The following is a 948,320-nucleotide window of genomic DNA, read 5'->3' as shown; positions in this document are numbered from 1 at the left end:
GATGACATTTGAGGAGGTGTCAATCAAAATCAATCATGTCCATAAAAATCAAAAAATGAGCTGTTTCATAATATAAAGAGTGAATCCTATTCTATGGTGTTTTCGGTTTCGGTTAAAAAAAATCATGTCCTGTTTAAAATGAATACACAATATTAGGTTCCCAAATCAAATGAAATCATGTCCACAGTTGGTTTCAATCATACCACCACATGTCCATTCAGCTAATAGGAGTGCCCCGATTTGGTCACGTGATTTGACCATGTCAACACATTGTCTGTGTTTTCCCTCTAGGTTATGTCGATAGCGAGTATTGAGTTTGTATTGCACTGTGGTTTAATTTTAATATTATTATAGTAGTTTTTATTAAATAAAATTGAAATTTTCCATGGATGAAGAAAACTTAGTGAGAGTGGGCGATGCCAATGAAGGATCTCGTAAAAATAAAAAGACTGTAAATAAAAAAACTAGAGCCAAGCTTAAGCTATACAGTACTCCAGTGGGATGTCGTGTGTTTGTTCCATGTAAACACATGAACAAAGGTATGAAATGTGCATTAGTTAGGCCTATAGATGCTATTTTTGTTCGAAATATCCTCTACAAAATACTAAAAGGCTAAAAGTTTTAGTGTACAATATTCTATACTTTCATCAACCGGTAAAGTTATACCTGTGTGTAGGAAACTTTTCATGCATATTACCATGGTGAAGGGAACAAGATTGACTAATATTTCTAAAAAGGTGAAAGAGGGAAAGGCTGTTAAGGATCAGAGGGGTGGCGATAGGAAGAGTCACAAATCTGCTGCGAACAAGGAATCAGTCCGCCTTTTTTGAGAAATTTAAGAGGAAAAGAAAGCCACTATAATCGAAAAAAATCGAAAAGGATTTATCTTTGTGCAGACTTAAACATTAAGAAGTTGTGGCTAATATACAATGATTCTGTACTTGATAATCTTAAAGTTAAGAAATCTATGTTTAGGAGAGTTTTCAATGAATTAAATATCGGATTTTCATCACCAGCTTCTGACGTTTGCAGTACATGCAATAAAATAGATCTTCAGCTGAAAATTGAGAAGGCTAAAGCTGTGAAAGACTTGGTAGTGGTCAACCAATTTATGATGGAGAAAAGAATACACAGATTAAGAGCTAATGCTTTTTATGGGCTCTTAAAGGAAAACAAAGAAAATGAGGTTACTTTCTGTTTTGATCTCCAGCAAATTCTAGCACTTCCCAAAACTCCTATTCAAGACGCGTTCTACAAAAGACAATTAAGTTTTTACTCTTTTTGCATTGTAGCATCAAACGCACAAAACCCGATATTTTACGTATGGACTGAAGAACTTGCAGGAAGGGGTGCGACCGAAGTTTCATCTGCACTTATAAATTTTTTGAACTCATTCAATGATTTTTCAAATGTAACAAGACTGAATCTGTTCTGTGATGGGTGTGCCGGTCAAAACAAAAACAATGCCGTTGTTCACACATTAGTGTATTACTTAGGATCAGTGCCAAATGCTTTAGAGGAGATTGTTCTAATATACCCTGTTCGCGGGCATAGCTTCCTCCCCGCTGATCGGGTGTTCGGAAGGGTTAAAAAGTTACTCAGGAAGCAACCTACCATTGCAACAAAGGAAGAGTACTACAATGTATATAGTTCTGTTGGAGAAGTACGGAAACTTGGAGAGGATTGGGGATTGATTGATGCTAAAAGTTTGGCTACACGATTTAAAAACATTGAAATGATATCTGAAAAGAAGAGGATTTTTGTGAGGAAAGAGAAAGCTGTCAACCGCAATGGACAAGAACTTACTGTTATCAAAGTGAAATCGGCACAGAATTTTAGGTTTGAAAGTGATTTTGAAACCTACAACAAGCCTCAAAAAAAAGGCTGGCATTCTGCAAGGTCGTTCTCAACTCCTGTAGAGTCACTTCCACTGAGCAATATAGTGAAAGCAGCTAAGAAGAAGGACGTAGAGACGTTACTTGTGAAAATGTATGGTGATGACTGGCAGAAACATGACTTTTTATCTTGGTATAAGACTATAATAGTGGAAGTCCAGGACGACGAAATTGATGCTGACGAAGTGGACGAATCCTGTGATTGTCTAGAACCTGACATTGGACTACACCTTTAAACATTTATATTTTGTGGAAAGTGTCGTTGGTAAATGTTAGCCATTTTTCAAGATATTTTTTGTAACAATACAATAGATATTTTAAGTAGTCTAAGAGTTTTTTATCAACCCCTTCTATCAACGTCCATGAAGTCCAATCAAATAAGAACATGTCCTTTTTTTAAAATGTATTTACAGGTTTATTTATACCTTCAGATTTGAAATATTTACTAAGAGTCAGTTAATTTCAATAAATAAAATGATATATGCTAATTTATCCGATTTTTCATGTAAGGTTATTTACTAATACGTTTTTTGCGATTTCCCTAAAACTTCTTAAGGTGGACATGATTGATTTTGATTGACACCTCCTCATTTATGCATTTATTTGCCTGCATACAAATGCCTTCATGTCCAAATATCACAAAAATTATTTTTTACTTTAAAATATGAAGGTTAAGCATCGCAGTGTACAGAGTATCAATTTTGGGACATCTTATATATTGGGACTATCAAAGTAGTATATGTTAATTATTTCTTTTACCTTCTTAATTTATTATTTTGTGTTTGGACCCGTTTTACAAATGAAACCTTGTACTTTGATTATTTTATTATCAAAAATACGTATAGAGAGATGACCCTTCTTCCAGTCCTTTTTCCAGGCCTCGTCTTAGTTGACAGACCAATGCAACGTTGCCAAACAACATAAACTTACAATTAAATACACATCAATTATGAAGAAATATAATTTTATCATTATTAAATGGAAAGGTATCAGTGTTCTTTGCACTAATACATAAAGGAATATATCTTAAGCTTTAATACGCTTTAATTTATATTAATAATGTATACAAAAAAGAAATTAAAAATTTCATTTGTTTATGTGACATTTTTTATTCAGTCTACTTCAATATAATGGATGGAACATCTTGTAATCTTCTTGTAGGAATGTACCTTATGTTTTTGTTAGATTATGTGTTGAATAGAATATATTTTCTCGTGGTAGTGAAAATTTTTTATTTAAAAACTCGTCATCATCTTCAGATGACGCTACAGTCCTTCGTGAGCTCTGGCCTGCCTCAAAACCTCCTTCTATACTTCCCTGTCGAATGCCTGTTCTCAATTCCTTCACTCCAATCTCTCCCAAATCTTTTTTCACATCGTCCAGATATCTGAGCTTAAGTCGTCCTTCTTCTTCCGACCAGGTTGTTGAACATATTTATTTTTACTTCCATTCATTCACAGCACGTGTCCCACTCATCTCAGACGGTTAAAAACTCTACAGAGTTTAAAATAATATCTTCTTCTCCATAAATCCTATTTGTTAACTCAGCCATATATGGTCCTCAGTACTTTTCTTTCAAATATTTGTAGTAAGTCCTTTATGCTGCCATTATCCATGTTTCCAATAGCAGACTCCATCTCTTCCTATTAGTCACCTTGGGTTTTCAGCTTCATACTATTACTATTGAATGCATAAAACGGAGACAAATATGTCCAGCAGTGGATGCGTAAAGGTTGATGATGATGACCATTAATACCCATAAGTTTTGCTCCTCCTTATTCTTATATTGTGTACTGCCTCTATATGATGCCCACAGATTACTGCCTAATTATCCTATTTATTTTGATGTATCTATTAACATCAGATTCACCGTAAACGCGGTAGAGCTCAAAATGATAGCGTCAATATTCCATCCTCCTGCACTCACTCAATGGTTCCTCGTGTCTGGAAGAGTCTAGATATTCTGTTCTGCACTCGAACCTTTCACGCGAATTTTGAGAGCGTGGTTTTCAGTGTATGGGGTATCGAATTCAATCATGTCTTTATACATCGGATTTCTTTCTTTGCTACCATAGGCGCATCTAAAACTCACAAACAGATGGTAAGTATCAATTCCATATTCATATATTTTTTCTAAAGCTTGTCTTGGACTGAATATTTGAACGATAAATCCGTCTTTGTCAATTCAGAAATGCCAGCGCTTTTTTAAAATGGAGCACCTATTTTCATACAATTCTGTTTTTTTTTATTTAATTTCAGAATTTAACGCCATTTGAGGCAGATTCTGTTTCCTTGGATTTAAAGCAAGTACAATGAGATTGCAGATATGTACATGCACACTCAGAAGAAAGGAAAATACAAATAAAAAGCAATTATGTTTAGATTAAGATATGAAGTGAAAATCGTTCTATCAAAGAAAGCTTTACATGAGACATTTTCAATTGATTTTGCAAAAGAAAAGAATATAATAATAAAAAGAACGTATTTTCAACGGAAAATATTCACAAAAGGACTTGGAGATCTCTGGATAAACAATCAAGTCAAATTGATTAATATTTTTTGTTTTCAATCTAGTAATGCTTCACGTTTAATAATATTTCACCTCACCGTATTTTGATTTATTTTTGAAGTAGGTTTGGGGTAGGTCCTATTAGTCTTATTGTGGTTGGATCATTGTTGTATAGCCAGTTTCCTTACTACTTCATTGTTGGAGTGCATGGCACATTCAATTTGTGACTTAGTAGCTTGTAGAATTTCATATTTGATTAAAGGAGAGTCTAAGAGACTTTCATCGCTAAATCGTAGTGAAATGTCTGGTTCAGTACGACGTGAATTAATCGTCGATCTTAGCACTTTAGAAAAAAATCTTTGGATAATACTCAGGGAGGTTAGTTTTACAAAGCCCCATAAAAAGCGTCCAGATATGTTACAATAAGGCTTTGTATAGAATTATTTAGTCTTGGATGATGAGTTTTGACTTGGTTTGATTTTTATCTAAGTAGCCAGTATATTTGCGGGAATTTTAAGTCGATTCTGTATATGTTTTGATGCTTTTAGTCTGTGTAGTGATGGCCAGACGACACCTTTATTTTTGCAGACAGTTTGAACAGTTTACAGCAACTGATAAACAAAGTAAATGAAGTAAGTGAAAGATTTGGACTTCAAGTAAATATAACAAAAACTAAATTTATGATCATCAGCAAAAATAAAGTTAGAGACGCTCAACTACTTATCAATAATACACCAGTGGACCGAGTAAAACAGTATAACTATCTTGGAACAACAGTAAATGAACAATGGGATCACTCACAGGAAATAAAATGTAGAATAGAGAAGGCTAGGAGTGCATTCAATAACATGGCCAAACTCTTTAAAAGCCACAATCTTAATCTGGAGATAAAAGTAAGGCTCCTACGATGTTATATCTTCTCAATATTGTATTACGGAGTTGAATCCTGGACACTAACTGAAGCAATGGAGAAAAAACTTGAAGCCTTCGAGATGTGGCTATACAGGCGAATTCTGAGGATATCATGGACAGACAATATTACGAAGAGTGGGCAAAGAAAGAGAGGTGATGTATACCATTAAAAGGAGAAAGTTGGAATATCTCGGACATATAATGAGAAACAGCACTAAATACAGATTACTGAAGGTAATCCTACAGGGTAAAGTATTCGGAAAGCGAGAAATTGGGAGAAGGAGAATATCATGGTTGAAGAACCTGAGGAAATGGTTCTCCACAACAACAACGAATCTATTTAAAGCATCAGTCAATAAAATAATTATAGCCAGAATGATTGCCAATATTCGGAACGAATAGGTACTGAAAGTAGAAAAAGTGATGGCCAAAATTGAGGCCAAGAGGCCAATATATTTTGCTTCTGATGCTGTTGTATATACGTTATTCATTCTTACAGGTGGGCCTGTATTGTAGCGGTTGGAAATGTTGTTTTATTTTGTTTTGTTTTCTTTTATTAGCCATCTTATGTACTAATTATTGAGTAAGTCCAGGTGATGAAGTAAGTCTTGTATAGAATCTTCGCGTATACACAAATATATCTTTAAGTCTTTAGTATATTAGTTGTCTAAAGTCTAGAGTGAGAAAAGCAGCGGTCCTAGAACACTACTCTGCGGAACTTCGGAGTAGATAGGACACAGGTTAGATTTTTGGTCGTTGAGTTTGACGCAAAACTGTTTATTTGACATATATAATTTGAGTAGAAGGAAATATTATAATATACTCGATAGTGCTCTCCGTAATTTGTAGAGTAGGCCTCAATTCCAGACTTCATAAAATGCTTGAGAAATATATAAGAAGATAATGTTGTAAGAATTCCTTTTGACGTGACAACGTCTTAAATTAGGTTGTGGCTCGGAGTCACTCATGAAAAAGTGTAACACCCACTCACGTCTGTTACGATGAGTCACCGAACAAGAGAGAGGCCCGCCGGACCGGCGAATGCCTTGCGTCTCTCTCCCACTCAAACATGATCGGTCCGCTGCGCGCGCAGCACTAGAGAATTAGGCGCGTTGAATCGGTGCGTGCTTGTGTCTCTGGGAAAAGACGTTGTCACGTAAAATCTTCGCCCGTAAAACCGACTTTACAGGCAACCGATTTTTTTTTTTTTTTTCTTCAAGACTTTTTGATAAATTTTAACTTAAACAAATCTGTTTGGTTTACTTGAGATGACAGTTTGTTGTACGATTTCTCTCAATGCTCTTTAAATATATAGTTATCTATTCGCTCCGTGCGTGACCATGGTAGGGGTACTTTGAAACGATGCCAGCGTGCGTAGCGGCGAAATATGACAAAATTGGCCCTACTTTTTTACACATAAATTTTATCAAAAATGTGTGCAAATACATATTGCGTATTTAATTGTGCTAATAATAGCAAAAATAGTGAGTGTAGTTTTTATAGGTTTCCAAAGATTACATATAAATTAGAGAAAAGAAAAAGATGGATCCGTGCTATTAATATGAAAAAGTAAATATCACATAACTTCATTTTTATGCAATTGAAATAGGAAAAATTTAAAAAGGCTTCAAGCTAACTGCTGAGTGCCTGATGACTTTAGCTTTTATATTATAACTTTTAATATTACTCTTTTTAAATATATGCCCTTTCATGTGAAAAACTTGATTTGCCAGTACTAGATTTTTTCCTTTCTTTTCCGTTTGTGGTTGAAAAGATATATTATGATGAATTTTGAGAAACCCAGTTTTTAATACTACATTTATTTTGTACATAAATTAAAAAAATATAATTAAAAAGTTAATTATTAATAATTGTCAATTTCGCATGTATTTAACAATGTCAAACATATGTCATATGTTTAACCTGAAAATTGGTAGGTCCAAAACTGTCAGATGAAGGCGGTAGGTGTCGCGTCAGTCACGCACGGAGCGAATTAAAACAACTTTTTATACAAAAATAGTTTTTAATTGTGAAGATGTAAAAATGTTTTCAATTGAATCAGTTTTAGGACCAACTGTAAAATTGTTTATAATTAGTATTCAGACTGATTGAATATAAATAGTTTTTATCAAGGACTGTTTGCTTTCCTTGTCAGTATTTTGTAATGTTATATAGACCTTGGTCAACGAGACGAGACCACTGTCAATGGAGATGAGGCAAACATCGTAGTGTTCTTCCGGATGCGACGTTGTAGAATGAACGATGAGTCGTCCAAAAAAAATCTTTCCCGCGATGCCCTTACCGACATTTTCCGCAGCAGTAGAAGAAACATTGGAAAGAAATAATTAAAGACGCCTATATACCAATGTATCAATAAATATATTTTTTTTAAATTGTACTACACGATTTTTCTGTGCAAGATTTGTTTATTATCTCTGTAATCTGTAAACTAAATTTATGTTTGAATACACATAAAAATTCATGTATCTGAATATTAAAGATATTTTTCATGTTTACTATAAATAGACTAGCCTTTTCATCTATGTCAATTGATTAACGTTAGGAAAACGATTTGAAATCATTTTGAAAAAGTAAAAGGTTATTTTTAAGAAACCAATATTTAAAGAAACTATAAGATATTAAATAATAAATGTATATCACTTACTTCTTTTTTCCATATTTCATGAACCTGTATTTGAATTATACATGCCCAGATTATTGGGTAAGAATCCTGTATAATAATTTTTTAATTACAATTTAGAACAATTTTAATTGTAGAGATGCTAGAAATCTCCTAGACCAATCTATTTTTGTCTATTGCTGATCATGTATTTGAGTCATCCAATTCCAGAACTCTATCACATTATTCTATATTACACTACACCACTATAAAAAAATTATTGTTGAAAATATGCAAAGCATTGTATAAGAACAATTGTCAAACGGATTACAATCATATTAAATTCGATTTATATTCTGAAAAAATAAATGTATTTATTAACAGAACAATTACTTGCAAAAATTGTATGGATTTGATCAATTTTGTTCTGTATCTTGGATTTATCAGTTTTGAAACCGTCTCTAGGACAAAGATATCGAACAGAATATTGAAAATCGTATATTTTAAGACTATTGTGGAGCGGGTCACAAGGACTGACAAGGATCGCCATGTGGTGTTTGGCTCCCACCGCTCTGGCCCAACTCGTGTTCAGATCAGCATTTTCACCAAAAAAAGACAGATATTACTTTTCACTTTTAATAGACTTCTGATGTGTTTACAATCGGGGTAGGTCGCTGTTTGCAACCTCATATAACGGCTGTCAGCAATTTGTTCTGAATTATTCATTGATTGAAAACAGAAGGCTTTTAAATATACATCGCCAAGATCGGTTTACACTAACAATAGCGTGAAATAAATATTATATATTTAATAATATTACATTCTCGGTGGTGACCTAATTTCAATGCGAAACGTAAGAAAATACTTAAATTTGAAATCTATTACGAATTAATAAATAACTTAAGGGTTTGTTTTCCTTATGATACGCCATTTGTTAGTCAATAATATTGTGATGTTCATCCACATTTTTAGAAATGTCAGTGATGTTGCCAATAATTCTCCTGTAAATGATTAGCTATCATCTGAAAGAAAAAGAATAATTTTTTTAATAAATCGTCTACATCAGTTAATCTGTGGAGTTTTAACGGATACTGCTTGTAAAAGAGCCTCTATCTTGAAATTGCTCAAAGAATTTCCAATTTGGAAAGCATTTATATATGCCCAGATCACTACTATAATGACCTTCTCCCGGGACAATTACTGCAATAATTGATAGCGACTTTTCCAACTTTATAAAATTCGTTTTGCTGTAGAAAATCGGAAATGCAACTCTTTGAGACAAATCCACTTTTAAGTTTTCTTCAAACACCTTTTTCCAAAAACATCAAAACCGGTTCCTTGGTCAAGTACAGTTGCATACTCAGAAAACAGTTACCTATATTTTCTTAAATATTTTATAACTTTCTTTTTCGTATATTTTTTTTCTATTCATCGTAAAACCTGGCTTGGAGGCATAAAGGAATTGCCAACTATTGAAAAATTAATTTGAAATTCATATTTTGGACAGATTGGTGCAAAGTTACCCAGTATATAAGCATACCTTATAGTTGTAGAAATAGAAACCAATAAGAAAAGTTTATTTTAGCAGAGATTTGACATTAACACTAAAAATACGTATACAGTATCCTACACTATAGAGTTGAAAAGTGGACGCTAAATCGAAAGGTAATTAGAGGACTTAATCATTTGAAATGGGGACGTGTAGAAGGATTCTACAGAAATGGTTTGTTGGATCAGGTTAATAAAGAAGTAAAGAGAAGTTGAAAGTACAATAGAAGAAAGAGAACTGCAATATCTTAACCATTTAGTGTGTGGAGAAAATTACTACATCTTGCAGCTTAAAAGAACTTTAAAAACAGTTGCTTTGAAAGTTAGAATAATCATGATGATTAATAATCTCCATAGCGAAGATGTACTTAAAGAAGAAGATATAACATGAACCAAATATTTTGAGCCCAGAATCATGCAATCTCCAAAATTGACCAAATGTGAACAGGTCCATCCTTGTTTTATTAAGTTTTAGAAAGGAAGGGAATTAGTTCGAACTTCTTTTATTTTATATTGTTTTTTTTTGGGAAATTTTAAGCCCTGTGTTTCAAGATAAATTTATCATGTTCGAATATTTTGCACAGATAGGTCTCCACAAGGAAAAGTTTACTGCTTATGATCAGATTGTTGTTGGCTCGGTAAACGTTTAGGTCTATATCTTAAGTCTTAAAAGCTAATCAAAAAAAAATTATCCCCTTCCCAGTTTTCTCATGTTTTTTACTAAATATTTTCCAAAAGGATCAAGTTTTAATTACACACCTAAAAACTATAAATTTAGTCAATTGAATTCAACAAGTTTTGATTCATGTACGGAGAAACGGAACTAAAGAGTCTTGGAACAATATTTACTTAGGCTTGAACAAATTTTGCTCCCGTATCTAATATTTGTAATTATATTCCGTAGGGATTGAGGCTGTTCTCTTTACAAATAATTATGGCAACATGTGATTAACGTTTAAGAAGGAAACACCCACAATAAGTAACTTTCCATAAAAATTTGATTTAAAAAGTTTTTGGAATTATTGAACGCCTCATTTATGTCGTAGAGATATTAATAAATACAATTATTTTTTTATGATCTTATTTATTATTATACAGCGGCAACCAACTAACGATGGAAAATATTGTTTTCTTTAAAATAGTCTTGATATAGCTATGTAATAGTGTTTATAAGAAATATACATTTTTCTTCTAACAATATGATAGTGTTTCCTTGATATATTGAAAGATGTGTACCTAGTGTTTCGATTAGGTACGTAAATATTTTGTACTGGTTATTCAAAGTAAACTAAGAAGTATTTTAGACACTGTGTATACTTTATTAGCATGCATTGCTATAAATCTTTGGACTGAGGTAAACTCCAACTTCCAAAACAATATTTGGTAAAAAAATCATACCAAAACATAGTATCGAAAGAAAACTAGACATACCGACTCACTCATTTTGTACAATGGATCAATGATTCGAAAAGCTATTATGTTGTTGGTCACATTTAAAATTATAAAGAAAACAGCGGAAAGAGGGCACAGTACAAGTGGGAAATAAGATAACAAATAAAACGTTATTAAAATCAATATACTAATTTATTTAAATCCATGACAAAATCAAATTTGTTACAACAAATCTCACTTATATTCTGCATTCCTTCTTCTATTCTACACTCCTTCCACACAAAAAAGGTGAAAATTGGTTCTTCCATTTCAGTTCTTCCTATTTCTGAATCTATTCTACCCTGATGAGTCCCAGAGTATTTTTTTAATATTTTCGAACTATTTTGGGTTTACTCATATTCTAGCAATATTTTATTATTAATTTTTTTTATACACAGAACAATGTATTGAAACTTTAAAGAACAAATACCAAAGAACAAAGTCTTTGGTATGAAACTGTAAAAAACATATAAAAGTATCTTACATTTTATACAAAATGCAGTTGTAATATTTTTACAATTAACATTTCTGCATATATTTTGTTTATCAGTATTGTCCACTAAATGTTCAGCCTTATGAGGAGTTTAAGTTACGCAGGTATGGGTTGAATTTCGACTCTTTGTTTTTTATGTTTTGGTTCCAGGTCTTCGTAGTCGCTATAGATCTCAGAATCGGAAGACTGAGAGTTTGCCAAAAATCATTTGTTCTCCCATTTCTAATTTAAATAATCTCAGTTGAGGAATGTTTTTGGCGGGTACATGTTTTTCCTTTTTTACTGCTCTGTATTTACACCCAGAGTTGCAAACTGCTAAATCTAGCATGTGGCTGATGTAATGAATTGTCCACTTTTTGTACTTGCTCGTGCAGGACAGATTGTCAACATTCTGTCAACAAGGTCAACTCCACCCATGAACTGATTATAGTTCTTGATCACCTCAGGTGTATTACCCATTTCGTTTTCCTTTTTACGTTCTGACCATCTCCTGCGTTGATCTGGGTTGATAGCAGCATGATATGTTAATAGAATCATAATAGGTTTGTTGTCTAACCAGCGAGTTATGGCAATGCTTCCGTCAACTCGGACCTTCGTTTCAGGTGTACCTCTTGGATTTTTCATGAACTGTTTTTCTGGGAAAAAAGTACAATTCCGAGGAAGTCTCTTGTTTACCACCGTACCTGTTGCGTGATAACCTCGTTCTAGTAATACATCTGCAAGTTTTATTGTCATAAAACAGCGATCAAAGTAAATGTGATGACCAGAAACAAGACTTTTACACAAATTAAGAATTGCTGATTCAATTAAGCCATATTTCTGTGGTGTAAGCTCTAGGAATGAGTAGTACGTCTGTTTGAAATCTATGAATATGTTGTGGACATTAAAGTTGTACTCTTGCGATTTATTTAGAATAAAACTGTGATACAGAGGATGTTAAATCTCAAATTAATAGGTTTCTTATTTTTTTTGCAAAGATAGTCCTGGATTTTGATATGGGTTATCAAGATTAGGCTAGATTTGCAACAGGTTAGTTGATTTAATTTTTTAAGTGAAACAAATATTCTAAATATAATCTAACTATACTAGATGCACTACAAGATATGACAATCTAAAGATATTGACAAAATAGATAAAAAACACCCTATATGTTGGGTATTAAAGTAGTAAAACCCAATAAATATTGGGTTTTTACATCGGCCAGTTGTCTTTTATCCGTAACTAATGTATTATGTACATTTAGCAATGAAACATCCTCTAAAAAACTAAATGTTTACCCCTCCTCTGTAAGAGGTGACAGTGGGGGTGGTAAGCTATTTAATGTAATTCAAGTGTGATTTTCTGTAATGACTATAGAAAATTACATTTTTTTACATAATGTAAAATTATTATAAAATTTATTTTTAAGTTAATTTGATTCTGAATGAACCAAATTTTCCAATTATTTTCACACTTTTTACATTCACAGTCTGTGAATTTTAAGTCACCCAATCCCCTGTAGAAAGAGTGACGCACTACAACTATCTCGGCTCCATATTGAATGAAGAATGGACCAACAACCAGGAGATTAGAGCACGCATCGGAAAAGCTAGATCCACCTTCAATCGGATGGGGGCCTTCTTCATGAGTCACAACCTCTCTTTTGATACAAAAGTAAGAATGCTGAGATGCTACGTCTTCTCTGTTCTTTTTTATGGTGTTGAATCGTGGACCTTGAACGAAGATATGTGCAGAAAACTGGAAGCATCTGAGATGTGGCTATATTGGAGAATACTTAAGATCCCGTAAACAACATCCCGTCCGCATGCATGAGAATAGAATCCCCAGAAAATTACTAAATGCAAGAATGCAGGGAAAAAGAACTGTTGGAAGACCTAAAAAGAGATGGGAAGACGAAGTCGATGAGGATGCCAGGAACTGCCTGGGAACGCGTTCATGGAAAAGAACAGTGGTAAATCGAGATGATTGGAGAAGCTTGTTGAAGGAGGCCAAGGCCCGATTTGGGCTGTGGTGCCATTGGATGAATGGAAACAACCTTAGAATATGGTTCAATACAACATCTGTGCAGCTTTTACACGCTGCTGCAGATAAGATAAAGATTGCGATGGTGACCACCAACATTCCTAACTGCTAGGCACATCAAGAAGAAGAATTTTAAGTTTTGAAGTTAATTTTTACTGCTTACAAATAATGCTAAAATGAGACCTACTGCATTGCAAAACGGTTTTTGCAAATATTTACAAATTTAATTTGGGTTTTGATTTTGATTCATTTTCTCAAAAAATCTTAATAATTTATTGCAGTTTGAGTTTTTTATAAAAAGAAGTTTAAAAGAAAAGTAAACAGCATCATTAATTTAATCTGTTATGTTGCACAACAGAGGCAATTTTCATCATAATGCAACTGTTGAAAACTGTATAAATAAACAAACAAATCACATAAAATACTCATATGGTATGCACTCATCTTGAGAAATCGTATAATACGGTTCTTCTTCTTTTTCTCTCCGCACCATTACTAAACGTTGGCTATCATACTGAAGCTTTGAAGCGTGACGACGAAGACTGACTAAACCTATCACGTGGGTTATGAATCCATGAGGTTCTTCTTTGACCTGGACCCTCTTCCCACGTATTTTGCCCTAAATAATAAGAAGGCAGACTCCACATTAGTCTGGATGATGCATTATTTGGGCTCTAATTGTCGAGTTTTGACTATTTTCTCTATTTCACGTTGTCTTTTTAGACCTCTTCATATATCACTCTGTCAGCCCAGCTTATGCGTAGTCATCTTCGGTACAGCCACAATTCGAAAGCTTGAAGTTTATTTAATAGAGATTTAGCAGCTTTTTATACCTCGAGAGATTCTGTTGTATGCGCTTAATAAGAAAATTGTTCCCGGTAAGTGTGTGAAGATTGTGATGCATGTATAAGGGAGTAAAAACTAGTGTTAGAACAGATGTGGGAGAGATTGATAAATTTCATGTGAAAGTAGAATTGTTTAAACCTTAATTTTTCTCTTTACGGTTTTTCATAATTTAGTCTTGGAAGAAAATATTAAAATAACATTAGAACAAAGGCTGGAACAGTGAAGACAAGCGGTTGAAAAAGCTTTAAAGCTTAGTATAAAAAGGTTTAAATCTACCTTTTAAAAATAGAGATTTTATTATCTAGAATTGTGTGTTTTACACCAATCATACTGCAGTCGATTGGCCTTTTGAACTTCGAACTATAAATCTTTGAAATTTTGGTATATCTGATGTATAATATAAGCTCTTCGTCAACACTCGATCAATCTTTTATTTAGCCCTAATATACCCCAGGCACTTGTAACAAAAGTAAATGGAATTCTCTCATAGCAACAGGTTATATTAAAGATACCTTACTGTACTGAAACTGCCATCTCCCTTTCCTTTTGTATCCCTTTCCGTTTTATTCCCACTGGTAGGGACGAAATACTCATACTGAGCCAAGGGTATAATGTCCTAGAGATCATCAGATCTCTGGAGCATCGCTTAGGCAGCAATGTTTCTTCTATACCATGCATCCCTGGGCCCAATGATGTTACACCTGGTGATTGGGGAGCACCATAACAGTATGATGAGCCCGTTGTGAACACTAGCGCCCTGGGTATGCTAAATATTAAGAGTCACCTAAATAGATGGTAATAATAAAAGCATACTTATCCTCAGTCTAAAGATAATACCATTCTCATCTAGTCAGTCCTACGATAACAGTACGATACTGTAGAACTCCTATTCAGTCCGCTCCCTCCCCGTTCACACACTAAGATCAGCTCAATAAAGAGTGAGTTATAAGCAGAATAATAATTTTGGATGGTTACATAATTGTCGAAAATAATGATGTTAAGTATTTATTATCGATATTACGGAGTAAATATAATTAGAATTTGTATATTGCATTGAATAAAAACAAGTTAACATATTGCAATATTTAAAGTATAACACTGCATGCTAAAAAAGTTTATTCTTAGTTTACTTTGAATCATAAATATTTTAATAAATGTGGCAGGAATGCGTTATTTAACAATTACAACTTGTCAGTTTAATAGTTACCTTTTAAATTAATTATTTTAAAGTTGATTAATAAAATTCAATTGCTGTTTAAATTATGTAATTTTTATTAATAGTATTGCATAATTGAAACAATTTCGCCAATTTTCTATTCCCAAACTGATTGATTATTGTCCCTTCTCTAAACTCTGTCTAAACCTTTTAATTCAAGGCTTTATGAATTGTTTCAGGTCAGGTTCATCATGGGTTAGAATTGAAATAGCTCGAAAAAAATTTATAAAATACAAGTCAACGTTTACAAATAAGAAATTGAGTATGGTTATCAGATTAAGGTTCGTCGAATGTTATGTATGATCACAACTGCTATATAGGGTAGAAGCTTAGACTCTGAAAACCCAATCCGTAAAAAAATTAGAAGCATTCGAAATGTGGCTATGTAGGCATATTCTAAAAATTCCATGGACTGCGAAAGTCTTAAACGAAGAAATATTAAGACGAGTTGGACATGGCTTATAAACACAATTAAAGTGAGAAAAACATCGTATCTGGGCCACATACTTCAAAACGATAAATACTCTCTTCTGCATATCATCATGCAAGGAAGAGTAGATGGAAGAAAAGGCTTAGAATGAAAGAAGAAATCTTGGCTAAACAATATCAGAGATTGGACTAACCTCAGTGGTGAACAGATATTTCACATTGCAAAAGATAGGAAAGCGTTTAAAGAAGTGATCGCCAACCTTCGTTAGAAGACGCCACAATAAACCACCTCTTTAAAAATTTAATGACAGAGAGTAAAACTAAAACTTATTTTTAAATGAAAACTAGGTGAAAACCATATCGAAACTGAAAATATCCCAAATAACCGGACCCTTTTCCAAGCAGACTTGTTGAGCCCACTGTGGTTCAGTCTAAGATTAAACTCTACCCCAGATATTCAACCCCGCTGGACAAAGCTTAATCATGTATTCTATATGGAATATATGATTTGAATTTGAAATAAATAGTTTTCACCCAAAACCACCTAAAAGTGATACTAAAAACCGTAAAAATTATCTCGAATGACATTAGTATGCATTTAGGACTAGATAAGTGTCGTATGTTTAAAACAGTCAGAGGAAAGATTTAGGTTGGAGATTTTAGTTTATTTGTCATTTAACATCAGGTTATTACAACAAAAAATTACCTGAAATATATCGTCACAGATCCTCAGCTACAAAACAACAAATGCCGATATGGATGACAAGTCCAAGAAACAATTCAACATCTTACTGGGGACTGCCAGACATTTGCTGCGACTAAATATAGCGAACAACTGAATAGTAAAGATACGTCATTAAGAAACTTCTCCAAACCAATCACCTTATTATCTCTGATGAGATGCTCCATATCGGTATTTGTTGTTTTTCGTGTGAGGATCTGTGAAGATATATTTTAGGTATTTTTTTTATTGGAATAACCTGATTCTTAATGACAACAAAATAAAATTTCCAATCGGAATTTTTCCTCGACTATAATAAGCATACAACAGTCTAGTCCTAAATATATACTAATGCCCTTCCAGACAGTTACTACAGTTTTCAGCATTATATCTAGGGGGTCCGACAGGGATGTATACTGTCACCCCTGCTATTTAATATAATATACTCTGAGGAAATCTTTCAAAAAATAGTAGAGGATGTTGAAGCAGGAATTTAAATCAACGGAAAATGTATCAATAACATCAGATACGCGGACGACACGGTGGTATTCGCTATAGTCAGAGATAGTAAGTATAGTAAGTAAGTCAGAGATACGGACTTTCACTAAACAATAAGAAAAATAATGATGATATCTAAGAACGAACAACAATTTGGATGAATCAGTGTAAACGGTCAACAAATAGGTAAAAATATACATTTTCCTTGGTACGAACGTTAATGGAAATTGGGATCATTCCCTAAAAATCAATCAAATCAGGATAGAGAAAGCAAGATCTGCATTTAAAAAAATGGCTAAGCTATTTAAATGTCATGATTTATCAATACACATAAAAATCAAGTTACCTACTACGATGTTATATCTTTCCTATACTACAAGAAACCAGTTCGACAAGGATTTTTGCTTAGATAAGGAGATATGTTGTGGAATGCAACTTATAGATTCCGTATACCTCTCGTACACTTTTATCATCGTCTGTTTTGGCAATTTATAAAAGACACAGCTTAAAAAAAAATCTGAATTTTGGTTTCATCAAAGAAATCTTCGCATTTCTACTTTAGTTATTTATTCTTAGATACTGCTATAGCGTCCATATTGAAGCCATCTTATTGTTGCTTCTTTTGACCAAAAAGATTTGATTTCACTTTTAGAGCTTCTGTGCCAATCGCTCTGATGAATCCTTCTAGTATAAAATACGTATAAGCGAATATATACAGGCACTATATGTGAAATCAAATCTTAACTATATTTTCTTTTCTTTCCTATAGTGTTGTACGGAGTTGAGTCGCGGACTCTCACAGACGTTACCTGAAAGGAAATTGAGCCTTTCGAAATGTGGCTTTATCGTCAAATCCTAAAGATATCTTTGTCGACCACTAACCAGAACGTTTTAATAAGTCTAAAAACGAAAAAAACTGTTAACCACATTAAAAACAGTCAAAATCGAATACCTCGGTCACGTCATGTGGGACAGCGAAAGATGTGGATTACTACAACTAATTTTACAAGGAAAAGTAGAAGGAAATCGAGAACAAGGAAGACGAAGGATTTCTGGCTGAAAAATCTACGTGCATGGTTCAACACAACAACCACAAATATTTTCAGAGCAGTAGTGTGCAAAGTACAGATTGCCATGATGGTCACCATCATCCGAAACGAATAGGCACTACAGGAAGAAGAAGATCTAGTTGGTTTTCGGTGAAAACTGTTCATTTCAAATCATCTCTTCCATATACCATATACTACAAATAATTAAGCTTCCTCACTTCAGTGGTATTTCTTTTGATACTAAAATCAGAATCAGCGGAAGTAACTATTTAGGATGGAGCTAATTGTCAGACAGAACCAACGTATTCAATAAGACTCCTTGGAATAGGCACCTGTTATTTAGGATATTTTTAGCTTCGATTTGGTTTTCATCTAGTATTTATAAATAAGTTTTAGTCTTACAATCTGTCATATGTTAAATAATGTCACAATATTATCGATTTTATATACTATTAATATATTTGTAAGCCATTCATGAAGCACTAAATTAAAGAGTTCTTTGTAACCAACATGAACAGTAAAAAAGTTTCTTTTCTTATTGTATGTCGTATTAGAGAGTCAATTATAAGTTGTTCTTTGCAGGACATGAAATCCTTAGCGCATCTTTTTTGTTGAGACTCTATGATGTTCTTTGGTGTTCAGTGATGAGAGATGCGCTAACCTACACTGGATGTGACCAATTTGTGCAAAATTTAAAAACAAGTAATTGGGTGGTATTTGGCTAGATCTTGAAGTTGTTGTGATTCTTATTACTATTAGAAAATGAGACAAATCAGGCAGATGCAATGGCTCATTGGTAAAAAATCCAATCTTGGGAAATGAAGGTCCTTATTTACAAGGTCCTTATTTATTATTTGAAGCGACCGTCGACTTTGAATGTCAGTTACTCGCTCGAAATCAAAATTTGTATCAGCTCGACGGTAAAAATTCGATATCTTTTGATTCAAGCATCCTATCGACAAAAATTAAGATGTGTTTTAAAGATTAGGAGTGCAGCTTTCGTATGCAGTTTCTGTATTTTGCCGAGAATGAACTCAATTTTTATAAAGGTGTTAAATAGATAAACGTGGCACGACTTTTTGCCATTTTTTACGACTCCCGTGAGATCAATTAAATTGATGACTTATATTGACCAGTCGTAGTAAAATTTCCTTTTTTGTATCTTTTTTGGGGTCTTAAAATTAGTATTGTCAGCAAAATTCAGCTTGTTCGTATGATTTTTAGAGGTTCAGTAGCATTTTTGCCTCTGCTTGCTGGAGTAAAACGGTAAACAAATATTTAATAAAAAAACTTACGGAAAAGTAAAAACTGCTGGTGTGTAATGGTATATTATTTTATTAAAATTAAAAAAAAAGGATTACAATTCGGTCCAGTCGGACCATCATCAGTGACACATTTTAAAAAGTAGTTAAAACTAGCTACTGAAATAGGTTTAAAACCTTTAAACTAGATGGCAATTATGGAAGTGATACGAGGTCGATGTATAACATCGACCTCGTATCACTTTCGCCTAAAGGAAACATACTTTTCTCCTGTTCTAAAAGGGGGACTACTTTGCCCATGTTTCACTGATGATGGTCAGACTGGACCGAAAACGTTTTGGAATAATTATAGTCATTTTTGATAAATTTTAATTATTTTTTAATATAAAAATACACAAAAAATACAGAAGTTTTTATTTATCCGTAAGTTTTTATAAATTATGGTATACTGATAACCACTGGGATTTTTTTCTTTTACTTTGAAATATTTAATATTATTCTCAATGATGTGACTGTATATCTAAGAAGTTAAAAAAACCGAATTAATAGTTTTACACAACCAATTCTAAAATCGATTAGTTAAATATGTTTTAATATTTAATAAATATTCACTTAATGCATGTGGTAATACCTTGTCAATATTAATCTTATGATAGTTCGTCACTTTAACCAACGTACTATCCTGTCTTGAATATATATGAATGAATGTTAAATAACGTATTTCAAACGTTCTTGCACTATACTTGATTCATGTACTACTGACACAATATTTAGAAGCATATTATTTTTATAAATATGTAAAGTAAATAACGAGAAATTAAATTAGAAAAGAAGTACGCTCGTATGGTTTCATTGTGTTAATGGCGTTTAGTAATTTTGTTGTACAAAGTAATGTTTCCATAGAATAACTTAAGATTAAACGGTTCAAGAAATTTGTAATTTTTTTTCTATTAATGTACAAATATATTTTGCTCATTAACCTAAAGCCTGTCAATAATACAGCTACCAAAAACTTCTTTTTCTATAAAATTTTGAAGGTTTTAGATATGCAAAAGCAAATCTAAGCAGGCTGCAGTACTTAACAGGCAAATATAATATATTCTGAACCATCTGTATTTTTATCTCACTGTTTGCTTTGCAATTTTTCTCAAATTTCTGAGATATTAAATTGAATATATTATATTTTAGAGATCTTTTATAATATAAACTTTAAGTTTGTGGCTGTCTGATAGAATTTGACACCTGCTCTGTAGCTTCTTCTTCTAACTCTGGTCGGTTAACAGGTAATTAAATCCTTTCTTCTCTGTGCAGAACCGATCGCTCGCTAGACTTTTGTGAGGCCTTTTTAGGGTTCATCACGGATAACTATTTTCAGTAGTTTTTTTCCATCTTCGGAAGTTTGGTCTATAAAAGGATTCAGTTCTAAAGTTACGAGATGACTAGTTGCGTTGTGATTCTTTCTCGTTTGCTTTGTTTGTACAAACCTGCGCCTAATTTAATATAATTTAAGGATGTATTTACTTAACTCCTGTGAATTTGACTGTTTGTCTTTTTTACGGAATGGATCTGAGGCTAAGAAGAACATATTTACCTTTAACTTTATTTACAATTCCATCAGCTCCCATTTTCAAGAATAATTTTATCAGCTGGGAATCATATTATATAACGTTATTAATATTACTATTTATCAATTTGTAGAGGGTTGTTTGCATTCAAATTATTCTTCAATCGCAAATTCTTCTGGTTGCCAGGTGTTGGGTATTTCGTCTTTGCATTGTAATATATTCTTCATTTCTTTATGTGCCCTTCTTATTTCATGCTTACGTTGATTTTTGGTTGTGTGATTTAATTGATTTACAATTTTATTTGTTGGTTTATCTTTTATATTATACAGGTTTCTATAAAGTAGGTGTTGTTCCTTGTAGAAACTCCAGCTGTTTCTCTTACCTGTACAGATTAAACTTATTAAGCTCTTTCTCTGGTTTTTAAATCTCGCTACATTTTCCTTTGCTATGTCTTAAATTTTGACTTAATTTATGTCTAACTATTCTGTTTATTCTCATATTTCATTTTTCTTTTTTTTACATCTCGAAAATCGTCAGATATAATATATTTTTAATTTAAATTGTAGTTTACTCCCATTAAATATAGTAGACAATATATAAATGTCATAAGCAAATATTTTCAAAACCATATTAACGATACCTCTGTATACTACCTAATGTAATTATAATTGGAAACATTACTTTAGCCACCATTTTACTATATTATAAAAAATAATATATGTTACTTCGTGTATGTTTACATTAAGTCGCAATATAAAACAATTCACTCTACCTACTTTTACCCAGGAAACAAAGGGATTTATAAATCGTCTTTGGTCGGTGCCATTTACAAGTGACCCATTTAGAATTACAACTTAATGTTTTTTTTTACTTACAAAATACTGATTTGGGACAATAATGGAAACGAAGCATTATTCGTGACCGTGAGCGTTATTTACATAATCACAGTATCGAGTGGTCTGTGGAGATATATGAATCCAGCAAGCTCGGTTTATCTTTTTGTGTTGTTTCCGTTGTCGAGATTTTAAGGTGTTTACCTTTGCTAAACATCACATTAGTCATTATCGATGCGTTAAGCTACTTTGATTAATTAATCATTAGCCTCAAAATTTGCTTAGATGCATTTCATTTTTCTGGCGTGTTCCATAATCGTTGAGAATCAGACTAACGACTCATAGTTGACCCCATTCGTTAGAATGTTTCTCGTAGTCTGCATCGTTAGTTGTTCTGGTATTAGTCACTAGCATTTAAATCATATTCCTTCTTATAATGGTGGGCATATTTGAGTAGCAAACACAGCTGATAAGAACTACTCATTTTCTAGGTTTAGTTTTTGTTCATTTGGAAGGCAACACATGCCCATGTATATTAGGTTAGGTTAGGTTTCTTTAGAGGCCAACTTGGAAATCTTTGATATATTTGCTACTTTAGATACGTTAGATACATTTGCCTGAATAGATATTTGGTGTTTCGTAGATTTGATCAGTTTGTCTGTCCAATGTAATCTTTGTATGCATCGATAAAGCCAGTTGCGATTGCTTAAGATTTCATTTTTGTGTATTTTTCTCATTTTTAGATTAAACGCCAAGTGTATTTAAAATAATAGCCAAGTGTATTTAAAACATTGAAGATAGCCATTATATTGAAGATCACTTTAATCAGAGCAAAACCATTATGTATGAAATCGCAAAAAATATAAAACTATTCCCAAACGGGAAAACAATAGATAATTGACGATATCTTGGAACTGATGGAAAACAAATAAAAAAAAGACTAGAGCAACTGCAGAAAAAGGACATATTTAATATGTACAAAAATGTGAATTTAAGTAAAGCTGAAAACGTAAAGTTAATGTAAAGATGTTACAAAGAAAACAAAATGGACCCTAAGAACAGCTGAATTGAGGATATTAAGATCTGTAGAAGGAAAACTACACTGGATCGCCTAAGGAACGAAGATATGAAACAAAAATGAACATAACACGAAATACAACGAAACATAAATTAGAATCAACATATAACTTGAATGGGAAAAGATAGAGTTGCAAAAATTATAAAAAATGGGAAACGAAACGTAAGAATTCTCCCAGGAAGACCACCAAAAAGATATCAAGACAGCTGGTCTTCGGAATCACAAATAAAACTAAATAATATCCAATAAACACAGGTTATAGAGCTAATGTATGAAAAAAATATAGAAAAAAAGTTATAGAACTAGCTGGGAGATATAATTCAACTGCAAATAGTATATCTGCGAAATCACAAATAACTTTAGAACCAGAGAGACATTATTTAATATGCAGGCCATGTTTAAAAGAGGTAAGGATTATAACAATCCGTTTTTATGTATTTTATCATTTTATCAGTTTCAAAAAGGGTTTTAATCGATTCAATCACGACAAACTGATAAGTGTGTTGGAATAGATAGGAATTGATGACTAAGACCTCCGTATCATCAAAAATTTGTATTAAGTAAGTGGCACACGGTCAAATATTTGATCAAATTAGTTTGAGCAAACCAAAAAATTGACAGTAAGTATAATAAAGGGTTCTTTTATTTTCAAGATCAGTTTGAACAAAATTTAATTTTGATTGGTCAAAAAGTATCTAGAAACAAATAGCAATCAGCAGTTAGACATAACGTGATGAAAATAATGTTCTTTTTTTCCTTTGGTTGACAGTGTCTGGTTTTATTGTCTTCCTATGTTGTTATAAAATAAAAATAAAAGTTTTAAAAATCTTGGAGCCTGGAACAAGTTTCTACATAATTCATTTATATCGAGAAAGAAGCTGTTTATATAATGTGAAGCATCCACATTATTATAAAAAATATTTTCACCCTTTTTATTTTCATTGTGGATAAGAAAAATTTGAATCGTAAATAACAGTTCAAGATCCCACTGAGATCTACACTAGCAGCGAATTTTATTTAAAAAATAAATTAATGAAATCAAATTTTTGTTCAAAAATTAACTAGGTACTATTAATTGAATTAAAAATATTTGAGGCCACTTTTTGACTGGCAACCTATTATCAATGTATTCTCCTAATTTTAAATGTATGTAAAAATGTTAGTTTAATTCACTGCGTTATAAACGTAGTGATCCTGTAGTGGGATCTTGTACTATAAGTGCTATAAAGCCCAAACACAGAATACACCACTGTATTCTGTGGCCCGAAGACATTAAAATTTGAAGAAACTGTAATTATGACGTCATTGCGTCAGTTTGATGAAACTAATTTTATTAAAAGTGAAGTTTAACCTTTCATGACTTGTTTTATTTACTTTAATTATTGATACTTTCAAACTGCTAAGTAACTAAAAGCATATTAAAACCTAGTTACATTTTGAACTTTCGTCGTGTGTACAGAATACTCGTACTTGCTCGTATTTGCTGTACGAATACTTGCTCTTTCTATCTCCACTCTCTCTCACACTCTCTCTCTCTCTCTCTCTCCCTATCTCTCCCTCTCTCTGTATATATTCTCTCTTTTTCTCTTTTTTTAAGCACAGGTCAGTCTTTAGGTTAGGAACCTAAATAGCTTTTTTCGATTTTCTCACTAGTAAAATTGAATTATAAACAAATTGATTATATCTGTATGTGTATGTTCATATATGATGAACACCAATTACGTCAACGAACATTTGAGTTTGCCATATAATTTTTAGCAAAACTGATTTTCAAACTTCACAAAATTCCACTCTTGCTGTACTGATTGCGTCTAGAAATGCTATAGTTAGGCTAAATGCTCTTAAATTCCTAGCGTGATTGTAAATATTGTGACTTTTCTAAATATCTGTTGAAACATAAATTATTATCTAGACTTTTATAAGTAAAATACTCTATATAAGAATTTGATTGATTTAAGGACATTTGCTTTTCTTCGAAGCAGCCATTAATTTTAATAGGTACTACTTCTATTGGTGTTAAATATTTTTCTCGGCATATTTACCGTAAGTGTTAATTGTATAAATTGTAAATTTGCGTTAAGGAATAAATGTACAATTATTAAAGTTAAATATAGTTATAATATTTTATATTTGTAATGATTGTATTATTTGTTAGAATTAAAGAGACAGTTTTGTTTCATTTGCGTGCGTTTATATAGAATATTTACATTTTCCTTACTGCAAAAATACAGTGAAGACCGCTGAAGTGGCTATGCAAAACACCGTCAGATGACGGGAATGGCTCAATTTAAGCAGTGGCGCACCCAGGGGGGGTTTGGGGGTTAAACCCCCCCCCCCAGGACCCTATTTCGACACTGTTACTCACACATTTTAAGGACTCAAAATGGAAGCAAGATCATAAAAAAAAATTAGGTGACCAACCAAACCCCCCCAGAGGCAAATTCTAGGTGCGCTACTGAATTTAAGCGTTCTTGGTAATGAACCACGACTAAAGTTTGTAATCGACGGACGAGCCTAAAGAACGTCGGTTTTATTCTCGGCTCGTTGGTGCTGATAGACGAGTGAGCAACAGAGTCGTGTTTGAATGAAAATTGAGCCTGTCTTGCTCTGAATTTGAAGTTTTGTGTTGTCTCTCTGTATCACACCGCAAAATAATTTAAAATAAGCGAAAACACTAGAGAGTTTGAGTTAAAAGTTACATAGAAAAGAGGCAAGAATTTTCGCACTTCCATTTAATTCAAGAATTGTTAGTAGAACCACTTGATTACAAAAATAATCTGCTAATGTTTGAAAAAACATAAACTGAATTGTTGTTTTTAGTGGCACCTTTAATACAAAACACTATAATGTGAGAAGCTATTTCTCCTCATAAACAACTACAATCAGATACCTGGCCAAGATAAAACCCAAAGAAATTCACAATATTAAAATTTACAAAACTTAGATACACAAAAAAACATACCTAGCGAAGACGATTAGCTAAATACGGACAAAGAACCAGTAAAAATCTAAAAGTGGAGTAAAATAAGAAAATTTAAATACCTAGAATTCATAATTTCAAAAAACGGAATCACCAAAGACGAAGTAACAAACAGGTTGACACAGACAAATATATATCAAAAAAAAGATATGCGTACTATGCGGAAACTATAAACAGATTATGAGAGGAGAAAATTTCGGATGGACTCCAATGGGAAGAAGAAGAGACAGGCCTTGAAAATAGTGGGATGAAGTGTAAGGTAATTATTAGGGTAAGGTCACAGAATAAATAACAATCAGAATGCCCACTCTCAGATGCCACCTTTGAAGTGTGTCAGCACGCGATCGCCATATTTTAAACGGAAACATAGACTCGAATTGAGAAATTTGTGACAAGCTACAATCTGTGACAAGCTAGAGATTAATAATTTAGTAAATTTGAAATAATTTAATCTATTCTTCAACTAAAAGTACAAATAAAATAGTGCATATTATGTCTATAGTTGCCGTAAATAAATTAAACCGGGTTAATTTTTCTATGCATACCAGACAAAATGTCACTGAACAGCACTGGTTCCGTTTAAAACATGGCTGATTCCGTCTGCGCGAACGAGATGAGCGTACTTATTTTTTCAAGCAGAGTGGGCAATCTGATTGTTTATTATTCTGTGACCTAGGATTCATAATTTTAACAAACAGAATCACCAAGGAGGAAGTGACAAACAGGTTGACATAGACAAAATACATATATCCAACAAAAGATGAGTACTCTGTGCGAACTATAAACAGAATGTATGGTCTGTGAACAGAATACGAAAAGAGCAGATAAAACGAAAATTTTGGAATGTACTCCAATGGTCGAAAGAAGAAACGGGCCATGAAAATAATGTAATCAAGTGTAGGATAATTATCGTGCATAATATGCAATTTTCATATTCAGGCGGAAAACACAATCTGTCACGAAAAATTGCCTTCAAATGTCATCGTTCAGTTATTTTGAATGAGCATAATCATCTGAATACTGTCAAATTTGGTAAACATTTCAAAAAAAGATCTATTTTTAAATGAAATAATAAAAATAAGATTAAGACATAGGAAGAAGTCAATTCATAGAGTTTAATGATGAATAACGTATGTAGAACTTGCCTCAGCACAAACAACCTTTTTCCATTAAGAAATGATGAAACACTTATTACGAAAATTGAAGTCATTTCATCAATCAATGTAAGTAAATAAAGATTTTAATCCTTAACTCCAGAATACTACTTGCTTCGGGAAGAATAGATTTTACTAAAAAGACTTATTTCTATGTATATGTAAAGGATATAATTTATCATTAATTAAACTATTGTTTATTTTAGAACTAAATTATGAAAAATACATATTGTTTCTAAAAGTATAAACTAGGTCTTCAAAATCGACTGTCTCATATTTTACATTTTAAAGTCCGTAAAAAGTTAATTTTAATATTGGACAATATATGTAGGACTGTATTACAATTATGTAATACCTTTTAAGTTTGTCTAATAGACCTCTATTTGAATAACCAATAAAATTAAGTGAACCAGGAAGCATAATATTTAAGATTGTAGATTGTCAGAAAGTATTGAGGTTGATCTGTTAATGACTGGAAGATTTTGTTCACTGTTCATTTGCCTATAGTGTATAAAAGATATTCTTGAGTTTCTACTAGAACTACCCATCATATCCAGATACTTATACTAGTCTTCCTAAGAGAAATGTATAATCACCTCTCTGGTATTTGTCTATGACTCGTGTGAAACATATAATGGATGTTTTCTTCTGAGATGCTAAGAAAACCTGTGTTTTAGATTAGACATAGAACCTTTCTAGGATAACGGCTGGTATATAAACATCTATTGCCTCCATATTTAATATTTTGCAATTATCATCCATTAGTCTAGGCAGATCTGCAGTATATAAATTTAATAATATGGTTCATAGAATTAAATGTTATGGGAGACTATTATAATAATCTTCTTGGATCACTTAATACATTAGTATGGTCACATAAATAAATGTATCTGTTTGGTTTCTACTTTGGAAATTTTGGTTTCCAAATTTGAAACTGAATTGCCAAAAAAAACATATTTTTATTAAAAATATTAAATTGTATTTGTCTACGTTAGGGAAGACATATGTCATATTTCAACTAGGCACAATCAAATGCTTTTACTATCAATGAAACATAAGTAGGCCCATTTATTGTATTCAAATGATTTTCCAGTTATTGACCTAAGAACAAAGGCATCTGTACATTACCCACCTGATCGAAACTCTTGTTCATCTTCTGGGAAAACTACACTATTGGTTGCATTTGTTATAATTTGTATTATCCATTTTAATGTACTAGTAAAGAAAATTAACATAATACATTGTGTTTTAGATATCATTAGATACTGATAATTATCCTGCAGTTATATGTGCAGCCTGCATAGAAAAAGTCAATAAATTTTATTGCTTTCGAAAAATAATCATCAATAGTGATGTTGAACTTAGAGAAAAATGTGAATCGATAACAAATTCACAAAATAACATTAGTACAAAACGGAAAAGAAACAGTGGTAAACCAAAGAAGAGAGTATTAAAAAGAAAAAAATTAATAAAAAAAGTTGAAAATGGAGGAGAAATTAAAGCAGAACCCACTGCCGAAGAAGATAGTGTCTTAGAGAGGTTATACATTCACGAAGATGACAATGCTGATCATGAGCAAACATTTAAAGAAGAATTAGAAGTACCTGATGTTGATTTGAATTGTAAGGAATGTTCATTACCATTTGACACTAAAATAGACCTATATAAACACAATAAAATATGTCATAGACTTAAAAAAACAAAACGGTTAGACTGTGTTGAATGTAATGTAACATTTACCTCTCAAAATGAACTAGCAAATCATAAACGAAATGTACATACTGCTCCTGGAATTTGTAACATATGCGGTGTTGTTCTTCGAGCAGACAACTTGAAGAAACATGTTCAAAGACATTCAGAAGAACCCGTTACATGCAAAATTTGTATGAAAGTGTTAAAGAATTCAGAATCTTTAAGAGGTCATTTATTAATTCATAAAGGTACTTCATTTGAATGTGAACAGTGTGATAAGACATTTACACTGAAATCTGAATATCATAGGCATTTGAAAAAACATACAGGTGAGTTTTTACTGTTATGTTTAGCATTACAAAATTTTCTTGTCAGGACCAATATTTTTATTGTTGTCATCATTACTAAATATTTTTAATATGTGGAATATGTTTAGTATAAACGCATACAATGAAAAAATATGAACTAATAATGAAAATCAAAAACAGTTTGAACAAAAACTTAACAAGATATTAAACTCATGCAGTGCAAAGTTTGCATCTTGGGCTTGGATAAAAGGATGTATATGCTTTACATGAGTGAATAAACATCAAGGCACCAATCACACAATATGAAAAATTGCTGATGTCAAAGTTCTTGGAGGGAGTAGGAAAGGAAGATCAACAAAAACCACCTAAGACCTGACCAACTAAGAAATGTCAGTAAAAGAGATTGATATTGATATGAGCCAGGATAAAAACGCAAACAATGCAATTTGGGAAGCCATTTCCATATAGGGATAGCATTTAGTTTTAATTATGGTTAAAACAGCTAAAGATATTTCAGACACAAAGGAATAATAATGTTATCCCTTTGCGTCTGAAATATTGCTCGAGATGTTGTCAAAGTGGACATCTCAACACAGAATGTCCCCAAAAAACCACTATATATCCCAACTGTGGACAACAACACAAATCTTTCACATATCCTAAAGCAAAGAACCCTTCCTATCTCCCAAATTGCTAAGAATGATCCTTTTCAATGTCATCCCTATCAACTTTCGACATCGATATGTAGAATCATATCATAAGTCAAAGATTCATCCAAACTCAATACTATTCTCATCACATCCATCACCGTAACACCCAACCTCTAAAGACTGCTTCTGAAATACCAGACCCTAAATCATAAAATAGGTAGAAACAGGTTATCAATTATATAAGCCGATTTAAAAATAAAGTAAACACGGTATATAAGACTAAGTAAAATAAAATAACAAATCTAATGCTAAAAAGTCAATAAAAATAGGGGAACTTCCAAGTCTCCCTATCTGCAACGTTCAGGAATCAACATAGTTAAAAATGAAACAGTCAGATACTGTGGCCAACCAAAGAGTACTGATTGGTATCGAATCTCAGGACGAATTGGCCTTCTGAAGAAATGGCGCCTTCTGGTATCCTGTTTCTGTGACCTAGATACAGACAAAATATGGCCAATCAGAAACAAGGAAAAGTTCTGTGAGCAATGGCAAAAGGCCGGGTTGAAGGAATCGAGCATGCTATTTGTAGTTGCTATGCGCGAATCTGACAACAATACTGTTATTGTGTGTCGCTTCAAAACCCTGCTATTGGAAGATTGGACCTCTCGGGCTCCCGTATAGAGTATCTGGGAGGCCCTTCTGCCAGTTCTCTATGCCCATCTCCAAACTCTGTTGCTATTTCTTCAGTCTACAAACCTGTGCTTCTAGATTGAAGTCATGTCATGTATTATGTTAGAAACCTTTTATAATGTACGAAGTAAGTAGTCTTTTTAAGACACCAACACACAAATACACATCATCCAACAACCATCTGGATATTTTGAGCTTTGAGGCAGGATTTCCTTATCTGACTTCCTTATGTCCCGATTACAATACACTACCCGAAATCATCATTCCATTCCTTGAAGAGGCAAGAGTCAAGAACAAAGATCTTCCCAATAATTCCTACCTATTTTTATATCCCTTTGAGGCTAGAAAAGCAACTAATGCATACAGAGGAACACAAGAAAGAAATAATCTTTCTAAAGCGTGGAAAACAAAGTAGCACTGAAATAAATTCAGTCTTTGATAAAAAGATAAATTAAAAACAAAATCCTACAGTCCTTGACAAAAAGATGAAATATTTTGTTTATTTTCATTGGTGATAGCCTTCTTGAATAATTTTTGTTCGTTCAAAACTGAGTATTATCTTGTTTGTGTTTTTAGATCCCAACGTTCGAAAAAAGATGTGTACAGTATGTGGAAAATACGTAAGAGATCTTCAGAGGCATCTTTTGACTCATACAGGAGAACGTCCTTTTATTTGTCCGCATTGCAATAAAGGTTTAACAAGCACATATGCTCTCAAACTACATATTCGGCAGCATACCAATGAAAAACCTTTTATCTGTGAATACTGTAGTAAAGGATTTGCCCAGAAAGTTTCGCTTTTGACACATCTTAAATCTAAAGCTCACAGTTAATGTTCGGTACAAAATATGTAAATCTTCCAAATCAAATAAATATATGTAAAAAATTCAGTGATGTTTTTTTTTAATACCATTTTACAATACAATATTAGAAAAATTCTTAATTTATTAAATTTTTATTATATTAAAAGCGTAATTTTTAAATAAATATGAAATCAAACCATTTATATTATTCAAAAGATCTTTAAAACATGTGAAAATAAAAAGAAGAAACAACAGAGTCGTCAGTGTTATTATTAATCTAAATTACAGGTATAATTACAAAATTGTCCAGGTCATGAATATTTTCAAATATAGAATTTTTCATATAAAAATGATTACACGTCATTCAAGATTTACGACGTCAGAACCCCACAGCGTTGCCAAAACATCAGAATAGTTAGTAAGTGAGGAATTTTTAAAATGTCAACTATTTGTCAAACTATTATATACTCGATTCGCTATCTCCAGTCCGAACTGTCTAGTGAATTTAGTAATTATTTTTTTGTGAAGTTAGTTACTTTTTGACAGACTCGAGTCGCTGAAAATTACTATACAACCAAGCACACGTACTTATAGCTAATATTAATAGTGAACAAACTAAATAGTATATAAAATAGAACTTTACAAATTACCGACAATCAATATTTATTTATTTGCACCATATACACTCATGGACAAAAATATCGAATATTTTGAAATTTTTTTTTGTAGTCTCTATTATTTAAAAATAATTTTAGATTACTGATAATATTCATATAGTAGGCTGATGTACTCAACTGGTCTGAAATATTTTGATGTTTATTTTGACGTTTATTCAGTGGTTAGTGTCATTCGTACATTTTATCATAAAAATCCTTCTTCGCGTAATGGAAAAATCATACTAATTCGTTTATTATTAGTTTAATTTATTAAGTTTAATTAAATATTGTTTTGATTTAACTAAGTTTAAAACAATTATCCTACCAATTCGGCACTGCAATGAAGTCCAAGTAGCACATATTGTAATTTTGTACGAGGAAGGATATGCACAAAAATGTATCGCACGACGTCTCAGCAGAACTGAATCTATAGTTTCAAATAGTCTAAAAAGGTACCGCGAAACAGGAAATTTTGTACGAAGGCCTGGTCAAGGACGCTCAAAGTGCATAACCGCAATTGATGACCGTTTATTGTTTCTTAATTCTACACGAAATCGTTCATTGACATCGATACACCTTAGAAATGAGCTATTAAATGTTAGACAAGTTAATGTGAGTTCACAAACAGTTAGACGAACATCAAAAGAAGCAAACTGAAAGCCCAGACGCCCCGCCAAAGGTCCACGTTTTCTCCAAAATCATAAAGCTCGTCGTTTGGAATTTGCAAGAACGCATGTTTAGTGGAATATCGACAACTGGAAAAACTTTCTTTTCACTGATGAGACCAGAATCCTATTATGGAAGCCAGACGGTCAAAACTACGTCTACAGAAGAGTTGGAGAACGATTCGCCAGCTGCAGTCTCGCCCAGACCGTTAGTTTTGAAGTTAATGGCATAATTTTTTGGGAAGGTATTTGTTGGGAGGTACGTACCGCACTTGTGGAAGTGATTGGACGGATGACTGGTAATTCTTACGTTTAAAACATTCTGCAAGATTATGTTTTATCATATATTGGTTACATTGGATATAAAAGATTCACGTTAATGCACGATAATACTCGACCACATGCCGCTGCCATAGTGAGTAATTATCTTGATGAGGTCCAAATTCGAAGATTGGATTGGCCACCGTCTAGCCCGGATTTAAATCCACTAGAGCACATGTGGGATCACCTAAAACGCAGCATACGACAAAGAAATCCCGTTCCAAATACGATAGAGCAGCTTCGGCTTGCTGCACAGGAAGAATGGAATGAAATTTCCCAAGGATATGTCCAAAATTTACTTGCAAGCATGCTGAGAAAGATGCAAGCAGTAATAAGAGCTAGAGGGGGGAATACCCGTTACTGATCATGCACTTCTTTCAGTTTAAACCATTTGTTTAAGCAATTTAAATTATTATTTAAGTTTAGAGTAAAATAACCTTATTTACCTAATATTAAACATTTATTTTTTTCACAATTTTCTCCGCATAAAAACTTAAAATTGTTCATTAAACATTGTTAGAATAAACTCTATTTTACAATAAATGACTTGTTGACCAGAATTTATTTTGAAAAAAAAAAACTTGAAAATTCCAAAATATTCGATATTTTTATCCATGAGTGTATAATAAATAGTTATGTTAAATTATAACAACTAAAATATATCTTTTAAATATATACTACCCAAAATGTTATGGGTTTAGTATACACTTCCACTATTTAGAATAATTCTTCTTTTTTCAAAGCTTGAGATATTAATACTAAGAAGTAGGAATTGTTGTGTTGTAGGTTTCCGACAATGAATCTGTCAAAATATGCCCAAGCTAAGCGAATGGAGTATATTAACAGTAAGTTCACTTAGTTTTAAGACTATTGCAACACACTAAGAAAACATTATAATACAAAATTATATATTCTAAATTTTAAACTTACCTCTTTTAAAGCATTAATATTAAAAACGTCCCGTCATTATTTCTTGTTCAAAATAATCTATCTTATCAGCATTCTATAGACTATTTAGTTATTTTGGCATATCACAATACACAACAATAATTAGTTTTTAAAGCTATTAATCTAAATTTAATATGTATTTATAAATACAATTTATTAATATATTATGATCAAATTGTGTAAAAAATCAAAACATAAACAATATAATGGTGATTACATTTTTCTGATCATTATATCATGTTGACGCCTATGAAAGATCGAGCAGTTCCGTATGGGTTTCGTATTATTAGCTGTGTTAGGAAAATTTGAACTCTAAGGTTGACGTTCTGGTAATTTTAAATATAAGTGACGTCACTTTATATAAATTGTGACGTGCAACGTTTTTACTTTGAAAAATGGTATAGCAATGAACTATTGGCTGTGAGTTTCGCCGGTAGCGCTCTCTCGCGTTTTGAAACTTGTACTTTTCTTGTAAAACCGGTGTAAGTGAAATATGACAAAACGAGAAAAATAGATATTTATCTCAAAATACACAGATTATGAACTGAAATATTATTGTAAACTGATTACTGAACGAATACACAGAATGAATAATAAAAGTAATTACGCTTTTTTATTTTATTCATTATAATTATAATATGTAAGATATAAGTTCCTGCGACTGGATGACTACTTACGCAAGAGGCCATTGAGAAAAAGACGAAGTTTATGTGAAAATATTTAAAGGTTAAAGGTTACCTTACCTTACTTACTTTTGTGGAGTGTTTATGTTTACTATTTGAAATATATTTAAAATGGAACAAAGATCTAATGGGCATTTCGCATTTTAAGGCACTCTAACCTAGCCAAGCTTTTATATGACAGTTAACATACTCTTAAATGGTGTCAGAGTTGCCAAGTCTCCAGTTTTTTCATACTCTCACATAATATTAAAGAAATGCATATAAAAATTAATAGGAAATGCATTGAAATTATATAAAAATTCATAGATTTTAGTTAAATTAAAGATAATCAAATGCATATACAATAAAATTGATTACAATGATATAAAAAATTAATAGTATTAATTAAATTACCGTATATAATATTTGTTTTATACTTATTTAAAACTTGTAGCTTCTCATAACACAAATTATAATTTCGTAAAAGTAACTTATATTTTAAACCTTCGTATACATTTTACAAAAAAAAATATGGCAAGTTTTATACTTATTTAAAATTTGTAGCTTCTCATAACACAAATTATTTTTTCGTAAAAGTAACTTTATATTTGTAACATTCATATACATATTTTACTAAAATAAATACGGCAACACTGTGACGCGGTGCCTTGAGGAGATATATTTGGTTAGGTTAGAGTGCCTTAAAATGCGAAATGCCCGATCCCGATTTAATTATTATATAAATGCAATACATAAAGTGTTGCTTTTGGGTCTTCTACACTATGTGAGGCAAAAACGACGAGAACGTAGCTCAATATAATATATATTATATTATCAAACAAAACAGCTAACATTTATTGACAATTAATTGAAATAAATATTAATCCATCCAATAATCTGACACATGATACATATATTATGACATATATTATGTCAAAAAATGTCGGATACGACAATCAAATACATTGGGCGCGTTCAGCAGGCGGAGCTGCTCCACAACTGTTGAGTAAATGTCTGCAAAATGAAACCGCTACCGCTCCGCTACTTCCGGAGCGGCCTGTCAAATTTGGTAGCGTAAAAATGTATCGCTACCTCCATCCAACATGTTGAGAGAAATGTCATTCATGACATTTCTGTACTAAAATTGAGGGTTAGGTGTTTGTTTGTTTTTGTTTTTACGTTTTTACTTCCAGCCATATATTACTTTATTATATGGACATATCCATTGAATTAATTTAACTTGTTTAGAGGTATTTCTTGATTGGATTTCTAATTCCTTTCCAGCTGTTTCCTAATAACAAAAAGGTGATCCATTATTTATCTTTACAATTTAATGACTGTTTGGTTCCATTCCTTCATGTTTTGTTCATACTTTCTTTTCACTTCATATATTAGCTATTAAAAATGTTTACGTCGAAATTGATCATTACTTATAGTTAATGTTATCTAAAAAGAAAACTCTGAAAACTTTTGTTTTCTACATCTCTATAACTTTTATTATAATTTCTTCCCACTACAGCTATTTCAGCATTTTGTCTTTCTCAATTGACAAACAAATGTCTGCTTTACACTTTATAGTCTCTGAACAAATAAAGGAGGGGAAAGCTGGAGGGGAAAGAGTGGAAAGGAGACTACAGGTGGATGCTATTTATACAGATTTCTCCAAAGCATTTGACACTGTGAATCATAAATTGTTGTGTAACAAGCTTAAAACTATTGGATTTACAGGCAATCTGTATAACTGGTTATGTAGTTACCTAACTAGCAGAATACAACTTGTTAAAATTAAACACTTTCAATCTAGTGAGATCTCCGTAACATCTGGTGTTCTACAAGGAAGCCACTTAGGGCCTTTCCTTTTTAATATATTTGTTAATGACATTAAATCTCAAATTAACTCTAAATTTTTGCTATTTGCTGATGATTTAAAAATCTATAGAATTGTCGAAGATGTCTCAGATTGTGAAAAACTCCAAATTGATATTAACAAAATTATGGCATGGTGCAATTGGAACCAAATGAGCATTAATGTTGGAAAATGTCACTTTATTAGTTTCTGTAGAAGAATTAACAACCTCTCTTATAATTACAAATTAGCTGAAGAACCACTGAAGGCTGTCTCAACTGTAAGAGATCTAGGTGTTCAATTAGATTCCAAACTAAATTTTGGCGCTCATTTTGATTATGTGAATAACCAGGCATTTAAAATGTTAGGCTTCATTATTAGAACCTCTAGATGTTTGCATAACATTAATTCCATCAGACTGATTTACATTTCCCTAGTAAGATCTGTTCTTGAGTATTGCTCAGTCGTTTGGTCACCCACTTATGAAGTCCATATAGCCAAGCTTGAAAAAGTCCAAAATAAATTCATTAGGTACTTAAGTTTTAAATTACACAAACCTTTAAGCGACCATTCCTACTCAGAAATTAGAAATACATTAAACCTTCCTAGGCTATCTTCCAGACGGATATATGCTGATGTTTTGTTTCTTCATAAACTACTGAATTCAAAAATTAATTGCAATGATCTACTGTCTCTAATCGACTTTAATGTTCCCTCTAGAGTTACTAGAACATCTCATAATTTTGCAATTAAATTTCATCGCTCTAATTTTGGTAGGCATTCTCCACTGAGTAGAATCATTCTAAATGGAAATAGAATAGACTTTGATTTGTTGCTGTGCGCTTCGGAAAATGTCTGTAGAATGTGTTTAAAAAAAATTTTGTAATTTTATGTAATTTGTATTTGCTATGTGCTTTATATAGTTTTAATATTCGTTTTTTTTTCTATATGGCTGCATCGCCAATTATTTTCATACATATTTGCTATATCTTTGTAATTATTGTATCACTAGATAATACTTGTAATACTTTGTGTATATATTGAATTGGGTGGTATCCCGTTAATAAATAAATTAATTAAAAAAAAAAAAAGCTGTATGTCTCAAATTGGTCATTCAGAATTATATCTGTATATTTTAATACATCTCACTGCCATGAGAAGCATAATGTGATACACGGGTAATACGATTTTACAGCCGCGAGAATCGAATACACACGCATTTGTAATGCTCACACATCACAAATTATGAAAGCTCTGAGAAGCAATTGTGGTCTCTCATATCAAAGTATCATTAATGCAGTTTAAACGTAGACGGCTGTAAGCAACAGGAACTATATTTGGCCTCTGAAATATGTGAACCAATGTTTGATTCTCACAGCCTGAAAAGTGGGTTACTGATAAAAACTACTTAAGTCAACTATTATATATTTATTTTTTAACGAAAACTATTATTTAAATACATTGTTATTTTAATAAGAAATTAACAAAAACTTTATATATTAAAAAAATATTGTTTTCATTACACTATTTAGTTTCTCTTGTTTTTTTTTAACTCATTTTCACAGTATAAAGAATTGCACAGAGTACACAGTGAAATCAACAAACAAATACGGGCTAACAGTTGGAAATAAATAATATTCATTTAGAGCAAAATTGTATTTTTCTGTAAAATGGCCTATATTGTGGAAATGGACATATAATTGTAATAAACGATATTACATTGATAAACACGGTCGCATGAATCATATGGACTTGTTTTTGTGTGAATCGGCATGTGATGCACACTGCTGTAATATACGATATCAGTCAACAAGGCTGCGTGAATCATATAGTGATTCTCACCTCTAACTAACACAAATTAAGGTTTTTTTTTAAAGAAATGTGTAGATATATACTTAGATTTTAATTTTGTGTGTATATAGAGTTAAAAAGATATACAGCCAGAAGGGTCCTTTTTTTTCACTATGGTGCAGTGTGAGGGTTCATATATTTCTTAATATAAGGATTTGAAATTGTTCACTAAATGAATTATTATGATATAAAAGGTGAAGTGTGCATGTAGACTCTGTTTTTTGTTGTTGAAAGCTCTTTTGTGTTCTGGTATACATTTGTTTAAGGTTCTACCAGTTTAACAGATGTAATATTGTATGTTGGGTTTTTGATTAAGTTTGTTATACCCCACTGTATAAATGTTTTTTTATGTTGGCTCTGGTGCTTACTATATTTGCTTAAGTAATTGTTTGTTCTGAAAGCTGGTGTTATTCCTCTCTGTTTCTGGTTTTTTAGTTCTGTTGTTATCATGCCTATAGATGTAATTATTGTTTCAATTCGTTGATGGTTTTATTACTTACATATCAAAGTCTTTCTTTCAGGCACTATATAGCTTTCCTTATTTAGATGATAATTGTGTGTAATGTTTAATCTAATTGTCAACTATCTAATATGTTGTTTCCAAGTAAGTGAAAATTTACTATATATTTACTGACGATTTAAAATGCTTTAAAATAAACAAATGCCAGGCCGAAGTCTGCAAAAGGATATTGATCGCCTCTAAGTGGAGCACACAAAATGGTATTTGGATGCGTCAAAATGTCATAGTTTTCATTTGCACCTTCCTCATCCCCCAATAATATTCGAATATAGTAAACACAATTTAACCATATATTCTACTTTTGAAACCAAGGATCTAGGTGTGAACCTTGACTCTAACTATAAATCACACATTTCCACAACAATACAGAAATCTATGAAGCTACTTGGATTTGTGAAGAGAACCATCAAAGATTTTTCTTACATCTCTGCTATTTGATCTCCTTCTCCATGGTTAGATCCCTTTTCATTTACTGGTCTACAGTTTTGTCCCCCTATTACATTTTGCATCTAAACTGAAACTTAAGACTGTCCAATTTTCTGTCATGCCATTGTATGGATGCATGTATACTGTGAATATGTTGCATTAGAATGTATACTGAACTTCTCTTGAGGTATATAGAAATCAAAGAGACTTAATAGTTCTATTTAAAATTATCAACAGCCTGTGCACCTGCTTCAAACTTCTCTCCAAAATATTTGTTTATTATTCTCCAATATTGCAACTAGGTATGTGCAGACTTTTTATATTCTTTTCATAGATTCAATTACTCTTATAACAGCTTTACTCCCAGAACTCTTCTATTAGCTAACTCTTCAAAGAAGCTCCAAATTTTTAATCTATCAGTTTTCCCCTTCAAAAGTGATAATTCTGATCCAACTTTGTAATACTTTCGACTTCAGCTTTTGTATTGTGTTTAGTGTTACATTATCTGCATGCATAACTTAATACCATTATACCTTGTGACTTTTTCTGAATTGATTTGTTATCTTATTTTGTGACTGTATATGTTATTTTTTTTTGTAATCATACTATTCATATATTCTTCTTCCAAATCAGTTTATTGTATTAACTACATTTATAGCACTGTAAATAAAACTTGTAAAATGTTGTAAATAAAATGATATATTTTTAGTAGCTTTTGTTTTATTAAAATTAGTTATTTTACAGAGGAAAGTGTGTTTATAAGCCAAATAAGAAAAGTTTGTAAATATAACATAAATATTAATGAACCAAAATATATACAAGTATCATCATTCTATTTGCCTTTTCGCCACATTAATAGATGTTCCACTTTTTATCTAAAGGAATTGTAGGGTATTGAATTGAAATGGGTATAACTCCTAAATTTCCTAGTTGCTGAGTAATTACCTAAAATATTTATATGTAGTTTTCAAAGAACTAATAATCTTTACTAAAACCTACTTCATCACATTCCCTACTCATGCGAAAATGCTTTACAAAAAGATCTCCCATATATTATTGGTGAATGGTTTCCTCATAAAAATTTTGATTAGGAGGCACTTGAGCTCTCTCAACATTATTTAGCTCTAATTCTTCATTTTGTGTCAACTGATCCACAACATTTCCAATTAGCTGGATATTATTTTCCTCGTCCCCAAGTTCTTCCACTAATACTCTAATTATGTCATTCCTTTCTATATTCCTATTATATGAATGTGACGTAAAGTTAAATAATATTTAAAAGTCAAGCTAAATTGGTAATCTACTGACAAACGTAAACAAAGAACAAAAATATTTAATTTTTAAAATGACAAATTATTTGACATTGACAGATAAGGTAGCGGTAGCGGAATCCAGCAGGTTTTGACTTATGACATTTGGTCCAGCGCTAACCGATGGATTCGGAAGTAGCGGAGCGGTAGCTGCTCCGTCTGCTGAACGCGCCCATTGTATATTCGTACAAAAAATTTCGTATTTTGTGTCATCGGATATCGGATCTGTCAAAATCCAGTTTACACCTTGTTTTCATTTTTCATTCTGTTTACTGTTTTTGCTCAGCGTTATTTTTTGTGTGCGTAGGCCTTAGTACTTAGATATCAATTTGTTTGAATTTTATCAAAATGGATATTAAACATTACACTGGATTTAAGTCTATATCACATGATATCCCATATCAACCAGTTACACCAAAAAAGGGGAAAGATTTAGTTGATGCTGGGCATGTACGCAATGTTTCGAAATATAATAGCTGCATCCAGGCCTCAGGTACATAACTAGGGCTCATTTCTGCATCAGATTTTCTTCCTCCAAGAAAATGATCACTGCAAATTAAATGATGACTTGGAGTCCATAATGATCCATCCTCGCTACAAAATCAATTATTTTTTTATTTTACACCATAGAAGTATTATGTTGTTTGTATTATAGGTTATTTACTTACTTTTTCTTATTGATAGCAATAATCCACTTTTCTCTTTGAACTGTTTTATGCTTGGCAACAGGAAATGAATAACATTTACAATCACTGTTATACCCAGTATTTTTACATGTATCAATACAACAGCTGCTATATCTTTTTTTTTTTGAAAAATCCATATTCTCCATTAATTGAAAATTTACAAGTTAAATGCAGAAAACTGCCACTAACAGCGCTGGTGAAAACTGTCATATCCCCTCTACTCATCGGCTCACAGCGAATAGGCAGTAGTGTGGCGCCAAGACCAAAAATTGTGCCTTTTGCATAAGCATTGGTGGTACTAGGGCAGGAAGAGGGTAGGATCTCTACGAACCTGAAATGTATATCTAAATACTGCTTCAGTTTCTGATTAAAGAACAATGCTTTTTATTAATTGCTCAACGTTTATTTTTATGTATTTTCCATTTAAAATGAGACCCTATCTATCTACTATTGCCCTATTGTGTAGCTTGGCATCTCTTGAAATCTTCTCAAGTGCAATATTGAAAAGAAGATATGTCTTCCTTATCAAAACCTCACACAAATTTTACAGCCTTGCGAAAAATCACCTTCTATAAGTCTTATTTTGTTGAAAGTTCATTCACTGGTTCATATGGTTTAACATTGCCTTACAAGGAAAAGGAAAGTAGGATGAAGAAAAAATAAATGTATAGTTAGTAAATTTAAATAAAATTAAATGTTTTAATACTTATCTCAATAATATACAAAAATTGAAAGCCTTGTATCTACAAAAAAAAGAAAAATTCCCTAAAACAGCTAGATACCAAGATTTCAAATAAGTCACAGTTAAAATACCATCTACATTATGTACAAAATAGATTAAATTCCATTAAATAGGTTTGTATAATAAGGTGGTAACATATTTTTTTCTGTATCTATGAGTAGCACTTAGTACCATTACTCCATCCTTTATAGATAGTGCATATAAATGATTTAACATGACGTGGTTAGGTTCCGGGAGAAGAGTAGGTTCACACTAAAAAGAATTTTAATATTCGTTAATATATAAATGTAAATAATAAAGCTTCGAATAAAAATACCTCTAAATCTTTAATTAGTGGATATAATTTGAATATCAATTGGATGTTATGCAAAAGGCAGTTAAACAACAAGACATTAAAAATTGAGTTATAATAATCACATGGAAGATTATATTGTTATTTAAATTATGCAAAAATGATTTAAGCCGTATCAGTATTTAAAATAGTGATACAGTTGGTATTTTAACCCACAATCTCTGAATATTCTCCTTGCAATTACGCAATTTGACCATCAATTCAAGCTAAAAACCACTCAATTCAGTCATCTATTTTAAGTTTATTTCGAAATAAACACTCAACCCTGTATTAACCCACATTGGCGCCATAACAGTTAAACAGAAGATTAGAGAATCATTGTTATCTTCTATTACTTGGCTAATAGTTTTTATAATATTAAACTTGATATATTAAAAAGATCCTAAACCAGGTGGAAAGTGGTCATAATATTAAAAAATATGTCAACATTTTATTTACAGTACTTTAAAATGAACATGAAGCTGGGAGAGAAAACCAAAAGGTGGAATCCTGTTTAAGGAAGTACGTAAAAGATCATATTAATTCACCTGTTAAGAACTTGGCCCTGTGGTCAGACTGAAGTGGTGGTCAAAACCGCAGTATTATTCTAGTACTTTTAATGATGCACACATTGCTTAACCATCCACCTCTCGATTCTATCACTTAACAATTCTTGCTACCAGAACATACCTTTCTGCCCAATGATTTAGAATTTGAGAATCTTGAGCGCTCTTTAAAGATCCAACAGCGCTTGGAGAAGCAAAAGGAAAGAATGTGGGAGAAAAAACAAATTTGTAGAAAAAGGAGAAATTGTTTGATTTGACACTAGTGGGATGTTTCACATTCAGGCTTAGAGAAAGAAAGTAAATTGGCTTACGATCCATGAAATGTTTTAGACCCACAGTTTTAAAGAGTGAATCTTTCTTGCACTACATGAAACCAGACACAATAGAAGAAAACATACAGACAGTAGATGAAGAAAATTGATCAACTGCAGAAATCGTTCAAATATATGGAGTTGGATCAACAGTTATAGCCAACAGGTAAACCACTATCCAAAGAAAAAAATAAAGATCTCAAAGAAATATTAAAGCTAATATCACAAGATCTAAAAACATTTTATAATTTCTTAAGAGCAGCTGAGACTTTATTGACGATGTCGATGGTTTTGGAGTAGTTGATGAAGAGGATAAGCAAATTATTAAGGCACTCTACGTGAAATCAAATCTTAACTGTCTTTATATCTTTATTGACTCATATTTTGAGTATAAGAACCCAATCCATGAAATGTTCTGGCCTAGATGAACCAATATGTCGTGGAATGCAATTTTAGATTCCTCATGTCATTCCATTCGTCATCTAGTTGCTTTGAAAATGTAGAAAACACAGATTTAGCCAAAAATTTGAATTTTCTTTTTTCATGTTACTTCACATTTACTATCTGCTTTATTATCAGATGGCGCCGTATGCGTCTGTTTTAAAGATTTAATTTCACATTTAGGGCTTCTACCCAGGCGCTCTGATGAGTTCTGCTAGAACAATATATGTATAAAGGAATTATAGAGGCAATATACATAAAATCAAATCTGAACTATCTTTTCTATAGGATTAAAATTATTTGAAATACTTTTAAATAATATTAACTATTTTTTAATAATTAATTTTAATTCATATATATTTTAGATTATTATTAAGATATTAATAGATAATTTTTAATTACCTATTATCAAATATTTTGTGCTATATTTTGTATTAAAAAAACATGTTTTATAATTAGTATGTGGGTTACTATGTTTAAAAACACTTACTTTCTTGTATAACATAAAAAAGCAAAAACGATTTCTCCAACATTTTATATTTTTACACAGAAATAATGGTATTTTTTTTTAATTGTGTTAAAAAAGTAATTTCAAATTTTACTGATACAATGGTATATCACAGGTATACTATAATAAGGCGTGATTTGCAACAGATTATAGACTTTGAAGCTATTTATCTCAAAATCAGATTTGTGTGGGTTCACTTTTTTGTGCATAACACCATTCAATTTTTAGTTAAAATGATTAAAAAGTAAGAGTAATGAAAGTTACAGATTCTGCTCTGATATGGATTGTATGAGGTTAACTTTGGTTTGTTAATTGCGATTAATAGAAGTTTACCATATATTCACTCTGGCAGGCTCAAACAGAGATACAGTTCTTGCCTGAACTCCATTCTGAACATTCATATCAACACAGATAAACATAAAATCAATTAACAGTGATACCATTGGCATACAAGTAGAAAACATCAAAATGATCATGGTTTTTATTAAATTCTGTAAATAAATCAGGTACTTTTATTCACTAATAGCTCAGTTGCCCACATAAAACATAACAAAATGAACAACTACATATCAAATTACACATGTAACAATATTAGCACTACATATGCAAAGTCTCATTGTTATAATACATAATAGAACAACACCCACATAACACCTAATATTGTACACATTACAGATCTTTTATCTGTGTGCAAAAGATGGATGAGGTCATAGAAAAATGCAGAAGAATTTTGTTTTACAATCTATTCAATAATATATATCGCATTGGAAATAGTTGAAATATAAAAAAAAAGCCTTGTATCAAAATGTTGGTGATTATATTTTTATCTTTATGTAATCAGTTTACAGCTTGTAAATATTTTTGTAGCTTCAGATTGCTAGATTAGTTATAAAGCATTATCATAAATTGGTATTTCTTTATTATAACAATTCTGTCATTGATAATGGATGTAAAAAATATTTATAGTTTTTAACATGTATATATACAAATACTTACTGATAATGGTGTGTCCTTATTTAGGATAACCTGAAGAAGATGTGGTGGCAATATAGGTGGACCACTTGTTTTTTCCCAAGGTTTGTGCGGTGGTATATCCTGTCCAAACTCCTTCTGTGAATCATCTTTTGCATTTTCACTATCTTTAGCTAATGCTTGAAAGACCTAATTATGAAACAAAAGTTTAGTTTCCATCCATATACGTAATAAAAGTAATTAATTTGTTTAAAGCATTAAGGGCATGGTGTTAATACATAACAGCACATTCATCGTCAAATTATGTTTATTAGGAACTCTACATGACTAAATTTATTGCAAACTTGAGAAACTTTTTAGATGTGAAAAAATGTCAAAAACCACCTTATATTATATGACTTTAATATCAATGTGTTGATTAGCAGTATTTTATATTAGAGATGTGTAGTTCACCATCGAAATAGTTCAAATGAACGATTCTTTAAACTGAACTAATTGAACTAATTCATTAATTTTCATAGAACTAGTTCACTGCGAACGATTTGCATTATAAATTGTGTCTCAACTTTTAAAGAAGAAAATAATGAATGAATGAGATCATATATTTATTATTTTGTGAATGGGACGGACTGACCGACTGACTAGTTTAAAAAAAGAAGTGCCGATTAGTCTCAGATAACAGATCATAATTCTTATGAACGTGACAATAACATAAACAGTTTTATCTTAATATCATAATGGTTCGGATCTTATGCCATGCCCATGCACTGGCTTGAACGTTGACATGCTGTACTGTTTCTCGTATTGTAATTTTGAAATAACAATTTTAAGTTGTGGTTAAAATGATTGATGCATCTACATAAAATATAATTTTATGTAAAAGTGAGAATGAAAATGTGTTATTTAATGTTCCTAAAAAATTCACTGATTTTTTTTGTAAGGTTCTTTTAGAAATAACCTAATATAGATACCTATGAGTATACGTAAATATAAAAATAAATCATACGTGAACCATATTTATATTTAAAACGGTTAATAAAAAACAAATCTTAATAATTTTTTTCAAATAAAAAAAATGTTATTTGCAAAACATTTGAGAAATAAATTTAAAACATTTAAACCTAAACATACGATCGAAAGAAATGGTTCCGAACGCGAACTACTTGTACGGTAGTGAAAGAGTGAAAGACTGACTGAAAGAAAACCGAAGAAACCGCGCGGCCGGCGCCGAGCTTGTGTGATGATAAGACGAGACATCTGGCAACCAATTATGTTAGGGTTGGATTTCGATTTCGGTCCTACAAATAGTTCTTTCGCGAACTAGTTCACTGAACTAGTTCATTTTTGTGAAATAGTTCGCTTGAACTAGTTCGTCTAAAAGAACTAATCAGCACACCTCTATTTTATATGAATAATTCCTTTGTAACTTTCTTCGGCATGGTTTTACTCAAAATATTATCACACCTTCAAACAAGAGCTGTATGAAAGAGACTTATATTTACAATTTTTTTGTAAAGACTGATATATTTCTTATAGTCCCATAATAATAAGTTAAATATTTCCAGATCATTATTAATTATTATTAACACATTGACTGCCAACTAAAAGATCATAGACTGCATTATATTCAAGGATGCAAACTACAAGTTATCCTGTAGTAATATCATGTGATTAAATCAAATTGTGATTTAAGGCCAGATTTCTGAAAATTGCTGTGGCAGTCAACATGTTAATTATAAACAACTTCAATTATGAAAAAGTGGATAATGAATTCTACAGGTCTGATAACTATAAAAAAAACTTTTAATCATAATTGGCTTATTGGCTTATCAAAAAAATTAAAGACTGCATAAAAAACTTTGAACATAGAAGAAAGAACTACCTGGGACAAAATGAATAAAGATGTAATAAATATGTGTAATAAAAAAAAATACAAACTATCAAACTGAATCCAATAAATAAATGTTCAATTGAACAATGAATATAAAAGATCTAAAAGAAAAGAAAAATCTGGATAAAATTTTTTATTTGCTCAACTGACCTAAATAATGACCTAAGAAATAAAAAATAATAAATAATACTAAAACCCACAGTGTAGGGTTGATTAAGACCTTCACACATGATGCACACCATTATTACTGTTAATCTATATACTTCTATTAATGAAAGATGTCTTTTGTTGGAAAAAATAGTTTAGACACATCTTTAAAAGAAACAATTTTAAGTTTCAAATTCAGGGTTGGAGTTTTGAAATATGAAAAGATTAGATCTCATTCAAGATATATCAACCACATCTTTTCAATTATCAATGCTTTACTCACAGCAAATGTGAAGGAATTATAGTTAACCTAGAAAACTGTAGTCATAAAAAACGTCAATTCATGATATCCTATACTAGACGATAATTACTACAGAATAAAAGGTTTTTATATTGAGTTATAAAGAAACTATTTCTAGTTTCAAAAATTAAGAAATACATCGAAAGAACTGTAACTGCAAAATAGAATTCTTTAAAAGATCTTAATTAGAATTTAATTATGTAGTCATTCAAATGATTGTAAATTAATTCTATTAATGGATACTACACCATATAGAAATTAGTAGTTAAACACTGAAAAGAGAAATTTTCACCAAAAGAGAAACTAAAAAGGAAAAAGTGAGTTAGAAGTTCTCGATTATTGGATATAACTACTTAAATTGATGCCCAAACTATTAATGACCATTCAAAAACATAATATAAGACAATTCTATTATATAGCTATATTAAAAGTTTAGTATATAACCTATTAGCTCCCAAATCAAGGCATCCTAACAGTAGGCTTTGATAATACACACCTCAAAATCTGATTTCTTTACAACAATAAGATTGTTCTTAGCTCCGCCATCATCTTCTACAATTTTATTACTGGGGTCATTCTTCCATTCTCCATCAACATAAAATTTGTAGTGGTGTTCACCTTCTGGAAGGTCGACTATGGCCACAAAGTCTCCATAACTTTTTACCATTGGAATAGTCTCCCAGTTGGAAAAGGTACCACAGATACATACGTCCTTACCTCCTCCTTCCCATCTGAAAACAGTGGGTGTCTTAGATGCATTTCGCACTGGTTGTGTTCCTTCAGATACTGTAATAAAAAGAGTTGTGAGGTTATTCTAGTAATTCAATACTAGTATAAACAAACCTGTATTAGCTCTGGGTCGAGGTTGATCATAACTCGAAGCAGGCTTTGTAAAATAGGGCTCCTCTTCGTCCTGTGAACTTTGAATTTGAAGTTTATTTTCGGGCTTCTTGTCGAATGTAAATGCTTGTCCTTCTTTCGTTGGTGACGCAGGGACTATTTCACCTGATTTTTGCCGATCTCGCGGAGGTCCACTACTACCTGCATTACCCATTTTAAAAAATTAGAACATTCTTAGATTTAGGAAATATTAAAAATCGAATAACTAAGCAATATATTTTGACAATTGGAAACGTGACAAACATGTCAGACTGTAAGTCAAAAATTATGTCAAGGTTAAACAATTTTGTAGAATTGCCTATTTTTTATTTTGAAGATTTAACTTAACATTAAGAAGTTGAGATTATATTGATGAACTTAAATTTGTAATTTCAAAATTTTGAATTTTAATAATGAATTTAAAATTATTATTAATACATCCAGCAAAGATTATTGCCGTCATCAGAATATTGACAGAAAAATCTGCTGGTTAAATGTCAATCAAAATAGGAGTGTAAAAATAATTTAAACAATATAACCTAACTTTTTTAAGGAGAAATATGTGTAATCTATGATTTTGATGTAATTTATAGTTGTTATTATTTGTGTATATAGAATATATTATGTATAAAATAGGAAAAAGTGACCTTTACACTTTTACCACTACCTCAAATTGTAAAATTAAGTAGATGGTACTTAACCCTGAACTGAAAGAGATAAAAATATATAATCAATTAATTTAGCAACTAAATTGCTTTGTGATATTGTACTAAAAAATTAGTATTTTCAATAATAGGAAAATGACCACGAATATGAAGAGAATTGGGGAAATCAGTATACCTGTGCCTTGGGGACATCTAGCAGGTAACATCACTTTATTTTTTACACTTTCTTCTCATTTTGACTAATTCTAAAATTGCTTCATTAACACCATTAAGTGCTAACAACAGACATGATCTCAAAGCACTAATTAGTCAGTGAGAAATATTGATAAGTTAGGTCAACAACTGGTAAACAAGCCACTTGATACCAGTATTTGCATTGTTTCATATAAAATTTAAGCAGTCTACATTGTGTATCTCAACCATTGTATGCACACACTTAGTGATATTTTTATTATTTTGTAAACAATAATTGTATACATAAATGTTACTTTGAACCTTGATTTATTTGTTATAAAAAAGAATATGCTGGCAATAATTTTGATTTAATATACAATTTACCTGGAGAGAACTAGAAGTATGCATATAATTTTCAATCAAGCAAAAATATAAATCTTACCTAAATTGAAACTATAAAATTTTTAAATGGTTGAAGAAACCTTAAAAATAGTTTTGAATTATCAAAATTTAATGTTCCTAATTATATTTAATCATCCTTGACATTTAAAGGAAACATTAAATTAGTAAAAATACTCCTTACATTGACACCTATCTGAATCACTAAAGATTTTCATTTACCAATAAGTTTTAAACAGTACATGATATTTAGAAGTGCCAATTCTATAGCTTGAGTAATACCTAGAGCCTTAGTGCATTGTTTAAAAGGTAAGTGAACTTAAGTTTTTTTTGTGAAATTTTTGCTTTACTGTATTAAGTACTTATGATATATTCAGAAACGGCAATGGTACACTGTTGTGAATTTGTCATTTTACAATTTTCAGTAGAACTATTTATAGTAAATTTGAAAGGCTGATAAGGCAGATCATTTATAAAAATTTTATTTATTATAAGATGGATACCCAAACTCGATAGTTTATTCATAGTGAATAGAAACATGTAATCATCTTTAAAGACAAATTGAGCATGACTGTGAGAAATTATAAACCATATACTTAAGGAATTTTTTGCTTGTGGCTGGCCTCCAGCTGTTAGAGCCTAGAAACCTTAACCAGTGACCATGGCCCTCCATGGGCTGTCAGTGGTCACAGATGATGATGATGATAAGGAATTTTCACAAGAACTTGGAATCTTTACATATGCTATTAAATTTGTGTATAGAAGTGGATGGCAATCATGTGGAGCATCTGTTATAGAATTAGTTTTGGGTTTTATGCTTCCAATTCTCATTTTGGTATATTTTTTTACTATTACTTGCATCATCTACAATTTTAGTCTAGTTGTCAGAGAATTGACCCCTAAAGATCATACGAACAAGCTGAATTTTGCAGAGAATATTAATTTTGGGACCCCAAAAAAGATGCAAAAAAGTTTACCGCTTTTACCCCCGGCTTCCCCCTAAAACCCCCCTCGAAGAAGGTCAAAAATGCAAAAAAAATCGATTTACCAAGAAAGTACACTGTAGAGAAAAATGTTTTAAATAAAAAAGTATTTTTTGTGTAGAGTGAATTGTTCTCTTAGAAACAACGCTTGAAGCGACCGTCTGTTTTGCATGTCAGTTACGCGCGCGAAATCAATGTTCAATAAATTTTTTATCAGCTCTAAGGTAAAAATTCGATATCTTTTGATCTAAATGTCCTATCGACAAAAATCAAAATGCGTTTTAAATACAAAGAGTGCAGCTTTCGTATGCAGTTTTTGTATTTTGCCGAGAATAAAATCAGTTTTTATAAAGGCGTTAAATAAATTAACGTGGCGCGATTTTTGCCATTTTTACGATTCTCGTGTGATCTAAAAATTGATCACTTTCATTGACCAATTGTAGTAAAATTTGAATTTTTAGAGATCAATCTTTAAAACCTATGACGTGAAATTTCAATTTTTAGTTGTAGTAACAAATATGAGGCATTTGAAATATGAATAAAAAACGCAGAATTTAATGTTTTACATTACAAACGATCACGTCATAGGAAATGCATTTAAAAAGACGGTTTTGGGTATAGGTTATTGCAGAAGTTTTGTTCTTTTGAAAAACGTACTGGTGTAATTGAAAAAAAAGTTTTAAATGTTTTAGAACATTTGTTGTGTGAAAGTTTAAATCCAGCGTTTTTTGAGCATATTTTAAATGCCTCACATTTGTTCGAAACTTCATAGTGGCCAGTCAATTAAAGGGATAGATGATATATCTCATGGGAATCATAAAACATGACAAAAATCGAGCCACATTTATTTAACACAAAGAGCATTATTTTTTTTTATATTTAAAAAGCGAAATTTGATAATGTTTATGTCAAAAGGATGAAATTGTGAAAGACAAAGAAGTTTTGAAGCTGCTTGTGACTGCAATTAAAAAAAGTATTCATTTCAAACAATTGGGCACATCCCCTAAATAAATAAATATATGTAATGCTATCACTTAAAAGATAATTGTTTGGAAGATATTAGAATTAAACTTAGTTGGGGCGCCATATTTAGAAAGTGTAGATACACAGGTGAACACCCTGTATATCGAGAAATACAAAGGTGAAACAATAACATGCTGAGTCCTAACATACAACTCAGATACAACAACTACATACACAGATGAAGGAAAATGGCCTACTAACAAAAATTCTACTTGATAGATACATTGGCCAAAGAAGCAGATGAAGACCAAGAATAATATTCCTTGATAACATCGACATGCAGACATAAGGAATCTGAATGATGTTAATTACTGGGCTTTTCTAGTTTTTGCATTTTTTTTACTACATACCATTAATTTCATGATTTCTGGACTGTCAATACAATCTTGATAGAGTATTTGCAAACTTTCATTATTTCTGTTGTCACTCTGTTGAATAGCTCTGGTATATATGTTTGCTACTCTTTGTGTCGTTTTAATCAATAATAATTTTGTTTTATTGTCAACTAGTAAAGAAGGAACCTGCTTTTACTTTTTTTGCCGCTAATATATCTTATAAAAACTTTTATTTGAAAAAACGTAAATAAAATAAAAATAAAAAACGTATATATATATATATATATATATATATATATATATATATATATATATATATATATATATATATATTTTAAAAATGCCCTTTCGGGTTACAGAACGTTTTCGGACTAATAAGTCCATCGTCAGTGCAGTTCCAGATATACATGAGTAAAACCACTATACATGTGGGTAAAACCCTTTAATTGTTAAATTGTAATTAAAGGAAATGCCTTATTGAAAATACAGACAAGCCTATCTAAAAAATTACCGAAATTATGGTCCACGTCCTCAAAGGGGACAGTGCCACCCAGAAGTCAAGCACAAATTTTGGAATTTACGAAAGTTGAATAATTCGTTCCGAAGTGAGAAAGAGAAAAGACCTAAAAGCAGCAAGATCATCTTCCACCTCAGTTGGACCAATTCCATAGGCATCGTTAAGAGTGTAGGCGCAAAATTTCGGGCCAATGCTTTTTAAATGCATTTATTTTTTTCGGATCCTGAGAATACTAATAATTATTTTTAAAAAATTTAAACGCAGAATGAAAAATTACATTATTACCGAGGGCCGAAAGTCCCTTAGAATAAACAAAAAGTTTCTTTTGAATGAGATATTTTAAATTTAAAATCACACTTAATTTTCTCTTCTCATTCACCACTGTAACTTACTAAAATAAAGATTATAGAAGTTTTCAGGGACTTGCGGCCCCTGAAAACATACGTATTAGTTTTCTCAGGATTCGAAAAAAATATCGGAGATCTTCAGTCTTAGTGAGAAAGCCTTCGGAAACCAAAAAGAGTTTAACGCTTGTGTTGGTGAATCCTTCGTAACATACTGAAGCAAGTTGGTCGTGTAAAGAAGAAAGATCTAGTTTAATGGCTTTCAAGATATCCGGTTCCCTTAATCTTGCTATAAGATATCGACTGTTGGAGTTATTGGTTAATCCAGCGGTTCTCAACCACCGTGTCGCGACACACTGGTGTGCCGGAAGAACCTATCAGATGTGTCGCAAGATTTACGAATACGATATTTTTATTTATATTTTTTTACTTGTTATAATATACCAATCATGCATTCAACCATTTTTTTAACTATTAGGTATATACCACGTTATACCAATCAATAAAGTGCTAATCCGTAACTGTTTCCTCTCTATTTTTAAAATTTAACCGACATAACTTACGTTATGAATAGTTGCGCAAAGCGAGAGATCTTGTTTCTTATCATTAACAAGTTTTTGCTTTGCATTATGCTCTCAGTTCTCAGTTCCAGTAGTGAGTATCCGTAGATTTATTATGTATGTATATACAATAAAAAGACTAAATGTTACTTAATTTTTTTGATATTAAGTTTTTTAAGATTTAAGTTTTTAATTTTGCGGACTGATGTTGTTTTCGAAATGAACCATAATTTTTAATATCACTAAAACGTTCTTTATGTTCAGCAAGAAACAGTCAAAATACGTAGAAACTTAGATATATTATGTAGCTATTTTACATTGTCAAAGAACTAAACAGTATTTCATATGTTTTAAACTCCTAAACGTTGGTATGGACATACGTTGATATGGTAAGGACATAATATGTTGTCTTCGAACTGACCGAAAAACATACTGACCTGTCATACAGTATTTTAAACAGTAACTTGCATTGTTTTCACGCGAAATGGTTGATTTCAATATTGAACTCATCATGGCGTCGAAAAGTCATTTCACCCCAAATATGGACTTATGTTGTTTTCGAAATAACTGATTAAATTACTATATACCCCGTACGCAGTTTCCTGCTACTGACCAAATGAAACGTGGATGTGAAAAATGTAATGTAAAAGAATTTTATTTTAATTACAGACACGATGGACAAATTTTTAATACGAATAAAGCCAGCTTCAGAAAGCCAAAGCTCTTCTGAAGTAGAAGAAAATAAGGACGAATACACTAGCGCCGAAAAAAAAAATAAAAACGGATAATAATAAAGCCTCTGCTTCGCAATCTAATAAGAAAATTATAAAACCAGGATCAACAAAAGGACACAAGCGCCAGTACAAAAAAGAGTATTTAAGTTATGGATTTACCTGGACAGGTGACGAAGATAAACCTAATCCGCAATGTTTGATATGTGGTAAGAATCTTTCAAACGAATCGATGGTTCCCAACAAGATGAAAAGACATTTGGAACAAAATCATTAAAGCGTTTCCCGAAAACCGCGCGAGTATTTTCAACGTCTACGTTGTTTCATTCAATCATCCTCAGTTATAATGGAAAAACGAATAAAACTCCCAGATAAGGCACTTTTAGCATCATATAAAGTTTCTGAATTGATTGCCAAAAAAACAGAAAGCCCATACTATTGGTGAAGAGCGTATTTGACCTGCATGTAAAGAATTAGTTGCTACAATGTTAGGACCGTAAGCTGTTGAACAAATATCAAAGGTACCTTTATCAAATGACACAGTCCATCGACGTATATTAGATATGTCAATCGATATTCAAAGTAATGTTAGGGAGGTATTGGCAAATACACAATTTGCTTTACAACTGGACGAAATCACGGACATTTCGGGAAAGGCCTAATTGATATCTTTTGTAAGATTTGTATACAGACCGGAAATTATTGAACAGTTCCTATTATGTCGTGAATTGGAAACAACAACCACTGGAGCTGATATATTTTCTACTGTTGACACCTTCTTTCAGGATCACGGACTTAAGTGGACGGATTGTATTGCGATATGTACAGATGGTGCTGCTGCAATGACGGGAAATGTCAAAGGATTTTTAAGTTTCGCACTAAAGAAAAACCAGTTGATAATAATTACTCATTGCTTTTTACATCGAGAAGCTCTGGTAGTAAAAACTACGGATGGAAGCCAACTGGGTGAAGTTATTCATACTATTGTTTCTATGATCAACTATATCAAAACTCGTCCGGTGAAATCAAGGGTGTTTGAGAAACTTTGTAAAGACATGGGCGCATATCATAAAGTCTTGTTATTTCATAGTAAAATTCGTTGGCTTTCGAAAGGAAAAATACTAAACTGAGTTTTAGAACTTAAAGACGAACTACTCGAATTTTTTAAAACAGAAGATGGCCAAAGTGGTTTTTGTAAAAATTTTAAAAACCTTCTTTGGTGTGCTAAGTTGGCTTACCTTTCTGACATTTTTAATAAGCTAAATTCTTTGAATGCAACTATGCAAGGACGAAAGAAAACCATAATATCATCAACTGATAAAATAAGTGCGTTCTCCAAAAAACTAACATTCTGGAACTCGGTTATAGAAAAAAACGATTTAATGCTTTTCCCGAATCCTCTATAACTTTAATTAATTTGAAATCTGAAGAACAGACTCTACTAAAGGAGAGCATGAAAGAGCACTTATGTAAGTTGCAAGAAGGGATAACTTGGGATTGCATTTGACGAGAACAACGCAAGAAAGGCAGAATTAATCGGTTCTGAAAAGGAAGAACTCGTTTTTTGGATTTCAGTTAAGAATGAATACCCAGAATTACCAAAGAATGCAGTATTTCGACATTTTCGAAGCCGTTTTCGACCTCGTACTTATGTGAATCTGCATTTTCTGCGATGAAAAATATAAAATCTAGCTGCCGGTCTCGACTACTTGATGTGGACAGCGAGATGAGAGTATGTCTGTCTACAATTCGTCCTCGGATAGATATACTTTGCAAAAGTCATCAGGGTCAAATTTCACACTAATTTTATGTATTCTTTCTGTTTTGTTTTTTGCTTGTTATGTTCTTACAAAATAAAAAATAATATGTTTAATATATTCATCTGTACTTACCTACCACTAGCAAAAATTTTTACATATAAGGGTGTCGCGAATCTGTAAGGAGTACGTTAGTGCGTCGCTGAGTAAAAAAGGTTGAAAACCGCTGGGTTAATCTAACTCTTATTGGGGTTAAAGGATCGAGATTTATCGATGGTTCCAAAGTATCCTTCTTAATGAAGTTAATATGGGAATGGAATGCATTTTTAGATTTGCAAATTTCGATGGCCCGCTTGTCTGTGACTATTTTTGTGTTTTCTTAATAGCTCTTAACGTTAATAAACAATTAAAATTATGATTTTAAGAAAAAAAATGCTATCTTGGTTCCTATTAGTCATAGGTTATTTTTGTTTAAATTGTGTTTTTTCGTCATCTTTTCAATGAGCCTGCTTACAAGCGCGTGACATAAAATATATTAAAGTTAATATGTTTATAAGCTAAAAAGTCAGTCCTTTTTCAAACGGTTTTTTTTAATAAAAATTTTGATATAATGTTAAAATTTGTTTAATATACCCTAAAATTGAAGTCTCAAAGAATCGATTACTACCTACTAAATACTTCTAGAGTCGCTGTTTAAGCAAGTACTGTTCGTTAAATAATCGCCCACCGGGATAAACAAATTGAATGATTTACAAACTATTTGGTCGAGCTAACTGAGATTTAGCACAATTCAATAACTCATTAATGGGCAGAATTCCAAGTAGTTATATTACACGTCATTATTCAAAAAACAAAGTTATTAACATTAATAAATTACTGCAAAAATAAGGGTTTTTGTTATTATCTCGGTGAATTTTTTTTTTTTTATTTAGTTTGATGGCCTTGGCCGAGCCAATTAGCCAAACAAATTTAAAGACAAACAATTTTTACAATCAGAGGAATTTTTTACAATTAGAGGAATCTCGGTGAATTGTTTATGTATTTTAATTTTGAAACTCGCAAATTAAAGAACTTTTTAAGATCTACAGCTTTTATTTAAATCATTTTTCTCTAAAATGTATAAGAAATTATTTATAGACAAAAAATGTTCTTTTCACTGTTTATGATTGTTTAAAAAAAATCAGCTATCCTTCTTTAAGGATTTATCATCAGCTATCTCTCATATACCTCTTAGAACCTTCAAAAATCTATATAAGATATTTACGTGAAATCAATGATTTTTTCACATATTGACTGAGGTAAGTATATTGTATATTTCTCCCGTATTGCGGCGATATGCTTCCCTTCCCTATATTTTTGCATTACTTTTATCCCTGTTATTTCCATAATTTTAGGGTAGGTTTTTCATAATGTACGACCTTTACAAACAAACCAAACATCACGACGGAATTAAATTAAAAACGAAAAACAATTAAATTATTACTTACCTAAAAAATATTTTGAGGAGAACATTTTCTAAAGTTGTGTGAGAAAAACTAAATGCAAATGAAACTAAGTTTTTATATGTAGATATCGAGTTAATTGTTGTTTAAACACAGCTTTATTTGTAATTCTTATTAGTATACGTACAAAAATATTAAATATATATTATTTTGTGTGCAAAAACAGTTTTGTGAGATGTGTCCACCATTGAAAAATAAAAATAACTTATACATTAATTTTTTAATGACTGTAGATTACTATAATTTTATAGGCCTCTTCAGTTTTGCATTTTATTTTTCTAAAGTAATGGGGATAATTTCAAGTTTAGTACCTACATATACTTCCTAGAATTGAGAATAATGATTATGAATAAAAGAATTACATATGGATTTTTTGAAGAACATCAATGTAAATCTTTTCCTTGACAGCTTAAAAAACAAAAAAAGTTGTGATTTATGGCTGAAATGTTAACATTATTAAAATGATAAAAAAAATTATCATAAGCCCTCTTACACACTTAATAAATCAATGCTTTAAAGAGACATTTCTCTCAGTTCTACAAAGGGCTATTATAATACCCATATTTAAAAAAGGGGAAATTGACGTCCCTGAGAATTATAGGCCTGTCGCATTGCTCCCAGTCGTCTCTAAAATAGTGAAAATGCCATGGTTTTGCAAATCACAAACTTTTTCGAAAGTAACAATTATTTTTCAGGGCCTAGTATTGGTATTCTTGACGTAGCGTCCCGCATCTTGAAATCCTTTCATAGAATGCAATTCAACACTGTTGTGACTTAAGTAAGGCATTTAATTGTATGGACCATGGGTTACTCCTGAAAAAACTACAGAGGTAGAACTTTTGTCCACAGAGTGTCAAGTTGATCCAATCATACCTCGAGAACAGTACAATCTGTGAGGGTGTCTGATGTGCTGTTACGGGAGAGTGTTGTTAATATTGGTTTTCCGTCCTTGGACCCATACATATATATTAATAAGCTTACAAGCATTGAATCAAACGCTCTATATACACACTCTTTGCTGATGACACCACAGTCTCCTTCTCAGCTGACACACTTGAGGACTCTCTTAGGGGTTCCAGATCTACACTGCCAGACACTAAAGAGTGGTTCTGTGTTAACAGGCTTCTGCTTAATGAAGCAAAGACCAACAGGGCTGTTTTTGCTGACAAGTGTGAAGTTTCTTGGAGTACACCTAGACCCCAAGCTTTAATGGGGTCAACGCATTTACTATTAAAGCAAAAATCTATCAAAGAACTTACATGTGCTCAGAAATCTTGCATCGGGCGTTTCACACAAAGTTTCACACGAACTGCTTGTTATGCCATTTTTTACTCTCATCTGACAAATGCAATCTTGGTCTGGGGATATTCGGCGGGAACCTCGAGAGTCTTTGGTTTACAACGTAAGGCTATAAGAGTTCTTGCAGGCCTTGGGTTTAGGGACGATTGCAGATTGGCCTATGAGAGGAATTCTTACTGTGCCCTCCTTGTATATCTATGAGAACCTTATGTTTGTTAAGACAAGCGGGGGGCGCTTTGGGGCCCAAGAAGAGGTGCACAACCATAACACTGACACAGATGTGATCTTGTTCCAGCCTACTGGAGGCTTAAGAGGTGTCAAACTGGATCAGGGTATTGGACAATCAAATTTGATAACAAATTGCCTGATAACGTAAAGAATCTTTCCAAAACTCAGTTTCAAAGTAAAATTAAGGAGATTTTAATAAAAAATGTATTTTATAGTAGTGGGAAATATCTCAAATTTCAAACTATGTTAACTCGATCTCATATGTGTTTTTATATAATTAGAATTTATGATTTTTCAGTAGACCTATTGCCACTGGCAAAATAACATTAATATCTACAAAAAATACATAAAATTTTTAAAAAGCTTAAAATAAAAACGAATTTTATTTTTTTCGTAAAAAAAACATAATATTGCAATGAACAAAATAGAATCATCATTCTCTTTGCCTTAACAACATATACAAACCTGGTGAATTACCTACAGAATGGCTCCTATCGACCTTTATTCCGCTACCAAAAACCAAGAATTTCAAACACTGTACTGACCATAGTTTAAATTCGCGTAATGTCACAAATATTGAATACATTTTTAAAGATTAAACATACAAGAATATTTTTGATACAGAAAAATTCTTAGTGTCAGGTATTAACATTAGAGGGATAATAACAAAATATGTACAAATACTACCATTTGCAGATAATGCCAACTTCGGCTGTCCGATAATTATTTGCCCTCACTGCTCGATGGTGCCACTATCTCAAGAGAAACCTACTATCGTGACTCTCGTTCTCGTAGACGACTAATGGTCAAAATTTCAGCCGAATCGGACTCGTAGTGGGAAATCGGGCGTCTCTGTGGATTTTAGAAAAATGGAAAAACTGGTTATTTTTACTTTTGATGAATAAATATTTTGTTTTTGGATACTAAAGATTTACTTCATACTATAAAACTTATAAATAATAACACGATCAGTAAATAACTCAAATAGAACGTTACAAAACACAAACTTTATTAACTTATAATATAACAAAATATATAAACCAACACACTACAATTTGAATATAATCAGACTGAGCAATTTGGACCTGTAAAATGACAATCATGCTCGCTCAAGGCGATAAATCATATTTAATAGCCTCTTGGCGAATGAGAAGGTGAATACCGTCACAACACGTGCGTGTCAGGCTGTTTATGTTGGGAATTTGCAATGTGAATAGAGCTTACGCAAATCACCAGAACTGAGCCATATACAGAACATAATCATAGAAAATTACAACATTAAGAACTTGAAATTTTACATATTAGGTTCACTAGTCACCATAGACACAAATGTAAATGAAGAAAAAGTTGAAAATTTCGAACAAAAGATATAATGGAGTAATTAACGGATTATTTAGTTTTTTCATTGTTGTGATTTGTTTGTATAATTTTTAATTGAAATGTAGTGTATTGATTTGTATCAAACGACAAGTGAGTTGTAATCAGAAAATGTATCAGCACCTAGGTATGCTTTTAGTGCATTTCGGTATCTTTTATGAAGACAATCATTCTAATTTCTGACTCCCCTTATTCGCTGGGGACTTCCATGTATAGAGGTTTTTTTAGATTATTTTTAAAAGGTATTACTTACTACCTCAGCACTTAAATTATATCTCTAAATTTTGTAAGACGTAATATCTTCAAGTTCATTGTAAAACATCTCTTAACATAATTCTTTTGGAATCCAAAGAGTTCATAAATGCTGTTTCTATCCTATTTGTTTTCTCTGTTATATGTCATTAATACTAAATATTCTGTTTTTTGCAAACTTATGGTGAGCCCCCATTGTTTATATGCTCCGTATAGTATTTTCAGCATAAATTTTAGATCATATAAGTCCTGTGCAACAATAGCTTGGTCATCTGCGAAGTTAATGCTGGTTAAGTAGCCGTCGCCCACTGGTATCTCCATACCAGCACAGCTGCGTCTCCACTGATATAAAACTCTTTCTAATTTAAGATTAAATAATAGAGAAGATAGACTGTCTTAAATATTTAGTTGCGAATATAACTTCCGATAATAGTGCAAGATCCCACTGCAGGATCACTACGTTCATAACGAAGGTCATCAAACACATTTTTACATATATTTAAAATTAGGAGAATTTACGAGAAATCCTAATTTTCGGCCATTTTTTCTCAGGCAAACTTATATTTATAAGTTAAACTTATAAAAAATATATAAAAAAAACAAGCATATACGACATGAGCAACGTATTTTATTTAAAAAATAAATTAACGAAAAATAATTTAATTACCATTAATTGAATTAAAAATATTTGCAACCACTTTTTGACTGGCAACCTATTATCAATATATTCTCCTAATTTTAAATGTATGTAAAAATGTGAGTTTGACTAACTACGTTATGAACGTAGTGATCTTTCAGTGGGTTCTTACATATTACCAACATGAATATAGGCCTTGTTTTCTTTCAAAATAATAATTTCACGTGTAAATTTAGTAATAAAGTAAATCTAAGACTCAAGTATAACCTACCACTTTGGTCTAGACAAATGTAGTATATACATTTAAACTCCAATTCTTCATTGTTTTGTAACATAAATCGGTATGATCTTACAAAAACTTGACAGATTAATTTTTCTGTTCCAGCGAAAACATGGGGCGAAGAAAAAGATCCGCTCATACTCTGCTTTCACGGAATAATGGACAATGCTGGAAGCTTTAACAGACTTATTGCTCAATTGCCTTCCACGTTCTATTACGTGTGTATTGATTTGCCAGGACACGGAAAATCGTCGCCGTTTCCTCCTCACCTACCACTTCATACTCTAAACTTTCTTTTGGTTTATAAACACGTAACTAGATTCTTCAAGAGAAAGTTTGTGATCATGGGTCACAGTTATGGGGGCCAATTAGGCTTTTTGTACGCCCAGATGTACCCCGAGTGTGTCGAGAAACTTGTTATGTTGGATACAGTGACAATGTACCCTGTAGCAAGCAACATTTGTATAGATTTTTTAGTTTCCAAAATAGATATTCATCTTAAAATCTGTGATAATTTAAACAATAAACAAGCACCAGTTTACACATGGGAGGAAGCTTTAGAAAAGGTACAAAAAGGACGAAATTACGACGAAATAAAGCGGGAAGCTGCCGAAGCTTTATTAGAAAGGGCCATAGAGCCACAGGGAGAACTTTATAAATTTACGTTAGACCAAAGAATGAAAAACTTTGTGAATCCTTTAAGAGACCATAGGTTAGCTATGGAAGGTATGAAGGTCAATCCTGTAAAATGCCCAATATTGATGGTTTTAGCGAGCCAGAATGGATTTCAATTGAAAGTAATGGAACCTGTTACAAAGTTTTTGAAGAAATGGAAAAATGTTGAATTCCATATGGTAGAAGGCAGTCACGATGTCCACAACGATTATCCAGATAGAGTCTCCCCATTCGTTAACAAATTTTTATTACAACAGAAAGGAAAACTGTAGTAGACCTGTTTATTATTTTTTCCTACACTTTTCATTGCATATTGTTAGCCATACAATGGAGAACTTTAAAATTCAAAAATAATTCTTTATTCAAATAAGTATAACATTCATCATGCTTCTTGCACTAGATCTTTATATTAAATTTGTCCTCGGGCGTTGTCTATCACTATATAAACAGTATTATGGAACCTCCCTCTATCGACAGCCGCTCGAAACAAACCTTCCACCTGAAAACCTCTTTATTGTCTTGTTAGTCAACAAAAGATAGTTTCTTGCTCTTAATTCGTGTCTTCTTTCGACTTTTCTCTGAATAATGAGTCGCACTTCCCAGATCTTTTCCGAATGTGCATAGAGATATTTCTGTTACATAATATAATTTTTCATGGCGACCATGCTAGACAACTTAATTATGGAAAGAATTTCCTTGTCAGTCACTGTTGCCGTTCAGCTAGCTTCCAAAGTATTTAAAATGTTCTACCTGTTCAACGATTGCACGGTTTAGCGTGAATGGGTTTGTACCTACATGTATTTTAGCTACAGACTGTTTCAAGTTAAGAATTCACAACTGAACAGATAGGCCAGTGCATTTCTTACGGGCGTATGTTGCCAATAGTTCACGGGACTATGCAGGGCCGGCCGAAATAACCCATTCTTTATTTATATTCAAATTTTTATTTATATTTTCCAATGTTAATCAAATTTATTTTAAAAAGATAGGTACGTATCTATTTAATAAGCTTAACGACTACAATTACTTATAAATATGGTTACATTTTCAGGGAAGTGATTTTAAAGATTATTAGAAAAATGTCTTTATTAGTGGTTAAAATATTAGGTTTTACGCAATTGGTTAATTATTATGGCACAGGTAATTCTGACAGCTTAGGTGTCAACTCTCAAAATTATTTATAAAATATTACTTTCACAATAGTTAATAAATAGAAAGCAATAATAATTAAGATATTGTGCTTAAACTTCCATTATCGGGCAAGCCGGGCTAACAGGCCCTAACAGTAAACAATATTGATTACTTTATAATTGACTATTAATAGTTTTCTAATTCTCTTTATGTACTTAGTCATTCCAAACAATAGTGTCATTTGGAAAGCACATTTGGAAAGCAGACAGATTTATGAGTTATAGATAAATGAGCGGTATGTTTTTCAAAATAGTGTAATTAGGTGAAGTGGAGATTATATGTTTGTCTGTATACATAAGCCCAAACTGCCCGATTACGTTTTTAAATTCTTCTGCCCGGACAAGGGTTAAGGCATAACCATCGCGCACTCAAATCTCAAGTGTAAAAAATTATATTGTTAAAATGGATCCAGTTTTGCCGTTTAAAAGTGGTCAAATTTTACATCTGAGTGCTAAAAAAGTGATCTTAAACGTAGTGAGATACCACATTAATTTGCTTCGAGATGAAAGTCAACGTATTGTATTCGACAAAGTATCCGCGATGACAGGAGTGTCAGTTCGTACGATTCAAAAAATCGTACAGGAAGACAAAGAAGGTGAGCTTTCTGAGGTAAAAACAAACAGAAAAAGAACCCGTTGCCGAAACAACTCCAGAGACTATACTTACGATGAAGGTGTTCGTATCGGCGTTCGTCGAACAGTGCATAGTTTTTTTTTTGAAAACATTCCTCCTACTTTGAATCGTCTTCTGCCAAAAGTGAACCAAGACGAAAACTTGCCAAATTTTACCCGCAGTACAATGTACAGGTTGTTAAAAGACATGAACTTTGTTTATGCAAAACGTGATAAAAGTGCCGTGCTAATAGAACGTCCTGATATAATTGCATGGAGGCATGGATATTTAAGGGCCATTAAACAATATCGGGCTGAGGGCTATGACATTGTGTATTTGGATGAGTCATGGGTCAATGTGGGGCACTCGGTTTCCAGAGAATGGAAAGACAAAACCGTCACCTCGGCAAGAGATGCGTTCATAAAAGGGCTAAGTACTGGACTAAAGCATCCCACTCAGCGTGGACCACGTTTCATCCTTGTCCATGCCGGAAGTGAAAATGGTTTTGTAAACGGTGCTGAAATGTTTTTCCTTGCAAAAAAAAACAGCGCTGATTATCACGACGAAATGGACGGTCCGTGTTTTGAGAACTGGTTTGAAAACAAACTGTTGCCCAACTTAGTTCGAAAAACGGTTATTGTTATGGACAATGCTCCATATCATAGTGTAAAAACCGAGTTGTTGCCTAACCAATCGTGGAATAAGAATAACATTATGGACTGGTTAAGACAAAAAGACATATTTTTTGAAGAAAATTATCTGAAGTGCGAGCTTTTGGAGGTAGTCGCGCAATTTAAACAAAATTTTGATAATTACAAAATTGAAGAACTTTGTAAACAACAAAATAATGTCAAAGTGCTTCGTTTGCCTCCATACCATTGCGAATTAAATCCAATTGAAATGGTATGGAGCCAAGTAAAAAGGCATGTGGCCGTAAATAACAGCACCTTCAAAGCGAAGGATATGGAGGACCTCATAAAAAAAGCGTTTTCAAATGTTACGTCTGATAACTGGAAAAACTATATTCAACATGTAATGACTCTGGAGAAAAAATTTTGGGAAGTGGACGGTCTAATGGAAGACGTAACTCCCATAGTTATAGATTTATATGATAGTAGTGACAATTCCGATTTGGATATGGACGAAGAATGTACATAGTTTTTGATAATTGTAATATTGTAAATATATAAATGTCAAACTAAAAAACCAAATAATTTGTTACATTTCTATGGTTCTGTTGTATTTTTTTTAAAATATACAGAAGTTTTTATTGTTTTTTTATGTTTTTTACTGACACTAATAATATCTACCACAATACTCACTCAATTTGTTCATTAAACAATTAAGAATATTTTTAAGAGTCTGATGATGACCTAAGCCGAAATTTAATAAATAACTGTTGTGAGAAAAAGACATGTCTTTAATTTTTATTTTTCAAAAAACAAAAAAAATTTAAAGTTACCTAAGTGAAAAAACGTCTAATGTGCAATATAACATGCAGTTCGGCCCTGCTTTTTCGCTGCAACTCCACTACTCTCGCCTATCTCAGTCTATCGGTAGTTCTGGCATCACCGCTTCCCATAAGGCTCCTTTATGAATTCTTAACTTGACACAGACAGTAGGATAATTTTCGTGATATTGAAATTAAAAACTCTACAGCGACTTTCTTCAATTAACAATCGTCTGAGGGTTCTTAAAGCTTTCAGATAATAGAGCCCAAACTGACAGGTTCAACAAAGCATCTTAATATTGTCAGTCCAACTTGTTAAAGGTCTTCCAGAATTTCGTATATTCTTTCTTGGTCTTAATTTTAAAATGTGGACCTCTCAAATTGTTGGAAACGCCGTCTTATAAATCTCTCAGATAAAACACAGCACAAAACAATCGGTGATTATTTCAGACAAAAACTGCCACATTACATTTGAGTATAAAATTCACCTCTCCACATATAAAAATTTGCCGTCTTTTGAAGACTACGCACCGAAATCTTTCCCCTTCAAAATTTCAAATCCAACTTCACTTAAACTACACATTTAACTGCTACTATGAATTTACATTGTATTTCCATGACAAAAGCGAACAATAAACAATAACGAACTTGAAGAAAAATCCGGACTCACAATAAAACCAAACGCTTTGACGTTCTATCGTAGAGTGTTTTAATTCTCTTCCCCGCAATACTTTCTCACCAATCTAAGTGGATATTTATTTGACGCGCAATATTAAGCGGAAACTATCAAAGAAATACCCATCTGTGTTACATAAACAATTACTATTTAAATGGAAATAAGCCACAATTAAAGGTTAAAGTAAGTTTATTGACGTTTTAATTTCCACTTCGGAAATCGTTCCCAAAATACAAACACTAGTAAATTAAACAAATTTTGTGTTTTGTTACTTGGAGAAAAATTCTTCTAATAATTTAATTTTATCTGACTCATTTATATTGACAATTCAGACATACATTATACACTTTAAAGTAGACGACTTTAAAATGATATTGCCAATATAATTGAGTTGCGTTCCTGGGACGACTTTACTTGTAAGATAGTTCATTCGATTACATGAAATCAACTTGTAGAATATCGGTCAGAAAAATTCATAGCATGTAATTTATCTTTAAAAAGTAAATCACATGCCATTATGACAGTAAAATTCTCCTGTTAGTGATTCCATAGTAAATTATGAGGGAAAAACCAGGAAAAAACCTCATAATACTATCCCGACATAGTAAGTATTTGGTCGTACATTTAGTTTACTCTCAATAGACACCAAATTCTGATTTTATATGTTTGTTATTTAAAAAAACATAAATGATATATCCTCGATATGTTACTGACTTACTAATACTGGTATTTTCCTTTTAATAACTGCCTCTTTTAATATGGGTAACCAGATCCTACTATATGTGGATGTGGATATACAGAAGGATACTAAAAATATCTTATGTGGACCATGTCACCAACGTGTAGGTCCTACAGCGCATCACAAAAGAAAAAGAAGTGCTTAATTTAATTAAACAACGTAAGCTTGAGTACCTCGGCCACGTGATACGGAACCAAGAAAAATATCGAATTCTTCAACTCGTTATGCAGGGTAAAGTATTTGGCAGAAGAGGACCGGGACGCCGTCGTATCTCGTGGTTGAAAAATCTCCGACAATGGTTTGGGATGACCTCAGCGGAGCTGTTTCGCAGAGCAGTCAACAAAACCATGATAGCCTTGATGATCGCCAACATCCGGACCGGATAAGGCACTGAAGAAGAAGAAGATCCTACTACATTCTGTCGAGGAATGTGCGACACAATTGGTCTCATTTAGCATTATTAGAGCCGCTTCTTTGATTTTTTTATCTAAAAAATAGCGGCCATATAGATAAATACTACTTCATCTCAATTCGAGCTAATACAAGTCTTCTTGATGAGAGGTGGAATCTTAAAACAGGTGTAGGAGAATGGTGGAGTTCCATTTGATAAGAAATGCAATCATTCACCTTCATATAAAGTCTCATATACTCTTAATAAAGTAAAAATATTAAAAAATTGATATTATATTTAGAGTGAGATAATTGAATGTGTTTCAAATAAAATAATACGCAATGGAAATTGTAGGAAAAATCCTATACTAATATTTTGTGATATAAAAATGGTTGGAGTCTTACAGACAGCTTAATATTGTACTTATCTTGAAATAAATTCATGTAATATTGCAACTGAACATAGAGAAAACAGTATCGCTGTTTATTTTGTTACTTACTTTTGTTAAAAAAAAATATTTTACTGTATGGCCAATATACCTAATTGGTACAATAGGTAACCTTTACGGGATATAAGAAAAAACATTGGATTTTTGTTATTTTAATAAATGCCTTTAATGGTTTTATATGAGTTTATAAGAGTTATTAAAAAATTGTTAACCTGGTGATGATTTTATACTTTATCGATGTTTTTAAATTATAATTTATTGAATGTGAAACCAGTGTTTTTTATTTAATTCTCTTTGTTAGAATCTTCATAAATGATTATACTATTGTCCATATCGTTTAAGCAAATCTTTCTATAGTCCGTTTCATCCTTTTTGGCCGATTTGGTATTGAAAATCACTGAAGTAATATGAAACTGTCAACCAAATTACCAAGGGGGTAGTGAAATATATTTTCTGAATTAAAATTAATCAATTGAATTACAGTAATCCCTCTTTAACCGCGGGAGTTACGTTCCGAAGAGAAAGATGCCGTTATCATCATCAATGGCATTACAGCTCGTTATGAGCCAAAGCCTTCTTCAGAACAATCTTCCATTCGCCCCTGTCTCTGGCAACTCTTCTCCATGCTTTAACTCTGATGGATTTTAAAATATGCTCTATGTTATCTTGATACCTACCTTTTGGTCTTCCTCTGGCTCGTCTTCCCACTGGTCCTCTTCGGTCGAAAATTTTTCTGATCGTTGCATCTTCGTCTCGCCTAATTACATGTCCTATCCATCGAAGGCGTGCTAATTTAATATATTTTACAACGTCAGGTTCCCCAAAAGTTCTATATAACTCAAAGTTGTAGCGCCTACGCCACAAACTCTGTTCTTGGATTCCTCCATATATTTTCCTTAGAATTTTTCTCTCGAAACGTTTAAGCAATTCTTGGTCGTTCTGTGTAAGTGACCACGTTTCAGACCCGTATGTTAACACTGGCCTTATTAGTGTTTTATATATGGTAACTTTAATTTTTCTAGATAGTTTTGGGGCCATCTGTTTCCTCAAGCCATAATAGCACTTATTGGCAAGCACTATTCTTCTTTTAATTTCTTCGCTGACATTGATGTCTTTAGTCAGCAGCGAGCCCAGGTAGACGAAGGTGTCCACACCTTCTAGTTCCAGATCATCAATTAATAGTCTAGGTATCTGGTTGCCTCATCTAGTACAATGCATATACTTGGTTTTCTGTGCGTTTATTTTTAATTCCATTCTCCGCATAAGTGCAGGCGCCCTTAGTGATCAAAATGCTTCGATCAGAGATTTTGTGGACCTAGCAATAATGTCGATGTCATCTGCATATCCGACCGCTTGTACAGATTTATTAAAGATGGTGACGTTCGTATTAATATGGCACTCTCGAATTACTTTTTCTAGTGCAAGGTTAAATAAGAGACACGACAGTCCATCTCCCTGTCTCAGTCCATTTTTACAATGGAAGGGTCTGGAAAAATCGTTTTGGATTCTGACATCACTCTCTACGCCTGTGAGTGTAAGTTCCGTTAGTTGAACAAGATGAAGCGGCATTTGAAATTCCACCATAGCCTGTAGAAGTTTTTGTCTGTTGACTGAGTCGTATGCGGCTTTAAAATCCACGAATATGTGGTGGGTGTCGACTCCGAACTCAAGCGTTTTCTCAAGAATCTGCCTGGCTGTGAAGATTTGATCCGTTGTTGATTTATTGGGTCGGAAACCGCACTGGTAGTTCCCAACTATTTGTTCAGCATAGGGGATCAATCTTCTGTACAATACGTTGGACAGTACTTTATATGTCACGTTAAGTAGGGTGATGCCCCTATAATTATCACACACCATCATATCTGCCGCTGCACCGAAAGGTGCCGTTGGCTGCGTCATTTTCTTACTAATTTCCTTTTGCGCTTCTTTGTACGGTGCCAGTAAGCCTTCTGAGCCATTTTTGAATTTCAAGCTCCTTTCCATACAAGGATCCGCGTGAAAAAACAATTTCCTGAAGTTTTTGAGCAGATGATAATATTGTATTTATGTTGCTGAAAGTGAGAGACGTGACTGCCGTCTCGGCTGTTACTTCTTGGGAGTATCGTCTTCATCGCTTTCGTTACTATTTTTTAGTATTTAGAGGAGTCCTGTTCTGTAAATTCACTGTCATTGGCGGCTGTAACTTCTTCAACATCACCTGATTGCAGATTTTCAAAACCTTCCCCATGTATTTTGTGCATCACTTGTAGAATATCATCAACTTCCTCTGTTTTATGGGACACTTCTGAGGTTATAATAACAACTTCTGGCCATAGATTTTTCCAACACGCGTTTATAGTTGATGGGCGTATTTCATTAGTGGCTTCTTTGATTATAGTTATACAGTAAGAAATATTAAATTTTCTCCAACAATCGGTAACGATCAATGAAGGATCTAATTCCGTACAATTGAAGATACGGTTGAATATACGCATTAGGTAATACCGTTTAAATGCAGCTATTAGTCCCTGACCCAAAGGTTGTAAAAGCGAAGTGGTTTTGGGAGGTAAAAAGTCAATTCTCACATGTGAATCTGTTAAGTTGAGAGATTCTGGATGTCCAGGAGCATTGTCGTTAAGAAGAAGTGCTTTAAACGGTAGCGATTTTGATGTTAAATATTGCTTAACGCTAGGCACAAAACAGTTAGTAAACAATGTTGCCATAACCCACGCTTTTCTATATGCCCTCCAAAATACCGGTAGTTAATTTTTATTTTTATGTTTAAGAGGCCGTGGATTTAGAGACTTATAAATCAGCATTGGTTTTAACAGATGATCACTTGAAGCGTTATAACAAAATAAAACAGTTAACCTGTCCTTTGCTGCTTTAAAGCCTTGTGCAGATTTCTCATTTTCCGATATGAAGGTACGAGCAGGCATCCTTTTCCAAAAAAGGGCTGTTTCGTCGCCGTTAAAAACTTGTTCCGGCTTATACCCCTCCCTTTCTATGTGTTCTTTAAGTTTAGCTGGATGGATGGATTGACGTTATGTAAAGAAACTCTTTTTTTTTAATTTTTCGAGCCATCCTTTACTCCCTTGGAAAGTAGAAGATTCGTTGTCAGCCTTTAGATTTTCGTAAAGACGAAGAGCCTTTTCTTGTATTATTCTCACTCGAATGGTTCTCACTCTTTTTAATAGTCCTTACAGTAGACTCATTCACTGAAGAATACTGCCGATTGAGAGCGAACTGTACCTATCGTAAGTTCCAGTACTTGGAATCGCTGGCAGCAATTAAACTGGCAACTGTTCCGAGAATTAAATTTCGGGATAATTAAAATATTAGAATATGATGTACGTGCTGCCATCTACTTGCAAGGTATAGTATTTTTCACAGTAAAATCGTTCACGTCACGATTTATACAAACTGACGTCACTTGTATTTAAAACACTCGATTTTTCATGCCAACAGTCAACTTGGTATTATAATAAGAAAAATGTAATCGTGATTGCATTGAGAATTTTAGAATTATGATTAAATATACAAAAACATTTCTTATTATTAATAGTGTAAATTTTACGCAACAATTGCTTAAGTTTCATAGTTCAAAAAATAATGATTTTAATTAAATAGATTAAACAATCATACGCCAGTGATACGGGTATAAATGAAACTCAAATGACATTTGGGTGTGTGGCCAGAATGCTGACAGCATTCACGATTACTTACAATTTTACAGTAAGAATTCTGTTTATGTTTCTTTTTATGTGTGTATCAATTTGATTCGCAATATATAACTTTAATAAACTGTATTAGAAATATGTAAACTTGCGTGCATAGAAATCGGCCCACTGTAAACTTTTGACTAACTATATTTTTTTCAAGAAATATTCATCAGATCACAAAAACAAATATACTGTTTGAAAGACAATTTAATATGCTTCAATGTGAGTATAAATTTATGAAAACTTATTTCGGCTTCCTATGTTTAACATAGTGAAATGAATTCATTAAGCAAATTAAGCTTTTTTATTATTAACATAAATAGGGTCATTGACAATTTAAAACTTAACACTTAATTTTTTAATAATGGGTATGACCTCCTCTTGCCCTAATAACATCTCTCATACGATTAGGCATAGATCTAATCAAGTTTGCTATTGTTGCTTGTGGGATGTTAAGCCACTCTTCTTATGCTGCAATAATAAGCTCTGGGATCGAGTCTGGGGTATGAAGTCTAGCTCCAATTCTTCGTTTTAGCTCATCCCATAAATGTTCGATCGGATTTAGGTCAGGACTGTTTGCTGGCCAGTCTATAACCTACTAACCGACTACTGCAATGTAATCTTGCACGATTCTTGCGGTGTGTGTCCTTGCATTGTCATGCATAAAGATAAATTCGTCTCCAATGTAGTCGACGTAAGGTACCACATGAATTGCTAAAATCTCCTCGATATATCTGGCAGCCGTTAAACCTCTTCTTCCGTGAACACGGTCGTCCCTATGAATGAACTCAAGATCGGTTCGTGCTCCTATATAAATTGCACCCCAGATCATGCAGGAACCACCCCCATAAGCACTCCGCTCTTCAAAGCAGCATTCTGCAAATCTCTCTCCTGGTCTCCGGTACACTTTCCTTCTTCGGTCGCTACCATAGAGGCATATTTTGGTCTCATCTGAGAACAGAACAGATCCCCATTGTTCCAACGTCCAATTCCGATGATCCTGTGCAAAGCGCAGGCGTGCTTGCCGATGAGCTGGAGTAAGTTTTGGACCAATCGCAGGTGTTTTAGGGGTCAGGTTATTTTCCCGCAGTCTTCGTCTCACTGTCCACTGACTAACAGCCACTCTTCGCACCTCACGGAGCTGTCGTTGCACCTGAACGGCATTAAGGTGACGATATCTTAATGTTGTTGACACAATAAAGCGGTCATCACGAGCGGTTGTAAATCGCCGTCTGCCTGTTCCAGGTCGCCTATGAAAGGATCCAGTCTCCTCATAACGTTGGCGCACTCTTCGAACCGCTGAGCGTGTCATATTCAATTGTCTAGCAACAGCTCGCTGACTAAGTCCATTTTCGATTAGAGCAATAACTTGGGAGGCTTTTTGTGGTGTAGTATGCATTAAACTAACACACTTGAACACTGCCGAGATTATGAAAAACGAATAATATGCAAATTTCACTTGCAAAGGCAAGCTTTTACAATTAGACAAATTTGTTATTTTCGTGACAATCACCACATAAACACGTTTCATTTGTTTACCGGTTACTACGCATGTAAACGATAAGCCTTCTTGATAAATTTATACTCACATTAAAGCATATTAAATTGTCTTTCAAACAGTATATTTGTTTTTGTGATCTGATGAATATTTCTTGAAAAAAATATAGTTAAAGTCAAAAGTTTACAGTGGGCCGATTTATATGCACGCAAGTGTATATATTAAATATACTTAAATAGCTTTAAAAACTATTTATTGTTTTATATTGTGATTGCGTTTGAAAAATTCCAAAACAACTGAATAGCGGCTGTAGAGAGCTGATGAATAAATTATACATTTTTATGTGATCTTTTATAGATAATATTATAGATGAAACGTTTCTCGTTTTTCACAATATCGAACAATGAAAAAAAAAATTGTAAAAATGTGAATATTTACTTTATTTTAAAAATCCAGTTGACTACTCTATTCTTAAATAGTTTAAATTTTAAAATTCCGCACTTATTAACTATTCTGATGTTTTGGCAACGCTGTGGGGTTCAGACGTCGTAAATCTTGAATGACGTGAAATGATTGTTGTATGAAAAATTCTATATGCGATAATTATCGGTTTATGCGATAATTTTAACGTTGGCCTCATCATAAGTATTCCATAATAATAAGATATGGGCGAATGGAGGAAACGTCAACAATACTAGTACTACGATATTCCAATAGAATTCGAAAAACTTTATCTCATTCAAATGCAAGTTGTGAGAGACAATTTTTAAAAGTAAATTAATAGGCTATTAATTATATACCTACTTTAGAAGGGAACTACAACGTTAAAGGGGTTTTATTATTTCGTATAGTCCATGGACCTACAAATATGAAATACGGGACTTGCCCGGGTATCTCTTATGGGAGTGACAGTCCTCTGAAATTTGTATTTCCTAAGGACACCAGAGGGCGTAGCATTCATAGCAAAGCTTCGTGACTGCGCAATACCGCAACCAACAAAACAAGTACACCATTTTTATTGTGGTTTCGACACAGTGTTTCGAGTTGTATTATTTGCGATTAAATAATTGTTTGCTTTTTTGCCATCATATTTAAATAATTACGGTTTTTAACTGTTGCGTTAATGGTTGTAATAATTACAATAAGGATGCTCAAATGCATACTTTTCCAAAAGATAGGGCGGTAAGTAGAAAATGCTGATATAAGATTTTATTTATTTTTTAATAATTGCCTTAAAATGTCCGATGTTGTCCCAAACTTCTTTCTTTCACGTTATGATGTGTATTAGAATTGTTGCCGATATAGAATTAGGTAAAAGTTTTTTAGGAATTAAAATTATCGCCATTAAAAATGTGGCAATTCTTCAATGTTTCAAGAACTTTTTCTACAAAACTTTTGTTTATTTGTCCTTTTGTAAAGCACCTCTAGAAATATACTATGTAACATTATTTGACAGAAAATATTAAAAACAAACTATTTATTTTTTAGCTTTATGATATTTGGATTAACAAAATTGGCAGAGAAAACTTGCACAATTCATTTTGGACCAGAAGCCCGCTATGTTGGATTGAGATATAAGTCCACCTTGAAATGTGATGCTATTCCTTCTCTGTTTCTGTGTTGTAATTTATAGAAACTACAGAATAGCCACTGTTTAACCAACTACATTTAAATACATGTAATTAATGTTTATATAAAAACGTAAAAAAGAAAATAAAGTAGAAAAAGAACCAACGTTTGTTTTATTTTTGTAATCAAACCCTCAATATTAATCTTTATATTTGAAGAATTACGAGAAGATTTTTTAAAAAGTTGTTGCTTTCCTAAGGCCGCCAGTTTCCTATCTATTCAGTAATATATATTCTTTATCTATGATACGGGATGTGGTGACCGAGTAGGGAAACATAGCTTTCTCATCGTCTGCGCACGAAGCGATGGTTTTTAATTTAACTTAATTTAATTTTAATTGAATTCGATTTGTTTCAATTCGATTTATTTTATTCAATTCGATTCGATTATTGTATTTTATTAAGATATACAAGTACGCATGGGACTGCGTTTTCTACTCCATGAAGTGTGTGGTCTCAACATTTGCGTTTCATAGCCTTTCTTTTGTTTTTATTTTTTTACACCTCTGCGCGATTCATTTCACCGATCAATGCATTCAATCCGTAGTCCGCGATAAGGAAGCTATCTTTCTAAAAGATCGCGTAGTGCTACCATTTAAAGGGGTGCGTTTTGAGAAAGGTGTGAATTCGTCCCTATTGCACTAGGGTGCATTTAGTTGAATTCTATACACTTTTTGTCTTTCATCTTTGATATCCAACTTGTACGATCTGCTCTTCCCATGTGTACACACCAAATCAAAGGTTTTTCTTCAACATAGTTTAGTATGTTTTGTTCCAATGCCTTCTTGTTTTTATCTTCTCATTTCCAATATGATGCAATCTTGTTACTATACAGCTTCTTCTCATGAACTCTATTTCGGTTGATGTAGTTTTGGACCTGTTTCGTATATTAACCAATTTTCTGCTCCGTACGTCATTACACTACATCTACATGCCAAGATGTTATATCTTCTCTTCTTTTTATTTTTGATAATCTATCTATATTGTAGTATCCCGTTTATTTGTTTGATACATGTTCTTGTCTGTTCTAATCTGCTGGTTATCTCTTTGTCCATTGTGGTTCCATTTTTTAAGATTATGAATCCCAAATATTTAACTTTTTCTGTCCCGTAAATTTCTCTATCTTCATTTATTTCCAAGTTTGTCACTGATTCTTGTTCTGTTATTAAATATTCAGTATTTTCTAGGTTTATTTCCAGTCCATTTTTTGATGTGTTCTTCTAGTTTTCGGACCATATAAGATAGATATTCTTTATCTTGAGCCGTTACCACTTGGTCATCTGCAAAACTTGATGTGTACAAGAAGTCTTCTCGGATTGGTCTTCCCAACGTTCACATTTGCTTTTAAAAGGCTTTAATATTTGTGCAATATACTATTTTTATTGAGAATAAGCCACAATTTGACCATATTAGAATAAGTTTATTTTGATGATTTAATTTTTTTTTCAGCTAAAACATGGGGTGAACCAGATGATCCTTTAATACTTTGCTTCCATGGAGTTATGGACAATGCCGGTACCTTTAATCGGTTAATGTCATACTTACCGAACAGCTTCTACTACGTCTGTATAGACCTTCCTGGTCATGGCAGGTCATCATACTTTCCACCAAATATACCTATAAATATCCTAAATTTCATTTTAGCATATAGGTACATTAGTTTACATTTTAAAAGAAAGTTTGTGATATTAGGTCATAGCTATGGAGGTCAGTTGGGTTATGTTTACACTCAAGTCTATCCAAAAGATGTACAAAAATTAATAATGCTTGATACAGTTACACTATTTCCAGTTTCTGCTAGGAATTTGAAAAATCATCTATGTGAGAGAGTTGATAACCACATTCAACAGGAGATCAAGATGGCTTCGGGAACTCGACCCACCTACACGAAAGAAGAGGCTTTACACAAACTACATACAGGAAGGAGTTACGCGCCGATTAAATTAGAGGGCGCCGTAGCTTTGTTGGAGAGGTCCATAGAAGAAACTGAGGATGGTCGATATAGGTTTACCTTGGATCCGAGAATCAAAAATACTTTAACACTTTTAAGAGATCTTAGGTAAGTACTAGTATTGATATATTCTAGGTGCTTATAGAATTAGAAAAAAGTTACACTAGGATCTATTACATAGGTGCTGAGATAGGAGCATGCGACTCATACCAAACACTATAGACTGTAATACATCCAACTCCGACACAAAACTGACAGCAAAATATAAATTATGATGCTCGACAAGATATTTTTGAAGGGTTTAAGGACTTTGGTGATAGTGTCGGATTGTAGATTAAAACTCCCAAACTCTGTTCCCTAGCTTTATTTAATACTCAATATCAATACATACTACTTGCATATTTCTACCATATGCTTCAGCACCATAATCTATACATCTTATCTTAACCTCTATTTCTAATCATCTGTCATTCTAATTCACTCATTTGACACAAAACATCACAAAGAGGATTAAGGGAAGTATTACACTTTACACCCTCTTTTAATACTTCCCTTAATTCTGTACAAAAGAAAATCTTATTATTCATTTATAAGTGAACAAGCAAATAAATATATAGTACAAAATAAGAAGCAAACTATTCAACAATAAAAAACCTATTTCAATCTAAACTAATTATTTAAACTCCCCTCTCTGAACTAATACAATCCTAAATTATCTCTATTATAGCAAAACTGTACTTTATGAAGCCCTTTTGTTAACATATCTGCCAACTGTAATTTTGTTTTTACATAACAAAGTTTCATATTTGAATTTAAAGTATCACAAACAAAATTATATTTAAGATCTATATGTTTAATTCTTTTGTTATTTTCTGGGTTTTTAATAAGAGATATACACCCTTGATTATCTTCGTACACAGTGAAATTTTGAACTTTTATCTTCATATCAATAAGCAATTTTTTAATCCATAAATACTCTTGAAGTGCTGCACATAAAGCTACTAATTGCTTCTGATTTATTCAGTTTTATTTTTAGGTACACCAAAGAAACTATAATGCATAACCCAGTACGATGTCCAGTTTTAATTATCTTGGGAACCGAATCGACTGCTCAGCAAGTTTATTTTAGTTCGATTATTCAGTATTTTAAACAAAGAAGAAACATGAGGATTAAATACGTAGAAGGTAATCACGATGTCCATAATGACTATCCGGAAAGAGTTGCGCCATTAATAAATAAATTTTTATTATACAGATCAAGCAAAATATGACCTGGACGTTACAAATTACTATGCTATTTTTTAAATAAATATTTTGTCTGAATTAAATCTATTTTTTATAAAAAGAAAATTCCCAATGGTTGGCTCTATACGATACTTTGAAAAATCCTACAAAGAAGTGTAAAACTTACAGGATTACAAATTTTCCAAACGTTTTCGGTCTTGTCAGACCATGATACCTGAAAGCAAGTTATTCCACTTCAATTTAATGATTAAAAAGAGGGAACATTTTTACTGTTGGTATCTTAAAAACATATGGTATAATTTCTTACTTGAAGCATTTGGAAAAAGCCACTTCCCAGGCGGTGAAAAAACTTTTTATTTACATTTTAAATGTTATATAAATTAAAAATAAAGACACATAACGTCGAGATGAATATAGATTTATTTAAAATAGAATATAGTGACTCCTATTCGAACTGGCGACCATGTCTGGGTCGTAGCAATCTTCACAACCCGTGGTTTCAATTCCTGGTCTTCCACCAGTCCACCTCAGTTGGCAGTGGTCAAAGATTTTCTAACTGTGTCATGTCAGATGTCATGTATGCAGTTACCTAATGGCTATCTTAAGGAGCAATGCAATTCTTATAAAAGGGACATCAGACTTAAATATCGCTAGGAAAAGTGTATAGAGCTAAAAGAAGATTGTGTTGAAAAATAAATACATTTTTTTCCAAAAATTTTGTGTTTTCTTTGTTGGATCAGGTACTTCTAGTTATGCAACCAATAATATATTGCAAGCAGTAGACGCCGCTCGATTATTTTAACACGTTTGGCATCCGACAGGTGAAATTTTGGAATGCTGTTCGACACGTGGGGTGTGACAAACCTCAAGTTGAAAATATACTCATTCGTATATTTATATCTCTTAGATTTTCATAATAATGTGTAATACTATAGCTTCAGGATACATTACGGTAATAAATTCCAGAAGAACATTTGCTAATAATAGTTTACTATTGAACATAATAGAAAAATAAGTATATGAAATAATTTTTTTTTTTTTTCGAGAAAAAAAAAATGTGTATTATAACCGGAATCAATACATTCCTGTCGAAATTAATAGTAATCAAATTCTACAGATTAATTATTGAGTTATCAGTTCTTTAAAGTTGGAGCAATTTTCGCAGTACGTCACACAGTGTTGTAAACACAAAAAAAACTTCATATGCCTCACACACGTATCTAGTTTTTATCTCCTATTGTCTCTATTTGTCTCTATTTCTGGGACATTTTGAACATCGTCCCTGCTGATTAGGTTTCCTCTTCTTTGCAGGCGGTTCGGAATTTTCAATTAAAATCTTTCGGTTACTGCTTCTCAACTCTCTAGATAATCTAGGGTTAATCATGCTTTCTCTTTGATGTTCTTCGATCAATTAGAACCCCCGTTTCTTCAGAAAAAGCCTTCTAGCAATGTTAGGACTATCGTTGTTTTGTCTGTGAATGATCTGGCTATTGATTCCTGCTGCAGTGTTCATTAAAGAGAAAAAAATTATCAAGGGCCAGCAGATAGCTCGTCTACTACATCAGCTCCGCCTTTGGTCGAATTATAAAAGGAAATAATTTCAGGCAGCTTATTATGAGTATATGTTACTGTTGTAACATGGTGGAGAGAAGATATACCTAAGTAAAACAACTTTTCCTTTCTTTGGTACATACGAAAGAATAGTGTATCTGTTCTGAAATCCAAATATACTGGAAAAAACTGCTCTTCCTTTCCCTTCCAGGAATTCTATGGGCAAATCATTCTTATTTTTCCTGATAGTACCTTCTTCTTCTTCTTTTTATGGCGCTACAACCCTTTGTGAGTCTTGGCCTGCTTAACAATGTTCTTTCATTCTGTGCTGTCGGATACTTTCCTTCGCCACTGCCTGATGTTCATGGTTTTAAGATCCCTCTCTGCGTCGTCTATCCATCTTTTTCGGGGCCTTCTGTTCTTGTTCTGTCAAAAAACATTGTTTTCATTTTTATAAATGCTTGTCTTGCAATTTCAATGCGTGTCCTAATTTCTCTACCTTGGTCATTGTTTTGATTTACCCAGGTTCCCAGATATTTGTAGTTATTCACTCTTTCTACTTGTTTTCTCTCGATATCTAGCCTTCCTACTGTATGTTGCTTAGAAATAATCATGCACTGGATTTTCTTAACGTTTATTTGTAGTCCATATTTTATACTGACTTGATGTAATCTATTTACTAAGCGTTGCGGTGCTTCTAGATTGTCTGCAAAAACAGCGGTGTCGTCTGCGAATCTTATGCTGTTCAAGATTTTTCCGTTTATTGATATACCCTGTTGTTTCTCTGATATTGCTTCCTTAAAAATAGTTTCGCTGTATAGAATAAATAAAAATGGGGATAGCACGCAACCCTGTCTAACACCTCTTTTGATTTCTATAGTTTGTGTATCGACATTTTCGATTCTAACCTTTGCTTTTTGATTCCAGTACAGATTGACAATAACCCGTATATCTTCACTATCCACATTCCTAGTCCTCCTCTGAATCCAAACTGGGTGTCATCTATATCTTCTTCTATTTGTTATGTATAATCTTCCATGTATTATTTTGAGAAATATCTTAAGTGTGTGGCTAATTAAGGAAATTGTTCTGTACTGGGAGTATTTTGTCGCATGTACTGACTTTGGTAGTGTTACAAACGTGGACAGCAACCAATCTTGGGGCCTACTGATTTTGCAGTGTATGCATTTTTAATTGCCTGTTCTAATTCGCACATTTTTTTTTCGGTCCTGTTTGTTCCTGTGGTTCTTCTTGTATCATTCTATCATCGTCAAATAGTTTCATTATGTATTCTTGCCAACATCTTAGTTTATCTTTGATGTACATAAATAAATTATGGAAGCAACTAAATATATCTTTGAAACAAAAACCGAATTTGCATTACCAGATTTTGCGATTTCAATGGCACTATTCGTTGGTTATTTCTGGGGACTCATTACTCGTTCTTGTAAAATTATCTGGTCATTGTTCATTTAAAAGCTGTAATATATATCCTACCTAATGATTTAGTTTCGTTTCATTGGCGATAAGCACCCTATTTCTAATTTTCTGTCAATAACTCGGATCCTTGATTAATCTTAGTTTCTATAAGTTTATAATTATCTTGTATACAATATAAATCGCATATTTATATTGGAACATTCCTGCCTATTATAAAGAATACTTTATAATCGGCAGGAATGTTCGATCACATTGCCTATAGATTGTCAAAAAGTTCCACTCTATTGTTAGTTTATGTACAAGATGCATAGGTTTTTGAAGTGTGTTTTTACAATTATTTTAAGTTCTATTAGGTACGTTTTTATCGATGTTTTTCAACCACTCGAAATTCTTTATTTTTGTGGCAACTTTTGCTAAATATACCTACCTATTAGTCTTAAGGAAATTACAAGATTTTACACTGGCTTACAAATACTTTAAGTTTTATTTTTCTAAAACCCCTTGTAAATTATATGATGAATTAATAGTTTAATGTAGCAAAAAGGTATATTTTAATTTAACTCAATCACTTACGTACCTACGATAAAACGTTTTATTTGATAAGGAGAATAATTGCATGTAACAATAATTATTGTACATTGAACGACCTTCACGGATTCATGGTCTGCATGAGAATCCTACACGTCTACACGAAGGAATAAACGAACACAGATGTTTCTGGTTAGACTGTTGAACTCAGGAACTCGCTTCACTTGATGTGCGTGAGAGTTAGGTTATGATTTCCGTCTGAATATAATAAAGTTGTATCAAAGGTAACATATTTTTATAATTAAAAATATATAAAATGGATACAGGCAGATCTGAAGACAAACCTGTGACAGAATTTAATATCTCTGTTCCTTGGGGGCATATTAGAGGTAAGTAATCGTTATATTACTGGCATGCACCAGATAGAATTTATTGAATAACATAAAACAATAATAATAATACTAAAAGATAACGGATACCCAACCAAACCGATAGACTTAAGATAAGACCTGTCAGAGGAAGCTGCGCGGTTGAATTGAACTGAATTTGTAGTTATACCTACCTGGTGTAAACCAAAAGTTTCACTTATATTTTCTTTACATGCGATAAAAGATGACTGATATTTTTTCAATATCTGTTTTAAGTGCTAAAATATGTAAATATGAATTAATTCAAAATTCTTATAACCAAAAAGAAAATTACAAAAAAGCAAATATAACTAATAGTTATATATAGGTAATACATATTATATATACTGCGTGAGTCACCACTAAGACGGAAGATTACAGCGAAAGGGTAGAAGAAAAAAAAATTACATTAATAGTATGTTAAAAATTGATAAAAGCTACATTTTAAAATTATTTTGAAATATAGAGCGTGTCCCAATACATTGCGGGGTATGAAAGTTATATTTTTTTCTATGGAACCCCCTGTGTTTTATTGCATTTTATAATTGTTCGCAAAAAATAAGATATAAGTAGTTTCATAAGGCTTCCCTACACCTAAGAACCGTTTTCACGCTTTCCAGTAAGTTGTGTGTATATCAAGGATTACTTCCATAGTGGTCGCTAATCTTTAAAGTCTTGCGAGATTGTTTCTTGTGTTGCTTAGACTGATCCTATTTTGGTTCTGTTCTGGTAAATTAATCTTGATCTTATTACCACGTACATCGCCTCAGAATTTTTGGATTATGTCCGCAATTTTTGATGGTAATAGCGCCTTTTCTTTAGCCCTTTTCAGGTTTGGAATCTTCTGGTGCTTATTCATGTTTATCATTTTTCTGTTTGCTTTCATCTCTAGGTATTTATTATTGCTACACTTTTTTTGCTGTCTTTTGTTTTGGTATACCACTATACAGAGTGGCCCAAAAGTCTGGAAACGACCAATTATCTCGTAAATTGCTAGTCATAATTTTACAAAATTTGAGGTACCCCTATTTTGGAATACCGAGATTCCATATTTGATATTTGCAATGATTTTATGTAGTCTGGAAGATCTTAAATACATAAAACAGTGCCAAATATGTAGATTTTAATAAATTTTAATATTTAAAAGTAGAATGCTGCGATTTTGACATTTGTTCGCCAATTACATTATTAACTAAAACTGACAGTAATTGTGTTTTGAAAAGTTCTGCAAGATAAATTGCTTCTCTAAAATGGCCCTTAACGAAAAAGAACGAATTACTATTCTAATGATGAGAGGGTACGGTGACAGAAAAAGATCTTATTGTGAAGTGGCCAACTTGTTCAATGATACTTTCCCAAACCGTTCTCCTATTCATAAGGCAACGGTACAAAAAACTGTAAAGCGATTTGAGGAGTCTGGAGGAGTAAAAGATAGATAGCGATCAGGTAGACCGAAAAGAGTTATGACAACAAAACTTTAGATATAATGCAAAGTTTTGTTGAAGATCCACATACGCAGGGTTGCACAAGTACATGATGTAGGTCGTTTTTCAGTCTTAAGTCTATTACGTAAGAATAAATTTAAACCATACAAAATTAACTTATTGTAAGAATTAAGTGAAGATGACTTCGATCGTGGATTAGAGTTTACTGAGGTAATGATGGATCAAATTGAAAATGATTAAAATTTCGTTAACAGAATATGTTTTTCCGATGAAGCAACCTTTACACTGTGTGGAAGTGTAAATCGACACAATTTAAGGTACTGGAGTCACGTAAATCCACACTGGATGCGTGAAAACCATACTCAAAGACCACAAAAATTAAATGTATGGTCAGGTATAGTATGTACTCAGTTAATTGGGCCATTTATTATCGAAAGAAATTTAACGTCAGATAGTTACGAAATGTTACTTAGAAATAAAATTGTACCTACACTGAGAAACTTGTTTGGGGCCAATTTTAATCAAATATGGTTTTAATAAATAAATATAAGGTTGAATGCTCGAATAAATGAACTTTGATCAGATAAAAGGCATATATCGAGCACAGTTTAATTTAATCTTGCCCAAGTACTTTCGATCCCTAGAAATGCCCCTGAAGATGATCTAGGGATCGAAAGTACTTGGGCAAGATTAAATTAAACTGTGCTCGATATATGCCTTTTATCTGATCAAAAAAAAAAATGGTTTTAGCAAGATGGAACTCCAGTTTATTTTGGTGTAAATGTTCAGCGTTATTAAGATGAGATATTTCCCGGATGATGGATTCTTAGACGAGGTAGAATTGAATGGCCTCCACGTTCACCTGATTTCAATCCTAAAGATTATTTTTATTGGGGATACTTGAAAAATTCAGTTTACAAAACTAAACCAGCAAGTCTTGCAGAGCTAGGGCAACGAATTATCGATGAATCTTGAATAATTTCTAGACAATCATTGAGAAATGTGGTAAACGCATTCTACCATCGAGTAGAGTATTGTCAACTCACAAATGGAGCACATTTTGAACACTTGATAAAGTAACCATTATGTTAAAAAGTGTTGTAATCTATCAAGTATTAGGGTTTAATGTAGTTGAAAACAGTTAGTATTAAAAAAATTACTGAGACAATTAATCGTTGTCAGATTTTTATTTTATGTATTCAAGACCTTTCACATTACATAAAATCATAAGTGTTACATATGGTTGAACTGGTATTGAATAGGAGATTATAATAATGACTGAATATACGGGGTGATGTATTTGAAAAACCAAAGTTACTGTTAATATAAGAGAAACGGCAAATCTGGCAACATTGCAAATATCAAATATAGAATTTCCGTATCCCAAAATAGGTGTACCTCAAATTTTGTACAATTATGACTGGCAATTTACGAGATAATTGGCCGTTTCCAGACTTTTGGGCCACTCTGTATATGATTCTCCTACCAGTGTTTATCTTTTACCTTTTTCAGCAAGAATATTTATAATCTAACTGTCAAATTCAAAATAGTTGTTACCGTATTTTCCGTCCATATTCGAGAATGTTCTTCCATCTACACAGGTCCTTTGAGCACCTACTTGTCATGTTTCTAGCCTAACCCTATAGGTACTCTTTTCCTTTTATCTGGCAACTTGAGACCGGCAACATCACCCATTAAATTACTAATTTAGAAAAAAATTTCGATCAATTATATTAACTGTATAAAATTATATTTCTTTAATTTTAATTAAAATTATTTTTCCTTCTACATACATTGTATCAGTACCTTACACATTTTATTTATTCTAGTGAAAACCTGGGGATCAGCAGATAACCCACATGTCTTGGTATTCCATGGCCTGGCAGATAACGCAGGTAGCTTTGACAATCTGATGCCCTATTTATCAAATAGCTTTTATTACCTTTGCATAGAACTTCCAGGACATGGCAAATCTTCACATTTCCCACCGAACCTGCCAATACACACGACAGACTATATAATCGTTTATAAATTAATTGCAGAACATTTTAAACAGAAAAAATATATTATAGTATCTCACAGTCTAGGAGCGCAGATTGCAATGATGTTTGCTAGGGCATATCCTGACTATGTAGAAAAATTGATTGGATTGGAACTCATACCACCGGTACTTCCAGATGCTAAACGATCTATCAAATATGTGAAGTCTAGGCTGGAGTTATTTGAAAATATCGCATCCAGAGGACCTGCTAGCTACAGTTATGACGAAGCTTTGGAGTCATTCTCTAAAAACAGATATGCTGACGAGGTTTTAACCAAGGAAGCTGCAGAGCCTATCTTAAAGAGGTGTTTGCAACAACAAGGTGAGAAATTATTTCAAATGAATGCCGAATAATGTTACAGTAGTTTCAGTTATCAAAATATTAGAGTTAGATTTTTGTTTTATTCAAATTGCGTAAACCTACGTTACTCAAGAAATTCGATAATTGTGCAAACGGGTCATTCATTTATATATTCATATTTAAGCGATCACACATCAAACGACACTTAATCTGTTTAACTGTTTGTACAACAACTCTGGTTCCAATCACAGGTTATGGGGCTGAATATTTAATAGTTTATTTATGTGCAAAACCACTCATCGGCTGAAAAATATTTGTTTTTTCATATTTTTAGATAATGGCAGATACATCTTCACTACAGACGAGCGCATAAAAGCCTATATCAACCCTCTTCACGATATGAGATACGAGATAGAATCCTTCAAATCGGATCCGCTGAAATGTCCGACTTTAATAATATTATCCAAATTAAACGATCGTCCACGAAAGAAATACAGAGATCTTATCAGCAAATGGCAAGCATGCAATAATATTACAATCACTTACGTCGACGGTCACCACGATATTCATAATAATAATCCAAGGAGAGTAGCACCTTATATTAATAAATTTTTATTAGCACATCAATCTAAGTTATAAATATAAAGGTTTTGACGTGTTGGGGAATTGTTGTCATGTTATTTAAGTCTAATAAAATGATATGTGATTAAATTATATCATTAAAAAACTCGAGGATGTATTGAAAAAAATTATTATAGAAGCAAATAAAATTTGAAATTCAAAGTGTTTTATTATTCAACATACTTTCTTCTTAATTAAATGTATTTATTACAACAAAACAGCTACGCTTCTATAGTAAAATTCACGCTCAGAGTGCAGTACGGTTACAATAGGAATGTGCATCAGAGTGGAGCCCTGTTACATGCAGAAAAATGAAATAACGATTTTAACATACACTACATTTAACCAACTTACACCTCTAAACGATTAATGGAATTCTCAGAAAACCTTTCATTGTAATAAAAGGCACTGTAAACTGCACTGGAGTTCTCAATAATCTTTTTAATTACTTACTTTGTTTAGAATATTTTTGCCGGTATTATCAGTTAATGCCGGTATTATTATCAGAGTTAATTTGTATAAAATGAGGAGCAAAAATACTCCATCGTGAAGAATGTGTCTTTTGCCTTCGATATCTGTGTGTTTTATTGATTTTATGCTGTCGTCTTGCCAAATTCTTTTAATTCCACCCTTTGCAAATATCCATGTCTCATCTAAGTATACGAATGTTGCATTTTCAGATTTAAGTCTAGTATATTCTCTCAAAAATTTAATTCTTTTGTGAACCACACTACTCTTATCGCATAAAAGTAACCTATCATTTTCTTTTTGGATTTAAATCCTAAATCTCTCAACACTTTCCAAAGGCTAGTCCTTTTAATTTTAGAAATTTGTCTTTCTCTTATTTTGGCCAGTAAAGTATCTAAACAATTCATCAATATCCAACTTACGTCTAGGCATGATGGTCATTTGAAATTACACGTTTAAATTACAATATACTGAGTTTAGATCAATATAACAGAAACTTTCTATAGTTTATTTTTATGAACGAGACAGTAATTAGCATAATTTTAACTGGTTGCTCCGACCACTCCATGGGCGTGCTCAAGATTAATTGAAAAATTACTTTAAATAATTGTAAAAAATAAATGAATTATTTCAGTGTTATAAAGTGTTATGTGTATGTAAACAAAAGTGACCTCTTTTATCACACACTATATTAGAACTGACTGGCCTACATTAAAAAGGGTTTTAAAAAATTCACATTTTTTTTAATTTTTAAAAATTACAAAAGAGAAAAAGAGTTTTTAAAACCGTCTAAGGTATGTTAAATAGATGAATAAAAATATTAATATAAAACTTACAGCTACTTGTTACAAATTCAAATCAGATTCAGAAGATGAACTTTCAGAACCAAGATTTATAATAACTGGCTCGGTCATTTTATCAGTAATATTGTCCAGCTTCCACATTTTTTCCTCTTCTTTAATAGTGTGATTTACTGCCTTTTCCCAGTTTTCAGGTTTTACATTATTTACGGCCTCCAAAAACAACTGTTTAACATCATGAATTTTAAAAGTGGTATTTTTTCTTGAAACTTCACTCTTTATCTGTGCCCATACCAGTTCAATCGGGTTTAATTCACAATGATATGGTGGGGATCTAAGTACTGTCATTCCACGATTTTTGGCAATTTCATCAATTTCGTATTTTTTAAATTTTTCTTTATGAAGGGCACACAACGAATAAAGTTCCTTTCTTATAGATCCGGGATGGTACGTAATATTTTTTGAACTCAGCCAATTCTGCAAGTCTTTTTTTAACCACTTGGTTGTGGAAAGTCCTTCTATAAGTCTGGAGTGATAACTTGCATTATCCATGACTATTACACAGTTCTTAGGAAGAAGATCTATCATTTGTTCGAACCATTCTTGAAAGACATCAGCGTTCATGTCTTCATGGTAGTCACCGGTACGAGTTGATTCAAAAGTTAATAAGCCACCTTCAACAAAACCGTCTGAACTGCCAATGTGTACTATTATCAGCCTGCGTCCCTCTCCTGATGGTGGGTTTAAACCAGTAGATAAGTTATTTACAAAAGCGTGTCTTTGACTTGTAACAGTTTCATCCTGCCAAAATTTATTTGGTGTATGACTCTCGTTGATCCATGTTTCATCAAGATAAAATATTTTTCTTTTTTGGTTTCTCATTTCCTTTATGGTTCTTAGAAAATGTCTTCTCCATATGACAATATCGCTTCTTTCTAATAAAATAGACTTTCTGGGATTCTTTTTCCAGCGGAAGCCTATTTCTTTTAAAAGTTTCCATAACGTACTTCGACTCATTTCTGGGTAATCCTTATCATCTCGAACTGAGACAAGAACTTTATCCAATGTTGGAAATTCTTGTCTAAAGAAGAATTCATGCACTTTCCGTCGAAGTCCTTCTTTAAAATGATATTCTATTTGAAATTTTGGTTTCCCTGGAGCATTACGTGGCATTTGAAAACTACCACATTTCTCTTCTTTAATAACTCTGTAAATCGTAGATTTCCCAACACCAAGTGTACTGCTAACTAACTCAACGGTCTCATCAACACTTTCACATAAACGTTTGTTTGTAAATGATTTAAAACAATTAAATATTAATGTTTTTTCATTAACTGTTAGAGGACCAATTTTTCGGCGTTTACACGGCACTTCCAAATTTTCCATAACACTAGTATACACAATAAACAGCACCTTGCAACTGAAGTACCTACTTTTAGTGAACTGTTTTATTTTATCTAAAGAATTAAACTTTATTTTGCAAATAGGCAAAGAATTAAACTTTATTTTGCAAATAGATAAAATAAAACGTTTTATTTCATCTAAAGAATTAAACTTTATTTTGCAAATAGGTAGGTACTTATTAAACTTTTATTGGTTATATATAACCAATAAAATAAACATCTTACATTTCTTGCAAATTCATTAGTACCTGTTAACCTCCATCACTCCGACACTGGCAACCTTATTTAGGGATTAGTAACCCTCACAACTATTGTATTCTATTCTGCTCCAACCTTTATACCTGGTGGTCATACTCAATTTAAAATTGTTTTCCTATATACTTCTGTAAACTTGTTGACAAATATCTGTTTTTCATCGAGTCACCCGTATCAACAGTTTAGGGATTTGCATACATAATTTATTGTTTTATTACTCTTTCATACATAAAAATACACTATAACTGTTCTGCTTGAGAGGTAAAATATAATATAACCGCTTACAAAGATCCTAAAAACATTAAGCAAATTAGCCTAATGATCATTAGGAATGCCAATTATAATTTAATTATGTTTGATAAAAAGTATAAAAAAGGGTCGGAAACTGTATATAAACAAATTAAAATGTTTCCCACAATTATTTTATTTTTAGTACAAGTATTTTCATTTGAAAATAAAAAATTAAATATATTTACCAAACCCGTAATCGCAGACGTCTCAAAAACGGTACACTCTAACAGACATATGGTCAATCTAACCACCACTTTCACCTAAACACTTAACACCATTTAAATTGATAAAATGTTCTAGTTTACTCCGAAATATTTTTTAGCAAAAATTAAAAGTGATATTTTAGTACTTTGTATATCTACTTTGAATATAAATTATTCTTAGCACGGTAGTATTTGTTTCAGAATAAAATTATTAAACAAGTACCTAGGTGAAACAAATTTACGTTAAATAACATTGTGCAAGAATACTATTTATTAAAAAAAATGTAACAAAATATGCAAAACTATGAAAAATGGGTTAAAGACACATATATTTATTTTATACCTAAAATTTAGCAAAGTGTTAAGAGCGTAGGCGCAAAATTTCGGGCCAATGCTTTTTAAATGCATTCATTTTTTTCGAATTCTGAGAAAACTAATAAGTATTTTTGAAAAATTTAAACGCAAAATGAAAGATTACATTATTACTGAGGGCCGAAAGTCCCTGAAAACTTCTATAATGTTTATTTTAATAAGTTACAGGGGTGAAAAAGAAGAGAAAATTTACTGTAATTTTTAATTTCAAATATCTCATTCAAAAACTTTTTTTTTATTCTAAGGGACTTTCGGCCCTCAGTAATAATGCAATCTTTCATTGTGCATTTAAATTTTTTAAAAATATTTATTAGTTTTCTCAGGATTCGAAAAAAAAATGAATGCATTTAAAAAGCATTGAACCGAAATTTTGCGTCTACGCTCTTAATCATTATGGAGAACACTAGTGCAGTTTACCGTGCCTTTTACTACAACGAAAGGTTTTCTGCGAATTCCGTTAATCGTTGAGAGGTGTAAGTTGGTTGAATGTACTGTAATAATACTATACAATACAATTTTGTTCTCTGCTTTATGAAACCCCTGTAAGTGCGCTTATGAAACCGACGTACAAACAATAAAATCGCTATCCGAACAATCCTAGCAACAGCGTTGTTGCTAGTTACATCGCCGTAATTTCTGACGACGACGTTGTTGATCACAGACATATCTACCGTTAGAGAAACATACAAACTACAACATTGCAAATAACTTCAAATTAAATCATACAAGCTGACAACATTACATTTTCCTTAGAACCCAAATCTGTGCCAAAACATTGGAACAGTTTAAAAATAGACAAGTCAAATTATTAAAATCGATTTCATCTAAAATGAGATCTGTTCTATCTCAATGCATATTATTTGAATGGTCAGAAGAAGAAGGTTTTTGTCAATTGTAAAGAGATTAAACAGATTCTACAATAATCCACTAATTTATTTATTAAATAATAATTAAATTTTCTCCTTTTGTTGGAACAAAATATTTTTTTCTATATGGTAAACGTCCAATTTTACTGGCCAAAAACAATCATTAAAACATGAGTCACTTGCTACAATTGTGATATTTGATTGTAAGTAATGGCTGACTTTTTTCAAAATATATATTAGATTTAAAAAAAAACAAAAACGGGCAACGGTAATAAAATATTTTATTAAAAAATACAAATATAAAAGAAACATGATAAAATGTATAAATATTGTGTCAGAATTTTATATATAGGTACATAAAACTTTGTATTGAAAATATTTATATGAACACTAAATTAATTTAAGTCGTAAAATGTCTTAAAATATTGCTCAACTATTAGAGAGTGGCATTGTATGCACTACAAAGAATAAATCTCAGTCTTTTTTCTATAAAAATCTGTTTTTGTTCATATTACAACGTTTCGTCTTTGTTAAACTCATCACCTTGTAACGTTATAACGTTCCATTTAAGTATTTTTTATTTAAATATTCGATATTGTATAATTTTTAATAATATTAATATAATGGTGTTTGCTTTATAGGTATAGAACTTTGAATTGACAATACTTTTGTGATGCCAGCTATTTTGACAGCTTTAAAGTGATTTATGTTTAGTTTTGCTTGCCATTTGTACATGAATAGACCAATGCCTGAACAATGATTCCTAATTTAATTAAAAATTCTAGGTTTATTCGAAATACGTATCGGGCACCACGCCCATTTCATAGTATAATCGTTCATCAGATCAATTGATTCGATTAACCACCACGTTTACTCTAAATGATAACACGCATTCACAGAGACTTCACATTACAGACATTATTGCTGCTCATAAAGGAAGATCCGAACGAGACCATTTTCTATCGTGCACAGGAATTGAAACTGTGTCCATCCACTTTATGGGAAATTTTGAGAAGATATCTTGGTTTTTGTGCTTACATAACCCAAATCGCGCAAGAATTGAAGGCACACGATCATTGGGCAAGGCGTAGATTCAGAGAATAAGCCCACAACGAGATTGCTGTCGATCACGATTTTCATAAACGATGGAGCTCACTGTTGATTAAATTGCTACATTATTTTGCAAAAATTATGTGTTTTGAGTGAAGATCATCCTTAAGTGTATGTTAATGACAACGTTCCATCCAGAAAAATTGACTTCTTGGTGTGTTTTATGGTCCGATGGAATCGATAGTCTCTCTTAGGAGACTGCAGAAAGTCGTCGAGGATCTACTAGAAGATGGGCCAGAAGTTAAATTCTACGGCTATTCACATCGGCCGGGATGGCTTCAGGTAACATGTGTTCTCAGCATAAGCTCCAAATGGTTAATTGAGGCGACTGAAAGATTCAACCGATGGAAAGAGAAAGATACCTCATTGTCTGCTGAAAAATTCTCAACAGACCAACTAAAATGAATAGTCCTGAGGACGCAGGACTCTAAAGTACTCCACTGCAAGAAATCTGGTCCAGGAAATCCCTGGATTTCTCAATAGATGATCCATCTATGAAGGCCTTGGAGAAATTAAGCTTCAGGTCCTACTTCGGCTTTGGTCAGATCATAATCAGATCAAAAGGAAAAAAGACATCTTTTTCCTCTCAGCAATCAAGGCCAGCAATATTATACAAACCACCGAAAACATCAACTTCCATAATCGAATACAGGCAAAGATAAATGGAAAACTAAATAACACAGTGTATCAGTACAAAGCGGAGTCAGGCAGGGTGACTCATTAAGCCCACTTCTCTTTAATATAATAATGGACGAAATAATACAAGCAGTACGTAAAGGTCATGGTTACAGAATGGGGAACAAAGAAATCCAAATATTATGTTATGCAGATGACGCCGCATTAATCGCCGAGACAGAAGACGAGCTCCAAAGATTAACACACATCTTCAATACAACAGCCAAGAAATACAATGTGATAATATCAGCAGAAAAAACCAAATATATGACAACATCTAAATACTCACTACGATGTAAACTCGACGTTAATGGGAAAATAATAAAGCAGGAAGCAAGGTTTAGATATCTGGGAATAGATATAACTAGTTACGAAGCTAGTTACTAGTTACGGAAACAAAGCTTTTAAAAGCAAGTAAAGCGGCGAGATCTCTTAATGACACAAACTGGAAGAACAAGCACCTAAGACAAACACAAAAACAAGAATCTATAAAGCAGCAATTAGACCTATATTACCATACACGGCGGAGACAAGACCCGACACATCTAAAACGAGACGACTACTAGAAACAACAGAGATGATAATACTCCGACGAATATCCGGGAAAAGTCTGTTGGATAGGGAGAGAAGCGAAAACATAAGAAGAGCATGCGATATAAAAGACATAAATGGATGGGTGACAAAGCGGAAACAGAAGTGAACCGAACACATTAGTAGAATGGCAAAGGATAGGATGGTACGAATAGCACGAGATAAGTTACTACATGGACAAAGAAGTATTGGCAATCCAAGAAAAAGATGGTGCGATAATTTAAACAATTTAGGAGGCTAATATTGAAGAAGAAACAGGTTATAAGGCCTACATACAAGGAAGAAGAAGAAGACAATCAAGGTCGAAGAAATCAGAAGCAAGAGGAGAACAGCCAAACTCACCGGAAAGTTTAAGCAGTCCGCCAAAAAGAAATGAGAAACATGTTCTTCCCTACAAGGCCAGCAACCGCGAAAACGAAAGAAAGGCGAGGCAACTCAAAACCTCTCCCCGATAATTATGGGTTTACTAAAGGGTCTGGGGCGAGAGAACCTTCAAGAGGAAACAATTATTAAATTCATACAGGAGAATCTTTCTCATTATACTACAATTGGCGCTCAACGTAGTTGAGCAGTCTGAGATTAAGAGCAGTCGTTCGGATATAATAACCTATTCTGTGTTAAGGCAACGAAGCTATTACACCAATGGAATGATACTAATCAAGGAACAAAATATAAAATAGTTCTGGATGAACCAACATTTTTCCATGATCAGACTATGTCGGGTACTAAAGCGTTTTGTTTTATTAAATATGTGGCTTGGGGCATTTATTAATGATTTATTAATGGTTGATTCAGATAAATCTGGACAATAGGTATTTCAATATTTTTCAACTTTGTCATTATCAGTTCCCTATTTTCCCTTTTAATTTTTTTAATAAGATTCATAATCAGCATACAGACAGTTGCATTGGTTCTATAGTGTAATGCTCCTAAACAAAATGATAATACTTCCTGCTCGTTCATGTTGATAACAATAAAATCAATATGCTGCTCAAAAATGCCATAAATCTGAGGTCCAAATTCAGACATTAATTGTTCCAAGTATTCTATTACACAAATTGAAAATTCACTAGTCGTGGAACTGTTAATTTGCAATTCAATTAGTTTGAAAGTAACATGTTGATCAAAACTGTCCAGCACACTAAAATTATTCCAATATTGCCGAACTAAAGTTATAAGTTGTTTGTCAATGTCTTTAGCACGTATATATTCGACTAAAATCTTAAAGAAATTAATTTGTGATGGATTTGGTGTATTCGATTGGCTTGAAAATATTATATCTAAGATAAGAGTTCTATCAGGTCTATGCTTTAAGAGTTGTACTAAACATTTATCAAAATTGTCCGGTCTATTCTGCAGATTTATTGTAAAATAATTTCGCACTATATGCACTATAAAACTATCTGAAAATGATCTCAAAATATCCGTATGTACATGGCGCAGTATTTTACCTAGATACTTCGTAATATGTAACGTCCATGCTTCTTTTAATCCTTCAACAAATTTCCAGCTGTTTTCCAAATATACTGTTCTGTACTTTAAAGGCATTTTCACTTTTACCAGAGTGTACACCAACTTTCTATCTAATCTATTGACTCCACCAATTTCTTCTAGTATTTCATCTAAGTACTTTTGAGACGGATGTTTCAAGAAAAATTTCAAAGATGCCGAAAAATAGTTTTTCTGAACTGAAATATCATTTTCTGTAGCTACTTTGAGTACGTTTAAAACGTATTCTGTATCCATCAATGCACAGCTCAGAAAAATCGCATGTTTTCTAATAGGAAGAGATAAACCTGACACCGCTTCTATATAAGGATACAATTTTTGTTCGGCAGTTTTATAGAAGCTTGAATATAACGCACGTATGCCTGAACGGAGATAGTCTCCCCTACAAAACTGTAAGGCAATCGGTACAGCTTTATAAGGTTCGATTACTCTAACCAATAATCTAGCAGCATCACAGCGCAAGTAATCTATTTTTACAACGATCCCCTTGTCTGTTTTTGTGAATTTATCTTGTTGAGGTATATATTTTTCCTGAACAAGTTCCAAGAAATCACATGTAGGAAGTAATAATTGTAAAACTTCAAGTGATCGTTTATGATTTATCGCATCATCATTATCTAACTGTTTTTTATAAATTTGACATAGTATTTCATCAAACCCCAAGTGTGAATAATGTTTGATAACGTCTAAATTTTTAAGGAAAACTGTGTAAACACTTTTATAAGCTATTTTGCTAAAGTAAGGTACAAGAACTTTCGGTTCGTTCATTATGAACCAATTAACAATATATCCATCCAGGAAATTGTCCATCAAACAGCCAAAATAACGCTCTAATAGATCGTTTTCAAACTGTGTTCGTTGCTTTTTACAAATAAACTCTTTAAATAATATACCAAACCCACACATATGTGCTGCATCACTGATCATTTTCATTATTAATTCTACAAGATCAACGTTAAGACAAACTGTGTTTTCTGGAAATTTGTAGTTGTATTGTATTGTCAATAATAGCAAAGACCTATCGTAAAAATCAAAATCGGTGACTCTGGACACAACATTTTGAATCGCATCCATATATACCGAAAAATCGGCTATAGTTATACAGTAATCCGGATGCCTCATGCTAAAATTTATAACCATATTTAAATATTCAAATTTCATCTTCTTGTAAACGAATGGATCCTTACAAGTGAATTGTGGTAAAATATTTAATACTTCAGTGTAGATACGCTTCTGAATCGAAATGTTTTTAAGTGTTAGATCTATATATCGAGAGTAATTATCGAGTATATAATCCACAAGAGCCTTTTTGTAGTCTTTTCCGCTTAGAAATAAAAATTCCATGTATCCCTCTTGTAACTCCGGGTGATCAGCGTAACAATATTCTTTTTGAATTCTCATAATTTGGATGATCTCGTCAATATACTTCCAATGGTTTTCATTAAACTGCTGAAGATCAAAATAGAGCCTTATTTTATGCAATATTGTGTATCTGAATGCAAATTCTTCATTCCTATGCCTGTAATAAACAAATATAGTAAATAAAGAGAAACATTCACAATTATGTGAATTTGTTTTCAATCTACATCAGTAACTATTTAAAAATCTTACAGTATTGTGCGAATTAATGTGAGCAGAGATCGAAAATCAGCTTTCATAAGTTGGCACACCTGCTGTGCCTATTCTGTTTTGTCAAAAAAACAACATAACCTCAAAACCTTATTAGTATATTGTTCAAAACACGTGCTTTGTGTTTTATATCATTATTATATTTTGTTGTATGTTAGGTTATGTGCAAGTTGGTGTTATTTTCATTGATTTAACTGTGCAATCAGGTTTAACTTTTTAAAAACGGATATCACTCCTAGGAAAAGAGAACGAATCATAACACTTAGTGAGCACACACCAATGACTCAGAGGGACAATGCAAAGGAGTGTTGTGTAAGTTTGGGTGCAGTAAACAAAATAATTACAAAAAAAAGGAAACAGGATCAGTTGAAGTGCAGCGGAAAGGAAAATGTGGAAGAAAATGGAAGACTACTTTCGAGATGAAGCCTTTCTTATGCGCAATAGCAAAGTTATTCCAAAAAAACAAACAAGTTATGACCTAAACGGTACGCAGACGTCTCTTACAAGAAGGCAGAAGAGCCGTGAGACCGCAGAAGAAACAATTTCTGACAGCGCCTATGATGAAAAAAAGACTAAATTGTGCAAAAAATACACTGATTGGAGTGCAGAAGGTCGGAGAAAAGTGTTATTTTCTGATGAGACTCACTTCCTAGTGCAAAGCCAGCCATCAAAATTCGTACGAAAGGCAGCCAATGAGTCACTTTCAGCTAGCCATATTAACCAAACAGTTAAACATCCCACCAAAAAAATGTTCTGGGGCTGTTTTTCATACTCAGGAGCTGGCACTCTTATTCCTATTGAAGGTATGATGAACAGTGAAAAGTACAAAGCCATGCTAGGGCAACGCTTAGCTATAGAGCTTGACAAAGTACAGGCCGAAGGGAATTTTTCAACAAGATTCAGCTCCGTGCCATGTATCGAAGGTTATGATGAAATAATTCAAGGATAATATTATTACCCTTCTTGATTGGCCTGGGAATTCACCTGACCTTAATCCTATTGAAAATTTGTGGGCAATATGTAAGGCTAAACTTCAAAAATTTGACTGTACGACAAAAACAAAAATGGTGGAAGCAGTGATTGAGGTGTGTTTAGAGATGAAGCAATCACAAACAATTGCAAAAAAACTTGTGGATTCCATGCCTAGAAGACTCCAGGAAGTCATAAAAGTAAAAGGGGGACATATTAAATACTAATTAGTGAAAAATCTCATGTAAGTGTACCTAAATTTACCTTTGGCCTAAATAAATCATATTTACAAATAAATTCTGTTGTTTACATTAATTCGCACAATACTGTAAGTCCCTATCAAATGGATTATTGCAGGTATAATTGGTACCATGAAAATTTATATGAAAAAGTTCAAAAGATCTTAGTCTATGCTGTGAAATATTGAAGATTATTTTACTTGAAAGTTGCGCACATTGAATTAAGTTATTTAATAATTTATAAATAAATACAGAATCAAACTGAATTCGTCTGTTATAATGTGTTGTTAGATTTAATATATCTAAAATTATTTTTTTGTCTATATTTGCAACTTGAATTCCCATTTTGTAACCGCAATACCTAAGAAACTTATTCTGAACTTTTTCAATGGAATTTATATACTGGTCATACATAGGAGACCAGACCAAAGTCGGACAATTTTCAATTAAAGGTGACTAATCTACAAATTGAACTAAACGCTAACGGCAACCATGTTAAATGTCAGCAGTAAATTCTTACCGGGGTCATTTTTATTGTGTATGCTTCGCCCACGTAAATAAGTGAAAAAGTAAGATAGTTCCATAAAATTTGCCCCCGTAATAATATAAATTGGTGCGATTCACGAGTGTATAGTGAGACAAGTTCATTGAATAGTTTGAAAGATCGGTAAACTTATCAATATTTTTCTGGTCTATATTTATATTTATGTTCTTAGAAAGAATGGGAATGAGAAAAATATGATATTTTAGTTTATTCCTTCCACATTCTATATGTGCAAAGGCGTAGTGTATTCTATTTCTTGGAAATATATTTATTAAATAGACGTTATTAGTAACTACAAAATTGTTTTGAGGTAAGTAAAGTAATTTTGAGTCAAGTTTATTCTTTATAATATAGTATTAACCCATTAACGGCCGCTTAATATACAAAGTGAAATTTGACAATTAATTTATTAGATTGGGTTAAAAACACATAAGTTAAGATTAATTTACAACCAAAAAGGTTTTTTTCTCATTTTCAAGGAAAACAGTACAATTTTTAATAAAGGAACATATTGTATTTTAAATGTACTTATATTAAATTTTAAGGTGACAATTTTCGAAACATTCAGGGTGTAGATGCATTCTATAACTTTTACATACATAAATATGTAGTATTACTTTTGCACATCCTGCATTCTTGCACTATCGTCTCTTTTTGTAATATGGCCAATATTGTTGAATCTGGTTTCATCTGGTAAAGCAAATTTAGATTGACGTCCATGTACTAAGTTTGACACTGATGTAGCGGTTTCTTCACAATTATAAATATAAATCTATGTTGGCTCATGCTTTCTCTTCTCATCCTTTGACCAATGCATATCAACTTGAAGCAGAGGGTGAACCAGATAATATACATATGCTAATAATTTTTTTTAATCTATGTTATTAATTTCAAAATCATGACGGTTATTCTGCGATGTATAAATATTTGTAAAATATAGAATGCTCTCAATGTTGAACTACAAATAATAATTCTTTACATTGACAATATAGTTGATTGTAGACTATTTTATCGAATAACTTTGGTATTGCTAATTGCTTAGAGATACTACGATAATTTTTTACATTATTTTTATCACCAGCTTTAATAATAGGTGATACATAGCTTTCTTTCATATTACATGGTAGAATAATGAAAAATTGGCTGAAATCGGGGTCTTTGAAAAGGAACTGTAATGAAGTCACTAAAGCATCTGAATCAACTGATTCAGTGACAAGTAGAAGAGATGGAGAAGATGCAAACGTCCACGAGATCCATTCGAGTCCAGCTCATCCAAGTTGTTCTCCCTCAAGTCGCGGAAAGAAGATTCCTTACCAAAAAGAAATTCGGGGAAAAATAAGAAGGTATAATCTTAGCTATCTCACGTTATATGGCTTTATTCAAGTTGGCAACAAACAGGCACCAAAAAGCCAATGCGTTAATTTTCACAAAAGTGTTGCTAATGGGTGCTTGGTTCCAACTAAATTAAAAAGACATTTGGAAAGTAATCATCCTGGTTTAGCCGGTAAGGCCGAAGAAACCTTCAAACGTCGTGCTTCATCTGTTCAGGCAGAATCATGCATGATGGAAAGAGTCTGCAAAGCATCATGCACATTGCACATTGCAAAAGCTGGAAAACCCCATACTATTGCCGAGGAACTGATTAAACCTTGCGTGAAGGATGTCGTACAATGCATGTTAGGTCCAAATATGACCAAAAAGATTGATAATGTGCAGATGTCAAACAGCACTATAAGCAAGAGAATTTACACTATTTCAGACTTTGTAAAGAGAGAGAGAGAGCTTATAAATAGATTAAAAACTTGTGAATTCTTCAGTTTACAGCGTGATAAAAGTACCGACGTTGCTGGACTTACTGTTCTGCTTGTGTTTGTGAGGTTTCCATTCGGGATGAAAATAGAAGAAGAACTCCTTATGTGTGAAAAGCTTAAAAGTTATGCCATTGGTGAAGAAATTTTTAAGGCTATCCACGAGTACATAAGAAAGCAGTCATTGTATCTTACATCGACATTCTTTGGCAACTAAAAAGATGCCGGAAGATTTGAAGGACGTATTGGATGGTTCTGTGAAAATAATTAACCATGTGAAGAGCCATCCGCTTCAAGCGCGCCTTTTAACGCTCACCGCTGAAGATATGGGTATGGATCACTTCAATCTTTTGCTCCACACAGAGGTCCGGTGGCTATCGAGGGGAACAACTTCAGGTAGACTATTTGAACTAAAAGATTCACTGATCATCACATTTACAGAGGAGTCTTTCATCCAAGAATTAAAAGATGTCAATTGGCTGCTAAAATTGGGATACCTTTCAGACATCTTCGAAATAATAAATAAAACCACCACTTCGCTTCAAGGCAAAGAATGAGCACAATTAAGTAGATAAAATAAAAGCCTTGCGTAAAAAAGTTACATTTTTCAAATCATGTGTTGAAAAGAAGAAACTCACAAATTTCTCTCATTTACAGAAATTGAGAAAGAGAGAGGATACCGTCTGTTACAATTCTGTCAAGAGCAGAACTTTATTATTACAAACACATTTTTCATGTTACCAACAGGCGACTGTATTAATGGCGATCGCCCGCAGATACATCGGAGAAAGTAGTCAGGAACCAGATAGACTACATTATGATCAATGAAAGATACTGTAATGCTGTTAAAGCCGTGAAAGCATATCCTGGATCAGACGTGGTCTCAGAACACAATCCGCTTATAGCCAAAATTACTTACACTCACCCTTAAAAGTATTAAAAGACATCAAAGAATCCCTACAATAGACACAAGAAAACTTAAAGAACCTAAAGTAATAGAATGCCTCCAACATGAACTACATGTGAACTGCAACAAATTGAACACAAACACCAATGATATTGACGAGTACTGGAATCGACTAAAAGATTGTCTACTGGAACCCTGTAAAGAAATACTAAAGACTTCCGCAAGGAGAAAAGAGGAATGGATGAATGACGAGATACTCAATATGATGGAACAACGGAGACAATTTAAAAACAAGGATAACAATAAATACAGAGAGATAAACCACGAGATTAGGAAGACGATAAAGCAGGCAAAAGAAAAATACTTTCAAGAGCAATGCAAAGCGATCGAAGACCTTCAAAATAAATATGATCTGTTTAACCTACACAAGAAAGTCAAAGAACTGGCTGGACTAAGAAAACAAAATCCCACTTGTGCAATTCTGGATAGACACGGTACTGCTATAACACATACGGACGAGAAAGTACAAAGATGGGCAGAATATATCGACGAATTGTTCGATGATGAAAGAGGAGATCTGGAGCACATAGAACTTACGTCAGAAGAAATAGGTCCATATATTACAAAAGAAGAAATATTACACGCATTAAAAACAATGAAGAGTGGGAAAAGCCCTGGATCTGATATGCTTCCTATAAAAATCCTAAAAATTCTAGATGAGAAGCACATTGATGTTTTAGTGACACTCTTGAACCAAATTTATAGTTCAGGCGTATTACCCAGAGTGGTTAACACCTATTTTTATTTGTCTCCCTAAAAAGAAAAACGCAAGAGAATGCAGAGATTACCGCAGCATTACCTTAATGTCTCATATGCTAAAGTTACTACTTAAAGTCATCCATAACCGAATATATTACAACCTGGACATAGACGTTAATAATACACAATTTGGTTTTCGCAAAGGCCTAGGAACACGTGAAGCTCTTTTTTCACTTAATATACTAATACAAAGATGCCTGGACGTCAATCAAGATGTATACGCATGTTTTATTGAGTATAATAAAGCATTCGATAAAGTACGACATAAACAATTAATGAATATCCTGAAATCACAGATGATTGACTACAACGACCTCAGGAACATGCCTTAATTAATGTTCCATACACTACACAATTATATCCATTAAAGTAAATACTGTATTGTAATATACTTACCTAAAACATATATACTTCAGTACGTCTTCCAGTACAGCTAAATTATTACTTCTTTGACAAGACTGCAACATAAGATCAACTAACAGACATCTTTCATAGATTTCAGATGTTAAATTAATCTTCTCCTTTATAAGAACAATTGCCTTTGAAGGTTCAAAATACCCTAGAAACTTCTGGTATGCCCGTTTATATCCCATATGCTTCTTGTAGTTTACCTCTGCCCATTGCCATACAAGTTCTCTCGGGGGGTGTAATTGCTCTACATCATATAGGGCAAGTAGAATATCTTCAAGGTTTTTATCGGGAAACTTTTCATTACAAGTTTGTAGGAATAGATTCCAGTGAAGATGCTTGGGATAGTACTTTAACAATGAATTACTGGGGTTTTTATTAATTTCAGTAAAGGATGCTGCAAAAGTTTGCTTATATAATTTCTCAAATTTTAAATCTGCTTTCAATCTCCACATTATAATTGATTTTTTCATAAAAGTTAAATAAAACTCTATATTTGGAAACAAGTCATGCCTAACAATTTTTAACACATTTTTTGAACAGCTTGTTCCTAAACAAGGTACTTTAATTATATCCTCTTTTATAAGTTTTAGGAAGAATTCAGGATTTTTCCTCAATATACATCTTACAACTCTCTTTTCATTGTAAGCTTCATTTGTAAGTCGTTTATGGTGATTCAAATACAATGGCAAGAACTTCTCATCTCTGTCATACAAGTGAAGTATTTGCTTGGAACGTAATCTCAAGTCATTTTCTTTAATTTGAAATTCTACTTTTGGTAAGGAACAATGGTGTAATACGGGCACAGCCAAAGGAAGACCATATCTACAAAAAAAAAAAACAATAAATACGGCAATATTTTGCACAAGTATTAATTCATGTTTTTAAAAATTTCTAAATATTTTTCCCGCTGAAACCACAGGTTTAGTAATTTATTATCAAAATAGTAAAAGATTTAACGCAGGTATAATAACCTGCAGGTAGGTATACGAGTATGTTCTCAAATTATTATGTATTAATTATGCATTATGTTGCACCCTGGAATTGGCGCACTAAGGGTATTTGTGGCTAAAAACCGGTTATAAATAGTTTTTCTAAAATTCACATTTCATTCCTAGAGGCCCTAGCGCTCCCGCCTAGGAATTAGTCGAAACCCAGCACTTGTGTGTAACGCATCTCATTGTTGACAGCGCTCTCGATTATTGTGGTAGTATGTCGTCGTGTGGTGGATTATCAGAAAATTTCTTACTGAATATGGAAGTTGTATGTACTTTGTTTTATAATATATTACACTTAATTTTTCCTTAAGTTTCAGAATTTAAACTTATGTTTCCAATTTCCATTTAAATAATGTTGTATTTTTAATAAAATTTTAACATATTAGTGTTTTTGTTTATGTCTCGTGCTTTGTCTCACTACAATTAAGTTATGGTAATAAAGTTTGAATCTTTGCCTAACCGAAACAGTAATAAAATCTCACCCCAATGCACCCCATCTTTTTATTTTTATTTTTAAGTTTGTAGGTGCAATTAAAAAAAATACAATGTTATAATTTTTTTTTGTAGATACTCCGAAAAAGCTGAAAACTATCACCAGACGGGAGCTATATGATATCCTAATGGGATTCAAAGGAAAGAAAACTGACGAAAAAATTACTCTGTAGGAAGGCATACTTTCTTAGATGACGTCATGTCTAAGGGAGGATAGAAATAGTTTGTCTCGTTCTCTGAAGTATTTCAAGACAATTTTTAAACAGAAATAGGCGGCAGCTCGTAATACTGATGAACGATTTCTAAAAAATACTGAAGAATGGCAAAACATCATTAGAACTTCCTTCGTGGTCATCACTTAAGCCCGGTCGTCCAGTTAAACAGTTCCACGAATTAAGTGAAAGGGGCGGCTTTGCGCTTCATGCAATATTTAAAAGAAGTCTTAGATACATTAAATGACACTGAAAAGTAACGCCTACTTTTGATATCAAAATGGAGATGTGATGGATCTCACCAAACTCAATTTAAGCAAAAATTTGAAAATGTCGCAGATGATGATTCAAATATATTTATGAGCTCGATTGTTCCAGTGAGTCTATTTCTCTATTGATAGCAAAGCAATAAAAATCATTTGGCAGAATCCTACTCCTTCTTCGATGAGATTTTGCAGACCTGTCAGAGCGCGATTTGTCCACGAAACGAAAGATGTCACTAAAGAAGAAATAGAATACATCGAAATTCAGGCAAAATATCTGATAGGATATTTTAGGATAGAAAAGCCTATCTTTCCATCCAGCAGGAAGATTCTTATAAGTGGTGTCCATTTTAAATAGCTTAGGAACCTTCTTGTGTTGTGTTGTCCAGGAAATCCATATAAGTCCTTTTTGATTCACTTTTTGTAGTTACCCTTTTCCAGTCCCCTTTTTATTCACTGACCTATGACCCAGCTCTTCAATCAATCCAAGAGTAGCCGTTCGCAAACGTTCCAGTTTGTTTTGCTTACCCTATCCCCAGCCCAGCAATTTCTGTCCCCAGTTTTAGACCTGCTATAAGTAGTACCCTATGTGGTAGGCAATATAACCGCTACACATTCAATACTCTTTCAAAAAAGTTCCTTTATTTTATCTAGAGAAGTTTTTAAATGACAACTTTATAAAATTAATTACAGAACAAACGAATTTGTATGCCGCCCAATTTTTTGCCAATAATGCGGAGTTGAAACCATGTTCGAGACTTATGTTAATAGAAGGATACAAATAAAGCTGAGATGAAAATTTTTTTGGGCCTCCTAATTTTACAAAGGATATAGGAAAACCAACTTTGGAGTTTTTTTTTTTTCTAGAAGAAGAATTATTGAAACACCCTTTTTTATTGAAACTATGTTCAAAAATAGGTTTGGATTATTGTGTAATTTTTTACATTTTGCAGACAATTTAAGTCGAAGTTGGATCGATTTTAACGAAGTTAAAATTCGCTCACCCATTGAGCGAACACTGAAAATTATAAATGGGAACAATTTAGAAATATTTGGTGTCTCCTTGGCTTCATTTAAAAATCAGATAAAAAGAGCTTGACAAGTTAAAGGTACTTATTTTTGTTTATTTTAATTCATCTTGTTTCATATATAATTATTATTTTGTTTTATTTATAATTAAGATTTTAATTTCACTTAGGTTGTAAGCAATTATTTTTATACTGTATGTTAACATATATATTTTTTGTAATGGGAGTAATCCCATATATTAATAAAAAACTTGGAAAAAAAATGAACATATTTTAAGATCAAAGGCAAACTTACGGTTTTAAAGTGGAAGGATAAGAAAGATATATTGATGCTCAGTTTTATTCATAATGATGAAAAGACAATGATCAAAAATAGAGGAAGGAGGCAAGAAAAACCTAAAATTGTCCTGGACTGTAATAAGAGTATGGGTGGCATATATTTGGGAGTTATGGTGACCTACAAAGCTGCTCTTAATAAATAGGATAAAAAGTTTTATAAAAAAAATTTTCTTGATTTTTGAATCTTTATGTGCTTTTAGTTGTTCTGTAATGTTTTTTTTATTGTGTATCCAAATAATATACGAGTATTGTATTAATTATACTTGTTTGTAAATCTAATAATTTTAAATTTGATGTTTTCATTTATTACTGGTATCTGGTATATTTTTGTATTTATTTACCTGTACTAGGTAACAAATAGTGCCGGTATCATGTAAGGCATGACAATAAGCACAAAGGGGTAATTTTTATACAATGTAACTCATGCAAATACCCAGTAAATATTGTATACAAACCTGTTATAAACAGCATCGAATAAAGCATCATTTTTTTCTTGGTTCCATAATTTTGAAGCTCTAACAATCAATCTACATTTAATAGAGTAAGGTACAAGAGGCAAAAACTCATTGACAAAACAATTAGCTTCTTTATCTTTTAGAACCAACTCAAGAAACCAGGATTGCTTAAAAATCTTATTTGTATAAATCACATTTCCTTGTAAGAATATTTCCAATAGCTCATCTATTCTTCTGAAATATATCAATGTGTCTATATAGAATAAATGTTGTTGATAGGTAGTAGGTTTAAGATTTTGTAAGGCACTTTTTAACTGAGCTTCATTCGTAAACAGTGAGGGTGTTCTAATCAGTCTAAATAAATATTCTCTTCTTTCACTGATTAAATCACCTTGCAATTCAATGAACTTTCTGCGGAAATCATCTTTATCCATTTTGGTTTACTAAAACATTCAAAAATGTTTTTAAAATAATTTCATTTTCTTTATAAATATATATTTAATAATATAATAATTTTTACAGTTAAACTGACAACATTCTTACTTACAACTTACAGGAACCAAAAAATAAAAACTGAACGCACGTGTTGCAACTAAATTGTACATACTTAGTGGTTAACATTATCATTTGATTTCACATAGTTACAAGTGTGGAAATATTGTGTAACATTAAAATATATTAATAACAATCTGCAATTATTTTTGCTTGCATGCTCGCAAATAAATATTAGTAACAATTACACTCTCATACAAAGTAAAGCAATTTGGTTATCAGAAGAAAACAAATTAACTCATCGCCTCGTCCACTTAAAACTATCTAAATAAAAAAAAATTACAGTAACAAAAAAACATAATTGTCTGAACTTACTTCTCACTTATAATCAACAGTAGTTTCTTTTATACCAATTAGGTGTATTTTTTAAATCATAATTCAAATTATTTGCGAGTTGGGGAGTATTATATTTTATTTTATCATTTGTGGTCATAATGTGGTTGGTGTTGGTGGTTGTTGTTTGTTGATAAGCGATGACAGGCAGCTTAGCCTAATTCTTCTTTTACCTTAGTTTACGTATGCGTCTATATCGTGGAGGTAGGAAACCACAATGGTTTCTAATCTCTTCACAGCCAGGCTTGGAACAAATTTTTGTCTATGCTGTGACCACAGTATAAATATGTATATACTGTGCTGTGACCTCCACAGACCACTGATCTGTGGTGACCTCATGGTCATATTTGCCACAGAATAGATAGCAATTTTGTTCCATGATGTCGCTATCCAGTAATATAAATAAAAATGGTGTCATAAGAAGTTATGAAAAACTAAAAATAAAATAAAGTATAAATCATGAGATTAAAGATTAACCACAACTGATAAATGAGGATAATATCGGTCCAATCGTTTCTCTGTTTAACAAAAAATATGAGACAGGAAAATGAACCATCCCTGTTACCAATCTAGGTGTAATTTTATCTATGATAACTATGATCAAATCACGTTCGGATTTCGCTCCCATTCGCGTGATGACGCTGCTAGTCTCGTTCCTGCGCGGAGCGAGTGTGCTGTGGTCAATTCAAAGATGAGTTTACACAAATACGGCGCTATATTTGTATTTGTTTTATAATTTATTTTATAATTTAAAAATTTTTATATAAGGAGTGCAAAAAGGTATAATTTTAGACGATTTTTTATTATGGCATCGAACACATTATATGGAATACAAAGATGTTGTGTTCCAGATTGCATGGATACTACTAGCAAGCATTACCGTTTTCCAAGTCCACGAAATTATATGGATATGTTTGATAAATGGGTGAGTGCTGTTAAGAGCCCTAAATTCGATAATGCTGCAACGGAAACTATTTATAACAATTTATAACAAGAAAACTAAATTATATACTCCATTCGCTTAGCTCGGGCATATTTTGACAGATTCATTGTCGGAAACCTACAACACAACAATTTCTATTTCTCAGTATTAATAGCTCAAGTATCCTACTATTGCATACTTCTTTATTTAAAAAAAGAAGAATTATTTTAAATAGTGGAAGTGTATACTAAACCCATGAAAGTTTGGATAGTATATATTTAAATAATATATTTTAGTTGTTATAATTTAACATAACTATTTATTATATGGTGCAGATAAATAAATATTGATTGTCGGTAATTCGCAAAGTTCTATTTTATTTACTATTTAGTTTGTTTAGTATTAATATTGGCTATGAGTACGTGTGCTTGGTTGTATAGTAATTTCCAACCACTTTTAGCTGCCAAAAAGTAACTAACTTCGCAAAAAATAATTACTAAATTCACTAGACAGTTCGGACTGGGAATAGCAAACGGAGTATACTACACTTGGCTTGTATTATTAATATTTCTTGTAACACATATAACATTTCTTGTAAAATATTTATAAATAAAGGATTTATTCTATATTTTATTCTTAAATTTTTTTAATCACTGACATTTTAATGTAATGGAAAATAAATATAGTCTCAATATAACAAGAAAACCTAAAAAGTGTACGAAAAATATTTATTACCGTATATGATAAGGATTTTTCTTGTTATTTTAGGATTATATCGAGTTTCCTTTACTTTAAAATGAGTTCACAATCCTAGGCAATATTACTAAACTTTTGAATTTAGCGCAATGTATATATAGTTACGCTCCCGGTCACTAGGTGATGCGCTAATCATTGTTTTATTCGTTAACACGGAAGTTTCAATGCTAGGAGGTAGTGTGCTATGACCCATTACCATTACACCAGTGATTCTCAATTCGAGTGTTTTCTTCTAAAACATGGCGATCGCGTGCTGAAAAACCTCAAAGGCGGCATCTGAGAGTGGGCATTCTGATTGTTTATTATTCTGTGGATGTACTCTGGCCTACTTTAAAAAATTAAATTAAATTTACCATGATCAATATTGTTATTAATTGACATTTATGACTTTTAAATTCTGACAATCCTTATGAATCGAATCTTTCATTGACAGATATTCTTTAATTTTTTACTTCTCATTTAATGTCTCTATTTTGTTAGTTATTTTTCATGTAGTTTTTAATTTAAACCTGCTTAGAATAAATATATGACTAGAACTGATCGAGAATAGTGAATCGATGTGAAAAAGCGCTATTTCGTGACGCTCGTCTCTGCGTTTTACTATAGAGAAAAAAATAATACAACGCCAGTATAAAAGCTTCGCTTCAATTTTCAATAAAAACAAATATTTATTTCTAGCCTAAATATTTTTTTTATTTTCTACACAATGTTATGAATGTCATAATGCAGCACACGTGTCATGAGCCTCTGAGTTTATCACCTCTGTTGGGATAAATAATAGAATTTTATTTTTTTTACATATAAACATTTATTTTTTTAAATATAAAACTTCATATAGGTACCATTAATTTGCATTTTTATACTGATACCATCTCCTAATTCGATCTTCTTTGGTTCATTAAAGAAAAAACAAGTCTTTTTATAATGTATACTGTTTAAAGTTGAATATACTATGTCTTCATAAAATTGTAATTCGTACCACAACAATAAGGCATTCGTCTCTCCACCTCTAGTGACGATTACATCTTTGGATTTTTCTCCGTCCCCTTCTAAAGGAAATTTCACCGGTGGAGAATGTTCTTTGTACATCAGTCTTTCCAAATTCGGATGTTCATATCCCTAAAAGATGAATATGTATATAAGGGAAATATATACCTAAATATTAAAGCTTGAACAAAACTTTACACCAACTATATAAAATCTATTCATAAAATATAATACAAATTCATTTTCATTGTAAGGTCGCAAATATAAACATCAAAACGGACTCCACACGTCTTCAATACAACAGCTAAGAAATACAATATGATAATATCAGCAGAAAAAAACCAAATGTATGACACCGAAAGGAAGAAGAAAAAGTTATCAGTTAACTTATCAGTGGACCATATAATATATTGTACTTGGGGTCGGTTATGGAAAAAATAAAAAATGAGAAAAGATTTTCCAAGATATTTATTCAAGATTTAAAAATAAACATTATGAATGGAATGAATAAATTTGCATAGAAAAACTTATTTTAAATTATATATCCGCTAAATAGATCATTAAAGCATTGATTAAAAACTACACATGTATAGTAGTTTTTAATCAATGCTGTAAGTGCGCTTCATGGCGTATTAACTCGTGCAGATATGGAAGCTTACGTAGTACTACGCAATATCACTGCGCAAGAAATCAGAAGTTTCAGTTGAGTCATTTCTAAACTTGTTGGAGTTAAAGATTCTGCGTAAGTATTAAAGTTCATTACTAGCCATAGAATTTGGAATTTCGGCAATATAAGTAAACGATTTTTTTCGCCATTCACCAAGACAAACCCCCCTTTCGTATTTAATAATTCTTCCTCTCTAGCTGCTAAGTACTCGATTATTTCTCCATAACTATTTGAACTTGATTGCCTGCCCGCACTTTCTCAGGTGACGTATTCGCAAGAGTTTTCCCTTTTTGAGTTCCGCTATTTCGTCTTTCTCTGGAGTGTCGGTAAGTATACGTGACTTTTCTCTTGCTCTTCCTGTCTTAATTTTACAACATTGCAACATTTCAAGTGTAATAGAACTTTCTGAAATTCCTGCCTGAAGACCTTTTGAGGTAGAGGAAGTAGAGACATTTCTTTAGCCGAAGCTTTCGTGTGTTCCCTCTCTTCTTCAACATCGACTTCTTCTCGACCCACAGTATGCTGGTTCAGAGGATGATCTGTTATATGTGACAAACACTCACTCTCTGCAAAAATATTTTCATTTATTGGATAAACTTTGATTTCAAACCCTTTCTGGATATTAGATGTAGTAAATGCTCAAACTACGTGTTGAAAAACCTTTCTTTTAAAAGCTCTATAGTGTGTTTCCTGTTGAATGTCAGATGGTAGACTATTATAAAATTTAACACAGGCATACAGGACTTCTCTCTGTTATAGACAATCTGTGAAGTGGCAAATTCAAATTAAGGCTTCTTGTATTATATTCATGATTGGGAAGCAGGTGATAAAACAAAGAAAAATTTTTAAAAAGGAACATAATACATTCAAATATATGGATGGCTGAGAAAGTGAGTATATCGAGTGATTTGAATCGGCCTCTACAGGATTCTCCCGCCTTTAGTCCTAAGATCACCTGGACCGCCTTTTTTGGACTATAAAGACAGTTGAGCTATCTACTGCAGCACCCCAGAAGATTACTCCATATCGCATAACAGAATAAACGTTTGCATAATATACTGATAGTAAAATCCCCTGGTCTAGATAGTTTCTTTAACACTCTTAATGAGCAGCAGGCTCTATTCAGTTTTTTGTTGTATTTTGCATTTGTTCCCACCAATTCAGATTCTGGTCAATATGAATACCAAAAAATTTAACTGATCTAGCAGGTTCCGTGTTTTGTGATAGAAAATTAATTTTATCTGGAAACTGTTCTCGTGACTGGCTGGTTCTAAAGTAGACAAAAACTGTCTTATCAGTATTAAGTAACAACCGATTTCCACTGAACCACTGTTCAGCCTTGCTTAGAATTTGCTCTGCCACTATGAGGAGTGTTTCTAAAGTTTTTTCCCAGAAAAGCACATTTGAGCCATCAGCGAAATTTACGAGGTTTGAGGAACTAATAACCACCGCATTTGGAAGGTCGTTTTTGATTTTTGGAATTACCCTTAATCTCTTTTACCAATTGCGAAGCCATTTTAGTTTTATTTTCGCTATTTTTAATTCGTTCTTTATAACAATTTTTTCGAGATTGAGTGAGTAAAGAATTGTATTTGCGTTTTTCTGTCCTGTAAATATCTTTATAGTCAACATTATTGGTAGACAGTGTAAACAAAACATCAAGCCTAGATTTACAATGTTTTATATCATCATTTTTAAAGTACTTTTGTGATTTTTTTTATTTGCTGTAAAATACTAAAAACTACTCTTAACCATTGCAGTTGATATACATCGTGCAACCTAGAGTGGAATATCAGCGACAGAAAGGAAATTTTCATGTTAGGAGACTTCAATGGACACAGAGGATCCATTAAGAGGTAAAGAGAGAAGAATGTAAATGACAATGGAGATAGGTTCATAAAAATGATTTTTTAATTTTATGCATGGACTATAAATTGGTATCGACATCTATTTGGGGCTTGGTCTTTTAATATGTGTAGCCTAGTTAACTCGTTAATCATCGCTGTGTGAAAATTTCTTTACTTGTGTTTTTTTGGACTACAAAAAAATTATTTGGGAACAACGGACAGAAGGCACTAAATTTATACATTCCTATATTTATTTTTTCATACTTACGGAATAATCGTTGATAAATTCAGCGATATTAAATCCAAAGACGTTATCGTCATCCACTTTATTACAAAAATCTATATACGACGAACTGATAAGTTGTACTACGATGGTTACACTTTGCGGAATGTATATTGAGCTTCCTAATTCATTTTTCGCCAAACAACAGTTTTCCAAAGATCCGTCAACGTTGACTGTGTCAAAAAAGAAAGTACAAGAGTTTTGCCCTTTAATTTCTAGTTCATTGACTATGAGAAAATTTTCTTTAGGAATGTTGTTAACGTTTAAAACATAATCAAAAAAGGCTTTATCAGCTTCTGTCTTTATTGGATGGTATACAGTACATGGGGAAGTTTTTGCCAAAAGAAAACCTAACAGCGGACATATATTGTTGTCTATAACCTGGAATAAATTTTTTATTATTAATAAACAACTAATAAATAATAACTTTTGTATACTCAAAACATTCATTAAATATAGAATAGGACACATGCCATCATATTATGTATCATAAATAGCTACCATTGAAGTGAAGGATACCTTCAACTGCAAAAGGTATTGGTGATGAGGGTGCTTATCTGACTCACCATATGTTGAGACCCATCTAATCTTCTTTCTTTATTGTTATTTTCATGTTACTCATTTCCTTCAGTGGAGTAGAATATTTCAAGAGATAAAGTTAAATTTCTATATTCAGTGAGATTAATTACGGTCAGATAAAACATCTGTTCGGTGATAGTGTTTTTCAAAATGTCTTAAAGTGTTAACAGTAATCCTCTAGATAAAGGAAAAAATAATTTTCTTGCATTTAACTGACGCAAAGAATAATTTATGACGGTTTTTCTTGTGAGCCTTAAAGCTGTCGTAAGTATTTAATATCTAGTTCCTAATTTCATTGCACTTTTCTTTCATCCACGTTTCCTCAACTTCCTTAATTTTGTCTCCAATAATATTGTGAATTTTCTTGTATTCTAAATCAGGGTTGGCAAAAACCAAGGTTTTTTTACAAAAATAAAAAAACCAGGTTTTTTGGTTTAAATCAGGTTTATTTGGTTTAAACCAGGTTTATTTGATACAAAGTATTATAAATCTAAATACGTGACTAAATGAATTAAATATTTATAAAATAATAGTAATAAACAATGAAAACAATGATTAAGACAACTTTTATTTATATAAAAAAATTAATATAATAAAAAAAACATAAAAATGTTCAAAATAATTAAGATTGAAAACACAAAAATATACTTTATCTTCATTTTAAGCACATGTATTAAACACTTTAAATAAAAAACCAATTTGGAGGCTTTTTCTGTACCCAACCTGTTTCTACGTTTCGACTACACTAGCCCAAAGGAAGAAAAAATTCTTTCAACGCCAGCTGAAGACGCTTGGGCTGTGTGAAGTTGTTCAATAACATGCATGATGTTAGTGTCGATATTTTTGTGGCTTTTCTACCACTCAATCGTCACTTTTGAAATGACACTGTTTAAAAAAAAAATGTTTTGAAAAGGTACACTTTTTGTCTGACACTTTACAATTATTGGTAAAACGTCAATTTCGGGATACTTTCAAAAATATGCTTCTGTCATTGCCATTTTATACTAACTTTCGAATTTTCTTATAAACTTCTTATTGCCACAATATTTCTGAACTTGTTTTCAAGCTCCTTCCATACACGTACAGAATCACTAATTGTACATGTACTACTTTGTACTATATTAAGTACTACCAGGGCCGCCCAGAGCCAGGCCGGCCCCGGGGATGAGACCCGCCACCCCCCCCCCAAAAATCTGATAACTCATAAACTGGGGTATGTAATAGTGAACACTCATGCTATTGACACAGGAAGGAAGAAAATTAAAACAGTTTTAACAATTAAACTTTGTTTTTAATTATTTACAATAGAACTGTTAGAAACAACATAACTTTTCTTGCTTTCATATCCGCAAAGTTTTGGATCACGTGGTCGAAATCAAGAGTTTTTGCAAGTTTCGACTCTATGCTTAACAGTCCCAAATCAGATAATCGTTGTTGACCCATAGTAGATCTTAAACAATATTGTCAAGAAAGTGTCCGCTTATATCTCTTCGACTAGGTGGCTTGTAACCAGGTCGAAGTTCTACTATGAGACGAATAAACTGTGTATGATCAACATGTTTAAATGGCGAATTTGTAGCAAATGTATGCCTGTCTAGAGCCTCCTTTTGGTTTGTACTTGTTTTGATAAGAAAGGATACCACAGAACTTTCAGTTTTGCGTCTTTTTAGATTTTGAGCTACCAGTTGAGACGATTGGGGATTAGAAGAAGTACTTGGTCTGGACATCATTGCATCTCTGTCTTCAGTGCCTGCACTATCGTTTCGCTCCGTTGAAGCAAAGGATGCAAAAGAGGAGAAAGAAACAAAAGGCTAGGGCTAAAAGAAACAAAAAATAAGACATGAAAAGCTTCTAGTCCCTTATACTTTTATAAAAACTTATTTAATAGATTCGCAAATACAAAATACACAAAAATGGGGAGGAACAATAGAAACAATGAATATTCAACTATAAATTTATAAATATAAATTTATTATATATATATATATATACATATAAAAAAATTATATTGTTAATTATTAATTTGCCATGTTAATTTAATAATGTTCATTTAAATAGTATAGGAAGAAAGTATGAAAATACAGTGCAATTTAAGCATTTTTTTCTTACCTTCAATGTCATCATTATTATCATTATTTCCAGAAGAACATTTGATTAAGTGATTCTTCATTCTTGATACCTGACCCTTTAAAGTTATCGCACATTATTTACACTTTGCTCTTTCACCTTTTCTGCTGCTAAGTTTAATACTTTCAAAGGAATTCCATACTATAAGTCACGTCTTCGTCCACTTAAACCTGACATTTTCTCTTTTTTCCAATTTATTAATCACTACACAGACGTTTATAAAAATAGTAAAATAAGTACTAAGTGCCAAATCAAAACTATAAACTATTATGCTGGAATCACAGAAGATCAACTTGGGAATCCCCTGAGCCACCTGATCGCCGCACCATCACTCACAGTGAACGATGATATGGAGGAACCACCTTGTTGAATAATAATACAATACAATGGAGATATTCAAAAGGGATCTCCATCAGGACCGATCTTGAATTATTATATTTTTGTTGAGATAACAAAATGAAGAAAAATTTAAATACAGGTTATAGTGTAAAACTAGTTGTTTTAATTATTAGAATAATTTAAAATTTTAAAATTTAATCATCAATTTTGTATTTGTAGTTTGTTGAGCTGTAGTTGTCATTATTAGGATAATATCAACAACATAGAGAAAAAAAATCAATAAAAAAACCATGGTTTAAACACAGGTTTAAATTATGTTGATTTAAACTTGCCTTCCCTGATCAACCTTGGTTTAAACCAAGGTTTAAGCCATGTGTTAAAACCTGCCAACCCTGTTCTAAATCATTCTTGTGTTTATGTTTCGTACGTTCATCCATCAGTGTCAGAATCTCCTGATTCATATTAGGGCAGAGAATATTAAGGCCCAACGGAACAGTAACTGATTATATTTCTGTTCTTCACCGGCGTAGGATCAGTAAAACGACTTCGAAAATGGTAACTACAACATTCTGGAAATATTGAGTGACATGTGACATATGTATATATGAAAATTAAAGCGTATGACCTTTCTAACTATAATTTTATATGCAACTTACCGTCGTGTTCGCATTCCAAACCTTTTTCAACAATGCAATTATATTGTCCACCAACTTTTGATCGTTTAAAAACGTTATAACTTCTTTAGAAACCTTAAAACAAGTGTGATTCGTAGGTTCAGTCTCTATTAATGTTACATTTAAACCACAGTCTTTAATTGTTAACTTCGCCGTGATGATCGTTCCCTCCACAACTTCCACTGGATGGTCTAAGCAAATAATAGCATGCTCCCAACAAGTGACCTGATCATCGTCGAGAGGATTGTTTGTTATGTAGGTATTTGGTGTAAGATTCAGATCGAACCAAATGGCAAACGCGTGCAACACTCCCTGCTCTATACACCTCAGTTGGATGATCTTTTCGTGCCCGTCTTCGCTCAGGAGTTCGTTTATTTGTTCTAAGTTATAAAAATCTAGATCAAAAACTTGGTTAATATCAGTCACGTATTTCACTTCTTTATCTAGTAAATTTTCTGCTTCGTACGGTTCTAGATCGTATTCGGTGACGCAAACATTTTGGAGATTGAGCAATTTGATTGATTTTTTGTTGACCAGTTTATGTCGCTTGATTTGATCTTCACAACTAATACCTATAAAAATAAAAGGACTTTTAGAATACGTTCAAACCATCTAAAAATGTATTTTTAAAAGAATTTGTAAAGTGTCGAAAAGCCGATACGTCACACTTTGTCTAAATTTCTTTTATTTCGCTAAATTTTGTATAACACTCAGTACTTTCGATTAATTTTTCTTAAGAAACCATTTTATGCTGTTTTCCGTTATATTTTTGACCACCCAGGGCCTTTTAAATACCCACATAATCCGCTTAAATAGTTTTATCGAAATGCCGCCACAGATCTCTAAATAATATCTTTTAGAGGTATAGTCATTATGCCGCAAAGACCTAAATAAAGTACAGTGAAATTTGGATAATTCGAATCTCATGGGACCGTTAAAAAAATTCGAATTATCCAAAAATTCCAATTAAAAATATATCTACAAAAAACAAAGATACCTACATAAATATCTGCATACGAAAAAAGTCAACAATAGTTCAACATTTTTGTCGCTTGCAGATGTTTTCGTTTCTATTCTTGCCCGAATTTTGTCAATCAAAAAACTAGGCCAACAAAATTTGGCAAAGAATACCAATTAAAACATTTGCAAGCTATACCAAATGGTTAATTATTGTCGATTTTTATCATTTGCAGGTGTTCTCATTGGTATTTTGACCGATAAAAATCGCCCAGTGAGGACGCTTCATTAAAACAATAAAACATTTTGCCTCAAAACATTTATTGTAAATAAGACCATTTGTTACAATTAACGAAAAAAGACAGACTTTAATTTTTCCAAAGAAATCCGAAATTTTTAGCTGATTTTTAGAATTTGCTTCTCGGTAATGAAAAAATCAAAGATATTCAGTGAACTAAAAATGGAATGACTTACGTCATTTTTACTGTCGAAGTACCGTCTATAGTATTTTTCATACAAATATGCGTGCACGTCACAATTTATATAAAGTGACGTCACTTATATTTAAAATTTCCAGAACATCAACCTTAGAGTTGTTCAAATTTTCCTAACACAGCTAATAATACGAAACCCATACGGAACTGCTCGATCTTTCATAGGCGTCAACATGGTATAATAATCGGAAAAATGTAATCATCATTATATTGGGAATTTTAGAATTATATTGATTAAATAACCAAAAACATTGGTTATTATTTATAATAAAAAGTTTATGAAATAATTCTTGAAGTCTAATATTCCACAAAATAAAAATTTTAATTAAATATATTAGACAATTGTACGCAACTGATACTGGAACACTTCAAATTTTTTGACCGTTCAGCTTGTGGCAAAATTGTTTAAAGTGTTGCCGCTTTTTTAGAGTAAGAATTTTGTTTATGTTTTGATTTCTTACACAATTTGATCATAATACATTATATATTAATAAAATGTATTTATAAATACATATTAAATTTAGATTAATAGCTTTAAAAACTAATTATTGCTGTGTATTGTGATTGTGCTATGCCAAAACAACTAAATAGTCTGTAGAAAGCTGATAAGCTTTCATATAAGATAGATTATTGTGAACAAGAAATAATGACGGGACGTTTTTACTATTAATGCTCAAAATAGTGGTAAGTTTAAAATTTAGAATATATAATTTTGTATTAAAATATTTCTTATGTATTTTACTGTGTTGCAGTAGTCTTAAAACTAAGTGTATTTACTGTTAATATAACAGTTTGGCAAATAGTTGACATTTTAAAAATTCCTCTTCTTCTTCAGGTTCCTTCTCCTATCGGAGGTTGGAAATCATCATCGCTATTTTAATTTTATTGGCCGCGCTTCTGAATAATTCTAATGAGCTGCAACCGAACCACTCTCTCAAATTTCTTAGCCAGGATATTTTGCGTCGTCCTGGGTTTCTCTTCCCTTGCATAATTAATCTAAGTAATACGTACTTCTCGCCCCTCATTATATGACCCAGATATTGAATCTTTCTAATTTTAACAGTTTTTATGACTTCACATTCTTTCTTCATTCTTTGTAACACCTCTATATTAAATAAATATAAGGTTGAATGCTCGAATAAATGAACTTTGATCAGATAAAAGGCATATATCGAGCACAGTTTAAGTTAGATCTGGAGCCATTCTGTCTCCGGCTTCTGCAAGTAATGTAGCCTTTCTTAAATAATTTTAAAGTGTTTGTTTGTCCTTTTGTAGTGTAGTGTGATGTACATTTATATGTTTATGATATTTTGTTCTTGTCGGATAGGCCGCAATTGACGAAATGCCCCTGAAGATGATCTAGGGATCGAAAGTACTTGGGCAAGATTAAATTAAACTGTGCTCGATATATGCCTTTTATCTGATCAAACTACCTCTATATTAGTTACTTTTTCAGTTCACGATATTCTGTGGATTCTCCTGTAGCACCACATCTCAAAAGAAAAATTCCTCACTTACCAACTATTCTGTTGTGTATTATGGTTCGTTGCTTCGGCCGCACTCGGAACATATTTTCCCCACAACTGATCACGTGTACATCACTCTCTTGTTTTTCATCATTGTTCTTAAGCACTTCAGCGATCATCTATGCATCGGTTATCTTACCACATACTGTAACGTCTTCAACTACGTTTACAAAATATTTATAAGAGATGGCAGGATCAGAAATGTCGTCAACTGAAAGCAGCTCTTCTGTTAAAGTGTCGTTAGCGTTTTTTGCTTTCTCCTCCTTTTTTACGAAACCAGCTTTTTTGGAATAGTGTTTGATCATTTCGAGTGCTACTTTGTCCCAAGCTTTCTTACACATTCGACAGGCTTGAAGAATGTCTAACTTTATTTTAAGGGAGTCTCAATCTTCCGTCAATATGTCATGTCAAGATTTTTTATGATACCCTGGTACATAGAACTGACACGTTGAACTGAAGTCGTGTTGGAAGGAAAAAAAATAACTTACATTTTTCATCAGTGGGATAGTGTTGTGTGCCGTACAGTTATCAATAAACAAAATAACTTCTTTTTTCTTTTATGATTTTTTCTTTTGTCTAATTTCATCAGCCATTTCTCGAAAGGTCACTAGTCATCCAAGATCTTGCGCTCTTCACATATTCCACTGGTTTTGCCTTGACGTTCTTAAAACAATAAGGATTAGCTGACTTGCAAATCATTTGTAAAGGCAGCCTTTCTGATCCGTCCATGTTTGCATCAATTAAGAGAGTGACTCTTTATTTGCTTAGTTTTCCTCCGTGAAATTTTTGGTTTTTAAATGCCAGTGTTTTGTGAGCAGTTCATTTAATAAAAAGACATGTCTCGTCAATATTGGAGATATCTCTTTCATCTATATCCTGAATCATCCTCCTCTTCCAAAAACTTTTTCCATTGGTTGGCTTCTTGCTGATTAACAGCACCACTTTCTCCACGAATGGATTTGAATGAATTTTTGTTGCGTTCTTTGAATCAGTCTAGTCACCCTGTACTCGCCTTAAAATTGTTTTTCCCCATTTCAATAGCAAATTGTTCAGAGCTTTGCTTCTTATAAGGGGAACACTCACGGGAATCTTATTCCCGGTTATTCCTGGGTTGTTTGTGCAGAAAAGTTGCAATATGAAATTTGTGGTTCCTGGTGTACGTCGATGAAGACGTCGTTGGTAATAGCGGTTGGTGCTATGATTTATGGAGTAAGCTACAATACACCATAATTTTGTTGCTGCATGGGCTAAGTACGTTTATTTGGTGCCCAATTATTACACATTGTGTCGCGATTTTGAACTTTTGAACTTTATTGAGAACATTAAACGTTATTACCTTTACAGAGATTTGTATATTTATTAGATTATAATAATTTCACTATTATTTTTGTATGTATATCACAGCGTTGTGTAGTTTATTACCTAATATTAACTCATAATGTGTATTATGAGTATACTTGTGCATTGAGTTTATTAATTTGTTTTTATATGACATATATATTCATATTTTTATTTCTTTTTTGTATATTATTTCTATCTATGGTTTGTTTATGGTTCTCTTTTTGTGTGTCGTTACGTATTGATTAATATTTAAGTTTGTACTACATATATTCTTCTTCTTTTAAGTAATATATTCTTCCTTATTTATAGTTGTATATTGGGTTATGTGTATTTATGTTTAATTTCACCTTCTTGTTTAAAATAGAATTTTATACAGTCCACTGGTTTTCATTTCTTTTCTTTATTTGAATATACATACCCAATCCGAAAGGGGGAAACCAGCGAGTTCTAGATTGAACAGAATATCTTCTCTCCCCCTTCAGGATGACCAAAATTGTTATATTGAGGTCATCGTATGTGCAGAACGCAACAGTTTGAACGATTTTAAAACACAACTCTCTAAATTTGGATTTTCTGGCTCTTTTTGTGTGTATAAAGTCAGCATACCTCTTCAATTATTTTTATTTGCCGTTTCGCAATGTACACATCAATTCTACTTGTGTGAGAGACCCCTCTAAAAGGACAAGGGACTATTCCAATTCTCTTTTTTATCTTTGTACTTGTTTCTTTCTCAGATTTTATATTTGCATTTTCTCATCCAATTAGGGTCTAAGTCCATCCCAGTTTATCCTAGGACGGAGAAAACTTTCATCCTAAGAGACGGTCGTCCTAACACAGGTCGATGCCCTTATCTCAGTTTTCTAATCTCAGTTTGTGCCGGAATTTCTGATATGAAGCGAGGCTCTCCCCAATTTCAACAAACTACCCTCACACCTCAACAGTCGGCGAGAATGTACTACACGATAGCAAATTTCTCTTGATATAGTGGCGCCATCGGACGGTGGGAGTAAGTACTTATAAGACCGTCAGCGTCGTCGTACAAACTTGGATGATTACATCATTTTGGCTGAATTTTTGCGAAATTTAAAGGTATCTGCGATCGATTGTTATACAAGAAAAAATATAAGCTGTGAAATATCTCTCACTGTTAGTAGTTTTAATTTAATATTCAAACATAAAAGGTTATTACATACAATGAAACGTACCTGTAATATATAATTTGGCTCCACACGGGACTATTTTATAGTCTTCCTCCGTTCGTAACATTTTTGATGCGTGATAAATGGTTTCTAGAGCTCGTTCCCCGAACAATCCACAGTCGAACACCTCCGTAACCAGAAAATTGCATTTATCTAGAACTTCTAGAACAAAAAAGCGTGTTACTAACATGAAAAATTGAAATTTGTATACTTAATATACAAAAAAAATGTTCACAGTAAAGTTTTATTGATGTCGATTCATTGGAAAGTATAGGTTTTGTGTTAAAACTACGGAAAAGTGAAACATTTTTATATCATTTGCTTAAACACGTATTCAACGTTTACAGCGTTGTCACATTAACAGAAATTTTCTCGTAAAGACAAATATGGGTTTTAAATATCTTATGATATTTAAAACCCATTCTAATCGGGGCATAATAATGCGTGAAGACTTCTGACTTAGAGTGAGTTTGTTACTGTTAAGAAGCTGCAATTTATAGGGAATTGTCGTAACAACGTCGTTTCAACGGATTTGTACACTCAAAGCAATAAAACCTTTTTTATAATCGATTGTTAGTAAAAATATAACGACAAAAAATGCAAATGTATGATTTCTGACTTAGTCACATATTAAAAGATAATAAAGATAATACTATAAAGATAAATAGATATGCAGGTTCCATATCAGATTACCAAGCGTCAGCTCAAATTACTTGTTTTGAGGAGATTCAATTTTTTTATCGAGCTTGACCTAAATTAACTGACGATTGAAATATATACAAAAAAGAAGTCTGAGATGCAGGTGTAGTTTGAAAACAATTTGAGAGATTTATGAGACATTAAACGAACTATTTTTCGACCATTTTTTTGCGATAAGATAGATTTAAGAATAAATAAATTGCAAAGAACCATGATACAGAGACGTATTCTGTATTATCAATAAAGAAATATATTAGGAGCGTACTACGAAAGAAATATTTTGACGATATGTTACACGTTGTAACACTAATGACAATCGTAATAAGCAAATATACTCAGTGACATTAGAAGTGTTACACCCAGAAGAAATAATTTCTTGAACTTAATTTTTTGACAACATGGTAGATTTACATCAAGAATGAAATGATAACGTCGTCAAGAATTTTTATTACCAAGCAATCAAAAAAAAATAATAATGTGTTTGGCGACCCCGTAGCTGAATACGTCAGGGCATTGACAAAATGAGACGATCGATGTCTGCTTGCGGTACCTCGTTTTAAGCAACTTGAACTTCATGTATTAACTGTGCCAGAGTCTGTGGAGGATGGTGCAAAGTGGACAGTCTCCTTACCATCATATCCCATACATGTTGTATAGGATTTAAATCCGGAGCACGGGACGGCCACGGCAAAACATTAACGCCAGTTTCTTGGAGAATGTCCATAGTTTGACGAGCAATATGGGGACGCGCGTTGTCTTGCTGAAAAAGGACGTCTCGACGGCCGTCGAGATAAGGCAGTAAAGTGGTGTGTAAGATGTCATCAACCTAAAGCGCATCAGTCATATTACCTCGAATAAACATAAGTGGTGATCGGCTACCATAGGCAATAGCCCCCCAAACCATTACTCCAACTGTACTGTGTACATGCCTCTCAACAACAAACCCGATATCTCGTCGCTCTCCACGGCGGCGTCTTACCATCCTACGACCATCATGCATTCCTAAACAGAATCGTGATTCCTCGCTGAATGCTACATTACGCCATTCTGCCACCCAATATTGTCGTTCTCTGCACCAATTCAAACGTTGATGACAGTGGTCTGCAGACAAAGGAAGCACTAGTCGTGGGCGGAATGAAACCAGTCCAAAGGCTCGAATACGACGGTATAGTGTACGCATACTAACAGGTCTACCTACTACTCCAAACCATTGGTCAGCAATTTGACGCGTAGTAGCAAAACGGTCTCGCAGAGCCAGTAATCTAAAGCGCCTAATTTGACGCTCTGTGGTACGCCTCGGTTGACCAGTTGGTCTTCTTCGTGTTCCTCTCCTTCGTTTGTCCACCCACGACAGACACGCATAACCGTCATTGCCGTACAATTAACACGACGGCCAATTTCGCGATACGACAAACCCATATCTCTATACGCAATAATTCTAACCCTGTCAAAATCGCTAACATGGTGGTAATTTTGGTGTCTTTAAACTCGAGGCATTTTCTTACACTGAATACAATAATTATTAGACTGAGGAATAATAACTAAAAATTTCTATACGAACCGGTTTTCACAAATCGGTCTCTTCGCAAAAAAATTTAAAGATAAAACTTTATTTTTACAAAAAGTATAAAAGATAAAACATTGGTATTGTAATCATAGCATGTTCTAAAGTATATATAATTTAAAAGGGAAAAAATTAAAAAGATATTCTTTTACACTATTTAAATTATTACCTTCAATATCCAATGAATAACATTGCAGAACCTTCACATTCGAAACTTCATTTTTCTTCATAATATCTACACATAAATTATAGAGCTGCTTGTTTTCTTCAATGGCTATGACAGAAGTACCGGGCATCTCCGCAGCTATCAAACTTAAAAGTCCACATCCCGCTCCTATATCTATAACATTTTTGTATCCGTTTTCAATTACTTCTCTGATGGCTTCGTCGTAGGCGAGATTTCTACCTTTGTCATTAAGCATCCTAAAGTGCCATCTTGGTATTTGATGCCATTTGACGCGCATCAGATTGATTTCTGCGGGAAGGTAATTTTTGTTGACGTTTACTGCTCTTTCTAGATATCTTCGAGCGATATCTACTTCCGATATTCTAAAAAGAAAATATTCTTTAAATAACAAAATAAAAATGTATTACAAATGTAAAAAAAAATGGGTAATATTTTTCGATAATTCTCGAACATGCAGTCTAGTATTTGGCCATTATAGTTAAAATAACAGCCTGGTACGCTAGCAGTGGCATCTATACGAAGTAACAAGAAGTCGGGAGACCTCTCTTTGATAGCAAATTAGGTGAACCGCAAATTCAAAGCCTCTTACTGGTTACTGGAGGCTGTTAAACAACGCTAGGAATAATATTTTATTCCGACATGCATCTGCGGTCCACCCTTGAAAACACTATCGTTTTCGCCCTTTACATAGAGAAAAGACGTTAAAATGAATGTAAAAGATTATTGTAAAAGATATGGTGTTATTAGTAACTAAAGTAAAACCTGTTTATATATTAATATAAGTAAATTAAACTCATTTACAATTTGTTTAAAATATTAATATCTTTTAGATAATTAAAGAGGTTTTTCGGATTACAATTATCTCCTAAAACATCCTTGATATTTCCAGGTATTGAATGTTTGTTTCTTTCATTAATAAATTTGGGACAATCTACCAAAATATGTGGTATGGATATATTATAGTTACAAAGATCACATATAGGGCGTTTTGATTTGGCGATAATATAACCATGAGTTAGTTTGCTGTGTCCTCTAAGCAATCGAGTCATTTTAACGAATACCCGGCGGTCAATGTTTATTTCACACCATCACTGTGTTGTAGGCTTAATAGTGTTTAGAAATGATTTTGATTGTTGCCATTTATTTCCCCATTCACTTAGCACTTTCTTTTTTACGAGTGATTTAAAATCCGGCACAGACACTGTTTTCACTGTTATTGATGATGTACTTTGTATTGCTTCACGAGCGTAATGATCCGCTTTTTCATTGCCTTCCAAACCAGTGTGTGATGGAACCCAGATGAAACAAATTTTCTGTTTTGCCTGGTTTATAAGGTTTAATTGATGTTGTATTAGATGAACGATAGGATTACTGGTATAGAGATGTTTTATTGAATGTAATGCACTAAGAGAGTCAGTAATTATCAGGGTTTTGGAGATGTTGTGGTTTTTTATACGAATTAATGCTTGTAGAATCGAGTACAGTTCTCCAGAGAGAATACTGCTAGTAGGTGATAGTTTCAATTGCAATGTGGTATTTGGAGTAACGATTGCTGATCCTACACCATCAGTGGATTTGGATGCATCTGTAAAGATGTGATAATGATCAGAAAAACAGGACAGTTTGTTAAATGATTCTTGGTTTATTAATTTGTGAGGACTTTTAAATTTGTTGCATTTGGTAAGAGTTAGATCGCATTGTAAAGGGGGTATTGTCCATGGTGGAAATGCAGCCGTAGTCCACAGGCGGGTACACATATGCGAGCAGAACTGTTCGCGAACCGTTTGTGAACGCTATTTTTGTGCTTACACAATATTAAAAACTATGGCTATATTTTTTTTTGCATTCATCAGATAGAATAAACTTTTGGAAAACACATGATGACTTCGTCCTATGTTCCTCATAGAAAAAAATGTCCTCTTGGTGTATTTTTTTCATCGTGACGACACAGTTGATCCAGTTAGTGGTAAGCCAGAGATAATTTTATTTTATAATTCTAAAAAATGCGGTGTAGACATCGTTCATAAAATTGCTTCTTAGTATGACGTTTCAAGAAATACGAAACGGCGACCGTTAGTAACTTTTTATGGAATATTAAACGTTTACAATATTAATACTTTTATCATTACTAAATTCAATAATCCAGATGCAGAATATAGCCAAAATAGGAGGCTATTTATAAGAAATTTGGGAATGGAGCTAGTAAAAGAACATGGGTTCCAGAGCCTCGACGTCAGGTTTACATTCATATATTCAGTCTGCAGTTTTTTAAATACGGCAACTCTAAAGCTCTATCAGATCCCCCTCCCAATAAAAGAGGCACTGTAGGTATTACAAAAAAGGGAAAACAAGACGTTTCTGTAAAAATTTGCAAAAGTTTTGCAAAAATTGGTTGTGCATGAGACAGATTGTAGCGTGTTGCACAGACTGTGTAGACAAAATAACGTAAAATCATTGTGTAATTTTGTGCTACGTTATTTTCTGCACCAATTTTTATTTTGTTTATATTTTACGTTTCTTAATTTTGTCAAATATATTTTTACTCATCCCTAATAAAAAAACTGTTAAATTTTTTGTTATTATGTATTTTTTAGACCTCGTGTAGCGTATATTAATACCAAATAAAGGGCAATATTCTAATATTAGTTACACTCAGCGTTTAATCTAAAATTTGCAGTTTTCAATATTATTATACCATGATATTGTCAGTATTCTTATTTACTTGATTGGCTTTATGTGTAGGTTATTAAGATGAGTCCATCGCAAATTATTTCCATTATTAAAACAAATAAAGATAACAGCTGTGTTGCACTTTTTCTTGAACAGGTTAGCAATGTAAAAACGCCAAGGCCAACGTTATGACTAATATGATAATAAAAATAGTTCTAAAGTTGCCATAGAGAATGTTTATTATCAGCACTGTTAAAACTTTTCAAGATAAATATTCAAGACGTAAGCTACATTTTATACAAATGGAATAATATACTCGTAAATGCAAATATTAATCTGTCAGCAGAAATAGGTCAAACACACAATTTTATTATCACATCAAAATCGGCACCTTTTTTCGGATTCAGTTCAAAAGGTTGTCGAAATTAATTTCTTAAAAACAGATCGTATTATAAATCGAATGCATATTACATTTTTGTTGATGGTTGAAAATCAAATGATCTATTATTTAATATTTTAGTGGGAATTACATAGCTTGTGGTCAATCCACAACATTGTTATTTGAAACATGTGAACAATGCTTGAAAATTGCAAAACTTAACTTATCGTTGTTTTGATAATATCGGCTGTTAAATTTGTGTTTAAGTATTTTTGTCTGGATACTTTTGGTACTCATTTTGCTAGTTTTTTATTGTGAAGTACGACAAAATACACTAGGGTGCAAAATTAACCGAATACATACTCAGATTTTTTTGTTTTCTGTTGGTGTTTAGATCAAAACTTGTTTAATTTGTTTGAATTGTATTTTATGCCTTATTAGCGATAACGTTTTTTTCTTGTTTGAACCTGTTTAGATGTTTTGTGCGAAAAACAACACTTTTACACATACGTTTTGTTATTAATATGAAATACTGGCTTAGTATTAATTTAAGTTTATTGTGGTACTGTACCTGATTATAAGTTTAGCTGTAGGTTTTTTTGTCTCCTGTTTAAAACTTGCATTAAAAAAATTATGACACCAGAAGAAGTAGCACAGGCTGTTGCTTTACAGGATGATGGACGGAGCATTCGTTAGATCGCAAATGCTTTAGGAATTTCTCGAAGTAAAGTGTTTGATGCAAAACAAAAAGTTTTCGGTAAACAAGACAATACACTAGGAGGCCAGGTCAAGGTAGATGAAGAACCACAATTCAAGTTGAAGATCGCTTTCTTAGGTTACAAGTGATACGCGATCGTACATTATCAGCACAAGTACTTGTTCAACGATTAAATGAAAACCATAGAAACACAGTTGCCATTTATACCGTTCCAAGACGCATAAATGAATATGGATTAAGGTCCAGAATACCTGTCACGAGACCTTTATTAACAGCAAATCATTGGAGGCAACGTTTACACTTCGCTCGCTAACATCTTAATTGGGGTGTTGACGATTGGAGTGCGGTGCTTTTCACGGATGAATCAAGATTTAACAGATACTCATCAGATGAGCAGCCTAGGATATGGAGAAAAGCTAGTGAACGTTATCAGCAATGTTGTTTTACTCCGAGAGTTCAATTTGGTGGAGGTGGGATAATGGTGTGGGCAGGAATTTCCCTAGAGGCCCATACAGAACTTGTTACAATTCAAATAGGCAATTTGAACGCTCAACGGTATATTCCGCAATGTTTGGAAGATCATGTAGAGCCATTTCCCCCATTTGTTGGAGAAAACTTTCGTCTGATGCAAGATAATGCTCATCAGCACATCGCAAGAAAGAATAATACCGGATTACTTGGATGAAGTTGGGATTCGTTTATTACCATGGCCCCCAAGAAATGCAGACTTAAATCCAATAGAACATGCATGGGCTATTCTGGGACTACATATTCGACGTAGCCATGGTGAGTTTGAAACCATGAACAGTTCTGTTCTTTTTAGAAGTTCTCCAGGCGGTTCATTGTACCGACTTTCATGGCCCAAGCCCATACTCCCTACAAAAAGAAAGAATACCCCTGACAAATATGAGCCTGTTGGTTATTCTGAGGCTGAGGTCGCTTAGCAAGGTTTTCACCTCCAAGAATTCTATCCTTGTTCTTATTTCTAGATCTGGATCTAGATAGTTGTGTTAACTTCCAAGTCGATATCGTCACCTTCTCTGGATATTCTATGACAGAGGACAACAGAATAAGGCACATCCTTGTTTTATTCCAAGATTAATACATGTTTCCGTTATCAATCTGCTTTTAGTCTTACTGACTGTACTTGGTGCTTTAGGTAAAACAAAACCTGTATGTTGTTGTTTCTAGTGTGTTTGCATCTATAATTTTCATTAACTCCGAGTGTTTGACATTTATACTTCCTTCCTCTGATCTCTGCATTTTTGTGGAAGAACCAATAGGATAAACAACACTTAAGTAACTGGTCCTGAGGCCGGGTTTGCAAAAATTGTTCCATACTTATATTGGTGTTGCAATTTCAGTATGACTGCAATGTATGATTTTTATATATAGTTTTAGGGTTTGGTTGATCAGACGGAACTGTTTGCATATACTAGTATTACATTATATTACCTGTATTTAAAAGTTTAAAATTTCTGCCTATATTCCGTGTGATCTTGCTGCTTTGACTGTTTAGATTCTTTTTAGGGCCTTAACAATTTCGCTTTTTATTAAAGTTGAGCTATTTATAGGTTCATATTCTCTTGCTAGTTACATGCTATTGTCATTAAAGACTTTCTCTAAATATTTGGTCCAAACTTGTTGTTCTTCTGCTCAATTTATTTATTAACTTCTTGTTATCTTGGTCTAGTCTGTATATGAGTGTTTCTCTATATATGAGTATTCTTGATTCCCTTGTAATTTCTTTTATGTTTTTCTGCATGTCAAATAGATCGTGTTTGTCTTTTAGCTGCTCAATTTCAATGCATCTTTCTTTCTTCCATGTCTATTTGGCTTGTCTAATATTATATTTTATGGAGTTTTTTAGTGTTCTATTTTGATTCATTAGTTCGAGAATTTCGGTGGTCATCCATTCTTTTCTCCTGGGTTTGTCAATTATTTTCAGATGTTGTTCTTGTGTGGTGTTTAAAACATCTTTAAGTTTACACCATGGGTTATTGATACCATCTTCTCCATCTCGTTTTTTCCTATTTGACAGTTCCTATGATTTCATCTAATTTGTTATTAGGACATTGTGAGTTACATACTTGAGCTTCTGGACTTTTGACTATTTGGATGTTTGGTCCTAATGCTTTTCTCTTTGTTAATTTTATTTATTTGGAATCTTTTTTTGTAGATCTTTTTTTTTTCTTTTCTTTCTTTTTTTTTTAAGATTTTGTAAATCTTTGTAATTACAGAGTAATTGTTCGAGCCAATGTTGCCATTAAGGTATGTTTTAGTCTTAATGCCATTTCCGTTTTATTCATCACTATGTGGTAAGGTGAGTCTTGGTTAAATTTCCGGGTATAAATATATCTAGATTGTAGTTTGAACCATGGATTTGATATTGCTAACTGTTCTTCCTTACAGTGTCTTCAGATCTGCTTTGCCTACTTTGGTGTTAAAATGATCTATGATAATTGTGATTTCATTTTTATTTATAGATGTCTGATGTCAAACCTACTAGAGATGGTTCCAACAGCCTTGACTTTGGCTAGGTCTTATTAGTACCTGTCCTTCATATCTGCAGGAATGTGACATGCTGTACCAATATAACATTAAATTTAAGTAATAATAAAAAAGATACACCTTATAGAACTGGAGAGAGAGATAAACAAGAAATCTAAAATTACATTTCACTCATTAGTTTTGATAGATAATAATTGGAATAGTATCACGAGTAAGCCTTGTAATGTCCATATAAAGTTGTTGCAAAGGTAAAATTACACAGTTTTGAATTTATCTATTAGTTTTCAATCTCAGCACAGAAATACATACACACCACAGTGACATGTAGATGTAGACTTTTAGTTTAGGGATATTCCATCTAAAAGTACTGTGACAGTTTATAAAACGAAGAATTTAACATAAAACCAGTTGAGCTGAGGGAGACGGTAACAGTAATGGCCACCAAAATAATAATACAAATAAATAAAATAACAAGTCACCAACAATAAAATCAATTTGGGTTTATGCAAGCCGGATTAACAACAGGTGTAATTTTCAGTATAAAGCAGCTGACTACAGGAATAAAGGAACAAACACTCATATGTATTCATTGATCTTGAGAAAGCATGTAATAGAGTTCATTGGGAGATTCTATGGTAGGTGCTCAATAAGAAAAGAGTTCCCAGTGAGTATGTCAAGATTGTGAGAGTGAGTAATGGTCGTTGTTAGGATAGGTATCAGATTAATTTCATGTGAAAGTAGGATTGCATCAGGGCTCAGTGCTTAGTCCTTATTTATTTTCATTATTGTTGGCTCAGATAACAGGAAAACTACAGAATAAGATTACCTGGTGCTTAATGTATATAGGTGATATAAAACTTAGTAGGAAAAAACAGAGTATTCAGAATGTTTATTTAAAAATGCAGTTACTACAAATGGTACAAATCCCTTTGGATGGTACACTGATTGTTTGTGCAAAGTTATACTTTTGAGTAATTAGGATCAGTATTACAAAGTAATGGAGAAATAGATTGAGATGCTTGTAGTAGAATTACAGTAGTAAAGGTTAAGATGGTTCAATGTCAAGATTTTAATTACCTAATATGAAGAATTGCTTATTTTTAAATCCTTAGAGAGAATGGAAGAGGAAGACCAATGAAGATCTGTTGGTAAAGGGGATTGACATTAGTATGACCCAAGATAGAAACATAAATGTATCTAGGGAAGCATAGGGATAAAGGCATAGAGAATGATTGATGATGATAATTTATCAGTATTTAAAGCTTCTTGAATCTGTAAATTTGAAGAATAACTTAGAAAGTAGACATATATCTGTCAGTGGTAGAGTATACATACAAAAAAATATAATACTTCTGCAAGTGTACTCTCTTAACAGAGCTTAGATTATAATCATCCTGCTTATTTTTATTTTATCTACTGCTGTTCTAAATAGTTTTACTGTACTGCATTGGAACCATTTCCTAGATTAAAAGTGTAAAGCAACTTTGACTACTGATATGAAAAGTTTCAGAGAAATTTTATGTGGAATTGTACATTGAGCCATACTTTAGCTTTGTTTACATTAGTGTATGGTGCATTTTTCATAGATATTGTATCAAATACATATGTTTGATGGTAGATTAACACTTAGAGATACTGTCATTAATTCTTTCAAGAGTTTTTTTGAAACAGTTTTCTCTATTTATTGGCGAAATTATACAATCCTTAAAGAAATTAAATCTGTTTAATAAAACAACTTGTTCTGTAGTACATCTAAGAAGATTCTAGATAACCATTACACTTTCAAAATAAGCAATTAAAAAATCCAACAAAAAGATGAAGACCTATGAAAACTTATAGAAAAAGTTGGAAACAAGATGTAGAGAGATATCGTAATGTACAAAGTCATTAATTATTAGTTTGTGTTTTCAAAACAAAAGATAAAAATGAAAGTAACTTCGATGTTAAATAAACAATGATAAATATGCATTTAACTTACTTGAACATGTATGCGCCCAAATTATTCAGTATGACATAATTGTCAGGAAATAAGTTTAAAGCTTGAATGTAACATTTCAAGAGTTCTTCTATGTTGGATGTTTCTTCCAAAACCGCTCCCATTTTGCAAACGAGCTTCGTAAAAACAGTTTGCACCGCAGAAGTAGATTCAGCGGGATCATTTAAACTTTCAAAATATAGAACAAAGTTTTCATAGGCTTCGGCGAAGTCGTTTTTTACACAAGCCTGCTTAGCTTTTTTCAGGTAATATATACTGTTGTTTTTCTTTTGATAATCTCCTAAACGAGGTACTCGTCCAGCCATTATATCTAACTATTTGCTTGTATTTGTTCTTCTCACTGTTTTAATTTAACAGTATATTTGTTTTAAGTAGCACTTATATTAGTAAAAATTAATAATCTAACACCTCCATCCATTTAAACGTCACTATTACTGTCATAAATGTCATGATGATTAATGTGTCAGTGTAACGAAGTCAAAACGTCAAAAGTCAAAAACAGCTGTCGTAAACTAGTCTGTCAAAAATGAACCGCGTTCATTGACTGTCAAATTAGGTATCGTCACAGAGTAATAAATATTCTGTGGTATCCTCTGAAACATCTAGGCCATGCCACAGAATAAGAAACAATCAGAAATCAGAATGCCCACTCTCAGATGCCACCTTCTGTCAGCCACAGTTTGTCAGCACACGATCCCCATATTTTAAACGGAAACATATGACTCGAATTGAGAAATTTGTAACAAGCTACGACAGAACTGTAATTTAAATGTTTAGAGATTAATAATTTAGTACATTTGAAATAATTGAATCTATTCTTCAACTGAAAGTAGGAATAAAATAGTGCATATTATGTCTATAGTTGCCGTAAATAAATTAAACCGGGTTAATTTTTCTATGCACACCAGATAAAATGTCACTGAACACTACTGGTTCCGTTTAAAACATGGCTGATTCCGTCTGCGCGAACGAGATGCGCGTACTTATTTTTTCAACCAGAGTGGGCATTCTGATCTTCCCAAAAATAATTTCTGGTATTAATATTAATTACCAAAATACTGAACACGCCTTACCTTACAACTCTAATGACATTGACATGCTCCGTTACTTTGGTTTGAAAAAAGTGTTTAAAAACTAAAAACAAATCATATATCTAAAATATACTACAAAAAGTAAACAGTTGTTATAATTATGATAAAAAGAAAAATTAAAAAATAATAATATCACCATGGCTGTAGTAACGGTAGATGAAATAAAAGAAGTTATATCATCCATAAGCAATGAAACTCAAAACAATATAAATTTTTTAAAAGAAAGTGCTTTATATCAATTAAACTTATCTAAAAATATCGATGCAAAAACTCTTGATTTAAAATCAACTAGTTTAGAACATTTTAAGAATCTTAATGATGGTATAACAGCGAATGTCAATAGAATAAAGGAAATTTCAAAGAATAATAAAAGTTATGTTGCAAAGTCACAGACAAATGCAGTAGGTACTTTATATAACTAGCTAGTTATATCTGACAGTTTAGTGATTATGTAGTTTATTTTATATCTGTATAATTATTTAGCTGTACAGTAAACTGATCTCATATTCCTATTTTCTGTTTTTTCCCTTTTCTGCTTGGCAGAATTAAAAAAAACAACTTTTTATATCATTTTCACTGTATTCAATTGTTTTCAGACTTTTTTGTTTATGTCTGTTTCCCTTAACATATTTTCTCAGCATTAATTTTACTTCTTTATACTTTTGTGTTTGGTTATTTACTGTCAGTTAAAGATTATGTGCTCTAATTTTCACTATTTCTGTTACAGTTTTAAGTATTGTTCATCAAACAATATTATTATTTACCTTTACATACCTCTTTATATTCTTTAGTAAATATTTTATTTCGCCGCAAGTGTTTATTGGATTGTTTTGCCACAAGTGTTTCCTGGTGATAAACTCTAACACTGTGGAAACGAGCTGCATCTTGTGTTATCGGGGTAGAGTTGCATTCTCTAAGAAATGCATGCTAAGGCAAAAAAATGTAACATTTCAATGGACTTATATTCATATTTAAGCAATATTGTTACTTTGTATGCAACTGATAGATTGTTTATGTGTAATTTAGATCATTTTTTATATTTTTTTAAGAATATTTTATAATACTTATTAATTTCATTTTTAGAATGATCTAAACACAAAAAATAATGAATTGCAGATGAAGTGCGCAGATATCCAAAAAGAAATAAATGCACTTGAATATAAAATATCTCATGTGAAAGCAAAAGAAAAGCATTTCCAGAAGAGAAGGTTAGCTTGTGAAGAATGTTTATAAAGTTTTCTATATTTAATTAATCTATTTTTAGGGATAAGATTTTGGTATTTAAACTTCTTACCAATACACATTTTTGTTATGATACGAAAAATATTAGGGGCTGTATCCTTTTTTATACTCATGAAAAATAAATTAGATATGTAATTATATAAATATACAGAGTGTGGCAGATAAACAGCCAATTAGAAATATTTCGAGAACTAAAGGTAACTGAATTATGAAAATTGGAATGAAGGGGTTTTGAAGGGTGATCTATTTAATGAAAATATTTTCGTATATTTGCTACCTCCTGTTATACCGGAAGTTGCCTATAACTTCGTTTTTTTAATGGGACACCCTGTATATTTTTTAATTTTAGAAATATTCACGTTATTTTGAACATTTTTTGTTAATACTTCCCTATATCTATTGTGAACCGTTTTTGAGTTATAATAGTTTTTATTTGAAAATTACAGTTTTCTACCATGTATAATAATATAAAGTTCAATATCTTCTAATGTAATTTGAAGAAAAGTTTAAATTCCTTATGAACTTATTAACCACATACAGCATTATCGTTTACCGTGTAAAGTTGCCTTTTTTATTATACAGGGTGCTGTCAAAATTGGCATAAAACCAGCATTCTAAATTTTTGCCCAAGTTATTCCTTTTTTTCAAATGCCACACCCTGTATGTGATTCATTATTTTAGAAAAATATATTTTTCACTATTGATCTGTATTAGTATTGCGTATAAGTACCTATCTCTTGCAGTTTTCGAATAAATTAACTATCTCCAAATATAGTAATCTAACGGTGACAACAGGATCTTGGTGGCCAGAAAAACGAATCTTTATTAGCTATCCGTCTATCGATAAATATTTCATCAAGCAATGTGCTGACTCCTCGAATATTGTGAGCTGGTACTTCATCTTGCTGAAACCCAACCTCGTTAGTCTCATTATTATGTAAAGCGTACAGTACTGGTACAATTACTTGCTGTAAAATTTTGCAGTAACGCTTTCCGTTTAAATTTTCGTCATAAATCATGAGAGCGACTATCTTATTATTTTTCACAGCACAAAAAACATTAAACGAAATTTTTTGTAAACTTCGATTCATCACACCAAATAATTTTTTTTGTAAAATCTTGATTTTGGCATTTCGTTAAAACCCATTCACAAAATTCTACACGTCTTACATAATCTCCAAGATGTAAATGTTGAGCTAGTGTATACGAATAAAGTGTCTAATGATCATTTTTAAAATTCTGTGAATGGTTTGAGTCGATATCTATAACAATTGCTCACATTACCGTAAAGATGAATTTGGATTAGCTGCAAAATATCGCAGGATATTTATGTCTTTATTATCGACGTGGGTCCTTTTACTTATTAACTGACCAAACGGGAAACAGTTGTTCGTTAAACATTTTACAGTTTTATGGTTTGGTCAAGGCTTCTCAGGATATCTCTCAGCAAAAAATTATATTATAGAAATTATAATTAACAGTAACAAATCATTATTTGTATATCCTAAATGAGCCATTATTATTTTGTCAAGAAAATTAGGCAAATTATTATTATAACTGTCACCCAATGGCATACATTATTATTAAACATCAAGAATAACTGATATATTTCGGATATTTGCCATTTTCAATAAGGACTTTTATTTATTTAACATTATATAATACACAATTATATTTTATGTCTACACTATTTGGTTGTTTTACATGGAATGCAAAGACGATGTCTGACTCTAAAATACATATGGCAGGTATATAATAGTTTTACTTCAAAATACGAGTGATTCAGGGTCGTATCTTAAATATCTGACAATTGTGCATTTAAAAATAACTCAATTTATTAAATTATGATACATATTGAATAGATCTTTTATATCATTTTTATTATAGATAGAATTTTGTTTTTTTTTATGTGAATCATCTCCAATATACATCTTTTGTTGTAGTTTTGCATAAAAATGTACAGATTTTAGATTTTATCCCATATTAAATACAAGAGAGAACAACCTAAAGGGTATTTGAAGCAAAAAGAATAAAAATTCGAATTAGGCATCGAGAGAGGAAAAACCATGAAAGAATTGATCAAGGACTATTAGAAAAAATGATTACAGAGTTGATAAAAGCCAACACCGATGTCTCCTAGAGACCATAAGGTGTCACTATAAAGCTGAATAAAGAAGAATTATCAGTGTCTAAAATAAATAAAATATTTATAAAGTACATTCCTAGGCATTATTGAACTGTTTATTGTCTTAATGTATGTTTGGTAGTTATTGACCAAGTAATAAATCTAGCGAGTTATTGTGTGTTAATATCAATTTACTCTTTGCAAGAATCGTTGGTATGATAAATATTTTCCTTAATAGAGTAATAGATGTTACTGGAAAGTCACCTGATGCTTTCAAAACTTTTGATTTTAATCCCCAAAAAATGGACAACAAAAAAATTATAGATAACTTATACAACAACCTCAAAGTTTGCTGCAACACTCGGAGTCCCGGAGACAAAGAAGACAAAGAGAACGAAAAACAATAATGGTACTTACATTTTGAATAATACATTTACAATACTATATGTGATTATTGATAATTTTTCAAACACTAAATATATGTTAAGAGATCTTTATTTGATTTATTTTTTGTCAGCGAATAATAAAACTTTAAAAGAAATAAGAAGTTTGTTTTTTTTGATGATCTCACTGTGGTCCTGCTCAACGTTAAATTTTTTACTCTAGAGTAAAATTAAAGAGGCCGTTCATTGCTATTCTGGGCGTAGCTAAATTCCAATGTCTTCTTCCGCCTGTATTCGTCCACTGCTGGACATAGGCCTCTTCCATTTGCTTTCATTGATTTCTACTCTTGGAAATTCTCATCCACTGCTTGCCCGCAACTTGTTTGATATCATCTGCCCACCTCTTCTGTGGTCTGCCTACTCCTCGCCTGTTTTCTCTTGGTCTCCAGTTTGTTAATCTCTGTGTCTATTTTTCCTGGTCTGGAGACCAATTTCATTTTTTACTTTGACGTCTGTGCTGTGCCACGTCCATTTTCTCTGCATCTTTTTCTTATAGAATGTGTTAACTGTATGTATGTATGTATGAATGTAAACAAAATAGTTTTTTTTGCTGAGAAAATTTGCGAGCATATCTCCCCTGTGTTTTGTACTTCCCAGTCCAAAATATCCAATATATTCGTTGTCGTTGTTATTTTCGTTCTTTCCTATTTTAGCGTTGAAATCTTCTGTAATTATTACGTAATATGTTTTCTCTAAGTTTGTGGCTCTTATAATGTCTTCATAAAGTTGTTCTACCTCTTCATCATCTGCAGAAGAAGTTGGTGCATAACAGTGGATTATTTGAATGCTGTATCTACGATTTAGTTTTATTACCAGATATATAACTCTATTAGAAATCGCTTGGAATTTAGTTACCAAGTTTTCAATTCTCATATGTACCAAAAAGCCTACGCCTCCTATACCTTGGTTATTTCTTGAATTGTATTGGTACAAAGTGTGCCCTGATTTTAGTAGAGTAGTTTCTTCGCCTTTAAGCCTTGTCTCGCATAAGCCTACTATGTCCCATTTCATGGTCTTAAGTTCTTCTTGCAACTCTTTTAGATTATCTTCTGTCCTCATCGTTCCGATGTGCATTCTGTGTGTAGGTACTAAGCGAATTCTTGCCTCCCCCAGATTCCACGAGACAGACCCTTTTCTGGGTGTGGGATTTGGCATAACATACTCCACCCACCAGGGGACTGTTTCCGTTCGTTTTAGTATTCGCCATGTCTATATAGTTGGAAGGATGAGTAGCCTTAAAACACCACGCTGGCTTGACGGGTTGGTGAGTTTTATATCAACCGCCCACTCGGGGTCAGACGCTGTTCGTAGCTGTCCATTCTGGATTAGACGCTACTGTTTTGATTCTATATTAACCCTATAATCGAGGGTTGCCACTTCCGCCATCCGCACCGTACCGAAGCTCTGCTTCTCCGCCGTGGCTGCTGTTGTGGACTTCATCCGTAACCCTGGACAAGGGATCCTAAACAATGTAAAAGTTTAAATAAAATAATGCAAAAACTATGGCAGATATTGAGATAATTCTTTTTTTATATGATAGGTCTTAAAAAGTTCTAGTGCACTAACTCTATTAATTAATAAATTGTTTAAAGAATATTTTTTTTGTTTAAAATTAAATTAGAAAAAATAAAAAAGTTACGTCACTATAGAATTTTTCGTACTTTCCAAATCTGTTTTTACTTTTAACATAAAGTGTAACTCAAAGCAGCTATTTTGTTTAAACTTTTTTAAGAAAAGCTCGAAGCTCTGCTAATAGTTATCTCTCTCGGTCAATACAGGCTGTTTTTGTTGTCGATATCTAGCTACCAGGTATATACTCTACACTCTCTCGGTAGAGTCATAAATAATGTTGAAACGAAAACGAGAATTTAGTGCTTATTAAATGGATAAAATTTATTCAGATTCAGACTATTGACAAACCAGAGTGTTTATAGTTTTTACAATGGGTATTTCATGAAGACGTTTATGTGCCCCACGAAAAAGTGGACGTCAATTGGCGAAATTGTATGTACAACAGTGGTAAGTAAATTTAATTTTTTGTTTAAATAAAAATATTTTCTGTTGATTTGTGGCATTTTTCTTCTAAATTTTTATAACAATACTATTGTTTCACTATTTGCTTATATAATAATAATGTATTATGTAGAAACATCGTAGAATTTCGTCTAATCAGCCTATACATTTTTTTTGTATTTCAATCAGAATTCTTCTCTTTTCTTCTTTACATGATCTTAATGTAATATCCAAATATTTTGCAGTAAATAGAAGAGAAGCTCATTAACAATTTTTATAATACAGGCATGGAAATAATGTTAGCTGCTGGAAAGAAGAAGAAAGTCTAGCACGAGAATGGGGTGAAGTTGATCCAGAAGGTAAAGCTGCTATTACTGTAATAACTGATGGTGCATGGGCACGAAGATCAAATAAGTCTGTATTTTCAGCCAATTTGGGTGTGGCTTGTATTATAGAAAAAAAGACTTATGGATTATGATGGATTAACGTCGTCTTTGAAGTCTTCGTTCTACCTAAGTTCTTATAGAAAATATCTTTCTTAAGACCATTATATGTAGATAAAATTATCTGTTGCTAGTTAAAAAATAATAAATATCGACATAAATATAAACATAACTTTTATTTACTTCAGGTACAGTGTAAATATGTAAATCAAATAAAAAATATCACAGAAATTATAACTAAATCTATTTACTTAGAAATAATATTATATTTATGAAATATTGTAGCAAATGTTGCTATTGTAAAAGCAAAAACAAAGAGTATAACTATCACCAACATCAAAATTGAAACTTGGAAGAATAGTGAGTACATGACATAAAACACCCCTGCAACAAAAAAAAACAAAATATAAATACATTTGTATACAGTGTGAAATTCATTTATGGAATAAAATTGTATGTGCCTTATTTTACAAAATTATAAAAAACGCTTGGACATGTTAACTTTAGATTCAAATGTTCGCTTTTCAATATATATATATATATATATATATTTATATATATATATATATATATATATATATATATATATATATATATATATATATACAGTGTAATTTACGAAAATCATTAGTTAAAGTCACACTGAGAGTGCAGTACGGATAAGATAGGAATGAGCATATTCAGATTTCACGCCTTGTTCTTGGCAGCACAAACAGGTCCAAGTAGTGGTCACGTACAAAGATTTTTACGGCGGGGCTTTATTACGAGTAAAACTACTTTTTTTGATTTTAATTTATAATGCAAATTATTGCCTTAAAGTCGGCCAAAAGGGGCATGAATTTTAATAAAAATACTTAAGTTTTATATCCTATAACTAAGTTCAGTTGTTTTTTAGTTATTGAAGTTTGAAAAGTGGCCATTTTTACACTTTGGACAGTTCTGACATCCAAACGGTTTGACTTTGCGAAGCAGTTTGCATATTCTTATTCCAACTTTTTATAAGCTATCGAAAATCTCTCCCACGTAAACTAGAATGCAACTGCGACTCGAACAAAATCGGTTTTAGTCTGATTGAAAAGCAGTTTCAGCCAGATCGCCTCGTGGGCGAATTCCCATGCTTTTGCGTTGTCAAGATCACAAAACAGTTGCCAGAGTAATCGGTTTCAGATCGTTGTGTTTAAAACAATTTCACTGTGGGCGAAGGCAGTTAAAATACTCTAAGCTTCTATAAACAAATAGATCTTAGATCTATGAAAGAATATGAGAAGCAACTGATGGCAACTGTGTTGACTTTGGAGTTAATGACACAGCCGAGATATTTGTATTTGAATGTAATAGATTTAATGAAGATAAAGCCGAAATTTATACACCGAAACAAGTAGGCATATATAGAGCGTTAGACGTCACGTCTGTCTGGATGTCTGGATCAACAGAAAGATGTTTACGCCGGTTTTATCGACTATGAGAAAGCATTCGATACTATCAAACATAACAAACTCATAGAACTATTACATCTGTACACGGAACAAATATTTCTAGAGGCACTGGAAGAGTACAACGAGGGCATCAAGATTAATGGCGTACCAATAAGTAATTTTCGATATGCAGATGATACTGTTATACTGGCCGATAACATCGAAGATTTACATATGATGCTAAATAGAGTAAATACAACTGGCAACCAATTTGGACTGAAGGTCAATAGAAAGAAAACTAAATTTATGGTGATCAGTAAAAAGAACATTCAACATATCGACCTTAATATTGAAGCCGAACGTATTGAAAGAGTACACCGATTTAAATATCTGGGATATACAGTAAATGATAAGTGGGACCCAGGCGTAGAGATTAAGATCCGAATTAAAATAGCAAGATTCAAATTCATCAAAATGAGAAAGCTCTTAAGTCACCGCGACCTAAGCATTAACCTCCGATGGCGCGTCACGAAATGCTACGTACTCTCTACGCTACCTTACGGAGTTGAAGGGTGGACGTTAACAGCAGCAACTATAAAGAAGTTAGCGGCTCTAGAAATGTGGCTGTATCGACGCATACTGAGAATACCTTGGACAGACAGAGTGACCAACACAGAGGTATTAAGACGAATGGGTAAAGAGGTGGAATTGTTAACAACTTTTAAAAGGAGGAAAGCGTCATACCTGGGCCATGTGTTCCGTAATGATAAGTACAGTCTGCTACAGCTTATCGTGGAAGGCAAGATTGAAGGTAGAAGAGGTTTGGGCAGAAAGAAGAAATCCTGGCTAAGAAACTTGGGCGAATGGTTTCCGCAAATACATGCGGCACAAAACAGAGAAACCTATCGTTTGATGGTCGCCAATCTTCGGTAGAAGACGGCACATAAAGAAGAAGAAGACGTAATGACGGTTATGGGAAGAGGAAAAAAACGATTTTAAGGATATTTTGAATGCATTAAAAAAATTATAAAAAAGAAAGAAATTCTAGAACGAGAAAGACAGCAAGGGCAAATATAAATCAAATATAAAATATAAATATATCTGGGTCACGAAATTAAGATAAGTAAGGACAATCAAACAACCGAAGTATCCAGAAGAATAATACAAGGATGGGCAGCATACGGAGCTCTTAGGAACGGTTTTAAGAGTTACATCCCAACTAATATGAAGAAAAAAGTTTTCGACCAATGCGTGCTACCGGTGATGACCTATGGTGCAAAAACATTTTCGCTCACAAAGAAAAATGCACAAAAACTAAGAGTAGCGCAGAGAAGAATGAAGCGATCAATGATAGGGGCCACACTGCGAGACAGGATTAGAAACGAAGATCTACGAGGTAAGATCAAAGTCATAGACGTCATTGAAAGAAGCTGTAACTTAAAATGGAAATGGGCTGGACACGTTGCCAGAATGAAGGACGGAAGATGGACTCGCAAACTAGTTGAATGGAGACCAAGAGCCGATACACGTAGCAGAGGAAGACCACCAACACGATGGCAAGACGACTTACAAAGGCAACAAAAAAAAAAACGGATACAGCAAGCACAACATAGAACACTTTGGAGAAAAACAGGAGAGGCCTATGTCCAGCAGTGTATTGAGAAAGGCTGATGATGATGATGATGATAAAATATAAACATATAGATAAATAAAAAATGGAAAAGAGATATGACAAGCCGTGCGCATTATTAAACGGTCTGGAAAGATGGACCACGCGGTTGTCGCGCTTAAGCCGAGAGAGGTTTTATATAGTAGGTGGGTAAAAACGAATACATTTAATTGATGATAACGAACATAGACTTTACATCCGCTCGTCGGTCAAAGTATATTAAGGTATTATAATCTAAACAAATACTTTTTAATTTTTATTTTACGTAAGTAGGTATTATTAACTATTGCATACATTATTGTTTATGTTAAAACTGTGACGTGTAAAATACTAATTTATATGCGCTTAGATAGGTGTAAAGTAAACTGAATTTTTTACTCTAAAAAAATTAAATTGTCATTGTCATTATTGTATATATAATTAAAGAACTTAATAATTATTTGTGATGCATTAAAAAATTAGCAAACTACTTTTTTTAAATCTACTTTAAATAAAAATTGGTCAGGACAATCATGCCTTTTGTCGGCTACAAAGAGAAAACGGACTTAAAGTGGCATAGCCAAATTTTCTTAGATTATAAAGTTATAATTACCTTTTGTAGATAAAGCATTGCTTAAATCTAGCATAATGGTAAGAGGCATTAATGCTGTAGCCGTAACGAAAGGCAACACTGTAACACAGAAACTTATGATTAACACAACGGTTGCCGTTGGACGTTCTGCGCTAAAGGCTCGTAGACCTGTTCTTAGAAGTCTGATACATCTTTGTGAAATACCTTAAACAAAAATAATTTAATTAATTCACTATTCACTAAAGTAATTCATATAGGGGAGCAAACGCTGGTTCAGACCAGATATTAGTAATAGCCAAATTAAAAATGAAAGTAATATGAACGCAAGCTCAAAGAAATACTAATAGGGGAGAGTAACCTAAAACGGGACGGTAACCTAAGATGAGACACGTAATTTGCCCGTCTATTCTGTGAGGCTACTGACATCTACCGTCCCGTGCGGAAACCTTCCTTCAGTATGAACAAGTTTTACGAATATCGGCCATCATCGATCTCGCAGTGTCCTGTGAGAAGCCGTTGCTTGTTATCGTGCCATTCGTTAAAATATTCTGGTTTATTCGAGGCGTGTTTTTACTCGGAAAATGTAAGTGCGTTTTATTTCTTTATTTGGCATAACATTAGGTACTTTATACTGTACATATTGCTATGGTTGCATGATTTTATTTTCGACTGCTGATAAGTAGGGTTATGAAATTTTTTTGTATATTCATTATTCCTAAGATGGGACAGAAAGAAGTTTCCTAAGTCGAGACGTCCCATCTTAGGTAACTTATTCTATTTTCTTCTCTTATATTTGGTATGCATTACAATAAAAATAAAACATATTTTTATAAAGTGTTATCGGTTAGTAGGGTTATTTAAAGAGTTACTATGTGAATAGTAAACAGCATTTTTTCTTGTTTCTAGATGCCCAACTTAGAAAAATACAAATATGTTAGAAAAACCAATCGCGGCAAGTGGTCTCAAACAGATATGTCGCAGGCGATTGTCAAGGTCCATAAAGGAGAGCTTTCCATCAGAGACGCGGCAGAACGTTACAATGTGCCAAAAAGTACCCTCGCAAGAAGAACGGGAAATAAAAATAAAACGGTACAGAACAGCGAAAAACATCTGGGCAGATTTCGTAGCGTTTTCAATGAACAGCAAGAACAGGAAATTATAGCATACGTTTTGGAAATGGAATCAAGATTCTTTGGAGTTTCCTATAAAGAACTTCGTCGATTAGCCTTCGATTTCGCTGCAATTAACGGCATCCCCAACAACTTCAACCAAGTGACAAGAATGGCTTCCAAAAAATGGCTCTATTGTTTCCTGTCCCGTCATTCGAACATTTCTCTTAGAAAACCAGAAGCAACGTCCTACGCAAGGGCGACGGGCTTCAACAAAAATGCTGTCTCGACATTTTTCAAAAATTTAGAAGCCATCTTTGCCAAGTATGATTTGTCTCCTGATCGAATATGGAATGTGGATGAGACAGGAGTAACAACAGTACAAAAGCTGTCTAAAGTACTAGCTCAGAAAGGTAAACGACAGGTAGGAGGGCTAACAAGTGCCGAACGAGGAGTGAACACCACACTCGTCTGTGCAATGAGTGCGACGGGAAATTTTCTAGCACCAGCATTTATTTTTGCTCGTAAGAGGATAAAACCTGAGCTTATGGATAATGCTCCCAATGGAAGTGTAGCATTTGCTCAAGATAAGGGCTGGATGGACCGCGACGTTTTTTTGAAATATTTGAAATATTTTGTGGATAATGTAAGACCTACTGCCGAAAAACCAGTCCTATTAATATTAGACGGTCATGTCTCGCACACCAAAAGCTTAGACGTAATCAATTTTGCAAGAGAAAACCATCTTATCCTTTTAAGCTTGCCTCCTCATTGCACGCACAAAATGCAGCCATTAGATGTGTCATTTTTTAAACCTTTTATGACATTCTACGACGCTGGGCTAAATAGATGGATGAAAAACCACCCTGGACGTACTTTTGGCATATATCAGGTTGCTGCAGCGGTAACTGATGCTTTTTCACAGGCAGCCTCTGTTAAAACTGCTATGAATGGTTTTAGAGCAGCTGGCATATGGCCATACAACCCCGACATATTTCAGGAATACGAATTTGCCCTAAGTAAAACGACAGAATTACCTTTGGAAGAAAACGACAGAACTGAAGCCCCTCCCCCTCTAGTTATTGAAAGTAACACCAATGAAGTGTCCATTCTGGGTAAAGATCAGTCACTAAATATCCCGAATAAGAAAAAATCAAAGGAAAACGCCGGAATCTTAAATAATCCACAACCTTCAACATCAAAAATCCAGGACGAAAGTGAAAAATCTCAGAAAAAGCATATCAGCATATTGCAGATAAGTCCTGTTCCAGTAGCCCGGAGCAGAAAAAAGAAAATGAATTCTAATAGGTCCCTACCATCAACCATTCTTACTGAGTCTCCGTATAAAAATGAACTTGAAGCGAATGAAAATACAAAAAATAAAAGTGGAAAAGGCAAAAGAAAGCTAGACTCAGAACAAAAAAAAGAGCGCGAAGAAAAGGAGTTGTGTGCAGTGTGTAAATGTATTTACGCATCTAGCAAAGAGGACTGGTATCAGTGCAAAAACTGTTGCCTTTGGGCAAATGAAACTTGTGGAATTTTAGATGAACTTTATTTCACATGTATCAACTGTTGTACTTAGTGTCCCTTTTTGAGTAACCCCATGTCCCATTTTAGGATATAGGTTGCCTAAAATGGGACATTTGCAAAGTTTTTTGCATTTTAAATTAGAAAAAAAAGTTTTGTTTTTTTACATATTATCTATGAAAATGTTTCTTGTCAATGTTATAAAGTTTCTGTTTCCATATTTTGTTTTTTCATTTGCCTTAATGATTGTTTAAAATTCGTTGGAACAAAAAAAGTGTCCTTTCTTATGTTACTCTCCCCTAAATATCTGAAATCTTGACAAGCTAAAACAGAAGCAGTAAGTAATGAATACGCAGAAGACATAGCATACAAACTAAAAACGGTCGAAACTGAAGATATAGAAACTGACTGGAACAACATAAAAAATAATAGAGGCAGTAGAGGACACAACGGGACAAAGGCAAAAGAGTGAATCAATGTTTACCAAATGGTTACAGCACTTCGCAAAATTTGCTAGCGCTACTCAAGAACAACCTATTCTTCTAATACTTGATAATCATCCATTTATTATCATTCCCGCACAAGAATGTGATAAGTACATAAAGAGTAGAAAGTATGAAAAACTCAAAGATATAGCTTAAAGATATAAACTAAGATATAGCCGAACTTTTAGGAAATGCTTCCAATAAGGTTACCTCGAGAGAGAAAGCTTTAAATGGATTCAAGAGTGCAGGAATATTGCCCATCAATCGTGATGCGTTTTGTGTGGAAGATTTTTTCCAATCAATGAAAATAATGAAGATCGTTCCAGAAAATTTACTATTTACTTACTAGGAAAACACTTTCACAAACAATATAACCCAAACATAAGACACTTTCTTCAGACCAGGACCAAATCATAAGATTCCTTCCCCACAACCTGAGACAAGTAAAATTATTCCAGAAAGATTGAACGTCTTACGTAACAGATTGTCAACAAATTCGTCCGATTCTTAATTTAGTTTCGAAGAAGTCTCTGAAGAAATTTTTGTCGATATAAACAATTGTGCAATTACAAACAGACTAAAAATGTTTATATTATCAATCTCAAAATGCTACAAATTTTACAGCGAAAAAGACAATATTCGTAAATGTTAACATTTACTTACTCCATTAAAAGCTGAGCTCGAAATTAAAAAGCAAAAATAGGAGAAAAATACAAAAGATTACAAGAAAAGTTGCAAAAAATGGGAAAACTACAGTTGAGAAGAGAAAAGAAGAAGATATAATGATAATGCCATCGGTGATGGTGCTGTTCTTGTGCAACTTGGGCCCACGCTGACAGTACTAGCGCTGAAAAAGCGTCAGTGTATATTTGTGACCCATGCTCACTGTAAAATAATGTTCAAGTATTAAAATTCGGTCGAAATTACCTGATTTTTTTCCTCTCTAAAAAGTACGTTATAAAAAATATATTTGTTTGCTTGAAAAACTACCAATTGAAAAAACTCATATTGGATAAAGTAAAAAAGCACATATCCCATGTTGGTCATCTTATTACAAAGATTACTACTTAAAATTTTTAATAGCGCTTAAGTGGTCGATATCCCCCCACTCTCCCCTACTTGGAAGTCGGTCGTGGAGGAGAATGGCTACAGACCGGAATGGAGAGGTTTACTGAGGGAGGTCAGGGCTGGAATTGGGCTAAAGAGTCATATAATGAATGAATTTTCGATCTTCGTAACCGGGATAACACTCAAATATGACAAAGTGAATGAGAATGTAAAAAGTTATATTTACATAAAAAAATTCAAAGAGTGTTGACACAGTGCCTTCATTGAAAAACAAAATTCTATGAATAAAATTGTTTTATATACTAAATGGCTTCATATTAAAAGGATTATAGCACATTACGAGAGCAATTTTGGATACACCAATTGCGTGAATATGACTTTCATTGACCTTTAGAACTTGCATTTTAGTTTTGAAAAAAGAGTATTATACTCTTTTAAAGATTTTAATCTTAAAAAAAAACAAAAAATAATAAACATACCCAAAATGGTATAAAAACTGTCACCCAATATCTCACACATGTCTTTTGGAAATTTTAAAATTCATCAAAAGATGAACATCACATCATTTAGGTAAAAACATATAAATGTACTGATGAGCATTATACATATTAAGCAGAAAGCGATAAAAGTATATGCGGTTTGATGACGACTCTTATCTAATCTACTTTAAAAAACTCGTTAAGTCATAATAAATGTGTCTCCGATTTAATATTAAAATATTTACTTATTGTTATTGTTTATTTTATTACTGCAGGGCCTGCCTATTGTAAAATATTTCAAATATTTACTATTATAGAGATACATATTCAGACGTAACTTTGATACGTTAAAAATAATTCAGTTGATTATTTGAAATAAAAACATTTGTTTTATCATTATTAAGGACCCGAAAGCTTCTTGAACTCACCTGCCGGTTTGTCTATCTTTTTGTGATAAATCTGAAACGAAACGTACTGGAGTCCAAAAAACTTTATTTTCATATAGGTAATAATAATAAAATACCTTAAGCGCTAAAGAAGAATTCACGTTAAAGATGCGCCATAAAGTTAGCAAAAATTTCAAATTCAAATTAATATCTTAGGATAAGTTTAAGAATACTAAAGATACATAGCGGTAGTCCGAAAACTTATAGAAAAAAGAAACTATCAGTAGATTAGATAAGGTTTGGAATTTATACTTGTAGTTTATGTTCATGGTACAATGAACACATTGTACCATGGTTTATGTTTGGTTGAAACTTGTAAAAATATTAAATGTCCGCTTGCCAGTTTTCTAATGATAGTACGTTATGTTCGTTCTTGCCGTCCTATTAGAGGCAAGTAAAGGATTGTTCAAAAATATGATCACTGTCGTGCAACTAGCTCACGATGTGACAGAACATAATACGACACATATCCATCATCTACTTTCTGATATCCAAACCCAACCCGAGGAGACGTAGAATCTGGCTGTTGTTCCCACGCAGTACCTTCGGAGAGTATGTTTAAAATTTTTTCGCACTGTTATTGGTGTTAGAAACTAGAATAAAAAATATAGCCAAAAAAGTGCATTTTGGGTTTTCTGTTGAAGGGAAGAGAGGAGCTGACACTACCAAAAAAAACGGGTGTGCCGGTAGAAGTTATACTTCTATACACGCGTTCGCCGTTAAAACTTTTTATACGAGTCAATCTGCACAATTATTACATATGTAATGCTATAGGTAAGAGAGAGCAGAAAGAGAAAAATAATTAGTTATACAGGTATATGGTGCATCGTTTTCTGTATATAAATATTTGACATGTAATAGGAGTATAGTAAATGAAGGATTGTATCAATATTTTAATGAAAATATATATTTTTATTTTTATATAATGTATAAAAGGAGTTAAATGCAAAAAAAAAAATTACACATACTCTGCAGTAAAATTCATTGTTTATTTTGTTATTAATATAAAAATTACAATACAATAAATACACTGCAACGTAATTCAATATAATAATACAATATAAATTAAAATGTAATAATCATAGGTATTTAAAACTGCCAATATAACTTACTTTACGAATATAAAAATAAAAAACCAACAACTCGGATTATGTCGTAAATTTTCATTTTATTTTAAAATTTATGTTTTTTGCGTATATTACATATATTTAATAAGATTAACGTGAGGTTTTTAAATATTTCAAAAATAAAAAAGGAAATTCATAATTGGGAGTCGAACTCACAACCACCAGCGTATGAACCAAACACGTAAAGGATTTGCCAATTAGACATGACACTAACGGATTTCAAAATTGACAGTTCTCGGTAACAGTGATTATTTTGAAATACAAAAGCCTAAAATAATTACAAACGTTTAATTTTAAATAATACAAAACATATCACATAAATAATAATATTATTACATATTATTTTATATATAATATTATATATATACAATGTTATATATATAATATATATAATATTAAATATATATACAAAAGGAACATTTTTATTCTCGAGAGAGGAAGAGAGAGAAAATATATCTTCTGTCTCTCTCTTACTCATTATCTTACATATATAATGGTTTCACAGATTCACTCTCATGCAAATTTCCAACGCCGACCGTGCGTATAGAAGTATATAAGAACTTAATAAGAACTATCTGAGGAAGGAAAGTGTTAGAGAGTACATAAAAAAGCTCAGAGGAACTAATCACATTACAACAGAAAGAATTCCAAAAGATTGTATCTGAGTAGTGAGTAAAGTATTAAAAACTGATCATTATAAATTAAAATGTATAATGATCAGTATAAACAGGAGTTTAAAGTGAAACTCAGTATGTTTAAGAGGATTTTTATAAACGAGTTTAATATAGGGTTAAGTCACCTCCTGCGATACTTGCAGTACGTGTTGCCTTCTCAAAGAACAAATTAAAAGTGCACCAGCACGGTCTGCTGAAAAGGTGCAGCTAATGGTTGAAAATCGAATTCATTCAAGAAGAGCAAAGGCGTTTTATGAGTACAGGAAAATGGATGTTCCTCATTCTGTTTGGGTTTTATAACTTTTGTATTACTGATCTGAAGACTCAAAACCCCATTTTCTATATTTGGACAGAGGAGCAGGCAGGAAAAGGCAGTCTGGAAATATCATTGGCTCTCTTTAACTATTTGACAGAAGCTGATTTTCAGGACTGTTCTGTACTAAGGTTGCTTAGCGATGGTTGTGTTTCTCAAAATAAACACACAAAACATCAATCCAAAAGATTTTGTTGTATTTTCCTGTACGCAGACATAGTTTTTTACCCGCTGACGGTGTTTTTGGAAGAGTAGAACAGCATTTGCTTAAAAAACCATAATTTTAATTAAACAGGAATACCATGACATCTACAGTGGTATAAGCAAGATAAAAGCACTAGGAGAAGATTGGCCACTACTTGATACTAAGAAGCTAAGTGAATACTATAAGTATATCCAATCAATTAGTGAACTGAAGAGAATTGAAATACGCTACCGGATACAAGAAGAAATTGAACACACTTGAAAGTTTTAAAAAACGATTGTGTTGGTAAGAGGCTTGAAAAACTACAGATATGAAAAAGTCTTTTGTATCTTTGAGAAAGAAAGCAAAAAAGAATCTAAAACAAATGAGACTGGAAGAAATACCGCTTCATCATGTGTTAACCAAAGAAAAGACTAAAGATGTTGATAAACTTTTGAAAAAAATGTTTGGAGAAGACTGGTCTACTTCTGATCCACGCCTTGGTTAGTACAAGAGTTTTATTTTTGATGAACCCACTACAGCAGCTGCTGGTGGATTGATGGAAGAGACCTAAAAATAATAGCTACCCTGTATTGAAATCAATCAGCGGTGCTCCGAATAGATGGAGAATATACAGATAAAGTCAAAATCTTAAGGGGAGTAAGACAGAAATGTATAATTGCTCCACAGATATTCAATCTGTACTCAGAGCACATTTGTGAAGAGTAAAAGATATTGATAAAAGCATCTCAATAAATGTAGTCAAGCTCAATAACCTGTGGTATGCAGATGATACAATAGTGTTTTCCAATACCATAGAAGGGCTGCAAAACTTAATGAACAAAATAACGGAAACAAGTAGAACATATGGACTGGATATAAACACTAGCAAAACCAACCTAATGATCATCAGCAAGAAAAACATAACTGGAGCAAATTTGTATGTGAACCAAACAAGGAACCAAATGAGAATTAAACGTGTCTCACAGTACAACTACTTGGGAACTATAATCAATGAGTCATGGGACAATATCCAAGAGATTAAATGTAACATCAAAAAAGTGCATTCTTGACTATGAGCTCTATGTTCAAGAGCCATGACCTCACCCTAGAAACAAAAATAAGGCTTCTTAAATGTTACGTGTACTCAGTGCTTCTGTACGGAGTAGAAACGTGGACATTAAAATCGGAAACTCTATCAAAACTTCAGGCTTCTGAGTTATGGTTATACAGAAGGATCCTGAAGATACCATGGACATACAAAGTCACCAATGAAGAAGTACCACGGAGGATGAACACAACCGCTGACTTAGTCAACATCGTGAAGGGCCGTAAGCTGTAGTACTAGGGACATATAATAAGAAATCAAGGCAGATATTAGCTATTCCAATGAATTTTTCTAGGTAAAATTAAAAGAAAAAGGACCCCAGGACGAAGAAGGAGCATGGTATAGAAAGACCTAAACATAGCTATTTCGTATAGCAACCAACAAAGTCATCATAGCCAGAATGATCACCAACGTCCGGAACGGACAGGCACCCTAAGAAGTTTATAAAATTACGCTATCATCACATTTATCTAACTGATCCTTTAATGCGGAGAAATACATATTCACAGCTGATATTTTATGACTTTATTTCCTGTTTAACAGGACTGTTATCGTATATTTCGGTTATCGTTAACTACGAAGAATATGAAACTATAGTTAAAAATAAAACCAAAGAACCGAATAATTATGAAAAATTGTATGGGAATTAATTATAAAGATTATCGGAAGAATATACATATTTATATGTTCACAAATGAATACCAAAACCACGCTTGACAACTTATTATACTTACTGAGAAAGGTTATCACATCCATGTTGCAAAATAAAACAAGCTTCCGTCACTTCAAGAGATTTATCGGACACTATTTTTCTATAAGGTTCTAATACTACTTGAAGTTTAATACAATTTTATCTAAGTGTTAATACATGTTAATGTTTTAGCTTATAATTAAACAATATACATTTATTTTTGTTTTCAAGGAAAAGTTTTCATTATTAATTGAAAACAATTATAAACGGAGACATTGGAATCAAGAACTTGTTTATATATTTTTTATGTATTTTGGTTCAATTAATGTTAGTCATGTATAAGTAAATGTAAAATTTAAATACATACGTACATAATTTTATTTTTGATTTGATGACAGTTTTCTAAACTCATCAAGTACACGAAGTCAAATTTTTCATGCCTCAGCGTCTCTTATTTTTTCGTCCCACTATTCAACTAGTGGTGGCAGTATCACACCCAAATGTACGAGTTCCATCCTCGACACCGACATTTTTATTTTTAAAAATTATAGGAACCGTCAATGTGCTTAGGAAGACACGTAAAGCCGTCGGTCCCAGCTACGTAAGTGGTCATTACCATCATTCAGGTGTCTGTCGTTCTTACCTGTTCTTTCCGACTGTTAGTACTTATTTCATTATTAATTCAGGGCGATGGGCATTGCCCATTGCTTCAACAATCATTTAGATATCACCAGTGATGATAGCTCTTAACCCTACAATGAGCGATTTTTTGCATTCTCATAAAAAATATATATTTGTGTGTATTGGGTATAAACGTCATCATCATATAACGGGGGTCCTACGGCGATTGCCGCTTCCCGCATTTCAGCCTCCATATTTTCCTATCTCTCCAATCTCCCTCTTCTAAGCCTCTAGATTGCATTGTTTTTGTAATTTCTCTTCTACAGGAATTTGGTGGTCTTCCCCTTTTCCTTCTTTCTGGCGGAACATACATTAAGGCTTTCTTTGGCCACCGCTCCTCCTCCATTCTCATCACGTGACCATACCATTGTAATTGCCTTCCTTGTATTCTATCTGAAAGAGTATCCCTAATTCCTGTACGGTTTCGTATTTCCTCATTCCTGATTCTTTCCATTCTCGATACTGGACATGACCTTCTAAGATAATCCATTTCCACAACGTCTACTTTATCTCGTTCATTCTTTGTCATCGTCCAACATTCGGCATCATATGTGGTAATTGGTTCTACAATTGCTCTATATACGCGAAGTTTGGTATGCATCTTTATTTTATTAGACCACAGTCATGAATTCAGTATTCGGATGCATTTTTTCCCTTATTCGGTTATTCGGTTTTGTACATCTATCTTAACTCTACCATCTGCTGATATGATGCTTCCTAGATATTTATACTGGTTGCAGCCTTTTATGACTGCGTTTTCAAGCCTCAGATCTGTGGTATTTCCTCCAATTTTTAAATATTCTGTTTTGCTTATGTTTACAGTATGCCCCCATTTGGCATATTCCTCAAATAATTTTCGATTCATATAATTTATATCTTCCTCATCGGTTGCAACCACCACCTGATCATCTGCAAACAATAATGTATACAGAGTTTCTTGTCCCACTTCGATGCCCATAAATCTACATTTATTTCTCCAATTCCTCAATGCTTCTTGGACGTATATTTTAAAGAGTGTCGGTGACAAACAGCATCCTTGCTTTAGGCCTTTAGTGACTAAATTCATTTGAGGTCCTGGTTCCAATTTTTACACAACTAACTGCATTTTCGTACAATTTATATATCGCTCGGATATACGTCGAATCCAATCCGGATCTTTCGAGGACCTCAAACATTTTCTTTAACGGGACACTATCATAATATGCTTTCTCAAGGTCTATAAATACCAAATGGGTCTCTCTACACTCTACTTCTTTCGAAGTACCTCATATAAAACATTTAGTTAATCAAAAACCTTTACTAAAAAAAAGGATTGAAGCATGAATGATACAAAGCGTTTAAAATATACAATAATTCATAATAACTAAGTTGTTTGTATAATGAAAACAGTTATTGTTTTTATTGAGACAAAAATAAAGCCCCATTTGGGACAGCGTGGATATGAAAAATAAGTACAATTTTGGCTCTTGCATCTTTGTCTCACATTTTGATATAAAGGCCAGTGTGACTGTCCATCAAGCTTGATTTTTTCAATAATGCCTTTTTTCAAATTTAATGGCCTTCCTTCCACCTTCAAGGTGGAACAACAAGGTTCAACAGGGTGGAAGGAGCAACAAGTGAAGTAGGGCTGAAGATTAATGAAGAGAAGACGAAATATATGTGTATAAATAGAACGACACGAAGAGACAGAATAGGACAAAATGTGACGATCAATTTTGAAAGAGTACAACGTTTTAAGTATCTGGGGGCCGTAATCACAGCTGACAACGATGTTACTGAAGAAATAAAAGACAGAATCCAATCTGCTAACCGCTGTCTATTGGCACTGGATAAGCTCATAAAATCAAGAAATATTACAAGAAGTTCAAAGATCAAAATCTATAAATCCATCGTCAGACCTGTAATAACATACGGATGCGAAACATGGACCATGACCAAAGCAAACGAAGAAAAGCTCAGACAAAAAATACTTTTCGGACCTCGCCATGACATCACCACAAACCAGTATAAGATCAGAACCAATATCGAATTAAAAGCACTCTACAATGACGCCGATATTGTCCAAGAAATTAAATCACAGCGACTAAGATGGGCAGGCCACGTGCACAGACTGCATAACGATAGACTGCTAAAACTGGTATGGGAAGAGATTCCCACAGGCAAAAGACCACTCGGACGTCCCAGAATGCGATGGAGAGATAACATCCAAGCAGATCTCCGGAAAATGAACATTCCATTTGACCCTAAGTTAATTGAAGACCGAACAAATTGGAAAAAAGTTGTACAGTCATCCAAGACCCACCCAGGGTTGTAGCGCTACGTGATGATGAATGGCCTTCCTCTCTTGAATTCAACATCGCACAAACAATTTGCAATTTCTCCTCGACAATCGGCAAGCTTCAAAGGCACTTCACTTCCTCTTTCAGTTAGGCATGGCCAGCCCAAAAGCCAGGAATTTACAATAGTCATACCAAGCATATGATAAAAAAGACTTATGTACCACTTCTTGGATTCGACTTTGATTTTGTAACGCCCAATGAGGCTATCCATAAGGTCGACATCTTCCATATGCTTGTTGTAATCTACAAGAACACTAGGACAATCGATGTTTACTCTCTGCTTTGTCTTTCTGTTATATCTCTCAATTTCTCCTTTAGGTAACTCGCCAGAATATGTTGATAATAAACACACTATTTTGTTGTTTTTCCATGCAACTGACTATATTTCTACTGCTTCAAAATCACATTATGTATTCAACAAAATCTCCATGGTTCATTTTCTTTGCAGAAACTTCTGGTGGCAATTTACTGTTTGGAATGCGATTTCGCCTTACTGTTCTAAATGATTATATTCTCCTATTAGCTAAATATTGCATATAATAATTGTCATAGTAGATAACAAAATGTTGAGCATCAGAAATATTTCTTGATAATCTTGCAACCACGTTGGCGCTTGCTCCTAGGTCAGGTTCTTCTAAAACTCTAAACTTTTTATTGTTTTCAGCACCAGTGCGGATTTCAATATTGTATGAAAAACCACTAAGAGCACATAAAATAACAAGCTTGTAACCCACTTACGAGGTTTTACAGGCATGTAGTGCTTCATTGTATAATGCCTGGCTTTGGAAACGCACATCTGTTCATCTAATGGAATGCTTTAAAATTTATTATTTAGGTGGTCAATTAGTGGTTGTAACTTATCGGTCCTAACCAATGTGGATCTGGATTGTTTTGATCCAAGGTGGTATTCTTCGTTTCTTTAAGTGATTTTTATATTTCTGTTTTACTAATCTCTGGTTGTAGCTCAGATATTCTTTTTAAAGAATCTCTTGTGTTGGTGGTTGTTTGTCTTGATACAGATCTGAGTAATAGTGTTGTGTTATCGCTCTTATTTCATTTATGTCATTTGTATCTTCTCCGTAGATGTTTTAATGGAATTTATTTCTATTTTTCCCAATGCTGGTCATAAGCACTTCATATTTTTGTTGGTCTACCATATTTGTTAAATATGAAGTTTCAGGATCATGAACTAACAACAAAACTTATTAAATTGTCGATTTATTCGACCCTTAGAAGGCACATGAGTAGATGTGTAATCTTTAACTACCCTTAACTAACTAAAAATATATTATTCTTCATATGGTTATGTCATGAGATGTTTATATTAAAAACTATGAAGAATCACTATCTAGCTTCTTAATGGATCAGCTAAAGCTATATATTTAAATTTATGGAATAAATATGTAGGCTCAAAGCAATCGTTCTTATTCTTCTTTCTAGCACTACAACCCTGGGTGAGTCCTCCCTGACATAAAAATCTGCATCCACTTGCAACGGTACATTATTAGTTCCTCTGTGGACAACGATACGAGCCGTTCACGGTGCTTCGGAGGGAACGTAAAGTCGTCGGCTCCCTGGGCTAGTGTGCATCGACACTAGCTACTTGAAACAAGGTTAAAGATTCAATTGGCCCCGGAAACAGTCCGAAAGAATCTCCCGGCAAAAATGCCACACGATATTATTATTAGTTCCTCTGCTTGTTCAATATTTAGAGTGCGTAAATCTACTGCAATATTATCTTTCCCTAGCGGTTGCTTTCCTTCTGGATTCTCTTCTCAGACCAGCTGTACGACACGCTGATCTTGTCTCTTATCATGGCCGACACATTAAAGAAATTATCTCGAATAAATATTTTGCCTATACATCTAACAGTGTTTAAGGGGAATAAACTACAGTTTTAATTGAAAATACGTTATATTTTACCTTTGGAATTTTTGATTTTGAGAACTATTTTTGAAGTGAAGAAATAACATTGTCATTTATGCTCATTAAATATAGTAAACAATGTTTCCTACTTTGTTTTTCCAATTGGTAATCTTAGAGTTTCAGATTTTGTTCCATGTACCTAAGTTTGGGTCTTCTATTTGACCTTCTTTCTATTATACTAACGTTTGCCTTATTATTTTCTTGGGTATTTCACACTTCTGCATTAGTTCAACATTGCCCATCCAGCGCACACGTGCAATCTTTAATATGCTGTGAATAATTCAAAATTAAACCATGGAACTAGTACCTACTTAACACTGTCATATTACCTTGATTTGAATTTGACGTATCGTCCAAGTAAACCGCTTGTGGATTCTCCGTGGATGATTTTATTTTTATTGCAACACCTTTAAGCAATCGCACCATTCTCCTTTAACACTAATTTGATTTGGATAATTTTGTGAGAAACAGATCACCCTCGAAATACAAGACTTTACCACAACTTTACAACCAATACAAAAGAACAAAAAATACGGAGTGTGGTTCGAGTAAATTTTGCGGTATAATTAATTAATTAACTATCAATCCTCCTTTTATATTATAAAACCATCGAATCATCTCAAATTCCCCAGGAACTTCACACAGCCTTAACATTTCTCTCCCAACTACACATCAACGAGAAGCAGGGTGAAGAACTACATGTGTTTCGTTTTAGAGTTTATCTTAGGTAACTTTATTTTATAGGTTTCATTTGATTATGATTGTTGGCAGAAGCTCTGCAGAGCATGTCTACATCATATATCTTTCAATCAACTATATTATAGGTGCCTGGTATTTTTCTTTCAAAGGTAGCTTAATAATCATTTGAATCATAGTTTATAAATGTTCCACGTTTAGTTCTCCAATATATGTATAACAGAAAGTTGTCGACTGAGTGAGGATGACAGAAAAACTTTAAGAAAGTTGGATTTTAGAATGGCAGATAATGTTGGAAATGATATTCTTGAACTAAAAAAAGAAAATAAACTTATTTACAAGGATCATCTAAGAAATGCAAGTTAATAGGTAATGAAACTAACAAGTGAATCACAACGTCTTTTTCTTCTTTATTTTTTCAATATGTGTCTCTCATTGCTCTCTAGTTTTTTCTAATTAGGGCTAGTCCATATTAATTTAGTTCAGCTGTTCTTTTTAAGTCATCATACCATCTTAGTTGCATCACAACTTAGCTGGGTAAAAATGTTTACAACTTTTGACAAATCTTAGGATGGACACTACTATTTCGTACTTACCTCTTACTAGTAGTATTATTATTTAGTATTTTCTTCATATGAATAATGTTAGATAATGGAAGTTTATGTTTTTGACTTCGATATGTTTGAAAAGGAGAAAAACAATGATATAACCAATAGTGATATAATTTTCTGTATTCTATGAACTTGATACAAATACAAAACATGTTACGAAATATATGTTTTAACAATATCCCTAACTATATTTAAAACTAGAACCCCATTAAAAGAATAGCTGCTTAAAACAGAAGCTACGTAAATAAATAATATAATATTTACAAGATATAAAACTTATTGCATGTTATCTACTATACTGCACATAACCCTGTCCAAAATATAGCAAGGATCTTGTGAGGTTTCCGAGTTATCACTGTTTTCACTATGCATCAACAAATCTGTGTCTACCATGATTTTTGAGTCCAACTCCATAGGTTCTGGGAGATTTTGGATAGCTTGCTGCAAGATATCCATTACTCTGTCCAGATGTTTTTGAAACCTAAAACATTACATATTTACTGCTTTATAATTGTACTATAAAGAAAAGATAATTTTTACATAAGCTAATGTCTTTTGGCAATATCATGTTTAAAATAATCCATCCAAAACGGACGTTTAACATTTTTGGAATTTCAGTTATTGTCATTTCCTTAGAACTTACAAGATTACATTTATTACCTATTTGCAGTTTCTATCCTTTGTCTTTTCTGTAATTCCATCATAACTCTCAAAGTTTCTCTAGCTTGGTGAGGCCTGAACTCATTCAGAAGGTGGTGAATATGAATAAATAACAAACTTAAATCTTCCACTTTTTCTGCTCGTCGAGGGGAGTCTGGGCAATTAACTAATAAATCCAGTAAGTCCAAGAAATTAGCCAACAGGGACTGGTTGAACTTTTTTAGTTCTCTTCTTCTATCAAAATGTAATGGATATAGCCTTTTAATGCCCTAAAATATTTTATAAGTCAATATTTTATATTATTAATTAAAGCAAAAACTTACTTGACTTTCCAATGGTCTAATAATGCTCTCTTCAGTATTAAATGCATTGCCAAACATATGATAGGTATCTTGAATTGGTGGTGGTGGCTTTGGGGTCCTACCTCTTCTAATTGCCTCATCTGTGTATTGACTTACATATTGCATGGGAGGAAGAGGTAGTGAACTAACTTGAATTGTGTCAGAATTTGCCATTTTAATTCGATATTTTTCTACTTCAACGAATTCTGTTTTTGTGATTAAAATATAAATAGTATGCTATCAGCAGGTTAGACATTTGTATGTGCTGCTGCTGCTGTCATTTTATATAAACTAATGTAAAGTTTGCCACTTGTCACTTCTTACTTATCATAGGCGTACTAGCACAAAATTTTAAATTCTTTCTAGAATATCTTTTGACCTAGAATTTTCTACATCGCAATTTTGGAACATATTTTGTACAATTGTATATATTTCTTGTTTCAGTAAATTTCATGGACATTATACGTCCATGGTAAATTTAAATTAATACTACTATCCATATTGCTTTCAATAATAATCTTCAAAAATGTCAATAGTTTTGTACATATTATTGGTGTGAAGTTAGCAACAGCCGCAAAAACCTTTTTAAGATTTACCACGAGTCTTCATAGACTGCGCTATGTGAAAGTTTGATAGATTTACGACCTGCTAAACGATTTTTTCCCGTTTTATTTTTGTTACTTTTGAAAAAAGAGTCTGGAGAAAAATGTAATCTTAAAAAATGATACTTAGAGGTTTGAGATTATTACTCTGTAGAGTTTCGGCTGTATTTTTTTATGTATTTTATGTACCTATGCTTGTGGCTGGTTTGTCGAATTCCAAACTATGCGTTTGCTGCTGTTTATCATCTTTCGTCTTTCTTTTTGTAGGTTTATCATTACTCTGGCTCTTACTGATCTGTGATCTTTTCCTATTGATAGATTATTGAGTACAGTTATATCTTGAACTATTTGCTTTTTGTGTTAATTATATAATTATATTAACTTTTTCTTCTTCCATCTGGACTAACCCACGTTCATTTCATATTCTGCTTCTTCTTAAAAAAGTGTTTATTAAATATAGTTTGTGTTGCAGCAGAAAGTTGATCTGCATTTCGGGTCTGTCGTTTCTTACTCCAATTCCAAAATCTCCGATTTTTCCATTTGCTCTTTCAATATCCTCACTTCAGAGTGACCTACGGAGGTTGGCAGTCATAATGGCTATTTTCATTTTTGAACTTGCTGCTCTAAACAAATCAATCGATCTGCATTAATACCTATCACGTAAATTCTTTAACAAGGAATTCTGAATTCGGCCAACAGTGATTAGTTCTGTTTCTTCACCAACCCTCTCTAGTACTTCTTAATTGGTAATTCTATCATTCCATGGTCTTTTTAATACCCTGCGGTATAACCAGCACATAGAAGAAAGCCTAAAGGCTTTCTTAGTTCTACCCTCTTTGTCTCTCTCCATTTGTTGGGCGCTTTAAGTTTGAGCTTTACTTTAGCTACGAGGAGAGTATGATCTGATCTACCTACATATCGCCCCTGGATACAATCTGACTGTTTTGATTGATGATCTCCATTGAATATTAGTGAGGATGTGTCAATTTGATTTCTAGACCTATCTCCAAAACTTTTCTAAGTATAAAGTCGGCGTACCTGGTGTTCACAGTTGGCTCTTTATTTGGAATGTCAGTAATTGTTGTTTAGAATTTTTCGTAGAATTCCTCGATGTCAACTGATGTACTGGTTGGTGCATAAACTTGTATGATATAGAGTTTATGTGGTTTGCCATTCAGTTTAAGGAGAACTATCCTATCGCTCACAGCTTAAAATTCGACGACAGACATATAGTTCTGGGTCTCACTGCCAGATAAGTAAACATAATTGCCATTATGTGTTCTAAAATGGCCCTCTCCTGACCAATGTGATTCAACTAGGTCAGAGATTTCAATGTTATGCCTTGCCAGCTCTCTTTCAATAATTGACAGCTTACCTGTGATTGTCTTTAGCCCTTGTAAGTTCCATGTAGCAACATTAATTAATTTTCTGAGTTTTAATTTCTGTGGACCAGTAGCTGAATTTCAACACGATGCCTGATCATTAACATTCGCGTGGCCGGTGGCCAATTTCGCACTGTAAAAATCCAATTATCAGGATCCAGGATCGTTTCCCATGTGCTTTATCTTAGTACTACCGGTCGCTGCTGCCCTCAGTAAGAAATATTTAACGATCTTTCGGTCGAGGTGTGGGAAGGGAAGGATATATGGGAATTAGATGGAATATAGGATTGTGTCCTATTTTTTCCTAGGGAGAGGGAAACAGTAGCTGGCGAAGAGGCAGGATTTTCAAGCCTTGAAGTAGTCTGTCCTTTACAGGGAACTGTAAAAAGTACTATCCGTTACTCCAATAGTTAAAATATTGGAACAGTTAAAGCAAGTTGGATTTTTATTTTTGGTAATAAGGAATTCATGAGTTAATCGTAATTTGTTTAATAGATTAATACTTTTTCTATTTTTACACTTGTTCTTCCATTTTGTAACCGTTATCTTAAGGTCTCATAATTTTTGCTAGGATTTATTTGATCTACATTGCAACATTTCTTGAACTTCGGTCTGGAAATCCACTGGTGTAAATCTTTACTGTACCTACGTTGTGAACTATCGAACAAGAGAGTTCACCACATGTAATATTTCACCATCCAATGTCATTGAAAGGTTAAATGAGCTAACTCAATTCTATGTTTGATTTTCTTGGGATTTATTTGTTCCGTGACATAACTTTTCAAATATTTTAAAAAAATATTATTTCAATTGGTTGTCTATGGAGGTAAAGTTTGCATCAGGATGTGGATTTCGGCTAAAGATCATAAATTTGATCTTATTCATATTTATATTTAAACTTATTTTCCTTCGTACTTCGCTGATGCAGTTTAGATGATGCTAAGATTAAGCTAGCCTTGCAGACTAAAACCCGCACTTAATAAAATTTCTGTTATTAATCTTCTTCTTCTTACTGTGCCGTCTTCTAACGAAGGTTGGCGATCACTTCTTTAAACGTTTCCCTATCTTTTGTAACGTGAAATATCTGTTCAACACTGAGGTTAGTCCAATCTGATATTCCTCAGCCAAGATTTCTTCTTTCTTCCCTCTAATCTTCCTTGCATGATGACGTGCAGAAGAGAGTATTTATCGTGTCGAAGTACGTGGCCCAGTTACGATAATTTTCTTATTTTAATTATGTTCATAAGCTTTCTGCCATGTACAACTCGTCATAACACTTCTTCGTTTAAGACTTTTGCAGTCCAAGGAATTTTTAAAATACGCCTATATAGCCACATTTCGAATGCCTTTAATTTTTTTACAGATTGGGCTTTCAGAGTCCAAGCTTCTACCCCTTGTAGCAGTTGTGATCATACATAGCATTCGACGAACTTCAATCTGATAACCACACTCAATTTATTATTCGTAAATATTGACTTGTATTTTATCATTTTCGAGCTATTTCGATTCTGATCTTTATCTCTTCATCTTGATCTAACTGTGAGTTTATAATTGCTTCGAGGTATTTATACTTGTCAACAATCTCTAACGGTTTACCCTTTAATGTCAGACGTATGTTCTCAACAGGACTTTTCGAGATCACCATGTGTTTGATTTTATCTATATGCATTGTTAGTCCCATCTTTTTGCTTTCTCTGTTAATGATTTCCATAAGAATTTGTAAATCGTCTATATTTTCTGCCATGATTGCAGTATCGTCTACAAAACATATGTTTTTAATGATGTTCCGTCCAATTCTTACACCTTCAGTTCTTTCCCATAGTGCCTCCTGAAATATTGGTTGGGAGTACACATTAAATAATTGTGGCGACAGCACACATCCCTGTCTGACTCATCTTTGAATTTCTACTTGGTTTGTCTCACTATCTTCGACCCTTACGACCGCGGTTTGATTGTAGTATAGATTTTTGATTAAACTAATATCCTTGGGATCTAGTTGTATATGTTTCAAGCATGTAGGAGTTTACCAGGTTGAACTCTCTCAAACCCTTTTTGAAAATCTATATAACATATGAATACGTTTTTATTATATTACCTGGATTTTTGTAATAGTACCGTCATTGCGCACAATGCCTCTCTTGTTCCCATTCCACCTCTAAATCCAAACTGTGTGTTGTCCAATTGTTCTTCACATTTTTTATACATACGCTGTTGAATAACTTTGAGTAGTGTTTGTAAAGTGTGGCTCATGAGGCTAATTAATCCGTATTCATCGCAAGATTTAGGATTATTTTTCTTGGGTAAGGGTAAAAAGATATATTTTAACAATTCTTCAGGGAATTTCTTAACGGAATTTGTCCGTTGTTGTATATTTTATTAAATAATTTATTTAGACACTCTATATTTCTGTCATTCAGGATTTTTAGTATATATTATCTACTGGAATTTCATTAGGACCTGGCCCTTTACCACCTTTTGAGTTTTTAATTGCCTGTTTCACCTCTGATATTAGAATTTGTATATTTTCATCAGTTGGTAATGTTTCATTTATTTATTCCCTATTATCTGTAAATGAGTTCTTGATGTATTATCATCATGAACGATGATAATAAAAACATGTTATTAATAATCAAGTAGATTTAATTTATTCAAGAAAGCAGTAGATTTGATTTTTTCAAATTTTTTACCCTTTCTTTTTATTTGCTTTTATATTTCATGTAATTATTTTAATTTGGGATTTCTTCAACTCATTTTAATGTATTTTTCATGTTTTCATCTTTTATTAAGTACTACCCTTTCTTTTGTTTTGTATAATTGATTTTTTATTTTGTATGGATGTTCATACTTACCACGTCATATTTGCTTTAAAAATTTCAGTATTTCATTTACATATCATGTACTCCTCAAAGAATTTGCAGTCAGTTTTTGGTCAGTTACTCCAAGTTTTTGTTCTTTAATGTTTAAGGACTGTATTAAGGATTTTTAGGTTAGTAAAAATAGTATCACACTGGGATATTTTTAAAGTTAGTTTTTATTTATTAAATAAATTCAGATTCGTTGACTTTAGTATAAAAATATTTACACAGGTATTTGAGATGTCGCAATTAAAGTATTTAAACAATTTACAAATAACATATTACAAAAGTATGGCAAGAAAATTACAATATCTCCTTGATACAAGGTTGATAATTCGTTTAAAAGTCTTTTTATAGCTAAATTGCACCCACAATTAATTTAAACGTACTCTTCGGATGGTTTCGGAGCGTTCGTTAAACGTAACGACGAAGGCACTCGACCGTTCACAGAATCCGGTAACTCTGCAATGTCTTTAAACACACCCGCTAAGCTTTCGAAATTAGGTCCCCAATTGAGTAGATAGTCCCAACCCAAAGCGGTCGTAGGAGGTGAACCCGTTCCTGGTCTGTACATAGGACCTCCTATTTCATCATCCGAAGCTACTAGAGTACTCATTGACCCTCGATACGACGAATCAAATCCGTCGTACGAGGGTGGTGGTATGTTGCTTTTGTTACCGGAACTAGAGTCATTTCGCCTAGACTCGGATTCACTTGGTTTGTATTTGTCACCAGTCAAGCTGGCATTATCGTACTCTATTTCTGAACACGTAAAACTATCGTTACCACTTTCATCGGTAGTGGTACTACTATGGTGCGTTTCTGGCACTGGTGAATGGCGTAAATGGTTCAAGTGATTATTACCACCCCCGCGAGGTGCTTCGCTGGAACTCGACACCGCGTCGAGGGTGGATACTAAACTAGAGGTGCGAGGGCGGGAATTCAGTCTTTCTATTTCTTCGGCGGTGAGCCCCATTCCAGGCGAAGATGAGGTAACGGGAGGGGGCGCAGCCGCTTTTCTACTACTAGAACTTTGTCCGCTTAGTTGGGACATAACGGGGCTGTTTAAACTTCGTTCACTATTACTATGAAGAACGTCTTTACCGACTCCTCCCGAACTGGAGGTAGTAGCTAATAAGGCACTTTGTAAAGGTTTACCACTAATATCGTGTAAAGTCAATATTCTAGGTTGTTGAGCACTCATTTCACTGCTAGGGCTAAGTCTTGCCAAGGGCGTACTTTGGTGAGGTCGGACATTAGGACTAGTAACGGGTGGTGCCCTCGGGGGAAAACCTGCTGGATGGTGAGGCGAATGCCGATGCTGGGCTTGGCCAGGACCTTTATGGTGGTAACCGGCAACGGGAGGAGGAGTAGCTTTGTATTTTCTTACACCTCCGGCTTCTCTGTAGCCTTTATAATGATAAACTATATCTATATCTGAGGGAGCTATTGAACTAGCATTTTCTAAGTCGTAGTGTTCGGGTAATTCCGAATTTAAATCGTTAGGAACATGATCATGATTATGATTTGAGGTAGGTGGCATAGGAGGATGATGTTCATCTCTTATAGGAGGACCCTTGTTCATCACTTCTCTTTCAATAATATCTGGTCGTTGTGGTCGGGGCAATTCACCTTGAAGGATATCTCGTTCTTTGTATTTCTTTGACAACAATTCTGGTCCAACTAACGGGTGACCTCCTATACCTCTTATAACATCTCCATCTGTATGATAAGACATTGAATTTTCAGCAGCATGCATTACTCTACTCAGAACATTGTCAGCTGTTACATTGATTCCATTAGCTCCTATCATGGTGCCGTTTCCATTTTGTTTCGTTTGTAGACCTGATGAACTATTTGAAGCACTACCTTTTTCTTTATATTGTTTTCTCAGTCGGAAAGCTACGAAAGATACTAATATGGCAACAAGTAAAACGACGAAGAAAACAATAACTAGAGTTATTCCAATACTAAGAGGATCAGGAGCTGCTGCTGTACCAACCCCGATAGGACCTTTACATTCTTTCATTACTCTTCCTTTATAATATACTTCCGAGAATATGGTTCCTGATCCATTGAAAGGTTGAATTTCGTTATTTACAGTGAAATTTACCAAGCAACCCTCAAAAGAATGTGGAGAAGTGTCATGTGCGTAGTAATATTCTGGAGAAGCACCTCCAATAGAAAGATATGTTAAATATGGATCTAAGAAATCGTGAACACCGGCTGTATCAAGTTCATCACCAAACTTTTCATCATCCAAAATTATTCGAATACTTCTACCGTGAGTATACAACGTCAGATTATGCCACGCATCATCATTAATGACACGAATATCCGTCATGTTAACCATGGAAGATAATTTACTGATGTATAGAACTTGACCGTTTGTAATTTCTATCGAGGTGTAGTATTTGTTACTTGTAGCGTAAAATAAGATTCCATTTTGTTGCACTGTTCTGAACATAATACTGATACTTTTTCCAATAGATCCGGATGCAGTGCCCAAATTCACAGGCGACCTTACTCTTCTTTGATGACTCCATAGCGTCGAACCTTTGTACATGTTGTCCAAGAGCTGCATTCTTCTATGCTTTTTGGAGATTACAAACTCCACAAAACCCCCGTCACTTATGCTGATAGGCTGTAGAGCAGAATGGCAATTAGGCGCTATTAGATTGGATCCGCAATGGCAGCTGATGGAGTTCCAACGGTCGATGCAAGTCCCGAACCCAAGGCAAGGATCATTGGTTGGTTTTTGGCAGGATCCACGCTGAATACATTTGTTCTCTATACCTTCTGAAGATAAGGGATGGCTAAGGTTAAGCTGACGCCCGTTGATGGATACACTGTGAACGCAGCCCACAAGATCGTCAGAATGGACTTGTCCTGGTCTTTCTAAGACTGGATCTGCACTGATTAGTCCTCCAATCAACAGTGGTTGGTTGTTGAAATTTAAAGTCCTGCAAAGAAAAAAGTATTAAAAAAAAATAATATACTCAATTGTTTAGTTTTGACAAAAAGGCAAACAAAAGCGTTCTATGCAGTTACAGTTCATCGCTAAAGAACTTCATTATTGGTAAATTATGTAAACTCTTAAAACAACATAAAATTGTTGTCAATTGAAGATCAAAAAGACACACTAGAATAAAAACAGAAGTAATAAAATATAATATTAAGGGTTTACAAGACGAAAGCATAAAAACACTATAAAAATCTTTTAAACCAAAAAAAGTTATGAGAATTATTTTATATCGATACCAATAACCTTTACAATCATAAAACACCGTGCGTTCACTCTGTACTGACTTCATATAACAAGAAGTCTATAAATGGTTGAACACGGGAAATTAACTTATAAGAAAGAACAGCCGTCTCGTAAACAAATGATAAGAGATAATAAAAATAAAAGTTACGATGCAAAATGCAAGGAGATTGACTTCTATATTGAAGGGTTAAGATCGAGAGAAAGCATGGACATTAATAAGAGCTTTGCGGAGAGATACGTCAAACAAAACCCATTATTTCAAATAACATCTGTAATTTAAACACCTACTTTTGGTAAACAAGTGAAGGGAACCTTACTACATGGAACTCCAAGAAGATAGAAAAAAATATTTTATATTATCCCCTGTATGTATTCACATTAAGAAAAATCATCTTAATGTGGAAGTAGAAGTGGTACAAAAAGCACTAAATCCATGAAAAATAACAAGGAATCAGATCCTTAATATATAGTGGCAACTATTTAATAATAGATCCTCCAAATTGACATACTATTGTCTTACAAAAAGCTGGAAAAAGCACAGATTGTCACAAAGAATCTATTATGACAATATAATTAATACTTGAAGAGAATATTTAGGAACAACAATAGACTATAGTGGCAATTAAAAGATAATAAAAGGTTTATAAGAAGAAAAAAACTTATTGAGGTGTTTACATTCGATACTAGGGTTTAAAGATATATATCCAAAAAGAAAATATCTCCTTTTTACTCAATCTTTAAAAATATCGTACTGTATGCATGCGAAACATAGCAGTTAAGCAAATTCCTAGAAAGTCGCTTAATATCATTAGAAAAGTATTTTTGCCAGGTCAGCCAGAAACTCAAGACTGAAAAAAATATCTAACGACCATACTCTAAACGATAATACTCTAAAGGATGAGATTCACAGAAACTATAGTAGAAGAAATTGAATGCAGACATTCTTAAATAATGTTATAAGTGAACACTTACCCACTAGGGCCTATTTCATCAGCATAACAGGAACTGTCTCCAGGTCTACAGTCTTCACATACATCTCCTTGCTCGGTACAGCTGCCAACGCTTAGAGAAACGACTCTTCCATTTCTTGTCGCTGTTATCTTGTACCAATTGCCGTCTGCTAAATTGTCTGTCTTTCCTCCGACGCCGACAGAAGTAATTGCTGTTCTAGCTCCCCCAAACGAGAATACTGCCTTTCCGTGCACCAATTCCACAGCAACAAAATCGCTTCTTCCACCAGTCTGCAAACCGTAATTGTAAACGAGCAATGCATCGGGTTTTGTAGTAGCGAAAATAAAGGATATATCATTGGTAGCAGAATCTAGTGAGGGGAAACTCATGTAAGACAATTCTTTGAAACCGAATGTTGATTTTTCACAATGTCGACCGTATCTACCATCAACGCAGCTGCATTTATATCCCGGTTTCAAACTGACGCAAAGTCCATCGTGCAGACAAGGATTAGGCCTGCATGAATCAGCAAGAACTTCGCACTGATTCCCTTTGTAGCCAGACCTGCAAAGACAGAAGAAGGATGACCCGTCTGGGCTTTCTCTGCACGATCCTCCATTTTGACAGGGGTTTTCAAAACAAGCGTCATCTTTTTGGGATTCGCACTGACGTCCGTCCTTTCCAGGTGGACATATACAATGGAAATTAAAACCTTGTCTGCGACATTGGCCACCATATTTGCAAGGATTGGGTAAACATGGATCTTGTCGTTTGTTGCAGGTGGTGCCGGTGAATCCATCTGCACATTGGCATTTGTATTCGTGAACAATGAGTGGTGATGTAAGTATGATGTTTTGACTTTCTGTTATAATGGTCGTCTTTTTAACAGTTAAAGTTTCCAAACATATTCCCCCATTTTCACAGGTGTTTTCGCTGCATGGTGTATAACCAATTACTATATCTCTAGTTTGGAAAATATTAGCCATACTTTCTCTCTTACTTTGAACTTTTGCTATGGTTTGTAATCGAGTTTTATATTCTTTATTGTTTTTGATGGCTAAAGTAATCTCCAAATGACCTTCATATTCGTGCAAACCATACAAGATAAGACGCTCTTCAGCATTTAAAACATTTTTGAGAGTATCAACTAGACCTCGATAATAGTGTGTTAAAAAGGTCTCAGCTGAAATATTAGATACAGTTATAGTAACTGAGTTTTCAACTGTTATATTGGAAAACGATAGGAATTCAACAGTAACGGTAGAAACTACATCTGAATGCTTTCCATCATTTCCAGAAACTGATAAAGAATATCCTTGCCCTGGTGTAATTCTAGAGGTATGCAGATTACAACCTGAAGGAATAGTCAATACTCCAGGTAAAGAAGGTTGTAAAATTTTACATTTGTAATCACCAATCAAGTCAGGATCGTTAGGATGCACATTTGCAATTTTTCCGAGGGGAAATGAGTTGTTGAAGACATATACTAATACGTGTACGGATCTGGAACTGGATGGACTATCATTTTCATCTTGCACTTGAATTTTAACCATATGCTGAGACTTCAATCTGGGTGTACCACTATCTTCTACTTCAACAATTATATTTAGTTCGGGAGTAATTTCTCTATCTATTACTTTTGTAGTAACAACTGTTCCCGAATGTTTGTCGATTCTTACATAGTCTTTGTGTTTTCCGCCTATTAATTTATAAGTAAATGGTGCACCGTTTGGTGGTAGATCCGGATCTTTAGCTGAGAGTACCATGACTTTTGTATTGGGTGGTTTATTTTCTGGTACATACCCTACTGGCGGTGGATCAAAGATAGGACCATTATCATTAATATCGGTTACTTGAATTTTTACTAGGGCAGTTCCTGTTTGTGGGGGTATTCCGGTGTCGATTGCCCCAATTACAATTGAATACGCTGGTATAGTTTCTCTATCTAATATCCGAGATGTTTGGATTTCTCCAGTTTGTGGATCAATTTTAAAGGCTTGTTCAATATTTCCTCCGATTATTGAGTAACTAAATTGATTATTTTGTGCTCGTACGTCTTTGTCTACAGCTTTCACAGATATCAATTTTGTGCCAATGCTAACGCCTTCAGATACTTCAGCTTCGTAAATTGTTTGCAAAAATTCTGGTGGATCATTGCCATCTTGAACAGTTATTATTACTTGTGCTTCATCTGTATCGTTTCCACGTATTCCACCTGCATTTTTTGCCATGACTGTCAATACAATTCTACTTTGAGTCTCCCTATCAAGATTTCGTGACACTCTAATCGTACCAGTTTCTGAATTTATGTTAAAACCTTTATCGTTGCTGGATCCTATAAGTAGGTAGTAAACTTTGCCATCTTCCCCACTGTCTTGGTCAGTTGCTTGAATAGTACCAACTCTAGTACCTACTTCAGTAGACTCGGAGACGTCAAAGTGAAATACAGATTGAATAAATCTTGGGTAGAACTCATTTACTCCTGTTATATGAACTTTAACTACGGTGGTACTAAACATAGAAGAGTCTGGATTAGAAGCAACAACGTTAAGAGTGTACATGTCTTCTTCTTCATAATCAAATGTAATTTTTGAGGTAATTACTCCCGTGGTCTTATTTATGTCAAAAATTTCTTTGTCAGGACCATCAGAGATTGAATATTCGATGATGGCATTTTTAGGTGAGTCTATATCCGTAGCAATTACTTTATAAACAAAGCTACCTTGAGGTAAGTTTTCTGATAAATAAGCATCATAGGATGATTGGTTAAAAGTAGGAGAATTGTCATTTATGTCGGTGAGAGTAATCGTCAACATTGCAGTTGTACGACGAGGTTTAAATCCAAGATCTTCAGCTGTAATATTTAGGCGATATTCTTGAATAGTGTCGTAGTCTAGTGGTTGGAGTATGGTTATTGCACCAGTGACTGTATCAACAGAAAATTCTTTTCTTTCGTTTCCTGCCGAAATTCGATATCTGACCATACCATTTGGACCTTGATCTCTATCCGAAGCACTGACTGTTAGAATAGTAGAACCTAGAGGTTCGTTTTCTGGAACAATTACTTGGTAACTTAAAGCTGTGAATACAGGGCTAAATCTGTTTTCGCCAGTTATTATTAAGGTTACTAAAGTTTCACTCTGTTGTGGAGGAATGCCTTTGTCAGTAGCACGGATTCTCAGATTATAAACTGTACCCACTCCAGAAATCTTTTCTTTAAGTTTTATCCAACCGTTCATTTTATCTATTATAAATCTATTTGAACCATTACCACCCAATATGGAGTACTCTATTTCAGCATTTACTCCGACATCGAGATCATCTTTGGCTATAACTCTTAAAACTTCTTGACCTCCGTTTGCATCTTCCGGAACAGGTGTTAAATATTCTTGTTGTTCAAAGCTTGGTGCGTTGTTGTTAGCGTCTACAACGTTTATGGTTACTAGACATTCGGAAGACATAGGAGGCTTTCCATTATCAGTAGCAAGAATGGTCAATGCGTATGTGTTCTCAGGTGAAGACTCCATGGGTGTGTACTTGTATCTAAGGCTTCTTTTACTAAATATCTCACCTGATGCTGGATCTACGGTGAAGAGATCAGAGGGCTGTTGTAACGAATAACTTATTACAGAATTAGGGCCTTGTTTATCTCTATCAGTAGCAGCTACTTGTCCGACAAACACTACAGCTCGTTGTAATTCTGGAAAGTTGAAACTGTAGTAGGACTGTTCAAATTCAGGAGCATTATCGTTTTGGTCTTGTATTGTAATCGTTATAGGAGTTTCAGATCTCCAAGCAACATCCACAGCAGCAACTTTCAGAATGTATTCATCTTGTTGTTCTCGGTCCAAGTGTCCTACAACGGTTACATTACCACTAATAGAATCTATTTTAAATTTATCGCCAGGATTTTCAGTAAAAATATATGTCGCGTTAGCATTTTCACCTATATCTTGATCTGAACTTGTAACCCGAATAACAAACGAACCAATTTCTGCGTTTTCCGTGACATTGACACTAAACAATCTTGTGAAGCGAGGAGGATTGTCATTTTTATCAAGGACGGTTACAAGAACAGTTGCTGTGCCAGAAAGTTGAGGTATTCCTTGATCGATAGCTTCCACGACGAGTTCATAATTTGCTATATCTTCACGATCTAAACGGGTATTGGTATATATCTCTCCACTTTCTGCATCTATTTCGAAAGCTCCTTCAAAGTCATCTAGTAGCTTGTAGGTAATCAGTCCATTTTCTCCAGAGTCAGCATCAGATGCAGAAACTTTAACAACTAATAGTGGTGGAGCCTCTTCTTCAAGAATAGAAGCGTTATATAGAAGATTGTTCATTATAGGTGGATTATCGTTTGCGTCGGTTACATTTATAGTTAGTTGAAGGACACTTCTTAGTGGAGGACTATCAGAGTCTTGAGCTTCAATCCATACCTCGTATACTGGAGATACTTCATAGTCTAATCCACGGCCAGTTATTTGAATTTCACCACTATTTTTCTCTATTTTAAGAGCTTCTCCCATATTGCCACCAGCTATTGAATATCTTATTTCAGCAGCTGGTCCCTTCTTTGGTGATGTAGCTTTAACTCGAGCAATAACCTTGCCTTCTTCAACGTTTTCAGCTAAAACAAATTTTGTTTTTGTAGGTGTGGCGAATCTTGGAAAGACGTGTCCTGGTTTTAAGTAAACTCGTAGTTCGGTACTAGTTTTTCTTGATGGTTTTCCACCATCTGTGGCTTCTATTTCTAGATTAAATATACTGGTTGAGGATCTTTGTAGATCATATACAGCTTTTATAACTCCAGTTCTTTCGTTAATGGAAAAATTTCTAGCATGTTCTCCGGTCAGTTGGTAAGTGATTTTGGAATTTATACTGTAATCTTCATCAACAGCTCTAGCACCAAAAACGAACTGTCCAGATTTTGTTTGATCTGAGATATACACTTCATATTTACTGGAATCAAAAGCAGGTGAGTTATCATTTTCATCAGCAACGTTGATTGTTAGATTTACAGCCGTAGCTCTTGGCTCAGTCGAAGAACAATCTTGTGCCATTAGAGTTAAAGAATACGAACTAATTTCTTCTCGATCTAAAGATACAACTGTTGTGATCACTCCAGTATTTTGATCTACCTTAAACCGTTCGACTTTATCACCTAGTAAGCTGTAACGTATCTTTCCATTTAGTCCGATATCTTTGTCTGTGGCTACTGATGTTAGAACCCATGTACCAGGTGGTAGATTTTCTGTAATCATAGCATGGTAGGACTGCCTCTTAAATTCTGGGCTGTGGTCGTTAACGTCTTGGACGACCACTCGTACAGTACCGGTGCCAGTCAATGGAGGTGAACCTAAAAATAAAAAAAACAGGTGTTTTAATAATGTTTTTTAATCGATTAGTTAAATAAACTTTATTAATTTGACCAAAACTATTGGTCATATGTTATACATTAGCAATGATATTTTCTTACAAAAGAATTTAAAAACATACAACATTTTGAATAACATATATCCTAGTAAAATTCTAAAACAACTAATCTACAACTCTGACTTATAAGACGGGCAATGTGATAACAGACTAATAGATCCCTTTATTTACAAAAAGTTACCCTACGTAAATGGCTTAACTCATAATATAATTAAGCTGCTGAGTGGAATTCCCAAAATCAAAATAGCTTAATATAGCAGCATATCCAGTTAGAACTTATTCTTAAAGAAATATAAGGTTGAATGCTCGAATAAATGAACTTTGATCAGATAAAAGGCATATATCGAGCACAGTTTAATTAAATCTTGCCCAAGTACTTTCGATCCCTAGATCATCTTCAGGGGCATTTCGTCAATTGTGGCCTATCCGGCAAGAACAAGATGTCATAAACATATAAATGTACATTACACTACACTACAAATGGACAAACAAACACTTTAAAATAATTTAAGGAAGGCTACATTACTTGAGGAAGCCGGAGACAGAATGGCCGTCATTCACACAATCACGTCATCCACAATTGACGAAATGCCCCTGAAGATGATCTAGGGATCGAAAGTACTTGGGCAAGATTTAATTAAACTGTGCTCGATATATGCCTTTTATCTGATCAAAGTTTATTCTTAAAGCTTAAAGACCAGATACCACTTCTAAATCAGAGTCATCTCATTTACCAACTTTATTGTATCGAATGTGACGGACAGTTTATGGGGCAAACATCGCAGTGGTTAAAACAAAGAATAACGCAGCACAAAAGCAATTGCAAAACAGAGAAAAAATTTTGTGCAGTAGTTTGTCTATGTGCTTAACATTTCCAAATGGTAAAGGTCGTCGTTTAATTATCACTCACATTAAAGAAGATAAACCATTTGTTTATAGAGGCTTGCTAGATTTCATTTCAAATTCTACGAACGACTATTATGAAGATATGACTGCTGATGTTTTTGAGGAATATTTCAGACAAATGATAGATTTACTACCTACCAATTCTGTAATAGTCATGGACAATGATAGTTACCATTCAAGATTAAAGTAACAGACAGAGTAATGTACTATAGTGTTAGACGATTCACCAAATCTTACCCGGTGCAACTTTTGTCGTTTTCATAAGGTGAAATCAGCATTAAAAGGTACACGATTTAAGTCCTCTGAAGCCGTGAAAGAGAAAGCGCCACTGATCTTGAAGGATTGGACAGAAGACGACTTCTAGCACTATTTTTTATAGTGAAACTCATGGAATATTTGTTTGTAATGTTATAGGGAATGGTAGTATATTGAAGGTGACAATAAAGAAATCAAAATAAAAAGTTTTATTATAGCATCAGCCTCGATTTTCGATAGCAACACCTCGTACATTCAAGTTATAAATAAATGTCATGGAAATTTAAACACTGATTTTTATATCAGATAGACTTTCTTTGTCTTCGGTTACTTAAAACAAAACAATCTTAAATTATGAAACAAAAGTAACGATCATTATCTGTAAAAATCGTTATCTATTGCAACAGATCAAACAGAGATAGAAACAATCGTGATTTAGTGGCAGAATTTAAGACATGAGCGTGTATATATGAATCATTGTACCGTATCAGTTCATACCTAAGCACATATCTCGATATACAGCATTCCAATTTGTCGGTATTAGATGGAGCAGAGGGAAATTACAGGGTCAAACTGGTTCACAAGCAACATTGTAAGATTTGACCTCAGGCCACGATGAAATGGAGGATTTAGCAGTCGATAAATACGAATTAGGGATCAATAAACATATGCCTCAAATTGGGTATCAAACTAGCAAATGAATACCAAAGATACGTGTAATTGATGAGAATTGGGACTGTAGTTATATTTTGAACGTAAATGATAATCTCTACAATTTTACAAGCAATTTTCAAATTTTTATTCCACAAAAGCGAAAAGAATATAGAAGACATTTTTATCATTCTAAAATATTATTTGTTTGATAAACTAATTAAAGGATAAATAGATTATAACTAGAGAATTATCTACATACAGACCGCTTAGAGAATACCCATACATTAACTTTAATAAAAATTTATTATTATGTAAAATAAATTAAGTAAACATTATTCGTAAAATGATTAGACTGTAGGTATTTCCTTATACATGAGATTTTTAACCACACTTCTATCTCTCTCTCTCTCTCTCTCTCTCTCTCTCTCTCTCTCTCTCTCTCTCTCTCTCTCTCTCTCTCTCTCTCGACTCTTTCAGATTTTAAGGTCCAACTAACTAAAAACATGTTCAGGTCTTCATACTATCGCCATTACTATACAATACATATTCTGAATGAGAATGAGAAAAGTACTAGACGAATGGGATGGAGGAATTACTATAGAAGGCAGAAAAATCAGCAACCTGTGATACGCAGATGATTATAATCACCGAATGACTAAGCCGGATAAGGAAAGAATTGAAGACCTTGGGACCAGAAGGGAACAATCCACAATTTCGTTAAAAATGAGTTAAAGTAGAAATCGCACACTTTAAAACCATATTAATGTCCTAAACAGAAAATTTCAACTGTTTACTTATAGATGGCGCCGCTGTAGTAAGTCCCATTGTGTCACCATTACATTATATTACAACAGAAGCAGATAAGCCAGTGCTGCCAGGTCTACCGTTTTTACGGTAGGTCTACCGTTTTCCACCTCGATCTACCACTCTACCGTCTTAACACCGTTTTAATTCTACCGCATTTTTTTAATTTAAAGCATTTGACAAAACATAATATGCATATACGTAATATACATAAGATGTATTTTGGTTATGACATTTCTACGTCTAGTGTAGATAAAAATGATTTAGAGTTTGTAAAGTTAAAGTGTTTAGAATTTTATATAGAGGGTCTGGACCAATTATTAAAAAGTTTTCCCATAAAAAAAAACATCTTGAAAGATTTGCAGTTCATATATCCTGATTTGGTGCGTAGTAGAAAAATTAATTCAATTGCACATATTTCACCAAAATTGGGCAATACTGGGATAAATCAGGGCGATCTTCAATCATTAGATAATGAGTGGAGACTTTTACGAAACACTGAGTTGCCTGATTCTAATGATATACTAGCATTTTGGAGTCAAGTAAGTGAAATGAATTATGGTAGTGGACTAAATATGTTCCCCAATTTATCCCTACTTGTTTTTAATGTATTGACCTTATCGCATTCGAGTGCAAATGAAGAAAGAATTGTTTCCCATTCGAGTGCAAATGTAGAAAGAAGATACATTAAAAAATAAACAGAGAAATAGGTACATTAATCACAAAGCCTCTTTAGGAACTACTACATGGTAAGAGAATAGTTGGCTCAGACGGAAGTTGCTATAATTTTAAGGTAGAAAATGATATAGGAAAACTTCTTAATAAAAACATTTACGAGCAGAACTCGGATATTGACGAGATCTAATGGTTGATTTTTTTTATAATTCATTGTTGTGCTTAGTTTTACCATATTTTTCAGGTTTAGTTTGGATTTCAGTTAATGTTTTTAAATTTTATTTAGGTTAATTTTTTAATAAAAATTATGTTTTTAAAAATTTTGTATGTATTTTCTGGTGAAAATTATTTACAAATGAACGTACTGTTATAAAAAGGCATTTAAATAGACCATTGGAATTAGATAATTTAAAAAACAACAAATTTGACATCATTATGGTATTTCTACCGTTTTCTACCGTATTTTTCAAGTTCGCCCTACCGCAAAATGGTTCATGTCACCTGGCAACACTGTAAGCCACAGTAGTAATCAAAATGGCGGCGGAACATTCTCGTGTATGTAAACGGAAAATAGACTTATCTGAGTTTGATTCTAAACACAGTGACCAAGATCCGCTTTTAAATGAAAGCGAAGATAACAAAGACTACACAGTGTCCGGAAGTAGCAGCGATTCGGAAAAAATATAAACATAGGAACGGTAAGTTTATTAAATGTGTCACTTGTCCCCCGAACCAAAAAACCGCAAGACTAAAAGAACTCTAGGTTGTGAATATATAAATTAAAAAGGGGAGACAATAGAACCAAAAAAATTAGGTGCATCTTGCGGTTGCACAAAACAGTGTAGACAACTTTTGACGGGCAAGGAAAATGATATATTTAAGGCCTTTTTGGAACATAGATAATTATGACAAGCAAAATAATTACCTATTCTCAACTATGAAAGTAATTCCAAAGAAGAGAAGTTACCCAAAGAAAACAAAACGAGTTCATTGATCTAGAAATGTTTTAGTTAGATATAGAGTTAAAATAAATGGAGATGAAGTTAAAATTTGTAATAAAAAGTTTCTTGCCATACACGACATTTCAAAAAAACGTATTGAAAGACTGGTTGACCAAAATAAAGCAGGTGCTTCTACTCCAAAGTCAGATGAAAGAGGTAGGCATGACAACAACAAGAACAAAATACCGGAAGAACACTATGTGAATGTTAGACAGCATATTAATTTAATACCAAAATACACAAGTCATTACAGCAGGCAAAAAAAATCCAACCAAGTCTAACTAGATTCCGATCTGTCAATTTCCAGTTTATACCATGATTATTATCTTAAGTGGTGCCGCCAAAATAATTTTGTGACAGTAACCCAAGATAAATATAGGCGCATAATCTGCTCCGAGTTTAATATAGGCTTTAATTTACCTAAGAGCGATACCTGTAAAGTATGTGATGCGATGAATATAAAAATTAATAATGAAGCTAACAAAGACATTGAAAAGACATCGAAAATTGAAGACGTGGAGGCCATGAAGGATCTAATGAAACAGGACACAGAGAAGGCAAAAGCTACGGGAAATGCAATGGTTATCAGCTTTGACCTACAACAGGCTATGCCAGTGCCAAATTTAACAGTGGGAGCAGCGTTCTATTTAAGAAAGGCATGGGTTTATAACCTCGGCATCCATGACTGTATTAGTGGAAAGGCCTACATGTATATGTGGCCAAAGAATATTGCCAAGCGAGGTAGCGATGAAATTGACAGCATTTTATATAAACATTTTCGAACTAATAGACCCAGTGCTGATAAGCTTGTACACAGATAACTGCAGCGGCCAAAACAAAAATTGGTCTCTAATTTGTTTAAGGCAACAGCTTACTATAGAAGGCATTTTCACTTCTATTGAACACAAATACTTGGTAGTAGGACATACAAGATAACCATGTGACCGTGATTTCGCAGCAATTGAAAAGTATAATCGTCATCTATTAAAACAAGTGTATATTCAGACGATTGGTACGAAGCAGTGAGAAAATGTAAAAAAACTGCTTTGAGGTGATTGTATTAAAAAAAACTGATTTTTTTTTAAAGAATTACAAAGCAAGGTTACGAAAAAAAGCCATACAGATGACAAAGAAAAAGTTAACTTTTCCAAAATATCAAGCATCAAGTTTTCATCTGAACAACCTAACATAATGTATATCAAACATTTTGTAAATGAAGGATATAAGGCAGTTAATATTGGGAAGAGAGGTTTGAGAAAGTCAATTTTACTCTCCGGGGATTTGAAATCAAAATACAGTGGGCCTATTCCATTAAACAGAAAAAAATTTAAAATATTTCCCAGCTCTTACAGGTTATCCCACCAGCTTTCCTAAAATTTTATGAAGAAATTGGTGCTTGCCAACAGATTCTACCAGATGCTGATAATGAACCATTGGAAGACATTGAACATTTTGACGATTTTTCAGATATTGAAACTATTGACAACTGAATTGTTTATTGTTACATTTTATGTCCATTTTTTAGAAGATATTTTTTATACAAAAGGGGATAAGCCTCATATTTTTTCGAAAAATGTTCAAAAACTCAAAAACCGTTAAATAAACATTTGTGTTACTTTTATTGTGTATTTTTTTATAGTTTTTTCGAAATATTAGGGTTTGTGATACCATTTTCCTGTAGCTTATGTGCAGTCAGTCATACGTCCCAGATACTTAAGATGACAGAACTTGAAAAAGCACATTTACTCGTCAACTGTGATAGCTATTTATCCCATTTTTACGGTTTCTGTTGTGATTGAGCCTTCATTATAGCTTTTATTCGACGATCGGATTGCTTCAGTACATACAAATGTACAGTACAATGTACAGTAAAAACAAATTCAGAAGTTGCAATCTAGTTTTTATTTATTATAACTTCAAAAGAAATATGTATTACCATTAAGAAGCGGATCCTATTGTTTAACATATATGTAGTTTCGGTATTTTTAAGTTCTGAGTTAAAATCATTCAGGTCAAACATGAGCTACTTATATAGAACCATAAACTTTTATAATTATGAGCTAATATTATCGCATCTTAATATTACACTTTACTCCTACACTCATGAAATCCGCCTCTGTGATAGAGAGGGTCAAAAGTAAGTTTACTAGGAAGCCTCGAGAGCACAGCTCGACTCCAGATATCTGCCTAAATCGAAATCCTCAATCAGCCATATCTACAAAAGAACAACGTTTCTTTAACAGAGACAAGACAGATCGTGCTGCTTGTGTATTGTTATACTTGCTTCAACTTATTGTACGGGGTGGACAAAGACAAATCCAAAAAACGATAAGAAATGCATAGAGCACGTTGGTTTTTTCATTTACACGGTCAATATGGCTATCAAATCCAACCATAAAAATATTTCCACTTAACTATCGATATATATATATATATATATATATATATATATATATATATATATATATATATATATATATATATATATATATATATATATATATATATATATATATACGTATATATATCTACTATATAAAGATTTGGTGCGTCCAGAGTGTGCTATTGAACTTCTCCAAAATAGCTTGACCCATTTTTATGAAATTTTTTGTATAGGTTTGGTAGGTTGTAGGCTATTTTTTATACCCCTTTACGATAAGGGTGGTTCTCTCCAGATTTTTTTTAATTTTTTGGATTTTTTTTATGATTTGGAATCAAAAAAGATTAAAAATATTACATTAAAAGTTTAAATTGAAACGACATATTGTCGATGATTGAAACGAACTTTTCAGAAACGCATGTGGCTACTCAAAACTACACTCACATCTGGATTGGTCTGCAGAAGTTTGAGCGAGCTTAATTCCTATTTTGATCTATTTCTCCAGGGAACGCCAGAAACTGGAAGAACTAAAAAATGAAAGAACTTACAGGCAACACCAGACAAAAAAGAACACTCATAACAAGAGATAATAATGGAGGAATACTTACTGAAGAGAGCAAAATAAAGGAAGTATGGGAACAATATATAATCCATCTGTTCCATGACGAGTGGGAAAATAAACAAGATATAGGTGAAGAAGAACAATACCTACAAATTTTATCCTCAGAAGTAAAGAATGCCCTACAGAATGCAAAACAAGGAAAAGCACCGGGTCCTGATCAAATTCCAGTTGAACTGTTAAAAGCCTTAGATGACGGTAATATAAAGAGACTCACCCGAATTCTCAACCACATATCTGTAGAGGGCAACATCCCGGAGGAATGGCTTAAATCGATATTTTTACCTCTACCAAAAAACAGCAATCCCAAATCATGTAATGACTATAGATTGATAAGCCTAATGTGCCACCCTTTAAAGATTCTCTTGAAAATTGTTCAAAACCGAATTTATAAGAAATGTGAGGAGCAGATAGATCAAAGGCAGTTTGGCTTCAGAGGAGGCATGGGTACAAGAGAGGCATTATTTGCGTTGACGGTACTCTTGCAGAAATGTCGGGAATATAACAAGAGTGCATATGTATGCTTCATAGACTTTAGGAAGGCCTTTGACCGAGTGCAGCATATGAAGTTAATAGATGAATTAAAAAACATCAATTTAGACAAAAAAGACATTGAGTTTATTAACGCTATATACTGGAACCAGAAAGTAGTAGTAAAGGTAAACGATATAGAAACAAATAATATACCGATTGCGAGAGGGGTTAGGCAAGGCAAACACCATGAGATTTGCAGATGACACGGTAATTATGGCTGAGAGTATAGAAGAACTACAAACTTTACTAGATGCAATAAATAGTGAATGCATTCAAATGGGACTTGACATCAACACAGATAAGACCAAATTTATAATAGTATCAAGGAGTCCAATAAATAATGAACAACTAACTTTTGGTGGGCAGCAAATAGAGAGAGTGACAAAATATAAATATCTAGGAGCTTACATCAACACAGAATTAGATCCAGACCAAGAGATCAGGGTACGAATAGAAATGGCAGGGACAGCGTTCTTAAAATTCAAGCAATTGTTCTGTGACAAAAATATGAATACTGCGCTGAGACTGAGGTTTGTTGAATGTTACGTCTGGTACGGGGTAGAAACATGGACGTTAAAAGCGCAAATAGTTAAGAAGCTTGAAGCCTTTGAACTTTGGATATATCGGAGAATGTTGAGAACTCCATGACTGCCAGGATCACCAATGAGGAAGTGCTGAGAAGGATGGGTCGAGACAAAAAATTGTTGAGAACAATAAAAGTACGCAAGACTGCATACCTTGAACACATACTGAGGAATGATAAATATAGTCTTCTACAGGTCATCATGCAGGGTAGAGTCGACGGCAAAAAGGGAATAGGTAGAAAGAGGAAGTCATGGCTGCGAAGTATTCGAGACTGGACAAACATGACTGTAGACGAATTATTCCACGTTGCAAAAGACAGAGAAACTTTTAGAAATGTGGTCGCCAACCTCCGTTAATGGGTACGGCATAGGAAGAAGAAGAAGAGTCAGTATTGTGCAATAATTGTTATTCTGTGCTTTGTCTAACGCACAATGCACGCGAGATCAAACTATTCTCCAACTGAATACGAAAACATTGCGCAGTTCTTATTATTATGCAACATAATTAAACGTTTGGATAGAAACCGCCATTCAATCTTATTGTACAATAAATGTATTATACAATATTATTGTAGATCTAGGGGTCGCCTTATGCAGGTTATCAAGGAGTGCTAAGTTTAAAGTTAGTCGCAGAACAATATCGGAACACTTTAATAATCCGGCACCAAGTAATAGAGTTTAATCATGCCCAAATTGTTAGATAAATTATAGCGCTAAAGATAATTAAAACCCGTACTAGAATTCACGTGAACCATATTTATGCGACAACTGCATGACATTTAATTACCTCTCCTAATTATTTTGGACCACACCTATGATACATTTCTAAAGCTCTCAAATTATTTTAATAATATCGAATATGTACATGCCTTAATTATACAGATGTTATTTTCCAGAAAATGCTCCCTAGTGTGCAAGTGACGATTTAACTGAATTCAACTGAAACACCCTATGTTTCAAAATATGCGTGCTCGTTACAAACACTGTCTACAGTGTAATGGAGCATATATTGAACATTTATAATCACTTACCAACACTGTACATTCTAGCCCAAAACCTTATCATGTATATGAAGCATAGAATATGCCGGTTTATTATATTTTGTAACTTTTTCGATAATTTTCCTTATCACAAACAATACAATACAAACATATCTTCGAAAAACAAAAAAAAAATCTCAACCAGTAGCGATTGTATCAACGCTATCCTAGTATTAGAGATAAAAGTCCTATTGATTCGCCACCCTGTACAGTTGACCCATCGGTTCAAGTGGTCTTTTACTCTTTAAAGTTTTTTCAACTCAACTAAGCTGATTGCTATCACACTTATTTATCGTTCAGTTATAATGTTTTATTGTTCTATATTACCACACGATGTCGATTATTGCATAACAACCGAATGTCATTGACGTTACTACGGGAAAATAGAGGAAGATAGTTTTTGGGAAACCCAGAAAAAAGTTTTTGAATTTACTTTCTTGTGGCATGTTAATTTAACTATTATGTTTATATGGAATTAAGGTACAGTTATTGGTTGTAATGAAAATCGTAATTTTAACTAACTATTGTTTGACGTTTCAACTTTCACTCCGGAAATCGTTCTAAAAAAAAAGATTATTATAAGAATTCTTCGAAAATGTATAACCAAAGTAATTTTCTATTAGGTCATGTCATTTAAAAATTGACACACTTGTGTTTCAACGATTTTTTGTCTATCGTTAAGAGTTGCACCTGATGTTCTTGATTTCTGAAGTTTTGATTGATTCCATCATTTGTTTCTAGTTTTTTAATCTTTGGATGGAAATTATAACCCAAAGTTTTCTTAAGGCTTATATTTCATGCATTTACATCGTTTCTAAAAGAATTTTCAGTTGAGTTTACCGAAAGTACAAGCCGAATATAGCCGCACATGTCAAACATGGAACAAACAATTTCAGTTTAGCAGAGTTTGCATGTTTTTATAATGTAGATGCTGTATGCTTCAAATATAAAAAGATAAAGCTTTAGAAAAGTACATTTTGTTTATATTATGTTATGAATTATGAAATTTTTGCTTTATATAAAACAAGAATGAGTCAATTTTTCTTTCTTTGGAGATTAATTGCAGTTAATTAATAGAAATTTTTTTAGCAATTACCCTTTGATAGATTAGGCGATAGATTTGGCAATCGTCAAATCAGCAGTTGCCAGATTGCAACAGATGTTTGCAATTAATCTCGAAAGAGACAAATATTTACTCGTTATTGTTTTATATAAATTAAAAATTGCAGAATTCATAAAATATTGTAATTAAAATGTACTTTTTAAAAGCTTTCTCTCTTTATATTTGAAGCATACAACATAATATATTATGCATTATAAAAACATCCCAACACTGCCAAACCGAAATATTTTAGTTCATGATTGACATTTGCGGCTATATTCAGCTTGTACTTTAGGTAAACTCAACCTTCTTATTATAGTAAATGGTAATTGAATACAAATATATACGCATATTATTTTTTTAGGTTAGTGAACTTAATGTTTTTTCTATTAACCCGCTAAACAATCACTAGCACAATTGGTCAACTATTTAAGGGCTTTCATTTGAAACATATTTTGACCGTGAGTGACGATTATATTTATTTTACTTATAACTACCGTATAATTATATCCTACTGCTACTACTGTGTACAAAAAGTGTTTCAAATCAAACAAATGAAATAAATCTATTAAAACACAAAACATTAAAAGGTATGTCAATTTCATATCTACGACGCACCAGATAAAATCGCTGACAATTCGAACCTGACTTTTATTAAAGTTAAGACAGAGCAGTTCGATTAGGTCAGCAAAAATAAAAAAGTTGCATTCAATCGACTGACAGTTTCAAAAAGCATTTCCATTTTAAAACTAATGGGTGGAGAGCAAATCTGCACCAGTTAACGGCATCGGTATTCGACAAGAAAAAATCATTTAAATATATTTTTCATGGGCGTCCGACGAAGATTTTAACGTTAGGCCATACACAGGGTGTTTATTTATAAGGTATTTAAAAATAAAGTGGCAAAAATTTGTGTTAACAGCAGGTTTTGCATTTGCATGATAATATTTACGAATTATTTTTTTTAAATAAGTACGTAAGTAAGTTTTTTGCTCACAGATCCCAAAAATTGTGAAATTGGGTAGCTTGTTCCTATGTAATAGAATTCAACAAGGACGAATGTGAGGAAAAACGGTAAGTATATAATTTAGCCATGGGGAATTTATTATTTTGATAGTGTTGTGACTTGTGAACAAAATCAATAAACTAACAAATTTATCAGATAAACAACAATGATTCAGATCCGGAAGATCCTTCGTAGATGCCGTATTTGTACTAAGACAAATCACAAAAAAGGCCATCGAGCACAATAAACCAGCATACCTATGTTTTATAGACCTGACAAAGGTTTTCGATCGCATCCAAGTCAAAGACGTCTTACACCTACTGTATAAAAGAAACATACAAACCAGAATACAACATACAAACGAGTCAGATAGGGTGACTCGTTAAGCCCACTTCTCTTTAATATATTAATGGACGAAATAATACAAGCAGCACGTAAAAGTCATGGTTACAGAATGGGGAACAAGGAAATTCAAATATTATGTTATGCAGACGACGCCGACGCCGCATTAATCACCGCGACAGAAGACGAGCTCCAAAGATTAACACACATCTTCAATACAACAGCCAAGAAATACAATATGATAATATCAGCAGAACAAACCAAGTATATGTCTATATGTCAAACATCTAAATACCCACTATGATGTAAAATCGAAATTGATGGGAAAATAATAAAGCAAGAAGCAAGGTGTAGATATCTGGGAATAGATATAACTAAATAGTTACGGAGATGTTGAAGAAGAAGTAGGACAGCAAAGCTTAAAAGCAAGTAATGCGGCGAGATCTCTTAATCACACAATCTGGAAGAACAAACACCTAAGACAAAACACAAAAACAAGAATCTATAAAGCAGCAATTAGACCTATATTAACATACACGGCGGAGACAAGACCTGGCACATCTAAAATGAGACGACTACTAGAAACAACAGAGATGAGAATACTCCTACGAATATCAGGGAAAAGTCTGTTGGATAGGGAGAGAAGCGAAAACATAAGAAGAGCATGAAATATAGAAGACATAAATGGATGGATGACAACACAACAGGAGTGGAACGAACACGTTAGTAGAATGTCAGAGGATAAGATAGTACGAATAGCACGAGATAAGTCACCAAATAGACGAAGAAGTATTGGCAGACCAAGAAAAAGATGGTGCGATAATTTAAACAAATTAGGAGGCTAATATTGAAAAAGAGACAGGCTTTACAAGAAGGAAGAAGAAGAAGACTAGGAGATGTCGGTGTATATACTTACCTGTAAGTATAAACAATGGCCAAATCCCATATCAATAAGCAACGTGTAGAACTTGGATATAAATATAAAAACATATACTGGCTGCTAATAAGCTGCTTCATAATAAAATATTGAACCGTATCTGGACCTGTGGCATATAACTCTTTGATTGTGCCAGCAAGATCAACATGTAATTATACAGGGCGTTCAAAACAAGGTACTAAGGAACATCATCGATGCAGCCTAGTTTGACTGAAACAGTGACATCTAGGATTAGAACTATAATACGAGCTGCAAAAGAAACTTGATGTAAACATGATGTAAAAAAATATACAAATAACACCGTTGATAGAGACGGTAAACTGATTATCACTAGATAAAATAGACAGGTGGAAAGAGTACATTGAAGAACTGTTTATTGATGAAAGACCCGATCTTGAAATTAACGAAAAAGTGACAGGACCTGGCATAACTATAGACGAAATGGAACGAGCGATACGATTAGCAAAGACTAAAAAAGCTACGGAGCAGGATGAAATACCGAGTGGAATAATAAAGTTCTTCGAAAGTTCAGATAAAAGATCTCTTCTACACCTTTTTAATGAATATGATGAAACTGGTTATATACAAACGGTTTGGCTGCTGTCGACTTTCTTGACGATACCTAAAAAGCAAATGCGAAAAGACGAAGTGCAAAAGAGCAAGACTTTAGTGCAAAATTTCTTCGAATTTTGCACTAAAGGATGTACCAAAAAATAGAAGAACAACTTAGTGACTCCCAGTTTGGGTTCCGCAATAATCTTGAGAGGCACTATTTAGTATTCAGGTTACGGCACAGAGATGCAGAGATGCCGGTCATCTAGTTTATATGTGTTTCCTAGACTTTGAGAAGGCATTTGATTGAGCAAAACATACTGAAATGATAGCCATTCTTCAGCAGGTAGGTATTAATGATAAAGACTTACGTATCATTAAAAATCTTTACTGGCATAAACGTGCAAGCATCAGGATTGGCCAGGATAATTCTGAAGAGTTTCAAATACAAAGAGGGGTAAGACAGAGCTGCATTTTGTCCTCATTAATATTTAACATCTATTTGAAGTTTGTTTTCAATAAAGCATTGAATAGTGTTCAATGTGGTATTAAAATAAATGGCATCAATATTATTTGAGGTACGCGGATGACACAGCGTTACTTGCAAATAGTTACGAAGAACTTTAACATCTAATTAATAGGATTACCACAATGTGTGATGAATATGGCCTTAAGCTAAACACCACAAAGACAAAGATGATGGTTGTCAGCAAAACACCAACACAACCAGCTTATGGAGAAAAACTGGAGAGAACCAACAGTATCACTTATCTTGGTTGTAATCTAAATAAGAACTGGGACATGAGCAAAGAAATTGAATACGTATAGAGAAAGCCAGAGCTGCATTTTTTAAGATGAAGAAAATCTTATGTGAAACAATATTTTATCTTATTTAATTTTATTTTATTTTGAGACTGATAATCTATTCTTTCATGTGGTGTCGAAGGTTGGACTTGAACGGATATACTAAGAAAACTTGAAGCTTCTGAAATCTGGGTGTATCGAAGAATTCGTATACACAACGAATAAGTTGGGTAAATAGAGTTCGAACGAGGTTTGTTTGCAACGGATGGGAAAAATTAGGGAAGTGGTCAGAACAGTTAAAAATCGCAAATTGGAATATTTTGGCCATATTACGCGTCACCCAAAGAGATATAATACACTTCATTTAATAATACAAAGAAAGATATACCGAAGAAGAGGGCCAGAACGAAGAAGAGAGCCAGAACGAAGAAGAGTATCACGGTTTAGAAACCTGAGGGAATGGTTTAGCACTCTGCATCCTTTTTCCGAGCTGCTGTCAACAAAATTAAGACAGAGGGTGTTAGAGGAGAGTAATTACACTTGCCTTAATTTTATTTTTTATGGCTATGTGAAATAATGTGATGTTGTATAAGTTAGTTAACAGTAAATTAAAAAAGTATATAATCTACGTGTTTTATAAAATTATGTGTTAAGGATTATAGAAAGGAAATAAAACAAACTACGCAGTTTCTGAATGAATATTCATAAAACTTATTGTTCTGAAGCTCTTTTCTTGTGGCATTTTAAAGTTATTACTATTTAAATGGGAATAAGCCACAGTTAAAGGTTAAAGTAAGTTTATTGGCGTTTCAATTTCCACTTCGGAAATCCTTTCTTTCCGATTTCCGAAGTGGAAATTAAAACGCCAATAAACTTACTTTAACCTTTAATTGTGGCTTATTCCCATTTAAATAGTAATTATCATAAAACTTAGTTTAAAACAAAAATTACAACTTTCATTGTATAGTATCTCTTTAGTAAGTTGAATTTATGTTTTCTTTTCTCTTGTTCGTATTTTGCTGGGTCTCGCGTCGGTGAACTTGTCACGCAATTACCCCTATCGTTAACGTAAACAATATTTTTTATAACGCGAGACATATCCACGAAAGAATGCCTATAACATTCTAGATACCACTAGGCCGAACACGCATATATTTGAGTGATATCTTTCGAAATTTTCTTACACATAAAGGTACTTGGAAGCTGATGTATTTTTCCCGATAATAGCTGAGCCATTATCTCTCGAAGTGCGCGTTTCAGGATTAGCAGAAAGCATAGGCGTGCTTGTTGTAAATTCTTCAAATAGTCGCTTATACTTTGTATCACTAACTTTAAATGTATACATATATTAGCTGTGACGTACTGATAAGTAAAATATAAAAGAAAATGAACAATTTGTGTATTCTGAAAGACGCTAAGAATCTTTTTATCTATTAATAGGTTTCTAATCGTACAGACCGATAGAGGAATGTATAAGAATTAATTTTTTTACAAAACGCTACGTCATATTTATTAACCACAGGACATCAGGACAATAAATAGATTTAGTCATCTCCCTTTCAAAAAATATAAAAAACAAACAAAAAACTGGCCTTGGCCAACCAAATAACAAAAATATTGCTAATAATAAAAACACAAAAAACCGGACAGGGGGACTCAAACTTTCGAGCGCCAAGCAAAAGCACAATGATGATATCTTAATTAAGATGACAGCAGGATTATAGCGCCTCACGCTCTCCAGCCTAACTAAGAAAAGTATTAGGGAGTACCCAGGACTGCCATGTGACAAGCATTTTACCGACTTGTAGTCTATATCGCATCAACGCGCAATCGGGGGATGGAGCATGGTTTGGAGCGTTGGGGAGGGTTGAAGTGGTTCCTGATCTATTTGGATCAATCCCCCTCACCATGATGAATTGGAACACCTTTATGTCATTTTCTAAGGAGTGTGCATGTCTCACAGGCTGAGTTGACTTGCTTGCTTACTTGACTATTAGATTAGTAGAGACCTCTTAGAACATAGCTGGTGTTTGTTCCTTCGAAATTGGAAATTTTCCGGCTCCAACAACCCCTGAAGAAGTCGGAGCTCGTATCTTAATTCAAGAGAGCATAGAAGAAGGTGAAGATATCGAAATGCAACTAGATAATGATAAGGAAGAACCACCCGTTATGGAATCTAGTTTACGTAGCATGCAGAACAAAACCAATCGAAAGACACTCGACTACACCAGAATTCAAGACATGGAAGAAGAAAGTTCCGATGAAGAAAAAAGTGAAGACGAAGAGGAATTAGCTTTACCTCCGCCACCACGGTTTATTCAACGGCTGTTACTCCCTATTTCCGATAAAGTTGTCGAGAAAAAATATGATCTCAAATAAGCTGTCAATGTTAGCCGACCAACAACTGGAGATTATTATCTCGTGTCACCCATCACTGGAGGGAAAATACCTGCGAAGTGCAAGAACATAGACGTACAGATACTTTCGGTCTTGGAGATAAAAAAACAACTATTGGTAAGTTACTTGGCGCAGACGATGTTAGAAAAGTTGAGGAGGTAACTTGGGATGGACATACGAGCAGCGTTGAATCCGCTACAAGAGCTGATAGAGCTCATATCACCTTGGAGGAATAAATTCATCAAGTACTCAACGTAAAGGGTTTGCTTCCTGTTGAAGATAAGGAGCTATGTTCTTTAAGGATTCCAACAGTTTAGCATACTACAACGTGACTACTGCTTTAATCATTCAGGCACATATTAAGGAGAGAGGAGAAAGGAAAAAATAATACGATTTTTATGAATTACGATTAATTTGACTACATATTTGACACACACTTCTTACGAATTGGTTTGTTTAGTTATTACTTACTGTTACTTTTTCGTTGATATACAGATTAAAATTTTTTTAGTCATGGGCCCTAGAAAGTATAAATGTTTGACTATTGCTGAAAAGAAGAAGTTGATCCAAAAAGTAGAGGAAGGTGAGAAGAAAAGTGATGTTGCAACAGAATTTAAGATTCCTCTGAGTACTCCCTCAACCGTAATAAAGCACAAGGAGAAAATTAATGCTGCTCAAACTGCTGGAGTACGGAAAAGAAATACTAAACGTGAATTTCCTCGTGTGGAAGAGGTCTGGTCATTTGGCTAAGACAGTATAGAGGACAAAAAGAGTCTATTAGCGGAAACTTGTTGAAGGAAAAAGCAAAAGAGTTCGCAGCTAAGCATTAAAAACTTTGCGGCAAGTGAATGGTGGCTTACAAATTTCAAAAAGAGAAATGGAGTTGTGTTTAAAAAAGTTTGTGAGGAAAATGGAAGTGTTGATGATGCAGTTTGCTTAGATTGGCAAACGGTAAATTGAAGATCTTGATTGAAAACTATGATGCCCGAGACATTTTTAATACTGATGAAATTGGCCTATTTTTCAAATGTTTACCGGACAAGACGCTTACTTTTAAAGATGAAAAATGTCATGGGGGAAAATATAGTAAAGAGAGGTTGACAGTTTTACTTGCAGTAAATATGGACGGATCGGAAAAACTTAAACCCTTAGTGATAGGAAAAGCAATGAAACCGCGATGTTTCAAAGATGTGAAATCGTTTCCTATGGATTATCGTGCTAACAAAAAAGCTTGGATGGCGACAGAACTTTTTGACAATATTGGCTTTTAACAGTTATTGGGGACATGAAACGACACAAGACGGTTTAAGATATTCTATCGCAAAGAAACTGTTAAGCTCGTTTTAGAATCTCTCGGCAAGCAGCTAACTGCAAATAACACGGTTCTGACAGCTATTTTACTGATTGACAAGGCATGGAGAGGTGTAAAATCGGTTGTGTAAAAATCCGGTTTCTTAAAAGATCAGGAAAATCTTCCAATACTTATGGAGGATGAAGAACCAGCAATAGAACCATTAGTTGATATCAGCGGTATTAGTTTTTCTGACTTTGTTCAAGTGGATGAAGATGTTGCTGTCTCAGATTCACTAACCGATGGCGAAATTTTATCTGCGAAAGATACGAATAAAAAAAGTAACGATGAAGATGAGTACGATACATCAGAACCTTTGGCAGAAGTGTCAGTTAAGGAAGCAATATCCTCATTCGATACCTTACAAACCTGCTGTCTACAAAACGAAAGTGATGAAAAAGCATTTCAGGCACTTATTCTCTAAAAAAAAATTATTTAGCAGTCTGAGCAGCAGCAATGTGCTTTGAAGCACATTGCTGCTATATATATATATATATATATATATATATATATATATATATATATATATACATATATATATATATATATATATATATATATATATATATATATATATATATATATATATATATATATATATATATATTAGCACTCAGAAAAAATCTGTCGTTGGCGTATAATTAACAATATAATCCGAAAAGAAGATTTTCTCGATTTAAATTTTGTTAAATGACTTCAATCAACTCCGCTTATTTGATTAAAATCCAATTAAATTTCGAGATACACACACACATACACACACACGAGTTGTTACTTAAAATCCAGTCATTTCCGTTAGACATCTGAGACTCCAAGACTCCGTTATTACGAGAGTGACTCTTCTGAAGAGCCCTCTCCGCCCATTCCGCCACACTTTGGAAGGTAACATCGCTTTTTTCATCAGAGACGGATTCTCCATTATTTATGTAAGAAAATTGCGGTTAAGAATACGCAGTAATTGTTGCGGTATTCCAAGTTAATAGTACGAAATTATTATTTCCTTTTTTGTCCACTGGTGTATTTAGTAAATGAGATATTAAAAAAAAATGATACATATCCCGGAACTTACGGAATTTCGACATGTGAAAATATAAAATAATATTTGCCCAATATAAAACAAAATTTGAGTTAAATATTACTAAATATAAAAAATTTTTATGTAAGTTATCGATGCTAACATCTTCCTTCTTTATAGCTCTACAGCCCCCAACTACCCTTAAAAAATCTTTCCAGCGTTCTCTTTTGAAGAACAATTTTTTTATGTCTTTATTCCCAGTACCTGTAGATCTGCTCCATAGGTTTTTTAAACGATTTTAGCATCGGGCCATTATCACTAAACCATGCCTCACTTCTCAATCTGTTGATTTCAATCGTTTTTATGATATTTCTTCTCTGCAAGTTGTGGTAGGTGGTATGGCTCAAAATTAAAACTTTTCCTTCATACTAGGTTCTAATTTATAGCTTGCTATAATGTCTGTCATCTGCATATGCAAGGAGTTGGATCCCCTTATTAAATATTGACCCGTTTGTGTTAATCCCAAACATTCTTATACCTTTTTCCAGGTCTAAACAGATTACAAGAAAGTGTATTATCTTGTCTAATGGAAATTTTCTGTGCGGGACAGGTTTTCGCCTGCTCTTTTCATTTTCGATACCTAGTTGGTTTTATCTCGGTAAGTTTACTGAGTAATTTGGTATTCCAATCTCTGACATTGCATTGTAAATAGCCTTCCTATTATGTTGTCATAGGCTGATTTAAAGTAAACAAAATATGGACTGTATATATTTGAATTTTGTCTTATACTATATTCCTTTGACTTGAGTATCGGTGTTGAAATTTTATCTGTTATAGACTTTTCTTCCCAGAAACCAGTTTGATAATTTTCTTTTATATTCTCTGCATCTACTAGAGTGATCGCTTTGTAGTTACAGCATTAAAACAAATCTCCGTTTTGGTGGATGAGGCATATTATTTCAGACATATGTTCCGCTTGTCTCGTAACTTACGTTGTTTCATATTTCTGCTCCAGGAATTTATTGCTAGCCAGTTCTATATCTGTTTGTTGGTTATTCTTTTGTCTAGATTGTCAACTCTAACAAGTACTATAATAATGATTAAAAATGTCAAAAATTGTTTGTTAAACTGAAGAAGCTATTTCTCATCTTCCTTTCTACAAAGCCGAAGTTGCCAGTCAAGACGTCGCCAGAACTCTAAATACTTGCAATCCCCCACCGTAAATTAGCAGTCTTTCAGAAAGATCTCAAAGAACTTTATAGCAACCTTGACATTGCCATCCTTCCGGCCGACCAAGGTAATGCCACCGTCATTCTTAACTCTTTTAATTATTTCGACAAAATGTTCGAACTCCTCAATCCCACAGAATACAAACGCGTCCCAAACGATCCCACTACCTATCTAGAAAAAAGGACCAAATCCATCATACTCCTCCAGACACCAAAAAAATCTCTTATACCCAGAGAAAAATCATTCCGAATTCCAAAGATATACGGCCTTCCAAAAATCCATAGGACCAATGTTCCCATGAGACTGATCGTCAGTGCACACAACTGCCCCACTCAGAAATTGGCAAAACATATCGCTTTATTCTTACAACCATTAGCCGAAAACGCCTCGTCTTTTGTCAAAAACTCTTTTCATATCATTGATCTTTCATCTATCTTTCATTCACAGATATACTAGTTAGTTTTGACATTGTTTTTTTATTCACTAACATTCCTATCGATGAAACCATTTCCATCTTGGACTCTAAACATCAAATCTCTTAAGACACATTATCTCTTATACAACACTGCATGTCTAATACATACTTTTCATTCCAAAATCATTTCTATCGTCAAACTAAAAGTGCCCCAATGGGATCCTCCTCTCTACTGTAATAGCCGATATCTACATGGAACATTTCAAAACACCAGCTCTATCCTCATCAAATCTTAAACCCACTTGCTGATTACGGTACGTTGATGACATCTTTGTCATTTGGCTCCATGCTAAAGATACATTAGAGCTCTTCCTCTCCCACCTGAATGAAATACATCCCAGTATTCAATTCACGATGGAAGTTGAGTTTTAAGCGTCTTTGTTATTCCTTGATGTTCTTATTCAGAAAAACCCACATCACAGTTTTTCGTATTCTGTGTACCGCAAACCCACTCATATAAACCGTTATCTCAATGCCTAGTCACATGATAACCCCGCCCAATTCAATTCAGTTATCAACACTCTTGTTTCCAAATCAATAGGAGCATCAACCCAAAATTTTTTTACCTTTTATTAAAGGTGTCACTGACAAGATCAGTAGAACTCTTATCCCTCTAAACATCAAAACCTTCTTCACTACTCACTCCAAGTTGTCCACTCTCGTCAGATCCGTAAACGACCAAATCCGCAATAAAGACTATGATGTCTATGAGGTACCTTGTTCCTGTTGCCCACGTACATGCATAGGACAGACAAACCGACGAATCCATAACCGTATTTACGGACATTTTATATCTGTCAAACATTCCGATACTACTTAAGCCCTAGCCCAACATAATATTCAGACAGGTCACAAAATAGATTTCGAAAAAGCAAAAACCATCGCTCCCCTCCGCTTCTTAAAATCGAGAAAATTATCTCTTAAACGGATGGTCTGAATTACACAAAAACTGGGATATGCCTATTATGCAATATGTATAAACTCTTCACTACGCACTGCACTACTAAATAGTGTAGTGTCTGAGGGCTCAAGAGACTGAGACCCCGGAAGCCTTGAAGAAGACACCAGATAGGATGTCGAAATCTCGTCACAGTGAAAATCGATGCGGTTCAACCCATAAGTCTGCTGAGTTTAATATTAATTTTTATAATAATATTAATCTTAGTTTTAGGTTTATTTGTACTAAACGTAACCACGGAAACCTTTCCAAACATTGATTGATCCGTAAAAACTGTATCATTTTTAACTATTTACTACGACTTTATGAAGATAAAATTAGGAATAATTATAAATTTAAGAGAGCACGTGTCTGTAGCATCTAACAAGAAACACGCATAGGACTGCGTTTACTATTTTGCGTGGTGTGTGAGCTTGAAAGATAAATAAAATGAAAGATATCGAGTGGTGGTTTTCTAGATCTGTCGTTACAGTCGTTTTAGTCGTTATTCTTTTATTTTATCATACCACGGCGCGATCCACCGTTCTGTCCGTAGCCTGTGATAAGAAGCTATGATTTCAAAAACAACAATTCAAAAAAATATAACTTTTAAAAAGCGTAAGATGCGATTACTTACAAATTTTCAAGAAAATTGGTGGTCGGAAAGAATTTTCGGGTTCTACAGTATTTTCGCCATAAAACAAAATACAATATAAACATTTGGTAGTCCACTCCTGCGCTAAGGAACTCGATGTGAAAGAAAAGAGTGAGAAAGAGAAAGAAAATATTTTCAACGTGGTTTATTGTGTGCATTAAACACATCAATGTAAACTCGTTCAGATAAATTTGGCTTCGATGGCTCATTAGCACGGAGTCGTCGTCGCTCGTCTTGGCTTGCCTTAAACCAACCTGTTAACCCTGACTCTTGATATAAGTATTATCGAATATCCGGCGAAGTTTACTTTTTATTAAGGATTTGAATATATCGCTACTTCTAAAAGCCTTTAATAATGTGTTAGTGTAACACATAGATAAAACATTCGCGAACGTATACGCAGATTCTCAAATCGTCATTGAATAAACGGTATATTTATGACATTTATGATGCATACACCACCATATTAGCTGATAAGATCAAACATCTTTAATGACTGCAAGACGACTTCATCTTTCAAACCGAGATTTGTACTTCTAAAGCATTGGAAGGCGAAAACGATAAAACTTAAATACCTGCACATTTGAAGAAAAATGTAGGTAGAGGGGGAAAATTGAAAAATACGAAAGAAAACTTCATGAAGTTCCCACGAAACTTAAATTGTTGACGTAAGATTTACACGAGTTTTTTACTTAGAAAATAGAGAACTTTATGAGCATATAATGAAAAATAATATACTTAGAATATACCTATATTTAATAGTAAAAACAGTTTAGAGTAATATAGATAAAAGTAAACATGAAAGATAAAAAATAGAGAGCATTATAAAAATTACTACTGCAGCGTAATACTAAAATATAGACTGACTTAAAACTACAGAAAACACTTCAAAAAATATACAATAGAAAAGAATGTATCACTAAATAAAAGTATATGGATATTTTATACTTATAAGTGTTCAATGTTTCAGCTAAAAACTATAATTTCAACTAATTATTCAATATTGGCAGTATAAGCAATGGTCCAAGTGGAAAAAACCGGTATTTCTATTTTAATTACCTTCACAAATTTAATAGTTATAATTTTGACCATACAGGTTATATTGGGAAGTTTTTTCTAGAATAATAACTTCAAACCACATATTTAGAGTGGAGTATACCCCAGGTTTCAGGAGATGCGTGCAGTGGTGATAGCGATACACGAAATAGAAGAATGTAAGTTATGCATTGTGCGACAGAAAAATCTGACTGCAATTTAAATATACATTCTCCAATAACGCCGTAAGACCAGCTATAATATACAACTGAATTGTAGGGCACGTTCAGCAGCCTCAAAGTAGCTCAAAGTAGAAACTTATGGGGTAATTGTCATTGGCCAATAACTTTGCAGCTAGTAAAAACATGGTCATGAGTTCTACCCTGTTTCCCCACAAAAACAAACACAAGGGAACCTATGTAGATATCCCCTGGAGAGATGTTGTGAAATAAATAGACCAGGTCTTGATAGAACAGTGATCAGCAACAAGCATTTTGGACGTAAAAAGTAAATGAGGTGCATGCTGTGGCTCAGACCATCTACAGATACACTTTAGATGTAGGATCAGCCGACAGACAAAGTAAGAAAAGTCAAGAAAAATAATTCTAGGTTTGGGAAAATTGAAAAGATACGAAACTCAAAAGAAATTTGAAGACGAAGTAAAGAGGAAGTTGATTGAATATAAAGTAAATAAAGAGAGAATACTAGAAGACCAGTGGAGCCTAATAAGTAGAACCACATTAACTACAGCAAAACCGTTGCCTAAGGTATTAAAGAAAGGAAATATGATCAATAGTTTGATGATGAGTGTTAGACGCTTTAGAAGATTATGTTTAGAAAGTTCACTTGAATACAAGCTGTCGGCGACCGTACAGATTATTAAATGGTACAAAAGAATTTCACAAATATAAAAACCTGAAAACTAAGATACAGTGTGATATGATCAGAAATATTTATAAGATCGCTGCAGCAAATATACTTCTCCTCCTTTGTTGGCTCTACACAAAGTGAGTCTTTGCTGGGTTTACTATTTTCCTCCACTCTTGCCGGTCTTGTGCAGAAATCTCCCCTTGTTGTACCCCAATCTTATGTAGATCACTCGATATTCCATCTTTCCATCTTTTTCTTGGGCGACCAACTGTCCTTCTGCCATCGGATCTTTCCCAGAAGGTTATATTTAGTAGTCTTTCATCAAATATCTCACTACATGAAAAGTCAAAACAACTCAGCTTAAGTCCAGGAGTATGACAAGGAGACCATACTTCACCAAAATTGTTCACGGCAGCTTTAGGGTCAGCAGTTGCGAACACTCAATGGCAAGATATGGGCATCAATATGGATGGAGAAAGATTAAATTATATATGAGGTTTCGGATGACATTGTATCAATAGCAGAGAACTTGGAAGACACAATTTCTATAATACATTCACTTAAAACTCTGTCTGAAAGAGCACGATTAAAGATAAACTTTGAGAAAACTAAACTTACAGCAAATCTCGCAATGAGCAAAAATGTAACTATTGATAATAATACCATACAATAAACAGACACTTATAAATATCTGGGACACGAGATCAAAATAACTCGGCAAACTAAGCCATATTCTAAATACAATTTCCATGTTATCAAGCGAAAGGTTTATAACCAATGTGTTTTGCCCATTTAAAGTTATGGAGCAGGGTTACGCTGACGCAAAGATCCTCAAATAAACTCAGAGATACACAATGAAGCATATAACGTGCAATGCTGAGCGTAAGCCTTCGAAACCACATAACAAGCCAACAAAGAAGGCAAATATCAGGCGTTCAAAACCTTATCGAAAGAATCACGATGGACAGTGGAAAAGACGAATCATGGAATGAAGGTCTAGAAACTATAAAAGAAGTCGAGGACAACCACCGACTAAATGTACCGAAAACTTAGAAAAAAAGTAGCGAAAAACTAGCTATTAGTACAAGCGGCGCATTGTAGAGAACATTGGACGAGACTGAGGACCTATGTCCAGCTTCTTTTTATTCGTCAACCATTTTCCATCCACTCCTGGATGTAGCTCTCTCAAAATTGTTTCTATTGTTCTCTATCTTACACCAATCTAATCCACTGATTGCCTGTAAGCGTTCTTATGTCAGCTATCCATGTTTTTTGAGGTCTTCCCTTGCTTGTCCTCCTTCTTGGTCTCCATTCTAGGATTCTTCGTGTCCACTTGTTATCATCATATCTGGCTATGTGACCTATGTAAACGATATCCCTGATCTTCGTTCTACGTCTGATCTCGATGTTTGTAATCTTGTCTCTCAAAGATATTCCAAGCATGTTTCGTTCCATTGCCCTTTGCGTTGTTTTTAGTTTTTTTTGCAGATTTCGTAGTAGGGCTACGGTCTTCAACCCGTAGGTACAAATTGGTAGTATGCATTTGTTATACACCTTTTTCTTTAAGTTAATAGGAATGGATTTATTTTTCAACATATATACTACTTTACCGAAAGCAGCCCACTCAAGTAGTGTTCTTATTTTAATTTCAGCATCTTGATTTGGTTTTCCCAGTTTGGTGACATGTGTCCAGCAGTGGACGCGATTAGCTGAATGATAATTATGAAAAAACAATATAGCCTAGCAATTATAAAATGTTAAATATTTTATGTGTAGGTGTAAAACAAAAGCTACTTAACGGTCAATAATATTCCTTTTCTCCATTACTAAACTGAGTCGTTATTCTTTGCATAGGTATATGCATAGGTCTTAAATATATATGTTAGTTATTACCTGATACATAATATTTTACAAGAATATGGTAGTATTGTATCTGGCTGCGTGTGTAAATGAAGTAAAAATTAATTCCCAGAAAAGAGATCTCCGTCACTGCGATCAAGAGAACAATAAAGCGCAAAAGACAATTTCATATTTTACGAGATGCGACGTGTGTGGTGGTAAAACGGCAATTGTATTAGTTCGTTTTCTAACGTTATGGCGTAGGTGTCGCCTTTGTCCTGGCAGGGCTCGTAAATCAATCTCTTTTCATCTCAGATAATTTACGAATCTTGTAATCGATCTCGAAATGTTGCGAAAACAGGCAAAGGTACTACAGGTACAGGAAGTGAGGATGTTTAGTGGCAAAGATGGCATGGCAGAAATCTACAGGATGATATTTTTATCTTGATCACAGCATTTTTAGACATTTGTGTTTTAAAAATATCTTGATTTTCAATTCGCACACAAATTCTATAATATATTATAAGTAAGGATGTTTTTAAAATAGGTATTAAGTAATATAAATATACAGTTTTCAAAAATTCGTCCACAGCTGGACCAAACCCTGTATTGGAAGGAACACATTAGCAAAAAAAGAAAACAAATACAACTAAGACAAAAAAATCAATTGGTTAATTGGAAAAAACTCTAAGATGTCAATCAATTATAAAATTTTAATTTATAAAACAGTTGTCAAACCAATATGGACATACAGAATAGAGGGGCTGCAGTAGTAAATCCAATATTGCTATAATGGAAAGATGTTAATAAAAAATCTTAAGAGCAATTATTGATGCACCCTGCTATGTAACTAAATAAAGAATCTATGGAGATCTCAACATCTCAACAGTAAAGGAAGTAATCCAGTAAAAGAAATCGCAATACATTCTAAAAGTGAACCCACTCCAATCCATTAATTTCCGCGATACCTCAACATCAACGGTCTATTGTGGAATAATAAACTAACAAAAGAAAATAAAAGAAGAATTTATAAAACAATAATAAAAAGTATTGGAAATGAAACTCTGAAATCAGAAAACTAAAGCAACGTTAGCCAATAGGCCAGTAACATGGATACGTGGTTCTTTCACTGGACGGGATCACATCACGCCAAAGCCCAGAATCAAGGGTCAGGACCTAAACACATCACATTAACTTATAGAATACATTTTTATTGTACTGAGCAGTAAAAAAGACAAGTAATTATTTCAGAATCTTTATTTGTGTTACCACATTTTCCTTCTAGAACGAATTTTCCAGACGAGTCTTTATATCGCAGCCCAGGCAAAGTAGATGTAGAGATGGGCCAAAACTTAGATAAAAGTATGGAGAATGCGAAGAACTAGAGAGACACGGCTGCATAATATCCCTAATTCTCTTTAACATCTACAGCGAATACATGGTGCGAAAAGTACTAGATGGATGAAGGAAAGGAATATTGGTTGGAGGACAGAAAATGAGTAAGCTGAGGTATGCCGATGATACATTATTAATCGCTTCAAAACAAGACGAAATGCAAAACATAATGAGACGTCTAGAGGAAAAAAGCAAATAGTAAAAGGTCTACAGCTAAATAGGCGTAAGACAACAATCATGACAATAAATAGAGAGAGTACAGAACAATTTAAATCAACAAGAAATTTAAAATTGAAGCTTATGCATGCTAGATCTTGAGGTAAATTAGGTAATTGAACAAGGGGTTTACATTCCTGCAGAACTGCTAAATTGGAAGCTGTTAATTCTGTAATAAAACTTTTTACTCCTTGAAATTATAATACAAAAATGCTGCTTGTAACCAAGTGCCCCATAACAAGAGGGTAATGGAATATTACCCATAAGTTCTTTGTAAAATTGAACTCGTATTGGCGATTTTATAAAAATTTTTTTGACATTATTTATCAAATCATTAACATGTGGAAAATTTTGTCTGATCTCTTCCGCGGCAACATTGTTCTACAATAGAACAATGATATAAATAACTAATTTAAAGTTTACAATGTTTCACTTACAACAAGCTTTTAAAAGTATCACTACTAGGAGAGATCTCTTTTGATAGAAAAATAGACACATAGTTGTGTTTTTTCCTAAAAAAATATAATATCCACTTGTTTTTCATATTTTTAAAGCATGTTCGGTACCTAATTACCTTGTAGATAAGCTGAAGTTATTAAATCCTTTTTTTCTTCAGTAATAACAACTCAGTGAACCAATGTCTAAGTAACATTAATGAAACTCATTCATATAAGATAGACATAACCCATAATTCACCTTATAAATAGATAATATCTCAACTAAGACCGCTGTGCATAATTTAATTGTCACAAGATAATTAAAGTGATTAAGTATCGGTGTAAGTCCTCGCGTTTATAAACTTTTGATTGGTTAATTAAACCTCATTAGGATAGATATTTAGTATTTGCAGGTAATTTATATCTTAAACCAACAACCACAAATATTGTTACCCGAGGTACTCTCGAAGCGGGATAATTATACGTCTCTGTAGAATTTTCTGTAGCACACGTTTATCAAAACTTGATAAATTACGGTTCAGTTAGTAACAAGGTGATTCTGTTTCTTATATCTTCTATTAATTTAGGCAAGATTACGTTATAAAAACATAAGAAATGTTTTTTCTCTTATTCAAACGAATATCAATATAAAAGTTTAAAAAATAATGATAGAAATAAAGCAAGGAATTGATTAAACAACAAAAATACCAGAAGAGTACTACAAAGTACTTCGTAAGTTCAAACAAGCTGCTAAAGTATAGAACTACATCAAATAAGATTCTAAAAATAGAGGAAAAACTTTTTTTAGTTAATACTAGCAAACTAAGCTATGTCTTGTATTTTTATTAGACTTCAGCAGCCTTAGTACCGCGTCTGTATTAGGAATTGGTCTGTGGTCTAGAAGAATTTGATGTTGCTAAATCTGTTTATTTATATAATACCTCCAAGTTATAGATGTATTTGAGAATCTATTTACAAATGTGGTAGAACCAAACAATGATAATATAAACTTGGAAGAAGATTTAGGTTTGTTAGCTGCTAGTGTTGATTTTCTGCCAACTGCAAGTGAAAATAGTAAACAAACGAATGTATCTTGTAATGACAATGCAGACCAACATATTGACAATATAGACATCAAAAATTAATTAACCCTCATCACAAAGAAAAGAAAAAGGTTTGAAACCAGCCTGGAAGAAAGGAACTTAAGATAAAGAAATGAAAATATCTCATGCAGTAAAACACATACCGTGTGAAAAGGCTGATGGTTTTTGCAAAAAAAGTGTGGACAGAAAATTACTGCAGAAAGAAGAGAGTTTATAAACAAAAAGTTTTGGGAAATGGCGTGGTCTGAACGTAGGCATTTCATTTTGACTTCATGTAATAAGGTTGATGTTAAACGAAGAAGAAATAAAAACAATGATACAGAAAGGCGATCACTATCTATTCAATACAAACTAAAATATAGCTCTGACATTACACAAGAGATTTTTCCTCATCACATTAGGCTTTAAGAAAAATAATGACAGGTTTGACCATTCCACACTAACAAATACTCCTAAAGCTGTTTTAACTCCATCTAGTGATAAGAGAGGAAGACTGTCATACAAAAATAAAGAACCTCATTATATAATCATCGAACACATCGAATCATTTCATCCCATGATTTCCCATTACAGACGGGAACATGCTCCAAATGTGCGGTAACTTCCAGGTGATGTTAATGTAGCACTTATGCACAGTGAATTCATCAAAAAATTTCCCGAGAATAAAGGGAAAGTATCATATGATTTATATAGGCGAATAGTTAAGGAATAACATATATCATTCGCACAATTAGGACAAGAGGAGTGCGAAAAATGTGAGCAGTTTACTCTTCAGGCCCACAAAAAAGAAACTCTTGATATATCCTGTGATATTTGTAAACAATGGAAAGTTCATAACGAATTAGTTATGGAACGCATAAAAAAGATTTTGTTGATGAGCAAAGATCAAATAATGTAATATGTTTTTCAAGTGACATGCAGAAGGTTTTCATGTTGCCAAGAGTGGACATGTTCAAAAAAGTATTATTTGGAAAGCGTTTGGTAACCTATCATGAAACCTTTGCACCTGTAGGGAGAAAAAGTAAAGAAAAAGTTCACTCCATGTTGTGGCATAAAGGAATTTCAGGCCGCAATAAAGAAGACAATGTTAATGCGTTGTACATGTTTTTAAAACAACATAGAGATGTTGAAAAAGTTGTTTTTTTGGTTAAAAAACTGCTCTTTCCAAAACAAAAACTGGTGTCTTTATACATTTTTAGTGTATATAATAAACTCTGATGACATTGCAGCTAATGAGATAGTTTTAAACTATTTCTTTCCAACCTGGTCAATTATTTGTGAGTGCAGACAGTTTTCAACCATCATCCATCAAGAAGAGCAATCATTAAAGGCTCAAAAGAAAACTTATGATTTTGAAGAGTTTGTTGATGCAATGAAAAAATCTAAATCTGGACATGTCAATGTATACAAAATGCACCATTTTGATTTCAACCACTGGAACATTTTTGTGTCCCAACAAAAGCTAAAATCACCATCACGTTTTTACTAAAGTGACATAGTTAATATTAAAGCTGAACGATATGGTGTAATGAGCCCCTAGCAAAAAACTGGACTTCTTACAAAAAAATCAATGAAAGGGATTAAACTGACCAGCCATCACACTGCTCCATGTGGGTTTCCAGAAGCTAAGAAGAAAAATGTCATTCAGTCATTAAACGAAGTACCTATCTACTGCCAGAAAATAGAAAACAATTTTGGAAAGACTTGCCTATTTATACATCTCAGCCAGAAGACTGAACCTATTGTGGTATTCCACCTACTTATGTGAAAGTATTGGTTATATTTTTAGAAAATATGTTTTATGAAAATATGTATAACTTAATTAATTCCTAAAAATGTATATTGTTTATTGATTTCACTCATTGGTTATATTAAGTTTATTTTTCTTAAGTTATAGATTAAAAAATAACTAAATGCAGTGTTCTTGCAACAAACTATTGAAAATGTAAAGCAGTACATACGGCAGTTAAAGTCATTCACATTACTAAGGAAGAGTGCCCATATGTACGACATGATTTTGTATTTTCAACTTTTTTTTGAATTAAAAATTAGAATTATACATTTTTATTGTAGATTTAAAAAGTGCTTTTGACAGGGTGAAGCGAAATGACATCTTAAATTTATTACAAGCTGAACAAATAGACCATCAGATAATAAGGACAATTAATGAAATTAACAAGAACAACAAGACCAGAGTTATAATGCCAACAGGGGAAACAGAATGCATAGAACTAAAAGGAGGAATCCGCCAAGGAGACTCGCTCAGCCCATTGTTATTCAATCTGGTGATGAATCAAATAATTCACGAAGTAAGAAAACGACACGGATACCACATGGGAGCGCATAAAATCACGATACTATGCTATGCCGATGATGCAGTACTAATTGCTGATAACGAAGATAACCTACAAAGGCAGCTCCACACCTTCAATATCACAGCAAACACACTTAATATGAGAATATCAGTAGAAAAAACTAAATGTATAGTGATCAGTAAAGAGCCGCGTAGATGCAAACTAGAAATAGACGGCAAAATTGTAGAACAAGTAATGAAATTCAATTACCTAGGAGTAGAGATCACTAGTGACTGGGATATAAGGCAAGCATCAAAAGCGGCAAGAGTAAGTGGTTGCCTCCGAGAAACCATATGGAGAAACAAATATCTGACTATGGAAAGCAAAATGAAAGTATACAAGACAACAGTAAGACCAATCCTAACATATGCAGCGGAGACAAGGACCGATACAAGAAAGACGAAACAACAAATCAACAATATCGAAATGAAAGTATTAAGATGAATAGCGGGCATATCATTAAGAGATAGACAAACCAACAGAAGTATACGCGAACAATGCAAAATTCAAAATATTAACAGGTGGATAATAACAAGAAAAAAAAAACTGGAACGAAGATGTAAACCGAATGGGACCAGATAGATTAGCGAACATCTGTAAAAACAACAAGCCGTATAGCAGAAGACCCGTTGGAAGGCCGCCAAAAAGGTGGAAAGATAATGTACAGGCAACAACGACTGAAACAGAATAAGAGGCAGACAAACAGGAGTAATCCTAGTCGCGCGAAGAAGAAGAAGAAAAAGAAGACATTTTTATTTGTATTTAACATAACTGTACTTGAAGAATAATTAACAATTGAAATACCATCATATTGAATATTACAGCATCATTCTAAACTACAAGTGGAATTTTGTCAAAATCCTACTAGTGTTACTTACTGCACTTTTCCTTAGCTGTGCAGTATATTATGATATATAATTTTATAAAGAAAACCTGCAGTACATGAAGGGAAAACACGACCGTGTTTGCCATTGAATCATACTTATTAAACTATTATTTTCTAGTTACTAAACCCTGTATAGCCCAACTTGAGTATTCAATAAATCACTGTTCAATTATATGGGTACAGTCTCGGCTATTCAAACACACTTCTAATCTCGATACACTTTAATAATTTTGTTGCCGTTATGAACTAACGGTACATTCAAACACAATTTATAGACTCCACAGCTTTTTCCTAAACACTCACTTTAGCGGTGTATATGTATACACGGCAACGCTCATCGGGAAAAAATTAGAGATAATTTCAGACTCGATTGTGAAAGAATTTCCACTTGTAAAATTGTTCTTTTTTTGAATACATTTGAATTTATTAAGGAGAGATTATAAGTAACTGCTTTAACCGTTGTACGGACGTGACTGTCTTCAAAGTGGTTGAAGTTATGGTGTGATTTGATACAAAGTATGCTATCAAGATCACAAAATATATTTTCTAATATAATATAGACAGAATATAATTGTAGATTTATACGATAAGAAAACAGAACGATGGAACCACGGGCGCCGTCAGGATTATTTTCAGTTGGGTGCATCTGATTTTCAGGGGGTTGTATTTGTATATACACATACTAGGGGCGGATACACGGGGTGCAAAAAAGGGAAATTTTCCCTCCCCCAAGAAGGTCCAAAATTAAAGAAAACCTATTATTTATGTCTTTTATGTACATAGTTTGGGTCTATCTTTCTTATGTCTTTTGGTTGGTATTTCTTTGGAAGTTTCTCCCCCAATGCAAATGTCTAGATCCGCCACTGATACATACTATTAAACAATATACAATTTAGAACTATACGCGTATAGCTATGTAGTTTGTTTCTGGATAGGAGGTGCAATTGCTTCCGCTTGAATGGAACTACGTCAATAACAAATATACCAATAAAAGACAAACACTGACTTGGTTCAATATCATCCTAAAACAAAACAATGGTATTCCTCAGGTTTGGTCTTCTTGGCAAAGGTTATAATTCAATATGACAATCTTCATTTTATTTACAACTGCTGTAAAAAGTTGAATTAATAAAGTTCAAACCATTTGTTTACTCAAATAGTCCTTCATTGACCCTTTCTTTCTTTTCTTTAACCTCCCATTATGTTTTGTAGCAGCGATTCCTTCAGAATATGTCCAAGGTATTCAAGGTTTTCTTTTTGAGAGTGTTGATTATTTCTACATCTTTTCTGTTTTCTTACAGTTCTGTTTCGTTAAGCTGGGCAAAAATGAAGTCTAATATCTTAGCCTCAGACAAAAATTATTTATATAAGAATTTCCAAGCCTCGAAAATGTGTTGTTTCGCATTTTTCAAATTTTAAATCGCTTAGAACTCTAAAACTGCCAACTTCAGAGAAAAATGACAAGTGATCTTTTTTGTTTAAAATGACACAAAAACCTAAAAAAATATTTTCCGGAGCAAAAAAGGTAATTTTTGGAATTTGTTGAAAAAAATTGTTTAAACAATTTCTGCTCAAAATTTTCGCCCGGCACCATTCAGATTTGTTGAAAGGGGACATTTTTTAACCAGAATCTGCAAAGAATCCGAATCAGAAACATTTTTCCTACGGTAAACGTCTCACAACATGGACTGTATCACAATATCACCTTCAGCTACCCATTCATACATTAGAATTACTCTGAAATACAAGAAAAGACAAACTAATTAATCGTAAAGTAAATAAACTTTGACCCACGACCCATCGATAAAAATACGCCGTCACCCCTCAATAAAGTATCTGTTGGGCCAGAAATAGTTAGAGATTGAAGAAGAAGAGGCCGCTTTGTCTCCATTCGTTGCAATCGGTAATGTAGATGCTAATCGCGGCATCGTGAGAACTCCACATCGTGACATTTCATGTTTGTAACTAACGCTCAGAGCCGCATTGAGAGTTGCATTATGGGATTTGTTAATAATATTTATCAAATTCACACCAAAGGGTGAATGAAACTATAATTTAAACGCAAATAATTGACAAATACGTATTATTGCGTAGCTCATTTAGAAATAGTCATAAAAGCGATGAAAATATACTTGGAATGACAAACATAACACCGAAGTTACCAAAATAGGAATAAATTTAAAAAATCTTTAAAGAAAACTTACAATGAAGTAAATCGGCAACCTTTAAAACTGCATTAATAAATAGTAGAATGTAAATAACACATGCGTGAAAGAACGGAAAACAAAAAAGGTTGGATGAACATGGCATTGAGAGAAAAAGGAAGAACCAACAAAATAAAGAACAAAAGTATAAAGATTTATGATCGAAGGATCAAAAAGCGATGTCGCTATGAACGCTTGGCCTATAAAAGTCAATTATCCCTGTGGTAACTTTTCTGACGCCCCTTGCTTAAAACTCTTCCAGCCAAAAGCATCGATAGACTGTGCCCTCGCAGTCTCTACGCAGACATCTGTGTTAAGTTGTGCTATTGTGCGCCACTATGTGCACGGTTTTTAGCTTATATACGAGGAGGTACAGTATGTTGTTCTGTTTGAAATTGAAGACAGTTGTACTTTGACGTTGAAGTAGGTTGTATATATGCAGTAGCCGAAGAAAAAAAAACATAAAACATAAATTTTTCACATATTTCTTCCCAAATATTATCACGCCCCATCAGTTCTGATCCGAAACATTATACACTTCTTTATAACTTTGAACAATCAAAATAAATGTTTCGTCATCCATACTCTCTTCACTGCAGATCAGTATCTACAGGTATAAATACAAATACCAACTGAACATTAGCGATATTAGTGAAGGTGGTTACGTTTTTTCAGTACGAGACACGCCGAAAGTAGTCGATGACAAAGGAAATTCAGGAAAGTTTCCGCATGATTTCCGTAGACCTCCGCTCACTAGTGCAATAGAAAGCGCGCCGAACAGAATTTCTTCACCTAGGTTGCGATCCGTGTCCCTTCTCTTCGCTGTGCCGCGCGTTGGATCTTACAGATACGCGAGGGTATATTTAACTACATGAAGGAAATTCATAACAACCTTTTTTTCCGAGCTTCGCTTAGCGGTGCGAAGCATAAGTGAGCGACAAGCTTGACTCTTTGACAGATGTACCTCCCAAGTCAAACTCCTCGTCAGGGTGTGTGTCCTCAAATCAAATCAGGCTGGAGATAAGTTGACGTTTGAAACGAAGCACTCGAACGCTAGCCGGGTATCCGAAATACAAGCCTTATCGGAACCATGAAACCGACGAACTGCACAACCATGCTATTAACTTAGAATACCGTGACATTCGTCGCCTCGTGAGCAAACGACACACGCGTTTCACCTTAGCGAGTAAGTAAAGACAAGCTAAAAAGATGAAGACGGAAAATCTGGTCATGTATTCATATTCCTCTGTCATTGCGCAGTCGACAACATTACATAAGCGCTATCTGCCATAGATAGTGTAAATTGAACTTGTGTTCGTAATCTACACCATGATCTACATGTACGTACTACTCTGATATTTTCACATTCATTAATTTCGCTGAAAAAATTTCTGGTCTAACAATATGAAAACTTCTAATAGAAGAATATAAACTTTCTTTTAGAAGGTTCTAGTTACCCAATAGTCTTGATCGTAATGCATATTGTTAATAACGCGTTGAAGACGGCGGTCCGATAAGTACCTAGCCCCAGCGCTCGATGGCGTCACTATCTCAAGAAAAATATACTGTCGTGTAATGTGTAATGCATTTTCGTAGACTGCTAATGTCAAAATTTCTGGCCGAATCGGACTTTTAGTTTTGTTTTGACTGCGTGTGGAAGTGGGCCTGTCAGCGGATTAGAAAAAAATGGGAAAAAAGCAATATCGGTCGGTAATTCGATTCTTGTTTTTGGAAGGCAAATAACGCAGCGAAATCAAAGAGCTTGGATGCTGTGTACGGTAACTCTTCTCCTTCGATAGCAACCGTCAAAAATTGGTTTAACGTATTGGCAGACCGCCGACTGACAGTGCACGAGATAGCTGAGACAGAAGGCATCTCAAAAGACTGCATATGCTATATCCTGCATGAAATTTTGGGCATGAGAAAGCTGTCAGCGCGATGGGTGCCACGTTTGTTCACTCCGGAAAACAAGCGCAACCATGAAACTAATTCAGAGCAGTGTGTGCTGCTATATAAGCGTAATCCGAAGGAGTTTCTACGTCGTTTCGTAATCGTCGACGAAACATGGATCCATTGTTACACACCAGAGACCAAAGAACAGTCGAAACAGTAGACGACATCTGGCGAATGTGCTCCGAGGAAGGCGAAGACTGTTATATCGACAGAAAAGGTGATGGCCACAATTTTCTGAGATTCACAACGGGTTATCTACATTGACTACCTGCAGAATGGTAAAACGGTTATAGGGCTCTACTACGCCAAATTATTGGGCCGATTCGACGCCGAAATGCAGAAAAAACGACCCCGTTTAGTGAAGAAAAAAGAGCTTTATCACCATGGCAACGCCCCTGCTCATATCTCCGTCATCGAAATCGTCGAAATTGCTCGACTTGAGCTACGAACTGTTACCCCATCCACCGTATTCTCCAGATTTGGCCCTGTGCGACTTCTTTTTGTTTCCAAACTTGAAAAAGGCACTTGTCGGGCAGAAATTTAAGTCGAATGAGAAGGTCAGCTCCGCCACAGAAACCAACTTTGCGGGTTGAAGAAGTTGGAGCATGTTGAGAAATAAATCACCACTTTTCCAAAATTTTCGTTTTCCTTTTGTAGACTAAGTACTTATCGGGCCGTCCTAGTAACAACAGAATATTCAAAAAATCTAATTTGTAATATCGAATTTATATAAATATTACTAGTAGAATGCGTAAAATTTTAATATAATTTAATCTAAAATATTCTACTTACCGGTATCCATGGCAACTAAGCTCAAGATATATTCATCCTGAATCTCCCTGTCGAGTGCCCGCAACAACGAAATGTCTCCAGTAGAGGCATTAATCCTGAAGATGTCAGTATCACCTTCCTTGATAAAATACTTCACCAAATTATTAAACGGTGGTGTATCAGCATCGTACGCCTTCACAGTGATGACATAACCACCGTTCGGTGGTATGGTGTTCTCCATGACGTATGCCAGATAAGGTGAGTCCAAGAACGTGGGAGGATTGTCGTTAATATCAGAAACAGATATCGATATTTTGGCGGTGTCCGAACGAACAGCTGCTCCGTTTATATCACCTGCACAGTCTTCGGCGCGGACGATCAATTCGTAGCGCGATTTGCGCTCGTAATTGAGGTTTTTGGCTACTCTAACCACACCTGAATCTTCGGCTATGGTGAAATCTCTGTTGGCATCACCTGAGCTGATGGAATACCTCACACGACCGTTCAGATTGTCGTCAATATCTGTTGCGGAGACCTGCGAAGAAGTAAACTAAATGTTAAAAAGCAACCCATAAAAACAAGTTAAACGGCTGTAGTTAAAGCACTATAATTATGCTCGGTTAAACATTGCTTTACATATAATGATACCATGGTAAAAGGTTCAATAAAAATGAGGACTAGCAAATAAAATCATAAACGAACAACTAAATAAAAGCAAACGAACACCAGAAGAAATTAAATTGAGATGAAATGAGATTAAAAAAAAATAAATGTAAAAAATTTACAAACCTGTAGGACACTCGCGCCGATGGAGGCGTTTTCTGATATGGATGCGCTATATTGCTTAGGATCGAAAATGGGACTGTTATCGTTCTCGTCCAATACTTTGACGAATAGTCTCATATTGGTCATCTTGGGAGGATCCCCTCTATCTCTCGCTGTCACGACTAACGTATAGTTGCTCGTCATTTCCCTGTCGATTTTTCCTCCGACGCGCAGCAATCCGTCCACAGGACCCAACGAGAAAACTCCATTGGTTACGGGATCATTCGAGAGGGAGTACTCGATGTAGCCGTTTCGTCCCTCGTCTTTATCGACTGCCTTGATTGCCATGACTACGGTGTTGATGGGGATGTTCTCAGCGACGGAGGTTTCGTTGGGGGTGATAAATTCAGGAGCCATATCGTTGACGTCCTTCAGAAGAATTGTAACCTGAAAATAAAATAGCTCCTTAGGTATTTTTAAAAAGAACTAATTTGTGATTCAACTAAAAGGTTTAGTACAAATAAGTCATGTTTTATCTTAAAGGTATGATACAACTTTAATAAAAATAATATCATTGTACAAAAACTTACCTGCACAGTAGATGACAGTCTCCTTTCCGGAGCGACAGCTTGATCAGTTGCTGTTACCACCAAATTATAAACAGCTTGTGATTCTCTATCCAACAATTTCCTCGTTACAATAGAGCCATTTTGTAAGATTTCGAATTCGTCTTCTTCATTTCCAGAAGTAATTGAATACACGATTTGACGATTTTTTCCTAAAACAAAAAAAAATGTTTTAATATTTTTATTTTATTTATAAATTTGTATCAACAAAATTACATACTTCTATTTTATTAAATAAATATTGAAAATCACGTGTAATAGGTGATTTACTACACATTTAACATTAATTTTGATAGCGTTGTTTGCATCTGGGGTGCACAGACCGCGGCCATAGACCACATGCGGTTCTTACTTGATTTTTTTAACGATCCGCAAGCAGCCATCATTTTAAACCCTAGCCTTAAACAGCGTCAAATTGAAAACGTTCTTAAAGATATTAAAAGCGAATATAAGGTTAAAGAATCAAGTTTAGCGCAGATTTCAACCCATGAACATATCGAATAGGTATATAAGCAGCTTTTAAATATAGCTTTAAGATTAAAAAATAACACATTTGCCTGATTTGTTTGGTAATGTCTTTACTAAAAAAATTCACTTGAAATAGTTCATCTTGAATTTACGGTCTAAATTATCTAAAATAAAACTCTTCCTAAAAAGACATAATGTCTATGGATGTCCTCATGGATTGAGATTTTCAAACCTTAAAATCTTTAGATGCAAAGACAGGTCGTTGGGTATAAAATACTGAGTTTGTGTTAGCGTAAAGGCACTTCTTAGAATGAGGCTTCTTACATGTATATGCAGAGGAAGAACGTCCAACAATATATCTAAGGCCGCAGTAGGGCACAATCGCATTGCGCCCTTAATTCCGAAATATGCAATTACAAATTTTGCAAGTCAATTATTGCCTTTTCCACGTAAGTACTCTATTAAAGATAACTCCAAGATGCTTAACTTCTAAGAATGATCGTGTTGTCCCATACATAGTCGGAGATTGCATTGTTAATTTCCGGAGAAATTACTGAAAGTCTTCTTTCCAACATCAGATAGTTTCTAGGTTTAAAGCACCTTGCAAGCGATGACTGATAAAACTGACACTATGACAATGACAATAGATCAAATCGTTGAAGATAAAAGACAAGGAACAAGGTATGGGAAAGTATGGAGTTGGTGAGCAATGAAAGGGAAGAAAGACTGGTTCAGTATGCACACTACCAAAACATGCCTATTGTAAATACATTCTTTAAGAAAAAATCGAACAGAAAATGGACTTGGGTGGCACCAACCACCAAATGGAACCACTAAGAACGAAATTGACTTCATTCTAATCAATAAGATTGCTATAATAAAGATGTCAGTGTAATAAATAAATTTCAAACAGGCAGTGACCATAGACTAATCAGAGCAAAATTTGTTCTAGATCTTAAACTAGAAAGAATCAAATTAATCACAAAACCAATAGTAATGATATCACTATTAACAATCTAAAAGAAAACTCAGTTTGGCACTATCATACTTGATAGTGAAAAAGAAATCGGAGGCTTGAAACAACAAAATGAACATAGGAAAACTGTCTAATAAAATCAAAATAATGCTAAAACAAAGAAGCGAAATAATGAAAAATATTAAGGAAGACATAAGAAAATACAATGAAAGAGTGGTAAAAAATGCAATGGAAAACAGGAAAAACCATAAGAAACCAATAAAAGCATTAATCATTGGGAAGAAGCAAATCGTTGCTTTATCAAACGAAGAATAGCAATTGCTAAAACTACTTTTATGAAAATGAAGACATTTCTTTGTAATAATCATCTCAGTTTAGAACTAAGACAAAGAATGGTTCAATGCTATATTTGGTCTGTACTTTTGTATGAAGCAGAAGTGTGGATACTAAAAGTATCAAGTATGAACAGAATTGAAGCATTGGAACTGTGGATTCATTGACGGATGCTGGAGATACCTTGGAGAGCAAGATTATTCTATATGGCAAAATATTGGGAAGCCTTCAAAATGGTGATTGCCAACGTCGGATAACTATGATATGGCACGTGAAGAAGAACAAACGAAATCAGCAGAATTACAGACATAAATAAAATAATACAACTCGTGACTAAATTCTACTATACAAAGCCCCTGAAACACTTTAAGAAATAATCAGTAACCAAGAAGATGTACCAGAAGTCCTTCCAGAAGAAGTAGAATCGACAATTGCAAAAATTAAAAGCGGTTAAGCAGCTTGAATAGATGGTATGACAATAGCACTGCTTGAATACGCTGGCAAAAAACAACTGGAAAATCTCAGCAGGCATATTTACGAACTGCCTAAGATAAAGATTCATATCATTCCGCTGGAATACAGTAAAGCAAACATAATTCTCACTCATAAACAAAGAAAATATCAAAAACTACAGACCTATAAGTCAATCATATACAAGATATTCACAAAGACCATCAACAACAGATTAACAAATGCATTAGATGATACACAGTCAAGAGAGCGTGCTGGCTTCAGAAGTGGATTCACTACCCTGGATCATACGATCTGGATCTAGGCTTTGACCAATCAAGGCACTGACAAAGCGTATATAGGGACTTTAGCAAATATATACAGACAAGTAAAAGCTAAGGTAAAAATTTATGAAAATTCTCCAGAATTTCCCACTACCAGAGGCGCCCGACAAGGAGACGCAAAATCGCCAAAACTCTTCACTGCAAAGGTAGAAAATATATTGGGCAAAATGAACTGGCAGAACTAAGGCCTATTCATTGATGGAGAATACCTCAGCCATCTAAGAATTGAACGAGCCAGGGGTTGTCCAAGACACAACAATAAATAACACTGCACTTGAGACAGTAGACCAATATGTATACCTGGGACCGTTAATACATAAATCTGGCTCCTTACTCCCAGAAATTAATAGAAGAATGAAACTGGTTTGAGTATCTTTTGGTAAAAATGCAGTTATATTTAAATTATATTACTATCTAAAGAAAAAAGCATTCGATCAGTATATACTCCAATACCAATCATGACATACGGCTGCGAAACTTGGACACTATAGCGAAACTCAAAGTCACTCAAAGGTCAATCAAGCGATGCATGCTAGGTATAACAAAGAGAGATCGAAAAAGAATAGAATGGAGTAGACAGAAACCAAGGTCACTAGTGTAATCCACAGAATTGAAACTTTAAAATGGCAGTAGGCGGGACATTTAGCGAGAAGAACTGACGATAGATGGTCCACTAGAACTACACCAGGCCTCGATAGACCAAGAGAAGTCCAAATTTAAGATAGGACTATGACAAACCGGTACAGCATGACACAGAAAAGCGAATATTTGACAGTCGTGGGCAGAAATGAACAATGACTATGTAAGAGAGACTACACCATAATCGGCAGAATACGCTAAGAATAATAATGATATATGTATATACAGGGTAAGTCATAACTATTGGGACATAGACTAAGGACAGGTTATTTGGACCAAAATATGGCTATTGGGCCAAATATGCCTTAATAAAATGTTGCTGGAAAAAAGATACAGGGTGTTAAAGTTAATTTTTGTTTTTCGTTTTTTGCTAATAGTTTTCCTGTTTATTTATAAATTGCTATCGAAATTGGCACAGAGGCATAATCTTAGACAAGAAATAGTATTTTATTTACAATTTTACGTTTTGTCATAGAGGGCGCTACGTGGATCATTCCTAATGATCAAATTGAGTCTAAACTTCTGATGAAACTTTTTAGTAATTTTTATTAGAAAATATGACGTAAACATCATTTTTACGTAAAATTGGTACTCTTGTTTAAACATGATAATTTCAACCGTTTTCGATAAAAACGCAGTCGAACTGCTTAGAGTCTTAAAAAAGGATTTCAAATATTATTTCATTTATGAAAAGTATGCTTTGGACTGTCAGATAATTGTTGTTGGTAAATGTCATTTGTTCAGAGTAAATTATTTTTGATGTGACAGTGTAGTGTAATGTTGCATTTTTTAAAAGTAATCATTACTTTTTTTGATTGAAATGCCTCGTCACAATCATTTTACTAATGAAGAAATGCGAGATATGATTTGCGTATACGCACAAGAAAATTTTTGCGGTCGCTCGGCAGCCAGAAGGTATGGAATGTTATACGCAAACAGAAGGCAACCAAATCACAAAACTTTTGCAAGATTATATCGTAGTTTAGGTGAAACTGAAACTAAAATATCACTAAGAGTATTTTCCAAAAAGAATAAATAAGAATCTCCATTTAAATTCGGGGTAAGAACATAAGGCCCTAGTAGTTGGTCGCCTATAATGCCACACCAAATATTCAATTTAAACTCATGCTGAAAATTTCTAGCTTTAGTAGCAAGCGGGTTTTCTTCTTCCCAATAATGACTATTTCGCCAATTAAAAACCCCTCGTCTGGTAAAACTTGCTTCGTCGGTGAACATAATAAAGTGTCTGTCATTGCGATGTTTATTCAGAATACGTTGGCAAAACTGTAACCGTCGTGGAAGATCTGTTGGAAGTAAATTTTGAACAGGAGTAAAGTGATAAGGATGGAGGTTCTCTTTTTTTAGAATTCTAACAATAGACGACTGACTTACTCCTGTTGCTGCTGATAGATGTCGTGAACTTATTTCAGGATTTTCATCTACTCGAACCAAAAGTTCATCTTCTTGATTAGGTGTGATTTGTTTCGGTCGACCACCCCGATTTTTAGTGTGAAATGACCCAGTTTCACCTAAACTACGATATAATCTTGCAAAAGTTTTGTGATTTGGTTGCCTTCTGTTTGCGTATAACATTCCATACCTTCTGGCTGCCGAGCGACCGCAAAAATTTTCTTGTGCGTATACGCAAATCATATCTCGCATTTCTTCATTAGTAAAATGATTGTGACGAGGCATTTCAATCAAAAAAAGTAATGATTACTTTTAAAAAATGCAACATTACACTACACTGTCACATCAAAAATAATTTACTCTGAACAAATGACATTTACCAACAAGAATTATCTGACAGTCCAAAGCATACTTTTCATAAATGAAATAATATTTGAAATCCTTTTTTAAGACTCGACTGCGTTTTTATCGAAAACGGTTGAAATTATCATGTTTAAACAAGAGTACCAATTTTACGTAAAAATGATGTTTACGTCATATTTTCTAATAAAAATTACTAAAAAGTTTCATCAGAAAAAGTTTAGACTCAATTTGATCATTAGGAATGATCCACGTAGCGCCCTCTATGACAAAACGTAAAATTGTAAATAAAATACTATTTCTTGTCTAAGATTATGCCTCTGTGCAAATTTTGATAGCAATTTATAAATATACAGGGAAACTATTAGCAAAAAACGAAAAACAAAAATTAACTTTAACACCCTGTATCGTTTTTCTCAGCAACATTTTATTAAGGCATATTTGGCACAATAGCCATATTTTGGTCCAAATAACTGTCCTTAGTCTATGTCGCAATAGTTATGACTCACCCTGTATAAACAAGACACTATTCTTTATTAGAACTATTAGAGAATTAACAATAGATAAATATTGCTATTATTAACTAGAGAAGTTCGAGGCATATAGAACCTTAGTAAAATATAGCAACATCTATAGTAGTAAAATCAAATTATTCGTGCCGTTTCCCAAAGAAGTACCATATAAGGATAAAGCCCCCATGATGCGAAGCAAAGTATTTAACCCATTTTCACCTTCATTTTTAATAGTATCATTAATAGTAATATGGCTGTTAATAAATCCCATATCCTTTTACCTCCTATATAATTTCTTCGAGTTTTCTTTTCACACGATAGAGATATAAAAAATAGAATAATAATCAAATCGTAACAAGATCGAACTGAAACTTTCAATCTTCAAATAAATAAGGGGTTGAATGAAATCCGAAAGAAATCATACACCGCCAATTACGAGCCAACAAAGGAAAAGAAATTGGAAAATTTAATTATGAAGACACAATGAGCTCGAAAGATTTAAAATTGCCTCGAACGTCTCAAATTCGATATGGCCATAGGCGCCGACATTACTTCAAAGTAGCTTTTAAGAAATTATGTTTTTGGTAAATACAACTAACTTTAGTTAAAATTTAAACGTAATCTTAAATTGTCATTTACAGTGAACATTAAAAAGTTGCTCCATTTGCTCTATTAAATTTAGATTTGATCATTAATGCTTTTTTGTACATATCGTTTATCCAATTATGTTATGGTTCTTTATAAAATATGTGTTTGTAAGCTTTGTAGTATCTGCTACTATGTTCTCTGGTTCTTTAGCAATAATTTCTTCTTCCAGGGTGCAAAGTTCCAGAGTTCCAAAGAAAGAGAGTTGATTTTAATATATAAAAAAAAACTTCATACCTTGGCCATGTTAAAAAAAGCAGTAGAAAAAACTTTTGAAGTCAATTAATTACGCCAACCTTGTGTTGTTGTTTCGTGTTAGGTGGCCTAGTTATTTGAGCTTGTGTTAAAAGATTTGCATACCTTTATACAGTCTTCTTAATACTTCTTTCTTTATTGTATCTTTCTGTATAGAAACGTTTCAAAAACAATTAACTTTGCAGATGTATTTGTAAGGGCAAATATTTCAGCACTGTAGAGAAGTACTGGATAACTCTAGATTGTTAAAAGAGCTAGGCATCCTTCAAACGAACAATATTGTTTTTTCTGTCTTACATCTGATCTCGAAAGAAATGGTCCCCAAGGAAGGTAAATATCTGCTCTGGCAACAATGTTTTAAAATTATTGATATTAGAATTTCGATAGAATATTATATTCGCGTCAAGGATAGCTTGGCTGTCTATTTATCTAATAAGTCTTCTTTTTCTTCTTCCTTCTTGTATGTAGGCTTTAAAGCCTGTTTCTTTTTCAATATTAGCCTAGTAAATTGTTTAAATTATCGCACCATCTTTTTCTTGGTCTGAAAATACTTCTTCGTCTATTTGGTGACTTCGTGCTATTCGTACTACAATATCCTCTGCCTTCTACTAATGTGTTCGTTCCACTCCTGTTTTCGTTTTGTCACCCATCCATTTATGTCTTCTATATTGCATGTTCTTCTTATGTTTTCGCTTCTCTCCCTATCTAACAGACTTTTTCCTGATATAATAAATATAAATAATAAAATAAATAATACAGTTACTTTATCTAATTTAAAAAATATTATTTACATTTTAAAAGCTTCCAGCTAGTCTACTGTGCTGCCTAATGTATCATCTTTTTTTACATTATTTGATTGCAGACAATCAATCATTTCTGTTGTTTACTACTGTGATTGCTGTTGTTATGATCAAGCATTCCTCGGTTATAGCTTTAGATTATAAACTTTAAATCCCCTGTGAATAATGTAAGTACGTCTATGCCCTCCATTAAATACTAATTTTGGGCCGTGAAGGGCGAAACGAAAGTCGGTTGTCAAATGAAGATATTAAAAGAAGAAAATAACGTTCGTCGGCTGTGATGTTCGTCTAAATCGGGTGGATATATACGAGTATATGATGACCATCAGACAACGGCGTTGAAATGTCAAAATGGGAATTAATAAATTAAATTTTTTAACGCACCTCTTATAGTATACAATTTTTTATAGCTTTTTTAAACATTGTTAACTGATACATTTTTATTAATTGACTATTGAACTTTGTCGTCTAAAAATTTTATGTGGTCAAACACAAAACAAAAATAGCAAAACAAAAATAGCCAAAACACAAATAGTCAAACACATAAAAAAGAAAGGAATAATACCGGCGTTCAGAACAAACAAGTTAAGCAAATATATTAAGAACAACAAGACCCAAAAGAAAAGTACTTACACACTTAGGTACACGTGGCGACTGCCCAAAAACTTACATCGGTCAAACGGTTAGAACCTTTAACAAACGTATAGCACAACATAAAAGAGCTTTCAATAATAGGAAAACGGATTCTGTGCAAGCAGTTCACCTTCTAGATCATAATCATTCTTTTAATGGCCAATTTCTAATTCTTCATATTCAAAATAAAGGCGTTAAACTGTCTTTACTAAAATCTTGAGACAAATATCTCTTACTGTACTTTATTCCTACAGTACTTCAAATGTTAATCATAATCTTTGATCTTTATTATAAAACGACATGTCACGAATAAGCCATAATCTCTCGTAATTATCGAATATCCCGGGACGTGTAAAACGGACATTTCTTTGGCACAGTGAAACACATCTAACAGCATACTATATTTATTATAAATATTATTCCAAATGCGCATGCTACTTTCGACTTTTTATCGGCAAGTTTAAGATTATAGAGTCGAAATGTCTAGGAAACATCCGACGACTTAAACTAACAGTTCTTGTAATAATTACATGGTGTCGCTGCATTCATTGCTGACCTCAAGTTCAGAGAATGACAACGACGATTGTGCTGTGGATGTGATTCGGTCGCATTTCCTGTGTGTGCTTTTGTCGAAGAAGATACAATAAAAATAGATTTATCCTATTGACCACTAAACACGACACAATCTGAATTAAAAACAAAATAGTGAGGCACGATTGAAGCACTGTTGAAAAGTCAGTAGAAAATGTTAAAAGTTGTAATCATTTCTTGTTAAATATTTTTATGTCATATTTGATATGTAAAATAGATCTATTTGCAAAATGATTCGTTCTGCCAATTAATTGTATGTTTTTTGGGTTTTGAGACTGATGCATTTTTTCAAGTGTTTTTTTTTATAATTCTAACAGATTGAAGTTCTAGCTTGAACTCTCGGGCCAAATATTTATCAAATATTTAACTTTTTTAAATAGTTCATACCAAACAGTTTCAAACCAAACAAAGAAACAAAGAAGAAATCTTGGATGACTCCAGAAATCCTTCACTTAATGGAACGCAGAAGGTTAATTAAAGGAAATAAAGATGAATATAAAAAAATTCAGGCTTACATCAGAAGAAAAATAAGAGAAGCTAAAGAAAAAGAAGCATGAATGTGGCAAGAATGTAGAGAAATGTAAAGAAATAGAAAGACTACAAGCCAAGCATGACAATTTTAATGTACACAAAAAGGTAAAAGAAATAACGGGTAATTTTAAAAAGCGAACACAAATGAAACTCATAGACACCAATGGAAAATTAATCATTGACACCCAAGAGATGAAAGACAATTGGAGAATATATTTGGAGACACTTTTTCAAGATCAAAGAACGGATTATAGGCATCCATTTTCAGAGAGGATGACGGGCCCGGACATACTTAAATCCGAGGTAGAAGAAGCAATAAAACGGATGAAAAGCAGGAAAGCTGTAGGGCCTGATAATATCGAAGCTGAATTTTTAAAACTCTTGGAGGAAGAAGGAATAAATTGGATCACGGCTGTCTTCAATAAAATATACAATACAGGAATCATCCCTGATAAATGGCTAGAATCAGAATTCATAGCGATACCTAAAAAACAGGGGGCTAAAAAGTGCGAAGAATATCGAACAATCAGCCTAATGAGCCACATGTTGAAACTGTTTCTTAGAGTCATCCATGGAAGAATTCATAAGAAGTGCGAGGAACAAATATCGGACAGACAGTTCGGCTTTATTAACGCTGTGGGTACCAGAGAAGCACTTTTCGGAGTACAGGTACTGATTTAAAGATGCAGGGACGTTAACTGCGACGTATACGCATGCTTGATCGACTATGAAAAGGCATTTGACAGAGTTCAACATCAAAAGATGATAAATATTTTAAAAGAAGCAGACCTGGATGACAAAGACCTCAGAATAATTTCAGAACTATACTGGAATCAGACCGCATACATGAAAATTAACGGAGAAGAAACAGATCACATAAAAATACTACGTGGAGTTAGACAGGGATGTATCCTATCGCCGTTGATATTTAATATGTACTCAGAGAAAATTTTTAACGAGGCTCTTTACGGAATAGACGAAGGCATCCTTCTAAATGGTGAAAGAGTAAACAATGTTAGAAATGCCGACGATACCATAGTGATAGCAGATAGTTTAGAGGGACTTCAGAGGCTAATGGATAGAATAAACGAGTACAGTCTAGTACAGGACTAAACATTAATACCCACAAAACGAAACAAATGATTATCAGCAAGGAGAATATAAATGGGACTCATCTATACATTAATGGGACGCAGATAGAGCGAGTAAAACAGTATTGCTACCTGGGAACTATTATAAACGAACAGTGGAGCAATGTACAGGAAATAAAGTGCCGCATAGGAAAGGCAAGAGCGGTCTTTAACAAAATGAGCGCCATCTTCAAAAGTCACAACATATCCCTAGATACAAAAATGAGACATTTGAGATGCTATGTTTTCTCTGTTTTGTTGTACGGGGCGGAGGTATGGACGCTTACAGACACCACTGTTAAAATACTTGAAGCATTTGAGATGTGGCTTTATAGAAGAATGCTGAAAATATCATGGACAGCAAGTATCACGAACAAGGAAGTTCTAGAAAAAATGAAGAAGGAACCAGAGATTGTGTTTACGATCAAACGCATAAAATTGTAATATCTGGGACACGTTATGAGAAATCAGCACCGTTACTCCCTGCTGCAGTCTATATTGCAAGGTAAAGTCAAAGGTAAGCGAGGACCCGGTAGAAGGAGAATATCATGGCTGCGGAATTTAAGAACATCGTTTAAGAAAACCTCAACGGTGCTGTTTCGAGCCGCAGCGAGCAAGGTCATGATTGCCAATATGATTTCCAACATCCGAAACGGATAGGAACCAGAAGAAGAAGAAGAAATAGTTCATGAATTTCATGGTGGTTTCCAACTCTCCAGTACTTGACAGACGTTATTTAAGTGGTTGTTTTTATTTCTGATGCACATTCTTCTTATTACGCCGTCTCCTTTCGAAGGTTGGCGATCCAAATGGCAATTGTAGCTTTAAAAACTGCTGCACGAAACATTTTTGTGCATGAGCGGTCAAAACATCTCCTCAGGTCTTTCAGCCACGAGTTCTGGCGTCTTCCAACTGATCTTTTGCCCTACACTTTACTTTCCAATATGATTTGGAGTAATTCATATATTTCACCTCTCAACACATGACCCAAGTATTGTATTTTTGCCTCTTCGATTATCCTGAGTAATTCTTTTTGTTTACTCATGCTCCGAAGTACCTGACATTGGGACATTGGTAAATTTTTGTATCCATGGTATTATCAGCATCCGTTCTGTATATATACATGTCAAAGGCATCTATTCTTTTTACTGTGTCAGAGTTCATTGTCCAACTTTCACAGCCATACAGCAAATCAGAGAAAACATCTGATCCTTCGAATTCTGAGCTCTAGACTAAGGTCTGATCTTGTTAAAAAGTTTTCATGTTCATGAGTGTTTTCCTCGCTTGTTCGATTCTTGATAGAATTTCTTTTTTTGGATTACACTGGCTGTTGATATTTGATCCCAAATATTTTATGAAAGTTACCTGTTCTATTATTTGTCCGTTGGCATATAAATGTATGTTTGTTGGTACTTTTGAAAATACTAGAATTTTAGCTTTGAAAACATTTAGATGTAAACCGAATATTTCGCTATAATATAATATAGATTCCGACTAAATTATTAGACTAAAGATTAAATAATAGCGGTGATAACACGCAACCTTGTCACACTTCTCGTCGGTTTCGTATATCTTCAGATGTTGTGTGCCATATTTTTGTTTCGTTTTAATATAGTTCTGAGATAATTTGCAAGTCTTGTTTGTCAATTGCAGTTGTTCTCAGAATTTCGATCATCTTTTAATGATTAACGCAGTCAAATGCTTTTTGATAATCAATAAAACATACATATACATCTACATTTATATCTATGTGTCGTTGTGTCAACACATTTAAGGCAAAAAGAGCTTTTCTTGTTGTGTCCAGTCCATTTCGAAATCCGAATTAAGTGTCACTCATCTGAAACTCACACATCTTGTAAATTCATGTATGAATGATTCTGAGAAAAATTTTAAGGACATGAAATATCTTGCTTAATATTCGATTTTTTTAATTTCGAAAATTTTATTTTCCTACTTAGCTCAGCTATTTCGTGAGTGTTGTGTCCTGTTTTTGTGTTATGTTGTAGCATAAGTCTTCCTCCTTCCAGTAATTCCTGACATCCGATGTTTGTTCTTTTGGATTTTACGTGGTAAGCACTCTTCTGTCAACAGATTTACCTGGAAATTTTGCACATTATTTATCCTTAGCAGGTTTATCTGTTCTGGTTTTCTAGTTCTGCGTAGTTAGAACCTTCAGTTTATTTTTAGCAGCTTATGATCTGAACCACACTAGGCTCCAGGCATAGTTTTTACGGTTATTACTGATGTTTTTCATCTTTTCTACATTAATAGCCTTCTTGGGTGGTGTTTATAAAGTAGATTTGTTATCCACTTACAGTTGAGTCCATGGTTCTTTACACCTGGCGAGTTAAAACATATACTTTTTATCTAACATCACTGTCTTACGTGCATGAAAATAAAGACAAACCAGCTACCCCCTGTTATTAAGTAAAGACACATGTTATTTTTATGAACGCTCTAGATGCAGTACATCGAAAAGAGATAGGTACAAAAAAGACGCTTGGGGACGTTTTCCGATTTTAAGTACAATTTATAACATTTCTGGTTTGTTTACTTGTGGCAAACAGTTGTTTTCACAACTAATTCTACTGATTTATCTGAGGGCAATAAAATGGCAATTCGAAATACAATATATAATATGGACCAGGATACTAAGTAAACCAACTTTCTGTTAAGAATTATGAGTAGGACTTAACATGTTATAGTATTTTATTAAAATAAATAACTTTTTAGATAACGTAACCCGTGAAACGACGATCAATGAGCTGCAGGCTAAAGAAATTGTTTCTGCAAGTAAAATATCCTTGAGTAGAATATTAAAAGATTTGGGCTTTCAATTTAAAAAAGATAATCATCGAAGAGCTTTAATTGAAATTATTCCCAGCATGTATATCACAGCACGAGTGTGATTTTTAGGGAAATACATGGAAAGCAGAAATAATACATATCCACGAGAAATTGTATTTTTAGATGAAACGTGGATTTTTTCTGAGAAAAAAAATTATTAGACAAATTTTATAATATAATCCGTGATCGGAGCAGTAGCCACTTTCTGTCACTTGCGATTGCGTGGAGTAAATTTCCGATTTATTCTGTATGGTTTAAATTTTTAAATGATGACGCACGGGTAAAGAACCATGGACTCAACTGTATATAGCCGCTTTGAAATAGATATACAGGTTTGAAATCTTATCAAGATACTCAAATTATACTTAAAAATACATACAACAAAAACAAAGGGTAAATGACTAATGCTCAAAAGGAATATACTATTGTAGGTTTAAGAATGGTGGAATATATAGACTGATTTGTCAATCTTTAATTAAAAAGACGGCACTGCAAGAAGAAGATTAATCAACTTAGAAATAGACACCGTAGAATTCTTCTAATTGGCTACAGCTATGTCCCGTTTGTACATTTTACAGTTATACTCCTGTGTAAAATAAAAAACATCATTGTTTATAAACTTGTATGTACATTTTTCTTCAGAAATGTTAATTGTTTCACAGACCAAGAAGTTCTGCGTAAAAATGTTACTATCTATCGTAACGTAAAAATACTTATAACTTAAAGTTGTTGATATTCGTGTACTTGTCGACAATCTAACTACATTATATATTAGTAATACTAACACAAAAGAAAAACTGACAAACTTTATGAGGTATAACTATTACGCCAGAGAATTTACAAAATAATTACATTGGCATAAAGGTGTCATACAAAGCATATTTAAATCAACAACACCATTTGATTAGAAAACATCCATTAAAAGTTGTAGTTTGAGATATATCGCCATAAATTATATGATGTCTTCCCGTGGGTGCTATAGAGATGTCTTTCACCGAATCGTGAAAGTGAACCGATGAAAATAAACATCAGGTTATAGGGTAAGTCAAGCTACAGTACATTCAACCAACTTGCACCTCTAAACGATTAACGGAATTCACAGAAAACCTTTCGTTCTAGTAAAAGGCACGGTAAACTGCACTGGTGTTCTCCATAATGTTTAACACTTTGCTAAATTTTAGGTATAAAATAAATATATGTGTCATTAACCGATTGTTCATAGTTTTGCATGTTTTGTTACATTTTTTTTATAAATAGTATTCTTGCATAATGTTATTTAACGTTAATTTCTTTCACCTACTTGTTTAATAATTTTTTTCTGAAACAAATACTACAGTGCTAAGGATAATAATTTATATTTAAAGTAGATATACAAAGTACTAAAATATCACTTTTAATTTTTGTTTAAAAATACTTTGGAGTAAACTAGAACATTTTGTCAATTTAAATAGTGGTGGTTAGATTGACTATATGTCTGTTAGAGTGTACCGTTTTTGAGACGTCTGCGATTACGGGCTAAAGTTAGGGTTTTGGTAAATATATTTAACTTTTTATTTTCAAATGAAAATAGTTGTACTAAAAATAAAATAATTGTGGGAAACATTTTAATTTGTTTATATACGGTTTCCAACCATTAGACTAATTTGCTTAATGTGTTTGGGATCTTTGTAAGCGGTTATATTATATTTTATTTCTCAAGCACAACAGTTAGACAGTTTCTGTCATATTGATCTTCTAAACTCAGTATATTGTAATTCAAAGGTGTAGTTTCAAGCAACCATCATGCCTAGACGTACGTTGGATATTGATGAATTAATTGCAAATGTGCATAAATATTTTACCATGGAAAGAGGCAATAGTGGACCTTTAAAGTCATTATTATGTATAAATCAACGCGTTTGTGACGCACTCGGGATAAGTGAAAGTAAGCTACAAACTGTAATGAAGACTGTCAGAGATTCTCAAGAAGATCTTACTGTGACTGAGTATCACGAAGACACGAAATCAACTCGTAAACATTCTAGGAGCATTGACTTACCTGATGAATAAAAATTTGAAATTAGCAATATTTGGTATCGAATGCGTAAAAACAATTAACATGTCAGTTTACATACTTTACTGGCAAAAATAAGAGAAAGACAAGTTTCTGAAATTAATAGGACTAACTTTTGGAAAGTGTTGAGTGATTTAGGATTTAAATTAAGGACGAAAAAGAAAATATAGGTTACTTTTATGCAAAAGGAGTAATGTGGTTCACAAAAGAATTACATTTTTGAGAGAATATACTAGACTTAAATCTGAAAATGCAACATTCGTATACTTAGCTGAGACATGGATATTTGCAAAACTTTATAACACTATGATATAAACTGCGTAGCAACTATTATAAAGAAAATTTTAATAAAACAAATATTAAAATATGATAATTTTTGCATATAACGGAATGATCTTTGCCCTTTCATTTTTCCTATGATTAACCTGAATTATCATTATTTCAAAGACTCGTTCTAAAGGATTCAGTCAACCGAGAACGACACATCTCTATATCTACCATACTAAAATACAACATAAAATTTACGACTACCATTGCACTCAAACCGTTCTTCTACTAGTAAATGTACAAACAATATATCTACCTTCGTTAAACAAAGCCTTCAATCTTCGAAGGCTCTCATTTAATTCATCAAACAATTTACTTCTGCTAAAAATCTTCTGGAGCACTTAACGAACAGTTATATTAACGTCTTTCTGCTACTCCCTGTTTTTGGCATAACAACTCGATCTTAGTCGTCTGCTCTTCTGTAATCTTCGGTATTCCCTCGTTAAAATAGAAAACTGTAAAATCAATTTAGCCAACTAGATAGATACTTGCTCGCGATGGATAAGATCAATCTTGTCAAATGATAGTGGTCAGCGGTCAGTGCTGGAGCGATAGTCATATGAGAAATGTAGTTAACCAGTTTTTCAAAATAATATTACATATAAGTATAAGATCGATTTTACAGTTCAAATATAAAAATTGTAAATAAACTGATGATTTTACATTTATGTTAAATTCCGTTCGAAAATCTTAATAACACAGTTTAGTAGGTACACGTTTTTGAAGCGACGCTTCTATACTGGCGTATTACTTTGATTTTTCTCTACAGTAAAATGCTGAGACGAGCGTCACGGAACTACTGCTACAAGATGGCGTCATCACGGGTAGCGTCATAACATAGCGGGGCTTGACATCGATTCACTACCTTCGATCAATTCGTTTTTAGTCATCGTATATTTACTCAGGTTTAAATGAAAAACTGCGTGAAAAATAACTTACAAAATATAGATATTTAATGAGAAGTAAAAAATTAAAAGAATATATCGACTCATGCAATGAAAACTGTAGTAACTCAATTTTTGTATAATTGGAGTTACTACACTACTTGGTTATGCACCTACATAAATATTTGCAACCTGACCCTGGTAAGTATAGATGCAAAAGCAATAATATTATTACTTTGGTAACACTTCAAATTTCCTTTTGCCCTCATAAAAGCTATTAATACCTAGTAGGCATTGTTTATATCTGAATTCTTATGACGATCAGAAATATCATAAAATATAGTTTAGGAGCCATATAGTTTTAACTCTTGTTTCTAATTGTTACAGAGCTGTCTTCACCAATACCCGTAAAACCAACAGGAAAGATAGAAAATGATTCTATAGTGTTAACTGAGGTGTTGAATAAAATTATTAATTATGCAAAGAAGCAATGTCCTTTCAACTATCATGATATCGAATATTCCGACTGTTCTGATAAGGATCCACATTATGTTCCTATTGATGATAATGCTGAATCAGAAGGTGAAAACAACATAGTAGTAATAAACCTAAACTAAAAAGAAAATGGCAATGATAAACACGAAAGGAAGAAAGCGTGTAAGAAATCAACAGGAGTGGAAAAGCAATAATGCTAAAAAAGAACTTAGTGTTGGAAATAAACATAAAAATAGAGAAGACAAAGTAATTCCATCTAGGATCATGAAAGTACCATGCAACGAGAATTGCAGAAATTGATGTAAGGAAAAAATTTCGGAAAATAAGAGGCAAAAAATATTTGAAAATTATTGGGGACTAACAGATCATACCAGACAATGGGATTTCATCACAAAATGTGTTCATCAAAGAGAAAAGAAACAGTTAATAAAGAAAACTGAGTCAAGGCGCAATTTTTCCCGAGAATATAATTTTCTGCTTGATAATAAAGAATAAAAACTTGTAAAACGTTGTTTTTAAACACGCTATCGGAAACCTGGGTTACAACTGAATTAGAAACCATTGGAGAAGGTGGCACTTTAGAAAAGGATATGCTGAGACGCCATACTGTAAGACCCAATAAAATTGCAGGAGATATTAAGGAAAGTGTGAGAACTCATATTAAATTGTTTCCATTAGTTCTTTCCAATTATAATAGAACACATTTAAAGAAAATTTATTTGGAAGATGGTTTAAATATTAGTAAAACGTACAGAATGTATAAAGAGCATATTGGAATTATTTCAGTACAGATTGCAAGTGGACGGCAATATCGTGAAACTTTCAACTCAGAATTCAATATAGCATTCTTTAAACCAAAAAAGGATCAGTGTCAACTATGCACGGGTTATACAGATGCTGATAATGATATAAAATTGAAATTATGTTGTTGCGTGTTTTGACCTGCAAAAGGTATTAGTTACCCCTCAATCAGAAGTAAGTAGGTACATTTTATTATAAAAGTAAAATTGCAACCTATAATTTTACAGTCTACGATGTAATTTATTATAATTTACTAATGTTTGTATTTTGAGAACGATTTCCGAAGTGGAAATTGAAACGTCAATAAACGTATTTTAACCTTTAATTGTGGCTTATTCCCATTTAAATAGTAATTAGTCTACGACGTAGGTAACAATTAAGGATTCTGTTACGTTTGGTATGAAGAGGTGGAGAAACGGGGACCAAATGAAATTAGTATTTGCTTATTAGACTTTCTGAGGACACAAAAAACTAAAGGGGTTGAAAATTTCATACTCGGACAATTGTGGGGGGCAAAATAGAAATCGTTGTATTTTCTCCATGTTTGCATATGCTTCTAAAATTCTCAACATAAAGATAACACATGTTTTTGGAGAAGGGCCATACACAGAATGAAGGAGATAGTATGCAAATAGTAATAGAGATAGCTAAAAAGCGACAGGGTGCTGTCTATACCCCCAGTCAATGGATCTCATTAATAAAAATGGCGAAAGTAACTGGCCAACCCTACACAGTAAAAGAAATGTCCCAATCAGACTTTGTAAACTTTTCTGATATGGTAAAAAATTAGGCCTGTAGAATGGACGAAACTTTTAATCCAGTAAAAATTAATAAAATGCGGGAATTCTTGTGGCTACCAGAAGAACCTAATACTCATCATCATTTTGGCTTAACAACCCTGTGTGGATCCTAGCCTCCCCAAGAATTTTTTTCCAGTCGTCCCTATCCATCGCCTTTCTCCGCCAAGCACGTATTCCCATATTTCTCATGTCTTCATCGATCTTATCAAGGAATCTTATTCTGGGTCTTCCTCTTCCTCTCTGACCAAAGGGTCTATCAAGAAGCGTTTTTCTAGCTGGGTCGGTTTGCTCAATAGTTTATAAGTTAAACTATTCCTTCACTTCCATCCTTATTCAAGTTACATATCTTTGTAAGGTAAATCTTGTACTATTTTCTTTATGGGTGTATGCTCATTTAACTAATTTTAGATGAAATGATAATGTGTATGGATTAATTCACGAAACGTCTTAAAATAAAGGATGTAGTAGCATCCTTTCTTTTTACTCTCCACCTTTTGACGGATAATCCTGCACTATCAGAGTAAACTACATACTGCCCAAAAACTTACATCGGTCAAACTAGTAGAACCGTTAATAAACGTATATCAGAACACAAAAGGCTTTCAATAATAGGAAAATTCTACTTATGCACTTAATTTTCTAGATTATAATCATTCTTTTAAAAACCAATTTCAAATTCTCCCCATTTCCCTGAGCTATCTTTATTAAAATCTATGGAAATTATTGAATTAAAAAATACTGTGGTGAACATAAATTGTAATAAATTTTGTGGAAGTGTATAAAACAAGAGTTTTCAGTGCTTTATTTTTAGATAAAATGAACTTCTATCAAGTAACGGTCGAATACGTCACTCGAATATTGATATATAAAGAAGAGAACAATACCTAGAAGATCCCGAAGAAAGAAGTATATATAATAAGCCCTCTTAAAATGATTATTGTTTAAGTTATAAAGTTCACAATTTTTTTTTGCACCGTCTTGTTCCGTTCTTAACTAAATAGTCCTAAAAAAGTTTTAGGACTATTTTAGTACGATTTTATAGCCACTGTTTGTCTGTAATACAAATCTTACAGGTTAATGATAATAATCTACTAGTCATGTTTTACTATTGCATTTCTCTTACACTTAGAACTAAGATTTTAAGTAACTGCTGTAATTATACATAGAATCCTTGATGCATTTACAATTATAACCTTTTCAGATCCTTTTAATAATACGTATTCCTGTATTGTGCTTTTCTGGTATAAGTTAGGTATACTTATCCTAACTTGTTTCCACAAGTTGCCACACAACGTTTCTTTAAACAGCATTTTGTATTGTTATCAAATTCACGTGCCAACTAATCATAAAATCTCAGTATGAGTATGTTCATTGCGATGTCCTTATAAATAACATAAAAACTATTAGTTTGATACACAACCATATGAAGGACGTCACTGGTTAATAGATCTGGTGTTCGGCAAACATTTATAGAGTCACCATATACGATAGAGGATGGTGATTACCAGGAAATTCTACGATTGACGAGAACGACCTTTAACTATTCTCTATAGTTAGAGATACATTTTTGTAGCAGCGTTTAGCTACTTTTCTTGTTTTCTATAAACAGTTGGGATATATTTATTTAAAAACTTAGAAAATGCTCTACGTTTTTGTTGATGGACAAAAACTAACTTTGTTTTGAATTCCAAAGAACATTTTTAATACGATTTTAGATGTAATAAATTTATAAACGGTAAAAAAATCAAGTTACACTGGTTATCAAACTGACTACATTTGAATGCCCTAGAAAGCATGAATGTCTGTTCTTTATGTCTAAAATTGTGTGCTTCGATTACACTATGATGTGTTTTTTTATTCCAAAAATTCAGGTATTCCAACCAAATTTCCCACTACGGTATACGACAATTAAGTCTTTACCTTGAATTGTAGAAAATAGACAGTTTTGTGTGTCTTGAAACAGCGTACTAAACGCTAAAATATAGAGGCAGGTATAGATATTTCAGTTTAAAACAGTATTTTTTTATATTCTCAAAAAGCGTCTGTATTTTAGTGCAATATTATTATATCGAGAATCACCAAGTTGAAAAAACACAAGGGTTTTCAAAATTTATCTATCACCGTCTATCTAATTTCACCCAATAATGGAACATATATTTTAATGGACATACTAAGAAACAAAATTTGGATAGAACAAACATTACAATCTCTTGTAAAAGATGGAAACATGTATGAGCGTCGTGGGACAAAATCTAGTTTTCAATAATTTAGATAATTTAGAGGTGACTCAAAAGAATCTTTAGGAAGAAGAGAATATTCATTTTATGCACTACAATTTGAAGTCAATAAAAGGAAAACTGAGCAAATTACAATTGACTCCTTTTTAATCATAAATTTAATTATAAATTTAATCAATTATAGTCAGTCTCTCCATTGAGACTGACATAGTAATACAAAATATCTCAATGTCCCTTTCGCAAAGAACGTTCATCAGAAATTCCTGTTATCGCTTTATCAAAGTTAAAACAAAAATTTATTCAACGTCTCCTTCATCTTCTACTACCAATTCATTTTTCCCTCTCAATCTCTCTTTTAAAAAGATCAATTCATATCTTAGAATCCTTACTTCCACCAAAGAAACATCCTTCTCCTCTATCTTTTTTCCTTCGTAACCTTTTAGTCACGTCATGTAATTTGTTTGACTATTTCTGTCCAACTATCTCTTTCCTGTGCGTGTTGTTTTGCTTCGGAGAATGAGTAACCACTCATGTCCTCTATTTGGTCCACCATCGTAGGTCCATCGTAGGTCCACCATTACCTTCAACTATCGTTCGCTCCCTGTCTTCTCTTCTTCTAGTTATATGTCCAAAATATCTCAGTATATTTTGTTTGATAGTTGCGATGAGTCTAGTTTTTATGTTAAGTTCTGCTAGAATTGAGTTATTTGTGCGATGGGCGGTCCATGGTATGCGCAACATTCTACGGTAGACCCACATTTCAAATGACATTATACGCTTTGAATCGACTTTTTTTATTGTCCAAGTTTCTGAAGCATAGAGTGCCTATAGTAAATATCAATGCTCGAACAAGGCGTAATTTTGTGTTTTTTGTGATGTCAGAGTTCTTCCAAATGTTTGTGAGTTTGGCTGTTGCTGATCTGGCCATTGTGATGGATCGACGGATCTCGTCTTCGCATCCTCCACTGTTAGTAATAACGGAGTCCAAGTAATTAAATTGCCTGACCACTTCGTAACCTACCATGTTTCTTATCTTTGCTTGGTTGTTTCCGATTCTATCAATAATCATCACTTTGATTTTCTGCAATATGTTTAGAAAGAAACATAAACAATCACAATTTAATTTTTGAGTAAAGCCGAGGAAACTGTTTGGTCATTTTAGATCATGATTCTTACAATGATAAAGTTACATCTTTTCTAGATGACAAACATTTCACTCTATTAACAGTTGATCCTTCTAAAAAATTCATTTCAAAACTTGAAAGATAACATCTAAAAATTTTCTGATTTTTTCTTTGATCATGATGCACTTTGATCCCCAGTAACCATTTCATTCCCAGGTTATATGGGGCTGTCTAACATACACGACGTAGACATTCCTTTTAGCCCCGTTGTCAATTTCATTAATGCTCCTGTAGCTATTTTATGTAAATCCATTCTTCTCACTTGAAAAACCCTATCCAACTTCACTTCCCGATTCTCATTATTAAATTCTTATTAATTGGTTAATAAACTTGAACTCATTTTTCTTAATTATGACATTACTAATTCTCGATTTATTTACTTCAGCACCCAAGCATGAAACTATTGGTCTGGTAAACTCATTCTTAGTTAACAAGTCAATTCAGCTTCACATAATTTCTTCTACATTAGATACCTATACTCCTATTATGTATATCTCAAGATTTCTTTATTTTTAATAATAAATACTAAAAAAAACCTGATAGCTTAACAATGGGCAGTTGCTTATCCTGACTCATAGCTGATATCTTCATCACGAAAAATCCTGAAATCTTACAATGGTTCCGCTATGTCGTGAATCTTTAGTCGTCATTTCAGGTAATTCCAACTCAGCTCAACTTTGTCTATTACCAGACTCAACGACCAGTTCAAATTTATTATCTACCACAAACCCACTCAAACCGACCATAATATTCATTTTTCATCAAATCCTCCTCTATCTCACAAATTATCTGCCTTTAGAAGTTTCATTCATATATCTAATTATGAATACCATCATATCTCTGCCAGTACACGACTAAAACAAGGAATTAAACAACATCAAACAAATAGCAATAAACAACGGGTATGACCCTAATATAATCTATAGACTAAAGCGAAAAAGATAAGTTAAACATTACCGTTCCATAACCCGATTATCATATTGTTGAGTATACCTGAAAACACTCATATTGCTTTTAAAGTTTACAGCACTCTAAACAAAATTCTACTTCTAGCCACTTCGAACCAACACCAAACACTCTATCCACTTTATGAACCTCAGTGGGGTTTACAGATTGTCATGCTCCGATTGTGATGTCACCTATATTGGTAGAGCATACAGATTATTATCCGACAGATCGTCAGAACATTCTAAACGAGATAACACTTCAGCCTTTTCTCATCACCTAAAATATAACAACCACCATCTCAACCTTCTAGATAATATCATTTGATACACAATATCCAAGAGAAGAATATATTACGTTCAATTTTTTATTAATTTTTTTTAACCACTGAGATTTTCCATTTTATTAAGTAATTTAATTATATATTTACAGATTAGAAAGAAAAAACGCAAATGCTTATGTAATTTTTATAATGGTATAGAAGTAAGTTATAAGGTGTAAGGGGCAATTTTTAATGCCACTAATAATGAATACGACTTACCAGAATCAGCGTCAGTAGCACTAACGGTAACCACAGCAGTTCCGACGGTCACATTTTCGAACACTTCATTGCTGTAGGACATTGGGTCGAAAAGAGGCGCATTGTCGTTGAGATCCAAGACGTTGCAGTACACTGTTAGAGTACTGGATAGCGCAGGATGGCCAGAATCTTGAGCTTGAACGACAAGGATGTAATGCTGAACCTGAAACAATAATAAAACTTTTAAATACTATCTAATTAATCAAAACTCGATTTAAATAATAAATAAATCAATTCTATTGAACTGGTTTGGTCTTCACTTAAAAATTTTGTTGGCTCAAGAAATATTAGCTTCAAATTAAATGACGTTATGGAATTATCCGATGAGTTTTTTGATACATTTACTGTTGAAGAATGGAAAAAAATTGTATTAAAGTCGTTTTAACTGAGGATAACTTTGTATCAAAAGAACCTTTACTTGATGTAGTTTCGATAGCGATTTCGATGAAGATATTTTTATAGCTCGGAAGAATTATGTATCGACCAATGAGAATTGCCATAATTGACAAATAATAATTGATGATATTTAAAGTCCCTCATCACCTTCATGCTTAGATTTTGTTTTATAGTTTGTAGAATTCTTTGGTTTATAAATTTTCTAATATCTATTCGCAAAGCATTCGACATGTCCTCATTAAGTGTCCTCATGTGTTGTAAGTCGGTGTTAATTGCAATTAAAAAACTAATCTAGAAGAATATTAAACTTTACCAACACACATAACAAAAATGGCAACGTTTTTACTTATATGTCCTAAATTCCACTTTATACATGCAATTACGACGTAATTATTTGCGAGTTAAGAAAATATTTTCTTCTATGGAATTATAATTAAAACTATTTTGAAAATAATTCAAGATAATAAACATTTTTAACTTATTTCAAATAGTCATTTACAAAAACTCGGATGGGAATGTCAGCATTTCATTAAAGCCACTTTATTGTGTTTAAGTCTAATAAGTATCCTCGGGCATTTCCTGTCATTGTATCAGAAATTTATAACCGTTTATTCTATGAGTGTATAGTGTAAGAGCTGAAATTATGGAAAAGATAAGTTAGATGCTATAATAGATTATTAAATAAGGATGCTATAAATTTACGCTTATTTAAAGAAGAAAAGTTTAGAAAGTGTAAGGTATTTGTATTAAAAAAGTAAAAAAACATATTAGACGGAGATTTATTACGGAAAAATTTACCACATCCACCATGAGGTGATTAGCGGGAATACGGTGTAGGTATACAACTCGAGTGGGACTGTGGGTCGACTAAATCTGGGGTACGCATTCTGCCCTACTAGCCATTCTACTTCTATTTCAGGATCTCATCTTTGGGGTACGGAGTCAGAATATACGTATAACTTGTTTCTTACATCTTTATTGATGACACATATGTGATATCGTTGACTATACGCAACTAAGATACCATATGTTTAATTACAAATTAGCGAATGACTAAACTACAATAATATTATTAAGTGACCCGATTTGTTTCTGTTTACCTTTTTATAACATCAAGCTTCTATTGCACGTCAACTCGTTACTAGGCCAAGTATATTGATAAAACTGCTGAATCTACAAGGTTAACTTAAAGTGTAATGAAAGTGTTATGAAACAAGACACACATGTTATCCAATACGTGTGCTTTAGTTTTGTATTGAAAAACAATTATTTATCGCAATAGAATATTTTTAATACTTCTAATCTTTTTGGATAACTGTATTTATCTCAGTATTTCTCAGATACGTCTTTATACTACTTTAATACTACACGAATACTTTAAATTTTATAATACAGACCAATACATTTTGTACTATACCTACAAGCTTATTGATATGGTTTGGAATATTAAACACATTTGCGTTCATTTACAAAAAGTGGACAGTCATTTAAAAAATGTTTTGTTTCACAAATTTCACATTAATGGGAATTATCCCTGGTAAACAGCCGCGAGATTTCGACACTCCGTTAAACTTGTTTCAACACTTTTCGATACTTTATGAGCGCACTGGTCTGCTGCTTCGTTTCCATGAAAACCAAAAGTCGGGATCCATATCAAGATAATTCCAGATGTATTATCAAACATTCTACCATATATATATATATATATATATATATATATATATATATATATATATATATATACATATATATATATATACATATATATGTTCGGACAGCTGCGGCTCGTGGCCTAAAAAAGTGGTGAAGATGAGGAAAGCTTGCCGGAGCCAAAAGAAGTTTTGGTACCTACTTCGCGCCCAAATCTCATTAAAAATTCGTTAAAAAAAATGTATAGAGTTTAGGGCCCTAATAACTTGAAAACAGTTTTTTAGGGGACTTATACTAGATACGAATCGTTCTGCTTGTCTGGGGTATTTTAGTTCTGAACCTCGACATTTAATTGAGGGTTTTTTGGCGATTAAAACACCACGCCTGCTAAGACGGGTTGGTGAGTTTCGATTCAGCCTCCCACTCTAAGTCAGATGCTGATTGCAGCCGACCACTCTGGATCAGACGCAGATGTTTAAAATACTGGTTGGTCGACAATGTAAAAGAACATCCCTTTTATCTTCATTTTTCCAATGCCTAAATGGAGTCTCTAATATATTACACACCAAGTCATTAATTTAGCCACCATTTAATATAGTCTTCTGCAGGTCATCATGCAGGGTAGAGTCGATGGCAAAAAGGGTATAGGTAGAAAGAGGAAATCATAGCTGCGAAATATTTGACACTGGACAAACATGACTGTAGACGATTTATTCCATGTTGCAAAAGACAGAGAAATTTTTAGAAATGTGGTCGCCAACCTCCGTTAATGGAGACGGCATAGGAAGAAGAAGAAAAAGAAGTCATTAATTGGATTCATGTCTCTCTAAAATTATTTTTGTCCAAACGAAATCCACGAGAACACTTTATATCCGAAATCCGAAACAAACCACAGAGAAATGTATTAATAAAGTGCACTAAACAAATAAAATTAATACTGTGATTAAACTAAACTAATAAATACTATACTATACTATATAAAAATATCTATATAATGGACTAAATTTCATAATATTGTCAGGGCTATGTATTATACAGGGCTAGTGACACAAGTCAGGACTTGACTGTCAAGTATGTACCGCTAATAAAGCTAGTTGTCTTTTTTAATTTTTAGATTAATTAAAAGAGAATAAATAATTGATTTCAGAATTTAGATATAATAATGTTGTTTTCATTTTTTATTTATTTGTCTCAATTTAATTATATTTTTTTGGTGAACCTCACCTTCACCTACTTCACCTGGCCGGCCGCCGCTATGTTCGGAAAGATTTCCGCGGTTAGTACAATTAAACCTAGAGCTAAGATTAATACTATTATTAAAATTAATATTAAACTCACCAGTCTTCCGGGTTGAACCGCGTCGATATCCATTGGACCGAGCTTTCGACATCCTCTCTGATGTCTTCTTCAGGGCTTCCGAAGACTGACTATAACTACAGTAGTTTAGTGACTAGTGAGTGTAGTAGTGTCTGGCGGCTCGGGAGACTGAGACCTCGGAAGCCCTGAAGAAGACATCAGAGAGGATGTCCAAAGCTCGGCCCAATGGATATCGACGCGGTTCAACCCGGAAGACTGGTGAGTTTAATATTAATTTTAATAATAGTATTAATCTTAGTTCTAGGTTTAATTATATAAAACTTTCTACCGGTGTTGTTCTAAAGGCTGCCAGGACAAGTCGTACTGCTGCATTGTGTATAATATCTAATGGTTTCAGTGTTGTGTCGGGCGTAGATGTATACGTAGTGGAGCCATCATCTATTTTAGATCTAATTATTGCTTTATATAGGTTAATTAGGGAATCATAATCAGAGCCCCAATCACTGTTAGATAATGTTCTTAATGTATTTAATCTTTTATTGCAGGATGCGGAGAATTGATCTTTGTGTTCTTTCCAAGAGAGTTTTTGATCCAACCAAATTCCCATTTATTTTACGTGTGTTATTAACATGATCTCTCAATTATGAAATTTTAATATTAGTTTACTGATAGCATGTTTATTGGGGAAAACCATTTCCACCGTTTTAGATACGAAGAATTCAAATCCCGTGCCATAGGACCATTCTTCTAATTAGTCTTTGAGCTTGACATAAATCACTAATTATTCATCAGCGAAAAGATGAGTTTTCAAAGGATTTTTGTAAATTAGTTATATCAGATTTTTAGATTTTTAGTTATATCGTAACGTCGGACTAATTATAGAACCTTGAGGAGTCCCGTTTTCTTCAATATGTTTTTTAGAAGATGAACTTTGAAAATCTTACTTGAAATGTTTCATGTCTGAAAAAGTTTTTAATTAATTCAAGATTTCGTTTATACGGTAATTTTTTTCGTGTCTTCCTAAAATCAGTAAATGTCATTGTTAAATATGTAAATTTAATATATGCAATCACAGTATATGTGAAATAATATTCACCATCCCTTTGACTAACATAATCAACGAAAAGCACGACTTGTAATAATGAAGAATTACAATTGTCATTTGTGCCTATTTGTAAGTTTGAAACGAGCTAAAATTAATAGGATATTTCCTATAAGATCATAATTTACCTCACCCATCAAAATGTCGGAGCAAAGATGAGACTCGTTCGTTTTACTAAATAGTGATTGTCCCTAGATATAAAATATTGGAATTTGTGCAATATAAGCAATTGGTAACAGATAAAGTAACCTGTTCTTAGTTATGCTGGATACAGAGCAGGATTCAGCGAATATTCAAAACAAAAACTAATTAAATTAAATAAAAAATTACTATTGTTTTATATTTTAACCCCTGTTATTGTTATCGTACATACAATATTGAATAACATTGCCAATTTAATGTGGATGGAAAAGCTAGAGAAAAACAAGTAGTACATCAAAAAATAATCTCTTTTCGACCATACACAACTGATACATGTTTATGTTAAAATCTCTAGTCTACATTAGAACCACAATTAATTATTAGGATACTATTTATTATTCTAATTTGTATCTAATGCTAAAATTATGTATTCACACTTGTATCTACATCAAAATTCAAAAGGTACAAAGATGTATGCATACTTGAGGATTAGTGCTCTAATATTTTTTCCAAATCTCTGTTGTCAGTTTGTGAACTTTCATGCAATTCGACGTCGAAACTCTCACATATGTATCATGTTATTACTATCGGTATCAAAAAACTTTTGGCCAGATAAATATGAAACATTTGTGTTCCTTTCTACATTAATTTTAAAAACATCTCATTCCTTCTGTGGTGAATTTGTTCAATTTGTTCTTTTAAATGTTTCTAGATATACGGTCCCCAGTTTTGTTGAGTTTTGTTGGGTTTAAAATTCACTGTATGAGAAGTAATTCACGCGAAATTTTCTCTTAGATAGTACTTCACCGCAGATAATGACATCCCAGAAGAGATAAAAGGGAGAATTCAGGAAGCTAAAAGATGCATGTATATCCTACACAACACTATTAAATCCACAAGATTAACACGAATCCCAAAAATCAGGATTTATAAAACAGTGAGTAGACTGGTGCTCATGAACGGGTGTGACACGTAGACAATGACAAAAGAAATATAAATAAAAGTCAAATGTTTTAAGAGAAAAATCCTCAGAAGGATCTTCGGAACCAAATACTAACCGCTACCGAATGATAAGAAATGCCGAGGTCAAACAGATATATAACTGATAACTGATATATAACCAAGTAAATCTGAAAGGAGCCCTGACAGGAAGATGACCCTTAGGACGCAAATGAATGGGGTGGAGAGATAACATATGGTCAGATAAGAACAATGGGGCTACCCACCTACCTAACTATAATGGACGACCGTGTGAGATGGTGAGAATGCTAGGAATAATTTAGGCAACTTTTCACAATAAAACCTTTATTTTATAAACACACTTTACACGAAACTGATTGGATTCGCAAAGGGACGAGCCACTTATATTTTTATGAAGACCAAAGGGATAAGCTACCAGAGTTTTATTATTTAATACGCTTTTATTGTATCGGAACTGTAGTTTTTTTAAATAGTTCTCTTATTATAATATGTTTGATATAAAGTAAAAATATATGAATATTTCAAGGCACCGCTGGGCGAATCCTGTCCTTGTAAATTGTATTGACTGACAGAAAAACTGGTGGAAATAAAACCGATTGAGGAAGAGAAGCAGGGGAAGAGCAGAAGAGCGCATATAGTGTTATGTCTAATAAAGTGGACGCCTTGCAACATATTGACGCTGCCTATCCGTAGGTGACAATGCCTACAAAAACTCGTCAACGAATCTATCTGTATTCTATTAATATTATAGAATGCGAACGATTGAGTTAATGTCCTTTTTGAATTTATGTTTATTTTCTTGATATTACCTTTTTCAGAATTGGCTGCTATGTTCAGAGGACGGATGTCAGGTGAGTATGACATATGAGGATTGTTAGATAAATGAACAGTTCGGGACACGAGGAATAGATTTCTAAATTCTTGCTTTACATCAAGAAAAAGTCCGATTGAATAGGAAGTTACATATTTAAATAAAGGTAACGGTGCTATTATTTAAACTACCTACATGTTGCACAGTTAACTCACTTTGCCTGAATGTCGGAAAATATATATTCTGGTAATATGAAAATTGTACCATTAACGGTCGCATTCAGGAACGTCCGCTTACACTAACAAGTCGAATATATTACGCGCACTTGGCTAATCAAAGAACTGGTGTCAAGATCATTTGGAGCAATCCATGTCAGATAAAGTTGTTTTTTTACTTGTATTTTAGTAAGTAGTGTATGAAGTTTCTATAATACAACTGTTATTGGGTCCTATGTGTAAAGTACACACAACCAAACTTATATGGAATCACCCAGTATTTCTTACTAATAATAAGAAATTTATGACAACTTTTTTTGCATATAAGAGATAAAGGTTTTTGTTGGAAATACGATTCATAATTGATAAAATTTGATCAAGTACACATTGAAAAATTTTATAATTTGTGTCAATTTGCAAAACCGAGACGTCAGAGTAAAGTTAAGTTTGTGTTTAAAAAAGGTAATATGCCCTACGTAGGTTTGTCAGATGTTCAGACGAGAAAAATTGTTGCTCTTGTTGAGCAGGGAATGTCACAAAGGCAAATTTCAGCTACGCTACACGTCTCGCAGAGCGTTGTTTCAAAAATATATGCAAGATTTTTAGAATTGGGTACACTCAAGAACAGGCCTAGAGAAAGTCGTCGTAGAGTAACTAGTGATCGACAAGACCGGTTTTTAGGTCAAATAGCTAGAAGAAATGTAACCTCTTCTCATCCGGAGCTCCAAAGGCAACTTTTTCAGACTACAGGTATTGACATTTCAGTTGAAACAGTACGAAAGAGACTTCGTTCTCAAAATTTATTTAGCAGGAGGCAGTTGAGGGTTCCCGAGTTATCCAGACAGAACAAAATTGATCGGCTGAATTGGTGTCTGGAACACCAGAACTGGAAAAATGAAGATATGAAGATAGAAAATGAAGATTGGCAAAATGTCCTTTTTTCAGATGAAACCAGAATTGGCCTGAGATCAGATGACCGTCGAATTCGGGTTTTTAGAGATCGTAGCAGACCAGCTAGACTGCAAACTGCCAGATCCGTTCCAAAATATAAAGGAGGAACTGTAATGTTTTGGGGAGGTATTATGATGGGAGAAAAAACACCTTTGCGTCCCTTACGGCAAAGTTTAACGGGTCGCCGGTATATCAATTTGGTACTATGGGGTACTGGTGCAGTGGGAAATAGTGTTTCATTTTCATGCACGATAATGCTCCTCCACATAACAGCAGAGTTGCCACAGACTTTCTCGAAACTGAAGATGTCACTGTTCTGAGCTGCCTTGCCGGCTCACCTGATATTAATCCCATTGAGCATGTGTGGAACCTCATTAAAAGAAGGATTAGAGCTCGAAGGGATAATCCAGGTAATGGGAATCAGCTCATTTAAGCCGCTCTAGAAGAATGGGCAAACTTACCTCAAGAACAAGTTGACGATTTGATTAGAAGCATTTCCCGTCGGATTAAAGCTTGTATTAGAGCTAGAGGTGGCAACACTGACTATTAAAATGAACAACAAGACTGTATCTTTCTTTAGTCAACCATTGCAATGTTTTCATTTGTTCGTGTTTTTTTTTGCGCTTTTTGTTAATTTCAAGCATTTGTAACATTTTTTGATAGTAATTAAACTGGTTTAGTATAAAATGTAGTTCATTTTCCATTACAAAAAATTTAGTAATACTTTACAAAATTGGAAATACTGGGTGATTCCATATAAGTTTGGTTGTGTGTATAATACTTCCCTTAACACTTTTTGTAATGTTCTGTGTCATTAAGTGAATTAGAATGAGAGATGATTAGAAATATAGGTTAAGAAAAAGGGGTTATGGTGCCGATGCACATGGTACAAAGGTGCAATGTTTAAGTAGTATGTATTGACATTGAGTATAAAATAAAGCTAAGGAGCAAAGAGTTTGAGGGTTTTAATCTACAATCCGACACGGTAGCAGGGCGTGGTCAATCAAGGGTGTATATCTCTTATTAAAAACCCAGACCACTCTATAGAAATAAAATATGGCAAGTAAGTAAAGAATACATTTAATATTGAACTTTTGAACGGGGCCAATTATTCTGCATGGAAATATAGAATTAAAGTACTTTTCTAAAGTAAAGTCTTTAATTCTATAGAAATATAGAATTAAAGAAATATAATTATACAGAAAAGTCACAAAAGTTAGCAGCGAAACAGAAAGGTAGAGCTTATAGGTTAATAATTGTACAATATAGAGATGACAATCATTAGAGGTTATATATAGAGGTTATATATATAGAGATGTTCGATATAAACCAACAGCTTATAATATGTGGCATGCTTTGCAAGAACGATATGAAAAAGAGGATTATCTGGACAATTGATTTGGAAAAAGGAATTAATATCTATGTAATTAAACGAGGTCGATGATCTGAAGCAGGTTTTTAGTGAGTTCAATGATGTAACAAGATAATTGAAAGCAAGGGGAGCGGAAATCAGGGACGAATGTAACTTACTATTCTATATGCCATCATTCTTCGAAACAGTTATTGCAATTTTAGAAAATTTAGATCCAAAAGAGTTAATAATTGAATTGACAAGGAAAAAACTTCGAGCAGAAGTGAAAAGAAAGAAAGCATCTTCATCCAAAATCCAGTACTACAAAATATCAAAAACCAGCAGTTTTTTTTTAATGAAAACCGTAGTTTGTTACAGCTGTCACAAGTCAGGGCATATGCAAAAGTATTGTAGAGTGAATGCAGAGACATATAATAGAGAGGTCAAATGAGAGGAAGTGTCAGAGGTAAGAGTTTTAGAGGCCAGAGAGGAATTAGTGGTCACCAATCAAGACTGAGATCTTTAAACCAAGGAAATTACATCTATATGGGAGACAACAGTTACAATCAGGAAAGTAATGTATGTTTTTTGACTGATTCATGTTAAATGAGATTCTGAGGTATGTAGAAATAAAGATAAATTATTGTTTTATATATATTCAGGATGCACAGATAACTTAGTAAACAATAAATCCTATTTTCAAAATTATTTAGGACACATTTGTCACGAAAAACTAAGAAAACTTATAAAAAATAAAATGGTTGAGGGCGTGGTGAATGTTAAATTAAGCAAAGTTGAATTTTGTAAAGCATGTGTTAAAAGTAATTAGAAATAATTCATACAGATGTAGTAGGACCAATTACTCCACTCCAAGTGATGATGGAGGAAAATATTTTGTAACTTTTATTGATGGTTTTTTAAGTTTTTGTTTTGTGTATATTATTAAAGGTAAAAATAAGGTTGTAAAATGTTTTAGAGAATATATGAATATGGTACAATTAAAATTCAATAAAAGGATTGAGACTTTAAAATGTGATAATGGGGGAGAATATATTTCAAATAAATTAAACAGTTATGAAGAAAGAATGAAACATGGATAGATTGTACCATACCATATACTCCAGAACATAATGGAAAAGCAGAACGATTCAATACGAGTTTAATTGATAAATCAAGAGTAATGACAGAAGAAGCTAAAATGTCAAAAACATTCTGGAATGAAGCAATAAGGGTTGCAGCATATATTTTAAATCGAACTCCGAACAATCATTTAAATAACGTGAAAACTGCTGAAGTATGGAATATGGAATATGGAATATGAAAATATTGGGATGCACTGCATATGTACATGTACCTAAACAATTCAGAGAAAAGTTTGATGCTAAATCAGAAATAATGATTATGATAGGACACACAAATACAGGGTACAGATTGTGGAATGTAAATGAACAAAAAGTAGTAACTGCTAGAGATGTACTTTTTTATGAAAACGATTTTTGTCATAAGAAAAACAAGGCACAGATACAAATTAATGAAGAGCAAAATGATGAAATTAAGGAAGAACGTAGAAGTATAAAAGAAGATAATAGTGATGATTAAATAGAAGAATATGAGAGTACAAGTAAACAAAACAGAGAAAATGTAATTTTATCTGAAGGGCACAAAAGAAATACAGTTTTATGGAAAGGGTTCCAGAGACAGTAGAAGAGTCAGAAGATAGGGAAGATAAGAATTTATGGATAAAAGAAATGGAGATAGAAACAGAATTAATTGAGAAAAATAATACATGGACAGAAGTGGAGAAAATGCCAAACAAGATAGAGATTTTAATACTTTTCTTCAGAAAGGGAAACAAATCAACACTAGAATACAACAGAATGGCATATTTATGTTTCATGGACCTGGTGAAGGCATTTGAGAAAGTTCAAACACATTTTTTTGTTTTAGTTGATTTAGTTGATTATTGTATTAGGGTTTGTTTCTTTATGTTCTCAAATATTGTATTTTTAGTTTTATGTACTTCTAGGACAATTCATTGCAGATTTCACATTCTTTTTTTCGTGCTCCCATGTAAATTGGCGTATCCAGAAAATAAAAATGTACTTTTTATAACTATTTTTCAAGAATCACCGAAGCTAAATAGAAGGAAACTGTTAATTAAAATTTTAAATTGCCTTATGGTAATGCATTAGTCGTAGCATCAAAATTCAATCAGCAAAAACACGCCATTTTATTATAACCGTGTTCAGTTACTGCTTGTTTCAGCGAGCTCCTTGAAAAGACTTAAGACAATGCACATATAAAATGTACGAATTTGCCACGGTGGCGAATTCGAAAAAGAAATTCCCATTCGCCCCATCGATATGGGTCTTAGTAAATTCAGACGAAATCGTTCAGCTCACGTATTTTCATTATGCATATACTTTACCATTCAACTGCTATACGGACGAAGAATTCGTATGTTTGAATAGTCATAAAACCACAGCTAGACATTGGCGAACATCGAAATCATTTCTTGGGGAATACTATTAAATTAACATCAGCTTCTATAGAAATTCCATTTGCCCCAAAACCAAAACACCAAATTAATAATAGTAGAAGACTTTTTTTACTGACTTAAATATAATATGAAAATTTCTCTATGTGAGACATTATGAAAAATGAACAATATAAATTACGCAACTGTAATATAGAAAGCAATTGATGTTTCTATTTTTGTCGTATCCAGTTTAAATCTGCCGATACGGTTTCTTCTTCTTCTTGAAGTGTCTATATGGCGTTTTTGACTTTATGTATACCTGCTCGAAACAGTTCAGCGATCGTTATAGTTATTGAACTAAGCTCTTAGGTATAGTGGCAGGAAATACGCCGTCTTCCCGGGCCTCTCTTACAAACTATTTTCCCTTCAAAACCTTCCTCATTATTTCTTAAATGTCCAAAGTACTCTAATTTTCGTTTTTTTTTCGTTCTTTTCCCATTTTGTGGGAGCTTCAGAATTTGTTACTCAATCAAACCATGAGACCCATAGTACATTGTACCTATGCACATTGACAACAAGATATGTATACCTCTCGACTTTTTTAATATGTTAATTGTTTACCAATAGTTGAGTATTTAATATTGGATCTTTTTTATATTCATTAAAGATTGTAGCCCATCCATACTATGTTTATTGTCAGCAAATCTGATGTTGAGTCTTTGTTCGCTCACTATACTTCACCGTAGACTTTAATAGACGGACATGACTTATTGATAACAAAAATGAGCTTTTTAAAGCCGCATCATAATGAAACGTTTAGAAGAATTTCGGCGAAACTTTAGAGCCCGAAACCGGTCATCATCAATCACTTTGTGGGTAAAGACCTTTTATATATATTATATATATATATATATATATATATATATATATATATATATATATATATATATATATATATATATATTGTTTTGTAAATAAAAAAGCATTTATTGGGTTTGCTTACTGCCATCGGATCTAAAAATAACTCATTTTTTTATGGTAAACGAATTATGGATCCGTGTGTAAATGAGTGTAAAATTAGAAAAACCACGTTAACTCCAGTAACCATATCCTGGTTATATTAGAAATCATAAATCAGTGCTTTGAAGAAATAGGATTATCAATTTCTGACACAAAAATAGAGATGTGTTACTTTCACAAAAACATAGAGTTCCACAAGGCAATCTTAATGTGGGAAAATTTAATTTCCCCATAAAAAACTGTATTAAGTATCTTGGTACCTATCTAGACAGGAAATTGTTATGGAAAGATCACATTCATCAAATTGTTACAAAATCAAAAAACTCAATAAACATTTTAAGAGCTTTCTGTAAAACAAATTGTGGAGCAGTCCCAAATATTGCTTTGATGTTTTACTGTAATATGATCGGGCCGATTTTCGATTATAACTGTCATTTATTTGATCAGCGGCCCATACATATCTAAACAAACTTGAAGTTAAAAAAAAAATAAATGCCTGAGATTATGCCTAGGTTATTTAAAATCCACTCCAGTCCAAATAATGGCAAATGAAGCGATGAAACCTCCATTGCATTTACGCCGCCAATTCTTTAGTGACAAATTTATTTTGATATTTTTAGGGCAAACCTCGTATCCGCTGGCAAAAAATATTGAATAAACTTATAAACACAAGCAGTGTAAGCTCCTATAAAATTAGTTTTGTTAAGTTTAGTTTATTTGTTAATCAAAAAATAAAATCCCTAAATTTCACTACAGTCTACCGCTCTGCTAACATACCACCTTAATCGCATATTTGACTGGAATATATTTCCGAGAATTTACACCTTTGTTTTAACAAACAGTTCGTTGGGACTATAACGTGCAAGTATAATAAAAGATTTGTTATTTCTATCACCAGCTGGTTAGTGTGCGTCAAGATGAGAACGACTTTTTGTAGACAATAGTCGGCGCGATTATCTCGGCCTCTTTCTCAATGGTATCCTAGAGAAAAGTCAGATCTGTATGCTGAAGTATTTACTCTCATTTAGTAATAAAAGACAAGGTTTGTTTTTATGTCGACTTTTAACATGGTTGGGCGATAATGAACAATATACTTGATAATAAATTCACATAATGAGTATAAGAGAAGTATGGAAATCCTGAGAATTTCATTTCTTATTTTTATGTTTCATTCTGTATGAATTTTTATACAGGAAGTATTAATGTCACAAATTTTTTCAGTATTCAGTAAAGTCATTCCCGACATTACTTTCAATGTGCCTCCAGTAAGTTGTCCTCCTTTACTACTCTATTTGTTGTCATTCGGCTTATATGATCGTTCCATTCTACTCTTCTATTTCTTACCCAGTTCTTGATGTTCTCCACCTTGCATCTACGTCGTATATCTGTACTTCTAGCTCTGTCCCATAGTGTCTTACCATCAATTTTTCTAAGTGTTTTTATCTCTGCTGTTTCTACCATCATTTTTGTCCTCTCTGTGTCAGGTCTTGTTTCTGCCGCGTATGTCATTATTGGTCTGATAACTGTTTTATAAATTCGGCCTATCGTTTCTTTCCCGATATTTTTATTTCTCCATATTGTTTTATTTATGCAGCCTGCGGCTCTGTTTGCTCTATTTACCTGATCTTCCACTTCGGTTTCGAGCTTTCCATAGCTAGATAATGTGAAGCCTAGATACTAAAACTCCATCACTTGTTCTATTATCTGACCTTCCAGCTCCAATTTACGTCTTAGTAAATGTGCTGTTGTAATCATGCATTTTGTCTTTTTTGAGGAAATTAACATGTTAAATTGGTGCAACATACGTTGTAAATCATCTTCACTTTGAGAGAGTAGTATTGCGTCGTCAGCATAGCAGATTATTTTAAGTTGTTTTTCTCCCAAAACCCTCCTCCTTGAACAATTCGCCTTCCTTCTACTGACACCAGCCTAAAGAAATCAGAAACAACAGCAAGTCAAATTAATCAAGAATTTCTTAAAATATTAAGCAAATATGGTAGCTGTTTTACGGTTTATACCGATGCCTTCAAAAACGAAGACGAAACTGGGGCAACGATCTACTCATCAGACTACACAGCAGCCTACAAATTACCTTTATATACAACAACATTCTCTGCTGAACTCTTTGTCATACTAAAACTACTAGTTCTGATAGTAAACAAAAATATTGAGACAAATATCATTATTAAAGATTCTCTCAGCTCAATAATGGCATTAAACCAACTCTACTGTAATCATCCACTACTCCTTCTCATTAAAAAGGAACTAAAATATGCAGAAAATAAAAATTTTAACGTTAATTTTATCTGTGTACTGTCACATACTGGAATCGAAGGAAACGAGGTTGTAGACAAAATTGCAAAAAATGCACCTACTAACCCAGACGCAGAAGAGAATATAAAAACTCTATACACCGACGTGAAAATATATTTTAAAGAAGAGACTACAATGTGGCAGAATACATGGAAGAACTCCTCAATCAAGCTGTACGAAGTTGATATCAACCATCAAACAATTCTAAAATTAAAAAATAGAAGAGAACAGTAACCTTCACTCGCCTTCGGATATTCTGAAGTTAGACAACTATACCTACGAATACGCCTCCACCTTTCCCTACCTAGGCTCAATAATAAATGACAGCAAAAACGTCAGTCAAGAAATACAAGCACAGATTGTTGTAGTGTAGTAAGCTTAGAATCTACAAAACAGCAATGAGATCAGTGGTAACATATGGATATGAAACGTGGACTCTTTCAACCACTGATGAAAATCAATAGAGAATATTTGGGCGTAAAATATTAAGCAAGATATTTGGACCAACCCATTGTAGCCATAGTTTGTGAAGAATAAAAATAAACTAGGAGCTGGATGAATGAATGCAGAGCACAGATATCGTTAGATTTGTAAAGTCACAAAGACTAAACTGGCTTGGCCAAATAATACCAGATAATCGAACTGTAAAAGTAATCCAGAAATGGAACCCTCAAGCAAATAGGAAAAGAGGAAGGCCCCGCAAAAGGTGGATAGACGATGTAGAGGAAGATCTTAAAACCATAAACATCAGGCAGTGACGAAGAACGAAGGAAAGTATCTAAATGGAAGAACGTTGTCAAGCAGGCCAAGACCCACAAAGGGTTATAGTGTCATTAGAAGAAAAAGAAGAAGACTTACTAAAACGTGCTGATAAACCTGTACGTCTTAACAGTAAAACGTTGTTTATTGAAGTGTTCTAAGTATGAAGTGAATAACATACCACCAACATTAAATAGTGCTCTTGGAAAATATATTTTGGCATTTCTCAGAGACTGTAATCTTTTATTACAAATCTACTATTTTAGTTTGTATAAATTTAGGGCTACTTCTAATTATCTATTATTGTAAGTTCTAATTGTGTAACACAATCCATACAAGCTAATGATCCTGTGTGGTTGATGCGTCATATAAGAAAAAAACGGACTGATTTAAACGATTCCAGCGATGATTGTAAATTGTGAACGATTGTGTTTATGAAAATGGATCACGTAATATGACATTATGATATGATGTACTCGAAAATGTTTCCCTTTATCTATAAATAATTACGGTTTTAAAGTTAAAACAATATTTATCAATCAGTAATAATTTCAAATATACAAAAATGTTGCCAAATCCGATTTAATATTATATTTTAATTTAATCTATTTTGTACATATCTTTCTCTATTTTGTACATATCTTCAACAATTTAACTTATTGGGGGCCGTACTTATTTTTTTGATGCCACTGATTCGTCAGGTTAGGTATTACTGTTTCGAGAAATTCTCCCCACTGCATATGAAACCAGCTGTAGATTGGAGCAGCATTTTTGTTCGGTAATATTAAAATTGCCTTTCGTCAACTAATTAGCTACCATTGATTTCAATAATTTAATTTAAATTGTCTTCATTAAAACTTTATTCTTCTCGTTTATCTTGTCACACTGAATACAACCCTTACTTCACTTTTTTCTACATTGGAAAGATAGATAAACAAACAAGTACGACCGAATGATTTGTTCCTCGGGTATCTTGCTAGCGTCGTCCACAAACAAAAAAAAGAAAGGTACAAAAATAACTTGATTCGTATACCGCTTCTGTAAATAAGTTTGTTATACAACACAAACACTATTTTACTAGCAAACCCTTCTCGATGCGACGTTTCAAGTAAAATACCGGAATAAGCTTACCATCTATTAAAAATTTTTCTACTGTTACCGATTGAGTATGGTCTGTGTTTACCACCGATAGGCCTGTCGCAACGAGCGGTTTTAAAAGAGTTATATCTCATTTAATCGGTGTCTTTCCGAGATTTTTTGTTGCCATGTATATCGCATCAGAATTTTTTATCTGTACGTAGTTCATTTACTTTTTACGTAATATTCTGCATTTATTAGCTAGAAGTATATGCAAAATGCAATAACTACCCTACAATAAAATACCTGTAATAAAAACATAGAAATCATCTATAGTATTATAAGATTTTTTATTCAATTGTTAGGTTGGTAGTGATGAGCTTATTTGCGTTTGAGCAAAATGGACTCATTTTCGGTATTGTCATTTTGGTGACTAAATACGGTTGTAAAAGTATGCTAATAGAATCAGACAAACTATAAAAGAGCATTTTCATATGACAAGCGCTTGACGCGCGTGTTGTAAACGTACGTTTACAACTATATACTCCGCTGGCGCCAGACTGTTGGCAACGCGGTTTAATGCGCGCTTTGAGATCATTTTCTCGCGGTTTTCTGTGTTAGGGCCCTGTTATACGAGCGCTAACGTCGTCGCGTTATCAGCGCTGCGTTAGCGTCGACCCAATCGAACTCCGCGTTATCCCGACGGAAAGTGATGCTAGCACGGCCTGCGTAGCAACTACAGTCACGTATAACTTGAAAATATACGCTTTCATCGCATATATGCCGTCATCAACGTGACAACATTCAACTAAACTGTAGGCTGCCCTAGATAAGAGCTTGTCATGTGACCCTGCTCTTAAAGAGCAATTAAATTATTCAAATGATGTTAGTTTCATAGTGTTGATGTTTCTAGATACGTGTCAGGCTAGTTATTTGGTCGATAGAGCATGGAAGGGACTTATTCCTCCCGCACCATATCAGTATAGTCATAACCGTTTATAGTTTACTGAATAGTAAATCTCATTAAAGTCGACTGGATGATCAGCAGTTAGAATTCTCTACAGGAAATTTAAAAACCGTTCTTTATAGATATTTACTTGGGAGAGAATAATTTAGTGGGAAATTTGGATCTGTCTGAGAAAAATAGCTCTCTAGAATTACAGAATCAATTTAGTACATCCTAACCTATTGAACGATATCGTTATATGAAGACACTGTCAGTTTTCTGAATGGTAAAGGTTACGCCACAAATGCTTACAAACTTAAGTATATCATTTGAAAACCGGTTTAAGAAAAAAATGGCTCAAATAAAAGCTGTAGATTTTATAGATACTTAATTTTCGAGTTTCTAAATTAATACATCAAAAATTTACCGAGATAATTTAATCTTTCTTCGTTTTCTTCTTCTTTCTCTTTATAAGCTATTCTGCTTGTTCATTAGCGAATTAATACCTATAAAACTGTAAAACTGATTGTAACCGTAAAATACCGCCGTTAACATGCAGAGGAGAACTTTCTGAGCCCCGTTTTTTTTTTGGTTTTTTTTTATAGAATTGAGTCGCACTAGAAAAATTTGCAATATTTCGCCTTCTATGGCAAGCACAATATTAATTTCTTTTTAAACTGGGGTAACTCGAACAAATAATAAGAACTGGTCTGCATTCATCTCGCGGAAAAATCAGAAAATGTCGGAAAAATAAATAAATAAATTTTTTCCATACAGTTATTGTATTTGACTATTACTGCTTAAGAAATATTTAAAGTTTAATAATTAATGTATATTATTTACATAAATATATAATATTAATTATAAATTAATACTCCAATTGTGTTTATTTAAATGAAAATATGAAATTATTTATTTTTTTAAAAGTGTTTACACTCTTTTAATAAACGGTTTTAAAATAAGTTTTGAAACGAATCTTTTTGTACTGTACAAGAAGAATTAATAATAATTATTATATATATTAAATAAATTATATACATTAATCAATAAAATTAAATAAAAATAATAGTAATCATTAACTTTTTTAAAAAAGAAAAAGAAAAAACTCAACTAATTGATTTTTCCAGGATTTTCCGATTTTTTCGGGAGGTATATAGTATATAGGAGGAGTATATAAGATTAAAATAGCATATTCTTCTTATTTTAATCAGCTACCACAATTTAAAAAAGAAAATCAGGCTACTGTGTGCCATAGGAACCGACATATTTCAAATTTTTTCAGCCCACTCTAAAAAAACGGACCTCAGAAAGTTGTCCCCTTCACTTTAACGTGGCGATATTTTAGGAGTACCACCACTTTAACAGGTTATACCTTTTAACTTCTTCTCATTATGATGGCGACATAAAATACAGGGTGATGCATTCAAAAATACTGACCAAATAATGAATTCGTGTTTTGACTTACCCTGTATTAGATTTAAAGAGAAAAATCAAGTATTTTTATGAATTTTGACCAATATTTAATAACTATGGCTGCAACAAATCGTTGCTTTTGTACCACTTCTTAATTATACCGTGCGTTAAACTTGTTACGATTTTCATTGAAATTTAGTTATAATTTTTTAAATACCCTGTATAACACAAAACAACTTTGTATTCTTACAACGACGAAATTTTAAATTTAAAATAAAATACAGGGTTTATCATAAAAAAACATATCTTTGATTCAGTACATTCTAATGGAACACCTTGTATATTTGTAACTAAGTGTGATGCGTGATAAGTTGAGATGCTATGTTTTCTCTGTGTTGTTGTACGGGGCGGAGGCATGGACGCTTACAGACACCACTATTAAAAAACTTGAAGCATTTGAGATGTGGCTTTATAGAAGAATGCTGAGAATATCATGGACAGCAAGGATCACGAACAAGGAAGTTCTAGAAAAAATGAAGAAGGAACCAGAGATTGTGTTTACGATCAAACGCATAAAATTGCAATATCTGGGACACGTTATGAGAAATCAGCACCGTTACTCCCTGCTGCAGTCTATATTGCAAGGTAAAGTCAAAGGTAAGCGAGGACCCGGTAGAAGGAGAATATCATGGCTGCGGAATTTAAGAACATGGTTTAAGAAAACCTCAACGGAGCTGTTTCGAGCCGCAGCGAGCAAGGTCATGATTGCCAATATGATTTCCAACATCCGAAACGGATAGGAACCAGAAGAAGAAGAAGAAGAAGTGTGATGCTCACAGCTACCTCCTATTTTTGTAAATAACTCTTTTTGGTATCTCCTATAATACCGGGTATAACAGGTTTTGCCACAAAGTTGATTACCCTGTATAAGATCTGTGTGTTCTTTATAATTTATCGGAATCTGTTAAATTTGTAATTACAAATTAGGTTGAAGTGTTATTGCGAGTAAAGCATAGACGAAAAGATCAGCTTGTTACAAGCTAACAATGTTTTTCTGAGTCTTTTCTTATTTTATTCTGGTCTATTTGTAGTGTCATATTATTCAGTGTGAGTTGAATTGCGATTCTGCTGTAGAAAACACGGTAAAATGAACGTAAATGTTTCAGGCACTTCGTCAATCCATTCATTCATTCTCTTTTCAGGTTTTTGAATTTAGATTTGTCCGTTTTTTTAAACCGAGTAAAGTAGCTTTGTAGAAATAGCTTATATAACTCCTATATCTTCAGATGTTCGTAAGATATATATTTTTTTACCATTTTTATTTTTTTTTTCTATACTATAGGCTCTTGTTTATGGGTATTCTTAATATTAAGTTCATTCTACTACATCTAAATATTGTAATTAATTTTTTAGAGTAACATATATTAGTAAACAATAGATTTAACATTGAATTCTGTTTTTAGATGTAAAAACAGACCACAAACTGGACTACGGTCAGTTCCAGTCTCAATGACAAGAGACACTCAATCATAGGTGGTCTTGTTTATACAGAAAAACGTCGAGCAATCATAAGTCAGACATTTTTCCAAAGAGTCGTCATAGTTTTGAGTACGATATAGGCACGAGGCGAACTTGACAATAGTTTGGTCTTTTTGTTCGGTTTATTTTTGTAATGTCGGTATATCGAGTTATTCATGAAATATTCTGTCTCGGTGAAGTCAACAAGGATGGCGTTAGTTCATGAAGAATAATACTTTTCGACCAGCGGCGTGGTAGTTTTTTACAGACTAAATTACTACATTGTCGTCTTCATTCATCTCTTTTTTTTGTATAGCAAAGCTAATATATATATATATATATATATATATATATATATATATATATATATATATATATATATATTTATATATATATATATATATATATATATATATATATATATAGATGTTATTGAAAAACATATAAAAACTAACCAACACCAAAGTGAGACACTTACATTAATAAAAGAACAGAGGTAAAAACTAACATGTGATGTCTCGTTGCTTACTGTCAATAATATCTATATAATTAGGTTTACATGAGCGTATCTTTGCTTTGGCGTTATTGTCAAAAGAGGCAAAGTGAAGATATGTTACAACTTTAAGATAACGCCAAGGATACGCCCATGTAAACATAATTATATATTAATAACAGTAAGCAATGAGACATCAGATGCCAGTTTTTACTCTCTGTTTGTTTATTAATGTCCTATTGTTCAATATTTTCACACTGCGTTCCCTATTGATCATTGGAACGCGGAGATGAGTTTGGAGGCTGAGAACTTTACCTCCCAGTGTGTACTTCCCTTTTTACTGGAGAACTCACATGCTCATCTGGCACAGTCTAAGGAAGTTTGATATACTAACGATACTGCAGTCGCGGCAAAACATAGGAACTTGGATATGGCTGTAAGAAATCTACAGACGGCACTGGATACGATAGAAGAATGGATTATCCGATTGAAAATAGTAATCAATCCAGAAAAGACCCCAGGGGTTATCTTCAAAAAGAGCACGAAACGACGCTAAATACCTAAGAGTCATAATGGACCAATGTTTAACATTCACACCACATGTTAACGCGATAGTCCAGAAAACAGCAACGGCTAAAGACGCAAAAGAGGACTCACAGTTAGCTATGAAAACAAAATTAAGACTGATAAACAGCATCATACTACCAATAATTACATATGCATATCTTGCATGGGGACACACAAGTCACAGCAACAAAAAGAAGATTCAAGGAACACATAACAACCGCCTTAGAAAAGCTGCAAAGGTGTCCAACTGAACAGTCTCTATTAAAAAACCTTAAACGAATAAGGATACTGGAGAAAAATGCCAGAACAAAATTTGCTGTGTTACAAGATCATCCAAACCGGATTCTACGAGAGATATTAAGGTATGTGTACCATAGATGGAAGCCCAGAAGACCAAAACAACAAAACTAGCAAACATATTGTTGCAGTTTCGCAACGATATATAAACATTTATAAAATATTAACAGACTTTTTGTTAGTTTTGATTCTCCCCGTAGTATATTTAAACGAGATTGGGTATAGAAGGGCACAGCGGCACAGAACTAATTTAAAAGACGAGTCATCTGCGAAATCACACCAGACGTGTGTGTGATATAAGGGACGAATTCCATCTACAAAATCATAGTCGAGTTTTATCTCTCAAACCACACAGATGTGTGTTTGTGTGGATTAGGGGTACCTGACACACTTAATAGAGCGTAGGTAATCGTAGCTCGATCAAAAAAAGACAAGGCGCTCACCTTAGGCATGGCAGCGTGTTTACTTATCTTGATTTTATGTTTCAGACAGTCTACATAAACAAATCTACAAAAAACACAGAAAACCGCTTCGGCCACCAAAAAATTAATAAAACACTAATAAAAGGTGCGAGCTACAAAAAATACTAACAAAACCCGAAAAACGGACAAGAGGGGCTCACATCCTCGAGCATCGGGGTCCGAGCAAGCAATACAGATCGATGATAAATCGCTAGAGATAGCCGGAATAGAGCGTCTTACGCTGGCCTGCATTGTTCGGGGTAGGATTTTGTGTGGGAGGCCTTGTACCCAGGACTTGGACACGCACGACATGACAAGCACCTTGCTGATAAGAGTGCCTCTATAGCGCATCGTAGTGCTAACGGGGGGTAAGTGGATGGTCTGGAGCATTGGGCTGGAGTGATTTCTATTTACACGAGTTAATTCACACACGAAGATTATAAGATATTCACGAGATATAACAAATTATATCACCTCATGTTATACCTCATAATTTTAAAAAATTGCTTCAATGTTCACGCTTTATAAATGATATCACGAAATCAAGCTGTTATTTAAAATATTCACTGTATTGCATAAATATTATGAAGGGAAATTTTGTTTTTTTTTCTGTTTTAAAAAACAATTATTTTTATTTGATTTATTTACATAAAGTACCTCGACAAATATGGCCATTGGTGCAGCAACTCTAATATTAGATAATTTTTTCAATCAAATTAAAATGTTAAATTATAAAGCAAAATTGTATAGTCATTAATTGTGGCAATATGCTTTATATATGTTTTATACAACCGTTGACTTCTCAAAACGTGTATTTTGGCCTTTCCAATAGAACACCACTGACCTACAAGGACGTTAAGTTCTCCTAACCCGGTCGTCTCAATCATAAATATTTTTTCCTCGGTCGTAACAGAGTTATAAAGCCGTTTTTTTGCGATCAAACGTTTTGCATCACGCACAACAATTGTAGTCGAATTCGATTTTCTAATATCGGTACACAAAGTGGTCGGCTTTATTGGTTAATGAAAAAGCGGCAATTAAGAAGTAAGAAAGAGAAGAAGAGGTAAGAACTTGTTTAATCGAGTAAGAAGACGACGTATCAGCGCCAGTATGGAATATCAATTAAATTCTTTACCGCACACGGGGAGTGGATAAAGTGTCTGAAAAAATGCCAAATGTAATCCCACCTGCTATAACTACGGAGACTTAGAAAAAGTGTCATCGTCGCTATTTCACTTAGCAAACAGCGTTTCATTTCGTCTTGGTTTTTGTTTTCAAGTTACGATCATTTATAGAATGTAGACAAAGAACAAAGAATATAATACGTATTACATACCATAGTATATATGGTTATGTTATGTAGTGTTTTTGTCTTATGCTGTTTTATCCTGCTGATTTTATTTATATTTTATGGTGTTTTTCCTACCTTATAGCGTGCACGTTATTGTCTGTGTTATAAAATGTTGTATGAGTTGTAATGAGCAGGCCTTGGAATAAACCTTCCTCCTTTCGGACGGTTAGTCATTCCCACAAAAATTATTCAAAATACACGTAAATAAATACTACATAACCTAACTTGTTATACCTGATTATCGGATTTCTTTAAAACATAATTTTAAACGACATAAAATAGTTTACAACCTGTTTATCAACTTGTGGTTACTTTTGTAAAATAAGTAAAAAAGTTACTTGTCAGTAATGTAATAAAATTCATAAACAAGGTCATTCAAAGTCAAATCTCACCTAAAACGGTCAACCATATGTTGCATCACTTTGAGGCATTCGATCGCAGATGGCAAACACTTCTGCTAGACCTATACAAACTGGTATAGAGTTTTGGACTTTTGATGGGTTTCATGGATAAATGGAAGATGTACAATAAGGAGCACATTTCTTAAAAAAAAAACAGCCAAGAACGAATCTTTACACGACAGTCAATTAGTTGACGATCAATTATATAGCTGGCTGACTTTCTACCTCACCAACCAATAAATTTTCTCGGCCGAATAAGATTTATCTACATAATAGACTGTTCAATAAGTTTTGAGGTTCGATAAGAAAAACACAATTTTATGGTTTGGAATAAACTTTATTATTCAGTATAGTCTCCCTGAACATCAATGCACTTGTTCCAACAAGATTCCAATTTATAAATTGCATCCTTGAAGTGGGAATCTGGAGGGACTATAAAATACGCTTCCACAGCTGTTCACGGATTCATCAACAATTCCAACTTTAATTTACGTTTTTTATCCATTGGCAAAATGCCCATATGACACAGTGCTTTGTCCTGATGAAAAAATATTTTTTTTCTTCCACAAACCCTTTTTTTTACGAATTTTTTTCTTCGTCTGGTTAAAAAGGTTATAATAATATTCAGAATTTATTGTTTTACCAATTTGCAGGTAATCCACAAACAAAATTCCTTTCGTATCTCAAAAAACTTATGCTAACACCATCTCGGCCGATTTTTGGAGAGGAACTGGTTTTGGAGTCGAAGAACCAGGTTAAAACCACTCTCTAGTCTCTTAATTTGACTTAGCATTATGGAGATAGGCCCAAGTCTCATCCGTAGTAATCAATCGATGCACAAAATCCACTTTTTCCTTTGAAAAATGCTCTAAATGTTGCTCAGAAAGTCAAGTTCTAATGTGTTTTTGTTCCATTGTTGGCGAATTGTGAACCCAGCTTTCACAACAACACAATACTTAAGTAAAAATATTGCTTACACTATCCAAGGAAGCTGGCAATGGGATAAAACAGGGAGATTCCCTGAGTTCTCTGTTGTTCAACCTTATTATGGATGAAATAATAAAAAAAGTAAGAACCTAAAAAATATACCAAAGGAGGAAAACAACTTAAAATAATCTGCTATGCAGACGACGCAATACTACTCTCTTAAAGTGAAGACGATTTACAACGTATGTTGCACCAATTTAATATAACCGCCAGAAAATTTAACATGTTAATTTCCCCAAAAAAGACAAAATGCATGGTTACAACAGCAAATTTACTAAGATGTAAATTGGGAAGATTAAGTGAATAGAGCAAACAGAGCCACAGGCTTCCTGAATGAAACAATATGGGGAAATAAAAATATCGAGAAAAGAATGTAAGGCAGAATTTTCAAAACGGTCATCAGACCAATAATGACATACGCGGCAGAAATACGACCTGACACAGACAGGACAAAAAGGATGTTAGAAACAGCAGAGGTAAAACACAGAGCTAGAAGTACAGATATACAACGTGGATGCAAGGTGGAGAACATCAAGAACTGGTTAAGACATAGAACAGTAGAATGGAACAATATATAAGCCGAATAACATCAAATAGAGTAGTAGAGACGGCAAGAGACGGTTGCCCAAAAGGAAGACGATCAGTAGGAAGACCACAAAAACGATGGAACGACAGTTTACTGGAGGCTCATTCAAAAACAAATAAAGACATGTCTCCATAAAAAGAAGAAGAACAAGACTATCCAAGGAAGAGCCTAGGGCTTCTTCTAAATCTCTTTCAGTCACTCGAGGATTTTCCAATACGATATCGTGTATTTCTTTACGATTTCTAGTGTTGTTGCTGTTTTTGGACGTCCTTGACGTGGATCGTCTTCAAGGCTTGTGCGACCACGTTTAAATTTAGTTACACATCCTCCTATTGTACTAATTGAAGGCGAAGAATCCTTATACACTTTCAACATTCGTTCATAAATTCTTTGCTTTTAAAGCTTCCAAAAATAAAAATTCGATCATTGCACGATACTTGATTGTTCCATTGTAAATATTACTGTAACACGTTAATACTAATTGGGTTGTATACAAAGAACGAACTGACAGATTGTAATGAAACTTCACGAAAGTTCATATGAAAGGTGTACCAACATAACAAAAATAAACTAGTAGCGACGACCTGCCTTATCAAACAGCAAAACTTATTGAACAGCCTCTCTTTGTACATTCAATATTTTTATTACTGTATTATAATATGATATTGTTTGATTATATATTCTTACTACTTAGTTACTTTAAAAGATTTAGCCCAGTCTGGTTAAAAAAAAAGGTGAAAAAATGTTTCGCAGATATCTGAAGCTTTTAAGACATAGGTGGGGGATACTAGATGATGAATAGATAAAAAGATACTCCTAGTTTTACCTTGCGTTTTTTTAAGGCAATAATTTATGGTCACAATTTGATTTTTTGTCTATAAATTTTTTCCCTTATATTTTAAATAAACAATATTTATGTCATTTTTTTATGTCAATGTTATGGAATACTATGCGTTTATTTCTTCTCCGGACTAACTCTTTGTTTTGGAATTAAACAGAATATATTGACATGTATAAATTTATTATATTAGAGGATGAAAATTACACTCTGCTTGTTATTTCTTAAAACTATGAATATATAAGTTCTGTTATCTACAATTATTTAACGATGTTTCTGGATGGATTTGAGTACAAGAGATTGGACTCAAATATTAATATTAAAATAGCAAATACGGATAGCTTATCGAACAAAGAAATAAGAGAAATAAATTATTATTATTCCATAGATACGAAGTATTAGGTGAATAAACTAGCGAAACTTATTTATTCTAAATAGGAAAATATTTATGAAGAGTATTGATTCTGATTTCTAACAGCAAATAATTATTAGTGATTATACATGAGAACTTTTCATAATTGTAAATAACATATACCAGGTGACTAAAAACTATATAGAAATACATAGATACTTTAATTATCTTACATGTGAGTAGGTAGGTACATTACACCTCCTTTTGTAAGAATGAAAATAATTGTAAAATGAATTTTCATTTAAATGGTATAAAACATTTGTATACATTATTATTTTATTTTAACACATTTAAATAGTTTCTTTTAGTCTCGATAGTCTTTCACTTCGTCTTATCGGTGTAGTCTCTGTGAAACTAGTCTCTTCACACTTTTTGGATTCACTATAATTATTGTCTTTATTATGTTTACAATCTATACTTAAATCTGTCTCATGTACATGTTTTCGTTTACTTTGACATATATTTAGTGTTAAACAATTTGTAATTTGTTGACAACTATGTGACGGATTTCTACGAAATCGTCGGTAAAAATATTTAATTATCCTGTATAAAATATAAAGTAACATACATTTTATCAAAAATAAGATTGCATAAGTGAAATAAGAACTATTTTTTATTGTGTCTGAAAAATTAATATTTGTTTCTGAGGTCATTTTCTCTAAATTATCTAGTTTATGGCTTGCTAAATTTAATGCATCTCGATCGAGATTATTTAATTGTAAGGGAACAAGGTGTAATTTGGATTCATTATTTATCTTAATATCATCACAACAGACTTCTGGAAGGGATAAATCTGGAATGATAGACTGAAAATTACTTTCTTTTGGATTTGAGACAGATATCAAAATAGTTGATCCGGTGTAAGTTTTGCAATTATTCGAAGTAGAAAAAATACCTGTGTTTGAAAGAACAATAGATATTGGCGTACTAGTCTGACAGCTTAAAGTTAAATCTGTTGGTTTGGGTAAAACATATATCCAAGAATTTGGTTTGTTTAATTTATGCCAAATTTCATATTCTGTTTGAATTATACGAGTATCGCAACTAGATGGTATGTTTGTTATTGAAGTTAACAATTCAGTTTCACAAATTGGATTAGTGTGTGTAAATCGGAAAGTATCAGGATTTTTGCAAATAAGTTTTTCTTCATCTAATGAATAACAGTCTTCTAATGTATCAATAGTAACATAAATGTTTCTATTTTCTGAAAGAACAAGATATTTGACAGATGGAAGAATAAAGGTAAGTCTCTTTAATGTTGGATGAATTATAGGAAGAGATATTAGTTTAAAAAGAGAATAAGGAGTATTACTAACCAAAGGTATACTAACCGTAATTAAAATCTTGTTATCAAAATATATATATTTAAGTAAAATGATATCGAAATATTTATGAGCATAATCGATAGTCAATGGAAATGGATAAGTCGATGTACTAGGTAAATGCGTTACCGTTTTAGATAATTCTTGAATTAGTTGCTCAGGTGTTATAACAGAAGGATGAAGGTTATTATTTCTTGCAAATAGAATAACGTTTATTAAAGTAGAATATTCTTGTTGTAATTCTGTTATAAAGAAAGTTAGTAAGGTAAAATGTTCTTCAATTTTTTGTTTTAAATCTAAATTAAAATATTTATTATTCATTTTATCTGTGTAATTGGTAATTGATTCAAAATTTTTATCAAAAATCACTTTGTTTCGGTCTAGATTTGTAATAGAGTTATTAAAATTTGCAATCGTGGCTTTTACTACATGAATTTGTTGTTTTAGTAAATCAAGAAGATGATTTTCGTTACTTTCAGCTTTGTTAATAGCATTATTGAAATTTTCAGCATCATCACTGTCTAAGGTACCGAATAAGGTCCTGAAAACAGATCCAATTGCATTAAATAGAGCGCGTTTTGGTCTAAAATGTTCATGCAGAATTATGTTTTTTAAAGTTTGTTCATCTTGAAAGAGTCTAGGTATGATTTGTCCTAAGAGTTTTAGTGAAGTATCGCATAATCGTAATTCAATAAGAACTGGTTTGTTTTGACACAGTCTTAATGTTTTTTGATAGGTGAGATCTACAAAATTTAATTTGTCTGTAAAAGGTTGTAAAGGAATATGACTTAATATGTTCCAATGAGTTTCAATAAATTGAACATTTTTTATGTGTTCGTAATAGATTCCAGGTGATTTGTTGATAGGAGTATTGGTATATTTCTTGTGAATTTGTTCACTATTTGTCAGCCATATTATTGCATACCTGAAACAAAAGCATGTTTCAATCTATTCATGTGAACTTTTATTGGTTTTTTATTTACTAAAATTGTGCAATTGACAGGAGAATTTATCTCTAGAATTTTATAAGGTCCATTATAATTTTGTGTAAGTTTTTTGGTTTGACCCTTCTTTGTTTGCTCATTTTGGAGATATACTAATTGTCCTTCTAAGAAAACGGTGTCATTAATCTTTTGGTCATAATATTTTTTACTGACTACTTTAGATTCTAATAGATTCGTTTTTGCTAACTCATGAGATTTTCTAAGCTTAAGTGTTAAATTATCTAAATAATCTTCATATGTATATTTGAGTTCTACTGGTCGTATTATACTGCTAGGTAGATTAGGTGTATATCCAAATATTAGTTCATATGGTGTGAATTTGGTTGAAGTATGATTAGTTGTATTATATGAAAACATAGCAAAATCTAGCCATTCGTCCCAATCGGATTGATCAGCTTTAATATAATGTTTAAGGTAGTCTGCTAAAGTAGCGTGACTCCTTTCTAATGCAGCATTTGATTCTGGATGATAAGCAGTACAATTTATATGTCTGATTTTAAAAAGCTTGGCGATTTGAGAAAATAATTTGGAAGTAAAATCTCGGCCTTGATCAGTAACTATTATATCGGGTTTTCCAAACTTGCAAATAAATCCACGAACCAGATTTTCAGCGATAGTCTTGGTTTCATGATTCGGAATTGCATAAGCTTGAGAAAATTTTGTTAAGTCATCTTGTAATGTTAATATGAACTTATTACCTGACTCGGTTAAAGGTAAAGGACCTACTATATCTAAAAATATTTTTTCTAATGGATTTGAGCTTGTTGTTGTTATCTCCATGGGCTTTACGAATTTTTTTCTAACGAGTTTATTTTTCTGACAAGATTCACAGGTTTTTATAAAGTTTTTAATATCATTTTTCATATTATTCCATTTGAAATGTTTTTTTATACGATTGTATGTCCGATGAAAACCAGAGTGTCCAGCCGTAGGACTAGTGTGATTCTCTTGTAATATTGTAGTTATTTCCTCAGGTTCAGGATTTGTTAGTATATCATGATAAATGATAATAGATATATCAGTTTTTCTAAAAATAAATCTAATCATAGATCTAATTTTTCCCCAACTTAATTTATCGTAGCTAAAAGTTATTCTGGGTAGGCAAATTTTTAATATTTTATCGTTTAATAACCAGTCTCTTAATTTTATTAGGGAATTAAATATATCTTCATAAGAGGTATTGTCCCAATAATTATTTTTTATAAATATGTAATAAAAGTTTTTATTTTGATCAGAAATATATATAATGTCATTTAGTCTTGGATTTTTGGCTTTCAATTTTTCTATATGACTGAATTGTTTATTTATTTGTTTCTGAACGATCTCATTAAAATTTAAATCTACGGAAACAAACAATGCTAAATTTTGTGAAAATGATGTAATCTTTTCATTTGTTTCTTTTATATTATCATTTGTTATTAATATAGTTTCGGATTTAGATAAGAACTGTGAATAAGTGTCATTATTTTCTTTACTCATTTTGTTTATTTGTAAGGTGATTGTTGCCGGGTTTTTGTTTTCTTCGCAAATATTTGTTTCAGATATGGTTAAAGGAGGACGACTTAAACAATCAGCATTTTGATTTAATTTACCTGGTTTATAAATAATTTCATAGCTATATTCTTCTAATGCTAATCTCCACCTAACGAGTCTTGATCCGGGATCTTTTACATTAAATAGCCATGTGAGTGGTTTATGATCCGTATAAATGAAAAATTTATTTCCGTACAAATATGGTCTAAAGTGTTTAACACTCCATACAATTGCAAGTAATTCTTTTTCTGTTGTGCTATAGTTTGATTCCGCTTTGTTCAAGGTACGACTAGCATAAGCAATAGGTAAATCATCTGGTACTTTACCTTGAGAAAGTATGGACCCTATTGCATAATTACTAGCATCCGTTGTTAAGACAAAGGGTTTGGTAAAATCTGGATACTGAAGTATTGGTTCTGAACAAAGTATTGATTTCAGGTTCTCAAATGACTGTTGTTGAATGCTTGTCCAATTAAATTCAACATTTTTCCTCAGCAGTTTTGTTAAAGGTTGTGTTAAAGCACTGAAATTTTTTATAAAGCGTCTATAATAACCAGTGAGACCCAAAAAGCTCTTAATATCTTTTTGTGTTCTGGGTATAGGAAAATCTGTAACAGCACATACCTTTTTTTCGTCCGGTTTGACACCAAATTCAGTTATTAAATGTCCTAAATACATTACTTCGCGACGAAAAAATTCGCACTTATCTGGTTGTATTTTTAAGTTGAATGTAGACAATTTTTCGAATACTTCTTTTAATCTTTTATTATGATTTTCTAATGTATCGGCATGAATGACTATATCGTCGAGATAGACAAAACATCTGTAATTTTGTATTCCTGAGAGGACAGTATTCATTAGCCTTTGAAAAATACTGGGAGCATTTTTTAATCCAAATGGCATTCGTGAATATTGATAATGTCCAGACGGAGTTGAGAAAGCAGTCTTTGGAGAATCCTCAGGATCCATTTTGATCTGGTGAAATCCTGATGTTAAATCTATTGTTGAAAAATATTTTGAATGACCCAATTGGTCTAATATATCGACTATATTCGGAAGTGGAAATGAATCTCCTATAGTAATATCATTTAGTCGTCGATAGTCTATAACAATTCGCCATTTCTTCTTTGCTGAAGCATCGGCCTTTTTTGGCACAACCCAAAGGGGCGAATTCCATGGCGAAGTTGATTCTTCGATAATACCTTGATCTAGCATACCTTTTATTTGAGTTTCGACTTCATGTTTGTGTACTTCAGGATACCTGTATGATTTAGTGCTAATAGGTACATTAGAATTTAAAGGAATTTTGCAAGTTATGGCATTTGTACTGGTAAGTTGATCTCCTTCCAGATAAAAGATATGATTGTACTCCTTGCAAATAGAAATTAAAGATGATTTTTCTTCACTATTTAAATGATCTGTTCTCAAGGCATTTTTTAATTTAGCAATTCTGTTAGAATTCGTATTATCTTTATAAGAAGACATTTTTCGTATATTTGCATTGTTTTGTAAATTTGGAATTTTTTCTATTGCTACTTGAATATCGTTTAATTCAACATCCGTTTCAGTAGTGTTTACGATTGAGGTTAAAAAGAAATCATTTTTTACTTTAACAACACTAGGACATAAAAATACACCTTTAAAGATTTCGCGTTCGGGACATAATCCTTCGCTTAATTCATTATTTATTACTTTAATTTGAACAATTGTTTCAGTTCTTGCGGATAGAATAGTTTTATTACTTCTTGAGTTAGAATTAGAGTTTTGATTTAGTATAAGATCGTCTGAACAGGATTTTTCTTCTGAACAGGATTTTGATTTATGATTTCGTGAAGAGTTACAAGTTTTATTTGTGCATATCTCAGTGGATTTTACACATTTTGGACTTGAATTTTCTTTGGATTTAGAGTTAGATTTAGATTGAATTGGATTGGATAGTAGTTCTTCACTACTTAAGGTTATTTGGATATCATTGGTTTCTAAATAAGAATGATCCTCTATGGATTTAGCATCATAAGGAAATATTTCATCGATATTAGAACTTGTCTCGATATTTTGATCTCTCAGAAATTCGTCATTGTCATTGTTTAATGGAGATTTTATATATTCGATTGAAATAGAACAATTTTTAAAGTTTAATTTATTTTCTTTATAATCAATTTGGCATTTATTTATTTCAAAAAAATCGCTACCTAATATACCGTCGAAATGAAGAGGAAAATCGTCTTCTACGACATAGAAAACATGAGTTTGGACAAAATCTTTTATCTTGAAATTTACGTTACAACTACATATAGTTTTATTTGGATTTAAGACATTTTTATCAATGCCTCGTAGAGTAATAGACTTAGAATAAATTTTTGGAATGTTTAGTATTTTTGAATATTTAATTAAAGAAATATCTGCGCCTGTATCGATTAGAAACTTGCAAGAGGATGGATTAGAATTATTTACTAAGGGTAAATCTACATAGGAAGTGACTGAGAAGTTGATGGTTGTGATACGGCCTGAACTGAACGAACTCCTCGAGAATCGACCGTTGGTTGTCGAGGATTCTGGAAGTTTAAAGAATTTGTTGGATTTTTGTTTTTATTGTTAAATTCGCGTTTTCTACATTCTTCTATAACGTGACCTGGTTTTTTGCAGTATCTGCAAAAACGTTGGGAAGTGTTGGTATTTTCTTTTCTTAAGTTTGGAGGAAAATCAGAATTGGAATTTGAATTTGAAGGTTTATAATTTTGATTTTGAGAATTTGACCTTTGAAGATTTGAATTAGGATATTTTGGGTTTTGAAAACTAGAATTTTGAAGATGTCTAACATTTCTATCTGAATTGTTTTTATATCGACAGTTATTTGAGGAATGGTTATTTCGTTTGCAAATATTACAGAATGGTCTGAAAATTTCTTGTCTTGATAACTGTTCTTGTTCTTCGGCAATTGCTATAGCAACAGCTCTTTCTAAGGAATCTGGATTTCGGGCTTTGATTAAAATAGAGAGGTCTTTGTTTAATCCTCTAATAAAGACATTTAGTGCTTGAGTTTTTAAGAGTTTAGTACATGCATTTCTTGCATCTGGAGATAAGTCTGGATCAAGTGTATTTATTAATTTTATATAGCAATTTTCAACTTTATTTGCAAATGACATTACATTTTCACTGGGCATCTGACGTAAGGAATGTAATTCCAATTGCCACTGACCTTCAGTTCGGCGTTCAGAATAAGCATCTAATAAGAAGTCTTTTAAATCTTTCCATTCGTCAAATGTTCTGTTTCTAGTTATGGCCCTAGCTTTATCGGTTAATTTAGTTTCTATAATGGCTAATAAGATGGGTTTGGATTGCGGATTTACTAAATTGTATGCTTTATCACAATTGTCTATGAATTCGTATAATTTTGATTTTGTACCATCAAATCGAATGAGAAGTTTTTCAGCTATTTCAATTGATACTGACATTTTATTTGAATTAGAAGTAGAAGAATTTGAAAGAGAATTTGAGTCGGGAGAAGGTATTTGTTCGTCAAATAAGTTACTTATATCAGGATATAAAGTAGACATACGTTTACAAGATTTTTAAAATATGAGACAGAATTTAAGATAGAATGTACTTACAAGTAGAATATTGTTGTTGGTCGCATAGTCTATTATTCCACGGGTTCACCTCTACTTCCGATGGAACTACAATTGGGTTATGACTGGAACTGGATTTCGAACTGGATGTACTGGACCCCAATGTAATTAGTTGTAGTGGCGATTTTTCCACACTGACAGTTTTTTTTTGAATGATTCCTCGAAGGAAACAAGTCAATTCAAAAATTCCTCAGCTCTCCTTCTATCAGCAATCAGAGGAACTCTGCTACTAATATCCCACGTTCTGACACCAAATTTTGTTATGGAATACTATGCGTTTATTTCTTCTCCGGACTAACTCTTTGTTTTGGAATTAAACAGAATATATTGACATGTATAAATTTATTATATTAGAGGATGAAAATTACACTCTGCTTGTTATTTCTTAAAACTATGAATATATAAGTTCTGTTATCTACAATTATTTAACGATGTTTCTGGATGGATTTGAGTACAAGAGATTGGACTCAAATATTAATATTAAAATAGCAAATACGGATAGCTTATCGAACAAAGAAATAAGAGAAATAAATTATTATTATTCCATAGATACGAAGTATTAGGTGAATAAACTAGCGAAACTTATTTATTCTAAATAGGAAAATATTTATGAAGAGTATTGATTCTGATTTCTAACAGCAAATAATTATTAGTGATTATACATGAGAACTTTTCATAATTGTAAATAACATATACCAGGTGACTAAAAACTATATAGAAATACATAGATACTTTAATTATCTTACATGTGAGTAGGTAGGTACATTACATCAAGAATATCTTTATTTTCCCGTTATTTTAATTAAAATTGATAAATAATTTACAGAGATCTTTGCAAAAAAGCAGTTTTTTGCACTAATTTATAAATTTTATTAATTTTTTTATTAACAAAATAAAATGGTATTAATACATTTAAACATCAAGAAATTACCATCTTTTAGATTTGTGCGAAATTTCTCCCCCATCAGTCAAATATTTTATAAGTTATTTAATTTGTTTATCCCTGAGGCTAATCATTTAAACTATTGAGCTTGCCCTATGCATGATGCTAGACACATTCAGCAAATTTCATAGGATTCTTTAAGACTTAGACTATCTCAGAAGTTAAATGCATATTGAGTTTTCATCGAAATTATTTACAAAATAAACGTTTGAAAAGGGGTATGTTTTTTACTTATAAACAATTGTAATAACTTCTATATTTTTCAAGCTACAGACTTGTACGTACAACCATTGGATAGCTGGTAAAAAAGCTCACATTAAAAAATAAAAAACCTTCTATGACCAATAGGAACGAAGTTAGTGACTATTTTTAAAAAAATCATATCTCCATTGTTTGTAAACATTAAGAAGTAAAATTTGCACAAATTTTGAATAAAAATCTAAACTTTATATTGAAACTTATATCTATAAAATTTATCTAATTTTTCGAAACGACGGTACTTTCGAAAGATAGACATAGGAAAGTGGAGAGGATATCTGTTTCAGCTCCGTTTTTTTTTCGGCATCGGAACTTCAAATTGCAACACGTAGGAAAAATTTACATGATCTTGGCTTCCTTTGCAGCTGCAAGCCTCTTTTTTTATTCTGGGTAGCTCATCAAAATATGAATAACTACATAGTTTTCACTGGCCGGAAAATATGGGAAAACTCGGAAAAATTGAGTCCATTTGAAATTCACCCTAAATACTTACTTTTTTTTAATTTGCTCGAATAGTCTGTCGCAGTATTAATAATGATGACATAATTTTCACCCCCCAAAAATCTCGGAAAATCCCGGAAAATCAACATATGTTTTTTCATTTTATATCAATGATGTAATAATACTTATATATTTTATAAATTAAATTTCAGGTAATTTTTTACACATTATATTATTATATTCCTTATATTAATTATAATTGTTTGTATTTTTATAATTAACAATATTGATTTTTATTCTATTTTTCTTACAAATATGATACAATATTAATCTAATCTGCCTTACCGCTTTGATAAAATAAGTCGATTTTTTCATCACTTGCCTTATTAAATTTTGCAATGTTTATTGAACTTTACTTTTTTTATTTTCTTTACATACATTGGTTTAAAAGTGTAAATTTCGTTCATTTATTCGACTTCACTGTCAGGTCTGAACCTTTTTGTTGTAGGTTGTTTGTCTTCACTTATTAAGTCAGTCTTTCCATACATTAACATATTAATGGGCGATCTTAATGCCAAGGTGGGTCAAGGTAAGGTAGGAGAACAAGTAGAAAAATATGGGCTTGGAAACAGAAATGACAGAGGAGATCGATTGATTCAATTTTGCCAAAGTGAAGACTTCGTAATAACAAATACCTTTTTCAAATTACCTCCTCGACGGTTATATACATGGACATATCCACAACATACCAAAGAAAAAAATAGTGAGAAATCAAATAGACTACATTATGATAGCAAGGAGGTATCATAATGCTGTTAAATGTACTAAGACGTACCCAGGAGCTGATATAGGCTTTGATCATAACCCGGTAGTTACTGTGATAGAGGCGAGACCAAAAAAGATTAGAAGACCACACAGAAAGGCACTAAAATTAAATAAACTTAGAAACAAAAATATACGACAAGAAACAGGAGAAGAAATAAATGAAAACCTCCGTTCAGTGCAGCAACAAATTAGCGATACAAACAACGTTAATTAAAAATTAAAGTACATAAATACAGCTATACAAACAGCAGGAAAGAAACATCTTACAAAAACAACAACAAAGAATAAGGGGTGGATGACACAAGATATACTAGACTTGATGGAACAAAGAAGAAAGATGAACATTACAAAGACCCAGAATAATACAAAATTTATCTGGGTAATAATGAATTACCCAGACAAATACAAAGAAATAAATAAACACATAAAAAAGAGAATAAAAGAAGCCAAAGAGGAGTGGATTAAAGAACAATGTGAAGAAATGGAAACCTATGAGAAAAAGTACGATGCGTTCAATATGCACAAAAAAGTAAAAGAGATAACAGAAAACAGGAAGCATAAAGAAATGCCAAATAGGTAAACTTAAAGACAAAGATGGAAATCTTATTGTAGATCTAGAGAACAAAATAAAAAGATGGACAGAATACCTGAATGAATTATTTGAAGACGATAGGAACAACTTAACTCAGATAAAATCAATGCAACTGGGCCAGACATATTGAAAGAAGAAGTAGAATACGCAATAAGAAACGCTAAAAATGGAAAAGCAAATGGACCTGATATAATTCCTACAGAACCGTTGAAGCTTTTGAATGATAAATCCGTAACCATAATATTAAATTTTGCAGCGAGGAGCTAAAACAGTTTCCCCTCCACTTTCCTATGTCAATCTTTCGAAAGTAACTTGGTTTCGAAAGGTTTTAAGTTTCGAAAAATTGGATGAATTTTATAGCTATAAAATTCAATATAAAGTTTAGATTTTCATTCAAAATTTGTGCAAATTTTACTTCTTAATGTTTATAAACAATGGAGATATAATTAACAAAAAAATTGTCGCTAACTCCGTTCCTATTGTTCATAGAAGGTTTATTTTTTTTGTTAAATGTGAGTTTTTTTACCATCTATCTAATGGTTGTACGTACAAGTCTGTAGCTTGAAAAATATAGAAGTTATTACAATTGTTTATAAGTAAAAAACATACCCCTTTTTCAAACGTTTATTTTGTAAATAATTTCGATGAAAACTCAATATTAATTTAACTTCTGAGATAGTCTAAGTCTTAAAGAATCCTATGAAATTTGCTGAATGTGTCTAGCATCATGCATAGGGCAAGCTCAATAGTTTAAATAATTAATCCCAGGGATAAACAAATTGAATAACTTTTAAACTATTTGACCGATCGGGGGGAAATTTCGCACAAATCTAAAGGACGGTAATTCCTCAATGTTGAAATGTATTAATAACATTTGTTATTAATACATTTGTTTGTTGTTGTTTGTTAATAAAAAAATTAATTAAATTTATAAATTAGTGCAAAAAAACTGCTTTTTTGCAAATATCTCCTTAAATTATTTATCAATTTTAATTGAAAAAACGGGAAAATAAAGATATTCTTGATATAAAAAAATGGTATAAATATTGTTTATTTAAATTATAAGGAAAAAAACTTATAGATAAAAAATCAAATTCTGACCATAAATTATTGTTTAAAAAAACGCAAGGTAAAAATAGGAGTATCTTTTTATCTATTCGTCATCTAGTAACCCCCACCTATGTTTTAAAAGCTTCAGATATCTGCGAAACATTTTGCCGTGAAATCGATGATTTTTGTATAACCAGACTGGGCTAATTACACTATACTATTTTTCTTCTATTCAGTAAATTCTCATTGTCAAACCTGCTAATATGTGGTAATCTGTTTTTATGTTCAAAGAAATACACTTGTTGTTAAACTATCAAATTTCTGATTTATGAGGGTTCGCTTCCTGTTGCCACCCCTTAAAATGTTTAGATGTGGATTTTTATCATTTCAAATGCTAACAAAGATACATAATATTGTATCTTTTTTATTATTATAATCATTTAACCGGCGACCTCTCGTTTTACACAAAACTCTCTCTCTCGTATAGAGAATTTTTTAACTAAATCAACTTTTGTTTTTTTATAAGTACAAACAAATTATTAGTTATGAAAAAATTAAACACACATACACAAACACACGTTAAAAAAATATTAGTATTCGTACTATTAATGACACACATTAAACACAAAAAGTTATTTTCTCGTACGTGCTTATAATGTAAATGAGTTAAGGCAGAATATTCTCATTAGACACCGACAATAAAATGTAATTAGTTATTTATTCCTTTTCGTTATCTCATTTTACCAACGTGATGACAGAAACATTTCCATATAATTTGTTTTTTATTATAACCACCTAATAACTTCAAGCGAAAACTCACTTTTTACTGTTAGTTACAAATAACTTAATAAAGGAATTAAAATAAATATATGGAAGTTATAAATGCATGGTATTGATACATTAACACGTTCACGCCGCTACCAGATACATGGGTCTGGTATAAACTTTACGTTCAACCGGCACTGAAATTTGGAGATCTTGCGCTAGCGCCGACAACGATAAAATGGCTAATTATGAACTAAATATTATGATACCTACGGAATCGTCATGATGTGCTTTATATTTTAGTTCTGTTTTAAGTTACCAGATGCCAGCACCTGGTAACGTCCCACAAAGAAATTTTTTACGCTATGGGATTTACCAGAACTCCGTATCTGGTTATTAGTGTTATAGTAAACATTGTACAAGTCTGTTGTTTTTTTATTAAAATCCATAAAAATGTCGTCTAGAGGCGAAAAAATGGTTAAAATGGTGCTAAACAAGCACCAAAATGCTTGGATACAAACTGAAAGTGAATCTGATAGTGATCCATTTGAAAACTTGTCTGATGAAGATCCTGAATACATTCCTAGTGAAGATAGCGACCATTCTGATGGGGACGAATCCATATATTTGAACGAAGAAGTATCCAGTGATATAGAAACTGATAATTATGAATCGGAAAAAGAAATTGGTAAGAAGAAAAATGAATCTTATAATTTGATTCTCATTATCTTTATTTTTAGGTGATGCCGAGGAAGATGTATGGACTGACATTCAGGAAACAGATAAATTAGATTTTGATGAATATCCTACAGATTCTAAAATAAATATTCAATGTGAAAATATGAGCCGGTTGGATATTTTTTGTCTATTTGTCATAGATGAAATTTTGGAATTAATTGTTCAAGAAACCAATAGATATGCAGAACAAGAAATTGGTGTACACAGTATCAAACAAAAATCTAACAGTAAGTGGGTTCCGACTAATAAAGAAGAAATTAAAAAATTCTTTAGTATCTTGATCTGCATGGGATTCGTGAAGGTCCCTAATATTCGATTATATTGGTCTAAAAATGACCTTTATAACAATAAGTTTATCTCCTCAGTTATGACTAGGGACAGATTTTTGTTAATTGTACGGTATCTACATTTTCAAAATAACGACGGTATACTAGAAAGCAACGATAAATTATACAAAATCAGACATGTTTTAGACTTACTTAATGACAGATTTATGAAAATCATGACTCCAGGACGGAATGTAGTCATAGATGAAAGTATGGTACCATGGCGTGGTCGTTTGAGTATGCGGCAATATATAAAAAACAAACGCCATAAATATGGCGTTAAATTATATAAACTATGTACCGTCAGTGGATATACATATAAAGTGATGGTTTACTGTGGAAAAGAAAACAATATGATAAACAAAAGCCATTCTCAGAAAGTTGTGCTGACCTTAATGAATAGCTTGTTAGATGCCCGACGAACTTTATATGCTGATAACTTTTATTCGGGCATTCCTTTTGCAAAAGATCTATTAGATCGCCAAACTTTTTATTGTGGGACTCTTAGAAGCAATCGGAAAGGTATTCCAAAGGGAATAGTTCAAAAGAAACTAAAGAAAAATGAAATAATTGGCATCAAAAATAAGGACAATATAAAGGTAATCCGTTGGCAAGACAAGAGATCGGTATTAATGTTATCCAGTAAACCTGAGCATACCCTAAACTTCTGCACTACGGGCAAGAAAAAGAGATCAAAGCCAAGGGAGGAACCAGTGGAATATATTTTTAAACCGCAAGTTATCCAAGACTACAACAGTTAGCATTACAACTTTCAAATCAAAATGAGTGTATTTCTGAAACCAACTTATCAAAACGAAAACATTGTCTGCAACGAGAAGAAGGTCCTGGTAGAAAACGTAGACGAAATTGCGTTGATTGTTACAAGAAGTTGAGACAGACTATGAAAAGTAAGGAAGCTGACAAGAAGGTGACCAAAGTAAACACTTTTTGTGAAAATTGCGAAAAGAAACCGGCTTTGTGCTTAACTTGTTTTAATGATAGACATATCTAATTATTAATTACTATTTTAATTATTATATATTTTTGTACACTTTAATATTACTTCAAATAAAAATTGATCATTTTATTTATTTTTTAAAAGTAAAATATTTCAAATTGCCACATAAGTATCAGTATATTTTTTATATACCGTAAATACTTTACCAGACATCGGAATCTGGTGCTATGTCTGCCAGAAATGGATTAGAGTGTTTACTATGAGATGGCAGTGTTCGATTCAAGGTAATTTCAAATATAAAGTCACAGAAACCATTTATTTATAGATATGTTTACCAGACCCATAGGTCTGGTATCGTCCGAACAGTAGACAGTGTTACCAGATACAGGGATCTGGTAACGTCAATAAATGTTACTGACAAATTTAATGCCGTCGTGAACGTGTTAATACAGAGTGTTCCGTAAAACCTTGACTCCGTATCACCTAAGATCATGCTAATGTAGGACACTAAAGGAAAAAAAGCTGAAAAAATATTATACAGATTTTTGAAAATTCTGAGAGGTATATAATATGAGTGATAGTTGATGACAAATTCTTAAAGACGTACAGCTGAGTTTGCTTTGTTTTTTGTAAACAATTAAAAAAAGTGAAAAAATCATTGTGTTACTATAAAACATTTCTTATACATTTTAGAGAAAACTAGATGGTCTTCTTACTGATCTACCGTCTTTCTATTGGGGAACCGTCTCTTGCCATCTTTACTACTCTATTTGTTGTCATTCGGCTTATATGACCGTTTCTTTCTACTCTTCTGTTCCTTACCCAGTCCTTGATGTTCTCCACAGTGCAATTACGTCGTATATCTGTACTTCTAGCTCTGCCCCATGGTGTTTTGCCATCAATTTTTCTAAGTCTTTTCATCTCTGCTGTTTCCAACATCCTTTTGGTCCTCTCTCTACCAGCTCGTGTTTCTGCCGCGTATGTCATTAGTGATCTGATAACTGTTTTGTAAATTCTGTCTTTTATTTCTTTCCCGATATTTTTATTTCTCTATATTGTTTCATTCAGGCAATATGAGGCTCTGTTTGCTCTATTTACCTGATCTTCCACTTCTGTTTTGAACTTTCCGTAGATAAATAATGTGATGCCTAGATCTTGTAGCATACGTTCACTTTGAGAGAGTAGTATTGCGTAGTCTGCATAGCAGATTATTTTAAGTTGTTTTTCTCCCATTTGGTATTCTTTTTTAGCTTTTACTTTTTTATTATTTAATCCATAATCAGGTTGAACAATAAAGGATTCAGTGAATCTCCCTGTCTTATCCCATTGCCAGCTTTAATAGGGTCAGTTTGTTCTTCTTCTACTTTTATTTTTAATGTGTTGTTGTATCTCTCTTGCGTACAATAAGTGGATAAATGTCCATTAATTTGACCCGGCCAAATGTCTTCTTAAGGTCCACAAAACATAGATATGCCGGTTTGTTGTATTCTAATAATTTTTCTTGGACTTCCTCATTATAAATATCGGAGCAGGATCTTCCCTGCCTAAAACCTGCTATTGTTTTAATTTCATTCATTTTATTTGTTATCATTTTGGTTGGTAATGTTAGTGTTAGGTTTAATAAATTAATTCATCTGTAATTTTCCGGGTCCGATTTGTCTCCCTTTTTAAAGAGAGGTATAAGGATGCTCGATCTCCATTCTTGAGGAATTCTGTTTTGTTCTATTATTTTATGGATTTGTTTTAGTTGGAGTTGCTTGGTTAGATCTGTCCTCCGTACTTCAGGAGTTCGATAACAATTCTGTCCTCTCCTAGTGATTTTCTGTTTTTTAATTTCCTTAATGCTCCCTTTACTCATCCCTCCTCAATATTTATTTATTATTTAGTAGATCGCAATCCATTATTTGATGCTTCAGTGTTAAGACGTATTAAAAAAACTTAACATTTTATCAAAAGTTATTAAAAAAATGTTTAAAAAACATTTAAAATAACTTTTGATATTTTTTATGTCACGTGCTTGTAAGTAGGCTCACTGAAAAGCTGGCGAAAAGCATACTATTTTTAAAAGAACCTTCTATGACAAATAGAAACAAAAATATCATTTTTTTCTTAAAATCATATTTCTCCTGTTTATTAATATTAAGAGCTGAAAATTGAACAGATTATAAATGAATATCTAGATGTTATGATCCAATTTATAGGTGGTATATACTGAGAAGGTGTAAAAAGTTATAAACCGTTAGAGTGATCATACTCCTATAATGCCGCCACGTTAAACTGGAGAGGAGAACTTTTCGAGCTCCGTTTATGGCGTTTTTTAAATGGCACAAGATAATTGGACTTTGGCTGTCTCCCTGTGCTATTCCTGTCTCTATAGGTATTTTATTAGTTGTCCGATTTTGCGCTCTTGCAAATGTTGTTGGTATTCATTTCTTTGATGATTGCTCAAATCCCGGAGTCTATATTTCTAGGTTTTTATAGTTTAAACACATCTGCAAGTCTTACTCTGTTAAACGTTAGATTGGAAATCATCAAGGCTATCATGACCTTGTTTACAGCTGACCTAAAGTGTTTATTAGTGGTACAGCCAAACCACTCTCTCAAATTACGTAAGCATAACACTTTTCTACGGCCTGGATTCCGTTTTCCTTCTTTTTTTCCTTGCAATATATTTTGAAGTAATGCGTATTTATGTGCTCTCATCAGATGACCCAAATATTCGAGTTTTCTTCGTTTGATCGTTGACAAAATTTCTGGGTCTTTTCCTATCCTTTGCATTACTTCAAAGTTTGTAACTCTTTCCACCCAACTTATCTTCAGCTTTCGACCGTAGCACCACATCTCGAAACATTCAATATTTTTTATATTGTTCTGCTTGAGAGTCCAGGTCTCTACACCGTATAATAGCGTGTTAAATACGTAGCCCCTTAGCATTCTTAATCGGAGAGGGATGCTTATATCTCTGTTGCAGAAGATTTTCCTCATATTTATGAAAGTGGTCCTGGCAATTTCGATACGTCTTTTTATTTCATTGTTTTGGTCTCCAGTTTCGTTTATTGAAGTACCCAAATATTTGTAACTTGATACTTTTTCAATTTGAATGCCGTTTATACTAATACTGATAACACCACAAATTGCTAATTTTTCATAAAAAAATATTTTTCAACTACATAATATAAATTTAATTTTCTATTTAAATTATTGACTTATTGCTTATTCACAACTTCACAGTCACCTATAATTACGTTTTTTGTTCGATGACACGACTTTATAACAAATATAGCTCACCCTGTGTACGCCTGATTTCCGACCAAAAAACAAAAGATACACATTGCCATAAATATTTGTTGCTCATGATTCTAAATTGATTTAGCATTATTAAGGTAGTGAATTAATTTAAACCAAATATGCGGTCATTTCTTCTCCAAAGTGACGTTTCCAAAATTAATGGTTTTCGTCGTTATATTATATTAAAATTCTCCAATTATTCTCGTATTTGACAAGTAATGAGGCACATATTTCGAAAAGGCCATTTGTCAGTTGGCAGGTATATTTTGATGAAACGTGAAAGAATATCATTGAAGAATGATTGAACGTGGGCCAAATGTGTCGTGATCCGTTCGGTACCACCGCTAGTTACAAGACTTTCGACGACAAAAACTAGAAAGTGCAGCTTGAATGTCGTCCCGAAACAAAAGCCGGTCTGGTCTGATCAGGTCGTTGTTTGATGCGGCATTAACGCTGGTCTACTTTTTTCCAGAAAATACGATACGATAGATGCTGAAAGCCACTGACTTTGAATGTATGTTTAAATTTATTTGGTTAAAATATGTCGCTAAATACTGAACGCAAGGAAATGACGAATATTGAGATGTTTTTTTTTAAATTAAGCACTACAAATTAGAAAAATAATATACCAAACGTAAAATATTATAACGCTTCGCCCGAAATGTGCAACAAATTAGAAGTTGCACAAACATTGATTAACACATTTTTCTTCTTGTTTTTTTTTTAGAAAATCGAAGTTGTTAATATATAATAAATTACTTTTTTATAAACAGAATAATAAATAAGGACATTTATGATGTTCAGCTCTGGAGTTGTACCAATAAAAGCAATATTATTATGAAACAAAGATTTCGAAACAAAGTGTTGAAGAATCACAGTTGTCTTTACTTAAGAGTCTCAAAATATCCAGACAGTTTTTTGCCCAAATCCTATTTTAGTTCAACTACATGGTACAATGTATTTGACATCTTGGGAAACATAACCTCAAACTTATTTCGCACCAAAACAAGGGTAGCTCCTATTAAGGGTGTCAAAATTAAAACTTAATTAGGTGCAGTTTAGAGAACAAGTACTACTGGTGCGACTCTACAATTGCACTTTCTTGGATAAACATTTTTCATCACTTAGACCAAAAAACACTCGTAGCAATACCACATAACAGAAACAACACGTTAATTTTGTTTCTGTATTAAAAATCCCAACTGTGACATGATACTTTAATATTGATTCATAATTTTACGTGGATTTGAATTGATAGTTCATGAATCTGTTTTTATTTTCCTGCTATTTTCGGGGACGAATTGATATATGTTTCTTCAGGTAGGAGATTAACCAAATTGATAATTTTAATCCCGTGGGCGAGTTAATGCACGTCTTTGTTCAATGTACATGCCAGATATGTACACTTTGGCACTCGCTGTAGTATTATTTACCCATAAGACCTTGGTTTTATTCTTCAACCTACATATGACTATATATTTCGTCTCCTTATTGTTCAATTTCAGTCCACATTCCTCACTCATTGTTACGACTTTATAGATAAGTGACTATAAACCTTGTATATATATGTCTTTTCTACCCTGTTGTATGGAGTAGAGGCTTGGACACTAAAACAGTTGACCACAAAAAACATCGAAGCTTTCGAGATGTGGTGCTATAGGCGCATTCTCAGAATATCATGGATGGACCGCGTCACTAACACGCAAGTACTCCAAACTTTAGACAAAAGATGCGAAATTCTAAATGAGATAAAAACTAGAAAGATGGAATACTTGGGGCACATTGTGAGAGGTGAAAAGTACGAACTTTTAAGAAATATCATGCAGGGCAAAATTAAGGGCAAAAGAAGTGTGGGAAGAAGAAAAATATCGTGGCTTCGTAATCTACGTGAATGGTTCGGGTGTAGTTCGATTGAACTTTTTAGGCGCGCTGCTAACAAAGTCGCAGTGGCCATGATGATTTCCAATCTCCGCTAGGAGTGGCACGAGAAGAAGAAGAAGAAACCTTATTTTATTGATTTTATTGTTAGAAACATAGTCAAGAAGCTGCATTTCCATTTCATGGTTATGTTTACTAATTTTCCAGTGAGTGTCATAAATTTGCGTTTTAGTTCATAAACATAACAAAGTTTATCTTTTTGTCGTCAGATATACTTCTAACTTAATGTAAAAAATGTAGTAGAAATACAGATTAAGGCGTCGCTTGCAATAATTACCCGATATGTCAATTAACGATCTTCGCCTTGAGATAACGTTTGTAGCTAATTTCGAGTATTCGATAAAACGGCAACGTTACAAGTTATAGCTCTATTTATGAATCAAGAAAACCATTAGCGTTTTCTTCAATACACTTCCCAACCAATTATCAGGCTTTTAAATCATGCGAAACTTCTTCAAAAATGCAGGCGTAGTACGTTAAAAGCAGGAAAGAGCAATGAATCATATAAAGCAAACGTTTCTGCAGATCTTACTACTCTAAGAGATCGTTTGTGTAAGTTAAATTAACAGCTGTAATAATTATTCTAGAACGTTCATTACGACGTACGAATCAGCCGTAGCTCACGCTCACGCCAGAGTGGCCGATCAGGGAATTATAGATTATCATGTTAGTCCAATCTTTTTCATCTCACCGCCGTTTGCATTTAACACTTTGGGTATAATCACTATATATTGTTCGGATTATATGTCTATAACTGATAGTTCTAAAGCGATTAAAGAAAAACATCTCTTAGATTAATAGAAACGACCAGATATTAATAGATTAATCGCAGTTCTGTACTTACATAAAATATTTCTTATTATAAATTTCTGTAACCAAATAATAAATAATTCTTTCTTTTATTCAAGAAAAAGATTATTACAGGAAAGATTATTTATAAACGAATTACCGTAATGATTAAAAATTATAGTAATATACTTTTTTGTCTATTATTGGCACTATATGTTCTATATCTAGTGACTAATTGAGAATATCTACAGAGACAATACGAAGGCAAGGAATCTAACTGAAGTTAGGAATGTTTAAAAAGTTGTTGACAGATTGACAGTTGACAGACAAACGTTGTCCTGTGAACATTGGCGAATTTTGGTGTACTAAAAACCAATTTAATCCTCAAAAAATTTCAGCGTTTTATTATGTAATAGTTTTGAAAATACTGAAAAGCGAGATGCCACGGATAAACAGCTAGACAAATGTTAAAAATTACAATAATTGTTAAAAAATATAGTGGTAAAAATCTAGAAATTATATAAAATAAATATTAGCTATTACTGTCAATGTACTCTTACATCATATTATATTCCTTTTTATAAGTAAAGTGAATTCTAGGATAAGACGAGTCAAAAATGGAGCTATCTCATACACCTCTTTTTTCTCTATTACCAATACGGCCCATAAGTGTAGGATTTTGTTGGATCTCTCAGTACGCGCATGGTTAACACCATCATGTTAGAATACAAATTAAATTCGTTGCCACACACGAGGATGGTATAAATCGTGTGAAAAAATGTCATATGTCAACTATAAAAATGATCCAAAAAAATCTATCCAGTTGTCGTATGCATATAAATGTTTCGATGAAGTGGTTTATGGACTTCGGTAAGTGGCTATTCGTTTATGACTTCGATTGAATAGGAAAAAAAATAGAGCTGTAACATATTCTGACTGGCACCCACATGGGAGCAATGTAACTTGGCTTGCAATGTTATTACAGATACTGTTTTTGGCTGCGTTAGTCAATATATTACTTTAAACAATCATTTAAATGCGTAAATGAGGAATATACAAAGCCAGCAAGTAAACAAAAGGAACTTTATATTAAGAATTAAAAAAATGCAGAAACGATGTTTCGAAGAAGTGGCCAACATGGCATGGTTGGTGTATAAGAGCCATCGAACAAATAGTAATTTGAGTAGGCCTTCCTTTTTTGGATGTATAGTCATTTCCACGTAAGAAATTTAAAATATTAGTAGGTAAAATTAATATATTAAAGAAGAACACAATTGTTTGATGTTTATTTGGACAAATATTTATTAACTTTGATAAAATAAAGGCAGATATCGAGCACAGTTTTTATTAATTAAATCTTGCCCAAGTACTTTCGCTCACTGGCGCATCTTCAGGGGCATTTCGTCAATTTTTCATCGTAAGTTACAAAAACAATCAATACGGCAAAGCCACGAAAGGCCTCAGGTCCAGATGGGATATATGTAGAGATGATAAAACTTATCAATGAAGAAAATCTTCAGTCCTTAACACTACTATTTAACAAAATATATACCACTAGAATCTTCCCAGAAGATTGGCTTAGATCGACATTTATACCTATACCCAAGAAAAATAAAGCAAATAGATGCTCACAGTTCAGATTAATTAGCCTGACGAGCCAGTATCTTTGTTGCTGGATAACAAACAATCTTGACTACGAAGTTGAAATATGTGCTCGTATAGAGTATGCTAGGTCCGCTTGTCAAGGAATGAAAAAATTCCTAATAAATTCTTCCTTATCGTTGGATATCCGATACCAATTTGTAAAAACATTCATTTATTCCATATTGCTATAATGAGTGGAAACATGGACTCTCGGAATCACAAGTATGAGACGTGTAGAAGTCTTTGAGATGTGGGTTTTTCGAAGGATGCTGAAGATTTCTTGGACAGAGCACGGGACCAACAACGAGATGATGAGAAGAATGGGGACTGAGAGAGAACTCCTAAATATTGTTAAAATCAGAAAAACGAGTAATCTAGGACATATTTAAAGAGGGGAAAAATACAACTTCCTACGACTGATAATAGAAGGGAAAGTGGAAGGAAGAAGAAGGTCCAGGAAGAAGAAAATGCTCCTGGCTGAAATATGTAAAATACTGGACAGGCATGAACACATTTGATACTAAGAACAGCTCAAGATAGAGAGCAATTTGCTGTAGTTATAGCAAACCTTCAGTAATGGAGAGGGCACTTTAAGAAGAAGAAACAACATAAACAGAGGACTAGAATTAATAACAACGATTAGGAAATAATGAGAATAAGCCGTATAATGATTTAGAGTATTTAGGCCGTATAATGAAAAATGACAAATATCTTGTTAGGTCTAATAATTAAACGAAATATAGAAGGCAGCAGAGGCCTAGTCAGAAAAACAATGTCATTGTTTTGCAACATCAGAGCTTCAACAGGCATAAATATTCAACAATTACTAAGATCTGCGCAGAATAGGGAAGATTTTAATGTAGTGATCGGAAACCTCCAATAATGGAGAAAATCAGATCACATCAATAACTAACTAAATCACTTTGAAATTGTATGATAATTTTATTAATACACAGTATACTATTTACTTCCTGTATGCAAATAACATGTTCAATGCATCAAGAATGAGGTATTATTAATAAAACGCATTAATAAGATGTATTAAATGTAATTTATTGGTTGATATTGTTAATCGTCCTTTTAAAATTATGCAACCACAACGAAGTGAATAAAAACCGAATAAAAATAATTAGGTGTAAATAAATAAACAAACAATGAACTTGAACTCGCATGTGACCGATGTAGGATAGCTTTTTCTCAACTTTCTCATGAACTTGTTATTCTTTGGCGTTTTCTGTGCTAGGGGAGATAAGGGAAATCAAAAACCCACGCAAATAAAGTTATACCCTGTAAATAAATGTTTAAGAGTAGTATCCAAATGTACTACAGTAGACTCTAATACAATCTATCATACTAACTAATTCTATTCTACGGAAGCGGGCGATTTTGCAAACATCGATTAATTCCATTGATACTTTGATATTGATGAAAATTCATTATACAGTCGACTCTCGTTAATTCGAAACTTGAGGGAATCTTAAAATATTACGATTTATTGAGGTTTAAAATATCAAATGGTTCGAAATTTGTGAGAGAAAATGAATAATACATGTATGTATTCATAATGTGAATTAATCAATCTTTCAAAGGAACTGTATTATATTGGCTTGCTTCAAAGCACATTGCTGCTGCTCAGACTGCTCAATAATTTTTTTAAGAGAAACGTGCCTGAAATGCTTTTTCATCACTTTCGTTTTGTAGACAGCAGGTTTGTAAGGTATCGAATGAGGATATTGCTTCCTTAACTGACACCTCTGCCAAAGGTTCTGATGTATCGTGCTCATCAAAGTCAGAAAAACTCTAATGCTGATGTCAACTAATGGTTTTATTGCTGGTTCTTCTTCCTCCATAAGTATTGGAAGATTTTCCAGATCTCTTTTTAAGAAACCGGATTTTTTGAACCAGTTGAGCTAAAACGAGCTTAACAATTTCTTTGCGATAGAACATCTTAAAATTATGAATGATCCCTTGGTCCAATAGTTGCAATTTGGAAGTTGTATTTGACGGAAAGAAGTAGAGTTCCACGTTGGACAAGGTAGGAGGACTGTTGTTGACAGTGCATATGTCTAAAAATAGTAAAATTTGCCGCTTTTACCGTTTTATGTCCCCATTAACTGTTTAAAGCCAATTGTTCTGTCGTCATCCAAACTTTTTTGTTAGCACGATAATCCGTAGGAAACGATTTCACATCTTTCAAACATCGTGGTTTCATTGCTTTTCCTATCACTAAGGGCTTAAGTTTTTCCGATCCGTTCACATTTACTGTCCGATTTTTTTCGTTCGAATTATTAAGTGCATAAAAATGTAATGATTTAGTTTGAAATATAAAGAGATTTTGTAGGGAACTCGTGATAACTTTGAATTATAGATAGGTTCGAATAATCGCAGGTTTTAATTTAACGCGAGTCGACTGTATAAACAAAACACGAAAAATTTGAATTTTATCACATATCACTGTGATAACCATAACAGTGGATTTAAAACAGTGAATAGTTTCTAAGAACATTTGTATAGAAAAACAATTCGGGATTATTTAGAACGTAAGAAAATATTGTTTAAAATTTTACAATTAATGATACATGGTTTTGTAGCAGATAAGAATTCAAAATTAATGTTAGATATATAATGGGTTGTATATTATTTTCGAAGGTAATGCTATGAATAGATGTACAAAGAGGCATTTGCCTGTAGCAAAACAAAAGAAAGCCTAGTCGATATCATATCCTGTTAATTGGGGGAAAAACCAATTACAGTAAACACGCTTGATTTCTTGAAATTTAAAATTAGGAAAATTTGAAGTTTCGTAGTGGGATGAATTTGTATGAATGAATGCTGATTGGCAGGAAGGTACTAGGGGAGGAGAATAGGACAGTCAACTTGAAAATTGAACCAGGAGATTTGAATCATTGTGTTTTTCAGATCGAGAACGAGAAGTCCACTTTAAGAACAGTGTGTGGAATCATTATTGTGTTTTTAACAGCCAGAACAAGAAGTACAGTTTGAGAACAGTGTGTGAAAAAGAAGTATAAGTTTTTGTGTGTGAGTTTAAGTTGATGAGCAGAATAGTTGTAGACGAATTGAGACTCAGGTCGAGAATCTTAAACTCCTTGTGTCCGAAGAGACTCCTAAATCTTTAAGAAAAGGAAAAAAGTTATAAAGTTTGTACAAGATAATCATTAGAGGCGGGAGACGCAATTTGCGGAAAGAGTCCCATTATTATTATTGTGAAACGAGTCGGAGGTGTTTTTTTTTATTTGGAGAGAAACTGAGTACTGTTTTTTGTGTCAACAGTTTTTGAAGGGGGAAAGCAGAACCACACGTGTTTTGGAAAATTGGACAGTATTTCGGGAACACAAACCGAAGACTAAGTCAGTATCCGTTGGGAGACATCGCAGAAAGAAGATAAAAAAGATCAGTGAATTTGTTTGTGAAATAAGCATTGTATATACATTATATATTTTATTTAAACTCATATCATAAAGCAATTGATAAAAAAGAATTGAATTGAAGTCAGAAAATTTGCATATAATAAAATTTCGTTGTTTTTAACAAAGTTAATGAGAACAATTTTGCAGTAAATCAAATAAATTGGTGTTAAAAAGGAAATAACAGAATTAAGTTTTGTTTTGCTCTGAGGAATAGATAATTCAGTGTATACAATTTTTACGTTGATAGTTATATATGGCATTGAAATAAATAATGATTGTTTTAAAAGGTTATAAATTGTGTTATTTATTCCCTTTGTCTATCCTAAAGAAAGCCAGCATCCAGGAAATACTTCTTCTTCTTCTCGTGCCACTCCTAGCGGAGATTGGAAATCATCATGGCCACTGCGACTTTGTTAGCAGCGCGCCTAAAAAGTTCAATCGAACTACACCCGAACCATTCACGTAGATTACGAAGCCACGATATTTTTCTTCTTCCCACACTTCTTTTGCCCTTAATTTTGCCCTACATGATATTTCGATCAGGAAATACTAGAAGCCACGAATAGAAAGTAAAATAAATTGATTGTGTAGTAAAGAACCCTGAGAAATTAAATATTATTTGATCTAGTTTAAAAAATTAAAGCAAAGCAGATCATAATAATATATTATATGGGAAGTTCAAGAATGTGACGAACCGCAAAACACCGCAGGAAGAGGGATGACTGGGTAAGGTTAAAAACAAAAGTCGAGGATATCGTAACAAAAATTGCCCAAACTCAACTGGAGATTCGCAGGCCACACTGCCAGACAATACGACCAACGTTAGAACGTCACAATACAACATTTGCCATACAAAGATAGATGACTAAAATGAATACCACAGATGAGATGGGTAGATGGAATCAAAAAAATAGCCGGAACAAATGGGAAGTATTTACTCGCGATAGAATTCGACGTAAGGAGTTAAAAATGGACGATAGAGGGTTAAAAAGAAGGGCAAAAGTATTGACTCAATTGACACCAAAACATTTCGACCGCATCTACGAACTTTTATCTTTCTCCTTAAATTTCATCATTCGACTTCATTTAGAAAAACCTTTTTGATAATATTAATTTAAAATATTGCTTATTTCTTCAGAACCCCTAAACCCCTACCTATTTTTAAGTATATTTTATACTCACTTTTTCATATTGATATATTAATTAGCTTTTGCAAAGACTAATTTATTAAAATCTTTAGCTTGTTTAGATGAAAGTTGCTCCAGTTGCTCTATGCTAATTAGAAAATTTAACTAAAAGTTTATTCTAATAGTAAATCTTTCGTTAATCGGAAACTACTGGTTTTTCAAGGAATTTGATGATGACCAAAACAAAAACAAAAAACAAAAACGTTAATTCACTTCATTGAGGATTACATTTCTATCGCCCATACATTTTCCTTTTTTTTTATTCTTTTTCTCTTAAGCCAAAATATAAAAATATAAGATATTTATCATCTATTCTGGATTCTCGAAGGTTCTGTTGTATCCTTTCATGTTGTACAGAGTCTCAAGTTACTACTAGATCCGGGATCGGCTTTAAAGAATAGAATGTCATAAAATGTCATTATTTTACTTCTATTTTTGAGTTTAAGTGGATATTTCTTCTCCATGTTTTTCGAAAAATAGTGATGGGAGTAAAATACCTATCCTTATATATCCTCTGTTATAGTCATTTTATATAGTTCACATACTGATCGTCTTAACAAAAAACGTTTGACCTTGATTTAGTTAATATATGTATATAAAGCTTTGTACCGAGTTGCCCCCAATGCATTACGATTACCATTGTGCAAAAGCAATCCTCAGTGCGTAGAAGTCGCACAATATCTTATGCAAGAGCTATCGACCACATTTTTATGTAAATTATTCACACTCGGCTGACAACGAAAATCGCCAGCGGCCATGATAATTAAGAAATTTGTGTCTACTATGATAGATAGAGTCATACTAGAGTTGTTTCTCTTTTGTTCTCATTTTTTCGTGGATCGTTAGATAAAGCAGTAGGAAATGGAGAGAGCAAAAGCTATTTAGTTAAATAATTCCCAACGCACTTCTTCAAGCGAATTAAAAGAACTTAGCTAAACATTGGCGTACTAACATACTATTTTGGGCCTTGTTAGTTATTACGAAGTACTGTGTACTACTGTACAAAAGTATAATATAAAAATAATGCTCAGTACTGAGACTGTTTGATGAGTTAAATCAAACATTTCTAAAAATGAAAAATATATAAACTTACCTCCTCATAGTCTAATTTTGAAGTCAACGTAAATACACCGGTTTGAGGATTAAGGGAAAATACATCATTTGCCCAGTCACTGATGACAGAATAAGTCAACTGTGCATTCATTCCCAGATCTGGATCTGTGGCTTTAATTTGACCAACTCTGGAGCCTCTAGGAGCATTTTCTGGTATATCAAAGGAGTAGGCGCTTTCCAGAAAAACTGGAGGGTTGTCGTTCGTATCTGTTACCTGTAACAAAGAGCTAAATTTTAATAATTGTACTATGTTTTTCTTATAACGAAGTACCACCCAAACTATTACAACAGTAATTTAAACAAATTTTTCATCTTGCCTTCTTAAAACTCTGTGACATCCGCTAGTTGAGCCCAGTGTTAATCTCTATTCATTAGAAAACAGAACTTAATTTAAATCATTTTTATTTCAGACATGCTGAGTTTGTAAAAAGCTAAGTTGTGAAAGTATCGTAGATACTGGAGCGGGTTTCCTTGGGTTTAAATTTAAATCATGTTTCTCCGACCGTCGCGTCGTCTAACTAATCGTAGTAGTAGAAGGCGACTAATGAATAGAATGGAAGATCTATAGCCATCACATGTTTCGTAAGAAACTCAACACCAACAAATAATGCTACGGTGTCGGTGGTCGGAAGGGGGCTACTAATATTAGAGACGAATCCTTTAGATGTACTGGTAATCTGGCTGGGTCTCTAGTATCCGAGAGGAATTTGTTGTTGGATTACTCTAGTCTAAATCCACATAATGCCCAGAAAGCACGTACTAAGCAAGTACACGTGTTTCGCCTAGGCGTCGTCTAGGAGATTCCGCTCCTTGGTGGCGATTACCCGAACGCGTCAAATGTGTCGATATAAACTTGCAATCAGTAGCTTGTCTAGTGTGAATTAGATCGTTGATGGACTCGCAGGAGCATTATTTGCCTAGAATAGGATAGTCGTCGTGTGCATAAGAATGCTTTAACCTCATATATTTTCCTTAATAATTGGTTTTGAGGTAGTACTGACACTCCCGTAAATTCCGCCATGTAGATGACCTTTATATACATTTATTCATGTTGACACGCCCCCTTTGGTGGGAAGAAAAGTGGCTTTATACTTGATAGGAGTATTCTGATAAGATTAGTCTTCTCCCAGGACGGAAGACGTATCCTCTTGTGCATAAGACACATTGCTCCTGGAAATGTAATTCAACTAGTGATACCGCCTTCCATTACCCGCCAGTAGGATCCTTAAGTGCATAATGATGAGCCGGAGTAAGGATGGAACAACAGATTTGCAGCGTTTATAATACTCAAATTATCTTTTCAAAATCTGATAAGACACTGGCCATGCTAATCCTATTAGTTGTCAAGGTCTTAGATCTCTAGTTAAAAAACCCAACAAGGCCAAGTTTTTCGGCCAACATTCTTACATATCGGCTAATCTCGGCTCTATGTTGAGGGCATTTAAGTTAACCTAGAATCCAAGTTTGAACAGTCGTGCTGGGGGGTCATGGCTTAAAGTGATTCTGACGTAATAGAGAGGTATGATCAAAAATTTATCGTAACTTGCAGTTTTATGACATTTACTTCGGAATATTTTTGAATGAGTCATTTGGCCTCGTAAACTCGCACTAGGACCTACAAGATCTGAATGTGAATATCCTACATTTATGTTTGTGGCTTTCAGGTAGATTATAATATAGTTCATAGCTGTAAAGTTTCTTTTGGGTCGAGGTCTTACTGCAACATGTAATTAAACCTTTTCCTCCCTGCATAACTCGCTGGACTACTTTTAGCCCAGGCTGAATTTTGTGTCGGTTTCGCTGAACACTTGTCAATAGGTACAATTAATTTAGGTACAATCAACTAAAGTATTTTTATATATATTTGGGTATCACATGCAGCAACTTAAACCTATTAGCTCGTAAGGTTTTATTATGCAATTTGCAATTTAGTTAAATTTTAAAGGTATACTTATTTAACAGAATGTTTTCTAAATAAATGTTTGTGGCTTTCAGGTAGATTATAATATAGTTCATAGCTGTAAAGTTTCTTTTAGGTCGAGGTCTTACTGCAACATGTAATTAAACCTTTTCCTCCCTGCATAACTCGCTGGACTACTTTTAGCCCAGGCTGAATTTTGTGTCGGTTTCGCTGAACACTTGTCAATAGGTACAATTAATTTAGGTACAATCAACTAAAGTATTTTTATATATATTTGGGTATCTTCTTCTTCTTTTGGCATCATAACCCTGGATGGGTCTTTGCCTGTCTGGCTATGTCCTTCCATTCAGATCTCTCTTGTGCCCTTCTTCTTCATTGTTTTCAGGTCGTCTTCCACGTCATCCAACCATCTCGTTCTGGGCCTTCCTTTTTTTCGCCTTCCTATGGGCTTCCATTGTAACATTTTCTTTGTTGTTTTTGCATCGTTTTGTCTCTGCACATGTCCCAGCCATGACAGTCTTTGACTTTTCACAAATCTTACAATGTCATAACCTTCATTTAACTCATTAACCTCGTCGTTTCTCCTGATTCTCCATGTGTCATCTTCCTCTTGTACCGGGCCATATACTTTCCTCAGTATTTTTCTCTCGAATGTCCTGAGTTGGGCTTCATCTTTTTTCGTCATTACCCAAGTTTCACATCCATAGGTTACTACGGGTCTAATCAGTGTTCTGTAGATAGTCATTTTGGTTCTTTTGTCTAATAATTTCGATGTCATCAATCTTTTATTAGCATAGTATGTACGATTCCCGCTGGAAATACGTGCATTAATTTCGCTACTTACGGAGTTATTCTGATTGATTTCTGTGCCGAGATATGTAAAGGCATCCACTCGTTCGATAGTATAGTTGTCTATTGTGATATTATTTTCATTGTTAGTTATTCTTTTGACTGTCATATACTTCGTTTTTGCTTCGTTTATTTTGAGACCTCTTTTTCTTGCTTCAGGATCAATTTGTTTGAACACTTCCATTAGTCGTGGCTTATTCCTACTAATGATGGCTACATCGTCTGCATATGCAGTAATTTGTACTGATTTGGGTATCACATGCAGCAACTTAAACCTATTAGCTCGTAAGGTTTTATTATGCAATTTGCAATTTAGTTAAATTTTAAAGGTATATTTATTTAACAGAATGTTTTCTAAATAAATATTCCATCTTCAGTGCTGGTACTAGATATATATGTTTAAAATCACTAAATATATGGGTGCAACCCTTCTAAATGTTATTTACTTGGTATTACGAGTAGATGGTTGCTGATAATTTTGCAATTGAACGACCCCACAAATTTGAACTTAAAGCTTATCCCTCCTTCAACTCATGAAAAAAATAAAATTGCGTCCTCTGAAAAATGCACGATCCGGCCTAAAAAAATGTAACATTTCAGTAGACTGTATGTTCTCACTAGAATAAAAAGCAAACGATTTTATTGATTACAATTTGAAACCCAATAGATACATTACTCTTTGTAATTTTTAAATAAATTATGGAATTGTTCTGCAAAACACTAGTTTCTTTCTGTAGAAATTATTTATGTACTGAATCAAAAATTATGAAGCTTCTGTATAGCTATGGTGGGTTGTATGTGTTATTCACAGCTGTGTTTAAACATTTTTTCACCGAACTATTCCCTATACATCATAATTCTTATATAATAACAGCAGCTTATGTCGTCCCAGGAACGCAACTCAAAAATGATTCATGAATTATTTAAAAGTCATCTACTTTAAAATGTATATATGTCTGAATTGTCAATTTAATTTGGGCAGATAATAGTATAACAGTTATTTAGGTATCAAGTCGGCAAAGTAGCTCTTTATCTTTAGTAATAGACGAGTTTGATGAAGAGTATTTACTAACGTGGTGCATACAAAATTTTATCGCCAACCATAATACTATTTTTTTCACAACATTTTTTAAAAGATTTTGCTGGAAGAAGTTCTGAAGCTGTCTTTAATGACTTCTTACGTATTTCAGGTGGCGTACATATCACTTCTTCCATTTCCTTAAAAGCAGCACTACCACAGAGTAGTGGGCAGTACTGTATAATTTCAAATTGGTTGTAACACTTAAAGAAATTTTAATTTTAGACAAACTTTTTTACTTTTTCGTGTCTGGATCCGACTACTTGTTTTTTAGACAAAATAAAAATTTCATATGACAGTGGTGACAGATGACTTTCGTAGAATAGTCGATGTAATGAATATAATTTGCGGCAGATAAAGTTCTTCTTCTTTCAGTTCAATAAATTATTACTTTACTACTGCGTTGGCGATAAAATTAAATTATTAAAAGAATCGTTTGTATTACCAAGTAATAAAATAAAATCATTTGTTCAATTTGGATTTTAAGAACGGTTTCCGAAGTGAAAACCGAAACGTCGCAATAAACGCATTTTAAACAGAAATTGCGGTTAATTCTCATTAAAGATAGTAAATATCTAATGGCCAATCTGAAAGAGCTTAAGTTTAATCAAGCACAATTTCTAGATATTTTAAAACCACCAACACACACTACCTACAAAGAGAATACAAAAAAACCGACTTATAATTGTTTTCGAGATTTTCCTAATCGAGCATCTAATCGTGACGACATCAAAAGCCAATAGATCGTTAATTAAAAGCGCAAGAAGAACAAAGAGAGATTGATAAGATATTTTGAAGAAATGCGGAACTCGTTTCGGACACCACTCAACCTGCAGAGAAGGAGGAGGCGTATACCGACTATTATAACAGAGAAATGCTGGTATATAGTACAGGTGCTTGACAGCAAATACCTCGAGATTAACGATTTCGCATTAAATATAAGAATGAAATACTTGCAATTTCGAAAAAGGTAAAAATAAAAAAATATATATATTTTCACTGTGCATATCCTAAATTTAGAGATAAGCAACTGATACACCTTATTATAAATATAAGCGTAAAGGCCAAGAAAGTTAAAAAGGAAAAGACAGTTAAGCCTTGATTTCACGTACAGGGCGCTTGCGCATCCGCTTATACGTATTTCGGCCCAATAGGCCTCATCAGAACGGCTTTCGCAAACTCTCTGAACGTGAAATAAATCTTTTCTGTGTTAGGAAGCAACTCTAACATGGCTTCGTATAGACGCAATGTAGCGACATCTGATAATAAAATCGTAGACTAATTTTCGAAACCAAATTCAAGAATTCCGCTTTAATCTGTGCCTTCTAAGAATTGCAAGGCAAAACAGACGTTGATAAAGATGTTAAGAGAGACATGGGGAATCTAAAAATTGCATTCCACAACATATCTCCTCAACTAAGCAAAATTCTTAGCGAATTGGTTTCTAGTACTCGTATAGAGTATATCGAAATAAAAATACGAAATAAAAAATATCGATATACTCTGTACGAGTAATAGAAACCAATTCGATAACGATTTCTGCTTAGTTGATAGACATGTCGTGGAATGCAAATTTTAGATTCCCCATGTCTCTATTAACATCTTTATCAACGTCTGTTTTGCCTTGCAATTCTTAGAAGGCACAGATTAAAGCGGAATTCTTGAATTTGGCCAAGAAAGTTATTTGTCGATAATTTCAAATGAAAGTAAAAACAATTGACTAACTAAATTTAATATGAAATGTCAATGTCATTTTATATCAAGTTTATTAAACCTCTAATACAAAAATTGAAGTCGAAACCAAATAAAAATGAATGTCCAATTAAAACTCTGAGGTTTTGCAATTACACAAGCTAGATATCTGAATATAACCATCTGTAGTTCTAGTAAATGGTAAAATAAACGATAAGTAGGCTGAAGTCAACAATCTGTTTAATTATAGGATTGCAATTATTTGCAAAATTGATATAATCGTGTATAATTTACTACTGATGACGTCAAATGGTACTCAAAATATTGGTTACAGTTATAAAGGATGTATTATGAATTATATCAACAAAAGGGTTACGCAACATGATCTTGTGGCAGGCTACTTCCACTTTTTTTGTCATATGTATACTTTTATTTGTTCTGTGGATCAAGTTGTGGATACTACCCCTCTACCTCAACCTTGGTCTACTTCTTTGTCTAGATTCGTCGTGTTTCGCCAATAGAATATGTGAATGAAGGGTGTATATAATATAACTGTAACACTGTTTATTAGAACTGGATATATGGGTCTCCCATATATCCAGTCCATAGGAACTTTCGATTTTTAACGATTAGTAGCAGCTATATTGTTAAAGCTGCATCAACTTTTACTTCTTGTCTGGCAAAATGAGACCATGCCCTATGAATGGTTTCAAGGCGTCATAGAGGCGCATAAAAAGGCGATCAGCTGGAGTGTGACAACTACAGAGGTATAACCCTGTTAAAAACCGCTTACAAAATACTAGCAAATATTCTTTACGAAAGGCTATAAGTTTATACAGTTGGCATAGTTGGAAAATACCAAGCCGGGTTTACTCCAGAAAAATCAATAATTCACCAGATTTATTCAATAAGACAGATTCTCGAGAAAACATTAGAATTTAAAATTGAATCTCATCACCTATTTGTCGACTTCAAGGCCGCATACGACAGTGTCAAGAGAACAGTACTATACCAATCAATGCGTGAGTTTGGTATACCACAAAAACTTATCCGATTAACGAGAATGACAATGTCTAACTTAAAAGCCAGCTTTAGGATACAGGGAGAAAATTCTCGATCCTTTGAGATAAAGGATGGACTCAGACAAAGGGATGCCCTGGCTTGCCTCTTATTTAACATTGTCTTGGAAAAGGCAGTCCGAGACACACGAGATGGCGGTACTATTTACAATAGATCAATACAAATCTTAGAATACGCTGATGACATTGACATAATGACGCGTAGCAAGTGAGATGTTGAGCAATATTTCCTAGAATTGCAAACGGCGGCGAAACAGGTCGGTTTAGTCATCAACGAAGACAAAACCAAGTACATGTTGGTTACTAAGGTTGGTTACTATAGCGTGGTGGATAAATTTAAGTTCACTGATTCAGTAAGTAAGCAACCAACATTTGTACGTAGACGAAACGCATAATTCGTTTAAAAACATTGCCGCTGTTTGTGAGATTGTGCAGTAGAATCCGGAGCAGTTGATGTCACGTCGCTCACAAGAACTCGGCATTTCACAGACCACAAGTTGATCAATTTTACTTCGTGACTTAGGCCTGCAACCATACAAATTTAGCTGTTCCAGGAGCTGAAGATAAACGACCAAAGACAACTACGTGTGTGCGCTAAATGTACTTTGGAGCAGTTGGAAATTGAATCTAATTTTCATCGAAAAATCATCTTTAGCGATGGGCCCATTTTTCGATGAATAAGTACATCAACAAACAGAACTGTCGAATTTGGGATGATGTCAATCCAGATGAGATCTGAGAGCGTCCAAAGCATCCCGAAAAATTTACTTTTGATGTGGATTTTATGCTGGTAGCATCATCGTTCTATATTTCTTTGAGAACGATGTTGGTCACTCCATCACTGTCAACGGAAAATGCTATAGCTCGATGAATACCAACGTTCTTTGGTCTGAATTTCCTTGATCTAAAGTGCCATACAGCTCATGCCATATTGGACATTACGCACGAGCGAAGTGAGGAAAAGGAGAGGTGATGTGAACTTGTGCTATGCCACCGAGATTGTGCGATTTAACCCTATTAGACTTTTTCTTGTAGAGGTTTCTCAAATCGCAAGAATAAGCCACAAAATATAGCGGTCCTTAAAACCAACATAATCCATACCATTGGTCAAATTCATCCTAATTTATGGGCCAAAGTCATTGAAAAATGGACAATTCGGACTTCTAAAAAAAACAATATCATGATATAAATCCTCCTTGCTAAGTTATGCTGATTTTATTTATCAAAACAACTAACATAAATTTATATCTCGAGAAGTACAAAAACTACGATTTATAAAACTTTGATAAGACCAGTTTTAACGTATGGCTCAAAGATCTTGACATTTTTTAAAAAGATGAGAATCTAGATGGAAGTTTTGAAACAAAAGTCTTAAAAATAATATATAGAACCATAAATGACAATAGATTATGGAATAAACATTCTAAATTTGGGCTATACCACCTATACCGTGAACCAAATATCAAAATAATTAAAATTTATACATCTTTGTATATATTTTATAACGTTTGGAGCATATCTTAACAATGAAAGATAAAGACTTGGTCCGCAAATCGATGTTTGTAAAAACTGTGGGATCGACGCAACGCGGAAGACCAAAAAACGTTTCCTTGACAACAATGTTTAAATTGTTGAATTAAATTTACTGGTCGCTGGTTAATCGTGGTGGTAAATAGGTGTTCGATAGGGTGAAGAAATAACTTATAAAATGAAATCTCTTCACACGTTCTTTATTTTGTGCTCTTATGGCAACATATGGAAACATACTACCCTTATAAAATTGTAATGACTTTGCCTAGGGCTGACAGGGTTGCCGGCTAGGCAAATTAAAACTTAGGACTAAGAATTTACATATATGTACATAGAATAGAAATATTTTGAAACAATAGAATAAAAATATTTTGAAACGATTTTAAACAAACTCCCCCGTTGAAGGGTACCTTCAAAATAGATTATAAATTTAAATAAAGTCTTATGTATTAATATTCTCACTAACACTCTCTTGATGCATTGGCAACGGACACAAATGACGAACAGAGCGAATAACTGTCTTATTGTTTGTTTTTACCTCTGCCACTCTTGAAACTTTATCTTTACCGGAATGCAAGTTAATAATACGTCCCAAAGGCCATCTACATGGTGGTTGTTGATAACTGCGAATTAACACTAAAGTTCCAATCTTCAAATGGGACGAAGATTCTTTCCATTTGTATTGCTGTTGCAGTTGCGAAACGTATTCTTTCACATAACGATTCCAAAATTGTTGATACATATGACGAATCTTTTTGTAGTTGGAGAGCCTGCCTATAGGGATTGTGCTTAAGTCAGTGTCGGGAATGGTTGTAATAGGACAGCCAATCAGGAAATGGGAAGGAGTAAGTGGCGTTAGGTCAGTTGGGTCATTAGAGAGTGCAAACATAGGTCTAGAATTTAAGACTCCCTCGATCTGAATTAGCAGAGAATTAAAATCTTCGTAGATAAGTTTTTTGTCGAGTAACATCCTCTTTAAATGGTGTTTCATGCTTTTAACTGCCGCCTCCCAAAGACCGCCAAAATTAGGCGCATACGGTGGAATGAAATGCCAATTTATATTATGATCAATAGCGTAATTGTGAATATAAGTATTATTTTTTAAAAGAAATTGACCAAATTGTTTAAGTTCATTGCGAGCTCCAACGAAAGTGGATCCATTATCTGAATAAATGTCATTGGGGATACCTCGTCGAGCTATGAAACGCTTCAAGCAGGATAGGAAACAGTCGGTTGTGAGATTTGTAATGAGTTCAAGATGAACTGCTTTGGTACAAAAACATACAAAAACACAAACGTAGCATTTTATTTCTTTGGCTCCCCTACCCGATTTATTGTTTAGTAAAAATGGTCCTGCAAAATCTATGCCACAGTGCTGAAATGGCAGTGATGGGGTTGTGCGAGCTTCGGGCAAACTGGCCATTGGACAACTGGCAAATGTAGGTTTAAATTTAAAACAAGTAAGACAATTTCTTACCGTTTTTCTTGCAAGGTCTCTCCCCCGAATTGGCCAATAATATTGTCGAATTGCTGAGAGAAGGAGTTGAGGACCTGCATGTAATAGGACTTTATGTTTATGCTCAAATAGCAACTTAGTGAAAGGATGATTAGATGAAATTAATATAGGGTGTTTAGAGTTAAAGTCTAGTCCAGATAATCTAAGTCGACCCCCTACTCGTAATACATGATTTTCATCTAAAAATGGAGTAAGATTTGAAAGTTTATGTTTTATTGGTAATGGTTTATTGGAATTTAAAATAGATATTTCCTCCGCAAATGAATCCAATTGTGCAAGTTTTATTAACCGAAATGATGCTTCTTCTACTTCGGAAAGAGTTAAAGGGCCTATCGTTCTTTCTGACCTTTTTTTACACGCGTTATTACGAAATCGAAGACAATAACTAACGACATGTTTTAACGTTGAAATATTAGAAAATCGAGAGAATAGAAAGAGTGGTACCGAATGGGTAGCCAATAACATCGAACTTTTAACCTTTTGTTCAGGAAGTTCGATTTCAGACATTGCAGGAGGTGCGGGTTTGTCTATAGGACCACGTAGAAAAATTGGCCCCTTCCACCATAATTCACGGTTAGCTAGATCTTCTGGTAAAACTCCTCTGGAAGCCAGGTCTGAAGGATTTTCTTTAGTATTAACATAATACCAATCATCCTTGTTGGTTAACTGTTGAATTTTGGCGACGCGATTGCCTACGAATTGTTGTAACTGATTAGCATCCTTTTTTATCCAACATACTACTATCTGAGAGTCGGACCAATAGTATATCGGTACTGATGGTGAACTGGCATTGACAACTTGGGCTGTTAATTGTGCTCCCAGTAGGGCCGCACATAACTCTAATCTTGGAATTGTGAGTCGCTTTAATGGTGCAACTTTACTCTTGGAGCAAATTAAATGACTTTGATAATTGCCACTTGCATCTATGCTTCGGAAATATATACAGCTTGCATAAGCATCTTGAGATGCATCGCAGAAACAATGAATGTCTAGTATGGAATGATTGGATCCAAGAACATGCCTAGGAATCTCTAATTGATTGAGTTGGGACAATTGATTGTAAAATTGTGTCCATTTAATATAAATGTCATGTGGAACCTTTTCGTCCCAATTTAATTTGAGGGTCCATAATTTCTGAATTATGAGTTTAGAAAGTACAATTACTGGAGAGAGAAGACCAAGAGGATCCCAGATTTGTGAAATGATAGACAATATCTTTCTCTTAGTAATCGAATTATCATGTGGAATTGAAGATATTTTAAAATTTATAATGTCTTTGTTACTATTAAATTGTACACCTAAGGTTTTACAGCTTTCGTGTTCACCGAAATTTAAAATTTCATTAGGAATATCGCAACATGGAATGTTCAAGAGAACACTCGGATTATTTGTAACCCATTTTCTAAGTATGAATTGTGCTGATTTTAATATGTCTGAAATATCTTTACATCGGGTGTGTAATTCTGAAAGATCATTGGAACCCGTTACTAGGTCATCAACATAGAAATCATTAAGAATTGTCTGTGAAGCTGTCGGTAATGTATTACAGTTATCAATTGCTAATTGATTTATGCATTTTATTGCTAAGTATGGCGAACTAGTACAACCATACGTAACGGTGTTTAATTGATAAATTGAAAATTCATCTGCTGGGTTGTCCCTCCACAGGATCTGTTGAAGGGGCTTGTGTGCATCATGTATAAGGATCTGCCTATACATTTTACTAACGTCAGCAGACACAACATACTTGTATAGTCGGAATCTAATTAAAATGTCAAATATGTTATTTTGCACCTTTGGTCCAACATATTGTAACTCATTGAGAGACCATCCAGAACTACTTGGACTTGATCCATCGAAGACCACTCTAAGTTGAGTAGTCAGACTACTAGGCTTGTATATGCCATGGTGGGGAAAGAAATAAGTTGGTTCAGTGACCATGTCACTTTCCACCCTGGTCATGTGACATAAATCGATATATTCATGTATAAAATTTTTGTATAATTGATAAAATTGAGGATGAGTTTTGAATCGGTTTTCGAGTGATATGAATCGGTTTTTTGCCATTTCTTTTGAATCTCCCAATAAATCGGTAGAATATTTGAAGGGCAACTTCACTACAAACTGACCGTTTTCATTTCTTTGAGTGTGTTTGGTAAATAGTTCCTCACACTGGACGTCATCTTTTGATAACATCATAGGTTCATTTATCTCATTGAGTTCCCAGAATTTACGTAACTGATTGTCTTCTGGTATAAAGCATTTTGAAAAATTGCATAACGACGTTGATATCGCATTCAGTACAGTACCAGATATTACCCATCCAAGTTTGGTATTTTGAAGCACTGGTGCATGTTTTCCTAATTTAATATTACCATCTAATAGCAGTTCCCAGAACAAACTGGCACCTATGATCATGTCAACTTTCTGAGGAGTATTGAAAGTAGGATCAGACAATTCGATATTTTGAGGAATGGAAATTGTAGAGATATCAAATTGTTGTAACGGAATAGTTGAAATGAATGGTGTTACATAACAAGATAATTGAAATTGGAAATTATTTTTATTTGAGAAAATTTTAATTGAAGTTTTCTTTTTTAAAGTAGAAACCACTTGGTTAATACCAATAATAGCTAATTCGGTATTGGTTAATGGTAACCCTAACCGTTTGACAAACTCTTCGGTAATCAAATGGGATTGAGCTCCTGAATCGAGCAGAGCTCTACATTGATGCAATTGATTGTTTTGGTCTTTAACTTTGAATGTTACTGTCGACAGAATTATATTAGATTGTGTATTTCTTTCTGTAACTAAGCATTGTTGATTTGGGACTGAAATTGCTTGACTATTGTGAGAAATTGCTTGTGAATTGTGTGACACCTGGTCACTATTATTTGGATGATTCTGAGCACCTACTGATTGAATTGTGTCTCGTGAATTGTATTGATTATTGTTGTTGTATGCATTTGACTGTGTGTTTTGACTTTGATATGAACGAGAATAATCTTGGTGTAATAAAGTGTTGTGTTTACGTTTACACTTACGACATGATCCGCTACTGCACCTTTCCTTGGAGTGACCAAAACGTAAACAATTCGGACATAGTTTTAAACATTTAATATTTTCCCATCTGTCATTAATTGTTAATCTTAAAAATTCGGGGCAAGAATATATTAAATGATCACTCTTGCAAAAATTGCACTGAATTTGATTTATTGCTAAATGAAATTGTGATCGAGATTGTAGAGGTTTCTGAAACCCAGAGTGACTTTTAACGGTCATCATTGAGGAGGAATGAGGCTCTTCTTGAGATTGTAATATGTCTTGTCTCTGTTTAAGGAATTCAAGAAATTCATTTAAATGAGGCAATTCGGCAGAAGTGTGGTATTCTTTCCACTTATTTTGAGTTACTTTGTCTAATTTATTGTATACAACATGAATAATTGTCATATCCCATAGAGACTCTTTAGTGAGCTTCATTCCTTCTAAATATGATAAATGCTTTGAAACTTCATCGATTAACCCTCTGAATTGCATGAATGTGCTTTTATGTATCGAATTTAAATTGAAAATAGATTTTAAGTGGGTGTCTACTAGAAACTTTTTTCGATCGAATTTGTTGCAAAGCATATTCCATGCAGCATGGTAGTCTTGGGAATCAGTGAAACCTTCTATTGTTCGTTTGGCATAACCTTCCAACGCAGCTTTTAAAAAGTTAAACTTTTGACCTGCACTTAATGATGAATTTGAATCGATAGTGTTTATAAAATTGGTTTTGAATTCGAGCCACTGCTCATATTCACCATTAAATGTAGGAAGCTTGATTTTCGGCAAAAGAAAATTTTGAAGTGGATCGTGATTAACTACATTTTGAGGTGTGACATTTATTACCGGAGAAGAATTGTTTATGTATTCCTCTAAATATGAAATTGCTGTATAAAAATGATTTTCAAATGGATCACGTTCATTAAAATGAATTTCTAATTGATCGTCCGAACATTTCTCCTCAATAGATTGCTGAATAATTTCAAATTGACTTAATAATTCAAGATTATTTTTGTATCGCATATTTACATCGCCTAATGTCGGTTTAAGTGAACCATCAATTATTTTATTTACAAAATTTGTTAATGAAGTTAATTTACGTTTAAGAGAACCTCTATTTCTTATTAATTGTGCAATATCTGAGCTCGACATTATTTATTTTTTAATTGAAATGTTCGTAAATATCTCTAAATCTGACAAGTTATAATACCATGCAAATTCAAAAAGATCAAAAAAGTCTGAAATACCAGAATCTATAAATAGCACTGCGATAAGGGTTAAGGGTAGGATTTATCTTAAGATGGTATATAAGTGGAACAGACTTACAGCTTTTCAGGGATGCGCGTCTGCAATCGCTCAGCAAATTGGCCACAGGAACACCGCGTCGTGTTTGTCAACGTTCTTTTGACTCGCTGTCCCGTTCTCTGATGGGTTGAAAGGCACAGATGCACTAATAGAAACTGTTGCTTTACTTTTAACAAATTGATGATTTAAAATTGAAATTGTTACGATTTACCACCGAATTCGGCTACGAATGACCAAAAAATTGTATGTTTAAATTGTTGAATTAAATTTACTGGTCGCTGGTTAATCGTGGTGGTAAATAGGTGTTCGATAGGGTGAAGAAATAACTTATAAAATGAAATCTCTTCACACGTTCTTTATTTTGTGCTCTTATGGCAACATATGGAAACATACTACCCTTATAAAATTGTAATGACTTTGCCTAGGGCTGACAGGGTTGCCGGCTAGGCAAATTAAAACTTAGGACTAAGAATTTACATATATGTACATAGAATAGAAATATTTTGAAACAATAGAATAAAAATATTTTGAAACGATTTTAAACAACAAAGAAGTATATCTACAAGTACTGCGAATAAGGATTTGGAGAAGACTTTACCCCAGACTGAAGCAAGATTCATCATTAGTTGTAGAGCTATAAAAATAATTTTTTTTTGAATTTTGAGCCAAGCAGAAACTTGGATTTTAAATGTTGTTACTAATGTATACGTTGTAGCTAATAAGATTTTTATAAAAACTTTATTTACAGCTTTAAAAATTAAAAATAAATATATTATTGCACCAGGTCGCACCAGGTCATCCTCTGACATTCCAAGTGCGCCCTCTGTATTTTCTTAGATGGAATTCCCTTTCGGATGAAATCCTCCCGTACTACAAGCGTTATGCCGTTACCGGTACACAGAGAAACTAGCCTCGGCTAGTACTTTATCATAGTTGCCACTACAGATGCAGATCTGGCAGATTTCAGACTAACAGCCACAGTGCATTGAACCGTAATTGTTGATGGTACAGCTCGATTATACTCTACTATACAATTATTAATGTCCCTTCGTTGGTACTGAAAAATTCTGATTTACTTTCCAACATCTGTTGATCGATTTTCGAATTCCATTCAAACTACGGCGACCACTCACAGTTTATCGGACGTAGAAATGACGGATGGATGAACAGCTGTGAGCTTTGTACTTTTTTACTGGGTGATAATTAAGAAGCTGCAAAGTTCTGATATATCTCTCTGTAACTGCCTCGTAAACTTATTTCATGGTTAAATAATTAATCAACCGAAAGGATAAATAAATAAAGGAGTATATGGAGGGTCATATTCAAGACAAGTAAATACAAATCTCCGGATATAAAACAAACGAAACAAAAAATTAATACTCAAAAACTGGACGAAGCCTTCTTTTTCTTCGTCTTTTGTATAACTTAAGTGGACCGATATTTTGACTGTTAGTTGAGCTGTTACCATTCATAAAGATATCTGAATCGAGTCTACTTGGCACGACTTGGTTAATATTAAAAAAAAAGTAAAATAAATAAGCAGCATATCAAAAAACAAATTCCTTTTATACTAGTTGACAATAACAACAAAATCATTGTTAAGGAGGACGAAATGATAAGAGAATGACAACTGTATAATGTATATATTAGAGTTGTTTGACGATGACAGAAATAGTAATACTGAATTCTACCAACATTGTACTGACGATCCATAAATTATGAAATCAGAAGTTAAACACGCTATAAAAATGATAAAATTGGGAAAGCTTGTTATCATAACTGACTAAGTTGCCGAAAGTAATAGATGAAAACATAGAAGTAATAGTAAAACTTTATAAAGACTTTTAGATATTGCGACAAAAACAGACTGGCTCAAGTCTATCTTTGTCGCAATACCCAAAAAGCATTATGTTAGGAAATACTCAGAACCTCAATTAATTTGCATAATGAGCCACATTCGTAAGATTTTCCTAAAAATACTTTACAAAAAATTAGGCGCAAATGGGAAGAAGATTTCGACGAAACACAATTTGGATTTAGAAATGCCATGGGAACTAAGCACTAATGATTGCAGATGCTCTAAAAAGTATAGAAATAATTGAAAATATTTTACACTACAGTGTCATCAAGATCTCGGGATCACCGGGATCTTACTTAATATAATTAAATATGCGGATGATGCAGTAATTCTGTCAGAAAACATTGAGTAGTAATTAGATTATGTGTCTACGGCCCCACAATAATACTTTTTTAATTAACGAAGTAGAAGAAGAAATTGGCATTAAAATAAACCCAAACAATACCAAATTAGCGGTAACCCAGATCCAGAACTTAATTAAATGGAGTACAAGTTAAAAAAGTTCAGAAAATTACAGATTAAGGAACTGTGATAACCGAATAATTAAGCTATGTGCCTACAACCTTACAATAATACTTTTCTCCAGATCTGGGGAAAAAGAAGGCATCTTGCAACAACTGGCAACAACGCTTTCCATAAAAGGCAATGTGTTAAAGTGAGAAAGCAAATCATTTTTTCCTAGATTCTGGGGAAATTTTGAGAAGAATTCTAAGGTTCATTCTACATTTTTTGATCTTGTTCTGGTGAGGGTAGAACAGCCTGTCGGATTGACACTTATGAGAGGTCGTTAGAAAGAGGGTAGCTCAAAAAGTAAATACTGAAATGTTGGGCGTAAGAGGCATGTAGCACCCAAACAGCTTAAAGCACAGGGCTTTATAGTGAGTCTGTATACCCATAGCTTAATTCTCATTGGATATCTCCAAATTCTGCATGATCTTATTCACGAAGAAGAATAAAAAATGGGCATTAAAATATACTCAAACAAATCCAAATTTTGAGTCTTTAGTCTTAACACACACCCAGATGCAAAGCTTTAATTAAATGGAGTCCAGGTTCAAAAAGTTTAGAAAATTACAGATTTCCTATATTCTGGGGAAAGTTTGAGAAGAATTCTAAGGCTCATTCTGCTCGTTTTTTAATCTTTTTCTGGTGAGGGTTGAATGGCTTGTCGGATATAAACCACTTACAGATGTAGATCCATTAAATGAAAACACAGTTAAAAAAATTACATATTTAGAAACGGTGATAATGGACTAACCAGACTCAGACATGAAAATAAAACATATAATAGGAATGACTAGAACCATGTTTCTGAATATGATATTTTTTGCAATAACCACCTCGGTTTAGAACTAAGACAAAGAATGATCAAGTGCTATGTTTGATCTGTACTTTCGTATGGAGCTGAAGTGTGATCTCTGCATGAACGGAATTTAAGCATTGGAAATGTGGATTCATAGACGAATTTTTAAGAATTAATAAATACTGTCAAACACTGGAAAATGTCACAGTTGGTCTGTGTCGTTTTAACTGACAAGAACCACGTGTTAAAAACCGAGCAGGGAGACATGTAGCTCCTCAAGTATTAAATTTTATCCAATGTCATCGACCTAGAGTCAACATATAATTTAATTTTGGAAAGATGTAAACCCATATATGGATGTCATAGCCACAAATTCATTGTTAGCTTCAGGTACATAAGGCACTGAAGATGATCTGATTAGATCGAAAACGTTATGCTACTGTATAAATTTTGACGACACCTGTAAAAGTTTTAACTATATGTTTTTATATACCTAAATACAATGGTGAAGTGGTTTTAACTTCTGTATTTTTTTTAAACGATGGTATACAGCCAACTACTGGGATTTTCCCATTAATTTTTACTGGAAAATGTCTTATCTGGGACAAATATTGTGTGAAAATCGATATAGAATACTAAAACTAATTTTTAAAGGCAAAATAAAAGATTGGAGAAGTGTAGGAAGAAAACAGGTGTCTTGGCTAAAAAACACTCGTGATACCGCAGATACCAAACGCAGGACAATTATTCCATGTGGCGAAACTTGAGAGGTCTTTGCAATTGCGAAGGCCACCGTCAGATAATTTCTGATTTGATACGTGAAGAAGAAGCAGATTGACAATGAACCAGAAACTAAGGTGAACACAGAAGATCCTGGCTGAGAAATCTAAGAGACTGATTTGGTTGCAGCTCATTAGAACTCTTTCAAATGAGTCCAAGAAAGTTTAGAAAATTATAGTGGTTTCCAACTTCCGATCGGACAAAGAACCAAAAGAGGAACTGCTGTTCTTGTTTTTCATACTTTTTGTATCGTTTTTACTTCAGTTGGTGCTTTTTCCGTTATTGTACACCTCAGATGCATTGTACAGTATCATCTTTTGCTGTGAGCTACTCTTAGCAACTTATTTTTTGCAGCTTTAGACTTGATTTGCATCCACTACTTTATTTTCTGCAAACCTTAGTAGTTTAATGTGTACCATTCGTTTGTTAATACTAAATGATCGACTAAGAGGTATTACTGTTTAATATAAAAATGGAAATAACTGGGAAAATATCAGGAAGTTGTTAGATGCATAATCTAACGGTAAAGAATAAATAAAAATATACAATAAAAATAACTGAAATACAGTTTATAAAAGTGTCGTCTTAAATAGAATGTAACTTTCCATGTACTTATTAATTAAATTTAAAAGAAGAATAGGTACTTATTTGTTCACACCTTGCTAAGACACTCCTACGGTATCTTAAAGATCTAAGTAACTAGGTCACTTCAACGATGACAATGTGCCGCACAATGTATTTATATACTAGTGTAGGCTTAATGAACAATGTGCTTTAAAAATATTTTACAGTTATCGAAGAATAAATACACAATTACAACAATGCTGATTATATTTAAGTTTAGAGGAATTTGAAGTTAAGTGGTATAGGTAAAACATATTTAAAATTATTAATTCCAAGTGCATGTTTCGAAGTAAATTTAAATTAGCTATAATTAAAAGTAACCGTGCTCGTTTATATCGCAGTTTAAATTTCTTCCAACTTCTTATCGTAAATAAACTATAAAATGTTATCTATCAATGTGTCATAATACCAAAAAACTACCCGTTGTCTCCAGTGCTCACAGCTAAGTTTCAATACTGTTATACAGTTTAGATATATCAATCATTTGTCTAGATACACACTTAGTCAAAATGAGTTTTAGTAATTCTCTAATGTATCCTTACTATTAGCTGTAAGTCTTTTCTACCAAACCTGTTTCGCGTACTTTCCATAATTTTGCTATAATTGTCAACCATAGCTGGATAGCTCTCTACTAGTTGACGTGCTCTACTACTTGCTACTGTGGTTTGAATTAAATATTCTATCTTGTCATGGCAATCAATAGAATCACCCTCGTGGATCTTTTTGAATTGTGACCAGAATGCCAACCAACCTTTGATACTGTCATCATATTTTTTAAATTCTTCTTCTTCTTCTGGTTCCTATCCGTTTCGGATGTTGGAAATCATATTGGCAATCATGACCTTGCTCGCTGCGGCTCGAAACAGCTCCGTTGAGGTTTTCTTAAACCATGTTCTTAAATTCCGCAGCCATGATATTCTCCTTCTACCGGGTCCTCGCTTACCTTTGACTTTACCTTGCAATATAGACTGCAGCAGGGAGTAACGGTGCTGATTTCTCATAACGTGTCCCAGATATTGCAATTTTATGCGTTTGATCGTAAACACAATCTCTGGTTCCTTCTTCATTTTTTCTAGAACTTCCTTGTTCGTGATCCTTGCTGTCCATGATATTCTCAGCATTCTTCTATAAAGCCACATCTCAAATGCTTCAAGTTTTTTAATAGTGGTGTCTGTAAGCGTCCATGCTTCCGCCCCGTACAACAACACAGAGAAAACATAGCATCTCAAATGTCTCATTTTTGTATCCAGGGATATGTTGTGACTTTTAAAGATGGCGCTCATTTTGTTAAAGACCGTTCTTGCCTTTCCTATGCGGCACTTTATTTCCTGTACATTGCTCCATTGTTCGTTTTTAATAGTTCCCAGGTAGCAATACTGTTTTACTCGCTCTATCTGCGTCCCATTAATGTATAGATGAGCCCCATTTATATTCTCCTTGCTGACAATCATTTGTTTGGTTTTGTGGGTATTCAACAGTCCATACTGTTGACTGTACTCGTTTATTCTGTCCATTAGCCTCTGAAGTCCCTCTAAACTATCTGCTATCACCATGGTGTCGTCGGCATATCTAACATTGTTTACTCTTTCACCATTTAGAAGGATGCCTTCGTCTATTCCGTAAAGAGCCTCGTTAAAATTTTTTTCTGAGTACATATTAAATATCAACGGCGATAGAATACATCCCTGTCTAACTCCGCGTAGTATTTTTATGTGATCTGTTTCTTCTCCGTTAATTTTCATGTATGCGGTCTGATTCCAGTATAGTTCTGAAATTATTCTGAGGTCTTTGTCATCCAGGTCTGCTTCTTTTAAAATGTTTATCATCTTTAGATGTTGAACTCTGTCAAATGCCTTTTCATAGTCGATCAAGCACGCGTATACGTCGCAGTTAACGTCCCTGCATCTTTGAATCAGTACCTGTACTCCGAAAAGTGCCTCTCTGGTACCCACTGCGTTAATGAAGCCGAACTGTCTGTCTGATATTTGTTCCTCGCACTTCTTATAAATTCTTCCATGGATGACTCTAAGAAACAGTTTCAACATGTGGCTCATTAGGCTGATTGTTCGATATTCTTCGCACTTTTTAGCCCCCTGTTTTTTAGGTATAGCTATGAATTCTGATTCTAGCCATTTATCAGGGATGATTACTGTATTGTATATTTTATTGAAGACAGCCGTGATCCAATTTATTCCTTCATCCTCCAAGAGTTTTAAAAATTCAGCTTCGATATTTTTAAATTTAATGGTAGTTAATCTGAATTTTCTCATAACCTGTTAACCAAGGTATGTGTAACATACCTTGGTTAACTTTTTTAAGTACACATCACAACTCTCTATCTCTGCTTCTAGCACCGTCTCATTAGAGCTTTCTAATGATAATTCAGTAATTTGGGAATTAACTAACTCCTCAAACTTACATTTTGACAGTTCCCAAGTCACTTCTATTGACTCATAGTCCAATGATTCTGCTTTCATAAGACCTTCTAACTCGTTGGCCGTACGCGTGAAAATAGCTCTGAATACTCTTCTGGTTTTCTTTCTACTTTCCAATTCTGCTGCCATAGTGCGTTTGGTCCAAAACCACTGAAACGTTCTCAAAACAAATCACAAACTAAAGAACGCGGTAAAAGCTCACTGGCCCAACGTAAGGTCCACAAATACAAAATTCACACCGAAATTGAACCCAAAAAGTCCAAGTTTCAAGAGGTTTGCGTAGATAATAAATCCCCAGTGTACTATATCTAAATTAAATTCACTGGGCAAGTTTACGAAGTTTGGATTCGGTTTTACCAACACAACATTACATTAATTGCTTACTTCATACTGGTGTCTTTTATCTCTTTTTCGCGGCCCAACACCACTACGCCTTTCATCCAACAAATTGTTCTAGGTAAAAGCAATCTCTGTCAAATGTTAATCTTTGTAAAAAATAATTAATTTCAAATTATTTCACCAATGTTTTACAGGAGGATTTCCGACTTACAAGGTTGATGAGACGAACAAACGCTTCTACCTAACACTCCAATTCAAGAGCAGTTGGGGGAGGTACCAAAAAATGGTCTCACACAGGAAAGTGTTTTCGCGCCGATTTCATATAACATATACATCAACAACCAACAAACAAAACAACGCTGATGATATAGATGTGACAGCTTAGGAAAAAACTTTCAGTCAAGTCGAAGAAACACTGATTATGTAAGGCAGATCAAAAACAGATGCAATTTTTATTATAAGGTAACTGTTGAATTTATTTATTTATTGATTTTCCAGAAAGAGTTCCTCGGTAGGTTCTATGGCGGGAGCTCAATAACAACTGAGTTTCCGGTATAAGGTCCGAGGTAAGTGCCCGAGGTAAGTACAGATATTCATTAACAAATGCCTGAGGTACATGCAACATTGCAAAATTAGCCACACAAACCTGCAGCTAACAATAGGAGAAGAACCTTTACGATATATAAGACCATTATAAGAAGAAAAGAGAAATTGGTATGCGATAGGCTTAGAAAATCACAGGAGAAAATATCAGAACAAGTCCTAAATTCTGATTGAAGTGACCCAAATACACATATTTTTCCATAAGTTCTATGGGCGACTTTTTGATTTCTATTAGCTCATTGGGGACGAGATTGGTCATCATTTTTGTTTTTCCATAGTTTATTTTTAAACCGACTTTTTGGGTTACTTGCTGTAGTTGTTGTAGCATAGCTCTGGCTTCACCTAAGTTGTCTGTTATGAGAACAATATCTTTCCATCGATGCTAATACCCTTTGATTCCCACTCTAGCCGTTTAAATGCGTCCTCCATAACTGTTATAAATAGTTTTGGTGACAAGGTATCTCCCTGCCGCACCCCTCTGCCAATTTTTATCTTCTCAGTCATGCAATGGAGGTTAACGGTTGTTGTCGCATTTTCGTATATATTTCGAATAATTATACATACCTGTGATCTATTCTGCATTCTGATAGTGCTTTTAAAATAGCAACTGTTTCGACTGTGTCAAATGCTTTGTGGAAGTCGACAAAGATAAGAGCAAGGAGTCTGTTATATTCGATAGACTTTTCAACTAGAGTTTTAAGGCATTGCAAATGGTCGTTTGTTCCGTGTCCCGCTCGAAATCCTGCCTGTTCTACTGATTGATAGAAATCGAGTTTTGCTTCTAATCTGTTTGTCAGTATTCGAGTAAAGAGCGTTTATAGGTGGTTAAGCAAACTAATTGGCCTATAGTTTTCGAGATCTGATTTATCCCCTTTTTTGTGGAGGAGGATTGTAACCGAATTCTTCCATTTACTTGGAATGTTTTCACTATGCAGACAGATTAAAAAGTGTTTGGATTCGGGACATCAAAAGTGGACCTCCTAGTTTAATTGTCTCAATGACTACACCATCTTTCCCCGGAGCTCTATTATTTTTCATATTTTTGAGGGCATGTTGAATTTCCTCTCGTGATATATCTGGTATATCCTCCGATCCTACATTATGTACCTTTTGTATTGGTTGTTCGATGAGCTCTGGAATAACTTGACTTTTATATAATGTTTCATAGAAACTTTCCACTATATGTAATATGCTTGGTCTGTCTGAGATAATATTTCCATTTTTGTCTTTAAGTTGGAAGATTTCTTTTTTGCCATTTTCCATTTTTCTCCTCAATGCTTTCAGGCTTTTGTTGTCTTCTATAGTTTTTATAATTTTCTCGTTGTTGTATTTTCTAATATCCCGTCTGATGGCTTGAGAGATTTTTTTAATGATGCTGTTTATATCTTGTGAATCAACATTTCCTTGATTTCTCAGCATTCTACGATCTTCCATTTTTTGATTCGTTTCTTTACTAATTTTTTGTTCTTTTCCATGTTTAGGGCCAAATTTTTCCTGAGCTTGTGTTAATGTATCTACTATTTCTTCGTTTAGGTTATTTACGTCTTCCCTTGTTGTATTTCTGATTAAGTTACTGGTGATATATTTTTCAAAGTCAAGTTCATTCGTTGGGCGCATCCAAGGTTTGAATTTTTTACTTTTTATCATCTTCAGTCTTTCTTGCTTAATATTGATTTCTACAGTTGCTCGGACCATTCTATGATCGCTTGCAACCGAAAATTGATTTAAGACTGTAACATCTTTGACTATATGTTTTTTGTCAGTGATGATGAAGTCGATTTCATTTTTTGTCTTACCATCGGGGCTCTTCCAAGTCTATCTTCTATGGATCTTCTTGTAGAAGAAGCTATTCATTAAATATAGATTGTTTTCTAATAGGAAAGTAACGGGTGTTTAGTTGTAATTTTGCAAGTATAACTCTTGTGAAATTGCTTTTACTGATATGATATTCTCAGTTACTTTTTTATTAATAAAGAGCCCAATGCCTCCATTCCCATCGTTTTCTCCGACAAGATAGAAAATGTGACCGGATTTTAAAGTGGTTAGGCTTTCTCCTTTCCTTCTGACCTCAGCGACTCCAACAATGTCCCAATTGATTTTATCAAGTTCAGATTCAATTTCTATGAATTTTTCTTCTGATAGCAGGGTTCTTGCATTGAAAGTTGCAATTTTTAGAGATATATATCTGTTAGATGGTTTTCTAAAATATGTCAGAATTTTGTCCCCCCCAGAATCCGTGGGACTGACTGATAGTCTATCAGTGTGAGATTCTGAATTTTTCTTTCTACTCACCTGGGGTAAATCCGTTTTTGTATTCGTATCTGACATAATAAAGGGGTAATAGCAATTAAAACGTCACGCTTGCTTTGCGTGTTGACGAGTTTTTAGTTCAGCCGCCCATTATGGGTACAGACGCTGTTGACAACCGCCCAATATGGGTCAGACGCTATCGGTTTGATTTTATACCATCCCTAAAATCCAGGGATGCCACTTCTGCCATCCACGTCGTACCGAAGATCTTCTTCTCCGCCGTGCCTACCGTTGTGGTCTTCACCTGTATCAATAGGTAGAGGTCGAGAGCTATAGAGAGCTAAAATATGGTAAGAGGGGTACATGTAATGCAAAAGACAGGAAAATATGAATATGAAGTGAGAAATGAATACTAAACTCTTTCCATACCACCAGGAGCAGCAAATATGACAGTATTACATAATACTGCGATAGAAAAATGACTGCCTCACGCTTCACGATGAGTCACAAAAAGAATTATCAAATAAGTTTTTACGCATATAGTACAATTAAGAAATATGGTATCGATCAGAATGCATAACATCCAGTTCTTCACATTCCTGCCAGAAGAAAAAAACGGCAAAGCAAATATTTAGGAATTACCAAAGATAAACTGAAACTAGTATCCTGGCACTTAAACGGAGTTACTGCATATTTGAATCTTGCTCGACGAAGTAATCACTCCGTATATGCCATACTAGTTAGACACATGAACATTTCCGATTCAATCTCGCGTTCCATTCATCGTTCATTTGTAAGTCCGAACCCTCACAATAAATCATACATTTTTTAGCAATTCTTCAAGTAACATACCGAAACCAGACGTTACAGCCGTAAGATTAATACCGTGGCATTTCATGTTTTGCATTTTTCAATTTCGCCAACGGTATTGGCGATTGATACTTGTGTTTGACGAGACTGTACTACAAGTGATCATTTCTGTTTATTAATGGCATACCAATATATTCTTGTCATTTGGTATGCAGCGAAAGCTTTTTTATAAATCAGTTTTATATGCTGAGAAAATTAAATTCAGATTATGTAATTATAATCATCGAGTGGTATAATATTTTATGCTGTTTTCCACGATTAATATTCAGTACTAAATTGATGGTAGTAATATTTAATAATGGGAAACTCTCTGTCTTTTTCTTTTTCCATCACTATTATTCTTTTACAGACTGATTTTACATATATATATATATATATATATATATATATATATATATATATATATATATATATATATATATATATATATTGTGACGATTGGGGTTTATAGAAAATAATTTATAAGTTATATACTAGAGAATTTAATAAAAATTATTTATGTGAGGGCATTTTTAATAAATTAACATATAATAATTGTAAAAAGTTGTATTTTAATGTTGTAAATATATTTAAGTGAGCCATGTGCATAGGCAACCAACTATACAGTGAGTGATAGACAGATATACTTACTCTCCAAGTGACATTTTAGGAAATAATTGGGAATATAAAGTGGGGTTATAATAATATATTGTTTGAATTGTGTATTTTATTAAATTAGAGTGTTAGTTACTAATTTGAATGTTTATCCTGATCTGAAAAGCCTAAATGTCAACAAAATTATCAATGGAACATTAACGAATTCTCCAGAGTGCAGAGTGTGACCATTGTTTACGGTCGAACATTCTGGAATAATGATTATGTCGGTGGATGGAACAGATATTTTTTCGAGAACATCCATATCGAAGAAATAGAACGAAATCGAACATGATTTCTTACCAGATGATTCTAGAATATCCAAAAAGATATAAATACCCGTGATTTGGATTCAAGATGGCAGTTTTTAGTCAGAAGTCAGGCCAGTTTATTATGAAAGTTAGTAGACACATTTAGTTAGTGAAGTAAATTGTTCAGAATTTTCAAGAAGTCAGTCAGAAAAATTGTTTAATATAGTGAGTTAAATGAAGATTAAAAATTATGCATATATTTAATGCACATTTATAATTATACACAAATAATTATTGAAGATTATAAAAGTATATTAGAAGAATATTGGATGGACATTGGAAGGAATTAAAATTATATTATGATTGGAGATTAGTATAAGTCAACTTATAATAATTGGATATTGGTATATTGAAAAGAAGAATAAATATAAATGGTATTTGCTGGTTTGCTTGGTGGTGTATAAATGCTGGTGAAGAAAACTATATCTTAAATTGGTAGAAGCTGATAATTGAAAAAAGTAATTTCACAAAAACAAGGATAACTGAAGTACGAAGACATTCAGTGATGATTAGAATCTATATAGTGGAAAACAGTTCATTTAGGCATTCAGTGAAAGAAAGGTACAAAATTTTGTTAATATAATTTAGTTAGTGTCATAACAATTTCAATTTTGAAGATAGTTTGTTTAAATTTTACATTGTCTATAGAATTTAATTAGTTTTATAAGAATATCAATTTAAAGATAGTTTATTTTAAATTTACATTGGCTAGGTTAGATATATATGTGTGTTTCATAATAGTTATAATAAAGATAATTTAAAAAAGTACTTACAAGCTAATTCTTTGAGAACCGCGATAAAAACCCTATATATTATATTATTAAAATACTCATTGCTCATCATTTAAACACAAAACAACACATCATAACAATATATATATATATATATATATATATATATATATATATATATATATATATATATATATATATATATATATATATATATATATATATATATATATATATATATATATATATGTTTGTATCTATGTTTTTAATATTATTTTAATTGTGACGTCTACTTGTTAGTAACAAATTTTTACATGCTTGGTAAGTCAAAAGTTTAACTTTTAAATCGTATTATGTCTATCATAAAATGTTTTTTAGTCAATATTACTTCTTGAAAAAGGCATGGATTTCCTGCCGAAACGTCGAAAAAATATATGAAAATGCCTTAGTATCAAATCAAATTTTTTTATGAACCTAAGCCCAAGAAAATCCACTAAAAAAATATATATTAAGGTTCAAGAACTAAACTCAAACTATATATATATATATATATATATATATATATATATATATATATATATACCAGTTTATTAGACGTACACCCCCTTATGGTAGGGATCTATAGAGGCGTATCACCTAGCCGCAAGCTCTCATCTCTTGCCGTAACGATCATCCACAGGTCAACCAGATATACCAGCGTAGATAAGTAGCAGATTCGTTTATAATTTTAAACTACTGCATTAGCCTTTTTGTTTTTATGTCCCGAGCAAGGGATCAAATCATCTTCGCTAAACCATTCGACAGTGAAGCGAATGCGAGTCGGTCGCCTGTCCCACTTGGCTATTTGACGGACTAACAGTGGTCAATGTCTATGAAATTCGCTGAAATATTCTTAATGCTTAGTATTGGCAAGTCCCACTCCTTTATAAAAAAGGACAGCTTCATGGAATCTGGGGGAAGCAAGAAATCGCTAAAAACAACAAACTTGAATATAGCAACACTCAATGTAAGGTCCTTAAACAGAGATGAAAAAATCTATGAGCTAGAAGAAATAAAGGACCTAAAGTGGGACATAATTGGTCTCGCAGAGGTAAAAAGGAAAGGTGAGGAGCGCATAACATTGCAATCAGGTAACATCTTGTATTACAAAGGGCACAAAGAACAAAGTCTAAACGGCGTAGGATTTCTGGTTTCTAAGAAACATGCTTATAAAATAAAACAATATGTGGGAATCTCAGAAAGAATTGCAATGATTGTGATGAATATAAACGAGAAAATCACCCTAAAAATCATTCAAGTGTACGCCCCAACTTCAACACACCCCGATGAAGAGATAGATGAGTTCTACGAGAAAATAATAGAAACCAACACGAACTATCACAGCACTTACACACTTATAATAGGAGATTTCAACGCTAAGATTGGACAACGACTAGAAGAAAGCGAAAACTATATTGGTGAATTCGGCTATGGTGTTAGAAATAAGAGAGGAGAAACCCTGGTTAATTTCCTACATAGCAACAAATATTTCGTAATGAACACATTTTATAAGAAAAAACCGCAAAGAAAGTGGACGTGGTTATCACCAGACGGAAAAACAAGGAACGAAATCGATTACATCATGTGTAACAAGAAAGGTATCGTAGAAGATGTAACAGTAATAAATAATGTCTCTCTGGGTAGTGATCACAGAATGGTTAAAGCTAAACTAAGGATTAAGTATAGCAAACGTAGAATTAACTTTAATAACACGATACAAATAGACACAGAAAAGCTAAAAGTCAATAAAGAAAAATATGCTAGCAAATTAAAAACCGCCCAAGCACTGAATCTAGAACAACTCAGCGTTAATAAAATTAACTCAGTTATAACAAAAGAACTATTGAATGCTAGCTCAGAAGTAGCAACCCGCCATAACAACAAAAAATCCAAAATAAGTGCAGAATCGAAGAATATGCTGAAACAACGAAAAGAGCTCCTGTCACTAAACAAAAGAAATACCACAGAATACAAAGAACTTAATCGAGCCATACGAAAACAGATAAAAGACGATATTAAAAAACATCAACAAGAACATGTAGAAAGAGTGATAGAAAAAAATCAAAGTCTGAAATATACCAAACCGAAATTAGGAAAGAAAAATATTATAACTATGAAAAATCAACAAGGCCAACTAGAAACAAGCAAAGCTCAGATATCAAACATAGTTGAAAACTTCTATACTGAGTTATACCGCTCAAGAAACGATCCCCCCGACTCTTCAAAGCAAAATCTGAAAAGACAAATAACAAACGTAAATTCTGAAGTAATGCCCGAAATAAGCGAAGTAGAAATAGAAAATGCAATTAAAGAATTGAAAAGAAATAAAGCACCGGGTAGTCATGGAATTCTAGCAGAAATGTTGAAAGAAGGAGGAGAAGAAGTCATCAGGTACCTAAAAATACTTTTTAATAAATGCCTATTTGAAGGAAACATACCAAGGGAATGGAATACTGCTAACACAATATTAATACACAAAAAAGGGGACAATACAGATCTGAAAAATTATCGTCCAATATCACTACTATCACAACTTTATAAAACATTCACAAAAATAATTACAAATAGATTGACAACAAAGTTCGATGTATATCAACCAGTAGAGCAAGCCGGATTTAGAAAAGTGTTCAGTACATGTGACCATCTTCACACACTAAAGGTCCTAATAGAAAAAGTTAACAAATACAATTTACCAATCTGTTTAGCATTTATAGACTACGAGAAAGCTTTTGACAGCATAGAATTATGGGCTATTGAGGAAGCACTGGTCAACAGCAGAATAGATTCTAGATATAGGATATTAATACATAATATATACCAACACGCTGAAATGGTAGTCACGATGGATAACGGAATGAAAACGAGGCCAATAAAAATCAACCGAGGAGTAAGACAGGGAGACACCATATCTCCAAAACTATTTACTGCCGCACTTGAAGACATCTTTAAATCACTAAATTGGGAAACGAAGGGACTGTCGATAAACGGAAAGTATTTAAACCATCTAAGATATGCAGATGACGTAGTACTAATAGCCGACAGCTGGAAAGAACTGAAGACGATGATCGATGAGCTTCATACGGAATCCATAAAAAAAGGACTGAAAATGAATCTGAGTAAAACTAAGCTAATGTCGAATAAAGATGATCAACCGACGATAACCATCCAAGGAACAAAAGTGGAACATGTAGAAGAATACATATATCTGGGTCAGAATATCAAGGTAAACAAAGAAAACCAAACTACCGAAATAAGCAGACGAGTAAGAATGGGATGGGCCGCATTTGGAAAACTCTCATACATACTGAAAGACAAAAAGATACCCCAAAACCTTCGAACCAAAGTGTTCGATTCTAGTATCCTTCCCGTTCTCACTTACGGAGCTCAAACCTGGACATTCACAAAAAAGAACATGGACAAGATTCGAAAAACTCAGCGAGCCATGGAACGACAGATGCTTGGTATCTCACTAATAGATCGGCAAACGAACGAAGCAATCCGGAACAAAACAAAAATAAAGGACGCCGCGAAACAAGCAGCTAAATTAAAATGGAAATGGGCTGGACACAACGAACGTCTCGAAGATGGTAGATGGAACCAAGAAGTCGGAAACTGGCGACCGTACGATGTGAAGAGACCAAGAGGAAGACCTCAAATGCGCTGGAGCGACGATATCAAAAGAGTCGCAGGACCAATGTGGAAACGCCTAGCACACAACAGGGATGAATGGCGAGAAATGGGAGAGGCCTTTATTCGACAATTCGGATAGAAAAAGGGCTAAAAAAAAAAAAAAAAATTCTTAATGATAAATAGGTCTATTAGATCAGGAGTCTTATTTCTACCAGTGGTCTACCAGTTGATAGTTTTGACTAGAAAGTATTTCACGACGTCTTATAACTTCTATATAACTCCAACTCTAAGTTGTAATGTCTGTAACATCGTCCTTGCACTTTAACTCCTACATAAATGTTTCTTAGAATTTTTTGCTCTAAGCGTTTAAGCTCAAGAATAGATCAATCAAGAGCAGCCTTTTTGAAAATGAGGAAATTTCTGAGTAACCAAAGACTCAATGCAAATCCGATATCGGATGGTAAAATGTTACATCCACTCTATTCTTCTTGATCGTTTCGAATCCTGGACTGTTAATGTTGCCTTAACGAGAAAACTGGAAGCTTTTGAGATGTTGCTTTTTAGGAGAATTTTGAAGATACCATGGACCGTTCATATTACGAACGAAATGGTGTTGCACAGAATGGGAAGAGACAGAGAACTTTTGACCACAATTAAAAGTGAAAAGACAGCATATTTGGGGCACATACTTAGAAATGATAAGTACGAGTTGTTGCAGCTGATTATGATGGGTAAAATCGAAGGAAAAAGGGGACCTGGTAGACGACAAATATCCTGGCTGAGAAATATCCGCGACTGGACCAGGTTAAATACACAGACGCTTTTAAGAAAAGCAGAAGAAAGAGACGAATTTGCAATGGTTATAGCCAACCTTCATAGTGGAGACGGAACTAGAAGAAGAAGAAGCGTTTAAGCAGTTCTTGGTCCTTCTGTGTAAGTGACCACTTCTCTGCTCTATATATTAACACTCCCCTTATTACTCTTAAATATAGTCACTTTAATTTTCATGTGTAGTTTTGAGATCATCTGTCCTTTTAGATTGTTGTCACACTTATAAGCCAGCAATATTTTGCTTTTAATTTTTTCATTGACGTTGTTTTCTTTAGTTGCAGTGATTCTAGGTATAACAAGGTGTCCAGATCTTCCAGTTCATCATCTATTGGTGTCAAAGGTATCAATCATTTATTGTTAGTCTAGGTATCCAATTATTTGACTTAGAAAATCACATATATTTTGTCTTTTAGGCATTTATTTACGTCTTATTTTCCGGTAATGCTCGAAATAATTCCGTAAGAGCTTCTATGGTAATGCAATGATGTTACGGCTATCTGCATATCTAAAAACACCCATTTTTAATAACTGATAAAAGCTTCTCACATTTAGTTATGGTTATTCTGGAGCTCCAGTGTTTAATCTCCACATTTAACCCTTTCCCCTAAGCTTTTCACGAATTTAACATACTGTTCTTTTTTAATGGAGTGTTTAGGTGGGTAATAAACTGAACTGCCATTTATTTCAAAAGCATTAGTGTTTCATGTATAAGCTTACATAAAGCTATATCTTGTATCCTTTAAATTTAATATGTAGGACTGTTCTGTGAAATGCGTTTCAGAGACAAGACACAAATCAATTTTTTCAATGTCGAGGATTACTTGCAGTTCTTTTTGATGATTAAGCAACCCGTTGGCAATTCTAAGGTCATTCGCCATTTCTTACCTTAGGAATTGCACCTTTAGCTCTATATTTCAGGCAATGAACCCTTTCATTTCATTTTTTTAATTTCTGTAGCAATCTGTTATGGAGAAAAGAAATAATGCCCGAAGAATAGAAGGAGGGAATTATAGTGACAATCCCAAAACAAGAAGACCATAGAATATACAAAAACTACTAGCAATTAATTTATTGAATGTAACATATAAAGTAATGACTGATATTATTAAAGACAGACTAACAATATATACAGAACAAAGCATAGGAGATTACCAGTACGGTTTAAGAAAAGGAAGATCCGCAATAGACGCTATAAATATACTAAAACAAGTGATATAGAAAACATACGAGTATGATGGAGAAATACATATACTCTTCCTAGACATTGAACAGGCGTTTGAAAAAATAAACAGAAGAAAATTTAAAGATTTACAAGACTTATAAGAGAGTAATATACCAAATAAAATTATAAGAATGATAGAATTAACAATGCGAGATTGCCAAGCAATAATAGACACCGAACGAGAAAGAACAGAAATAATAAAAATAAAAAATGTAGTGAGACAAGGAGATGAGCTCTCAACAGTATTATTTATTTTATCATTAGACAAGATAACAGTAAACAAGAATGCGGTACATTATGCGGACGATATAACCATAGTAGCAACAGATAAAAAGGCATTAAAGAAAACCTAAAGAAATAGAAAACGAAACCAAACTGAGAGGACTGGAAATAAATGAAAATAAAACAAAATACATAACCGTAAGCAAGAAATAGAAGACACAAATGACAGAACTGACAATAGATGCACACAGTTTCGAAGAAGTTGAAACATTCAAATATTTGGGAGTACTAGTCAACAGAAGAAATGAAAGTGTAGATATGAAAAGAAGAATTAAAGCGGGAAATACAGCGTTTTATAGAAATAAAAAAATGTTTAGAGATAAGAAGATAAGCCGAAACACAAAAATAAAAATCTACAAAACGACGATAAGACCAATAGTAGTATATTCTGCAGAAATATTTACATTACCAGCAAGAGAAGAAGAGTAATTGAATGTTGTTAAGATGAAGATTACCAGAAAAATACGAAAGAGGGAAAACGAAGAGAATACAAGACAATGGATGAATCACGAAATACAAGAATGGATAAGTCAAGAGAACATAGTTAGAGCAATAAAAGCAAAAAGAACTAGATGGTGTGGACACATAATGAGAAGAGAGAAGAGCAATCCGTTAAGAGTTATAACGGAATGGATACCACCAGGGTAAAAGAACCAGAGGCTGACCTAAACTGAGATGGACACAACAAGTGGAAGAAGACTTAAGGAGTATGAAAATTAGAAATATAGAAAGGACAATCAATAAGAGAGAAGAATGAAGAAAAGTAGTGGAAACAGCAAAGTCAGACCAGAAACTGTAAAACCAAACCTAGAATGGGATGATCCCCACACAAAAAGGATCAAGTGAAAACAGCTTCAGCTTCTTCGGGAGCGTATAGCTTGTATATATAATATCATCTGTAGCGTCTGTTCTGTTTATTTTTCAATCTGTGTTATTTTTTGATATTATTCATTATGATAATTTTTACTGCAATCTTTTGGTACCGCATCGTAAGTCTTATTACTACTAACTTTCTGTGCTTATTTGCTTTCATAACATTTAATTTGATTTCAGTTGCCCTTCAGTTTGGAGAATGTATCAAGTTAATTTTTTTCAGACTTCTATTGTTTACCTTTTACATTTTCAATGGACCCATTTTGGTTTAACATTTTCAAATTTGTCACAATCTTTAGCGAGATGTCTTTTTGTGCATTTAACATACCTTGGTCTCCTAGCACAAAACTCCCAAGCGTGACTGTATGCTTGACATCGCTGGCATTGCATTAGTATGGTATTCATTTGGAATTTTTAAAAAGCTGACTTTCAACTCTTGTTCCTAAGATATCGGTTATTCCATAGAGTTTGTTGACATCTTCGTCTAGTTTAAAGGTTAACATAAACATCTCTAAGATTTGTTTGGTTTGCCACTTTAGGTTATTAACTGCATTTAAGACTACACACATAACCAATATGTACATTAATAACACGCTCTGCCGACAAATCACCAGATTTATCATACAATAAGATTTCTTCTGTTTGAGACTGTCAAATCCCTGGACTTTAAAACATCTAGTCAACAAGTGTGGATCCGTCTCCTCACAATTGGAAGCACCAATAAACCTGAACGTCAAACGATGATTATAACACCAAACTTCTGCTTTCGGTCTAGACATTAAAGAGACCTTAAAAAGACTACAAAGATGAAGAAAGAACTGAATTTACTGAATATTATTAATTAACTTGTCAAGTAGTCATAATTTTTCTGTACTCACAAGTACTGGCATAACCAATTGGAAACATGGAGCTGTTAGAGTGTCTTTGATATTCGGTGCTTCAAGTCATATTTCAGACCGAAATAAAATTAAATCAGTCTTGAAGTAGGCTTTAGGTATAAATTGCTACCTGTCAGGTGTAAATTTTTATTACTTTTGATTTGAACCTCATAAAGACCGTGTAGTTCCTGTGCAATTCCTATGAATCTCTTTGAGGATTATGGAAAAATCATCCAGAGGATTATTTAATAAATAATCAATTTGGTAAAGTTATTTATAATCTTGCTAGACAAGGATTTGTAATATTTGGATATTTGGATCTCTTCGACCTTCTTTTCTTGGCCACATGCCACCGTTCAGGCGTTTTTATTCATGTTGTTTAGAAACAATGTTTCTTTTGAGACACTCTTTTGAAAATGTTACCAGTGCAGCTTTAAATATGCTGCAGTATTGAGCCAGATTCTGAGGTTCTTTAACCAAGAAGTTCTTCTTCTTCCTGGACCTCATTTTCCTAATATTTTTCCATGCAGGATGGCTTGAAGGAGAGCATATCTGGATTTATTTCGCATAATATGTTCGAAGAACTGTAACTTTCGAGATATGATGGTGCTCAGTACCTCTCGGATCTTATTCATTCTTCTGAGGACCTCCTCATTTGTGACTCGGTCAGTCCACGGGATTTTAAGTATTCTCCGATATAGCCACATCTCAAATACTTCCAGTTATCTGTACATATCTTCGTTCAAGGTCTATGATTCAACACCATAAAAAAGGACAGAGAAGACATCGCAGTAGCATCGGAGCATTCTTACTTTTGTATCAAGAGAGAGGTTGTGACTATTGAAGAAGGACCCCATCCGATTGAAGGTAGATCTAGGTTGGTGGAAGGTGGAGTAGTTGTAGTGCGTCACTCTTTCTAAGAGGGTTTTGTTAATTTTGTTAACGTAGAGTCTCGGTGGTCACCGCACTACAAAGAGTAGGATTGGATGAGAAGGACATTCGGATCATCATGAATTTATACTGGAACCAGCGTGCTCAAGTCAAGGTCGAAGACCAACTGACCGACCAAGTAAAGATCATGCGAGGAGTAAGGCAAGGATGTGTGCTATCGCCGACTCTTTTCAATATATACTCTGAGGAGATTTTTAATGAAGCCCTCACAAACCTAGACATGGGAATCCGAGTGAACGGTGAATACATCAATAATATCCGCTACGCCGATGACACTGTGTTACTAGCAACCAGCCTAAACGATCTGCAGGCCTTACTAGACCGAGTGCGAACTGTGAGCGTATCATACGGACTGAACCTTAATATTAAGAAAACTAAATTCATGGTTGTCAGCCGTACAAATTTAGATCCCGGGGCACTAATGGCAGGTAGCGAAGAGATCCAGAGAGTCGACAGATTCACTTACCTCGGAACTACCCTCAACGTACAATGGGACTACGCTCAAGAGATTAGATCCAGAATTGAAATGGCACGGTCTACATTTATTAAGTTGAGATCCTTGCTGTGCTGCAGTGATCTCAGTTTGGGAACCAAGATGCGGATAGTGAGGTGCTACGTTCTTCGAGTGTTACTATATGGAGTTGAAGCCTGGACACTGACGCAAGCCACTGAAAAACGGATCGAAGCCTTCGAGATGTGGATATACAGAAGGATACTAAAAATATCTTATGTGGACCATGTCACCAACGTTGAGGTCCTACAGCGCATGACAAAAGAAAAAGAAGTGCTTAATTTAATTAAACAACGGAAGCTTGAGTACCTCGGCCACGTGATGCGGAACGAAGAAAAATATCGAATTCTTCAACTTGTTATGCAGGGTAAAGTATTTGGCAGAAGAGGACCGGGACGCCGTCGTATCTCGTGGTTGAAAAATCTCCGACAATGGTTTGGGATGACCTCAGCGGAGCTGTTTCGCAGAGCAGTCAACAAAACCATGATAGCCTTGATGATCGCCAACATCCGGACCGGATAAGGCACTGAAGAAGAAGAAGAGTCTCGGTTGACGTATGGAAGGATGTGCTCTAAGATAATTGTTTGCAGTACAATCGGTGTAGAACAGACTACTTCTAGTGAAGAGGAAAGGTCCGATTATAGAATTAAAGATCCCATAAAGATTTACCCATTGTTTTTTTTTAATTAGAATTATTTATTGAAAAAATGTTTGCACGAAGTTCATGAAGTTCCCTGAAGTCACATGAAGTGCACGCGATTCAAGGAAAGCATGCAGATGTAGTAAAATATTTTAATTTAGTTAAAAGATTATCTAATATTGGCAAACATTCAAGAATTAAGTAGCATCAGACGAAGAAAGTATATGTGCTAAAAGTAGATTTACACTTACCTCAATAGAGACAACAGTATCAGTAAACTGATTTCCATCACTGCACCTCACCAACAACTTGTAGACGTCTTTAGTTTCCCTGTCCAGAGAATCTATCAAGCGCAAGACTCCACTGGTTTTGTCCAAAGAAAATTTTCCGTCATCGCCTTTAAGGAGACTATAATCGAGAGATCCAATCGTATCTGGATCTTCGGCTTTGATCGTCGCGATGGACTGTCCAGGACCAAGATCTTCCGAAACGGAAAAGTGCAAGGGAGCGTCTTTGAAAGACGGTGGACTGTCATTTTTATCCAAGACCGTTATTTGGACCTAAAACAATAAATTATATTAGATATTGTTGTTATTCGAAGTTTATTATATTCACACAAAAAATACATATTTCATGCCGATTTCCTTGCTATCGGTGATTAACTATGACCTCATTTTCCAAAAAAATATATAAAAATCGTATATTTTCTAATGGTGTATTATTTTAGAGATTTATAGGTCTTATATACACTTGCGTGCATAGAAATCGGCCCACTGTAAACTTTTGACTTAAACTATATTTTTTTCAAGAAATATTCATCAGATCACAAAAACAAATATACTGTTTGAAAGAAAATTAAATATGCTTTAATGTGAGTATAAGTTTATTAAGAAGGCTTATCGTTTACATGCGTAGTAACCGGTAAACAAATGAAATGTGTTTATGTGGTGATTGTCACGAAAATAACAAATTTGTCTAATTGTAAAAGTATTGCGCAAGTGAAATTTGCATATTATTCGTTTTTCATAATCTCAGCAGTGTTCAAGTGTGTTAGTTTAATGCATACTACACCACAAAAGCCGCCCAAGTCATTGCTCTAATCGAAAATGGACTTAGTCAGCGAGCTGTTGCTAGACAATTGGATATGACACGCGCAGCTTTTCGAAGAGTGTGCCAACGTTATGAGGAGACTGCATCCTTTCATAGGCGACCTGCAACAGGCAGACGGCGATTTACAACCGCTCGTGATGACCGCTTTATTGTGTCAACAACATTAAGAAATCGTCACCTTAATGCCGTTCAGGTGCAACGACAGCTCCGTGAGGTGCGAAGAGTGGCTGTTAGTCAGTGGACAGTGGGACGAAGACTGCGGGAAAATAACCTGACCCCTAAAACACCTGCGATTGGTCCAGAACTTACTCCAGCTCATCGGCAATCACGCCTGCGTTTTGCACAGGATCATCGGAATTGGACGTTGGAACAATGGGGATCTGTTCTGTTCTCAGATGAGACCAAAATATGCCTCTATGGTAGCAACCGAAGAAGGAAAGTGTACCGGAGACCAGGAGAGAGATTTGCAGAATGCTGCTTTGAAGAGCGGAGTGCTTATGGGGGTGGTTCCTGCATGATCTGGGGTGCAATTTCTATAGGAGCACGAACCGATCTTGAGTTCATTAGTAGGGACGACCATGTTCACGAAAGAAGAGGTTTAACGGCTGCCAGTTATATCGAGGAGATTTTAGCAATTCATGTGGTACCTTACGTCGACTACATTGGAGACGAATTTATCTTTATGCATGACAATGCAAGGGCACACACCGCAAGAATCGTGCAAGATTACATTGCAGAAGTCGGTTTTCAGGTTATAGACTGGCCAGCAAACAGTCCTGACCTAAATCCGATCGAACATTTATGGGATGAGCTAAAACGAAGAATTCGAGCTAGACTTCATACCCCAGACTCGATCCCAGAGTTTATTCTTGCAACAGAAGAAGAGTGGTTTAACATCCCACAAGCAACAATAGCAAACTTGATTAGATCTATGCCTAATCGTATGAGAGATGTTATTAGGGCAAGAGGAGGTCATACCGATTATTAAAAAATTAAGTGTTAAGTTTTAAATTGTCAATAACTTTATTTATGTTAATAATAAAAAAGCTTAATTTCCTTAATGAATTCATTTCACTATGTTAAACATAGGAAGCTGAAATAAGTTTTCATAAATTTATACTCACATTAAAGCATATTAAATTGTCTTTCAAACAGTATATTTGTTTTTGTGATCTGATGAATATTTCTTGAAAAAAATATAGTTAAAGTCAAAAGTTTACAGTGGGCCGATTTCTATGCACGCAAGTTTATATACTAATATTTAGTGCTCATATGACATTAATCAAACTTAATAGCTAAGTTGTTTGTTTAAGAAAAACAATTATTCCCGGTATTTTCATTTTAATTTTTTGCAATCCCTTTGTTGACAAAATTAGCACGCCTATAAAACGTTGCAGACAAAATAAAAAGATGCAAAAATTATGCATATTATTATTCTTGACAACAGATACCGCTGGTATGTTAGTTGACAGCATAAATCATTTAATATTTCGACCGTCTTCAATTTTGCGGTTAAAACTGGCAAAAACTGTCAAGCGGTAATTTTGAAATATGGCTGGAGTGACCGCCGTTTTCTACAAACATTAAAACGATACATTCATTTACAAAGAGTAAATTGCTTTTTAGTATAAATAGAAATAACGGAGAAGTGTTTTTTAAACGCATGTTATTATATGAAAAAGAGGAAATAAAAAATGTGGTACTTTACGCGGTATTGTAGATTAGCGCGAAGTTTCATTAACATGGAATAAAGTAATTTTATTATTTTTTTTTTTTAAATACGTTATTTGATCTTTTCATAAATCAAAGATCCAATTGATCTTTGAACCAATGGGGGACGGGGAAATTTAAAAAGACGAACGGTTTTTAATGGAACGGTAGCTGCATAATCTTTGGGTAAAGGTTAAAAAAATTTTCAGTGTAAAATTTTTTATCTTCAATTATCTTTAAATCAACGGATGCTGCATAATATGCAAAAATAGAGATTATTTCACATTTTACCTGTCAACCACGCATTCCGTTACATCCTTTTTATTTTACTACTTTAGTATTCCTGGTTTACATCGATTATTTTACATAATTTGTAATTTAGTGACCGAACAAATAGCTCAATAAAAAGTCAAGGTCGCTATATGTTTATAATCCTTTTTGCTTTTTGTAAATTGAGTAAAAAACGAGACAGTTTTATGGCGGCTGTATTGATAGAACTTTACATTATAATAGATTTTATAGTTTTTTAAAAGGATTGCATCATTAATTTCTTAAACGCTGTCGAGAAAATCAAATTATTCATTAAATTAACATTTAGATCACTGTTAAATTTTTAAGACTGTGAAATATCCGGTTATTCAACTTGCCGTAGCAGAGTTTCAATAACTGCTAGATTTTTAAATTTTACAAACGACCATTAGATGGCATTAGTGTTCAGTTTGTATTGTGAACTATGGTTTGTTTTTTAACCAGGAGGAGTAATTCAAATTTACCGCGCCGTAATGATTGTTTGTAATCGGTCCAACCGCAGGCAAGTTTACTCGTTTACTCCACTAAATTATGACATTTTGACACTAATGACATTTATGAAATTTTAAAATTTATATCGACGGTTTTTCGTATTTCCTGCGTTATTCCCTTACTTTTTAGATTTTTTGTTTGCATTTATATAAAAAACAGTTCTTTTCAGAGCTATTTAGCGACGTATTAGTTAATATGGATTTAATGCCAAGTATACTCGGTTCGCGATTCCCAGGCCGAACTGTCTAGTGAATTTAGTAATTATTTTTTTGCGAAGTTAGTTACTTTTTGACAGACTAAAAGTGGCTGGAAATTACTATACAACCAAGCACACGTACTCATAGCCAATATTAATAGTAAACAAACTAAATAGTAAATAAAATAGAACTTTGCGAATTACCGATAATCAATATTTATTTATCTGCACCATATAATAAATAGTTATGTTAAATTATAACAACTAAAATATATTTTTTAAATATATACTACCCAAAATTTGATGGGTTTAGTATACACTTCCACTATTTAGCATAATTCTTCTTTTTTTAAAGAAAGAAGTCTGCAATAGTAGGATACTTGAGCTATTAATACTGAAAAGTAGGAATTGTTGTGTTGTAGGTTTCCGACTATGAATCTGTCAAAATATGCCCGAGCTAAGCGAATGGAGTATACTAGTGGTAATTATCCTTCTCCATAAATATATTTTCTATATATACACACACGATAAACTATACACTTCGATGGAATTTATAACAAAAATAAAATATAAAAATAAAAATCTTATCAACACCAAAACATTTACGTACGCTATATATACACTAAAATTTTTGCTTAAGTCATAGTAGGTGACTTTAGCTTAAGCAAAAATATTTGTACTTAAGTAAATATTTTTAGTTGATGAAACGAAACTCAACGGACTTAAGTGAAAATTATTTCTTAAGATCAAATTTTCACTTTAATCGCGTTGGTGGAACATTTGTGGTTGTTTAATAGTTATTTAACCCACAAGTGTATTAATACGGGCGATTAACAATTGAGATATTTTAACGTTAATGTTCGAAATTGTTAATCGCCATTTTAAATCACGAGTTCGTTACAAAACTTTTCCGTCGACCGTACTTTTTAGAAATAAAAATATCTTAGTTTAAATATTTATTTACTTAACGATAAACAACAATTTTTTCAGCTTTCATTGACTTTATTCAAAGTTTTCTTAGTGGTAGTTTTATTATAGTAAACATTAATATTCGAAATGGTATAATTACAGAAATTAAACGAAGATATTGATAAATGATTATCTGCTGTATAGCATTTTGACAAATTTATATTTAAGTCTTCTTGGACCTCTGTAAATTCTGTGATAGAAGAACTTAAATTCTGGTGGAGTTACATTAAACTCTTCGTCAATATCCATCCTTTGATTTTTTAAATACACAGAATTTTAAAAAATAAAGTAAATAATGACATACAATGATAGATAGTACTAACAGCGGCTACTTCATTTTAAATTAATTTTTTAGTGGGAATATAAATAGGTAAATACAAATAAATATTTGGTTGCCTACACCACAGGTCACTGCCAATCACAGAGCGTTTAATTAATTTATGCAAGCAATGTATGTTGTGTTGCTTATAATGAAATCGTTCATTAATAGAAAATCATTCATTAATAGGGGGCATTAATCAATGATTTTGAGGGTGTTAAAATTGATCGTAAATGGACGGTCGACGGAAAAGGATTTTTAAATTTTATTAATACGTATTTGCAAATGCGACATTTGATTTTTTGTGCTCGCGAGACACCAATTAAAAAAAAAACAAATTAAAATTGCTTGAATAGAAGCAGAGATAATTGACATCTTAAATTTTTGTTTTAATTTTAACTGTCCGGCAATTTTTTGACGGACGGACTACTTTTAATTGACATTTTAACCAACTTGTAGTCATTTGTAGCTAATTTAAATTTGAACCCAATTAGTGGTTTGTGTAGTTAAGGTTTTTATTTAAAAATATGTCTTAGATCTCATATACTTTTATTGTAAATCACAGTTACCTTTGACCTATCATCACAATCAACTCCAGAACTAATGAACAAATCATCTAATTTTTTCTTTTCTTTAAAGCGTCTTTCGAAGTACTTTTAATATCAGTTTTGATATTTTTATAATTAATCAACAATTGATGAGGTTATTCAAATTGTTTATAAGCCTAAAATTTAACCTAATTTTTTTTTTAAATTATCTAGGCTCTTCTAATCAACAGATTTTAATTTTTCTAAATTGTATTTGTCTTGGTATGTGCAAAGATATTGATGATATGATTGCATATTATAAAATTTGTGAAAAATTCCGTGCAAACAAAAAAGAAAAACTGTTATTGGGTGAATTATCAGATTTACCTTGCTATCCTCGCAGCAATGATCTTGCTAAAAAGGCCCTTCATATAGCTAAAAAAATGATTAAGAAATACAAGGAGGGGACAGATATAAGTGTATCATAATTAGAATACCGTAGTGGACCATCCTCAATATATAACATAGATCCTAAAATTCAAACTAATGTTTTGGATAAACTTTTACAATCACAATTAAATTATAATGCTCAATATGATAAGTCAGCTGTTGATAAGAATGTAGATCTCAGTCTTGTTGTCAAAAGATAGGGTATGGGTTCCAGCCAAAATAATTATAAACTTTGAGAAACCGAGATCTTATTACGTGTTCAATGAAAACAATAATATGTTGAAAAGAAATACTATACATTTAAAACCTTATATGACTGACAGACAAGTTCAGAATGATCCTGATAATACAGGTTATTGCGGTAATTTTAGTCAATCTAATAAAAAACAAACATTTGCAGTTACAGCAACAATCATGAAACGGTTTTTACCGAGAATACCTACTCAACCAGAGAAAAGCGCTCTTGCAACAAACCATCATGGTATAAAATTGTTTTATAATAATAAGAAATTAGGTAAGTTGCTTAAAGAGGAAGATGTTGAGAACTAATAACGCATATGGATAGTTGGCAATACTGTGTCACTCTCCATAACTGTCAGAATGTCATCAGATATGCACTTCATACCTGTGGAAACTCTGAGTTGTTTAGTGATTTTTGTTGAAAGCATTTGGTGATTTCTTTGAAAGTTTTGTTGTTATTTTGGCTATTTCGCGTGTGGTTTTTGTCGAGCATGGCGTCGGGAAGGCCGTACACAAAGGTCAATTGCAGACTACTGATCTGAAAAGCTTGGAAGGCGTATTACAATGCAAACATTTTATCACCGAATCATAGAAAACGGCTGAACTGGTAACCTTCAATCAAATATTGATGAATCCAGATTCTGTTTGACTATGAATGATATCCGTGAGAAGGGTGATAAGGCGAGATGAATAAAAGATGAGATACTCATTTTTATATGGAAAGACTTGTGCATCATGCTGTAGGAATCATGGAACCCAGGATAAATGCCTATAGAAGCAGGTCAATTTTGGTGTTCATCAGAGGTAACATGAGCCACTATAGGAGATTGTAGATCCACATGTTGTGTTTTATATACGGATGCTCCTTAACTCAGTTTTTCAATAAGAGAATGTACGACCGCATACAGCCAAAATTACATTGGCCCATTTTGAAGACAATCAAGTTGATTTTTTGCCTTGGTCCTCTAAATCTCCCGCTCTTTTGCCCATTAAACACGTCTGCGAGATTACTCGTTTACTTTATCCTCCACCTACTCTAGCGGCATGTTTTTAGGAGATGGAAGTGCCTGCACAAGACATATTTTTGAGTGCAGAAGATCACGAAGAGGAGGACCAATATGGTATTAATTTTTTACATTTTTTGCAACCGTTAGACTTTGTTATATTATGTATTCTTGTATTATTTCTTAGTTATTTCCGATGTATACATAAGTGACCTATTTATATTGTGACATGACATGTACCTAGTGTTTAAAATTGTCAATAAACGTGTCTATCTATCTAAAAATATAAGAAGGTAAAAATATTTGAAAAATTTTTTATTAATTAAAAATATTTTTCATAACATTGCAATTTTGAGTTAAATTATAAGTCTAGTTAACCACAGAATCCACCAAAATTTATAAACCAGTCAACAAAGTAACAATTTCTTCATAATTGTGCACCAGAAAATAACAAAGTATATCTGTAAGATATAGAAGACGAAGACCATAAACTTTTTACCATATCTTTTATCTCCTTAATCTACGTTTAAGCCTTATATTGAATATATAAGATATAATACTGTAAAAATACTTTTTTTAAATAATATCAGAAAAAGTACATTAAGATGTCCGGACCTGGTCCTTAAGGCATTCCCCTTTGGATGTTTATGAGTCTCGTCCGTTCCGGCGAGCACTTTTTCCGACGATTTTGAAATATTTGCAGTGACCGGTGACGTCGTTTAGCGGCAGAAATGAGTCCGGCGGCCGGAATGCATTTCAACCAACAGACGAATGTCCTATCTTCTTCCTTTTCGATAAAAACAGAGCCGTCCCAAGTCAGTGGTCAACAGGTTCGATATTTATAAATATTTTTACAAAGTAATGTTGGGTACCCATGATACCCAATGTGACTATATCTATGCAGTCATATTCTCCAAGAGCAAGATATTTCTAACCTGCAACTCTACAAAGACTTAAGCATTTGAAAGAATCTATGATCAAAAATACTATAATATTATCTTCATCTTCGCCAACTTTATCAAAAAAGTAGCAAATAAAAACAGATACAATTACAATCTTGTATTTCGTCCTTTTCTGTGATTTACGTTGTATATTGTAGGTTTCAAAAGTCTTGTAGATCTTTTTATACTCAGACAGAATAGATCCAAGGCCATCGACAACTTTTTTTTTTCTGCCTGTCGAAGATGTCAATTTGCGCTCTTCCCAGCACCTGTAGCTGCTGCTACCAATTCTATGGGGTAAAGTACAACTCATATACATTATTGAACACAGTATCCGTTACCAAATCACATCTGATGTGATATTTCAAGTACATTTATTGGTATAACGTAGTTATTTGCTGCAAATTCATATTTTTTTGTGTAGAACTCTATCCCATTTTGTGCCACGATTGAAAATTTTGATTTAAGGACATTTAACATTTGTTTTTTACTGTTATATTGTTTTTTTATATTGATTTTTTGAATCTCGTACATGTCTTTATCTATTAATAATTCTATTAATTATTTGTATGCGCGATCGCATTATTAGTTGACAAATTATTGACTTTATTGACATATCTATCCATTATATTGTTTTTATAATATTTGTCCTAACATTATTTATGTAAAAATTATTCTAATGCCTTACATCGTTATATATTTTGAGGCAATCGTCCGTAAAAGTAATTGCTCAGCCAGTATTTCGTCCCTTATTATATTCTAACTTACCCCCGTTACGATTTACCCGTAGACAAGCAGTTTATATGATATAGATATCCATAGTTCGTTTTGCATTGGTTTCATATAACTGTTCTATTGTTAATTTATTCAAAAGTTGTAAAAGCGACTCTCCTAAATAACAGATTTGTTTGTATTGTTCAAAGACTTTGTCGTATATGAATTACTCTCAACCGTAGATAAAGATTTTTTATATTTGTCACGCATATTTTAATTGGTAGATATTATTGATTTATTAGAATTAAATGTATGTATATTATCCGTTTAATTTTAATTGCTTTAAATACAGTTTTATATAGTCTTCTTGCTTCTTATTTGTCTGTCGTAATATCCGTACCCAAGGCGACAGCAACCAGCAGGTTCTAGATTGAACGAAGACCGTCTACTCCCTCTCTGGTAGCCTCTTATGTTATATAGAGGTCATGTTATATGCAACACTGGTATCAGACAAGGTATTTTACTAAGCCCATTATCCATGATATGGATTTATTATGGATAAAGTAATCATGAAAATGAGTAAAGAAAAAGGATATAAAATGGGAAATGTAGCCGTATAAATTTTTGTAGATAACGTTGGTGCCATGGAAAATGAGAATTTCATTTGCATTTTATTTCAGTATGAACTACTATAAGTGTTCCTGATAAGGAGTTAAATAACTCGTGTAGAAACACGTGTAGAATAATGGTGGCGTTCGAATTGAAAAGAAATGCAATCGTCTACTTTTATTTCAACGTCTTTTTCTTACGTAATGAGTGTAAAAGATAGTGTTTTCAAGGGTGAACTGTAGATGTATGTCGGATTAAAAGGTTATTCCTACCATCGTCCAATAGCTTCCAGTAAGCTTGAATTTACAGTTCAACTAATTCGCTAGTGAAGAGAAGTCTCCTAGAGAAGCTGGTGAACGCTAGGAAGATGGAGCAAAAGAAGACTCAGAAATAAGTGACAGACCGATCTCTAGCACATTAAGGCAAATTGCGAAGAACGTACTGTTGCTATTTAATAGTTAGATTTAGACTTTATGCAAGAGCAAGAGCAACATCGGTTGTTGCTGGGGAGCCTATATATAGCAAATCTGCCAAAGTTCTGAGGGCTTGTTATTCTGATGTTATCAAAGGTGTATAATAAGCCAATTTGCTGCAGTATGGTCAGTGTAAAAAATATTATTCCCATAGAAAAAGAAGATGAAGAGGAACTAATTGTAAAAAATACATAAAGTTTTGCCGAAAAGCAATAGTTTGTTTAAACAAATATATTTCGTATTTCGTTTAAGTAATTAAATTGTTTAGCATTATTTTAAATTTAGTTGTAATATTGATAAAATGAAGAACGTTACCTGTGAGATTGATGCTTTTCTTAATCAAGATAAAAGTTGCTGTCATTAGAAGTGATGTAATACAAGATGCGAATAATGGGCTCCATCAATCTCTTGCTAAAGAAGACGATAGTGTGCTATATATCCAATTACTAACTTATTACTAGATTAAGAAAATTTTTTATCAAGAAATGTCGGTGTAAGTGTTATAAATTAAGAAAAAAAAAGGTATGATACTTAAAAAAACGTTATTTGAAAACAAGGCTATGGTTTCACGCCATTCTACATTTTCTATTTGTGTTTAGATCGTCTAATTCAGATAATTTATCATAGTAGATCATAGATTAATTCATCTATTCATTATCTGATATCCATCCACAAGGAAACTAAGTTCCTGTAGCTGGCTGTATACCATGTATCACAAAAAATTTATTAAAATTCTTTATAAAAGGTATATAATTATATATTTATATAAAAGGATAAAAGGTATATTAATTATATACCTTTTATAAAGGATTTTAATAAATTTTTTATTATCTGATATGTTCCTTACTAATTTCAATTAAATTTTTTCCTTACAAAATAGTAAAAGATGGAAAATTTATTCAATTTCAGTTCGTTATCTTTAAAAAGTATATTCAAAAATTATATTTCCTCCAGTGATAACTCATCGCCTGCGACTATGTTCAGAACCGTATTCTTCTTTCATCCTCTCTTTTCACTGCAGTCGGTCTCTTTTGCAATTCTGTTTTTGGATTAATTCGCGGAGAATACTAATGAGGACCGCAAGTATTAACTAAGAGTATGCTTGTTTTCGTCACTTTGCGACCCGATGAATCAATGTTGCCAAAGTTACTGCTTAACATTACACGCTATATATTTTTTGTATTGTACTTTTCTTACTGCTTTTTTATGAAACAGTACCTCTCTATTTGTGATGCAACTGTTCGCCTCTTTTCCCTAATCTTGGATATTGAATAGCCTCTTTTTAAATATAAATTCTATAATATATATTAGAATTTGATTTTTACTTTGAACTTTTAAAAATAAGTAAATAAAACAAAAACTATCACAGTGACTTAATAAGATATCAAATGATCCCTTGGTTTTGTGACTTTACTAATTATAAGATTATTACAAAATGACTGGTGGGGGAATGTGATAAATGTCGGTAAGCTATAGGCTTAAGATATAAGCTTATAGCTTACCGACTGTCATGATATAAGTTTATAGGAAAATATAATTAGGGGAGTGTCAACTTCCCTAATTACATAAGAAGGCTAAGGCTAAGGGATAAAAGCAAAGAGAATGATCATGATTTGCTATTTACCAGGATAAGTTACTAATTCCTCTTTGACGGAAATGGCCACTTGCTTCTTGTCTAGGAACTCATCAAGGCATTGTTTGTGTATAGAGAATACCAAGTTATTTCAGACGATTTATGCGAGGCTTATAAGGTTTTTATTTCCATGGACATGCATTGGAGCTTGTCACAAGCATATCTTATAAAACCAAGAAAATATTCGCTGAACTTTCCCACACAGTAAAAAATTTGGATTTGATCCAAATTTGGATTTGGAGCCACTCTAAAGATCAGAGTGGCTTTCTTACTGGTCGTTCTAGTATAGGCAATGTGTTCTGTCAACCAAAGCATAGAAAAAGAGCTTACAATACAATATTAAGACACACATGGTATTTATTGATCTTTACAAGGCGTATGATAGTGTCCCATTGCAGTGGCACGGGCTAGAAGCCAGGAAAATTCCACACATTTTAATTAATACTTTGAGGGATTTATACAATGATATGACAAGTGCAGTTACAGTGTAAGGTAAAGTATGAGTATTCAGAAAAAATAAAACCCAAAAAAGGCAAAACATAAGATATATTAACGACGAATTGAAAACAGAGGAAGTAGCCAACAAGTATAGGCAAGATCTAGAAAATATTTATAACAGCGACGTAACTGTTCAATTAAATGGCATAGAAGAAAACTGGAAAATACTCGAAAATAGTATAAAAACAGCTATGAATAGAAATATAACAAAGAGTAAAAGGAAAAAGAAGAAAGAATGGTTGGACATAGAATGTGAAAAAGAAATAGAGTTAAAGCGAATATATAGACAAAAGATGTTGCAAACAAAAAATGATAATGATAAAGAAAGATATATGAGCAAAAGAAATTAGTAAAGAAAATTTGCCGAAGGAAGAAAAGAGAGCTTTTAGAGTCAACTTCAAATAAGGAAGAGAAATACCAGAGGAAGGATATAAAATATTTTTACAAAGATGATAAAGAAAGATATATGGGCAAAAGAAATTAGTAAAGAAAATTTGCCGAAGGAAGAAAAGAGATCTTTAAAAGTTAACTTCAAAATTAGAAAGAAAAATACCAAAGGAAGGATATAAAATATTTTTACAAATATGTTAAAGAAATAAGCAGATCATAATGATGGTATTAGATTTTTGTTTCGATACAGGTCAGCGACAAGCCGCTTATACGTATTTCGACCTCTTTAGGTCTCCTCAGAGCGGTATAGCCACTGCTCTATGTATCTAAAATAAGCAGATGTTACAATTCAAAAACGACCTACATTAAAGACAAACAGGAGAGACAAAAATTGGAGAGATAGAAACAATATTTCGAACGGGGATATTTTTGTCGAGGAAAACGACAATGAACGAGAATCAATACCAATGGATGGAATATATATTGCAAAACCAACTAAGGATGAGGTTGATAAAAAAAAAAATAGAAGTGTGTACAGAAAAAATATTGGGTGACTATCAAGCTGGTTTTAGAAAAAAATCGATCAACTAGTGACCATGTATTTATGCTGAAATAAGTTCTATCTGGTGTATATAAATACGACATACCGACACACCTTATCTTTGTGGATTTTAAGGGTGCTTATGACAATGTAGGTAGATCAAAACTGATGAAGGCTTTACAGGAGTTCAAAATCTCATTCAGACTGATACATATGACGCTTCAGAACAATACAAGCGCAATTAAGATTAATGGAAAGAGTAGCCAATACTTTAGAGTTCAGAAAGGTGTAAGACAAGGGGATCCTTTATCCACCACGCTGTTTAATTTGGCCCTTGAAAAGATAATAAGAGACAGAAATATGAACAGAGTGGAAATAAAATTTAATAAGAGTCACCAGTGTCTAGCCTATGCTTATGATGTTGTACTTTTGCCTAGGAGTAGAAAAAAATTAGGAAAAATAGCTAAGAATCTTCTAGAGGCCGCAGGAAATATAGGATAACAGATAAATATAAATAAAACAAAATACATGGAGCTGAAAAATGAGCAAAAGAAAAGCAGAAAACTAAATATGGAAATTGCATTAGGGAGAGATATTCTGGGAATTAAAGAGGTAAAGGATTACTTGTATCTGGGTGTTCTTGTGACAAATAAATGCGAAGAAGAAAAGGAAATAGATTTTCAAATAGCAAAAGGAAACAGGTGTGCAGGCAGTTTGCAAAGAATAATAAAATCGAAAGATGTATCGGGAAATACAAAAATAAGGCTGTATAAAACTATCCTGCGACCTACTCTAACGCATGGGTGCGAGACATGGGTGTTAACAAAGAAACTACAACAAAAAATTGAAATATGGGAACGAATAAACATAGCGTCATTCGAGCTATACAATAAATACGAATAAATCAAAAGCAAAATCAGAGATGCAGTTCTTGCAATGAGAATTAAACAACTACAGTGGGCAGAATATCTATTCAAAACAAGTGAAAACTACTTGTCTACCATGTTACAAGCAAAAAACTACTATATTACTATAATAAAAGTTTATAATTCTGATATATTTTCATAATAAAATCTACACGCAATTGAAACCACTGCAATTTGGATCCAGTCGGCAACATTGACATTTCTGGTTCTCGGAAAACGACTGAAAAGTAAATAGGGACTGGATATGAGCGATATCATTAGCAAAATATTTAAAGTTGTTCGCGAGCTTGAGATTTCTACAACAATTCATCGATGCTAAAAGGATTTTTTTACCAAAGATTTCGTACCGAATTAGGAATTGATTTTTTACTAAGAATTTTTATCAAGAATTTGCTTGCTCATAAAAATGCCTACTAAAAGTATAATAATGAATATGATCTAACTATTGTCCATTTCGATAAGCTCTTTTTTTATTTATAAAAAACCATTTAAATGTTGTTAAATTAGATTGAAATTACATTGTTGCTAATAATATTATAAATGATGTTGGAGATATAGTCTCTATAAGAGCATTTAGGTAGCAACTGTTGCTTTTAGTGGCACTTATACATATATAGTGGCTTTATACATGTATACCGAATAACAGCACTGATGATAAAATAGTCATTCCAAAAACGTTCTGGGATGTAGCCGGAAAGGTTTTTATAAATAAATATACCTCTTGATAAAGGATTTTTTGATTAAAACTTTTTAAAAATATATTCTAAATTAAATGTTTTTAATTAGAGTCCCTGCAATAATAAAAATTTTCTTTCTGTTTAGCAGTTTCTCTCTGTAAGTTGCTTTGACTAAATATGGAAAAAAAGCAAGTGCAATAACACGACAGATGTTGAGGAATTGGGATTTTATTCCATAGTTACAATTTGATTTCAGACATGCCTTGTATATCCTATGAGTAAACGATACGTAGAAATATTCAGACAGAAGAATATTTCACTTGCGTCTAACAATTGAACGAGGAGAATGACATGACACCATCAACATTATTTAATGAAAGACTTGTAATCGTTACAAAAAATCGAGTAGGTAAGAAGTTTATTGAACTTTAAGCTGATGTAGGTATATGGTTGTACAAAAACAAAAGTTGTATACATTGTTTCAATGGTCGATTAGAATAAAGATATCAATCACAATTAAAATTAACCTTAGACCAATCGTTAATAATAAATATTTTTAAATTTTTTATTTATATGTATTTAAATTAAACAGAACTTTAGCCAAAAACTATAAAGACATTTTTAAAAGCATGATTTATAGTAAAAAACCTTCTAAAAACCTCACCAAATCCTTCTTTCTTGTTAAAATTTAACATGTTAATTTCCCAAAAAAGCAAAATGCATGGTTATTTGCAACAGCAAATTTACTAAGCTGGAAATAAATTGGGCTGGAAGGTCAGATGGTAATAGAACAAGCGATGGAGTTTAAATATCTAGGCATCACATTATCTAGTTACGGAAAGCTCGAAACTGAAGTGGAAGATCAAGTGAATAGAGCAAACAGAGACGCAGGCTGCCGAATGAAACAATATGGAGAAATAAAAATATCGGGAAAGAAATGAAAGGCCTAATTTACAAAACAGTCATCAGACCAATAATGACATACGCGGCAGAAACAAGACCTGACACAGAGAGGGCAAAAAGGATGTTAGAAACAGCAGAGATGGAAACACTTAGAAAAATTGATGGTAAGACACTATGGGGCAGAGCTAGAAGTACAGATATACGACGTAGATGCAAGGTGGAGAACATCAAGAACTGGGTAAGAAATAAAAAAGTAGAATGAAACGATCATATAAGCCGAATGACAACAAATAGAGTAGTAAAGACAGCAAGAGACGGTTCCCCAATAGGAAGACGATTAGTAGGAAGACCACGAAACCGATGGAACGACAACTTACTGGAGGCACATTGAAAAACAGATAGAGTCATGTCTGTATAAAAAGCAAAAGAAGATGAAGAAGATATTTGATTTGCTGGTCACTTCCGAATTTTTAATGAATTTATATTTCAAAATAAACAGAAAAGTACAAATACAACAAAAAAAACCTTTTTTTATGTCCATTATTATAAACCTATTTATTGGAAACAAAAATCAATAGTAAAGGTAACCGAGCCAGAAACTAATAATATACTGATTGAGAGAGGGGTCAGACAAGGATGCATCTTGGGAGTATGGAAGAGCTACAAACTTTTCTAGATGAAGTAAATAGCGAATGCATACAATTGCGACTTGACATTAACATTGGCAAGACCTTCTTCAGTATTCAGACGTTCGTTTTACAATTTCCTGAAACCTTTCGCTATTGGCTACTGTACCGAATAATTCTTCTACTGTGGAACCATGACATTACCTAAAATTACGTAGCCATGAAACTTGACCCTCATATTACGTATTGGCCTTTCGACCAATCCAACTCTTTCCCTCCACTTTTCCTTGTATTATAAGGCAAAGTAGATGGTACTTAAGTTCTCTAATCATATGCCTGAAGTATTCTGTTTTTCTCCTCTTTATGATGCTTATGAGCATATGTTCTAAATTCATCGTTTTAAGAACAGCTTAATTGGACAGTTTAACAGTCCAAAATGTAGCCCATTATGTATAGACACAGTCGTATACCCCTGATAGAAGACTGCTGAACATCTTGTAGCATTTCAGATCCAACGCTGGTAAATGCATTTAGTCCTAGAGATCTTGGAAGCCATTCCACATTAACACAGTATCCAATCCAACTGTCGCTGTAGTTATTATTTAGCACACATCTAACTTTTATTGTATGTTGCAGTGGTGCTCCGTCATGTTGAAATCACATGTTTCGTCTAACTTACAAGGTAACATCCTCTAACAATCCAGACAACTCGTCCGTTAAAAACCTATGACACTCATTGTTAATACCCTTTCAAAGAACCGGTCGAACAAGTAAGGTACAATAACATATGATCCAACAGTGCCTCCCTAAACAGTGAATGACCACCTGTTCTGGGGCGTACCTCCAAATAGATGAAGATTTTGATCGAAGTAATAATGATAATTATGTCTGTTAACATAATTATCTGACATTTCCTCTGGGATGAATTGTCAGGAAATAAAATATTTTTCAAAAAATTCCAAAAATTTACATATTGACTTAACAATTCTTCTGCCTACATAAAAAACTTAATTCTTGTTTGAAAATCATTCTGATTTATATCCTGACGTAACTGAATTTTGAATTGGTGAAATTTCTTTTTCTTTATAATTCTTTTGAAGCTGGTAAAAAGTTTCTAAGACATTCGCCCAATACATATGTCATGTCAAACGAGTTGAAAAATTCGTAAAATTCTTCTTCTTCTTGATGATCCTATCCGTTACGAATGTTGGCGATCATCATGGCAATTTTTATCTTATCTGCAGCAGCGCGGAAAAGCTGCACAGATGTTGTATTGAACTAGATTCTGAGGTTCTTTAACCAAGATGTTCTTCTTTTTCCTGGACCTCGTTTTCCAAATATTTTTCTTTGCAGGATGACTTGAAGGAGTGCATATCTGCTCTCAAGCATTCTCCGATATAGCCAGATCTCAAATACTTCTAGTTTTATGCACATATCCACGAACGTCCACGTTTCAACACCATAAAAAAGGACAGAGAAGACGTAGCATAGCAGCATTCTTACTTTTGTATCAAGAGAGAGGTTGTGACTCTTGAAGAAGGTCCCCATCCGATTGAAGGTGGATCTAGCATTTCCAATGCGTGCTCTAATCTCCTGGTTGTTGGTCCATTCTTCATTTATTATGGTGCCGAGGTAGTTGTAGTGCGTCACTCTTTCTACAGGGGATTGGTTGACGTAGAGTTGACCTTCTATTATTCTTTTCTTACTAATTATCAAACATGACAATGCTCAATACTAAAATAAATTCGTAAAATAATATTGGTATATTGGAGTTGGTATAATTGCCGATAGAGAAATGGATCGAAAGGAAATGGATCATGTACTATTTGTAAACATACTGTATACATACTATCGGTAAACATAAACATTCAAATCCCGTCTCGTCATGCGTTAAAATTGTTGAAAAATATGAATAACTATTAAAAAAAAAAAAGATTTTTTCAGCACAAAATTTGTTCAATATTCTTCTTCTTCTCATTGCGCCGTCTCCTTTCGAAGGTTGGCAATCCAAATGGCAATTGTAGTTTTGGAAACGGCTGCGCGAAAGATCTCTGCGGATGAGCGGTCGAACCATCTCCTCAGGTCTTTCAGCCACGAGTTCTGGCGTCTTCCTACTGATCTTTTGCCTTGTACTTTTCCTTCCAGTATAACTTGAAGTAATTCATATCTTTCGCCTCTCAGCACATGACCCAAGTATTTCATTTTCCTCTCTTTGATTATTCTTAGTAATTCTTTTTGTTTACACATGCGACGAAGTACCTCAACATTAGTAACTCTTTGTACCCATGGAATCCTCAACATTCGTCTGTATATATACATCTCAAAGGCATCTATTCTTTTTTCAATATTATAAATATATTTATGCAGAATCTAATAATGAAAGGATAGATATAGGAATGGAATTAAAAATAATAAATTTGATTGTGACTTACAAGCAAGATAAATAAAAAGAATAAATTATTAAGAAAAGGAGAAGGCTAAGTTATCAAATAAAAAAAAAACTTTTAAACTAGTTATTCTACACACAATTTATTTAATCTTATATTTTAAATATTTTTCATTATCTTAGACACTTTGATATCTCATATTCAAATAACTGTGTCTACTTTGAAACTTACAAACAACTTATCTAATGCCTAGATTCACGTGATCTGTTGTTTTTATTATTATTATGTGGAATTATTTTTATCTACAAACAGATAACATTTCGTTAACCTAACTTTTAGTTGTTAAGACAACGTTCGCCGAAAACATTTAGTTTTTAACAAATTAAAATAAATTAATGTTCAAGGTAAACTGGCCTGTTAAAGTGTATTTTTACTTTTCAGTAGTTTGTGCACATCATAGAAAATGAATATGAACCAGCAATATAGTAAAACTGTAAATGAGTTTAATGTTCCAGTGCACTGGGGGCATGTAGCAGGTATGTTTATATGATTTCATTTCTTTGCTGTGGCCTTTTTCTTTTTTAAGTATACAGCTAAATTGTTTATTTTATTTATGCTATTTTATTCGTTTTCTATAATTTCGCTTAATGTTTATAGTTAGTTTTATTTTATTTTACTTTCTTGATCTTGGTTCAGAAATATTTTTAGGTTAGGTGCTATGTTAATAAATATGGCAAACTGTAATATTTTACAGTTTCCCATATGTTTCAGTTTTTGTCACTAATTGGAAGGTTCTTCCATCTGCATAATATTTGTTTAGGATGTTTCATTTTCATTATATTTATAACAAGTTTTGATCAATTACTTTACAAACAAGCAACTAGTTTACTGTATTCATACATAATGCACATAAAGAGAAATTAGAAAGAATTGCGATTTGATGAGAACTATGAAAAAAGGTTTGTCAATATTTATGGTATGTGATAAGAGGGAAAACATATAAATTTTTACATGTAAAAAGATATTGAAAAGGGAGCAGAACAATTGGAAGAAGAAGAAGACAGATAGATAAGGATTCGGTTAGTAGACATCACTTAAAAAAGAAAATGCTGAAGATCTTTAGTCTATAAATAGAACGTGTATCAGATATATATTGAATCGATATTGTATATATTCACTACAGTATTCACTGCCTTCACCCGCTCAACCGTTTACATCTCTCTGTTGTGCAATTTTCCATCGTTTAGGCCTCTCTTATTTATGGCGTCGTCTACTTCTTTGTTGCTACTATCTTACTGCTGTTTTCTTGTTTATAATCCAATTTTCATCCTCAAATGTCATAATACTTCGCACTAATGTTTTATAAATCTGTGTTTTTGTTTTCATATTTAGGTGTCTATCCCACCATACAAGTTGTCGGATTGCTGTTTTTGTTTGTCCTAATGTTTGCTTAATTTCTTCCTCTGTTGTTGCCTTTTTCGTGATTATAAACCCCAAGTATTTGAATTTATCCTTTCCTTTGATTGTTACGTTGTCGTCAATCTGTAGATCTTCTATGTCTTCTTCACTTGTAGATAGGTACTCTGTTTTCGCGAGGTTAATATCTAGGCTAGCCTTGGTATATTCTCCTTGTAGTTTCTTCATCATGTAACTGAGGTCTTCTTGGTCTTGTGCAATCACTACTCGATATTGTATCTACTCAAAAATCCAGAAAGCTTTCGATAATAAGTTAAAGATTTGATTTCATTTGAAGACAACAGATTGCTGATTTGAACGATTCTTCAAATGATCAAAGAAAGGAACATCCAAAAAACAGCCACCTTATCCAGTTCTTTTCGAAAGGATCGACTTTGTTATGAAATTTTAATAATTATCCTTACAGGAACCGAGATTAGAGAACCGAGTTAGACATATTCTTAGGCAAAATTTTCAATCCCTTAACTGTTTCGGTGTTGAAATTGTTATCTTATTATGTTCCTTCACACATTTAGTTAAAAATAACACATTTATATTTTTTGTGTATTGTAGTAAAAGCTTGGGGAAACCCAGATGATCCACATGTTCTGCTACTTCACGGCACATTTGACAACGCAGGAGCATTCGACAACTTGATGCCATGTTTACCAAATATCTTCTATTACATCTGTATAGATTTACCAGGTCACGGAAAATCATCCCATTTTCCGCCTGCGCTACCCATTCATGCCGTTAACTATATAGTGACCTGTAAACTTCTGACAGATTATTTTAAAAAAGAGAAATACATTATTATAGGGCATAGCTTAGGAGCTCAAGTAGCATACGAGTTTTCTAGGTTATACCCTGATCTCATAGATAAACTTATAGCACTTGACGCTCTGCCGTTCTTTCCTATAGAAGCTAAGGATGCAATATCTACTGTTAGACTTGTATTAAACAAAACCGTTGAAATTCAGCAGAAGTTGGATGCCGCAGAAATTCCCAGCTATAGTTACGAAGAAATTTTAAAGAATACGATGAAGAGGAGGTATAAAGGAGAAACACTGACCTCAGAGGCAGCTGAACCAATCCTAAAACGTTGTTTACAGCCTACAGGTAAGTTCCGTTTTAAATCAGATTAGATTTGTTGGTGTGGATTGCGTTTGGTAAGTAGTCATAAAAACCTTAGATTCTACGGTCCACCTTAGAATCTGTAGGTGTTCTTCCACATCATCAATCTATCTCCTTCGTGGTCGTCCTCTATTTCTTGTGGCCTCGGGTTTTGAAAATGTTAATCATTTCGTGCTTTCGTAATCTGACATCCGAGCAATGTGTCCAGCCCGTCTAAGTCTCTGCACTTTAACGAATTTCACAATATCTGGATCGGTGTATAACTGATAAAGTTTAAAGTTGTATCTTCGGCCCCAAAAATCTTTCTAAGAATTTTTCTCTTAAAAATACCAAGAGGTCTTTCTCATCATTTTGAGATAAGGTCCACCTTTCAGCCCCATATATCAAAACCAGTCTTATCAAGGTTTTGTATATATTGAGCTTTACTGCATATTTTATATTTTTATTTTTTAAATGTTTGTGGAGACCGTGAACAGTTCTGTTTGCTATTGCTACGCGTCTTTTTATTTCGTCCATAGAGATCCAAGATATTTGAATCCTTTGACTTGCTCAAAGGTATGCTTGTTAATTTGAATTATCGGTTGGATATTTCGGGGGTTTTTAGAAACTAACATATTTTGTTTTTTCCTCGTTTACCACAAGTTCTAATTCACTTGCCGCATCCTCAAGCCTTGTAAAACACTGCACCATGTCTCTCATACTGCTGACCACCATAACTATATCGTCAGCGAATGCGAGAATTTGCGTCGATCTATGAAAAATAGTTCCATTCATTCTAATACTTAATTGTCTGATTACCTTTTCCAAGGCAATATTACACAGGAGACACGCCAGCGCGTCCCCCTGTCTTAGACCATAATTAATGTCAAAGAACGTAGAGTTTTCTCCTTTAATTCTAACGCATGAACTTACGGTTTGCATTATTAGTTGGATCAACTTAACTAACTTAGGTGGGATCCCAAAGTCTATCATTGTATTATATAATGCAGTTCTTTTCACTCTGCCATAGGCTGCTTTGAAGTCGACGAAGAGGTGTGTGTATCTATGTTATATTCTAGTGACTTTTCTAGAATCTGCCTATGTGCTTGAATTTAATGTTTAGTTGACTCTCAAGCAGTAAATTCCATTGATATTAACCAACAATATCTTTTGTAAAATGTTTAAGTCTTTCAAATAATACATTGCCGAAGATTTTATTCGCATATGCTACCAGAGTAATGCCTCTATAGTTCTTACACTCCAGTTGATCACCCTTTTTATGCAACGGACATATTATTCCCTTTAGCCACTCTTCTGGCATATACGTACTAGTAGTTTATGGATTGCTGCAAAAAGTTGATCACCACCTTTTTTATTCATTTCCGAACTTTTCTCTTTGTTTTGCGAACATCCCATTTCTATTTTTTTCACATATTCACATTCATATTTCACGTATTTTGGCGTCCTTTCTTTTTAGAATATTCTCTTCTCTATTTCTTTTTTGTTATTTACATTTAGTTTTTCTTCTCACCATTAAGAACTACGCCACCAATAATCTAGCAGTACTGAGCAACGGAGCCTTCGAACCAAAGGTGTATTGATGTCCCTAAGATTATTTCTTCGTAATCTAGATCACTACGTATGGTACAGTATTGACATTCGCCAAGATCAAGCGAATAAGCTTTGAATAAGCCCTTAGACGACCATACTTGAAAATATTTTGCATAATGTGTTAAGAAGGGTTAATGGATCTATAAATAATATAATATCTTCTTCTTCCTATGCCGTCCCCATTAACGGAGGCATAGGCATAAAGCTTCTCTGTCTTTTGCAACGTGGAATAATATAATATAAAGAAGTAATAATATATATTGATTAAACTTCTTTTTAACGTTATGTAAGGTAAATCTTCTTCTTTTTCTTCTTCTTCTTCTACTTCTTGGAGATCTTTCGATCTGTTTCATTCTGAAGCTGCCTCTGGTTAATTTCCTGGGAGGTAGATTGCCAAGTATCCTTCCATCTTTTAGATGGTCTTCCTGGAGGTCTTGAACCGGGCGGGTTATTTTTAGGGTAGTTTTTGGGAGTCTTATTTATTATTTACGCTAAGATAAATCTACAAGTATTAATACATGTACTATTTTAGGTGATGATAGATTCGTGGTGACGACAGATCCGCGGGTAGCATGGCCATTTATTCCGTATAACGATACGAGGTATAAGTTGGCTAGTCTCAAAGTAGATCCCCTTCGCTGCCCTGTGCTCATAATCTTCGCCAAATCAAACGACTTCCCAAGGAAAGCTTATAAAAAACTGTACGATCAGTTACCGAAGTTGAAAGATGTCACTATTGTATACATTGATGGTAAACATGATGTTCATAATAAAAATCCAGAATTAGTGGCACCACATGTTTCTAAATTTTTATTAGCTCAATATTCAAAAATGTAATAGTTGTTTTCTTATTTATTATTGATTTTTGTATTTAGGATTTTTAATTAAACAATAAAATAAATTTGTGTATTTTTTTACTAATCTTTTTCTAAATTCAATAAATTCCTAAATTCCATTGCTAACGATACTTTTAAAGAATCTTTTGTATAGTTGTACCTTGTATTAATGAAATGGATCTTTGTCTCTATCTAATAATAAACAAATGGTTTGATTACAATTTAGTACTATAAAAGAACATCAATGGCATTTTTTCTAAATATTTAAATTTGGAACACAATACAGTAAAATCTTCAAAGCTGCTCCACTTTTTATTTTGCTCTCGGTCATAGATCTGGATGTTGGTGTGCGAGACAGATTTTTTTGATAAATCTTTAAAAGTTTGGTTATTTCACATAATAGTCGTTTATGTCTGATTTAAGTTTATTGAAGATCTCGTACAAAGTTTAAAAAAAACTATGGAGTATCAGTCACAATACCTCGGATTAAAAGCTTTGTAAAATGGGATCTGATTACTCCAGCATCGTCATTCTCTTTCTCATTATCCCTATGCGAGATCCTCCTCCTAATTGCCGTCTCTGCAAATTTCTCTCTATTCTGGGCTTGATGAATTAATTCATTTCCTTTTGTGTGGGTCCAATCTCTGATGTTTCATAGCCAAGATTTTTTCTTTCGTCCTTTTACCTTCAATCTTGCCTTCTAATATTACCTGGAGCTGCTCAAATTCCCTATGGCGCATTATGTGTCCTAGATATGACGTCTTTCTAATTTTGATAGTATTGACCAGATGAGGTATCTGCTCTCAGTACTTCTTCATTCGTAGTTCTACTGGTCCAGCTTATTCTTAGCATTCAGCGGTACATCCACATTTCAAATGAATTTATTTTGTTGACGTCATACTGCTTTAATGTCCAGGTCTCACAGCCATATAGTAATAGAGACCACACATAACACTTTAGTGTTAAGCGAGATAGGCTTCCTAAACTACTGTTCTGTATTAGTTTTTATCTTGACTTCTACCAAGGTTAATAGATTTCAAAGAGACGTCATGCCTAAGCGTCTCCCGCCAGAACTTCTTTGGCCTCTTTCCTACTCCTTTGAGAAACTTTCAACTCAGCAGCTATTCTTTTCATTGGATGATGAACATCTCGCCGTTACTGCTCTTTCATTTAGACATCAATTAATGAATCCCTAGACTTTACTAATATATTCACTCATCCCTCTATGTCAGCAGCAGGCTCATTTCCGCTACAAGCTTACATACAACTTTCAGTGCCATAGATCATAACTGACCTAAAAGCTTTAAAGACTTTTTTTTTTAAATTCATTGAAATCTTTTTCTTCTATATTTGACTATATTCGAATAGTAATGTAATTAATCAATGAATGAAAAGTAAAAAATACTAAATTTTTGTTAGGTAATCGAAGCCTATTGAGGTATATTGTGCACGAAACACTGATGATCACTAAAGACCCGTTTACACTGGTAGAGTAATGATGCAAGTACTTGGTAGAGTAGAGTAGCTCTACCCGTAAAAACGCTCAGCGCAGTAGAGTAGCAAGTAGAGTAGAGTGACTAGCAACATGTGGCAAAGAAACTCTACTCAACTACCACCACCACCGCCAAAATATCCACTCGCCTGCGCCCTCTACCCATGGAACGCGGTCAATTCTGGTAGAGTAGAGTAGGTAGGAGAGTGCATAGGGACGCTGTCATTCCGTCTGGAGTTGTGTTTTGTGTAAATAGTGAAAATGAAGTTCACCGAAGATGAACTTCATTTCACTTTCACTTTAAAACTTGTAGAGATGTATGGCGAATACCAGTGTTTATGGAATTTACGTAGTGTACACTACAGAAATAAAAGTATGAGGCAAGCTGCGGAGGATGAAATCGTCGAAAGAATGGCAAACGGCGGCTTTGGAGTAAACGAACTCAAGCAAAAAATTAAGAATATAAGGTGCACTTATAATCAAGAGTGTTTAAAAATACAAAAATAAAAAAAAATCGGGTTCAGATTCAGCCAATGTATACGTTCCGAACGTGAAATGGTTCACTCCTATGGAAGCAATCATGAAAGGTGCAAAAAGAAACAAGAAAACTGAAGGCTCACGGGTTAGTTACAGGTTTTTATTACTTGTTAATGAAAAATACAATAAGAAATAAAAAATGTATTTTTATCAAGATAAAAGAGCTGAGGCCCCGTGTATATTCCTTCTTCTAAGCCACTCCCTCATCCACGCATTTCTTTGTTTATTTACATCATCATCGATAGCTTCAGCGACCTCAGTTGCATTTGCAACAGTAGCTAAACAATTTTGAATCAATTTTCTTTTACTTGAATTCGTTTTGTACGAAACAAACACCCACTCCACACTATACTAGCATCAGGACTATACTTAGTAACTCTCCTCGTGTGAACGGTATCAAGAGTAGCGAGTAGAGTCGACTCTACTCGCTACTCTACTCTCCTCACAACTCTACTCGTGTAAACAAATCTTAACAGTTTTAATATGTATTATTCTTCTTAAGATGCTTATCTACTACGGATGTTGACGACTAACATGTCTATCGTCACTTAATTTGTTGCTGCTCTAAATAGTTTAGTGGTAGATAGTCTAAACAACTTTTTACAATTATATTATATTAGGATACTATGACAGAAAATTCCTCGTCTCAAACCTTGTGTGTCTCAGATATTCTATCTTGATCTGCTTCATAGACTTCTCTGTTGTTTACACGATTCACTCAGGAGATTGTTACCGTTCTTCTGTATCACAATATCTTAAAAGATTCTACTCGATAAAATTATTCTTCGCATAGTGTCTTAATAAGATATCGCATAAGATTCTATCCTGTAAAGAAGAACCGAAATACCTAGCACAGAAGAAGGCAGAGTCTGGATATGTGCAAACAAATTACAGGTTTAAAAAATTTATTCACCAAACACTGAAAAATACAATACTGATGCACTGCAAAACGACTCAACACCATTTGTATATTAGTTACGGCTTTTCTAAAAATTAACAAATCTGATCTACCTACTCCGGAGTCCAGAATACCTACCAAATAAATATGTCAATCAATAAAGTCAATGAAGCAGCTTATGAAGCAGACTGCATGATCAAAAGGAACAAAAAGAATACTCCATTGAGGTGGATAAATAACATCATTAATGCAGCACACAACAAGAAACAAGCATACCAAAAGCATTTTTATATGTATATTTTTTGTTCATTTAAATATCTCTCCTGAGTAGGTTGGATAGTACTTTGGATATTGTTACACGCAGCAAGAAGTTAAACAATGGCGCTGTGTCGGTTAGCATCATTATCATTCAGGGATGCTGACAGACACATAGCTATTCTTGTACCTTTCGCTGCACGCAGCAATATCCAAGTTGATCGCAGGAATCTTATAACCAAGTGTCTAACTTGTTAAATGAATAATATTCTAATAATAATTGAAGGAATATGATGATGTCACAAATCATATTTCATAATATAAAGAACATTTCATTATAACTGCAGAAGGGTATCGCAAATAACCTGAACAGCCAAGATGAACAGATATCGCTCTGGATATAGCTACGTGAAAAATATTGTTTGAGCCTATATCCAAAGGTGGATAGTTATAATTATTATTTATACCTACATCAGGAAAAAACTTTTTAGTTTGTAGATTAAATAACCTGTTTCTAATTATGAATTGCATGATCAAATTGTGTACCTTGTAAATATAATTCATATGCAAACTGTGCTAATGTTAACATTAGGTAAATGCATAACATATTTTTTGTTGCATAAAATACTTAATTACCAATTAAAATCATTACCTTATGACTTTTTTCACCTAATTAGCAGACAAACAATAAATTATAATACCAATTATTTTTTAGAACGATTTATAGAACTTAATGCATGTGATTAAACTATTTCTTAGGAAAATATTTACACAGATATTTACATTAGTTTATGGTGCTCTCACCGTTAAATGACATGGACGAAAATAACGAAGAAAGTAGAAATATAAACGAAATAAATATTTCAGTTGCATGGGGACATATAGCAGGTGAGTTTTCCATCACTTTTAATTTAATTTAATTATTTATATATTGTGAAAGAGAAGGGAAGATTATTACAGAAATAAAAAAAATGCAATAAAAGTGGTTACCTAAAAATTGCATAGTACATAAACAGAAATATCCATACAAAAATGTTACATTAAATTATTGTATTAAAAACATGTATCTACATAAGAATTTATTAAAACTTTTAATGATCTGGTAAATATTCGGTTTGAAAATGTTCTTTATAATAAATGCTGTTTAAAATAAAGGAATGAATGAACATGAATGAACATCATAATAATATATTATGTTGTTCACTTTCATGATCAGAATCACTATCGTCATCGCTGGAATCATTTAAATCAATCCTTATCTCTTCAGTAATTACATCTATAGGATACTAATTGCCAAGTAGTTATTTTAACTTGGTAACTTGATAATATGTTCATACCCTTTTTTTTCAGTTATCTGTACTTATTTTGGCAAATTCTTGTTATATCAATACTTTTACTGCTCTTAAAACGGTTTTGTGTTCAAACCGTTTCTATAGGATTAAGTTTGGGTGATATAGTAAAAGTTTTAAGGAAATATGTCCAAATTCTTGCAGTAACTTGTTAAATTTCGTTTTCTACCATTTTGTTGCAGTTTCGCAACTTTCGTAAACTATTAGATTGAATATTTAATGGAAATGTTCCTAATTTGGTTAGTTCCTAGTCTGCTAAAGAGGACAGTCCTGTTTTCGCTAGAAGGCAGCACTTCTGACCGTTTTTTATTATTATAACTTTTTATAATCGCCTTTTTTACGTTTTTACTTCCCTTTCTATAAATAGATTTTACATTTTTTATGTCATAATATCCATACTCAATTCGAAGGGAAGAAACCAGCTTGTTCTAGACTGAACGTATATATTCAGACTCATTTTATAATGTCTTCATATGGTATATAGAGGTCATCGTATGTGCAGAAAACAACACCATTTAAATCTCAAATCTTTCACAATCCTGAAGACAGTCCACTCGTGCGACTCTTCAAGACTATTTTGAAAAATTCTGCTTCAATGATTCACCACAACCTTCAGTCTCACGAAAATGGTAAATTGTACATCTAGTGAATAGTATACGTCCCACTTCAGCAGCTTCGCTCACACTTTTTTAATATTGGTTCGATTATTTTCAAGAAAAAGTGATTATATATATTTTAAACTCTTTGTAAGCTATTCCCTTGAACTTTCACAGTATTGACAAAGTGTATTACAGCTAACCGTCTTCATCCTATAAAATAGTTTTTAATACGCGTACTCGCAAAGTTCTTTATGATATTGGAAAATATGAGACTGAAAACTTGTTTTAAATCTAGTGGTTATAAATTCTCGTAAATAATTCTTATTAGTTCTTTGTATGTTCCTAATTACTTAATAAGTACGGTTTTAAAGATAAAACAGTCTCCGTTACAGCAAATTTCATCTATTGATTAAGGGATTAATACAATATTTTGTGGTTTCAATAAAAACTTTCTCCACAACTTGTTTAATATTGCAACGCCACTGCATTACTGTTTATAATTGTCTATATCATAAAAATTTTCGTGGAATTCCTCGCTACTGCATTTGAAACCAGCTTTAATTATTTATTTATTTACTTTATCCGAATGAACAAATTGTTTATTTTTGCAACTAATTCTTAGGTTGTTTTAGTTAAAACCTGGGGAGAACCACATCACAAACATGTTCTTATGTTCCATGGAGTAGGAGATAACGCTGGCACTTTCGACAACTTGGTACCACTCTTACCAAGAAACTTCTACTACATCTGTACAGATTTTCCAAGCCATGGCAATTCTTCTCATCTTCCACTCAGTCTACCGATAAATTCTAATGATTTCCTTTTCGTGGTAAAAATGATAATGGATTATTTTAATAAAGATAAATACATTTACATCGGGCACAGCATGGGAGGTCTAATTGGCTTCTGGATTTGCAAAATATATCCCGAGAGGTTCGAAAAATTTATATCCCTAGATGGGTCCCACTTCTTCACTATAGAAGGTAAGGACAGCGTAAACTACCTGAAAGTAATAATCTCGAAGCAGGAGAAAATGCTACAGTATTTATTACAAAGGAAAGGTTTGGAGTATACGTATGATGAAATTGCTGAAATTGTTAGTACGAGACGATATGGTGACGAAGTTTTAACTAAAAAAGCAACTGAACCGCTGTTAAAACGATGTCTAGAACCAACAGGTAAATTGATTTTATTTATTTATTTTAACCATGGTACGGCCAATCACTTTTATTAACTACATTATTTTGTAAAACTAAAAAAATATGTATAAATATAAAAATAATGAAAAAATATAGAAAAAATATGGAGCTACTGAACTTATAAAATTCGAGCTTCACCATTGCTCTACACGTGTTTCGAGTTTTCACCTCTCATCAGGAACACTTGTGGTATCAAAGACTTGTTTTTAAAACAAAATGCAATCATGTTCTTTCACTTCAATGTCTTTTTTTTACCTAAAGGGTACAAAAGATGGTGGTTTCTCTATGAAAGTGTAAACTGTAGATCTATTGTTGGAATAAAAACTTATTTTATTATAGTCCAACAGCTTCCAGTAAGTTTAAATTTGCAGTGATCCTTTCCCAAGTTAACATGCTCCTTTTCTAACTTGGCTGCACCGTACTGAAGACGACCGATAGTCAGAAATACGTATATACGGTTACCTTCCATCTTATACACATATTTGGTTATATTTTTTTCTTTGTTGCGAGCTATGTCGATACTACTAACTTGTGAAACAATGACAAGCCTTAAAAAGGTAAAAGTGAGAGAGATATTTGACTTTGAATGTTAAAAATAATATTATAAAATCCAGTAACAACTTTTGCTGTTTTAGTTTAGATATGTCGATGCATCATGCACTATGTAACTATATCATCATCATCATTATCATCAATGGCGCTACAACTCGTCGTGAGTCTTTGCCGCGTTTACTATTGCCTTCCATGTTTGTCGGTTCTGTGCCAGTAATTCCCATTGTCGTACTCCCATTTTCTCCAGATCTTCTTTGACTGCATCTTTCCACCTTTTTCTAGGCCGCCCTACAGACCTTCTTCCCTCTGGCCTTTCCCAGAACACATTGTTAATAAGGAGATTGTCGTTACTGCGTATCTCATGCCCTGCCCATCTGAGTCTATTGGTCTTTATATATCTGACTAAATTTTCTTTTCCGAATAGAGACTCTAGCTCGTTATTGTATTGTATATTCGTTTGTCACGCTGTCTCTGCAAGGATCATATATCATTCGAAGAATACTATGTAACTATAGCTACAACAATATTAATAAAATTACTCCAAACTTGAGAAAAAACACCGTCTTTATTAAAAAACAAAAATGTGGCTTGTTACATTATTATATTAATAGTAAATACCCAAAATCTTGTTTAACCAGCTCAGTGACCTCATCAGCGGCATCAGGGCTAACATCCTCTCATAAACTATTATAGAAGGGATGATACACTGAAGGTATGCAGGGTAATAATGATCTCACATTTTCGAGTGACTTTTTTGCAATCCAATGAGCTCAATATACTTCTGTAGTAAATCAAACACAGAAAGCACATTTGGACGTCCCTTCTTGACAACAGTAACGGGGTTGTAGGTACCATTCACAGAATGCTTAATGCAAAATGCTTTTCTGTTATCGTTCTTGAATAAAGAGGAAAAAACATTGGAAAAATCCAAAGAGTGCTGGTCATCAGTGCGAGTACTCTAGAGTAGTTGTACATTAAGGAAATCTTCCTGCTTCATAACAGTTAAATTGAAGGGCTTATTTTTATTAGTAATTGTTGCATAGCCTTAGACTTGTGTAAGTTAAGTCGCTATAATATTTTTTTTTCTGATTTTGCTGACTCCATTTGGATATTAATTTCGACTTGCATGTCTTGCAAGTGTTTGATTTTGGCAACTTGAATCCAATATTATACTCGGTACAGAATATATTATGGTAAGTATGCTCCTTAACTGGCTCAATTCACGCTTCTTTACACCAAGGGACGATCCGAATAGAGACTGGCTATATTCATGTTATAGTCCAGGTAAAGTTTATTCATGTTCTCTTCTCGACAGTAGTGACTTTGATACTGTGGAATCGAATGTATGTGGTTTTTAACACTTAGTATTTCCGAATCATATATTTTGTACACACTGTTTGTATGCTTTTCTCTGTTTTCTCTTTCTGGCACTAGATTTCCTTCTATCTTCTTAAGAACAATTTTATTTACTCTGCCATTAGAAGCTTGAAGTCCATGGATATTTAAAAATTCTGTTTTACAGATACATTTAGTTTCACCATTAACATTAATGGAGTAGACTGCATTGTTTTTCTATGGAAGCCCTCCTGTATGCTGATGACCTCCTAATATGGGCATCAAGTAGCAGTCTGAGAGCGCCCGAGGGAGTAATGAACCAGGCTCTGAAAAATCTAGAAAAATGGGCGGATAAAAACTGCCTAACAGTCAGTACAACCAAAACCGTATATTAAGTACTTAGCCTTTCAACAAAACAGACTGCTGTCAAGCTGACGTATAAAGGAGTTGATATGGAAAGACAGGACGTAACAAAATACTTGGGGGTGTACATAGATAAGAAAATGACGTGGAAACCTCAAATCGACGACATTGTAGAGAAAGCCACAAAGAGATGTCGACTGCTCAAACGTCTCACAGCAACAAAGTGGGGCGCCACGCAAGATGTCCTGGTAGCAACATACAAAACCTATGTCCGGCCGATATTAGAATATGGGAGTGAAGCTACAATAACTGCGAGTAAAAACACCACCTCCAAGCTTGAAGTCGCCCATAACACTGCCCTTTGCGTCATCACCGGTGCTCCAAAATCAACACCGATTACATCAATGGAAGCCCAGACCGGTATTGAACCAATACAATGCCGCAGAGAGCAACACGCGTTAACCTTCTGCGAAAAGCAAAGACGAATACTTCCACAAAAATGGGACGAATATAGACAAGCAGCCTTACGTCTTAAAACACAAACCACTCCGCTTACAGTAGCAAACCAAATCATGGAAAAATATCACATTGTCCTGTCGGAAGCCGCCCCCTTCCCAGCGCAAACCACAGTGGCCCTCTGTCTACCAAACACAGAATTACTGCTTGAAAACCATAACGACCCGAAGCACTTCTCGTCAGACATTGCCCTAAGGAAAGCCGCCCTAAGGAAAGCCGCCCTAGAGACGATACACACCAAGTACCCAGCACATGAGTGGCTCCACATCTACTGCGATGGATCCTCGATGCCGGACTCGGGAAGAACAGGAGTAGGATATGTGCACCAACTGTGCCAAAACAATATCTTGCCGCGTCCAACTATCGAACTTAATGGAAAAAGGGTGGCTGATTACTCTACAATGGATCCCTCGTACACATCAGCAAAGTCCACCATTAGAAGAGGAATCAAAGCGAAGATAAAAGAGCAGCAAATACAAGCCGGTGCTGGAAAATCTTGGGCCCACCTAATAGAGTCACCAATCTCTCGCAATTTGCCGAGACCCATTAGTGTAGCCGTATTCAGAACAACTACGGGGCATGACTACCTGGCCTCCCATCTACATCGCATCGGCGTCCGCGAAAATGACAACTGTTCACTATGTGATCAGCTCCAGATGGATGCTGCTCACCTTCCAGAGTGCCCAGCCCTGAAAACAGACCCACCCGAGGAGGATGAAGATCGCCTACGAGAAACGGCTCGTCTATACTGGTCAGCGCGCCACCAAATGGCTAACATGCCAAGGGTGGGCGTTGGCTAGTAAGTAAGTAAGTAAGTAAGCATTGTTTTTCTATGCGATTCTTGATGTTTTTGCTTCTTTCTGTAGAACCTTTTCTTCTTAACACTATCTATACATCCGAATAACTAGCTATTTTGTAACTCCCATGAACCAAGGTTCCAAAACTCAAATTTTTCTTTTTGATCTTGAATAACAGTATTCATTTCTTTGTCTCCATCGACTTGTTGAAGTTTTGTCGGGTGTATTTGGTTTTGTCCTTTTTCTTGACGGACCTTGTACATTGTCCTACAACCAAATGCAATAATATAACAAGTCATGTCACAAGCCACTACAATCATACTTTAATCTTGAATGGAAATAATGTGACAAGCCACATTTAACAAAAAAATTACATACCACTGTATTTTCATCACTTAAGTCATTTCTAGATTGTACACATAGTCCGGATCACGGTCACTATTATCAAACGTCGACTCAACTTTAGTATTTTTCTTGATAGAATCGTCAAAACTCACAGAAATATCCGAATCGCTTCCGCCCATGTTCTCCATTTTGATGTGGCTTGTCATTATGTCGAGTAGATACTAAGACAAATTAGACCTATGCAATAGTGTTCTTCTTCTTCTGGTTCCTATCCGTTTTGGATGTTGGAAATCATATTGGCAATCATGACTTTGCTCGCTGCGGCTCGAAACAGCTCCGTTGAGGTTTTCTTAAACCATGTTCTTAAATTCCGCAGCCATGATATTCTCCTTCTACCGGGTCCTCGCTTACCTTTGACTTTACCTTGCAATATAGACTGCAGCAGGGAGTAACGGTGCTGATTTCTCATAACGTGTCCCAGATATTGCAATTTTATGCGTTTGATCGTAAACACAATCTCTGGTTCCTTCTTCATTTTTTCTAGAACTTCCTTGTTCGTGATCCTTGCTGTCCATGATATTCTCAGCATTCTTCTATAAAGCCACATCTCAAATGCTCAAATGCAATAGTGTTACCATAGGTTTATCGCGCCATCTACTAACGAAGCACATAAATAAATTTTTAGTAGCTTGCTATACTATTACTTTAACCGAGCATAGCATTAACTCGTTTTGAACTTATATCTGGCTTGTCATTGTTTCACATTAAGCCCTTCATATATATAATTATATACATATTTATATTTGTATTATTTTAGGTAATGGCACATACTATTATACAACAGATCTACGTGTTTTCTTTATGGTTGGTCCCCTTCAAGACATTAACTATGCGCGAGACCTATTAAAAATGCACTCTTTCTCCTGTCCCGTTCTAATGGTCTTGGCGAAAATGAATCAGCGACTTTTAAAAGATTATAAACCCACAGTTGAACAATTATTAAAAACTGAAAATATAACTACTGTTTTTGTGGATGGAAAGCACGACGTTCATAATAACAGACCGGAATTGGTAGCACCTCATATTATAAATTTTTTACAAACTAATTCCAAATTATAAGTTTCAGATTACAAGAAAGTTGTTTTCTTTAAAATTTATTATTTATTTGTGTTATAATTTTTTCAAAGATTGATATTTGTAGGTAATAAGTACAGCAGCATTTATAAATGAATATCTATTTCTCTTGGCCACGCCATAAAAACGACTTTACTGATTTCGTTCATTTTTTTTTAAGTTTTCTAATAGAAAATTAGGAAAATCTTTAAAAAACTCATTGAAAAAATAAAATTTCAGAAAACTTAACGATTATTTCAATTGCGCACGTTTAAAATTTTTGCGTTTGATGGTTGGCACGATACAAATGAATTTTAGCAGTTACATTGGTCAGTTGAATTTATTGAGTTCTAACTGTACTGCCTAAAGAAATATGGTTAATACTACATTGTATATCCACAGCCTGGACAAAGCACAAAGAGACACATGATAGACTAAACCAATATCTCAACCTCTAGATGATCCAACTACCAGAAACAACCAAAAGCGACAAACACTTTTTAAAATAGTAATATTAAAAACATATTAAAATAGAATATTATAATTCCTTTTCTATAACTTGAAAAATTTTTAGGGACGACTATGTCTTCCCAAATGTTTTAACACAAAAAGTTCAACGCCGGTTATTTAGAACGAAGATATTTTCCCACGAACACTATTATCAATGAAACCGAACACGTATTGACCATTTAGTGATTTACGAATAGAAAAGTATCAAACTTTTACTGCCATTTTATTTTCATTAAAAATTGTCATGTTTTATTAGTTTTTTATTGGACCACACACACTGAAGGCTACAGACCTATATAATAAACACCAAATGCACCATTATTATTATATGTTCTCGTATATGCTTGTGAAAGAGATATTAAAATGTCGAAAAAAAAAACAACGTGAAACCATAAATTTACTTATATAATTAGCGAACAAAGGGATATGGTATTAAAAAGTATCGTACTATGTAGTACAATTTTTTATTTATAATATTTTACTAAATTTTGTGATTACTAAGTTCTAATATTCGACAAATGCCGCGATCCAAATTGGGCTCTTAGTACCTTGATGAGCTGTATAGATGTCGCAAGCTCTCACTCCCTTTCTTTCTCTCACATTTACTTCCTGACTCTGCCTCTCTTGATCTCTCTCTCTCTCTCTCTCTCTCACTAGGACTAGCTCTCTTTGTGAAATGTTGGAGGTTTCTGTGTTTCAGCTTTAGCAATTTGAGGACTAGATTTCTACAAGATATAGTTTTTTTTTTCATTATACATTATAACTTGTTTTTGCCCGAATCTTTTCCACAAAGACTGGTTTAAAAAGTTTAAAAAAAGGTTAAACCACAAAATGCAACAACTATAGAATAATGGCGTAGATAACACATGCAAGTAAAACCTTTCTTCAGGAAATCCACAACATATTAGACCAGTTTACCGCCACATAAGTACCTCTTGAATAAGCTGGATTTGTAAAGGGAAGGGACATAGTAGAACAAATTAATCTACGCCAATTTATCGAAAAATTAAGAGAATACAATGTCCCTATGTATCTTTATTTCGTGAACTTTCCGATTCACCCAATTAAACTACTACAAAGTTTGTATGAATGTGTGGAAAAGTATTTATTGCTTATTTAAATATTTTGTTTTATTTTTACAATACATTTGCTTACACGTTAAAACATGATTACCGCCCGCGTCATGGCAGATCTTATTTCTTTACTTCGGCGAGGAGGACGAGTTTAGACGCTGTTCTTCTTACCTGACACCTATAACACTCAAAAGGGGAAAGTGTGTTTCCTTTGTGCTGATATTAATTTATGAGTTTTGTCAATCGATTTTTTTCTTATTTACAATCATATATATTTCTTCGGTTTTAATCATCAATATAAACTGTATCTGCTACCTAAACAATGAAAAATATATATTCTATGCGCTGAAAAACTAGTATATCCATCAGACAAGGTTGCATATTAACGCCAAGGTTATATCACCTATATAGTCAACATATAATCATACTAAATCTATATGAATAGAAAGGAGACATTTCAGTGAGTGGAATCAGGGTGTCCAATCTTCGATTTGCCGATGACACATTGTTTATGGCCTAAAGTGAGGAAGAGCTAACATTGATACTCGATAAACTAAAAAGAGTTAGCGGAGAACATGGCCTAAGAATTAAGAAAAGCAAGATAATAATTATTGTCGATACAACAACACAATAGAAATTCAAAACAATGCTCGATATGAAATAGAGAAAAGTTTCATTTATTGACATATAACACGTGCCATCAATATACATACCAACCTGGTAAATCTACGGACTCGGCGTTGGATGATCTAAATAGGTTTATCTGAAAGTCAATAGTCTCAAAATAGAATAGTAATATTCATTCTGGTTAAAGCAACCATCAAAGCCACTGCCGGTGGAGGCTGTCCACAAGGAGGAGTTCTGTCACATCTACTTTGGGCAACCTTGATAGATGATCTTCTCAAAAATCTGTCCTCAAAAGACTTTTGCTGTCTATGATCCGCTGACGATATTGCAATTGTTGTCAAAGACAAATTTGCCCAAGTTGTATCTGGGAGAATGCAAGTAGCCCAAGAGAATATAGTTGATAACTGATGTATACAAAAGAGACTGACAGTCAATGCTCAGAAACACACAAATCATTACCTTCACAAAGAAGGGCCTTACAAGGCCTGAAACCACCAGTGATGAAAGGAACAGAGTTGCCAAATAAACAAAGTATCTAGCGGTATATTTTGATCATAGGCTTACATGGAATACTCACATACTAAAAACTACAGAGAAAGCTACTATATCTTTGGGCAGATGTAGAAGGATGTGTGGTAATAATTGGGGGCTTAACCACCAAATGACCTTTTGGTTATACACAAGGGTTATTAGACCAATAATAACCTATAGGTCTGTGACGTAGTGGACAAAGACATAGCAAGTGGGAGCAATAAGGCTGCTAGGTAATACACAAAGGCTAGCATGTCTCTGTAGTACGAAAGTAATAAAAACAACTCCTATAGCGGCGTTGAAAGTCCTGAAAGCAGATCTCATAATGAGGCAACTCATAGATGTAACAGCTACGAGATATAGCTTTGACAATAATTTTAAAATTATATACCATGCAAGGAAAACTGGAAGGAAGGTGTACCCATACAAGCAGAAGCTACGTGGTACATTGATGGCTCAAAAACATGTGATAGTGTAGGAGCCGGTATAGTAGGAAAAAAGCAAGGGATTTATTTCCCGGTAAGTCTATTTTCCAGGTGGAAATAACGACAATCCATCACAGATAGCCAGGCAGCGCTTAAGGTACTCAATTTATGCAAACTCAAACAAGGCTCATTAATGTCATTTATTGGAGCCATCTGCGTTTTTGCAAAGGGAGTAACAAGAACAGCTACAAAAAAAGTGGATATTAAGTCTCTGGAACGGTGGAAAAATTCACCAGGACAAAGAAAGGCGAAACAGTATAAAACATTCGCCAAAATTTACATCAGACCCAATAAGCATAGACATTAAGACAGTCAAAGCCATAGGTCTGTTAACAGGGCACTGTAAGCTGAATAAGTAGTTAAAGCTGATAAGATTGACAGATAATGACCCATGCAGATCCTGTCACTTAGAGGAAGAAACAGTGCAATACCCTGACAAATGTGCGGTTCTTTGCATTAGGTAAAGAAAACCAACCAGCAAAGAGCAGCATGGAAGGTTCACTCTGGAAGCTATTAGACCTTTTAACAAGGTTGAGCCTAGAGAATGTAACCTGGGTTTGGAGGACCACAATAGATCTGGAAAAGTTGCAGAGGAATAGGCCAAATGCCACCTCATTAAATCTATTTATCTACATGTGCCGATAATATGAAGAGATTAGTAGTTCAAGGAAAGATACTGAGAAAAGTATAGGTCCCGGTGCAAAAAGGAAAACCGCCCATGAATAATTAGGAGAAACGACGATATTAATGGATTGAATGAAGGGTACGATATTGTAAGATATGTTCAGGGACTAAATAGAAAATACAAAATCAACAAAGAAACTATAACAATAGAAGCCGATAGGAAGACGAAACCAAGGAAGACCTAGAACGAGATAATTGGATGAACCTGAAAACTATGAATGTAAGACAGTAAAGGAGAAGAGCACAATAGAGATCTGAATTAAAGAGCATAGCCAGACATAAAAGAAGTCGATGGCGATAACCAACCCGAGAGACAGCGTAAAAATAGCAATACGTTCCCTAAAAAAACCAAACATTTACAATCACTACGCATCTGTTAGGATTGATTGTAAGGAGGGAAATGTTTAACGTATATGTCCTATTTTATGGTTATAATTTAAATGGAAATATGGAGTAAATTTTAATGACCAAAACAGATAATAAGTACCTAAACACCGAAATGAAGAAGAATTTTGATCTGGATGTCTATACGTCATACAGAAAGTTTTTCAAACATCGTTCATTCCCAATTATATAGTCAAATATAAAAATAAAGCTAGGTAAAAATATCCCCCCGTAAATTCCAATCCGTATCTGATGAAATTAGGATCCATGACGGACCCTGTACAACCGTAATTATTCATTTTTCTGCATCGAAGAGTCCAATCGTCATTCAAAATATTACCAGTACAACAAATCAAACTCATCTTCGACCCAACAAAGGAACATCTTCCTATCCCGAAATAAAACCAACACATCGAAACAAACCAACCCACCACACACAATCCTTAATTCTTTTTTTCATAAGGTCCAATATCGATAGTCAGGGAGTCCATCGAGCCCCCGAGGTGAACAATATATGATAAATAATCTTGGTAAAAAATATATGATCGAAATAAATGCCTAGATCGACTGCGGCGATGCCGCTTCTTCGTGAGTTTGAGAAAGATTGATGTATTAAGTGAAGGTTGGAGCGAGATGGGATATCGAAGAATAATGACTTTATTGATGTGTCACAGCCTGTAATGTTCACAGTAGATGTGCTCCGTGGCTGGTTGTCGGCAGTACTCGATAGTATTTGAGCAAAAAGTCAAAGAAAAATGTAGGACTTTAATTTTATCCATTAAACAAAAGCGGGCTATGTTTGTAAACTAAAATTTAGTTGTGGGTATTTAAGTACTTACAGCTTGTTTAAATAATTGAGAGAATAGTATAAACTCAGATTTACACTCATAATGCTACTGAAAACTCACCAGATTTTTCTTTTTTATGTCCACATTTATTTTATTAATTACTAAATACCTTAGTAGCGGTAGAGTGGTATACTCAACTGTTTTTTGTTCCTTTTGTCTTTTTCCGTAAAGAAATATTAAATAAATGTACTAATATAAATAGGTTGATTTTGTGATGTGACTAGATTGATTATTATGGCGATCCTCCTAGAAAAAACCTGCTCTAAAATGATGTCCGCTCCAGTATACCGGGTATGTCAAAAGAAGCTGGATGAGCCAATATTTCACGAAATTTACATTGGATCGAAAAACTGAAAAACACGTTTCAATATTTTTTTAAAATCTATCAAATGACTCTAAACACGACCCCCAATCCCACCCTTGGGTTGGGCGGTGTGCAACTTTGAAATATTTGATAGAAACCCCTATTTTTTATTACAGATGCTGATTCCAAAAGCTTAGTTCAGCTAAACACAACTCCCATAAAAACAAACATTATTCAAGTATACGCTCCTACAGCGGACGCCCCAGAAGAAATCATAGAAGAATTTTACAATGACCTTACTAATATTGTCAAAAGGATTCGGAAAAACGAAATAATACTAATAATGGGAGACTTTAATGCCAAAGTTGGCAAAGGACAAAGTGGAAATTTAGTGGGATCCTTTGGTCTAGGGGAACGTAATGAACGCGGAGACCGTTTGATTGAATTTGCAACTGAAGAACAGCTCGTAGTGACAAACACCTTTTATGATCTTCCTCCAAGACGACTATATACGTGGAAATCTCCCCAGGATACTCCAGATCACACAGTACGAAATCAAATAAACTATATTCTTATTAACAAACGATTTAGAAACTCTATAACATCTGTTAAAGCGTACCCGGGATCCGACATAAATTCGGACCACAATCCACTTATCGCCAAAATGAAACTTAGTTTAAAGAAAGTTCAAAGACCAAAAATTATGAAGTACGATATTAACCAACTGAAAAATAAAACAGTAAAGGAAAAGGTACAAAAACGCCTAAAAGAAAAGACGTGGGCTCGTACAGAAAAACCATGGGCCCGTACAGAAACAGATAACACAGATGTAGAACTAGAAAATTTGCACAAAGTAAGTCAAGAAATAACAGAAAAATACTTAAAACCTGAAAGAACAAATAAAAAGGAATGGATGACGGAGGAGATTCTATGTATGATGGAAGACAGAAGAAACGCTAAAGATAATAAGAATTACTACAACAACATAAATAACGAAATAAAAAGGGCTATTAAAATAGCAAAAGAAAATTGGTTTAGCTCGAAGTGTACAGAGATAGAGTCATTACAACAAAAACATGATTCATTTAACCTCCATAAAAAGATTAAAGAAGCGGCAGGCTTATATAAACACAAGAACACTGGATTCCTGACAGATAATCAGGAAAACATAGTACTGGAAATAGAGCATAAAAGAGATATTTGGATCAAATACGTGGAAAAAACTTTTGAAGATATACGAAGTAACACTGGTATTACAACAAACACCAATTGCGAATCTGGACCACCATTTACAGTCGAAGAAGTAAAATATGCCATCAAAAGCACCAAAGATGGTAAAGCAGTAGGCCCTGATAATTTTCACTCAGAATTCTTAAAACTTATGGACTATGATGGCATAAAATGGTTGACAAATATATTTAACAGTATATATGATACGGGCGTGGTTCCCCAAGAGTGGTTAGTGTCAACTTTTATAAATCTTCCAAAAAAACCCAATACGAGAAAGTGCGAAGACTATAGAATTATAAGCCTTATGAGCCATTTACTTAAAACATTTCTAAAGGTCATCCACAAAAGAATATATACAAAATGTGAGGAACAACTAACAAGAACACAATTCGGATTTCGTGATGCTCTGGGAACACGGGAGGCCCTTTTTGCTGTACAGGTGCTATTTCAGAGATGCAGGGATGTGAATTGTGATATATACGTATGCTTTATAGATTACCAGAAGGTATTTGACAGAGTAAAACATGACAAATTAATGACTCTAATGCAAGAAATTGGAATTGACAACAAATATCTTAGAATTATCAGAAACATTTACTACAATCAAACGGCCAAAATCAAAATAGAAGACCAGTTAACTGATAAAATTGCAATAGAACGTGGAGTACGACAGGGCTGTATTTTGTCTCCATTGTTGTTCAATATTTATTCTGAATGGGTATTTAAGGAAGCTTTAGACGGTTGTGCGAAAGGAATACTAATAAACGGTGAATGGTTGAATAACATTAGATATGCAGATGACACTATAGTTTTTGCCGATAATCTGAATGACTTACAGATATTAACAAATCGCATAACAGAAGTCAGCAACAGATACGGACTAGCTCTTAACATAAAGAAAACCAAATTTATGACAATTAGTAAAAAACCAATACTAAACGCTCAACTTACAATCAACCAACAGAATATCGAAAGAGTCGAGCAATATACATATCTAGGCACCAATTTAAATAGCCAATGGGACCACTCAACAGAAATTAAACAGCGAATAATAAAAGCAAAAGCAGCATTCGTTAGAATGAGAACTATTTTCAACAGTCGAGACATATCATTAAAAACAAAATGCCGTCTATTGAACTGCTACATATTCACAGTTCTGCTCTACGGAATGGAAGCATGGACACTGACTGTTGCATCTATGAATCGGCTCGAAGCTTTCGAAATGTGGTGTTATAGGCGCATCTTACGTATATCCTGGGTTGACAGAGTTACTAATGTGGAGGTCCTGCGTAGAATGGGGAAAGAATGTGAAATTCTCATGACCGTCAAAACTAAAAAGTTGGAATATCTAGGTCATGTAATGAGAAATCAAGAACGTTACGGCCTTCTCTAGCTGATTCTCCAAGGGAAAGTGAATGGTAAGAGAGGACCGGGAAGAAGACGCATTTCCTGGCTTCAAAATTTGCGAAAGTAGTATAACACGACTACCACTGAACTGTTCCGCGCTGCAATAAGCAAAGTGAAGATAGCCGTGATGATCGCCAACGTCCGGAACGGATAGGCACTTTAAGAAGAAGAAGATTCCAAAAACTGTATGCCACAAAAATATAGTGCCATAAAATTTATACAATGGTTACAAATGGTTACAATTAGGAAGAAATCAATTTTTTCTATGAAAATTTTGAAAAAACCATTGAACGACCCATCGGAAAATTTTACGACCCACAAAGTAGTTATATAACAATATAACTACCTAAGAAAGTTGGGAGTCAATGTAGAACAATAAAACTCACAACTCTCTTTGTTAGGCCTCGTGTAACTCATTCTCAGTTTGGATGGGACAAATAAACCAAGATATTGGAGTATTTTTTTTGTAATTTTTTGTGCATCAAGTTGACTCCAGCAGAATAATCTTCGCCTGTAAAGAAAAATTTAACTTGAAAAAGAGTTTTTTCTTTCAGAGTAGCTCATCTTATGAACAAGAAAGAATATCATTATTAATTATGGTAGGCTGGGGTGATAGGAAAACGTCATACTCGGAAGCAAGAGATATTTTCAGTAATACTTTTCTAATTGGAATGGATCCTGTCTCTTAGTGAAGAGAACAGTTAGAAGATTTTAAGCTACAAGATCTGTGAAAAACCGAGCTAAATTAGGAAGACCAAAGTTAGCAAAAAAGGAAGAAAAGCTTAACTGACCAAGCTCAAGAAATTGATACATTTTCAGTCTGCATATTTCCGAAAAGTAATAGATTGCATCCTGACAAAATGACACTTCATGACCTAAATGAAGATTATCCAGACCTACCGACGTTTAGAATTTTGTGAGGACATGATGTTTAGGATAGATCAAGATCCAGACTTTCTTTACAACTGTGTATTTTTAGATGTAGCAACATTTCAAGTAACCGGTAATTGTAATCCGCATAATTGCGATTGTGCAGATGAGAATCCTCAATGGATATAAGATAGCAAAACCGAATATCCACAGAAATTAAACGTTTTAATCATTTAATAGGGCCATTCTGCTTCTACAGTAATTTTAGTACTCAAATGTATGAAAACATGTTTCGAAATGAAATAACTCCAGCTGGCGATATCTTGGAGCATGTTTAGGTTTACCTCATGGCGAGTGCATGGACGGAATGTTCGTAATTATTTAAACGAACATATTCCTAATCGTTGGTTTGGACGAAAAGATCCAATTGAATGTCCTACCAGGTTAGTAAATTTAACTCTACTTGATTTTTTCTTGTGGTGTTTCTTAAAAAATCGGTTTTAAGAAACGAAACCTCAAAATTTAGTTAAATTGCGACACAGGATAATTAATGTAGCCGCCCAAATACCTTTATAATACTTAAAAAAATTCATCCAATCTGTTTCCCATCGATTAGCTTACTGCCAAAAAGTAAATGGTGCACAATTTAAGCATTTTCTGCAATGAAGATATTTAAGCCAATCGTGAGAGGCTAAGAAAGTCACCTGAAATAAGCACTCTGTTAAGTTAGAGATATTTGGACTCTCTGAAAATAAGCACATCGATAAGTGGGGGCAAGGAAACTCACTAAAATCAAGCATCCCGAAAAGGGAGAGGCAAAGGGAATCATTAAGAACAAGCACCCAAAGGGACCAAAAAACTACTTCGTCCATGTCGTTGTTCGTCGGTTATGCTAAATGTAGTTTTTCGTAAAGTCAGATATAAAATCAAAGAAAGACGTGAAGGACTCATATTAGCTGTAGAAATACGTTCCGAAAAATCAGTTAAAGCTTATTACTTTTTCAAGTAAAATCCAAACGTGCAATAAAAAAATGGGGTTTTTTGGTTTTTCATTTAAAAGTGTATTTAAAAGTGTATTTCTCGAGATATTAGACTGTTTATATAATTTTCCTAGGGTATCAGGATAATTAATGTCGCTACTTATTGAAGCGAAGCATCTACATATACTGGCGTTGTATTACTTTTTTCTGTATAGTAAAATGTAGGGGGCGGCGTCACGGAACTGGCATCACAAGATGGCGTCGTCACGGGTGCCGTCATAAAATAGCGGTTCTTCACATCGATTCACTACTCTCGATCAATTCGTTTCTATTCATTATATATTTATTTTAAACAAATATAAATTAAAAACTGCATGTAAAATAACTAACAATGTACAACACACTTCTCGTTTTAAAATAATTGCATATAAATACAATTAATATTTTTAAACATATTATTTAGTTTATATAATAATTATCTATTAAATTTAGTATCAATTTATATTTATTTATGTCCCATTATAATTGAATATTTTGTTTGAATTTGACAGGTCTATCAAAAGTAAACAACTTGTTAAGACGTTAGGAGAACATATAATAATTTATTGAATTATTGAATTGAATATAATATTGAATATAATATAATTTGTTTAAAAAATAAATAATAAATAAGTAATAAAATTACTTGTTTTAAAATTTATTTAATTTTAAAAATATTTTTTAAATTATAAAAATATAGGGAACGTAGTATAAAGTATCGCGCTTTTCTACTGTACCGCCTACAGTAACATCTTTTTTTTATGAAGAAGCCAAATCTGTAATAAAAATGGGAGTTCCTATTTAACATTTTAAAGCTACCTCCCTGTACACCCTCAGGGGTGGCTGTGAGGGTGCTGTTGAATACATGTTTGTCAGTTTTTCGACACAATGTAAAACTCGCGAAATATTCGACCGTCCCGCTTGTTTTGGCACACTCGGTAGATAAGAATAAGAAAAAGTTAAGTAAATTTAAAGTAAAATAAATTGGTGCAAAAGAATCAAAATTAAGAAGTATTAAATGTGAGAGGAGAAACAGTGGACTTTGCAAAAGATCAGTGGACGATTCTCAAGTGAGAAAATAAAAAAAATTAAAGAAGAAATTGAACAAAAAAAAAACAAAATTTTAAGTCGTTGTGATTTTACTTGAAAAAAAGGTATGTAACGACATATCATATTGTAGTTTTAAAAAAGAAGTTCATTACAAGTTACGAGGACAGTAAAAGAAAAATAAATTTGTAAATTTTTGAGATGTAAAAAATGTTGATTTTGAAAAATTTTGATAAATTTCAAATCACAAATTACATACTTCTAAATGAATTTAACATCATTTTAATGATTTAATATATTAATTTCGTATATTTTAACTATAAAGAGTTTTTAAAAATTGTTCATTTAATTTTTTTTACGATCGTCCTCAAAATTTGAGAAGAGAAGTAATTCTCACTAAATAAAGTAGACAATACATTTTCGGTATTATTTCGTGTCTCCCAAATTCAGTTAGAATTTAAATAACCCTGGTATCACCGTTTATAGCATAATTGCTTGTCAACTTGAACATATCGATACTGTTATTGATGTCCAAAAAACGCCTCTTGGAAGTATTTAAATTCCACACCACCAGAATTATGTACGACGAAGGCGTGTGTTGTTTTTATTATTCAAGTTTTTACTACAACCCGTAAAGTTTTATGATAATCGCCAGCAATTTTCTTGCTTGAATATTTGCATAGAAACAATGTGGCACTGAAGCGTGTATCACCCACCAGTTCATTATCTTTGTGGGTGCCTATCCATAGACCTAAGATTGATAGTAAATCAGAACGAGACTGCTTGAACGGGCTTAGAAGATCAAAAATTCATAAACATATACATATGGAATTGTACTGTAATTGAAATTGACCAGTTATTCATTTCAATTTTTTTTTATTGTATAATGGCTTTGGCATAGCCAATTAGCCAGACTATTTGTGATAGTTACAATTTTTGATTTTATTACCTAAGCCTATTTATAATATAAATTTACAGGAAACAGGAAGTAATATGTTCGTATACGCATTCAATTTTTGACATATTTACAATTTTTGATTTGAATACCTAAAACTACTTATAATTTAAATTTAAAGGATGTTATGTATTCGTAGATACATTTTAATATCTGCTTATTATTTGAAAAATAATTGTATTTAAATTGACAGGCAATGAACAAATTAGCTCAATTAGTTTTTCATACATCATTTTGATACTTTGTTTGTACTGTCCACACTCCAATATAAAGTGCTGCAGATCTCCCACTTTACCACAGGAGCAATATGGGTTATCAGTAATACCTATGCTGTGTTTGTATGCAGGAGTGAGTGCGTGGTTTGATCTTATTCTGTTTATTGTTTTTATAAATATCCTATTTGTCTCATATTTGAACCATCTCTCATTGGGTATTAGTAGTTGGCAAGCTCTAAAGTTTATTCCAGTTGTACTTTGGTTGTATAAACGTTGCCATCTTTGTTTGCAGTTGTTTCTACTGATATTATCTATGTCTGCTACTGGAAGAAGTATGTTGTTTATATTATGTTTGGTTAAAGCTGCAGATTTAGCTAATTTGTCGACTTCTTCATTTCCTAATATTCCAGAGTGTCCTTTTACCCAACAAATAATAATCGAGCTACCTGCGGAAATAATATCATAATGTAACTTCTTTATTTCTATCTCAATATGGTTTAGGTTTTTTGTGGTTTTGATAGAAGTGAGTTTGTCTATAATGCTTCTACAATCAGTCAGAATGATATAATTATTCATACCAATATAGGCTATATATTTTAACGCAAGAAATAAAGCTGATAGTTCGGCAGTATATATTGAAGCTTCATTGGGCAATCGACATGATTCTTTGTAATCAGAATTCCAGTGATATATTGCACAACCCGTTTTATTTTGAATTTTAGAGCCGTCAGTAAAAATATATTAAAATGCAGGCCACTTATCTTTAATTATTTTATTGATCATACTTCCTGGAAGATTTGAATCCATATAATATAATAGTTCCTTAGCTGAACTTTTTTTCTGTCGTCATTTCAGTATAATTTTTGTTACGTTGTAAAAAGTCTGGATGCCTGAATGCCTTTTTTATCGACACTATGTCCTGCACGGTTTAATCAACATAATACCAATGCAACCAAAATGTACAGATCACGATTCCTGTTGTAAGTACTGCCCTGAAATACCTATGTACTTTCTCTTTCAATATATGAAATTATTTTTAGGAAGTTTTTCAATGGCCTATATTAATAATTAAATTAATATCGTCACTTATTAGTTTGACTTTCTTTACCCACTATAAATTTCTCGCGGCAAAGGTATAAATTCAATCAACAATAACAATATGTTATTAAATGTCGTTATTTGATAATAATAAGGTATTATTATTATTTTCCATTAATAAATTATTATAAAGACATAATTAAATTTACATTATTGTATAATAGGTTCGATTGTATTTTGGTACCATTAAAAAAACGACCGTAGTCACTATAATATGTATAAAAATTAATACAACTGACTAATACTTTCGTCCACAAAATCACCCTCCTTTTCAAGAAACTTCGCAATAACAAATAGGGCGCCAAACCCACAATACTAAGATAAACCAGCGCAGGCGCTGTTTTTCGACGGCGGAAAACGCAAGTCTGATCCGGAAGAGCTCTGCGCATGCAAAGAATGTAAACGTCAGCCTAAACGAAACGTGCTGCTTCATAACTAGCTGCATGAGACCAACCCCTCTAGGTACATACGATAGAGCTTCAGGCCTCTCGGATGTTGACTCCTGTAAAACGCCCCACAAATTCACTGAAAGATCCACACAAAGCTCCGACAACTGCCACTCCCTTTTTAGACTGATGGACTAAAATCAAGTAAGCGTCTTGCTAGACAAATCACCAGCCTGCTACACACTAACAGAAACTCCACAAAGCGCAACTAGTCAACGTGACGCATGGTTAACCGCTTAAGAAGTACGCTTATGAAGTAGTACCGAAGACGTGTTGATGAGAACAAACTGACTAATAAAAACTGTCAGTGTTTCTATGATATCGCCTAACAATAGTCTTCAGATCTACAGTTCATCAATCTAAGAAAGAAAAAACAGCAAGTTGTAATTTACGAATATCGTGACGGACAAATCATATGTCATCTGTCAAAAATGACTTCTTCTTTTTCCTTCTTATATACAGGCCCCTAAGGTATGTTTCTTCTTCGATATTAACATCCTGCATTGTTTAAATTATCACATCATCTCTTCCTTGGCCTTCAAACATTTCTGCGACCATTTGGTGATTTGTCTTGTGCTATTCTTTCTTTTCTATCTTGTCATTCCGTGATGTCTTCGTTTCATTCCTGTTTCCGTTTTGTTACCCATGTATGTCTTCTATATTACATACCCTCCTTATGTTCTCGCTTGTTTCTCTATCCATTATGCTTTTTCCTAAGGTTCTTCGTTGTATTCTCATTTCTGGCATTTCTAGCAGTCGTTTCCTTTTGAACGTGTCGGTTCTCGTCTCCGCTGTAAATGCATTATAGGTCTAATTGCTGTTTCATAGATCCTTACTTTCGCGTCTCATCTTAAGTACTTGTTCTTTCAGATTGTATTATTATGAGATCACGCTGCTTTATTTGCTCTCAAGACTTTCTATATTTATTCCTAGACATTTAGTGCATTTCCTGCCTTATTATTTTCCCGGATTGTTGTATTGAAAATGCGTTAATCGTTAGAGATCATATACGGTCTCGGCGACTAGTGCAGCGTCGTCTGCATAGCATATTTAGATATCACTATTCCCTGTTCGGTAATCGTGATCATGACGTACTGTTTATTATTATACTAAATATTGTCAAAAAAACACAATTTGGCAAATATCATTTATATATAGTACAAAAAGTAAAACATTTCTTTGACTGATTGAAAGATAATAAATAGAAAAGGCGTGGAAAATGTTGACGGACAAATTTTTTGTCCGAAATGAAAAGCTGTAACGTAGATTACTTAAGAATATTATGACGGACAACTTTTATTTATAAAATATTAAACTGGGACGTTTTTCTCTGGAATGCTATCAAAAACGTTAATTTTGCAATCGTTATGCATATATGATATAAAGAAGAGTACATATTATATTTTTACGTCTGATTGAAAGGTAAAATGTGAAAAAGGTGTGGAAAAAGAAGCTTTATTATTTGCTGCACATCTTTATAAAAATTTCTAAAGTGCCTTTAAAGTTTTCTTCAACTTCTGCGGTTGTTTTTTATTAAAATGTTTTTAATAATTTAAACAACCTATTGGTTCTCTTCTTTTATCGTCAGTATTTTGTTGTAAGTACCTATTATATTATTAACTAAGAGAATACATGACCGGTGTTTTGTATAACTTATTTTGGCAATAACTTATTTATTAAAAAATTCCTATTGAAAAGAAACCTATCAGGAATAGCAAGTAAATCTGCTTTTTATATACCATATACGCATAGCCTTATGTAAATATGACTTTTGATGACAGGTAACATGAAGTAGTTGACAAACTCATTGTGGTAAATTGACAGAACTTTCTACAATCATGGCTATAAGCATATCATTATCGACCGACTGACTTAAATCATAAATATAATGAGATATATTGTTACGTAAGATATTATATCTACATCTACATTTTATATCTACAGGGCAATTAATATCTAAGCAATCACAAAATAGCAAAACAAATTGAATATTGTAAATAAAGTATTTTATATAAAATTAGGAATTTCCTAATGCGATTATTTGCGTAAATTAAACAGAATTGTATAAAAGGGCACAATCTGTAGCATAATCGAGCACTTACTATACCTACTTTAGGCCATTCCCTTTTTATTGTTGGGTAAATATACTTATAATATATTTATATCATATAAATATGTTCATTACAAACTTGGTATTGTCATAATTTATGTTTGAAAATTTATATTTTTCGTCTTATTGCGCCATCTTCTTTCAAAGGTTGGCAATCGAAATGGCAATTGTAGCTTTGGAACTGGTGCACGAAAGATTTCTGCTGATGAGCGATCAAACCATCTCCTCAGGTATTTCAGCCATGAGGTCTAGCGTCTTCCTACTAATATTTTGCCTTGTACTTTACCTACTAATATGATTCGTAGGAATTCATACCTCTCACCTTTCAATACATGAACCACACATTATATTACCAAAAAGCTAATTTAGATGTATCCAATATAACGGCTGCTACTCGACGGAATGATGACGCATATGTCAGAACCTTTGAGATCTGACGATCATAGCGATAATAGATATAGACTACTCTAGATATATACCTACCTCCTATATAAACCGAGCACTCTTATGAGTGAGTTAGTAGATAAGATAATATCTGAAACCGTATAAATCAATAGTTTTAAATAAAATAGAAACGCTCGTTTTATTTTAAACACGCCCTAGTGGTGTCAGGTGTGAGGTAATTTATTAATTTAAAAATAAATTAAACAGTGACTTTTAAAAAGACATTTGAACTTTTAAAGAGACTTTGAAATTTTTAAAAAGTATTGTTTGTCTGGAACATGTAGTTCGGTAGTGCCTGATTGTACGTGTGTGCCTGACCAAAGATACGGCTCGTAGAACTGTCAGTAAAACAGATATGTGAACAACTAAAAGGACAAGAATGGAGATGACCCAGAGACATTCCATTTTCAATCAGCAGAAGAAACAGTTTTACCGAAAATTAAAGAAACTTCTCAAATTATTAAAGAAACTGCTAGACAAAATGACGAGAAATTCGAAAATATTTCTAGAAGATTCACTCCGACCAAGGGTGATATTTTGAGTCAAGCCTCTTCCAAAACGTTTGTAAATTGATTGGTGTCAATAAGACCAGAACGACACCCCTGTATCCTCAATCATATGGAATGGTCGAGAGAGTGAACCGAACCATGGGTAAACACCTGTCTAAAGTTGTATCCAAACATCAAAGAGATTGGGACCAGCACGTTCATTTATTCCTAATGGTCTACCGCTCGATCGTGAATGAAACTACAGCCCCAACCTGCCTGATGTTGGGTCGTGAAGTTCGTTTGCCCTGCTACCTTGAGTTTGACTGCAGACCTTTCGAAGAACATGTTGCAAGTGAAGAATACGTCGACCTTATGAACAACATTCACAAACTTTTCCAACAACAAGATAGCCAGTAATAAAACGAAAGATCAATATGATTCTCGATGCAAGAATGATAGCTTTGAAGTAGGTGATCTTGTCTGGCTTTATAATCTACAACGTCTTCGAAGCTTGTCTCCTAAACTACAGACAATGGAAAGGTCCGTATAATATTAAAAAGAGAATAAATGACGTAATATACCGAATTAAGAAGTTGCCAAAAGGTAAGCCAAAAATTGTTCATATATATCGTTTTGCAACATACGCTGGCTCAAATGAAACAGAAGAATCCTTCAATATGAGATAAAATATGACCGACGGCCAAGTTTTAATGAGTTTATATAGAATTATGCAGAAAAAAAGAGTGCTAAATTCGGCGTGACCACAGAAGTTCAGCAGGATCTTTTTAGCGTTTAGAAAAACGTCTCTCCAGCTCACTGTTTTGCCCAAGATCCCGTAATGACTAAAGAAATCTCGTCCGTAGTCAATAAGAAGTTCGGTCGCTTGGACGAATTAAAAAAAAAACAGCAGCTTAAAGCTGGAAGAGTACTGCGATTAGAAGATGGTCCTTGATCTTTGCTGTATAGGGTGACCAGGAAGTCTCATACAGACAAGGCAAGCTACGAGGAAATAGGGCATGCTCTAAATAATCTGAAGAAAATCGTGTGTAATTATAACTTATGTGTGTATTTCTCGATTTCTGTGAAACGTACGAATTACTATGTATTTCATTAACGCGTAGAGATAGTGTCTTTCAAATATAGTAGGCTGTTATTTCTACTTGAGGGGTTTATGCAGAGCTGGAGAGTCCTCTAGATTGAGCCATCCATGGCCTACATATAGAGTTGTTGATCAGGTCGCTGAGACCTAAGTGGAGAACACTGTAACGAGCACAACCGGTAAATCCCTCTCTTAGGCAATACATCACGCGCAGGATAGAGAAAAATGGATAGCAACCATAAATCGAATACTAAAACGTCACCACATCCTTACATAGAATGAAGGACATAGAGGGGAGAATGCATACAACATATATTTGCAAATAAATCCCTAATAATTTTGTTAGGGTTCCCATTGATGCCCATCACGAAATAAAGAACGAAGATTATAATATTACGCATAATATTTTTGTCTGTGACTGTAAAATATTCTTTGATGCTACCGCCATTGTCTTTGTATGTTCATCGGAGGCAGTAATTTCTTGAAAAAGTCAAGGTTATAATATTGAAGATATCGAGTATTAAAATCTGAAATAATTGATGATAAAATTACGTTTAGGCCTATCGCCTACATAAATATCGCCCTAGAGCCTTAAGGTACCTTCTCGTATGTAATTATGTGCTTGTATGCAATAATTTTGCAACGTTTATGTCGTAAATATACAACCACCACTCGCCTTCCAGTTTTAATTTTGCTGGAATTTTCTTTGTAGATATCTTTATTTGATATATTTCGAAAAAATCTACCGGACAGCCACCATACGATACCATTATGTCTATACAGATACCCGGGATTATTAAGTTGCATGAACACAATGAAAGACAAAAAAGTAACTTATAGTCTTTGTGCTTCTTGCAGTAGTCGCAAGGAATAATTATTGTTTTTGCTTAATTGAACAGCCTTTATCAAGATTTCTTAATCAAAACTACACATATCGACACATATTATTATGATAGAAAAGTACCTATATAAGTAGTTATATATATATATATATATATATATATATATATATATATATATATATATATATATATAAATACGTTCAAATTATCGGGTAAAGTGGTCTGTAATAAAAATCTTTCTTTTTTCTAAATTACTCAATATTTCGCCATTTATTACGCAGTTTATTGGAACTACTATTTTTTAACGATTTTTTTATTCGTTTAATACCGAAATTAAAAATTATCTTTATTAATTTATTAATTAGTCCACTAATTGGACTATTTTCTACAGAATCGATATTATAAAAAACCCATCGTCAATCAACATATCTCATTAACTTTAATTTAAATTGGATCACCCAGTATTTGATGCGACAAAAATGATCAAAACGATCCCACAGACAGTGGTCATTCCATAGTGTCTCCAGATCTTCGTACGGCGAATTGTTCTGCGAAATCAACCGTTCTTGACTATTTGGCGAAAAAAACTTTGACCAGAAATGTGGTGGACATAATGGGGTACGAGTTATTCCGATGTTTTTGTCTGTATTAATTTTGTGATCGAATTTTTGAAATTCGCAAAACTACTTATGATGATAGAAATGCCGAAGTCGTCGTTCGTAAGGAACGCATGGAAAAAACATTTACCTGTACCGGGAAAGGTTATGTTAACCATTTCAAGTTTTATAGATTACAGTCTTTCATAAAACTTATTAGATTGACATACCTTTATCATTAAATTATTATCTTGCACTAAAACATAAAAGACGTGTAATAATTGCTAAGTTAGAATTTTTTTTACTGGGGTATATGAATAAGAGGATTCGGGAATATGTTTTGAAAAACAGCTTATGAGATTCACGGCAAGTAAAAGAAAATCAGATGCAGAACAAAATTAAGACAATGGAATCAACAAGCGAAAAATGCAGTAATTCAGAAACCCGGAATATCACAAGTACTTACAAAATTAGACCAAGGAAAAAAAAAGAAAAATACATGAATGATCCGAACGAGGCAAATAGAATCTTAAGGCAAACGAATCAGAAAGTTCATTAGTCAAAATAAATATTATTTACATGATGAACCAAGTAGGAATAGCAATAAACTAAAACAAAGTGCATGGTGAAATGAAGAAATAAAACAACACATTCAAAAAAAGGAAATTACTTAGAAAATATAGGTACTTACAAAATAAAACACTAAAAAGCTATGAAGAATATAAAAAATACAAAAGATTAGTAAAAGAATTTATTACAAAAGCGAAAAAAAGCAAATGAGCAGAATTTGGAGAAAAGATGGAAACAAACAGTAAAGAGAATCAGAAACTTTGGAGTTTTGGAATCAATGAAAAAAGAAAAAAATTAAGACATAAAAAATATACAGATTAAAACTGGTGAAATTCTCACAAAAGAAAATTAAATCATGAACAGATGGAGAGAACGTTTAAAAGAGATGCTACAAACTCACTGCTATCAAAAAGAAAACAGCCTGTTGAACCAAAGAATAGAAGAAGGTAATGTAGATCCTATAACCATAAATGAGCTGCAAGAAGCTACCGCAGAAATGAAAAACAGAAAGGCACCAGGGTATGACAGAATAACAAGTGAAATGAAGAAGAAAATGGAATAAAAGACAATAGAGATATTACTAAAGATATTTAATGCCATATGGAGAGAAGAGCAGATACCAGTTGACCTGCAGAAGGGTCATATTGTACCGATTTAAACAAAAGCCGATAGAACGGCTTGCAACAACTACAGAGGTATAACACTCTTAAGTCATCTTCATTATCAACCTGTATGCGTCCACTGCTGGACATAGGTCTCCCTCAGCTCTTTCCATATGTCTTTGTCTTGTGCTGCTATTGCTAACACGTTATTGCTAACACGCTTCAGGGCGTCAGTCTGTCTAGTTGGTGAGCGTGCTCTGCTCTGTAGTGCTGCTTGTCTTGTCTTCACCACTCGACAATACGTTTTGCCCATCGGTTGTCTGATCATCTGGCGACGTGTCCTGCCCAATTCCATTTTAGCAACGCAATTTTTTTGATAGCGTCTGTTGTTTTTGTTCTATGACGTATTTCTTCGTTTGGGATTCGTTCTCCAATAGAGACACCCAACATCTAGCGCTCCATAGTCCTCTAACACTCTGTAAGTAGTGTTATGAAAATATACAAACAAATATTGTACAAACGAATAACCGCAAAAATTGACAGCACACTTGAGGAATCACAAAGCGGATTCAGAAAAGACAGAAGCACCCATGACCATATATTTATTTACTCTCAAACAAATAATAGAAAAATATCAGCATCTTTGTATTTGTTGTAAAAACAACCTGTATAATATTGTAATAGTATAGTTATTTTATCAAATTGTGCGCTCAGGTCGTCAGCTATCGTGTTAACGTGTGTGCGACTGATTCCCTACATCAGGGACCCGTCCTCCCCTCGTTATATAACTTAGGACAGACAGTGCTAATTTGCCTCTCGGCAAGTGAAGGCCGGGTGTGTGTGATCCCGAAAAGTGCGTGGTGCGTAAGTGATAAATGCGCTTGTAAATCCGGTGTTTTGTGTTAAACGTAATATCAATTTGTTTCTCTCAATTCTATGTATCTCTGTTACTGCCTACCAGCACTGTAAAGCTAATGATATTTGTATAACTCTTTTTAGTATTATCAGAATTACGATAATTATCAATGTTGAATTAGCCCTTAAGTTCACTATAAATAAATCGAAGAAAAAATACATTTTAATTGTTTTATTGCTTCAGTGGTCCTTAATAAATATTTTGAAGCAATTAGGTGTTCAAATACGCCTCTCTTAAATGTGGATAGTTTGGCAGCAAAGTTTACCCTTTCCACCAGTATTTTTGTTATTGTTAAAAGGTATATTGATTATGAAAGGTATATGATTAACATAAAATTCCATTTCTTTTGAAAATAGTAATAAGTAGTAACAAATAACTGCGTGGGTTATGCATTAATTAATTTTTATAATTAATGATAAATATTAATTATTCGCTCATAAATTTACACAACATATATACTAGAATGGCATTTATTAATTTTCTTTTTATAACAATTAATCAAACATCATAAAAAAGAGAACGGCGCGATAATTGAAAAAATATGCTTATGCTTGGCGAATGTGTGCTTTAGAAATAATCCTCTAATAATTTGTTTTACAGCCTTGACACACGTCCCTATTATGGATTAGAAAGAAACTATTACATACTTTGTAATCCATAATTAATTGCTTTTTTATTCATTTAATCAATTAATTACAGCAAGAGAGAATTAAATCATTAGTGTGATTAGGTAAAGATTAGAAAATTGAGAGCAAAACGTTCTGTTGGTATGTGTTTCTTTAATAAGCATTCAGTTATATTTCAGTGGAATACATAAAGAAATACAGCAATTTACATGCCCTATTAATTGACCAGTATACAGGAAGTACTACCCATTATCCAAATAGGTTAGCGAGGCTTCTGTTAATGTGTGTTATGAACTGTTGTTCAAAAAGTCCACCCTAAAGCTTTTGACAATCCATGAAATTATTTCCTACAACTAAAAGATAATAGGGCGAAGAGATCAACAATAGATCAACTATTCACGCTGAGACAACTTCTAGAAAAGGGATGGGAGTATAACAGGCACACAATCTTTTTATAGATTTTCAACAGGCATATGATAGCGTAGAAAGAAGCCAATTATGGAATGCCATGGCGGAGTTCTCAATACCAAAGAAGCTCATTCGGATGACCAAAGTCTGTATGGAGGGTGGAATATCTAAAGTACGTGTAAATAATAAACTGTCTGGCAGCTTTGAAATCAACAGTGGACTCAAACAGGGTGATGCGTTATCTCCACTACTTTTTAACCTTGTATTAGAGAAAGCCATGAGGTCGGCCGAAATAAAAACCGAATTGCTATCGGTTCAAGGTCCCAAGCTATTACTCGCAAATGCAGATAACATAGATCTCGTTGGAGACTCCATCATATCCAAGAAAGACATCTTCAACAAGGTAGAAGGAGCAACAAGGGAAGTAGGGCTGAAGATTAATGAAGAAAAGACGAAATATATGTGTATAAATAGAACGACACGGAGAGACAGAATAGGACAAAATGTGACGATTAACACCTTCAATTTCGAAAGAGTACAACGTTTTAAGTATCTGGGGGCCGTAATCACAGCTGACAACGATGTTACTGAAGAAATAAAAGACAGAATCCAATTTACAAACCGCTGTCTATTCGCACTGGATAAGCTCATAAAATCAAAAAATCTGACAAGAAGTTCAAAGATAAAAATCTATAAATCCATCGTCAGACCTGTAATAACATACGGATGCGAAACGTGGACTATGACCAAAGCAAACGAAGAAAAGCTCAGACGCTTTGAACGAAAAATACTTAGAAAAATATTCGGACCTCACCATGACATCACCACAAACCAGTATAAGATCAGAACCAATATCGAATTAAAAGCACTCTACAATGACGCCGATATTGTCCAAGAAATTAAATCACAGCGACTAAGATGGGTAGGCCACGTGCACAGACTGCATAACGAGAGACTTGTAAAACTGGTATGGGAGGAGATTCCCACAGGCAAAAGACCACTCGGACGTCCCAGAATGCGATGGAGAGATAACATCCAAGCAGATCTCCGGAAAATTAAACTTCCATTTGACCCTAGGTTGATGGAAGACCGAACAAATTGGAAAAAAGTTGTACAGTCAGCCAAGACCCACCTAGGGTTGTAGCGCTACGTGATGATGATGATGAACTAAAGGATAATACAAAAACGAAAGAAAAATAAATCCAATTATATATAAAGTATCCATCATTATAGCATATTAATCACAAAATTTCTTTATATCCTTACTTAGTCCACTTTTTTGGTAGTTTTGCTTGGGTAATAGACTAAGGTGGCTAGGACACCTTGAAAGAATTTGCACTGGAGACCCCCAAAGACAGGTATTATATCAAGTGCCAGTAGGACCCAGGAAGAGAGGCAGGCCAAGATCTAGATTTAAAACTCAAGTCGAAGATGACTTCAGGAATTTAGGGGTCAGAAATTGGAAAGCCAGGACAAAAGATAGGAGGGAATGGAGACTAATTCTTGAACAGGCCAAGACCCACACAGGGTTGTAGAGCCAAAGATGATGATAACTTGGAAAGTATTCCAGGAGTTTTGAAAATTGGTAAATTTATAGATTTTGATGTGATTTTTCCGAATATCAACTTTGCGAAAAAAGGCGCCTAATTGTTATTAGGCGCCATTGTATTACTCATAGCATAAAAAATGGTGAGACTACAAGCTTCGACTAGAATATGCAACACAATTTTAGTTTTCTCAATTAGAATTTATTTAACTATTATAAATTAAAATAGAATCTTACGTCACTTAATTAAGTCACTTAATTACATGCACAAAAAAAGTTTTTAATAAATTTATGTTGTAAATTTTTTACTGCAACTTTATAAAATCTTATTAATAAAAAAATGTTACTCACATAATCACATGTATTGTCTGCAAATAAAAAGCATACCACTAACCTGTAAAAGAAAGACTTTAATTAGACATGCAAAATGTAGGAATTGTAAAGATTTTATGTTATGTTTATTAGAAAAGATAATACTTAATTTATTTATTTTTTATAAAGCTTAACAGACCTGTAAGAACACGGGCTCAACAATTACATTTACCATTACAATTGCTAATAACATTTTGTTTAAATTATATAAAATACATTTAATATTTCTTATAGTCTTTTCATACATTTCTTAACCACTTCTTTGTATTTACTTCTGTTCCATTCTATTTTTTTTTCTAGTTTTCTATATTACTTTTTCGCATGTCTTTACATACGCTGTCATTCCATCTCTTTCTTGGTCTACCCTTCCTTGTCTTTCGTATTGTCTTTCGTGAGAGTACTGTTTTCGGCATTCTTCCCTTATATATTCTTTCAATGTGTCCTAAATATCGTATTTCATGCGATTTGATTGACTGTTTATATAATTCTTCAAGTTCTTTACTATTTCTTCTTCTCCATTGCCTATCTATTTTCCCACCTTCATATATTGCTCTTTGTATTTTCTTTTGTCTATTTGTAATTGACCTTAAAAGGTATATTTCTGATTTCTTTAGCACCCATATTTCGCATGCATATGTATAAGTAATTAGTCTCATTGCCCGATGGCCCCACTATCTCAAGAGAAATCTACTATCATATAATACATTTTCTCTGTCAAAATTTCAGCCGAATCGGACTCGTAATTTTCTTATAACCGCGTGTAAAAACGCGCGTGTACGCGGATTTTAGGAAAATGGAAAAGAGCAATATCGGTCGTCAGTAATTCGATTCTTGTTTTTACAAGGTAAAGGTTTTTACAAATGGCTGCAGATGCAAAAAAAAAGCAGAGTTAGTCGAAAGGAGGATTAAAAAGATGCTCTAGATATTTTAGCAGGAAGTACTTCGCTATATGGGCCTATAATAGACAATATTGTGTGAGTATAAAAAATAAGCTTTTTTTTAATGAATTTTTATCAGAATATTTTTTTCAAGTCGGTGTTCTTTTACAGATAAATTACTAGGTCACAAAGTCGAGATATTGTCCATTTTGTTGTTATACAACACAATAATATACAACATCAAATTAGTCAAATTTTAACAAAAAAGTTTCTAAACATTCGTTTACTTCTAAAATTAAAAAAAAAAATGATAAAATGAACAATAACTCGACGTTGCGACATAGAAAACCTCATAAACTAACGAAATATTTTTGGTTTTATGCCAACAGATGATCCAGTTATTATTATTATTAGACTTCGGCAAATATACGAATAAAAATGTAGAAAATATGCGCATAAATATGCACGTGTTTACCCGAAAATATGCAAATATTTTACAAAATATGCATACAAATAAATAAAAAAATCGTAAAATAGTAACAATTTTATTTAAAAAAAAAAGTGTACATAACTAAATATTTCCTACTATTCATTAAGATTTACATTTATTTTAAGTAACTACATCATTTTTAAGTATGAATAAACTTATTTAGAATTATGGTAACAATAAATGACCAAGTGGTGTTCAAAATTTTCTAACAAAAACTTGTGGCTTCTGTCTGAGTACATATATTTATATATGGAAAAACTTCGTTCAACATCAACTGATGTAAGGGGAGCATTTTTCAAACTAACCAAAACATTTGGTTCTAAATTAATTGTTTCCGAAATATTTCCAGCTAGAACACTGACTACTTCAGAAAGAATATGGTAACCTTTATTTTTTTCCATAGTAGCTTCAAATTTTTTTAAAATATCTTTTCCAATATTACCTCTAACGTTCCGACAACATGACGCAAATTCTTTTATTAATGCTGTACTTTCGAACAATGACAGTTTTGGTGATTCTAACTGAGTAATTGTTTTTTGAACAAAACTAAAATTTGATTTTATAAATGAAAGTTCTTGTTGAAGCAAGTTACTCTGAAAAGTTTGTTAAGAATCCAAAAGAGATTGGGAACTTTCATCTGTTAACGTATCAATTATGTTCTTTATTTTAACAAAATGATCTGCATAAAAATTAGCTGCTTCTAACCATGTTCCCCATCGCGTTAAAATAGGTTGTGGTGGAAGAGGAATGTTAGGTAGCATTTTTTTATAAAGTTGAATTCTTATAGGAGATTTAAGAAATACTTTTTTGACACTGGATATCATGGTATTTACAAGAGGAAACTTTTTTCGTATTTCCTCTGCAACTCTGTTTAATCCATGCGCTACACAAGTAACATGTATTAAATCTGGGAAAAATATTTTTAAATTTTGTCCTGCTTTCACCATATAAGGAGCAGCATCCGATAAAATAAGCAGTAATTTATTAGAAGGAATAGTTGTCGGAAGAAAAAAAGTTGCTAATGTTTCTTGTATAAAACGCGAAATTGTTAAAGCATTTGTTTTCTCAAGTTGCTGGCATGAAATAAGATGAGATTTTGGTAAGGTATCTTCTTTAAGAACACCAATCAATAAATGAGCAATATACTTTCCTGAGGAATCAGTGGTTTCGTCTACAGATATGTAAAAATAATTATCTGCAATTTCTTCCTTAATATTAATTAACACCGACGAGTATAGCCCGTTCACATTATTTCTTCTTAGCGCTTGGAACATTAAGTTTGCAATATTTTTTTAGAAACGAACTAAAATTTACATCTGCTAATTTTGAAAGCGGTATGTTTGCAGACACTAATGCGCGACACAAGTCTTCATTAAAAGTTTCTTGCTCATCTAATTTTTTTGAAGTAGATTGGAAACATTTAGCCATTGAAGTTTGATGTTTTCCTCCTATTTTACCTTTTTTTGCAATGTGTGAAGCAGTTCTCACATGTTGGTCTATCTGAACCTTTATTTTAACCCAACCTTTAAAACATCAAAATATACAAGGTGTTTTTGGTTAATCAAATAACTGGTTTGGAAAAAAAAACACTCGCTAAGTGTTTTAAATGCAGTATTAATCCACAAATTAGTTTTTGTTACTAACCATTAGTACATCATATAACTTATTTTAAAATTCAACAAAAGTTTTTTTTTGTTAATTCAATTACAATAAAAAGTAAAGGTGAAAAATTTTTCTAAATACACACCATTGTATTGTACCATGTACAATTTTTTCTCACTAAAGGAAGCTATTTTTCATTTAAAAACAACCTACGAGTACTAAATTTCAAGTAAATACGTTTATTGGTTTTAAAGTTATTGTTGTTATTAACTAAAAGAATTTAATTTTTTTTAATTTTAACACCCTGTATCTCGAAAAGTAAATAAGTTTGACCCCTCATTAACTATATCGTTTTGTTCAATTTTTCGAGAAGTATCTACAGTCAAACGTTGTAAGTGTCATTTGGAAACACCCTGTATGTATGAAATATTAGATATTTAATAGAAAATATTAGATACTTACAATTTTGCCACAGACTGAACAGTAGATTTTTCCCATATCCATAGACAGCTCTTTATAAGGTTTAATCCAAGTTGAAGCACTGGTTGTTTTAGGCATTATAAAATCACAATCTTCCTTTTTGTTACGCACAACGAGTGTTTACGCTTTGAATATCAAAACAAAAATGATTTACAAATCTGAGCATCAAATTAGAAATGTTTAGGTACCTAATTCAATAAACTGGGAGATTTTGGAAAATCCCTAAATTAGGAACAAAACTATTAGCCGTTTACCTGCTGTTAAGATACAATAAATTGTAGATAGATTTGGGGATTAGATCATAAAATGCAAATGAGTGAACCCTTAGCGATTATCCAATAACTGAATGCCTCAGTGACCGAGACTTTCTAAGAATGTTGAGGGCTACTTAAATTGATCTTCTTTGAAATTGTAAATGTTTTGTACCTGTAGAGATTACGTACTTAGATCATTTCTTGATTAAAATGACTACAAAATTTTATACAAGAATTGAAATAAATTGGTATGTTTAAAAATTTTCAAATACAGTATAAAAATCTGAACTTTTATGCACTTTATGCAAACTTTTATACAAATATGCCAAAATATGAAATATTTGCATAAAATATGCACAATATGCAAAATATGCAATATGAATATTTGCCGAAGTCTAATTATAACTTACGATAACCACCGCAAAGTAACTTTTTTTTAGCTGCCATTTGCTTAATTTTTAATATTTTTATACCAAAATTTGAGATAATACTCTTGAAATGTTGTAATATAATGTACTAGTATTATAAATAAATTTATATTAAACAATATTTCAAAAAAAAAATCCTAAAAATATGTTTAAAATATTGAAAAAAAAACCCTAAACCCCCCAGGGAGGTTGGGGGATTTAGGGTTTATTTGCAAGCGTCTGTCATAAAAACTGTGCATCGTGCATTTCCAACTCGAATATAATACCAATATTAATATACAAAATACGCCAAAAAAATGTTCAATTAAAATTATTGATGTATAAATAGACAATTCTTTTTGAATCACATTATACATATTAACTATTATGATCATATCTTCCCATGAGATCTGTCTTGGTTAGTTGTCATTTTTCGGTCAACGTGTTTACATCGTTACGATCTATAGGAGTGCCTACGCACTACAATAGGAAAGTACTTTTATTACTTTCACAACAACATCTTAATGATATTAATGTGTGATATTCATCTCTGGTTACTGAATTCTAAGTAGTTGTCAGCACTATATTCGAGTTTCTCTTTTTGATGGATTCTGGAATGTGTGTATAAAATTTTGTCAGGACATACGAAGCTATTTATGTTTTATTGTTATTATGTTGTTAATGTTTTTGATTGGGATATTCTCGTAAACGTGTACTGAATTACAAATGAGAAAACAGAAGATAAATAAAAAGAAAATGCCTATTACCCTAGGGTTTATAGATTCTAGATAAAAGAAATGTTTAGCCTCTTAGTTCTGTTCAAAATACGGCTAAAAGACATTTGTATATACACTACATCGTCGTTTGTTTTAAGGTGTGAGTTCGGTACGACTAAACGACTTCTGTCATGAGACTGAATAGCTCATGAATGTAAAGTCCTGACAGGAATATGGCATGGGACAGGCGGCACAAGGTCTCATAGCATAGATAGAGGTTAAGTACTTCAGATTAGGTTATGATGATACTGTATTACTGAAAGTAAGAATAATAAAGATCTACAACAGACCGTATTAAACATTATTACAGTGAAGACTTTTTTTTGCCGAGACCCTGTTTCAACAAGTACTTAAATCTTCGCTGCATCGTTAATTTTTCTGTCCTTTGTCAGCTTTATCACTGTTTTATTGACTACTTTTTTTAGTTTCTCTTTATCTTCTAAAATAATACTAGTAATGCGATCGAGGTCTATAGTTCCCGAATGACTGAAGCTACTCTATTGGATTTTTGCTAGTCTATTCTATTCCACTAAAATAAAGGGAGGGTCACTTCCGATATTTTTGAGAAAATGGTTTATTTTGTGCTATAAAGTGCTAATACACATTTTTGTTCAAAATTGTCTCAGCTAAATTTTTTATTGGAAATATTTTTTTCTGCGACACACAGATTCTTGTTAAATCGATTTTTTTCCGTTTTTTCCCCTACGAGAGGGGGTGGTTTTAAGGAAAAGCCGAGGGTAGGAGTAGTAAACTTTTTGCATATTTTTGGGGTCCCAAAATTAATATTCTCAGAAAAATTCATCTTGTTCGAATGATTTTTAGATGTTCAGTGGCATTTTCGTCTCTGATATTATTCTGAGAGTATGGCAACAACAGAAAATGCCTAAATAATGAAATAGAAGCGTTATAATTCCCATATGTAAGAAAGGAAACAAATAACAATTTCGAAACTATAGAGGCATATCGCTTATTAGCACATCATATAAAGTGATATCAATTATCTTGCTAAAGAGACTCACACCATATTCGGAAGATATTCTAGGCGACTACCAATGCGGCTTTCGTGCTGAAAGGTCAACTATAGATCAGATATTTACCATCCGACAAATATTAGAGAAAAACTGGGAATTCAACCGCGATGTGCACCAAATTTTTATAGATTTCCAACAAGCATATTTATGATTCCATAAAAAGAAGCAAATTGTGGATAGCAATGTTAGAAATGGGAATACCAAGAAAATTAGTTGAATTCACGCAAATGTGCGTGACAGATGTGCGCATGTAAAGATAGGAAGCAGAACATCGATGCCATTTGGTATAAATTCAGGACTTAGGCAGGAGACCCCTTGTCACCGTTACTGTTCAATTTTGCTTTAGAATATCCAATAAGTAAAATATCGACTGAGCTGACAGGAGGATTCGCTGATCAAGGATCAAAACTGTTGATGGCTTTTGCTGATGATATAGATGCAGTCACGCATTCTACAAGAGAGGTGTTTTCACAGCTCGAGGAGGAAACAGCTAGTCTGGGTCTCCGAATAAATGAAGAAAAGACGAAATACATGGTAGTAACCAAAAATCCAGGACCAAGAGTTAGGCAGAACATCAGTATTAATGATCACAACTTAGAAGTAGTAAAGGAGTGTCGCCCAGCCTGCTGAATTGTGATTGGTCAAATGGCAACAGTAATTGCAGCCAATCATAACTCAGGAGTCTGTTGCTCATTTTCTGTATTATCGTTGGTCGAAAGGCACCTGAGCTGCAGCCAATGATAATACTGAAAATTGGGCATTGGTCGTCGTGCAGGTCCAATCGTAAAAAGTCCAAAACGACCGTTACAGATTGACCTACTTTTTTTGACATAAAAGAAGTGCACGACGGCCAGGACATCAGACCGGGTCAGGATATGTCCGCTGGTCCAGCCTTCTTGGCAAGTTAGATCCTCTGATTGATTCAGTTCTCAGAGCTTCTGTTTTATTTCCACAACTATCACCTTTAAACCCAGAACCTAACGTTCTCATCTTTAACGTCGGTTTGTTTTCAAACCAAACGGCGGCCATTTTTGAGGAATTTATCTCTGCTTTTCGACTTAGTCGAATTTGCTAATATTTTCCTCAAAAGCGTCGCAAAGTGTCATCGATTTAATCTGTGCTTTTGGACTTAGTCCAAAATCTGATTATCTCGGTAGTCTTACAAGTCATGTAAGAAAATTTCTCTTTCAGGATTCTGCTAAGTCTCTACTTCACGGGACTTAGCCACCGGACGGTGCTTATATCCTTAAAGAATTGAGATTTAATAAAGACTCCTACATTGCGTTTTATTTTCTCTTCCAGGTACACTGCAAAATAACTTGTAAGTTGATGCACCTTTGATTTTTGGTATTTACATTATTTTTCAGGTACACTGTTAAAACGTATATTTCAAACTTTAACTTTGACATTTTTAATAAAACTTATAAATTGTGTTTTATTCCTCTCTCTTTCAGGTACACCGTAAAACTTGTAAATTATTTCCATCTTTGATTTTGGGTATTTACATTATTTTTCAGGTACACTGTTAAAACTTGACTTTTATTTTGATTTTGACATTTGCTATTTTATTCATTTATAGGTATTAAAATAAACTTGCAATATTTACGCCTATTTTACAATATATAAAATAACTTGTAATTTTTCCCACAGGTCTCAGCGACTTTTTTCGGTGACAGAAAATTTTCTATAAAAATATTTCGAATTTTGTCTATAACTATTTTAATTGTGTACTTCTTTTACTTTTTATTGTTGATTCGCCCGAATGGCACTATAACAAACATCCCTATCTTTATCCCAAGTCCCTAGCTCAATTCCTTCATACTTCAAGGAATTTTTGACAAATGACATTTTCCGTATTTACTAATTTGTATTTTGCTTGTATTTTGATTATTAGTTATAAATAATATATTTTTCCCTTTCAGATTCTTAAGTTAAGAATAACTAACATAATTATCTTCCCGATTCCCGGATCAGGAGATAATTATTAATTTCTTTCAGATTCTTAGCATAAGTTCTAACATATCTGTTTTCTAACAATTTAATTACTATTATTATTATCTCAATAAACATTATTTATTGTGTTATCTTATTAAAAAGGCATTTAATCCTAGCTAAGTGTCCATAGCCCGTGTCTATGGCCACTGACCGAGAACCCTACCCTCTTAGGTCCCAGAAAGCGATGGATAGAGCATGTAACGAGCCTTCTCTCTCTCCTGAGGAAACTGAGAGTTCCATAAGTTACCGACAGGAGTTTAAATACCTGGGGCGATAATCACAGCGGACAACCACATAGAAAAAGAGGTCTCAGCAAGGATAGCTGCGAGAAATAGAATTATACTCCCTTTCAACATTATTAAGATCGAAACGAATAAAAAGAAAATCTAAATTAACACTGTACAAGTCGATTATTCGCCCTAATAATTACATATGGCAGTGAAACATGGACTCTCAACCAGCGGAAAATCAATAAGCTTCTAGTATTTGAAAGAAAGGTTCTCAGAATAATATTTGGCCCTCAAAGAGATGAATTCACAGGGGATTGGAGAAGACGCCGCAATGCTGTATTGGTGACTCTGTATGGAACTGAAAACATAATGTATAAAGATCTAGCTGCTAAATATAAGATCAAAAATTTCCCACTTTTCCTTGGAAAAGGGACATACCCAAAACGAACGTGATAGTATACATAGTAATATTGAGAGGGCTTCAAAAATATTGCTATATACGTGCCAAGTCAGTAGTAACTTACTGCACGAACAGCATGCAATTCCAGAAAGATTCCATACAATTTTACCGAAATGAATGAATTTTACGATTTTGTTGAATTCAGAAAACATACTTGTACCAAAATGGACAAAAATGAAAATGGAGAAAAGGTCGAGTGGCAGAAGATACGTGTCATAATGGTTTTTCTGTGTGAAGTGAATTTTATCAGAATTAATACTGAGCATAGGACAAGAAGAAAAACAACTTTGTCAGTACATAATGACCTGCAAATGTTGAATGCTGAAAGTTTACCTATTAGTACAAAGAAATTAGAGGATTTGACATATCTATGTAAATCATTGATCATTTCGAGCGTGTACCATGAGATCTATTTGAATTCAAAGTCTTAAGGGAACTCAATTTATGAAATCACTGTTTTTAGTCAACTGCGTGTTTTTGTAAAAATGAAGAATATTGTTAGTGTAGAACTAACTAGTATAAGTCCAGATAAACTACTTCTACACTAATAATTCTGATGCAGCACTAGTCTATCTCCACCTAATTTTTTATTAAAATAATGAAACAAAAAAAAATTAGTTTTATAGTAATGTAAAAGTTTCTGAATTAATTAAAAATTATGTACAAAGTAAACGTTAATCTTTGAAAAACAAAATAATGGAAAAAACTTCAGATTGCTCTCCTGAAAAGTTGTGATTTCGGACATAGACTAAAGTTGTGTTATAAAGCAGTGAAATTCAATTGTCGTTATTTTATTTCATTACGACTTACTCCAAAATGAATCGTTTTAAAGTTATCAGCAAGAAAAGGAAAAAAAATAGATGTTTTTATTAATTTTTATATATTTTAATTTTCTTATTAATGTCCTATGTCCTAATGGCCGACCTATTTGAGAGTGAGGATACGTCATTTATTATTACTAAAGTGATTACACAATTTTTTCTGCAAAAATTCGAATGCCACCTCTCACATCCACCTCAAAACAGATCTGCCCTAGTCTATTTTTCCTGTGGAATATAACGTTTAATTGGATAAACAAGGAAAAGCGGTTTCCTAAAAATGATTAATAGAAACGAGTTAATACTTTTTCCAGTCTCCCAGTTATAGAATACTTTCAGAATTATTGTACACGAAACGTTACCCAAAAAATATATAAAAAGATGTATATGCTAAACAAAGAAAATTCATTTGCGTGTGAACGAAGACGGTAAAACTTTATTTAACAATGTGGCAGAATAAAACGCGTAAACGTCTTGAGGTCGTTTTATTTTCGAGAAAAGTTGAAAAATCTTTGAAAAGCCCGCGGCTGCAACTGTCTACATGACATAGCATGGCTAATTTGATCGTTCGGCCAGCACAACCGTGCGCTTGCTTGTTGGCGTAGCACATTCGAACTTAGCGTTGACCAACACGCGGTTATTACCGTCTCATGGTTGCAATGCATCTCGCAAGGAACGACAGCCCGCGGATACGTTCAGATATAATCTTTCTATCAAAACCAAAGTATGCGCTGGAATCGACCGTGATCTATCGATTTCGCCGTTACAGATTCCTGTGACGATCATTTTTTCGGAGCTTTTTGCATAATGCCTAAATTGTGAATATTTAATGTACAATAATTTCGAGCACGCTTTTTACTACGATTCGCTGTGTGATGTATGGCAGCGGTAGGTGGTATGATAAAAAGTTTTGAGGCTAATTTCGCGTGGTGAAATATAGCCGAGCGGCACATGCTGTGAGATCATCGAGACAGATTGAGGTACGCTGACACCGCTAAGGGGGTTCATGGAATAATTCTTTTTTATGACCCCTGATTTCGCCAAAACATTGATACGATTACTGTTTTCAGGACCTACAAACCGAAATGATCAATTATTTTTTACTGCATTCACTAAAGTACTTTTATTCACTCGCTTAATAAGCATATAAAACAAGCTATATGTAACAGTTTAATAAATACTTCGACAAAGTATAGATATCGAAATAACACGTACAAGAGAACAAAAAGATAACACCAAAGGACCTATAAATGTTATTCAGTTTATCATTACCGAAAAAATGGAAGCAAGGAAAATTTTGTATAAGTGTATAATTATGTGAGGATCGTTGTTCCAATCTCACACACATAAGATGGGTTGAAATATTTTTTCGTCGATTGGGAAAAGTGCTACCAAATTAATAAGTATCACAGGTAAAATGCACAATATTAAATCTTTATTTTAACTTATTAACAAGCTATTCACTACAGTATATTACAATTTATATTATTTAAATGCACGAGAAAATAGAAACAATTTATCTTCAAAAATACGAAATATGTTTTAATGTAATTTTAAGTGTCTTGTCTCTTTCGAACTCGATTTTTTTTTTCGCAAAAATCGTCTATCGTCTAAAGATTTTTGGTAACGATTATACTGCTCTATCTATTGTCAATTTTGACTTGATGTGCACTATAGTTCACATTTTGTTTCTTAAACTAATTAATTATAGCATTTGTCATATAAAAATGCTTGCACGTCACAATTTATATAAAGTGACGTCACTTATATTTAAAATTTCCAGAACGTCAACCATAGAGTTCAAATTTTCCTAACACAGCTAATAATACGAAACCCATACAGAACTGCTCGATCTTTCATAGGCGTCAACATGGCGTAATAATCAGGAAAATAAAATCATCATTATATTGGAAATTTTAGAATTATTTTGATTAAATAACCAAAAACATTTGTTATTATTAATAATATAAACTTTATGAAATAAGTCTTTAAGTCTAATATTCCACAAAATAATTATGTTAATAGATTAGACAATTGTACGCAACTGATACAGGAATACTTCAAATTTTATTGACAGTTCAGCGTGTGGCAAAAGTGTATAAAGTGTTGCTGCTTTTTTAGAGTAAGAATTTTGTTTATGTTTTGATTTCTTGCACAATTTGATCATAATATAATATATATTAATAAATTGTATTTATAAATACGTATTAAATTTAGATTATTAGCTTTAAAAACTAATTATTGTTGTGTATTGTGATTGTGCTATGCCAAAAACAAATAGTATGTAGAAAGCTGATAGGCTTTCCATATAAGATAGATTATTTTGAACAAGAAATAATGACGGGACGTTTTTACTATTAAAGCCCTAAATTTAGAATATATAATTTTGTATTAAAATGTTTTCTAATGGATTTTAGTGTGTTGCAGTAGTCTTAAAACTAAGTGTATTTACTGATAATATAATAGTTTGACAAATATTTGACATTTTAAAAATTCCTCACTTACTAACTTTTCTGATGTTTTGGCAACGCTGTGGGGTTCTGACGTCGTAAATCTTAAATGACGTGCAAGCATTTTTATATGAAAAATGCTATATTAGTTTATTTTACGTTTACAATAAACAACTGAAATTGACATTTCTGGCACAGAAATTTACAAGCCGACATTAGCCTCCCCCACACTCATGTTATTCGAAGCTATGACAACACTCTTACTATCAAACCACTTGTTGAGCAACCCTTGGCCATCGTTAGTAATAAGTAGAGACCGGAATACTTTTTTCTCTATAGTGACATGCTGAGACGAGCACATCGAGCAAAAAGACAAAAGGGGGAGTCTAATCGTTATGAAAAGGAGACCAAAATTCATAAAAGTGGCCTCTTAATATGGAGGACATATCCAGGAATGCAAAAAGACGCCAAATTTAAAGTAGCTATAAAATATTTTTCAGAATGATTCTTAGACGAGAAAGTTTTAATTAAATGATAACGATAATAGTCTAAAATGTGACACAATTGTTAAAAAACTTCAATATAAATAAGCTTTCATGTGGCAGTTGGGACAAACAATAACATAACCAAACTAAATTTGATTTCTTAAACAAGGAAAATGGACTCCCTTTCCTTGTTTAATGTGGCATCTCAAAATAGCACTTCCCGTCTAACAATATTTTTACCCACACTACCTTTACATTCCCTCTTTTGTCTTTTTGCTCGACGGACGAGCGTCACGGAACTAGCGCCACAAAATGGCGTCATCACGAGTAGTGCTATAGAATAGAATTTAAACTTGATTGGCTTAAACAGTTTACGAACAGGACATTGTTTGGCGCCCGATCATTTATTTAAAATTAAATGTATTGATTCCCCTTTTTGTGAGTGTGGGCAAATAGGAAGTATAATACACATCTTGCTAGAATGTCCTATCAATAAGACACCACTATTTGATTTATATCAAAAACTTATTAAAGATGGATGCCCAACGCCCATTTCAGTACAAAATATTTTTCACAATATCAATGCTAAAACCTTGAAAACGATTGGTAAGTTTATCAATATTTTCCAAATTAAAATGTAAGTAAAATATAAATAAATACACAACCTAACCTATCCTTTAACCACTGATGTCCTGTCCAAGATGCCAAATTCCAGATATACTTTACATAACTTAATAGATGGAACAAGAAAAATCTATATCATTAATGACATATAAAATTATTTTAGAATATCCACTATAAATTGTCCAAAATAGTTGAAGGGAATATGGTTATTTCCAGAATCTCTGTGAGGAGAATTCCCTTCTATAATTAAAATGAAAATATATACATGAGCTGGCCACGTACCTAAGAGGTGGAGGCCATAAAACGAAAGAAGAAACGAAAGAAGAAGAAGAATAGCGGGTCCTCACATCAAGACCATGCAGAAAGCTGTACTTCTCTCAACATCCAGATGTGTACGAAAATTTTTGGGAGATACTCCAGCATACCAAGTCACCTAGGGCTCGATAACACGGAAAGAGTCCCACCAGAGCTCAATCCTTTTGATACCGTAGGTATCTGGGATGAGTGAATTTTCCCCTTAGAGGGAGTGAGAGCCGTATGGCTAAATCTGGGATAATAATAATAGTGTAATAGTCTATAAAAATACACCCTTTGACAAACTATTGAAATACTCAAATATTTGTTTGGACACAATTCTAGCCACCTGTAAAGTACAATAAAAATTGATGGACCTGTAAAGAAATTTTCCATATGTGCCTGTTCAAATTAACGTACATTACAGTTTAGTCCAGGCCTCAAAACTATGATTTAAATGTGATTAAAAAAGGGGGCTATTACAAACTAAAACAAAACAGTATACAGGTAGCAAACTTTATCGCACTTTGTATTTTATACCCTAATCTCCAATCTTAACTATTCCGTTTAATGTCACACTTCGCCACTGTATTTTAACGCTTTTAGTTACTTTTTAACAAAATTATGTAACAATAAAAAGCGTTAACGGTTAAAATGCAAGGCAAAAGACCAAATGCGTATGAAAAATCTTTGAAAAGCAATAGCAAGCAACGAAAAAGCCTTAAAAGATTTGAAAGATCATTAGATGATTTTAAAAGCGTCGAAGAAGCATTAAAATCCTGAAATTAGACACTTACAAAGCTTTTTACGCTCTTTGGGCTTCAAAGGCCAACGTGCATTGAGGTAGCCTACCTATTTACCCAATTCGTGTTAATAATAGTCAAATTAATAAAGAGGAAACAAATTTTTATTGTTGGGACGAAATACTTAAGTTTTTGGTAATTTTGGTTAATTTGATCGCTAAATTTATAACTAGTTTTGACCAGACCAGAAGAAGACCAGAAGTACCAAAGATTTTTTCCGTACTACCGAGAAAAATTTCTAAAAATTTATTGTAATATTCACATATCGACAAATAATAAAATTAACCGACAAAAAATCAAATATGAACTTTTAACGATAACATGAAAAGAAATTTTACCAGGAAATGCACATTGTTTGAAGCTTTAAATACATTTTTTACAGAATACAAGTAGTCAATTTAAGCAATCCATTATTAATTCTTGAGACACTAACTGAATTGTTTATCAAATGAAGTTCGATCACATTCTTCCGACTTTTGAAAATTGCATAGGCGTAACTGGTTCTTATTCTCGAAGGAGAAAAAATTATACAATTTAATAAATACTTCAAAATTAGTGGAATTTGCTTTGCGTAAATACAGTCATCGAGTAATTAATGAAGCAGATGCCACACTGTCACAGTTGATTTGACGTTAGACGAAAGATAGGCAGACTTATATGTCTATATATTGTATTTTTTACAGCAACCATCATTTCTCCATCCCCAATTCCATTCTGTTCTATTTAAGGCACCATCCTCTACAAAGTTTGTTGCCGTCAGCCTCAATAATTTTATCTATCCAACTTCGGGGTGGCCAACCTTATTTCCTTCGTTCTGTAGGTTCTCAGACTATCTGTTAACATAGCCAAATCAAGTTAATTGTCTTCTTTCAGTTTCTTCTTGTATAGTTCTGCCCATATCTATTTCATTTCTTATATGTTCATTTCGAATTCTATCTAATTTTTATCTTCGAAAATTCTTTCTGATAGCATAGAAAGATATTTCTTTAGCATATCCACTATAAAAGAATACACTTCTTTTTGATTTACACAATACTAACGAAATACCACATTTGAATTTGCAGTTTTACCCAAATCTTCATAAGAAGGAATGAAGTTTAAGACCTGAATGGAGAATAGAGCACATCCTGAACTGATTCAAAGGCAGAACGCTTGCGGAACAGAAACTTTTCTCATATTTGGATGTATTTACGTATTAGTAATTATTTTATCCTCCATTTTAATGAAGCGACTTAATATTTTTATAACTCTAACAATAATATTGGACATAAATAAAAAAAAACATCAAATAAACATTGTTTTAAATTAAAAATAAAGGCTATCAATAAAGACAGTTAATTAGTTGTTGTTTATAAGGTAAATTGTAAGGACTACGATCCAACATATATTGGTCAAACACGTCAATATCAACACAAAAGAATTTTTGTTCACAATAACAGTATAAGCAATTATAGACATACAATAAAGCCCTAGTCAAGCATTCTTTGAAAAATACCTATTCGTTCAATTTTAAAATTATTCATATTTTAAAGTGACAAAAAAAACATTTAAACTGTATTAATAATACAATAGATATGAAAACCTCTTCCATATATATTATAGTTTAACGAATTCATCATCTGGTGTAAAGTGTTAAGGTGTATTTTGTTTTAAGTAATATCATCCTGCTTTCTGCATCATTTTAGTTTTAAATCTCAATAGCATAACAAGTAGTTTAAATTATAAAATAGCAAATAAAGAGTTTTATAAAACTCAGGGCAATAAAAAAAGAAATGCACCCTCTTTGGTATGGTATCATATATAGCAAATTTGGATAGATGGGGAGAAAGTAGAACGTGTCGGTCATTTATTATAAATATCTAGGAAGCTGGTTAAACACACGTCAAATTATCGTGGATTTCGCACACTTCCAACTAGAAAATGGTGGACTGGGAACGTCAGCTACTGAAGATCATAAAGAGAAGAAAACGGAGTATTTTGAACACATAATTAGAGGACCTCAATACCATTTACTTCGCCTTATGATACAGAAAAAAGTGGAAGGCAAAAGATGGATCGGTCGTAAAAAGCTATCTTGGTTGCGCAATATTAGACAATGGTGCCATAAGACAGCTGAAGAACTATTCTGCGCAGCAGCTGACAGGGGAACATTCCAAGAAATTATAGATAAGAGGACAACCAACATTTGATCACAGACATGGCACTTACAGAAAAAGCAGGTGTCTTACAGATTACTGTCTGGTGTCTACTGTATTAGTCATAGTTCTCCAAGTTATATATTACTGCCTTTCTCATGAATAGGTATGAACAAACATTTCTTCTTCTGGTTTCTAAGAAACATGCTAATAAAATAGAACTATATGTGGGAATTTCAGAAAGAATTGCAATGATTGTGATGAATATAAACGAGAAAATCACCCTAAAAATCATTCAAGTGTACGCCCCAACTTCAACACACCCCGATGAAGAGATAGATGAGTTCTACGAGAAAATAATAGAAACCAACACGAACTATCACAGCACTTACACACTTATAATAGGAGATTTCAACGCTAGGATTGGACAACGACTAGAAGAAAGCGAAAACTATATTGGTGAATTCGGCTATGGTGTTAGAAATGAGAGAGGAGAAACCCTGGTTAACTTCCTACATAGCAACAAATAGTTCGTAATGAATACATTTTATAAGAAAAAACCGCAAAGAAAGTGGACGTGGTTATCACCAGACGGAAAAACAAGGAACGAAATCGATTACATCATGTGTAACAAGAAAGATATCGTAGAAGATATAACAGTAATAAATAATGTCTCTCTGGGTAGTGATCACAGAATGGTTAAAGCTAAACTAAGGATTAAGTATAGCAAACGTAGAATTAACTTTAATAACACGATACAAATAGACACAGAAAAGCTAAAAGTCGATAAAGAAAAATATGCTAGCAAATTAAAAACCGTCCAAGCACTGAATCTAGAACAACTCAGCGTTAATAAAATTAACTCAGTTATAACAAAAGAACTATTGAATGCTAGCTCAGAAGTAGCAACCCGCCATAACAACAAAAAATCCAAAATAAGTGCAGAATCGAAGAATATGCTGAAACAACGAAAAGAGCTCCTGTCACTAAACAAGACATACCACAGAATACAAAGAACTTAATCAAGCCATACGAAAACAGATAAAAGACGATATTAAAAAACATCAACAAGAACATGTAGAAAGAGTGATAAAGAAAAATTGAAATCTGAAATATACCAAACCGAAATTAGGAAAGAAAAATATTATAACTATGAAAAATCAACAAGGCCAACTAGAAACAAGCAAAGCTCAGATATCAAACATAGTTGAAAACTTCTATACTGAGTTATACCGCTCAAGAAACGATCCCCCCGACTCTTCAAAGCAAAATCTGAAAAGACAAATAACAAACGTAAATTCTGAAGTAATGCCCGAAATAAGCGAAGTAGAAATAGAAAATGCAATTAAAGAATTGAAAAGAAATAAAGCACCGGGTAGTGATGGAATTCTGGCAGAAATGTTGAAAGAAGGCGGAGAAGTAGTCATCAGGTACCTAAAAATACTTTTTAATAAATGCCTATTTGAAGGAAACATACCAAAGGAATGGAATACTGCTAACACAATATTAATACACAAAAAAGGGGACAATACAGATCTGAAAAATTATCGTCCAATATCACTACTATCACAACTTTATAAAACATTCACAAAAATAATTACAAATAGATTGACAACAAAGTTCGATGTATATCAACCAGTAGAGCAAGCCGGATTTAGAAAAGGGTTCAGTACATGTGACCATCTTCACACACTAAAGGTCCTAATAGAAAAAGTTAACGAACAAAAAGATACCCCAAAACCTTCGCACCAAAGTGTTCGATTCTTGTATCCTTCCCGTTCTCACTTACGGAGCTCAAACCTGGACATTCACAAAAAAGAACATGGACAAGATTCGAAAAACTCAGCGAGCCATGGAACGACAGATGCTTGGTATCTCACTTATAGATCGGCAAACGAACGAAGCAATCCGGAACAAAACAAAAATAAAGGACGCCGCGAAACAAGCAGCTAAATTAAAATGGAAATGGGCTGGACACAACGAACGTCTCGAAGATGGTAGATGGAACAAAGAAGTCGGAAACTGGCGACCGTACGATGCGAAGAGACCAAGAGGAAGACCTCAAATGCGCTGGAGCGACGATATCAAAAGAGTCGCAGGACCAATGTGGAAACGCCTAGCACACAACAGGGATGAATGGCGAGAAATGGGAGAGGCCTTTATTCGACAATTCGGATAGAAAAAGGGCTATAAAAAAAAAACATTTCTTAAATGTCCATATACAATATTCTTCCTTTTTTGTAATTTTCTGGTTAAAATCAAATAAATTCGTACGTTAAAATCAAATAAATAAATTTGTTAAACTAATACCCATCGACACGGCGCTTATGTGCTTAACCAACCATCTACATAGGTAGATCTTTCTGTAAATCCTTCTCTCGGCTCAACTCAGATAATCTACCAAAGGAGTAATTTTAAGTAGCATTTCATGTATCAAGTGCTTATCAAATATTTATTGGAATCTGTTTATCAAATACATTATTTTAATCTGAGATTTTGAAGGTTTTATGATTATACAAGAAAGACTACTTCAGATTTATTGTACCAGTTTTGGTTATTAAATTCAATTTAAATCCATTTTGCCATATTACCGTTCTCTGCTTTAGATTACAAAGGCTATTCTTCTAACTAAATGCTGGTGCTTTCGATGAATACAGTGAAGTTGTTTAATGATTATGACCCGTTATGTCGATAGCCTTTAAATGATCAACAAAATTCATCTTGGCAACATAAAATCTAAAATTACGACATTAAAATTATTTTCACATTACTTGTTTGTTTTGTTTTCAACTTGTAATTAGGCATAATTAAGTATCTATTAATTACTGAAATTAGGTATTCATCTTTGAATATGCCTTTATGGCTTTCAGCATTTACGATTTCCGACATTTTGTCCCCAATCTAGCGAAGATATGTATGTCCCGATCGTATTTTTAGATTGTATACGTAGATGTAAAAACTCTGATATATAGTGTAAGATATTACAAAAAGATTTTTATACAGTGATCAATAAAATTTTTAGTGCATTACTGTAATGCATTGACTAATGATCAGTGTTGTAGTGTCTGGGGACTCGGGAGACTAAGACCTCGGAACCCATGAAGAAGACATCGAAATGGATGTCGAAAGCTCAGAACAATGATAATCGACGCGGTTCAACCTGGAAAACTGTTGAGTTTGATATTAATTTCTGTTTAATTGTACTAATTGCGGAAACCTTTCGGAACAATATATATAAAGAATGACCGAAAACAAAGCAGAAACACATAAAGTGATGGAGTGGATGAAAGCTGGGCAAAAATTAACTCTAATATCTTAGCCTCGGCCAAGGAAATTCTTGGTGAAAGAAATATGAACAAAAATAAATCGTTCCCAATTCGAACAATACCATGGTTTTGTACAGAAGTGAAGAAAAAATGTAAAGAAAAGAAAAAAGCTTACCTGCTTTACATATTAACCAAAACACAAAAAGCATACCATAATTACAAGACCATAAGAAACGAAACACATGCACTTGTAAGAAAAATAAAAAATGATTACTGGAACGCTTTTTAAATGAAATGGAATGAGATTTTTACGGTCTGCGAAAGGAAATATGGCGCTTTATAAGAGGTCAAAGAACCGAAGTAAAGGAACTAATAGAACCAAAACACATAGAAAAAGATGCTTGAATTGACTACCTAAAAAAGTTCTGTTCAGAGGAAGAACAAACGACGCTAGAACCAGAAACACCAGAAATTACTATAAATGAAGAACTTAATATAAATGTACAGGAAGTTCGCAAAATATTTGTAAACCTGAAGAACAGAAAAGCAGCAGGTAAAGACGAGATACCAAACGAATTACTGAAATATTGTAAAGCAGCAATGGCATAACAATTAACAGCATTAATTAATAAAATTATAAAACACGATAAAATACCGGAAGAATGGAGAACGAGCGAACTAATTTTACTATTCACAAAAGGAGATAAAAAAAAACAGCCAGAAAACTACAGAGGTATAAACTATCCTAAATCTTTTTCAAAATTTTAAAAGTGCTACTAAATCAGAGGTTATAAAGCAAATTACTGAGAAATCATTATAGTATATTAAACCAGCATTTCTGTGTCTGATTGACCTAAAGAAAGCGTTTGACAGAGTAAGACTCAAATATGTAATCCATTTTCTGTATAATAGAGAAGTTTCCCTAAATATTATAAAAACTATCGAAAACATCTACCAAAACAACAAAATGGAAGTCAGAATAGATGGACAACTTACAGAACCTAGGATATAAATAGGCAGAGAACTGAGATTCATTGAGCCCCATGCTCTTCAATTTAATCATGGATGAAATCATCACAAGCGTCAACAGAAAAAGAGTATACAGCATGGGAAACAAAGAAATAAAAATACTCTTTTACGCAGACGACGCAATACTGATAGCCCAAGATGAAGATAGTCTGCATAGACTGGTTCACAAATTTAACATAAGAGCAAAAGAATATGACAATCTCATCTCAAAACTAAAACAATAGTAGTCAGCAAAGCACCAACAAGATGTAAAATAGAAATTGATGGCATCAGTATTGAACAAGTAATGGAAATAAAACAGCTGAGAATTACGTTGTCTAGCTATGGAGACCTGGACAAAGAAGTAAGAGATCAAGTAGAAAAAGCAAATAGACTTACAGGATGCTTTAAATAACACTTTATGGCGAAACAGACACATTAAAACTGAGATGAAGTCAAGAATTTATAAAGCCAGTGTAAGACCAATAGTGACATATGCCTAAAAAAAACCGATACAGCCACAACGTAAAGGCTACTGGAAACGGCAGAGATAAAAGTACCGAGAAGAATTACAGGAAATACGCTGAGAGATCGAAAGAGAAGTGAAGACATTAGAAGAAAATGTAACGTACAGTGTATAAATCAATGGACACAAAATAGAAAAGAAAAATGGAACAGCCACATAAGCAGAATGGAGGTCTGTGTCGTCAAAATAGCAAGAGATAAGTCACCAATCGGCAGAAGAAGTATCGGACGATCGCGCAGAAGATGGAGTAACAACCTTCCATTAATCCGCCAATAAACAACCAGAATTGTTTATAAAGAGAAAGAAGAAGAAGATAGTTTATCTTGGGTCTGATTAACTTTGTCTATGAGTATTTGGGTCACATAATCAGAGGAGAAAAATATGAGCTGCTGAGAATTATTATGCAAGGAAGGATCCAAGGAAGAAGACGCATCTCCTGGCTGAGGAACCTTAGAGAATGGTTTAACTGTAGTTCACTACAACTTTTCAGAGCAGCAGCCAACAAAGTGACCATAGCCGTTATGATATCCAACCTCAGATAGGAGATGGAACTTTAAGAAGAAGAAGATTAACTTTGGTCTAAATAGTACAAACACAAAAATGATATTTTATTTTATGTTTAAACTGTAAAATTTTGATTCTTTATTTTTTTATTTAACCAGATGTATCTCACTGTAGCATTCTAAAATTTTCATTTATGCAAATAATTGTAATAAATAGTTTATTAAGAATTGTTTTATTTTATTAAATGTCTTTTTTCAGTTTTACTTTACAGGATGGTTAGTTCAATAAAAAAAACATTAATTGAATTAAGAAATTTAATTTAGTTAACCCACAGATCTGTTAACTTGATAAAAATAAAATTAACTGACGCTCATTTTGGTTTGTTTAGGATCTGTACCTGGTTCTATTTAACCTATTTTTTTCAATTTTAATTCTTTCACACTCAAATAGTTTTATTCTTTTTTTCGGGCTCATGAATCCCACCTTTCTTTTATTTTTTGTCTTCCCTAGCTTACTTAGTCGGTGTTCTATTTTATTGTTCTTTATTTTTTCTCTTCTATTGTACTCTTTCTTTCTTCTTCCCAATTGTATACTAACTTCCACCATCTTTTATTTCAAAACCGTACATAAGAGCTTAAAATCTACTGACTGTTACACAGGGCAGGGCAGAAAGGATCAAAATATTCATGGTTTTCAAAAGTAATTTTTTTTTTAATTAAGTTAAATATTTTCTTAGAATAGAATAGAATAGAAATATGCTTTATTGTCACTAAAAATTATTTAACAATTTTACGGACAAAGCTAAAAAAAAATTAGTCAAAAAGTACAAAAAGTATAAAAGAAAAACAAATATAATAAAAAAAGAGAACAATACAATTTTAAATTAGTAAAATTATTGTATCACTTACATAATTTGTAGAGACAACAACAAATGAGACAAATTGTAGCCACTGCTTGAGACACCCAAATGTAATTATAAAAAATACTAATTTTGTTTCTTTGTTATACATTAAGAAACTCGTCAACTAAATAATATGGTCTTTCAGAGAGATAGATTTTTGTCATCTTACGAAACTTAGTGAAAGATGTTGCGGATTTAATTTCTCTTGGAAGGTGATTATAAAGTTTTATTTGCACTATATAGAATAGAATTCTTTACTAGCTGAGTGGACGGAATCGGTAAATAAACGTTAGTGCGCGTTCATAACGAGGCGCCGACCCTCGCTCGGACCATGGGATGGTATCATTTAATCGATTTTCGTTAAAATAAATGCATTACTTACTTTTAATGACAGCGTTCACCGTCAGTGCTGCGCTCTAGGCGAGGAGACGGTGCGATGGTCTCCGTTATGAACGCACCCTTACAATCCGAATTTCTAATGGAGTAGCCATGATCAGGTCTATCGGGAAAAATGTTTAGATGATTGCGAATCAAACAAACCGTTTCCAAAATAAATAAAGAGGGAAGCGTCAAAATTCCGTGATTTTTGAAGTAGGTCTTGCAATGAGTTGTTTGTTTGAGACCAAATAGATAACGGATTGGTCTTTTTTGCAACTTAAAAATAGTGTCAAATTGGGCCGCTGTACTAGAACTCCAAAATGGAAGCCCATATCGAAGATGGGACTCGAACAATGAGAAATATGCTATTTTGACAAAAGATAAATTTAGTTCCTTCGAAACAGATCTTATTGCAAAGCAAGCTGAGGCTAGTTTCTTCCTTTCTCAGCGGTTATAATTGAATGAAGCGTTGAAATATTAGAGCTGCTCCAAGTAATACTAGTATCATCAGCAAATAGAAAAATTTTCCCTTTAATTTTCAAGTAAATGATGTCATTAATGAAAAGTAAAAAAAGAATGGGACCTAATACTGAACCTTGCGGTACTCCACACTCAATGTCTTTAGAACTAGAGTCGGTGTCTTTTATTCTAACCAATTGTTTCCTACCTACCAAGTAAGTTTTGAACCAATTCAAAGACACACCCCGAATTCCATAGAAAGTTAATTTTTTTAATAGAATGTCGTGATTTACGCAGTCAAAAGCTTTGGAATAGTCGCAGAAAACGGTGGCGGAGGAGAGGTTACTATTTAGTGATAGATATACCTCATGTAACACAGAAAACATGGCATCACTAGTACATTTATTAGACAAAAAGCCGAACTGATTTTGCGATAAAATATTATGTTTAAGGAGAAAGGGCATAAGTCGAATTTTTATAAGCCTTTCAATAATTTTTGATAGTGCTGGTAACAAGGCAATAGGTCTATAGTTGCAGGCATCAGATTTGTCTCCACCTTTATGAAGAGGAATAACGATGGCAGTCTTTAGGCAGTTAGGGAATGTACCTTTTTCAAGGGAATCATTTAATAGCGAGACCATGACCTCCAATACATTATGCGGAAGATTTGAGAACATTTTAATAGATAATCCATCTGTACTACAGGACGATTTGCTTTTTATACTACGAATTGTTCGAATGAGTTCAGTCTTATCAACTGGTCTTAAAAAGAAGGTATCAGCAATGTTTTTTGAATTAGGGAGATAGGAAACTGGATCTTGTTGTGGCGAATTAGTTGAGGTTATATTTTTACTCACATTAACAAAGTAATCATTTTGATTTTCGGGGTTAGGAAAAGAAAAGGTTTGATTCGCTGTACTGGTTTTATTTCGAAAATCGTTTATTATTGACCAAGTTTCTTTTGAAATATTTTTGGAGCTTGTTGGGAGATTATGAAAGTAGGATTTTTTGGCTACTTTGAGTAGTTTTAGATAGCATTTTCTGTACGTATTGATATAATCAGAGATTATAGATACTCATAGATAATCAGAGATACTGTCATTAAATTTTTTAATATATAGCAGAGAACGCATATTCTTCGCAGATATGCGAATGCCTTTGGTAATCCAAGGTTTGTAATGTTTTGGCCTGATGTTTACTAGAGGAAATGCTTTATTAAAAATAGATACATGTTATCTTATTATATGTTTATCAAAAAGTTGCAACAAAATCAATTTTGCATATATCATCTTTTGGTTAAGATACTAGAAATTTATTTCTTACTGTGTGTCTTTTATTTTTATATCATTCAGCATTTAAAAACCTCATAAATTTATTTTTCTTCTTCTGTAATAAAAAATTCGCAATTTACTTTAGCGCGACCAATTCCAGTCAAGGTCGCTGATAGTTTTTTGGATTATCTATCTGGTGATGTTTATGGGTTGATTCAACCGCGTTAATTAACGCTGGAAACAAAACCAGAAACTGAATTTTCCGACGTTTTGTCGAAATCGCAGATAAACAATAAAGAATGCCACGGCTAAGTGGCCATTATGGATGACCGATGAAATAATTGCCGAAAAGATAAAAGAGTCTGACTGTTTATCTGTAAAGTTTAAGTCCGTATAAAACTCCCTGTTAACGGCTTTCGCTAACGGCTTTGTGCACTCCGGATATACTGGGTGTTCTCGTTAATAAATTACGTAGCATGAGAGTAAATACAAAAACTTCGTACATCTAGATTCGTGCAAGAAATAAATTTATCACAAGATTAAAGTATTATTCTTATTATAGAAAGACCGTTTTTGGCACCAAAAAACTATATTCAAATTCAAACTACATCGGTCAAAAGGGTAGAACCTTTAACAAACGGCTGGCAGAACACAATAAAAGCTTTCAATAATATAAAAACATATTCTAGCATTTTTTTAATAAGCAATTTCAAATTCTTCACATTGAAAATAAAGGGCTTATGCTATCATTAGAATATATGGAAATTAACAAATTAAAAAAAAAAACAGACATAATTCTGAATGACCGACTTGAGACAAACAGTTCTCCCCTTATTAACTTATTTAGTTAAAGACTATAAAGTGTTGGACCCGGAACAACAAAAATAGCTCACTTGAGAAAGGCACTCTGTCGAAACAGCTGTAGTGATAATTAATTATAATAAAAATTTGTAGTAGTGTTGAAAACAAAAGTTTTCACCGTTTTATTGCTTGATAAAATGAACTAAAGTAAATGAAGTAAAGGTCGAATCCATTACATATTAAAATCTTTGTTTATTGCTCACTTACTTCCTATAAATATCAAGGTATTATTTTGATCATTTGATAGAACATGATCTCAACGATGTAATAGTCTAAAGGTAATAGCCCAAACTGGATTTCTTATTGTTACCTTCATTATTGTTGCGATCAGAACTGGGGCAATCTTGCAACCTTGCTCTCCGAGTTGTCCTCGAGTAGTTTTAACAATGGGTTCAGTTGTAACAATCGTTTTTTTGAGAAGCACGAGTTCATTATAAAGGAAAAGTGTTAAAGGTAGCTAGTCTATTGTTAAATATCCTGTTTAAACGATTTAATATCGATATTAACAAGCGTGTTTCTGATTGCGTAGAGAACAAGTGGGTGTTTAATGTTAACTTGCAGCTATACCTATTGAGTTTGTTATTATCGATTTAGGTATATAACGATTCCATTATATTATATGAAGAATAACTGTAATCGATAGTATAAGATGAAGGTCCCAGTTTAAATTAAAACAATTAGTGGAATAAGTATCATTCTCGGGATACATTTCCCCATGTTTCTATCATAAGTTATTTCTTTTTAAATTTTTGACCCACTGATTATTTCATTCTAATATTCATCATTGTTTTTCATCAATTCGGAAAGTTTTATTTGCTATTCGGCACAGCATTCTTAGTTGTTATTAACACATTACGATGAGTACGAAAAGCTTAAAAACGGATGAGGGTCCATTATGTGTCATTATGAAGATAATACTAATCTCTTGTATTTTGTCTCATGTAAATATTGTATGGTATCTAACTAAACAAAAAAGATAAAGGTGTACAAGCCAATCAGCTTTGAAAAATATTTCTTCTAAGCTAAAAGAATGAAGGTGCTATATATGCAGGCTAAAATGATGACAGTCCACCTAGTTCAGATTGCAGAGCACAGAGGTCTCTGCTATTAGTGCTGTTTGTTGCCCAGGTGTTTTGTAAACGTACATACCTGTGTTTATTTACAGCTTTCTGTTGTTCTGGTGTAGATTGGTGTTATTTTATTATTGAAGTACTGTGATGTTTAAAATGTCCGACAACGAATATTCTGCAGCAACTGAAAACTATTCAAGGAAAAAAAATGGTTTTGGCCTCATGCAAGATGTAATGAAAAAATTGAGGTTACGTAGCTATGAGTTAGGACCGGACTGTAAGTGTTTAAGACTTAAGTGCTAAGAAGTTCAACCTGCTCTCATCACATAACAAACAATCAATGTGTATTTGTCGACTGATAGTATGCTGACCTATCGTGCGCCATAGGCCTAAAAAGCCCGAAGCTGAAGCAGATTTTTAGCCATTTTCGTATACTTACAAGGTAAGAATAGTAAGAAATAAGCAGGTAGTAGATATACCTATATATCTCCTATCATGCGCCATAGGCCTAAAAAGCCCGAAGCTGAAGCAGATTTTTAGACATTTTCGAATACTTACAAGGTAAGAATAGTAAGAAATAAGCAGGTAGTAGACATACCTGTATATTATGCAGCATTTCTGTTCTGTGGCGGCATCGCAGCCAAAAGAATACAGACTTTCCGAAAAACTCTAAAAACAACAGGCGTAGCACCATTGGACATGCGAGGAAAGCATTGTTCGATGCCTACTAAGATTCCAGATGATATAATTGCCTCTGTAATTGATCACATTAAATCCTTTAAAACTAGAAACTCACACTACGGCTTAGCAAACAAAATCCAAAAAAAAAACAATACTTACCTGAAGACAAAACAAAAGAAGCAATTAAAATGGATTTCCAAAAGAATCTGCCTGTCCAAAACATTAGTACTAACCATGTTTATTATCGTAGGCAACTATCATTTTATATGTTCAACATAATATAAATTCTCAGACTCAGAATCTTTTTTATACCTATGCAAAAATCTATGACAAGAAAGGAGGAGATGAGATTTGTTCCTTGCTTTGGGATTTTATTTTTAATCACTTTGAATTGAAAGGAAAAGAGCTTAAAATTTTTTGCGATTCCTGCGCAGGTCAAAACATGAAATGAAATGAAATAAACGATAATACCAAAGAAATTAGAGGTAGGATAGAAAAGGCTAGAAGTGCATTCAATAATATGAAACAAATATTATGTTGTAGAGACCTCAGCTTAAATCTTAGAAAACGAGTACTAAAGTGTTATGTATTTTCTGTTCTTTTTTGTGGTGTGGAGACATGGACTTCAAATAAACAATGTCTTAATAAATTGGAGGCATTTGAAGAGTCGACATATCGAAGAATGTTGAGAATCTCCTGGACAGACAGAATAACCAATGAAGAAGTACTAAGAAGAATAGAGAACAGCAGGGAGATACTGGATTCCATCAAATTAAGAAAACTACATATAACACGTGGTAACAGATATGAATTCCTAAAACTAATAATGCAGGGAAAGATTCAAGGAAAGTGCATCATAGGTAGAAGAAGAATATCCTGGCTGAGAAACCTCAGAGAATGGTTGGGATGCAGCTCAACTGAATTCTTTCGGGCTGTAGTGTCAAAAGTTAGAATACCAGAGATGAACGCTAACCTTCGTCGCGGAGATGGCACGTAAAGAAGAAGTGGACACTCATTTAGCTTGAGATTTTATGACATTAAAAGATACATATGAAGAGCCCTTTCTGTTCATTATTTTTATATCTATTATAGTTTTAAAACTTAAATGTTTTTTGGACCCTCATCCTTTTAGCCCTGAACTCTTCATATGTTATACTGTTTTACAGTTACAATTTTTCTCTTAATTAATACAAAGAAATCATCACAATATATGCAAACTTAACATCTAGCTAAGCTATTATGTACTTTGACTTAACTGGAATGAAGTAGTAAAATGTCCCAGCCATATTTTTACATCGTTATCTTCAGGATGTCGCAAGCGCTAAAAATATTAACAAGCCATCTTGTTCCTTCTCTTTTTAAAAAAATACAGTAGCTGTAACTACAATAAATCCATTAAAGAGTCTACACACTTTATATTTACCTTAATGACTATTTAATTCAGTGTTATGTGAAGAGACAAGATCGCCGATAATGAGTATCTTGTTTTTGTTACTACATCAATCACTTAAGGTTTGTTATACTTCCAATTTAAAATGTTGCATTTCTCAATTATTATAATGAGCAAAAGAGTGACAAACGAAAAATTTTGTGGCAAATATGCAACTCATCTAACAAAGATATTTTACCAGCAAGATATCTTTAATACACTAGTTTATTTCATTTTTTCCGAGGTTACAGTAAAGAAATCGTTCTGTATTATGTAAAACTTAGAGGTAGCTGTTTAAATGAAATTAAGAATATTAATCGAAGAAAAATGCAATATTTTGACTGTAAATAAGTTAGCGAAAATAGCAAATATGAATTGTGAATAAATTACTCGCTTTTACTCATTGCTGTTATCTGTACAAAGCATAGAAGACTTATCTCTGAAATATTTTTATATTAATTATTGTAGCAGGCAGTAGAAAGGTACCACGTCGCGACGGACGCCCGGCGCTAAGGCTCAAAAGACGAACCGATAAACTTGATGTTTTCAGTACGCTACCTCGTAATGAAGTGTTGTCTTGAGATGGTCAGAAAACTCTCTGGCCACGCTTCGAGATGGTTCGTAGGGCAAGTGCATCTCAGCCCTATTGTATGGCGCTTTTGAATGGCAATAATCTAACTTAATGGTTACTGAAATATGATACTCTACAGCGGTTTGGGCGTGCTGGCGATATACTTTCCAAAAATAACAAAGGAAGTCAAATTATTTGAACTTAAACACAGACTAAATGTGTTTAAACCAGTTTATCAATGAGATTTCACTGAATAACATAAAACAGTATATTTTAAACCAAATAAGTAGTTAGAATAGACCATTAAATAAGATCATTATAGTACAGTAAAAGAAAAATATTAAATGTAAAATATGAAAATAAAAACTAAATACTCTCCCAAACAGTCAAATAATTATAGAGTTGGTGTGACGTATCTCAATCGCAATTATAGTCAACAAAGAAGTGAACAAATCATATGAGACTTTAAATAATATCATTCTGATTTATGCACCGACAGCCAATAAGATCGAAGAAGAAATATACGACTTGTATGAGGAAATAGATTGAAGCACCAACAAGAGAAGAAGTGTCTAATGCCTTCCGAAAACTTAAAAATAATAAAGCCCTAGGAATTAACGAAATCTGCTCTGAAATGTATAAGGAATTTGGTGATCTTTTGACAGACCTCGGGACAAAGGTACAAGCTGATGGCCTTTTTAATGAATTGTTTTATATTGTGAGCGTATAAATTAGAGTTGAACTCTTTTCTGTAAGTAGTCGATCAGAATATTTACCTCAGATAATTCTCCTTCTTAGTTAATAAGAAGAATATTTACCTCAGATAATTCAAGTACTGCAGCTTACGGCCTTTCACGCTGTTGACCAAATCCGCGGTTATGTTCATCCTCCGTAGTACTTCTTCATTGGTGACTTTCTCTGTCCATAGTATCTTCAGGATCCTTCTGTATAACCATAGCTCAAAAGCCTGACGTTTTGATAGAGTTTCCGCCTTCAATGTCCACGTTTCTACTCTGTACAGAAGCACTGAGTCCACGTAACATTTAAGGAGCCCTATTTTTGTTTCTAAGGTGAGGTCATGGCTCGTGAACAAATAGCTCATAGTCAAGAATGCACTTTTTGCCTTTTTGATGCGACCTTTAATCTCTTGGTTATTGTTCCACAACTCATTGATTATAGTTCCCAAGTAGTTATACTGTGAGACACGTTCAATTCTATTTGGTTCACATACAGATTTGCTCCAGTTATGTTTCACCTGCTGATGATCATTAGCTTGATTTTGCTGGTGTTTATATGCAATCCATATGTTCTACTTGTTTCCGTTATTTTGTTCATTCAGTTTTGCAGCCCTTCTATGGTATTGGAAAACACTATTGTATCATCTGTATACCGCAGGTTATGGAGCTTGACTCCATTTATTGGGATGCTTTAATCAATATCTTTTAGAGATTCTTCAAAAATGAGCACCGCTGATTGATTCCAATACAGGTTAGCCATTATTTTTAGGTCTCTTTCGTTAATTTGTTTATGCCTGACTATCGAAAGCCTTCTTGTCAATTAGGTATGCAAAAACTATACAGCTGACATCTCTACATTTTTGAAACAACACCTGCACGCTAAATAAAGCTTCCCTCGTACCAACGGCGTTCACAAATCCAAACTGATTGGGCGCAATTTGTTCCTCGCATTTCCGGTAAATTCTTTTGTGGATGACTTTTAAAAACAGCTTCAGCAAATGGCTCATTAGGTTTATGGTTCTATAGTCTTCACAAAATTTTGCTCCTGGTTTTTTGGGCAATGGTACGAACTCCGATTTGAGCCACTCTACTGGTATTTTTCCTATCTTCTGCAGTTCTGCAGGAATTTCATCAAGTCCCGGTGCCTTTCCATCCGTCATTTGTACGGCTGCCGTTACGTATAGTAATTTTGAATTTACGTTGAGTGTACTTATTTTTTAGCTACCAATAAATCATTTACTCTACAAAATTCGGCTTCTAATTATTTTACATCGTCGACCGAGAAGTTCGTACATAGGTCATTCGAACTTATACAGTGGGTGAAAAAATACATGAGTCAAATGTAGGACTCTATGAGTTTTATAAAAAAATATACCGGTATATGCAATTTCTTGCAAAAATATGAAATTTATGCAAAATATACCAGATATGGAAAAAAGTGCAATTTGCGTATATCCCGATCTCTAGTTATTACGAACTAGATATTTGCTGTTGATAACTGAGCCTACCTCACAGAGAGCGCTGCACGTTTTATCGCGAAGTTATGAACGAAAATAGGATACTTTTGAAACAGACCTTGTACATTTAGTACCTTCCTAAAGGACGTTAATTAGTTATTCGAAATATTATTTCTCTTTATCTTCTCCTTTTTTTATTATTTTCACAAGACAAAACTATGCCTTTATGATTGTGTCGTTCCCGCTCTAAAAATTTAGTTTCTTATCAGAAATCAATGGCTCTACATCGACGGTTACTAATACTTGTCTCAAGATATACAAATCTCGTGGCCATCCACTCAGCTTGAAGACAATAACTAACGAACTAACAGTTAGAATCTGATAAGATGCGCATTTCAGGCATTCTTATGATTCACTTGTTCTGCAACTCGGTCTACTTCTGTCTTTGTTCTATCAACAGGACTGTATTGAGTAAATCGGCAATAATAATCGGAAAAACTTTTATAAATAAATCTATTTTTTATATATAGGTATGTCGTAAGCTAATTGCTAAGAAGGTCCTTACAGTTGGGCTTGAAGAATACAATTAACACATTTCTTTAAATTTTACTATATGTAAATTTTTATTATTATGTATTTTAATTGGGAAAATTTTTGATTTCACCGGTAAGTATTTAAATATAAATAAAATTTCACCTTATAGTCCACATTAAAGTTAATTATTTAAAAAACAATGTTATTTTTCGTCTAATCTACATTGAAGCTAATATTTGCTAAACACATTATCTAGTTGCTGAAAAAATTCTTCAGTTTGTCAGTTCAAAATTTTAACATTTTTTAGTACTAGCAGTATATTGTGCCAACTAACAATTGGCTGGTTTTAAGCATGGGACGAAGGAAGTTGTCCTTTTTTGAGCAGGGAAAATGTATGTCGCCTTAAAGTAATATCCTATAAAATCGACCTTGTATCATCACAATCTAGAGGTTTTTAGACCTGGATTGGTAGCTAGTTTCAACTACTCTCAAGATGGACCGATTGGATTTAAAACGTTTTGATGAAGATAATTTTAATCCTTTTGGATAAATTTCAAAAATTTTAATAATAAAAATATACCATCATACATCAGAATTATGTAAAGCGGTGCGTGAAGAAACACAGAATCAGGTAAATAAATCCCAACACGTTGCAGAGATCGTCACCTGCTACCGAGATAGTAATAGTTTTTGTGAATAGGTGGCGCTGGGGTTTTCATTACTAACAGATAGAGTAAGCAGATCATATATATTGACAGTTCAGTAAGTAAATATTGTGTTTCTCGCCATAAATATTATCTTTAAAATTTTATCCAAAGGTACATTTGCAAATAAACAATAGATATGACAGAGTCGGTGATAAGTTGTTCTTTGCAGCCCATGGAACCCTTAGTGCATCCTTTCTGTTGAGGCTCTATGATATTGTTTAGAGCACAGTGTTGGTTGATACGCCACGTTACACAGGATGTGACCAATTTATACAGAGTTAGGAGACAAGTAATTGGGCAGTACTTGGTTGGATCTCGGGTGTTATTTTGATCTTTGGGAATTAAATAAGTTATTCGCTGGGTTAGGAAAAATGGTAGAAATAGTGTGATTAATTGTTGCTGATAAGCAGTCATGAATACTCCAGAACTTCTTAAGCCAGAAGTTCTGAACGCCATCTGGTCCAGGAGATTTCCAGTTATGAAGCTCTTTGATAATATTTGAAACTTCTTCAGTAGTGAAGGGTTCGTAGAGAGCAGTAACGTAGTGTTCGCAGTTGTGTGCCGTATCTTCGATCTATCCAGCATTGGTGTTAAGAGCAGCTGGTGTGGAAAGTTGATTTCCCCGAAACTCAGGCATTTCTTCTCGGCTTGGGTAAGATTTATTAGCACTTTCTACAGTACAATTGAGTTTCCGATAGAACGCCTTCTCGGCATTTTCAAAAAGCGTATTGTCGGATTTTCGTTTGTTACTAATTTTGTATTTTCCTAGTCGGCCTGAGTAAATGGAAAGTTTTATATTATTTAAATTTATTTATTATTTAAAATTATTTAAAAAAACAATATTATTATAATTTCATTTATTAACTTTTTTTAGGAAGATTTTTTTTGTACAAATAGTTCTGACATATTAAGTCACCTCAATTACTTCTTCTACGCCTTGAATTGTTTTTTTAACACTTAAATGCCTCGCATTTCAGTGGCAACGCCCCTGCCAAGTAACCCGATACTAACTCATTGAAAGGCTTTTTTCTGAAGGTCTCAGCGCGAGTGCTGTTTTGTTATGGGCAATAAGAACATCACGAGGAATATTACTATCATTTGTTACCCCGCCTAGATTCTGATAATTCATAGAATGTCATTGGTGCAATTCTTGATGACATCTGCATAATGTATGGTAAACTACAGCGCTAATTACATTATTACTTGTCAGACCATTTGAAACACCTATTAAATTGATTAATTGTGAAAGAGGTCGAAAAAGAATGTAGGGAATTAAAGATGTTTAACGTGATTATTTGCTATTTTAGAATACAAGATACCTTATTTGGATAAGTGGAAATATCTGTTTTTTAACGTTCTTTCATGCGAATTTTAAAGAGCATATATTTGTTTAATTTGTATTAGGTTTATGAAAAAAATCATTTGTATTCTATGTTTACAAGTAATGAAAATTTTTTAAAAAGATTATGCGACTAGAGAATATAAAATTAGGTTAATATATCGGATTTTAGCAATGGAAATATTGCCTTTAAAAATTCTGAAGAGGTTAGAAAATGAGAGAACTTTAAATCACAATGAAGGAAAAAGCGGAGCTCTAGCCGGTAGAAGACGGACGCAACATGCTGCAGTCGGATGAGTTGTTTAGTGGTGGGGCATTCTTTTGACATTGGGTTGAGAAATTGGCCTCAAAGGCGAATTAACCAAATACATGGTCAAGGGTACAAGAATGTAGAAGGTAAGAAGAAACCACTGCATTAAAGATATATCCTATAGAGATATCTGTTGACAATTATCACGGTTATGACAAATGACATTTTAGCATCTACCCATTGTGGATATCGGACACCAATATCACGCAGTTAAGGCAATTCTCAAGTAAACCACGGGGATTTATAGGGCGTCACAATGTGTAATCCACATGAAATTCGCAAGAATATGAATGCATTATGGATGTGACTAAAATATCAATATCAAATCTATGTATATATGAAGCAAGCAACATCTACAATGTGTTAATTGAGACGCGGATAATAAGATCAGTAGAGTCCTGATGAGCATAGACAGACTATAGAACTCTAAATATCATTTAGGTATACACCCCACTGTAGACACAGATTAAAGTCAACAACAACGGGAGATTTTAGCACTAAATTAGAAAGAGGTCAATTCCAAGATGTTATTGGTGATTTTGAACTGGGAATAAGCAAGGGTAGAGGGGAAAACTATTAAATGTGGAAATAAAGCCTACAATCCATTTAAGACGATAAAAGGACTTCTACAAGGCTGTGCTACGTCCCCTACTCTGTGTAAAATATTCTTGGAAAAGACACTCAAACCATGGAGGAGAAAGTGCGAAGGAATGGGCATACCAGTAAGAGACGAATACCTATACACCTTAAGTTTTGCCGACGATCAAGTAGTCATCGCACAAGATGAAGAAGATCTCAGCTTTATGCTCAGAAAACTAGAAGAAGAATATAAAAACAACGGAATGGAAATAAACTTAGAGAAAACCGAATACCTAACAACAGAAAACAAGGATATGAGAAACCTAGAGATAGACGAGGGAAGACAAATAAATGGAACAGATAAATTCAAGTATTTAGGAACCATAATATCGAACCAGGGAACAACAGAAGAAGATATAAACAACAGACTGAGACAAACAAGAAACTGTATAAGACAACTAAACTCAGTGTTGTGAGATAAGAACATTACGATGAAGACAAAAAAGAGAATATATAATACCCTGACAAGAAGTATCCTGACATATGGGTCCGAAAACTGGACAATAAACAAGAGAAATAGAGGTAGAATAAGAGCAGTAGAAATGGAGTTCCTGAAGAGAAGCTGTAGACTTACAAAAAGAGACAGAATTGAAAACGCAGAGATTAAGCGGAGAATGGGAGTGCAATCAGACATAATCGACTATATAGAGGAGAAGAGACTATCCTGGTACGGCCACGTCAGAAGAGCGGACAGAGGACGCTGGATAAACAAAATCACAGAATGGAGCCCGATTGGAAGAAGAAAGAGAGGAAGACCCCGAAGGTCATTCAGAGATGAAATCGACGAGGCTATGGAGAAAAGAACCCTGAGAGATGGAGACTGGAATGACAGGGAAAATTGGAGAAAACGGTTGAGTGAAGGAAGACAGTGAAAACTGTGGAAATCCTTAGTAGTAGTAGTAGAGGGGAAATTTTGGTGGAATTGTATCAGAAATTCAAAATGATAGCGACAAGTATATTTTTCCAACTACCAGTACATAAACTATAATATACATGTAAATCACCTGCAGATAACAAATAGAAGACCATCAAAAACTAGATAGACTACATACTTATTGTAACATGTCAAATAATGCTTGCTAAAAATGCTGCCGTAATGCAGCAAAGAGGACTGTGACCTTCATGATTATCCCAGGTTAAAATTTAACCTAGTCCCTAAAACCATTGATTTGTTCGTCAAGAGACACCTTTTTTAATTGGGTAAGTTATATTATGATGATCTTAAATATTTCTTCTTTACTTGTGTATTTTTCAGTTCATTATAATCCCAATTTCGACCGATGTTCCCAATTCCTACTGATGTTCCACGAATTTTCACCAATATCATCATATTTTGTATGACCACAAAAATTTTCTTTAATTCCTATTTAGATTCTACAGCGTCGAAGTATCTAGTCAACCCTAATCTGATGAACAGTGATAAACCATTTGTAACCATCTTCTAATGTGAGACTGAGTAACAAATACGCTGTAAACAGGTACTCTCTACCTTTTTATTTGAGTTCAAAAAAATTTTGATGACTACGAAACTATACACAAATTTAGTATATTCATTAGATTTATAATACTTTTGGCTTTTATATTTAAAAGATTTATATGACATTTATTTTTATATTCACTAGATTTATATTATAACCAACAGAAATATACATCCATCAAAAATAATCGACTTAAGATGCATCAACTAAGAAAGAAAGCTATGCCAACACAAACAAAAATCAGAGTTGAAGGACTAAATGCGGAATACACAGAATACTTATACAGAAAAAAATATCAAGGAAGATTGGTTAGAATGAAATATTCCAAGCAATTTAGAAAACTATAACATCGAGAAAAGCTGGAAAAACTGAAAAATAACACAATTACGTAGCAACAGAATCACTTGTAGAGAAGAAAGTAACAAACACTAACATATAAAAAAGAAAACCCCATGGTTTAGAGAGGAAGTGAAGACAAAATGTGAAGAAAAGAAGAAAGTCTTTTTACAATATGGAGCCCAACAAACACAGCGTATAATAATGAAACACATTCAGAAGGAAACATGGACAGACTACTATCAATCCCTATTTGTTAAACGTGACGATAATGAACCACCAACACCAGAGGTGATGGCAAACGAAGAAATAAATATTGAGGAGGAAGAGGTAAAGGAAGCATTAAGAAAATAAAAAAAAAAAAACGAAAATCACCAGGAGAGGACAGAATACCGCACGAACTTCTAAAGTACGGAAAAACTAATCCAAAAAATAATAGAACAAAACAGAATTCCTTAAGAACGGAGATCAAGCATCCTAATACCTTTGTTCTAAAAGGGAGACAAATTGGACCCGGAAAATTACAGAGGAATTAATTTATTAAACACAATATTAACATTAACAACGAAACACCAACCAACCAAAGTAAATAAATAAACTGAATGAAATTATAACATTAGCAGAAGAACAACAATGTTTTCGATCGGGAAGATCATGCACCGACGCTATATTTATAATGAGGCAAGTGCAAGAGAAATCATTAAAATGCAACAAACTGACATATCTATGTCTCGTGGACCTTAAGAAGGCATTTAAACGGGTCAAATTAAAGGAGGTTATCCACTTATTGTATGCCACAGACCTTTAGGAATAATTAAAACGATCGAAAATATCTACCAAAATAACACAATAAAAGTAAAATTAGAAAAATAACTAACTGATCCTATTAAAAATGGCAATAAGATAAGACAGGGAAATTCGTTGAGACTTCTATTGTTCAACCTAATTTTGAAATAATTAAAAAAGTAAGAACTAAAAAAGTATACCAAATGGGAGAAAAATAACTTAAAATAATCTGCTATGTAGACGACTCAATACTACTCTCTCAAAGTAAAGATGATTTTACTTATAGATATTTTTATATTTAATAAAAGATATTTTTATATTTAATATAACCGCCCGAAATTTTACATGTTAATTTACCCAAAAAAAAAAAAAAAAAAAACAAAATGCATGGTTATAACAGCAAATTTACTAAGATGTAAATTGGAGCTGGAAGGTCAGCTAATAGAACAAGTAATGGAGTTTAAATATCTAGGCATCAAACTATCTAGCTACGGAAAGCTTGAAATAGAAGTGAAAGATCAAGTGAATAGAGCAAACAGAGCCGCAGGATGCCTGAATGAAACAATATGGAGAAATAAAAATATCGTGAAAGAAATGAAAGGACCACAGAGAGGATGAAAAGAATGTTAGAAACAACAGAGATGAAAACACTTGTACAGATGTACGACGTATATGCAAGGTGAAGAACATCAAGGACTGGGTAAGAAATACAAGGATAGAATGGAACGGTCATATAAGTCGAATGATACCAATAGAGTAGAAAAGACGACAAGAGACGGTTTCCCAATAGGAAGGCGATCAGTAGGAAGACTCGTGGACTTCTCCTATGATGAAACGATAACTTACTGGAGGCATATTGAAAAACCGACGGAGTCATGTCTACATAAAAAAAAAGATGAAGAAGACTAGATTTATATTATTATTTAGGTACCTTATTTAAATGATATTTTTTTGTTTCTTAAGTTTCATCGTGATTAAAAGTGAATAGGATTAATAGGTATTAATTTTATATTCTCTTTATGAACTCTGACATACAGTTAATCCATTCCAAAAAGAACTATAAGAATATATATTAAACAAGCCGATATAATAAAGTTTGTTAAATCTCATAGAGTTCGTTGGCTTGGCCATTTGCTCCGAATGAGCATGAACTAAATAGAAAAAATATGACCGAATGGAGACAGGCCGAAAATAGACGACGCTCTATTTTCTCACCAAAGAACTCGTTGGTTAGAGACTGTCGAGAATAACCTAAGGATTATGGGTGTTCGAAATTGGAGAAGAGTGGCCAATTATAGAAGGGAATAAAATGCAATTGTTGAACAAGCCAAAAGCCACAGAGGGTTGTAGCGCTAGAGAAAGAAGAGCAACAGTAAGAAGATACATAGAACATATTTCCGTTTCTTTGTATCGGTCCTTTCATCATAAGCATCCCATTTCTGTTTTTTATTGGGATTCAAACATTTAAAAACAGTGGCGCAAATTTGTTTGTGATCAATTGTGTTAATCCTATTTTTTTTAAATTTTTTTAAGTGTATCTCTCGCGTGTTCCTCACCTCCCTAAACGACCCCGCTTATCATCTATAACTACTGAGCAATGGTGCCTTCGAGCCACAATGAGTGTACTTTCTCGTAGTTTGGTTTACAGTGTCTGGTTATCAATAAAAGATATCGTAATTCTGATAATTCTGATAACGAATATTAAACCGGCACTTTACCTATTAAGTCATCGCTAATTAAAATATGAACGGATCAACTAAGATAAACCGGGGTTAGTAATATAACAAGTAAACAAACAGTTGCATGTAATAATAATAAAAAGAACAAGAGCAAGAGGCGTTATATTTTATATATTATCATTGGTATACGATGCGATATTATATCATATATCTCGTTATACTATAAATGAATAGCCGAAATAATAGTCAGTGCATGTACGTAACGAATACATAATGTCAAAATAACGAAAACCGTATAAAATTACACTGCATTTTCATACTAAGCAAGTACTGAGAATACTAAAAGTATTATTCTCGATTTGTTGTTCGTACCGGGAGATCCTGCCTTGATAATATATTTATCCTACGACAAATAATTGAAAAGCGTGTCGAAAGAAGTAGAGAGACCCATTTGGTATTTATAGACCTTGAGAAAGCATATGATAGTGTCCCGTTAAAGAAAATGTTTGAGGTCCTCAAAAGGTCCGGATTGGATTCGACGTATATCCGAGCGATATATAAATTGTACGAAAATGCAGTTAGTTGTGTAAAAATTGGAACCAGAACCTCAAATGAATTTAAAGTCACTAAAGGCCTAAAGCAAGGATGCTGTTTGTCACCGACACTCTTTAAAATATACGTCCAAGAAGCATTGAGGAATTGGAGAAATAAATGTAGATTTATGGGCATCGAAGTGGGACAAGAAACTCTGTATACATTGTTGTTTGCAGATGATCAGGTGGTGGTTGCAACCGATGAGGAAGATATAAATTATATGAATCGAAAATTATTTGAGGAATATGCCAAATGGGGGCTTACTGTAAACATAAGCAAAACAGAATATTTAAAAATTGGAGGAAATACCACAGATCTGAGGCTTGAAAACGCAGTCATAAAAGGCTGCAACCAGTATAAATATCTAGGAAGCATCATATCAGCAGATGGCAGAGTTAAGATAGATGTACAAAACCGAATAACCCAAGGGAAAAAATGCATCCGAATACTGAATTCATTACTGTGGTCTAATAAAATAAAGATGCATACCAAACTTCACGTATACAGAGCAATTGTAGAACCAATTACCACATATGGTGCCGAATGTTGGACGATGACAAAGAATGAACGAGATAAAGTAGACGTTGTGGAAATGGATTATCTTAGAAGGTCATGTCGAGTATCGAGAATGGAAAGAATCAGGAATGAGGAAATACGAAACCGTACAGGAATTAGAGATACTCTTTCAGATAGAATACAAGGAAGGCAATTACAATGGTATGGTCACGTGATGAGAATGGAGGAGGAGCGGTGGCCAAAGAAAGCCTTAATGTATGTTCCGCCAGAAAGAAGGAAAAGGGGAAGACCACCAAATTCCTGGAGAAGAGAAATTACAAAAACAATGCAATCTAGAGGCTTAGAAGAGGGAGATTGGAGAGATAGGAAAAGATGGAGGCTGAAATGCGGGAAGCGGCAATCGCCGTAGGACCCCCGTTATATGATGATGATTATTCTCGATTTGAACATGGAGGATAACACAGTTTTTTTGGCAGAAGTGTTATCAAAAGTACCCATAAAGTATTTCGTCGCCCAACTATAAAGCATATTAAAATATTCTAATTTTAAATTCTCTTCGCCCGAATATCTTATAGGGATTATTATTTTCATTACTACCTTCATTGCCTTTCATTACCTGTTCAAAATACTTTTTACGCCGCTAGAGTCATGTACCAATCTTCTCACTTGTGAGATTGATAAGCAACATAGTTGTGTGTCGGCAGTTCAACAGTGCAAGAAATAAAAAAAAATCTCTTTCAGTAAATAAAACTTTGCGAGCAAATATTTTCAAATTGAGTATAGAGAAACAACATGATGTGGATTAACATGCAGAAATGCCTACGCAACTCCTTGTAATGGCTGTTTTAAATGGAATTCAATGACGTGACATTTGGGATGAAATAAAGAACAAGAATTGTCTCAAATCAAAAAATAATATAATGCTCAAATGTCGTAAGTTTCACTCCTCAAAATAAATATATGCCAACTATGAAATTCAATGATTAAGCAGACTCGTACTACCTAAAATTTTTGTTATGCAGCTTACTGAAAAAATTTGAATGTATAAAAACTAGTTTTATATGGTTTACCACTTTCTCTACACTAAATTATTTCTCCATAATTAATCAAAACGTTGTCCCTCTATGCATGTCCCCTCAGAATACCTCGAACCGCTCAATACACGAATCCCATAAACCACTAGCGGTGATAAAATAATAAACCGATCAGTACCATTGCCGGTACCATTGTTGTGGTACCGTGGTTAGTTCGGTCGGGTTCCTCAGATGCCCAGACGGGTTGTGAAGGTCAAGGGTACTATTTGTTATGTTGGTAACAATGCGACCAGAAAATACGCGGATAGTAAACTCTGATTATTTATCGTCGTGTGTTTCAGCTCCATCTATGATGGTTTATGGTTACTTTGAAACAGTAGTGTACTAAACGGGGACATATATACCTACATCATTGTTTCGATTTTTTTACTTCAGATACGGTAAATTTAGATTCTTTTGAAATAAATATGGTACTTATGTCAACAGTTTTCGCTATTATAAAACTCCCTAGTGTATTCAGGAATGAGTAATATGTCCCAAACCAGAAATATAAAATTCTAGTATAGTAATATTATGCTTGAACATTAGGAAATACAGTCAGATATATAGATGTCAACGAGCAAAAAGCGAGCTAATAAGTGAAAATGAGATTACCAAGAGATAATAATGAAAATAATAATATTAAGTATATTGTAAGCGAATATAGAAATATGCCTAAAAAACGCCGAATTTAAACTCTCACATTATAGTACATTTAAAAATTATTGATAGGACAAATTTTATAGCAAAGGTCTAAATACAGAGTTAGTCAATGCAGAAAAAACGTAATAATTTATACCTTCTTATCTAAATTTGCACTCGACTTTAATATGACCATCCGGACAAACCTCAAATACAATACATCATAAAATGCAAATGAGCAAACCCAAAGGGATTAAGCAATAACTAAACGCCTCAATGACGGAGAACATAAAATTACTTTATGTTCTCTGTAGTAGTTGGTATAAAAAAACTAAAATATCAATATTACGTACCCACATTAATTATTATAAAAATACTAAATATTGGTTAAGGACATTTTCTTACAATTTAATAATAAATATATTTCGGATACTAGCTTCATATAAACTTATAATTTGTAATATAAATATATAATTACATATCTAAATACATAAGTTGTCTTCTTCCGATAAGGAGGCATGATCATCATCATCAGTTTCTTCATTTCCCTTAGAAATAATAATTGGTTCTATTGTTTCCTCTACATATCGAGTTTCCAAAATGTTTCTTCCTCTTATATACATATATCTTCATTTGAGCCAGGATAAGCTCTATGCGGTTCACAGTGATAAGGTGGCGATCGCAACTCTTTGTTCTTTTGCTATTTCATCTACACTATGGTTCTTAAATTTTGGTGAATATTGTTAACTCCTTTTTGAGTAAACCTTTTGAGAACCCAAGTCTTTTGCTTTATGACAATCACGAGAGTCACCTTTCTATCCAGGTTACAGATTTTGCTAAGGAAAATGGCGTTACCATTATTACTTTTCCACCACATTCAACCAATAAGCTACAGCCTTTGGATGTTGGCATTTTCAAGCCTTTCAGCTTGGCTTATAATACTGACAGATAGCTGGCTAATGCATCATCCTGGAAAGCCAGTTACTATTTATGAAGTTGCAGGTGGAGTGGACAAAGCATACCAGAAGGCAATGACTCCAGGAAATATTACCTCAGCCTTTCAAAAATGTGTAATATAATCATTCGACAGGGAAATATTCACAAACATCAACTTTTTGCCTTGCTCCGTCACTGATAGACGTCAGTTGCCAAAGGATAACCAAACCCTTCTCGAGATCCAGTTCACGAGGAAGCTGGAGAAAAAAATAAATTTACAACTCCGGAAGAGATTCGTAGATATCCTAAGGCTCACCCTAGAAAAGAAATATCCAAAAGCCGAAGAAAGGGAAAAGCATAGTAGCTACTGACACTCCAGAGAAACATGAGTTGGAATTAAGGCAGAATAATAAGCAAAAAAATATAGGGGCAATATATTTGCAGAAAGCCAAAAAGTGTTAACCGAAAGATAAAAGAGAGTGATGAAGATGAAGAATGGCATTCCGATACATCATTTGAACATTTTGAACAGGAAGTAGACCCAACAGTTTTTGAAGATTTATCAAGAACTCCTAAGGTCGATGATTGTGTTCTGGTAAAATTTAAGAAAGCTACTTTCTTGCACGACAGATTCAAACGAGGTGGATGCCACTTTTATGAAGAAAAGTGAGCCGATTGATTCTAAATTTTAGTTTCCCACAGCTTCATATATTGCCGCAATTTCAGTAAAAGACATTAATATGATAATGCCAAGGCCAGTTTGTTATGGTCATACTAAACGGCAAAATTCATTTTTCTCATTTAAGATACTACTACTACTTTACTACTACACTATTTTTTAATAAATAAGTACTTTGTAACTTAATTTTGTTTTTTATTGGGTTTTTTCATATAAATAAATATTTTGCAACTTAATTTGTTTTTGTTTTCTTTTATATAAATAATATACTGTCTTACTGCTACCCATGCATGGGTAACACTCAGACAAATGACAACTTGACCTTATATGTCAAATACAAACTAAACAAACAGAGCAATTTTCAAATTTGACTTTTTCGTTTGTAATGAACGCATGTGAGAGTACAATCCTGAAGAAATTTTGTTTATATATGTCATAGTGGACTTATGGATAAATAAAAAAAAGTGTCTCACTGTTACTCAGTTTCCCCTACTTTGAATATTTTTGTTTTAATACTGTAAAAAAGGTTATAAAAGATGTTTTTTAATTAAATGTAGAAATTACTTGTTGCTGCATATATGTCAGAAATAGAACAAAAAGTTACTTCAAAAAGCGTAAGAGTACGTAAGGACAAAATAAGAGAATAAGAAACTAAACTCTAGATGCACAGGTACTTACCTTGTGTTAATTAACTCAAATATTTCCGAGTGATATTTTATGCAGTAATAACCCAAATAAAAGATGTACCATAAACGTTTACAATTAAGAGGAATTTATATGAAACCCTTCCTAATAACTTGTAATAAGCAGTGACACTGTCACTGGTAGTAAATCCTCATTATTTATCGCCCTCTATGGAGCTCCATCTATGACGGTTTATTGTTTGTTTTAAAGGCTTTAAATCATCGTTTACGGAATAATTCCTTGAGTCTTCAGTGTAATGAATAGAGAATGAAATTTTAGGATGTTGGTGATTTGTAGCTTATTAGCGTTTTTGTTTTAAACCTCTAAGAGAGAACGTCGACTTGAGCTATTATATTCTTTGTTTGTCGACAGTTTTTATGTACAAACTATTAAATTTTTATAACTTACGACGTCTCATAGAGGTACATTGTGTTAAAGAGAAGATGTTTGCTAATGTGTTAGTTTTAAAGTGAGATGATAGTTTTAGATGTTATTTTATTTATTATGATTGGAACGTTGAATAGTAAAGATGGAAAATATAATATATATGTAAAAGGATATAAATATTTACTATTATTTTCTTATCATTAGTTTTAAGTGCACATTAGTGTAACATTAGTTATAATGTTACAAGTGCTTACTAAAATTTTAGTGCCAAAGCAAACAGATGATTTACTGTAAACTGTATTTTCTGACATAATTTCGTTTTTGAGATCATCATACAATATCCGATCGTAGTAAAGTTAAGACCCTGTACACATGAAGACGTTAGACGCCACGTTTGCCTAACGCCGCGTTGCAAGTACCAAGGAACAAAAAAATGGTATCGTTCACATGCAAGCACGCGTTTAGAACCAACGTCGCCTAAACGTAGCGCTCGTAGAATCGTTAATTGAATAACCCAAATTTGGGTTATTCAATCAACGGTAAAATATACATCAAACGCCGCGTTAGCAGCACGTTTTTAGTTACTAGAAGACTTATGTGATCATACACATGTTCACAATCAAGCGGGCGCTTTTGCCCTGTTGACATCGCTGTGACCTGTTGAAAAGTGATCTGTCTACAAAGTTAAAAATTTATCCAATTGATGTTGAGAAAACCAAACGAGTGGTAATAAAAGGACTGTCGGAAACGACATACATAAAATTCATCCAAGGAGAACTGAACGAAAAAGGCATTGACAGCATTAAGGTATCAAACATTAAATAAAAAAAGAGGACAACAAGCGACTACCACTTTTCCTAGTCAATATCAACGAGGAAGACGAACAAAAAATGAAAAAAGTCACCGATCTCTGCTACATGAGGATATAGATAGAAAATGAAATAAAAAATAATACGGAACTAAGGCAGTACTACAACTGACAGGGATTCTTCCACGGATCAAAGGCATGCCACAGCGGCTCAAGATGTGTCAAGTGCAGAGAAAATTACTTAAGCAAAGATTGCCAAAAAGACAGAAATACTGACCCAAAATATGCAAACTGTGGCGAAGCCCATACCAAGAAGCAGAAGCATACAACGTGCACCAGTAACAGAATCTGTCAGCTACGCACAAGCAACTAGGAAGACACAACAGCCGAAAGAACCAAAATCCGTGATCAATTCTAAAACTTCTTCTTCTTGTAGTTCCTTCTCCTATCGGAGGTTGGCTATCATCACAGCTATCCGTACCTTATTGGCGGCTGCTCTAAAAAGATCTACTCAGCTGCAACTATACCACTCTCTTAGGTTTCTCAGCCAGGAAATTCTTCCTCTTCCTATGGATCTTTTACCCTTGATTTTACCTTGCATTATGAGCCTTAGTATCTCATATTTCGCACCTCTGGTAATGTGGCCTAAATATTCCAGCTTTTTTGTTTTGATGTGCTTTATGACCTCGCAATCCTTTTGTAGCCTTCTTAACACTTCTGTGTTTGTAACTCGTTGGGTCCATGGTATTTACAAAATCCTTCTATAGCACCACATCTCAAATGATTTCAACTTCTTTATATTATCCACTTTTAGTGTCCAGCTTTCCATTCCATACAACAAAGTCGAGAACACGTAGCATCTTAAGGCTCTTACCCTCAGATCCAGAGGAAGGTCTCGATTGACAAACTTTGTTTTCATTTTTGTAAATGCTTGTCTAGCAATTTCAATGCGTGTCCTTGAATATTCCAGATATTTGTAGTTATTCACTCTTTCTACTTGTTTTCCCTCCATATCTAGCCTTTCTACTGTATGTTGCTTAGAAATAATCATGAACTTAGTTTTCTTAACGTTCATTTGTAGTTCATATTTGATACTGTCTTGATGTAATCTATTTACTAAGCGTTTCAAAGCTTCTAGACTGTCTGCAAAAACAGCGGTGTCGTCTGCAAATCTTATGTTGTTTAAGATTTTTCCGTTTATTGATATACCCTGTTGTTCCTCTGATATTGCTTCCTTAAAAATAGCTTCGCTGTACAGATTGAATAGCAATGGGGACAGCACGCAACCCTGTCTAACACCTCTTTTGATTTCTATTGTTTCTGTTTCGACATTTTCGATTCTAACCTTTGCTTTTTGATTCCAGTACAGATTGACAATAACCCGTATATCTCGACTATCCACATTCTTTTCTCTCAACAGTTTTACGAGTTTCTGATGTCGTACTCTATCAAAAGTCTTTTGATATAATCTAATCTATTATAATTCTAAAACAGCAATCCTTATAGCCAGCCTCAATGAACAGTTTTTACGAATAGGATCATGGAATTGAAATGGGCTAAAACAAAAAATCAACTCTCTGGACGAGTTTGCCAACAGACTTGAACTAGACTTCGTAGCTTTACAAGAAACTAAAATAACGAAAAAAAAAAAACAAAATTTCCAGGCTATGTTTTTACAGAAATGACTACAGGGTCACATCAGGAGGCACAACCATTCTAGTGAAAAAGGAATCGAACACCAAGTAATTCCTACACCAAAAGGTTTGGTCACTATGGAAGCCACCATATTAAGAATCAAAACGGGAAATACGAGTAGTATACTGAAGATTGTTTCAGCATATCGAATGTGTAGTGCTTCGAATTGGTAAAAAGAACCCACTTGTGCCGTACTTTGTTAACGGGCAGCCATTAGATTCAGTGTTTTCGTATAACGATCTTGGTGTTATCATAAACAGCAGCCTAACTTGGTCCGACCATATTACCTCTATTTGTAAACGTGCGAACTCCAGACTGTATCTTATTCGGAGGTGTTTTTCGAGAGTTTCAATGCAATCATTCTGTAAACTTTACACTATTTACGAAAGACCCATACTTGAATACGCTGGACCAACGTGGTATCCTGATCTGGTTCGAGACAAGACTATGTTGGAAAACGTCCAAAGAAAAGCCACCCGAATTTCTTTGGGACCGAGAAGACCTTCTTATGCAGAAAGACTTAGTATGGCTAACCTAACTTCCTTTGAACTTCGCCGACAACGTGGAGACTTAATTACAACTTTTAAAATATTAAAGAATAGAAACTAGACAGTTAATATGGTATGGACACGTACAGAGGATGGACGACAACAGATGGCCAAAAAGAGCTATGGAATACAATCCAAGTAATAGAAGGAAACGAGGAAGACCAGCCAAGTCTTGGATACAAGGTGTTATGGAAACCATGAAAGATAGAGCCATTGATGAAGACACCTGGAGAGATAGAAAAAGATGGCGATCGAAATGCGGGAAGCGGCAGAAGCTGTAGGATCCCCGCTTATATATATAAATATTAAAATTCAATTTTGGAAATCTCGATGAAATTTTTATCATTAATCAAGATGAACGTCTTAGAGGTCATCAGTTCAAACTGAAGAAAGAAAATTTTTCTACAAGATCAAGGCAGAACTTTTTACCAAATAGAGTTTTTGAGTGCTGGAATAACCTTAACGATAACATTGTCTCTGCTCCCTCTACCAATTCGTTCAAAAACAGACTTGACCGTTTTACATTATAGTTAAAATATTGTTTTTCTTTTAAACCAAAAATTATAATTTTATTTCTTTTATTTGTAATTTTTGTTTTTTTTACTAGTAGGTTATTAATGAAATTTCTTTGTTTTTGGGCATAATAGGGACTTAGTTCCTCTGCCCTCGCTTATGTATAATAATAATAATAATAATAATATGTTAGACCGAATGATCCGATCTTCAATGAAAACCTGAATGTCATTTTATACACAGAGGAGCCCACCATTATTATTGGAGACCTGAATGAAAGATCGCCCAACTGGTTCGACAGAACCACAAACCGTATTCTAAGCATTATTTTTCAACTTAACAGTTTATCAATAGATGTTATACTCATTCAGAAATAATTTAAGAACTTTGGAGGGTATTTTCTCAAATTGGAGTATAGAGTCACAAAAGGACCCATGGTCAATATTATTATTAATTAAAGAGTGCATTCACCATTTTCTTTGTCGTGTTTGCCTTGCTCTGAACCTACGGTGTAACAACCAAATACATGCCAACTCCATAACTGTACTGGCTCCCGACTAAGCTGGTAAACCGCGGTGCTAAGCGCTGTTATATGTACGATACCACTTTTTTCTAAAGTACGCTCAACGTCTAATGCCCTCACGTATACAGGCCCTTGATACTGTTTAAACGCGTAGGTTCAAAAAAATAAATGTTTCGACGAATAATGAGTGTAAATAATACTGACTTTTTTAATTTTTGAGCAGACGCTTTATAAGTTTCAAAAATTTTATATAGACAATCTAACTTTTAGTTACTTTTTAGCTTTTGTTTATTATTAATACTCATGATAAAAAAAAATACAATTTTTATTTATTTAAATCAAAAGTATTTTTTTGTAGTTTTTATTAAGATTTTTTTTCGCAAAAACAAAGATACGAAAGTTTATTTCTATGTATTTAGCTTTAGTTTCACTTTTTTTTGTTTAATTTCAGCCATAGACTATTAGACTATAACATATGATTGCTGGTATAATATACATGGTGGATAAAAGAATAAAAAAATATGAAAATAAAATAACTTACTATAATTTCTTCCGCCATTTTTATTAAAGCTACTTATGGACTCACCTGCAAAAAAATAAAAATTATTAGTTATACCATCTTTAACCATAAAAATGGAAATATACGTTTACCAAAAAAATCCCTATAAGCCATTCGATAGTGTAAGTAACCAAAAAAAAATTGAGGACAAATTTTGTGATCAAAACTTTTTACGCGTGTTGAGTTTTTACACAATTTTAATTCGGGGGATTGTTATGCACAGTCTGGTATACGAACTAGGCATACCAAGTAACTAGAAGTAATCGGAGATGGCGCTGGTGTATATACATCTAACCAAATGAGGATTAATTCTTTTTAATTTAGACTTTTTAATTTATTAAAACACACTTTCAGGACTTTATGACAATAAATCTGGTCGAGTTCATTGCTTCACTGACAATTGCATCAGTTCTATATTCAGTAATTATAATTAGACTGTAAATCTTCAAATAAATATTAAATTTATCGGTTTATTAAAAAAAATGTGCTAATTAGTTGCCAAGACCAATACCCAGAAAAAATTAGATATTGGTTTTACTTTAATATTATTTAATCTTTGGCAATCCTAAAAGTGATAAGTGTCCCCTCTAAAATCCACTAGGAAACTAATACCATGTATCACAAAAAAATTTTATTTCAAATTTTTAGTTAAAGGTATAAATAAAATACCCAAACGGGCTATATCACAAATACAGAACATTTTTGAAATGTAAATTCCATCATCAGTGTAACAAAGTGTACACGCTATGAGCCACTAAAATATATGGGTGAAAACGCTTTAAATGTTATAAATTTACAAATATGTTACATTATATGTTATTAAATTGTTTTATTGACTATAATAAAGCATTCGATAAAGTACGACATAAACATTTAATGAATGTCCTGAAATCAAAGAAGATTGACTACAATGACCTCAGGATCATATCAAATTTATACTATAAACAGCGAGCAAAAGTACGTGTTAACGAACAGCTGTCAGAACAAATTGAAATTAGATGTGGAGTAAGACAGGGATGCGTATTGTCGCCAATTCTTTTCAATGCCTACTCCAAAGAGGTCCTGAAAAAAGCTCTTAAGGGTGAAACAGCTGGAATAAAGGTAAATGGAGTTCCCATTAACAACATTAGATATGCGGACGACACTGTGATCTTAGCCGAAAACATTGAAGATCTTCAGAGACTGGTGACCAGAATAGCAGAGTATGGAAAAGAGTATGGTCTAACAATGAATGTCAAGAAGACTAAATTTATGAGAATATCGGAAACTCGAAGAAATAACGAGAATCTTCTAATAAACGAAACCAACGTCGAATAAGTGGACAAATATGCATACCTGGGAACAATGATTAACTCCACAAATGATTACAATCAGGAGATGAAAATAAGAATAGAAAAGACTAGAGCAAATTTCAACAAAATGAGAAGAGTTCTATGTACCAGGGATTTAAAACTGGAACTAAGAGTTAGGTTGGCGAGGTGCCATGTTTTTTCGACTTTATTTTATGGAATGAAATCTTGGACCTTGAATGCGACATCAATAAAAAAACTGGAATCATTTGAGCTGTGGGTGTACAGAAGAATTCTGAAAATATCATGGACAGAACACGTCACAAACAAAGAGGTTCTGGGAAGGATGAACAAAGAAATGGAAATTTTAAATTCAATAAAAACAAAAAAATTAGAATATCTCGGACATATTACACGTGGAGAGAAATACACCTTGCTCCAACTAATTATGCAGGGAAAGATCCAAGGAAAGAGAAGCATAGGGAGGCGTAGAATGTCATGGCTGCGCAACCTGAGAGAGTGGTACGGATGTACATCAAATGAACTTTTCAGAGCAGCCGTCTCAAAAGTCCGAATAGCTATGATGATTGCCGACCTCCGCCGCGGAGATGGCACTTGAAGAAGAAGATGTTATTAAAAATTAGGATGTTTAAGTTACCGTTGGAATTGGTAACATGGCAACGTATGGCTCTACATCGGTTACTTGGTCCTGAGACAAAATGTCTTCGAGGACCTGTTGATAAAAACTCAACAGGTTGTTGAGTTGGGTTGACCTGGGTTGACCCAGTGACCAATGCGGAAATCCAGCACAAAATGGTACAGGACTGTGAAGTTATGATGGCAATTAAAAGTCAAAAGTTGGATTATCTGAGACATATAGTGAAAACTTATAAACATTACAGTTTTCTCCAATTGATTCTGCAAAGGAGAGTAAAAGGCAAAGGAGGATCATTCCTCGCTGAGGTAAACAAAGTAAAGATAGCCACCATCATCACCAACATCCGAACGGATAGACATCATAAAAAGTATTATTATTACATATTATTCAGAAAAAGCAATGCAAACTGATATGCTACGTATTAAGTATTGAACAACAAAAAATAAGCTATTTTTTGTTGTATTTATCATTAGTAATAGTTCAATTTATCAAACAGCAGAAATTTAGAATTAATCTAAACCAATTTAAAGAACAGATCAAAAGAGAAGAGATTTCCTTTTATTTATATTACTTTCCGACTAGAATCATTAAAAATTAACAGTTTTATAATTATGACATTATGATGAATGCATACTTCACACATCTTTAAATAAAAAAAAGAATATTAAAAGTTGCTATAACGGTTTTTCGTACTGCGAATAAAAAACGTTTGTGTGATTTGTTCATGTACAAATAATAATATCTCTAATTTAAGTTTTCTATTAAAATTTGCATAAAACATATTTCGTTAAGCTTTATGTAGTTTTGGACGATCATTTATTACCAGCAAAAACTGTACAAGTGGCCAACAACAAAGAAAAACGTTGAATCACTCTGTAAAGTCCCAATCTAAGCACTCGGTCTTTCAGTATTTACCATCTCGTATACCAGACAAATACCTAACTGTTGTTGCTTTATTTAAGAGTTCACATCTTTTATATACTTTTATCAAGTGATCTAATCATTATATCGTGTTATGTAGCATAGTCTTATGAGAAATGACAACTAGCTTTTTTAATAACTGATGTTATCATGCGAATAAAAATAAATTCTTCGTTCGTTGGCAACAACTTACAATTAACACCAGTTTGGTTTTTAAGTTTGCATATTTCCTGATGATTTACAATGACTACTAGACCAGTTTTAATACCAAAGCCAAGGAATTTAACATAAAATTTGGTCATTTAAACGAAAAGCTGAGTAATATAAAAGGAACCAGTAATGTGCGAACTTGACATTCAAATGCAAATAATGGAACAAGTAATGAAATTTAGACCTTTCATGACATATACCACTGAAAAAAAACCATATACAAATATGACAAGAAGATATTTAGAGACAAATGAAATGAGAATCCTAAGAAGAATAATCAGAAAACACTACTCGCCAGAACAAGGAGTAATAAAATATGATAACATTGATAACTATACAAAATAAACAACAGTAATAAATGGGTCATCATCATCATCACTGGCTAGACAACCCTTTTTGGGTCTTATCCTGTTAAAGGAATCTTCTCCATTCTAATCTGTTTCGTGCTTTTTTTTTCTCAAGTTTTTTATTTTTAAGGTTGTTATATCATTTTCTATTTGTTCTACGTATCTTGGCTTCTATACTCTCTTGGCTGAGAGTATAGAAGAACTACAAACTTTACTAGATGCAATAAATAGTGAATGCATTCAAATGGGACTTGACATCAACACAGATAAGACCAAATTTATGATAGTACCAAGGAGTCCAATAAATAATGAACAACTAACTCTTGGTGGACAGCAAATAGAGAGAGTGACAAAATATAAATATCTGGGAGCTTACATCAACACAGAATTAGATCCAGACCAAGAGATCCGGGTACGAATAGAAATGGCAAGGGCAGCGTGCTTAAAATTCAAACAATTGTTCTGTGACAAAAATCTGAATACTGCGCTGAGACTGAGGTTTGTTGAATGTTACGTCTGGTCGCAACTATTGTACGGGGTAGAAACATGGACACTAAAAGCGCAAATAGTTAAAAAGATTGAAGCCTTTGCACTTTGGATATACAGGAGAATGTTGATAATTCCATGGACTGCCAGGGTCACTAATGAGGAAGTGCTGAGAAGGATGGGTCGAGACAAAAAATTGTTGAGAACGATAAACGTACGCAAGACTGCATACCGTGGACACATACTAAGAAATAATAAATATAGTCTTCTGCAGGTCATCATGCAGGGTAGAGTCGATGGCAAAAAGGGAATAGGTAGAAAGAGGAAGTCATGGCTGCGAAATATTCGAGACTGGACAAACATGACTGTAGACGAATTATTCCACGTTGCAAAAGACAGAGAAGCTTTTAAAAATGTGGTCGCCAACCTCCGTTAATGGGGACGGCATAGGAAGAAGAAGATCTTGGCTTCGGTCTTCCTCTTGTTTTTTTTTTCCTACTGGCATCTGTTTGAATATTTTGTTTGGTATTTCGCCTTCTTCCATTCTTTCTACATGTCCTATCCAACGCAGCCGTCCTATTTTAATGAATGTTATAATATCCGGATCCTGGTATATTTTGTATAGTTCAGAGTTGTATCTTCTTCGCCATATTCCGTTTTCTTTTGTGTCTCTTATATATGTGTTTATCATTGTATAAATTACCCAACTTACTAAAATTTTTGGCGGCAACACTGGTGGACAAAACTAAACAACTCTGGATCTCATATGGGCACGCTCCTTTGGGTTAGTTATCAAAAAGTAAATATTTATTAATTTTAGACTAAAATAGGGTGCCAAACGTGTTCACTAATATCTTTTCTGGTTCTCCTTGCCAACGTGTACCAGTGAAGAACGCCTTTCCACGTTTCGTGAGATCGCAGCTTAAGGTTGGCGTTCAAATAGGTTATGTTTTGAGTTAATTTGTGCGCGAACTACTAAGTTTGATCGCACGTTTACTATTTATTTTTTTCAAAAAATCATAAAGAAATATTTAGACACAAAACTCACTACATTAGTGCTACATCTTTTAACGAGACTCGAGCTTCCGAAGTCTCCTGCACCATATTGCTTTTGTTTTGTTGTTGGATTTTTCAATTCAGAGTAGTAAAGAAAACATTGAGAACATTAATTAGTAGGAAAGCAGTATAGATCTGAAGAAGCTTAGCTGTCCTTAAAGTGACCTTTAGTCATAAAATTACCAAAAAAGACAAGGATATTATGTTTAAAGAATCAAACTGAAAAATATGCTTGTAACACCAGATGTGTAGTACACGAAAGACTTTTTTTCGTAAAACCAATCAAAAATATGGTTCCCCGCCAATGAAACAATGACTAAAGCAAAACAAATCAAACTCCAGAGCTACAAGAATGACTTGCATTCGTTGTGAGACACTGATTGGTATCATTTCTCTGAGATCGTTAACGAGTCTAGAGATACGTATTTTGATATTTCACAGGCCGAGAGGGCCTTATACATACGGGGCGAGAGAAGAGTTAAAAATGCTGCAACGATAAATATGTTAATAGTCTAACTAATGACTTTTAAATAATGGAATAAAAGTTAATTTCTCTGTGACATTGCTTTTATTAATAGTGACTACGAGTAGTTGAACTCTTATTGTCTATAATTGCGTCACACTCCAATATTGTACGTTTTTCAGTTTTGTTCTCTGCTCAACTAGAAAAAACCACGCTGTCAATAAGTCAGGACTCATTGTGAGAATTATATTTGTTTTGACATTTCGACCTCCGAACCGAAAATCGTTTTCGAATTTTTTTATATAAATTAGAAAATTACGTTTACCTGTAATGTTTATCAAGTGGCGCTTTGTGACAGCCAATTTGACAGTTGACCTACTTGGCCTCGATCTTGTAGGATAATAGCCCAATAGCAAATAAAAAATTAAATTTATGAGGGTGATGTATCCTCGGATTAATATCAAAGTCGGATGTATATGTGAGTATGCAGTTAATTGCAGATTATGTGTTAACCCATTAATGCTACATATTTTTCTTCAGTTAAATATAAATACAATATTAAACATCCTACAAGAAAATAGTTCCAGAATCTTTTTAAACAACCGTATGAGCCTAGGTAACTAAACAGTTTAGAAAATTAGACTCTCTCTACAAGAAATTGGCAGATGCAGATTTTCAATCAAATTATTACGATGATTTCGCAACAACAACATCGTTCCTAAAGGCTTTAAGCTAAGACATGTTTATTCAAGCAGAAGATTGAACAAAATTCTGCAGAATTTTTGTTTTCACGCTGTATATCATAAAAATCTATATAAGTTCCTCTAAACACTTACGTTTTACGTTTTAGAATTTAAAACGAGAAAACTTACTTTAAGTGTTTTTACATTTGCCAAATGCCTCCTGGGAGATTTCTTTATTCGTAACCAATCGCTCGCTATGTAGAAATTAAGAGATCGCGAGCCGATGAGGCTGAGATCCAAGGTTGTGTGAATTATCTTTGTACGATTCATGTTCTTTTTACTTTCTTTCTGACTAGATTCCCTTACTCCTAATAAGCGATCTGTAGACGCACGACCCAAAGCTCGCCGTTGTATCCTTCAAAACACCTGAGTTGCGGTTGCATAGTGAACGTATCTAGACCTGGAATTCTTCGCCTCACTTATATTTCAAGACCAAACTTCCCGTTGGGTTAATTTTTATGTTATCCACAATAATGCCCAACCTCTGAACCCCCTTTCTTCCCATCCAGGTTCAATTTATGTTACAATTCTACATAGAGCCAATTTGGCGATAATAGGGAAGAGGATATTAAGACTAGTTTGGATACACACAACTTAGAGAATATCAGCATCAATGAAATGAACAATAATATTACTCAAATATTGAAAGAAGCTGAAAAGAAATACTGCCCTCGTCCTGAAAACAATAACAAAAAATTAAGCCACAACACAAAACATCTTCTAGAGGAAAGAGGAAAACTTATGGAAAATCAGGATCATAACTAAAATGAACTAAGAATTTTGAATAAGAAAATTAAAAAGGAAGTCAGAAAAGATCTGAGACGATACAATACGATGGAAATAACTAGAGTAATAGAAGAAAACAAAAGCTTGAAAGTACTCAGACAGAGCATGTCCATTGGAAGAAAAAACGTCCACAAATTAAGAAATGAACAGGGGCAAATCATCGAGGATAGAGTTCAAATTATGAACACGATAGAGAGTTTTTATAGACAACTATACAAAGAACACCAATGTAACCGGAGTGGATCATTACCAAAGATAATCAATCAGGGATCTGAAATTTTACCGGACGTAACACCCAATGAAGTTCGAAGGTCAGTGCAAAAAATGAAAAACAATAAGTCCCCCGGAGGCGATGAAATAGTGGCAGATGCCTTGAAAGTGGCTGGAAAAAGATTATGGCAGGCCCTTGCCAAACTATTCACTAGATGTTTGCAGGAAGTAATAACACCAACCCAGTAGTATAACGCAGAAATTATCATACCTCATAAAAAACGGGATGCTACCGACCTCAGGAATTACAGGCCCATAAGTCTACTTTCACATATTTATAAACTATTTACAAAAATAATTACGAAACGACTAGAAAATAAATTGGAATTTTATCAGCCCATAGAACAGGCGGGTTTTAGAAAAGGCTATGGAACAAACGATCACCTACTGGTAATAAAAAATCTTATAGAAAAATGCACTGAATATAATAAACCACTAGCTGTAATATTTGTCGACTATGAAAAGGCATTCGACACCGTAAATCAACAAAAAATGTTGAAAGCCTTGACAGAATGCCGAATTGACTATCGGTATATAAATATAATGAAACACATATACCAAAACGTAACAGCCAGTGTTAGAGTGGGTGATCGTCAAACCCAGAAATTCCCGATACAACGAGGAGTACGCCAGGGGGACACCATATCGCCGAAACTGTTCACTACGCTTTTGGAATATATATGTAAAAGGGCAAAACTGACCGACAAGAGCATAAACATAAACGGAGAAAAGCTTAGCCATCTAAGGTTTGCAGATGATATTGTACTAATAGCTGATAGGATAGATGAGGCCAAAGAACTTTTAAATCAGCTCTACCTTTCCTCGCTAGAAGGGGGATTGAAAATAAATATATCTAAAACCTAGATGATGACAAATCTTGTAGTCAGCGAAGATATATGCGTAGGAACAAGATCCATAGACCAGGTAATGGTCTATAAATACCTAGGTCATGAGATTCGCATAGGAAAAGATAACCAAACCGTTGAGATTCTCCGTCGGATAAGACTGACTTGGGCAGCCTTCGGCAAGCTGAACCATATTTTCAAATCGTCTGATATACCAATATGCCTTAAAAGAAAAACGTTTAATCAGTGTGTTTTGCCAGTGTTAATTTACGGTGCGGAAACACGGTTCAAAAGATCCGTGTGTGCCAAAGGGCGATGGAGCGTGCTATGTTGGGCGTTTCACTACGAGACAAGATTCCAAATCGTCAGCTACGACAAAGAACAGGAATGGCTGATGCAGTAGAGAGAGTAGCAACACTGAAATGGAACTGGGAAGGTCACGTGGCTCGAATGACAGATAACAGATGGACAAAGCGGATACTGGAATGGAGACCAAGAGATGATGCCTACCGAAGCAGAGGTCGTCCACCAACACGTTGGACTGACGATCTAAAACGTTGTCATAGGAATTGGATGCAAGAGGCACAAGATCGAAATCGATGGACAATTATGAGGGAGATCTATGTTCGGCAGTAGATAAGCGAAGATTTAATGATGAGGGAAGAGGATATAATTTCATTCATAGGTTTAATTTATTTTTAATAGAACAGTAAATTGTTGAAGATCATCTTTATTACACAATGCCAAATTCCCAGTAAAATTAATACCATCTAAATAGAATATTTGACTTTAACACTCCACAAGAAACAGTTTTTGAACTCATTGCGATTATTACGATCAAGAACTTACAAATAATCAAGAGGTTGTAACTAGACATTAAATTGTAACGAGTGAATTTGAAGCCGACATGATCTTTCATTTGGTTTACGCTCAATATTAACATCAACCTCAATTTTGTATGTGTGTCAGTTTTCCATTATTACCCATCAACAAGTCATTATCAATATATAAAGAAATTTAAGCATTAGACTGCGTTGACAAAGCGTGGAATAGTTTCCTACTTTTACTGCATAGCTAAACGTAATAGGAAAGATCGTTGTTTTGTTATATTAGTATTAAGATTGTTCGATTAGTTACATCATTATCAAAGATGTGGGATAAATAGGTAGCATAATAGGAAAACGCCGCAACACAATATTTGAACAACTCAAAAAATATGCTTAATAAAATAAAATCAAAACAAAATCTTTAATGAATTACCTCGACTATATCTGCTACTAATAAATGTACTCAACAATCAATCGGTTTATCTCCGGAGCCTGAACTGAAGAATACATTTATTGCTGACGTGAAAATTTGCCTCGCCTCGTATAAGTATGATTTAAAAAGGAGATTGAATGTTCCGTTACCTAAACATCTGTGAATTACAAATTTAAATTCTTGCACTTGGCACGATGGTCGATAAGAATGAGCCGATATCTGCTTTACATAATTAGTACGAGTACAATTGTCATAAATGACATTACAGAGGATAGTTCGATACAGTTAGGTATTTTAGCTAAATAAAATCGTACAGCCAGAGAGCTGACTGGCAAATTTGTATTTAATATTGTCCACAGACCACTAATAACTGGTTAGATGATCTGTAATATTGTCTCCATTTATCTTCTCTGGTTTATAATTTTCCGTAGATGTTAACTAAAAATCTGAACATTTAAACGTACAAATCTGATCTATAAACGATACCATATTTCCACTTGAACTATTCTATAAAGCATTATGTATGGTTGGTATAAGCAAATGACAATGCAAAGTTGGATAGAATATTCAAAATCTATTTACACATTTATCTATTATCACCAGATGTGCAAAAAAAAGTTATTTAGTCAAAGGTCACAAATATGGGTTTTTGCGTCTTTCAGTCAAACAGTAAGTTTTATCATAAAATGCATAAAATAAAAATCGATATAGAAATAGTTTCTGAGATATAACAATTAAAAAATTGATGTTCTTAATATAATATGCTCACGTTTTCTCGATAGGCCTATCCCACGATCAAATTTGATCATCTTTAATTTTATACTATTCGATAATAAAAAACGGTACCACTATTCGTCTGATAAATAGCAAAGTATTCGTCAATTCGTTGTCATATAATACTTTTTCTTTATCTTGTTCTTGTTATTGTTTTTCTTCTTTCTGCTGGGTGGAAGTAAATCGTCCTACTAGCGATTCATCAGATGTCTTCCCATTGATATCGGACGAATCCTCGTCTGATGGCGATTCAATATTGGAGCACGACCGACCTTGATAACTGGCACATGTTAATGAGAACAACAATTTAACTTTTTTGCAGCCGCATTTTGCATTTATTGCCTTTTTACAATTGCAAAAAATTTTGTTGGGGAGTTTTTCCGCTGCAGGTGGGAGTAAAGTCTGGATTGGTTCCAATGTGTTGTCGAGATTAACATCCAATCCAAATCTTGTGGGTCTAGTTGATTACCAAGCTACACTAGATCTATGCAATACATAAACAGCTATGCTCAATTCTTCTTCTTAAAGTGCCTATCCGTTCCGGACGTTGGCGATCATCACGGCTATCTTCACTTTGCTTATTGCAGCGCGGAACAGTTCAGTGGTGTTATACCACTTTCGCAAATTTTGAAGCCAGGAAATGCGTCTTCTTCCCGGTCCTCTCTTACCATTTACTTTCCCTTGGAGAATCAGCTGGAGAAGGCCGTAACGTTCTTGATTTCTCATTACATGACCTAGATATTCCAACTTTTTAGTTTTGACGGTCATGAGAATTTCACATTCTTTCCCCATTCTACGCAGGACCTCCACATTAGTAACTCTGTCAACCCAGGATATACGTAAGATGCGCCTATAACACCACATTTCGAAAGCTTCGAGCCGATTCATAGATGCAACAGTCAGTGTCCATGCTTCCATTCCGTAGAGCAGAACTGTGAATATGTAGCAGTTCAATAGACGGCATTTTGTTTTTAATGATATGTCTCGACTGTTGAAAATAGTTCTCATTCTAACGAATGCTGCTTTTGCTTTTATTATTCGCTGTTTAATTTCTGTTGAGTGGTCCCATTGGCTATTTAAATTGGTGCCTAGATATGTATATTGCTCGACTCTTTCGATATTCTGTTGGTTGATTGTAAGTTGAGCGTTTAGTATTGGTTTTTTACTAATTGTCATAAATTTGGTTTTCTTTATGTTAAGAGCTAGTCCGTATCTGCTGCTGACTTCTGTTATGCGATTTGTTAATATCTGTAAGTCATTCAGATTATCGGCAAAAACTATAGTGTCATCTGCATATCTAATGTTATTCAACCATTCACCGTTTATTAGTATTCCTTTCGCACAACCGTCTAAAGCTTCCTTAAATACCCATTCAGAATAAATATTGAACAACAATGGAGACAAAATACAGCCCTGTCGTACTCCACGTTCTATTGCAATTTTATCAGTTAACTGGTCTTCTATTTTAATTTTGGCCGTTTGATTGTAGTAAATGTTTCTGATAATTCTAAGATCTTTGTTGTCAATTCCAATTTCTTGCATTAGAGTCATTAATTTGTCATGTTTTACTCTGTCAAATGCCTTCTGGTAATCTATAAAGCATACGTATATATCACAATTCACATCCCTGCATCTCTGAAATAGCACCTGTACAGCAAAAAGGGCCTCCCGTGTTCCCAGACCATTACGAAATCCGAATTGTGTTCGTGTTAGTTGTTCCTCACATTTTGTATATATTCTTTTGTGGATGACCTTTAGAAATGTTTTAAGTAAATGGCTCATAAGGCTTATAATTCTATAGTCTTCGCACTTTCTCGCATTGGATTTTTTTGGAAGATTTATAAAAGTTGACACTAACCACTCTTGGGGAACCACGCCCGTATCATATATACTGTTAAATATATTTGTCAACCATTTTATGCCATCATAGTCCATAAGTTTTAAGAATTCTGAGTGAAAATTATCAGGGCCTACTGCTTTACCATCTTTGGTGCTTTTGATGGCATATTTTACTTCTTCGACTGTAAATGGTGGTCCAGATTCGCAATTGGTGTTTGTTGTAATACCAGTGTTACTTCGTATATCTTCAAAAGTTTTTTCCACGTATTTGATCCTTATATATCTCTTTTATGCTCTATTTCCAGTACTATGTTTCCCTGATTATCTGTCAGGAATCCAGTGTTCTTGTGTTTATATAAGCCTGCCGCTTCTTTAATCTTTTTATGGAGGTTAAATGAATCATGTTTTTGTTGTAATGACTCTATCTCTGTACACTTCGAGCTAAACCAATTTTCTTTTGCTATTTTAATAGCCCTTTTTATTTCGTTATTTATGTTGTTGTAGTAATTCTTATTATCTTTAGCGTTACTTCTGTCTTCCATCATACATAGAATCTCCTTCGTCATCCATTCCTTTTTATTTGTTCTTTCAGGTTTTAAGTATTTTTCTGTTATTTCTTGACTTACTTTGTGCAAATTTTCTAGTTCTACATCTGTGTTATCTGTTTCTGTACGGGCCCATGGTTTTTCTGTACGAGCCCACGTTTTTTCTTTTAGGCGTTTTTGTACCTTTTCCTTTACTGTTTTATTTTTCAGTTGGTTAATATCGTACTTCATAATTTTTGGTCTTTGAACTTTCTTTAAACTAAGTTTCATTTTGGCCAAGTGGATTGTGGTCCGAATTTATGTCGGATCCCGGGTACGCTTTAACAGATGTTATAGAGTTTCTAAATCGTTTGTTAATAAGAATATAGTCTATTTGATTTCGTACTGTGTGATCTGGAGTATCCTGGGGAGATTTCCACGTATATAATCGTCTTGGAGGAAGATCATAAAAGGTGTTTGTCACTACGAGCTGTTCTTCAGTTGCAAATTCAATCAAACGGTCTCCGCGTTCATTACGTTCCCCTAGACCAAAGGATCCCACTAAATTTCCATATGCTCAATTGCTCTTTGAATATCAGTGAGAAGCCAGACAACTATGTCAACTAGAAAGAATGGTCTGGACAAGAAATTCTGGAGTGTCAGAGCAGTGAAGAATCGAAAGAGATAGGCATGGCAATGTGCATGCAGAAGTTCATAAAATATATGACCCAAAGTATCTCACGTATTCATTTAACCGAATTATTAATTCAGTAAGTTGTAATAATTCCGAAAAAGGTATCAACGCCTCTTGATGAGCAATACAATGAAATATCAAGCGCGCAGCTGATCCTGTCTCGTCCTGTTTTGGTAATCTCTACAACACCTTTTGTTTTGGCCGCTTGTGTTCTTACCTCTGTCAGTATTGACACTTATGGACTTTCCCAAGCTTCATTGCAATAGCTTCAAGGCTTGTTCCAAATAATGGAATAAATATTCCCCTTTAGTAACACTACCTTTCAAATTTCACATTTTTATAACTTCTACATAAACAGTTTTTTGTCAATAACACGTACAAATAAGAGAAACCTGAAAAGAGTATCTGACGACAAGTCCGTACTTTCGTTCATTGCTAGAGAGAAACTATCAAAAGACTGTGGTTCATCTTTTAGTTGTTGATATAAGTTAACGCCTAACTCTTCGGTGAGTCGGGTGTCAGTTCTAGCAGAAATATTCTAAATTTAAATTTTATTGTTCTCCGGATATACTTCTTTGGCGATTGCTAAGACACAATATTTTACAAGTTTAATCAAATAAAAGGCAGATATGGAGAACAATTTTTATTAAATCTTGCCCAAGTACTTTTGCTTCTAAAGCATCTTCAGGGGCATTTCTTCATATTAGGCTATATTTACAAGTTCACTGTAATTAAACAGACGCCCAAGTTTTGCTAATATTTCTGCTACGCTAAAGCTAACGACGTAACTTGATTCATTATTGTCTACCACAACCTTGCTCAGTATATATACTCAGTACCGTATTGTCACTTCGGGTTATGAGTTTTCCACTAAACTAAACTAATAAAATATATAAATCTGTCCATGCTTCATTAAAAACTCTTTTTTCTTCTCCAATCTACATTTTTTTAAATCCATATTTAGCCAGTTATTCTGAAGAAAAAAAAATTACGACATAACTTCGAGTACTATCCTGGCTCTACAAAATTTACCTAAAATCTACATCCGAGAAGGATAAGAGCAACGCATATAAATAGTAATATATATACATTCTTCTTCTTTTTTATGTAAACATGGCTCTGTCTGTTTTTCAATGCGCCTCCAGTAAGTTGTCGTTCCGTCGTTTTCGTGGTCTTCCTACTGATCGTCTTTCTAGTGAGGAACCATCTCTTGCGGTCTTTACTACTCTATTTGTTGTCATTCGGCTTATCTGATCGTTCCATTCCACTCTTCTATTTCTTACACAGTTCTTGATATTTTCTACCTTGAATCTACGTCGTATATCTGTACTTCTAGCTCTGTCCCATAGTGTCTTACCATCAATTTTTCTTCATCTTCATCATCTTCATCAAGTGTTAATAAATATACATCCAAAGAGTAAAATAATTAAGTTTTACATTGACAAAAAAGTGAGCGAGCAGGAGTGTCGAAGCGCAGGGGTGGTAGTTACTTGGTTAGGGCGCGCACCGTGCGTGCTATGGATGATATTATTACCATCAGTGTAATATTGCGGGTTAGCTTTGAATACCTCTTGCTTGCAACCCACATTTTCAAACGAAAAAGTAACAATATTGTATCACAGTAACATAGTTCTGCTTGAACTGAATCTCTATTTTCCGCGGACACAAAACAATGAAATAAAAACTTAAAAGTGTTTTTGATTAAACCCTGCGGTGAGGCGTTGTGTGGAACTTCCCTTACTTGCGCGGGTCGCATTGTAGTGGCTTACGGATCGCATGGTGCCCGTGGGCCGCTGGTTACCAACTTTTTAGTATAAAAGACTATTTTTAATTATGCTTGCATCCCTTGAAATAATAGCATTTCTTAGAAAAACAGATTTTTGACAAAAAGCGACCTACATAAGGTATGGAGACACAGAGAGAAATTTATCGATAAATGATTGGAGATTTTTATAGTTGCTCAGACAATATTTCTGTAACACATTGGAATTAGAAATATAGAGTTTTCAGGAAATTTTTACACTCCTCCCATACAGAAACAAATCTAATGATTCGACAACAAATATTTAATTCCATCATCCTATTTGCGACGGTAGAAATTTTATACATCAATAGCTATAAATTAAGTTTTCTCTCGGTGTTCTTAGTGAATGAAGTTTAAACACTAAAGTAGCTAAACACATCTACTGACATTTTTGCTGTACATCTTCATTTCGCTTCATTTCCTTTATACTTATTTTATGCGATCTAATAAAGTTTCTTTAAAACCTAAAAAAATATCGCTATTCATCAAAACTATTAAGATATCTTACAAATAAAAAACAGTTAAAACTGCTCTTCAGCTCTCGAACTAATAGGGTCGGCTTGTTTGTGCGGAAAAGTTGCAGTGGACTTTTATTGATCCTCTCGACAGAAGAATATTATAGGACAGGATAATCACAGACCGATGTTATTAATTACCTTTTGGCTGCTAACTATTACATTAGAATGTACCAAGTACTACTAACAAGTTTTATGTGGATTTATCGACCATTTGTGGGATTTTAATAAGGAGAACGTCTTATTCGTTTAGGATTACTAAAAAACAATAAAACGAAGATTTTATTTAATGGTGCGATAACTTAAGTAAAAGTGTCAACGATAAATGTGATTCGGCAAGGAATTTTCTAAATATTAAGTAATAACAGAGTCGCTACTAGAATTTTGCTACTACATTAATTTAAAAATAAATCGATCAGGAAATGATGCTTGAAATACGTTCGAGTCAATTGGAATACATAATTAGGTATATATGTATTTTATATTAGTTTATAATTTTGCACTACAGTTGAAGAGTTGCTATCATACAAATCAACAATGAAAATTTATAAATAATATTTAGCCGTACCTAAAGTGGTATGTAGAGTTTTCATTATAATGGAACAAAAAAAATGTTATTAGATAATTAGGTTAAGACAGTCTTGATAGAAGGCAAACCGAAGTGTTGAGGTGTTGGTACGGCTGATGCCGAACTTTGGAGGCCCAGATAGCACCAAAAGAAGGGTGCTAAATTAAATTTCCTAGTCGGTGGTGACTAACGTGGCCTCCGTGTAGTGTAGCGTGCTGGACACTGCGAAGTACGCCAAGTTATTGAAGATTTCACAAAGGCGAATGCTTCTCAAGGTACCTAGCGCCTATAGGATTGCCTTAAATGAGGCTTTGTATGTTATTGGTGCAGTGATACCGATCTTCTTGTGCAAAGAGAGAGTGAGAGTGTATGCGAGGATGATGAAGGAAAATATACATGAGGAAGAAAGAGAGGGAGAACGGTAGTGGAAGAGGAAATGGGCGAGTATTAACAGAAAGACAAGGTGGATTTTCTTCTTCTTCCTTCTTGTATGTAGACTTTAAAGCCTATTTTTTCTTCAATATCACCCTCCTTCTTCTTCTTCTTGTAGTTCCTTTTCCTATCGGAGGTTGGCTATTATCACAGCTATCCGTGCCTAATCGGCGGCTGCTCTGAAAAGATTCTCCATTAGCCTCCTAAATTGTTTAAATTATCGCACCATCTTTTTCTTGGTCGGTCAATACTTCTTCGTTCATTTGGTGACATCCCGTGCTATTCGTACTATCATATCCACTGCTATTCTACTAATTTGTTCGTTCCACTCCTGTTTCCGTTTTGTCACTCATCCATTTATGTCTTCTATATTGCATGCCCTTCTTATGTTTTCGTATCTTTCCCTATCCAACAGAGTTTTTCCTGATATTCGTCGGAGTATTTTCATCTCTGTTTCTAGTAGTCGTCTCGTTTTAGATGTGTCAGGTCTTTTCTCCGCCGTGTATGTTAATATAGGTCTAATTGCTGCTTTATAGATTCTTGTTTTTGTGTCTTGTCTTAGGTGTTTGTTCTTCCAGATTGTGTCATTAAGAGATCCCGCCGCTTTACTTGCTTTTAAGCATTGTTGTCGTACTTCTTCTTCAACATCTCCATAACTAGGTAACTAGATATCTAAACCTTGCTTTCTGTTTTCTTAGTTTCTCATCAATTTCGATTATACATCGTAGTGGGTATTTAGATGTTGCCATACATTTGGCTTTTTCTGCTGATATTATCATATTGTATTTCTTGGCTGTTGTATTGAAGATATGTGTTAATCTTTGGAGCTCGTCTTCTGTCTCAGCAATTAATGCGGTGTCGTCTGCATAACATAATATTTGGATTTTTTTGTTCTCCATTCTGTAACCATGACTTTTACGTACTGCTTGTATTATTTCGTCCATTATTATATTAAAGAGAAGTTAGCTTAACGAGTCACCCTATCTAAGTCCGCTTAGTACTGGTATACACTATGTTAGTTTTCCATTTATCTTTGCCTGTATTCGACTATGGAAGTAGATGTTTTGGATGGTTTGTATAATATTGATTTGTTTTCTCTTATGTAGTACTGTGTATACTAGACTGTGCTATTTGTGCGGTGCCGGACGCTGTCGTCTACATTTTTAACTACCAGAGGTGGACAAAATGAGAGGCGGGACTTGGAGAGGTGAATGGGTTTTAGGCTAGATGAAAGGAACATGGTAAATATAACTACCAGAGGAGAGAGAAAATGGAGAGAGGTATAATGTGTGATCTCTGGGACGATGAAGAAGAAGGAGCAGGAGGACAGATGACAAAATTGGACCGGGTATCTGAAATTTTTTTTCCCGAGAGCCAGGAACCGGGATTTACCAAAATTGGGTTATGGCCTCATGGATATAATTTCTTTCATTTGCTTTCTTTTGGTAATAGGCATTTCTTGAACTATTTTTTTCTGATTTGTGGTGATAGGTATGGCTAGCTTGTAAGTTTTCCTTAATATAATATAGTTATTCTTCCTTTAAGGTGTGGGAACATCAGTTAATGTATGTTTTAATTTTAATTAAGTGGTTAGTCTACTACTCTGGAGCGGTGATTAAGGTTTTAGCTGGAACTCGCTTAATCAGGCACTACCCTGGGGTCTTCTAAGGCCAGAAGATTCCAGGGTGTCTTGCTCCATGACATTAGATGTGTAAAAAAGATTTCCTCGTTCGCTGCCTGCCAGAATTCAATTGATACTTTCTGAGGCTCGTACTGGAGTCTGGCAATACGGCAATTAAAAAAACGGTCAATAGAGTTTAATTAGATCCTCTTCTGGTTGCAAAGTATAATCTAGGAGAACTTAAGCATGATGTGTGATTTATAAAACATACCAGGAATATCAGATATCGTAAAACATATTAAGATAGGACGTCTGAAGTGGATAAGACATGTAAGGAGGATGGAACAAAATGACCTAGATAGAAAAAAGCTCCTTAATAATAGACCCATTGGTCAGAGAAGAAGAGAAAGAACCAGAATAAGGTTCCTCGACAACATCGATGAAGACATGAGAAATATGGGAATACGTGCTTGGCGGAGGAATTCTCGAGGAGGCTAGAATCCACGCAGGGTTTTAAAGTTATCTTAAAAGCTCTACAATAAAGATGGTTTTTAATGAAAAAGAGCGAATTACTGTTGTAATGACGAGGGGCTACGGCGATAGAAAAAGATCTTATAGTAAAGTAGCCAACTTTATATATTGGGAAAGTATCGTTCAACGATACTTTCCAAAACCCTTCTCCTGTTCATAAAGCGACGGTACAAAAAATTGTAAAGCGCTTTGAAGAAACTGGACAAGTAAAAGATGGAATTCGAACAGGTCTAGCAAAAACTGTTATGCAATAAAACTTTATAAGCGCCAAAAAATTCATGAGCGCCATCTATCGGTATTTTTTGAAATGAGGAAAAAGTTCAATATCTAGAAAATTTCTAAAAAAATTGATTAATTAACTTTTATGATTCATTCATTGTTCAGATTCGTCTAAAATGTAGTGACCTATATTATTTGTCGACTGTTTTGTAACAACTTTGCCAACCAGAAGTAATATAATGTAATAACGTCGTTTCTAAGCTAAATCATATTATGATTCACACGTTCACAACTTGTAAGCCCAGATCACATTCATTTTCATCTTGTTTCTTATCTTCCAACCGAAAGTGCTTACTGCCTTGGAAATATACAAGATAAAGTATGTGATATTTAACGAGGTGACCGTAGAAAGTTTCATAACGACTCTTATGTTGTATAGAACGATATCGAGGACTATTAGTGACAAGAAGATTAATTATTATGAGTCATGAGATTAGTGTATTACTGTTATTACCTGAGACAGTGACACCAGAATTAGAAAGTGGCTGAAAAATGTATTTCTTGTTCTAAGACCAAATTACATTTCGTTGTATATCGTGTTTAAAACTAAATATTGAAGGTAACTATTAAAAGTGTCAAAGTTGATATTTTTATAAAATGTTCCGTTTGGCAAACTTGTTATTTATTTATTTACATCAGAGTCCATTAGATATGTTTCTCTTTTAATATGAATTGATAATCTAAAGCTTCTTATAAATATCATCGAAGAAGTTATTCCTTCGTCGAACTTTCGAAATAAAAATGAAAAACTAGTTCTGATAAAACGATGCAAAGTATTCCGTTTTATCATCTGGAATCCACTAGCCAATCATCTTTCAAACGTATGTATTTTTAATCTGACTAGCAGCTGAAGACATTTATTTATTCTTCTCTTTTATCGGGTTTTTCAGAATTTTGTGTATACAATGCTCAAAACAAATGCAAAAATGTATTTGAAGTCATATTTAAAAAAGGATGAGTTTTTATAGGTGGTTTGTTTACTTTTTGGAAATTTGTCACTTCAAAAGTTCCTCTGGAACAATCGGATGGACTTTTCCAAAAAGCAGATATTCTGGGCTATATCCGGTTATGGAGTAATCTGTTTTATTGTATTCATCTATACATTCCTCGGCTATTTTTGTCCGTGCTCTACTTGACCTGCTCTTCTGGTTTCATTTTGTGTGCATCTTGTTCTGTTCGGTAATGTTTGATTAAGTCTTTCGTTTAAGCTATATAAGAATGGGCAATCTACTGCTGTAAAGATTAACTGAATATTTTAATGTTCCATGTGATTTCTAAATATTGGAACCAATTCTAGGATGCTGACCTGTTAATAATGTTTTTATGGGGTATTCATCTTGGATTTCATGAAATCATCTATCGTCTGATTTTTAGAAGTAACTGCAAACGCATATCTGGTATAGTAGTCTACAAGTGGAGGTATTTTTTGTCGAACGATTGCCTCCAAATCCTTCTATTGTATCTAAGAACATTATCTGGAAAGGTTCTTTTGAGGGACCCACTTGTGACAAAAGACCATATTTTGGACCTACTTTTGTTTTAATTTTATATTCCAAAATTTTTGAATATTTTTTTTTTCATTCTTTCTTAATTTATAAAATATATCTTTGTTGAAATGGCAATATATTGTTTGAAAGACTTCAACATTTTACAAAGGATATTGTTGGTGAATATAAATGCGGATTTGCTGCTGTAAACTCAACTACACATCAAATTCAAGCACATGGGCAGATTCTAGAAAAGTCACTAGAATATCACATAGATACACACCATCTCTTCGTCGACTTCAAAACAGCCTATGACAGTGTGAAAAGAACAGCATTAAATAATGCAATGATAGACTTTGGGATTCCACCTAAAATAGTTAAGTTGACCCAACTAACAATGCAAAACGTAAGGTCATGCGTTAGAATTGAAAGAAAAAACTCTACATTATTTGACATTAATAGTTCTTTTCCCTCAGCGAGCTTATAATTAGTGAATTTTCGTCACATTAGCCAAAATTTTATTGCATCTTTAATTGCAAGCCATTATAAAAGAATGGCTTTTTTATTGTTTTGATAGTTGTTTAATTTTCTTGAAAAGTAAGTACCAGTGTCATTTTTTAATCTTTTTGTTTTTGTTTCAGAACCACACCAATTCCTCAGATACTAGAATCTCATATCTACTTGTAGGAGCATTACTGTCAAAAGTAACTAGAATAGGTTCCTAGCAGAGAATATTCTTTACTCTACCAAAAGCTGTTTAGCAGTTTAAAAACCAGTGAAATTTGATATCTTTTTTAAGCAAATTATGTAATGGCTCTAATATTCTAGCTGAATTTTTTATATATTTGTGATAAAAATGTACTTTTCCCAAAAACTGTCGTATTTTTTTCTTGTGTCTGGTACTTGAAAATCTCTAATTCATATTAAATTAATTCACCAAGTAAAAAAAACAAAATTTGTTTAATTTATTATTGTTATTAAGTGTATTATTAATGTATTTTAAGAATAATTTCCGAAGTGGAAATTGAAACGTCAATAAATTTTTTTAAACATAAATTGTGGCTTAAATAATAATTGATATTAAATTGTCATGTAATAGACGAACTGAATTGTTTCCTACAATATGTCCTAAATATTTTACCTCTTCTCTTGCAAAATTACATTTTAGAAGTTTTAGCCTAAATCCCTCTTAGAGAATTGCTTCCGTGAGTATTTTTATATAATCAAAGTGTTCTTTAAATAATAATGAACATATTAAAGTTTATAAAAAATGAATTTAAATTATGTTTTCTGATAATATTACTTAAATTTCTTAAAATATTGCTAGGGATGTCTAAGTCCAAAAGCTATGCATTTCCATTGCAAATGACCATTTTGTGTAACGAAGGCTGTCTTATATTAATCTTTTATCCGAACTGGAATACACCAAAAAGTAGGATTTATGTCTAAAGTAGTAAAGAATATAGCATTCTTTGTGTTGGCTAAAATCTTATCAATTAACCGCAAAGGTAACGCTGCCGGAATAATTCATTTTTTTGAATCACGAAAATCCATCATCAATCAATCGTTTTACATCCATCATCTTTTTTAAGAGCCAATGTAACCAAGGCTGCAAAGGATAAAGATCATTCTTCTATTAAACTGGCTTTTAACAATTGTCCTATTTGAAATTCTATTTCTTTTTGGTTCTTTATTGAGCACCTATAAGGCTTCTTTGTAATAAATTTATATTCTAAAAGTTTAATTTGTTTTTCATTATTTTGAACCCTCCAAATGTCAAATTTATGTTTCGCAGATTGTCATATTTATTTAATATTATAGTTAATTGATTTTGACAAGAGATATGACCTTGTAAATAACAGGTAAACTTGTGTACTGCATCGGCATGACTCATAGCTCTGTCAAAATCCATTACCTCTACTTATTTCTCTGATGTGCTTATGTAAATGTTCTAATTTTGCTTCGAAAAACTCTGTGGAAATTCCCAACATTAAAGTTTATTGAGTATTCTGTAATATTAATACCATTATTAAATTGTGCAATCTTTTCTTCAATATTTGCATCCAATCTTTGATAAACTTCATTTAACTTGAAAATTCAAAATAGAATCTAACTCAACTAGAATATCATACTCGAAATATTAATCGTTGACTACAAAAAGATTAATATTTTTCTCAATTAGTTTTCTGAATATATCTTTATCTTCATGAATATAATCTTAACTTTCCTGCCTCCTTCCAATTCAGAACAATAACATTTGAACCTGGTTTATAAACACCACAAAATTCTCTATTATTTAGAAATTCTTCTAATTTGATCAATGGCAGCATCTAGTTTTTTTTATCCGTACCTGTTTTATTTAAAATCTCCTGTATAGTAATATTATTTTATTTGTCTTGGTCTGTTTTTTTCTATCTTTTTGTTTTAAGCGGCATATTACTTCTAGATGAAACCGTTCAGGAAATTCTTTTTTATCACAATATTGACAAGGTTTATTTTTATCACAATATTTGATTTGGTAGGTATTTGCTCAAGAACCGTTTTTGTCTATGATTTCTTCTTCTTTTGATAAGTAAACTTTCCAGTTTTCATAATTCACATATCAGTGTTTCCATTGTTGTAACCACATGTTGTTTATGATCTTGTATATAAATTGGCATGTCTGTCACAATTAAATTAATTAGTATATCACTAGGGAAGTCATTTTTCACATTTAATAATAAATTTTCTTTACAAAATGCATAATCAACAGGACCTATGTACCTAAAAGAATAAGCTTCCCTATGTTATATCAACCTGTTTTACAAAAACTATCTAAAAAATTAATTTTCCATACCTCAACACTATTATCTTAGCCTAATGGTATTAATTTTAATTCAAATTATTCCTTTGCTATTCAATCAAGTAACAAACGTAGAATCATAATCTTCTCTTCATCAGCATCTACCTTACATCGCAAATATTCTGATCATCGAAGTTTCAAATATACAGAACAGTGATTAGGCCAGTCGTTACGTACGGCTTAAAAACCTGGACCATAACAAAGCAAAACGAATTAATGGTAAGGCGTTTTGAACGCAAAATACGGAGAAAAATGTAAGGTCCGACAGCTGATAGGATAACCAGAACTATTGAATTAAGACAAATGAAGAACTGAAAAGCTTGTACAGCCAACCAAACATCATCAACGAGATAAAAGCCCAGAGACCGGAGGGATATCGTTCTAAAAGATTTGCATAGCTTAGGAATGCACCATGGAATGCACAACTGGCGAGAAGATATGGTCGATCGGAAGACGTACAGACACCGAAGACCCACGAAGGGTTGTGGAGCTACAGAGAAAAAGAGAGAGAGAGAGAGAGAGAGAGAGAGAGAGAGAGAGGGAGAGAGAGAGAAAGAGAACTTTCTTATAGTCTAAAAAAAAAGTCTATATACTCTTATAGTCTACAAAAATTGAGAAGATCGGGGCCTTTTAAGGGATTCAGGATTCATGAACTGCTATAAGGACGTCTTTCCGTAAGCTATGTATGAATAATATATTTGAGCAATAAATTGCGTACGGTATAGGGCTCCCCTGGTACTCATTGCGTTTTTAAAACCAAATTGGGTTTAACTGCCTATTTCTTCATATTTTAATAAAAAATCTATTTAAAAGAATAGTAATAATGAATAAAATTGGTATTAAACTATTTTCAGTATACTTTTTTCTTCTAAATTTAAACGGTGAGACATAATAATATCACAATCTCGTCGGGTCTGTTAGACTTGTCGCGACAACTAAAGGAATGGTATGTTCTTAATTATATTCGTCTCGTTTATATTTATACTTACATTTTTTTTCATTCCCTCCTTTAGCTGTTTATTTTATTGATGGTTACAATATCTTTATCTATAGTTTATTTTTATGAACGAGAGAGTAATTAGCATAATTTTAACTGGTAGCTCCGACCACTCCATGGGCGTGCTCAAGATTAATTGAAAAATTACTTTGAATAATTGTAAAAAATAAATGAATTATTTCAGTGTTATAAAGTGTTATGTGTATGTAAACAAAAGTGACCTCTTTTATCACACACTATATTAGAACTGACTGGCTTACATTAAAAAGGGTTTTAAAAAATTCACATTTTTTTTAATTTTTAAAAATTACAAAAGAGAAAAAGAGTTTTTAAAACCGTCTAAGGTATGTTAAATAGATGAATAAAAATATTAATATAAAACTTACAGCTACTTGTTACAAATCCAAATCAGATTCAGAAGATGAACTTTCAGAACCAAGATTTATAATAACTGGCTCGATCATTTTATCAGTAATATTGTCCAGCTTCCACATTGTTTCCTCTTCTTTAATAGTGTGATTTACTGCCTTTTCCCAGTTTTCAGGTTTTACATTATTTACGGCCTCCAAAAACAACTGTTTAACATCATGAATTTTAAAAGTGGCATTTTTTCTTGAAACTTCACTCTTTATCTGTGCTCATACCAGTTCAATCGGGTTTAATTCACAATGATATGGTGGGGATCTAAGTACTGTCATTCCACGATTTTTGGCAATTTCATCAATTTCGTATTTTTTAAATTTTTCTTTATGAAGGGCACACAACGAATAAAGTTCCTTTCTTATAGATCCGGGATGGTACGTTATATTTTTTGAACTCAGCCAATTCTGCAAGTCTTTTTTTAACCACTTGGTTGTGGGCAGTCCTTCTATAAGTCTGGAGTGATAACTTACATTATCCATTACTATTACACAGTTCTTAGGAAGAAGATCTATCCTTTGTTCAAACCATTCTTGAAAGACATCAGCGTTCATGTCTTCATGGTAGTCACTGGTACGAGTTGATTCAAAAGTTAATAAACCACCTTCAACAAAACCGTCTGAACTGCCAATGTGTACTATTATCAGCCTGCGTCCCTTTCCTGATGGTGGGTTTAAACCAGTGGATAAGTTATTTACAAAAGCGTGCCTTTGACTTGTAACAATTTCATCCTGCCAAAATTTATTTGGTGTATGACCCTCGTTGATCCATGTTTCATCAAGATAAAATATTTTTCTTTTTTGGTTTCTCATTTCCTTTATGGTTCTTAGAAAATGTCTTCTCCATTTGACAATATCGCTTCTTTCTAATAAAATAGACTTTCTGGGATTCTTTTTCCAGCCGAAGCCTATTTCTTTTAAAAGTTTCCATAACGTACTTTGACTCATTTCTGGGTAATCCTTATCATCTCGAACTGAGACAAGAACTTTATCCAATGTTGGAAATTCTTGTCTAAAGAAGAATTTATGCACTTTCCGTCGAAGTCCTTCTTTAAAATGATATTCTATTTGAAATTTTGGTTTCCCTGGAGCATTACGTGGCATTTGAAAACTACCACATTTCTCTTCTTTAATAACTCTGTAAATCGTAGATTTCCCAACACCAAGTGTACTGCTAACTAACTCAACGGTCTCATCAACACTTTCACATAAACGTTTGTCTGTAAATGATTTAAAACAATTAAATATTAATGTTTTTTCATTAACTGTTAGAGGACCAATTTTTCGGCGTTTACACGGCACTTCCAAATTTTCCATAACACTAGTATACACAATAAACTGCACCTTGCAACTGAAGTACCTACTTTTAGTGAACTGTTAAGAATTTTGAATACGCCACTTGGACCTTCCTATATACAAAATGGAAAAACCCACTATCACATTTTCTGTGGAATAACTTTAGAAGGTAATTATCTAGTCAATTACTGTCGTAGATTCCTGGAATTAAAGAATTAAATGTTTGATTGTTGAAACCCTTACTTCGTGGAATGCACTCATTTCAGATAAAATAAAACGTTTTATTTTATCTAAAGAATTAAACTTTATTTTGCAAATAGGCAAAGAATTAAACTTTATTTTGCAAATAGATAAAATAAAACGTTTTATTTTATCTAAAGAATTAAACTTTATTTTGCAAATAGGTAGGTACTTATTAAACTTTTATTGGTTATATATAACCAATAAAATAAACATCTTACATTTCTTGCAAATTCATTAGTACCTGTTAACCTCCATCACTCCGACACTGGCAACCTTATTTAGGGATTAGTAACCCTCACAACTATTGTATTCTATTCTGCTCCAACCTTTATACCTGGTGGTCATACTCAATTTAAAATTGTTTTCCTATATACTTCTGTAAACTTGTTGACAAATATCTGTTTTTCATTGAGTCACCCGTATCAACAGTTTAGGGATTTGCATACATAATTTATTGTTTTATTCCTCTCTCATACATAAAAATACACTATAGTTGTCGGCTACAAAATTCTGTTTATCCTTCGTCTGCATGGAATGAATGAATTACCTTAATCCAAAAATTTATACCAGTATACCCTCCGAGTAAACTAGTAAAATTAAAGACAATAAATTAATAAGGTATTTCTGGCAGTCAACGCGGGTTATTTATGTGCAAATGAAAAAATGTTAAGGTGTAAATACATTAATCTAATCTAATTATTTAGAGCAGTGTACCCTCCTACATCATTTACTGAAAGTTGAAGAAATTCGTTTATTTTCTCTTCGTCTTCTTCTTCTTCAATACGCACATATTTCAATGCCGTCGGCTCGTATTTCCAAGTGTTGTCAGCTATGAGATATGAAGGCTAGTTCGGAATGTCACCAGTAATTGTCAATTACCGGCACAGAGATTGCAGAATAATGTGCTCTTCGTCTCGTTGTAGTTTAGTGCAAACGTATTTGTTGAGGTTAATCTTGATTCTGCAACCTGGTGCTAATTTGAATTAAATTTTCTGCTATATTCTAGTTTTCATACAACCCGTACCTGGTCGCGATTATTATTTGCTGCCTTTCGAATAAAACTTGGCGATGTTTACTTTCTTAGATTCTTTGTCCATCTGAATGTAACACGACCAAAGTAATTGGGATTTAATTGAATTTTAAATGCAGTCGTGCAAATTCGTATTGCAATAACCCATAGAAATGGAACAATAATAATCTTTACTTATGTTATACTATTTGAAAGAGACGAGATTGGAGCTGTTCCCAGAACGAGACGAAAATATATTTATATATAGAGCGAATAAAAACAGGGAGAAATATTTTGCAATATGACGATTTGAAATTTGATTTTTGTAACGTTGTTAGATTTACCAATTTTCTGAGATCATTAGTCACTTTGGTTTTTTAAATACAACATCCTGTATATTGTACCTTTATTAGAATCTCCACTTCAATTCGAGTTCAACAGTACATAATACTTTCGATTTTGTTGAGTCAGGAACATATTAAAAAGATAAAACGTAGATAAAGATAAAGCCTAGAAACTCCTAATCGTCTCAATAAATTTTTTGAAGGAAGCTACGTACAACAAAATTTAAACATAATAAATAAAAGTTTACTACATTGATAAATTAATGTCTACCTCATCAAGTGTTCAAAATGTCCTCCGTTGTTAATTTGACAGTGTCCTAAACGATGGTAGAATGCGTCTGTTACATTTCTCCATGTTTCTCTAGAAAGGAATATGAATTATTCAATAATTCTTTTTCTTAGCTCTGCAAGACTTGCTAGTTTAATTTAATAAATCCTTCTTTTTAAGTATCTCTAATAAAAATAATATTTAGAATTTAAATCGGGTGAACGAGGGGGCCATTCAGTACTATCTAATCTACCAATTCGTCGACCGGTATAAAGTCGGGGCTGATAGACCCATTTCAGAAGTGCTATACCATGGTTTTTAATTCAATTTAAACTGTGTATTGTATGGTAACCAGCGCCGTCCTGTTGGAGGAAAAAAATCTTTCGTTGATTTTAACTTATTTGAAATGACTTTGTTCCATAATCGGTAGAACAGACTCTCTAAAAGTTTTAAGATAGACCCATTTCAGAAGTGGTATACCATGGTCTTTAATCCAATTTAAACTGTGTATTGTATGGTAACCAGCGCCGTCCTGTTGGAGGAAAAATATCTTTCGTTGATTTTAACTTGTTTGAAATGACTTTGTTTCATAATCGGTAGAACAGACTCTCTAAAAGTTTTAAGATAGACCCATTTCAGAAGTGGTATACCATGGTCTTTAATCCAATTTAAACTGTGTATTGTATGGTAACCAGCGCCATCCTGTTGGAGGAAAAATATCTTTCGTTGATTTCAACTTGTTTGAAATGACTTTGTTTCATAATCGGTAGAACAGACTCTCTAAAAGTTTTAAGCATTTGTCCTTATTTAAAAGCCCATCAATAAAATGCAACTTTTCTACACCTTTAGACGACATGCTGCCCTAGACCATGTCAGACGCAGGAAATTTGTCTTTTCTCTTGAGACAATCGTGAAAAAGCTTCATTTTTCCTTCGCGAATAACGCGACTCTTACTGCCTCCAACTCTCTTCAAATCTGGAGTCATCACTGCATTGTTTCTTATCCCATCATGAATTTGTCCAATCTTAATGCTCTTTTGACCATTTTAACCCATTTTTCTTTTGTTGTAATGTTAAATGTGGATTTTCCTTAGCCTGAGATAAAATGAAATTTGTTTGGTTTATCTATCATATCTTATGTTATATATCTTATATTTGGTGCACATATACATTATATCTTCTAAATCGTCAGAAGATGAACTCGACGACGACGATGATGATAAATCCATTTTTTTTTAATTATAATCTATAATACTTTATACAAAATCTTTGCTAAAAACACTTTAATAATAGAAACAGTGTAAAAGTGAGGTTAAAAACAGTCGATTTTTTAAATAACCATAGAAAATCGGTTGGTTACTTTTGACAGATCAAAAACAGTCGGTTTCAATCGAGTAATGGTTGGTGCAACATATTCTAAAATAAACGGGCAATCCAAATCAAAAAATCAATCGTTTATTTGTTGGTGCAACTGGACATTAATATAGTAACTTATAAAAACATGTAGACTATGATTTTTCTATGGTAATCGCCATAAACTGTAAATTCCAAAGGTGGGCCAACTAAAATGTAATAGAAGAATGTAACCAAGCAATTTCAACTTAATTTAAATAATATGTTTAATTTTTATCGAAAAAATATTTATATTTTCACTGAATATAATAATATATTACTAAATCGAAAGTGAAACTTTTTTTATAGATATATTCTTTTATATTTATGGATTATATATTTATATTTATCCCAATTAACACCGATAGCTATTTCAACTAATTACCTACCTTATTTGGAAATATTTGCTTTTTTTTTAATAAATAATATAACGTTAAGCTGTCAACAAAATATTGCATTTCTTTTATTGCCGCTACCAGGGCGGTGAGTTCGTTCGTAATTTCTCCCGGATACGCGTAAGAAGATAGCGTCTAATTAAAGTAGCAAGTTGATATACAATTGTCAAAAACGGACAGACAGCTGAAAGTTGTTCCAAATTCTATGATCTTTGATATTGACGATACATCAAAGATTTTGATTCACACAGGTTAATTGTAGGTATATTTGTGTATAGTAACAAATATATTCTCACTGATAACAAATTTTTAGTTTGGAATGCCTACATGATCTTATAGGAAAAGATTGAGGTTTCTTTAGGTTTATATTATACACTGTGTAAAAGCCAAATGAAATAAACTCGATTAGAAATAAATGAAGACCTTCTGCCATTGTCTATCCAACAAGGAAATGGATGTTCAAGAAAGCCAACTGGAAATGATTTCCGAGCACTGTTGAAATGGAACTAAAGAATGTGGCGTACTCTGGTAACTGTCATGAAATGGCAATTACTCTGAATGGAGCAATCAATACAATGCCTAAGCTTTTATCCCCGAAAACGTACCCTTTATTATAGCAAAAATCGATTTGGTGGGATGATGGATGCGTCACACAGTTACAGCTTAAGAAGAATGCGCTTTAATTATACAAAACCCCATCTACTCAGAATAACTTCCTGAAATATAAAAAATGTTAAGCTGAAACTAAAAAAAAAAAAATCAGAAGCACATGGATTCAATTTTGTTCCAGGCTTAACTTTAGCTGCCGATCAACTCAAATATGGAAGATGGAGAACACATTGAATAACAAAAAACAGAAATATCAACATAAGCTCCCTCTTCAGTTGCAGATATTCTACAGACGTTATGTTCACTTTTTGTTGACAAACATTCATCACCCATAACTGTTTCTTAATATTGTTCTAAAGCTATTTTCTTGTGGCATTTTAAATTAATTACTATTTAAATGGGAATAAGCCACAATTAAAGGTTAAAATACGTTTATTGACGTTTCAATTTCCACTTCGGAAATCGTTCTCAAAATACAAACATTAGTAAATTAAACAAATTTGTAAATTAAACAACAAAAAACAAAATTTGTTTAATTTACTAATGTTTGTATTTTGAGAACGATTTCCGAAGTGGAAATTGAAACGTCAATAAACGTATTTTAACCTTTAATTGTGGCTTATTCCCATTTAAATAGTAATTAATTCATCACCCAAGTACTAAAATAGTAGGGATACACACGGAAAGTCCCTGTTGCCCACTTTACCCCTCGGAACGGGATGGGTTCAGAGATTTATGCTGCGGGACGGGAATCGCGACGGGACTGGTCATTTGTCCCGTAGGATGTCTTCCATGTCTCGCAAAAACTGACCTTTTTGGGTTACAATTTGGTAAATAAAGCTATACAAGTATCTGCATTAGGTTTTTTGTTTTAATAATTCATATTGATGAAACATTATTAATAGATTTAGAATAACAGAAAATTTTAAAATGTTTTCCACAATTATTTTTGATTTATTGCGATGCACCCGTTGTGCAAAAAATTGTTTTGGTTTAGGTCCTCCTATTATATATATATATATATATATATATATATATATATATATATATATATATATATATATATATATATATATATATATATATATATATATATATATCAGGGAAAATCCCAGTACCTTCTGCTTAATTACATATACAGGCAAGATATTAACAAAAATTGCCAAACACATAAAAAGGACAGGAATAACACCAGCTTTCAGAACAATCTAAGCAAATATATTTAGAGCCAAACAAAAAAGCACTTACACAGTAGTGTATACAAACTTGTGGCGACTGCCCAAAAACTTACATCGGCCAAACTGGTAGAACTTTTAATCAACGTATACCAGAACACAAAAGGGGTTTTAATAATAGAAAAACAAATTCTACGTACGCACTTCACTTTCTATACCATAATCATTCTTTTAATGACCAATTTCAAATTCTTGTCATTCAAAATAACAGTCTTAAGATATCTCTATTATAATATATGCAAATTAACAAATTAAAATATACAGATATAATTCTGAATGACCAACTTGAGACAAAAAGTTCCCTCCTCAAGATCACTTGAGAAAATCCCGGAGAGAAAATAAAGAAATAAATATACCAGAGATAAAACAAAATAAACAACTATACCAGAGATAAAGCAAAATAAATAAATAAACAAGAAATAAAAGTGGATAGTTCGTAGCTCGGACAAGCTGAGGACTGTGTGAAGCTTCTACACTGAGAACAAGCGCAGCACTGTGTGGGTGGGCAGTAAGTAAAAAACACAAAAAAAAAGAACACCAAAAAATTAAAAAAGAACGTCAAACTTTCGACATCCTCTTTGACGTCTTCTTTACGGCTATCGTGATCTCAGTCTCCCGAGCCCCAGCCAGTACTACACTGATCACTAACCAATGCATTAATGGTACTACACTGGTACCAGTGAAATTTAGGTAAAAAGAAGTGAATAAGTCTAAATAATAGACTTATTCGCAATCAATTTTTTCTACCTTGGATGATAGGTTTTGCATACTAAAATTTGTTGTGCATCGTCAGGTCTTCGGAAAGGTAACTAAATGCCAAAACTACAAATTGTTAATATTTGAGTACTGTCAGGTAAAACATATAAATTATGTCAATATTATATACGCACAGTTTTAAAGGTGCACAATTTTAAGATTATATGAATGTTACTTACATGCCGATACAAGGAATGTTGTTATATTTACGTGGACATATACTTAAAGCTCCGTTATGGTTGGCAGGTGTTTGATGGTCATCGGCTTTTTTGCACTTTAATAAATATAGGAAAGTACTTGAGGAGAAACGTTAGGGTTTCAACCAGAAATAAAAAGAGGACTATTAATATAATTGTTTATCGAAATATTTTGTGGTGTTATATGATTCAAAGTTATTTTGATTTATTGAAGAGATCTATTTACAAATATGTGGTATTTATTTAATTTATTAAGGGCATTTGAAGAAGATAGCACTGTAATAAGAACTTATTATAACACATTATTGTCAAAATGTAATTTGCCAGTCCCTAAAATATTTTCGGAAGAATTTTCGCATAATATTGCATTATCGACTTCGTAATCAGACTATAAGAATTCACCAGCTATTGCGTTTAAATGAAACGTTAATATTATCAGCTTCTGTTAAAACGCGTTCATAATAATTATTCCAATAGATAAAAACATCCTTCCAATTTGAATTGATACGACAAAAACATTACCCACTTGTACTTCTTTACAGTCAATTTTATGTAATGCGAGACTTAAAGTTGTAAGTACTATCTTTAACTTGATCGTTAAGAACAAGTATAAAGTGTTAATTAGTATTAAAATTGTTATCTCTTAGTAAGCGATTAACAATTATTTATTGGTTAATATTTTACAGAAATATCTTAATTGAATCTTTACGTTGGAGCTAGGTGCTAGTGGCGTATAAAGGAGGATTCGTTTGAAGCGTATGAAGTATTGAAAAAAAAAATCAATTGTATTTATTTTAACCATTATACAGATAACTATCTTATTGTGGATGTTAAAATAATACTTGACTTGGATATATTCAAAAGATTACAAGTCAGATCAAAGGGATAGGAGGAAACGAAATGGTTTTCTCCTGTTACTATAAAGCTTTTATAATATTTTATAAACTTTGGTCTACACTTATGTGTATATCGTTTTCTCATATATACATTTATCTTCCGTTCTTATATGAGGTATATAATAGATACCACGTTCATAACATTTGAATGGGTTTTTATATGTTTCTTATATCAGATTCTGCATTAAACAATCTTATATAAGTATAACAAGAAAACATTGAAAACTTTTCCACAAAATTTGTTACCTATAATTTACAGAGGTTTAGGCAGAGTGCCTTTTCTTCAAGTGAAGCAAGCAAGCAAGTGATTTTAATTGAACCCAGCTTGTGAGACTTGTTCACCTCTTACGTTCCGGTGTAACAATTCATTGGAGTGAGGTGTATTAATTCGTGTGTAAACAAAAATCACTCCAACGCGTTCCAATGCTCCAGACTACCCCTTTTTCCCCTATAGCACTCTAATGCGCGAAAGGGGTACAACTATCAGCCAAATGCTCTTCGTGTAGGAGTCCTGGGTAATAGAACTCCAACATGGTACCCTAACCGATTCAAATTCAAGCTAGCGTTAAGCGCTTTATTCCTGATATCCTCTTGTGACTTGTCCGCAAAACTGAAATTGCTTACTTGGGCCTCAAGTCTCCGTTGTGGGCTACGTCCAGTTCGGAGACTAGTGCTCAAGGGTTTGGGCCCTACTTGCCCGGGTTTTTTCGTTCTGTTAATTTTTTTGGCTTGCGTTGGTTTTGTGTTATAATAGTATTTTTTTTGTGTTCCTTTTTTTGTGTTTTTTGTGGTTTTTTTGTAGGATGTCTGAAAATAAAAATCTTATTAGTGCGTATTAAAAATTCCTGATATTTACTGGCCACCCACACAGTGCTGCGCTTGTCCTCAGTGTAGAAGCTTCACACAGTCCTCAGCTTGTCCGAGCTACGAACTATCCACTTTTATTTCTTGTTTATTTATTTATTTTGCTTTATCTCTGGTATAGTTGTTTATTTTGTTTAATCTCTGGTATATTTATTTCTTTATTTTCACTCCGGGATTTTCCCAAGTGATCTTGACGAGGGAACTGTTTGTCTCAAGTTGGCCATTCAGAATTATATCTGTATGTTTTAATTTGTTAATTTGCATATATTCTAATAGAGATATCTTAAGACTTTTATTTTGAATGCGAAGAATTTGAAATTGGTCATTAAAAGAATGATTATGGTCTAGAAAGTGAAGTGCGTACGTAGAATTTGTTTTTCTATTATTAAAAGCCCTTTTGTGTTCTGGTATACGTTTATTAAAAGTTCTACCAGTTTGGCCGATGTAACTGTATTGGAAAACCTAACCATACTTGCATCGTAAAGGATGAAAAAACTGCATATGGATATAAAGCAAGTAAAGATCGAATAACATTATTACATACTTAGTAGAAATACATCAGGAGAGAGGATGTTGAATCCGCTCTTAATAAATAAATCTCTTAGACAACGTGCTTTAAAAGACAAAGATTTATTTTATAAGTAAAACAAGAAAAAGCAATTGATGTTAGTTTAGTTAGTGTTAGTGATTATGTTTTAAACACGTTTTATAACGAGATAACTTTGGAAAACATCCACCTGCAGACGAAGTTCATAAATAATTAGTTTACTTTCAAAAACAATACTAGTAAAATAAACAGGTTCTCCTGTTTTCCTGTTTATCGACACAATATGAACGTTGATTGAATAACCCAATTTGGGTTATTCAATCAACGATATGAATAAGTATAGTCACAAAAACGAATAGAAATATGGACCAGTTTTTTTAAGCTTTTGTATGAATTTCTTTCAGATATTCGAAGTAATTTATCATGCAGCTTATTTCAGCGAATTTCTGGTAACTTGTTTGTTTTTGTCTCGGTTTTATGTAATTGTAGAAGGCATCAATGCAAGTATTGCCTTTTTTTATGCAATTTTTTTATATGCGCTTTTCTGTGGAACGTATCCAGCACATAAAACGAGAACTTACTGTATATACCTTACTGTCACCTCGGGGGAACAATTAAGGGTCTAACCACCTTCTGTTATCTCCGGGTGCTCTGTAGAGGGCTTCGAATATCGCAGTCGAGAGCTCCTCTACCCAAGTCCATTTACTGGGTATGGACTTGTAAATATTTATCTTCTGATGGGTTGTCTTGAAAAAGACAAGATATTTCTTACATGACAAAGGTACACCAAGTCGAAATAAAGCATCAGGTCGTGGTTTCTGAAGGCTTGTCTTGAAAAAGACAAGATATTTCTTACATGACAAAAATATAGGTCGAAATAAAACATCAGATTGTAGTTGAATAATATCTCAGCCACAGAGTATGGAAAATAAATGCAGGAAGCAGAGCCCCGAGAGCACTAAGCTCTCGGAGAGCCCGTAAGGGACTGACTTGGCTGACCTGAAAATCGCCAATATTTATATGCGCTGTTCGAGCGATAAATAGGGATTTCCAGGTCAAGAGCCAATGGGAAAATTCGAGGCGGGGCGATGCGCATCGTAATGCGTACTAGTCCACAGACTATCGCATTCGATGACATTACCTTCTATCTTATTATGCTATATTATTTTTCAGTAATCGTTGGTATTGGTTTGGAGCAAGTGATGGAATCTTTTTCAATGTTAGAAACATGCAATGGAACTGAATTGCCAAAACTAACGACTTATACCAGCTATAGTGTATTTTTATGTATGAGAGAGTAATAAAACAATAAATTATGTATGCAAATCCCTAAACTGTTGATACGGGTGACTCAATGAAAAACAGATATTTGTCAACAAGTTTACAGAAGTATATAGGAAAACAATTTTAAATTGAGTATGACCACCAGGTATAAAGGTTGGAGCAGAATAGAATACAATAGTTGTGAGGGTTACTAATCCCTAAATAAGGTTGCCAGTGTCGGAGTGATGGAGGTTAACAGGTACTAATGAATTTGCAAGAAATGTAAGATGTTTATTTTATTGGTTATATATAACCAATAAAAGTTTAATAAGTACCTACCTATTTGCAAAATAAAGTTTAATTCTTTAGATAAAATAAAACGTTTTATTTTATCTATTTGCAAAATAAAGTTTAATTCTTTGCCTATTTGCAAAATAAAGTTTAATTCTTTAGATAAAATAAAACGTTTTATTTTATCTGAAATGAGTGCATTCCACGAAGTAAGGGTTTCAACAATCAAACATTTAATTCTTTAATTCCAGGAATCTACGACAGTAATTGACTAGATAATTACCTTCTAAACTTATTCCACAGAAAATGTGATAGTGGGTTTTTCCATTTTGTATATAGGAAGGTCCAAGTGGCGTATTCAAAATTCTTAACAGTTCACTAAAAGTAGGTACTTCAGTTGCAAGGTGCAGTTTATTGTGTATACTAGTGTTATGGAAAATTTGGAAGTGCCGTGTAAACGCCGAAAAATTGGTCCTCTAACAGTTAATGAAAAAACAATAATATTTAATTGTTTTAAATTATTTACAGACAAACGTTTATGTGAAAGTGTTGATGAGACCGTTGAGTTAGTTAGCAGTATACTTGGTGTTGGGAAATCTACGATTTACAGAGTTATTAAAGAAGAGAAATGTGGTAGTTTTCAAATGCCACGTAATGCTCCAGGGAAACCAAAATTTCAAATAGAATATCATTTTAAAGAAGGACTTCGACGGAAAGTGCATGAATTCTTCTTTAGACAAGAAATTTCCAACATTGGATAAAGTTCTTGTCTCAGTTCGAGATGATAAGGATTACCCAGAAATGAGTCGAAGTACGTTATGGAAACTTTTAAAAGAAATAGGCTTCCGCTGGAAAAAGAATCCCAGAAAGTCTATTTTATTAGAAAGAATCGATATTGTCATATGGAGAAGACATTTTCTAAGAACCATAAAGGAAATGAGAAACCAAAAAAGAAAAATATTTTATCTTGATGAAACATGGATCAACGAGGGTCATACACCAAATAAATTCTGGCAGGATGAAACTGTTACAAGTCAAAGGCACGCTTTTGTAAATAACTTATCTACTGGTTTAAACCCACCATCAGGAAAGGGACGCAGGCTGATAATAGTACACATTGGCAGTTCAGACGGTTTTGTTAAAGGTGGTTTATTAACTTTTGAATCAACTCGTACCGGTGACTACCATGAAGACATGAACGCTGATGTCTTTCAAGAATGGTTCGAACAAATGATAGATCTTCTTCCTAAGAACTGTGTAATAGTAATGGATAATGCAAGTTATCACTCCAGACTTATAGAAGGACTGCCCACAACCAAGTGGTTAAAAAAAGACTTGCAGAATTGGCTGAGTTCAAAAAATATTACGTACCATCCTGGATCTATAAGAAAGGAACTTTATTCGTTGTGTGCCCTTCATAAAGAAAAATTTAAAAAATACGAAATTGATGAAATTGCCAAAAATCGTGGAATGACAGTACTTAGATCCCCACTATATCATTGTGAATTAAACCCGATTGAACTGGTATGGGCGCAGATAAAGAGTGAAGTTTCAAGAAAAAATACCACTTTTAAAATTTATGATGTTATACAGTTGTTTTTGGAGGCCGTAAATAATGTAAAACCTGAAAACTGGGAAAAGGCAGTAAATCACACTATTAAAGAAGAGGAAAAAATGTGGAAGCTGGACAATATTACTGATAAAATGATCGAGCCAGTTATTATAAATCTTGGTTTTGAAAGTTCATCTTCTGAATCTGATTTGGATTTGTAACAAGTAGCTGTAAGTTTTATATTAATATTTTTATTCATCTATTTAACATACCTTAGACGGTTTTAAAAACTCTTTTTCTCTTTTGTAATTTTTAAAAATTAAAAAAAAATGTGAATTTTTTAAAACCCTTTTTAATGTAGGCCAGTCAGTTCTAATATAGTGTGTGATAAAAGAGGTCACTTTTGTTTACATACACATAACACTGAAATAATTCATTTATTTTTTACAATTATTATTCAAAGTAATTTTTCAATTAATCTTGAGCACGCCCATGGAGTGGTCGGAGCTACCAGTTAAAATTATGCTAATTACTCTCTCGTTCATAAAAATAAACTATAACATTGTGACTAAAGTATTTTTATAACTTAAGTTTTGCTTCCCATATTGCTCTGGTCTCTATTTAATTAAGGATTTACAAAGGGTATGTAGAGTCCGTTTCATTGAAACAGTTTTAAAATTAAAATTTTATTTTTTTTTAATTAAACATAATAGCAGCAAGTAAGAGATATAATGTCATAAATTCTAGTTGGTTATTATATTAATGTTTTTCGTTCATATAATAAAAATTTTTCATAAAAAGAACGGAATAAACAGTTACACTAAGACAGTATATTATTTATCATTACAAAGAATGTGACTGGTCAAAAAAAAAACAAGAAAATTGCCTGAGGATATTAAGCAACGCCTGTAGGCGTTTCGGTCATGGTTCCGTAGTCATCAGATCCCACCTTTCACACTTCTTACACAATAAAGAAGTAAACAAAAGGCGATTATCAAGATTGCTCTTTTAAAAATCTTAGCTTTATTCATCTTGTAATTTGTAAAAGTATACTAATTTTACAGGAAAATCAAAAAACGCAATATTAAAGTTTTTCTTCAGAATATATTATTAGAATCTTCTGGATATGTAGTACTAACTACTAACGCAAGGAGAAATATGAAAACGGTTAAATGTCATATCAGGAATAACTTACGTAAAAACATTACACAAATTGCTATTTGGTAAGATTAAAAGGTTGATTATTAAAATTTCGACCATCATGAGAGATAGTCGCTACTTATTTTGCTATGATTCTAATGCGATGTGTATGTTATTCTTATCTAGGGAAAATTACTTTCTTAGTCTATTTTTAGTACTAGCTGAAGTGTTTTTATATTACTACTTGCTCATTTTTGTACTCCAAGATTCCCTAGATCCTGTTCTACTTGGTCATTCCTTTCATCTAAGTTTTGATTTACCTCATTTAGTTAAACTTTTTTATCCTCTCATCGTCTGTCATCATCATCAGTGGCGTTACAGCTCTTTATGAGCCAAAGCCTTCTTCAGAACAATCCTCCATTCGCCCCTGTCTCTGGCAACTCGTCTCCATGCTCTAATTCCGATAGACTTCAAATCATTTTCTAGGTTGTCTTGGTACCTAAGTCTCGGTCTTCCTCTTCTTCGTTGTCCGATCGGCCCTCTTCGGTCAAAAACTTTTCTGACTATGGCATCTTCCTCTCGTCTGATTACATGACCTATCCATCTGAGGCGTGCTACCTTAATGAATTTTACAACGTCTGGTTCTCCAAATCTTCTATACAACTCAAAATTGTAACACCTGCGCCACAAACCTTGTTCTTTTATGCCTCCATATATTCGTCTTAGTATTTTTCGCTCAAAACGTTTGAGCAATTATTGGTCATTCTGTGTTAGTGTCCAAGTTTCTGAACCATATGTTAGCACTGGTCTTATTAGTGTTTTGTATACAGTCAGTTTAATTTTTCTAGGCATTTTTGAGGCCATCTGTCTTCTTAAGCCATAGTAACACTTATTGGCGAGCACTATTCTTCTTTTTATTTCTTCACTGACGTTGTTATCTTTGGTTAGCAGCGACCCTAAGTATATGAAGGTGTCAACACCTTCCAGTTCTAGGTCATCAATTATTATTTGTGTAGGTGTCGGGTTGCTTGACCTAGTGCAACACATATATTTGGTCTTTTGAACATTTATATTTAGTCCCATTCTGTGTGCAGATGCTCTTAACGACCGAAATGCTTCAGTCAAAGATTCTGTGGACCTACCTATGATGTCTATGTCATCTGCGTATCCGACAATTTGTACTGATTTGTTAAAGATAGTACCATTCTATATTACTACTTGCTCATTTTTGTACTCCAAGATTCCCTAGATCCTGTTCTACTTGGTCATTCCTTTCATCTAAGTTTTGATTTACCTCATTTAGTTAAACTTTTTTATCCTCTCATCGTCTGTGCTTCCCCAAATATTGCCCAAAGATCTAACTTTTGCAATCTTACAAATCTTGTTAATTTGGTTCTTCGGTATAAGTCATATACCTAATTCATCGTTTGTCCTTCTTTCTCAAAAATTTATACATGTTAAAACATTTTAGATTCTCATATATCTAGCGCTTTCTTTATTACTTTTGGTAAAGACGAGGTTTGGCCAGCTTCATTTTACATTAAGGTACAATTACTTAATTAATTCGCAGTTTGTTCGCAGTCAATGATTTATAAAATATATGTTACCTTTTAAACTCCAGTGTTGTAGATTTTTAGGAATTTTATGTCTCGACACCTTTTTCTTTTTCTTCCTCTTCTTCCTCTTTATAAGCAATTCTGCTTGTTCATTGGCGGACTAATACCTCTATGGAAGGTTGTCACTCCATCTTTTGCGCGATCGTCCGATACTTCTTCTGCCGATTGGTGACTTATTGACGCTCCGTTCGGCTCGCGGAGATAAGAATACGGCCGAGCCAAGAAGGTCCTGCCTGTCGTAAGAGGCGACTAATGGGTAGGAATCGAGAGGTGGAGAGCCGTCGCCTGAGGTGTCGGGTTTGTAGAAACGCACACGGTCGCTTAGGCGACACGGTCACCGGTTTACATTCCTAGTATCCGAGACGGGACTCTCGTGGGACCACTCTACTCTCATTCCAAAAGAGCCTGGCGAGGTTGAACGAGCTGGGCCCGTACATACCTCTCCTGGCCTAGTGCCAGGCGTGGTGTGGGTGCCCCGGCACGTACCCGTCGGGAGATTCAAGAGTGGTAGAGGAAAGATCCTCGGCGGCGACCTGTCTACTTGCGAGGTGGAAATTCCTCTGCCTGCTTCGCCTATCCGCCCGTGGGTGGGATAACGGGTAGGTGAGGTAATCGCAACACAGGTACTACGGGGAAGGTGGAGCTCCATGAAACGTTTCTTGCATACCTGGCATGGCACCTTCACTTTGGTGTTGGACTCGAACGGGCAGTGGATTCATTAACGGTCATATAGCCGACAGGCCAGATGGACCAGGGTCCTGCCAAATTTTATTTGGAGGGCACAAAGCATAGCAATGCTATTTTGACGACACGGGTCTCCTCCATTCTGCTTATGTGGTTATTCCATTCTTTTTTATACACTATACGCTACATTTTCTTCTAATGTCTTCACTTCTCTTTCGAAAGCTCAGCGTATTTCCTGTAATTCTTCTCAGTACTCTTATCTCTGCAGTTTCCAGTAGCCTTTGCGTTGTGGCTGTGTCGGGTCTTGTTTCTGAGGCATATGTCATTATTGGTCCTACACTTGCTTTATAAATTTTTGACTTCATCTCAGTGTTAATCTGTTTCCGGTTCTAGCGTCGTTTGTTCTTCCTCTGCATATATCTTTTTTAGGTAGTCAATCCACGTATCCTTTTCTATGTGTTTTGGTTCTATTAGTTCCTTTACCTCCGTTCTTTGACCTCTTATGAAGCGCTATATTTCTTTTGGCAGACCGTAAAAATCATGTTCCATTTCTTTCGAAAAGCGTTCCCAGTGATAATTTTTTTTGTCGACAATATTAAATTATATGATACGGTGTGTCTCCACATATAATTTAGTAATGTCGATAAACACTGTGATTTTGTTTGTTGACTGGCAAATCCTTCATTGGTTTCAAATTTAGTCAATTAGAATATCGGTAGTGTATCTATGTTGACGGAAACTACTTTGTTCAGGAACTCGTAGTTAATTTTGCTTAAGGTACCAGAGAAGTCATTTGTGATTTATCATTTTTTCCATAATTTTACATGACATTTGTTAGAGATTCCAGTCTATATGAGTCTGATTTTGTTCTAAGTTTGTCTTTTTTTGATAATGGAATTACCAGTGTGACTTTCGATAGTTAAAACTCACTAATAAAAGTCGTTAACCTCTGGAAGGAATCTGCTAACGCAGAAATCTGTTAACGCAATAAAAAAAAGCAATGAAGAAGGAAGTGCAGCTGCGTTTATAAAATGCAGTTTTTTTGGTGAGAAAGATTACAAATTTTTAACATAATCACACCCAGACAAAATTACTTTCATAAGAACTGAAGTACTGCGTACTTAGACGTAATAAAAAACAGTCTATGATATAGTGCAGTTAGTTTTTAGTGCAGCACCAACAAAAATTTTAAGGACAAGAAAAATGAAACGCTACAATGTAATTATACAAATTTAGCTGATATTCTTTGCTTTTATCTGAAAATTTTTATAAAAATATAACCAGTATATTATCACACCAGAAAGAAAACAAAACACCAGAGAGAAAACACTTAAAAAAACAACAACAACGCACAATGAAGATAATTCGTAGCTCATAACCCTTGTGGACAATCGCAACGTACAGCGTGCACCCAGTAAATTTTATGTAGATAATTTATTATATAAATATGCACTAATTCTGATTTTATGTTTCAGGCATCCTACAAAAAAAATCCAAAATACAACAAAAAAAACGGCTTCGGCCACCAAAAAAATAAAAAAACTATTAACAAAAACCGGCGCAAGCCACAAAAAAATATTAACAAAAACCACTAAAAACTCGGGCATGTAGGGCCCAACCCCTTGAGCACCAAGTCGCCGAACTGAGCCTAGCTCAGAGCGGAGACTTGAGGCCCAAGTAAGCAATTTTAGTTCGCGGATAAGCCACATTAAGATAACAGGAATATAGCGACAATGCGCTGTCCTGAGTTTTGAATTCGGTTAGGAAACCATGTTGGGGTTCTATTACCCAGGATCTCCACATGAAGAGCATTTGGCTGATAGTTGTGCCCCTATCGCGCATCAGAGTGCTATAGGGGGAAAGGGATGGTCTGGAGCATTCGAGCGCGGTGGAGTGACTCCTGTTTTTACTCGAGTTAATACATCTCGCTCCAATGAATTGTTACACCCGAACGTAATTCTTAGGGGTGAACATTTCTCACAGGCTGGGTTTAATTAAATTACTTGCTTGCTTGCTAACCAGTATATTATCAGGTCCTGGAGCTGTATTTTTTGTTGATGCAAGGGCATCATTTAATTTAGTTATGGTAAAAAATAAAGTTACAGTTAATTGGATAGATTTCTTCTTGCTAAAATCTAAAGGTACTTTTTCACCAGTAAGTTTTGTTTCCAAGAATGTTGTCGAACTGTGTTTCTAATATTTCAGCTATTATTTTTGTTTTATCTGTATATTTGCTTCGCTTACATTAAAACTTAAATCATATTGGTTGTTGCTTTTACAAATTATATTCGCTAATAGGTTTACTCGTTCCTAAATGTTAGGAAATACCACTAAGTCTGATACCCCATTTATATTTGTAGATATTCCTGATACTAGTCATCATTTATACTAAAATGATTACATAACTGAATATACTTCCGTCGATTAAAAGAACAAATTAAAAGGATAATACCATCATTCTTATTGATAGATGCGCAATTATGCCATACTGCAGATAACTCCCGGATGGTTGTGGCTTTCTTTATCTCACTGTATATGTTAACTTCACAGCGATAAGTCAGTACATGCAGATGCAGTAATTGTAAATATAATTTCTCGGCTAAATGAACCTACACTGAAGGCTGATAGTGAGTGTTGATTTCAGACACACATTAATGAAGTTGTAGTTGTAACGGAAAGAAAATATAGAAAAAAACTTTTAGATAAAGAAGATTATTCAAAAACGGGATAGTTCTAATGAGATATTTGAGTTTTGCTATCATCTAAACGTACATATCACGTTTCAAATTAAGCGATGATTGCAGTTTCAATTATTTTGATTCCTACCACTTCATCAAACGTTATTTAAAAGCCATGGTTACATGTATAACGTTTCAATTTCTTTAATTTTAAAACTTTTGACGAAACTGTATGTTGACCCTCTGTCCAAGAAATTAATTTTTTATCTGAATACAGATAAGTGTAGTTCTCACCCTTATCATAGTCCACTTGAGAGCGATCTTACATAATCTCTCAATTTCAGTTGTTAGTTACGAGAACCTGTCCGGGAGTTGCGCGGGGTGGGGGTTACGAGAGAGAAGGTGTCCGAGGTACTTGATGAATTTGGTCTCCGACTATCTGTCAGAGAGGAAAATTGTAGTAGAAAAACGAGTGGTGGTTGACGTGACTGCTGGAGTACCGCAGGGGTCTGTTCTAGGACCCACGCTGTGGAATATGACAGGGGTTGTGAACCAACAATACGGAGAGGGTGTAACCCCTTTTGTATTTGCGGACGACCTCGCTATGCTGGTAGGGGCGCGGAACAGGGAGAACCTTTGGTGTGAAGCGTACATGCGACCAAGTCGAGGAATGGATGATAATGCATAGAGAGCTAGGAAGTAGGGTGTAATCAGTCACAGAACTGGTGAAGGAGATGCTTAGGTCGTCAGATCAGTGGATAGAAGTGCAGAGATATGTAATGAGAACATTGGAGAAAAAGGAACAAGAAGAAAGGCGAACCGAAGGGAGGCAGGGTACCCAGGAGCAAGCAAGAAGATAATGCAGCATGAGAAGGGGTAAGATTAAACATGAATAGTGAGGAACAGAGGGAGAGAAGAATTCAGTCGTAGCCAGAAAGTGCTAAAGATCGGATGAATGCCATGCCGATGTTGCGTCCCAATCAAAACGATCCAGACGATAATTTACCGCTAGGGTGTTTAGGGTGTTTTTTAGCAGGTAGGTCTCTGGTATTGACGGCGATGGTGTCCGAACAACCCCTGCGCGCGGTCTCGGATATCATCGTAGCCACGCTGGAGAAGTCCTGAATAACCGAGGCTGGAAGGCGGTTCTGTCCACTTTCTAGGACCGAGGTATGTTTCGAACATTTGGACCACCCCATCTCATAAAAGACGAAAAAAAAATTACGAGAACCTCACTGTCATCCTCATCTAGGACAGCCTAATCTTCTGCAAAATGTAATGTGAAAAGCTTGTCTTCGCCTACTGGTATATCTATGTGTTGACATTTAATACAAAACTTTAATATAAAAATGCTAAAAGTGAAAATAAAAGTTTAAATTAAACAAAAGAGAATTAAACTACATTGGTGATATAATCTCAATTATTGCATAAATATTTCCTAAATTTGAACAAATCACAACTAAGTAGGCAACCGCTAAGCATAAAGTACCATAAAATAATAGTTAACTTAATGAAACAAAGTTTTTAGAATAATTTCAAACCTGTGTCAATCTTAAAACTTCCCACATTTCTAGATGAATTAAAGCAAAGCAGTTTATTTATATCCTCAAACAATTACTTTGATGTCACGTATCGAATGATATCCTATTCAACGTAAATAATTATTATTTCCATTTGATTTAGCAGTACAATTTGCGCAACAAAGACTTTTTTGTTGAAAGGAACATAATATACAGTGGAAATCTGGTAATAGATTTTATTGTTAGAAATGACGATGGGGAAACTTAATGGGTACAGCAGCCACATGCCGCTACGGAAATGAGTTCATTTTAATTTCAAGTTAGGTTTTGTCAATCAGTAAGTCTCGAAGGTAAGATAAATAATTAAGTGTTTATAAAAGGCTGTAACGATATTTTCTATTTTAAGTTTGGTATTTAAACCATTGTTTGAGAGATAATGAACTCACCGGGGATTTTTAGAAATCAGTCGTTTAAATATATCGATGAAAATGGAAAGTAGGTACTTGCTTCGGTGTAAGCATTAACAATTAACAGGAACGTTTGTAGGAAATACAATAAAGAATCGAGAAAGCTAGATCATCGTTCAAAAGACAATATTCTTAAAAGTCATGGTTGATTCTTTCCTAATATTCGCTTGCTTTGATGTGGATATATATATATATATATATATATATATATATATATATATATATATATATATATATATATATACATATATATATATATTGTTATGATGTATTATTTGTGAATGATGAGCAATGAGTGTTTTTTAATAATATATATAGGGTTTTTATCGCGGTTCTCAAAGAATTAGTTTGTAAGCACTTTTTGAAATTATCTTTATTATATCTATTATAAAACACACATATATATCTAACATAACCAATGTAAGTTTAAAATAAACTATATTTAAATTAAAATTCTTATGAAACTAATTAAATTATATAGATAATGTAAATTTTAAACAAACTATCTTTAAAATTGAAATTCTTATGATCTAACTAAATTATATTAACAAAATTTTGTACCTTTCTTTCACTGAATGCCTAAATAAAATGTTCTTCAAAATAAAGATTTTAATCACCACTCAATGTCTTCGTTCTCAGCTTCGGTTATCCTTGTTTTTGTGAAATTACTTTTTCCAATTATCAGCTTCCAACAATTTAAAATATTTTTCTCCTTAACAGCATTTATATTTATTCTTCTTTTCAATATACCAATATCCAATCACCAAATATATTATATAATTTTAATTTTCAATTAATACTTCCTTCCATTATCCAATTACCATTTTTACATAACATAATTTTTAATCTTCAATAATATTATCTTTATACTGTTTTTTAATCTTCATTGAACTTATTATATTGAACATCTGGACCTTCTGACTGACTATCTTGAACTTACTGAACAATTGACTTCACTAACTAAATGTGTCTGTCCTCTAACTAACTTTCTTACTAACTGACTGGCCATCTGACTGAACTCTCTGAATCCAAATCACCGAGTATTTATACCTTTTCAATGTTCCAGAACCATCTGGCAAGAAATCATATTCGATTTGTTCCATCTCCTACATGTCTGAATTTTCTGGAACAGTCCATTTCGCAAACAAGGCCATCTTCGGTGATCTAGAGAATTCCTTACTTTTCTATCGAGAATTTTATCGACATTTAGGCTTTTCAGATCAGAATATAAACTTAAATCAGTGACTATATATAAACTAAACATTTTTAAACTAACATATTATAACCCCACTTATATTCGTAAATTCTTATTCAACTGTCATTTAAATGTATAGTTGTTGCCTATGCACATGGCTCACTTAAATATATTTACAATATTATAATTATTAAAATAAAACTTTTTTACACTTAATATATGCTAATTTCTTAAGAATACCCTCATATAAATAATTTTTATAACGTTCTCTAGTATATAACTTATAAATTAATTTTTTAAACACTATTTTTCCTCCTCCTACGTCCAATATCATTTCAATATATATATATATATATATATATATATATATATATATATATATATATATATATATATATATATATATATATATATATATATATATATGTGGTTTCAGTTGTTTTCCGGGTTTGACTCCGCGTTAAATATTTTTGGTTTTTAAAAAAACCATTGTTTTGGCGACGTTTCGGCAAGGTCACACTTGCCATTGTCAAGTCAGATTAGTTCTGCTTCGTCTTGATGTTCCAGGCGAACTGACAGGTGAGTCACATTTTTAATTGATTTTCATGGACTACTTAACGTAAATTGTTAGCATCTTTGAGCTTTCGTTGGTAAAGAGATAATAGAGATAATAGAGGTATAATATCTATTGGTATTTTTTTGTGAGGATGGTTTTTTGTAGTTCTCATCTTATGTTCAATTTATTTGACATATCACTACGTTCTATAAGACTCCTACTAGTTGATTATTAAGGAATAGGAATATCGTATGATGTTTCTTTTTGTTGTACCTTCTTTTACCGTTTTGAAATTTGTTTAATAACTCACCCAATACTTGATATCTATTATTCATGAAGATTAATGTACTATCTGAACTATATTCACATTATTTATCTATCGTTAGTAAATGTAGTATTTGAATAATTCAATATGTATTATGATATAATATTTTGACAGTTTTGTGCATTATTCATCTCAGCTGAGTTAAGGGTTGTTTTATTCATCAAAATAACAACTGGTTCGATAGAAACTATTACCATTTAAAAGTTGACCTAAGTTTATTATTTGGCCATCCCACTCTGTAAGATGATGGCTATTTCTGTCACACACTGCCAAAAAACGAAATTACTCCACATCTTCGTCTTCGCAGCTGAGACAACGTCCATGCCAGCCATTTTGAATTTGTTTCGTCAACAATGGGGTTTTTTCGGGTTGTTTCCATGGTTACCGGTTGGAATTTGTTTTTCTGTCGTTTTCGGCGCGGAGGACCTGATTCGTACCTTTTAATTTATTCGACAGAAGCATACATTGTATTTATGTTAAACATTGTCTGATGGTCATTTTTGCGTTTCTTACTGCTTAGTGGCCGTTGATGAGCTTCTTCGCTGCGCTGTCGTTTAATAAATTAATCGGAGATTCATTTCTGATCAACGCAACGTTGCCAAGAATTCTGGATTATCCCCAGATCTACGTCAATACTACGAGAAGTCACTGAGTTGATTTATTCCGTTTTTGGTCACAACCAATAAGTTAAATATATATAAATGAAATGGCTCATTAAAAGGAAAATTCTAATAAGAAATTAAAACATGATAATAATTCATACAATATATATGATAAACTTTATTTTCTTATTATTTATTTATTTTTATTTTATTTATTTATTTTATAAATGTTTGTATAAACTTTATTGTCCAATAATTTTTTCCTTTTTTGATCATAACTTAGAAGTATCCATGTAATGTAAAGTAGCAAATTTTGGGGGTTTTTCACAATATTATTTTAACTAAAAAAATCACGAAAAATGTTTGAAAAAAGAAAAACATATAAAAATGTAAAAACCTAGGATATAGCTTCCCATTCTTTGTTGTTAGTGGATGGTTGGACTATGGTTGAAGAATATTAATGTAGTTTCATACGGAGAAGAGCACGATAGAGCAAATTCTTGAAATACGAAAAATACATGCTTAGGATTACCAAAATGGACGAAAAATGATGGTTCCAATATTGCTAAAAATTCTAAAATTATCATAGTGGCGATATAGTCATTATGTTTCAGTTCTTGTGTCGATTCAACTTTGTAAGCATGGAGATGCAGATCTTCAGGGAATATGCACTGTTGAAAGCTTCTTAAAATTTGCAGTTCTTATCCACGACACCGAAATAATGTTCCTAGATTTTTACCGACACCGCTTCGAAATAGGAGTTTAAATTTATTTGGACTTCAAAGTTTAAACTAAAAATTTGTACTAATAATAAGAGGTAAATAATCATCTTTAAATATATCTTAAAAATATATTATACTATAGTTTAAAATTAACTTACGTACTATAATCTCAAAATAATGCCACGTCCTTGGCTAATCGCACAAGAGTTCATTATCTCTCCTTGGAAACGGGATATATGGTGAACTCTAAAAGAGGAGAGATAGTGAACCCAGTTCATACTAAGTGTTACGATATAACACTGATGTTTTCTTTGCAGATTGTAAGGCCAAAATTTAATCGATTTAAGAGAAAGCGAACATCTACACGTGGCGAGTCGACTGAAGAATCATTAAGAAAAGCTTTAAGTGCAATTCAAAATGAGGGCATAATTAAACATGGCATCAATATTCCTTGGTGTCCCTTGGAGTACACTAAAAAGAAGAATTGTTAATAATTGCCTAGATAAAAAATCTCTTGGTTCATCGTCACTGCTAGGTATCGCAAATGAGAAAAAAATTATCCAACATATATCAAAAAACTGCAAAAATAGGTTTTTCCAATTTTACAATTGAAAAGTTAAAAATCAAACATAATTTTAATAAAACAACACAACTGAATGACAACGAAAGGTTGCGTTTATTTTTAAATCGCAATCCTGAGCTTTCAATAAGAAAATTCAAGGGTACTTCCCAAGCTCTTGCTTAAAATATAAACAAGGAAAATTATTCGTTTTTCATAATCTCAGCAGTGTTCAAGTGTGTTAGTTTAATGCATACTACACCACAAAAAGCCGCCCAAGTTATTGCTCTAATCGAAAATGGACTTAGTCAGCGAGCTGTTGCTAGACAATTGGATATGACACGCGCAGCGGTTCGAAGAGTGTGCCTACGTTATGAGGAGACTGGATCCTTTCATAGGCGACCTGGAACAGGCAGACGGCGATTTACAACCGCTCGTGATGACCGCTTTATTGTGTCAACAACATTAAGAAATCGTCACCTTAATGCCATTCAGGTGCAACGACAGCTCCGTGAGGTGCGAAGAGTGGCTGTTAGTCAGTGGACAGTGAGACGAAGACTGCGGGAAAATAACCTGACCCCTAAAATACCTGCGATTGGTCCAAAACTTACTCCAGCTCATCGGCAAGCACGCCTGCGTTTTGCACAGGATCATCGGAATTGGACGTTGGAACAATGGGGATCTGTTCTGTTCTCAGATGAGACCAAAATATGCCTCTATGGTAGCGACCGAAGAAGGAAAGTGTACCGGAGACCAGGAGAGAGATTTGCAGAATGCTGCTTTGAAGAGCGGAATGCTTATGGGGGTGGTTCCTGCATGATCTGGGGTGCAATTTCTATAGGAGCACGAACCGATCTTGAGTTCATTCGTAGGGACGACCGTGTTCACGGAAGAAGAGGTTTAACGGCTGCCAGATATATCGAGGAGATTTTAGCAATTCATGTGGTACCTTACGTCGACTACATTGGAGACGAATTTATCTTTATGCATGACAATGCAAGGGCACACACCGCAAGAATCGTGCAAAATTACATTGCAGAAGTTGGTTTTCAGGTTATAGACTGGCCAGCAAACAGTCCTGACCTAAATCCGATCGAACATTTATGGGATGAGCTAAAACGAAGAATTCGAGCTAGACTTCATACCCCAGACTCGATCCCAGAGCTTATTCTTGCAGCAGAAGAAGAGTGGCTTAACATCCCACAAGCAACAATAGCAAACTTGATTAGATCTATGCCTAATCCTATGAGAGATGTTATTAGGGCAAGAGGAGGTCATACCCATTATTAAAAAATTAAGTGTTAAGTTTTAAATTGTCAGTAACCCTATTTACGTTAATAATAAAAAAGCTTAATTTGCTTAATGAATTCATTTCATTATGTTAAACATAGGAAGCCGAAATAAGTTTTCATAAATTTATACTCACATTAACGCATATTAAATTGTCTTTCAAACAGTATATTTGTTTTTGTGATCTGATGAATATTTCGTGAAAAAAATATAGTTAAAGTCAAAAGTTTATAGTGGGCCGATTTCTATGCACGCAAGTTTATATTTTTTATTCTAATAGTTGTATGTTTATATTTTGGTAGTAAAAAACTAGTACCACAACACTCCACTCATCACCTTACACAAATTTTAATCATAATGGTCAAAACTTCCCACAGGTAGTAATTTCCTAGAACCCATCAAAAAGTTGTTACAACGTTACACGAAAAAAAAAGTCCCAACTCGAAAGAGAATCTAGTTCTCGTTAAACTGGTCATCTCCTTCCAGAACTACAAATCATACAGAGTGTTGTACATTTACGTCAAAGAATGCGCAATTTATTAGCACGTAGGAGCTATAAAACAATCCAAAATGGATTTGAGAATACCACTAGGAACAAACAACTATTGACGCTTCAGTAGAAAGTTGTGATAAAATCAGCCTTAGCGATGATGTTATCAATGTAGTTATCCTCAGATATTTTTGTGCATTAACAATAAATATACAAGGAAGTTTATGGTTCTGAACGGTTCTATTTATTGGTTTCGGGGATTGTGTATGACAGGGTTGCATAAAGCAAACGAGGTGTGCAACAATGTGGATATATTCAATGAAAGTAAATGCCTTATTGATATTTTTTAAAATATTGCAAAAGTGGAACTCTTGTTTAATATTGATATGTCCTTTAAACATATGATTTAAATGGATAAACGAATGGTATCAATAATTTTGTAAGTTGATATTTGTAATTTGTAAAAAAACTTAATTTAATAGCAGAGATAACTGCTTGACTCTCTGCAAGTATTCATCTTATCAGCAGTAACTTTGGTGGTGGCGAACACTAAAAAAATATCAGTTTCCTATTTGGAATCTTTATTTTAGACATTTGGTTTATTGATACTTCCAAATTTCTAAGATAAAAACTTTGATACTTTTTCTTACCAAGAAGATCGAACTATTAAAAATTAAATAATTAAAATTAGCAAAATTACAAAATAATTACGTCAAATAGAATTTAAGAATTTAAATTAGGTCACTGGGGCCACTGATGGCATTGATGTCATATCAATCGAAGACGACATTAAAACCGAGGTATAGAGCTGGTTCGGAATGAACGAGATTGGTTGGATTTTGTTAGGTTAGGTATATTCACTGAATAGGGATGAGAAATGACGGTCTTACTACTGACGTCTGGAATGCTTCAATATCTTGCTATGGAAATGAAGTAAAGGATACTTTACGGAAGAGAATGCGTCCAAGTTATTTGATGAATAAGGTCTTGTATTACCTCCTATGGCAAAAGAAAATCGATGTAAGTAAAAAAAAATTGGTCAATGTTACGGTTGGGGTACAGCAGAAGATACTGTAAGGATCTCCGTTAGTGAATATGGCATACGAATCATGAAACAAAAATAGAAGAGCCTGTAACTACCACGACATTCGCAAAACACCTCAATATGCTAGTAGAGTACGGGAAAGAACGGGCATTATCTCATGACAGTCCATGGCTTAAAGTAAGACCAAGGTTATAGGTAAACCGACTAAGGCACCACAGAAAGGGGACAAAATAGCAATCGGTTGAGCAGGAGTGAGTGTGTTTCCAAAGAAATACGTAAGATATTTGGGTAAAATTTTAAACCAAAAGAAAGGGATGACAGGAACAGTCTGCCAAAGTTCTTTGTAACATTTTCCAATATATCCGATGTACGTGTTAGTGAAAGAAAGAGAAATAATATGATAACGAGAAGAAATAGTGACGAATAAGGCAAAATCAATCTGAAAAAATAACAGAGAGACAGTCGATCATAAAATGTCAAGAAGAATTATGAAGATATGGAAAGTGTGACGAATTTGCCGATGCTAAATCTGAGAAGATGGATATACTACAAGTGTCAACGTTTTGATTAATTTCAGATGCATATGTTAACAGGATGCGAATGAATTGCAGGTTCGGAAAGGCATAAAATGACAAATGTTTAAATTGTGAAATTTTATACACTATGTCACATATTCTAGTGGGACGTAGCCGACAGGAGTTTACTTGAGAGTTAGCGACGAGACAAGCCACAATCTGGAGTCATCTCGACGAGACGAAACCTGCCTATATTTGGCATGGAGGCGGTTCTGTCCATCTTCTAGGTCTAATTTATATTTCTAACAATTTTACAACACCTAATTAACAAAAAAATAGGTTAGGTTTGTTTTGGGTTAAATAAAGTTTAGTTTGATAGTAATGAATAACATGACGATTGAATAACGATTTTTATTAGATTGTTAGGTCCATTAAATGTTGATAAATGATCCAGTATTAGTTGTTTTTTGTAATTATGTACTCATTACTAAAACTTTGCATGCACGTGACTCTACGGGAGAACTGCTAAAAAATCTTTTCCGAAGAGTCATCTTATAACTAACACATCTAGTTAATGTTGCATTTAGATTAAAATATTTACCAATGATATGGAAAATGGACGTTATGTGAAGTTATTATGTTTCATAAACCAGGAAAACCAGTATATGAGGTTTCGTCATATAGACCGATATCTCTGCTCCCTCTGATATCGAAGTTTTTTGAGAAACTTCTCCTCAAGAGAATTAAAACAATTATTGACACAAGAATTCTGATTCCGACAGATCAATTTGAGTTTAGTAATAAGCACTTAACAATCGACTAGGTACACAAGATCAAAAATATTATCGAAAGGTCGCTAAAAAAAAAGAAAGTCTGTTTAACTGTCTTCCTTGATACTGCACAGGTTTTCGATAAAATCTAGCATGCGGGTTTAATATACAAATTTAAAACTTTTTTGCCCAAACTGTACTCACAACTTTAACCGTCACACATAAATGAACGGCATTTTAGAATTAAGCAGAAAAACTGTCATTCAGACTTGAAAGAAGATTGATTATAACACGTGTTCCACAAGGCAGTGTGTTTTGTCCGATCCAATACTTACTATGCACGTGTGATATACCTGTACTGGAAGGCAACACAGTTGCTACCTTTGCTGATGATAGAGCTATTCAAGCAGTAGGGACGACTAGTGAAGAGGCGACCAAAAAGGTCCAAATAAGAGTTAACCAAATAAAAAAAAATAAGAAAAAAATGGAGAATTAGGCTGAATTAAGCTAAATCTATTTATTCTAATTTTACCAATAAAAAAATACAATATATACAAGTTATAATCAACAATATTCAAGTATCATATGCAGATACTGCTAAGTATTTTCATTAGATGCCATACTACGATTGAAGGCTCACGTCAAGAAAAAAAGGGAAGAAATAAACATAAGGTATAAAAAATTGTATTGGCTAGTTGGAGGAAACTCCACTTTGATGATTTATAAATCGTAAAAGTTTTTGTAAAGTAGTAACTTTGTAAAGTTACTACTTTACAAGCAAATATTGAGACCTGTACAGACTTGCTACAGTGCTAGTCCAAGCAATGTAACAATAATACAAAGATTCCAGAACAAAATACTCAGATACTCAGAACGATTGTAGATGCTCCTTGGTACGTGGCAAACAGTGACCTTCATAAGGACCTAGAAATGGAAAATGTTAATGTAATCATTAAGAAGATGACAGGAGGTGACGAGCAACGACTTCATAAGCTCGAGCATATCGAGGCGAAAGAGCTCCTCGATACTAGATGGAATAGTGTACACAATTACATCCGACCAGTCATTAAGAAGAAAGAAAAAGAAGAGAAACACCAGCCGGACCAACGACAGGGATACGATCTAAATAAGAGAAGCAAGTGTTCCGAAAGTGTCGTTAGCCTTAGGAGAATGGGCTCGGATGTATTCCTCTACCTTGAATCAAACACACGCCAGCCATTCCTAGGGATGGCTTAACCTGGTACAGTTTTTCTAGAAAGTTCCAGCCTCAGAAAAAAAAGCTTCTCGATACTATTGGACAACCTAGAAGATTGAAGAGGATAAAGCCTTTTGAACTAGTTGTTTGAGCGATAGTGAACAGCAGAGCATAGTGTAAAGATGTTAGGGCGCTATATTGTTAGTCTATATAAGATATGCTATAGGGTAAGCTCTTAATTTTAAGGAACTTTAGTAATTTAGGTTAAGTTGAAATTGCTCATTGGTCATTTATGACCAGATTGTAATTGTAATATTCATCATCGTACTGATGATTATTGAAAAAAAAATGCACGTTAAACAGGCTAAATTTTTCATAATTAAACAGCATAATTGATCGATAACCAAATAAAGTCATTTTTGCTATTTTTTCAAGTTTAATCGTTGATATCTGGCGAACTTAACATTTTCGGACAAAAAAATCGCATAATCGTACTCAAGACCTTCGACTCATGAAGAATGTTTCAAGAAAATAAATCACACCATGCTGGTCTGCAGTTGTTTCGAATTTTTATGACTTTATGACAAAAAACAAACAAATAAGTTTGTATGATAGATTATGCTATTTTTTATTGTTTAAGAGTTCTATCCTAAAATTTACAGAAGTGAAGATTTTATTTTATACAAGATGTAGAGTTTGTAGGTAAAAAAACTTTTGATGAATAGGGACCTAATTCTGGTAGGAGAAAAGCACAGCAAAACTGCCTAATAGTACAAAAACGACGACTGTCAGAGCAATGTATACAACAAATAAAATCAATGAATATTACTTCACGAAAAAAAAATCATAAATGTTATACTTTAATAATTGCCAAAAATCTCATTAAAAAGCAGTTCAACACACAAATATAACTGTTGTTTAAAGTTGAGTTAATCTGATGTAGGTAGCCAAACCTAAAAAACCCAACACAATTATGGCAAGAGCTCTTTCAGTCATATCAGAACTATAATTTACAAAGGGGGATTGTTTTTCAGATTGATTAAGTACGAGTTTCGCTAGTATAATTTTCTCTTTATTTTAAGTATACACTACACATACACACAAAATATACAGAAATATAATGCAATACGAGAAATGGTATATTAAGCTGAGATATAAAGCCCTCAGTTGCTTTCAGGTGGATGCATAGTTGATGATTGTTAATATCTTTAAATTTAAAGTGAATATTTTTACAAATTCTTTTACAAATTCTTTTTAGTAGTTATCTTCAATAATCATTATTTCTATTATTTATAACAGTGTTAAGATCATCGGTAGTTTAGGTGATGGAAAATCACTATTGTGTAATTATGTATTTTATTCAAATTAGGTAAATTGGAATCCCCACAATCCAGAACTTCACTTCTTCCTTTTTTCGTCTTGTAGTTTCTTCTTCAATATTAGCCTACTAAGTTGTTTAAATTATCGCACCATCTTTTTCTTGCTCTGCCAATACTTCTTCGTCCATTTGGTGACTTTCTTGTGCTATTCATACTATCCTATCCTCTGCCATTCTACTAATGTGTTCGTTCCACTCCTGTTTCCGTTTTGTCACACATCCATTTATGTCTTCTATATTACATGCTCTTCGCTTCTGTCCCAATTCAACAGACTTTTCCCTGATATTCGTCTGAGTATTTTCATCTCCGTTGTTTCTAGTAGTCGTCTAGTTTTAGATGTGTCAGGTCTTGTCTCCGCTGTGTATGTTAATATAGGTCTAATTGCTGCTGTATAGATTCTTGTTTTTTAGTCTTGTCTCAGTTGTTTGTTCTTCCAGTTTTACGTACTGCTTGTAATATTTATGTCCATTATTATTATTAAAGATAAGTAGCTAGTTTTCCATTTATATTTGCCTGTATTCGATTATGGAAGTAGATAGATGTTGTATAATATTGATTCGTATGTTTCTTTTATACAGTAAGTTTAAGACGTCTTCGACTTAGATGCGATCAAAAGCCTTTGTCAGGTCTATAAAACATAGATATGCTGGTTTATTGTACTCGATGGCCTTTTCTGTGATTTGTCTTAGTACAAATATGGCGTCTAAGCAGGATCTTCCGGATCTGAATCCTTGTTGTTTATCTGATAAAGTTGTTAGTTTATTAATTTTGTTGGTTAGGACTTTTATGGTGAGCTTAAGTGCGGTGTTCAGTAGATTTATACCTTATTTTACCTATTACCTATAATTTATTACCTATAGTCGTTCCACAGTGATTCTACATTGAATTTTTCCTTGGTGATTTCCTGTAGAAAATGTTTTGGTGTTATTTTCACCAGAACTTCACAATAAATATAATTATTCACAAGGACTTCAAAACCCTTAAAAAATAATTCAAATTCTGTTGCTGAAAGTCAATAGTGAGTAGAACGCCAACTGTTAAAATATCGGTATGTTTGAACTAGATATTTTAATAGAATTTTTTATACTAGATGATTTTAACATCGAACTCATTATCGAACAGAAAATTCAATAAAAATGCTCTCACAGTTCTAATAATCATACTGCAATACCCACACTAGTGTTTTCACTTCCCTTTCTGTTTAAACACTACTCCTGCTATATCCCTTTTGTTTTTTATATAATACAGGTATGCATTACACCAAATAATATCATATTACAAAAACTCGGACCTTTTTATTTCTATGCCACCTTCAGCAGTAGTTTTACAGGGTGGCAAAAAATACAGTTCTCAGATTGGATAGTTGATAGATATACTTCTTGTTTGATATGTCATTATAATCTGTTTATATATTTTAAATGTTTTAGTTTATAATATAACCAATAACGCAGTGTGGGACAAATTTTTTACTGACTAAATAATGTCAACTGAAATTCCTAACTTTTGTATCCCATTTTTTTTCTATCTGCTATATTTCTTCCTCTTATCGCATTGTCTACTACAGACAACTGCATCAGCAAAGAAAACAAAAAGAGGATATATGAGACTATATTGAAAAGTATCACTCTATACAGCTGTAAGGTATGGCCACTGAAGATTGGCAAGGATGAAAGCAACAAAAATGGATTTTTGTAGAAAAGCGGCAAGAAGATCTAGAAGAAAAATGATTAAAAATGAATGGATTGGAGAAATATTAAGAATCGAAGGATCACAGACGATTTATCAACAAAAAACTTATCTGGTCACAGAATATACAAAGAATACGGAAATACTAAAATGGTAACTAAAATGGAAGAATAAAGGAAATACTAAAATGGTAACCAGAAGGAAAGAAAAAACGAGGTAAACCGAAAACAAAGAGAAGGATTGATCAAAGCGGTGAAAGAAAGAAAAATAAATGAGTATTTAAGGAACAACCGGAAGAAGTGGCTATTTTAAAGCCGGAATCTCATGGATAGGCGCGCTTCGTCAGTTCATACCGGCAAAGAGAAAGGGAAAATAGATAATAGTGAAAAGAAAAGAGACCATGGTTGGCCCGCCACGTTCCTGTGAAAGTAATAAATATTTACTTTTATGATAATTACCCCAATGGAGCGTGTCCCCTCAAAATCGAGGGTTTAGTTTAGTTTAGTCTGCTGTACACCACCGGTGATAGTGGCAAACATTTTAGTAAGTTAGGTAATTTATACAATAATAAAAATTCCAATATAACTTCTTTGTATTATTGTAAAATTAGCACTACAATAACTGTACCAGACCTAGCCGCGCCGGAGTAAGTACGTGCTATGCATCAGCTTCCAACCTTCCTTTAAACCGTGTTGATTTACAGAAAAACTACAGGACAGCACGCGCCCACCGTTAATAGATAGTTTTGCCCTATCCCAGGGATCATAAACCACAAATATTAAGGGGAAAAAGGTATTCCACCTTTCTTTGGTTCTCGTCTTTAGATTTTGTCTTTTTCTATTTCTTTTCAAAGATGAAGAACGCCGCTCCACGTTCTGTCAGATCCCAGCTTAAGACGGAAAACGGCGAAGAGCCTCAAACACCGACATGTAATGGTAGTAGAAAAAAAATGTAGAAAAAGATTGTTAGGCAAACTGTCAAGCAAAAGAATTAGTTAATAAATTATGAAATTGTAACGAAAAGAATAATTCAAACCAGACAAAAATGGAAGTATTTATGTATGCTTAAATGTAAACAAAGAAAAAACGAAGTTTGACATGTTTTTTCATTATTTTAACAAACTTAGGTAATTGCGGTTTGGGAAACCACCTTGTATGTTCGATATTGAAACCAAACACCTCTAAATTTGAATTCTTATTAGCTACACCCATAAACACTACACCAACAGCCAACATTTTTTGACATAAAGAAAGGTTTTAAATACCTATGAATAAAAAGGGAACGGATTGCATCTTTTATTTATGAAACCAAGAGGATCAGAGGCGGAAACGAAAAATGATTAAAAAAGGGTGCCTGCTAAATCAAATGAACTTGTTAATTTTTTAAAATGTTTAATGAGTTTGATCAATTGTAATTTTTAAAACAAATGGATGTAATTATTATTATTATAAATGTTTACAGGCCAAACTGTCTAAAACATAAAATAGACTATTAATCGTTTATAATTTTTGGCGTATTCCTAGATTGGTTAGAGTCTCTTTTCATGTCATTACCAAAAAAAAAAAAAAAAAAAAATCGTTTTACGAATTCTGCAAAATAGAATGCACGCTCTAAAACGAAAAACCAACTGATAAACAGTTTGAATCCCTCAACGGACTGGGAACCCGAGAGGCTGTGTTTTGCATGCGTATCTACAGCAAAAAACTAAAATTGCAAAACTTCTTCCTTTTGATTATAGGGAATTAACTGGACTTGACAGCTACTTCGTGTTCTTTAAATAACTCTATAAACTGCCTTCAAACCTTGACTTTGAAATTGTAATACAAAAACACCATCCTCGAAGTGCAGTAGAAAGAACGACATTACCGTGGTATTTAGGAGGACGAGGACTTATGGATTTAAGTGAGCAATTAGGAAAACAGCATCGCGCGACGTGTGCAGTAGATGACACAACACCGATCAAACTGAGGGAACAATAAATGCGCATAAACCATCATACTAAGAATGAAAAAATGCGCATCTGGATGGGCAAACCCGTGCACGGGCGAGATCCCAATGAAGTCAGTCAAGACTATGTCAACAATCTAGCGTCGAACTATTGGTTGACATCAGGAAAGATTTTTCCTGAAACAGAAGGTTCATTACTTGCCGAAATATTGTCAAAGACCCTCAGGTCCAAAACGACAAATGCCGATATGGATCTCAAGCGCCCAAGAAACCATCCAACATCTTACCAGAGACTGCCAGGAATTTGCTACAACTGAATATAAAGAATAGCATGTCTCAGTACGGACGATCTTTCATCAAGAGATAGCTTTTAAATCTGGACTTCTAAAAATAAATATATCTCCCATATTATCAATACGTTCCTGAGAGTATGGTTTAAAATGACAACTACAAGCTATACTGGGATCGCACTGTGCTCACAGACCAAACTGTAGCACATAATAGACCAAATCTTGTGTTAGTTGATAAACTAACGGGACAAACAACGCTAATCGATGTGGCGATACCGAAGAACAATAAAATCTGCATGTTAAGTACACCGAAAAGATCACCGAGTACAGAGATATGGAAATACAAATAAGGAGACAGTGTAGAATGGAAAGTACTCAGACGATACCAATTATTCTTTCTACTACTGGAGTTATTCCGAAGGGGCCTCTTAGAGAACACAAAACAGCTGGGTCTTAATGATTATTTCGATAAGACGATGCAAAAAGCAGTACTGCTCTCAATATCTAGATACGTAAGGAAATTTTTAATCTGTATATATAGAATATATAAGTAACACTTTAAAAAGCGGTTGCCATAGCAGCTAAAATACTATGTCAGATTTAAAATATCTCATGGTAGAATGATTACCCTTAGAAAGTATGCTAGTCAGACGGTTTTGTTATATCTTTGATAGAGAGCATAACTTCAGAAAAACAACTAAATTAGCATTATGAAAGTTATCGTCTGACTGCTCCAATATTGATAACATAAGTAGTAGTAGTACTAGTAAAACTGGTAAGAAGTCACGACCAAGCAGGTTGGACCAAACACGTTGGACTTTGTTTGTCAACCATTAGCAACCATCCATACCCTGAATCACTACATAATACCAATGTCTTTACTGAAAAAAATTGCTAAAAGCTTTTAGTCGATCATAAGACGTTGTTACGACCTTCTAGGTATCTACCAACATCTTAACTTGTGGCGACCATAGCTCAGTGGCTAGTTACTGACTTACCAAGCAGGACAACATCAAAAAAATCTTGTAAAACCTGTATATATCCCGTCCTTCTTCTCCATTATTCCGTCAACTAAGTCTGCCGACAGTTTCTCAGAGCTTCTAGAAGATGTACCGCTTAAGACAGCCCCATCGCTGGTACTTTAAGGGTTTGATATCTTAACCGACGTATCTGATCATCTGCTACACGAGATCCAGCGGGAATTTGACTCTACTGCCCGTCATTACGATGAGTGCCTTAAACGGCTACTTAAATTATCAATATCAAATATTATAACATCAATTAAAAATCAAATGAACAAGCTACAGACATTTCCAAAAAATAAACTAGATAACCAAATCAAAGATCTGTCTTAAAATATTTGCTATGTGATATAATTATACACTCACTAACTGTCTATATACTAATCAACAAACTCTTTGCCTTTACCTACGCCTCTGTAGTTGTAGTCTTAAATACTACACATGTTGATTTGAAATTTAATTCCGACCATTATCTTCTCTCTCTGTGGATTCAATTCATGGCATGGGCATGGGTATGGGCATAGAACACGGAGAAAGAACTGGTTTTGTGGATCATGTCCCTTCCACTAATTTCCCAATTAATTTTATGGCAGGTAAAATTTCAGGTATTAGAAAATCCACCGAACACGCATATTCACAAAAAAGCGTTTAGATAAAAGGTCAACAAGACTTTGATGCAGGTAGTAAAAATACTCATATGGTGCAAATTTAAAAAAGAAATGATTAACTTGTACAATCAGTGATAACTAGAATAAAAATATTAAAATGCCGATATCAATTAACTATAAAAATATACAGCATCAAATTACATATTCGTAGTTACTGCATATTGGTTTGGATAACATTAGTTATCTATAGTCTTCAACCCTTTGACAAGAGTATATATAGTCTAGTACATAATATAGTCCTCTAAAACGCTTTATATCCTTTTTCATATTAGACCTAGAGATTGCTTAATAGAATTTGCTTCATCTCAGTAACTGAGTTAGAATTACTAAGTAATGATAGGGAACATTAGTAATATCTATATATCATCGTTGAATAGTCGTGGCTTAGTTGTTCTTGGGATGCTGTCTCTCTATGGAAGCCAATTCTCTATTACTATACGAGATCTACGGTTCTAAAATGTTGTCTTGATTATCAGAAAATGTTCTTTTTTTGCCTACCACATAAAACCAACTTTATGTATGTTTTATTTAAAAGATACGAAACAATCATAACATTACGAACGCTTTAATCCATTTTTCTTTGACTTATCGAGCATCGAGTAAAGAAAAGGAAAACAACAAAGTACGACCCACGTTAAAATCGCGTCTCTAGTGTGAGATTCTCAGTATTTAACTCTACTTACCTATCGATACTGGCATATCAGGGATTGGCAAATTTAAATCGTCATTAATATAGTTGAGATTCTATATATAATAGAGAAATAGTGAAAATACACAAATGAAATGACGATTTAACATTTATAATGATTAAACAAACTACGTCGGTTCTAGAAATGAACTACGAAAACTGCAGTAGATCGTAATACAATTCATATCCAGAAGATAACTTTTATATGTAAAGGAAGTTAATGTATGTACTCTCTGTATAGAATGAATTTTTTTTAAGCTAAAAGTAATATTACTTACTGTCGTCGTTATACACTGTAACTTTGTAGACTTACCTGCAATGGAAAAAACAAAATTAGTGATACTATAAATTACAAATAAATACATTTTTTGTTTGACAATACAATATTTATTTACAAAATTAGTACTATAAACACAACCGTTGAAACATATTAAAAAATATTAAAAGTATTTTAAGTTCCAGTTTTTAAAATTGTGTAAGAATATAAAACCATAATTCACCCCACAATAACGTATGGAAGAACGAGACATGAACGCTGAACCACTGTGAAGCAATATAATTACTTGTATTGAAACGGAAGATACTACAGACTACCTTTGGGCCTTGTAGAGATGAGACAACAGGGGAATAGAGAAGAAGACATAACCCGAAACTTTGGATACTCTGTGGACATGAAATCATGTTACGTTAAATGAAGACAAATCGAGTAAGATGGTAACTGAAGTTGACTGGTATATTCCTCGTCCTCGTTTCGAGTAGAGACTAGTATGCTCCCTTAAAGTGGAATCTTCTATCATCGACCTCGCGTGACATCATTTTTAAAATTTAATGTTTTCAGTATATAATGTAAGGGGGTAATTGGACCTTACTAAGTGGCTAGTTTCAATAAATATTGGTGATGACGGTCTGATAAGAATGAAAACGTTCCTGAAATTTATAATCCCTTTGGATAATTTTAAATTTTATAATAAACTAGCTAACCCGGTGAATTTCGTGCCTAAGAATTAAATAATGTGTCTAAAAATTAACAGAAAAGAAAGAAAAAAAATAAATTTGCAATGGTTGGCTTTGTGGTTTGTTTATTGTCATTGCAAAAGCCAAACGCACGGAAAATTGTAAACATTTAAAATCAAATGCAACGTTCGTTGGAATAATCGATGCATGCGAAATCAAGACATCCTCTCCTTTGTATTTCTACTTGATCGCTGCTTCAATGAAATTATTCATTCGCCTTTTCACAGTTTTGTTCCATTGCACAGTCGAGGTTGATTCTTTTTAAGCAGCAGAGTGACAACTAATCCTACTTTTAATTGTAAACTGTTAGGTGAGAGTCGAGGTAATTCCAATGAATTCAAAAAATCTGTAGGATAGTTGACTACGTCATCCTGATTTATAACTTTGTCAACCAATTTGAACGAAAACAACTTCCCTGGAAAAAAATCAGAATGATCGCATTTAGATCATTGACATCTGTATTTTTGGCCGCCAATATTGCTCATCCAATTATGGTTTCTGGCAGATCATCTCATAAGAATGAACAATAACAGATCTTTAACCGCTTAGAGGAACTATGTCGGCCAGTAGGAAGACCAAGAAAGAGATGAATAGACGAAGTGAGAACCAATGCTAGAGAGATATTGAGGGTGGATAATTGGAGGAGAGCAGTCGAGGAATTCGAGTCCTAAAAATATCAAGGGTTTGCATACTTCCAATGAAGACCTTCATTATTAAAATGATGAATTCAGAACGCTTGCTCAAAAACATCATAAAGAGAAGAAATAAAGAACACTTAGATCATATAATTAGAGAACCCAAATACCATTTACTTCGCCCTATAATACAAGAAAAAGTGGAAGGAAAGTGATGAATAATTCGAGAGAAACTTCCATCGCTGCGTAATATTAGACAATGGTGTGGTACTACAGTAGATAGAAGAATTATTTATCTTTTATATAAAGAACGGTTTCAGGAAATTGTAAACATAATGATGGCCAACGTCTGAATACGCACGCGGCACCTTAATAAGAAGAAGTCGAGGAAAGGGGTGCTTGGAAGTGGATGTCAGCGTGCCAGGAGCCGACTTGCGCTGTAGCACATGTATCTAACTTTATTAGCCATCCTTATCTTTGTTTTATTTCCCGTGGCTATCATTCAATACATCGTTTTGATATTCTTACACCATTGTTTTTATATAACAGAAACCTATAAACTATTTGTCCATTACCTACATCATCTATTATTTTTGTATAATTTTTCCTATTCTTATGTTTTCCAGTTTTTTATCTAATATTATCCTTTTTACCTTCTCCAACAGTCCGTTTTAGTATCTTCAGCATTTTTGTTTTGTAGATTCTTGTCTTATTTTTTCGACTGATATTCTCTTCTAGTTCCTTATTCTGGTATGTTTTCTTTTTTAGTTTTTTTTACTGCTCAGGGACAACTTATGTCACGAAAACATTTTCGTTCAAATACGCAAATAGCTTGTATCTTTCATATTTTATTACATATTCGTAACCGTCGACGAAACATGAATCCACTGGTACTGGTAAAGGAGACTATTTTGAGAAATAAATCGCCAATTTTCCAAAATTTTCGTAGGCTAAGTACTTATCGGACCGCCCTGGTAATTCTTTATGCATGCCTTTTGGATTCGATGCTGTAGTCTGTGTTCTGTGTCTGTGAGAAGTCCAAGAATATTCTAATTGCCTTTTGGTACTCTTAGTTACCTACTGCTAAATTAGAATAGTGAAAAACTTCCTCTCTTCCATATTTGTTCGTTGTATATCTCCTTTATAAAAATATAATGCAGTCGAAATCTCGAAATTAAATGTTGATGCAGACAAAAAGGATAGTCCCATCTTGGCCAGATATTATTTTACATATTTATTACCTTGATATGAAGATACACTAGCAATTTTGGCAAATTTATTTTTTATTCATTCAGTTAACAAGGCGCATAAACGTCAAGAACTACATTTTTGTTTCCTTTATGGCATGGTTTATTAAACAAAGTGAGCGCGTTTTCGATTAAGGAAAATTAAATGAATTTTTGAGCGATTATAACGACGGTCTTTATTGTTGCAGTTAGAGTCTTGTATTGGAATGTTTAATTGGCCAACCTCCTACTTATCAATGCATCAGTAAAAAATTAAGCTGTTCTCATTGAAAAAAATTACAAATTAATAGAACACTAGGATTATATACAATCAAATCAATGAATAAATCCATTCAAGCAAGATTGTACACGGATGATCTTATAATATTCAGAATACAATATACAGAGTATGGCCAAATTACTATAAGATTAACTCAATAAATTTATTGAATATGCAATAACAATTAAATATCTACCTGATCTACCTCCAAACGAAATAAATCAATTTTCTACTACAATTGCAGATAATAACTTGTTGAGAACTCCTGGTTTATGCCGTTTATTTTGAAAGATAGACAATAGGGAACGCCATCGCTCACTGCATAAAACTAACAACGTCTTGGCGAAATTCCCATAAGGTTAGCATTGCATATCTTACCCTGTACAGACTAGTCACTTTGAGACAAAGTATAGCACAAGAACAACAAGGTTTTAGATCGGGAAGAACATGCAACGACACTATATTTTTTAAAACGAGGCAAGTGCAAGATTAATTATTAGAATTCAACAAATCGGCATATCTATGTTTCGTGGACCTTAAGAAGGCATTTGATCGAAAGGATGTTATCCATTTATTGTACAAAACAGAGATACATCTAAGAATAATCAAAACGATCGAAAATATCTACCAAAACAACACAATAAAGGTAAAAGTAGAAGAAGAACTAACCGACCCTATTGAAGCTGGCAATAGAATAAGACAGGGAGATTCCCTGAGTTCTGTATTGTTCAACCTGATTATGGATGAAATAATAAAAACAGTAAGAACTAAAAAATGATACCAAATGGGAGAAAACCAGCTTAATATAATCTGCCATGCAGACGACGCAATACTACTCTCTCAGAGTGACGAAGATTTACAACGTATGCTGCACCAATTTAATATAAAAACCATAACAATTGGACCAAAGCTATAAAGATATTGGTCTCACTCTGGAGTAATTAAAAATCAGTCTAGTGACACCCAATAAAGTAGATAAAGAATCTAGACAATTATCGAACCAATAAAGCCGCATAAGTTGTGTAATTATTGGATTTAAAATGAAACGAAAAGTTTTTATGAGAAGTGTGTGACTTGATCGGTCCCAGACAATCTCATAAAAAACCATTTTCGCATGTGCCTACGTAATCCAAACCTTTGACCTGTAATAAAACCAAAACGATAGAAGATATAATTTGCCAAAATTACTTTTTATACTTTGTATATTAAATATTAATTAGTTGTTTTTAAAGGCCAGCAATAAAATAAATATATAAACTTTACACTAAATAATGTATCATATTTACGACATCAATAAAACTCTTTAATATACAATGTCTCAGTTAAGATGATTACCTACTGTTACTAATATATTACACAATAAAGTTTATGGGAAATTTAATACACCAAAAACACAGTTCTTGATTATGTTTAGTAACTTTCCAATTCTAAATAAAGTTATTAAGCTTTCCTTAATGTCTATATAAGGTCGGGAACTTTTTGTTAAAATTCAAATTAATATAAACAACCATTAGGTAATATACGTAATACTGACCCGCCCATGTTGGTTAATAAATAAGATTTAAAAGGAAATATATAAAGTGTACCGTTTCTATTTTTTGTATAACCAATACTATATAAAAAACTCAAACATCGAAGTAAAACACTTAAACACTGTTCTAATTAAAAATTAAATTTTAAAATCCAAAAGAGTCAAGTTCAGAACGTATTCGGACTAGTCCTCAATGAACTTTGTAGTACTTGTAAAATAACCCCAAAAAACCAAACAGTCGTTGGATTTAAATGGATTAAACCATACTGGAAATTGTTAAATTATCTGGCTATATGCCGATGGAGTTGGATTGCCAACAAGGAACATAAGTCCCTACTCGAAAGAGTTAGGACATCCGAACTGTAGGAAAGTTAAATGCCAACTAGGTTGACAAATAACCCTCTAACCATTATGACCGTCTGTAGACGGTGTTCACTTTTTTCTAGTTAAATCCAGAATTGACAATCTTCTTCTTCATGTGCCATCTCCTCTAAGAAGGTTGGCAACCATCATGGCAATTCACACTTTCGATACCGCTGCTCTAAAGAAGTCAGCAGAAGTGCAGTTAAACCAAGCTCTCAAATTGTTTAACCAGGAGATGCGTCTTCTTCCGCGACTCCTTCTACCCTGTATTCTTCCTTGTATTATTATTTGAATTGACAATACCTATTGTTTAAATGGTATTGTTTGTTTTTAATTGGCCTTTCTGGTATACACTGATAAGCTTTTGAACATTCCTTGCTCTCCCGTTTAGCAGATACAAGTAGTTGCTTGTAGCCCTTCGTCAAAATACGTAAATAAATTATTGTGATCTGATGTGAGTTATTTATTTTTTTTTATTTAGCTTTACGTGTCTCGACAGCGTAGGTCACTACACAGGTACAATTTTATTACATTACATTACAAGAATATACAGTAACATTACAATTAATAAAGAAATACATTAAATATTGGTACAATTATTAATTATCAAATTCTAAACTACGTTTCTTCTTCTAAATATCCTGGTAAAGCTTGGTTTCATAGAGGAAATTAGTAAGGTTTTGGAATTGATCTGGCGAACTGAGAATATTTTGTAGGTTTTGACTCAAAAGATTATTTTTTCTTTCGTTGTTAAAGTGGGGACAGTCTACGAGAATATGTTTAATCGTTGATTGAATATTGATTTGGATTATTCAATCAACGGTTTAACAGATAGAGTATTACCACACTGTGTGCATGTAGGTGGATCTTGGGAAGTCATTAAATGTTTATGAGTTAGTCTTGTATGGCCGATTCTAAGTCGGCGAATTAAGATTTTGTTTTTTCGTGTCATGGAAGGAAACTCAAGCTTTTTAACGCTGGGATGGATGTCACGAAGCTTGGAAGGGATTTTATTCCAGTGATCTTGCCAAGACATTTGGATAATATGTTTAAAATGCGACTTTAAATCTTTATGAAGTTGTATGTTTTCAGTCTCCATATTGGAAGATTGTTTTACAAAGAGGTCGGCTAGTTCGTTACCTGGGATTCCTACATGAGAAGAAATCCAGATCATGGTTATGGATACTCCCATTGAGATTAAACTATCGAAAGAGTTTTGAATAGCTTGAACCAAAGGACGTGAGTTTTAAAATATGTGAAAAAGTGATTTTTAACGTCTATATTTTGCTTAAAATTTCACTGTAAGTACATCATAACATCTATTTTTAGAACGTATTGTTGGTTTTAGAAAAATAAATAAGCTACTATAATTTCTAGCGTCATACTTGATGACCATTTACATACGGCCATAAAGGTTTACGTCAACTTTTTTTTGTAACGTATTTTTTGGAGCAAAATAATTTTTCAGTTTGTTGCTCTTGGAAAAATAAATAAACTACCATAATTGTTAACGTTCTTCTTCAGTTTTTTATGGCTTCACTGCGAGGCGATTCGCCAGCATTATTTGTTGGCGACCATGATGTAATCTGGTTCTAAACCATATCAGGGCCGCTGACATTTGCGTAAGGTGGTAGTAGTTTTTTCTGAATTTTTGAAAGTGAAGTTAGGTAGATAAAAACCATAGTAACCGTACCTATAAAAATCATACATAGCAGAATCCACATGAAATTATAACAAGAAATAAGTGATTCACAGATGGGTTTTAGAAAGGGTCTAGGAACTAGAGAAGCATTATTCGGAGTCAATGTCCTGACACAACGATGTCTGGATATGAATCAGGACATATAAGCTTGCTTCATAGATTTTAAAAAACCTTTTGACAGAGTAAGTTTTCTTAAGATCAAAAACATAGATAGTGGAGATCTACAAATTATATCGAATCTGTATCAAAATCAGAAAGCAAGAATAAGAGTCAAAGGAGAACTGACAGAGGAAGTAAATATACTTATAGGAGTTCGACAAGGGTGTATACTTTCACCACTCTTATTCAACGTCTACAGTAAAGTGATATTTCAAGAAGCTTTATTAGATATTGTGGAAGGTATTTTGGTCAACGGAAATAGCATTGGGACGGCATGCGGACGATACGGTCAGATTTGCAAGTGACACGGAAGATCTACAGTACATAATACAACATGTATACAATGCATGTGAAAGGTACGGACTGCAAATGAATCTCAAGAAAACGAAATCAATGATATTCTCAAAAAAACCACAAAATGTAGATAACCTGATCATCAATAATACAACAATCGAAAGAGTAACAACATATAAATATTTAGGAACGTGGCTAACCGAAGATGGAGATCAAACAAAAGAAATCAGATCTAGAATAGAAATGACAAGAAACACGTTCATAAAATTGAAGAACTTACTTTGCAACCGTAACCCGTTTTTACTTTACTATGCGGCATGGAGTCGTGGACAATAAAACAGTCTGAAATCAAAAAATTAAACTCCTTTGAGATGTGGTGCTACAGGAGAATCCACAAAATATTGAGGACTGAAATAGTAACTAATATAGAGGTGTTACAAAGAATGAAGAAAGAATATGAAGTCATAAAAACTGTTAAAATTAAAAAGATACAATATCTGGGTCATATAATGAGGGGTACATCAGAAATACGTATTACTAAGGTTAATTATGCAAGGGAAGATACAAGGGAAGAGAAACCCAGGACGACGCAAAAGAGTTGCAACTCATTAGAGTTATTCAGAAGCGCGACCAATAAAATTAAAATAGCGATGATGATTTCCAACCTCCGATAGAAGAAGGAACCTGAAGAAGAAGAAGAAGTTATAAACACATATTGTAAAGAAAAGGTAATGGAAGGGTTACATATTATACAATAAACAGGAGGCCACAAAGGAGAAACTAAAAACATTGAATTAAAGTTGAGCATTGTAAATTACAAATTAATTTAATTAAACTGTAAGATTTCACTGACTGACTTTTCATTAGGGGATATTAAGATTGTATCTATTGAGATTGGTGTTTGGAATTTCATTGAAATAAAAATTGAATATAAATCCATGTTAGGAATAATATTAATAGGACATTCAAAGAAAATGTCATTTAAATCCACCACTGCTCCGCATTCACATGCCGGACTGTCTATTATTTTAATTTTAAAAAGATGTTTAGTTAAGCAATGACCTGTTCTCATTCTTATTGTGGTGATATGTCTTCGTTTTTTAAATGTTAGGTTTGAGAACCATGCCTTAAAGGAGAAAGAGGTTTGGATTCTCGTATATTGGTAGTTTTTCTTCCGCAGTATTGCTCCCGAATTAATTTTACATTTACCAACAATTTTTTCCTTTATGGAGTTTAGAATATCTTGGGAATCTAATAACATAGCTAAGGGCATATTCAAGTTTGTTCCTATTTTGGATAGTAAGTCAGTTTCTACATTACCAGGAATATCAGAATGACCTGTAATCCATAGGATTTTTAATTTTAGTTATAGTATTTAGAATTTTTAACGTTATAATTGATGACTGTCTACAGACGGTATATATCAAGTTTTTCCTTGTAACTTATTTTGTTTTTTCAGATAAATATCACCTGGCTTATTTTACGATAAATATGGATATTACCCTGTAGTAAAGTATATAAAGTATGTCAAATATGATGGTGTTTTTGATAGTGATGATAGTATTTCATCCCGAATTTCGTCCTGAAGATTCGTTAGAACCGGAATATGATGAGACTACTCAGTCCGCTGTGTCTTATTCCCTGAAGGAAATGGATGCTGCAAATTCCACGGATGACTTTATAAATACTAATTTACCACTGAATTTTAGCAGTATTGATGAAGCAGACAGTATCGATGACGAAACTATTCTCCTATTATGACTGGTAAAGCCATTTCATCGACAGCTACTTCAACACAATTACTGTTAAAATTAGTAAAAAAACGGCCTCATTCATCATTTCTAGAAGCAGAACACGATGGCCCTCTTTCGAATCCAACTGCTGGTGGATTTACTGCTGCAGGTTTATATTGAATAATGTTCTAAAGCTACTTCTTTGTGGTATCTTATGCAATTTACTATATTACTTGGGAAATATTTAATAACAACGATTTCCGAAGTGGAAGTCGAAACGTCAATAAATTTAATTTCTAACTTAAATTATTTCTTATTTACCAAGTAAAATAGTAAATTGTATTGCAATAAACATAAACATATTTTGTGCATTGATTATTGTTTTTCTTTCTTTTCCAGAATTAGAGGACATTAACATTAAGTCCCCTGAATTCAAAAACATAACATGGCAAAAAAAAGGGATTCAACTGTATATAAATTAAATAGTTTTTCATGGTGACAGCTCTTTGCCTAGAACATTGCAAGATCTGAAAACACCAATGCAATGTTTTAATTATTTGTTTACAAAAGAAATTTTCCAGTTGATTGTTGATGAAACAAATAGAGCTGCCCTTCAAGCGAATATCAACACCATCTTTTCTGTGACTGAAGTAAAAATTCTACAATATATTGGCATACTGTTATACATGTATTTGTACAGTTATCCACGTTTAGAATTGGAACACAAACGGATTTGAAGAGATTCGCTGTACAATGACATGTAGGCAATTTGAGAACATCAAAAAGTATTTATGTTTTGCACACGTGCAAAAAGGCGAACCAGGATATGATCCTTCGTTTGGTATCAGCAAAATTTGACAGAAAATAAATGAACGTTTTGATTCCGTACCAAAGTACGTCTCTGCGTGGATGAGAAAATAAGTTCAACAAAAATGCAACATCATTTACGACAATACATGCCTAATAAACCCCATAAATGGGGAATAAAATTATTTGTCCTATGCGATTCGTACGGATACTCCTACGGATTTGAAATTTACAATGGAGCTGGTGATAACTTCATCCTACCAGAAAATCCTGATCTTAGTGCAGCGTCAAATATAGTTATTCGATTGTCTCAAACTATCCTAGCCTTCAAAATTTATATTCTCTATTTCTAGCTTACACTTATGTAGAACAGGAGCCATTCAAAAGAGCATTTGATCAACAACCAAACAAAGCAGTTCGTTATGATAGAATAAAAGCGGTATATTGACGTGAACTGTCATATCAAACAATACAACAGTCATATGGGTGGTGTTGATCTTATGAACGATCTAATCGGCAGATACCAGATTCGACTGAAGACTCGAAATCCCATGTTACGAATATTTTATCATCTGATTGACATGGCAGTGACCAATGCCTATCTTTTACATCGTAGAATTCATCCACAGCCATCTGAAAAGATCAAACTGCCACTGTTTCGCGAGCAAATACCTGAGGGTCTCTGCAAATACGCACCAGTTGTACTGTAGGAAGACCTTTAAATTGGACAGCCCAACCTAATATGTCTAGGACTGGAACAAACTCACTTCGTCTACCAGATGGTGCGATATGACGGTATAGATCATGATCCTGATCACGAAGTCTAATACTCAACTGTATTGCATGAAGTGCGGTCTGAATTTATGTATTACACCGGAAAAAATTGTTTTTATGACTTCCATCATAGATAGTTAACGTTTTTTTATATATTTTTATTTTTTGTATTGTTTTACTGTCTTATTTTTATATTTTTATGCTTTGATTTTTATTTCAACAATAAAATTGATGTATTTCGTTATTCTATTCAAATAACACCTCTTTAATTTTTTACACCTAAACCTTTATGACCGCCTAGAGACGGTCTAACGTCTTTCTTATCTGGAGGTCAAACTATAATAGATATTTAAAAAAAAATGAACTAGAAATATAAACGGTTAGAAGGTTTAACAAAATTCTATTTAACTATGGTCGACAAAGTCTACTTTCGAGTAGCTTTTCGAGCATAACTTTGTTAATATTAACATTAGTAAATTAAACAATTTTTTTTTGTTAATATTAAGTTTACTTTAATAATAAAAAACGAATCTCTTTTTTTTATAAGCTTCATTTTGTATTTAAACAATTTTTGCAGAAATTTTTGGAGTTATTCGCGAAAATCCGTTTAAAAACATGCTTTTTTACACGTGTAATTTGTGAACTGTCACGAATAACTCCAAAAATATTGACTTTTGGCATTAGATGACGTTTAAAAATGATTTTGAGTTTGAAACGGGCTATGAGTGAATAAGTAGTTGGACTGTGATCCACAGTTGTCTTTAAAATTTAATTTTGCTGAGAGTTATAAAATAAGCCGAAGGTTGTTGAACTCAAGATGTCTAGTGAATCATCATAAACAGACACTGGTGTATTTTTCCATCGAAGATGCATTCCATTTCTTTTATTTTACTTTAATTTACAGTAAATCTCTTCACTCATCTTTTAATCAGTAATTTATAGAATATACATATTAAATTTTTACTATATAAACTGACAAGTATTGAATAAATTACTCAATAAGAAAATCTCTTTTAGTTTTTAATGACAATAGGAAATAAATAACAGAAATGTTATTTATATGTTTTGTTTCAGTATTGTTTCAGATATTGTCGAAACTTTCACCACGTTTTGTTGTACAACCTTGCCCCTTTAATTGTTTCACTTTCTTCGCCCACTGCGGTCGGCTATGCGCGAATATTTTTCAATGTCAACTGCGCCGCGATCTCTTGCATTATCGGCCGTTAGATAAGTTCTCGGAAAAGTGGGTCGCGAACGGATTGTTTATTAGTTCGAGAGCCGGGCTTCTTACGCAAGGTTTCTTTTCTAATAAACCTGGCGCCACGACTCGTGTTATGCAACTTTTCCCTGCATGCTTGGAAGTTGATGAATTAATTACGCATCAGTAGGTCATCTTCGTTCTATGGGAGTGGAGTATGAGGTGTTTATGGTGATCCATTACGAGGTCTTTCGGGTTAAAATACATCTTCGGTAATTACTACAAACAACCAAGTTATTTATTCATGTAAAGTTTATTACAAATTGTAAAAAAATTAATATCAAAAATTAGTTTTAGTACTTAAATATGTAGAAGCTTTTATTATTTAACCTAGTAAGATCTTACATTTAGAAAATCGTAGTTTACGTTTTGTAAATATGATATTTTGGTCCAGTGGTCAGAGATTTGATTTCTAAAAATCATACGAACAAGCTAAATTTTACTGGGAATGTCAATATTGGCACCCTAAACAAGAAAAAGTATGCGCCACTCCTACCTCCAGATTTCTCTACTGAGGAAAAAAACGATCAACTTCGATTTGCCAAGAATCTGTACGAAGTAGAAAAAATGTTTCGAACAAAAAATGTAGCTAACGTTTCCATCTCTCTCTGTTGTCCCATTCTTCATTGTTTAGGCCTCTCTTACTCATGGCGTCATACTCATACTTCGTTCCTCCAGGATTTTCGGGGTCGTCCTCTTTTCCTCCTTCCTATGGGGCTCCATTCGGTTATTCTCTTTATCCATCTGCTGTCGCTAGTTCTTCTTACGTGTCCATACCACTTTAGTCTTTTTTGTTCTGTATATGTTAGTATGTCTGTTTCTATTGATGTTCTTTGCTTTATTCCATCATTACTTCTCCTATTCATTTTTGTTACTCTGCAGTATCTTTGCAGGCATTCCATCTCTGTTGCTACTATCTTACTGCTGTTTTTCTTGTTTATGATCCAATTTTCGGACCAATATGTTATAATACTTCGCACTAATGTTTTATAAAACTGTGTTTTTGTCTTCATATTTAGGTGTCTATCCCACCATACTACCACTCCAGTTGTCGGATTGCTGTTCTTGTTTGTCCTAATCTTTGTGTAATTTCTTCCTCTGTTGTTGCATTTTTTCGTGATTATAAACCTATCCTTTCCTTTGATTGTTACGTTGTCATCAATCTGTAGATCTTCTATGTCTTCTTTACTTGTAGATAGGTACTCTGTTTTCGCGAGGTTAATATCTAGGCCAGCCTTGGTATATCCTTCTTGTAGTTTCTTCATCATGTAGCTAAGGTGGTCTTGGTCTTGCGAAAGCACTACTTGATCGTCTGCAAAACTTAACGTATATAGGTATTCGTTCCGTACCGGTACTCCCATGCCTTCGCATTTTCTTTTCCATGTAGTCAAGGCTTTCTCTAATTATATTTTGAATAGGGTTGGAGACGTGGAACAACCCTGCAGGAGCCCCTTTGTTGTGGTGAAGTCTCCTACGATTCTTGTTCCCATTTTATTGGACACTTTATTTTCTTTATACAGAGCTTTTGTAGCTTCTATAAGTTCCGTCTGTATTTCTAATTTGTACATTGCCTCCCATAGTTCTGATCTTGGTACGGAGTCATACGCCTTTCTCAGGTCCACAAATGCCAAATGTATATCTCTATTTTTTGCTTTTTTCTTTTCCAACAGTTGTTCCCGTGTGTATAAATAATTCTAGAGTCGCAGATTACTACGAATGGTACTATTTTTAACAAATCAGTACAAATTGTCGGATACGCAGATGACATAGACATCATAGGTAGGTCCACAGAATCTCTGACTGAAGCATTTCGGTCGTTAAGAGCATCTGCACACAAAATAGGACTAAATATAAATGTTCAAAAGACCAAATATATGTGTTGCACTAGATCAAGCAACCCGACACCTACACGAATAATAATTGATGACCTAGAACTGGAAGGTGTTGACACCTTCATATACTTAGGGTCGCTGCTAACCAAAGATAACAACGTCAGTGAAGAAATCAAAAGAAGAATAGGGCTCGCCAATAAGTGTTACTATGGCTTAAGAAGACAGATGGCCTCAAAAATGCCTAGAAAAATTAAACTGACTGTATACAAAACACTAATAAGACCAGTGCTAACATATGGTTCAGAAACTTGGACGCTAACACAGAATGACCAAGAATTGCTCAAACGTTTTGAGCGAAAAATACTAAGACGAATATATGGAGGCATAAAAGAACAAGGTTTGTGGCGCAGGTGTTACAATTTTAAGTTGTATAGAAGATTTGGAGAACCTGACGTTGTAAAATTCATTAAGGTAGCACGCCTCAGATGGATAGGTCATGTAATCAGACGAGAGGAAGATGCCATAGTCAGAAAAGTTTTTGACCGAAGAGAGCCGATCGGACAACGAAGAAGAGGAAGACCGAGACTTAGGTACCAAGACAACCTAGAAAATGATTTGAAGTCTATCGGAATTAGAGCATGGAGAAGAGTTGCCAGAGACAGGGGCGAATGGAGGATTGTTCTGAAGAAGGCTTTGGCTGATAAAGAGCTGTAACGCCACTGATGATGATGTTCCCGTGTGTATATGTGGTATATGCATGATCTTCCTTTTATCGCTTGCTCTATCTTTTCTCGCAGTATCTTGCCATATAATCCTCCTATTGATGATATTACGCTTATTCCTCTGTAGTTTTCGCATCGTTTTCTATCTCCTTTCTTAAATATAGATGTCGTATATGCCTCCGTCCATTTCTTTGAGAGCTGTTCTCAAAAAAAAATAACATGTCTTTACTCAATAACAGGCGGTAGCTGGCTTGTCTTTAGTTTCATGCACGGAAGACGTTAAATAAAGATGTTAGATAAAAAGTATGTGTTTTATCTCGCCAGGTAAAGAACCATGGACTCATGGACATGGATGGTTTTTTTTTCAATCCGGCAAAAACTCAATACTTTTTTGAAATGGAAGCACCTTAAGAAAGTGGTGCAACTTTTTTTATTTAATGATAGACACTTATCCTTGATTTATTTTTTTGGGTCATAGTTTTTCTTTTATCGAGCTAATTTGATTATGTTTAATCTAAAATTCAGCTAAATATTGTTTCTGTTCAATCTTTAGAATTTAACGGTCAAGTGTACATACCGCCTAATTAAATTTTCCACGATTAATGCTACACCTTTGAATACGTGTAGCGTTTGAATATACGTTTAATATATGACCACAGATTTATACTAATTCTGATTCATGGACATCCAATTCAACATATATTTTTACGGTTGGTTATGTTTTGATAGTGACTAATATCAAGTAGCAGCATTTAATCAACTGCTTATCTTTGACATAACTTTATAGAATTATACACGGAACAAGGATAATTATTTATAACAGATGTAATAAATTAATTCATGCATAGCTGTAAGTATGAAATAACTAATTAGAAAATATTTTGTATTTTATTACAGTCATGGGAAAAACGTTAAGTTATTTATATGTGTGAAGTACAAGGCTTATCAATAATGTAGGAAATCTTTATGGAGTTGAATCGTCAGACAGAATGCTGACTTAAGGCGGGATCTCATTAGTCAACCTCATTGATCAATTATTATTCAAACTATTTCAAGTACATATATTACATTTGGTCTACAAGCATTTGGGCTACATGGCGTTCGCAGTGTGTACCAATATTTAAAAAAAATTGTCGTTGCTGGATAAGACCTTGGATTTTAAGACGGAAATATGAGGGTGATTCAGTTAAATTGTGGGTTGAATTGGCTCCAGATGACTTGGATGTATAAAAAAATTTAAGAATGAGCGATGAAACATTTGAAGTGTTTCTTCAGAAACTGACATCCCGTATACAGAAAAAAATACTTTATTGAGAAACGCTCTTCCAACAAGACTAAAATTACGAGTTGTGTTAAGATACGAGGCATGTTTTTTAAGTAAGTACCGTTTTGCGATTCCGCCGCCGCAGCGCTACGGTCGGCGTTCCGCGCATGAGCGCTGGTTACCTACATATCTTGTCTACGCACTGACGCCATTACAGTCTGATTCTTCATTGTATACTTGTTTACTCCAGTGTTTAAGATGCCTCCAACAATCGTGAGTTACGCTGATTGTGAAGTACGGGCTGTTATACGATTTCTTAGTGCTAAAGGCGTAAAACCGATCGATATTCATCGTGAGATCGTTGAAGTTTACGGACAAAACATTATAAGTGATGAAGAGGAAATGGGTGAGAGCATTTAAAGATGGCCGCACAAATGTGCATGATGAAGAACGGAGTGGGCGTCCTTCGGTCGTTAATGAAAATTTGGTGCAGAAAGTGGACGAAAAGGTGAGAGAAAACAGACGCTTTACAATTTCATCATTGTCCGACTGCTTTCCTCAGTATTCTCGTAGTGTTTTGTATCGCATTGTTACCGAGAACTTGAATTACCGGAAATTGTGTTCACGTTGGGTTCCAAAAATGTTGACGGATTTGCACAAAACCCAACGTTTAGGCAGTGCATTGACTTTCCTTGAGCGGTACCACAGTAAAGGTGAAGATTTTTTAGACCAAATTGTTACTGGTGACGAAACGTGGGTGGCCTACGTCACACTAGAATCGAAACAACAATCCATGGAATGGCGACATTCATCATCACCCAAAAGAGTGAAGTTTAAGCAAGCAGTTTCTGCCCGGAAAATCATATGCACAGTTTTTTGGGACAGAAAAGGAGTATTGCTAGTGGAGTTTCTGCTTCGTAATGAGACAATCAATGCAGCGTCTTATTGTGAGACATTGCAAAATCTGCGTCGTGCAATCCAGAACAAAAGATGTGGCAAGTTGAGTAAGGGTATCGTTTTGCTGCATGACAATGCCCGTCCACATGTGGCTAACCATTCCAAAGATCTCATCAAATCATTTAAATGGGAAACTTTAGATCATCCTCCATACAGCCCTGATCTGGCGCTCAGCGACTACCATTTGTTCCAGCACTTGAAGAAACACCTGGGCGGTCAGCGTCTTTAAGACGATAACGAAGTCAAAACATTTGTAATGCAGTGGTTAACAAGTCAGGCGGCAGAATTTTATCAGGAGGGTATTCAAAAACTGGTGCCACGTTATGACAAGTGCCTCAATATTGACGGAAATCAAGTAGAAAAGTAGATTAAGGTACAGGCTTTCATGTAAAAATAAAATTATTGCCATATCTTTGCACGTCTTTTTTTAATTCCAAAACGGTACTTACTTAAAAAATACGCCTCGTACTTAACACAAGATACTTAAAAATTTTGAATAAAATCCTTTATAAAAAGGTATATAAAAAACCCAGTTGGGCTATGTTAAATTGGCAAAACGTTTTCGGAATAAGTATTCCATCATCAGTACCAAGTTAATACATGGATGTAGCCACTAAATATGGGGTTAAAAACCCTTTAAAAATTGCTAATTGAAATTTAGTTTACATTATGTCTGTTTTACAATTTAATACATAATAATAAACAGTTGCTTTATTGAAGTCCTCGTAGACATACCGTCTCAGGACTTGCAACTTATTGCAGAGTCATATGTCACCATGTTACCAATCCAACGGTAACTTTACCATCTAAATTGTAAAACAGACATAATGTAAACTAAATTTCAATTAGCAATTTTTAAAGGGTTTTTAACCCCATATTTAGTGGCTACATCCATGTATTAACTTGGTACTGATGATGGAATACTTATTCCGAAAACGTTTTGCCAATTTAACATAGCCCAACTGGGTTTTTTATATACCTTTTTATAAAGGATTTTATTCAAAATTTTTAATATATGGTATACAGCCAAACACAGGAACTTAGTTTCCTTGTGGATTACAAGATACTTAAGCTACAGAAGATTCTTTTCCATCCCCGTTGTACTCTACCCTCTGCCTAAAAACAGTATTTCACAATTTCTACCAGATGTTTGTAAAGCAATATACAATAGTGGAGAAAACTTTATTACCGTAAGTTTTAAAAAATATAATGTTTTTTTAATAAAATAGTTTTAATACTAAAAGCTGCTGTTAATTTAAAGATTTTGTATCCTAACTTAACTCATTGCACTTGTGTAGCCCACGGGTTAAATATAACAATTGCAGAAGAAATAAGAAATCTTCTTCTTGGGGAATAATTTTATAAATCTTATGAAAAAAGTTTTCGTTGAAGTTGCAGATATATTATAAAGAAAGATAAAATGTTCAAATGATCGAAGACACAGTTTTAATAAAGAAAATATTGAAAAGCATTTAGTCGTAGCTATTTATGATAATATTCCACAGCAACGCAAAGTGGAACTGTCACCCATTATAAAAAGCAAGCGTGGATGAAAGATGAAATAATCGAAATGATGGACGAAAGAAGACAGCTTAAAAATAGAAATAACTCAGAGTATAAACGAAAGCATAATCTGATTCGAAGAAAAATCAGGGAAGCCAAAGAGTTATGGATGCGAGCAAAATGTGAGGAACTAGAAGAATTGCAACGAAAACATGACGAATTTAACACACATAAGAAAATAAAAGAAGTTACAGTACACAAAAGAAATACACCCATAACATTAACGAATAATGAAGGTCATGCACTATCCCTAGAAGACGAAGTAATGGAGGAATGGGAAAACTACATTAAAGCATTATTTAAGGATGATCGAGGATCACTACCTAACTTAAGTGCAAATACAGGACCATCAATCTTAAAAGCTGAAGTGGAAAAAGCCATACACCAAGCCAAAAACAACAAAGCCAGTGGACCAGATCAAATATACAGCGAATGGCTAATATTACTCTCAAATGGCAATATAAAAGAACTCACTGTACTTTTCAATCATATATGTGATACCAGTGAAATTCCATCGGACTGATTAAAATCGATCTTTATTCCTCTACCTAAGAAACCAAACGTTAAGAAATGTAGCGGTTGTAGACTCATTAGTTTAATGAGCCATGCCGTTAAAATACTGTTGCATATTCTTCTAAACCGAATTAACAACAAGTGCGAAGAAATAATTAGTCAAGAGCAGTTCGGGTTCCGGAGATGCCTTGGAACTAGAGAAGCACTATTTTCTATGCAAACACTCGTTCAATGATGTTGGGAGGTAAGAAAACCCGTATATATGTGCTTCATTGATTTTGATCGCGTTCAGCATACCAGACTAATTACCGCCTTGCAGAGCATCCAACTAGATGAGAAAGACATCAAACTTATTGCCAAACTTTACTGGAACCAAACAGCCATTATTAATACCAACAACAGAGAATCAAAGCGAATTAGTATTGAACGAGGCGTAAGACAGGGCTGTGTACTGTCTCCCACCCTCTTTAACGTGTATTCTGAGAATCTATTTAGGGAAGCTTTAAAAGATCAAAAAGGAATTATCATAGGAGGAGAAATAATTAACAATATACGGTACGCCGACGATACTGTGATTCTGGCTGAAAACATCGACGATCTGCAGGAGCTAATCAATAGAGTTGACATGAAATGCACAAATTGGGGACTGTCGATAAATATCGATAAAACTAAATACATGGTGACCAGTAAAGTGGATATCGGCGCAACCCAACTGATATTAAACCAACAACCGCTGCAAAGAGTTCAGAGATTCAAATACCTTTGGATGTTGGATTACCCAAAATCTGGATCTATCCTTCGAAATTCGATGTAGAATTGAACAGGCAAGAAACTCATTTCAAAAATTCAAGCCTCTATTATCCAATAACTTAATAAATTTGGAAATCCGTGAAAAGTTTACAAGATGTTACGTGTGTCTGTACTTTTGTATGGATGTAAAACTTGGACTTTAAACGCCGATATCATGAATAAAATCGAGGCGTTTGACATGTGGTTGTATCGAAGGATACTAAAAATTCCATGGACTAGCAGAACCAGAAACGAAGAAGTTCTTCGAAGAATGGGACATCAACGAACTCTATTAAATATTATTAAGAGGCGTAAACTAGAATATCTTGGACATATAATCAGAGGACCAAGATATGAGTTCCGTCGGCTAATTCTCAACGGTAAAATCGAAGGAAAGAAATGGATAGGACGGAAGAAACTCTCTTGGTTGAGGTATTTGCGGCAGTGGACAGGTTTGACAGCGGACCAATTGCTACACGTAGCACAAGACCGAGATCAGTATAACAATATTATAAGCATGGTAGTCGCCGACGTTCCGTAGGGATATGGCACTCTAAGAAGAAGATTCATGATAAAAATTTAAGTGGTTACAATGTTTAATTATTAATTAGCAATTACTTATTTCTTAATTTATTATGTTACTAATTATGTTGTGTAAATATATTTGTGTTAAGTTAATATTAAGTTAACTCACTTTGTATAATCAATAAATAAGTTTGTTGTCTATATTACCTATTTTCTGTTGAATATATGTTAAGATTTCGGTATTTTTTAATAAAAATCTTTGCCTATATAATCGCTTTTTTCTTCAATTTTTATTGTCTATAAGTATAGGCTCTGCTCATTATTTAGCAATCCTTAATATCTTCCTATCTATTAAATTCCTATTTATTATATCTTCTCCCATACATTTTTGGATACAAGCTTTCACTTCTCCCTTTCATCGGTGTCTAACAAATTCTATTTTCATTGATCTTCTTCAGAAATTTTCTTAACATCGTTATTCTATCTTAATACAAGACTATTTTCCTGTCTTGTATCTCCATGATAGTCAAAATATAATCTAGTTAAAAAGTCGAATTTAAATCAAGACATCAACTGACTTAAATATCAAACTCGTCTCACACCTCATTCTATACCAAGTATTCAATTAATCATATGTTGATAATAACAAATTGAGGCAAGCATGTAAATGTTTAATATTATTTTCCTGTTTGCTGGTATTTCTGTTTGAATTGCAAAATTTGACATGTTAATCAGTATGCGATTCACACGTCCGCGACGCATACATAATAACAATTTATTACAATAATTCATGTGAAGATCAAGGGGAAAACTGTATGTCATGGTAAGACGGTGGCAAGGCCAATTGTGTTTAAGAATCTATAACCTTTGTATAGAAGGGGAATTTTAATAAGAAACAATTTATAGCATTTTTCACTAAATGATTCAAAGATGCTGTTTTTATTTCAATGTTTTTACATTTAGAAAAACTAAAAACTAACAGAAAAAAAAGAAAATTTTGCAGATTTTGCCATAATCCCCTATTTAGAGAAATGTAATAAGGCAGTTACCTTCCTTATCACTGTAAAAATGCAAATTCTATTGCTACAACTAGGCCATTTAATGTCGATCCGCATCATCAAGTTATCTGGAATTTTACTGATGTCTTTGCTTAACTTAGATTTGGAATCAGGAAAAGGGCTTCGGCCACCAAAAAAATTACAAAATGATTAACAAAAACCGGCGAAAGCCACAAAAAACATAAAAATCCGCACAAGTAGGGCCCAACCCCTTGAGCATCATGTCTCCGAACTGGGCCCAGCCCAGAGCGAAGACTTGAGTCCCAAGTAAGCAATTTTAGATTCGCGGATAAGTTACATGAAGATTACAGAAATAAAGAGACTAACGCTAGCCTGAATTTTGGCTGATGATTGTGCCCCTATCCCGCATCAAAGTACTATAGGGGGAAAAGGGATGGTCTGGACCATTGGAGCGCGGTAAAATGACTCCTGTTTTTAGCTTGAGTCAGTACATCTCGCCCCAATGAATTGGTACACCCGAACGTAATTTTAGGGGTGAACATGTAGGTTTAATTAAATTGCTTGCTTCATTGTCCCTAGGCGAGAAGAGTGTGTCCCTGTTCTCTTAATGTCGATGTAATGTAACTTTGTGTTAGGGCATTTAGGTAAATTATAATAATGAATACTGTCTTATCCTTTTTTTATCTGGCTGTATGACGGTAAACCTAAGCCAAAAAAAAAAAGCAATCGCAAACTTACATCTTCACGCCAAATTCATTTTTTGTAATTTTGTCATTTACTGTTTTAAATTCTTCTAATTATTCTATAACATTCTCATTTTATTTTTGTGACCGGGTCGAACGAATTTGTGACTGTCTCCATTGGAGATGTAATTATATTTCTCAAGAATAATAATTTACTTTAATTATAATTTTTGATGGTTATCGCCTATGAAATGTTAACAGAACAAAACAACACAATTTCACGTTCCGTGTACGACCAGGTATTTTTTAATTTGAAGTTAACCTGTCTAATTCATAGTCGGGTTATTAACGCGAATAATTCTCACCAGTGGCGGAGCTGATTTATAATTATAATAATTTTTTCACGTATTAATACCTATATATATATATACATATATATATATATATATATATATATATATATATATATATATTTTTTTTTTTTTTTAAAGATTATAAGTTACAATTAATTTAAATCTAAACAATAACTGTTTATTATTATGTTAATGTTAAGTCTCCTCGCTGCTTTGGCAACTGATTGTGGGCGGAATAACTCTAAAACAACTTTATACTCTCTCATGGGAGTTAGGAAATGTAAATCGCAAAAACTGGTCAACACGCAAAACAAGCCTTATGTGTCTTGACACAAAATACCCTGTGAAGTTTAAAAACATAATCCAGTAAACCTCATCTGGCACAAGAATGTTAATCAGGCCCCCTGTTTCTGAAAAGGACAAGTATTTGACTAAGAAAACAAAAGAGCCTAAGCGTTATAATGCTGAATTCAATACTATAGTCAGGGAAAAATGCGCGAAGATAAAATTAGAGATTGAAAGTACAAATAAAGACGTTATCGGTATAATCATAGTGAAAACTTTTCAACAGGGCCGTAAAAGCTACTACAAAAGTCCTGAAAACGATCAGTGGGGGAGTAGGATTTTTTATCCAAAAAAAGCACGTCAAAAAAAAAAAATAATATCCACACAAACTATCTCCACTTGAGTAGCTTTTCGTTAGACACCATTGTTGTTTTTATTTTATGTAGTTAAACCATATGTAAATTAGCGCTGGATAAAGTTAATGAGGGCTTACCAATAAACGGTGAGCCACTCGAAAAGATAAGATATGCTGACGATACCGTCCTTTTGGCGGGAAGACTAGAAGAATTGCAACACCTATCTCAACAACTCAATGGGCAATGCAACAATTATGAATTGAAAATAAATCTAAAGAAAAATTTCACGGTAATTATGAAAACACAAAACATTAGAGATAAATTAGTACTATATAATTCAGAAATTGAGCAAATATCTTCGTACAAATACCTTGGAGCATGGATTACAAAAGATACTTAACAAGCAACGGACATAAGATGCCGCATATATGTAAGTTGCACGGTCAATTTTTAATAAAATGAGGAAACTATTTGCCGTCGCAATATCAATATAACGCTACGGCTAAGAATGCTTCTTCTTCTTCTACTTCTTGGAGCTCTTTCGATGTGTCTAATTCTAAAGCTGCCTCTGGTTAATTTCCTTGGAGGTAGATTGCCATCTTTTACGTGGTCTTCCGGGAGGTCTTGAACCGGGCGGATTGTTTTCTAGGGCAACTTTTGGGAGTCTATTCTCATCTCAGCTACGAATGCTACCATGATATATTTTATCCACTCTTTTATATGGAGTTAATGCTTGGGCACAAAAGCAATAGAACATTCCAAACCTAGAATCGTTCGAAATGTGGTGTTATAGAGGTATTCTGAAAATATCGACGGATCGCAAGACATAGCACAAGTCCTGGAACAACTAGGAAAACAGTGTGAAGTTAAAACTTTCCAACTGGAAGTTGGAATTCTTGGTATAGATCATGAAAGGTGAAAAATACGAACTGTTAAGGAATATAATGCCGAGCATATGTTCTTGTAAGGGCATAGCTTTGATTATTTGGTAAATTTACATTACACGTAACAGCAAGAAATTAAATAAAAGTCATTAAAAAATGATTGTAATAAATCCACTGTTTAAATACAAAACATTAAAACGAAAACTTGTTGAGCAGTGCTAATTGACACAACATAGCATTATAATGTTATACATAAAGATGTTGGAAATATTATCAGAATTTAATCCCAAAACGGATATGGTACATGGTGTTGGCTATACTATGCCTTATTGCAAAGAAAATAAGTAAATGTGTGATGGATTGCTTAATGAAAGTTCATTTTATCTTACAATAAAACACTAAAAACTTGTGGCGGCGACTTCTCAAAAACTTACATCGGTCAAACGGGTAGAAACTTTAACAAACGTATAGCAGAACACAAAACGGCTTTCAATAATAGAAAGAACAAATTCTAGGTACCCACTTTACCTTCCAGGCAATAATCATTCTTTTACTAACCAATTTCAAATTCTTCACATTCAAAATAAAGGCCTTAGACTATCATACAGATACCATCCTGAATGACCAAATTAAGACAAACAGCACTTTCCTTCTCAACTTATTCAGTTCAAAACTATAAAGTGTAGACACATAACAAAAATAGCTCACTTGAGAAAGGTACTCTGCCGAAACAGGTGTAGTGAAAATATATTTAATAAATTTGGTGGAAGTGTTGTGAAAAACAAAACTTTTGAGTGTTTTATTGTTAGATATACAAAAGTATTTACTTTCAATATACACTTTTAATTCTCTTCTATACAACAAATCTTTCTAGGTACGGTATTATCTAAAGTATTTATTTAGCAGCGTCTTGTTTCCCAATATCTTAGTAATCATAATTATTATATTTAAGCTATACCGTGAAATGTTTCTTATTTAAAAATGCGGCTTATAAGATTTAAATACAACGTAAATTTGTTGTCATTTATATATTTTCTTTAATACCGACTACTTTAGCAATGCAAATGTATGATTGAATATGTACGACTTGCATTATTGTTGAAACCCATAAAAGTGTATGTATATAGTAATATAGTTATTGCCAATAAAGAAAACCACTTAAATATTAATGAAGGAAAATTAAATGTCAACGTTTGTCTTCATTTGCATTGAAACAACACGATTCGATTCTAACAAATAGAAGTGTTTGCAAGCTTCATGTGGGTCTATTATGAGTCTCTGAAATAAAACATAGTAAATGGACTTGCAGAAAATGTTAACAGAATTAGTGTCGGAAATATACAACACAAGACACCTACCGCTCAATATTTCTAGCTGAAATAAATCTACTGTCGCATCATTCTTTAATTAAAAACATCCACAGTAAAGTTTTTCCAGCCACCTAGTTTGCAAGTAATAAATTTGCCGCCTCTAGATTTTTTACAGTTTCTATACAGGAAAAACAAGTTTGTATGCCGTTCAAAATTTTTTACCATTTTTTCCAGCAACATATCTGAACTGAGGAAACTTATTTTTTAGAATCCTTATAATAATAGGAATTTGACTTTTCGAAGAGCGCGCATGTACTGGGAGCTCAAATTTTTTATTTCTCTTATGGGTTAAATATGTCAGTCGATCGATATTTTAAACTTATGTACTCCACTACACAAGAGAACAAAAATTGTGGCGATCGGTTATGGAAAATATGGCCTTTGTACAACACCATAAGAGAAATATGCAACTTGTTGAATCCCGAACAATTGTACAGCGTCGATGAGCAAATGGTTCCATTCAAAGGAACTCTAAACATTAAGCAATATATTAAGAACAAACCAACAAATTGTGGCGTAAAATTGTTTTTATTGTGTGGAGAGTCTGGAATTCTTTATGGATTAATTTATCAGGAAGCTTCTATGGAATTGTAAAACCGAATACATATTGTTTGGTCAAGGACCTGCTATGGTTGTGCAAGTGTGAGAAAATACACCACTACATTCTAAACTTTTCTTTAAAAATTACTTGAGTTCTTTCTGGCGATTTCAGTGGATATTTAAAAAACGTATATGCAGCTGGGACCATTCGAAAAGATCGTTTTTCCAAACCACCGTTCATATAGCGCCATGACAAAAATAAAAAGTTATAAAGAAGCTTTATGGCAAATGTCATGTGCCAAAATTCTGGTGTTGGTCTTCTCGCCTTCTATATAATAATGGAATGGGAGGAGCCAAAAAGTGTGATTTTCCTATCTCCATTTATGGACCATTTATCAGGTCAAAGGAATGGACAGTTCGGCTTGTTTCACATGCCTTGAATATGGCAGTAATTAACTCAACGAACTGTTGAGGTGCCCATAAAACAAGTTCTAAATCTGATACACTTTCGACAAAAATTGACCTTATATTATGTGGCAAGTTAACTGCGAAGACCGACGGGGTTGAGCAAGTCGTTCTCTCGATGATCTTCTAATTTCTCCGACAAGAAGCAAATAACTCAGGCAGATTTACGTTTTCATAATTCAGCTCATTTTCCAATATTTTGTGATAAAATGGGACGGCGCAAAGAAGCGCATTGTACATCTAGCACATATATAAAATGCACAAAATGTAACGTTTCTCTTTCTGTCAGTACAGAAAAAAGCTAGTTTTCATTCTTTTCATATTAAAGAAAAATTGTAACGACAAACGGGTGTATAGAAGAATAACTTCTACCGGCAGTCCCACTGGACTGCTACACCCGTTTTTGTACAATTAGAATCCTCACAATTTATTATTTATGCAAATGCATTGCTCAGTGCTGTAACAAATCAAAGAGAAATTTATTTAATGAAATTCCAATATCTTTGATACGCCATTGACTGATTATTTTTCCTTTTGTTAACATATGAATAGGGATGCGGCAGTTTAAGTCACAAAAACTCACGAAGAAAATAAAATCAAAAGCATTTGAGATTTTTAAAGTGGGTTATGTGTGTGTCGAATCCGGACCCTCAGAGATGGCACAATGGGCATCGCGAAGGTCACCGTCCGCCATCAAAAGATTTCGCTGTCAAGAAAGCATGACACGATCTTGAAAAGGGCATCACCTTAATCTACCTCTCTCTATTTGTTTGCATCGTTGATGACTGTTTAGACAAATTGAATGTGAAGTAGGGTACGACACAAGGTGCAGTTTTAGAGTCTCACCATTCTTCTTTGGTATAATAAGCATCCTCTCAATAATTATTATATTTGATTTTTGGTTATATTTCACTAATAAAAATTATGTATAATATAATCTAATACAATAATTTCATATAGACCAATCGAAAAAACAGTAATTAAATGACACCAAAGATATCTTATAATAATAAATTATTGTTTCTTCTGGACAGTGTTGTACGTAAATTTAATAGATTTGCTTTCGGACGAAGGCAACATCCTGTGTTCTTCTGGACGATGATGTACGTAAATTAAATAGATTTTCCTTCCGTCAGAAGGAATGTGTGTATTAACACATGTTAACACAAGTATTTACACTCTAGAACTTTTCTTTCAAGAAATAATTTCTTCATACTATATTTTCTGTATTTTTTAAATTTACGAATTTTGAAACTGCTTGACTTAAGCTTTCATCTCATATCTTTTATTTTTTTTTTTAAATTCGATGTCTAACCTATTAAAAAATGGCCTCGAAAAACGCTAAAATTGATTTACTTAAAGTAAATCTACAACTAGATTAAAAGCAAAAAAGCAATTTTTCTAATTTGTTTAAAAATTGTTATAAATAAAATAGCTTACCGTGGAAAATTTTCGGTAAACTTTTAAACGTAGCATATTGGCATCATAATTTATTGATTAAAACAAGTTTCACTCATTACAACAAGTTTCTTCGAGAACTTTGTTTAATGAATAACCTCCGAATTAACAACACATACTTTGACCACCCAATACAACATACATCACCTGGTCAGATACAAGAAGACGTAACTCTATGATTGACTACATTATAACAAACAGACAAATACACCCCAAGAATATAATAGATGTGCACACTCTATCTTCCGCCAATGTAGGATCCGACCATGGCCTGGTACTAGGAAAAATAAATATAGCAATCACCACACAAGGCAAGCAAAATACAAAAGTAGAAGAAAAGTTAAACATAGAAAGCTTAGAAGAAGAAGGGACACAAAACTTGTATAGAAACAGACTAATAAAAAAGCTAAACAGCCATAACCTAGAGAGTAAAAAGGATATAGAAGAAACCTGGAAAATTATTAAAAAATGTAACCCACAAGCAGCGGAAGAAGCTTTAGGAAAAAGAAAAGTTAACAGAAATAAACGGGAATATAAAACTCCATGGTACGACGAAAGGGTGAAAGCACTAGCAAATGAAAAGAAACAAGCTTTCCTAACACACAAAGGAGTGAAGACACCGGAGGCACGAGAAGACTACGTGAGAATCAGGAATAGAGTAAACCAAGAAATAGATAATATCAAAAAAAAACACTGGAAGAAATTTACCAAAGATATGGAATACGACCTCTATGGATCCCAGAAAAAGATGTGGAAGATGATAAGGAGACAAAAAACGGAAATGAATGAATTTGTACGCATAGATAACATTACGGAGGAACAATGGACTGAGCATTTCACGAAATTATATGGAGAAGGAGAAGAAGAGAACAGAGAAAGAATCATTAACGAAACTCACGATAGAATACTAATATCAGAAGAAGAGCTACAAGAACGAATAAAAAAATTAAAAAACAGAAAAGCACCTGGTCCTGATAAGATAAACAATGAACTGCTAAAATACAGAATGCATAGAACTAAAAGGAGGAATCCGCCAAGGAGACCCGCTCAGCCCATTGTTATTCAATATGGTGATGAATCAAATAATTCACGAAGTAAGAAAACGACACGGATACCACATGGGAGCGCATAAAATCACGATACGATGCTATGCCGATGATGCAGTACTAATTGATGATAACGAAAATGACCTACAAAGGCAGTTCCACACCTTCAATATCATAGCAAACAAACTTAATATGAGAATATCAGTAGAAAAAAGTAAATGTATAGTGATCAGTAAAGAGCCGCGTAGATGCAAACTGGAAATAGACGGCAAAATTGTAGAACAAGTAATGAAATTCAATTACCTAGGACTAGAGATCACTAGTGACAGGGATATAAGAACAGAGACCACAAGGCAAGCATCAAAAGCGGCAAGAGTTATTGGTTGCCTCCGAGAAACCATATGGAGAAACAAATATCTGACCACGGAAAGCAAAATGAAAGTATACAAGACAACAGTAAGACCAATCCTAAGATATGCAGCGGAGACAAGGACCGATACAAGAAAGACGAGACAATAAATCAACAATATCGAAATGAAAGTATTAAGATCAATAGCGGGCATATCATTTAGAGACAGACAAATCAACAGAAGTATACGAGAACAATGCAAAATTCAAAATATTAACAGGTGGATAAAAACAAGAAAAAAAAACTGGAACGAACATGTAAACCGAATGGGACCAGATATATTAGCGAACATCTGTAAAAATAACAAGCCGTATAGCAGAAGACCCGTTGGAAGGCCGCCAAAAAGGTGGAAAGATAATGTACAGTCAACAACGACTGAAACAGAATAAGAGGCAAACAAACAGGAGTAATCCTATTCGCACGAAGAAGAAGAAGAACAAGTTTCAACTAATGGGTATGAAATCTACCAATTTTCGACAAAAGCCACCCGCCTATAAGACACTAGCTAATATAGGTACCTAAAACACATTTTGTTCTACAATGTATTTATCTGGTGTTAAATTACTATTAATAATACCTGGTAGCACTTACTGTCCAAAATGCACTAAAAATGACTAGCTTAACGGTTTATTACTACTAACTAAGCTGAGCTGACGATATTGTTATGACAGCTAAGAATGGTAAACTGTGTAATACCTAAAGTGCTAATGTTCCTAACATGTATTTATACTATTTAAAATAGTATATTCTCCACTTTGCCTTTTTGCTAACAATATTAGTAAAATACATAATTTCATTTAACTGTATTTTTGTATCTATTATTATTGAAGAAACAATTCAACTATTCCCGCAACAGCTGAGGTATAATTTGGTTATTCTTTTTACGCCTATTGCTTACTTTGCGTGGCATGACAAACCACACAATAAAATTATAACCCGAATACTTTAACTCGGTGGAGGTCTTTATTACTTAACATGCAGAATTATTATTTTAACGTATAATTCTGCCATAAAAGCAGCAGTAAATATTTATAACAAGTAGAACAATAGCAAACTGCTTATATTCCCGTATTGCTTAACTGAACAGATCTAGAGTCTCTATTTCAACTGAAATTAGTACTTGCTTGCATACGCAAAGCAGCAACCAGAGCAGTACTAGCAGGACTTTTGCAAATGTAATAGTCGTTCAGAAGAAGAAACTCAACAAAATTATTATTGTGCAGTAGACAAAATGCGTTTAGGCCTCAAAAAACCCCAATACAAGATATACAGGGTGTTTCAAAAAAAGGTAACCCCGTCTCTAGGGTAGGTAAAAAACTGAAAAATAATTGGGGTTTGCTTAGTAAAAATTTTTGTAACGCCATCCGTTTTCAAGATACAGGGCGTTGAAGAACAAAAATTTTACGCATTTTTTACGATTTTATACAAATTTATATAAATTTTATACGAATATGTTTTGGAAGCTGATACATCCCATGAATTTGTTTTTATATTTGATTCTCATAGAGGGCGCTAGTTACACGGATCGTACTAAGTATTAGTCAATATAACTTTTTTAAGAGTATAATTATTAATCAAAATTTCAAGTAAACTTAAACATCATTCAATTTTACACGAAAAAGGTACTTTTGGTAAAACTCGATACTGTGTACCAATTATTATTCCAAGATCATCCAAAGCACCTAACAACTGCCGATGACTAACAGTGTCAAATGCCTTAGCTAAATCCAAAAATATCGCTAAAGTATTAGAGCCATTATCCAGTATCTTTTATAAGTAATCAGTAGCGAACGTTATAGCATCTGAAGTGGAATATCCCTTCTTAAAACTCAATTGGTTTGGAGACAGCAGGTTAAACTTTGTAAGATATTGATTTACTCGTTCGGCTAAGGCCTTTTCAAAGATTTTTGCAAGGCTGATAATAAGTGATATAGGACGATCATTTAGCACCAATTTTGTATCACCTTTTTTAAATATAAGTATAATTACAACTTTTTTAAAATAGTCAGGACAAGTACCATACCATGTTCAATTATTTTATTTATTAAATAAGTTATCGGATCAACAACATAATTAGAAATTATCTTTAACAGATCGGTGGAAATGGTGTCTATGCCAGAAGATTTTTTTGGTTTTAGGGAATGAATAATATTCTGAACTTCTGATTTCGTTACGAGTTTTAGAAAAAACGTACTATGACATATGGTATTTGGAGGAACAGGAGAAGAGAATATTTTAATATTTTTAGCAAGCATACATCCTACATTAAAAAAATAATCATTAAAAATATAGCTAATAATCTGACTATCAGTGATTACCTCATTATTTTGATTTAAATTGGAATTAATTTCACTTTTTGCGCTATTATTATCCAATTTTTTATTAATATTCCACAGACTTTTAGAACTGTTTTTATATTTTGTAATTTCTGTGTGAAAATAATTTTTTTTACCTCAATAAACTAACTTATTTAATTTATTTTTGTAAATTGTGTATTCTTTTTTTAATGATATGTCGTCTGGGTTGTTTATAAACTTTCTGTAAAGTTCATTTTTGTATTAACCAATTTTACTAAGCCGTCTATCATCCAGATATTTCGCTTAACCTCACATATTTTTTTCTTTATTTCTTTGGTATTTTTATTCATTAATGAAATGAGGGTGTCGGTAAAATTATTTAAGAAATCATTATATAAGATAATTAAAACTTCACCTAGACTCATTGAAATATCGATTTTTTAGAAAATGAAGAAAATGAAGTCAATTACGTGATTGATTATATAACAGACAGTTTTGATTGCATAGTTTGTATATTAGACTTTTTCGCCTAATCCTAAATCTTATAGGATAAGGTTTTACTTATTATTTCTTTTTTAATTTTCGCGACTATTTTACTCCAGATTGAATGCACCAATAATTCTAAGCTGAATTCCTGCTACTGATTCCGACTCTGACCACTGTTCACATTCGTAAAAGATGTAAATTACATTTGAATACAATTACTAGCGCGTCCAGGCTCGTACATAAAATTAATTGTTAAATATATAGAAAGTTTAAACACTTCAATGGGGAATCAGAGATTTGAATCTCTGATAGCCTACATAAATCTGAGTCCGAACACCTTGTTTATGCGAAACAATAAAAAAAGAGATGTGATGCTGGAAGAGATGAGAAGTTACGTTTTGATTTGTAAATTCTTGTAACGTTGGTATTTTTGTGAAAGAACATATAGATTCTGAATAAATGGAAGCATTCTAAAAAGGTTTTATTTCAAATATGTCTTTGTTATTATAAAACGAGTGTATGATACTTTTTATTTAATATTGAAGAAGCGACAAATCAGCCAAATATACAAAGACCACTGTACATTGGAGAAAAAATTAATAGTAGATATCAATAAAACAAATACAGGGATTTTAATTCAAGTGTTCCATTCGCAATCGACGGATCCATGAGAAGTCTAGTATCTACTTGATGAGTGTATTTTTTGGTGCAGGATACATCAATGTTTATTAGGTATTTTCCCCACACACACCACCATGTAAAATATAAATTAATAGCATCAGTATTGAACAAGTAATGGAAAGAAAATACCTAGAAATTACACCGTCTAGCTATGGAGACCGGGACAAAGAAGTGATAGATCAAGTACAAAAAGCAAATAGACTGACAGGATGCCTTAATAACACTATATAACGAAACAGACACATTAACACTGAGATGCAGTCACGAATTTATAATGCCAGTGTAAGGCCAATCATGACATATGCCTAAGAAACAAGACTCGACACAGCTACAACGCGCAGATATGAGTACTGAGAAGAATTACAGGAAATACATACATACATATATTAGAAGAAAATTTAAAGTACAGTGTAAAAATGAATGGACACAAAATAGAAAAAACGAATGGAATAACCACATAAACAGTGGAGGAGACCTGTTTCGTGAAAATAGCAAGAGATAAGTCACCAATCGGCAGACGAAGTATCGGACGACCGCGCAAACGATAGAGCGACAACCTTCCATAGAGGTATTAATCAGTCAGTGAACAAACAGAATTGCTTATAAAGAGGAAGAAGAAAAAGAAGAACATCGCCATGGCATAATTAAGCTGATGGTATATTTACTTTAGTCTAATTTCTTTGCATCGTTATGTAAGTATTTTCATAATAAATCATACTCACTACTAAAGCTAGAATTATTGAAAAATGCCGTTTTTGCACATTTTCTACTATTGCAGTACTTTTGCCATTTTTTTTTAAATAATATGCATATGATGGCCATAATAGTTTGTAGATAGATGGGTCCAAAAAATGAAAAAGTTCTAACAATTTTCTAAATATTGATATAACTCAAAAGAATACTACAACTCATTTTAAACATAACCTCAACTTCTTTACAAGACTGACACAACTCAAAATAATGCATTATTCTTCACAGAAAGTATTGTTGTGTCTTTTTTAAGAAAGAACGGCATACCTCAAAATATGACAGTAATGTACAAAATGTTGAACCAACTTTTCATATTTATCGTATTTACAATAACGACACTTCTATCTGACGGTCATAGGCTTAAACTAACTTTATGACGTTATCACACAAAAAAATATAGAATACTTAAAATCTGTTTACTAAAATATACCGTTTTTTATTTTTTTTTGAGATATGACGGTCTTAACGCCAGAAGTTACGCCAACGCAACCAGAAACCCAAAATACAATTAGATAATTAACTATTAGAAGTGATAAAAATACTAAGAGGAGTTAGACAGGGCTGTGAATTGTCTCTTATATTGTTTAACGTATATTGGTGAGGCCATATACGAGGCAGATATATTTGGGAGGACGAAGGGCGCCATATTAATAACTACAGTAGTTATCAGTAACTTGGGCTACGCTGATATGGTTATAATTGCAGATAATATAACCTCTAAACAATAAGATCCATTTAAGAAAAACGAATTTATGAAAGTCACTAAAAATCCTACAAAACAATACTAATGTGAAGTCTTAACTGCCTCTAATAAAATAACAGATAAATTAGGACAATATAAGTAGTTTCATATGATCAGGGTAATCATATCTGCAATGTTACGAGTAATAATAAAAGGAAAGATAAAGAACATGCGCAGTATTGGGAGAAGGAGAATTTCTTGGCTTAGAAATTTAAGGGAGGGGTTTAACTATTTAGGACAGCTGGGAGTAAATTTAGAATCGCCATAGTGATTTCCCATCTTTCATAGAAAAAGGAACTTTAAGAAGACCAGATGTTACTATCAATAGCATACTACAAAACAGGAATTCTACAACAGTCTTGCAGTATAATCGTACATTCTCAATTAGTGGGTCATTCTGTGCATATTCAAATTTACAGTAGATCTCTGTTGAATATAATGTGGAGAGTCTGTTTTCTTTTGTTCTCTATTTTTTTTCTTAATGTGTCACTTTCTAGTTTATCTTGGTTGAAATATTCAGTATAATTAGCAGTAAAGTTGCTAACAAGGCCCAACCTCGTGTTTTCATATAAATAATTTGAAAAAGTACCAAATTCTCCTGGTATCAATTAGGTGCTGGCATCTAGTGGACGAGACAACAACTACTTTGACAGCCATTTTTGTGGCAGCCATTTTATGTTCATGTGTGTTACCGCAACCAAGGAAGCAGAGCTGTCTTCTTATTTGTAAGGAATGTTACAACTATTTACATCTCTCTTGTTAGAAATAATTTGTACTTGTATAAGGCCGGGATATTTTTGTATACTATCGAGTTCAGTTTGGAAATAAAGTTTAAGTGTGGAATTCAAATTACTAATTGAAAAAGCTAATTGGCAACACATCTCGGCAAAAGCCAAGTGGCATGAAAAAAATAATATTTATTTATTGTGCTACATATGGTTTCAAAGAAAAAACGCGCAACTTGGAGTGAGGATGATTTAAACAAAAGGGATGGGAGCTATTGAAGGGATGTCACTCAGAGCGTCATCCAAATTGTATCCCCATGAGTACGTTACGCAACCACGTAAGTAGCAGTGTAGTCACTAAGAACTTATGACGGTAGCCTTGCTTGGAAAAAGCTTAAGAAAGAGAACTTTCTCAAAAAATTTTTCGACTTACTGATGTTGGGTATCCAGTTACAGTTAAAGTTAAACAAATACACAGTTACGCTGTATATTTGTGTTGTGCGAAAAAAATATTTTTCAGAATCCCTTCAATGAATCAAAATGTTTGGCTAAACTCAAATGGCTCGAGTTATTCCTACTGAGACCCAGAGGTTGCCAGAAGGAAGGCGCAACATATGAATCCAGAAGAGCTGCAAAATGGAATAAGTTTATTGTCGTTGATCATTTCCAGAAACTAAAGAATATCACGACCGAATTAGAGGCATTTGACAAACCACAGCTCATCTATAATATGAATGAAAACGGTTGTCGCCTGTCCCTCCTCTCAAGTTTTGGCAAGGAAAGATGAAAAACGGCTACACTTTATTGCTCTTGAACCTGAGGAAAATGTGTCTATCGTGTCATGTGGAAGTGCAATTGGACAGGTCATTCCTCCAATATATCATTTTCAAATGAAAGCGACACAAGCCAGAATGGGAAGATTATTTGCCACCTGGAACAGAGGTAGAAATGACAGACAAGGGCTCAATGACTATATCGAATTTTATCAAATGACTACATCATTTTGCCAAATACAAGCTTGCGGGAGAAGTGCCTGATTTTTGATGGAGCATCGTGACATTTAGATCAAGATATTTGTGACGTTGCTTAAGGTGCTGTAGTCACTTACACTGTTGTAGTTACTTACCTAGTATACGACTCATGAGGTATAGCCTACGGACAAGCCAGTATTTAAACCATTCGAGCCGTATTGGGATGATGAAGTCCAATTACAACGGTCGACTAATAAAGGAGAAGAAAACAGAACAATAAGTAGACCGGTATTTGGAAAAATCTTTAGCAAGGTATGGCCCAAAAGTAGCCTCCTCTCCAGTTAATGTCACGGCTGTATTCCGAGCTACTTAGATTTATTCTTTTGATCCAAAATCTATTCCTTGCTATGTATTCGATCCTTACTATTCTTCACAGCGTCCTGATCCAGAAAAAAACATGCCAATTGGCCCCTAACCTGTAAAATAATTAGAGATTCCAACAGTTCAAAGGAGTTCCCGAAAAAGCAGACGCCAATCCACATATTCTATTTCTTCAGAAAGTAAGCCATTTTCTGTAAGAGATAGTACACGTGACATCAGTCTTAATGATAATGATGATGATAGCGACAACCCTGACGAACTTGACTGTTCCTTCCAACAAATTTTGGAAAATCCAGAGCTGAGGAAAAAACTCCAAACCCATAGACGAAAGGCACTAAACTACAACGCGCAAGTAGTAGGTAATCAACTATTCGCTGAAAGACAAAAGAAACAGGGTGCCAAAGTAAATAATGCCTCAGGTAATAAAGGAGGTTTCAGTTGAGAAAGGAAAAATTCTTCTGACGAAACGGAAACGTAAGAGAAATCTGGCAACGAAAACGACTCTTCTGCTTCAAGCTGCAGTGAAACATAAAAAGTTAACTGGTTTACACCCAAAGACAAAGTGCCGAATTTCATATGTTCATGGTGTGAGAAGTGATATATCATTAATATATAAATGTTCATTAAATATTTGGTAAATCTTGTTATTGGATTCATAGCCATTAACATGCAAATTAAATTTTTGTGTGTGCCATATTAGGATGTATTTCTAACAAGGTCCTACTATAAAAGTTTAAAAAATAATTTATTTCATTATGATCACTTTTTACACACTTTTTCTCGGCATCCTATCTCCTAAGTAGAGTACATCTTACCGAAATCAAACGTCAGTTTTTACATATTTAACCAAAAGTTGGTCTACCGTTTTGAGTATCGTAAAGTAATAGCCATATTCACGCTGTTACTTAAAAAAAATAGCAATCCCATCTCTTTGTAAACACCTTGTTTGTGCGAAACAATAAAAAAGGAGATGTGACAGTGGTTAGTGGGACAGCAAGAACTTTTTTGGACCTTTCTTTGTATTTTTTGTTTTGTGTTGGTGCTTTTCGGTTTTATGTGTGGCTTCCTCAGAGGTCCTACTCGTGGTGTGATTAAGTTGGAGACAAGACTTTTTTTGGCCATTTGTTTTTTAACACTATTCTATCTTGTAAGGTTGTTAATAAAGTTTAGAATTCTGGGAATCTGATGATTTTATCTTGTTAAAGATTCTTGTTTATTTTTTGTTAAAATACTTGTTTAGACATTTATGACTACTTTTTAACAACTCAAAAACAGTTATTTCTACGTATATTAACATTCTAAATAAGCACATGTAGTACTACAAAAACAATAAAACAAAAAAATATTAGACAATAAAACATAGAAGTTTACGCTCATGATTGCTTTTAGTAATGGTTTGTACAACTTTAAGTAATAATAAGATATAGGAATATAAGATCCGTTATAAATCATTATATGAAGCCTATTGATTGCAGGCAATAATATGCTACAACGAATCTTTGGCCCGTTGAACTATAAAAAATAAAAACTTTGAAAAAAATATTAAAAAAAAGTTGATAAGAAATGTGTGAACATAAACTAAATAAGTAATAAAGTAAGATTGTTTTCGTCGTGAATCCATACGGCTTTCACTCCCAATAAGGGGAAAATTAACCTATCCTGATAACTATGTTATCACGTTTAATTAGCTCTGAATGACTTTTTCTGTAATATTGATCCTTGGTGATCCAGTTTGCTGGAATATCTCCCGAAAATTTTCAGAAGCATCTGTACGTCATCACTTGTACCGCTTTTTGCATGGTTTTAGAAAGATTTTCACTAAAATCTAACTAACTCTATAGAAGGTAGTAGAGAAGACAACAGGTATCGTCTGTATATTTTCCATTCTCTATTGTCATTGAAGAAAGCGATATAATAAATATACTTAATTGTTTTATAAATGAGTTTTGACATTATCAAATTAATTTTTGAATAACTAATATTGCGTATATTTATCAAATTATGAAGGTAGATCTTCTTCTTTAAGTGCCATCTCCGCGACGAAGGTTGGCAAACATCATGGCTATTCTGTCCTTCGAGGCAGCAGCCTTGAGCTGCAACCAAACCACTCTCTCAGATTCTTCAACCAGGAAACGCGTCTTCTTCCTATGCTTCTCCTACCCTCTACTTTTCCTTGAATTATGAGTCTCAAGATGTATCTTTCGCCTATCATCACTTGTCAGAGATATTGCAATTTCCTTTCTTTTATTGTATTTTCCATTTAACTTCCGGTCATAACTTTTTAACCGGAATCAATATCAAATTGGGAGGTAAATTTTAACAACACTTGTATTTTGGTAAAAAACTTTTATTTTCGTATTTTTCTTATAATTTTTAAACTATTTAATTTAAAAAAATAGCAGTGCCTATGTAAATATGACAAAAAAAAAGATAAACGCAGAAAAAATTCGCAATGAAAAACCGTGTCAGATTTGGCCCAATGAAGCGATACTCAAAGTTTGGAGAGAGTATCTTTGATCTAAAGTGACCAGCAAAGAAACATATTTTCTAATGCGCCACTAATGATCTAGTTCACTATTTCCGAGAATCCATGATTGACACGTGATTTCAACTACTTTTGATATGTTACGACGCGTGATTTTAAATGACTAATTTTATTATTTGTTTGTTAGATTAAGTTGTGTTTCTGTTGTGTAGCGATCAAAGACCTTGGCTATAGCTGATTGGTAGTGATGGAAGAGGTTGTTAATGTTGGTGTTGATCGTGTGTTGTAAAGTAGTGTATTACTTTGAGCTACAGTGCATTTTTTTATTAATTAATCAAATGTCAGAACTCATTAGTAAAATTGAAAAAGATGTTTCCCGTAAACTTATGTACCTTTAGTACGGTATCGGTGAGTCGACAGTACGAGAAATTTTAAAAGGAGAAACTTCTTTCATTTCCGTCAATTTCAGAAAGCTCTTCTGTCATGAAGAAGGGGAAAACAATAAAACAATGAAAATTTCGTCTTGCGTGGAATTAGAAACGGTTTTGGTAGTATGCGGTATAGGTCCAATAATTGCTGCAAAATCAAAACAGTTTTTGGGATTAGAATGAGATTTTGATGCAACAGCTGGGTGGTTGACTTGATAAACGAGATAACACTTAAGCTCAAGGGTGACCAACAAGGACTGAGGAATTTAAAGGTCAGTTAGAAGAGCTGCTTTATTCAAGTGATCTGAGGTATAAATAAATTTATATCGCAAACGAATTGAGGCTCATCTGGAATTGTCTTGCAACTCGGAAGCTTTTGCAAGTGAAGATAAAGCAGGGGGCATAAATCCAGCAAACAACGGATCACGATTATGTCCTGCAGCAATGCTACACAAAGTCACAAACTAAAGTTGACGGTAATTGTTAAGGCAAAAAAGAGAGATCTTTTAAGGACACTAGAGCAGAAAAACTATCCGTTGACACCTTCAACCAAAAAAATTGAGGTTGGACAAAAATATTTTAAGAGTAATTTGGGGCTAAATTTGTACCATAAGTCAAAAATATTTAAATGTAAACAATTTACCACAAAAACCTGTTCTGGTTATTGACAATGCCCCTTCACATTCTGAAAAGCATCAGTACGCACTGAACGCAGCTGTAAAGTCTTAAAAAATCGTGTCATGGAGAAAACTATTACCAAACTGTTGACCTTATACGTTCTGTTCAGTACTAAACCGTTCTGTACTGTTCAGTAGAAATATAAATAACTGCTATCTTTGTCTTTAAAGTCATTTATGGATTGAAACTTAATAATTTTCGTTAAGAGATTATAAAAAACATAATTAGACAAAAATTGTGGCTGCCCTATCGTTGAAAAGGATCTCTTCTTTAATTTTAAATTATGTACACGAACTCTGATAATCGTGTCAACATGTGCTTTAATACTACGTTTTTAAGATCTTTGTAACACGTATTACGCCTGGTTAAATAAAGTTTATTCTCCCGTTTTATTCTTTTTCTTTATTTTCCTTCACTAGGTAAACTGGAAAACATATAGTTTTGAAAACATAAAACATTGAAAACATAAGTTTGCCAGAAGAATAATTTAAAACGTGTTTTCAAAATATTGGAGTAAAACACATAACACAGAAATATATGGGGTCATAATCAGTTGGAGCAAGGTGTTCTGTTCACGATATTCTCGTATGGTTAGGTGTATATATCGATGCGCCTTCTGAGATTATACACAACCAAACTTATATCGAATCACCATGTGTTGTGGGATGTGCAAAGAAGAAAAAGAAAAAGATGTTGAGGAGCAAGGAATGTCTCAGAGGGACGTAGCTGCAGGGGTAGGCATAACACAGGGCGTTATTTCAGAAACCTATGCTAGGTCTCAGGAATTAGAAACGCTTAAGAGTAGACAAAGATAAAGTCGCCAAAAAGTAATAACGGCTTGCCATGATTGTTTTATTGTCCAAGTAGCTAGAAAAGATCCAACACCTTCTCACCCGCAACTCCAAAAGCAGCTTTTGGAAGGTATAGGTGCAAGTGTTTCAGTTAAAACGACTAAAAGTAGGATTCGTGCTCAAAGACTATAAAGCAGTAGACAGTTAGGGGTTCCCGAGTTAACCAGTTAACCAGCACAAGATTGATTGCATAAATTGGTGTTTTAAACACCAAAACTGGAATATTAGAAATTGGCAAAATGTGCTATTTTCAGACGAAATCAGGATTTGTGTAAAATCATAACCGGTGAATTCGTGTACTTAGAGGGCAAGGAAGACAAGCAAGTACGAAAACAGCCAGATCTGTTCACAGACATAAAGGAGGAAGTGTTCTGGGGAAGTAATATGGTTGGTGAAAAAACTCCTTTATTTCCATTCAACTAACTTTAATATCTCGTAGGCTATGTTGATTTGGTTCTAGAACCTGTAGTTTGACTTTGAAAAAGTTCAGTGAAAAAAAATTTACCTTTCATGCATGGTAACGCACCTCCCCATACCAACAGAGTCACTACAGAATTTCTTGAAGCAGAAAATATCACTATTCTGTAGTGGCCTGCTTGCTCACCCGACATTAACTGTATAGAGCTTTTGTGGGATATGCTTTAAAAAGAATTAGACCTCGCCGGCATAATTCACAACACCATACAGCTAGTACAAGCTGATCTTGAAGAAAGGAGACAACCTACCACAATAAAATCTTGACAATTTGTTTAGGAGCGTTCCCAAGCGAGTTGGAGTTGGCATACAGCCTAGGGTTAGTAACACCGACTACTAAAAAAACATAAATAAATAAAAACAATTTAAACATTAAAATGTTGTATGCTATTGACTATAAAACAAATAATTTAAATTTTGTTATTTAAGAATTTATAGGTTTCTTTAATTTGTATGCATTGGTGATTAAATTGCTTTAAAATAATATTATTTGACTTTGAAGGTTAGTTTTTTAAAATTCGATTAAAATAATAAGAAATATCATATGATTCCATACAAGTTTGGTGGTGAGTACTTCTAGTTCTTAACGTCTGTAGGTTTTATTCTAAATCATGTGTTGAGTCTCGAAAAATTCGGTAAAAACACACTTTTTCTTAAAAAACTTATTTAAACTTATACTTTTAATTGTCTGATAGTCTGGCCATGAGAATATCAACTGGTCGAGTATCGTAGTTCATAAAATAATAATTAAATACTAATTACTATAATTGTTAATCATCAATCATCCTAAATTAGCATCGATATTTTCAATACGCGATCGACAATAATTCAATAGCTTCATTTAAAATTGCTGTCTGTATAAGTACCTAATACCATTTTGAGTTTTTGCCACAGTCATGAACAATTTCTGTTTTCGAATAATTTATTATACTTGTCAATTATATTTTAATACAACAAACGGCGGGTATTTTATTGCTTTATTAAAACAAGCAATGCCAAAGCGATTGGCGTGTCTGAAAATGTCAATGTTACTTTCTTTCCACAATTCACAATTTATACACATATGTTTATAGTCCGATGGCTGATTTAAACTGCGTGAGAATGTACAATCCGAGAAATGATTTAACTTAAAAAATATGTAAAGTAATAAGTTTAACTACATTTATTATTTTTAAGCATATAATTAAGGATAACTTTCTATAACATATAGGTGCTCCTGAATGTTAAAGAAGCCCTAAAATGTACAAAAGCGATACCATTTGTCGGTACCCGCTCGCTGAAATTACTGGGTATAGCGACTTTGACCATCTTCAGACTTGAAGTAAACAACATATAGTGGCCCACTGATTTGGTTAATAGTTACATAAACATTACTAAGAACACACAAATAAACTATCTTTCAGGTAAAGTCAGATATCATGTTCTATTGATGTGCGGGGTCCATACAGCTTCCGTCGCATCCCGCTCCAGTAAGTGTCAATGGGCTGAGTAACACTGAGACGCAAATCGATCCGAAAATTAATATATAGGAAAATGTCCAATGATATTCGCTTATATGGTTATAACAATGGTACTGCTCACTTACGACTTTATTATGGGTTTCACTAGAATCTAATCGAGAAGTTAGTTGGGTACTTCGCTCTAGTCTTCGTAGTCTATCTGGTCATCTCCTCAGGTTATGGGTTAAAATGTTAGGGTGTTTTTTAAATTCTGGGAATATTGTAATATGTAGTCATTGAAAACTCCACCTCTATAGTCTTTATTGTGTTGTCACGTGCTATGGCGATATAAGGCACATAGTAAAAAAAAAAAGAAAACGGTAATACCTGGAACACTTTATTCGTGGTAATAGATACAGCATCCTAAGACCTATCACGCAGGGAAAAATAATGTGCAAAAGAAGTACCGTAGGACGTATATCCTGTTTTAGAAATTAAAGGAAATGGCTTCAATGTAGTTTAAGTAAACTCTAGTTTAAATATACATGAAGATATCTAACCGTTGGTTATAGCGAAGGTGGTACCTGAAGAACAAGAAACATCTTCCTGCAGGAATCTATGTATAGTATATCAATATATTGTATGTATATCTTTTTTTAAATTTACCTTATTTTTTTTTAAAGCACGTGTAGATATTTACCTGAAACAAAAAGAAACTGTTAATTAAAATGATAGCTCACTTAGGTGTAAATATTATAAGTAAATTTTCAAATAAGAACTCTTAATATACTACCAAACTCTATTATGAACTATTTACCGATCTAGCAAAGGAGTGAACTACGAGTAGTAGAAGCTACTCAATACCTATTTTTTCATTCGTCTAGTAAATATTATGCCAAGAAGTTCGCAAAAATCACCAGTTTCTAAATCAGCTTTAAACAATAGTACAGATGGCCCAATTTCAGTTTAGTCGTAATATGCGCCAATAAGGAAGAGCTAAGAGCTCAAAATGTCGAAGAGGAACCCAAGCAAACAAGCAATAGTGTTTTATCCATCCTAAGAGACTTGCACACCCCTCAAGAATGACATTCAGGTGATACAATTTATTGGGGCGAGGAGGATTAACTCGTGGAAAAGAGGAATCACTCCACCCGCTCCAATGCTCCAGATTATCCACCCCCCGATAGCTCTCTTATCAGTAAAGTGCTTATACTATGGGGGTCCTGGATACAAGGACTACCACACAAAATGCTACCCCGGACTTATCTACGATCTGTATTGCTTGCTTGGGCCCCGAGTCATCGCTCTAGGCTACGCCCAGTTAAGTGACACGGCGCTCGATGTGGGTTCGTCCTTCCCGTTTTTTGGGTTTTGTTTCTTTTTCTTTATGCCTTCCCCCTGTTGTTACTGTTCTACTAATTTTTTTGGTCGTTTTTGTGTTGTTTGTATATGTTATTTATGTTTTATATGATTGCTAATATTTGCTATTTGGGTCTTGGGATCCAGTTTGGGTCATCTTCTAGTTCAGCAAATTTAGTTGGCTTTTTCCTCCATCATATCCAGTACCCACCCTTATTTGTTTTAGATCTCTTAATAGAAAATGCAGCTGTTTTTATGGGTTATCTCTTGCCCTTTTGAAGATAAGAAATAGGTATTTTCTTGATTTATTGCTATTTTACATTGTATACTCCATTCTTCTATCACATCCAGTGCCGTCTGTAAATTTCTTACAGCTATATCCAGGTTCCTGTGTCTAGCCGCGATTGCAGTCTCATCTGCATAAAGACTTACTAGTGTTTCGAGTGTTCTCGGAACGTCTGCTGTATATATGCTATACAGGGCGGGTGAGACCGCCCCCTGTAGTACTCCAGCTTCCGAAATTCCGTGTTCTGATAGAACTGCTCCTATCTGGACCCTGCATCTCTGGTCGCTTAGGCACGAAGAGATGAGTTTCGTCACGGCCCCGCTCTATCCACAATTTCTCATCTTGTATGTCAGTCCTTTATGCCATACTCTGTCGAAGGCTTTGCTTACATCCAGGAAGGCTGCTCCTGTATATTACTAGAATCCAGCTGCTATGTATTCTGTAAGTCTGAGTAGCTGTATTTCGCTGGAATGTTGAGCCCTGGATTATGTTTCTGGATTAATGATAGCCTGTCTGTCTCTGATTGGAGTCTGGTTTGGTCTGGAAAAGGGGGAGAATTTTTTATCGAAAATTATCATGATGAGGCTCATTTCCATGTTAGCAGTTAGTTGAATAAACAAAATGATCATTTCTCGGGCACCAAAAATTCGTATATCACCGACGACGAGCCATTACAGTCGCTCAAAGTTACTTCGTTTACGCTGAAAGGGTCATCGGACCATTTTTATTTCAGAATGCCGTAGGCCAAATGACGACTGTGGAAGGCGCGCGCTACAGAGCCATGATTACCGATTTTTTTATTCCTTAAGTGTATGAATTGTGACTAGAGAATATGTAGCTCCGACTAGGGCACACTGCTCGAGCCACAACCGATATTTTGAATGAAGCATTTTCGGGTCGCTTAATCTTTAGCTTTTGTTATTTGCATTGCAAATCGTTCCAGATTTCTTTTAATTAAGTTTTTTGAAGCATCAAACTTTTAAAGCGATTAAGGAGAATATTTGCCGGGATTACGGGAATCTGTCGCCCGAAGTTCTGGAAAGAGTGATGGAAAATGTAATAAGGCGGGCCTGTATGGTCATCAAGTTTGACGGCGATCACTTGGCCCAATATCGTTTTTTCGACTTTATGGAATAAATTATGATGTATGTAATAAACAAATTTAATAAGTAGGGCCAAATTTTTTCATTAAAAAAAATTACAGCAAAAGAACATCGGGTGATTACTTTTGACCCACCTTGTATAAGTTTTCTGCAGTGGAGGAAGCATTTTTATATTGAACGTATTAGTTATTGCTAAATTAATATTAAGAATTGGGGATACAAAATCATGACAAATACGCCTCTTTTTATCGGTTTTTCTAAGTACATACTTGTATAGTTGCGATATCTCCCTTTTCAGTGTTAACGATCAATATTGGGTTTATCTACGCAATACTAAATAAACCATAAAAAAGGAAAAACTAACCAAACTAGACCCCTTTGTGTTATGATAAACCATAATCTGCTGAAACATTTTTCGCACGTATTACTCCAATTTGCAGAATGTTTTATTTCAGCTTATAAAAACAAACTGCTACTGGACTATAGTTTCAAACACACCGCAAAATCAAAAACTCCATAAAAATAAGTTTACATAAATATTAAAGCATTATTTTGACATCTTAACGATCTTGTTTCTGTGTTCTTTACTATATGTAAGCGTTTAATTGCCTAATTATTTGATATCAAGGTGAATGGCACTTATAGATTCCAATCGAAATTGTAAGGAAAGAAAATTGCTTCTTCAACAGTCAGACGGAAATGTCGACTGCTAGTATCAAGGCCAATTTATAGACCATGCAGCAAGCAAGATCCAGTTTAAATACGATAATGAAAGAGTCAACGGACGACTTTGATTCTATTATGCAACTAGATTATTTTGAACTAAAAAAAGAGTCTACAGAGACGCAAATGATACGTAAAAAAACACTTTGTAGATAATACAACTTCTATACTATGATAAAAATAAAAAATTCTCGACGGAGAAAACTTTTTATCGTAGAAAGAAAACTTAATAATTTTATTGTTTATACTATTATTTTCATGACCACTCTGACAGTTAAAAATAATATGAAAGATTCTTTTTAAGGATTTAAATAACTAGGCACAAATCAATATATGTACTTGACAATCATCTGTTTTTCATTTTTTGAAAATTTTCAAATAAAAAAGAAATCAGAATCAATATCACACATAAAATTGTATTAAGTCGATGCATTGAATTGAATTTCATACAGGTATTATAATTTTACTGAGATTAACTGTTAATTATTTATTTAAACTTTTAATTTTATTATCAAGGATTATACGCTTTCGTGACCGAATTTGTATTGGGGTTTATGGGTCATGGTCTGGAAATGTTCCTTTCTGACGTAAGTTGCAACTGAGCTAGACGTTATCGTGTGTAACGTTGTTTAAACCTCGTTTAGGCGAAGCCCCTCTTCAAGGTATGGGCTCCCTTGCCAAGGAGAGAACAAGAGCAGACATCAGTCTACGAAAGCAGTTTTGTGTTAGTGAAGGGAGAGGTTGGGAAGACAGTGTGAGGAAGGTTTTCAGCCATGCCGCATTGAGAGGTACCTTTGCATGTTACCAACTATACATATGGGAACGGCTCTTTCGATTGAGGGTTTTTGGCTTGCAGATTGTTGTGGCATCGCTTCTAGGGTGTTGAAATACTCATCAGAAAGTTCATTTCCAGTCAAATTGAGAAATTTCGCCAAGAGGAAAAGAAATTTCTTTGCGGGATGCCTGGTGAATATGTGTTCTAGGCGATGGCAAGATGTTTTTAGGACCTCCTTTGCTCTGATGTTGGAGCTTGTGATAGTTCGTAAGACGCATCTCTTACTGAAAGTTCGGATTCTGAACGGGTCCTTATAATTTTTCTTAGGATTTTGCGTTCTGTGGCCATGATGGCGTTAATTTGGCGTTTGTTCAGGTCGGAGTAAAGAATAGTTCTGTATTCAATTATTGGTCTGATGTGTTTTGTTGGTATGCAGGAGAGTTTTACTCTGTATACAATAAGATTTGCCTGACAGAGCTTTCAGAGATCTAGTCCTTCTTCTCACGCTATTTAGGGTGAGATTTAGTTCTGTGTCCCAATTGAGGCTCCTATGAAATTGAACTCCCAAGTAGGAGACCAAGCTTTGGAAGGGGCGTCTAGTTCAGTAGAGCTCTATCAGGTTGCCCTCGTGCTCAAACCGGTAAGTACCCGGATATCTAAAGAGGATGGCCTGTGTTTTGGTTAAGTTGAGTGACTCTCCATTTGTTGCACCATTTGACGATCTTGTCGAGTTGGGTCTGTGACCTGTTAAGCACAGAGCGGCTCCTCATCGTTCCGTCGACTATGCTTAAGGAAAGCAGTGCAGTATCATCAGCATACAGGAGGGTGGATTTTATTTTGGTCTGTGGGACGGGGAAGATTGCTGTTATCTACTGTGTAAAGGATTGGTGCTAAATATAAGCCTTGAGGTACTCCAGTTTGTGCAGTGAATGGTGTGGAGAATTTGTCGTTGATTCTAACTCTTATGGACCGATTAGAGATATATGGGTGTATTGTTTTTACAAATGTGGTTGGCAGTCCAGAGGTGGAGTTTTTCGATCAGACCTACGAGCCAGAAATAATCGAAAGTCTTTTGGACATCTAGGAATATGCCTATTTTGTCTTTTTCATTGATTGAGCTTGAGATGAAGATTCCTGCTTCTGTCAATGCATTTTGAGAGGAATGTTCATCTCTGAATCCGAATTGAAATTTTGGGATTATGTGGTTTTCTTCTAGAAATTAGAGAAATTAGAAATTAGTCTCTCCTTAAGGATCCTCTCGTAGACTTTACTAGAGTATTCAGGAGAGAAATTGGTCTATATGATTCAGTGCTGATTAGAGGTTTTCTTGGTTTGGGGATCATGATTGTATTGGCCATTTTCCAAGGGGTAGGAAAGTAATAGTATGAGACATGCTTTGATGATGTGGGCAAGCAGCGAGATTATACTCTCGGAAGTTTTTTGAGGCATCTCCTGTGTATACCATCAGGGCCAGGATATGTGTTTTTATCAAAGTTACACATCTGCCTGACGGTGTCCTCCAACACTGGGGCCATAATTGGATGTTGCATATTATAATCTCCAAAATGCTGTGGAAGGTCATAGAGTATGTCCTCCACTCTTCTTACGGTATTGAGTTTAAACCTGTTTTAAAAATCTGGGTTATCTGGTGTGATAAAAGTTGGATTCAATGTGATTTTGAAGGCTTCTGCTTTATCTAGGGGATTAGATAAGATAGCATTGTTAACAACGAGGTGAGAGTGAGGCCTTGATTTTTGCTTGATTAGAATTTTCAATTTGTTCCAGAATTTTGTCCCATTTATATAAAGCCGACATATACGTTTTACCTCGGTCGTTCAGTGATGATCTTTCTGGAGTATATTATGCGCTATTTCTAGTCGTCATGTGTCTGCCCGAATCTGTCCTTTGGTCTAATTCCATGAAGGACTAGATCCGTGGATATTAAATTAATGTTCTACTTAGCACCTGTTTTTCTTTGAATATTATTTCGTAGTTTTCTTATGAATATACCAGAATATAACAGAAGATAATTACTAAATTGTATTCGCAGAATCACAAGTGCTTAGTAAAACATTAAACTACTATTCACGGATATTAAGGAAAGCTATCGAAATTTAAAAGCTCCTAATTAATGTTAATCTTAAAAAGTAAAAAATGGTTTTGGTCTAAACACTTCTTCTTCTTGGTGTGCCTATTCATTACGAATGTTGGCGATCATCATGGCAATCTTTTTCTTATCTGCAGCAGCGCGGAAAAGCTGCATAGACGTTGTATTGAACCAGATTCTGAGGTTTTTCAATCAAGATGTTCTTCTTCTTCCTGGACCTCATTTTCTAAATATTTTGTCTTGCAGGATGGCTTGAAGGAGAGCATATCTGGATTCATTTCGCATAATATGTCCGAAGAACTGTAACTTTCGAGATTTGATGTTGGTCAGTACCTCTCGGTTCTTATTCATTTTTCTGAGGACCTCCCCATTTGTGACTCGGTCAGAACACGGGATCTTAAGCATTCTCCGATATAGTCACACTACAAAACGCTAAACACTACAAAATGCAAAAGTTCGTCCCAGGTGTACAGAAAATTCGACTCCAAACAAAACACTGACTTGCTGCAGAGTTGATGCTAATTTGTTCCTGACACAACGTTAACATGGCATTAAATGCGACTGTCGACATGGCGTCAACGTAGCGAAAAAGTTAATCAAGTGGTGAAAAAGTGAAGTAATACAAGCAGAATCTCGAATGATCCGTAAATAAACAGACCATTGTAATGTCCAGTGCTGATTTTGTAGAACTGGTTAGTTCTTGTTAACTGGGAATGTCGAGCACGTCTTCTGACTTTAAATCTTCTTTCATACAATCTTGTGAGACTAAACTTGTGCCCGAAGCCTAGTAGACAATAACGTATGATTTCTTCTAGGTTTCGTAATAATAAATTGGACATATCTGCTGGAAGTAGCTCGCAACAAAGCCCAACTAATTCTACTTTAAGAAATTTGAATGTTTGGACCACTTCTTGTTTAGTAATATCAATATGTACAAAAAAAACCATTGAGGCGGCAAAGCTTTCGAGAGGAAGACTTTTATTGACATAATAAAGCAGTGGGCACTACATAATATCACAGTGATAAGTAAAATCGTTTTTTAGAATTGAATAAAGAGATTAAAAATAGGATTTATTATTTTTTGGCAAATATCCAAATAAGAGCCTTATTTTCTACTTATGCGGCAATCAAAAACTTACCGGGCAGTAAGGAAAGATGAAATTTTGCTAATATTCTACAGACATTTTCTTCTTGTGGTGCCTATTATTTTCGTATATTAGTGATCATAATGGCAATTTTAGCTTTGTTTATTTCTTAGCTTACCGACCCAAGGAAGTCCTGGGCCTTTCTTACCACAGTTTACTCCCAATAAATGAAGTAAACCACACTTCTCATTATTTCTCATAATATGTCCCAAATTCTTAGATTTTCGTTGTTCTATTGTGACAAATCTCGTTCTTTTTACAAAAAATAACGAACAAACGTTTTAAAACAAGATATAAAGACACTAAATATATCCACTATAAAGACGCACATTGTATACATACAATATATATGAGTGTGCCTAATTACTATAATTATCAATTTCCAAATCATGAAAAAATATAAAGCTGCTTAAAGAATTATAAATGACTTATCCATAAACGGTCGCTTTAAATGCAGAACCTACCACAACAAAATACAGCACTTGTCATTAAACAACAATACGGCGAATGTGGAATTCGTTTATCATCTGAAAAATTGCTTGTTTCCGTGGAATTAGACTGATTTCGGTATGCGACAACTTAAAAAACTAACCACACCTTAATACTTGAAAACGATTCAAACCGGCCTTGCAACAGCCATTGGATATTTTTGATCGAGCGACTAAATTAAAATATAATAAGATAAAAAAAATGGTTTCTTTCATTAAAGTGTTAATTGTACCTTTTTTGATATAACGAGCTTGTTATTAAAGTAAACATACCATTTCGATATTAGTTCAAGTCCACCCTTCGCATTTCATTTCTCATCAGCGTTTTTTATTTATTATTTTCCATAAACTTGAAGCTGTTGTAATAATGTAATATTTTGTATGAAAACAAAAATATGCACATATTTAATTTATTCTTCTTCAAGATGCAAAGTAATCTTCAATTTGTCTGATTTTTTTAATTAATATTATATATATATATATATATATATATATATATATATATATATATACATATATATATATATATATATATATATTAATCCTAAAGCTAAGATTAATACTAATACAAGAAATAATACTAAACTCAACAGGCTTCCGGGTTGAACCGTGTCGATTGTCACTGCGCCGAGCTTGCGACATCCGCTCTGATGTCTTCTTCAGAGCTTCCGAGGTCTCAGTCTCCCGATTTCTCCATCACTACTACACTGGTCACTAATCAATGAATTACTACCAGTATGGCTTCTGGTAGTAATGCTAATTTCAGATTTAAAATCATAAACCATATTGATGGTTGGATGTTATCTCTCCATCGCATTCTGGCACGTCCGAGTGGTCTTTTGCCTGTGGGAATCTCCTCCCATAGCAGTTTTACAAGTCTCTCGTTATGCAGTCTGTGCACGTGGCCTGCCCATCTTAGTCGCTGTGATTTAATTTCTTGGACACTATCGGCGTCATTGTAGAGCGCTTTTAATTCAATATTGGTTCTGATCTTATACTGGTTTGTGGTGATGTCATGGTGAGGTCCGACAATTTTTTTTTCCGTCCGACCGTATTTTTCGTTCAAAGCGTCTGAGCTTTTCTTCGTTTGCTTTGGTCATGGTCCACGTTTCGCATCCATATGTTATTAGTTATTACAGGTCTGACGATGGATTTATAGATTTTAATCTTTGAACTTCTTATAAGATTTTTTGATTTTATGAGCTTATCCAGTGCGAATAGACAGCGGTTTGCAGATTGGATTCTGTCTTTTATTTCTTCAGTAACATCGTTGTCAGCTGTGATCACAGCCCCCAGATACTTAAAACGTTGTACTCTTTCGAAATTGAAGGTGTTGACCGTCACATTTTTTCCTATTTTGTCTCGTCGTGTCGTTCTATTTATACACATATATTTCGTCTTCTCTTCGTTAATCTTCAGCCCTACTTCACTTGTTGCTCCTTCCACCTTGTTGAAGATGTCTTTCGTGGATAGGATAGAGTCTCCAACGAGATCTATGTCATCTGCATATGCGAGTAATAGCTTGGGACCTTTAACTAATAGCAATTCTGTTTTTATTTCGGCCGACCTCGTGGCTTTCTCTAATACAAGGTTAAAAAGTAGTGGAGATAACGCATCACCCTGTTTGAGTCCACTGTTGATTTCAAGGCTGAAAGACAGTTTATTATTAACACGTACTTTAGATATTCCACCCTCCATACAGACTTTGGTCATCCGAATGAGTTTCTTTGGTATTGAGAGCTCCGCCATGGCATTCCATACTTGGCTTCTTTCTACGCTATCATATGCCTGTCGAAAATCTATGAAAAGATTGTGTATGGGTCTGTTATACTCCCATCCCTTTTCTAGAAGTTGTCTCAGCGTGAATAGTTGATCTATTGTTGATCTGTTTGCCCTAAAACCGGCTTGATATTCGCCTAGGACATTTTCAGTATAAGGGATTAGTCTTCTAAGAATGATGCCGTGTTTAGGAGTGAAATTCCTTTCTAATTCACGCATTTTATTTTGTCTCCTTTTTTGTGGATGGGCATTATTATGTTTTCCTTCCATCGTGCTGATATGTGCGTTATTAGCTGGTGGATTTGGCGATGTAGTGCGTGGAGTAGGGCGAGGAACGGGTGGATTGAGTAGCTCGGAAATCACCTTACTGCAGCCGGTCCCAAGTACGGATAAAAGAGGAGGGTTGAGCGGAGGGTTAACTACCCACCCTCGGAAAAAGAAACTAGTTATGAAAACTGCAACTTTGCCTCGGTTTACCCACACAATGTCTAAAAAGACAATAATTATCTACTCAGTTATTTACGAAAATATGGAAGCGAAGTAAATAAATTTGAGAAAACTGGCTACAGTTTCATTTATTTATTTATTATACAAAAACATAAGAGAATATTGCATAAAAATAGAAAATATAAACGTATAAAATATTTTTATAACCAATTGGAGAATAGTTTAAACATAATACTAGGTTAGTTGGAGTAGAAAAAAAGACGAAATTAAGCGACAAAAAGAATACAAATATTTTTATTTTACCTCATTATTTCTAACCTCAAATTGCTACACATACGTCCATAGTATGCGAGTCGTGGCTTCGCTCTCACATGTCACATTTAAAAATAAACAATGTCTTCTCATTTTCATTATTCGAAATTGACCTTAATACAAATCCGTAACTTCCTCAGCATAAAATAACGATATTTTTTGAGATAATTGGAAAACACAACCATACCTCGATTGAAATAAGACGATCTGCGTACAAAATCACAACTAGCTGTATTCGATTTGCAAAAATCAGAGGCGGAGACGACAGTCTTGTACGACGTATGTACCAAACATGTAGTACTGCAATCAATACCATTAAAAATTATATATATATATATATATATATATATATATATATATATATATATATATATATGAAAAAAGAAGTACTTGTGACTCGTTTGAAACAAATATATAACTGTTTTGGATGGGTTGGAGTCAATAAAAATAATAAGCAAATTTATATTAAGAAGATTATTTTTCCATTACTAACAATGTTTTTTGAAACTTATAGTAAATGTTTAACATATCATTAATTACTCATTAGAAAGTTCACATATTTACTTTTTTAACACGGACACGGAATACAACAAGGTGGACAGCAAGGAGGGGTGCAAATGGGTGCTGGAGGAAGTGGTAAACAAGGCGGACAAGGTGGAAGACAAACCGCTACAGGTGGAGCACACGGTAAAGGACAAGCTGAGGCGGGAGTTACAGGAACGATTTTAGCAGCTGGTACTAATGGTGGTGGACACGGTATGATGACAGGTGGACATGGTGGTTTTGCTACTAAAGGCAGGGGAGGGGACGGACAGACTGGGTTCGGCCAACAAGCTTCTCCGCAAGGAGAACACGGACTGCATGGAGTAGGTCCACAAGGAGGGCCACAGGCAGGGCCGCATGGAGGACCACAAGGAGGACCACATGGTGCACCACATGGTGGACCACAAGGAGCACCACATGGTGGGCCACAAGGAGAACCACATGGTGGACCACATGGCCCGCATGGAGGTAATTTGACATAAGCAGGATAACACTGGTACTCGTCCAAACATGGGTCCGCGTACTTTTTCGTTAAATGTTTACCGGTGGAGTACACACTTGGAGCGCAATGAGCATGGCCTCTTCCACCGCACAAAGGTTGGCCTTGGCATTCCCATCGCATGCAGCTGTCCTGCAAACCATTAGACCTCTCACAGTCGCATCCCATGTACATGATACCCCCTCTCAACTCTCTGGATTTGGTCCGCTTCCCGCAACCTCTCTGATATTTTCCTCTTCTATAACAAACCATCATCTTCAAAGGATTGCATGGAACACAAGGCTGCTCTTCATTAAAATTGCAAAGTGGAACTGCTGGTGTAGGTACGAGGAGCACTGGAGGTATCAATGGTGGAGGACAGCATGGTGCGGGGCATGCTACTGGACAACAATTGGTTTTGGGAGGGCATGTGCCTGGTGCACAACCTGGAACACAAGGACCACATGGATCACAAGGACCACAAGGACCACATGGACCACAAGGACCACATGGTCCACAAGGCCCACATGGTCCACGAGGCCCACATGGTCCACAAGGCCCACAAGACGGTCCGCAAGGTCCAGGTGAGACAAATGGAGAACAAATAGGCAAACACGGCTTTGGTAATGGGTCGTATATCTCTATCACAGGTCCCACAGGACCGACACATGGTACACATGGAGGACACGGTTTGTAGGTATCACCACATCCATCAATTTGACACACCAAATCCTTAAGATTGCTTAAAAGAGATTTTCTCTGATTAGCTTTGTTGGAACAATTTGGAACCATAATGGATTAATTCACGTGATCTATTCATCTGATTCATCTAATTTTTAATTGATTTTGGAATAAATTTACATATCAATTTTGATATTTTCAAGATTTGAAACTTTTGCACAAAAATTTGACGAGTATTTGACAATTTTTTTTTTTTATATATATATACAAGTATATATATATATATATATATATATATATATATATATATATATATATACTTGTATATATATATATATATATGTATATACAAGTAAAAAGTATAATAATAAATAATATATAAAGTAAAATGTAATGGCATGTCTCGCAGAACAGAAAACCAAAAACGATGTTCATTGACGGATTAATACCTCTATGGAAGGTTATCACTTTGTCTCTTGCGCGATCGTCCGATACTTCTTTTGCCGATTGGTGACTTATCTCTTGCTATTTTGACGACACGGGTCTCCTCCATTCGGCTTGTGGTTATTCCATTCTTTTTTTCTATTTTGTGTCCATTCATGTATACACTGTACGTTACATTTTTTCTGTCTTCACAACTCTTTCACATCTCTCAGCGTATTTCCAGTAATTCTTATCGGTACTCACATCTGTGCCGTTTCCAGTAGCCTTTGCGTATTGGCTGTGTCGGGTCTTGTTCCTGAGGCATATGTCATTATTGCCTTTATAAATTCTTGACCATCTCAGTGTTAATGTGTCTGTTTCGCCATATAGTGTTATTAAGGCATCCTGCCAGTCTATTTGCTTTTTGTACTTGACCTCTTACTTCTTTGTCCAGGTCTCCATAGCTAGGCAGTGTGATTCCCAGGTATTTTATTTCCATTAATTGTTCAATACTGATGTCATAAATTTCTATTTTACATCTGGTTGGTTCTTTGCTGACTACTATTGTTTTACAAAAAAATTTTATTTCAAATCTTTAGTAAAAGGTATAAATAAAATACCCAAACCGGCTATATCACAAATACAGAACGTACGTATTGCTCTACATCGGTTACTTGGTCCTGAGACAAAGTGTCTTCGAGGACCTGTTGATAACAACTAATAAAAATGACAATATTGACATGTTAGGACGGATGTCGGAAAAAAGTAGTCAGTGTAACTTACGGTAGTTGTCTAAAATGACAGAAGCCAGCATTATTTAAAATTGAATAAATTAAAATTGTAATAATATAACAGTATCAACCATCAATGTTGTAGTCTGTAATGTGAATTTGTCCTTTATTTATATTTATGTTGAAAATCATTGAAAAAATTTGTTTTATAAATTAATTTAGGTAAACTGGAGTACATGAAATGGAGTACATGTTTAGTGGACTATTGTTTTAGATTTCTGAGATGAAATTGTCATATTAAATTCTTTTGCTCTTATGTTAAATCTGTGGACCAGTTTTTGCAGACTATCTTCATCTTCGGCTATCAATATTGCGTCGTCTGGGTAATAGAGTACTTTTATTTCTTTGTTTTCCATTCTGTATCTCTTCCTTTGTTAACTATGATGAACATGAAAACCGTGATAAAATCATGGATGACTTCATCCATGATCAAATTGAAGAGCATGGGGTTCAATGAATCCCCGCGTCTTATTCAGCTACCTATTTATATATATTCTGTAAGTTGTCCATCTATTCTGACCTACATTTTGTTGTTTTGGTAGATGTTTTCGATAGTTTTTATAATATTTAGAGGAACTTCTCTATTATACGGAAGATGGATTACATAAGTTTTAGCGTAGTATAAAAATCAAATCTTAACTGTCTTTTCCTTTTATTCCTATATACTCTGTACGAGTACTAGAAGCCAAATTCGCTAAGGCTTTTTGCTTAGTTGAGAAGACATGTCGTGGAATGCAATTTTTAGATTCCCCACGTCTCTATTAACATCTTTATCAACGTCTGTTTTGCCTTGCAATTCTTAGAAGGCACAGAATAAAGCAAAAATCTGAATTTGGTTTCGAAAATTAGTTTACGGATTTTACTATCAGATGTCGCTATTTGCGTCTATACGAAGCCATGTTAGAGTTGCTTCCTAAGACAGAAAAGATTTATTTTCACTTTCAGAGCGACTGTGAATAGCCGTCTCTGATTATCCCTATTAGGGTGAAATACGTATAAGCAGATACACGGAAATCAAATCTTAACTGTCTTTTCCATTTATTCCGATATACTCTGTACGAGTACTAGAAACCAAATTCGCTAAAGATTTTTTTTTGCTTAGTTGAGGAGACATGTCGTGGATTCAGAGGTGGACTGGGAACACGGGAAGCTTTGTTTGATCTGAGTGTGTTAATGCAAACATGTTTGGATGTAAACCAAGACCCCTACGTAGGTTTCATAGATTTTGAGAAAGCCTTCGATAAAGTCACCAAGCTGTATGAAATCCTAAGAAGCAAAAACATCGACAGTCGCGACATTAACATCATATCCAGGTTGTACTGAGGACAAAGAGCAAAAATCAAAGTTGATAATAAGTTAACCGAAGAAATTGAGATTCGTCGAAGTGTGCGTCAGGGTTGTGTGCTTTCTCCACTATTATTCAATATATATATATAGCGAAACAATATTTCAGGAAGCGCTCCTAGAGCAAAACATTGGTATGAACATTAATGGAGAGTTAATTAACAATATACGATACGCTGATGACACGCTAATAGTAACAGATAACCTAGCGAGTTTACAGTTTTTGATGGAAAACATAAACACCCATACCAAAAAGTATGGTCTAAAACTGAACATCAAAAAGACTAAATTCATGATTGTAACAAAGAAGCTATACACCAATGTGAATTTAACCATAAATAATCAGCCAGTTGAAAGAGTTACGTCCTACAAATATTTAGGGGTTTGCTTCACTGATACTAATGACCAGACAAGAGAAATCAAGAGGCGAACAGAGATAGCGAGACAATCGTTTGTCAAAATGAAAAAGTTCCTATGCAGCCGGGACATAAATATAAACTTAAGAACGAGAATGTTAAGGTGCTATGTTTTCCCCGTTCTGCTGTACGGCATGGAAGCCTGGACACTGAAAAAGATAAACATCAAAAACATTGAGGCATTCGAGATGTGGTGTTACAGGAGAATGTGGAAAATACCATGGACAGAAAGAGTAATAAATCAAGATGTTCTGCTGAAGATAGGGAAGGAATGCGAAGTCATAAAAACCATACAAACGAAAAAACTGGAATACCTGGACCACATAATGAGAGGAGAAAAGTATTCTCTGCTTAGACTCATAATCCAAGGAAAAATCTCGGGAAAGAGAAATGAGGGACGTTAAGGGAGTGGTATGAGTGCAGTTCAATACAGTTGTTCAGAGCTGCAGCCAACAAAGTGATGGTAGCCAACCTCCGATAGGAGACGGTACTGCAAGAAGAAGAAGTCGTGGAATGCAATTTTTGGATTCCCCATGTCTCTATTAACATCTTTATCAACGTCTGTGTTGCCTTGCAATTCTTAGAAGGCACAGATTAAAGCAAAAATCTGAATGTGGTTTCGAAAATTAGTTTACGGATTTTATTTTTTAATTGTTATAAAAAATTAATTTGGTTATACTTTTATATAAAATTAAAATGCAAAAGTAACTATGATAGCTAAAACAATTATTTCGATAAAGGATTCATCATATAAGAGAAAAAAACAACGTGTCTGAATAATATGTAAAATATTACTATAAGTAATGAAAATTATTGAGAACCATCATTAATTAGCGCTGCATTGAAAAAACTAATGTCGATCGTTAAACTATTTTTAATATTATCGTCCCTTTATAACTTTAATGAGTTTATCTTGTTTAAACAATTATGTAGAAGTTTTTTATTTGAAAATAAAACTACATGCATGTTAATTAATTTTGCTTTATGTTCATAAGAAGTTTTTTCTGACTCTTTACATTGTGAAATGCACTCATATCTACACTGCCACGGATACCAAATACCCTTGTCATTGTCGTTTCCCTCGGTTTCATATAGAGCACCTACGTCCTTGATACTATAAGCAACGTTTTGGTTCATTAGAGTAGAAACGGGCAATTATAAGGTAAAATATGATCACTTTCTAAACTTCCTATATCACTCTCGTACGTTCGGCTCCAGCTACTGATATATTTCAGTTTCAAAATGACTTATTTATGAGACAAAGTCAACAAACTCGTAAAAAATTATGTTTAGCGTTTGATTGATACAATGAATGTTAACATAACTTTTAATTAATTTTTTATAAGTATAAAAACGTTGTATATTATGATTAATAAGTGAGATAATCAAATTAAAAAAATAGGAAATTGTATAATAGTACCGTAGTTTTATAAAAAATGGAATTTAATTGTAGTTCCCTTTGTTTAATTTTTTATTACGACTGTAAGATATTCAAAATATGGTCGATAAATAAAACAATAGACAAAATGGTTGATTTGATCGTTGGTTGTAATTAGATAAATATCAAAGAATTTGGTCCCCTAGTAGCTCGTTTAGGAGTTTCGTTATCAGGGATCGCTCCTGATCGCGAAATTTTAGCAAACAAAATATTAGGTATCTGGTCCTAAAAAATAGCAAAAGTAATAGAAAGATATATGTCTTAATAAAGATGATACATTTTAGAAGAATGTCCTCCATTACCATTGTTTGGTAGGATCGCCGTGTATATGACTCCCATTGGCAAAATTCGTTATATTTTTAGTCTCTTGGTTACTCTTTTGGAAACGATATGAACTGTACTCTACTAACAGCTGTACATTATTGAATTCGACGTTTCATGATTAAGAATGTCCGATGATTAGTGTCAAGACCAGAACAATGAGTCGATATAAAGGTTTATACAAAATATAATGCATACGCATTATACGCATATATTGAAGTACAACTTCAATAGTTTTATAAATGATAGTACTAAACTGCTATACCAACGACGACTGGATGAAAAACTACGAGAAATAGAGAGACAAACATTTTCAGATATTTACGAGAATATTATTGCTAGTTTACACCAGGCCTCTAAGGAGACACTCGGGACAGAGCAAAACAAAATTAGTAACAAAATATGGCGGAACGAAGAAATCGAATATATGGTAAAACAGAAAAAAGAACAGCATCTAAAATGGCTAAATACAAAAAATACTGAAGAACATCAAGCTTACAAAGAAGCCGATAGACAACTACGAAAAATGATAAAACAAGAAAAGAATAAAACATGGGATCAGAAATGTCAAGAAATCAATACATACATCGGAGGGAAGCAATGTACAGAGGTATGGAATTTTTATACAATCAGTAAAAAATACAGGAAAAGACAAAGCACACATACACACCATAAAACCAAGACAATGGAAAGATCACTATGAAAGCTTGCTGACACAAGAATACCTAGCGAACTCCCCAACACAGTCAGTACATATACAAGGAGAGGAAGCGAGGGTAGACATCGAAACAGTAAGGAAGATCAGATAGACCTCGAAAACGGACAACATATTTCCTGCTGTCAGAGCTATGACTACTTGGGTGTTGCCTTTGACAATACAGGAACTGATACACGGGAAATAGAAAAACGAATCACTCAAGCAAAGAAAGTCTTAGGATGTCTCAATAGTATACTGTGGAGTAAAGAGATAACGAAAGGAAGGAAATTTAATATATATGAGACCATGATTAAAACTACTCTTCTTTATGGCGCTGAAACATGGAGAATTAGTGAAAAGAACAAAAAGCGAATAGAAGCAGTAGAGATGGATGCAATGAGAAGATCTTTAGGTATTTCCAGACGAGACCGAATCAGAAATGATGTAATAAAACAACGTATGGGAATAGAAGGAAATATAACTCAAGATATAGAGAAGAAATAATTAAGGTGGTATGGGCATGTTCAACGGATGCCAGCATCAAGACTCCCCAAAAAAGTAATAGAATGGCAACCGATAGGTCGACGGAAAAGAGGAAGACCCAGATTAGAATGGCAACACGGCGTAAACAAGTCCATGAGCGAAAGAAATTTAACAACAAACGACTGCGAAGATAGGAAGAGATGGTGTTTAGGTATCGGACAACGTCGAAAGACGTTCTAAACCGATGTATATATATATATATATATATATATATATATATATATATAATGCATACGCACAATACAATACAAATCCTTTAGTTTTAAAATAAGTTAAATATATAAAAAACATTTATATTATGGCATAAAAGGCAACAAAAATAAATATAAGATAACCATAACAATTCTTCAGCAATATATTTTACATTGCCAAGGTAAATTGGATGAAATGGATCAAGCATCAAGATTCGAGCACATGAGAGAACTGATATCTAGCTACAGAAACCTCAAAGGAACTGTAAGAAAACCAGCAACGAATAAAGATAAGATTAGATAAGAAAGTACGTTATATAAATCATGTGAAAGACCAATATTGACATGTGCGATGAAAACTGGGGAAACTCTAAGAGAAGGGGACCATAAGAACGAAGAAATGCACAGATTTACAGAACAGCATTAAGGAAAAATGGCTTCTGGACGACTACAAATTGAAAAGGCACTAAAATTTTAAAACAAAACAAGGAACCCACTAGAAGAAAAAGCCATTGGTAAAATTATCCCGCCCCATATAAAGAGCACGAAAAATAAAATCAGCAGAGTTCTACCGGAAAACAAAATAGACACTGTACCTATTTACATAATAATAGACAAAAAGTTTTACCCATATTTCCATCCGCAAAACGAAAAATTGCATTGGAAAATCAAGAAGAATACAAGACCCCTTTTGAGGACTGCGACAAATCACATATCGGACAGACCAATCGAAGAATACAGGTAAGGAATACAGAACATAAATTAAACATAAATCAAATAACGATTCTAGGTAACATTGAAAATAGGACAAAAGGAATAATCAGGGAAGCGATAGAAAAAAAAACATCCAAAAAATTTAAATACAAGAGATGATGCCCAGAGATGAAGAAGACTTCGTCCACACAAACACGTAACTAAACTAAGCACAAGATCAAACAAAGTATTATATAAAAAACCCAAAAACCTCTTCGGTCACTAAAAAAATTATTAAAACACTAACAAAAGGCGCAAGCCACAAAAATTACCAACAAAACCTAAAAACCAGGTAAGGCCCTTCATACCTGCGAGTAGCCGAACTGGGCGTAACTCAGAGCGGGGACTCGAGGGCCGAGCACGTAATACAGATCGATTAGAGATAACGGTAATAGAGCGCCTTATATGCTGGCCTGCATTGTTTGGTGTAGGATTTCGTGTGAAAGTCCTTGTACCCAGGACTTTCACATAACAAGCATTTTGCTTATTTGTAGCCTCTATAGCGCATCAGCGTGCTGTCAGGGGGCGGAGGATGATCTGAATCTCCATTGTAGAGGAGTGGAGTGATTCCCGTTCCACTAATTAAACCTCGCCCCAATGAATTGTCGTTCTTGGGGGTGTACACGTTTCACAGGCTGGGATAAGTACTTGCTTGTTTGTCTAGATATCAGTTCTCTTCAAATATCTAGAAGCTACACTATTATTTTGGCTCTGCAAAGTGGTACTGTTTGGTCCGTCGTTCGCCAGACGTAACTGGCTGAAGTGTTGTGTTGTACTCGAGTCTTCCAAATCTACTGTAAGATCTCCTTCAGTTATATTTGCTTCTGGGTGAACGTCGTGTTTCACTTTACCACAAAAATCCTCCTAGTACAAATCCCCTCGTTAGTAAAGCTGAGAATCGATATTCTTTGGATCAGAAAAAGAGCACTTCTTAGAGCACGTACTCTGATTCGACGAATAGTGATTGCTAATTGTACATGGTGTGCATGATTAAAAGTGTGTGTCATATTTAAGCCTTTGTTCCATTTTGGAACTCTTGAGTCGCACACCAGTGCAGTTACTATTCAATCAGGCCTTCGAACTCTCCTAAGTCTATACACCCTCATAGATTCCTGGGAATTTGGTTTAGAATTAGCGTAGTTCCCCAAAACTTTGGAGGTGAGTGAGTTTTTATTTCCGACTCACCCAGCTAATTCATCATCATCAATCGAGATGGTTACCTGTGTGTCCATGACAATGCAAGTGTGACCTAGCCGAAACAGTCCGGCAACCAAAGTCGCTCATGAGAGTGCACCTACCACTGAAAGAGTTGAAAACCTCATCGTTACAGGCGAGGTACCGTAGCCCTCCGTGAAATCAGACTTTGCAGAAGAGTGAAGATTTATGTGAAGATTCCCATTTACGCACTGTTCACTGTAAGAGAGTCACTATTATGCCTAAGCACATGCAGCCAGCGAGAAGAATCGGAGGAGAAAAGGCTTTAAGATCGCTCAGTTCGCAATTAGCATTCAATTGGAAAATAAATTCGCCTTTTCCATTTATCCTGTAGGCTATATAAAATGTTAGAAAGAACAAATACCAGACCACGGCCTGTAAATCATAAAAGCAATAGATCATTCTAATTTAAGTTAAAATAACTAAGAGAAAGGTGTTCTCCATAATATTCACCAAAATAAAATAGTATCGTCGTTTTTTAAGTATTTCTTTTTGCTGTATATCTTTCAATATATTATATACTAAATTATTTAATATATATCGACTAAATTACTTAACTCAATCAATAAAGTACATACACTAGAACTCCGCTTAAGAGACGAAACTACAGTATTAATAATAAACCAATCGCTTTCGAGCATCAGGCCTGTGTGTGGGACTTAGACTACTGGCCTATTTAATCTCTGAGATAATGAAGAAATGCAGGAGTAGAAATTAATGTAAACTGTAAACATGTCTTCGGTTTCTAATTCTGAATCATGAACTAGCCCGGAGCTGCCTTTGTATAAGCTTATACAACTGGAACAGTTGAGCAATCCCGGCGGGGTAAGTCGATATGTATCGCCTGAAAAAACCTGAAACCTGATCGATATGAAATATATTTCAATTTGTTGCAGTAAATACGGGCGTGGAACTTGTAAAAACAGCAAACCGTGAAATTATTGGTTATTATTGAGAGTTTCTGATCGATTTTATAGTATCGAAATTGTCGTAAGAATTGAAAGTAGATATTGTTCAAATTTGTCTCTTTTTTATATTCACTGTATAATTTTATTTTACTTTACAGACTTGATTGAAACAAAAGATATTATGATACATGTTTGTTAAGAAGTCGGAAAGTGTATCTTGCATAACTTCAAAAGAGTGTAGTGATAAAATTCCCTTTTTAACTGAATGTAGCCACTGATAAATCCATAATCTTGTAAACTATGAAAAACCAGGTAAATATACCTCACCGATAAAAGTAATTAAGGTCATATGATAACGGCGGTAAAGGCAGGTGGGCTCAGCCAAAATTATTTGCGACATTGCCAGCTTTCAAGTAATTTAAATGTATTTCGGAAATCGAAACGAAAAAGGAGTAGTAAACATAGTACTGACAGCGAATAGAGATCCGACAGGATGTGTGGTTTTTCGACGCTTTTGCGGAGCTGTAGAAACTGAAAAGTTTTGCAGCTGCAAGTTGTTAAGTCTAGAGACATTACAATAATAATGGGAGATTGGAATGCGAAAATTGGGAAGGGAGAATGTGGCAAATGGGTTAGAAAATATGGTCTCGGCCAAAAAAACGAAAGAGGCGATCGGCTGTTGCAATTTTGCCAGGAAAATAATTTTATAATTAAAAACACATTTTATATAATATAACGAGTTTATTACAGCTGCCGCCGTTTCTCGCAACCTAGCTTCCAACACTTGCGATCGTTCCAGTCATCTACTTGTAGACCCCTATCTTCCAATGCACCTTTTACTTCTTGTCTCCACGATCTTCTTGGTCTTCCCTTTTTCCTGCGGTTGGTGGGGATCCACTGTAACATTCTCTTTGGCCATCTATGATCATTCATCCTTTCTACATGGCCATACCATTTCAGCCTTTTGCATTCTATAGTTTCCAGGACGTCAATGTTTATGCCCATACGCTCTCTGATCTCAGTATTCCTTACTCTATCTCTTCTAGTGAGTTGGCAACATCTTCTCCAATAATTCATTTCCATTGCTTTTATTTTGGATGCGTCATTTTTATTTATTACCCAAAGCTCTGAACCATAATTATGTAGCAATGCTTTCTATGATACTTTTGTATATCCTAATTTTTGTGTTTGGGTGATGTGGTTATTCCAAAGTATACTATTCAGTTGACGTATTGCTGAATTTCCTTGACCAATTCTAGTAGCTATTTCTTTTGTATTCCGACCATTGTTTGTAATGTTTACACCGAGATATTTATAGCTATCAGTATTTTGAATTTGTTTGCTTCCTAGTTCTAAGTGCTTTCCTTCACCTCCCACTACTACGTACTGTGTTTTTGATGGATTAATTGATAAGCCCCACTTAGTATATTCTTCATCCATTTTTCGTAACATGTAGTGGATATCATCTTGATCTTCTGCAAGTATTACTTGGTCATCAGCAAAATGCAAGCTGTAGAGTGTATGGTCTCCAATTTTAACACCCATAGGTTCACATTTTCTTTTCCAAATATCCAAAACCCCCTCCAAATAAATCTTAAAGAGTGAAAAACACATTATATCAACTACCAAGAAGACGAGTATACACGTGGAAATCTCCTGAAGACACTAAAGACCATATTATACGAAATCAAATAGATTATATAGACCATAAATAACAGATATAAAAACACATCGAATCTGTGAAAACGTATCCAGGAGCAGATATAGGGTCAGATCACAATCCAGTAGTGGCACAATTCCGAATAAAACTTAAAAGAGTACAAACACCTAAGCCCAAACAAGTAATAGATATCAATCGTTTAAATGATGAAACAATTAAACATCAGGTAGAAACAAGCATTCAGGCAAATCTTGAAAAACTTGAAAAGACAGAGAAGATACCAGAACTAGACATTAATAAACACTGGGCCATTATTAAAAAGAACATGCTGGAGCCCGCTAAAAATATTCTGAAGAGAGAAAAACCAAAGAAACAGAAAGAATGGATGAGTGACGAAATTTTGTTATTGATGAATTCTCGAAGACTATCGAAAGGCAAAAATGTCCTTACATTTGTCTTGTAACCATTGTTTTAATGGCGGAGACAGTAGAAGACCTGCAAGTAATTTTAAACGAGGTAGTCATAGCCATTGAAGAGAAAGGGTTAACAAAGAACGTCAAGAAGACGAAATTCATGATTATCTCAAAAAAACAAAGATTGAATGCACACCTGTACATTCAAAATAACGAAATCGAACGGGTGCACAAATATAAATATTTGGGAACAAGCGTTAATAACAACAATGACATCACAGAAGAAATAAAAACTAGAATTGGAAAGGCTCGAGCTGCTTTTGTTAATATGAAGGACATTCTGGGAAGTCATGACATTAACATAAACCTGAAAATGAGATTGGTTAGATGCTACATCTTCTCGATACTGCTGTACGGAGTAGAGACTTGGACTTTAAACAAGAGCAATACCGATAAACTAGAGGCCTTCGAAATATGGATATACAGAAGAATTTTGAAAATACCTTGGACAGACAAAATAACAAATAGTGTAGTTCTTCGAAGAATGAACAAAGAACGGGATCTGTTGATCACCATCAAGAGAAGAAAGTTGGAATATCTTGGTCATGTGATGAGAGGGAAAAAGTACCGATTGCTCCAGTTAATTATCCAAGGAAAGATTCAGGGCAAACGAAGGGTGGGGGGACGACGTATATCTTGGCTGTGCAATTTAAGAGACTGGTTCCAGTGCACATCTAACCAATTATTTAGAGCAACAGCTTCAAAAATACGAATAGCAATGATGATTGCCAAACTCCGTAGCGGAGAGGGCACTTGAAGAAGAAGAAACTGCAGGTACTAGATTGCGCAAAAACTAACAATGGACAGTTACGATAATGAATATGAAACGAATAATAGCCAAAAAAAGGCAGAGGGGTGAAAAATTCTAAAGGAAAATAAAATGGATCTAGTACTAAAAATGACTGAGAATGTACTAAAACAAACTACAGATGTCGAAATAAAAGATGAACAGAAGCAGTATAGACGGGAGCTTAAAGAATTAAAGGAAGAAAACGAATATAATAAAGGAAAACAAGAAACTGAAACAGAAAATCGACGAAATCTGGAGAGAATGGAAAAATTGGAAAAAGAAAAGAGAAAAAATATAAACTTAAACATAGTAACGAAATTAAAGAACGAAAGAATTAAGAACAATTTGGTAATAACTGGCTTTGATCTATATTCGGAAGATTAAAAAAATACTAAAAAATGGGCGATCATGATATTAAAATGATGTATTTCTGAATTTTGATATGTCAGAAGCCTCACGTCCTTAATATTATATGACATTTACATAAAATGTAGATGTTTTCATATACTTTTCTGTATTTTTGGGGCTACCAATTAAGCACAACTTATCTTGATACTCTGTCGACCAATTCGGTTTTCTTCGATCGCAATATGAGCCTGCAGCGTTTTTTATCAATGCATTTTAGAATCCACATTCATTTACTATCGGATGAATATTAAAACTTTATACCCACAGTAGGTACGACGTTTTTTATCTAATTCGGAATCATTTAATTTATGTAAATTGGTTAATGATGGAGTACGTAAATAATTACACCTTGTTGGCCAAATATTTCTTCACATTTTTTAAAATAAAAGTCTACCGAATGTTTCCCTCAGTCTATAAAAAATGATAATTATGCAGATAAGATCGTTAAATAAATTAAGGATGAGAAATTCCGAAAGATTTTTATACTTTTAATTGAGTACTAACGAAAAATATTGTCGGTAAGATTAAAGCAAACATGTTCTTTATATTGTGATAAATAAAGATTTTTAAAAATGTTTAATTTATTACTAACAACATTTAAATATACATGAAACCAAAGCTTTACTTGAAACACTACTTTATTACTACACAAAATAATAGAACTATGCAAATGGTACAGTTGAGAAGAACTCTGCTAGTCATGGGCCATTCAAGAACGATCTGGATTTTTAGATTTACCCGAAAGACGCGGTTCCCGAATTTATTACGACCCAGGTCTTTTAAGATCCTGATCAAACGTGTTTCATCAGTACGTATCGAAATAACCCGAGACTCGAATTACTGACCCGGAACTGTTAAGCCCACTCACCAAATCCACATTAGTAAAACGCTGTAAAAATGACTTTAATAAACTGACAAAAGGCAATAAAGTGTCTCTAACATAAGTGCTGGGCCATGAAGAAGAGAAATGGATCGAACTAGCACTCTAGCAAAGCAATCTCTAGAGGAATTTTTGAAGGCCCCGAACCCTTCCTTTGCATCGAGTACGTTATGTGTACTTTTTGTTAAGTATTATTACGTACCAACCACAAAGCTTTTTAGTTTGACAGATTGTAGTCCGAAGCCTTTTCTTTATCAATTTTTATGAAGTTTTAAGCAATAATTAAGTTTGAATAATCATTTATATTGTTTTGATCGATGACCGCAATCTATTTAGCTATTAGAATATTGATCTTAGTATGTGTCTTTTTAATTTTTTTTAAGCAATAAATAAATACAATTTTTTTGATGACGATTTATTAGGTCAAACTATTATCTATCTATTATCCATTTTTTATCTATCTGCTATCTGTCTACTATTCTTCTATTAAACATATTCTTTACCACCCCAATGACGCTACCGATTATGACGAAGTCTTTGTTTTGTTCCTGTATACCATCAGCCTATTACCACCTGATCTTCTTCTCTTTGACCAGCTTGAGCTGATTTTTACAAACTAAGAAGAAGACAGAAAAAAGTGGAAGGCAAAATATGGATAGCAAAAGATCGCAATGGTACAATATGACAGCTGAAGAACTATTTCACGCAGCAGATGATGAGAAACATTCCATGAATTTAGAAACGTGATGATGGCCAATGATGATCAGATAAATGGCACTTAACGAAGAAGAAGAAGACACCTTACATTCGGCTTGTTATTATCCGAGTTTACAATTATCCATTCTTGTCGCGCAACCCTTATATTGACGACATAACATGACAAAGTCCATTTAAAAGGCATCAAGTAAGATAAAAAATATTTAAGACGATATAGTCATACAATTAAAGTGCTCCAAATTGAGATTAAATACTTAATAGTAAATTACGGATGTAGCAGTCTCAAACAGATCCTTATATTTGCATTATGTTGTCTGTGGCACTCATATTATTCGAACAGGAAAAAAATAAAATTAGTAGTTATGAAAAATAGCAGTTTGCAGAATTGATGACATTATTTTAATTTTAATTTTAATTTTAAAAATCGTGCTCTGTCTGTTTCCTTAAATATTATTCTTAACTTTTTGGCTGCGGTGCCTTAGGTATGCTTTAAATATTTAAGCTAAAAATATTCAACTACCACAATAAATAAATTATACAGTTTTGGAAGTACAAAAATAATTTCGTGAGACCACGACTTGCTCTTCATTTACTTACATGGCTTTTTGTTTAGCTAACTATTGCATATATAGTTGATTTTTTCAGCAAAAGCAAAATTACTCAATAATTTGCTGATTACAGCAGAAATAATTCGTATCTACTTATGGGAACAAACAGAATATCTGAATATTAACGAGTCGTTCTAGTTCTCCAGGCGATAGAGATTGTATTTTTTGACAAGTGACGACAGCATATAATCTTCTTCTTTTCATATTCTCAAGGAAGCCTAAACGACGATCATTTTATCGATAAACTGGGTCGAATATTCGCGAACCGTTTCCATAGACTTCACGTTTTCTCGTGATCGCATTGTATTAATAATGTCATCTCTCAAAGTTTCTCTTTGAAAAACTGATGCATACGAGAATGTAACAATAACAATTTATAGTTTGGCTGCTTCCCATGGTCTAACTCGTTAAATTCCAAGCAAACAATGGTATTTAATAAAGAAAACATGTACTTAAAAATCAAAACATAACTTAACAATAAAAATATCATTCGAAAAATATTATTTTATTATAGATTATATGAAGGTTCTGTTACACTTTTATGAAAATTACAATTTTATGAAAATACGCTAATTCCGAAAAACTGTCAAGTACTCTGAATCCCCAATTACCCTATTTCACTGCCATTACTTTAAATTTAGAATTAAACACTCACTATGTCAAAGCTTTTTTTGTTATATCGATGGCGTCACATATTAAATCAAATAGAATCAAAACAATATTTACTTGTTACCAAAAACAGTTGTCCTTTGTCTGATTTGTTAATAATATAATTCTTAACGAAAAACACTGAGTTTATGGAATTTTCTTTGCCAATGGTGCACGATATTAGATAGGTCGAACCAAAAGGAGAATTTAAAATCGATTCTAGGATCATCCCGTCTGAGTCCTGAATTATCCGAGTTATTTTACTAAAAGACATGAAGGCACCCAGTCACTTTTGTATAACCATAGACTCCTGTTCGCTATTTCAGACAAAACAATCCGTACAAATCAGTAAACCTCTGTACGCATCCGCTTACCCTGTTGCCGTTAGCCAACCATAGCATCAGCAATGTAAAATCCCTAACTCGACAGAAAATATGGTGACCATGTTGACTGAAAATCTGAAACTGAATAAGTTATAGTAACCCTGGAAGTATTTCGAGTAATCTGTATCTGCAAATATTCTTTTAAAAGTTTGATAGAAAAAAAGGCAAACTTAAAATGGCAAACTCTACAGTAAGGATTGACACAGGGTTTTCAAGAGTTCTTGATTGCTTAATAACAAAAGGAAAGTAATTGGGTCTAAAAGTGAATGTCGCTAAGAACAAAAATTAAGAAGTGAATTATGATACCTCAGCCGTCAACCTTACGACAATGTCTTCCTAGAGACAAATCAACAAAACATTGAGAAAGTTACCCGATTTATTGAAGATCAACGAAAATTGAAGCAGCTCGAACAACGTTTCTAAAAATAAAATCATTCTTCTGTGGCTTGTAGGCAGCTCACTTTTAAAAGTTTCTCTTAGTTTTTCATATGCTGCTCAATCAATGATCCCTGACAATCTAATTTCATGTCCTAGGTATTTATATTTATCTATGAGTTCTATTTCTTGTCCAACAATACTGATTTTCGGGTTGGGTACCAAATTTGTCATTATCTTTGTTTTCGAGAAGTTTATATACAAACCTACACTTTCTGTAGCCACAATGACTTCCAGTACCATCTCTCTTGTCAGTCCTAGATCCTCAGCTATTATGACGATATAATTGGCCAAACGTAAGTTGTTTAGATATTCTCCATCAATTTTTATTCTCTTTGTCACCCAAATTATTATATTTTATTCTCTTTGTCATAGCCCATATGCCTAAATAAAAGTATTTGATCAATGTGTCCTCCAGTGTTGACCTACGGAGCAGGAACCCTTACCTGAACCACTGAGGCTACCAAACTGAGAGTCACACAGAAAAGAATGGAGCGATCTATGTTAGGAATATTTCTGCGATACAAAATAAAAAGATCAGGATACAAATCAAGATGACCGAGGTCGTCGAAAGGATGGCCAGACTAAATTGAAGATGGGCAGGAAACATAGCTAGAATAACAAATGGGCGATGGAAAAAGATGATTATTGAAATGTAGATCAAGTCAGGACAAGAGAAACGTCGATCGACCACATACACGATGGACTGGCCATTTAAGAAGACATTTTAAAATGGATGAGAGTGACGTAAGATAGATGGGGTAAGGAACACGAGGAAGAGGCCTATGTATGTCCTAAGCAGTGGAATTTTGAGGCTGGATGATAATGAATAACAAATTAAACCTCATATAGTGTCAAAACATGATAAAATGTTGTATTTGTTCTGTGTTTTGTTATATGGTACAAAGAATACTCTGAAGGCTGAGACAATCGTTCTAGATGCAGTTGCATCAAAGAATGCTCGAAACAAACCCAAACCTATGCAGATTAACGAAGTGGTATTGAATATTCAGATATCGTTAGTAAATTATATTTAGTAAATTAGAGGAGTCCGATACGGAATCCTTAACTGAAAACCGCGAACAATTCTAAGAAGTAAGATTTCACTGAAAGATATTCGAAAGAAAATCTATTCTGTTAGCCAGTAAAGATATTATCGTATGACAAAAGAATTATTTAAGATCTATATAGAAAGCTCAAATACCTATTTTTTCAAGTGACTATTTTTAGTCACATATTAGGACATATTAATATTTGACTATCAAACCAAAGACTCGAGGATATTCTGAAAGAGTTTCTGGATTGAAATTAATAATTGCGTAGTTGTGATTCAAAGCACTCTGGAATAAACTTTTAAATAAGATATTGCTTGATATAAATTCCTTTTCAAAATGGTGACCACTCGCTATTTTTAATGATTACGTCACTGAAATAGGCGAAATAGCACTTATAGTTTTTTCTCAAAAATGCTAGCAAGTTGTTTGCTTTAGAAAATATACTGATTTCATTGATTTTTGTTTTTAAATGGAGACATAGAATCACAAATATCCGCAAAATAGTATGCTAATTTTCCAGTAATCAATTTTTAACTATAAAGCAGTATTATCCAAATCAAAAATATTATTTTATAATGTTCGAAATATTGATCTAATAATGACAATCTACTCCAGATATATTTTTTGTTAAAAATGACACTAGCGGTTCAAAAAGCGCTCGAACTATAGATTGCATACGACAGAATGCAGCAATGTACTTCACCAATTAATTGAAAATTTCACAACAATGACTCCGTTTTCTTTTATTTTTACCCTCACGACAGCAACAGCTGTCAAGAGAAAGTCGATATGGCTGCGTGGGAGGTTTCGCGAGTTTTGTACATACAGGGTAAGTAGTTGATCGGGTAAAAGACATTACGTAAATTACTTGGTCGATACCTCAATCGATGTATATGGCACATTTTTGCCTAACCAGCTGGCTGGTTTTCTTGTCGTTTCTCTACGCTTATGGTAAAATGTATTTGCTGCGACTTTATGATGTAGATGTTGGTGCTATATTTGTATTTAAATTAGTATGTCTGAGGTCGTCTTCACAAATCCGCATTATTTTTAAAGTGTCGCAATAAATTGATGGCAAACTGGTTTAATAGACAATCTCGCACCATATTTTTTTGTTTTTAATTTAAATAAGGATGTAGTATATTGATATTCTTAGGACAGGAACATCGTCAAAAATTATAGTCTTTTTTATACTGCACAAGTCTTGGCTAAATAGTTATCAGTTTATTTATATTTTTTTTACGTTTTTCTTGATTAGTTGATTTTGTCATGTGATTTTTAGGATAAAAATATTAAAAGTAGTTTCTCTTTAACTTTGCTCTTTAAAACGATTTGGATAGATACTCAATTGTTTTTGCTAGCCTGCAATCTTTCAATATTTTCCACAGCTTTTCCTCGTTATAAACAATGATACAGATAGATACAAAGAAGGTTCTGCATCCCCATCTGTTAACTCCATACAACTCCAATGCTTTTTGAGCCTGAAGTGTCCAGTCAGAAGTCCCACAATTATCTTAATAAGATTTTGGCTGTGACTTAGTAGATCTAATGTAAATTTGACTGAATAGTCCCTAATAAAATCTTTAACCTGCGTCTGTCTTGGCGTATTCCTAATTTTTTAAAGATATTCGTGTCATCCTACTTTGACTTTTAACCCAAGTAACGAGCCATTATTTCCTGATATTACCTTGATTTGGTACCTTCCAAACTGAAGATACCAAAAAGTTTTGAATAGAAGTGGAATTAGACACGGTGATACTTTCTCCCCGAAATTGTTTACAGTTGAACTCGAATATATGTTGAAGCAAATGGTACGAGAGGATATGGGAATTAATATAAATGAAGAGAATCTGTTCAAGCTAAGATTTGTCGATGACATCATTATAATAGAGTCATGCTACAAAAATCCTGGGAACGCTCTATGAAGCATCAAGAAATTACCACCTCAAAGACAAAATTTATGACCAACCTTGTAGTCAGCGATAAAATTCAGATTGAAAGCTATAGCATCGACCAAGTAATAGCTTATAAATATATAAGGCATGAGATTCGCTTAGGCCGAAATAATCAGACAACTGAATTACAAAGAAGGATAGGTCTCATATGGGCAGCCTTTGGTTGATTGAATAACATTTTCGAATCTAATGTTCGAGTTTGCTTAATAAGAAAGGTTTTAAACAATGTATTTTACCGTTATTTACACTACCATATGGTGCAGAAACAATAACTCTCACAAAAGGAACAATAAATAAAATAAGAGTTACACAACACGCTATGAAAAGATCAATGTTAGGTATTACCATTAGAAATAAAGTACCAAACCTAGAAATAAGAAGAACAGGAGTCACAGATGATGTTGAAAAAATAGCCATGGCTAAATGGGCTTGGGCCGGACATGTTGCCAGATTGAAAGATAATAGATAGACCAAAAAGATTCTGCAATGGTGACCAAGACAAGAGGCATATTGATACAGCGGCCGACTACCGACTAGATGGACGAATGATATAAAGCGAATCAACACAAATTGGATGCAAGAAGCTCAAGATAGAAATAGGTGAAACATTTTACGGGAGACCTACGTTAAGCAGTGGACAGATATAGGATAGCTGATGAATACCTTGGTTGGTGGTCTTTTGTATTATGCTTAAAGTACCAGTTTATGTACTGTAGACCTGAGCTCTTTCTGGATAAAACTTGTAAATTTAATAGAATCTCCAGCGCGTCGATTGAGAAAGTCCTCATGGCTTCCGTAACACTTAAGCACGCAAGCCTCTGAATGTTTCATCGAGTAACCTAACAACTGATTATTATAGACCTTATTACTCTTGTGTACAATCTCAGGTTCCTTTTTAACACTCAATGTATATGTTCTACATAGTACCCTATGTCCTCAAGGTGACAGTGCAGGCGTGTATAAATCTTTGGGTAGTATATAATTCACATGAACTTTGTCAAATATTATATTTAAGTCTTTGTCCTAACTTAAACGAAATCTCCATTTTCTTCTAAAGGAAATATTTGTTTCCTCTTTTAGTAAAGTCTACAAGTGCTGTTTTGTGTGAGTTTTCTTGACCACCACACTAATTTTCAATCTACCTCATTGCCATATTTGTTTTCTACGAGATTGTGTTCCAAAATAAGTTTGAGATTCAAAATTGTGATTTCTGTGCCTTAAAATGGCATTTGACTACGATGTCCAACTTGTGTCATTTGTCGCAGTTGTGGCGAAAAAATACCATCTGATTTAAAGAAAGTTTAACATTCTGAACAAATTGTCAATTATTATATTGAGCATCGTCCACTCGAGTCTTTTGAAGAGGCGTGTGAAAGCATACCACTATCATATCAGCATAAATCATCTATTCCACACGCTGTGTGGTGGTAAAAACGAAACTCTAGATACGTGAATGACATTAAACTATTGCTCGACAAAAATGGCGAATGATATTAGTTTCCCTTGTAACGATTCTTTTAAAGTCGGCTCGTAGGAATTTAAAAATAATGTAGTTTATGCCTCAATTCCTTTATTCGTTTTCTGCCTGATTTTAAATCATATTCCAGATATATTTTGAAACAGTATAGGAACAAGTATATATTCAACATTAAACAAATTATATATGATTTATAAATATTGCAGATTATTTTCAAATTGTTATTTCATCTTAAAATTGATAGTTTTGTTTCTGTTGGGGTTCCAACAAAGGAGGGTTGATCATTTATTATTGTTCCATAGCCAAAAAAAAATTATAAGTCATCTCTATATTAACTTTCCTTTATTATTTCCTACGAAACTCTTTTATAACTCTAATTACGTATATCTGATTTTCTGTTTATAAATGAAACGTATAAGGCCTAAAACTAATGATAATTTTCAAGTATTTCTGCAATAACTGATTGCCCAACATTTTTCATTAGGCTATCAGCAAGATATATCCTTTACCGCCTTTTAATCCGACATTATTTATACTCCGACATTATGGCCGGTTGTTATTAAATTAATACTCGGTATTTTCAAGAATGTTTCAATTAAGACTGGAAAACCATCATCTTAAAAACGTCTTCTTCTGCGTGAACGATCTTAACAAACATAAAAGTAATTGCCTGACAAAATTAAGCTAGTCGTATTTTAGTTTGTCCGAACAATTTTTTAAGTTAAAGGCAAGTATTCTAATGAAGTTAAATATTTGTACTAAAAACCGTGTTCTTTTATTTGTTCTATGAATCATTAAAAAAATGGATAAGTTTTGCTTAGAACTTGATAATAATAGAAAAATATTGTTTATTTCGAAATAAATGGCAACTAACTCATGTCTTTTATTAAGGAAAAAAGGCATTTATTAAACGCTTTCCTTTATAGGGTTATTGGGATGCTTACTTTGAATACATCTCTGAATTTTATATATCCCGCCTGTCGTAAAACTATTCATCTCGACAGTTCACACCTGTGATTTTCTCTACTTATTTTTATCCAATGGTCCAGTAGATGTCTTTGTCCACTGCTTTTATATGCCGCTAACTAGCAGCGACTGATAGAGCACTGTCGTAATTGGTGACTTACATAGGGAAGGACTGAGAGGTGGTGAGACGTCGTCATGCAGGATGCTAGACGTTCTGGTCTCCGGTCTGAGTTCTTAGTATCCAACACGAGCTCACGTGGGGCCACTCTACTCTCATTCCACATAAAGACTGTTTGGTTAAGCAAACTGCATGCCAAACCTGTCCAACGTGCGAGATCGAGACCTTATTCCTAGTTGCGTTCATCTGTTCACCCGTAGTTGGGATAACGGACCAGGGATCATGTAACAACACAAGCACTAGGGTGAGAATGGAGCCTAACGTGGTAGCAGCCAGCGTGCCATCCTCATCTGGCATCGGACTCATAAGAGCAATGGTTTCACTAACGGTCATATGCCGAAAGGCCAGAAGACCTGGGTCACAGCCTCCACACTTTGCGGAGAGAGGTGACACGAACGCGCTTCTTGTTTCTATATGGGTTTTCTCTAGGTGTATTGATTGGTTCTGTACTAAATTCATCATCATTTAAGTGTTTTATAGTCTATCTCTAAACCTACTTTTTGGAATTCTTACAGCTTTTTTGAGATCCTTTTACGTTTTTAGTTACTAAAATTACATTATCTGCAAATCGCAGGTAATTAAGTTGTTCTTAACCAATTTTCAAATCTTTAGGTTCCTCTTGTTAAGTTTGGTATGTCTGCTAATCAATAATTTTGGTGTCACACTATCTTCCTGTCAAGCTTGCTCCTGTCAACTCATTTATGTTCCTTCGAAACTTCTTTTTACTCTATAAAGGATGTATGCGTTTTCCTTGTAGCTGGAATGGTAATAGTTTTAAACAAGTCCTTTATCATAATAAATAATGTTTATTTTGGTTATTCTTTACACGGTCGACACAGTCTTTATTAGACCCTCAAATCTAACGACTAAGCAGAAAATGTTTGTATGACAATGACCTACATAATAGAGTATAAAATCGGAATATGCCTGATAAACGTAACGATAGTATATTAGCATGCAGTACAAGTTATTAATAAAGATATTTTATCGAAACCATGTGTTAAGTTTGTAAACGCGAAAAATAAGGAGATTTCTCCATTGCACGATGGCTAAATCATTATAGCACAAACATTACATGGCGATCCTGCCTCTAAAGAATTGAATCTTCTGACCAAAAAGAAAAATCAAAAACTGGAAATAGAAATGGAAAAGGGGAATAAAGTTTCCATCCCCGAAATACTGGGAGTCTATGCAGTAGTTCACTAGATATAGGGGCTGCAGTACCTGTATGGAAGAGAAACTTCGACGAAAAATCCTGAACCACACCTGCCAGGAGCTTCACTGAATTTAGTTTCAGCTACAACATTAAATGATTATATTGATTAAATTATCTTTAGTATCAATAGAAAAAGGTTTCCAATTTGGAAGTAGAAGCATAAGTAATTATTTATTTTTCAATTTGTGGTAATCTTTCATCGTCAGTTTTAACAATACGGAGCTCAAGAACTTCATTGTCCACCAGATTCATATTATGGTATCGAGTTTATAAATTAATTTTTGTGTTTGATTTTGTTATCTTTATATTTCTTCCGTATCTATTGGAATTCCTCTATCGCTAGAGCAATGTTGGTGTTTACAACTCTTATCGCACTCTTAAAAACTTATTGAATTATTAATTACATTTACCTTTGCTACATAATTACTCATTTCGTTTCACTTTTTATCCTTTAAAAAATATCGAGCGTTAATGGTCAATACCTAACAACATTAGAAAACTTATTATTCTAAGCGTGTTCTCAAGAGGCCGGTTTTCCATTCTCACTGCTAATTGAATTCTCTGGCATTAATTTACCATTCAATTCCCTGAACGCGTCAAAATCACGCTTTTTTGTTGCTTTTTCCAATACAAATGCATAATTAGGTTAAATGCCTTTATATACTATACAGATTGTCCATCAATTAGCTTCAAAATAGAGAATAATCTTTTAATTTTATCACATTACATTATTCGTTCCTCAACGCACCAAAAATAATAGGACAATATTATTTTAAAATCCTCTAATTTTAAATATAAAATATACATATAACGGTGAATAGAAGGCCTTTGAAAATAACTGTTTGTGCTTATATATGCATTCTGCTGATGATGTGTTAAAAACTTTTTCAATAAAAAGACCTACTCTTAAAGAAAGCGTCGCTTCAAAAAATAGTTCCAGAACTTCCAAAATATTTGACAAAGCTAGAAGATGGAGTTAAAAGAAACAGTTCCACGAAAAGTAGATAAAGAATAATTAAAAACATTCAACAACAATAAGACGAATGGCTTTAAAGTGATGTGATTTTTATAGTTTCACTGAAGTGTTTTATGTTAAAGTTAAGTTCTTATTGGGTAAAATAGAAGTGGCATCAAAACGAAAATCACGTCTATTTTTATCTTGTGAAATTTGCGTGTGGTAAAAATGTATAAAAAAGTAATCATAAAATAGATATTGAACCATTTATGAAAATTGTAGATAAAAATTTAATAGAAATACCTCAAGAAATAATTGATTCTGCAGTACGGTAATTGATGTCAGTTTTAACAAAGTTATAATATAAAAATTGCATAAATGTTATTGCATAAATAAAAAGAGTAAAGATCAAGAAGAACAAAAATATTTTGTAATTTCAAATAGGGATCCATCAATGTTATTTTAATTTTATATTAGGGATTTATTTATTTTATGTTCTTATTATAACTTCAAACTGAAATTCTTATTGATTTAACGTAACCTATTTTAGCTGATATTTTTATTAAACATTAAACTAAATCAATTTAAGGTAAAATAGAAACTGGCAAAAGCCAAAGCAAAGACAGAAGTGATGAAAAAGAAATGAGTACAAAAAAAAATATGTAAAAAGTGCCTACATTTAATCTTAATTGCTTACTTTTTCTTTTAAAATATTTTTATTATATCACATTCAAAGTAAGTGTATTTTCTGTACTAATGATTGTGTCCATTATCTAAATAATATTAATGGCCGCTATTTGACAGATCGACAGTGTTGCCACATCTAATGTAACAGGTTGATGATTAGGAAGGTCATAGTCTAAGTCATTAGAAGAATTTTGTCTCTTTCCAAGTAACAAAGCTTTGAAATTTCCGAGGTTGAAATCGAAACGTCAATTACATCGTATTTTCAATTAAACTTTTGGTTTATTTTCATTAAATATTGTCGATGATGCAGAAATGTCACAAGAAAATAGATTTAGAGCAACATAAATTCCTTGATATAATTCCGGTGACAGAAACCATTTCTATAATATTTATTTTTTACAACATTACTGCTAGCGCAAAGGAGAGAAAACAATAAATGATAAGTTATTTTCATATAAGTTTGTCAAAATAGATAGCGTTATTTTATGCTACCCTTGCTACGTGCGAAGAAAGGTCGCAGAGGCTATCTTTGATTCGTGAGTTTGAATTTATACATACCTGTGTATGTGTGATGAGCGACAAGTACCCCGAAATAGTTGACATTACACCAATCTCCAGTTTACTTTATTTGGTGAATATATTGTTAATTGCTGAATAGGTTTTGGACATTCTTTCGAAAATTTTAAGGAAAGTAGGGATAAAAAATAGTTTCGGTCGTGGACGTTATCTTCAATTAGTTGTTGTAGGGTAAGTAGGGAAAATTTGGCAATATTAATAGTAAAATTCTTTACACAGGTTAAACAAATTCTCAAAATAACTATATTTAGTAATATAACGTGTATATTACAACAACGAACAAAGAAGAAGGCGTGCAGCATTGTAATAAATACCCTTTAAGATGAGAGAAAGCAAGAAAAAGAAAAGAACTTTATATTATTTATGAAAGTCATCACGAGGCTTCAAAGTTATAGTTCCAATCTTGCGAAAGCGGTTCTTTAGTCTAATAAATATATAACCATGTGTATTACACGAATAAGTGATAACTTAACATCAAATTAAAACGGATGCACGCGATCTTAAGGTTAAGTAGCCAAGTTCACGCTATTTTGGTATTTTGAGGCGGGCGCACGCGCAGTAGGAGATCTATCGTTTAGAATTTTTAACTGTTTTATGACTTTCACATTTATTATTCGGTTTATAATTGGATAACTCCCGACTCCTTCGAATGCATGAATCTCTGTTCTGTATAATATCCATACCTAAGTAACAGAAATAAGAAAATCTAAAAGGGTTAGGAACTCGAAATATTCTAATGTTTTAGGACTTTTTATTGTTAAATTTTAAAAGTGCACTAAAACTACTAGGGGTTTCTTGGTTTTGGAACAAATATGACCCTTCAAACCGTTCAAAGCTTCAAACACTTGATTTTTGTAGAAAACTCAGAAGACTTCTACAAGAAGACGGAAGGTATATGTCATCTAAATCGATTATAAGACGGACATATATATCCCTTTTAGCTATTAAAATTATTGAGTAGATAAACTACCGAAAAAAATCTTTATTTATACATAAGTAGTTTATAAATTAATTTCATAAAATCTCGCTAATTAAAAGTCTCGCTCTTCCGGCGGTTTAATGATAGGATTTCTATTCTCATCGTTTTGCACTCCTGTGTCATCGAAAGTTCCCGTGTTTTGATTATAAAATAGCGTTTACAGATATGAGATTAAAAAAAATTAAAAACAGTAATGATAGCGTTCAAAACAAGCTATTAATTTCACTGCTTGGGATTTTTTTTAGATAATTAACAATACGTCTATCTTCTTCAGCAATAAAATAGCACTTTCTCTTTTTTATCGCACAATATACTTCCAAATTTGGATTTATACTCAATAACATAATTATTAATTAGGACATTTTTATTGATTGCAATCGATTGTGAGGCAATAAGAAGAAACGAAATGACCACTTGGATAGTCGTGGGTATTTTGCTTTATAGTAAATGAAAGAATTAACTTAACCCTTTCAGTCACGCTACAAGAAATAATACAAATAAAAATCTGAAACTTTTGTTCTAAATCAGTATTTTTCTATTATTTTTTGAAGGTTTTGAAAACGTAGAATTTGGCTATAGCCCTGTTGGGTTTTGATGTATTGAATGTCCTTCTACAAGAACAAATAGTTACAGTAAAATCGCAAGAAAAACATTAAACACTGAAATACATACATTAAATTATAACAAAAGGACATACACAATTATATTATTTTTCATGATACATATAAAAGCAGTTGTGTCACAGAACGTACGATCTATATATACTAATCAAAAAAATTAAGCTTATCAACTCCTCCCATAGATATTAGGGAGGTGGCCTTTTCCACTGCGACCTTTTCAGATCTATTGTGGTCCTCTAGTCACGGATAACATTCTCTAGCCTGGGCCTTTTTTGGGTCTCAAGTCTAATAGCTTTGAGACTGTACCTTCCATGTAGCTATTTGCCGGTGGATTTCTCCTAATGAAATGCTGTTTCACCTTCGAGGTGACAGAATCGGCACAGGTCATCGTCTTATAATTCCATCAGCTTCAAGTGCCTATTCAGCTTACAGTGCCCTGTTAGAAGACCTACTATGGCTTTGACTGTTTTCTTGTCATTGCTTATTAGGTCTGCCGTAAATGTTGGCAAATGTTCTGTAGTAAACTGTCTCGCCTGTCTTTGTTCCATCACCATACACCATTCCAAAGATTTGTGAGCTACCTTTCCTTGTAGCCGTTCTTGTTACTGTCTTTGCAACGCCGCAGAAGGGTTCCGGTCCACTGAATGGCATTGATGAGTCTTGTTTGACCATTTCATCTGCTTTTTCATTGCCCTTATGACCCTCATGCCCCGGTTCCCAGGCTACCGTAACCTTGCTACGGTCGCCTAGTTTATTTAGGGCACACACACAATACCATACTAGCTTAGAATTGACCTCTACAGAATTAAGTACCTTAAACGCTGCCTGACTGTATGTGAAGACGGCAACTGAACGAAACGTTCTTTCCTGTCTTTCTATTTCTTTCACGCAGTGATGGATTGCCGTTATTTCTGCCTGAAAAACTATCACATCTTTAGATAGACTTACCGCGAAATGTATCCCTTGATTTGTCCCTACTATGCCGGCTCCAACACCCTCCGATGTTTTTGAGCCATCCGTGTACCAGGTAGCAGCAGCTTGTATGGGTACACCTTCATTCCAGTCTTCCCTGCCTGGTATATTAATTGAGAACTTATTGTTAAAGGTATAACTCGATTAGCTTTCTGTGGTCAGCACCATGCATCTGACTTATATGTCGCTGACTATGGATTAATCTTTGCATCACTGATCTGTCTTCGCCCTATATAAAGATATGAAGTGGTGGTAGATTCAGCAGGATTTCCAACGCTGCTGTAGAAGTTGTTTTTATGGCCCCTGGAATACACAGTAACTCCTCCCATGTTTTGGATATACAAATATATTTTGTTTATTATTTTTGTAGCATCTTTGATTATTCTTATAGACAGTTGTCCTAGAGCATCAAAGCTAGATGCAACAATAACTGGTTTATTATCAAACCATTTAGTGATAACAATTCTTCTTAATTTTTGCCATCTAAATTTTTGCCTAACAGCTCCTTACCTTTTAAAAATTGTGTAATATGAAATATGCTTAGATGACGAACCGAAAAAGTTTTACTCTTACAATTTTTGTCATAAAGTACGTTTGTTCTTCCTGAAGGACATCGACGTTTACAAAAATAAACAAAGTGTTATAAAGTATATTCGTTTAGCAAATTCCCATCAGTAAACATGAGCACGTGTTGATATTCGCCGTCTCATTCGTCAAGAGGCTATAAAAATTAATTTATTACCGTAAGCGAGACATATTCTCATGTTACAGATCCTAACTTGCCATCATTTTAAATTCAAATTGTATCGTGTTGATTTTTAAGTTAATTATACTGTGTTATATTTATGTTATAGTTATTGTTAAGTTATTTACTGGTCGTGTTATTTTTTAGAGTTTAGTTTAATTGTGATATAATGATTAAATTTCTTACTTAAAATAAGAAATTCTTACACTAACAGTTTCAAAAGTAAATATTTTTAAAAATCATATGATACATAGGTCGTACATCAGTACGACCCTGTTTGGCTTACACGTGGTTATGTTGACGATTGGGAATTTGTAGAATGAATAGGGTTTAGCTAAGCGCGTATTTAAATAAAAAACACAAATTGTTACGCTTCTAGTTACAATCCAATCAATGATATAATATATTTCAGCTTTTAAATTCTACGTTAAATCAGTCACAAATTTACACGTGTATGAAGGTTGAACAGTTCGCCCGAAACTGACGTACCTAAATAACTTTATGTCATTGGTACGTCGTTTCGCGCCATCATTCATAAATGAGTAAATACACTGCTCTTCTACATGGAACATGTTATTTTTATATATTGTAGATATGTTATCATTAGTTCGTGTTTTACGTTATCGATTGCTTTGTCATAATCGATGAAACAGAGAAAATATCCTTTCTTTGATCTAAACAATTCTGTAATAATGTTTGCATACTAAAGCTATTAGCTGGTGGTGCAACTCCGCACTTAGCATTTCCTATTCGTGATTTTTTAAACAGATGTTTGTTTACGAGATTGATTGGTACACAATAGAGTGGTTTCATAAATCTCCAGATATTACACCACTTGATTTTTTCCTAAAGGCTTACTTAAAATCAAAAGTTTACATTGATCGACAACAAAATTTACACCTTTTAAAAACCAGAATTAGATCCACATTGTTCACGAACATTGTCATCGTCAATTCAATTATTGCTAACAGGCAGTTGGGATTTATTGTAAAATGACCAGAAAGAAAATTACGACGCCCAAAAGAAAATGTGTTCCAACATTTTCAGTTATTTTTATTGATAACTTTTTAATTTTCCATTTTACGATAAAAATTAATAGGAATAGAGTTGTAGAAAATTTACTGTGCTACAAATAATGTCAAATAAAATTTTCTGTAGGATTTCTAGTTTACGTGATACCTACAGCGCGTGGGGTGGCGACACCACCAACTTAAACTTAAACTAACCTCCCAAACACATTAAAAAAATTGCGTTCTCTGAAAAATTCAATCTTAAATCTGAATTTCTAACGATGGAACGCGATCGAATTTTGAGTTATAAATAGGAAGTGAATAAAATATTGTTGACGTCGATACGGACCACCAAGGTAAATTGTAAAGTATTTGTAGCAATTAAAAATTAGCAAGTTTGTCATAAATTTTACGTAATTTGCACAACCTTCATTGTATATTCCGAAGATTTCAATAAGAGGTATATTGAATTTGGAATTTATTGAAATATTAGCACATGCATGGATCTCATTGTTAGCACATTGTTATATTCCGTTCCGTTACCAAATAAATCTCAATTAAAAAGACTGTTATGCGGCTTGGCGATGAAAAATGAATATTGCTCATTGTGTCCCACGTAATAAAAACCTATAGGTAAATCTGCGATAATTGTGTATGGATCCCGCCTAGCGGCATATTAACAGCCATTTTAAAGATGGTTTTAGAATGCTCTCTGGGTGGTGGGCGGTAAAACACCGTCCTGACTACATTTGTTACCCTAACACAAGGTGGAATAACGAAGATTAATTGGCAGGTTAGACTGTCTGCAACTATGATAAATATTTCAATATACTACAACCACTAAGTTCAAACAATAGTAAAAAACAAAAACCGGTTAAAGGCCTAACGTTTTCGCTACTGTTTGATAAGCAGGTCAATTAAATATCTTTTATAGGAAACTTAAATAAAATTTAAAATTAACATTGGTTTTATATACATCATTGTAGTCATCAAGTAGAGAACAGTAATAACTTTGTTAATGTTTAATACAATCTTAAATACAGTAAAAGTTCGTATAATCTTCTGGCTTATGTCTAGTATTTTCAGGTCACGCAAGCGACCTTAACAAGGCTTAACGACCACTTACGTAGCCCGGACCGATGACTTTACGTGCCCTTCTAAGCAAAAGAAGGAAATGACTTCGAAAATCCTACAATCAGCACTTCCTCTTGATTCGGAGTAACATTACATGGACTATTTTAGTAGTAAAAAAAAAACTCCACCGTAAGCAACTTATCAAAATCCGGACGTGTTTCAACTCTTTCTCACCGAACACTTTCTCTGTATACCCTCTGCGTCGATGGGCAACATTTCGATAGTCATTTTTGGTCTTAACGAATTGTATGTCAGATGTACCTTAATACAATGCCTTACGACCTTTAAATTATAGTGAAAATGCTTATTCAGGTCATCACTCACAGCAAAAAGATTTTTATAGAAATTGGCAAGGTGACTATTTATATAATTTAATTTGATGCCTATGTTGTAACTTAATAATTTGCAGCAGTTCAAGAGTAATTATATGCTGGTATCTTTCCAAGTCTCTTCAAAATACTTGAAAAAATCTCCTTAAATTGGCTTTGCTTCGTAAAACTCAGTTTTATATGAAGGGATGGAAATTTAATGTTCTTTATGTCAATAAGTGGCTGATATACGTAGAGTCTTTGGATTGCCAGGCTACAGGTCAGACCTTGACAGCCAATTCGACTGTAACTAATGTTAGGCAAGAATAAAGCAGATATTTAAGGTAACAAATGATGCATTGGTGCATTTAATAGTACAATAGCTCAATGACTTTCTGTAGGTCTTCACATTGTTCATTAAAACATCAAAACGGGGCAAATACTTTCCTTGAAAAGAACTTCAAGCTCCGCTTTGAGCTATCGATTAACCATCAGTTGTATTATAATTAATTCGTTCGCTTAATTTCATGAGTGTCATGTGTCAAGGGGATTTGATAACAGCGTATTAAGGACTAGTGGGTCGACATAGTTTTGAGTGGAAGATGAGCAGTCAAGTTTTAAGAATACATATTGTTATCATCCACGATAACCTGAAGTCGTTTTGGTAATAATAATAATAGTCTCCCGTTTTTTATACCGCTGTCGCGGCTTTGGGAGTATAGCAGGGTAGTCTGCTATATCTAGGGCCTACGGTATACAAGGAAGGTAACATGGCCAGTGCTACGCTTCAACCGTCTATTATTACCCCTGGTTTTACCCAAGGTACTCATTTTTATTCAGGCTGAGTCGACCTGGGGCCTATAGACATTTTTAAAATGTCTAGATGTTCTTGCCGGCGGTAGGATTCGAACTCCAAACCACCGGCTTGCGAGGCAAGCATCCTACCGCTTGCGCTACGCAGGCCCTGTCGTTTTGGTATCTGATTTAATTTCTCCCAGGATTTGTCAGGCTGCAGCCTCCATTTTGTGTTTTCCAAAAGTCGGGTTTTGAAGTTAGTGGGACATTGACTTTTTGTATGCAAATCTAAGGTAATAAACTTTTTTTTTAAATAATTTCAAAAGAAATAAGAAATAAAGAATTAATTAGTGATGCGAGTAGTTTGGTTAAATTTTTCTAAATAAACATTCATCGTTAATACAATAATATTTGCTCATGTCAATTTAAAAGGTTTATAAATGAATACAAGTTTTATGTAGCAGCTAATTGTCATATTTTAGTTTCTTTTCAGAAAAGTTTGGAAGTTCATTTTAACATATGATTGCCATTTGTTACATAACCATAATTTTAATTCTGTTTTGTTAGAAGGTCCAACTCAGTGTATTGTTTGTTGATAGATTTACATATATTTTTTTGTAATAGCTGTTTATGTAAAATAAAAATAAAAATGCAATTTTTTTTCTTTAAACTAGGAGTTTAAAATTATCTCTTTTAAAAAGATATTCACCCTTAAAATTTTTCAGGAAAGAAACACCTTTTCTCTAAGCAGTTTAGGAATTTTAGCATAGTTTAGGAATTTTCTTGTTTAGTGTTGCTCAGAACATCTCATGTAAGTATTTTTTTATTTCTTTTTCGTAGTTAGTTCACCCAGTCCTCCCTAAAAAAGGAATCCTTATCCACGACCTTGCTCTCCAATCAAAACACGAGGAGCCGTTCGCAAACGTTTATTTGCTTACCCTATCTGCAAGCCCAGTGATTATTCAGTCCGACGTTTTAGCCCCCAATAAGCAAATTACAGTCGGCACAAAAATGAAATAATTTCTTGATTATCCTTAGTAGTTCAAGCTTTTCTTCTAAGGGGCTGTTAATTTCAGATCGCAAACGAAATTGTCATAATAGAAGATAGACACAAAGAATCGTTTCGAATCAACAAGGTGTCGTTTCAGTCTGGATGGTTTCTCAGGACAAAAGGAATAATAAGCTCCATAGACATCCAACCCTTACATATATGGTACGACTTCATGTCGTTTCGGCCACCATAGGCGTAGCATAAAAAAGTGTTAAATGAAATAATTGTGATTTAAATTGAACATGCTTCAAAGATGTTTCTAATTCTTTATATTTTTTAAAGCTGCCTAGTACCCTGTTTTAATCTGAAGATATACTCTCGCACAGCTTTGAAACAAATAAAAAGCTTTCGTACTTCGTATTTACTGCAAAGTTTAGTTATTTGTCTTTGTTCAGCATCAATCTTCGCCCCTACTGTAAAACTGTGGTAATTTATTAACATTATGCACTGTAAATAACAACAAAGGGTAGGAAAGTCCCTACTTTCCTACTTCGACGTTATTTACAGGTCTTAGGTCCCTACTTCCATATAGGTGACTTAACAGTTATAGTAGCAAATACCAAAAAATATATGTTTAGTGTAATTCTCGTGTTATTATTATCCCATATATGAAATTAAAAATAACAAAAAATACTTATAGATCCCGGTAATCTTAATATTCGTTCTCATTATGAACTATTGTTGGTAAAAACTAATTTATCTTCTTCAAAAAAATATTCAATTGCCCATAAATTGATTAAAACTAAAGTGAATATATAACAAAATACAAAAATATTTCCCTTGAGGCCACTCCATTTCACCTTAGGATGCTAAGAGAGAGTCATAAAACACTTTTATGAAAGCTGTTCGATATAACAAATAGTACTGTAATAGCTTTTAGTGAGAGGATATAACTCACTAGATCATAGACTTTTTGTCGAAAGTCAGTCGTTCTTGTATTGTTTCAAAGAAATATGATATACAATCAAGTAATAATACGGGAAGGTTGTTTTTAAGGATGCATAGTTCCGTTAGAATTTATAGATGCATTTAACATGATTTCTAATACACGGCTTTCTTCTTTAGGTGATAATAATTAATAATTAAAAGGGCTGATAATAGACGTGTTTAGTATTTTGTTCCTATTAATTGGAGCAATTATTATTAGTGAAAAGCAGATCTTTGCCAAATAGAGAAACAGACTAAAACTTTAGAAGTATGTATTACAAAAAGTCTACTAAGACAGTATATTGTTAATTGTAATTTTTAAATAACATTCTTTTTCTTTATGTACCTTTTTCTCTCAAAAGTTCATTATCAACTATGATTGACGATTTTGTCTCCTTAATTATTGGTTATCATTATAATATAGAGGATCCAAATACTTATAACAATCTAAAGAACCCGTTGGTCACATACAAAAAGCTTCCAAAGATCTTGCGTATTTCAACTCTTCATTCTATATAAGGGTGTAGGTTTTATGTTACGACCGAAAAGACCTCCAAAGTAACTTAATACCATGGCTTTATCTACCAATAATTCAGCTATGACAGCAAAGCATTCTTTCTCCTAATATTTTGAATCGTATATGCGAGAACAAATCATTTTTTCAATTAAATATTGAGGATTAGTTTCATGAATGGACTTCTTTTACTGATATTTTTTGGCTATATATAATATATATATAATAATTTGAATTTTCAAATACCCCTTATTTTATTCTTGATTTTCTTTTCTTCTTTCATCAGTCCACCTGAATGGTGATCGCCCTTTAAGTCCTGTACCCGTTTCTTTCCTCTAAAGAAAAAGTCCTTCTGACTGTCCAAGGCACTCGAAGCATTTCTCTCACAACATAACATCTTAAAAAGTTTGAGATTTTGGAAGTATAATTGAAAACTGGGAAACAGGACTTCATACTAGGTTCCCTCTAACAAAATATGGGTAAATTGTTCAATTAACAAAACGTCTATTGTTTTACAAATGACGTGTGAATACTTCTTGTTAATATTCTTTATTATTGTTAAGTGCTCTATGAATACGTAATTAAGTGGACGGTTATGTGTGACAAAAATTGATCGGTATAATACTAAAACTGTAAATGAATACTTAGTGGTCATAACATCGGTAGATGGCTTCTCAATTCCAACAACGCCAGTTGAAATGTAAATCATCATCTAAAGCCAATAAAATGAAATATAATGCCTCGGCATTGTGTTATATGATGCTGAAACGTGATTTGGTTGTCCAAGTTGTGAAAATATTTTAGTCTTTCATTTGAACAACCGAACATTACGGACAAATTACCGTATACGATACGTATTTTCTATTTTAGCTCACACAAGTGCTTTTTTATATTTATTATAATACCGAAATATTTCGACTAACTTATAATATAAGATTTCTGCTTTATATTTTTTAAATCTTATATACGATGATTACCTGTATCTCTGATCTTTAAAAGAAAACTTTAAACACAATTTTAAACTCAAAATTAAAAGTAAATTTGTCCATACTTAGGTTTCCGTCCACTTAAGGCTTGGACACACCCGTCATGCAGCCTTCCGATCGGTCTACGATCATACAGCCGGACGCCTGTATGACAGAGGAATTGACTGTGTAATGTGAATGCCGCAGGCCACACCCATCAGTCGCCTGACCAATACTACTTCTCTCCGTGTTCTTTGTCGTCTCTGATCATATACCGACATTAAAGCTTATTCTAATTTTTGTTGCGGGACGTTTGTCATTTGGTGTTTTAGTTTTGCGCGGTATTGTTTTCTGTCCATACCATGACTACGATAGTGATGCGGCCCCATATTAGGTAGTGGAAGAAGAATGTGGCAAAAAGTGTTATAATAAATCATTAAATAACGTCGATTCAGATATTCGAGATCAGACACTGGTGCTACTTGTGATCTCTTGAAAATACAACGTATTGCTCCTTCTACGGACAAACTTAAGCACCAGCTGAACGTTCCAAAACAACTCCGGAAAGCTCGAGCGTTCTAAAATGAAAAAACTGAAACGGCGCGAATCGACGAAACTGAGAAGACTATTTGTTTCAATTATCATCAAAATTTGCCATGACTTATGCTAGGCAGATCTAGGTTTACAATCTGTTTTTTACTCTTGTTCTAATAATAAATCAGTCAGTTATATGTTTGACGAAACAGTTGCGGAAAAAAGCTGCATAGAAACTGTATCGCTTTTGTGGCATTTCATACAAAAGATTAGAAGTTATGACATTGTTCTGCATATATTTACTGGCAACAACTGCGGGGACGGGACAAAAATACTGTTATGATCAATCTCCTTTTAACTATAGTCAATAATAGAAGATTTTCAAAAATATTGCAATCATTTACCCAAGCTAGGTCACAGCTTCTTATCGTGTAACAAATATATTATTGTATTACGTACTTTGTTCTTAGGTTAGTTCTGTTTTACAAATGCAAAATAGAAAATTTCACATTATTTCAACTATGACTAAATTTTTTTAAAGTTTTTCTCATTTTTCTCAAAACTATGCAATGTGCAAGTGGACGGTTATTGCACCAAGCCCTTTAATTGTTACTATAGTCAAAAATCACAATACGAAGGAGTATCAACAGAAGAAATCAACATTAAAAGAAGATTTGAGCAAGGTTGTAACATGTCAACAACACTATTTTATATTCAGATTATGTCATTACAAAACTGTTGATATAAATGATAATATATATATATATATATATATATATATATATATATATATATATATATATATATATATATATATATATATATATATAACAAGCGAGTCCTCTACAGCTGGCGCCGCTTCTCGAATCCTAATTTCCAGCGTTTTCTGTCGAAGCAATCTTCAGTTGTTAAATCTCTGGCGGTCATTGCATCGTCGACATCGTCTCTCCAGGATCGTCTTGGTTTACCTCGTTTTCTTCTAGTTGGCGGAGTCCATTCTTCTATTTTTGGGCCATCTATTTTCAGGCATTCTCTGAAGGTGTCCATACCAGTTAAGTCTTTTGGCTTCGATTGTGTCTATTATGTCTAAATCGATTTCCATTTCTCTCCGAATATCTTCGTTTCTCACCCTATCAAGTCTAGTGAGCTGGAAACATCGTCTCCAGTAGTTCATTTCCATGGCCTTAATTTTTGATTTGTTTCTTTGGTTTATTTCCCAGAGTTCGGCGCCGTACAGCCCAATACTTTCTATTATTGTTTTATAGATTCTATAGATAAATGATAATGGAATACCAATTACGAATATCAGATATTCAGATGAAAATTAGTAAAGAATATGGCCTAACGCTCAACCAAAGAATACTTAATTTAGGATCTAACAAATACATCAGTAGCGCCCCCTAGAAATAAACTTAATAATAAAAAAACGAAATTATTTCTGCGAAGGAATTAAAAAAAACTCTATAAAACTGTTGGGAATTCGTCAAAACAACTTTTTATTAACATGTCATTGGACTGACAGTGTCTGTAGTCTCAACAAAGAACGACGATAAAAAGAAAAGTAAATATCATTATTGAAATGAAAAACTCGAGTTGACAGAGCCCTGTATTTACTTTTATTTAGCACCTCTTTAGTACATTCCAGACGTTCTCTTTTACAACTTATAAAAATGTCACAGATATGATAATTGCTCCGAGCAAATACTGAGAGGAAATGAAAAAGGTCTCTTGTTTTTTGAGAGATTAAAATGTGTCGCATATAGCAAATAAACGGGCAACGGTCAGGTAGAAATGAACAAGCATCGCGTCTAAACGAATATTATATGTAAAAGTAATAGTTCATGGAAATAAGTTTTTCCCAGAACTTTAAATGATCCAGGTTTCTTACAATATGAATTTCAATATATTTTATCTATACGTATAAAATTAACTAACAATTAGATACAAAACAAAAAGAAATTATATCGGAAAGATGCATGTTGTTCTACGAAAAAAAGAGGCACTGATTTCGGTCTTTTTATCACATTAGAGAGAGACACAGTTCGGATTCAGATCCGAACACTCATGTGAACTTCAGGTACTGCGTCTAGCAGAATATATCACGAAAGGGTTCAATGAAAAGAAATATACAGCAGCCGCCTTTCTAGATGTCAGTAAAGCATTCGACAAAGTATGGCACGAAAGGCTGCTGTATAAAATGAACCAATATGGTTATAGTGAGGCGATGACATGTCTTCTCTCGTCATACTTAGCCGACAGAAGGTTCAGAGTTCGGATAGGGCCAACTGTCCAAAGCTGGAGTCATGGAGGCTGGTGTGCCACAACGAGCGGTGTTGTCGCCGTATCTATACACCATATACACAGCAGACACCCTAACCGAGCCCAGATCGTTGCTAGGTCTATACGCAGACTATACAACGATAGCTGTTAGCCGTACCAACCCAGATCAAGCAACAAGACACCTACAAAGAGCACTTAACGAACTACAAGATTGGTGTATACATTGAAAGATAGCTGTCAATCCTGACAAAACACATGCCGTCATGTACCAGAAAAGAAGAGGCGGGCCAAAATGGGGTTTTATCACGCAAATCGATTGGTCAAATCAAGCCAAATATCTAGGCGTAACGTTGGACCTTCAGCTGACCTTCACAGAACACGTGAAACTAACGGTACAGAAAGCTAAAATAATTAGAAGTCAACTCTCATCATTAATAGGTCAGAAGAATAAATTGAGATTTAAAACAAAGACTATGATGGCAAACTGTATAATTTTACCAACACTAACATACGTCTCAGCCGCATGGGGACACACTTGCGAATCGAACAGAAACAAACTAGAAATAGTCCAGAACCATATAATCAAAAAGGCTCTGAATATACCTAAGTACGTTCCATTAAGGTATGTATTTAGAAACTCAGAACAAAAGAGAATCCTTAGAACAATGGACGAAAAAGCACAGGTGATTTTCAACGATCTCAGGAATCATCCTAGTAGACTATTAAGAGAGTTGACAGACTATGACGAAAACCTGACTTATATGACTTATAGTTTATTTCTTTTATTTAGTTATTTTTATTTGTAAAACTTATAACCTTCTGTTACATCAGCCATGCAGCGCTAATACAGTACAAAAAAAGTAGAGTGAATGCTGATCAGCAGCACAAGCAGAAAAGCTGTTCAGCTAAAAGGCCCTTCAGGTAGGTCAAAACGACCAAGTTCGCGGAACTTAAGTATCGACGCCACGTACCGACAAACGTGGGCTTCATGGTCAGACTCTTCGGGCGCTCAGCCGATGAGGAGAACAAAAATTATTTTGCCAATTCGGCAGCTGAGTGAACGAGCACACATATGAATCTCAGTGAACAGTGAAGCTGAGTGACAGTGAATCTCGCTGTCCAGAACACACATTTTGGGACACAAGTCCAAAGTCACGTAAAGATTAACTTCAGTCGTTCATAGGGAGAAAAGCTCTTCTAGCTACCCCTACAATTAGGTAGCTTAACCACGTAAAGTGGTCATAAACAGAGAATTTCCCATTACTCAGGGCATCTAAAGTAATTTTCAGTACAAAGCCTCCTCATTCGTTATATACAGTGACGGGGAGGGGCGGTTGGTTATAGCTTGGGGTCAGATAGGTACCACTTCATTACGGAGTGTGACCGATTTGATCTTTGGACATGTGGGTCCCACTGTTCCATTGGAACACACATGTCACTCAGAGTTAGGGTTCTATAAAAATATGACACAGTACAAATAAAGTACAAGATACATTAAAATACTAATTATAAAATTTCCATAATAATAAAGCTATCAATTAGCGTAACTGTCCTCAAAAAATTTCTCGATACCATAGTAACACTTAGATAATACAAACTTACGGAATACAAAGATATTACTTGAGGTTCTTCTATCGAGTCAATATCTTATTAGGGCCAAGAGTTTTATTATCGCACCAGATATTGGATATTAACTTGCAAGTGTCTATTTTATTAGAAAGCGTCTTTTTTAATAGTAATTTCGATTTCCAAGATCTTGAAATCTGATACATTAAATGTGTAGCGTGTTGTGTTGGAAGTTGGATTGGTGTGCCACTACACAAGAATTTTTCTCTATTTGCAATTACTTTTGTGTTGCTTTATTCTTTCTGTTGCGTTTTAACCACTGCTATGTTTGCCCTATATATTGACCATCACATTCAAGACAAAGTAAATGAGATGACTCTAATTTAGAAGCGATGTCTGGTGTTTAAGCTTCGAGAATACGCTGTAATTGGATATGTTGTTATGTTTAGATTGATTATACAAAAGAAGATACAAAGAAGGAGAAACCCAAACAGACATTTTTTAGACTTGCTGCTAATAAGATAACGATGATAATTTCCGATGAAGACGAATATATATAAGAAACGTGCTATGCAAAGAAATTTAAGTGATTTGTTACGAAAAATAGGTATCATCATGTCCAGAATCACACGGAATTAGATAGAGACATGTACAAATGTCAAAAGTTCATAAGTTTGGACGCTTTTCCAAACTAATGAAGAAATAAACACCAAGAATAACGAAACATCAAAAAGGGCAAAATTTCGTAAAGATCAATTAATTTAAATGTAGAATGTTAGGCTAACATTTATCAGAAAGTAGAAAAAGATGAGTGTAACATCTTGCTTAAGGACTAAGCTATTCCGTAATTTAATTAAACCATTTGAGCCTAATTATCAACAAATTTCATTATCTAGTATTTACTTCTTCAATGTAATTATCGGATAATATAAAGGAAATTCAAAGATACACTAATTATTTAATTGGCACCAGATGTGCACACTTTCACACAGCGCAAATTAAAATAAGTCTCTTTGGTTTTTATTAGACAATTCTTGAACATAATCCCTTATTTACGTTGACATAATGCCCGAGAGTGCGGAAACCAGTAGCTTTGATCATCTAGCAATTTTGCGAATATTTAGCAAAGCCGTCTTTGAAGATTATCCGAAAATTTTTTCGGTGTATTTATGCCAATCTAGGACAATAGACTACTAGTTAGTCCTATTAGGACTTAATGTTTAATTAATGAATTAAGGAATTAATGTTTGTTCTGAATATAAATTTATTGGCTACTCTTGTAAGGGTGTTTTTGTGAGGTTTACCGCTCATATTTTAAATATAAATGCATAAGACTTGCGTGTTTTTAATTAAAATAATTCTTCATGCACTTGTATGCCTAGTATTACGTAAAATAGTAATCACCATAAAATACATCATACCCAAGAGTCGAAGTCACAAACAAAAATCAAAAATTAGACAAAAATTGACGCAGCAACAAAAGCAGAACAGAGGAGTTATCCAATTCTTATTACCTGTGTAGAAACTTGAAGTTTCTTTCTCCCTATGTGGGTATTTCAACTTCTTAAATGGGGTAGAGTGTAACATGCTCGAAACGAAAGATTCGTAACTGCTCTGGGCAAGATTGTCACTTCTACACAGTCACTTAAGATGACGGGTTGATTTTTGTGAGATAACAACAGTTGCTATCAACAAGTCCTCGCAGATACTTCGTCTATGGAATAGCAACCCCAGTGGAGTCCTGTTACCATGTGACCAATTCCGATTTCCTAGTTTTTTAATATTAAAGATGTAATTGAAAATTAATCTAACTACATATAAAGGGTTTTCACCTATATACACACATGTCCAAAAGTTTGGAATACGTACAAATAATATATCTACGCCTATGGTGGTTTTAAAACTGTTGTTGATATTCATTCTAGAGGGTTTTTAAATGAAAATGATAAAACATTTGAATCGTTTTTGTATGATTTTGGTTACAATCAACTGATTAGCGTATTTACAGATTATTTCAGTTGTCGTTTAAATTTGAATTGAGCCGTTTAAAAATGCCTAAAAACGTGATATCTCATTTGGACGGATCCAGAGTAATTGCTTTGTTATAACAGGACTTTAGTCAAAGTTATATCGTGAATATTGCTGATGTTACTCAGAGTGCTGTATCGAAAATTAAAAAAAATTCCAAGATACAAATAAAGTCAAGGATCGTCTCAGAAGTGGTAAAAATCGATGTACAACAGCAGCACAAGACCGGCAAATAACATTTATAGCTCGTAGAAATCGTCTGGAATCTACAAGTGGTATATCCAGAGAAATATCTAGGCTTTAAGGACTGAATATTTCACGGTAAACAATAACACGCAGACTAAAAGCGGTAAATTTGTATCGTAGAAGACCGCTACGTGTTCCTAAACTAACCTACCAACACAAAATAGTAAGGTTGCAATGGGCTAGAGAAATGGCGCATCATGATCCTAACTGGAATAACGTGATGTTCTCTGATGAGTCAAAAATTGACTTGGTATCTGATTCGCGAAGAACACTGGTTTGGAGGGCCCCAGGACAACAAGCCCCACTAGAAACAGCTAAACCGCGTGTCCCATTTGAAGGTAGCAGTATTATGGTTTGGGATGGTATTATGAGTGGTACACAGACGTCACTGCTGGTTCTGGAGAGAAGAGTCTGGTGCTGTATACATCAAGGAAGTTTTAAATCCTGTCGCACGTCTATTCCGAGGGGCAGTAGGTGATGAATTTGTGTTTATGCATGACAACGCACCTCCTCATCGAACATCAGCAGTACAAAATTTTCTTGAAGAAGAAGGAATATCTACATTACAGTGGCCCTCGAATTCCCCCGACATGAACATTATTGAACATGCTTGGGACATTTTCAAAACACGCATCAAGAAGCGAAACAATCCCCCTATTACACTTTCAGAACTTAAAGATGCTGCTCGTGAAGAATTGGAGAGAATTCCGCAAGCCCAGCTCGACCAGTTAATCGGCAGCATGCCAAAACTCAATGCAGGAAATACTTATTATTAGTTTTATTAAAAATAATTTTTTGTTGTACATTGTAAGTTTTTCACTCCAAGAAAATACATATTTTTTTCGCATATCGTTTATCTGGTTTTGAGATTTATTTAGTATTGTTGATAATTGAAACAAAATGATGTTTAACTATTCAGAAGATTTTATATATAAAAATCAATAAAAAGATGAAATAATTCAATATTCCAAACTTTTGGACATATGTGTATTTAGTGGCTTCAATTTGCTAATTTGCTATTTGCTATTTAAAATTTTTAATTATTTGGGAATATTTAAAAAGTTTTGTTGCTAACACAAGGTTTATTATTCTAGTTTTTTGGCCTAATATCAATTTTTGTCCACCTTTTTAGGTGAAGACTTCCTGAACCACATGGCCGACTATTGGGAGTAACATACTACAGTAGGTGGCCGCTTCTATGCAAAATCAACATATACCTGGAGTTTAATACTAAGATTAACCCAATAGCGTCCAGTGATACCATACGATATCACAAAACACGCCTACTTCTCTTGCCCTTGAAACCTATTAGAAACAATCTTATGGTCTCGTCCCCTCTCCTAACTATAAACAACAGACCAGTACCACAGTATATTGCTCAAAAAGAATTATTTTTAAGCAATATACTGTGCCAGTACACTATACTAACCGCTCATCAGTGGGTTTGTAACATTTGTAGAGTAAGTATGATTTTTCAAATATTTGGTCTGTCGAAGTTGGGTCGAAAAGACGGACTTGCATTTTGCGTAAGTAAATTTTGTTTATCTATATAATAAATTTTAACAATATTTTGTAAAAAATCTATGGTTAATAAAACAAATGTTTATATCTTTTCTGCCTAATTTAAATTTATTGAGACATTTTTCTAATATCTTACCAAATATGTCGGTGATACCATATGATATCACTGGGAGTTTATCATATCATTTATAATGTATGATAAATTTTTTTACAGCCGTGGATTCTCATTATCCAAAGCTCTAGATATGATATATGATAATGAAAATGTCGCTAATGAATTGAAAGGAATATTTATTGAGCCACCTAATCCATCTGTTGACACTGATGAAGATTCAGGGGATGAAATAGATAACCTCATGATAAATAATAATTACAGAATGTACAGAATTGTTTAAATGTTTTTTGATGATGATACGAGTATAATGAATCTCATTTGCAGGGAAAGAAACTATGCCTTATTCAAAAATCAAGCTAATCCAAATAGGTATAACTAGAAGATTTAAAATGATTCTTTGGAATATTAATTCTTACTGGATATAACACTGTGTCATCAAAAAGACATTACTGAGATATAAAAGACGATCTTAGTAATAAACTTGTGACCGACGCTATGCGTCGCAATAGATTTGATGAAATTCAAAAATATATTCATTTTGCCAATAATACACACATCAATGAATCAGACAAGATGTTGAAATTACGACCACTTATGGACAAACTGAAGAAAAAGTGATTGGATAATTTTGAGCCTGTAAAAAATGTTTCATATGATGAGCCATAATAAAATATTGTGGTCGTGACAGATGTAAACAGTTTATCCGTAGCAAACCAATACATTTTGGTTACAAAATACTACTACTATCGGTTCACAGCGTTCTCCGACGCCTTCCGACTCCTAACCGCCATTCTTCTCTATTTAACCATAGGCCTGGAGAGATTTCTCTTTCCTCTAGTTCTTTTTCAATTCCCTCTCTCCAGCTTCTTCTCGGCCTTCCTCTCTCCTCTTTGGTTACAAAATATGGGTGTTTAAATACCAATAATGGCTACCTGATTAATTTTGATTTATAACAAGGGAACAATCCTCATGGAAATAAATCTTATGAATCTCTTTTTGGAAAATGTTCTGCTCCTTTAGTACATTTTTTGGAAGATTTGCCAGACGATCAAAGACAGTTACGTTATGACATTCATGTTGATAATTTGTTTACTAATTATAATTTGTTTGCTTATCAGAAGTTCTTAGGATATTCTGCAATTAGAACAATGGTGATAATCGCGTCCATTGACAAATAAAGCATCATTTTCTAAAAAATTCAGGGGTTCCTCAGAATATATAATACATAAAGACGACGGAATACTATTAGTTCGATGTATGGATAATTCAGTGGTGACTGTTCCTACAATTTCTTCAGATGTTTTAACAACTTTGTTAGTAAAGAGATACTCCATGCAGTAACATCGTCACGTTATGATAAACCATCCAAATTGTATATCTAAGTACTATGAAAATATGGGCGGAACTGATCTTGAGGATCAATGTGTGGCAAACTACAGAATAGGTGTTAGGGGAAAGAAGTGGTACTGGCCCTTATTTACTTGGATGGTAGATATTGCACTAAGCAATGTCTGGATCATTTACAGAAAAAATAACAAAAATGTATCCAACCTCGATTTTCGTCGCGAAACAGTTCAGGTTTTTTTGACTCGATATGGCAAATCGACAGGTCCTGGCAGAAAGAAGGTTCACACGGAACCTTTTGCATAAGTAAGGTATGACAAAATCGATCATTTTGTTGCTCCATGTAATAGAAGACGTTGGGCTAGAATTGGTTGTACTACATTTGGGAGGACACAATGCATAAAATGTGATGTCGGACTATGTGTAAAGTGTTTTGTTTCGTATCATTCTAAATAATTTGTTTTTTTGTAAATTGGATATATCATAAGTTTCCAGTGGTACCATATGGTATCAGTCTGTATTTTTTTTTCTAATTAAAATTTGATAAAAATCATATGTTTCCTTCTAACTTTAGGCCAAAGAGACTTATAATAAAAATTGCAGTAAAATTTATAAAAGAAAAGTTAATCTGGGCGTTAATGGATTAACTTTGATTTTAATTTAATATTAAAATTTCAATTTTATACTTTTTTTATGTATATTAAATATGATTAGTTAATATTTTGGTTTATTTATCCTAGTCAAACTCATTTTTCAGATTTACTTCTAACATAAAAAGTTCACACATCAGATACTGAGCTAGATGAGGCCTAACAATTGGCTCCCAAAGAAAGTTGTAAGTTTTATTGTTCTACATTGGAGTTTCTTCCAACTAACTTTTGGAGGTAGTTATATTGTTACCCATTTGCACCCACCGTTTCTGATAGGTACGATCAATATTAAATAGTGTATGCGAGGATAAAACATTTTAAAGGTTTAAAAAGAGAACAAAACCAAAAATAACAAAAGTAAAAACACAAAAAGTTAAATATTGTATACATGAGGTAACAAACTAGATGCAAAAACTGAATTTGTATGAGACACATTACCATCGTCAACTAACTAGCTTAATGAACTAGCGACAAAACTGATAATGTATGAGACAAGTTGGAACACTAATCCCTTCCAACGAATGGAAAACTATTGTGTTATATTTCATGTGTATAGTGAAATACTAAAACCTCTGCGAAAAACGTTAATTACTAAATATATGCAATTTTCACGCTATAAAGTAACGATAGGCATTATTATCATATTTTTTCTGTTCTTCGTGCGATAAAAAATCTTCCGGCATAATACTTATATATAACTATAAGCCGATTATGATGATATTTTATTAACTTTATTATTAACACGATAGTCATAAATTTAAAATATAAGTACAAAACGTGATAAATTGTCTGAAGTTCGGCGATTTGAAGAGATGTTATCTGTTTCGTGTATACTTACAAAAATTGTAAAGCACCAGTGTTTATTACCTGAAACAACAAAAAATATAGTTAATATAGACATATATGCAATTTCGATATAATAAACTGCAGTTAACTTTTTGAAAAATATCTTATTAGTTGTATACTCCGTTTGAATATTATCGATAGCCGAGTTTTAACGACACAGACGAATTTCAAACTCATTTGAAACTTTCTTCTCTAAAATATTAAAACAATTTTAATAAACCAACGATGTGGAGACCTACATAATTTGTACAAGTTTGAAATATGATCACTAAGAAGCACCTTAATGTTTCTTAGAAAGTTTCAGTTAAGATTTACATTTATGTCTAGTTAGACATTTGACCATAACGTGCCGAATTGTTATGTTTTATACTAATAGATACAAAACCAATATTAAGGTAAGTCGTGTAATAACAATGGCACACAAACGCCACAGTGTGGTGTTAAATGTATATGACGCTTTTTTAAAGAATATTTTACGATAAGTGATGGATTCGACCGTTACTTGATAGAAATTTATTTTATAAAACAATAAAACACTCAAAACTTTTGTTTTCAAAACATCCACAAAATTTATTATAAATTCTTATCACTACAGCTGTTTTAGCAGAGTGCCTTTCTCAAGTGATCTATTTTTGGTACGTGTTTACACTTTAAAGTCGTATAATAGATTGAGGAGGGGAGAACTCTGTTTGTCTTAGTTGGCCATTCAGAAATTTGTCTATAATTTTTTAATTTGTTCATTTACATAGATTCTAATAAAGATAGCTTAAGGCCTTCATTTTTAATATAAAGAATTTAAAATTCGTCATTAAAAGAATGATTCTGGTCTAGTAAAGTGCGTACGTAGAATCTGTTTGTCTATTATTGAAAGCCCTTTTATGTTCTGCTATACGTGTGTTAAAGGTTCTCCCAGTTTGACCGATGTAAGTTTTTGGACAGTGATCACATTTAAGTTTGTATACACCACTGTCGTAAGCGCTTTTTCTTTTGGCTCTTGTTGTTTTTAATATATTTGCCTAAGTTGTTGTTTGTTCGAAAAGCTTTTAGTTAGGCTATATTATTTTACGAATTTGTGACTGTTTTAGATGATCGCTAGATACTTGATAGCTAATGGTCCACTCTACTAAACCGCATAAGCAGTACGACAGTAAATTCCTCCAGTAATAAAAATTTGAAACAATTAATTTCCAAATTTATTTAAAAAAAATCCTTTTATATTTTTTTACAGTATTAATAAGAAGTTATTTACAGTAGCTCCTTTGATATAATTTATATGCAATGCACATTTTACGAGGAAATGTTTGCCTGTCAGTTTTACCTTTTTTACGCAACATTAAAGACAGTTCCATGTTAATTAACAAAGTGAAGAAAAGATTTAGATTCATGAAACATATTTTTATTTTATATTGACCTGCAAAAATCTGTACTTAGGTTGTTGACCATTCTGAGAAAGCGATACTCCCAAACAGGTTGCAAATTAATAGTACCCTAATAAGTTTGTCATAATAGTACTTGCGATTGGAAACAGTTGTGTATTGACAGCGAAAATAGCCAGACGTGTTTTAGATATATGTACACATCTTTTGCTGACTTTTTGTTGATCCGAAATTGCAAACTATCCCGTTTTTTAACATATCGAGCCAATGTTGATTGTGGTATACCAGATTGAAACGAGGCTTTGTCTAAACCTATATTACGGTCAATTACTGCGAAAATTACCTGTTTCATAGAATCCACACACCGACTTTGTCTCTCTGTTTTTCTAACATAGTTGAGAACCATTTGTAACAAGAACACTTAAAGGTAGTTTACTCTTCTACCTTCTATCATTTCAGTAGGCCGGAGTGAATAGATGGCCAAGTCCAGATCGGGACCACAGTTCTGTGGGGTATAACACGGACCCCTACCTAGGGATACAGGTGAAGACCACAACGGTAGGCACGGCGGAGAAGAAGATCTTCGGTACGACGTGGATGGCGGAAGTGGCATCCCTGGATTTTAGGGATGGTATAAAATCAAACCGATAGCGTATGACCCATATTGGGCGGTTGTCAACAGCGTCTGTGCCCATAATGGGCGGCTGAACTAAAAACTCGTCAACACGCAAAGCAAGCGTGACGTTTTAATTGCTATTACCCCTTTATTATGTCAGATACGAATACAAAAACGGATTAACCCCAGGTGAGTAGAAAGAAAAATTCAGAATCTCACACTGATAGACTATCAGTCAGTCCCACGGATTCTGGGTGGGGGGGGGGGGACAAAATTCTGACATATTTTAGAAAACCATCTAACAGATCTATATCTCTAAAAATTGCAACTTTCAATGCAAGAACCCTGCTATCAGAAGAAAAATTCATAGAAATGGAATCTGAACTTGATAAAATCAATTATGACATTGTTGGAGTCGCTGAGGTCAGAAGGAAAGGAGAAAGCCTAACCACTTTAAAATCCGGTCACATTTTCTATCATGTCGGAGAAAACGATGGGAATGGAGGCATTGGGCTCTTTATTAATAAAAAACTAGCTGAGAATATCATATCAGTAAAAGCAGTTTCCACAAGAGTTATACTTGCGAAATTACAACTAAACACCCGTTACTCCATAAAGATCATTCAAGTCTATGCGCCAACATCGAGTCACGCTGACGAAGAAATATAACAGTTCTATGATGACTTGTACACAGCTGTTTCAGAAGACCAAGAACATTTTACGGTAATATGTGGCGACTTTAATGCCAAAATAGGAATAAACACTGACCCAGCTGAAAATGCCCTCGGAAATTTTGGCACACCAGGTAGAAACGAAAGGGGCGAAATACTCTTAAATTTCCTATTGGAAAACAATCTATATTTAATGAATAGCTTCTTCTATAAGAAGATCCATAGAAGATGGACTTGGAAGAGCCCCGATGGTAAGACAAAAAATGAGATCGACTTCATAATCACTGACAAGAAACATACAGTCAAAGATGTTACAGTCTTAAATCAATTTTCGGTTGCAAGCGATCATAGAATGGTCCGAGCAACTGTAGAAATCAATATTAAGCAAGAAAGACTGAAGATGATAAAAAGTAAAAAATTCAAACCTTGGATGCGCCCAACGAATGAACTTGAGTTTGAAAAATATATCACCAGTAACTTACTCAGAAATACAACAAGAGAAGACGTAAATAACCTAAACGAAAAAATAGTAGATACATTAACACAATGAATGAAATTAAACACAACAAAGAGTAAGCAACAAACAATTAGAGGATATAAGACAATATTTTGGACCAAGATGGATACAAACAATTAAGTATAAATGCAATCTTAAGAACACAACTGCAGGTAGATAATACTCCAATCGAACTAGTGAGAACATTAAAATACTTAAGAATAATATTGAATGGCCAATAGGACCGTCAACAAGAAATATAATGCCGTACCGAAGAAACAAGACAAGTTTTTGGTAGATTTATTCCACTACTATGAAACTGCAATCTTTTTTTTTAATCTCTGCAACAGGATGGTTAAATGTTATGTGTGGTTCATATTGTCGGAAGACCTAAAAAGAGATGGGAAGACGAAGTAGTTGAGGATGCCAGGAACTGCCTGGGAACGCGTTCATGGATAAGAACAGCGGTAAATCGAGATGATTGGAGAAGTCTGTTGAAGGAGGCCAAGGCCCGATTTGGGCTGTAGTGCCATTGGATGGATGGATGATTCATATTGTCATAGAGCATGGAGACATGGACGTTGAAGATATCCTCCATTAATAAGTTGGAGGCTTTCGAAATATGGACCCTGCTAAGAATATTCCGCATACCAAGGATAGATAGGACGAGAAACGGGGAAGTCTTAAGAAGAGCAAATACTAAAAGAGAATTGTTCATCTTTAGAGGTTATAACTTTGATTTTCTATACCATTTATACCAGAGGACACCTAATGGTTGGTCCAATTTATTGTTCATAGCTTTACCTAAGAAAACAACAGCAAAATCCTGTGCTGATTATAGAACCATCAGTTTGTTAAGCCATTTATTGAAAATTTTTCTTAAGGTAATTTATGGCCGTATCTACAATAAATGCGAGAAGTGCCCAAGTGACAGAGAGCTTGGTTTCCGTAACGGGTTTGAAACAGACATTGTTTGGGATGAACGTACTTGCTAAAATATGTCGTCATTATCTGTAGACATGTACTGTTTTTTATTAGCAGAGACGTTGGCATAATTGCAAATTTGTATTGGAAAAGGTAAGGTTTACTCTGAAAAAAAAATTCAAAAATGCACTTTCTGAAAAACATGCCCTGGATCTGAATATATCGAAAATCAAAATACTCGTAATAAGTAAAGAACAGAATAGAAAACCGTCTATAAATAAATAGTACCAAACTTAGCAAGCATACTGAGAGCAAGACTTAGCAAGTAGTTAGCAAGAAAAATATGAGTTGATGCGATTGGTCATACATGGCAAAGTGGAAGAAAAAAGAGGACCGGAGAGACGACGTACATTCTGGTTAAAAATTTAAAGCAGTGGAGTGGAAAAACAACAGTGGAACTCTTCAGCACTGCTGCAGACAAAGTAAAATGGGCCGTGATAATCGCCAATATCTTTAGTGGATAAGGCACACTAAGAAGAAGACCAAACTTGAGCAAATTGATCAAATTGTTTACCTTGGATATCAGTTCAATTAGTAACGTAGACAGTCACGGTAAAATTAAATCTAGATTTGAGCAGACCAGATCCGTTTATAGAAGAATGTGATTATTGTGAATGTGAATTGTGAAGAAGATATTATGTAACAGTAATGTATGTAAGTATGTAAATGTAAAATTGGCATTGCGGACACGCTACTTCGCTGTTACGTGTTCTCGGTCTTACTTTATAATGTCGAGTCTTGGACTGCAAATAAAAGTGATTCACTTTAAGGCTTTTAAAATGTCGTGAAATCTGATGTAATTTAGAAAGTTTCTTGGGTGGAGAAGATTCGATACCCTACAATAGTAGAACATATCCGCAAGACTACTGAGATCAGCATCAAGAAGAGAAAGCTGGAGAACTTCGGACACATAATGAGGTTTCAAATATAGGTTGCTACAAAAATTTATGCAAGGGAAAATAGCAGGCAAACGCAATCCAGGACGAATAAAGACAATATTGTTATGGTAAATGAGAAAGAAGAATATGTATGCTGAGAAGGAAAAGATATGAAATTCCTCAAATAATTATCCAAGAAAAAATTGATTACATACAAATGTCGTAGCTACGGAATACAAAAAACTGGACAGGCATAAATAACACTGGCTAGCCCTCTCAAGCCGCCAAGGATAGACACACGGTCTTAAGATAATTCGCCCAAACTGGCAACAGTTGGCAATGGATAGAACTGACTGGCGTAATAGACTTGGGAAGGTCGAGGCTCTTTTATAGGGCTGTAGCACCAATGATGATGATGATATCTAATATAAATAAGTTAAACAATATAGAAATAGGTCGATAGTAACCTACCAAGCTTAAGACAAGTCAGATTGCAGGGTTGCTGCAATTAATGCTTCAAGGAAAAGTAGAAGGAAAATGAGGACCAGGAAGACGAACAATTTCCTGGCTAAAAAATCAGAGTCGCAGTTTGCAAAATACATATTGCCGTGATGGCAATACGTATACGATACGATATACGATACTTAATTGGAAGAAAAATTATTTGATTATGGATAATTAGATCATAATTTGAATGTTAAAGAGTATATATACCTAGGTGACATGATCAAAATAGGCAAACAGAATCAAACGGCAGAGATTACTAGAAGAATACAAATGACTTAAGCAGCAGTAGGAAAACTCAGTGTTGACTTAGTTAAAAAATAAAGAGATACCAATAAATTGAAAGGGTGTTCAACAAGTGTATTCTACTAGTCATGACCTGTAGAATGGAGACCATGACACTTACAGAGTTACCAGCCAATAGATTAAGAAAAACACAGAGGGCTATCGAACGAGCTATGTTGGGAGTTTCTCTAGGGAGACATTATACATTGAAGACCATGCGAGAGCAGTCATAGTAGAAAAAGACCTTTAAAACGGTGGCTACATGACATCAAAGCAAAAGTAGAAAAAGGAAGAGAGAAGAGTGAAGAATTTATCGGTAAGACTTTGTCCAGGATTTGATGCAAACAAGCTGAAGAAGAAAAAAAAGAAAATCATTTAAAGAAGAATTTGATCATATGTGAGACAAACTTGAGGATTTGAATATTTGAAACAACACAATAGATGAAGAGGTTCAGATAAACGATGACTAAAAAACACAAATTCAAGCTCGTACTAAATGTACCCTTTTCTTTATGCTGACTACTGACCGATCAAAACGGATGAAAGGGTAGCAATGGATATTAATATTCCTAACTATCAATATACCTGGAAAATATTATCTGTGATCAAGATTGGCCGAGTGTCGTCCAGTTTATAACAGTTTGGAACAACTTTAAGTAACTGGTGAAGTATAATTATGGACACTAGGCTATAAAAAAATGGCTGGTAACAAGATGGCTACTAATCTTGCTAAAAAAGAAAATATTCTGTTTATTAGACCTGTATATTCTCCGATATCTCATAAAGACACATCATGGAATAAGTCCGTAAATGGGATAAGAATCTGAATGCAGTCTGCAAGGAGAATATTCCACGCTAAAAGCAACCAAACAGGTTGTTACAATTTTCCGTAAGTTACGCACAAATACTAATAGTGCAAAACATAGGTATATGTTTTACAATGTGTGAGATAAACAGCTCTAGTCACAATCCAAAATATCATTGCAAAAAAACTTCTCAACATAAGAGAAAAAAGGAAATATTAGTATGAAGTAATGACATAAAATCTTGATAGATCAGCAAAGCTGCTAAGTAGCTGACTATTATATTATAATTGAGTTCTTAAATTAAGAATTGAAAGCTGGATGAATATAACAAACTGCTTTGCTTAGCATTTTATGGAAGAATCGGATATAAACTAATTTTATTAAGACTTTATTATTTTGGTAAAATAAAGTGACTTGGAATATTACACGAATATAATTATTTATATATATATTATATATATTATTATTATATTATATTATATTATTATTATATTATTATATTATTATATATTATTATATATATTATATATATTATTTATATATATATATATATATATATATATTATAATTATATTATTAAATTTTCAGAAAAAAATAATATAAACAGCTGGTATGGTAAAATACAGGGAAACAGTGATTTTATGAGTGTTTAGCTATGATAAAAGTACAATCAAGTGAAAGAATTGGTCGAAAAACTAAGATAATCTTTTCAAAATAAAAAAAGCGAGCCAATTACAATTTTTGTTACATTATATAGTTTAACTTTTGCTATTTTTTAAATGAAATAGTTTTAGATAAGAATTTCCATTTTAACTTCACACTAAAGCTTTCAAATACAGTGAATAATTATTAAAAAACAAAATAAAGACTTACCTGGATGGTCAAGAAGGCGATGGCAATGAAAACGAAGTATTTGTTCATTTTGAAAGTATCGAAGGCAATGTCAAGGCGACTCAACTTGAACTAGAAATGCGGAGAGGTTTGAAGATCTTATATTGAGGGTTGGCCACGCTGTTAATTGGTATCTTTGGATGCACCTTTGACCTTGCTTATCGAGTGATTACATTAAGAATGTTCTTGTTTACAGTTGATGTTTACAGCCATGAGACTTAATTGTTCTGTAATTAATGCACTTTTCGGCCCCTTGCTTTTTTGACAGTATTATAAATATTCTGATTCCAACCATTGTCTGAGTATTTTTCCAGTGTTATATACTTCATTGATAATGAAAGCTAATTCTTTCCTGAAGTTCTTACCGAAGAGTTTGATGATCTCTGAGTAAACTTCACCTGGACTACAATTTTTTCATTTTCAAGGGATATTATTTTTTGCTCCACTTCCTCTAAAAGCTTGTCCGGACCTGTTATGGTATTCGTTATTTGTTGTCCTGCTCTTAGATCTGAGAACAATTCTTTTATGTAATTGTTCCATGTTAATTACATTTGTTAGATATCTACAATTATTTCTTTTGGGTCATTATTTATTTTTCCTATTGATTTCTTCTTCTTAAAAAACAGAAAGTCACCAGGAGAAGATCAAATACCAAATGAACTCTTAAAATATGGAGGTGATCACCTTGTACAACAACTGCAACTTCTTATTAATAAAATAATCACCACGAACAAAATACCAGATGAATGGAGGAGAGCGATCAGTGATGTTCTTCAAAAAAGAAGATAAGAAAGATCCCAATAATTATCGAGCAATAAATCTATTAAATACAACACTCAAAATGACAACAAGAATAATAGCGACAAAAATAAACGAACGAATATCTCTGCAAGAGGAACAGCAAGGATTTCAGACAGGAAGATCATGCACGGATGCAGTTTTTGTAATAAGACAAATAAAAGAAAAGTCGCTGAAATACAACAAACCAGCATATATGTGTCTGATAGATTTGAAGAAAGCGTTTGATAGAGTAAGAATTCGGGACGCGATACATTTATTATATGAAAAAGGAATATCACTAGATGTAGTAAAAACCATTGAGAATATATATAAAGATAACATAGCTTTGGTAAGATGTAAAGGAAAACTATCGCAACCTATCAAATATGAAACTGGCATTAGACAAGGAGATTCGCTGAGCCCATTAATATTTAATCTGATAATGGATGAAATCATAAAGAAAGTTAAAAAAAAGAAGAGGATATAGAATGGAAGAAAAGGAAATAAGGATAATATGCTACGCCAACGACGCCATAATAACAGCCGAAAATGAAGATGACCTACAAAGATTAATTAAAGAATTCGAAGATACGGCGCTCATATACAACATGGAGATCTCAACAGATAAAACTAAAATGATAGTGATATCAGCTGAACCGAGACGATGTAAACTAGTCGTAAATAACAAAATAATAGAACAAGTGATGGAAACTGAATACTTGGGAATAAAACTGTCAAGCTACGGAAAAGTGGAAGAAGAAGTACAAAAACAAGTGAACATGGCAAACAGAGCAGCAGGATGCCTCAAAAACACAATCTGGAGAAACAAATACCTCACAACGGAAACGAAAACCAGGATATATAAATCAACAATAAGACCGATAATGACGTACACAGCGGAAACAAGAGCAGATACGGCGAAAACACAAAGACTACTGGAAACAACAGAAATGAAAGTTTTACGAAAAATAACAAACCAAACTCTAAGAGACAGAGTAAGAAGTGAGGAAATACGAGCGAGATGTGGTATAGAGGAAATAAACGCGTGCACCAAAAGAAGAAAAGTGGAATGGAATCAACACATCGAAAGAATGACACAAAATAGAATAGTACGAATAGCAAGAGACAAATCGCCAAATGGAAGATCATTGGGACGACCGAGGAAAAGATGGTTAGACAACGTCAATTGAGGCTAAAAACCGAAGTAAAATAAGCATTTTGCCTATTTATAGACTAGGAAGAAGAAGAAGAAGATTTCTTCTTGAATTTTTCTGTAATTTCCTTAACCTTTTTGTAAACACCGAATGTGCCGTATTTTGTTTATCATATTTTGATGTCCCTGGAGTTTTCTTGGAGTTGTTGTTTTTTTACTTCTCTGACTTTTTCCCTAATTTTATTATTTATGGACCTATATCGGTTATATCGGTGCATATCTTTATCAATTTTGCTCTGTTGTCTTTCTTTCTTTAATTGCAAGATCTCATCAGTCATCCAGGATTTCTTCTCGTCTATACTTAATGTCAGTATTTATTTCTTTACAGTTTTCGTGACTTCTTCGTGACTATTTTATTATTTGGTAATAATTTCTAAAGTTGGGCGAATGAAATATTTTGTTGGGACTTTTCACAACAAACACCATAGTTTTCTTCCTTGGCCATACATTTATAGGTCAATAGATTCTTCTTACCCTCTGTATACTAACTTAGATTGTTTCATTCTGGTATATCAAATTGACAACAAAAAACAAAAATTAAAAAATTCAAGGGATACGACTTTAGAAATGGATGAAGTAAAATATATAATGTGAAACATGAGTAATCAATAAGCACACGCAATAGTGTTTTCAAAAACTGGTTCAGTTTTTCTTCAACCTGGTTAGTTCCAGTGAATTACGGGTGGTCTTTCCCTTGATACTAAACAACAAAAGCATTAAATGTCGATAATCATTAACCTATTTATTGTGGGAAACTGTGGTAGTTTAATGTAACATACCGCTTCGGCCAACTGTACTACCATACCTAACAAATAATTGAAGGTTAGAAAATATTCTGCGTTTTCACCTGGGGCCTATCACGAACTTTAGTATGTTACTTTTTTAACTGTCGATTGTCTAACAATAATCGATTTCGAAAATAGATAAATCTGATAGCAGTGCCGTTAAATTATTGGTCACAATCTAACAATTTCCAGAGGTGTACAAGCGTGGTAATAATTGGCATAAGTTGGTATTTCAGCAATTTAGTGTTAATATTGTACAAATAGGTATCAATTTTTGAGCTTTTTTTTTATATTTTTTTTAAGTTATTCATAGTTGAATATTGGAGTTCCTTTTTTTCAGGAGGCCGTTCCAGAATACTGTAATCACCCAGAGTTCGCCAGCTCTCTGAGGATTCGCGGATAACACTTTTGTTTTTTGATTTGCTGATTGAGCTTGGTGTAAGTGTGAATGTGTGTGTATTAGGTTAAATCAATAAATATATAATTAAGTACATTGTTGCTGCCAGTCTGTACTTCCTGCCTACAAAATGTTTGTCTCATAAATGCCTTATAAGGGCGTTGGGTTATAACCACTGATGACTCTTTTTTAGGGAAAATTGGTTCCAGCAAAAAGAATCGCAGATGAGATGTGATGTGTGTTAAGTTGCTAGCCGATTGTGCGGCTGTGTGCGGTATTTGGTATGCTAACACTTTCTGTTCGTCTCAAAAATGATGTCAAAAGTGCATTAGTTTTCGCTATATTCGCTCGCCCCAAAAAGAGCGGTATAATAATGAAAAATGTGGTAAAACAAACTCTTTAATTAGTAATAGTTGTGTTGTAAATATTCTCGTTATTAAATGTATAGTATCGATCGATTACGCTTTATTTTTCTTTAATTACAACCCGATAAAACCAAACACATAAGGAATCATCGCAGTGAACTGTACTTACGTATATCGAAGGAATCTCTTTTAACAGTCCATGGTCCTAATATATTTGATACTGTACCCGCTGGAGAAAGGAATTTAATAAGCTTTCCACCAACAATTCATGGAGATTACTGCCAAATATCAAGTACCGCGTAAAAAATATAATTTTACAAAATCAACGAATCAATAACCAAGTTCCAATATCTAAGCCAAATTTGATAATAGGAAAGTGTTAGGTGGTCTTGTTCTGAGTTTCTTAATATTGTTCTGAAGGTATTTTCTTGTGTCATTTTAATTCAATTTCCATTTTGATTGGGAATAAGCTGCAATTTAAGTTTAAAATTTTTGAAAAAGTTTATTTTTGACGTTTCCATTTCCACTTCGGAAATCGTTCTCAAAATACAAACATTAATAAATTAAACAAATTTTGTTTTTTGTTACTTGGTGAATAATTCTTCTAATAATTTAATTTTATCTGACTCATTTATATTGACGATAATTCAGACATACATTATACATTTTAAAGTAGACGACTTTAACATGATATTGCCAATATTATTGAATTGCGTTCCTGGCGCGACTTTATTGTAAGATATAAATGCCCAAGTTATAAATGCCGTACAAATATATTTCGCAAAGAAGTCCCCCTCCCGCCTTGAATGGTAAGTTTATCTTACCAGTGTACCGTTTACCAGTTTTTAAAATTGTTATTACATATTGCAGTATTGTTTTTATGTGATTCATGCTGAGTCAAATGACCCATTAAAAATCCCCCATGGTCTTGTAATCCATAAGGTTTTGTCCCTTTTTTCCAACATAGTTTCGGATTATAGTCTGTTTAATGTAAGTGAATATGTAGTTAGCAAACCAAAACTAAATAATCATCATCATCATCATTGGTGCTACAGCCCTATAAAAGAGCCTCGACTTTCCAAAGTCTATTACGCCAGTCAGTTCTATCCATTGCCAACTGTTGCCAGTTTGCTGCGCCTATTTGTCTACCATCCTCATCTACACCATCCGTCCATCTGAGTTTTGGCCTACCCCTACTTCTACTTCCCACAGGTTGTGCCATAAGGATTCTTCTAGGAGGATTGTTCTGCTGTGATCTTGCCAGATGTCCTGCCCATCTTAGTCTTCCTATTTTTATAAAGGATACTACGTCTTTACCACTAAATATATGTTTATATCTGTGATATATCTCGTAGTTGTACCTCCTTCTCCAAACACCATTTTCACAGATGCCACCGAACATTCTTCTCAGGATCCTTCGTTCAAATATAAGCAGGAGATTTTCATCTGCCTTGGAAATGGTCCATGTCTCCGACCCATATGTCAACACTGGTTGTATAAGGGTTTTGTATATGGTTATTTTTGTTTTTTGGCTTAAGTTTCTGCTTCTCATATGTCTACTCAGTCAAAAATAGCATTTGTTTGCTAGGATTATTCTTCGCTTGATTTCTTCCGTCATGACGTTCTCCTTGGTGATCAGGGAGCCTAAGTATGTGAATTTGTCCACCACTTCAAAGGTAGAATTATCAACCGTAAATTGGTGGCCGATGTTTCTGACTCTATTGTTGGGTGTTGATGCCATTATCTTAGTTAAGTTAGTTAATAATGCCAAAATTAAATAATAATATTAATAAATAGAATCGTGTAATAGTATAACTGTAACGCCACTGGAACCATCCAGTCTCGCGAAGCGTTTTAACGGTATTTAAGATGTTTTATCTTCGATATAGTGAAGAGTGATAAGGTAAAAATAAACTATCTATTATAATTCATATTATCGTGACCAGCCTACTAATCTTCCGCAAATTGGGCTAACTAGTTTTTAAGTGATATCTAAGTTGTAATTAAACGTTTACTGAATGGGTTTAATTAATATTATTCAATTTACAGCAACGGAACAAAAACGAAGTGTATATTAAATGTTTTAGATTTTCGAAATCGTTCTGGAAATCTGAGAATTATTTAAGAACAAAATTATTTGACAATTCTCGAATTAGAAAAAGAAGCATTCAAATGACATATTCTGCATAAAGACTATGTACTGACCACCAGTAATGCATTGATTAGTGATCAGTGTAGTAGTGTCTGTGGGCTCGAGAGACTGAGACCTCGGAAGGCCTGAAGAAGACATCAGAGAGGATGTCGAAAGCTCGGCGCAGTAATAATCGACACGGTTCAGCCCGGAAGCTTGTTGAGTTTAATATTATTTCTTGTAATAGCATTAATCTTAGCTTTAGGTTTTTTTTACATGTACATAAATATATATATATATATATATATATATATATATATATATATATATATATATATATATATATACATATATATATATATATATATATATATATATTTATGTACATGTAAAATACATTTTTTAATTTAAATCGACAAATCGCATAGAAAAATAAGGGACGAAAAAACAGTTTGCTGTGCGGTTGTAAGTGAAACATTCCACTACAGAGACAATTACTATGTCAAGTTTTATAGTACTCTCCTGTTATAACTTTAACTGCTTACTAAATTTCTTTTAACATTTATTATGATGAGAAAACGGTATTTCAATTGTAAGAGCAATGGGTGTCACAAACATAAATAAAATTTTAAATTATTACTGATACACCAGTAGACGTTGTAATGGTGTGTTGATGATTTGAGCAGGTGTTTGATCTTGTGTTTTGAGATACAACTGAGTTTCCCTGCGGTCGAAATATTTCGTTGAGAGAATTACAGGTGAAAAATATTTCTGTTAATCAGTAAGAATGGGAGATATTATACAAAGAGATGAGCACAAAGAAAAATATAATTATTTACTAAAAAATCAGAATTCTAAATTTGCAAAGAAACCACAGAACTGTCACAGATACCAAAACAGTGTGGTTTTGTTGACCAGTCAAAGGTAATCATAATAAAACTTTAAAAGACTGTACAAAGAAAATATCTTCGTCTTCTTCTTCCTTCTTGTATGTAGGTTTAAAGCCTGTTTTGTTTTTCAATATTAGCAACGTAAATTGTTTACATTATCACACCATCTTTTTCTTGGTCTGTCAATACTTCTTCGTCCATTTGGTGTCTTATTGTCGATTATTTTAAATATTTTAAAATAAATATTTAGGGCTAATGGAAAGTTTTTATTCTCTCTTACGAAATTAGAAAAATATAAGGAAAATAAAAAAATAAAAACGTAAAAGCTTTTTAACACGTTACACACTTTCTAGAAATGTTTTGTTTAACCGTTTACAAGGTCTTTCTTGGTGATCTGCTTCTACTAATTCCCGGAACATGACACTCAGCAACCTTTCGGTTTGTTTAGCAGTAACTATAATTATAGCTGTAATAATTTTTCTTCTTCAAGTAAGCACATTTTAGATATGTTATTTTGTCCTACCAGGACTCAAACCTCTTACTTCAAAATATTCCTATTCTGCTCTTTGTTCTAATGCACTTTTAGTATATTTTACTACCACCAGCATATTAGCGTATATTAATCATCAACGATATTACCTTATAATTTGAATTTTGCAATAGACAACACATAAATTCAACAGTGATGGGAATAAACAAGCCTTGAGTAAGTGTACTTCCATATGAAATTTCTCCGTTTCTCCTACAGCTGTTACCCCATCAAATATATTTCTCACAATCTTGACATACTCACCGGAAATGCCTTTCTAATTAAGTTTAAGCACCAGAGAAACTCTCCAGTTGCTAGATATCACGCATTCTTAAGATCAATCACTAAACACTATTATCAGTATCACTATATCCTAAACAGAAACAACACCACCAGTAGATTTTTTAGACCTTCATGTCTTCTTTTCAGAAACCGTTCCACGTATAAGTCTTTCGAATATTTAATAAATATGTAATTAGAAAAGCTGCGTACAACAGCATTCCAACACTCTGCATAAACTTGACAGAATTTATTTATACAAGAGTACCCACTTAACGTCTGTTGTGAATCAGAATTTCGCTCTTCGCGATAATTATATTAACGTGTCAATCAAAAAGTTGTTACGGACTCGCCCAAAAGACTTAAAGATAGTCTATAAAATATTTTTTATGTGAATTATTGATAGGTGCCTAGTCTAGGAGTATTTTTGTTTTCAAAAGTCAGTTATGAGAATTAAACACTAGAATAAATCACATGTGAATGTTTTCTATACTTTAATTATTATTAGTCGAACCCATGTGGAGGTAACGGCTTAGGCGTCAACTGAAAATTGGGTGTTCCCATGGCACCTATTACTTTTTATCTATGAAATTCCGATAAAAGCTTTTAACTATATCGCTATTTTTATTGGCGTCAACAGTTTTAGAGAAGCTGATACTGTCAAGAATAGAACCACTCGTATTAGATCGTGTAAACTAATACCTGCTCACTAGTTTGGGTTCAGACCTTAAAACGCAACCATAGAATCATAGAATAGTTTCAACGAATATACAGAACTGTGAATGGAACATTGAAAAACAAAATGTACTGCGCTGCCAACTTTTTAGACATTTTGCACTCAGACATTTTATACAAATTAAGAAAGAAGATTTCTCTTACTTATTTCCTAACTCTAAAATCCTACCCGCATGTCCGTTGCTTTTTTGTACAACATAGGTATTAGCATACGTCACTATTCTCAGTTGAATCCGGTGTTCCCCAAGGTAGTGTCTTACCCAAGGTAATGTTAGTATATTAGGACCCAAGAACAGATTTACAACTACCGTAGATTAGTCTCAACAAAGTGCAAATTTGGATAAAACGATAGAGTTTTCAAACAAATGAATTAAAGTCAGTTCATATTATTTTTACAAACTGCCAATATTTTCAAAAGTCGTCAGCTACAGCAGCAAAAAACTGTCAATGCCTTGGAAACATCATTGCCAAAAATTAGACTGGAGGACATACATTTTCATGAAACGCAAACAATTTGGTCTCAAATTACACAAACTCAACTAGCTGGTTGGCCAGAAATGATCACTTTCGTTAAAAATAATAAAGTACTTATCTACAAAATAATTCTAAAAGTTATTTGGAGTTACGGAATATATCTTTGGAGAACTGCATCAAACTCCAACACAGAAATCTTGGGAATATTTTAGTTAAAATTCCTTCGGATTATTACAAATGATCCATGGTATGTAACAAATAATAATATCAGATGCGACCTTCAAAGATCAACGATACAAGAAGAAATTAGTAACTTTGCTCGAAAATATGAAGACAGATTAACAGAACATTCCAACATATTGGCCAGAAATCTGGTGAGACAACCAGTTAAGCACAAGCTTAGACTATTAAGTTATGCTTGGACAAGCACAAGCTGTTTGTATAATTTGTGCTATTCGACAGCGTCTTGCAGATTCCACAGAAATTGCAGAATTGAGGGAATACAATAACATACCAGCAAACGAATGTGAAAGATACCTGACGGAACTGTTTAAAGGGAAGGAAAATAATAATCAACACAATAACGTACCTGAATTAAGACACGAAATAGAAATCAGTTTTCAGGAAGTAGAGATAGCCAAAAATTCTCTTAAAAATAGAAAGTCACCAGGACCAGACGGAATAACCAACGAACTTCTAAAACACGGAGGAGAAAGTATAACACTATAGATTACAAATCTTATATAAAAACTAATATTGCACTGCAAGATACCAGACGCATAGGCGGCAAAGGAGAAACAGTATAATGATACCAATGTTCAAGAAAGGAGATAAAAAGACCCCAACAATTATAGAGTATAAATCTACTGAACACCGCACTTAAGCTTACCACAAAAGTCCTAACTAACAAAAATCAATAAACTAAGAACTGTATCAGATGAACAACAAGGATTCAGATCCGGCAGATCCCGCGTAGACGCTATTTGTACTAAGACAAATATCTATATATACAATAAACCAGCATATCTATGTTTTATAGACCTGACAAACGCTTTCGATCGCATCCAAGTCGAAGACGTCTTACGCCTACTGTATAAAATAAACATACCAATCAATAGTATATAAACCTTTGAAAACATCTACTTCCATCATCGAATACAGGCAAAGATAAATGGAAAACTAACATAGTGTATACCAGTACAAAGCGGAGTCAGACTCGGTAAACCCACTTCTCTTTAATATAATAATGGACGAAATAATACAAGCAGTACGTAAAGGTCATGGTTACAGAATGGGGAACAAAGAAATCCAAATATTATGTTATGCAGACGACGCCGCATTAATCCCTGAGACAGAAGACGAGCTCCAAAGATTAACCCACATCTTCAATATAACAGCCAAGACAAAAAAAGCTTAAAAGCAAGTAAAGCGGCGGAATCTCTTAATGACACAATCTGGAGAAACAAACACCTAAGACAAGACACAAAAAGAAGAATCTATAAAGCAGCAATTAGACCTATATTAACATACACGGCGGAGACAAGACCTGACACATCTAAAACAAGACGACTACTAGCAACAACAACAATCAGGGAAATGTCTGTTGGATAGAGAAGCGAAAACATAAGAAAAGCATGCAATATAGAAGACATAAATGGATGGGTGACAAAACGGAAACAAAAGTGGAACGAACTCATTAGTAGAATGGCAGAGGATAGGATAGTACGAATAGCACGAGATAAGTCACCAAATGGACGAAGAAGTATTGGCAGACCAAGAAAAAGACAAAAGGTGCGATAATTTAAACAATTTAGGAGTCTAATATTGAAGAAAAAACAGGCTTTAGCCTACATACATGAAGGAAGAAGAAGAAGAAGAAGAAGACTGAAGAATGTCACAACACTTCGTATGAATGTTTAAGGTATTTTTGTTTTTATTTTCTTGCTTACATGCTTACCCTACCAGATTAGATTAAGTTTTCTATTTGCTGTTTTTGTGTTTGCTGTTGTTTAATCTTTTCTTAAGGTGACACATTTTTGTTCTGCTAAATAATATACCTGTTTAGAATATAAATATTGGAATTGAACAAAAAAACAAAAAAATAAGTTCTCATTTCTGTACGTTGATTAACCCTTTAGATTTATGAGGACGCCATTTTAAAAATAATGTGGATCTAATGTTTAACAAAAATATTGCTTGATGTATAGGTACTCATACCGGTGTCATTTTTACGAGTTCACAAGTAGGATCGAGCCTCTTAAATTGCACCATAGTCTGTATTCCGCCCCTGTGAAAACCTTTTGCATCGTCACCACTCATTTACTTATTTTTTTATCAAGACATTTTATGTGTTGATTCTATACGCAAAAGTTTTGTTGTACAAAACTTGTTAACTTTACAAAAAGTATAAATTTGTAGACCTACGTCAGTGCCATTGTCAATTTTAATTGGTTTAGCACTATTATTCAATAAAAATAAAAAATTCATGCAGGTTTATTTTTCTAAATATCCAGTAAATGTTGTAAAGTGATCATAAAGTCTCATTTTTAATACCTTTTTAATACAATTGTTGTTTTTTAGATAAGCATTATTTTTTTTCATCGAAAAGCTTCAGTTCAACTAATGGCTCGCAAATAAGTGTATGCCTATAAGTATCCGGGCAACGAGCAGAAACATTGACCCTTACCAGAAAAGTAACTGGTGTTACGGACGCAATTAAACGATCTACAACGCTGAAACGGAACTAAGCAAGCCATGTTGCCAGAGTCAGAGATCGAAGATGGACGAAGAAAATTTTAGAATGAAGACACGATGCTTATCGTAATCGAGGACGTCCTCTAAAAAGGTAGTCAAACGACATCAAGCACAACCGGATTCAAGGTGCTCAAGATCGGACGTAATGAAATTAATTATGGGAGGCCTCGAAAAAGAAATAGAAGAAAAGGAAATCCTATCGGACCGCCAGTATGGGTTCAGAAAAAGCACATCTGTCATCAAGGACCCAAGAGCGAGAGATATTATTTTTTTTTTCACCTGGAAGGACAAAGTATTCTACTTGTCAATAAAGTCAAATATCTAGACGTAATATTGGACACTAAACAGTTCAGCTTCGTTGAACACGTAATATATGCCTCGAAAAAAGCCGATCAAAAAACAGCAGCGATAACAATGATCATGCCAAACGTAGGAGGTCCAGGGACAGGTTGAAAAAGAATTGTTCGACCGTTGCCTTACAAGTGATAGCAGGGTTGCCACCAATTCACTTGATCAATCACGTAAGACATGAGTGAAAAAGACAAAGCAAACCAAAGGGTTTGCTAATTAACGCTAAATGGCAAAAAGAAAAAAAAGGAACATAGCGCTGAATGGACAAAAACACTCTTACGGAGCTTGGAAGACATGCCTTAGGGAGACTAAGTACTTTATACAGTACCTTACGACACATGCTTCAGAGCTTATTGGTAAGTACAGAAAAGGAAGTAGAGGTAACTGCGTTGACTATGAGGTTAACAACACGGCGGAATACTGTATGTTCGATTTCATAAGGTACACAAAAGAGAGGGCAAAGCTATACAAAGGGGTGGACAAAGTCAAGGTGAACGGGACGAGTAGAAAATGCATAGAAAGAAATCCTGGGGGCAACAACTAGAATAATAAAAAGGAAAGAGATCTTAGAAAGAAAACGACAGCAGACGCTGTGGTGCTAAACGCTAAAGGGGAAGCCGCTCACGCGTGTTAGGTAGGTCTACATAAGACTAGCTGTTTGTATGGCGCTGAGGGAGGCAGGGCATCAGGTACATGGACGTACGCGAGGGTACGGTTTCCAAGAAGGGAAATGTACTCGGGTGTATCCTTTTACTCTGAATCCAATACACGCCAGCTATTCCTTTTTGGAGACTCAACTGGGGTCTTTAAAATATTTACCCATCAACAAAAAAAATTGATCAGCTAGAGAACATGTACATGTTGGGAATGTTGAGAATGAAAATTCATTCTGGTTTACATATAAACATTTGTTATATTTTGTATTCTTTAGTTTTTTTATTCATGTATTTATAAAACATAAACATATTCATTAACTTAGAGCACATTCCTTTTTATATAATAAATAAATTAATAAATTAAGTAAACTTGCAGATATCCACAACGGCCAGGCATATTTATCTACATAATTGACTATAAGTTACTATGTGCTTAAAAATTTTATGTATTCAAATGATTCTAGCATAATTATCCATTACTCCTTTTACGATAGGACAAGTTTCAGTTTCACCACAACTTGTCTGTATTATAATAATTAATCCATAAACTACAATAATAGGGGAGAGTGGAATAAATGTAATAGGTTTTGTTCCAAGGATCCAACTGCAACAAAATACTTTTTGCCCATAAATAAAGAGATGCTAGATGTGATATATAATAAAACTGTTTTTTTTTTCGGCTAAGATAATCATATTCTATTAACTGCCTGCGCCAGAAAAGTCTACATTATTGTAGATTTTTTTTTGTTTCTATAATTGCTAGGATATCGTCCTCTGCATTATTAGTAATAAAGTAATGCAAAGTCCATTTTTAATATTGGCACCACAAAATTTGCAAATATTATTTGAACTTTCAAGTGTCTCACATCGCCCCTGTTTATTATATCTATTTCATAGATCATTAAATCAGTTTACATGTAATCTGAATCATTACTGGTTATCGACATATCGACCTCCTCTGACAACAATTTTTAATAAATTTAATGCAATTACAGTTTTCTGGAACTGTGTCGAACACTCATGGTTGATGGATTACCTTATGGAAAAATAGTTATTGTCATTATCATCACATATCATCAAGTATGTTCCATTGTGAGACGTTGTTTTATACTATGTTTGCTATTATATCTGTGGTCATTTTGTTAACAAAAGTGTTTTCTTCTTTTGACTCTCTGTCTCATTCTCCTGTCGGTTTAGTATTTTTCAATAGGTGTTTCTTTTGCTTTTGTATATGTTCGTTTATAACTGTTAGTGTCTTTATCTGTGTTCAACTTAATACATGTTTATTAATGCAGTCAAATGCTGTGTTAATATCATCGAAAACCAAGCTTATGCATAGAGTTATCAAACCAAAAGTCATGTTGATTGTTTTAATTGAGTTACCGGTGTATAATTTGCCAGATCATTATTATTACCCTTTCCATGAATAAGACTAACCTTTTCTTTACATTTCTTCTTTGTTTATAGTTTTTTACTTCTTCTTTTTTATTTATTACATCTATACATCTATACATGATTATCTATCTTCGCCGGGTAGAGAAACAGATACTACTAGAACTCCCAGTGTTAAATTTCGATTTCCTTTATTATGACTTACTCATAAAATTTCCTGACATATTTTCTCATCTGCTATCCTCGGAGCTAGTCAGCTTATCAAACACGATATACATTTATTATTAAATCAAAGTTTATAGCTAATTATTATTTTCCACAGCCCATAGGTCGGAAGGTTTTATTAATTTTCTATTTCTCGACATTCCCATCGCCTACTCAATTTCAGCTACGCACGCGTAGTCGAACGAAAAAAGGAAAGACTAAAAGTGCAAGGTTCATGCACACACTAAATTGAAATACGTCTGTTTGGCTAGTAATATGCAACACGAACACTATCCTCAGGATATACATGAAAGTTCTTCGCAGTACACGCAGAAAACTGTAACAGATTGTGTAATACGTCGACGTTAGTAACTATGGTCTTTTAGTAGTAGCTTTGGGGAAGAAAGTTCCCTTTTTAAGAAGCAACAAACACTGTTAATAATACATTACAAATACTTAATGATTACTAGGTAAGTAAGCGCTGTCTATTTACTCCTAATGACGCTGTGCTTTTAATCACAGACAAATTATGCAAAGTTTAATGCAATAAATGTACAGCAAACGCCAATTATGGTGATATTTCGTAGCGCAGATTTTAATAGGATCCATTTTGGCGTCAGTGAAAGAGTGGCAGATGCTAGTCCGTCTGTAAAATAGATAAAATTAACTAAACAGTAATATCTAACACCTTGCACATACAGCGTTGAATGAAAATCTGATCCTGTCGCGGATCTGGAGAGTTCGGCAATCCAAAGAAAAATATGATGAATATTGCAGTAATTAAATAGCTAACACAAAAGAATCGTTGTAAGTCATGTATTGAGAACTAGGAAAACAATGCGAAGTTTTAAATTACATAAAGTTGGTTCCAACAGGAAGTTGGAATACTTGGGACACATCATGAGAGGTGCAAAATACGAACTATTAAGGAATATAATGCAGGGCAAAATCAAAGGCAGAAGAAGCGTAGGAAGACGTGAAATCTCGTGGCTATGCAATCTCCGTGAATGGTTTCGTTGTAGTTTTATTGAAATGATTTCAAATCTCTGATAGGAGCAGAACATGAAGAAGATGCATCAAGAAAATTCAAACCGCAGACACAAATCATCAAAGATAATAGTGGACAGACCTTAACATACCCAGAAGGTATTGCAGCAGTGTGTAAACAATATTATCAAATACTATTTTCTAACAACAAGCCAGGCAATAATACAGAGAAAAAAGTTATAAAAATGAACCACAAAAATTCAGAAAAGCAGAAGGGGAAGATGTAATAACAACTGAGACACTCAAAGAAATAGGAGAGGTAGTGATTAAAGAATCTGCAATGAAATCCGGAAAGTGGCCAAATGACTGTTTATTCCCACATATAAATTAAATATTCAGCATTAACTCTTAAACCGAAACATGTGTCTATAGTATATAATGGAAAACATCCGGTCTCAGGGACCCGGCGCAAAAATAATTTCATAGAAATATTTATTTTGATTTTGGATGCAAAATTTTATATTTTTATTTATAAAAGATTTCCAAAACATCAGGTTTTCGAAAAAATCACTCCATTACCCAACAAGTCCAACGAATGATAAATGAAATATCAAAAAGTCTTGAAGAAAAAAAATACTGCAACGCTGTATTTCTAGACATCCCACAAGCGTTTGACAAAGTCTGGCACAGAGGTCTGCTTTACAAAGTAAAAATAGCACTATCCAGCAACTATTTCCTCCTACTTAAATCCTACATATTAAATCTCCGCAGTCCCGCAGGGTAATGTTCTAGGGTCGCTGCTTTTCTCACTCTACACAGCCGATATACCAGAGACTAATAATACTACAATCGCTTCCTTTGCTGACGACGTAGCAATACTAGCTGTAAATAAAGATCCCATACAAGCCTCACAAAACCTGCAACATCATCTGAACAAACTCAGTGATTGGTATACGAAATGGAGAACAAAAGTAAATAAAACAAAATCAACTCAAATAACATTTACCAACCGTCACAACATATGCCCACCTGCAAGAATGGAAAATGTAGGAATACCAACAGTAACAGATGCTAAATATCTTGGCCTCCAACTTGACCAACGTCTCACTTGAAAGAAACATATCCAGACCAAAAGAAAGTAGCTCGACTTAAAATTCCGGCAAATGCATTGGCTCCTTGGACGTAAATCAAAACTTAACATCCAAAACAAAATTCTACTATACAAAGCCGTACTCAAACCTACGATATGCCGATAAGAGGTTTATATTGCCGTCTTCAGCAAAAGAACTGAACAAATTATAAATAAGTAGGGCACAGTGGGTACGGAATATGGTTTAAACTTAAATATACAAAAAACCAAAGTAATAATTATCAATAGAAACAAAAACAACTAAACAGAGATAAGAAACACGACAGGAAACATTTTTGATAACATTTTCTGGGGTTTTTTAGGTTTTGAATTGATGATAAATAAAAGTATTAATAAAAGTAAGTAATTCAATATCTAGTTGGAGATGAGATTTCAGTGCTCCTGCACTGACATTCTGTCATTTAAAAACTCAAAGTAATTAGATCAGTTATTTGATATTGTGTGGTTATTAATTGCTGCGATAAATGCTATTTTCCATAAAAAAAGTGATTTTATGGCTCCTCAAATTTTTTTTGGTAGTTCTATATTTAGCTTACGTATATTTTATTCTTGCCACGGAATAGGAAATACGATCTGATTTAGAGACAAAACACTCTATTTGATAAAAAACTAAAATAATGTAGAGGTTATCTCTAATTATCTTCAGTAAAAGACGAAAAATAGATGGGAAAATAATTTTCTTAGTGTAATTATACCCAATATGGCCGATATCATTCTATTCTACACATCTAGCGCAACAGCTCTCACGTTGTGAAGTTGAACCAACACGGCCCACATGCAAAGATTTATTAACTTTTCCTGTAGTTGACGTCTCATTTCTAATACGGTTCTGTTTTCTATGAAAATATAGAAATAATCGCTAAATTAAATTACAGTTGCTGAAGGGCCTCGAGTCATTATGAACTATTATTCCGAATCGCTGAGAGGAAAATCCATATAGCAGGTACCTCATTAACATGATAATTACATTATATCTTATTCCAAGTGTTTTAATAATGTTCTTTGTGTATTTTTGAAACATTAAGTACATACCAGTCAATGTTTTATGATTTGAACTTGCTTACTCGTTCTTAAAAATGGTAACCCAAAGATAGTTATTGACCATGAGTTTTACCTCTGCTTCATAGTCTACAATAAAGTATTCGATAAACTGATGGAAATACTGTCTTGGAAACAAAAACTTGTGTTGGAAAACACTTGGAAACGTTAGTGGCAGAATAGAAGAATAATATCAAACCTTGACTATCCGAAGAAATAAAAATATTGAAGGGAATCAGTCAATGATGTATACATCTCTATTATTTAACGCTTTCTCTGAGGACTTCATACTAGTAACTATTGAATCAAATGATTAAAAAAATAAGTCATGAAAATTAGACAAAACAACAACACTAATGAATTCCTAATAGCAGATCAGAAAAGAGACAGAGTAAAGGAATACACGTAGAGTAAAACTTCTGTTAACAGACACCTCTCTACCACGGAAATATGTGCTGAACGGACAGTTTTCAGGCCACCGAACATTTCATATGTGGGTAAATAGGAAGACATCTCCTAACGACGGACCCTCTTAACGGTCAACGACTCCGGACAAAATCTATCTTCAGTTTTTCTAAGAAAATATTGTAATTTTACCTGCCACCAACGGACAGTCAGGTAAAGGTGATTAAAAGATTAAGATTGGGGCTCCGGAAATCCAAATATGTACATAACTTATTGTAGCCATAAAACTAATTATATAAGTAGGTAACCAATTTTAGAATTTATTCATTCTTTGTACATATTTCTATGGTAACAATGTCTTATGTAAAGAAAATTTTCCTTTCGGGAGTCTAGGTTAAATGAATGTGACAGTGATTATTTCGACACCCTACTAATATTTATAAAGCTAGATGCAGAGTCTGTCTGCTTCATTAACAGCTAGCTGTGATTAGAAATGATGCTGAATGTAAGGTTATTTCTTCTTATTCTTCTTCTTCTTCTTCTGCGGCACTACAGCCCAAATTGAGCCTTGGCCTCCTTTATCTTTTGCCTCCACTCTTGCTTGTCTTTGGCTGATCTTATCCATACATGGACGTCCAAAAGGGCTTGTGCATCGCTGTTTACTGTGTCTTCCCAGCGCTTTCTTGGCTTTTCAACCGGTCTCTTTCCCTGGATTCTAGCATTCAGTGCTCTTGTTGGTAGCCTATCCTCTCCCATTCTTATCACATATCCGGTCCATTGCAATCTTTGTATTCTAATGAAGTCTGACAATGGTGCTTCCTTATAAAGACCACAGGTCCTAGTATTCTCCTCAGTACTTGTCTTTCGAATGTGTCGAATTTGCTTTTGGATGTTTCTTGCAGGACCCATGATTCACTGCCATAGCATGCTATTGGTCGAATTAAGGTTTTATAGATTCTCATCTTTGTATTTCGGTGGACATTTTTAGACCGAAATATATGGGATAGGGCAAAATAAGCTCTGTTTACCTACGTTATTCTCTTCCGTATTTCTCCATCTTCTGATCCGTCGGCATATATTTTTGCTCCCAGGTATGTAAACTTTCCAACCGTTACAATGTCATCTTTATGTACCTATAATGTTTTGTAGGACTATATTTCTTCTCGTTTGTATCATTTTTTTTTCTGTGTTAATTTCCAGACCAAGCATTTTTGTTTGCGTTATTAACTCTGCGTATGTTTCCTGTTCTCCTGTTGATGTTCTACTCATAATATTAATACCATCGACATAAGCGGCCAATAGAACCGTTTGGTTGGTCAGTAGGTTTCTTCGTCCAGTTTGCATTTGCCTAACCGCATATTCCAGTGCCAGGTTAAACAAAGTTGGGGGGCCGCCCATCTCCCTGCTTTAATCCCTGCGAAAAAGTCTGTCCGGTGGTTTTGTATTTGTACACATGCCTGAGTTTCATCCATTGTGGCTTTAATGAGTCTAAGTAGCTTATGTGGTATTGCCAATTCAGTCAATATATTGTAGAGTTTGTTCCTTTTGACTGAGTCGTATGCCTGTTTGAAATCTACAAACATGTTGTGAACATCAATGTCATGTTCCTATGATTTACTCAAGATCTGTTTGACTAAATATTTGATCCAGTAAATTAATTACTATTTAAATGGGAATAAGCCACAATTAAAGGTTAAAATACGTTTATTGACGTTTCAATTTCCACTTCGGAAATCGTTCTCAAAAATTTTGAGAATGATTTCCGAAGCCACACTTTAGGTTTGGAAACACTGATTTCAATAGGATATTTGTCATATTCATAACAGGATATTCAATAAGCAATCAATTTGCAATATGATATTTTATAAGGCGGTTTTAGTATAAATATTTTTAAATATTTGAAGTGAATCATTGCAAAACTAAAATTAATTATTTAGACCATTGTTCTATTGTAGCATATCTCTGAAGAAGGCTTTGTAAGTATTCTTAGTTTTTAGTTCTTTGATATGTTTGTTCTGTATTTATTGCGGTCAGTTCCTTGGTTAGAATGGTTTCCTTCATTCGCAGAAAATGTGGTCTGTCTAAGTCTTCCTTTTCATTACAAACTTTCTAAAGATTTTTTTCGGATATAATCTACGATAACATGTGTGAACAGATTTCATTCTGATGATACCTAGTAGTTAAACTTTTTTGAAATTGTTATTTTGATCTTACAATTTTTTTAGAATTGTAAAAAGTAACGGTTTTAATAAGAAAAGATTTGCATTAAAACGCGTTTGTATTTTTAAAATGTACTGAAATTATTCTCTTATAAAAATTCTTTACATTCATGTAGATAATAATACATTAAATACATTCTTTATGGTATTTGTTTACTACTAAATCCTCTTAAAAGCCGAGAGCGCCATATTCATATATAATTATCAATTAGTATTCTATTTTATTGCCCAAGGTGCATTACCGCCTTTGATTTTGAACTTAAAGATTTTAAATTTTTAGAAATATGAAATGCATTATTCATTTTCAATTGCTCGTTGCTTGTTGGACGAGAATTTCTCATTAAATGGGAGACTGATTTATAGCCAGGATGTCATAAGGTTCCATCAGGGGCGTACGAACAGATTTTTCGTCAAATGTATGACAAACAAGCTTTTATTTTTTATAATAGTATGATTGTTGCTTCTTTGAAGCAGCAACTGCATCATGTATGCATTTTTAAAATTTATTATTAACGGATAATATTTCTATAAACGGAGGATAAAATTATTAAAGAAATACAAACATTCTGAAATTAATTTTCCATTAAAAAAATCACGAACTCATAGTAAAGCTCAAATTTCTTGGTTTGATGACGAACTAATAGTAATGCCAGAAAATCTTTCCACAGTTAAAATAATTGCTGATGTTACAAAGGAATATAGTGAGTATAAAAAGTTTAAAAGGCACTATAAATCAACAATATCAATAAAGTAAAAACTGGCTTATGAGAATTTCTTTTCCGATTCAGAAAATCTATCTCGTGATAGTTGGAAAGTTATAAATTATCACAGAGATAAATTTCAAAATAAAAAAGTCTGTCCAAGCGCGATTACATCAAACGATTTCAATAGTTACTTTACTTCAGTAGATAAACATATTAGAAGTTCTTTTAATTCTACAAATGAAAATGTAGCTATAGATTTTTTGAAAGATGTAAACTCTCCTTGCGACTCTTTATCAGTTTTATGTTTATTTTTGAAGCTGTTTTTCCATAGAGCTTATATACACATTTCCATAAGTTTTTTGATATATTTTTATTAACATTTACTAGCCCTTCTGCATAAGCTGTTGTAGCTTAAAGATTTTTAGAGAGTGCTGTTGCCAGAATTGGATTAACTGTTCTACATTTTTACTTGTTTTGTCGTCCCCGTATTTTCTTACAAATGTTATAAAAAGATACATGTTTAATTAAATTTAGTTCCTTGAGTTACATATTATATAATTGTGGGAAGTTAGTCTACCAATTTTTACCGGGAAAATATGGCATGTTCTTTTCTTAATGTTATAGTTTTTCTGGAATGTTTTTGAAAAGATACTCAGAAAAAAGGTTCTCTAAAAGCTTCCCTTACCCAGAGAGTTCACTGATAAAAGAAAAAATTGAATGTAGTACAGATATATTGTCTTAAAAATATTGCCAGAATATTAAGACGAAACAGAATTATCAACGAAACTAACAGAGATAGATTAAATGCCAAAGATACATCAACTAGCAGAACAGAAAGAAACTGTCTCATGTGATTAGGGCATTTTCTACGTCTAGAGAAAGCAGATAATCCAGCAAACTATGTAGATGGAATCTACTAGAAAGGTGTAAAAGAGAAAGACCAAGGCTGCCCTGGAGTCAAAATACCATGAAGGCAATGGAGCACAGGAATTTTGAGAAAGAGGATGTTCAAGACAGATAAAGGTGGCGTAAAGACATGGAAATGCGGCGTTAGTTGTGAAGTCTCTTAATGCTTATGTAACTGTGATAAATTAAACTTATCGTTTATTTTTAAACTAGTTATATAAATAATAAGATACTGATTTGATTGATAATGATACGACTCTTAATTTTATTGTGTCCATTTAAAATCTATGCAATTAATTATCGAACAGCCCCTGTATATTTGTCGTCTACCTCGAAATCTGTCTCCAGATTACACTAATAGTATTACCATCAACATCGAAGAATAATGAAAGCTAACCAAATGGAAGTGAACTTAAACATTAAGACTGATAAAATTCATAAAAAGAATATAAAATCCATTAATAGGGTACACCTAAAGAAGACCCACCAGGATATGTGCCATTAAAATCTATGCCTGGTGGGTCAGGTATTCTTTTAAAAAGATACCGACAACAATACTCGAAGGATTAATGTTCGGGGTGTTGGATCTAGAATGCAGTGTTTGTATCGGTGAAATGGAATTTTCGGATAAAACGCTTGAAAAGAGATATCCGTGAGTAGAAATAGAAAGTATGCGGTAGTTATTCAGAGTTAATTAGTCAAGTGTTTTATATTTAATGATCGTTGTTTATTGTTAGTTATGCATTCAGTTCACGGAAGATGAAGTTTAACTGTATCAACTGTAGACTTTCGCCTAAAAAGTAAATACGCCTTTCATTTCACTCGATTATTTGTTGGGTTAGATAAATATTTAATTTACTTTTCATTAAAAAAGTTTTTAATGTAGATCTATATTAATATTTTAATATTAATTATCTTCTTGCTATAATTATGTAAGGTCTGCTTTAATTAAAAGTAGTTTTTAATTTTAACAGAGATCTATTATAGACGGTAATTAAATAATGTATTACTCCATTACATCTATCCAATTTGATTAGGTATATATAGAAAGGTTTTACGGCACTATTGCAAACTTAGCTGTACAATTTAACTAAAATAATCGCAAAAAACGTGCTTGTATTGGTGGATTTATGAAAAACATGGACAGGTAAGATTATAAAATATGTAGGTATATACTAAATCGCTATAATAGTTTTACAATTTGTTCTCGGGATAATGCCTTTTTGGTGCAGATGGGATACATATGTCCCACTAGTAATTTTCAATAGATTATCTGTGTTCTTTAGTCATGAAAAATATTTAATTTAGGAAAAGAAAATTAACTGAATAGGAATTATAAGAGATTGCAGAACTATTCCAAGAGAGTGAATGTGAATATCAATCATCTACTTTGGGGACCGCACCGGGATGGTATGAAATTCTGATGTTGAAGGTTGTGATACTAATGTAGCTAATGCAGAACCTTTATCTTCGATACCAGAACAAGTTGAAATTAATGGCTTAAATATAACTACTGATGAAGCTGAATTACCGGCACTAGAACAACCGAAAAATAATAATTTTGTCAGTTGTATTGAATGGTATGAAAACCAAAATAATTTTCAAACCAGATAGTCCTTATGGGCGTCAGATGCAATAGGTCACCCAATATAAACCTTTATCGTTTTTGTAAAGAAATAGATTTCATTGCTTCAAGGACAAATGTACAAAAAAAAAATTAAAATTCAATTACAAATACTGCGTTGTTATTGATTCTTTAATTTTAATGAGTTATAAAAAACTACCAACTATGCGTTGCTTTTGGTCTACATGAAACTACAAGAATACCAAGGCTGGCCTAGATATGTAGAAATTAACCCAGAGTACCTATTACAAGTGAAGAAGACAGAAAATACAGATTGACGACAACGTAACAATCAAAGGAAAGAATAAATTCAAATACCTGGGGTTTAGAATCACGAAAAAGGCAACAACGGAGGAAGAAATTAAGCCAAGATTAGGACAAACAACAATAGCAATCCGACAACATATCTCAGTATGGTGATAGACACCTAAATATGAAGACAAAAACACAGATTTATAAAACATTAGTGCGAAGTATTATGATATGTGGGACTGAAAATTAGATTATAAACAAGAAAAACAGCAGTAAGATAGTAGCAACAGAGATGGAATGCCTGCGAAGATGCTGCAGAGTAAAAAGTATGGATAGGAGAAGTAATAACGAAATAAAGCAAATAACATCAATAGAAACAGACATACTAACATATATAAAACAAAAAAGACTAAAGTGGTATGGACATGTAAGAAGAACTAGCGACAGCAGATGGATAAAGAGAATAACCGAATGGAGCCCCATAGGAAGGAGGAAAAGAGGACGACCCCGAAGATTCTGGAGGAACGAAGTAGACAACGCCATAAGTAAGAGAGGCCTAAACGATGGAGAATGGGACAAGAGAAAGAGATGTAAACGAATTTTTTTTTCTGTTTACTTACATGAGTTAACTTTAATTCGATCAAAGACTTAACCAACTGTTTAATTTGTAACATTTTCCCGAGAGGCGGTCATGCCAAATATATATTTTTAAATATTACTGACTGTATTCATTGTTAGTTTCTACTTTATTATGCACTTACGAACGGTAAAGGCGCTTAAAATTCATTGGGTAATAAAAAAATGTCTTTTTCTGTTTAAAAGTCTTTACACAATTGTAATGACTAGATCAATGTACGCCTCAATATGAAAACATGTAAATTTTTTAAACTATAATGCATAATCTCTCTAATACTTACACAGTTTACAGTCATTTAGTACCATCCCTCAAGTTCAGCTTACCTGTAAAATAAAGAAGATATTAGATATAATTCAAAGTTATGAGTTATGTTTTAAAGCTACTATCTTTTAAAGTAGTGTATTTTAAAGTCGTAAACTAATTTTTCGAAACCAAATTCAGTTTTATGCTTTAATCTGTGCCTTCTAAGAGTTGCAAGGCAAAACAGACGTTGATAAAGATGATAGAGACATGGGGAATCTAAAATTGCATTCCACAACATATCTCCTCAACTAAGCAAAAATCCTTAGCGATTTGGTTTCTAGTACTCATAAAGAGTATACCGGAATAAAAGGATAAAATACATTTAAGACCTGTTTTCACGTATAGTGCGTCCGTATATCCGCTTATACGTATTTCACCCTATAAGGGATCATCAGAAACGGTTATTCACAGACGCTCTGAACGTGAAAATAAATCTTTCCTGTCTCTTGGGAAGCAGCTCTAACATGGCTTCGTATGGACGCAAATAGCGACATCTGATAATAAATCCGTAAACTAATTTTTCGAAACCAAATTCAGATTTATGCTTTAATCCGTGCCTTCTAAGAATTGCAAGGCAAAACAGAATTCTGTTTCTGCCCTTGCCCTCTGCCTATTTTGAACCGTTTTTGAGTCATAATGGTTTTATATGAAACTTACATTTTTCTACCATGTACATAAAGTTCAATATCCTCTAATGTAATTTGAATAAAAGTTTAAATTCCCTAGGAACTTATTAACCACATACAGCTTTATATTTAACAGTGTAAAGTTGCCTTTTGCATTATACAGGGGTCTGTCAAAATTGGCATAAATCAAACTATGTATGTCAATATATAACGAGGACTATTTCAATGATGCTTCCTGTCTCCTCTTCTCTTTTCCATTTATGCGGAACATATTACTAAGGAATCTCTGAAGAGTACCTAAATCAACAGAATTGTGATCTGAACAGTGTGGTACTGGCTAAATCAGAAGAAAATATACAGACACTAATTAATGTCTCCTGTCGGAATCGAGTGCCAGAATGGAACTAGAGATAAACTCCTCAAAAACCAAAATTCTAATTTTGGCATTGAACCTACATATAAAACAGCGGCAAATAGTTATCGACGATACTAACATCTACAACGTTCACGGCTGCATATATCTATGAAGAAAAATAAACACTCAACTGGACCAATCAAAACAGATTAGGAGATGCATTGAAATCGCCAGAACCGGTTTTGTTAACATGTAAAAATTTCTATACCACCCGAAGTTGGTCATCCAAGTAAGACTTTAGATATTCAAGTCCTCCTTCTGGTCCCTACTATTGTATTGATGTAAAAGGTGGACGATGAAGCAAGAAGATTTAAAAAAGCTGCAAGACTTTGAAATGTGGCTATATAGAAGTATGCTAAGAATCAGCTGGACCAATAGAAGGACCAACGCAGAAGTATTAAGGAAAATAAATACCCAGCTACAACTAGTTCGCACTATTAAGATGAGAAAAACAGCTTACCTAGGTCATAAAATGTGCCAGACTGAGTACGAACAGCTGCAACTAATCTTGGACGGAAAGATAGATAAACAATACCAATGACAATAAGTTACCGTTGATCGGTTTTGCTACATGTTGCAACCTGCTTATGAAAAACACTCACTATACTACGAAAAATGTTCTAGCTAGCCGAGGACGGTCTAGAAAAAAGTGGAAAGGTGCAGTCAAAGAGGATCTAGGAGGGTGAGACAGAGGAAAAAAAAACTGGTACACGATAGATCACACTGGAAGGCAAACACTTACCAAGAGCCGTAACTATTGGTGAAAATGATGAATTTGAAAATAATACGCCTTTTGTATAAACGTTATAATTTTAATTTTAAAACGTTAATATTTAAGAATTATAATGTATTGCATCTTGTGCATAAACTTCAAACAAGAATTTACTAAAGTCAATTGGTACCATCCGAAAGAAAATCGCAGTTCATGCCTTCTTATGAGATCTATTCGTGATAGCCAATGGGTGACCTTGTAGGAAGGAATAATTACTCTGTCAAGACAAGACTTTTGCATGCACGTAAGAGCGTCCCAGGTGTCTAGTCGAAAATCAATAAGCATACTAGATTGATATATGAGGTTGGCATAATTGTAAATTCATTTTGTGTTATTCGGTTCTTGTAAGGATGTGACGGGAGTTTTTATATAATTCCTAGATTCCTTATAATTATTCTGTGGTTTACGCACAGTGGTATATGCGATGAATAATAATTTTTCTAATTATAATTATTGCATAGATAACTTATTTTATGTATGGAATTTAATTTCTGTCATGATTTTCAAGCGGTTAAGACCGTATGAGCTGTACTGTCTGCTTGTACATTGTGATTTATGTGTACAAAATTTTGTGAGTGGTTTAAATTATATTATAATTGCAACAAATAGACAGGCATGTCGACGAAGAGTACATCGAGCAGTTATATTATAAAATATTGTGAGACCTAATTGAAGAATATCTGTTTATATCAGAGGAAAAATAGACTGGCTTCCGTAGAACATTAAGCTTCGAAGAATCCACTTGAACTAAAATTACTAAGAAGTTAAAAACCGAAATAGTATCATCCACAAACATCTTTAGTCATATTCCAAAGATTAGATTGCTAAAATAATTAAATATATCCCAACACAGTGTGTGAACTCCTTCCACTGCCACGTCGTTGCCGATTAAACAAGCTGACGAATGCAGACAGAAAGATTCTTAACAACAAAGAACTATGTATCAATACACAATTATATTGAAGACGATGTCAACAACCGACTAAATTTTAGAAAAAAACCAACTGGCTTTAACGTAAAACCTACTACGTTACGTACGCTACGTTTTACCACGTAGAACCTTGTGTATCGATGTCCATATCTATTACAGAAACTAAGTAAATGTAGGGATTTTCATCATATTTGTCTATGATGCGGTCAAAAACATTAAATACATACATAGAGTAATGTCGCCAACAATAATATGAATACAGTGGCTATGATTTTTGACTATTTTTTGTCAAAATATCGTCATCAACATCTAGCCTTCAACGTCCATTGCTGAACATAGGCCTCTCGCATGCTTTTCCACTTAGTCCGATTTTGCGCCATCTGAATCTAATTTGTAGTCACTCTTTTTATGTCATCTGTCCATCTCGTTGGGGGTCGACCTCTATTTCTGTTAGCTTGTATTCGGGGTCTCCATTCCAAAATTCTTTTTGTCCACCGGTCATCAACTGATCTTGCTACATGACCTGCCCAGTTCCACTTTAGTGTTGTTATCCTTTCAATAACGTCTGCTACTCCTGATATTTTGCATATAGTAGCATTGGGTATTCCATCACGTAGAAAAATCCCTAACATTATTATCTCCATTGCCCTTTCCGCAACTTGTAGTTTACTCACTGTTGTTCGTGTGAGTGTTAGGGTTTCTGCGCCGTAGGTCATCACTGGCAAACTACACTGATTAAATACTTTTCTTTTCAGACACATTGGAATCTTAGACCTAAAAATATCCTTCATCTTTCCAAATGCAGCCCAAGCGAGGATTGAGAGGAAATATCATACCCTAAATAAAATAAGTATTGGACCTCTTTCAACAAGAATCAGTTGCAGCAATACTGCGTCATGTCTAGATAATGTAACTACTAATATAATAGTAATGTTTATTTACTTCCCTTTATACAATATAAAACAATGTTACAATATATTCCTCCTTAGTCCTAATCCCTTTTGGGATGTGGTGACACCATCAGACATTAACAGTTTTTTCACGATTTCCCTTCATCCTTCTCTGTCCTGGGCTAGTTGTTCGGCTTCATGTAACCCTTGGTTAATCAATATTTTTGTTTGATCTACCCAACGGCTTGGAGATCTTCTCCTAGGTCTCTTTCCTTCAATTCTACCCTCGACTATCAGTTTTTCCATCGTACCTGTTCTTCTAGCAATGTGTCCAAAATCAAGGACACAATTAAGCAATCTATCCTTTACTTTAAGATGTTCTAATATTGATACGTTAGTGAGATGATCAATCAAGGATATTCTTAACATGCGGCGGTATGTTCTTAACATTTCAAAGGCGTCTAGTTTATTTTTATCCGGTTTCTTTAAGGTCTACGTTTCGGATGCAGATGTGGCTATGGAAAAAAATGAGTGCCCTTACCAGCCTTAGTTTTGTGTGTATTGTTATACTAGAATTTTTCCAAATTGTTACCAGTTTCATCATAGCTGTTCTAGCAATAGTCAACCTTCTACGTATCTCTCTGTCACACCCTCCGTCATTTGTTATTAGGGACCCCAGGTATACTGGGGTTTACTACTTCAAAGCCCCCAATTTCTTTAATGCGTTGAAGATTATTCCGAGCTCTGTCTTCTATCATGATCTTTGTCTTACTCATCTTTAGCTTTAGTCCATATATTTTGCTTTTATCCTCCAGACATATGATTATGTCTTCCATTTCTTTTTGATTTGCCGTGATTATTAAAGTGTCATCAGCATATCTCAAGTTACTGATTTTTTGACCTCCTACTGATATTCCACTCTTCCATCCATCTTGTACCTTTCGCATAATGTGTTCGCTGTAGATATTAAACAGAGTTGGCGAGATTATGCATGACACCCACCTCTGTTCTGAAATGATCGGAATGGATGTTGTTTATTTTTACTGTGCACTTATTATTTTCATATAGACTTCTTATTAGTTGAATTAAGTGGTGGGGTGTTCCCATTTCCGCTAGTATGGACTACAGCTGTTGGCATTTGACTTAATCGAAGGCCTTTGTGTAATCCACAAAGCACATAAGCATAGGAGTATTGAATTCACGAGTTTTTTCGATTAGCTGTCTGACATTAAGGATGTGTTCTCTTGTGCCTTTTCCTGGGATAAATCCCGCTTGTTCTTCTGATATCCGAGGCAATAGAAAAGCTTTTAGTCTTTCATGTATTACATCAAGTAGAACCTTACTTACATGGGATATTAGGGTTACCGTTCTGCAGTTGCTGCAATCTAGCGGAGTTCCTTTTTTGAATACGGGGATGAAAGTGGATGTTGTCCAGTCGTTGGGCCACTCTTCGGTTAACCAAATCTTTTTTCGGATCATATTCATAACATTTACTCCAACATCTCCAGTCTCTTTTAAAACGTCTGCGATGATCTGGTCTGTGCCAGGAGATTTCCTATTTTTTAACTTTTTGATTGCTTTTGCTACCTCTGACTTTAGAATGTTTGGTTCTCTCTCTGCAGTGAACTCGTCGTGATTTGCATTCTGGGGATTTTCTGCATAAAGACTTTAACAATATTTTCTCCATACCTCCGCAATCCCTTTCTCGTTATTTTTATTATGTTGGTTTTGATCCATTATTGTTTGTGTAATTGTTTTAAATTCCCTGGATAGATATCGGACTTTGTTATATAGTTCATGGGATTCATACCAGTTTGCATGTCAGGCTGATAATATAAAATATCATTACAAAGTATATGGTGTAGTATTAGTTATATGATGAATTTAATTAAAAAAGATCGCATCCAAAATTTCTGATGCAGCGTTCTTAAGAAATTTTATAAAAATCGATTTATTCGTGTTGAATTAGTTGATTTTTGTCATGTAGGTTCTACAGATCTGGGGTAAATAGTTAAATATTCTAGGAAAAACGTATGTAAAATTGTGTTTTTCAAATTATTTATAAGCACTAGTAATTTGGACATAGTCATAAACATTTGCCTCTTCGTATCACTTACGAAACAGTTTAAATTATTCGTAAGTTCATCTAGAATTTAAACAATCTGTTTATCTGAACTTTTTCCATATTTTATTATATTTTAACGCGATAGTTACAAACTAAATATTAAAAATTTAAGGCAAACTGTGATTAAAAAGCATAAATAAAAATGACTATCATCAAAATATAAATTTACAAAACTCGGTACGGATTAAAAATGAAACTGACCATTAATTACGTGGTGATGTGACTGATGTGTAGCGAATTAATGTAACAGAAACCGTGGATCCATGAACGATTATAAGAGGGAACTAAAATTGCTGATAAATCTATATAATTATTAGATTAAATATGCTCTATTTAGTAGCCCATATTTTATAATTCTGATAAAAAAATATTCTTCCTGGATCATGTTTTGGTTCTTATTTTACTGGGAAAAAAATTTTTTTCCTTAGACATGTCAAACAATCATTTTCAATAATTATATGAACAAAATAACTGAGACTGGTGTGTAGCGAATTAATGTAACAGGAAATATGGATGCATAAATGACTATAAAAAGGAACTTAGAAGCTAATAAATCTATATAATTATTAGATTAAATATGCTCTAGTTACTAACCCATATTTTTATAATTATGTGAAAAAAATGATTCTTCCTAGGCATTGTCCAGTATTTGACTGGAAATATAAATATACCTACAGCAAGAAAACGTATATGTTTTTTGCAAAAATTTACTTAAATATAAACATTTTATCTGTTACAAAATAGAAAAAGGTCCGGCCCCGATATCTACCAGATCATACAGCTTTATATCGGTTCTGACAAATTTGTTAATTACTGGTAGTTAAAATTAAAAATATACTTAATTTAATTTTTATACTGTTTGCAACTTAAAGTTAAATGTGACAGTGTACTGAAAATCGTAGAATTCTGTGAGTACAAAACTGCATTATTAATAACCTTAAAATCAGAAGTTTAAAAGGCAAAATATTTTATCGATTTCAATTCAACTTATCGATTATCGACAACAACTTTTTGCTGGTTTTTGCTTCTAACAAGTAATTAGGCTAGGCTGCTGTTCAATTTTATTAAGTGGCCAGGTCCGGCTTCAGATCCTCTGTGCCAATGTACGTAAATTCTCAGCGGGAAGATGGATGAACCGGAATCAGCTACTACCTCACGAAATATCGCCCACTACGTCACATATATCTTACTCCAATGCATTAAACAGTTTCAAATATCCTTCAAAAGACCAAGTTATTATACTTTCAACCATACAAGGAATAAAAGTTTTCGAATATATAAAAGCTGTTGGATCAATAGTACAGCCCAAAAATGTTGTTTGGGCATCCAAAATAACAAACAACCGCATCTGCATCTACCTCTCCTCTAAATATGTAGTTGATCAATTTCTTAGCTCCCACAAATATATAAATATTGATGGTAACCAGATTGAAGTAAGAAGACTTATAACCCCTGCCCAGAGACTCATCATATCTAATATATGTCCTACTATACCTAATAGCATAATTGAAGAGCACTTAAAAACTATGGGTATAAAATCCACCTCCAACATGACGTTTCTACGAGAAAGTTTCTACGTCTCTATGCAAGACTCAGAATACAGCCACGTACTCAGCTTTAGGAGACAAATGTTCATAAGTCCTTTAGAAAATGCATCAATTCCTGACTCATTTCTAATCTCATTCGACAATATATCATATCGACTATACCATAGATGGTTTAAACTGCTCCAGATGCAAGATTGTCGGACATCACGATTCTGACTGTCCTTCTTTATCATCATCAAGCAACTCAATTAATCAAATGGAAACTGACCACCACGTGAATATACATAACTCTACCAATAAAAAATATAATCAGCTACAAGATCAACCACGAAACCAATACCAAGAAGATACCGAAACATTATTGAAACCAGAACCCAATACCATACAAAATTACACATCAGCTACAAAGGACCAAATCACTTCCTCACAAACAAACAATGAATTACAAATCTTGAATCAACCAAAAATATTCCAAGATAGTTCCTTAGTAATTGAAAGCGATAGAAAAACCACTGAAATTACTCCTGCAACTAAAAGACAAATATCCTCTCCTGAAATTCTTGAAAATGACCTACCTCCTCCCGATACTCAAAAACCTAAGAAAAAGCCTAAAACCCAAGAAGATATTCCAATTATTCTAAATCAAATTAAAGAAAAAATTGAAAATAGAAATCCTTCCTTTACATTTACTTTTCATGAAATATGTGATTTTCTGGCAAATTCCCTTCACTCAAAACATCCTGAACGCATTGTTAAAAATTATTCAAATGAAAGCCAAGAAATAAAAGAAAATTTAAACTTTATATATTCTCAAATACAAAATAAAACTTTAAAAAACAATATCACCAGATTGAAGAAGAAACTGCTTCTCAACAGTCCTTCTACTGACGAAACTGACTAAGAATCAAGTTCTCAACAATAAAGTTAACACATAAAGAGTTAATGGCCAGCACATTCATATTACAGTGGAACCCCAACGGTTATTTTATACATATAGAATCCATTAAGCTTCTGATACACGAATATCTTTCTTTAGTCATATGCCTAGAAGAGACCCATTTCAAGCACCAAAATGTGACATTAAAATCATCATCAACCGACTCCGAATAGGACATACTTTCCTTACACACAAGCATATCTTCAACCAGGAGGCTGCTGCGATGTGTACCAAGTGCAACACTCAGTTGTCAGTGAAACATATAATTGTTGAGTGTCCAGTGTACCAGAACGAAAGAATCGCGTGTGCCCTTAGTGATAATTTAAAAAGTATACTAACGTCAAATTTACAGTCTTTATTAAGTTATCTTAAAATGACTAAACTATATACCAGATTGTAAAAAATATTTTTTTTATACAACAATATGTATCTTACTGTTTGTGTATGTCCCCCCGCTAATAACCCTTAGTGGTTGATGCGGGTATATTTGTTTAAATAAAAAAAAAAATAGAAAAACCTTCAAAATGGCGTTCAAGATATTCTAAAATTGCTTAAATTTTCAAAAACAGCAAAATAACGCAGAGTTGTTAATTGTTTATAACAACTTTTGTAATTGCTATCAAAGCTTAATAAAACGTAGGAAGGCTTTTTATATTCTATTGATTTTTTTGTAGTTGAGAAAAAAACCGCATCTGTGCAAGACCTGAAGTCTTAGAATCCTTGTTGTTCGTCCTCTAGAGATATAAAGCCATTAATGTTGTTTGTTATAACCTTTGTCCTAAGTTTTAATGTTGTGCTAATTAAGTGTATTCCCCTATAATTCAAGGGAAGCTGGTTATTTTTTAAAAATGAATACGGTGATACGAGTTTGCCATTAATTTTGGATTCTATTTTGGTAGAGGGTTTTAATTATTGTCTTATTTGTTGTATTAGATTCTGTCGTCTATATTTTAGCAATTCATTTATGATTCGGTCCTATTCGTGTCTTCTATATTGTAAAGTTCAGTCAGATAATCGATCCATTCTTCCTTACGTATTTGATTCATGTCAACTAGTTCATTAACTTCTTTTTCAATAATTTATTATTAATAATATAAAATAAACTACAAACGTAATAAAATACATAACATGCAAATATAAAATATTTCTAAAACCATAAAACTAAGAATTGTGTATTTGATTTTATCGATTTTTAAGTATGCATATAATATCCAGCAATAAAATAAGATCGTTGAAATACACCATATTCTTTGCTAAAACAAGAAAGATCTGTCGCCTATGTTTTACGACTGTGTTAAATATTTGAACAGTTTATTTTTATGATTCTATAATCTGTTCATCTTAAATTGGGATTGACATTCACATCCTAGAATTATTGACAGAAAATATTTTTGAAAAATAAAATATACTGCCCTCCTAAGCCAAGATGATATAACTAAAGGTTTGGTCAATCTGAGATAATTAACATTTTAGTCAGTTGGTTTCAGCATAAGTTATTTTTGATATTTTTTCTAGTATCTTTACTGAGGAGATGCAAAATTAGCACTAACATGCTTTTAAAAAAATGTATATGTTTAACAGAAAAAATGAGATACGTTTATTTTACAGATATAGATACTATCAAGAAAAACCAAATAAAAATTGATTATTTCAGTTACCTTTACGCAATAAATGAAGCATATTAATAATAGATTAATATGCCAATATAAATATAAAACCAACAAACCTAAACAAGAAAATAATAAAATATGGATACTTGTACATTTAACTATTACACTTAAGAAAAAACAGCGGTGAGTTTATTCCAATGTAGTCGGTAAATTTTCCCAAAACTGTAACCGGGTCTTCATGATCCCTCCCATATTGTAAAATTTGTTATTTTTTGTTCTAAAGCGGTATTTCATTTACCTTTTCACACATTGTAGGCTTTGGTAATTCATTATTTTTTGTTATTTTAGAGTTTAAAAATTGATTTCCAAGTATTCCTCATCAAAATCGTTTTTATACTTCATTTTGTAGCTTCCTCTTTGAAAGATTACTTGCACTGTGTTTTGCATATAAGGTCTAGGATTAATCTTACCACGTTTATACTGAGATGAATAATCTTTCCAAATGAAAAATTTCTCCAATCTCGTTGCAAGATTTCCGTATGACGAATAGCATTTTGGGCAACTTGCACAAAATCTTGGTCATAAAACTTACTCATTTTCTTCATCGATACGTTGTAATGGAACGAATCAGCTGCCATAAAGGTATGACCTGGTTTAAAATATTTACCAAAGAGAGTAAAAATGAATAGAAGGGCCAGTTTTTATTTTGGGCCGCGCAATTGTCTAGCCACATGATAATTTTGGATGCGTCACTCTTTGATTTGAAGAAGTTGTAGAATGTGCTTTTAATTTGATCTGTATTCCTTCCAAATAAAGCCTTATGCCAGAGAGCGGGAAAAGGTCTCCAAATTTTTTGTTTTTTTCCCATTGGAATAAAGGTCTCATTGTATACGGTTGGGCGGTTGATGAAAATTGCGGTTTTAAACATTTCTAATCTTTGGAGCATTATTACCCTCTCCAAATCTACACAGTATGTTACACTAGTTGTATAAGTGTAGTTGTAGTCTTTTTCGGCATCTTCACGATATTTTGCACGTAATTTTGTGGCTCTTTCTATGTGAATCTTCTATTCTGTGTATCCATCACATTCATTATCAGTGGTGTCTTTTTTATGGCTTGGATTGTGCACGTTAAAAGTTTCACAAATTTCGCATTCTTCATTCCAATTTTACAACAGAAATATTAAGTTGCTTTGCCACCATCCCATAGAGTTTCTCGATTTCTTAAAATGTAATCTTCATGCATCAAAGGAAAGCTAAGATCGTTGGGTAAGTAAAGTCGATGGGGAGCATGTTTCCTCCTGTAATGATAAATTGACGGCTTGTAGGACATAATATGGTCACGAATTACTTGGTCAATCAGTTTCTTATGTGGAATATGCGTCCCTCTCTCCTCTGGTGGAAGTGCGATAGAATTTTGTGAAACTCCTAATGCATGTCGAATAATATTATCACAAATTTTATTATATAATAAGGTACCAAGAAAAAATACCTTACACTTTCTGCATAGTGCCATTACTATTCTTAAGCATATATGTGTGTGACTTGCTCTTCTTATATGGTTCAGCACTGCGTTTTTCTTCTGGAATTTTGCAAAACATATTTTAGTCTGAACTTATTTTCTGAGCAACTACTTGCTGACAGAATGATTTTCTACCATTCTACGAAATTTCAGTTTTTACCTGTCACTAAGCTATAATTGGAAACATTTTCTTTTTCTAACTGTACTTTTTTAGTAATATCAACATTATTTACGACTTCATATATTACAGCTATGTTAGAAAGCCCTGTTTCAACTGCTTCACCTTTATATTTGTAGATCGCCTATTCACTCTTTAGCATAAAATACGAATGTCTAGATTATTTTATATCATTTCCTAAGCCAAATTAACTTATCTCTGAGATAGGTTAATTTTTCTTAGGAAAACAGAGTTAAGATATATTTTATTAGCAGTTTTGAAGCGGTTTCATGCGAGATAGGTCTGTTTTGCTTAGTAAATTTGATGCATATAATTATAAAGACCCTACACAACCTTTGAGGCAAAATTGTCAAAATATTGAGTTATGTCATTTTGGCTTAGAAGGGCAGTATAGCAATAGTCAAACAAAACCATCAATATAAAGCCACAAACATTATTGGACTTTTTGCCTGCTCATTTGTGTAAATGTTTTAACACTTCTTATATTTGTTACAGTTTATACAATAAAAATTCTTATTTACCAACATTTACGATAGTTTTCAAAGAAGCTAAAAGTGAAAATTCATAAATATTAAGCAAGAATAGCAAGAATTTTCTATTTTACCAAAAAGGCAAAGCCGTTCCCACATATGTATACATAAGAATTTTCGCTTAATTCAACAAATTAAAAAACGGCTCCACTAGTTACAAAACAGCTAATTGTATTTACATTATAAACAAATAGAAATGCGTATATACAATAATTTCTAATAATATCAATTGCATTCTTGGTAATTTTGTAATAACAATTTATACAAATTTGGCCTGAGTCGCTTGTTGTAGCGTTAAAAAATGCCAAGAAATCGACGATATATGGCATCTGTGCTATCTTTATAAGAACGTTTGAACATTACAGTTAAAGCATTAAGGCAGTTATTATATACTGCTAGAGGTGCGACTAACGTGTTTTGAATTCCTTGCTTCGTAACCAACTGAAAATGAGAATTACAGCTATGCGTGCTATGGGCATATCCCTCTAAATGATTTAGCTTTTCTTTTATGTAAAATATCTGCCAGCCGTGCATTGTTTTAATTTAGTACGATATCAGTGTGTCTAACGACTCTATGCTTGGTTGAGTTTAGTTGCATTTGAGAAATTTGGATCCTATTTTTAAGAAATAAATAAAATCAAGTACCTAATGACTTAACACTGTTACGAAATTATAAAAAATGAACTTAAATCCTGATCAAAGAGGCAAAAATCTTTATCGTTGCAAATATCATTGTTCTGTACAAACTCTTGGTATAGCGATAAATGTAGAGTGAAGCCAATCTTTTGGTATCTGACCCGTATCGTAAATGTCGTTAAAGAGCTTGATAATAATATCTAGGTTTTCTTCATTAAGTAACTTGATTGTTTCTGTGTACATATCATCTGGTCCTGGGGTTTTGTTACTTTTTAATAGTTTGATAGCGTGTACAATTTCAGCTTTCAAAATACTTGGGCCACACAAATGGTCTCCCAGTTGTGGTGGTTTTTGTGTTCTGTCATCATTGAACAAATTGGCCGAACAAACACCACCTTGGTGAACAAACACCACGTGCGAACTTCTGCAAGGACCACCGACTAATAAGCCTAATGAGTCACTTTTTAAAACTTTTCCTGAGAATACTGCACACTAGATTGTTTAAGAAATGTGAAGAGGTCAGTGGATGGAGTCAGTTTGGTTTCAAAAATGGACTTGGCACGAGATACGCGATCTTTAGTATGCAAACATTTATACAAAATTGTTTAGATCAAAAAAAGGATGTTTTTGTCTGTTTCATCGATTATGAAAAAGCATTCGATAATATAAAACACGAATTGATGATAAAATACCTACAAGGGTTGGGATTGGACGACAAGGATATAAAAATTATTGCCAATCTGTATTGGAACCAGACAGCAACAGTACGTCTTCAAAATTTTAACGAAACAGAAGATTTCTCCATTAAAAAAAGGAGTAAGGCAAGGTTGTATACTGTCTCCAATGCTGTTCAATTTATACGTAGAAAAAGCCTTCGCAGAAGCAGTGGCAGACTCTAATAAGGGTAAGTTAACGGCATATTTATTAATAACATCAGGTATGCCGATGATACAGCCATAGTGGCAGATAACATCGAAGATCTTTAATGCCGTTTAAATGATATAACTCTTGCAAGTGAAGCTCGGGGTTTGAAAATAAATATCAAGAAGACAAAACCAATGATTATAAGTAGAAATAATTACCCCAACGCAAAGATATATGTCTCAAATCGAATAGGTCAGGCAATTTAAATACTTGGGTTGTTTGCTGAACGAGGGTGGGGACCCCGAGAATGAAATAAAGAGCAGAGTTGAACAAGCCAGAAATGCTTTTTTGAGGCTTCGTAAGTTTCTGACTGATCGCAAATTGGACTTCAACCTCCGATACAAGATGCTTAAGTGTAACGTGTGGCCTGTTCTCTTGTACGGAATGAAAGCATGGACGTTAAAGGCCAGTTCCATTAACAAACTTGAAGTGTTTGAAATGTGGTGTCTGCTTTAAATGCTTAGAATATCATGGACGGACAGGGTCAGAAATGAGGAAGTACTCAGAAGAGCGGGCTTACAGGATAGGGAACTTTTTAGTTATGTAAAAAGTAAGAAGACTGCATACTTGGGACACATATTACAAGGAGAAAGATATACTTTTCAGCAACTGATACTCTAAGGGAAGATAGAGGGTAGAAGAGGTCTGGGACGTAAAAAAATGTCATGGCTGCGCAATATTCGACAATGGACAGGAATCCACAGCTATGAAATGCTTCGCAATGCTGCTAAAAACAGAATTATTTAATCCTGACTATTTAACATCTTACCTGACAAGACGAGGTACGGTGGACGCCTACGCAGAAATGCACGGCACCTTAAGAAGAAGAAGAAGTACAAACTTTTAGTTTGCAAGCAAAGTTGTGGATCAAAATTTACAAAGAGTAGCTGCTATGGTCCGAAACCAGTGAATCATACGAAAATCAGTTTTTCGTATATATATGGTTTATTTATATGATTTACGTGAAACATTGTAAACATGAGCATATGTAAGGTATTAGAGGAACTATATTAGGTAAATCAAAATACAATATTAATATTAATTTACAGACCCCCATCGACAGATGAAGAGCATTTTTTTCTTTTGAAAAAAATAAAATTGAATGCTAAACTAAGTTTAGGAAAATAATTAATTATGATGATTTAAAAAGAGATCTTAGTTTTCAAAATTGGGATCACTGTTCTGATATGAATAGCCCTAATCATCATCATTGGTGCTACAGCCCTGTAAAAGAGCCTCGACTTTCCCAAGTCTATTACGCCAGTCAGTTCTATCCATTGCCAACTGTTGCCAGTTTGCTGCGCCTATTTGTCTACCATCCTCATCTACACCATCCCTCCATCTGAGTTTTGGCCTACTCCTACTTCTACTTCCCACAGGTTGCGACATAAGGATTCTTCTAGGAGGGTTGTTCTGCTGTGATCTTGCCAGATGTTCTGCCCATCTTAGTCTTCTTATTTTTATTAAGGATACTATGTCTTTACCACCAAATATATGTTTATATCTGTGATATATCTCGTAGTTGTACCTCCTTCTCCAAACACCATTTTCACAGATGCCACCGAATATTCTTCTCAGGATCCTTCGTTCAAATATAAGCAGGAGATTTTCATCTGCCTTGGAAATGGTCCATGTCTCCGACCCATATGTCAACACTGGTTGTATAAGGGTTTTGTATATGGTTAATTTTATTTTTTATCTTAAGTTTCTGCTTCTCATATGTCTACTCAGTCCAAAATAGCATTTGTTTGCTAGGATTATTCTTCGCTTGATTTCTTCCGTCATGACGTTCTCCTTGGTGATCAGGGAGTCTAAGTATGTGAATTTGTCCACCACTTCAAAGGTAGAATTATCAACCGTGAATTGGTGGCCGATGTTTCTGGCTCTATTGTTGAGTGTTGATGCCATTATCTTAGTTTTCTCCTCATATACTTGCATTCCCATATTCTTTGAGGCGTTTAACAAGGTGGTATACATTTCTTCTAGCTTGCGTGTTGTGCGGGCAACTAGGTCGACATCATCTGCATATGCCAAAATTTGGGATGATTTATTAAAAATGTTTCCTCTGTTGTCTATTTGGGCATCCCTGACCGCCTTTTCCAGAGATATGTTGAAAAGGAGACACGCCAGCGCATCTCCCTGTGGCAGCCCAACATGCGGTTCAAATTCCTGTGATTGTTCGCCCTGTATTTCGACTTTGCAAACAACTTTACGCATTGTAGCCTAAACCAATATTATCAGTTTTTCGGGGATGTGGAATTCATCCATGGCTTCTTACAATTTATTTCTTAGGACACTATCATATTCCGATTTGAAGTCTACGAAAAGATGGTATGTGTCGATATTGAATTCATTGGTTTTTTCCAGTTTTTGCCTTAGCACAAAGATCTGGTCTGTTGTTGATCGACCAGGCCTAAAACCACTTTGATATTCGCCAAGAAGCTCCTCTGAATATGCACTCAGGCGACCATATAAAATACTCGAAAATATTTTGTATGCTGTATTAAGGAGGGTTATTCCCTATAGTTTCTGCATTCAAATTCATCGCCCTTTTTATGTAGCGGGCAAACGATCCCAATACACCACTCTTCTGGGATTTGTTCCTCATTCCAGGCTCTCAGTATGATTTTATATATACATATATATATATATATATATATATATATATATATATATATATATATATATATATATATATATATATATATATATGATTAGTCAGAGTAGCACCTCCACATTTAATAAGTTCCGCGGGTATACCATCAATTCCTGGAGATTTATTATTTTTTAGGTGTTTTATTGCATCCCGTACTTCCTGAATTGATGGAGGCTCCAATGGTGTATTGTTGTTTGCTCCTGGGGGTGGTTGATTTGGATCTTCTCACTTCGATAGTAAGTAGTTCTTTATAGTGTTCCACCCACCTTTTCAATACTTCTTCTTTTGTATTGAGTATATGCCCCTCCTTATCCTTACATAGTCCGATCCTTGGTTTAAATTCTTTTCTTGCTTTATTTACATTTTTATAGAATTTTCTTGTTTGATTTTCCTTTTTTAATGCCTCAAGTTTTTCCAATATTCTATTTTCATAAGTTCGCTTTTTTCTCCGATGGATGTACTTCTCTTCTCTTCTGAGATCTTTATATTTTTGTTCTTTTTCTCGGGTTCTTCTTTGCTGCATCAGTTTATATGCATTGTTCTTTCTTCTTGTAATGTCCTCGCACTCAGCATCGAACCACTCATTGCGTGGTGGTGGTCTTTGCGGCCCTAGAATGTTATTTGCTGCGTCTTTAATGTAATTTTTACACACTTCCCATTGTTCACTAATTGTTAGATTCTCTTTAGTTATGTATTTAGTTTCGATATAGTTTTAAAACCTTTCTACCGTTTGCGGGTTTTTGAGGAGTTCAATATTAAGGCGCCTTGTTTTGGTACTTCTCTCCTTCTTCGCATTTGAGATTTTAGCCCGAATTCTTGTGCCAACTGGAAAATGATCTGAATCAATATTGGCGCCTCGATAGGTGCGGACATCCATAAGGTTGGAGAAGTGTCTAGCATCTATGATCACATGATCAATTTGGTTGTTCGTTAATCCATCAGGCGAGGTCCAAGTCCCCATATGTATTTTTTTGTGTAGAAAATGTGCTTCCTACGATCATGTTCTTTGAGGCTGCGAAGGTGACTGCTCGGTGTCCATTCGAATTAGTATTATTATGGAGACTATATTTACCAATTTACAAACATTAGTAAATTAAACAAATTTTTTTTTTTTACCATCAATGTGCGGTAGATATATTTCTTCCCTTCCGATTTTTGCGTTCAGATCACCGATTACTATTTTATTGTCATTTCTGGGACAATTGTCACATGGTCTTTCTAATTCATCATAGAAATTGTCTTTTTCTTCGTCTTCCTTGTACTCTGTTGGGGCATGTACATTAATAAGGCTAATATTAACAAACTTGCCCCTGATCCTTAAGCAGCTCATTCGCGGATTTATCGGCTTAAAATCTATAATCAATATTATTGATTGATATAGTCAATATTATTGACTATAAAGGCTGTCCCAAATTCATGTCTGGTTCTATGTATATAGCCCTAATGATTTCTTAAATAATTTTAATTAATAAAATTACCAAAGAAATAAAGAAAAAAAGATGTGAGGTTAAGCGAAATATCTAAATGACAGACGGCTTAGTAAAATCGCTTAATAAAAAAATGAACTTTACAGAAAATTTATGAACAACCCAGACGACCCATTAAAAAAAGAATACACAATTTACAAAAATAAATGAATTAAGATAATTATTGAGGTAAAAAATTTTTTTCACACGGAAATTTCAAAATATAAAAACAGTTCTAAAGGTCTGTTTAAAAAATACTTTCTCTCTCTCTCTCTCTCTCTCTCTCTCTCTCTCTATATATATATATATATATATATATATATATATATAGAGAGAGAGAGAGAGAGAGAGGGAGAGAGAGAGAGAGAGTACTTTTTAAACAAGTACTGCAAATACTTAGTTTCAGTGTTGTCAACAGAGATAAAAATATAAATGGCTACTCATAGTAACTTACATTAAAGTGGGTCGTATTGAAAATGAAGCAATTTTTAGGTACCTGACATCGTAAAGTGTTTATAAACGCTAGACATGAAATATTTTAATCCTATAAAGTTAGAACTAAAAGCGGCGAAGTACTGTTATAAACAGAAGCTGCTTGAAAACGTTGCGTGACATCGGTGTTTAAAATGTCGTAAAAAGTACATAACTACGAAACCTTAGAATAAATTTAAATCTGAATAATAATAAATAAAGTAAGAAGCACTTAAATTATATTAGAAAAGGAAAACACTAAATAAAGGCTGCTGTATGAATGCGTTAACTCTTTAGAAAATTTTATTTTATATAGCATGAAATATTCAAACCTATTATCCTATAAATATAGAATATAGATATAAATATAGAACAATACAAAGCACTTAAAACAGAAAACAAATTAAGAATTAAAAAATTGTTAACCTAGAATCTTTATCACTGACGCTTTGTGACAGCCAATTTGACACTTTACTTACTTGGCCTCGATTATGTAAACAAATAGCCATGTTTTTTAAGTTATAATTCTGAGGGTGATGCAGCATCCTCGGGTTGATATAAAATTCTGATATTTGTGTGCTGTAACTAGAGCCTGATAGCAAACCTATCAACAGAATGTAAGCAAAAGAGTATTTTCAATCTTAATATTTAAAATTAATTTTAGTGTACAGGGAGAGTAATCTATATGTTAACAGTTTCTGAAATTCAATTATAAAAGGAAATCTATCTATATTTAGCATGTGTAAGTACATTATCATATATACATTAATAATATAAATGAAATGTAACCTGTAATATAAAACATCTGAATCTTACTAGCTCGTAATGACTATACACAGCTTAAAATTTTAAGAGGTAGTTATTGAGTATTTTAAATCTAAGTAGTTAAAACTAAATTAAAAGCATTAGAAAGTAATTTGTATGTAAAGTTAATGTAGTTAAACATTAGGTACTTGACCATTTCCTAGAAATTTCTCCACACAGCTTCCTGTTGACAAAATTGTAAAACAAAAAAAAAAGGAATTTGTTTTACCTGACTATCTAACGTTATTTACAAGATGTTACAATTTTAACATATTTGTAGTAGCATCAACAGTGTATTTACCGACAGTAATGTTTCTGCAGTAATGTTATGAAAAGAATAGTACAAGATGCAGTACAAATGTACAGTGTATTCTATTCAAACATTTAAACAAACCTAACAAATTAACAAGACCTAAAATTGCTACTTCTGCCTCTTCGATCCTAGCACGTTCATCAAATTCACTTTTTTATGAGCAAATCCCAACTAGAGAAGTAGTCAAACTCTCGTACGGAAGTTCGGATGTAAATATTTTACTTCGAGTAGAGACCTTTCTGGTTAGTGATCCAATTACGTCGGCATATTGCCGTATAATTTATTACTTTTAAGTATGTTATCTTCAATGTAAACCCAACCACTGTTTGGTTTTACGCTTAGTTAGTACTCCAAAAGTTCACTGAAGATGGACTGGATTAGTTCGAAAACGTTCTGAACTTTATTATGATCCATTTGGATTTTTTATTTAATCTTTTATTTAAATATATTGCTTACAACAAACTGCTAGTTTTTTACTTTGGTCGTTTTTTTTATCTTATCTAGTATACAGCTAATTTCCGGTAATTATCCCATTTTAAAATCCCTATTAAAGTTGCTAGCCAGAAATAGTTTTGATAACAACGTGGTCCTAAATAAGAAGTTAGTTATACTCACATATTTCTGTTAACTAACAGGGAAAGCACCAAAAAATTATTGGAATCAGTTGACGAATATAATAAAGGAGCTATTTGAAAACGACGGCAGAGTGGAGACACTACAACCAAGAGGTAGATATGGACCTACAATTACCAAAGGGGAAAAGGCTCTAAAACGTATAAAAATGATAAAGTCATGAGACCAGATGTTCTACACCTACAGAAATGTTCTACAGACTCCACAGAAGACTACTAATAGAGAACCACATTGATATACTAGTAGAATTATTTAATTAAATTTACAATACCGGAGAAATTTTGAAATATTGGCTAAGTTCATCCCAATACTCAAAAAACTCAATGCAAAGAAATTTGGAGAATGTAGAACGATCGGTTCGATGAACCATGGATTTAAAGTTTCCTTGAGTGTCCACAAAAAACTAGACGACAGAATAACAGGAAACCAACTGGGATTTAGAAAAGGCTTTGGCACTAGAGAGGCATTATTTACTATATAAACGGTGTCGAGATGTCAACTATGAGTATTCATATGTATAGTTGACTTTGACAAAAAAAGCTTGACAAAACCTTTGACAAACCTTTGAAAACTTTGAAAACCTTTGACAAAATAGAATACTGAAGGCTGGCAAATATATTACGGAACACAGAAATAGATGATCAAGATGTGAGAATCATTACAAACTTATACCGATATCAGAAAGCCATAATACGAGTAGACCAACAAAAATTAAAAGAGAGGACAACGACAAGGAAAACGACAAGGATGTGTACTATCCCTCTACTTTTTAATATGTGCTTATCAGAGATGTTTAAAGAGGCACCAGAAGACACTAATGACTGCATAACAATTAACGGAACACCAGTGAATAATCTCAGATACACAGACTATACAATAATTCTTGCCGACAGCAAATTTTGATTGATCGCGCTACGCAGTAGACGTGAGACAGGGTGACACAATATCACCGAAACTTTTCAATCAGCTCCGGAAGATATTTTTAAAAGATTAGAAGGGGAAGAAAAAGGTATAAAAATTTGTGGACAACGTTTGAACCATTTAAGGTACGCTGATGACATTGCATTGATAACCGAGAAACAAGAAGAATTATTTGAAATGATGAAAGAACTGGACGTAGAAGCTGGAAAGATATGCCTTAATATGAAATATAGCAAGACCAAAATCGTAACAAATACAGATGAAAACATCACAACGAGGATCGGACAAGATGAAATAGAACAAGTTCAGGATTATATATGTCTGAGTCAAACTATAAAACTTAACAAAGAAAACCAAACAGCAGAGATAAAAAGACGAGTTAGACTGACATGGGCGGCATTTGGCAAATTAAGCTACATCCTTAAAAACAAAAGATATCCACAGCATCTTAAGACCAAAGTATACAATCAATGCGTACTCCCTGTTCTCACTCATGGTTCCCAAACGTGGACATTTACAAAACAAACATGGACAAAATCATAAAAACCCAAAGAGCAATGGAAAGACAAATGTTGCACATAAGACTAATGGATAAAAAGAGAAACGAGTGGATAAGAGAGAAAACAAAAGTGAGGGGATGTTAGACAAGAAGTTGCAAAATTGAAATGGAGATTTGCCGGACACAATATAAGACAAAAAGAAGACCGATGGAACAAAATTCTTATACGTTGAAGACCGCGGGAATAAAAACGAAGCAGAGGAAGGCCCCAAATGAAGTGGGCAGATGATATCAAGAAGCACGCGGGCTCTAGGTGGATAACTATAGCGACAGTCAGAGAAGAATGGAAAACGATTGGGGAGGCCTATGTCCAAAGATGGACCTAAGAAGGCTAATTAGATAGATAGATAGACGCAGTACTGTGAGAGGTATGGAATAAATCTAAACACACACAAAAAAAAAACAAAAATCATGTCAGTAAAAAAAGCTTAAAGACGAAATAATCTACGTTAAAGTAAAAGCTTTAGAGAATGTACCCAAACAAAATTACTTGGGGTGTGGGCTAAATGAACAGTGGGACCGCAGTCTTGAAAAAAAAAACCAGGCATTGAGATAGTCAGAAGCGCTTCCCACAAGATGAAAACAGTATTCCCTGCCCTTTATATGAAGTTGAAGCTTGAACAATTACGGGCGCAACTGAAAAAAGACTTGCCAGCTTTTAGTTGTAGTGTTATCAAAGACTGTGGAAAATATCATAGAAACAACATGTAACAAACACCAAAACATTAACAAAGATGAAAAAAGAAAAAGAAATACTCGAAAAAAAGGCACACGAAGAAGAAAAAGTCGATGAACCAACATACCTACAGATTTTATGAAGAAGTGTAAAACTGTTATTAAAACTACTATGCGTTACGAGGTCAGGCCATAGGAGTTTGGGATACATGAAATACAAGCAAAAGCTCCTTACTCTGAAGGGAAACAGTAAGAAAATTTTTTTTTCTAAACTTCATGGTTGTGCCACCCTGTATAAAATGTTATTGTCTAATACAGACCCATTGCTGTTGAGATAGATTTATGAATTGTACTTCTTGGGAGCAAATGGTATGTAAATAAACCAACGTATGAATTATTTATAACAAATTCTCAGGAACGACATGCGACAATTTTTTTGCTGCCGTTTTCAAATACCAATCCACCTTTGATTTGAAACTATTTCATGTAGGTTGATAATTCTATAGTCGAGAGATAACAAACTCATTACGAAAGTTTCATTTCAATTACGATGTATTATTTATTTCTTAATTAACGGTGACATTTTTCTATCAATCTCTTTATTTATGAGCACTAGAACGCCTTGGTGACAGATTGGTGTAAAAATTAACGCTAGTATGATTGGTAGTAGCCATTAACTTCATAAATTCAAATCACACAGTTTTTACTTCGTTTCTTGGTATAAACATTGCATGATCAATTTATTGCCCAATGAAACAAACTAATAAAAATGTATTGTATTTTTTAATAAACATCTAGTATATATTATTTTTTTCTCACAGTCAGTACGAGATCATACAACTTTACAAAAACCTCGACAAAAAATTGCTTTCCTGCAATTTTATATATTATAGATTTAAACAGTTCAAAGAGGTCGTTTGGCCTCATACACATTTTTATATTGGGACCGTAAAGGGCTTTTTTGTACACTCTACATTTGTCCCTTGGTCCAAATGATCTAGACTTTTTGTTTGATCCAGATACTTTTAAAACCTGATCAGTATTATTATATATATATATATATATATATATATATATATATATATATATATATATATATATATATATATATATATATTATTAGGTCCTGATTTGCATTCCATACAGGATAATGCAAGGCATATACTGCAGAAACAGTAAGAGATTGGTTTTATAATAAGGATATTGCACTTTTACCGTGGCCAGCACAATGGCCAGATCCTATCGAACGGATTTAGAGACGGATTGCTCCTCATCTGCACAATGTTCATACTAGACAAGGACTTGAAGATCTTCTTACATAGGAAGGGATCCTATTGTCTCAAAACGAAATTGATAATGGTGAAACGTTGGATTTTCGAGCTATATTTGATGAGTAGTACCTTTAGATCCAATTCTCCTGAGCTGTAACATAAACACTCCTCGGGGAAGGTTGCTCTTGTATAGGCGTAATAGATGCCTAATCTATCTCAGTCTTATTTATACAAAATTTTTTGCAAAAGAAGCTTGTAGATGTTTAATATTAATTAAAAACTTTTGTAATTATAATTATTTAGAGGAAACTAATTATTGATTATAACCGAAGAATTTAATTATTTGTCAGTATTTTTTGCTGGTTTGTTGGATCATTTAATTATTCCATATTTTTACATAATACAATCGTAGCGTAAATTAAGCATGATGACATTTGTTCGCATACTCTTATGTTTTTATTACTATTATTGAATTACAAAATCATCTTTTTTTATTAAAAATTATTTTTCTAAAAGTATAAAATTTATTTAATTTATTTTTCTACTTATTTCTTTTTCCAATTAACACGAAACTTAGAGAAAAAGCAAAAATAATGCGTCCATAACTCGTCTGCCAAACGAAGCCATTAACAATTCGCACATAAATAATCAACGTCGATTCTTAAATGTTGTTGCTTATTTAACACACAATAGTTAATACTTATAAATTAATTAGATATTCAGTTGTTGATTCACATTAACATTAATAATTTGCCAAATACGGTCCGCAGTATCATTCTTGGAGATCCAGATCGAAGCCATCGTTTATTTTTATTAAAAGAAACTATTTAATTTTTGTTGTATGCTGTCGGTTTGCTCTTTGATGAGTTGCAGCAATAATTATTTTTCATATACCTATATTATTGCATTTTCGCAGTAGAAAATCAAACATGTATGGGACATGTTCAGAACAGTTAAAAAAATACAAACAAAATATTCTAACAAAAAACTGTATCAAATATTAGAAAATGTACAGAATATTATTTGCATAATTATTTTCTGAAGATAATCGAACCGATATTAAAAAACGTGTAAGTTTTTAAAACGGGTAAAAACCGATATTAGAAAATGTACAAAATATTATTTGCATAATTATTTTCTGGAGATAATCGATCCGATATTAAAAAACGTGTAAGTTTTTAAAACGGGTAAAAACCGATATTAGAAAATGTACAGAATATTATTTGCATAATTATTTTCTGAAGATAATCGAACCGATATTAAAAAACGTGTAAGTAAAAATACGGTAATATCTTTGTGTACAATGGAAAGATCGTTCAATAAAGCATAGTGTTAATGAATAAACATTCAAACAATTTACTTGTATTTCTATCTGTAATATTTGCTTAAAGAATAGAAATCTTGGCAGCTAAAAGACCACGAAAAACTTTTCATTACTAATAGCATAAGACTGCACGTTGACGTTTATCGAACAGGCGTTTAAAAGAATATGATTAAGAGGATTTGAAGAGGTTATAGCTTAACCCTAGTTTGACTAGAGACTGGTCGTCTCGCATCCCCAGAATTAGATTAAGTGAATACAGCTCAATATCACAGCAAACAAACTTAATATGAGAATATCAGTAGAAAAAACCAAATGTCTAGTGATCAGTAAAGAGCCGCGTAGATGCAAACTAGAAATAGACGGCAAAATTGTAGAACAAGTAATGAAATTCAATTACCTAGGAATAGAGATCACTAGTGACAGGGACATAAGAACAGAGACCACAAGGATCAAAACCATCAAAGGCAACCATCAAAAGCGTCAAGAGTAAGTCGTTGCTTCCGAGAAACCATATGGAGAAACAAATATCTGGCCACGGAAAGCAAAATGAAAGTATACAAGACAACAGTAAGACCAATCCTAGTATATGCAGCGGAGACAAGGACCGATACAAGAAAGACGAAACAACAATATCAAAATGAAAGCATTAAGATCAATAGCGGGCATATCATTAAGAGACAGACAAACCAACAGAAGAATACACGAACAATGCAAAATTCAAAATATTAACAGGTGGATAAAAACAAGAAAAAAAAACTGAAACAAACATGTAAACTGAATGGGACCAGGTAGATTAGCGAAATTCTGTAAAAACAACAAGCCGTATAGCAGAAGACCCATTGCAAAGCCGCCAAAAAGGTGGAAAGATAATGCACAGTCAACAACAGCTGAAACAGAAAAAGAGGCAGACAAAGAGGAGTAATCTTAGTCGCGCGAAGAAGAAGAAAAATACAGCTCCTGTAAAGATGTATTCACCGGATACAAGTGAAGCGTGAGATATTTTTAATACTGTCAAGAAAGAGAAAGAGATGCAAAGAGTAAATATACTTGGTATTAGTCATATTAGATTATGAGACTTGGGTCAGCTTGCTGCAAAAAGTATGATTAATAGAATTTACTCCTCTGGAAAAATAAAGCACAACACAGAAATGAAGTTTAAGTTCTTGTATCGAAAGAGCTTATGTCATCTGTAATCAGATTCTATCCTTTATCAGATAAGTGCTAGTACAACTTTAAACATACACTATCAAGCTTAATATTATACGCTCCCTATAGCTCTCAAGCCTGATCAAGTGAGTGAGATGTTTTACGAAAATATATTATATATATTAAGTATATATACTTATCCCTATCATGAAAAAAACCAATGTAAGTTACAATTATCCTGGAACACTTTACTTCTAAGCCTGAAAAATGAAAAAAAAAAGATACACTGCTAGAGTTTTTTGTCAAGAGAGCAACTACATAATTTAAAACACTCTGATTAAAGCCGATATATTCGCCAATATATACACAGTTAAATTCTAAAGCTTTAGAAGATAAAACTTAGATCGCCTTGCAAAAGTTTTCAATATTATATATAAAGCTTGCTGAATTCCACAAAATTGGTTAACGTCTATATTTGTACCCCTCCCTAAATCGAACAACGCTAAAAAATGTTATATGTTTACGCTATTTCTGAAAATAATTCATAAACAATTTAGAAAAAGTGTGAACAGAACCCAGAACAATTTTTTTCAGGAACAGTATGGGAACCCAAAAGACTTTGTTTTATTTCATTGTGCTCATGCAAAAATGTGGTGATCAACAAAAAGGTGCAAATTTGTGTTTCATACATTATGAAAAAGCCTTTGATAAGGTCAAACACGAAAAATTAATAAAATGTTTACAAGAAAAAACATCGATTTTAATGATATACAATTATACATTAATATAATACGTAAACTCTATTGGAACCAAAATTCATTTATTACAATAGAGGGGATACAGGGATACATTTGCATGAGCTCATGATCAGGTGCATGAAGGTGATAAAGTCAATGGCAGAATTGTTAATAATATCTGATATGCCGACGATACGGTATTAATTATAGAACAAAGAAAAAAAATAAATAAAATTATCATATTCGTAAGTGACAAAGTAATTGAATAAGCTGAGAAGTTTAAATATAGACAAATATAGATCATGCTCAAAACGCATTTCTAAAAATAAAACAATTTTTCACCAATCGAGATCTTGATCTAAAACTACGATTATAGCCTGATAAAATGCTATATACACAAATCCTACTACATGTCATGAAAGCCTGGAAGCTGACAATTAGCTCGTTACGACGACTGAAATACTTTGAGATGTGCATATTTCGCCGCATTCTGAAAATTCCATGGACTGACCGTGTTAGAAATAAAGAAGACTTATGAATATATGTGAAGCAACGATTAAAAACCGAAAAACATCTACATATCTACACATCTGCATTAATCTGGCTAGATTGGTCAAATGTGCTGGTAAATACCCCACAAGTGAATGTACAAAACCCGCAAACCAGAAGCCTAAATGCGTTCAGTGCGGAGCGCCTCGCCCTGATAACTATCGAAGATGCAAAGTGGGGAAGGAACTAAAAAAAATTAAAATGAATCGCTCAAAAAAATCAAGTAATACCGAATATGATCAGAGGAAAGAAGATAGAGCAAATACAAATACTAACTCCGAGAGAACTCAGAGGGAAGAAGCTAAAACAAATACTAATAAAAACTATGAGAGAAACCAAAATACAAAGTCCTTAGTAGTAAGCGCTACTAAGACAAATGCACAGACTGCTAAAGGTACTAAGACTAGAAGGGAAGCAGAATCTAATAATCAACAAGACTAGACTATAGCAACCTGCCTGTCCAATCCAAGTGATTATGGAAAAATTAAATGACCAGGAAAAGTCATTTATAAGAATTGAAGAAAAATTAAAATGAATATGGCAATAAAGGAGCCATCCCAAAAAAGAAAAATAAATGGCAAGCGATTGCAAAATAATTCAAAGATAACAAGAATTGCAACTAAACATGTATATTAACAATTCATTAGATTTAAAGGATATAAAGTTTACCACACCATTCATCCTAAAAATCATGCAAGAGAAGGTAGTGCTGACTGCAACTCATTAGAAAGAGAATTAAATAGTTAACAAATAGAAGACTACCAACAGCAAAGAACATAGCAGATAACAATTATCAAAACGGACGAAATAGAAATAAGAGCTGCAATAAAAGACTTTAAAAACAATGGCGTTTTACACTGGTTTCACGGTAATATCCGTGATAAATTTAAGTTAAGAACACAGTAATGTACAGTTTAAATTTAAGTACACTATTATGTTTATGTCACTTTACATATTTTTGTAAATTCACATTTTTTTCTCACAATTATTTATCTCGTTACGTAAGCGGCCGTTTACAGTTTTTGTGTCGGAATGCGCATTCATTTCATTTATTTATGTTTATCGGTGCATTCTCCTCTTCTGTAACATGTGGCACTTTCTACATCGTGCACTCTTCAATTAGTACAAAAAGCAGATGCAAGACTATCGTGCACAATCGAAAATTGTTGAAATTGAATGGCGGTATCACGCTGCTTCACACTAATTTATGGAACTAGATCGAGATTAGCATATCCTGAAGCTTAAGCGAGCTTGTGAAACTCTCGCACTCTTTTATTATTTTCATATTGTTTGACTTTGCGGATCAGATTGCAGTTTCCTATTCCTTACAGGTACTTACTTAATACCAAAACAGCACAAAGAAGACGAAATGGTTAGATCACAATACACTGCTCCAACAAAGTAAGTACTAACGGAATGCTTTTTTATTCCTGTCCAAAGGGGCGAAATTTTCTACCAAAAATTTACTCGGCAGTCAGTTTCTTTTAACAAAAGTAGTATATAAAATTTATATGGGAGAATTCAATGCTCAGTTAAAACAGAAACTTAAATACCGTTTAAAAAATCTCTAAATCCGCTTGAATAGCCCGATATTGGACATAGACCTCACTTATTTCTTGGATATTTTTCTGTTTTTTCTTAATGTCTAATGTTATATGTTGCAAATTAATATTATATTTGTCCTATTTTCCTCTTGACACCTTTTACTTTATTTTTCTTTCTAACCCACTTCTTATCTAATTTATATTTAGTATTTATTTTGTTTTACATTAGCTTTTACATAGTTCTACGTAAGCCTGATGCTCCCTGATCGAATTTACTAGGCCATTTGCATTTACTTTTATTCCGATGTTGCCAAAGTTCCACTTTATTCTAGAACCACTTCGAAAAAAAAAAACAATTAATCTAATAAATGTAGTTATACGGTTAAATAAATTAACGTTATAAATTCATTGTATTTTAGTGTTATGTTAAAAGACTTTAAATAAATTAAAATAAAGATTACATTAAATATGGAAAAAAAATTTGATTTCACGTACAGTGCTTCTACAATCGCTGGTAGAGATAGCCTATTGCTTTGAGATAGGCTTATCTCAAAGTCAATGGAAGAGAAAGAGATAGAAATGAACTCTTTTTTAGATATAGAAGGGGCATTTAATAATGTTACTACCAGCTCTTTGATAGGAGCTATGGGTGGACGAGGCGCACCTGCGGTAATATGCAGATGGATAAGGGCATCCCTGGAGAATAGGACAGTAATGTCCACTCTGGATAAGGCAATCATCAAAGCAAAAGTAGATGGAGGCTGTTTACAGGGAGGAGTTCTGTCCTCTCTACTTTGGGTAGATGATCTCCTCAGAAGTCTGCCCATAAAAGGCTCTTATTGTCTAGGATATGCTGACGATATAGCAATCGTTATCAGGGGCGTTTGCTCAGGTGGTGTCTGAGAGAATGCAAGCAGCCCTAAATATAGTTGACGACTGGTGTAAACAAGAGAGACTGACAGTTAATGCTAAGAAAGGACACCAGGACTCCTTCACCAGGACAAAGACAGGTGAAACAGTTCATTACAGAACATTCGTCAAGATTTACGGCAGACCTAATAAGCAAAGACAGGAAAACAGTCAAAGCCATAGTAGGTATTCTAACAGAACACTGTAATCTGAATATGCACTTCAAGCTGATGGGATTATCCCATGATGACCTGTGCAGATTCTCTCACCTTGAAGAAGAAACAGCGGAGCACATTTTAGGTCAGTGTGACAGTCTGGAAAATGTTGCGGTTCTTTGTATTAGGAGAAGAAAATCCACCGGCAAATTGCTACAGGGAAGGTACAATCTCGAGAATGTTATCTAGGACTAGAGGACCACAATAGATCTAAAAATGTCGCAGTGGAATAGGCCAAAAGGCCACCTCTCTAAATCTATCTATCTACAATTCGCTGGTACATATATTACTTATCAGAGTGACTAAGGAAGAAGCCCTGGGCTTCTTACTAAGTCTTATTCTGATGGGATTTGATAGGTCCTGCAAGGACGAAAACCGCATAAGCGAATTTTAACGTGAAATCAAATCTTAACTGTCGTTTTTATATCTTTATTTACTTGTACCTATTGGAAAAGTTCATGAAAGGTTTATATTTAGATGAATCGATATGATGTGAAATGCAATTTTTGATTCTCCATGTCGGTCCATCCATCGTCTTCTTGCTTTGTAAAACGTAGAAGACATAGATTTAGGCGAGAATCTGAATTTTATTTCGAACAAGTAGAAATCTTCGGATTTTTACTTTTTGTTTTATTACAATAGATCTTTGCGTTTTCTTTATTCTATGAACATTTGTCTTTGTAAAGGCCTATACTTGTGACACATAAATAAGAACCGGGAGTACACACTGACTAAAAATTTTTTTTCAAATATCGGGGATATTTTTTTGTTTTCTTCTTTGTCTTGTTAGACTTTGATGCGCATCTAGTATTTCATGGTACGCTTGATGATTTTTTATTGGGTAAGTACATATTTGAGGATAACGAGTGAGAGGTGTATTGACAATTGGTGGACTAATTGACAAAGTAGCGAAGTTTATAATTGGTTGTATGATACGACTAAATTGGTCAATATTGCACCCACCGATGAGATAGTAGATCAAAAAGCAATAAATAGCACCGACGAAGAACAGACACAAAAAAGAGTAAATATGGTATGTATTACCTTCTTTACCATGGAAAACAAATGAAATTTTCCGTAACAAAATCGATTTCTATCTCACCTTTAAAACTTTCCTTCCCTTAACTAGATTGTTGCTTATTTCCTTAAACCTTAGGAAGAAAAACATATAATAGTACTTTAACTTCTTTATTAAACAACGTTAATTACAAAACTTCCTTTACTTCATTGGATTTTGTATGTGTTTACCGTGTTTAACCGGTTAATAATCACACTATTGTTCGTTTTAATCCCAAACTCAATGGGTGCAATTGCATTGGCCACAGATCATTCGAAGGCATTAACAATTTGTATTGCGAGAAACCAAATAAATACACACACATCCACTGGATTTTATCGACCGTTGAACCGATGCATTTGCGGGGTGTGGGCGGATTCGATTTTGCTTGGGTTATTTCATAAATCTGACACCGGTAATCAGTTAATTAATTTTTATTATTTAAGCAATAACACTGTTATCATCGGGACAAATGCTACAGCATGTCCTACAAGCATTAAATTTTTTATTAACGCGAAAACTATATTCCTCCGAATCGAAAACTCTTGAAATTTTTATTTAATAATAAAATCCAGGTACATAAACAAAACTGAAATATATGCAGAAAATGTAATCGGTGATTACCAAGCCAGTTTCAGACTACAAAGATCAACTTCTTCTTCAAGTGCCATCTTCGTTCCGAAGGTTGGCGATCATCAGGGCTATACGTATTTTCGAAACTGCTGACCGAAACAATTCGTTGCTGCTACAGCTATACCATTCCCGTAGATTCTTTAGCCAGGAGTTTCGTCTTCTTCCTATGGACCTTTTTCCTGCTATTTTCCCTTGCATAATTATTCGAAGCAGTTCATATCTTTCGCCTCTTGTAATGTGTCCCAAGTGTTGCAGTTTTCGTTTTTTCATCGCATATATGACTTCCTTTTCTTTATTCATTCTTCTCAAGACCTCGACATTTGTGACTCTCTCGGTCCATGATATTATCAGGATTCTGCGATACATCCACAGTTCAAATGCCTCTAATTTTTTGGTATCAATATTTTTCAACGTCCATGACTCCATTCCGTAGAACAGCACAGAAAGTACGTAATATCTCATCAGGCGAAGTTTCATTTCAAGGCTCAAATCTCTTCCGCAGAACACTCTCTTTATTTTAGTGAATATGGATCTGGCTTTTTCTATTCTTATTTTGATTTCTGCTGAGCTATCGTTCTCTTCATTTATAAAAGTGCCTAAATATTTGTATTTGCTAACTCGATCGATAATTTCATTGTGTAAATATAAATTTTGGACATTTTGTGTTGATTTCGATATTACCATAAATTTAGTCTTCCTTATGTTCAAAGATAGTCCATATTCTTCGCTGCAGTCTGCTATCTTATTCACCAATGTCTGTAGCTCTTCAAGTGTTTCTGCGATCAGAACGGTGTCGTCAGCAAATCTCAGATTGTTTAATCTAACACCATTTATTTTAATACCTACGGATTGCTCAGAGAGTGTTCTATTCATTACGTCTTCGGAATAGAGATTAAACAGGGTTGGTGACAGTATACACCCTTGTCTCACACCTCGCTTTATTTCGATTTCTTCAGTGGTATTATTCTCTACTCTCACTACTGCTTTCTGATTATAGTACATATTTGCTATTAGTCGGATGTCTCGTTTATCTAAATTCTTTTCTGTCAGGAGTTTGATTAGGTGATCATGCCGCACTTTATCAAAGGCCTTGTTGTAATCTATGAAACACATGAATACATCTTGATTTATGTCAAGACATCTTTGAGACATAACGTTCAGTGCAAACAACGCCTCTCTTGTTCCAAGTCCATTTCGGAATCCAAACTGGGTATTATTGATGTCCATTTCCAGTTTTCTGTGTACTCTAGAGTGTATAATTTTCAGAAATATTTTCAGTACATGGCTCATCAGACTGATTGTACGGTAATCACTGCATTGTTTGGCATTTATCTTTTTTGGTATAGTAACAAAGGTGGATAAAAGCCATTCTTGTGGTATTTTTCCTGATGTATAAATGCTATTGAAAAGTTTAACCAAAATGTGAATCGAGTCTTTTTCTATTAGTTTAAGGATTTCTGTTGGTATTTCATCTGGACCTGGGGCTTTACCATTTTTCATTCTTTTTAGTGCGTACATTACTTCTTCTTCTGTTATTTCTGGACCTTCGTCTCCTTGTATGTTACTTAGCTCAGATTGTTGTCTATCATCTGCAAAGAGTTCTTCAATATAGTTTTTCCATGTCTTCAACTGTTCTTCTAGTTCTGTTATTATGTTTCCGTTGACATTATACAGGGTATTTGGCTGCTTACGTTTTTGTGTACCTGCAAGTTCTTTCACTTTTTTATGTACAAAAAATATCATGTTTTGCCTGCAATTGCTCTATTTCTTCACATTTTCTTTTATAAAAATCTTCTTTTGCTATTCTGATTTCTTTCTGTATTTGTTTATACCTTTGTTCGTTTTTTCCTTTCATTATTCTCCGATTGTCCATGAGAAGAAGGATCTTATCAGTCATCCACCTTTGCTTTATTTTTGGTTTTTCTTTAGTCAGAATTTTCTTCATAGGACCTGTTATCGCCATTTTTACGTTTTGCCATTTTTTATCTATGTTGTTCGTTGGCTGAGATGTTTCTTTTTCATGAAGTATTTTGAAATTATTATTAATACATTTTTGCAGTTTCTCCTTTACCTCCAGGTTACATAAATGACTGACGTCTATCTGATTTGCTCTTCTTTTCTGCTCCAATCTTTTTAGTTTAATACTCATTTGCGCTATTAGAGGGTTATGGTCTGAAAAGACATCTGCGCCTGGGTAAGCTTTAACGGATTTTAAGGAGTTTCTGTATCGTTCGTTTATCAGTAAAAAATCAATCTGGTTTCGAATTATTCTTTCGCCATTGTCCTGGGGTGATTTCCACGTATAAAGTCTTCTCTTTGGTAAGTTGAAGAATGTATTAGATGCAATCATGTTATTCTCCTGGCAGAATTGAAGTAGTCTGTCACCTCGGTCATTTCTTTTACCGAGTCCGTATTCTCCTACATGTTTTCCACTTTTTCCTTTACCAATTTTTGAGTTAAAATCACCTAGAATTACGGTAATGTCTCGTGGTTTCGTCGATTTTAATACTTGATTGATTTCTTCGTACAATTGTTCAATTTCGTCCTCGGATTTATCTGCAGTAGGTGCATAGATCTGTATGATATTTAGTTTACTTGTGTTTGTTTGTAATTGCAGAAATAAGAGCCGATCTGATACTGGAGTAAAATTAATGACCGACTGCATCATAGACTTAGATACGAAAACTGCTACGCCGTGTCAAAGATCAAAGATCAAAGATCAACAGTTCATCAAATTTTTGTGATCAAGCAAAATAGTGATGAACACAACCTATCTGCACATATACATTATTCCAAGGAATGAAGAAATTGAACAACATTCCATCTAAATTAGGAAGACTCGCCATGATGACGTTGAAAATACATACCTACCTAACTAAACAGAAGAATAAGACAGGGAGACTTTCCGTCGAATATCCTCATCCTCTTTAATATAGATTCATAAAACGTACTAAGAGACGGTAACATAGATGGTGAGGGAGAAAAAGAAGAGGGAAGAAATGATAGATCATTAGAAACATCAGTGCTTAGCGTATGCTAACGATCTGGCTATAATAATAAGAACAAAGAAAGAGCTTAAAGATAAGGCTCATAAAATCTGAAAATAATATGGCTTAGAAATAAATGAAGCGAAAGTGAAGATTAACTCCATGGTGATGAGAAATGGAGGTAATAGAAGTGCAGGAACGATTGTGAAAATACTAAAATTAAAAATGTTATGAAGAAGAGCAAAAGACTATAAAACTATTATAGGACCAGTTGTGCATTATGGCTTTAAACCAAGGACACTAAATAAATCAAAAATACAAAAGGGAGAACAAGTGAGGGAGAAAGAATTGAAAATAGATGGGTAAGAAGGGCCAATAAAGGGATAATGGAATTGTACGATAATCCGTCGATAATACCAGAGATTAATGCCCAAAGACCGAGATTAAAAAAGGCTCTGAATGTTGAAATGCATTAAATATAAAAATTTGCAGCAAAAACCCAAAATTATTGTAATTATAATTAGATATAGGTAATTAGTGATCAGTAATTCTGAGTAACAATCTGAGTAACAATCTTGTAGTGTGATTGATAATAAATCTTTATTTGTGTGTTTTAAAAGTTTTTCAAGGAAAGTAGAGTTTAATAATCGCATTTTTTGGTCTATGCTTTCGTAGCTAGATAAGAAAATATATGTTTGCAACAGATTAGGACATTTGTAAAATGAACATCAGTAATGGGTTTTCTCAGAATATCTTAGAAGGTACATTTCATGAGTTTCTATAACTTTCTAATTTACATGGAAATTTTTTGGAAGACAGGAGAAGATGTGATTACGAAGAGATGGTTTGGTTGTCTATTTAGGTAAGATAGAAAAAGTCTGACGGGGAGAAAATTCAAGTGAGGCTAGGAATTATTTTGGAAGGTGAAAAGCGAAAAGGAAAAAATGAGGTAACGAATAAAGAAGGACATCCTAGAATGAATTTTTGAAACACTTGGTTGCCAAAGTTGAGAAACAGTGAATTTTTACCAGAAGTTAATTTAATAAATTACAAAGAAAAAGTTGTGAGTGAACGTGTTTATTCCTCAGGAGTCCTTAAGAGATTAAAGATAGTTGAGTTCGAGATACACTGTAAATTATTTGCTTTCCTTTTTTTATATGGTTCTAGAATTTTATGATTCTGAATTTGGTCTGAAGAAGACAAACGATTGTGGTTTTCATTTCGATATATTTCCAAATTTTGTAAGGAAAATTGTTTTTTATCAGAGGCCAGAAATTGACTGTGTTCATCGGGAAGATTGTTTTTATTTTATCTTAAAATGAACTTTTAATATTAAAGTACTGGAGTCTTTGATTTGGTTACGAAGTCAGTTTTCCGTGTCAAAGTATATTTTTTTAAACAAATAAGATGTCGACATATTTCTTCTTCGCATCCACCACTCTTTGTGATAACAGAACCTACATAATTAATTGAAACGGCCTACCATTTTATACCAGCTGGTTATTTCTAGTTCGATCAATGATCATCACCTTGGTCATCTTCTTTCTTTTTCTCTTCTTCTTCTTCTTTTTATATAGACATGACTCTGTCTGTTTTTTAATGTGCCTACAGTAAGTTGTCGTTCCATCGTTTTATTTGTTGTCATTCGGCTTATATGATCGTTCCACTCTACTCTTCTATTTCTTACTCAGTTCTTGATGTTCTCCACCTTGCATATACGTCGTATATCTGTACATCTAGCTCTGTCCCATAGTGTCTTACGATCAATTTTTCGAAGTGTTATCTTCTCTATTGTTTCTAACATCCAGTTTGTGCTCTCTGTGTCAGGTCTTGTTTCTGCCGCGTGTATCATTATTGTTCTGATGACTGTGTTGTAAATTTTGCCATTCATTTCTTTTCCGATATTTTTATTTCTCCATATTGTTTCATTCAGGCAGCCTGCGGCTCTGTTTGCTCTATTCACTTGATCTTACACTTCAGTTTGGAGCTTTCCATAGCTAGATAATGTGATGCCTAGATATTGCCTTGTCTTTTTTAGGGAAATTAACATCTTGAATTTTCTGACAGTTATATTACATTGGTCTTTTTTGAATTAATTTAAAGTCCATATTCACGAATAACAGTATCTAGTCTGTAAAATAGTCAAGTTCATCTGTTAATGATGCTAGTACTAAAATATCGTCCGTATAGGGGATATTGCTTATTTTTGGACCTTAGCTGCTATTACTCCTTGACATCCATTAAAGACAATGTGTTCGCTATATACCATGCGGTTCATATGTATGGAATAAATTCATTTTTAGCGTTATTATGTACTATGTGAAAAAAACCTGAAACAGGTCGATTTTTATTCTTAAATTGACAATTTACAGTATGAAAATATTATTCCCCTCCAGCACCCCCTTTGAATTATAAGCACCCCCTCGAAAATTTTTAATAACAAAGGGGGTCATGTGGCACCTTGTTAGAAAGGGATTTTAGTCCTCTATTCAGCAATATAAAGTTTTTTGAGTTTGTACAATCATAACTGAGAAAATTGATTTTTACAATTAAATTAAATGTTCAACTTGACCACCATTATTCACTCATTGGGTGTGTGAGACTCACACGCAATATCCTAAAAAAGTTAACGTTTGGGCTGGTATCATTAACAATAAAATTATTGGTCCTTATTTGTTTGAGGGCACAGTTGATGGTAAGGTTTATCTAGATTTTTTGATTAACTTGCCTGATAGTGCCTACATCAAGAAAAGATTTTTCCCTGATGTTAATCATCCAAATGAGATAAATCGATCTATTTACTACCAACAAGACGGAGCTCCACCGTATTTTGCACGTATAGTTAGAAATTATTTAAACGAGGTTTTTCCTATTAGGTGGATGGAAAGACATGGAACAATCGAATGGCCGGCTAGATTCCCCGATTTGACTCATCTTGATTACTTTTTATGGGGTTATTTAAAATCTAAAGTATATTTTGATAGACCAAACAGTATTGTTGATTAAAAGTTAGAATAACGGAAGAAATTAACAAAATAACCCCTAGATCGTACAAAATGTTGTACGAGAATTTCAAAATCGCCTCGGTTATTGTCAAGAAGTGAATGGTGGTCATTTTGAACATTTAATTTAATTGTAAAGTACATTGAAAAATACATTCTAAATATTATGTGATAATATTATCTTCATTAGACATTATGCGATAGAGACATTATCAAAATTTTTCATCTTAAAAATCGGTTTTTTCGGTGATGATTGCACCAAACTTAAAAACTTTATATTTCTGAACAGAGGACTAAAATCCCTTTCTAGTAAGGTGCCATACGATCCCCTTTGTTATTTAAATTTTTCGAGGGAGTGCTTATAACTCAAAGGGGGTGCTGGAGGGGGAGAATATTTTCATACAGTAAATTGTCAATTTAAGAATAAAAATCGACCTGTTGCAGGTTTTTTTCACATATTACACAATAACGCTAAAAATGAATTTATTCCATACATATGGACCGCATGGTATATTGAACCGTGTGGGAGCGATAACACATCTTTGACGAACTCCGGCTTTTAGTTAGAAGATATCGGCGGAGCACGTGTTGTTGAGATATAGTTATTTTAAATATATTTACATTATCGACGCTTTGGAGTAGTCGACAAAGCACTAATTTTATTTTTAACTAGCTTATTAAAAATGTTGCTATTTAAACAATTGGATTTGGTGATATCCTCGGCCCTTATTATTCTAATTTATATCCTGCTTACCGCCGTGTTGTACACCGCTGCCAAACATATCGTTCATTGATATTAATAAGATGTAATAAATACTATGCTGGAAAAATTGAGACGTTCTGTACCAATAAGCATTACTATCTTTCGTTCGTTCTCTCTCCTTGTCTTTCTCCTTCTCTAGCCATTTTGAAAAATGTGATTAATAACTTTGGCGTTTCTCGGTACTGTCGTAACCATTGCTTCGCCTTCTGATTCAGTTTTGAATTTATTATTGCCTTGGCCTTTCGAGGTTATATTCATAGGCGTTTCCACCATTTTTTATCTGGTTCGAGCAAGGGTTTATCACATCAAATCATAATTATTGCTATAAGTTAAAATTACATATGTGCCGACTATTAGTTGAGAATATTTTCTGATCAGAATAATTTAAAGAATACCTACCTTTAAATAATAACTAGAATGCAAATAATTGTCTTTTACATCAGTAAATAAGTTTTGATTTCTAATATTTTATACAATAGATATTATTATAGTGTATAATTTTGCGAAATAATGCAATAATTCTACTATTAGAAATCTTTATTAGTAGTATAGCAAGTAAGTATTATAGTAGTAAGTATGGAAGGAAGGATACAAAGACTGTGGAGAAGGGGTAGTAAACTGTGTAATAAGGAAAAGTATGAGATCAGCACTTTTATTGCTATTGTACGATACCTAGTGATCTAGATTATAAGTAATTAATCGTATAACACATGCTTAGTATTAGTATATTACAAGACAATTAGAAACGAAGCACATGCACTTATAAGAAACATAAAAAATGATCACTGAGAACACTTTTCAAAAGAAATGGAACATGATTTTTGAGGTATGCAAAAGGAAATATGGCTTTCCATATGGCTAGAACCGTAAACACCAGAAATTACTACAAATAAAGAACCTTAAAAATGTACAGGAAGAAACAGAAAAGCAGCAGGTAAAGACGGGATACCAAACGAGTTACTGAAATATTGTGGAGCAGCAATGACAGAACAATTATCAACATTAATTAATAAAATTATAAAATACAATAAAATACCGGAAGAATGAACAACGAGCGAACTAATTCTGCTATTCAAACAAGTAGATAAAAAACAGCCAGAAAACTACAGAGGTATAAACTTGGTAAATACTACGCTAAAACTTACAACTTACAACATTTTACAAGTGCTAATAAATCAGAGGATAAGTTTAGCAGATGAACAACAGGGTTTTCGTAGTAGAAGATCGTGTACAGATGCAATATTTGTTATAAAGCAAATTACTGAGAAATCACTAGAGTATAATAGACCAGCATTTGTATGTCTGATTGATCTAAAGAAAGAGTTTGACAGAGTAAGACGCATTTGGTTATATACATTTGGTACTAACTTAAGACAATCTGGGACTACCGGTTATTAACTTTGGAACTAACTGGGACTACGTTTGGAACTAACTAGGAGTACCGAGGATTAACTTGGTACTAACTTTAGAATTAACCTTGGATCCTAATTAGATGAAGAAAATACAGTCAAATAGGAGAAAAAACATAACGAATACAAAAAGGTATAAAAACTATCTTACCCTTTGACAGGGGTCTAGACAACATCACAAGTCGAAATTTATTTACATCTTCCACAGCGGAAAATGAAATAAAATTGAAAAGATATGCCTATTTATGGAGAAATATTTAAAGGGAGAGGTATGGAGAGATACCGTTACTTTGGACTTTTCTGTGTGGTCCAAAATATACATAACTTATTTCACCTAAGGGCACATCTTTCGGTAACTTCCTAAGGGATTAAATTCTATATTAAGAAGGTCAAACCTTCTTAAGTTAAGCTTCTTCTTCTTCTTCAGGTGCAATCTCCGCTACGGAGGTTGGCAATCATCATAGCTATTTTAATTTTTGAGGCAATAGCTCTAAATAGTTGTTTTGAGATGCATCCAAACCATTCTCTAAGGTTCTTGAGCCGTGAAATTCGTCTTTTCCGATGCTTCTTCTGCATCTATCTTTCCTTGCATTATGAGTCGTAGGATGCCATACTTCTCGCCCCGCATCACATGTCCGAGATACGGTAGCTTTCTTTCTTTAATTGTAAGTTCAACTTCTATCTCTTTACCTATTCTTCTCAGTACTTCATTGTTCGTAACTCTATCTACCCAGAAAACCCTCATAAATCTTCTATAGATCCACATTTCAAAGGCGTTAAGTCGTCTCGTTGTGTCTAGATTTAACGTCCATGATTCCACTCCAAAGTTAAGCTAAAATAGATAAATAAACAATATGATTTCGTAAGAAAATATTTTTAGAAATTAAAGAGATGTACAGGGTGATTTTATAAAATTTAATAAAATAACTAAAATTGGACAAGATATAAAAACTGTCATTTTGACACGTTTCACTATTCATAATATTTATGGACAGAATAAACAAGAAAGTCATTATTCTACATAGCGTACATTTATTTTAAAACACTTTATTGTTCATAAAAGTGTGTTCATTGACGATATAACAATAATACCGAGTAGCGAAAAGTATCTAGAAGGTAACCTGAACATATTGAATGATTTGGTAATAATAAGTAGGATGGGAGTAAACAAAATATAACTAAAATATGTAGTATCTACAGAAAATAACAGAATACACGTAACACAAATAACACCACTTTTCCATTTGTTACAGTTATCAATTTTGACACTTTCAATTTTGACACTTTTTTAAAAGCAAGTTCATGTCTTTTTTTGAACTTTTCTAGCCATAAATTGCTGTCTCTTAAATTGGCCACTCCTATTAATTTAGAGTATATTTTTGCCTTTTCTTGTAACAGTGCTCCACGAACACGGATATTTTGACTCCTACACTGCTCAAAACATTTAAGTAAGCACTCCTCCAAACCTGGAAAATCCGCAATTCGTTGTGTCTGCAGGACAAATTTTGACCGTTTCGAATTTTTTCCATGATTTTTAATTCATTTTTTACTATTGCTGACAAAGTAATCATTGGAAGTCCAAATTGTTTAGCAGCATCTTTCTTCTTTTGACAGTTCTTTGCAGTTTTGATCACTTCTAACTTTTCAGCTAGACTCAAAGTTTTCAGGTTATGTCTGGCATGTGTATTGCGATAGAACCAGACTACTTCTGGTAATCGACAACAAATGATTTCAAGTTCCTTAAGTGGTAAATAAGTAATATTGTGTACTCTTAAATTGTTTTCTAAGAAATTAAAGTCGGTAACTGATTTTTTTAACCTTAGAGGAAAGAATTTTTAGATAATCGAGTTATAAAGGCTATAAAATAAAACATTGCTATATTCAAGGTACACGTCAAATTTAATTTATTGAGTTATCGACAGAAAATATGTACCAAAATGATTCTCAAGCACTCACTGATTATGGTTGCGATTAATAGTTGTAACGAGGTAACAGAGGGTTGGGATTTCGAGTAATAAAGATTTTAGTGCTTGAAAGGAAGGGAACTGAACATTTTTTTCGAGTTTTGAATGTTTTTGACTTATTGAGGTTTAAGTTAAATAGGTTCGACTGTATAATTATGGAAATATTTTTTTACAAATTTAAAATATTTAAAACTGTTTTATTCTTTGTTTTATTTATTTATTTAGTCAACGAAAATGGCTTTGTTATTGTAGATTATCATTGAATAAAATAATGTACTTTTTCCGTCGACCGTCCATTTATGATCAATTTTAACACCCTCAAAATCATTGATTAATGACCCCTATTAATGAATGATTTTCTATTAATGAACGATTTTATTATAGGCAACACAACATACTCGTACATTGCTTGCATAAATTAATTAAACGCTCTGTGATTGGCAGTGACCTGTGGTATAAGCAACCAAACATATACCTATTTATATTTCCACTAAAAAATTAATTTAAAATGAAGTAGCCGCTGTTAGTACTATCTGTCATTAGTGTCATTGTGTCATTATTTACTTTATTGTTTAAAATTCTGTGTATTTGAAAAATTAAAGGATGGCTATTGACGAAGAGTTTAATTTAACTCCACCAGAATTTCTTCTTTTATCACAGAATTTACAGAGGTCCAAGAAGACTTAAATATAAATTTGTCAAAATGCTATACAGCAGATAATCATTTATCAATATCTTCCTTTAATTTCAGTAATTGCACCATTTCGAATATTAATGTTTACTATAATAAAACTACCACTAAGGAAACTTTGAATAAAGTCAATGAAAGCTGAAAAAATTGATATCTTTATTTCTGAAAAGTACGGTCGACGGAAAAGTTTTGTAACGAACTCGTGAATTAAAATGGCGATTAACAATCTCGAACATTAACGCGCTCGCTTCGCTCACGTGTTAAAATATCTCAATTGTTAATCGCCCTTATTAATACACTTGTTGGTTAAATAACTATAAATTAATTTTATGTAATTTCAGATATTATAAGTATAAAACTAATGAATGTATGCTACGAACACCCAAAATAACTAAATTTAACTCCATTACGTCCAGATCAAGTTGAGCGAACAAAGAGGGCGGACCGAACCTTGACCCGTTTCGTCCCTACATTACAATACCTGCAAACTTAATTAGCCCGTTAATTGTAAAAGTCATCACACGGATTTTCCCGTTGTTCTTATTTCTTAATTACAATGCTTAGGTACTTACTTAATTACTACCTTTATTTGTTAGATCACCACTTGGTCTGAAATCTAATAACGACGCGCCTTAATATTCGACGAAAAAAATTTAAAATGCCGCTGTCATCTTTTTGATAAATGAGTAAAAATACACCGGTAGCTCGGTCATTACTATATTAGTTGTTCCTCGTCGTCGTTCCAGTTTTCTCGCGCAATCAGGTCCGGAATTCGATAACACGTAGGTATAATACAGTTTATGGCAAAAAATGAGCTAAGAAGAAATATAAAAGATAACGATGCAAAGTAAAATATTAAAATCAAAAGAATACTGTTTGTATTTTTTACCTTTATTTTTAATTCATTCTCTGTATAGTATATTTAGTTCTATAGAAATTTTGAATTACATTCTGTACGTCATTCTTACGTTCCTAAAATAATTTATAACGTTTAACAATTAGTTATATTATATGGTTATATGGAAAAATGCTGAAAGAAAAACTGGAAAAATATATCTCAAATAAAATCGGAGATCAGGCGGGGTTCACGGCAGGAAGATCTTATATAGACCACATATATACACTACAACAATTAATTAAAAAAAAATGGCAAAAAATAGACCAGTACACATGGCATTCATAGATTTAAAAAAGGCATATGACACGATCTACAGAAAACAACTATGGAAAACGATGAAGGAAATCGGAATAACACAGAGGTTAACAGAAGCCGTAAAAAACCTTTATAACAACAACAAGGTAAGAGCTAAAACCGGCAATAAATACTCCAACGAATTTAAGACCACAAAAGACTTATTGCAGAGATGCTCTACATCTCCTACATTGTTCAAGATATTCCTCGAACAAATATTAAAACCATGGAAAAGGAAATGTGAAGGGATGGGAATACCAATCCGGGACAACTTCTTGTACACATTAAGCTTTGCAGATGACCAAGAAGATCTGTTCTATATGCTCCGAAAAGGAATACACAAAAAATGAACTGGAAATAAATCTAGAAAAGACCGAATATTTAACAACAGAGCAAGAACCAGTGAGAAACTTGGAAATGGACGATAATAGGGAAATTAACGGCACTGACAACTTCAAATCTTTAGGATTCATACTCTCAAAAAATGGAACCACTGAGCAAGAGATAACCAGCAGATTAGCACAGACAAGGACATGTATTAAACAAATGAACCAGATTGTGGGATAGACAGATTACCAGAAATACAAAGAAGAGAATTTATAACACCTTGGTACGCAGTATAATGACCTATGCACCAGGGAATTGGGTAATAAATAATCGAAACAGGTCCAAAATCACAGCAACTGAAATGGAGTTCATGAGAAGAAGCTGCAGAGTGACAAAAATGGATCGCATCAGAAATGAAGAGATAAAATGAAGAATGGCAGTGGAACAAGACATACTCAGCTACATCGAAGAAAAACGTTTAATTTGGTATGGACATGTGAGAAGAACAGATCATACAAGGTGGATAGCAAAGATTTCGGATTGGAGCCCAATAGGAAGGAGGAAAAGAGGTAGACCCCGAAGATCATGGAGGGATGAAGTGGACGAGGCCATGAAAAGACGAGACCTTAGAGATGCAGAATGGCAGAACAGAAAGGACTGGAGACGTTGGCTGAAAGAAGGAAGGCGAAGGCGACAGCTGTAAAAATCCTTATATAGATAGAGATAACTCACGTTTCAAATGTCTGACAAATGTATGACAAATAATTTCTGAGGACTCGAGGGTCGAGCAAAAGGTTTGCAAAATAAATATAAACTATTAAATCTAGCTTTCCCAAAGTTGTAAAAGGTATGTGACTCAATGGTATATAGTTTATATACTTGAAGAACTAACAACGCCTTCATTGATTGTTCTGAAATAAAGTTTCTTTAGAAAGGACATGAAAGGGCCGTGAAAGGAAGATATCATCTATGTTTCACCTTATTATGCGTTGGCATATCCTTAAAATAGGTCTCAGGGCCAGATTGGGCCCAGTCTTCTTGTGGCTGGACCATTGCTGTGTAGTTTCCTATTAGTTCGTTTTCGTGGTGTATGTTTTACTTATTTGGTGCCTTCGTAGCACACTGAATTTCGTCTCCGATAAATGGGATCAAACATATAATAAAACAAGTCATGAATTTCAACTACCTCGGAATAGATGTATCGCATGACAGATATAAAGAAAGTAGCCTGTAGAGAGTAACCTACAGAAAGACATGCAAGATAAAAAGAATATTCAACAGCTTAACGAAATGTTGGTGGACGCCCTAAAGAAGGCACAGAAGAAATGCAAAGCCAAGCACACACGGAAACATGAAAAACTCACAGAATACACAAGAAACCTAATGCAAAAATAGAGGAAAATGAAAGATCAACACACAACTAACATTGCAGAGCTAAGGAATTTAAACAAAACCATTTCAAACGATGTTAGGAAAGATACAGTGAACTTTTAACACTAAAGAAACAACTGATACTATAGTTAAAATCATCGAAGAGTACTATAGAAGATTATATAGTCGACATGCTTATAATCCAGAGGTAGAAATCGTAGCAATACAAAATCAAGGACTAGAGAAACTTCCAGATATAACCGAACTGGAAATTAAATCGGCGTTAAAAGGTATAAAGAACAACAAAAGACCCAGAGAAGATAGCATTGTAAGTGAAATGATAAAACTAGGAGGCGAATGCGTCATAAAGACTTTAAAAACTCGTTAAGCCTAATATGAAGGAATTTAACCATAAAAATGGAATGGTGACATTATGATAATATTGTATAAAAAAGGAGATGTAACCAAAATTGGAAACTACGGACCTAAGCTAGATTTTCACCAACCACTAGAGCAAGCCGGATTTAGGAGTGGCTTTTTGAATAAATTGATCACCTACAAGTTATAAAATCTTTGATAAAGAAAGTAATAAAATACAACAAGCCATTGTTATTAATATTTGTACACTTTGGCCATACCAGCCGCTCTCTTCAAGGTCGACTAACGTCCCATTAAAGCAACATTAGGATTTTTAAACCATCTTGTGCCTTTGCATAACATACCATTTCAGCTAAACTAAAATACTGTGCAAATAACAAAATTATTATAAGCGATCCCTAATTGAAATGTGCCAAATTCTAAAACATCCAACTTCCCTAAATAAAAGAACCGACATTGATAACTTGAGCCAGATATATTACTCTCTCATAATACAGAACAAATATAAAAACACCATACAGGACAAATAAAAACTTCATATCTCTTATTCTTCTTTTTTTTTCAACTAATAGTCTAAATTGGTCCATTCTTTATCGAATAAGATATAAAAAAAATTAAATCCTTGCTTTAAAAAACTTGTGTTTTTTTTCTTTTCAACAATTTCCTCGATAATCGTACCTCACAGCATTCTAAATAAACACATGTACGAAAGCAAGCCACATGTGGAACTATGACACTCAACAACGGACAGCAAATAACCGAAAGCATACTAGTGTCATTTGACAATTGAAAGAGCTTAAAAAATCATCTGTCAAAATAAAGATCACCTAAAAATTAAATTAATGAACATTAGGGCTCGTATATAGTTTTTCGGTTAACTTTAATAAAAGTTCAAGCTGAATATAGCCGCAAATGTCAACCATGAAATAAAATATTTCTGCTTGGCAGTGTTGGGATGTTTTTATAATGCATGCTTCAAATATAAAGACAGAAAGCTTTTAAAAAGTACATTCTGATTATATAATATTATGAATTCCGAAATTTTTAATTTATATAAAACAATAACGAGTAAATATTTGTCTCTTTCGAGATTAATTACAAACATCTGTTGCAATCTGGCAACTGGTGGTTTGACGATTGCCAAATCTATCTGCTAATCTACTAAGGGCAATTGCCAAAAAAAATTTCTAATAATTAACTGCAATTAATCTCCAAAGAAAAAAATATTTACTCGATCTTGTTTTATATAAACTAAAAATTGCAGAAATCATAACCTAATACATATAATAAAAATGTACTTTTCTAAAGCTTTCTCTCTTTATATTTGAAACAACATATACATTATAAAAACAAGCCATCACTGCCAAACTGAAATATTTTTTCCATTGTTGACATTTGCAGCTATATTCAGCTTGTCTTTTCGTTACAGTTAACTCAGGTTTTCTTGTGTTTTTTTTTTCTTATTAGTTTGTTAAGTTTGAATGTTAAAATTATCGTAAAGTTTTCAGAACATCACAAAAACCTACAAATTGTTTTGTAAGTATGAACGCTGTTCATTTTTTTAGTTACATTGGTATATCATTACTTTTTGTAGAGAACTGAGGATGCTTTTAAAAAATAATAAAGCCGAAATGTATTCTAGTAAATTAATGAAGTAGTTCTTTCATTTGCCAATATATGACCGGTCAAACCTCTGCAATTCACCTGTTGAATATATTTTGAATATATATATATATATATATATATATATATATATATATATATATATATATATATATATATATATATATATATATATATATATATATATATATATATATATATATATATATATATATCTAAGTTCTCGGGAAGAACCGCGTTGAGAATTGAAAACTCGACGTTTCGGCACCCATTTTGGAGCCATTATCAAGAGTGATACGGTTCCGTTCGAGTTCGGGGTCTCAATCAGCCTCCCCTCACTCGTGACGTACCAGTATCGTGTTCTGTAGAAATACAAGCACCGTCAAACGGCACTGAGGTCTCAATCTGCCTACTCCTCAGTGTCGAGTGACGACACTGAGGTGTATATAAATGTGTATATTTAAAAATTACAGATTCCCTCTCGTATGCTGTCCTATTACTTTACTCTGATTTATTAGTGCATCAACGAATTTACTACTGTTTTGAGATAAATAAATTGAAGGCTGCATATCCATTCTAATTTTGTCCCAGTTTTTTTTTATAAAGTGTAAAAGACCTTGACAATGGCGCCTAGAACAAAATGAGTAGGTATATTATGAAATTCCGATGTATGGCGTGTATCTCAAAGCAATTTAATCGTTAGATATGAGTAGTGGTTTTAATACTAAATGTTATTATTTTAGATGAAGAATTAATTTGACCAAAGTGTCAGTTTTTTTTTCTATTTGAATCAAATCAATTGTTTAATTGAATTTTACACAAAATTTGATTATTTTATATTAAACCGGGAAAAGAAAAAACAGAATAAATCAGAACTGCATAGAAGACAGAGGAAAAAAAAATTAATGAAAAATAAACAAGAAAAAACTTAGTTAAATAGTAAAAATGGTCGGTAAGATAATAATATCTCATCAATTTTTCTTTCCTGTATTAGTAAACCAGTCAATTTTCTCCTTCAGTTTCTTCTGTCGATTCTTTCTGTCGATTATGTTATCCTGCTGGCAAACTCTTAGGACGTTTCTTCCTTTTGACACACCTAAAACGTGTCTTAATCATCTAACTCTCTGTGCCCTGATTTTTTGTGTTATTTTGGGTCTCCACTATGCATTCATCTTCATTCTCCATCCATGCATCTCTATTAATTTCTGGTTTGCCCTTCTGCACCATTTCCCGTTAGTCTCCTTTATACCATCAAGAATATTTCTTAAAGTTTTCTCTCTCAAATCAGTTTCACATTTATACACCACTGTTAGTCTCACTATCGCTTCCTAAGTTCAATTTATTAAAAATTTTAAAAATGATCCTGTCGCACCACCCACCTTGAAAAATATCTACATAGTATTTGGATCTAGGTATATAATGACGTCAGATGACCCTTATATTACATAATTAAAGTGGTAAACATTATAACTAATATGACATTAGGTCGATGATAAAGGATTACATTTTTAAGAAAAAGTAAAAATTTTCAGCTCGAAAATGGATAGTTGGTTGTTGAAAGGTCTAGTGACTTAAAGGAACCAGATCGTTAAAGATCGATAGTTAAATTTACAAATATAAGAATAAATAAATAAAGTGATAGAAATTTCCATCATGTGAAATGAACATCACGCATATAAAAGACACATAAAAAGTACACAAAAGATTGGAGGGATCATTCCAAGTTGAAATGAAATCAAGTGTTGTTTTTGTTGTGTTTAGTTTTTGCCTTCTACATTAGTAAGAAAAACTCTGTTGCTTGTTTAATAAATACTAAGAGAGAGAGAGAGAGAGAGAATAAACAGAACAGCTTTCTAGCTTATATGCCAAAGCTTGAGATGAACGTTGCATAAACATACGAGCAGGGACAGACAGGTCAAAGTAGGGTGCTGTTTTGTTTCTTTTGTTGTTTTGGTATGAGTTTTTTTTTCTAAACCCATGGAAAACTAATCTAAAACTTCATCTAATAAAAATAGAAGAGACATGAACAGTATAAATATTGTTTTATAAATAAAAAAGTTGATAAAGTTATGAGAAAAAAAAAAAAGAAATTCGTTATGTTATATTACGCTGCTAGTTTAAGAAGAAAATCCTCACAAGGCTAATACTGTATATAAATAATAACTGTATTTTTATAATGTAGTTATTATTTTCAATAGTTTTTTGATAATGAGTTTAATAAACTCAAAAGCTCAAACCTTAAAGAGTTTTAAAACAATCGTTGACATACAAAACCCAATACATATATCTGATATATAGAAGAAGCAATCAGTAACCTAGAAGATGTACCAGTTCTTCCGGAGTAAGTAGAATCGACAATTCTAAAAATGAAAAATGATAAAGTAGCTGGAATAAACAGTAAAATAGTGGAACTGCTTAAATACGTTGGCAAAAAAACCTGGAAAGTCTTGGCAGGCATAGTTACGAACTACCCAAAATCAAGGTGCATACTAGACCACTAGAATACAGCCAACATAATTCTCATTCATAAGAAATGTAGCAAAGAGTATATCGAAAACTACAGATCTATAAGTTATACATTATACAAGATATTCACAAAGATCATCAACAACAGATTAACAAATGCATTAGGATTCAGTATCCTAGATCATAACTAATGAGTAGAGCTAAAGAATATGAAATACCGCATTAACCTTCATAGATTTCGAGAAAAATTTTGATTCTATATAAGCCAAGGCATAAATAGAAGCTTTGACCAACATAGATACATAGAGACTTTAGCAAAATATACAGACAAGCAAAAGCTAAGGTAAAATTTTATGAAAATACTCTGGAGTTGATGGAGGATACCTCAGCCATCTAAGATTTGCAGACGACAACGTTCTAATTGCTATATGTGTTTGTTATATTCAAATCAAAGATGCCACTTCACCTAAAGAAAAAAGCATCCGATCAGTGTATACTACCAACCATGACAAACGGCTGCGAAACTTGTTCAATGGAGCGATACATACTAGGTATAACAAAGAGAGATCGAAAAAGAATAGAATGGATCAGACAGAAAACCAAGTTTACTGATGTAATCAACAGAATTAAATCTAAAATGACAGTTTAAAAATAGATGGTCCACTAGAATTACACCGTGGTATCCAAGAGGCGTCAAAAGACCAAGAAGACGACCAAATTTAAGACGGGACTATGACATAAGGAAACAAACCGGTACAAACATGGTACAGAAAGGCGAATATTAGACAATCGTGGGCAAAAATCAAGAACGACTATCTAAGGTAGGGTGATGATTTATGAAATACTCATAGTATTAATGATGATTTTTGTTAGATATCATTTTTGTTGTCTCCCTGGCATACTGCAATGCCTTAATAATTTCATTATTGCATTACTTAGTAAACGGCGGTTTACATATAATAGAATAAAATTTGCAGAGCTTCCGTTCATGTAAATACGAACAACATAATCGCACCTTAACTTTTTCTTTTCAACCGCAAAGTATGTTGAACAAGATGCTTAAGCCCGATCCTGCTCACGCACCATCTTCGAACACATCAAATTATTGTAGAATTTATAATACATCGAAATTAGTGCAATTTTCGTGTTAGCCGCAGCCCGGCCATTGCTCATTTATCATCTGATGACTTCTTGAACAGGTCGGACCGTCGATAGCTTAAGGAATTTCTCTTCTGTGCTTGCTATCGACAACGATTAGAAATGAAGATTGGTCTGGAAACGGTCATTTCGTTCACCGACGGGAAGGCAACCTCACAGTGGGTGATTTCCCGTTAATAAAAGGAGTTTCAGTAATGGCTATTATTGGAAGAAATAAGGTAAAGTAATGAAATGAAGTTCCAATTTTCATCCTTCGTTTGTGTTTTATTTAAAAATGTTCACAATTTGCTCAACCAATCAGAGAGAACATAACAGATATAATGACTTTTAGAATGTATTTAAGTTGAGCAAAATAGTCTGTCTAGCATGTTGTGTCTAGATATATTATAGCGCAGATAGGTTAAAAAAAAGGTCGAAAAATTTTTCGCAGATATTTGAAGCTTTTAAGACATAGGTGGGGGTTACTAGATGACGAATAGATGAAAAACTACTCGTATTTTTACCTTGCGATTTTTTTAACCTTTGTATTGTTGTAACGATAAGATTACTTTATCGTTACTTAAAGATATAAAATAACTTAATTCTGTCTGTAAAGTATGCAACCAACTATACATGGACTTGAATTAAATGATATACGTATCTTCGGGTAAAAGGTATGTTTATCAATTGGTCAAACTGCTTACCTGTCGTTACCGCTTAGCTTGGAATTGACAGAAGTCAACCAACTAAAAGTATAAAGAGGCGCTTTATATTCAACCTCTGAAGGGGAAAGAGGTATTCTTTAGCAACCAACGCCACGTGGTTCTTGAGTTAGGAAAATTTTATTAAAAGTTTATTCGGAGGCAAATTTAAGTTAAAGAAGGCGTGTTTGTTTTGATGATTATTTAAAGTTTTTGGAAAAGAAGGCTTTATTAGAAGTTTAAATACTGTGGAATATTGTTGCGTTGGTCGCTGGAGAAAGAAGAAAGAATATAACAGTCAATAGATATTATTTTGGATTTGGGTGCTGGATGGCGTTTGTTTTAGTTGTGAGTTTTTTTTTTGGTTTTTTCCCTGAAATTTGGAGTAACTGTTAAGTTTCTGGTGCTAGGAGAGTGAGGCTTCTAGCTTTCACCCGGACGAGTCCCAGTGGCGATAAGGCTTCCGGGAGAAGAACCTTCTCGGCTTGAGAAGAGTCAGGTTTTTTTTTACTTGTTCTCATACCATTTTAAGAATAATTTACCTAAATTTTGTATAAATTTTTAGTGAGCTGAACGAACCAACCTTAATAATAATTACTAAAGATAATCATTCTGTTGAAGTTTTTGCTTTGATCATGAACAGAATGCTCCTTTATCAACAGTTCCTGCAGGCGAAGCCTTCCATTTAAGATAGTTATGGATGCATAGCTTTTGCATACACGCTTCACAGTATAGCAAGGCACATGTTTACATGTATGACGAAATAACTGGTAAAAAGAATACCCAACGAAATATCTAATACTCCAACAATATTTTGGACAAAACAGTAAAGATTTTGTACTTGTTTTCAGATAATTTCAGCGCATTATCAAACACAGCTTAGTGCAATATCTTTATACTCTGGTAAAAGATGACCGATTTGAGAAAATTGTGAACAGATTTGCATTACTTGGGCACGGTTTTTTTCCCTACGCTTTGGCGTATTTGAAAAAGATGTTCGTAAAGAAATTTTATTTACCTTCAGAATATATTAAGCACTTTGCAAAGAATCTCCCAAAGTACTTTGGGAACTACTAAAAGAACTTCATAAACTTAAACTAACCATTATGATTTCTGCTTAGCACAGTGATACTTTGATGATTACGGTGTAGAGAAGGGATGGAAATTCCAAATTAAAAATTTCTTAGTTTAACCGTGATATTCTATCTCATTATGATGAGAAAAGCATTTGAAAGCAAATCGCACTCATATTGGAATTGGAAAGAGATGGAACAATAATTTAAAATAATAGTTTCAATTAGGTAAAAGAAATAAAATAAGACTTAATACCAAAACGACCGGTTTCGCTTTCTACACTTTGCAAAGCATCTTCAGCTCAAACAGTACAAAGTACTCACATGCCTGTACAAGAATTATTAGTTAATGATTCGGGAAACATAGTTCAAACTATCCTGTATTGCTGATGATGGGTGATCTTCAGTTGTTATTTTAACTGATAATTAGCGGGGAAGTTTCTTGAGGGGAGAGATGTTAACAAATAAAATAGGAATATGTGATTGTTTGTTAAATAAAAGTGATGTTTTATATTATTTAAATTTTAAAAAGTTATTTATATTTATTCAAAAGATATATTTTAGAAATGTGTGTTAATTTATTGAAATTTTTTATAATAAAAGGACAGTTGTATGACAATGAATGAAATTAGATGTACAATTTTGTGGGTGTGCAATTTCTTTAACTTGTAATTATCAAATTTTTTGATAAAGTATATTTGATTTCTGTTTTGGCAGAAAATTGTGATGTCAGATATGTTAAAATTATTAAAACTAAAACAAAACAATTAAGGACACTTAGGGACAAACAGAACACAATTAAAAGGAAAAAACAGACATTAAATTTAAAAGGGGGTACTTATTGGCACTACATTATTTTGTAGGAGGTGTAGTATACAAAGTATGCATGTAAGTAGTATTTTGTTTTTTACTAATTTATTACAATTCAATAGATTATCTCATACCAATTTGTAGATTTTTACTTTGTCTGCTTAATCAGTTTTATTCATATTAATAAACGAAAAGAAAGCACCCTAATATGGGCTTTTTATAATTTCAGCATTTAATTTACTTTGTACCGTTTGACCTGAAGATGCTTTGCAAAGTGTAGAAAGTGAAACCGGTCATTTTGGTAGTAAATTAAATTGATTGTGAGTAAGTCTTATTTTATTTCTTTTACCTATTTGAAATGGACTCACACAAGCAACACATTCATGATTTGAATAGTTTCAATCTTCAATCACTGCGATTTGCATACAAATAGGAAATAAGCATTACTCTTTCTTATTTTTCAAATATTTGAGTATTTGTAGGTCACTTCTCGGAAGATGATCATCTCAACAAGATAATTTTTTATAAAAAATATTTAATCTCGCACCTTTCTCCAACTGAGCACACTGGCAACTGAGTTTATACCCCTATTGCTGAGTTACCTTCTAGAACCCATTCAGACATTGTCTTAGAGTCACCAGCAACTCCTATTGGGGAGTCTCACGTTGCCATGCAGGGTATCTGTTAAATACGTTAACGTCACAACATCTTTTCAACAAAAATGTAACAAATAATAAATGTTGTACCATTTTAAGGGTTTTTATCCAGATATTTTGTGGTTCGACTCATGTACACCTGGTAATAATACACTGATGATGGACACTGATGCTACAGTCCGAAAACGTTCTGTGATGTAGCACGAAAGGGTCTCTTTTATTATATACCTTTTATGAAGGATTATTATACAAAAAAAATTTAAAAACATGCTTAAAAACTTTTGTATATACATAATATTACAGAAGAATCATAAACTGTGGTAAAACTGTGTTAGATCAAGTCAGAGAAAGAAACATAAAATATGGAAGCCCCCGGAATTTGTTTAAGTCTGACCATCACATCGAGTTTCGACTTTGGGCATATAATGAGGAACGATGAGCGATGGTCAACGAAAACACTACCGTATATCTCAAGGAGCAAAGAAAAAGGGAAAGATAAAGATGGGTAAGAGATGGACAGTGAAGCCTTGAAGCTCAAATAATCAATTATGGATTAAATGAAAGGGAAGGTCCTTCTTTAATTCAACTTTAAATGTTTGTTGTAACAAACTTTATTGTATTTATATTGGAGATTCTTATATGTATCATTTGCGGTGGTGATAATATGACATTATGCTTTACTTATTTCTTGTGATCCCTTCATTACTAACGAAGAAATATTTAGATATCAACTATATATTATTATAATACCTCAACTTTATTTTCTCCCTAGTAACAAAGCCAATCATTACCTCTCCCTACTCCGAACATCATCCATAAAATTGTTTATGACATCTTAAATTTTTCAAGGCATTAAGAAATTTATCATGGTCGCGAAAAAGCAAAAAATAAACCAACTTGATATCGCCGTAATACTTTTTATAAATATTCAAGATCGCTATTTGTTCCCTCGAGACAAATTTTAAATGTACCCCCTTGTCAGTCTTAATAAATCAAGCGAGCCATCCATGTATGTATATCGATGTATGCATATTTTGGGATCATAAGCGGAGACAAGGGTACTAAATTATAAAATGTCATAATTGGCCTTGAGCTAAAAAAAACTTGATCCTCAACAAAGCCCAATAGATTTTGGTTTATTCTAGTTTGGATCAACTTTTAACTCTGGTCGCAGGGTTAGTGATGATGATGACAAACCTTGACCAATTCTGAGTTTCGGTTTAGCGAATCAGTATCGCTATTAAGATCCGTTTCACTAAACAAACTCATTGACATTGTTAAAAACAAATAATCTGTCCGTTATCTAAGGAAAGATCATTATTTTTAAGAAAAATGCTGACAACCTTTGGATAAGCGATATAGACTCAGATATTAGTTAGTTTTTCAGAAATCTCTTCTAAATAACTTAATACACTTATCCAAATTGACTTCTGTATTTTGTTCCTAATATGAAAACTCACTGTTTAATTTTCGATGTCTCCTTAACAGTTAAACCATCTTTTTTAGTTCGCCCAACGCTTCTTCACCCTATTGGCGATTTGCCAAGTGATATTCTTATTTTTCTCTGTGCTATTCTGCCTATGTGTTTATTCTGTCTATGTGTTGATTCTGTCTATGTGTTTCTTCTGTTCTATTTTCTTTTTATGTATTAACTGGATCTATTTTGAACATCATACCAACAATTTCGTTTCTTTCTCTGACATATTAAGTGTTGCCGGTTCTTCTTTTTAATATATTCATTCTTTTGATTTCATTTTTGGTTTCCTTTCACTCGTATCAGGCCTTGTTTGTCGATTAATGTTACAATAAGGCGTATTTTTATCTTCTACACTTTATTTTAATGTCTATATCAAGATGCTTATTACTCCATAAAGCAGATTGCTGCTTTATTAGTTTTTGTAGCTTAGCACCTTACTTCACTTTCCTAATTGCTTGAGCTGGATATATTTATTTGCAAATAATTGAAATTTACACAGATTCACAAAATATAAAATACATTAAAAGCTTCTTATTCGCGCTTCCTTCATTCGTGTCCTAAGGCTTCTTTACTCGCGGATCGCATCGGTACTTATAAATATATACCTAAATAAAAATCATTCGATTTCCTTTGTCAACTCGTCATCAAGTGGATTAATAAAAAAATAAAACTGATCCTATTACAACTACATCTAGATTGTGTTTTCAAAAGCTATCGACGTTGTTTGTTTGGTTCGGCGGTTCCTTTGAGGTAAGCCGCTTTCGCCACGGTCGGTGTTTTTGAGAATGTAAACAAACATAATGTTTCCCATTATGGACCGAAGTCCGCAACCAAAAAAAGGGCCTCTGAACAGTCCAATGATTATGGAGAAGCTGTAACTGCAGCCACTATTGCAGCAGAAAGATATTCTGAAGAATTTGCGAAACTGGTAGCTGTAGAGGATATACGCCTGAGCAAGTATTTACTACTTATTAAAGGATAGAGTTACACTGTTGCTTTCTTCTAATGTATCTAGAGATTGTGTTATTAAACTATGGATGCTTAATAGATCTTTAAAGATTCCTACTTTTAAAAGTCTAAACAAGGGCGACCAAGAAAGCGTTGGTTAAAAGCGCGATTTTCTGTCACAAGTTCCGGAATTGTTTTTTTTTTCTGAAGTTGAAACTTATTTGAAATCTAAGAATTAAGACTTCTATGCTTCCAAATAGAAAAATGACATTTTTATCTCCCAATACGACGGCTTTGTTTGAACCTATGGACCAAAGAATAATCTAGGCTTTTAAGCTTTATTATATTAGACAAACCTCTAAAATGATACTAAATAATATGGAATAGCATGATCTTAAATATAAATGTTATGAAATGATGTAAGAAATTTGACATCGTAAACATAATAGAATCATTACAAGAACTGAGAAACTCATTGAGATAATGCTGGAAAAAACTGTGGCTTGTTCTGACTGCAGGAAACGAGGAAGAATCCGTGCAAGTTCAAGCTTTAACTGCAAACATTACCGAAATTGCAAGTGGAATAGGACTAGATGGGTTCGAACAGATACACTCAAGTGACGTTTAGGAGTTGCTTGAATCGCAAGATAAAGATTTGACTAAAACAGTCCTAAAAGAAATGTTAAATTCACAACCCAATGAGGTTTAGAAATGCTAAATGAGTTTGTGGTTTATTTATGAAAATTGATCCATCTATAGAACGAAGTTTAGTTTTAAGAGGCAAATTGCTAATGAGATTGCTGAACATTAGTCTGAGTAATTGAAGGTGTTTTTAAAAACTGCTAAGGAAGAGAAAATTACTAAATTCTTTAAGCCATTGTCTAAACCTGAAGATAATATGTAACTAATCAATATGTATGGTCAAAAACTTTTTTATTTAGTCACCTAGGAACATATCCCTTAAAACCGCATATAAAGTACTATTCCATATTCACGGTATTCGCGGCATATTTACGAAACATATACCCTGCGAATAAAGAGCTTTTACTGTAGTTGATAAGACTATTTTAATGCAAAATTGTCTTGTTTTCCAGTTCTTTCTATTTGATCTCTACAAGCAGGAAGCTGACACTTTGTCAGTTAGTCATCAGCAATAAATTTGCAATCTTTTTATTACTAATGCAACAAAAAAGTTTAACAAACGTAGAACTGAGAGTTATACTTCTTTACGTTTTTATTATTAATCACCTCTTTTTCAGTATCTGTGTTCTTAGCCAGATCGCTTCCGATAAAGCCATTTTTATCTAAAGTGTACATTTTACAAAAAAGTTTATAGATTTTAAGAATTCTACCAAGTCAGCTATGTATTTAAATTCTCCTTGAAGTTCTTTTAATGTCTTTGTAAGGTGGTGATATAGTCTTTGAACTGAGTATATTGGACAGTGGATCAAAATATGCTTCATGTCACTTTATATTCACAAACAAAATACACTGGTTCCTCTTCTCTTTTCAACAAGTGTTCATGTTTTGTAGCCGTGTGTCCTAATCTAAGACGTGTTATTAGGACTTAATGTTGTCGCTTTGAAGGCCAGAAGTGTTGCTTTAAAACTTCAATTGAAATTTTATCATTAACTTAGTGTAGCTTCTACTCCATTGGTTTTGCCAAACATCGTGCAATTTTGCATTTAAGTAAGGTTTTAAACCTAAATGCACCGTTAGATTTTACACTGATGCGGCTGTACTAGTTACTGCGTACCTACCTTTTCGTTACCATCTATTCCAACGTTTGACGGTACCCAGAGAAACTGTACTGCCAAATTCTTTGGAATATACGGTATAAAATTAACTTAATCTGCTGTAATGTTAGATGATAGAGATAAACCTGAGAAATTGATGTCATACAGCGAAGTGAATCAGATAATATAAGAGATTTGGTAAGTTTTTTTTTCTAGAATAAAGGTAAGGGCCTTAGTTATGGCAAATAGTTCCGCTGTAAAAAATATATTAGTTCTCTTAAGTTTAATTGTACATTTCCGTAAGTATTTGTAATAAAAATTAAAATAATTAAGGTACCTTTCATAAAATCTTGAGCTAAATAAACACTATTGATATATACGCAAATCAACAAACTGCAAAGACCTACAAATAATTTATCGTTCTGGAAAACTGTTCCCCTTTTTATCGACACCAATTTCGTCGATGAATCTAAACGCCATACAATTGTCTCAGCGAATATCAGTGTGCAATGGTTTTATTTTATAAGTGCCCCAAGATTTTTCTTGTCCCGCCCCATCGCTTTATAGACTACGAAATGATTTAGCGTCTTTGTCGGATACTTTGCAAGGCATCTGTCCGTCTTTTACCACCTTAGGGGCCAACTTAGAATAATTGCAGCCGCGTACGGTAGATGGCTTGTCAGATAAACCCATTTGGTGGTTGTCTTGACCAGTGGCGTGAAACAAGTTTCAGACATATTTTATTCCAAGTAGATCATTAACATCGATATAAAAATTAGGAAAACATTAATAAAAACAAGAAAATTAGTGTGCGAGTATACTTTAGACCGGATCAGAATAATTCAATTATTCGTTATTTATGATTATGCTAAATAGAATAAGTAATAATGGACGAAATCTACTTGCAGTATATGCTGATTAATAGCTGTAATTATTAAATTTAAAGTTAAAATTCCTATTCTTATTTTTATTTTAAGACAATTTCATGTTTTTACAAAGATGTAGTCTGCTGTCCAACTTTCATACCAGCGTCGTCCGGGTGATCTGCTAGTGTTCACTGGTGAAGGGAAGTCTCCTGACTTATTGTTGCTTCAATAAGTCAGGAGACTATTGTTGCTTCATATTCAGGCATATTATGTTATTATAACGGCCAAATAGATTCCATTTTATTTCAGTTTGAACTACCACAGGTGTTTCTGATGAGAGTTAAATAACTCGAAACACGTTTAGAATAATTATGTAGTTCGAATTAAAAAAAAGTGCAATCGTTTACTTTCATTTTAATATGTTTTCTCTATATAAGGAGTGCAAACAAAACAGTTTTTTAAGGCTAAACTGTATTAGCTTTGTGGTTCACCTAATTCGTTATTGAAGAGAAATATATGTCACCATCATCATTCTCAGCATATTCTACCGATTATGGTTCAGCCTCCCTTACACAGTCATTCTTCATTTCTGCCCACGATTCTCTAATATTTGTCGCTTTTCTCTGCCATGTTGTACCGGCTAGGTCATAGTCCCATCTTAAATTTGGACGTCTTTTTGGTCTCTTGACGCCTCTTGAATACCACAGTGTAATTCTAGTGAACTACCTATTGTCAGTTCTTCTCGCTAAATGTCCTGCCACTGCCATTTTAAAGATATAATTCTGTTGATTACATCAATAACCTTGGTTTTCTGTCTGATCCATTCTATTCTTTTTCGATCTCTCTTTGTTATACCTAGTATGCATAGCTCCACTGAACAAGTTTGGCAGCCGTTTGTCATGATTGGTAGCAAATGCTTTTTTCTTCAGGTGAAGTGTCATCTTCGATTTGAATATAACTGCATTTTTACCAAAAGATGCCCAAGCCAGTTCATTCTTCTGGAAGTAATGAGCCAGATTTATGTATTAATTGTCCCAGGTATACATACTCGTCTACTGTCTCAAGTGTAGTGTTGTTTATTATTACATCTTGGACATCTACTAGCTCGTTGTACATGGTTTCTGTTTTTGTCAAGTTTATTTTTAGTCCAACTTCATTGCTAGCTGCATTTCGTCGTCCGCAAATCTTAGATGGCTGAGGTATTCTCCATCAATGAATATTCCTTTGTTCTGCAGGTCCATTTTGATGAATAAATTTTCTAGAGTAGCAGTGAAGAGCTTTGGTGATATTCGGTCTCCTTGTAGGACACCTCTCCTAGTGGGAATTACTGGAGTGTTTTCATACATTTTTACCTTGGCTTTTGCTTGTCTACATATATTTTCTAAAGTTTATATGTACGGTTTGTCAATGCCTTAGTTGGTCAAAGCTTTTATTACTGTTTTATAGAATCGAAAGCCTTCTCAATCTATGTACGTTAATGCTAGCGGTATTTGATATTCTTTAGCTCTACTCATTAGTTCTGAAAGGGTATGGATATGATCCATGTTACTGAATCCACTTCTGAAGCCAGCTTGTTCTCTTAGCTGTGCAGAATCTAATGTATTTGTTAATCTGTTATTGATAACCTTTGTGAATATCTTGTATATGATTGGTAGTAGACTTTTAGGTCTGTAGTATTTAAGATCCTCTTTGCTACCTTTCTTATGAATAAGAATTATGTTTGATATGTTTCAGTGGTTTTACCAGTTGTCATTTTTGTAATTATAGATTCTACTTCTTCCTGAAGGACTTCTGGTACATCTTCTTGGTTACCTACTTATTACTTCTTCAAGTGCTTTTGATGTTTTCGTTTGTTAGAGCAACGATTTGCTTATTTCCAATAATTAATGCTTATTTTCTTATAGTTTTTCCTATTTTCGATTACGTTTCCTATCAGTCTTTCATTATATTTTTATATGTATTTCTAAATGCTTTTCCTGATTGTCTTACAAAGTTCTATATATTGAATTGTCTGTATGTTGCTACTTAGTGTCATTTCCTTTCTTCCCTTTTAGCATTAATTTGGTTTTATCTGACAGTTTACTATGTTCATTTTGTTGTTGCGGGTCTTCGATTTCTTTGACACTATCAATGATGGTTTCCATTAATTGAGAGCTGTGGATTTGGTCATGTAACTTTCATCAATTGATCTTTGGTAGTGATCTGAGTTTTCTTTTAGATTGTTGATATTTATACCGATTACTCTTGGTTTTGTGATTAATTTTATTCTTTCTAGTTTCAGATTTAGAGCAAGTTTTACTTTAATTATTTTATGGTCGCTGCCTGTTTGAAATGTATCTATTACACTGACACTTTTTATTATAGCAATCTTGTTGGTTAGGATCAAGTCAACTTAGTTCTTAGTAGTTTTATTTGATGATACTTCAGTTCATTTTTTGTTCGATTTTTTTTTAAAGATTGTGTTTGCAATTGGCATTTTTTCATAGTGCGCAAACTGAACCAGTCTTTCTCCCCTTTCATTTCTCCCACGACTTGTTCCTTGTCGTAAATAGTGGATATATATATATATATATATATATATATATATATATATATATATATATATATATATATATATATATATATATATATATATATATATAGCATCAGTGCTTTGTTTGTCTTAAATCCATCCATCTCTAAATGAAGCCAAATCTGTCCCAAAGTCCGTTTGAAAATTTTTTGAAAATTTTTAAATCTTTTTATCGTCGAATATGAACATTATTATCTGCAGAGTTTGTGTGTTTTTTGTTTTTTTTTTTTGTTAAGTTAGTTTTAAATATTTAAATATAAACTTTATGTCATCTGTTGTATTTAAGAGAACTGATGAAGCTTTAGAAATATAAAGCAAAAGGTCTCTATATCCACAAATACAGAAAATATGCTATAAAAAACCTGCACTATTCATAAAAAGTACAATAGAAAAGAAATCTAATCACATGCAGATTTCTTAAATACTTACAAATTTATTCTGTTAGTAAATTGGGCATTCGACTCACCTGCAAAAAAGAAACCAGTGTTTATTATAAAATATTTTAGTAATTTGAATAATGAAATAAGGAATTAATCTAAATCATTTAAGAATTTAGATATACAGAAAAAAAATAATATGTTGGGCAAGCTACCTGGTGATTATGAAAAAAAAAAGAGAAGATTAGGAGCCACTGGTTGGTGATTAAAATGCACATACTGTGTATGTGCTTTTTTATATTTTTATACAAAATGTAACAATCACCTAATCCCTGGGATGAAGATAAAGAAGGAGCTCTATGTAGTGGGATTTACTTCCCTAATTTAAATCCATAAACTTGGTCGGCCACTACAAGCGTTACATAAAATTGTAAACTCAATTCGAGGCTTAAAAGCCCGTTCCAAGTATATATTTTGTAACTTGCATTTACAGTAAACAACAGTAAAAACAAGTGATTCTGTTTGCATAACAACTGGAAAATAGATCTATTAACTCTTTTAACAATAGCATCCTTAATCGGTACTTAAAGAACATTCTTCGTTAATTAAGACAAGACCGTTTCCTATTTCGCTATCATTAAACAAACACTTATTATATAACAACGCGCAGCCCATTTTTTACTTTCTTTGCTTGTCCGTAGCAAAAACAAAAAGGAAATCATTTGATTTATTTCGTTCCCAACTTTCTTACTCGTAATTGCCGAAATCAAGAACTTGAAAGTCCATCATTATCAATCAAAGCGGACCATTCAGAAATATTTCCTGATTTCATCTAAATGATTTATATCAATAAATCTTTAATGGTGCGACCGTGCGGCAAAATGAGAAAGGATGTTACGTCCACAAATGTACCTAGTCTTTGTTTCTGCGGAATAGTTTTTAGAAATTTTTTGTTATGATTTATTAAGGACAGTGTAAAGACTAATTGAGTTGCAATTAAGTGCTTGAACTCAAGTATCATAACAAAATATTTTGTATATCACCATGGTCCGTTTTACTTATTACTAACTGAATGGTAAAAAGCCATCAATAAGTATTTGAGTCCGTTTTCTTATCTCTTTAAAAGTCTTATCTCTATAAAAGAGGCCAGAAGTTTAGAAAAAAAAAATGTTTTTACATTCATATTTATACATTACCTTTTCATTTCGGAATAGGTAATCAAATTTTTGTTTTATAGATTTTCCACTTGTAAAATATTTTTAACTGTTTTCCTTTAGAACCAGATGAGTTTTCCACTTCATTTTCACATGTCAAACTAGAAAGAGTAAGTCTAATATCTTAGCCTCGGCCAAGGAAGTTCTTGGAAAAAAAATATAAATAAAAATAAATCGTTCCCAGGCGAAGAACTGTATGGTTTTGTACAGAAGTGAAGGAAAAATGTAAAGAAAAGAAAAATGCTTACCTGAAATACATGTCAACCAAATCACCATAATTACAAGACAATTAGAAACGAAACACATGCACTTGAAAGGAAAAAAAGTTTAATGGGAACGCTTTACGAAAGAAATGGAACATGATTTTTACGGTCTGCCAAAGGAAATATGGAGCTTCATAAGAGGTCAACGAACGGAGGTAAAGGAACTAATAGAACCAAGACACATAGAAAAGAATACGTCGATTGACTCCCTAAAAAAGATATATGCAGACTAAGAACAAAAAATGACGCTAGAACCGAAAACACCAGAAATTACCACAAATGAAGAACTTAATATAAATGTACAGGAAGTTCGGAAAATACTTGAAAACCTGAAGAACAGAAGAACAGCAGGTAAAGACGGGATACCAAAGGTAATCTTTTATAGAAAAGACAGTTAATATTTTATAGAAACGAGAGTTAAATATTTTATAGAAAAGACAGTCCAGTCTTTTCTGAAAGGTTTTTGTTAAGATGAATCGTTATGATGCGGAATGCAATTTTAGATTCTCCATGTCGGTCCATTCATCGTCTGCTTGCTTTGTAAATTGTAGTGAAGGCACAGAATTAGGTAGGAATCTGCATTTTGGTTTCTAACAAGTAGAAATCTTCAGATATTTAATATTTTTATTTAATATTTTATATTTAAACAGTATATGCAGGTACCTATATTATTGGTTTATGAAATAAATAAAGCAAAATTTTGGATAATTTGAAGCATGTTCATAATTTCTTTAAATTATTCCCTTTAATAAACTATTTTCACGCCGCCCATGCCTGCATACCTTCGTTTTGTTACGCCTTTTTTTAACAAAGAAATAACTTCGCCAAATGTTTCTTCTTCTTTTTATCTTGTTTTGCTACATAAAAATCTTCCCTAATAACAAAGGAAAAAGGACCTATTGTGAAATCTCCGAGCTACCTTCTCAGAAAATCAGAAGAGTTGTTTTTCGTAGAAACTTTACTTTCTATTGGTAAACGCTACGAAAATGAACCCCAATATCTCGGATATTTAATGTCAATTTCGCGTGGCATCCTTCAGCCAATATCCCTTCCCTATTTTCAACCTTCGCTTGTCTAAGCCCTTCTAAATTCACAATCCGATATTCATTTCCAAGTTGGTTCCTGTGGCAAGCGGTCTTATCTTCGACAATCGGCGGTAAGTGGATTTTCAATTCACCCTTATTTATCTTTACACAGTGAGTCCTATATTAAATATTTTCTCTTTTGTCCAACAGACGTGTTCCACTTCGAAGGAACGAGGTCACTTCTGTTTGCCGATTAACCATTAGCCATTAACGATTAGCCATTAGCCATTAGCCATTATTTAATATTCACTATTCATTGTGCATTATTCATCATTCATCTCTACTACCGATTATTACCTGTGCTATTCCTGTTTGGCTGTTTATCTTCTCGTCTGCCGAAATCAACCCGAGGAATTACTGATTGAAAACCGTAATTCGTTGCTGTAGCTACCTGTTGCCGAGGACCAAGTGTCAAGTGACTTTATTGAAGGCCTAACGCCACTATCTGTATCCACCTGTGGCATATTAATTGTGAGTAGTAAATTTTATTGACTAAAGCCATTGTTTAAATAGGACTAGTTAGACAATCCTTATGGAACAAACGTTTGACCATTGTTTAAATAGGACTAGTTAGACAATCCTTATGGAACAAACGTTTGACTATTATTCTGCCGTCACATGGCGGCCTCTAGTCATAAATTTAAAAAACTATTAACAGAAACTTAATTCTGTGCAGGATTCTATTCGAGTATATTTTTGCCTGTCTCCTAACTAAGGCAAACCTGTACACGGATGCCAGATTGTGAAGAAAATATAAAATTTTAATAAAATGCTTATTGTTATTATCGTTGTATGTGTCTAGTGAAAGATAACTTGACTATTTCGAGCGAATATTTCAAATTGTTTTTATACTTTGAGACTTGCTAAATCTAAATCGGTTAGTAATCTATTTATATGAAGTAGGTAAATGCTACCTTTTTTAAACTTTTATTAGTTTACCAGATATTTAATTTGGTTATATGATTTGCTAGAAAAGAATTAAATATTTAATTGAAATAGACTCGATTGCTATCGTCTTAGAACACTAATGCAGAGGTTTATTTTTTAGTCAAGACTTAAGTTTTATCATTGTCTAAAAAAGAAAATCTTTTTAAACAATGGTTTTATGTATGTTTTGAGAAAATTAAATTTTCAAACTTTTAATCTTTAAAATGACGTTTGAAAATATAGTAAATTTATAGGTATGGTTTTTTGATAATGCTTTTAAAACAAATAAACATATCGATATGCCACAACAAGAGGCAACACATATTTAGGGAAAAATTAATCTATGTGTTGGGATAAAAGGAATAATAAAACAACACTTTAATAAATAGTATCCTTTATTTTATTTATTTATGTATTTTATGATATAAACACCATTTTTGTATTTCTGTTTACATAAATGAGAATGTTTTTTTCAATCAACTCGCCCGATGTGAGCTGTTTATTAATGAAATAATTTTAAATTACAAAGTGATAGATATTGCAAAAATTAAATTCGCATTATTTTAATAGTTATATACCACTTATCAAAATTCTAATATCTACACATAGACAATATTAACGAAATAATAATTCAAGATAAAAAAAAACAAAACAAAATTGTTTACATTAATAGTTATAGAAATTGATTGTAACATTATTTTCATGAACTAAAATAAGCAATGTATGTATTGCGAAACACTATTGGCACTGGTTAAGGTTGTTTTTCTATCGAATACGTATAAAAAACGCGTGGTGTCGTTAACAAACCTCCCTCTCCTACCTCACTATATTTTTTTGGTTTGCATTTAGATATTTTTGGACAAAATGCTTACTGCAAAGAAATTTTTTTTTAAATCGGGTAGCTCCAGACTTTCCAATGCAGCATTACCTACAACAATATTATTATTAACACAACTTAAAAAAAGCAACTTTCTGCACAATAAAGTAAAAAAACAATTTAAGTTCTGTATTCAAAATATAAATAACTTCGCAGTTGTGCCAATATATTTTTATATATATATATATATATATATATATATATATATATACATATATATATATATATATATATATATATATATATATATATATATATATATATATATATATGTATAAGAGTAAGAAAAAAGAAATTTTTTAGATAGGAAAAAAAAAGATCCCATAGGACTATCAGAAACTAGTCCTATGGGATCTAGTCTTTCACCCATTCTAAGTAGCTATGTCATGGATGATGTTATCAGTGATTGTGATTGTATCAACAATTGCACTTTTTTCATTCCTTTTTTTTAAAGATATGTAGATGATTTAGTTTTGGCACTTCCTAAACACAAAATTATTGAAATAGTCAACATTTTCAAGTATCATAATCAACATATACAATTTACAGTTGAGGAAGAGATAGACTCCTACTCTAGTTCCTTAGAGTAGGTTTCAAGTCCAGTGCTTTATACAGGTTGGTGAATTGTTTGCAGTTGGTAAGTTTGGTATGGTTGATTCGTAGTCTTGTAATAGTCGATGCTTCTCTTATAGTTATGAAGTCTAGGGAGAGATGACCAATAAAAGATTGAAGTTTATGAAAAGTTGTTTTGCTCTTTTGTTCTAAGTTTTGTCAAGTATCCTCTACCGACTTTTTTAAAACGAATTTCGAGATTCGTTAGCTAGTTGAATTGGCATGGTTGGTAGCTTCTTTGGCACAATGATCTGCTGTTTTATTACCAGTAATTCCGGTGTGAGAAGGCAGCCATATGAGAGAGACTGTTACATCGTAAGCAGAGAGATTTTGGTATTATGTCATGAATGTTTTGAACTAATAGGTGCTTAGTGAAAATTGTATTGACTAAATGGATATATGAAAGTTAATCTGAACAAATAGTTTAGAACAAAGGTTAGAAGATTCAAGTTTGTTAAAAATAGTGAGTGAGGTATATATTGAAGGGAGATCTTTAGCCCAGAGGGGAAGTAAAGGTAGAGGAAATGAACTAGTCAGAAAAAGGTCAATATTTTTAAGTAGTGGACAAATTAATTGAGGTATAGGTTTTATGATAAGGTGTTGGTTATTGTTAGTGGAAGAAGACGGCACTGTGGCAATTAGGGAATGAACGGGATTAAATGGATTTGCGGATGTTGATGCAGCATACGAAAGTAGAAGTGATTATCGTCTTGGGTAGGAGAAAGTTCATTAGATTCACGGTATACACTCTTAATAGGACTAAAGCGAAAAGCGCTCAGAAGTAGTTTTATTGGCACCCCATTGAAGATGACTGAGGGTTTTAAAAATGTTCAACCTTTTAAAACAATTGATTTTAAGTTCAGAGATTTGATTTTTTCAATTTAATCTGGAGTTAAACATAAAACCGAGAATTTTACAATAATTAACAACAGAAAGTAGAGAATTGGTAAATAAAATTTGGGGTAAGGGAGTGGAAATCCCTATGGAAAATTTTATTAATTTGGTTTTGCTCTCAGAGAGTGATAATCTTAGTTCGTTAGATTTACTACACTTTGTATAAGTTTATATGAGGTTGAGACAGATTTAACATGGCAGTAAATGATTAGGTCATCAGCGTATTGAACATATTTGATGGGAGGCAAATTTCGTTGATGGCAAGAATGAATAAAGTTAAACTTAATACAGATTCTAAAGGGACACCTTAATTTTGAGGAAGAGATTGAAAAAGTTTACCCTTGGCAAGAACTTTAAAGATTCTTTCAATTAGATATTTTTTTACAAATGAGAAAATATTACCATTTAAATTATAGTGGGAGATTTTGTCAATGATTGCTTTTCTGGAGATTAAATAAAATGCCCCTTCAATGTTAAGTACAGTTGCTACGACATCTTGTTGATTATAGATTACCTAAGAAATGTGTGTGTACAAAAAGGGTACATATGTGAAATTATGAATATAATTTCGGTGTATGAGGACTGTATTACATAGGGCTGGTTCAAATAAATTAGGATATGTGGCAAAAGGTTATACAGACTATATCAAATTAATTTTATATAAAGTCTTCTCAATTCTTCTGCTGCACATATACACACTCGCGGTATTTAGAGGCTTTCAGTCGCGGTTGTTCTTCATACGGGGAAACTGTCCGGTTACCGGTTTCTGAAGACGTGTTTCGCGGTACTAACACTTAGATCACGATATAGAGCACATTTTTCGTCTGTACACGATTAAAATAGTATTTTCGGTATTTTTCGCGTAACTACATGCGAGAGAGTTAGAGTGGAGAAAAAGCGCGGTAAGTCTGTACCAAGCGATAGATAGCGATAGAGAGATTATACGTCTGCCTAATAGGACTCAGCAGACGAAAGAGAGGACGACTGTTTCTAGCAACAGTCAGCAGTCAAGTGTACAACTGTCTGTATTTCTAATGGAGTGGGGTTAAAATGTGAGTAGGAACGGTTGGAGAACGGGAAATAATTGTAAAATTGTGGTAGAATGGTAGCTACTAATACAGCGAAAAAATGACATGTCATGAAGACAAAAACGATTTGTCTTCATGACATAACCCGTTTGTGTTCGTTTGTTCTTTGTAATGATCTTTCTTTTATCTTAGTATAGATTAGGGCAAGATCTTTCATTAACGATTGTCAGCGGTATGTCAGTGGTAAATTTACTGGCTTCATTTAGAGGGTCGTTGGTGCCTAAGGAATTTTCGAGAAATTTTTCAAGATTATTCTAGAAAACCCTAATTTTTGTGTTTTTATAGGATTTGAGTGCAGCTTTTAGTTCGAAATAGTTTATACGAGAGTTCGGATAATTGGTATCTTGTGAAACTGAGGATGAATAATGAAAGGGCGAAGGAAGAAAAGAGTATATATGGTTAGGTTCAGATTAGTTGCAAAACTTTTCTTTTAAATTTTTTGCCAGAATCTTGGCTGTCTCTTAATTGTCAAGGATAACCTTTCGATTAAAAAAGAGATTAGAGATTTTAAGGTTATTTTTTATTAACAATTTTTTTCCACACTGGGCTAGTATTTGAAGTACATAAAGTTTTCTTACTTAATTAAATATCGTGTCTAAATTTGGCAAAAGATGAAGTAAAAATATACAGAGAGCAGAAAAAATGAATAAATGCGAGAGAAATAGAGAAATTCTATCCATCATGTATGCTGTGGTTAGATTTGACATCAGATTTATCAGAGGATGCACTTATATATACTCTTGTAAGTCGGAGGTAGGCTGTTCTTTTAACTTTTTTAAGATTCTAGTAATACGGTTTTTAGTGATCTTTTCCTTGTACCTATGTAGAGCTGCAATAAGTCCTTTTGAATACCATCTATGTTGGAGGATTTTTAAGCTTCTTGTAGTGGGGTGATACATACAAAAGAGTTCTCAAGAAATGTAATAAGTTGCGTGGAATTGAGTGTAAAATTAGTCGGATTATCTTTGTAAATCATTTTTATAGCGGAAATATAATATCCGATTATATAATTTCAATACCACCACTTTGGGTGGTATCGAAAATGCCGAAGGAGGAAAAGAACTTAATAGAGCAAGAATACAGGATGAAGATAGAATGGTAGGAGTATCAGGAGGACTGTCATTGAAGTGTCCCCTTTTTTGTCCTACTGCCAACATGGGCTTTGAATTAGTACGACGAGGGATGGATAAATCCATAATGGCAGCCAGGATGGGTATGTAGTTAACGGAGATGGACTCAATTTCCGAAGATAGAAATTCTTTTGATGAAGTTAAGGATTTAGGATTAAGGACTCCTTAGAGTCAGCTGAAAATGAAAAAGAGGGAGGAGCATTAGCTGCAATGAGTGTGTGATCTGGTCAACTGGAGACTTTGCAATCATACCCCACGGTACGACCCGTAAGCTTACAAAGAAAACACTATAGTCTGTCAGAGAATAAAAATATTTTAAAGGATATATTTTCATGGTTAATTAACAGAGAAGATTGCACTTCGAAGTTCACCTTGTCAGGGATTACAAATGTTACCCTAGGAAAACTCCTGATAATATGCCTATTGATCATCTGATGTTCCGTAATTTTTAGGGACGTCTCGATTAGTGAATGCGGAATGGAAGGAGATACAATTGAAATAAGGATTCTTTTGGTCGCAGAAAGAAGCCTGCAGATAAAGATGACGGTGAAATTAATTATGACGTTTGGTGTATTAGTTGATCAACGATGTCGGTAGAAGTGAGGAAAATGCGGATTCGATTATTCGAAATGCGAGATGTAAAAGTAATATTTTTTGGATAAACCATTTCACCAATTTCTATAATATATTTAAATAAAACAGTATTCAAAATGGAGTGCATGACAATAACTTGTTCCCTTTTAGGAAACGAACGGGGAGGAGGTCTAGAGACTGCGGCAACGACATATAATTTTGGGTTGGAATTGAAGCTGTTTTGTGTAAATGTAAATATTCAATTGCTGTTCATGATGTGTAGTCCTGGTTGCCCAGACCGTAACACAATACCCAAATGTGAGTACCTAATGGACCCTCTCCCAAACTGGAAAGAAAGAAAAAAGGATCTCACCTATTTCTTGGGATTTTCACTGGTTTTCTTTAATTACACCAATATAGCCGCAATTAAATTCGACTATTGAAATATAAGACCAAATTTGATACTTGTTTTCTTATCACATTGTGATTAAAGAACTTCGCTACGTATTGTTAACTCGTCGATGAATTACTTTATCTGTTTAACACTGTTTAAATCTTTAAAATCCGTGAGGAACTTTAAAAAGGGTGTTTAACCTTTGACAGTTATTTGACGTTTTTTGAATCGATTATTTGAAGCTTTATTTGTAAACTTCAACATTTTATTAAAAAAACAGTTTGAAAAAGTGCTTTTTAGCTTCTAAACATTTATACTACTTTTGATATTTTTCATGTCATACGGCTGTACGTAGGCTCAATGAAAAGCTGGTGTAAAAGCACAATTAAAAAAAAACAGAAATTTCCATAACCAATAACAAGAAACAAGCTGAGATATTGCAGCGGACAGATCTCCCTTGCATTTTTCTGTGGCGATATTTTACGATTACCATTATTTGAATGTTTCAAAACTAATTTACTTCTTCACTGTGTATGCCATTTATAAATCGAATTATAAAATTTCGATATTCTTTTACAATGTGTTCAATTTTCAGCCTTAATGTTAATAAACAATGAAAATATTTGCAATTTCTTAAACAAGAAAAAAAAATGCTATTTGATTTCCTCTGGGCAATAGAAGGTTTTGGTTTTTTTTAAGTGTTTAGCTTTATATTGAGCCTAGATACAAGTGTAACACATAAAAAAGTCCAAGTTATTAGAAATTTTTATATGCTAAAAATTTGTTATTCTTCAAACTGATATTTAAACAAATTTAATATAATCTTGATGTTTGTTTTTAATAATTTAAAACGAAGCCATAAAAATCGATTTCTATTTACAAAATAACCCTAGAGTGACTGTTTGGACAAGTACAGTTTTTTAAATAATCGGACTCCTGGATAAACAAATTGAATAACTCATAAACTGTATGGTCGTTCTGTATGATATTTAGCACCCTTTAAAAACTCATTAACTGCCATAATTTTAAATAGTTGTATTACATATCGTTATGCAAAAAAGAAAGTTATTTATATGTATATTATTTATATTTATATTAACATTTATAAATTTTACTTTAAAAATAAGGGTTTTTAAATTATCTCGGTCAATTCTTTATGTATTTTAATTATAAAAATCTCAATATTAGAGAACATTTTATGATCTATAACTTTTATTTTAATCATATATCTCTAACATGAATAAGAAACGTTTTATGCGCATAAACTTTTTTCACTTTTTACGATTGTTTAATAAAAAATCAAAGCAAAATTAGCTGTAGTCTTCACATAATTGTCATCAGCTACCCCTCATATACCTTTTAGAGACTTTAAATATCTCTTTAAGATTTTTTCACCTTTTATTAGAGTTGTAGATCATAAAAAGTTATGTAATTTTTGAGAGTATCCAAATTAAAATACATGAAATTATTAACCAAAATAGTTGCAAAAAAAACCTTATTTTTGCAGTTATTTATAAATTATAATAACTCTTTTTTTGCGCAAAGACATGTAACATAGCTCCTGGAAATTATGGAAATGAATAAGTTATTAAAGTGCGCTAAATATCAATCAGAGCAAATAATTTATAGGTTATTTATTCTGTTTATAAACATTTAAAATAACGTTGATATCGTTTATGCCACAAACTTATTTAGATGCTTATGAAAAACTGGTGAAAAACACACTTTCTAAAAAAATAGAATCTTCTATGACCATTACTAGGCAAGAGAGCATTTTATATTTAAAACCAAAGCATTTTATTCTTAAAATCATACTTCCATTGTCTATCAACAGTAAGAGCTGAAAATTGAAGGGACACTAAATGAAGATCTGAATTGTGCGTTCCAACTTACATATGGCATATGCGGTAAAGAAGTAAAAATTTATAACCCGTTAAAATGATGGTATTCGTAAAATACCGCTTCAGAAAAGTAGAATGGAGAACCATTTGAGCTCGGTTTTTTTTTTAGATTTGAACTTTTTCAAAATGAAGGGCGATTGCAAAATTTGCAATATCTTGGCTTCTGTGACACGTAAAACATAATTTTTTTTCAAACTGTCACTATTTTTATTAGTTACATTAGGTACATACCATTATGCAAAAACAAAGTTATTAAAATTTATAAATTTCTGCAAAATCAAGGGTTTTTTGCAACTATTTTGGTGAATTCTTTATATATTTTAATTTAGAAACTCACAAATGGAAGAACTTTTTGAATCTACAATTTTTATTTTAACTATTTTTCTCTAAACTGGATAAAAAACGTTTATAGCCAAAATCACCTTATGTCTTTACAGATTTATTATTAACTAACCCTCATATATCTTTTAGAATCTTCAAATATCAGTATAAAATTTTTACGTGAAACCAATAATTTTTTCCCAGATGGACCTTTGTATAAATTAGTTCCCCGATAAAGATGAACTTATTTCTACTTTTCAATACAATAACTAAAAATAGCTACATAAATACATATTTAAATATCTAATACTTTGTTTATATTTATTAACTTGATTTATTCACTAATTTGTTTTTCCGAAGTTTATTATATCATAATTATAATACCAACGAAAACGTAAAATTCAAATTAATGCATCTCGAATATGACGCGTGCACCCTGGCGATAATAAAAAATGAATGAAAAAAAAATAAACATCTTTTCAAGTTAATTGCGTAACGGAAACGGTGTAAAATAAAAGAATATAAAAAAAGTTTCTATTTACTTACCAGAGTGTAATATCCATGTTTGACAAGCCGAAGGATTTTTTGTCGGAAATCTGAACATTCTTAATCCATGAATTTTGTATGGTGATAAACCACATTTGTAATAACAACAAATATTTCCAGCCATCTGTAAAAAACCATTTATTTATTATGGAAGTAACATTACTTTAATTTAAAATCACTTTTTTCAAATATTATCGAATGTATGTATTATCCGGTAAAATTTATTTCTAAATACCTAATTTGTTCATTTCTCATACAAATGTTTTTTTTGTTTTAAACACAGAATTAAAATGTTCTACTTACCTCGGACCAAATTTTTGTAATACACTTCCAAATAAAATAAAATATTTAAATTCTTTAAACTTATTTAGATATAGGAAAATTTAGAAGTCACAGCACGTTTATGTAGGTACAATTTTAGTTGACACGATATTTACTATGTAGTTGATAGCATGTTGATAGTAATAACTCTATTTTAAATGAATACCTGTGATTCATGTTCTGTTTTTGTAATATTTTTATTGGTAAGTAAACCTGTCGCTACTATGTCAGTGAAATATTGCAACGCTGGTGAATTTAATTCAGTGGATCAAAAATGGACGTTTAGTTTATTCCTTAACTTTTTCACATAACACCATCTAGTATAATGTATATCAAACAAACAATGGTATATTAAAATCTATTGAGACAGAAAGAGTGGTGACATCTAGTGACTGTCTCAATTAGAATCAAACAAATTTATACATTGCGTTGGCTAACTAGTCCTATTTAAACAATGGTTTGACTATTATTCTGCCGTCACATGGCGGCCTCTAGTCATAAATTTAAAAAACTATTAACAGAAACTTAATTCTGTGCAGGATTCTATTCGAGTATATTTTTGCCTGTCTCCTAACTAAGGCAAACCTGTACACGGATGCCAGATTGTGAAGAAAATATAAAATTTTAATAAAATGCTTATTGTTATTATCGTTGTATGTGTCTAGTGAAAGATAACTTGACTATTTCGAGCGAATATTTCAAATTGTTTTTATACTTTGAGACTTGCTAAATCTAAATCGGTTAGTAATCTATTTATATGAAGTAGGTAAATGCTACCTTTTTTAAACTTTTATTAGTTTACCAGATATTTAATTTGGTTATATGATTTGCTAGAAAAGAATTAAATATTTAATTGAAATAGACTCGATTGCTATCGTCTTAGAACACTAATGCAGAGGTTTATTTTTTAGTCAAGACTTAAGTTTTATCATTGTCTAAAAAAGAAAATCTTTTTAAACAATGGTTTTATGTATGTTTTGAGAAAATTAAATTTTCAAACTTTTAATCTTTAAAATGACGTTTGAAAATATAGTAAATTTATAGGTATGGTTTTTTGATAATGCTTTTAAAACAAATAAACATATCGATATGCCACAACAAGAGGCAACACATATTTAGGGAAAAATTAATCTATGTGTTGGGATAAAAGGAATAATAAAACAACACTTTAATAAATAGTATCCTTTATTTTATTTATTTATGTATTTTATGATATAAACACCATTTTTGTATTTCTGTTTACATAAATGAGAATGTTTTTTTCAATCAACTCGCCCGATTTGAGCTGTTTATTAATGAAATAATTTTAAATTACAAAGTGATAGATATTGCAAAAATTAAATTCGCATTATTTTAATAGTTATATACCACTTATCAAAATTCTAATATCTACACATAGACAATATTAACGAAATAATAATTCAAGATAAAAAAAAACAAAACAAAATTGTTTACATTAATAGTTATAGAAATTGATTGTAACATTATTTTCATGAACTAAAATAAGCAATGTATGTATTGCGAAACACTATTGGCACTGGTTAAGGTTGTTTTTCTATCGAATACGTATAAAAAACGCGTGGTGTCGTTAACAAACCTCCCTCTCCTACCTCACTATATTTTTTTGGTTTGCATTTAGATATTTTTGGACAAAATGCTTACTGCAAAGAAATTTTTTTTTAAATCGGGTAGCTCCAGACTTTCCAATGCAGCATTACCTACAACAATATTATTATTAACACAACTTAAAAAAAGCAACTTTCTGCACAATAAAGTAAAAAAACAATTTAAGTTCTGTATTCAAAATATAAATAACTTCGCAGTTGTGCCAATATATTTTTATATATATATATATATATATATATATATACATATATATATATATATATATATATATATATATATATATATATATATATATATATATATATATATATATATGTATAAGAGTAAGAAAAAAGAAATTTTTTAGATAGGAAAAAAAAAGATCCCATAGGACTATCAGAAACTAGTCCTATGGGATCTAGTCTTTCACCCATTCTAAGTAGCTATGTCATGGATGATGTTATCAGTGATTGTGATTGTATCAACAATTGCACTTTTTTCATTCCTTTTTTTTAAAGATATGTAGATGATTTAGTTTTGGCACTTCCTAAACACAAAATTATTGAAATAGTCAACATTTTCAAGTATCATAATCAACATATACAATTTACAGTTGAGGAAGAGATAGACTCCTACTCTAGTTCCTTAGAGTAGGTTTCAAGTCCAGTGCTTTATACAGGTTGGTGAATTGTTTGCAGTTGGTAAGTTTGGTATGGTTGATTCGTAGTCTTGTAATAGTCGATGCTTCTCTTATAGTTATGAAGTCTAGGGAGAGATGACCAATAAAAGATTGAAGTTTATGAAAAGTTGTTTTGCTCTTTTGTTCTAAGTTTTGTCAAGTATCCTCTACCGACTTTTTTAAAACGAATTTCGAGATTCGTTAGCTAGTTGAATTGGCATGGTTGGTAGCTTCTTTGGCACAATGATCTGCTGTTTTATTACCAGTAATTCCGGTGTGAGAAGGCAGCCATATGAGAGAGACTGTTACATCGTAAGCAGAGAGATTTTGGTATTATGTCATGAATGTTTTGAACTAATAGGTGCTTAGTGAAAATTGTATTGACTAAATGGATATATGAAAGTTAATCTGAACAAATAGTTTAGAACAAAGGTTAGAAGATTCAAGTTTGTTAAAAATAGTGAGTGAGGTATATATTGAAGGGAGATCTTTAGCCCAGAGGGGAAGTAAAGGTAGAGGAAATGAACTAGTCAGAAAAAGGTCAATATTTTTAAGTAGTGGACAAATTAATTGAGGTATAGGTTTTATGATAAGGTGTTGGTTATTGTTAGTGGAAGAAGACGGCACTGTGGCAATTAGGGAATGAACGGGATTAAATGGATTTGCGGATGTTGATGCAGCATACGAAAGTAGAAGTGATTATCGTCTTGGGTAGGAGAAAGTTCATTAGATTCACGGTATACACTCTTAATAGGACTAAAGCGAAAAGCGCTCAGAAGTAGTTTTATTGGCACCCCATTGAAGATGACTGAGGGTTTTAAAAATGTTCAACCTTTTAAAACAATTGATTTTAAGTTCAGAGATTTGATTTTTTCAATTTAATCTGGAGTTAAACATAAAACCGAGAATTTTACAATAATTAACAACAGAAAGTAGAGAATTGGTAAATAAAATTTGGGGTAAGGGAGTGGAAATCCCTATGGAAAATTTTATTAATTTGGTTTTGCTCTCAGAGAGTGATAATCTTAGTTCGTTAGATTTACTACACTTTGTATAAGTTTATATGAGGTTGAGACAGATTTAACATGGCAGTAAATGATTAGGTCATCAGCGTATTGAACATATTTGATGGGAGGCAAATTTCGTTGATGGCAAGAATGAATAAAGTTAAACTTAATACAGATTCTAAAGGGACACCTTAATTTTGAGGAAGAGATTGAAAAAGTTTACCCTTGGCAAGAACTTTAAAGATTCTTTCAATTAGATATTTTTTTACAAATGAGAAAATATTACCATTTAAATTATAGTGGGAGATTTTGTCAATGATTGCTTTTCTGGAGATTAAATAAAATGCCCCTTCAATGTTAAGTACAGTTGCTACGACATCTTGTTGATTATAGATTACCTAAGAAATGTGTGTGTACAAAAAGGGTACATATGTGAAATTATGAATATAATTTCGGTGTATGAGGACTGTATTACATAGGGCTGGTTCAAATAAATTAGGATATGTGGCAAAAGGTTATACAGACTATATCAAATTAATTTTATATAAAGTCTTCTCAATTCTTCTGCTGCACATATACACACTCGCGGTATTTAGAGGCTTTCAGTCGCGGTTGTTCTTCATACGGGGAAACTGTCCGGTTACCGGTTTCTGAAGACGTGTTTCGCGGTACTAACACTTAGATCACGATATAGAGCACATTTTTCGTCTGTACACGATTAAAATAGTATTTTCGGTATTTTTCGCGTAACTACATGCGAGAGAGTTAGAGTGGAGAAAAAGCGCGGTAAGTCTGTACCAAGCGATAGATAGCGATAGAGAGATTATACGTCTGCCTAATAGGACTCAGCAGACGAAAGAGAGGACGACTGTTTCTAGCAACAGTCAGCAGTCAAGTGTACAACTGTCTGTATTTCTAATGGAGTGGGGTTAAAATGTGAGTAGGAACGGTTGGAGAACGGGAAATAATTGTAAAATTGTGGTAGAATGGTAGCTACTAATACAGCGAAAAAATGACATGTCATGAAGACAAAAACGATTTGTCTTCATGACATAACCCGTTTGTGTTCGTTTGTTCTTTGTAATGATCTTTCTTTTATCTTAGTATAGATTAGGGCAAGATCTTTCATTAACGATTGTCAGCGGTATGTCAGTGGTAAATTTACTGGCTTCATTTAGAGGGTCGTTGGTGCCTAAGGAATTTTCGAGAAATTTTTCAAGATTATTCTAGAAAACCCTAATTTTTGTGTTTTTATAGGATTTGAGTGCAGCTTTTAGTTCGAAATAGTTTATACGAGAGTTCGGATAATTGGTATCTTGTGAAACTGAGGATGAATAATGAAAGGGCGAAGGAAGAAAAGAGTATATATGGTTAGGTTCAGATTAGTTGCAAAACTTTTCTTTTAAATTTTTTGCCAGAATCTTGGCTGTCTCTTAATTGTCAAGGATAACCTTTCGATTAAAAAAGAGATTAGAGATTTTAAGGTTATTTTTTATTAACAATTTTTTTCCACACTGGGCTAGTATTTGAAGTACATAAAGTTTTCTTACTTAATTAAATATCGTGTCTAAATTTGGCAAAAGATGAAGTAAAAATATACAGAGAGCAGAAAAAATGAATAAATGCGAGAGAAATAGAGAAATTCTATCCATCATGTATGCTGTGGTTAGATTTGACATCAGATTTATCAGAGGATGCACTTATATATACTCTTGTAAGTCGGAGGTAGGCTGTTCTTTTAACTTTTTTAAGATTCTAGTAATACGGTTTTTAGTGATCTTTTCCTTGTACCTATGTAGAGCTGCAATAAGTCCTTTTGAATACCATCTATGTTGGAGGATTTTTAAGCTTCTTGTAGTGGGGTGATACATACAAAAGAGTTCTCAAGAAATGTAATAAGTTGCGTGGAATTGAGTGTAAAATTAGTCGGATTATCTTTGTAAATCATTTTTATAGCGGAAATATAATATCCGATTATATAATTTCAATACCACCACTTTGGGTGGTATCGAAAATGCCGAAGGAGGAAAAGAACTTAATAGAGCAAGAATACAGGATGAAGATAGAATGGTAGGAGTATCAGGAGGACTGTCATTGAAGTGTCCCCTTTTTTGTCCTACTGCCAACATGGGCTTTGAATTAGTACGACGAGGGATGGATAAATCCATAATGGCAGCCAGGATGGGTATGTAGTTAACGGAGATGGACTCAATTTCCGAAGATAGAAATTCTTTTGATGAAGTTAAGGATTTAGGATTAAGGACTCCTTAGAGTCAGCTGAAAATGAAAAAGAGGGAGGAGCATTAGCTGCAATGAGTGTGTGATCTGGTCAACTGGAGACTTTGCAATCATACCCCACGGTACGACCCGTAAGCTTACAAAGAAAACACTATAGTCTGTCAGAGAATAAAAATATTTTAAAGGATATATTTTCATGGTTAATTAACAGAGAAGATTGCACTTCGAAGTTCACCTTGTCAGGGATTACAAATGTTACCCTAGGAAAACTCCTGATAATATGCCTATTGATCATCTGATGTTCCGTAATTTTTAGGGACGTCTCGATTAGTGAATGCGGAATGGAAGGAGATACAATTGAAATAAGGATTCTTTTGGTCGCAGAAAGAAGCCTGCAGATAAAGATGACGGTGAAATTAATTATGACGTTTGGTGTATTAGTTGATCAACGATGTCGGTAGAAGTGAGGAAAATGCGGATTCGATTATTCGAAATGCGAGATGTAAAAGTAATATTTTTTGGATAAACCATTTCACCAATTTCTATAATATATTTAAATAAAACAGTATTCAAAATGGAGTGCATGACAATAACTTGTTCCCTTTTAGGAAACGAACGGGGAGGAGGTCTAGAGACTGCGGCAACGACATATAATTTTGGGTTGGAATTGAAGCTGTTTTGTGTAAATGTAAATATTCAATTGCTGTTCATGATGTGTAGTCCTGGTTGCCCAGACCGTAACACAATACCCAAATGTGAGTACCTAATGGACCCTCTCCCAAACTGGAAAGAAAGAAAAAAGGATCTCACCTATTTCTTGGGATTTTCACTGGTTTTCTTTAATTACACCAATATAGCCGCAATTAAATTCGACTATTGAAATATAAGACCAAATTTGATACTTGTTTTCTTATCACATTGTGATTAAAGAACTTCGCTACGTATTGTTAACTCGTCGATGAATTACTTTATCTGTTTAACACTGTTTAAATCTTTAAAATCCGTGAGGAACTTTAAAAAGGGTGTTTAACCTTTGACAGTTATTTGACGTTTTTTGAATCGATTATTTGAAGCTTTATTTGTAAACTTCAACATTTTATTAAAAAAACAGTTTGAAAAAGTGCTTTTTAGCTTCTAAACATTTATACTACTTTTGATATTTTTCATGTCATACGGCTGTACGTAGGCTCAATGAAAAGCTGGTGTAAAAGCACAATTAAAAAAAAACAGAAATTTCCATAACCAATAACAAGAAACAAGCTGAGATATTGCAGCGGACAGATCTCCCTTGCATTTTTCTGTGGCGATATTTTACGATTACCATTATTTGAATGTTTCAAAACTAATTTACTTCTTCACTGTGTATGCCATTTATAAATCGAATTATAAAATTTCGATATTCTTTTACAATGTGTTCAATTTTCAGCCTTAATGTTAATAAACAATGAAAATATTTGCAATTTCTTAAACAAGAAAAAAAAATGCTATTTGATTTCCTCTGGGCAATAGAAGGTTTTGGTTTTTTTTAAGTGTTTAGCTTTATATTGAGCCTAGATACAAGTGTAACACATAAAAAAGTCCAAGTTATTAGAAATTTTTATATGCTAAAAATTTGTTATTCTTCAAACTGATATTTAAACAAATTTAATATAATCTTGATGTTTGTTTTTAATAATTTAAAACGAAGCCATAAAAATCGATTTCTATTTACAAAATAACCCTAGAGTGACTGTTTGGACAAGTACAGTTTTTTAAATAATCGGACTCCTGGATAAACAAATTGAATAACTCATAAACTGTATGGTCGTTCTGTATGATATTTAGCACCCTTTAAAAACTCATTAACTGCCATAATTTTAAATAGTTGTATTACATATCGTTATGCAAAAAAGAAAGTTATTTATATGTATATTATTTATATTTATATTAACATTTATAAATTTTACTTTAAAAATAAGGGTTTTTAAATTATCTCGGTCAATTCTTTATGTATTTTAATTATAAAAATCTCAATATTAGAGAACATTTTATGATCTATAACTTTTATTTTAATCATATATCTCTAACATGAATAAGAAACGTTTTATGCGCATAAACTTTTTTCACTTTTTACGATTGTTTAATAAAAAATCAAAGCAAAATTAGCTGTAGTCTTCACATAATTGTCATCAGCTACCCCTCATATACCTTTTAGAGACTTTAAATATCTCTTTAAGATTTTTTCACCTTTTATTAGAGTTGTAGATCATAAAAAGTTATGTAATTTTTGAGAGTATCCAAATTAAAATACATGAAATTATTAACCAAAATAGTTGCAAAAAAAACCTTATTTTTGCAGTTATTTATAAATTATAATAACTCTTTTTTTGCGCAAAGACATGTAACATAGCTCCTGGAAATTATGGAAATGAATAAGTTATTAAAGTGCGCTAAATATCAATCAGAGCAAATAATTTATAGGTTATTTATTCTGTTTATAAACATTTAAAATAACGTTGATATCGTTTATGCCACAAACTTATTTAGATGCTTATGAAAAACTGGTGAAAAACACACTTTCTAAAAAAATAGAATCTTCTATGACCATTACTAGGCAAGAGAGCATTTTATATTTAAAACCAAAGCATTTTATTCTTAAAATCATACTTCCATTGTCTATCAACAGTAAGAGCTGAAAATTGAAGGGACACTAAATGAAGATCTGAATTGTGCGTTCCAACTTACATATGGCATATGCGGTAAAGAAGTAAAAATTTATAACCCGTTAAAATGATGGTATTCGTAAAATACCGCTTCAGAAAAGTAGAATGGAGAACCATTTGAGCTCGGTTTTTTTTTTAGATTTGAACTTTTTCAAAATGAAGGGCGATTGCAAAATTTGCAATATCTTGGCTTCTGTGACACGTAAAACATAATTTTTTTTCAAACTGTCACTATTTTTATTAGTTACATTAGGTACATACCATTATGCAAAAACAAAGTTATTAAAATTTATAAATTTCTGCAAAATCAAGGGTTTTTTGCAACTATTTTGGTGAATTCTTTATATATTTTAATTTAGAAACTCACAAATGGAAGAACTTTTTGAATCTACAATTTTTATTTTAACTATTTTTCTCTAAACTGGATAAAAAACGTTTATAGCCAAAATCACCTTATGTCTTTACAGATTTATTATTAACTAACCCTCATATATCTTTTAGAATCTTCAAATATCAGTATAAAATTTTTACGTGAAACCAATAATTTTTTCCCAGATGGACCTTTGTATAAATTAGTTCCCCGATAAAGATGAACTTATTTCTACTTTTCAATACAATAACTAAAAATAGCTACATAAATACATATTTAAATATCTAATACTTTGTTTATATTTATTAACTTGATTTATTCACTAATTTGTTTTTCCGAAGTTTATTATATCATAATTATATTACCAACGAAAACGTAAAATTCAAATTAATGCATCTCGAATATGACGCGTGCACCCTGGCGATAATAAAAAATGAATGAAAAAAAAATAAACATCTTTTCAAGTTAATTGCGTAACGGAAACGGTGTAAAATAAAAGAATATAAAAAAAGTTTCTATTTACTTACCAGAGTGTAATATCCATGTTTGACAAGCCGAAGGATTTTTTGTCGGAAATCTGAACATTCTTAATCCATGAATTTTGTATGGTGATAAACCACATTTGTAATAACAACAAATATTTCCAGCCATCTGTAAAAAACCATTTATTTATTATGGAAGTAACATTACTTTAATTTAAAATCACTTTTTTCAAATATTATCGAATGTATGTATTATCCGGTAAAATTTATTTCTAAATACCTAATTTGTTCATTTCTCATACAAATGTTTTTTTTGTTTTAAACACAGAATTAAAATGTTCTACTTACCTCGGACCAAATTTTTGTAATACACTTCCAAATAAAATAAAATATTTAAATTCTTTAAACTTATTTAGATATAGGAAAATTTAGAAGTCACAGCACGTTTATGTAGGTACAATTTTAGTTGACACGATATTTACTATGTAGTTGATAGCATGTTGATAGTAATAACTCTATTTTAAATGAATACCTGTGATTCATGTTCTGTTTTTGTAATATTTTTATTGGTAAGTAAACCTGTCGCTACTATGTCAGTGAAATATTGCAACGCTGGTGAATTTAATTCAGTGGATCAAAAATGGACGTTTAGTTTATTCCTTAACTTTTTCACATAACACCATCTAGTATAATGTATATCAAACAAACAATGGTATATTAAAATCTATTGAGACAGAAAGAGTGGTGACATCTAGTGACTGTCTCAATTAGAATCAAACAAATTTATACATTGCGTTGGCTAACTAGTCCTATTTAAACAATGCTAAAGCTCAACTTTGATACCTAAACCATTGTTTAAATAGGACTAGTTAGACAATCCTTATGGAACAAACGTTTGACTCTTATTCTGCCGTCACATGGCGGCCTCTAGTCATAAATTTAAAAAACTATTAACAGAAACTTAATTCTCCGCAGGATTCTATTCTAGTATATATTTGCCTGTCTCCTAACTAAGGCAAACCTGTACACGGATGCCAGATTGTGAAGAAAATATAAAACTTTAATAAAATGCTTATTGTTATTATCGTTGTATGCGTCTAGTGAAAGATAACTTGACTATTTCGAGCGAATATTTCAAACTGTTTTTATACTTTGAGACTTGCTAAATCTAAATCGGTTAGTAATCTATTTATATGAAGTAGGTAAATGCTACCTTTTTTAAATTTTTATTAGTTTACCAGATATTTAATTTGGTTATATGATTTGCTAGAAAAGGATTAAATATTTAATTGAAATATACTCGATTGCTATCGTCTTAGAACACTAATGCAGAGGTTTATTTTTTAGTCAAGACTTAAGTTTTATCATTGTTTAAAAAAGAAAATCTTTTTAAACAATGGTTTTATGTATGTTTTGAGAAAATTAAATTTTCAATCTTTTAATCTTTAAAATGACGTTTGAAAATATAGTAAATTTATAGGTATGGTTTTTTGATAATGTTTTTGAAACAAATAAACACATCGATATGCCACAACAAGAGGCAACACATATTTAGGGAAAAATTAATCTATGTGTTGGGATAAAAGGAATAATAAAACAACACTTTAATAAATAGTATCCTTTATTTTATTTATTTATGTATTTTATGATATAAACACCATTTTTGTATTTCTGTTTACATAAATGAGAATGTTTTTTTCAATCAACTCGCCCGATTTGAGCTGTTTATTAATGAAATAATTTTAAATTACAAAGTGATAGATATTGCAAAAATTAAATTCGCATTATTTTAATAGTTATACACCACTTATCAAAATTCTAATATCTACACATAGACAATATTAACGAAATAATAATTCAAGATAAAAAAAAACAAAACAAAATTGTTTACATTAATAGATATAGAAATTGATTGTAACATTGTTTTCATGACCTAAAATAAGCAATGTATGTATTGCGAAACACTATTGGCACTGGTTGAGGTTGTTTTGCTATCGAATACGTATAAAAAACGCGTGGTGTCGTTAACAAACATTCCTCTTCTACCTTACTATATTTTTTTGGTTTGCATTTAGATATTTTTGGACAAAATGCTTACTGCAAGGAATTTTTTTTTTTTAAATCGGGTAGCTCCAGACTTTCCAATGCAGCATTACCTACAACAATATTATTATTAACACAACTTAAAAAAAGCAACTTTCTGCACAATAAAGTAAAAAACAATTTAAGTTCTGTATTCAAAATATAAATAACTTCGCAGTTGTGCCAATATATGTTTATATATATATATATATATATATATATATATATATATATATATATATATATATATAAGAGTAAGAAAAAAGAAATTTTTTAGATAGGAAAAAAAAGATCCCATAGGACTATCAGAAACTAGTCCTATGGGATCTAGTCTTTCACCCATTCTAAGTAGCTATGTCATGGATGATGTTATCAGTGATTGTGATTGTATCAACAATTGCACATTTTTCATTCCTTTTTTTTAAAGATATGTAGATGATTTAGTTTTGGCACTTCCTAAACAGGCACTTCCTAAACACAAAATTATTGAAATAGTCAACATTTTCAAGTATCATAATCAACATATACAATTTACAGTTGAGGAAGAGATAGACAATTCTCTAGTTCCTTAGAGTAGGTTTCAAGTCCAGTGCTTTATACAGGCTGGTGAATTGTTTGCAGTTGGTAAGTTTGGTATGGTTGATTCGTAGTCTTGTAATAGTCGATGCTTCTCTTATAGTTATGAAGTGTAGGGAGAGATGACCAATAAAAGATTGAAGTTTATGAAAAGTTGTTTTGCTCTTTTGTTCTAAGTTTTGTCAAGTATCCTCTACCGACTTTTTTAAAACGAATTTCGAGATTCGTTAGCTAGTTGAATTGGCATGGTTGGTAGCTTCTTTGGCACAATGATCTGCTGTTTTATTACCAGTAATTCCGGTGTGAGAAGGCAGCCATATGACAGAGACTGTTACATCGTAAGCAGAGAGATTTTGGTATTATGTCATGAATGTTTTGAACTAATAGGTGCTCAGTGAAAATTGTATTGACTAAATGGATATATGAAAGTTAATCTGAACAAATAGTTTAGAACAAAGGTTAGAAGATTCAAGTTTGTTAAAAATAGTGAGTGAGGTATATATTGAAGGGAGATCTTTAGCCCAGAGGGGAAGTAAAGGTAGAGGAAATGAACTAGTCAGAAAAAGGTCAATATTTTTAAGTAGTGGACAAATTAATTGAGGTATAGGTTTTATGATAAGGTGTTGGTTATTGTTAGTGGAAGAAGACGGCACTGTGGCAACTAGGGAATGAACGGGATTAAATGGATTTGCGGATGTTGATGCAGCATACGAAAGTAGAAGTGATTATCGTCTTGGGTAGGAGAAAGTTCATTAGATTCACGGTATACACTCTCAATAGGACTAAAGCGAAAAGCGCTCAGAAGTAGTTTTATTGGCACCCCATTGAAGATGACTGAGGGTTTTAAAAATGTTCAACCTTTTAAAACAATTGATTTTAAGTTCAGAGATTTGATGTTTTCAATTTAATCTGGAGTCAAACATAAAACCGAGAATTTTACAATAATTAACAACAGAAAGTAGAGAATTGGTAAATAAAATTTGGGGTAAGGGAGTGGAAATCCCTATGGAAAATTTTATTAATTTGGTTTTGCTCTCAGAGAGTGATAATCTTAGTTCGTTAGATTTACTACACTTTGTATAAGTTTATATGAGGTTGAGACAGATTTAACATGGCAGTAAATGATTAGGTCATCAGCGTATTGAACATATTTGATGGGAGGCAAATTTCGTTGATGGCAAGAATGAATAAAGTTAAACTTAATACAGATTCTAAAGGGACACCTTAATTTTGAGGAAGAGATTGAAAAAGTTTACCCTTGGCAAGGACTTTAAAGATTCTTTCAATTAGATATTTTTTTACAAATGAGAAAATATTACCATTTAAATTATAGTTGGAGATTTTGTCAATGATTGCTTTTCTGGAGATTAAATAAAATGCCCCTTCAATGTTAAGTACAGTTGCTACGACATCTTGTTGATTATAGATTGCTTAAGAAATGTGTGTGTACTAAAAGGGTGTACATATGTGAAATTATGAATATAATTTCAGTGTATGAGGACTGTATTACATAGGGCTGGTTCAAATAAATTAGGATATGTGGCAAAAGGTTATACAGACTATATCAAATTAATTTTATATAAAGTCTTACTAATTCTTCTGGTGCACATATACACACTCGCGGTATTTAGAGGCTTTCAGTCGCGGTTGTTCTTCATACGGGGAAACTGTCCGGTTACCGGTTTCTGAAGACGTGTTTCGCGGTACTAACACTTAGATCACGATATAGAGCACATTTTTCGTCTGTACACGATTAAAATAGTATTTTCGGTATTTTTCGCGTAACTACATGCGAGAGAGTTAGAGTGGAGAAAAAGAGCGGTAAGTCTGTACCAAGCGATAGATAGCGATAGAGAGATTATACGTCTGCCTAATAAGACTCAGCAGACGAAAGAGAGGACGACTGTTTCTAGCAACAGTCAGCAGTCAAGTGTACAACTGTCTGTATTTCTAATGGAGTGGGGTTAAAATGTGAGTAGGAAGGGTTGGAGAACGGGAAATAATTGTAAAATTGTGGTAGAATGGTAGCTAGTAATACAGCGAAAAAATGACATGTCATGACGACAAAAACGATTTGTCTTCATGACATAACCCGTTTGTGTTCGTTTGTTCTTTGTAATGATCTTTCTTTTATCTTAGTATAGATTAGGGCAAGATCTTTCATTAACGATTGTCAGCGGTATGTCAGTGGTAAATTTACTGGCTTCATTTAGAGGGTCGTTGGTGCCTAAGGAATTTTAGAGAAATTTTTCAAGATTATTCTAGAAAACCCTAATTTTTGTGTTTTTATAGGATTTGAGTGCAGCTTTTAGTTCGAAATAGTTTATACGAGAGTTCGGATAATTGGTATCTTGTGAAACTGAGGATGAATAATTAAAGGGCGAAGGAAGAAAAGAGTATATATGGTTAGGTTCAGATTTGTTGCAAAACTTTTCTTTTAAATTTTCTGCCAGAATCTTGGCTGTCTCTTAATTGTCAAGGATAACCTTTCGATTAAAAAAGAGATTGGAGATTTTAAGGTTATTTTTTATTAACAATTTTTTTTCCACACTGGGCTAGTATTTGAAGTACATAAAGTTTTCTTACTTAATTAAATATCGTGTCTAAATTTGGCAAAAGATGAAGTAAAAATATACAGAGAGCAGAAAAAATGAATAAATGCGAGAGAAATAGAGAAATTCTATTCATCATGTATGCTGTGATTAGATTTGACATCAGATTTATCAGAGGATGCACTTATATATACTCTTGTAAGTCGGAGGTAGGCTGTTCTTTTAACTTTTTTAAGATTCTAGTAATACGGTTTTTATTGATCTTTTCCTTGTACCTATGTAGAGCTGCAATAAGTCCTTTTGAATACCATCTATGTTGGAGGATTTTTAAGCTTCTTGTAGTGGGGTGATACATACAAAAGAGTTCTCAAGAAATGTAATAAGTTGCATGGAATTGAGTGTAAAATTAGTCGGATTATCTTTGTAAATCATTTTTATAGCGGAAATATAATATCCGATTATATAATTTCGATACCACCACTTTGGGTGGTATCGAAAATGCCGAAGGAGGAAAAGAACTTAATAGAGCAAGAATACCGGATGAAGATAGAATGGTAGGAGTATCAGGAGGACTGTCATTGAAGTGTCCCCTTTTTTTGTCCTACTGCCAACATGGGCTTTGAATTAGTACGACGAGGGATGGATAAATCCATAATGGCAGCCAGGATGGGTATGTAGTTAACGGAGATGGACTCAATTTCCGAAGATAGAAATTCTTTTGATGAAGTTAAGGATTTAGGATTAAGGACTCCTTAGAGTCAGCTGAAAATGAAAAAGAGGGAGAAGCATTAGCTGCAATGAGTGTGTGATCTGGTCAACTGGAGACTTTGCAATCATACCCCACGGTACGACCCGTAAGCTTACAAAGAAAACACTACGGTCTGTCAGAGAATAAAAATATTTTAAAGGATGTATTTTCATGGTTAATTAACAGAGAAGATTGCACTTCGAAGTTCACCTTGTCAGGGATTACAAATGTTAGCCTAGGAAAACTCCTGATAATATGCCTATTGATCATCTGATGTTCCGTATTTTTTAGGGACGTCTCGATTAGTGAATGCGGAATGGAAGGAGATACATTTGAAATAAGGATTCTTTTGGTCGCAGAAAGAAGCCTGCAGATAAAGATGACGGTGAAATTAATTATGACTTTCGGTGTATTAGTTGATCAACGATGTCGGTAGAAGTGAGGAAAATGCGGATTCGATTATTCGAAATGCGAGATGTAAAAGTAATATTTTTTGGATAAACCATTTCACCAATTTCTATAATATATTTAAATAAAACAGTATTCAAAATGGAGTGCATGACAATAACTTGTTCCCTTTTAGGAAACGAACGGGGAGGAGGTCTAGAGACTGCGGCAACGACATATGATTTTGGGTTGGAATTGAAGCTGTTTTGTGTAAATGTAAATATTTAATTGCTGTTCATGATGTGTTGTCCTGGTTACCCAGACCGTAACACAATACCTAAATGTGAGTACCTAATGGACCCTCTCCCAAACTGGAAAGAAAGAAAAAAGGATCTCACCTATTTCTTGGGATTTTCACTGGTTTTCTTTAATTACACCAATATAGCCGCAATTAAATTCGACTATTGAAATATAAAACCAAATTTGATACTTGTTTTCTTATCACATTGTGATTAAAGAACTTCGCTTCGTATTGTTAACTCGTCGTTGAATTACTTTATCTGTTTAACACTGTTTAAATCTTTAAAATCCGTGAGGAACTTTAAAAAGGGTGTTTAACCTTTGACAGTTATTTGACGTTTTTTGAATCGATTATTTGAAGCTTTATTTGTAAACTTCAACAATTTATTAAAAAAACAGTTTGAAAAAGTGCTTTTTAGCTTCTAAACATTTATACTACTTTTAATATTTTTCATGTCATACGGCTGTACGTAGGCTCAATGAAAAGCTGGTGTAAAAGCACAATTAAAAAAAAACAGAAATTTCCATAACCAATAACAAGAAACAAGCTGAGATATTGCAGCGGACAGATCTCCCTTGCATTTTTCTGTGGCGATATTTTACGATTACCATTATTTAAATGTTTCAAAACTAATTTACTTTTTCACTGTGTATGCCATTTATAAATCGAATTATAAAATTTAGATATTCTTTTACAATGTGTTCAATTTTCAGCCTTAATGTTAATAAACAATGAAAATATTTGCCATTTCTTAAACAAGAAAAAAAAATGCTATTTGATTTCCTCTGGGCAATAGAAGGTTTTGGTTTTTTTTAAATGTTTAGCTTTATATTGAGCCTAGATACAAGTGTAACACATAAAAAAGTCAAAGTTATTAGAAATTTTTATATGCTAAAAATTTGTTATTCTTCAAACTGATATTTAAACACAAATTTAATATAATCTTGATGTTTGTTTTTAAAAATTTAAAACGAAGCCATAAAAATCGATTTCTATTTACAAAATAACCCTAGAGTGACTGTTTGGATAAGTACAGTTTTTTAAATAATCGGACTCCTGGATAAACAAGTTGAATAACTCATAAACTGTATGGTCGTTCTGTATGATATTTAGCACCCTTTAAAAACTCATTAACTGCCATAATTTTAAATAGTTGTATTACATATCGTTATGCAAAAAAGAAAGTTATTTATATGTATATTATTTATATTTATATTAACATTTATAAATTTTACAAAAATAAGGGTTTTTAAATTATCTCGGTCAATTCTTTATGTATTTTAATTATAAAAATCTCAATATTAGAGAACATTTTATGATCTATAACTTTTATTTTAATCATATATCTCTAACATGAATAAGAAACGTTTTATGCGCATACACTTTTTTCACTTTTTACGATTGTTTAATAAAAAATCAAAGCAAAATTAGCTGTAGTCTTCACATAATTGTCATCAGCTACCCCTCATATACCTTTTAGAGACTTTAAATATCTGTTTAAGATTTTTTCACCTTTTATTAGAGTTGTAAATCATAAAAAGTTATGTAATTTTTGAGAGTATCCAAATTAAAATACATGAAACTATTAACCAAAATAGTTGCAAAAAAACCTTATTTTTGCAGTTATTTATAAATTATAATAACTCCTTTTTTGCGCAAAGACATGTAACATAGCTCCTGGAAATTATGGAAATGAATAAGTTATTAAAGTGCGCTAAATATCAATCAGAGCAAATAGTTTATAAATTATTTATTCTGTTTATAAACATTTAAAATAACGTTGATATCGTTTATGCCACAAACTTATTTAGATGCTTATGAAAAACTGGTGAAAAACACACTTTCTAAAAAAAAAAATAGAATCTTCTATGACCATTACTAGGCAAGAGAGCATTTTATATTTATATTCTTAAAATCATACTTCCATTGTCTATCAACAGTAAGAGCTGAAAATTGAAGGGACACTAAATGAAGATCTGAATTGTGCGTTCCAACTTACAATATGGCATATGCGGTAAAGAAGTAAAAATTTATAACCCGTTAAAATGATGGTATTCTTAAAATACCGCTTCGGAAAGTAGAATGGAGAACCATTTGAGCTCGGTTTTTTTTAGATTTGAACTTTTTCAAAATGAAGGGCGATTGCAAAATTTGCAATATCTTGGCTTCTGTGGCACGTAAAACATAATTTTTTTTTCAAACTGGGATAGCTCAACAAAAAGTTGTTTACATAATCGCTTTCTACGATAAACAAATCGTCACTATTTTTATTAGTTACATTACATACCATTATGCAAAAACAAAGTTATTAAAATTTATAAATTTCTGCAAAATCAAGGGTTTTTTGCAACTATTTTGGTGAATTCTTTATATATTTTAATTTAGAAACTCACAAATGAAAGAACTTTTTGAATCTACAATTTTTATTTTAACTATTTTTCTCTAAACTGGATAAAAAACGTTTATAGCCAAAATCACCTGTATGTCTTTACAGATTTATTATTAACTAACCCTCATATATCTTTTAGAATCTTCAAATATCAGTATAAAATTTTTACGTGAAACCAATAATTTTTTCCCAGATGGACCTTTGTATAAATTAGTTCTCCGATAAAGATGAACTTATTTCTACTTTTCAATACAATAACTAAAAATAGCTACAGAAATACATATTTTAATATCTAATACTTTGTTTATGTTTATTAATTTGATATTTATTCACTAATTTGTTTTTCCGAAGTTTATTATATCATAATTATAATACCAACGAAAACGTAAAATTCAAATTAATGCATCTCGAATATGACGCGTGCACCCTGGCGATAATAAAAAATGATGAATGAAAAAAAAATAAACATTTTTTCAAGTTAATTGCGTAACGGAAACGGTGTAAAATAAAAGAATATAAAAAAAGTTTCTATTTACTTACCAGAGTGTAATATCCATGTTTGACAAGCCGAAGGATTTTTTGTCGGAAATCTGAACATTCTTAATATATGAATTTTGTATGGTGATAAACCACATTTGTAATAACAACAAATATTTCCAGCCATCTGTAAAAAACCATTTATTTATTATGGAAGTAACATTACTTTAATTTAAAATCACTTTTTTCAAATATTATCGAATGTATGTATTATCCGGTAAAATTTATTTCTAAATACCTAATTTGTTCATTTCTCATACAAATGTTTTTTGTTTTAAACACATAGAATTAAAATGTTCTACTTACCTCGGACCAAATTTTTGTAATACACTTCCAAATAAAATAAAATATTTAAATTCTTTAAACTTATTTAGATATAGGAAAATTTAGAAGTCACAGCACGTTTATGTAGGTACAATTTTAGTTGACACGATATTTACTATGTAGTTGATAGTAATAACTCTATTTTAAATGAATACCTGTGATTCATGTTCTGTTTTTGTAACATTTTTATATGTAAATAAACCTGTCGCTACTATGTCAGTGAAATATTGCAACGCTGGTGAATTTAATTCAGTGGATCAAAAATGGACGTTTAGTTTAGTCCTTAACTTTTTCACATAACACCATCTAGTATAATGTATATCAAACAAACAATGGTATATTAAAATCTATTGAGACAGAAAGAGTGGTGACATCTAGTGACTGTCTCAATTAGAATCAAACAAATTTATACATTGCGTTGGCTAACTAGTCCTATTTAAACAATGCCTAAACCGTAAGAATTTGATTTATAACGTTTAGTTTAGTGACCTTGCTGTTTATGGTTAAACGGAACGAACTATTATGAGTTTGAACCTACGATATAATATATGTATAAATTACGGACCATTTCTTTTATATTAATGTAGGGTATATTTATGTTAAATTTCATATATAGATTTGAGGTGATCACATTCAATAAAAAAATTTTTGGTAAACGTTTAAGTGTTCTCAAGGCATAATAATAATTTGTTTGACGAATATTGACTATTATAATGTCCCTTGCTTTCTTCTATTCTTGAGAATACTACGTTATGCAGAATTATTTTCCCCAAAAAAATATTTTTTGTTTTTATTCGATTATAAATTAATCAATCACTTATCTCGTGTCATCTAACTGTGCCGTAAAGATTGTTATAGTGTATTTTTTTATATACCTCAATATAATTTTGTTGACGAACCTTTTGCTTTTTATTTTTATTGTTATGATATGAATATATATTATTGTGCATGGTGTATCTCTTTCAGGCATTTTTACTGATTTATGTTATTTGTTTTATCGTATAATTAGTGTATCTGTGTCGAAATATTGAGTGTGTACCGCACGATCAAGATACCTTTTCTCTCACGGTTTATTTTATTCTCGCGTATCTTAACTGTATCTTATCTTTCTCATTATCGTATTCTCTATGCCTTAAGGTTTCCCTGTTCCTCTAAAAATAGGGTGGTGCCCAAATAACTTTTCTTCTCTTATCTCTTATCTTCTCTTCTAACTTCTTGTCTTTGTGTCGTAAGTACTTCCTTAATTGATCCGTGATATTTGAGCTGTAACAAGAACCCCGACCAAGATACCTCTACCAGACTGAAGCCCGAGCCTAGTACCGTTCTTTGTGTAACCTTCAATCGATCATCAAGAGGGTACACAGAAAAGAATGGCGCCCAATGTGGTAGCTAACAGCAAGAAAATATCGTCCAATGTGGTAGCTAAATGGTAAAAAATAGCACCGCAACGCAGTCTTCAAATATAAGTATCTTCTCTTCTCTCGACTATTTTTTATCTAAACGAGTTTAAAAATGGATTCTTCTGTTATCTCTTATCTCAAGGTAAATCAGATCGATTACGAACTGAAAATCAGAGGTATTAAGTCAAATAGAACTCTTTCCGAAAAAAAATCTATCCTTAAGAAAGCCCTTCAGAAAGCCACTCCGATTATCGATCTAACGGAAAATCCCCTTATCTTTGAAGATGAATCAAGCCAGATCGAAACTATCTTTTCCGAAGTCGAAAATCTTATTTCTGAATTTGAAGGAAACCCTAGTGATTCTGTCTACAAAAGAACAAAGGCCCATTTATTGCATCTTTCCCTAAGACTACAACGTCTAACCCCAGATCCACAGAAACCTGTGGAATCGAATTTTAAAGACGAAGCTATCTCTACCTGCCTTCTGTTAGAAGCAAACCTAGATGATAAAATAATCACTACCGACTCGAATCCTGCATATATACCTTTAACTTCACAAGCTCCTATGCCAGCCATTAACCCTATCGTCCATGTTAATACTCCTGTCAATGTAGGTGATTGGAATATTAAATTTTCCGGTGATCCTAAGCATCTATTTAGTGTCTTGGAAAAAATTCAAAATCTTGCTGAATCGCGTGATATTCCCGATGCGATACTTTTCCGATCTGCCGTGGAATTTTTCTCAGGTAACGCAGCTAAATGGTTTAGCAGCGTTAAATCTAAACTTACCTCTTGGCCACAACTGGTCGAATTACTTAAATTCACATTCCTTCCGCATGGCTATGAAGACGAACTGTGGGATCAGATCAAAAGCCGTAAGCAAAGAAAAAATGAACCTTTCGTTCTGTATCAAGCAGACATACTTAATTTAATAAAGAGATTACCGAGACAGCCCTCCGAAAAAACCATAATCTCTTATATTCGTTCAAATCTCCTACCGGAATATTCTACTATGATAGCCACTAGTACGGTGGATACCGTAGACCAATTATCTTCTCTCATTAATACCGTCGAAATAAATGCTGCCTCAGTTTTCAAACGTGACCCTCCTTCTATTTCTAGCGTAGAAAACCAAAGGGATGCCCAGAGAAACCCTCCGAGACATTTTCAGTCTAGAAACAATTCTTCTAGTAATACCTTTCCCACGAACCGTTCTTCAGGCAAGAATTACGTACCTCCCTTAACTTCTAAGCCAAACTCTTCCACTGCGTGTTGGAATTGCCAAGGCAAAGGACACAGTCACCGTGAATGTCGTCGTCCGAGGAAAATATTTTGTTATCGATGTGGAAAATCTCAAGTTACCTTCCCACAATGTACAAATTGTAATCCTCCAAAAAACTAACGTACGGAATAAATACTATCGGCTATTCTATTCCCAGACATCCCAAAAAGTCCGATATCTCCCGATCCTCCAGTTATTCTTCAAATAGAATTCAGAATAGAAACTCCTACCGCTTTACCGAAAATGAGTGGAAAAATTACCTTACGGAAGTTAGAAACTTCTATCGTCTTCCTTCTCATAATAAAGTCTGTCCCCTTGTGATCTCTAAAAAGACTGATAAAAGACCCTACATATCTGTAAATATCTACAATCAAGATTTTACTGTACTATTGGATACCGGTTGTTCCATTACGTGTGCCGGACAACAAGGTCTCGCTTTTCTTAATCAAAATAAAATTCCAATAAATAAATCCGTTAACTCGACAGTTTCTCTAGCAGACGGTTCCAATAAAAAAGTAACTGGTCTCATAGATTTACCTATTCTTGCCGATAATGTCTTTAGAGTAATTCAATGCCTTGTAGTGCCTTCTTTACCGTGTTCTTTTATCCTTGGAAGTAATTTTGCTGAACAATTTTGTCTCTCAATTGATTTTAATACCAACCAATGGAATACTAAGTCCGACAAACCAAATCATCCTTTTCCTATGGCCAATCCAGAAGCTATCTTCCCGCATCTTTGTTCGTTAGAATCTCTTAGTCCAACCGACCGTACCTTAGCGAACAAAATTATTAATAACTTTAACGAAGTTAGTAGCGCTGAAGGTATAGGCCGCACAAATAAAATTCAAATGACAATAGATACAGGCGACTCAAAACCATTCAAGCGACGTCCTTTCCCTATGTCTCCATATATGTCGAATATCTTAAATAAGGAACTAGATTCAATGCTCCAGCTAGGTGTGATAGAACCCAGTTGTAGTTCTTGGTGTTCACCCGTTTTGTTGGTTAGGAAGAAAAATGACGAATTTCGTTTTTGTTTTGATGGTCGTACTTTAAACGATGTCACTAAACATGACACCTACCCGCTTCCAAATATCGATAGGATCCTCTCTCTTTTACGAGGTGCAAAATTTATCTCGTCTATTGATCTTAAGAAAGCTTTCTGGCAAATCCCCTTGGAAAAATCATCTCGTGAAAAAACTGCTTTCGCCGTAGTAGGTCGAGGGTTATTCCAATTTACCGTTATGCCTTTCGGTTTGTGTAATTCAGCACAAACACAACAACGTCTAGTAGATGCAATTTTCGGACCTGAATTCGAACCCTTTATTTTTTGTTATCTTGACGATATAATAGTATGTTCCCCTACCTTTGAAGAACATATCTCTCTTCTTTCTAAAGTTAAAGAAAAGCTAAAGGACGCAAATCTTACCATTAACGTAGATAAATGCGAGTTCTTCAAAACTTCCCTTAAGTTTCTCGGTTATATCGTTGGTGATAATTCTCTTCGGTCGGACCCCGAAAAAATATCTGCTATGATAACCTATCCCAGACCTACAAACACTACCGAAATTAAACGCTTCATTGGACTTTGCTCTTGGTACCGCCGTTTTATTAAAAATTTCTCTACCCTTGTCTCTCCAATAAACGATCTCCTAAAGGGTAAAGGAAAAGAAAAGAAACAAACCATTACTTGGAATCCTGAAGCTGAAAAGTCTTTTATCTTAATCAAGCAAGCCTTAGTATCTGCCCCCGTACTGGTTCAACCAGATTTTTCGAAACCCTTCGTCGTTCAAGCCGACGCCAGTGATACTGGAGTTGGAGCTGTTTTGACGCAAAAATTAGATGATAGCGAACAAGTTATATGTTACGCTAGTCGATCTCTGACTAAAGCCGAGCGAAATTTCTCTGTCACAGAACGTGAGTGCCTTGCCGTCCTTTTCGCCATTGAAAAATTTCGTCCGTACGTTGAAGGAACCAAGTTCACCGTCATCACTGACCACTATTCCCTTCTCTGGTTGACTACCCTCAAAAATCCCTCTGGTCGTCTTTGTCGTTGGGCCATGCGCCTAAAACAACATAACTTTACTCTTGTTCACCGAAAGGGATCCTGCCATAAAGTACCGGATGCACTCAGTAGAATGCACGAACAAGTCCCTCTGGACGAAACTCCTGTAAGTCCCGAATTAGCTTCTCTCGATGTCGATCTAAATAGAATCGAGCCCTGGTATGATAACTTACGGTCAAAAATTATCGCTAATCCAGCTAACTTCCCCCAATGGAAAGTAGAAAATGAATATGTTTATAAGTATGTACCTACCTGTCTACCTTTTAAATCTAACGAAATAGAATGGAAAATTTTAGTACCTTCTCCCCAGAAACACGACGTTCTCAAATCCTGTCATGAACCTCCTACTTGTAGCCATTTAGGCTATTTTAAAACTTTATCCCGGGTCAAAGAGAGATTTTACTGGCCGAAGATGAGGAGAGACGTCCTCAAATACGTTCGTTCTTGCCAAGTCTGTGGAGCACAGAAAGCTCCAAATGTTCCTCAAATGGGTTTAATGGGAAATCAGAAGAAAGCCGAGTTCCCGTGGCAAATAATTGCTATTGATTTTATCGGTCCCCTCACGCGCAGTAAAAAAGGTTTCTCTTGGTTACTCGTCGTGACTGACTGGTTCTCTAAATATACGTTAATACAACCCCTACGCAAAGCTACCGCTCAGAATGTCGCTAACTTCCTAGAAAATAATGTTTTCTTAACTTTCGGTGTTCCCCAACACATCATATGCGACAATGCCTCTAATTTTAATAGCAAAATTCTTAAGAATCTTTGTCATGAATACAGAGTTCAAAAAATCTGGTTCACTGCCGTTTATTCCCCCCAATGCAACTTCGTAGAAAGAAGTAATCGTACCATTTGTACCGCTATTCGCAGCTATATTACCGAACATTCCGAATGGGATAGAGAAATTTTTAAAATTCAACAAGCTATTAATACCGCCCGCCATGAAGTTACTCAACACTCCCCAGCTTTTCTGAATTTTGCCCGCAACGTTCCCTTATTAGGAGATTATTATAATCGTCCCTATGACCAGCTCCAAAATATCGAATTCTCTCCCGGTAACAGAGACGAATATGCCTCTGAAATAACTGGATTGTCAACTGTCTTCAAGGAAGTCCAAACCCACCTATCTAAAGCCTATGAAAGAAATGCCAAATACTATAATCTCCGCAAACGAGATGTTCAATTTTCTGTTGGTGATACCGTGTGGCGCAAAAATATTGTTCTTAGTAGTGCTCCAAAACGTTTCATGTCTAAGCTTGCTCCCAAGTATGTCAAGGGTACAATATCTAAAAAATTCTCTCGTCTGGTGTATCAAATAAAAAACGAAGATGGTACTAATGCTGGACGCTGGCATATAAAAGATTTAAAGCCGTGTTATAGTGACTCTTTTGATTCCGAAGTCTCAGAAAATGAGCAAGAATAACTATTTACCATGCTAGAAATATATATATTATACCTTTTGTAACTGTCGTCTAACGCCCACATCTAATTTTATTGACTAGGAACTTTTACCTCCCATATCTATATATGTTATAATACGTCTGTAGTAAAAACGGTTATTTTACTATTTCCTACTATTTCTTATCTGACACTCATACATACATTGTTGTAACAAGATTCGTGAAAACACCTCTCATGTCTTTCTACCGATGTATCTTACCTGTCCATGTAAATTGATGTTTGTTGAGACCCCTATAATTCATGGTTAGTCTTAATTGCTTTGATTTCTACTTATCTATGTCTTTATTTTTACTTTCGACGTCATGCGATTTACCTTAAATTTTTCGTCCTATCTTATAACACACCTTACCTCATTGCGTTGATAAAATAATCGTTATATAGGCTGTGCTGTAGTCCTTACAAGCGAAGAAATCTTATCGTGTTACCTTTATTTAAAAATTTTTACCTTATCTTCAAATAAAAATGTAAGGATATCTTACCTGTTGAAAATATACCTTATCTTCCAACAAAAATTGGAAAAGATTTACCTTACCTTCAAATGAAAATTGAAGGGTACCTTATCTGTTAGAAACACACCTTACCTTCCAAAGAAAATTGGAAACATATCGTATCTTGAATAAAACTACCTTGACTCCAAATGGAATAATTAAGGACTACCTTATTTAAGAAAACCTAAGATTTTCTTGCCTTTACCTTCTAAAAAGTACAATTGCCTTATACCTTATCTTTACTGATACAGTGTTTCTAACAAGACCTCCCCTAAATCCCTAAACACACTGTCCGGCTGTGACATCTCTGTCGTGTTTAGAATTCCCAAATCGTGTAGTACTCTCTTTCCTACTTGGTTTAACTTTTGATGTGAGACCCAACATAGAAATAACATCTTCTCTACCCCTTTTCGTCATAGAGATCAGCATCTGCCAGAGATACTAGGCACTGAGGAAGGCTAGGACTGATGTTAGCGGACGTTCGCCAGTTGACTCGCCGAAAATAGTATCTGGATCCTAGTTTCTATTGACCATCTGTGGTAAGAATTCAGTCGTTCTTCAACCGGAATGAGGCCAATTAAATGACTCTCTTAGTGTTAATTTTGGTGCCTAAGAGGTTAGTCCCATCAATACCAGAATAAATACCCTATGTGCACCTGAAAAATTATGTACCATATGTACCCCCTGCTCCTAAACCTCGGGTTTTTGCAACCACATTACTGAAATATAATTTTTAACTCTATTAAATCTCAATCTCTTGTTAATACTGCATAGACTTTTGATAATCATTAAGAGATACTAAGTACGCAAATCCTCATTACAATTCTCCTTGTTAGTTACAAACTCCCTACCTACCTAACCAAAACTTAACATTAGTCTTATTACCTTTATGCCGGGTTACGAAAAACGTTGGCATATTAATCGTCTATTATTACCGCTTATATTTCAATAAGTACCGTTATATGGATTTTTAGCTATCTTCTTACACCACTGAAACTAGGTTAAGTCTATCTTTCTAGTGATGATATCTAAGCAAAATACTCGGACTATCTATTGATACAGTGTTATTTAAACCAAGGTGCCTCACGTTAACAATCTCGCGACGAACTCACTCTCTCGCTCATTGTTTAACGATCTCCATATTGCCTTGTTTGCCTTACGTGTCCTATTTTGCTGTAACAATATCGAGCGGATACCCTCTTATACCTTTTGACACATAAGTGTATATATTAACATAGTTGTATAAAAATATTATATAGGTTAAATAAATTCATTAAGCTTGTACTTTCATACCTTTTGTAAAAATTATAATTATTAAGCATATACCTTTATAACTTTTGTAAAACTTGTAGAATTACTTTTATGTTTTGTCTATTGTGTTAGATAGATACTATTTAGTGTATCGTTTATGTTATGTTATAATGTTACTTGGTCATATTGTACGTATGTGTTATCGTAGTAACGTAAACTTTCCTTGTTTTCCTCAACTTGTCTTTACGATAGTTCTCCCATGCTTCCTTGTTTCACAGTTCCGATGCAAACTCAGTACACCCAGTTTACATCGTGGAAAGGGCTGTGAAGCATGTTCATAATTTCTTTAAATTATTCCCTTTAATAAACTATTTTCACGCCGCCCATGCCTGCATACCTTCGTTTTGTTACGCCTTTTTTTAACAAAGAAATAACTTCGCCAAATGTTTCTTCTTCTTTTTATCTTGTTTTGCTACATAAAAATCTTCCCTAATAACAAAGGAAAAAGGACCTATTGTGAAATCTCCGAGCTACCTTCTCAGAAAATCAGAAGAGTTGTTTTTCGTAGAAACTTTACTTTCTATTGGTAAACGCTACGAAAATGAACCCCAATATCTCGGATATTTAATGTCAATTTCGCGTGGCATCCTTCAGCCAATATCCCTTCCCTATTTTCAACCTTCGCTTGTCTAAGCCCTTCTAAATTCACAATCCGATATTCATTTCCAAGTTGGTTCCTGTGGCAAGCGGTCTTATCTTCGACAATCGGCGGTAAGTGGATTTTCAATTCACCCCTATTTATCTTTACACAGTGAGTCCTATATTAAATATTTTCTCTTTTGTCCAACAGACGTGTTCCACTTCGAAGGAACGAGGTCACTTCTGTTTGCCGATTAACCATTAGCCATTAACGATTAGCCATTAGCCATTAGCCATTATTTAATATTCACTATTCATTGTGCATTATTCATCATTCATCTCTACTACCGATTATTACCTGTGCTATTCCTGTTTGGCTGTTTATCTTCTCGTCTGCCGAAATCAACCCGAGGAATTACTGATTGAAAACCGTAATTCGTTGCTGTAGCTACCTGTTGCCGAGGACCAAGTGTCAAGTGACTTTATTGAAGGCCTAACGCCACTATCTGTATCCACCTGTGGCATATTAATTGTGAGTAGTAAATTTTATTGACTAAAGCTCAACTTTGATACCTAAACCGTAAGAATTTGATTTATAACGTTTAGTTTAGTGACCTTGCTGTTTATGGTTAAACGGAACGAACTATTATGAGTTTGAACCTACGATATAATATATGTATAAATTACGGACCATTTCTTTTATATTAATGTAGGGTATATTTATGTTAAATTTCATATATAGATTTGAGGTGATCACATTCAATAAAAAAATTTTTGGTAAACGTTTAAGTGTTCTCAAGGCATAATAATAATTTGTTTGACGAATATTGACTATTATAATGTCCCTTGCTTTCTTCTATTCTTGAGAATACTACGTTATGCAGAATTATTTTCCCCAAAAAAATATTTTTTGTTTTTATTCGATTATAAATTAATCAATCACTTATCTCGTGTCATCTAACTGTGCCGTAAAGATTGTTATAGTGTATTTTTTTATATACCTCAATATAATTTTGTTGACGAACCTTTTGCTTTTTATTTTTATTGTTATGATATGAATATATATTATTGTGCATGGTGTATCTCTTTCAGGCATTTTTACTGATTTATGTTATTTGTTTTATCGTATAATTAGTGTATCTGTGTCGAAATATTGAGTGTGTACCGCACGATCAAGATACCTTTTCTCTCACGGTTTATTTTATTCTCGCGTATCTTAACTGTATCTTATCTTTCTCATTATCGTATTCTCTATGCCTTAAGGTTTCCCTGTTCCTCTAAAAATAGGGTGGTGCCCAAATAACTTTTCTTCTCTTATCTCTTATCTTCTCTTCTAACTTCTTGTCTTTGTGTCGTAAGTACTTCCTTAATTGATCCGTGATATTTGAGCTGTAACAAGAACCCCGACCAAGATACCTCTACCAGACTGAAGCCCGAGCCTAGTACCGTTCTTTGTGTAACCTTCAATCGATCATCAAGAGGGTACAAATTTTGAAACTGTTCGTCTGGCTTATGACTTAATGTTCTGGGTTATCTGGGGTTCAGTTTTTAGTTGTAATTTCTACTATGTAATAGAGTAAAGTAAATATACATTATTACATGATTAAATCAATTTTAAACAGTTACATTCGTCTACATCTGACCATTCGAAAGAAGATGAAACCCAACGATAAAAATAAATACCAAATTCTCATACCAACGAATCCTTGTATTGAAATTCATTTTTATGGGTACCATTCATATGGCAATAATCAAAATATCCACTTAAAAATGTGTAGGTATTTCAGACATAACATCTGAATGGGTTAAAGACATCTCCAAATATCTCGACCTCGACGGGGGGTAGACTGTTTTAACTGAAATTTATTTAGGATATAAATTCGGCTGATTTACATCAGAATTTTTATATCGTGTTCGAAATGGTCTTAGTTGTGTTATTAATTTTTTAGTGACGCTCTGTCTCGTCCTGAAGGTTAAACAAATTGTTAAATTGTTAGAAAACACATTAATATTCAGTGAAATGCTGACCAGGTGATAATTATTGGGTAAATTGTACCAATTTTATTAATTACTGACTTATTAACTACTGCCTACTAAATTTTCATAAAATATATAACTACATCTGTATTGTGGACATATGTATTTATAATATATATGTATATATACCTATATATATATATATATATATATATATATATATATATATATATATATATATATATATATATATATATATATATATGAAGTAACAAGACGTCCAGAGACCTCTCTCTGATAGCAAATTAGGTGAACCGCAAATTCAAAGCCTCTTACTAGAGGCTTTTAACGACGCTAGAAGTATCCTTTTACTTCGACATGCATCTACGATTCACCTTTGAAAAATACTATCTTTTTCGCTCTTTACGTAGAGAAAGACGTTTAAATGAAAGTTAAAGATTGCATTTCATTTCAATCGCTATCGCTTTGCTATCAGAGAGAGGTCTCTGGACTTCTTGTTACTTCGTATAGATGTCGCTGCTAGCGTACCTGGCTGTTATTTTGGTTATAATGACCAAATACTAGACTGCATTTCATTTCAGTTGAACTTCCACAAGTGTTCCTGATGATGAGTTGAATAACTCGAAACACGTGTAGAGCAATGGTGGAGTTCCGATTGAAATGAAATGCAATCTTTTACTTTCATATATATATATATATATATATATATATATATATATATATATATATATATATATATATATATATATAATATATATATATATAATATATATATCTTCTTCTTCTTTTTATATAGACATGACTCTGTCTGTTTTTCAATCTGCCTCCAGTAAGTTTTTGTTCCATCCTTATTCGAACCGTCTCTTGCGCCGTCTCTACTACTCTATTTGTTGTCATTCGGCTTATATGATCGTTCCATTCTACTCTTCTATTTCTTACCCTATTCTTTATGTTCTCCACCTTACATGCACGTCGTATATATGTACTTCTAGCTCTGTCCCATAGTGTCTTACCATTAATTTTTCATCTCTGTTGTTTCTAACATCCTTTTTGTCCTCTCTGTGTCAGAGAGGACAAAAAGAGAGTTGTTTTATGTAGATATTTTCGATTCTTTCTATTATTCCTAGAGGTATCTCTCTTGCGTACAGTAAGTGAATCATGTCTTTTAATTCAAACCGGTCAAATGCCCTCTTAAGGTCCACGAAACATAGATATGCCGGTTTGTTGTATTCTAATGATTTCTCTTGCACTTGGTTCTTCTGTTAGTGTTATAATTTCATTCAGTTTATTTGTTATCACTTTGGTTAAATTTGGTGCTGTGTTTAATAAATTAATTCCTCATCAATAAAATCGAAATATCAGGGATTTAGGTTGAATGAAAGAAAATGAAAAGACCAAATAAAAAAAAAACGATTTCAGATGGGTCAATAGTAGGTACATCAAACCTAGGAATCTTCAAATACGAGCAGAATTGGATCAGGCTTATTGTTGGAAATGCATCGTCTTTTATTGTTGAGATCTATTGTTCCGATGAATTATTGAGTCCTCCTCCTCTTGATAGTTGTGATGAGTCTAGTTTTTATGTTAAGTTCTGTTAGAATTGAGTTATTTGTGCGATGGACGGTCCATGGTATACACTCTACGGTAGACCCACATTTTAAATGCCATTTTACGATTTGAATCCGATTCTATTAGTGTCCAAGGTTCTGAAGCATAGGTGGCGATAGGAAATATCAATGCTCGAACAAGGCGTAATTTTGGGTTTTTTGTGATGTCAGTTTTCTTCCAAATTTTTGTAACTAACCATTCTTTGGCAAGTTTGGCTGTTGTCGATCTGGCCATTGTGATTCGTACTTGTTCTAGTTTGCGTGGGGGAAGAGCTCTGAACTGAGTAGGGAACTAGTACTTTTCAGTACTTCACGGAAGACGGACTGGGCGGGAAAAGTCCTTAACCCCGACATAGCGCGTCCAATGACTGATAAGGAACATTCCTGTAGATATGGAGGACAGGTGCGAATAATATCCAACCAAATAAATACCCGCGGATCAGCTGAGGGCATGACATAGGGCAGCAGCTATGTTATTATTGCACTGGGGCTGTATGATCCATACAGGTCTACTGTTAATTACTCACAGGCGACAACTATATCTTAGTTTAACCGGACGTGAGACTGCGATCAGGCAGGAACGGGAAACCACCTGATTATCTTCCAGGGAGCGTTATGAAATGTCGACTAAGCAAGAAAATGGTCGACTAAGCAAAAATCAGATACTGGAAGATCAAACTTAACATTACGTAAAAAACACCGCATCGCAACATGTAATATTAGGGGTAATTACAGCCAGGTAAATTGTATATATTAGAAAATGAACTAATCAAGGAGAAGATAGATATCTGTGGGTGCTCTGAGATACATTGGAAAGCCAAGGACATTGGGAGGCCACTCATTACAAAGTTTCCATGTCAGGAGCTAACAAATCAGGACAAAAAGACGTAGCAACATTAATTTAAAAACGTTGGGCAAAATATATACATCAATATCTTCTGGTAAATGATCACCTGATTCATGAAACCATCTCTAACAATCCTAAAAAAGAACCAATGTTAATAATAGGAGTTTGGAATGCAGAAATAGGAAAAACTAAAGTAGATGATCATTTGAAGTGAACGATAGGTGAGCATGGTTTAGGCGAGCGAAATGAACGAGGTGAATGGCTGCTTCAATTTTCCATCGATGTGGATCTTAGTATAGTAAACACAATATTTAAACATCATCCGCGGAGATTATCAACATGGTCTTTGCCTGGAGGACGATACAAGAACCAAATAGATTACATTCTTGTCACTAAACGAATGGAGGACCTCAATAATCAACGTGAAGACAAAACCAGCTGCAGACTCTGGTTGTCGACCAAAAAATGTTACAAGCAGAATTTCGCATTATATTACACAGTAAAACAATAACAAACACAAGACAAAAATTGATTCCAACACACTCGGAAAAGTTTAGAGAACCAATAGAAGAAGCTGACCTACCAGTGACTACCGGAGACCCTGACAAAATGTGGGAATACACAAAGAAATCTATCACTGAATTATTGCATATTGATTAGATGTTGTTCATATCGGAGCTACGACTGGTCAGAAAATTATAGCGTCCAATGTAAGTGCTTATTCAAAGTTCATATTTTGTATTTGGTATCTTTCCTTGCCACACAAGCTTTAACTTAAAGCACTACCTTTAACCTTTAACGAGTATGGAGTAAGTAGAAGTGTACCAATATTTAAGGCTGATCTGAAAGTAGACATGAAATAGATTAAGCACAGTGTTATTGAAGATTATTTTGTAAAAATGTTTTTATAAAAAATATTTTATTTCGCCACCTGCATTCTGAAATATTAATTAAAAAATACAAGACTAAAATAAATATAATTGAAATATAACCACACTAAAGAAATAACTCTACTGGTTAGACAGCAACAAAAAATATTGTATAATATAAAAGAATTAGCTAGGGGCATAAAAATTTGGAAGATATAAAAAAAAAGAAAACCAAAACACATTTTTTCTTCGGAACCTCAATTAACGAAGGCCTAAGAAGTTTTTGGTCGGTTGTAGGTCAATTCCGACACTGCAACTTTTGAATTATACCTGTAGATGCAATCGATTTTAAGATTAGATTAAATTTAAACTAGTACTCTGTACAGATCCTTACAATCCCGCATCTTTTAGAGAAGAATCCACAGAATCTAATAACGCCTCGAGACGTGGCTCACATCAATTAAAATCTTTGCGAGATATAAAATTATATAATAGCATTCTCGATTGGTTAGAACATGCCGATCATAACTTTTACTTGCGCTATTAAGTTAATTGTTAAAATAGATTTTATGTGGTTGTTTCTCATTACACGTCCAGACGGAGTTTTATTGCACTTTGCAGGTCATTTCTTCGACGTTTGAAGTTCAACTTGGTAAACCGAGCTAACCGATTTATGGTTCTATTCGAACTGTTAAAGGTGTGTCATATAACAAACTTGAGGTATACCAAAGAAATATAAACATAGCGTTAATGTGTTTACGCTGTTGCATCGATAGGGAGTTCATAAATATATCACTGGTTCATTGTAGATTTTTATATTAGTAATTATAGCTAAAATGGTAAAAGGTGCTACGAGCTGTATTACTATAATAATAACAAAGATAATATCAAAGTTATTTTGTTTATTTTTCATAGCCATCTTTCACAATAAGAAATGAATTTGTTAGTCAATAGAAACGTATGCTTTGATACAGAAAAATTGTAATATCTCAGTCTATATGTTAAAAACTCGTCGATTTCATGTAAAGGGTGATTCATTTAGAAGTACTTTTTTCAACAACAAAAAAACAATGAAAAAAATAAATTTTATTTGAAAATATTTATTATCATACAAAAGAACCATTCTTTACAATTACTTGATCCAATTTTCGATGACTCGTTCCTCCGACTCGTGCGACGTGCCTCCGGCTCTCTCCTGCATGCGGTTTTTGTTTTATTTTTTTTTTGTTTTTTTTTTGGTGGTTGGTACCCTTTTGTGTTAATTTTTCTATCTACGTCTTAATCTATGGACAGGTATCATCACTATCTAACTCGCTATCCGATACATCTGAATCTTCATCATTACGAATAATTAAAGGTCTTACTTCATCAATAACTTGTTCTATTTCATATGACTCTAAAATTTTTTTTTCAGTATGCTCAATACATTTCCGCCATTGTTCCTCATTGACTTGGTTTAGTGCATCTTGCCAGAGTTGTAAAACGCTGGCTTCGTCGGTGGTCTTACATGCATGTGTATCATAGTAGTTTTTAGTGATGCCCCACACCAATTCAATTGGATTGTACTGGCAGTGATATGGTGGTAGTCTTATGACCTCATGACCATATTTTAGTGCCATTTGGTCAACGACAAATTTTTTCTCAGTAATGTGTTCTTTGCACTTATTTAATAATTCAGCTTTTAAAACTAGATGTTCGTGTTCTATATATTTCTCGGACAGCCACTTTCTTAAACCTTTTTTTTTCAGCTGTTTGTGGGAAACTTTTCCTCCTCTCTGGTGTGATACGAAGCAATAATCTAAGACTATTAATGACGGATTTTCCAGATTTTTTAATAATTTTTCCTCAAACCAATGTTCAAAAATATCGGCGTCCATATTTCCGTGGTAATCATTACTTTTTTTATCGAAGAAAATATAAGACTAGCATTAGGTATAAAACCTTCCGTAATTCCTGCATGCAATATAATATATCTTTTGCCATTACTCGCACTAGTACTCGAATAGCATTATCATCACAAAGCATTCAATTTGCGTTTTTTCACAATTTATAAAAAAATTGCTTTGGTAGCGCTGATTTATCCTCAAGTACTACAGCCGACCAGTAGGAGTTTCGGTAACTAGAGTCATTAATTATTTTTCGGGCGTTAATCTGAAAGACGACAGGGTAAAACGACTTCACTATAACAAAGAAGTTTTGTTGTCAATGTTAGTTTTTACAGAACTCTTGAACTAGTAGATTTTTGGATAAAACACATACACTGATGTGAATTTATTTCAAAATAAAGAATCGTTTCTAATTTATGTTTAATTCTTATTTGCTTTTAAAAACTTGATATTTCAGACTTCTGATGAGCAGTTTATTTCCTAAAATCCTTAAAATCTCACGAAATTCGAAATTGAATCATACGGTCACGGAGTTCAAGAGTTGGCATAACCGAAAGTTATAAATTATCCATTGTTTTAAAGGAACCGGAATCTGGCATTTGTCAAGTTTACGAAAAATCCAGTCGGCCTTGCGGAGGCCATGTTAAATCCTCAATGCAAATGTTTTCGGTGGCATTACAAAATTACAGTCTGTTATATGTATTTTCGATAGCTTTTGTTTCATCTTTGTTTTATTCCTCATTGTTTGCGTTTTTTATGTGGTGTTTTTATTTTTTATCGATTTCTCGGAGATTGTCGACCGTGTCGGGACTCTTAATTTAAGGCGATTAATCAGAATTCCATATAATCACATAAATCGTATTGCCCAAGTACGGAAAAAAGTCCAGGAATTTTAACTGATAATAAACCATAGGCATTGTATTTGACCAAATAAATCGAAAGGTAACATCTAAACAACAAATTAACAAATTAACGTCTCATGTACGTATTTTTACGGTTTTCAACCTGAATTTTTATGTACAATTAATAGACTGGAGTTTTTTAATTGATGCTTTGGCAATATATTATTACCATCGTCTGGACTAAAATAAGAACTTGTTTTGCTATTGTTTGTCATTTTCGTTAATTTTTTGGAACGATACAACTGCATAATGCAGCAAAAAGTAATACTAGGATAATATTACTGATGGAAAAATTAAAGAAAACGAAGTTAACATTTCAAGAACGAATAACAGAATATTGCCTAAATTTCTACTTGAAAAAGATGTGTCGATTATGATATGTATGTCCTAGTCACACTAGGTGAGAATAATTTGTTTTCATCTTCAATTCTCGAGAGATGACGCAAGCGTTTTACAGAACTTTTTTTTTTATTGGTCAGATGTAATCATACAATTCGTCTTTTGCTCAGTTTCGAGGGGGATTAAGATTCTGTTTCTAATGTTTCTGATCACAGGCCGAATCACATGTAGTGTTTTTGTTTAGAATCTTGTCTTGCTCCTATGTATTTGTATTTTTTAAACTATGTACTGCTTGTTTTTAAACTACTGCTTGTAAGTTTTTGTACTGTTGTTACACCTTGTAAATAATATCGAAAACCTTCTTTTTATTCCCAAAAGCTAGATTCCCTATATCTATTTCTAGTTCCCTTACTTGCTAGTTTTTTTTGCCTTTTGATACACTTTTGATGCATAGCTCTACAGCTTCTGCCACTTAATGATATTTAACGTGATTAATCTCAATTAAGGCTTTTTACGAAGGTTTTAATAAAGCTGTTACATTGCTCATTATTACAAGGTATGTTATACGTAATGCAGTAGGTCGTTATTTTGTCTTTTAACGGTTTATGTCCCCTTTAAACTTAGCAATTTAGAAGTGGTCGTTATAAAATCTTTAGCAGTAAATTTATGTTTTTATTCACCTGAAATATTCATTTTTCGTATTATAGTGGAATTATTCGCTAAAATAAAGGTAATGTACATAGACTGCTGATCATTTTTTATCAGCATATAGCAGCAAGATTTAATTAAATAATAAATATTATGGTGATTCTGAAACTACGTTCTTGTGGCATGTCTATATTAATAATAATGTTTATATGGGATTAAGCCACAATTATTTATTGTAATGAAAATTACATTTTATAATTGTTGACATTTCGATTTTCACTCCCAAAATTGTTGTTGTTGTTGTCCTGTTACTATCCTCCTCCTCCTCTATCCTTTATCCTTCGTAAGGATATGGTGACGTTATGGTATTGGACGAATGGTTGCTATCCATTCTTCTCTCTCCTGGGCGCGGTGTGCTGCCTTAGACAAAGAGTAACCGGTAGCGCACTTTATTTGGTCTGACCATCGGAGTGGCGATCTTCCTCGGGTTCTTTTACCATCTACCTTGCCTTCAACCACCAACCTCTCCATGCCTTCCATTCATCTGGTAATGTGTCCAAAGTACCTCAATATATTTTGGTTGATGATTGTGGTAAGCCTAGTGTTGATGTCGAATTCTATCAATATTGAGACATTTGTGCGGTGTGCTGTCCAGGGTATGCGCATCATTCTACGATATACCCACATTTCAAAGGCCATTATACGTCGTGAGTCAGACTTTTTCATAGTCCAAAGATAAGCGTCCGTGCTAGGCGCTGTTGCGTGTTCATGGTTATGTCCGTATCTTTCCAGATTTTAGTAAGTTTGACCGTTGCTGATCTGGCTATTGTAAGGCATCTACGTATCTCTTCTTCGCATCCACCATTGTTTGTGATAACAGAACTTAAGTTACTATAACCAATAGTTATTTGGCGGTTATTGTTTTCCAACTTGATGGATGACTTTCCTCGAGCTCTAGGCAAATAGCTCTGTACGCTTTTAGTTAAAAAGTCTGAGGGTTTTGTACACTCAGGATAATATTAAATTCTGATTGTTGTTTGTGTTTATATCTTCTTTAAGTGCCATCTCCGCGGCGGAGGTCGGCAATCATCATAGCTATTCGGACTTTTGAGACGGCTGGCGGCTGCTCTGAAAAGTTCATTTGATGTACATCCGTACCCCTCTCTCAGTTTGCGCAGCCATGATATTCTACGCCTCCCTATCCCCAGTTGGAGCAAGGTGTATTTCTCCCCACGTATAATATGTCCGATAATATGTGTTTGTGTAATATGTGTTTATATATTATGTCTTTATACAGTCCATCTAATTTACAAACCGTTGCACGTCATCGGCTTCATAGCCCGTGACGTCACATGATACCAACACGAAATATTTAGGCGGTAGGTGTGTTCTTTTTTAGAATCACTTTGTTGAGTACACTGGCATTACAGCCACTAGACATATTTTATTATATACGCGTAAAACTAATATTTAAAGATTTCTATTAATGTTAACTTAAAGAAATAGACAACAATATGTTTCATTTAATTTGGATAAATGCATTATAAAGCGTTTTTATGAAAAACATTTGTTCGGAACACACTGTAACTGTAATCGAACGAAGGTGAAATTTTGGCATAAATTGGTAACACTTATTTGACAGTTGCGGTGTTTGACACTTTTTGTACTTTATTATTTTAAATTTTAAAGCTCTTGTTTTATATTTTTACCTATTTAAAAAAATCTGTTCTTTTTAGAACAAAATTAGTGTGTTTTATTTCAAATGTCACGTAAGAATTTAAATAGTCGTTGTAAAGAGTATAATAAAAATTATGTGACCTATTTGATTTAAAATGGATTCAGGATTTTTTTATACTTTGGCAACTATGTCAACTTCGATCTCTGACGTAGATAATGACGTGCAACGGTTTGTAAATTAGATGGACTGTATATTACTAGTGATTTTGCCCGTCAAATTTGACGCATTAATTTAAAAAAACGGCGCGTGGAGTACTTGGGGAGTGCCGACAGAAGTGAATACTTTTTATAGCGCGTTATCACTATGTGGGTTAATGGCATTTTATGTCTGCTTATTACTAAATTGTTAATATTTATTTATAATAACACCACAAATTTAATTTCTTTAAAATTTAAAAAAAACCTTAATTTTTATGATAAGTGAAATAGAATTTATTAATTACTTACATTTTCAGTATTATCTTGCATTTATGTTTAATAACTTCATTAACAATTATCATTACATTTAATTTTGTTTAATTTTATTTAAGTTTATTAATATTATTTAATTCCATTTGATTTTTGATTATTCAATTTTACATAATTCTACATAATTTTAATAAATTTGATTTAATTTTATTAAATTTTATTTAGTGTTATTGAATTTTAATAACTTTTATATACTTTTAAATAATTTCAATTTAATTTTATTTAATGTTATTTAAATTTTATTTTATTTTATTTTGGCAAAATTTTGACGTTTGTTAAACGTCATTTTATTTTTATAATAAGTGCGTATGTATATTTATGTAAATCTTACCTTATAATTATAGTAACCTATATTTTTAGCAATTTTATTTAATTTTAGTTAATTTTATTTAATTCTGTTTAACGCTATTTAATTTTATTTAATTCTATTTACCTTTAGGTAATTTTATTTAATTTTAATTAATTTCATTTAATTGTATTTACTCTTAATTAGTTTTTATTTAATTTTATTTAATTTTATTTAATTTTATTTAATTTTATTTAATTTTATTTAATTTTATTTAATTTTATTTAATTTTATTTAATTTTATTTAATTTTATTTAATTTTATTTAATTTTATTTAATTTTATTTAATTTTATTTAATTTTATTTAATTTTATTTGATTTTATTTAATTTTATTTAATTTTATTCAATTTTATTCAATTTTATTTAATTTTATTTAATTTTATTTAATTTTATTTAATTTTATTTAATTTAATTTAATGTATTTACTCTTAATTAGTTTTTATTTAATTTTATTTAATTTTATTTAATTTTAATTAATTTTAATTTATTTTTATTTAATTTTATTTAATTTTAATTTAATTTTATTTAATTTTATTTTAATTTGGTAAAACGTTGACGTTTATTAAACGTCATTTTATTTTTTTAATAACTGTATATGTATATGAATGTTAATCTTACCTTACAATTACAGTAACCTATCTTTTAAGCAATTTTTCGAATCATGAAGTAGTAAAAAGTTTGAGTAAAAAATCAAATTGAACAAATCAACCGTATTTAAGAATAACATAATATCATTGATAATCAGATGTTGGTAGTTCAGATTACTTTCCTAGGTGGCATAATTACCCTACCGGACAAACAGCGTGGCCTGTTATCCTAGCCGATTACATAGATAGATATATTTATGTATTGTATGTTGAGTGCATTATCTATATTGTATATGATGTAGCTACCTGGAAGAAGACTGCGATATCTCAAAAAAGTGAAAAATGGACTATGTTAGTAAACAGATTTTAAATAATATATTAGTTTTGTGTAATAAGGTAATCCTTGCCTTTGTCAAGATTCGACACGTAAAGCGATTAGTATAAGTATTATTATTAGATTAGTATTTAACATGAGTGCCTCTCTATCCGTGTTAAATCTTGGCAAAGGCAACGATTACCTGCCGAAATGGCAAGTAATCGTTTTTGCTCGTCAAAAATGTAAGAGCTACGATATTTATACACATAGTACCGTCAGGTCTGTCCCAGAGGATTATATACACGTAGTACCGGCAGGTCTGCGCCAAAGAATAATTATACTCCTTTTAAGTGACTGAAGAGATTCCGCACCAAAGATTCCTCATCTAAGACGACTCAAAAATATGGCGTCCAACGTGGGGCTCCATGTAAGAAGGCAAAAATGTTTAAGTGGTTATGTATCTTTCTGGTATAAATACAAGCTCAAATCGTCCTGACTATCTTTAGGGGGACTCTAAATTATGTAAAAGTGTAGTGTTAGTAAACTGAAGCAACTGAAGAGTCCGAGCAGGATAGACTTCCAAAATCTACGAAATTCAAAGAAAGTCCGCTGAAAACTGACTCACTCGACTTGAAATCCACTCATATTATACATTGGGCCTGTTGGGCCCGTTGGTTGAGATGGTAAATTTTCCAAGTCAATCGGCTAATAGGAGTGGGAGCTAGATCGGATGACACGTCGGCACCCTTATTGACAAGAGAATGAGAGCATTCGATGACACAATTACGGTGATATCACACTCAATGATAACGTATTTCGATTATATGTTTCTAACTTAATCTTGATCAAATTATTACAATCCATCAATCTATCATATACTCGTAATTACATCCTGTTATCGGGACAGTATGCATTGAAGGAAATTTGACGGGTAAAACATATTTGGAACTGTTAAATAACGTTATCGTTTGATACCTTTTAATTGTTGATAATGTGTAAAACCAACTAGATGACCAATTGATCAAAATATTTTGAACTTCATGTGAGAGATTGGTTAAGCCAAAATTATATCGACAAGTGAATAATTGATCGAAGGGGCGCTATTGAGTTCTACACGATATTTACGAGAATCTACACAGAAGTAGATCTAATATACGCAAATATGTATAAAAATATAGAAATATTTTCTAAATAGAAAAAAAAAAGAATATTGAGTATATATTTAGTTGATGTAAGAAATTATGAGGCCGTAAGTATGTAAGTATTTGAATGTGCACAATATTATTACCACAAATAATATAAAATAAAACGAAACAATTTTTTAATAAGACATAAATATTCGAAGTAATTTTTAGCGATTCCTTCACCCGCAGTTCTTCTGCTTGATTGTGTACAAATGATTCTTGGAATTTCTCAGCGTGACGCAAAACACTCTAATATAAATGTCATTTATTCTTTTTACCTTTACAGGTTTAAGTAAGTTACGAGCTGCTGGAAAATCGATGTAGAAGATCGCTATCGCGGCCTTGTCCTTTCGATATCTTTTCGCTTTTTGCCTCTTTTTTATTGAGACATCATATTTTTCTCGCCGAGAACTTGGGAGCTCCGGGAGTTTTTTATAACTGAGTTAATTGTGACGTTTCTTTGTTTTCAACCGGAATTCCAGCAGATAAATAGGGCTGATTGTGATCGTTGGGAATCGTATGTGAGAATCGTGGACGTTTGAGAAAACGACTTATTGGGAATGTAAGTCTAGTTTATTATATTTTAGTAAGTGTGATAATAAAATTAAACATTTTTAATACCCTTTTATTGTACAACGCCAGTTTATATCTTTTACAAGAGAAAGATTCTCCCATTCTTTTGTACACGTGTAATTAATGTACGGTACTTTATCTATGACTCCGTTTGAGGTTATATTTTTTGCCGAAATAGTGGAGTTATTTGTTGTAAACAATTTTTTGGAGAAAGTAAGTATTACTTGAATAATGAACAAAGCAATTTTGATTGAAATATACCTATTTACGCTAGTATAAATAAAATTGTCAACAAAAACAAGAAACTCGAAAAATTTTTAACCTTCCAGCGGTCGCGGCCTTTGTACCAACAAGAATGGTCGCGCGTATTTCCTAGATACGCTAAATGCTAATTAGTTATTTTAAGATGTAGATGTAGGTAAACAATTATTTTAAATGTACCAATGCCTTGTCTATACTTAGATAAAAAAACACTATATACCCTACTTTTATAATTGTAGTAACAAATAGAAACAAACTGACTAAAGTTTTGCACGGTATTAAACCTCCTAGCAATATTATTTCAAGCTTTATATGAACTGTAAGAATATACGTACACATTTTTGTAAAATATTTAACAAAGGAGTTCGACACGAATGTGTTTGTCGCCCTGATCAAGCCAGTATATTACTGTAACCATCTATTAAGGGAATCATTTTCTTGTCGCCAATGTTGTAGTAATTTGTATAAATAAATAATGTGAGATACCATATAAATGGTGGTTGACTATGAGAAATCCAACAGATAAATAAACATATTAATGAGAACAGTCATCTTTTAAACAAACATTTTTGTTTTTTTAGGATTCAAACATAAAAAAGTATCGCCCTTTTTTTTCAAGAGTTATTCCCTTCCCTGTTTATTGTTTGTTGTTTTACATCTATTCTTTCTTGTGTTTCTCACCTCTATGAACGACCCCGACCATAATCTACCAGTACTGAGGAACGGGTCCTTTGAGCATATATATTGTATCAGTGTTCAAAGTATACTTATTAGTAATCTAGTTTGCATGTATATTACACTATTAAGAGCCCTATATCTACCAATAGTTACAAATACTTGGAACTTAATTATATGAACTAAAGATTGAGAAGGCTGTTAACCACTGTTTTATTGCAGAGAACCAATACAATGATTTTTTAGACAAAAAATATAAAGCAGACTAGAAACATGTTTATTTTAAGCCTGTTCTTATTATGACGGTTAAATAAGTTATTCTTTAACCGTTAAGATAACGCTCTGTAATCTACTGGATGTATGGCCGTGGTTCATGGACGGGGGCTTGGTAAATATCAATAAATATTTTTTATTATTTTAAATCTTGCACGGTTTGCATTAAAATTAAAATAAAAACAATTGTCTTAAGTAAGAAGCGTTTGGATGTTTGTCATCAACATTAAACCATATTTTGAGAATAACGAATAACAAGAATCCATCGAGGGTCATTGGAACCAAATGATTATAAATAGCTTAACTCCAAACTTAAAAGATAACAATCGAAAAAAGCGACAGTAATGAACGATAAGATTTTGAATCTAATGGACAAAAGACTCTAATTTAAGAATCGAAATTTCAAAATATATAAAGAAATTAATAAGGACTAAGGAGATAAGGATTAAAATACGAGCTGCAAAAGAAACATACCTCGAAAAGAAATGTTTGGAAATTAAAGAGTAGCAAGGAAAACATGATAAAAAAAACATACAAATAACACCGTTGATAGAAACGGCAAGCTGATTATCACTGATTTGGATAAAATAGACAGCACATTGATGAGTTAGACTGTCTTAACAATAACATTCTAAAAATAACATGTTTGGTTTTCTATTCAAAAGATTAACGATATATAACAAAAAATGTATAGATAAAAGCTTCATTAGATTTATTACCTTTTCTAGAAAAAGCAAATACATTTATCAAGCAAGTATTGTACAGCAGAACAATCACATCTTATTAAAACATGCGAACTTACCAAACCAAAAAAATATAAAAGGTAGAATTTGGAAAAATACAACAGTTTTTAGAGACACCCATCATAATAGAACGTAGAACAATAAATAACTAAATTTATTTTGTTTATATTTTAAAATATATTTTATTTCTAGATATAAGCAAGTAATCAGTGCATATTAAAAGATTTTGCTTGTAAAAGAGAATTTGTGGTTAGAAGCTTATTTGAAAGTGGAGAGAAGATCATCTGTTCCTGTGCCGTGAAACTAATAAGATCAAAGTCGAAAGAGTTTATATATCGAAAAGTTTTACCGTTTTTTTTAAGTGGTAAATTTGTATTGAGAATGAAAATAATCTTATTTTTCGAAAGTGATTAATTTAAAAGAAAAGTGAAAGCAGTTTTGGTTTCCTGTACGCTGACCGAGACGAGTGTAGCAGGTTTGATAGCAACAGCATTTTTAAGTACAACCAATTTATACTTGCATTAAGAGAACTCAGTAACCAAAAGATAAAGGAGTTTGTTTTGGTACGAGAGATCTATGTTAGGTTTTGGGGGCAAATCTACGACTGGCGGTTAGTGAACGAATTTTACACGAGAATCCAGAGCAAGATTTTGAACAATCTCACAAAAAAATGTACAAAGTTTGTTTAATTGTTTTAAGTTCGAAAAGTAGTTTAGGAAATTAATTAAAGGGGATTAAATCTGGACTCCGCAGTTTCAAAATTGTCAGAATACGGTATAGCGATATCCACCAATCGGCAGAAGTATCGGACGACCGCGCAAAAGATAGACCTTTCATAGAAGTATTAATCCGCCAATGAACAAGCAGAATTGCTTATAAAGAGGACGAGGGAGAAGAAGAAGAAGAAACAAAGCATTTAATTAATATATTTGAATTATTATCTTTATTTGACATTTCTTTTATTTCCCTTTATTCATGTTGCATATTTTAACACGATTACGAAGGTAAAAGTATTTCAGAACCCAGAGAAAACCCTGATATAACATTTAAAATTGTTAAATCAATTAATGTTTTCTTTTATAAATTTATTGACTGTTTTATATATTTTTAATATTTCTATATATATATATATATATATATATATATATATATATATATATATATATATATATATATATATATATATATATATATATATATATACGGCTGCACCGTACTGAAGACGACCAATAGTCAGAAATACGTATATACGGTTGCCTTCCATCGATATACCATTTTTGGTTTTCTGTTTTGCGAGATATGCCATTACTTTTTACTTTTACATATATATATATATATATATATATATATATATATATATATATATACATGTTTTATTTTTTTATATATTTTTTATAATATAAAATTAGCCCTATACGCGCGCCTCTGTCTTTTGTCTAATAAAGAAGTTTCGTAATCTCCCAACTGGTCCCCCACAGTTTTAGGCCGTCGATGAAATATATTCTTCTCGGTTTTTCTAGTTCTTCTTTTTCTTTTTCTGGTATCCCGCCGCGATCCAAATGCTCACCATTAATTTGGTAGCTTCAGAAGAATTTCCCAAAAGCCAGCTTAGAAGTTTATGATGTTCATTTGCATTAAATTCACATTAAAAAAATGGTAAATTATTTTTAACTAGCTGAACATCTTGTAGATAAAATTCTCCTTTTTCAGTATCTTCTATAGAAAAAGATAGTATTCGTTTTATTGTAAATGGAAATAAGTGATCGAGGATGTACATAAAAATCAATGATATATATATATATGTAGTAACTTTTCTATGAAATACATTTTATGCCATTTTACTTGGCATAGTAAAGGATTATAAGGGAATTTAAAATGTCAAAAAATGTATATAGTTATATATAAAATGTGCGTCATTTTGTGTTGATTGGTATGGTATACCCTAGGAGAAAAAAATGGAATCCTAGTTTCGAACGATTTTTTTTCGTGACTGACACAATTTTTAGCCTATCATTAACATTACCGCAATCTCAATACATTTCGAAAGGTACCGTACCGATCGGATAGCGATTCTTTCATCACAACGAGTTTCATTGTTGGTGCAGTATACAAGCAATAAATGCTGCAATCACTTCCAATGCAAATGACCAATAACATGAAATATGCAATTATCGACTCCCGGCACAAAACCAATAAGTCGCTTGCAATATTATTCAACACATAATGCTCGCAAACGCAAATCTAGATCAATAGTAGGCGGTGCTAGCCTTAAAAAATTGTGCATTCCAGCGCCGCAATATAAATCACAATGGGTGTCACTTTTATTTTTACTCAAAATCGTAAATGGTTGGAAAAAACGGGCGTTTATTGTTCGATTTCTATTTGTTGCGGTGGTATTATGTAGGCATAGAAAGTGTTCTATAAAATATTGTTCAACTATTATATTCAATAAATGTATGAAAAAGTACTGACAAATGTATTTTTCAGGCTAAACTAATTTCCCAGCAGTATCAGTACCAAAACAAAAGTTTACAAAACACTTAGATTACGATTAATCTAAGACAAAACATAACTTACTTTTTTTTTTATTAGAAAATAAGGTCGCATCCACCAAAAGGTTATTAGCGACGGAACAAAATATAAATAACAAAGTTAAATACCTACAGATTGTATAAAATGTTTATGGATCTGAGATAATTCACTATTATTGTCACAGGAGCAGTTTTGACCTAGAGCCTGTGGTGGAGCGTTTGGCATCTTGTAGCGCTGTCTTTCTTGGTCATATTTACTACAAATTGTTAAAAAGTGTTCGACTGTTAATCGGACGTTACACTGATCACATATAGGTGGATTTTTCTTTGTGAAGAGGTAGGAGTGCGTTAATGTGGTATGTCCTAGACGTAAACGCGCAACCGCAATTTGTTCACGTCTATTGCGCGATGATGGAAATCACTGAGACACCTTATTTTTGATTTTATTTAGATTGGAATTAGTTTGAGACCACTCATTTTGCCACAAACACAACACTTTATTTTTAAAATAAGCTTTTAAGTCACTGAAAACACACTTGTCTATCGGCTCCGACAAATCACTTAAAATTGCCTCTCGTGCAGTCCTGTCAGCTCCTTCATTTCCTGTTATTCCGACATGTGAGGGAACCCATAAAAATTGGATGCTTCTTCCATGTTCATGAGCTTGGGAAAGCTGGTATTTTAGCAACTTTTCAAAAGGATGTTTCGGAAAAATGTGTTTTAATGAGTTTAGAGAGCTAAGGGAATCTGTTGTGAGTGTAAGCTCGTTAAGAAGTTCTGTACGGTCTTTGCGAAAACAAGTGTAATTTTTTGAATTGTACAACTGATTGGTCTTTAAGTTTGTCTCCTGTAGACAAATAGTATCTGGAGAATATTCAGATAAAAGGAGCTGTTGCATAGGGAGACGATGGAAGAATTCATCAATGTTCCATTGAAGTATCGAGTTGAATGTTTGTTAACAGATTCAGAGTTAGATGATACTGAACAATTGTCTACAGAAGAGTCACTATCTAAGTCAGAAATCTCTTTCTCTAAATGGTTGTGTAGTTTCTTTTGAAGTTTTGTAAACATGCTTTTTGTAGATCTATCATTTGCATATTGATAGCTGCTTTGTAAAAGATGGAGTAAACCAGCCATATCAGTTGTAAATTCTTTAACGACGCTAATAGTGTCCGGGGAGCCTTGGACATTATCAATCAGTAAGGACAATTGATGGTAATTTAAAATGAATGGTGGGGTATGATTATCAATGAAATTTTCAAGGGTTTTCCGTGTAGATGACACTTTAGATGAGCGCGGTTTTTTTGGTTTAGAGGGTTTGGGTTTTGCAAACAGAATTTCTGATGAAATTGCTGAGTCTGAAGGAGGCGTGTCGATCTCACAAATACTGCGTTTTATGGAAGAACTTGCGTTTTCGCAATTGCTATTAGAGTTTCCACTTAGATGCTGTGGCTTTATTACATTTGGAAGTACTGGAGCAAACTCATTGGTAGTGACAGAAGTCGAGCTTAAAGTTTTATTTGTAAGATTGGTTGAAATAGTTGTTTCAGAAAATTGTGGGTATGTATCAGTTTTATTAGAATTTTCTGCATTTGTATCTAATGGAAAAGGAGCTGATAGATTGGAGGATATTGCTTCCGAAGTTTGTGAAAACGGTATTGCCGCTGAATGAGGTTGATTGAAAGTGTTGCCATGAGTAGGACTATTAGTAATTTCTTTGTCATGGAGATATGTAGGTGTAGGTGATATGCTCGGATTTGATAATGGATAACTTAATGACTGCTGGGTGTTTGGTACCTTGTGTAGTATACTTGCTGAAGCTGTTTGATTTGGTACTTCATTGTTTGACTCAATATGAGTTGATTCCGTTTCTGAACTGTTATTGCATTGGGATGATATGTGTCCTGTATTTTTGCAAATAAAGCAGGTGAGTATACCTTGTGACAAAAATATGCGGTAAGGTGTTTGGTCGAAATCTATTAGAATAGTGTACGGTAAAAATTAGATTGTACGGTAGTGTATATTTATTACTTGACGTTTTCGTTTCACAATAATAAAATAATAATTACGTATAAATGACTTACGTAGTAGTATCTAGTAGATAAACACTTCCATTTTAAAAAACTATTTAATAAAACCACTTGTTTTTATTAAAAACTAGGAGTACAATATCAGTACAACTCCAACTTACTTTTAGATAGATATAAATTCAAATATATCTAATACAGTAATATCACAAAATTTCAACACAAAAACTATTATCAGAATTTACAGCTGGATAATCTGTATTACTAGTAACATAGGTTGAACTAAAAAATTTAATAAACAAATTTGCTATATTTTGGGAATTATCAGAAGTTATATTCTCATATTTCATTGTGTTTGGCAAATCAAAACATTTTCATTAATTATTTACATAATTCCAAAAATCTTTTTTATCATACATAGCAGTCTGTAAATTATTTAGGTGAATCTGATGACATGATTTGTAACAATCCCTAAATTCTTGACCCAAATTAGAAAAATAATCATAATCCTTCTTAGATCCTGTCATTTTGTATTTTGAATGAGCAATCTTCTTTTGAAACAATAAATGTTTTAAATGAGGAGTGTACCATTTCAGAAATTTTGGGTTATTGCATCTAGTTTTTGGTACAAATAGATTAATAGAGGAATCTAAAATTTATCAACGCTATGACTGGACTGTACTATATTTAAACGATTTAAGTAATTGATTTATTACACGGATTATGTCGGTATCATACCTGTTTATACATTTGCGCATACTTCTTTCTTTTTCAGCAATATATTAGTCTGCTTCTTTATTGTAAAAAACTTTCTATAGAACAATAGCAATTATTCTTCGATTCTTTCTATTTGATATTCCAATTATGTTGAACACGAAGTGTTTGTATGTTTTCCTGAAATGTGTGCGATCAGAAACTAATTCTCTTGCTATTGTTGAACGTGTCCTGTGTGGTACCGTGGTACTATATGGGTTGTAAGGCTATAAATAACTCAAGTCGTCGTATTGGAGAACACCGTTTCCAGACTTGTTACTGCAGAATTAACATTACACAATCGTTGTTTGACTTTATTTATAAGTAGAACAAATTCTTTCAACTTTCTAGACATATCATTTGTAAGTAATTAAATGTATAGGTATATATTTGCGTGGTAGGTTACCATTTTAGTAGTTGATGTTGTGTTCAGCGCTATTTTTTAATTTATTGTTTCTTTCGCTAAGACGGTTGGTGCGCTTGTTTCTTTATATAATGGACATATACTTTCTACTGATTTATTTGTGTACATTTAATGCAGAATTAGCGAAAAACTATCGAAAAATTATGGTAATGCATAACACAATCCCATATGAAAAATTCGATTGATTTATAGGTGAAGTAAACAACTATAAATCAATCGAATTTTTCATATGGCATCGTGTTATGCATTATAGGCGAAGTAAACAATATTTAAACAAATGAACGGGGTACTGTGGGATAGACAGATTACCAGAAATACAAAGAAGAGAATTTATAACACCTTGATACGCAGTATAATGACCTATGGAGCAGAGAATTGGGTAATAAATAAACGAAACAGGTCCAAAATCACAGCAACTGAAATAGAGTTCATGTAAAGAAGCTGCAGAGTGACAAAAATGGATCGCATCAGAAATGAGGAGATAAAACGAAGAATGGCAGTAGAACAAGACATACTCAGCACTAAAAGATCATACGATAAGGTGGGATTCTATTGCTCGTCATGAGAGGCAGGTTGCCAAAAAACAAGTAACTGTTAGTGCAGAATAACGGTTTCGAAAAAATTACTCTCGAGAATATTACTTCTACATTCGCAATGAAGAACAACGTGTTAACAAAACTATGTTCTTGGAAACCCTTAACGTTTCAGAAACTTGGATCACTATAGCATTAAGAAAACTGAAGGATGGTGGATCATTAGAGAAAGATAAACGTGGAAAATAAACACTATAAGCGTAAAATACGACGAAGATGTACCTTGAAGAAGGGATAAATATCCAGAAAATGTACCAATTGTACAACGAGTATTGTGAACAAAATAACATCACTACAGTTGCCACGTCACACCAGTATAGAGATATTTTCAATGAACAGCTCAATATTGGGTTCTTTAAACCAAAAAAGGATCAATGTACTGTTTGTTCTAATTTGAGTATAGCTGGAGAGCTTGAAAAAGCAAAATTGCTCGAAAAATATGAGTTCTATAAGATAGAAAGAGGTTATTAGAAACATAAAAGACATAGACAAAAACTTGTACCAAATGATAAGAGCTTATGTGTGGCTTCCTTTGACCTTCAAAAAGTTTTAGCTACCCCTTTGTCTAACTTAAGTGATTTTTACTGCAAAAGCAAATACTCTACATATAACTTTACAGTTTATGATGTTGGAAATCATCAGGATTACTGCTATGTCTGGCACGAGCAGGTGGCTAAAAGAGTTTCAAATGAAATTGCCAGTTTCCTCCGGAAATTTTTAGATCTCAAGGCAAAACATAGTGTTAAAACGATAATATTCTACTCAGACAACTGTGGGGGACAAAATAGGAGTCGTTATGTGTTTTCGATGTTTGTGTTTGCTGCTGCACATTTTGACATTGGTATTGTTCACAGATTTTTGGAAAAAGGCCACACTCAGAACGAGGGTGACAGTACGCACGCTGTTATCGAAAATGCAAAGAAAAGACAAGGCAAGGAAAGATAGATGGCAGAAGAAGCATCGGAACAAGACGAATTTCAGAGCTCAAGAACTTCAGAGAATGGTTTGGATGCAGCTCAAAACAACTATTTAGAGCTACTGCCTCAAAAATTAAAATAGCTATGATGATTGCCAACCTCCGTAGCGGAGATGGCACCTGAAGAAGAAGAAAGAAAAGGCAATCGGTTGTATATTTACCAGAACAGTGGGTCACATTGATCAGAATGGTTAAAACTACAGGAAGACTTAATGATGCTACGAAAAAGATAATGTTTTTAACTTTAAACAACTGACTGATACCGAAAATTATAAAGTTGACAACTGAAAAAAATCAATAAAAGCAAAATACGAAAAATAAAATTTTTGCATGAGCACCAAAATTCTATAATGTCTAAATATGAATTCGTTGCTGGCTTAAAAGTGACATAAAATTAAATCAAAAATGAGACAGATGATGACCTTCCACTACCATCAAATTTACACCGAAACTGTATGATGCACCATTACCAATTAAAGAAAAAAACTGAAAGTATTACTGTGGCTGTCTAATACTAGCAAAATATCTAAAATGTACCATGGATTTTATAAAAATCTTAATTCAAAGTGTTATGTATCTCTTAAAGTCGAGCTCGAAGTTGATTAAGTTGGGAGCGAAGAAGAGTCAGAGGAGAAAAATTGAATTAAAATACAAAACTGCAAATTAGATCAGCAATTTTTTACTGGAGAAAATTTCACCCTAAGCTCGCTTGCATTGTCAGAGAATATTTAAATGAAGATAATATTACCCATATGGCATGGCTAGAGCACAATCCCGATATAAATCCAATCAAGGATGTTTGGAACGGGCTTGGTAGAAGTTTTTGAAGCTAAGTGCTTGCTCCTCTTACCTTAGATCAACTCAAAGTGGCTCTGTTAGAGGAATGGGAAGCAATTCCACAGGATGAAGTTTTAACAAACAGGTAGCAATTTGTTTTATTTTTTTTTAAATTTGTAAGTTTGTATAGTTCTCTTTAAATAAAAGTTTTTCGTACGTATTTTATATCTAATGTATACCTTAAACCCCTCTATCAGAGCATGCCCATTATCAATAAAAATTACCAAAAAAAAATAAAGTGTGTTTCAACAATTTTATCAAAAATTCAAGGGGTGCAGTTTTCCTTGCCATTGTTTATATATATATATATATATATATATATATATATATATATATATATATATATATAACACCGCTGTATGTATATATATATATATAACACCGCTGTATGTATATATATATATATATATATATATATATATATATATATATATATATATATATATACAGCGGTGTTAAAAAGTCCTGCATCACCTAATCGCCTTATAGTTTTTGAGGTTTAACACAAGTTTTATGTATATTTTCGCTAATTCATTTTAAGTTTGTGCTTGTAATTAGCATTATCGGTATACTTACTAATGTTCTTTTAATTACTATTTCCCATTTCCGATTTCCCATAATCCGAGAAAATTATGAGATGATTATTAAGTCGTTAAAGTACTATTAAATTGAATCTTAATGACAAATTTGCCACATATTTTGACTATATAAACACTGTAGTGATCCTAACACACTTATTCGCTCTTTATTTTTTGATAGAAAGGTCAAAATGTCTTCCCAGACCAAACAAACTAAATTATCGGACGAAAAGCGCTTTGAAATTATTATTGACCATAAAAACGACAGATCTAGTCGAAAAATAGCATCCACAGTAAACTGAAATCAATCTATAATAATTAGAGTTATTAAGAAGTATGCTGAACAAGGAAAAATCAACGATAGACCGCGTAGTGGCCGACCAAAGAAAACTTCTGTTTGGCAGACAGAAGCCTTAATTCCACCCAATTGACGAAGCTGTGGTCTGAATCTACAGGTGTAGGTGTGTGCACTTCAACTGTGAGAAAAAGACTGCTTAATTTTGGACTTAGAAGATGTAAGGCACGGAAGAAACCACTGCTTTCAGAAAAGCAAGGATTGCACCGTTTGAAATCGGCCAAGGAACATCGAATCTGGACAGCAGAGCAGTGGCAGAGTGTACTATTTAGTGATGAATCCACTTTCAATATTAATACTCATGCTGGAAATGCCTACGTTAGAAGATTTCCTGGTGAATAATTTTCTCCAAAATGTGTTCTTCCCACAATCAACATCCAACCTCCGTTATGATATGGGGTTACATGTCCGCTCGAGGAGTTGGTCGCCTACACGTTGCCTCTGGGATGATGAATGCTACCAGATACATTGAGGTACTACAGAATAAGAGGCTGCGTAGTGGAAAAGACCTGTTTGGCGAAGAAAAATTTATTCTTCAGGATGATAATGCTCCTTGCCATAGAGCAAAATTGGTTAAATCTTGGATGGAGAGTAATGCAATTGATAGGATGAACTGGCCAGCGTAATCCACGGACCTCAATCCAATCGAGAATTTGTGGCAAAGGATATCAAATATCATTTCCAAAAGTAAATCCACAAATAAAACGAAATTAATCGAATCTCTAATCCACGCTTGGCATCACTGTATTTCCATGGAGGAACTGCAAAAATTAATAAATTCCATGCCCAAAAGATGTGAACTAGTTATTAAAAACAAGAGCTGGCCAATTAAATGTTAAAAATAGTTTAAATTACTTCAATGTGATGAACAATATCGTCTTGATGTAAATAGCCTAATTTTTGTAATATTGAATAAAACATTTTCCGAGTTACATTTTTTTATTAATCAAAATTTTTGCTATGTTTCCATGTTATAATATTGTGTTTAAGTGCTTGTTTGATGTAGATAGTAAATGGTTAAAAAATATTTAAGATAAATGCCTTAAACTTCTATTTTCATGTATTTGGTAAGGTGATGCAGGACTTTTTAACACCACTTTATATATATATATATATATATATATATATATATATATATATATACATATATATTTAATATCTTATTAAAAAATTTAGCAACTAGTCAAACACCTTCGTGTAACAATTGCAGGTTCGTAGTAAAATTGTGCTTACGTCATATCGTCATGTCAGCAAAAATCACGAACAGAATGCTATGCTTTAATGAGTTACTATTGAATAAAGCTGTATTAACTCACGGTTAAGAAGTGGATTACTAACTGTATTGGTTCTCGGTGTATGTCATAAATGTCTTCGTCAATCAACACCGTAATTACATTCTGTTGGACTAGTACTTTTATTGAGAAAATTGCAAAGAAGAAAAGAAAAGAGTTAAGTCTGCGAAAAAATTACCTTTGGAATCTTCTATCTGCGAATTTATGTTGTGAATACAGCTTGAAGTGTTTCTTTTCATATTTTGATTAATTTAATTGCAGAAAATCTGAAAATTGCGTGCTTTTACTGACAATATTTTATTTTAACTGTATGTTTATGCTGCAAGCTCGTAGAGACAATGTTAAACTATTTCTAGCACCAATCAAATATGACAAATGTGCTATTGAAAGCAGTTAAAATCTTATTAGAAATTAAATTTACATGACATATATTATTCCAGACGTAGCACAGCAGTGTAGTACCAGTGTTAATACAAAAATGGAATGTGCACTTTTTAGTAATTAGTTATTAATTTTATATTAAAAAAATATTTGTATATGACAGACGACAAGCTAGAAATGATGGCAACACCTGAAAATGTAATTAATTCAAGTATCAACGCAGCAATATACACAAGTATGTAGAGTACAGCTACATATAGGTATATAATTTATTACAAATACTTGGGGACTTCAATAAATGAAACTGGAGACCAAAACAATGAAATAAAAAGACGTATCGAAATTGCCAGGGCCACCTTCATAAAGATGAGGAAATTCTTCTGCAACAGAGATATAAGCATCCCTCTACGATTAAGAAAGCTAAGGGGCTACGTATTTAACACGCTATTATATGGTGTAGAGGCTTGGACACTCAACCATAACAACATAAAAATTATTGAAAGTTTCGAGATGTAGTGTTGCCGTCGAATGCTGAAGATAAGTTAGGTTGAAAGAGTCACAACTTTGAAGTAATGCGAAGGATAGGAAAAGACCTAGAAATTATGTCAACGATCAAACGAAGAAAACTCGAATATTTGGGTCATCTGATGAGAGGACATAAATACGCATTACTTCAAAATATAATGCAAGGAAAAATAGAAGGAAAACGGAATCCAGACCGTAGAAGACCCCGGTCATGGTTGTACAGCCAAACCACTCTCTCAAATCACGCAACCCATGTCATGGTTGCGTGATTTGAGAGAGTGGTTTGGCTGTACCACTAATGAACCCTTTAGGTCAGCTGTAAACAAGGTCAGGATAGCCTTGATGATTTCCAATCTCCGATAGGAGTGGCACAAGAAGAAGAAGAAGTTGGTTAGAAATTGTATAAGTGGGTAACAATTTGTTTGGTCTGGTGGATACTGGATTGCCATTGGCTGGTTGTTTACATTTTGCATTTGTTGGCTAACTATATAGTTGTCAAATACTGGTCCGTTCCCCATTGGAAACATTATAAATAAATTAGTGAATTGTTTTTAAATTTACAAAAACTTGATGAGTTTATTGTTTTCAAGTCTATTATTAATTAATCGCTTTTTAATCACTTCTCATTAACATTTATCTGTTCAATTCGAGACACTGGTAGCACGGTGATAAGGAAACATTTTATTGGTCGCTCGCTTTGGAGTCTCAAAATGAACAACATCTAAAATATGCCCATATACATGTAATATGTGCCACATATAGTATTTTTCATATAAAAATGCGTGCACGTCATTCAAGATTTACGACGTCAGAACCTCACAGCGTTGCCAAAACACCAGAATAGTTAGTAAGTGAGGAATTTTTAAAATGTCAACTATTTGTCAAACTACTATATTAACAGTAAATACACTTAGTTTTAAGATTAACACACTAAAATACATAAGAAAACATTTTAATACAAAATTATATATTCTTAATTTTAAACTTAACTCGTTTATAGCATTAATAGTAAAAACGTCCCGCCATTATTTCTTGTTCATTATAATCTATCTTATATGGAAGCTATCAGCTTTCTACAGACCATTTAGTTGTTTTGGCATAGCACAATCACAATACACAACAATAATTAGTTTTTAAAGCTAGCAATCTAAATTTAATATGTATTTATAAACACAATTTATTAATATATAATATATTATGATCAAATTGTGTAAGAAATCAAAACATAAACAAAATTCTTACTCTAAAAAAGAGGCAACACTTTAAACAATTTTGCCACACACTGAACTGTCAAAAAATTTGAATTATTTTTGTATCAGTTGCGTACAATTGTCTAATATATTTAATTAAAATTATTATTTTGTGGAATATTAGACTTAAAGAACTATTTCGTAAAATACATATTATTAATAATAACAAATGTTTTTGGTTATTTAATCAATATAAATCTAAAATTCCCAATATAATGATGATTACATTTTTCTGGTTATTATACCATGTCGATGCCTATGAAAGATCGAGCAGTTCCGTATGGGCTTCGTATTATTAGCTGTGTTAGGAAAATTTGAACTCTAAGGTTGACGTTCTGGAAATTTTAAATATAAGTGACGTCACTTTACATAAATTGTGACGTGCACGCATTTTTATATGAAAAATACTATATGTGCAAAGCCACAGCCACCTTAACTTCCTAAGTAAAGGTGGCTGTGACAAAGCAAAAATTATTTTCTTTTTACGATTAAAACAGAGACTTTTATTACCTGTCGAAGTAATGATCGTTTACTCTTTCATTCAAAATATTCGAATATTGACGCCTTAGTCAGTGTCTGGTTTAGGAATGGCAAATCACACTTGTGTTAAAAAAAAAGCAAAAGGTATGTTGGTAATTAAAATCTGAGGTGCGATAGACGATAGTATTTCTATTTTAAAAAGAAGTCGATCTAAACTGCTATCAAAGCACCAAGAGATAACGAATCTAACCATTAAATTTCACTGCAATGGCGATAGAGATACTGATAAATTAATATACTGCAGTTTTTAGTTGCTATGAAAGGCAATATAATGCCAATAAGAAGCATTGCCTTGGCTACTCAACACTTTCACTCACAGAATGTAAAATCTTCTGATTGTTAAATAAATATCCATAATAAAAAAACTAATTGTTTGACTACATGTCTCCATTCTTTATAAACGCAGTATATTCAAATAATCACCGATCACTTCAGAAATTCTTGAGGCTAGTGGTATTCGCACCAAGTACATAATTCTCGAATAAGAAAAGAAACAGTCGGGCGTGGGCATCGGAGAATGCCCCGTCTCTGTCTATATTAGGTTATGTAATCCCAGTCTAAGGCTAACCGCACTAGTAACTTACCATACCTCCCAATTACGCGTATGTAATGTAACTCTTGTAACTATAAATGCTCGTCGATTGATATTTTCATTACAAGAATTTTATACAGGATGACACCTACTTAATCATTTTCAAAAAATTAGCTTTTAATATTATGATCAGCCCTTTGTTAAAGTCCACCGTAAGTCTTTTATTTAATTTGTTTCATGTTTTTCTTAAATCAAAGCCCTGTCCTTACTATTAGACCTGGAATACAAACATTAGAATTTTTATTTAAATTTTCAACAATTTATTGCATACCTGTAAAATTTTGGACATTGTGCTGTTCAGAATGTGCAGTTAATTTGCCTTTTATTGTAGCTATTCTAAAAAAAGTCAACGCTAGGGCTACTTGATTTTGCGATCTAATCCTTCCCAATAACAATGAAATTAGGAATGTTTTTCCCGTCCCTCCCGGAGCATCAAGGAAGTAAATCCTACACTAACTAGTAAGCTAATTCACTATCATACTGGAAAAACTGGTAAATGACAGTACTTTCATTAAGTCACAAAGAAAATGAATAACATGTTTGTTTATTATTAAATATTAATGGTAAGTTCAGAAATTTTCTTGATATGAAAGATATCTCAAGCTACATAAAAAATATATGTCTATGTCTTCTACAAAAATGTAAAGAAAAGAAAAAGTTACATGTCAACCAAAACACAAGAGGCATACCATAATTACAAGACAATTAGAAACAAAACACATGCACTTATAAAAAAAATAAGAAATAACCACTGGGAATTCATTTCAAAAGAAATGGAACAAGATTTTTACGATCTGCAATAGGAAATATAAGAAAAGTAAAAAATGATCACTGGGAATTCTTTTCGAAAGAAATGAAACATTATTTTTACGGTCTGCAAAAGGAAATATGGCGTAAAATGGAGTACGGTCTGCAAAAATGGAGTATTGAGAAGAATTACAGAAAAAACGCTGAGAGATCGAAAGAGAAGTGAAGACATGAGAAGAAAATGAAACGTACAGTGTATTAATGAATGGGCACAAATTAGAAAAAAAAAAGGAATAACCACATAAGCAGAATGGAGCCGTATCGTCAAAATAGCAAGAGATAAGTCACCAATTGGCAGAAAAAGTATCGGACGACCGCGCAAAAGATGAGTGACAACCTTCCATAGAGGTATTAATCCGCCAATGAACAAGCAGAATTGCCTATAAAGAGGAAGAAGAAGAAAAAGGAAGACCATTTCCTTTACATTTTCATTTCATTTTCTCGCCTTTCAAACATTTCTTAGCCAAATCGGTCCAGTCGTTCTCGAGTTGTTATAAAAAAGTTATAAAAAAATAAAATAAAGCACGTTTGATAAAGATCAATATATATATATATATATATATATATATATATATATATATATATATATATATATATATATATATATATATATATATATATATATATATATATATATATATATATATATATATATATATATGTATTTACCTCTCTAAAGGAAAATTTATAAAAAAAATTTTATATATAAATTTTTATCTTATAAAAAAATTTGCATTTACGATAATTAAAAAAAATAAAAAACTTATCGCTTGGTTGCTATAAGTTAGAACAAACACAATACACTTTCACAATGGTATTCACCATGTATACCGATCATATTTGATACGTTTCTTTATACGTGTGTAAAATAATTGAGACAAATTCCCATCCGGAATATGTGAGAGTATCTAATAATATTTGTAACATGATGCTTCTTTTATGCACTTCAATGAGCGAATTATAATCGACTGGATTAGTTGTGGGCAATCAATTTGTTTCAATGGTTTGTAAACATTTATAAAGCTTTGCAAACGTCAACACAATTTTCAGTTAAGTGAAATTAAAATACTAACATATTCTTGATATAAAATTGTATGAAAGTGACTTAAAACAAGGCATGATTTAAAGCAAAAACTGTTGTGAACGGTAACAAAAACAAGGATAGTTATCCCAGTATTTGTACTTTTATGAAAAACCTATACTTTAATATATTTTCTTCACGTATATTAAGACACTTATCTTATCATACGACTAGATTTTTAGAAGGAAGCACTATTGCTCGCCTATTGGCTGACACTAAGCTTCTCCGATAGATAGAATTTGATTGGCAAGAGTAAAATGATTTCGTACTAGATTTAAGACTATCCAAAAAAGGTTCAGAGGTATTTGCACCAAGACTTCGTAAGAAAATTTTACTTAAAAACGAAGCTAAAGTATCCTATTTTCGATCAAGTGAAAGTGCGATTCTACAATACTTTTAAAGTGATGGTGGATTTGTATATTGCCATAATGTACGTGGTATAATGGAAGAGTTGAGAATTATAGCCTAAAATGCAACTGAATGGCGACTGTTCATCGATAGCTCAAAGCGGAGCTTGAAGTGTGTTGTGCTCCACAATGGAAATTTATTTGGTTCAGTCCCGATAGGCTATTCAGTTCCTTTAGTGAAAAATATGGAGATATAAAGAGAGTTATTGACCTCATGCAATATCACATGCACCAATGGATCATTTGTGTTGACTTTAAAATGATCTGCTTCCTCCTTGAACGTGTATATATATCGTATCCCTGCTTTTTGTGTATGTCAGACTCGTGACATACGGTAAAGGCGAATTGGCTGTTCAGACCTGACCTGAAACCTGGTAATCCAAACCTTGTACAACAACCATTTTTTGACAAAATGAACATTATCATAAAGGCCGGTGTTTTTGATAGTCCAATTTATTCCGATTTTTGTTTGTGTTGGCGCCGCTCTCTTGGATGTGAAGTATTTCATGATAATTCTTATTTTACATAATACTAGGCTGTGGTCTCTCGCAACAATGAAGCGAATGAGACAAATGAACTCGTATGGGCATCTGATGAGAATGCAACCCAAAAGAATTACAAGAAAAGTTCACGAAGCAAAGACCATCGTAAAAAGAAAAATCAATCAATCAAAGAACTGAAAATAATGTCAGGAAATAGAAAAGAATGGAAGAGATGGGTATATGGAAATTAAAATAGCTAGCCCAAATCCGACACCCTGTTAGGGTAAAACAAAGGGAAGAAAAAAAAAGAAAGAAAGAGTTCCATATGAGGAAAAACTATTATTAAAATTTTGTCAATTTCCGGCGACGCCGACAGAATATGAAATATGGCAACAAGTAAAATTTATGAAGCAATTATTTTAAATTTGCACTTACTGTAGTAAAAGTTTTGATATCTTAAAGTTTAGTAAAACAACTTTCTAAATATCATCTTGAATTAGTCTGAAATGCATTCTATTCGGATAGAATGCAGTCAAACATAATCGCATCATTATCTTAATTCTCATCAAAGCTTTAATGTTGCCATAATGTTTCTATAACATGTCTTTGAGAAAATAATGGTGCAAAAAAATTGATACCAACACCGGTACGGTACGATGTCTTCTTGATGTAAATTGAGGATAATGGGACCAGTTGAAGCAAGTTTGTTTGATAAGGAGCCAATAGAAATGCAATATTAGAAGTGAGGAAAACAATAAATGTTTTCTATTAACATAAAATATATCGCTTAATATATATTCAGATAGATTAGAAAACATTATATAAGAATTATGTCAACAAGTATACAGTACTTCTAAGATCATCCAGTATGTATTAGGAATGCGAAAGAAATAATACAAACACATTTTCAGCGTAAATGGCTCAGATATAAAAGGCTGTTAAATAAGTTTTGCCGTTGGATAAGGAAAACACAATTTTATGGTTTAAAATACACTTTACTACTCAGTATAGTCTCTCTGAACAACAATACACTTGTTTACAATAAGACTACAATTTATGAATTCTATCCCTATAGTGAAAATCTGGAAAGGCTGCAAAATTCGCTTCGACAGCTGTTTAATCTTTAATTTTTTAATAAAAAACGCTTTTCGCCAATGAAATTATTTAGGCATTGAAACAAATAGGAGTCGCTAGGGGCCAAATCTAGTAAATACGGTGATTGCACCAACAATTCGAACTTAAATTTTTTGGGTCTTTTTAACAATTTTTTTCCTTCGGCTGGTCTAAAAGGTTATAGTAATATTCAAAATTGATTGTTTTATCAGTTTGCAAGTCATCCACAAACAAAATTCGAATCACAAAAAAACTAATGCTAACACCTTCTTTACTAATTTTGAACAAAAACTCGTTTCGGACCCGAAGAACCAGGCTCACACCATTATTTAGTCTCTTATTTTGATTTAGGATCATGGTGACAGACCCCAGTCTCATCCATATCTTATATTTATTACTTCGAAAATGCTCTAAATTTTTCCGAGAAAGTCAAATTCAAATGTGTTTTTGTTCCACTGTTAGCGAATGCGACAACCAATTTATACACAGCTTTTTGAAGCTAAATACTTTAGTCAAAATATTATCTACACTGCTCAATAAGATGCATAGGGCTTCATTGAACCTCTTTTCGTTAATATAATATGGATTTCATACGATATCCTGTATTTTTTCTATGGATCGTCTTCAAGGCTAGTACGACCACGTTTAAATTCAGCAACCTATTTTTCTACTAAAAGATTAAAAGCGAAGTGTTCTTATACACTTTCCACATCAGAAATTTCATTTGCTTTTAGCACATACACATAGATAATCGTTTCTCTTCTACGTGTCAAAGAAAACCTTTGCTTTAACTCTATTTTACTTTATCTTCGATACCTCGCTTTTTTAACAGCTCGCAACCTTTATTTTCGACCATTTTTTCGCCGAGGTTTAGGAAGAAAACATTTGGGAATGAAAAATATAAGGAATGAGTGTAAAGTCATAGATGTGACCACCAAATTTCTAGAAGCTGAAAAAGGCACTTTAAAAATGGTTTAAAGAGCACATAATGACAACGTGCGACTAAGCACAAGGCGAAAAAAGAAAAAAATTTCTGTGTTGTTAACTGTCTTCTGTATTTTTTAAGTGAACAGAAAACTATAGGTAAATCCTGGAAATAGTGACAAAATAACGTCGACCTTCTTAGACTTATAGGCAACTAAGAATATAGTGTGTTTTCATTAATAAATGTCAAACGTATTCAATAAATTCAGTTTAAAAAGTGTTTATCGCTGTGGTGATCTTGCTCTAACTTCAAATTAGAGTTAGTTGTTTTTGCATTGATCCATCCTCTTCTTGCATTTAAAGTCTGTGGAGGTTGCTGAAATGGCGGATTCATTCATGAAGGTTTCGCAGCCAAGAAATTCTTCTACGTTTCACGCTTCTTCGTACAACTATCGTTCTTTCGATTATAAGCTGTAGAAACTTATATATTGTGTCTCTAAAGACCCAAAGAAGTCAAGTTTTCTCTTCTTTATAGTAAATATAATATTGATCCATCAGAACAACGAAAACGATAGGAAATCATGAGGGAACGGCAATTGCTGCTACGAATTTTTATAAAAATTTTGGACGTGAACATGAATCTAGTCTACCTAGTCCAACACAAGAATCATACCTACCTAGTCCTTTCTCTTGTGGAGGATAAGACTGACGCTGTAGTACTCAGAGGCTACAGGAAGAGATACAGTGTTGTATTTGAATGCGCGGGAGCGGGAGCTGAGATGAGACTGGCCGAGAGATTAGTTTCAATCGGTCAGTGGCAGCAAGAGTGGGAGGCAACACGTGATGTGGCAGAGTGGCCGAAGTCACTAACCCCGAACCTTCGAAGTTGGGTGGACTGTGGGCATAGGCACCTGGATTATTATCTGAAGCAAATTCTCACAGGCTATGTGTGCTTCCGCAGCTACCTTTTCAGGTCTAGGAGGGCACAGTCCAATCAGTGTCTTTACTGTGGTCTCTCGGATACTATGACATACACGATGCTATATGAAGTGTTGGGCGGATGAAAGAGCAATAATTGAAAGAAACAACTTCAGAATGTTTGATTCCGTGAGAGAAATGGTGGAGAAAATGATGAAGGATGAGTGGAGTTGGACACAAATTTATCAGGAAGCTGCTTTTTTCAAAAGAACGAGGGGAGAGGAAACTCGCAAAAGAATTTTAAAACGAGCGAGTAGCACCTCGGTGGGGTTCGGACTGTCGCAGACTGAAATAGGAGAGAATGAGACACAGACGACGTGAAAGAGATGACAGCCTCGCTAGCAGGAGGTTGAAAGTCTTTGGTGGTTCGTGTGGGTGTGGTTTTCCCTATAAATGTGTGGGAGAAAGAATGGGAATCGGGTGATAGCAAAGCATCAGGAGAGATGCTTTGCTTTAACCAGCCCTTTCATCCTCATGTCTGGAGTGAGAAAGGAGAGGTTTTTAGTTGGACGCCGACCAACCTAACGTGATGACTCCCTCAGGCATCTAGTCCTGGCACAACTTCGTTAGGGTATTAGGAACCCAACACTACCTGGATGAGTCACAAGTGTCTGTATGCAGATTTTCCTTCCTCTCTTTAAAGATATAAAAAATAAAAAAAAGTCCAATACAAAAGGAGCTAAGTTTTCACCAAATTAAATTTCATTGTTCATTGAAAATTATGGTTCGCTATGAGTTCTGCAGATCAGTTTTCGTTTTATTAATGGTGTGGTATCGGGTACTCTGGGTGATCGGTAACTCTTTGTAATGATAATAAATTCGACTTTATTTAGTTTCAAGACAGTTACCCAATACACACACAATACAATAATTATTAATCCATAATACAACAATTAACCTTATTAGTTAATGAGGTTAAGTTAAATAACAAAAATATATTTAAGTTTGAAAAACATTTAAACGTTTTGCTAATTAAGCCTATTAGTTTTGTCTCAAATCTTAGGACTCACAAGCTATTGATTGTTATATTATCATACATTTATTATAAGTTGTGATTATTAAGTTTTTAAACGAGATTGATAAGTGGGGTAAAGTATATACAATTGGCCTCCGCACTATATCGGTTTTTTGGATGGTGTATGACTCCTCTTACGATTTTTGACGTCCAAATTGAAAATTCATCTCATACAACTATCACGTATCTTGCACCATTCATCTTCAGATTAGACGCCATTAAAAACATGTCGAATCAAAGAAACCTCATAATAAACCAGATAGCGTTACTTTCATTTACTTTTTCAAATAGCCTACACAAACTTTTTCGAAGAATCAAAACGGCGCGCGGAGATGGACTTAACAGTTCTGATGGATCAGAACCTGTTTGGTTTCTTATATAATAAATGTAAATGTGTCCGTGAATTCATCTTAATATATTTTTATACACACGTTGTCATTTATACAATCTATACGCTATATAAGTATACGTCAGACTCGTCAGAGAAATACTTTTAATAATACGACCAAAAAAAGTTGAAGTACAATTGTCTTCATTATAGCTTAAAGAAAAATTGTTATTTTTATCTTTATAAAGAAGACAGAAAAGGTATTCATAATAGGCCCACATTTATTTCTTTAATGGACTTGAAACTTCCAAATCAAAGTGACATTATTTATCACATAGTTATGTTATGCAAATCCCATACAGTGCTTGAAAATTATTGAAAGTACAGTTATATGGTTCTGAAGCTATTTTGTTGTGTTATTTTAATATAATTTACTATTTTATTGGCAAATTATACCCTATAGAAATAAAATCTTATTCTCTTCCTAAATATTTTTTTTGCTGTCATTTCGGCGTACTTAAAACCAAGAATATTTTTTATGTTTCTTATTACTGAGTTTTCCTCCTCTGCCAGTAGGAGGAAGCTGGAAGAGATAGTGATGGTCTCTAATCACCAGCGAGACTGGGACCAGTAAGTACTTACGTTCTTCGCAATGGCCTACAGATCCGCTGTAGATGAATCAACGGTCCAAACATTAGAAAAAGTACTATTTGGACGTGAGATGCGACTACCTTGTGATCTAAAGTTTGGATGTTGACCTGGGGAAATGTAGCTGGCGAAGATTACATGAACAAATTATGAAGAATAATGGATGATATACACGAGTTGGTTCGTTCCTATCTTCAGATGGTTAGCGACTGAATTAAGAAACGGTATGATACCCAAGCCAAAAAGGGATGGTTTAAGAAGAATGACAAAGTTTGGCTCTACAATACAGAAAGCGAAAGGGCTATTCTCCCAAGTTACAGCAGTTCTGACAAGGTCCGTACCTTATTAGGGAGAAGGTTAACGATGACATCTACCGAATAATCAATATTCGACGTAGCCAAACACGACAAGCACGACGGAGATGAAGAAGTCAAAATAAAATAAGTACAAAGCGTACTTGATCTCACGTTTGAGGAATTCAGGGGGGCGTATGGAGGTACCATTAAAGCAAGACATAGTGTTACCACTGAAAAAGAGCAAGATTTATTCGCACTTTCAGATGACTTATACCAGCCCGGCAACATTAAAGACACACAAGGATTGGCATCCATCTTTCGAAGAAAGTTTGGTCGAGTTGCTGAGCTTCAATGGCAACTACCAGCTTCCAAAAAAGCTTTGAAATTTCAAGATGTTCCTTTCACGTTATCTTTTCTATCTGATAATAAAGTCGCTGTACTTTGATTGAAAAGGGTTTGTAAAGGGTAAAGGTAAACGGGAAAAAATCCTGAACCTGAGACAACTCATTGAAAAGAGAATTTCAAGTACCTATGATTATATGCTTCGTTGACTACCAAGAGGCTGATTTGATTGTGTAAGCTAGATAAATCTGTGGTAAATTTTAATAGAAATGGGCACACCAATGCACCTGGTGGTTATTATTAAAAATCTGTACCAGTCCAATATAGCATCAGTACGAATAGATCAGATGTTCTCGAACCAATTCAGGACAGAGAGAGGTATGAGACGAGGATACGTGTTGTCACCTGACTTATTGAACATTTATGCTGAACATGTCATGAGGATGGCTTTAGATGGATGTGCCCGTGGAGTAACAGTGGCTGGTAAGAAAATCTCAAATTTAAGATTTGCTGATGACACCACACTTATAGCAGCACATAAGCAGGAACTGTAACTGTGAAACAGAAGTTCGGAGATGTATTGGTATGGCAAAAAGTGTGATGAGTCGCCTATCTAAAGTTTGGAAAGACAGATATATCTCTCAAAATATCATGATGAGACTGGTGAATGCCCTTGTATTCTCAATATTTCTATACGAATCAGAGTCTAGGACGCGAGCGCCAAAAAATTGATGTCTTTGAGATGTGGTGCTGGAGAAGAATTCTGCGCATACTTTGGATTCTTATAGGACAAACGTTTCCATTCTAAACTAACTCAAGATTAAAAAAAGCTGCCCACAATATGTCTACAACGTATTCTGCAATTTTTCGATCACGTGGTTCGCAGAGGTGACGATAGTGTGAAAAGATTATTTGTTTCTGGAAACGTTCCGGAAAGAAGATAAAGAGGACGATCACCAACTAGATGGTCAGCCCAAAATTTAAAATCAGCTGGAAACTCGATCTGGAAAGCTCTGAGAGCAGCTGAAGATAGAGACCAATGGAGGAAAATTGTTAGGAATATTGGAAAAGTAATGGGGAAACCACAAGAGAGAGAGAGAGAAAGTGCTTGAGACCAGCGTGCAAAAATTAACCATGCCAAAGCTAGAATGCGCCAATTGAATTGAAGGTTTATTCAAAATCTGTAAAGACACCGAAGTCCACTCCATAACTAGTCTATTGCAATCCGCATGGATCCAGGAGGAATCATCTCTTAAGGAGGAGGCAATGTTACGGCAGCACTTGCTACACATCTGATCGTACTTTGTTAGCCGGCGTTCGATAAAGATCTACGATGATATGACGTCACGATGATTCTAGAAATCTTTCGAACATTTCGACGTTTGAAGCAAGACCTACCGCTATCGAGGAAACTCTAATGAGATCTTAAAGTAAGGCAGAACTATACATATAAAGAACAGTTTAGACTTTGGTCTCAGTCGATAATATAAATTTGTACGGTTTAGTTAATAAATGTTATAAATTAATTGTATTTTAATGTTAGTATTAAAAGACTTAAAACTAACGACCAAATAATTTAAAATACACATTTTCACACCAATATGGAGCTATGACATAAAACTAGGTCGCTGTGTCAGTAAATCCAGTATTGCCATCATACAGCGCTCACAATTAAAAAGTTTGCTACTAGTAGTTGATGTATCATGGTATAAAACCAACCACCGACTCATCAAAACGTAAAAGTACCCACCGTCTAAGAAGTGCCATTGGCGCTTGGACATTCACTTCAACCCTCTTATCCAATCAGTGCTGGAAGAAAGAAAAAAAAACAAAAGGATTTAGCCAGTTAGACAAGCTTTCGCAAAGGAACGGACAGAAAAAGAAAGAGATAGAGATAGGGATAGAGAAAGAGACAGAGATAGAGAGAGATTTAATTGTTTGAAAAAAGAGTTAAAAATGATAGTTACTTTTTTATATTCTAAAAATTGTATTTGACCTTAAATTTGCCTTATAGATTTTAACTTTACTGAACATCATATCGTAAAGCTACAGCTTACGCATATATTTATCAGACTCCACGTAAATTTAAGTGTTACGATGGATTCGTTACAAAGTTTACCAATGTACTGACCTGATAATACTATACATTTATATTTTAAATATTTATGTAACTTTTCTTTCACACTTAGTAAGATCCTCTCTAAGTAGGCCAACCCAAAAGTACAAACCAATTTTCTCTCTTTTAAGTGCCATCATAATTTTCACATTCTTTTCACTTTTTAAAATCTCTTTGTGTGTTCTCCATTACGAATTCCACTTGAGCAACTTTCGCGATATGAGTGCTATCGTTGTTTTGTCTTAAACGCACAAATCATGTCGGAACAATGATCAATTCTTGTACCAGAGATCCCTAATTAACTCGCCAAAAATGGGCAGTTTATTTCGAAAAAAATCGTGTCATCGGCTGACCGGTGAAAGTCGATACGAAAAATTGCCTATTCAATTGTAATTTTGGTGCCTATCATGAGGCAAATTGCATTCGGAGATAATTACTGGGAAAAATTTTATCAGTCGAGAAAATTGGACTAGTTTTTATAGAGAAAGACAAAAAGAAGATAAACGATTTGAAAGCGCAGTCTGAGGCTCAGACAAAACAACTCATTTCTTACTTGCAATATACACTTAATTGGTTATTTGGAACTAATGGTTATTAATAACATTCCAGTTAGGTTATTAGATATAAAACTGTGTCCAATGTTTGCAGTGTAATTATATAAGGATCTCTGTAAAAATCTCTAAAAGTTACCTATAAAATAGTATAAAAAAACGTTTGTAATGCCAATAAAAGCAAATAGTGGCGTAAAACAGTATAATATGGCGGAGTCAGATGGGCGTGATGTAGCACGATAGAGTTTCTTTATATTAATATACACAAAAATAAGAATCTATAAAGCAGCAATTAGACCTAAAATAACATACACGGCGAAGACAAGACCTGACACGTCTAAAACGAGACGATGACTAGAAACAACAGAGATGGAAATACTTCGACGAATATCAGGGAAAAGTCTGTTGGATAAGGAAAGAAGCGAAAACATTAAAAGAGCATGCAGTATAGAAGACATAAATGGATGGGTGACAAAACAGAAACAAAAGTACGAACACATTAGTAGAATGGCAGAGGATTCTTCTTCTTAGAGTGCCGTCTCCCTACGGAGGTTGGCAATCATAATGGCTATTTTTATTTTTGAACTGGCTGCTCTAAACAAATCAATCGATCTGCATTGATACCAATCACGTAGATTCTTCAACCATGAGTTCTGCCTTCGGCCAACAGATCTTCCTTGAATCTTTCCCTGCATGATGAGTCTCAAAATTTCATATTTTGGTCCCCTCATCACGTGGCTTAGGTATAGGTTATTCCACGAATATACGACTGTTTGGGATTATTGCGACAACGAATATTTTACTGTGCAAGTAGAAGTATGAAAGTAAATTGGTCTAATTATTATTCCAATAAAAAGGGTCTACTGTTAGTATGACATCTGAACTAAAATTATTTCAGTTAATAGATGTTCAGATAGACACAAAATTTATTGTGAAATTTAATCCGACAATAACAAAAAATTTTAGGCAAACGCTCATTTTTACGCAAATGTGTTCATCAGACATTTGGGTTGGATTTCGGTGAAATGTATACACCAAAGAGGCGTGCCGAGTTTCTTTGATATTACATTATTTTATTACTTTATTAGGTACTACAACTGTAATAAAAATAAATGTACTATTTTTAATATAAATGAAAAGAAATTGGCAGAACGATGGTTCAGCAACCAGAAAAAGAATCTATATAATATTTCACTATGTTATTTTTAAATATTTGTTTGCTTTGAGATACTGCTTTGTTTACTCTTAAAAGTTCCGAAAGTAAAGGGTATAACATACCGGCTATTGATAGTTAAAGTACCGAGTCGTTACAGATATTAAAAAGTAACGAAAATTTACATACAGTTTCATAAATATCGCCGACTGATTTTAGTTTTAAAAACCGTCCGTATAGAGGATTCCGGTGAAGAGAGGTGTCCGTTAAGAGAGAGTTTAGTGTAGTGTATTTGTTTATTGAAGCCAAAAATGCCGAGACGTGTTTTAGATGTAGACAACTTTATATTTAATGTACTTTCTCATTTTACTGCTGAAAAAAGAAACGGGGGCCCTTTGCGACCTGTTCAGTCCGTACATAAACGTGTGTGTGATGCACTCTGTATTAGTGAAACAAAACTAAAAACAAATTTAAAAAATAATGTTCTTCCTTCGTTTATTTAGACGAAACATGGATTTTTCCTAAAGGCGGTATCAAACAAATTTGGCAGGACGAGAGCATAAAATCCATAAAACACATCGATAACGAGGGAAAGAGATATATTATAGTGCATGCAGGTGGAAAACATGGTTTTATTGAGGGAGCAGATCTTGTGTTTTCATCAAAATCAAAATCAGCCGATTATCATGACAATATGAATACGGAGATGTTTGTGAAATGGTTGAAAGAAAAACTGTTGCCAAGTTTACATGAACCATCCGTTATAGTACTGGATAATGCTGCGTACCATTCGAAAACTTTAAATAAGCAACCAACAAACACCTGGACCGTAGATAAAATAAAAGAATGGTTAACGAATAAAAATATTACATTTCCTCAATACTGTTTTAAGCCTCAATTACTAACGTTAGCTAAAAGTCATGCACAAGCAAACATATATATAGTAGACGAAATTATACATAGCGTTGGACATCGTGTGTTAAGATTACCGCCCTATCATTGCTAATTCAATCCAGTTGAATATATTTGGGGGATATGCAAAACATATTATGATAACCATATTGGATACAAGGGTTACAGTGACGAGGCAGTCTTGGAAACATGGCAACAAGCATTGGATATTGCCACTCCTGAAATTTGGGGAAAAAGTGTAAAAAAATGTGAATACTTAATTGAAGAATGGTGGATCCGTGAAGGTCGCATCGAAGCAGTTAATCCTGTTATAATTTCCCATCCGAATGAAGATAGCGACGACAGTGATTATGGCTGTGAATCTGATGGTTGATGATAGTTTTAGGAGATTGGGAGAATAAGAGAATAAGTAAGTTTTTTTGTTTCTTTTTAATACTAATTGAATATTCGACTAAATAAAGTACACTATTTAATTACTTAAGTATTGTTAAACTTCGTTTAAATAATTTAATTCAAAAACCAACTTGTTTACAATACTAAACTATATGATAGTAATTATATAATTCAAAATCTGAATTACAACTGTTCTATAAACTATCAACTCTATATTTATATAATGACTTCATATTTAAATCTAAGGTTTATATCTGCCATAACAGTATTTTAAAAATGGGGAGAATTTACTATTGTACAATTCAGCACATTGGACCATTTAAATCGATACCTTAAACCGAATTTAAAACAGTCGTATATTCGTGGAATGGAGTATATTCCAGTTTTCTGGTTTGTATAGTGGTGATTAGTTCTGTTTCTTTACCAACCCTCTCCAGTACTTCTTTATTTGTAATTCTATCAGTCCATGATATTTTTAATACTCTGCGGTATAACCAGAGTTCGAAAGCCTCGATTCTTTTTTAATTGCATTTTTTTAATGTCACAAGTCTCAGCTCCATATAATAATATCGAAAATATATAACAGCTAATGGTACGTAGTCTGATCTAGAAATTTAGATTTTTGCACGTTAAGAGTGGCTTTATTCGTATAGTTGCTGATCTGGCAATCTCTATTCGCCTGTATAGTTCTGCAGTGTGATCATTGGTTTCTTTGATCAAAGTTCCCAAGTACTGATATTTTTCTACTTGTTATATCACGTTACCATTGATTGTCAATAGGTGATGTATATTTTGTGGTATTTTTGTAATTAGCATGTACTTCGTTTTTTTAGCGTTTATAGTAATTCCAATCTCAGCACTATTCATACTTAAGCTTTGGATAAGATGTTGTAGATCTTCTATACTCGTTGCTATGATCACAGTGTCATCTGCATATCGTAAGTTGTTAACTAATTTTCCGTTAACGGTAACTCCCACTTTGATATTATTGAGCGTGTTTTGGAAAATTTCTTTAGAATATAAGTTAAACAAAAGTGGCGATAAAACACATCCCTGTCTAACTCCTCTACAGATCTTCATTTCTTCTGAGTGCAGAGGATTGGATAGTATGAATAGCACGAGATAAGTCACCAAATGGACGAAGAAGTATTGGCAGACAAGAGAAAGATGGTGCGATAATTTAAACAATTTTGAAGGCTAATATTGAAGAAGAAATAGGCTTTAAAGCCTACAAAACAAGAAGAAAGAAGAAGAAGAATATACCTTTCATAAAGGAATTTTTTAAAAATTCTAATAATGAACTTTAAAAAACAAAAGGCAAGCAAGGTGTTAGAGTGAGCTAAACAGTCAACATCGCTTTCATAGTCACTAATAACAAAAAAAATTACATAATTAACGATGGTTCATTGTTACTTGTGATCAAGTATTCATACATTTTTGGCATGTTTAAGTGGGATCTCAACAATACGTTAACCAGATAAATTGATAAAAGTACCATTAAGTACGAGTTTAAATATTTGGAGTCAGCTTTAAGAACCATCAATTTAATTCCAGAAGAGGCGGGGCAACGCTAAATTACAACCCAGCTCCCGTTATTTCCATTGTAAAATGATAAAGCTCGAAAATTAACAAGTATTTATAAGAGATTTTAGCCTACGCCTGTGTCAAAATACGTGCAAATAAATTTATAGTACGATCACTTTAATCTTAATATGAATGATGATATTTAATATTTATTTTTAATAATTACTTATTATAAATGAAACTTAGAATGAATTTATAGGTAGAACCACTCAAATCTATGCAATTATACGAATTCTAACGTTTTATGTAGTTTTTATGTGGTAAAGATTTTTCTGTTCTTTTTTCTCTTAAAATTCCGATTCATTATATGTAGTTTTAAATCAATCTTTCCAGAGCTAAGTCATTTACTTTTTGATAGATCTTTTCTTTCCTTCCCTTGGTTGTTTTATTTACCTGCTTTTGTCAATATCATCTGCGGAAATCACTTCGCATATCACAAACATCAATATCTGATATATTCCTCTGGTTTGGTTATGTTTAAAGTTAATAATCCGTAGCCATATAATATTTCGGTACTGTATAATTTTACGTTTTGCTTCTAAAACGGAGCTGAGGATTTCATGTTTATCCGTAGTCGTAGTATTTATAATATTGTTTCCTTATTTTTTTGGCGTTAATATCTATATAGTAACAATTTAACCATTAAACACATATCATTTGTTTTCATTTGTACTTATTTGTAGAAATATAAGTTATTTCCATTTTAGCCAATGAAAAAAAGATAGAGAAAGTGAATATTCCACGAAGAGTGTGACAGAGATGTATATCCAACATGTACCTACTCACAAATTTTCTTCAATTCTCACGTTTTTGTGGATTATAATATTTTGTTACATTATTATTTTTTTAATTTCTACTTTTTTGTCGACATTTACTTCTGGTTTGTTGGTGGATTTAAGTGTATTGGCAACAAATGTTACGAAGACACTGAGGTTGAATTGGGAATCTTTGGCTCAACAATCCTTTGTGGATCCTGGCGTACTCTAAGATTCGTCACCAGTCTGCTCGATTTCTGGCGACCCGTTGATTTCTTCTGATTTTTAATACGATTGCCAAAATCGATTTCAACTTTGTCTAACCATATACGTCTAACCGCCGAACTCTAATTCGCGGTCGGCATGTGCTTCTTCTTCCTACAGGTATTTCTGTAGTTAGCTTTTTAGCAATCGTGTTGTATTGCATTCATATTATGTGTCCAGCCTTACTAAGAATAATCAAAGAGAGGAAAATGCAATACTTGGGTCATGTGCTGAGAGGCGAAAGATATGAATTACTTCAAGTTATACTGGAAGGAAAAGTAAAGGGCAAAAGATCAGTAGGAAGACGCCAGAACTCGTGGCTGAAAGACCTGAGGAGATGGTTCGACCGCTCATCCGCAGAGATCTTTCGCGCAGCAGTTTCCAGAACTACAATTGCCATTTGGATCGCCTACCTTCGAAAGGAGACGGCGCAATGAGAAGAAGAAGCTCATTTAAGTAGATATATATGATATGTCGTTTTAATACAAGTTAAGCCTTGGTCCATAGTGACTTCTAGGTATTTTGCTTCTCTTTTCCATTCGATGGGATTATCTTGCACTAACAGCTGTTCCTCTGGGGTTTCTCTCTTTTTTTAATATGATTGCTTGTGTCTGGTTCAATAAAGAGTTGGTATAATTCGAAATTAAATATGTTGCACCACTGCACTTGGTCATTTATAACTCCTATGCTATTTTGCATAGTATTTTCGTACGAGTTCATGTTTTTAAAAGGAAAACACTTCCTCTTAGAGCTTACAGCAAAAAAAAAGACTGTTTGAAAAAGATTCTTTAAGTAAAAATACCATCGAATGCAACTCCTGGTGCTCAGCGAGGCAAAAACGAAGAAATGGGAAGAAACTTTAGGGAGAGTAGACATGACCAATAGCAGAAAAATATCTGAAATACGCTAAAGAAACTAAGTACAAATCCCACGGAATGACGAGATACAAACAAATTAACTGCCAACCAGGTAGCTCTTAAACGGGTGCTCTCCAACTGCTATCGAACGGCAAAACCAACAGCAAAAAAAGAACAACAACTTATAAAAGCCCCAAAGATCGAGTCTATTTTTTTGTAGCACAATTATTTTAACATCAAAGAACTAAACGAGAACATACAACTAATGAAGAACTACCGGGTGTTGACAACATATTCACAGAACAGATTACGAGTAAACACTTCAGCTTAAGAACTAAAATGTAGCTATTTAATAATGTTACCGTAAAGCAAAAGTGGTAGCTCTGTCTAAAACAAGAAAAAATTAAGAAGTACCAAAAAACCTGCTTTTGTATCACTTATATAAACTAAATGAAAAGATGCAGAAGTCAGTTGATTTTAAACTAATTACCGAGCAGCTGCGATTTAGGCCTTCAAAATCCTCTGCTGGATAAGTTCTGAAGGGAAGCAGAAGGAGAGATCAAAAAATAGCCTGCCCCAAGGAAACGTACTTTTACCAGCTCTGTTCAATATATACACAAATAACCAGCCAATAACATCTGGTAAGCCCCTTTTACCTAAATACAAGAAATGCGAGGAGGGAACTAAAAGTCACATGGGAGGGAAAGGTTCTACAGCACACATAAAACCTAAATCCCTCTGAGATACATTGAACAGATCTTTAAAATATATATATATCATTGTCATGAGACAAGCAAAAAGGCCCACAAGAAACGCTCTACTAAAAAAACTGAGGATCGCAAAGAGCATAACTGCACATGAAATGTGTTTTCAATAGAAGAGTATGCTTTCCTAGTCTGGAATTAATCAGTCAATCAGAGCAGCTGCTACATGTGTAGAGCAATTAAAACAAACCTTTGATTAACGCCACCCACTCTACAATACAGAACACAACTGTTCAAGGCTAAACTCCAGGAAAAGCTTTTTGCGTTGTGTATCTATCATCCAACCTACCATGAAACTAACCGTCATCCCAAGAAGAGAGGACGTCCGATAGTAGCCTCAATTGGAAGACCTGAAGGACACTAAACCGTATTAGAACTGGCGTAGCTCCAGCAAAGGCCAACACATAAAGTAAAAGCTGCAAACTACTAATGGCGATATGTGCGAATGTGAAGAACAACAAAATATGGAGCATCTTCTGTCCTGCTCAAGATGTCTCTCAACGTTTGTACTCAACTGCCTATGGTTGGTAAGCGATGCAGCAATCGACGTGGCCGTTTATGGACCAAGAACCTTAACTAGAATTAGATGAGAGTCCGGATTCCAAAAAGTATGTAAGTACAGTAAACCTGGACTGCCTGTTAGTTGTTATATATTTTTCGTTTGTTTCATTTCATTTTCCAAATTCTTCCGTGATTATTTTTGCTACTTTTATTGTGTTTCTTAAAATATTTTGAATTTTTTATATACTGGTCTTTATCTTGTTGGCTTTTTGTATTATTTTATTTTTCCAAGCCATTTTTTTCTTTTCAGTTCTTCCTGAATTTCTATATTTCACCATTTAGTGTTTTTTTCCGATTTTTCTTATGTTTAACCAAGCCACACACTTCTGGTGTAAAGTTACAAGAAATATCTTTAAAAAAATTACATTTTTTGACCTTTGAAAAATTTATTTCTTGTCTTCTATGTTTTTTTTGCCCTGTCCTTATTTTTTATGTAGAATCACTTCCTGAAATTAGTTGCAAGTATTTACTAAAACTATATATTTTACAAAAATATGTGTTATTTAAAAGGACTACAAACGGACCTTTGGACCTCTGTAACTCAGAAACAATTGATTTCTGAGTCTTGGTGCACTGATAACTTTTGATTAGCATGACCAAAACTACCTCTCTGCAAAGTATCAGCCAATTTAACTGAAATCATTTTTACAAAAAAAATATCGGGGTAAATTTAGGTTTTGTACAATGTAGAAGAATGTCCAATTGGAAATCGTATTAAAGATGGCTGAGGAAAAAATACGACTTCTCTGGTAGTGTGATTATTTTTAATTATGAGCGTAAATATTTTCTGATTATTTTTAATAAAATCTCTAAATCTCTCTAAAATTTAAACTCTGTTTAAAGGAATAATTATTTCCTTTATCAATTCTCATTTCTACCGTATATACGAAGATTTTTCAAATCTCAATTAATATTAAACATATTTTATTTTAAAAATACCTGTACTATATAATAAATAGCATGAAAAATAGATACAGCTTCTAGTAGGCGTCAATTCGATAAGTTATTTTAATCACGGCGCAATTCCTCGTAATATTCCTTAGGTATTTTATTAATGATTATTATTTTTCATGTCCTTCTAATCTTCGAATCTCACTCGCAGAGATGAAATTAAATGTTAGTGTAAATATTGTATGTGGGAAAGAGGTATAATTTCAGATTAAAATATTTACAATTTTCTAAGGCGGCTTGCATTTATCGTAGTTTATGGACACCCCGAGCGAGCGCTTGAGATTTTTTAATTCTCTTGTAGTGCAGCGACAAAAGGAGTGATTCTCTTTTAGTTCACATGCAAAATAAGTTATTTTTTTATTAAATACCACGTTAATCGTAATTTTAACTCTTTATTATTATTTTGATGTATCCATTATCGTTTATTGGCCCATTAGTACCTTTACTAGTACTTAATATCCAGGAACTAAATGATATGTTACACCAATTGAATGCAGTTTCAGGAGCGTTAGGCTTAAAAATGAACAACAACAAAACAAAAATACTGAGCCGAGACCAGACAAATATAACAATACAAACTCATACCATAGAAAATGTTGAACATTATGTATATCTAGATTATGTCATCAAACTGGAAAAACTAAATCAAGATGCTGAAATTAAAAGAAGAATATAACTGGCATGGGGCGTTTTCGGCAAACTAGCATATATCTTAAAGAACACCTCCATTCCTGTAAACTTAAAGAAAAAGGTGTATAACACAGGCATACTACCAGTTTGTACCTACGGCTTGGAGACAGTAGCCCTTATCAAAAAGTCTGCTAAAAAATTAGAAACAACGCAAAGAGCAATGGAACGAATCATGCTTGGAATATCACTGAGAGACAAGATTAAAAACACCGAGATAAGACGTAGAACGAAGATTAGGGATATTGTGGAAGAAGTTACAAAAATGAAATGGCGCTGGGCAGGTCACGTAGCCCGATATAATGACAACAGGTGGACACGGAGAATTCTAGAATGGAGACCAAGGACGACAACAAGAAGCATTGGAAGACCTCAAAAAAGATGGATAGATGACATAAGAGCAGTGGCAGGCAAACAGTGGATTAGATTGGCGCAAGATAGAGAAAGATGGAAGCAATTGGGAGAGACTTTTCAGGAGTGGATAGAAAATGGTTGACAAAGAGAAAGAGAGAGAGAGAGAGAGAGAGTACCTTTACTATTAACGCTTTACGCTCGCGTTTTTTATTGTACTGTATTTTAATCCAGGTCACCATGAAGACAAAACAATTTTTTTTTCTTTTTTCAATAAAACCGTAGTTTCCAATAGTTAAGTTCGAATATATTTTAGTAATAGTCCAACTATTTTATCATCTTCCTTAGTATTAACTTTTCTTTATACTAAAGAGTTCAGTTATCATCTTATTTGGTATGTTCTAACAGTAATCACCTGGCAACCATCTTGATTTTCAGTTTATTGACCAGATTACGATTAATTTCCGCTTTTTTAGAACGTAAACATTGTGTCTCACGAAATCCATGCGACCTGTTAGAAGATTTAAAGATTTTAACAATTGCGCAATGTGTTTTTCAGTTTGATGTCTGTCGTTGTATAAAGCTAAGATATGTCTAAGTTTACGTCAACGTTTTTAAATAAAATATCTTATTATCCATATTTTATGCACGAATATGAAGTTTGTTTCGTTGTAATGTTGACTCTCAGTGGAATGTTGGCACGATAATTTGTTGTTTTTGTGAGTCTACACAATTATCTTATATTTGAACGTTTCATTTTTTGGATATCTAATAATTAGCCATAAACGTTCAGGGCTGTAAGACCTACAGAGGGATAAAGTTGATATCTGAAGCAATGGAAATATAGAAGAGAACTGTAGAGTGAAGGCTAAGGAGGGAAACATCAATAAGAGAAAAGTTTGGGTTTTTGCCAGAAAAGAGAACAAAGGATCCCATGTTTGCTTTGAGACAGTTTATACAGAAGACAGTTTATATATAAGGCGAGACTACATTTGGTATTTATAGATCTTTATAAGGCTTGGTATACAGTTCCTATGACCTATACAAAAGCTATGGAGATGTATGAGAGATGAATGGGTTCCTGAAAAGTAAGAAAAACTCGTGAAGGATATGTATACAGGAGCGCACACCAAAGTAAGTACTTGTGTCGGATTGACCGTAAGGTTCTCAGGGACGGTTGGTTTACATCAAAATTCTTCACAGAATAATCTTGTTATGAATATACTAACAAAGAAGGGAAGAAAAGTCAATGTTCTTTGCGGATAACGTGTTAGTGGAGGAGAGCAAATAAATGTTGGAGAGTTGGAGAAGGACTATTGAAGAGGGAAGACTTTAGGTAAGGTTGGGAACATCGAGTTGCTTGGGGAAAACTAAGACGAGTAGGAGAATTTAAATACATTGTCACCTACATAATGGAAAGTGGGACACTTGGTCAAGAAATTTCCCATATGATACAGGCTGGTTGGTTTAACTGGAAGCAAGTGAGCTTTCTTCATTTCTATCGCTAACGTTCACTTCCAAGTAAATAAAATTGTCTGCGTTCTCAAATTTCTCCCATTTCATTATTTACTATTAAGTCTAAATCAACGAGTTCATTGCCATTTCTCATCACCATATATTTTCTCTTTGTTTTTTGTTCTTGTGATTAAGACTAAATCGTCGACATAAGCGAGACATTGATGTTTCATATAGACATATTGTTTCTTCTTTGTAGATACTACTATGTTTTAATACATTTTCTACTACAATATTAAAAAGTGTAGTCAGAAGTGGATCCCCTTGTCTTACGCCTCTGTTTTATATGCACAATCAGTTTATAAATTTCTCTAATAATCAGTATTCTGATTTCCAGTTTTCATTTATCTCGGTCATTCAAAAGGTACTTTTCTATTCCTCTAGCTTTTATACCCTTGTCAACTCTTTCTTTTCAACAAAATCTCGGTGTGTCCTTCTTTCGTCTTCCCTGCAGTGTGCAGTTTAATACTTTTTTTGGGATTTTACTGTCATCCTTTCATTGTATCATCCCTTACCATCTAAGTTGGTTGATTCTGATGTGCTATGTTATTCTATGTTTAACACCAATGATTTCTTAAATTCACTCATTTCTTACTCTATCTAATCTTGATTTATTGGCTGCTCTTCTCCACGCCTTTGTTTTAAATTTTTGGAATTTTTTCCCGTCTATTCTTACCTTATTTTCGGTTTTGCCTAATGTTATTTCTACCATTCCTATGATCTTATTTCGTATCCTTTTTCTTCTGAAGTTTTTCATTCCTTTCTATAATTGGTTTTTATGCATTTTATCATATGCCTTTTTAAAGTCTATGAATAGAGCATGCACTGATGCACTTTGCTAATGTTTGCTTTAATATCAAATTTTTTTCAGAAATAGACCTTTCTCTTCTAACACCTACCTGTTAATCAATAACAGCTTTTTCTGCGTATTTACTAATGTTTAATAGTTAAAAGAATTATTCAAATTTGAAAGAGATCCACAAAAAAACAAACGAAAAAGGTAACCAAATAGTCGTTGACTATATTTTTTAATTTTCTATATAGTCCGGTAGTATGGGCTATAAAAAATATTCTCATTGCATATTTTTGCAAAATCTTACTTTAAAACTAGTCCCCTTATAAGAAAAGTATACATTGCCCAGAGGAAGTGATCGTCAAAAATTGTTTAAACAATATTTTTTCAACAAATTGTCAAATTTAATTTTTTTAGGTTTTTTTAATTTTTTTTAGGTTCACTTGCTTTTCGAACAATAAAAGTTCTTGGTAACTTTTCTCTGAAAAAACGCGAAAATAGCCTTTTTCAAAGCTCGATAACTTTAGCAATCGTCAAATCATAGCTAAAACACCATTTCACAAGATCCCGAAGAGTTTTTATCCACAAGTTTGCGCCAAGCTGCGACAGCCATATATACATATATACATGCATGAGCATATGCTAGGCAAAATAACATCAGAAAGAGACAAAACATTCAAAATACAGAACAATGAGAAACTTTATAACTATGAAATTATAAGGCTGTATATACTAATAGATACTTTATATTAATTAATAAGAACAAGCAATACTTTTTATATATTTTTACAGTGGCGGAAGGTTAGCCACGATTCAAAATTATTAAACTTTGGACCATCTTTGCCTCTACTACCGACAACTTAGAAATCCAACTGACACAGACATTAGGAATCCCGCTGGGTTCAAACCTGCTCAGCGGTCAATAGAAGATGAAGAAAAAAAAAACAAAATAATAACTACTCATAGTCATAGGCGTCTCGAACTAACCGAACATTATTCATTTGTTTATCGAGTTGTAAAGTCGTGGGATGGATGGATCGAGGAAACGGTTGTAGACTATACTTAGTTACGATTTGTGATGTCCCATAGGAATGAAAATTATTGGCGTGATTATGACTTTGAAGGAATCTGAAAATATGCATAATTCTATGTAATTCTGGCTACAACATTTATGTTAAAAATTAAATATTTTTCACCATCATACTTGATCAGGTTGCGTTTTAATTCTTTTCTTTTTTACTTTATGCTACCTTGTTTTTTTTTCATTTAGCTATATTAATACATTTTTCCAAGTAACAAAAGGTACTACAAAGAACCAAATTAACAATATTAGATAGATCAGTTTTAAACCTGATAAACATATGTAGCGATAACAAAATGCTAAGAATACGAATAAGAATTACTACTAATACAAAAAGAAGAAAACTTACTGAACTAATAGACAAAGAGTCACACCTTGAAATCCTAAAACTAGTCGATCAAAAAGGGAATACAAGACCAGTGAAGCTTTGTGTAGCGTACCACTCGAGAAGTGGGAAATAGCAGGAACATTTGCTGGCTTTCCGTGTAGGAGTTTGTATCTACTTAGGTGTCTGAAAACGTAGGAAATATAGAAATAACGTTGTCACAGTCTATTAATACCAATTCATATACGGAAAGTTGGACGAATTGTACTCATTTCGCCGTTTACATAATATTCTTCTTCTTCTTCAGCATTAACTATCCAACTTTGGACATAGGCCTCCCCCAAATCAATCCAATGTTTTCTATTTTGCGCCACTTGATTCCAGTTGTGTCCTCTGATCTTCTTAATATCATCAGCACATCTCATTTGTGGTCTTCCTCTGCTTCTCTTTCCTAACCATGGTCTTCATTGTTATATTTTGTGGTTCCATCTTTTATCCTTTAGTCGGGAATTGTGTCCTGCGAAACTCCATTTTAATTGGGCAGCATGTTCTCCTGCCTCTTTTACTTTGGTTTTGCTTCTAATCCATTTGTTTGTTTTTTTGTCTATCAGTCTCACCTCGAGCATTGTGCTTTTGCTATTTTATCCATATTAGACTTGGTGAGTGTCCACGTCTGTGAAGCATACGTGAGTATAGGGAGGATACACTGATCGTTAATTTTGGTTTTCAAATATTGTTCTATTTTAGTGCTTTTCAAGATCCAATTCATTTTTCCAAATCCTGCCCATGCTAACCTTATTCTTCTGGTAATTTCGGCAGTTTTTCTTTGTTAACGTTCATTATCTATCCCAGGTAGATGTATTCGCTTACTGTTTCTAAATTTATGTCGTTCAACGTTATTTCTCGAATGTTCGGTGTATTTGTCATTATTTTTGTTTTTTCCAAGTTCATCTTAAGACCTACTTTTTCCGAAGCTTGAAATAGTTGCGTCATCATGGTCTGTAGTTCTTCGAATCTTGTAGCGAATATTACAATGTCATCGGCGTATCTCAAATGACTCAGTTTTCTTCCATTAACATTTATTCCTTTATCTACCCAGATAATGTCTTTGAACACATCTTCAAGTCCAAGTGTGAATAGCTTTTTTGAGATAACATCTCCTTGGCAAACTCCTCTGTTCTTTGGTTTTCGCATCTATTTGTATTTTCATTGTAGCTTTCTTGTAAATATTATGTATGAGCATTCTGTATCGGGAGACTATCCTGCAGTTGTTCATAGCTCTCTCTATTGCCCAAAGTTCTATGGAGGCGAATGCCTTTTCATAATCAACGAAGCCAATGTATAAGTTCAAGTGATATTCATTGGCTTTCTCTTTTATGACTGTAAGAAGATGATCCGCTGTATTGTAACCCTTTCGGAATCTTGCCTGCTCTACCGGTTGATAGCTATCGAGTTTCGACGTTAACCTGTTAGTTATTACTCTCATAAACCGTTTGTACATTTGGGACAGCAGGGAGATTGGCCTTTAGCTCTTCAGATTTCCCCTGTCTCCCTTTTAGAAGATAAGTATTGTCAAACTTTCATTTCAGTCATCTGGGACTTCTCCTCTGTGAAGACATTTGTGGAAAAAATTTTTCAATTCTTCGAGAATAATTTCACTCCCCTCCTTCAACATTTCTACAAGTATTCCATCTGTGCCGGGAGCCTTATTGTTCTTTAGTTGTACCATAGCTTGATTTATTTCGAAGGATTCTATGTCAGGGAATATTTCTGAGTTGACATTCGTTATCTTTCTCTTAAGATCTTCCTTTGCAGTGTTATCTGGGTTCTTGTTTGAGGAATATAAATCACGGTAAAATTTTTTGGACTAACTTTTAAGATTTCGTTCTTTTCTCTTATTTCTTTGCCATCTTTATCCTTCAGTGAGATTATTATAGGCTTTTCTAAGTTTGCTCTTAGGCATTTCAGGCCTCGGTTCTTTTCTATTATTTTTTTTACCTTGTTTTCATTATAGATCCTTAAATCTTCCTTTACTCCCTTCTTTATTTGTTTATTCAATTCTTTGAAACCATCGGTGTTTCGTTTTCCTTCGCATAGAAATGTGCATCTCTTTTCCATCAATCGTTTTGTCCTGTCACTTATTCGGTCTTCTTTTTTTTTCGTTTTCTTTGCAACAGTCAGTCCTGCCTTCAAGAGCTTCCGTTGCAGATAATATACACTCGCGATCATAAAATCCGGGTCATCTTGAAAATTTCAAGTTTCTTAAAAAACAGTCAGTCCTGCCTTCAAGAGCTTCCGTTGCAGATAATATACACTCGCGATCATAAAATCCGGGTCATCTTGAAAATTTCAAGTTTCTTAAATATTTTTGCCTCTGGTGCAGTAATAACCTTTTTTTGTGGCTAATATATTTTTTATTTGTCATCAATGTTTGTTTTGAAAGAAAAAAAATAGTTTTTTATTGTTTTTATTGAAAAAAACAGAAAACAAATCAAATTGTTGATAAAACAGACATACGAAAAAAAATAGAAAATACAGAATGTGGTAAAAAATCAGTAAAATTTCAATGACCAATATCGTGTTTTGCCTCCCCTTGCTCTAATAACCTCTTGCAGACGACGGGGCATACTCTTAATTTTTCTCCGGATTACTTGTTGTATTATGTTATTCCACTCTCTCACTAACAGATCCTTAAGCTACTGTGCGTTGTTAGAAGGAGGTGTATGGGTTTGAATACGTTTTTTCAAATCGTCCCAGAGATGTTCGATGGGATTCAGGTCCGGAGACCTAGCTGGCTAGGGTACCCTCGTAATTCCAACTTCGTCCAAGTATTACATACTGATCCTGGCAACGTGCGGTCGCACGTTGTCCGGCATAAAAACGGCGTTTTCTCCAAGCCCTGCCATGTTGGGCATAACATGTTCTTCCGGAATCTCCGTAATGTACCTTCGTGCAGTTAGGGACCCATTTTCGATGAAAGGTAATTCTGTGTGGAAGTCGGAAGATATACCTCCCCAAGCCATGACCGAGCCTCCACCAAATGGCATTCTTGGAGCAATGCAAGCTTGTAAAAATCGTTCACCGGTTCTCCTCCAAACTCTTACACGTCCATCGGATCCAGTTAGGCAGAAACGGGATTCATCTGAGAATAACACTTTGCTACAATCGTTAATTCCCCAATGCGCGTATTGTCGAGCAAAAGCTAGTCGTGCCACTCGAGGCACCCGGCGAAGTGGCGGTCCTCTAGCCATTACCCGAGAAGATAGTCAAGAGGAACGAAGTCTTCTTCTGACTGTTGCAACACTAAAATTGCGATTTCGTACTTCCTCTAGACGAATTTGATGCATAACCGCAGTTGAGGTCCGGTTTCGTAAAGCCTGAAACACAAGGAAACGGTCATCTAGTGCCTTGGTCGTTCTTCTTCGTCCAGAGCCAGGTCGCCTGGTTAGCAAACTTGCCTCCTGAAAGCGTTGAAGCACTCGTTGAACCGTAGAAAGGCTTACGCCAACAGTTCTTGCGACTTGCCGTTGAGTGTGACCGTTCTCCACAAGTGCAACAATTTGTGCCGTTTCAACAACAGTCACAGGCATTTTTGTCAAAAAATAAACACTAATAATGGCACTAATAAACACTAATGGTGGCAATAATAAACGTTTGTCATTTGCATTTGAATAGAAAGTCGAAGTACAAACGAAACATTTAAAACAAGCGGAGTTACAGGTAGCGTTCATTTTGGGAAGTGTGCACTTTACCGCGAAATCGGCACTATTGGAATTCTTTATTACAAAGGAAACCGCAACAATTCTTAGAAACATGCGTTAGTTTGTATTTGTGTTATTATTATTTACAATAAAGCTCGTTAAAAATGAAATAACGGTGATTTTCAAGGTGACCCGGATTTTATGATCGCGAGTGTATATTGATATAAAAATAATAACTCTAGCAAATAAATAAAAGTTGTTTGTCGAGATTATAAATTTAAGTAGGTACTTACGGAAACTTTGATATTAAGTCAAGTAGTTATAGACGTTTACCTGTAACAAAAAGAAATTACGTAAAAATTGTTAGAAACTAACATAAAATTATATAATCACAAGGATAATTCAATTTATTTCGTTATTACTTTAAAAAGATAATGAAAAGAAAGTGACGATATAACCAATATGTTTAATATATTTTAATTAAACTTGTGTATAAAAACTATTAATTGCGCCAAATAGCCAAAAGCAAAATAAAAACTTTTAGAAAACAAACTAATATACACATACAATATTTATACCATTTCTGTAGAAAATACTAAATTCTGGACGTTATAAAAATGGTTAAACAGAAAAAAAAAATAATACACCAATACTATCTACGATAATAGAACAAATTAAGATAAAAACACATTAAAATAATGACAAAAAATTGACAGGAATAAACGTTATCAATTCCTATACAGTATGGTCGCGTTAATCCGAACCTAAGGTCGTTCGAACGACGCGATAGTCTGAACGGGATCGCGCGACAACTGACAAACCTGTATTTAAATCTGTTGATCTTCCCGTATGGTATCGAGGACAAAAATGGGCATAAGTGACAAGAGATTTGTTCTTGGATTGGTTCAATACTGAATTCGTCCTTGATGTTCGTCGTCATCTCGCACGTGCGAATCTCCCTCAGGAGGCAGTATTGCGGCTATACAACTGCCCTGGTCATCCATCCGCTGATTAACTTCGTAGTGAAGATGGTAAAATTTTTGCCATGTTCTTACCACCCAACACGACAGATATGATTCAACCAATGAACCAGAATGGCATCCAGAACACAAAACTGCGCCATCGAAAAGCTTTACTTTTCAACATTCTTGCTTACGAGCAAAGTGGAACGGAACTGGTAGTACCTAGCTTTGAAAAAATTAATCTCAAGGACGTCGTTTTCAATCTGGAAAATTGTTGGTCATCCATTTCACAAAGTTTGATTAAACTTTCTAGGAAAAACTTGAGCCCAAACTTCATTTTAAAAAGACATCATTTTAGGCCCTCTTGTTCTCAGCTGGCTCAAGACAATACGGCAATAATTACTGAATCTAAGGTTCGAGAATGGGCATCAGGTGGGTGTGATAAAGAAATTGACACCCAAGAAATGCTCACGGAGGAAGAAATTGTAAGGGCCATTCAAAATGAAGAAACTGAAGAGGAGGATGTCGATGATGCGACCTGCTTTAAAAACTTCTGCTGCTGAAGCTGTTAAATCTCTGAACACGGTCATCAGTTAGGCAGAAGACAACCTCAACAGCAGCGAGGAGATCATGATGCTGAGGCGTATAAGAGACAAAGCGTTTGATCAGCACGTCGAGACTGGAAACCAGAAAAAAATTACAGATTTTTTTTTGCTCTCCATTTAAATGTATATAGATAATATGTATTTATTAAATATATTGTATATATATATATATATATATATATATATATATATATATATATATATATATATATATTATATATATAATATTTAATTTTATTTAATATAATATTTTATTAACATACATAAAGCATTTTCAGTCATTTTCATTGTGTTTTTGCAGTTTTTCTCCCAATAAAAAAGTCATAGGTAATCCGAACGATGCGATCATCCGAACAACCCGTTTCCCTGATGCCATTCGGATTGACGAGACCGAAGTCTCGTCTATAAATATCGAAGTCAAAAACAAAATAATAAAATAGCACATTTAACTGATAAACAAGCATGCCTATATAGGCAGCAATTATCAAACTAATCCAGTCATAAAATGTAATTCCATAAGGTATATTAAGGCAAAGGCTTCATTATACTTATTATAATACCATGTTGACGGGTATGAAAGATCGAGCAGCTCCGTAAGGATGTCGTATTTTTAGCTGCGTTAGGAAAATTTCAACTCTCAGGTTGGTACGGAAATCCAAATCTAAATGATTTGATCATTTGGTTGTTACTGTTTTACCACCCGTTAGACTCTGTTTATTTTTTCGAGCGGGAATATGTGTGTGTGTGTTTTTTTTTTAAATGAAATCCTTTAACTGAATAAAAATTTATTACTTTAATTATGTAATTTAAGGGTCATCTGATCTCGTTTTCCACTGAAGATTTTTTTCATAGTAAGTTTTTTCCAAGATATTTCTCTACTTTCAAATTGATCAAGACGTTTCTAAGGAATACAATGTCGGAAGAAAGACTGAAGAAGAAATTTTTGACTTTAATGAAAAGGTTATCGAAAAGTTCATACCCGATAATCATCTCGAATCAGTGCCCCCTGAACAAAATTATCACCGGTCGTCACTGGAAGGAATACTTAAAAAAGTGCTTTGAAATTACCTAAAAATGGGCCATTTAATAAATTTTAAGATTTTCTTAAATAAATAACAAAAAAGTTCTGTTTAGTGTGAACTAATCGAAATCGTAATGTTGCGCGGAATACTATTGGTATAACTTTGGTATCTGTTCACTCAGAATGAGTATGTTACATTAAAACCTACCCTGGTAAAAGTTTGGGACAACAAACCAACTATCTAATTTTTTTAGGTAAATTTTCGCCAAGTCATTTTTAAAGAAATTTAAAAATTTGAATATTCGAAAATATAGGGCACGATTTTTGTAGAACTCGCATAATGATCGGTTGATCGTTTTCCAAACCATCGTAAACGTGGTTCACGTTTGGCAACAGTAGCAATTATGTTTGAAAGCATATGGTTTGTAAGTCTGAACCCCTGTCATTATGATGGCTTTGGTACCGATTTAGGACTATTACAGTTTACCTATCCGATTTTTAATACAAAACTTTTTATACATGGTAAAATTTCGTTCTAGAAGAGGAATCTATCAGATTATTAGGCTACTACAAGTTAATATACGACTGGATTAGTTGAAGCTAAAAATTTAAATCAATAAATAAAAACTAAAATAGTAAAAAGGAAACAAATTTACGGAAATAACTGAAACAAATTTATATTATCATAGATAAAGAATTATTTTGAATCCATCAAACAGCTCATTCATATAATTCTTCTAAGTTTCTAATTTCTGAATTTTGTACACTGTTATTTTTCTAAAGCTAAATTTCTTCAGTTATCAAGTAAAATCCAGAATATTTCTAAGGTTGTTAATTTCTTTGACTTTCGGCATTACTTCTTTTGGTTTTACTAGCAGAATTTAATTTGTCAGTAGTAGTATGTACAATGATGTCTCATGATCTATGTTTTTATAGTCATAAGGACAGATCATATAGAGGCATAACAACACACAGAGATTTTAGAGATTTAAATTATATTCGATTTTACATGTGTTCGATTTATATTTAGTCCAATACCAAAACTTAGAAAAAAATTAGAAAAAGATAAGATTAAACAGGAAAATAGAATTGGTATTATAATACAGTATACAAATTTACGAATACACGACCTTGTATAAACAACGCAATTCGTATGTAAAGAGAAAAGATAGAAAGACAGAAATCTATTAGTATCGCTGACACAATATAGTAAGCAACCCGGCCTGAGTCAACTTTATAAGTGATAAGTTGTGCAATAAATTAAAAAATACAATCTTTTATCTCGTCTTTTTGAAAAGAAAAATCAAAAAGAAAGAGATGAGGGAAAAATGGAATTTTCCTTCTAAAAATAGGGAACAATCAAAATAAGAAGATATCAGGTCCGGGAATACTAGGAGTAGCAGTGTTCGCTCTAGCCATTATCTTCGTCACATTAGTGGCAAATTTGCCAGGAGATCTCCAAATCAATGAAACTACTTAAGCTGGACGCCCGATATCCAGGAGCCATTCCTTAGAGAAAAACCAGAGACAAAAGTGTACACATTGTTTGTGAGTAAAAATCAGATTTCTAATTGGCAATATATAACGTGACAAAGAGAAAGAAGACAAACTTGTCGAAAGTACCATTACAAAAATCAAGGATAAAATTGAAACAATACAAATTGAAGTACGGAAAATGAAGGAAGGTCACAATGGGAGAAGAATATGATCTTAAAACCACAGGGAACCTAATTTCACATATATGAATCACCGAAGAATCAATTAATTCATTCTTAGATGCAATTAAAATGTACGACGATTTTTTGGACGAGATAAGATAACCACAATTAACAAATTACATATGAAGAGTGAAACTGATGAACTAAAAAGTTTGTATGCCTCAAACAGCAAGCTTGTAACAAATATTAGGGAAAAGTAGCAAAGTTTTCTACATTATATTTCCTAATTTATGCCCATTGGTCTTATTGTCGAGTTTGTATTCTTAGTACATTGAGTACATTTGCCATTTTAGTTTTATTCTGGGGTCTGGTAGCTTTAAATAAGGAATAACTATTACTTTTGTCGTCATTTATTAGTCAAAGGTAGGTAATAAATGTTTCTGTATTAATGTTATTAATTTCCTTTTTTCTTGTGGTTTTTTTAAGCATTTCTCTCTATTCGGATTGCCGAATATACACCTCTCCCAATTCTCGCCATTAATCTCTGTTTTTTGTAGGACATTTCCACATTCTTCCTGCAGTTCTTTTACTATCACCGCTCCAGCGCATTTGTGGTCTTCCTCGTAGTCTTTTGGCTTCATATGGCCGCCAATTCTCGATTTCTTTATTTCATCGGCCATCCTTAAGACGTCCGTTATGTCCAGCCCATTTCCATTTCAGTTTAGCTGCCGGTTCGACAGCATGTTGTAGTTTTGTTCTATTACAAATGTCTTCATTGGTTTTATGGTCTTTGAGTGAGATAACCTGCATTTGTCGTCGTTCCATAGCTCTTTGAGGTATATTTTTATTTTTAAGTACGTATGAGAGTCTTCCGAATGCTGCCAATCCCATTTTTACACGTCTGCTTATTTCGGTAGTCTGATTTTCTTTGCTTACCTTGATATTTTGACCCAGATATGTATATTCATTTACGTGATCTATCCCTGTCCCTTGGATTTTTATCATAGGTTTGTCATCTTTGTTTGACATTAGTTTAGTTTTGCTGAAATTCATTTTCAGTACTTTTTTTAGGGATTCTGTGTGTAGCTCCTCAATCATCATATTCAGTGCATTCCACGTGTCGACTATTAGTACTACATCATCTGAGTATCTAAGATGGTTCAAGTGTCTTCCATTAATAGGGATTCCCTTATTTTCCCAGTCTATTGACTTAAAGATATCTTCTAGGGTAGCTGTAAATAATTTTGGAGATATTGTGTCTTCTTGTTTTACGCCTCGGTTGATTTTTACTGATATTGTTTCGATTCCATTACCCAACGTCACTATCATTTTAGCTTCTTCGTAAATATTATGTTTTAATATTCTGTACCTGGAGTCGATCCAGTTGTTGACTAATGCTTCTTCTATTGCCCACAGTTCTACGCTATCAAAAGCTTTTTCATAATCTATAAAAGCCAGACGTAATGGGAGATTGTATTCGTTAGTCTTTTCTATTAGGATTTTCAAAGTATATAGATGGTCACAGGTGCTGTACCCTTTTCTAAATCCAGCTTGTTCTACTGGTTGATATCCGTCAAATTTAATTGTTACCCTTTTTTGAACAATATTTGTAAAGGTTTTGTAAAGTTGTGAAAGAAGTGAAATTGGTCGATAATTTTTCAGGTCTGTGGTGTCTCTTTTTTTGCCGAATTAGTATTGTTTTAGCAGTATTCCATTGTTCGGGCATGTTGCCTTCGAATAGACATTTATTAAATAGTATTTTTAGATAATATGTGATGGCTTCTTCTCCGCCTTCCTTCAGCATTTCTGCTAGGATTCCATCGCTTCCAGAAGCTTTATTCCTTTACTGCTCTTTCTATAGATACAGATCGGTGTAGAACTTTTCAATTGAGTTTGCTATATCACATTTTCTTTTTTCTAGTTGCCCTTGTTTATTTTTTATGGTTATTATGTTTTCTTTCCTAGTTTCGGTTTGGTGCATTTGAGACTTCGTTTTTTCTCTATGATTGTCCTATACGGTCTTATTGATGTTTTTTAATGTCCTCTTTTATCTGTTTTCTTATTACTCGATTAAGTTCCTTAAATTCTGTAGTGTCTCTTTTGTTTTGTCACAGAAGATCTTTTCTTTGTTTCAGCATGTTTTGTGATTCCACACTTATTTTGGATTTTCGTTTTCTGTTAGCGGATGCCACTTCTGAACTTGCATTTAATAGTTCTTTTGTTATGACTTCATTGATTTCATTTAAGCTAAGTTTATCTAGATTAATTACTTTTGCGGGTTTTAACTTGCTTTTATATTGTTCCGTATTAGATTTTAGTTTATCTGTGTCTATATTCCAAGTTTTTCTAAATTTATTTCTATTTTCATTATGTTTTATCTCTAATTTGGCTCTAACCATTCGGTGATCGCCATTTACTGACTCCATATTTATTACTGTTACATCTTTTATGACATATGTTTTGTTACACAGTATGTAATCTATTTCGTTCCGAGTTTTTCCTCTGGTGGTAGCCACATCCACTTTCTTTGAGGTTTTTTCTTATAGAATGTGTTCATTGCATAGTATTTGTGGGATTGTAGGAAGTTAACCAAGGTTTCTCCTCTCTTATTTCTAACTCCAGAGCCGAATTGTCCTATATATTTTTCGGTTTTTTAAGTCGTTGTCCGATGTTATCAAGTCTCCTATCATCATCGTATACGTGCTGTGATAATTCGTGCTATTTTCTGTAATTTTCTCATAAAATTCGTCTATCCCTTCATCGGGATGTGCGATATAATTAAATCTTTAATCTTGTTGGGTAAATATATCCTTTTGTTTTCTGATTTATCACAAGTAGCTTGCTGAGCATTCTATGCAGATATATTTATTTTTTCTAAGTGTTTAATTCTATAAGATAAACGATAATATATTACACCTTATTACACGTTAAAAGAAAAAATACAATGCAAGATGGGCCATAATAATTACCCAGAATTTTGATAAAAGCACTAAGTAATACCACGCGTTTTAAAAATACTATTACGTGGTTTATACAATTTCCGTTTCCCGGTTCACATTTAAATACATGACGCCATATCCTCTGATCGAATACTACGCGTTACCACCGAAAAAGTAAAAGAATTTCAAAATGCGGGTTGTCTTGTGAATAAGTAATTAACCAATTCGATATAAATCACAATCTACCAAAGATATCATCTAAATCGGACAGACATTCCGATTTTATTCCAGCAAAGTACAAATTAATTTTACCACCTCACTAATTTGATCGCCTAACATTATAATTTTCTCTAAATGTTTACGGGGAGCTTGTTGATTTATAGGCCATTCTTGCTGCCTTGTTTTAGTCACATGGTAGGCAATTATAGCAGCGGAGGTACCAATAAAATAAAAAATACGGTATAAAGTGCCATATAATTATATAACAAATAACTCCCAATGTCCGAATTAAAGAAAAAAAGCACAATGGTTGGTCGAGTTTTTGATATCTCAGCCACCGAAACGCACCCGGGGCTCCTTTTTGACAATATCAAAACTATAAATAACTTCAACGTGAGGCCTTCAAATGTTTTATTGTAATGATTATCTTAATTATTGGTTTTTTTGAGTGCATTAACATATTGGCGTGCCGCTCCCTATACTTAAGGAGATACAAATCTATTCTGCAAGTCTAGAAAAAATACTATTTAGTCTGCAGGTATGCGAAAACTTGTTTTGTAGTCCATTATTTTTGCCAATAGACTAGGAAGGAAATACGTATGCATATTTTTTTATATATTTTTTTTTCAAGTGATTTACACAAAATCGATTTCCTAATAGAACTATAAAATAACTTAAACAATAAAACCGTGAAATTAGTCTTTGCACCATCAGAGAATCGTCTCAAATAACACCAGCTATCAGAACAAAACAACAACTTAAGCAAATGTGTTAAGAACAACAAGAGCCAAAGAAAAAAGCACTTACACAATGGTTTATACAAACATAAATTGTGGTGACTGCCCAAAAACTTACATCGGTCAATCTGGTAGAACTTTTAACAAACGCATAGCAGTACACAAAAGGGCTTTCTATAATAGAAAAAGAGATGCTACGTACGTATTTCATCTTCTAGATCATAATCAATTTGGTATAATATTTAAAATTAAGGCCTTAAGTAATATCTACCAAAATCTATGGAAATTATTAAATTAAAAATACAAATATAATTCTGAATGACCGACTTGAGACAAAAAGAATTTTTTAAAGTGGGCAGAAAAAATTTTAAGTTAAAATGCAATTGTTTTGGAAAATATTCTATTTTCTACGAATCGACATTTCATTGTAATGGGTTCGTTAATAGATTTAATAGTCATTATTGCCCCGATGAGAATCTTTGCCTATTTCGAGTCAAGTCCCAAAACAGGAGGTCGCTGAATGTTTGGGGAGGTATTGTTGGATCATCCTTCTTGGACCTTATTGGTTGGACCAAACGGTCACTGGCAATTAGTATCGGAGGTTTTTCATAGATGATTTATCTGGTTTGATTGAGGATGTTCCCTTGGGTATTAGACATGGAGCTGCAACATGATGGAGCATCACCACATCGTACAAACAATGTTGGACTTGTGCTAAATAATAACTACAATTTCCATTTATTAGAATGCCTCTCTGCTATTATTGTTGTCCTCTCTCTTCTTATGTTAATCGATATATTTGCTATACTCTAACCAACCGTTGGTCACTCCGTGAACGGTCACGTGAATGGTCACGACTGGTAAAGCACTGTCAGACTTCATTAGAATACAAATATTGCAATGGGCTGGACATGTGATAAGAATGGGAGAGGATACCAAAAAGAGCACTGAATGCTAGAATGTCGGAAAAGAGACCGGTTGGAAAGCCAAAAAAGCGCTGGGAAGACACAGTAAACACCGACGCACAAGCTCTTTTAGGAGTCCGTGTATGAAGAAGATCAGCCACAGACAAGCAAGGTTGGAGGCAAAAAATTAAGGAGGCCAAGGCTCAATTTGGGCTGTAATGTCGTAGAAGAAGAAGAACATCTTGGACAATATTTTTTGTGTTTGTGATTATGAAATCAATTTTGTTTTTCGTTAGACCATGTGGACTAACCCACGTTGTTGTTTTTTTTTGAAAAATGTGTTTGTGACATAGAGCCGACGATGCAACAAAAAATTTAGTAGCATACCTCCTCTATCATTTCGCTCACCGTATCCAAATGAGCCCAAAGCCACTTCTGAGTTATCTGTTTTTAAATCAAAGTTTAGTGTTAAAATCGCCCATTAAGATTAAGTGGTGGGCTTTATCATTTTCCATAGCTCTATGTATATCTTCATAAAAGTTTTGGATTTCTTCATCGCTAGGGCTCGTCGTTGGTGCATATACTTGGATAGTTTTTTATGGTGGTGTTTCTTGTGCACGAGAAAATATACGCCCCCAACTGCCTTATCATTTTCTCCAAGGGAATAAAGCAGATACCCTGATTTTAAACCTGATTGATCTCGTTTTCTTCGTATTTCAGTACGATGCAGTACGTTTCATTTGATGCAGTTAAGTTCTTCCTGCAATTCGATTAGTTTTTCTTGAGTTGCAAGCATTCCTTCGTAACTAAATAGCGGTAACTTTAAAAACAAAAAAGTGTTAAGCGCAAATGTATGCCACATATTTGGCGCTCCCTATCAGCTACACTAAAGTATGCATCAAATTATAATTATATACACTTAAAAGCACCCAATTGTAAATTTTTGTACATAAATGTTCACAAACAAGTTATAGTGAGAAGTTAACACCCTGTATCTTTCTTAATATCAACATTTTATTGAAGCTAGTTGGTTTAAATCGTAATATTTTAAAGTGTAGAATCTACTTTTTCTTTTTGTACAATTACTTAAAGTCTACTCTGTAAGGTCCTAATATATATATATATATATATATATATATATATATATATATATATATATATATATATATATATATATATATATCTTACCTTGGGTATTGAGTACTTCTGACTACATTCTGGGAATTACCATCAAATATGTGCAGTACTCAAAAAAAAGAAACACGAAGTATATGATAAAATAACTACCTCTGCAATCAATCTTTTAGGTTTCAGTTTATGAGAGATAATTCCACAAATTAAATGATATTATCGGTATCCTCTATTTTACCCCATTTAGAAAATGACTCTTTCGAGGAAGTACTTGATCTTGGCTGCCCATTATACTACACCCTGTACTTGTGCATGGTTAAATGTGTCTCCGGGCAGCGCGCAGTCTCAAAGAAGGTATAAATTTCATGCTGTCACATATAATGGAAAATAACCGGGTATGCCAAAAATTACTCAAGGTTTCTTAGATGGAAATCTCTTCGCACCTTAAGCTTAATAACAGTTATCCATATGTCGAATTGGTATCGCACTAATAAATTCATAATATCAAACGGTGTCTTCTGCGAAGGGACAAAATACCGGTGAACATTGTTATTACTTTCGATTACCCCGAACGAATGAGCAAGAAAAATCGTACCAGCATCAATTCCTTCCATTTAATAGTTTGAGAACGACATTTTTGTGATTTGGACACTCCCAAGAGTCGATTAACGTGACTATAATATTAGTACTTACATACGTTACAAAAACGTTCAGTCAATAGTATAAGTTATCATAGTCTGAAAAACTACTTTAAATCGTGCCTTTTTAAATGGTCTATTCGCAAATGAATTTCTTCCAGCGGAAACTCCTCCAATAAACACCAATAGTGCCTCCTGGAGTGACATTATTCGAAGTGAACTGCATTTTTAATTTACCAGCTTCTCAGGATAGGTAAACATATCGGGTACACGTAAACTCATAACCAATTACCATAAATACCCTTGTACATAGTACAAACTCATCACCGCCATAAAAGTAGGGTTTTCAAAATGGACCCTAAGAGATTGGTAAACTGATCACTGGCCTACCTGCACCCTGGATCAGGTATAGACCATAAAATCCTAGCAAACGGCTAGTTTTTGGTAATTTCACAGAATAATCCAAATCCAGATGTCTTAAATGCAACCGCAATTTACTGGTTTTTATTTGGGAATTCCACAAAATTCTATTGATAGCTACCTAAAATCATGCGAAAAGAAAAATTTCTCTTCATTTGCCCTTGTTTCTTCAACATTGATAGTGAACTGCTAATTGATTACGTCCTGAGCCAACGCGGACAAAAAATAATGGTTATCAATAATTTCAAATTTCAATTGCGAAAGACTCTAAAAAAATCGAATTGCCATTTGTGGACTTGTGCGACGAAAGAGTGTAAGGCTAAATGTCATACAACTGGTGGATAGAAATTTTATACCGTTTTTGTTTAGTTGTTTCGCACTAGTTTTCGTGAATCATCCTGATCAAACAGAAAAAAATCAGCGTAATTAAGTTTTTTAAGTTAACTGTATAAGATGTTTCTTGTAGGCAAGGCATAATATTACCTTGTTGCTGTAGATTACCTGATATTAAATTTTGAGATTTCTAATTAAATTGTTAAAGTCACATTGTTATATATATATATATATATATATATATATATATATATATATATATATATATATATATATATATATCTATGTATATATATATATATATCTATGTATATATATACATAGATCCCTGTATATATATACAGGGTATCCAATTAAGTCGGCACCATTATGTGAAACCTTTTTATTTTTAGTTTTATGAATTTTGTTAGATAAAATAATTATGTTCCATAAAAAGTTTTTAATGATCTAAAACCTAGAATACAATGATTAGATATTAAATTTTTTTAGTTGTATACGCGGTTTGTCCAAAAAATGAATTATGGATATTCTCAAGTCTTAATAAAATTCATGTTGTTTAACGAACCGCGTAAATGACTGAAGAATACTAATATGTGATTCTGATGATTGAAGTTCTAGATCATTCAGAACTAGAGAATAAATTTGTTTTCATAAAACTAAAAATAAAAAAAATTTCCATATGGTACCGACTTAATTGGACTCCTAAACATCATGACAACTAACCTCCTGGAGGTTAGTTGTCATGATGTTTATAAAATGAAATGAACAACTTATCTGACTCCTACAAATAATGGCGAAAACTAACCAAAAAATGTAAAAAAATTGCTTTTAAAAGCACTCTAATTGTGGGATCTTTGTACAAGTCATTGAAAGATAAAGTACAGGAAACTGTACTTAAGCATTTTGATGCATTCTGTCACAATAAATGCATTGCTGATTACTTCAAATTTAAAAATTTCCGCCAATGATGCCATAAAATGTAAAGCTTTGCACGTGTAAAAAATTAAGTCCTTCGACTTCAATGCACTAATAGCACATTCACGTTTTTAGCTTTTCCTATTTTTTAGACATTTTATATTTACTGCCTGTCCATAATCGTCTATTATTTTCAAGATAGTCAAATAACACCAAAACAGTCAGACTTAGACCGAATGTATGCTTAAAAAATTATCATCTCGAGAATTCAATGAGAAATATAAAAATGAAATTAAAATCAAATAACGAAGTTGGGACTACTTCCGATATAAACAAAAATAGCACATGTTGACAAATATTTTCATTTTAAAGTTCACTATCGAAATCCTATGTAACTAAATTTTTAGTTCTCAAAACCATTTAGATTGGCAGATACGTCTAATAGGCCACACCGTGAGACGTATTAATATCTTAGTTAAATTTTAAAGCAACTTGCTTAACATAATTTCTGAATTTATTAAAGGGGTCTAATAATTTTATGGGGGCTATATAGTGATGAGTTCGTACACGTCCAACATATCAGACGATATGTCTGATAGGTCTGATAGGACACAGACGAGGGTCTGTGTCGTCTTAACTGACAAGAACCACGTGTTAAAAACTGAGCAGAGAGACATGTAGCTCCTCAAGTATTAAATTTTATCCATTGTCATCGACCTAGAGTCAACATATAATTTAATTTTGGAAAGATGTAAACCGATATATGGATGTCATAGCCACAAATTCATTGTTAGCTTCAAGTACATAAGGCACTGAAGATGATCTGATTAGATCGAAAACGTTATGCTACTGTATAAATTTTGACGACACTTGTAAAAGTTTTAACTATATGTTTTTATATACCTAAATACAATGGTGAAGTGTTTTAACTTCTGTATGTTTTTTTATAAAAATAATTATAATAAAAAATAACTGTTATACTGCATCTTTATAGATGTAAAATATCGAACTAATAAGAACCATTTGAATAAATAATGATCTACAATACCGTTACATACACATATTTTTTTTATAAAACTTTCTTTTTCCTTGATGAAGAAGATTACAGAAAAACCGTTCAGAATGTCGTAAACACTAATAAACTGTAGTCATTTGAGCATTATACATTGGGCTTTAGCCTTCCAATTCCGAAATACCGTCAAAATCATAAATAACATTCCTAACAACAAAAATACTCAGTTCCTAGTTATATAAGAATGCCACTCCTCTAGTATCACACAAAGATTTCTACCACTGATCCATTTGTCTTCTAATCTGACATCTCAAACTGAAGTATGGTATTTTAGCCTTTATTTTATGCCCTTCTTCGAAACACTCGGTCTTAGGGCCTTTTGAGCTTGAATTATACCTGTTTTATTCTTCTGGTGCTTCTTTGTCAGGTAACAACCACCGCTCGCTTCAAGAAACTAGATATCTTATAGTTACATGTTTTGTTCAGCTATTTTATTGGTTTATTTTTATTTTATTTTAATATTGTATAAGTGTACTGGTTCGGTACATTGGTTAATATTAAAAGATAATTTAGCAACACTCATTTATTTGAGGGTTGTATACAATCAAAATAAAAATTCGATTAAAGTTTCTTTTATTCCACAGAAAAAAGCCTTAGAACGTGCAACAGGAAGATCTATTAATTTAGTGATGGTTACAAAAAATTAGAAAAAACAAAAAAGCAGGATAAAAGACAACTCATCAAAATTATTGCTAAAACCCAATTATTAAAGATGCTAATGAAATGTATAACGAAAGTTAAATTAAGAAAAAAAAATTGCAAGGTGAAAACCTTCGAAAAACATATAAAATAGTAGAAAACTACTAAATTTTTTTTATATGCATCGATTTGCTAGAAATTATGACATTAATTACTGCTACTACATTTTTATTTCTTGCATCTTCCCTATTACTGGTATTGATTTTTCAGGATCCGATTTTAGTGGGCTTTGTCTTGTCGTCTGTGCATTGCGTATTAGTTTTTTGAGCGTTTTCTCTCGGTGGTTTGTGTTCTTTCGGTAAGTTTACCATTTTATTTATCCCATTTCAATTCTTTTCCGTTAATATTTAGCTTCATATATCATATTATTGTTATATTGCCCTTATATTTTTCTTCCTTTGCTATTTTTTTAATTATTGACTGTATCTCTCTTTCAGTTTTTGTCAATATTTTCCATTTCTGCGAGGAATATTGTTTCACTAATTTTACTGCCTTCGCTCAGTTTAATCTTTACCTGAAGATTTGTTTCGATGAATTGTTCTAGTTTGTCGTTAATATCCTTGTTATTGTTGGTCTTCTCCGTTAAGCCTTTAATTATTATGCTTTTTTCTCTCCCAATTCGTTCTATTTTATCATTTGCTTCTTTAAGTCCTTTCTCTAACTCCATATTCTTTTCCGTCAACTGTCTGATATAATCCAAAGTCTCTTTTTGCTCCCTGCGCAGGGGGAACGAATAGAACAAATATGGATGCACTAAAAAATGCCCGAAGAATGGAAAAGGTATTAATAGTACCAATACGGTGAAAGGGCCAATAAACAATCCGTAGTGAACACCAGAAGGAGAAAAACGAAACGAATGACCGAAAATACCAAGGACCAAGTTGAAAGAGATTTGAGAACACTGAAAATACTCATTCTCCGAACACTGAGAAAAATTGAGAACTAGACACAAGCACTACTGTATAGAGTAGCTTGGAGGCAATTGATTAACAAAGATAGAAACTGTCAGGACCTAGAAGCAGATATACGGAATTACTACAATTTCTTTAAAAATATATACTTGTAAATAAAATAAATAACGGAAGTTAGAAAATTCAATTACGAATTGCAAAGACCCTTAATATATTATTGATTATTATCTAAGAAAAATTAAAAATGAGAACAAATCTTTTATTTTGAGAAATGTGTAGAGAAAATATTAAAACTTAAGAGCTATATTGATACGAAGATACTCAATATAAGAGATATATTGATAGAGGTGCATGCAATAGAGCGGCGTTGTCACAAAAAAAATACAAATAGAATTTAAAGCCATGCGACATTTGAGTTCCTTCTTAGAAATCTTTCTTTTCTTCATCAATCCGTCAGGTATATTCTCAACCCTTCAAGAATCCTAATACCTCCTTGCAAAAAGGGAGACAAATCACAGAGGAATTAATTTATTAAACACTAAAATTAACAACCAAAGTGATAACAAATAAACTGAATGAAATTATAACACTAACAGAAGAACAACATGGTTTTAGGTCGGGAAAATCATGCACCGACACTATATTTATGATGCAAGTATAAGAGAACTCATTAGAATACAAGAAACCGGCTTAGCTAATGTTTCGTGAATCTTAAGAAGGCATTTGGCCGTGTCAAAATAAAGGACGTTATCCACTTATTGTACGCAAGAGAGATACTTTTGGAAATAATCAAACAGTCGCAAATATCTACCAAAACAATAAAATAAAATTAAAAGTAGAAGAAGAACTAGCTGATCCTATTGAAGCTGGAAATGGAATAAGACAGAGAGATTCCCTGATTCCTCTATTGTTCAACCTGATTATGAATAAAATAATTAAAAAAAAAGAACTAGAACAGGATACCAAATGAGAGAAAAACAACTTAAAATAATCTGCTATGCACACAACGCAATACTACTCTCTTAAAGTTAAGATGATTTACAATGTATGCTGCACTAATTCAATATAACCGCCACAAAATTTAACATGTTAATTTCCTCAAAAAGACAAAATGCATGGTTATAACAGCAAGTTTACTAAGATGTGAATTATTGGAGCTGGAAATTCAGATAATAGAACAAGTGATGGAGTTTAAATATCTAGGCATCACATTATCTAGCTACGGAAAGCTCGAAATAGAAGTGGAAGATCACGTAATTACAGCAAATAAAGCCTCAGGTTGCCTGAATGAAACAATATGGTGAAATAAAAATATTGGGAAAGAAATGAAAGGCAGACCATAATGACTTACACAGCAGAAATACAACCTGACACAGAGAGAACAAAATGGATATTAGAAACAGCAGAGATGAAAACATTTACAAAAATTGATGGTAAAACACTATGGAACAGAGCTAGAAGTACAGATAAACGACATGTATGCAAGGTGGAGAAACATCAAGAACTTGGTAAGAAATAGAAAAGTAGAATGGAACGATCGTATAAGCCAAATGACAACAAATAGACTGGTAAAGACGGCAAGAGACGGTTGCCCAATAGGAAGACGATCAGTAGGAAGACCACGAAAATTGATCGTATATATATATATATATATATATATATATATATATATATATATATATATATATATATTTATGTATAATAAATAGGTATTTAACGACATTTTGTTATGGATAATTGTTTACGTGTTTAGTTTTGTTTCTATTGGCGTTGATGAAATAGCTGAAATAAGTTAAATGGGAAAGAAAAACCTGTAGTTGTCGATATTGCAAAAAATTGCAAAACTATAACTTTAATCACTGGAATTATTCCTTGGAATTCCTCAGAGGTTATATACGAAAGAATTTTATGCACAAGGAATTAATTAATTTCTAAAAAATATTAAAATAAATCATCAAACAATGAAATAGCTTTTAAAAAACGTAAAGAGTATAAGTATAAATGTTTCAATTATATTTGGCAAATAGCAAATAGCTCTTTAAAAGAATTTTTTTATTGCAATGACGTTTTTTCTAGTTATAGTAATTACAATCATACATAGTTCAATAAAAAAGGTGGTAGCTCCAACGGATAAAAGTAACCGTTCCTTCCACCTCTAAAACCACAACATCGTATCGGACCAGGATGTACCGTTCATCCAACTAATCAAATATGAAGGTAGTTATTATCTTACTGTCTCGCTCCATTTTTCTTGGCGGTGGGTGTCGCTGTCTCTCTCTAGCAACCGCTACTGTTGTTCCGCCCCTTATTAAATCGCAGCGGCACTTTAATAAGACCAGGACCAGCTAAACAATTATTGGTCCCGGTCTCCTCACACGTACGAAATAGCCCGATTTCAAATTTAAGTGGGGACACGGATTCAGGGACAGGAATTTTAAAAGGTCGCTTATTAAAAAGATGCTCTTGAAAGAATTCGAAGTAATAAAATAAGTCAAGCAACCCTAGGGGTAGTCGTTAAAGTCATTCTGAAAGTATGCCGTTAGCACTACTTTCTTCAGGTTTCATTTATAACGGTTCTACAGGTGTACTTAAAAAAATATGTACAACCACCTTTTATGTCAACAAAAATTACAACAGTTATAATGATAGGTATTAAATATGTTAAAAATAGCTTAAAATTAAGTACCAAACTTCATATTTTAAGCAAACCTAAATATTCTGAAAATAAAATTGATAAAGCTGTCCTGAAAATATGTCAACAACGGTACTTTTTAAATATGCCATTTCAAGATTTATTTATAGTTATTCAACACATGTATCTAATGGAATTTTTACACCATGTTTCCTGTCAATAAAAGTCATGGTTATGATGATTGGTATATAATCCGTCAAAATAGCTCAACAAAAAAATTATTTTTGTCATACACCAAGACAAAAACTTTTCAGTGTATTATCGAGTTAATATACTTACAAAACACCTTTTTTATAATTTAAGTTTATTCCTTTATTCAATAGTTTTTATATCTCAGAAACAGCTGTTTATGTTTTTCAGCATTTCGGTGTTTGTTCGAAATAATGAAATAAACTCTTAACGTTTCCTGTGATCTAACAGGAAAAGAATACTATATCATTCAAAAGATTCTGATATAATTCTGCATTACCCTTCAATAATTATGTATTAATATCTAGTTTAAGGTATGAGGATGATAATCTTCTACTAGCTTCTAGAGAAAATCTTAGGACTCTGTTATAAGAGCGCTAATGTCGTCGCGTTAGCAACGCCGCATTAGCGTCGGCCCAACCGGACAATGGCATTAACATGGAGTAAATTATACAAACGACATTGCCGTTCGTACTGACCGCGCTACTTTTGGTTGACATTGTATAGAAAACTTCCATAACAATCACGTATGGACTGACGACAATCCATTTCTCCTTCGAAGCTCATTTTTAGCATAAGTTTTCAGTAAATGTATGGCTTCGGATAATTGGTGATCATTTAATTGGTCTATTTTTCTTCCACAATGACTTACAGGTGACAGTTGTTTCCTAAAAGAAGAGTTACATAATATTTTTGAAGAAATTCCTCTACAGCTGAAACAATATTTTTGGTTTATGCATAATGGTGCACCAGCACATTTAAGCATTAATGTACGTACTTAAATATGTACAGATAAAGTATACTTTGTCTAGATAAAGTATATCCAAATCGTTGAATAGGTAAGGAAGTATGGAAAATTAACTTGCTGTATGAGACCAACCCCTCTAGATAAACTGTATAAAGCTTTAGGCCTCTCTGATCCTTACTCCCGTAGAATGGCCCAAATTCACTGAATGTTCCAAACAAACCTTCGACAATTGCCATCCCCTTTTTGGCCACGAATCGTATCCTGGCAGACTGAAAACAAGAAAGCGTTTCCTTACCGCTCTGCTAGATGAACCACCACCCTGTTATCCTTTAACAGAAACTCCACAAAGCAGGATTTTAAGCAACTGGTTGACGCGACGCATGCTGAACCGCTTAAGAATCGGCGGCGTAGCATCTAGTAGCCAGCATAGATGCATTCTCGAATGACTTATGGACAGGCAACCCACTAGCATTGGACACAGCCCAATACTGGCCTCAGAAACTTTAGGTTTCCGGATACGAAAAGTAAAGTAATTGGCCTACTCGATCGTCAGATTAGAATGCATAGAATGGGAAGAGACAGAGAAGTTTTAACCACCATTAAAAGGCGAGAGATAGCATATTTGGGACACATACTTAGAAATGATAAGTACGAGTTGTTGCAGCTGATTATAAAGGGTAAAATCGAAGAAAAAGGGGTCCTGGTAGACGACAAATATTCTGGTTGAAAAACATTTGCAACTGGACCGGGTTAAACACACATACGCTCTTAAGAAAAGCAAAAGATAGAGAATAATTTGCAATGGTTATAGCCAACATTCATTAGTGGAGACGGCACTAGAAGAAGAAGATCGTCGGATTTAAATCCTCTAGATTTTTGCATTTTGAGTTTTCTTATGTCTTTAGTTCATTCCACGCCCATTTAAAATGTTGATGATCAGAGGAATCGAATTATAGCTAGCTGAAAGACAATTGGTAGTAGAAGGAAAGATAGAAGCCAAAGACCAAGAGGAAGATCTCCAATACGACGGGCAGATCAAATGAAGTCTCTGGTAGGAAAATCCCTACATGAAGCCGTCCATATGGCACAGGATGGCAGCCGATGGAGACAACAAGATAACAATATTTAGAGCGTCAAAACTCCCTGACAAGGGCTCAAGGAAGGAGGGGGTAAGAAATCAGGAATATTTGCGCGAATATAACAATCAACTAGGCAAAGAGCTGAATCTTGTGTTAGGTCTGAGGGAGGTCAATTTGAATATTTGCTGTAGTTTTGAGCCTATATAAAATGTTATTAGTATTATTTATTATTCTGGTTTAAAGAATACTGCATTAAAGAAATGAAAAATACGCGTTAAGATATTTTTTTGGCATAAAAATAGGCAAAAAGCCGTGCGAAATTTTTTTATTATAAATTAAATAAGGAATTTAAAAATGATTTTTGATTTGAAATATCTCAGTGGCGTACCATTTTTTTCTTTAAAAAAATTGAGACCATTATCCGTATGCTTGCCAATGACGAATATAAGGTTCTTACAAAATATGCGCAATATTTACCTCTTAAAACCCACCAAATGTTATTTGCCCATCTTAACTGGTTTATGTCAATAACAACTGTCATTATTTTTTATAAATAATCATCTTTTGAAGTTTGTGGCACTTATTTACAAACACCCTGTATAAACTAAAGCTATATCTTTTGATATTTGATGTCAGATGCAGAAATAAATTATATACTTTACATTCATAAACGTATCATCACCCTATTATAATTTATTATTATTATTATAAAAATTATTTCAATAATGAAAATTTGTCTTTGGTAATCATATACCGGATCTTAAGGCAACCCGATACATAGGCATAATTACAGTATATAAAATATGCAAAAGAGTTATTATTATTTATTTAATTAGTGTTGCAAAGACATAATCGGTATTAATGCGATCGTTATACGTTATACGTAAATATGTAAAATAGAACTAATCGTCTAAACTATTGTTTTTATTACCATATTAAAACAAAAAACGGATATTATATAATAATTTATTATTATACTAAACAAATATGCACTCAGGTTTTATTCTAAGAGAAGTAAAGCCATTTTATTTTCAAGTGCATCCTCCTCAATCTTTTTTTCCTTCGTAAGGATGTAGTGGCGTCATGTAATTTGTTTGACTATTTCTGTCCAATTATCTCTCTCCCGTGCGTGTTGTTTTGCTTTGGAGAATGAGTAATTGAGTAACCAGTCATCTCCTTTATGTGGTCCGAACATCGTACTGAAGATTTTCCTCTGCCTTCTCTTCTTCAAGTTATATGTTCAAAATATCTCAGTATATTTTGTTTGATAGTTGTGATGAGTCTAGTTTTTATGTTAAGTTCTGCTAGAATTGAGTTATTTGTGCGATGGGCGGTCCATGGTATGCGCAATATTCTACGGTAGACCCACATTTCAAATGCCATTATACGCTTTGAATCGGCTTTTTTTATTGTCCAAGTTTCTGAAGCATAGGTGGCGATAGGAAATATCAATGCTCGAACAAGGCGTAATTTTGTGTTTTTTGCGATGTCCGTGTTCTTCCAAATTTTTGTGAGTTTGACTGTTGCCGATCTGGCCATTGTGATGCGTCGACGGATCTCGTCTTCGCATTCTCCACTATTAGTAATAACGAAGCCTAAGTAATTAAATTGCCTAACCAATTCGTAACCTGCCATGATTTTTATCTCTGAATGATTGTTTCTGATTCTATCGATGATCATCACTTTGGTTTTCTGCATGTTTATTTTCAAACCATATTTGGTATTCTCCGTGCCTAGCCTATTCATAATTTGTTCCAGTTCTTCTGGTGATGACGCGAATATAACAGTGTCATTAGCATAACGTAGGTTTTTGATTTTTCTTCCTCCTATCGTTGCTTCACCTTGCCATTCCTCAAAAACTTGACGCATAATATGTTCACTATATATATTAAATAGAATAGGCGATATTATGCATCCCTGTCGAACTCCAGGTTTTAATTTGAAGTTTTTCGAAACCATATTATTAACTCTTACATTAGCAGTATTATTTACATATAGTTTTTGTAATAAATAGATTAGATGTTCTGACGTGCTCATTTCTCTAAGTATATGCCATATTTTATCCCATTTTACGACATTAAAGGCTTTGGAATAGTCAACAAAGCATAAATATGTTTCTATGTTAAACTCTCGAGATTTTTCGATAATTTGACTTATATTAAGAATATGTTCTCTTGTTCCTCTACCTGGGAAGAATCTGCATTGTACTTGGGGAATTTGTGGTAAGAGAATTGATTTTAGACCTTCATTGATGATGGTTAGAAGTACTTTGCTCGCGCGTGATATCAATGCTACTGTACGGTAATTACTGCAATCTATCTTTACCTTACTATTACCTTTTTTATATATGGGAATAAACGTGAGGTTACCCCAGTCATTTGGAAACTTCTCGGTATTCCAGATCTCATTGCAAATTCTAAGCATTACTTCCGTCCCTAATTCTCCCATTTCTTTGAGTGTTTCAAGTGTTATTCCATCTTCTCCATCTGCTTTTCTGAATTTTAGCTTTTTAATTGCCACCTCAATTTCTGATTTCAATATTTGAGGTTCTTTTTCATAACTTCTTTTCTATGTATTATCGTCTGAGTCATTGTTAGAGAATAGTATTTCGCAATATTGTTTCCACACCTCTGCGATACCGTCTGTATCTGCGATACCGCATATTTATATGTATAATAGTATCGTAAAATTAACAGAAAATGGTTTCTCAAGATGCGCATGATTGGAACTAACAATTATGTAGGTATTGTAATTCATTGTAATGATAATTACATTTTTAATTACAAAAAATCTTACGTTTCGATTTCCACTCCGAAAATCGTTCTCAAAAAAGATTATTTAAGAATTTTGATAAAAAGAGTGTATAAAAAAAGATAGTAAATAAGATTCGTGTGACTCAGAGGGCTATGGAGCGCCAGATGTTGTGTGTCTCTCTGAGAGATCGAATCACAAACGAAGAAATACGTCTTAGAACAAAACAGACGCTATCATCAGATAACCGATGGACAAAACGTATTTTAGAGTGGAGACCAAGACAAGAAGCAATACGGAGCAGAGGACGCCCACCAACAAGATGGACTGATGACCTTAACGATAACTGGCCGCACAAGACAGAGACAGAAGGAAAGAGCTAAGGGAGATTTATGTCCAGCAGTGGACAAATACAGGTTGATAATGATGATGAATACCCAACTTCTGGGCATCTTTTCTTCCCACCCAAGATTTTATATATATATTCAGGGATTCTACAGTATTCACTGCCTTCCCTCGCTCAACCGTTTCCATCTCTCTCTGTTGTCCCATTCTCCATCGTTTAGGCCTCTCTTACTCATGGCGTCGTCTCCTTCGTTCCTCCAGGATCTTCGGGGTCGTCCTCTTTTCCTCCTACCTATGGGGCTCCATTCGTTTATTCTCTTTATCCATCTGGTGTCGCTAGTTCTTCTTACATGTCCATACCACTTTAGTCTTTTTTGTTCTATATATGTTAGTATGTCTGTTTGTATTGTTTTTCTTTGCTTTATTTCGTCATTACTTCTTCTATCCATTCTTGTTACTCTGCAGCATCTTCGCAGACATTCCATCTCTGTTGCTACTATTTGCTACTATCTTACTGTTGTTTTTCTTGTTTATGATCAAATTTTCAGCCCCATATGTCATAATACTTCGCACTAATGTTTTATAAATCTGTGTTTTTGTCTTCATATTTAGGTGTCTATCCCACCATACTGAGATAAGTTGTCGGATTGCTGTTCTTGTTTGTCCTAATCTTTGTGTAATTTCTTCCTCTGTTGTTGCCTTTTTCGTGATTATAAACCCGAAGTATTTTAAATTATCCTTTCCTTTGATTGTTACGTTGTCATCAATCTGTAGATCTTCTATGTCTTCTTCACTTGTAGATAGGTACTCTGTTTTCGCGAGGTTAATATCTAGGCCAGCCTTGGTATATTCTTCTTGTAGTTTTTTTATCATGTAGCTGAGGTCGTCTTGGTCTTGTGCAATCACTACTTGATCGTCTGCAAAGTTTAACGTATATAGGTACTCGTTCCGTACCGATACTCCCATGCCTTCGCATTTTTTTTTCCATGTAGTCAAGGCTTTCTCTAAGTATATTTTGAATAGTGTTGGAGATGTGGAACAACCCTGCAGCAGCCCTTTTGTTGTGGTGAAGTCTCCTATGATTCTTGTTCCCATTTTAATGGACACTTTATATTTTTTTATACAGAGCTTTTGTAGCTTCTATGAGTTCCGTCTGTATTTCTAATTTGTACATTGCCTCCCATAGTTCTGACCTTGGTCTTTTGCCTTTCTCAGGTCCACAAATGCCAAATGTATATCTCTATTTTTTGCTTTTTTCTTTTCCAATAGTTGTTCCAATGTGTATATGTGGTCTATGCATGATCTTCCTGCCGTGCAGCCTCCCCGATTTTGCCTTTTATCGTTTGCTCTATCTTTTCTCGCAGTATCTTCCCATATAATCTGTCTATTGATAATATTACGCTTATTTCTCTGTAGTTTTCGCATCGTTTTCGATCTCCTTTCTTAAATATAGATGTCATATATGTCCCCGTCCATTCCTTTGGGAGCTGTTCTCCATTTATGGCTTTCTGAAATATCCATTGTATCATCCGGTGTAATTTTTTTGATCCGTATTCTCTAGCTCAGGTGAGATGGCTCTAGGTCGCGGTGCTTTCTTATTTTTGATTTTAAGGTATTATACACTTTTATTAAGGAGTATAAATTAAGCGTATTTAAATTTAATTTAAGTGATAAACTTAACGGATCTATCGGTATTTTGAAAACAGAAATAATTAAAAAACTAGAAGTAGTCACAACTCAGTACCGTAATTACATACTGGCTTTTAAATTAAGAATAAGCAAAGCTGGTATTACTAGCTCAAGTAACCGGTAAACGTACAAAACAAAATAGTCGCCGCATAATAAGACGGCGATTTCGTATTACTACCAATCTAAAAATCAATATGATTCATGGTATTTTCGAAATGAATATATATTTATCTCGCCAGGGTGCTTTGCTTGCTACCAGTTGTTCAATTAAAGCCTCGCTACATCCACTGCCTATTAATATGGATACCAATTAGATACTATTTGTATAAATATCAACTTTGGGTGTAAAATTTAATTTGCGATTGTAGCTATAATATGTTGAATTAAGCCGTGCAAAAGTAATTTGCTTCGTAAATAAAATGTACGGGGTGAATTAAGATTTTTAAATGTGGTCAACTTTTGTTCAGACTTGAAAATATGCTTTTTCTAAATCATTTTTACTTTTTTTTTGTTATTAAATTTTTTACAAAAGGTAAAAACTGGACATGTTTTAATATAATCAATGGCATTTTTCAAAACTAATTTTTTGAAATAAAATTCAGAGTTTGATGTTCCTATGGTAGAAGCACCACCATCAAAATGTGTTGTGTCATTATGGGCTGTTGGCCTACAAGATCTAGGTCAAGTATGTCACTTTGAAATGACATAAGCATTAACAAAATCTTTGGTTTTTTTCATTTTTTCAGAATTTGTACAAAAACCTTTTTTATCCTTCCACTACACGCGAGCGGTTCCGCGCGCGTGTACTGGTGTAACTGACATAGATTTTATATTTATTTGAATTCAATTTTTGAATAAGGTTATTTTTTTCAGATGGCGTCTTACGAATCAGAGCAGATCTGCCTTCAAAAGTTGATTGATGAAGCATTTTTAGATAATAAGGAAGAAGAACCTTTTTATGATGATGACCAAGATCACCAAGAAGAAGACTATGTAGAAGAAAGAAGTGATAATTCAGAGAGCGAACAAGATATTTCGGATATTGAAGTGGAAGCATCTTCTGTCACAAAAGCATTTTTTATTGTCAAAAACAAATCTACTAGGTGGAAAAAAGATGCACCATCAAAGATTGTTAAAACCAGATCTGTAAATTTATTGAAAGATTTACCTGGATTTACCCTTTAATGCATATTCGTTCATATGTTCATTCGTTGATATGTTCAAACATTAACAAACATGGCATACAAATCAGTATATTGCTTCAACTGCAGCCAATTGATTTCTCTTGTTGTTAATAAAGAAGTGTTTGTAATAGTAGTTCATTTTATTTTATCTGAAGAATTTCTTAGTCCGTCTCATACTTGCTATTTTAATATGCGGACTCATATTCCGCCGCGTGTACTGCTGCAACTTTTTGAGAGTACTGAAAGGAAGAACTATAATATTTATGTCAATATTTGAACCTAGAATATTAAGAGGTTCTGAAGCTGTTTTCTTGTGGCATATCTAAGTTAAATATTATTTTATATGGGAATAAACCACAACTGATTGTAATGAAAATACCATTTTTTTAACGTTTTGATTTCCAATCGGGAAATGTTTTCAAAATAAAAATATCAATTACTTTACCTGTAAATGTTTAAAAATTGGCGCTGTGTGGTCACCAAATTGACAGCTGTCAATTGTCATTCTTTTAAAAGTTTAGCGTAAACATTTTTTAAGCATAAAGAAGTACCAAAATGGACAATTAATCTCTCTAAAATTCTATAGTTACGTCTATGACGTTCCAGAAAATTTCGGATCCAAATAATTTAAGGGAATCGATGATGTGGTAAGAAAATGTTGCCAAGTCATCTGAAGTATTTATTTGGACAAACATATAATTAGGTTTCTCGTCGGTAACGTAGACCTAATTGAGGAAATAAGGTTAAGTGGATTGTTGTGGCTAAATGTAGGGATAGTAAGCAATCCATGGTAGATTAAGTTATAGTTTTATTTTTAATTAGACTGTGGAGGATTAAGTTAAAACTGTCTTTTCGTTTATTTATATTTATAATTGTCGATTGGTAAAACATGAAAGGAAAAGAAACATTTAAAAAAGATACAAATATTAAACACCGTTAAGAACATCAAAAAGAAAAGAACCAGAAGGAAAAACCGATATACAATTATTTTAAAGGAAATTCGCCGAATGGAACAGATGTATGGAAGACAAAAGTATTTGTGCCAAAAGAATTTGTGCAGAATTTAAGGAAAAATTTCCACCCATCCAATGTAATTAGTGTTAGCATATTATGCTCATGATTTGGCTAAAATAACACGAACAAAGAAAGATGTTAAAGGGGTTATAAGGCTCATTACCGCTGCAAAGAAATACGTTTAGTAATAAATGGAGAGAAAACTAAGTACTAAGTGATGGTACTAAGTAAGAAGTAGTACTAATTACTAAGTGGTACTAAGGTGTGATGAAAAATAGAAAACTAGCAGTAGAAGAACACCTAAAAATTAATAACAGTGTTAAATAAAATATTTAAAGATTAAATAGCAAAGAAAAATTTCATCTATCTGGGAGTGAAGATAAACCATACAAAAAAAGGTACACCAGGATTAAGTCAAATAGGCAATAAACTCAACTTGAGCTATACAAATCACCAGGCTACAGTGAAAAGATTTCAGTACTTCTATCGAAAATAAATTGATTTGTTAAAAAATGTATGTATGAAACTACAGCCTAACAGATCTGGTAGTAGGTTCTGAAAAATCAAGAGGTGATGTTAAGTGCATTTTTCAGTAAAAAAAAAGTCTTTTTGACTCCTACTACTACTACAAAACAATCGTAAGGGTATTCAGGCCTGAAAGAAATATAGACGAAACAAGTTACAGGTAGATTAATTGCATGTTTCAGAGCTGTCTGATATACGCATACTCAACGTTAGTGTTAGTCTAGGCAGCCAGGGGCTGTCCGCAGAAGATGTCTTACTTCATCTCTTGTAGAATCTAATCATGTATGTGTTAATAGAAACAAATAGAAATAGTTAAAGGACAAAATAATTCATATCAACATATGACACAGACATCGCTTCATAATGAACATCATTAGCGAAGGTAGAGGGCAAACTTTCAAGATTACTAGATAAACTGAAAGTTTAAAATGAATGAAACCACCAGAAGCCAAACCCGTCCAAAAATACAGGTAGGTGCTTTCTATTTAATTAATACAGAAGCTGACAAAAAGCTTAAAAATATGTAATTGAGGCAGGAATTAGAGCACATACAAACACCACTCTCAGAACACAAATATAAAAGTAACATCAATAGATAATATCCTGAAAAAACAGTAACTTCTACACTATAAATTGTAACTTGACAGTTACAATCTGTAGTGCTCATCCACATATTCTTTTGCACTTCAAAGCTTGTACCAAGTGTCTCTGCAGCCAAGTACGCGTCTCCAATGTGGAGGCTCTAAGTGAGACGAGTAGAATCATTTGCAGGGTGCCTTAGACTTAACCCCAATCCCTAAAATCTACTCCATCGAAGGAATATCTTCAACTAAGATCAGAATAACTGTAGCCTCAGAAACTGTGAAAGACAATCAAGTCAAAGACCACCATCGCGATCTCCCCCTACATGGTCACACCAAACAACCCGCCTGACGAGAACCGATGGAGACCTCACCTACTTTCTCCATGTGGAAACCTCTAATCCGCTGCATGTACAATCTGAAAAAGTGGGGCTACGCTGAAGATGATTTGTGTGAATGTGAAGCTATGCAATCCAATGATCATTTGCTGGTGTGCGAATAGTTATAACAAACCTAGATACAGAATAACTAAATTAAGCCAAAGAAAGAATCCTGAATGTCGTAAGGCACTGGAAGCTCACAATTTAACTGAAACTGAAGAGGACACGGAAAGTGAGTAAATACCTCATGAATATATTATTTTCTTCAATATTAAAAGTAATTATACTGTTTGTAGAATTTCTTTTAACATGTTACATACATATCAAATTAGGCTCAGCTTTTTTATTAACAAAAATAATGAAGAATTCCTCAAGAATAATAAAACAACGTAATGGAAAATTCTCTTTTATTTTCTTCAAATGTCTAATAAAATATTTACTACTTCTAATTTTATGCCCATTAGCTCGACTTAAATTACTGCATGTGGTCTTTTATGATGATTTTTAAATAACTTTTCCGTTTTGATTGCTGTCCTCAAGGATATTAAAAGTATTCTCAAAAAAGCGTGAATAATAATTTTGCACAATCATAATTTGCAGTTTAGTTTATTATAAGATGTAAGCGAAAAACGTAAAGTTTATTACTTTTTAATTAGATAGTCGGTTTGAAAAATTTGCAAGCAGTACTGAAGTTAAAGTAATAGAGAAAAATAACAGATTACCGAGAATCTATACGCCGTAGAAAAAAATTTTTCAAATAAAAAATGTAGCTCAGATAATTTTAAATAAAAATATTTATTAGCACTTTTTGTTTAGAATAAACTGTTCTCTCAGAAACAACGCTTGAAGCGACCGGCGATTTTGAATGTCAGTTGCGTGAAATCAATGTTAAATTAAATCTCAAAAAAAGAAGAAGACTTTAGAGATTAAACATGTGCAATACAACTTTACTGTGTGATTATTGCAATAAATTAGTATTAAAAGCTATATTATGCAGTATTGGCAAGAAAAGTGCTTTCCATAAAAGCTGTGCGGCATGTCAAATAACATATAGCATACAAATAATATTATCCAATGTTCAAATTGTAAACAAAGCGAGGTTATGGTACCTGAAAACAGTGTAGAACTTGATTCTGGGAAGAGTAATAGTGAAAAAATGATAAAATCCCTGTTATTAATGGCTCATTATAGCTATCTGTGAAAAAGTGCAGGAATCTGTTGACTTTATGTCCGAAAAATTTGATCAACTAATTTCTGAAAAGTTTCCTGGCTGAAATGAAAGTATTAAAAAATGAAAATATGCAGCTAAAATCCAACTTTAAAATACTTGAAGAAAAAAATAAATGATTTAGAGTGTGACAGTATCTCATGCTATATTGAATTTATGGGTATACAATTAAAGGAAGAAGTTAGTGCTGATTCTGTAGTTTTGGAGATTGCTAACGATCTGCTACAGTATAATATTCAAGTAACAGACATTACAGAATGTACTAGGAAGAACACAAAAAGATATTCTGTTATAGTTGCAAAATTTGCAACCCAAGAAATAAAAAACAAAATTTAGACTCAGATATGCTCACCTGTAACAAAAATAATAAAACAAAAACTCAAGTATATGACAATGAGTCCCTTACACAAGATGGTAGAAATTTGTGAAATACAAAACTAAAAAAACTAAAAATTTATAAATATCTGTGGGTTAAAAATGTGAAAATCTATTTGAGAAAAGAGGATGAAAGTCCTCTTATACGAATAACATGTGGAGAAACAATAGTTACATTACAATAAAATATAAACAAAATGGCTATGAACCAAAATATTCAAGATTGTTTCTTCATCATCTTTGGCTCTTCAACCCTGTGTGGGTCTTGGTCTGTTCAAGAATTAGTCTCCATTCCCCCTATCTTTCGCCCTGGCTTTCCAATTTCTGACCCCTAGATTCCTCAAGTCATCTTCGACTTGAATTTTACACAATATAAAATTAAAAACACATTCTAATACTAAGCAATTTATGGAGTTGTAACAAGAAATCTTTATATTGATCTGATGATTTAAATTTACATAAGAATAAAAAAAGAAACATTAGTGGGTAGGGAAACATTTCTTGAATACTACACTATTACTACACTAAATAATATTTTTACTGGTCAGACTAAATATTATTCCAGGAATTGTTTAATAATCAATGTGAATTTGACTGTACTATCTTATTGAACAATCCATAGCAATAGATAGCTTTGCGTTTAATAAGCTAAATCAAAATAGTAGGTTTCACCAGTCTCAGGTCATCATCAGTTTCTATCTTTCAAATATTCGCTACATGATGATTTTAAAACAACCGTTACCTAACTATACCTTTCAAAATATTTCCCATTCTTTACAAACATTTTTCGTCGATTATAAATTTACATAAACATGACCCAATTACAAGTTCTATAGGGTCATTAAACATTTCAAAGAGCATTCAATCTTTCCACAACATCGACAGCACTAGGTACACGTTAGGAATTAATTCAATAAAACAGATGATAAGTTCCACTTGTTGATTTGATTACTCGGTTATCAGTAAGCTACTGTTGATCGGTTTAATTACAAAAATATATACAACTACACCTACAGATTATTATAATGTAGAGAGATGCATCGTTTTTGTTAGTAGTACGGTAAATCGAATAACAATTTGAAATGAGTCAAAACGATAATCAACGCAAGTATCCAACATACGAGAGATTTTATGTTTAAATATCGCTGTTAATGCGACTGTAAATTTTTTGGTTACGTTCAATGCAAGAAGACGTTTTCAAGAAAAACTCGTGTTTTTATTTCTCTATATGGATAGCATTCAAATCAGTTTAATTAAAAAAATCTTCAAAAAATAAACAGATCGTTCATATTATCTACTCTCACTAGCTATATTTGCGTAAAAACAAATTTTACAAATTTTGATATGAATTTTGCTAAAATTTTTGAACAGTAACTAGACAAGTATGTTTAAATAGATGGAGATGGATCAAAGTAATAGTTTAGTTCGCATATACCTTCTTTTTTTTTTGTTTAAGATCTTCTGATCTCTCTCCAATAGCACTACAGCCCAAATCGGGCCCTGGCCTCCCCCAGCATCCTCTTCCAAACATACCTTTCTTCGGCTGCTTAACGCCAGTTATCCATCCTCAATATTTTTCTGACAGCGGTACTCACTTCGTCCATCCACCTCTTCTTTCCGTTTTTATAAGGTTACCTGGCCAGCGCAATATTTGTATTTTTGCATAATTTGCTCTAGAGGGTTTATTGCAATATTGATATAACTCGTTGTTGAGCCTTATTCGCCACATTCTATTCTCGCAAATGGGTTCTAATATCCTTCTCAACTTCTTTTAACAGTACTAATACGGTTTAATGATTTTTCTGCCATGAATCATGTTTCTGCGCCATATGTGGTTACTGGTCGTATGACGGTTTTATATAATTTGAACTTTACTTCCCTATAGATGTCTTTGGATTTAAAAACCTGCGACAGAAAGAAGTATGCTTTGTTAGCAAGCATTATCTCTCTCCTTATTTCATCCTCGTCGATGTCCTTCTGAGTTACTTGCACTCCTAGGTATGCGAGCTGTTTTACAAGTTCAATATTTGCGTCGTATACCGTTAAATTATACAAGGTTCGTTCTTTCTTTCTTTTTATCAGAGTTTTAGTCTTATCTACGTTGGCGGCTAAAACTTTTTTTAGACTTTTCTTTAAGTTCCACTTAAAGCTGTGCGATTTTTGATCTTTCGATCTGTTGATACTATTTCATCACCATAATGTATCTAGATCGCCTTTCTCTTTAGCAAAATTTCTTGCGTTTGCTTTCCGAATGGTATTTCATCTAGCGCAAATCTGGGTAGCCTATCTTACTATTTCAACCAATAATTCCATTCAAACGAAAAGGTCTTTTAAGAGAAGCAATCTTTTTTAACATCTCTCATCCTTCTTCTTCTTTCTTGGCTCCACTGCTATTTTCCTTCACTCTTGCCGGTTTTGTGCAGCAATCTCTCATTATTGCAATCCCATTTTCCCATCACAGATTACTTGTAACTGTAATATCTATTCATCTTTTTCTTGGGCGACCAACTGCCAACGGGCCTTTCCCAGAAGGTTATATTTAGTAGTCTTTTATCATTCTATCACAGTATATGTTCTGCCACCTTATTTGATTTGCCTTGTTTTGTTTTACATCTCTCGTAGTAAAATTATTTATGTATAACATTAACATTAAAAAGGATCTTGATATCCTTACAAGAAACAATTAAAAAAAAAATAACAATGCCATACAAAAGGGTTTATCAGAAAAACTAAAAAGGGTATGCAATAAATATATATTATTAGAAAAACATTAAAAAACAACCAACTAATTGAGATAAAAATCTAAAACCCAATAATAAACAAGAAAGAGCAAAGAACTGTTTATAAACTGCTTACACTAAACTGAATCTTACACCAAAATCAAAGCATTTGATAGATCTCAAGAACTTCGAAGTGATGCACTGTTTTACTTTTTAAACGACAGATTGCACTTTCGATCTTTGTTGACTGAACTAAATTCGAAGAAGTCCGTAAAAAGAGCAGTCTCTCGGAAAAGAAAAAGAGAAGGAAGAACCACGCAACTTTGAATAAAATAGTAGAAAATCTAGTTTCGCCGAACACATACGGGTACGCGATAACTTGAATTTAAATTACTTTTAATTGATTAGTTTATCTATTTAATTATTAGTGGCTGCGGTAGCTGCTAGAGGTGGGTCGATTTGGAATTTCGTCGTTCCTAGGATCAATAGGAGTCGAAGTAATATAAGCCTTGTGTGTTGTTTTCATTAATGAATCTAGAATCTGTCCAAAGGGTAATTTTCTCTCATAAATTTTATCTGTAGTATACTTTTGGAGATACTGATGATATTAACCAACTGATTTTGATTATCCAGAAGATCGATAATTTTAATTTTATTGTTTGTCAATTTTAGTTACATGATCGGTATTACAAGTGCAATAGGGAAATAGACGGGAGATGCTTATAGTAGAATTACTAATCTAGCTCATCCTGGAGATAAAAATAAAAGTGTTGATGAGTTTTTTGCTTCACTATTCCATTCTGTTATTGATCTTGCTATAGATATAAGAGATTTCAGATAAAAGTGGGGCGGATATCGATTCGTGTACATCAGAATACATCTTTCGACTATAATTTAAGCTAATAATGATTGGTTTAAAAAAGGGAAATAGTGTGTAAACTTCGGAAATGGCAAATGATCTTTAGAAATAGAAAGCGATTTAGACCATGAAAACTGGTCGTAACTCAAATTTTTGTTTGTTAAAGTTTGATTATAAAATCAAAAATTCAGTGACTCAAGTCAGAGCAAGGAATCAATTCCCAAGAATCATTTAAAATAACATTGTCTCCCAGTTCTACGCGGCAGTCGGTTTTCTTTACATCTAATGCATTTTAACGTAGTGATTTATTCGATTATCACACCATTTCTCCGATAAATCAATTGATTGTTGATTGTTAACTCGAGAGTGGGAAAGGTTTCCTCTGCTTTTGATTTAAATTGTGTAAATTGAGTGGTCGAGTCAGGTTTATGCGAGAATGCGGTCTGCATGAGACATAAATATATTATTTTTTTGCGGGTTTGCGAATATACTGCACCTAGAGGATATAAAATGTAATAAATGATCGACGATCCCAATAATTACCAAACTAGAAACTGTTGCTAACCAAGACACGAATATAACTTAATGAAAGAATTTTGCGGAGGTGTTTAGATTACAAAGTATATAGTTTAATATGTGAAATAAAGACTTCTGATATTATTAAGAGGCTCCTGATTATTTCGTAATCAGATTTCCTCTTTTAGAATACTTACACTATATTTTTAAAGCATTTTAAATTAATTAGATCGTTGTTGCAATTCATATTTTTTTTGGGAATACGCCACAATTTAAATTTGACGTCAGGTGTACGTCAGGTCAAGTTTTATGTCGAATTACGTGACATTTGACATCGTAGGCGACCTGATGTACACTTAACGTAACGTGGCGTACAGCTGACGTGACACTTACACCTAACGTCATCAGACTCACACCTAATATGATTTGACGTACACCTAAGGGGACATAATATACGCCTCCGCCCAAAAATGGGATCAAAGGTCAAAGTGGACCAAAGTGACTTACTATCTACTAACATGTACATTAAACAGAACAATTTGTAGTAGGAATATCGTTACGGATAATATCTAAACACTAAATGGAGTTACCAGATATAATTCCTAAATAACTGCATCTATTCTGCAATTAAAATGGCAAAAGCCAAGCATAGCAGTTTTTCCGTCGTGGATCCATCTGACTTGGCCTATCTCTAATTTGACTATTTGGGTTTTCGATTCCTATTCCGCTGTCCTTATAATCATGAGATCAACTTTGGAGCTATAAACGACCAAGATCAGGGGCAAACGATATAATTTCGAATTATAACAACTCTTTAATGAACCAGATGTTTTAAAGTTCATTAAAACACAGTGACTAGATGGGTAGAACACATAATAGGAATGCCAGACAATACGATTGCTAAGAAGCTAACGACAAGAACACCTATGGGAAAAAGAATCAGAGGATGAACAGAATGGCAACGAATCTTAGAGCAGGCCAGGATCCACAGAGTATTGTCGAGCCAAAGATGATGATGATGATAAGAAGAGGGACTAAAAATAGCATCAGATGACTGCTCAGTAATAATGACAGTAAGCAATAGAATAATTATGAAAATGTAGAACCCAACAGTGTCTAACAAGATCACAGATTTGATGATAGGCTTGGTACAGGATTTAGAAAATAGAATAAAACTTTGGAAAATTTAGAACATAGAAAATAAATGAAGAGACTGACCAAGATGCACAGAATATAAAGATAGATACATAGTAGATGGCGTGAGTTAACACTAAGCTAATTAAAAGAAGGACGTAAGGTAATAATTACCCAACTTATTTAAGAATTATGGTTGCTGAAAAAACGCTGCTAAGAAGAAAATGGCAGCAATGCCATTTAAACAACTTTAAATAAAACCTGGTTAAATCAACTAGATGAAAATATACTTAAAATAACAAACATTAATCGAAAAATGTCACAAGGGTATGGCAAGAACAGGGGAAATTTTGAAAAAGTTGCCCAGAAAGGTAATAGTTAAGGTATCTTCTTCTAAAGCTCTCTATTACTGGAGGTTTGCGATCACTAGGAGATATTCTCCATTTTGTGCCATTTTTAGTAATCGTTGAGCGTTCATGTCCGTCCTAGTTCAGATATTACGCGCGCAGCAATGACATGACTCCTCTTCGGTACTTCATCTTCCCTTCAATTATTATTTGTAGCAAGTTATCTTTCTCATTTCTAATTATGTGGCCTAGGTATGAGGTCTTTCTTTTCGTTACAATACAACATTTTTACAATAGTTGTAATAAGTTCTAACTCTCTATTTATGGTGTTTAATGCTGTTCGATTCGTAATGTATTGTGTCCATGATATACTGGGCATTCTGCGATAAAGCCACATTTCAAACGCTTCTGGCCGTCTCATAGTATTTAATTTTAATATCCAGGCTTCAACTCCATACAAAATGACTGACCAAACGTACCAATTAATATCTCTAATCGGATGTTTAAGCTTAGTTTTCGGTTCATGTCACTGGCTTGGTGATCAGAATACAAGTTAAAGAGCAATGTAGACATGACATAGCTTAGTCGGACAGCTCTTTGTATACAGACGCTTTTAGTAGTATGGTTGAAATATTTTAAATATGCTTCTTGGTTCCAATAAAGGTATTAAATTATGCGGAAGTATTTTCCGTCTAGCTTCATTTTCTTTAGTTCATACACAACAATTTTTCATGCTGGACTTTATCAAAAGCCTTCCGGTAATCGATGAAATATCCTTTTTCTGGTGATCGAGGCATTTTTGAATGAGTGTTTGACTAAAAAACAGCGCCTTTCTTGTTCCCAAGAATCCCAAGGCCTTTCTAAATCGGAACTGGGAGTTATTTATGTCTATTTCTTTTTTTTTTATAAATTCGATTCTCTATGATCTTTAAGAATGAATTTAGTAAGTAATTCATTAAGCTAATGAGTCTAAATTCGTCGCACTTGCAAGAACTGGATTTCTTTGGTATATCTATGAATTTTAAAGTTAAGCTATTAAATTTGTGTAATGCATTGTATGCATGTAATGCATTTAATGCAAAATGAATTACCTTCCATATCAATTTGGTTTAAGTAATAATCATGCAACAATAGACCACTTCCACAGAATCACTGATCAAATAAAAAAGCTCTGGAGGAAAAAATTTTTGAAGTAGTTTTTAGAATGTTGCCCAGACTTTTGATAAAGTCTAGCAGGATAAGCTATAATACAAACTGGATTTACTTTAACCTAAAGAATTTAGTCAAATACTAAAATCGTATATTAGTGAAAGATTGTTTAGAATAAAATACTAAGATTGTTACTCTAACTTGACAACAATAAGGGCTGGAGTACTCCAAGGCATTGTTTAGGATGTTGAAGTACCCCAAGATAGGCTAAGATGGAAAGAATACATAAAAAAAGAATTTGCAAAAAAAACGTGAAAGCTTCATAACCATGCGACTCTTCAGAGGCTCCTGGATCAACATCGACTAGTGAGAAGACTCAAAAGAGCTAAATCTTTCGAGTTAGTGTAAAACCTTTTGAGTCAGTACAAATAGTTTATGTTTAAAAGTCCTGTGAGGACTTTTAGACATAAACTATTTTGTTAAAAAAAATTGAGGAATACCATTGTGGAGAGCTCAACAAATATTAGTTTTAAGATTGTTGATAAAGAAAATTTGCTCAATAGTCTAATCGTTTGATACTAATTGTAAATAACAGAGGCATCGCTTAGATGTTTTTGAAAAAATTCACAACATTTTTACTTTTAATTAGATTAGTAAAATTTTGAAAAATATACTTTCCGCAAATTCTTCATTTTCAATACACGTTTTATCGTATAAATACGCGATATTTTCAGGTGTCGGGCAAAGGCTATCAACTATTTCAATAAAGACATAAACATTCCATTTCATAGTCATTTAACGTCTTATTTAAGCCACTTTTTATGCAGATTCGATGCATTTGCAGAAATACATCAAAATAAAACTTTCTACTATGTTAATTTGATTAAACATATTAGATTACATATATAAAACCAGGATTTAATGAATAATTGAATTTTAATGCTGATAATTATCAGCGAAATGGTTGTTGAAACATAATATTACCTCTTAAATCGATTTAGATGTAGTTGAAGTTACACACATCCGGGTACACTATGGATAAACAGTAATGAAGGGACAAGCAATAATCAAAAGACAAAAAGAAAACTTATTTTATTATTTTATTACTTTATTTTATCAGTTTATGATTGTCTTTAATAAAAAGCCAAAACAAATTGGATTAAAAGGTTCAGAAACTTTTTTTTTTGTGGCATGGTAAGTTAATTACTTTACTATGTTTATATGAGATTGAGACACAATTCACTGTTTCTCAAATTTTACCTAAAAATTTGACGTTTCGATTTTTACTCCGGAAATCGTTCCCAAAAAAATATTAAACCCTTTCGGTGCTGTGAGGACCTATATTTCCCACTAAATTTAAAAAATTCTAGTGATGCTTATTTGTCCCCTAAACTCATTTTAACCAAATATAATCGTATTACTTACTAAACATTTTGTTAGGCTATGCAACCCACAATTCGATTATACAACCTCAAATTTTCTAGAAATTGGTGTTCGTGTACTACGTGGTTCTGTAATAAAATCCATTTTCCGTCATTGTTTGTTTTCGCAAAGTTCGTGTAATGGGACATGGATGTCCCAGTAGTTTTTTGCTCGGGTTATAAATGTCCCATCAGTTTTTTATATCGACTTTAAATAGTGACAAAAGTTCTAGTCTTTGCAGTTCCTGAATTATGGCCAGACGTTTTTTAACACAACAAGACTTGGAAAACATCGTTGAAGAGCTAAGTGACGAACCAGAGGAACCTTTTCCTGGATCAGATTCTGACGAATATCATCTACCCAGTGGCACAGGGTCTCAAGGTTTAGATCAACAAGAACATTATTCGCAAGGGGAAAATTTTAAAAAAGATCTCGAAAGGATAGATTTTGAAGAAGAAGAGGAGAAGTCAGATCCAGATGACGACCAGTCTGGTCTCGTAATATGAAAACAAGCATACACAAAGTTTAACCAAAACATGATATTCCAATTCAAAGGCAAGAAGTAAACACTTTGGATATTGGACGAGGTTCGAGTGAGTTGGATGCGTTCATAAAGTTGTTTTCGGTGTCTTTATTTATGTATATCCTAAGACTTGCACAAATAATGAATCCCTTGGCATACATGTCATAAAAAAGGCTATAGCGCGTTAACGATGTTGCTATTTGTTATCAAAAATGTATTACAATGATCCTAAAAACCCTAATAATTTACCTAATACATATTACTTTGATGAAGTGGTTTCATGTTTGAAGCAAACTTTTGAAAAAGCTAGAATAGACAGTTCTCATCAATCTATGGATGAAACTATGATCAAATTCAAGGGAAAGTCGTCCTTAAAATAGTATATTCCACTAAAACTAATAAATACAGGAATAAAAATGTGGCAAAGGTCTGATTTCTTCACCGGACACATATATGAATATATATGAAAAGGTTGAAGCTATTGCTGGCACTTTAGGTGAACGTATGGTGAAAAAACAAGCTAGTACAATACGTTCTTCTGATGTGTGCCTCTGTTTGGACAGGTTTTTCACATCTGTAAAATTATGGAGTAAACTTAATAATAATAATAATACTAGTACTAGGTGGCGAGATACAAAAAGTGTATTACTAATGTCTAACTCACAACTCTATAAATCTTACAATACAACTATAGGATTTGCGGGACGAAAACTAAAAATTGGTGAACGTGCTGAAATTGATTCCTTAGGCAGAGAAGCTTAGAGAACATTGCAGATCCAAATCCAAAGCGAACAGTGGCTTAAGTGGTCCTTCTGGAAGAAATTCCAAACCCCAAAAGAGCATGGTTAATGTCGGAGACTATTTCTCAAAGATGTCCTCTCATTAAGAAAAGACAAGAACCAAAACAATTTGTATTGCCTGTGATTTGCGACTATGTAAGACGTGTTTTTTTCCACATCTTTGTACATTTTTTACATAAACAGTGTTTAAAATTTAATTAAGCTCTTCGTAGTTTTACTATATCTTGTATAAACTTTTTGCTTTTTTGTTCGTTTGAATTTAGGATGAATAACAATGTGATTATTTGTGGATATACAAACGATTTACTCTAAAAGTGCTTGTCTTATATTATTTTTTGCTAATCTTACCTATATTCCAATACGTTATTTAAAATTGCAAATAAATCGTTTAAATAAAAAAAAAACTTGCAAGTCAATATAACTCAATTGAAGACTCTGGCCTTGACTAACTAATGGCAGCAAATGCATCCTTAGTGAATTACAGGGGCGTGTAAGGAAAAGTAGTATCAGGATGTGAGATATATTGAATGATTCATCAAGAAAACAAGAAAACGGATTACTAGGAACGGGAAAGAGCGTAAAATAATTTATTAAAAGGTTTGAGGAACACTTAAATAACAAAATAAATCAAATTTAAAGAACAGGATTAAAATGCTCACGAAGTACCGAAAATGTATATAAAAATATAACTTGTAACGTTATAAACGTCTATGTAAATAATTAAGGTAAATGACGAAAATCTTGTCGAAACATCATTGAATGTAACTACAGTTTTGATAGTCCAGACCAGTCCAGTGATAGGTGTCAGAGATTTGACCTCTAAAAGTCATGCGAACAAGCTAAATTTTACTGAGAATTTCAATTTTGGGACCCCAAAAAAGTTGCAGAAAAGTTTACCACTCTTACCCTCCGCCTTCCCCCTAAAACCTCGTATGGGGAGAACGGAAAAAATCGATTTACCAGGAATCTGTTTTGTATTTTGAACAAAAATGTTTATTAGCACTTTTTCTGTAGAATGAACCGTTCTCTCAGAAACAATGTTTGAAGTGACCGGCGATTTTGAATGTCGAATGTTAAAAAGTCGATATCTTTTGATCAGAGTGTCCAATCGACAAAAATCAAAATGTATTTTAAAGACTAAGAGTGCAGCTTTCGTATGCAATTTTTGTATTTTGCCGCAAATGAAGGCAGTTTTTATAAACGGGTTAAATAAATAAACGTTGTGCAATTTTTGACGTTTTTTATGATTCTCATGAGATCAATAAAATTTATCACTTTCGTTAAACGGTCACATCAGAATTTCCATTGTTAGAGACCAATCTTCAAAACCTATCACATGAAATTCTAATTTTAAGTTTTGGCAATAAATATCAGGCATTTGAATAATGCCTAAAAAACGAATAATTTAAACGTCTACATTACAAACGATCGCAAGTGAAGGGTAGATCCACGAAGACGGTATTGTTTTGAATTTGTAGCAGAAATTATGTAGTTTCAAGAAATATACTTTTGTAATTGAAAAGAAGCAGCTTTAAACATTTTATATCATTTGCAATGTGAAAGTTTAAATTCAGCGTTTGTTAGGCATATTTCAAATGCCTTACATTTGTTTTCAAAACTATTTAAACGAAGTGTAACAATAGTTAAGTGATTCAATAGTGTACTTTATTTAGTGGAATATTCAATTAGTATTAAAAAAAAACAAAAAAACTTAGTTATTCTCTTATTCTCCCAATCTCCTAAAACTATCATCAACCATCAGATTCACAGCCATAATCACTGTCGTCGCTATCCTCATTCGGATGGTAAATTATAACAGGATTAACTGCTTCGATGCTACCTTCACGGATCCACCATTCTTCAATTAGGTCTTCACATTTTTTTACACTTTTTCCCCAAATTTCAGGAGTGGCAATATCCAATGCTTGTTGCCATGTTTCCAAGACTGCCTCGTCACTGTAACCCTTGTATCCAATATGGTTATCATAATATGTTTTGCATATCCCTCAAATATATTCAATTGTTGAGAAGTGGAATTACAAGTGCCATTTCTTTGATCGATCCTCATGGTACCACCCAGGAGGTATTGAATGTTAAAAACTACTTTAAAACCGCAAGTCTAGAATGGCCAATGCAAATATTCTAAAAACATATCAATGTGGTTTCTTAAATAATCGATTAACCATATTTTAGAAAAATAAGCAGTAAAACAAAAGATAAGACAATAAAACCTTTGGAATCTGTTATATTGATTCTTGAAATATTAAGGCAACATGTACATTGTAAATCTGTTGTTAAAAAGATTTGAATCAAGGAAAGGCGAGTTCATAGCCTTAAAGAAAAAATATCGGAACGTCCATGGCAATGAGTAAACTAATAAAAAATTGTTAAAACTAGTTATACTCAGATTTTTCCAACTCCTACCCAGGTTACGGATCAGTAAGTCAAAGAAATGGCAGTATCTCTCTCCTATCGGTTTCGCAAAGGATTTCAGATGGCGCAGATATTATCGAACAAGAGTAGAAATAGACAACAATCTTGATAAAATATATAGAATATTCCGGTTCTATTTATAAAAGTCATTTTGTAGCTTCATTTATTTAGCACGTAGGGGTACTTGACCATGAAAAACGTTATTAAGCTATGTCGATGATGATGTACTTGATATTATAACACTTTTGGCAACTTTTGGTATATTTTTGATAGTTCTGTATTTAGTATTATTTTGGGAACCAGGGCTGCTTAAGTATGTACTTTTATGTACCCTCAGTACCCTAATGTTTTTTTATATTTTTTGATCTGTAGATTCGATTTTCTCGAGGGTACCACGCTAAAAACCCGCCAGATAATTTGTTACTACCAATTTAATTGTTTAAATGATTGTATCTTCTAAACTATTAGATATATTTAATTTTACCAAAATGATGTTTGGAAACTTTGCAGCGATTGTTAGAGCCGGAGTTATATTTTCGTGTAATATAAATTTCATGAAAACAGTTGGAAAATAGACATTTGATGGGGTTTTTTCAAGTATAACTTAGATTTCATACGTGCGATTACCTTTCCAAGTCCCCCTAAAGTTATTTTTAAGATAATTATTTCAACTTTAAAAAAAACTTTGCAAAATTATTTTGTCTTTATTAATCAAAAAGTTATCACAACTAAACATTAAAGATTTCACTAAAAACTTACGAATTAATTTGTTTATAAGAGATTTAAACAAAATCAAGCTATAAGAAACAACTCAACACGAACATTTTAAGCTATAATAAATGTTTCTATGTTAATTTTTGACCAAGGTATGGAACTTTTAACCCTTTCATTACTGATTTTATTGTAGCTAAATAAAACTGTTTAAAATGACTTTAATGATATTCGTTTATACCTAACAAAGCGATTGATATGTTTTACATTGTTGCTTGTCCTTGCATCCTTAAAAAGGACATGGGACATATATGTCCCATTAGTATTGAATGGTGGAATAAATAAGTCCCATCAGTAAAGAAACAAACTTATATTCAAAATAAAAAAAGTACATTACAAAAAAAAAACATTACTTCTTATGAATTATGTGGTAAAAATAAATTTTTGCATAGAGGCACATTGCACGCTGTAAAAATAGTCGTAGTTAGAGTTTCTGATTTACTTTGTGAACATCTAGAGTACCTTCTGCTAGTAGGTATTATATTCGCTGTTCTGCTCGTGGTACCAGAAAATTCAAAAGTGAAAATTTTGTATATCATTTCTTTTATGCTAATCCTTTAGCATAAAAGACGTTAAAATTAAAAAATTTAAAATAGCGTACATAACTAATCTTCATATCACCCCTTAACATTTTGTTATTTTCAAATTTGGCTGCACACATAGATACACATCTAGTGACCGTATGGTGTTGCCTAGAGTTTCAACAAACTCGTTCTCCTACAGTTAGAGTTCCAGTAGTTAGTGTGGATTCTTTTCTCGAGAAAATATTGAAATAGTGTATATATATATCCAGTGAAAGAATCACTTTGTTGCCACATTTTTATACCGTTTCTTACTGGCTTCATAGGAAGATATCTACTGCTTCAGGGCAGATTTTCCTTTGAACTTAGTCATTGATTCCTCGATGGACTGATGGAAACTCTCAGTCCATGCCTTTACGAAAGTTTGTTTCAAATAAGAAAACACTTCATCGATGTAGTATGTTTTTGATGTATTACCATTTCTTTCAGTATTATTATAGTAGGACTTAGATAGCAAGAATAAACGGCGATCTCTTGAAATAGCTTTTTTTATGATTAAATTCGAAAGTGATTCGTTTTGTAACCAGTAGTGCGACAAAGATGGTACTTAATTATAACACATAACCATAGTACAACTAATTACTGTCATGATTTTGTACATATCTATTTTTTTTCCGTGTTTAATTTTATATTTCTGTTTTTTTTTTTTTTTGAAGTGCTGCTATTTTTTGGTTTGTACAGGAAGCCATATGTACGCGGAAACAATTTTAGAAAAATATCAACAGGACGAGAACCTTTATTAAGATTTAGTAATGTTATCCCATTTTCCTGGGTAGGAATTTCTTTTTTTGAACAAAAGTTTGTATTTGATATATTCCATTGTGCAGTTAATTCATTCCTTTCAGACTCATCTTCAGATATTTCCGCGTCATCAAAACTTTCTTCGTCGGAAGCAGTGATGTTTATATCCACACGATCAGGAGTATTCTGAGGTACTTCATCGAAATCTGAGGCAGAATCATCACCAGATACATAATCAGACTCTGAGACAGCATAAGGTTCTTCGTAGGATTCATTTTCAAAAATATTTGAGAGGTTTTTAATTTCTTCTTGAAGCTCTGTTTGTATTAGAGAAAGTCTACGTGCCATAGTAAGTCTGCAACCAAACAATACGAATGGGATAAATACGACCCGGTATAAACTACTACTAGGAGACGTTTAGAAATTATGTTAAAATTAATGAAAACAATATCAAAAATAAACAATATACATCACTAACCTGTGTTAATCAGCAACTAAATTATATATAATCGGTTAAAAAAACAGAGCAGCAACTTTTTCTTTACTAAAATTGTATTATTTACGAGTTGTTGATGCACGTGTTTAGTTAACATCAATTTACAGAAGTAATATTTGGCTTTGGAGACAAACAGATTTTAGTAAACAGTAGATTTTTTAAAATTCGCTGAGACATATATGTCCCCACAGTAATGAAAGGGCTAATCCCGCGCTCTGAGGCGCACCGTCAGCTTGCAGCGGTCATGAAACAATAAATGAGATATTAAAAAATTATAATTGGCACTTTATAATAACTGATTCACTCAGGAAATTACAACGTTTTAATAATATATTTATTAAGGACAAATCGATACGCATAAAACTTTCACAGTTAGATCTCATGCTTATACTTTTAATTGATTTTATGAACCAATAAACAATATCGTCGTATGTATTAATAAATTAATTTTCTATTACACGGATTGTTTCGATTTATCGAGAACTCATAAATATCTTAGTTTTTCTTCGCCTATAATGATTGAAACTCGTCATGTTTGTATTTTATGTTTTCATTTGCTAATTGATTCTTTCCCACTGTGTTAAACTTATAAGTAAAACAATTAGTCATTACCTGCAACAAAACCTGTCCTATAATTTAATCCAAATAGAAATAATATCAATAATCATTGAGAGCATTTTTAAATTGATAAAATAATCAGTATGATACAGTTATACGCCAAAATAATGAAAAAAATATGAAAAACATATCTTTTTGACGTGGAAGATAAGAAGGATGAAGAAAAAATAATATTAAGATACTCCATAATTATTCGTCTTCCGATTTAAACTGTGTCTTGCTTGGATGAGCCAGGTTCTTCAGATTAACAACAGTAACATGGTCTTATTTCCTTCTCTCCAATGACACTACAGCCCAAATCGAGCCTTGCCTCCTACAAACTATTCCACCAACCTTGTCTCGCGCTGATCTTCTCGAGGTTCTAGCGTTAGCAAATTTTACGCGTCCGCTGCCACTTCATCCTCCCACCTTTTCAGTGGCCACTTCTTACTTCCCTAGTTGTAGCTGGATCTCCATAGTCTGTTTTAGTTAATATGTCCAAATATCTTCCTAAGGATTTTTCTTTCGAAGACTTCCAGCCTTCGTTTTGTGTCTTCTGTCATCTCCCATGTCTTGCATCTATAACATACTATTGATCGAATAATCGTTTTGTAGACCCTGATTTTCGATCTCCAATGTGTATTATTGGAGCGGAACACATGAGCGACTGAAATATAAGCTTTGTTTTTCTTTACTATTCTTCTTCGAATCTATGGTTCTTCTATTCCATCTGTGTTTAATGTAACTCCCAGATATGTAAAACTTTCTACAGTTTCAATATCGTCTTCCAATTCAACTGTGCGTCAGTTAGCCTGTGTTAGCTTTTTAGTCTTTTAAAAATTTATTTCTAGTCTGGTCTTTTTGATCCCTTTTTTTAATTATGAATATATTTTTGCCACCTCTTCAGTTCTGTGAGACATAATGCTAATGTCATCGGCATAGGCAGTAATCTGTATTGATTGATTTGTTATGAGATCCTATGCTTCCTATATTCAGCTGTCTTAGCATATGCACATAGCACAGCCCGTGTCCTTGCTTTAATCATTCGACTACTGAAATGTTTCAGAATTAACCCAGGAGACGATTAATTTATAATGCTCACTATGGTCGTAGTAGCATATATGAATATATTCGCTACCAAGGAAGAAGACCGTCATAAAGTTATTTTATGCCTATGACCGTCAGATGGTAGGTGTCGTTATTGTTAATCGAAAAGTTCAACATTTTCACAGGATTGTCATATTTTGAGATATGTCTTATTTGATTATGGACGTACCATACACAGAGATAATTTTTATTCTAGCGTGATATTAGTGCATAGTTTACTAAACAAAAATACACATTTGTTAAGAACTTTAAAACAAAACAGAAAGGTTACTCCAAAGGAAGTGACGACTGCAAAATTGGAGAAACAAGAGATTATTGGGATGGAAAGTAACACAGGTATAGTAGTAACTAAGTGGAGGCAAAAACGCGAAGTGCTTATGCTGAGTATAAATCATATTGCTGAAATGCTAGGCGTCCATCAAAGGGGAGGAAATGTTCAAAAGCCAGTTTAGGTTGTCGACTACAATAAGAACATAGAATTTATAGATATATCCGGCCAAATAAAGTTCTGCTCTGAAGCATTACGAAAATTAATGAAATATTATCGTAAAATAATGATTGAACTCCATCTATGGTCAGCTATTGTCAACGCCTATATAATTCAGCACAAAGTAACCAACAGTACATGGCAGCATATTTTTCGAGACTAACTGTTCCAACACGTGCTCGTGAAGGTCACCATCTAGAGAAAATACAATGTTTGACCAGAAGATGTATTACACGTTACGCAAAAAATTTAACAGTGAAGGTTGAAAGTTTGCACAGACTAGAACTCCCTTACTCCCAATGCAGGCTAAAATATAAAAGAGTTCACCAGGCTATCAAGAAAACGTATTCCTTATAAACACAAAAATGGGTATTTATTTGCTAATTGTAAAGCAAAGTTATATCACATAGCCTAAAATACCCGAGAGCTTGTCCAGACGTTTTACGCGCGATTTAAGTCGCGCTACTTGAATCGCGCGATTATAAGATGGACTCGTGCGATTAGTTGCTCGAGCGTGGATCGTTTGCAATACGCTGGATCTTCGATTCGCGCATTAAACGAACGCTCGCCGCTCTGCGTATGAATCGGGATACTTGGAACGGCATTGCTGCGGCCAGTAGTCGCACGATAGTTATTTGCAGGACAGGAAACCATTGATATAATATTATTTATTGGCGAGGGATTTATCGATGGACTATTATTAGTTTTAACAGAAATTTAAGACGGAAAGCTGGTAGAAATATTTTGTAATTAAGAGATGTCGATGAACACCGAATAAAAATAAATTATACGTATCGTAACAAAACTTACAAATAAAACGGATAATTTGGGCGTAACAAAAATAAACGCGCTTTTCGGGTACCGCGACTCGAATCTCTCAAAGCGGAAACAAAACTCGCAAGTTAATTATTTCTACAAATAATGATTTCTCTCCGGTAACAAAAAATGTTTTTCTGTTAAATGACGCCTTTTTTGAGTTTTCCTTAGTTTATAATAAGAATCTTAACCTATTAATTATTTGCATTTATAAATCGCCTGACGCCTTATCAGGAGAGAGAAATTCTCTTTACAATTTAAATCTGCAACATCTTTCCCTAAGTTCCGTAAAATGACAAAAGCCTATCTATCTGAAAGACCATATTATTATTCAGTAGAAGAGTTTCTTAATGAATAACTAAGAAATTTCAGTACATATTTATGTTTAAGTAACTAAAGTATTTTTATCTATATTTGGGTACCATATGCAGCAACTTCAACTTATTAGTGTGTAAGGTTTTATTATGTAAGTTGTAATTGATTCAAATTTTGCAATGGATTGTTTATTTTATTATCTTTTATTTTTCGATAATAACGATTTATATACTTTTAGTAAACTTTAATTGTTATTGTTATTTTCTGACTTTTTATATGCTTGGTCCATAAAATTGTACAATTTTCCCAGTGTACAGTGACAATAAAGCATATTTTCTATTCTAATCTATAAGTAAATCCTTAGAAAGCTCTAAGGCATGAGACGCAACAGTGCTTCTCGTGGCGTCAGTAAGTTCAACGTATAAAAGGAAATCAATAGATGTGAATTTATGGGATATAAAAAAGAGGAAAAATAAAAATAAAGTCATAATGAATTGCTCGAAGATCAGAAAGAAGAAAAATGAAAGAAGTTGCTAAAACAAGAGATATAAACATATTAATTTCTGAGAAATATAGAATACCTTCTTCTTCTTCAGATGCAAATAGACTAATGGATGTTAGCGATCACATATCCCATTAATTCTCTATTTCTTGCAATATGTATCAGAGATTGTATGTCGTTAATCCCTGTACATGGCCTTATGTTTCGGAGCCAGGACATTTTCTTGCGTCCCATTCCTCTCTTGCCTTCAATTTTACCCTCGATTATAAGTTGGAGGAACTGGTATTTTTCATTTCGCATGATGTGACCTAGATACGTTGTTTTCCTTTTCTTGATGGTTTCAAAAAGTTGGCGTTCTTGGTTTATTCTTTTAAGGACATCTATATTTGTGATTTTCGCTGTCCATGGTATTTTTAGGATACGGCGATAGAGCCACATTTCGAAAGCTTCTAATCTGTTTATATCCCTCGTTTTGAGTGTCCAGCCCTCTACGCCATATAGCAGCACTGACCACACGTAGCACTTAGTAAACCTTGGTCTCAGTTGAAGATCTAACTTTGAACAAGTCAGTACCTTCTTGAATTTTACGAAAGCTTGTCGAGCTTGCTCAATGCGACATTTTACTTCCCTGTCAGATTCCCAGTCTTCAAAAAGCCACGCTCCCAGGTATTTAAAATTACTCACTCTTTCAATGGACTTAGTATTCAGTGTTATGGTGGAGTTTTCAAGTGCATCCAAGTTTCTGGAGATGATCATAAATTTGGTTTTTTTGGTATTAATCTCTAATCCCATTCGCTTACTGTATTCTCCGATTATAGTGACAAGTTGTTGAAGATCGACTATGTTGTCACAAATTAACACACCATCAGCAGCATATCGTATATTGTTGATCAGTACTCCATTCACTTTGATTCCCATCTTTGCATCCTCCAGAGACTCTTGAAATATGGCTTCCGAATAAATGCTAAATAAAAGAGGGGAAAGCACACATCCCTGTCGAACGCCCCTTCTTATATGTATGGGTTTGGATATAGAATTGTCTATTTTTAACTGTGCCGTTTGATGCCAGTACAAGTTTTCAATGCATCTTATGTCTTTTTGGTCTATATCAACTTTCTTGAGGATCTGCATTAACTTGTGGTGTTGGACACGATCAAACGCTTTTTGGTAATCTAAAAAACATAGGAACACATCCTTCTTCTGATCGTAACAATTTTGGACCAGCACCTGTGTTGCTACTATTGCTTCTCGTGTTCCTAAACCTTGCCTAAACCCGAACTGGGAGTCACTGATGTCCCATTCACATTTTTTGTATAATCTTTGATGTAGTAGTTTTAAGAATATCTTTAAAGTGTGACTCATCAGGCTAATGAGTCTGTGATCCTCACTTTTTTTTGCATTGACTTTCTTGGGCAGGGTAATAAAGGTAGAGCGTAACCACTGTTGAGGATAGCAGCCAGTTTCATAAATTAAGTTAAATATTTTGTGTAGTGCTGAAATTCCCCTTTCATTCAGTAATTTGAGTATTTCTGACGGGATTTCATCTGGTCCAGGTGCAATAAAATACTTAGATAAGAATAATAAATAATAAAATTTATTATTTCTAAAAGGCAAAGAAAGCAGATAATGGTGACAGTACCGTAATTAAAAATATACCGCTGAAGTTAAGTGTAGTGCGCAGACTTACTTATTTATAAGTAGAATTTTTTCCATACGACAATCTATGAACAAGATCAGGATAACATAGACGCATAGTGGAATTAAAAACAGGAAAATAGATTATTTACCGTACGGAATGTACGTTGATTCCTCGCAATGTATTTATGGGACTCTCCCTGAACTCATAAATATTTAATACGGTAGCTATTAAGAATAATGTATTATTGATATCAAACTTGGTATATTGAATAATAAAATGGAATCTATTATTAGAATTGCTTACTAACTTACCAAGTCTACAGGACATTTGAAAATTCTTACCTGAAAAATAAAATATGTTGTTAGTAAATCGTACTTAAAATAATCTGAATTTTAATAGAAATATATTAGGAGTACCATCATATTGTATTCATTGCGTTATATTAATCAAATTCCTACAGATTCTTAGCAAACTTAAAATGTACAGTATCGCAAAACGGAAAAAAATTGTTTAATTGTAAAAATTGTGTTTTAATTGTAATTGAATCACAAATTTCGAAGAGGACTCCCTCAAATATTCAAAAACTTTAGAAACTTATTGAGTACATTTCGTTCATCTGTTTTGTCTCTTCGTTGCTTTTAATCATGTGGAAGAGATTATTTTTTTCTGTGCACTCTCAAATAGTTTTAAGGCCGATTCACATTAGACGTTCAGGTCACGCTCCGCTCAAGTTCCGCTCACGATCAAGAATTGTGTACACTATTCACAGTAGGCGCTCAGGTGACGCTCCGCTCACGATCAAGAATTTCGGTATACTATTCAATTTGGCGGGACTCAGAGAATAGGCACAGTTCTTTGCATATATAAATTTGTTTAACATGTTTAAAGATTTTTCTAACAGTGATTTGGCTGTCATTGCTTTATGTTTGGACGAAGAAGAGCTTCAGTCAACCAATAAACAGCCAAGAATATGGGTGCACAATATAATAACAGGGAAAACAGAAGGGGAGTTTTTTACTCTGTATAAAGGTCTCTATGACGATGATACTAAATTTTTTCAGGGCTTTCAAATGATAAAACATAAATTTTATTGTACCGTATTTTATGTACCGTATCAAAATACAGTCTATCTCCCTGGTTGTACAATTCCTTACAGCAGCGCATCAATTCAATCAACTGTTCGTCATCCATCGAGCTGCGAAAATCGTACCTTCACCTGACTGTAACTAATTTACACTACCCTGCCGCTCCACTCCACTCAGATCAAGTCACGATCAAACTATTCTTCTGGAGAATCGCCGCGGTCAAAAGAGCGGGACGGAACGTGAGCGTTGTGTTTACTGTGAATAGCACCATTTAAGATACGTGTAAGAATACTTGACCGAACCTTGAGCTGAGCGTGAGCGGAGCGTGACCTGAGCTATAATGTGAATCGGCCTTTATCTGTTATGACTAGAGACCGGACTTTATAAACAATTGCATATTTTGCATGGATTAGCTTTTTTTCACTGTTATAAAAACGCCAAAATATAAGTACTGTTATAAAAAAATTGTTATCTCACGATATTCCTAAAAAGTTAATAGATACTCTCTCATATTGAAGACATAATATGCTTATACTAGAGAAAATGTATTTAGCGAAAAAAAAATACATATAAAAAATAATAATTATTGGTTAATTAATCGTATTAGAATAATAATAATAAAGTGTATGCACCGACAGCGGAAAGTGAACTAGAAGAACTTGAAAAGTTCTACGCCGATGTAAAGACTGTTATAACTGATTGTAATACTGACCAACTCAAGACTAGAGATCTTACCATTCTGATGGGTGACCTTAATGCTAAGATAGGAAAAGGCAGACAAAGTAACATTATTGGATGTTATGGACTGGGCGATAGAAATGAAAGAGGAGATTATTTCGCAGATTTTTGCAAAGAACATAACCTATGTATAATGAACACCTTTTTCAAACTACCTAAACGGAGATTATATACATGGAAATCTCCACCAGACACTCCCCGTAATATCGTCAGAAACCAAATTGACTACATAACTATCAGTGGGCGGTACAGAAATGCAGTAAAGTCGGTAAAAACTTTTCCTGGTGCCGATGTTCCATCTGATCACAATCTGTTGTTAGCCGAAATAAAATTAAAACTTAAACGGATAAAGCAACAACGATCCTATAACAAACTGAATATGGATTTTATTAGAAACAATAGCCAGATGATTGCAAACAATTTAGAGAGCAATTTTGAGAATTATGAACAACAAGAATCCATCGAGGATCATTGGAACCAAATCAAAACGATTATAAGCAACTCAACACCAAACTTAAAAGAGAGCAGTCAAAAAAAGCAACAGTGGATGAACGATGAGATTTTGAACTTGATGGAAAAAAGACGCAAATTTAAGAACCAAAACGTCGAAATGTATAAAGTAATTAATAAAGAGATAAGGACTAAAATAAGAGCTGCAAAACAAACATACTTCGAAAACAAATGTTTAGAAATTGAAGAATTACAGGGAAAACATGATTCATTTAATATGTATAAAAAAATAAAAGAACTGACAGGTCAGAACAAAAAACAGGCAAATAACATCGTTGATAGAGACGGAAAACTGATTATCACTAATTTGCATAAAATAGACAGATGGAAAGAGTATATTGAGGAACTGTTTAATGATGAAAGGCCCGAGCTTGAAAATAACGAAGTAGTTACAGGACCTGACATAACTATGGACGAAATTGAACAAGCAATACGATTAGCAAAGACCCGAAAAGCGACGGGACCAGATGAAATACCGAGTGAAATAATAAAGCTCTTCGATAGTTTAGGTAAAATATCTCTCCTTCATCTGTTTAAAAAACTTTATGAAACTGGCTATATACCAACGAATTGGCGGCTGTCGACTGTTGTGACGATACCTAAAAAAGCAAATGCAAAAAGATGTAGTGACTACCGAACCATCAGCTGCATGAGTTATGTTTTAAAGATATTTCTACGAATTTTGAACTCTAGGATGTACCAAAAAATAGAACAACAACTTGGTGACACACAGTTTGGATTCCGCAATAACCTTGGAACAAGAGAAGCACTATTTAGTATTCAGGTTATGGTACAGAGATGCAGAGATGTCGAACATCCAGTTTATATGTGTTTTATTGACTTTGAGAAGGCCTTTGATCGAGTAAAACATACTGAAATGATAGATATTCTTCAGCAGGTAGGTATTGATGATAAAGACCTACGCATTATTAAAAATCTTTACTGGCATCAACGTGCAAACATCAGGATTGGCCGGGACACTTCTGAAGAGCTTCAAATACGAAGAGGAGTAAGGCAGGGCTACATTTTGTCCCCGCTACTATTTAACATCTATTCTGAGTTCGTTTTCAATAAAGCAGTGGATAATGTTCAATGTGGTATAAAAATGAATGGCGTCAATATTAATAATTTGAGATATGCGGATGACATAGTGTTAAGCAAGCAATTACGAAGAACTTCAACATCTAATTAATAGGATTACCACAACGTGTGATGAATATGGCCTTAAGCTAAACACCGCAAAGACAAAGGTGATGGTCGTTAGTAAAACGTCAATACAACCGGAAGTGGTAACAGCTTATGGTGAACAACTGGAGAGAACTAACAGTATCACTTACCTTGGTTGTAATCTAAATGAGAACTGGGACATGAGCAAAGAAATTAGAATACGGATAGAGAAGGTCAGAGCTGCATTCTTTAAGATGAAGAAACTGTTATGTGGAAACAATATTACTTTAAGTCTGAAAATTAGATTAGTGAGTGTTATGTGTTCTCTACTCTTTTGTATGGTGTCGAAGGTTGGACTTTAACGGATACACTTCTCAAGAAACTGGAAGCCTTTGAAATCTGGGTGTATCGGAGAATCCTACGAATAAGTTGGGTGGATAGAGTTCGTAACGAAGTTGTTTTGTATCGGATGGGAAAAGTTACGGAAGTCGTCAAAACAGTTAAAAATCGCAAACTTGAATATTTTGACCATGTTATGCGCCACCCAGAGAGATATAATATACTCCATTTAAGGGCAATACAGACGGAAGAAGAGGGCCAGGTCGAATAAGAATGTCATGGCTTAGAAACCTGAGAGATTGGTTTAACAGATCCTCTGCATCTCTTTTCCGAGCTGCCGTCAACAAAATTACTATAGCCAATTTGATAGCCAACGCTCGTTAATCGAGCTCCGCACATGAAGAAGAAGAAGAATTAGAATAATAATCATTAATAACGAAAATATTCACAAACGAATGCATAAACTTTTCTTTACTTTAAAACTTTAAAATGCATTTCTTAAACATATATACTAATAGACTCTTATTAAATATCATCATCATCATCTAATTAGTGTATTTAGGTATAACAGTAAACATAATGAAATAGATGAATTGATAGACATAATAATTATCCTTACTAGCAATTGTGAGTTTCCGTAAATGTCACTAAAAAAAACATGTTCGTTGGTTTTGCATGTAGAATATTTTAACATTCCAATACTTATATAAATTACATAAATTGACTTACATTATAAAGTATATCAGGTGTACAAAAAAACATAAAAAAAAATATTCAATGTAAATTATGCAATAAGAAAACAATTTAGAACTATATTGTAAAGAAGTATATTCTTAAAGACATTTTAACATTTATTTTTATCTTTTCGTATTAATTCTTTTTATTCACTTTTCCTAACGTCTGACCACTGACGAAGAATAACAACGAGACCGATAAAACGAACCCGCCAAAGTTTTGTGAAGCGTTCAAGTGTGAAAGTGTACATGTGTTAACATGATACGCGAAATGAGCAGATGATTACTTACACTTCATTATTTTGTTGCCATTTAAGGTATTCTGCCCGAAATAATGATTCTGCGTGCAAGTATTTGTACTAATTTTTGGCAATTGGGCGGATCTATAAGATTTGTTTATAGATATGGTTGAGATTTGGCTACTGGTTTTAAATTTTCATCTTTTTTTTTTATATGTGGGACGAGAGTGAAGGTTATGGGTTTATTATCTGTTCCAATACGATGTTTTCTACATTTTTGTTAAGACATAAGTTTGTATTAATTAAATCGCAAACTTTAAACAGAGATTTTGCAATTTTTCCAAAAACTTAATTTCTGTCAAATTTTTTCTTTTAAATTCTAATTATTTTTTTTGCACCGTAACACATTGAAATGTTTTTTTTTAATTATTAGTAAAGTTTCTTAAAAATATGGTAAGTCATAAAGAACAACAAAGGTAACCTAAACATAGGTAAGTCTGAAGTAAGACACCTTATGAGTAAAGCTCATAGTAGAAGAACCTACAGTGGAAGAACAAAAAACAACAAAGCTCCAGGAAACAACATATCTGCAGAGTATTTTCAAAATTGAGTAAAAGATATATGCTTTTTATCAGCTCACCTGTCCAAATTAAAAGCTCACTCTCGAAGAAAGTGTTATGGTACTCATATATAAAAAGTGTGATAAAAGTACTGCGAAAATTATAGAGGTATCTCTTACTAGCAAAGAATATAAAAAACTAGTGATTTTCCCCCCGCATGCGACGGTGGTTCTCACGTCTTACGTCGTTTTATTTGATCAGTCATATGCTAGGATTCGGCTAGTTATTTATTTTGTACTCAGTCAGAGGCATTCGCCTTTTTTCTTTTAATATCTTTCTATTTTAAATTATTTTTATCTATAATGTCGTATCTATGATATCTGGTATGTAACTATACGATCATTAATAATGATACTGTGTAGTGCCCGTTTGCTGGTCTCCCCATTTGTTTTTTCTATCTTAAAATATTTGTTATATTTTCATTTAACGCATTACACGCTTCAATCAGATTAATATCAGCAGAGATATAATGTAATGCCCTTTTGGCAATGCCGCCATGTGGGTTTTTCTGTCTTATCATATTCGCTACTCCCTCTAATTTCCAATGGTGTACCATACGTCACGATCCCACTACCTCCAACAAAACGCTCAAAAGATATTTTGATAATAAAAATCTTGAGAAATAATAATTGATTTTCAAAATGTACGCCATAAAATATTAGCCATGGTTTCTTTGTTAAAAAAAAATAAACTTTTATATGGAAAACGATTTTCTAACCAACTCGAAAACTCTAGTACTTCTATATGAAAAGTTCTCTTCTTCATAAAATAAAACCAACTTCCCGATGAAAAACAGTCAAGTTGTGGACCCTGATAAAAAACAATTTTTCTTCCAATATTTGTTCCAAATATATTGGAATGGAAACCGTAATCGTTTGTCTCCTTCGGACCAAAATCAGGATCATAAAATTATCGAACCATGTCAAATAAGATAAGCAAATAACTTACAGTGTATATCCAATTATCCAGGACACGTAAAACACACAGTTTTACTCACGACTTTTTCTTTTTAATCTATTAAATTAACTTTGGTAGAAATTGATTGCTTCTAACTTTGGTAACCAAGCTCTTCAAAAATTCATTCTAAGTTGATCTTCTTTCTCGTACCCTTATTTTCATCTCTTTGCTTCTTCATCTCCTAAAATATTTCCTTACCAATCCGCTTCTTTAAATTTCTTCCTGTCATACTTTTTCTTCTTCTTCTTATTCATGTGCCATCTCCTTTAAGAAGGTTGGCAAACATCATGGCAATTCGCACTTTCGATACCGCTGCTCTAAAGAGGTTAGCAGAAGTGCAGTTAAACCAAGCTCTCAAATTGTTTAACCAGGAGATGCGTCCTCTTCCGCGACTCCTTCCATCCTGTATTCTTCCTTGCATTATTAATTGCAGCAAGTTATAACGCTCGCCCCTCATGACATGTCCCAGATATTGCAGTTTTCTGACTTTAATTGCATTTAAAACCTCTTTATCTTTTCCCATTCTTCTCAACACCTCGACATTCGTGACTCTATCCACCCAACTTATTCTTAATATCCTTCTGTAGGCACATAACTCGAAGGCTTCTAATCTGTCCGAAACATCTTTCTTTAATGTCCAAGCCTTCAACCCATAAAATAATACGGAGAACACGTAGCATCTCAGAAGTCATATCTTTAAAGAAATTGAAATGTCCCTGCTGCAGAGTACTTTTTTCAGTTTGTTGAAAGAATTTCTTGCCTGTCCTATTCTTGCCTTAATCTCTTCTGTGTACTCGTTATTTTCGTTAATTATTGTACCCAGATATTTATATTTTTCAACTTTTTTAATTTGTTCTCCATGTATTGTTATGTTTACTTGGCGCTGTTGGGCTTTTGTAATTACCATAAATTGTGTCTTTTTTGTGTTTAGGGACAGTCCGTTTTCTTCACTGACTTCTACCACTCTGTCCAGCCATCTGTTTACAAATATTTGTTGTAAATCCTCAAGACATTCCGCTAATAAAATAGTGTCTTCGGCAAACCGTATATTATTGATTGGTCGGCCATTTACTTTTATTCCCATAGTTAGTTCTTCTAGTCCTTCCTAGATTATTTCCTCTGAATACAAATTGAACAAAGTAGGAGACAGGACACAGCCCTGCCTGACGCCCCTCTCAATCTGTATTTTATTTGAAAAGACGTTGTTCTCTTTTACCACAGCGATCTATCCTACGTAAATTGAAAAACAGAACCCTCTCTTCGTAATCATATTTTTCCAAGACATATGTGACGGGAAGAGAAATTGGTATCATGCAATATAAAAAAAAACCCGCAGAAAGATAAAGACAAAGACAATAATGATATGGCGAAAATGAATGAATTAAAAATGAATGAATTAGAAATGAATAAATTGAAGTACTTGGTGTGAAGTAAAGTGTGTGAAATATTTCATTCCTAGCTGAGCGCTTTCGACTTACAAAGCCATTTCCGAGTTGTGATAAAAATTTAAAAAGTACCACGACGAAAGAGAGATATCATTGGTAAAAAAATACAAAATTCTTTTTTCAAAAGTTAAAAAACTTTTACAAGTTCAAAAGTCAAAAAAAAGAATTCTCTCTGTCGCCTCAACTGTATCGAGATGGTTATGTGCTTGAACCCGTAACTTTGTGGTGCCTCTTAACGTGCTGTCTTTTTGATGTTTTTCTTTGAAACATTTGAAGCTTTTTAAATTTTGAAGAAAAAATGTACTTTTTGACCAATGGGATCTCTGTTCCGAAGTGGAACTTTTAAATTTTGAGCATAGCTCTATGTATGTTCAAAACATATCAGTATTTTGCATTTAATATTGCGATTTTAATACAATTTTGTTAGTTGCTTATTAACATGTCATATCTTATATTAAATCCATTCAATTCCAGCTCGTCAATTATTACTCGACCTACCAAATAGAAAACAGAAACAGGAAAAATTCATTCATTCGTCTATTTCTCATACCACCTTGCACGGACTATAAACCTTCCAAAGGGCAATCGAAATAAATTCAACGCCTCTACGGTAGAGCCCACACAATAAAAGGAATATAATAGAAATAGGCGATTCATATAAAAATTAGGAATGTTTCACACCCATCCGATGGACCATGATTGATGTTAAAGATTTGTCATCGGTGACACCGACGACGCCCATAAAATAGAAAATTCCACAATTAGGTTTAATATATTCCTAGGAAAAGAAGAGTGGGAATTGAAACTTAGTTTCTAACTATTTTTATTGTTTGTGGCATGTTTACATTCTAATTTAAAATGAGTTATTTTATTTATCCTGAGAGATATAATGTTCATTCCCCTTCTGAGACTGATTTGGGACCTTTTAGTATTGTTGTTATTTTAAATTAGGCATATTGTCTGTTTTTTTTAATATTGTCTATTGTTTTGTTAAAAATATTAAATATTATTATTATATACATTTCTAGCTTAATCATATTCTGTTTTTTCTATTCAAATAATGCATCTAATCATTTAAAGGGCTTCCTCTTTTCAAAATTCTCATTTCATTTGCTTCTAGTAATCTAGTATTTTCTTGTAGTGCTACTACAAGAAAACTACTACAAACAGCGAATAATAAAAGCAAAAGTAGTATTCGTTAGAATGAGAACCATTTTCAACAGTCGAGACATATCATTAAAAACAAAATGCCGTCTATTGAACTGCTACATATTCACAGTTCTGCTCTACGGAATGGAAGCGTGGACACTGACTGTTGCATCTATGAATCGGCTCGAAGCTTTCGAAATGTGGTGTTATAGGCGCATCTTACGTATATCCTGGGTTGACAGAGTTACTAATGTGGAGGTCCTGCGTAGAATGGGGAAAGAATGTGAAATTCTCATGACCGTCAAAACTAAAAAGTTGGAATATCTAGGACATGTAATGAGAAATCAAGAACGTTACGGCCTTCTCCAGCTGATTCTCCAAGGGAAGTTAAATGGTAAGAGAGGACCGGGAAGAAGACGCATTTCCTGGCTTCAAAATTTACGAAAGTGGTATAACGCGACTCCCACCGAACTGTTCCGCGCTGCAATAAACAAAGTAAAGATAGCCGTGATGATCGCCAAGATCCGGAACGGATAGGCACTTTAAGAAGAAGAAGAAGTGCTACTTTGAAGCCTTTTTTTGAACTGTACGACATATGACAGGAAAACGTCTTTATGGAAAACGGTTAGTCAATACATCTCTGTATCTCTGTGAATATTGATATGACCCAAGTTGGAGAAATGTACTCTTATCTTTTTCTTTAAGTCCCATTTCCACAACGGAGGTCGGCAGTCATCATAGCTATTTGGACTTTAGAGACTGCTTTTCTGACAAGTTTAATTGATGTACAGCTGATTCCTAAAAAAACTGATACGACTCTTAAAGCGTATTTTGTAGAAAATTTAGCATTTACTAAATTACGAACTCTCGTACTCATACAGAGTATATCGAAATAAAAAGAAAGACAGTTAAGATTAGATTTCACGTATAGTGCCTCGCCTGTATATTCGCGTATACGTATTTCATCTTAAAAGGAATCTTCAGAGCGACTATGCACAGAAGCCCTGAACGTGAACACAATCTTTGATGTCGATTCTAAGAATTGCAAGGCAAACAGACGTTGATAAAGGTGTAATTAGAGAAAATGGGGAATCTAAAATTGCATTCCACAATATATCTCCTCACCTAAGCAAAAATATTTGGCGAATTGGTTTCTCGTACTCATACACAGTAAGCCAAAATAAAAAGAAATTTGCATTGCTGTTGTGGAATGCAATTTTAGATTCCCCATTTTCTCTAATTACACCCTTATCAACGTCTGTTTGCCTTGCAATTCTTAGAAGGCACAGATTAAATCATAAATCTGGATTTTGGTTTCGAAAATTAGAAATCTTCAGATTTCTAGTTCGTGATTTAATATCAGACATCGCTATTGCGTCCATAGTAAAGACATTTTATCGTTGCTTCTAACACCTACGTATTTTCTACAGGGCTTCTGTGAAGAGTCGCTCTGAAGATTCCTTTTAGGATGAAATACGTGTCAGCGAATATATAAAGACACTATACGTGAAATCAAATCTTAACCGTCTTTGACGGTTTTTTTTTTTTTTTTATTTGAAACAATTTTTTCTACGGCGTACAGATTCATAAAAAAATCTTTTTGCATCTTTTTTGGGGTCTTAAAATTAATATTCTCGTCAAAATTCAGCTTGTTCGTATGATTTTTAGAGATCAACTCTCTGACGACTGGACTATTATGAATTTATTGATCTTGAATTATTCCTTTAATCTTTTCTTTTAGAATTTAATTGTGATATGTATTAGAATACACATAAACAACAGAAGTTACTTAGCTTCAAGTAACAGTTATTGGTGCGATGCTGAAGGAAACAGCATCAATTCCACACTCAGGTGGATTACTAGGTGGGTCTCCGATATTTTATCAATAGCCTGAGAGCGTATGTCCACACTTTACTAGTTATTGATTATACGACCGTAAATCTCATATAAATAAATTTAATACCAACTACCATAATCATATGTTAGTATTGTTTCTAACACCTACGTATTTTTTTCATCGTGCCCCTTTGAGCGCTTTCCTAATGGCGAAATCATTATTGATTACAATAACTAATAAATCATAATGAGCGGAAACGATCGTAAAGCACTAAAATATTTCATGTAAACATTTATGTGCAATTTCAACGCTGATTATATCCAGTTATGTATATAATAATATCTTACTTAATAACAACTTACACAGATATGGGTCTGCAATAGGGATCACATTAGAAAACAATAAATAGTTTATGCCTTAGAAGTACTTAAATCAAAGACTAGGAAACGTATTACTTTGTAACAATACTCAAGCGAATTTGGATATATGTATTATATATAAGCAAAAAAGAAATTATTCAATATATTAGACATTTCGGTCATGTAAATTGTAAGTTAATTATTTTGTACGTCTGCAGTTGCGATTTGTTCGAAAATAACGCCAAATGTTGTTTGTTCAGATTGCGATGTTGATGCTAGAGCGATTTAGGTATCATATAGCAGGTAGGACGAAAGATCTCCTTATTTTCGTCGTTAATAAACTTAACATATTGTTTCAATGAAATAAGTTTGTTAATACCTTTAACATGCTAATTATACAACAGTTACGGTAGAAGGATGCACACACCGCTATTATAAATACTGACCTTGCTTCTCATGCACACTTTGATCTTATAATCTATTATGTAGGTCATTATTATACAAACATTTTCTGCGTAATCATTAGATTTGATACTTTACTTATAATTTACTTTATAGTATCCATTTATATCATTGAGGTCTAATTCCTGGCTAAGTCAATTTTAATATTTTTATTTGCAATCCATAAATCTTTGAAGGTACACTGGTGTGGACAGAATTATATGTGAAAAGTTCTTTATTTTATGTTACCTAATGGTAAAAAGGTATGCATGTTTTTCATGTTTTAAAGTCAAAGTTTGGCTAGTCCATTGAACCTGAGAAAGAGAGAAATTTTCAGGCTGTTCAACCTGAGCTGGTAAAAGAAAGTCGTCCTCATGTTTAGGTCGTGATCTCGTCTGCGATTTGTTGATAAGATAATTAGGTTGGTAGGTGGAAACTAATATTACTTCCATTCCATGTAATTCGGAATTTTCGTTTAGCTTTTTTAGAAAATTTCTTCTTCTTTTTTTACTATATTATAATAACAAAACGTTGCCAAGCATCATGGCATAGCACAAGTTTCAATCTGTTCTAAATGGGAAAGTTGATCTGCGTTTTGTATTTCGGTCCAACCCATATTTTGCACATAAAAACTCACATTGTGAAATTTATTTGAAATATTTTTAATGTTTATTTTAATAATTACAAACAACTGAAAAAAATTCTTACTATATATATAACGAGTTTATTACAGCTGCCGCCGTTTCTCGCAACCTAGCTTCCAACGCGTGCGATCGTTCCAGTCATCTACTTGTAGACCCCTATCTTCCATTGCACCTTTTACTTCTTGTCTCCACGATCTTCTTGGTCTTCCCTTTTTCCTGCGGTTGGTGGGGATCCACTGTAATATTCTCTTTGGCCATCGTTGATCATTCACCCTTTCTACATGGCCATACCATTTCAGCCTTTTGCATTCTATAGTTTCCAGGACGTCAATGTCTATGCCCATACGCTCTATGATTTCAGTATTCCTTACTCTATTTCTTCTAGTGAGTTGGCAACATCTTCTCCAATAATTCATTTCCATTGCTTTTATTTTGGATGCGTCATTTTTATTTATTACCCAAAGCTCTGAGCCATATGTAGCAATGCTTTCTATGATACTTTTGTATATCCTAATTTTTGTGTTTCGGGTGATGTGGTTATTCCAAAGTATACTATTCAGTTGACGTATTGCTGAAATTCCTTGACCAATTCTAGTAGCTATTTCTTTTGTATTCCGACCATTGTTTGTAATGTTTACACCGAGATATTTATAGCTATCAGTATTTTGAATTTGTTTGCTTCCTAGGTCTAAGTGCTTTCCTTCACCTCCCACTACTACGTACTCTGTTTTTGATGGATTAATTGATAAGCCCCACTTAGTATATTCTTCATCTATTTTTCGTAACGTGGATATCATCTTGATCTTCTGCAAGTATTACTTGGTCATCAGCAAAATGCAAGCTGTACAGTGTATGGTCTCCAATTTTAACACCCATAGGTTCACATTTTCTTTTCCAAATATCCAAAACCCCCTCCAAATAAATCTTAAAGAGTGTATGTGTAAAATTCTTACTTCTACGTTTAATATGTAACAACTTTTTTGTTTCTAAACATTTTTTAATTTGGAAAATCTTATTTTAAAGAGCAAGTATTTTCAGAAAGTCGTCTGTTGAACGTGTTTATCTATAATGCGTAGTTTTTTCAAAATATTAAAATGATAAAAAATTCGTGTTTAAATATTAATATGAAGCCCTTTTTATTGACTTCCCTCAGATATTCCAATTCAAAAATAGCGCACAGTAATTTTTCCATTTTTAAGTGCGTTTTACGGCTTTGTTTCCTTGGGGTATTATTGGAAAACTCAAAAATAAAAAAATATTCCATTAAAAAAAAACAATATTATTTACACGAAAGTGTAAGTTTTATTCAAGAATTTAAAAATTAACGAAACTATCGCAACTATTAACCAACTCATTGATTCTGGTTTCTCTAGACAGATTTATTTTTCCCGTATACATAAAGTTAATCAAAAATAGAAAAGCGCTTATTTCAGCCCAAGAAGCTTTAAAAACTAATCCCACCTAATATTTCTTACAAAAGGCCTATCCTAGAACCTCCATCTAATCTTTTCCGTAATATTAAAACCAGAACCATCTTATGATGCATTTATCTCGACTGTACATGCCTACCTTCTCAAAACACAAAGGCCCATCTCTGGTTTCTAAGTCCATTCTTATAAATTCTTCAAATGAAATCATTAATCTCGGCATCCCAGATTTGGGACGTCAATCTTAACAATTGACAGAAACTAAACTGTATAAAAGGTACGAGGGTCGATCAGGTAGGTAGTTTTATTTTTTTAGAGTAGAGAAAAAAAGCACCTTGTAAAGTTGTAAATTTAAATAAATCAACATTCCGTAAATCAACAGGTATGAGAAATTGATCGAATGCAAAGAGAAGGAAAAAATTGGAAGTACTTGTGTAGACTTTAAGGTGGTAGTGTTTACCGAACACTTCAATATTTTAATCAATTCTAAAATAATAAATATTTGTACAAAGTTCTGTTTTTAAAATTATATTAATCATGAAAATTTGATATCGGTGGATTTTAAAAAGCGAGACAGAGAAAGAGAGAGAGGGAAGGTATATTCACAGTATAAACAGACAAAGATGAGTTGCAACATAAATTGACTATAAACATCTTAATACAGGAACGTGGCTAGCATTACTAGAGATACTGCATTTGAACTACCTGGAAACCCTCAGGAAAGATACCTGATGGTAAATATACAAGGGTAAAAAAATTGTAGAAACTGTATAAAGGCTGTCATTAAGAAAGACCTTCAAAATTAAAAGATTGCTTAAAATAATATGAAATTGTTTTAAATCGATCAATTATTCACAGTACGTAAGAGATTTTTTTGCAAAAATTATTCTGTATTCTTCCTCAGTACTTCCTCATCGGAGCGATATCTTTTACCACGGTGCATTTATTTTGGATCAGAAAAAAGTTGGTAGTCGCTGCGTGCCTGATCTGGACTATAGGGTGGGTGAGGAAGCAATTCAAAGCCCAATTCGTGCATTGTATGTGGAAACAACATTTTTTTTTTCAACAAGTGACGTCTTTTCTTTGCGATTTTGGTCTTAAAGTGCTCCAATAAAAGAATATAGTAGACGCTGTTGATAGTTTCTGATTGAAAATAATTCTTTGTGGGTCTCAAAATATAGGGGCAATAAACTTTCCGGCAGTTTGTTATATTTGGTCGCTTTGGATGGCTTTCTCCGAGTACTGTGAACTCAGATAACTGCCGATTTGATTTCAAAGTGAAGTGAAGACCCTCCTAAGGGAATGTAGTGGTCATCCTGATGTCGTGTATTGTCCCTCTCCAAAAATCTCTGTCTCTGTTCATTTTTTTTTAACTCATCCATAGGTCATTTGTATATTTCGATAATTTTTTTAATTGTTAAAGATAGACTTTACTAGAAAGCCGTTTGTGACATGCCGATGCAAAAATTTCAAGTTATTTCGATTAAATGTCCAAACAACGCCAAGCCTTATCAATTCGTTGTTGTTTTTGCTCTGGTGTGAAAAAACGCAGCACCAATTTGGAAAACTGCTTTCTCATACCCAAATATTCGTGTATAATAGTGAAACTGCTACCCATTGATTACTTTAGAGTGTCAGCTATCTCTTGCAACTTCACTCTGCGGTTTTTCATAATCATTTTCATCATCATTTGGCCTTCCAAAGCGCACTTAAATGTTTACCCTAACAAAATTTTATGGATAATTCATTATAAAGTCGCTATCTCATGGTTAGGCCCGAAAGTTATTGACCAACGACTTATTGACCGATGTATTATGTAGCACGTACTACAAAAAACGATATAAAAATCTATATGATAAACTTGATATTAAAAAGGACGAAAGAAAGATATATAAATAGCCAAACACAAAACAAGAAAAGAACATCATGCATCTTTGAAGAAAATAATAACATATTGAAGAATTTACAATGAAGAAATTACCAAAAATGCACTCGGTTGAACTGGAGAGTAACTACAATGGTAACCAAAATAATAAACTACAAAGAAAAAAGAAATGTAAACCAAATTAACCAAACATATTGCTGGAAAAGAGGAGACAGCATAAGAAGGAACATGAACATATTGGCTAACAGCTAACGCTTGCAACTTAGTCAAACAAATATTTATTTCAATTTGGAGTTAATACTTAATACTACAATTTTTTTTAACTTTTTTAATTTATTGCAATCTGTTATAAATATAACAATAAACAATATGTTTGAAAGACATAGAAAAAGTGACTCAGTGAGAGCTACAGCCAGTGGTTAGCACTCTTTACCGATATTTAGTTTACATTGTAGCATTTTTAAATTCTTTGGTATATACTGAAATCCCCTCGTATATGTATTAAAACACCGAAGAATATTTTCCATGTATTTCTGTTTCCTTTCGTACAAGTTAAAACACCGAAATATTATTTCAATCCTCTTTGCGTCGCCTAGTTGATAATAAACACATTTCAAAGTTTGTTTATATATCACAGACGCATATTCTTTGGTATTTTCTTTGATCGTTTTCTGCTTAATATTGCGTTTCAAATAAACATCCATTTAGATCGCTGAGAAAGTATTGCGGAAAAGAGAATTACCTCACTCTCGGTAAGGCGGGCCGCTGTTAAAGGAGTGTTTAGTTTTATTGGAGTCCGAATTTCTCTTCAAGTTCGTAATCTTTTCGTTTCCCTTTTTTTATCATGGAAATAAAGTATAAAGTGAGAGTAGCAGTTGAATGTGTAGTATTGAGCAGTTAATAGTTACAGCTTAAGTGAGGTTTGAAAGAATCGTTGAACAGTCAACACGCTGTGAGTGTCGGCGTCAAAAACAAGCAAATTTGTTGAAAAAAGTGAATTATACTCAATGTAATGTGTCAATTTTGAACGAGTAATCACTGTGTTTTATTTTCCATGTCATCTCTCATCTGAGATATTTGTAAAACGGCGTTTACAACAACTTTGAAGGATAACCACATGTTTCCATTTTGCCCAGCAGTTTCCATTCTCGTTTTGTTTGTCCCTGGTTGTCACTCCAGGCTTTTTCTTAGTTTGGAGATGAATTTGTTCGTCTGGCTGTGAATCTAACTCCAGTTCAACCACCAGGAATTTTTGTGAAATCCAGGTAACTTTTGTATTTGATTTTTAAAGTCAATGTTAGCTGTCGTTTATTTGTTCTCAGTTTTAAGATTTAGTATTGACATATGACAGTTAGCACTTTTTTGACATTTGGTAAATATCTAAATATTTTGAGGTATTGTTTTGTTTTTAGAAAAAGGTTAACATCTATGCATAGTTTCATTTAAAAAGTTATTTTTCATTTCTAACTGTTTCTGTTACAAATTGTAGCCCATTAAAAATTGTAAGTTTTGTAGTATCTCCAACTTCTAGAGTTTGTAAACGGATTAGACATAGTAAGTCCGTTTTTGATATTTTGTATTTTATTGGTATTATCTATATTTGTAAGTGTTTGTGGTGAGACAACAACCCCTTTTGTGTTTTTAGGAAAGAAGAACCTTTTCTTTAATCCAGTAGGAAGATTCTTCAAAGTAGCTTCAATGTTAAATGCTTTGAGAACCTTCTTGTGTTTGTGTTTATCCAGGAGATTTATGTAAGTACCCTTTTTGCTTTCTTTTTGTAGTTGCCCCAATCCAGTCCACTTGTCATTCACTTATCCACGACCCAGTTCTCCAAATTAACCGTGAGTGGCCGTTCGCCAAAGTTTCGATTTGTTTAGCTTGCTCACCCTCCCTAGTAGTTTCTGTCCCCAATTTTCAGCCCCCTATAATAATACCCTATGTGGTAGGCAAAATAATCGTTACAAAGTTACCAAATTTTTGACTTTTATACAAATGAGTAACTTGTAAAGATCTAAAGGACCCAACGTTTTATGTCTTCTAAGCAATGGTGGGGCATCAGGAGGATGGATTTGGATGAGACGATAGATTCTTAAAGGGGTTTATACACTGATTAGCGGTTGCTTTTTTAACAGTTTCAACATTCAGATCATGATAAATAACATCGTTTCTCACATACCATTGGGCATTTCAAATTTACCAATTTTTCTTCTTTATAATAAAAATCTAATAATGGACCATCCCGAATTCTGTTTCTAAAAATTCACCAGAGTTTTGTAACAAGACACAAAAGATACAGTTAATCCCTTACATTATGTTTATCAAGAAACCGTTGAGAACACATAAGAAATAACAAATTGTTATAATTTTTTATTAATATTTTTTGTCTATTGTCTATTATAATTATATAACCACATAATATGGTAATATGATATATAAAATAAATCATTCGTATTTCAAGGAAAGTTCATATAAAGGATAACTCAGATATTTCAGCCCCTATTAGTTTGAATTTTGAATTTCGTTCTATTAGTGACAACTGAATGAAGTTTATTTTCATTGGCATACAGAGTCTATCTTTTTTGCCTATATTTGATAGACATGGTATGTTGCCGTACATGATAATCCAATTAATATGCTTTAAATCAACTTAGTTTTCTGATCTTTTATGTTCAAATTTCAGTTATGTACAAAAGTTAAAGTACTAATAATAATAAGTTTATTTAATTCTGTTATTTCTGTTTATATAAACAGCATTTAAGTTGTACTTATCGCTTTAAACAATAAACGTATAATTTCTACCAAGGCCTCAAATTCAATTTTTATTGAAAATAACGTTGTATCGGTTCATACCATCAGATTTGCCGGCCGCAATTTCGAACTTATCCAATTAGCTACATCTAAAATGTACCGTATAAGTTGCCTCTGGCCAACACATCGCTTAAACATTTTCTAACGGGTAAAGAAAGGAAAGGAATACATTAAAAGTTTATTAGTCATTTGTTTATTGCTCTTTAAAAAAAATTGATTGCTAGATGATTCTGAAGTACGGTCTAGTAAGATACCATAGTTAAGACAAATTTTGATAAGCTACAGAAAAAGTCTTAGACCACAGCTAACCAAAAGTGATAAAATGATAAAGCAAAAAGATTATGTATATGACGCTACACCCGAAACAAATTTAATCTTAATTTAAGGAGGATAATAGAAGCAGTAGATGCATGAAGAACTGTAGAACTTTATAAGGCAACCTATAAATAAGTAGATAAAATATAAAAATAAAATATATACACGTTATTGGTGGGATATGGAAAGGGAGTGCAAAGAAAGATTGAAAGAAAGACTAAAAAATAAAGAAAATTCATTAAGCAGCATCAATGAAGTCCCTTGCCTTTTTGATATTGTACTTCTCCAGTTTTACAGTACTCCTCGCACAATAGATTGTTGAGTGAAGTTCATATATCTGAACCACAGACTAATAGGGCATATTATATGGATATAATAGGGCTGTTGTAAATAAGGTATAACCAAATAAACACCTGCGAATCAACTGAGAAAGTGACATGCTTAATGGGCAAATCTCAAGATAGCTGCACCACAACTAGCTTATCATACGATACAATTTGTACTGTGCGTACTACTCTTTCTTAAAGTGTAACACCACCGTGCCAAGGTGACGCATGGTACAGAGGAAAACTGTTGCCTAAGCGATGCCTCAGAGAGCTAGCGAGCTTTGTGGATTTTAATCTTAGCTAGCGGCTTTGTGGATTATAATCTTGCCCTGGCTAAATGAATACGAGTCTTCTTCGTCTTCTTCCTTCTTGTACCTAGGCTTTAAAGCCTATTTCCTCTTCAATATTAGCCTGCTAAATTGTTTAAATTATCGCACCATCTTTTTCTTGGTCTGCCAATACTTCTTCGTCCATTTGGTGACTTATCTCGTCCTATTCGTACTATACAATCCTCTGCCATTCTACTAATATGTTCGTTTCACTCCTGTTTCCGTTTTGTCACCCATCCATTTATGTCTTCTATATTGCATGCTCTTCTTATGTTTTCACTTCTCTCCCTATCCAATAGACTTTTCCCTGATATTCGTCGGAGTATGTTCATCTCTGTTGTTTCTAGTAGTCGCCTAGTTTTAGATGTGTCAGGTCTTGTCTCTGCCGTGTATGTTAATATTTATGTGTCTTGTCTTAGGCGTTTGTTCTTCCAGATTGTGCCATCACGACATCCCGCCGCTTTACTTGCTGTTAAGCTTTGTTGTCGTACTTTTTCTTCAAAATCTCCGTAACTAGTTATATCTATTCCCAGATATCTAAACCTTAATTCCTGCTTTATTATTTTCCCATCAATTTAGATTTTACATCGTAGTGGGTATTTAGATGTCATACATTTGGTTTTTTCTGCTGATATTATCATATTGTATTTCTTGGCTGTTGTATTGAAGATATGTGTTAATCTTTGGAGCTCGTCTTCTGTCTCGGCGATTAATACGGCGTCGTCTGCATAACATAATATTTGGATTTTTTTGTTTCCCATTCTGCAACCATGACTTTACGTACTGCTTGTATTATATCGTCCATTATTATATTAAAGAGAAGTGGGCTTAACAAGTCACCCCGTCTGACTCCGCTTTGTACTGGTATACACTGTGTTACTTTTTCCATTTATCGTTGTCTGTATTCGATTATGAAAGTAGATGTTTTCGATGGTTTGTATAATATTGATTGGTATGTTTATTTTATACAGTAGGTGTAAGACGTCTTCGACTTGGATGCGATCGAAAGCCCTTGTCAGGTCTATAAAACATAGATATGGCGTCTACGCAGGATCTACGTAGAATCCTTGTTGTTCATCTAATAAAATTGTTAGTTTGTTGATTTTGTTGGTTAGGACTTTTGTGGTAAGCTTAAGTGCTTTGTTCAAAAGATTTTTTACCTCTATAATTGTTGGGGTCTTGAATATTGGTATCATTATGCTGTTTCTCCATGCGTCTGGTATCTTGCAGTGCAATATTAGTTTTTGTATAAGTTTTGTCATCTCTAGGGTTATACTTTTTTTCCGTGTTTTAGAAGCTCATTTTTTATTCCGTCTGGTCCTGGTGATTTTCTATTTTTAGTGAATTTATGGCTATTTGTACTTCCTAAAAACTGATTTCTATTTCGTATCTTAACTCAGGTATGTTGTGTGTGTGTGTGTGTGTGTGTGAGAGAGAGAGAGAGATGGCATTAGACAAAAAATCTTTTTGCCACAGAAAATTGTTATAAGGATGTTTAAATTTTTATTTTAGAATCGTTTATAAACTTGATTAGAATATTATATATAGATTTGTCAGAATAAGATAACAGATTGCTGATGTTAACTGGTAGGCTAATATTGAGATCAATTAAATCTAGATATAGGCTTCGAGTCTGTTCCCTATGATTAGGACAATCGAAAAATAAGTGGTTCAAATCTCCGACAGATTTACCATCACAAGGACAGAAAGGGGTTTCATAGATTCCAATCCTATGCAGATGCTCTGGAAAGAGGCCATGGTTAAGTTTTAACCGGGTTATTAACGAAGAATGTACTTTATTATAGTTAAAATTAAAATGGGAAATATTTTTTGGTAAGCATGGATGAATAGAAAAGTAATGGTTTCTTGAAGTCTTCTGAACCTCTTTATATTTTGACATCCATCTTTCTCTGCCAATACTCCTGATAATAGAAAAAAGATCTTTAAAGTAGTAAAAATTTGTAATTTTTGATATCTCAGATGTATTTTTTGCCATACCATCCACTAATTCGTTTCCAATTACTCCATTATGTCCTTTAACCCAAAGTAAAGTAACTGTTTTTTTTTGTGAATTTTAGATCATGTAATAATTTTTTAATATCAAGTATAATGGAGTTTTGAAAACTATCCAATGGATGACTACGAATGGCTACGATGGCTACAGGTATGTTATTGTGTTAATTATTATTTTCCTTTCCTTTAAAGAGTTCCGTCAGGTATCTTTCCCATTCGTTTGCTGGTATGTTATTGTATTTCTTCAATTCTGCCATTTCTTTCCGATGGTTTCTTATGAATCTCCATATTTGTTTTCGTGTACCGTAAAAGTCGCTTTCCAACCTTTTTGTAAACTGTTCCCAGTGTTCCCAGTTGTTCTCCTTACCAACTGCTTTGTTTCATTTCGTATTCCTCTATAGGTGTCTCGGCATTCTGGAGTATGCCTCTTTACATTTTTTTTTTATTTCTTTTCTGAACCATGGTGTAGTGTTGTTCTTTCTATTGTTCAGTATGACTTTGCGTTTTCCTAGAGCTTCTGTTGCTGCTTCTTCAATGTTGTTTTTAATTTTCTTCCAGCTTGCGTTTATATCTTCAATGTCGTCTATTTGTTTCAGCTGTATCTTCTGTGCTAGCTTCCTTTGGTACATTTTTCTTGTAGAGTCGTTCCACAGTGATTATATATTTAATTTTTCCTGAGTGATTTCCTGTAGAAAATATTTTGATGTTATTTTCATTATTATCTTTGCTAGTAATAGTGTGTGTTCACTCCCTGCGTCTGCTATGTTTAAAGTTCAAATATCTAGAATCTAGAATCTGCAAAGTTAACGAAGTCAAAAGTCCAAAAGAGAGCTTATAAGATTCTTCTCAATTTTAATAAAAATGTGAAGAAAACGAGCGGAGAAGTGACCCCCGTGACGGGACTCTGTCCCAAGTTTATCTCGTCGATCCAAATTAAGATTCTACAGCAAACCTTCAAGGCCAAAACAAAAGATCTATCTTGTGAACATATATCAGTTACTGGAAGATATCAAATAAATCAAATGGCTTAAGTATGTATTGTATAATACAGGATCTAGAAAAAAAAAGTAGTTAAGTCGTTCGACACCAGACGAGTTTTGGATTCTTATGTTCTTCGGAGAGTAGAATGATCAAGAACCAAGAAGAGCCAGGCTAAAAGAATGAAAACTATGCTATGATGGCACTAAAAGCGCAATCTAGTGTTAAAAAAAAGGAACACAGAATGTCATTATATTAGATTTGTTTCTATTTAATTACATATTAATATTAAACCTTACCAGAAATAAAATCTGATATGTATATTATTTTGTCACGAATTCAAATTAATATAATTTCTTAGCCTTTATCCCTTTAATATTTTTAGCTATTAATTAAATTAAATATTATTTCTAGTTTGTAGAGGCTAAACGTTATAATATAAAGTTATTATTAAGATATTGTTTAATAAAAGCCACCACTTAAGCATAAATATAAATACCTGCTTTTTATAATTCAGTCCAAAATCATAAATAACCTCATGGACGGCGAAGTGAGTTCGTATGCTAATTTATTATTGTATCTGAAAGAGCCCATAATGACTAAGCAATCGTTTAAATTTAAAGCCAAAGTTAACAATTCTCGATGTAAAATACACCATACGAGCTTATGGTGTGTGTGCACCGTAGTCGAGCTTGTCCAAGAATGCAGACTAATGCGCTTTTGCTGTCCCACTATCTTCTGATACAGATATCGGCAAAGAATCTAGTTGTTATGAAGCGCTAAACCGCCAACCGCCTGAGTTATACAGCCACTCGGAGTAAAAGAAGATAGTTCTTGCTCTTTATTTCAGAACTGCCTCCTTTTCAACTCGAAGATGCTCTACAGGAGCCAACAGCCCCTAAGCCAGTGTTACCATATCGATTCAGTTTTCTGAAATGTACGGATTTTACTATGCGGTTTAATAATTATTGTTCATCGACTCTTTGATTTACTGAGAGCGATGAAAGGACCTTATCTTTACAAAGTGAGTAATGAATATTTCGTATATAACAAATTGCAAAGTACTTGAAAAAATATTAATTAATGCATAAAAGAGACGTATAAAAGTACGTCCACTATTTGAATTTATTTTTTTTTGGTTTTTTTTTAAGAAAAGTAATATTTTTTAATCAACAAATTTTCATTATACTAAATAAGTCTGGCTATAGTTCCGTCGAACGGAAACTTATTTGTATATTTTCGAGATTACTTATTATTATTATTTTTAAGATATGCCTGGAAAAACGCTAAATTCCCAAGCACAGCAACTTATGTCGAATTTATATGAATATTTTGAGTTAGAAAAATGTTATGGAGGACCTTTGGAGCCCCTTACATCTGTTCAAGAGGTAAAATATCAAATACATGTTTGTTAATAATCAGTTACTATTAACTAATTATTTTTTAAGAGTATTGCCGCGTAAAAATATCACAGCGGACAATATACTCGATAAAAAAAAGAACGAAAACAATCCCGTCCTTTCACAACCAGACAAAAATAGACGTCGTCTTAAAAGTAAGACGACTGATATGCCGGAGCCTTCAAAAATGGCAGTACGGAATACATTGTATGATATGTACCAACAGAGTAAGTACTGATTTCTTCAGTGTGAATTTTGTGATAACAAAAACTTGGGTAGGTACTTCAATTTTCGTGAAATTTTCTATTTACTTATTTTTGGCTTTAAAAGACAATAATGAATTCTTTTTTTTTTTTTCAGAGAAGCATGTTACTCTGCGGAGTTTGGCCGATCAGTTAAGGGATAAAGAAGTAGTTGATATTGGAAAATCATTGCTTAGTACATTGTTAAAAGAAATCGGATTTAAATTTAATTATTTAGATCCAATTAAAAGGATGACAATTGATAAGCATTAATAAGCAAACTAGTATTGCAGCTCTAAGAGCCAGATTCCTAAGGAAAATCTCAAAAGTGTATTTACAAGAGAAATTGTTTTTTTTTAGATAAAACTTGGATTTACTTCAAAGGAAATCAAACAAATTCTTGGCAAGACAATAGTTCCAAAAGTGTCCGAAAACCAGGAGGTTATGACGTTTTGTAATTGTTCACGCTGGTAATTAATACCTAATTTAGAAGAGCCATCATTGGTTGTAATGGATAATGCTTCTTACCACAGTGTCCTTTTAAATAAACAACCTTCAACTAATTCAAGGAAAGATGAAATAATTAGTTGGTTAATAACAAATAATAATAAATGTGACGCACATTTTTCTAAAGCTGAATTGCTACAAATAGCCAAAAATAACAGAAAAGAAAATACATATGTAATCGACGAGTTGCTCCTAGAATATAGTCATGAGGTGTTGAGACTGCGTCCTTATCACTGTGAATTTAACGCAATAGAATTAATTTGGGCAATTTGCAGTTCGTATTACAATAAGTATTGGTATAGATGGGCATGGGCATTCTGATACTGCTGTTTTAAATATGTGGAATAAGGCACTGGAACAACATAATGCAGATATTTGGAAGAAATGTATCAGACATACTAATTAAATTATCAAAGAATGGTATATCCGAGACAAGAGTATGGTGAATGTTGACATTCAACCAGTTATAATAAATCCTGGTGATAGCTCAGATTCAGACAGAGACGAGAATTAAAATAATGAGTTTCTATTTTGGTTGGAATGGTTTATAGAGGCATCACCCTACTTAACGTGGCATATAAAGTATTGTCCAATGTATTGTACAGAAGATTGATCCCCTATGCTGAGCAAATAGTTGGGAACTACCAGTGCGGTTTCCGATCCAATAAATCAATAACGGATCAAATCCTAACAGTTAGGCAGATTCTTGAGAAAACGCTGGAGTTCGGAGTCGACACCCACCACATATTCGTGGATTTCAAAGCCGCATACGACTCAGTCAACAGACAAAAATTTCTACAGGCTATGGTAGAATTTCAAATGCCGCTTCATCTTGTTCAACTAACGAAACTTACACTCACAGGCGGAGAGAGTGTAGTCAGAATCCAAAACGACTTTTCAAGACCCTTCCATTGTAAAAATGGACTGAGACAGGGAGATAGACTGTTGTGTCTCTTATTTAACCTTGCACTAGAAAAAGTAATTCGAGAGTGCCATATTAATACGAATGGCCATCTTTAATAATTCTGTACAAGTGGTCGGATATGCAGATGACATAGACATTATCGCAAGTCCACAGAATCTCTAAGGGCGTCTGCACTGAGAATGGGATGAAAAATAAACGCACAGAAAACCAAATATATGTATTATACTAGATCAGGCAACCAGATACCTAGACTATTAATTGATGATCTGGAACTGGAAGGTGTGGACACCTTCATCTACCTAGGTTCGCTGCTGACCAAAGACAACAATGTCAGCGAAGAAATTAAAAGAAGAATAGTGCTTGCCAATAAGTGCTATTATGGCTTGAGGAAACAGATGGAACCAAAACTACCCAGAAAAATTAAAGTTACCATATATAAAACACTAATAAGGCCAGTGTTAACATACGGGTCTGAAACGTGGTCACTTACACAGAACGACCAAGAATTGCTTAAACGTTTCGAGAGAAAAATTCTAAGGAAAATATATGGAGGAATCCAAGAACAGAGTTTGTGGCGTAGGCGCTACAACTTTGAGTTAAGTTTTGGGGAACCTGACGTTGTAAAATGTATTAAATTAGCATGCCTTCGATAGGACATGTAATTAGGCGAGATGAAGATGCAACGATCACAAAAATTTTCGACCGAAGAGGACCAGGGGAAAGACGATCCAGAGGAAGACCAAAACTTAGGTATCAAGATAACATAGAGGATGATCTAAAATCCATCAGAGTTAAAGCATGGAGAAGAGTTACCAGAGACAGGGGCGAATGGGAAATTGTTCTGAAGAAGGCTTTGGCTCATAACGAGCTGTAATGTCACTGATAATGATATATATTTTAAGTAGTGTTTAGAGAAGTGCAGCAAAATTAACAAATTACTTTCGTCACAGCAAATCCAGGTGATAGGGTATTGCCCATTTTAATTTGAGATGTTGACCCATTATTTAAGTTTGTAGTACCTTTATAAGCGTGTGGTTTATATCGGTGTCTCAAAATACTTCCTAAAGTTTTGTTTTTGGCACTTTGTCTTAGGCCTTTTACAGATCAATAAAAGTTATATGTTCCTTTTTAATTTTTGTTGTTTCCTTTTCTGTAATTTGCTTTAAGCAAAACATTATATATTATCAGTACAAGATCTGCCCTGAATCCACTTTGTTCTGCCTCCTTGTAGTTGCCGTATTATTCTTCCTCTTAATATATTTCCATATAAACGACTAAGTGTACTAGTTACTGCGATGCCACGATAATTATTGAGGCCTTTCTTAGAACTCTTTTTCCTTATTGAGAAGATGAATGTCACTTTCCATTGGTTAGGAATGAGATATCCATTTATTTAAATATTAACAATTTTTGGAATCAAACAATTTAGATTTTCGGTGCAAAGTTTGATGAGTTCGGCATCTCTTGCTTTAGTAATATAATATAAATACAGTAATTTAATTTTAAATGTTCATCAGAATCAGCACTTTCGCAGGCTATTGTTGTTCTTTGCAGTTTTTATATGCCTTGAATGGAGCTTCAATAAAGCAGGTTAAATATACGCGGAATATTTATTTAGTTCTAGCTTCTAGTGTGATATAAATGGAAATGTCACTTTAACTTGACGAATTTTAAATATTTTTCCATTGATCTCTCCTCATTACTGTTGTACGATCATTTGAATTTATCTCCATAAAGAAATGTCTAATAATCAATAAATACTCAATTAGGTCCTGATTCATAGCTTTATTTTCTTACCAAATTACCGTTTTTATCACGATCTTCACGAATAATTTGTTCAGAATGAACATTATGGTAATGTATTTTTAATAAAGGCCTTAAACCTAAACTCTCCTCACCAAAGTCAAGAGAACGGTCGGTATGTAATTTAAACTTTTTATAATCTTCGTATTGTGAAGGTCACACCTTAAAAACGTTTCATTATTTTTTCAAGTACAGCACGTCAGTGCGCATCAAAAGAAATCGGTGTCAGATGCGAATGCATAAAACTTCACTTCCAACTGACCAGGCCCCATCTCAAAGGCACCGCCATTTTCTTATCCATTCTTGCATATAATATGGAAGTGACAATCTTCCGTTTCGAAATAACAATATCACATTTTTATGCTTTTGGTAATGTGTCCTTCATTCCCTATTAGAAGAGTTGATTATATCTTTTTATGGTTTTTTTATATGAAGACAGTCTATTGCAATCAATGTATGATGAATGAATTGTCACGCAAAACGGATAAGGTAGAAAATAAATTATGTATTTTTTTTGTAATAGTTTGCACTTTGACAGCAGTATTTGACATATAACTGTAAATAACTGTAACATAATAAAACGCGGGGAAACAAAATAAAAAAGTACAACGGAAGAACAAAAAAAATTTATTCAGTATTAGAGTATACTACTTTCCCTTCGAGTTTGATTTAAAAAAGAACAAAAATTGTAAGTACTTTACGTACGGTGAAACAAAATATTACGAAACACAACTGATCTATTCATTTATTTGCCTGTATAGAAGTTCTTAATGTTATAGAACTAGATCCCCGTATCGCTACTATAAAATCTACTAGGAGCATTAATCATAAGCAGCTATTAAGGTCAGTAGTATTTTTATTAGTTACGAGTAAAACCAGAATAATTATTCCGTTGGCGCTTATAATACCGCTTTTGTAATTAGTAGGAAACAATTATCTAATGACTTACGTGCTCTGTGAATTTCGAATAAGTTTTTTTAGATAAATATAATAAATAGGTGTTATATTTGCACGATTGTAAAGAGAAGGTTAATGAAACCGTAAATGGACATTGTTTTAAGCTTATCAGAGTTGGACTATTGATTTCGTTTGTAAAATAACTACACTCCGCGTCATAGAAAACGGGCCACCCAAAATATTTAAAATATTTTCGAAATTATTATTTATTGTTACAAAATAAAGCATTTTTTTTGTATATTGAATCAATAACATGTTTAATATAAAATTTCATCATTATCGTAAAACATCAATCGAAAATAAAAAATTTAAGAACAATAGGTAATTTATAGAAAAAATCAACTTACAGTTTTTAAAACAACAATGAACTGTATATTAAAAAAAAAAGCTGGTATCCTTTTTCAGTAATGGGTATTGCCACCTCGATTCTGGATGACACTCCTCATTCGATTTGGCATGGAATTTATAACGTTTTGGATATCTCTTTGGGGAAAAGTAGCCCATTCATCAATGAGTGCCATCTGAAGCTCTACAGGTGTTGTTGAAGCAGGTATGCGACGCCTAACGCGACTTTTTAGCAGGCTCCATATATGCTCAGTAGGATTAAAATCGGGGCTTTGAGCAGGCCAGTTTTTTTTTTGGAATACCAACCTCGTCAAGGTACTCCGTTACTATCCTTGCCGTGTGTGGTCTCGCATTATCCTGCATTAGCAGGAATTCGTTGCCAATAAATCCAGCATAGGGCATCACGTGATGTTGTAAGATTTCCGTTATGTACCTTAATGCTGTTAACGCACCTCTGTCGATCACGACGAGATAAGTATGCGCATCAAAAGAACTACCACCCAAAAACCAAAACCACCTGCCCAAAACATTACTGAACTACCACCAAAAGCAACCCATGGTGCCAAGTGCAACCAGCGAAACGTTCTCCAGCCCATCTGTACACCTTACTGCGTCCATCTTTACCATAAATAGGCATTCTACACTCATCCGTAAACAATACTTTTTTCTATCGTCTGCTGTCCAATTGATGTGCTCACAGGCAAAATCGAGTCTTCGTCTTTTGTGATCTGGGGAAAGTAAGGGCCCTGTTGCTGGACTGCAAGCTGTCAAACCTTGCTCCCTTATCTTCGCCGAATAGTAGAAAGGCTGATTGCTGGTCCTTGAGCTTGCTGTAAATGGCCTTGAAGTATTCTAGCGGTTTGGGTCTGATTCCGTAATGCAGCAAGAATGACGACGCGATCTTCCCTAGCGGTTGTTTTCCTTTTTGGACCTGTACCAATGGTCGTCGTTGGTGAGATCCTGTCACAATAAATCGTTGCTAGGTCCTTTGTGCAGTCGAACGACTAACATTCAATTGTCTTGCAACTTGTGTCTTTGACTTAATCCACTTCCCAGTTACTATTTCAACCGATTTTTGAAAATTCTTCATCGTTATTAACTCAAGACTACTTCACACTAAGTCGGCTACTGTATTACTGAGATGAGTTTAAAACTCATTAGAACCCTTTACAATATCATACATTTCTCAAAACAATCGCTTCCTCGAAAATTGATCAAGTTGTAAACAACTTTTTTTCAAAATTGTTTTGTTTTATAGGTTCTACGAATATCCTCAATCCAGTTACATGGTCGGTTTGCTTTCGCAACAACCCATTTAACTTAAATAACCCAAGACACATTAAAAATAAAATAATATTAATTCAATATACAAAAAAATAAATGCTTAATTTTGTAGCAATAAATAATAATTTCGAAAATATTTTAAATACTTGGGGTGCCCCGTTTTCTATGACGCGGAGTGTAGAAAGAAAACTAACTAGGCTAAATGCATCAAAAGGAAAGGATTCTAAAGCTAGCCGAGACACATAAGCGGAATCCAATTTAACCTATGCCATATCTTTTCACCCATTTTTCACTAATTGAATAACAACCCAATAATTAATCACTCTCTCACGTGGGAGCGATTCCGCTAGCTTAATATTCAAGCTAACACAATTAAAAAAATATTTTTGAAATACCGCGGTGTTCTGCTAGGTTTTTACCAATTTATTCATCATCGCCCAGCCTTTTGCGTCCACTGCTGGATATAGGCCTACCTTATTTTTGTCCATTGAGGTCTATCTTGAGCATTTTTCATCCAATTTCTTGACATTTTTTTAAGACCGTCCGTCCAACGAGTAGGGGCCTTCCTCTACTTCTTTTGTCTAACCTCGGCCTCCACTCAAGCAATCTCTTCGTTCACCTTTCATATGTATTTTTTCATCTAAATACCGACTACGATGTGAAATCGAAATTGATGGGAAAATAATAAAGCAGGAAGCAAAGTTAAGATATCTGGAAATAGATATAACTAGTTACGGAGACGTTAAAGAAAAGTACGACAACAAAGCTTAAAAGCAAGTAAAGCGGCGGGATCTCTTAATGACATAATCTGGAAGAACAAACACCTAAGACAAGACACAAAAACAAGAATCTATAAAGCAGCAATTAGACCTATATTAACATACACGGCGGAGACAAGACCTTCTTCTTCTTGTAGTCCCTTCTCCTATCGGAGGTTGGCTATCATCACAGCTATCCGTACTTTATTGGCGGCTGCTCTAAAAAGATCTACTAAGCTTTAACTATACCACTGTCTTAGGTTTCTCAGCCAGGAAATTCTTCGTCTTCCTATGGATCTTTTACCCTTAATTTTACCTTGCATTATATATAGTTCAGCTCAACAGGCCTCAAAGGCCCAAGGCTTCAACGGTTTTCTTCCATTTCTTTCTATCTTGTGCTAAGTTTTTCCAATCTTGTACCCGCAGCGACTTCAGATCTTCTTTTGCCGACTCCAGCCATTTTCTTCGGGGGCGGCCTCTCTTTCTTTTTGTACCAGCCTCCGTGTTTATTAATTCATTGGGAACTCTTCCTTCCTTCATTCTTGCTATATGTCCGAGCCATCTTAATCTTTGAATTTTAGCAAGTCTTGTTATTTTTGGTTGCCCATATATTTGCATTACTTCTTCATTCGTTCTTCTTCGCCAGATGTTCCCCTCTTTTACACCTCCGTATATCCTTCTAAGAATTTTTCGTTCCCATCTATCTAATTTTACTTCCATATCTTTATTTAGTGTCCAGGTCTCGCTAGCATAGAGTACTGTAGGTCGGATAACTGTTGTATATATTCGTTTTTTTGCTGTTCTGGATATTATATTCGACCTCAGTATCTTAGTCAGGCTCCCAGCACTCTTACTACCTTTGGCCATTCTTTTTATGATTTCTTGGTTCTCTTCGTTCCTATTTGTTAGTGTCACTCCCAAGTAATCGAATTGGCTAACAACTTCAAAGTTATATTCTTTACTTGGGCTTTGTATCTTAAAGAACTGTCCTTGATGATTTTCGTTTCCCCTCATCACCATATATTTTGTTTTTTCTTCGTTTATTTCTAAACCATATTCTCTGGCCATTCTCTCTATTCTAGTAAAGATTTCTCTTAATTCTGCAGGTCTCCTTGTTATTAAGGTAACATCATCTGCATATGCTACGCATTGATGCCTGTGATGATATATTGTGCCTCTAGTGTAGATGTTACACTCTCGTAAAATCTTCTCTAAGATCAAATTGAAAAAATCTGTTGATAACGGGTCACCTTGTCGCAGACCTCTATTAGTGATAAAGCTATCCGAAACCCGTCCTTCTAACATGACTTTACTTTTAGTATCATTGAGTATGCATTTAGTCAGTCTTACTATTTTTGGTGGAAATTTAAAATATTCCAGTGCTTCGAATACTCTATTTCTTTTTATAGTATCATATGCCTGTCTAAAATCAATAAACAGCATGTGTAATGTTAGGTTGAATTCATATGAGCTAGCTAAAATTTGTTTCATTGTAAAAATTTGGTCTATTACCGATCTGTTTGCTCTGAAACCTGCTTGATATTCACCTAGACAATTTTCAACTTTTGTTTTAATTTTATTTCTAATTGATATGGCCAGAATCTTATACACTGTATCTTGTAGAGCTATTCCCCTGTAATTTTTACATTCTGTAACGTCTCCTTTTTTATGCACTGGACATAAGATTGCTTCTTTCCACTGATTGGGTATTTTTTCTCTGATCCACACTTCGCGTATTAACTCAGCGATTTCTTTTTGCACCATTTCGCCACCTTCTTTTAGAAACTCAGCAATGATACCATTTTCACCAGGTGCTTTGTTGTTTTTTAAGTTTTTTATGATCTCTATAATTTCTTCCTTGGTAGGTACTTCTTCATTTACATCTGGGTCCCTTACTTCTTCATGTTGTAGTTGCGTTTGTTCTCTTTCATCTTGGTCGTCCGTACATAATATGTTCTCGAAATAATTGGCCCACCTTCTTAATTTTTCATCTGTTCCACCTAACAGATTCCCCTCTTCATCTTTATAATATCTTGATGTGGTTTTGTATTGGGTTCGGTCTCGTTTTATTTCTTGGTAGAAATTCCTGACTTGTTTATGTAAAAAATCTTCTTCAATACGAACTAGTTTCTGCTCTAAACTTGACCGCTTCTTCCTTCTACAAATCTTCTTTGCTTCCCGTCTTTTTGCGGCATAAGCTTTTTTACTCTCTTCATTATTTCTTATTATACTATTTATTCTAGCTTTATTTCGGTCATTAATGGCTTTCTTACAGTCCTCATCATACCAATCCGTTTGTTTACATTGTCTGTTTCCTGTTAATACTGAGTCGGCTGCTTCTTGAATTTTTTCTTCTAGTTGTACCCATCTGCTTTCTATATCATTTACTGTTGTCTGGCTTTTCAGTTTCTCTTCAATTTGCTGCCTGAATTTTTTCTTAACTTCTCCCTCCTGAAGTAGTGCACCGTTATATCTTTTTATTTTTTTACAGCTAGTGATATTAATTGTGGGTATTATTTGCTCCATTTTAACTTTGACCAAAAAGTGGTCCGAATTTGCATCAGCACCTCAGCAACTTCGGCTATCTTTTATGGCTCTCATATGTTTGGCTTCTATTAGTAAATGATCTATTTGGTTTACTGTTTGTCCATCTGGTGATACCCAGGTACCTTTATGAATTTCTTTGTGATCAAAATAAGTGCTCATAATTCGCATATTATGTTCGAAAGCAAATTCTATTACTCTTTTTCCATTCAGATTACTGTCTCTATGATTACTTTTCCCCCCTGTTATTTGTTTGTATATATCCTCCCTGCCAATCTTGGCATTCAAATCTCCTACAATTATTTTTATGTCATATGATGGTATTTTGTAAAACATATGTTCTAATTTTTCATAAAAGCTATCTTTAACGTCTTCATCTGTATTTTCTGTTGGTGCATGCACATTTATAAGGGTTACTTTTCTATATTTTCCTCTTATTCTTATTTTACATATTCTGCTTGTGACTGCCTCAAAATCTATTACCAGATTGGCAAATGTTTTCTTTATGAAAAATCCCACCCCAAATACACGTTCATTGTCTCCACTGTTGAAAAACACGTAGTTTCCCACATCCATGGTAAAATTTCCTTTTTGTTTAGTTTCTTGTATAGCTGCAATATCTATCTCATATTTCTCTAACGTATCTGATAAGTTCTTTAGTGCTCCTACTTCAAAAGTCCCTCTAACATTCCATTGTCCTATCATCATCATATTCCGCGCTTTATTCGTTTCCATATTTTCCTGACCACTGTGCCTGTGTAGACTCAGTTTTTTTTCATTTTCTCTAGTTTTTCGGTACTATGGTTCCATTTCCACCATTCATCGTTTATACATATTTTCTGATAGCCGACTTTTGTTTCATTACCTTTTCCTTTTTCTTCTTTCGACATATCTCTTAGCTCTTTCTGTAGTTTGGCTTCGGCTTGGGTTAGATCGTTTTCAATGAAATACCGCGTTCCTCTTAATTTACTCTTATTCTTCATAATAAGTTCTTTATCCTTCATTGTATCTACTTTTACTATCGCCACTGGTGGTTTCCCTTGAGAGGTTCTTATTTTCTGCACATCTTTTATTTTCACATTCAAATTCAATTGATTTGCTATAAAGTTGGTGGCATCTTCCAGTTCCTCATTTTCTTTGAAATCGTGTCCTTTGATCACAATGTTTTGTTTCCGAATTTGTTTATCCATCTTTTCGATCCTGCTTTCCAGGAAATTTACCTTTCCCTTCAACTCACGATTTTCTTTTTTTAAATTGCAAATTTCTTCTTGAAAGATCTGCTGGTCTTTTCGTACTCCTTTAACTTCGTTCATAAGAGCGATCATCATTTCTTTCAATTCGGTGTTATCACAATCTTTCTTAGGTGGAGACCTAGTTAACTTTCTGCTTTTCATGAAAGGGTTTTCATCTTGGTCGTCTTCTTTTTTTTCCTCCCTCTTTCTCTTACCATCGTCAGATTCTTCACTATCCCATTGATTTAATCCTCTTCTGGCGGCCATATTGTTAAAAATATTATAAATCTCTTACCTTATTCCGAACAGTGTTTTGACGTTATAATTCTCACTTACACGCCAATGTATTGTTTTGTAAATAATCACTAATTATTGTCCTTATCGTGAAGGTTCCCCGCACCGCGCTACTCGCCTCTTCAACCGATCGGAGCTTGTAGCACTGATTGTTTATTTAGTTTATTCGTTATGATTTTTTAAAAAACTCGATTTAGTTCACAATTTTCTAACGACACTCGATTCACACAGACACTTTTTCGCAGGAAAAACACTTTGTGGATAAATAAACTCGATATTACCCGAATTTTCGAATTAAATATCGGAGCCGTTTTAACCACGTCTTTCTCGTTCGTGTACCAGTGTAAATCTTTTCTTTTACCTTGCATTATGAGCCTTAATATCTCATATTTCGCACCTCTGGTAATGTGGCCTAAATATTCCAGCTTTCTTGTTTTGATGTGCTTTATGACTTCGCAATCCTTTTGTAGCCTTCTTAACACTTCTGCGTTTGTAACTCGTTGGAGACAAGACCTGACACATCTAAAACAAGACGACTACTAAAAACAACAGAGATGAAAATACTTCAATTAATAACAGGGAAAACTTTGTTGGATAGAGAGAGAAGTGAAAACATAAGAAGAGCATGCAATATAAAAGACATAAGTGGATGGGTGACAAAACAGAAACAGAAGAGGAACGAACACATTAGTAGAATAATTGCAGAGGATAGGATAGTACGAATAAGTCACCAAATGGACAAAGAAGTATTGGCAGACCAAGAAAAGGATGGTGGCTTTAAAGCCTACATACAAGAAGGAAGAAGAAGAAGAAGACTACTTATCCATTTTATTTTCACGTAATGCGACGATATCTGTCAGCCAGTTCAAGATTATAATCCACAAAGCCATACTGTGCGAAGATTAAAATCCACAAAGTTAGCTAGCTCTCTGAGACATCGCTTAGGCAACAGTTTTCCTCTGTAACATGCATCTCCTTGGCACGGTGGTATTACCCTTTAAGAAAGAGTAGTAGGCACAGTACAAATTGTATCGTATGATAAGCTAGTTGTGGTGCAGCCATCTTGAGATTTGATTTATATCTTGGTGCGATAATTTAAACAATTTGGGAGGCTAATAGTGAAAAAGAAACAGGCTTTAAAGCCTACATACAAGAAAGAAGAAGAATGAGAAGAAGAAATACCATTCTCAATGAACACGCAATTTTTATTATTTTAAAATTACATGTTATTCAAATTTAAAACTAAAATTGTACAGAAGGCGGACAAAATAATATTCCTTAAAACAAATATATGGGTTATCGTGTCACCTGACAACTTTAAAATTCCTGAGGACTCTGGTTTAAAAATTATTTTATAGTCTTGAAGATATATATTCTCCATAACTGAGTAAAAAAAAACAGTAGAAAATACCAATCATTCTTCAAATCAAGACAAGAAGAAAGAAAATAATGGTTGAGAAACTTAATACTAGAGAGACTAGACAATAATTTATCTGGTTACAGCTAAAAATTTTAAGTTTATGCAGCCATATCTAAGATTAACATACCTTTGATAACTATGAAATGGAGTTTGTACTTAAAGAAGAGTCGGTTTTAAGAATGTAAATATTTAAACGAAACCGTCCGTCATAAAAGATTCAGGTTTATGTTAATTAATTTGACACCTTATACTACACATAACTAGAAACACGCAAATGAATCGCATGGCAACTTAATAAAGCGGTAGCAGGTGGCGCTGTTTTGTAATCCTCAATCCCGGTTTTTCGATCGGTACTCCCTTGCGATACGAAGAGCAACGTGGCTGTAATAAGCAATAATTTACTCGCATTTTTGTTGTGTGTCGTGTTGTTTTGGCGTATGGTAAATTATGGGACAGATTTATACGCGCGGTTTTCATTTGGCGATGACAAATGACTTCGATGTACAACGCGGCCGTGTCCTGAAGCTTTTGTGCAAACCTACTGTGCAACATAGTTGCAAGGAAAAGAATTATGGTGTATATGGAAACTACGGGGTGTTTGGGGAGTGGTTCGCCGAACGTCAACACATACATATTATTATGACTGTTATAATTAAGATGTTACGGATAGGTGTGTCGACAGAAACAACGGGCCAGCTCCTACAACTTCTTTTTATTATAGTAACGTTAGAGAAAATCAAAAAGCCTTTGTTTCAGCACAGCAAAGAGAATAAAGTACTTTTATTTGACATGCATTATATGTGTGTAGGGTGTAGCATTATTATAGAACGAATAAACTATGTTGAATTTTTTATAACTCGAATTGCGATCCGGGTTATTTTGGTTTGCTTATTTTATTATATACCAATAGTAGCCAAGTTTTCGTACATATAACAATAATATAGAATTATCGTAGTTACGCAAGGCACTCTAATAAAAACTAAAACGGTCTCATATAAGAACTACGGAGGAATTTTATTAATCAATAATATTAAATACTAATTTCCATTCTGCTAAAAAGATTACTACATTGTCGAACACTCGACAGGTCTCGGAAGGTCGACAATTAATCAAATATTTACTATTTTATAAACGCTTGAAAAGTGTTGGGAGTATAATCAAGGCGTAAACGAAATTTGTATAGACTATAGAACAGGGTTATGATTCAATTAATTGTCTGAAACTATAAAACACAATGGTTGAAACGGGTGTACCTAAGAAATGGGCTGTGGTAACGCGAATGTTTGAAACAGTTAGAATAGGAGGAAAAATATCAAATGCTTTCTGCGTAAACTCTGGACTATGACACTCACTCTCCATTGTTGTTTTACCTAGCATAGGAATATGGCAATTTATCTGAAAATTAAACCTCATGGACATAGCTGCTCGTGAAACAAATATTGTTGTCGCCTCTGTTGATGATGTAGATAGAAAATAAACAGTCAATAGTTTTCTTCTTCTTCCCCTTCCTCCTCTTTATAAGCAATTCTGCTTGTTCATTGGCATTATGTCATTATATCATTCATTAATACCTCTTTCGATCTCAGCGTAGTTTCTGTAATTTTTCTCAGTACTCTCATCTCTGCCGTTTCCAGTAACCTTTGCGTTGTGGCTGTGTAGGGTATTGTGACTGAAGCATATGTCATTATTGGTCTTACACTGGCTTTATAAATTATTGACTTCATGTCAGTGTTAATGTGTCTGTTTCGCCATATAGTGTTATAAAGGCATCCTGCCAGTCTATTTGCTTTTTGTACTTGATATCTCACTTCTTTGTCCAGGTCTTCATAGCTGGACAGTGTAATTCGCAGATATTTTAATTTCTTTGTTTCCCATGCTGTATCCTCTTCCTTGTTAACGCTTTTGATGATTTTATGCATGATTAAATTGAAGAGCATGGGTCTCAATGAATCCCCTTGTCTTATTCCGCTGTCTATTTCTATAAGTTCTGTAAGTTGTCCATCTATTCTATCTTCCATTTTGTTGTTTTGGTAGATGTTTTCGATAGTTTTTGTAATGTTTAGGGGAACTTCAATATTATACAGAAGATGGATTACATCTTTGGGTCTTACTCTGGCAAACGCTTTCAGAAATGCTGCTCTATTATACTCTAGTGATTTCTAAGTAATTTGCTTTATAACGAATATTGCACCTGTACACGATCTTCTACTGCGAAAACCCTGTTGTTCTTCTGCTAAACTTATCCTCTGATTTATTAGCACGTGTAAAATTTTGGTTGTAAGTTTTGGGATAGTATTTAACAAGTTTATACCTCTGTAGATTTCTGGCTGTTTTTTATCTCCTGTTTTGAATAGTAGAATTAGTGTGCTTGTTCCGATATTCTAATGTGTATTAATTGTTCTCTCATTGCTGAATTACTGAAATATTGTGGAGCGGCAATAACAGTCAATAGTAGATGTGAAAAATGTTTACTCAAATCTAACAAGCTGGATTTAATATCGGTATAAATGTAATAATTATTTATAAAGCTCAACAGGCCTTGAAGACCTAGGGCTTAAATTATTTCTTACAGTTTTTTCATACATTTCTTTACCACTTCCTTTGATTGATTTTTGTCCAATACTTTTTCCTTCCAATTCTGAATATTACTTTTTCTAAGTCTTCATATACGCTGTCCTTCCATCTCTTTCTTCGTATAAGTTTTCTTCTTTTTTGTATTTGCCTTTAGTGATAGTACCATTTTCAGTATTCCTTCTTTTCCAATCTTTCAATGTTCCCTAAATATCTTATTCTCGTTGCTTTGATTACAGTCTTTATTTTTGTCTCATTATTATAGTTCTTCAAGTTCTTTATTATTCCTTCTTCTTCATTGACCATTTATTTCACATCTCTATATATTGCTCTTTGTATTTTCCTCCCATCTTTCTAAAAGATCTATTTCTAATTTTTTAAGCACCCATGTTTCGCATGCATATATAGCTGTATACTTGAACTGTTTTGTTAGATTCTAATTTTTCTGTTCCTTGAGACATATTTGTATTTGATTAATGATCGCAATACTCCATACTTTTTGTTACTTTTTGCTTTTCTTGGCTTTATCTCTCCTTGGTCATGCCCATTTTCATCTAGTTTTACATCCAGGTAAGTAAATTCTGAAACTCTTCTGGACATGCATGTATTTTCTCTTTCTATCTCCAATTGAAATTATCTTCTTTTTCTTTTTCTGTTTCTCCCATTATCACGTATTTTGACTCTTTCCTTATTTATTAAAATCCTAAATTTTTTTACCTCTCTTATTATATTATTCATTACTCTTAATTTAGTTCTTTCTTTATCATCATACTAGTCAATATTGGTAGATATGTTGTGGTTCATCATTGAGCTGCAGCAGCTGGGATCATCTGTTACATGTACTGCCTCAGTATACTGTTTGTTATGAAGTTATTTCGTAATGTCTGCCGATCGCTGTAAAGATCTGCTGCGTTGGCGTTGACTCTGAGGCCTTCCTTGAACCACCAAACGCTCCATGATAGATATGACCAAAAAACTTCAAAATTCTAGAGTAAACATACTTGAGAGACGCTGATTGGATTTAATTTTATCTAGAACCAAGATATTAGTACGGAGAGCCGTCCATGCAATTCGGAGCAGTCTTCTCCATGTTTCTTTTCAAAAGCTTTTATGCGTCGTCTATCGGATTTTTTAACTGTCCATGTCTCGAATGCGTAGTAAAATATTAAAAGAGCAGAGTTGAAACGAGGCTCTTCTTGTATGACACAGTAATGTGACGATCACGCCAGATCCCGTTTAGTTTTTCTTTCATTTTTCTTGTTTTCTAATAAAAGGATTTTCCTGTTTTTAGAATTTTTCTCTTCTTTAAAATCTCTTTTAGTTTGTCACCGTTGTATTTTCTTATTTTGGTTTTGCATTTTCTCCTTAATTGTCTGTATTCTTTGCTACTGTAACTATTATTTCTTAAATTTTCTATTCTTATTTTTCTAATTTCTTCTGCTACTTTTGGCATTCCTTATCATGCCATTCTTTTGTTTTGAGTTTTCTGTTGTGACTTTTATTAGATTATAACTCAGACTAAAGATTGCCGATGTTGTACCGATGTTTTGCAAACGACAACCGAAAATTTGAGATGTCATTTAATGACCGTTTACTATATAGGCCTAAGACCGGTGCAGAGAAAGTTGTGAACTACTCAGGAAATTTGTTTATTTAAAATTCTTGCACTTTAGGTTGAATTACACTGGAACATACTTCGATACAGCGATGTCGGGATGTAAACTTTGATCTACACTTGTGCTTTGTTGACTACGAAAAAGCTTTCGATAAAGTAAGACATGAAAAACTAATATCAATACTTATGAACAAGCGCATTGACAGTAAAATCATATATACTGTAAACATTATATTGCAACCAAAGTGCCATAGTTCAAATTGATGGACAACACTCCTATCCTATCCTTATCCTATCCTCTGCACTCAGAAGAAATGAAGATCTGTAGAGGAGTTAAACATGGATGTGTTTTATCGCCACTTTTGTTTGAATTATATTCTGAAGAAATTTTCAAAAAAAACACAATATATCTATAGCTCAATAATATCAAAGCGGGAGTTACCGTTAACGGAAAATGAATTTACAACTTACGATATGCAGACGACAATGTGATCATAGCAATGAGTATAGAAGATCTACAACATCTTATCGAAAGCTTAGGTATAAATAGTGCTGAGATGGGAATTACTATAAACGCTAAAAAAAAACGAAGTACATGCTAATTACAGAAAGACCACAAAATATACATCACCCATTGACAATCAATGGTAACGTGATAGAACAAGTAGAAAAATATCATTACTTGGGAACTTTGATCAATGAAACCAATGATCATACTGCAGAAATAAACAGGCGAGTAGAGATTGTCAGATCAGCATTTATACGAATGAAGCCACTCCTAACTACATACCATTCGCTGTTATATATTTTCAATATTATTATAGGGAGCTGAGACTTGGACATTCCTCCTCCTCAGTCCTAATCCCTTTTGAGATGTGGTGACACCATCAGACCTTTACAGTTTTTTCACGATTTCCCTCCATTCTTCCCTGTCCTGGGCTAGTTGTTCGGCTTCATGTAACCCTTGGTTAATCAATATGTTTGTTTTATCTACCCAACGGCTTGGAGATCTTCCCCTAGGTCCCTTTCCTTCAACTCTACCCTCGACTATCAGTTTTTCCATCGTACCTGTTCTTCTAGTAATGTGTCCAAAATACTGCAAATATCTCTGTTGTATTTGTTTAAGCTCCTTTACTTTAAGTTGTTCTAATATCGATAAGTTAGTGCGATGATCAATCCAGGATATTCTTAACATGCGGCGGTATACCAACATTTCAAAAGCGTCTAGTTTATTTTTATCCGCTTTCTTTAAAGTCCTCGTTTCGGATATATATCTGACTATGGGAAAAATGAGTGCCCTTACCAGCCTTAGTTTTGTGTGTATTGATATGCTAGAATTTTTTCAAATTGTTACCAGTTTTATCATAGCTGTTCTAGCAATACTCAACCTCCTACGTATGTCTCTGTCACACCCTCCGTCATTTGTTATTAGGGACCCCAGGTATATGAAACTATTTACTACTTCAAAGCCCCCAATTTCTTTAACGTGTTAAAGATTATTCCGAGCTCTATCTACTATCATAATCTTTGTCTTACTCCTATTTAGCTTTAGTCCATATGTTTTGCTTTTCTCCTCCAGAGATCTCATTATGTCTTCCATTTCTTCTTGATTTGCCTCGATTATTAAAGTGTCATCAGCATATCTCAAGTTACTGATTTTTGACCTCCTACTGATATTCCACCCTTCCATCCATCTAGTACCTTTCGCATAATGTGTTTGCTGTAAATATTACACAGAGTTGGCGAGATTATGCATCCCTGCCTGACACCTGCCTCTGTTCTGAAGTGATAGGAATGGGTATTGTTTATTTTTACTGTACACTTATTATTTTCATATAGACTTCTAATTAGTTGAATTAAGTGGTGGGGTGTTCTCATTTCCGCTAGTATGGACTATAGCTGCTGCCATTTGACTTTATTGAAAGCCTTTGTGTGATCCACAAAGCACATAAGCATAGGAGTATTGAATTTACGAGTTTTTTCGATTAGCTGTCTGACATTAAGGATGTGTTCGCTTGTGCCTTTTCCCGGTACAAATCCCGGACAAATCTTGGACATTAAAAGAATGCAATTTAAAAAAAAATCGAAACTCTGGTTGTACCGCAGAGTATTAAAAATATCATGGACTGATAGAATTACAAATAAAGAAGTACTGGAGAGGGTTGGTAAAGAAACAGAACTGATCACTACTATACAAAATAGAAAACTGGAATAACTAGGACACGTGATGAGGGGACCAAAATATGAAATTTTGAGACTCATAATACAGGGAAAGATTCAAGGAAGAAGATCTGTTGGCCGAAGGCAGAACTCATGGTTGAAGAATCTACGTGATTGGTATTAATGCAGATCGATTGATTTGTTTAGGGCAGTAAGTTCAAAAATAAAAATAGCCATTATGATTGCCAACCTCTGTAGGAAGACGGCACTCTAAGAAGAATACTTTGATATTTTATTTACAAATAACAAATCATTTGTTAATTTTACAAATATATTGTCCCAGGGAATATTATATATACTATATTTTAATTTTAAATTTAAACTGTTGATAATAAAGATTTTATCTATATAATAATAAAAAATGTTGTGGTTTTTAAAAGATATTTTAAAATACTTCATTTTTTATTTCAATATTGTTTTTATTGCTGTTGTAATTTGGTTGCAAATAAATAACATAATATATTTGCACAACATTCCTCAGTACGTTTTTCCTGAATCAAGCCTACACCGACTCCTAGGCATTTTGCATTTTAAGTACAAAAAAAGGAAATATTTGTTTCGTTTTCGATCGTTCCAAAGTAGTTTATGGAGATATCGCAATTTTGTAGAACTAGTTTGCAAGAACGGGCATCATTTGCATATGAACTCGCCGAAGCGCGTTTAACAATCCAATAGGTACACGGGTGTGTGTTCTTGTAACGAAGAATTGACGTTTCAACGTGTGACCCGTAAAGTACGATGACACATTCATTCACTATTTACGAACTCGAGGGAAAATGCCAATGGACAATATACACGCCGGTCTATCACGAAAATAACGGTTATGTGCATTCATTAAAAGTTTGAGAAACGATTGAAAATCGAGCTTTTGGTATATTCTGGTGAAAACAATTTATTTATATAAGTGTAAGTGTATGTGAAGGTCATTATCACTAACAGTTCAGCAATATTAATTCAGTTCAGCAGTTATATGTAGTTATTTTCTAGTTAATCTTACCTAAGTAAGTTGTAGTAATGAATGAATGAAGAAACCGAAATATCAGATAATCAGTTTGAGAAAAACAGGAATAAAGAAACAAACGCTCGTATGGTGTTCATCAATCTTGAGAAAGCATGTGATAGAGTTCCTCGGAGATTTTGTGGTGGGCACTCAGTAAGAAAGGAGTCCCCGGTGAATATGTAAAGATTGTGGGAGACACGTATGAGGGAGTAACAGTGTTGGGACAGGTTGGGAGAGACTGATAAATTTCATGTGAAAGTAGGACTTACACCAAGGCTCGGTACTTAGTCCTTATTTATTTTTATTAGTTCTTGATCAAATAACAGCGGAACTACAGGGTAATATTCCGTGGTACTTAATGTATACTGATGATGTAGTGTTAGTAGGAAATAGTGAAAGCGACTTAGAACAAAAACTGGAACAGTGGAAAAAAGCTCTTGAGAAAAATGGTTTAAAACTTAGTAGGATAAAAACAGAGTATTTGGAATGTTCATTTAAAGATATAATGATATATTTGGATGGTGAAATAATTGTGAAAAGTAATAGTTTTAAGTACCTAGGATCTGTTTTACAGAGTAATGGGAGAATAGATGGAGATGCATGCAGTAGACTTAGCGTTGAATGGATGAAGTGAAAGGAAGCGAGTGGCATGTTGTGTGACAGAAAAATTCCAATGAAGTTGAAGGGAAAACTCTCTAAAACAGCCTTAACACCAGCTACGGAATAAAACTACGGAACTAAATATTGGGAAAGAGAAACAACAAATGCATGTGGCGAAAATGAGACTGCTTAGATAAATGAGTGGAGTGACAAAAAAGGATAAAACAAGCAATGAGTATATAAGGGGAAGTCTAGGGGTGACACCAATTGTTGCCAAGATGAGAGAGCATAGGTTAAGATGGTTTGGCCATGTTCAACGTAGAGACCGTTAATCACCCAATACGAAGAAATGCTAATCTGTGGGTTCCTAGACGTAGTAGGAGAGACAGACTAAATAAGACCTGGGGAAGACGTTTAGGCAGGAGATGTCGGTAAAGGGTATTAATATTGATATGATCCAAGATAGAAACTTGTGGAGAAATGTAATTAAGAAAGCCGACGCCGCATAGGAATAAAGAGGAAGATGGTGAATCTTACCATCTAATTTAGGTTTGATTTTCCACATTATTCCTAAAATTCTAAAATATAACTTTTGGATTTATGTTTTGGGACAGATCTAAAATTTGGAAGTTCTGTTTTACTTCAATTGTTTTAAGTTCCTGTTATCTTCCGTTGTTTTTCATATTTTATAATGGACAAATAGTCAAGATGTTTTATGTAGCACATTTTATATAAAAGAACTCGAAGAAAATCAAAGAGTCCAGGCGGGATCTGTTTTGAATTGAACAACTTTTATAGGAGTCTATTATTCTGTTGGAATCACTTCAGGATGTAGCTTGTATCAACAATCACGATATGCATTTGTCGCAAAACTTGTGCTTTATTTTCTGATCTAAAATCTGTTTATAACGTCCTTAGGCTCTTCTGGTTGATCGATTTAAATTATTAAAGTGCGTTTTAAAGCTTAAGCCTTTCCTTATACGTAAAAAAACATATAACTATTTAAAAAACTCATTTTGGGCCCAGCATAATTTTGCAAGTTTGATTTTTTTTTTGCGGAATCTGGTATTACGTAAAATTATAAAACAAAACTTTTACCTTGTATAATTTTTGTTGTAGGAGCAATATATCTCGAATTGTAGGCGAAAATATAGGCGCAAAAAGCAAAGTTTTAGTTTTTTCCAGATTTTGTTCATATCCAGATTATTGATAGCAGATACAATTGATTTTAGCAAAACAATATACTCTTATAGGAAATTTCCATTACCGTTTGCTTTTCGACAGATTTTGTATTACGAACATTTTTTTCAGAAAACGTCTAACGTCTACTATCCGCGTAGAAAATCGTAACTTTAAATGAAGGTTTGTAAGACTTTACAAAATAGTAAAAACCAACGCGCCCATACCACATAATTATTCCTCGCACACCCATAAAACGACGCCGTTTATTTTTCATAATTATTCACACTATTTCAACAACTTTTATCCAATCTGGTACTTGCTTAGACATTCAGACACGCAATAAATATCAAGTACCATTTTGAACATAATTTCTTTCTTCAGATCTCATTCATATCCAGCCAACAACGGAATGAGCAATTCATCAACGCAGACCAAAAGGACGGTAATAATGTATAAGAGAATAGAAACAGTGCCGTGGAAATTATTTTTATTATGTGTATTAGAAGTATATCAAATAAAAATAAACTGTCAAGAAGTACAAATAATATTTCTTACTAAATTTAATAAAGTATAGATAGACAAATCTGTAGAAAAGAAGAGAAACCCTGGTTGGTTTTCTTCTTTAGATTAACTTATTTCAAATGAACAGCTTCTTCTACAAAAAAAAACAACAAAGAAGTTGGACTTTTTAAAGCCCAGATACCAAAACCAGAAAAAATCCAACAAATGATACATGCAAATAAAAAAAGGGTCCTCAATAACTTGACCTTTATCACATCCAAATGAAACAGTCTTTAGCTACTGTTGCTGACCAATAGGTGGCTCACGAATATAATGAAAGAAAATTTGTTGAAAAACTTTATTTCTTTAAGGCACTTTACTTCTTCATATTCCAATAATCTGCACGGATGACCAAAATAAATGCCGGACTATTCATAACAATGACCTTCCTCTATATATGGCCAACTGGCCAGTACTCTGCATAGCTCGAACGCCGGCGAAAGACAAGTCAAAATGGACTTTTCTCCGAGAACGGAGAACCATCAATACACGGAGCCAAATACGTATCATTAGTGACAGTTAATCCTTTTAAGGTGTAACAATAAACCTAGAGTTATAGATATTGTGGAGAGAGCTTAGATTGAAATGGAGATGGACTGGCCAGGTGGCAAGGATAAAGGATGAAATGTGGATACACAGGTTAACCAAAAGGAGACTAAAAACAAATAAACGAAATAGAGGAAAACCACGTACACGATGACAATATCTTCTTCTTTTTATTCCTCTTTATAAGCAATTCTGCTTGTTAATTGGCGGATTAATACCTCTATGGAAGGTTGTGACTCCATCTTTTGCGCGGTCGTCCTATACTTCCTCTGCCGATTGGTGACTCATCTCTTGCTATTTTGACGGCCCGGGTCTCCCCCATTCTGTGTATGTGGTTATTCCATTCTTTTTTTCTATTTTGAGTCCATTCATTTATACACTGTACGATACATTTTCTTCTAATGTCTACACGTCTCTTTCGATCTTCCAGCGTATTTCCTGTAATTCTTCTCAGTACTCTCATCTCTGCCGTTTCCAGTAGCCTTTGCGTTGTGGCTGTGTCGGGTCTTGTTTCTGAGGCATATGTCATTATTGGTCTTACACTGGCTTTATAAATTCTTGACTTCATCTCAGTGTTAATGTGTCTGTTTCGCCATATAGTGTTATTAACGCATCCTGCCAGTCTATTTGCTTCCTGTACTTGATCTCTCACTTCTTTGTCCAGGTCTCCATAGCTAGACAGTGTAATCTCCAGATATTTTTATTTCCATTACTTGGTCAATACTGATGCCATCAATTTCTATTTTACATCTGGTTGGTTCTTTGCTGACTACTATTGATTTAGTTTTCTGAGATGAGATTGTCATATTAAATTCTTTTGCTCTTATGTTAAATCTGTGGACCAATTTTTGTAGACTATCTTCATCTTGGGCTATCAATATTGAGTCGTCTGCGTAACAGAGTATTTTTATTTCGTTGTTTCCCATTCCGTATCCTCTTCCTTTGTTAATGCTTTTGATGATTTCATCCATGATCAAATTGAAGAACATGGGGCTGAATGAATCCAATTATCTTCTTCCGCTGCCTATGTCTATAGATTCTGTTAGTTGCCCATCTATTCTGACCTCCATTTTGTTGGTTTGGTAGATGTTTTCAATAGTTTTTATAATATTTAGGCGAACTTCTCTATTATATACATAGAATATGGATCTTTGAGTCTTGCTCTGTCAAACGCTATCTTTAGGTCAATCAGACACAGAAATGCTGGTCTATTACACTCTAATGATTCCTCAGTAATTTGCTTTATAACGAATATTGCATCTGTACACTATCTTCCACTACAAAAACCCTGTTGTTCATCTGCTAAACTTAACCCTCTGATTTATTAGCACTTGTAAAATTTTAGTTGTAAGTTTTAGCGTAGTATTTAACAAGTTGATACCTATTTTATTGTGTTTTATAATTTTATTAATTAAAGTTGTTAATTGTTTAAAGCGCCATATTTCATTCGAAAAGCGTTCCCAGTGATTATTTTTTATTTTTCTTACAAGTGCATGTGTTTCGGTTCTAATTGTCTTGTAATTATGGTATGCCTCTTGGGTTTTGGTTGACATTTGGTATTTCATTTAAGCTTTTTTCTTTTCTTTACATTTTTCCTCCACTTTTGTACAAAACCATAGAGTTATTTGCCTTGGAAACGATTTATTTTTATTTATATTTCTTTCGCGAAAAACTTCCTTGTCCAAAACTTAATTTTTGCATAGTTTTCTTCGACTCCATCACTTTCTGTAATATATGTGTTTCTGCGACAATATGATCTGCGAAATATAACGAAAAATTGGATTTATACTGCATAAGAACCTGCACTATGGATACAAACAGAGGAGGCTTATGTCCTATAGTGGACTTAAAACGAGCTAAAGATGATAATGATAAAAGATGATCCACATGACAATACTTTATATTGATGCGATGTCTATAAACGGATATGTATCGAAAACGGTATTGTAGAAAATCTATTAAACAGTTATCAAATAAATACTTAGTGTTAGGTCAAGATATTTTTTTTAAGACACCCTCTCAGATATTTATTCCTATTCTAATAATATTCTGATTTTAATTAGTACCCCTTTTCAAAGAATTTTTCTTCAACACACCTGCAAGTGTAGACAAAATTGCAGGGGCGTACTTTTGAAAGAAACTTCTTATTTTTCGAAATGCCTAACCACTCCTATAGAGAGCACGAGCCCTACCTATCTCTGTCTAAGTCAGTGTGGCCGTATATCATATTACAGGCCTAACCCAGAATGACACTACATATGTAGACTACTTCAAGTGTAACGTCGTAAATAATAATCCCGTGTATGACCCCCGAGAACAGTGGCGTCAGAACGTGAGTTATTTATGTATTTATATCAAGGTAAATAATTGTGTTCAATAAATTAACAATTATTGCATTAAACAGTTATAGAAATATTTACTAGAGAAAATAAATATCTGGTATCGTAATTTATAAAAAGACAAACATCTCAATTTATAATTATTTGACAAAAAAACGTTATTATAGACAACTTGGTTGTCAAATTTTGAGAACCATAAACCTTGGTTTAAGTTAGAAGCTATAAAAACAGTTGAAGCTAGTAGACTTCATTAAATTCTTTTTATAAATATAATTTAAATAGTCACAAGCATAAAGTTGTAAGTCTGTTCGATATGTTTGTTCAAAAATATAACCAGGATGTCCATAGGTTAACCTAAATACGAGTACATAGGTCGATCCACTTAGAAAACAACCAAACAAACTAAAAAAATACAAAAAAGTCAGTTTTTTATTTCACTATAGTACTTCAACTATTCGCTTTTACGTATTTCGTCCTAGAACCTAGTATATTGTAGATTCCCCATGTTAGTCAATTTATCGTCTGTTGTGCTTTGAAACTTGTAGAAAACACATATTTGGACAATCATTATCATCATGTTAAGTGACCTATAATTCATTTGTGAAAAAATGTTAGAGAGATAAATCAATTATTAGTAACATCCCTAATAGAAGAAGCATTACCAAGATGAACTTTATTGGTGGAAAGTTATAAAGAAATAACAAATGTATGCTTGTTTCGGAAGACACGTAGAGACGTTGTATCAAAAATGATAAATGTGGGCTTTTCTGGTAAGCACAATTTAACAAGAATAAAGAGTGCGCTGATGTGGTAGCCAATGTAACAAAAATAAAAGAGATGTGCTCACAACACAATATTTGTGAAACTTAATGCAGCTTGTTTAGCAGGCTAAGCCAGAGAATGGCCAATTAAAACTCAAACAGGATTCGGCCAATTTGCATACCCGTAAAAAAAAGTTACCTAGAAATGAGTATGACAAACTGATAGAATCAAGGATAAGTGAACAATAAAAGAGTACTGAAATAAGGAACGAACTAAAAAAAAAATTGTGGGCGCCAGTAAAGAATCAATGTTACTTCACAAAGTATATTATACTGCTATAAGGGTTGCTTAACTAAGTAAGGGTAACTTTAAAATATAATGGAATCCCTGACAGAAAAGAAAGCTATAACTAATAAGAAAATTATAAACAATTTTTTTTTAAAAGGTTATCTACTGGCTTACTAGAAAGAAGTATTCCTGCACTTCGGCTTTCATTCAGCCGCTTCTTCTTCTTGTGGTTCGTATCCGTTTTGGATGTTGGAAATCATATTGGCAATCATGACCTTGCTCGCTGCGGCTCTAAACAGCTTTCATTCAGCCGCATATTCTATGAATACCAATCTACAGTGTTTGTGATTTATATCTTAGATTTACTCCATTTTTACCATAATATACTACTAATAAAATTAAAGAGAATGTAAAAGATAAGGCCAAAAGAAATCAAACGTGAAAATTCGTGCCTAATGTCTCCAGATACTTTCAGTACTTTAAAATTCTGCAAATGGACAACACAAACTACAAACCAAAATGCCACAGGCCGATACTAAATAAAACACTCAAAATTTGGGTCTATAACCCAACATTTTGTCAGGTAGATTATTAAATCAATAAATGGACAGGTATTAAATCAATATACCGAGAGGTATTAAAAGGAACAAATTGAAGGTTGAGCAAAAAGAACAAGCCTACAACTAAATGGGACAACTAAATGGTAAAAATCAGTACAACTAAAACTCTTTTACTTGGTTCTTTTTTTTATATATTTTTGTCCGGCCCTATATATTAGGATTCTCCTTACTTTTTTAGATAATAATTACTGTGAGCGTTGGATCGGAATAGGCGGTATAGTTGCTTGGTTCGCAAGATCTCCTGATTTAAATCGATACGACTTTTATGTGTGGGAAATCCTAAAATCAATGGTTTATTTACTACCAATAGAAACTTGGAATCAGCTTTTGGAGATAAATTCAGGATTCCTGCTACTAATTACGACACAATAGAGTAGAGTATTTATTTAACTACATAACAGATACAAATATTACTTGTAGCAAGTCAAAAAAAAAACATAGTATACAAAAAAAGAATATAAAACGTAACTGAAATATATACACAAAAAGGAATATGTACATATTAAACATAAAAAGATTTATGGCAAATTACGTTAAACAGTTCAGTGGATGTTCTGCATTGAGTCATATATTCTTCTGAGCAGGAAAAACAATGTTTTAGAAGATATTTTTTTATAACTTTATCGAAACTATTACAGCTTAGCTGTTTAATACTTTTTGGTAAAATATTGTAATAGTTATAATTAAGACAATTTTTTTCTGAAAGACTTAATCTACAGCGATTTCTTCGTATGTAGTGACAGTTTCGCGTATTGTGAACATAAACATCGTACTGCTTTATTAAATAGGCACGTTTTCTGTGAATAATTTCATTTAGAACTTGAAATATCAACAGAGTAGGTAGCGGCATAATTTTGAATTCGATAAAGAAAGGTCGGCAGTGTTCTAGATAACTAACCGCTGCTAAAATCCTGACAGCTTTCTTTGGCAATATAAAAATTTGAAGTGTATTTGTTGAATTGCCCCATATGATTACACCATAGTTAAGGTGAGCGTGGAATAAAGAAAAATATGTCACTTTTAATGTTTCAAAGTTGACAACCCTTGCTAGTTGGCGAATAACAAATAATGAACTTGATAGCTTTTTCTTAAGTTGTGAGATATGAGCCGAACAGTTGAGTCGATTATCTATGGTTATTCCAAATAGTTTAACAGTCATTTTGATTTTGATCATTGTGTAAATTACTTGCAGATATAACCAAATTTAGCGTTTTATTAGAGTTAAGTTTTAGTTTGTTTGCAGCAAACCATGAGCTAGATTTAGTAGAAAGTTCCTCATGAGACACTTTTAAATCATCATTATTTTTTCATCATCTGCGAATTGTATGATTTTATACGGAGATATGAATTTAGGCAAATCTTTAACATATATAATAACCAAAAGAGGTCCTAAGATCGAACCTTGTGGGACTACATGTTTTACGGGTAGAAAATCGGAGAAATGACCTTTTGATACTACTGCCTGGTGTCTGCCACATAGATAAGAAGTTATAAGCTAAAGAGGGATACTTCTGATTCCATAGTAATTTAATTTGTGTTTCCAGTCAAAAGCTTTCGACAAGTCGCAAAGAGAAATTGCTATGCGATTGCCGCGTTCAAGCCCCTCAATCACCAAGCTCTCAAATAAATACCGCGTTCGTAGTAGAACGAGCACTTCTGAATCCATATTGTGAGTTGCTAAAGTGATAATTTGACTCAAAATATGAATAAAATTGTTGTTTGATAATCTTTTCAATCACTTTCCCAAAAGGAGAAACAATACTTATGGGTCCGTAATTCTCAGATTTTGAGGAATCACCTTTTGTGTAGATTGGTAGTACTTTTGAGTATTTTAGTACTCCTGGAAATACTCCAGTTGATAGAATTAAATTAATAAGATGAGTGAAAGGTGAAATCTATTTGGAAAGTTTCCTTTAACATTTTTCTATTAATTTCGCGAACGTCCCTACAATTAGTCTTACTAAGAGACTTTATTATTTAAGAGACTTCTTCTTCCACAACGGTACGAAAAAAAAAAAAAGAACTTGCTCGGAGAAGGATAACTTCTATAATTGAAGAGGACATCGACATGAATAGTGGGAAGAGATGTAATTATATTCTTTGCAATTGTAGTAAAAAATTGTACCGAACTGGATCTTGTGCAGTTTCTTTCGAAATTTACTATTTTCCAGCAGTCTCTAGGTTTATTATTGGAATTATTAATAAAATTACAGTAAGCTGACTTTTTTGCAATTTGTAATTGCCAATTATATTCAAATTTTTGTTATTTATATACTTTGAAGAAATCGGGATCTTTAGTGGCATCTGCAATGTGTTTAATAAGAGAAAGAATAGATCTGTAAGACCGTAATTCATGATTAAACCATTGCACCGGTGTTTTTTCAGCAGTTTGTCGTACTTTTTTTATTTGAAAATGCTTTAATATTAAATTTTTATAAGTTTCGTTAAGAAAGACTGTCAAAAAATCAGGATCATTATTAACCTTCGTCTTTCCGGGTGGGGTACAGCTGTACCCCAGATACACATTTTTTGTAATATATTTGAAATTAGCGCCTGTTTCGTTTGGCAAATTTTATTTTCTGTCCATTAGGGTATTGCAAATAATATCCTATTCATAAAATCAGTAACGATGTTTCAAATTAAAAACAAATAAATTATGATCCACTTGGGGTACATTCGTTCCCCGTGTGGGAATCTGTGTCATCTGTATTATCGGTGGCTTTGAAAATTACTACGCGCATGTCGCAACTCTAAGAACAGGACATCGAAGGAAATAGATACCACAGATTAGACGGTAAAGCAATACTCTGCTCGTAGGATATGCAATCGATGGCCAATGGCAGTGTTTGGCCAAATATTGGATATTTCTGGCCTGAACGCTTACATCTTATGGTGTATCAAGTACCCGGATTCATCTATAGAAAAAGATGATAGACATAATTTTTTACTAAATCTAGGAGAAGCTTTAGTAAAAGAAAATCTTACCAGGCGATATAATGAGGGAGTACGATTGAGTAAGACGTTGAAGCAGTACATGCAAGATGTCGTTCCAGAGTTGGCGCTGGTGAAGATGCAAATGGAAGCAGCCTGTGAACGATCTTCAAGTAGACGTTGCTACTTATGTAGTCGAAATAAAGATAGTAAATAAGGCAATTTTGTAAGCAGCGTAAAAATTTTGTATGTGCAGAACACCATATGAAGGAAGTAATTTGCACCCGATGCCAAGAAACTTCAGACTAGTTTTCGGTCCTAAGATTTATTTTTTATTCCTACAGTTAATTTAATTAAATGATAAAAATTATTTTTTTGTTCGATATACCCTTTGATGTAATAAAAATGTGTTAATTTAAGATTTTATTTCATTTTCTTTTAATAAAAATTAAATATACGCATTTTTTTCTCTGGGGTACAAATGGAATCCACATGGGACTCCACCTAATTTTACCGACGTGGGAAGACGAAGGTTAATATCATAGACAAAGTTCATATTTTTACTAGCTAGCGCGCGTTTAAGCTTCTGTAAACCAGAAAAAGTAATAAACCGTTGAAATGTTTGATTAGTGTTAAAAACTTTATGCTAAAAGTCAATAAATAAAAATTTAACTAGATGGTCAGAAAAACAAGGTTCAAATATGCCCATTCTGTAGATATTGTCAGAAAAATTTGTCATAATGTTGTCGATGCAACTACTTGACTGGGATGTGATTCTAGTATAATCGTTTATAGTTGCTTTTAGACCAAAAGATATTAATAGAATTTGAATATCAAAAAAAGGGTCAGATTCAATTTTAAAATGTATATTAAAATCACCAAGTATGATCAGTTTGTCTACTTTACTAAGCAAGGGCGTTATAACATTCTCAAAATTCAACAAAAACAAGCCAGAGTCACCCTTACTCGATCTGTATAGTTAAAATATAATCTAAATCTAAATATTCATTTAGATTAAGAGAAGAATACATAAGATTTTCTTACATAAATTGCAACTCCGCCTTGTTTATTTTTTACCCTACAAAAGAAATTAGCTAAAGCTATTAGCTAGAGGATTTTTTCCTAGAACTCAGTCAAAAATTCGCCTATTTTCGCAATTTTTTTATTTCACATTTGCCTAGTTTAGAGAATCATTGAATATACCAAATAATACAAGTGTTGTTAGTTGTGAAAACCAAGAGAACTCAAAGAGCAACTCAAGAATGCCGTGCGGATCTTTTATAATTTGTTTTAGACGATTCAAAATCGATTCTCATGTTATCAATAACAGTAGAGTCTAAAGGAAAATATTAGAAAAGGCATGAGTGATAACAATTATGAAAATTGGGCAGCAAATACTAAAAATTTGAGAAACGCTAGGTTAAGTACTAACTTTTACACAGGCAAAGTACAACCAAACGTAAGAGCATGCAAAAAAGCTAGACAATTAAGACCATGGTAATACAGTTCTTTATAAACATTTAACTTATAAAAAACTCAAGCAGCTGGTGCGGAAAATTCATGTAAATGGACTTCGTTATTAATTACATGGTATTCTTCGAAGTGTTTTCAGGTAAAATTATTAATCAGTTACAATGAAGTATAATTTTGAGGATCTTTCAGTAGCTTTTACGGTAGCCAGGAATATTGGTTTCAAGCCACTACCTACTACATAGTTTATATCAAACAATTTGCATTAAAACGGAGGTTGTGTATAATTTTAATTAAGTATTCCTTCTTTTTTTAGTTCCCACGCCTTCTTTTTGTTCCTATGTTTTTTTTAAGTATCACAATTACAGTAGCTATGTCACAGTGCCCAAAGTGTTCTTCGCTTTTTCATGTTTCCTGTTTCAAAGGACAATTTAATACTTGTTCTTTTTAGCGATTACATAGGAATGCAACGTGACCTCCAAACTATTTAAATACTTTATTTCAGTTTGATAACTGTATAATTTGGTTCTATTTTATAATTCACTTATTTGCATTATAAATCATCCGTTTTATTTGTGTATAAGTATATAGAGGAAACAAAACAAATTTCTGTTTGCTGTGATGAGTAAAAACGGAATCTGTCTTCAGTCTTGATCCTCTGGAGGAAGTGTAGTGATGGTCAAGATATCATGTATGGTCCGTCTCTAGTCATTTCTATAACATCGCGCATAGGTCTTGTGCAGCGTCCCGTTCACTCCATCTGTACACTCCATCTTGTTGTTAGAGATCTTCTTCGATATCTTCCGCCTTCTACCTTCCCTTTAACGAGTTTAGTTTAGGTAGAATGTACAAAGTATAAAATGAATAATATAAGTGTAAAACTCTTCAATTTATCAATTATACAAGAAATGTTAATGGCCGATAGAAAGATTTAAATACTTATAAATACCTTGTTTAAAATTTGCGTTTTATAAATTTGATTGGATACCACATCACCGTTACTTATAGCTTAAACAGAGTTTCACATTCTTCTGATAAGGAATTATGCAGTTACGCCAATGCCTACATTGTACTAGTGGTACAGTGGGCAGAACAATGTATATACTTGTGTAGTGCGCAATATTTAGAATGATTAAGTAAGTTGGACATATAAGTAAGACATGTTTGATGAAAACTGTACGATGAAAGTATTGTTCTCCGCGATATTGCAAACCACCACAGAACAATATAGAAGAAAATTTATATGACGCATTTATTTCTATAATGACAATAATTTTACTGTCAGCATAAATAGAATAGATACCGATCTGATTCTTAGAATAATCATAAAGTAATTGTAGAAAGTCAATAACAATTTGAACAATAGGATTATTAATATATATATATATATATATATATATATATATATATATATATATATATATATATATATATATATATATATATTTGATATTATTAATCACTCAAATAAAATATGTCGATATGTAATATCAACATAATATGTAATACCGATATGGGTGACTTTAATGCACGAATCGGAAATGAAATAGTTCCAGGAGTAAAACAAAGATTTAATGAAAACCATGTCGACCATAAGCTCCAGTATAAATAGATATTTGAAAACTCCAGGGGCACAAATCTATGATTGATTTTATATATTAATAGAAAAATCCACCCAAAGCAGATTCTAGATTTTCGAACTCTAAACTCAACAGACGCAGGGAGTGAAAACAAATGTGAAAAATTCAATGTAGAATCACTGTGCAACCTCTACAAGAGAAATGTACCTAAGGAGGATAGCACAGAAGATACAGCTGAAACAAATAGACTGAAACGCAAAGTTATACTAAACAAAAGAAACAGCAATAATACACCATGGTTCAGAACAGAAATAAAAGAGATATGTAAAAATAAACGAGAGGCCTACCCGAAGTAAAAAACATCAAATACTCCAGAATCCCGAGACACCTATAGAAGAATACGAAATGAAACAAAACAGTTGGTAAGAAAAACAAAAAATGAAGAGATTCATAAGAAACCAACGAAAAGAAATGACAGAATTGAAGGAATACAATAACATACCAGCAAACTAATGGGAAAGATACCTGACGGAATTGTTTAAAGGAAAATACAAAAGCTAATATTGTACTGCAAGATACCAGACGCATGGAGAAACAGCATAATGATACCAATGTTCAAGAAAGAAGATAAAGAAGACCCCAACAATTAAAGATGTATAAATTTACTGAACATCGTACTTAAGCTTACCACAAAAGTCCTAATCATCAAAATCAATAAACTAAACTGTATCAGATGAACAAAAAGGATTCAGATCCAGAAGATCCTGCGTAGATGCCATATTTGTACTAAGACAAATCACAGAAGAGGCCATCGGGTACAATAAACCAGCATATCTATGTTTTATAGACCTGACAAAGGCTTTCGATCGCATCCAAGTCAAAGACGTCTTACACCTACTGTATAAAAGAAACATACCAATCAATATTATACAAACCATCGAAAACGCCTACTTACATAATTGAATATAGGCAAAGATAAATGAAAACTAACACAGTGTATACCAGTACAAAGCGGAGTCAAACAGGGTGACTCTCTGTGGGCGTGAAGCCCACTTCTCTTTAATATAATAATGGACGAAATACTACAAGCAATACGGAAAGATCATGGCTACAGAATGAGGAACAAAGAAATCCAAATATTATGTTATGCAGACGACGCCGCATTAATCGCCGAGGCAGAAGACGAGCTCCAAAGATTAACACATATCTTCAATACTACAGCCAAGAAATACAATATGATAATATCAGCAGAAAAAACCAAATGTATGACAACATCTAAATACCCAATACAGCGTAAAATCGAAATTGATATGAAAATAATAAAGCAGGAAGCAAGGTTTAGATATCTGGGAAATCTGTTTAGATATAGTAAATCAGTAACTAGTTACTGAGACGTTAAAGAAAAAGTACGACCACAAAGCTTAAAAGCAAGTAAAGCGGCGGGATCTCTTAATGACACAATCTGGAAGAACAAACACCTAAGACAAGATACAAAAATGAGAATCTATATCGCAGCAATTAGACCTACATTAACATATACGGCGGAGAAAAGACCTAACACATCTAAAACAAGACCACTACTAGAAACAACAGAGATGAAAATACTCCGACGAATATCAGGGAAAAGTCTGTTGAATAGGGAGAGAAGCGAAAACATAAGAAGATCATGCAATATAGAGGACATAAAATGGATAGGTGACAAAAAGGAAACAGGAGTGGAACGAATACATTAGTAGAATGATAGTGGATAAGATAGTACGATTAGCACGAGATAAGTCACCAAATGAACAAAGAAGTATTGGCAGACCAAGAAAAGGATGGTACGATAATTTAAACAATTTAGGAAGCTAATATTGAAGAAGAAACATGCTTTAAAGCCTACGTACAAGAAGGAAGAAGAAGAAACCAGATTCACTAATCTAGTTATAAGTAATGAATTGGAAAAAAGAGAACATGCCTAATATAGAGCTAAAATATCCGAACGGTCATAGCAAATAATAAATGTGGGCGAAAGCACTTTGTATTCCTGCATTAAGAACATTGAAAACATAGTATATTAAAAAGACTTAAGATAAATAAAGTGACAGACCCTTCGTGGCTCTTCGCTGCCTGCACGACTTGGCTCCACCAGCACCACCTACTTCGGTCAATCATACTTCTCGGCAGTTGTGTATTCCCATGGCCTGCAAATCTTTTAGAAGGTTGTCCCTTTATCAGAATCTAGGTCTGCCTGTAGGTCTCCTCCCGATCGGATTTTTAGTGAATCGTGTGGTTAAAAATCGATGGTTTAAGAAACTTACATTTTTATAATTTTTGAGTGAACGATTCTTTCCAAAGGTTCATTAATTCTGGCTTTGGGCTTGTATTTGTTAGCACAGCTTTTGTATTGAATTTGAATTAACACTTAAAAGTCACCATAAGAATCATGAAGAATCTTTAAATGTAAGTTCGGAAATTATTTGATTACACCGTCGATTTAGATAAGACCCTTAAAAATCATTTACAAAATGTCCTAGTATTAAAGGGTATAACTTCCAAAAGTATACAAAATGCTCTTTTAGACAGCAAGATTTAAGTTTGAGTTCATTAGAGATTTGACCCCGAGAACTATCATTTCATAGTATAAGTTTGCAGAAAACAAAGGTAGGCACCCTCTGTTAAGATAGGCAAAATGTCCTCACTCCCAGAATTCCAAGATTAAATACATTTTCTGTCAATTTAGTATGATGAAACCACCAACATATTATATCACTGCCAAAACGGCTTTTACGTTTAGAAATGTGCATGAAAGTGACATAAAAGATTATTATTAAGTGTTTTTATGGAGTTAAAGATGCAATAGGTTTGAAAACCTACATAGAAAACGAAATTGGTCCATTTCTTTGGTAAAGTTCTGTAAAGTTGACAGTTTAAATATACGATGGTGCCAATGTTACCAAGAAAATATCCCAATGCACATTTTTTACAATGTTATAAATATGTTTTTTGTATAAAAAAAGTATTATTGTTCCACTTCATCTGAGAATAACTAGAAAATATTTTTATGACAAATATCTATTTAATTATTAGAGATATCTAAAGTAGGTAGAAATGGAGAAGGTAGAAAAGACAGAAAGTGTTAAAGGCATAGTCTGGAATAAATAAATACACGGAATAAATAACTAACAATAGAGCTTTTACACTCTATTTAAAATAAATAGTGAAACATTACTAATTATTAATCAACAAAAACAAGTATAATGGAGAAAAATTTAGGATAAGCTTCTTAATGGGTCGTATCTGATTTTGGCCGTAGACAATTCCTCTGCATATATCTATATTCTGTATCATTAAAGACACACCTATTATACAGCCTTCCGATTATACATAGTTCTGTGGCTGGGTAGAGATAGTGCAAGCACTCCTGACCACGGCGCAGTAGACGAAATTTGGTTTAGTCCCCACTTCCATGCGAAACGCATTGTACTGTGCATTGTATAATTCCACTTACAATAGAACTTTTCTGCCTTTACGTGAATTTGACTCCGCCTTCGCGCAGCTCCATGGTCAGGAGTGTTTGTTTTACCTATACCTTTCTAAAAGGTAAAAGGTGGATAGTTGCAAACTATTCTATCTTATGTAAATTTTGTCGCTGAATATGAATATAGTCCCTCATCTTATTTTACATAAGGTAGAATATTTTTCAACTATCAACCCTTCCCTATCAATGTATATAGAAAGGCACCCAGTCACAGAACTATGTATGATCGGATAGGAAGGATGAATGATTACAGCTTAATTGAAGCTGTAATAGGCGGATTACCGACTTCATGGTTTGTCGTAGCTCTGGAAGTAAAGACCTAAGCAATTCTTTTTGTTTTTGCAGTGGGGATATAACTCGCATCATTTGACACCAAAAGCGGATATATTCTGAACCTCCGACCTTTAAACTACCTGAGATAAGCTGGAGGGGTTTCTAAAGAAGGGGTAAAGTGCGATTTACAAATAGATATCGAACGTTTTTCTAATAGATGTGGAGGAATATAAAAAACTTTATAAGAGAAAGATTTCAGATCATAAATTACCATTTATTGCATATATATAGGTGGTTGTCCGAGACACCAATAGGAAAGAAACCGCCATAAACATTTTATTATATCTGCGCTTAACCGGATCATTAGATCCTTATCAATTAAAAACGAACAGCGACATTTGTAATAAATAGGCGGAACATTGCATGTATTATACAATTATACGTGTATAAATAGACTCGCAAACACTTATCGCCATCAAAACAGAAAACAGTGAATAGAGAGTGAAAAAATTAACGTTCGGTTGTGCACTATTATTATTATATTTCCCAACAGAGTTGGAGAAGCTGGTTGTGACAGTTTTTAAATAATTTACAGCTATTGACAAAATACACGAAAAATAGCTAGTTTGTTAACTAAATAATAATAATATCGTATGGCATTTTTGTCAGGGAGATCCTCTCGGGCAGGTTCCGGCGCCATTTGCATCTTTAACCGTGTTTCAAGTGGCTAGCATTGTGTCGATGCATACACTAGCCCAGGGGGACCGACGCCTTAACGTGTCCTCCGAAGCACGGTGAACGGCTTTTTTAGAAATGAAAATGTCGTTATTGGTGTTGAGATTCGAACTCGCGCGCTCTGTTAAATAAAAGTAGTAGAAACACGATTAAAGTAATTGTACTACCTTTTTGGATTAGATTGAAGAATGTGCTAATAATCTTCTCCCTAGCACCATAACTCGGGGTGCATCTTCGCTGACTTCACAATCTGCAAGCAAGCAAGCAATAGCAGTTAACCCAATCTATAGAGACATGCGTGCCATCATGATATTCGGGCATACAATTTTGGGATGAGAAAGATTGATCCGAGTAAATCAGGGACCCCCACTCTGAGGTCCAATTCTCTTAATAAGACAATCCTCCACCACTTCCATAGCACGCTGATGCACTATGGAGGCAAATATAATTAAATTGCTTACCATATGTGAGTCCTGGCTACAAGGATCCCCATATGAAACCTTTCAGTATGATGTAGAGCAGCGTGAGGCGCTAGAGTCTCTCTATCGTCTTAAACTGACTAACCATCGATTTGTTGTTGCTTGCCCGGGCTCTCAGTCCCGGCTCCTGTCTTGGCTCAGTTCGTCGACTCGGCGCTCGAGTGTGTGCCGCTCTTGTCCATTTTCCATATTTTGTTAGTATTTTTTTTGTAGCTTGCGCCTTCTTTTTTATTTTTTGATTTTTTTTTGGTGAACAAGACGAGTATTTAACAGATCTCTAACAGAAGAAGATATTCTAGAGCATTGGTCATACTGAAACACCAAAAAATTGATTCAGAAGATCTGGTCCGAACGGATAATTAAGCTTTAATGACAAAAGGAACAAGTAAGAGTCAGATAGCATTACACTACAATACAACACCTACACCCAATCAAACTCATAATGGAAAAGACAAATGAATATATTATACCTTTATGGTTGACCTTTGTAGATTCCAGGAAGGCCGTTGACACTATTACAACAAACCCAATAATTTCATGCAAAATGCCAGAGTATATCAACGATATATTACGATACAACAATATATATCAATGTACCTTAAAACTTAGGACTTAGGGAACGGCTAAAGGAGAAGAAAAAGATATTGCGTAAATTTATAAAAAATTCACAATTTTTTCCATCTTTTATTTTTTTTTAAATTCTTTTAAACGAAATTAAACAATTTATGTTGTTTTTATTGTTAACATGATCACTATCTTTGTCAACAGTTATTGGATAAAAAACAGTTCCAGCTCTAGTGTTACATAAGATAAATATAGGAAACTGAGAGTAGATTTTAATGGTGGTATACGAACACGCCCGAAACGCGGCTTAAATGAATCTGAAAAATAATTATTACAATTGCTCTCTTTTTAAAATGAATCTAATAGTCTAGGAAAAAATCTAAAATAATCTATACTGAGTGACAAAAAAGGTAACACACCTACATATATTTATCCGATTTTAATAATTTTTGTTTTACATATTCAGAGTCCCTTTCCAGTAAACTGATTATTAGCTTGATTCGTCAACTTAGTGCAGAAGCTGGTTCAAGTCACTCATTGACACACCTGGGTATCATTCTGATTAGGTATTAGATATCCTGTTGGGGTATCTCATTTCAGGATACTATAACTTTATAAGTAAGAGCTGCTACGTCTGTGAATATCGTTTCAAATTCAAAAGCCTGAGATCTATCATGTCCCTCCTTCTTATATTACCTATTCGTTACGGATATTGGACACTAGCAAGGCTATTTTGAGTTTATAGACTATTGCCCTAAAAAGTTCGTTAGTGGTCAAGTTAAAGCATTTTCGTAAGTTATTAAGTCAGGATATTCTTCTTTTTCTCCCTTCCCTCCTTTTCCATGCATAGTAAATTGAAGTATAGTGCTAAGTAGGTCACACTACGTAGTAGGTCGTTGTTTATTACGCATTATATGGCACAGGTATTCCATTTTGCGACGTTTTATGATTATGACCAGTTTGAACTTTACCAATTCTGTGTAGAACTCTTTCGTTGGTAAATTTGTCTATCCAAGAAATCCTCAATACGTGTCTATAGCACCACATTTAAAACGCTTTGAGTATCTTCACTGATACTTCAGTTAAGGTCAATGACCACTTAATGAAAATTACAGTGTCATCAGCGTATCTTATGTTGTTCAGAGGTTCTTCATATATAAGTATTCCATCATCTATATCAGCTAGCGCTTGGTTTATAATGTGCTCTGAATATATATTGAATAATAATGGGGCCAGTATACATCCCTGTCTCACACCTCTTTTTATCTTTTTGTCGTCTGTTAAATGATCTCCAACTGCAACAGCTGCAGTTTGTTCGAAATAAATATTAGTTATTACAAGTCTATACATCGTTAAAAGAGAACTTTTATTGCAAAAAGGGCTTCTCGTGTACCCAATACATTCCTAAAGCTAAATTTTGTGTTATGAAAGTTGATCTAAGCCATTATTGGGGTATTTTTCCACTTTCGTATATATTGTTGAGGATCAAAGTACAATCAAAGTACGATCAAAGACAGATCAGGAGATCGTGGTGGCCAAGGTAAATGGCTGATGTGATATTGATCTGTAAAGGTTACCGATTATCTGGCACATGCGGTCTAGCATTGTCTTGCTAAAAAATTGGGTTTTTGATGTTCTTTAAGTATGGAATGGATAGACTCCACTACCTGCAATCTACTACCATAAGCAATGGTGTGCTTATTCAATTGAATGGTCTAGAGTGAGATTCAGGAGGTTTTATATTCAACAGTTTATTTGTACAATTAAACTCGGCTAATTTTCATCATGATTATGGGCTCTACAACTCATAGTGGGTCTTAGGCTGGTCTAGGATCAGCTTCTATTCCTTTCTATCCTTTGCCTTGGTTTCTAATTCCGTACTCTTAATACTCGAAAGTCGTCTTCCAACTGATCCTTAAATCTTGCGCTGGGCCTGCCTCTTTTGCTCACTCCATTCGGCCTTTGGTTATTAATGTGTTTCGACGATTCCATCTAGTTTATTCTCTCTAAGTGGCCTAGCCGCCGCAGACTGTTTATTTTGATATCAAGACTAGGTTAGGTTAGGTTACCTGCGCCACAATCCGTTTTCCTGAACGCTTTATAAATGTATCTGGGGATTTTACGTTCAAAACAGCCTAAACGTTCTTCATAGCTTTCTATGATCTTTTGGCTAATTTTCTTATAACAAAATAATTGATACCATTGTGTATTGCCCCCCGACCTTGTTTTTCGATTCAAAACTGAAGAATCTCCTACGAATACTCAACGCAAACAGCACAAGATCAAGGTTAAACATTGGAATCTATCAAGGAAGCTTGATTGAAGGAAGGAACATATCAAGGACGCTTAATTCAAGGAAGCACATGAGTTTTCTCGATTGATGATTCTCTTAATTTTGTTACTTGTATTTATATTTAATTATAGTAAACAGTCGTGCTTTCTGCAATGTCGGTTTGTTTATACTTTCGTACGACAATTTAAGTTCGCCGCTTTTTAGTTTAATTATGGGTTTTGAGAATTGAGTATTAATAATTAATATTATAAGGTTTTAGTCAATATTTGGTAAATTATCTTTAGTTAATATATATTGTTTATCGTTCGCTTTTATAAATTTGTTTTGTTTAAGCTTAATTTCACATATTTATTCCGCCCTGGGGTGGGCCCTAGTACTAAGGGTTGTTACACGACTTACTGTTTATGATAATTAACATTCTGTTGAATTTGTTGAATTAAGACTATCTTGTAGCTTGCAAACGTGTTTCTAGTGGTCAAAAGTAGTATTTAAAGGTTATGTAGGAGACTTAAATGCTCAGTCACAACAGAAACTGTATAATTCCCATTATTTCTAAATACGTACTACTAATTTTAAACAAGTTCTTAGCAAATGTGGACGTGTATATCCTACTAAACGTCAATCATACTCAAGCTTACACTACATATTTTAAAAAGTGCCAATATTTTTGCTATCCCACACTTCATATTAAAGTTAATGATCTATAAATTTAAAGTCTTGCCATTTGCTACAATCCATGGGAACGTACATTCCTCATAAAATAAAGGATTTTATTTTAATTCCCTCTGGTAATTGTAAGCGTGCAAAACTTAATTGCAGAACGACGGAAGTACACCTCTTAATAGTCGCAATTTAATTAAATGCACCCTGTAGAAGCATCCTCCGATAGGATTTCACGGTCGACGCAAACTTGAAAATTAAATAAAAATAAAAATGGCGGCATCCAATTTATAAAATGCAAATTTGCAGAGCTGGCCTCAAACCTAAAACGATAAATTTCCATCAATGTCTTTGCGGAATCACAGGGGGTCGGTTTTGACCGCAAGTTTTACTTAATTCTTATTATTTGTCTTGTTTGTACAGGTGGACGTTACATTCTGTGTCATGTGCAGTAATTAATAAAATGAAAAATATTTATTCTTCAATGTATACGAAACTTCAAAGGGTTAAGCCGAAAAATCATATTTTCTAGTACAAACGATCTCCAGGGAAAAATATAATAAAATGACATATATTAAAAAAAATTTTCTTATATAAAGACAAATATAACTGGCAGTGATTGGTATTAAACACAAATGTTTGATTAGAATATATATTTTCGACTGTCAAACTTTTGAGTTTTCCGAGTTCCTCTATGAATTAGAGACATGTTTTGAAGAAAAGATAGAAGTACATCATATTGTAAGAGAAGTGAGACAATCTTGAGTACTTTTCGTATTGCTTTTATTGTATGTTCATAATTTAACTTGAGAAAAATCATAAAAATGGAGATTTAACGAACACGTCAGATTACAAATTGGTGTTTTTTTATTTTGTGGTGGTATTTTTTACAAAGTCTATTTCTAATTACAATATCATTATCATTATCACGGTGCTACATCCCTTAAAGGACCTTGTCCTTCTCAAGCTCTCTTTGTAATTCTGCTCTGTTTCTTACTAGGATTTTCCAGTTGACAGCACCGGCCTTCTCAGCATCCTGTATTACCCCATCTATCCACTTCAGCTTGGATCTGCCCCGTCTTCTTACTCCCACTAGCTGAGTTGTTAAAATATTTTCGTCATGTTTGATTGCAGGGCTCGGGCTACATGTTCTGTCCACTGCAGACGGTTTCGCTTGATTACAGTTGTAATATCTTTTCCACCAAACTTATGCTTGTAGTTCTTCTGCATTTCAAAGTGATATCTACATAGTACCTTTCTTTCAAAATCGATAGAGATGATTCATCTCTAACTATCACAACTCTAACTATCTAATCATAATACCACAATATTAAAAACCACCTAAATTCTTTAAAAACCCGAAAATGTAATATCTAGAGAATCAGACTTTTTCTTCTTAAGTTGTAACAATTTATAATTTGCTTATAGGGGGCTAAAAGGGGAACCTGAACAATTACTGGGCTTGGAGATAGGGTAAGCAAAGAAATTGAAATATTTGCGAACGGCTACTCGTGTTTTGGTTGGTGAGCAAGGTCGTGGATAAGGATTCCTTTTGGGGGCGGACTGGGAGAAGTACCTACGAAAAAGAAATAAAACAAGAAGACACTAAACAAGAAGATTCCTAAACTATTTTAAAATTAGGACGCCGTTTAAAAAAATCCTCTTTCTGCTTAAAAAGAAAAGTTTAGGATTTTTATTTTCTAAAAATTTTAAGGGTTAATATCTTTTAAAAAATATCTAAATTTATCAACAAACATTAATTAGACCTTGTTTGAACAAAACAGACTTTAAAACCATGGTTATGTGCTAAATAACAGAAAGAGATGTACTGTTATAATATGTCGAAATAAAATACCAAAGTCTTATAAATTAATTGTCAAGGTTAATTTTATTTAAAAGGAAACCAAAATATGACAATTAGCTGATCCAAAAAACTTATGTTTATTTACAAACATTTAAACTGAAATGAGAGCAAATCTTAGGATATTAAAAATAAATGTTTATTTAGAAAAATTCAATAAAACTAATCGCTTCACTGCATAATTTTCTTTTAAAATTATTAACAAAAGTTTGTTACCTTATATTTGATAGTTTGTTGCCTTAGATAGAATAAAAAACACTATTCCACTAACTTCAAAACAATCTGATCCTACCCATGGCAGACACAAAATGGAAGCTGGACAAATTCTGTTTGAAACCAAACAGCAAAGGTGAGCTTCACATAACAATTGTGATTCTTCAAAACTCAGCTTATATTCCACTAAAAATTATGTCCTCTTACTTAGCCCTGAGACGCTGTTATCAAATCCCTTTTACAGCATACAGCCACAAACCGGTGATTAAACCACTTTACAAAAATTGCCATATAGTATTTTGAGCTCAAATTACCTTCTTACTAACACATGGAATTAAGCGAAAACTTTGCCGGTTTTTCCAAAACTTTATGAAAACGAAATACATCGAAGTCTCGATGAGCCAATGAAGGCGCCTTATCAGACCATCTTCACTGAACAGAAGTACTTGCTAAATATTGCCCACTATCAGTTGACTGGTGTCTTCTGATCAAAGCAGACGCGGGTGTAGTTTCAAATAGTGCCATATTGTTCCCGGAAAGTTAAAAATTTAAACATCGACAATATGGCGTTTCAATTTATAATTTTAAACATTTAATATGTAATCTAAATATTTCTACTGCTTGATGATGAGGTTATTTAGCAAGTGCTTCTAAATTTGCTGAAGATGGTCTGATAAGACTGAAAACGTTCGTTCTGAACAATTTAAATCCATTTGGATTTTTAATTTTAATGTTGTATGAAACATATACCAAGTACACTGGAAGTTTTTTTCATTGTAAAGTTTTTTAACTACTACACAGTCAACCTGCGGGAACTTTCCTTCTTTAAGCTTTTTAATTATGCTTTATTTGGAATGTACATATCAATTTTTATATCCTCATTCGTACTCTATGGTGTTTTATTTCGTTTTTAATTGTGGTTTATTTTTCAAGGCAATTTAAAGTAATTAAGTGTTAAATGAGGACTTTAAACTTAAGATAGGATACTTTGGAGATTTATAAAGGTAGTTGCCTACATTCATAAAAATCAACAAAAAATACACCAGCTTGCAGTAAAAATAACCAATAACAATCCATTAAAAATATTGAATCCCTCCCATCTGTACATTTTAATAAAACACAATAAATTTAGCCGATAATTGAACAACTTGCTCAATATTATAAATAATGAAAACGTAAGTACAAGGCACCGCTATGTAAACGGCAGGAATCTGAAGAAGGGAAGAGAAGAGACCAGTGCTGGACTAACCCGTCATAGTGTATCCGTAATATTTAGTTTGTTAGTTACTTATAGTTTAATTTTATATTCCAATTAATGTCTACAATATCTAAAGGAAAGATACCAGCATTAAAGATAAACTAAATATTTTGTCTGCCATATATAAAACCATTGTCAAAACAAAATGCTTTTATTTTATTTCTTAATTCTGCGAAGCTGAAAATAATCAATCTAATATATTATATCAATTATTGTTGATCTAACACGTCTTTATTTTATAAACAAATTAGAAATTTCAATATACACTTTACGTAGACATAGTCACGAATGATTAATGTTTTGTATTTTGAGAACGATTTCCGAATTGCAAATTAAAATTTCAATAAACTTTCAAACTTAAATTGTGGCTTATTCCCAATAAAAATAGTAATTGTATTAAGATGCCGCAAGAAAAAGAAATAAAAATACTCTGTTACGCAGACGACGCAATATTGATAGCTCAAGATAAAAATAGTGGTCAACATATTTAACGTAAGAGCAAAAGAATTTAATATGACAATCTTATCTCAGAAAACGAAAACAATAGTAGTCAGCAAAGAACTAACCAGATGTAAAATAGAAATTGATGGCATCAGTACTGAACAAGTAATGGAAATAAAATATCTGGGAATTACACTGTTTAACTTACCAATTGGAAACACTTTCCACTGAAGCAAATAAAATAGGTTTGAAAATCAATATTAGTAAAACCAAGTCCATGAGAATAAATGCAAGGAACAACACGCTATTTACTATCGACAATATGTAGATTAAAAATGTGGAAAACTTTACGTATCTTGGAAGTGTCATAACAGAAAACGGAGGTACAGAAAACGATATTCGTATGAGGATACGAAAAGCCCAACAAGCTTTCAGCACGCTCAATCCTATTTGGAGATCTGGCGAGTATACTACAAGGAAAAAGATCCGAATATTCCGATCAAATGTCATGTCTGTTCTACTCTACGGATGTGAAACCGGGAGAGTGACATACACCCTCACAGACAAACTGCAGGTCTTTGTTAACAAATGTTTACGAAGAATTAACGTATATTCTGGCCTAACACCATCAGAAACGAAGATCTGCTATACCTGATCGAACAAAAGAGGGTACAAAATGAAATTAACTCCAGAAAGTGGGGTTGAATCGGTCACACACTCCGAAAAAATAGTTCCAGTATCGCAAAGACTGCCCTAGAATGGAATCCCCAAGGGAAAAGAAAAAGAGGTCGCCCAGTACAAACTTGGAGAAGATCCATCATGGACGAGATAAGAGGCCAAGGTAAGTCTTGGAATGAGGTGAAGGCCTTAGCGCAAAATAGAACCCGATGGCGCGTTTTCACTGAAGCTCTATTCTCCACTTAGGAGTTCAACAACCTTGATTGTTGACAACCTAATGACAAATGCCTCAGAAACAAGACCCGATACATCCACAACGCAAAGGCTACTGGAAACGGCAGAGATGAGAGTACTGAGAAGAAATACAGGAAATACGCTGAGAGATCGAAAGAGATGTGAAGACATTAGAAGAAAATGTAACGTACAGTGTATAAATGACTGGAAACAAAATAGAAAAAAAAATGAAATAACCACTTAAGCAGAATGTAGAAGACTCATGTCGTAAAAATAGTCAGAGATAAGTCACCAATCGGCAAAAGAAGTATCAGACGACCGCGCAAAAGATGGACTGACAACCTTTCATAAAGGTATTAATCCGCCAATGAAGAAGTATTTTTTTTTATTTTTATTTTTTTTTATTTTATTATACCTAACAGCCTAAGCTAGACGCCTAACAATGGACCTAACCTAAACTAACCCAACAATTGGCTTCCAACTTTCAGATGTATTGTTACAGATTGGCACCCACTGTTTCTAATGGGTCGTTCGAAGGTTACACCAACATTGCTGTAACAAAAATTAAGATTTGGAAAACTATTTGTTGATTAAATGAACGATTAGATCTAGTAAAAAAATTGAATATATGAATAAAAAGAAAGTAGAGAAGGAAGAGAAAAGTAAATAGAAACAACTAAAACGGGATCATAATACCATATCGTTTTTATATAAAGAAAAAATAATCATTAAAAGTATAAGAGAATAAAGAAAGGCGCGGCAGGAGATAAAGAGTTAATCGAGCCATTAGATTGTCTTTATGTAATAGACTCATAAATATAATTGATCCAAAACAGTTCTTCTTCTTAGGGTGATTGTCCGTTCCAAACGTTGGCGATCATTCTGGCTATGATGAGTTTGTTGGTTGTTATACAGAATATGTAGCTGTGTTGAGGTCTTGCTATACCATGCTCTCAGGTTAGCAAGCCAGGATATTCTTCTTCGTGTTGGAGCCCTCTTCCCTTCAATTTTACCTTGCAAAATACATTGGAGTAGCTCATATCTGCCTTGATTTCTCATTATATGTCCAGTACTGCAGCTTACGTCACTTCACGATGTTAACCAAACCCGCGGTTGTGTTTCTCCTTTGCAGTACTTCTTCCTGAAGGTATCTTCAGGATATCCTGTATCTCTTCCTTAAGATTTTGACCTGATCTGTATATTCTCCATCTATTCGTAGCACCATTGATTGATTCCAATACAGCTTACCTATTACTTTTAGGTTTCTTCTGTCAATCCCTATCCTCTTCAGCACTTTCATCATTTGTTCATGCCTGATTCTATCGAAAGCCTTCTTGTAGTCAATCAGACATGCAAAAACATCACAGCTGACATCTCTACATTTCTGAAATAATACCTGCACGCTAAATACAGCTTCCCTCGTACCAACGGCGTTCACAAAGCCAAACTGATTGGGCGCAATTTGTTTCTCGCATTTCCGGTAAATTCTTTTATGGATGACTTTTAAAAACAGCTTCAGCAGATGGCTCATTAGGCTTATGGTTCTATAGTCTTCACAAACTTTTGCGCCTGGTTTTTTGGGTAATGGTACGAACTCCGATTTGAGTCACTCTACTGGTATTTTTCCTGCCTTGTATATTTGATTAAATATTTCAGTTATTTTTATTTGTTCTGCATCTAATAGCTTCAGCAGTTCTGCAGAAATTTTGTCAAGTTTCGGTGCCTTTACATCCTTCATTTGTCTGACGGCTGCCGTTATTTCTTCTGGTAGGATTTTGGGACCTGAATTTTTTTCAATCGTGGGTTCTTGTATTGTTCTTAGGACGTAAAAAGTTTCCCAAAGTATTCTTTCAATACTTTCTTTTTATCTTCTTTGGTTATGGCAAGATATCCTTCATCATCTGTTATTTTTCCGGTATTGCGTTTTTGGAACTTTCCAGTTATTTCCTTCACATTTCGGTGGACATTGAAGTTATCATATTGACTCTGATACTCCTCTATTTCTTTACATTGTTCTGTTTTTTTTTGTTTCTCTTTTGCTTCTCTTATCTTTTTTCTGACGATGGTATGTATTCTCTTATATTCTTGCAAATGTTCTTTGTTTTTTTCTCTGATCCATAAGTTCTGAAATAACTGAATAATTTTATAGTAAATTGTATTGGGCAGAGATAAATAAACAAAAAAGATAGATAAACAAGAAAGGTTGGAACAATGATGTACTAATCATTAAAAAAAGTTATAACAGATCGTTAAAATTATCGCCCCGTACTTTTGCATTATCAGTTCTCCAAATTAATATTGGCTCCACTTATTTCTGGTGTACGGTGGCTAAGCACGGGAGGAAGGTATCATGAATAATAAAATTATATAGTATTTGGACTAACCAATTCAATGCCAACACTTTTATTATAAGTTTGAAGCTTTAATTATCACATCTGTGACTTTGGTCCGGACTGGTAAAACCTTCTTTCAATACTTCTCCCTAATATTATGTCAAAAACGATTTTCTTAGAAGAACGATTTAAAATCTGACAGATATTTAGCTTCAATATTTGTAATTTCTGTTGTTTATGTTGATTTTACAGATACATGCCTAAGTCCGATACTGACAGTAAAAAGGAAAATCGCCTGTAGTGACCATATTGACCCATGCTGTGGAGCCTGTGTTAATTTACCGCACTAGATTTTTACAAATCGTCAAACACGAATATATGGTATTTAACTGTTTACTAATAATCGTGAACATGGACTCGGCGACCCGAGCCATCTAAAACTAAAATTAAAAGATAAATAAGGATTTGGTACTAATTGGAATTTAATTAAAGTAAATGGGTATTTACAATAAAAATAAAATTATTGTATGTTTCATTTAAAAGTATTGAATTAATATAAAAAATATAAAAAGAAACCAAATTAAACGTGAAATCCCTTTGTATCTATACGTCTCCCATGAAAAGGTTAATTTACACTCTATTGCTTGTCAGAGTTCATTGTATTGCTCTCTGTCTTTCTCTCCCTCTCTATCTATCTCTATATCTCTCTATTTCTTTATCTCTCTATCACTTTATTTTTCTATCTCTATCTCTGTATCTCTCATTCTCACTCTATACCTTTCTATTCCTCTCTGTATCTATATGTATCTATCTTCATCCCCCTATATATCTTTCTCTCTCTATTTCTCCCTCTTTTTCACTTTCTTTATCTCACACTTTCCCTATCTCAATCTTTCTCTATCTATTTGTCTCTATCTCATTTTCTTTATCTCACTCTCTCTATATATCTCACTCTCTTTCCACCTTTCTCACTATCTTTCTATCTCTCACTCTCTTTCTACCTCTCCCACTATCTTTCCATCTCTCTCACTCTCTTTTCACATCCCTCACTTTTTTTCCATCTCCTTCACTCTCTTTCCATCTCTCACTATCATTCAATCTCTCTCACTTTATTTCCATCTCTCTCATTATCTTTCTATATCTGCCATTCTCGTTCCATCTCTCCCGCTTTCTTTCAAAATTTTTTGGAAATATATTTGGAAAACGAGGTCCAGGAAGAAGAAGAACATCTTGGTTAAAGAACCTCAGAATCTGGTTTAATACAACATCTGTGCAGCTTTTCCGCGCTGCTGCAGATAAGATAAAGATTGCCATGATGATCGCCAACATTCGTAACGGATAGGCACATCAAGAAGAAGAAGAAGATATAAAAGAAATACCCCTCTGGTACTAGGTGTTTAAAAATTGACTTGGTATTATGAAGAATAAATGTTCAGAGAACCTTTTATAAGCTGAAACAATTATCTAATATATCAATTATATCAGCTCTCAATATCAACTAAAATTCATAGATAACTAATATATTTAGTTGGAGTTAAAAACAAAACATTGAGCAATATCGATCACAATATTGATGTTTCATAAAAAAGTATTACAAAAACGATTTCCAAATCTGCTCCAGTTTAAACGAAAACATCTTGCGAAGAATATAATAAATTGATTTTTTATCAACACAAGATCTACCTAATAACATCTATTACATAGCCATATCGAAACACATGTTGGTCGCTGGATTTGCGATGTTGAATATTAATATTATATTTACATTATAAATTAGTATTTAAATGTCTAATATATATGTAGTCGACACGAAATTGATAGAATAGATAAAAAAGTTGACTGGTATGAAGGTTTAATGAAATCTTATCAGTATTATCAAACATTAATGGTATTTCAAGTAATATTTAAATGACGAATTAAAGAATAGTAAAATCAGTAAAAAAAAAGCTGTAATAAATTTTTTAACTCAAATATTTCTTAATAGATTTGAATTATTATCAGTTAATATTAAAATAAATATATTTTATAAGGGTACCTATATATTTTTAACGTAAAAACGGGAGCGAGATTTGAGTTTTCTTTATTTGGCGTACTCGTATTCCTAAATAAAATACCTTTTTTAATTTGTTTTATATATAAAAAATATACCTAAGACTTAAATGCAGCACCATAAGCAATAAAGAATTTTACAGTACTGTGTAATGTCGACAGTTCAGAAATAATCTTCTTATTAGAGATTTCGATCGCGACCAATGAGGTAATTGGAAATTATATATGAGCCTTCAGTTTCTTCTTTGAGGCCGTAAGTTCCGATTTTCTGCACTATAACGCAATTATTTATTTCTCGGATTTTCTGAACACACTGGTTGTTAGGGGAAACATAGGATAGTGCTCAACATCTTGTTACTTAGCGGGATTAGGCGCTCGCGTATTACAAGTAATAATGTTGTTTATGACAGGTTTAGATTATGCTCATAATATGTGGTGCGCCAGATCATACACGTTTAAAACCGTGCTATTTTGTAGCGAAATACAAAAAAAAACGACGTTTTATTATAATATATATATATATATATATATATATATATATATTATAATTTCACAGTAATTGAGGTTAATCATGACACATGGGTCATAAAAATAAACAAACAGGAAAAAAGTGTAATTATTGCAAAAAAAAAGTCATAGAGTCAGTAGATTGTGCTGTTTGTGAAGCTAATTACCACCCCAGTTGTGCAACGCGGGTAGAAACTGCAACAATAGGCGGAAAATATCTATGCTGTGAAAACATCGAAAAAAGTGAGGTTAGTTCACAAAAACTTTGTGAAAAGAGTGAAAATACTGAAAATTTCACTGATATGGAGAAAGAAAGATTAAAGCTATCATAAAAGAGTCTTTCCAGCAGTTTCTCAAACCAATGGAAGATAATATGAACAAAAAAATACAAGGATTGGAAGATGCTATGCGGTTTATGTCAGATTCTTTTGAGGAACAGAAAACTAGATTTGAGTCTGTCCTAGAGGAAGATACTAAAACATGAAAATCAAGAAATGAAAAAACGATTACAGATAATGGAAAGCAAGTTGGATGATATTGAAGTTAGAGAAAAAGAAAACAATATCATGGTTGCTGGCGTTCCAAAACAAGTCAACAAAAGCTACTGAGAGCGATGGAAGTAAAGATTGAGGAAAAAGATATTAAGGAATGTTTTACAATGAAGAACCAGGATGATGGACCAATTTTAGTAAAGTTTAGTAATGTTCAATTAAAAAAGGACGTACTAAAAACAATTAAACAGTTAAAAGGAATCACTTTAAATAAATGTAAACTGGAGAGCACAGAAAGAAAAATTTATCTTAATCAAGATTTACCATTAAATAAACGCTTGCTTTTTAAAAAGGTTAGAGAAATTAAGAGAAATAAAGGATACAAAGTAGCATATTGTACAAATGGAATCATTTATTTGAAGAAAACTGAAAAAGTTGTTCCTATTAGGATAAGAGGTGAAAATGATTTGCCATAATACTAATCATTCCTCATAAAATATGTAAACATTAAGAAATTTTGTTGATAAATTCGCTAATATTAATAATATTTTTGATGACTATAAGGCAAGTGAAACTTACGAATGTGATAATCTAAATGAGATAAACTTTTTTGACAATTATTTACAAGATATTAACGTAATACATATTAATATAAGAATCATATACAAAAACTTCAATCAGTTTTTGGTTTTTTTAGAATCTACAGAGAAAAACTTTGATGTGATAGTGATGTCTGAGTCCCATAAATTGTATAACTTAACAGATTTTAATATTCCAGGATACAATATATATTTCAATGATAGCACACTAAATAGATGCGATGAGTGTGTTGTTTATGTTAAGCAGGAGTATATTGTAGATTGTCAAATAATTAAAGAAAACAACCTTAAAATGTTAAAAACCACAATAGAAAAAAATAACAAAAACCTAGTGATTTTTGCAACTTATAGATGTTTTTCAACACAGAAAGAAGAGTTTATAAAGAACCTAAATAAAATTATGTTAAAAACAACTTTTGAACAAAATAAAATGTATGTGATGGTGGGTGACATGAACATTAACTTACTTACAACAGAAGAAGATACTACAAATAACTATTTAACAACAATGCAAGGGTTTGGTTTCTCTAGTGTAATAAATAAAGCAACTAGAAAAATAGGAGACTCTAAGACATGTTTGGATCATTATTTTCTAAGGTGTAATAATGAAATCTTTCAAAAAATGCATGCTGTGATATTAGAACATAATCTTACGGATCATGATCCCATTCTGCTTAATATACCAATTCTAGGTCATGTTAATTCTAAAAATAACAAAAAATCCCACAAACTAATTAATTATAAGAAACTTGATGGATTTTTGGAAGCAGCGGAATGGGATGATGTTCTCGGAACCCATGATGTGAATGTAAGTACAAAGCTTTTTGTTGATAAAACTAAAAATATGATTGTAAGGTCAACAAAAACTATTAATGTAGGTTGTAAAAAAGAAAGATTGAAACCATGGATTACGGGGGGACTAATAGTTTCAATAAGAAAAAGCGATAGGTTAAAAAAAGAGTGTACTTTAAATAATAATAATTTATTTCTTATAAATAAATATAGGAGGTATAGAAAAACTCTATCTAAACTAATACAAAATGCAAAATACTTTTACTATAAAAAGCTAGTACAAAATAATGCAAATGATCCCAAAAAACTATGGAAGGTAATAAAACAAGATACTAATGATGAAGTATGTAAGACAGAAATTAGAACAATTGTAAATAGTGATAATGTAGAGCTAAATGATAAAAAAGACGTTGCAAATGAATTTAATAAATATTTTACTAGTATAGGAAAAACATTAGCTGATAAAATCATGCAGTGTCCTGATAGAAGAGATAGAGGGGGTAAAAAAGTGTGTTAAATTCATTCTTATTAACTCCATGCAATGAAAAAGAAATATTGAGAGAGATACAAAGCCTAAAAAATGGGGTGAAGGGAGGTGAAGATAACATTTGTTCAAATTTAATTAAAAAATATAAAGAAAAGTTAATAAAGCCACTTCAGCATATTATTAATATAGTATTTGGTACTGGAGTCTTCCCAGAAATTTTAAAAACGACAATAGTACTGCCATTATATAAGCAAGGTGACAGAAAGTCTACAAACAACTATAGACCGATTGCGTTAACTAGTACTGTAAGTAAAATAATTGAAAAATGCTTTAAAACAAAACTACTAAAATATCTAGAAAAAAATAAAATTCTACACTCAAATCAGTTTGCGTTCAGGGAAGGCTGTAGCACCGAAAATGCACTTTGTAAAGTTACAGAAACAATACAAAAAAAAACTTGATGAAGGTAAGAAAGTAATAGGTATATTCATGGATCTTCGCAAAGCATTTGACACTGTAGCACACCCAATTCTTTTAAAGCGTTTAGATATGATAGGCATAAGAGGTATTCCTAATAATTTAGTAAAATCTTATTTAACAGGCAGGAAACAAAGTGTAAAAATATCAGAAACAGAAAGTGAAAAACTGGAACTAGAGGTAGGGGTGCCATAGGGTACTGTGTTGTCAGCTCTGTTATTCAATGTATATATAAATGAAATTATGTCATTGCTAGATAAAGATGACATCTTTTGTTATGCAGATGATTCTGTGGCTGTAATTAGTGGAGATGATTGGGACGCGGTAAAAAGAAATGCTGAATTGGCTTTTCAAAAAATTAATGGGTGGTTAGAAGATAGTCACTAAATGTTGAGAAAACTAAGATTATCACTTTCTCTATGTCTACTCGTTCATTGCCAGATTTTCAAAACATTAATTTACATAAAGGGGGCTGTAAATTAGATAATAACGATAGTTGTAATAAAGTAGTTGAAAGGACACCATTTTTAAAGTACTTGGGAATATACATTGATGAAACTTTTCAATGGAAAGAACATAAAAATTATGTAACTAATAAAGTTAGAAAGCTTATTTTTAAATTCTAGGAACTAAGAAACATACTAAATTTTAAAGTACTTAAGCAGGTATATTATGCGTTTATAGAATCGGTAATTGGTTATGGCATAGTAGTTTGGGGAAATGCGGGTACAACAATTCTTTCAAAACTCAGAATAGCACAAAAATGGGTCATAAAAATTATGCTGTTTAAAAATAGAAGGTATGCAACTAACTTATTATATAGAGAAAGTGAAATATTAAATATTGATCAACTGTATAATAAGTGTGTAATTAGATTTATGTTAAAAAATACATATTATAAAGTAAACATAGAACACGGTATAAATACAAGAAATGTAACCCTAAATAACGTAAAAGTGAGCAGTCCTAAACATACACTATGTCAGAACCATATATATACTGTAGGACCAAAATTATTTAATAAGTTACCACAGAATATTAGGGCAAAACCTTACCATAAAGTAAAAAAAGAAATCTTTAAATGGATTAGAGACAACATAAAATAGGGAATTATTTAAAACAAAAAAATTACTTTTAGTTTAATTTTATTAGAAAAATGTATGTTTAATTTATATTGTTTTTACTATTTTTGTTAAATGATTGATAAAAACCTCATTAGTTAATTGTAAATGATATGGGAAATGACACACTCACAATATCCTAGATATGATTGTGTGTCAAAACGGTTAGCAGTAGGATTTAGTGTTAAGGAGGTGTAAAAGAAACTAAATTATTGTTAATTTTTACTACTATTCTATTACTGAAATGTGATTTATTGTCTAGTATTTGTATTCACACTGTACTATTGCTAATAAATTGCTAATGCTAATATATATATATATATATATATATATATATATATATATATATATATATATATTATTGTTTACAAATAAACAACGATTATGTTTGGTTCATATGGTGCATTAATTGTCTAGTGAGAATTATTTACCGGCAAAATTTTCTTCTGTTTTTATTCAAGTTTGTTGCCTTTTGGCAATTTTCGCTTATAAAATTTTGGCAAAATTAAACTAACTGTCAAAATTTAATTAGCGGAAATTGCCAGGCAACAATCATACCAGTCGAAAATATGGCCGACAAAATTTTCTCTCTTATGATATTACATATACGAAAATATGTTTGTTATTCATTCGAGGTGAACTATAGCAATCAAATTTTTAATACCACTTAACATTTTATTATTAGAAATCAGTGCATTTTATGAGTGCAAATAAATTTACATATAATGGTAGTTATGGCCTTTAGATAATAATAAGTACCTATGCCTTTAAATATAATCAGTCATAACTATATCGATTTAAACTTCGTCATACCTTAAATACTTAAACTTAATTTTAAAGTAAAATTTTGGCTTATTCCCAACAAAAATAGTAAATTATTCTTCATTTATTTGTAACTCAAAAAATATAAAAGAAAAAAATGAATGATTCTGAGCATTAAGTAATTAGTGAATTTTTGAAACAATCGCGTTATAAATGGCAATGTCTGGAGTAATCTCCAAGTACTTGCAATTTTAAACTGTTAGTTTTTATTTTTTTTATGGCAATATTAAGTCGCAAAATCAGTGTTTTTTTTTATTATTTTTATTTTTATTGTATCAAAATCTTAGCACAAATGAGCACAATTATGAATTAAAGTACATAAAAAATGTGAATTTTTCGCTATTTTTTATTTTTGAAATAACTTGTAATTTTTTTATGAAAAAAGCAATGTAGCCCTTTTAATTACAAATCTAATGAGACTTCCTAAGATCCGATCGGTCATTTTTTTTTAATTCTTAAATTTTTATAAATTTTAGAGGGCCAGATCTTTTTTTTTCTAAAAAAGGGAGATCTAATTTTAAACAGACTCTCTTGTTGGTCAAAATAAAGAGTTACATTCTTATACCTGTACTAAAACATAGAGTACATAGGATATACAAAGATGATAAAAATGTATCTGTTTTATTCTTAAAATCCGTTTTACGTTTTCAAAATAATCTATCAAGTTGTTATTAATAAATCACAAGTAAAAAATCTAAAATATTTATCTGCTTCGAAATCTGTATCATACATTATAAGCAACAATCTATATACCGTTATTAAACCTTCTTACATAAATATTAAATAAAAAACTCACCTTTGTTTTAGAAGTTCTGAGTCGATCGGCACCATTGATGATAGCGTACACCTGAATTTCGTAGGTGTCGACTCCCAACTCTCTATCCAATTCAGTAGCAGTTGACAACACTCCCAATTTGGTGTCGATATCAAAGAGCCTGTCCACTTGCACACCACCACCTGTCACATTTGTCACGTAATACTCAACTTCACCGATATGATGTTTAGCCGACACGGTTAAAATACTTGTGCCCGTCGGTTCGTTTTCGTAGACACTCCCAGTAAATAAACCACTCTCGAATTTTGGTCCATTTTCCGCGTCGTTTGTCGCTATGATTGTCAAATACGCTTCCGTCGATTTTCTTTCGCTTTGCACCGCTTCATCAGTCGCTTTGACAGATAAACGATAAGTTGGATCGGGATCGTAAATTGGACGTCGAAGTTTTAGCGCCCCTGTGCTTTGATCTAGTTTGAATAAATCACTATTGCCACTTGCTAGTTCATAAGTCACTAAACCGTTCGTCGCAGAATCTAAATCGCGCGCAAAAACGTTGGTAATTGTCACTTCTCCTCGGAAATTTCGGTCAACTTTCGGTAAAATCGCTGCATTCATCGAAACAAATATTGGTGCGTTATCGTTAACATCTTCAACAATGACAGTAACTAATTTATCGGCGGAAAGTCGCGTTGAAACTGGAACAGCTTGGTCAGTGGCCACGACAGTTAAACGAAAAGTGTCTATTGTTTCACGATCAATCGGCAGTAACGTGTGAATCACCCCCGTAATCGGATTAATACCGAAATGTCTTTTATTGTCGTCAGGATCTTGATAAGAAATTGCGTATGAAACTTTTCCGTTAAGTCCAGAGTCTGGGTCGTCGGCGGTAACAGTTACTATGGGGGTGTGAATCGGAATTCCTTCACGAATCTGACGAACTATGGCTGTGCTCGGAAAAGATGGTGGGTTATCGTTAGCATCTTCGACGGCAATGGCGAACAAAATAGTGGTAGATAATCTCGGGTTGCCATTATCAGATGCTGTAATGTTAAGCTGATAGGCAGCTAACTCTTCGAAGTCTAACGGTTTATGTAAATGAAGCACTCCTGTCATCGAGTCAATGTGAAAGGTGTCTTTTCTGTTTCCTGCACTTATCGAATACACAATTTCGCTATTTACGCCCAGATCTGCATCAGTAGCTTTAAATTGGATGAGTTCGGTATTGACGGGGGTCGTTTCGCTAACTGATATCCTCGATTCACTCTGAGTAAATTCCGGAGCGTTATCATTTTCGTCTAAAATATCGATAGAGACAGTTGTCGACGAAGTTAATTGTTTTGTAAGTCCAGCATCATGAGCCACCACTGTTAATATGTATTTTGAAGTTGATTCTCTATCTAAGGAGCGAAGTAAAGTTATTTGTCCAGTAGCATCATCAATCTCGAACCGTCCATCGTCATTGCCACCCACAATTTTGTAAAACACATCTCCATTTAACCCTTCATCAGCATCAGTTGTATATAACCTCATTACTTGAGCACCAATCATGGAACCTTCGGATATCTGCACTCTATAAGGGGTTCTTAAAAATTTTGGAGGATTATCATTGACATCTATTACATGCACATGAACTTTTACTTTATCTCGAAGTCTAATAACCCCATTATCAGCAACAGCAGCCTCCAATGTTATTACATTTTGTCCTGTATTTAAAACTAGTTCTTCTCTATCGAATACATGTAAAGTTCTTATGAAACCATTTTTAGGGTCGATGGCAAAATCATTTTGTGAATTCGATAAAGAAAAAATAAGTTCAGCATTTCTTCCTATATCTTTATCTGTCGCCGCTAATTTTCCAACAAACGAGTCGGGAGGCTCATTTTCTCTTATATTGAAGGTAAACGTGTTATTTGTAAATTCAGGACTGTTATCATTTTCGTCTATAACGTGAATTACTACAGGCACAATCGAGGATCTTGATGGGTTTCCCGCATCGCTCGCAGTCACAGTTAGAGAATAATAATCTTTATCTTCTCGATCCAAGGCCTTTTTAACGTACAAATATCCATCAGGAAACACACCAAATTTACCTTCATTGTTACCTTCTGAAATCGAGTAGAATATTCTCCCGTTGACCCCCAAATCGGCATCACTGGCCGCTAATGCAAAGAACCTCTCGTTGACCGGTGTCGATTCTAACAATGATGTTTCATACGAAGTATGATCGAAAACGGGGGTGTGGTCGTTCACATCTTCGATAATGATCATTACAGAATGTTTAGATGATAGTGGCTGTTCGCCTCCATCTGTAGCGGTCACTTCCACGTTGAGTACGGTGCCCGGGTCAGCACGTACAGGTCTTTTCAAATAAATGACTCCCGTTGCTTCTGATATTCGAAATTGATCATGTGGGTTGTAGCTGAGGCTGTACGTTACTCTACTGTTAATACCAGCATCAAAATCTCTAGCTCGAGCTAAATAGACTTCTTGACCGACGGCGGCGTTTTCAGGAAGTTTAATTTCTTCTTTATCACGTAAAAATACTGGTTTATTGTCGTTTAAATCTTGTACAATAATATTCACGGTGGTTTTTCCATAAGATAATCCGACACGAGCTACGATTGATAAACTGTAAGACATCTGTTGCTCACGATCTATTTTCTTCGCTGTGCTAATTTTGCCGGTGTTTTCGTTAATTTCAAAATTATGATTTGGATCGCCGTAAAATATCGAATAAAAAGCATCAGTGTTTCTTACATGTACAGACCCAACATCTCTTTTTCTAAAAATTTGCAAATCATTTGGATCTTCAATAATTTGAAAATCATACCCCGCATAATTATCAAAATGTAATTCTTCCATATAAGCTTCTTTAATAATTTCAACAGTAGCATCTTCAATAGCTTTTTTATCACCCTGATCGATAGCTGAAATTTTCAAACGGTACATAGGTTTTTGAGCATTTTTTAAATTTCCTTGTAATGAAATAACACCTGTCCATTCGTCTACAGAAAATAAAGCATCTCCGCCGTTTTCTAATTTAAAAGTTATCATAGCATTTTCACCTTCATCTTTATCGGTAGCTGTTACTTTTAATAAAGAAGTACCTATTTTCGTGTCTTCAGATACAGATACAAAATACTTTTGCGGATAAAATTCAGGGTTGTTATCATTTACATCTAAAACGGTTAAATAAACAGCAGCAGTCGATGATTGTGAGGGTATTCCTTGGTCTCTGGCTATAACGTTGATTTCGTAAATCGCTATTTTTTCTCGGTCGAGTTTCTTTTTCGTGACGAGTTGGCCGGTAAGAGAATCAAGAGCGAAAGTGTCTTCATATCGCTGACGAACGGCTGGATGCAAAGTATACGCTACGCTGCCGTTTGTCCCTTGATCGTGATCTGAGGCAGTTAACATGGCAACCAGTGTACCGGGCGGGGCACTTTCAGATAAACTAACGTTTATACGAGACTGTGAAAATTCAGGAGCTTCATCGTTTTCGTCCAAAATTGTTACTTTTAATTGCGTGTGTGCCCACTTCGGATTAGGTCCTCCATCTCTCGCTGATATGTTTAATTCTACCGTACCTTGAACTTCCCTGTCTAGAGATGCACGTGTTGTTATGAGCCCCGAGTCAGCGTTAATAGAAAACCACTGATTTTCATTACCAGATACAAAAGCGTAATATATTTGAGCGTTGACTCCGGTATCTTCGTCCGTGGCTGTGATTCCTGCAACGTAAGTGCCCGGGGGCGCCAACTCGCTGAGAATGGCAGAATATTCACTTTTCTCGAATACAGGTTCATGATCGTTTACATCGTTTACATGGATTATTAAAAATGCTGTTGCTGTGCGTGGAGGAGTGCCTTTATCTGTTGCCACGACCGTCAAGTTATACTTTGATATTTCTTCGCGGTCAAGAACACCGTTAACTCTGACAATATCGAAACTAGGGGTGTAATCTAATCTAAAATGATTAAGTTCGTTACCTGATACTATCCTGACTGTAGTTTCACCATTTAATCCTTCGTCTTGATCAACCACTGACACTGCTGCTACCACTGAACCATTACCCGCATTTTCATCAACTGTCGCGAAACCAGCTGTTGACGGAAAATATATAAATTTAATCACTGGATCATGATCATTAGCATCTACTAAATTAACGGTTACATAAGTCCTTCCATCTTGTCTAGGTGTCCCGTGATCTCTAGCGAAAACCGTAAACACACAACTTTTGGGACAATTTCCACCTGGCTTTGATGGATGAATACAATTTTGTTGCGAACATTCTAATAGTTCTGTCGTCGAAATTACGCCTGTTTCCGGATCTACAGTGAATTGATGTTCGGTATCAGCAAGATAATACGTTATTTTTGCGTTATCTCCTAAATCATTATCAGTTGCCATCACTTGTAATACAGAAGTACCCGGTGGAACACTTTCATTCAAGGAAACAATGTAATCGCTGTGGTCAAATATTGGAGGATTATCGTTTACATCTAATATCGTAACATTGACTTGCAAATACCCGTATTTAGAAGGTTTTCCACTGTCTTTAGCTGATATATTTAATACATAGTTTCCCTGAGTTTCTCTATCTAATTTGCCTGTTGTTTCAAGATGTAAATATGATGTTTCTCCTGTAGGATTAGGTGTAACAACTAACCTGAACTTTTCATCCTTATTTCCAGCAATTATGGCATAATTATCGCTAATACCATTAATCCCGGAATCTTGGTCTGTAGCAGAATCTAAGAGAAGACGAGTTCCAGCTGCTGCACTCTCCGAAAACGAAACTGCTATACTAGGTTCAGGAAATTCAGGAGAATTGTCATTTATATCGACAACAACAATTCTAACTTCGATAGGATACGTTGGCTGACTAGATAATATTACCAAATCGGTTCTGTCATTTTTCATACTTTCCCTGTCTAAAATAACATTTGTTTTTATTTCACCTGTTTTTGGGTCCAGAATAAATTCTTTCGGTGGTTCATTAAAGCGATATGTAAATCCTGGTTTTGTTGGAATTTTACCGACCACTGTTCCTTTAGGTTGTTCTTCTAAAATTTCCAAAGTAACTCGTGTATCCACTGCTCGCGATTGCATTTGCGTCGAATAACCGAAAAAAGGTTCATTGGAGGAAGTCCTTCCTGGTCCCGGACCAGGAGTACGCGCTGCGACGAGCGAAATTGCACCGAAAATCAACAACCAACACAACATTCCCCACATTTTTTAGTTTTACTACCGACGCATCATTCGACAGTTAACATAAATTTATAGATGAATTATAACATTTCGTTAATACACGTGTGTTAGATGAAGAACTCTAGCATTCCTCAGTTCCACTCCCCGCGTAGCAAGTCGTTCAGCCTCTGGAGAACGCACTTGGCTCACTCTCTCTCGCATAACAGGAGTACGCCGTCTCTGTCCGTGTGGTATGCAATATGGCCGTTTACAGACGGGCTCTTTTAAAAACTTCTATGAAAACAAACTAATTTTTCTCACTTTGAGCAAGCACTGACACACACGGGGTTGCAGATTGCAAAACAGTTACACTTTAATTCATCCACAAGGGCAATCCAAAGGTTAAACACTTGTTTAGGGTCAAGAGATGTCACGCACAGGTTAATTATCCTTTGAAGAATTGCGTTCAGTTTAGATTCGCACCGGTGGCAAGAAGGGGCACTGTTTTGTCACTGTAGGAACCGGTGCAGAGATGTTTTGGTTATCACGGTCGCGGTTTGTGACCTCACATGTGCACACTTTCATCGGAATGTTGGTGAACGGTCACGGTAGTGCACACGCTGCGCGCAAAGACTCGACTGAAGACTGAAGAACTTAAGAAACTGATTCTCGGTCTCTCGGGTTTACCTGGGGAGGAGTAATAGGATCCAATAGTAACCTGTCGGCGTTGCCACATCACCTGTACCTCAGACATTCAACCTAAACATAAACAATATTTATGAGAGTGTCAGATGGGCCTGGTTTGAGTCGTAAATCTATTGTAGGTGCCTATTTTTTTTTCTCTTCTTGTTCTCAGGAGGTATCTAATGCATATGCGTAGAAAAGAGTATTAATGTTAAGCCTGATTTTTGAGATAAGTTATTAGTTTTTGGTTAATGTTCGTTCGCCACGGGAACATGTACAGGATGTTGCACAAAACTTGGACAAATGTATCATTTTTTATTTTCATACATACAGGGTGATTCATTATTAACAACAAAATTTTTAATTTGCGCTTCTTAATTTTACTATATATATATATATATATATATATATATATATATATATATATATATATATATTGAAAGGAGTACGACCGTCTAAATTTAAATACACAATGTGAGTGAGATGAAAATCTCACTGAAATGAGGATATCGGTCAAGGAGAAATAAAAAATGAAAAAACTATTTCAATCTTTTAATAGAAAACGTTTCGTGCAGTATTTTTGCACTTCTTCAGTTCTAATGATTGCAAGGTCATATATAGATGTCAAACAATGTCAAATGCATATGTTGAGGTGTTACAAAATACATTTAATAAATACAATAAAAATTACAGTTAAAAAACTGTAACTTTTTTATACGGAAAAGCTCTTCTTCTTTAATTTCCATCTTCTATCGAAGGTTGGATATCATCATGTCTATGCGGACCCTGTTGACTGCCGCTCTAAACAGTTCTGCACTACTATATTCAAAGAATTCCCCCAAGTTCTTAAGCCACGATATTCTTCGTTTTCCCACATTTCGCTTTCCTCGAATTTTGCCTTGCATAATAAAATGCAATAATGCCCTCTTTGCCCTCTCATAACATGGCCTTAATACTCAAGTTTTCTTCTTTTAATAGTCAATATTTTTATTTTATTTTATATTCTTCTAGTAATTGCTGCGTATGATATTCTTTGAGTCCATGATATTTGTAGGATTCTTCTGTAACACCAAAATCTAAGGCGGCCAATTTATTCAGATGCACTTGTTTTATTGTCCATGCTTCCAAGCTATAAAGGAGAGTAGTAAATACGTAACACCGAAGCATTCTTAGGTGTAGTCCAAACCTTATATTCCTACAACAAAGAAACTTTTTAAATTTAACGAATGATGCACGTGCTATTTCAATGCGTGTCTTAATTTCTTTGGCTTGGACTACATTTGATGTTATCCATGTTCCTAAGTGTTTTTAGGTATCGACACTCTCAATTATAGTATGCTCAACAATTATTAATTTAATGTTGGCGTCTGCTCTAGAAAAGGAAAAGCTCTAGACATTTCGAAAAGAACAGAACTAGTAGAAAATGGAAGAAATGGATGAAAATGGATAGATAAATGATAAGCTGGATTCTGAGCGGACAGATTCATTTTTTTCCTAAATATAATCGAAAAGCAAATCGCTTGAATTCAAGAAGTCCATCCAATGTTTGTTTACTTTTAAAAGCTTACAAAAACGCATCTATTAGTGCGCCTCTATGTAAAATGTACGAAGTATTAGAAAAACATATATAAATATGCAACTAGTTAAAGTTGCCCAACTAGTAAACAGTAATCAAAATAAAGTAATCAAGTAACACCTGGATTAAATGCAACAAAAGGGTTAAGACACTAGTGCTGTATGTTGTCAACATTATTTAAGATCTATATTGAACAAATATAATAACTGAGAGTCCTAAAAATAAAAAAATTGTGATATGTTACGGAAAACTTTAATATAAATTATGACCTCCACGTTGATTTATTACAGATATACAATTATTATTTATAGTCAAAGTGATATTGTTGATGTCCACTTGAGGCAAATTTGTCCATTCTGTTGTAAGAAGCTCCTGGAAGCGAAATGTACTGTGAATGTTGCCCGTATAAGCAGCGATCTATTATTAAAGCATCATCATCATCATTTGGCTCTACAAAACTATGTAAGTCTTGGCCGCGTTTACTATTTGCCTCCATTGTTGTCGGTCCTGAGCAGCTATTTCCCATTGCTGTATTCCCATTTTGCGTAGGTCACTGGCTATTTCGTCCTTCCATCTCTTTCTTGGGCGACCAACTGACCTTCTGCCATCTGGCCTTTCCCAGAATGTGGCGTTCTGGAGTCTTTCGTCACTCGATCTTAGTACGTGGCCCACCCATCTTATTCGGTTTGCTTTAATGTAGCGTACTATGTTTTCATCTTCATATATACTGTCTGGAGTTCATCATTGTGTCTTCTTCTCCATTTTCCTGTTGTCTCTTCTCTGCAAGATTATTGAAGCATGTCCCATACTTATTTAATAGGATATAGGGCTGGAAATTCTGCTGTATATTGCAATATATTAATGCCCTCGGCTAGGTTATTTATCTTAGTTGGCATAAGGTGTCAAGATTCTTGCCAACAGAATGTGCAAATGAACGAACTATAGGTTGAAGAATGGTATCGAGGTGCCTTTGAGCTGCCAGAAAGCGATTTAAAGAAACAAAATCCAAAAAAAATTATTGTACCACTTCTGTAAGTGTTCTTGGTCACCTCCATCTTCTTACTCTATGTAAATCTTGATAAAATCCAAATTTTTATTAATGGATAAATTGGATAAATAAAACTGTGACCCAGTCAATTTCACTCTATCTGGATATTCCCGACACCCATCTAATCTTATATGGTAATTACATCTGAAGAGAGATGTGCATCTAAGTGGTCTTCGACTGTAACGATTGACTTAGTGGAAACGATTTTTTACAGTACCTCAACTTACAGTTATTTGATGTGTCCGTTCCATGTTGTAAGTTGTTCAGATTTTGTAACTGTAGCTTGTTTTCTTGCAGTAAAAACTTAAATTTATTCTTAAGCTGCGCTTGCAATACGTCCCTGGTCACGTTGCTTAGCTGTACTCTGTGTACCTTTAGAATACCGCCCTAATCGACTTACAATCATTTGGGAGACTCACACGTGCTTAGCAGCTACGTAAGTTCTCCGCCTTCCAATTTGAAGAACTTCACAGTGCAGAAACTGTATTGTAACCTATAATATTTGTTATGCGGTATACTCTATATCTTGTTGAATGTTAACTACGGAATCTAAACTGATAGGGTGGAATAATTTCTGTTTTTAAACTTTTGAAGAACTATAGGAGTAGTGCAACCTTACAATCAGCTAAGTGTGTTCTACACTAAGGTTCTTTATTTTGTGGCTTTTCGCATCTTTTGATAGATGTTTCTCAATATATTTTACACATCTCTATTCCCTTCTACAATAATTTGGATATGTCCGTACTCTTAACATTGTTAGTATTGTGGAATAATTTTCGGTTTTCTAAAAGCTTCTCTGATCACTTTGACTTGTAAGTTTTCTTTTGATTTCAAAAACTTTTTGGATTACCCTCTTAACTAAAAGTGAATTCAAAAGGTGTCAACGGTGATTTGACTCTTGTTTTTGGTAATTTGGTTATGATTTCTGTCGATTACACCCATAAGTATCATCTGTAGGAAGTGGTATTTTTCTCCTCTCAGTACATACCTAAATACGACTTTTTCTACACTTTTTTCCTAGCAAAACAACTGTGTTATACACATATTGTATTCATGAGTTGCGAAGCATTCTTCTCATCTCGAATACCTCAAAACGATTAGTTGTTTTTCTTTTTATTGTCCACACACCACATAATAACAGTAACCATACGTAGTATTCCGTCATTCCTTGTCTTAGTTTCAAGTTAAGTATATCATCAGATCACAAGGAATGCTAAGCTCAGGTTGGCCAATGCCCTTATTTTACCATTGCTACATACGCAGCAGAAACATTGACAAAAATCGATAGGATTAAGATCCAAGCCTTCGAAATGCGGGTCTACATAAGAATTCTACGCGTGTCCTGGACGGAACACAGAACCAACCTGTCAATTCTGGATAGACCTTAAGAGCTTTATAAGCTATTAAAAAAAGTAAACGACCATACCTAATTTACTTCGGCCACATAGCTAGAAGAACGGGGACCATGGAACTATTGGTAGTAGAAAGAAAGGTAGAAGATCGAAGACCAAAAGGAAGATCTCCAACAGGATCGGCATACCAAATGAAAACTCTGGTGAGAAAATCCCTACATAAAGCCGTCCGTATGGCACAGGATCGCAGCCAACGGAGGCAGTAAGCCAATAATATTTAGAGTCTAACTACGCCCTGACAAGGGCTCAAGGAATAAGAGAGAGGATATAAGAATGGTCTGATTTTGTTGAATGTTGTCATTTCAATCTCAGAGTCTGGGTCTAACTAATTGGGCCAAACATCTTTCTTTGTTCTGGAGTTAGTAGATAATTACTGGGTGATGCTTCGAACCGCCTCAAATCGGTTATATCTGCATAGAGGCAGTGTAATGGATATACCTTGACTATAACTTGTGCCTTTTTTTGCTGGGCAACATGCTGTTTTCCGTGTGAAAGCTTGAACAAACCTATCACACAGCTTTCCGATATTACTGCACATAGTTCGGCGGCTGAGTACCTTTCTGTATACATGAAAGGGTGGATAGTTGAAAACAGTTCACTTATGTAAATTTTTTCACTGAATAGAAATATGTAGTCCCCCATCTCCTTTTAAATAAGATAGAATAGTTTTTAATTATCCACCTTTCTATGTATACAGAGAGGTACCCAGTCGCCGAATTATTTATGATCGAAGTAAGATCGGAAGGTTGTATAATATGTGTGTCCAAGCCTTAATACGTGTTACTTGATTTTTCAAAGATGGATATTACTCCTATGCTTTACTGGATTGTGGTGTTAAAGTTAAAGCAAAGAAAAAACAATTTCTAAAACAGAAATGATGGAAAAACTCTTAGCATGTATTAAAAAATGCTGATCATGGACAGTTGACTGGAATAAGGTGATTTTTGGTGATGCACATTTATTTGAGCAGGAATATAAATCAAGTTTTGTTAGACAAAATAAAGGTAAACCTCTGCAACGAGATCGTATCCAATAGACTATAAAATACCCTTCTTACAGATGTTTTGGAGTTTTTCTCAACAAATGGCACTGGAAGCTTAATTTCTAATAAAGGCATGATAAAGTTTGACATATACATATATTGAAATATTATGCAGAAAGATTGTTTCAAAAGAATTGAAGGATTTCAAAGTGACTTGGCCATTTGTCATGATTCGAAATTGGTCCAGACTTTTATGTGGGAAAATAAAATAAACGAGCTTGATTGACCTGATCATTCAGCAGACCTAAATCCCATTGAGAACGAACTTATGGCATATTCTCAAGAAACTTGTAACATGGTAACAATAGTACGATTTCATGATGATGTGCTCATGAACATGTGATCTAAATTAGTGGGGTCAATGAAAAGACATGTTGGAGAGTTCATTTCTGCTAAAGGACGGGTATACTTTTTACAAATTTATATATTTTTCATTTTACTTATGGTATGTAAAGATTAAAAGTGAAGGTGCTGTAAAAAATGTTTTTTTTTTCATTTGTCCAATTACAACAGTATAGTGCATCCTCTACTTCGTAAAAATGGTACTTACATAGGTAAAAGTGAGGCAGATAATATTGGTTTTGTTTCCACGACAACGGCGTCCAATTTAAAAACTTAAACATCAAATGTAGAGCTTTTTTTATTATTTTAAATTTTACATCCGGTATATTTTTCTTAATATGTTAATAGGGAATTTCATATTATTATTTTAAAGAATTCTGAATGTTTTAATGTGATTGTGAGTTAAATGTGTGTGAATGTAATTTTAATTAATATGTGTACTATCTTCAGTTTTCCTCTGTAATAAGCCACACTGTAAAAACAAATTAATACTCCTATTAATCTAGACAAACTACTAGAAGCAGTAGGAACATTTTTGAAAGCAATACTAATATTTTAACAAATTTTTAAACAAGCACACAAAATATGGAATGCTGATATTATGACACTGATTAAATAGAATAATATTAGTAACATACTACTATTTTATGATAAATTTTTAATCGGCCTATGTTTGGTGTAAAATGTAAATTTATTTACGACGACAGTGATTAAGTGTATAATAGATAAAAAAAATCGAAACCAAATACTAAACAGATAAAAAATGGGCAAACTAAATTTATACCGAAATTTGATACTATTTTAGAATTAGCTGTTACTCAAGCATTAATGTTAAATTTATTTGGAATGTATAGGATTATAGTAGAGTAAAATAAGTCAGCCAGAAAGATTTTTTATTTTATCTAGTCAAAAAATACATTCCTTTCACTTGAAATATTATTGGTTTATATTTAGTTTCTGAAATAATGAAAGATGTAAGAAATGTTATAAATCTATCATATACTATCCATGTTAATTTGACTAGCTATTTCAAGATTCTGAAGATAATTTCAAGACGATTTTGTAAAGTATCTCATAGGTTCTTTTAAACAACAGATGGATGAAAAGTTCCACCAGCAGCAGTAGCTTAATGAACTGGGGACTTATGCCCCGGGTTCTGATGAAGACCCCAAAAAGGTAGTTGAAATTCAATGCGGTCCAACTTGAAAACTGGCTAAATGTCATTTTTTTTTTTTAAATTTTGATTGATCTACATGCGAAAGTTTTATTGCACTGCCATGAGATTATTGGCAAAGCAAAAATATATAAAGAAATGTCAGAGACTGTCTTTTTTTGGCGAAATTTGTTTCGTATAAAAATTTTATAGTTCAAGAACAATGGCAATCTTAAACGCTACATTAAAAAAAAGTTGAAGAAACACATAAAAAGTGGCATATATCAATTAAGTCAGCCAAAACTTAGTCAGTTGCAGTATGTACTACATAGAATCCACAGATTGCTGATAACAATATAAAACCAAACTTAGGAGAATAGAGAATCACAGTAGCCCCGAAAAACAATATCGAAGAAAACATATTACCCATATTTGAGAACACCTTCACTGCAGAAAATTTGTGGTCATAAATTAAAAATTGTCTTATCCAGATAATGAAAACAACGCAGGCAGAACAAATAACAAACGAAGGTCCATAGTTATCCAATTAAACATTCGTAGAACAGAGAATATAATTAAACAACAGAGGTCTTATAAAAGAGGAAGACAAAAGTCATACAGATTGCTCTCGTTCTATATCCAAAGAAGTCGTACACAAAATATCTCATTAATATTTGCTTATTAATATAAACATTTCGAATCACCTGGTTAAACTGCTATACAGTTGGTATAGAAACAATGAAGTAATCGTGAGATTGGAAAACATACATTTCTCACGCTGCAAAAATAGAAACTGCACGAGATATGGTTCCATATTATCCCCAGATTATTTAATCTCTATAGTGAATATATAATGAGACTTGTTGTAGATAACTCAAAAGGAGGCATTTCAGTACGTATAGTCAAGGCATACAGGACGATACATTGTTCATAGCCTAAAGTAAGAAAGGAGAGGTTGAAGATATTGCAATCCAAGGAAAACGGGAAGGAAGAAGTCGACACGAAGTGATCGCAAACACCAACCCAATGGACGAATACATCAAAAAATTGTTAAACACGTACTTCAACAATATGGTACATACAACCCAAAATAAGGATAGATGGAGAGACTGCGCAAAAAGAGGAACACGATCCTTGGAAAAACGAAGAACCATAGCATTCATAGTCACTATGCACTATGTTTGGAAGGAAGTAAGGATTATTGTGTGATCGAGTCACGTGAATTTATATATAGACTCATTTCTTATCCTCTTATATATCTGTATTCTTGGTACTATATTTTGGTTAAAAAAGTCTTGATGTTTGTGGCCTCAGGATATCAAATTCTGATTATTTTGTGTTTTTGTATTATTTATTTGTGTATTATGGTTTGTATATTGTGTGTTTATGTATGATATGTTTGTGTATTGTGTTATGCATATGGATTATGTCTAATTGTAGATGATATATTCATGACCTTTTATTAATTGGTTACTGTTGATATACTCCTGTTGTTGACTTCTTTTTTTAGTATTGGCAACCAAAGCTTTTTTTCATTAAGTAGGAGGAGAGCTGCTTCTTTGATTTTTCTCTTTTTCATGTCTGTTTCTTTCATGATTATTGATGCATCTTGCCATTGTACTCTATGCTCATTATCCCAGGCGTGTTTACACATCCCCAAACTAGGGTGTAAGGTAACCGGGCCGATATTTGGATGGCCACAGGATTATATGTTATCGTCAACGATCTCTTTGGGGAACCAGAGAAACCCCATTGTATACAGCCTTCCCCTGGTAATGCGGGGATCTGCCAGGGGTGACCAACCATTCCCTAACTACTCGTGGAAACAATATGAACGTACAAGAAAAAAAACCAAAAACCAAAAGCAAATACCAAGGCAGGACCAAAATGTTCACCTCAGCCTGAATCCACAGTTGAGGATGAACAGCAATATTCATATCAAATATCGGCCCAAGCAGAGGCTGGACAAGAACCACCACAGGAAGATCCGCCAAAGTGCCGCAGAATTTGTGGCGCAGGTTCAAAATGGGAAGAACACCTGCAGGAGCTGCTTATCCCTATCCAGTCCTTTTCAAACAAAGGTGAAGGTACCTGCATCGGAGACTGGCAATGGTTCCGCCCCCAAAATAGGACAGGGACCGGCAGCCCCCGGTGTAAAGCGCCTTCACTTAAGTACCTCCACGGAGAGCACGCCGAAGAAGCACAAGAAGTCACGCAGCAATGGAAAAATCCCACAGCCACAGTCAAATCGTAGACTTAAATAGTCGTGAGATCATCAGAGTAGTCTGTGATGACGAAGGGGTGTTTGGATATCTGGAACAGGTTACAGCCGACCGCAAACCGTGGAAGGACGCATCACTGGCTGTTGTAAGCCAGGATAAGCTCATGAAGCTTACCAAAGCCTATCAAATCTATGGATCCCGGAGGAGGCTATCGACACCTGTGATGACCCAGAAATAGTGCTGCGGAGGCTATCGGCGCAAAATCCAGACGTGGCAGTTGCTCAGACTAGATCTACACTGTTGTCATTAGGCTAATGCTTACTTATGGAGCTATTGCTTGGACACCAAAAGTGCTACAGGCAACAGCGATTAACAAACTAAACCAAATTCAGCGGATGGCTTGCCTAAATATAACAGCTGCCATAAAAACAACACCAAACGCTGCTATGGAGTTGATCATTGGCATCACGCCTCTAGACACACATGTCAAAGAGGTGGTGTTGGTGATAATGCGACTGCTCCAAGCGGGTGCGAACCTTGGTATGAATGTAGGAATGGGACAATTGAGAACTTGTTTCTGGTCGGGAGAGCTGGATGACTCGTCAATACGAGTGTACGTGTTCGGCGAGCCCTGGCCTACACCTGCCCACATAATGATATCCCATGGTGATTTGTCCATCTTCCTGTAAATAAGCTAAGGACGACAGCTCCCTGGAAAGATGCACAATGGGTCAATTGTGGCCTAAGTGCTGTAGGATTCCACTCGTCCTCCCTACTCTACAGATACAGATCTGCGAGTTGTGGAAGTCTCTGTTTTTTATGTACGTCCGTTTATCCTGACGCTTAGTGGTCTTGCGGTTTTTCCCACATAGAAATTGTAGGGTATTTTATAAATACAGTTCTTTGATCTACCTTATATGTTGTTAGGTTTAGTTTTGTACAGAATAGATCTCAATGTATTGGTTGTTTTGATATTGTACATGTTTCCTATCTTTAGTTTAGTCTGGCATGCCCGCATTAGAGACATATGACGGGATTCAACGCGCCCACTAAAGATCGCCAAATCTGCCTTATTCAATGGCGCGTGAACTGACAAGGTTGGAGCGAGGAGTGGAATTTCACGCGCCCTTTGATCCCGGATTAAAACAAGTGCATAACAACGGGAACACAATGAACTGTGAGACAAGAATAGACATACAATAGAACACTATAAGAAAAATTGTGCTGTAAAATTAAATTGGATAAATAAAATTTGACATTGTTATATGCAACAATATTCTCATAAAATTAGATCTACAGTTAAGATCAAAGTGTATTCTTTGATATAATAAATTTGTTTTGAATGTCGCATTATTTATTCATTTTTAAATCTTTAAAATTATGTTAAATTCTGAAATATGACAACACTGTCGCAAAATTGCAGAACAAATTTCATACAATACAAGACCAGTATCGATATATCTTTCTTTATTTTACTAGTTATTGTTAATCAATTTTTATCTTTGTCACCTTTTATTTTTTTATAAGCAAGTGGAGAACAATAAACAGATATGTGAACAAAAAAAAATTATGTAAAATGAAATAAGTTGAAGTAGCCGTGAGAAGGAAGTTAGAAAATATGTTTAAGGAAAAAATCAAGGAATTCAAACTAACGCCGATGTGAGATATTAATCGAAACAAATAATTTAATTATTAAAATGAGTTCAGTGTATGAAACAGGAGGAAGACAATAATAAAAATATCCCCTAAGAATGAAGTATATAAGAAAAATGTAGAGAGATTACAAACACAAGTATAGAAAAAATAAAGTATAGTAAAAATGGATGAAAGAAAATCGGATATCCGAACCTATCGCTAGAAAGGCAAAGAGAAGAAGAAAACAATAAATATATTTTCTAGAATTTAACATACCTACCTTTATACCTACTACTAAAGCAATAAGTTCAATGCCGTTGACTTTCTGTCACACAAACGTTTTAATCCATTATAATAATCCCAGCACAATACCTGGTTGGTAGTAAAAGTCGGTGTTTACAAAATTTGTATTGAAAATTTGCTTAGGTTTAACGTTAAGGTCCATTTGAGAGGTCTAATAAAATTGCCGATCTATAGATGTCAGAACAGGTGGTGGGTTTCTGCCTTTACGAGTCATTAAAATCACTGAGGAATTCTTTATAATTTCTTGGGTCGAGACGAATTGCACTAGACAATAGTAAGCTTTTAAGTAGTTTATGTTTATATATTTTATAAAGATTTCCAATATTACGAAATAATTTCTTTGCACAACAAATATTAAAAAAAATTAATTAAATTCGAACTCAGATGATTTTAACGATAAGTGAGACAAGAAAAATTAACAACGGTATTAGGCGTATTGGATAAGTATGTAGAAAATTGACGAAAGTAAGGAATGAATTGCTTCAAAAATTAACAACAAACCGATCTATAAAAATTAAGAAAGGTATAATTTAAGTGTGCCCTTTTCTATAGTGTATATCTTAATGGTCGACAGTACTTATTTTTCAAGTTCCACTCCTATCGGAGATTGGAAATCATTCTTGTAATTATAATTTTGTTTGATACGCGCCTGAACAGTTCAATTGAACTGCATTCAAACCATTCACGGAGATTTTACGTCTTCCTACGCTTCTTCACGGATATAATACACATGGAGAGAAATACACCTTGCTCCAACTGATTATGCAGGGAAAGATCTAAGGAAAGAGAAGCATAGGGAGGCGTAGAATGTCATGGCTGCGCAACCTGAGAGAGTGGTACGGATGTACATCAAATGAACTTTTCAGAGCAGCCGTCTCAAAAGTCCGAATAGCTATGATGATTGCCGACCTCCGCCGCGGAGATGGCACTTGAAGAAGAAGACGCTTCTTCTGCCTTTGACTATGCCCTGTATTCTATTCGACAGTACAGTATCCCCCTTATATATTTAAAAAGAGTGAGTAAGATCTTTTACATAGTGTTCGTCATAATTTCATGAGTGACTAATAAAATTATAATGTCAAGCCAAACAGATGACTTTATTTTCTGACATACTTTTCAGTTTGAGCTCATAATATAACAGAGTAATAAAGCGTGTGTACTGCTTAAAATGCGTAGGTATGTAGACAATATTTTTATTTATTAAAGAATAGGAAAATAACATTACGAACCTCTTGGAACATGATAGGATTAGTTCACCTCCGAATATTACTACCGTGACGGACCCCTATTAACAGGATCTGAGATAACAAGCCATACGGTCATCAAAAAATGGTAAAGCGACAGGTCTTGATGGAATTCCAAGTGAAATATACAAGCTTATAAATAATAGCAATATTTTAGAGGCTATAACTTCATTTTTCAATACCATTTATACCAGCGGACACCTACCTTTTTTTTGAAATGAGGTGGAAAGGTTCTAAACCGACTAGGGAAGGTGTCCCTAGTACTGTTGCATTCAACCAGAAGGCAGGACGACACGAGAACGCCACAGGGTTCACACGAAATCCAGGCCCCATCGTGCGCCCCTGTCAGGTCGCCTACCAACTAAAACCACCCCCTCTTCGACGCTGAATATCCCCGGACGAGTTCATTAGAGAACGAAACATGGGGACATCCTGCGCAGTCTGGAAGGGTGTTATTATAGAAGGTCTTAGGGCTTGTCCTACAATGTAAGTATACCTAATAATAGCACACATAGAGGAGGGTCTGATTCCTTTTCGGAAGGAAAAGGGGAAAGGGGTTCGGAAAACTATTGTTATTATAAAATGAAGAAGTAGAGGAAGATGAAACAAAGAGAAAAGTCTACACCCTTAGTGTCTCTGGTTACCTGTCGATATGGAAGTTGGTGCCTACCGGAACAAGATTAGGACAGATTAGTTTTTCACTGTAGTTTTCGCACTAAGTACCAAGAATGGGGAGAAAGTACAGTAAAAGCTGTATGGAGTACATATGCGTACGAAATTTTTCACTATTGTTGAATGTGAGAGTAAAAAGTGAGATAACGATAAATTTATTTATAGGTATCCCCTTGTTTGGTCCGAGAAAAACCTCTCTCGCCCGGCTTGTTCAGCCCTTTCAAGTATGGTCTTTCTTTTTATGATCTCCGTTATGTGGTCTATTATGATTTTGAAGTTCTCCTTGTTGATCATAGCTATCTGTATAATGTTGTTAGGCATTGTCAACCCTATCCTGTTACGAAGCCTATTTTGTTCGGAGGCGAAAACATTACATCGCATGTAGAGCATATGTCATCGTTAGTTTACTTAATAGCGTATGTGTAAGACCTAAAAGATCCATGTCCGGTCAGAAATTGTGTAAAATAATAATTCACTCGTTTAAACTTACAGTTGTACCAAGCCACCCCATCAGGGATTAGCGTTTTGGTCCATTGAGCTTTTGTAGTCTGTACCTCCCATTCTCTCTGCCATTCTGCTAGTAGTTGCTCTCGTACATCCGCTCTTACCTGAGGTAAGTGACCGTTCCGGTGCCGTTCTTTGGCTACACCAACGGACACCTACCTAATGGTTGGTCCAATTCATTGTTCATATCTCTTCCTTAGAAGATAAAATCAATCTGTGCTGATTATAGAACCATCAGTTTGTTAAGTCATTTATTAAAAACTTTTCTGAATGTAATACATGGCCGTATCTATAATAAATTCGAGAAATACGTAAGTTAGTGACACCCAGTTTGGTTTCGGTAACGGTTTTGGAAGAGAGAGAGACATTGTTTGAGATGAATTTATTTACTCAAAGATGTGATATATCTGTAGAGATGTATTGTTTTATTGACCTCCAAAAGGAATTTGATCGTGTTAAGCACTCTATATTGATCTTAGTTCTAAGAGACATTGGCTTGGACGGTTATCTAAAATCCAAATTTTCTGTTCTTTTTTAATTACATGATTCACGGTATCTGTCCAGTTTTTAGCGGTTATTGTTTCAATTAGTGCTTCATAAGTTCACAAACACCGTTCATGTTTTATTGTGTATAGTCACGTAATCTTTCGTTTGTGCCAAAATCTACTCGATAGCGTTTAATTTACAGCGGTAGTGCGATAATGAAGCATTTTTATTCACAACCTTTAGCTGTTTCATCGTTCAAATGTTTAAATGTAACTTACGATCTAAATCAACCTTTAAAAGTTTCATTTTCAACATAACCTTTCCAAATATATTATATCCGTATATTTTTGTTGAGACACGAAACGGGCCTAACGCCTGATAACAGTTCTTGTTACCCTTCCAGGAGAACTAGGTAATTTTAGTTCAAGATTTTCTTCCTTTAGATTGGTTATCTTACCGGAATAAAGGGGCCAATCTTCTCCTTTTACGTTCATTCTTCTTCCAGATATGTTTTGTTCATCGTTGGCGTTTCGTCTGTAACCCTAGCCCGACTGATAACACCCTTACAGGGTGTTATCAGTCGGGCCAACTAAACCCTGTTAAGGGTGTTACTCCTTTATCATTCCTCTTTAATTCCAGGCTTGTGACCGGCTGCATTGGGTATAGAGTTACTCAGTTCACTCCATACTCCATGAAACCTCTGTGATCTGTCTTCCATAAAACCAAACTGATTATTAGATATTTCGTTTCTCATGTGTTCACCAATTACTCTCTCTCTCTCTCTCATATGTTCACCATTACCGTTACTCTCTTCATTAGCTCAACTGGTTTTCTGTCAAATTCTACATTTAATAAACTGTCAAAGTAGTTTTTTTCATCGCTTTTTGACATTCTTCTTATGAATTAGTATTTTACTGTTTTTTGCCATTGCTTACATAGTTTTTCCTCTTTTATTTGTTCTTGAACTTTGTTTGACCAGGTCTCTTCATTTTTGATCTTTTTTTCCAAGTTTTTTCCAAGTATTTCAGTAGCAATGTCTCTAATAATACCATTTTCGTCATAGTCTACATTGTATAGGGACTTTTTTTATTTTATTCGAGCACATTTTTTCTATTTTGGCCATGAATAAACTTCCTGTCTCATTTTTTAACATCCATCTCTTTTTGCTGTTACTTTGGTATCAGAAATAATAAATATGAACAATAGCGAATCATAAAGTAGCTAAAGTGAAAATCATACAAATAATTATGGCTGTTTTGGTAGGGTATCACACCTGAAAGAGAATAAAAAATTCTTAATTGGATATTCTAAAAATTCTTAGCATAAAATATATTAAAAGCATTGGATATGCGGGTACAGATGTGAATATCTTGAACATGCCAGACACATTTTTTGTTAAATTAAGCACAAATGATAGAACTATCTCACCAACAAATTAATATAAACCAACGATTATAAAAGACATCTAAAGTGATAATAATTAGAGTATATTTTCCTATTTACTTAACTACCTTAGCTAATTGCGTTGGTTTGAAATAAAATCGGTTTTTTACTTTTAGAGTATTACAAGGTTTTTTTTTTAAATAACAACAATATATCACGAAATCATTTCAATAAGTTTTTAAGCTGTGTTTGACACTGAAATAATTTCCTCTGGATAACCTTGAATTTTAAATCGATCGCTTGCCTCTCCTCAATTTTACAATACGCCCACTCGACATCCATAGGTCACGTCAAATTCTCTTCAAGTAGTAAAAAATGAAATGTATGTTTTGAATTAAACATCTGCTGTAACTGATTCATTTACTCTAAGTTTGCCAGTCTCTTATTAAAACTAGCTATATAGTAATAATTTTAATAAGTATATTACTAATATGTATGGATGGTTTTGTACTACACACACTCACTGTCTATATATACACAGTGGGGGCCAAAATTACGGAATACATTTGTTTTTCAAAAATAGGCGATTTTATACAAAAGTTTGTTTGAGTTAATTTTTATTTTTAAATTATGATTTTGGGGCGCTAGCGAATGTACACTATTAAAAGTATATAGGTCTCTTATTTGCTCTAAATTCGATTGCAGCAGCTATATATATATATATATATATATATATATATATATATATATATATATATATATATATATATATATATATATGTCAGCATCCAAAACATCCTTACAAACCCTTAATTCAGTACATAATACTGCTATCCGTCTCTGTTTAGGAGCTTTCCGAAGCAGTCCAGCTCAGAGCCTCTACCGCAAAGCCAACGAACCCCCCCCTTTGGCTTAGGCGAGAATATCTCCTCCTTTCTTATGCGCTGCCTCTACTTCAGCTAACCTTTCTAATCCCGTACACACACCTGACATTACCCAACTATACAAGTACTCGCTCTCGTGCTCCACGCATATATACTATTCCCCTCTTACTTCCAACTTTAATACCATATATAAAATTATCCCTAACTAACCCTCTCCCGATCCCGCATAATTCTTCTTGGACCAAAACTTTACCGAAATTTAATGTGTCACTTACAAAGTTTAGTAAGGCTGAAACCAGCCGAGATTTGATTAGGAAATCCTTACTGGAAATTCTTAATTTTAAGAAATTCGATCGGGTTCTCTACACTGACGCATCAAAGAGCGAAACGGGGGTTGGTTGTGCGGTTACCACTACGGAAACAGTCGTTAGATCATGTCAAATACCTGCCACATGAAGCGTCCACACTGGTGAACTGTATGCTATTTACCAAGCCTTCAAACTCTCCACAGCACCCCCAATTAACATATTGCCATCTGTACAGATTCCCTCGCCTTTATCCAGTCCATCAATAATCTATTCACTAATCACCATCTTGTAGAAAAAATGCATGACACTTACCAAAACCTTATCATCCACGACATCCATATCACTATCATATGGATTCACTCCCACATCGGGATTACGGGTAACGACAACGCCGATCACTTTGCCAAAGAAGCTGCTGTATTCAATTTTACACTACGTACTATACAAATCGCAAGTGACCTAAAAACTAGTATAAAGAAACTCGTACGAAATTACTGGCAGAATCATTGGAACCAATCCACTACACTTTTACATCAAATAGATCAGACGATTGAGCGGTTCAATATCCCTGGTATACCTAGAAATTAGATGGTTGTTGTTAGAAGATTGCGTATCGGTCACACCAGACTTACACATGGTCACCTAAGCTAATATAGATTCTTCACCTAAGCTAATCACACATCCTTGTGCACTGCACTCATTATAATAAACGACGTCAAGAACTGCGCATGAAGGGCGACATCACAGATATATTATCGAACCAGAGCCAAGTCATCACAGCTTTCCAGTTCCCGAAGCTAGAAAACTTACTAAATACTATATAACTATAGTATATAATATGTAATTGTATCTTATATATAATTGTAATGCGTGTGTGCTTAATTTAGTGAAACAACGTAAGCTTTAGTACCTCGGGCAAGTGATGCGGAACTAAGAAAAACATTGAATTCTTCAACTCGTCACGTAGAGTAAAGTATTTGGCAGGAGAGGACCGGGACGCCGTCGTATCTCGTGGTTAAAAAACCTCCGCAATGGTTTGAGATAGGTAACCTCCGCGGAGCTGTTTCATAGAGCAGTCAACAAAACCATGATAGCATTGATGATCGTCAACATCCGGACCGGGCACTTAAGAAGAAGATATATAATTGTATCCACAGTACCTCGTGCTAATGGCCGAAGCTGTCACAAGCACGTTAAATTAAATAAAAAAAAATTACTCATTACATTTCTTAAAATGTACCTACTTAATTTTATACTCATTAGATCTACTGCCCTGTTAAGTAAAAACGTCCTAACTGACAATATTAGACTTTGGAGGAAAAGCAATACTTGTAGTAAATATCATACCATCCTCATTTTTAAATTCAGACTGTTGTGTTTTTGTACATAAGTAGTTATATATACAATATATATTCAGGGATTCTACAGTATTCACTGCCTTTCCTCGCTCAACCGTTTCCATCTCTTTCTGTTGTCCCATTCTTCATCTCTCCATTCTCCATTGTTTTATGCCTCTCTTACTCATGGCGCCGTCTACTTCGTTCCTCCAGGATTTTCGGGGTCGTCCTCTTTTCCTCCTTCCTATGAGGCTCCATTCGGTTATTCTCTTTATCTATCTAATGTCGCTAGTTCTTCTTACATGTCCATACCACTTTAGTCTTTATTGTTCTATATATGTTAGTATGTCTTTCTATTGATTTTCTTTGCTTTTTTTGTTACTCTGCAGCATCTCAGGCATTCCATCTGTGTTGCTACTATCTTACTGCTGTTTTTCTTGTTTATGATCCAATTTTCAGCCCCATATGTCATAATACTTCGCACTAATGTTTTATAAATCTGTGTTTTTGTCTTCATATTTAGGTGAGTATCCCACCATACTGAGTTAAGTTATCGAATTGCTGTTCTTGTTCGTCCTAATCTTTGTGTAATTTCTTCCTCTGTTGTTGCCTTTTTCGTGATTATAAACCCCAAGTATTTAAATTTATCCTTTCCTTTGATTGTTACGTTGTCAACAATCTGTAGATCTTCTATGTCTTCTAAGTAGTTAATTAGGATTGATTTTTTTTTCATTTACCAGCAATCACTAGACCTACCCCAACTTTGACATTTGATAGATAAAACTTTTTAACTAAATATTAATCATGTATAGGTTATTTGGAATTATTAATTTTTCAGATAGGACTTTTTTAGTTTAAATATGAATGACAATTAAAATTTTACTAACTGCATTTACCCATTAAATATGTTTATTAAAAAAAAGCAAAGCTGTTACATATTTTATATTTCCACAATTAATTACATACAATAATTAATTACATAAAAAATTTTTTTGAAAAAAATTAAATTAAAATACAAATTATCCTCAATGTCGAATTCTGACACTGACATATTTTCCTAAAACATAATCCTATTCTTAGGTAATATTGGGCGAAGCTTATTTAGCAAAATTTATTTTTTACGTCTGAAAAACTGTGTATTTAAGGTTTTTATTTTCTCTTCTCTGAACAAAAAATAAGAAAAAATAAGAAATCTCGTAAATGTGGCCTTGGTAACAAGTGACTTATTTTATGCGTTGAGCTATGATTATTTCATGCATAAAAATGTTGTGGTTGCATAGGTAATATCTCAACTTTTCCGAATTTGAATTCTGGATACAAGAATAAATTCATCAAAGTCTAATTCTTTAATAATTTTTGTTCGTGCCTGCTTCAAAGAAACCGTTTTTACTTTCTTCCAGTAGCTGGTGATAGATCATACTTCTTGATTTTTTGATTGTACCTATCTGTGTATAAATTTTATCACATTTCAGTTCAACAGTATGAATTTTTGTGACAAAGTTTCTGCTGTAATGTCGATGTCCACATTATGTTCAACTTCTACGTCAGCACGTTTTTTTCTTTTTCTTGCCATCAATACGTATTCCTTCTTGAAACTGTTTATTATGCAATGCTAATGCAGCTTTTATGAGAATATCGAAAAAGAAATAACGAGAATCTTCTAATAAACGGAACCAACGTCGAATAAGTGGACAAATATGTATATCTGGGAACAATGATTAGCTCCACAAATGATTACATTCAGGAGATCAAAATCAGAATAAAAAAGACTAGAGCAAATTTCAACAAAATGAGAAAATTGGTATGTACAAGGGATTTAAAATTGGAACTAAGAGTTAGGTTGGCGAGGTGCTACGTTTTTTCGACTTTGTTTTATGGAATGGAATCTTGGACCTTGAATGAATGAATCTCATCAATGAAAAACCTGGAATGATTCAAGTTGTGGGTGTATATATAAAAAAATATCGTGGACAGAACAAGTCACAAACAAAGAGTTTCTGAGAAGGATGAATAAAAAAATAGAAATTTTAAATCCAATTTAAACAAGAAAATAACAAGAAAATTGGAATATCTCGGACATATTACACGTGGGGGGAAATACACCTTGCTCCAACTGATTATGCAGGGAACGATCCAAGGAAAGAGAAGAATAGGGGGGCGTTGAATGTCATGGCTGCATCAATTGAACTTTTCAGAGCAGCCGTCTCAAAAGTCCTCCGCCGCGGAGATTGCACTTGAAGAAGAACGCAGCTAATTTTTTCCTTCTGTCCATTTTCCTGAAGAAAAGCAAAAATTTACTGACTACTCAGTTATGATTTATATTTATTTTTAGTTTTCACAGCGAATCAAAAAGTACAGTAGTTATAGTTTCCTAGTATTACCAAATAAGCCCGCTTGCTGCAAGCATCACAAAATACAAATGAAATCAACAAAAATTATTACATACAATTATTTTGCAAATAACCACATGAGAAGCGATCGGGTATTCACATGGCTTACAGTAATTTGTCACATATCTCGTATAAGAGCAAAGAACATTAATTTCACCAGTTGAATGATTTCAACACGACTTACTTAGCCAAAAAGTCCTATCTTTACAATTTGACGCAGACGCTTTAACTAAGTAGTTAGCATACAGCTTTAAAATATTTATTCTAAGCACAACGGTTGTTATTTGTAGAAAGGACAAACAAATTTATGATTTTGTATGATTTGAGGTGGCAGAAAGGACTTTCTGACTGAGTAATAAGATGATAAATGTCTAATAGTAGTGGAATATAATCTTATCAAGAAAAAACGGTGCCGATTCGGTATGCGGTCTACGGTAGAGTTTCTAGTTCGGTATGCGGTCTACCGTCTGATATGCAGTCTACCGCAATTTCGATATGCGGGGATCGTCACCTATCATCAAACGCTGTTGAGACACTCACTAAACTTCTATATTTTTATGTAGCACCAAAATAAAGTAACAAGTAGTTCAATGAAGTGTTATTGGCTTCTTAAAGTAAATTTATATATATATGTATATATAAATGTATATTTATGACAACGTTTAATTAGAGGCATTATACATTTCTAACATCGTGCAGAAAAGCGATAAACTTATCTTCTACATTTCTTCTGCAAATGGATCTGCAAGGTACTGACAGGAACACGTCTCATTTTCTTCAGAATCGTAATTTTACCCTTCAACCAGGATCTTTTTATCCTTTGCGTATGTGCTCCTGTTTGTGGGTCGACATAATTTTTCTGGTGGTTAACGGCTGAGTGCACGTAGCCCAATTGGTGCAAATTGCCGTATGCTGGCCATTTGTCCGAGTAAATTACTGACCCAGCTTTAACTTCCCTTTGTATGATGGGAACTAGGGTGGCTCTGACTCTTCGCTTAACATGAAAATATCGGACCTCCTCTTTAATCTCTAATCCAAAGACCCACGGACCGTCAATTCGGCGTCCATGATTCCGATAATTTTCTCCAGCATCGCTGTCTTCTGATTCTGCTGGTTTGCTCCATTTAACATTCGTCCTCTGTTGTATTTCCTTCTGCCCGCAAATCTGGCTTCGTCAATTTGGGTTGGATCTTCTTCCTTACCTCGAAGCTGCCCACAGCGATTCACTGACATCACAGAGGACCAGACTTCTCGACACATGTTATACCAGTCGCAAATAGATTCTCTTCCTCTGCCCGTTAATTTCATTACTGTGTCAAAATCGAGTTCCAAAATGAAGATGAACATCAATTCTAAAATTTCACATCAAGTTAACTTGCAGTTACTTTTTCCATTTAAGTCGGTGAAATAAAAAAACCGTTGCCATGCCTAACTGATCTTGTTGTCTAGCATCCTCTCCTTGGGCAGCGGAGAACTGGTCTATATTCACCACCGCGATCTCGTTTCCGCTTTCCTTCCATTTCTGCCCCACATCGGTGGCACGGCCCAGCGTCTTCAACATTTTGTAATAAACCGTTCGCTCGTAGAAATACTACTGCCTCTGCTTCGCTCGAAATGAGAGTTTTATAAAACTCTTTTAGCAACATTATGTTTGCAACTAAATCAATCTTCATTTTGGGGCTCATTTTATATCAATATAGGCTATTAAAATTTTGATAATAGCACAGCGTAATTGAATAGTGAGTTTGTCATAATGTCCCTAATTTATTTTTGCATTCCTAATTGACCAGTTATGAATTTGTAATCATCATCATCATTTTGGCTTTACAACCCTGTGTGGGTCCTAGCCTCCCCAAGAATTTTTCTCCAGTCGTCCCTATCCATCGCCTTCCTCCGCCAAGCACGTATTTCCATATTTCTCATGTCTTCATCGATGTTATCTAGGAATCTTGTTCTGGGTCTTCCTCTTCTTCTTTGACCAATAGGTCTATCAAGGAGCGTTTTTCTAGCTGGGTCGGTTTGCTCCATCCGCATAACATGGCCTACCCACCTTAGACGTCCTATCTTTATGTGTTTTACTGAATTTGTAATAGTTTCTCTAATTTATTTTTGTACCTATTTTAGGAAGACCGCATTCCGAATCAGCTAAACTGCCGTAGATCGCATATTAGACGGTAGACCGCATACCGAACCGGCACCGAAAAAACGAAAATTGTAGATCGGACAGGGCAGTATATTTTAAAACATTTTTACAGTTTTTCATTATTAAAATATTTATTTACTAAAACAATCTAATTTTTAGTTAAAGTATGGACCCCCAAAACAAAACACTTGTAAAATATCCAATATTTACATTTAACATGCATCCACAAAAACAGTAAATTTATTTTTGTACAGTTAAGGATCAAAATAGTAAATTTTAACTGACTTTTACAAGCTTCCAAATATCT

General features: G+C 33.4%; 13 protein-coding genes and 1 long non-coding RNA gene across 20 annotated transcripts; 6 read left to right on the top strand and 8 right to left on the bottom strand.

The window, feature by feature from the left end:
- Nucleotides 1-26,919: 26,919 nt before the first annotated feature.
- On the top strand, nt 26,920-31,317 carry LOC140436262 (uncharacterized). Its single transcript, XM_072524963.1, has 3 exons — nt 26,920-27,130; nt 28,314-29,082; nt 30,978-31,317. The coding sequence occupies exons 1-3, from the start codon at nt 27,026-27,028 to the stop codon at nt 31,232-31,234; spliced, it is 1,131 nt and encodes a 376-aa protein (XP_072381064.1). The 5' UTR covers nt 26,920-27,025; the 3' UTR covers nt 31,235-31,317.
- A 10,457-nt stretch (nt 31,318-41,774) lies between these two features.
- On the bottom strand, nt 41,775-57,199 carry alc (5'-AMP-activated protein kinase subunit beta-1). Of its 2 annotated transcripts, none has more exons than XM_072527294.1 (5): nt 57,160-57,199; nt 48,149-48,346; nt 47,802-48,091; nt 44,991-45,155; nt 41,775-42,089 (listed from the first exon to the last, which is right to left on the bottom strand). In XM_072527294.1, exons 1-5 carry the CDS (start codon nt 57,182-57,184, stop codon nt 41,943-41,945), a joined length of 825 nt encoding a protein of 274 aa, XP_072383395.1. In that variant the 5' UTR covers nt 57,185-57,199; the 3' UTR covers nt 41,775-41,942. The 2 variants fall into 2 exon arrangements, with proteins under 2 accessions (XP_072383395.1, XP_072383394.1); XM_072527293.1 differs by lacking the exon at nt 57,160-57,199 and adding an exon at nt 49,025-49,178.
- LOC140437658 (serine hydrolase-like protein) lies at nt 48,358-77,535 on the top strand. Of its 3 annotated transcripts, none has more exons than XM_072527289.1 (3): nt 48,363-49,048; nt 75,706-76,315; nt 77,244-77,535. In XM_072527289.1, exons 1-3 carry the CDS (start codon nt 48,985-48,987, stop codon nt 77,476-77,478), a joined length of 909 nt encoding a protein of 302 aa, XP_072383390.1. In that variant the 5' UTR covers nt 48,363-48,984; the 3' UTR covers nt 77,479-77,535. The 3 variants fall into 3 exon arrangements, with proteins under 3 accessions (XP_072383391.1, XP_072383390.1, XP_072383393.1); XM_072527292.1 differs by lacking the exon at nt 48,363-49,048 and adding an exon at nt 49,293-49,731; XM_072527290.1 differs by lacking the exons at nt 75,706-76,315; nt 77,244-77,535 and adding an exon at nt 61,353-63,035 and having other exon boundaries at nt 48,358-49,048.
- LOC140437657 (uncharacterized) lies at nt 65,690-67,889 on the bottom strand. Its single transcript, XR_011950398.1, has 2 exons — nt 66,885-67,889; nt 65,690-66,763 (listed from the first exon to the last, which is right to left on the bottom strand). It is a non-coding gene; the product is annotated as an uncharacterized lncRNA (long non-coding RNA).
- Nucleotides 77,536-81,012: 3,477 nt separating the features above from the next.
- Nucleotides 81,013-85,938, top strand: LOC140437656 (serine hydrolase-like protein). The gene is made up of 3 exons (XM_072527288.1): nt 81,013-81,360; nt 84,653-85,186; nt 85,500-85,938. Exons 1-3 carry the CDS (start codon nt 81,288-81,290, stop codon nt 85,802-85,804), a joined length of 912 nt encoding a protein of 303 aa, XP_072383389.1. The 5' UTR covers nt 81,013-81,287; the 3' UTR covers nt 85,805-85,938.
- Nucleotides 85,939-90,708: 4,770 nt separating this feature from the next.
- On the bottom strand, nt 90,709-106,488 carry LOC140437654 (uncharacterized). Of its 2 annotated transcripts, none has more exons than XM_072527286.1 (4): nt 106,307-106,488; nt 105,440-105,882; nt 101,641-102,477; nt 90,709-95,848 (listed from the first exon to the last, which is right to left on the bottom strand). In XM_072527286.1, exons 2-4 carry the CDS (start codon nt 105,871-105,873, stop codon nt 93,589-93,591), a joined length of 3,531 nt encoding a protein of 1,176 aa, XP_072383387.1. In that variant the 5' UTR covers nt 105,874-105,882; nt 106,307-106,488; the 3' UTR covers nt 90,709-93,588. The 2 variants fall into 2 exon arrangements, with proteins under 2 accessions (XP_072383387.1, XP_072383388.1); XM_072527287.1 differs by lacking the exon at nt 106,307-106,488 and adding an exon at nt 105,987-106,223.
- A 2,297-nt stretch (nt 106,489-108,785) lies between these two features.
- On the bottom strand, nt 108,786-132,203 carry LOC140437653 (protein arginine N-methyltransferase 9-like). 2 transcript variants are annotated; one of them, XM_072527285.1, is made up of 6 exons: nt 131,729-132,203; nt 123,455-123,834; nt 121,029-121,181; nt 115,488-116,077; nt 111,772-112,167; nt 108,786-109,121 (listed from the first exon to the last, which is right to left on the bottom strand). In XM_072527285.1, the coding sequence occupies exons 1-6, from the start codon at nt 132,049-132,051 to the stop codon at nt 108,819-108,821; spliced, it is 2,145 nt and encodes a 714-aa protein (XP_072383386.1). In that variant the 5' UTR covers nt 132,052-132,203; the 3' UTR covers nt 108,786-108,818. The 2 variants fall into 2 exon arrangements, with proteins under 2 accessions (XP_072383386.1, XP_072383385.1); XM_072527284.1 differs by having other exon boundaries at nt 121,029-121,184; nt 131,729-132,201.
- Nucleotides 132,204-132,849: 646 nt separating this feature from the next.
- Nucleotides 132,850-136,697, top strand: LOC140436261 (uncharacterized). The gene is made up of 4 exons (XM_072524962.1): nt 132,850-133,238; nt 133,921-134,045; nt 134,102-134,172; nt 136,451-136,697. Exons 1-4 carry the CDS (start codon nt 132,975-132,977, stop codon nt 136,609-136,611), a joined length of 621 nt encoding a protein of 206 aa, XP_072381063.1. The 5' UTR covers nt 132,850-132,974; the 3' UTR covers nt 136,612-136,697.
- A 2,563-nt stretch (nt 136,698-139,260) lies between these two features.
- LOC140436260 (uncharacterized) lies at nt 139,261-152,155 on the bottom strand. 2 transcript variants are annotated; one of them, XR_011950272.1, is made up of 3 exons: nt 147,427-147,569; nt 142,780-142,962; nt 139,261-139,487 (listed from the first exon to the last, which is right to left on the bottom strand). XR_011950272.1 is itself a non-coding variant. In XM_072524961.1 (3 exons), exons 1-3 carry the CDS (start codon nt 152,032-152,034, stop codon nt 139,351-139,353), a joined length of 342 nt encoding a protein of 113 aa, XP_072381062.1. In that variant the 5' UTR covers nt 152,035-152,155; the 3' UTR covers nt 139,261-139,350. The 2 variants fall into 2 exon arrangements, 1 of the variants encoding a protein (XP_072381062.1); XM_072524961.1 differs by lacking the exon at nt 147,427-147,569 and adding an exon at nt 152,013-152,155.
- Nucleotides 152,156-158,323: 6,168 nt separating this feature from the next.
- Nucleotides 158,324-159,519, bottom strand: MED7 (mediator complex subunit 7). Its single transcript, XM_072524959.1, has 3 exons — nt 159,206-159,519; nt 158,883-159,151; nt 158,324-158,703 (listed from the first exon to the last, which is right to left on the bottom strand). Exons 1-3 carry the CDS (start codon nt 159,395-159,397, stop codon nt 158,499-158,501), a joined length of 666 nt encoding a protein of 221 aa, XP_072381060.1. The 5' UTR covers nt 159,398-159,519; the 3' UTR covers nt 158,324-158,498.
- A 4,707-nt stretch (nt 159,520-164,226) lies between these two features.
- On the bottom strand, nt 164,227-925,891 carry ft (cadherin-related tumor suppressor fat). The gene is made up of 9 exons (XM_072527280.1): nt 920,077-925,891; nt 327,124-327,432; nt 290,244-290,477; nt 235,621-235,822; nt 212,394-212,581; nt 211,828-212,250; nt 211,060-211,573; nt 168,303-173,643; nt 164,227-167,025 (listed from the first exon to the last, which is right to left on the bottom strand). The coding sequence occupies exons 1-9, from the start codon at nt 925,288-925,290 to the stop codon at nt 164,442-164,444; spliced, it is 15,009 nt and encodes a 5,002-aa protein (XP_072383381.1). The 5' UTR covers nt 925,291-925,891; the 3' UTR covers nt 164,227-164,441.
- LOC140437651 (serine hydrolase-like protein) lies at nt 345,833-350,603 on the top strand. Its single transcript, XM_072527282.1, has 3 exons — nt 345,833-346,052; nt 347,545-348,090; nt 350,228-350,603. Exons 1-3 carry the CDS (start codon nt 345,980-345,982, stop codon nt 350,530-350,532), a joined length of 924 nt encoding a protein of 307 aa, XP_072383383.1. The 5' UTR covers nt 345,833-345,979; the 3' UTR covers nt 350,533-350,603.
- LOC140437650 (serine hydrolase-like protein) lies at nt 354,402-362,120 on the top strand. The gene is made up of 3 exons (XM_072527281.1): nt 354,402-354,601; nt 356,294-356,839; nt 361,586-362,120. The coding sequence occupies exons 1-3, from the start codon at nt 354,505-354,507 to the stop codon at nt 361,885-361,887; spliced, it is 945 nt and encodes a 314-aa protein (XP_072383382.1). The 5' UTR covers nt 354,402-354,504; the 3' UTR covers nt 361,888-362,120.
- On the bottom strand, nt 551,571-552,939 carry LOC140437652 (uncharacterized). Its single transcript, XM_072527283.1, has one exon. It carries the CDS (start codon nt 552,926-552,928, stop codon nt 551,684-551,686), a length of 1,245 nt encoding a protein of 414 aa, XP_072383384.1. The 5' UTR covers nt 552,929-552,939; the 3' UTR covers nt 551,571-551,683.
- Nucleotides 925,892-948,320: the final 22,429 nt, after the last annotated feature.

The sequence above is a fragment of the Diabrotica undecimpunctata genome, chromosome 3 (assembly GCF_040954645.1).
Source record: "Diabrotica undecimpunctata isolate CICGRU chromosome 3, icDiaUnde3, whole genome shotgun sequence".
In the NCBI taxonomy this organism is placed as follows: Eukaryota; Metazoa; Arthropoda; class Insecta; order Coleoptera; family Chrysomelidae; genus Diabrotica; species Diabrotica undecimpunctata.
This window is presented reverse-complemented; position numbering and strand designations above follow the sequence as displayed.

Excerpts from the sequence above, each read along its gene's own strand:
- ft (XM_072527280.1), bottom strand. The coding sequence starts at position 925,290 with ATGTGGGGAATGTTGTGTTGGTTGTTGATTTTCGGTGCAATTTCGCTC. Across the intron at positions 212,251-212,393 it reads GACTGTCATCTACTGTGCAG|GTTACAATTCTTCTGAAGGA; the intron begins GTAAGTTTTTGT and ends TTTTATTTTCAG. Across the intron at positions 167,026-168,302 it reads GATGAAATAGGCCCTAGTGG|GACTTTAAATTTCAACAACC; the intron begins GTAAGTGTTCAC and ends TTTTCTTTGCAG.
- LOC140436261 (XM_072524962.1), top strand. The coding sequence starts at position 132,975 with ATGGCTGTAGTAACGGTAGATGAAATAAAAGAAGTTATATCATCCATA. Across the intron at positions 133,239-133,920 it reads CAAAGTCACAGACAAATGCA|AATGATCTAAACACAAAAAA; the intron begins GTAGGTACTTTA and ends TTTCATTTTTAG. Across the intron at positions 134,173-136,450 it reads TACGAAAAATATTAGGGGCT|ATGTTACTGGAAAGTCACCT; the intron begins GTATCCTTTTTT and ends ATAGAGTAATAG.
- LOC140436262 (XM_072524963.1), top strand. The coding sequence starts at position 27,026 with ATGATGAATAACGTATGTAGAACTTGCCTCAGCACAAACAACCTTTTT. Across the intron at positions 27,131-28,313 it reads AAGTCATTTCATCAATCAAT|ATATCATTAGATACTGATAA; the intron begins GTAAGTAAATAA and ends ATTGTGTTTTAG. Across the intron at positions 29,083-30,977 it reads GCATTTGAAAAAACATACAG|ATCCCAACGTTCGAAAAAAG; the intron begins GTGAGTTTTTAC and ends TTGTGTTTTTAG.
- alc (XM_072527293.1), bottom strand. The coding sequence starts at position 49,055 with ATGTTACCTGCTAGATGTCCCCAAGGCACAG. Across the intron at positions 48,092-48,148 it reads TCGACCCAGAGCTAATACAG|TATCTGAAGGAACACAACCA; the intron begins GTTTGTTTATAC and ends TTTTTATTACAG. Across the intron at positions 42,090-44,990 it reads ATAAGGACACACCATTATCA|TGTGAACCTACTCTTCTCCC; the intron begins GTAAGTATTTGT and ends AATTCTTTTTAG.
- LOC140437651 (XM_072527282.1), top strand. The coding sequence starts at position 345,980 with ATGAATATGAACCAGCAATATAGTAAAACTGTAAATGAGTTTAATGTT. Across the intron at positions 346,053-347,544 it reads GCACTGGGGGCATGTAGCAG|TAAAAGCTTGGGGAAACCCA; the intron begins GTATGTTTATAT and ends TGTGTATTGTAG. Across the intron at positions 348,091-350,227 it reads ACGTTGTTTACAGCCTACAG|GTGATGATAGATTCGTGGTG; the intron begins GTAAGTTCCGTT and ends GTACTATTTTAG.
- LOC140437650 (XM_072527281.1), top strand. The coding sequence starts at position 354,505 with ATGGTGCTCTCACCGTTAAATGACATGGACGAAAATAACGAAGAAAGT. Across the intron at positions 354,602-356,293 it reads TGCATGGGGACATATAGCAG|TTAAAACCTGGGGAGAACCA; the intron begins GTGAGTTTTCCA and ends AGGTTGTTTTAG. Across the intron at positions 356,840-361,585 it reads ACGATGTCTAGAACCAACAG|GTAATGGCACATACTATTAT; the intron begins GTAAATTGATTT and ends GTATTATTTTAG.
- LOC140437652 (XM_072527283.1), bottom strand. The coding sequence starts at position 552,928 with ATGGTTCCAAATTGTTCCAACAAAGCTAATCAGAGAAAATCTCTTTTA.
- LOC140437656 (XM_072527288.1), top strand. The coding sequence starts at position 81,288 with ATGGATACAGGCAGATCTGAAGACAAACCTGTGACAGAATTTAATATC. Across the intron at positions 81,361-84,652 it reads TCCTTGGGGGCATATTAGAG|TGAAAACCTGGGGATCAGCA; the intron begins GTAAGTAATCGT and ends TATTTATTCTAG. Across the intron at positions 85,187-85,499 it reads GAGGTGTTTGCAACAACAAG|ATAATGGCAGATACATCTTC; the intron begins GTGAGAAATTAT and ends TCATATTTTTAG.
- MED7 (XM_072524959.1), bottom strand. The coding sequence starts at position 159,397 with ATGGCAAATTCTGACACAATTCAAGTTAGTTCACTACCTCTTCCTCCC. Across the intron at positions 159,152-159,205 it reads TTAGACCATTGGAAAGTCAA|GGCATTAAAAGGCTATATCC; the intron begins GTAAGTTTTTGC and ends AAAATATTTTAG. Across the intron at positions 158,704-158,882 it reads AGGATAGAAACTGCAAATAG|GTTTCAAAAACATCTGGACA; the intron begins GTAATAAATGTA and ends GTAATGTTTTAG.
- LOC140437653 (XM_072527284.1), bottom strand. The coding sequence starts at position 132,051 with ATGGCTGGACGAGTACCTCGTTTAGGAGATTATCAAAAGAAAAACAAC. Across the intron at positions 123,835-131,728 it reads TTGGGCGCATACATGTTCAA|AATATCGGAAGTAGATATCG; the intron begins GTAAGTTAAATG and ends TTTTCTTTTTAG. Across the intron at positions 112,168-115,487 it reads TTTGGAATGCGAACACGACG|GTTATAGACAACAATATATG; the intron begins GTAAGTTGCATA and ends AATTTATTCCAG.
- LOC140437654 (XM_072527286.1), bottom strand. The coding sequence starts at position 105,873 with ATGGATAAAGATGATTTCCGCAGAAAGTTCATTGAATTGCAAGGTGAT. Across the intron at positions 102,478-105,439 it reads TTCGATGCTGTTTATAACAG|ATATGGTCTTCCTTTGGCTG; the intron begins GTTTGTATACAA and ends TTTTTTTTGTAG. Across the intron at positions 95,849-101,640 it reads CTGAAGTATATATGTTTTAG|GCATAGGAATGAAGAATTTG; the intron begins GTAAGTATATTA and ends TGTTTATTACAG.
- LOC140437658 (XM_072527289.1), top strand. The coding sequence starts at position 48,985 with ATGACCACGAATATGAAGAGAATTGGGGAAATCAGTATACCTGTGCCT. Across the intron at positions 49,049-75,705 it reads GCCTTGGGGACATCTAGCAG|CTAAAACATGGGGTGAACCA; the intron begins GTAACATCACTT and ends TTTTTTTTTCAG. Across the intron at positions 76,316-77,243 it reads ACACTTTTAAGAGATCTTAG|GTACACCAAAGAAACTATAA; the intron begins GTAAGTACTAGT and ends TTTTATTTTTAG.
- LOC140436260 (XM_072524961.1), bottom strand. The coding sequence starts at position 152,034 with ATGGATGTGATAACCTTTCTCA. Across the intron at positions 142,963-152,012 it reads GGATGTGATAACCTTTCTCA|GTATTTCACAAAGATGTATC; the intron begins GTAAGTATAATA and ends TTTTTGTTTAAG. Across the intron at positions 139,488-142,779 it reads CAATGCTTTATCTACAAAAG|GGGTGTTTTATGTCATGTAC; the intron begins GTAATTATAACT and ends TTTTTGTTGCAG.